This window comes from Hyla sarda, chromosome 7, assembly GCF_029499605.1.
Source record: "Hyla sarda isolate aHylSar1 chromosome 7, aHylSar1.hap1, whole genome shotgun sequence".
Lineage (NCBI taxonomy): Eukaryota > Metazoa > Chordata > Amphibia > Anura > Hylidae > Hyla > Hyla sarda.
The window spans coordinates 22,031,665-23,134,650 of record NC_079195.1 but is presented as its reverse complement, the minus strand read 5'-3'; the positions used below and the strand labels follow the sequence as shown (position 1 = coordinate 23,134,650).

At 43.6% G+C, this 1,102,986-nt stretch overlaps 2 protein-coding genes, 1 long non-coding RNA gene and 1 other non-coding gene across 6 annotated transcripts in view; 2 read left to right on the top strand and 2 right to left on the bottom strand.

The window, feature by feature from the left end:
* The window catches only part of CFAP58 (cilia and flagella associated protein 58), a 96,537-nt gene extending 59,877 nt beyond the window's left edge, over positions 1–36,660 (top strand). The window contains exons 14-18 of the mRNA XM_056531420.1: positions 188–299; positions 8,536–8,640; positions 18,053–18,172; positions 20,010–20,143; positions 36,014–36,660. Coding sequence (XP_056387395.1) covers positions 188–299; positions 8,536–8,640; positions 18,053–18,172; positions 20,010–20,143; positions 36,014–36,134 — 592 coding nt within the window. The 3' untranslated portion in view covers positions 36,135–36,660. The remainder of the gene's footprint in view (positions 1–187; positions 300–8,535; positions 8,641–18,052; positions 18,173–20,009; positions 20,144–36,013) is intronic.
* Positions 36,661–128,939: 92,279 nt separating this feature from the next.
* Positions 128,940–809,728, top strand: SORCS3 (sortilin related VPS10 domain containing receptor 3). Of its 2 annotated transcripts, none has more exons than XM_056530530.1 (27): positions 128,940–130,118; positions 306,055–306,122; positions 335,738–335,837; positions 412,929–413,087; positions 485,257–485,330; positions 526,953–527,017; positions 579,434–579,552; positions 623,170–623,259; positions 623,374–623,553; positions 625,904–626,050; positions 628,918–629,020; positions 634,106–634,182; positions 641,053–641,144; positions 642,691–642,798; positions 697,229–697,346; positions 714,515–714,645; positions 725,967–726,080; positions 729,209–729,380; positions 758,254–758,440; positions 770,135–770,268; positions 784,547–784,670; positions 786,997–787,109; positions 794,999–795,130; positions 796,747–796,846; positions 799,582–799,687; positions 802,642–802,799; positions 805,583–809,728. In XM_056530530.1, exons 1-27 carry the CDS (start codon positions 129,468–129,470, stop codon positions 805,645–805,647), a joined length of 3,687 nt encoding a protein of 1,228 aa, XP_056386505.1. In that variant the 5' UTR covers positions 128,940–129,467; the 3' UTR covers positions 805,648–809,728. The 2 variants fall into 2 exon arrangements, with proteins under 2 accessions (XP_056386505.1, XP_056386506.1); XM_056530531.1 differs by lacking the exon at positions 128,940–130,118 and adding an exon at positions 246,530–246,883 and having other exon boundaries at positions 805,583–809,727.
* Positions 702,203–702,307, bottom strand: LOC130283656 (U6 spliceosomal RNA). The gene has a single exon (XR_008846777.1). It is a non-coding gene; the product is annotated as a U6 spliceosomal RNA (small nuclear RNA).
* A 166,427-nt stretch (positions 809,729–976,155) lies between the features above and the next one.
* On the bottom strand, positions 976,156–989,557 carry LOC130282360 (uncharacterized). Of its 2 annotated transcripts, none has more exons than XR_008846357.1 (3): positions 989,085–989,557; positions 977,981–978,061; positions 976,156–976,563 (listed from the first exon to the last, which is right to left on the bottom strand). It is a non-coding gene; the product is annotated as an uncharacterized LOC130282360 (long non-coding RNA). The 2 variants fall into 2 exon arrangements; XR_008846358.1 differs by having other exon boundaries at positions 976,156–976,366.
* Positions 989,558–1,102,986: the final 113,429 nt, after the last annotated feature.

The window sequence follows — 1,102,986 nt, the reverse complement described above, 5'->3', positions numbered from 1 at the left end:
CCCCTCCCCCACATCAGCGTTCAGTGGTGTTTTCCAACCTGTTTCAAAACTACAACTCCCATCAACAAAATGCTGTCAAGGCATGATGGGGGGTTGTCATTTTAAAACAGCTGGAGGCACACAATCTGTGGAGCACTGTCTTACGGTATATTGCGTCAAATAACTGATGGTGTATGATTGCGTCCAGGCGGGAGGTGTATCACATGCAGAAGGAGCTCCTGAAAGAGAGGACGCGCTGCAGAGCCCTGGAGGAGGAGCTGGAGAACCCCATGAATGTCCACAGATGGAGGAGACTGGAGGTAACTGCTAGGAGTATACAAAGGAACTAACGTCTGAATTCTTTGCAATGAACCGAACATAAAGTGCACATGTCGTTTTAAAGGATTATTATTTTTTTTTTTTTTAAAACATGGCTGGTTTTGTTACATTATAGGAGTACTCCGGTTTACTAAAATGTATCCTCTATCTAAAGGATAGGGATAAGTGTCTGTCTGATCGCGGGGGTCCGACCACTTGGATCTGTAGATGACACACTGTTATGGGGATCTGTAGATGACACACTGTTATGGGGGATCTGTAGATGACACACTGTTATGGGGATCTGTAGATGACACACTGTTATGGGGGATCTGTAGATGACACAGTTATGGGGATCTGTAGATGACACACTGTTATGGGGGATCTGTAGATGACACACTGTTATGGGGGATCTGTAGATGACACTGTTATGGGGGTTCTGTAGATGACACACTGTTATGGGGGATCTGTAGATGACACTAATGGAGGACCTGTAGGTGACACTGTTATGAAGGATCTGTAGGTGACACTGTTATGGGGAATCTGTAGATGACACACTGTTATGGAGGATCTGTAGATGACACTGTTATGGGGATCTGTAGATGACACACTGTTATGGAGGATCTGTAGGTGACACTGTTATGGAGGATCTGTAGGTTACACTGTTATGGGGGATCTGTAGATGACACACTGTTATGGGGGATCTGTAGATGACACACTGTTATGGGGGATCTGTAGATGACACACTGTTATGGGGGATCTGTAGATGACACACTGTTATGGGGGATCTGTAGATGACACACTGTTATGGGGGATCTGTAGATGACACACTGTTATGGTGGATCTGTAGATGACACACTGTTATGGGGGATCTGTAGATGACACACTGTTATGGGGGATCTATAGATGACACACTGTTATGGGGGATCTGTAGGTAACACACTGTTATAGGGGATCTATAGATGACACACTTATGGGGGATCTTTAGATGACACACTGTTATGGGGGATCTGTAGATGACACACTGTTATTAGGGATCTGTAGATGACGCACTGTTGTGGGGGATCTGTAGATGGCACACTGTTATGGGGATCTGTAGATGACACACTGTTATGGAGGATCTATAGATGACACACTGTTATGGGGGATCTATAGATGACACACTGTTATGGGGATCTGTAGATGACTCACTGTTATGGGGGATCTGTAGATGACACACTGTTATGGGGATCTGTAGATGACACACTGCTATGGGGGATCTGTAGATGACACACTGTTATGGGGATCTATAGATGACACACTGTTATGGGGGATCTGTAGATGACACACTGTTATAGGGGATCTATAGATGACACACTTATGGGGGATCTTTAGATGACACACTGTTATGGGGGATCTGTAGATGACACACTGTTATTAGGGATCTGTAGATGACACACTGTTGTGGGGGAGCTGTAGATGGCACACTGTTATGGGGATCTGTAGATGACACACTGTTATGGGGGATCTATAGATGACACACTGTTATGGGGATCTGTTGATGACACACTGTTATGGGGGATCTGTAGATGACACACTGTTATGGGGATCTGTAGATGACACACTGCTAGGGGGGATCTGTAGATGACACACTGTTATGGGGGATCTATAGATGACACACTGTTATGGGGGATCTGTAGATGACACACTGTTATAGGGGATCTATAGATGACACACTTATGGGGGATCTTTAGATGACACACTGTTATGGGGGATCTGTAGATGACACACTGTTATGGGGATCTGTAGATGACACACTGTTATGGGGATCTGTAGATGACACACTGTTATGGGGGATCTGTAGATGACACACTGTTATGGGGGATCTGTAGATGACACACTGTTATGGGGGATCTGTAGATGACACACTGTTATTGGGGGATCTGTAGATGACACACTGTTATTGGGGATCTGTAGATGACACACTGTTATGGAGGATCTATAGATGACACACTGTTATGGGGGATCTGTAGATGACACACTGTTATTGGGGATCTGTAGATGACACACTGTTATTGGGGATCTGTAGATGACACACTGTTATGGGTGATCTGTAGATGACACACTGTTATGGAGGATCTGTAGATGACACACTGTTATTGGGGATCTGTAGATGACACACTGTTATGGGTGATCTGTAGATGACACACTGTTATGGGGGATGTGTAGATGACACACTGTTATGGAGGATCTGTAGATGACACTGTTATGGGGATCTGTAGATGACACACTGTTATGGGGATCTGTAGATGACACACTGTTATGAAGGATCTGTAGATGACACACTGTTATGGGGATCTGTAGATGACACACTGTTATGGAGGATCTGTAGATGACACTGTTATGGAGGATCAGTAGATGACACCCTGTTATGGGGATCTGTAGATGACGCACTGTTATGGGGATCAGTAGATGACACACTGTTATGGGGGATCTGTAGATGATACACTGTTATGAGGATCTGTAGATGACACACTGTTATGGAGGATCTATAGATGACACACTGTTATGGGGGATATGTAGATGACACACTGTTATGGGGGATCTGTAGATGACACACTGTTGTGACATGTCGCCCTGCATCTCTGCTCACCTGTGTATATACTTCTCCCCATTTTCAGGCCAGTGACCCCAGCAGCTACGAGTTGATCCAGAAGATCCACACCCTACAGAATCTGTATGGGGATCTGTAGATGACACACTGCTAGGGGGGATCTGTAGATGACACACTGTTATGGGGGATCTATAGATGACACACTGTTATGGGGGATCTGTAGATGACACACTGTTATAGGGGATCTATAGATGACACACTTATGGGGGATCTTTAGATGACACACTGTTATGGGGGATCTGTAGATGACACACTGTTATGGGGATCTGTAGATGACACACTGTTATGGGGATCTGTAGATGACACACTGTTATGGGGGATCTGTAGATGACACACTGTTATGGGGGATCTGTAGATGACACACTGTTATGGGGGATCTGTAGATGACACACTGTTATTGGGGGATCTGTAGATGACACACTGTTATTGGGGATCTGTAGATGACACACTGTTATGGAGGATCTATAGATGACACACTGTTATGGGGGATCTGTAGATGACACACTGTTATTGGGGATCTGTAGATGACACACTGTTATGGGGGATCTGTAGATGACACACTGTTATGGGGGATCTGTAGATGACACTGTTATGTGGGATCTGTAGATGACACACTGTTATGGGGGATCTGTAGATGACACACTGTTATGGGGGGATCTGTAGATGACACACTGTTATGGGTGATCTGTAGATGACATACTGTTATGGGGGATGTGTAGATGACACACTTATGGGGGATCTGTAGATGACACACTGTTATGGAGGATCTATACATGACACACTGTTATGGGGGATATGTAGATGGCACACTGTTATGGGGGATCTGTAGATGACACACTGTTATGGAGGATCTGTAGATGACACACTGTTATGGAGGATCTATACATGACACACTGTTATGGGGGATATGTAGATGGCACACTGTTATGGGGGATCTGTAGATGACACACTGTTATGGGGGATCTGTAGATGACACACTGTTATGGGGGATCTGTAGATGACACACTGTTATGGAGGATCTGTAGATGACACCCTGTTATGGGGATCTGTAGATGACACACTGTTATGGGGGAATCCGTAGATGACACACTGTTATTGGGATCTGTAGATGACACACTGTTATGGAGGATCTATACATGACACACTGTTACATAGTTAGTACGGTCGAAAAAAGACATATGTCCATCAAGTTCAACCAGGGAATTAAGGGGTAGGGTGTGGCGCGATATTGGGGAAGGGATGAGATTTTATATTTCTTCATAAGCATTAATCTTATTTTGTTCCAGGAATGTATCTAATCCTGTTTTAAAGCTGTTAATTGTTCCTGCTGTGACCAGTTCCTGAGGTAGACCGTTCCATAAATTCACAGTCCTCACGGTAAAGAAGGCGTGTCGCCCCTTGAGACTAAACTTTTTTTTCTCCAGACGGAGGGAGTGCCCCCTCGTCCTTTGGGGGGGTTTAACCTGGAACAGTTTTTCTCCATATTTTTTGTATGGGCCATTAATATACTTATATACGTTTATCATATCCCCCCTTAAACGTCTCTTCTCAAGACTAAACAATTGTAACTCCTTTAATCGCTCCTCATAGCTAAGATGTTCCATGCCCCATATTAGTTTAGTCGCGCGTCTCTGCACCCTTTCCAACTCCGCAGTGTCCCTTTTATGGACAGGTGACCAAAACTGAACAGCATATTCCAGGTGAGGCCGTACCAATGCTTTATAAAGGGGGAGTATTATGTCCCTGTCCCTTGAGTCCATGCCTCTTTTGATACATGACAATATCCTGCCGGCTTTGGAAGCAGCAGCCTGACATTGCATGCTATTCTGTAGTCTGTGATCTACAAGTACACCCAGATCCTTCTCTACCAGTGACTCTGCCAGTTTAATCCCCCCTAAGACATACGATGCATGCAGGTTATTAGTACCCAGATGCATAACTTTACATTTATCCACATTGAACCTCATTTGCCAAGTGGATGCCCAGACACTTAGTCTATCCAAGTCATCTTGTAACTTATGCACATCCTCTATAGACTGTACCGTGCTACAAAGCTTGGTGTCATCTGCAAAGATAGAAACAGAGCTGTTAATACCATCCTCTATATCATTGATAAATAAATTAAACAACAGCGGTCCCAGTACTGAACCTTGGGGTACACCACTAATAACCGGGGACCAATCAGAGTACGAATCATTGACCACCACTCTCTGGGTACGATCCATGAGCCAGTGTTCAATCCAGTTACAAACTAAAATTTCCAAACCCAAAGACCTTAACTTACCTGTCAGACGTCTATGAGGGACAGTATCAAATGCTTTAGCAAAATCCAGAAACACTATATCCACAGCCATTCCTCTGTCAAGGCTTCTACTCACCTCTTCATAAAAGCAAATTAGATTGGTTTGACAACTTCTATCCTTAGTAAACCCATGCTGGCTATCACTTATAATACAATTATCCCCTATGTATTCCTGTATGTAATCCCTTATAAGTCCTTCAAACAATTTACCCACAATGCACGTTAAACTTACCGGTCTATAGTTTCCTGGGGAAGACCTAGAGCCCTTTTTGAAGATTGGCACCACATTCGCCTTGCGCCAGTCCCTTGGCACAATACCAGACACCAGAGAATCTCTAAATATCATGAACAGGGGTACAGATATTACTGAACTTACCTCTCTAAGAACTCTTGGGTGTAGTCCATCCGGTCCTGGGGATTTGCTTACATTTATATTACTTAACTTACCTTGTACCATCTCTACATTAAGCCAGTTCAGTACATTACATGATGTGTTACCAGCACTGACCTGTACATGATGTGTTACCAGCACTGACCTGGCCAATGTCAGCTCCTTCTTCCATAGTGTATACAGAACTAAAGAACCCATTCAGTAGCTCCGCCTTCTCTTGATCGCCTGTGACAACCTCCCCATTATCATTATTAAGGGGTCCTACATGCTCTGTCCTTGGTTTTTTTGCATTTATATATCTAAAAAAATATTTAGGATTAGTTTTGCTTTCTTTGGCCACCTGTCTCTCATTTTGAATTTTTGCTGTTTTTATTACATTTTTACAGATTTTATTAAGCTCCTTGTACTGTTTAAATGTTATCGCTGACCCATCAGATTTGTATTTTTTGAAGGCTATTTTTTTGCTGTTTATTGCTCTTTTAACATCATGTGTCAGCCATGTAGGATTTAGTTTCAATCGTTTATATTTGTTCCCCTTTGGTATATATTTAGCTGTATAGTTATTTAGAGTTAATTTAAAAATGTCCCATTTACCTTCTGTATCAGTATTTGAGAACACCTCCCCCCAGTCTATGTCCTGTAGTGCAGCCCTCAGCCCAGGGAAATTTGCCTTTTTAAAGTTATATGTTTTTGCCTTCCCCGCCTGTCTTTGTTTTCTACATTTTAAGTCAAAAGTAACTATATTGTGGTCGCTATTACCAAGGTTTTCCCGCACAGTTACATTACCAACCAGCTCTGCGTTGTTGGAAATGATCAGATCCAACAAGGCATCACTTCTTGTTGGGTCCTCCACAAACTGGCCCATAAAATTATCCTGCAATAAATTTAGGAATTGTCGCCCCTTTGTAGTTTTAGCCAACCCCGGACCCCAATCTATATCTGGATAGTTAAAATCTCCCATTATTACCACTGTACCTGCCCGGGCGGCCCTCTCTATTTGTTTATGAAGCCGAACTTCTATCTCTTCAGTGATATTAGGGGGTCTGTAGATTACCCCAAATATTATTTTTTCAGTATTTCCCTCCTTTTGTAATTCTACCCACAATGATTCCACATCCTCAGAATCATCACACACTATGGCATCGTTCACACTGACTTTCATACCACTTCTTACATACAGACAGACTCCACCACCTTTTCTGTTCATTCTATCCTTGCGAAACAATGTAAACCCCTGCAGATTGACAGCCCAGTCATGCGAGGAGTCCAGCCATGTCTCAGTGACCCCAACTATATCAATATGTTCCTCCAGTATCAAGGCCTCAAGCTCCCCCATTTTATTTGCTAGGCTTCTGGCATTTGTGAACATACACTTTACATTTCCATCCTTTATGTTATTGGGGTTAATGGGATTCAAGGGTGTAAGTTTTATTTTCCTATGAAGCCTATTCCTATTAACTATTCTAACCCCTCCCTCCGCTCCACCCCCAGGTACATTTATAATTCCCACCTCTCTATCTACACTATCTTCCCCCTCTTTGCTGTAGGTTCCCTCCCCCCAAGTCCCTAGTTTAAACACTCCTCCACCCTTCTAGCCATCTTCTCCCCAAGCAAAGCTGCACCCTCCCCATTGAGGTGCAGCCCGTCCCTACGGTAGAGCCGGTAACCGACAGCGAAGTCAGCCCAGTTCTCCATGAACCCAAACCCTTCCTTCCTACACCAGCTTCTGAGCCACTTGTTTACCTCCCTGATCTCCCGCTGCCTCTCTGGTGCGGCTCGTGGTACTGGTAGTATTTCAGAAAAGACTACCTTGGAGGTCCTTGCCTTAAGCTTGCGGCCTAAGTCCCTGAAATCATTTTTAAGGACACTCCACCTACCTCTTACTTTGTCATTGGTGCCAATATGTACCATGACTGCTGGGTCCTCTCCAGCCCCGCCCAACAACCTGTCAACCCGATCCGCGATGTGCCGAACTCGTGCGCCAGGCAGACAGCACACTGTTCGGCGATCCCGGTCTTTGTGACAGATTGCCCTGTCTGTCCCCCTAATAATTGAGTCCCCCACCACTAGTACCTGTCTGGCCTGCCCTGTACTCCTCCCTCCCTCCTTACTGGAGCAGACACCCCCCTGGCGGTCAGAGGCGGTATCCTGCTGCAGTTCTGCTAGCTCTGTAATGGCATCCCCCTCATCTGCCAAGCGGGCAAACTTGTTGGGGTGTGCCAGTTCAGGACTAGCCTCCCTAACACTTTTTCCCCTACCCCTCTTTCTAACTGTAACCCAGCTAACTGCCTGACTGTCCTGCAACTCCGTCCCACTGTCCTCCCCTACCTCTATTCCCGAGAGTGCCTGCTCAGTGAGCAGGAGACTCCTCTCCATGTTGTTAATGCTTCTCATTGTTGCCAGTCGCCCCTCTAGATGCAGGATCTGGGCTTCCAAACGGACAACTAGCACACATCTCGCACAACAATATGCACCCTCAAACTGTTGTTCAAGGATTGCATACATTGAACAGGATGTACATTGGACTGCATTTTCCAACATGGAGGCCATCTAATTATGGGGATTTCACAAATGTATAGGAAAAAACAGACAGTCAAAATGACACTTAAAATTTTTTGTAGACCTTGTGGGTTCAAAAATTATGGGGGATATGTAGATGGCACACTGTTATGGGGGATCTGTAGATGACACACTGTTATGGGGGATCTGTAGATGACACACTGTTATGGGGGATCTGTAGATGACACACTGTTATGGAGGATCTGTAGATGACACCCTGTTATGGGGATCTGTAGATGACACACTGTTATGGGGATCTGTAGATGACACACTGTTGTGACATGTCGCCCTGCATCTCTGCTCACCTGTGTATATACTTCTCCCCATTTTCAGGCCAGTGACCCCAGCAGCTACGAGTTGATCCAGAAGATCCACACCCTACAGAAACGTCTCATCAGCAAGACTGAGGAGGTGGTGGAGAAGGAGCTGCTGCTGCAGGTGAGCGCAGTACTGTCCTCATTGTTATATGTCTGGGTTATCAGACAGTCATTAGAGGACAGAGCTGCAGTGTCGTCACAGTCTCCTCTCCTGTGATATCCTCACATCTTACATCCCTCTACGCCTCTGCCATCACTCTGTTCTGTAGTTCAGAGCTGTGGCGTCCTCACCGTACAGGGATCTACCAGGGTAATTGAATGGTTAAGTCCGTCATCTCAGAGGACTCTTTGAAGTCGATGTACAATACATTGTATTACCAGCGACTGTATCTAATCATCGGGAGTCTAGGGGCATGAAGGGGTTGAAACACAATTTAGGGGTTAACATGAATAGGAGAATAGAGTGTAAAGGATAACTCTATGCGGTGGCGGAGCGGCATTTCATCCGCCGTCAGGTAATTGGCGCTTGCACTATTGCAGATTCCCTTTTGAAGTTCTCAGTGTTCTTCCATAAGGTGTAATTCACAGTCTGGCCACTAGATGGCACAAGAGTTCAACAGATGAAATGAGGTGTCTCCATAGAGCAGCAGATTGGACATGGGATATCAATGCGCTCTATCAAATCTTATGCAAACTCTTCCCAGGCCTGGCGCCCGGGCAGATGTAATTATACCATTTCAGTCAGCGGGGATGGCAGTAAATTGTATATATTTTTTTTTTTGGTGTGTATTTGTTTGTATTTTGTGTGTGTTTATTGGTGCTCCACTAAAGGTATTCTTTATGTTGTTGCTTTTTGGAATGAAGAAGAACATCTTTCTAAAGTGATCATTTATTGTAAATAGCAGAAATGTGACAAGTAAACAGATAGTGCAGTCAATTATATAGGGGACCCTGGTCTCGCCCTTATCTATCCTGCCTAATAATAGTAGTTCCCCTGTCCTTATGACCGGAGCCTACACCGGAACCTCCTAACTGCTCCTTCGCTAAGGTGGGGATCGTTCAAAGTAATAAGGACAGGGGACCTACTATTATTAGGCAGGGCGCTATAGATAAGGGCGAGACCAGGGTCCCCTATTTAATTGGCTGTACTATCTGTTTACTTGTCACATTTTTTGCCATTCACAATTAATGATCACTTTGGAAAGTTGTTCTTGATTTTATATAGGGTTAAACATGTTTCCTATATTATCTTAGATGTGTAACGTCTATATTAGTTACTTCTATGCGACATTGGAGTCTGGATGTAGAGGTTGGGGGTGCCAAGGGGCAGGTGTCACTTTCCTGCGCGCCCGTACGGTGGTGACGTAGGATCAAGAATTATTGTGTTTATAGCAGTGGTCTCAAACCAAGGCCCTCCAGATGTTGCAAAACTTAAATTCCCAGCATGCACGGACAGCCAGGAGGGGGCGTGGCGTGACATCACGTCCCCGTCTCAGAGGCAGGGCCCGGCATAGAATGCTGGGGGGAGGCACCGAGATCGCAGGGGGTCCCCAGCGGCAGGACACCTGCGATCATCCATCTTATCCTCTTTCCTTTGGATAGGGGATCAGATGTATAAAGCCGGAATACCCCTTTAAGAGATTGCCACTCAAATATGCACTAGTACCTAATCACTAAGTCCGCACCTCTAAAGAGGTAGCTAAACGTCTATGTCAGTGGTCCTAAAACTGTGGCCCTCCAGATGTTGCAAAACTACAACTCCCAGCATGCCTGGACAGCCAACGGCTGTCCAGGCATGCTGGGAATTGTAGTTTTGCAACATCTGGAGGGCCACAGTTTGGGGATCACTGGTCTATGTGTACTTATCAGTGTACACTAGTGTCCAAAGATGCGACAATCAATGGTGCTATTAAGTAGTGTACGTAACCAGTAATGCTCATGCATCTGCAGTATGCACGGCTAATGTTGGCTGTCCGGACATGCTGGGGGTTGTACTTTTGCAACAGCTGGAGGAACCCTGGTTGGGAAACACTGTTCTTAGTAATTATTGGGGGGAAAGATAAAAAACCTGATGCTCACCTAGCCCCGGTCCCCTTAGGTCTCCTGCAGATCCCATTCTCCTCCATGCAGGCCAGTGATTGGCAGAGAAGGAAGGTCCTATAAGTCCCATAAGACACCGGACTGCATAAGCATCATTTCCCCCCCCCCCCCCGTGCCCCAGCACAACATTAAAGGGGTACTCCGAAGGAAAACACATTTTTTTAATCACCTGTTGCCAGAAAGTTAAACAGATTTGTAAATTACTTGTAAAAATCTTATTCCTTCCAGCACTTATCAGCTGCTGTATACTACAGAGGAAGTTATTTTCTTTTTTAATTTCTTACCAGTCTGACCACAGTGCTCTCTGCTGACACCTCTGTCCATTTTAGGAACTGTCCTGAGCAGGAGAGGTTTGCTATGGGGATTTGTTCCTACTCTGGACAGTTCCCTAAAGTGGACAGAGGTGTCAGCAGAGAGCACTGTGGTCAGACAGAAAGAAAAAAAAAAAAAAAAAAGAACTTCCTCTGGAGCATACAGCAGCTGATAAGTACTGGAAGGATTAAGATTTTTAATAGAAGTAATTTACAATTCTATTGAACTTTCTGGCACCAGTTGATTTAAAAACTTGATTTCCACCGGAGTACCCCTTTAATGGGGGGAGATGTGACATGGGGGATATGACACTGGAGAATTGACATGAAATTGTGTGATAAAGGTGAAATGGGGGAGATGTTAAAGAGGTAGTCCAGTGGTGAAAAACGTATCCCCTATCCTAAGGATAGGGGATAAGTTTGAGATCGCGGGGGGTCTGACTGCTGGGGCCCCCTGCGATCTCTCTGTACGGGGCCCCGGCTCTCGGCCCAGATAGCGGGTGTCGACCCCCGCACGAGGCGGCGGCCGACACGCCCCCTCAATACATCTCAATGGCAGAACCGGAGATTGCCGAAGGCAGCGCTTCGGCTCTGCCATAGAGTTGTATTGAGGGGGCGTGTCGGCCGCCGCCTCGTGCGGAGGTCGACACGCCCCCTTCCCGCAGGCTGTCGGGGCTCCGTACAGGAGATCGCAGGGGGCCCCAGCTGTCGGACCCCCGCAATCTGCAACTTATCCCCTATCCTTAGGATAGGGGATAAGTTGTTCACCACTGAGTCACCACTGGACTACTCCTTTAAATGGGGAGATAGAAATGAAATGGAGGGATAGAAATTGGAGATGAGATTGGGCATGAAATTGGGGGATTTCACCATTTGGCTATTATACCGCAATCGCATAACGAAATCGCAATATTTACCTCCATAGTCACAATCGCACATTTCGTGCAGCCCTAAATATAACAGGAAACATTATATTTTATAGCCCTGAGCCCATAGTGATTTCCTCTGCCTACACTTTTGGTGCATGCGGGCAGTAAAGGCGATCTGCGACATAAATCTAAAGAGAAGCGGCACCATCAGCATTGGTGGGTGGGATGTCGGTGGACGCTTCACCTGCACGCATCCAGATGCCTCATTGTGATCGCCACAATAACACGAGCCGGCCAACCCTCGGCCGCACGAAGAAAAGAGAAAAGCTTTTAATGAAATGCCCAGAGCGACCTATTGAGTGGTTATCAGCAGAGCGTGCGCTGTGCCATCAGGCCACTGAGATTTAACTGGGAAATGTGCGCTACAGCCCCGCTCTGAATAGTTGGCATGGGAGCAATTCCACGCTTTATTCCTTCTGCCTGTTTGTTTGACTGGCACGGGGGCAGAACGAGACGCCGCTCTGGGGGTCCGCTCTGTAAACACAGACTATTGTATTTCAGTCTCCGTCTTCCTACTTTATCACAGCAAGCATTGTATTAAACAACTTGGCACGGGCCCAATGCCCTTTACAAAGAAAGGCTCCCCCTGCCAACTCCCTCTATTCTTTCTCAGGACTGAACTGGATGTTGCAGCAGGGCACTGTGTTCCCCATTCTGTCAGGATTACCCATTAGTATTAGGGGTTTTCAGAAGAAATTACCGCGCTCTGCTGCCTTTTGTTACACGGCAGGATTGTTGGCATTTTTAAGTGCAATCTCATGGTAAGTGCCCCTTCTCTGCCAAACCATTTCCTTCTGGACGCTCTTCTGGAAAGCTCTCAGCTGCTCACCTCTTCATGTGCACAGATTATACGTCACCCTCTCTCCTGCACAGCCTGACAATGTCTTATTTATCTACAGGGGGATGCAAACCTCATTCTTAAAGGGGCTTTTCTCTATACCTCTTATAGAGTCCGTCCAGTACTGATGTAAAGAATGTAAAGTCCTTGTATAATTAAAAGTTTCTCACAGATTCCTCTGTCTCCCACAAACTCCTCTGTCTCAGATTCTTCTGTCTCCAGCAGACTCCTGACTCTTTTAGACTCTTGTTATCTCTGGCACACTCTCCTGTGTTCCCCAGACTCCTCTGTCTCTTCAAGACTTCTGACTCTCTTATCTCCTACAGACTCTCCTGTTTCCCCCACACATCTGTCTCTGGCAGACTCCTTTGTTTCCCAAAGACTCCTCTGTTTCTAACAGACTCCTCTTTCTCTTTCAGACTCCTCTGTCTCTTTCAGACTCGTCTGTGTCTTTCAGACTCGTCTGTCTCTTTCAGACTCGTCTGTCTCTTTCAGACTCGTCTGTCTCTTTCAGACTCCTCTGTCTCTTTCAGACTCCTCTGTCCCTTCCAGACACCTCTTGTTTTCCACAGGCTCCTCTTATATTGAGACTCCTCTGTCTCTTTCAGACTCATCTGTCTCTTTCAGACTTCTCTGTCTCTTTCAGACTCCTCTTGTCTCTTCCAGACTCCTCTCATCTCTTCCAGACTCCTCTTGTCTCTTCCAGACTCCTCTTTTTTCAAGACTCCTCTGTCTCTTTCAGACTCCTCTGTCTCTTTCAGACTCCTCTGTCCCTTTCAGACACCTCTTGTTTTCCACTGGCTCCTCTTATATCCAGACTCCTCTTATTTCCAGACTCCTCTTGCCTCTTCCAGACTCCTCTTGTCTCTTCCAGACTCCTCTTGTCTCTTCCAGACTCCTCTTGTCTCTTCCAGACTCCTCTGTCTCTTCCAGACTCCTTTGTCTCTTTCAGACTCCTCTGTCTCTTCCAGACTCCTCTGTCTCTTCCAGACTCCTCTGTCTCTTCCAGACTCCTCTGTCCCTTTCAGACACCTCTTGTTTTCCACAGGCTCCTTTTATATCCAGACTCGTCTGTCTCTTCCAGACTCCTCTTATTTCCAGACTCCTCTTGTCTCTTTCAAACTCCTCTGTCTCTTTCAGACTCCTCTGTCTCTTTCAGACTCCTCTGTCCCTTTCAGACTCCTCTGTCCCTTTCAGACATCTCTTGTTTTCCACAGGCTCCTCTTATATCCAGACTCCTCCGTCTCTTTCAGACTCCTCTGTCTCTTTCAGACTCCTCTGTCCCTTTCAGACTCCTCTGTCCCTTTCAGACACCTCTTGTTTTCCACAGGCTCCTCTTATATCCAGACTCCTCTATCTTTTTCAGACTCCTCTTGTCTCTTCCAGACTCATTTTGTCTTCCACAGACTCCTCTTATATCCATACTCCTCTGTCTCTTTTAGACTCCTCTTGTCTCTTCCAGACTCCTCTTGTCTCTTCCAGACTCCTCTTGTCTCTTCCAGACTCCTCTTGTCTCTTCCAGACTCCTGGTCTCCTCCAGACTTCTCTGCTTTTTTCTATACACCTCTGTCTCTTCCAGACTCCCCTGTCTTCCGCTGACTCCTCTTCCCTCCCCAAGACTCCCCTATCTCCTGCAGACTTCTCTGGTCTCCCACAGAATCTCCAAACCCAACCCCCAAGCCCATCTGCCATGAGGTGCTAGTCAGGAGCCCCCCCCCCCCCATACACATTAGATCGGTGTTTGCCAACCAGTGTGCCTCCAGCTGTTGCAAAACAACAACTCCCAGCATGCTGCATTAGATCACTGGGTGAGCGGTTGACAAAACATAGCTCTCCATAGTCTCAAAACGTAATGATTTTGGTTGTATCTTCGGGCCTTTAGTTACAATCAGAAGAGCAGCTCTGGAGCACAAACTTCTGCAAAGTTGAAAAGGATACGTGAACCATCTTGGCATGTAGAGTTAAATCTTCTGAATACGTGTTTCTACCAAATAATAGAGGAATTGTTGTTTTTTTATTCTTTCCTTAGCAAAAAGCGGTTGTTTGGGCTGTAATGGACGGACTGGCGTGGATTCAGGAATCATTAGCCCAGCAATTCGCAGATACAAAACCATCCATTTCTTTTGTTGCTTGCGAGGAGAACACGGATGACATTTACACCTTCAGCTTCTTCTCTTTTTGTTCCTTAGTTTGGCGGAATTGTTCCGAAGAATCCCACAAAGAAATCTACTATTTGAGTCATGTTCAGGAAGTAAAGGGATTAATGTACCATTTCCCCAAGTCTTTTTGTCAGCGATATCTTGTTTAGAGGAGCGCAGGATTTGTAAACATTTTTTTTTTTTTTACCAGAGTTGATCCAGGTCTCCCCGTCCGCAGCTTTAAATGTAAAAAATTAAAAAGAAACTCTTATCCCAAAAAAATGTCAGCTTGATCTGGGCCATCTTTTATAGACCTCCCCTCCCAACCCTTTCTGTATACTGCTGTTGCTATATCTATGGGATCAGGATCTATAGTAGTTATACATCTCCCCTGTAACTCTTATAGATTCCCAAATTAGTATTTCTTAAGTGATATTGGCTAGAAAATGTCCAAAGGTATTCATGTCTTCACCCTTAAAGGGGTACTCTGCCCCTAGACATCTTAAGGATAGGGGATAAGATGTATGATTGCGGTGGTCCCGCAGCTGGGACCCCTCGCGATCTCTGTGCGGCACCTGGGGTTTGTTTAGAACACTGGGTGCAGGCGGCGGGGGGTCATGACCACGCCCCTTGTGATGTCACACCATGCCCTCTCAATGTAAGTCTATGGAAGGGGGCGTGGCATTCGCCACGCCCCCTCCCATAGACTTGCATTGAGGGGCCGTGGCGTGGCACCACAAGGGGCGTGTCCGTGACATCACGACCCCCGCCGTCTGCACCCAGCATTCGGTACAAAATGTTACCTCTTTAAACAGGCAGCTCAATTAACTAAACATATACAGCAGCTGGTGATGGAGAAATATGGAGCAGGCTCAGGAGCTTAGCCTGCTCCATATGCATCAAGATCCACTTCTATAGGACAGCGGACTCTACTTCCAGCTTTTTATCCTAGTAACAACCCCGACAGTCAGTAGCAACCGCAGCATCTAGGTAGGTTAAGGCCCCCAGGTCTGCCATGACAGTGCTCCTATTTTTTGTACTAAAAGATCAGCAAATGTATGTTCAGGACTCCTAAGGGGACTAAAATTATAGGTGGAATATTAAAGGAAAACTTTCAGCCTGTTCACGCACACTAAACTCAATAAACTGGGTTAAAGTGTGGGTGAACAGGAGTTCAACGAGGGGTCACTTACTTAAATATGTCCCCCAGAAGATCCTCTGCTAAATTCAGTAATTCGTGTGCAAGGGGGCAGGGCTTTGCTGGTTACATTTACATATTAATTGTCTGGGGAAGTGGAGTCACAGACAATTAATATGTAAATTGAGACAGTGAAGCCCCGCCCCCTTAGTTGAAAATGGCCGTCCTCTGACACTCTGTATCCCGGGCTGAAATAATAAATAATCATTGTTGGATCCATAGCCGAGTACGGCAAACTTCCTTTGCTTCCTATGTTAAAGATGATCACTATTTAATGCAAAGTTGCGTGAAGGTGATTGCGCGTATAAAACCTTTTTGTGAGTTCTTCTTTTAATTTGGGGCAAATGTTGGGGCACTTGACTGTCGTGCTTACATGAAGACAATTGCAATTACCAGGAGATATACGATATAGTAGGCTCACTTACTTTTCAATGAGTGTAATCCCAGTTTTTAAAGGTTGTTACGTATTTCTAAATTTGCAATTTAAAACCAGATTTTGGCTTCTTTAATTTTGGTGATTGTATTATCCTATAGACTTAGGCGTCAAACAGGACATAAATATCAAAAAGTATACTTTATTAACATGAATCCAAAATGACAAGACATTTAAAATAATTTAAAAGAATACATATATAGTAGTAAACATGAATCCAAAGAGTGCTGAGAGAGAAACGGGGGCTATGCTTGTCTGCCAGGGGAAGGGTTAAATAATTAGTGCACAATAAGTATTGACTCCCGTGGATTAATGAAGGAGGCTACTGCTCATAGGTTGTAGATTAAATATTAGAGTCGGATCCAGCAAATATGCTCGGATCGCAAGTAAGTACAAAAAATCAAAGAGCAGACAAGGAAGCCTCAGGGGATCAATAACACATTATGGGTAGGGCAAAACCTGAACTGGACAGAAATAACGAAATACTTTACCAAGTGGAGCAAGGAGTACAGCGCTACAGCCACCCGCCACCCAACGTTTCACCAATGAAGGCTTCTTCACACCCCGGAAGAAGCCTTCATTGGTGAAACGTTGGGTGGCGGGTGGCTGTAGCGCTGTACTCCTTGCTCCACTTGGTAAAGTATTTCGTTATTTCTGTCCAGTTCAGGTTTTGCCCTACCCATAATGTGTTATTGATCCCCTGAGGCTTCCTTGTCTGCTCTTTGATTTTTTGTACTTACTTGCGATCCGAGCATATTTGCTGGATCCGACTCTAATATTTAATCTACAACCTATGAGCAGTAGCCTCCTTTATTAATCCACGGGAGTCAATACTTTTTGTGCACTAATTATTTAACCCTTCCCCTGGCAGACAAGCATAGCCCCCGTTTCTCTCTCAGCACTCTTTGGATTCATGTTTACTACTATATATGTATTCTTTTTAATTATTTTAAATGTCTTGTCATTTTGGATTCATGTTAATAAAGTATACTTTGTGATATTTATGTCCTGTTTGACGCCTTTTTCTTTATGAATTTAATCTATGTCTTGTGGCTTAGGACCTACTGTGTGGGAATTTTTTCTTTTGGTATCCTATAGACTTGCATTGAGGGGGCGTGACGTGACATCACTAGGGGCGTGGTCGTGACGTCATGACCCCCGCAGCGCGTGCCTAGCGTTTGGAACAAAATGTTCCGAATGCTGGGGCAGTAAAGTACCCCTTTAAAGCGTACTTACCATATTAGATATATATATATATATATATATATATATATGTTACTCACTAGGCCATGCTTTACATGTTTCTTTTATGTGCCTAGATTCTGTATTTTCCTCCCAAATCCTTCTGATCTGCTGCTCACTCATTCTGACATCCACTGCTTAGAAAGGGGTGTGTACGAGGCATGCACTGAGCCCGCCCTCACTCACCATGCCTTCACTTCCTCCCTGAGTCTGCTGTGCTGTGCTCAGTCTTCATCCAGTCACCTCAGGCTGCTCTGTTACCCCCTCCTCTCTGTTTTCATGCTGCAGTCTGATAGGACAGGAGTGACATTTAATGAATGTTTCCTTTACCATTCATCCTGCAGGAAAAAGAAAAGCTGTATGTGGAGCTGAAACACATTCTGGCTCGGCAACCGGGACCTGAAGCAGCCGAACAGCTTCAGATTTATCAACAGACCCTGCGGGAGAAGACCAAGCAACTCAAGGTGAGAGCTGCCTCCCAAAAACCTCCTGTAATTCCCCCCTCTGGTCACATATAAGTGTTATATAGCCTATTGGATTCATAGAAGCTCCATCAATGGGCCATATTCTCTACTGGGGCATAGAGATCAGGAATCCCCTGTATCAGCTGAAGTGACCGAGAACCTCCAATGAAATCATTGTGCTTTACACTGACCTAAAGAAGCATACCTCTATATCATGCACAATCACCGTAACCATTTTATTCCAGCACCTCTGCATCCATGCATTTCGTTACTGTAGCTGGGTCATGTGATCACCAGTCAGACCCACATAAAATCACAGTGTTTAATGTAGGAAGTGATCAGTCTTGGGTCAGCTGACTTCTTGTAACCTACAAGATTATATCATCACCTCTCAGAACCCTTCTGTCAAATCCCTCCTCACCCAGCTCTGTCTGTATATTGCTACTGCTATCTGTTTTGGATTAGGCAATATAGTAGTTATACACATCCCCTCTAGTTTATCTGTATACTGCTACTGCTGCCATCTCTATTACTTGAGGATATATATTAGTTATACATCTCCCTTCCAGCTCTATTTGTATACTGCTGCTGCTATCTCTATGGGGTAAGAATATATGAAAGTTATACACCTCCCCTCCCAACCCTTTCTGTATACTGCTGCTATATCTATGGAATCAGGATATATAGTAGTTATACACCTATCAAAACAGCTCTATCTGTATACTGCTGCTGCTATCTCTATGCGATCAGGATATATAGTACATATACCATTCCCCTCCATTTCTTATTGTATACTGCTGCTATCTATGTGGAATCAGGATATATAGTAGTTATACCCCTTTCCTCCAGCTATTTGTATACTACTGCTATCTCTATGGGATCAGGATATATAGTAATTATACACCTTCCCATAGCTCTATCTGTATACTGCTGCTGCTGTCTCAATGGGATCAGGATATATAGTAGTTATACACTTTAACTCCAGCTCTATCTGTATACTGCTGCTATCTCTATGGGATCAGGATATAGTAGTTATACACTTTTCCTCTAGCTCTATCTATATACTGCTTCTGCTATTTGTATGGGATCAGAATATATAGTAGTTATACACCTTCCCTCCACCTCCTCTAAACCTGCAAAAACATGGTCAAAACCCAGTAAACAAAGCTAGAAAATGCAGCAAAAACACAACGTGCAAACACAGCAACATAAAACACCTTTGTACTTTGTACTCATGGGAATATTTCACTTAAAAATGCACTTTAAATACAAAACTGCATGAAAACTGCACATGGTGCAAACTGATCACAACCTTTTTATGAGTCTCAGCTTCTGGAGCCCAGTCATGTAATAGGATAATCAGCTGATCATCAGGCTCCACCCCCTTTCTCTGCAAAGCCAGAGGATTCCTGGGAATTGTAGGCAGCATTAGGAAAGAATTTCTTTGATTCTATGTGCATTGACTAAGGCTGAAAACCTGTGCCTTCCACATCAGCTAAAACAGGTAAGCACAAGGCATACACAAGACTATCCACATTGTTCTCTATAAATAGCCTATGCTGCACTATAAAAGCAACAAAAAAAAATAAAAAACATTTTCCCAGGGCGCTTGTTTAATTTTGAAAAGCATGAGCGATGAATTAACCGCCGGACTAGGGGAGACCAACTAGTCAGTGAGTTTTGCGCTGTGCGTGCTGGGTAGTATCAAATTACCGTAGTTTAAAAATACCTTTAGTATAGTTAGTATTTTGTTTAGTTGCCTTTGGTCCATCTGCCACCACCAGTAGGCGCTATCTTCTTTATATACACTGTATGTGTCCTCTGTGTCTCCTTCCAGGCTCTGTCATCAGAACTGAATATGTACGAGTCCCAGAGCCAAGAATACAAGTACGAGGTAGAGAGGCTGGCGAATGAGCTGCAAACCCTGAAGAAAAAATACCTCGCCCAAAAGCGGAAGGAGCAGCAGGCCAGGTACGCCTAGCAGAAAACATAAAAGCCGCCCTTAAAAGGGGTACTCCGGTGGAAAACTTTTTTATTTTTATTTTAAATGAACTGGTACCAGAAAGTTAAACAGATTTGTAAATTACTTCTATTAAAAAATCTTTACCCTTCTAGTACTTATTAGCAGCTGTATGCTACAGAGAAAATTCTATTCTTTTTGAATTTCTTTTTTGTCTTGTCCACAGTGTTCTCTGCTGACACCTCTGTCCGTGTCAGGAACTGTCCATAGCAGCATAGGTTTGCTATGGGGATTTTCTCCTACTCTGGACAGTTCCTGATACGGGCATCAGGTGTCAGCAGAGAGCACTGTGGTCAAGACAAAAAAGGAAATAAAAAATAATAGAATTTCCTCAATAGCATACAGCTGCTAATAAGTACTGGAAAGGTAAAGATTTTTTAATAGAAGTAATTTACAAATCTGTTTAACTTTCTGGTACCAGTTAATTTAAAAAAAAAATGTTTTCCACCAGAGTACCCCTTTAAGCTATGAACAGACACGACTTTTATTTGGTTCATTTGTTAAAGGATAAGATGTATGACCACAGGGGACCCGCCCCTTTAAAGGGGTATTCCGGCTTGATACATTTTATCCTTTGGATAGGGGATAAAATGTATGATCGCAGGGGTCCCGCCGCTGGGGACCCCCACGATCTCGGTGCAGCCCCCGGCATTCTGTGCCGGCGCTGCCTCCAAGACGGGGATGTGACATCATGACCACGTCCCTAATTACGTCACACCACGCCCCCTCCATTCATGTCTATGGGAGGGGGCGTGACGGCCTCCCATAGACATGAATGGAGGGGGCGTGGCGCAACATCACGTCCCCGTCTCGGAGACAGCTCCCGGCACAGAATGCCGGGGGCTGCACCGAGATCGTGGGGGTCCCCAGCGGCGGGACCCCTGCGATCATACATTTTATCCCCTATCCAAAGGATAAAATGTATCAAGCCGGAATACCCCTTTAAAGGGGTATTCCGGGCAAAAAAAATTTTTTATATATCAACTAGCTCCGGAAAGTTAAACAGATTTGTAAATTACTTTTTTTTTAAATCTTAATCCTTCCAATAGTTATTAGCTTCTGAAGTTGAGTTGTTGTTTTCTATCTAACTGCTCAATGATGACTCACGTCCCGGGAGCTGTGCAGTTCCTATGGGGATATTCTCCCATCATGCACAGCTCCCGGGACGTGACATCATCATAGAGCAGTTAGACAGAAAACTTCAGACGCTAATAACTATTGGAAGGATTAAGATTTTTTAATAGAAGTAATTTACAAATCTGTTTAACTTTCTGGAGCCAGTTGATTTATATAAAAAAGTTTTTGCCTGGAATACCCCTTTAAGTTTTTTTTGCTTTAAAAATCTTCCCATTCTTTTTCATTTCTAGTTTATTTTCTAGTTATTTTCTATTTTTTTTACCGGAGTACCCCTTTAAGTACCTAAGTTGTATCTAAGTAAAATTTGCTTACCTCCACATGTATAGAAACTTATGGTTGTTGCCAGACTATGGAATGTTTCTGGATTGCTTTTTTTTTTTCCATCACAATTTCCTGTTTATTCCACATATTGATTTCTCCATCATTAACTCCCTTCTAAAAAGGTCCAACCGTAGGCAGCAGGTGCTGCCTGGTCAGTAAGTGGTTAAATGGAAGTGCTGCCGGTACAGAACCTTCTTATAATTGAGGGACGTAATGACCTAAGCACTCGGCACCGGCGCCCGAGAGAACCGGCATAAAGCGTCTGCTTGTTATTATATAATTTTTTTTGTATTTTAGTATTTTTTATTTTATTTTATTGTCTTTTTTTTTTTTTTTTTTTTTTTAAGCCTGAGATTTTGACTTGAAAAGAATGGAGCAGCCGGAAAGTGCTGACATCCTGGCACAATATGAGGATGTTTTTTTTTTATTCTTCCTGCAATAGAACATCACTCAAAAACATTAGCGCTGTTCCTGCACAATGGCAGCAGATGTTCTCCAACATCCTATGAGGTTTTTCTTGTATATGGCTCTTAAGGTTCTTCTCAATACTAATAGCAGTTTACTTACATCCGTGCTGAGAATACGTGCAGGAGAAGACATGTTTGCCAGCCAGGCTGGAAACTTCTGCAGATTAATTCTGTTATGGACTGAACTAGGATGCTCTAAGACAGTGTTTCCCAACCAGGGTGCCTCCAGCTGTTGCAAAACTACAACTCCCAGCATACCCGGACAGCCTTCGGCTGTCCGTGTATGCTGGGAGTTGTAGTTTTGCAACAGCTGGAGGCACCCTGGTTGGGAAACACTGCTCTAAGATGTTAGGTTCTGAACCCTCACGTGTCAGGGAGACTGTATCATTAGCTGAAGTATTAAAAATAAGACGTCGTCGAATTTACATGTACAGGATAGATGACTGATAGGTGAAAGAGCAGAGCTCATAATAGCCATACTGCCTTACAAGATCGAGAAAGGGTAGATCAGCAGATTGGTGTTTTGAATAGACAAGTGTTAAAGAGTTACTGTCGTTAGAAACAACTTTTTTTCCATTTAATACTTCCTTAAAAACTAAGCATTTTCCTAATATACTTCATTAAAAATTTTGATTGCTAAAGATGGTAAAAAGGGTTTAAAAAATATGGCCACTAGGGGCCACTCTTTCTTTTTCATTTTGCAAACAAACCCAGAAAATCCAGCCTTTTTGGACCTTTAAAAAAAAAAAGGACCAAAATATGTGAGGGGAGGGGGAGGGAGGTCCGGTTATCTCCATGCTGTTCCTCAGAGCACAGCCAAGGTCCAAACAGCTGAAGTCTTTGAGAAGCATCCTCATGCACATTTACACGCAACACAAGGTGCTAAACTATTATTTATAGGCAAAAGGGTTTCTCTTTGGTCATTTTATGAACTTATTTCTTGTGTATGTGCAGCATATAGGTTCCACATGGCTGCTTTAATGTTATAAAAAGCATGCACTTTGGTTATAAAGCTGTGAAAATAAAAAAAAAAGCTGTTTTTTCTTCTGTCCTTGCACCATATAGTTTCACATGGCTGCATTACAGTTATATAGGGCATGCATAGCTGCATTAAAGTTATATAGAGCATGCATAGCTGCATTACAGTTATATAGAGCATGCATAGCTGCATTACAGTTATATAGAGCATGCATAGCTGCATTAGAGATATATAGAGCATGCATTTGATTTGAAAGCTTTGCAAATGTTAAAATGTTTGTGCAGATCTCATGACAGGGGAGTGGAGAGGAGAGGAGCTCCAGGGGAAACACCCCCAGCCTGTGAAGGGAATTTAGAAGACTGAGAAAGACTGAGCAAAAGAATAGATAGATCAAAAGGGATTTTTACATATTAACACATGCATATTATTATGCATACAGATCTTAGAGCACATTACTACACTAATTTAAGCATTTAAAAAAAAAATTCTTACTAATGACAGTAACGCTTTAACATAGCTACAACTTAGGATCTCTAATCTCTATCAAATCCATGATATCTCTTGTCATTTCCATTTTATCTGTATCCAAGCTAGAACGGCTGTTTTTAAATAGCATGGAATTAATATGAAGTTTTATGGAGTTCTGACTACCTACCTGATCTATAGTGGGTGGAGAAGTATAGTCAGAATGATAGACTAGGATGAGAGCCAGAGAAAATCATCAGCAGAACATGACCGGAACGGACACTATAGGATCTGGAGAACATAGAAGCCTCCATCCAGGGCAGAGCTAGAGGACATAATGGTTAAACGTATGCAGCCCCTTCCCTCCAGAATCTTGTTGTTTCAGTTTCCTTTTTTCGTCTCATTTGCTCCTTCTGCTGCTTTACGTTCCATGTCTTTCTTCCTTTTCTCATTTCTTCAATCTTGAAATGAAAGTTCTCCCTTGCTTGGTCCCATCCATCTTTTATCTTCCTACCTTACTTTGTTCCTTCTTCCTTTCTGCTTCTCCCTTCCACTGTCTCTACTCCCTTACCTTGTACCTTTTTTCTTCTTTTCATCTGTCTTCCTTCCTTTTCCTTTCCTTGCTCCTTCTTCCCTGCATTGTCTCCCTTGCCTTGCTTCTCCTCTCTTCCCTTGCCCTTCTCCCTTTTCTTGCCCCTGCTATCTTTCCTTGCCCATTCTTTCTTCCAAATCCCTACACCATTGCCATATAACATTTTTCCTAAACCTATCCACTTTTCCCTTTCATTGTTTCCACTTTTTCGCCTTTTCCTTCCTCCTTTTCCTAGTCTCTTTTCCCTTCTTTTGAACCCTTTTCCTTGCCTAGTCTCCCTTTTCCCATGTCCCTTTTTCTCCCTTTTCCCTTCTCCTTCCCTTCCCTCCCTTTTCCCTTCCCTTCCCTCCTCTCTTTCCTCTTCCCTTGCCTCTTCTCTTGCCTTGTCCACCCTGCTTTGCCCTTCTTCCTTGCTTAACTCCTCCTTCCTTTTTCCTCGCCTATTCCCTTCCCCTTGCCTTGTCCACGTTTCTCCCTTTTTCCCTTCTTCTTCCCTTCCCTCCTCTTTTCCTAGTCCTTCTCCTCTTCCCTTGCCTCCTCTCTTGCCTCATCCACCCTGCTTGCCCTTCTTCCTTGCTTCACTCCTTCTTTTGACCTTTTTTCCTTCTTTGAACCTTCCCTCTTCTCATTGTTACTATGGGGATAATGGAGTGTGGAACTCTAAGTCATATCTTCAGTGGAGAAGTAGCCAGCATTTAAAGGGTACCTTTCATCAAAAAAACTTTTGATATATTATAGATTAATGTATGCAGAATAACTTTCCAATAGCATGTTATTAAAAAATATGCTTCTTTCTATTTAATTTTCCACTTTCTCCCTACCAGTCCTTTTTTATAGATTTCAGACTCATGCAGGAGTCCTAAATCTCAAACTGCAGCTGGAACACAGACAAACTCAGCACTGCTTACTGCCAGGGAGCAGTGCTGTGCTTGTCTGTGTCCCGGCTGCAGTCTGAGATTTAGGACTCCTGCATGAGTCTGAAATCTGTAAAAAAAAAAAAAAAAAAAAGGACTGGTAGGGAGACCCCTAGTGGTCATTTTTTCTAAGTGGAAAATTAATTAGAAAGAAGCATATTTTTTAATAACATACTATTGGAAAGTTATTCTGCATACATTAATCTATAATATATCAAAAGATTTTTTGATGAAAGGTACCCTTTAAGAAAATGGAGCTTGGGATCAAGGCCAGAATATGAAGCAGATAGGCAGAATATATCCGGGACTACAAAAAGGATGAACAAAGATCTTAGAAGATGCTAGCCTAAGACTGATAACAGGCGGCTTCTGGACTTTATAGTACAGGGAATAGGAGTTATGTTGGAAAAGCTCAGCATGGTGATCTGAAAAGGTTAAACAAGAGAAGGCAAGAAAATTTCATAGTGGATCAAGCAATTTAAGAATGGGGACTTGGCCAAAGCTGCCAGTACATTGCCAGTGTCTGTAGACTGAATATGTGTTTATAAGAACAAAGAGGACGAGACCATTTCTCTCCATGAGAACAAAGAATCTAACAGGTTAAAATTAGGGATGAACCGAAAGGGAAATTTTGGGCCGGAAATTTAGACTGGTCTTGAGCGAAAAACGAAAATGCATTGCCCTGCCCACTTTTTTTAAATATAGTTTTTGTTAAATTTTATTACTTTTTTTTGGATGTTATGTGACCAAAATCAGCAATTTTTGCATTTACTCCGTTCACATGGTAAGATCAGAAACAAAATAATTTTATAGTTGGGACAATTACGCACGTGGCGATATCAAATATGTTTTTTTAAATTATTTTTTCATATTTTTTATATGGGAAATGGGAAGAGGAGGGTGATTTAAACTTTTATGGAAGGTGTTAAAGGGGTATTCCATGAAAAAAATTTTTTTTATATATCAACTGGCTCCAGAAAGTTAAACAGACTTGTAAATAAATTCTATTTAAAAATCTTAATCCTTTCAGTACTTATCAGCTGCTGAAGTTGAGTTGTTCTTTTCTGTCTGACAACAGTGCTCTCTGCTGACATCTCTGCTTGTCTCCTTGTCTCCGGAACTGCACAGAGTAGAAGAGGTTTGCTATGGGGATTTGCTTCTACTCTGGACAGTTCCCGAGACACGTGTCATCAGAGAGCACTTAGGCAACTTAGACAAGAACAACTCAACTTCAGCAGCTCATAAGTACTGAAAGGATTAAGATTTTTTAATAGAAGTAATTTACAAATCTGTTTAACTTTCTGGAGCCAGTTGATATATAAAAAAAAGTTTTTTCCTTGATAACCCCTTCAATGGATGCTTTTTTTAAACTTTTATTTAACTTTTTTTTTTTCAAATTTTTTTTTTACATTTTATTAGTCCCCTTAGGGGACTTTTTGGAGGAATCATTAGATTCCTAATACAGATCAATGGAGTTCCATAGAACTCTATTGATCTGTGTGCTCTGCGATCATTTGGTTGAGCCTGCTTAGCCAGACTCAATCAAATGAAGAGTCAGGGACCCCAGGTATGGAGAGATAAGCCCCCCAGCTACCTCCACAGTGGATCAGCCACTGGACCACCAGGGAGTGTTTAAAGCACCCTTTATACGCTGCTCTCAGCTTTGACAGTGGCGATCTAAAGGGTTAATAGCCGGCCGCGTGTCAGCTATTAGCTGTGACCCCCTGCTACAAGAATCAGCAGGAGGCCGTCTGGTATGACGCGAGTTCGAGTCAGGAGCCCGCGCCATACACTGTGGCAACCAGTTAAATGATGGAAATGAGAGCAATCTCGCATCATGTCCTCACTCGATCCATGACGTACATGTATGTTATGGGTCGGGAAAGGCGGAAAATTCACTCAGCCGAAAAATGCCGAAAGGTGTATTTTCGGCCGATAATTTTCGTTGGCCAAAATTTTGCTGCATCCCTAGTTAAAATCCAATGCGGTCAGTCTTCCCCTCAGCTCATCCAGTCATCTACAATGGTGTCATCTACAATGGGGTCATCTGTCATCTACAGTGGGGTCATCTGTCATCTACAGTGGGGACATCTGTCATCTACAGTGGGGACATCTGTCATCTACAGTGGGGACATCTGTCCTCTACAGTGGGGTCATCTGTCCTCTACAGTGGGGTCATCTGTCCTCTACAGTGGGGTCATCTGTCCTCTACAGTGGGGACATCTGTCCTCTACAGTGGGGACATCTGTCATCTACAGTGGGGTCATCTGTCATCTACAGTGGGGACATCTGTCATCTACAGTGGGGTCATCTGTCATCTACAGTGGGGTCATCTGTCATCTACAGTGGGGTCATCTGTCATCTACAGTGGGGTCATCTGTCATCTACAGTGGGGTCATCTACAATGGAGTCATCTGTCATCTACAGTGGGGTCATCTACAATGGGGTCATCTGTCATCTACAGTGGGGTCATCTACAATGGGGTCATCTGTCATCTACATTGGGTTCATCTGTCCTCTACAATGGGGTCATCTGTCATCTACAGTGGGGTCATCTACAATGGGGTCATCTGTCATCTACAGTGGGGTCATCTACAATGGAGTCATCTGTCATCTACAGTGGGGTCATCTACAATGGGGTCATCTGTCATCTACAATGGTGTCATCTACAATGGGGTCATCTGTCCTCTACAATGGGGTCATCTGTCCTCTACAATGGGGTCATCTGTCATCTACAATGGGGGTCATCTGTCATCTACAATGGGGGTCATCTGTCATCTACAATGGTGTCATCTACAATGGGGTCATCTGTCCTCTACAATGGGGTCATCTGTCCTCTACAATGGGGTCATCTGTCATCTACAATGGGGTCATCTGTCATATACAATGGGGTCATCTACAATGGGGTCATCTGTCCTCTACAAAGGGGTCATCTGTCCTCTATAATGGGGTCATCTGTCCTCTACAATGGGGTCATCTGTCCTCTACAATGGGGTCATCTGTCATGTACAATGGGGTCATCTGTCATGTACAATTGGGTCATCTGTCATGTACAATTGGGTCATCTGTCATGTACAAGGGGTCATCTGTCATGTACAATGGGGTCATCTGTCATTTACAATGGGGTCATCTGTCATCTACAATGGGGTCATCTACAATGGGGTCATCTGTCCTCTACAATGGGGTCATCTGTCCTCTACAATGGGGTCATCTGTCCTCTACAATGGGGTCATCTGTCATGTACAATGGGGTCATCTGTCATGTACAATGGGGTCATCTGTCATGTACAATGGGGTCATCTGTCATTTACAATGGGGTCATCTGTCATCTACAATGGGGTCATCTACAATGGGGTCATCTGTCCTCTACAATGGGGTCATCTGTCCTCTACAATGGGGTCATCTGTCATGTACAATGGGGTCATCTGTCATGTATAATGGGGTCATCTGTCCTCTACAATGGGGTCATCTGTCCTCTACAATGGGGTCATCTGTCCTCTACAATGGGGTCATCTGTAAACAACTGTAAAGGCTCCTTTTGACTTGAATAGTGGAGACAAAGCGACTGAGGTTTGTACACGTATATACAAAAGAGACGCGTCAGAAAAAACAGAGCATTGGAAATAAGTCATCAAGTATATAAGGAAAATTCTCCAAAGCATCTGTGCTGCTGGTTCCTTAGAAAAATGTATCAGTAGGTGCAATTACAATGAACGAATAAAGAGCCATTGAATTCAAGTTTTTTGCTCAGCGGCAGCAGTAAAGCATCTGCTTACAGGAAAACCATGGGATTATTAGCCGAGATTAATGAACCCCCGCCAAGGCAAAGTGTTAGTTATGTGATCACAGCTGGGGGAGCTGCTTCTATGTATTCACCAGAAACACAGCAAATAAAGATGTTAGATATATCTGTAAAACAATACAATGCTGAGTCCATGTGCCATGAAACAGTGGATGTCTGTGCAGGGACTGGAAGGCTATAACCAAGGCTCTAAAAAGTCTAGCCCAGGGTTTCCCAACCGGGATGCCTCCAGCTGTTGCAAAACTACAACTCCCAGCATGCCCGGACAGCCAAAGGCTGTCCAGGCATGCTGGGAGTTGTAGTTTTGCGACAGCTGGAGGCATCCCGGTTGGGAAACAGTGGTCTAGCCACTGAAATGTAAGACTAAACCACTGATCTCGTCAGTCTTGAGCTGCCACCAAGGACAGGTACACCTAAAACTTGGCCACCAAGTGATTGGACATCAACAACTAAGGCTTGTCATCATTGGACAGCAAAAAACGGGACCCCAAACTACTGAACACTCAGGGCTCAAGCGTGCAAAGAGCCGGACATCAAGGATTAGGATTCTAAAAACTTGGGCACCATTGCATAAAAGAAAATGAGAAATAGAATGAATGGCATCAAGGGCACTAGACCCCTGAAGTCAGGAACCCCACAAATGGACAGAACAGATGGGGACAACCAATCACTGGGCACCACAACCTGAACCTTAAAGGGGTACTCCACTGGAAAACATTTTCTTTTAAATCAACTGGTGCCAGAAAGTTAAACAGATTTGTAAATTACTTCTATTTAAAAAACGTAATCCTTCCAGTATTTATCAGCTGCTGTATACTACGTAGGAAGTTCTTTTCTTTTTGAATTTCCTTTCTGTCTGACCACAGTGCTCTCAGCTGACATCTCTGTCCATGTCAGGAACTGTCCAGTGCAGGAAAGGTTTGCTATGGGGATTTGCTCCTACTCTGGACAGTTCCTAAAATGGACAGAGATGTCAGCAGAGAGCACTGTGGCCAGACAGAAAGGAAATTCAAAAAGAAAACAACTTCCCCTGTAGTATACAGCAGCTGATAAGTACTGGGAGGATAAAGATTTTTAAATAGAAGTAAAGATGTTTAACTTTCTGGTAACTGTTTATTTAAAAGAAAATGTTTTCTAGTGGAGTAACCCTTTAAAGGGGTACTCCGCCCCTAGCATCTTATCCCCTATCCAAAGGATAGGGGATAAGATGTCAGATCGCCAGGGTCCAGCTGCTGGGGACCCCCTGGATCTCCGCTGTGGCACCCAGCTATCATTACTGCACAGAGCACACGAAGGGACGAATTCAGCTTCCAATAACCTTTACCCCCGGGATCTCCGCTGCAGCACCACGCTATTATTACTGCACAGAGCATACTGGCTATGTGCGTAATGACCGGCGATACAGGGGCCGGAGCATCGTGACGTCACGGCTCTGCCCCCTCGTGACATCACGGTCCGCCCCCTCAATACAAGTGTATGGGAGGGGGCGTGGCAGCCATAACGCCCCCTCCATAGACTTGCATTAAGGGGGCGGGCCATGATGTCACGAGGGGGTGGGGCCGTGACGTCACGTTGCTCCGGCCCCTGTATCGCCGGTCATTACACACAGAGCCAGTATGCTCTGTGCAGTAATAATAGCGTGGTGCTGCAGCGGAGATCCCGGGGGTAAAGGTTATTGGAAGCTGAATTCGTCCCTCCTGGAGGAAGCGGAGATAAGACAGTCCTTTGAGGATTTTCTTGAGGTACCTTTACTGGGCCTTTGTAGTAGTAAGTCAGAGTGGTGGGAGATATTCAAGAAGCGGGTTGCGGGGTTCTTCCGCCAGCTCTCGAGCCTCAGGTCCCTGAACAGGTATCGCTTGTATCAGGGTCTGAGGAGGAAACTCAAGCTTCTTGTCTCGACTGGAGGTAGCCGTGAGGATATCTCCAGAGTGAAGTCCTTGCTGATGAGGTGTCAGTACGATAGACACACATCTTTGGTTTTTGAGAGGGATTACGGGAGGTACCGCTCGCCCGACCCTTACAGGAACTGTAAGATGTCAGTGAGTAGTAAAGTAGTCTCAGGACTGGTTGATAGTACGGGATCCCTGAATCGGTCCAGATCAGGGATCCTGAAGGTCGTCAGATCCTTCTACTTGCACCTCTTGGGGAGGAAGGATCTAGATCGAGACAGGATGTTGGCTTTCCTGGCTGAAACCATTCCTGAGCCAGGGGTAGACCCCTCTCTTGATGTTTTGGCAGAAGATATCAGGGAAGAGGAAGTGAGACTGGTGATCGATGGGCTTGCCCCCAACAAGTCGCCAGGTCCGGATGGCTTAACATCCGAGTGGTATAAGACCTTTAAGGAGTCTTTAGCTCCCCTCTTGACCAAGGTATTCAATGAGTGTCTTTCCTTGGGCACTCTGCCAAAGACCATGAGGAGGTCAGCCCTGATTCTTCTCTCAAAAGGTAAAGATCCTAGCTGGATTGAGAATTGGAGGCCCATAGCTCTTCTCAATATGGACAGGAAGCTTCTGGCCAAGATACTGTTTAATCGGTTGGTGAAGTTTGCACCCCGGCTCCTTTCGGGGGCGCAGCACGGCTCTGTTCCAGGCCGAAGCACCTTATGTGCTGTCCTCAGTGTCAGGGAGGCAGTGGAGCAGAATAGTGCGGGTCTCTGGAAGGGGTACTTACTGTCCTTGGATCAGGCCAAAGCATTTGATCGGGTGAACTTTGAGTATCTCTGGTCCGTCCTCCCGAGATATGGCTTACCGTGTACTTTTGTAAATTGGCTTAAGTTCTTATATGCAGGGGCAGAGAGTTTCCCGCTGGTGAATGGGTGGTCTGGCCCCTCTTTTGAGGTGGGGTCCGGAGTCCGTCAGGGTTGTCCTTTGAGCCCGTTTTTATACGTGTTCGCGATTGATCCCTTCGTCCAGAGGGTAGATTGTGGGCCGTTGGCGGGAGTCTGGCGGAGCTGGATGTCACCCAGAGAGTGGTGGCGTACGCTGATGATGTCACTATGTTCGTCTCTTCGAGGGAGGAGGTCGATGTGGTGATTTCAGAGGTGGACCACTACTCGGAGGCATCTGGGTCCAAGATCAACCAGGATAAGTGTGAAAGTCTCTGGCTGGGAGGGGGGGATCCCACGTTTGATCTCCCGGAAACCCTCCCAGGGCCCCAAGACTCAGCAAAAATTCTGGGCATCACATTCGGCCAGGATGATTATCCCACCAAAAACTGGGACAGTAAGCTCCAGGATGCCACTCAGAGGGTGAACCAGTGGAAGGGTTGGTCTATGACCCTCAGGGAAAGGGTACACCTGATCAAATCTTACCTGCTCCCCTTGTTTATCTATCTGGGCAGCGTATGTATCTTGCCAGAGGCTTACTACACTAGGGTTTACAGACTGTTTTTCCAACTGTTATGGGGGAACAGGTTGAACCTAGTCAAGAGGGAGGTTACGTATCGCATGAGGAGGTTAGTGGGTTTATCTATGGTAAACTCCGTGGTGTTCTTAACCAACACTTTCTTGAAAGCTAACATCTCGAACCTCTGGAAGGAGAGGGCTCCTCCGTGGGTACTCTCCTGCAGGGAGTGGTTTCGGCCTTTCTTCCAGGAATGGGAGAGAGGAGGGCAAGTGAAAGACCTCTGTACGCCCCATGGATATCTTCCGGCTTACGCTACCCCGACTCTGAAGGCGATACGTCGGTGCGGTCTGGGAGTGTGGGAGATCAGGACCCAGTCAAGGCAGTTCCTTGACAAACGGGTTCTGTTGACTGACTTCCAGAAGCCTCTGGCGCTCAGGAACTGCCCAGGTCGGGATCTGAGGGTGGGTTTGTATCTTTTAAACATGAAAAGGATCCCCCAGAAGTTTTGGGACTTGGCCTGGTGCTGCTTTCAGGGGAAGCTAGGTGTAAGGGACAACCTGAAGTACAGGAACTCTGATGACCGGGGGTGTCCCCGAGAAGAGTGTGTGGACACGCTGGAAAGCATGGACCACTTCCTGCTTCATTGTCCCTTTAACGTAGGGGTCTACAACCGGGTGGGCGCTTCCATTGGCTGGAGTCAACTTGCTGGCATTACCTATCCGGAGTGGGCTTATGGGGCATTCAGGACCCTCGGTGGCCGAGATCGGGGCACTTTATTTTTAGTCAGCTTAGTGGTTAAGTATCACACGTGGAACGCACGGTGTTTAGTGTCCACCCAGCAGAAAGTCCTCTCTGAGGTGGAGGTCTGTAGGAACATCACCGGTGACCTCGGGAAGATCAGGTCTTTGGAGTATGGCAGTCTTGGTACTAGCAGGGCTTCTCTCCTATGGAGAGGGTTTTCTTTTCACGTGCCCTAGGTACTAGACCATTTTGGTAGAGTACCTTTATTTTAGTTAGGGACAGGCATACAGGGATAGGGATAGGGTGACAGTAGGATCAGTTTTAATGAAGGGATAGAATTAGGGAGAATAGTAGGGGGAGTTAGGGAAAGAGTTTAAATTTCTTCAGTGTATCAGATCTGCCATCCTTCTCCCTGGTGGTGGGCTGTTGCATGTGCACCATAGCTTTTTGTTTTGTTTTCAGCTGATATGGTATGAAGGGTTTACAGGCACCGAATTCGGGCCTAAATTGGGTTGTGGACTTGTATATAAGGTTGTATTTAGTTGGTTGGTTGGAGTGCTAGGTGGGGAGGGGGTATTTGTGGGTGGTGGGGTTTTGTTTCTTAGGGGACCTGACATGGGTCAGTTAAGGATTGGGCTTAAGAACTGTACGAACGGTTATGGACTGTCCCATGTACAGGAGGGGTGGTGTGGGAGAGGGCACAATTTTAGTGTAGGATTTATTTTAGGGTTTTTGTATGTAGTTTTGTGAGGCACATTTATTATATTTGTATGTAAACTGTGTTATGTATATTGTTTTATATTATTTATTTGTTAGTATATTGTGTTATGTATTTTGTTTTATATCATGTAGCATTAGCCATAAGAAAAGGGCAGTCGGACCAGCTGTTATTATGTAGTATCATTATTATATTATATTATAGTATGTCGGTGTGTATTTGTATGTACCAATTTATTTTTTTTTTCTCTTCCCCCAAGTATGGATGATTTTGAGTTATAGCCAGGTGTTGCTGAATTTTATGTTGGTTTATTTATTTCATTTAATTAGCCAAGTTGAGCTGTATAGGTATAGTTTGGTATATTTTTGAATTCAATAAAAAAAGAGTGTCAGCAGAAAGCACTATGGTCAGACAGAAAGGAAATTCAAAAATTAAAGAACTTCCTCTGTAGTATACAGCAGCTGATAAGTACTGGAAGGATTAAGAATCTTAAATAGAAGTAATTTACAAATCTTTTCTTTTCTTCTTTCTTTTTTTTACATGTAATTTACAAATCTGTTTAACTTTCTGGCACCAGAAATCTTTGGGCACCACAAACTGGACCTTATGGGCTAGAGTACCAAATCACTAGATACTAGAGGTTAGATGCCACACAACTGAATGAGAGTGCTATTCTCTCAGAGAATGAGGCATTAAATGACCAGACATGATGGACTAGGTCTCCATGCCAATGGACATCAGAAACTGGGACGCAGAATAAAGTTGGCATTAAATGATTAGAAGCACTGGTGAAATCAGGCTTTGGTAGCAGGGGTGGCCCACTGACTCCAAAAGAGTACTGATCGTGTACTGTATGTGCACCACCCTTCTGACTTTCTCCAAGAGCATGGGATGCAACCTCATGAGCTGTCCCTTATGTAGAAAGTATCTACACTGCAAAACATTAAAGGGGTATCTGCCTTATGCCCTATTAAAGGGGTACTCCACCTCTAGACATCTTATCCCCTAACCAAAGGATAGGGATAAGATGTCTGATCGCAGAAGTCCTGCAGCTGGGACCCTCGTGATCTCTGCGCAGCTCCCAGCGTCCATTTAGAACGTTGGAGTGGGGGTCATGATGTCATGGACACGCCCCTCGCAATGTCATGGACACGCCCCCTCAATACAAGTCTATGGGAGGGGGCGTTACACCCCTCCTATAGTCTTGCATTGAGGGGGCATGGCGTGAAGTCAAGATGGGCGTGGCCTTGACGTCATGACCCCCGCCGCTTGCTTCAATCATTCGGAACTAAATGTTCTGAATGCTGGGGCAGCAGAGTACCCCTTTTTAAGGCTATGTTCACACGACAGGATTTCCAATAGAATCCACCGAAAAATTAAGCTCGGAAATTCCGTTGCAGCATTTCCGAGCGGTCCCAGCACCGCCATTTTCTGCCAGCGCCATCTGTCTGCAAGTGTGAACATACCCTTAGGGTATTTTGAGATAATATAGGGGGAAACCACCCTGTTGTAACAGAGATGGGCATCTTGTAGTGTAATACTACTTCATATTTGTACAAGGAACCAGCAGAATGGAAATACAGTGAAACCTCTAAGTAGACTGCACAGAATTGCATTGAAAAATGGTCTTTCGGGGCTGGTCTCAAAGGGAATGCCCACCATGCATTTTAACATCCATCAACTTAAATCTGATTTGGATAAGGGGGTGGTCTTCTGGAAAGGTTTCACTGTACATTTAAAGAGTACCAGCCATATACCACAAAAAAAAAAAAAAAAGTTATGTTACTCAATACCTAATCATGACATATAATGTTGCTAGCACCTGTATTTCTCTCACAAATACATGCTATCTGTTGCTCACTTGCTTTTACATCCTGTGCTCTGAAGGGGGCGTGTCTTCACTTTGCATGACTCCTCTTCCTCACTGAGTCTGCTGTGCTGTGCTGGGTCTCCTCATCCAATCACTGCAGGTTGCTCTGTAACCCCCTTCTCTCTGGTTTCATGCTGTCTGATAGGACAGGAGTGAGCACAGAGGAGTGCCAGTCCCGCCCTTACTCCCTGGACTTTGTCCCAGTCTGTTTTGCAGCTGGGACAAAGATGAAGCTGCGGCCGGACAAGTTTATGTTTTGGATGGTACGGGGACCCCTAGTGGTCTTCTTTTTTGTAATCCATGATTTCTATAAAAAGAAGATAACATTTTCTTATGACGTCTATGAGAAAGTTTCATGTTTTGTCAAGATCTACAACATATAAAAAGTTTTCAAATTTGACAGCGCCCATTTAATATTATTCGTATAATGTCAGCTATTAATGTTTTTTTTTTTTTTTTGCTCTGTGCTGCAGAGAGAAGGAAAGAAGCATGGCGGACACGAACACGGCTTTTATGCACCAGCAACGATCCGATGTGCCCCGTTTCACAGGAGGCGGATTCCCTCTAAGCCACACCCCAAAGATTACGGTCTGATGTCCTTAAATTATATCCAGATCCTCAGTTTGTAGATTGTTGCTCGGTGTTGAAGGCCGGTTACCATCCCTACAGATGTTACAGGGTTGTCTGGTTTATAATATAGTCTGTTAAGTAAATTGTGGTTTGATTTGGGATGGTGGGTGAAATGTTAAAGGGGAAAAGTACAGTATGTTTTTTTTTCCTTTGTATTTTGATTAATAAAAAATAAAAGCTCAATGCAAAAAAAAAAACATATGCAAGTTATTAAAAACACATTTTTGGAACACCCTAAATAACTTGTTACATAAAAAATTGGAAAGTCACCAGTATTTAAGCGTATCTGTCACCAAATTATCTCTGCCTCCGGGTGCCTGTGAGAGGGGGGATGCAGCTGCAGTATCTCTTCCTCAGGGTGTCTGTGAGAGGGGGGATGCAGCTGCAATATCTCTCCCTCATGGTGTCTGTAAGAGGGGGGATGAAGCTGCCATCTCTACCTCAGGGTGTCTGTGAGAAGGGGGATGCAGCTGCCGTATCTCTCCCTCAGGGTGTCTGTGAGAGGGGGGATGCAGCTACAGTATCTCTCCCTCAGCATGTTTGTGAGAGAGGGGATGCAGCTGCAGTATCTCTTCCTCAGGGTGTCTGTGATAGGGGGGATGCAGCTACAGTATCTCTCCCTCAGGGTGTCTGTGAGAGAGGGGATGCAGCTGCAGTATCTCTCCCTCAGGGTGTCTGTGAGAGGGAGGATGCAGCTGCAGTATCTCTCCCTCAGGGTGTCTGTGAGGGGGGGGGGATGCAGCTGCAGTATCTGTCCCTCAGGATGTCTGTGAGAGGGGGGGATGCAGCTACAGTTCTCTCCCTCAGGGTATCTGTGAGAGGGGATGCAGCTACAGTATCTCTTCCTCAGGGTGTCTGCAGGGAAAAGACCACACAAGCTGCATTTAGAGTCAACAGCTGACACACAGCATTTCTGGCTCCACTACATCTAATACACATCTAAAGTTGTCAGAAGATGAAGTGGAGTTTTTTTGCGCTTTATGGTTAAAATAAAATTAAATTGACTGTATGATTTGAATCCTGTATTACCCCATTAAGTATATACTGTCTTACATGTACCTTAAGGCTCAGGAGCGATTTCTTGTGTTAGCGGCTGGATACGGATTGTAATATCACCTGCAGACATCCGCAACGTGCGCTGCTCGGCTGAGATCTAAATGAGTGCGACCATTGTGAGGCTGGAGCGGCGCTAGATAGACACAAAGCGCTGGTAGCAATTGTGGAGACATGAGGGGGATTTATCAAATGATTTAGACTAGTTTTTCCCATCTAAAATTGTCGCACAGAAAGTCGCAGTCTAAATGTGTGTGACTTTTTCGAAACTTTTCGTTGGAGGATTTTAGATGGAAAAATACATTGGTGCTGAATTTATCAATTGTGACTTTCCGACGAAAAAATTAGCATCAGGCAAAAATACGCGGAAATGTCAGACCATGCTGGAGCAGATTTAAATACAGTCTAAACCGTAGATCCCGAAGTCTGTGCACAGAATTTATCAAGAGCCGTGCGACTTTTGATAAATTTGGCGCACGATAGACCGGCCTTACACTGGGCTATATTGATGTGGGACATAGACGGCTTTGATAAATCCCCCCCTTAGTGTCAGCGTCAGATGACATGAACAGGGGGAGATTGTCAAAGAATTTTGCACCCCAAAAAATCAATTTTGCGCCAAAATTTTGGCACGTAAAATATCGACCATATTTTCAAAGAGCTTTGTGCTGCGGTTTACACTGTTCACGTCATTTTTGTAAAAGTGGGCGTGTCCACGTATATTGTCTGCTTTACATGATATTTTCAATTGTTTTTGGGGTTTTTTCTTAGTTTTTTGGGGAAAATGTGTTATTTTAAGTAATTATAAAAAAAATATATATTATTGAAAAATGTTATTAAAATGTATGTATTTTATTTATTTTTTCTTGGTCACTGCACCTGCACTCACATTTAAGCTCAGAAATGTTTTATTTCTACAGTCATCACTTGTCTGGACCCTAGTTACCGTGGAATATTTTGTGAGATTTGTCCGCCACAATTTTCTTGGATGTAAAATTTTACGCAAAAATCTGCAATTTTGGCACCAAAATTGAAAATTTTACCGCCCAAAAAAATCCTATATGGCTGCAAAAAAAAAAAATTTGGCTGCGGAAAAAAACCAAAGTGGCGCGAAAATGAATTTTCACATATTTTTATATTTTCAAAGCAGCACAAGAGACCTTTGAAAATGTGAGGAGAAAAAAAAAGGTGTGATCAATATCGCTGGAACAGAAATTACAGCAGTTTTTGAGAATCTTCCCCAGTGTCACCATTTCCTGAGATAAACGCTGCGCTGCTCTACAATTTGACTGAAATGGTGGATGAGCAGCGGGTGATTCCATCTGGAGGCACCCGGGGACAAGTCATCAGAGCTCGGGAGTCTCTGAGATACACAATATAATCCTCTTCTTTACTCCTGAAACAAATAAACTCCAACCAATGACTGCGAAATAAAGAAATAAAGATCTGCTAAGTGCATAAACTGTAAGTATAGAATAACGTATACAGTATATACCCAGGGTATACCCGCATGGTCCATATCACTATATACAGGAGATATATAACTTATACCAGCTGTACATATATAATTATATACAGTATATACCCAGGTTATACCCGCATGGTCCATATCACTATATACAGGAGATATATAACTTATACCAGCTGTACATATATATTATATACAGTATATACCCAGGGTATACCCGCATGGTCCATATCACTATATACAGGAGATATATAACTTATACCAGCTGTACATATATAATTATATACAGTATATACCCAGGTTATACCCGCATGGTCCATATCACTATATACAGGAGATATATAACTTATACCAGCTGTACATATATATTATATACAGCATATACCCAGGTTATACCAGCATGGTCCATATCACTATATACAGGAGATATATAACTTATACCAGCTGTACATATATAATTATATACAGTATATACCCAGGTTATACCAGCATGGTCCATATCACTATATACAGGAGATATATAACTTATACCAGCTGTACATATATAATTATATACAGTATATACCCAGGTTATACCAGCATGGTCCATATCACTATATACACGAGATATATAACTTATACCAGCTGTACATATATAATTATATACAGTATATACCCAGGTTATACCAGCATGGTCTATATCACTATATACAAGAGATATATAACCTATACCAGCTGTACATATATATTATATACAGTATATACCCAGGTTATACCAGCATGGTCCATATCACTATATACAGGAGATATATAACTTATACCAGCTGTACATATATAATTATATACAGTATATACCCAGGTTATACCAGCATGGTCTATATCACTATATACAGGAGATATATAACTTATACCAGCTGTGCATATATAATTATATACAGTATATACCCAGGTTATACCCGCATGGTCTATATCACTATATACAGGAGATATATAACTTATACCAGCTGTGCATATATAATTATATACAGTATATACCCAGGGTATACCCGCATGGTCCATATCACTATATACAGGAGATATATAACTTATACCAGCTGTGCATATATAATTATATACAGTATATACCCAGGTTATACCCGCATGGTCCATATCACTATATACAGGAGATATATAACTTATACCAGCTGTACATATGTAATTACATACAGTATATACCAGGTTATACCAGCATGGTCCATATCACTATATACAGGAGATATATAACTTATACCAGCTGTACATATATATTATATACAGTATATACCCAGGTTATACCAGCATGGACCATATCACTATATACAGGAAATATATAACTTATACCAGCTGTACATGTATAATTATATACAGTATATACCAGGTTATACCAGCATGGTCCATATCACTATATACAGGAGATATATAACTTATACCAGCTGTACATATATATTATATACAGTATATACCAGGTTATACCAGCATGGTCTATATCACTATATACAGGAGATATATAACTTATACCAGCTGTACATATATAATTATATACAGTATATACCCAGGTTATACCAGCAGGGTCCATATCACTTTATACAGGAGATATATAACTTATACCAGCTGTACATATATAATTATATACAGTATGTACCCAGGTTATACCAGCATGATCCATATCACTATATACAAGAGATATATAACTTATACCAGCTGTGCATATATAATTATATACAGTATATACCAGGGTATACCCGCATGGTCCATATCACTATATGCAGGAGATATATAACGTATACTAGCTGTACATATATAATTATATACAGTATATACCAGGTTATACCAGCAGGGTCCATATCACTTTATACAGTATATATAACTTATACCAGCTGTGCATATATATTATATACAGTATATACCCAGGTTATACCAGCATGGTCCATATCACTATATACAGGAGATATATAACTTATACCAGCTGTACATATATATAATGATATACAGTATATACCAGGTTATACCCGCATGGTCCATATCACTATATACAGGAGATATATAACTTATACCAGCTGTACATATATATAATGATATACAGTATATACCCAGGTTATACCAGTATTGTCCATATCACTATATACAGGATATATATAACTTATACCAGCTGTGCATATATAATTATATACAGTATATACCAGGTTATACCAGCATGATCCATATCACTATATACAGGAGATATATAACTTATACCAGCTGTGCATATATAATTATATACAGTATATACCCAGGTTATACCCGCATGGTCCATATCACTATATACAGGAGATATATAACTTATACCAGCTGTGCATATATAATTATATACAGTATATACCCAGGTTATACCCGCATGGTCCATATCACTATATACAGGAGATATATAACTTATACCAGCTGTACATATGTAATTACATACAGTATATACCAGGTTATACCAGCATGGTCCATATCACTATATACAGGAGATATATAACTTATACCAGCTGTACATATATATTATATACAGTATATACCAGGTTATACCAGCATGGTCTATATCACTATATACAGGAGATATATAACTTATACCAGCTGTACATATATAATTATATACAGTATATACCCAGGTTATACCAGCAGGGTCCATATCACTTTATACAGGAGATATATAACTTATACCAGCTGTACATATATAATTATATACAGTATGTACCCAGGTTATACCAGCATGATCCATATCACTATATACAAGAGATATATAACTTATACCAGCTGTGCATATATAATTATATACAGTATATACCAGGGTATACCCGCATGGTCCATATCACTATATGCAGGAGATATATAACGTATACTAGCTGTACATATATAATTATATACAGTATATACCAGGTTATACCAGCAGGGTCCATATCACTTTATACAGTATATATAACTTATACCAGCTGTGCATATATATTATATACAGTATATACCCAGGTTATACCAGCATGGTCCATATCACTATATACAGGAGATATATAACTTATACCAGCTGTACATATATATATAATGATATACAGTATATACCAGGTTATACCCGCATGGTCCATATCACTATATACAGGAGATATATAACTTATACCAGCTGTACATATATATAATGATATACAGTATATACCCAGGTTATACCAGTATTGTCCATATCACTATATACAGGATATATATAACTTATACCAGCTGTGCATATATAATTATATACAGTATATACCAGGTTATACCAGCATGATCCATATCACTATATACAGGAGATATATAACTTATACCAGCTGTACATATATATTATATACAGCATATACCCAGGTTATACCCGCATGGTCCATATCACTATATACAGGAGATATATAACTTATACCAGCTGTACATATATAAATATATACAGTATATACCAGGTTATACCAGCATGGTCCATATCACTATATACAGGAGATATATAACTTATACCAGCTGTACACATATAATTATATACAGTATATACCCAGGTTATACCAGCATGGTCCATATCACTATATACAGGAGATATATAACTTATACCAGCTGTACATATATATATACACAGTATATACCCAGGTTATACCAGCATGGTCCATATCACTATATACAAGAGATATATAACTTATACCAGCTGTACATATATATTATATACAGTATATACCAGGTTATACCAGCATGGTCCATATCACTATATACAGGAGATATATAACTTATACCAGCTGTACATATATATATACACAGTATATACCCAGGTTATACCAGCATGGTCCATATCACTATATACAAGAGATATATAACTTATACCAGCTGTACATATATATTATATACAGTATATATATAACTTATACCAGCTGTACATATATATTATATACAGTATATACCAGGTTATACCAGCATGATCCATATCACTATATACAGGAGATATATAACTTATACCAGCTGTACACATATAATTATATACAGTATATACCCAGGTTATACCCGCATGGTCCATATCACTATATACAGGAGATATATAACTTATACCAGCTGTACATATATATTCTATACAGTATACACCAGGTTATACCAGCATGGTCCATATCACTATATACAGGAGATATATACCTTATACCAGCTGTGCATATATATTATATACAGTATATACCAGGTTATACCAGCATGGTCCATATCACTATATACAGGAGTTATATAACTTATACCAGCTGTGCATATATATTATATACAGTATATACCAGGTTATACCAGCGTGGTCCATATCACTATATACAGGAGATATATATAACTTATACCAGCTGTACATATATAATTATATACAGTATATACCCAGGTTATACCAGCATGGTCCATATCACTATATACAGGAGATATATAACATGCCAGCTGTACATATATATTATATACAGTATATACCCAGGTTATACCAGCATGGTCCATATCACTATATACAGGAGATATATAACTTATACCAGCTGTACATATATAATTATATACAGTATATACGAGGTTATACCAGCATGGTCCATATCACTATATACAGGAGATATATAACTTATACCAGCTGTACATATATATTATATACAGTATATACCAGGTTATACCAGCATGGTCCATATCACTATATACAAGAGATATATAACTTATACCAGCTGTACATATATATTATATACAGTATATACCAGGTTATACCAGCATGATCCATATCACTATATACAGGAGATATATAACTTATACCAGCTGTACACATATAATTATATACAGTATATACCCAGGTTATACCCGCATGGTCCATATCACTATATACAGGAGATATATAACTTATACCAGCTGTACATATATATTCTATACAGTATATACCAGGTTATACCAGCATGGTCCATATCACTATATACAGGAGATATATACCTTATACCAGCTGTGCATATATATTATATACAGTATATACCAGGTTATACCAGCATGGTCCATATCACTATATACAGGAGTTATATAACTTATACCAGCTGTGCATATATATTATATACAGTATATACCAGGTTATACCAGCATGTTCCATATCACTATATACAGGAGATTTATATAACTTATACCAGCTGTACATATATAATTATATACAGTATATACCCAGGTTATACCAGCATGGTCCATATCACTATATACAGGAGATATATAACATGCCAGCTGTACATATATATTATATACAGTATATACCCAGATTATACCAGCATGGTCCATATCACTATATACAGGAGATATATAACTTATACCAGCTGTACATATATAATTATATACAGTATATACGAGGTTATACCAGCATGGTCCATATCACTATATACAGGAGATATATAACTTATACCAGCTGTACATATATATTATATACAGTATATACCCAGGTTATACCAGCATGGTCCATATCACTATATACAGGAGATATATAACTCATACCAGCTGTGCATATATAATTATATACAGTATATACCAGGTTATACCAGCATGGTGCATATCACTAAATACAGGAGATATATAACTTATACCAGCTGTACATATATAATTATATACAGTATATACCAGCATGGTCCATATCACTATATACAGGAGACATATAACTTATACCAGCTGTACATATATAATTATATACAGTATATACCAGGTTATTCCAGCATGGTCCATCTCACTATATACAGGATATATATAACTTATACCAGCTGTGCATATATAACTATATACAGTATATACCAGGTTATACCAGCATGGTCCATATCACTATATACAGGAGATATATAACTTATACCAGCTGTACATATATAATTATATACAGTATATACCCAGGTTATACCAGCATGGTCCATCTCACTATATACAGGATATATATAACTTATACCAGCTGTACATATATAATTATAAACAGTATATACCCAGGTTATACCAGCATGGTCCATATCACTATATACAGGAGATATATACCTTATACCAGCTGTACATATATAATTATATACAGTACATACCCAGGTTATACCCGCATGGTCCATATCACTATATATACAGGAGATATATAACTTATACCAGCTGTACATATATAATTATATACAGTATATACCCAGGTTATACCAGCATGGTCCATATCACTATATACAGGAGATATATAACTTATACCAGCTGTACATATATATTATATACAGTATATACCCAGGTTATACCAGCATGGTCCATATCACTATATACAGGAGATATATAACTTATACCAGCTGTACATATATATTATATACAGTATATACCCAGGTTATACCAGCATGGTCCATATCACTATATACAGAAGATATATAACTTATACCAGCTGTACACATATAATTATATACAGTATATACCCAGGTTATACCAACTTGGTCCATATCACTATATACAGGAGATATATAACTTATACCAGCTGTACATATATAATTATATACAGTATATACCCAGGTTATACCAACTTGGTCCATATCACTATGGACATACAGTATATGACTATATAGGAGAAGACGTCTAGGATGTGTCTCAGAATATTGATGGCCGCTCGGTCGGCTGAATAGTCGACAGTGTAAGAGCTCTCCCTTCATGTGCCATAAAGTCTTCAGGTTATTGACATTACGGTCATGACTGCCGGTTACGCATTTCAGGCTTTAGAACGCTTTGAGTCATAGGGTTCATTTTATTTATTAACTGCGCTGTCAATACATTTTAGACATTTAAGACGTTTGGGAGTTTTTTCAAGGCAACAAAATATTGTGCATTTAGTTCATTCAGTCCTTTAAAGGAGAACTCCGGCCAAAACTAACTTATCCCCCATCCACAGGATAGAGGATATATAGAAAATGGAAAAAAAATGTAAGGGGTGGGGGGGAGGTGATATTTAAAAAAAACTTTCACACTTTTGGGCCTCTTGGTGCCCATTATAAGCCATCAGTCAATGCCTTATGCCATTGCATTACATTGATCTATGTTATCGGCGCTCTATTGCTAAAGCCTGCCTAAGCCAGACGTTTACAATTGCAGATTCATGGAAGACTTGAAGGCACAGGTAAGTCCTTGGATTTCCCCAGCAGTTTATCGGTACCCCGCTATTGCATTGCGGGGGGCTGATGGCACCACTAGACATCAGAGATTGTTGGGATGTAGAGTTTGAATGCCTCAATCGCTGATGGTTTTTTGGCATTTAACCATTTGAATGACGGACAGTGGAGCGATCTCCGATGTTCGTCATTACCCACTGACATCAGCCGCTGGTGGACATCTGCCGGTTATGGCGCAGACCCGACTCCTGAGCCTGCAATGTACACGTTCACCCGTCATATGACATACAGGTTGGTCGCGAAGGGGTTAAAGGGGTCCTCCGCTGCCCCAGCGTTGGTAACATTTTGTTCTGAATGCTGGGTGCAGGCGGCTGGGGTTGTGACGTCCCGCTACGCCCCCAGTGATGTCACACCGCACCCCTTCAATGCAAGTCTATGGGAGGTGGCGTGGCGGCCACCACGCCCCCTCCCATAGACTTGCATTGAGGGGGTGTGGTATGACGTCACGACCCCCCGCCACCTGCTTCAAGCATTCAGAACAAAATGTTACGAACGCTGGGGCAGCGGAGTACCCCTTCAACCCCTTCCTGACCAACCTGTATGTCATATGATGGGTGGGACCCCCGTGATCAGACCTCTTATCCCCTATCCTTTAGATAGGGGATAAGATGTCTAGGGGTAAAGTAGCCCTTTAATGGGCAGAACATCGTCTCCTAGTGATTATGCCCATTTTCTGAACATACATTTTAGCTCAGAAGCATGGTAGACTCATCAATGACAGGCTATTGGCCACAACCCCCATCTTCTGGAGGAAGGGGGGGGGGGGGCTGTTGCACTAGGCCTGTATTAGCTTAAGGTGTTTTCAGGACCCCTCACTGTGACACTTTCCCTTTAAAACAAAACCTCCGGGTATAAATCGCTGTGTTTAGAGCTGTCATCCAGGAAGACGCCAGGTTATAAGCAGAGCTCTTCAGACGGCGCGGTGTGGAGATGCTGTCACCAGCCGGTGATTTGTTGGGTAATCTCGCGGACGGCTGCAGCCTCGTAATTTTTCCTTACAATAATGCAGCAGCTTTTAGCAGGTAACATGGCTTCCTCTTGTGTTACTTCATCACTCGGCCATGACGACTAATACCGCGGCCTCTCATAATTGTCCATGTCCAGATCTCATTTGATTAAGGGAAAGTTCACGTGTAGTTCAGGTGTTTGACTTTGGACGCCGCTTCCATTGCACAATGTTCCCGACTGCACCAAAATAAAGTGAATTTAGCCGTAATGGTCAATGCAGCCCATTTATTATACTTAAAAGGGTGACCCCTGGGTGAACCCGCCATTTTATGTATAATACAGCAATTCTCTAATGTACATTTATTTTCCAGCCAGTCACAGGTTAATTGGGTACATAGACTGCGTGATCTCACTTTACTCATCATGTGACAACACCACCCAATCACATCATTACCGCCCTGTACTCTGTGACATCATCATCCATGTGGCTGCTATGTGAGATCACATGTAATGACCTCATTATCCTCAGCCTGTGACATCATCATCCAATCACAATGGACTGATATAGTCTAATGGGGGGACCACGGAGTGTAGCAGTGTAGGTGGATGGGGCAGATGGTATTAACCCCAGGGGAAAGGTGTTATTAACCCCCAAAGTTCGTGACGCCAGAGGGGTTTTTGAGTATCAGGAACCACCCCAACGGTATCTCCACTATCCCAATGGCTAGGCAGTGAAATGAGAGTCCACGACCACGTTATGGTTTAACAGAGACTTTACTGAGTTCAGACAGTTGTTATAGTCTCTACAGCTCGGCCAGAATCCCAGAGAGGTGGCCAGGAACACAGAAGGACCTCGCAGCTTGCTGGGACCACTTGACTTTAGGATTGACTGGACTGTAGGTAGTGACAGCAGACATAGACTTGACTTACTGGAAGTCACTGTAGATTTGAGGCCTTCCAGGTAGCTGGACACTAGCACTGAGGTCTTGACTGTACCCCAGTAGAAAGAGAAGGGAAAGAGAGAGAGAGAGAGATTGCAGCACCTCCCTTCCATATAAAGGGGAGGGGGGTGGGAGTGAACTAGAAGCCCATAGGTCAAGCTGCAGGTCATGTGTTAAGCTGGTGACTCTCTGGGTAACATAAACATGACATGTGACATCTCAAAGGTCCTTTAGACAATTACATTAGTCCTCCAAAGGTCCTTTATACTGTCTGTACATTAACATACTGACTATATACCTATTACAATAAATAACATTGTACTAGCAGCAGGGGAGACACTGCAGGAGAGCCCCCAGGTCACTGAGGGACTCAACCTGACAGGGCCTAAGTATAGTGCAGGACCATGTTCTGTACTGGGACATCACATATAGAGACCATGTGGTATCACCATCCATGCATAGGCTGATATACTATAGAGACTTTGTGATTTCATTACCCTCCTATTGTGAAATCATCATTCAGACACATAATAACTGGCTACATAGACCATGTGACATCACCATCCAATCACAGACTCACCTACTGCAGAAACTGTGTGACATCACAACCCACACTTTATTACCGCCCTGTACTCTGTGACATCATCATCCAATCGCAGACTGACCTGGTAAAGTGACTGCGTGAGTGCACTGCTATCACTCTATGACATAATCAAGTTACATAAAATAATAATAAGTACTAATAATAACCACAATATGTGGTTACAGAGACCATGTGACATCACTGTCCAATCACAAACTCACCTACTACAGAGACTGTGTGATCTATCGTCACCCTGTGACATCACCACTCACACATCATTTCTGTACTCTGTCTGTGACATCATCATCCATGTGACTGCTATGTGCGATCACCATGGCTAAGGATGACCTCACTATCCTGAGTATGTGACATCATCATCCTATCACAGACTGACCTGGTACAGTGATTGTTAGTGCACTGCTGTAGTCTATGACATCATCAAATGACATAATAAGTGGATACAGCAGTGGTTCTGCATGCAGGGCACCCCTACCAAATAATTTTCAACTCACAGCAAAAATAAAAAAACTAAACAGCTAAAAGTAAGCAATGCACAATACCTATATATCTCTTGTCTATGTACATTACAGACTCACAGAGGACGTCTTTTCTGATTGGAGTCACTTTCCCTTTTTTTTTCCCCTCTGGCCCGAGACATCATGATGATTTCTTCCAGCCACAACTTTCACCGTAGAACCTGCAAAACAAACATATTAGGCTCTGCACTTTTACAGCATCCTCCTCTCCTTTTCCCCACCAACGCCTCCAGATTCCACAACACACAATACCACTATCTTCCCCCAAATGCCTCCAGCCCCCCCCCCCCCCACACACACACACAATGCTACCAGCCTCTCCCACAGAATTCCTCCAGCTTCCCACACATTGCCCCCAGCCTTTCACCTACCCCTATTGACTTTAGTCTCCCAACACCCCTATTGCCTCCAACCTCTCACCCACCCCTATTGCCTCCAGACTCCCAGCCATCCCCCACTATTGCTCCCAGCCAACCAAACACACCCCTTTTGCCTCCAGCCTCCCACCCACATTTCCTCCCGCCACCCACGTTGCTTCCAGCTACCCACATTGCCTCCTGCTTCCCAGCCACCCACCCACATTGCCTCCTGCCACCCACATTGCATCCAGCCACCCACATTGCCGCCTGCCTCCCAGCCACCCACATTTCCTCCCAATCACACACATTGACTCCCACATTGCTTCAAGCCACCCACATTGCCTCCCAGCTACCCACCCACATTGCCTCCAGCCTCCCAGCTACCCACCCACATTGCCTCCAGCCTCCCAGCTACCCACCCACATTGCCTCCAGCCTCCCATCTACCCACCCACATTGCCTCCCAGCTACCCACCCACATTGCCTCCAGCCTCCCAGCTACCCACCCACATTGCCTCCAGCCTCCCAGCTACCCACCCACATTGCCTCCAGCCTCCCATCTACCCACCCACATTGCCTCCAGCCTCACACCCACATTGCCTCCAGCCACCCACTTTGCCTCCAGCTACCCTCCTTGCCTCCCAGCCACTCACCCACATTGCCTCCTGCCACCTACCCACATTGCCTTCTGCCACCCACTTTGCCTCCAACGTTGCTTCCAGCCACCCACATTTCCTTCTGTGCCAGCCACCCACATTGCCTTTTGCCTCCCAGCCACCCACATTGCCTCCTGCCTCCCAGCACTATGGCCTCCATTCCCCCCCTCCCGCTATTGCCTCTATTCATTTCCCCACCCGTTGCTATTGCTTCCAGTCACCTGCCTCCCACCCCGCTATTGCCTCCATTCATCCCCCCCACCCCGCTATTGCCTGCATTCACCCCCCCCCCCACCACCCCTCACTAAAAACAAGAAATACCTTCAAATACTATGTGAATTATTTAATTGAAGCAGGGTTAGACTCTACACCTTAAAGGAGAACCCCACCCTTAAAGGGGTATTCCAGGCCAAAACTTTTTTTTATATATCAACTGGCTCCGTAAAGTTAAACAGATTTGTAAATTACTTCTATTAAAAAATCTTAATCCTTCCAATAGTTATTAGCTTCTGAAGTTGAGTTGTTGTTTTCTGTCTAACTGCTCTCTGATGACTCACGTCCCAGGAGCTGTGCAGTTCTTATGGGGATATTCTCCCATCATGCACAGCTCCCGGGACGTGACATCATCATTGAGCAGTTAGACAGAAAACTTCAGAAGCTAATAACTATTGGAAGGATTAAGATTTTTTAATAGAAGTAATTTACAAATCTGTTTAACTTTCCGGAGCCAGTTGATATATATAAAAAAAGGTTTTGCCTGGAATACCCCTTTAATCTGCACAAATGAATCAGTAACATTGATCTTTTTTAATAGTGATCAAGCTTAATCTCAAACGTCTTCTTCTTTTTAGAAGTGTCTCAGGCTCTTGACCTTCACACTAGAGGATCGGGGCAATAGAGTCTCCACCCCTCCCGAAAACATTACAAGGAGACAAGAGTCATAGGAGCCCAGGGTTATTAGATTTAGTTAAGTTGTATAACAATACCGAAGGAGGCGTCTGCTGTGACTTCAGTCTACACCACAGATGCCCCGAAATAAAACAAAAACTTTTCTAATTATCCTCAGAACACGGAAAACAAAGGAGCCGGCCTATAAATCCACCATCACAGGCGCGTGATGTGGTCCTTACCTAATTAAATAGGGATTATGTATGTGGGGCTGTATGTTTATGAGGTGACACGTCGCTTCAGAGGATTCACCAGCCACATGAAGACTCGCATCTAATTGGGGCTCCGGAGACTCCGGTTATTAAATTTACAAAAGACAAAAAAAAAAAAAAGAATCGGCAATACTTTTTGTATCTAACTGAGAACAGAAGAAGCTGATTACAGAACAGGAATGGACAATGTTGGTTCAAGGCATTTACCCCCTTGTGGGGTCATTCTATCCCGGCCAGAACTTCACAAGGTCTGGTCTACAAAACCCAACAAAAATGTATCTATTTAGTCTTTAAATTGTCTTTTACAATCTTTTTATTAGATTTTCAAAAACATAACAACATATTCCAATCATATAGAGTAAGCATTGGATTAAAGGGGTACTCCGCTGCTCAGCGTTTGGAACAAACTGTTCCGAACGCTGGAGCCGATGCTGGGAGCTCATGATGTCATAGTGATGCCAATGCAAGTCTATGGGAGGGGGCGTGACAACATCACTCCCCCTCCCATAGACGCGCATTGAGGGGGTGGGGGCGTGATGTCATGAGGGGGCGGGGCTATGACATCATGAGCTCCCAGCACTGATCATCTGACATGCACTGCTGTACTCATGAAATGGGTCTTGGGGAAAGAAGCATATAACATAGCTATTTCACAGTTCTTCTTTCCTTGTTGTTAATTTACTCTTTAGCTAAAGTTCGGTCCCTTCTTAGACATAATGTTCCTTTGTCTTTAAATTGTGAGCATCCTTCTTAGGCTAATTTTAAACCACATTTATCACAAACGGGGACCAGATCCGGCTGGGGGGAGTGAAAATCGGGCACTTGCATACCTCAGCCGGACCCGGCCTGCATCTCATTCATTCGAATGAGCCGACTGGAGTCAGATAGTGACTCAGGTCGGCCCATTTTTGCCCCGTATCCGGTTTTGTGACCGGACCTAAAACCGTGGTATACCGAGGTTTTAGGTCCGGTCACAAAACCGGATACGGGGCAAAAATGAGCCGACCGGAGTCACCGTTTGACTCCGGTCGGCTCAATAAAGTGAATGGAGTTTAGCGCTGGTCCGGGGGTACGGGAGCGCATGGTTTGCCCCTCCCCCAGCCGGATCCGACACCCGTAGTGTAAAACCGAGATGTGAATGCAGCCTTAAATGGGTACTCCGGTGGGAATTTTTTTTTAATCAACTGGTGCCAGAAAGTTAAGCAGATTTGTAAATTACTACTATTAACCCCTTAAGGACGCAACTCACTTTCACCTTAAGGATGCAGGCCTTTTTTTTTTTCAAATCTGACCACTGTCACTTTAAGCATTAATAACTCTGGGATGCTTTTACTTTTCATTCATTTCATCGATACTTGCATCATTTCTTGGTGAAAAATTCCAAAATATGATGAAAAATTTGAAAATTTAGTATTTTTTTTTAACTTTGAAACTCTCTGCTTATAAGGAAAATGGATGTCCCAAATAAATGATATATTGATTCACATATACAATATGTCTACTTTATATTTGCATCATAAAGTTGACATGTTTTTACTTTTGGAAGACATCAGAGGGCTTCAAAGTTCAGCAGCAATTTTCCAATTTTTCACAACATTTTCAAAATCAGAATTTTTCAGGGACCAGTACAGTTTTGAAGTGGATTTGAAGGGCCTTCATATTAGAAAAAAAAAACCACAAATGACCCCATTATAAAAACTGCACCCCTGAAAGTATTCAAAATGACATTCAGTAAGTGTTTTAACCCTTTAGGTGTTTCACAGGAATAGTAGCAAGGTGAAGGAGAAAATTCTAAATCTTCATTTTTTACACTCTCATGTCCTTGTAAACCCAGTTTTTGAATTTTTACAAAGGGTAAAAGGAGCAAAATCATCCTAAAATTTGTAACCCAATTCCTCTCGAGTAAGGAAATACCTCATATGTGTATATCAAGTGTTCAGCGGGTGCAGTAGAGGGTTCAGAAGGGAGGGAGCGACAATGGGATTTTGGAGAGTGAGTTTTTCTGAAATGGTTTTTGGGGGCATGTCACATTTAGGAAGCCCCTATGGTGCCAGAACAGCAAGAAAACCCCCACATGGCATACTACTTTGGAAACTCTCTGCTGACATCTCTGTCCATTTTAGGAACTGTCCAGAGTAGGAGAAAATCCCCATAGTAAACATATGCTGCTCTGGACAGTTCCTAAAATGGACAGAGATGTCAGCAGAGAGCACTGTGCTCGTGATGTCAGCAGAGATCTCTGTCTTCCAAAAAGAAAAAAAAATTCCTCTGTAGTACTCAGCAGCTATTAAGTACTGGAAGGATTAAGATTTAATAGAAGTCATTTACAAATCTGTTTAACTTTCTGGCACCAGTTGATAAAAATAAAAAAAAGTTTTCCACCGGAGTACTCCTTTAATTGCAATTGTAAATAATTTTTCCTTTACAGTTGTGTGGTGAGCTGGGTGGGGCAATGGTGTAACAGGGTCTGGTGGAATTAACCCTTACTTGTCGTGACGCCAGGGTGCGGTTTGCTTAGTATTGGAGGTCCTGCCACCAACCGGCCCACAAACGGCAGGGATAATAAAGGGAATGTCCACAGCAGATTTTATGAGATAACTGGAAACTTTTACTTGAACTTTTATGCAACAGTCTTTACAATTGTACAGTTTCTCTCGAGGTAACCGGGATGCAGGTTCCTCACAGGTTTTGCTGGGATTTATAGTAATGAGCTTTATGCAGGCCATTGTGCTACTAATTATAAGATTTGAGTGGAATAGTAGTCACACAGGATTGATAGCTGGAGCTTTATAATTCACGGTTTTAGTGGCTGCTGGTTCTTTATTAAATTAGATTAATAGAGAATGAAGATATGCTGATTGTGCTTGCTTGATAGTCCGGAACTACGAGAAGTACCAACAGAGTGAATTTAGTGACTACAGCCCCTTATATACTAAGGAGGCTGGACTAAGCTCATTGGCCAGCAAACCTGTAGGTCCTGAACCCAGTGAACTCTGGGTACATCACATGACCCAGGAAGGTCCTTAAACCTCCGTACATTCACAACTGTAGATCACATGACCTGGGAAGGTCCTATGCATTTATTTCACCTATACATTAATTAAAGGGGTAGTCTAGTGGTGAAAAACTTATCCCCTATCCTAAGGATAGGGGATAAGTTTGAGATCACGGGGGGTCCGGCCCCCTGAGATCTCTCTGTATTGGGGCCAGGCTCTCTGGCCAGATATCGGGTGTCGACCTCTGCACGAAGCGGCGGCCGACACGCCCCCTGAATACATCTCTATGGCAGAGCCAGAGATTGCCGAAGGCAGTGCTTCGGCTCTGCCATAGAGTTGTATTGAGGGGGCGTGTCGGCCGCCGCTTCGTGCGGAGGTCGACACGCCCCCTTCCCGCGGGCTGTCGGGGCTCCGTACAGGAGATGGCAGGGGGCCCCAGCGCTCGGACCACCCGCGATCTCAAACTTATCCCCTATCCTTAGGATAGGGGATAAGTTGTTCACCACTGGGTTCACCACTGGACTACTCCTTTAATATACATATAAACACAATTATATGAGGCGAACAAGGGGCAAGCCCAGCAGGAGAGCCCTGTGGAGATGGAGGAACTCTAGGGGACTTAACACAAGGGACAGGACAAGGTCCTGTACCGGGACACCACAGTTGGTCACCTGTTCAGCTCTTTTCCAATGAATGCTAGAGATGTCCCAACTCCACCCCCTTTTCCCGGGCAGAGGAGGAGCTTCCTCTTTACATCAGTTTGTCTAGTTCTGTCTTTAGTTAGAGGAGAACACGTTGCTTTGCAGCTTCTGTCACAAAACACACAAGTGTGGTGTCCCAGCACAACTGGCGGTCCGCATGCTGGGAGTTGTAGTTTTGCAACAGCTGGAGGCACCCTGGTTGGGAAACACTGGCCTGGCTAGTCCTGCTGCAAGGATAAAATAGTTCTAAAGAAAGAAGGACACAAACGGAAACAAAATTGGAGAGAAAATATTCCAAGGTCTCCGTTGCAAAAATACACTGGGAATGGTTTTGCCTTAGATCCTGATCCGTGGACACACCAGCATGTCAGGGGACTTCTCATGGATAAGCCAAAAAGGAAGGTTTCTTTTATAGGTGTTGATAAGATAAAAAAAAAATAAAAAAAATGAATAAATAAAAAATCAATAAGTAAATAAATATATTAAATAAATGAATAAATAAATCAAAAAAATAACAAATGAATAAATAAATAAAAAATGAATAAATAAATAATTAATAAAGAAAAAAATAAATAATAAATGATAAAAAAAATAATAAAGAAAAAAAATAATAAATTAATAAACAAATAATAAATAAATAATAAATGAATAAACAAATAATCAATGAATAAATAAATAATTAATAAATAATAAATAAAGGAATAATAATAAATAAATGAATAAATAAATAAATGATAAAAATAAATAAATAAATGAATAAATAATAAAGAAAAAATTAAATAAACAAATAAATGATAAAATTATAATAAATAAAAATAATAATAAATAAATGAATAAATAAATAAACAAATACATAAATAATAAATGAATAAATAATAAATGAATAAATAAATAAATAAATAATAATAAATAAATAAATGAATAAATAAATGATAAAAATAAATAAATAAATAAATAAATAAATGAATAATGGCCACTTTCTTCTAGAGACATCTTTGTCTACAAGGCTGTGTCTTATGTGACAGAAATCTCTGTCTGGTATTGCAGCCTATGTACAGGAGTGGCGCTGTCCTTTAGAAGAAAGCAGCCATGTTTTTCCTAACCTCATACGACACCCTTTAAGATCGAGTAACCTTATTCGCATCTTATTTGCGGCCCCTTGTATGTGGATTTTGCGGCGTTCATCCCGATTCTGTTTATAATCCGTCTTTCTTCCACCGTCCCGATGACACGGTCGGCTCAGCGTGCGTCTGTCACGGCGGACAGTTTGATAAAGAAAACATCTGCAGGGACGCGCGTCTCCGTCTGCCGATTACCGGAGCGACAATCATAAACTTCACTCTCGCAAGAGGTAATGAGGCTGAATGTCATCGCCGAGGAGTCGTCTGCCTGATGTCGCGCTCATTTTTCTTTCTGACTATATTAACTCCGGTGACAAGAAAAATAGATTTTGGGGCCAGACATGAGAGTCAGATAAGGAGCGAAGAACTAGCGACAGATGAGATACAATTTGCAGAGTAAAAAAAAAAATTTAATATATAACACAAGATAGGAAAGAAAATTCAAGTCAAGACGGTGATTTCAGGTTTCGCTAAGGAAAAAAAGAACAAAAATGAATCCGGATCTATGGAGATGTCATAGAAGACGGTAATGGAGACACTAGAAGATCTCTACATAAGAGGAATCTACATATAAGTATAGACTTATGTCGCCATATGGTGCCATGTACTCCAGCATTATTGTAGAATATGCAGGGCTGCCATCAGAAATTTTGGGGCCCCTTACACAGCTTTAGGCCTGGGTCCCCTCCCCCCTCCTCCGATGCTCTACTCTCAGTGCCCCCAATAATGCTCCCCTTGGTGTCCTAGGGAGTAGGTAATTGTGTTGGGGGAAAAGGTAGGGAGATTGGGTGGTGATGGGTAGGTAATTTTCCTTCCACTATTACTTAATGCCCCCAATAGGTAGGTAGTAGGTCAAGGCCCTGGTAGGTGGTAGGTAATGCCCCCAGTAGGTAGTGCCCCTTGTAGATAGATAGTAGGTAATGCAGTAGATAGTGCCTCTCGTAGGTAGTTAGCAGGTAATGCCTCCAGAAGGGAGTGTCCCCCAGCTGAGTAGTAACCCCAGTAGAAAGTGGCCCCAGTAGGTAGTAGTCCCTGGTATGTTGTGCCCTCAGGTAGGTAATGCCCCCAGTATATAGTGACCCTAGTGGATAGTTCCCCCATGTAGGTCATGCCCCCAGGTAGGTAGTGTCCCCCAGGTGGATAATGCCCGCAGTTGAGTAATAATGCCCCCATTTACTGTAGGTAATAATGCCCCAAGTTAGGTAACAATAACCCCACATGGGTAATGCCCCCCAGTTAGATAACAATGCCCCCAGTTAGATAATAATGCCCCCACATAGGTAATGCCCCTTGTTAGGAAATAATGCCCCCAAATAGGAAATGCTCCAGTTAGCTAAAAATGCCCCCCCCCCCCACATAGGTTATGCCCCCAGTTAAGTAATAATGCCCTTAGTTAGGAAATAATGCCTACACACAGGTAATTCCCCCAGTTGGGTAATAATGCACCCACATAGGTAATGCCCCCAGTTTGGTAATAATGCCCCTACATAAGTAATGCCTCAGTTAGATAATAATGTCCCCAGTTAGGAAAGTTTTTACCAAAAAATAATAAAAATCCACTCACCTTTCCGCCGATCCTGCGCTGAGGCCGGGCTGTCAGCAGCCTCCGGAGCGACACGGGACTTCTCCGGCAGGTTGCGTGATGAAATGACGTCATCACGCGGCCCACATCGCAATCTATGCTCCTATACGTACATTGTGTAGGCTATTTGCGTAATGTACATACAGGAGCCGAAAAATGCTTTACCCTGTACGTACATTATGTACGCAATTTGCCAACTGAACGTCCAGAAGCAGGAGACCGGGAGCCCAAACCCCTTACTGGTGTACTGGCTGTACCCCCCCAATGGCGGCCCTGCCAGATTATGATAAATGGAGGGTCTGATGATATTATACAGAGGCGGCCATAGCTTGAGCACAGAGGGGACCAAATGTCCGGATGTTGACAGAATATTTCAGCAACGTAGCGATACAATATGTATACTGTATGCTAGTACTATCCGACCACCGTATGGTCATGTGATTTTAGCATATTGTGGTAGTGTAATTTTCGTGCTTTGTACTGTAGTGATATTATATGGTTCCTGTATGGAGTTACAGTGGGGATCAAAAGTTTGGGCACCCCAGGTAAACATTTTTATTAATGTTCATAAAGAAGCCAAGGAAAGATGGAAAAATCTCCAAAAGGCATCAAATTACAGATTAGACATTCTTATAATATGTCAACAAAAGTTAGATTTTATTTCCATCATTTACACTTTCAAAATAACAGAAAATGAAAAAAATGGCATCTGCAAAAGTTTGGGCACCCTGCAGAATTTATAGCATGCACTGCCCCCTTTGCAAAGCTGAGACCTGCCAGTGTCATGGATTGTTATCAATCATCATCTGGGAAGACCAGGTGATGTCAATCTCAAAGGTTTTAAATGCCCAGACTCATCTGATCTTGCCCCAACAATCAGCACCATGGGTTCTTCTAAGCAGTTGTCTAGAAATCTGAAACTGAAAATAGTTGACGCTCACAAAGCTGGAGAAGGCTATAAGAAGATAGCAAAATGTTTTCAGATGTCAATATCCTCTGTTCGGAATGTAATTAAGAAATGGCAGTCATCAGGAACAGTGGAAGTTAACGCAAGATCTGGAAGACCAAGAAAAGTTTCAGACAGAACAGCTCGCAGGATTGTGAGAAAAACAATTCAAAACCCACGTTTGACTGCACAATCCCTCCAGAAAGATCTGGCAGACACTGGAGTTGTGGTACACTATTCCACTATAAAGAGATACTTGTAGAAATATGGTCTTCATGGAAGAGTCATCAGAAGGAAACCTCTTCTACGTCCTCACCACAAAAAGCAGCGTTTGAACTTTGCAAATGAACATATAGACAAGCCTGATTCATTTTGGAAACAAGTTCTGTGGACCGATGAGGTTAAAATTGAACTTTTTGGCTGGAATTAGCAAAGGTACGTTTGGAGAAGAAGGGGAACAGAATTTAATGAAAAGAACCTCTGTGCAACTGTTAAGCATGGGGGTGGATCAATCATGCGTTGGGGTTGTATTGCAGCCTGTGGCACAGGGAACATCTCACGAGTAGAAGGAAAAATGGATTCAATAAAATTTCAGCAAATTTTGGATGCTAACTTGATTCCATCTGTGAAAAAGCTGAAGTTAAAGAGAGGATGGCTTCTACAAATGGATAAAGACTGCTTTTTTTTAGTATATAGTAGAATTATTTATCTGCTGTATGCTGCTATGTGGACACTATATAATGCTATAATTTGAGCACAGCCTGGTGGTATTATTTTGTTATTGCAAGGGGCACTATGTGTGCACTGTATGGTAGCATTATTAGTGCACTATATGGTGGCATTCCTTTGGTCACTATTATGGCATTTTTTGAGCAGTATATGGTGATATTTTTGGACACCTTAGTGTGTAATTATTTTGGGGCTCCACAGTGGTATTGTTTTTGTCATTGCAGTCGGCATTACGTGTGCACTGCATGGTAGCATTATTAGTGCATTGTATTATGGCATTTATTTGGTCTCTGTATGATGGAATTTTTTAGCAGTTTAAAGTGGAATTATGAGGCTACTGTATGGTAGTATTTCGATCCCATATATTGATATTATTTGGGCACCGCACTGAAGCCAGCAAGTCAACTTGCTTCACCCCCTGAGGAAGCTGACGAACCACACATTATTATGTGTGCACTGTATGGTGGAATTATTAGTGCACGGTGGCATTCTTTTTGGTCACTGCATGATGGTATTTTTTAGCACTGTATGATGGATTTACATGGCTACTTCATGGTAGTATTAAGGTTCTATATAATGATATTATGTGGGCACAGTATTGAAGCCAGCAAGTCATATTGCTGAACCCCCTGATGAATCTGGCGAACCACACATTATTATATGTGGACCGTGTGTTATTATTATTAGTGCACTTTATGCTGGGATTAATATGGTTACTGGAAGGTTAAAGGGGTTATCCAGGAAAAAAAACTTTTTTTTTTATATATCAACTGGCTCCAGAAAGTTAAACAGATTTGTAAATTAGAACAGTAGAAGAAAACCCCACTCACCTGTCAGTAGTGCACCGAGGCTTTATTACAAAAGAACCGTGGACATGAACACAAGACAGCAGGACACCGGCAGGAACGCCAGGGCACACACACGTGTAGTTACAGCTGTTTCACGGGACTTGGCCCACTTCGTCAGACTCCGCCCTCTGAAGGCGGCTTGCAGGTTAAGTACCAACCTACATGGCCGTCATCAGATGGGCGGTTACACACAGGTAAGAGACATCTAAAATCAAAAGATAAAATTAAAAACAACATTCTATGCAAGGAAAAGTATTCATATAGTGAGTATGGAAACACGCCAGCGCTATCTTCATAGAAAAACGCTAAAGTCAAGCTTATCGTTCAGCCCAAGCTGTCCTTGGGCATCCGTACGTAGGATTAACTCCGCCTCTGCCCGCAACAACATTTTCTTTCTGTCAAAGCCCTCTCTGGGTAAGATTCTCTTTATCCCCAAAAACCTGAGGGCTGCAGGGTCATTGTTGTGGGCAGTTTTTAGATGGTCTAGCACTCTAGGACAACCTTTTCCGGAACGAACGGAGTAAAGGTGTTCTCTAAATCTAATATGCAGTGCCCTAGTAGTGCTACCTATATAAAAACGCCCACAGTCGCAAAACATACAGTAGACGATAAAACTCATTTTGCAGTTGATGAACTCTTGTAACAGGACACTTCTCTCTTGTCTATTTGCCCTATCGTAGGCTGTCTTCAAGACCGAGGGTGGGTACCCTCTCTCCAGAAGGTAAGTTCTTGTGCCTGTTTATCAAAACTGTCCTGTGTGTCATTAATTCTTCGCAAGCGAAGGAACTGACCGTAAGGTATGGCAGATTTCACATGATGGGTATGATAACTGCTGTAGTGTAACAGTGAGTTACCCGCAGTGGGTTTGCGGTAACCCTCCGTACACAGTCTTTCCTTGTTAATTTTTACCAAAACATCCAAGAACTCTATTTTTTCATCACTAATTTTGCTGGTAAATTGTAACCCCATATTGTTATGTACATTCAACCAGGACATAAAATTCGTGAACTCCGCGATGGAGCTCTTCCAGGTTACCAGCACGTCGTCCACGAATCTACCATAGCTGACAAGGGACTTTCTGAAAGGGTTGATCTCTGAAAAGATAGGCAACATAAATATTAGCCAGGGTGCACGCAACCGGCGGGCCCATGGCTACGCCACTCCTTTGTGTGTACCAAACGTTGTTAAACTGGAACACGTTGTTGGTAAGAATTAAATTTAGCGCATCACACACAAAAGGAAATAAACTGATCCCCCTTTTTCGAGGACACCAACATTTCCCTGACGCACTGAACTGCTATACTTTGGTCAATGTTCGTGTATAGACTTTCGATGTCAATGGCACCCAGTAAAAATTCTGGGTGCCATTGAACATCTTTGATGGTTTCCAGGAAATGGTTGGTGTCCTTAACCATATGTGGGATTTCTTTAAGAATGGGGTGTAGCACTCAATCGATGTATTTCGAAAGGGGTTCCATTAGAGACCCCACACCGGAGACAATTGGTCGTCCGGGTGGGGTCTCCAAAGTTTTGTGGACTTTTGGAAGAAAGTACCAGCACGGAAGGGCTGGTACAGGGGGAAACAGTTTGTTGGCAGTGGTATTCGAGATAGTCCCCGCCTCCACAGACCTACGTAAAAAGGTCTGCAGATGTGCCGACAACCTCGGAATAGGGTTAGTTGGAACAATTTCATCGTTTTTGGTGTTCGACAGTTGTCTGTGGGCCTCAGACAGATAGTAACTTAGAACAATATTGCCCCCTTTATCTGATTTTTTGATAATTAATCCTTTCTGCGATCTTAACCATTTTATTGCCTCCTTCTCCTTAACTGTAAGATTTTGGCTATCCTGTGGGTACACAAGGGCTTTTACGTCCTCTAATACTTTTTGTTGAAATATATCAAGATTACCCCCAGGAGCCAACGGGGGATTAAAGGTAGATTTAACACCGCCTGTAAAAAAAACAATTTCACCTACATGATTATACAAAAGGTCACTATCAGGGGGGTCTGACCCGTGGATTCACTCTCTCCCAGCAGTTCAGTCAATGCCAGCAAGCAGTCATTTCCTGAAGTGCTGGGTTCGATCAATGGACTGAAGCCCAGAGGACCAATAGGTACCGGGATTTCTCCCTCTTTTTTGGAAGTACCATTGTCTTTATTAACAAATATTTTTTTTCAAGTTTAACTTGCGAACACACTTTGTAAATTACTTCTATTAAAAAATCTTAATCCTTTCAATACTTATGAGCTGCTGAAGTTGAGTCGCTCTTTTCTGTCTAAGTGCTCTCTGATGACACGTGTCTCGGGAACTGTCCAGAGTAGAAGCAAATCCCCATAGCAAACCTCTTCTACTCTGTGCAGTTCCCAAGACAGACAGAGGTGTCAGCAGAGAGCACTGTTGCCAGACAGAAAAGAACAACTCAACTTCAGCAGCTGATACTTATTGGAAGGATTAGGATTTTTAATAGAAGCAATTTACAAATCTGTTTACATTTCTGGAGCCAGTATATATATATATATATATATATATATATATATATATTTATAGTTTTTCCTGGAATACCCCTTTAAGCAGCCATAAGCGGTATCTGGCAGCGGCAATTCTCACTCTGCGGGTGCCGTTCTCACAGTCTCTGCTAAATTAATGATCTATTAAAATGGGAAATAAATAAATGCAGACGACAAGATGCTGGAAAAGGATTAAAATTTTCGCTAAGAATGAGGGTTATTTCCACCTTGACGTATTTCCCTGCAGTATCGGTGATTACATGTCCAGGAATCGCTGGCACGAAGCTTCCCGCAGAGTCCTCCCCCAGGGGGGCCACCTGGGGAGGACCACAGGGAATACACTGCTCCTATAATACCCCTGTGTATGGTGTACAGGGAAGCGTGTAATCCGCAGATAAGCGCCAGGACCACACATCAGAGATTAGGCGCAGTAACTGCTCATCCACCCTGGGAATCCAACAAGAATAGACGACAACAATAAGATTACTGCCATTCCTCAGACTCATAAAAACGGTATGGAGTAAGCGATTCCTACAACTGTATTTTCCACCCAGTGTGCCTCCAGCTGTTGCAAGACTACAACTCCCAGCATGCTCAGACAGCCAATGGCTGTCCGGGCATGCTGGAAGTTGTAGTTTTGCAACAGCTGGAGGCACGCTGGTTGGGAAACACTTACCTACATGGGGACCCAGCAGCTTTACTACATAACTCTCCGACTGTGACCTTCCCATGAGATCAGTAGATCAGCATAGTCATCTCCTGAAATACTATGTGCGGCTGGGGTGACACTGAACCTCTCAGACAGCACAACATCCAGCATGGGTCTACATCATACCACGTGCTACACTAACATTCCTGCACACATCATAAAACTAAGTCAGCAGACAGTGATAGGGGTTGGTGTTGTGTTCCATCATGTACCCATTGTAGACACTTTTGGAGGTGGACAAGGGGCCAACATTGGTTCTGATTGGTCTGTAAGGCCCCATAATCCAACAAGCTGTGATGTCCTGTGTGATCTGACTCCTTTCTATTGTAGACAGCAGTACGTTTTTCAGCAGTTTGCTTTACTTTGCTTTGCTTTCTTCTGTGGGATTGGACCGAATAGCCTTCACCCCCACACACATCAATGAGCCTTGTGCTTCCATAACGCTGTCCCCATCACAGGCTGTCCTTCCTCAGACAAGCTTTGTTGGAGCAGTGTGTTCAGGCATTGTTGTGGGGGGGGGGGTCCCTAGCATTTTTGAAGGGGGATGCCCTTGTTGGGGGGGGGGGCCTGGTGTTGTTAGGGGGGATACCCTGGCATTGTTGGGGTGGCCTGGCGTTGTGGGGGTAAATGGCCTGGCATTGTTGGGGAGGGGTGGGGGTCCCCTGGTGTTGTTGGGGGGTGGGGGTGGCCTGGCGTTGTTGGGGTAAATGGCCTGGCATTGTTGGGGAGGGGTGATGGTGCCCTGGTGTTGTTGGGAGATGTGCTCTAGAGTTGTTGGTGGGGGGGTGCCCTGGTGTTGTTAGGGGGATACCTTGGCATTGTTGGGGGGTGGGGGTGCCTTGGCGCTGTTGGGGGTGAATGGCCTGGCATTGTTGGGGAGCGGTAAGAGTGCCCCTGTGTTGTTGGGAGATGTGCTCAAGAGTTGTTGGTGGGGGGATGCCCTGGTGTTGTTAGGGGGGATACTCTGGCATTGTTGGGGGGTGGGGGTGCCCTGGCGTTGTTGGGGGTGGATAGCCTGGCATTTGTGGCATTGTTGGGGAGGGGTGAGGGTGCCCTTGTGTTGTTGGGAGATGTGCTCTAGAGTTGTTGGTGGGCGGATGCCCTGGTGTTGTTAGGGGGGAAACCCTGGCATTGTTGGGGGGTGGGGGTACCCTGGCTTTGTTGGGGGTGAATGGCCTGGCATTGTTGGGGAGCAGTAAGGGTGCCCCTGTGTTGTTGGGAGATGTGCTCTAGAGTTGTTGGTGGGGGGATGCCCTGGTGTTGTTAGGGGGGGATACCCTGGCATTGTTGGGGTGTGGGAGTGCCCTGGCATTGTTGGGGGTGGATGGCCTGGCATTGGTGACATTGTTGGGGAGGGGTTAGGGTGCCCTGGTGTTGTTGGGAGTTGTGCTCTAGAGTTGTTGGTGGGGGGGATGCCCTGGTGTTGTTAGGGGGGATACCCTCCCATTGTTGGGGGGGCGGGGGGTGGCGGGAGTGCCGTGGCATTGTTGGGGGTTGGATGGCCTGGCATTGTTGGGGAGGGGTGAGGGTGCTCTAGAGTTGTTGGTGGGTGGGTTCCCTTGAGTTGTTGGGGGGGGGGAGGGGTATCCCATATAATACCCATTACAGATAACACTAGGCTTTCCTATTATTTTCTTCTACACCCAGTAAGAACATGAGATCCGGCTGCTTCATCACTTCAGAAGGAGGAAGGTTCAGGACTCACAGACTCCTCCAGACTCAACTTAAAAGGAAAATATATTTATAGTTTATTTTATCTTTCAAATTACAGATGGAACCGAGAATAAAGGCAGCGGCGGCACGGGATATGATCACCGGCAGTGCTGGGCCCTGGGAATGAAGATCGGAAATCTGGAATCTATTCTGTATCTTATAGTAAAAGAGAAAAACTATTCAGAGCACAAAGAAGAAGACGACGACAACATGTCTGATAGATCCAATTATTACTGGGAACATCTTCACATAACTATGTCCTTCCTGGGCTGTGCAGTCCATCTGCTGTACATTGTGTATTATGTATGTGTTCTATATATTGTGTATTATGTATGTGCTCATTCTGCCCTAAGGGGTTAACTTGTCTGTGCAGTCGGATGCTGAGGGGATAACATGCCTGATTCAGCCAATCAGGGCTGCTGACAAGGCCACCTAGTCAGAGTGGGTCCCTAACCTAACACTGGCGTAGCGCCGGGCGGTGACCACTGCCTCCGAGACACCAAGCCCACATTGGGAATGACCCAGTGGCCAGGCAGCCCCACTGCTGCCCAACCAAGCCCCTGGCTTTGGGCCGCACCACCCCACAGACAAAGCATCACAGAAACAATGGCCGCCACAGAGAACCACACCAGTGTGAACACCTACCACGTGCTCCCTGCCAGAGGGCTGGGAGAATGTAAGGAGGAAACCCTTATGTTTTTACTTGGTCTGTACTCTGCTCCTCCCCCTCAGCCCTATATAAATTAGCAGGAAGCTGCACAGGGCCCTTTCCTTTCTGGCAGCCTCCCAGTCTGACTGGGAGCACATGGTAAGTGAGCTTTTACACCTTGTTCACACTGGTGTGGTGCTGTGCGGCGTCCATTGCTGCCTTGGCACAGTGTCTATGGGGACGCGCGGCCCTGGGACTAGTTTGAGTAGAATTGGGGCTACTCTGTCAGTTGGTCATTCCCCCTGTGGGCACTGGTGTAGCGGCGGTGGTGGTCGCCGCCCAGTGCTATGCCATTTTATGCTAGGGACGTTAGGGACCCGCTACTTACAGGTGGCCGTGACGTGGCGAGTAGGCTTGCACTTCATGATCATAAAGTACACTAATAACCTGTTAGTTTAATAAATGTTGCTGAGAAGCCTTAGATCATTCTGCATGTTGTGGATGTGCGACCATGTCTGTTTTCTCTATTTGAATTCACTATAGGCACATATTTTACCGTCCAGCAAACCTTAAAACACCACAGCCACCCGAGACAAGATCGGCATAGCAGTTGGTACAGCTGTGCTGGGCCACCACAGATACCCATTACATCCCTGGACTGATGCATATTTCTCTGTCGTGATCCAGAAGCTCTAGAAGTTGCACCAGACATGATACCGTGTTTCTCTGAAAATAAGACTGGGTCTTATATTAATTTTAGTGACGAAAAACACACTAGGGCTTATTTTCAGGGTAGGGCTTATTATGGTATGTACATTGAACAACATACCGTACATTGCCCCCCAACGTCCCCCCCCCCCCGGTTTATCAGCACAGGGCTGCACCCCTCATCGGCAGAGGCGGGACATCGCTGCGGCCGGTGATAGGCTGAAGGCTCTGAGACGTCCCAACACCAGGAAGCAGCAAGAGCAGCGGAGGGACCATGAGGCCGGTTCCTTAGCAACAGGGGAATATTTTCGGGGTAGGGCTAATATTGCAGCCCACCCTGATAACCCAGCTAGGGCTTATTTTCGGGGTAGGGTTTATTTTCGGGGAAACAGGGTAATTAAAGGTGAATTCCAAGGCATGTGATTGAGTTGACCTATCAGTGTTTAAATTTTTTTCACTTGGCCCCTCAGCATATTGAGGTAGCCATAACCTCATGGATAATACATCAGCCTCCATCGCGCACGCCACATAAAACGCTCTATAAAGTGATGCAGACTGTGGAGGCCGACGCGTTTCTGATCTGGTAAGTGTAACACAAATGGCTCTCATCTAAGAACATCAAACATGTAATAGAGGGGGAATGGAGGGGACGGGGTCAGCAGATAACAAGTGCCTGAGATCGTTTGGTGTGTTTAAAGGACATTCTCCAAATCTCATCATTGTCTCGGAGAAGAGAAAGTTTCGTTCCGACCACTTCAAGCGTAAGAATCTGCTCCATTTGGGTCAGACACAAAGTCACCTCGACTCGAATCATTTCAGATGTGCTTGTCCGGGGATGACATGAAAAGTTTCTTTCGAAAGTCTTGATGCTGATGAGTAGTGATGAGCGGCATAGGCCATAATAGGCCATTTTCGATTTCGCGATATTTCGTGAATATATGAATGAATATTCGTCATATATTCGCGAAATTCGCATATTCGTTAATTTTGGTTTTATTTATTTTTTGGCGCATATACAAAAATATATGTGCATATTCGCGAATATTGTGCCCTCCCTTCTTTAATGGTATAGGGAACTAATGGGCTAGTGCAGTGGTCTCCAACCTGCGGACCTCCAGATGTTGCAAAACTACAACTCCCAGCATGCCCGGACAGCCGTTGGCTGTCCGGGCATGCTGGGAGTTGTAGTTTTGCAACATTTGGAGGTCCGCGGGTTGGAGACCACTGCACTAGCCCATTAGTTCCCTATACCATTAACCCCTTAAGGACCACGGGTTTTTCCGTTTTTGCACTTTCGTTTTTTTCCTCCTCACCTTTTAAAAATCATAACCCTTTCAATTTTGCATCTAAAAATCCATATTATGGCTTATTTTTTGCACCACCAATTCTACTTTGCAGGGACATCAGTCATTTTACCCAAAAATCGACGGCGAAACGGAAAAAAAAATCATTGTGCGACGAAATTGAAGAAAAAACGCCATTTTGTAACTTTTGGGGGCTTCCGTTTCTACGCAGTACATTTTTCGGTAAAAATGACACCTTATCTTTATTTTTTAGGTCCATACGGTTAAAATGATCCCCTACTTATATCGGTTGGATATTGTCGCACTTCTGGAAAAAATCATAACTACATGCAGGAAAATTTATACGTTTAAAAATGTCCTCTTCTGACCCCTATAACTTTTATTTTTCCACGTACAGAGCGGTATGAGGGCTCATTTTTTGCGCTGTGATCTGAAGTTTTTATCGGTACAATTTTTGTTTTGATCGGTCGTTTTGATCACTTTTTATTCATTTTTTAATGGTATAAAAAGTGACCAAAAATATGCTTTTTTGGACTTTGGAATTTTTTGGCGCGTACGCCATTGACCGCACGGTTTAATTAATGATATATTTTTATAGTTCGGACATTTACGCATGCGGTGATACCACATATGTTTATAAATTTTTTTTATTTACAACTGTTTTATTTTTTTTTTATGGGAAAAGGGGGGTGATTCAAACTTTTATTAGGGAAGGGGTTAAATGACCTTTTTTAACAAATTTTTTTAAACTTTTTTTTGCAGTGTTATAGGTCCCATAGGGAACTATAACACTGCACACACTGATTTCTTATACTGATCATTGTTATCCCATAGGGACCTATAACACTGCACACATTGATCTCTTATACTGATCATTGTTATCCCATAGGGAACTATAACACTGCACACACTGATTTCTTATACTGATCATTGTTATCCCATAGGGACCTATAACACTGCACACACTGATCTCTTATACTGATCATTGTTATCCCATAGGGAACTATAACACTGCACACACTGATCTCTTATACTGATCATTATTATCCCATAGGGACCTATAACACTGCACACACTGATCTCTTATACTGATCATTGTTATCCCATAGGGACCTATAACACTGCACACACTGATCTCTCATACTGATTATTGTTATCCCATAGGGACCTATAACACTGCACACACTGATCTCTCATACTGATTATTGTTATCCCATAGGGACCTATAACACTGCACACACTGATCTCTCATGCTGATCACTGGCATGCATTAACACGCCTGTGATCAGTGTTATCGGCGCTTGATTGCTCCTGCCTGGATCTCAGGCACGGAGCAGTCATTCGCCGATCGGACACCGAGGAGGCAGGTAAGGGCCCTCCCCTCCCGGTGTCCTGCAAGCTGTTCGGCACGCCGCGATTTCACTGCGGCGGTCCAGAACAGCTGGACTGAGCAGCCGGGTCACTTTCTCTTTCCCTTCAGACGTGGCGGTCAGCTTTGGTCGCCGCATCTGAAGGGTTAATACAGGGCATCACCGTGATCGTCGATGTCCTGTATTAGCCGCGGGTCCAGGCCGTTGATAGCCGCCGGGACCGACCCGATGTGACGCGGGGACTGACCCCGTGGCATATCGCGGGAGCCAGCGGAGGACGTAAATATACGTCCTGCGTCGCTAAGGGGTTAATGGTATAGGGAACTAATGGGCTAGTGCAGTGGTCTCCAACCTGCGGGCCTCCAGATGTTGCAAAACTACAACTCCCAGCATGCCCGGACAGCCGTTGGCTGTCCGGGCATGCTGGAGTTGTAGTTTTGCAACATCTGGAGGTGCGCAGGTTGCAGACCCCTGCACTAGCCCATTAGTTCCCTATACCATTAAAGAAGGGAGGGCTCAATATTCACGAATATTTCATATTCGCGATTAAAATTCGAATTTCAAATATTTGTGAGCAACGCTACTGACGAGACGTCGTGCTGCCTTATTTCTATTGAAGATGGTCGTCCAATACAGGTCTGTGTCCACTGTCGCCTGGCCTTGGCGTAAACCCATTCACCGCTCGCGCACGCTCTTTACCTCCAAGCTTCATGAAGCAGCTGTCCCTTCCACAACGTGTAGAAGTCCAGAGAAGACGTGCGTCACAATTAAGAGAACCAAGATGAATTATATATCAGTAGGAGCAGGACTTTAGTCCTGCAGGAGCGCATTGGGAACGGAGTTCCTGCACTTTTTCCACAGCATGAACACTGTTCCCATTAGCAGGAGCCCTGGAGTGGAAATCTTGGGTGAGTTTCACACATTTATTTTTCCGGGACTTGACACCTGTGTAAACCAATGTAAAATACCAGTATAAAAGAATATGATCAATGTATAGTAACAATATAGTCAAAAATGTCAAAAGAAATGCTAAAATATAATATAAATATATAATAGAGGAAAAGCAATTGGAGTAAAAAACAGTCCTTCTAGGCTAGGGTACATGTTAGTGGAAATAGAGAGAGAGAGAAAAAATAAATAAAATTAAATAAATAAAACAATAAAAAAAATAAAAAAATAAAAATATTTAAGAGAAGATAATAGAAAGGTAAGTACTAGAGATGAGCGAATTTACAGTAAATTCAATTCGTCACAAACTTCTCGGCTCGGCAGTTGATGACTTATCCTGCATAAATAGGAAAGAGTCTCCTAGGACTGTATCCACCTTTTCCAGCCCACCAGAGCACCGGAAAGCTGAACTAATTTATGCAGGAAAAGTCATCAACTGCCGAGCCGAGAAGTTCGTGACGAATCGAATTTACTGTAAGTTCGCTCATCTCTAATAAGTACCAGTGAGATAGTCCAGTATTTAGGAAATTACGTTTTATTAAGTAATTAAATGTATGTTGTGAGGTCTTTAAAGGAGTAGTCCAGTAGTGAACAAGTGGATAGGGGATAAGGATAGGGGATAAGTTGCAGATCGCGGGGGGTCCGACCGCTGGGGCTCCCCGCGATCTCCTGTACGGGGCATGTCGACCCCCGCACGAAGCGGCGGCCGACACGCCCCCTCAATACAACTCTATGGCAGAGCCAGAGTGCTGCGTTTGGCAATCTCCGGCTCTGCCATAGCGATGTATTGAGGGGGCTTGTCGGCCGTCGCTTCATGCGGGGTCGACACCCGCTATCTGGCCGGAGAGCCTGGCCCCCGTACAGAGAGATCGCAGGGGGCCCCAGCAGTCGGACCCCCTGCGATCTCAAACTTATCTCCTATCCTTAGGATAAGGGATACGTTTTTCACCACTGGACTACCCCTTTAAGCAGGGCCCTTGCTCTAGACGTATCACAATTTAAATGCATAAAGCACAAAAAATACCAATTAGTTATTAATAAAATACATGGATAAAAAAAACTACTGGATACTGAATCCAACAGTTCTAACTTCTGATGCACCTGATACAATATAAATATTCTATGATCATCCAACTAACCAGACCTACTACTATTGAAAAAGGGGACGTGGCTACCCCGAAACGCGTCTAACCTGTAGCCTGAACCCACCTATGATTGCACCTACTGATACCGAAGATCCATCGAAATACAAATGCAAGTTTGAAATACATTTTATACAGACATTGCTCCGCTGGCCAGCTACCTGTGATCGGCAAAGCCGGTAAGAGGCACAAAGTGCCAAACTTTCATTACCTTCTACTGTCCCTGTGCCGTCAGTGTAAGGGGGGGACATTCTATACAGAGGACCCCAGCGTACTATTGCGCCCAGGATATATTATATGTACCAGTAATGATGCGCCAACCAGACTGAGTGGGCAGCAAACAGAGGACCTCCAGTGCTGCCAATTACTCCTACTAGCTGCATATCCCTATGTTCTCTGGCGCGGCGCCGTTTGTACCAGCAGCTTAGTATTACCTGCATTTACAACGACAGTAACGTTACCAAACATCATTACAAAGACATTTGAAAAGTTGCAGTGATCAGCGAATTTTGTGCGGTGCCGTCCGTGCCAGCAACTTACTTACTGTACAAACTTTATCAGCTGCAGTAACCAAATCTAGAATATTTATATTGTATAAATATATTTATATTAATTTATATAAGCGCTGCGGAATCTGTAGGCGCTATATAAATTATTATTATTATTATCAGGTGCATCAGAAGTTAGAACTGTTGTATTCAGTATCCAGTAGTTTTTTTTATCCATGTATTTTATTTATCACTAATTGGTATTTTATGTACTTTGTGCGTTTAAATTGTGATACGTCTAGAGCAAGGGCCCTGCTTAAAGACCTCACAACATACATTGAATTACTTAATAAATGTCATTTCCTAAATACTGGACTATCTCACTAGTACTTATCTTTCTCCTCTTAAATATTTACCGTATTTTTCGCCGTATAAGACGCACTTTTTCTTCCCCAAAACTGGGGGGGAAAAGTTGGTGCGTCTTATACGGCGAATACACCCCTATCGCGGCGGTCCCTGCGGCCATCAACGGCCGGGACCCGCGGCTAATACAGGACATCACCGATCGCGGTGATGCCCTGTATTAACCCTTCAGACGCGGCGATCAAAGCTGACCGCCGCGTCTGAAGGGAAAGTGACACTAACCCGGCTGTTCAGTTGGGTTATTGGGGACCGCCGCGATTTCACCGTGGCGGTCCCGAACAGCCCGACTGAATAGCTGGGTTAGTGCTTACAGGACACCGGGGGGGGGACCTTACCTGCCTCCTCGGTGTCTTCTCCGTTCAGGGATCCTCTGTATGGCCGGCGCTCTCCTACCTCGTCATCATGTCGTCGCGTATGTGCGTAAGGACGTGATGGCGGCGACGGAGAGCGAGGATACCCGGCCGGGAGCAGAGACGTTCCGGAGCGGCGGGGACACGTGAGTATTACCTCCTATGCAGTGGTCTTCAATCTGAGGACCTCCAAATGCTGCAAAACTACAACTCCCAGCATGCCCAGACAGCCGACGGCTGTCCGGACATGCTGGGAGTTGCAGTTTGGCAACATCTGGAGGTCCGCAGGTTGAAGACCACTATTGGGTTCAAAATCTTTATTTTTTTAGATTTTGCACCTATAAATTTGGTGCGTCTTATACGCCGGTGCGTCCTATAGGGCGAAAAATACGGTAATTTTTCTCTCTCTCTCTCTATTTCCACTACCATATATCCTAGCCTAGAAGGACTGTTTTTACTCCAATTGCTTTTCCTCTATATTGTTGGCACATCGGGTTATGTGCAACACAGTATCCTCGGATAGGCTCTTATGTTTTATGTAGAGCTCCCACTCTTTTTAATAAATATATAAGATACCGGTGCAAAATAAAATGTAAGAACACTCTAAAATATCAGCATAATACAAAAAACCACAACAGTCTAAAATACCAGAACAATATAAAATACCAGTACAATATAAAATACCAGTACAATATAAAATACCAGTACAATACCAAAGACCACAACAGTCTGAAATACCAGTACAATATAAAATACCAGTACAATATAAAATACCAGTACAATACCAAAGACCACAACAGTCTGAAATACCAGAACAATATAAAAGACCCAACGGTTTGAAATAACACAACAATATAAAATACCAGTACAATATAAAATACCAGTACAATATAAAAGACCCCAATGGTCTAAAATACCAGTACAATATAAAACACCAGTACAATATAAAAGACCCCAATGGTCTAAAATACCAGAACAATATAAAATACCAGTACAATATAAAATACCACAACGGTCCAAAATACCAGTGCAATGAAAAACACCAGTACAATATAAAATACCAGAACAATATAAAATACCAGTACAATATAAAAGACCCCAATGGTCTAAAATACCAGTACAATATAAAATACCAGTACAATATAAAATACCACAACGGTCCAAAATACCAGTGCAATGAAAAACACCAGTACAATATAAAATACCAGAACAATATATATATATATATATATATATATATATATATATATATGTAAACCCACAGCTCAAGTCCTGCAGGAACGCATGGAAACGGAGTTCCTGCACTTTTTCCACATCAGGAACAATTGGGGTTACCAGGCTGTTAAAGGGGTATTCCAGGCAAAAACTTTTTTTCATATATCAACTGGCTCCGGAAAGTTAAAAAGATTTGTAAATTACTTCTATTAAAAAATCTTAATCCTTCCAGTACTTATTAGCTTCTGAAGTTGAATTGCTGTTTTCTGTCTAATTGCTTTCTGATGACTCGCGGGAGCTGTGCAGTTCCTATGGGGATATTTTCCCATCATGCACAGCTCCCGGGACGTGACATCATCATTGAGCAGTTAGACAGAAAACTTCAGAAGCTAATAACTATTGGAAGGATTAAGATTTTTTAATAGAAGTGATTTACAAATCTGTTTAACTTTCCCGAGCCAGTTGATATATAAAAAAATATATAAAAAAAGGTTTTTGCCTGGAATACCCCTTTAAGGGTTAGTCTTGTGCAGTGGTAATGAATTTATCAACTGCGACTTTTACAAAAAAAGTCGTAAAACCCACCAAGAAGTCGCAATTCTACACCAGCCCAGACCTAGCGTAGCTTTTCGGTGTATGTGAAGAGTGAAATATCAGAAAATGTGCATCCTCCACAACATTTATCAAATGCCCTGCGACCATTTACTAAATGCGCCCTTCAGCTGGAAGAGTCAAATCCCTCACACCTATTAATCATTTGTTTTTAGTGATTTTTTTTGGTTATAAATACCTGTAGATCTTATAACCTGCATATGAGATTTAACATTGAGTAAGAGACAGTGCTAGTCTCAAAACGCGTCTGTTTGTTGGCTGAATAAACATTCATTTTCACTATTACATGTGTACAGTGAATTCCTTAAACACGGATTGCGCCGCTGATGCCTGGATCGTTTTTGAAGTTTTTTTCTGCCACTGCAAACAGGAAGGGGAGGGACTGATCAAAATAATGTGAAACAACAAACACATAAAACAAGCAAAAAACAATTAGGACAAACAGGTACAAGAAAAATATATCAATAATGCAGCATAAGGTCAGTTTTACTGTTTAAACCACAAGGCTGTATACAGTTCAACAGATATATCTAGAGATGAGCGAACTTACAGTAAATTCGATTCGTCACAAACTTCTCGGCTCGGCAGTTGATGACTTTTCCTGCATAAATTAGTTCAGCTTTTCGGTGCTCCGGTGGGCTGGAAAAGGTGGATACAGTGCTAGGAGACTCTTTCCTAGGACTGTATCCACCTTTTCCAGCCCACCGGAGCACCGGAAAGCTGAACTAATTTATGCAGGATAAGTCATCAACTGCCGAGCCGAGAAGTTCGTGACGAATCAAATTTACTGTAAGTTCGCTCATCTCTAGATATATCCTCATGATTTCTCTATTGCGGAGGAACCATACACGGTCTCTTCCATTTCTTAACCCTTTCAATCCCAGCTAAACGGAGGGATGATACATCTGAATTGTGACATAATAAAAAAATGTTTGGATACATTAGAAATGCTAGGTGACAAGGGGCCGGCGGCTTGTCTCAAACGTTCCTGCATGCGTTTCTTAAAGGGGTACTCCCGCTGAAAACATTTTTTTTTTTTTAAATCAACTGGTGCCAGAAAGTTAAACAGATTTGTAAATTACTTCTATTAAAAAATCTTAATCCTTCCAGTACTTATTAGGGCCTATATACTACAGAGGAAATGCTTTACTTTTTAGATTTCTCTGATGTCACGACCACAGTGCTCTCTGCTGACCTCTGCTGTCCATTATAGGAACTGTCGAGAGCAGCATATGTTTGCTATGGGGATTTTCTCCTGCTCTGGACAGTTCCTAAAATGGACAGCAGAGGTCAGCAGAGAGCACTGTGGTCATGACATCAGAGAAATCTAAAAAGATAAGCATTTCCTCTGTAGTATATAGGCCCTAATAAGTACTGGAAGGATTAAGATTTTTTAATAGAAGTAATTTACAAATCTGTTTAACTTTCTGGCACCAGTTGATTTAAAAAAAAAAAAAAGTTTTCCACGGGAGTACCCCTTTAAGTGCCCTCTTGGTGCTACCCGCGTATGTAACATGTCATGCTATACATGTAATTTTATAAATGACAAAAGTTCTGTCACAATTAATAAAATCATGAATCTAATGTCTTTTTCCATCAATAGTATCTTCTATTGTGTTCCATTTTAAGTCATGTGGTCGTACTACACACCGTATTCTACCGCACTGGTGGAAACCTTTTGTAGTTCACCAATGGAACGGGTTATTAGATGCATTTCTCATGCTCGGAACAAGTATATTAGACAAAGTAGGGGCTCGTTTGGTTGAGAATCGTACCCCAGATGGAATGGAAGTTTTCAATAAAGTTTTTTTCAACTTTTATTCCACGTGCTGTTTTTTTCTACTATTTTTGAAAAACTAAATATTTAACCCCTTAAGGACTCAGCCCATTTTGGCCTTAAGGACTCAGACAATTTAATTTTTACGTTTTCATTTTTTCCTCCTCGCCTTCTAAAAATCATAACTCTTTTATATTTTCATCCACAGACTAGTATGAGGGCTTGTTTTTTGCGCGACCAGTTGTCCTTTGTAATGACATCACTCATTATATCATAAAATGTATGGCGCAACCAAAAAACACTATTTTTGTGGGGAAATTAAAACGAAAAACGCAATTTTGCTAATTTTGGAAGGTTTTGTTTTCACGCCGTACAATTTCTGGTAAAAATGACATGTGTTCTTTATTCTGAGGGTCAATACGATTAAAATGATACCCATTATTATATACTTTTATATTATTGTTGCGCTTAAAAAAAATCACAAACTTTTTAACCAAATTAGTACGTTTATAATCCCTTTATTTTGATGACCTATAACTTTTTTATTTTTCAGTATAAGCGGCGGTATGGGGGCTCATTTTATGCGCCATGATCTGTACTTTTTTTTGATACCACATTTGTATATAAAAAACTTTTAATACATTTTTTATAATTTTTTTTTTAATAAAATGTATTAAAAAAGTAGGAATTTTGGACTTTTTAAAATTTTTTTCGTTCACGCCGTTCACCGTACGGGATCATTAACATTTTATTTTAATAGTTCGGACATTTACGCACGCGGCGATACCAAATATGTCTATAAAAAATGTTTTTTACGCTTTTTGGGGGTAAAATAGGAAAAAACGGACGTTTTACTTTTTTATTGGGGGAGGGGATTTTTCACTTTTTTTTTACTTTTACTTTTACATTTTTTTACATTTTTTTTTACACTTGAATAGTCCCCATAGGGGACTATTCATAGCAATACCATGATTGCTAATACTGATCTGTTCTATGTATAGGACATAGAACAGATCAGTATTATCGGTCATCTCCTGCTCTGGTCTGCTCGATCACAGACCAGAGCAGGAGACGCCGGGAGCCGCACGGAGGAAGGTGAGGGGACCTCCGTGCGGCGTTATGAATGATCGGATCCCCGCAGCAGCGCTGCGGGCGATCCGATCGTTCATTTTAATCGCGAACTGCCGCAGATGCCGGGATCTGTCTTGATCTCGGCACCTGAGGGGTTAATGGCGGACGCCCGCGACATCGCGGGCGTCGGCCATTGCTGGCGGGTCCCTGGCTGCGATCAGCAGCCGGGATCAGCCGCGCATGACACGGGCATCGCTCCGATGCCCGCGGTTATGCTTAGGACGTAAATGTACGTCCTGGTGCGTTAAGTACCACCTCACCAGGACGTACATTTACGTCCTGCGTCCTTAAGGGGTTAAAGGGGTACTCCGGTGGAAAACTTTTTTTTATTTTTATTTTTTAAATCAACTGGTGCCAGAAAGTTAAACAGATTTGTAAATTACTTCAATTAAAACATCTTAATCCTTCCAGTACTTATTAGCTGTTGAATACTACAGAGGAAATGATCTTCTTTTTGGAACACAGAGCTCTCTGCTGACATCACGAGCACAGTGCTCCCTGCTGACATCTCTGTCCATTTTAGGAACTGTCCAGAGCAGCATATGTTTGCTATGGGGATTTACTCCTACTCTGGACAGTTCTTAAAATGGACAGAGGTGTCAACAGAGAGCACTGGGGTCATGATGTCAGCAGAGAGCTCTGTGTTCCAAAAAGAAAAGAATTTCCTCTGTAGTATTCAGCAGCTAATAAGTACTGGAAGGATTAAGATTTATTTAATAGAAGTCATTTAAAAATCTGTGACACTTAAATAGAATTTAGTACAAACATGTGTACCGTTCACTGTGACTGCAAATCACTGCACCACCTGTGCAGGGACGCGCCGGCCCCCGCCCTCGGCTTGGTAGGTAAATGTGAAGAAAGAAGTTCGTCCAGCACCAGAGGCTTGCAGATAAAATCAAAACTTGCTTTATTAGAATCTTTGGACAAGAGTCACATACAGAGAAAATTCCTGACACGTTTCGCACCTAGTTGCTTAATCGTGGTCAGTCTACGATTAAGCAACTAGGTGCGAAACGCGTCAGAAATATTCTCTGTACGTGACTCTTGTTTTTATTTCGTTTTTATTTTATCTGCAAGCCTCTTATGCTGGACGAACTTCTTTCTTCACGTTTAAATTGAATTTGCATAATAATTTGGAACAGGGTGTAGACAGAACTAGGAATAGTGTGGCCTATGAGAATGAGGTGTGTCTAACCTTAGCTACACCTAAGGCTTACTGTTTGGGGTCTGAGTACGGGGACCACCACCAATCATGACAATGAAGGTTCCTTGCCCTACCTTGTCCCGCCTGCCATGGGACTTCCATGCCAGTCCCATAGAGAATGAATAGAGTGGTGACTGAGTATACTCACTGTGGCGTCACCTGGGTGACAAGGAACCTCCATTCTCATGACCCCCGCTTATGATTGGTGGTGGTCCCAGCAGTCAGACCCCCTCTGATCAGACACTTATCCTGTATCCTGTTGATAGGTGATAGGATCAAAGAGGTTCTCCGCTGCCCCAGAGTTCGGAACATTTTGTTCCGAACGACTGGAGTGAGCGGCGGAGGTCATGATATCATGACCACGCCCCTCGGGATGTCACGCCACGCCCCTCAATGCAAGTCTATGGGAGGGGCCGTCACACCCCCTCCCATAGAATTGCATTGAGGGGGCGTGGCATGACCTTACGAAGGGCGTGGTCATGATGTCACGACCCCCGCCGTCCGCTCCAAGTGTTCTAAATGAACGTGTGAGTGCTGCACAAAGATTATGGGAGTCCCAGCTGCAGGACCCCCATGATCAGACATCTTATCGCCTATCCTTTGGATCAGGTATAAGATGTCTAGGGGCGGAGTACCCCTTTAAATCTTGGGCTGACTCCATTAAATTTAGGACGCTGTCCTGTTTTTTTTTTTTTACTCCCTAGACCAGTGTTTCCCAAACAAAGTGCCTACAGCGGTTGCAAAACTACAACTCCCAACATGCCCGGACAGCTAACGGCTGTCCGGGCATGCTGGGAGTTGTAGTTTTGCAACAGCTGGAGGCACCCTGGTTGGGAAACACTGTCCTAAACTGAGTTAGTTGTAAGTGTACAAGTGACCATTCATGGGGTATGTACATACACTCGTCATGGTCAGGAGTGTACAGTGAATATATTATAGTTATAATGAATATATATATATATATATATATATTAAATTTTATATATATATATTTATATACATATATACATATATATATATATATATATATATAATGTGTATATATATATATGTATATAAATATATATATATATATATATAAAATTTAATATATATGTATTTAATTATATATATATATATATATATATATATATAATTTAATATATATGTATTTAATTTTTTATATATATATATATATATATATATATATTTACCTGACATAATGAATATATATATGTATGTATATACATATATATATATATATATATATATATATATATTTATATTTGCCTGACATAAGATATAATGTCAGATGGCATCCATCATCTTGTTGTGCAGGAGATGGCGGATTAGTGACCTCATGGATTGGCGCTGTCTTTTCCTTTTCAAATACACAATGAGCTGTTATTCATCTAATGGATTCCTTTCACTTTCATCTAAATCCGCCTCTTTATTAAATTATCTAAATTGCACTTATTAGAGAACGGCCGAGGATGATACATTAAAACGAAACATCTCAATTAAGTCGACGCAAGATACATTGGAGAGGGATTAAAAGCTTCTCATTTAGTAACATGGGGAGGTGCTCCCCCTAGTGGCCATTGTTGGGAACCTCATACACCAAAAAAAAAAAAAAAAAAAAAAAACTGTGGCAATTTGAGTCCTGATAATTAGTGTTGGGCGCGAATATTTGCATTTCTATTTTTTACCGCAAATATTGTGAATATATTCGCTAAATATTCGAAATTGCGAATATTCTTTTTTCCCACATATGCGCATATGTGAATATTCGTATATTCGCATATTCCTTCTTTTCACTTGTGGGTCAATTAGAATGATGCAAATAAACTTGTCAGAGGTTATCAACAACATCCCTAGCAACCAATAGGAAAGTTCCCCCACCCCCTTACTGTTTTCTTCCTCGAATATGCGAAGATTCACATATGCGAATACAACGAATACGCAAAATTTGAGAATATAGGACAAATATTCGTCTATATATTCGCGAAATATTGTGAATTCGAATATGGGCAATGCCGCTCATCAATACTGATAACATAGTTATATAACAGCTATTCTAACATAAAATGTACAATAATACTGTATAACATATATAACATGTAAAAATCTAGAACACTTATAGAAATAAACACGTGTAGTATTATGATTCCTATGCTAAGGTAATACCTCAACTTATATAATAATACTGTATAACATCTATAACAACGACACATATAAGAATAGAACATCTATAGTAATATAATTATTATACTCATATAACACCTATTATGTTATAGGACCTATAGTTCTATAATCCCCACACTAAAACAATATCTACAGTAAAAGGACACCTAAAATAATAAACATGTATACTAATATAACACCTATAGTAATATAGCATCTATAATAATACTGTATAATATCTAAAATAATATTGTGTAATACCTATAATAATAATAATACTGTACAATATGTATAATAATTCTGTATAATATCTATAACAATACTATATAATACCTATAGTAACACAAAATAATAGAGTACCACCTATAATAACATAACACTTATACACATAAACACTTGTGGTAAAATGACATCTTTAATAATACTAATACTGTATAATATCTATAACACATAATAAAACACCTATAATAATATAATTCCTATACTAAGGTGTTACCTTTACTCATATAACATCTATAAAAATATAACAACTATAATAATACTGCAAAACATCTATATTAACACGTTATAATGGATCATCTATAGTAATTTAACACCTATGATAATACTGTAAAACATCCTATAATAAAACATTTAATAATATGGCACCTATAGAAATGTAACACCTATAATAATAATAATGTAACAAATGCTATGATAAAACATATAATAATAGAGCACCTATAGTAATATAACACCTATAGTAATATAACACCTATACACATTAACAATTATAGTAATATGACATCTATAATAATATACCGTATATACTAATTTCACCCCAAAAAAACAGGAAAAGTTATTGACTCGACTATAAGCCTAGGGTGGGAAATACATCATCCCCCCCGTCATCATCCAGACCCCCGTCATTAACACCCTCATAATCATCACCCTGTCATCATCTCCCCCTTCATCATCACCGCCTTTCATCATCCCCCTGTCATCCTCCCACCCCCCCCTTCATCATCACCAACTGTCATAACCCCCCCCTCATCATCATCCCCCCTTCATCATCCCCCCCGCTGGATGATGACGAAGGCCGCAGTGGTCTTCAACCTGCGGACCTCCAGATGCTTCAAAACTACAACTCCCAGCATGCCCAGACAGCCATCGGCTGTCCGGGCATGCTGGGAGTTGTAGTTTTGAAACATCTGGAGGTCGGCAGGTTGAAGACCACTGAGGGCGGAGAGTTCACTCGAGTATAAGCCGAGGGGGGTGTTTTCAGCACAAAAAATCGTGCTGAAAAACTCGGCTTATACTCGAGTATATACGGTAACACTTTTAATAATACTGTAAAACATCCTATAATAAAACATATAATAATATGGCACCTATAGAAATGTAACACCTATAATATAACACCTTTAATAATACTGTATAACATCCTATAATAAAACATATAATAAAGCACCTATATTAATGTAACACCTATAATATTGCTCTATAAATTCCAATAATAAAACATATAATAATAGACACCTATAGTAATATAAGACCTATACACTTATAGTGATCTAACTCCAATACTTAGGTAATACCTGTACTCGTATATCATCTATAATAAAATAACACCTATAGTAATGTAATACATAAACTAAAACAACACCCACCTATAGTAATATTACACCTAAAATAATACAGGACATATAGTAATACACGACCTATACTAATAGTAATATAACTGCTTTACTATGTAACACATATAATATAGCACCTGCACTAAGATAATACCTATACATGTATAACAGCTATAGTCATTTAGCCCCTATAATAAAATGTGATGTCCCAGTACAGGTACACGGTCCTGCACTACACTCAGTGTCCTGGGGGCTCTCCTGCAGTGTCTTCCCTTCTGTTACTTTAATATTATTTATTGTACTAAATGTATAATCAATATACTAATGTATAGACAGTAGAAAGGACCTTTGGAGGACTAATGTAATGGTCTAAAGGACCTGTGAGATGTTACATGATATGTTCACATGATGTTATCACGTTACCCAGAGAGCACCAGCATAACACATGACCCGCAGCTTGGCCTATGGGCTTCTAGTACAGCCCCCCTTTATAAGGAAGGGAGGTGCTACAATCTGCCTCTTCTTTTTTGCTCTTCGACCATCACTCTTGTTGAGGAATAGTGGAAAGCAGATGCCTCCGTGCTAGTGTCCAGCTACCTGGAAGACCTCAAATCTACCGTCACTTCCGGTAAGTCAAGTCTATGTCTGCTGTCACTATCTACAGTCCAGCCTAAAGTCAATTATCTAAAGTCTATGGCAAGTATAATTGGCCCCAGCAGGCTGTGTTCCTGGCCACCTCTCTGGGATTCTGGCCAAGCTGTAGAGACTATAACAACTGTCTGACCCCAGTAAAGTCTCCGCTAAACCATAACGTGGTCGTGGACTCTCATTTCACTGCCTAGCCATTGGGATAGCGGAGATACCGTTTGGGTGGTTACCGATTCCCAAAAACCACTCTGGCGTCACGAACATTAGGGGTTAGTAACACCTTCCCCCTGGGGTTAATACCATCTGCCCTATCCACCTACACCGCTACACTCCATGGTCCCGCCATTCACCATGGCTCCCCACAAAAACAATACCTATAGCAATGTAACACTTATGGTATAATAACATAGCATCTATTATAAAGGGGGAGATTTATCAAAACCTGTCCAGGGGAAAGGTTGCCGAGTTGCCCATAGCAACCAATCAGATCTCTGCTTTCATTTTTGAAAAGGCCTCTGAAAAGTGAAAGCAGCGATCTGATTGGTTGCTATGGGCAACTCGGCAACCTTTCCCCTGGACAGGTTTTGATAAATCTCCCCCATACACCTATGGTATGACTCCAAATAATAACACTCTGTATATTCTGCTCAGAATGTTCTGTATAAAATAATCGTTTCCTGCAATTGGCCATTTCACGTTTCCTGCTATCGGCCATTTCACGCCCCGCCCCCTCAATGCAAGTCTATGGGAGGGGGCGTGACAGCGTCACGCCCCCTCCCATAGACTTGCATTGAAGGAGCAACTTTCAGCCGTCACGCCCCCTCCCATAGACTTGCATTGAAGGGGCAACTTTCAGCCGTCACGCCCCCTCCCATAGACTTGCATTGAAGGGGCGACTTTCAGCCGTCACGCCCCCTCCCATGGAATTGCATTGAAGGGGCGACTTTCAGCCGTCACGCCCCCTCCCATGGACTTGCATTGAGGGGGCAACTTGCAGCCGTCACGCCCCCTCCCATAGACTTGCATTGAAGGGGCGACTTTCAGCCGTCACGCCCCCTCCCATAGACTTGCATTGAAGGGGCGACTTGCAGCCGTCACGCCCCCTCCCATAGACTTGCATTGAGGGGGCAACTTGCAGCCATCACGCCCCCTCCCATAGACTTGCATTGAGGGGGCGGGGCTATGACATCACGAGCTCCCGGCGCCTGCTCCAGCGTTCGGAACAGTTTGTTCCAAGCGCTGAGCTGCGGAGTACCCCTTTAAATAAGAAAAAAATGCAATAATGGCCAATTTGCTTCGCTGTCCATGGTCCTGAAACCAAGTTGCCTGCGGTTCGCATTGTGTCACTGGGATCCTCCATTCCACCCACTATATCAGCTATCAATATATTCTTAGGGTATCTTATATAAGGCCATGAGGGGGGGTGAAGTTCTGGGTCTGCCCAGCCCCCCATTAATAGCACAATAGGGGGCTGCACATGTATGACCAGTCTCCACTATAGTGCGATATAAAGACCACCTAGTGTTGCCACCTTTCTTGCAAAAAAAAATAAAAAAAAAATATATATATATATATATATATACCGGCCATGCTAATTTGCATAATTAATCATATATGCGTAACATCACAGGATACACATAGGCGGGGAAAATTTCGTCCTGTTTTGACCCCTATAACTTTTTTATTTCTCCGTATCTGGGCCGGTATGAGGCTCTTTTTTTTTTTTTGCCCTGATCTGTTGTTTTTAACAAAAACATTTTTGTTTTGATGTGACTTTTTGACAGCTTTTTTTTTTTTTCTTTAGCAAATTTGGGAGTTGCAGTTAGTTACTAACTACAACTCCCAGCATGTCCTGATACAGCCTGCGGCTCAGCAGCTGCCCCAAATAATAATAATAATAATAAAAAAAAAAAACTACAACTCCCAGCATATTGGACCATATAGTAGTGTATAGTATAGGTCAGTGTTTCCCAAACAGGGGTGCCTCCAGCTGTTGCAGAACTACAACTCCCAGCATATTGGACTTTACAGTAGTATATAGTATAGGTCAGTGTTTCCCAGCCAGGGGTGCCTCCAGCTGTTGCAAAACTACAACTCCCAGCATATTGGACTGTATAGTATAGGTCAGTGTTTCCCGACCAGGGGTGCCTCCAGCTGTTGCAGAACTACAACTCCCAGCATATTGGACTTTACAGTAGTATATAGTATAGGTCAGTGTTTCCCAGCCAGGGGTGCCTCCAGCTGTTGCAAAACTACAATTCCCAGTATATTGGACTGTATAGTAGTATATAGTATAGGTCAGTGTTTCCCAACCAGGGGCGTCTCCAGCTGTTGAAAAACTACAACTCCCAGCATGTTGGACTTTATAGTATAGGTCACTGTTTCCCAACCAGGGGTGCCTCCAGCTGTTGCAAAACTACAACTCCCAGCATGTTGGACTTTATAGTATAGGTCACTGTTTCCCAACCAGGGGTGCCTCCAGCTGTTGCAAAACTACAACTCCCAGCATGTTGGATTATATAGTAGTATATAGTATAGGTCAGTGTTTCCCAACCAGGGGTGCCTCCAGCTGTTGCAAAACTACAACTACCAGCATACTGGACTATGTAGTGGTATATAGTATAGGTCAGTGTTTCCCAACCAGGGGTGCCTCCAGCTGTTGCAAAACTACAACTACCAGCATACTGGACTATGTAGTGGTATATAGTATAGGTCAGTGTTCCCAACCAGGGGGGCCTCCAGCTGTTGCAAAACTACAACTACCAGCATGCCCGGACAGCCGTTGGCTGTCCGGGCATGCTGGGAGTTATAGTTTTGTAACGGCTGACGGCACTCTGGTTGGGTAACACCGGAGTTGGAGAATTGGTTGGAAAATTTCCTGTCATTTCACTATTTTTTATATAAAAATACCGGCATGGCGCCCAAAATACCGTCTCTGCCAGTAAAATACCGATTTTTGCAGTGCGGTCCTGAAACTAAACTTAACGCTTCTGCTTAGTTCCATTCAGTATTTTTAATCATTCCACGTGGGGAGGGAGAACAGTAAGAATGCGTTCACACGGCCGTCTGTCCCCGTTTTTTTTTTTTATCCCGGTTTGGGTTCCGTTCTAGCAGGCTGTAAACGGATTAAAAACTGTTTAAAAAAAAATCCCATTCATGTCAATGGGATTTTTTTTTCAATCCGTTTACATCCGTTTGTACCCATCTGCACTCATTTCCGGATTGATGCCGGACCTGTATATAGTCCGTGCCCCTCCTCCGCCCTCCACAACTTTCCCCTTAAACGGGTACTCCGGTGGAATTTTTTTTTTTTAAATCAACTGGTGCCAGAAAGTTAAACAGATTTGTAATTTACTTCTATTAAAAAAAATCTTAATCCTTCCAGTACTTATTAGCAGCTGTATGCTACAGAGGAAATTCTTTTCTTTTTAAATTTCCTTTTTGTCTTGTCCACAGTGCTCTCTGCTGACACCTCTGTCCGTGTCAGGAACTGTCCAGAGCGGTATAGGTTTGCTGTGGGGATTTTCTCCTGCTCTGGACAGTTCCTCATATGGGCATCAGGTGTCAGCAGAGAGCAACGTGGACAAGACAAAAAAATAAATTCTAAAAGAAAAGAATTTCCTCTGTAGCATACAGCTGCTAAAAAGTACCGGAAGGGTAAATATTTTTTAATAGAAGTAATTTACAAGTCTGTTTAACTTTCTGGCACCAGTTGATCGAAAAAAAAAAATTCCACGGAGTACCCCTTTAAAGGACTTTTTTGTTTGTTTGTTGTTGTTTACTGAGCTGCTCTATGAGGCTTTATAAATCAGATATAATATTACTTAGTTTCATTATGTCTGACGTATTAGTAAACAGCTTTAATAGGAGGTGACACATCCGATGGCACAAGGTGTTGCCAAGCCGCTGCGGTTATTAATGAGACTTCAGGACGGTCCTAATGGAGCGGCTACATCTGACAGCAGATTCTCATGCCGGCCATAACAAGAAATTAATCCTCTTGGCTGCTCCGGAAAGTGGTTTTTAAGTGAACTTTTCAATCGTACTTGATCACCGAAGCAATTGGCCGCGTTTCAAGCCAAAATATTGCAGATAGTAAGTAAAAACCTGGTTATGAATCGCGCTGGGACGATGAGGATCAATATGACTGTAAAGCTTTGTGGCTGGGAAAAGGTTAAAAATCTGACGCCGAAACTGTTGCGAATGGTGGGCAATGGGGCAGATACACAGTCGTAAAAGAAAATTTGCACAGAAATCTGGTGTAGGGGATTTACACTGAATTTATTTTGCCTTTTAGTTACCTTTTAGACACTTTTGCATCTTAATTGATCAGGGGGCGTTTTCCCAACCTCAGGTGTTTGGGGGTATTTCCCAACGTCAGGTGTTTGGGGGTGGTTCCCAACCTCAGGTGTTTTGTGGGTGTTTCCCAACCTCAAGTGTTTTGGGGTGTTTCCCAACCTCAAGTGTTTTGGGGGTGTTTCCCAACCTCAGGTGTTTGGGGGTGTTTCCCAACCTCAGGTGTTTTGTGGGTGTTTCCCAACCTCAGGGGTTTTGGGGGTGTTTCCCAACCTCAAGTGTTTTGTGGGTGTTTCCCAACCTCAGGGGTTTGGGGGTGTTTCCCAACCTCAGGGGTTTGGGGGTGTTTCCCAACCTCAGGTGTTTGGGGGTGTTTCCCAACCTCAGGTGTTTTGGGGGTGTTTCCCAACCTCAGGTGTTTTGGGGGTGTTTCCCAACCTCAGGTGTTTGGGGGTGTTTGCGGGTGTTTCCCAACCTCAGGTGTTTTGGGGCTGTTTCCCAACGTCAGGTGGGGTTGAGCTGTGATGAATAGATTGTAGACCAAAAATAAGAGGGGGCGTGACTTTTGGGGAGGGGTGTGGCTTGCAAACCAGATTGACACATTTACCTAGAAATGTGGAGCTTGTGGAGTCAGGTGGGGCTGAGCTGTGATGAAAAGATGGTGGTGATTTTGATGTACCAGGAGAAAATGGGGTTTTCGGTCTTTCGGTGAAACAAAAAAAGGGCCAAAAATAGAAGGGGTGTGGCTTGCAGAAGGGGGGTGGCTTGTGGGAGGGGTGTGGCTTGCAAGCTGGATCAACAACACACTCATCAGGAGATACAGAGCGGAACTTGTGGTATAAGGTACCAGAAGCCCCATAGAGAAAAACCCCGACCCTTGCTAATGGGAATGGGTGAGGGTTAGTTTAATAGGGTACTCCAATGGCCAGCATTTGGAACGCTATTTTCATACTGCGGGGGTCGGCCACGCCTCTCATGACATCATGGCCATGCCCCATCAATGCAAGTCAATGGGAGGGGGTATGGCCGATCCCCGCAGTGCAAAAACAGTGTTCCGAACTTGGGCCAGTGGAGTACCCCTTTAATTCTCCTAGAATTTTTAGTTGACTTATACGTAACATTATTGTGAGTTCATACATATTACAGACCACCATGGTTTGCATTGGCATGTTTGTTTTACTTTCTCAGTTTCTTTCATATTGTAATACCGCCATATCCCTACCACATGGAGAGCTCATCTTTTTGCCCCTCCTCCCCTTCTATATGGCAGTGTTTCCCAACCAGGGTGCCTCCAGACTCCGATCTGAGTATTTCAGAATCTGTTGATCTATTGGGAATTCTATGCACAACCATCTGTAGGGTTTACAGGGAACGTTCTGGAAAAAAGATAATATCCAGTGAGCGACAGTTGTGTGGAGGAAAATGCCTTGTTGGTGTCAGAGGAGAATAGGCAGACTGGTTTGAGATGGCAGAAAGGCAGCAACAACTCAAATAACCGCTGGTTACGACCAAAGTCTGCAGAATACTATCTCTAAATGCACAACACATCCAACCTTGAAGCAGATGGGTTACAGCAGCAAAAGACCACACTGGGGACCACTCCTGTCAGCTAAGAACAGGAAACTGAGGCTACAATTCACACAGGACAGCTGTGACATTCAGATGACGGGGTCAGAATTTGGTGTAAACAACATGAACCCATGGATCCCTCCTGCCTTGTATCAGGTTCAGGCTGATGGTGGTGTAATGGTGTAGGGGACATTTCCAGGGCACACTTTGGACCCCTTAGTACCAACTGATTAGTCTACCAGCTCCCCGAAACGCGTCTGTATTAGACTGCTATAATCTGCACTTTGATCGGGACACCTATTGGGCTATCCTCACCTTTACATCTGACCCCCGTGCCGTTGGGGCAGAGAGGCACTTCACAGCGCTGCCACACGGTGTTAAACTCATCTTCAACACTGGACCCCTCTCTCATCTGCTCCTGTGCTACCGGGACTGAGAGGCATCCAGGACATCACCACCACCGGACTCTGTGCGTCTCTCTTACATCTTCCCGTGCCGTCGGGTCAAAGGGGACGTACCACAAATGCATCTGCAAACGCTGCCGTATGCCGGCAATCCTCCTCCACCAGGAGCCGGTAAGATGCACTGAGTGCCTGATCTTCTAAACTTTGTTCCTCATTTACCCGGTCTCCGGGCTGTCGGAGATAGAGGATTATTGTTCTTCTTGCATCAGCGCTAATAAGCGCACAAACTGTTACAGTGGGCATTTATTTAGGAGCCTCCAGCGCTCCCAAAACTGCTATTTGACTTTGTTAACCCAAAGAGAATGAATATCGGCACTTTGCGATTTCGCGAATATTTAGAATATAGTGATATATATATACATAATGACAAACATTCGTTTTTTTTGCGAATATGTGAATACGCAAATATGCGACTATGCAAATATTTGCAAATATCTGCACTTCCAGTTAGAGGACACTGATCCCTTCCGTCTTTTAGGTGAAAGATATAATTGCGCATGCGCACTACATGAATTTCATTACGAATTTTCGCATGGAAAATAAAAGAGAACAAACATAGCGAATATGCTAATTTTGCAAACATAGGACGAATATTTGTTCGTATATTAGCGAAATATCACAAATTTGAATATGGCCCCTGCCGCTCATCACTACAACTGTTCCTGGTATAAACCCCACAGCCTACCTGAGTATTGTTACTGACCATGTCCATCCCTTTATGTGGACCCATCTTCTGATGATACTTCCAGCAGGATAATGCCCCATGTCACATGACATCATCTCATACAGGACAATGAGGTCACATGACTCCAATGGCCTCCACAGTCACCAGATCTCAACCAATAGATCACCGCTGGGATGTGGTGGGACTCATCATGGATCCGACAAATCTGCAGCAACTGTGTGATGTCATCATGTCCATGTGGATGAACTGTGTGATGTCATCATGTCCATATGGATGAACTGTGTGATGTCATCATGTCCATATGGAAGAACTGTGTGATGTCATCATGTCCATATGAAGGAACTGTGTGATGTCATCATGTCCATATGGAAGAACTGTGTGATGTCATGTCCATATGGGGGAACTGTGTGATGTCATCATGTCCATATGGAGGAACTGTGTGATGTCATCATATACATATGGAGAACTGTGTGATGTCATCATGTCCATATGGAAGAACTGTGTGATGTCATCATGTCCATATGGAGGAACTGTGTGATGTCATCATGTCCATATGGAGGAACTGTGTGATGTCATCATATACATATGGGGGAACTGTGTGATGTCATCATGTCCATATGGAGGAACTGTGTGATGTCATCATGTCCATACGGAGGAACTGTGTGATGTCATCATGTCCATATGGATGAACTGTGTGATGTCATCATGTCTATATGGGGGAACTGTGTGATGTCATCATGTCCATATGGAGGAACTGTGTGATGTCATCATGTCCATATGGAGGAACTGTGTGATGTCATCATGTCCATATGGGGGAACTGTGTGATGTCATCATGTCCATATGGAGGAACTGTGATGTCATCATATCCATATGGGGGAACTGTGTGATGTCATCATGTCCATATGGAGGAACTGTATGATGTCGTCATGTCCATATGGAGGAACTGTGTGATGTCATCATGTCCATATGGAGGAACTGTGTGATGTCATCATGTCCATATGGAGGAACTGTGTGATGTCATCATGTCCATGTGGAGGAACTGTGTGATGTCATCATATCCATATGGAGGAACTGTGTGATGTCATCATGTCCATATGGAGGAACTGTGTGATGTCATCATGTCCATATGGAGGAACTGTGTGATGTCATCATATCCATATGGAGGAACTGTGTGATGTCATCATGTCCATATGGAGGAACTGTGTGATGTCATCATGTCCATATGGAGGAACTGTGTGATGTCATCATGTCCATATGGAGGAACTGTGTGATGTCATCATGTCCATATGGAGGAACTGTGTGATGTCATCATGTCCATATGGGGGAACTGTGTGATGGCATCATGTCCATATGGAGGAACTGTGTGATGTCATCATGTGTATATGGAGGAACTGTGTGATGTCATCATGTCCATATGGAGGTACTGTGTGATGGCATCATGTCCATATGGGGGAACTGTGTGATGTCATCATGTCCGTATGGGGGAACTGTGTGATGTCATCATGTCTGTATGGGGGAACTGTGTGATGTCATCATGTCCATATGGAGGAACTGTGTGATGTCATCATGTGTATATGGAGGAACTGTGTGATGTCATCATGTCCATATGGGGGAACTGTGTGATGTCATCATGTCCATATGGGGGAACTGTGTGATGTCATCATGTCCATATGGAGGAATTGTGTGATGTCATCATGTCCATATGGAGGAACTGTGTGATGTCATCATATACATATGGAGAACTGTGTGATGTCATCATGTCCATATGGAGGAACTGTGTGATGTCATCATGTCCATATGGGGGAATTGTGTGATGTCATCATGTCCATATGGAGGAACTGTGTGATGTCATCATGTCCATATGGAGGAACTGTGTGATGTCATCATGTCTATATGGGGGAACTGTGTGATGTCATCATGTCCATGTGGAGGAACTGTGTGATGTCATCATGTCTATATGGGGGAACTGTATGATGTCATCATGTCCATATGGAGAAAATCTCTGAGAAATGTCTCCAGCACCTTGTATAGCTGGGTTTCTGTGTAGAATTAATGAAATTGTGTGATAAAAAAAAAAAAAAAAAGAATGCACAACAGGGGAAAATAAATGCAACAACAAACTGCCTACTTTCCACGCCTCCTGGGGAGTGGAGTATACTTACGCAATTTCTAGAATTGAAAATTATTTTTGCACAGATGATGCATGTAACTAATCTATCTGCGTACAATACCAAAATGGCAAAGTGAGCGCGAACTGCAAACGGAAATAGTGCGAAACAGAACATAAATAAGGTACACGTCCTTCCAAGTTGGAAAAAACTCTCAAAATGTGCAAAAATATTATAATTATGATAAATCCCCCCCAATACTGTCCCAGACTACACATCACCAGACTGTCACAGCACTATGAGACCTCAAATAAACATAGTCATTCTCAATGCAGCTTTGGATGTGATTGGAGTATAACCTGTGGCTGCCCAACTATTGCAAAAACTACAACTCCCAGCATCCTCCGACTAGATTTGCTGGAGAGCCTCAGGTTGGGGCACACTGCTGCAGATGATGGGGGTTGTTGTCTTCTATGGAAGTTTCTGATTTTCTTGCCTGATGAACCATTTCACTTGAACTATTTCCCTCTCGTCTCATTAGTAATAGCGCAGAAATTGTCTTGTCTTAGTCGCCACCTCAACGCCGCCGCTTCCCATCATTCCGCAAAATTATCCGAAGAAAATAGTTTTCTTCTATCTTTCTCATTTACGGCGGTGATTACTGTCCCCAAATTGTAACTGGAAATCACTCATAAAGACTTCATGTGCATTATAAAACATGCCGGCGCGGAGTGAAGACTATTAAAGAGAGCGGTCTACCATGGGGGGTGGGGGACCCCCCTCCCAGATATTATTTATAATTACAATGACATGCTAAAGATAATGGGGGAGATTTATCAAAAGCTGCACAGAGGAAAACTTGTCCAGTTGCCCATAGCAACCAATCAGATGGCTTCTTTCATTTTTTTAAAGGGAAAGTGAAAGTAGTGATCTTATTGGTTGCTATGAGCAACTGGTCAACCTTTCCTCTGCACAGGTTTCAAAGAATCTTCCCCAATGTGTGAAGGGTCCTCCCTCTGAGATCCTGTATATGCAGTCCGCCGCATATACAGTTGCTCTGGCACCTGGCTTGTTTCTGGGTCTATTCTGGGGACTGAATTAAAGGGGTATTCTGTCCACATATATCTTATCCCCTATCCAAACAATAGGGGATAAGATGTCTGATTGCGGGGTTCCCGCCGCTGGTGCAGCACCCATGCCACACGCGGCAATCTAAACAGTATGTTTAGAACGTTGAGTTTGGGCGGCCGGAGACGTGACATCACACCACACCCCCTCCATTCATGTCTATGGGAGGGGGCGTGACGGAAGTCACGCCCCCTCCCATTGACATAAATGGAGGGGGGTGGCGTGATGTCATAAGTGGGCGTGGCATAACACCACGAGGTGGCATGCCATGACGTCACGTCTCCGTGCTTATGCCTGGCTTTGGCTTTGACTCTGGGCACTTGCGTCTCTCTTCTTCTGCCTCTACGGAGTCCATTTTGCGACATTGCCAGTCGTCAGTCGTAACGCCGTCCCGCATCAGGCAAAATAGCGCCCCGCCTCCTCCCTCGTACCAATTGTCGTCAGTCTACAGCCACAACTCCCTCCTCCCTCATCTGAAACTCCCTCGTCCAAAACTTAGTCATCCCTTAGACGCAACTTCCTGTGAACTGTGAAACTTGCACGTGTACTACAGACACTACATGATCTACTGAATAGCATGTGTGGTGTCCCGGTACCACATCCTATACGGTACCTGTATATAGGTCCCCATAGCCAGAGTCCCTAGGACGTCGGGGTCCTTCTTATCTAGTCTGCCCCTTGTCACCTCTAATCTAGGAATTATTAGATCTAGCAGTTTATTCAGGATTTATATAAATATAATTGTACAAATGTATATAATTGGTTAATTACCTGTACGGAGCATGGGGGGACCTGATCAGGTAAACTCTATGGTTTTTGCTTAAGGACCTTTGGAGGTCCCTATGACGTATTGCACCCATCATTCCTTGCAACGGTGAGTGACAGATATACGGACCAATAGAAACGGACCTGCCCCTGCCCATATAAGGGAGCGGCGGACATTGCTCACTCTCTTTCCTCGTGGGCTGTTGTGAGAGAAGGATCTGCGCTGCTGTCATCAGTGAGTTAGGCCTGAGCCTTGCGGTGGCGGCTGACCATTACGAAACCGTGAGTGTATCAATCCCTAAGCACTCTGCAAGATCACCGGACCTTATCCATCCCCTAAATCCGGACGGATCTTCGCAAATAACCCTAAATTCAGAGACTTATAGCAAAAGTCAAGGTCCGCAAAAACTGTCAGTCACTGAAGCGTATAGAGACTGTATTGATGAGACTGTTACTGTTCATTGGATGTACCACAAGCCTTTGAGTAAAGTTTATCCAAGTTCAAGTTCAGCTACCTTGTGGACCTTCAGCTATTATTTGCATGCACCTATTGTTACTGAGAAGGGCGGCGATAGGCCGGAGAATTACCTCAGCATCCTAGCCCCCACCCTGGCGTCACGAATTATAGGGTTGACCTTAACCCCTGATATACTGAAGCAATACCCTGACTACACTACCCCTACCCCAGAGGCCACCCGTATAGCAGAGAGCCGAAGCTGACTTGGCTCTGCTACACGGCAGAAAGGCTTTTTTTCTGAGGGATGACGGAGTTTCGAGTGAGGGAGTTTCGGATGACGGAGGAGGGAGTTGCGGCTGACGCCTGACAGAGATTGGTCCGAGGGAGGAGGCGGGACGCTGTTTCACCTGACATGGGACTGAGTTACGGCTGACGACTGACGATGTCCTAAAATGGGCACTGCATGCCTCCACATTTTACTAAACAAAATGGACCATGGCTACTGGGCTGGATAGAGAGGGTCATGGAATCTGGTGCGCATTAGAGGACAGATATATAAGCAGGCAGATCCAAGACTCCACCTCCTACCCCTAAGTTAACTTTCTGGGGTGTGACCCTTGGTCACAAATTTTAAGGTAAATAGGGAACTAATATAATTCCTTGGCAACATCTCCTGTACATTTGCAGTGGACCATGCCATTAGAGGATATGGAGTCGACTGCTCTCTTCAGGAGATACACACTATCTGTGAACAACATTAGAGATCACTCCAGTGGCAAACATTTAACCCCTCTAGATGCCATGATCAATAGAGATCATGGCATCTAGGTGGTTATAAGACAGGTATGACAGGCAATCAAGTCATGTCTCAGATAAGATCCCCATGATGCAATTGTGAGGTGACAATAGCTCACCCTCGATGGATGTCATATCAGATCTACATTACTATTACAGCCTGGTATAGGCAGGCAGCGGAGGTAGATCACAGAAAGAGAAGTACACTGCCATACATTCCATTTCTGTAAACTACTATTGCTGTCTGCCTATACCTATATCTAGGGTCCCCTTGTAGTTAGCTTGCCACCTGTAGGTAGTTTTACGACCCCTTTGCTGTTAGTTTTCCCCCTGTATGTACTTTAAGGACCCCCTGTAAGAAGTTTTAGGACACCATCTGTAGTTAGCTTGCCACATTTAGGTCGTTTCCAGACCCCTTGTAGTTAGCTGGGACCCTAGAGATAGATTTAGGACCCCCTGTATTTAACTTGCCCCCTGTAGCTAGCTTTAGGCCCCCCCTTGTAGTTAACTTGTCCCCTGTAGGTAGATTTAGAACCCTCCCATAGTTAGCTTTGCTACTGTAGGTAGTTTTAGAACTTCCCTATAGTTAGCTTATCCCCTATAGGACTCCCTGTAGATATTTTGGCCCCTGAAGGTAGATTTAGGACCCCATGTAATTAGATTTCCTCCTGTAGGTAGTTTTAGAATCCTCCTGTAGTTAGACTGCCCCCTATAGAAAGTTTTAGGACCCCTGCTGTTACCTTGTCCCTTTGTAGGTAGTTTTAGGACCCCCTGCTGTTACCTTGCCCACTTGTAGGTAGTTTTAGGACCACTGCTGTTACCTTGCCCACTTGTAGCTATGTGATAGCCTGGGGGATGTAGGGTATGGGGAGTGTAGCTGTGCAGTAATTAAAGGGTGCTTGTTAACCCTTGCTATTCGTGATGCCAGGGCGAGGGCTCCTTAATAACACTTGTCCTACCGCCACCCTTCCCAAGAGGAGAAGGAGGTAGAGAAGAATAGATTGTCCACAACCGGAGAGTTTTCTGAAACAGTATAAACTTTTACTGAAGGTTTTCTGCAAGCTTCCATAACATAACAGTCTTTAAGCATAACTACGGCTTTCCTTGGAGATTGACAAAGGTTGGGACTTTAGCATTTAGAGTCTTTTAGTATTGTGCGTTGTTCCACTGGATTTAGGAGATTTAGTTGCGGTCCAGTAGTCACGATAGCATTAACAGGGATTTAGATTTGAACTCACGGTTTTGGTTCTGCTGAGGCCGGCAGGTTTTTGAGGCCTAGCGTGTCTTTGAAAGTTGCGCAGATCCGTCCTGTTAGTCCGGCATCCACGAGAGCAGCAACCCAAGAGAGCGATAATTGGGCACAGCTCCCTTATATGGGCAGGGGCTGGACTAACGCTAATTGGTCCATACTGATGTCAATCACCATTACAGAGATTTGTGGGTAACACGTGACCCAAGGACCTTTTAAGGTCCTACAACATACCATAGAGGTTATTAGCATGGTCACATGACTGAAGGTCCTGCGACGCTACACAAGGTAAGTACTATACATTACTATAAAATATATATAATTATTAAATATACACGTATATTATTATTAGAGATAGACTTTAGGAGAGGCGACTAGGGGCTGTCCCACCTGAGGAACCCTACCTGAACGTAGTTACTCTGACTTTGGGGACTCTACACTAGGTACGGTATGCAATACGGTACCGGGACACCACAGGTAGTTTTAGGACCCCTGCTGTCACCTTGCCCCATTGTATGTAGTTTTAGGACCCCCTGCTGTTACCTTTCCCACTTGTAGGTAGTTTTAGGCCCCCCCTTTAGGATTAAAAAAAACACTTACTCACCTAGGCTCCCTCACAGTCACTGGCACGGTCCTGCTTTTTCCTTCAGCTACTATAGGATGGGAGCATCTCTATTTTTGGGACAAGCACAATGACATCCTCCTGGAGGAAGAGATTCTCACTGTCTCTAGTTGCCGCAGACACTGTCACTAGAGGCCGGTGTTCATACTACAGGTATCCTGACGTGTACTGCGGCCATCTTTTCCACTGGAATGCCACGGCACTTCTGGCAGGTTCTTGTGGCACTCAGGTTGGGAATAACTGATAGGCCATAAAAAATGTCACGGGCTGCATACACCCCCTGGGCTGGAGATTCCACACCCCTGTGTTATGAGTAGTGTTTGGAATGAACCAGTAGGATGGATGACTACTCTCATCATCTGGTGTGCAGTAGAGGCTGCCATTGCCCACCATTTGGCCCGGTGTTGCAGTCTTATCATACAGGAGATTCTCAGGCTCATCCAGGATCCTCCATCTGGCTGCATCTGCACAACAGGCTGACAGCGGCCGAGCAGATGGAAATCCTTGCCTGTGGGATGGCAGGTATCACCGGCTGATTCCCTGGAGTCACAGACATAAGCCGACACTACAGTGGATGTAAGGGGGGTACTTGGCGGCGAGACGCATTTTGGGCTCTCCATTAGTAACGCTTTTAATCACTGCAGCGCACAGTCACTTCTTGTACGATCATATACAGTGTTTCCTAACCAGTGTGCCTCTAGCTATTGCAGAACTACAACTTGCAGCATGCCCGGATAGCCAAATGGAATAAAATATTAATAAATAAACATATTTGGCATCGCTGTGTGCATAAATGTCCAAAAATGCAATGTTAATGATCCCGTACGGTCAATGGCATAAATGTTTAAAAAAAAAAAAAGTAAACAATTGCTGCTTTTCGGTTACATCACATACCAGAAAAAAAAGTTTAAAAAAAGTGATCAATTACTCACATATACGCAAAAACAGTACCACAGAAAACTACAGATCACAGAGCAAAAAGTCTTCATACTTTTTTCCCCCCGTAAAGTCACTGCGTAAAAACGAAACCCCTCAAAAGTTGCAAAATTGCTGTTTTATTTTCAATTCCACCCCCAATTTTTTTTTATTTTGGGTTGCAGCGCACGATTTATGGTACAATTGAAGGTGTCATTACGATTTACAATTGGTTGCGCAAAAAAAGGTCTTCAAGACCAAAATGGGCTGTGTACTTAAGGGGTTAAAGTGAAGGCTCCATCTAGACCTGCGACGCTGAGAATTAGCGCTCGGTGCCGGTGTATTAGTGGACGTAGAAATATTCCGTCGTCTGCTTCACCTTACACTCTGAAAAGTTATCGAAATTCTGCTCTGATTCTGGCCGTAAACCAGATGTTCTCCGACTTCATCTAAATGAAATATAGGATTATTTCAGCTTCAATCAATAATCTCAGCGCTGAGCGTCCAAGATGGTAGAGGAACTTTTCTCCTTAAAGGGGTGCTCCGGTGGAAAACAATTTTGTTTTCAATCAACTAGTGCCAGAAACTTAAACCGATTTGTAAATAATTTCTATTAAAAAATCTCAATCCTTCCAGTATTTATCAGCTGCTGTATACTCCAGAGGAAGTTGTGTAGTTCTTTCCAGTCTGACCACAGTGCTTTCTGCTGCCACCTCTGTCCAGGTGTTCAGAGCAGGAGAGGTTTGCTATGGGAATTTGCTCCTACTCCGGACAGTTCCTGACATGGACAGAGTTGTCAGCAGAGAGCACTGTGATCAGACAGAAAAGAAATTCAAAAAGAAAAGAACTTCCTGTGGAGCATACATCAGCTGATAAGTACTGGAAGGATTAAGATTTTTGAAATGGAAATCATTTACAAATCTGTTTAACTTTCTGGAACCAGTTGGTTTTAAACAAATTGTTTCACACTGGAGTATCCCTTTAATTGCAGTTTCTGGAGTATGGTCCACTGATCACAAGGGGGGGCTACATACCAGCCCTCGCAGATACTATGGAGAGGGGGGAACATCCTCCTTCCACCTGAATATTAGAAATTCTTTAAGTGCTCTTAGTATATGTACATTCTCTGCAGATATGTGAATGTTAAAGTTCTCTACTACTGAACTAGGGTCTTCAGGGGAGCTAAACCATGGTATAATGGAATTAAAGGGGAACTCCACCCCTAGACATCTTAATCTCTTTCCAGGGACTGGACCCACGCGATCTCTGTGCCGGCACCCCCACATTCTTAACAATTAGTTCAGAATGCCGGCTTCGGTCTGCCGTGGTTATCTCTGTGCAGCGGATTACTGGGGTGCCGGAGATCGTGGGGTCCCAGCAGCTGGACCACCCTGCGATCAGATATCTTGTCTCCTATCCATTGGATAGGGGACAAAAAGTACAGGGGTGGAGTACCCTTTTAAGGACTCCACTCTACTTACTCTTTTGGTAGTGATCTGTGGCACAACAGGGAAGTACTCCCTGACTGGGCTGACAGGCTTGGAGACTGATGGAGAAACCAGACAAAGACAGAAAGGCACTTGTTCAGTTCTTTTCTTTCTTGAAAATATACTCTTCACTTGGAGGCTAGAAAATGTAAAAATACCTGTCGTCGCAGCGAGACTTGAACATGGTTGAGGAATAACTAGCTGGCAGACAAGACTAGTGACATGTGACCTATGTAGGAGATATGCTCAGCTTTAGCCTTACCCAAGGTCAACTGCTTAGTCTCCTCAGAAATAGCAGGGCTGCGGGACAGATATGTGCACATGGAAAAGGCCAGGCCTAAAATGACGAGAACAGACTTAGGTCTACCTTTTCCCCAGAAGAGGAGGGTTGACTTTGGACAGGACTGCATCTATTGGCTAGGAGTTGACATGTGACCAAATGCAATGCAAAGTTAGGACTATACTCTGGTTACCTCAGTCTATCTATCTATCTATCTATCTATCTATCTATCTATCTCTCTCTCTCAATATCTATCTCATATCTATCCATCTATCCATCTATCCATCCATCCATCCATCTCTCTCTCTCTCTCTCTCTCTCTCTCTCAATATCTATCTCATATCTATCTATCTATCAATCCATCTATGCATCCATCTATCTATCTAGCAACAGGAGAATACAGCAGCACACTGCCAGCACAAAGATATAGATGAAACATGAGTATATAGATAAAACATGAGTATATAGATAGAACATGATACCAAGCACTTTAGTTGATACCAAACTATTATATGGACCTGGCCTACAGGTGCACGCTACTAGGCTAGATACACAGCAACAGAAGAATGCATATAATAGTTTGGTATCAACTAAAGTGCAGGGTGACTTATTCTTTGTCTGTATTGCACATACGGGGGAGGGGCTACCTCCATGTTGGCCTTGCACCCCACCCACCTCTATCAGGTGTATATATAAGGTGTCTTGGATGTTCCAGATCCTGCCATGCTTACTGAACTGTTCCCACAGAGGCATATTCACAGTGTAGGGTCCGTCCCAATGAGGCCACCTTATCGCGGTGGGACGGTCCAAGCTATTTGACCGCCGGCGGAGACAAATTTGCGAGCTAAGTGCCTCACTATTTCATAGTTTCACATTTGCATCTATTACACCATAGCGGTATAGCTCTCCATGTTTTATCTGCATGTTCATGTTTCACCTATATCCTTGTGCTGGCAGTGTGCTGCTGCATTCTTCGGTTGCTGTATATCTATCTATCTATCTCATATCTATCTATCTATCTATCTATCTATCTCATATCTATCTCATATCTATCTATCTCATATCTATCTATCTATCTATCTCATATCTGTCTATCTATCTCATATCTATCTATCTTATATTTATCTAGATAGAATTTCTCTTGACTGGTATCACTCATGCCTCCTGGTAATACCCTGTTCTAGAGAACTCCTCAGCCAACACCCCGATCCCCCCGAGTGAGTAAAAAGATGCTGTAAATAAGATTTCTATCCTGGACAGTAGAACGACACCAGAGATAAATCAGACGATCATGGCCAAGTTAAGAAATCAATAACCTCTGTGCAGAGAGAGGCGTCCCCTGAAGCCCAGCTGACCTTCATGTCCAGACATCTCCTGCAGATTTATGGCCGTGGATTTGAGGGGGTTTACGACACTCCGGTGGATTACAGAATAAGTCAGGGCTGATATTTTCTGTTGTGTAGGAATTCTTTATAGTGGATTAAACGATTCTTAAAGGGAAAAAATGCATCAAACTACAAGAAGTTGGTTTTCTTATGTGTTTTAGTAAGATTTTTATTTGTCTACCTATAAAATAACATGAAAGAAGCCACCAGGTTCCATAGTGTGACTGCTCTTACAGTAGAGACTCCATAGTGTGACTGCTCTTACAGTAGAGACTCCATAGTGTGACTGCTCTTACAGTATAGACTCCATAGTGTGACTGCTCTTACAGTAGAGACTCCATAGTGTGACTGCTCTTACAGTAGAGACCTCCATAGTGTGACTGCTCTTACAGTAGAGACTCCATAGTGTGACTGCTCTTACGGTAGAGACTCCATAGTGTGACTGATCTTATGGTAGAGACTCCATAGTGTGACTGCTCTTACGGTAGAGACTCCATAGTGCGACCCCTCTTAAAGTATAGACTCCATTGTGTGACCCCTCTTACAGTACAGACTCCATAGTGTGACTGCTCTTACAGTAGAAACTCCATGGTGTGACTGCTCTTACAGTAGAGACTCCATAGTGTGACTGCTCATATGGTAGAGACTCCATATTATGACTATTCTTATAGTGTGACTGCTTATACAGTAAACACTCCATAGTGTGACTGCTCTTACAGTAGAGACCTCCATAGTGTGACTGCTCTTACGGTACAGACTCCATAGCGTGACTGCTTTTACGGTACAGACTCCATAGTGTGACTGCTCTTACAGTAGAGACTCCATAGTGTGACTGCTCTTACAGTAGAGACTCCATAGTGTGACTGCTCTTATGGTAGAGACTCCATATTATCACTGTTCATTCAGTGTAAACTCCATAGTGTGACTGCTCTTACAGGAGAGACCACCATAGTGTGACTGCTCTTACAGTATAGACTCCATAGTGTGACTGCTCTTACAGTACAGACTCCATAGTGTTACTGCTCTTACAGTAGAGACCTCCATAGTGTGACCGTTCTTACAGTACAGACTCCATAGTGTGACTGCTCTTACAGTAGAGACCTCCATAGTGTGACTGCTCTTACAGTAGAGACCTCCATAGTGTGACCGTTCGTACAGTACAGACACCATAGTGTGACTGCTCTTACAGTAGAGACCTCCATAGTGTGACCGCTCTTACAGTAGAGACCTCCATAGTGTGACCATACTTACAGTACAGACTCCATAGTGCGACTGCTCTTACAGTAGAGGCTCCATAGTGCGATTGCTCTTACAGTACAGACTCCATAGTGTGACCGCTCTTACAGTATAGACTCCATAGTGTGAACGCTCTTACAGTAGAGACCTCCATAGTGTGACTGCTCTTACAGTATAGACTCCATAGTGTGACTGCTCTTACAGTATAGACTCCATAGTGTGACTGCTCTTACAGTACAGACTCCATAGTGTGACTGCTCTTACAGTAGAGACCTCCATTGTGTGACTGCTCTTACAGTAGATACTCCATAGTGTGACTGCTCTAACAGTAGAGACCTCCATAATGTGACTGCTCTTACAGTAGAGACTCCATAGTGTGACCATTCTTACAGTATAGACTCCATAGTGTGACTGCTCTTACAGTAGAGACCTCCACAGTGTGACTGCTCTTACAGTAGAGACCTCCATAGTGTGACTGCTCTTACAGTAGAGACCTCCATAGTGTGACTGCTCTTACAGTATAGACTCCATAGTGTGACCATTCTTACAGTATAGACTCCATAGTATGACTGCTCTTACAGTAGAGACCACCATAGTGTGACTGCTCTTACAGTAGAGACCACCATAGTGTGACCATTCTTACAGTATAGACTCCATAGTGTGACCGCACTTCCAGTACAGACTCCATAGTGTGACTGCTCTTACAGTAGAGACTCCATAGTGTGACTGCTCTTACAGTATAGACTCCATAGTGTGACTGCTCTTACAGTAGAGACTCCATAGTGTGACTGCTCTTACAGTAGAGACCTCCATAGTGTGACTGCTCTTACAGTAGAGACCTCCATAGTGTGACTGCTCTTACAGTATAGACTCCATAGTGTGACTGCTCTTACAGTATAGACTCCATAGTGTGACTGCTCTTACAGTAGAGACCTCCATAGTGGGACTGCTCTTACAGTAGAGACCTCCATAGTGTGACTGCTCTTACAGTATAGACTCCATAGTGTGACCATTCTTGCAGTATAGACTCCATAGTGTGACTGCTCTTACAGTAGAGACCACCATAGTGTGACTGCTCTTACAGTATAGACTCCATAGTGTGACCATTCTTACAGTATAGACTCCATAGTGTGACCGCACTTCCAGTACAGACTCCATAGTGTGACTGCTCTTACAGTACAGACTCCATAGTGTGACCATTCTTACAGTATAGACTCCATAGTGTGACTGCTCTTACAGTAGAGACCTCCATAGTGTGACTGCTCTTACAGTATAGACTCCATAGTGTGACTGCTCTTACAGTAGAGACCACCATAGTGTGACTGCTCTTACAGTATAGACTCCATAGTGTGACCATTCTTCCAGTATAGACTCCATAGTGTGACCGCACTTCCAGTACAGACTCCATAGTGTGACTGCTCTTACAGTACAGACTCCATAGTGTGACCATTCTTACAGTATAGACTCCATAGTGTGACTGCTCTTACAGTAGAGACCTCCATAGTGTGACTGCTCTTACAGTATAGACTCCATAGTGTGACCATTCTTACAGTATAGACTCCATAGTGTGACTGCTCTTACAGTAGAGACCACCATAGTGTGACTGCTCTTACAGTATAGACTCCATAGTGTGACCATTCTTCCAGTATAGACTCCATAGTGTGACCGCACTTCCAGTAGAGACTCCATAGTGTGACTGCTCTTACAGTACAGACTCCATAGTGTGACCATTCTTACAGTATAGACTCCATAGTGTGACTGCTCTTACAGTAGAGACCTCCATAGTGTGACTGCTCTTACAGTATAGACTCCATAGTGTGACCATTCTTACAGTATAGACTCCATAGTGTGACTGCTCTTACAGTAGAGACCACCATAGTGTGACTGCTCTTTCAGTATAGACTCCATAGTGTGACCGCTCTTCCAGTACAGACTCCATAGTGTGACCGTTCTTACAGTACAGACTCCATAGTGTGACTGCTCTTACAGTATAGACTCCATAGTGTGACTGATCTTACAGTATAGACTCCATAGTGTGACCGCTCTTCCAGTATAGACTCCATAGTGTGACCGCTCTTACAGTATAGACTCCATAGTGTGACTGCTCTTACAGTACAGACTCCATAGTGTGATTGCTCTTACAGTAGAGACTCCATAGTGTGACTGCTCTTACAGTAGAGACTCCATAGTGTGACTGCTTTATTGTACTGCTGGAATGTGCTCTCAATCACCCAAAGTGCAGGAAAAATTGCAATCCTGTTATACTAAAAAAAAGTGCACAAAGTGCAAAAAAGTGCAGCCCTTCTCCGAAATAAGAGAGCCCCTCCTACCCCCACCCCCAACAAACCAAACCCTTCCCCTCCGGGACAGAAGGCAACTGCAAGGTTCCAGGTTCAATGACCCTTTTTGCCAAAGCTACTAAAGGATCACAAATGCTTCCTGAGCCGAGGTCCGTGATCTCAATTCACCCAAGTTCAAGTAAAAAGTGCAAGTGTTCACACAAAAAAATGTGCATCAGGATGTGGTCCATCGCAAGCCCTTCTCCGAAAGTGAAGAGGCCCTCCAACAAAGTGTTCCGAAAGTGGAGAGGCCCTCCAACAAAGTGTTCCGAAAGTGGAGAGGCCCTCCAACAAACCCTTCTCCACCGGGCCAAAAGGCACCTGCAAGGCTCCAGGTACAATGTCCCTTTTCGCCAAAGCTACTTCTACTCCTTCGCCAAAGTGCTCCTGGTGAACAACTAGGTGTTAATCAAGTTGCCGCCGAGGAACCAGTAACACCGGTTCGGCCTCCCTGCTGAAGTAGGAATGTCCGGAGTAGGGCAGGAGGGTGAGGAACAAGATGGCTACACACACCTCCCCTAGACCGACAGGAGGAACACCAGGAAAATCCACCACAACCTGACCAAATCCTCATGAACATAAATAGAACACAAACATAAGCACAGCGACAAAACATAAAGAATAAATAAGTGGATGTGCACAGTGTGATACTGCCCAGACATCCGGACGGATCTCAACAGCCAGAAGGCCGGAACGCTAGAGGTGAGTGCTCAGAAGAGTGAGAGATAAAGTGCATGCTGCGTGCCATCAGTCAGGTGGGGTCACTACTCCCAAGTGAATTCCCGCACCCTGGGGTCACCACTTCAAGGGCACTTTTGCACCTCAGCTCTTACCCTACCAGAACCTTAGGGCCAGATAATGATTCCTTGGGACCTGAATAAGCAGGATAATAACTCTACTCACTATAGTGCTCCCCTGACATACGATTCAGTCAACTTAAAGGGGTAGCCCACTGGCCACGTTCGGAACATTTATTTCCAAACACTGTGTGCACGCTGCGGGGGTCGACCACACCCCTCGTGACATCGCACCACACCCCCTCAATGGAAGTCTATGGGAGGGGGCATGGCGGCATCACGCCCCCACATAGACTTGCATTGAGGGGGCGTGGTGCGATGTCACGAGGGGGCGTGACCAACCCCCGCAGCGTGCACACAGTGTTTGGAAATAAATGTTCCGAACGTGGCCAGTGGGCTACCCCTTTAAGATGGTCTCTCACAGCCCATTGTAAGTTGAATATAACTCCTATTAGTAGGAATGCACCGAAAGGGAAATTTTGGGCCGAAACCAAAATCGAAAATTTCGGCTGTGCTTGGCTGAAAACAGAAATGGAAAATGCATTGCCCTGCCCCCCTTTTTTTAAATAGTCTTTGTTACATTTAATTACTTTTTGCTGGGATGTAATGTGACCATAATCAGCAACTTTTGCATTTACACCGATCACAGAGCAGGATCATAAACATAATAATGTAATAGTTGGGACAATTACGCACGTGGCGACACCAAATGAGTTTATTTTTATTAATTTTTCATATTTTTTATATGGAAAATGGTAAAAGGAGGGTGATTTAAACTTTTAATATGGAAGGGGTTAATTTAAAACTTTTATTCACCTTTTTTTTTTTCTTACATTTTACAAAGTCCCCTTAGGGGAGCAATGGAGTTTCCGAAAGGGATATTTTCAGCTGATAATTGTCGGCAGCCAAAATTTAGATGCATTCCTACCTATTAGCTCATCACTCTCCTCTCTACATCTCTCACAATGCACTGTGTCAGTCTCATCACTACACCTCCCACAATGCACTGCATCATGTCATCACTACACCTCCCACAATGCACTGCATCATGTCATCACTACACCTCCCACAATGCACTGCATCATGTCATCACTACATCTCCCACAATACACTGCATCAGTCTCATCACTACACCTCCCACAATGCACTGCATCATGTCATCACTACATCTCCCACAATACACTGCATCATGTCATCACTACATCTCCCACAATACACTGCATCAGTCTCATCACTACACCTCCCAAAATGCAATACATCAGTCTCATCACTACACCTCCCACAATGCAATACATCAGTCTCATCACTACACCTCCCACAATGCAATACATCAGTCTCATCACTACACCTCCCACAATGCACTGCATCATGTCATCACTACATCTCCCACAATACACTGCATCAGTCTCATCACTACACCTCCCGTAATGCAATACATCAGTCTCATCACTACACCTCCCACAATGCAATACATCAGTCTCATCACTACACCTCCCACAATGCACTGCATCAGTGTCATCACTACACCTCCCACAATGCACTGCATCAGTCTCATCTCTACACCTCCCACAATGCACTGCATCAGTGTCATCCCTACACCTCCCACAATGCACTGTATCAGTCTCATCACTACACCTCCCACAATGCACTGTATCAGTCTCATCACTACACCTCCCACCATGCACTGCATCATTCTACTCACTACACCTCCCACAATGCACTGTATCAGTCTCATCACTACACCTCCCACAATGCACTGTATCAGTCTCATCACTACACCTCCCACCATGCACTGCATCATTCTACTCACTACACCTCCCATAATGCACTGTATCACTCTCCTATCTACATCTCTCACAATGCACTGCATCAGTCTCATCTCTACACCTCCCACAATGCACTGCATCAGTCTCATCACTACACCTCCCAAAATGCACTGTTTAAGTCTCATCACTACACCTCCCACAATGCAATACAGTCTCATCACTACACCTCCCAAAATGCACTGTATCAGTCTCATCACTACACCTCCCACAATGCAATACATCAGTCTCATCACTACACCTCCCAAAATGCAATACATCAGTCTCATCACTACACCTCCCACAATGCACTGCATCAGTCTCATCACTACACTTCCCAAAATGCACTGCATCAATCTCATCACTACACCTCTCACAATGTTCTGCATCAGTCTCATCACTACACCTCCAACAATGCACTGCATCAGTCTCATCACTACACCTCCCACAATGAACTGCATCAGTCTCATCACTACACCCCCCACATTGCACTGCATGAGATTCATCACTACATCTCCCACAATGTTCTGCATCAGTCTAATCTCTACACCTCCCACAACACACTGCATCAGTTTCATCACTACACCTCCCACAATACACTGCATCAGTCTCATCACTACACCTCCCACAATGCACTGCATCAGTCTCATCACTACACCTCCCACAATGCACTGCATCAGTCTCATCACTACACCTCCCACAATGCACTGCGTCAGTCTCATCACTACACCTCCCACAATGCAATATATCAGTCTCATCACTACACCTCCCACAATGCACTGCATCAGTGTCATCCCTACACCTCCCACAATGCACTGTATCAGTCTCATCACTACACCTCCCACAATGCACTGTATCAGTCTCATCACTACACCTCCCACCATGCACTGCATCATTCTACTCACTACACCTCCCACAATGCACTGTATCAGTCTCATCACTACACCTCCCATAATGCAATACATCAGTCTCATCACTACACCTCCTACAATGCACTGCAGCAGGGGTCCGGGTGATATTTACCCAATGTAATCCCATATTTTTGCAGAACAGAAATCCTATAGACGGGTGACTATTGCCGATAGGAAGGAAAGAAGAAAAATGAATCTTTGTGCAGAAGAATAAATGGGATCTCGGCTTCTGACTAAATTAGATGCGTCCTAAGTATATTTGCTTTTTGGAAATAATTGTATTCCTAATATACAGGGCAGGATGCGCCAGCATTTCTCCGAGATGCCACATTGATCTCCGTGTCGTGCCCAGAATTAACTGGTATTTACCTGATGAACGACCCGTAATAAATCTAATCTAATATCTTATCAGGGCCAAAAAAAAAGAGGCGTAATGATCAGGAGTCACCACTAGGGGAGCCCAAGAGAAGGAATTAGAATACAGACTGATTACTGACTATCTTCTGCTGTGGTCATCAAACTGTGGGCCTTCAGATGTTGCAAAACTACAACTCCCAGCATGCCTGGACAGCCAACGGCTGTCCAGGCATGCTGGGAGTTGTAGTTATGCAACATCTGGAGGACTGCAGTTTGGAGACCGCTGACTCCTGTATGCTTTTCCCCCCTTTCCCATTTAAAGGGGTACTCCACTGGAAAACATTTTTTTTTTTTTAAATCCAATCCACTGGTGCCAGAAAGTTAAACAGATTTGTAAATTACTTCTATTAAAAAAAATCTTAATCCTTCCAGTACTTATCAGCTGCTGTTATGATCCGCAGGAAGTTCTTTTCTTTTTGAATTTCCTTTCTGTCTGACCACAGTGCTCTCTGCTGACACCTCTGTCCATTTTAGGAACTGTCCAGAGCAGGAGAGGTTTTCTACGGGGATTTACTCCTACTCTTGACAGTTCCCAAAATGGACAGAGGTGTCAGCAGAGAGCACTGTGGTCAGACAGAAAGGAAAGTCAAAAAGAAAAGAACTTCCTGTGGATCATAACAGCAGCTGATAAGTACTGGAAGGATTAAGGTTTTTTAATAGAAGTGATTTACAAATCTGTTTAACTTTCTGGCACCAGTTGATAAAAAAAAACACAAACAAAAAACGTTTTCCAGTGGAGTACCCCTTTAATACACATGAACACTCAACTGAACCGAGCGTGCATGTGTATAGGCAGGCTACATTAGTTTCAGGCATCATGTTTAATTTATAAGTTTAGTGAATACTCTAGAAAATCGCCTTTTCCGATGGCTGTCAACCCAAAATAACAATAATAGTTATATTGTTCATCACCCAGCTTTCCCAAAAGCTGAATGAAGCATCAGAGTCTTGACAGACAACCGCTTGTATTAAGTTTTCTTTTCTTCTGGTATTTTCGGGGTGCTTGCCCCTTTAAGATGGCAGGATCTTTGACACATCATGTTGCAAAACAACAATACCCAGCATGTTTGCCCATTTAGAATGCACGAACGCTCAACTGAACCGAGCGTGCATGTATATAGGCGGGTCAGAGGGAATATATAAATCTTATCTAATATCTTATTAGGGCCAAATTCAACGGAGGGGATAAGAGATAAGTAATTATCAGAAATCACCACTAGGGGAGCCCAAGAGATAGTATTAGGATATAGCTGGGGCAATTACTGACAATCTACTGCTGTGGTCTGCAAACTGTGGTCCTCCAGATGTTGCAAAACTACAACTCCCAGCATGCCCGGCCAGCCGTTGGCTGTCCGGGCATGCTGGGAGTTGTAGTTTTGCAACATCTGAGGACAACAGTTTGAAGACCCACTGACTCCTGTATGCTTTTCCCCCTCCTTTCACCATGTAGAACGCATGCACACTTAACTGAACCGAGCGTGCATATATAGACGGGACAGAAGGAATTCATTAAAGGGGTATTCCGGTGAAAAAGCTATTTTTCTTCACATCAACTGGCTCCAGAAAGTTAAACAGATTTGTAAATTACTTCTATTTAAAAAAAATCTTAATCCTACCAGTACTTATTAGCTGCTGAAGTTGAGTTGTTGTTTTCTGTCTGACCACAGTGCTCTCTGCTGACACCTCTGTATGTCTCAGGAACTGTGCAGAGCAGGAGAGGTTTGCTATGGGAATTTGCTCCTGCTCTGGACAGTTCCTGACGTGGACAGAGGTGTCAGCAGAGAAGACTGTGGTCAGACGGAAAAGAACAACTCAACTTCATTAGCTGACAAGTACTGGTAGGATTAAGATTTTTGTTAATAGAAGTAATTTACAAAGCTGTTTAAATTTCTGGAGCCAGTTGATATGAAAAAAATTGTTTTTCACTGGAATATCCCTTTAATTGTATCTTATATCTTATCAGGGCCAAATCTAGGAGGAAAGAGAGGAATAATGATCAGGACCCACCACTAGGGATGCCCACGGGAACGTATGAGAATTAAAGGGGTACTCTGGTGAAAAACTTTTTTTTTTTTTTTTTAAATCAACTGGTGCCAGAAAGTTAAACAGATTTGTAAATTACTTCTACTAAAAAAATCTTTATCCTTTCAGTACTTTTTAGCAGCTGTATGCTACAGAGGAAATTATTTTCTTTTTTAATTTCTTTTTTGTCTTGTCCACAGTGCTCTCTGCTGACACCTGATGCCCGTATCAGGAACTGTTCAGAGCAGGAGAAAATCCTTATAGCAAACCTATGCTACTCTGGACAATTCCTGACATGGACAGAGGTGTCAGCAGAGAGCACTGCGGTCAGACAGAAATGAAAAAAACAAACAAAAAAAAAAGAATTTCCTCTGTAGCATACAACTGCTAAAAAGTACTGGAAGGATAAAGATTTTGTAATAGAAGTTATTTACAAATCTGTTTAACTTTCTGGCACCAGTTGATTAAAAAAAAAAAAAGTTTTCCACCGGAGTACCCCTTTAATTGATTACTAAATCTAATCTAAATCTAATCTAAATCTAATCTAATATTTTATCAGGGCCAAAGAAAAAAAAAAAAAAAGAGGCGTAATGATCAGGAGTCACCACTAGGGGAGCCCAAGAGAAGGAATTAGAATACAGACTGATTACTGACAATCTTCTGCTGTGGTCTCCAAACTGTGGGCCTCCAGATGTTGCAAGACTACAAATCCCAGTATGCCCGAACAGCCGTTAGCTGTCCAGACATGCTAGGAGTGTTGTAGTCTTGCAACATCTGGAGGCCTACAGTTTGGAGACCACTGACTCCTGTCTGCTTTTTACCCCATTTGCCAATTTAGAATGCATGCACTCTCAACTGAACCGAGAGTGTATGTGTTTAGGCTGAACAAGGTTGGGGCTGCATCTTACATCATGTTTGATTTAAGTTTAGTCAATACCATTCTTTCCGATGGTTGTCAACCCATATAAAAACAATAATATTAGTTATATTATACTAAGCAGCAGCAGCCTAGTACTACCAGGGTGGAAAGTGTCATTTATTTTGGCCTAATAATACCAGCCAGAGTCAGACGAGCGCTTGTATTAAATTATTATTTTTTTTGTTTTTGTTTTATTTTAGGGGTGCTTGCCCTTTAAGACGGCGGGATCTTTGACACATTTAGTGTCATTTAGAAGCACAAATAGACATTTTCTTCCAATTTCTCTTTAGTTTCTTATCTTGACGCGCACAAATTCCGTATAATTAGTGAACAATATTCATTCCCCAGAAACACTAAAGTCTCCGATTCTATTTCATTAGCGGAGGACATTTCGCCATGACGATTCATTATCGTACGGCCGCCATTAGTCATTTACGAGGTGGATGTATCAGGGAAGAAGCTATTAGAATTGTGTTTATTTGGATGGACTGATTATACCTTCTGTGTTACTGTAATTGTCCGGAATGACGAGGAGGATGGGGAGGAAACAGAGCCCGTGGGGGGAGTAGGAACTACAACTCTCAGTGTGTTGGAGAGACGTAGGTTTCAGTCTAGAGGACTCGGGGAACTACAACTCCCATCAGGCTCGGGCAGCCTTTGAAAGCAACTGCTGTGGACTATGATGGTGGGAATGATAATTTATCTCATTCATAAATAGAATCCTAGAATGACAGTAAAGACCGACACACGAGCAGAGGAATGGGAAGAATTGAACAGTTTAAAGGGGTACTCCGACATTAGGTAAAAGAAAAAAGAAAATGCTTCAGAAGCCTAAAGCCTTGTCTTAGTTCTGCACTTCCAGGTTTAGCAGTTGCTCAGCACTACAAATCCCAGATGTTGCAGAATATTGATTTCACAGCAAACTATCGCACATTCAGTGAGGTGGCGGGTGCTGTATTCATTCCCTGTCTGCTCCTCTGCCTGTGGCATTGCTCAGCACAAAGCAACATGCTGTAACAGCATCTCATTCTTCCTAAAGATATATATATATATATATATATATATATATATATATAGGAGATAAAGTACTATAGCTGTAGGGCAGTGGTCTTCAACCTGCGGACCTCCAGATGTTGCAAAACTACAACTCCCAGCATGCCCAGACAGCCGTTGGCTGTCCGGGCATGCTGGAAGTTGTAGCTTTGCAACATCTGGAGGTCCGCAGGTTGAAGACCACTGCCGTAGGGGCTGGTCAGATGTGATGACATCACTAAGAAGGCAGAGCTGTATAAATCAGAGGCAAGATCAAGCCACACCTCCTGAAACAGCGGAGGACAATGCATTGCTTTAATAGTGGTAGGGCTACACAACTTCCTGTCAGGAGAAACAAACTGGGGAGCTGCTGTGACATTACCACACTGACTATGAGAGAACTACACAACCTCCTGTTAGGAAAGAGGGAGGAACCAGGAAGTTGGAGACAACACCACTCTGACAATGAGAGGACTACACAACTTCCTGACACGTGAATCAAGCCAAAACATGTTAGTGATAACACTATATAGTAAGCTATATACAGTAATTTAAATTAATTTAAATTTAGTAAATGTAAATTTGTAATGTGTCCTCCCACATTTCCCATAAAATCCTGAGCAACCACACCAAATGGTGCACACTAGTAAAATAGGAAATATATAACGATCTTTATTAGTACAAAAAAATTGTATACAATAATATGAATAAAAAATTGAGGTGAGAGGGGTCATAAAGTCACCCCCCCTGCAAAAAAAGAAAGAAAGAGAAAAATGTCTCCCCCTAAAAAAAAAGGACCCCTCCACAAGAACGCCCATTCTCCCTATAATATAAATAACACTGACTCCACTACAAAATACAGTACAACAAGTACAACAACCAGGTGTCACATAAGGCTGGCAAACATACATAGTTGTAATTAGAGATGAGCGAACTTACAGTAAATTCGATTCGTCACGAACTTCTTGGCTCAGCAGTTGATGACTTATCCTGCGTAAATTAGTTCAGCTTTCCGGTGTTCCGGAGGGCTGGAAAAGGTGGATACAGTCCTAGGAAAGAGTCTCATAGGACTGTATCCACCTTTTCCAGCCCACGGGAGCACCGGAAAGCTGAACTAATTTATGCAGGAAAAGTTATCAACTGCCGAGCCGAGAAGTTCGTGACGAATCGAATTTACTGTAAGTTCGCTCATCTCTAGTCGTAATCATCCCGATAATATTAAATAACAAAAGTATAGTACAATATCACAAGTGTCCCCAGCTACTCTGTGAGAAAAATATCTTTAACAAAAACCTGGAAGGAGGAGTCAGACAGCATAAGTTCAATCCTGGGGACGGGCGCCCCACCAAAGTCCCAGAAGGGTGACTTCCTCAGGGGTCCTGTGGATCTAAATGCTCAGTGTTTTTATATATATATATATATATATATATATATATATATATATATATATATGCCCAAACAGGATTAAAGTACCTTGAAGTGCTTAAAGGTGCGCTCCACCATTCAAATGTAGTCACATGACCGCGCTCACACACTAAACAGTTATTTTCTTAAAGAGAACCTATAATCACTTTCATGCTGCCGGAACCACGAGTCCTCTCCTGTCCCATCAGTCTTGAATGATAGACTGCTCTTTTTGGCTAGACCTAACCCCACCCATAATTTCTCCATTACTCACTGGCACCAGGGATACTAGAAAAAGACAGGGACGAACCATGAAAAATGATGGTCTGGGCCTGGGGCGGTAGAAGGGGGGTATTATTAGGCTGAGGAGGGGCTGAATGAATTACACTTTCCATCCTGGTAACACTAGGCTGCTGCTGCTTGGTTTCTGTATGACTGACTATGGAAAATACTCAGTCATATCAATAGTCAGTAAATGCCTTATGCATTTATTTCATAACTAATAGTGTTCCCCTTTATTTTCTATACAAAACAAAAGATCAACAGTCTGGTACTACCAGGGTGGGAAGGACCATTTCTTTTGTCCCAGCCTTATACCCTCCTACTACCACCCTAGTACCCCTGACACTGGGCGAAGTTTGGGATAATATTGGATGGGTTTATACTAGATTTTTTCCCCTAACTAACCTATTTTTTATTTTTTTTTTTCTTACATGAGGAATTGGACTACAGTCCCTGATTAAGATCCAGACCAGGGTTTTTTTTTTTTTTACACGCTATCTAGAGAAAAGTTAATGAGGGGCCTCTGGGTTTGTTTAGCTAAGCCCAAATTTTTATTACCCTGATACCCACCATCACAGGGGTATCAGAAAGAGTCGGGTGCCATCAAGGGCAATAGACAGCCTGAAACTGAGCGGCAGCAAGCTGGAATTATTAAAGGGGTACTCCGGTGAAAACCTTTTTTCTTTTAAATCAACTGGTGGCACAAAGTTAAACATATTTGTAAATTACTTCTATTAAAAAATCTTAATCCTTCCTGTACTTATTAGCTGCTGAATACTACAGAGGAAATTCTTTTCTTTTTGGAATGCTCTCTGATGACATCACGAGCACAGTTCTCTCTGCTGACGTTATTATAATAATAGTAACGCTTTATTTATTGTTGACCTTATTGAGATTTGAACCCAAGTCCCCAGCACTGCAAGGAAGCAGCGCTAACCACTGAGCCATTATGCTGCCCTTAGCATACACCTGCTATGCACGGTTGCTAAAATGGACAGAGATGTCAGCAGAGAGCACTGTGCTCGTGACGTCATCAGCGTTCCAAAAAGAAAGGAATTTCCTCTGTAGCATTCAGCAGCTAATAAGTACTGGAAGGATTAAGATTTTTTAATAGAAATAATTTACACATATGTTTAACTTTCTGCCACCAGCTGATTTAAAAGAAAAAAAGGTTTTCACCGAAGTACCCCTTTAACCCCTTAAGGACACATGACGTACTGGAACGTCATGTGTCCACTCCCGATCTATAACGCGGGGCCACGGCGTGGCCCCGCGTCATAGCGGTTCGGGCCCGGCCTCTAACAACGGCCGGGACCCGTGGCTAATAGCGCGCGGCATTGATCGCTGTGCCGCGCGCTATTAACCCTTTAGACGCGGCGTTCAAAGTTGAACGCCGCGTCTAAAGTGAAACCGAAAGCATGCCGGCTAGCTCAGTGGGCTGTTCGGGATAGCCGCGGTGAAATCGCGGCATCCCGAACAACTGACAGGACAGCGGGAGGGCCCCTACCTGCCTCCTCGCTGTCCGATCGCCGAATGACAGCTCAGTGCCTGAGATCCAGGCATGAGCAGTCATGCGGCAGAATCATCGATCACTGGTTTCTTATGAGAAACCAGTGATCAATGTAAAAGATCAGTGTGTGCAGTGTTATAGGTCCCTATGGGATAACAATGATCAGTATAAGAGATCAGTGTGTGCAGTGTTATAGGTCCCTATGGGACCTATAACACTGCAAAAAAAAAGTGCAAAAAAAAAGTGAATAAACATCATTTAACCCCTTCCCTATTAAAAGTTTGAATCACCCCCCTTTTCCCATAAAAGAAAAAACACAGTGTAAATAAAAATAAAAATAAACATAAATGGTATCGCCGCGTGCGGAAATGTCCGAATTATAAAAATATATCGTTAATTAAACCGCACGGTCAATGGCGTGCGCGCAAAAAAATTCCAAAGTCCAAAATAGTGCATTTTTGGTCACTTTTTATATCATGAAAAAATGAATAAAAAGCGATCAATAAGTCCTATCAATGCAAAAATGGTACCGTTAAAAACTTCAGATCACAGCGCAAAAAATGAGCCCTCATACCGCCCCATACACGGAAAAATAAAAAAGTTATAGGGGTCAGAAGATGACAATTTTAAACGTATAAATTTTTCTGCATGAAGTTATGATTTTTTCCAGAAGTGCGACAAATTCAAACCTGTATAAGTAGGGTATCATTTTAATCATATGGACCTACAGAATAAAGGTAAGGTGTCATTTTTACCGAAAAATGTACTACGTAGAAACGGAAGCCCCCAAAAGTTACAAAATGGCGTTTTTTTTTTCAATTTTGTCTCACAATGATTTTTTTCCCCGTTTCACCGTAGATTTTTGGGCACAATGACTGACGTCATTACAAAGTAGAATTGGTGGTGCAAAAAATAAGCCATCATATGGATTTTTAGGTGCAAAATTGAAAGAGTTATGATTTTTTAAAGGCAAGGAGCAAAAAACGAAAATGCAAAAACGGAAAAAACCCCGGTCCTTAAGGGGTTAAGCTGACAATGGCCAATAAAAAACGGCCCTTGCCAGCCAAGTAGTACCAGGCTGCTGCTGCTTGGTTTTGTATCTAGTTATAGAAAATACTTACTGAAACTGAATTTGATGCAAATTCACAGCAAGTGGATAGGGCTAACATGGCTCATTCAGGCAGGAGATGGTCACAATGTGGCTGCAACTTGATCAGCTGCAATAACATTCTGTTCTGTGCAGGTTTCTGTGCGGTCTCACAAGCTGTTTCATGGTTGTATGACTTTTTTTTTTAAACAGTTTGCAAAACTAAGCAGGCATTAATAATCGATAGAGAACTGTGGTGAACAGCGTGTTTCGTTTTCAACTGTTTGGCCTTGACAGCTTGGCTTCCGCACCAGTAGACCCTTCCCTAATAGCATCTAATGTCGTGGACCAGATATGATCGCCTCCATTAAGAGCAGCTCATGTTTTTCCTCAGGGTCATAGGCTGTTTAGTCATGTACGTAGCGTCGGAGTGCCTCCCCCCCCCCCCCCCACACTAAGTACGCAGCTTTAATAAAGAAAGGAAAATTTAATTGTGGCTCCGGTTCTTTTTGCATACGAGATGGGAGAAACACTTTCATGTTTTGTAATTATCATCAGAAATCTCTGTGTGAGAGGATCAGACCTGCGAGACGGATAATGGAGAGCGGCGGATAATCCCGCTATCGCCATGCGCCTCATGTATCTCTCCAATAAGGTGGGAACAGGAGACAAATTAAAATCTGTGTATAACTTAATTAAACATCTCTTCTCAGGTGGCAGAGGGGGGGGGGGGGGAGCATAAAGTCTGACGTGCAGCAACATTTGAAGGATCGGGCAGAACCGGTACAGGGATGACCCTCACCGATACTGTGACAATGTAACCAGGGTAACCAGTACATGACGATTGCCCATTTCTTCATTTTTTTTCTCATTGTTCCACTGCATTGGGGCCAAGGAGATGCCAAACACCCTGAAAACACTACTAAGGAATTGTCCGCTAGATGGGCCACCCAATATTAAAGAACCACTCTGGGTTTTAGTTTTTGCTCTTATCATGCATACTCACCACCACTAGACCTATAGCGCCATCTGTTTTATTCCAGCACAGCTGCATCTATGTTTTTCATTACTGTAACTGGGTCATGTGATTACCAGTCTGACCCACAGAAAATCACTGTGTTTAAAATATCAGAGGAAGTGGTCAGTCCTAGGTCAGCTGACTTCCTGTGAACTACAGGGTTACATCATCGCCTATTAGATCCATCCCGCTAGTTCCAAGAACCTACCTCTCCTTGCCATATCTGTGTATTGCTGCTATCCCTATGGAATCAGGATATATATAGTAGTTATACACCCACCCTTCAGCTCTCTCCAGGGCCTGATTAAGAGCATCATGGGCCTGGTGCTGAGAACTTTACTGGGCCTTTTTATGAAATGTATCATTCCTATCCTTATATAGTGATCCAGACACTGATGGTGGTACGGTATAACTCCTATCTTTATATAGTTGCTCCCCACATTAGGTGCAGTATAGTTCCCCTACATTAGGTGCAGTATAGTCCCCCACATTAGGTGCAGTATAGTTCCCCCACATTAGGTGCAGTATAGTTCTCCCACATTAGGTGCAGTATAGTTCCCCCACATTAGGTAGGCAGTATAGTTCCCCCACATTAGGTGGAGTATAGCTTGCCACATTAGGTGCAGTATAGTTCCCCCACATTAGGTGCAGTATAGTTCCCCCACATTAGGTGCAGTATAGTTCCCCCACATTAGGTGCAGTATAGTTCCCCCACATTAGGTGCAGTATAGTTCCCCCACATTAGGTGCAGTATAGTCCCCCCACATTAGGTGCAGTATAGTTCCCCACATTAGGTGCAGTATGTTCCCCCACATTAGGTGCAGTATAGTTCCCCCACATTAGGTGCAGTATAGTCCCCCCACATTAGGTGCAGTATAGTCCCCCCACATTAGGTGCAGTATAGTTCCCCACATTAGGTGCAGTATGTTCCCCCACATTAGGTGCAGTATAGTTCCCCCACATTAGGTTCAGTATAGCTCCCCACATTAGGTGCAGTATAGTTCCCCACATTAGGTGAAGTATAGTTCCCCACATTAGGTGCAGTATGTTCCCCCACATTAGGTGCAGTACAGTTCCCCCACAGACATACAGCCTCCAGCCATATACAGTGTATGGCTGGAGGCTGTATGCCTGTGTACTGCCCTACCGCTCCTCCGGTCCAGGGTCACAATCTACTGCTATGGCCTACAGGCCATAGCAGTAGGTCCCGGGATCGGAGGAGTGCTGGTCGGAACACTGAAGATGACGTACAACATACAGGCAACTTACCATGCCCGCTCGCGCGTCCTCCTCCTCGCTGCTCCGCTCTGCTGTTGCCATGGGCGTGCCGTGACGTCCCTACGTGCGCTACCTCCCGGCGGCCCCTGCATTTATAAAGTTAACGCAGGGGCCGCCACAGAGAGGTAACCACCGGGAGATCCTTGTGTCCCGAAAAGATCTTTCGGGACACAGGGATGTCCAGAGTTGCGAGAGTAGAGAGGATTTAAACTCTGTTCTCTCGCGGTCTTGTAGCGTGGGCGGCTCCGCTCCTTGGCGGCCTTTTTTTGGCAGCCGGCTGGGCCTGTTTTACTGTAGGGGCCTGGAGCTGCAGCTCCATCAGCCCCAACGTTGATCCGGCCCTGGCTCTCTCTGTATACTGCTGCTGCTGTTTCTATAGGATCACGGTATAGAGTAGTTATGCACATCCCCTACATCTGTTTACTGCTGCTATCTCTATGGGGTGAGGATATATAGTAGTTATACACTTCCCCAACAGTTCTATTTGTATACATACTGCTGCTATCTCTATGGAATCAGGATATATAGTAGTTATACATCTCCACTCCAGCTCTATCTGTATACTGCTGCTCTCTCTATGGGATCATGGTATATATAGTAGTTATACAGCTCCCCTCCAACCCTATCTGTATACTGCTGCTGCTATCTCTATGGGATCAGGATATATAGTAGTTATACACCTTCCTTATAGCTCTATCTGTATACTGCTGCTACCTCTATGGGATAAGGATATAAAGTAGTTAAACACCTCCCCTGCAGCTCTATCTGTATACTGCTGCTAGCTCTATCTGATCAGGATACATAGTATACACCTCCCCACCAGCTCTATCTGTATACTGCTGCTGGTATCACTATGGGATCAGGACTTGTATTAGTCATACATCTCCCCTCCAGTGTTATCTCTGTAACGCTGCTGCTATCTCTATCTCTATGGCATGATACCATTCGGAGGACTATAGAAGGGGAGATTGTATAGAGGGATTATTGTTGGAAAAGGAAGAACCCTAAGATGCCAATGGAACCAAGTGCAAAAAGTTGCACATCTGATGGGTAACAGCATTTTGCATGTATGCAGAGGGTTGCTGGTGCTTACTATTCTAACCACTCAAAAGCAATCTATTCTGGAAACTTATAAAAAGCCAGTAGGCTATTTCTGAAGGTCGACTCAAGGACTTTCATTTACAAGGTTTTTTCCATTTCAGGTTATAGTGCATATTATAGGATAATGAATCCAGGGCTGACAATCTGTATGAAGAGTCGTGTCATCCCAGAGATCCCGGGAAGGTCTGGTCAGAGTGGTTGTATATTAGGCATATTATTAGGCGCCCCTGGTCATTATTGGGGTCGATGAGAACCGTAATGACAGGTCTTGTGAGGCGTTCCCTATTCACATGCGGCTATTAATTCCCGGTTCCGAGCCGCTCTCCTGCCCTGGGGGATTGATTACTTACTGTAATTCCTCAACACCTTCATGTTATATTATAGCACATGTATACACTGTAATTACAGTATGGGAAATGTGCCGCAAACCTTCCCGGAGTAGAGAGGAAATCCATACACAGCAACCTGCTCAGGTCCTACACCTCATATGGTCAGTTCCTTCAGAAGAGTAAATAAAAGTAAGACATATCACCAGACACAGCATGGCTCGGGGGGGGGGGGGGGGGGGGAATCGGCACTATATGGCAATCTGACTGCATAATACGTTCTGGGGTGTTCAACGTCCAAGTGGCGACACAGAAATATATGCAAAGAAAATATATGATAGGAGAAAGTGATGGAGCACTCACCGGGTATCTGTATAAAAATGTTGTTTATTCAATATCAGAAACAATATAGCAAGGAGACAGGGATCATGCGGGTAGTGCAGGTAGGGGACAACGGTTTCTCACCACATGGAAGGCCGGAAGAAGCACCTGTGAGGTGAGAAACGGTGGTCGCCTACTGAGTGGAGGCAAGAAGAAGCACCTGTGTGGAGCGAAATGGTTGTCGCCTATCAATGCTACCCACATGATAAAACAGAATAGTGGGGAGACAGGGATCATGCAGGTAGCGTGGTTAGGCTACGACCGCTTTTACCACATAGGTGTTTCTTCCGTCCTGGAAGGCCAGAAGAAGCACCTGTGTGGTGGGAAACAGTGAGTTCTATTCTTGTACATAGGAGGCAGTATTATAGTAGTTCTATTCTTGTATATAGGAGGCAGTATTATAGTAGTTATATTCTTGTATATAGGAGGCAGTATTATAGTAATTATATTCTTGTATATAGGAGCAGTATTATTGTAGTTATATTCTTGTATATAGGAGCAGTATTATTGTAGTTATATTCTTGTACATAGGAGGCAGTATTATAGTAATTATATTCTTGTATATAGGAGCAGTATTATAGTAGTTATATTCTTGTATATAGGAGCAGTATTATAGTAGTTATATTCTTGTATATAGGGGGCAGTATTATAGTAGTTATATTCTTGTATATAGGAGCAGTATTATAGTAGTTATATTCTTGTATATAGGAGCAGTATTATAGTAGTTATATTCTTGTATATAGGAGCAGTATTATAGTAGTTGTATTCTTGTATATAGGAGCAGTATTATAGTAGTTATATTCTTGTACATAGGAGGCAGTATTATAGTAATTATATTCTTGTATATAGGAACAGTATTATAGTAGTTATATTCTTGTATATAGGAGCAGTATTATAGTAGTTATATTATTGTACATAGGAGAGAGTATTATAGTAGTTATATTCTTGTATATAGGAGCAGTATTATAGTAGATATATTCTTGTATATAGGAGCAGTATTATAGTAGTTATATTATTGTACATAGGAGAGAGTATTATAGTAGTCATATTATTGTACATAGAAGGCAGTATTATAGTAGTTATATTATTGTACATAGAAGAGAGTATTATAGTAGTTATATTCTTGTATATAGGAGCAGTATTATAGTAGTTATATTATTGTACATAGGAGAGAGTATTATAGTAGTTATATTCTTGTATATAGGAGCAGTATTATAGTAGATATATTCTTGTATATAGGAGCAGTATTATAGTAGTTATATTATTGTACATAGGAGAGAGTATTATAGTAGTCATATTATTGTACATAGAAGGCAGTATTATAGTAGTTATATTATTGTACATAGAAGAGAGTATTATAGTAGTTATATTCTTGTATATAGGAGCAGTATTATAGTAGTTATATTATTGTACATAGGAGAGAGTATTATAGTAGTTATATTCTTGTATATAGGAGCAGTATTATAGTAGATATATTCTTGTATATAGGAGCAGTATTATAGTAGTTATATTATTGTACATAGGAGAGAGTATTATAGTAGTCATATTATTGTACATAGAAGGCAGCATTATAGTAGTTATATTATTGTACATAGAAGAGAGTATTATAGTAGTTATATTATTGTACATAGAAGGCAGTATTAAAGTTGTTACATATTTGTGCTTAGGGGGCAGTATTTTTTACCATTGACTCCTGCAGTTACCCGTTTTAATATAAATCATAGATGGGTACATACAGAGATGATAAACATTGTGTAGTCTTCCTTTAATTCCAGTACTGAAGGAGTCTTATGCCTCTTAGCTTGTGCAATTTTTCTCCACCTCCCAATAAATCTGTCTGCACTAGATGGCGGGATTCCCAATTAACAGAGAATCTACATAATACAAGTCAGGAAATTCTGCAGTTACTTCCCTGGGCTTGATACAAGCCATTATGTGAGTGCTGCGTGCTCAGGGTCATGGGTCCTTCTGGGTCTGAAGGGGTCAGGGGCTGTCATGGTGCCATTATACTGAGTGTTACTATATGCATGCATTACATCTTATACCTTATACTGTAAGATGATCAATCACAGACTATGCTTTCCTGGGTATTGAGCATCTGCCCCTTACACCGTATACTAATACACATTCACCCAACATTTCCTCTTTGGTAGTTTTCATTGTAGCTTTACATTTAAAATATAGAGCCATACAGGTAAATGGTAGACCTTTGGCTGCCTGCAGCTGGCACTAGGGGGAGCTCAGGAGCTTACTGCATATTTTTTACACATTATATTTCATCATAGTAATTAATCTCCCTGGCTCCTCCTAGTGGTGGCTGCAGGCTACTTCTTGTTTGTGTATAATAAAATAATATAATGTTAATATCTGGGACATTAGGACTAGAGATGAGCGAACTTACAGTAAATTCGATTTGTCACGAACTTCTCGGCTCGGCAGTTGATGACTTTTCCTGCATAAATTAGTTCAGCTTTCAGGTTCTCCTGTGGGCTGGAAAAGGTGGATACAGTCCTAGGAGACTCTTTCTTAGGACTGTATCCACCTTTTCCAGCCCACCGGAGCACCTGAAAGCTGAACTAATTTATGCAGGATAAGTCATCAACTGCCGAGCCGAGAAGTTCGTGACGAATCAAATTTACTGTAAGTTCACTCATCTCTAATTAGTTATGTTAACACTTTTTCTTCGGTCCCGATCAGCTGCCTGAGCTAACCCAATAGTTTTTTTTTCCGTTTTAGATGGCGCAATCCACTTTGATCCTTAAAAAATCTTAATCCTTCCAGTACTTATTAGCTGCTGAATACTACAGAGGAAATTCTTTTCTTTTTGGAACACAGAGCTCTCTGCTGACATCATGGCCACAGTGCTCTCTGCTGACATCTCTGTCCATTTTAGGAACTGTCCAGAGTAGGAGAAAATCCTAATAGAAAACATATGCTGCTCTGGACAGTTCCTAAAATGGACAGAGATGTCAGCAGAGAGCACTGTGGTCATGATGTCAGTAGAGAGCTCTGTGTTCCATAAAGAAAATAATTTCCTCTGTAGTATTCAGCAGCTAATAAGTACTGGAAGGATTAAGATTTTTTAATAGAAGTAATTTACCAATCTGTTTAACTTTCTGGCACCAGTTGATTTATATATATATATATATATATATATATATTTTTACCACCGGAATATCCCTTTAATGTTAATATCTGGTACATTAGGATTAGAGATGGGCGAACTTACAGTAAATTCGATTCGTCACAAACTTCTCGGCTCGGCAGTTGATGACTTATCCTGCATAAATTAGTTCAGCTTTCCGGTGCTCCCGTGGGCTGGAAAAGATGGATGCAGTTCTAGAAAAGAGTCTCCTAGGACTGTATCCACCTTTTCCAGCCAACGGGAGCACCTGAAAGCTGAACTAATTTATGCAGGAAAAGTCATCAACTGCCGAGCCGAGAAGTTTGTGACGAATCGAATTTACTATAAGTTCGCTCATCTCTAATTAGGATATGTGTGGATCAGCTACCTGAGCTAACCCAATAGATTTTTTTCCATTTTAGATGGCGCAATCCACTTTGATCCTTTGATTTATGCCCTCTGTCCTTAATAATAATAATAATAATAATAATAATAACAATAATAATTATTATTATTATTAGTAGTAATACTAAAAATATAATAATAATAATAATAACAATAATAATTATTATTATTATTAGTAGTAATACTAAAAATATAATAATAATAATTATTATTATTATTACTACTATTAAAAAGAATAATAATAATAATAATTAATAATAATAATAAAAAAATATATATTATTAATCTCTGGTACATTAGGATATGTGTTAGGTTAACACTTTATGTTAAGGCTTTTAAAATGGTTACGTCTGTATATGAAGTCGCGCCCCCTTCACGATTAGTCACGGTCATGTCCCCTCTTAGCTACGATCCTTGTCATATGGAGAACAAAAAAGTATAAAATGCGCGCCAAATGTTTGGTTCGGTTTGAACCAGAATTCTGGTGCTTTTGGCTCGGTAAGCGTGATCCGCCTTCTTCTAGCACAGTGGGCTCCAAACTGGGTCCCTCCCGCTGTTGCAAAACTACAACTCCCAACATGCCCGGACAGCTGTCCGGGCATGCTGGAAGTTATAGTTTTGCAACCTCTGCAGGGCCGCAGTTTGGAGACGGGGGAGATCTGAGGAGGATTCTTTAGGATGTGGCTGCTTTGTAAAACGATAGTAAATTAGTCTTAGGCTAAATTTTGCTGAAAAAGCCATTTTTAACCCTCTCAGGTAATCTGCCCTCCCCACGCTCGGCCTCCGGGCCTCATCACGTCGCGCTCCTCGTGGATCCTGGCGGCGAACAGTTTCGGATTTTTATTTAGTTCCTGGGGAAATAGGGCGTGTAACCAATCCATTAGACTAAATAATTCAGGACGGGAGCGGGAAGGTGAGGAGGAGGAGGTGATGGGAGCCGGCACCTACTCCTACACCGCAGCGCCGACCGCGCGCGGGGACACCACGTAGTGACAGCTCCAATCACAGACTCAATCCGTCACCGCTGCTACTCTAATATACATGTCACATCCTCTGGGATAATCGCCCATTGCTTTACAATTCACCACCTGCCTTGTACGGTGCTGCCGAAAACCTGTCAGCCTTCGTGGGGGAACTACAAGTCCCAGAATTTCCACAGAGACTTAAAACCAGGAAGTTCCTTTTCCCCAAAGTAAAATCAGCAACTAACGCACATTGGAGGGGTATTTATTATTTGTGTGAAAATATATAGGGAGGGGGTGTAATTTATCATTAGCGAAAATTTTTGCGCAATGCAAAACCTGCTGCATACGAGTGTGGTTTTCTCACTCATCATGTCACATGACTCAATAAATTTGCGAAAGTGACAGCTGAAGGGAGGGTACACAGAAAATCAGAGAGTATAGAGGGAAGCATCCATGTTTGTAGGGAAGGCAGATCACACAGTGCATTGGGATGTTTATCAATGTACAGAGAGAGCAGAGAACTAAGGCAAAGTCTGCAGGGACCTTATAAAGGGGAGGGAGTATTGGTAAAGACAGCCACCCCCCCCCTGGAATCACATTCAGCTATGTAGCTATGTTTTATTGTGCAAATGACAGCAGTAGGAAGGGTACACAGCAAATGAGAGAGAAGAGAGGGAGGCATCCACTTTTGCAGGGAAGGCAGATCACACAGTGCATTGGGATGTTTATCAATGTACAGAGAGAGCAGAGAACTAAGGCAAAGTCTGCAGGGACCTTCTAAGGGGGAGGGAGTATTGGTAAAGACAGCACCCCTGCGATCACATTCAGCATGTATTATTGTGCAAATGACAGCATCAGGGAAGGTACACAGCAGGTCAGAGAGTAGAGAGGGAGGGAGGCATCCACGTTTGCAGGGAAGGCAGATCACACAGTGCATTGGGATGTTTATCATTGTACAGAGACAGAGAGAGCAGAGAACTAAGGCAAAGTCTGCAGGGACCTTCTAAGGGTGAGGGAGTATTGGTAAAGACAGCACCCCTGCGATCACATTCAGCATGTATTATTGTGCAAATGACAGCATCAGGGAAGGTACACAGCAGGTCAGAGAGTAGAGAGGGAGGGAGGCATCCACGTTTGCAGGGAAGGCAGATCACACAGTGCATTGGGATGTTTATCATTGTACAGAGACAGAGAGAGCAGAGAACTTAGGCAAAATCTGCAGGGACTTTATAAGGGTGAGGGAGTATTGGTAAAGACAGCACCCCTGGGATCACATTCAGCATGTTTTATTGGGAGTAATTGCTCAAATATGATGGCATTTTGAATCTAGAAAATGGTTGTAAACTGCAAAACAGGGCATCTGCAAATACATAAAAGAATAAAGATTGTAGCCTAGCGCTTATTACAACCCAACATAACTACTAGCATATAAAATACCTTATTTACTTACAAAAACAGCACCACCCCTGTCATCAGGTTGTGTTTGGTATTGCAACTTAGTTCCATTGAAGCAAATGGAAAGAAGTTGTAATAGCACCCACAGGTGTGGAGCTGTTCCTCAATAACCTCTTTAACCGCAGCTTCATTTTTTTTACACTAAGGTGGATCTGACTGGCAAACTACAAGTACCAAACTTTTAGAAATACATCCCGTTCAGCTGGAAAATCTTTGACCTGTTGGCTTCTGTGGAACTACAAGTCAAAGAACCCCTGTTATAATAGGTTGAGATGATGGGCATAGCTACCCCCCCCCCACCCCCATTCTGTATATTAAAGTTAACCACTCATAAAATAACATATAAAAATAACAAATAATGATCTAGCAGGATGTAGTGTGGGACTTTCGGGGACTTCTAGTTCCACAACAGCTTTTAGCTGTATTGAAAAGACCAGGGAGCCAGAGGTGCTGGAATCGGCTTCTAGAGAGTTGCAGGTCATCTGCTCATGATGGGAGTTGTAGTCACATATCAGCTATTGGATTACAGCTGGGTGCTGCAAAAGGCTAGAAGAGGGAAAGCTTGCAGTGGGATTTAATAGGCTGAGACTTGTAGTCCCACAACAGCTGTTGAATAAAATAAAGCTTCTATACAACAGTGGTCTCTAAACTGCGGGCCTCCAGATGTTGCAAAACTACAATTCCCAGCATGCCCGGACAGCTGTTGGCTGTCCGGGCTTGCTTGGAGTTTTAGTTTTGCAACATCTGGAGGTCCACTGTTTGGAGACCACTTCTTTAGCCCATGCCCAATGTTGTCTGGGCATGCTGGGAGTTGTAGTTTTGCAACATCTGGAGGTCCACTGTTTGGAGACCACTTCTTTAGCCCATGCCTAATGCTGTCTGGGCATGCTGGGAGTTGCAGTTTTGCAACATCTGGAGGTCCACAATTTGGGGGCCACTGCATTAGACCATGCCCAAGTCTGTCTGGGCATGCTGGGAGTTGTAGTTTTGCAACATCTGGAGGTCTAAAGTTTGGAGACCACTGCATTAGACCATGTCCAAGGCTGTAGGGTATGCTGGGAGTTGTAGTTGTGCAACATCTGGAGGGCCACAATTTGGGGCCACTTCATTAGACCATGCCTAAGGCCATTTGGGCATGCTGGGAGTTTTACTTTTGCAACATCTGGAGGTCTATAGTTTGGAGACCACTGCATTAGACCATGTCCAAGGCTCTCTGGGCATGCTGAGAGTTGTAGTTTTGCAACATCTGGAGGTACACAATTTGGAGACCACTGCATTAGATAATGCCCAAGGCTGTCTGAGCATGCTGGGAGTTGTAGTTTTGCAACATCTGGAGGTCTATAGTTTGGAGACCACTGCATTAGACCATGCCCAAGGCTGTAAGGCATGCTGGGAGTTGTAGTTTTGCAACATCTGGAGGTCTATAGTTTGCAGACCACTGCATTAGACCATACCCAAGGCTGTAAGGCATGCTGGGATTTGTAGTTTTGCAACATCTGGAGGTACACAATTTGGAGACCACAGCATTAGATGATGCCCAAGGCTGTCTGAGCATGCTGGGAGTTGTAGTTTTGCAACATCTGGAGGTCTATAGTTTGGAGACCACTGCATTTGACCATGCCCAAGGCTGTAAGGCATGCTGGGATTTGTAGTTTTACAACATCTGGAGGTACACCATTTGGAGACCACTGCATTAGATAATGCCCAAGGCTGTAGGGCATGCTGGGAGTTGTAGTTTTGCAACATCTGGAGGTCTATAGTTTGAAGACCACTGCATTAGACCATGTCCAAGGCAGTAGGGCATGCTGGGAGTTGTAGTTTTGCAACATCTGGAGGTCTATAGTCTGGAGACCACTGCATTAGACCATGTCCAAGGCTGTAGGGCATGCTGGGAGTTGTAGTTTTGCAACATCTGGAGGTCTATAGTCTGGAGACCACTGCATTTACCATACCCAAGGCTGTAAGGCATGCTGGGATTTGTAGTTTTGCAACATCTGGAGGTCTGCAGTTTGGAGACCTAGGCTAGAGAATAATGAATGTTACAGGACTGCAGGATGGTCACTCTGTTACTTGTAGTCCATCAACAACAAGACAGCTACGGAGGATAACCTGGGTGTATACTTGCAAATTGCATTTGCTTATTTCAAGGGTTAACAGCAGCTCAGACAGAACTAAGGAGTTTTTTGTTTGGCATAGAAGTCCCCCCTTCCCTCAGTCCTCTCAGTGGTCCAGCTTCTCTGGGGATCCAGGAGGATGCTGAGCTGTGGCATGCTTGCCTCCTCCTCCCTGAGCTCCCCCAGATGTCTGCTGCTCCTCTGCCATGAGCTGCTGGAGGCTGGACCTGCTCCTTTGAGTCTTGCTCACACAGTGATGACAGCAATTGAGGAGATGCCTTGCACCTACATACAACTGGCTGATCACATTCTGTTCTGAGATCCTGAGCAGCAGCTGCACCAGTCTGTGGGTAGGGATGAGAAGCTTTCACCAGGCTGCAGGACCCATGCACAGTGCACCCATTCAGCCCTCTGCAGCTCTGCCCTGGGAAGATGGCATAAAGAAGATGTAAAGTCTCCCTGTGCCAACCTGCTACATGAACCTGGTCTGCATCTTGGATGGGCAGAGGGATGGCATCTGAATTGCCTTGAGTTGGTACAGAGTGGGCTCCGAGACTTGGCTTCAGTTCAGTTCCTCCCCATGTGGGGGCTCACTTCATCACATTTCCAAGCACTTTTCGGCTGAAATCCCTTATTCTTCCCCATAATAACCGGCTCCAGCAGTAGATGAGATTGAGTTGGGCTGGAAAAGGGACCCCAGGACCATTACCATCACCATGAAGCCCCCTAGAAGCCTCAGCCTGGTGGGATGCCTATGGATCTATGTTCTTCTCTGCTCTTCTTCCACCAGTGGGGACATCTCCTGCAGACACTGTCACACCCGGATCCACCTAAAGGATCATGGATTACTAAGGGGGGACATGGGGCAACCTAAAAGGGGGGTGAGGGAAGTTCTCCAGAACTCCAGAGGAGGAGAGGAGGGGGGAGAAGTCCTACAAGTCTATGTTGTCCCTGGCAAGGGGCCAGGAGACCTCAAAACAGGGTCCAAGGAGCAGGGGTCAGATTTACACCCCAGAAAGAGAAGTGGCTCTGGCAGGGGAGACAGCAGGGCAGAGCATTTGGGGGGTGAGACCAAGGGAAGCAGAAAGTGGTTGACCAGGGTGAGGAGAGACCAATCTGGTGGCAGCAGCAGACTTGGCAAGGAGATCCTGCTGCCATCTGACCCCAGTGACGAGGACCCTCTGACCAGCTTCCCTATGGAGGGGCAGAAGATCAGAAGAGCTGACAGCAAAGGCTCCAAGGAAGATGGAAGGTTTAACCGGGCCAGGGTGGAGGAGATGAGACTTAGCAGCACCAGTTTCCCTTTGACTGGAGACTCTGCTCATAACCAAGCCATGGTTCACTGGACTGGGGGGCACAACAGCAGTGTGAGTACCCTCCTACATGCCAGTCTTGTTATGCCATCAGGGTCCATTTACTCTAGTGTTGTATGTGCAGAACATTCTTGTTACATTGTTACAATTACAGATCACTATGTTGCTATTACCAGTGCAGATCATTCCTATTAATATATTGCACATACAAGTGTAGAACGTTCTATTATTGTTACATTGTTGCAGTTACAGGGACAGAACATTCTTGTTACAATGTTGCAGTTACAGGGACAGAACATTCTTGTTACAATGTTGCAGTTATAGGGACAGAACATTCTTGTTACAATGTTGCAGTTATAAAGGCAGTTAATTCTTGTTACATTGTTACAATTACAGATCGTTCCTATGTTGCTATTACAAGTGCAGATCATTCCTATTACAACGTTGCAAATACAAGTGCAGAACATTTTGGTTACAATGTTGCAGAGCATTCTTGTTCCATTGTTATCCTTCTTATGTTGCTATTACAAGAGCAGGTCATTTGTATTGTAATGTTGCAAATACAAGTGCAGAAGGTTCTATTATTGTTACATTGTTGCAGTTACAAGGGAAGAACAATCTTGTTACAATGTTGCAGTTATAAAGGCAGTTAGTTAATTCTTGTTACAATGTTGCAGTTATGAAGGCTGTTAATTCTTGTTACAATGTTGCAGTTATAAAGGCAGTTAGTTAATTCTTGTTACAATGTTGCAGTTATGAAGGCTGTTAATTCTTGTTACAATGTTGCAGTTATGAAGGCTGTTAATTCTTGTTACAATGTTGCAGTTATAAAGGCAGTTAGTTAATTCTTGTTACAATGTTGCAGTTATAAAGGCTGTTAATTCTTGTTACAATGTTGCAGTTATAAAGGCAGTTAGTTAATTCTTGTTACAATGTTGCAGTTATGAAGGCAGTTAGTTCTTGTTACATTGTTGCAGTTATAAAGGCTGTTAATTCTTGTTACATTGTTGCAGTTATGAAGGCTGTTAATTCTTGTTACATTGTTGCAGTTATAAAGGCTGTTAATTCTTGTTACAATGTTGCAGTTATGAAGACTGTTAATTCTTGTTACATTGTTTTATTTATGAAGGCTGTTAATTCGTGTTACATTGTTGCAGTTATGAAGGCTGTTAATTCTTGTTACATTGTTGCAGTTATGAAGGCTGTTAATTCTTGTTACATTGTTGCAGTTATGAAGGCTGTTAATTCTTGTTACAATGTCGCAGTGACAGATACAGAACATTCTTCGCAAGTAGTCAAGTTTTATAGGAGGCGTTTATAATAGGTGCATGGCCCTTTAAATGTTAATGATGGCTATATATATATATATATATATATATATATATATAGTAACAGGCTACAGAGACTAAACCAGTGTATTACAACCAGGCACAGTCTACTCTGGGCTTTCAACTCCAGAATTGCAAGTTGGCCATGCTGGGACTTGTGGTTCCTAGACAGCATGTTGTGGTTAACCCTTGAATCATTTTATTATGGGTTCTCTCTTCTATCAGGTATTGCTGTCACCCAAAAGACCCCCCTTTCTGTCTGCTCCACAATACCTGTCAGTGCCTCCAGAATGTGCTCAGAGTACCAATGTGCTTGCCTGATTTATAGCTTTAACCCATCTGTGTCCCCTCACAAGTCCAGAGAGACCCTACAAACATGACATTGTCCTCAGGAGAAGGGCCAACTGTGCCTGGGTCCATTCATTTGGAGGCTGCGGGGAATGAGGGGTTAATGCTGTCTGCTATTTCATCATAACACTGGGAGACGATCTGTCAGTTAACTCCTTGTCTGCTGGAAGGGACTGTGCAGATAGACTATAGAAATATCACCCTAATACAGTGTTTTCCCAACCAGGGTGCCTCCAGCTGTTGCAAAACTACAACTCCCAGCATGCCCGGACAGCCAACGGCTGTCCGGGCATGCTGGGAGTTGTAGTTTTGCAACAGCTGGAGGCACCCTGGTTTGGAAAACACTGCCCTAATAGAATTCTCCTTAGGGGGGCAATGAATTCATGCAATCTATAGCAGTATATATATATATATATATATGTATATATATATATATGGAAGAGTATATAGATAGAGGCTGTTTAGGTAGCAGGGACCCCCGGCTTCTCCATATGCATCTGTTCAGAAACTGCATTGTCCTGCGAATGTTGCACTTTTCTGGATGGTGCCAGTCCCTAAATCCACCAGCTGGTGGCGCCCTTGAAATTTCTAATCCAGTGTATGTGGGGGAATAAAAATCCAGAAATCTCTGCTGTAAGTCATTGTGCTGTGTGTTCATGTGATATGATGTAATTCTTGGTAGATTATCCATATGATTAATTCCTATTGTCCTACCCTGGGATCTCATCCAAAACATGAGAATAATTCATTGTATGGGACCCTTAAAGTGTCCTCTCCTGGGTATAGGGGGCAAGCTGAGACCCTTTCATGTCACTTGGTGAGGAGGCAGGAGTAATGGTGCCCTGATGTGATTGGGACTTTAAAAACAAATCCCCCCCCCCATCTCTGATATTTGGAGGGAGGGCTACAGTTTTTGGGCTGGGTTCAGAGGAAATAGGTATTATTTTCTTTTACTTATTGGGGGGGGGGGGGGGGGGGGGGGGGTTGCCTTACCCATGTAATGTTGGCAGCAGAAGTCTGAGGCACCACATGTTCTCAGTCTGACACATCTTCTATCTATCTATCTCATATCTATCTATCTATCTATCTATCTCATATCTATCTATCTATCTATTTCATATCTATCTATCTTCTATCTATCTCATATCTATCTATCTATCTATCTCATATCTATCTATCTCTCTATCTTATATCTATCTATCTCATATCTATCTATCTCTCATATCTATCTATCTCACATCTATCTGTCTCATATCTATCTATCTATCTATCTATCTATCTCATATCTATCTATTTATCATCTCATATCAATCTGTCTCATATCTATCTATCATCTTATATCTATCTATCTCATATCTATCTATCTCTCTATCTCATATCTATCTATCTCATATCTATCTATCTATCTATCTATCTATCTATCTCATATCTATCTATCTATCTATCTCATATCTATATCATATCTATCTATCACTCTATCTCATATCTATCTATCTCTCATATCTATCTATCTCATATCAATCTATCTCATATCTATCTATCATCTTATATCTATCTATCTCATATCTATCTATCTCTCTATCTCATATCTATCTATCTCATATCTATCTATCTATCTATCTCATATCTATCTATCTATCTTATATCTATCTCATATCTATCTATCTATCTCATATCTATCTATCTCATATCTATCTATCTATCTATCTATCTCATATCTATCTCTCATATCTATCTCATATCTATCTCATATCTATCTATCTATCTATCTATCTATCTCATATCTATCTATCTCATATCTATTTATCTCATATCTATCTATCTCATATCTATCTATCTATCTATCTATCTCATATCTATCTATCTATCTCATATCTATCTATCATCTCATATCTGTCTATCTATCTATCTATCTATCTATCTATCTATCTATCTGTCTATCTTATATCTATCTATCTATCTCATATCTATCTATCTATCTATCTATCTCATATCTATCTATCTATCTATCTCATATCTATCTATCATCTCATATCTATCTATCTATCTATCTATCTATCTGTCTATCTTATATCTATCTATCTATCTCATATCTATCTATCTATCTATCTCATATCTATCCATCCATCCAGCTATCCAATATCTATTATATATTGGTAAACAGAAACACAGTCTTATCTCTTTATTTTGTTTCCTTTCTCTGTGAGTTTTTGTCACTAGTCTGTGGGTTTATGATGTAGATTTCTTTCTCTTTGCATGTAACCAAGTGCAAGGATTCTAGCTCATGTACATATTATGGGGGTCAACTACTACTACACTCATCATCTCCCCAACTATAAATAGATGCAGGTTGGGATTGCTGCACAGTTGTCTAGGAGCCTGAACACAAGACCAGACACTGTACGATTTCTATTCTTTTTTATCCTTTTTATTTATTTATTTATTTATTTATATATATCTATCTTTTTTATAATGTTTTTTTTTTATATCTTTTTTTGCTATTGCTTTTATATTCTGCCTTGTGTACAGGAAAGTAAATGGGGAGTTCGTGTCTCTTGACCTCCTTGGTGACTCAGTAAAGTCTATTAGTTTCTCCTCCATTTTTTGCTTTTTATTACATTCTTGTCCTTATAGTTTTGTCGATACGACCAATAATGAGCATGTCTGCTGTGATATATAGAGATTTTCAGTATGTAGTAGTCATTATGGTCTGCGTTCACAAACGTCATCTCAGCATTTCTTAGAAGGCAGTGTTTTCCAGCGTGACTCCAGCTGTTGCAAAACTACAACTCCCAGCATGCCCGGACAGCCAACGGCTGTCCGGGCATGCTGAGAGTTGTAGTTTTGCAACAGATGGTGATACAATGTTTGGAAAACACTGCTATAAGGAGTAATACAACATTCACTTCTGAGGTTCTTGAATACAATTCCAGAGCCACAGTAAAGACTGACACTAACACAAGCAAGGCAGTAATGAGAAACCACTTGGGATTTTATATATATATATATATATATATATATATATATATATATATTTTTTTTTTTTTTTAAGAAATAAGATTTATTTGTAATTTAGTGTTTCAAAAAAAAAAAAAAAAATGGCTGACAAGCCTTATGGGTACTGTAATGGAAAATATATGGAATCTCTCATTTCATTGTAGCAATAGTGACGGCTGACTCAGCTTTTCAGTGATCAGAAATGACCATAAACAGGAAAAAGGATATGCGAAGTAGCTTCCAGAAAGAAATGAGCTTACTCTCTGGTGCCACCTACAGGAGGTAGAATTCCTGCAATTCAGTGTTTGACTCATTAAGGAGCCTTAGAACATGACTGGGGATTTTAGGGAAAGTGGGATCTCTCCAAAAAAAGGGGAACATTGCCATCTGTGAAGCTACCCATTAGATTAAAAGGGATGCTGAAGGATATGCCATGTAGCTTGTGGAAAGAAATAAGTGTGCTCTCTGGTGTCCCCCTACAGGAGGTAGAATTCCTAAAAATTCAATGTTTGACTCATTAAAAAGCCTTAGAAAATGACTGGGGACTACAGTTTAACCAGGATCTCCCCCAAAAGGGAACATTAACCATCTGTAAAAGGAAGGCTACCCGTTAGCCTAGAAGGAATGCTGAAGGATATGCAAAGTAGCTTCCAGAAATAAATAAGCTTACTCTCTAGTGCCACCTACAGGAGGTAGAATTCCTACAATGCAATGTTTGACTCATTAAAGAGCCTTAGAACATGACTGGGGATTTTAGGTAAAGCGGGATCTCTCCAAAAAAGGGAACATTGCCATCTGTGAAAAGGAAGCTACCCAATTAGACTAGAAGGGATGCTGAAGGATATGCAAAGTAGCTTCAAGAAAGAAATAAGCTTACTCTCTGGTGACACCTATAGGAGGTAGAATTCCAACATTTCAATGGTTGACTTATCAAAGAGCCTTAGAACATGACTGAGGATTTTAGCCAAACTGAGATCTCTCCCAAAAAGGGAAGGTTAACCACGTGTAAAACGGAAACTACCCAGTAAATTAGAAGGGATGCTGAAGAATATGCAAAGTAGCTTCTGGAAAGAAATACTTTTGCTCTCTGGTGCCACCTACAGGAGGTAGAATTCATACAATTCAATTGTTAGCTCATGAAAGAGCCTTAGAACATGACTAGGGATTACAGTTTAACCAGGATCTCTCCTAAAAGGGAACATTAACAATCTGTAAAATGAAGGCTACCTGTTAGCCTAGAAGGAATGCTGAAGGATGTGTGCAGTAGCTTACAGAAAGAAATACGCTTACTCTATAGTGCCACCTACAGGAGGTGGAATTCCTACAATTCAATATTTGACTCATTAAAGAGCCTTAGAACATGACTGGGGATTACAGCTTAACCAGGATCTCTCACGAAAGGGAACGTTAACCTTCTGTAAAAGGGAAGGTACCCGTTAGCCTAGAAGGAATGCTGAAAGATATGCGAAGTAGCTTCCAGAAAGAAATAAGCTTACTCTCTGGTGCCACCTACAGGAGGTAGAATTCCTACATTTTAATGCATGACTCATCAAAGAGCCTTAGAACATGACTGGGGATTTTAGGTAAAGTGGGATCTCTCCCAAAAAGGAAGCTACCCATTAGGCTAAAAGGGATGCTACCTCCTATAGGTGGCACCAGAGAGCAAGCTAATTTCTTACAGAAAATAAATAAATAAATATATACTTTATATATTCTCTCCCCCCCCCCCAAATTGTCCATAGAGCATGGTCTATAAGTCTCCATACACCTTTTTATGTTTTTCTCAACCCAGAGCCACACATGCAGTGAATATTGGTGCCACCTATCTGTCGTTTTGCTTGAATTTTCTGTAAAAAATACAATTTAAGTCACCTAATGCCGATGGAGGATCATTGTAATTAAGAATGTAAAAAAATACAGATTTAAGAAGAAAAAAAAAAAAAAAGAAAGAAAGAAACAGCGCCACCTTGTCTTCAGGTTGTATATGGTATTGCAGCTCAATTCTACTGAAGTGGATCCAGTCAAGTTGTAATACCATACACCACCTGAATACAGACGTGGTGCTGTTTTCTTGAAAGAAATCAGCTCTGCTTTTTCTACTTCGGATAACTCCTTTAAATCGCCATTTGATAGTCCGGAAAGTCTCATAGTTCGGCACAAAACCAGGAGATGCAGCCAGTTAGATATAATAGGAGTAAAGTTATGTCTACCTGTTGGATTTTACAGTCATCTGCTAATCCAGAATATTTGATAATCCAGAATAATGGATAATCCGGAAAATATGAGAATCTAGAAGATTCGATTATCCGAAATTTGTCATAATCCGACATTAAAGGAAGTCGGCAGTAATTACTTTTTCTCATGTGACCATTCGGATCAATACAGATGCTCGCCGATTTTTTTTCCTCGCTTCCATAGAGATTGATAATAATCTGAAATCTTTTTTTTCCAATTTTTGTTCCATCCAGAAGTAAATTGGATTCTATTGGTTCGGGATGAGCTGCAGCGAGGGGTTAACTATCTTTGTATTGATATCATCTGTTCATAAGGGAGGCAATGGGGAGGAGAGGGGGAGTGCGGAGATTGGGTTTTAACTTCATCAGAAAGTGTAATCTCCAAATGGTGGACCTCCAGCTGTTGCAAAACTACAACTCCCAGCATGCCCGGACAGCCAACGGCTGTCCGGGCATGCTGGGAGTTGTAGTTTTGCAACAGCTTGAGATCCACAGTTTAGAGGCCACTCCAGTGGATACCCATGATGCTTACAGTTTGTTACTACTTCATTAGACAAATGTGCCATTCGGGAGACTGGAAAAGCTGGGTTTTTACTAATATATACATTTTTTAAGTAGGTCATCATGCGACATGAAGTATTCCATTACATAACTGCTTCCACTTATGATACAGTCTCCTGAAAGTTTCCATTTCCACTACAGTAATAGACGGAAAATAGATATTTCCATGGAAGGATTGGTTGTTTTTTTTCTTTCCATTGATCAATAGGATTGATTTTATGTGGTCTTTGTTTATTAAAGCAATGTGATACATGTATACATATACTCCAGAGCTGTACTCACTATTCTGCTGGTGGGGTGACTGTGTACATACATTACATTACTTATCCTGTACTGATCCTGAGTTATATCCTGTATTATACTCCAGAGCTGTACTCACTATTCTGCTGGTGGGGTGACTGTGTACATACATTACATTACTTATCCTGTACTGATCCTGAGTTATATCCTGTATTATACTCCAGAGCTGTACTCATTATTCTGCTGGTGAGGTCACTGTGTATATATATTACATTACTTATCCTGTACTGATCCTGAGTTATATCCTGTATTATACTCCAGAGCTGTACTCACTATTCTGCTGGTGGGGTCACTGTGTACATACATTACATTACTTATCCTGTACTGATCCTGAGTTATATCTTGTATTATACTCCAGAGCTGTACTCACTATTCTGCTGGTGGGGTCACTGTGTACATACATTACATTACTTATCCTGTACTGATCCTGAGTTATATCATGTATTATACCCCAGAGCTGTACTCACTATTCTGCTGGTGGGGTCACTGTGTCCATACATTACATTACTTATCCTGTACTGATCCTGACTTATATCCTGTATTATATTCCAGAGCTGTACTCACTATTCTGCTGGTGAGGTCACTGTGTACATACATTACATTACTTATCCTGTACTGATCCTGAGTTATATCTTGTATTATACTCCAGAGCTGTACTCACTATTCTGCTGGTGGGGTCACTGTGTACATACATTACATTACTTATCCTGTACTTATCCTGAGTTATATCCTGTATTATACTCCAGAGCTGCACTCACTGTTCTGCTGGTGAGGTCACTGTGTACATACATTACATTACTTATCCTGTACTGACCCTGATGCATGATGCTTACAGTATGTTACAACTTCATTAGACAAAGGTGCCATTCGGGAGACTGGAATTATACTCCAGAGCTGCACTCACTATTCTGCAATTTCACAGCCTCAATCTTCCAGCATCTCTTGCTTGTTCAGTGTCTGTAAATAATTAGTTCTGGTGTTTTGCACCTTCTGAAGTGATGGGATATGAGGGACAATACACCTTATCCAAGGAGCTTACAATTTAAAAGGTTATATGTAGAAGATGGAAGGCCCAAGTGGGCCTATTATCATTGGAACTGGCAGGTGGAACATATTGGGGCAAATATAGATAAGCCGAGGCCCCATAGTAACAATTAAGCTGTGGTCCCTATTGTTACTGGTCCTCGTCATCACGTTGGGACAGGCCAGCTTGGTTCTTGTTGATGTCCCAAACCTCTCTTAGGATATTCGAGCGGCGTCACCATCTGGTCGCTTACTAACATTGCCGTGTACGACCACTTAGCAGCTGTCACCGGTGATCTGCTCCTCTCAGGAGATTGGTGGGTGCTCAGGGTTGGTAAACTATGAGCATCTGGTGGAGAGAGAGCCAGAGCCTGTGTGCAGCACAAGAGAGGCTAGAAGATTCCTGTGAGAGGAAGAGGAGAGATCATTCATGGGTGGAAGAGCAGAGATGTAAATGTCAGGACCTAAAATGTCTCCATGTTGGGCTGTGAGAGGACATCCCTGCCTGAAGACACAGAGGCCATAGAATGTGGTAACTAGTGTACTGTATGGGGGAGATCACTCAAAACCTGTGCAGAGGAAAAGTTGTCCAGTTTCCCATAGCAACAAATCAGATCACTTCTTTCATTTTAAGGGTAGGGTCACACGGAACGGATATGCTGCGGATCCCCCGATGACCCGACCTAAAATTGTGCCTCCAGCTGTTCCCCTTGTGTGCTGCGAGCAGCACACAGGGGGAACAGCTGGAGGCACAATCTATCTTCTATCTCATATCTATCTATCTATCTATCTATCTATCTCATATCTATCTATCTATCTCATATATATCTATCTATCTCATATCTATCTATCTCATATCTATCTATCTAATATCTACAAAGATAGACCGGCGGAGACAAATTTGCGAGCTAAGTGCCTCACTATTTCATAGTTTCACATTTGCATCTATTACACCATAGCTGTATAGCTCTCCATGTTTTAACTGCATGTTCATGTTTCACCTATATCCTTGTGCTGGCAGTGTGCTGCTGCATTCTTCTGTTGCTATATATCTAATATCTATCTATCTCACATCTATCTATCTCATATCTATCTATCTATCTATCTCATATCCATCTCATATCTATCTATCTCATATCCATCTATCTATCTATCTATCTATCTATCTATCTATCTCATATCTATCTATCTATCTCATATCTATCTATCTATCTATCTATCTATCTCATATCTATCTCATATCTATCTCATATCTATCTATCTATCATCTATCTATCTATCTCATATCTATCTATCTATCTATCTATCTATCTCATATCTATCTATCTATCTATCTATCTCATATCTATTTATCTATCTATCTCATATCCATCTCATATCTATCTATCTCATATCTATCTATCTATCTATCTATCTATCTATCTATCTATCTATCTATCTCATATCTATCTATCATCTATCTATCTATCTATCTCATATCTATCTATCTATCTATCTATCTATCTATCTATCTCATATCTATCTATCTATCTATCTATCTCATATCTATCTATCTATCTCATATCTATCTATCTCATATCTATCTATCTATCTAATATCTAACTATTCCTTTAGAATGATAGATCTGGGGCCGGTCCGAGGTTTCCTTTCAGTGAATATCTCCTTCTTCATCTCCAATAATCTTATAAATGTTCTTCTAAACGTTCCGTGCCTGCGTCGAGTGTCTTCTCTGAATTCAATCTGTAATTACGTTTGTTCCGCCAAGTGATGTACATGTGTTTTTTTTTTCTTATGATAGAAGAACAAGATATGAAAATCACTATTTTCAGCCTGTTATTAAGGTGGAAGTAGGTGTAATTTAGAATCGGGAAAACGTTCTATCTTCGGTGATTCACACGTCAGCCGCACTGTCACTTCTTTGGGTTTACGAATATAGAAATGACTTAGTAAGACCTGTGGCTTGGACTAGTTTCTCTTCAGTCCCTTCTGTAGTCCTATGGCACTGATCAGTTTCCTCTTAGTCCCTTCTGTAGTCCTATGGCACTGACCAGTTTCCTCTTAGTCCCTTCTGTAGTCCTATGGCACTGATCAGTTTCCTCTTAGTCCCTTCTGTAGTCCTATGGCACTGACCAGTTTCCTCTTAGTCCCTTCTGTAGTCCTATGGCACTGACCAGTTTCCTCTTAGTCCCTTCTGTAGTCCTATGGCACTGACCAGTTTCCTCTTAGTCTCTTCTGTAGTCCTATGCCACTGACCAGTTTCCTCTTAGTCCCTTCCGTAGTCCTATGGCACTGACCAGTTTCCTCTTAGTCCCTTCTGTAGTCCTATGGCACTGAGCAGTTTCCTCTTAGTCCCTTCCGTAGTCCTATGGCGCTGACCAGTTTCCTCTTAGTCCCTTCTGTAGTCCTATGGCACTGACCAGTTTCCTCTTAGTCCCTTCTGTAGTCCTATGGCACTGACCAGTTTCTTCTTAGTCTCTTCTGTAGTCCTATGGCACTGACCAGTTTCCTCTTAGTCCCTTCTGTAGTCCTATGGCACTGACCAGTTTCCTCTTAGTCCCTTCTGTAGTCCTATGGCACTGACCAGTTTCCTCTTAGTCCCTTCTGTAGTCCTATGGCACTGACCAGTTTCCTCTTAGTCCCTTCTGTAGTCCTATGGCACTGACCAGTTTCCTCTTAGTCCCTTCTGTAGTCCTATGGCACTGACCAGTTTCCTCTTAGCTCCTTCTGTAGTCCTATGGCACTGACCAGTTTCCTCTTAGCTCCTTCTGTAGTCCTATGGCACTGACCAGTTTCCTCTTAGTCCCTTCTGTAGTCCTATGGCACTGACCAGTTTCCTCTTAGTCCCTTCTGTAGTCCTATGGCACTGACCAGTTTCCTCTTAGTCCCTTTTGTAGTCCTATGGCACTGACCAGTTTCCTCTTAGTCCCTTCTGTAGTCCTATGGCACTGACCAGTTTCCTCTTAGTCCCTTCTGTAGTCCTATGGCACTGACCAGTTTCCTCTTAGTCCCTTCTGTAGTCCTATGGCACTGACCAGTTTCCTCTTAGTCCCTTCTGTAGTCCTATGGCACTGACCAGTTTCCTCTTAGTCCCTTCTATAGTCCTATGGCACTGACCAGCTCCTTTCCAGATGCTTTGTAGTCAGGGGTCAAGTCCTGGGAAAAAAAGTGTGGGAACTCACCCAAGATTTCAACTTAAAGGGGTACTAGACATCTTATCCCCTATCCAAAGTGTAGGGGATAAGATATCTGATCCCGCGGATCCTGCCGCTGGGGACCCCCTTGTTCTCCCTGCTGCAACCAGCGTTCGTTTAGAGCATTTAGAGCATTTAGAGCACGTCACGACCCCCCAATGCAAGTCTATGGGAGGGGGCGTGGCGGCCGTCACGCCCCCTCCCATAGACTTGTATTGAGGGGGCATTACTGTCACGTCGCAAGTCTCGCTCCGTGCACCGGATGTCTGGGGTGCAGCAGGGAGATCGCGGGGGTCCCCAGCAGCAGGATCCAACATCTTATCCTCTATACTTTGAAGAGTACCCCTTTAAGGGCTGGTCCTGCAGGACTCCTGCTAATGGGAACTGCGTTCCTGCTTTGGAAAAGCGCTGGAACTCCATTCCCATGAGTTCCTGCAGGACTTGAGCCCTGTTTGTAGTCCCATATCACTGACTCATTCCTTCTTAGTTCCATCTGCAGAACCATGATACTGACAGCTCCTTCCTATTTCCTTGTGCAGTTCCATGGTCCCTTTCCAGTCCCTACTGTAGTCCTATGACACTGACCACCTTCTTCCCAGTTCCTTTTGTAGTCCCATGTCACTGACCAGCGTCTTTCTAGTTACTTCTACATTGTTTAATTCTGACCTCTGCAATCCATTTGGAAAAATAAATTCTTATAAGAAAAATCTAATTTCCACCTTCTAGAGGAGACTAATCTATAGAATACAAGCGGTGGCCTGCCGGAGACACAGGGGGCGGAGATTGGTTTAATGCAAAGGTTACTCTTAGGCTGTGTTCACACTGTGTAAAATGAAAACAAAACAAGACGGTAAAATAGGTCTAAAAAACATTACAATCTAAACTGTGCTCTATTAAAGCATTACTGTTATTGATATAGACCCTCGACATGTCAAAGGTTTATATTGCATCAGGTTTCGGTGCTGAGACCTGCTGCAATAGAGGGTGACAGCCGACTGATGCACTCCATAGTGGTCTCCAAACTGTAGACCTCCAGATGTTGCAAAAACTGGTTTCCAAACTGTGGACCTCCAGATGTTGCATAACTGATCTCCAAACTGTGGACCTCCAGATGTTGCATAACTGATCTCCAAACTGTGGACCTCCAGCTGTTGCAAAACTGGCCTCCAAACTGTGGACCTCCAGCTGTTGCAAAACTGGCCTCCAAACTGTGGACCTCCAGCTGTTGCAAAACTGGCCTCCAAACTGTGGACCTCCAGATGTTGCAAAACTGATCTCCAAACTGTGGACTCAGGGCTCAAGTCCTGCAGGAACATGTGGAAATTGAGTTCCTGCACTTTTTCACAGCAGGAACACCGTTCCCATTAGCAGGAGTCCAGCAGGACCAGCCCATGAGTGGAGGTCTTGGGTGATTTCCCACACTTTTTTCCCCAGAACTTGACCCCTGTGTCGACCTCCAGATGTTGCAAAACTGGCCTCCAAAGTGTGGACCTCCAGATGTTGCAAAACTGGTCTCCAAACTGTGGACCTCCAGATGTTACAAAACTGTCCTCCAAACTGTAGACCTCCAGATGTTGCGAAACTGGTCTCCAAACCGTGGACCTCCAGATGTTGCAAAACTGTTCTCCAAACCGTGGACTTCCAGATGTTGCAAAACTGTTCTCCAAACTGCGGACCTCCAGATGTTGCAAAACTGGTCTCCAAACCGTGGACCTCCAGATGTTGCATAACTGGTCTCCAAACTGCGGACCTCCAGATGTTGCAAAACTGGTCTCCAAACCGTGGATCTCCAGATGTTGCAACACTGGTCTCCAAACAGTGGACCTCCAGATGTTGTATACCTGGTCTCCAAACTGTGGACCTCCAGATGTTGCATAACTGGTCTCCAAACTGTGGACCTCCAGATGTTGCAAAATTGGTCTCCAAACCGTGGATCTCCAGATGTTGCATAACTGGTCTCCAAACTGTGGACCTCCAAATGTTGCAAAACTGGTCTCCAAACTGTGGACCTCCAGCTGTTGCAAAACTGCAACTTCCAGCATGCCCGGACAGCCAACAGCTGGAGGTCCACAGTTTGGAGACCATTACAAAATGTCATAGAAATAGGATGTAACCTACTAGTCTATGCCAGGCAGCCCATTATATCTGGGCATGAAGACAGGATGCATCCCTGGTGCTGTGGCTGGCAGCGCCCGTCTCCAGCAGATTTAGTGATACACTTTGATACAAAGCTTCCATGTCTGGATTATTTTCGACTATTTGGATGGATCCAGAGTCCTCTGTAGTGAGGCTGGAAATGAACATCTAGTAATGGAAGCAGAAGAGACGGGAAGATGAGGAGCGCGACATTATTCACACAAGGGCCCTCATCTCCTGCTCACTAGTTAATTTCCATCACTTCATGGTTCCTCAACGTGTTTGGCACCAACAAAGAGCGTTCTGTGACCACATGTCCAAAGGTCGTTGGAGGGTTAGATACCACATCACAACCGTTTATTGGACATACTTTAGACTTGTGTCTCTAATGAGAATTACATACAGTACAGTATAGCAGTATTTAAGAAATACATTCTGTAGCGTTTCAAATTGGAGATTTTAGTGTCATTTAGTGCCGCTATTTATTTGGACAATATATAACAACATCTAGCTGGTCAGCCTATAGCGCTATTTATCTGCAAAGCCTATAGCGCTATTTATCTGGGCAGTCTATAGCCCTATTTATCTGGACAGTATATAGTTCTATTTATCTGCACAGCCTATAGCGCTATTTATCTGGTCAGCCTATAGCGCTATTTATCTGCACAGCCTATAGCGCTATTTATCTGCACAGTCTATAGCACTATTTATCTGGACAGTCTATAGCAGTATTTATCTGCACAGCCTATAGCAGTATTTATCTGCACAGTCTATAGCAGTATTTATCTGCACAGTCTATAGCACTATTTATCTGCACAGTCTATAGCCCTATTTATCTGCACAGTCTATAGCCCTATTTATCTGCACAGTCTATAGCCCTATTTATCTGCACAGTCTATAGCCCTATTTATCTGCACAGCCCATAGCCCTATTTATCTGCACAGTCTATAGCAGTATTTATCTGCACAGTCTATAGCACTATTTATCTGCACAGCCTATAGCGCTATTTATCTGCACAGCCTATAGCACTATTTATCTGCACAGTCTATAGCACTATTAATCTGGACAGTCTATAGCACTATTTATCTGGACAGTCTATAGCACTATTAATCTGGACAGTCTATAGCACTATTTATCTGGAAAGTCTATAGCACTATTTATCTGCACAGTCTATAGTACTATTTATCTGCAGAGTCTATAGCACTATTTATCTGGTCAGTCTATAGCCCTATTTATCTGCACAGTCTATAGCACTATTTATCTGCACAGTCTATAGCACTATTTATCTGCACAGTCTATAGCCCTATTTATCTGCACAGTCTATAGCGCTATTTATCTGGGCAGTCTATAGCACTATTTATCTGCACAGTCTATAGCGCTATTTATCTGGGCAGTCTATAGCACTATTTATCTGGACAGTCTATAGCACTATTTATCTGCACAGTCCATAGCACTACTTATCTGGACAGTATATAGCCCTATTTATCTGGACAGTCTATAGCACTATTTATCTGGACAGTCTATAGCACTATTTATCTGGACAGTCTATAGCACTATTTATCTGCACAGTCTATAGCACTATTTATCTGCACAGTCTATATCCCTATTTATCTGGACAGTCTATAGCCCTATTTATCTGCACAGTCTATAGCCCTATTTATCTGGACAGTCTATAGCCCTATTTATCTGGACAGTCTATAGCCCTATTTATCTGGACAGTCTATAGCACTATTTATCTGGACAGTCTATAGCACTATTTATCTGCACAGTCTATAGCACTATTTATCTGCACAATCTATAGCACTGTTTATCTGGACAGTCTATAGCACTATTTATCTGGACAGTCTATAGCACTATTTATCTGCACAGTCTATAGCACTATTTATCTGCACAGTCTATAGCACTATTTATCTGGACAGTCTATAACACTATTTATCTGGACAGTCTATAGCACTATTTATCTGGACAGTCTATAGCCCTATTTATCTGGACAGTCTATAGCCCTATTTATCTGGACAGTCTATAGCACTATTTATCTGCACAGTCTATAGCACTATTTATCTGGACAGTCTATAGCACTATTTATCTGCACAATCTATAGCACTATTCATCTGCAGAGTCTATAGCACTATTTATCTGCACAGTCTATAGCACTATTTATCTGGACAGTCTATAACACTATTTATCTTGACAGTCTATAGCACTATTTATCTGGACAGTCTATAGCACTATTTATCTGGACAGTCTATAGCACTATTTATCTGCACAGTCTATAGCCCTATTTATCTGGACAGCCTATAGCCCTATTTATCTGGACAGTCTATAGCACTATTTATCTGCACAGTCTATAGCAGCATTTATCTGCACAGTCTATAGTAATTTTTATCTTGACAGTCTATAGCAGTATTTATCTGGACAGTCTATAGCACTATTTATCTGCACAGTCTATAGTTCTATTTATCTGCACAGTCTATAGCACTATTTATCTGCACAGTCTATAGCACTATTTATCTGCACAGTCTATAGCACTATTTATCTGCACAGTCTATAGTACTATTTATCTGGACAGTCTATAGCACAATTTATCTGGACAGTCTATAGCACTATTTATCTGCACAGTCTATAGTTCTATTTATCTGCACAGTCTATAGCACTATTTATCTGGACAGTCTATAGCACTATTTATCTGCAGAGTCTATAGCACTATTTATCTGCACAGTCTATAGTAATTTTTATCTTGACAGTCTATAGCAGTATTTATCTGGAGTATCATTATTTATCTGGAGAGCCTATAGCACTATTTTTTTTATTTATTTATAGAAAGGGGGACATTTAAGGTATTTACAGGTATTTTAGTTTTTTGACGTACAAAAGTCACACAAAAAGTCGCACATGCGCCTAAGCACTTTTTTGTGTGACTTTTCTGAGTAAGCAAAGAGTTACAAACAGCCTTACCTAAGCAAATTTCATTTTTCACTTTGCAGTGGTCGGGAATTTATGATGTGCAAAAGTCGCACGTAGGCAAAAAAAAAAAAGTCACAAACAAGTCCCTTACAAGAAATCGCAAGTCTACTACAGGTCTGACCTGGAGTACAAAACACCCGTACGTGAGCAAAGTCTCACAAAGGTCTCAGCTCCGACTTTTTTGTTTTGCCTGTGTGCTGCAAATGTATCACCCCCTTGTGATAGTATGAGAAATATTTCACACATACGCAAAACCAGAGCAAAAAAAACAAAAAAAAAAAACACTTTTGAGCTTACTTATCAAAGCAACAATGCTAAATGTCCCTCAAGGAGAAAAAAGTCTGCAAATTGGGTCTGGAGTTTCTCTTTTTAGGATTTTTTTAAAATCTTTTAAGGATGCAGGGCGTACCTGTACACCCTGCGACTGCTCCCGCAATATAACCTGGGGTCTTGCGGTGACCCCGTGTCATATCGGGTCGGTCCCGGTGGCTAACTGTAGCTGGGACCCGTGGCTAATACCGGACATCACCGATCGCGGTGATGTCCGGTATTAACCCCTTAGATGCGGGGATCAAAGTTAATTGCCGCGTCTAAATACATCCCAGCAGCTTAGTCGTGCTGATCGGGACCATCGTGGTGAAACCACTGTAAACCGCTGTAAACACTGATCAATGCAATGCTGTGGCATAGCATTGATCAGTGTGGGCAATCAGTGTAATGCATGTTATAGTCCACTGGGGGGGGGGATGGGGGCTATAACATTGCAAAAAAAAAAGTGAAAGAAAGTGAATAAAGATCATATAACCCCTTCCCTAATCAAAGTTTGAATCACCCCCCTTTTTCCCATAAGAAAAAAACAAAAAACTGTGAAAAAATATATATATAAACATATGTGGTATCGCTGCGTGCGGAAATGTCCGAATTATAAAAATATATGGTTAATTAAACTGCAAAGTCAATGGCGTATGCGCCAAAAAATTCCAAATTCCAAAATTGTTTATTTTTGGTCACTTTTTATACCATAAAAAAAATGAATAACAAGCGATCAAAAAGTCAGAGCAAAACAAAAATGGTACCAATAAAAACTTCAGAACATGCAAAAGATTTGCCCTCATATATCCCCGTATGCAGAAAAATTCAAAAGTTATAGGAGTCAGAAGGGGACTTTTTTAAACATTTTAATTTTTGTGCATGTAATTATGATTTTTTTATCGGTTACGGAAGTACGACAAAATCAAACCTATATAAGTAGGGAATCATTTTAATCATATGGACCTATAGAATAAAGAGAAAGTGTATTTTTTACCGAATAGAAACGGAAGCCCCCAATTTCCAATTTTGTCGCATAATGATTTTTATTTTTGGCTTCGCGGTAGATTTTTGGGTAAAATGACTAATGTCATTACAATGTAGAATTGGTGGCGCAAAAAAAAAAAAAAAAAAAAGCCCTCATATGAGTCTGTAGGTGCAAAATTGAAAGGGTTATGATTTTTAAAAGGCGAGGAGGAAAAAACGAAAGTGCAAAAACGCAGTCCTTAAGGGGTTAATGTCTACCACGTTGTTTTCCAACACAAACCCTAAAAAAAATATCACTTATAAAATGCACAATGAGAATGCAATGCGTGAGCTCGGTCCCATCTCTCTTCATCGGATCAGCTTTGTGCGTTGTGAGTGACAACCTTAAAACGAGCACTAGGGGGAGCAGTGCCCTATAAAACCGTACAACTGCTAGATGATTATTCCAGCTACTATTAACCCTTTCTCTCCAATAGGGATGACAATGCTGCCGATGTGAGACATATTGTTCTCTGTGCAGGTGGTGGGCAGAGCAGATGTCTACAAAAGTGCTCCATAACCCCTATGAAATTCGTAGCCCAGCCAGCCCTTTTGATTACCCACAATGCACCCATACATCTACTCATGACCTAATCCGCAGAGTATAAATAAATTAAAGGGGTTATGCAGGGAAAAACTTTTTTTTATACACAGTATATCAACTGGCTCCAGAAAGTTAAACAGATTTGTAAATTACTTCTATTAAAAAATCTTAATCCTTTCAGTACTTATGAGCTTCTGAAGTTAAGGTTGTTCTTTTCTGTCTAAGTCCTCTCTGATGACACCTGTCTCGGGAAACGCCCAATTTAGAAGAGGTTTGCTATGGGGATTTGCTTCTAAACTGGGCGTTTCCCGAGACAGGTGTCATCAGAGAGGACTTAGACAGAAAAGAACAACCTTAACTTCAGAAGCTCATAAGTACTGAAAGGATTAAGATTTTTTAATAGAAGTAATTTACAAATCTGTTTAACTTTCTGGAGCCAGTTAATATATATATATATATATATATATATATATATATATATATATATATATATATATATATAAATAAAAAGTTTTTTTCCTGGAATACCCCTTTAATATTGGCACAACAAGTGTGCATAAAAAAAATGACTTATTTTGGCTTTTTGCTTAAAGGGGTACTCTGGTTGGAAAACTTTATTTATTTATTTTTTTTTAAATCAACTGGTGCCAGAAAGACAATAAGACAATATTACTTAAAAACGACTTCCATAAAGTTTCCAAGTAATATCATCATCCCGTAAATACCACCAAACAGTAGTAAAATTCTGCTGTACAGTGCCCAAATATTATCATCATACAGTGGCCAGACAATATAGCCATACAGTAGCACCATAATACTGCCATACAGTGCCAAAATAATCTTTTTATACAGTGCTCAAACAATACTGACAAACCATGCTTAAATCACTCCAGCTGTTTCAAAACTACAACTCCCAGAATGTCCGGACAGCCGAAGGCTACAGTAGCACCATAATACTGCCATACAGTGCTCAAACAATACTGACAAACCATGCTTAAATCACAGTTTTTTTAAAGGGGTAGTCCAGTGGTGAAAAACTTGTCCCCTATCCTAAGGATAGGGGATAAGTTTGAGATCGCGGGGGGGTCCGACCGCTGGGGCCCCCTGCGATCTCTCTGTACGGGGCCCCGGCTCTCCGCCGAGATAGCGAGTGTCGACCCCCGCACGAGGCGGCGGCCGACACGCCCCCTCAATACATCTCTATGGCAGAGCCGGAGATTGCCGAAGGCAGCGCTTCGGCTCTGCCATAGAGTTGTATTGAGGGGGCGTGTCGACACGCCCCCTTCCCGCGGGCTGTCGGGGCTCCGTACAGGAGATCGCGGGGGGCCCCAGCGGTCGGACCCCCCGCGATCTGCAACTTATCCCCTATCCTTAGGATAGGGGATAAGTTGCTCACCACTGAATCACCACTGGACTACTCCTTTAAACGGCGTGTCTCCAGCTGTTGCAAAACTACAACTCCCAGCATGCTGGAAGTTGTAGTTTTGCAAGAGCTGGAGGCACACAAAATATTATCATCATACAGTGGCCAGACAATATAGCCATACAGTAGCACCATAATATTGCCATACAGTGCCAAACAATACAGACAAACCATGCTTAAATCACTGTTTTCCAAACTGCGTGCCTCCAGTTGTTGCAAAACTACAACTCCCAGCATGCCCGGACAGCCTTCGGCTGTCCGGGCATGCTGGAAGTTGTAGTTTTGCAACAGCTGGAGGCACACTGTTTGAAAAACAGTGGCTTAAACAATGACAACATACAGTGCCCAATTAAAACCCGAGTGAGTTGCAGGTCTTTTTGGGGGTGCTGGAGAGGAGGCAGTGTAATCCGCTATTACGTAACATATAATTCCGACATACAATCCTCATCATTCATACCGTAAGCGAACATCCGATTCATCTGGAGCAATGCTTCACGTTGTCCTGCGCTCCTCTGTGCCAGCGCACAGGTGGTTAATCATAAAAGCAATGACAATAGGGATGTCGCCGGGGCCGTGTTTTACCGCTGAACGCCATGTAAGATCATTTCTGAGAAGATATTGATTTTCATATTCCGGACTCTGCTCTGGGTCCTTCACAGCCTCATTGTGCATCATCCCTGACTACCAGGAGCTCTGTGTTTAAAGGGAAACCATACTCATTAGGAGGAGGCAGTATTATAGTAGTTATATTCTTGTATATAGGAGCAGTATTATAGTAGTTATATTCTTATATATATAGGAGCAGTATTATAGTAGTTATATTCATGTATATAGGAGCAGTATTATAATAGTTATATTCTTGTATATAGGAGCAGTATTATAGTAGTTATATTCTTGTATATAGGAGTAGTATTATAGTAGTTATATTCTTGTATATAGGAGCAGTATTATAGTAGTTACATTCTTGTATATAGGAGGCAGTATTATAGTAGTTATATTCTTGTATATAGGAGCAGTATTATAGTAGTTATATTCTTGTATATAGGAGCAGTATTATAGTAGTTATATTCTTGTATATAGGAGCAGTATCATAGTAGTTATATTCTTGTATATAGGAGGCAGTATTATAGAAGTTATATTCTTGTATATAGGAGCAGTATTATAGTAGTTATATTCTTGTATATAGGAGCAGTATTATAGCAGTTATATTCTTGTATATAGGAGCAGTATTACAGTAGTTATATTCTTGTATATAGGAGCAGTATTATAGTAGTTATATTGTTGTATATAGGAGCAGTATTATAGTAGTTATATTGTTGTATATAGGAGCAGTATTATAGTAGTTATATTGTTGTGTATAGGAGCAGTATTATAGTAGTTATATTCTTGTACATAGGAGGCAGTATTATAGTAGTTATATTCTTGTATATAGGAGCAGTATTATAGTAGTTATATTCTTGTACATAGGAGCAGTATCATAGTAGTTATATTCTTGTATATAGGAGCAGTATTATAGTAGTTATATTCTTGTATATAGGAGCAGTATTATAGTATTTATATTCTTGTATATAGGAGCAGTATTATAGTAGTTATATTCTTGTATATAGGAGCAGTATTATAGTAGTTATATTCTTGTATATAGGAGGCAGTATTATAGTAGTTATATTCTTGTATATAGGAGCAGTTTTATAGTAGTTATATTCTTGTATATAGGAGCAGTATTATAGTAGTTATATTCTTGTATATAGGAGCAGTATTATAGTATTTATATTCTTGTATATAGGAGCAGTATTATAGTAGATATAGGAGCAGTATTATAGTAGTTATATTCTTATATTTAGGAGCTGTATTATAGTAGTTATATTCTTGTATATAGGAGCAGTATTATAGTAGTTATATTCTTGTATATAGGAGCAGTATTATAGTAGTTATATTCTTGTATATAGGAGGCAGTATTATAGTAGTTATATTCTTGTATATAGGAGCAGTATTATAGTAGTTATATTCTTGTATATAGGAGCAGTATTATAGTAGTTATATTCTTGTATATAGAGGGCAGTATTATAGTAGTTATATTCTTGTATATAGGAGCAGTATTACAGTAGTTATATTCTTGTATATAGGAGGCAGTATTATAGTAGTTATATTCTTGTATATAGGAGCAGTATTATAGTAGTTATATTCTTGTATATAGGAGGCAGTACTATAGTAGTTATATTCTTGTACATAGGGGCAGTATTATAGTAGTTATATTCTTGTATATAGGAGCAGTATTATAGTAGTTATATTCTTGTATATAGGAGCAGTATTATAGTAGTTATATTCTTGTTTATAGGAGCAGTATTATAGTAGTTATATTCTTGTTTATAGGAGCAGTATTATAGTAGTTATATTCTTGTATATAGGAGCAGTATTATAGTAGTTATATTCTTGTATATAGGAGGAGTATTATAGTAGATATATTCTTGTATATAGGAGGCAGTATTATAGTAGTTATATTCTTGTATATAGGAGCAGTATTATAGTAGTTATATTCTTGTATATAGGAGCAGTATTATAGTAGTTATATTCTTGTATATAGGAGGCAGTATTATAGTAGTTATATTCTTGTATATAGGAGCAGTATTATAGTAGTTATATTCTTGTATATAGGAGCAGTATTATAGTAGTTATATTCTTGTATATAGAGGGCAGTATTATAGTAGTTATATTCTTGTATATAGGAGCAGTATTACAGTAGTTATATTCTTGTATATAGGAGGCAGTATTATAGTAGTTATATTCTTGTATATAGGAGCAGTATTATAGTATTTATATTCTTGTATATAGGAGCAGTATTATAGTAGTTATATTCTTGTATATAGGAGCAGTATTATAGTAGTTATATTCTTGTATATAGGAGCAGTATTATAGTAGTTATATTCTTGTATATAGGAGCAGTATTATAGTAGTTATATTCTTGTATATAGGAGCAGTATTATAGTAGTTATATTCTTGTTTATAGGAGCAGTATTATAGTAGTTATATTCTTGTATATAGGAGCAGTATTATAGTAGTTATATTCTTGTATATAGGAGCAGTATTATAGTAGTTATATTCTTGTATATAGGAGCAGTATTATAGTAGTTATATTCTTGTATAAAGGAGCAGTATTATAGTATTACAGCATCATAATAGTTTAGTAGGGTCATATTAGATTTTCATTGTGTCACTTTTGTTATAATGTGAATCATTGTACATAGTAAATAAAGTGACTTGGGTCGTCTATGAATACATCAGAGTTAACTTCCAAACCCAGTTCATGTGTAAACAAGCTGGAGACGGCGCTGGCGCGGTTTCGCGATGGCGGCAGTTTTGGCCAGTGCTTTCAATTTAAAATCTAAATGCTCGGTTGGTGGTTGGCGTCACTTTTTTTTTAATGGCCTGACACAAGGTTTGCTTATAAACACAGTTGTATTTGTGCTCGGAGCGCGCAGGTCACTTCACACGTTTCTATTAAGAGATTTATGAACTTGCAAAATGTCACAGATGCGAATACACGCGGAGAACTGTTGTGTCTTCGGTAGAGAACGGGTACAAATGGTAATTGTAACCGAACGCCGTGACTAATTAGGCTCATAATATGGTAATCTCTGGAGGGTGCGCTCGGTCTGATGCGCTTAAGATGGCGGCAAGTAATATCTAAGTATAAATAACTGGAATATTCTGTGTCAGAAATGGGTGTAAACTAATCAATAACACAGTGGTCTCTAAACTGTGGCCCTCCAGATGTTGCAAAACTACAACTCCCAGCATGCCCGGACAGCCAACGGCTGTCCGGGCATGCTGGGAGTTGTAGTTTTGCAACGTCTGGAGGGCCGCAGTTTGGAGATCACTGCGTTATTGATTAGTTTACACCCATTTCTGACTCCTATCATATATATGGGAAAAGTTGGTAGTGGCCCCAACCATGCAGTGACTCTTGGGATGTGGGTGATGGGGGTGTGGGCCACTTTTTTGGACGAAGCACCATCGGTACTCCACGGTCGTTTGCAGTGATGTAGCCTATTGTCACGGCCAATACGTGGCTCCAGTGGTGTCAAATTAGATCTTTGTATAAATGCCAACTGCAAGGGACTTTGGGGAGAACAAAAGGCTTTAAAGGGGTACTCCGGTGAAAAGCAATTTATTTTTTATTTTTTTATATCACCTGGCTTCAGAAAGTTAAACAGATTTGTAAATTACTTCTATTAAAAAATCTTAATCCTTCCAGTACTTATGAGCTTCTGAAGTTAAGGTTGTTCTTTTCTGTCTAAGTGCTCTATGATGACACGTATCACGGGAACTGCCCAGTTTTGAAGACGTTTGCTATGGGGATTTGCTTCTAAACTGGGCGGTGCCAGAAACAGGTGTCATCAGAGAGCACTTAGACAGATTAGAACAACTCAACTTCAGAAGCTCATAAGTACTGAAAGGATTAAGATTTTTTAATAGAAGTAATTTACAAATCTGTTTAACTTTCTGGAGCCAGTCGATATGAAAAAAAGTTTTTGTTCCACAGGAAGTTGTGAAGTTCTCTTCTGTCTGATCACAGTGCTCTCTGCTGACACCTCTGTCCATGTCAGGAACTGTCCATAGAAGGAGCAAATCTCCATAGCATACCTCTCCTTCTCTGTACAGTTCCTGAAATGGACAGAGGTGTTAGCAGAGAGCACTGTGGTCAGACTGGAAAGAACAACTCAACTTCCTCTGTAGTATACAGCAGCTGATAAATAATGGAAGGATTAAGATTTTTTTTTTTCAATAGTAAGATTTATTAAAGTTTTGCACAGTAATAAAGCAAAAACATAAATACAAACAGATGCCAAGACACTCGCAGGTGTCTGGGCTCAGCATCCCCATAGTTAAGATGATAGCAATATATCCTAGTTCCAAGGTGGAGAGTCAACAAGACAGTTCTACAGTGTATCCTGTGGCATATCTATTAGTATGTGCGAACCATGACTACAATAAGTCCAACAAGAGTAGGATAATAACGGATATGGAGCGTGGCTAGGGAAAGCGGTAAGGGGGGAGAAAGAGGAAAGAGGAAAAGAAAGGGGTGGGGGAAAGAAAAGGAGACATGTGAAGGCATACCTCTCCGTAGGTCGCGCAGGTCGGACTCTCGGGTGCGGTGTGTTGGCATCAGGTGGCAACCGTATACAAGAAGCAGTATGAGGGGTCGAACACTAACCGATCAGCCTACATGTAAGGAATCAGGAGGGGGTCAGGTGTAGGTCTCTGTATTCAGTGGAGGAGATAAAATTTATCCACGGGCCCCAGATGCGATGGTGTTTGTCTATCAGACGTCTGGAATCCGCAATCAGTTCCTCCATCCTGTGGAGGTGGGAGAGTTCTTGGAGCCACGACGTAAGTGATGGAAGGGTAGTGTTTTTCCACAGCCTGGGGATGACCGTCCTGGCCGCCAGTAACATAAATCTAGCGAGACAGGCCGGCCATCTGGGTAGGTGGGGGGGAAGGATGGATAATAGTAAAGGGGCCGGCTCGATCTCTAATCTAATGGACGTCAGGCGTTGGAGTATATCCAAGACCTGTGTCCAAAAATGCCTCAAAGGAGGGCATCGGATCCAAATATGAGACATGGTTCCGCCAGGTTCGCCACATCTCCAGCATATGTCAGGGACCCCAGGGTAGAATTTGGATAGGAGAGCCGGGACCCGATACCATCTGGTTAAAATTTTGAAATTTGTCTCTTGGGCTTTACAGGAGGTAGAAACTCTATGGCAGTAGCGAATCGCTTGATTCCAGTCCCCGTCCGAGAAATCGGTCGCCAATTCTCTCTCCCATCCCCGTTTATACGGTAGAGGGTCGCTGCCAAAGTTATCAAGGAGGAGAGAGTAGATACTGCTGATCGGGCGAAACGGTCTGGAAGTGGTGGCGCACAATCTCTCGAACGGGGACAAGGGGCGATGTAGGCGCAGTCTAAGGTGGTGTTTCGAATAGAAAAATTTCAGTTGTGAGTATTGGAAGGAGTGCATAAATGTGGGGGGTGTGTCGCCCAAGATATCTTCTAGAGGGCGAAGGGAGGTCTGTGTTAGGAGGCTAGCAAAAGTAGGCGATGAATGTTTTGTCAGTCCCAGGAAGGAGGGAGTGGAGGCTGTAGCGGGGAATAGAGGGTTGCCAAACAACGGGATTAATGGGCCATCCGGGGTTAAAAGGCCAGTGGTTGGTAAGTAAAGGTTCCTAACCTGGGCTAACGTGGCCAGCACTGGAGGTAGTTCTGTCAGGGGGCGGTGTGGGAACGTCTCAGGGGGGAGCCACAATAGGGTTTTAGGGTCTAAAGGTGAGGCGTCCTTTTCTAGTTTTATCCAAATTTTTGTTGGGGGACGGGCATTGCAGTCTAGAACTCTCGTTAGGACTGAGGCTAAATGGTAGGAAAGGCAATCCGGGAGACCCAGGCCTCCCTCAGATTTACGTCTAGTCAGTATTCTACGAGCTAGTCTCGGGCGTCCGCGGATCCACACAAAGCCCGAGAGGAGCGCAGAGAGCCCCCGGAAGAAGGGTTTAGGCAAGAGAGCCGGTACCGTAGAGAACAAGTAGAGGAGGCGTGGGAGAACATTCATTTTTAATACATTGACCCGCCCCAACCAGGAGAAATCTCTGCGCTCCCATCTGGCCAAGTCAGATCTCAGGAGCTGTAACAGGGGAGGGTAGTTAAGAGCAAAAGTGTCCGCCACATTAGAGGGAACCTGGATACCCAGATACGCAATTGACCTCTCGCACCATTTGAAAGGGTAGGTATTACGGATATGAGCAACCACGTTCGCAGGGAGCGTCACATTGAGAGCCTCACTTTTAGTCGGGTTTATTTTATAGTTGCTGTGTTGTGAGTATGTATGAATAGTGGATAATAAAGAGGGGAGGGTGGTGATCGGAGCGGAAAGAAAGAGTAGGATGTCATCAGCAAAGGCCGAACATTTACAGTGGCACGAGGGGGTCTGTAAACCCAGGATGTCCTGATTGTTACGGATTGCGTTGAGCAGGTGCTCCATGCAGAGTACATATAGAATAGGAGAGGATTAAGATTTTTTAACAGAAGTAATTTACAAATGTGTTTAACTTTCTGGAGCCAGTTGATTTGAAAAAACAAAAAACAAACAAAAAAAACATATATATATATATATATATATATGTATGTATGTGTGTGTGTGTTTTCAACTAGAGTACCCCTTTAACTATTTGCTCTGAGAATTGTCCTTGGTACATCACAAAAGTCCCACTGTCCGATTTGGCATATATAGTGTCAGACTTCGGCTGTATGGGCGAGCTGGAAGTTGTAGCTTTGGAACAGCTGGAGGCACACTATTTGGAAAACAGTGGCTTGAACAATAACAACATACAGTGCAGCTTGGGGAGAACATCTGCTGATCTAAAAATCCACTCACAGCAATGGCCATTAGAGTGCAAGCAATAAGCTGACATATCTTACTTTCTGCAGGTCACCTGTCAGCTTTGCCGTATAGACTGGGGCAGGTTATGCAGAGTTATCTTGTTATCAGTAGAGATTAGGCAAATAATAACAGCTCCATTGTAGTTCTGGACACTCAAAGCAGTGGTCTCCAAACTGTGGCCTGTAGTTTTGCAACATCTGGAGGGCCACAGTTTGAGACTACTAGCCTAGATAATTCAGAAAAGTAACACTATATAATATGATCACAGATAAGGATCCATATGCAGCTCCCCTGTCACTTTACAGGAAACAGGTCTGTGCCCCATCCCTTTTGGGGGATTTCTCTGCTCTCGTTCATAGAAGAAGGTGGTCCCAATCGGGAAATAATGTCTTTGACATATGGACAGAAATTTATTTTGGTTAGATAACTGATTTTTTGCAGCAGCCATAAAGCACACACACCCTTTTGCACTGCAGATCCTTTGTCAGCTTTGCCATATAGACTGGGACAGGATGGGCAGAGTCATCTTGCTACCAGTAAAGAACAGGCAAATAATCACAGCTCTTCTGTAGTTCTGGAGGCCTAAATCAGTGGTCTCCACTCTGTGGCCTGTAGTTTTGCAACATCTGGACGGCCACAGTAGAAAAGTAACACTATAAAATATACTAGCTGAGTACCCGACGCTGCACGGTTTTTCCTACCAAATCATTGTGGGGGAGGAAAAGCAACAAAGGAGGAAGCTTTTGTCTTGATTTCCCATCCCTAAATCCTGACCCCATATCCCTCCTCATATCCTGATCCCAAATCCCCTCCTGATATTCTGACCTTATATCCTGTCCTCATATTTTGTTCTCATATTTCGACCCCATATCCCGTCCTCATATCCTGTCCCTGTATCCTGACCTCATATCCCGACCCCATATCCCGTCCTCATATCCTGTCCCTGTATCCTGACCTCATATCCCGACCCCATATCCTGTCCCTATATCCTGTCCCTATATCCTGACCTCATATCCCGACCTCATATCTCCTCATCATATTCCTTCCTCATATTCCGTCCCTATATCCTGTCCTCATATCCTGTCCCTATATCCTGACCTCATATCCCGTCCTCACATCTCGTCATCATATCCCTTCCTCATATCCCGTCCCTATATCCCTTCCCTATATCCCATCCCTATATCCGACCTCATATCCCATCCCCATATCCCGTCCCTATATCCCTTCCCTATATCCCATCCCTATATCCGACCTCATATCCCATCCCCATATCCCATCCCTATATCCCATCCCTATATCCGACCTCATATCCCATCCCCATATCCCGTTTCATTTTAATATCTTTATCGGTTTGGAAGTAATGCTGGAACACACACACACGTTGAGTTTTTATATATATATATTTAACTATAATGCTCCGTATGCAGCACCCCTGTCACTCTACAAGTAACAGGTCTGTACCCCACCACTTTTGGGGGATTGTAACATGGTTTATCGGGATTCCTTTGCTCTCACTCATAGATCGGGGGATGATATCTTTGACATATGGACCAATATTTGTCTTAGTTAGATAACCCTTTAAAGGGGTACTCCGGTGGAAAACAATTTATTTTTAAATTAACTGCTGCCAGAAACTTAAACAGATCTGTAAATTACTTCTATTAAAAAAAAATCTTAATCCTTTCAGTACTTATAAACTGCTGTATGCTAGAGAGGAAGTTGTTTTCTTTTTGAACTTCTTTCCAGTCTGACCACAGTGCTCTCTGATGACACCTATGTCAATGTCAGGAACTGTCCAAAGCAGGAGAGATTTGCTATGGAAATTTTCTCCTACTCTGGACAGTTCCTGACATGGACAGAGGTGTCAGCAGAGAGCACTGTGGTCAGACAGAATAGAAATTAAAAAAAGAAAATAACTTCCTGTGGAGCAAACAGCAGCTGATAAGTACTGGGAGGATTAAGATTATTTTTTTTATATAAGTAATTTACAAATCTCTTATACTTTCTGACACCAGTTGATTTAAAAAAAAAAAAATTTGTTTTCCACTGGAGTGCCCCTTTAACCCTTATTCCTTGCAGCAGCCATAAAGCACATACACCCTCCTACACTGTCAATACATAAGGGATGAGTGTGCCTTTTACATGGTCCTAGGAAAGATGTTAAAGCAGTTATCCAGGAAAAAAACTTTTTTTTATATATATCAACTGGCTCCAGAAAGTTAAACAGATTTGTAAATTACTTCTATTAAAAAATCTTAATCCTTTCAGTACTTATGAGCTTCTGAAGTTAAGGTTGTTCTTTTCTGTCTAAGTGCTCTATGATGACACGTATCACGGGAAACGCCCAATTTTGAAGAGGTTTGCTATGGGGATTTGCTTCTAAACTGGGCGGTGCCCGAGACAGGTGTCATCAGAGAGCACTTAGACAGAAAAGAACAACTCAACTTCAGAAGCTCATAAGTACTGAAAGGATTAAGATTTTTTAATAGAAGTAATTTACAAATCTGTTTAACTTTCTGGAGCCAGTTGATATATATATATATATATATATATATATATATATATATAAAAAAAGTTTTTTTTCCCTGCATAACCCCTTTAAAATAAAGTAGCTGGTCCTCATTGTATGGCATTGTGCTCCTGAGTTTTTGGACTATGATAAATGCACATTACTACAATAATGCATAATAAATAATGTTATATTTCCTATATTTTCTGTAAACACAATAAGGCTGTTTGTATATATTGGCTTCTGTTTGTATTGGGGTCAACCATCATTAATGCGTTGTTGGTGTCAGAGGTGTGGAAGGAATCCTCCGGAATCTCTGTCCCCATTATAATAAGCTCCTCTCACAGTTCAAATAATGGGAAGAAGTGTGAAAAACGAACGAGCAGCGAACAAGGAGCAAAATCACAGATATGTGGCTTTATGATGCACTCACTATCCTGCCACAATACAAAGCTACAAAACACAGTATATAAAGCATAAAACAGGAGCATCAGTATACATTCACTTACACTATACCGTATATTTATACTGCACCATAGTCATCTCCAGCCACAGTAATGACTCAACATCTATAAAAAACAGAGGCAGTGTCATAGTAGTTATATTCTTGTATATAGGAGCAGTATTATAGTAGTTATATTCTTGTATATAGGTGGCAGTATTATAGTAGTTATATTCTTGTATATAGGAGCAGTATTATAGTAGTTATATTCTTGTATATTATAGCAGTGTTATAGTAGTTATATTCTTGTATATAGGAGCAGTATTATAGTAGTTATATTCTTGTATATAGGAGCAGTATTATAGTAGATATATTCTTGTATATAGGAGCAGTATTATAGTAGTTATAGTCCTGTATATAGGAACAGTATTATAGTAGTTATATTCTTGTATATAGGAGCAGTATTATAGTAGTTATATTCTTGTATATAGGAGCAGTATTATAGTAGTTATATTCTTGTATATAGGAGCAGTATTATAGTAGTTATATTCTCGTATATAGGAGCAGTATTATAGTAGTTATATTCTTGTATATAGGAGCAGTATTATAGTAGTTATATTCTTGTATATAGGGGCAGTATTATAGTAGCTATATTCTTGTATATAGGAGCAGTATTATAGTACTTATATTCTTATATATAGAGGCAGTATTATAGTAGTTATATTCTTGTATATAGGAGCAGTATTATAGTAGTTATATTCTTGTATATAGAAGCAGTATTATAGTAGTTATATTCTTGTATATAGGAGCAGTATTATAGTAGCTATATTCTTGTATATAGGAGCAGTATTATAATTATTCTATTCTTGTACACAGGGGGCAGTAGTATAGTAGTTATATTCTTGTATATAGGAGCAGTAGTATAGTAGTTATATTCTAGTATTATAATAGTAGTAGATCTATTCTTGATATAGCCAGCAAAAATGGATGCGTTCACTTTCGTGTAGTTGACAGTATAATAGTATTTGTTCAGTAACATAACATGGTGCTGGGTATTGTGCTGTGATTTAGACCTAATCAGTTTTAGTTCTCCGCTCAGCACATTCCCGCTTTCTGCTATTGAGTCCTAATCACGGTTATAACAAGGTGGCCGCCATTTCTTGCGGGGTAAAGATCACAAACGTAATAAGTATCTACCTGTCTGTCTTTTGTAGCGCTACACTCTGCTCGGATGGCGTCTGTGCGTTTTGTCTCATGCCCGGGTTTACGGTGCAGCTTGTTATTCAGTATTTTTAGCATTTCGCAATTTGCTATGGCAACAGAAAAAAATAAAATGAAAGATTCCTTTAGAAAACCGAGCATCTCGCTGCTTTTGTTTTCTCGTCGTTGAATAGATTAAATATTCACCTTTCCCCACTTTGTTATTTGTTGGCGTTGACAAAAAATAATAAAAGAATATAATGGTGGCGAAGCAACAACATGACAGATTAAAAATGAAAAAATATCGAGTCATAAATTTTGGCTGTAAAAAATGATGTTATTTTACCCACAAATCAGTTTGTTTTACCATATCACTTAATATCTTTTTGCGCCATCAGACAATTTTAGCATTTGATGTTCAGGTAGGTGTAAATAATCATTGGATCTTGGATCTGCACCTCCAGCTGTTGCAAAACTACAACTCCATCTTTTGCTGTCTGGGCATGGTGGGGGTTGTAGTTTTGCAACTGCTGGAGGCACTCTTGTTGGAAAGCTACTTATTTTGTTCCAAAAGTGCTGCAGAGCCTACTTTATCTATATTTCAATAAATACACCCTCACAACCCTTGTTGACCATTAAAAAAAAATAAAAAAAAAAAAATAGAAAAAAACGCTGGTCATCGAAGTAGTCTACCAAATATAACATAGTCCTCTGCATACATGTCCGGGCATGCTGGGAGTTGTAGTTTTGCAACTGCTGTAGGCACCCTGGTTGGGAAACACTGATTAGTGATTGTAAAGTTAAAGGGGTACTCCGGCGAAAAACTTTTTTTTTTTTTTAAATCAACTGGTGCCAGAAAGTTAAAGAGATTTGTAAATTACTTCTATAAAAAAAATCTTAATCCTTCCTGTACTTATTAGCTGCTGAATACTACAGCGGAAATTCTTTTTCTTTTTGGAACACAGAGCTCTCTGCTGACATCAAGACCACTGTGCTCTCTGCTGACATCTCTGTCCATTTTAGGAACTGCCCAGAAGAGCATATGTTTGCTATAGGGATTTCCTTTTATTCTGGACACTTCCTAAAATGGACAGAGATGTCAGCAGAGAGCACTGTGCTCATGATGTCAGCAGAGAGCTCTGTGTTTCAAACGGAAAAGAATTTCCACTGTAGTATTCAGCAGCTAATAAGTAACGGAATGAATACGATTTTTTAATAGAAGTAATTTACAAATCTGTTTAACTTTTTGGCACCAGTTGATTAAAAAAAAACAAAAAAAAAAAAAGGTTTTCCACCGGAGTACCCCTTTAATATTGGTTAGCGCTATCAGATGACTTTAGCGGTTGATCTTGAAGTTGGTGTAAAAGGATAAAAAAGTTTATTCCTAAAACTAGTATTATGATAAATGGCTATTACCAATTTAGTTGATTGACTTAGTATTGGTTAGCGCCATCAGGCGACCTTAGCATTCGATCTTGAGATTGGTGTAAAAAGATAAAAATGTTGATTTCTAAAACCATAACTAAACAATAAAAACAAAAAGAAACATAGCTAGCACAACTACCTAATGCACGGCTTCACAATGCTGTGGCATTGTATACAGAGTATACAAAAAAGAAGGTTGCAGCAGCACTCTTGGTCAAAAAATGGAGGCTCTAAGCGCACTTCTTGATCAAAACGTGTCCCCCATCCACCACGCGGAGGTGGCCTCATTTCGGATGGGACCCGTTGGGTCCCATCCGAAATGAGGCCACCTCCGCGTGGTGGATGGGGGACACGTTTTCATCAAAAAGTTCCCTAAGAGCCTCCATTTTTTGACCAAGAGTGCTACTGGAACCTTCTATTTTGTATTACTAAACAATAGATGGCTACTATCAATTTAGTTGTTTGACATAGCGCCATCAGATGACTTTAGCGGTTGATCATGAAGTTGGTGTAAAAGCATAAAAAGTTTATTCCTAAAACTATTCTTATATGATAGATGGCTATTACCAATTTAGTTGGTTGACTAAGTATTCGGTTAGCGCCATCAGACGGCCTTAGCAGTTGATCTTGAGGTTGGTGTAAAAGGATAAAAAGCTTATTCCTAAAACCATTATTAAACAATTATTGGCTAGTACCAATTTAGTCGGTTGACTCAGTATCGGTAAGCGCAATCAGACGACCTTAGCAGTTGGGGTTAGGATGGTTCTCTGGAAGTGGAGAACCTAGATTTTTTCCCCCATTTGATCATTGTACTGAAGAAATCTTGAGGCGCCATGAGACAAATTTCAGTAAATGATCTTGGGTTTGGAGTAAATGATGATCAACTGAGTTGGATTTCTACCCAACTTGTACCCTGATATTTTGAGCACCTATGTGAGAAGTCTATGTTGGGGTTTGAGCAGACGTTAGTGGGGTCCATTGCAAAGGGGAAGTCTATGCCTTGCAAAAATAGTGGAATACTCAGGGGTGTTAGCTGAAAGCTCGGCCGTCGGACCATGTGCAGTGCGTGCTAGGCACAAGGAGAATTAGAACCTCACAACCCCTGATGATGCAGATGTTACTGTGAAACATGTTGGGTAATCTACTATAGAAAGTAATTTTTTTACTTAAAATTTTAATGTTTGAGAAACAAATATTTTCGAAGATGATATAATAAAGCTTTAACTTTGAGGAGTTTATACCCCTGTGTCTACCTTTGGACCCATGAGTTTGATGTTTTGTCTAGGCACAATTAGGGCACCAACCAGGGCTCAAGTCCTGCAGGAACTCATGGGAACGGAGTTCCTGCACTTTTTCCACAGCAGGAACGCAGTTCCCATTAGCAGGAGTCCTGCAGGACCAGCCCTTAAAAGGGTACTCTGCCTTTAGACATCTTATCCCCTATCCAAATTATAGCGGATAAGATGTCTGATTGCGGGGGTCCTGCTTCTGGGCACCCCCACGATCTCGACTGCGGCACCCCAGACTTCCTGCGAACGGAATGAGCTTTGCTCTGTGCCGGATGACTGCTGATGCGGGGTAGAGGCTCGTGACGTCACAGTAATGTCCCCTCAGTACAACCCCTCCCATAGACTTGCATTTAGGGGCCGTGATGTTACGAGCCTCCTGCGCTGCACCCAACGCTCTAAACGAACTCTAGGTGCAGCAGGGAGAACATGAGGGTCCCCACTGTTACGCCTAGCGCTCCGGGTCCCCGCTCCTCCCCGGAGCGCTCACGGCGCCTTTCTCCCTGCAGCTCCCCGGTCAGCGCTGACCGGGAGCGCTGCCCTGTCATGGCCGTTGGGGATGCGATTCGCACAGCGGGACGCGCCCGCTCGCGAATCGCATCCCAGGTCACTTACCCGTTCCCGTCTCCTGCGGTCATGTGCTGGCGCGCGCGGCTCCGCTCTCTAGGGCGCGCGCGCGCCAGCTCCCTGAGACTTAAAGGGCCAGTGCACCAATGATTGGTGCCTGGCCCAATTAGCTTAATTGGTTCCCATCTGTTTCCTGGCTATATCTAGTCTACTCCCTTGCACTTCCTTGCCGGATCTTGTTGCCCTAGAGCCTAGTGAAAGCGTTTTTGTGTGTTTATACCCTGTGTACCAGAACTTTGCTATCTCCCCTGACTACGAACCTTGCCGCCTGCCCCCGACCTTCTGCTACGTCCGACTTTGCTTCTGCCTACTCCCTTGTACCTCGCCTATCTTCAGCAGCCAGAGAGGTGAGCCGTTGCTAGTGGATACGACCTGGTCACTACCGCCGCAGCAAGACCATCCCGCTTTGCGGCGGGCTCTGGTGAAAACCTGTAGTGTCTTAGAACCGGTCCACTAGCACGGTCCTCGCTATCCCTCTCTAGCACAGAGGATCCACCTCCTGCCAGCCGGCACCGTGACACCCACCAGCAGGACCCCCAGGATCAGACATCTTATCCCCTATCCTTTAAGTAGAAACCTTGGGTGAGTTCCCACACTTTTTTCCCAGGACTTGACCCCTAGCGCCAACATTGCATATTGCCAAGATATGTGCATACAGAACTGTATGATTGACCCAGTGAAGCCTAACAATGACTCTGACTATGATCAATCAGTGCCATCCGACAGCATCGATTTTGAGGTTGGGGAATTAAATAATCACTTATGGCCAAATTGGGTAAAATAGTGCAGCACTTATGGTGCCCCCTAATGGCCTTATGCCGCATTGCCTTCTCCATACGTTTTTTTCTCCCTTGCTCTTTAATATGCTCCTCATGATCAACGCTCACGAATCACACGCCTTAATAAGGACCCCGGGATCCATAATATAAAGCGGATCCGTTCTTTATGACTATAACACATTATCTCCTTTACAGCCACAACGTCTTGTTGGAGTCTCTAGATTTAGAGGCCCTGGCTGATTATTTAAAATGTATTAACGCCAATAAAATATTTAGGCTTTAAACAACAAATTTAAGCAGGAAAATTGCATTTTATTTATTAATGTCGGTCGCAGGGAGAGTTGTCGGAGTCCTGTTAAGGCGCGTGATGGTGGTGATATAGTTTGATATAGTAATTACTAAGATATTCTGCTGAATTATTAATGTCGCCGGGCTGGCATCAAAATTGCTTTCTTTCTTCTTTTGAACTTATGAATCTTTTACACAAGATGTGAGCCTATGTTTTCTTTTATCTAAACACGTCTGTGTGGGAATTACAAGACATGAGCGGCTATCGGTCTACACGTGACCCAGAGAGAGCGCGCTGCTCTGAGGAAGGTTGTTTTTTAATGAAATGTATGTTTATGCCATATAACATGCAGATCGTACTTTGTTATAAGTCAGTTTATGGGCCCCTAAGCGTTGCCCCATTACCATTACATTTAATTAGGGAGCCCTATTTAGACAGTAGAATTCAAGGGTTCTATTTAAGGCGTAGGGGTGCTATATAGGGTTCTGATGCTGGAGGGGGCTCATTGGCTTACTTGCCACACAAGGCTAGGAACACATATTGCAGATTTAGCAAAATATGCAACATGGTCTCCCGCTACAATGCTTAAAGGGGTACTCCAGTAGAAAACAATTTTTTTCAAATCAACTGGTGCCAGAAAGTTATACAGATTTGTAAATTACTTCTATTTAAAAATCTTACTCCTTCCAGTACTTATCATCAGCTGTGTGCTCCACAGGAAGTTGTGTAGTTCTTTCCTGTCTGACCACAGTGCTCTTTGCTGCCACATCTGTCCGTGTCAGGAACTGTCCAGAGTAGGAGCAAATCCACATAGCAAACCTCTCCTGCTCTGGACAGTTCCTGACACGGACAGAGGTGTCAGCAGAGAGCACTGTGGTCAGACTGGAAAGAACTACACAATTTCCTCCTAAGCATGCAGCAGCTGATAAGTACTGGAGGGATTACGATTTTTAAATAGAAGTAATTCACAAATCTGTTTAACTTTTTGGCACCAGTTGATTTGAAAAAAAAAATGTTTTCCAATGGAGTACTCCTTTAATTTATGGTACTGGTTTCCTCATATATGAAAAGAGAAACCATATCAGCCCCTTGGGTTTTTGGCACTCTCTTTACCCCATATAGTTATGCTCTTTTTCCCATTGGACCCAGGAGCTTCACCTTTCGTATCATTACCAACAAAGGGGTTGAAGAGGTTTTCCGGGGAGCAGTAAAGGGGCTGCCTCTCCTCATTCCCCGGCTCTCTACTTGTGCTTTGGACTCGTCTCAAAAGCAAAACTTTCAGACACTAGAGGGGGCAGAGAAACTACATGGGCCCATCGGGTTTCTGGCACCCTCTGCACCCCATATGGTTGAAGAAGTTGTCTGGGGAGCAGTATAGGGGTTGCATCTCCTCATTCCCCAGCGCTCTACTTCTGGCTTGGTCTCGTCTCAGAAGCAAAACCTTCAGACACTAGAGGGGGCAGAGAAACTACATGGGCCCATCGGGTTTCTGGCACCCTCTGCACCCCATATAGTTATGCCCTTTTTCACATTGGACCCAGGAGCTTCTCCTTTCATATCATTACCAACAAAGGGGCAGTCTGAGTTGAAGAAGTTGTCTGGGGAGCAGTATAGAGGTTGCCTCTCCTCGTTCACCAGCGCTCTGGCTTGGTCTCTTCTCAGAAGCAAAAGCTTCAGACACTAGAGGGGGCAGGTACCAGAATATGATCATTGCATGTGGGCGAAACCACGCCTACATGCGGAGACCAATGGCTGCTCAATGTTGCTAATGTTGTGGCATCCGCCCGCTCGGGATGATATTGGTGTGGTACCTGCCCCTCTTAATAAACCTTCTGAAACGAGACAGAGCTGGAGGCGGAGTACCAGGGAGCGAGGATAGGCAATACAATTTCTGCTGCCCGGACATCCCTTTTATGATATAGTCCTACACTTTCAAAAACTGTTGGGCGAATGTTTGTTTGCCTGAATGCTATCTCTTCTGGCATGGTCAAACACTTATGTGTTCTCCACGGGAAGAGGAGCATCAGGCCTCTGCTAGACAGCTCTGGTGGACGAATGACTCTCGAAGAACAAAATTGTTGGCAATCGAAAGCCAACATGCCCGACCCTTCTGTTGCCCAACGCCAACTGTTGGGGGAGAACTGGCAGGCTGCCATATACGTTAGACCAGTGCTCTCAAACTGTGGCCCTTCAGATCTTGCAAAACGTCCACTCCCAGCAGGCCCGGACAGCCAACGGCTGTCTGGGCATGCTGGGAGTTGAAGTTTTGCAAGATCTGGTAGGCCACAGTTTGAGACCACTGCTTTAGACAGTCTGCCTTTCCTTGTAAAATGAGTGGGCCAACTTTTATATTCCCTTCTCTGCTTAGATGTCAGACAAACCCACCAATTTTATTAGGATCATCGTCCCATTTTATGTGTCTGGAGGCTTCCCAACTCTTCCCTCTTGGCAGATGTTGGGGGAGAGATGGACTGGGCAGGTTGGATGTTAACATCCCTGATCCTTTTGTTTTGGTGGGATAGGTCACCACCAGAGGAGTCTTATAGCTACTTTCTCCCCGATAAGGAACACATATGGGGACAGCTCTTGCCACCATGGACGCTTATGCTCAATCCTCAGGATTAGTGTCTTATCACGGGGGTGCGATCAACCACTGGGATCATGAGAAGCTCCCAATGGAGCAGCAGTGAGATGACAGAGACGATACTTTCCAAGAGGGTCTTCTTTCCTCTAACACTGGCTAGAGAAATCACATAGTATACGTGCGAAACAGTCTGTCCCGGACGCCCCTGCCCTCTCACTTCTACCTGCCGTTGTCTTTATGCACCGCAGAATTTGAATAAAGAAGAACCTTTTGGTGAGTGCCACCTCTATTGTCTCATTGGATTCCATACTTACTTCAGACTGAACACTGCTAGTGTTTGGGCTTCAGGCGCGGTTCAAGACGCAACTGTCTACATGGTGTGAACAGTGCCTAGTTATGCATGTGCCGGACATTACCTCTCTTAAGCACACTGAATGGAGCAGCAGTACGCACACTTGACCACCACTCATTCATTGATAGACAGTGTCCTCGGTAATCTCCGGCACTCCCATAGACGATTACTGGATCGTTGGTCGAGTATGTGTGCTGCAGCTCCATTCACTCGCTATATCTGCATATATATTATTCTTTTTATTTTGGGGTGACATTTTAGAGACTTTAGAACCAGTTATGTTGGTTCAGCAGGGCACTAGGAAGTGATCACCGCTCCCTTCCTAGATGGTGCGGTATATGAGTAGGTATGGTGGGTACAACTTGGACTCAATATAGGGAACTGCTAGCTGAATAACTGTATACTACGGTACTCTAAAATGTAGGCACACTCACTCACTGAGGTATTGTACCTACAATATGAGCATTTTTTTTTGCCAGATAAAGTATATTGAGCACCCTCTAACAAGCCCTGCATATGGGGTACTCTCTAGCGGACAAAGTGTATTGGGCACCCTCTAACAAGCCCTGTATATGCGGTACTCTCTAGCGGACAAAGTGTATTGGGCACCTTATAAAAAGCACTGCATGTGGGGTACTCAACTGCAGACACAGTGTGTTGGGCACCCTCTGATAAGCACTGCACATGGGATACTCTCTTACAGACACAGTGTTTTAGGCACCCTTTGATATGAGTAGTCTCTTACAGGCACAATGTATTGGGCACCCTCTGATAAGCACTGCATATGGGGTGCTCAATTGCAGACACAGTATATTGTGCACCATCTGTTAAAGGGGTACTCCACTGGAAAACATTTTTTTTTAATCAACTGGTGCCAGAAAGTTACACAGATTTGGAAATTACTTCTGTTAAAAAAAATCTTAATCCTTCCAGTACTTATCAGATGCTGTATGATCCACAGGAAGTTCTTTTCTTTTTGAATTTCCTTTCTGCCTGACCACAGTGCTCTCTGCCGACACCTCTGTCAATATCAGGAACTCTTCGGAGCAGGATAGGTTTTCTATGGGGATTTGCTCTTACTCTGCACAGTTCCTAAAATAGATAGAGTTGTCAGCAGAGAGCACTGTGGTCAGGCGGAAAGGAAATTCCAAAAGAAAAGAACTTCCTGTGGATCATAACAGCAGCTGATAAGTACTGGAAGGATAACGTTTTTTTTTAAATAGAAGTAATTTACAAATCTGCTTAACTTTCTGACAGGCACCAATTGATTAAAAAAAAAAAGTGGAGTACCCCTTTCAGTGGAGTACCCCTTTAAGCACTGCGTATAGGGCACTCAGAATTTGGGCACCTTATAAAAACCCATATATATGGGGTACTCAGTTGCAGACCCAGTGTGTTGGGCACCCTCTGACAATGACTGCATACGGGATACTCTCAAGATGTTACAAAACTTCAACTCCCAGCATGCCCGGACAGCCGTTGGCTGTCCGGGCATGCTGGGAGTTGAAGTTTTGCAACATCTAAAGGGCCACAGTAAGTCTAAATGCAGGATCGGGGACCACCACTCGTTCATTGATAGACAGTGTCCTTGGCCCTCCCATAGACGATTACTGGAGCATTGGTCGAGTATGTATGCTGGAGCTCCATTTACGTGCTATATATGTATATATCTTATTTTATTTTTATTTTTGGGTGATGTTTTGGAGTCTTCGGAACCAGTTATGGTCCTGCGTTACAATGTTTCCTACGTACAGTGATCGACCAGGAATGAATTAATAACTTCTTGTAACTTGAGGGACCGTTGTATCGTACGGAGCAGGTAAATGTTGGTTCAGCGGGGCACTGGATGATAAACAGACCCATCCCGGAGCCGCGATGCTGCAGATAACCAGGGATGATTAACAGGCTCTTGTCTTCCTGTCTAATTATATAGCAGATTAAAGCACTCATTACAGCTGATTAATGCCGTCATTGAGAGCACTGACATGTCTATTTATACCGCTCTAGTACTTGGTTAAAAATTGACCTCTGGAATCAAGAGACTGGAGTAATGCAGTGTTTTTCTTTTCCAGGTGACTGACAGATCAGGCACTATAGAAATCTGGTGCAATATTCTCCCTCTTCCTCCAGGGTGGAGTCAAGGGGTAGGCGGGTTAAGCAGGTGCTTAGGGTATTGTTGCCTCTCCCCCCCAAGTTGGGAACATTTGTTGGCAAGGGAAGACCAAATGTGCAACATGTAAAGCTGCACATGGGCTTTACATAATAGGGCCCACTGCATTCTACAGTCTAGGGACTGTGCCGATGATTTCACAGTCCTTATAAAACCAGACCACTACAGGAGTCTTCTACAGGAGGAGGATGTGACCTCTGCATTGATGCTGATTGGCTGATCAAGGGTCACTTCTTAGATGGTGGGTATATGAGTGGGTACGGTGAGTACTGCTTTAGAATGCCATCTAAATTACTGTATTGTAAGGTACTCTAAATGGGCAATGTATGTAGGGACTCATTCACTGAGGTATTGTACCTACAAAATAAGCACTCTTTAGTTGGAGCACTTCACAGAAACAGTGTATTGGGCACCCTCTGACAAGCACTCTATTTGGGGGTACTCACTCACAGACACAGTGTATTGGGCACCCTCTGACAAGCACTGCATGTGGGGTACTCACTCACAGACACAGTGTATTGGGCACCCTCTGACAAGCACTGCATGTGGTGTACTCACTCACAGACACAGTGTATTGGGTACCCTCTGACAAGCATTGCAAATAGGGTACTCACTCACAGACACAGTGTATTGGGCACCCTCTGACAATTACTGCAAATAGGTTACTCACTCATAGACACATTGTATTGGGCACCCTCTGACAAGCACTACATATGGGGTACTCATTCACAAACAGTGTGTATTGGGCACCCTCTGACAAACCCCGAATGTGGGTTACTCACTCACAGACACAGTGTTATTAGGCACCCCCTGTGTCTGTGCACTGCATGTGAGGTACTCACTCACAGACACAGTGTATTGGGCACCCTCTGACAAGCACTGCATATGGGGTATTCACTCACAGACACAGTGTATAGAGCACCCTCTGACAAGCACTGCATGTGGGGTACTCACTCACAGACACAGTGTATTGGGCACCCTCTGACAAGCACTGCATATGGGGTACTCACTCACAGACACAGTGTATTGGGCACCCTCCGACCAGCCCTGCATATGGGGTACTCAATTGCAGACAGTGTGTTGGGCGCCCTCTGGCAAGCACTGCATATGGGGTACTCACTCACAGACACAGTGTATTGGGCACCCTCTGACAACTACTGTGTATGGAGTACTCTCTTACAGACACAGTGTATTGGGCACCCTCTGACAAGCACTGCATATGGGGTACTCAATCACAGACACAGTGTATTGGGCACCCTCTGACAACTACTGTGTATGGAGTACTCTCTTACAGACACAGTGTATTGGGCACCCTCTGACAAACCCTCTAGGGGAACACTTTACCTAGGTCACTAGAGGACCATGACCCACCACAACCTCCTCTATGTCCCGACTGATCCTGAGTTTTGTTGTATCATTCCCAGCACTGCAGTAAAGTTGTAGTTGATCTAACATTACGCCTTTGTGCTCCTGGTACTCATGAACGCTCCTGTTCTCCGTCTATGGATTTCAAGCATTAGAGCAGCATTTTGTGCCCCAGAGCTGCTATTGTGTAATTCTACACTCCCACATTTACACACTGTGTGGGGAGCAATTTACAAGCTTTAAATTCACTTAAAACTGAATAAAAAAATATTAAATAAATTCTTATTCCCAACCCGACAGTCATCAGGGTCCTTAGCGCCATGTGACGTCTGCTGGCACTTTGAAAGGTAAGTACTGTGTTATTATTATTAGAAGTATATGGGATTTTTTGCACATTTGTGCACACTTTAACCAGTGATTAAGAGAAAAAGAAGAAAAGCCGCCTCATAGACGCCGGGTCCTGTTTAGCCGGCTGTCGCCGGAGTCCGAGCGACAATTCATCAGAATTTCCAAGATTTAAGAGCCATCAGTTTTCAGCACTTATTCAGGACATGACCCAGTCCCAGCACCCCGAGGCCTGTGAAACCTCTAGTGCAGAATGTTTGGTTCCTACATTACATTACTCATTCTTCTTGTTTAATATTATCGGTGTGTGAGGGCGATAAATCACAATTCGTTTAGCAATGGCCTGACACCATGTAAATAGGCTGGGGCGCCAGTGCACGATTACACACAATGTAGAGTATTCCTATGTTTATACAAGATGTTCTCAGAGTCATGCCGAAAAATATATATTGTGGTACATAGGAGGCAGTATTATAGTAGTTACATTCTTGTATATAGTAAACAGTATTATAGTAGTTATATTCTTGTATATAGGAGCAGTATGATAGTAGTTATATTCTTGTATATAGGAGCAGTATTATAGTAGTTATATTCTTGTATATAGGGGCAGTATTATAGTAGTTATATTCTTGTATATAGGAGGCAGTGTTATAGTAGTTATATTCTTGTATATAGTAGTCAGCATTATAGTAGTTATATTCTTGTATATAGGAGCAGTATTATGGTAGTTATATCCTTGTATATAGGAGGCAGTATTATAGTAGTTATATTCTTGTATATAGGATGCAGTATTATAGTAGTTACATTCTTGTATATAGGGGCAGTATTACAGTAGTTATATTCTTGTATATAGGAGCAGTATTATAGTAGTTATATTATTGTATATGGGAGCAGTATTATAGTAGTTATATTCTTGTATATATGGAGCAGTATTATAGTAGTTATTTTCTTGTATATAGGAGCAGTATTATAGTAGTTATATTCTTGTATATAGTAGTCAGTATTATAGTAGTTATATTCTTGTATATAGGAGCAGTATTATGGTAGTTATATCCTTGTATATAGGAGGCAGTATTATAGTAGTTATATTCTTGTATATAGGATGCAGTATTATAGTAGTTACATTCTTGTATATAGGGGCAGTATTACAGTAGTTATATTCTTGTATATAGGAGCAGTATTATAGTAGTTATATTATTGTATATGGGAGCAGTATTATAGTAGTTATATTCTTGTATATAGGAGCAGTATTATAGTAGTTATATTCTTGTATATAGGGGCAGTATTATAGTAGTTATATTCTTGTATATAGGAGCAGTATTATAGTAGTTATATTCTTGTATATGGGAGCAGTATTATAGTAGTTATATTCTTGTATATAGGAGCAGTATTATAGTAGTTATTTTCTTGTATATAGGAGCAGTATTATAGTAGTTATATTCTTGTATATAGGAGCAGTGTGTCACCTATAAGGCAATATAACAAAGAATATGTTGCCGAGGCCACCCACTGGGAAAATTCAACACCAACAACAAAAGCGTCAGCAACAAAGATGTATGAAACATTACAAAAGTTTATTTATTGAGAATAAAAAAAATGTATCATAGCAATTAAAAAGCACAGTGTACACAGCTGGAAGAAAAGGCAGAAACATACAGGCTCAAGGTGAGGGGTATTTGAATGCAAAGAACACTGACAAACTTTGCATAAACAAGGGACTCACATGAAAAGATGCAGACCATGCAATAAAGTTCAATATTTGAGTACAAATGCAACAGCAGTCAGAAAGAATTACAGAAATATATTACCACAACCGAGCCATGTAGTTACCTGCACCTACCCCAACGCACGTTTCACGCCAATGCGCTTCGTCAGGGGGCGTGGCTATTCCTGGATACAGGTATTCTATTTATATGGTGGACTGACCTATCCCTAACTAGTGACCATGAAAGACATATAAATGCACCAATCAATATCTACCGCCTAGAGGAAGTGGTAATATGCAAAGCCGTACCTAGTTCAAAGGAATGAAAAACTAGCGCCATAATGGTGCCGCGCGATCCCCAAAGTGACTGCAGCCATGTGATCGTATCGGTCACATGACCGGAGACACGCCCGTGTGATGACGCAGAGGTAAACAAAGTCCTGTGTGTCAATAATGAGCGCCGGGAGGATGCAAAACATAACGCGAGGCGCATGCGCATGTGTGTTCAGACCGAACTTAGACAAAGTGAAGAGTGCAAATAGTGCTGAAGTGGAACATGCAGTGCAGGGGAAAAAACTGTGAACAACAAGTGCACCATACAAAATATTAAATGTTAACAAGTTAATACCTACCTGAGGTGATTGCTGTGTAAAAAAATTAATTATAATGTGTGAAGGTGAGATAAGTGCCATAAGTGAACGTGGTGTACGGATAATGTGAGTGTAATGTAGACTATGTGTGGCTATGTGAAGGTGAGATAAGTGCCATGTGTTAATGTGAATATAACATCACACAGCATAGTGGACAAGTAATAGACTGTGGTATTAAACCACAAAAATAGTGGATAAATAGTTAACAATTCATTATTGAAATATAAATATATTTAAAAAAAATATATATAAAAAAAATTCTATATATATATATATAAAAATATGTAGATGAATTATTCTATGAAGAAACTAATGTATGTACACACATATATGTATAAAAATAATATTAAAATCTGTAAGGGTGCATACAGAATCAATGCATCTAGACACATACAAAAAAGTGCAAATGCAGATAGTGGATGCCGCCTAGGCGCAAATAATACATGGCTCGGTTGCTGCTTAGTAAACATATTGGCGGCAAGGAGATATGGGGTGCATTGTACAATGAATAGTCCAGTGGGAAATGGTGCCCATCCAGCATGGAACTCTAGAAATAAAGAGAATGAGAGACAAAAGAGAGAAGGAAATAAAAATTAAAATAAGATAATTAAAAACCTATAAAACCAGAAATAAACGACTGGGAGCAGACCAAAAATACAGAATACACGTGTGATGGTTATATGAAGGGGGCATAACTAATATAGTCATTGAGTCCTGTATTTTTGGTCTGCTCCCAGTCGTTTATTTCTGGTTTTATAGGTTTTTAATTATCTTATTTTAATTTTTATTTCCTTCTCTCTTTTGTCTCTCATTCTCTTTATTTCTAGAGTTCCATGCTGGATGGGCACCATTTCCCACTGGACTATTCATTGTACAATGCACCCCATATCTCCTTGCCACCAATATGTTTACTAAGCAGCAACCGAGCCATGTATTATTTGCGCCTAGGCGGCATCCACTATCTGCATTTGCACTTTTTTGTATGTGTCTAGATGCATTGATTCTGTATGCACCCTTACAGATTTTAATATTATTTTATACATATATGTGTGTACATACATTAGTTTCTTCATAGAATAATTCATCTACATATTTTTATATATATATATATATAGAATTTTTTTATATATTTTTTTTTTAAATATATTTATATTTCAATAATGAATTGTTAACTATTTATCCACTATTTTTGTGGTTTAATACCACAGTCTATTACTTGTCCACTATGCTGTGTGATGTTATATTCACATTAACACATGGCACTTATCTCACCTTCACATAGCCACACATAGTCTACATTACACTCACATTATCCGTACACCACGTTCACTTATGGCACTTATCTCACCTTCACATAGTCACACACAGTCTATAGTACATTCACATTATCCTTACATCACGTTCACTTTCCTCACTCACATTCGACTGACATACACGTTATCTAGTCACATCCAGTCATTGGCTACACACATTATAATTAATTTTTTTACACAGCAATCACCTCAGGTAGGTATTAACTTGTTAACATTTAATATTTTGTATGGTGCACATGTTGTTCACAGTTTTTTCCCCTGCACTGCATGTTCCACTTCAGCACTATTTGCACTCTTCACTTTGTCTAAGTTCGGTCTGAACACACATGCGCATGCGCCTCGCGCTATGTTTTGCATCCTCCCGGCGCTCATTATTGACACACAGGACTTTGTTTACCTCCGCGTCATCACACGGGCGTGTCTCCGGTCATGTGACCGATACGATCACATGGCTGCAGTCACTTCGGGGATCGCGCGGCACCATTATGGCGCTAGTTTTTCATTCCTTTGAACTAGGTACGGCTTTGCATATTACCACTTCCTCTAGGCGGTAGATAATGATTGGTGCATTTATATGTCTTTCATGGTCACTAGTTAGGGATAGGTCAGTCCACCATATAAATAGAATACCTGTATCCAGGAATAGCCACGCCCCCTGACGAAGCCCATTGGCGTGAAACGTGCGTTGGGGTAGGTGCAGGTAACTACATGGCTCGGTTGTGGTAATATACTTCTGTAATTCTTTCTGACTGCTGTTGCATTTGTACTCAAATATTGAACTTTATTGCATGGTCTGCATCTTTTCATGTGAGTCCCTTGTTTATGCAACGTTTGTCAGTGTTCTTTGCATTCATATACCCCTCACCTTGAGCCTGTATGTTTCTGCCTTTTCTTCCAGCTGTGTACACTGTGCTTTTTAATTGCTATGATGCATTTTTTTATTCTCAATAAATAAACTTTTGTAATGTTTCATACATCTTTGTTGCTGACGCTTTTGTTGTTGGTGTTGTATATAGGAGCAGTATTATAGTAGTTACATTCTTGTATATAGGAGCAGTATTATAGTAGTTATATTCTTGTATATAGGAGCAGTATTATAGTAGTTATATTCTTGTATATAGGAGCAGTATTATAGTAGTTATTTTCTTGTATATAGGAGCAGTATTATAGTAGTTATATTCTTGTATATAGGGGCAGTATTATAGTAGTTATATTCTTGTATATAGGGGCAGTATTATAGTAATTATATTCTTGTATATAGGAGCAGTATTATAGTAGTTATATTCGTGTATATAGGAGCAGTATTATAGTAGTTATATTCTTGTATATAGGAGTAGTATTATAGTAGTTATATTCTTGTATATAGAAGAAGTATTATAGTAGTTATATTCTTGTATATAGGAGACAGTATTATAGTAGTTATATTCTTGTATATAGGAGCAGTATTATAGTAGTTATATTCTTGTATATAGGAGCAGTATTATAGTAGTTATATTCTTGTATATAGAGGGCAGTATTATAGTAGTTATATTCTTGTATATAGGAGGCAGTATTATAGTAGTTATATTCTTGTATATAAGAGCAGTATTATAGTAGTTATATTCTTGTATATAGGAGCAGTATTATAGTAGTTATATTCTTGTATATAGGGGGCAGTATTATAGTAGTTATATTCTTGTATATAGGAGCAGTATTATAGTAGTTATATTCTTGTATATAGGAAGCAGTATTATAGTAGTTATATTCTTGTATATAGGAGCAGTATTATAGTAGTTATATTCATATACACAAGGGGCAGTATTATAGTAGTTATATTCTTATACACAGGGGGCAGTATTATAGTAGTTATATTCTTGTACTTAGGAAGCAGTATTAGGGTCTATTCACATGGCAGAATTTTCGCTTGCAGAATTCCCCCTCAAATGAAAACCCAATAGACTTGTATGGGGTTCGGCACTCCCATTCACACTTCTGAATTTCCGCATGTGCTGTATAACATTGTTATAGAAGCTATTTACTGAATAATCTTGCCTAATATCTGCAGCACTTGCGCTCTAATACTATAAGAAATACCCTCCTAAGAGCAGATTTCCCAGTTTAGAAAACATTTCTCAGGGAATCTCCTGTGTCCAACCCTTCATTTTTGGAAAGTGATGGTTGACATTTCTCATACCTGCAATTTTTCTGACCTTTTGAAGTGAAATTATCAGGTGCAGTGACTGTAATGTAAATTCTATGTTTCTATAACACAGGGATTAAGATATTAAGTATGTGATTAGCTGAACCTAGAGACCTGTAGAATAGACTTTCCTTATCACATCCGGATTTTGTAGTTTTTCTTGCAGCCAAAATACCCAGTACTATAGGAGAGTTATGACATTATAGACCAAAGGCCATAAGCCTATATTTTGATCCGTCATATCCAGCATGGCATTGTGGCTGGGACTTTCAGAGGTACTAACACATCATAGGTCCTGATGCTACGCAATGTGCCCCTGTCAATGGGAGTTACGTAAATTACATAACAAAGAGACGGGTGGGTTGAATACTTTTGGCCATTTGTCATTCACAAGTGTCTGTTGGATGATGAGAGCCAATGGTTCATTGACATGGAGATCATTTTAGTGATTACTTTTAAAGCATATCTACAGGTAGGTAGTCACTATTCAGAGCCATTGGACTAGCCTTTTTGTATAGAGTTGGGGGTTGGCTGTTTAATGCCAAACATTGCTGATCCATGAAGCATTTTACTATCATGTAAATGTCTACGGCCAACATTCCACCCACGATCAAGTGGGTCTAAAAAGTGGGCACATAAATTATTTTGGGTTGAAGGCTCCCTATCAATATTTCTCACCTTAACCCATTTTTACACTCAGTATCACTGTCATTAAGATCCAATCTATAGGTCTTAAAGGGGTACTTCGCTGAAAACATGTTATCCTCTATCCAAAGGATGGGGGACAAGATGTCCGATCATGGGGGTCCCGCTGCTGGGGACCCCCGCAATCTCTGCTGCAACACCCCTGTCATTCGATGCATGGAGCAAACTCTGCTCCATGCATGATGACTGGCGAACACAGCCGCCGCACCCCCTCCATTCATGTTTATGGGAGGAGACATGAAGGCTATGTACCAGCCGGTACTCCCCTTCCAATAGACATGAATGGAAGGGGCATGGCGTGACATCACGAACGTGAAAGCTCCAAGCTTCCATGTTCCAGAGATCTCGGGGAGTCCCGCTGCTGGGGAAAATATGTTTTCAGCGGAGTACCCCTTTAAGGCAAGATCAGATCCCACCTCTAAATGCTTACAAGGTGGATGAATAACTTCTTTTGGGTTGTAGGCTCCACATATTGAGGGGTTCCCCATGAGGTTATTAATTGCTGATAGGATTATATATTAATTTACTATTACTACACATTTGTGTACATTGTATGGAGAAACCATTTACCGCACTAATACTGCATAGAAATAATGGGGGATCTTTATGAATATGAACCTGGGAAAAATTGCTAAATTTGCTAAAGCTGCAGATGTGTGCAAATGTTATGCAACTTTTGTCCGTTCTATGCTTGCTGAGCAGGCAGGGCTTGAGCAAGAGGGGCTTGGTTTAGCACAGAGCGGTATGATTGCCCCCCGCGTCCTAAATTCATTACAATTTACACCTGATAGCAGTGGGAAAATTGTATTGGAACTTCTGAGATTCCGGTCTTAATAGATCCCCGCAAATAAGACTTTTCATTCTCTTGGAGGCCTAATGAGAAATATAGAACAGTACCATGATGTGTCTTCATCAGATGACTCCTTCATAACTAAGAAGTGATTATTTTTTACTCTTTATTTTTTTACCCATATCTGAACAGAAACTTTGTTTTGATGCCGCCAGGGCTTGCAGGGAATCGTAATTCTCTGCGGCTGAAATACCACAGTGTGAACAGGACTGCGGAAGACACAATCACACAAATGGTAATGTTCACAGCACAAGTTTCGTGTGCGCAAATTCCGCTCAAATTACTCAGTGTGAACATACTCTAACGCGGGGACATCCTCTACGTTAAGAGGAAAGAAGGTTTCTACACCAGCACAGACGGGGGTTCTTTACAGTGAAACTATGAAACTCTCTGTCAAAGGAGGTGGTCATGGGAACTCAATAAAAGGTCAGGAAGGGCCTGGGTGCATTTCTAGAGAGTAATAACATTGCTGGTTATGTATACTAGATTTATAGGGACAGAACGTTGATCCAGGGATTTATTCTGATGCCCAATTTGGAGTCGGGAAGGAATTCTTACCTCTAATATGAGGGTTTTTAGCCTTCCTCTGGATAAACTCAGCAGGGACTCATTAGGGATATAGGTTGATGTATAAATTAGTATCCAAAAAGCATCTAGCACTCACCCCTAGGACCGCAACTCTAGGCTCCAATTGTGGAGAAAACCAAGGAGCGGGATGTCAGATCTGCATGGGGCGCTAGAACGCCCCACGCTGATCTGACATCCCGGTCCTCTGGTTTGCTCCATGTTTGGAGACTAGAGTTGTGGTCCTAGCGGTGAGTACCAGATGCTTTTTGGAATTAGTTTATACCTATATTAAGTCTATTACCTTTCTTTATCCTAGCACCTCTGGACCACTTCAGTATTGGATCCACCCCTATTATCCATTAAACAGGCTTCCTATGTGTTGATTGTGTCACCGGTATATTCGTTAGCGGTGCCACCCAGAGGTCTTTTATATTACAAGGGATATACTGTAGGTTGAACTTGATGATCTCTGATCTTTTGTCAACCTTATGAACTCTGTTACTATGTAATACCAATGTGAAGGAATATAGATCCCCTCCTCTCTTGCACACTGTCTCTATTTACAGCTGCTTTCATGTCTTTCTTTTACAAGGAGTGAAGAATTGCTGTAAGTAATATCCGCTCTGTTGTGTTCCTCCGCTCACTGGATTTTGCATTATCTGCTGTCCTACGCCATCACATATGCTGCAGTCAAAACAGTTACACAAAATCACGATCTTGTTAAATTTTATAATCCTCCCCATCATGATAAACCACCCCCTGCCTTTATTTTTATTATTTTTGAGTTTTCTACCTTGATATTGCTCTGTATTTTCTGCTCAGTATGTCAGATTCACAGACTGGGAAGGGGGCGTTCCCCAGTAGGCGTGACATCATCTGAAGCCATACAGGGGGAGAACTTCCTCCCTCACTCTGCCACACACAGCCCAGAGCAGTTCAGTGTGAGATGAGCTATTATTGAATAAGGCTGCATCCCCCCCCCCCTCAGCACTCCAGACTACATTTCCTGATTTTGGATATTCTGCCAGGCCAGCAGGAGTCAGAAGTCTATGCAAGAGATGGGGGGGGGGGGGGGGGGTTGGGGAGGATGTGCTTTGCACAAGTAGGGAGACACCTTGTGGCAGCTTTTTTAAACACAAATAAAACATAGAAAACTTCATTTTTTTTTAAACAAGGTACACTAGAAAGATTTGCTTTATTTACCATAAAAAGTAAACAGCAAAAATCAGTTTTAATGAGAGTGCCCATTTAAGGATCAAGAGTTCTCTGTCAATATTTACAACCATAATCCATTTTCACCCCCGATATTAGTGCCATTAGAATCAAATCTATAGGTCATAAGGCAAGGTCAGAGGCCTCCTCAATTACTTTTATAGACTGACTGTAGAGTTATGGGCAGCGTTAACATATCTCTTATCGACTGAGGGGGATGCCCAATTGGAACTCAGTAGGAAGCAGACCAACAAAATGGCATCTAAAAGACTAAAGATGATCTAAAAAATATGAAGAAAGAATTTATCTTTAAGACTTTATATCTAAGACTTTGCTCAGGCTTGAGTTACAGGCTTTTTGCCCTATCTGCTGAAGAATACAATGGGTGATATTCTACCAATAATAAGCTCTTTTTTTAAACATGAAAACCATTGACATGTGAATGAGCAGCAGGGATTATCTGGTGACAATGACAACTGATAAGTGGTGGGATACATTAGGCAGTAAGTGACCGGTTAGTTCTTAAAGGTGATGTTAGATCCTTACTTTTGCCCATTTTTCTGGTTCTGAGTGACTGTGACAAGGGACAAATAGGGACTTTTAGATGACTTGGTCAGAGTATCTCCAGATTGGCTAGTCTTGTTGGGTGCTCCTGGTATATATTAGTTACAACCTACCTGAAGTGTCCAAGGAAGAGCAACCAGTACAATCCCCATAGCAAACATGCTGCTCTGGACAGTTCCTAAAATGGACAGAGATGTCAGCAGAGAGCACTGTGATCATGATGTCAGCAGAGAGCTCTGTGTTCCAAAAAGGAAATACTTTCCTCTGTAGTATTCAGCATCTAATAAGTACTGGAAGGATTAAGATTTTTTTTAATACAAGTCATTTACAAATCTGTTTAACTTTCTGGCACCAGTTGATAAAAAAAAAAAAAAAAAAAAAGTTTTCCACCGGAATACCCCTTTAAGGCATGAAGGCTCATTGATGGTATGGGGGAGGGGTATGATCCCACAGAAAAGCAATCTGCTGAAAAAGTCTGTGCTAACTATTTGTGATAAGCTATTCTAGTGATATGCCAGCACTTTAAAGGGGAACTCTAGTACTGAACCTATGCCCTATCCACAGGAAAGGGGACAAGTGTCTGATCACAAGTTTTTTCACTGCTGGGACCCCAGCAATCTCATGTCTGGTGCCCATCTCTCCTCATGCACATGGTATGGGGGTCAACATGTTCCCTCCTTGTATCTCTATGGGAGAGCTATAGATGCAGCGCTCATCTATCTCTGGCTCTCCCATAAAGTGCATGGAGCGGTGGCCACTCCATTCATGGGAAGAGCTGGGGCGCCGGGCATGAGATTGCATGTGGTCTCATCGGTCTGACATGGGTCTTTCCAGTCTGACCACAGTGCTCTCTACTGACACCTCTGTCCATATCAGGAACTGTCCAGAGCAGGAGAGGTTTGCTATGGGGATTTGCTTCTACTCTGGACAGTTCCTAAAATGGACAGAGGTGTCAGCAGAGAGCACTGTCGTCAGACTGAAAAGAATTCCAGAAAGAAATACAACTTCCTCTGTAGCAAACAGCAGCTGATAAGTACTGGAAGGATTAATATTTTTAAATAGACGTAATTTACAAACCTGTATAACTTTGGGGTACCAGTTTAATAAAAAAAAAAATTGTTTTTCGCCGGAGTACCCCTTTAAGGCAGATGACTTGTGATAATGTGTTTGCATAAATTAGAATAGAGCTTAAATTTATTGCAAATGCGTTTATTAAAAACTACCCATGTAAGTCTACAGAATCCATAACTATACTGTATGTGAATGGTATATGTTCAACAGTCCATTGCCTTCTGCCTATCACATACCGTATTTTTCGCCGTATAAGACGCACTTTTTCTTCCCCAAAACTGGGGGGAAAAAGTCGGTGCGTCTTATACGGCGAATACACCCCATCGCGGCGGTCCCTGCGGCCATCAACGGCCGGGACCCACGGCTAATACAGGACATCACCGATTGCGGTGATGCCCTGTATTAACCCTTCAGACGCGGCGATCAAAGCTGACCGCCGCGTCTGAAGGGAAAGTGACACTAACCCGGCTGTTCAGCGATTTCACCGCGGCGGTCCCGAACAGCCCGACTGAATAGCCGGGTTAGTGCTTACAGGACACCGGAAGGGACCTTACCTGCCTCCTCGGTGTCTTCTCCGTTCAGGGATCCCCTGTATGGCCGGCGCTCTCCTTCCTCGTCATCACGTCGGCGCGTACGTGCGTCGGCGTGCGTCGGCGTGCGTAACGACGTGATGGCGGCGACGGAGAGCAAGGATACCCGGCCGGCAGCAGAGACGTTCCGGAGCGACGGCGACAGCGATGGAGCGACATCCAGGGCAGCAGTGACGGGTCCGGAGCGGCGGGGACACGTGAGTATTACCTCCTATGCAGTGGTCTTCAATCTGCGGACCTCCAGATGTTGCAAAACTACAACTCCCAGTATGCCCGGACAGCCAACGGCTGTCCGGGCATGCTGGGAGTTGTAGTTTTGCAACATCTGGAGGTCTGCAGGTTGAAGACCACTATTGGGTTCAAAATTTTTATTTTTTTAAGATTTTGCACCTATAAATTGGGTGCGTCTTATCCGCCGGTGCGTCCTATAGGATGAAAAATACGGTAAATGATGTAAACTTAAAAATGGGGAAAAAAGAAGAAAATGAGTTGACATGACGGTGGAATGGCCATGAAGATTGATTTCTCTGATCATTTAAGCGTAAGTAAGAAGCAAGATGAAATTATGAAACTGATTGTTCTAAAAAAAAAAAAAAATAATAGAAGCTATTGGTATTGGGATAGAATGTTATTGTTCCCTTTATTATATGTAAGCGGAAGAAAAATATCATTATTTTTTAATTGCTTATTGGGATTTGTATAGTTGGTTTCTGTAGATGATTTTGAACCCTTTTGTATGATTTCAAGGACAGTGGAGAATAGAAGGCGATAACTACATTGAGCACATTTCTGGTTTGCAAATGCATCTGTCACCATTCAGCCATTATGTGTCAATATAGTTGAGTTAAGACTAGTTAAATTATTATACTGCTCCTAAGTACAAGAAGAAAACTAATATAATACTGCTCCTATATACAAGAATATGACTTCTATAATACTGCTCTTCTGTGCAAGAATATAACTACTATAATACTGCCCCCTATATACAAGAATATAACTACTATAATACTGCCCCTATATACAAGAATATAACTGCTATAATAGTGCTCCTATGTACAAGAATGTAACTACTATAATACTGCTCCTATATACAAGAATATAACTACTATAATACTGCTCCTATATACAAGAATATAACTACTATAATACTGCTCCTATATACAAGAATATAACTACTATAATACTGCTCCTATGTACAAGACTATAACTACTATAATACTGCTCCTATATACAAGAATATAACTACTATAATACTGCTCCTATATTCAAGAATATAACTACTATAATACTGCCCCTATGTACAAGAATATAACTACTATAACACTGCCCCCTATATACAAGAATATAACTACTATAATACTGCTCCTATATACAAGAATATAACTACTATAATACTGCTCCTATATACAAGAATATAACTACTATAATACTGCTCCTATATACAAGAATATAACTACTATAATACTGCTCCTATATCCAATAATATAACTACTATAATACTGCTCCTATATACAAGAATATAACTACTATAATACTACTCCTAAATACATGAATATAACTACTGTAATACTGCTCCTATATACAAGAATATAACTACTATAATACTGCTCCTATATACAAGAATAGAACTACTATAATACTACTCCTACATACAAGAATATAACTACTATAATACTGCTCCTATATACAAGAATATAACTACTATAATACTGTTCCTATATACAAGAATATAACTACTATAATACTGCTCCTATATACCAGAATATAACTATTATAATACTGCTCCTATATACAAGAATAGAACTACTATAATACTACTCCTATATACAAGAATACAACTACTGATATTGCTCCTATATACAAGAATATAACTACTATAATACTGCTCCTATATACAAGAATATAGCTACTATAATACTGCCCCTATATACAAGAATATAACTACTATAATACTGCTCCTATATACAAGAATATAACTACTATAATACTGCTCCTATATACAAGAATATAACTACTATAATACTGCCCCTATATACAAGAATATAACTACTATAATACTGCTCCTATATACAAGAATATATCTACTATAATACTGCCCCTATATACAAGAATATAACTATTATAATACTACTCCTATATACAAGAATATAACTACTGTAATACTGCTCCTATATACAAGAATATAACTACTATAATACTACTCCTATATACAAGAATATATCTACTATAATACTGCCCCTATATACAAGAATATAACTGCTATAATACTGCTCCTATATACAAGAATATAACTACTATAATACTGCTCCTATATACAGGAATATAACTACTATAATACTGCTCCTATATACAAGAATATAACTACTATAATACTGCCCCTATATACAAGAATATAACTACTATAATACTGCCTCCTATATTCAAGAATATAACTACTATAATACTGCCCCTATATACAAGAATATAACTACTATAATACTGCTCCTATATACAAGAATATAACTACTATAATACTGCCCCTATATATAAGAATATATCTACTATAATACTGTCCCTATATACAAGAATATAACTACTATAATACTGCCCCTTGTGTAGAATGTTATGGATCTGAGCAGTAGAAGGCTGTTCACAATAGAGAATGGGACAATATGTAAATCTGCTGATTTTCTGGTATTGAATGCAGATCCCATTTATACTCCTTACGCAGTTTCGGGTAATAACTTCTTAGGATGATGGGATTTGCGCTTGATCTGGGTTTTCAATCACTGAAATTGTGTTATCAAGATGAACATTTAGGCCATGGAAGGTCCGATACTTTATCACACATGAATGTAATTCTGCTGGTGTAATTGTGCCATTAATATCACATTGTCTTGTTAATGTCTTATCTTTTACATATTTATGGATTATTAAATGTTGCAAGCGAATTTTCCAGCCATTTGCAATGACTATTGCTGGTAAGACGACCACCATCTATATAATTATTGTTTATGGCAGACATTGTAGGTTCATCTTGCATTGTAGAAATCAACATATGAATGTCTGTGTTATATATTGCTAGTTACTGGACATGCACTTAAAGGAGCACCACGCCTAGAAGACAATGTTTATAAAAAGTAATCCTTACCAAGTGTATTCTGCTATCAGTATATATCACTAGAATGTTATCAGTGTATATCACTAGAATGCTATCAGTATAGATCACTAGAATGTTATCAGTAGAGATCACTAGAATGCTATCAGTATAGAGATCACTAGAATGTTATCAGTAGAGATCACTAGAATGCTATCAGTATAGAGATCACTAGAATGCTATCAGTATATAGATCACTAGAATGCTATCAGTATAGAGATCACTAGAATGCAATCAGTATATAGATCACTAGAATGCTATCAGTATAGAGATCACTAGAATGCTATCAGTATAGAGATCACTAGAATGCTATCAGTATAGAGATCACTAGAATGCTATCAGTATAGAGATCACTAGAATGTTATCAGTATATAGATCACTAGAATGCTATCAGTATAGAGATTACTAGAATGCTATCAGTATAGAGATCACTAGAATGCTATCAGTATAGAGATCACTAGAATGTAATCAGTAGAGATCACTAGAATGTTATCAGTATAGAGATCACTAGAATGTTATCAGTATAGAGATCACTAGAATGCTATCAGTATAGAGATCACTAGAATGCTATCAGTATAGAGATCACTAGAATGTTATCAGTATAGAGATCACAAGAATGCTATCAGTATAGAGATCACTAGAATGCTATCAGTACAGAGATCACTAGAATGCTATCAGTATAGAGATCACTAGAATGCTATCAGTATAGAGATCACTAGAATGCTCTCAGTATATAGATCACTAGAATGTTATCAGTATAGAGATCACTAGAATGCTATCAGTATAGAGATCACTAAAATGCTATCAGTATAGAGTACACTTAAATGCCATTAGTTTATAGATCACTAGAATGCTATCAGTATATGGATCACTAGAATGCAATCAGTATATAGATCACTAGAATGCTATCAGTATAGAGATCACTAGAATGCTATCAGTATAGAGATCACTAGAATGCTATCAGTATAGAGATCACTAGAATGTTATCAGTATATAGATCACTAGAATGCTATCAGTATATAGATCACTAGAATGCAATCAGTATATAGATCACTAGAATGCTATCAGTATATAGATCACTAGAATGCCATCAGTATAGAGATCACTAGAATGCAATCAGTATAGAGATCACTAGAATGCTATCAGTATAGAGATCACTAGAATGCTATCAGTATATAGATCACTAGAATGCAATCAGTATAGAGATTACTAGCATTTTATCAGTATAGAGATCACTAGAATGCTATCAGTATAGAGTACACTTAAATGCCATTAGTTTATAGATCACTAGAATGCTATCAGTATAGAGATCACTAGAATGCTATCAGTATAGAGATCACTAAAATGCTATCAGTATAGAGTACACTTAAATGCCATTAGTTTATAGATCACTAGAATGCTATCAGTATATGGATCACTAGAATGCAATCAGTATATAGATCACTAGAATGCTATCAGTATAGAGATCACTAGAATGCTATCAGTATAGAGATCACTAGAATGCTATCAGTATAGAGATCACTAGAATGTTATCAGTATATAGATCACTAGAATGCTATCAGTATATAGATCACTAGAATGCAATCAGTATATAGATCACTAGAATGCCATCAGTATATAGATCACTAGAATGCCATCAGTATAGAGATCACTAGAATGCAATCAGTATAGAGATCACTAGAATGCTATCAGTATAGAGATCACTAGAATGCTATCAGTATAGAGATCACTAGAATGCTATCAGTATATAGATCACTAGAATGCAATCAGTATAGAGATTACTAGCATTTTATCAGTATAGAGATCACTAGAATGCTATCAGTATAGAGTACACTTAAATGCCATTAGTTTATAGATCACTAGAATGCTATTGGTATATTGATCACTATAATCTCTTTAGCATATTGATCCCTAGAATACTATCAGTTTATTGATCACTAGATTACTGTTAGTACAGATTGAACCTCACCTTCTAAAGTTTCCTGTATATTTGTTGTCTCCTATAAGGATCATGAAGCTTTGTCTATAAAGCCCCATCCAAAATGTCATTTCCCCACAGACATATGCCTCATCGGCCGATCACATGGTTTTCTTCAGGATCTGTCGACCATCTCACATGTCTGTGCATTGACAGCCTTGACTGTCTGTCTCTCCTCATGAGAGGACCAGCTGTGTTAAATCTTTTTTTATCAGCTAATCCTCTTCTATCCCTCAGTATCCATTTTCCCGTCCTCCCTCCTCAGAGCGAGCAGCTTATTAGATCCGATAGCCTTTGCCCCACTGGTCGTACGGCCAGATACAGTGCTATTATAATCCACCATTGTGGGTGCTTGAAATAGCGTGCACCATTGTGACCCCCCCTACAGGCCAAAACCGTAATATGTGATATTACACATTCGTAAAGTGTGATGACCGTGGCACGCAAGATGGATCCCGGCCTAACGCGCACTGACAACTTTACGCTTAAACTAATAGAAGGGGGAGCGACGTGATATATAAAAAAGCGTAAATGATGACCCGGTATAATACAGATAAAGATTTCATCAGTATATGTTACATTTGAGGGTAAAAAATATGAATGCTAAAGAATGAAGAGCAACTTATGCAAAGAGGAGGCTATATTTAATGTAGCACGAAGCGGTAGCCGTGCGCGGTTCCTCCCCTCAGGCACCCGTCGCCTGCCGCTGGAACGAGATATATGTAAACACACATGTTAATTTCCTCTGTAATAAGAGGCGCATTATACTGACACCCTGAAGCAGCAATGATTCATTGTTTTAAACATCGCATTCTCCGGTCCTAACAGGCGGCGCAATTCATCCTCATACAGTAATTGTTCGCCACCAGCCGTTGACCGGGGGACTCTTTAGTGTCTGGCGGGGAATCCATTACGGAACAATCAATCAATGGCAGCCGCATGTTATGTTTAAGAAGCGTAAAAAAAATATATAATAGAAAATACAGAGCGGGAATGTAGCCCAGGGGAAAGTGTCTGGGTGTTGGGCGCAGTTCACATTGCATTTTTGTAAACGTTTAATGTATACGTTTAATACTAGGATCAAAACATAAGGGAAGATTGGTTAAACTTAATGCAGTGGAGCAGTTGCTTATACCAACCAATCAGATTCCAGCATAAATTTGTTAACCTCTTAGTGTTTCCCAACTGGTGTGCCTCCAGCTGATACAAAACTACAACTCCGGTCAGACAGGTAGACTTTACAGTTCAATTAATTTCTAAATAAGTAGAATTTTGCTATAGTTCACAGTGATTTATCTGGACAGAACTCATGATTATAATTTTTTTTTTTTTGTAAATCAGTGTTTTCCTAATCTAGTCACATGCAAAGACTCCTAGCCAAATAATGTAGGAGTTGTCCTAATTCCATCCCCCTAACCTGGGAATAGAGGTGGTTCTAGTTATTTTCTCTCATGCATTGTTTCCCAACTAGTGTGCCCCTAGATGTTGTAAAACTATAAATCCCAGCATGCCCGGACAACCGTATTTGTAGTTGTAGTGCATGCGTGGAGCTCGAGGCACAGTAATTGGGAAACACTACCTTAAACTGCCTCCTTACCAACTAATAGCCATTACTATTTTACGTTTCCATCCAGAGAGGGCTTGTTTTATGCAGGACCAATCATACTTTGTAGTGATGTGATGTCACTCATTCGACTAGAAAATCTACAGCATATATATATATATATATATATATATATATCGTATATATATATATATATATATATATATATATATATATGTGAGGCTAAATTAACAAAAAAAAGAGAAAGAAAGAAAATAAATAAAAAAAAGGTTCATATAATGACAACGATACCCAATTTATATATAGGTTTTGTTTTATTTTACTACTTTTAACATTTTTAGCATTTTTTTTAGAAGATATGTAAAAAGCATATATAATATGCTGAAACTTTTTCTATTTTGACCCCTTTAACTTTTTAATTTTTAATCTCTTTTTATTTAAATGAAAAATGGAAAAAGTGAGGGGACTCTAAAATTTACAGCATAATCTGTTTACTATTGACTTACATTTAAAAAATAAAAAAACTAATACAAAAAAATAAAACATATACAATAGCCTAACTACATTAGCGTTAACTACGCTTTTGTATAGAGCGAAATTAAAGGTAACGGAACAGCTACAGCGAAATGTAAACACTAAGGGGGAGATTTATCAAAACCTGTGCAGAGGAAGAGTGGTGCAGTTGCCCATAGCAACCAATCAGATTGCTTCTTTCATTTTCCACAGGCCTCTAAAGAGGCCTGTGGAAAATGAAAGAAGCAATCTGATTGGTTGCTATGGGCAACTCCACCACTCTTCCTCTGCACAGGTTTTGATAAATCTCCCCATAAATGTAGTGTGAACTCAGCATCATGTGTATGCAGGGAGGTAAAGTAGCTATATGGGGGTAAAGAATAATAGTCATACTCAGGCCCTAGTGCTTAAGAGTCCCTGTTCCTATACAATGAACGCACCTCCGGCACCCTGACCACCAACTATTGCAATTCTTACCACTCATTGTATAGGGGCAGGGACACCTGTCTTTGACAAGAGTCCCTACTCCTGTGCAATGAGCGCTCCTTCTGCACATTGCCCACCATCTATTACGGTGCAACCTTCACCATTCATTGTATAGGAGCAGAGACTCTTCTCTTTGATGAGAATCCCTGCTCCTGTACGCAATTCACCTGAAACACCTCTCAAAAATTTGATTTGATTTAAGCGAATCAGAATTATTTATGAAACCAAGCGCGGGATTCAGTCTGTTTAGATTCGATTCCCTCAGTCTGTTGAGTGCCAGCAGTCTGTCTATGCCTTCAGATCGGAAGCTGCCAAAGGGTTAAAGTGCCATGAAATCGACGTAATAATTAAAGCTTCCTGTTCCGGAAGATGAAGATTGATAAAAAAAACGTTGCACTTTCTGCTGTTCGCGTCCAAAGCCAATGACTCATGTAACCCGATGACGCAAACTGAACTATTTTAGAATAATTTCGTGTGCGTTCATTGCTTAAAATAAATAAAAAAAAAAAAAGACATCCCCCCCCCGCCCCAGAAGAGAAATGCTCCACAAAATGAACAGTGGCGCTGCCAGGAAGGATCCCGTGTCCTATAGGTGTCTCCTCAGACATGCTAAGTCCGGGCTTTGCAGCGTCTCCATCATAATGTATTCTCCCCAAAGCGAGATGAAATAATGTGTCGTCGGAGATTTGCTGTGCGCGCCGGTAATACTACCACAAAGCCTCAGGTGCTAAACTGGTAACTATATATTGTGGCATAAAATGCTTTGACGTTTTTAAGAGCTTGTCATGCTGTGAGGTGACAGCATTTCCCAGAAGGCTGTGCAGCCTGGTACACAAATTAATACTACATGATGTATAAATTTAGAGTCTGACATCGGTTCAGGGGCCCAGGGATTTTGCCTTTTATGGAGCCAGAGACTGAAGGGCTTATACATTCTTGTAGGACTACTAATCCCAGAATGCCCTGGTTGATATGGGATATATATATATATATATATATATATATATGTCTGTTAGTAACATGGTGGTTGAGGGTTACTAAAGATATACTTGAAATCTTAAAGATATCGGAGGATATTTATCAAAACCTGCCCAGAGGAAAAGTTGCCCAGTTGCCAATAGCAACCAATCAGATCGCTTCTTTCATTTTACAGAAGCCTTATCAAAAATGAAAGACACGGGCTGATTGGTTGCTATGGGCAACTGGGCAACTTTTCCTCTGGACAGGTTTTGATAAATCTCCCCCATAGGGCAGTGGTCTGAAACTGTGGCCCTCCAGATGTTGCAAAACTTCAACTCCCAGCATGCCCGGACAGCCGTTGGCTGTCCGGGCATGCTGGGAGTTGAAGTTTTGCAACATCTGGAGGGCCACAGTTTCAGGCCAGTGTCATAGGGCCAATACGGCCTATGAGGGGAGATTTATGAAAGCCTGTGCAGAAGAAAACTTGACCGGTCGCCCATAGCAACCAATCAGCTAGCTTCTTTCATTTTCAAAAAAGCTTCGGGAAAAATGAAAGCAGCGATTTGATTGGTTGCTATGGGCAACTGGTCAACTTTTCCTCTACACAGGTTTTGATATATCCCCATCCGTCTGGGCCATAGGCCGTATTGGCACAACACCCTTAATGGTTACAGTTCACACTTGTGGGCACAGAAGCTTGGAGGTCACAATACACGCTGGGGGTATAATATAGTGGAAAATTCTGGAATTTGAAGGCGATAAAACATCAGAGACAATCTTTTAAAATAAATCTGCCAGGGCAATCAGCTGATTGTGTCGGCTCCTGCTCCCCGATCCCTTGGCATAGTGATCTAGGGGACAACTATATCACTTCCCAGTTCTGCCTCAGGAGCCCCTATCACTACTACCAGGGTGGTATTCTCATTTCCAATGGCCATAGTCTTATGCAGGACTGGTGCAAGGATTTTTGCCACCCTAGGCAAAAGCTAGTTTTGCCACCCCCCTTGACTCGCCCTTTTACATGCCTCACCTTACTACAGGGGTGACACATTAACAAACTACCCTCCTCCTTATGTAATCACATTACTACTGGGGTGAGCGGTTACTATCAGGACCTGGGGACAGCATGAAATTACTTTCTTGCAGTGGACAGAGCAGCGCCCCCATCAAGAATGCGCTCTAGGCGGCTGCCTATTTTGCCTATAGGTGGAGCTGGCCCTGCTCTTTTGAACTCTACTTCCCCACCTTTCCTATTGGGGTCAGCCCACTGTTGTCAGGACTGACTTGACTACGCCAAACCCCAAGCAACACCATCCGAACCAAACCTCAGGCCGGTAGGGCAACCAGACCTTGTTGAGGCTAAATACTGGCCACACGAGGATGGGGGTATTCTCAGACCCCAAAAGTTGCCTAAGTACAGTCTCTCACAGGTTTGGCACTCTACCATTTGCCTCAGCAGGAGTGGACAGATCCTCCCACCCCCCACAACATTAGCATACTCATCTCCTGAAATACTCTGTGCTACTGTGGGACCCTCCATTCTTCTGTCGTTTGCAGTCCTGAACTCTTCAAGGCTGGGACTAGATAAGAGCGGCATCAGCCATACCAGAGAGAAAGATAATGATAACTACATGCACCAATTTAACCAATGCACTGCTGTAATAATAATATTAACCATAATAATAGCAGTAATACTTAATAAGTACATAATACATATGTATCTCTAAAATTGCACAGGATTAACAAGTATATCTGATGGTTCTGTATTTTTCTATGCCGGCAGATTTCGGGGGTTTGGAAAACCACTTGAAATTAATTTTAGAATTCCAATGAGTAGAATAATTGCATCAACCGTCAAGAAATACAGAAATCATTGAAACCACTTACATCCAAAGCATAGAGCGGAATAGAAGCCAACACATAATTTAATTCTCTCTATCAGGACGTGCTGCGTCTCCCCCTTTATTAGTTAAACTGAGAGCAGCATCCAGCCCAGCACGCTGCAGAGAGCATCCCTACAAATCAATGGACACCCACTGAATATGGATTAGGCCCCCACAATGTTTACTTTTCAGGGAATGGCAGCATTCAGTTTGTAGCACCCCTATGATATCCATTGATGGTGGGGGGACTTAAAGCAATTGGACCCCCCCCTTATTCTGTTAGTCTTGAAACCAATGTGAGAAAAGGCTGCACTGATCTCCACCGCAGATCACTGATGGATTCACATTCTTATTATAGTAAAGCTCCAGCAATTCCCTGACATAAAGTTGCAGGAGAGATGCAGTAATAACCCGAAGAGCTTATCTTGTGTTTCCTTGTCTGCTGGACGTCTTAAAGATGTTGTCCATATGCCCTATTAGAGCACATAGGCTTCCTGTGACTTGAATGGCCATATTGGCGGTTCCTCGGAAAATAAGGGCTAATCGACAGGTTACCAGGAAAAATATAGCTAAACAAGGGGTCATCAGGAGATAACAGCTGATGGGTCATGTAAGAATAATGGATGATCAATGTTTCAATGGTCGATAATGTTTGATCAACAGATTTACTAGCATTAACGGATGGGTCAATAGGGGATAATGGCTGAAAGATGGGATAATGTATAATTGGCGGGTCAAAAGGAAATAATTGCTAATTGATAGGAATAATTGGGGAATAGCAGCTGATTGATGGATAACAGCTGATTGGGGGATAACAGTTGATTGGCGGGTCACAAGGGATGATGGATGATCAATGGGCCCCTAGGAAATAATGGAAAGAAAACAGGTTACTGAGGAATAATTTATTATTGACTGCTCAACAAGGGATAACACATGATTCATGGGTCATCAAGGAAAATTGGCTGATTGACAAGTCAACATGGGGTAACAACGGATCAGTGGGTCAAAGATTGATCCATAGCTCATTGGGGAATGATGGTTGATTGACCGGTTACCAAGAGATAATGGATAGTCAGAATGCCAAAAGGGATAAGTAGCTTAATGATAGGTCAATAGGGGATAACAGCTGATCAACGGATCTCCAGGGGTATAATCGCTGATAAGAAGGTTTCTAGGGATTAGTGGATTATTGATGGATTAATGGGGCTAATGGCTGAACGATGGGTCATCGAAGAATAGACTAGCTGCTATGATGTCTCCATAAACTGCACACATATAAGAGAGGATCCTGCTCCATTATTTCTCTATAGCACACCCTCACTAGCTGCAGCAGTATGGAAGACATTGTAAAGCAGTACTAGACAGTGTAAGCTGTGTCACCTGGTTATCTGGTGCTCTCTGGGTAAAAAACACATCATGTGAACACATTATAATGTGACTAACTCAAAGGTCCTTAAAGGTCCTTTATCCATAACACAAATAACACTATACATAAAAAATATTACTATGGGGGAGGCACTGCAGGAGGGCCCCTAGGACACAGAGGGACTCAACCTGACATGGCCTAAATACTGTATGGGACTATATCCCATACTAGGACATCACAGTTAAAGCAGTTGTCTCAAAGTGTGGCCCTCCAGATTTTGAAAAACTTCAACTCCCAGCATGCCCGGACAGCCAACGACTGTTTGGGCATGCTGGGAGTTGAAGTTTTGCAAAATCTGGAGGGCCACACTTTGAGACCACTAGTTTGAAGGTTGGAGACCATTTAGTCACCTAGTATGTTCCATTTATAATAAAGGTGTCCTATTATATGGGCACCAGAACCAGTGTCTACTGTCCTATTTCTGAGCCCTCCATAATATCCATAAGGTCTGCTCCTATTGGACCTGCTTTCTTTAGCGACCTACATATATTTCCGATACCATCTTCTCATCCCGACATGTTTTCCTCACAGTTTTGGGTGCCTCCTGAGGCCACCAGCAGGCAGTTCTGGAGAGTATTGAGCAGCTGCTAAGTGGTTTTAATTAAGAGCCGGAGAATATATTTTCATTGACTTTGTACAGAAGAGAAATCCATTGGCATAAATACATCTAAACGCGCCGGCTATTAATGACTGACGGAAGATTTATGTACTGTACAACATGACCTTTCACTACAGATGGACTCAATGGACCAGCGAAAGGGTGGGGGGTGGGGGGGAGAGCTTTACATAAGGGATATATTCAGCTCCCATAACTAAAATATCTGCTATTCTCTGAAATATCGTGCCCGCGGCAACCGGATCAATAGATAAGTTGTCTTAGATGGAGGACGAAAATCTCAGGCTTTCATCGGAGAGTCACTGTATCATGCAGCTACGGGAATCTGAAGACATGATGGATCCCTGGTATTATGGAGCTTTACAGTCAGAGCCTTGGCATACCCCTGCCTCAGAGGCACCATTGATTTTAGGGCCATTTCCGTAGGCACAGGCAAAGTAGTGGCACTAAAATTTATAGTACTTCCAAAATGGCATTCAAGTTATAGAAATCGCCAGCTTGTGCCAAATGGTTTGGGTGCCTTGCTGCCAAGTTCATGGTGGCCCCAGATAATGGTCCCAGAAAGGCAGTGATCCCCCCCCCCCCCATGTGGCTCTTCAGTAGTATCTAAATTCTAATCCACATGCAGTAAAAAAAGTACAACACAAAATCATTGTGTATTTAAAGTGGTACTCTGATGGAAAACAATTTGTTTCAAATCAACTGGTGGAAGAAAATTAAGCAGATTTGTAAATGACTTCTATTTAAACATCTTAATCCTTCCAGTAGTTATCCGCAGTTGTATTCTCTAGAGAATGTTGTTTAGTTCTTTCCAGTCTGATAACATTGCTCTCTGCTGACACCTCTGCCAATGTCAGGAACTGTCCAGAGTAGGAGCAAATCCCCATAGCAAACCTCTCCTGCTCTGGACAGTTCCTGACATGGACTGAGATGTCAGCAGAGAGCAATGTGGTCAAACAGAAGAGAACATCTCAACTTTATGTTAAGTACTGGAAGGATTAAGATTTTTTAATAGAAGTTATTTACAAATCTATAGATAGAAAAAGATAGTTCGGCACTGTATAGCACTGTAGCAGCATGCACTTTAGAAGCAGGTGGTGCTCAGACTATACCAAAAGTAAATCCAGATACATTTGCAGATATGTAGAAGAATGTCGGCCACTCACCAATCTTCTTATTTCAGCAAGATTCTTTTATTTTTCCAACAGATTACTCCTTTAACCCCTTCCCACTACGGACGTATGCATACCTCCCAGCACCCGACACGTTCATGCGCTGGGATGTATGCATACATCCTAGCGATCTCCGGCACTGCGCGGGCAGCTCAGGAGATTGGCGGCAGTACCCGGCTGTCAATCACAGCCTGAGTCCCGCCGCAGCTGCCGGAGCCGCTATCACGCCACTCCCGGCAGCATTAACCCCATAGATGCTGTGATCAATCCTGATCACGCATCTATGGTGTTGACAGGGGGAGCGCACTCCCTCTGTTCACCAACGGTGGTGCCACGATATGGTCGCGGGTCGCCGTTGGTTGCTATGGCAGCAGGAGGTGAGATCATGACCTCTTGTCTGCCTGCTATGGAAACCTGTGAGATCAACCACAGGCTGGATCGCACAAGCAGTACAGTGTGCAGTTGATCGGGTCATACTGGGCTGCACTACAAATGTATTGTAGCATAGTATAACCTGTAAAAAGTGTAAAAAATTCTTCAATAAAAGTATGAAGTGTAAAAAATAAATAAAAAAATGCCCCTTTCCCAATAAAAGCCATGTATTATCACTAAAAAAGATCAAAAACACAAATCATATACATAATAGGTATTGTCGCATCCGTAATGACGTGTACAATAAAACTATAATGTAAATTATCCCGTAGAAAAAAAAAAAAGGGCAAAATTCGACAATTTTGGTACAAACAGTGGAATAAAAAAGATCAAAAGGTAGAACGTATTGCAAAAATTATACCAATAAAAAGTAAAGTTCATCCCACAAAAAATAAGCCCTTACTCAATGGCGTCAGACGAAACATAAAAAAAAGTTCGGCTGTTGGAAATTGAATGGTAGAAAAGGAAAAAGAACACAGAAAGCTATATAAAATGGGTATCACCATAATCGCCATAATCGTACTGACCCACAGAATAAATACAACATCACTTTTATTGCACAGTGTACACCATAAAAAAAAAAATAATAAAGAAATAAAAAACGCCAGAAATTTTCCAGTTTTTCACAATATTTTGGAGTTTTTTTTGGAGCTGCTGAGACAACACCACACTGACAGTGAAAGGATTACACAACTTTTTGTCAGGAGACAGAGAGAGGAGCTGATAACACAATGTAAGTAAGTTATATATCTTGGGGTGATGCTGTAATTTTATTTAAAAAAAAATTATAATACTGACACCACTTTAAAGGGTTATCTAGGAATAGAAAAACAGAGCTAATTTTTTTCAAGAACTGCTCCCCGTTTGTCTCCAGGTTGGATGTGGTTCTGCAGCTCAGTTCCATTAAAGTGAATGGAGCAAAATGTAATACCACACACAACCTGAAGACAGACGTGGAGCTGTTTTTGAAAGAAATGTGCTCTGCTTTTCTATTCCTGCATAATCCTTTTCATTTAGTCTATAGGGGTTATCCAGGAATAGAAAAACAGCTCCACGTCTGTCCCCAGGTTGGGTGTGGAGGTGCAGAACCACACCCAACCTGGAGACAGATGGGCAGCAGTTGCACCAAAATTTCATGACAGTTGCGCTTTAAATCAACTGGTGGCATAAAGTTAAACAGATTTGTAAATTACTTCTATTAAAAAAAATCTTAATCCTTCCAGTACTTATTTGCTCTCTGCTGACACCTCTGTCCATTTTAGGAACTGTCCAGAGCAGCATATGTTTGCTATGGGGATTTTCCCCCTACACTGGACAGTTCTTAAAATGGACAGAGGGGTCAGCAGAGAGCACTGTGGTCATCATGTCAGCAGAGAGCTCTGTGTTCCAAAAAGAAAATAATTTCCTCTGTAGTATTCAGCAGCTAATAAGTGCTGGAAGGATTAAGATTTTTTTAATAGAAGTAATTTACAAATCTGTTTAACTTTCTGGCACTAGTTGGTTAAAAAAAAAAAAAGTTATCCACCGGAGTACCCCTTTAACATGATTTTTGGATGGCTCAGGCACATAGGCACACCTTGGTTTGTGACCACCAGTTCTCATAATAAATTATTTCTATCGCCACAAATTTTCTAAAACAAATAAATAAAAAATTATATATTTTTTTTCTAGAAGGTTCATGGCCCCTTGTAGACCACATGTTGCAGTTCTCCGGTTCTTCTCTATAAGGCACCTTGACTTATTCCATTCTTAACCCTCCACAAAAGCCCTCAATATGTTGTAGTGGCAATCCAGTATCCCGACACTTAATCTCCTTTGTTCCTATTCACACTTCTGCAGGAGCAGATGGAATCCAATTGATGGAGCACGAAGCTTGTGAAAAGACATCATTTAACCGTTCATTGATCTCCGCTCCTTTTCTATCTCAGCCATTGTAATTTGAGAAAGGGTCCCCCCCCGTACACAGATGCTCGCTAATGGAAAAAGTGAATGAGAAAATCCCAGAACAAACGCTGCACCTTTAATGTAATGATTACCTGGCGTAAGCGCTGAATACACTCAGACCGCGCCAATTGTTGCCCATTAACCAGCCGCAAAAACTGTAACATTATCGAAATTGGATTTTTTTTTTTAACAACTCCCCATGGTTTTAATCCTGAATACCTTTAGTTATCATTGAGATCTATCAAGTCCTTTCAGAGCCGCCATGAGAATCTCGAGGTAAGACTTCATATGTTAGGCTGTGTTCACACACTGTAGTTGCATTGCAGTATTGTTGTGGTGCTGTCACAGTGCTGCATTGTGTGAACACAGCCTCAGGGACATTTTAAAGCACAACTATCATGAACTTGGGGCATGTGTTATCCTGGCAAGCGCTCGCTCTTCCAGCCAGCACTTTCTCCTGCCGCCTGCCTCCTCAGTGCGCATGCGCAGTGCTAGAGGCAGAGAGCGCATCTCAATGTTACTGGCCCTCCCAGCCTAAATAACACCAGTCTGTTACCGCCTAGGCCCAGGCTCCGGGCCTGTTGGCTCTGGCTCTTCCTGGCACCGCTGTGGCGGTGGGTACAGGGGTAATAATTGGAGGTTAGCGCTAGCTGATTTTGTGGCTAACGCTAAGCCCCGGCTTAGTAATGGATTCCGTCTACAAGATGGCTTCCACTACTAACCCTGAAAATGTAATTATAAAAAACACGACACATTGAAAAAAAATTTATAAAAAAAAAACCACTCCGCACAGCCCTCGTAAACCATTTTATTGAAATAAAAAAACGCTGGTCATCTTTGCAGTCCACCGAATCTGATGTAGTCCTCTGCATTCACGTATCTGAAATGAGAAGAAAAGAAAAACAAGAAATATGGGTTAGTACATTTTTTGCTCTCTCCCCTGGGAAGAGCGCACATAATGCAGCGTGTTCCTAAACAGGGAGCCTCCAATTGTTGCTAGACTACAACTCCCATCATGGGGGGCTGTAGTTAAGCAACAGCTGGAGTCTCCCTGTTTGGGAACACACTGCTCTGTTCCCATTATGCAAAACGCATAATGTGAACTGAGATCTGTCCCTCTGCCTTTAGACTACTACTCCCATCTTGGGACAGAGTCTGTCCCATGATGGGAGTAGTTGTAGTACCGCAGCTCTGCTGAGGGATGGCACTTGCAAATCCCCTGGCTGGTGGACTTTTAGGACTACTACTCCCATCATGGACAGACTCTGCCCTTGATGGAAGTTGTAGTCCAGGGGCTGAGGTGCAGATCGCACTGGGTCATTCTGCAGAGACCCGCTGCAATCCGCATTTAAGTTAACAAGCCGGTGATACATGCCGCTACATCGCGCTACCGCCGGCTCCTGTATACACTGTCATAATTCATAATCCCCACCACCGGGAGAGGGGAGCTCTGATTGGTCAATAGCTATTCACCAATCAGAGCTCCTGGGGATTATGAATCATGACAGTTTATACAGGAGCCGGTGGCAGCGCGATGTAGCCGCATGTACCGCCGGCTTGTTAACTTAAATGCGAATCCCATCAGATCATTCTCTGGAGACCCGCTGCTATCCGCATTTAATAACTATACAAACCGGCGGTACATGTGTCTACACTGCGCTGTCCACAGGAGCTCTGATTGGTGAATAGCTTTTGACCAATCAGAGCTCCCCTCTCCCGGCAGCGGGGATTATGAAATATGACAGTGTATACAGGAGCCGGCGGGGAGTGCGATGTAGCCGCATGTACGGTCGGCTTGTTAACTTAAATGCAGATCGCAGTGGGTCTCTGCAGAATGACCCGGTGCGATCTGCACCTCAGCCCCTGGACTACAACTCCCATCATGGGCAGAGTCTGTCCATGATGGGAGTAGTAGTCCTATAAAGTCCCGCAGCAGGGGGATGTGCAAGTGCCATCCCTCAGCAGTGCCACAGTACTACAACTACTCCCATCAAAGGACATACTCTGTCCCATGATAGGAGTAGTAGTCCAAGGGCAGAGGGGCAGATCACAGCAGATCATTCTCCGGAGATCCGCTGTGATCCGCATTTATTAACTATACAAGCTGGCGGCACATGCGGCTACACTGCGCTGCCCGCCAGCTCCTATACACAGCTCTTATAATTCATAATCCCTGCCAGGAGACGGAAGCTCTGATTGGTTAATAGCTTTTCACCATTCAGAGCTCCCATGTCCCAGCAGCGGGGATCATGAATTATGACAGTGTATGTAGGAGCCGGCGGGCAGCGCAGTGTAGCTGCATGTGCCACCGGCTTTTACAGTTTATAAATGGGGATCACAGCGGGTCTCTGCAGAATGACCTGCTGCAATCTGCACCTCAGCCCCTGGACTACAACTCCCATCATGGGCAGAGTCTGTCCATGATGGGAGTAGAAGTCCTTACTGTCCCAAAATAGACACTTTGGTACTTGTCCTCCGAGGTGGTGTATATTTGCGCAAGAAAAGTGCTTTTGCAGATTTTTTTTTTGCGTAAAAAAAAAAATGCAGTTAATAAATTTGATTCTATAGTAGCAAGTGCTCTATGGTAAACTTAACTGTACACATGGCTATGAAAAATTCAAAAAATCTGATTTTGCGCAAAAAAAGGCGCAAAAAACCTCTTGAGCAAATTTTTGCGTTAAAAAATACACCAAAAAAAGCTCTGTATACAATGATAAATTCCCCTCTATATCTTAAAATATTTGCCACTTTTCTAACAGTTTCCAGCATTCAATGGCCGTGAAACGAGTTGATACAAATGGGAGAATTGTCCCCTCTAATATCTGCCCTCCCTTCCCCAGTGAATATTAAGTATCCCGCAGGTGATCTCTTATGACTTTCAGGAATAAATGATAGCTGCCTGGGTTACAGCTGCCTCTATTAGCTTCTGTTCAGGAAAAGGGGGAGGGGTTCGCAGCTGCGCCATATACCGCGGCGCCGATACCCCTTCGCTTAACTCTGCAATTATTCTGGCAGAAAGACAATTAATGAAATTGCGGGGTCTCCGGCTGGGAAGCGGCAGAGTGAATGCACAGATATCCTTGTCCCTATCATTAGATCCCCCTCCGCCGCCGCAGCTCCATTTGGTCCTAATATCTGATTCCACTTTATAAATATAATCCTAATAATGGACTGACGCAAATATCCCTATGAATGGAAAAGTCACGTTTGATACATTTGCTGCCTGACTTGTGCTGAATTTATCCATGTCTCCCTTATTTAGAAGTAAAGGAACCAGAGGTTCTGCTGTTTGTTCTCAAGTGTAATGTCTCCTCTGGCCAGCTTAGTGTTAATGATGCTAACCAATCAAAGCCTAGGAGGGGTTATATCTAGCCTTCTCTGGCCTTCAGCCTTGCTGCTGATTTTTAGGGTCTATTCACATGGCGGAATTCAGCCTCAAATTAAAGCCCATAGACTTCTATGGGATTCTGCACTCCCATTCAACCTTCTGATATTCTGCTTGCGGAATTCCGCTAGCGGAATTCCGCAAGCAGAATTTCAGAAGGTTGAATGGGAGTGCGGAATCCCATAGAAGTCTATAGGCATTAATTTGAGTCGGAATTCCGCAAGCAGAAATTCCGCCGTGTGGAATTTTTTATATTCTTGTTATAATGTGTACCTGGTTGGGTGTAGTCTGTCTCGTTCGTATCTTGTTAAAGGGGTTCTCCACCATAAGGTGATTCAGTACGTACCTGCCAGACAGTAATGGACACTACACATCCCTTGGTTCCTTGTTTGTAGGTATGAGGTCACTTTCCTCCCTCCCACACATCAGCCACCCCACCCATTAAAACACGAATGAGCTGCATTCCATTCAAAAGACCAGTGTTTTCGAACCAGGTTGCCAAATGTTCTCTCTCTCACCCAGCAGTCGCTCCATCCATTAAAGCAGGACAGGCTCCCTTTGCACACCTGACTAGTGATGTAATGTCTCGATGCACTGCAACCTTGGAAAACCCGAGACCTGAGTAATTTTGTATACTGTTTAAAATAAATATTGGGGCAAAAATTACAGAAAAATTGCAAAACAACCGTCACACACAGGTACAGAAACTATATTATGAACTAAACTAACTTTAAAGCCCCTGTAGCATAGTCAAATAAAAAACTAAATCCTGGAATACCCCTTTAAGTATTCCCTGTTGGTGTGTGTTCACACCTGCTACTGTGAGTCTTTAACTTAAAGGAGTACTCCAGTGAAAATTATCTTATCCCCTATACACAGGATAAGGGATTAAGTAGCTCCTGGACCCTGAGACGGGAAAATGGCTCTCTCAATGAGGAGCGCATGTTGTCTACCGGTAGATGACTGGTAGTCCATTAATTTCTATAGGAGCGCTGATAATGCCTTAGTGCTGTACTCGGGTCTTTTCGGCGCTCCCATAGAAATGAATAGAGCACGTGTAGCTTACCGCACACACTTCTCCCTGAGCGCCTGGCCCATTCAGGAGATTGCACGGGGGGTCCCAGCGGCTGGACCCCTCCTAATCAGTTACTTATCCCCTATCTTGTAGATAGGGGAAAAGTTTAAATTCTGTGGATATCTCCTCTGTTCAGAGCTGTTTATGCTTTGTGCCTTTATGTATCTGTTTAGTATCTGTACCCGTGTTTTGATGTGATTTGGATTTTAAATTTCCTCCAAGTTTAGATCCTGTCTCACACGGTAATGTGCCCTCTAGAGTCTATTTGGATTTGGTATTTTGTGCCTCTCCATTATTATTGGAGTTTGGTGTTGTAGTTATCTAGTTCCTCCTAGTTTTAGATCTGTTTCCTGAGCTTTGTTTTGTCCCTTACATAGGAGTCAGTTTTCTTTGTTTCTAGTGTGTATTAGTTTCATGTATCCTGTTTTTGGTTTGCGTTCAGACCAGTTGGTCTTTGAGCATTTGTGTCTGTTCTTGTCATTCTAGTCTTTGCATATCCTTGAGTCTTATATTGTCTATCTTCAGTCTAACCTTGTTCATCCTCTACATCCCTGGATAAATCTTGCCGTACAGAATTCCTAGTTTATCCTATCTTGTTCATATGTTCATATCTATTGTTCGTCTTGTTTTGGTTCTTGTTTTGTCTGTTGTCTGTTCACTATACTCCTGATACTATGTTTCCCTGATGTCTGTTTTGTGTTACTTTGTATTCCTGCTTTAATTCTGTATTCTGGTTTATTGACTGTGTCTCTGACCTGTACAGTTTTTGTTTAGTATTTTAACTATGATGCCCCTGCACCTTAGTTAGTGAAGGGACTGGTGCCAAGTTGTGAGCCGCCAATAGGGTGGTTGAGCGAGTAGGCAGGGAAAGAGGTTCTGGGTCAGTTTAGGGCTCACTCTTCCCTGCCCTATGTGATGTTTCCTGACACACTTTCATGACATCAGACTTTCATAACGCAGGCCAGTGTTTTAAAACCAGTGTACCTCCAAGATGTTGCAAAAGTACAACTACCAGCATGCCCAGACAGCTAAAGACTTTAGAGAAAAAGAGCGAGAACCTCCTCCATTCCCAGATTAGGGGGATGAAATTGGTAAAACACCTGCATTATTTGACTAGAAGTCTTTGCTTATGACTAGATTAGTACTACACTGGTTGGCTGTTCAGAAATGCTGGGGGTTTTAGTTGTGCTGGATGTACCCTGGTTTAAAAAGAGTGCTTCAGAGAAAAGAGCTTAAAGGGGTACTCCACCCCTGGACATCTTATCCCCTATCCGAAGGATAGGGGATAAGATGTCTGATCGCGGGGGTCCCGCCGCTGGGCACCTGTGGGTGCCGCATGCTATATTGCGGGGTCCCCAGCGGCGGGACCCCCGCGATCAGACATCTTATCCCTATCCTTTGGATAGGGGATAAGATGTCTAGGTGTGGAGTACCCCTTTAACCACCTCCATTCCCAGGTTAGGGGAATGGAAATAGGACAACGCCTGCATTATTTGGCTAGGAGTCCTTGTTTGTGACTAGATTAGCACAACACTGGTTGGGAAACACTGGTCTAGTGTATACTTTGAATTGTTTTTCTCAAATGATTATTATTATTATAATTTTTTTTTTTTTTTACAAAATATTGATAATGTTTTATCAGCTTTGAGTTTTTTCCAGATTAATCAGAATAAGTTATTGCAAAATTCAACCTATTTAGAAATAAATCGATCTCTAAAGTCCACCTTTCTGGAATCCTACAAGTGCTGATTCAGCATAGCGCTTCTTTCCTGTTAGCTCTCACTGTCCAGGACCTGGCGTCTTACCGCACCTTCTGCTGATGCAGCATCATTTTTTACTGTGGTGCATTGTGGGAAATTGTTTTATTTTATTTTTACCAAAAATGGAGCAGATCTTCTTTCTTGGTTTGAGCTGGATATTGCCGCACCTCTCCCGCTCAATGTCATTTCTAACAATCTTACTCAGGAATAATTGAGGCCCAGAGATTCACCTTCCTGGAATCTGTCATCGTCTTATCAGGATGTTCTGAATATTTCATCGGTTTCTTTAATTGTGACAGCTGAAATCTTTTAGTCTTATTAATATAAATTGCGCCTATATTGTAGTATTTTTGTCAGTGGATTTGTAGAATTTTATCTCATTCATTTCAAGCTTTGAAGTGTTTTTTTTTTAAATATGTGACACTATATTTGTTTCCGATTATTAAACTACCAAAAAATCTTTCGCTTCCAATGCATTAATGTGAAATCCACATAACGCTTTTTGAGGATTTGCTTTAATGAACTTTGATACTGTATATTTTGCACTTTCCCATTTGTTATAGCTTATTAGGATGATGAAAAGGTTTTTCCATCTCTATTTCTATTTTTACATTTATTTAGAAATTGCCAAGTAATCTCCCGCACAAACAAAAATCCCATATCCGATCCAAGTATTGCCTCTTATCCCACACTAATCATAACCCTCATTCCTACCCAACTCTCACTGTCATACCAACCCTAACCCACTCTTCACTCCAAACCTGACACTTATGGCCGCTCCTAACCTAGTCTCTACTTCAACCCTGACAATAACCCCCTCCCTTTCTAATTTTAATGGTCATCACATCAGCTTTAACCCCCTCCCCACTTCATCTCTCATGACACTTACCTTAAAGGGGTACTCAGTCAGGAGAAGTCAGGAGAACTCACTGGAGTCAGGAGAAGATTAAAGGGGTACTCTGGCGCTAAGACATCTTATCCCCTATCCAAAGGATAGGGGATAAGATGCCTGATCGCGGGGGTCCCGCTACTGGGGACCCCCATGATCTTGCACACCGCACCCCGTTAAAATCAGTCCCCGGAGCATGTTCGCTCCGGGTCTGATTACTGTCAATCACGGGGCCGGAGCATTGTGACGTCACAGCTCCGCCCCCCGTGTGACATCACGCTCCGCCCCCTCAATGCAAGCCTATGGGAGGGGGCGTGACAGCGTCACGCCCCCTCCCATTGGCTTGCATTGAGGGGGCAGGGCTTGACGTCACACAGGCGGAGCCGTGACGTCACAATGCTCCGGCCCCGTGATCGCCAGTCATCAGACCCGGAGTGAACACGCTCCGGGGACTGATTGTAACGGGGTGCTGCGTCCAAGATCATGGGGGTCCCCAGCGGCGGGACCCCCGTGATCAGGCATCTTATCCCCTATCCTTTGGATAGGGGATAAGATGTCTTAGCGCCAGAGTACCCCTTTAATCTTCTCCTGACTCCAATACTTTTGCAATAGCTGGAGGCACATTGGTTGGGAATTACTGCTTTAGACTGAACAGCGGTAGAGAGAACATGAGAGATGTAACTTTGCACAATACAGATTTCCGTATCATTCAAGATTTATGCAGAGACTACCCCTATGAGTATTGAAATTGCAGCCATGGTTAAAGGGGTACTCCTCTGGAAAACTTTTTGTTTTTAAATCAACTGGTGCCAGAAAGTTAAACAGATTTGTAAATTACTTCTAAAAAAAAAATCTTAAAAAATCTTAATCCTTCCCCTACTTATCAGCTGCCTTATGCTCCACCGGAAGTTCTTTACTTTTTGAATTTCCTTTCTGTCTGACCACAATGCTCTCTGCTGACACCTCTGTCCAATTTAGGATCTGTCCAGAGCAGGATAGGTTTGCTGTGGGGATTTGCCCCTGCTTTGGACAGTTCCTAAAATGGACAGAGGTGTCAGGAGAGAGCACTGTGGTCAGACAGAAAGGAAATTCAAAAAGAAAATAACTTCCTGTGGAGCATACAGCAACTGATAAGTACTGGAAGGATTCAGATTTTGAAAGATTTTTTTTTTAGAAGTAATTTACAAATCTGTTTAACTTTCTGGCACCAGTTGATTTAAAAAAATGTTTTCCAGTGGAGTACCCCTTTAAGACTCTGAAAGACTTCTCATTTTGCATACAGTGCTGTGCATTAACACGAATGGAATATATAGAACATCTGGTTTGAGGCTTCGGAACATGCTAGGTAACACTTCGAGTAGATGATTATTGCCTTGGATGAATCTTTTGTGATTACATAGGCCAAGATGGTGCCCCCTGCTGGTTATGCTATTTGTTCCACTCCAATGCCTTCAGCAAACCCTTGAATGAGAATGAGAATAGGAAATGAGCAGCAGATTTGGCCCTTAGGAGACACTTAACCTCCCCATTCTGCAAAAAGTAAAACCCTTATCAGCCACAGACCAGGGTGACTTCATGCAGGGCACTGTCCTTTCTTAAAGATTCCTGCCTAAGCTCAAGTGCAATAATCACTAAGCCAGTGATTGGGAAAGGGACGCCCGGAGAGAGAGAGGAATGAAAGGCCTGGTCTTATGTGGGGCCACCACTGAGAATGTCTGATTGAGAGGGTCCTATTCGGATGAAAGGATTCAGCACCATGGCCAGCACCTCACCGAGCGTCATATAGCTGAGCACTTATCATTGGGGACTTAAAGTCTCAGGTTATATAGACGGAATAATTTACATGTGCTAGGTTGATATTGAAATGTATCACGAAGTCTGTCTTTTTATAAAAAAAAGAACATGTATAAGGCATATTTCCACCAGGAGACTAAAATGGAGATGTCTGTATTGTTATATACCTGGAAGTATACTCTTGCACCGTAAGATTCATAAATCGGGAACTCAAAAGGTGTTCATACCATAGAAGAAGACAAATGCTATAGGGCCCCTACTAAGCGAGGGGTTTCTTACAAACAAGGAATTAAAAGAGTCTCCTGAAGGTTAAATGCTATCCCCGTTGCACTGGATAAGAAGCAACTAGCTGGGACAAGCATGGGAGTCACATGACCACTGGGACCTCAATGGATCATGAGAACAGACAATATGTTTCCTCACTGGGGGGCTCTGACCACTGGGACCCCCACTGATCATAAGAACAGAGGTCAATTGTAACCAAGGAAAGTGGCAGCATGAATGGTTGGTCACCGCTCCGTTAATTTTCTATGGGACTATGGGGGGGGGGGGGCTCTGACCACTGGGACCTTGACTAATCATGAGAACAGAGGTCTATATACTTCCTCACAGGGCGGCTCTGACCACTGGGGCCCCCACTGATCATAAAAATAGAGGTTAATTGTCCCCTGAGTGGCAGCATGCATGCTTGGTCACTGCTCTATTCATTTTCTAATGGACTTTCAATATACTTCCTTACTGGAGGGCTCTGACCACTGGGACACTGACTGATCATGAGAACAGAGGTCAATATATGTAAAACAAAAATAGGGAAAAATAAACACAGCCACACATGCACATTCTCCCAGCCCTCTGGTAGGGAGCACATGGTAGGTGTTCGCACTGGTGTGATTCTCTGTGGCGGCCATTGTTTCTGTGATGCTTTGTCTGTGGAGTGGTGTGGCCCAAAGCCAGGGGCTTAGTTGGGCAAGAAACAGAGCTGCCTGTCCATTGGGTCATTCCCTCTGTGGGCTTGGTGTCTCGGAGGCAGTGGTCTCCACCCAGCGCTACACCAGTGTTGGGTTAGGGACCCATGCTGACTAGGTGGCCTTGACGTGGTGAGTGGGCTTGTACTTTTTGATCAAAATGTATAATAACAATATGTTAGTTTTTTTTTAATTATGCTGAGAAGCAAGTAGATGAAAATACAAATGGTGGATGTGCGGCTATGTTTCTCTATTTGTGTTGTACAGAGGTCAATATACTTCCTCACTGGGGGCTCTGACCACTGTGACCCATAAGAATAGAGGTCAATTGTCCCCTGAGTGGGAGCGTGCATGCTTGGTCACTGCTCCATTCATTCTCTATGGGACTTTCAATATACAGTACTTCCTTACTGGGGGGCTTTGATCACTGGGACACCGACTGATCATTATAAGAGAGGTCAATATTCTTTCTCACAGGGGGGTTCTGACCACTGGGACCCCCACTGATCATAAGAATAGAAGTCAATTGTTCCCTGAGTTGGAGCGTGCATGCTGGGTCACTGTTCCATTCATTTTCTATGGTACTTTCAATATACTTCCTTACAAGGGAAGCTTTGACCACTGCGACCTTGACTGATCATGAGAACAGAGGTCAATATACTTCCTTACTAGGGGGCTCTGACCACTGGGACACTGACTGCTCATGAGAACATAGGTCAATATACTTCCTCACAGGTGGGCTCTGACTACTGGAACCCATAAGAATAGGGTCAATTGCCCCCTGAGTTGAAGCATGCATGCTGGGTCACCGCTCCTTTCATTCTCTATGGGACTTTTGAATACAGAAGGATGTTGAACTCAGTTGAGGTTCAGAATTACTGATGACAGTAAATGGAGCCATGGATGTGAATGCTGCCACTCTATGCACAAAAACAATTGATATTTGTTCTCACAATCAATGGCGGTGGCAAAAAAGAAATGGTTTGCTCCCCTGTGGGCCATACAACTTCAGACTTGTTCTTCTCCTCTCCCATGCCTTTATTCTGGTTCCCAATATCAGTTGTGCTCTTTGGCCCCCAGCTGAGCCCAACCTGGCCCACTGGGTGGCAGATCAGTGTGGAGCCAAGGTAGAAGAGAGAGGGGACCTCTCAGACCACCCCTGGGCGTCAACACGCCAATCCGTTTGGTTATGTTGAGTCGCAACGCCCTCAACCGGTCTTGGTGGGCATCTGGCTTCTAAAGGCACTGCTTTTCTTTCCTTCTCAGGCAGGTGGGTGTATTTAGGACTGTAACCAGGACTATCAGGTGGCTTCCTCCACTTAAGGTTTGCCCTTGGTCAACTCTTCACATTTTGACAGCTCTTCTCTAGTTATCACCTTTATGAATGTTAAGTATTTGAGTGCTTATTGCTTTTGGAATGGATTCATAATTGGAGCTTATGAAATCCTGATTTTCAATGTGAACTTGACATGTAACCCATCTGGCACCACTTCATTGCCACAAAATGCCAGTTGTGCATGTTAAAGTGTTGCGCTCGGTGCCAGCCTGCGGAGCAGTGATTAGAAGAGTGGACTCAATATATTTCCTCTTTATGAAACAATCCCAATCAGCCGTGAATGCGCCGAGCTCTGGAGGCACCTACCTGCCCCTCGGCCCCCATATGCTTCAATGCCAGTACGTTTTTCGTCTATAAATTTACATAATAATATAAACTCTATAGAAGAACCGCAGGACAAATTCCAGCTCAAAGAGACCAAGAAATAAAAACAGATTATTAATAGATGAGAGACATAAAATGTTCCCAGCGTGATCCCCCCAAACTCTGCCGCACAATATCACAACCTTTATAAATCCACATAAAGCCATTGTGTTAGCTATAACAGTAGAAGGCTTCTCTTGGATTTCATGAGACAACATATAGAGTTGCTTAAATTCTGTGATATAAAGAAAAAGTTGGGTTTTCGTTCCTGCTTTTTCTTAAAGCCTATGTCACCTCTGATCACTATTAGACATGTTACATGAGACACATTGTTAATAGATTGTATTACTTTCCTGTACTGAGTTATATCCTCCAGAGCTGTACTTACTATTCTGCTGGTGAGGTCACTGTGTACATACATTACCTTACTTATCCTGTACTGATCCTAAGTAATATCCTGTATTATACTCCAGAGCTGTACTCACTATTCTGCTGGTGGAGTCACTGTGTACATACATTACATTACTGATCCTGTACTGATCCTGAGTTATATCCTGTATTATACTCCAGAGCTGTACTCACTATTCTGCTGGTGAGGTCACTGTGTACATACATTACATTACTTATCCTGTACTGATCCTGAGTTATATCCTGTATTATACTCCAGAGCTGTACTCACTATTCTGCTGGTGAGGTCACTGTGTACATACATTACTTTACTTATTCTGTACTGATCCTGAATTATATCCTGTATTATTCTCCAGAGCTGTAGTTCAGTATTCTGCTGGTGAGGTCACTGTGTACATACATTACATTACTTATCCTGTACTGATCCTGAGTTATATCCTGTATTATACTCCAGAGCTGTACTCACTATTCTGCTGGTGAGGTCACTGTGTACATACATTACATTACTTATCCTGTACTGATCCTGAGTTATATCCTGTATTATACTCCAGAGCTGTATACTCACTATTCTGTTCCATGCCATTACCCTTTATTCTTCTAGCAGTCATATAAAGTATCAGATTTGGTTAATCAGGCCCACAAACTGGGCTGCAAAAGTTTATAGAAATCCAGCAGCATTTGAGGGGCAATTCCAGTAGTGGGGCTGAAGTGGTCACAAGCATTAATTGAGTTTATAAGGGGAATTGGTGACCCTATACAGCAGAAAAAACATGTTTCTTTTTTGTTGGATTACCAGACTTCATAACACCAGCAGACTTAAAAAAGAACTCCAGCACATAACCTGTTTCTCTCAACTTTCCCTCCAGGCAGATGGTCCAGTAGTTCTTATCACACATGATGACTGTCATCTACAGTAGACCACATGTCACTTGGCAATGTCACACTCCCTTCTCCTCAGCTCTCAGAGAGACGAGAATGCTTCAGTGTGTAATTGTCTAACGCGCACACACCTTATCTATATTCACTGCTTCTCTAATCATGTGATCTGCTCAGCCCTGCTTGGAGCTCACACAGGAAACAAGTGCAGGGGTTGTTGGTATGTGTCGTTTTCTGCAACTCTCAGCTTCTTGCACAAACCAGGAAGTGCCTCACATCCTAGCGTTGTGAGAGTTAATACTTTTGCACATTCATTACATGGGCGGGCAGAGCAGGGGATATTGAGGAAGCAGGGGAGTGTGGGCACTGGCTCCCCGCCTCCATTGCACAGAGCTGCGCAATAAACCTAGAAATATGAAGACGTATAACTCTGCCAAATCTTCAGTTCACATAAGTCAAATGTCATTTTAATGCTGTTCACCCGCACTATAACCCAGTTTATTATTTTTAGTGCCGATGAACAGCTTGTCAATTTTGCTTTAAGGGGTTAAACTGTATTTGTTGTACCCCCCTTGGAAAATCGGATGAAGTCACAGGAAATGCGGACTTTACTCTTTCTAGACAGATTGAAGGAACCTAAAGTAATAACACATCCAGCCATTATCCTGGCACATGTGGTGCTGACCATGGTGCTGAATTTTACCAAGACTGGACAGTTTAGCATACAATGGTCCCTCAAAGGGTACCTCTCATCAAAAAAAACTTTTGATATATTATAGATTAATGTATGCAGAATAACTTTACAATTGTCCTCATATCCCGTCCTCATATCCCATCCTCATTTCCTGTCCTCATTTCCTGTCCTCATTTCCTGTCCTCATATCCTGTCCTCATATTACATCCTCATATTTTGTCCTCATATACCGACCTCATATCTCTTCCTCTTATCCTGTCCTCATATCCCTTCCTCATATCCTGACATCATATCCTGTCCACATATCCTGACATCATATCCTGTCCACATATCCCGACCTCATATTCTGTCCTCATATCCCATCCTCATTTCCTGTCCTCATTTCCTGTCCTCATATTACATCCTCATATTTTGTCCTCATATACCAACCTCATATCTCTTCCTCATATCCTGTCCTCATATCCCTTCCTCATATCCTGACATCATATCCTGTCCACATATCCTGACATCATATCGTGTCCACATATTCTGTCCTCATATCCTGTCCTCATATCCCATCCTCATATCCTGTCCTCATATTACATCCTCATATTTTGTCCTCATATACCGACCTCATATCTCTTCCTCATATCCTGTCCTCATATCTCTTCCTCATATCCTGTCCTCATATCCCTTCCTCATATCCTGACATCATATCCTGTCCACATATTCTGTCCTCATATCCTGTCCTCACATCCCATCCTCATTTCCTGTCCTCATATAACATCCTCATAGTTTGTCCTCATATACTGACCTCATATCTCTACCTCATATCCTGACATCATATCCTGTCCACATATCCTGACATCATATCCTGTCCTCATATCCTGTCATCATATCCTGCCCTAACACCTCAGTCGGTTCCAGATGTCTCCTGTAAATGGTTGCTACAAGTTTATTAGAAGTGACTCCCTAAATGTATCCTTCCATTGGGTGAAATGTAACCTTCAAATGTATGAGGACATCCGAGTATGTGTACTCTATTGTACTATATAGCAAAAGGAAAAGTCCAGCACTGCAACATGCAATCCAAATGCCTTTGCTTTATTAAACCTGTTCATACAGGATACAAACAGGAGATAACAACTCTTCTGATGCGTTTCGCGCAACAGCGCGAAACGCGTCAGAAGAGTTGTTATCTCCTGTTTGTACCCAGTATGAACAGGTTCAATAAAGCAAAGGCATTTGGACTGCATGTTGCAGTGCTGGACTTTTCCTTTTGCTATATAGTACAATATATAGCCGGTCAACAATATATAGCCGGTCAACATCAGGATATGATGTTGACCGGCGACAATACCGGCAGGCTCCGTGCAAAAGCGTGCAGCTACAGGAAGGGGTGAGCTGTTACCTATTGTAGTTTGGAGTGAATATATTGTACTATATGGAATATTCTGTGGTTACTCTTTTAAAGAAAACTTGTCATCACATTTTCGATCCCCCAGTGGTGCAATGCTAATGGGGGGGGGTCTCCATTCTGCCTGTGAGAATGACTATAGGGTGGACTCCTCTCTGTTTAGGACTTTTGCATCACAACCTACATGCCAATATGGAACCATTACTCTCCTCGATGTACTTGATCCCAAAGGTGTCTATAGGACGCTTTCTACTCAAAGTAAAGAGAATTCCCTTTTAGAGATACTTATCCATTAGTTTTGTCAACCATCATATGAGATATCGCTTTTCGCCACGTCCCCGCATGGCCCCATTGTTTGCCTCCCGTTATTGTGTCGCCTGTCGTTCTCTTGCGCTCACTCCAAGAGCGGGGAATTCTGGGAGCTGCATCTCTTTTGTGTTTCAGTGACTGTCAATGTAAAATGTATCATTTATTTTTCAAAGATATTTTTGTTCAAATCTGGTATGTGTAAGGAACAAAGATGCCGAAGAGATAGACGAAGAAAGATAAACAGCAGGACACACGCTGGGAGAGGATTTGACAAGAAAGAAAATCTATCTGATAGGGGAGAAAAAAACAGAATAGAAAACACTGCGCTTTTCATGCGTCGAGCACATTTACTCCTGACATTTACGGCTTGTTGTTTCTTCACTGGGTCTTGAGTGGCTTTGATGGGTTTTGTACAGATGGGTTTTTGTAGACAAAAAGTAGCTTTTTTTTTTTTTTTTGCTTCACAAGGAAACATTTCAGGGAAATCACATCGAGACAATCACAGGAACATTAATGTTTAACAACTTCCCAGACTTCATAGTACTCTCCGGAAAGTTTTGATACTTTTATGTTGCGCTTGTTTTGTGATACATTTCTGATGTTTCTAAAACCAGACTCCTGCACTGGGGGCATACGCTCAATTGTAGGCTGAGAATCCCAGGTTGGGAACAGTGACATCATCAGCCAGAAATGTGATGTCATGTACTGTGAGATGCCGGGACATTCAACTGGTGGAGTGTTTAAAGTCTTCAGAGTAGCAGTGGCAGGCCCTTTGCCCAGCCGGACCTCGGACCACATCCAAATGGACTGGCCAGTCACTCTGCCCTTAATCCCATCCTCATATCCCATCCTCATATACAGTACCAACCTTATATCCTGTCCTCATATCCCATCCTCATGTCCCAACCTCATATCCCAACTTCTTGTCCCATCCTCATATCTCGACATCATGCTACGACCTCATGTCCCGACCTCATATCCCATCCTCATATACCAACCTTATATCCCGTCCTCATATCCCATCCTTATGTCCCAACCTCATATCCCAACTTCTTATCCCATCCTCATATCTCAACATCATGCTCCGACCTCATGTCCCGACCTCATATCCCATCCTCATATCACGACCTCATATCTTCCTCATATCCTATTCTTATATTCTGTTCTTATATCCCATCCTCATATCCTGCCCTTTATCCTGTCCTTATATTCTGTCCTCATATTCCAACCTCATATCCCATCCTCATATCCCAACCTTATATCCTGTCCTTAGAACCCATCCTCATGTCCCAACCTCATATCCCAACTTCTTATCCCATCCTCATATCTCAACATCATGGTCCGAACTCATGTCCCGACCTCATATCCCGTCCTCATATCCCGACCTCATATCTTATTCTTATATTCTGTCCTCATGTCCCGTCCTCATATCTTCCTCATATCCTATTCTTATATTCTGTTCTTATTTCCCATCCTCATATCCTGCCCTTTATCCGGTCCTTATATTCTGTCCTCATATCCTGACCTCATATCTTCCTCATATCTTATTCTTATATTCTGTTCTCATATCCCGTCCTCATATCCTGCCCTTTATCCTGCCCTTATATTCTGTCCTCATATCCTGGCCTCATATCCTAATCAGTTTCAGATGTTTCTTGTATAAGGTTATCTAAAGGTTCCTAAACCTTTAGGTTTCCTTCAATTGGGTGAAATTGTGTGTCCCTCTGTGATCACAGACTGCTGCCAAGCGATCTGTACAGAGCAGGAAGTCTCAGCTTAGTTTTTAGGCCTAGTGGTCAGAAAGGAAATGGCAAGATTTCAGATTGTTTTTTATAATATAAAAAAAATCCTAAAAATCTGAGTGAAATGGAAAATTTGAAAAAACATCACCAAAAATTCTTAAATATATATAATTAAAATATGTTTAAAATATAGACCTGTTTTAAAGCGTTACTGTCATAAATAAGTCAGTGTAGTAATGTGCCTTAAGACCTGTATGCATAGTAATATGCATGTTTTACATGCAAAATACATTTTTAATCTATGTCTTACTGTGCTTACTCTTTTTGCACTTTTCTTGGAGACTAAGGACATTTCTTCAGAATCAATACCATTGTCATGAGGTCTGTACAAACATTTTTACATTTTCAAAGCTTTGTGCCTAAAGTGTATGCTCCATATAACTCTAATTCATGTAAACCTAATGTTAAAAGCACACAAGAAAAACCTCTATTTTATGGCAAAAAATATACATGTTTACATTTACAACACTTTGTGCCCAAAGTTCATGCTTTTTATAACCCTAAGGCAGCCATGTAGAACCTATATAGTACAAATATAAAATAAATAAGTTCATTAAATGACCAAATAATTTTGCATATAGATAATAATTTAGCACCTTGTATTGCTTGTCAGTGTGCATGTAAAAGCTCCTCTTCTGAAGATACTGCAAACTGTCTGGATCTCAAAGGGGTTAAAGGGGTGCTCCAGTGAAAAACTTTTTTTTTTTTTTTTTTTTTAATCAACTGGTGCCAGAACGATAAACAGATTTGTAAATTACTTCTATTAAAAAATCTTAATCTTTCCTGTACTTATTAGCTGCTGAATACTACAGTGGAAATTCTTTTTTGTTTGAAACACAGAGCTCTCTGCTGACATCATGAGCACAGTGCTCTCTGCTGACATCTCTGTCCATTCTAGGAACTGTCGAGAGTAAAAGGAAATCCCCATAGCAAACATGTGCTGTTCTGGACAGTTCCTAAAATGGACAGAGATGTCAGCAGAGAGCACTGTGGTCATGATGTCAGCAGAAAGCTCTGTGTTCCAAAAGGAAATGAATTTCCGCTGTAGTATTCAGCAGCTAATAAGTACAGGAAGGATTAAGATTTTTAATAGAAGTAATTTACAAATCTGTTTAACTTTCTGGCACCAGTTGATAAAAAAAAAAAAGTTTTTCACCGTTACCCCTTTAAGCTGGATTATACGCTACACTGAGGAACAGTCGGGTTATAACCACACCCCTGGTTCAAATATCTTGTTGTTAGGACCAAAAAGTCTTGGTTACCAGAGTTCGTTTGCAAACTAGAGACAGAGACCCCTAGTGGCCATCTTTAAAAATAAAGAAATATATAAAATCTTAAGCAATTAAAAAGTATAAATAAATAATGAATAAATTATATTAGGAAAATTCTTCATTTTTAAGGAAGTATTAAATGAAAAAAAGTTGTTTCTAAGAACAGTAACTATTTAAACACTAGATCGTTATAATGATCGCACGTTCCCTTTAAGACCCCCTCAGGCTTTTATCTACTACCTGGTTGTTCAACCACCATGAATAGATTGGCTATGCTGGAGATAGCTCCTGTTCAATAGTGTCAATTTACAATTGCATCAGCATTTCCATCCTTTACCGCATTCGCCTAATGGATGGAAAAACCATAGTTCTCCACCATTGAAGTTCTTCAGACAACTTCAGCTTTTCCATGCATCATTTTAACATAGAAATCCATAGGTAGAATGATGGAGCAAAAACTGGTCGTCCTTGACAGTCACGGTTCCAGCCATTGTAATCGTTATTCCATTAACTTCAATGTTCTACAAATGGAATGACAATAGACGTGTGTTGTACATGATGTCCATGACCATGACAGGCAGCAACCGATGTATTTGTTAATCAATATGATCCAGTGTAACATTTCCAGCAAAGTCTGTGTAATGAAGAAAGTAGAAGTGAAGAGGGACATTTGATAATCTGTGAGGATTAGAATCAGATCCAACATGATGTTCAGTCTAAGACTTCCTCCAAAACAAGTCTTAAAGGGGTACTCCCGTGGAAAACTTTTTTTTTATTTTTTTAAATCAACTGGTGCCAGAAAGTTAAACAGATTTGTAAATCACTTCTAATAAAAAATCTTTATCCTTCCAGTACTTTTTAGGGGCTGTATACTAAAGAGAAATCCAAAAAAGAAATGCATTTCCTCTGATGTCATGACCACAGTGCTCTCTGCTGACCTCTGCTGTCAATTTTAGGAACTGTCCAGAGCAGCATATGTTTGCTAAGGGGATTTTCTCCTGCTCTGGACAGATCCTAAAATGGACAGCAGAGGTCAGCAGAGGTCAGCAGAGAGCACTGTGATGATGACATCAGAGGAAATGCATTTCTTTTTTGGATTTCTCTTTAGTATACAGCCCCTAAAAAGTACTGGAAGGATTAAGATTTTTTAATAGAAGTGATTTACAAATCTGTTTAACTTTCTGGCACCAGTTGATTTAAAAAAAAAAGTTTTCCACGGGAGTACTCCTTTAATCCTCCATTGAACCAATTCCCTATCTTTGATTTACTTATGCATCTCCTATGGAGTCACTACACAGGTTCCCACTCCCCAGTAAGGCTGCATTCACACCACGTTTTGTACATATGGGTGTCGGATCTGGCGGCGGGAGGGGCAAACCGGGCGCTCCCGTACCCCAGCCAGACCAGCGCTGAACTCCATTTACTTTAACCCCTTAAGGATGCAGCCCTTTTTCACCTTAAGGACTGAGCCCTTTTTCGCAATTATGACCACCGTTACTTTACGAATTAATAACGCGAAAACGCTTTTACCGAATATTCTGATTCTGAGATTGTTTTTTCGTGACATATTCTACTTTATTTTGGTGGTAAATTTTAGGCGTTAATTGCATCCTTTTTTGGTGAAAAATCCCAGAATTTCATGAAAATTCTGAAAATTTAGCATTTTTCTAACTTTGAAGCTCTCTAATTGTAAGGAAAATGGATATTCCAAATACATTTTATTTTTCTTCACAAATACAATATGTCCACTTTACGTTGGCATCATAAAATGGACATACTTTTGCTTTTTGAAAAAACTTAGAGGGCTTCAAAGTAGAGCAACAATTTTTAAAAATGTCATGAAAATTGCTAAATCTGAAGGGACAGATGTTACACAACTCCCAGCATGCCCAGTTGCAGTTTGGCCCCCCTAGTGGTTGCCACAGTAAAGTTCAATTTACTTTCACTTTCAATTCCCCCCCCCCCCCCCACTGTCGATTCCCTATCAGGATCCAGCAGTCTCCAGCGAAGATCCCAGGTCCCCAGGCATCTTCTCCTGCAGGTACGGCCTCCATCTTTTTCCCAGAGCCCCTCGACATCCAGGGGCGGGCAGAACGGGGGGGTTGCCATGGCAACCCCCTGTCTTGCGCTGCCATTGGTCAGAACTCCGTTCTGAGTAATGGCAGGGGATAGGAGGAGATCGCAGCTTTGCGACCTCACTCCTATCCTTTAGGCTGATCGGGGCTGTTGATTTCATCTCCGATCAGCCCTATTTTCTGGGTGATCGGGTCACCAGAGACCCGATCAGCCCAGAATTGGAGAAAATCGCATGTCTGAATTGACATTCGATTTTCTCCGATCGCCGACATGGGGGGGGTCTCAGGACCCCCCTGGGCGATGTGCCAGGGTGCCTGCTGAATGATTTCAGCAGGCATCCGGCTCCCGTCCCAAACCGGCTAGCGGTGGGGACCAGATTTCCCACGGGCGTATGGATACGCCCTCGGTCCTTAAGGACTCGGAATGCAGGGCGTATCCATACGCCCTGTGTCCTGAAGAGGTTAATGAGCCGGCCGGAGTCAAACAGTGACTCCGGTCGGCTTAGTTATGACCTGTATGCGGTTTTGTGACCGGACCTAAAACCGTAGTATACTACGGTTTTAGGTCCGGTCCAAAACCGCATACGGGTCAAAACTGAGCCGACCGGAGTCATTGTTTGACTCCGGTCGGCTCATTAAAGTAAATGGAGTCACAGGCTGATTCGGCTGTGGTACGGGAGTGCCCGGTTTGCCCCTCCCCCTGCCGGATCCGGCACCCGTACGTACAAAACGTGGTGTGAATGCAGCTTTACAAAGGGACCACCAGGACTGAGCCTCCACTTTATAAGGGCCACATAGCAGCCATATGGTCTGGTACCATTGCCCTTCCAAACAGCCATCAGTATTGTATGTTTTACCAACAACTGGATGAGAGTTTTCCTTGCATGGAAAGTCAAAATAATCATGTCGACTCGACAATGTGACACGAATTGTGACACTCCATGTTGCACTTATTACATTTTATAGCTCCGATAGGACAGAGGGTCCCATCATGAAGACCTGTTTCGCCAAGAGACCGGCGTTCAATCAACAACTAGACACCTAACACGGGAGCACCGGCTCATTAACTGGGAGTCTTACAAGAGGTTCTTTGTATTCTCATCAGCCGGTCAAAGGATAAAGGGCTGTCATCTGAGATACAGTGTGTCAGAAATCTCCTCTATCAGCCTTCTAACACAGTACATGGAGGATCGCAACTGAGAATATTTCACTAAGAACCTCATGCAGAGCTAAAGAGAAGAAGAAAAAAGCCAAAGCCATTGTCAGCGTTGACATGTCATGGTTGCAGGTGCTGCTCGCTCAACAGGAGGTTGCCGGCAGAAATAAGTTGTTATTATCTGTATGGTTGAAACTATGGAGACAGTGAGGGGTAGAACAATATTACTTTTCTTCGAAAAATAGTCTTCAACCTGTTTTATAACCGAGATGACAAGTGAAAGGTGATTGCCCAGTTCCGCTCGGAGTCTCAGCGACTAACGCCAAGGTCAAGCCAAGGTGATACTGTGTCTAGTAGGTTAACAAGTTTAAGACCTTGGATCAGTAGGTACATTATACTGTATAGCAGGTCTCCTGGATCAAGAGCAAGAGAGTACACACCATAGAAGCATACATAGAAAGACAAAAAGGTACCCGCACTCACAGCGAGGAAACAGCAGACCGACTTTTATGGCATCTCGGACAGATCCGACTTCAGGCTGACAGCAGGGCGATCAGAGTGGAGGCGACTGCCGGCAAAGTTTCGCGCAGATCTGCACGAAACTTTGCCGGCAGTCGCCTCCACTCTGATTGCCCTGCTGTCAGCCTGAAGTCGGATCTGTCCGAGAGGGAAAGTTCCGCGCAGATCGCGCTTCTTCCGGCCTCGTACGAGGCCGGAAGAAGTGCGATCTGCGCGAAACTTTGCCGGCAGTCGCCTCCACTCTGATCGCCCTGCTGTCAGCCTGAAGACGGATCTGTCCGAGATGCCATAGAAGTTGGTCTGCTGTTTCCTTGCGGTGAGTGCGGGCACCTTTTTGTCTTTCTATGTATGCTATTGAGTGACTTCTGGTTTCTTGGTTCCCCCAGCACCTCCGGACCCACAGGAATCAGTACTCCGTGTTGCTATAGTGACAGAATGCTAGCCTCCACAGTACATGCTGACATAATTGGTCTTTCTCCACAGCAGTGCCCACTAGCTTGTGTTAGTTAGTATTGACACCATAGAAGCAACCCATGGGGCCAGTGGAGACTGCAGGGGTCTTTTGTTTTTTAAAGGGGTAACCTGGTTATGCAACGCCTGTCCACTATCCACAGACTAGAGGATCATGAAGGTCAGACACAGAACAAGACCAATCTCTTACTACTTCAGCCCCCACCTTCCAAAATGCACCAGTCACGGGAGTGACGCCATGGTCCGCCAATCATTGGCTGGGTTGGGATATCGTTCCAGGCTGTCACTTCATAGACTGGGTTGTCTCGGAAGGTGGAGCCTGGAGCGCTTAAGAGACATGCTGCGTTCCAGAGATTGCAGGTCCCTGCAGTCAGACTTCCAGCAATCAGAAACCTATCCTGTGGATCCAGAATATCCCTTTAAAGGGGTACTCTGCCCCTAGACATATTATCCCCTATTACTTATAATAAAAAATATGAATCCTTCCAGTACTTGTCAGCTGCTGTATGCTCCAGAGGAAGTTGAGTTGTTCTTTCCAATCTGACCACAGTGCCCTTTGCTGCCGCCTCTGTCCATGTCAGGAACTGTCCAGAGCAGGAGAGGTTTGCTATGGGGATTTGCCCCTACTCTGGACAGTTCCTGACATGGACAGAGGTGTCAGCAGAGAGCACTGTGGTCAGACTGGAAAGAACTACACAACTTCCTCTGGAGAATACAGCAGCTGATAAGTACTGGAAGTATTAAGATTTTTTTTAAATAAAAGTAATTTACAAATCTGTTCAACTTTCTGGAGCAAGGTGATATTAAAAAAAAATTCCACCGGAGTACCCCTTTAAAAGATGACTATCTCACATGTAATACTCTTCACTAGCAGATGACAGACAACATTACCGCACATACAAACCTGCAAGAGAGCTGCGAAGGTAAATAAGGAGGAGCAAGGGCACTAGGTGGGGGCTTTAAAGGGTTACTCCGCTCCCCAGCGTCCGGAACTAAATGTTCCGAACGCTGGGTGTGGGCTTCTGTGTTCACACCCGCCCCCTTGTGATGTCACGCCCCCCCTGTGACATCACACCCCGCCCCCTCAATGAAAGTCACGCCCCCTCCCATAGACTTGCATTGAGGGGACGGGACATGATGTCATGGAGCGGGGCGTGACGTCACGAGGGGGCGGGTGTGAACACAGAAGCCCACGCCCAGCATTCAGAACATTGAGTTCCAGACACTGGGGAGTGGAGTAACCCTTTAAAATAATTATTAACCCTTTCTTGTGTTTACCCATGATTCTTTCCCTCCAAGCCCTGTTATCCTGGTGGGTTTTTGATGGGCTTGTGCTAAAACACAGAAGCCAGTCAGAAAAATCCGAGCTGCAGTCAGTGCAGATATTATCGGATATAGCAGCAGCTTGCACCTCTGCTGTGTTCAGACTACAGTCTTAGACAATGTGGCTTTGTTGGAGCCATAGATCTGCCTGGAAGCATTGCCGACCACACGGTATATTGAATTATGTGTCCGACGTATAAGTGGAGGTGAAATGTCCCACCTATGTCTCGGTTTACTTTGTTTCAGGACTGGCCAAACTATATAGATACTAAATGGTCTTACAAGTCACTTACATCTAGTACTACATGAAAGTGTTATTCTGTCTGGTACTAGGGTGAAGGTGGGCTGTCATGTCCACTTTGGTGTTGAAGCATCTTCAAGGCAGAGGAGGGACAGGACATGAGCCTTATATGTTCCTAAGCCAGTGGACTCCAAACTGTGTCCCTCCAGATGTTGCAAAACCACAACTTCCAGCATGCCCGGACAGCCGATGGTTTTGCAACATTTTGAGGGCCACAGTGTAAACAACGCTACATAACACCATGATCACTGCATCAGCTTGGCCTCGAGTTCCACGAGAGCGATATTATCATACATTGCACCAAAATAACTGCAAAAACACATATATCCTGTCCGCATATTCCAATCTGATATCTTGTCCTTTTATCCCGTCGTCATATCTTGTCCTAGTATCCTGACCTTATATCCCGACTCATATCCTGTCCTCACATCTCGCTCTCATATCCTGGCATCATATCCCATCCTCATATGTCGACTTCCTATCCCGACCTCACATCCTGCCCTCATATCTTGTCCTCTTATCTCGTCATCATATCCTGCCCTCATATCTTGTCCTCTTATCTCGTCATCATATCCTGTCCTAATATCCTGACCTCATATACCTACCTCATATCTCGACCTCATATCCCATCCTCAATCCCGACTTCATCCCTTGACCTCATATCCCGTCCTCATATCTTGACTTCATATCCTGTCTTCATATCCTGACCTCATATCCCATACTCATATCTCGTTCTTGTATTTCAGCATCATATCCCATCCTCATATCTCGACTCCCTACACGACCTCATATCTCATCCTTGTATCCCGTCCTCATATCCTGTCCTCATATCCTGACCTCATATGTAGTCCTCGTATCCTGTCCTCATATTCCGACCTCCCATCTAGTCCTCGTATCCTGTCCTCATATCCTGACCTCATGTAGTCCTCGTATCCCGTCCTCATATCCCGTCCTCATATTCTGTCCTCATATGTAGTCCTTGTATCCCATCCACATATCCTGACCTCATATGTAGTTCTCGTATCCCGTCCTCATATCCTGACCTCATATGTAGTCCTCGTATCCTGTCCTCTATCCTGACCTCACATCCTGACCTCATATATAGTCCTCGTATCCCGTCCTCATATCCTGACCTCATATGTAGTCCTCGCAACCTGTCCTCTATCCTGACCTCACATCTTGTCCTCGTATCCCGTCCTCATATCCTGACTTCATCCCTCGACCTCACATCCCAGTATCATAACCCATCCTCAATCCCGACTTCATCCCTTGACCTCATATCCCGTCCTCATATCTTGACTTCATATCCTGTCTTCATATCCTGATCTCATATCCCATACTCATATCATGTTCTTGTATTTCAGCATCATATCCTATCCTCATATCTCGACTTCCTACCCGACCTCATATCTTATCCTCATATCCCGTCCTCATATCCTGTCCTCATATCCTGACCTCATATGTAGTCCTCGTATTCTGTCCTCATATCCCGACCTCACATCTAGTCCTCGTTTCCTGTCTTCATATCCTGACCTCATATGTAGTCCTCGTATCCCCTCCTTATATCCTGTCCTCATATTCCGTCCTCATATCCTGACCTAATATGTAGTCCTCGTATCCAATTCTCATATCCTGACCTCATATGTTATCCTCTATCCTGACCTCACATCTTGTCCTCGTATCCCGTCCTCATATCCTGACCTCATATGTAGTCCTCGTATCCTGTCCTCATATCCCGACCTCACATCTAGTTCTCGTATCCCGTCCTCATATCCTGACCTCATATGTAGTCCTCATATCTTGTCCTCATATCTTGTCCTCATATCTTGTCCTCATATCCTGTCCTCATATCCCGACCTCACATCTAGTCCTCGTATCCTGTCCTCATATCTCGTCCTCATATCCCAATCAGTTCCAGATATCTCCTGTATAAGGTTGCTGCATATTTATTAGAAGCAACACCCTAATGGTATCCTTCCATTGGGTGAAATGTAACCTTGGAATGTATGTGGACGTCAGAGTATATGTATGTGTATCAGTGTTTCCTAACCAGGGTGCCTCCAGCTGTTGCAAAACTACGCCTTCCAGCATGCTGTGAGTTGTAGTTTTTCACCATCTGGAGGGCCACAGTCTCACATGAGCGATGTCCTCATATCTTGCGCCAAAACGTCCATCTCGGCTCTGCTACATCCCTACCGCAAGGCCATTTTCCATAAATATCGCCGGTGACTAGTTTAGCCGTAATCTACCCGCGATAGAATATATTAGCCACGGACAATGCCCTTGAATAAATATACCTGAAATGACTGCGGTTAATGGGCTGTGAAAATCCTTTATCTAACAACACTCGACAATTCTTATGTTTTATTTCCGGTGAACACAGACAGCGCCGAATATTTAATGCCCCATTCACCAGGACCCAACGTTGGATATGGCAGAGTCTCCCCACACAATGGCGTTTTAATTAACAGTTAATTGCGTTCGTAAATTAACAAAAACACAATTAATGTTTAGAGACGGAGGGAACCTCGCCACATTGACGGGTGAATGCGAGGATTAAGGTGCGCCGGGAGCCAAGGGCCGGGTGATGTATGGTAAAGGAGAGATTACAATCATCTGTAGTGTATGAGTCTACTATACTGGGGAAGGAGCCGCATCTTGCTAAGTGGCTCTTTTGTAGCGCCAACATATTCTGCAGCGTTGTACAGAACTTTTTTTTCATCACTCAAATTAGTCACTGTCCCCATTGGGGCTCACAATCCAAATTCGCCTATTAGTATGTCTTTGGAGTGTACATACAAACTACTTACATATGTTGTCCTTGGTGGGAATTGTATCCAAGTACAGTTCCCAGAATGCAATGGTTTCCCTCAGCTTTTTATTCCGGTCCTCCAACACTGCTCACTCCCTTACCAAAATACTCCTGCCAATTTCCTACCCAGAGTTGTTGCAGAACATCAAATTTCACAGCAAAATATTGCTATGCAGTAAGGATAAGTCTGCAGCACATGCTGTATACATTCCTTGTCTGCTTCTCTACCTCATTCTTTCCAAAATGTCCCAATAAAGATATATGTGTATATGACAGGGAGAGGGTTATGTGTCTGTAGGGGCTTGTTAGAGGTGATGACATCACTTAGGGGGCAGGGTTAGAGCTCAGAGACAAGATCTAGCCACGCCTCCTAAAACAGCAGAGGATGATGTGTTTTCTAAGAACGGAGGATCCTGCTGACCCCATACAACAGTAATAAGAGAGAACTACACAATTTCCTGTCAGGGGAGAGGGAGGAGCCATGGAGCTGCTGAGACAACACCAAACTGACAATTAGAAGACTACACTACTTCCTCTCAGGAGAGAGGGAGAAGCTGGGGAGCTTCTGGGACAACACCACACTGACAATGAGAGGACTACACAACATCCTGTCAAGAAAAAGGGAGAAGGTGGGGACTTGCCGAAACAACACTACACTGACAATTAGAAGACTACAACATTTCCTGTCAGGGGAGAGGGAGGAGCCATGGAGCTGCTGAGACAACACCACACTGGCAACAAGAGGACAACTCAACTTCCTGTCTGGAGGAAGAAAGGAGCCTTGGAGCTGCGGGTACAACACCACACTGACAATGAAAGGACTATACAACTTCCTGTCAGGAGTGAATCAAGCAAAAACATACTAAAGCCAGTACAATTTAGATTACACTATATTAGTGATATCTCTTGGGAAATAGTTTAATTTAAAATCTATTCTCTGATACAGAAATACCCCTGTAATTTTACCCTTGCCTGTCTGGTTGCATCTATTTTATCCACCATATGTTAAATCTTAAGAAATTTGGCGCCACTTTCTCAACATTCACGTAAGATGATGATGTTGCTGACACTGGTGATAAATCTCCCCCTCGCGTTCTCTCCCATATTTCTCATCTGTCACATTCCACTTCTGGTCATAAATTACAATTTTAATTCTTCGCATCCAGATTTCATATTTGACGTGGGGAATAAAGTCCTAATCTCCTGTTGTAATTTACGGCGCGGTCCCCGGTCCTGCTGTGTGCGCGTTGTGCAGCAGGTGGAGCAGCTGTGTGCGGATTGACAGCTGGAGACGCCGTCCTCACTCTGACTGTCCTACACGTGTGCGGAGACAATAGCGGATTGTCATTAGGGTCGCGTACGGCGTAGGCAGCGCTCCCCGGATCCCGCGCTCTCTCTTCTGTTTTGTATTACTCGCAGCCCTGACATTTGGCAATTCATTTCTCGGCGCTCACAAATGAATGGGCGCTGTGAGCGGGGATATAATTACATTTCGGAGGGAGCTGAGATATTACATGATAAAATATGCATGTTGTCACTTGTTATTTCTTATATTATAATGATTTATTTGTGAAGATTTTTTATTTTTTTTACTTCGTGTTTGGTGAAAGAAAAACCCGACTCCCAGATGTGCGGAGATTTCGCTCCTCAGTACGAAATGTGGAGGAATCTCCAGACTGCAAGAAATTGTCCCATAAATTCATTAATTAACGCCTCGATGATGTAGCTGATCCCAGGGGCTATGAGAGGTCTAGTGCAGTAGTGAATGGATCAGATTAGGAATTGAGATAGTTTTGTATATTGCATTAATATAGAGAGGGGAATAACATTTTATTGGGGGGGGGGGGGGGGATAATATTCATTCTAAAGATTTTCTTCCTCAATTCTCATGGGTCCTACCTACTACAGCTGGCTGAACAGAGGAGGTGGTTGCCAGTTATTGGGGAGGAAGGTTCCTTGGAAACTTACCTGCTCCCTCAGGTGGAATACAGTATAGCAGCCTATTTAGCAGGGGCATTGATAAGGTCATAAAAGATCAGGACCAAACGCCCAAAGGCATAGGCCCCCAAACAAGTTGTCCATCGTAAAAACAAATTCATGTACGATAGTATGCCTCTATATAATACTGTAACATTAATCTATATATATATATATCACTATACTGTACTTGGACTATATGGTATATTACCACCATATAACGGTAGATACCAGCCCTGTAGATCATATAAGTAATTACAGTGCAGTTATATTCTATAAATGCTGGTGACGTCTCCTCTAATCGGAGTCATTTACTTTTCTGTTTTCATCCTCTTGTCCCAGACTGCCATGAATCTAGTGAAAACTTATACTTGCAGTTTGCTTTTTCACAGTCTCAAATAGTGTTAAAAAGAGTAGTGGTGCCCCATATAGTGCTCCAGACAGTAGTACTGCCCCACATAGTGCCCTAGACCATAATGGTACAAAAAATACTGCACCAGACAGGAGTACTGCCCCCATATAGTGCCCCAGACAGTAGTGGTGCCCCATTGTGTCCTAGACAGTTGGGGTGCCTCTCAAATTGCCTTAGACTTCAGTAGAGCCCCACATAGTGCCCCAGACAGTAATGGTGCCCCATAGTGTCCCAAAACTTTGTGGTGCCCCTTATATTGCCTTAGACTTCACTAGTGCCCCACATAGTGCCCCAGACAGTTGTTGTGCCTCTTAAATTGCCATAGACCTCTGTCGTGCCCCACATACTGCCCCAGACAACAGTGGTGTCCCATAGTATCCCACTGGTATACTATGGGACATCACTGTTGTCTGGGGCACTATGTGGGGCACTACTGAAGTCTAAGGCAATATAAAGGGTACTAAAACTGCCTGAAATAGTAAAGCCTCACACAGTTCCCTGGTTGATAGTTTTACCCCAGACAGTAATAGTGTCTCACTCTGGCCAACTTAGTGTCCCATATAGTAATAGTGTCCCTGTTGGTGACTTTGTATTAAAGACGGTAAGTGTAACGGTAACTGCTGCTATCTCTATGAGATCAGGGTATATAGTAGTTAGACACCTCCCCTCCAGCTCTATCTGTACACTGCTGCTATCTCTATGGGATCAGGGTATATAGTAGTTAGACACCTCCCCTCCAGCTCTATCTGTACACTGCTACTATCTCTATGGGATCCGGGTATATAGTAGTTAGACACCTCCCCTGAGGTGCTCACACTTTGCATTTCACAGTTTTTTTTCCTCTATTTCTTGACAATTGCACCAGTTGCAATAAAAAATGCATAATTTTTACAACAGTTTTGGAGAGTCACAGCAGAAACCTGGTAAAAAGCATTAAAAATATGGAAAAAAAAAATGTCATGCAACATGTGAACCCAGCCTGAATACTTCAAATCTTCATAAAACAGCTCAGTTGTGCTTATGGCAATATTTCCCTAAAACACACACATTGAATTAATACACTAAATAGTTAAATAAAGCATCAAAACTTCACATAGTATGAACTGACCCCACCTCACTTATGAGACTCATCTGTTGGGGGTCTAGCCAGGTAATTTGATGATCAGGTGCAGTGATAAGACTCCACCCTCTCTCTCTCTCCTTTCAGTAACTTTGTGTATATTAAGTATGGCTGAAGCCTCCTGAATTTCCACACGGACATTCCGCAAACTGCGGGCGCCCCCATAAACATGCCGCCGCTTAGACCACTCAAGGATGGGCCATCTCATAAATGGTTATGCATTTCGTTTGTACTCCGCACCAAGAATGAAAATGTTCATTCTTTGTGCAGACACAGACAATGGAATTTCCATGCCGGAAACATCTGGCACGTAAATTCCGACATATGAACATGGCCTTAAAGTAGCCTGTGCTGCACTACATAAGCAAATAAAATAAAGTAAATCCCTTTGTGCTTCTTTAAATCGTACCTGTCAAATCCCACTAAAAAACTGTTCTATGTTACTCAATGCCTCCTCCTGATTAGAGATAAGCGAACTTACAGTAAATTCGATTCGTCACGAACTTCTCGGCTCGGCAGTTGATGACTTTTCCTGCGATAAATTAGTTCAGCTTTCCGGTGCTCCCGTGGGCTGGAAAAGGTGTATACAGTCCTAGGAGACTCTTTCCTAGGACTGTATCCACCTTTTCCAGCCCACCGGAGCACCTGAAAGCTGAACTCATTTATGCAGGATAAGTCATCAACTGCCGAGCTGAGAAGTTAGTGACGAATCAAATTTACTGTAAGTTCGCTCATCTCTACTCCTGATCATCTACATGTAATTTTTATGTCACTCATATTTCACTAAAAAAATGCATATTACAGCTGCTCAATGTCTTTTCAATTTTCTCAAAGTGAAAAGGCGTGTCCTTCTCTTGCCTGCACTGAGAGGACTCCTCCCTCTCCCTCACTCTGCTGACTCACTACTCTAGGAGCCTGGCAGCCCTGCTCTGTAACCCTTTCCTCTCTGGTTTTGTGCTGTACACACACACACACACACAATGATTATTGGAGATTGACTGTCCTCTACCACTAAAGACAATATGGTTAGTGTATCACTTACATCTTCCTATGTCATTCATGTGTGTCATCCTCAGGCACTCCTGGGACTTGTAGTTTCGGAATAGTTGGAGGTACAGTGTTTGGATTACTCTTTTTTTTTTTTACTATTTTTTAGACTTACTCTTCTTGCCTTCAGCTGTGAGCCTATAGCTTTTGCAAAACTACAACTCCCAGCATGCCCAGACATCCTTTCACTGTCCAGGCATTTTTGGAGTTGTAGTTTTGCAACAGCTGGAGGCACATGTTTGTGTTACAGCATTGTTGCTGCAGGCTGTGTTCCTCCTGCAGCCTTGTCAATCAGCCATCTCGTGTCCATGACCCTTGGACACGCTCAGGCTGCTGTGGGACTCATCAGTGTCCCAGGAGGTATGGGGACCCCTAGTGGTGGGATTTTTGGAGTCAGTTTTCTTTAATAAAATGTGAAATTTTTTCTTTAAGTAGATTAGAAAACTATTGTTTTGCCAAGATGTACAACATATAAAAAGTTTTTATTTCTGACAGTGCCCATTTAATCATCATGTGCCTCTACCTCTTCAGGCTTTCTCAGCATGTGACCATGGTTAGGTATATTGTTTGTAAGCCATTAACAAGGAGGCTCCTTACAAGGAGGGAGAGGATTAGTCTTCATCTGGAATCGTAGATCCTTCTTCATGTATCAAGTGCAGCAACAATGTTACGAAGGAGAAGTGAAGCTGATGATTGTCTGACTACATTGTCAGCATAGTCAGGAGGACATGAAATATTCATGAGGAATTTATCCTTATACAATTGGCTTAGAATGGGAGTATCCAGCTGCTGCAAAACTACAACCCCCAGCAGTGCGAATGAGACAGCAGAAACTCCATTCACCACAATCTTAAAAGGGTGCTCCACTGCTCAGCGTTCGGAACAAACTGTTCCGAACACTGGAGCCGGCGCCGGGAGCTCTTGACGTCATAGCCCCGCCCCCTCAAGGTGTCACACTCCGCCCCCTCGATGCAAGTCTATGGGAGGGGGAGTGACAACCATCACGCCCCCTCCCATAGACTTGCATTGAGGGGGTGGGGCGTGACATCACGAGGGGCGGAGCTATGACATAACGATCTCCCGGGGGCCGGCTCCAGCGTTCGGAACAGTTTTTTTCCAAGTGCTGAGCAGAGGAGTACCCCTTTAACTTCATGAGCCGAATTTCTGAGCTGTACTTTTCTGCCAGATTCTGGCAACAATCAACTAAATTAAATGGGCGCTGTCATTAAAAATAATTTTTGCTATTGCACTCTTTATGGTAAATAAAAAAGTCTTTCTAATGTACTTTGTTTAAAAAAAAAATTGAAGTTTTCGGTTTTATTTGTGTTTAAAAAAAAGCTGCCACTAGGTGTCTCCCTACTTGTCCAGTGCACATCCCCCCACATCTCTGGCAGAAGTCCAAAATCAGGAAATGCAGTCTGGAGTGTTGAGGAGTGTGTGTTCAGCCTTAGCCAATCATAGCTCACCTCACACTGAACTGCTCTGGCCTGTGTGTAGCAGAGTGAGGGAGGAACTTCTCCCCTGTATGGCTTCAGATGACGTCACACCTGCTGGGGAACGCCCGTTCCCAGTCTGTGAATCTGAATGAGACTGAGCAGACAATACAGAGCGATATCAAGGTAGAAAACTAAAAAATAATAGGAATAAAGGCAGGGGGTGGTTTATCATGATGGGGGCAGTGGGAGGAATATAACATTTAACAAGATCATTAGATGTACTCTTTAAATATTAAAACTTTACTTAGATCTCACAAACACATTGAAGGAGTCAGGGCTTCAGGTTACAGATGGAAACTCCACAAGACCTCCACTTCTGCCGTCCTCACGACAACACTGCCTGGTCACTGCTGTGGGTTACGCAGCGGCATCATGTATTATCCATTCATTGCAACGTCCACATCCTAACTAACTCAAAGGGGAACACCGGTACATAAATGCCTACCCCCTATCCACAGGATCGGGCGGTATGTGTCTGATCACAGGGGGTCCGCTCGCTCGGACCCCCACGATCTCCTGCCCGACACCCCGGCTCTCCCATAGAGATACAAAGAGGGGGTGTGTCGGCCATTGCTTCGTGAGGTGGTTGTCAGTAATCGGTGTACGGTGCGGAGGTCGCTCTGTCATGGAGAGTGCCGGGGAACGGGCACAATATCCCGGGGCTCCCAGCGGTTTGACCCCTCTCGAACAGATACGGATCCTTTATCCTGTGGATAGGGGGATAAGTACTTATGTCCTGAATTTCCCCTTTAAATCAATGTTACTCAGCCTGCAGCTTTCCACTTGTTGCAGAACTACAACTCCCATCATGCCCTGATGACCTTTGTCCATTGCTCTGCTATTTCAGTGCTATCATAGACTATTCATCTATAGCAATGTCTACATCCTATGTATCATAAACCAGTGTCCCCCAACCTGTTGCTCTGTAGTTGTTGCTAAACTACAACTCCCATCATGTCCTCATAGCCTTTGTCCATTGCTCTGGAATTTCAGTGCTATCCAAGACTATTCATCTATAGCAGTGTTTCCCTACCAGGGTGCCTCCAGCTGTTGCAACACTATAACTCCCAGCTTGCCTGGACTGCCAACAGCTGTCCGGGCATGCTGAGAGTTGTAGTTTTTGCAACAGCTATAGGCAAAGTTAGCCAACATCTGAAGCACCCGCCCATCCAGCAAAACCCTGTCACCCAAGTAGTAAGGTGATTACACAAGGAGGAGGTTTGTTACAGTGTGTCACCCCAGTAGTAAGGAGATTACATGAGGAGGAGATTTGTTACAGTGTGTCATCCCAGTAGTATGGAGATTACATGAGGAGGAGATTTGTTACAGTGTGTCACCCCAGTGGTAAGGAGATTACATGAGGAGGAGATTTGTTACAGTGTGTCATCCCAGTAGTATGGAGATTACATGAGGAGGAGATTTGTTACAGTGTGTCACCCCAGTGGTAAGGAGATTACATGAGGAGGAGGTTTGTTACAGTGTGTCACCCCAGTAGTAAGGAGATTACATGAGGAGGAGATTTGTTACAGTGTCTCACCCCAGTAGTAAGGAGATTACATGAGGAGGAGGTTTGTTACAGTGTCTCACCCCAGTAGTAAGGAGATTACATGAGGAGGAGGTTTGTTACAGTGTCTCACCCCAGTAGTAAGGTGGGGCATGTCAAAGAGTGGAGCCAATGGGCGGCAAAATTAGCTTTCGCCCAGGGTGGCATAAATCCTTGTACCAGGCCTGACTGGAGGCACCTTGATTGGGAAACACTGATCTATTTAAATTAGTGCTACCCAACCTGTTGCTCTCTAGCTGTTGCAGAACTACAACTCCCATCATGCCCTGTTATCTGTGGAGGGGGGGGGGGAGATAGGTACTCTGATGTTATTCCCACAATGCTCTGTGGCGGTGGATACATTGTTTCTATTGTTCCGTGTGATACGTCTGTGTCACAACGGTTTAAACACTGATAGAAATGATACATTACATTCCAACAGATGTAGCAGAGCTGAGCTTGTCAGTGCAGGACACTTTGGCGCAACTAAAGGTGAGAACATGGAACTGTATTATTGCAGCTGATGATTTCGGCTCTGCTACATCTGTGTGTAAAGTATAAGGGTTTGTTGCTCTGTTTGCTTTATTGTCCTCAGTGGCTGGAAACATATTTCTACCCCGTCCCTCCTCATCCAGAAGGAAGAATCGTTGTCACATTGTTAAGGTCACATTCACCAAATTCCATTCAGATAACAGAGCGGCACTTTTGGATGCAGTTATTTAGATAAATATGTTGCGCTCGGTCATTGGAGGAGTAATACGGCTCAGGCCGCGGCCATTGTCCTTGAGCTAATGATGTCATAGGTGGCGATGTCGAGGTTGATGTCCGCCTCTTATACCGGAAAAAAATGAATATGCGCCATTTATCATGGCCGCCTTTCCTAGCGCGTGTCAGTGCGAAGTCATAGAACTGTCATAAAATGGGCAAGGTTAGAACCAGCACTGGATCACACGTCTTTCTACAGCAGCGCAGAATATTTCAGGAGAAGAAGGTGCTTAACCCCTTAAGGACCAATGCAAATAAACCTGTACGCCCCTGAAAGACCAGGCCTGTTTTTTCAAATCGGGGATGTCTGTCTTTATTAGAGAATAACTCTGGTAACGTTTTGCCAATCACGATAATTCTGACATTATTTTTTTTGTCACAAGTTGTCCTTCATGTACATAGTAAAATTAAGCCGATATCATTTGTAGTTTTTTTTTACAATGCAAAAAATCATGAAATTTTTACAAAAAATTAAGATTTTTTGCTATTTTAACACTAATAGGTTGCATATATTTATACATACTGACCAAATAGTTTATGAAACTTATACTTTCAGATGTCTACTTTATTTTGACCACATTTTTTAATTTTTAATTAACATTTTAAATTAGTTAGAAGCCCAACAATTTAACTTGAAATTTTGAAAATTTTGAAAATTTGAAAAGTACATCTTTTTTTGTGTGCTATGCAAGGTTTGCAGAAATTAAAAGGTAGTAGAACATAGGAACACCCCTCCAAATGACCCCATTTTAAAAACTAGACCCCTCAAGATATTCACTAGGGGGTACAGTGAGTATTTTAACACCATAGTTTTTTGGCAGGAATTATTACAAAGTCAGTGTTAAAAATTCGAAATTTGCAATTTTTCACAAATGCATCATTTGGGGGGCATAGTTTTTGTACATCACTTCTGATATTGAAAGAAATGCACCCTATATTTTATTTAGCTGCTTGTCCCATGTTCGGAAATACCCCCGCTTTGGCCATGTATGGTTCCTTGGCCGCGTGGTAGGACTCAGAAGGAGAGGAGCGCCATTTGGCTTTCAGGGCAGAACAGTACCCCCACCCCCACAAGTGACCCCATTTATATACCGCACCCCTACAAGTTATTGGCTGGACCAGGGACCTCTCTGATTGGTCCTTGGTCGGCTGGCAGTATAACGCGTCTGTCTGTGACAGTTAAGGCTCCTCATGGATATATCCGCCATGTTGTGGGAATAAGCACCCGCTCATGGCGAATATATCCATCACTGCTGCGGCTAGGTAGCTCAGTGTGTCCGCTCATGACTGCCGGCGGGAAATCCGCCGCTATGAGTGGACACACAAAGCTACCCAGCCGCAGCAGGGAGCTCATTACCGTGACTGCTGCATAATGTGTAGGATCACATGGTGGACATCCGCAGCATATTACATGCTGCGGATGTCCGCCAATGCAATCCTACACATTATGCTTTTTTTAAAATTAGATTCATTTAATAAATGTATTTTTAATATATATATATATATATATATATATATATATATATATATAATATATATTTTTATTTATTTATTTTTTTTATTATTTTTTTTATTTATTTATTTATTTTACACTTTTATTACATTTTTATTTATTTTTACACTTTTATTTTATTTATTTATTTATTTTTTTACACTTTTTAATGCTTTGGAATACTTAGTATTCCAAAGCATTGCAGTTATATGCTGCCTGCCAGTTTTCACTAGCAGGCAGCATATTAGGACGTGCCTCTGGCACGTCCTTTCAGGCAATACCCAGGGCAGACCTGGGGGTCTTTGTAGGACCCCAGGCTGCCCAGGTATGCAGCAGCACCCCGCGATCGCGCTGCGGGGTGCTGCAGAGGAGACAGAGGGAGCCCCCTCCCTCTGTCAGAACTCCTTACAGCGCGCGGTCACTTCTGACCGCGGCTGTAAGGGTTAAACTGCCGGGAGTGAACTTCACTCCCGGCAGTGCGGCAGGTCCCGGCCAGCCGCGGCCACACACAGCACCCCGCGATCGCGATGCGGGGTGCTGCAGGAGTGACAGAGGGAGCTGTAAGGGTTAAAACTGCCGGGACCGAAGTTTACTTCGGTCCTGGCAGTGCAGCAGGGTCCCGGCAGTGTGATACAGCCGAGTCCCTGCCGCGATCTCATGGGTGCACTGGGCAGCACCCACGAGAATAATGGACGAGTATAGACGTCCAGGTGCGGGAACGCCCGCCAACCTGGACGTCTATACTCGTCCGTGGTCGTTATCGGGTTAAGCAGCGTTTCCCAACCAGGGTGGCTCCAGCTGTTGCAAAACACAACTCCCAGCGTGTATATGGTTCCTGAATGTTGATTAGAAGTGAGTAACTAAACTGGGGATTACGAACAGATTTTGGGTCGTACTGTACAGCCCAGTGTCAGAAAGATTGGTTTGCGTCCGAGATCTTGGGTCTTCCAGCAGAATAATGACCCCAAACATACATCAAAAAGCCCCCAAAAATGGATGGCAACAAAGCGCTGGAGAGTTCTGAAGTGGCTGTAGTACCTCAAGGTATCCTTCCATCGGATGAACTGTTACCTTGGAATGTATAGGGACATCTGAGTATGTGTACTATATATGAATGTGTGCCTCCAGCTGTTGCAAAACTACAACTACCAGCAGGTATACTGTTGCTGCATGTTGATTAGAAGTGACTACCTCATGGAAACCTTCCATTGGGTGAAATGTAAGCTTGGAATGTATGGGGACGTTCAAGTATGTGTAATTTATATATATATATATATATATATATATATATATATATGTGTGTGTGTGTGTGTGTTTCCCAACCAGGGTGCCTCCAGCTATTGCAAAACCACAACTCCCAGCAGGTAGACTGTTGCTGAATGTTGATTAGAAGCGACTACCTCAAGGTATCCTTACATTGGGTGAAATGTAACCTTGGAATGTAAAGGGATGTCTGAGTGTGTATACTATATATCAGTGTTTCCCAACCAGGGTGCCTCCAGCTGTTGCAAAACTACAACTCCCAGCATGTATACGGGTGGTTAATTGTTGATTAGAAGCGACTACCTCCAGGTATCCTTCCATTGGGTGAAATGTAACCTCGGAATGTATAGGGATGTCTGAGTGTGTGTACTATATATCAGTGTTTCCCAACCAGGGTGCCTCCAGTTGTTGCAAAACTACAACTCCCAGCATGTATACGGTTGCTAAATGTGGATTAGAAGCGACTACCTCAAGGTATCCTTCCATTGGGTGAAATGTAACCTTGGAATGTATAGGGATGTCTGAGTATGTGTACTATATATCAATGTTTCCCAACCAGGGTGCCTCCAGCTGTTGCAAAACTACAACTCCCAGCATGCCCGGACAGCCGTTGGCTGTCCGGGCATGCTGGGAGTTGTAGTTTTGCAACAGCTTGAGGCACACTGTAAGAAAACACAGCTTTAAAAGAAGGGGAATATTTCTTTAAAAAACACATTTTGTTTTCCAGTTCACATGCATTGACATGATAACATTTGATAACCTCCTGACAGGATGTCAACTTCTATATTCAATGTATAAATATATACTAAAAGGAGAATAATAAAAAGTCAATGATCCGGACCCGCAGAACAGAATGTCACAGATATCCATCACCAATGACATTAAGTGAACAGACACCCACAGTACACTGCAGGAATGTATCCTACCGTAAACCCAAAGATATGACATTCCTCCTACAGTGAAACCACAGTTATATTCTTGTATATAGGAGCAGTATTATAGTAGTTATATTCTTGTATATAGGAGCAGTATTATAGTAGTTATATTCTTGTATATAGGAGCAGTATTATAGTAGTTATATTCTTGTATATAGGAGCAGTATTATAGTAGTTATATTCTTGTATATAGGAGCAGTATTATCGTAGTTGTATTCTTGTATATAGGAGCAGTATTATAGTAGTTATATTCTTGTATATAGGAGCAGTATTATAGTAGTTATATTCTTGTATATAGGAGCAGTATTATAGTAGTTATATTCTTGTATATAGGAGCAGTATTATAGTAGTTATATTCTTGCATATAGGAGCAGTATTATAGTAGTTATATTCTTTTATATAGGGGCAGTATTATAGTAGATATATTCTTGTATATAGGGGCAGTATTATAGTAGTTATATTCTTTTATATAGGAGCAGTATTATAGTAGTTATATTCTTGTGTATAGGAGCAGTATTATAGTAGTTATATTCTTGTATATAGAGGCAGTATTATAGTAATTATATTCTTGTATATAGGAGGCAGTATTATAGAAGTTATATTCTTGTATATAGGAGCAGTATTATAGTAGTTATATTCTTGTATATAGGAGCAGTATTATAGTAGTTATATTCTTATATATATTAGCAGTATTATAGTAGTTATATTCTTGTATATAAGAGGCAGTATTATAGTAGTTATATTCTTGTATATAGGAGTAGTATTATAGTAGTTATATTCTTGTATATAGGAGCAGTATTATAGTAGTTATATTCTTGTATATAGGATCAGTATTATAGTAGTTATATTCTTGTATATAGGGGCAGTATTATAGTAGTTATATTCTTGTATATAGGGAGCAGTATTATAGTAGTTATATTCTTGTATATAGGAGCAGTATTATAGTATTTATATTCTTGTATACAGGAGCAGTATTATAGTAGTTATATTCTTGTATATAGGAGCAGTATTATAGTAGTTATATTCTTGTATATAGGAGCAGTATTATAGTATTTATATTCTTGTATACAGGAGCAGTATTATAGTACTTATATTCTTGGATATAGGAGGCAGTATTATAGTAGTTATATTCTTGTATATAGGAGCAGTATTATAGTAGTTATATTCTTGTATATAGGAGCAGTATTATAGTAGTAATATTCTTGTATATAGGAGCAGTATTATAGTAGTTATATTCTTGTATATAGGATGCAGTATTATAGTAGTTATATTCTTGTATATAGGATGCAGTATTATAGTAGTTATATTCTTGTATATAGGAGCAGTATTATAGTATTTATATTCTTGTATATAGGAGCAGTATTATAGTAGTTATATTCTTGTATATAGGAGCAGTATTATAGTAGTTATATTCTTGTAAATAGGGAGCAGTATTATAGTAGTTATATTCTTGTATGTAGGAGGCAGTATTATGGTAGTTATATTCTTGTATATAGGAGCAGTATTATAGCAGTTATATTCTTGTGTATAGGAACAGTATTATAGTAGTTATATTCTTGTATATAGGAGCAGTATTATAGTAGTTATATTCTTGTATATAGGAGCAGTATTATAGTAGTTATATTCTTGTATATAGGAGCAGTATTATAGTAGTTATATTCTTGTATATAGGGGCAGTATTATAGTAGTTATATTCTTGTATATAGGAGCAGTATTATAGTAGTTATATTCTTATATATATTAGCAGTATTATAGTAGTTATATTCTTGTATATAAGAGGCAGTATTATAGTAGTTATATTCTTGTATATAGGAGTAGTATTATGGTAGTTATATTCTTGTATATAGGAGCAGTATTATAGTAGTTATATTCTTGTACATAGGAGCAGTATTATAGTAGTTATATTCTTGTATATAGGAGGAGTATTATAATAGTTATATTCTTGTATATAGAAGCAGTATTATAGTAGTTATATTCTTGTATATAGGGAGCAGTATTATAGTAGTTATATTCTTGTATATAGGAGCAGTATTATAGTATTTATATTGTTGTATACAGGAGCAGTATTATAGTAGTTATATTCTTGTATATAGGAGCAGTATTATAGTAGTTATATTCTTGTATATAGGAGCAGTATTATAGTATTTATATTCTTGTATACAGGAGCAGTATTATAGTACTTATATTCTTGGATATAGGAGGCAGTATTATAGTAGTTATATTCTTGTATATAGGAGCAGTATTATAGTAGTTATATTCTTGTATATAGGAGCAGTATTATAGTAGTAATATTCTTGTATATAGGAGCAGTATTATAGTAGTTATATTCTTGTATATAGGATGCAGTATTATAGTAGTTATATTCTTGTATATAGGAGCAGTATTATAGTATTTATATTCTTGTATATAGGAGCAGTATTATAGTAGTTATATTCTTGTATATAGGAGCAGTATTATAGTAGTTATATTCTTGTAAATAGGGAGCAGTATTATAGTAGTTATATTCTTGTATGTAGGAGGCAGTATTATGGTAGTTATATTCTTGTATATAGGAGCAGTATTATAGTAGTTATATTCTTGTATATAGGATGCAGTATTATAGTAGTTATATTCTTGTATATAGGATGCAGTATTATAGTAGTTATATTCTTGTATATAGGAGCAGTATTATAGTATTTATATTCTTGTATATAGGGAGCAGTATTATAGTAGTTATATTCTTGTATGTAGGAGGCAGTATTATGGTAGTTATATTCTTGTATATAGGAGCAGTATTATAGTAGTTATATTCTTGTATATAGGATGCAGTATTATAGTAGTTATATTCTTGTATATAGGATGCAGTATTATAGTAGTTATATTCTTGTATATAGGAGCAGTATTATAGTATTTATATTCTTGTATATAGGAGCAGTATTATAGTAGTTATATTCTTGTATATAGGAGCAGTATTATAGTAGTTATATTCTTGTAAATAGGGAGCAGTATTATAGTAGTTATATTCTTGTATGTAGGAGGCAGTATTATGGTAGTTATATTCTTGTATATAGGAGCAGTATTATAGTAGTTATATTCTTGTATATAGGAGCAGTATTATAGTAGTTATATTCTTGTATATAGGAGCAGTATTATAGTAGTTATATTCTTGTATATAGGAGCAGTATTATAGTAGTTATATTCTTGTATATAGGGGCAGTATTATAGTAGTTATATTCTTGTATATAGGAGCAGTATTATAGTAGTTATATTCTTGTATATAGGAGGCAGTATTATAGTAGTTATATTCTTGTATGTAGGAGGCAGTATTATTGTTATATTTTATTTGGACGCAGTGGCTCTAAAATCTCTGAGAGGTGTTTTTTTTCACTGATATTTTGTAGTAAAACCTCACTTACATTACTTGGATAAGGTCAGAATAGATCATCAGATCACATTTATTTATTTGTCGACTTAAAGCAGAAACCTTAAAAATGAAAATTATGACACTGAACGTCCTATAGAAATATTAGAATTTGGCCTTATACCGCGGTTTGTCTTTATTAATAATGAACTGAAAACACATTTCTTAATCTTCTAAGCTTTGTTCTGTGCTCCGGAATAAATTTCATTCTGTTTAATTTCTTTGGAACAGCAGCTTTTCGTTCTCCCATTCCCCCGTTGGTCATTGCACATTGCGCTCACGTTTCAGGCAGAATATATCATTTTTAAGGTCGTTTTGCTTTTTGGTAAGAATTCTCCTTTTATGCTTCTCTTCCTTATAGTTCACCGTCCTGTAATTTTAGGGATAAGTCCCATCATTCTCCGCTCTGCCCAGGACTCGCGCTTTGGTTTCCGAGGCTGAGATGAATGTCTCAAATTGATCCCTAACAAATAGGGAGAAATAGACGGCTCCGGCGGCGCACCTTCTGGAAGTCTTATGTCATGGCTACAGGTTTATGGTGCCATGTCCTCATACTGTTTGCAAAGGTTTCGGCTGTCGAATAAAAGTTAAAGTGGAGCCTTTTGATGTCGTCGTAAAACTTTTGTCAAATTACAAATTAATTCCGGCTACATTTTCATTACACTTTGCCTCGCTCGCCACCGCTGCATATTTTATTAGGTCACAATGACCTTGCGCTTATAGGATTTCAGGGAGCCATAAAGTCGTCTGTTTATTTTACCGTCCTCCCTGTCAGCCGTGAGGGTGCAGACTGCAGCACACAGGTTCTGTGCACCTCATGTATCCTGTCCTTCTTACCTGTATGCTGGGTATTCCAGCTATACACACATCTACAGCTGCATTCATACTTCTGCAGTATGCAAAATAAAATCTATAACAATATAGTGACGAACACACCTATAACAGTCCTGCTGAGTCATATGGGGATATAACTGTTATAAATTGTCTACTATGCACAAGAATATAACTACTATAATACTGCTCCTATGTATAAGAATATAACTACTATAATACTGCCTCCTATATACAAGCATAGAACTACTATAATACTGCTCCTATGTACAAGAATATAACTACTATAATACTGCTCCTATATACAAGAATATAACTACTATAATACTGACTCCTATATACAAGAATATAACTACTATAATATTGCTCCTATATACAAGAATATAACTGCTAGAATACTGCTCCTATGTACAAGAATATAACTACTATAATACTGCACCTATATACAAGAATATAACTACTATAATACTGACTCCTATATACAAGAATATAACTACTATAATACTGCCCCTATATACAAGAATATAACTACTATAATACTGACTCCTATATACAAGAATATAACTACTATAATACTGCCCCTATATACAAGAATATAACTACTATAATACTGCTCCTATGTACAAGAATATAACTACTATAATACTGCTCCTATATACAAGAATATAACTGCTATACGTGCAAATGTAGAAGGAAAAAAACCGCACTCACCCACTCTAAATGTGCTGCGGACAAGGAGGTTATTAATCAGCCGGGGGTCAAGGTCCGGGACAGGTGGAGGAGAGAAATGCTACTAGTTTTGCTCACAACGGAGCTTTATCCAGCTAATATGCCACCAATATAACTACTATAATGCTGCTCCTATATACAAGAATATAACTACTATAATACTGCTCCTATGTACAATAATATAACTACTATAATAATGCTCTTATATACAAGAATATAACTACTATAATACTGCTCCTATGTACAAGAATAGAACTACTATAATACTGCCTCCTATATACAAGAATATAACTACTATAATGCTGCTCCCTATATTCAAGAGTATAATTACTATAATACTGATCCTATATACAAAAATATAACTACTATAATACTGCCTCCTATATACAAGAATATAACTACTATAATACTGCCTCCTATGTACAAGAAAAAAATACTATAATACTGCTCCTATGTACATGAATATAACTACTATAATACTGGCCCCTATATACAAGAATATAACTCCTATAATACTGCTCCTATATACAAGAATATAAATACTATAATACTGCTCCTATATACAAGAATATAACTACTTTAATACTGCCTCCTATATACAAGACTATAACTACTATAATACTGTTCCTATATACAAGAATATAACTACTATAATACTGCTCCTATATACAAGAATATAACTACTATAATATTGCCTCCTATATACAAGACTATAACTACTATAATACTGTTCCTATATACAAGAATATAACTACTATAATACTGCTCCTATATACAAGAATATAACTACTATAATACTGCTCCTATATACAAGAATATAACTACTAAAATACTGCTCCTATATACAAGAATATAACTACTATAATACTGCTCCTATATACAAGAATATAAATACTATAATACTGCTCCTATATACAAGAATATAACTACTATAATGCTGCCTCCTATATACAAGACTATAACTACTATAATACTGTTCCTATATACAAGAATATAACTACTATAATACTGCTCTTATATACAAGAATATAACTACTATAATACTGCTCCTATATACAAGAATATAAATACTATAATACTGCCTCCTATATACAAGAATATAAATACTATAATACTGCTCATATATACAAGAATATAAATACTGTAATACTGCTCCTATATACAAGAATATAACTACTATAATACTGTCGCAGTTTATTAGATTTTTAGATCATGTTACATGGACTCTTTTTAATCTATTTTAGTGTTGATATCTAGTTCTTCTGCTTAGTTTATGCACCAGGAGGCCTCTGAACCTGCACTTGGGCCCTATGCTCATAGTATACGCCCGGAGACAGTCCTTACGGTATATGCTGGGCTGCGGTGTTTCACTTTTCAGGAAAGCTTATTCTGCTGAGGGAAACACACGCTGTATTTCTATGCGAGCCTATAGGGGACACCTTCCCAGCTTTCTCTCGCTGGTACACATTGGATAATACCGTATACCTTCTATGAAGGAAAAAGGCGAAGTCTGTACAGATACTGAATATCTACACTTCTAGATTTCATAGAAAATAGTTCTGCACGACAAATATTCAATGGGGGAGATTTATCAAAACCTGTCCAGAGGAAAAGTTGCTGAGTTGCCCATAGCAGATTCACAGGACTCACAGACCGGATCATCATCATTTTTTTTTATCATTCCCCGAGCTGTGATGTCACTTAAAGGGATTTTCTTGTCTTGACAGTCTGTGTCCATAAGGCTTGTAATATAGTCTATGGAAAACAGCATAAGAGTCTATTCATGAGGCGGAATTTCCGATTGCCGAATTCTACTTGTGTAATTCCGCCTCACATTAATGCCTATAGACTTCTATGGGATTCCACACTCCCTTGGGCCCCCTTATTTTTGTGCCTAGTAGGTTCATGGTAGGGCTGGCCCTGCCTCTGCGCTGCTCAGTGTTTTAAAGCTGCCGTGGCACTTAATAGCGCAGCGGGCACTTTAGACAGTGAGTCTGCTGCCGTCCGACCCGGGTCTGACGAGGGACATCGCACAAGTGATGTACCCTCTCAGACCTGCGCAGGAGGACTTTAGTCATGTCACTTGTCAGGCCACCGCCGGAGAGGAGAAGCTCTGCGCAGGCCAGGTAAGTGTGTCTATGTGTGTGTCTTTGTTTGTGTCTGTGTGTGTGTCTGTCTGTATGTTGGGGGAGGGACTATGCTACCTAATGTGAGGAAACTGCTACCTAATGTGAGGAAACTATGCTACCTAATGTGGGGAAACTGCTACCTAATGTGGGGAAACTATGCTACCTAATGTGGGGAAACTGCTACCTAATGTGGGGAAACTATGCTACCTAATGTGGGGAAACTGCTACCTAATGTAGGGAATCTATGCTACCTAATGTGGGGTAACTGCTACCTACCAAATGCTGCAGATTAATGTGAGTTGCAGTGCAGTTTTATGGCATAGTACTTTTTTTTTGTGCCCCCCCCCCCCCCCAAAACAAAAAAAGGGCACATTCTTTGCAAAGAGGCCCTCTGCTGTCTGTATCAGACCCTGTTCTGGGTTATAATACAGGATATAACTCAGGATCAGTACAGGATAAGTAATGTATTGTATGTACACAGTGACCTCACCAGCAGAATAGTTACATAGTTACATAGTTAGTATGGTTGAAAAAAGACATACGTCCATCAAGTCCAACCAGGGAATTGAAGTGAAGGGTAGGGAAAGGGATGTAGTTTTATATTTCTGCATAAGCATTAATCTTATTTTGTTCCAGGAATGTATCTAACCCTGTTTTAAAGCTGTTAATTGTTCCTGCTGTGACCAGTTCCTGAGGTAGACCATTCCATAAATTCACAGTCCTCACGGTAAAGAAGGCGTGTCGCCCCTTTAGACTAAACCTTTTCTTCTCCAGACGGAGGGAGTGCCCCCTCGTCCTTTGGGGCAGTTTATCCTGGAACAGTTTTTCTCCATATTTTTTGTATGGGCCATTTATATACTTATATACGTTTATCATATCCCCCCTTAAACGTCTCTTCTCAAGACTAAACAATTGTAACTCCTTTAATCGCTCCTCATAGCTAAGATGTTCCATGCCCCATATTAGTTTAGTCGCGCGTCTCTGCACCCTTTCCAACTCCGCAGTGTCCCTTTTATGGACAGGTGCCCAAAACTGAACAGCATATTCCAGGTAAGGCCGTACCAATGCTTTATAAAGGGGGAGTATTATGTCCCTGTCCCTTGAGTCCATGCCTCTTTTTATACATGACAATATCCTGCCGGCTTTGGAAGCAGCAGCCTGACATTGTGCTATTCTGTAGTCTGTGATCTACAAGTACACCCAGATCCTTCTCTACCAGTGACTCTGCCAGTTTAATCCCCCCTAAGACATACGACGCATGCAGGTTATTAGTACCCAGATGCATAACTTTACATTTATCCACATTGAACCTCATTTGCCAAGTGGATGCCCAGACACTTAGTCTATCCAAGTCATCTTGTAACCTATACACATCCTCTATAGACTGTACCGTGCTACAAAGCTTGGTGTCATCTGCAAAGATAGAAACAGAGCTGTTAACACCATCCTCTATATCATTGATAAATAAATTAAACAGCAGCGGGCCCAGTACTGAACCTTAGTGAGTACAGCTCTGGAGTATAATACAGGATATAACTCAGGATCCGTCAGGGCTGATGCAAGGATTTTTGCCTCCCTAGGCGAAAGCTAATTTTGCTCTCCCTCTTCATGTTATCACCTTACTACTGGGGTGACACACTGTAACAAACCTCCTCATGTAATCTCCTTACTACTGGGGTGACACACTGTAACAAACCTCCTCATGTAATCTCCTTACTACTGGGGTGACACACTGTAACAAACCTCCTCATGTAATCTCCTTACTACTGGGGTGACACACTGTAACAAACCTCCGCCTCATGTAATCTCCTTACTACTGGGGTGACACACTGTAACAAACCTCCGCCTCATGTAATCTCCTTACTACTGGGGTGACACACTGTAAAAAACCTCCTCCTCATGTAATCTCCTTACTACTGGGGAGACACACTGTAACAAACCTCCTCCTCATGCAATCTCCTTACTGCTGGGGTGACACACTGTAGCAAACCTCCTCCTCATGTAAGCACCTTATTACTGGGATAACACACTGTAACAAACCTCCTCCTCATGTAATCTCCTTACTACTGGGATGACACACTGTAACAAACCTCCTCCTCATGTAATTACCTTACTACTGGGGTGACACACTGTAACAAACACTAGTTTAGCAGACAGTATAACATTTAGCAGTATTAAATAGAGAGTTACAGCACCAGTATCACACATAGAGGGATTAGATACACAGCTCAGCAAACAGTATCACACATGGTGATTAGATACATAGCTCAGCAGACAGATCACATATGGGAGATTAGATACAGGGGCTCAGCAAGCAGGATCACACATGGGGGTATTAGACACACAGTTCAGCAGACATATTAAACATGGGGGGGTTAGATACATAGCTCAGCAGACAGATCACACATGGGAGATTAGATACAGGGGCACAACAAACAGTATCACACATGGGGGGATTAAATACACAGTTCAACAGACAGATATGACATGGGGATTAGACACAGGGGCACAGCAAAAAGTATCACACATGGGGATTAGATACATAACTCATCAGACAGCACATGGGGGCGTTAGATACAGGGGCTCAGCACACAGTATCACACACTGGGGGATTAGATACACAGCTCAGCATACAGATCACACATGACAGGAGTCTCACCAGGTCAGCATCTCTCTCCGGTGGCTCTGAGGTCAGGAATGTCCGATACTTCACTGAAGACACGTGGAGCGCAGTGCTGAGGCAGAGACCTCGGGGGAGGGAGCAGCGCTCCTCCAGCAGGATAAAGTAAGCAGAAAAGCTACAGTAATGTGGTGGTGGTGATTGGGGGCGTTTAAAGCGGATGATGGTACAGTGGATCTGTCAGCGCTTCTCAAGATAATGAGGAGCGGGAGTACAGTGGAGTTCACAGCGTTCCTCCAGGAACATGAATGTCAGGGTGGGGGTGTTGTGGGATGGGGGCGCTGTCACAGACGATCGCTGCTTTTGCTTGTAGTGCTCCTCCAGTGTACAGCGCTCCTCCAAAATGGGGCGTGGTGATGCTATCAGGCCTGTGCTGGGTGGTTAAAATGCTGATTGCGTTTGCTGCAAGGGGCCGCTCTAGGCGGTTGCCTACTTCGCTTATAGGCAGAGCCGGCCCTGGGATCAGTACAGGATAAGTAATGTAATGTATGTACACAGTGACTCCACCAGCAGAATAGTAAGTACAACTCAGGAGTATAATACAGGATATAACTCAGGATCAGTACAGGATAAATAATGTAATGTATGTACACAGTGACTCCACCAGCAGAATAGTAAGTACAGCTCTGGAGTATAATACAGGATATAACTCAGGATCAGTACAGGATAAGTAATGTAATGTATGTACACAGTGACTCCACCAGCAGAATAGTAAGTACAACTGTGGAGTATAATACAGGATAGAACTCAGGATCAGTACAGGATAAGTAATGTAATGTATGTACACAGTGACCTCACCAGCAGAATAGTGAGTACAGCTCTGGAGTATAATACAGGATATAACTCAGGATCAGTACAGGATAAGTAATGTAATGTATGTACACTGTGACCCCCACCAGCAGAATAGTGAGTACAGCTCTGGAGTATAATACAGGATATAACTCAGGATCAGTACAGGATAAGTAATGTAATGTATGTACACAGTGACCTCACCAGCAGAATAGTGAGTACAGCTCTGGAGTATAATACAGGATATAACTCAGGATCAGTACAGGATAAGTAATGTATGTACACAGTGACTCCACCAGCAGAATAGTGAGTACAGTTCTGGACTATAATACAGTGTATAACTCAGGATCAGTACAGGATACGTAATGTAATGTATGTACACAGTGACCCAACCAGCAGAATAGTGAGTACAGCTCTGGAGTATAATACAGGATATAATTCAGGATCAGTACAGGATAAGTAATGTAATGTATGTACACAGTGACCTCACCAGCAGAATAATGAGTACAGCTCTGGAGTATAATACAGGATATAACTCAGGATCAGTACAGGATACGTAATGTAATGTATGTACACAGTGACCCAACCAGCAGAATAGTGAGTACAGCTCTGGAGTATAATACAGGATATAATTCAGGATCAGTACAGGATAAGTAATGTAATGTATGTACACAGTGACCTCACCAGCAGAATAATGAGTACAGCTCTGGAGTATAATACAGGAGGATGTTATTATTCAGCCTTTCCTGTTGGTTTGGATTTTATTCTTGCACCGCGGGGCTCATGATACATTTGATTTGCCGGTTGTCTATGAAGCAGTGCTCTTCCTTTTTTACTGGATCAAAGTTTGTTGAACTTTTTTTTGTGTGTTTAATTTAGTTCTGAGCCAATATTTTTAGAACGATTTCTCAGGTTAATCTACCATTAACCCCTCACATCCCAGCTGCCTCCAGGCGTAGACATTCTGTGAGCGCAGGTTTATCTCTGTCGTGCTTCGTGTTGGTCGTCCTCTGGGCCTGATGAGAAGACACAGACATCTCACCGATCATGCCGGTAATTGCCTGTGACTGACTCTCTAGGACTACTTTGGGGATAGCCAAATCCTCGCCTTTGGAAATGCACTTGTAAAATAGAACTCCGGTGAGAGCGAGCAGTGTCATCCCCTCCATGATTCATGGCGAGATGGCTCGGTATTTCATTTATATAGGTGACTTTAGTGCCTTGTCTCTGTGAATTAGGTGAGCCGTGCACTCAACCTTCTGCATGTCCTTCAAAAACTTAACACTCTCTTCCTGTGTCATGTCCCTGCAAGCCTAGGAGCTGAGACCTCACGGGGGGCGTCTGTCTTCTTCCTAAATTAGGTCATTCTTCTTTATTAAACATGAGACCCACTTTTAGAGATATATAGGGGGTAACAAGGGGTGAAGGAGCCAATAGTAGATGAAGGACACTGTATATCATCTTGTAAATAAAGCTTTATCACTGTATATAGGACACACATGAAAGCTATGTATGCATGGAAGCTACATGGATTTTGCTCATGTTCCGGACAGTTCCTGGCATGGACAGAAGTGTCAGCAGAGAGCACTGTGGTCAGACAGAAAAGAACTAATCAATGTGGAGTCCACTCTGTTTAGTTACATACAGTATTGTCTAGATTAGATACAGTTGAAGCAAGCCTTGAAGAGTACCGGTCATATCACACAAAAAAGATGTTATATCTTACTCAGTACCTAATCCTCATCATGTACATATAATTGTTATGTGTCTTGCACCTGTATTTCTCTCACAAATAGCTTATACCTGTTGCTTACTTGGTTTGACATTCTGTGCTCCAGAGGGGACGTGTCCTCCCTCTGCATGACTCATCTTTCTCCCTGAGTCTGCTGTGCTGGGTCTCTTCATCCAATCACTGCAGACTGCTCTGTAACCCCTACTCTCCGTTTTCATGCTGCAGTCTGATAGGACAGGAGTGAGCACAGAGGAATGCTACTCCCACCCTCACTTCCTGGACTTTGTGCCTGCCTGTGCGTCATCTGGAACACAAATGATGCTGCAGTCGGACAGGATTATTTTCTTGATAGTACAAGGACCCCTAGTGGTCTTTTTTTTATAAGCCATGATTTCTATAAAAAGGAAATACGTAATGTTTTGTCAAGATGTGCAACATATAAAAAGTTTTATAATCTGACAGTACCCATTTAAGTCAGGGCCAGAATATAGGGATCACACACTGTTCTGTTTCCTTCACCAGCGTGGGGAGCAGTGGTCTCCAGACTGTGGCCCTCCAAATAATGCAAACTCTCAGACACCTGAACAGCTGTTGGGACAGTGGAGTGGTTTCCAAATCTCGACCCTCCAGCTGTTACAAAACTACAGTTGTAGTTTTGCAACATTGACTTATCCAGTTGAATATAAGTGAGTAGTTGGATGTGAGGCTTTTTATGAGTTATTGATGCAGTTTTCCCACAATTGTAGGCAAAATTTGCAGCTATTTGTGACATTGAGGCAAAATGGCACCATTTTTGATCACGCTTTCACCAAAATTGCAGGTTTAACACACCAAAAATTAAGTAAAAAAACTCAATGAAACTCTAAAATCGCAGACTTCAGTGAACAAGTGCAGCCACCTCTCCTATATTTGCTTGTGATAAGGGGGACACATGTGGGGTCCAGGTCCCAAGGATCGAATGAAGGCCCCACCATCATCAGGTCTGTCCTCCCTCAGATGTGGGCAGTATTTAATTGACTATTAGAGTATTGGGGTGGGGGTGGGGGGTTGTAGTGAAAGGGTTGACGTGTACTTGTAGTTCCTCTCACAAAAAGCAGGGAAAGTAAAGGTTAAGGTTGCAGATGTCACCAGTGGCTTGAGTAGTAATGAACCCCAAGTGTGCCCTAAAGTCACTACAAAATTTGTTCAGGGTGAGGGTCTACACCGGTGGCATGTAGTCTGTATCCCCCGTAGTATTTCCTGGTAACGATTTCCTGGCTGATGGTGTATGTGGAAGGCCCTTAAAGGGGTACTCCACCCCTAGACATCTTATCCCCTATCCAAAGAATGGGCCTTCCACATACAAGATGTGTGTGGTGATCGTGGGGGGATCCGAGTGGCCATACCCCTATGATCAGACATCTTATCCACTATCATTTAGATAGGGGATAGGATGTCTAGGGTTGGAGTACCCCATTAATGTTGTGCCTGCAGTGTAAACCAAGACACCAGGACTCAAAGGGTGTTGCAGCATTTTGATTAACATTTACAGAACCTCTGGCACATAGTGGAGGCACAAATCTTAATCAGTTCCAAAAACACAGTACCTAGAGGATGGCAGGTGGTACTAAAGGGGTTAACTCCACGCCATCTACATTCATGTCTATGGGAGGGGGCGTGACGACCTCCAATAGATATGAATAGAGGGGGCGTGACGTGACATCATGAGGGGGCGTGACGTGACATCATAAGGGGGCGTGGCGTTATGTAAGTTCTCCAGTCCTGGAAACAAAGAGCTTTCCGAGAATGGAGATGCAGCCCCGCATAGAATGCAGGTGCTGCATGGAGATTGCGGGGGTCCCAAGCGGCAGGCCCCCCGCGATCAGACATCTTATCCCCTATCCTTTGGATAGGGGATAAGATGCCTTTGGCCGGATAACCCCTTTAAGTAGTTTCTTAGGGTGCGTTCACACGGCCGTCTGTACCCTTTTTTATCCCCGTTTCGGTTCCGTCCTTGCCGACTGTAAACGGATTAAAACGGTTTTAAAAAAATCCCATTCATGTCAATGGGATTTTTTTACAATCCATTTACATCCGTTTGTAACCGTCTGCACTCATTTCCGTTTTTTTTTACGGCAGAAAAAAACGGCACATGCAGTATTTTTTCTTCCGTACAAAAAAGGGAAAAATAATGGAAACAGTAAATTTAACATTGAAGTCTATGGAAAACGGATCAGAGCTGACCGCCGCTTCTAAAGCGAAAGTGAAAGTGACCCGGCTGCTCTGAAATTGCGGCGTCCCGAACAGCTGACAGGACACCGGGAGGGCCCTTACCTGCCTCCTCGGTGTCTGATCGGCGAATGACTGCTCCATGCCTGAGATCCAGGCAGGAGCAGTCAAGCGCCGATAACACTGATCACAGGCGTGTTAATACACGCCTGTAATCTGTGTAAAAGATCAGTGTGTGCAGTTTTATAGGTCCCTATGGGATAACAATGATCAGTATAAGAGATCAGTGTGTGCAGTGTTATAGGTCCCTATGGGATAACAATGATCAGTATAAGAGATCAGTGTGTGCAGTGTTATAGGTCCCTATGGGAGCTATAACACTGCAAAAAAAAGTAAAAAAAATGTATTAATAAAGGTCATTTAACCCCTTCCCTAATAAAAGTTTGAATCACCCCCCTTTTCCCATAAAAAAAATAAAACAGTGTAAAAAAACTAAAAATAAACATATGTGGTATCACCGCGTGCGTAAATGTCCGAACTATAAAAATATATCATTAATTAAACCGTACGGTCAATGGCGTACGCGCAAAAAAATTCCAAAGTCAAAAAAAGTGCATTTTTGGTCACTTTTTATACCATTAAAAAATGAATAAAAAGTGATCAAAAAGGCTGATCAAAACAAAAATCATACCGATAAAAACTTCAGATCACGGCGCAAAAAATGAATCCTCATACTGCTCTGTACGTGGAAAAATAAAAAAGTTATAGGGGTCAGAATATGACATTTTTAAACGTATACATTTTCCTGCATGTAGTTATGATTTTTTCCAGAAGTGCGACAAAATCAAACCTATATAAGTAGGGTATCATTTTAACCGTATGGACCTACAGAATAATGATAAGGTGTAATTTTTACCGAAATATGCACTGCGTAGAAACGGAAGCCCCCAAAATTTACAAAATGGCATTTTTTCTTCGATTTTGTCGCACAATGATTTTTTTTCCCGTTTCGCCCTGCATTTTTGGGTAAAATGACTAATGTCACTGCAAAGTAGAATTGGCGACGCAAAAAATAAGCCATAATATGGATTTTTTGGTGGAAAATTGAAAGGGGAGGCAGTCTTCCTGGGCCAGACACGATGAGCCAATAAACACACTGACGTCAGGTTACGGTTAACGGCCTTTACTGAGCTTGTGAAGTTGGTATAACACAAACAGCTGGCTTTAGCGTGAGAGTGCAGCGTACCCCTTGCGAGCCGTGTTGCTGTTCTGAGACTTGTGGTGCTTTTTACCAGACAGATTCGTAGAATTTGTGGTTCTGGTAGCTAGGGTCCTTCCAAGGCACTGTAATCTATTCTGCAGGGGGTGGTAATCCTCCCGCGAGTGACACTTGTAGGATGACCAGGAGTAAATTGAAGTAGGCCTCTGCTTAGGACACACGACACAGAACATCTGAGCTTAGCTGCTGCTCAGGAGCACACACTGGGGAAACTGACTAACTCCTTCCCTGTACCTCACTATACATAGGAGACTTTTGGGGTCTCATTGGCTCACTTGGTCACATGGGGTTCACTGCTCATATTTTTAAAGGCACAGTAACATGTTAAATGTACATTCATGGAACCATAACAAAATTAATTTAAGAAAAATATATTATTTTTATATTACACTATTCACATAATTGATATAACAATAGGACGCTAGTGGGCCTACACTTAACACTGCCAAGCTGCCCGAGACAGTCCACAACCACGAGGCAGCCACTTGTGCTGGTACACCACAATAACATAAGAAAAAGTATAATTTAAAAGGGGTACTCCTGTGGCCATTTTTTCTTTTTTCATATCAACTGGCTGCAAAAAGTTAAACAGATTTGTAAATTACTATTTTTAACCCTTCTAGTACTTATCAGCTGCTGTATGCTCCAGTGGAAGTTGATTTGTTCTTTTCAGTCTGCCCACAGTGCTCTCTGCTGACACTCTTTTATTATAAAATTAAAAAAAAACTTACAAAACACAAAAACAAGTTCAATTGACTGTAGCAAAAATAAACAAAACTGAACATAGATACAGACATTCTGTCTCGGAAACAAAAAGTGAAACTTTCCTAACTGGCCAGCCAAAGTTATAATAAATAACATATAAAGACCTACCTATAATATCCTATTACCAAACAGTCCAACACACACACACAGACACACACACACACACACACACACATTCCTTAACAACAAAGCTTGTAAATAGCTTTCCCTCGCTTTTTTCTCTTTTTTTTTCCTTCTCTTTTTTAAATAACATGCAAAAGAAAAGAAAAATATGGCCAACTGCCGTAACTAAAAATAATCCAACTTGGAAAATATTTTATTTTTTATACAATATATATATATATATATATATATATATATATATATATATATATATATATATATATACATACATATATACACATACATATACACATATACACACACAAGTAACTAACAAAAGAAAATATGGCCAACTGCCATAACTAGAAATGATCCAACTTGGAAGAAAGAGAAAAAAAAAAAAACACATACATATACACATATGTATATACATACATACACATACATATTGTTACGCCGAGCGCTCCGGGTCCCCGCTCCTCCCCGGAGCGCTCGCAGCATTTTCCTGTACGCAGCGCCCCGGTCTGACCCGCTGACCGGGAGCGCTGCGATAATGTCCCTAGCCGGGATGCGATCCGCGATGCAGGACGCGCCCGCTCGCGGTTCGCATCCCAGCCCGTTTACCAGACTCGTTCCCCATCTGTACTGTCCTGGCGTGCGCAGCCGGCTCCCTAGGGCGCGCGCGCCGGCTCTCTGCGATTTAAAGGGCCAGTGTGCCGCTGATTGGCGCCTGGTTCTAATTAGTGTATTCACCTGTGCACTTCCCTATATAACCTCACTTCCCCTTCCCTTCCTTGCCGGATCTTGTTGCCATTGTGCCAGTGAAAGCATTTCCTTGTGTGTTCCTAGCCTGTGTTCCAGACCTCTTGCCGTTGCCCCTGACTACGATCCTTGCTGCCTGCCCTGACCTTCTGCTACGTCCGACCTTGCTCTTGCCTAATCCCTTGTACCGCGCCTATCGCAGCAGTCAGAGAGGTTGAGCCGTTACCGGTGGATACAACCTGGTTGCTAACGCCGCTGCAAGACCATCCTGCTTTGCGGCGGGCTCTGGTGAATACCAGTAGCAACTTAGAACCGGTCCACCGGTACGGTCCACGCCAATCCCTCTCTGACACAGAGGATCCACCTCCAGCCTGCCGAATCCTGACACATATATACATACATATATACACACCCTTTCTTCCTTTTCTTTTCCCTTTTATAAATAACAAAGGAAAAATATGGCTAACTGCCGTAACTAAAAATGACTCCACTTGGTAAAACGTAGAACAACAGAAAACTGGTCCGAATGCCTATTCTCACAAATCAAAAAAAAAATAATAATAATATTAACTTACACATGACAACCTATATAACAATATAACTATATAACAAATAACAACTATATAACAAAAATAACAACCTATACTATACTATCCCATCACCCACCACACCCTCTGGACATGGGTGAAAGTCCATAGTTCACAGTTTATCCACATATTGTCCAAAACTGACCCATGCCAGATCACTACCACCCCCCAAAACCCCCCACCCAACCTAAAATACACCCCTACCCACCTAATAAACAGAACAATATATACAAAACAATATACACATACTCTACCACAAAACAATATTAACAATACAATACACCAAAAAAACAAACCACAAGGCCCAAGTTTGGTTCCCTGCAAGCAATTTACAATATATCCATAGAAAATAAAACAAAAGGCTAAGGTGACATACATAACTAGGAAGAAGGATGGCAATCCTGATGAAAATAAATTTAAATTCCTATCCCTATCAACCTCTAACCCTATGGCTATCCCTTCATGAAACTAACCCTATACTCACCCTAACATATATACACCACTACCCCTAGCCAAAATTAAGGTACTTCACCTTAAGGGCCTAGTACCTAGGGCACATCAAAAAATCTCCACAGGAGAGAAGCCCTACTGGTACCAAGACTGCCATACTCCAAAGACCTGATCTTCCCAAGGTCACCAGTGATATTCCTACAGACCTCCACCTGAGAGAGGATTTTCTGTTGGTTCGACACTAAACACTGTGCATTCCATGTGTAGTACCTAACCACTAAACTAACTAAGAAAAAAGTGCCCCGGTCTCGGACACCCAAGTTCCTAAATGCCCCATAAGCCCACTCCGGGTAGGTAAGGCCGGCAAATTGACTCCAGCCGATAAAAGCACCCACCCGGTTGTAGACCCCTATATAAAAGGGACAATGAAGCAGGAAGTGATCCATGCTTTCCAGCGTGTCCCCACACTCTTCACGGGGACATCCCCGGTCATCAGAGTTCCTGCATTCAGGTTGTCCCTTACATATAGCTTCCCCTGAAAGCAGCACCAGGCCAAGTCCCAAAACTTCTGGTGGATCCTTTTCATGTTTAATAGGTACAACCCCACCCTCAGGTCCCAACCTGGGCAGTCCATGAGCGCCAGAGGCTTCTGGAAGTGGGTCAACAGAACCCGTTTGTCAAGGAACTGCCTTGACTGGGTCCTGATCTCCCACACTCCCAGACCCCACCGACGTATCGCCTTCAGAGTCGGGGTAGCGTAAGCCGGAAGATATCCATGGGGCGTATGGAGGTCCTTCACTCGCCCTCCTCTCTCCCATTCCTGGAAGAAAGGCCGAAACCATTCCCTGCAGGAGATTACCCACGGAGGAGCCCTCTCTTTCCAGAGGTTTGCAATGTTAGCTTTCAAGAAGGTGTTCGTAAAGAACACCACCGGGTTTACCATAGATAAACCCCCTAGTGTCCTCGTGCGGTACGTAACCTCCCTCTTGACTAGGTTCATCCTGTTCCCCCATAACAGTTGGAAAAACAGGCTGTAGATCCTAGTATAGTAAGCCTCTGGCAAGATACATACGCTGCCCAGATAGATAAACAAGGGGAACAGGTACGATTTGATCAGGTGTACCCTTTCCCTGAGGGTCATAGACCAACCCTTCCTCTGGTCCACCTTCTGAGCGGCATCCTGGAGCTTACCGTCCCAGTTTTTGGTGGGATAATCATCCTGGCCGAATGTGATGCCTAAGACTTTTGCTGATTTTCGGGGCCCTGGAAGGGTGTCCGGGAGATCAAACATGGGATCCCCCCTCCCAGCCAGAGACTCTCACACTTATCCCGGTTGATCTTAGACCCGGATGCCTCCGAGTAGCGGTCCACCTCCGACATCACCACATCGACCTCCTCTTTTGAGGAGACGAAAATAGTGACATTGTCAGCATACACCACCACTCTCTGTGTAACAGCCGGCTCCGTCAGACTCATCCCGACTCCCGCCAATGGTCCGCGACTCACCCTCCTAAGGAAGGGATCGATCGCAAACACATATAAGAGTGGGCTCTAAGGACAACCCTGACGGACTCTCGACCCCACCTCAAAAGAGCGGCCAGACCATCCATTCACCAGCGGAAAACTCTCTGCCCCTGCATACAAGATCTTAAGCCAACTAACAAAAATACTCGGTAAGCCATATCTCAGAAGGACGGACCAGAGGTACTCGTGGTTCACCCGATCAAATGCTTTGGCCTGATCCAGGGACAGCAAGTACCCCTTCCAGAAACCCGCACTACTCCGCTCCACTGCCTCCCTGACACTAAGGACAGCACTTAAGGTGCTTCAGCCTGGAACAGAGCAGTGCTGAGCCCCCGAAAGGAGCCGGGGTGCAAACTTCACCAGCCGATTAAACAGTATCTTGGCCAGAAGCTTCCTGTCCATATTGAGAAGAGCTATGGGCCTCCAATTCTCAATACGGTTAGGATCTTTACCCTTTGACAGCAGAATCAGGGTTGACCTCCTCATTGACTTCGGCAGAGTGCTCGAGGAGAGGCACTCATTGAATACTTCAGTCAAGAGGGGAGCTAAAGACTCCTTAAAGGTCCTGTACCACTCGGATGTTAAGCCATCCTGACCTGGCGACTTCTTGGGGGCAAGCCCCTCGATCGCCAGTCTCACTTCCTCTTCCCTGATTTCTTCTGCCAAAACGCCAAGAGAGGGGTCTACCCCTGGCTCAGGAATGGTTTCAGCCACGAAAACCGACATCTTGTCTCGATCTAGATCCTTCCTCCCCAAGAGGTGCGAGTAGAAGGATCTGACGACCTCTAAGATCCCTGATCTGGACCGATTCATAGATCCTGTACTATCAATCAGTCCTGAAATGATTTTACTACTCACTGACATCTTACAGTTTCTGTAAGGGTCGGGCGAGCGGTACTTCCCAAAATCCCTCTCAAAAACCAAAGATGCGTGCTTATCATACTGACACCTCATCAGCAAGGATTTCACTCTGGAGATATCCTCTCGACTACCTCCAGTCGAAACGAGAAGCTCGAGTTTCCTCCTCAGACCCTGATACAAGCGATACCTGTTTAGGGACCTGAGGCTCGAGAGCTGGTGGAAGAACCCCGCAACCCGCTTCTTGAATATCTCCCACCACTCTGACTTACTACTACATAGGCCCAGTAAAGGTACCTGACTCTGAAGAAAATCCTCAAAGGACTGTCTTATCTCCGCTTCCTCCAGGAGGGATGAATTCAGCTTCCAATAACCTTTTCCCATCCGGGGGTCTCTGAAACATTCAGGGAAAACAAAATCATACAGTGATCAGAGAACTCCACCTCAACTACGAACACTGCGGAAGAGACGGCTTCCTCCTTTAAATAAATAATCTGTCCTAGACCTGCGACTACCTTGATGATAGGTGAAGCCCGCGTGTCCCGAGGGGCTCCGGATGTGGGCATCCTCTAGGCGAGCTTCTCTAGCTATGCTCATCAGCGCCACACTATCGCAACTCAGCAGACCATTGGAGCCTCTCCTATCTTGGGACCTCGTGACATTATTGAAGTCCCCTCCAAAGATCATCTGCCGACTCGTAAAAAGAAAGGGCTTAATCTTCATAAAGAGATCTTTACGGCCCGCTTAGTTTGCGGGGCGTAGATGTTAATGAGCTCTTGTCCCTTCATGAAGACATCTAAGATCAGGCACCTCCCCATTTCTAATTCAATAACCTGTCGGCATTCAATAGGAGCGGTAAAAAGGACCGCCACCCCACTATACGGCTCAGCCGCAAGAGACCCGTGGGAGGGACCACGCTTCCACTCTCTTCTGGCTTTTACCAGAGAGGCTAGATCTGATTTTCGGCTTCAACGTGCCTGAGAAAATCAAAGGCTGCGAATCTAGCTGTATCCGACTTTATGCTGGCACAATTAATAGATGCCAGCGTCAATGGGGTGAGTGCCGCCATACAGGGTGATTAAATTAGACGGCCACACCCTTTACTTTTGTTTTCCCTTCTTTTTTGCCCCCTCATCCCCCGAAGAAGATGAGAGTGCAGGACCGCTCTTGGATCTTTTTTTTATTCAGATAGATCCATATTATCCCCGTCTCTAGGAAGGTGCCTCAACAGGACAGGGCCCAGTTCCTCCCAGAGGCTCTTTCTCCCTAGGCACCCCGCCCTCACCTTCCCCCTCCAAGGAGAGGGGAGGAGATGGTATCGAGGACAAGGTACCGGTTTGACTGGTCAATCAGAGGGGGGGCAGTCAGGCTTCCGTTTTGAACCTAGCCCGTAGTACAAGGAGCAGAGGGTTCTGACCTCTTCTTTCTCCCTTTCCTTTTGCCCTTGTCTTTCATTTTAGGCCTCTCCCCACTCTCCTCATCCACACTTTCATAGTGGGAGGAATTAGAAGGGTCGGCCATATTGCCTTCCTCTCTGTGAAGCCTCCTGATCTCCCCATCCAGCACATTCTCCTCCAGGGCTTCAGTGGTTACAGGGCCAGCTTCAGGGGCAGGGGCTGGAGCTACCCCCATCACCTGGGCAATCTCCAGCTCCCTACTCCTTCTACGATTTTGCGACCATGTGATTTTAAAGTTCCCCCTGCTGTTATTTAGTCCATTAGAGTCCCCTCTATGGTGCACAGCAATTTCTCACAGCAAATTAGGCCTTTTTGTTCGCCTGTAGTACACATACAAGGTCTTCCTTTCCCTTCTTTATCTGGCCAATCATAGCACAGCACATGTTCCTCTCTGCTAGATGATAACATATTGCTGGTGAAAAGCATAAAACAGGCTAGCACTATGGTAGTGGGGGATTTACACAGAACACTACTTTGGAATGTGGGGGGAGAATGGGTTACTGATGCGCTGGCTTTGCAAAAAGTTAATTGAGTAAAGAAACAGCAACACAGTAAGGAAGAGATTACATGAAAGCACCAAACTGCTGCTGAAGACAAGCCTGCAGACTAAAAGGAGGGGAACGGAGATTAGATACAGAAGGCAGCTCCATGTACACACAGTAGGAGCACAGCACGGAAGGGGTTCTACCAAGTACTTAACCACTGCTGCTGGTATGAAAGGGAAGCCTTTATTTGCCATTTATAGATATTGCAGATCCTCTAGAGAATATATACAGATTGCAGGTACACAGTCTTTCTTTCTTACTCTCCCGCTTTCCTGCACATAGCATTTGCTAATCCGGCCTTATTGCCTGTATTCTGTCCTGGTCTTTTTGCTGCTAGAGACAGAATTCCTTTAACAACAGGCAGCAGTGGACAGCAGAGAAGTGAGACACCTAGTGGCCAAGACTTTAGAGCTGTTTTTCTGGGGTAAGGAGTCATTTTTTGGTTAAGTAAAGTGACTTACAGAAATGTAAGGAATAACATGGAGTAAAGTGGTTAGAAAAGTCGGTGACCATGGGCGATAGAGTAAGCTTTGTCATTTCCATATTACACTTCCCCATAAACAGACACAACTAATAAACAGGACATTTCCCTACAGATTGTTATGTCTGAGGACCCTGGACATGTGATGTTGTCTTACACTGTGTGATCTTATGTCTGCTGGTTCGTAATCAGGGGTCAGGTCCTGGAAAAAAAGTGTGGGAACTCACCCAAGATTTTCACTTACAGACTGGACCAGCAGGACTCCTGCTAATGAAAATGTTGTTCCTGCTGAGAAAAAAGTGCAGGAACTCAGTTCCCACGCGTTCCTGCAGGACTTGAGCCCTGTTGGTAATTAGTGATTTATTACCTCTGGTAACTGAGCAAAGAGGATATGTGCGCACTCTGGACTCTGCTGCTATCTATCTCTCACCATTCTCGTATATCTGTAGTGGATAATACTGCTATGTAGTCTTCCTTATACAGTTGAATGCAGGATCTATTCTATATTGCCACCCTGTAGACACCTCACCTTTGTATGGGCAGATGCTTCCTGGGTCCTATATCAAACACGACTTTCATTTTTCCCTTTCAAATTTGAGAAAGTGTTTGTAAGATTCATATTGTTGTGGTTTCTCCAGATCCAGTCACAGAGAACACTTCTACCTGTAATGACTGTGTTTATCTGGGTGGGATGTGTGGCCCTTTCTCCATTCAGCTGAACCATGGGGAGCCCATAATAACTGTGTATAAATCTGTAATTAAAGAAATAAACAGATATATGAAGTTGTCATTGTTTTCTTAAACACATTATAAATACATTGCATATCCTGTAGTACTCTACGGATCCTAAATGACATCCTTTATTATTCTCCAGAGCCTCACTTACTATTCTGCTGGTGAGGTCACTGTGTACATACATTACATTACTTATCCTGTACTGATCCTGAGTTATATCCTGTAATATGCTCCAGAGCTGTACTCACTATTCTGCTGGTGAGGTCACTGTGTACATACATTACATTACTTATCCTGTACCGATCCTGAGTTATATCCTGTATTATACTCCAGAGCTGCACTCACTATTCTGCTGGTGAGGTCACTGTGTACATACATTACATTACTTATCCTGTACTGATCCTGAGTTATATCCTGTATTATACTCCAGAGCTGCACTCACTATTCTGCTGGTGAGGTCACTGTGTACATACATTACATTACTTATCCTGTACCGATCCTGAGTTATATCCTGTATTATACTCCAGAGCTGTACTCACTATTCTGCTGGTGAGGTCACTGTGTACATACATTACATTACTTATCCTGTACCGATCCTGAGTTATATCCTGTATTATACTCCAGAGCTGTACTCACTATTCTGCTGGTGAGGTCACTGTGTACATACATTACATTACTTTTCCTGTACTGATCCTGAGTTATATCCTGTTTTATACTCCAGAGCTGCACTCACTATTCTTCACTGATGTAAGGGTCAGAATGGCAAAGCATGGTGCTGCTTTTGGAAGATTTCAGCCATGATTTTCCTAATCCTTTCCTAATGTGCTTTCCCTTTAAGGATTGTCCCATTGTCTCTTCCTCCTACCTGGAAACTTTATTATAAAATTTAATTTTAGCTCCGCAATCAACAATCAAAGAGATTGAGACTGGAGAGAAGCGTCGGCGGAGACATCTCGGGCTATTAAGGCCTATCATATTTAATTATAATTTATACATTACTCCACTTGTAATAAGCCATTTACAGGGATCCATTCATATAATCATCAGTGATTTCTGGGCTCCTTATCTGAACTCACCATTTATCGTGCATTAGTAAAATTATCCTTCATATTCCATCTCTGTGGTTCTCGCTTCAGCAAACACTTTAGATGTGACAGTAGAAACACCTCATTTCCCCAGAGCAGAGTTTCCCAACCAGCGTGCCTCCAGCTGTTGCAAAACTACAACACCCAGCATGCCCAAGAAGCCAAAGGCCCAAGAAAGTGGAGGCGAGCTGGTCTAAAGATCACTTTAAGATGCTGAACTCGTGTGCTGTAGAGGGATACTTTTTTGCTATCTATCTCATATCTATCTATCTATCTCCTATCTATCTATCTATCTATCTATCTATCTATCTCATATCTATCTAGCTATCTATCTATCTATCTCATATCTATCTATCGCATATCTATCTATCTATCTATCTCATATCTATCTATCTCATATCTATCTATCTATCTATCTATCTATCTCATATTTATCTATCTATCTATCTCATATCTATCTATCTATCTATCTATCTCATATCTATCTATTTCATATCTATCTATCTCATATCTATCTATCATCTATCTATCTATCTCATATCTATCCATCTCATATCTATCTCATATCTATTTCATATCTATCTATCTCCTATCTATCTCCTATCTATCTATCTCATATCTATCTATCTCATATCTATCTCATATCTATCTATCATCTATCTATCTATCTCATATCTATCTATCTATCTATCTATCTATTTATCTATCTCATATCTATCTCTTATCTATCTATCATCTATCTATCTATCTATCTATCTCATATCTATCTATCTCATATCTATCTCATATCTATCTATCATCTATATCTCATATCTATTTCATATCTATCTATCTATCTATCTATATATCTATCTAGCATATAAGAATACAGCAGCACACTGTCAGCACAAGGATATAGGTGAAACATGAATATGCAGATAAAACATGGAGAGCTATACAGCTATGGTGTAATAGATGCAAATGTAAAACTATGGAATAGTGAGGCACTTAGCTCACAAATTTGTCTCCGCCGGCGGTCAAATAGCTTGGACCGTCCCACCGCGATAAGGTGGCCTCATTGGGACGGACCCTACACTGTGTATATGCCTCTGTGTGAACAGTTCAGTAAGCATGGCAGGGTCTGGAACATCCAAGACACCTTATATACACACCTGATAGAGGTGGGTGGGGTGCAAGGCCAACATGGAGGTAGCCACTCCCCCGTATGTGCAATACAGACAAAGAATAAGTCAGCCAGCACTTTAGTTGATACCAAACTATTATATGGACCTGACCTACAGGTGCACGCTACTAGGCTAGATATACAGCAACAGAAGAATGCAGCAGCACACTGCCAGCACAAGGATATAGGTGAAACATGAACATGCAGATAAAACATGGAGAGCTATACCGCTATGGTGTAATAGATGCAAATGTGAAACTATGAAATAGTGAGGCACTTAGCTCGCAAATCTGTCTTCGCCAGCAGTCAAATAGCTTGGACCGTCCCACCGCGATAAGGTGGCCTCATTGGGACGGACCCTACACTGTGTATATGCCTCTGTGTGAACAATTCAGTAAGCATGGCAGGATCTGGAACATCCAAGACACCTTATATACACACCTGATAGAGGTGGGTGGGGTGCAAGGCCAACATGGAGGTAGCCCCTCCCCCGTATGTGCAATACAGACAAAGAATAAGTCAGCCAGCACTTTAGTTGATACCAAACTATTATATGGACCTGGCCTACAAGTGCACGCTACTAGGCTAGATATACAGCAACAGAAAGAAACATTCTTTGTCTATCTATCTATCTATCTATCATCTATCTATCTATCTCATATCTATCTCATATCTATCTATCTATCTATCATCTATCTATCTATCTCATATCTATCTATCTATCTATCTATCTATTTATCTCATATCTATCTATCAATCTATCTCATATCTATCATCTATCTATCTATCTATCTCATATCTATATATCTATCTATCTATCTCATATCTATCTATCTATCTATCTATATATATATATATATATATTTCATATCTATCTATCCATCTCATATCTATCTATCTCATATATATCTATCTCATATCTATCTATCTATCTATCTATCTATCTATCTATCTATCTCATATATATCTATCTATATATCTATCTATCTTTCTATCTCATATCTATCTGTCTCATATCTATCCATCTATCTATCTATCTCATATCTATCTATCTATCTATCTATCTATCTATCTATCTATCTATCTCATATCTATCTATCTATCTATCCATCTCATATCTATCTATCTCATATCTATCTATCTCATATCTATCTATCTATTTATCTATCTATCTATCTCATATCTATCTATCTATCTATCTATCTCATATCTATCTATCTATTCATCTATCTTTTTGTGACTGTTTATATAGTTAGTACATACACTTTCTAGGACAATCCTAGAAACCAGGTAATAAAATTAGTGGGGGTGTATGCTTACCATGACCCAAAATACCCATTTTGGGGGTACTCTCAAGCATAGGACTTAAAGGGGTACTCTGGTGAAAGACACTTTTTTTTTTTTGTAAATCAACTGGTGCCAGAAAGTTATAAAGATTTGTAAATTACTTCTATTTAATAATTTTAATCCTTCCAGTACTTATCAGCTACTGTATGCTCCAGAGGAAGTTCTTTCCTTTTTGAATTTCTTTCCTGTTTGACCACAGTGCTCTCTGCTGACACCTCTGTCTGTGTCAGGAACTGTCCAGAGTAGGAGTAAATCCCCATAGCAAACCTCCCCTGCTCTGGACAGTTCCTGAGACAGACAGAGGTGTCAGCAGAGAGCACTGTGGTCAGACAGAAAAGAACTACACAACTTCCTCTGGAGCGAACAGCAGCTGATAAATACTGGAAGGGTTAAGATTTTTACGCAGAAGTAATTTACAAATCTTTTTACCTTTTTGGCACCAGTTGATTTAATAAAAATTGTTTTCCACAGGAGTTCCCCTTTAAATGTCCCTTGTTATCGATTGTTCAATGGGTCCGGCACTGCTGTCATGGCTGTGGAAACAGAAGCCATAGCGGTAGTGTGAATAGCGTCTTAGGACATTAGTGGTTCGGCTGTCTCAGTAACTTCTACATTTTGTATAGAGGGTCATGTGTGCTTGTGCGGCCGCCATATTGGTCATCCCAGGGACGCATTTAATAAACCGCTCAACCTGATCACATGTCAAAGACCGAACTTTTCTAGAATTTTTGGGAATACTGAGGTAAAGGCTCTTTAAATGCCGTCTGTACCGGTGCTTGTTGAGGGGCTGGCACTTTTATCGCTTCCATCACCCAAGTCAGTGGAGAGAGCCGCCAGCTCACCGCCGAGGACGAGGACTATTTCTGTTTTGTTTCCGCTGCAGATTAATCGCTACACGCCCTGCGGGAAAATGTCCTTTGAATTTTTTCCCTTCACCAGTCTAATGCCACGTGTCCTGACAATATCCCTGGTGACAAATATGCTAATAGATGTCACATCCCATCTCGTCTCCATCCACGCTGCCTCTCATGTCTTATGGTAATGGGGGGAATTGCACCCGCAGCAATTTACCGGGCATTTTTTTTTCTCTTTTTTCTCTTTATCATTATCTATGTTTATGTAGTTTTAACTTTAGATCCAAAATACCCTTGAGACCTTATCTCTGAATTTAACCCCTTAAGGACGCAACGCAGGGTTTTTCAGTTTTTGCACTTTCGTTTTTTCCTCCTTACCTTTTAAAAATCATAACCCTTTCAATTTTCCACCTAAAAATCCATATTATGGCTTATGTTTTGCATCACCAATTCTACTTTGCAGTGACATTAGTCATTTTACCAAAAAATTCACGGCGAAATGGGTAAAAAAATAATTGTGCGACATAATCGAAGAAAAAACGCCATTTTGTAACTTTTGGGGGCTTCGGTTTCTACGCAGTGCATATTTCGGTAAAAATGACACCTTATCATTATTCTGTAGGTCCATACAGTTAAAATGATCCCCTACTTATATAGGTTTGATTTTGTCGTACTTCTGGAAAAAATCATAACTACATGCAGGAAAATGTATACGTTTAAAAATGTCATCTTCTGACCCCTATAACTTTTCTATTTTTCAACGTACAGGGCGGTATGTGGACTCATTTTTGTGCCGTGATCTGAAGTTTGTATCGGTACCCTTTTTGTTTTGATCGGACTTTTTGATCACTTTTTCTTAATTTTTAATGGTATAAAAAGTGACAAAAAACACTTTTTTGGACTTTTGAATTATTTTTTTACGTGTACGCCATTGACCGTGCGGTTTAATTAACAATATATTTTTATAGTTCGGACATTTACGCACGCGGCAATACCACATATGTTTATTTTTATTTACAATGTTTTATTTTTTTATGGAAAAAGGGGGGTGATTCTAACTTTTATTATGGAAGGGGTTAAATGACCTTTATTAACACTTTTTTCTTCCTTTTTTTTTTTTTTTTTTTTTGCAGTGTTATAGGTCCCATAGGGGGCTATAGCACTGCACACACTGATCTCTCATGCTGATCACTGGCGTGTATTAACACGCCTGTGATCAGTGTTATCGGCACTTGACTGCTCCTGCCTGGATCTCAGGATCGCAGGTAAGGTCCCTCCCGGTGTCCTGTAAGCTGTTCGGGACGCCGCGATTTCACCGCGGCGGTCCCAAACAGCCCGACTGAGCAGCCGGGATACTTTCACTTTCACTTCAGATGCAGCGGTTAGCTTTGATCGCCGCGTCTGAAGGGTTAATACAGGGTATCACCGTGATCGGTGATGTCCTGTATTAGCCGCGGGTGCCGGCCGTTGATAGCTGCCGGGAGCAACCCGATATGCCGCGGGGACACCGCGTGACCCCGCGGCATATTGCGGGAGCCGGCGGAGGACGTAAATATACGTCCTTCGTTGTTAAGGGGTTAAAGGGCCACTCCACCCAAAGCCTGAAAATTAAAGGGGTACTCCACTGCTCAGCGTTTGGAACAAAATGTTCTGAATGCTTAGAGCCGGCACCGGGATCTTGTGACGTCATAAACCCGCCCCTCATGATGTCACGCCCCGCCCCCTAAATGCAAGTCTATGAGAGGGGGCGTCACCCTTATAGCCCTCCACACAGTAATAGGTGACCCTTTTTGCCCTCCACACAGTAATAGGTGACCCTTATAGCCCTCCACACAGTAATAGGTGACCCTTATAGCCCTCCACACAGTAATAGGTGACCCTTATAGTTCTCCACACAGTAATAGGTCACCCTTATAGTCCTCCACACAGTAATAGGTGACCCTATAGTCCTTCACACAGTAATAGGTGCCCCTTATAGCCCTCCACACAGTAATAGTGACCCTTATAGCCCTCCATACAGTAATTGGTGTCCCTTACAGCCCTCCACGCAGTAATAGGCATCTCTTAGTGACCATTACTCAGTAATAGTGCCCCTTAGTACCTCCATTCTGTATTGGTGCCCCTATATGGAGCCTTATATATGTGATCCTTAGTTCTCTCAATCGTAGTCTTGCCTCATGAATAGCCCATTACGAGTTAGAAACGTGTTGCACCGTATCAAATAAACAGTTAATTGTTTGTACATTTAAACTGGATCTTCTCTACTTACCTGGATAAGCGCCCACCTATGATTCCTTCTTCTTTTTAGTGATCTACTCACATTTCTTCCAAACCTTACCCCACGGGTGCTTACTCTCAATATTCTACGTGCCTGGAGAGGTGTTGTGCACTGAGCGTGTGGTGTCCCAGTACATACGGTACTTATTTATTTATCTGTCCCCATATCCCTAGGACATAGGGATCCCTGTAATCTAGTCTACCCCTAGTCGCCTCTACCTTTATGTATAATTAGTAATTTATGCATAGATAATATAAATAGTATAGTATAAATGTAAATAAATGGTTAATTACTGGTTTCCATGGTGTCGCAGGGCCTTCGGGTCATGTCATGCGTTCCAAGCCTCACTCTGCATGCGTTCCAGGCCTCACTTTGGTATCTCTAGCCTCGTTTTGGTTTAAAAATGTGTATAGATCTTGTGACGTAGGCAATCCCATCACACCATGTAATGGTGGGTGGCAAACGTTCGGACCAATCAGATTCGCCACGCCCCCTGCCCATATAAGGGAGCGGCAGCCATCTCTTGCTCTCTTGCTCCTGTGCTCTTGATGAGAGAAGACCTATACAGCAATAATCGCAGTGAGTTAGGCCCGAGCCTTGTGGCAACGGCTGAACAATTATAATTATAGAGTGGATCACCTCCCAAACACTCTGCAGCATCTCCGGACCTAATACCTCCCCTAAATCCGGACGTATCTGCAAATCTCTTCCTAAATTAAGAGACTTATTGTCTAGCTCAAGGTCCTCAACTACTGTCAGTCGCTAAGTAACCAAAGTACTGTCTGTATGAGACTGTGACTGTGCCGTGAATATTGCAAGCACTTCGGTAAACGTTATTCAAGTTCAAGTTCAAATCTCCTTGTGGACCTTCAGTTATTTTATGCACCTATTGTTACTGGGAAGGGCGGCGATAGGCTGGAACACCGATTCAGCATACCAGCCCTCAGCCTGGCATCACGAACTCTTCTAGGGTTAACATTAACCCCTTATATACCTATACCCTACCACCACTACCATAAACCCCCAAGGGCTACCACAAGCGCAACTAGACCTGGTAAGTCGCCACTCTTGCAGCATTGTGATCCTACCAGTTTCCCTGCGGGCTTCACTAGGTGTGAGCCATTTAGTTTTTTCTCTTATTTCTATAGACAGTCAGTTGTCACCTTAGAAACACCTATTTGATAATGTTGCCCCCCACTTAGTTACAGTGCCTTTTAGGGCCATTCACTTAGTAATAGGTGCTTCTTAGTGACTCAATATTTTCCCACTCAGTATTGATGTTTCTTAGTGCCCCATCACAGAGTTACTGTGACTATTTAGTACCCTAAACTCAGCACCTGTGCTGCTTTTAAGCCCTCCATTCAGGTGCCTCTTGGTACCCCCATTAAAGGGGTACTCTGGTGGAAAACAATTTTTTTTTCTAATCAACTGGGGCCAGAAAGTTATACAGATTTGTAAATTACTTCTATTTAAAATCTTAATCATTCCAGTACTTAGCTGCTGTATGCTCCAGAGGAAGTTGTGTAGTTCTTACCACAGTGCTCTCTGCTAAAACCTCTGTCCATGTCAGAAACTGACCAGAGCAGGAGAGGTTTGTAATGGGGATTTGCTCCTGCTCTGAACAATTCCCGCAGTGGACAGAGGTGGCAGCAGAGAGCACTGTGGTCAGACTGGAAAGAACTACACAACTTCTTCTGGAGCAAACAGCAGCTGAGTACTGTAAGGATTAAGATTTTTAAATAAAAGTCATTTACAACTCTGTATAACTTTCTGGCACCAGTTGATTTAAAAAAAAAAATGTTTTCCACCAGAGTACCCCTTTAAGAAATGTGCTCCTTACATCCTCTCATTAATTAATGGTGATCTTTAGTGTCTTCACTCAGTAGCCTTACCTTTTTAGTGCCCTCAACTCAATAATGGTGCCATATTAGTTTCCTCCAATCATTCAGTACCTGTGCCCTCTTTTCAGGTGCCCCTTGGTACCCCCATTTATAAATGTGCTCTCTAAATCCTTTGTGCCCCCAACACACACACACCCAGTAAGACTAGGTTCACACTACGTTTTGTAACTATGGTTCCCGTATACGGCTGGGAGGAGGGGGGTGGGGCTTAATTGCGGCGCCCGCACTCAGCCATATTCGGGAACCGTATTTAATGCATGTCTATGAGCCGACCGGAGTGAACCGCAGCCTCCGGTCGGCTGCTTTTTCGGCCTTATGTGGTTTCCCGACCGCAGGCAAAAACGTGGTCGACCGCAATTAAGCCCCGCTCCCCCTCCTTCCAGCTGTATACGGGAACCGTAGTTACAAAACGTAGTGTGAACCTAGCCTTAGGCTAGGTTCACATGACCCTTATTCAAAAATGGTGCCCCTTTAGTGCCCATTTAGTACACTTACATAGTTACATAGTTACATAGTTAGTACGGTCGAAAAAAGACATATGTCCATCAAGTTCAACCAGGGAATTAAGGGGTAGGGGTGTGGCGCGATATTGGGGAAAGGATGGGATTTTATATTTCTTCATAAGCATTAATGTTATTTTGTTCCAGGAATGTATCTAATCCTGTTTTAAAGCTGTTAAAATAGGATTAGATACATTCACTCGGTAACCATGCACTTTAAGTGCTCACCTCTCAGAAACAACGTCCCATTTCTGCCCTCCACCACTTCCCCTTAATGCTCCTTCTCCGGTATGGTGGACTATAAAAGTGAACGGTGGAGCAAGCGGATGCACTTCAAAGTGGGTTTCGGCTGGAGATCAGGGTCACCGACAGGGCCGGTTTTGCCTATAGGCAAAATTGGCAGCCGCCTAGAGCGCCCTCTTGATGGAGGCGCTGATCGTCCCGCTGGAAGAAAGTTAGAAGCCAGTCAGCATCCGAAGCACCGGCTGGTTATGTGAAGCACCCGCCCAGCCAGCACCACTGTCGCACCCCCCCCCCCCTTCCCCTGCTCCTACTATTACGTCTGTCTGCCTCAGATTAGTACTGCTTTCAGCAGCGACATGCTCCTCAGAGGCAGGCAGGCATGATTACTGATGTCCTCTGTCTCATGACATCACAACTATGTCTCCGCCCCTCCACCACCGCTCAGGCTAAAGAGGACATTGATGGCGCCACTGACAGCCGATGGGGGCTTGTGTGGGGATTCTTATAGCATGTAAGAGGGGGAAGAGGAGGGTTGTTACAGTGTGTCACCTCAGTAGTAAGGTAGGGCATGTCAAAGGGCGTCGCCAATGGCTGGGGTCAAGGGGCGGCAAAATTCCTTCCACCAAGGGCTGTGCATGGCCACCGACCAAAACTGCAAGAAGTGATCATCGCCAAGCACCGCCACTGTGTATAACACAGAATAAAGCTCGAGATCTGCAGTACCACAATGTACTCGCAAAGTCACTTAACATTTTATGGAGATTTAATCTGTGAAATGCTGTTAAATGTGGAGGTACGCTGCGAGGAGAACAGGAGCGCGGACTTCTGGGTAATGCCATAACAGAAATACAAATATGTGAACCTTCTCGCAGCCCTGAGCTATGGAATGGAGGATCGGGAGACTTATCCTTTTGTCTGGTAATAGAATTTGTCACTTCATCTATAATTTTTCATACATTCGGTGCCATTACTCTTGTTTTCCCCCTGAAACCTCGGCAATTCATTTTCTTTTTATGGTTGTATAGTATGATCTAGTGACAATCATGGAGAGCGTGTGACAGAGGCGCGCGCCGCGATACTGAAACCCTCCAGCGCGCATTGAGTTTTCTTCACCAGCCCCTCTTTTCAAATTTCCTCTATTGCAGTCAAGCCTGGTACAAGGATTTTTTTCACCCTAGGTGAAAGCTAATTTTGTCGCCCCCGTCCATTGTATGGAGGCGCGCGTGATGTCGGGATGTTGAACGGGCCTGACCTTAGTGATCGCCCCTGTCTGCCTCGGAGGTGGCGCTGCGCTCCTCCGGCAGGCTGAAAAATGCTGATTATTAAAGTACGGGTGGGGGTTTTGCTTGATAGGCAGGTGGTGCGGATGGGCGAATGCTAAGGATGCTGGCTGACTTTATTGTAGCGGACTGAGCGGCGCCCACATCAAGAGGGCGCTCTAGGCGGCTGCCTATTTTGCCTATAGGCAGAGCCGGCCATGATTGCAGTGGTCTCAAACTGTGGTCATCCAGATGTGGCAAAACTTCAACCCCCAGCATGCCCGGACCGCCGTTGGCTGTCCAGGCATGCTGGGAGTTGAAGTTTTGCCACATCTGGAGAGCCACAGTTTGAAACAACCGCTCTATTGCATTGGACTGGGTAGAACTGGGGACTGTGTGAGCTCAGGTTACCTAGCAACCTATTGACTACCTGCCTGGGTGACCACCATTGGATGCTTTAAGAAGTCTACAGGAAGTAGTAGTTGAGGGATGGATACGTGTGGTGCCCACGCGAAGGACAGGTACAGTAGTCCAGGGCTGCCAAGGGGTGGCAGGCTCTCGAGGAAAGTCTCTATTTTAGTCACAGACGGCTTTGTGGTTGGCTAACGCTGTATATCACATTGTGAGCCCTTGTATCTTCTGCACACCAGGTGATAGTCCGTGACCCCAGCGTACACTTGAATGAGGTCTCTGGGGGGTATACAAATGTTTTGTGGTAATTGTGAACACACATTAGTGTTGAAAATCATAAAAGATACACAGTATAATGTAGATATTACCATAAGCGCCTACACAGGTTGGCTGACTGTGGTGCAGATACTTGAGAAGACTTGGACCCATGGTTGAGGGTTTTACAGTTCCCTATGTACGGCATCCATGGTCAGTCGTCAGCCATAACTCCGTCCTGCATCAGGCGAAACAGCGTCCCGCCTCCTCCCTCAGACCAATGTTCGTCTGTCATTAGCCGCAACTCCGTCCCCCGTCATGCAAAACAGTGACCCGCCTCCCCCTCACACCAATCCCTGTCATCCAACAGCCACAACTTCCTCCTCCCTCATCCGAAACGCCCTCGTCAAAAACTCTGTCATCCCTCAGACGAAACTTCCTGCCGTTTCTGAATCTAAACTGTGAAACTTGCATGTGTACTACAGACATTACATGTTCTACAGAGTCTGTATAGCAGAGCCGACACTGAATAGCATGTATAGCAGAACCCGTATAATAGAGAGCCGACACTGATTCAGTCTGCTATATGTCTGAGGGATGACAGAGTTTCAGATGAGGTAGTTTCGGATGATGGAGGAGGGAGTTGTGGCTGATGACTAACTGGAGATTGGTCTGAGGGAGGAGGCGGGACGCTGTTTTGCCTGACGTTGAACGGAGTTACCGCTGACGATGTCCTAAAATGGACACCGTACCTATGGTAGGGGGTAAGGAACAAATTATGTGTACACATTGAACTAACTCTGGCTGGAAGTCCATAAAGTATTATGTAGTGGCAGAAGAGTCCTTGCTTAGCTATTCCCTCTTCTGGGTGGTTGATTCTCCTCTTTGATCAGGCACAGGGCACCTGAGACAAATTTATCTCTTGACATGGACTGGAGAGAGTCGTAAGTAAAGCCTCCTGAATTTTCACATAGTGCCATGATCATGACAATCAACCCAGAACTGACTTAGGTAAACATAAGCAAAAGGAGCTGGATGTTGACTTGGGATTGGTTACTTGCTTCACAACAGGCCTAAAGGGGTACTCCACTGCCCCAGCGTTCAGAACATTTAGTTTCGAACGCTTGGTGTGGGCTGCGGAGGTCGTGACATCATGGCCACACACCCTCAATGCAAGTCTATAGGAGGGGGGGGTGACGGCCACCACGCCCCCTCCCATCGACTTGCATTGAGGGGGCGTGGTGTGATGTCACAAGGGAACGTGGCTCTGACATCACGACATCCACAGCCCGTATCTAACTTAATGTTTCAAACACTGGGGCAGTGGAGTACCCAGGGGTGTATCTATAGAGGTAGCAGAGGTAGCAGTCGCACCGGGGCCCTGGTGCCTAAGGGGGCCCCAAAGAAAATCTTCCACATAAGAGACCAGTATTATAATTAGCATATATGGGGCCCTGTTGCAAATTTTGCATCAGGGCCCTGAAGCTACAAGCTACGCCTCTGGGAGAACCCCTTTAATCTGGAAATTAAGGAAACTGTACTAGGCCTAACCCCTCTCCTTACGTGACCATGCAGGGGGCAGATAGGCTGTTTGAGCCCTTTGGCCTAAACTAGACTAGACTGGTTCCAGTCCTCTTGGGAGAGTAGGTTGTACTTGAAAGACTCCTACCTTAGACCTTCTAGCAGTTTCTACATATAACTAATCTGTGGAGGGGGGCTGGAATGTCATGTGACCAAAGTTTCATGCATACTTCCGTAAGCAGGTCACCAGTGGTGGCAGTAGAGAGGGAAATGTTTAACCTTTGCCCTCCCAATACTACAGGGTATGCAGAGGTAGAAATATGATATTCTGAATGACAAGTTATAAAAGTTTAACTTAAAGTGGTACTTCGCCAGAAAACATCTTATCCCCTATCCAAAGGATCCAAAGCAATCTCAGCTGCGGCACCCCAGTCATCCGGTACAGTGAGCAAACTCTGCTCTGTGCCGGATAACTGGCGACTACAGCCGTCACGCCCACTCCATTCACGTCCATGGGAGAAGGCGTGGTGGCTATGTACTAGACGTCACACCCCCTCCCATAGACATGAATAGAGGGGGCGTGACATCACGTAAACGGAAGCTCTAAGCTTTTGTGTTCTGGATGCTGCCGCTGGTGGCTGGAGAATCGCGGGGTACCCAGAGGCGGGACCCCCATGATCAGACATCTTATCCCCTATCCTTTGGATAGGGGATAAGATGTGTTCCGGCGGAGTACCCCTTTAAGATATTCAGATATAAATTCAGACACTAAAGTTGGAATTTACTTCACACGCCGATCTTAATATGAAAGAGCGCTGCTCATTGCTTCCCTGATTTATTAAGAGGCGCACACCTCCTAATAAATCATGCAAGCGAAGCGGGTTGCACGCTGTGCCTCTGATATCTATGCTAGCTCCCAGCTGGCGTAGATTTTGGTTACAATGTAGGCTGCCTCTGTAGCATGAATTGTGATAAATCTGGCATTTTAGGAGACCACACCCACTTTTCCACGAGCTCCGCTCACTTGGTGAATGAGGTGTAAAGTTCAGACTCCTCAGCTACACAACAACTTTATGCCACAGTGCAGTAGTTGCAAAACTACAACACCCCGCATGCCCGGACAGCCAATGGCAATGGCCATTAGAGTGCAAGCAATCGGTTGACATATCCTGTCATCTGCAGATCACTTGTTAGCTTTGCCGTATAAACCTGGACAGAATGGCCAGAGTCATCTCGTAATTAGTAGAGGACAGGCAAATTTATAACAGCTCCATTGCAGTTCTGGACTTCTAGATCAGTGGTCATTCTGGCAGTTGTAGTTTTTCAACAGCCGGAGGCACACTGGTTGGAAAATGCTGCCACAGTTGCTGGGAGGTGGTACTGGTACACTGCATACAGAAAATAGGGGGCCCCTAAGCGAAAACAGTGTGGGCATCTCGAACTTACCAATGACTCATTATAGTGCACCCCTAGAAAGATATGGCTGCTTTCACTGTAAACAGCGCCACCTTTGTCCATAGGTAATATCTGGTATTGCAAATCAGGCCTATTTAAGTAAAGGGGGCTGAGCTGAAACAAAGTCGCCATGTAGCTCAAGCCTTTGAAGTTCAGTGCCAACTTTTCAACACACTGCACATCGCCACCCTTCTGAAAATGGCTGAAGATGGAAATGCAGGCGGCCAGATAAGTCCAAGCATGTGCAAGCTTCCCAGGCATAGTATTGTTCAGTGTAGGTTTGCCCAGCCTGATCTTTCTGTTTCATGAATACAACGTCAAAAGCTCAGTAAAGACTGGAAATGACACCGCCAAAGCTGTGAAGTGTAGTCATTGTATCCCATTAATAATACTGTGAGGTTTATATACCCTTTTTTTAAATTTTACGACAGTTTTCTTATGCGTCCACTTTATAAAAGTGCTGGGATCTCGCGTGACGTGCTATAATAATCTATTTTATGGCTCATTCCCCGTAGAGGTGAATTACGTTCTCCCTACATCTAGGTCAAGAGTCTCCTGTCGAGCTTTTAAAGGCTGGCAGCGGCTCCTCCTGATCTGCTTAAAAACCTTTTTATTCCCCATTTTCTGTCTGATGCCGTCATTCATCCTCATATTTTACTATTATGCTTTTATGCTTTTACATCTTTTCTGCGGGACTTGTCCTTTCTTCCCGCTCCTCATGTTTTCTGATTTATTTAATGTATTTTCTGATTGGTGATTCTCAGTATCTCATAGAGCAGCTATGTCCAGAGTCACCTTCCTCTCCGCCCATGGTCAGTCTGCTGGGCCCAACAGGGGCCACAGGAGCCACATTTACCCAGCTGGCAGCTCATCAGACATTCATGTCGTATCCTAAAAGCGGTAAAAGTCAGAGGTCGGAGTCTTCTTACAAAGGCTAGAGATATAGGGGGAGATTCATCAACACTTGTGCAGAGGAAAAGTTGCTGAGTTGCCCATAGCAACCAATCAGATCTCTTCTTTCATTTTTAACAAGGCCTCTGAAAAATGAAAGAAGCGATCTGATTGGTTGCTATGGGCCACTGGGCAACTATTCCTCTGGACAGGTTTTGATAAATCTCCCCATATTGTATATATTTTGTACAAGATAAGCTGAAAACAAACCACATTAAATTTAGGAGCACAGTGTGTAGCAGTTTTATATTCAGGGATACAGTGTTGCAGTATTATATTCAGTAACTTAGCGTGTTACAGTATTATATTCAGGGGTACAGTGCGTGGCAGTATTATATTCAGAGGTACAGTGCGTGGCAGTATTATATTCAGGGGTACAGTGCGTGGCAGTATTATATTCAGTAGCTCAGTGTGTGACAGTCTTATATTCAGGGGCTTAGTGTGTGGTAGTATTATATTTAGGGGTACAGTGCGTGGCAGTATTATATTCAGTAGCTTAGTGTGTTACAGTATTATATTCAGGAGCACAGTGTGAGACATTATTATATTCAGGGGTACAGTGCATGGCAGTATTATATTCAGTAGCTTAATGTGTTACAGTATTATATTCAGGGGTACAGTGTGTGGCAGTATTATATTCAGTAGCTCAGTGTGTGACAATATTATATTCAGGGGTACAGTGTTTGGCAATATTATATTCAGGGGTACAGTGTGTGGCAGTATTATATTCAGGGGTACAGTGCATGGCAGTATTTTATTCAGAGGGTACAGTGTGTTATAGTATTAAATTCAGGGGTACAGCGCGTGGCAGTATTATATTCAGTAGCTCAGTGTGTGACAGTATTATATTCAGGGGTACAGTGTGTGGTAGTATTATATTCAGGGACAGAGTGTGTGGCAGTATAATAGGAACACTGTGTGGCAGTATTACAGGAGCACTGTGCGTGGCATTATATTCAGGAGCTCAGTGTGTGGCATTATCATATTCAGTGGACCAGTCTGTGGCAGTATTATAAAAGCACAGTGTGCGGCAGTAATATAGAAGCACAGTGTGCGTGACAGTATTATATTCTGTAGCTCAATGTGTGGCATTATTATATTCAGTGGCACACTGACAGTATTAAGGGAGTACAGTGTGTGGCGGTATTATAGGAGCAGTATTGTATTCACCTAAGCAGTGTGCTGTATTATTATTTGAGCACAGTGTGTGGCAGTATTATATTCAGTAGAGCAGCAAGTCACAGTGTAGAGGGTGAGGATCCAAAAATCCATTTAACACCCTGTTATAGGCGATCAAAGCAAGATGACAGTACACTGCAATACATTAGTTTTGCAGTGATCAGTACAAACAGGTTCGAGTGCCTGATGTAATGTCCGTTTTTGTGTTTTTCCATTTTAGGTCCTGTTCAGACTTTGTTTTTATGCATGAACTGTTTTCTGTGCTATTCTCCCTGGCTAGAGAATAGTTAATGCTATTAGCCAATGGGAACTCGGGTGGGGCTATGTAAACCCGAGCTCTGCTGAACTCTGGGATGGTTATTAGTTTTACCTTTGCTATGTTTGCTTGACTGATTTTTAACCATGGTTGATTCCTGTTTATTATGTCGATTTTAGTCTGCTTAGTTTTATGTACATCTGTCGGCTTTTAGTACCTTGTCATATCTTAGTCTGTGTTCACGCTGTGAGTCTTGTATTTAGTATTCCTGTTTAGAGTCCTGACCCGTATTCCTCCATGTTATGGAATCTGGTTTTGTAATATTCCTGTTTGGTATCCTGACCTGTTTTCCTCCTTGTTTTGGAGTTTGGCTTTTGTGGAGTTCAGACTCATCTGGTTCTCAGTCTAGTGCTCCATATATTATATTTCTGTATCCTTCTAGGCCTGTATCCTGATCACTCGATGGAGATTGCCGCTGGCTAGTAGTTTGTTTGGCTTTAGTATTGATGTCTCCATGTTTGGAGTGGGGAGTCTAGTTTATTCGTTGATCAGTGTCCAGTGTGAACTGTGTTCTATGTTTCCTGACCTGTTTAAAGTTTTACATTCAGTTCATCTGTTCATCCCCAAATTGTTTTTTGCTATATACTTATTCCATGTCTAGTCTTGTTCATTTATTCATATTTTCCATTTATCTTGATTCCGATTTCTGAACTGTATGTTAGTACACTATATCCTGCCCAGTTTGTATGTTTATATCCTGCCTGGTTTATCTAGTTGCTTGGTTGTTTTCCTGTTACGTTTCTGACCTGTCCCTGACTGTGTACAGTATTATGTGTGTACCTTTATGCCCCATGCATAAAGGTACACACCTTAGGTACCTTAGTGCCCCATTGTCACGATGCCGGCTGGCAGGAGGTGGATCCTCTGTGCCAGAGAGGGATGGCGAGGACCGTGCTAGTGGACCGGTTCTAAGACACTACTGGTTTTCACCAGAGCCCGCCGCAAAGCGGGATGGTCTTGCTGCGGCGGTAGTGACCAGGTCGTATCCACTAGCAACGGCACCTCTCTGGCTGCTGAAGATAGGCGAGGTACAAGGGAGTAGGCAGAAGCAAAGTCGGACGTAGCAGAAGGTCGGGGGCAGGCGGCAAGGTTCGTAGTCAGGGGAGATAGCAGTAGTTCTGGTACACAGGGTATAAACACACAAAGAACGCTTTCACTGGCACTAAGGCAACAAGATCCGGCAAGGGAGTGCAAGGGAAGTGAGGTAATATAAGCAGGGAACAGGTGGGAACCAATTAAGCTAATTGGGCCAGGCACCAATCATTGGTGCACTGGCCCTTTAAGTCTCAGGGAGCTGGCGCGCGCGCGCCCTAGAGAGCGGAGCCGCGCGCGCCAGCACATGACCGCAGGAGACGGGAACGGGTAAGTGACCTGGGATGCGATTCGCGAGCGGGCGCGTCCCGCTGTGCGAATCGCATCCCCAACGGCCATGAGAGAGCAGCGCTCCCGGTCAGCGGGACTGACCGGGGAGCTGCAGGGAAAGAGACGCCGTGAGCGCTCCGGGGAGGAGCGGGGACCCGGAGCGCTAGGCGTAACAGTACCCCCCCCCTTAGGTCTCCCCTTCTCTTTATCGGGTAACTGCCTCCCCTGGGATGAGGACACCGGGAAAGGATGGAGGGATTCCTCAACGGCAGGCAGAACCGCAGGAGTAGGAATGGGGAGAGAGGGCAGAGGGCGGGACCTGGCACGGGGCAGTGTGACACCAGGACGAGGGCCATGAGGGGACACAGAAGCTTGCCTGATGGAACTGGGAGGGGGGGAGGGGCATTTCCTGTGGCAGGCAGAGTCCTTAATGACCTTAGGGGGACCAGATACAGGAGGAACCACAGAGTTACGGCAAGGGTTACTGGGAACCGGTTTTAGACAGTTCTTGGAACAAGAGGACCCCCAACTCTTGATCTCCCCAGTGGACCAATCCAGGGTTGGGGAATGAAGTTGAAGCCAGGGAAGTCCAAGGAGAATTTCCGAGGTGCAATTGGGGAGGACCAAAAGTTCAATCCTCTCGTGGTGAGATCCGAAGCTCATAAGAAGGGGCTCCGTGCGGAAACGTATGGTACAGTCCAACCTGGCTCCGTTGACCGCGGAAATGTGGAGTGGCTTGACAAGACGGGTCACCGGAATCCGGAATTTATTCACAAAGGAGTCCCGAATAAAATTCCCAGAAGCTCCAGAGTCCAGGCAGGCCACGGCTGAGAGGGGAGAGCTGGCTGAAGTGGAAATCCGAACAGGTACCGTGAGACGTGGAGAAGCCGACTTGGCATCAAGAGACGCCACACCCACGAGAGCTGAGTGCGAGCGTGCGTTTCCCAGACGTGGAGGACGGATTGGGCAATCCACCAGAAAATGTTCAGTACTGGCACAGTACAAACAAAGATTCTCTTCCTTACGGCGATTCCTCTCTTCCAGGGTCAGGCGAGACCGATCCACTTGCATGGCCTCCTCGGCGGGAGGCCTAGGCGCAGATTGCAGTGGAGACTGTGGGAGAGGTGTCCAGAGATCTAAGTCTTTTTCCTGGCGGAGCTCTTGATGCCTCTCAGAAAAACGCATGTCAATGCGAGTGGCTAGATGAATGAGTTCATGCAGGTTAGCAGGAGTCTCTCGTGCGGCCAGAACATCTTTAATGTTGCTGGATAGGCCTTTTTTAAAGGTCGCGCAGAGAGCCTCATTATTCCAGGATAGTTCAGAAGCAAGAGTACGGAATTGTATGGCGTACTCGCCAACGGAGGAATTACCCTGGACCAGGTTCAGCAGGGCAGTCTCAGCAGAAGAGGCTCGGGCAGGTTCCTCAAAGACGCTTCGAATTTCCGAGAAGAAGGAGTGTACAGAGGCAGTGACGGGGTCATCGCGGTCCCAGAGCGGTGTGGCCCATGACAGGGCCTTTCCAGACAGAAGGCTGACCACGAAAGCCACCCTAGACCTTTCAGTAGGAAACTGATCCGACATCATCTCCAAGTGCAAGGAACATTGCGAAAGAAAGCCACGGCAAAACTTAGAGTCCCCATTAAATTTGTCCGGCAAGGACAGGCGGAGGCTAGGAGCGGCCACTCGCTGCGGAAGGGGTGCAGGAGGTGGCGGAGGAGATGATTGCTGCTGCAGTTGCGACTGAAGTTGGTGCACAATGGTGGACATTTCCGACAGCCGGTGGGATAGATGGGCGATCTGTCGGGATTGCTGGGCGACCACCGTGGTGAGATCAGAGATGGACTGCTGGGGAACCTCAGCGGGATCCATGGCCGGATCTACTGTCACGATGCCGGCTGGCAGGAGGTGGATCCTCTGTGCCAGAGAGGGATGGCGAGGACCGTGCTAGTGGACCGGTTCTAAGACACTACTGGTTTTCACCAGAGCCCGCCGCAAAGCGGGATGGTCTTGCTGCGGCGGTAGTGACCAGGTCGTATCCACTAGCAACGGCACCTCTCTGGCTGCTGAAGATAGGCGAGGTACAAGGGAGTAGGCAGAAGCAAAGTCAGACGTAGCAGAAGGTCGGGGGCAGGCGGCAAGGTTCGTAGTCAGGGGAGATAGCAGTAGTTCTGGTACACAGGGTATAAACACACAAAGAACGCTTTCACTGGCACTAAGGCAACAAGATCCGGCAAGGGAGTGCAAGGGAAGTGAGGTAATATAAGCAGGGAACAGGTGGGAACCAATTAAGCTAATTGGGCCAGGCACCAATCATTGGTGCACTGGCCCTTTAAGTCTCAGGGAGCTGGCGCGCGCGCGCCCTAGAGAGCGGAGCCGCGCGCGCCAGCACATGACCGCAGGAGACGGGAACGGGTAAGTGACCTGGGATGCGATTCGCGAGCGGGCGCGTCCCGCTGTGCGAATCGCATCCCCAACGGCCATGAGAGAGCAGCGCTCCCGGTCAGCGGGACTGACCGGGGAGCTGCAGGGAAAGAGACGCCGTGAGCGCTCCGGGGAGGAGCGGGGACCCGGAGCGCTAGGCGTAACACCCATGCACTTTAGCGCAGGGAGGGACCGGCTCCAAGTCGTAAATCTGCCGTTTAGGGTGGATGGTCAAGTAGGCAGGGAGAGTGTTTCTAGGGACAGCTTAGGGCTCACTATCCCTGTCCACCCCCGGTCATGACACCTGAACTATTAAAATAAAACATTACATATCCAGCATGGATAATACTGTAAGTTTAAAAATGCATACACAGATTGCCTTATTTTTGTCTCCCCGCCTTCCAAAAACAAGGTAAACAAAAAACAATCAAAAAAAGTCTCTCATGTAACTCACAATGGCCCCCCTGAGGAAACTAACCCCCCACAGAGCTCCACAGAGGAAAAGTAAAAAAAAAAAAAAAATATATATATATATATATATATATATATATAGGGTTCAGATTTTGTTTATGCAAAGCAAAGTTAAATTTTTTTTTATAAGTAGTAAAGCAAAACAAAAACTATATCAATGTGATATAGTTGTTATCCTACTGACTTGCAGAATTAATTTTGCACCCAACTTTATTGAGCTAATGTATAATTTTTTTTTCATAATACATTATATCAGTGTTTCCCAACTAGTGTGCCTCCAGCCGTTGCAGAACTACAACTCCCAGCATGCCCGGACAGCCAAAGGCACACTAGTTGGGAAACACAACATTATATTGTAAAAAATAATGGGGTTAAGATTGTTCAGGTCATGCTGGAAGCTGTTGTCTAGCTGTAAAATACAATAGGTTTCAACCTGGTAATGGGTTCGTTTGATTATTTGGGTAATAATAATGTGGGGCCCTACACCTGCCTAGAGTTAGGGCCGGCTCTGCATATAGGCAAATTAGGCAGCCGCCTAGGGCATCGTCTTGAGGGGTGCGCTACAAAAACCGTATCCCGTCAGCATCCGAACCACCCACTCACAGCCAGCACCACTCCCACCGAACCAACATCCTGACATTGTGCACCCAATACCATCCCCCTGGCACCATAATAATTAGCATTCTTCAGTCTGCAAGAGGAGCGCAGCCCCACTGCATGCAGCTCTCTCTCTGAGGTCCGTCCAGCATCCTGACAGCGCTTGTGTGATGTCCCAGTACAGGATATATAGTCCCGTACAGTACCTAGGCCCTGTCAGGTTGTCCTAGGGGCCCTCCTGCAGTATCTCCCCCATAGTAATATATATTATGTATAATGTTATGTGTATTATGGATAAAGGACCTTTAAGGACCTTTGAATTAGTCACATGATAATGTGTTCACATGATGTGCTTGTTACCCAGGGAGCACCAACTAACCAGGTGACCTGTAGCTTGACCTATGGGCTTCTTGCTCAGATCCCCTTTATAGGAGGGGTAGCCATTACAATCTCTCTCTTATCACTCCTGCTGAGATACAGTAAAGACCAGACGTCTCAGAGCCAGTGTCCAGCACATCTGGAGGCCTCAAGCCTAACCTACAGCCACATGTCAGTAAGTCAAGTCATCTATGTCTGCTGTCACTGCCTACAGTCAAGTCTATAGTCAAGTCTATGATAGTCAGCATGGTTGTCCTAAAGTCTGTCCAAGTCACTACAAATCCCAGCAAGCTACAAGGTCTTCCTGTGTTACTGGCTACCTCTCTGAGATCCTGGCCTAGCTCTAAAGACTATTACCATCTGTCTACCTCAATAAAGCTACTGTTAACCCTGACTTGGTCTAGGACTATTATTGCCCTGCCTAACCTTGGGATAACGGTGCTACCATTCGGGTGGTTACCGGGAAAACCACGCCCTGGCGTCACAAACATTTAGGGGTTAATAACATATGCCCCTGGGCTACAACATCTGCCCGTACACCTCACCTCCACACCCCGTGGCGCACCACACTTGCGTCTCATAACATCCGTCTCTCTGCCACCCCCCTCCCCAGTTTGTCACTTCAATAGTATGGAGATATTACATGAGAAGGGGGTTTGTTATAGTGTGTCACCCCAATAGTAGGGTCATTTCATGAGGAGGAAGTTTGTTACAGTGTGTCACCCTAAAAGTAAGGAGATGGGAAGGGGGTTTGTGACAGTGGGGCATCAATGGCGGGGTCAAGGGGACGGCAATATTAGCCTTTTCCTATGGTGACAAAAATCCTTGCACCAGCCCTGCCTAGAGTCATTCTGCATCTAGTCCACTCATAACTGATGGTTTAGGGGAACAAAACAAAAAAAAATATGAATGCGCCTATTTGTTGGAGTTTTTTTTTTTTGGACTCCTCCCATTTTCTCCAAATACAGGAAAAGTCACATTAAAGCGTACCTGTCATATCACAGAAAAAAAAATAATGGTTCTATATTTTACTCACTAGGTCATGCAGACGCTTTTCATGTGTTTTTTTTATGTATCTAGCTTCTGTATTTGACTCTCTTTTCTGCTGCTCACTCATTCTGACATCCACTGCTCAGGAATGAATTTAAATGGACGGCCTTTGAGGTGACTCCAATGATGGTCATTTACGATGAGTGTCAGCTGCAGATAGGCTGCTCCATATTCCCTTTATTGTATGTCTGATGTAAACAGGGGCTTACCTAGAGTATTTAGCACTCAGGGTGGATTCACTATATGGCAGCTCAGTAGGCAGGTAGTTGCTTTAGTAGGCAGATAGCCCCCCCCCCCCCCTTCAGTAGGCAGGTAGCCATCCCAGTAGGCAAGTAGTCCCCTCAGTAGACAGGATTCCCCCTAGTAGGCAGTAAGCCTCCACAGTAGGTAGGTAGTGCCTTTAGCAGGTAGGTAGCCCTACTGGTAGGCAGTTAAGACACTCAGTAAGCAAGTAATCCCTGGCCCCCCTGTAGACAGGCAGATCCCCAAGAGTCAGGTAGCCCCACCAGCGCCTCCATAAGTACACCACTAAATGTAAATATACTGCTACTATATACAACTACTAGCAACTGAAATGCTCCTCTTATGTATGGATAGCATTGCTGAAGTCAGATTACGACTAAGGTTTTTTTTTTTTAAAGGCAACTTTATTGTTTTTAAAGAAAAAATCCAATGCGAGACAACTTATTAGATAAGTGTCTGATTGCGAGGGGTCCAACCGCTGGGACCCGCCCCCCCCTCCCCCAATCTCCCGTATGGGGTCTTGGCTCGGCCCCGGCTCTGCTAAAGTGACTTTTGCACCCAGCCCTCAAGTAGGGAGAAACACATCCCCTCCAATCATTTATATGGGAGAGGAGTGGAGTACTATATTTTTTAAAGATGCTTTTATATATATATATATATATATATATATATATATATATATATATATATAAATATATATATATATATATATACCGTATTTTTCGCCCTATAGGACGCACCGGCATATAAGACGCACCCAATTTTAAAGGTGCAAAATCTAGAAAAAAAAATTCTGCACCCAATAGTGATCTTCAACCTGCGGACCTCCAGATGTTGCAAAACTACAACTCCCAGCATGCCCGGACAGCCAACGGCTGTCCGGGCATGCTGGGAGTTGTAGTTTTGCAACATCTGGAGGTCCGCAGGTTGAAGACCACTGGATAGGAGGTAGTACTCACGTGTCCTCGCCGCTCCGGACCCGTCACCGCTGCCCTGGATGTCACTCCATCGCTGTCGGCGCGTCCCCGGGGTGTCCCCAACGCTCCAGATGTCTTCTTCCCCGGGATCCACGCTCTCCGTCGCCGTCATCACGTTGCTATGCACGCCACTCCTATTGGATGATGGGACGGCGTGTGCGACGACGTGATGACGTCGAAGGAGAGCGCTGCCATGCAGGGGATCCCGGAGCAGACACCGAGGAGGCAGGTAAGGTCCTTCCCGGTGTCCTGTAAGCTGTTCGGGACGCTGCGATTTCACCGTGGCGGTCCCGAACAGCCCGACTTTCGCTTCAGACGCGGCGGTCAGATTTGATCGCCGCGACTGAAGGGTTAATGCAGGGCATCACCGCGATCGGTGATATCCTGTCTTATCCGCGGGTCCTGGCCGTTGATGGCCACAGGGACCGACCCGATAGGTGTGTATTCGCCGTATAAGACGCACCAACTTTCCCCCCCCAGTTTTGGGGAAGAAAAAGTGCGTTTTATAGGCCAAAAAAAACTGTATATATATATATATATATATATATATATATATATATATATATATATATATATACACACACATATGTCTCTGCCACTTCCATAGAAATGAATGGAGGGGGCGTGTTTTGACCAGCGTCAGTGCTGGGTGCGAAACGTCACTTCCGTAAGCAGAGCCGAATGGCAGATTGCAGGAGGTCCTAGTGCTCGGATACCCCCCCATCCCTTCCCCCGTGATTAGACACTTATCCCCTATCCGCAGAGCACAACTTCAATAGCAAAAACACTACAAGGGAAAAGGCACAACGAACCATGGGCAATTTTCATTTTTGCGTTTTTGTCTTTTTATCCTCTTCTTCTAAGAGCCATAACTCTTTCATTTTTCCCTGTGAAGGCTTGTTTTATTGCCCTTTGTTAGGAAAGGTTTTATTTTAGAAAAAAGAATACTGTGAAACCAAAAAATAAAAAATAAAAATGAGACAGTAGATAAGAAAAAAAAAATCCTTTTTTTTTTTTTTTTTTTTACTTTTAGGGGGTTTAATTTTGATGCTGTTCACCATGTGATAAAACTGACACGTATTTACTATCTGGGTCAGAAGGATCACAGCGAAATCCAATTTATGTTTTACAACCTTTAAAATATGAAAACCTTTTCAGTCTCCATATTTTGACCCCTATAAATTTACATTTTTTTTTTGTCCATGCAGCTGTGTTTTTATCTGTAGTTTGTATCTGATGTAAATACTTCATTGCTTTTTATTTTTTTTCTGGCATGTCAGAGTGGGATCAATTTGTTAGTCCCCCTAGGGGACTTTTATAAGCAATATTACCAATTGCTTATATAGTACGCTATACTATACTACTTTTTTACATTGTCATGTCTGAACACAGTCTTATTCTTGCTTTGTATTTATGTGTTCTTGATGTAATTGTGTGTGTGTGTGGGTCCTGGTGACGTAGCCTGATCACAGGGGTGCGCCTCCTGGTCCTCCCGTACATAAAGAGATCCTTATGGGTATTTTTCTTTGTATGACTAAGGCTTCTTAGTACAAGCCGAAACGCGTCACCTCTTACCGTGTTCCTGTTTATCTATCTTGGGGTATTAATAAAGAATCGTTCCTGAGTCAAGCGCTAGCATTACCTTTCTTTCTAAGTTATCGGACAAAGTCTATGTCAGGTCCGTGCGTCTACAACGGGGTGAACTGTTATGTATTCTCCTCTCTACGCTATACTATAGTATTTTAATAATGCTGATAAATTGCTGATCTAAGGCCCTACAGGGTCGGGTTGAGTGGGAGGGCACAGTTGTAAAGATAACAGCAGATCCGTCTGACCCACATTTATTAGACATTTATGGCATATCAGGTCCTATCTTTGCTTAGTAGTCTCTATCACTCCCAAAGAAGAATTTGTATGGCCACCTCTTCATACAGTCTTTACCTGTATGCGTCTTCTGGCCTATCAGGTGGGATGGGGTAGAGGGATGTGGGAGAGGGTAGAGAGATGGGGTAGAGGGTAGTGTAATGGGGTAGAGGGTAGTGGGATGGGGTAGAGGGACCCCCATTGTGAAGATAAGAGCAGATCCAACAAGTTTGGCCCACATTTATCAGACATTTAAAGATATCAGTTCCCACCTCTTCTTAGTTTCCATGACTCCAATAGAAGACTTTACCTCAATGAGTCTGCTAGCCTACCAAGTGAAATTGGGTAGGGGACCCCCATTCTGGACATAGGGCTCATTCCCATTTTACCTGCTCCTATCTATAAGACATTTATGGCATATTGAGTCCCACCTCTGCTTAGAAGTTTCCTTGACTGCCCTAGTTAAAAATCTACATCTGCTCTTCATAAATCTTTATCTGGATGCAGCTGCTGGCCTATCAGATGGGATGGGGTAGGCGGGACCCCAGTTGTGGAAATAGTAGCAGGTCCAACAGGTTTGGCCCACATTTATCAGACATTTATAGTATATCAGGTCCCACCTCTTCCAACTAGTTTCCATGACTCCAATGAAAGAATATACATGGCCATGCGTCATGCGTCTTCTTGCCTTCTTATCAGATGGGATAAATTAGGTAGACCCCCATTCTGCAGATAGGGATGGGACCTGTTGGACTAACGTCCATCTATAAGACATTTATGGCATATCGGGTCCCACCTCTGCTTAGTAGTTTCCTTGACTGTCCTAGAAGAAAATGCATGTCTACCTCTTCATGCAGTCTTTACCTGGATGCGTCTGCTTGCCTACTGGTTGGGATGGGGTGGAGGAACCCCAAATGTGAAGGTAGAAGCCAATCCTACAGGATTGAGCCCCATTTATCAGACATTTATAGCATATCAGGCCCAATCTCTGCTTAGCATGCCTCCTATATAAGTGAACGCTCAGTCATATGCCCATTCATTTGTTACTTGGATGTTGTAGCTGGCTCGCCAGGTGGAACATGGTTTGAGGACCACTTACTGATAATATCTGCAGGTCACACAGATCCTTTGGATATCTATGGTGGGAATACCCCTTTAAAGGGGTTCTCCTTTGCTTAGACATCTTATCCCCTATCCAAAGGATAGGGGATAAGATGCCTGATCGCAGGAGTCTCGCCGCTGGGGACCCCCGTGATCTTGCACGCGGCACCCCGTTTGTAATCAGTCCCCGGAGTGTGTTCGCTCCGGGTCTGCTTACCGTGTGACGTCACGCCTCCGCCCCACGTGTGACGTCACGTCTACATAGGGTTGCATTGAGGGGCAGAGTGTGACGTCACAACGTTGGGTGTGGGCTGTGGGGTTCGTGATGTCACGGCCACGCTCCCTCAATGCAAGTCTATGGGAGGGGGCGTGGCAGCTGCCAAGCCCCCTCCCATAGACTTTCATTGAGGGAGCGTGGTCGTGACGTCATGAACCCTGCATCCTGCACTCAGCAATCGGAACAAAATGTTCTGGACGATGGGGCAGTGGAGTACCCCTTTAAGCCCTGGGGTCAGAGCTGATATTAACCATCCCATGGTTATTCATTGCTTTGTAGTGGAGCAGAGCCGGCAGCAGTGATGGACTGTGGGACTCTCTGCAGCCGGATTGCTGAGCCATGGATTATTTGTGGAGCGGTTAAGTGCTGTTCTCTCATCTATCTGCACAATGCAGTCAGAACAAGCCATCCCTCCATGAAGCCCCGGCCGCCCCATCCTTCTCCACACCTTCCCATAGACCTCCCGTTGTTCTTCTCTCCCTTCCATCACCTAAGAAGACATTCGTAATGGAAATGCCTGGAAACAATGCCTCATCCATCTCTTTCTACATATGCAAAGCACTTCCACTAATTTAAAGTTGGCAAAGATCTGTAGATAGGGTTTAATGAACTAAAGTAATTTTCCTTCATAGTAAAATTTTATAGGCCTGAAAGGTCTTACAGAATCTGAATGTGCTAACAAAGGAAAGAGGCGGAGGCTGATTTATTGGGGATTGGGCTTCTGTCCTGCGTCGCTCTGGGCTTTTTTAGTTTCTTTTTCTACTTTGACGAAAATATAGAAGAATCCTTTCTCTTTGTGGTACACATTTCTGGGTTTTCTCATTAGATATTCAAAGATCCAAAAGATTAGGATCTGTGGAAAAGTAATGTTATTAAAATTTACATTTAAAGGTGAAATGACTGCTTCAACAGCACCACACTTGGATATAGATTGTGTCTGGTATTGCAGACATAATGAAAGTGAGACTGGTAAACAGAAGCAACACCCAGATCGCCACCATTCTGTCCCCAGAGGATGCACAGAAGTGTGGGGCGGCACCCAAGAATGTCTCTTATTCTTGAAATGTGTGGCTGTTTAGTACTTTAAAGGGGTTCTCCGCCCCTAGACATCTTATCCCCTATCCAAGGGGGTGTGCAGCAGGTCTCCAGCGGCGGGCCCCCTCGATCTCCCTGCTGCACCCAGCGTTCGTTTAGACCGTCAAGTGCAGTGACGGAGACTCGTGATGTCACTGTCACGCCCCATCAATGCAAGTCTATGGGAGGGGGCACAACAGCCGTCACGCCACCTCCCAGAGACTTGCATTGAGGGGGCATGGCTGTGATGTCCCTAGCCTCAGCCCCGCATCGTCAGTCATCCGGCACGAAGCGAAGTTCGTTCCGTGCACCGGATGTCTGGGGTGCTGCAGCAGAGATCGCAGGGGTCCCCAGCGGCGGGACCCCCGTGATAAGACATCTCATCCCCTATCCTTTGGATGGGGGATAAGATGTCTAGGGGCAGAGTACCCCTTTAAGTGTATTGGGTGGGTTCGAAAGTGACTGTGGCTTTCTAGTTTAGAAATAAAAAGTTTAGAAAAACTTTCTTTCACCTTAAAAGATAATGGGGTTCCCCTTTTTAGGATTCCCAAACAATGAGCTACAAAGAGCATCTCTCTCTCTTTCTTTCTCTGGAGAACATACACATTTTTATTAGGTCCACAGTTTTATTGGGTCCAACGACACAGGTCACTAACTCCATTGCGTTTTGGACTTTTGTAGCCCTTAGTCATGGATCATGACTAAGGGCCACAACAGCCCAAAATATGTTGAACATAATGAGCTGTAACCTGTGTTGTAACCCGTGAGAGCGGATCTAATAAAGCTGTGATCTTAGAGAGAAAGAGAGAAAGACTCTTTGTAGCTAATTGTGAATACTAAAAAAAGCGAACCCCATTACCCAATAGGGTGTAAGAAAGTTTTTTCTTTCCAAACTAGGCCACCCCTTTTGGGCCAATCATCTCCACAGCCAGTCACAAATATCGAGATCCTCGGGGGAACCTCAGTTGCCCAAAAGATCCTTCGGAGTCCTCAGAAAAGATGGCAGATGGAGCTCCTGGCTTCTGACGTATATTTATAATCCATTCCCGAATAAGTTGACCCTATCTAATTATAATTACCAAACCCCAGGGCCAAAGCTCGGGGTAAAAAAAAACTTTTAAACAACCCCTAAAATTTAACCTTTATTGTGTTTGATCTTAAAATCATAATCTCCAACAATAATTAAAATGAATGCCAGAATGGACGGTGTGGACTGTAATGATACAAGGAGTTAACACTCCATCTTATAATATCACGTGGCCCTGCAGAGACCACCGTGCTGTAGTCCATTCTGGTGTATTAAAAAGCACTCAATTGCCCGCCTCTACATGTTTCACAGTCTCCACGGTGTTCTCAAGAGGCCAGAGTGGCAATGATTCCACCATCATTGCCACCCTGGCCTCTTGAGAATGCCGAGGAGACAGCGAAACATGTAGAGGTGGGCAATTGGGTGCTTTTTAATACACCAGAATGGACTACAGCACAGTGGTCTCTGCAGGGACACCTGATATTATAAGATGGAGTGTTAACTCCTTGTATCATTGCAGTCCACACCGTCCATTCTGGCATTCATTTTAATTATTGTTGGGAATTATGATTTTAAGATCAAACACAATAAATTTTACATTTTAGGGGTTGTTTAAAAGGGTTTTTTTTTTACCCCAGGCTTGGGGTTTGGTAATTATAATTAGTTAGGGACCCCTTACTGCCCTAGGGTAATAAGGTCAATTAAAAGTAACAAACAAACATGGCATGGAAGTCAGGGAGAAGGTCAGAGTACAAAGAGGTTAATACACAAAAGCACAGCAAAAAGACAGACAAGGAATGCACATACAAATGCAAAATGTGAGTCACACAAGTCTGTAACAGAGAAGGTGTTGCAGTACAGATACAGCAAAAACACCCATTACACTTATTTGCCCCAATTTAGGGCCCCCACCTGCTGCGTGCCATTTACACTACTGGTGCCATTAAGCATCCTAGCGATCAGGTGTGACTGCTACCAATGAACTTTTCATTGATATGCCATTGTCTATAATGCTGGACAGGCCAAAGACTGTCCGGGCATGATGGTGGGTCTAGTTATGCAAAAGCTGGAGAGCAACAGGTTGGGGAACACTGGCCTAAGGCCCAAATGCCCTCCCTGTAGCTACTCTGCCTCTGTGTCAGTCTTCACTGATGTTCTGGCATTATATTCATAAATGCATGAACCAAAAAAAAAAAAAATTCTCTAAAGGCTTCATTTCCGGTTCCATATCACCTTTCTTCATATGGGTTGTACTTGCATGCTGGTCGGTGCGGCAGCGCCAATGACGACCATTGTCCCCACTCCTGCCAGGTATAATACAATATCATTTTTTAATTTCATCAAACCAGACCTTGCAGCTCGTGCTGGAAATTGGAGATACTGTATCAAGCCATCCAGAATGTTCCCATGCTTAATGACGGCCATTAATATGTCTTGAGCGGGGGCCAAGTCATTAACGCGCAATTTATTTTCATGCAGAATGTATAGTTAAAGCCTCGGAATGCAAGTTTATCATGTGGAAACTAAATGTCAAATGGGGGTCAAAAATATACACACTACAAAGTGTAAATCCTTGGTGGGCAGCCGAATCCTTTCCTGCGTGTTCCATTGTAGATCACTCAGGCAGCCCACTGGGTCCCATAGATTGGGAGACGCCATAAATATTAATACTGCCTGACCATGTTAAGTATTTATGCCGCGCTTTTGTCCAATCTGCTCTAATTGCTACATGCAAAAAATGGAAAATGCGAGAGTCTCCAAATAAATATCTCTTCTCCGAAAAAAAAGAGTGGCACATAAATAAGGAAGGTTATTTACTGACAAGCTGCAAATGTGGAGGGGGAGGAGGGCACCAGCGAAGGTTGGCAATCCTCCACAGGACTCTATGCAATCTAGAGAAGTGTTTGCCAACCAGTGTGCCACCGGCCGTTGCAAATCTACAACTCCCAGCATGCTGGAAGTTGCAGTTTTGCAACGGCTGGAGGCACCCACTGCTCTAGAGACACCGAAACACTAAGAGGGGATGGGTCCAACAGCCATATAGTGCAGTCATATGGGTCCACCAGTGGTATATTGCAGTTGTATAAACTCAGGAGTCTAAAAATCCAGATTGTCAGCATTAAATGGTCACCATATTTTGCATAAATTGATAATACATTGATAAAAAAAATTGTAAAAAAATCTTACTATAAATAAATAACTCTTCCTCCCGTTTTCAGAGTGACAGATTTTATCTCACTCCAGTGCACCATTTTCACCTTACACTGCTCAATAATGCTCTGTAATGTCCTCAATGCTGCTTCTGCTACTTCTGTTGAGGTGTTATAGATATATAGGGAACAGGATCCCTCTTCTGTGTGTACAGTGTTTGGGGACATCATTGCAGCTAGCCTCCTACTTATGAGGGTATTCTACAGAGATTTAAGCAAACAAGATACCCTTTGGTGTGTGCAGTGTTTGAAGACGTCATATCAGCTTGTCTGCTTCTAATCCCCTCTTAGTACACAATATATGGGAGATGTCATAGTGGCTGGTCCCCTGCTTCTCAGGATGTTCTGAAAAGATATAGGAAAGCAGGATCCCCTCTTCTGTGTGTGTAGTATATGGAGACATTATATCAACTAGTCTCTTGCTCCTGAGGTTGTTCTATAGAGGTATAAGGATCTGGTTTGTGCAATGTATGGAGACATAATATCAGCTAGTCTCCTACTTCAGAGGATGTTCTATTAAGATATAGGTGGAGCAGGATACCCTCTTCTCTGTGTATGCAGCATATAGGAGACATCATTGTGGCTAGTTTCCTGCTTCTGAGGGTGTTCTATAATGATTTAGGGGGAGCAGGATGGCTTCTTCTTTGTGTAAGGTGTATGGAGACATCAAAGCAGCTAGTCAGGCGCCTGATTCAGAGTATGAGCTATAAAGATATAGTGGATCTCCTCTTCTGTGTGTGTAGTGTATGAAGACATAATATCAGCTAGTCTCCTGAGGGTGTTCTATAGAGATATAGGGGGGGGGGGGGGGCAAGATTCCCTCATCTGTGTGTAGAGTATATAAGGACATCATAGCAGCTAGTCCCCTGCTTCTGAGGGTGTTCTGTAGAGATATGGGGGAGCAGGATTACCTTTTCTGTATGTGTAGGCAGTGTATGGGAAACATCATAGTATTTAGTCTACACCCACTAGCTCTGTGAAAATTATAGATGGAGTCAGCAAAGGTGAAAACTGGCCAGAAAATGCCATATACAAGTTATATGATGGCCAGAAATAGTACTACACGCCATGTACATACATGAAAGCTTATTTTAATAAGTTACCTGAAATAACAAGTATACTTTACATCAAAGATGGATTTATCAGAGTAGGATTTATTGGGATAAAGTAAAAAGCCACATTTTGTAGAAATGTGCAAAAAAGTACAGTGTGTCCCACAAAAAGTGCACAATCATGCAGTCTATCACAATCATGCAGTCTGTTCTGAAAACATATGGGTCCTTGAGACAGTGATCTGTAAATCCATCTGGAGATTATCACTATGGCCTCTACATACAGTAGCATCATTACATGCAATGGATTGGGTTATCATTGGTTACCCATTTGCAGTAACTAGGCACACCTCTGTGACTACCCAAACATTAATCAAAATGTATCGATCCCCTCTTCCCTGACCATTGGTAGAAGTGCAATGCCCATTAGTTCCCTCTAATACAGTGGTCTCCAAACTGATGGTGATCCAACAATAACCATTAGAGTGCAAGAAATAGATTGATCATGTCTTTTGCAGATTGTCAGCTTTCCGTATAGACTGGGAAAGAATCAGCCGAGTCATCTCGTTATCAGTAGAGGACAGCCAAATTAAAAACAGCTCCATTGTTGTTCTGGACGGCTAGATCAGTGGTCTCCATACTGTGAACCTCCAGCAATGGTCATTAGAGTGCAAGCCATAGGTTGACTATGTCTTCTGCAGATAACTTGTCATCTTTCCGTAAAGACTGGGAAAGAATCAGCCGAGTCATCTCGTTATCAGTAGAGGAGAGGCAAATTAATAACTGTCACGATGCCGGCTGGCAGGTAGTGGATCCTCTGTGCCAGAGAGGGATTGGCGTGGACCGTGCTAGTGGACCGGTTCTAAGCCACTACTGGTTTTCACCAGAGCCCGCCGCAAAGCGGGATGGTCTTGCTGCGGCGGTAGTGACCAGGTCGTATCCACTAGCAACGGCTCACCTCTCTGGCTGCTGAAGATAGGCGCGGTACAAGGGAGTAGGCAGAAGCAAGGTCGGACGTAGCAGAAGGTCGGGGCAGGCAGCAAGGATCGTAGTCAGGGGCAACGGCAGAAGGTCTGGAAACACAGGCAAGGAACACACAAGGAACGCTTTCACTGGCACTAAGGCAACAAGATCCGGCCAGGGAGTGCAAGGGAGGAGACTAGATATAGCCAGGGAACAGGTGGGAACCAATTAAGCTAATTGGGCCAGGCACCAATCATTGGTGCACTGGCCCTTTAAGTCTCAGGGAGCTGGCGCGCGCGCGCCCTAGAGAGCGGAGCCGCGCGCGCCAGCACATGACCGCAGGAGACGGGAACGGGTAAGTGACCTGGGATGCGATTCGCGAGCGGGCGCGTCCCGCTGTGCGAATCGCATCCCCAACGGCCATGGCAGAGCAGCGCTCCCGGTCAGCGCTGACCGGGGAGCTGCAGGGAGAAGGACGCCGTGAGCGCTCCGGGGAGGAGCGGGGACCCGGAGCGCTAGGCGTAACAGTACCCCCCCCCTTAGGTCTCCCCTTCTCTTTATCGGGTAACTGCCTCCCCTGGGATGAGGACACCGGGAAAGGATGGAGGGATTCCTCAACGGCAGGCAGAACCGCAGGAGTAGGAATGGGGAGAGAGGGCAGAGGGCGAGACCTGGCACGGGGCAGTGTGACACCAGGACGAGGGCCATGAGGGGACACAGAAGCTTGCCTGATGGAACTGGGAGGGGGGGAGGGGCATTTCCTGTGGCAGGCAGAGTCCTTAAAGACCTTAGGGGGACCGAATACAGGAGGAACCACAGAGTTACGGCAAGGGTTACTGGGAACCGGTTTTAGACAGTTCTTGGCACAAGAGGACCCCCAACTCTTGATCTCCCCAGTGGACCAATCCAGGATTGGGGAATGAAGTTGAAGCCAGGGAAGTCCAAGGAGAATTTCCGAGGTGCAATTGGGGAGGACCAAAAGTTCAATCCTCTCGTGATGAGATCCGATGCTCATAAGAAGGGGCTCCGTGCGGAAACGTATGGTACAGTCCAACCTGGCTCCGTTGACCGCGGAAATGTGGAGTGGCTTGACAAGACGGGTCACCGGAATACGGAATTTATTCACAAAGGACTCCCGAATAAAATTCCCAGAAGCTCCAGAGTCCAGGCAGGCCACGGCTGAGAGGGGAGAGCTGGCTGAAGTGGAAATCCGAACAGGTACCGTGAGACGTGGAGAAGCCGACTTGGCATCAAGAGACGCCACACCCACGAGAGCTGAGTGCGAGCGTGCGTTTCCCAGACGAGGAGGACGGATTGGGCAATCCACCAAAAAATGTTCAGTACTGGCACAGTACAGACAGAGATTCTCTTCCTTACGGCGATTCCTCTCTTCCAGGGTCAGGCGAGACCGATCCACTTGCATGGCCTCCTCGGCGGGAGGCCTAGGCGCAGATTGCAGTGGAGACTGTGGGAGAGGTGGCCAGAGATCTAAGTCTTTTTCCTGGCGGAGCTCTTGATGCCTCTCAGAAAAACGCATGTCAATGCGAGTGGCTAGATGAATGAGTTCATGCAGGTTAGCAGGAGTCTCTCGTGCGGCCAGAACATCTTTAATGTTGCTGGATAGGCCTTTTTTAAAGGTCGCGCAGAGAGCCTCATTATTCCAGGACAATTCTGAAGCAAGAGTACGGAATTGTACGGCATACTCGCCAACGGAAGAATTACCCTGGACCAGGTTCAACAGGGCAGTCTCAGCAGAAGAGGCTCGGGCAGGTTCCTCAAAGACACTTCGGATTTCCGAGAAGAAGGAGTGTACAGAGGCAGTGACGGGGTCATTGCGGTCCCAGAGCGGTGTGGCCCATGACAGGGCTTTTCCGGACAGAAGGCTGACTACGAAAGCCACCTTAGACCTTTCAGTGGGAAACAGGTCCGACATCATCTCCAGATGCAGGGAACATTGGGAAAGAAAGCCACGGCAAAACTTAGAGTCCCCATTAAATTTGTCCGGCAAAGACAGGCGGAGGCTAGGAGTGGCCACTCGCTGCGGAAGGGGTGCAGGAGCTGGCGGAGGAGATGACTGCTGAAGCTGTGGTAGTAACTGTTGTAGCATAACGGTCAGTTGAGACAGCTGTTGGCCTTGTTGCGCTATCTGTTGTGACTGCTGGGCGACCACCGTGGTGAGGTCAGCGACAACTGGCAGAGGAACTTCAGCGGGATCCATGGCCGGATCTACTGTCACGATGCCGGCTGGCAGGTAGTGGATCCTCTGTGCCAGAGAGGGATTGGCGTGGACCGTGCTAGTGGACCGGTTCTAAGCCACTACTGGTTTTCACCAGAGCCCGCCGCAAAGCGGGATGGTCTTGCTGCGGCGGTAGTGACCAGGTCGTATCCACTAGCAACGGCTCACCTCTCTGGCTGCTGAAGATAGGCGCGGTACAAGGGAGTAGGCAGAAGCAAGGTCGGACGTAGCAGAAGGTCGGGGCAGGCAGCAAGGATCGTAGTCAGGGGCAACGGCAGAAGGTCTGGAAACACAGGCAAGGAACACACAAGGAACGCTTTCACTGGCACTAAGGCAACAAGATCCGGCCAGGGAGTGCAAGGGAGGAGACTAGATATAGCCAGGGAACAGGTGGGAACCAATTAAGCTAATTGGGCCAGGCACCAATCATTGGTGCACTGGCCCTTTAAGTCTCAGGGAGCTGGCGCGCGCGCGCCCTAGAGAGCGGAGCCGCGCGCGCCAGCACATGACCGCAGGAGACGGGAACGGGTAAGTGACCTGGGATGCGATTCGCGAGCGGGCGCGTCCCGCTGTGCGAATCGCATCCCCAACGGCCATGGCAGAGCAGCGCTCCCGGTCAGCGCTGACCGGGGAGCTGCAGGGAGAAGGACGCCGTGAGCGCTCCGGGGAGGAGCGGGGACCCGGAGCGCTAGGCGTAACAATAACAGCTCCATTGTAGCTCTGGACGGCTAGATCTTTGGTCTCCATATTGGGAACCTCCAGCAATGGTCATTAGAGTGCAAGCAATAGGTTGACATATCATGTTTTATGCAGATAATTTGTCAGCTTTGCCGTATAGACTGGGAAAGAATCAGCGGAGTCATGACGTCATCAGTACAGGGCAGGGAAATTAATAACAGATTCATTGTAGTTATCGATGTCTAGATCAGTCGTCTCCAAACTGTGGCCCTCCGGTTGTTGCAAAACTACAACTTTCAGCGTGCCCGGACAGCCAGCGGCTGTCCGGGCACGATGGGAGTTGTAGGTTTGCAACAGCTGTAATATAACATTAAGGATGCAACCCTAAGTCTTCTCCATCTGACAGGTCTTGGTCTTGAGAATATCATAATATAACATCAGTAATGACTGCTGGCTACCCGCCAGGTATAGCAGAGCCGGGATCTTTAATCATCAGGTGTCTTCTTCTCTTAGGATCATTATATGATTTTTTTTTTCTTTCCGCCAGCTCTATAGTATTGACTTATGGATTGACATCACATGACTTATGCTAAGCACCAGCAATCCCGGCGACGCTCCATCACTTCAGCTGTCAGCTGGCTCATGTGTTTTTTTTTTCCGGAGACTCTTCTCATGGGAAATAAGGTTAAGCTGAGAGGCAGCCTCCGTTTAAAGGATAAATGCCCCCAGCATCTGTCACCGATTCATTATGGTCCATCAGGGACCCAACGGGAAAGGAATTGGCAACTTTCTTTGGACATTTACAGATTTCACATCTGTGAGATCTTGTCAATAACTCAGCTTTACGGCCTGGGAGCTGCATTTGGCTTCGCACACTCAGTAAGCGCGTCTCCTTCATTGCCTGCCTGCCTAGAGTTTATAGCAGAGGCAGAGATACTGAGAGCATCGTAGGGACCCATACACATGTAAAATGCTGGCGGGGTGCGGAAAAATGATGGCAGCCAAGAGGGAGACAAAAGTTTAACTACTGGTGACAGGCTGCATATTGTATGCCAGAATCTGCAGGGTAGGCTGAATACTGCAAACTAGAACCTGGATTTTAGACTGTATATTGCAAACTAGAACCAGGGGTATATACTGCATACTGCAAACTAGAACCAGGGGTATAGGCTGAATACTGCAAGCAAGAACCTGAAGTGCAGGCTGCATTCTGCAAACTAGACCCTGGAGTGTATACTGTATACTGAAAGCTAACACTTGGTGTGTAGACTTAGTGCTGCCAGCTAAAACCGGGGGTATAGACAGAATACTGTAAGATAGACCCTAGAGTATATACTGTATACTGCAAACTAGAACCTCATTTGTAGACTGCATACTGCAATCTAGAACCAGGAAAATAAACTGCATAATCTAAGCTAGAACCAGGAAGCATGCAAGCTGGAACCTTAAATGTAGGCTGAATGCTGCAATCTACTAACCAGTGGTATAGGCTGCATACTGCAAGTTAGAACCTGGAGTATAGACTGCATACTGCAAACTAGAACCTGAAGTATAGGCTGCATACTGCAAACTAGAACCAGGGGTATAGACTGCATACTACAAGCTAGAACCTAAAGTGTAGGCTGCATACTTCAAACTAGTGTTGAGCAGCATAGGCCATATTCGAATTCGCGAATATTCGCGGATATATGGACGAATATTCATCATTTTCGCGAATATTCGTAATATTCTCATTTTATTTTCGCATATGCGATATTCGCATGTGCGAAAATGAACATATACGAAAATTTATATGTAAAAACAATTAACATATGCGAATATTCGTATATGCGAAAATTAACATATGCATATTTTCGCATATGCGAAATTTCGCGCACCAGTCTCACACAGTAGTATTAGAGCCTTCTTACACCACATAAGCTGGAAGCAGAGAGGGATGATCACTGTGATGTGTACTGTGAAAAAAAAACCGAATATTCGTAATTACGAATATATAGCGCTATATTCGCGAATATTCGCAAATTCGCAAATATGCGATATTCGCGAATAAAATTCGAATTGCGAATATTCGTGAGCAACACTACTTCAAACTAAACTCTGGATACTGAAAGCTAGAACTTCGTGTGTAGACTGAGTGCTCCAGGCATGAACAAGGGGTGTAGTAGAAATACTACAAGCTAGACCCTAGAGTATAGACTGTATACTGCAAACTAGAGCCTGGTACGTAGACTGAATACTGCAAGATAGAACCAGGAGAATAGACTGCATAATCCAAGTTAGAACCTAGTTTGTAACCTGGTACGTAGACTGAATGCTGCAAGCTAGAACCAGGGGTATAGGCTTTATACTGCAAGCTGGAACCTTAAATATATACTGTATACAGAAAGTTAGAGTTCTAAGGGTAGGCTACATACTGCAAAGTAGAATCTGGAGTACAGGCTGCATGCTGTAAGCCATACAAGCTATGAACACAGTGAATCCACAAGCAGAATAGTGAGTACAGCTCTGGAGTATAATACAGGATATAACTCAGGATCAGTACAGGATCAGTAATGTAATGTATGTACACAGTGACCCCACCAGCATAATAGTGAGTACAGCTCTGGAGTATAATACAGGATATAACTCAGGATCAGTACAGGATAAGTAATGTAATGTATGTACACAGTGACCTCACCAGCAGAATAGTGAGTACAGCTCTGGAGTATAATACAGGATATAACTCAAGATCAGTACAGGATAAGTAATGTAATGTATGTACACAGTGACCCTACCAGCAGAATAGTGAATACAGCTCTGGAGTGTAATACAGGATATAACTCAGGATCAGTAATGTAATGTATGTACACAGTGACCCCCACCAGCAGAGTAGTGAGTACAGCTCTGGAGTATAATACAGGATATAACTCAGGATCAGTACAGGATAAGTAATGTAATATATGTACACAGTGACCTCACCAGCAGAATAGTGAATAGAGCTCTGGAGTATAATACAGGATATAACTCAGGATCAGTACAGGATAAGTAATGTAATGTATGTACACAGTGACCTCACCAGCAGAATAGTGAATAGAGCTCTGGAGTATAATACAGGATATAACTCAGGATCAGTACAGGATAAGTAATGTAATGTATGTACACAGTGACTCCACCAGCAGAATAGTAATAGTAGTCAGTGAGTAGTAAGATCCTCTCAGGACTGATTGATAGTACGGGATCTCTGAATCGCTCCAGATCAGGGATCCTGGAGGTTGTCAGATCCTTCTACTCACACCTCTTGGGGAGGAAGGATCTAGATCGGGACAAGATGTCAGCTTTCCTGGCTGAAACCATTCCTGAGCCAGGGGTAGACCCCTCTCTTGATGTTTTGGCAGAAGAAATCAGGGAAGAGGAAGTGAGACTGAGGCTTGCCCCTAAGAAATCTCCAGGTCCGGATGGCTTAACATCCGAGTGGTACAGGAGCTTTAAGGAGTCTTTAGCTCCCCTCTTGACCGAGGTATTCAATGAGTGTCTCTCCTTGGGCACTCTGCCGAAGTCAATGAGGAGGTCGGCCCTGATTCTTCTCTCAAAAGGTAAGGACCCTAGCCAGATTGAGAATTGGAGGCCCATAGCTCTTCTCAATACGGACAGGAATCTTCTGGCCAAGATACTCTTTAATCGGTTGGTGAAGTTTGCACCCCGGCTCCTTTCGGGGGCTCAGCACTGCTCTGTTCCAGGCCGAAGCATCTTAAGTGCTGTCCTTAGTGTCAGGGAGGCAGTGGAGCGGAGTAGTGCGGGTCTCTGTAAGCGGTACATGCTGTCCCTGGATCAGGCCAAAGCATTTGATTGGTTGATTCTTGAGTACCTCTGGTCTGTCCTCCTGTGATATGGCTTACCGGGTACTTTTGTGAATTGGCTTGTCACTTTATATGCAGGGGCAGAGAGTTTCCCGCTGGTCAACAGTTGGTTTGGCCACTCTTTTGAGGTAGGGTCCGGAGTCCGTCAGGGTTGTCCTTTGAGCCCGCTGTTATACGTGTTCACAATCGATCCCTTCATCCGGAGGGTAAATTGTGGGCCGTTGTCGGGAATCGGGATGAGTCTGGCGGAGCTGGATGTCGCCAAGAGAGTGGTGGCGTACACTGATGATGTCACCATTTTCGTCTCCTCTAGGGGGGAGGTCGAGGTGGTGATGTCGGAGGTGGATCGCTACTCGGAGGCATCCGGGTCCAAGATCAATCGGGATAAGTGTGAAAGTCTCTGGCTGGGAGGGGGGGATCCCACGTTTGATCTCCGGGACACCCTTCCAGGGCCCCAAGAGTCAGCAAAAGTTTTGGGCATCACATTCGGCCACGATGATTATCCCACCAAAAACTGGGATGGTTAGCTCCAGGATGCCACTCAGAAGGTGGACCAATGGAAGGGTTGGTCTATGACCCTCAGGGAAAGGGTACACCTGATCAAATCGTACCTGCTCCCTTTGTTTATCTATCTGGGCAGCATATGTATCTTGCCAGAGGCTTACTACACTAGGGTCTACAGCCTGTTTTTCCAACTGTTATGGGGGAACAGGATGAACCTAGTCAAGAGGGAGGTTACGTACCGCACGAGGAGACTAGGGGGTTTATCTATGGTAAATCCTGTGGTGTTCTTAACGAACACCCTCTTGAAAGCCAACATTGCAAACCTCTGGTCAGAGAGGGCTCCTCCGTGGGTACTCTCCTGCAGGGAATGGTTTCGGCCTTTCTTCCAGGAATGGGAGACAGGAGGGAAAGTGAAGGACCTCCGTACACCACATGGATATCTTCTGGCTTACGCTACCCGGACTCTGAAGGCAATACGTCGGTGGGGTCTGGGAGTGTGGGAGATCAGGACCCAGTCAAGGCGTTTCCTTGACAAACGGATTCTGTTGACCCACTTCCAGAAACCTCTGGCGCCCATGGACTGCCCAGGTCGGGATCTGAGGGTTGGTTTAAGTCTTTTGAACTCGAAACGGATCCCCCAGAAGTTTTGGGACTTGGCCTGGCGCTGCTTTCAGGGGAAGCTATGTGTAAGGGACAACCTGAAGTGTAGGAGCTCTGATGAGGATAAGTAATGCAATGTACATCCTTGTTGTCAAAACCCAGAATCACATTTGAGGAAACCATTTAGCTCAGTGCTATAAGACTATCTCTCTGCATGCGGCGCCTTCATCACATTAGTAAAGCTGGAAAACTTCCCCAAGTCTCTTCACCGATCACTTCACCCGCCCATCGGGAAGAGCAGCATTTGCATTCAGACGTTTAGAAATGTAAAGAGAATTAGCAGCGTTTAATTGATTCCTCCAGACGTCTCACTTGTCAGATACAGAACGTCTGGAGGATTAGAACGAATGCCTTCGGTGCGAGGAATATCTGATAAGAACGATTTCCTTTTTTTTCCTTTTTTTTCCCTTTTATCTGATCTTCAATTCTTGGCATTTATGTTCATTTGCTATGATCTTCTCTCGTGTCTGTTTTTGAAGAATCCGAGGGTAATTTGTTCCCTTTCTCTCTCTTTTAGGTTATTCTTATACTGACAAAGCTGTATGATTTCAACCTGGGGAGCGTGACCGAGAGCTCCCTCTGGAGGTAAGGACGGAAATTCTCATAGCACGTAATATAAGCTTCGCTGTTCTTCTCCAATTTTAGAAATTCTACAAAAGAGATAGCCCCTTCATTTCTGCCAAAATTTATTGTAACACAGTGTTTCCCAACCTCCAGCAAAGCATACACTATAATCCGCACCATACTGCAAATGTCAGCAATCTATAAAGCAGCGTTTTCTCACCAATTAACCTTCACCTGTTGCAAAACTGCAACTCCCAGCATGCCCGGACAGCCAAAGGCTGTCCGGGCATGCTGGGGGTTGTAGTTTTGCAACAGCTGAAGGCACCCTGGTTGGGAAATAGTGTGTTTCTCCAATGTCTACAACTCTCTGCAGCCCTCTGTTGTTAAATTGTAGAATTTACTGATAAAAGTAAAAACAGGAATACATTGCCCCTGTTCTTGTTAAAACCAAAGGGTTCATTTTGTTCTCTTTTTTGTATTCTTTCTCAAAATTCTGCTGATAAATGACTAAGTGGGTGGGGCTTAGCCAAAGGGCGGTACTTAAAGCCCTTGTTTTGTTATCCTATGACAGGCAGAGCAGTGGGGAAGGCTCCTGTTTCAGCCAGTTGCCTTACAGCAAGTGACGAGAGTATGGGGAAATGAGTGATCTCCTGGATACACTTAGAAGCTTATTTTTTTTTATAGTTTTGTTTTCATTTTGTGACTGGATAAAATGAGTATTCATCAAGGAAATTGTTAAGATTTTGTTTTGCACTTTATGGCACAGTAATCCTGATAATCCAATGCAGAACACTCTCTGCTGCTTTACTACAATCATTGTATATGTGGCTCCTACTCCTATCTATGTTAGTCAGTGCTCACTGTCCCTCACAGAGATCTTCACCTTAACCGGTTGCCGTCTAAGGACGAGCCGGCTTGTCCTGAGACGGCAAGTGGTGTATGGCGCGGGCTTCCGACTCGAGCCCGCGTCATACCGGCTGGCCCTCAGCTGATTCCTGTAGCTGAGGGCCGCCGTTAATAGCTGACATGCGGCGATTGCCTCGGCCGGCTATTAACCCTTTACATCGCCGCTGTCAAAACTGGCAGTGGCTTCTAAAGGGACCTTCAACTGCTCCCTGGTGGTGTAGTGGGGTGGATCGCCTCCCCGCAACGCGATCGTGGGGGAGCGATCCACTTCTGAGGTAGCCGGAGAGCTTTACTCACGTCCTGTGGCTGCTGCTGCACTGTGAATGATAAAGCCTGGCAAGACCAAGCTTTATCAATCGAGGGCAGAGCCCACAGATCAATGTGGTTCCATGGAACCACATTTATCTGTACGAGGAATCTACTGATTCCGCCTAAAAGTCCTCTAAGGGGACTAAAAGTGTAAAAAAAAAGTTTAATAAAAAGTTAAAAAAAAAAACACCCATTTACCCCTTCCATATTAAAAGTTTGAATCACCCACCTTTTCCCAAATTCCATATAAAAAATATGTAACCATAATAAAAATAAACATACATGGTATCGCACGTGCATTAATGTCCGAACTATAAAATATAATGTTAATTAAACCACATGGTCAATGGTGTACACGTAAAAAAATTCCAAAATCCCAAATTGCGTCATTTTTGGTCACTTTGTATACCCTAAAAAATGTTATGAAAAGCAATCAAAAAGTCCAATCAAAACAAAAAATGGTACAGATAAAAACTTCAGATCACTGCGCGAAAAAATAGCCCTCATACATCTCTGTGTATGGAAAAAAAGTAATAGGGGTCAGAAGATGACAATTTTACAAATACTAATTTTGGTATTTTTATTTTGTAGCTATAATTTTTTTAAAGTAGTAAAATAAAATAAAACCTATATAAATCAGGTATCCTTGTAACCATATGGACCCACAGAATAAAGATATTGTGTCATTTTTACCGAAAAGTGCACTGCATAGAATTGGAAGCCCCCAAAATTTACAAAATGGAATTTTTTTTCCAATTTTGCCCCACAAATATTTTTTTTCTGGTTTCGCCATAAATTTTGTGGTAAAATGGCTAATGTCATTACAAAGTATAATTGGTGGCGAAAAAAACAAGCCTTCATATGAATGTGCAAAATTGAAAGCGATAAGCAAAATGATTTTTAGAAGGTGATGAGGGGAAAACGGAAGTGCAAAAATGGAAAAAAACTGCGTCCTTCAGGGGTTAAACCTAGAATCTCTAAAATGTCTGCTGAAGCTATGTGCATAGACTTATATAGTGGCTCTTACTAAAGCCCTTTCTTCCCCTGATTGACTGGGAAAGCTGTTTGAAAGGCATTATTGGATTCCCTGAGGTCATGTGATCCTTCCTTCTCCTTTCCTCCATGTTTCTGATGTTATTTTAGCTGGTTCTGCTATACTAAACCCCCAAAGTTTGAGTTTTAGCCGTATCAAATTTAAGTAAAGATCACTCATCTCTAGTGTTAAAGGGGTATTCCGGTGAAAAGCAATGATTTTTCATATCAACTGGCTCCAGAAAGTTAAACAGATTTGTAAATTACTTCTATTAAAAAATCTTAATCCTTCCAGTACTTATCATCTATTGAAGTTGAGTTATTCTTTTCTGTCTGACCACAGTGCTCCCTGCTGACACCTCTGTCTGTCTCCGGAACTGTTTAAAGTAGGATTGGTTTGCTATGGGGATTTGCTCCTACTCTGGAGAGTTCCTGAGACAGACAGAGGTGTCAGCAGAGGAGAAGGACCACCCACTTGACTACTTAGCCCCGAATGAGCAGAGATTTACATGAATAAATGACAAACTATTTTGGGACTTTTCCCCATAAAACTGTACAGGGTGGACCATTTATATGGATACACCTTAATAAAATGGGAATGGTTGGTGATATTATCTTCCTGTTTGTGGCACATTAGTATATGTGAGGGGGGAAACGTTTCAAGATGGGTGGTGACCATGGCCGCCATTTTGAAGTTGGCCATTTTGAATCCAACTTTAGTTTTTTCAATAGGAAGAGGGTCATGTGACACATCAAACTTATTGGGAATTTCACAAGAAAAACAATGATGTGCTTGGTTTTAACGTAACTTTATTCTTTCATGAATTATTTACAAATTTCTGACCACTTATAAAATGTGTTCAATGTGCTGCCCATTGTGTTGGATTGTCAATGCAACCCTCTTCTCTATATACTGCTATATACTACTAGATACACCGCAGGAGAAATGCTAGCACAGGCTTCCAGTATCCGTATACACTGCTATATACTACTTTATACACCGCAGGAGAAATGCTAGCACAGGCTTCCAGTATCTGTATACTCTGCTATATACTACTATATACACCACAGGAGAAATGCTAGCACAGGCTTCCAGTATCCGTATACACTGCTATATACTACTATATACACCGCAGGAGAAATGCTAGCACAGGCTTCCAGTATCCATAGTTTCAGGTGCTACACATCTCGTATCTTCACAGCATAGACCATTGCGTTCAGATGACCCCAAAGATAAATGTCTAAGGGGGTCAGATCGAGAGACCTTGGGGGCCATTCAACTGGCCCAAGATGACCGATCCACTTTCCAGGAAACTGTTCATCTAGGAATGCTCGGACCTGACACCCATAATGTGGTGGTCACCATCTTTCTGGAAAAACTCAGGGAACATGCCAGCTTCAGTGCATGAAGAGGGAAACACATCAACATTAGTGTTGCTTGTGAATATTCGCAATGCAAATTTTATTCACGAATATCGCGAATATGCGAATTTAGCAAATATATGACAAATATTTGTCCATATATTCGCGAAATATCGCAAATTCGAATATGGCCTGTGCCGCTCAACACTGATCATCATGTAGCAATTTCTCATATCCAGTGGTCTACATGATGATGTGTTTCCCTCTTTATGCACTGAAGCTGCACGTTCCCTGAGTTTTTCCAGCAAGATGGTGACCACCACATTATGGGTGTCAGGTCCGAGCATTCCTAGATGAACAGTTTCCTGGAAGTGGATTGGTCATCGTGGGCCAGTTGAATGGCCCCCAAGGTCTCCCGATCTGATCCCCTTAGACTTTTATCTTTGGGGTCATCTGAAGGCGATTGTCTATGCTGTGAATATACGAGATGTGCAGCACCGGAAACTACAGATACTGGAAGCCTGTGCTAGCATTTCTCCTGCGGTGTATATAGTAGTATATAGCAGTGTATACGGATACTGGAAGCCTGTGCTAGCATTTCTCCTGCGGTGTATATAGTAGTATATAGCAGTGTATATGGATACTGGAAGCCTGTGCTATCATTTCTCCTGCGGTGTATATAGTAGTATATAGCAGTGTATATTGATACTGGAAGCCTGTGCTAGCATTTCTCCTGCGGTGTATATAGTAGTATATAGCAGTGTATACGGATACTGGAAGCCTGTGCTAGCATTTCTCCTGCGGTGTTTCAATCAGTGTGTGAAGAGTGGGAGAAGAGGGTTGCATTGACAATCCAACACAATGGGTAGCACATTGAACACATTTTATAAGTGGTCAGAAACTTGTAAATAACTCATGAAAGAATAAAGTTACACTAAAACCAAGCACATCATTGTTTTTCTTGTGAAATTTCCAATAAGTTTGATGTGTCACATGACCCTCTTCCTATTGAAAAAACAAAAGTTGGATTCAAAATGGCCGACTTCAAAATGGCCGCCATGGTCATCCCCCATCTTGAAAAGTTCCCCCCCCCCTCACATATACTAATGTGCCACAACCATTTCCATTGTATTAAGGTGTATCCATATGAATGGCCCACCCTATATATCAATCTGCTCAGCTCCTCCTGCTCAATAACATGATACCTACAGATTGTACAGTATTTTATACATCATCTGCTCAGATCCTCCTGTTCTATAACATGTTACCTGCAGATTGTACTGTATTGTATATATCATCTTCGCAGCTCCACCTGCTCTATAACATGATACCTGCAGATTGGACTGTATTGTATATATCATCTGCTCAGCTCCTCCTGCTCTATAACATGATACATGCAGATTGTACTGTATTGTATATATCATCTGCTCAGCTCCTCCTGCTCTATAATATTATACCTGCAGATTGTACTGTATTGTATATATCATCTACTCAGCTCCTCCTGCTCTATAACATGATACCTGCAGATTGTACTGTATTGTATATATCATCTGCTCAGCTCCTCCTGCTCTATAACCTGATACCTGCAGATTGTACTGTTTTGTATATATCATCTGCTCAGCTCCTCCTGCTCTATAACCTGATACCTGCAGATTGTACTGTATTGTAAATATCATCTGCTCCGCTCCTCCTGCTCTATAACCTGATACCTGCAGATTGTACTGTTCTGTATATATCATCTGCTCAGCTCCTCCTGCTCTATATACCTGCAGATTGTACTGTATTGTAAACATCATCTGCTCAGCTCCTCTTGCTCTATAACCTGATACCTGCAGATTGTATTGTATTGTATATATCATCTGCTCAGCTCCTCCTACTCTATAACATGATACCTGCAGATTGTACTGTAGTATATATCATCTGCTCAGCTCCTCCTGCTCTATAACCTGATGCCTACAGATTGTACTGTATTGTATATATAATCTGCTCAGCTCCTCCTGCTCTATAACCTGATACCTGCAGATTGTATTGTATTGTATATATCATCTGCTCAGCTCCTCCTGCTCTATAACATGATACCTGCAGATTGCATTGTACTGTATATATCATCTGCTCAGCTCCTCCTGCTCCATAACATGATACCTGCAGATTGTACTGTATTGTATATATGTGCTCAGCTCCTCCTGCTCTATAACATAATACCTGAAGATTGTACTGTATTGTATATATAATCTGCTCAGCTCCTCCTGCTCTATAACATGATATCTGCAGATTGTACTGTATTGCATATATATATATATATATATATATATATCATCTTCTCAGCTCCACCTGCTCTATAACATGATACCTGCAGATTGGACTGTATTGTATATATCATCTGCTCAGCTCCTCCTGCTCTATAACATGATACCTGCAGATTGTTCTTTATTATATATAATCTGCTCAGCTCCTCATGCTCTATAATATGATACCTGCTGATTGTAGTGTTGCTCGCGAATATTTGCAATGCAAATTTTATTCACGAATATCGCATATTCGCGAATTCGCGAATATTCACGAATATAGCACTATATATTCGTAATTACGAATATTCATTTTTTTTTTTCACAGTACACATCACAGTGATCACCCCTCTCTGCTTCCAGCTTGTGTGGTGTAAAAAAGGCTCTAATACTACTGTGCGAGACTGGCGTGCAAATTTTCGCTTATGCTAATTTTTGTATATGCTAATTTTCGCATACGCGAATTTTCGCATATGCGAAAATAAAACGCGAATATTACGAATATGCAAATTTAGCGAATATATGATGAATATTCGTCGATATATTCGCAAAATATTGCAAATTCGAATATGGCCTATGCCGCTCAACACTAGCAGATTGTACTGTATTGTATATATCATCTGCTCAGCTCCTCCTGCTCTATAACATGATACCTGCAGATTGTACTGTATTGTATATATCATCTGTTCAGCTCCACCTGCTCTATAACATGATACCTGCAGATTGTACTGTATTGTATATATCATCTGCTCAGCTCCTCCTGCTCTATAACATGATACCTGCAGATTGGACTGTATTGTATATATCATCTGCTCAGCTCCTCCTGCTCTATAACATGTTACCTGCAGATTGTATTGTATTGTATATATCATTTGCTCAGCTCCTCCTGCTCTATAACATGATACCTGCAGATTGTATTGTATTGTCTATATCATCTGCTCAGCTCCTCCTGCTCTATAACATGATACCTGCAGATTGTACTGTATTTTATATATCATTTGCTCAGCTCCTCCTGCTCTATAACATGATACATGCAGATTGTACTGTATTGTATATATCATCTGTTCAGCTCCTCCTGCTCTATAATATGATTCCTGCAGTTTGTACTGTATTGTCTATATCATCTGCTCAGCTCCTCCTGCTCTATAATATGATACATGCAGATTGTACTGTATTGTCTATATCATCCGCTCAGCTCCTCCTGCTCTATAACATGATACATGCAGATTGTACTGTATTGTCTATATCATCCGCTCAGCTCCTCCTGCTCTATAACATGATACATGCAGATTGTATTATGTTTTCAATGGGACATTTTCCCTTTAAGTAAAATTTGTTGCAAACAAAATTTCCTATATTTCCACTTCAGGCTACGTTTTATTGTTGTATATTAAGGAGGATTTTTTTCTTTCCTCTTAAGGGAGATTTTGACATAAATTATACTTTGTAAGGGGACCTCACAGTAAAAGTGCAGAATCCTTCACTAGGTCCTGCTCTTCTCTCCTCTCATTGCTTTGTAGTTGACCTTAACCATGATCCTGTTATTGGGAATGACCAGCGTATCTATCAGTCTTTGACCCCGGGTTAAAGTCGCACAGTTAGTCTATTAATTTTAGCTCTGTACATGATTTATTAAGGCTTCTCTTCACCGCAGGTTTTTTCCACATTTTGTTCTCAGTGTGCTGAATGGTATGGAACTGAAGCCAAGGCGGCGCCCCCGGGCGTTTCTTGCGTCCTCCTTAATTAATCGTTTTATGTTTCGATCACCCCCGGACTCTTATGTTCTAGATGTTTTCTCCTGTTTATTTTTTTCTCCTGTGATCTCCCCGGTGTACCCACTGATGTTGGATGGAGTTGAATGCACATGTCTGTGGTGAAAAGTGTCAAAATATCTGCAGTAAAAATGAATCATAACTTCATAATAATTCAAATAGTATTTAGAATTTTCAGATTCGAAAACCCATTTTTATGTACTCTTTTAGAAGGTTGGGGGAGGGTCATCTATTCCAGAACCTCATCTCTTGCCCAGAGTGGATAAGAACACCTCTCCCTTTGGAGGACCTTTCATATCCAGCATTACAGAGACAACCCATTGGTTGAATAAACCCTGTGTAATACTTCGTGTCCCCTCTGGGGGTGCTGCAGAGAACTAACCTTTGTAACTTTTTAAAATTTGCGCTCCTGCCGCACACCTGGTACACATCAGAAGCGCATGGCCGGCCACACCTCTTAATAAATGTCTGCGTACATTTACGTCTGACTTTTAAATGCCCTGCTGCTCGCAGATTTGCAAACATATGCTGGCCTGGCGAACCTGGATGCATGTGTAGGGTGCTTTGCATCCGGCACATGTACTGGAGGCAAATAGGGATTGTATGCATCACTACTTACCTCTGCTACCAGTACAGTACAGAGCGGTGCAGAGCGTATACAGCTGTATATAGTGCCAGTGCAGCATTACAGTACTACTCATGGAAGTGCAGCTCTGAGTGGGCCCCGAGGGGTACAGTATACAGCAGTGCAGTGTGCACCACTGTATACTATACAGGATTGTCATTAGGACACACACACACACACACACACAGGATATGCCATGACTTAAAGGACAGAGCCAATAGAGACAGCAGCAGCATACAGATAGAGTTGGAGGGGAGGAGTATAACTACTATATATCCTGATTCCATAGAGATAGCAGCAGTATACAGATAGAGCTGGAAGAGAGGTTTATAACTACTATATATCCTTATTCCTGATTCCATAGAGATAGCAGCAGTATACAGATAGAGATGGAGGGGAGATGTATAACTACTATATATCCTGTAGCAAAGGAAAGAGATGCAGAGATGGCGCAATATAGTGCAGTTAATCCTTATAATAAAGGACAGTTGTCGAAAATAAGAATATTGCTCACCCATGGGTGTTGTGCAGGCAGTTACAACACTGGCGATCGCATGTAGCAAGTAGCTCGAAGCGGTGTTCAGTATTGGGAGGCAGACGGCCGTTGGTCCCACTATGCAAGCGGTGTGGATACAGGAGAAAACAGCTGGTTCTGTGAGACCCTGGCGAGGTTCCCGCAGAATTTCGGCAGAAAATTCCGATTTTGGCTAAGAGGCGCACACCCAAGTATTGTGCAAAGAAGCAGGCTTTATTGGTTCATAAAACATGCAGAGTTAACGGGAAAATGCGTTTCAAAGGTTTTCCTTCTTCTTCAGGACATGAAGAAGAAGGAAAACCTTTGAAACGCGTTGTCCCTTTCACTCTGCATGTTTTATGAACCAATAAAGCCTGCTTCTTTGCAAAATACTTGTGTGTGCGCCTCTTAGCCGAAATCAGAATTTTCTGCCGGAATTCTGCGGGAACCTCGCCAGGGTCTCACAGAACCAGCTGTATTCTACTATATATCCTGATCCCATAGAGATAGCAGCAGTATGCAGATAGAGCTGGAGGGGAGATATATAACTGCTGTATATCCTAATTCCATAGAGATAGCAGTAGTATACAGATAGACCTGGAGGGGAGGTGTATAACTACTATATATCATGATTCCATAGAGATAGCAGCAGTAAACAGATAGAGCTGGAGGGGCGGTATATAACTACTATATATCCTGATCCCATAGAGATAGCAAGAGGGAACTGATAGGTGATTATGTCATCTTGTTGTCCATAGGAGTCTGATCTCCTGTTGGAACAATTAGGTACTGGAAGATTTGGAGAGTCAGACTAATGATCACATGACCGAATTTGAGTAATAAAATGTATAGATTCAGCTGCACTGGAATGAAACAGATAGCACTGTAGGATGGTGAGTGTGAATGATATGGATGAAAGAAAAAATGGAGTGCTTCTTTAAAATTACAATAGTGTAGGTTTCAAGTCTGAAGGTTAATCTGTTATTTGGGCCAAAATACTGGAGCGGATTATAAATCTTCCCTCATCGGAGACTAATTCATTACTTTCTACAGTCACTTAGACAAAAAGTGCCCCCTCCGCGGTCACAGTCTGAGGAGCCGCTCACCATGTGCATCCGGTGATAGCGTTCCTTTAGGTTTTACAAACAACATTCATTAGGCTAATGATCGTCCCGAGTCCCAGCGCTCACTAATAAGTCACATAAAGGCTGCGGCCGTGTCCGGCGTCCATGTTACATCGATCTAATAGAGTCTGGATTTGGAAGTCAACAAAAGTGCATTTTCTTCAGTTTTATCCATTGAAAGAGATTGATGTTTGCTCCACCAATAGGAATGTCGCTTAGTCTGGGTTCACTTGAGTTGTAAGTTTTTGTCTACGAGAATGAAAATGCAGCTTCTGCCGTTAGCTGTCACCGGAGTGAAATACACGTAAACACAAGACAGGGCGAAATGTAAGTGAAGCATAAAGAGGAGTTGAGAATGGGAATCCTTGGGGCAGCCGCTGGTTCAGCACTAATTTAAAGGGGTACTCCTGCCCTAGACATCTTATCCCCTATTCAAAGGATAGGGGATAAGATGTGTGATCTCGGGGGTCCTGCCGCTGGGGACCCTCGCAATCTCGGCTGCGGCACCCCAGACATCCGGTGCATGGAGTGGGGCGGAGGTTGATGACGGTCACGCCCCGCTCGTGACGTCACGGCCATGCCCCCTCATTGCAAGTCTATGGGAGGGGGCGTGACACCCTCCAATAGATTTGCATTGAGGGGGCATGGCTGTGACGTCACAAGCGGGGCGTGACCGTCACGTCACAAGCTTCCAGCACTCGAGAGATCGCGTGGGTCCCCAGCGGCCAGGCCCCCTGCGATCAGACATCTTATCCTCTATCCTTTGCATAGGGGATAAAATGTCTATAGGCAGAGTACCCCTTTAAGGTAGAACCCGAGTTAGCAGCCAGACACAGCAAGGATGACAGGACAGATGGAGACAATGAAGGAACATTGCCACGTTAGCAAAGAACATGGATACAGAAGCAGGTCTGAATCATAGAAACAAGAGAAGGAAGGCAGGGCTGTTTTAGTAATAAAGTATCTCCCAAAATAAGATTATACCTCTTAGTGGAAATATGCAATTTAAGCCCAAAGTGTTAATATTTTCTTTGGCCCCCATTATTTTCCAGCTCTGCCTTGAGCCTCTTGGACATGGAGTTCACCAGATCTTCACAGGTTGTCACTGGAGTCCTCTTCCCTCCTCCATGATGACATCATGGAGCTGGTGGGTGTTAGAGACCTTTTGCTCCCCACCTTCTGTGGGATTTCCCACAGATTCTCAATAGGGTTTAAGTCTGGAGACATGCTTGGCCAGTCCATCACCTTTACCCTCAGCTTCTTTAGCACGGCAGTGGTCACTTTGGAGGTAGGTTTGCTGTCTTTATCATGTGTGAATACTGCCCTTCGGCCCAGTATCTGTAGGGATGGGATCATGTTCTGCTTCAGTATGTCCCTATTGCTCAACGGCATAATGGAAATGTGTCCACATAGATACAGCAGCAGGACTGGAACGTGGACACAGCAGCAGGACTGGAACGTGGACACAGCAGCAGGACTTGAACATGAACACAGCAGCAGGACTAGAACATGGACTCAGTAGCAGGAATGGAATGTAGATGCAGCAGTAAAATGGAAGTTTGGACACATGAATTCAGCAGCAGGACTAGAATATACAGTAGACACAGCAGCAGGACTAGAACATGGACACAGCAGCAGGACTGGAACATGTGTGGTGTCCCAGTACCGGAGTGCATCCTGTCAGATAAACATTGCTTCAGGTGCCTGACCTAGGCCCTGCTGCTCAGGTGATGCTGTAATATTAATTATAATATTTGTTCTGTTAAAGAGCTCCATGTAAGCTGCAGTGTGGAAAGGATTCGGAAGAAGTGTGAGGTGATTCCAAGGGAAGCCTGAAGAAAATCTCTTATCAAATCAACCCCGCCATTCTGCAAGTGTTCCCCGCACAGGAGATGGGGAGTTCATACCCTGGCGGTGTCAGTAAATTGGACCTTAGCAGAACCCTAGTCAGTGTGGGATATCTCCCAGTCTCAAGTCTGTCATATCTAATAGCCAGTCAATTCAAGTGGGTGAAAAGCATCATACCTGCTTTACACTCAAGTGTCTGCACCTCAGACTGTGTAGGTTAATGGTGCCCTGGCGTCACAATTTGAAGAGTATATCTTGCACCCCTGTGACACCACACATGGACACTGTAGCAGGACTCAGACATAGACTCAACAGTAAAATGGAACACATGGACTTAGCAGAAGGACTGAAAACTGGACACAGCATCAGGACTGGAACAGGGACACAACAGCAGGACTGGAATGTAGATACAGAAGCAGCACTGAAACATGGACACAGCAGCAGGACTGGAACAGGGAAACAACAGCAGGACTGGAATGTAGATACAGAACCAGCACTGGAACATGGACCCAGGAGTAAAATGAGAATGTGGACACATGAACACAGCAGTGGGCCTAGAAAGCTGTCGCTGGAGTTGTTGTCATCTGGAACATATCAGGTGATTTACCTACCAAATAATACTTCATTCAATAAAGTGTTTAGGCCGCGTTTACACGTGGTGGCTTCTATTTTTCTTTTGTAGACCTAGTTTCATTAAACTGCTGGTATTTTGGCACAATTTTGTGCAAATGACTTGAAGACAATTTGATATGGCTACAGCCTGTGACACAGCATTAAGTCAGGCCCAAACAATGAGGTTTAATAGCAAATTGATTTCTTTAGACCAGGTAAAGAATACGGAGCCCTACCGCGCTGTTCATAAACCAGTGAGTGAAAACCGCCAACTTTGCAAGGACATTACATTTCTGCGCCTCGGCCCCTGGAGCCTGTCGTTATACGGCTGGCAGATGACTTCAGTCACCGACTGCTCGCTTCAGCCCATCAATGGAGACGCCAAAATTGGTCTTGATGGGAAGAAATTGTCATACAGTGGAAACAAATTAGGTTTCTGAGACGCGAAACTGAACTTGTTCTTGAAGAAAAAATATTAATGAATTTAATAATTATCTCAGCGGCCGGCAGAAGCGTTTTTACTTAGAATCTGATTATTGGGCTCAGGACCACGGCGGCCGCCCGGGAATTTAAGCTGATGAAATGGTTTTCTGTGTGAGTTATTGGGTTTTTATAGTTAACCCATAGAGCTTTTTAGTGATGCACAATACTGATTAGTCACTTTACTAGAGCCCGCTGCCCTCGCATCGGATCTTCTCTGAAATTAGAATCATGGTCAGTTTCAGTGTGAATCCACATTAGATGGGAAAATCCAATGATCGAAGCCGGTGTTCCCCAACTAGGGTGCCTCCAGCTGTTGAAAATCTACAACTCCCAGCATGCCCGGACAGCCAAAGGCAGAGGCACTTGACATTGAGCAGAGGCTAAACATGACCTGGTCAAATAGATCCAGATCTCTGTGGAGATACATGACCTGGACAGATGGATCCAGATCTCTGTGGAGAAACATGACCTGGTCAGATGGATCCAGATCTCTGTGGAGAAACATGGCCTGGTCAGATGGATCCAGATCTCTGCGGATAAACATGGCCTGGTCACATGGATCCAGATCTCTGTGGAGAAACATGGCCTGGTCAGATGGATCCAGATCTCTGTGGAGAAACATGATCTGGTCAGATGGATCCTGATCTCTGTGGAGAACCATAGTCTGGTTAGATGGATGCAGATCTCTGTGGAGAAACATGGCCTAGTCAGATGGATCCAGATCTCTATAGAGAAACATGGCCTGGTCAGATGGATCCAGATCTCTGTGGAGAAACATGGCCTGGTCAGATGGATCCTGATCTCTGTGGAGAAACATGGCCTGGTCAGATGGATCCAGATCTCTGTGGAGAAACATGGCCTAGTCAGATGGATCCAGATCTCTATAGAGAACATTGCCTGGTCAGATGGATCCAGATCTCTGTGGAGAAACATGGCCTAGTCAGATGGATCCAGATCTCTATAGAGAAACATGGCCTGGTCAGATGGATCCAGATCTCTGTGGAGAAACATGGCCTGGTCAGATGGATCCTGATCTATGTGGAGAACATTGCCTGGTCAGATGGATCTAGATCTCTGTGGAGAAACATGACCTGGTCAGATGGATCCAGATCTCTGTGGAGAAACATGGCCTGGTCAGATGGATCCAGATATCTGTAGAGAAACATGACCTGGTCAGATGGATCCTGATCTCTGTGGCTAAACATGACCTGGGCAGATGGATCCTGATCTCTGTGGAGAAACATGGCCTGGTCAGATGGATCCAGATCTCTGCGGATAAACATGGTCTGGTCAGATGGATCAGGATCTCTGTGGATAAACATGGTCTGGTCAGATGGATCCAGATCTCTGTGGAGAAACATGGCTTGGGCAGATGGATCCTGATCTCTGTGGAGAAACATGGTTTGGTCAGATGGATCCAGATCTCTGTGGATAAACATGATCTAGTCAGATGGATACAGATCTCTGTGGAGAAACATGACCTGGTCACATGGATCCAGATCTCCGTGGAGAAACATGACCTGGTCAGATGGATCCAGATCTCTGTGGAGAAACATGGCCTGGTCAGATGGATCCAGATCTCTGTAGAGAAACATGACCTGGTCAGATGGATCCTGATCTCTGTGGCTAAACATGACCTGGTCAGATGGATCCTGATCTCTGTGGAGAAACATGGCCTGGTCAGATGGATCCAGATCTCTGCGGATAAACATGGTCTGGTCAGATGGATCAGGATCTCTGTGGATAAACATGGTCTGGTCAGATGGATCCAGATCTCTGTGGAGAAACATGATCTAGTCAGATGGATACAGATCTCTGTGGAGAAACATGACCTGGTCACATGGATCCAGATCTCTGTGGAGAAACATGGCCTGGTCAGATGGATCCAGATCTCTGTGGAGAAACATGGCCTGGTCAGATGGATCCAGATCTCTGTGGAGAAACATGGCCTGGTCAGATGGATCCAGATCTCTGTGTAGAAACATGGCCTGGTCAGATGGATCCAGATCTCTGTGGAGAAACATGATCTGGTCAGATGGATCCTGATCTCTGTGGAGAACCATAGTCTGGTTAGATGGATGCAGATCTCTGTGGAGAAACATGGCCTAGTCAGATGGATCCAGATCTCTATAGAGAAACATGGCCTGGTCAGATGGATCCAGATCTCTGTGGAGAAACATGGCCTGGTCAGATGGATCCTGATCTCTGTGGAGAAACATGGCCTGGTCAGATGGATCCAGATCTCTGTGGAGAAACATGGCCTGGTCAGATGGATCCAGATCTCTGTGGAGAAACATGATCTGGTCAAATGGATCCTGATCTCTGTGGAGAACCATGGTCTGGTTAGATGGATGCAGATCTCTGTGGAGAAACATGGCCTAGTCAGATGGATCCAGATCTCTATAGAGAACATTGCCTGGTCAGATGGATCCAGATCTCTGTGGAGAAACATGGCCTAGTCAGATGGATCCAGATCTCTATAGAGAAACATGGCCTGGTCAGATGGATCCAGATCTCTGTGGAGAAACATGGCCTGGTCAGATGGATCCTGATCTCTGTGGAGAAACATGGCCTGGTAAGATGGATCCAGATCTCTGTGGAGAAACATGGCCTGGTCAGATGGATCCTGATCTATGTGGAGAACATTGCCTGGTCAGATGGATCCTGATCTCTGTGGAGAACCATGACCTGGTCAGATGGATCCAGATGTCGGTGGAGAAACAGGACCTGGTCAGATGGATCCAGATCTCTGTGGAGAAACATGGCCTGGTCAGATGGATCCAGATCTCTATGCTGCTGCCTATTTTGCCTATAGGCAGAACTGGCCCTGGGTGGCATAGAGCATGCACAGGCATGAAAGTTGTGCCCACAGTACATTTATTTGTGCAAAAACAGTGTATGTCACTATTCAATGCAAAGGAGCAGGGACTCTTGACTTTTAACCTGCATACCTGCTCCTGTACATACTTCTGAATTAATTTCTGCTTACCCTCAAAACATTTGGCTGAGCAGTGAGCATGCAAAGGCTGGCAATGTATGCTCCAGCTGATCAGTGTATAGGAGCATGGACTCCTATCAATAGATAGATGTCCCTGCTCCAGTGTGAATCCAAATCAGTCATCAAATCCTAATGTAATCTGACAGTCAATTTAAGTAGTAGTAGTTATATTCTTGCAGTGGCATTGCTAGGGTTGGTGTCACCTGGTGCGGTAGAAAATGGTGTCACCCCATACCTCCCCCCCCCCCCCCTCAGTAAGTTTTTAGCCTGTTGTGACAGACACCACTGTTGTAGCGCATTGTGAGAAATTCCAGTATAATAATCAGATATACCAGTTGCCACAGAATAGGAAAGTGTTAAAGAAGTTTTCACCATTTAAATATACAGCTCCCAGAATTACTTAAAGGGGTACTCCACTGGAAAACATTTACTTTTATATCAACTGGTGCCAGAAAGTTAAACAGATTTTTAAATTACTTCTATTTAAAATCTTAATCCTTACAGTACTTATCAGCTGTTGTATGCTCCACAGGAAGTTGTGTAGTTCTTTCCAGTCTGACCACGGTGCTATTTGCTGACACCTCTGTCCATGTCAGGAACTGTCCAGAGCAGGATAGGTTTGCTATGGGGATTTGCTCCTACTATGGACAGTTCTTGACATGGACAGAGGTGTCAGCACAGAGCACTGTGGTCAGACAGAAAATAAATTAAAAAAGAAAAGAACTTCCTGTGAATCACTTATACAGCAGCTAATAAGTACTGGAGGGATTAAGATTTTTAAATAGAAGTAATTTACAAATCTGTTTAACTTTGTAGCACCAATTGATAAAAAAAAAATGTTTTCCAGTAGAGTACCCCTTTGAGCAGTGGTGAGGTTATGCTGGGAGTTGTAGTTTCACTCACCATAACTGTAGAACTGACAAGTGACTCCAGCTCTGATAGGACACAGAGAGGAGAATGTACAATAATATCAGTGACTATAGGTGACGTCTTCTCTATAGTCTTTCCTTATCTAATTCAGATGGTACATACCGCCTGGTCCAGCTAAAACTTCTGTCTGTAGAATGTGACGCCCAGACGTCTCCTCACTATCTCAGCGCATTCTCATCCTCTATATGAAAACAAGTATTATTATAAACCTGCCAGACACTGTATCCTCTAAATATAATACTACTATACACTATACTCTTTGATTATAAACCTTCCATACACCGTACCCACTGAATATAATACTACCACACACTGTACATTCTGAATATAATACCATCACATACTGTACCCTCTGAATATAAATCTACCACATACTGTACCCCTGAATATAATACCGCCCTACACTGTACCCTCTGAATATAATACTACCACACACTGTACATTCTGAATATAATACCATCACATACTGTACCCTCTGAATATAAATCTACCACATACTGTACCCCTGAATATAATACCGCCACACACTGTACCCCTGAATATAATACTACCACCCACTGTACCCTCTGAATATAATACTACCACAAACTGCGCCCTCTGAATTTAACGTTGCCATACAGTGCACCCTCTGAATATAATACCACAACCGCAGTAACACCCCTCAACATCCGTTAGCTGATGCTATTATCACGGGAGGGGGGTTTTGGTGGTGTTGCTAGTGGATGATGGGGGTGCTACTACTGGGGGGGTGTTGCTGGAGGATGATGAGGATGCAACTGGCCATCCCCCCTGGCAGTATCACCCCCATCATCCATCCGCAGGATCATCCTCCTGGCAGGAGCACCGCCATCATCCACCATCAGGATCTGCTGATGGAGGTGCTACTGCTGGGGGGGGGGTGTTGCTGGTGGATGATGAGGGTGCTACTGCCAGGGGGGGAGCATTAGGTAGGCAGCAGTTCCCCCACTTTAGGTAGGCAGCAGTTCCCCCACATTAGGTAGCATATTTTCCCCACATTAGGCAGCATAGATTCCCCACATTTGGTACGTGTTCCCCCACATTAGGTAGCAATTTCCCCACATTAGGTAGCACAGTTTCCCCACATTAGGTAGCAGTTTCCCCACATTAGGTAGCATAGATTCCCCACATTCGGTAGCACAGATTCCCCACATTAGGTAGCGTAGACTCCCCACATTTGGTAGCACAGATTCCCCACATTAGGTAGCAGTTTCCCCACATTAGGTAGCATAGACTCCCCACATTAGGTAGCATAGAATCCCCACATTAGGTAGCATAGACTCCGCACATTTGGTAGCATAGAATCCCCACATTAGGTAGCATAGACTCCGCACATTTGGTAGTAGTTACCCCACATTAGGCCGCAGGTTCCCCACAATGGGTCAAAGTCTCCCCAAATTAGATCGCTGTTTAAACCCCCCCCCCCAAAAAAAAAAAAAAAAAACACATACAACACAGAGATACACACACACAGTCAGAGAGACACACACTCACAGACAGACACACACACACACACACACAGTGTCACAGTCACACACACAGAGTCACACAGTCACACACACAGAGTCACACACAGTCACACAGTCAAACACACAGAGTCACACAGTCAAACACACACACAGAGTCACACACACAGAGTCACACACACAGAGTCACACACACACACACACACACAGAGTCACACACAGAAAATAAGGCATACTTGGCACACCAGAAGGCTTCCTACATAATTCCAATACAAGAAATGATTGTGGGCAGTGGTGTAGCGCTCCTGGGTCCCCCTGCAACACACACACACACAGTCACATACACACACACACAGAGTCACACACAGTCACATACATACACACACACAGAGTCACACACAGTCACATACACACACACACACACCGAGTCACACACAGTCACATACATACACACACACACACACACACACAGACAGTCACACAAAGACAGTCACACACAGACAGAGATAGCGACAGACAGAGAGACAGACACACACACACACTCACCCATCTAGCGCAGCGCTCCTTCTCTCCTGGCGCCCTGCGAGTGACGTCACTGACGTCCCATGCGGTGGTGCTGACTGACGGGCGCACAGCGGCGATGAAGGCCGGGGGGGGGGGCAGCTGACGGACGGGCGCACAGCGGCGATGAAGGACGGGGGGGGGGGTTGTGACGGGCGCACAGCGCAGGTGAATGCCGGGGGGGGGGGGGTGTGCTGTCGGACGGGCGCACAGCGCAGGTGAAGGCGGGGGGGGTGGGGTGGGGTGCGGGGGGTTTGGTTCTGGGGGGTGCTGCCGGTTGGGTACAGACGGGGGTGTCGGTGTAGGGGGGGGGGTGCTGCGGAGCATCTTGGTGTCACCCCATTAGGTTGGTGTCACCCGGTGCGGGCCGCACCCGGGTCGCAACACCACTGTATTCTTGTATTATATTCCCAGCCTGGTGCAGGTCTACAATTTTGTTTCTGGTGTCTTTCGACAGCTCCTTGGGCTTGGTCATAGTGGAGTTTCGAGTGTGACTGTTTGAGGTTGTGGACAAGTGTCTTTTATACTGATAACAAGTTCAAACAGGAGGACAGAGGAAACTCTTAAAGAAAAAGTTACAGGTCTGTGAGATCCCGAAATCTTGCTTGTTTGTAGGTGACCAAATACTTACTTTCCACCATAATTAGAAAATAAATTCTTTAAAAATCAGACAATGTGATTTTATGGATTTGTTTTCCTCCTTCTGTCTCTCATAGTTGAGGTTATAACCTATGATGATAATTACAGCCTCTCATCTTTTAAAGTTGATGAACTTGTACAATTGGTGGCTGACTAAATACTTTTTTTGCCCCACTGTACATAGGAGCAGTATTATCATAGTTATTTTCTTGTACATAGGAGGCAGTATTATTATAGTTATTTTCTCGTACATAGGGGTCAGTATTTAGCAGTTCTATTCTTGTAGTTGGGAGTTGAAGTTTTGCAGCATCTGGAGGTCAATGAGCCTACTAATCATAGTAATTCCGAGTCAACACGATTACTTGCAGGTTACCATGTGACGGTATACCAGCCCTTTAAGCGATAATTTGCATGCACGTCACTTTTTGGCGCAATTTCAACATTTTGTACAAAGCAACGAAAAACCTTTCCCATTCAATCATTTTTAGTTTTTTTTTCCTTCCTGAAACGAATTGAAAGTTTGCAGCTGCGATATATCAGAAGGAGCGGTGACAGGAGAGATCGCACTTTCTGAAAGGTAATTAAGTCCGACTTATTTCGGGTATAATTTCCTTTTCAAGTACCTTTTCAGATCGAAGTGAAGTAGAAAATGTTATTATATGCTATTAGAGATATGCAAATATAAGGCAGTAAAAAAATACTGGAGAGATTTGGCAACTATTCAAAAAAATGGTGCGCATTTCATTGAGGGAACGGAGATATTTTCTTACTGTTTTCTGGGGGAGAATGAACATCAGGAAATTAATAAACACAGAAAAGAATACAAGAGGTATTTCCGAGCAGATGTAAAGATCTTTTACATAGGAGGCAGAATAATAGTAGATATAGGAGCAGTATTATAGAAGTTATATTCTTGTATATAGGAGGCAGTATTATAGTAGTTATATTCTTGTATATAGGAGCAGTATTATAGTAGTTATATTCTTGTATATAGGAGCAGTATTATAGTAGTTATATTCTTGTATATAGGAGCAGTATTATAGTAGTTATATTCTTGTACATAGGAGCAGTATTATAGTAGTTATATTCTTGCACATAGGGGCAGTATTATAATAGTTATATTCTTGTACATAGAGGGTAGTATTATAGTAGTTATATTCTTGTATATAAGAGCAGTATTATAGTAGTTATATTCTTGTATATAGGAGCAGTATTATAGTAGTTATATTCTTGTATATAGGAGTAGTATTATAGTAGTTATATTCTTGTACATAGGAGCAGTATTATAGTAGTTATATTCTTGCACATAGGGGCAGTATTATAATAGTTATATTCTTGTACATAGAGGGTAGTATTATAGTAGTTATATTCTTGTATATAGGAGGCAGTATATAGTAGTTATATTCTTGTACATATGTGGCAGTATTATAGTGGTTATATTCTTGTATATAGGAGCAGTATTATAGTAGTTGTATTCTTGTACATAGGGGCAGTATTATAGTAGTTATATTCTATTACATAGGAGCAGTATTATAGTAGTTATATTCTTGCACATAGGGGCAGTATTATAATAGTTATATTCTTGTACATAGAGGGTAGTATTATAGTAGTTATATTCTTGTACATAGGAGCAGTATTATAGTATATACATTCTTTTACATAGGAGCAGTATTATAGTAGTTATATTCTGGTACATAGGAGCAGTATTATAGTAGTTATATTCTTGTATATAGGAGCAGTATTATAGTAGTTATATTCTTGTATATAGGAGCAGTATTATAGTAGTTATATTCTTGTATATAGGAGCAGTATTATAGTAGTTATATTCTTGTATATAGGAGACAGTATTATTGTAGTTATATTCTTGTACATAGGAGGCCGTATTATAGTAGTTATAATCTTGTATATAGGAACAGTATTATAGTAGTTATATTCTTGTACATAGGGGGCAGTATTATAGTAGTTATATTCTTGTACATAGGAGGAAGTGTTATAGTTGTAAAAGAATACAGTAACTACAACACCCTTCGGACACAAGTGCCTTAGGTGCCGTTCAGTTACCCATCATTTTCCTTCCTACAGGATAATGCCCTCATTGGTTCCTGCAGGCTTCAGTCATACAGACATAACCTAATCAGTGTGGACAGAATCCTTTATAAACCAATGATCGCTTTCATGCAGTGCAGAGGAAACCCTCAACTCTGGTAATGTAATGCAGATACATCTATTTGCTCAGGCTGGTGATCAGCTCATTTGGATTGTGCACCCCTTGATCATTTTGGTGACAATCCCTTTGTCATGCTCCGCCCCCTCAGTCTCTGTACTAGGAAGAACACAGCACCTCAGGTTTTATCTGGTTTATTCCTATATGTTTGGAAGATCACCAGGTTTCCCAATTATCAGCTCCATTATTCCGGCTACGATTCCGACTGATCTGTTTTATGTTTTACTCCGAGATGTCTGTTTGTTTTGCAGAAACAAGTTTCCCCCTCTAAGTGATTGCAGGAGGAACAAATCTAAACAATGTTTATTATGTGCCGAGTGACTACAAACAGCTCCTGATTGTCTGCAATTTAACCTTCAGCAAATGCAATAAGACGGAGAGCGGAAATCTTTATAAACCTCCCGACGCAGCTCGCGAACAGAAGGAGAAACAAAACGCTCTTCAAATGCAGTTACCTTTAAAAGGGAAATGGAGTAAAAACAACTCTGCAATTCATGCGGAATACTTTTATTATATCAAATCAACTTCTGGGCGAAGGTAGAAAATAATATTGGGAACGATGTCAGCACTTATGAATATGTCTGTTAGGACAAAGCAACATGTATGGGGCACAGCAACAGGATACTGTAGTTGGTCCTCTATCAGTCTTGGTCTGGTGCCTATACTATTGGTATTAGGGGGATTTTGCTCCTTAAAGGAGAACTACGGGATTGAACATTTTATCCCCTATCCTAAGGATAGGGGATAAGTTTCAGATCGCGGGGGGTCCGACCGCTGGGGCCCCCTACGATCTCCCGTATGGGGCCCCGGCTCTCTGCATAGAGAGCGCGTGTCGACACCGCACGAAGCAGCGGCTGACACGCGCCCTCCATTTACTGCTATGGGAGAGCCGAAGCGATGCCTTCGGCAATTTCCGGCTCTCCCATAGCAGTGTATTGAGGGGGCGTGTCGGCCACTGCTTCGTGCGATGGTCAACACGCCCTCTCTATGCAGAGAGCCGGGGCCCCGTACGGGAGATCGTAGGGGGCCCCAGCGGTCGGACCCCCCGCAATCTGAAACTTATCCCCTATCCTTAAGATAGGGGATACATTTTTCAATCCCGTAGTTCTCCACCGAATCTTGATCATTTTTTCCTTTCTTGTAAGCTGATGCTACATAGGTTCTCGAGAAAAAGGAGATCGGGTCAGCCCCTCCGGGGCCTTCTGTCCTAAAGGACTTTATAACAGCCACATTTGCTGTTCTGTTTTGGTCCCTGTGATATCCAGGTAAAGAATCAAAGTTTAATGGTCTCAAATTTTGGTCTCAAACTGTGGCCCTCCAGATTTTGCAAAACTTCAACTCCCAGCATGCCCAGACAGCCGTTGGCTGTCCGGGCATGCTGGGAGTTAAAGTTTTGCAACATTCAGAGGGCCACAGTTTGAGACCACTGATTTACATATAGCACCTTCCTTTTGGCAAATTTGTCTTTGGTTTCATCTACTGGTTTGCCCCCAAATGGGACAGAGACATGACGATTTGCACCAAAGAAAAATAGTAAGTTCTCACTATAGTAAATAGAAAGAACCTGTCATCACTTTCATGCTGCCTGAACCATGAGTCATCAGGGTTGTCCTTACCACCCTGATGACTGTCCTTACCACCCTGATGACTTGAATTAGAGAGATCTACTGTATCAATGAAGACTGATGGGGCTGGGAGAAGCCACCAGAGACTGCCCCAATGACATGTAATTCATGCATCATTGAAGTTGTCACGATGCCGGCTGGCAGGAGGTGGATCCTCTGTGCCAGAGAGGGATTGGCGTGGACCGTGCTAGTGGACCGGTTCTAAGTCACTACTGGTTTTCACCAGAGCCCGCCGCAAAGCGGGATGGACTTGCTGCGGCGGTAGTGACCAGGTCGTATCCACTAGCAACGGCTCAACCTCTCTGGCTGCTGAAGATAGGCGCGGTACAAGGGAGTAGACAGAAGCAAGGTCGGACGTAGCAGAAGGTCGGGGGCAGGCGGCAAGGTTCTTAGTCAGGGTGGATAGCAGAAGTACTGGTACACAGGCTTTGGACACACAAAACGCTTTCACTGGCACAAGGCAACAAGATCCGGCAAGGGAGTGCATGGGAGGAGGTCAGATAAAGGCAGGGAGCAGATGGAAGCCAATTAAGCTAATTGGGCCAGGCACCAATCATTGGTGCACTGGCCCTTTAAGTCTCAGGGAGCTGGCGCGCTCGCGCCCTAGAGAGCGGAGCCGCGCGCGCCAGCACATGACAGCAGGGGACGGGAACGGGTAAGTGACCTGGGATGCGATTCGCGAGCGGGCGCGTCCCGCTGTGCGAATCGCATCCCCGACGGCCATGACAGTGCAGCGCTCCCGGTCAGCGGGACCGACCGGGGCGCTGCGGAGAGAGAGACGCCGTACGCGCTCCGGGGAGGAGCGGGGACCCGGAGCGCTAGGCGTAACAGAAGTGTTCAAAGTTTCCCTTTAAAGCAAAGTTCTGGGATCACACAATGGGCATCTTGAATTGGCATAGTGACCCCTGAAAGGTTGGCTCCATTCCAAGAGTGGTAGAGAAAAAAGGTGTATAAGGTGGAGAAGGTAGTGTGCACAACCGATGAAATTCAAGTCAAAGACCCACCAAGAAAAGAGGCCTTGGTAGAACCCAAGAGAGAGTGCCAGTAGACTGTAGTGAGGCCAAGAATGACTTGTTGTCAATACAGTGACTAGTGGTCAATACCACCCATGCTATAACCAAGGGTCTCACATAAGGTAGGATCTTTAGGGAACCTAGTGGGGTTTCAAGATAAAAACTGACAAGGTATGCACTCTATAGTTGCACTTTACGATGAGATCATCATTATAGTTCACACAAAGCACAAACCCTGATCCCTCAAGGAGAAAGAGAAACCTCCACTTGTCCAAATTTACTGTATAGTACAGAGGTACTTTATGTCGGTAGTACAGAGGTGCCAAATGGAGTCACAGACCATGAATATGTAAATTGAGCATGCAGGGCTTTGCACTCATGTGACCAGCCACTTTACTTCACTAGGAAATGGAGTCTAAAGGATAGGGGATAAGTTGTCTAATCGTGGGGGTCCCGCAGCTAGGGACCCTCGCGATCTCCGTTGCGACACCCCAGTCATCTGGTCCATGTGACTACAGCCACCACACCCCCTCCATTCTTATCGGTACTTCTATTCATGTCTATCCTTCCAAGCTTCCGTGTTCCGGACGCTGCCGGCGTGGAGATTGCGGGGGTCCCAGCAGGGGACCCCCCTGATCAGATATCTTATCCCCTAACCTTTGAATGGGGGATAAGATGTTTTCCAGTGAAGAACCCCTTTAAGGGGTTAAATGTGTTCTTGCTTATTTAAAAAAATAATAATGTCAGAGAAAAAAGTCCATATGTGGAGTGCAACCTCCATTCACTTCCATTCTCACAAAGGAAATCTCTTCTTAAGGTTTTCCTTATCTGATGGTATTGTGTTTAAGGGAATAAATCTCCTGATCGGACTATCTAAGCCGCAAGTTCAGTTTGGTCCTGGGGGGGGTGACTGACACATTAATAGGAAAAAACCATGATCTGACGATCATGCGATAAGACGAGAGGGAGAACTGACCGACACTTCTGTTAGTCTCCACTTATCTGATTTCTGAAGCTTCCGGGAAGACATCTTAGGAATTATTAATCAAAGTCATTTCTTACACATCTCGGAGTTGTTTTTTTTAAGATTACAGGGGCTAGAAAACATACGGGTAAAGCCGAGCGCTGGGAATGGCGAAGCATGTGACTCATAGATAGGGAAACCAGGGACTATTATTCTCTTTTGGTCCTATTTTATCTCAAGGTTTAAGCTTAAGTGAAATAGCGAAATGTCCGGGATAAGGAGAAGACTCCACGAGCCGTATTTACTGCAGATTTACTCTTGTAATACCCTCGCCTGGCTTATTTACATCGTACAATGCGGTAAAATTACAATTCCCATCATGCACCTATTAGCTAAATGTGTTCTCATATTTGCAAGCCAATGAAACGAGTCTGAGGCGAGAGTACGGTGAGAAACAAGCGAGCGTATGAAATATTCATAGAATTCTTTATTTCCAGGAAGGAGAAATCATGTAAATATGTCACCCGTCAGCTAAAATAATAAAAAATGAAAAATATTGTCTGGGGAAAAAAAAGGGGGAAATGATCTCATCTTGAGTGAACGTCTGATGACAAAGGAGAAATCAGAAAAGACTTCCGAAAAAAAAAGAGAACGCTAAGATTCGAGCAGCTGCAGAAACAATGAGAATATAGGGCCGGGAGCACTACAATAAAATGGAAGGAGGTGTCAGACAAGTCACACCCCTGCCCAAAGATGTCTGTAAATGGGCTGAACTCTTCTTTGGAGTTGACTCATGTCCTCTTCTCCAATCACATTCAGAGCAGCACTGTAAGCTGTTGTCTGAAATCGGTCAGCACTGACAGACACACCCTTAAAGGGGTACTCCGGTGGAAAACTTTTTTATTTAAATGAACTGGTGTCAGAAAGTTAAACTTCTATAAAAAAAAATCTTAATACTTTCAGGACTTTTTGGCAGCTGTTTGCTACAGAGGAAAATCTTTATTTTTTGAATTTCTTTTTTTTCTGTGTTGTCCATAGTGCTTTCTGCTGACACCTGATGCCCATATCAGGAACTGTCCATGGGGATTTTCTCTTGCTCTGGACAGTTCCTGACACGGACAGAGGTGTCAGCAGAGAGCACTGTGAACAACACAAAAAAGAGATTCAAAAAGTAAAGAATTTCCTCTGTAGCATACAGCTGCTAAAAAGTACCAAAATGATTAAGATATTTTAATAGAAGTCATTTACAAATCTGTTTAACTTTCTGGCACCAGTTCAATTAAAAAAAAAAGTTTTCCACTGGATTACCCCTTTAAAGTGCCCACCCCTTAACATGACACACACACCCATTAAAGTGCCCACCCCTTAACATGACAGACACACCCTTTAAAGTGCCCACCCCTTAACATGACAGACACACCCATTAAATTGCCCACCCCTTAACATGACAGACACACCCATTAAAGTGCCCACCCCTTAACATGACACATACCCATTAAAGTGCCCACCCCTTAACATAACAAACACACCCATTAAAGTGCCCACCCCTTAACATGACACACACACCCTTTAAAGTGCCCACCCCTTAACATGACAAACACCCATTAAAGTGCCCACCCCTTAACATGACAGACACACCCAATAAAGTGCCCACCCCTTAGCATCTTTCTTAACAGTTGTTCTTTGGTGACCATAAGTCCTCGAGAAGATCAGATCTGTGCCACCAATACTTAGAATAAAATACAGTGTTGTCCCCGGCCACAGTTCTTTACAGTTCAAAACCCTGATTTCTAAAAGCCATGTTTTCTATAAAAAGGAAATTAATTTTTCTTATGAAGTATATTAGAAAGTTTAATGTTTTGCCAAGATGTACAATATATTAAAAGTTTTTTTTAATCTGACAGGGGCTATTTACATTAAGGATTTTAACCCCTTAATGATGCAGAACGTAAATGTACGTCCTGGTGCATTGGTACTTAATGCATGACCGCGAGCACCCCCCCCCGGGGTGCTATCAGCAGCCAGGGACCCGCCGGAAATGGCGCACATCAGCGATCGTGCTGATGTGTGCCATTAACCCCTCAGATGTCGTGATCAATACAGATCATGGCATCTGCGGCAGTGCAGTCACTAAAATGGATGATCGCATCGCTCGCATCGCTGCCGCAGGGATCCAGAACGGCAGACTGAGGTCCCCTCACCTGCCTCCGCCGCCTTCCTCGGGTCTTCTGCTCTGGTCTGCGATCGAGCAGACCAGAACAGAAGATAGCCGATAATACTGATCAGTGCTATGCCCTATGCATAGCACTGTTCAGTATCTGCAATCAAGTGATTGCAATAAACAGTCCCCTGTGGGGACATAAAAACTGTAAAAAAGGGGAAAAATAAAAGGAAAAAACATGTGAAAAATCCTCTCCCCCAATAAAAATGTATATTGTCCTTTTTTGTAAAAAAAATAGTGAATAAACATATTTGGTATCGCTGTGTGCGTAAATTTCCAAACTAAAAAATTTATAAAAAGTTTACTAAAAATTTCATAGACGCAAATGTGGAACCAATAAAAAGTACAGATCACGGCACAAAAAATAAGCCTTCAAAATAGAGGGATTTTAAATGTACTAATTTGGTTAAAAAGTTTGAGATTTTTTTAAAAGCGGTACAATAATAGAAAAGTATGTAATCATGGGTATCATTTTAATTGTATTGACCCACACAATAAAGAAAACATGTCATTTTTACCTTAAATTGTACAGTGTGAGAACAAAACCTTCCAAAATTTGCTAAATTGCGGTTTCTTATAAATTACCCCACACAAATAGTATTTTTTTGGTTGCTCCATACATTTTATGGTAAAATGAGTGATGTCACTACAAAGGACAACTGGTCGCGCAAAAAACAAACCCTCATACTTGTCTGTGAATAAAAATATAAAAAAGTTGATTCGATTTATAGAAGGTGAGGAGGAAAAAACAAAAATGCAAAAATAAAATTTGCTGAGTCTTTACGGGGTTAAAGGGACTAGATGATTATAAAATTACATATTAATACACTATGTTCTTCTATATAAATATATTTTTAATATTTCTGGATTTTTTCTTTAGCTATTTTGTATGTGACTAACCACTCTGAGACAGTGACAGGACTGGTCGTCACGGATTTCTATATTTACCCAAGGTATTTTGGGCCCCAAAAGCACAGCTGGGTGAGATATGGTAAATACAAAAAAAGTTAAAATTCCTAGCAAGACATAGCTTGCTAGGGACATTGGCAGGACTTTTTTTTGGCCTGGATTTTAATGGGATGGGAGGAAGGTTGGTAGTGGGGCTTTTCATCCCCTTCTTAAACCAATCCAGGTTTTCAAATGTGTTTTCATATTTATGCCTTAAAATATGTTTATATGTATTTTTTTTTTAACATGCCTTTATGGTTAATTGGGCTAGATATGTGTTGTATTATCCTTGTCATATTTTTTTATATATTGTTTTTATGTAAAATACTAGTTTGTTGTTCCTAGCGTCACGTCACTTCCTTTGTGACGTGTACTTATTTTGTCTATTTCTTTATTTGTTATTCTTGGTCACACCTGAAAAGAGGGTTTGCACAACCCTGAAACGCGCCGCGTGTTCTTAATAAATGATTAATGTTTCATATTTACGTGTCCTTGATCTTCCAATCCGGCAGCGCAGAACAAGCTTCCATTTTCCATGTATGTCCATAATGCTAGGTTCTTCAATGTGGCCTGGATCAGCAAAGGTGCTGAAAACAGCTGGGTGACAGGGTTTAAAAACTAGTTATAAATCAATCTGCAAGCTGAGGCTGTGAGGAACCTGACACTTTGATAGGAGTTTGAATCCTCGAAGGGGATATTGTAACCTGTGTAATACATTTGTTGACTGTTGTGTTGGGTGGCTAGTAGTAAGCCACTTGTGTGGACAGTGATGATTTCTGTATATGTTATGTTTACGCCTATGTTGCTTTGTTTTTTGGCTGCATTTTTTTGAGTTTCTGAGAATAAAATAATATTAGAAGCCCTGTTTAAACCTAAGTTTCCCTTCCTTGTCTCTGACTGCTATTTTCAGCTATTTGCCAGGCTCTACAGAGCTAATCTCCCACACTACATTAAAGAAATCTTGAAATATTCCCCTTTCAGATGGGCCACTAGGGCAGTCATAATTGGCCAGCATGTCAGCTTTTCTGTGCGGCCTGGGACAGAATCAGCAGAGTCATCTCATAATTAATTGGCAGAAAATGAAATGACAGTTTTATTAAACTACCAGAGGCCTTGGAAAAGCAGGAAAGTAACACTAAAACATTTGTATTTTCCAGGTCAACAGATTATGGAACAACCTATGAAAAATTTAATGAAAAGGTGGGTCTGAAGACCGTCCTGAGCTATCTCTATGTGAGCCCCACCAACAAGAAGAAGGTAAATGACTTGATTCATTGCTATTGTAAAGGAAGATATGTAAAGTATATGTGCATGGTTTACAGCCCCCCCGCGGAGCTCACTATTGTGTACACTTCCATTGTTTATTATCTTTAAGGGATTCTATGTGATGCTTTATGTGGAACCTCAGAACAATATGTATATAGTTCAGACTGATACATAGTAAAGTAACCTTTGATTGGACATATACTAATAGCTGGCAATAAGTACTAAGATCGTGTACAACTGCAATCAGATTGAGAGTTATTCATGCCCCCCCCCCCCACACACACACACACACACTCCGTAAATCCACTTTTTTTTTTTTTGCAAGACCACAAAGCTATTACTGCACCTTACATACTGTAAATCATAATAAAGTGTAATTTTTATTATTCTTTTAAAATACTGGTCATATTATATATGGGTCTTGTCATGTGTTTTCCAACCAAGGTGGCTCCAGCTGTTGCAGAACTTCAACATCCAGCATGCCTGGACAGCCAAAGGTTTGGAAAAAAAAAAAAAAAAAACACTTGGCTAGACAGTAACAAATTGATAATATTTCAAGATTTATCAAAACAGACACATGGCTTTGGAAATTTTGAACATTTATAGGTTAGAGACAAGGGTAATGACAAGGGTGATACTGTAGATCATGAAATTGCAAATAGATGAAGAAAATTAAGACTGAAGCATGTAGTCACAAGTAGGAGTCTTCAGTTTCGTACTTTCCTTGTGTGGTTCCTAAACGTACTTGATATTTTCGTGAAGACTTGCCCTAGTCGGCAGCCTACACTGACCCTGCCCTAACTAAGAAATACCCTATCTTCTCCCAAGGCCAACAAAAAACTAAGTGAAAAACTGAAAAAAATAAGAGATAAATCCCTACCTGTTTCTTTCCAAAAAATGGGTTTCATCAGGGCACATGTTAAAACTAAGCAAAAAAATAAAATAATATATATATATATATATATATATATATTTAGGAATCACTGATGGCCTTAGCTCACTGTGTTGTCTGACACTATAGATGAAAGCGCTGTGCTACAACAAATAGTCTGCAGCAAATGGACTGAAGACAGCTGATTTGCACATGTACTATGGGCTCCTATGCAGGGTTCTATTCAGGCAGTGAATGGTTCTGAGACTTAAGGGAAAAAAAAGTGTAACTTTGTGTTGAATTTTGAGAAGCCACTTGTTATATCAGTTGTGTTAAGTGATTTACATTGTTAGTACAGTAATTCTTTTTATAACCGAATTTACAATGGGGGGGGGGGGGTTATTTTAATATGTGGTACTTGTATATTTTGATATGTGGTACTTGTATATGGTATCCAGAGCATACAAGCAATCATCATATTTATGTGGATTGTACTTCCTGTTGTGTGAGCTTCTATTGTTTCCTTTCCTCTCTCAATAAGCATTATTTCCTTTTATTTACAGTACCCTTTCAATTTTCAGATACCTATAATGCTGTGCACGCCATCCAACGGCCCTCTAGAAATTTACTGTACTATGGTGACTGAGGTCGGGGTGGGCCAACAACGTCCCCTATTCACTAATGTTCATATGCAACTTGGCCTTTCTTCAGCACCTGTGCTGATCTGGGCCACACTAAAAAAACATGGACTTGCCCTGAAAGGAGATAAAAGGCCAGTCAGTACAGATAAGGTGTTGGCAGTAAATAATGTATGGGATCTGCAAGTCTTGGCTCCAGATGTGGAATTCAATGATTCCCCACTTTGTCAGCAGATCCTTATCCTATATTTAAAGGGGTACTCCCGTGGAAATTTTTTATTTTTTTTAAATCAACTGGTGCCAGAAAGTTAAACAGTTTTGTAAATGACTTCTATTAAAAAATCTTAATCATTCCAGTACTTATTAGCTGCTGAATACTACAGAGGAAATTATTTTCTTTTTGGAACACAGTGCTCTTCTTCTCTGTTCTCTCCCGGACGCGTTTGTCCTCCTAGAGACTTCTTTATCCCTCTCTAGACATATCTGCCCATCTTCTCTGTGCTCCCTTTACAGACCCCTCTGTCCCCCCCTCTAGACTCCTCTGCCCCCCATTCTGCCCCTCCTCTGCAGACCCCTCTGTTCCCCTCTAGACCCCTCTAACCCCCATTCTTCCCTCCCCTGACCCCCCCTCCCCCTCTGCAGACTCCTCTGTCCCCCGCTAGACTTAGCTGCAAGATGGTGGTTATGTCTGTATTGTCAGGCCTGCTATCTGTGGGAGAAGCTGCGGTCTGCTTTCAGACACCATGATGTAGATAGGGTTGCCACCTGGCTGGCATTTTACTGGCACAGCCCGTATTTTGGCCACCTGCCCGTATTTTTATATTGAAAATACCGGCAATGCAATGGCCAGTATTTACCCAACCAATCCTCCAATTCCCGTAATGTTGCAGCATAATCTATACCAGTGTTTCCCAACCAAAGCGCCTCAAGCTGTTGCAAAACTACAACTCCCAGCATGTCCGGGCAGCCGTTGGCTGTCCGGGCATGCTGGGAGTTGTAGTTTTGCAACAGCCAGAGGCACCCCTGGTTGGGAAACACTGACCTATACTATATACTACTATATAGTCCAACATGCTGGGAGTTGTAGTTTTGCAACAGCTGGAGGCACCCCTGGTTGGGAAACACTGACCTATACTATATACTCCTATATAGTCCAACAAGCTGGGAGTTGTAGTTTCCGTTTGGTGCAGCTGCTGAGCCAAAGGCTGGGAGTTGTAGTTAGTAACTAACTGCAACTCCCGAATTTAATTAAAAAAAAAGCGATCAAAAAGTCACATAAAAACGGTCCTGTTAAAAACTGCAGATTGGGGGAGCAAAAATGAGCCCTCACACAGGCCCGTATAAGGAGAAATAAAAAAGTTATAGGGGTCAGAATAGGACAAAATTTCCCCCCACATATGTGTATCCTGTGATGTCACGCATATATAATTCTGACCCTTCCCATTGGCTCCGCCCATTGGCACGCTCCACCTTACAACTAAGGTGACACACTGTTACAAACCCCCTTCTCACGGGATGGTGGTTCTGGATGGGCGGGTGCTTCGGTTGAGCGGCAGGTGCTTCAGATGCTGTCTGGTTACTAACTTTATTGCAGCGAGCAGAGCAGCGCTCTAGGTGGCTGCCTATTTTGCCTACAGGCAGAACCGGCCCTACATCTGGAGCAGCACCATAATAACTTGGCACCATCTCTGAAAACAATGTACGGATCTGCTGATGATCAGGGGTGCTGCGTCCCGGTGCCCTGACGATTAGTTATTAATGACCTATTCTGTGGATAGGTCATCCATAATATTTGCCCAAAAAGCCCTTTTTATTTAACATGCCCCCCCTTTGATAGATGTATGTCCATTTATTTGTTTTTGTATTTTTATGTTTAGGTGTGTATTCACACACTAGTTCGTTCAGAGCAGTTTGCTATTCCACCTGGATAGGGAATAGTTAATGCTCAGAGCAAATGAAAACTCGGGTGGAGTTATTTAGCCAGAATTCTCCTGCATTCTGGTGCTGGTTATTGAGTGCAATACTACTATGTCTGTTTGTGTTATATTCTGACTATGTCTGCTTGAGCATTTATATTGTCTTTTCATCTGGGTTTTTAGCCATGGTTTTATAATATGCTCCTTGTATTTTAGTCTGTTTTACATTAGTCGGTTTTAGGATTATGTTTGTTCGTTCTGCTCTGTCTGTGTTCACACTATGTCTAAGTCTTGCTTGTACCCTGTGCTCTGTATGTTATATTCTTGTTCGGTATTCTGGAGTCTAATCAGACTCATCCGGTTCTAGTCTAGTGTTTCATGTATTATATTTCTGTTTCATACTGGGTAAGCATTTTGTCCACATGGTGGAGTGTGTCCGCTAACCAGTAGCCTATTTGGCTTTATTATTAATGGCTACTCCTGTAGTGAAGTGGGGAGTCCAGTTTGTATGTTCTGTGTCCCAGTGTGAACAGTGTCCTATATTTACATCCTGTTTGGTTGATCTGATATTTTGTACTTGTAGCTGTTTGTGGACAGTGTCTTATGTTACCTGTTCAGCTTAGTGTTTTGGCTCTCAGTTCTTCTGTTTATCCCCTTCATCTCCTGCATTCTGCTGTATACTTATATCATGCCTAGTCTTGTTCATTTTATCATGTCTGCCGCTTATTTGATATCCGGTTTATGAACTGTTTATTAATTCACTATATTCTGCTCTGTTTGTGAGTTTCTATTCTGCCCTGTTAGTATTTGTATTCTGTCTGATATATCTGGTTTTCTAGTAGTTTTCTGTTTCTGTTCTGGTCTGTGATCGACTATGTATATTATGCGTTTTTTACGCCACTGCACTTTAGTGCAGGAAGGGACCAGCGCCCAGTTCTTGATCCGTCGTTTAGGGTGGATGGGCAAGCAGACAGGGAGAGATGTTTTAGGGTCAGATTAGGGCTCACTCTCCCTGTCCCCCTGGTCGGTCCATGACAATAGATATGTTGTTCACCCGGAGGGATAAGGATAAGAGACTTTCAGGTGGATTTGGTGCCAAGTATCTTTTGGGAAACAAAAAGTCAGATAGATAAAAGAGATCCTGTCTGCAGCTTTTATACAGTGAAGTGATTGAGGTAATTTATTATTATTTTTTTGTTATGTTAGTCTGTTTTTATTAAAGAAAATGTTTCAATAGAATACAAAGAGTTTTGGTTTCAGGCTCAAGGTAAGGACCGATGTGACACATGAACCGAGTGGTGTTTCCATGGAGCACCAGTTTACTGTGGGTTATACAACGCGACACCGATGCAGCAGAAACTATGGCCGGTCACCACAATATTTACAGAACCAAGAACATCTTATAAGTGGTAATAACAACATAAGTGGATATTCTCCATACTTCTTTCTATTAAATATACTACACTACTAGTCAGGAGAGATACCAGATCAAAAAAGAAGCGGAGGAGTGGGACCAATTCAGGTTGTTGGAGGACATTGTAGTGAAGCAGGACCTTTCATGTGTATCCGAGGCCAATCTAAGGCTAGGTTCACACTACGGAATTTCCGCCTGCAATTCCGCTTTGAAATTGCAGGCAGAAATTCCACTTACTAAAATGTATTGTATAGTGAATGGGTTTCCGTTCACAAATTCACACTTCGTAATTTGTGAACCAGAATTTGTGAACGGAAAATCCGCTTGAAAATTTCTGCCTGAAGGATGGCGTTGCTCATTCTTAAGGCGGAAATACTCGCGGAACACATTGCAGTCTATTGGAGACTGCAGTGTCCGTGCGGTCCTAGCGCCGACTGACCCCACTCGGTCCTGGCCCCACTCGGAATCTCTGGGTGGAAATTTTCTGCCTGGAGATTCCACAGTGTGGACCTAGCCTTAGGGTACATTTACATGGCAGTATTTCTGCTTGTGGAATTCTGCCTCAAATTAAAGCCCACAGACTTCTATGGGATTCCACACTCCCATTTAGGTTAGGTTCACACTGCGGAATCTCCGGACAGAACATTCCGGTCATAGCGCCGACTGAATCAGTCGGCGCTAGGACCGCGCCAACACTGCAGTCTCCAATAGACTGCAATGTGTTCCGCAAGTATTTCCGCCTGAAGAATGAGCAACACCATTCTTCCAAGTGGATTTTCCATTCACAAACTCCGCTTCACAAATTCCGAAGTGTGAATTTGTGAATGGAAACCCATTCACTATACTATATATTTTAGTAAGCGGAATTTCTGCCTGCAATTTCAAAGCGGAATTGCAGGAGGAAATTCCTTAGTGTGAACCTAGCCTTACACTTCTGAATTTCCACTTGCGGAATTCTGCTGAAGGCATGCCTCCTGCCTAATGCTTGACAGCCCTCCTGCTAAATAATTGACAGTCCTCCTTCCTGATGATTGACAGCCATCCAGCATGATGATTGCCAGCCCTCCAGCTTGATGATTGACAGCCCTCCAGCTTGATGATTGACAGCCCTCCTGCTTGATGATTGACAGCCCTCCAGCTTGATGATTGCCAGCCCTCCAGCTTGATGATTGACAGCCATCCAGCTTGATGATTGACAGCCCTCCAGCTTGATGATTGACAGCCCTCCAGCTTGATGATTGACAGCCCTCCAGCTTGATGATTGACAGCCCTCCAGCTTGATGATTGACAGCCCTCCAGCTTGATGATTGCCAGCCCTCCAGCTTGATGATTGACAGCCCTCCAGCTTGATGATTGAACGCCCCAAGCCTCACCTGTTCCACCACCAGCTCCCTGTGTAAAGGGCCAGACGAAGCGCTGTAGTGCGTGAAACATGTTGCCACCCCTGTGAATGCCCCTAGCCTCACCTGTTCCACCACCAGCTCCCTGTGTACAGGGCCGGACTAAGCACTGTAGTGCATGAAACATGTTGCCGCCCCTGTGAACGCCCCCAGCCCTACCTGTTCCACCACCAGCTCCCTGTATACCTGTATCGTTGGACTTTTTATATGCCGAATAAAGTCAGTAATTCTCTACAGAGCCAGCGGTGAGTGCGTTATCCATCTACTTCTTACATGATATGCTACTGCCAATATACTTTTTTTTTCCAGAAAAGAGCACCTCTTAGGCCTGATTTATTGCACATACAGATACTCATGCTATATGCCACATATATGGCTTTCTCTATCAGTAGTATTAGCAGTGCCAGACCTTTACCTGTTGTTGTCTGGAAGTTCATTTAGTAAAATAATTACAGTGCACTTTTCTGCACTATAATCATTCTTCATTTTAAGTGAGCAGTGATGCAAACTATACTGTATGTATCGCCGCACACTACAGTACAGGTGCAGAAGGTCCGTGGATTAATAGAAGTTCCTGCTTCATAACCTGTGAACGTACCCTTATAGTACAAATTATTTAGGGTGTGACTATTGACCAGCAAATTCTAGTGAAACAAAAGTCATCCTGCAGCTGTGCACAAGCATTTGAGGATGAGGATTTTTACACATTTACAGAAATACTGATGATTACAGTGAAGGGAATCTGCTGAGTGGGGACTTTACAAGTTACAGAAATGATTTAGCAAGTTCTGGAGTGTTTAATGGGAAGCAGATGGAGATGAGAAGGAGCCTCTGCCAGAGAACGCGTCCCATTCATCTTCCTTCTCCTACACAAATCTGGGCCATACCTGACCCGCTGAGAACCACTCGCCTCGTATCTTCGGGCGGTATCCATTCTGTATCCTGTGTACGGTATCAGAGCAAAGCAAAGTCAGATCATCAATAGAGACAGTGACAGATGCTTCATCCAAAAACATCACTGAAGGAGAGCAAGAAAAAATGGAGGACCAGTGACTTTTACATGCTAAGTGTATTGACCATCTGATTATTTTTAGGGCAATGTGAGTTCTATGGACTCAGTGTTACCTCTTTATAAATCTGTGGTATAGAGAAAAACAAAAGAGGCGACACTCACCATGCAGGGATTCTTTATTCACACATTGGTGGCAGGAGGCAGGTGCCAGGCGGGGGAGTTACAAGGAGGATGGGTCTTGCCGGTTTTGTTTTTCTCTATGCCATAGATGTACTGCTTTCCTTGGGGCTGAGCACCACTCCCGCAGGCTTGTTTAGTCAGTTCATCCACCAGTGCATCCTTGCGTTCCTCCCCAGGCTTATTCTCGTACGTGCCGGCTTTACTTCTCCTTTACACTCAGTTACTTCTTTATAATATAGTTTTTACATTGTAGCTATTTATGGCCATCAACTATTTAACTTGCAGTTCCCCTTTCCAGCCAATAGGTGTCAGTCTCAATCCCTTATTTTCCTCTGTCACTTTGCAAGTGCAAACAGTCTTGTGGGACCCAGGGAGGCAAAAATGATAATTATGTAATATGTAAAATCTGAAGAAATTACCAGTAGCCATTGGATGTCAGCAGTTTATTACTGGTAATAGCCCAGACCACACGAATACTTGGCTCCGGGCTCAGAAGCTCTGCTACACCATATGGCCCAGCGGAGCTGCAGATGTTGTGTACTGCTGGAACCCTTCCATCTCATTTCTATCCATCCCATTTCTGTCTTTACTAAACGTTACAATCTGAACATTAGCATTGTTTATGGGTAGACATCTATCTATCTATCTCATATCTATCTATCTCATAGCTATCTATCTATCTATCTATCTCATATCTATCTATCTATCTATCTCATATCTATCTATCTATCTATCTCATATCTATCTATCTATCTATCTATCTATCTATATCATATCTATCTATCTATCTATCTATCTCATATCTATCTATCTATCTCATATCTATCTATCTCATATCTATCTATCTATCTATCTCATATCTATCTATCTATCTCATATCTATCTATCTATCTCATATCTATCTATCTCATCTCTATCTATCTATCTCATATCTATCTATCTATCTATCTCATATCTATCTATCTATCTATCTCATATCTATCTATCTATCTATCTCATATCTATCTATCTCATATCTATCTATCTATCTATCTCATATCTATCTATCTATCTATCTCATATCTATCTATCTATCTATCTCATATCTATCTATCTATCTCATATCTATCTATCTATCTAGCAAACTTGATAAAGGCTTGGAGAGCAAGCCGAAACGTCGCTGTTCATTTTTTGGTGAATAAAAGCCACTACTTTTTCACTAATTGGAGTGCTGCTGTGCCTGCTTTGAATATTTAAGACGGGACCTGTGACCAAGGTCCAACCTCAGCCTGCACCCACCGACTAACTTCAGTGTGCTGCTCCACCTGCTTGTCTACGTATCTCATACCTATCTATCTAGCAAACAGGTAAACGCAGCAGCACTCCGGAGTAGTGAAAAATAGTGACTTTATTTATCACCAAAATGAATTGCGATGTCTTGAGGACAGCCACGAGAGGTGGTTGAAATGTCACAATTCATTTTGGTGATAAATAAAGTCACTATTTTTCACTACTCCGGAGTGCTGCTGCATTGGCCTCTTTACTGTATCCAATTGGGGCCCGAGGAACAGGGCCCAACCACAGCTTGCACCCTCTACACTATGTCTCTTTGAGTGCTGCTCCACCTGCTTCTTCCTATCTATCTCATCTCTATCTCATATCTATCTATCTATCTCATATTTATCTATCTATCTCATATCTATCTCATATTTATCTCATATCTATCTCATATCTATCTATCTCATATCTATCTATCTCATATCTATCTATCTCATATCTATCTCATATTTATCTCATATCTATCTCATATCTATCTATCTCATATCTATCTATCTCATATTTATCTCATATCTATCTCATATCTATCTATCTATCTCATATATATCTATCTCATATCTATCTATCTCATATTTATCTCATATCTATCTCATATCTATCTATCTATCTCATATCTATCTATCTCATATTTATCTCATATCTATCTCATATCTATCTATATCATATCTATCTATCTATCTTTCTATCTATCTCATACCTATCTATCTATCTCCTATCTATCTATCTATCTATCTATCTATCTATCTATCTCCTATCTATCTATCACATATCTATCTATCTATCTCATACCTATCTATCTATCTCATATCTATCTATCTATCTATCTCCTATCTATCTATCTCCTATCTATCTATCTATCTATCTATCTATCTCATATCTATCTATCTATCTATCTATCTATCTAAACAAGGATAAGTTGGCACGCACTAATGATACCAAAACTACTGCATGGACCTGGCATACAGGTGCACGCTGCTAGGCTGAATATACATGTATAGCATTTCATGTTTTATCTGTATCTTTGTGCTAGCAGTGTGCTGCTGTATTCTGCTGTTGCTGTATAATTAGCCTAGCAGCCTGCACCTATATGCCAGGTCCATGTAGTAGTTTGGTATCAGTATGTGCTGGCCAACTTATCCTTGTTTGTGTTATACATACGGGGGAGTTGCTACCTCCATGTTGGCTCCTGCACCCCACCCACCTTTATTAGGTGCTGTATAAGGTGCTGGACGTCTCAGACCTTGCAATGCCTGTTAAACTGATTACACAGAGGCATATTCACAGTGTAGGGTCCGTCCCAATGAGGGCACCTTACCGTGGTGGGATGGTCCAAACTATTTGGCCGCCGAAATTGTGAGCTAAGTACCTCACTTTTTCATTTTTCTTTTTTTTGCACTATAGCTGTATAGCATTTCATGTTTTATCTGTATCTTTGGGCTAGCAGTGTGCTGCTGTATTCTCCTGTTTATCTATCTATATATCTATCTCATATCTATCTATCTATCTATCTATCTCATATCTATCTATCTATCTCATATATATCTATCTCATATATATCTATCTATCTATCTATCTCATAGGATATGCAAATCAGTTCTCATGCCACCTTTTCCATGTCATTTTCTCTTAATGTGTTTGTTTCACTCCAACTAGAAGTCTTAGAACATGACTGGGAATGTATAATTCACCAACATTTCCTACAGAAAGAAAGAATACCCATCTGCAGACAGCCGTTTTGGTGTTTTTGCACCTCTGGAAAGAATGATCTGCAAAGCAGCTCTCTGATGCCACCTTTTGATGGTGGCTTTCCCTCTAAAGGGGAACTCCACTGGCCAGCATTTGGAACATTTAGCTGCGGAGGTCTTGACGTCACAGCCACACTCCTCGTGATGTCACACCACACCCCCTCAATGCAAGTCTAGGGGAGGGGGCGTGACGGCCGTGATGTCACAACCCCCGCAGGGCACCCAGAATTTCTCACTAAATGTTCCGAATGCTGGACAGTGGAGTTTCCCTTTAAAGTCATAGTTTCACTCCACCTAGGAGTCTTAGAACATGACTGGGAATGTACGCCAAGCCAAAATTTTTTTTTTCTCAGAAGGATAGAATGCCCATCTATAGACAATTGTTTTGGGGTTATTGCCTTTCATCAGTACAAAGCAGGGTGCTGGCTAGCTGTCTAAAAAAGGAAGCATCTTAAGCCATACCTCAGGCTGCATGCACACCACGTTTTTGCTATGCAGTTCCCGTATACGGTTTCAAGTTAAAAACTGTACGGAACCGTATAGAAAACCGTATGCATTGACTCAACATTGTAAACCGTATGTCAAATGCATCATCCGGTTTAGTCTGTTTTGCGTCATACGGTTTTGTCAGTTTTTTTACTCATACCCAAAACCGTAGTCTACCACGTTTTTTAGTCCGAGTGAAAAAATTTATTAAACCGTATATGTTTTTTTTTTTTACATGGGAGTCAATGGGAACTGTACAGAACTGTATGTGCTTATGGTTCCATACGGTTTTCACCATACGGTTTTTGCAGCACACCTATACGTTTTTTTCTTTAAAAATGGATACAACAGTACATCATTTTTCAAACAGTATACGGTTTTTAACCGTATAAGGGTTGAAATTTGTACACACGTTTTGATACAGTTTAGTCCGGTTTTGAGGAATCCGTTTTTCATCAAAAATTTGATACGGGAACTGTATTGCAAAAACGTGGTGTGCATGAACCCTTTTAAAGTGAAAAAAAGGGTTGCTAATGGAAACCAGGCCAAATGCTGCCCCCTCAATAGTGCTGCCCTAGGCATCTGCCTATATGTCCCTAGCAGTAAATACAGCCTTGCCTATCTATCTCCTATTTCTTCTCTGTATTCTAACCACAGAGCATTACGGCTACATCTTGGGTAGTAAAACCGGAGAAGGAGATCTTTTTTCCTCACATAAGGGCAGGTGTACGAGCCGTGACAATAATTCTGGAAATTATTAGACGAGATGCAGGAACTGGGGAAATGAGATGTGGTGTCTCCCCCGGGGGGCGATATTTATGCCTAATTAGAACAACAAGATCCTGGATGTTATTCAACTCCGGAAATGTGCCACATAAAGAACCCAAATCCTTAAAAAAATGGGGGAAGTTTGTTATAATTTTCTCTGGTGTGCGAAGCTCGATTAGCATGTAAATGTATCCAGCGATGGTAAATGAGCAGGTAGACTCCGGTTAATGAAACTGCGGCGAGGAAGACGGAAAACCGCGCCAAAGACATACATAAAAACAGAGACAGGAATGAGCCGAGAGGGAGGAGGGAAGGGGTTGTAGTCCCTCGGATGACATCGCCTCCTCCTGGTGATGAGACATCAGATATATCATACGAGTCTGAGTACAATCACTCCCCTATTTACTGGATGGAGATGGCGGAAATAATTTACAGGTACAGAAAATCTATTGGTTTTCTATTAATCCAAACCTTATTGAAATGACTAAGATACTACTAAGCACTGAATGAACATAGTAGTGATTGTGGGTGTTTACCAGTATGGGTCCGAAAAGGTCAGTAATGTAATGTTTGTACACAATGACTCCACCAGCAGAATAGTGAGTACAGCTCTGGAGAATAATACGCGATATAACTCAGGATCAGTACAGGATTGTTACGCCGAGCGCTCCGGGTTCCCGCTCCTCCCCGGAGCGCTCGCTTCTCCCCCTCCGCTGCAGCGCTCCGGTCACGTCCTCTGACCCGGGGCGCTGCGATCCTGCTGCCAGCCGGGATGCGATTCGCGATGCGGGTAGCGCCCGCTCGCGATGCGCACCCCGGCTCCCCTACCTGACTCGCTCCCCGTCTGTTCTGTCCCGGCGCGCGCGGCCCCGCTCCCTAGGGCGCGCGCGCGCCGGGTCTCTGCGATTTAAAGGGCCACTGCGCCGCTGATTGGCGCAGTGGTTCCAATTAGGATTATCACCTGTGCACTTCCCTATATTACCTCACTTCCCTTGCACTCCCTTGCCGGATCTTGTTGCCTTAGTGCCAGTGAAAGCGTTCCTTGTGTGTCCTTTGCCAGTGTTTCCAGACCTTCTGCCGTTGCCCCTGACTACGATCCTTGCTGCCTGCCCCGACCTTCTGCTACGTCCGACCTTGCTTCTGCCTACTCCCTTGTACCGCGCCTATCTTCAGCAGCCAGAGAGGTGAGCCGTTGCTAGTGGATACGACCTGGTCACTACCGCCGCAGCAAGACCATCCCGCTTTGCGGCGGGCTCTGGTGAAAACCAGTAGTGGCTTAGAACCGGTCCACTAGCACGGTCCACGCCATCCCTCTCTGGCACAGAGGGTCCACTACCTGCCAGCCGGCATCGTGACAGTAGATCCGGCCATGGATCCCGCTGAAGTTCCTCTGCCAGTTGTCGCTGACCTCACCACGGTGGTCGCCCAGCAGTCACAACAGATTGCGCAACAAGGCCAACAGCTGTCTCAACTGACCGTTATGCTACAACAGTTGCTACCACAGCTTCAGCAGTCATCTCCTCCGCCAGCTCCTGCACCTCCTCCGCAGCGAGTGGCCGCTCCTGGGATACGTTTATCCTTGCCGGATAAATTTGATGGGGACTCTAAGTTTTGCCGTGGCTTTCTTTCCCAATGTTCCCTGCATCTGGAGATGATGTCGGACCTGTTTCCCACTGAAAGGTCTAAGGTGGCTTTCGTAGTCAGTCTTCTGTCCGGAAAAGCCCTGTCATGGGCCACACCGCTCTGGGACCGCAATGACCCCGTCACTGCCTCTGTACACTCCTTCTTCTCGGAAATCCGAAGTGTCTTTGAGGAACCTGCCCGAGCCTCTTCTGCTGAGACTGCCCTGTTGAACCTGGTCCAGGGTAATTCTTCCGTTGGCGAGTATGCCGTACAATTCCGTACACTTGCTTCAGAACTGTCCTGGAATAATGAGGCCCTCTGCGCGACCTTCAAAAAAGGCCTATCCAGCAACATTAAAGATGTTCTGGCCGCACGAGAAATTCCTGCTAATCTACATGAACTTATTCACCTAGCCACTCGCATTGACATGCGTTTTTCTGAAAGGCGTCAGGAACTCCGCCAAGATATGGACTCTGTTCGCACGAGGCGTTTCGTCTCCTCGGCTCCTCTCTCCTCTGGTCCCCTGCAATCTGTTCCTGTGCCTCCCGCCGTGGAGGCTATGCAGGTCGACCGGTCTCGCCTGACACCTCAAGAGAGGACACGACGCCGTATGGAGAACCTCTGCCTGTACTGTGCTAGTACCGAACACTTCCTGAGGGATTGTCCTATCCGTCCTCCTCGCCTGGAAAGACGTACGCTGACTCCGCACAAAGGTGAGACAGTCCTTGATGTCTACTCTGCTTCTCCACGTCTTACTGTGCCTGTGCGGATGTCTGCCTCTGCCTTCTCCTTCTCTACAGTGGCCTTCTTGGACTCTGGATCTGCAGGAAATTTTATTTTGGCCTCTCTCGTCAACAGGTTCAACATCCCAGTGACCAGTCTCGCCAGACCCCTCTACATCAATTGTGTAAATAATGAAAGATTGGACTGTACCATACGTTTCCGTACGGAGCCCCTTCTTATGAGCATCGGATCTCATCATGAGAGGATTGAACTTTTGGTCCTCCCCAATTGCACCTCGGAGATTCTCCTTGGACTACCCTGGCTTCAACTTCATTCCCCAACCCTGGATTGGTCCACTGGGGAGATCAAGAGTTGGGGGTCCTCTTGTTCCAAGAACTGTCTAAAACCGGTTCCCAGTAACCCTTGCCGTAACTCTGTGGTTCCTCCAGTAACCGGTCTCCCTAAGGCCTATATGGACTTCGCGGATGTTTTCTGCAAAAAGCAAGCTGAGACTCTACCTCCTCACAGGCCTTATGATTGCCCTATCGACCTCCTCCCGGGTACTACTCCACCCCGGGGCAGAATTTATCCTCTCTCTGCCCCAGAGACTCTTGCCATGTCCGAATACGTCCAGGAGAATCTAAAAAAGGGCTTTATCCGTAAGTCTTCCTCTCCTGCCGGAGCCGGATTTTTCTTCGTGTCCAAAAAAGATGGCTCCCTACGTCCTTGCATTGACTACCGCGGTCTTAATAAAATCACGGTTAAGAACCGCTACCCCTTACCCCTCATCTCTGAACTCTTTGATCGCCTCCAAGGTGCCCACATCTTCACTAAATTGGACTTAAGAGGCGCCTATAACCTCATCCGCATCAGAGAGGGGGACGAGTGGAAAACGGCATTTAACACCAGAGATGGACACTTTGAATATCTGGTCATGCCCTTTGGACTGTGCAATGCCCCTGCCGTCTTCCAAGACTTTGTCAATGAAATTTTTCGTGATCTGTTATACTCCTGTGTTGTGGTATATCTGGACGATATCCTAATTTTTTCTGCCAATCTAGAAGAACACCGCCAGCATGTCCGTATGGTTCTTCAGAGACTTCGTGACAACCAACTCTATGCCAAAATTGAGAAATGTCTGTTCGAATGCCAATCTCTTCCTTTTCTAGGATATTTGGTCTCTGGCCAGGGACTACAGATGGATCCAGACAAACTCTCTGCCGTCTTAAATTGGCCACGCCCCTCCGGACTCCGTGCTATCCAACGCTTTTTGGGGTTCGCCAATTATTACAGGCAATTTATTCCACATTTTTCTACCATTGTGGCTCCTATCGTGGCTTTAACCAAAAAAAATGCTGATCCCAAGTCCTGGCCTCCTCAAGCAGAAGACTCCTTTAAACGACTCAAGTCTGCCTTTTCTTCGGCTCCCGTGCTCTCCAGACCTGACCCTTCCAAACCCTTCCTATTGGAGGTTGATGCCTCCTCAGTAGGAGCTGGAGCTGTTCTTCTACAAAAAAATTCTTCCGGGCATGCTGTCACTTGTGGTTTTTTCTCTAGGACCTTCTCTCCAGCGGAGAGGAACTACTCCATCGGGGATCGAGAGCTTCTAGCCATTAAATTAGCACTTGAGGAATGGAGGCATCTGCTGGAGGGATCAAGATTTCCTGTTATCATCTACACCGACCACAAGAACCTCTCCTACCTCCAGTCGGCCCAACGGCTGAATCCTCGCCAGGCCCGGTGGTCTCTGTTCTTTGCCCGATTTAATTTTGAGATTCACTTTCGTCCTGCCGATAAGAACATTAGGGCCGATGCTCTCTCTCGTTCCTCGGATGCCTCAGAAGTTGATCTCCCTCCGCAACACATCATTCCACCTGACTGCCTGATCTCCACTTCTCCTGCCTCCATCAGGCAGACTCCTCCAGGAAAGACCTTTGTTTCTCCACGCCAACGCCTCGGAATCCTCAAATGGGGTCACTCCTCCCATCTCGCAGGTCATGCGGGCATCAAGAAATCTGTGCAACTCATCTCCCGCTTCTATTGGTGGCCGACTCTGGAGACGGATGTTGGGGACTTTGTGCGAGCCTGCACTATCTGTGCCCGGGATAAGACTCCCCGCCAGAAGCCCGCTGGTCTTCTTCATCCTCTGCCTGTCCCCGAACAGCCTTGGTCTCTGATTGGTATGGATTTTATTACTGATTTACCCCCTTCCCGTGGCAACACCGTTATTTGGGTGGTCGTTGATCGATTCTCCAAAATGGCACATTTCATCCCTCTTCCTGGTCTTCCTTCTGCGCCTCAGTTGGCTAAACAATTTTTTGTACACATTTTTCGTCTTCACGGGTTGCCTACGCAGATTGTCTCGGATAGAGGGGTCCAATTCGTGTCTAAATTCTGGAGAGCTCTCTGTAAACAACTTAAGATTAAATTAAATTTTTCCTCTGCATATCATCCCCAGTCCAATGGACAAGTAGAAAGAATTAACCAGATCCTGGGTGATTATTTGCGACATTTTGTTTCCTCCCGCCAGGATGACTGGGCAGATCTCCTTCCATGGGCCGAATTCTCGTATAACTTCAGGGTCTCTGAATCTTCCTCCAAATCCCCATTTTTCGTGGTGTACGGCCGTCACCCTCTTCCCCCCCTCCCTACCCCCTTGCCCTCTGGTCTGCCCGCTGTGGATGAAATTTCTCGTGACCTTTCCATTATATGGAGAGAGACCCAAAATTCTCTCTTACAGGCTTCTTCACGCATGAAGAGATTCGCGGATAAGAAAAGAAGAGCTCCCCCCGTTTTTTCCCCTGGAGACAAGGTATGGCTCTCCGCTAAATATGTCCGCTTCCGTGTCCCTAGCTACAAGTTGGGACCACGCTATCTTGGTCCTTTCAAAATTTTGTGTCAAATTAATCCTGTCTCTTATAAACTTCTTCTTCCTCCTTCTCTTCGTATCCCTAATGCCTTTCACGTCTCTCTTCTCAAACCACTCATCCTCAACCGTTTTTCTCCCAAATCTGTTCCTCCCACTCCTGTTTCCGGCTCCTCGGACGTCTTCTCGGTCAAGGAGATTTTGGCTGCCAAAAAGGTCAGAGGAAAAAATTTTTTTTTAGTAGACTGGGAGGGTTGTGGTCCTGAAGAGAGATCCTGGGAACCTGAGGACAACATCCTTGACAAAAGTCTGCTCCTCAGGTTCTCAGGCTCCAAGAAGAGGGGGAGACCCAAGGGGGGGGGTACTGTTACGCCGAGCGCTCCGGGTTCCCGCTCCTCCCCGGAGCGCTCGCTTCTCCCCCTCCGCTGCAGCGCTCCGGTCACGTCCTCTGACCCGGGGCGCTGCGATCCTGCTGCCAGCCGGGATGCGATTCGCGATGCGGGTAGCGCCCGCTCGCGATGCGCACCCCGGCTCCCCTACCTGACTCGCTCCCCGTCTGTTCTGTCCCGGCGCGCGCGGCCCCGCTCCCTAGGGCGCGCGCGCGCCGGGTCTCTGCGATTTAAAGGGCCACTGCGCCGCTGATTGGCGCAGTGGTTCCAATTAGGATTATCACCTGTGCACTTCCCTATATTACCTCACTTCCCTTGCACTCCCTTGCCGGATCTTGTTGCCTTAGTGCCAGTGAAAGCGTTCCTTGTGTGTCCTTTGCCAGTGTTTCCAGACCTTCTGCCGTTGCCCCTGACTACGATCCTTGCTGCCTGCCCCGACCTTCTGCTACGTCCGACCTTGCTTCTGCCTACTCCCTTGTACCGCGCCTATCTTCAGCAGCCAGAGAGGTGAGCCGTTGCTAGTGGATACGACCTGGTCACTACCGCCGCAGCAAGACCATCCCGCTTTGCGGCGGGCTCTGGTGAAAACCAGTAGTGGCTTAGAACCGGTCCACTAGCACGGTCCACGCCATCCCTCTCTGGCACAGAGGGTCCACTACCTGCCAGCCGGCATCGTGACAAGGATAAGTAATGTAATGTATGTACACAGTGACCTCACCAGCAGAATAGTGAGTACAGCTCTGGAGTATAATACAGGATATAACTCAGGATCAATACAGGATAAGTAATGTAATGTATGTACACAGTGACCTCACCAGCAGAATAGTGAGTGCAGCTCTGGGGTATAATACAGGATATAACTCAGGATCAGTACAGGATAAGTAATGTAATGTATGTACACAGTGACCTCACCAGCAGAATAGTGAGTACAGCTCTGGAGTATAATACAGTATATAACTCAGGATCAGTACAGTATAAGTAATGTAATGTATGTACACAGTGACCTCACCAGCAGAATAGTGAGTACAGCTCTGGAGTATAATACAGTATATAACTCAGGATCAGTACAGGATAAGTAATGTAATGTATGTACACAGTGACCCCACCAGCAGAATAGTGAGTACAGCTCTGAAGTATAATACAGGATATAACTCAGGATCAGTACAGGATAAGTAATGTAATGTATGTACACAGTGACCTCACCAGCAGAATAGTGAGTACAGCTCTGGAGTATAATACAGTATATAACTCAGGATCAGTACAGGATAAGTAATGTAATGTATGTGTTATGATTCGGCTAGCTGGATGTGGATCCACTGTGTCAGCGAGGGATTGGCGCGGACCGTGTCGGTGGACCGGTTCTAGGGTTGCTACTGGTATTCACCAGAGCCCACCTCAAAGCGGGATGGTCTTGCTGCGGCGGTAGCAACCAGGTCGTATCCACCTGCAACGGCTCAACCTCGCTGACTGCTGGGAAGGCGTGGGACAGAAGGACTAGGCAGAGGCAAGGTCAGACGTAGCAGAAGGTCGGGGCAGGCGGCAAGGTTCGTAGTCAATGAGGATAGCAGGAGATCTGGAACACAGGCTTTGGACAACACTGAACACTTTCTCTGGTACAAGGCAACAAGATCCGGCAAGGAAGTGCAGGGGAAGTGAGGTTATATACACAGGGATCAGGTGGAAGCTAATTAGACTGATTGGGCCAGGCACCAATCACTGGTGCACTGGCCCTTTAAATCTTAGAGAGCTGGCGCGCGCGCGCCCTAGAGAGCGGAGCCGCGCGCGCCAGAACATGACAGCTGGGGACCGGGACGGGTAAGTGGCTTGGGATACGATTCGCGAGCGGGCGCGTCCCGCTATGCGAATCGCATCCCCATCGTGAATGTCAGTGCAGCGCTCCCGGTCAGCGGGTCTGACTGGGGCGCTGCAGAGAGGAGAACGCCGCGAGCGCTCCGGGGAGGTGCAGAGACCCAGAGCGCTCGGTGTAACAGTATGTACACAGCGACCCCACCAGCAGAATAGTGAGTACAGCTCTGGAGTATAATACAGGATATAACTCAGGATCAGTACAGGATAAGTAATATAATGTATGTACACAGTGACCTCACCAGCAGAATAGTGAGTACAGCTCTGGAGAATAATATGGGATATAACTCAGGATCAGTACAGGATAAGTAATGTAATGTATGTACACAGTGACCTCACCAGCAGAGTAGTGAGTACAGCTCTGGAGTGCTGACCAATTAGTTGCGGGTGTGGTCGTGCTTCAGCTGTGCTGTGTGTGTCTGCTGTGTCTCCTGAGCTCCAGGGAATTACCATCTGTTCCACCTGGGGCCTGCTTCCTCCTCCCCAGGGAGGGAGTGGGTTTCCAGGCATGAGTGAGGGAGGCGAGGCCCAGGCTTCTGCTCCTCGGACTAGGCCGCAGGGGAGCAGTAGAAGCCAGCAAGCGGCCGGAACATCGGAGGATTTGGGGGTGAGGCGTTCTACTAGGAGTCGCAGCAATGCTGCTCCAACTCCTCCCACAGAGGTGAGAAGCTGCAAGGCTGGATCCTCCTCAGAAAAGCTGGGTGCAGCCAGCGGAAAGCTGGGTTTGTCTGGAAGAAGGCAGAGTGCTCACGGAGGTGAAGCCGACCTCAGTGAGGAAGGCTGGGGAGTGCTGAGGACCCGGGAGTCTATTTCCACCTATACCTCCCGGGTAAAAAGTCACCTCCGTGAGTATGAAGACGCCTGTAAGGCCATCAGGAGGCTCCGAGAGGAACAGCGGTGTGCCCGTGCCAAGGCCAAGATTACTCCAAAAAGGAAAAAGACAGAGATCCAGGGGCAGATAAAGACACTAATGTCTGAAATACAAGTTTTGGAGGAGAGGAGAGCCGAATTATTGGAGAAGAGTGGTCCATTTAAAGAGAAACTGGAAAATGAGGAGCGCTTCAGGGTGAAAGAAGAAGATAAAAATAAAAGGTTGATGGGGCTGCAACCTGAGAGCCAGGTGGATGATGTGGAGGAGATGGAGGAAGAACAACAGCCAGATCCACCTGGTGGCCTGCGGCAACAGGCCCCGTACAGTGGGCCCCCTGCACAGCAACCAGCAGTATCACCTGCCGACTCAGGGGAGGACAGTGACAGCAGCTACCAGGGAGGGGCGCTAATGGCACAGATCCGCATGCTGGAATCCCCAGTGTGTCCTCAGAACCTGGTGTTTGGAGATGAGCTCCCAAATGAGGCACCTGGGGGTAAGAAGAAAAAAAAGACCAAGCCAAAGCAGCAAGAAGTGGTGAGTTACATCTACACCCCCCTCCCTGTAAATCCTGAGTCGGCCGCAGGGTCAGCTCATTGTGCAAGCCCCGTTACCCAGCCCAGCCCGTGTTCTGTGGTGGACTCGGTGCAAAGGTGCGGGGAGAGTACAGATACTAAAAGGGCGCAGAGCTCCATGCCTGTTTGCAGTAGCAGGGATGGAGCAGAGAAGGCATCGGCCGAAAGGCCGTACAGTGAGGGCGGCCCAGCGGTGGGCAGAGAGGCAGACTCTGGTGCTGTAGTTCGCTCCCCTGTGGGAGAGGGGGGTGACTCAGTGCCGGAGGTAGTAAAGGGCATAACGGACACTCCCAAAAGTGAAGAAAAACGTTTGTTTTGTATTGGTGCCGCTGATCCCATTGATCAGCGGCGCCATGAAAAGACTGGAGATGATGCTGATGAGGCGGAGGGCACTAATAAGAACAGGGCTGGGGCCTCCTCTAGACCGGGCAAGCATGCTGCCTGGTCCCTTAAAGGGCCAGCGGAGGTTGTCCCAGCCCTAGTGTCCCGTGATGCTGAGGCAAAACGGGAAAAAATGTCATCATCGTCATCGTTTGCCGGATTATCTGTTTCTGGTCCAGCCAGTGTGAATGAGAAGGTAAATGGGGGTACGGGGTGTATGACTGGGGAGCGGATGGAGGTTAATGTTATTGGAGAAGGTGATTTTGCTGTTGCTGAAATTAGGGGTGGTGATGGGACTACAGATGATGTTATTGGAAACAATGTTGTTGGGGGAAGTGCTAATGTTGTTATTGAGGGTGGTGGGGATGTTGTCATTAGAAGTGTTGTAGGTGTAGGGTCTGGTCCGGTTGCCCCCCCAGTGGTGACAGATCATAGGAGTTATGCCAATGTCACTGCTGGGGGAAGTAGAATACTTTCCTCGTCTCCTGACTCTAGGGACGGTTTATTGCAGCGACGTCTCCTGGAAGCTCTGAAAAAGGGGGAAAGGTCGATTAATGTAGAGGGTAGAGCAGTTGATCTGTCCTTCTGGATAGAGAGACACGGTCTCTCTGCCTTCCGAGAGGAAAGAGGGGGCGATACTGTGTGGTCCCTCCCAACAGCCGGGGCAGGTAGTAACCGTAGGAATGTGGTCCGTCTTCGGTGGCAGGGCGAAGATATGTGTCCTTCAAGGACCAAAGTGGTTGAGCTCTTGCTAAAGATGGGCTTCAAGGCAGTTGATATCTTTGCCTTGATACATCCCTATGGTGCTCCTGAATTCGATATCAGTTTTGTTCGGCCAGAGGGGCTTGAGCTTTTCTGGTCGAATTATGAATTGGTAAAGAATGAGCCCGGCTGGCGAGACTTTGCCGTACAGGCATTGTCTCATCAAAACGAAATCAAGAGAGTGACCGTTTTGACCCGTAACGAATCACTCTCTTGTGTTGACATCATCACCTGGTTAGGACGGTATGGCGAGGTAATGGGGGTCCCGCAGAAGAACAGGGACGAGTTTGGCATCTGGTCAGGAGCCTGGACGTTTTTGGTAAAACTTAAACGTTCAGGAAATACAGTTACCCATATTCCATCCTCTGCCTTTCTCGGCAGGGATCGTATCCAGATTTTCTACCGGGGTCAGCCGAAGCTCTGTCACAGATGTGGTGACCCCACACACTTCAGTGCAAACTGTACGGTGCAGAAATGTGCCTTGTGTGGGGGTGTAGGCCATCTTGCCGCATCTTGTGCAGAGATTAGGTGTCACCTGTGTGGTGACTTAGGTCACCCATTCAGTCGTTGCCCTCGTTCTTTCGCTAATGCAGTCTTGTCCCCAGCGGGTGAAGATCACGAGCCGGAATCTGCTGGGGAGGGGACTAGCAGGGGTGGAGGAACTGAGGGGTCAGTGAGGAACAGCAAGAGAAAGACACCAGCCCAACTAAGACGTCTTGATAAACGCCAAAGGGATAGGGTGATGGGGAAAGCCCGGGTTACTGGGACGACCTCTCATTCTGTCCCAGAGGCCAACCTTGCTGCTGAGACCCTGAGGGATGGCGAGCTGAATGAGGAGGTCAGGAGGATCCAGAATGAGGAAGGTGCCATCTCCTCAGATAGCGTGGAGGAGGATGATGTGGGATGGCAGAAGGAGACACGAAAGCGGGGTACAAGTAAAAAAAAAAAGGGAGATTTGAGATCTTCTCCCACCCTGGTCCAGGTGCCAAAGGAAGGCAAAACTGACTCCCCTCTGGTTGGCCTTTCCAATCGATTCCGACCCCTCAGGGACATCTCCTCCTCTTCTTCGGAAGGGGAGGATGAGGGGGAGGTGGCAGAGGGGCTTCCAGGGGGTGCCGAGTCCTCTTCCCCTGGGGAGGTTATGTCCTCGGGGGAAGGGACTGGCCTAGAATCCGGAGACGAGGAAAGTAAAACGACGTCTGGTGAGATGGACACTTCCATTTCTCTAAAGAGGGTGAAGAGTTCTTCTGATGTGGAGGGTGAGAAGGGGAGTGGGAAAAAGAAAGCTGTCTAACTCAATCACCCTTGATGGCGGCACCCTCTCCGTTGACTCTGGCATCCATTAATGTTGCCAGCCTTAAGTCAGATACAGCTCGATTTGCGGCCTATGATTTTTTTGCCCATATTAATGCTGATATTTTATTTTTGCAGGAGACCAGGCTAACAGATATGTCATCTATCTACAAGGCTAAAAGAGAGTGGAGGAATGGGCCCTCCTACTGGTCTCTTGGGGCCGAGCCGTATAGCGGAGTGGCGGTCCTTTTTACCGCAGCGGTAGAATGCCGACGGGTTATCGAGTTAGAAATGGGGAGGTGCCTGATCTTAGATGTCCTCATGAGGGGACAAGAACTTTGCCTTATTAACATCTACGGCCCACAGTCTAAGTGGGACCGGAAGTGCCTCTTTATGAGGATCAAGCCCTATCTTTTTACAAGTCGGCAGGTGGTCTTTGGAGGGGACTTTAATGCTGTCACGAGGCCCCAAGACAGGGGAGGTGCCAGAGACAAGCTGACTTATGATAGCGTCGCCCTTAATAGTATAGCGAGTGAGGCTCGCCTGGTGGATGTCCACATCCGGCACACCCCAGGCCACGCGGGATTCACCTATCATAGGGGTAGTTGTAGGTCTAGGATAGACAGGTTTTATTTAAAGGAAGAAGCCGTCTCTTCAGCAGTGTCTGTTGTTGAGGTGGAGTTCTCCGATCACTGTTTAATTTTGTTTTCTCTGAATGTCACAGAGACCCCCCGGATGGGCAGAGGCTATTGGAAGCTGAATTCGTCTCTCTTGGAAGAAGCGGAGATAAGACAGTCCTTTGAGGATTTTCTTCAGAGCCAGGTACCATTGCTGGGCCTTTGTAACAGTAAGTCAGAGTGGTGGGAGATCTTCAAGGAAAGGGTTGCGAGATTCTTCCGCCAGCTCTCGGGCCTCAGAAGCCTAAATAGGTACCGCTTGTACCAGGGCCTGAGGAAGAAACTTGAGAACCTTGTCTCGACTGGAGGTAGCCGAGAGGATATCTCCAGAGTGAAGTCCTTGCTGATGAAGTGCCAGTACGATAGGCACGCATCTTTGGTTTTTGAGAGGGATTACGGGAAGTACCGCTCGCCCGACCCTTACAGAAACTGCAAGATGTCAGTGAATAGTAAAATAGTCTCAGGACTGATTGATAGTACAGGATCCTTGAAAAGGTCCAGATCAGGGATCCTGGAGGTCGTCAGATCCTTCTACTCGCACCTCTTGGGAAGGAAGGATCTAGATTGAGATAAGGTATCAGCTTTCTTGGCTGAAACCATCCCTGAACCAGGAGTAGACCCCTCTCTTGACGTTTTGACAGAGATGATCCGGGAAGAGGAAGTCAGGATGGCTATTGATGGGCTTGCCTTCAAGAAGTCACCCGGTCCGGATGGCTTAACATCTGAGTTCTATAAGACCTTTAAGGACACTTTGGTTCCCCTCTTGACTGCGGTTTTTAATGAGTGTCTATCCTCGGGCACTCTGCCAAAGTCAATGAGGAGGTCAGCGCTGATCATCCTGTCAAAGGGTAAAGACCCGTCCCACATTGAGAATTGGCGTCCCATAGCACTTCTCAATGCGGACAGAAAGATTCTGGCAAAAGTGCTGTTTAATCGGCTGGTGGAGTTTGCACCCCGGCTCCTTTCGGGGGCTCAGCATTGCTCTGTTCCGGGCCGCAGTACATTCAGTGCTGTGCTCAGTGTCCGAGAGGCTGTGGAGCAGGGTAGGGCTGGCCACTGGAAGGGGTACTTGCTTTCCTTTGATCAGGCAAAAGCGTTTGATCGGGTTAACCATGAGTACCTCTGGTCTGTCCTTCTGAGATATGGCCTGCCAGGGGGGTTTGTTGATTGGCTTAAGACCTTGTATGTAGGGGCAGAGAGTTTCCCGCTTGTGAATGGTTGGATTGGCCGCTCTTTTGAGGTTGGGTCTGGTGTCCGTCAGGGTTGTCCTTTGAGCCCTTTGCTGTACGTGTTTGCAATCGATCCTTTCCTTAGAGGGATTGATTGTGGACCGTTGGCGGGGGTGAGAATGGACCTGGAGGTGCCGGATTCGGCTCTGAGGGCGGTAGCGTACGCTGATGATGTCACCGTGTTTGTCTCCTCACAAGAGGAGGTCAGATGGGTGATGTCAGAGGTGGACCGCTACTCGGAGGCATCCGGGTCAAAGATCAATCAGGATAAGTGTGAGAGTCTCTGGCTGGGAGGGGGAGATCCTGATTTTGATCTCCCGGACGCCCTTCCAGAGCCCCAGGAATCCGCAAAAGTCCTCGGCATCGAATTTGGTCAAGGGGATTACCCCAAACAAAACTGGGACAGCAGGCTTAAGATCGCCGCTCAGAAGGTAGATCAGTGGAAGGGTTGGTCTTTGACCCTCCGGGAAAGGGTTAACCTGATGAAAACTTTCCTGCTCCCTTTGCTGATATATCTGGGCAGTGTATGCATGTTGCCAGAACCTCTCTGGACCCGGGTCTACAGTGTGTTCTTCCAAATGTTATGGGGGAATAGACTGAACCTAGTGAAGAGGGAGGTTACTTACCGTACGAGGAGACTAGGGGGGTTGTGTATGGTCAACCCTGTGGTGTTCCTAGTGAATACCTTTCTTAAGACCAATATAGCAAACCTCTGGTCAGAGAGGGCTCCTCCGTGGGTATCCTCCTGTAGGGGATGGTTTCGGCCTTTCTTCCAGGAATGGGAGACAGGAGGGCAAGTGAAGGATCTTCGCACACCACACGGGCATCTCCCGGCTTATGCTACCCCGGTTCTGAAGGTTATTCGTCGGTGGGGTCTGGGGATGTGGGAGATTAGGACTCTGTCGAGGAAATTCCTTGACAAGAGGGTCCTGTCTTCTCATTTCCAGAGGCCATTGGCACTCAAGGACTGCGCAAGTCGGGATCTGGAGGTGGGATTAGAGCTTTTGAATTCTATCAGGATCCCCTTGAAGTTTTGGGACTTGACTTGGCGCTGCTTCCATGGGAAACTGTGTGTGAGGGACAATCTGAAGTGCAGGAGCTCTGATGACCGGGGATGTCCCCGCGAAGAGTGTGGAGGCATGCTGGAAAGCATGGAGCATTTTCTGCTTCATTGTCCCTTTAACACAGAGGTTTACAACAGGGTGGGCGCTTCCATTGGTTGGCCTCGGCTGGCCAGTCTCTCCTATGCGGAATGGGCCTATGGGGTATTCAGAAACCTTGGAGGCTGGGACCGGTGCACTTTATTCCTAGTCAGCTCAGTGGTCAGGTATTACACGTGGAACGCACGGTGTTTAGTGTCGACGCAGCGTAAAATCCTCCCTGTGGGTGAGGTGGTTAGGAACATTCTTGGTGACCTGGTGAAGGTGCGTTCTCTGGAGTACGAGAGGCTGGGTGCTGGCAGGGCCTCTCGTCTGTGGAGGGGCTCTGCCTTTAAAGTGCCTTAGCCTGTTGTCTCCCCCTGGTGGTGGGCTGATGCTGGCACATTAGTCTTTTTGTTTTGTGCTGTAGATATATGGTGATATAGGGCTTGCAGGCACTGAACTTGAGCTTTAGGGGTTTGTGTGATTGAAAAGCCTTATTGATGTTTGTTGTTTGGTTTGTATTATTTTGTATATATTTGTTTTGTTTGTACATTTATGTATATGTGTATATATGTATATATATATTGTATTTTTTTCTAGGGGTTGTGTCGTGTTGGGGTTTAGTGTTAGGTTGGGTGGTGGGTAGATGGGGGGAGGGGGGATTCTGTGTGGGACTTTTTATTTAAAAAAAAAAAAAATCCTTGACTGGTTCATGGACGTCTGTTATCATGTACTGGGGGCATGGGATGCGGGACCAGCTCAGGGCCAAAAAAATAAATAAAAAAAATAAAAAAAATTATATATAAAAAACATTGTATATTCGGTTTTTCTTATTGTGGTGTTTGTTGGTGGTTTGACACATATTTATTATATTTATTATTTTGGGTGGGGAAATGCAACCGGACCAGTTTTTAGTTATTATTGTTATTATTATTACTGTAAGTATTATTATTATTGTAGAGTGTTTAGTAGTTGTTGTTATTATAGCGGTGTGTTTGGTGAGAATGAGGCTGGACCAGAAGATACTTGGTTGGACATTTTTGGACTAATATGGACTCATTTTTGTATATATTATACAGGTGTATGTTGTTTGTATTATTGTTATGGTGATGTTTATTCTTTTTGTAATGTTTTATATTTTTTAATAAAAGATCTACAGGATATAACTCAGGATCAGTACAGGATAAGTAATGTAATGTATACACAGTGACCCCACCAGCAGAATAGTGAGTACAGCTCTGGAGTATAATACAGGATATAACTCAGGATCAGTACAGGATAAGTAATGTAATGTATGTACACTGTGACCTCTCCAGCAGAATAGTGAGTACAGCTCTGGAGTATAATTCAGGATATAACTCAGGATCAGTACAGGATAAGTAATGTAATGTATGTACACAGTGACCCCACCAGCAGAATAGTGAGTACAGCTCTGGAGTATAATTCAGGATATAACTCAGGATCAGTACAGGATAAGTAATGTAATGTATGTACACAGTGACCCCACCAGCAGAATAGTGAGTACAGCTCTGGAGTATAATTCAGGATATAACTCAGGATCAGTACAGGATAAGTAATGTAATGTATGTACACAGTGACCTCACCAGCAGAATAGTGAGTACAGCTCTGGAGTATAATACAGGATATAACTCAGGATCAGTACATGATAAGTAATGTAATGTATGTACACAGTGACCTCACCAGCAGAATAGTGAGTACAGCTCTGGAGTATAATACAGGATATAACTCAGGATCAGTACAGGATAAGTAATGTAATGTATACACAGAGTGACTCTGCTTCTAGTTGCTTTCATGTAGATTTATTTGATAGAAACGCAGTAAAAATGTAAGTATACTCTTTAAAACTATTGTCTATTGGGTTAACTATAAAGCGTTAATGCAATTTAAAAAAACTTTTGACATGTTGATCACACATACATCATTGCATACAGTATTATAGTTTATATATATATATATATATATATATATATATATATATATATATATACACTTTCCCAGTCCATTCTGCTCTTCAGCACACGAGTTACCACAAGACTTGTCCAAATGCCAATGTTGTCTGCGGCAGGAACATCTTCCTGGTGATTATAATGAGAATTCCATGTAATCATTATAGTGAATATTCGGGTGATTAGAGGGGGTTCCGGGACGGTCCGTGTGATGTGTGCAGCGGTCGCCTCCTTTCTTCTGACAGCCCCTTATTAGTATAATACCATCGCTGGTGCTCATTAGCGGCTGGTGGATTAGTAGCTATTTTGTGTAGGAGAGACGTGTAACATCTACCTCTAATTGATTTACTTGTGAGGAGGATAATTACTTGGCTGGGATTACAGATGTACAGTATACTCCTCGTAAGATCGTCCGGGAGGCGTCCTTCCTTGTGCGCGCGGGTCTGCGAGAAAATAATCAACCGCTATGAGAAGACGCCGATCTGATGGCAACGCAGAGACACATAGTAACGTGGTTTGTTAGGATGAGAAAATGTCTGTGCAGTTCAGCCTATTATCCTGCCGTGTTGATCCAGAAATAGAACAAAAAAAAAATGAATCTGATTTTTTACTTTAGGGCATGCTTTCTTAAAGGGGCACTCCACTGGTCAGCGTTCGGAAGTAAATGTTCCGAACGCTGTTTTCAAGCTGCAGGGTTCGGCCACGCCCCTTGTGACATCACGGTCACGCCCCCTCAATGCAAGTCTATCGGAGGGGGCGTGACTGCCCCCGCTTCTTGAAAACAGCGTTCGGAACATTCACTTCTGATCCCATAGACTTTCATTGAGTGGGCGTGGCTACAATGTCACAAGGTGCGTGGCCGACCCCGTGGCTCGAAAACAGCGTTCAAAACATTTACTTCCGAACGCTGACCAGTGGAGTACCCCTTTAAAGGGGTACTCCGGTGGAAAACTTTTTTTTTTTTTAAATGAACTGGTGCCAGAAAGTTAAACAGATTTTTAAATTACTTCTATTAAAACATCTTTATACTTCCAGTACTTATTAGCAGCTGTATGCTACAGAGGACATTCTTTGCTTTTTGAATTTCTTTTTTGTCTTGTCCACAGTGCTCTCTGCTGACACCTCTGTCCGTTTCAGGAACTGTCCAGAGTAGCATAGGTTTGCTATGAGGTTTTTATATCCTGCTCTGGGCAGTTCCTGATACGGGCATCAGGTGTCAGCAGAGAGCACTGAAGACAAAAAAGAAATTCAAAAAGCAAAGAATTTCCTCTGTAGCATACAGCTGCTAAAAAGTACTGGAAGGATAAAGATTTTTTAATAGAAGTCATTTACAAATCTGTTAAACTTTCTGGCACCAGTTGATTTAACCCCTTAAGGACGCAGGACGTAAATGTACGTCCTGGTGAGGTGGTACTTAACGCACCAGGACGTACATTTACGTCCTGTGCATAACCGCGGGCATCGGAGCGATGCCCGTGTCATGCGCGGCTGATCCCGGCTGCTGATCGCAGCCAGGGACCCGCCGGCAATGGGAGATGACCGATAATACTGATCTGTTCTATGTCCTATACATAGAACAGATCAGTATTAGCAATCATGGTATTGCTATGAATAGTCCCCTATGGGGACTATTCAAGTGTGAAAAAAAATGTAAAAAAATGTAAAAGTAAAAGTAAAAAAAAAGTGAAAAATCCCCTCCCCCAATAAAAAAGTAAAACGTCCGTTTTTTCCTATTTAACCCCAAAAAAGCGTAAAAAACATTTTTTATAGACATATTTGGTATCGCCGCGTGCGTAAATGTCCGAACAGTGAACGGCGTGAACGAAAAAAAAAAAAGTCCAAAATTCCTACTTTTTTAATACATTTTATTAAAAATTTTTTTATAAAAAATGTATTAAAAGTTTTTTATATGCAAATGTGGTATCAAAAAAAAGTACAGATCATGGCGCAAAAAATGAGCCCCCATACCCCCACTTATACGGAAAAATAAAAAAGTTAGAGGTCATCAAAATAAAGGGATTATAAACGTACTAATTTGGTTAAAAAGTTTGTGATTTTTTTTAAGCGCAACAATAATAGAAAAGTATGTAATAATGGGTATCATTTTAATCGTATTGACCCTCGGAATAAAGAACACACGTCATTTTTACCATAAATTGTAAACAAAACCTTCCAAAATTAGCAAAATTGCGTTTTTCGTTTTAATTTCCCCACAAAAATAGTGTTTTTTGGTTGCGCCATACATTTTATGATATAATGAGTTATGTCATTACAAAGGACAACTGGTCGCGCAAAAAACAAGCCCTCATACTAGTCTGTGGATGAAAATATAAAAGAGTTATGATTTTTAGAAGGCGAGGAGGAAAAAATGAAAACGTAAAAATTAAATTGTCTGAGTCCTTAAGGCCAAAATGGGCTGAGTCCTTAAGGGGTTAAAATAAATAAATAAATGTTCTCCACCGGAGTACCCCTTTAACCAGTGTGTCTCCAGCTCTTTCAAATCTACAACTCCCAGCATGCCCAGACAGCCTTATTTCTGGCCGTGCTTGGACACTTTGGAATGGGCACAGGAGCTGAGCTTGTTTCAATGCAGTGAGTAATGGCCGCTGTCAGTAGCCAGGACTCTCTGCTAATGCTGGACAATAGCGATCATGCTGTTATCTGGAATTAACCCTTTAGATCAAAGTCAATTGCGATATCTCAGAAGTGTAAAATACTGGTTCCCATCGGTTAAGGGGGATGATAGGGACCTCTGCATCGTGATTACTGGGTCCAAATCAGGCCTTGTTCACATTGCCGTCGGACTCCGCTATTTGAGGTTCCATCGACAATCTGTCCAGAAGGACAGGAGTTTAGCGGAGAAAAAATAGTGCAAGCACAATTTTTTTCTCCGCTAAATTCCTGTAAAATTACTGGATCACCGATGGACCACATGCCAGTGAATAGGGTCTGTCGGGACCCAATAGTAGCCGTTTGCATCGGACCCATTTTAGGATCCAATAGTGTAAAAAAAAAAAAAAAAGCCGAACAGACACTTAAAGGGGTACTCCAGTTGAAAACTTTGTTATTAAAAATCAACTTTGTAAATTACTTCTATTAAAAAAATTGTATATTACAGAGGAAATGCTTTTCTTTTTGGATTTCTCTTCTGTCATTACCACAGTGCTCTCTGCTGACCTCTGCTGTCCATTTTAGGAACTGTCCAGAGAAGCATATGTTTGCTATGGGAATTTTATCCTGCTCTGGACAGTTGCTAAAATGGACTGAGGTGACAGTAGAGAGCACTGTGGTCATGACAGAAGAGAAATCCAAAAAGAAATGCATTTCCTCTGTAGTATACAGCCCCTAAAAAGTACTGGAAGGATTAATATATATATTTTTTTTTATAGAAGTAATTTATAAATCTGTTTAACTTTCTGGCACCAGTTGATTTAAAAAAATATATATATTTCCACTGGAATAACCCTTTAAGAGGCGGTTTGGGTAGGCATTTGGTGGGAGAGGACATATGTCTCCTGTGGAGTGGGAGGGCGGTTCTTAAAGGGGGTCTGTTGTTTAGGTCTCATTATGTTACTGGGTTGTGTTTTTTTCTTTGACCTATAGCTTTTCTTACACTATCATATTATGATATTTGAAAGGTTCCCACTGTCATAGACTTTTCTGATGCAGATTATTTGGATTTTTAATTTTTATTCAGAGGCTGTAAAGTTAGTGTAGTTCATAGTAGTGTCTGTACCTGTGTGTGATGGTGGTCTCACAATTCGTATGTGATCTTTGCCCCAATGTTTATTTATAGTAGCGTACAAAATGAGTGTCATCGCATGTTTTCCCAGGTTGCAGTGCGGTCTGAGACATTACATCACTAGTGAGGTGTTCAGAGGGAGTCTGTCTGTGCTTCAATGAGTGAAGCAACCACTAGGTGGGAGGGAGCTCCTTCTGCAGGGAATTGTAGTTTTGCAACAGCTGGAGGCACCCTGGTTGGAAAACAGTGGTTTATTATTTACAGCACAGCATGGAAGGGAGCTCAGGTGTTCTTCAATAAGTGGGGCTGATGTGTGGCAGGAAGAAAAGTGACCTCAAACTTACAAAAAAGGGATCCTGGGACTTTTATTTGGAGGGAGAAAACTACAACAGGAAATAGCCATTTCACAAAAAGATAGCCTCAGCGTTATGGTGGGCTCAGAACATTTAGTCATATAGCCCCAAGACAAGCACCGATCCTTCCTAAGCATGTCCAATACTGCCTGACAGGTACGTACTTAAAGGGGTACTCCGCTGCTCAGCGTTTGGAACCAATATGAAAACTTTGGTTGCCAAGACCTACACTGTCCCAGAATATGAGGTCATGTAAAGCCCCTCCCGAGGGTGAAGACCACTCATACCTTAGATTCCAGTCACCCGATCTCCACTCCTTATTGATAACTCTAGACTGTTTTACTGGCAAACATTAGGGTAACACTATATACTATCCATCTTATTCTAGATGAAAAACTTAAAGGGGTACTCCGCTGCTCAGCATTTGGAACAAACTGTTCCAAATGCTGGAGCCAGCATCGGGAGCTCGTGATTTCATAGCCCCACCCCCTCATAGCATCATGCCCCGCCCATCAATGCAAGTCTATGGGAGGGGGCGTGACAGCCGTCTCGCCCCTCCAATAGACTTGCATTGAGGGGGTGGGCGTAACATAATGAGGGGGCGTGGTTATGACACCACGAGCTCCCGACTCCAGCGTTCAGAACAGTTTGTTCCAAACGCTGAGCAGCGGAGTACCCCTTTAAGTCCCTTATGGTGGATAACCACTTAAGTAAAGACAATTTATCCCAACATGCTCTTGACGTCATAGCCCTGCCCCCTCATGATGTCATGCCCCGTCCCCTCAATGCAAGTCTGTCATGCTTCCTCCCATAGACTTGCATTGAGGGGGCAGGGCGTGATGTCATGAGGGGGCAGGGTCATGACTTCACGAGCTCCCGGCGCCGGCTCCAGCATTTGGAACAGTTTGTTCCAAACGCTGAGCATCGGAGTACCCTTTTAATTTAAAATGTATTCATCTTTTCTGACCCAAAAAGAACAGAAATTTAGAAAGAATGTCGTGTGTTGTTAAGTGCTTGCTTAACCATGAGCCCATTGTTCTGTGTAGCGTTCTGGCAAAGACATGTTACTGAAGTGTAGATATGTTATCACAAGGGCAACATCAACTTATATCAATAGAATTTAAGCTGAATAAAGATGCCATCGGTGCCACCATACTCAACACCTTTGGTCAAGTGCTTAGACTTCTACCTTCTTGACTCTAATGTCTCTAATACAAATGAAAAAGGAATATTGTTCTGTTGTAGCATGTAGTTTAATAATATTTAGCAAATTTGCTTTCAACTGCATTCTTATCAGCTTTAAAGGGGTGCTCCACCCCTAGACATCTTATCCCCTATCCAAGGTATAGGGGATGAGATGTCTGATCGTGTGGTCCTGCCGCTGGGAACCCCCACAATCTCTCCTGCAGCACCCCTATCATCTGATGCACGGAGCGAGCTTCGCTCCTTGCCTGATCACTGGCGATGCAGTGGTCACGTCCCACCCCCTCAATGCAAGTCTATGGGAGGGGGCATGACAGAGGTGGCCCAGAGCCATACCAATTGGGTGGCCCAACAGTTCCACACCCATTGCCCATTACAGTAGTAAGTCTTCCTCTCTTTCTCCAGAGCTCCCTGTACAATGGTGACACTGCAGATAATTTAAAGGGGTTACCCCAAAGAAGCCATGTAGTTTGGCACTGTCCTTGTAATGCTGGAGGTCCACTCCACTGGGCCAGCCTCCACCCACACAGTGGGACTACTCTTAAAGATGGCAAACTGCTAGCTATCTACTAAATCTAGTGGGCTAAAGGGTGAAAACCTAGGGGCTACTTAGGCAATGCCCTCGAGAGTGACCTCAAGCCATAACAGAGCTGCCCCAGGGAACACAGGTAGTTTTCACTGTCATTGTCATGCTGGTGGTCCACTCCACTAGGCCAGCCTCCACCCACACACTGAGACCAAGGTAGTGACCTGCTAGTCATCCACATTAAAGGCCAGATCCAAAGCCAGAGGCCTAAAGGTTGAAAACCTAGGAGCTATTTAGACTATGCCCTTGAGAGTAGCCCAATGCCATAACAGAGCTGTTCCAGGAAACGCAGGTTTGACCCTGTCATTGTGATGTTGGTGGTCCACTCCACTGGACTAGCCTTCACCCACACATTGGGACCACCTTTAGAGTAGCGGTCTGCTCGCCATCTACAGTAAAGTCCAGATCCAAATCCAGAGTGCTAAAGGGTGAAAACCTAGAGGCTACTTAAACAATACCCTCAAGTGGGACCCAAAGTTATACCAGACCTTTCCCAGAGAACGTAAGTAGTTTGACACTTTCAATGTAATGCTGGTGATCCACTCACTTGGCCAGCCTCCACTCACACACTGGGACCACTCTTAGAGGTAGTGAACTGCTAGCTATCTACAGTGAAGTCCAAATCTAGTGGGCTAAATGTTGGGCTACTCAGACAATGCCCTCAGAGGTAGCCCAGAGCCATACCAATTGTATGGCCCAAAAGTTCCACACCCATTGCCCATTACAGTATTCAGTCTTCCTCTCTTTCTCTAGAGCTCCCTGTACAGTGGTGACACTGCAGACTATGTAACGCCGTTCTTCATTTTGTGCACTATATTTAGGTACACCGACCAAACGGAGGTCAAAAGGAGGGCACTTATGGACACGTTTAGTGTGGCACAAAAGTAGTGTGAACCCTTATCTTTTTACAAGGCTTTCGTCTTTCAAGAATACCCTCATTGGGGTTGTCCCAGTTGGTTGGAAGGTTAACCTAACTGCGGACTCCCTGATGTTTTGAAGGTTAACCAAACTGTGGACCCCTGATGGTGCAAAACCACAACTCCCAGCATGCCCGGACAGCCAACGGCTGTCCGGGCATGCTAGTAGTCGTAGTTTTGCAAATGCTGGAGGTCCACAGTAATCGCTTCATGCTGCATCTAACCATCTTAGCTCTGTTCTGCAATACATTTCAGAAAGTCTAATGGGCAAGTAAGTGAACGCAGAATCGATTTTGCCTCCAGCAGTTAAATGCGCCAGGCCTGTGTAATTCCGAAACGGTGCCCCCTCCCTTCCACTTACACCTTTTAAGCCTCCGATTTGCCGCTCACCGAGAAGCAACAAGTTATTCCTTTCGTCTGGTGCACAACAAGACTGAAAAGGTTGTTTGTGGCTTTCTAGTGCAGAGTCATGTATGTGAACAGCAGATAATCACTCGGGTTCCTGGCCGCTGGCTTGTCTAAAATCCTCCGCACCGCTCCGACACAATGAAGAGAATTTTGCCCGAAAATAACTGCTGTGAAAGCGGGAGAAAGTTTCCCGTTCTGCAGCTTCAAACTGATTCTCATTATTTACTTTGTTGCGCCCCCGCGCTCCTTTTTTCTTGCTTTCCCAAAAATCTCATTAGAGCGACGGAGGTTTTTTTCTCTGATTCCTTTTAATAATTTATCATTTTTTTTCTTTTTGTTTTCTTTTTCTTCTAAGGAACTTAATTGTTTTCTATTGGCGACTGTACTCCGCACCCTTTCTTTGCTGGAGCAAACCAACCAACGCAGCAGAGTTGAATGTGTCATTAGGCTGGGTTCCCATGATGCACCTGTTTTTCAGTTTTGTTGGCAGAATAAGGGTATGTTCACACGTACGAGATCTACAGTGCGTTTCCCACCTTGGGTTTGAGCCGCGACAGGTTTTTTGCATCAGAAGCTGTGCAGAGGAAAACCCGCAGCATATTACATCGACTTCAATGGGGTCCGCTATGGATTTTCCTCTGCAGAGATTGCGCGGCAAAAAAATCTGCCGCCTAAAGTTAATTTCGGCAACTAATGCTATATTCGCACGGCAACATTTCTGCACATGCACACCAATTCCACGGCCGCATTCATTTGGGTGGTTTCTGGCTTGTGTGAATTTTGTGCGGAATCGGTGAGGTAATTCTGAACTGTGAATGGGAGTGCGGAATCCCATTAAAGTCTATTGGGCTTTTATTTGATGCGGAATCCGCATGTGGAATCTGTGCGGAATTCCGCATGCGTAAATTCTGCCATGTATAGCCTAACGGTACATTTAGATGAGCCAATCCACAGCGTAGTTTACGCTGCGGATCCGCCACCGAAGAACCACTACAGGGTGACTTTAAATGTTCCTGCTCGGAGTGGCAATAGCCGCTACGCGCAGACAAACTGCGATGTGCAAGTCGCCGAGTGCATGCGCAGTATACTCGCACATCGCGGATGCTCCCGGCCTAGCTCAGGGAGCAGGGGAGCAACTGCAATGTGTGCGAGTATACCACCCATGCATCACAGGAGTGTGTCTGCTCGTAGCGGCATAGTGCTGCTCCGAACAGGCACATCTAAATGCACCCTGTAGGGGTCCTTCGGTCACTGATCCATAGTGTAAAATACGCTGTGGATCCGCTGGTCTGAACAAACCCTAAAAGTGCAAAAATGCATGTCTCGGCGAAATTGCAGGGTCCCTATCAGCTTACAGCACAGATAGGTCTCTTAGGCTGGGTTCATATATGTCCAGTGTCCGGCACGCACCAGAGGGAAATGAATACTAAATAGTGTTGAGCGTGAATATTAGAAATGCTAATTTTTACTGCGAATATCGGCACTTCGCGATTTTGCTAATATTTAGAATATAGTGATATATTCGGAATGACGAATATTCATGTTTTTTATGCGAATATTTATGCTAATATCAGCACTTCCAGACTGGACACTGATCCCTCCCTTTTTTAAGGTGAAAGATATAATTGCGCAAGCGCACTATGCGAATTTCATTATGAATTTTTGCATGAAAAAAAAAAAAGAATGAACATAGCGAATATGCGAATTTTGCGAAGATAGGACGAATATTCGTCCATATATATTTGCGAAATATCGCAAATTCGAATATAACCCCTGCCGCTCATCAACAGTTCACAATTGTCCAGCTTCTCAATTTTGATGCCGGATGGTTGGACACACCGGAGGGCATCAGACAGGGGAACGCAGTCCAGAAACAATGGACGCCGGATTCCATACAACTGTTGACAACTTGTTATCAGTTGTGGCATCAGTTGCATGGAGATCTAGGCTGAGTTCACCTATGCTGGATGCCGGACGTATGTAAACCCAGCCTTACTCTTCTTTCTTTCATTCAATTGGCGCTCTATCTCTGCAAGAAAACTGTGATAATAGAGCATGGAAAACACTGATCAATGCTGTGCTATGGCATGTGATTGTACAGTGTATGCAATCTAAAGATTACATGTAATAGTCTCCTAAAGATTACATGTAATAGTCTCATATCCTTAAAAAATTGTGGATATAGTATAAAAAATATTTTTTTATAAATGTGAATGAGCCCCTTCCTTAATACAAGTTTGAATCACCCCCATTTTCCCTATTTTTCAAATAAAATAATGTAAACAAAAATAAACCACGTGTGTAAACTATTAAAAAATAACGTTAATGAAACCGCACGGTCAACGACGTAAACATAATAAAATACCAAAGTGCAGAATTTTTTGCTGACTTTTTAGTCACTTCAGGCTTCACCAGAAAAAAACAGAAATGGTCCCGATAAAAACTACAGATCACGGCACAAAAAATTAGCCTTATACAGCTCGTATACGGAAAAATAAGAGTTATAGGGTTCAGAAGAAGAGAATTTTAAGCATGCTGATTTTCGTACAAACTGATATAATTTCTTAATAGTAGTAAAATAAAACACAACCTATATAAATTGGGTGTCGTTGCAATAGTATTGATCTACATAATAAGGGATAATGTTTCATTTGTACAGAAAACTGTATAGAAAAGGTTTCACTGTAGATTTGGTAAAAGGAGCGATGTCATTACAAAATACATTTGGTGGAGCAAAAAACAAGTCCTTGGTTCTGTAGGTGGAAAATTTAAAGGGGTCCTCTGGTGGAAAATTATTATTATTATTTTATTTTTTTTCAAATCAACTGGTGCCAGAAAGTTAAACAGATTTGTAAATTATTTTTATTAAAAAATCTTAGGGGTCCTCCTTCCATGCCGTCACTGACCTAGAGAGGGAATTAGCGGCCCCGTGGAATCTAACGGCCCTTCTCCACAACGCTTACTCCAAACTCCCCCCCCCCTAGTCAAACATTCTGTCCTGCTTAGGGACACGGTGGTAACATGGAAGGAGGTACGAAAACTGTTCCAACTACCCTTTTTAATTTCCAAGCACCTTCCATTGACGGGTCACCCAGAATAATCAAAGGATACTCCAGCCCGGATACTAAATTTATGGGCATCCAAAGGCCTGACCACGGTCCGGCATTTGACAGATAGTCCGAACAAACAATGGCTGTCACCATTGTCTATTATGGCCAGATACGAATTGCCTCCCTCTCATTCCTTCCCGATAATTCGCCTACACTCATTCCTCACATCGCGCCTGAGAAACATGTCCAAAGAATCCATGACTTTGATCGACTGTCCATATGTCCATTTATCCTACCGTTAGGCGGGTATTAACCAAACTGGACCCGGACAAGCTGTTCTCCTCCTGGTCATCCTGGGTTCCGGAGGAGGATATCTCTGACTGCGTATTACATGGCTGGCAGATGGTTCGTCGCCACATCATCAATGAACGATGGCGGGAGACATACTTTAAATTTGCCCATAGGGCGCTGTACGGGTTTAATATCCTCCCATCCCCGGATTTCCCCGACAGGATTACAGCTTGCCCTAAGTGTTCCATCCCCCTAACTAACATGTGGCATGGCGTATGGACCTGCACACATATAGCGGAATACTAGAAAGTGGTCATGCTATATGTCAAAGATACTTGGGGAGTGACCCTGCCCTATACACCCAGAGCTTTGCTGTTCCACCAATGTAGACCCCCAGAACCAATACAGGACTATATCTCTAGGTGGCCTCCCCTAGTTCACATTGTTCTCTTAGTAGCACTTAGATGTATTTTTCATTACTGGATTTGCCCGACTGCTCCCTCACTGACAATGCTTAAATCTCAACTCAAAATACTCTGCGGGATTGATAGGTTGGACACTGAACGCCACAAAAACACACACACCGCTAAGTTTTTGACAAGTGGGAGAAGTTTATCCTTTCACACAATACAACTGAGGAAACAATAGACATAGTTACACCGTTTAGCTCTACGGAATGGTACTGTTTAGGCTCTATAGATAATACCTTGGGTGGGTTGCGCCTACCAGCATAACTGTAATTGTGTTCTCTGAGGGCTTTTCTCTCATACTAACTATATGGAGGTATTCTGTAAAGCTCAGCAATACGTCCCTCTTCCACTTGTCCTCCAGTACTGAGTATACTCATACTTAAATGTCTTCCATTTATTCTCGTTGACATGGACTCTGATGTATTTTGTGCCTGACTCTTGTTACTCTCAAAGGGGCATTTGATGTCATTATTGACAATATGTTTTGTTATTGTTTCATGGAAAATTGAATAAAAATTTGTTTAAAAAAAATAAATCTTACTCCTTCCAGTACTCATCAGCCGCTGTATACTACAGATGAAGTTGTCTAGGTCTTTCCAGTCTGACCACAGTGCTCTCTGCTGACACTCTGTCCGTGTCAGGAACTGTGCAGAACAAGAGAGGTTTGCTGTGGAGATTTGCTCCTACTCTGGACAGTTCCTGACATGGACAGAGGTGTCAGCAGAGAGCACTGTGGTCAGATTGGAAAAAACAACTCAACTTCCTATTGAGCATACAGCAGCTGATTAGTAATGGAAGGGTTATGACTTTTTTTTAATAGAAGTAATTTACAAATCTGTATAACTTTTTGGCACAAGTTGATATGAAAAAAATTGTTTCCCTCCGGAGTGCCCCTTTAAAGCATTATGGCTATTAAAAGGCTAGGAGGAAAAAACAGGAAACAAGTACATAAATGAAAAAATCCTATTTTCTTAGGGTGTTTAAAATGTATTAGTTGTCTTACCTTGACATCAAACCCCAGACCAGACCCCTTAGTTGGTTTATACCTTAGTCCAAACTTTTGAAGTTATTCATATCCTATCAGACCCCCCAAATTTTCAGAAACTAGAGCAGACTCCTAAATTAATTCAGACCCCAGTTGTTTTATAGTCTAGGACAAACTCCAGAACACTTATTTTATACCCTAGTTTAAACCTTAATACTCAGACCCCAGACTAGATCCCAAAACGAATTCAGACCCTACACCTGTCCCTTAAATTAATTAAAGGGGTACTCGTTGCCCCAGCGTTCGGAACATTTTGTTCTGAACACCTGGAGCGGGTGCCGGGGGTTGGGACGTCATGGCCATGCCCCTTGTGATGTCATGTCACGCCCCCTCAATGCAAGTCTATGGGAGGGGGCGTGACGCCCCCCCCATAGACTTGCATTGAGGGGGCATGGTGTGAGGTCACCAGGGGCGTGGCCATGACGTCACAACTCCCAGCACCCGCACTCAGCATTCTAAACAAACGTTGGGTGCTACACAGAGATCTCGGGGGTCCCGCAGCCTCCTTTCGATAGGGGATAAGATGTCTAGGGGTGGAGTGTCCCTTTAGGACCACAGAATAGACCCCTACATGAAGTCAAACTCCAAATCAGACATTAAAATTAATTCAGCCCCCCAGACCAGACCCCTAAATCAATTTAGAACAAAAAAGATGCCCTCCCATCCCCTTTACATCCAATAACCTGCAGGGACCAGCAGGTGTTTAAATGCTCTTTCCCCTTTTCTTCCAATGTAGTGTTTTGTGTCAGTCATTTCTGGAAATTCTGTATTTCCTTCATATAGACAACTAAAACAACATTTAAAATTCTAGACCAAAAAAAGGTTAAAGGGGTACTCCGCTGCTCAGCGTTTGGAACAAACTGTTCTGAACGCTGCAGCTGGCGCCGGCGCTGGGAGCTCGTGATGTCATAGCCCCACCCATCATGATGTCAAGCCCCCTCAATACAAGTCTATTGGAGGGGGCGTGACAGCCGTCACGCCCCCCTCCCATAGACTTGCATTGAGGGGGCGGGGCTATGACATCACTAGCTCCCGGCGCCGACTCCAGCTTTCGGAACAGTTTGTTCCAAACGCTGAGAAGCGGAGTACCTCTTTAAGATGAGAAGAAACTGATGTCTATGTCTGGATTGGCTAAGGAAAGCAGTCAGGTAGACATGCTGGTTGATGTAGTGCCAGACATGATGTAGTATTTATGTGTAAACATGTTTTAGTTTTGTAAAACTTCCAGTTTAATTTCTCGTCCTCCGAATAAAACATATTCACACATAAGTGACAGAGCGATGAAATCTGTGTCTATTACTACTTCTTACCGCCCCCAGAGAGGCTATCATAACAAACTGACAGCTCCTTATAAGTGTGATTGGATAAATATACAAAAAAAAGCAAAAATAAATAAAAATATACACTAGTAGTGTGCGACCAGTGACCTCACTCCGCTCAGATACAGAAGGAGCTCACTTATTCCCGTAGACCGGCCATTTCTTGTTGGACACCATTCAGCATTTACTTACATTCAGGGCGGGTTTCTAAATATGTTTTTAGGACATATTGGCCGGCATTTATCATTGTAGGTGTAAGTGAAGCATTTATCATTGTAGGTGTAAGTGAAGCATTTATCATTGTAGGTGTAAGTGAAGCATTTATCATTGTAGGTGTAAGTGAAGCATTTATCATTGTAGGTGTAAGTGAAGCATTTATCATTGTAGGTGTAAGTGAAGCATTTATCATTGTAGGTGTAAGTGAAGCATTTATCATTGTAGGTGTAAGTGAAGCATTTTTCTACTCCTTCTTTTGTGTGCTGGTGATGTGTAGAAGAACCAAATTTATGAAATGGTTACAGAGCATTTGATACATTTTGCGCAGGTAAAAATTTTCTGAAACTTCTCTTTTCACATACACCAAAAAGCTAAGCTAAGTCTGGGCTGGTGTAGTTTTAGAGACTTTTCAGTGGCTTTGCGCCTTTTTTGCGCCATTTCACAAAAAGGTGCAGTTCATTAAACCCTTCCGAATCATGTGTATTGCCAAAATCATTGGCCAGGGCTCCACAAATCCCAGGCGCCAGGCCGCCATGGTCTAGGTGTTTCTCAGCCTGAACACCAGCGGTGTATAGCAATGAGATATACTCTGCCCCTTTCAATGAAGTGCTGAGCCACCAGTACCAAGAAGAATGCTGCTCTGTGCTGCCCCTGGTGGCGGCCGACAGTAGCTCACATTCCCCCTACTCACCTCCTGTCTCTGCTGTCACCCTCCCTTCCTGCTGCACCTCCTGTCACCCTCCCTTCTGCACCTTCTGTCACCCTCCCTTCTGCACCTCCGGTCACCCTCTCTTCTACACCTCCTGTCATCCTCCCTTCTGCACCTTCTGTCACCCTCCCTTCTGCACCTCCTGTCACCCTCCCTTCTGTACCTCCTGCCACCCTCCCTTCTGCACCTCCTGTCACCCTCCCTTCTGTACATCCTGTCACCCTCCCTTCTGCACCTCCTGTCACCCTCCCTTCTGCACCTCCTGTCACCCTCCCTTCTGCACCTCCTGTCACCCTCCCTTCTGCACCTCCTGTCACCCTCCCTTCTGCACCTCCTGTCACCCTCCCTTCTGTACCTCCTGTCACCCTCCCTTCTGTACCTCCTGTCACCCTCCCTTCTGCACCTTCTGTCACCCCCCCCCCTTCTGCACCTCCTGTCACCCTCCCTTCTGCACCTCCTGTCACCCTCCCTTCTGCACCTTCTGTCACCCTCTCTTCTACACCTCCTGTCACCCTCCCTTCTACACCTCCTGTCACCCTCCCTTCTGCACCTCCTGTCACCCTCCCTTCTGCACCTCCTGTCACCCTCCCTTCTGCACCTCCTGTCACCCTCCCTTCTGCACCTCCTGTCACCCCCCTTCTGCACCTCCTGTCACCCTCCCTTCTGCACCTTCTGTCACCCTCCCTTCTGCACCTCCTGTCACCCTCCCTTCTGTACCTCCTGTCACCCTCCCTTCTGTACCTCCTGTCACCCCCCCCCCTTCTGCACCTCCTGTCACCCTCCCTTCTGCACCTCCTGTCACCCTCCCTTCTGCACCTTCTGTCACCCTCTCTTCTACACCTCCTGTCACCCTCCCTTCTACACCTCCTGTCACCCTCCCTTCTGCACCTCCTGTCACCCTCCCTTCTGCACCTTCTGTCACCCTCCCTTCTGTACCTCCTGTCACCCTCCCTTCTGTACATCCTGCCACCCTCCCTTCTGCACCTCCTGTCACCCTCCCTTCTGTACATCCTGTCACTCTCCCTTCTGCACCTCCTGTCACCCTCCCTTCTGTACCTCCTGTCACCCTCCCTTCTGTACCTCCTGTCACCCTCCCTTCTGCACCTTCTGTCACCCCCCCCCCTTCTGCACCTCCTGTCACCCTCCCTTCTGCACCTCCTGTCAAAGACTTGCATTGAATGGGAGTGGCCGTGATGTCACGAGGGGCATGTCTGACCCCCACAGCGCAAAAACAGCATTCAGAACATTTAGTTCTGAATGCTGGCCAGTGGAGTGCCCCTTTAATAGTGTTGCGTACCCGCCCCTTATATTTTAATACAGTCATGGCCGTAAATGTTGGCACCCCTGAAATTTTTCTAGAAAATGAAGTATTTCTCACAGAAAAGGATTGTAGTAACACATGTTTTGCTATACACATGTTTGTTCCCTTTGTGTGTATTGGAACTAAACCAAAATAGGGAGGAAAAAAAGCAAATTGTCACCAAACTCCAAAAATGGTCTGGAAGAAATTATTGGCACCCTTTCAAAATTGTGGAAAAATAAGATTGTTTCAAGCATGTGATGCTCCTTTAAACTCACCTGGGGCAAGTAACAGGTGTGGGCAATATAAAAATCACACCTGAAAGTAGATAAAAAGGAGAGAAGTTCACCTAGTCTTTGCATTGTGTGTCTGTGTGTGCCACACTAATCATGGACAACAGAAAGAGGAGAAGAGAACTGTCTGAGGACTTGAGAACCAAAATTGTGGAAAATGATCAACAACCTCAAGGTTACAAGTCCATCTCCAGAGACCTAGATTTACCTTTGTCCACAGTGCGCAACATTATCAAGAAGTTTGCAACCCATGGTACTGTAGCTAATCTCCCTGGGCATGGACGGAAGAGAAAAATTTATGAAAGGTGTCAACACAGGATAGTCCGGATGTTGGATAAGCAGCCCCAAACAAGTTCCAAAGATATTCAAGCTGTCCTGCAGGCTCAGGGAGCATCAGTGTCAGCACGAACTATCCGTCGACATTTAAATGAAATGAAACACTATGGCAGGAGACCCAGGAGGACCCCACTGCTTACACAGAGACATAAAAAAAACAAGACCACATTTTGCCAAAATAAACTTGAGTAAGCCAAAATCCTTCTGGGAAAATGTCTTGTGGACAGATGAGACCAAGATAGAGATTTTTGGTAAAGCACATCATTCTACTGTTTACCGAAAACGGAATGAGGCCTACAAAGAAAAGAACACAGTACCTACAGTGACATATGGTGGAGGTCAATGATGATTTGGGGTTGTTTTGCTTCCTCTGGCACTGGGGGGCCTTGAATGTGTACAAGACATCATGAAATCTGAGGATTACCAACGGATTTTGGGTTGCACTGTACAGCTCAGTGTCAGAAAGCTGGGTTCGCGTCCGAGATCTTGGGTCTTCCAGCAGGACAATGACCCCAAACATATGTCAAAAAGCCCCCAGAAATGGATGGTAACAAAGCGCTGGAGAGTTCTGAAGTGTCAGCAATGAGTCCAGATCTTAATCCCATTGATCACCTGTGGAGAGATCCTTAAATTACTGTTGGGAAAAGGCGCCTTCCAATAAGAGAGACCCGGAGCAGTTTGTAAAGGAAGAGTGGTCCAACATCCCGGCTGAGAGGTGTAAGAAGCTTATTGATGGTTAGAGGAAGACACTGATTTCAGTTATTTTTTCCAAAGGGTGTGCAACCAAATATTAAGTTAAGGGTGCCAATAATTTTGTCCAGCCCATTTTTGGAGTTTGGTGACATTATGTCCAATTAGCTTTTTTTCCTTCCTTTTTTGGTTTAGTTCCAATACACACAAAGGGAATAAACATGTGTAGAGCAAAACATGTGTTACTACAATCCTTTCCTGTGAGAAATACTTCATTTTTCTTGGGTGCCAACATTTACGGCCGTGACTGTATGTTACATTTGAGACAAAACTATTAAGGGATTTTCAAGTTATCACAGAATATTCATACAGAGTAAATCTGAGTTCGGTCAACAAGTGCAAAAATAGTAAATAGTAATAGAATATTCTAATGAGTTCCGATACCGTTTCACTCGTTTTCTTCGGCGCCTTTTACAAGAAGTTTGAAACAAGACGGTTTTCATTTTAAGAGATTTGGAGCTGGCAGGAAGCACGTTCATGGGGCCAATACAACCGCGCAATGCAAATGTAACATCAGCAGCGGTAACAGTTTAATAAGTTTTCTATCTAAATTTGTAACTGTGGAAGAATTTGTCTGGCAAACACGATAATTAATCTTAAATCCCTTCATCGGAGTGAAACAATGCGGCGTGATGAGCGCGCCAAAATGCACATTGTAATTAGTTTAACGGTGTCGACCAATAATAACGCAGAGAATTAAACAAAATGTTATGATCTTATTTATTTCTAAACATAACTTTAATTAGCGATGGGAGTTCTTGTTTTTTTTCCTGGTCGGGTGCAAAATAAACCCCATTAATGAGTATGGCGGTAATTAAAATCCATAATGTCAGACTCTCTCAGAATTAGACTCCCTTCAATTTGACATATTCCAATAATTATCAGAAACATTTCCACCGCTGATGTTTTCAGCCGAGAAGAACCTACGAACGCACGAAACTGTAATCAAAGTCAAGGGTTATTGTGCCCTGGGGAGACAAGTGGTGCAGGGGTGCAGATACTTTCTCGCTTCTAATAAGATGCTGTCAGATCTGGATCAAAGGATTTAGAGCCTCTGGGGTCTTCATAGCTGAGGAAAAATAGAGAGTGAGACGCTTTGTGTATTATATGCACCGCCCTATACCTGCCCCATACATGAACTATGCATTGAGTGATAGAATAGTATATTATACTGCCCACATGAACAGATCGAATTCCATCCGGGGCTATAAACGACTCAAAAATAAATACAACTGCCATAATAGTGAAATACTCTGGAGAAAAAATGCCGCCATATAATGCTCACCTAAAACCGGCCACATAATATAATCAGACTCTCATATAACACTGCTATAGGAGTTGCTGTGATAGTGCCATTCTATGGTTTATAATACCGCTATATGGTTCCAAATACTGCCATATAGTATTTACGTAATACTGCAATAAAACTGCAACAATAGTGATATATTCTGGTTAATAGTTTACCATATAGTGTCCATATAATGTGCAAGCGTGGCCTTACTCTGGTAATAATACTACCATACTGTGCTTACACAATACTGTCATACAGTGCTCACAGAATACTGACAAACATTACTTACATATTACTGCCATACAGTGCTCACATAATATTGCCATAGAGTGCTTACATAATACTGCTATACAGTGCTCAAATAATACTGACAAACATAACTTACATATTACTGCTGTACAGTGCTCCTCAAATAATACTGCCATACAATGCTCACATAATACTGCCATACAGTGCTTACATAATACTGCCATACAGCGCTCCTCAAATAATACTGGCATACAATGCACACATAATAGTGCCATACAGTACTCCCACAACACTGCCATACAGTGCTCACATAATACTGCCATACAGTGTTTGCATAATACTGCCATACATTGCTTTCATAATACTGCCATACACTGTTCCTCAAATACTGCTGCCAGACAATGCATACATAATACTGCCTTACAGTACTCAAATAATACTGACATACAGTGCTCACAAAATACTGTCATACAGTGCTTACATAATACTGCCATACAGTGTTCCTCAAATACTACTGCCAGACAATGCATACATAATACTGCCTTACAGTACTCAAATAATACTGACATGCAGTGCTCACAAAATACTGCCATACAGTGCTTACATAATACTTCCATACAGTACTCACATAATACTTCCATACAGTGCTTACATAACACTGCCATACAGTGCTCCTCATATAATAATGTCATACAGTGCTTACATAATACTGCCATAAAGGGCTCCTCAAATAATACTGTCATACAGTGCTCACAGAATACTGCCAAACAGTGCTCAAATAATACTGACAAACATTACTTGCATATTACTGCCATACAGTGCTCCTCAAATAATACTGCCATACAGTGCTCACATAATACTGCCATACAGTGCTTACATAAAACTGCCATACCGTGCTCCTCAAATAATACTGCCATACAATGCACACATAATACTGCCATACAGTGCTTACATAATACTGCCATACATTGCTCCTCAAATAATACTGCCATACAATGCACACATAATATTTCCATACAGTACTCAAATAATACTGACATACAGTGCTCACAAAATACTGCCATACAGTGCTCCAATAATACTGCCATACAGTGCTCACAATATACTTCCATAATAGTGCCATATGCTGGTTAATAATTCCACATAATAGTTTCCACATAATAATGTCATACAGTACTCACACAATACTGATATAATAGTGTAATATTGTAGTTAATAATGCTCATAATCTGAAAAAAATTATAATAATCATAAAATAAAATAAAAATAGTTTTTAGTTTCATTTTTTTTTTTTATGTTTCAAAACAATTGTCAGCAAAATTATGGACAATCACTTGGGTAAAACATTCTACAGAGTTGGCACCAAGCAAATGTATGAACATATATGTATGCGTGTGCTCAATCGCTGTCTAGTATCACCTCTTAGCAGTGCAGTTACTTTTACAATTAAGATACCGCTATTCATCTGCTCCAGGTTGAGTTTATTTTACACCAGGCAACTCCGTTGTTATTGTACACTGTAAAACAATTAAAATGAAAAATACCATTAATTAATCCTCATAAATTGCCATACAGTACTCACAATATATCCATAAAAGGCCCATGAAATAGTACCATGCAGTGCTCAAATAAAACTGCTACATGAAGAGCACATAACAGTGCTATACATATGCTAACATAGCTCAATATAGTTCTAAAATATTACTCATTAAAGGGGTACTCCAGTGGAAAACTATTTTTTTTAAATCAACTGGGGCCAGAAAGTTAAAAAGATTTGTTAATTACTTTTTTAATTTTTTTTAACCCTTCCAGTACTTATCAGCTGCTGTATGCTCCAGCGGAAGTTCTTTTCATTTTGAATTTTCTTTCTGTCTGACCACAATGCTCTTTGCTGACACCTCTGTCCATGTCAGGAACTGTCAGGAGGTGTCCATGTCAGGAGGTGTCAGCAGAGAACATTGTGGTCAGACCGGAAAGAACTCTGCAGAACTTCCTGTGGAGCATACAGCAGCTGATAAGTACTGACAGGATTAAGATTTTTAAATAAAAGTAATTTACAAATCTGTTTAACTTTCTGGCTCCAGTTGATAAAAAAATAAATAAAAAATAAAAATGTTTTCCACCGGAGTACTCCTTTTAGTTGCTGCAGCCAGGGCATAATGGTAAAATTCTACATTTTTGCCGGATTTCTCCTTCAAAGGGGTACTCCGCTGCTCAGCATTTGGAACAAACTGTTCCGAACGCTGGAGTCGGCGCTGGGTGCTCGTGACGTCATAGCCCCACCCCTCATGATGTCACGCCGTGCCCCCTCAATGCAAGTCTATGGGAAGGGGCATGACGGCTGCCCATTCACCATGCCCATTTAAAGGGCTTCTCCACCATAAGGTGACTTTAGTACTTAACTGCCAGACAGCAGTTGACATGATTAGGAAAAATATGTGCTTGTCTTGGAGCTAAATGGTTATGTTGTGAGACCACCTTAATGCTGCTGCTTTCTTTTTGTGAAATGGATATTTCCTGTTGGAGTTCCCTTCCTCCAACTACTAGTCCCAGGATCCCTTGTTTGTAAGTGTGAGGTCACTTTTTTTTCCCTCTCCCACATCACCCCACCCATTGCAGCACAGCTAGGCTCCCTTCCATGCTGTGCTGTTAATGAATTCCCTGCAGCCCTGTGGAGACTGATCTCCTCCCCACCCAGCGGTCACTTCACCCATTGAAGCAGACAAGCTCCCTATCATCACCTGACTAGTGATGTAATGTCTCGGGCCGCACTGCAACCTGGGAAAAACCTGGGGCACTCATTTTGTATGCTGTCAAAGGGGTATTTCGGCTTTATACATCTTATCCCCTATCCAAAGGATAGGGGATAAGATGTATGATCGCAGGGGTCCCACCACTGGGGACCCCCTGAAATCTTGGTGCAGCCCCTGGCATTCTTTGCTGGGCGCTGCCTCTGAGAATGAGACGTGACGTCCCACCAAGCCCCCTCCATTCATGCCTATGGGAGGGGGCGTGACAGCGTCACGTCCCCTCCCATAGACATGAATGAAGGGGGCTTGCGTGACAGCACGAGGGCCGTGGCCATGATGTCATGTCTCGATCTTGGAGGCAGCACCCGGCACAGAATGTCATGGGCAGCACAGAGATCACCGGGGTCCCAGGGGCGGGAACCCTGCGATCATACCTCTTCTCCCCTATCACAGCGTCACGCCCCCTCCCATAGACATGAATGGAGGGGGCTTGCATGACAGCACGAGGGCCGTGGCCATGATGTCATGTCTCGGTCTCGGAGGCACAGAATGCCATGGGCAGCACAGAGATCACCGGGGTCCCAGGGGCGGGAACCCTGCGATCATACCTCTTCTCCCCTACCATTTGGATAGGGGATAAGATGTATAAAGCTGAAATACCCCTTTAAAAATAAACATCGGGGCAAGGATCACATAAGAATTCGGAGACCACCATCAAACAGGTACAGACACGCCCTTGTAGCACAGTAAAAAATTAATATTGGAATACCCTTTAAAGCAATTTTTTTGAAAGGTCTAAAAATGGGGTAAAAATAAACCAAATGAGGTCACCGCCATGACTGCACCTTTTGATTAGGCCCCAGTGACTCTGCGCCACCACAATGTCTCCGCTCAGTATAATTGGACTGTGTGAATATAGGTCGACTGGTAGCTACATTCTGATTATGATGGAACATAGCTCGGGTTAGACCTCTCCTGATGAAAAATATGTAAATCACCACGATGAACCATGAAGTAAAAATAGCGGGTCATCGGATCACAATTCATTGATTCTGATTGCGGCATTCTAATGGCGTCTCTGCAATTCTGCATGTGGCGGATCGGAAACGAAAAATCTGCTCCATTCTTTACCAAAATAGACCCAGACAAGGTGTGTTCAGCGGGAGGTTTCAATCTTTTTTCTCCAAGTCTGAAAATACTTCTTAAAGAACTAAAAATAAAATAAAAAATAAAAGTATGAAACTTAAAAAAAAAGTAAGTAAATAAATAAATAGTAAAAAAAAAATATTATTATTGATATTATTATTATTATTATTATTAATAATATATAAAAAAAATAAAGGGAACACTTAAACAACACATTGTAACTCCAAGTCAATGACACTTCTGTGAAATCACACTGTCCACTCAGGAAGAACACTGATTGACAATCAATTTCACATGCTGTTGTGCAAATGGATCAGACAACAGGTGGAAATTATAGGCAATTAGCAAGACACCACCCAATAAAGGAGTGGTTCTGCAAGTGGTGACCACAGACCACTTCTCAGTTCCTATGCTTCCTGGCCTATATTTTGGTCTCTTTTGAATGCTGGCGGTGCTTTCACCCTAGTGGTATCATGAGACGGAGTCTACAACCCACACAAGTGGCTCAGGTAGTGCAGCTCATCCAGGATGGCACATCAATGAGAGCTGTGGCAAGAAGGTTTGCTATGATTGTCAGCGTAGTGTCCTGAGCATGGGGGTGCTACCAGGAGACAGGCCGGTAAATTAGGAGACGTGGAGGAGACCAGCAGCAGGACCGCTACCTTCGCCTTTGTGCAAGTAAGAGCAGAAGGAGCACTGCTAGAGCCCTGCAAAATGAACTCCAGCAGGCCACAAATGTGCATGTGTCCACTCAAACGGTCAGAAACAGACTCAATGAGGGTGGTATGAGGGCCCGACGTCCATAGGTGGGGGTTGTGCTTACAGCCCAACACTGGGCAGGATGTTTGGCATTTGCCAGAGAACACCAACATTGGCAAATTCCCCACTGGCGCCCTGTGCTCTTCACAGATGAAAGTAGGTTCACACTGAGCACATGTGACAGAGTCTGGAGACACGGTGAAGAATGTTCTGCTTCCTGCAACATCCTCCAGCATGAACGGTTTGGTGATGGGTCAGTAATGGTGTGGGGTGGCACTTCTTTGGGGGCCGCACAGCCCCCCATGTGCTTGCCAAAGGTAGCCTGACTGCCATTAGGTACCGAGATGAGATCCTCAGACCCCTTGTGAGACCATATGCTCGTGCGGTTGGCCCTGGGTTCCTCCTAATACTAGACAATGCTAGACCTCATGTGGCTGGAGTGTGTCAGCAGTTCCTGCGAGAGGAAGGCATTGAAGCTATGGACTGGCCAACCTATTCCCCAGACCTGAATCCGATTGAGCACAATCTTGGACATCATGTCTCGCTCCATCCACCACAGACTGTCCAGGAGTTGGCGGATGATTTAGTCCAGTTCTGGGAGGACATCCCTCAGGAGACCATCCTCCACCTCATCAGGATCATGCCCAGGTGCTGTAGGGAGGTCATACGGGCACGTGGAGGCCACACACACTACTGAGCCTCATTGTGACTTGTTTTAAGGACATTACATAAAGTTGGATCAGACTGTAATGTGCTTTTCCACTGTGATTTTGAGTGTGACTCCATATCCAGACCTCCATGGGTTGATACATTTGATTTCCATTGATAATTTTTGTGGGATTTTGCTGTCAACACATTCAACTATGTAAAGACGAAAGTATTTCATACGATTAGTTCATTCATTCAGATCTAGGATGTGTTATCTTAGTGTTCCCTTTATTTTTTTGAGCAGTGTATTTATAAAACATTTCTGTGAAATGTTACATTAGTCTGTGTTATCCTGGAATTGTAATCCCGGACAAGCCCCCATCAGGAATCTCATCTGGTAACGTAATTCAAGTTCAGGTAGGGTAATCAGTCTCCATTTCTTCTCCACCATCGGATATCTACATACAGTTTTACCATTTATTGAGTTATTTCGAAAGAACCTGAAGTCCTGCCAAGATAATTGGCCTTTTTTAAAGTGTAAATTTTGAGTCCGGCAATTTTCTAAATATGTGAGTAGTTAAAATAAATGAAGAAATAGTCACAGGATTGCAGTAATTTCGGGCTGAATAAAACTTTGTGTATTAAAGGATGAATCCTGCCTCAGTTGAGATGACTGTGAATGATACGGCAGATATTCCTAAATTACATGGTAATGGCATCGTATTACGATAGTTTTTGATAACCATTTGTTAATGTCACATCCATCATGCATTAGGGTGGAACAAAGATTTATTTTCCTTGGCAGGAGATCTTTCATGTATGTTTAATATTACCCCCTGTTGACTTATACATCCTGTGTGCCGAGATGAGGGAAAGGCAAAGCTGCTATTGAACTACCTCTGGCTAAGGAAATAAAAGAGCTTGTCACTCCAATAGCTTATGCCACCATTGACACACCAAGTTTGTTGTAAATTAAATTTCATATGGTATAATACTGCTCCCTATATATAAGATTATAACAACTATAATACTTCCTCCTATAAATATATAAATATAAGGTTATAAAAACTATAATACTGCCTCCTATGTAGAAGAATATACTTACTATAATACTGTCTCCTGTACATAAGAATATAACTACTATAATGCTGCCTCCTATATGCAAGAATATAACTACTATAATACTATCCCCTATATACAAGAATATAACTACTATAATACTGCTCCTATATACAAGAATATAACTACTATAATACTGCTCCTATATACAAGAATATAACTACTATAATACTGCTCCTATATACAAGAATATAACTACTATAATACTGCCTCCTATATACAAGAATATAACTACTATAATACTGCCCCCTATGTATAAGAATATAACTACTATAATACTGCTCCTATATACAAGAATATAACTACTATAATACTGCTCCTATACACAAGAATATAACTACTATAATACTGCTCCTATATACAAGAATATAACTACTATAATACTGCTCCTATATACAAGAATATAATTACTATAATACTGCTCCCATATACAAGAATATAACTACTATAATACAGCTCCTATATACAAGAATATAACTACTATAATACTGCCGCCTATGTACAAGAACATAACAACTATAATACTGCTCCCATATACAAGAATATAACTACTATAATACTGCTCCTATACACAAGAATATAACTACTTTAATACTGCTACTATATACAAGAATATATCTACTATAATACTGCTCCTACATACAAGAATATAAATACTATAATACTGCTCCTATATACAAGAATATAACTACTATAATACTGCTCCTATATACAGTAATATAGCTACTATAATACTGCTCCTATATATACAAGAATATAACTACTATAATACTGCTCCTATATACAAGAATATAACTACTATAATACTGCTCCTATATACAAGAATATAACTACTATAATACTGCTCCTATATACAAGAATATATCTACTATAATACTGCTCCTATATACAAGAATATAACTACTATAATACTGCTTCTATATACAAGAATATAACTGCTATAATACTGCTCCTATATACAAGAATATAACTTCTATAATACTGCTCCTATATACAAGAAAATAACTACTATAATACTGCTCCTATATACAAGAAAATAACTACTATAATACTGCCTCCTATGTACAAGAATATAACTACTATAATACTGCTCATATATACAAGAATATAACTAGTATAACACTGCCTCCTATATACAAGAAAATAACTACTATAATACTGCTCCTATATACAAGAAAATAAGTGCTATAATGCTCAAAAAGTTAATAGTTTGTACCGTTACCTTGTTTCTATCTTCCATCTTGATCTTATCACTGGATCGGTATGACACGTGTCCTTCTCTCCATACAAACCATTTATACATGAAATAAATCGGTCAGTGGCGGTGTAGTCGGCCCTCACTCCCCTTCCCGGACTCCGATCTTTTAACCTTTTATGTGACATAATCTCAGAATCACATCTGTGGAAAACAAAAAACGTCTGATCCGGAATGTGGTGGTGAATACAGATGAACCATCCCCCCGGTCCTAATAGCGCGGGCCTGATCCAGATCTCATGGTATTAGCGCCTGATGGCTTAGAGAGATCAGCCGTGCGGAGGAGAAGGTTATTAAATATATTCCTCAAAGAAGCTTTTTCTCTTTGTAATAGTTTGCAAGACACGTTTCATAAGAAAATATACGGATGTCTCCAAGGAACTGTTAGCAAAATCGAAATTTATTCAGCTTGCCGCGGTTACGGCTTTACACGATTTGACTTTACAATGTTTCCCAACCTTGTCGGCTTTCTCTCTTTTTTATCAGGGGCCGATTGGTTGGTGCCATTAGTTGTATGGACAATTTGGGCCTTTTAATGAGCTCAGCTTAACCGGGGTCAGCCGAACCTTCCTAAATTGTCTCGTATTATGTAGGATCTATAAAGACCATGTTGTTCTTGACGGCTTTAGACAAATTCTTGTTACGCAGCTGTTATTTTCTAAAAAAAAAAATGCAATTTGATTGTTGTAGTCATTTTTATATGTGAGTTCGGAGGGACGGTTGTCGTGGAGATTGGTCTTGCTGTGAACACAATGGATAATGATCACCCAACGTTTTCAACATTGACTAACATTGTGAAATGTCAAGTCGTTAGCATGGGTGTAGCTATAGGGGTGCATAGTTTCTAGGGGGCTATCTGAGGGGGGGAAGGGTTGGTCCAATCTCTTGGACACATCACATTCTCCAGAATGGGGTACCATTTCTTCCTGCTGCATGAAGACGTGGTACAGCACAAGCTCAATGCATTATGGGAGCAACGGAGATACCTGAGCCCTGTAGTTGGGTATCTCTGGCCAAATAGAAAGGACAGTGTATAATGTGTTATATGAATTGGTCTGTTTTGGGTCTTTGCTTACTATGACATTATCATCTATCAGATCCCCATATCATCTATCAGATCTTGGCAGCTGCCGGAGCCCTCCCCTTTAGCTCTATCTTTTTACTGCTGCTTTTATCTCTATAGGATCAGAATATATAACAGTTATACACCTCCTATCCAGCTCTATCTGTATACTGCAACTATTTCTTTCGGGATATATAGTAGTTATACTTATCCCCTCCCAGCTCTATCTGTATACTGCTGCTGCTATCTCTATGCGATCAGTATATAGTAGTAATACACCTCCCCTCGACTCTAACTGCATACAGCTGCTGCTATCTCTATGGGTTCAGTATATAGTAGGTATACACCCCCCAGCTCTATATGTATACTGCTGCTATCTCTACAGCATCAATATGCATAGTAGTGATACACCTCCCCTCCAGCTCCAGCTCTTTCTGTATACTGTTGCTATCTTTACGGGAACAGTATATTTAGTAGTTATACACCTCTCCTCCAGATCTTTCTGTATACTGCTGCTATCTCTATGAGATCAGAATATGTGGTAGTTATACACCTCCCCTGAAGCAGCTCTATCTGTATACTGCTGCTATCTCTATGGGATCAGCACATATAGTAGTTATACACCTCCCCACCAAAACTGTAAAAACATATCAAAAATACAATAGGAGTGCAACGTGTGAACACAGCCCAAACCTTTCAAAGCTTCATAAAGCGCCTCAATTGTGATTATAGGTCAAATCTCAATATTTTTGTAAAAAACACACTGAATAAGAAGACACATCAAAACTGCGCATAATGTGAACTGACTTCAACCCTCTTATAAGTGTTATTAGTTCACCTGGCTGAACCCGAGCAGCAGCAGCTTTTTTAGATGACCAGGTACAGTAATAAGACTCCATTCCCCTCTCTTTCCACCCCCGATGGCTCTGCACTTGACATTATAAAAAGGAAGTTAGAAGGGACCTATCACAGTCATATAACCTGCCTTTATGGTGTCAATCTGGGCCCTTGTATCAGCTTTCCCTGGAACTTTTCCTCAAAACCTGAGGGGTCGGATTCCTTATATACACAGTGCATAGATAGTCCTCCAGCCCTGTTCTGTCTTGTCCTCCAGCCCTGCTCTGTAGTCCTCCAGCCCTGCTCTGTAGTCATCCCGCCCTGCTCTCTCCTGTCCTCCAGCCCTGCTCTGTCTTGTCCTCCAGCCCTGCTCTGTAGTCCTCCAGCCCTGCTCTGTAGTCATCCCGCCCTGCTCTCTCCTGTCCTCCAGCCCTGCTCTGTCTTGTCCTCCAGCCCTGCTCTGTAGTCCTCCCGCCCTCTAGTCCTCCAACCCTGCTCTGTAGTCATCCCGCCCTGCTCTGTCTTGTCCTCCAGCCCTGCTCTGTTTTGTCCTCCAGCCCTGCTCTGTAGTCCTCCCGCCCTCTAGTCCTCCAACCCTGCTCTGTAGTCCTCCCGCCCTCTAGTCCTCCAACCCTGCTCTGTAGTCCTCCCGCCCTCTAGTCCTCCAACCCTGTTCTGTAGTCATCCCGCCCTGCTCTGTCTTGTCCTCCAGCCCTGCTCTGTCTTGTCCTCCAGCCCTGCTCTGTAGTCCTCCCGCCCTCTAGTCCTCCAACCCTGCTCTGTAGTCCTCCCGCCCTGCTCTGTCTTGTCCTCAAGCCCTGCTCTGTAGTCCTCCGGCCCTCTAGTCCTCCAGCCCTGCTCTGTAGTCCTCCAGCCCTCTAGTCCTCCAGCCCTGCTCTCTACATCTGCATGTATATTATTTTAGTATTTTTCTTATATATTTTACATTTTCTGTGGCTTTAAAGGGGTACTCCACTGTCCTAAGCGTTTGGAACATTTTGTTCCGAATGCTGTTTCAGGCTGTAGAGGTCGTGATGTCACGGCCACGCCCCTTGTAACATTATGCCATGTCCCCTCAATGCAAGTCTATGGGAGGGGGCGTGGCGGATGCCACGCCCCCTCCCATAGACTTGCATTAAGGGGGCGTGGCTGTGATATCTCAACCCCCGCAGCCCACACCCAGCGTTTACATTTACAACAAAATGTTCCGAACGGTGGGGCAGTGGAGTACCCCTTTAAGAGAAGCCTTGCCTTGCCTTGGTTTTTTGGATTTGATCTACTCTGCATTTTCGTTCCTTGTCCTGGGTACTGAAAGTGTTAACTTTTATAAATGGAGACTACCCATGGAAATCCAACAATACCGGACGGTATTATTATGCAAAAGTTTCCTTGCATCGTCTCTGCCTAAATGTCACCAATTCAATGTACAGATGGAAATCTGGACAACTTCACAGACTGCAGAATAAAGCCCCGCTGTGCTTTTCATTACCGAGGCTTCAGATTTTGGTGTTATTATTTTATGAATAGGGTTTAATGTTTAATAAGTCTCTATGATGTGTTGCATTTAAAGTGAACCTCTACTTTTACTAATGTATGGGAAATTCTTAGCTTTTTTGCTTTTGCTCTTGTTAGGTCAAAGAGTTGGAAATTGAAAAGAGTGGTAGACAGATCCAAATGTGAGGATGCTTGTGCTTATCCAGGGCCCACCCATGAACATATATAGAATGGGAACAAGCTTAAAGGGTACCTTTCATCAAAAAAAACTTTTGATGTATTATAGATTAATGTATGCAGAATAACTTTACAATAGCATGTTATTAAAAAATATGCTTCTTTCTATTTAATTTTCCACTTTGAAAAAATGACCACTAGGGGTCTCCCTACCAGTCCTTTTTTTTATAGATTTCAGACTCATGCAGGAGTCCTAAATCTCAGACTGCAGCAAGGACACAGACAAACTCAGCACTTCTCCCTGCCAGGGAGTTTGTCTGTGTCCTGGCTGCAGTCTGAGATTTAGGACTCCAGCATGAGTCTGAAATCTATAAAAAAAGGACTGGTAGGGAGACCCCTAGTGGTCATTTTTTCAAAGTGGAAAATTAAACAGAAAGAAGCATATTTTTTAATAACATACTATTGGAAAGTTATTCTGCATACATTAATCTATGATATATCAAAAGTTTTTTGATGAAAGGTATCATTTAAAGTTAAACAGATTTGTAAAGTCATTCTATTTAAAAAATCTTAATCTTACCAGTACTTATCAGCTGCTGAAGTTGAGTTGTTCTTTTCTGTCTGACATCAGTGCTCTCTGCTGACACCTCTGTCTGTATCAGGAACTGTGCAGAGCAAGAGTGGTTTGCTATGGGGATTTGCTGCTACTCTGGACATTTCTTGAGACAGAGAGAGAGGTGTCAGCAGAAAGCACCGTTGTCAGAGAGGGAAAAAAAACGACTCAACTTCAGCAGCTGATAATTACTGGTAGGATTAAGTTAGGAAGCAAAGAAAGGCCCCAGATGCCCATGGCACTCATTGAAGGTCCCTTCCAGGAGCATGCTGGGAGTTGTAATTTTGCAATATCTGGAAGGCCAAAGTTTGGAAACCACATTCGTAAAGACCCCTTTTGGTGACGGGTGGTGTTGTCCCGTTGTTTCAGGACCATCACATGACGGAGTCGCACTATTACCTAAGCATCAAAGTATTCGATGGAAAAGAAACTATTTTTTAGAAATCTGCTAAAACTTTCCAGATGGAAAAAGGTTTCATTTTAGACTTGAGCTTCTGACATTTCACAAATGCATTACAGGATAACAAGTAATCGGAGGCTGGAGACGCGGAGGATTGAGGAGGGAACGAAAAGGTCTTTTAATAAACCGGATGAGAGAGCGAGGAATAGTGTGGATATTGTACAGGATGGTATCTCCTGCTGAGGCCGCAAACTTTATTGTGGCCGTCTGAGTTTAGCACTAAAATAGCTCATAGTAATCTGGCCGCAAAGAATTGATTTTATATATATATATATATATATATATATATATATGTATATATATATATATATACATATATACATATTTTATATTTTATTAAATTTTTTAACTGTATATATATATATATATATATATATATATATAGTATTTTATTTAATTTTTCTAACTATATATATTTTTTTATTTTTATTTTAATTTTTTTTTATTCCTTCCAAATAAATAAATATAATAATAAAGTAACAAATAAAAAATAATGGGAGGATTTGATATGTTTTGTGTTAAGTTTTTTTTCCTTATGCCCTAATAAAATGGGCCATATTCTCATACACTATATAATGAATCTTGAGTATTTTTTAACAAACTTTATTAAAGTGTTTTTTTTTTTATGCCTCTTATTGAGTGGAACAAGAGTAAGCCAAAATGTCTACCCTCTTCACATTGAGAACACATGGCCAAGCTGAGCGTGAACGTGGGGTTGGGATAGGTTGAGCTTTCTGCCCACAGCTATCTAATGGGCATGGCCAGCTTAAAGGGTTACTCTGGCCGTGAACTTTATCTTTTTTTTTTTAAATCATGCCCAGACTGCCAGCATTTAAAATGGAAACCTTTACTTAGCTCCCGCCGCTCCCCTGATGCCTCTGATATCGCTGGCCCGTCCTTGGCTGCGATCCTTTTCCTGCTGCATCGCCATTTGACCAGTTACCCTCCCTCCATGGTCTGGGCACTCTGATGTTTTTTTTTTTCCCCTTTGCAGAATGACTTCCCTTTATTAGGATTACTGTAGCCTAGATAACTAACCTTGGATAGATTTTGTTAGAAAGGCCTCTCAACGAAAAAACCTTTACATTGTATTTGGCTGTTAGGGTCTATTCACACGACAGAATTTCCGCTTGTGGAATTCCGCCTCAAATTAAAGCCAATAGACTTCTATGGGATTCCGCACTCCCATTCACACTTCCGGAAATTCAGAAGTGTGAATGGGAGTGCGGAATCCCATAGAAGTCTATGGGCTTTAAAGGGGTACTCCGGTGGAAAACTTTTTTTTTTTTGCAACATCTGGAGGGCCACAGTTTTGCAATATCTGGAGGGCCACAGTTTGGAAACCACTGACATATAGGAATAGCTGTCAAATGACAGTCAACCATTCTCTATGACGGTGCGGAGCAGCTGTTACGTGACAAACATTTCTCACAGGTGGATAGCGTTAAAGGGGTACTCCACTGGGAGAAAAAAATGTTTTAATCAATTGGTGCCAGAAAGTTAAACAGATTTGTAAATTACTTCTATAAAAAAAAATCTTAATCCTTCCAGTACTTATTAGCTGCTGAATACTGCAGAGGGAATTATTTTCTTTTTGGAACACAGAGCTCTCTGCTGACATCACGAGTACAGTGCTCTCTGCTGACATCTCTGTCCATTTTAAGAACTGTCCAGAGTAGGAAAAAATCCCCATAGCAAACATATGCTGCTCTGGACAGTTCCTAAAATGGACAGAGATGTCAGCAGAGAGCACTGTGCTCGTGATGTCAGCAGAGAGCTCTGTGTTCCAAAAAGAACATAATTTCCTCTGTAGTATTCAGCAGCTAATATGTACTGGAAGGATTAAGATTTTTTAACAGAAGTAATTTACAAATCTGTTTGTAAATTACTTATTCATTGTAAAAAAAAAAGAAAAAAAAAGTTTTCCACCGGAGTACCCCTTTAATTTGAGGCAGAATTCCGCAAGTGGAAATTCTACCTTGTGAATAGACCCTAAGGGGCCCCAGTAATCAGCAGCAGTATGTGGGGGGAGCCTGGTAGCATGTGTTTAAATTTCCCTGCAGTGCCACCACTGGATAATTAAAGAAATACACAATTAATATGAAGAAGTGTTGGTTCCTCCAGAGAGACACTTACTCTAGTTAATAAAAAGGAACCTTTATTGGGGACCACCTCAGTCAGCTCAGATTTCCCTAGTAGAGTGTTTGAAACATCTGTGACCCTTAAAGGGGTATTCCAGGATTTTATTTTATTTTTTAAATCAACTGGCTCCAGAAAGTTAAACAGATTTGTAAATTACTTCCATTAAAAAATCTTAATCCTTTCAATAATTATCAGCTGCTGAAGTTGAGTTGTTGTTTTCTGTCTGGCAACAGTGCTCTCTGCTGACATCTCTGCTTGTCTCGGGAACTGCACAAAGTAGAAGAGGTTTGCTATGGGGATTTGCTTCTAAACTGGGCGGTTCCCGAGACACGTGTCATCAGAGAGGACTTAGACAGAAAAGAACAACTCAACAGCTCATAAGTACTGGAAGGATTAAGATTTTTTTTTAATAGAAGTAATTTACAAATCTGTTTAACTTTCTGGAGCTAGTTGATATATAAAAAAAAGTTTTTTCCTGGATAACCCCTTTAAAATGGACAGAGGTGTCAGCAGAGAGCACTGTGCTCGTGATGTCAGCAGAGAGCTCTGTGCTCCAAAAAGAAAATAATTTTCTCTGTAGTATTCAGCAGCTAATAAGTACTGGAAGGATTAAGATGTTTTAATAGAATTAGTTTACAAATCTGTTTAACTTTCTAGCACCAGTTGATTTTAAAAAAAAAGTTTTCCACCGGAGTACCCCTTAAGGACCAGGCACATATGAGTACGTCCCTGCATCCTGGGTCTTAAGGACCAGGCACCTACTCATACGTCCGTGGGAATTTCAGTCCCTGCCGCACGATGGTCGGGGACCGGACCGGGGTGACTGCTGATATCGATCAGCAGTCACCCCGCGCAAATGCCCAGGGGGGTCATCAGACCCCCCCCCCCCCATGTCGGCGATCAGCAGCTCATAAGTACTGGAAGGATTAAGATTTTTTTAATGGAAGTAATTTACAAATCTGTTTAACTTTCTGGAGTCAGTTGATATATGAAAAAAACTTTTTTTTCCTGGATAACCCCTTTAAACTGATCTGCACCATCTTAATTCACTTAGCGTAACCCAATCACAGTATCAATCTGACTTGAGTCTCATGACAAAATCAGCTATGCTACATCTCTTTAATCAAGCAGAAGGATCGTATGCTATACGTCCTGAGGGAACGCAATTACCATCTCATTACCAGGGAACGGCTAATGTACAGCAACATATCACCGGCTGGAGGTCACCCAGAGTGCGGCTGTAGTCTACATCGGGCCGGTCCCGGGACCTTGAGCCGTAACTTACCCCGTTGTAGCACGCTTATATCATTGATCGATAAGGATTTTTTTTATTTTTTATTTGCCATAAGCAAAAGGGAAAACAGGGAACAATAAAACCTACACTTGACGGATCTCGTTGAGGACGTGGTAATTCACAAAATGACCTTAATGTAGTTAAGCCGTCACATGGATCCACCGGAGAGAAAGAAATCACTGCGTAAGCATTTTCTATGGATGTTTCTAAGATCAAGAAATACAGGGAGATTAAAAAAGGATGAAGCAAAATGATAGCCTCAGTATCTATAGCCCAGAGAACATAACACAAATTTATTAACACGTAAAGACGCACTATCTATCCAGGTTTTATCTATACGCTACAAATGTTCAAAGAGATTTCCATTGGTGACACGACTGTCCAGGCAGTAGCCCACTTCTGTCCAGATGCGGCCAGAATCTCCGTGGATATGGACATTAAAGGGGTACTCTGACATCTTATGCCTTATCCAAAGGATAGGGGATAAAATGTCTGATCGCGGGGGTCCCGCCGCGATCTCCCTGCTTCACTCGGTGTTTGTTTATAGTGTTGGGCACAGCTCCAACGGCTCTTGGATGTTACGGCCACGCCACACTTGTAATGTCATGGCCCCGCCCCCTCAATGCAAGTCTATGGGAGGGGGCGTGACATTCGTCACGCCCCCTCCCATAGACTTGCATTGAGGGAGCGCGGCCGTGACATCATGAGTGGGGCGTTACTGTGGCGTCAAGAGCCTCTGCCCCCATCGACAGTCATCGGGCACGGAGCAAAGTTCGCTCAATGCACTGGATGTCTGGGGTGCCACAGCCGAGATTGCTGGGGTCCCCAAGCGGCGGGACTCCCGCAATCAGACATCTTATCCCCTAATCTTTGGATAGGGGATAAGATGTCTATAGGCGGAATACTCCTTTAATGTTTCTAGGATGCTTTGTCTCAGGTCGGTCAGATCCTGTAGTTTGGGGGGAATCCTTGACGTTGCCTCCACAGAAAGGGTGTTAGATCTGGTAATCGGGGAGGCCAGCATAACATTGGTAAATCGTTGTTTTCAGGGTTGGTGATCCAACGTTCTGGTAGAGTTTCTTTACATATTGGCAAACAAATTATGGAAAAATGGAGGTGACCATCCTGCTAATAGACCACGTTTTTCAGATCCTCATTTATTTGTGGCATAAGCCATTCCTAGAGGTAGGAGCGGTCAGTGACAGGATCCTCTGCAAAAAAGAAGGCAGCATAGCCTTGGCTCCTGCTCATTGCACAGAACACGGTTACTTTGGGTCAGTTCCTCATGTGGTTGTTAAGGACCCCTAGTTTTTCTGGACCCTGAATTCTAACATTGGGGTCATTGACCTTCCCACTGAGGTGAAAGGTCGCCTCATTACCCAATATCGGCCTGTCAGTGAATTAAATCGGCCATGCAAGTAAGTTCAAAAGTCATTGGGGGGAGATTTATCAAAATTTATCAAAACCTGTCCAGAGAAAAAGCTTCTGAGTTGCTGATAGCAACCAATCAGATCGCTTCTTTCACCTTTCAGTGGCCTTTTCAAAAATGAAAGCAGCGATCTGATTGGTTGCTATGGGAAACTTTTCCTCTGCACAGGTCTTCATAAATCTCCCCAATGGTGTTTGGGTTTGTCATCTGGTTTCAGCTCCTGAAGAAGATGTCGTCTGTATGGTTTAAAATGCAGACATTTTCAGAAGATATGCCGTGCTGTGTTTAACTGTACTGTGATTGGTCGCTATAGCAACTAAGCCAGTTTTGGTTTGATTTTTGCACAACTAGGATGGCATAGATGCCGAGATTCAGAATGGACCACCACCTAGCCTATCAGAACAAAAGGTGCCCTAGATAAAATGTCACTAAAGGGGTACTCCGGCGCTAAGACATCTTATCCCCTATCCGCCGCTGGGGACCCCCGTGATCTTGCACACAGCACCCCGTTATAATCAGTCCCCGGAGCATGTTCGCTCTGGGTCTGATTACTGGTGATCACGGGGGCCGGAGCATTTTGATGTCATGGTCCCACCCCATGTGCCCCCTCACAGCTGTCATGCCCCCTCATATAGGCTTGCATTGAGGGGGCGGAGCATGACATCACAAATGGGCGGAGCTGTGACATCACAATGCTCCGGCCCCCATGCTCGCCAGTAATCAGACCTGGAGCGAACATGCTCCGTGCTCCAGGGACTGATTATAATGGGGTGCTGCGTGCAAGATCACAATTAGGCATCTTATACCCTATCCTTTGGATAGGGGATAAGATGTCTTCGCGCCGGAGTACCCCTTTAAACTTCACTTAGTGTCAGGTATAGGTAAATATCATCTTTTTGGAATTTGCTTCCCCGATAAGTTCTTTTGTTGCACTTTCACTTCTGATTTGACCTCACTTCACCCCCTAACGTTCGTCATTCTCTGCTCTTCTTGAACACGGTTATCGTATCCTTGGCTTGTTAGATGACCGTCCTGAACTCCTGATCACTGTATCATATAGCCAAGCCTGTCACCTTACAAACACAGAAAGAACAGCCATTAAACAATTACAATTAAATAACAATGTCATAATCCTCCCTGCCGATAAGGGAGGGAGTATTGTGATACTCACCTCAGAGGATTACCACTAGGAATCATTGCGGTTGCTAAGTGATACCAAAACCTATGAACTTTTAAAAAGTGACCCTACGGAAAAATATAAGAAGGGATTATGCACTTTGAAGAGGTACTCCGCTGCTCAGCGTTTGGAACAAACTGTTCTGAATGCTGGAGTTGGCGCCGGGAGCTCGTGACAGCATAGCCCCGCCCCCCCATGACGTCACACCCCACCCCTCAATGCAAGCCTATGGAAGGGGGCGTGGTAGCCGTCACGCCCCCTCCCATAGACTTGCATTGAGGGGGCGGGGCGTGACAGCATGAGGGGGCGGAACTATGCTGTCACAAGCTCCCGGCGCCGGCTCCAGCGTTCGGAACAGTTTGTTCCAAACGCTGAGCAGCAGAGCACCCCTTTAACCACTATGGGAAAAAACAGGGGTATTCTCAATAAAAATGAAGGAGAATATATATGTACACATAACCCCCAAATACCTGTATTTTATTATATAACCAAAAACCAATTGTTTCGGGTATAGATTTTCTTACAGCTAACCTTTCAAGATACGTGGATCAACAGTTGCAACCGTGTGTTATAAAATTACCGGCATATTTAAAAGATACCACTCACATTTTAAAATTGCACATTAGATGTGACCTCCTTATACACGGTGACTGAACACAAAAAAGGCCGAAAAGCTGCAGAACACAGTTTGGAAAATAATATCCCACCCGAATAGGTGGATTTTATAGGGGAGTCAATCATGTTCATTTTAACCCACAATTATTTTAAATATAATGATAATTTTTACCTGCAGAAGTTGGGCATGGCGATGGGGACCGTATTCGCACCCAGTTATTCTAACCTGTATGTTGGCCACTGGGAGGAAACTTCTTTCCGGGTGGCAAACTGGGTGCGGGTCTTGTCCACTGGCGCAGATTTATAGATGACGTGATTTTATATGGGAAGATGGGGAACCTACACTGAAACTGTTCTTAGAGGAAATTAATAAAAATTAGTTTTACCTTAATTTTACTGCCGAATATAGCACTAAAGAAATTCATTTTTTAGACTTAAATGGGCACTGTCAGATACAAAAACTTTTGATATGTTGTAAAGCATGTATAACCAATAGGTTTTGCAATTGCTTTCATTAGAAAATTTCAGTATTTCATACAGAAAAATCCAGTGATACAACTGCCCCTCCTGCCTGCTTGGACACATACTAGTCCTGCTGTGTCCATGCGTCATCACCTATGTCATGGACACACTTCCTTGATTGACAGCCGTGTGCGCAGAGCTCATAACTGGAGGAATAATCCTCCCACTGTCAGCTTGTGTCCCGCTACTGTCAGTGAGGACAAGCTGGGAGTTGTAGTTTTGCTAATGTTAGGGGAGATGTGAGCAGACAGCATACTGAGGGAGGGGGTGGAGACCTGCACAGTGAGGCCACGCCCCCTCCCTTTGAGAGGAATTCAGACTAGTGAGCTAAATTAAAAGTGTAATAAAAAAATAAATAAAGGTGCTAGACACATAAAAATGAGATGTACATGGTCAGGATTAGGTACTGAGTGATATATTAAAAAAAAGTTTTTTTGTTGGATCTGACAGGTACACTTTAAATATTACTATTAACAACAACACCATCACTACATGCACCTTTTGCAAACCTACATACAGAAATAGCTAAATACACAAAAATAGCTGTCACCTCCCCCGCTGGTTGGATAATATCCCACGTAGCCAGTTTTTATGAGCCAGATGAAACTGTACAGAACGGGAAAAATATGAGGAAGAGAATGAGAACCTTAAAAACAAATTTATTAGGAGGGGTTACAATTAAAGATGAGCGAACTTACAGTAAATTCGATTCGTCACGAACTTCTCGGCTCGGCAGTTGATGACTTTTCCTGCATAAATTAGTTCAGCTTTCAGGTGCTCCGGTGGGCTGGAAAAGGTGGATACATTCCTACAGTCCTAGGAAAGAGTCTCCTAGGACTGTATCCACCTTTTCCAGCCCACAGGAGCACCGGAAAGCTGAACTAATTTATGCAGGAAAAGTCATCAACTGCCGAGCCGAGAAGTTCGTGACGAATCGAATTTACTGTAAGTTAGCTCATCTCTAGTTACAATGAGAGTGTCCTATTGGAAACAAGGAAGGAGATGGGAAACATAGATAGGGCCTCTTTATTAATAAACTAAAATAAAAATGAGATATCAGCCCGGGAAAAAGAAGAAAAAATACTCCAAGTCCCCTTTGTCACTACTTTTTCTGCACATAGTCATCTGTTAAAGAAAATTGTTAGCAGACATTGGGATATTCTCTGCAATGATAAAGTTGTGGGGGAACTCTTGCCAAAAGAATCTACATTCATTTTTAGGAAAAGCCAAGATAGTGGAAATAAAATAGCACCTACGGTACAAAATCCAAAACCGACAATGAAGAAAGCAGATACCCCATTACAATTAAAACCTGGATGTTTTCCATGTCGCCAATGCAAAGCGTGCACAGCAACAAAAAATAAAACTCCGACCTTTGCTTTCTCCTCTCAGGACCAAAAAACTGAAATTAAAATTAAAAAGCATATAAACTGTAAAACAAAAGGGGTGATATGTACGGTATCAGATGCCAGTGTAAGAAACTTTTTGTGGGTCGTACTACTTGCTTCCTCTCAAAAAGGATTAGTGAACACCTCTATAATATTGGCCAAAAATTTGAGTGACGCCCATTGTCTAAGCATTTTACAGATAACGATCAAGCATCCATAGCACCACCTTTTTCGGGATTGAAAAAATCACACCGCATTGTAGAGGGGGACATTTCATTTCCCAAATGTCCAGGAAAGGGATATTCGAGTTGAACACGCTAGCCCCGCAAGGGTTAAATCAGGACTGAATTGTTCGTTTTTTTGTGAAGCCAATTAAAACGTACATGGAGATATAAAGGATGACGGGATTAAGGTACAACATCCCAGACGAAGGAAGCTATGTAGCTTTCGAAACGCGTCGGAGGTTTTTTGTCCTCTTTGGTTCCCTGTAGTGATGTCACTTTGCTTTACTGATCCACATCCGTATACTCCAGGTGGGCAAAGGTAAGGTTGAGACACTACCGGCCAGGGCGGTCTCCCTCCTGACCCGAACTTTGTTCCAGCCCGACCCAAACTTCACCCGGACTCCACGAGGAAACAGACTATGAGACATCCAGAGTGGTGGGCCGACCCATTAGAGATACGGGCTTCAATAAACACTTCAACTAAGCAGCACATTGTAATAAAGGAACATTGTAGAGTTTGGGGCACCATTTCCACAATTTCAAATGGGGATAAAAACCGGATAAAATTGTGTGAGTGCATTAGGTTGCAATTTTTATTGGTTATTAAGAGCGAAACGTAAGGGTACATGAACCTTTTTTACTTACCACTAACACTTACCATTACAGTGCACGAACCAATATAACTACAATCACTGAAAATGTATTACAACTGTAATTAATAAATACATGTATTCTTGTGTTATACACCCAGGTTGTATGATATGCATTAAAGGGGTATTCCAGGAAAAAAAAAAATTATATATCAACTGGCTCCAGAAAGTTAAACAGATTTGTAAATTACTTCTATTAAAAAATCTTAAACCTTCTAATAATTATCAGCTGCTGAAGTTGAGTTGTTCTTTTCTGTCTGACAACAGTGCTCTCTGCTGACATCTCTGCTTGTCTTGGGAACTGCACAGAGAAGAAGAGGTTTGCTATGGGGATTTTCTTCTACTGTGGACAGTTCTCGAGACAGGTGTCATCAGAGAGCACTTAGACAGAAAAGAACAACTCAACTTCAGCAGCTCATGACTACTGAAAGGATTAAGATTTTTTAATAGAAGTCATTTACAAATCTGTTTAACTTTCTGGAGCCAGCTGATATATAAAAAAAAGTTTTTTCCTGGATAACCTCATTAATTTAAGTCCTGCTAAGCGCTAAAATACATTATATTAATACTTTTTGTGCTATAGTGAGGTGTGGCAATCAGGGTATCCCACCCGTATTTTATAGCTGCTGTAGGCATCACCATCAGTAGCGCTTGTATACATATATAATTTACTAATTCTGAACCAATTAACTAACGATACCTGTCTGAGTAGTTTTAGGAGACTGTTTGTCATTGCCCATAAAAATTGTACCATCTACCATTTCCTCTTTGGTTAGAATTTATCCCAGTTAGAAATTGCCCAGCAAATGGCACCTAATTTTTGGGGCCAGCCCAAGTCGTAGAAAGACGGGTTTTATGGATCAGATTCCACCAAACAGTTGGTTCTTTTCCTCAGTATTACAATAGACAGAGGGTTTCAGCCTATCCATTGTAAAGTACCTCTCTGCCTGAAGAAACAGAGTTTTCTGTGAGGTGCCACACATTGGAGGTAGCATCCTTGATTCATGTTTGGCTAATAAACCCCAGTCATGTACAAGGCTCGTAAAGTCATCAGGCACTGAATTGCAGGAATGCTTCTTTTCAACAGGTTGCACCAGAGAGTTCTCTTTCTTCTCCAGGATAGCTACTTTGTGTAACATGTGTACCTTGCCCGGCAGTGCCCCTTCCGTCCTTTTCTATGTATGCTCGGCAGCTTCCACCGCCATTATGACAAGGACCCTGCACTTTTCAGGGTCGTTCGAATGGGACTTAGATCTCCCGGTGGCAGGAGATTTAAACTGATCTTCTACTCATCCCTATTCCCCTGATTGTGCTATGTCCTGTCACTAGCTTTCTTGTTTCCTGCATTCCTATAATGTTTGACTTGCTATGACCTGACCTTTTGCCTGCTCCCTGACTATGTTCCTGCTGGCTGACTTTGTACTTCACCGCTCCCTAGGTTTGTCCCTTGCCTGCCCTGACTTTATTTTGTCTCTGATTTTGTACAACACTGCCCTCTTTGTTTTGACCCTCTGACTTGTTCCTGCCTACTGATTTTGTACCCTTTTTGCTCATGTGCTATTGACCCAGACTTTTTACACTTCTTGATGTCCCTGTACCTAGTTCATTGTAGAGAGTGTTGCCCAGTTGGATGGATCATCCAGATAGGTAGGAATAGTGGTTAAGGCTAGATCCTTGTCTGGATGTGACACTGCATATTTTGTTCCCAGTGGAGCAGTGCATGATCTGTAACACTCCACACACCATGTTGGTGCTATCCTCAAGGAGAAACTAAACTCCTTCATCCTCTTGGTTATTAAACTTGCTTGTTCCCTTCCAGCCATATTATCATTATTAGAGTGACTACGTAAGACCCTCCGAAGGAACATGAGCCTCCCATAAGTGCGCATCATTCCTTCCTTTGCAAGTAATATTGTCAAATCCCCTTTTCATATCCTACATGGCCACAAAATAGCAAGAAGCCATTTGAGATGTAATTTCCTTCTTCATAAAGGCTGTCATTTAATCCAATATTATGGAAAATTATTACAATTTAAGAAGTTATATATTATATCTGACGTGTCCCCGATGCACAGTATCTGTCCTTTCGGCAATTACAAATGGCAGCTTTGGGTTTTGGCAGGACGCTCCTACGCGAGAGCAGTTTGTTTATCGGCACTTAATGAAAGGCAATTAATCTAAATCACCAGTGGGGAGGCGGCATTTGCCGAAGACCGATCATTGCGTGTGGCGGCTACCCTTTTACAAATGAGTTGATCTTTCACCCACAAAAGTCACTGGACGTTTCGTGAAGAAGAAAAAAAATTGTTTAAGGAGGAAAATTCTCTCCGGGGTCTTTCCCGATTCATCCTCAGCATTTATCTCCAATCGACGATGTTTAAATTGAGGAAATAGGTTGCGAGTCTCGGTGGGCTCCTGGTTCTTAAAGAGATAATAGAAAAAAGATCTTTCTAACAATGCTTCAAGGCTCCTTTCAAGAACACGCGCCGTGATATTCTTATTGTTTGGCCATTATGAAATTCCCTTTGTTGAAGACGGTGCATGATATTTCCTGATGCTTTGTTAAGTCGGTCTTATAAAGTGTATCTTTTGTCTTGGTATAATGGGGGCCGCCATTTTTTAAAGGCTTAGCCAATATGCAAGGCAAAGCAACCCACACCTTCTCAATCTACTACTGGGCTTTTGTTCTCAGGAATAGTAAGTTGAACCGGTTTTCGAAGCCTTGGATGAATCTCGTAGAGCAGAGAACAATGGACTATCTGTAATGTACATTATGGTATAGATTTTGCTATAACGTTTGTTAAATGGATCTTAATATTGTCCTAATGCGATTGGTAACCATCATGAGGAAATTAATATAATTTATCAGCATCCCAAGAGCCACTAAGGACTGTATCTGTAGTTTTAGACTACTCTTTCTAACCTAGTGTTTTCCAACCAGTGTGCCTCCAACTCTTGCAAAACTACAACTCCCAGCATGCCCGGACAGCCAAAGGCTGTCATAAGATGTGTTTGCATTGTATGGGTTTCACATGATCCTGTCTTATGTTCCTTGATGAACCCACCATCTTCAGGGGGTGGTGAAACATGTCTGGACAAGGGATTAATTGGACTGAAATTGCTTTATGTTTTGTTTATGTGTTTATGTTTTACATACTATTGTATGGTAACCCAGCATTTGCATGAATTATAATGATTTATGATAAATATTTGTGGCGCTATTGGTTTCTCTATGTTGGCAGAATTGTATTATTTCAAGGACTTTTCAGTTGATCTATTCGGATATATGAAACAAAGGTGACGTTTTAGATTAGACAGTGATAGTGTTTGGTTTCCAAAAGACTCTGTTGTATCTTTGTAACCAGCTATTATATTGTGATCATTTACATCCAGTCTTTCTTTGACCAGCTATTGAGGAGGGGGCCCTGTTTTGTCCTGATACCGCCCTAATAAATAAATGATTAAATCAATTATTAAATACAATATTCTATAACATTGATGATGACTCAATGGCTTTTACATAAGCTCAGGTATTTACAGTCAATCCAGCAAGCATTTTATTACAGAAAGAAATGAACATTACGCAGAGCTATTTTTACTATACTTCTAAGTACCAAAATTCTAAAGGAAAGTTGATGAATCCAATTATAAGTCAGTAAGAACCATCAGGAATCTTCGCATAGCATAGGAGTCACGACTATGGTTAAAAAAGGGAAGCTGTGATGCTTATCTGAGCAGTCATCATTACAGTTCTGTCCATCTCATGCCCAGTTATCCATCTAGCGATATCTCAGTAAGTGGCCCAATTGTGGGCCTTGGTATTTACTTTTTGAGCATGGTTATAATTTGTATCATCTATAACATCATGCCATTTAATGTGTTTGTGTTGTAAGAATTTCACATGATCCAGTCTTATGTCCCCTGATGAAACCTACCACCTTTGGGGGAGGGATGAAACATGTCTGGACAAGGATTTGCTTTTAGGGCCACAACTGGGACTTTATGTTTTACATACTAATGTATGGTACCCCAACATTTAAATAAATGATTCCGATTCATCACAAATAATTGTGGCCCTATTTTCAGAGTCCCATAGACTTGCATTGCAATGGGAAAGGACACAATGCTTGCAGCCACGCAAGTCCAAATCATAGGCCCAATTAAACCTTCTACTTGTACATAGTAAGACTTGTTCCCCCCCATAGAGGTTTGTAAGTCAGTTTAGCCTAAACACAGATATGGTGTTTTGGAACTACCATAAAAAAATTTTTGGACAAAGAAGTTGCAGTCAGATGTTAGCTGGGATTCAATAGGGAAATATGAAACACAGTATCCACATGCCATTATTTTTTGTTTGTTTTGCATTTTTCACCCTTGCTCAGCATGCTCTGTCTATGGCATTTTTATGAGAAATAATGGCATTTTTGCTCCCATACGCTTCTATAGGTGGAAAAAAAAAAGCTTGAAGAATCTTCAAGTGTGAATGTATGGCGTTTTTTTGTTTTCCACCCAAAATATTTTTAACAGAAATCGTGATAAAATAATCACTTGACTTGTAATGGGGAAAATGCAGGGGATTAAACTGTAAATGAAAACCACCAAGACAAATACACAATCATTTTTGAATAAACACCACAAAAAAAAAAAAAAAAAAAAAAAAAACAGAAACACGGAGGAGAAAAATAAGGTAAAATTTGTCTTTTCATAGCCTTAAAAAAGAAGTACCATGCCAAAAAATGTATACCCTATCCAAAGGATATAGGATAAGATTTAGTTCACTGGGGGTCCAGCCTCTAGGATCCCCTCAATCTCCTGTACTGGACCCCGGCTCTCTCCGTAAACATGGCGTGTCGACCCCCGCACAAAGCGGCAGCCAACACGCCCCCTCCATGTATCTCTCATAGAGGTACATGGTTGGGGCGTGTCGGCTGCCGCTCCGTGTGGGGGTCGACACGCCCTGTTCCCAGGGAGAGCCAGGGTCCCGTGGAAGAGATTGTGGTTGGACTCCCCCCCCCTGCAATCTGAAAACATATCCCCTATCCTTTGCATGATATATCTCCTTTAAAAGGATACTCCCGGCAGAATTTTTTATTTTTAATTTTTCAAATCAACTAGTTAAAAAAAAAAGTTAAATAGATTTGGAGATTACTTCTATGTAAAAATCTTAATCCTTCCAATACTTAGCTGCTGTATGCTCCAAAGGAAGTTGTGTAGTTCTTTCCAGTCTGACCACAGTGCTCTCTGCTGCCCCCTCTGTCCATGTCAGGAACTGTCCAGAGTAGGAGAGGTTTGCTGTGGGGATTTGCTCCTATCCTGGACAGTTTCTGACATGGACAGGGGTGTCAGCAAAGAGAGCACTGTGGTCAGATTGGAAAGAACTACACAACTTCCTCTGGGGCATACAGCAGCTGATAGGTACTGGAAGGATTAAGATTTTTAAATAGAAGTCATTGACAAATCTGTTTAACTTTCTGGAGCCAGTTATTATGAAAAAAAAAAAAAGTTTTCCACTGGAGTACCCCTTTAATATTTCAGTTGTGAAGAGGTTAAGAACGTTTCCTATAAAACAACTTTGAACATTAACTCCATGAACATAAACCAAATTTATAGATAACAGATTGGGAGAGCGCTGTCTGCAGATGTGTTTTATGTACGAGTGAATCTCCAGCAGCTATTGAAGTGACTGCAATCTAACACATCATGCCTGGGAGCCATTCTCCAGCGTTGTCATATTTGCTCCGGTGAGGCGCCCGCAGTCATCTAACTTTCACTTGTCTTATGTTTCCTCTCTTCGTGATCGGTGGGAACCTCCGCCGCCACCGCTACGTCTTCTTTTCATGCTGATTTAAACAGAAAACTATCATGAAAGACGAGAGGAGAGAAGATTGTGCAGCAATAAGGGTCTATTCCACCTCAAATTAAAGGGGTACTCCGGTGAAAAACTTTTTTTTTTTTTTAAATCAACTGGTGCCAGAACATTAAACAGATTTGTTAATGACTTCTATTTAAAAATCTCAATCCTTCCAGTACTTATCAGCTGCTGTATGCTACTGAGGAAGTTGTGTTGTTCTTTCCAGTCTGACCACAGTGCTCTCTGCTGACACCCCTGTCCATGTCAGGAACTGTCCAGAGAAGGAGCAAATCCCCATAGCAAACCTATCCTGCTCTGGACAGTTCCTGAGACAGACAGAGGTGTCAGCAGAGAGCACTGCGGTCAGACAGAAAAGAACGACACAACTTCTTCTGGAGTAGATAGCAGCTGATAAGTACTGAAAGGGTTAAGATTTTTAAATAGAAGTATGTAAAAATCTGTTTAACTTTCTGGCACCAGTTAATTAAAAAAAATAATCGTTTTTCACCGGAGTACCCCTTTAAAGCTCATAGACTTCTATGGGATTCCGCACTCCCATTCCCACTTCTGAATTTCCGCTTGCGGAATTCCGCAAGCGGAAATTCAGAAGTGTGAATGGGAGTGCCGAATCCCATAGAAGTCTATGGACTTTAATTTGTGGCCGAATTTCACAAGTGGAAATTCCGCTGTGTGAATAGACCCTAAGGGTGATGAAGGGAAACTGGGAGGAGACTGCACCTCACCGGTCACCGGGAAGACTCTCCCATTGCAAAGCGTGAAGTGGTCTTCAAGCTGTGGCCCTCCAGCTATGGTAAAACTTCAACTCCCAGCATGCCCGCACAGCTGTTGTCGCTTTGCAACAACTAGAGGTCCAAAGTTTAAAGACCCCTGCCATAGATGTAGCCTATGCAGCTATGAAGAGAGTGGGCACAGCCCTGGTTGGTCCAGTCTACGATACCGATATTGGGTGGCCAAGCTCAGCATCAATGACCATTGGGTTCTTGGTCAACACTCCTACCAAAACCCTTCTACCCTATTTACTCAGTTTGGCGGGCGGCAGCTCTAGGAAAAGTTCTGGCTGTTTCTTCTTCAGAAGAAGAATTATGGAGGCAACTGTGTTCCTGGGAACTTTTAACCCCTGGAGTACCAAGCTAATTTTGGCTTTAAGGACCAGGCCAATTTCCATTTTTTAACTTTTGTTTTTTCCTCCTTACCTCCTAAAATTCATAACACTTTAAATTTTTTCACCTACAGACCCATATAGGGGCTTTGGTCACCAATTGTACTTTGTAATGAAATAATTTATTTTATACCATAATCTGCCATAGCATAGCATTGATCAGTGTTATCGGTGCTCTGCTGCTCCAGCCTGCAGAGCCTGGCTGGAGCATCAGGTGACTGATCGGACGGTGAGGAGGCAGGTAATGGCCCTCCCGCCATCCTCTCAGCTGATCGGGATATCACGGTTTCAGCGCGACGGTCCCGATCAGCTCCACTGAGCTGCTGGGATAATTTTACTTTCGTTTTTTAGCATTGAGGGGGCGTGGTGTGAAGTCATGAGGGGCGTGGCCGTGACACCACGACCCCCGCCACCTGCACCCAGCATTCTAAATGGTGCTGCACACAGATCGTGGGGGTCCCAGCGGCAGGACCCCCCGTGATCAGACATCTTATCCCCTAATCTTTGGATAGGAGGTAAGCTGTCTAGGGGCGGAGTACCCCTTTAATCAGATTCCAAACTCTGCACCATGGCCGAGACCAAAGAGCTGTCCAAGAAGGGAAAAATTTGTGCAAGTAGGTCCAAACCTTACGCAGTTCTACTGAAATCCTTTGTTTTCTGCATCCAGTACTCATTGCTGCTTCTGATTTTCCCCCTCTACCCCAGGCCTCTATTTTAGCCTTTTCAACCTAAAATTTGGTAAAATTGGCATATTACAGGGGTACTCCACTGGAAACCCTTTTTTTTTATCAACTGGTGCCAAAAAGTTAAACAGATTTGTAAATTACTTCAATTTGAAAATCTTAATCATTCCAGTACATATCAGCTGCTGTTATGCTCCACAGGAAGTTCTTTTCTTTTTGAATTTCCTTTCTGTCTGATCACAGTGCTCTCTGCTGACATCTCTGTCCATTTTAGGAACTGTCCAAAGCAGGATAGGTTTTCTATGGGGATTTATTCCTGCTCTGGACAGTTCCTAAAAAGCAGAGAGCACTGTGGTCAGACAGAAAGGAAATTCAAAAAGAAAAGAACTTCCTGTGGATCATAACAGCAGCTGATAAGTACTGGAAGGATTAAGATTTTTCAATAGAAGTAATTTACAAATCTGTTAAACTTTCTGGCACCAGTTGATTTAAAAAAAAAAAAAAAAAATGTTTTCCAGTGGAGTACCCCTTTAACCCTATCCACCTGTAAGAAATGTTTGTCACGTAACAGCTGTTCCGCACCGTCATAGACTGTCATTTGACAGCTATTCCTCTAGGTCAGTGGTGTCCAAACTGTGGCCCTCCAGATGTTGCAAAACTACAACTTCCAGCATGCCCGGACAGCCAACGGCTGTCCGGGCATGCTGGGAGTTGTAGTTTTGCAACATCTGGAGGGCCACAGTTTGGACCTCACTGCTCTCTGTGAATCAGGTTGGAGCACTGTGCGAGTGCCAAGGTAGGGGCAGCTGCAATAGGGTACATGGACCCCCTCAGGCACAAGATCCCAGGTGTTACTTTCTTCTCTATATATTCCTAAAATTGAAAAAATAAATAAATGTAGCAGACTGCAAAAAAAAAATTTGTTTTGTAAATGTATTCTAATGTAGATCTTTCGCTTGTTGTGTTCTAGATCATGCTCCTCAGTGATCCTGACATGGAGAGCAGTATTATGATCAGCTCCGATGCCGGGGCCACATATCAGAAATACAGGCTTAACTTCTACATTCAGAGCCTACTCTTCCACCCCAAGCAGGAGGACTGGGTGCTGGCGTACAGTCTGGACCAAAAGGTAAAACACTAATAATATATAACATGTAAAATGTTGATGGCCATGAGCTAATAACGCTTTGTTTTAAATTATAGTTGTGGGTCATGAATGGGGGAAACTCCCACTAAGATGTCCGTAGGCACCGAATAGTATTTACATTTTTGGAGTAGTGAAAACAGCCTGTAAATCAGAAAATTAATAATTAAAAGGGGTACTCCAATGGCCAGTATTTGGAACATTTAGTTCTGAACGCTGTGTGCGCGCTGCGGGGGTCGACCACACCCGTCATGTCATGAATGGGGGAAACTCCCACTAAGATGTCCGTAGGCATCGAATAGTATTTTATTTTTGGGAGTTGTGAAAACAGCCTGTAAATCAGAAAATTACCTTTGTATGTTAAAGGGGTACTCCAATGGCCAGTATTTGAAACAGTTAGTTCTGAATGCTGTGTGTGTGCTGTGGGGGTCGGCCACACCCCCTCATGATATCACGCCACACCCCCTCAATGCAAGTCTATGGGAGGGGGCATGACGGCCGCCACACCCCCTCTCATAGACTTGCATTGATGGGGCGGGGTGTGATGTCATGAGGGGTGTGGCCAATATGACACACAGCGTTCAGAACTAAATGTTCCAAATACTGGCCATTGGAGTACCCCTTTAACATACAAAGGTAATTTTCTGATTTACAGAAACCTAGCCCAAAAGGGTACTCCACTGGAAAAAAAAAAAAAAATATTAAATCAACTGGTGCCAGAAAGTTAAGCAAATTTGTAAATTACTTCTATTAAAATGTCTTAATCCTTCCAGTACTTATTAGCGGCTGTATACTACAGAGGAAATTCTTTTCTTTTCGGATTTCATTTCTGTCACGACCACAGTGCTCTCTGCTGACACCTCTGTCCATTTTAGGAAATCCTCATAGCAAACCTATCCTGCTCTGGACAGTTCCTAAAACTTCCTCTGTAGTATACATCAGCTGATAAGTACTTGAAGGATTAATATTTTTAAATAGAAGTACCGTCATTTACAAATCTATTTAACTTTCTGGCACCAGTTGATTTAAAAAAAAAAAAAAAATTGTTTTCCAGAAGAGAACCCCTTTAACCATATTTTTCAAAGATCATTTGGTCACGTTAATATTTCAAACTCATGTGAATGGGACAGTTCTATTGTTGTCAATGTCCATGGGGCTTGCTATAAATGTTGCTGTAAAGCAGATCTCTAAATGTGATAAATAAACATGCACCAGCGCTGAAAGGGTTAAAAAAATGTAGATATCTTTATTGTTGAACGCTGATGTAATCTGCAGATAGTGTTAATAATCCTCAATGTGTCGATGGTCTAGATAAGAAAAAAAATGAATACTGTAGTACCGGGTCTCCCTACAAGTAGATCGGCAATGTAATGCACTCAACGTTGCGCTTACCTCTATGGGTGCGTTCACACTGAGCAATTCAAGAGGAATTTACTCGAGGGTTCACACCAAGTTTTTGCCATACTGTTTTCAATCAGTTTTTCTAAAAAAAAACATATGGCAAAAAAACTGATGGAACCGTAAGGGAAAAAGTAAACCGTATGCGTTTTTAAACTGTATACTGTATTTAACAGTGCATATGGTTCCGTCCGTTTTTATAAAAAAATAAAAAACATAAGTTTTTGAAAATGTTGTCCATTTTTAATGGGAGTGGTGTTGGGTGGGGACTTTAGAAAGCAAATGCACATGTGCAAAGTAAAAACCGTATATGGTTTCCTGTATAGAACCGTATATATGTGCGTTTCCCATTGACGTCCATGTTAAAAAAAATGTATGTGGTTGCAGTACATTTTTTAAACCAGAGTCAAAACCATGGTTGACCACGGTTTTGTCTCTGGTTTAAAAACCGTCCTGCAACCGCATACGTTTTTTTTTTTTACATGGACGTCAATGGGAAACGCACATGTATACGGTTCCATACGGGAAACCATATACGGTTTCTACTTTGCACGTGCGCATTTGCATCCTAAAGTCCCCACCCAACACCCCTCACATTTAAAATGGACAACATTTTCAAAAACTTATGTTTTTTTTTTCTGTGGTTAAACTGGAAAGAAATACAAAAATTCCTCTGTAGTATACAGCAGCTGATAAGTACTGGAAGGATTAGGATTTTTAAATAGAAGTAAGTAATTTACAAATCTGTTTAACTTTCTGGCATCAGCAAAAAAAATAAAACTGTTTTCCAGCAGAGTACCCCTTTAAGCCATTTTCCTACAGAGAAGCCTTGCCTTACCAGCTTGCTCTCTGCCTTAGTAAAGAGCTTTAGTGTGCCGCCGCTGGTGCTTTACTGCGCCGCTCAATACCGTCAGCAGTTGATATACAAGATAAGATCCAGTCATTGGGTTAAAAATGGCCGTGGACAGGGCGATAAAACAAGCCGCCTGCATTTTGATGTTTTTCCCAAAATAAATAAGTCAAGCTTTTAAATAAGGAATGGGCTGGAAATACAGTCGGCAGACACCGCGCTGACACGTCTCAGGGCTGATTTACTCAGTGCATGGAAGCTTCATGCTGTAAGTCACAGAGGACCCGGCTGTGATGTCTGCGCTGACAGCCGTTCATCCATATTTGAGGCCATCTCCAGGGACGGGTAGGTGACACTCCGTACTGATCAATTCTCTCATCAACCGCGCGTTCTCCCACACTCCCCAGTCATGATCCGTCTTTTCCCGCTGACAGCCCCGTGTATAGATAGCAGGAGAGGGGCCGCTTCACAAACCGGCCGTAAACACGGGAGAGGCGAGCGCTGCGCCAACCCATTACTTTCTATCAATGTCTGCGCAAGAAAGCGTAATGATGCCCTAACATTCACAAAGACAGCATAAAGCATTTTTATTTTTGCCGATGAAGTTTAAACATCTGAAATATAAAGTGCCGGAAGGTTAGGTAAAAGGTATAGACAGGAAATGGGCTGCGGGGCCTCCTATCTATAAATGTAATGCAGGCGCTCTAACGCCAAATAGCTGCAGTAATGTACATGTATTTCTGTATATCCTTCTCCAACGACGCTCTTCGTGTTTTACATCAGTAGTAAATATGTTTACTGAGGAAAACTACCTGATATTCATACACGAAACCTTAAAAATGGTGCACTTTATAACATGTATAAAATAATTCTGCTGAAATGCATTGTAAATATGTAAACTCATTTACCCTGTACTGATCCTGAGTTATATCCTGTATTATACTCCAGAGCTGTACTCACTATTCTGCTGGTGGGGTCACTGTGTACATACATTACATTACTTATCCTGTACTGATCCTGAGTTATATATATATATATATATATATATATATATATATGGTAGAGGATAAGTAATGTGATATATGTACACAGTGACCCCACCAGCAGAATAGTGACTACAGCTCTGGAGTATAATACAGGATATAACTCAGGATCAGTACAGGATAAGTAATGTAATGTATGTACACAGTGACCCCACCAGCAGAATAGTGACTACAGCTCTGGAGTATAATACAGGATATAACTCAGGATCAGTACAGGATAAGTAATGTAATGTATGTACACAGTGACCTCCCCAGCAGAATAGTGAGTACAGCTCTGGAGTATAATACAGGATATAACTCAGGATCAGTACAGGATAAGTAATGTAATGTATGTACACAGTGACCTCACCAGCAGAATAGTGAGTACAGCTCTGGAGTATAATACAGGATATAACTCAGGATCAGTACAGGATAAGTAATGTAATGTATGTACACAGTGACCTCACCAGCAGAATAGTGAGTACAGCTCTGGAGTATAATACAGGATATAACTCAGGATCAGTACAGGATAAGTAATATAATGTATGTACACAGTGACCCCACCAGCAGAATAGTGAGTACAGCTCTGGAGTATAATACAGGATATAACTCAGGATCAGTACAGGATAAGTAATATAATGTATATACACAGTGACCTCACCAGCAGAATAGTGAGTACAGCTCTGGAGTATAATACAGGATATAACTCAGGATCAGTACAGGATAAGTAATGTAATGTATATACACAGTGACCTCACCAGCAGAATAGTGAGTACAGCTCTGGAGTATAATACAGGATATAACTCAGGATCAGTACAGGATAAGTAATGTAATGTATATACACAGTGACCTCACCAGCAGAATAGTGAGTACAGCTCTGGAGTATAATACAGGATATAACTCAGGATCAGTACAGGATAAGTAATGTAAGGTATGTAAGATGTCAGACCCCAGTGATCATAGATATAAGATGGGCAATATCTCCTGTTGGTGGGCCAACCCCTTTAAGAATCAATATGACCTTTGGTTTATTGGACTTATCGATACTGTTCGGTAATATACCAATATTGTGGTACAGGACAATGACACTGATAGCCGACTATAAACCCCATCGAAAACAATTTGTGTGGTTTATATAACAATGTATAAGAGGATCCTGGGTGATCATCTTGTGGCTGTTCCTGGTGATGAAGATTCTCATCATCCTCATTAGCAGCTATTTAGTGTAATTAGTTCCCATCAAGTTAATTTGGAATAAAAATAGACTCTTTGATTACGGCGCTCCTTATCACCGCCGCGGCGCCTCCCCGTAACCTTTCCACATTCTTACACTAAATCAAGTGCCGAGTCTTTCAGCCCGGAGCCAATTTACAGAAATAGGGGAATGGAGATCTGGAGGATAAGGAAGAGTCAAGAAGCTGCAGATCAGTGGTTTCAAACTGTGGCCCTCGAGATGGTGCAAAACTTCAACTCCTCCAACCGCTGTCCGGGCATACTGGGAGTACGGATAGACCGATATCGATTTTTTTTGGGCCGATACCGATAATCTGTGGCCTTTCAGTTGGACTCAGGAGGACCCCAGGACAGGCAGGGGGAGAGAAGCGGGTGGCGGTCTCTGGCCCCGCAAAAGCCGCTGCAGTTCATTGATTTAAAGTGCCCGCTTTAAATCAATGATCTGCAGACGCTACTTCGGGCCGGGAGGGGGGGGGGGGTGGAGAAATAGCCGATAACTTACACCAGAATATCGGTATAAGTTATCGGCTATTTCTCCACCCCCAAACCCCCCCCCCCCCCCCGGCCCGAAGTAGCGCCTGCAGATCATTGATTCAAAGCGGGCACTTTAAATCAATGAACTGCAGCGGCTTTTGTGGGGCCAGAGACAGCCGCCGCCACCCACTTCTCTCCCCCTGCCTGTCCTGGGGTCCTCCTGAGTCCAACTCCCCCCCTATCCTCTGGCCAGAGACCGCCGCCCGCTTCTCTACCCCTGCCGGTCCTTAGTCCAACCACCCCCACTGCCTCCCCCGTCCCCGGTTTTAGAATTACTTGTTCCCGTGGCACGCGCTACTTCTTGCTCCAGCGGCGTCCTGAGCTGTCACTGTGCGCACTGACGGTGATGTCGCATTGAGGAGGCCATTCGTCAATTCGCAGCAGACTGCGTAACGCAGGACGCTGCAGGAGCCAGAAGTAGCGCGGACCCCGGGCCCCAGGAACAGGTAATTATAAAACCGGGGATGAGGGAGGCAATGGGGCAGTGGCAGTCTCTGGCCGGGGCGGTGCGGTGCAGTGGGGGGTGCGGTGCGGTGGGGGGGTGCGGTATGGGGTGGGCGGGGCATTATCGGATTATCGGCAAGGTAATTTCAGATACCGATAATGTCCAAAATTGTGAATATCGGACAATAACATTGGCCAAACCGATAATCGGTCGATCCCTAGCTGGGAGTTGAAGTTTTGCCATGTCTGGAGGGCCACAATTTGAGACCACGGATATAGATCTTTACTTTATCTATCTTTACCAAGAAACCAGAACTTCTGTATCTCTATAGTTTTGTCCAACATTGAAATGGGAATCATGGGGCCACCATGAGGAGATGACTATGAAGTTCCCCCTTCAACCATACAGGTCACGTCCATGTTTAGTGGCCCAGTTGCTCATAGTGTGGTGACAGGGTGCAATGCAGGGTAGATGCTATGGCCCAAGGGGCAGATGGTATTAACCCCTTCTTGTCGTGACACCAGGGCGTGGTTTAGCCTTAACCACCCGAAGGTACTACCGCTGATCCTGGGTTAGGCAGGGGCAATGAAGACACCAACGACAGATTAAAGAGGTATTCCAGGCCAAAACTTTATTTTATATATCAACTGGCTCCGGAAAGTTAAACAGATTTGTAAATTACTTCTATTAAAAAATCTTAATCCTTCCAATAGTTATTAGCTTCTGAAGTTGAGTTGTTGTTTTCTGTCTAACTGCTCTCTGATGACTCACGTCCTGGGAGCTGTGCAGTTCCTATGGGGATATTCTCCCATCATGCACAGCTCCCAGGACGTGACATCATCATTGAGCAGTTAGACAGAAAACTTCAGAAGCTAATAACTATGGGAAGGATTAAGATTTTTTAATAGAAGTAATTTACAAATCTGTTTAACTTTCCGGAGCCAGTTAATATATATAAAAAAAAAGGTCTGCTTGGAATACCCCTTTAACCCCTTAAGGACCAAGGGCGTACAGGTACGCCTTTGCTCCCTGGTACTTAAGGACCAAGGGCGTACCTGTACGCTCGTGGGAATGTCGGTCCCCGCCGTGCACCGGGCGGGGACCGGACCGGGGTGACTGCTGATATCTATCAGCAGGCACCCTGCACAAATGCCCAGGGGGGTCATCAGACCCCCCCATGTCGGTGATAGGTGCAAATCGCAAGTGAATTCACACTTGCGATTTGTGCGATTCCGGGTCATTACGGGTCTATGGTGACCTGGCGACGCGGAATAGAAGGGGGATCGCAAGTGTCCATGACACCCACAACCCCCCTGAAGAGATAGAAGTGAGGTGGCAGGGGTACCACCCCTCCTATCCCTGCTATTGGTGGGCTAGACGCGACCACCAATAGCAGATCGGGGGCGGGGGGGGGTTAACTTTCGTTTTCCCCTTTCTGCCCACCCACAATAGGCGGGGCATAACGGGGAGACGACAGAGGACCGGCGCCGGAGATCGGTGGGCGGCGATGTCCTGCAGCAAGCTCCCTGGATCCGACGGAGGCCGGTAAGTTGCCTAGCAACATCTGGAGGGCTGCAGTCCGAGACCACTATATAGTGGTCTCTATACTGTAGCACTCCAGATGTTGCAAAACTACAACTCTCAGCATACCCAGACAGCAGTTTGGGCATGCTGGGAGTTGTAGTTTTGCAACAGCTGGAGGGCTACAGTTTGAGACCACTATATGGTAGTCTCTGAACTATAGCCCTCCAGATCTTGCAAAACTACAACTCCTAGCATGCCCACACAACTGTTTGCTGTCCGGGCATGCTGAGATTTGTAGTTTTGCAGCATCTGGAGGGGCACATTTTGCAGTGGTCTCTATACTGTAGCTCTCCAGATGTTGCAAAACTGCAAATCCCAGCATGCTGGGAGTTGTAGTTGCAATCCCTCCAGCTGTTGCATAACTACATCTCCCAGCATGCCCTTCAGTGATCAGAACATGCTGGGAGTTGTAGTTGTGTAACAGCTGGAGGCACACTGGTTGGAAAATATTGAGTTAGATAACAGAACCTAACTGAAGGTTTTCCAACCAGTGTGCCTCCAGCTGTTGCAAAAGTAAAACTCCCAGCATGCACGGTCAGTACATTCACACGGGCAGGCTTACAGTAAGGTTTCTGCTTCAAGTATAGGCTGCGGCAAATTTTTCGCCGCAGCGCAAACTCCTAGCAGGGAACTCACTGTAAAGTTGTAAAACACTACATATACACCCCCTTACACTGTCCCCCCAATAAAAATTTAAAACATATTTTCCAGCAGTGTTTCCAAAACGGAGCCTCCAGCTGTTGCAAAACAACAACTCCCAGCATTTCTGGACAGCCACTGACTGTCCAGGCATGCTGGGAGTTTAGCAACAGCTGGAGGCACCCTGTTTGGGAATCACTGGCATAGAATACCCCTATGTCCACCCCTATGCAATCCCTAATTTAGTCCTCAAATGTTCATGGCGCTCTCTCACTTCGGAGCCCTGTCGTATTTCAAGGAAACAGTTTAGGGCCACATATGGGGTATCTCCGTACTCGGGAGAAATGACACTACAAATTTTGGGGGGCTTTTTCTCCTTTTACCCCTTATGAAAATGAAAAGTTGGTGTCTACACCAGCCTGTTAGTGTAAAAAAAAAATTTCTTACACTAACATGCTGGTGTTACCCTTTACTTTTTATTTTCACAAGAGGTAAAAGGGAAAAAAAGACCCACAAAATTTTTAGTACGGAAATACCCCATATGTGGGCGTAAAATGCTCTGCGGACGCACAACAAGGCTCAGGAGTAAGAGCGCACTATGTACATTTGAAGCCTAAATTGGTGATTTGCAGCGGTTCTGACATAAACATAAAAAAATAAATACCGACATGTGACCCCATTTTGGAAACTACACCCCTCACGGAATGTAACAAGGGGTATAGTGAGCATTAACACCCCACAGGTATTTGACACATTTTCATTAAAGTTGGATGGGAAAATGAAATTTTTTTTCACTAAAATGCTGGTGTTACCCTAAATTTTTCATTTTCACAAAGGAAAAGAGGAAAAAAGCCCCTAAAATTTGTAACCCCATTTCTTCTGAGTGAGAAAATACCCCAAATGTGTATGTAAAGTGCTCAGCGGGCGAACTACAATGCTCAGAAGAGAAAGAGCGCCATTGGGATTTTGAAGAGGAAATGTGTCCGGAATTGAAGGCCACGCGTGTTTACAAAGCCCCCATAGTGCCAGAACAATGGACCCCCCAACATGTGACCCCATTTTGGAAACTACAGCCCTCACATAATATAATAATGAAATGTAGTAATGAAATTTGGGGGGGAAAACACACATTTTAGTGAAAAACATTTTTTTTTTTTTACATATGCAAAAGTTGTGAAACCCCTGTGGGATATTAAGGCTCACTTTATTCCTTGTTACGTTCCTCAAGGGGTCTCGTTTCCAAAATGGTATGCCATGTGTTTTTTTTTTTTTGCTGTTCTGGCACCATAGGGGCTTCCTAAATGCGACATGCCCCCCGACCAAAATTTGCTCTCAAAAAGCCAAATATGACTCCTTCTCTTCTGAGCATTGTAGTTCGCCCGTAGTGCACTTCAAGTCAACTTATGGGCTACCTCCATACTCAGAAGAGATGGGGTTACAAATTTTGGGGGTATTTTCTGCTATTAACCCTTGCAAAAATGTGAAATTTGGGGGGAAACACATTTTTTTTTTTTACATATGCAAAAGTTGTGAAACACCTGTGGGGTATTAAGGTTCACTTAATTCCTTGTTATGTTTCTCAAGGGGTCTAGTTTCCAAAATGGTATGCCATGTGTTTTTTTTTTTTGCTGTTCTGGCACCATAGGGCTTCCTAAATGCAACATGCCCCCCAAAAACCATTTCAGAAAAACGTACTCTCCAAAATCCCCTTGTCGCTCCTTCGCTTCTGAGCCCTCTACTGCGCCCGCCGAACAATTTACATAGACATATGAGGTATGTGCTTACTCGAGAGAAATTGGGCTCCAAATACAAGTATAACAATTTTCTCCTTTTTACCCCTTGTAAAAATTCAAAAATTGGGTCTACAAGAACATGCAAGTGTAAAAAATTAAGATTGTGAATTTTCTCCTTCACTTTGCTGCTATTCCTGTGAAACACCTAAAGGGTTAAAACGCTGACTGAATGTCATTTTGAATACTTTGGGGGGGTGCAGTTTTTATAATGGGGTCTTTTATGGGGTATTTCTAATATGAAAACCCTTCAAATCCACTTCAAATCTGAACTGGTCCCTGAAAAGTAGTGAGTTTGAAAATTTTGTGAAAAATTGGAAAATTGCTGCTGAACTTTGAAGCCCTCTGGTGTCTTCCAAAAGTAAAAAGTTGTCAATTTTATGATGCAAACATAAAGTAGACATATTGTATATGTGAACCCAAAAAAATGTATTTGGAATATCCATTTTCCTTACAAGCAGAGAGCTTCAAAGTTAGAAAAATGCAAAATTTTCAATTTTTCAAGTTACCACAAAAATTTTCCACCATGTTAAAATAGAATATGTCACGAAAAAACTATCTCGGAATCAGAATGATAATTAAAAGCATTCCAGAGTTATTAATGTTTAATGTGACAGTGGTCAGATGTTCAAAAAACGCTCTGGTCCTAAGGTGTAAAATGGCCTGGTCCTTAAGGGGTTAAGGATAATGGCAGCTTTACTGAGGCAAGACAGGTGATATCGTTTTCGCAGTACAGCCAAATATCCCATGGAGGTGACTAGTGACACAGGGGTACCTCGCAGACTTGCTGGGACTTGCAGTAGTTAGACTGACTTTAGTGCAGGCCACAGTGACTACAGATGGACTTGACAGAGATGGTGACTGACAATAAGATAACTTGACTTACTGATGGCCGACTTGTGGCTGCCGGACTTTAGGCCTAAGGCCTCCAATGCTCTGGACACAGACACTGGAACATCTTGACTGCGCTGGACCTCAGCAGAAGTAGCAATGTGCTAAGAGCTCCAAGAGAGTGATTGCAGCCACTCCCCTGTTTTTTTTTTATAGGGGAGTTTAGCAAAGATCCCATAGGTCACGTGGGGGGTCACCTCTTCAATAGTGCCTCTTGGGTAGCAAGCACATGGTATAATATTTAAAGCAACAGTACACTAGTAATACAAATATATATACAATAGGGGTTACACTGTAGGAAGGGGGGCCCTGGGGACATGGAGGGACTCTGCCTGACAGGGCAGGAGAAATGTACGGGGACACACCATCCCGTACTGGGCCACCCCAAACTCCCCCCTCTTTAATGAAGTCGCCCTTGACGCCCAGTCCTGGAGGGCGGAGGATCGGAATAACCACAGGGGCCATAGACAGTTCCTGGGGCATTTCAAACAACGTCCATGTCCAGGTCTGAAATTAATATTTAAAGCAACAGTACACTAGTAATACAAACATATATACAATAGGGGTTACACTGTAGGGGGGGGGCTGGGGACATGGAGGGACTTTGCCTGACAGGGCAGGAGAAATGTATGGGAACACACCATCCCGTACTGGACCACCACAATAGCAACCAATCAGATCACTTCTTTCATTTTGCAGAGACCTTGTTAAAATTGAAAGAAGCGATCTGATTGGTTGCTATGGGCAACTGGGCAACTTTTCCTCTGCACTGGTTTTGATACATTTCCCCCAATGTAACCTTTGTTGTCATTATTCTTCACATATAGTCTACGTTATCTTGATCCCTGGTGTACGTGAATATTGGGACAACATTGTAAATAGGATCTGTTAGGTTACAGTTAAACTTCTTGAAAAGACCGTGCATAATTGCATCGACGATGGTCTTCTATGGGGGTGGTCTTCTAAAGGAAAATGGCCTCTATACATAACATGTGGGAAGATTTATCAAAACCTGTACAGTGAAAAAGTTGCTGAGTTGCCCATAGCAACCAATCAGATCGCTGCTTTCATTTTTTCAGAGGCCTTTTCAAAAATGAAAGAAGCGATCTGATTGGTTGCTATGGGCAACTCACTAACTTTTCCTCTGGACAGGTTTTGATAAATTTCCCCCTTGGTCTTTTTGAAGAGGTTTCACTGTATTAGTTAATTTTCATTAGTAAAAGGCCCTTGTGACATGTAATTGTTCCAAAGTCACCTATAAGTGGTGTTGGCTTCTGCTGGTCTTTTGGAGGTCCTGGGCCACCCAGTTGGCTAGTCTGACCCTGGCACCTAAATTCAACTTTACGATGTATCACTTAAATGGGTATTTCAGGATTTTTTAAAAATGTTTTATTTGACTGTACTACAGGGGCTGTAAAATGAGTGTAGTTCATAATTTATTGTCTGTACCTGTGTTTGATGGATGGTCCCTGAACTCTAATGTGATCTTGGCCCCGATGTTTATTTTTAACAGCATATAAAGTGAGTGTCGTCTCAGGTTTTCCCAGGTTGCACTGCGGCCCGAGACATTACATCACTAGTCAGGTGTTGAAAGGAAGCGTGGCGGTGCTTCAATGGGTGAAGCGACCATTGGGTGGGAGGAAGATAATTCTCCACAGGACTGTAGGGAATTGTAGCTCACCTGTACTGCAATGGGTGGGGTGACCAATGTGTGGGAGGGAAAAAAGTGATCTCACATTTACAAACAAGGGATCCTGGGACTTGTAGTTAAAGTGAAGGAACACCAACAGGAATTATGAAGCCATTTCTCAAATAGAAAGCAGCAGCGTTATGGTGGACACACAACACAGCTTTTAGCCCCAAGACAAGCACAGATCCTTCCTAAGCATGCCCATTACTGTCTGGCAGGTAAGTAGTAAAGTCTCCCTATGGTGGATTACCCCTTTAAGCTGCCCATACTTCTTTAAATGGGTTCTCCAGCAGCGGGACTCCTGCGATCAGGCATCTTATCCCCTATCCTTTGGATAGGGGATAAAATGTTTAAGCACCGGAGAACCCTTTTAATAGCTGGTTTGGCCAACAAGTATTCTTGCCAACCCTTTGGTACACAAGGATGCTTGAATTACACGTGCTCTCAGTGGGCATAGAGAAAAAAGGCCACAGCTACACACCTCTGGTGGTGGCTTATCTCTAGATAGAATAAAAGAATTGGGTGTTGAAATTTTATATGTCTGATCCTTCTTTTCCCCAAGATCATTGGAGGAGAGTCATAAGGTCATCATACATGTTACAAAGTCAGCAAAACCTGCCAGAATACGCAAGTTCAGCATGGCCTGAAATTCACTTATTGTCCATTATAGGGCATTAGAACAGGCCCAAAAGTTAAAGGGGTACTCTGCCGAAAAACAGCTAATCCCCTATCCAAAGCATGGGGGATAAGATGTCTGATTGCTGAGGACCCCCGCGATCTTTGGCGCGACACCCCAGACATCCATGCACAGAGCAAACTCCCCCTCCATTCATGTCTATGGGAGGAGAGATGAATGGAGGGGGTCGCTGCGTGGCGTCATGAACGCGGAAGCTCCAAGCTTCCGTGTTCGTGACGCCGCCACTGCCGGCCCGGAGATGTGTATCAGCACAAACTCAGGAGGAAATCAGTGTGCAGAAAGCGAGCAAAAAAATTCATTATAAACCACAGGGACAAATAAAGAAGATTATCTAATTGGGGAAAATTAGTCTTAATAAGCCTTAAAATGGGCTAAAATAAACACTCAGGTAACAAGATGTTATATGCGAAAGTAGATACAGAACAAGTTCAAGACGCTCTTTCCTTTCATCATAACTTGTTCCTTCCTCTGAGTTGTTGATTTCTACCTGAAGAGTCGTCGTTCTCAGAAAAGCGTGCGGGGCAGCTGAATCATTGTTCCGAGATGTTTGTTCTTTTATTTGTAACTTGTAGTAATTGGGAACCAAAAACACTTTGCAGAACCTCCCGGCTCCGCTCCACTGGCGCTCAGTGCCGGACCCCCTCCGAGAGACGCCTTATTATCACACCAACGCGAAAAAGCTTTCATCTGAAAATGATAATGGTCGACGGTACAATCGCTTCTTATAGTTTTTTGCTGTGAAAATTTAAGCCACACTGCAAGTAATTCCGCTTATCCTCACTATTATTATTTTTAGGAAACCTGTAGGGGGGGAAATACATCTGACATCTAACTTGCATTTGTAACAGAGCTGAATTTTTCAGATGGATATAGATATTTATATATAACTAAGCAATATTGTCTTAAAGGGGTACTCCACTGCCCCAGTGTCCGGAACATTTAGTCCCGAATCCTGGGGACGGGCTGCGGGGGTCTCGACGTCACAGCACGCCCCCTCAATGCAAGTCTATGGGAGGGGGCGTGACAGACGTCACGCCCCCTCCCATAGACTTGCATTGAGGGGGTGTGACGTCACAAGGGGTGTGTCCGTGACATCACAACCCCTGCACCCAGCATTCTGAATTTAATGTTTTGGTCGCTGGGGCAGTGGAGTACCCCTTTAAGCCCTGTGTGCTATGATCACGATGGGGAAGATTTAGAATTTGCCTAAAACATTTGTGCAATTTTTGGTTTTCAGTAGTGCACTTTTTCTGGTGGGGTTTCTGTGTCTAATTTAAGAAATCACAAATGACACATAGTAATAATTAAGGGAGTGAATTCATAAAAGGATGCTAAATATATTGGATTTACTGATATTGACAATCTCTGCAGCCCAAGAGTTAAACAGCAGACAATTTAATCATACTTTACCATGACATTGGTCCGGCAGCAGGATGTTTAAAACTCCCGGGCAAACTCAGCAGCCTGAGAGTTATGCGATCAGGAAATGTATCGAAAGTCCTATGCAAGTCAATGGGACTTCCAGTGCAGATAGATATAAGTAACCAATATGATCACAATGAGGAAGATTTATAATTTGTCTGGAAATATGCACAATTTTTTTGTTTTCATTTGTGCAGTCTTACACCCCTGGTCATCTAGGGTAGTATGAAGTTTACTGTTACATCCCCGGCTATCTAGGGTAGTATGAAGTTTACTGTTACATCCCTGGTCATCTAGGGTGGTATGAAGTTTACTGTTACACCCCTGGTCATATAGGGTAGTATGAAATTTACTGTTACATCCCTGGTCATCTAGGGTGGTATGAAGTGTACTGTTACACCCCTGGTCATATAGGGTAGTATGAAGTTTACTGTTACATCCCTGGTCATCTAGGGTGGTATGAAGTTTACTGTTACACCCCTGGTCACATAGGGTAGTATGAAGTTTACTGTTACATCCCTGGTCATATAGGGTAGTATGAAGTTTACTGTTACATCCCTGGTTATCTAGGGTAGTATGAAGTTTACTGTTACATCCCTGGTCATCTAGGGTGGTATGAAGTTTACTGTTACATCCCTGGTCATATAGGGTAGTATGAAGTTTACTGTTACATCCCTGGTCATCTAGGGTAGTATGAAGTTTACTGTTACATCCCTGGTTATCTAGGGTAGTATGAAGTTTACTGTTACATCCCTGGTCATCTAGGGTGGTATGAAGTTTACTGTTACATCCCTGGTTATCTAGGGTAGTATGAAGTTTACTGTTACATCCCTGGTCATTAGTGTTGAGCGGCATACGCCATATTCGAATTCGCGAATATTCGCGAATATATGGACGAATATTCGTCATATATTTGCGAATATTCCCATATTCGTAATATTCACGTTTTATTTTCGCATATGCGAAGAATTCGCGTATGCGAAAATTAGCACATGCGAAAAGTAGCATATACAAAAATTAGTACAATCAAACATTCGCATATGCGAAAATTAGCATATGCGAAAATTCGCACATCAGTCTCACACAGTAGTATTAGAACCTTCTTTACACCACACAAGCTGGAAGCAGAGAGGGATGATCACTGTGATGTGTACTGTGAAAAAAACAAACAAAGAAAATAAAAGAATATTCGTAATTACGAATATATAGCGATATATTCGCGAATATTCGCGAATATTCGCGAATATGCGATATTCGCGAATAAAATTCGCATTGCGAATATTCGCGAGCAACACTACTGGTCATCTAGGGTAGTATGAAGTGTACTGTTACATCCCTGCTCATCTAGGGTAGTATGAAGTTTACTGTTACATCCCTGGTCATCTAGGGTAGTATGAAGTTTACTGTTACATCCCTGGTCATCTAGGGTAGTATGAGGTTTACTGTTACATCCCTGGTCATCTAGGGTAGTATGAAGTGTACTGTTACATCCCTGCTCATCTAGGGTAGTATGAAGTTTACTGTTACATCCCTGCTCATCTAGGGTAGTATGAAGTTTACTGTTACATCCCTGGTCATCTAGGGTAGTATGAGGTTTACTGTTACATCCCTGGTCATCTAGGGTAGTATGGAGTTTACTGTTACATCCCTGGTTATCTAGGGTAGTATGGACCTGTAAGTCCTAGGCAAGACTTATCTGAATAGGAAGCCCAATCATAATCCTGTAAATGCACCAACTTGGTTTAATAACTGCACTGTATGAACCTACATTTGTAATAGTGGAATAACCTTATAATATACAAAGGATGATTTAAAGGATGTGCGGCATGAAATATACTTACATATGGCAGCAGACAACTAATGCAGTAGATTGAAGTCAGTAAGACTCGTTGTGGTGGAATACTATGACAACTATGACTGCTAATAGGAGTCGCCACTGTCAAGATTTATAAGTAACATACATCTGGAGGTGCCTATTGGATTATGTGAAAGTGGTTAAAAATATTGGATATCGTTAACCTATGAATATATATCCCAAGTTACTGCAGTGGATATGGAATTGTATTTGTTGATCTGCTGGAATATCATTATCACGAATGTTGTGGTCACTGAAGATATAATCCAATAATTATTCATTAGTGCTTGCAATTTATGGACTGCCTCGTTTACAATTGTTATTCATAATAATCCCTGTTTCACTACATTGATTGGATTGGATGTTCATTTGACGCAGTTGGAGAACTATCTAAATCTGTATAAGGACTGACATTGGTGATTTGGCACACGACTGCAATATGGAATGAGAACCATGATATAATCAATGTATTTAATGTAGAGGAAACTGTAGCTTATTGGACTTTGTGACTACGGCTTCAACACGAATGTGTGAACTGTTGGCGCTATTTTTATGGAATTTTTGATATTTTTTGCAAACAATTTTTTTCACTTTTTATCTATTTTTTGATAATAAAAGTTGCATTTTAGAGGTTCCCGATTGGTCAGTATTTTTGTAGTATGGAGTTTACTGTTACACCTCAGGTCAAATAGGGTGGTATGAAGTTTACTGTTACATCCCCGGTCATCTAGGGTAGTATGAAGTTTACTGTTACGTCCCCGGTCATCTAGGGTAGTATGAAGTTTACTGTTACATCCCTGGTCATCTAGGGTAGTATGAAGTTTACTGTTACATCCCCAGTTATCTAGGGTAGTATGAAGTTTACTGTTACATCCCTGGTCATCTAGGGTAGTATGAAGTTTACTGTTACGTCCCCGGTCATCTAGGGTAGTATGAAGTTTACTGTTACATCCCCGGTTATCTAGGGTGGTATGACGTTTACTGTTACATCCCTGGTCATCTAGGGTGGTATAAAGTTTACTGTTACATCCCTGGTTATCTAGGGTGGTATGACGTTTACTTTTACATCCCTGATCATCTAGGGTGGTATGAAGTTTACTGTTACATCCCTGGTCATCTAGGGTAGTATGAAGTTTACTGTTACATCCCCGGTCATCTAGGGTGGTATGAAGTTTACTGTTACATCCCTGGTCTTCTAGGGTAGTATGAAGTTTACTGTTACATCCCCGGTTATCTAGGGTAGTATGAAGTTTACTGTTACATCCCCGGCTATCTAGGGTAGTACGGAGTTTACTGTTACATCCCCGGTTATCTAGGGTAGTATGAAGTTTACTGTTACACCCCTTGTCATATAGGGTGGTATAAAGTTTACTGTTACATCCCTGGTTATCTAGGGTGGTATGACGTTTACTTTTACATCCCTGATCATCTAGGGTGGTATGAAGTTTACTGTTACATCCCTGGTCATCTAGGGTAGTATGAAGTTTACTGTTACATCCCCGGTCATCTAGGGTGGTATGAAGTTTACTGTTACATCCCTGGTCTTCTAGGGTAGTATGAAGTTTACTGTTACATCCCCGGTTATCTAGGGTAGTATGAAGTTTACTGTTACATCCCCGGCTATCTAGGGTAGTACGGAGTTTACTGTTACATCCCCGGTTATCTAGGGTAGTATGAAGTTTACTGTTACATCCCTGGTCATCTAGGACAGTGAGGAATTTACTGTTACATCCCTGGTAATCTAGGGTAGTGTGAAGTCTACTATTAAATCCCTGGCTGTTTAGATTAGTCAAGGGGTTATTGGTAACATTCCTGGTAATTAGGAATTGTAAAGAATTTATTGATGACAACCCTGATGACCCATGGCAGTGAAAGGGTTTATGGTCAAATCCCTGCTTGTCTAGGGCAGCATTACTTCTCATAAATTCATGTAAACCTCTGTTCATTCTGGGGTAAGCAGTCAAATGGGTGGAGCTACTCAGTGATTGTCAGCTCTTTCTATATGCACATGTGGTGACACGGGGGGTGCACTTGTCAAATCGCGACGCCAGGGCACTGTTAGCCTATACATGATCCGAGGTTGAGACAGCTTCTCCTGGGCCAGGCATAGGGCAATAAAAACACAGACACCGGATTACGGATAACTGTCTTTTACTTAGGCAGGTGTAGATGATACAACACACAATGTGCAGCAGAGTAGAAGGAATGCAGTGTAACCCTTGGGAGCTCTGTTGCCTTGCTGGGACTTACGGTGCTTTTCATCCACTTGAATTAGACAGACCTAAGACTTAAAACTTGGAGATTAAGAGATATCCCACACAGACTAGGGTTCCGCTAAGGTCCAATTACTGACACCACCAGGGTATGACTCACCAACTGTACGGGGAACACTTGCAGAATGGTGCGGCCGCTTGGTTGATTTGATGAAGAGCTTTTCTTTAGGCTTTCCTTGGAATCACCTCACACTTCTTCCAACTCCTTTCCACACTGTACCTCACAGTGTAGCTCACATGTAGCTCTCTCTGTAGCTCACACGGAGCTCTGCTCAGCACAAGGTCTTAACCTTAACTGGGGATTCTCCGCCCCCTACACTATATACAGGGCAATTTGGGGGTTCCCAATTGGTAGAAAGGGTCACCTGGTTACTCTGCATATCCTTATAGGTACAGTACACAAATAATACAAGAAGACAGTAAGTACAGCAAAGTGCATAAGCACAGTAAACAATAGAACAGTGGGCCCATCACAGAAGCAGCAGGCATGCCCGAGGAGATCTGCAGCCCACAGGACAGCCTTTGGTGCTGGGACACCACACACATTTCTTTACTGCATGGCAGTGCAGGGTTCCTGGCATTTCATGGGTTACAGTTCATCGTGGGTTCTGGATCTCCAAGCTTGATCAGTGCTGTTCGGTTTATCACAGCCGCTAAGTCTCAGTTGCCAGATGATGCTGACACGCGCTGTAAGATTTAGCAATTTCATTGCAGCACACTTTTAATAAGGCAATGTGTCAGGAAGAAGCGGGCTCCCAGGGGCACAGCCTCCACCCCCGAATAATAGGAAACTTTAAGCAAGCTCTGGGACGGAGGGTTCATTAGGCAGCTGGGCTGAACTTCTCCACTTTTATCATGTTGTCTAATTGCTTTGTGAATTCCGAAAGTCTATTTTTATCTGCAAACAGAATATGGCATCGCCCGTGCCCACCCGACTCTGCACTGCCAGGCGGCATGCCAGAGCCTCGTGGTGGGAGGTGTGTTCAGGATGAAAAGGTTTATACTACCGCCAACCCCCGGGATAAAGGATAAAAGGTGACAGACTATGAAGGGACCTGTAGATTCATGATAGAACATCAATTTAAAAGCAGCACCTGCTGCCAGGAGTTGGCGACACAATGTCACCACAATCACTAGTGTGCTTCATTACAAAAATGGAGGCAGAGGAAAATCAACAAGAAGTGCGACCAGCCAGAAGGGAAAACCGAATAATTGTTAACTCCTGGTTTATCACATTTGTTGCAAACTGTGTCTGGATATAAGTTACATTAACCGATTACTAATATTCTTGTACATAGGAGCAGTATTATAGAAGTTATATTCTTGTATATAGGAGCAGTATTATGGTAGTTATATTCTTGTATATAGGAGCAGTATTATAGTAGTTATATTCTTGTATATAGGAGCAGTATTATAGTAGTTATATTTTTGTACATAGGGAGCAGTATTATAGTAGTTATATTCTTGTATATAGGAGCAGTATTATAGCAGTTATATTCTTGTATATAGGAACAGTATTATAGTGGTTATATTCTTGTATATAGGAGCAGTATTATAGTAGTTATATTCTTGCATATAGGAGCAGTATTATAGTAGTTATATTCTTGTATATAGGAGGCAGTATTATAGTAGTTATATTCTAGTATATAGGAGGCAGTATTATAGTAGTTATCCAAATTCAACACCTTAGCAACAGACGGCTGGCACTGGTCCTGTGTAGATAAGCACTTCAATCTGCAGTACAGCCTAGCGGTTTTCTGGTTCGGTTCCGGGCCCTCTCTCCGTCACACCCTGAAGAAGTGCCGGCAGCGGCACGAAATAGCTATCGTCTCCTGACGCCCCGCTATTGTTATGGTTTTACCTGCACCGATGAAATAAAGAAGCCTGTTACCTGATCACCCAAACGTGAGTGCCCCCGCTTTTTCTTTCTTGTGAGTATAGTAGTTATATTCTTGTATATAGGGGGCAGTATTATAGTAGTTATATTCTTGTACATAGGAACAGTATTATAGTAGTTATATTCTTGTATATAGGAGCAGTATTATAGTAGTTATATTCTTGTATATAGGAGGCATTATTATAGTAGTTATATTCTTGTATATAGGAGCAGTATTATAGTAGTTATATTCTTGTATATAGGAGCAGTATTATAGTAGCTATATTCTTGTATATAGGAGCAGTATTATAGTAGTTATATTCTTGTATATAGGAGCAGTATTATAGTAGCTATATTCTTGTATATAGGAGCAGTATTATAGTAGTTATATTCTTGTATATAGGGGGCAGTATTTTAATAGTTATATTCTTGTACATAGGAGACAATACTATTGCAGTTATATTCTTGTATATAGGAGCAGTATTATAGTAGTTATATTCTTGTATATAGGAGCAGTATTATAGTAGTTATATTCTTGTACATAGGAGACAATACTATTGTAGTTATATTCTTGTATATAGGAGCAGTATTATAGTAGTTATATTCTTGTATATAGGAGCAGTATTATAGTAGCTATATTCTTGTATATAAGAGCAGTATTATAGTAGTTATATTCTTGTATATAGGAGCAGTATTATAGTAGCTATATTCTTGTATATAGGAGCAGTATTATAGTAGTTATATTCTTGTATATAGGGGGCAGTATTTTAATAGTTATATTCTTGTACATAGGAGACAATACTATTGTAGTTATATTCTTGGATATAGGAGCAGTATTATAGTAGTTATATTCTTGTATATAGGAGCAGTATTATAGTAGTTATATTCTTGTATATAGGAGCAGTATAATAGTAGTTATATTCTTGTATATAGGAGCAGTATTATAGTAGTTATATTCTTGTACATAGGAGACAATACTATTGTAGTTATATTCTTGTATATAGGAGCAGTATTATAGTAGTTATATTCTTGTATATAGGAGCAGTATTATAGTAGTTATATTCTTACAAAGTCCAAGTGTCAGGCACAGCTCACTCCCACGCCCTTTCTGCGTCTCGGACGAGACCGGACAACAACTCGTATAACAATGTAAAAAATGAAGAGATGTCCAGCGCAGATTCCAAGCAATACGAAATTATTTATTCAGCAGTAACACGACATGATGACAGGTAGGTGACGCGTTTCAGCCACAATCTGCGGCCTTAGTCATACATGTATGACTAAGGCCGCAGATTGTGGCTGAAATGCGTCACCTACCTGTCATCATGTCGTGTTACTGCTGAATAAATAATTTCGTATTGCTTGGAATCTGCGCTGGACATCTCTTCATTTTTTACATAGTTATATTCTTGTATATAGGGGGCAGTATTATAGTAGCTATATTCTTGTATATAGGAGCAGTATTATAGTAGTTATATTCTTGTATATAGGAGCAGTATTATAGTAGTTATATTCTTGTATATAGGAGCAGTATTATAGTAGTTATAATCTTGTATATAGGAGCAGTATTATAGTAGTTATATTCTTGTATATAGGAGCAGTATTATAGTAGTTATATTCTTGTATATAGGGGGCAGTATTATAGTAGTTATATTCTTGTATATAGAAGCAGTATTATAGTAGTTATATTCTTGTATATAGGAGCAGCATTATAATAGTTATATTCTTGTATATAGGAGCAGTATTATAGTAGTTATATTCTTGTATATAGGAGCAGTATTATAGTAGTTATATTCTTGTATATAGGAGGCAGTATTATAGTAGTTATATTCTTGTATATAGGATCAGTATTATAGTAGTTATATTCTTGTATATAGGAGCAGTATTATAGTAGTTATATTCTTGTATATAGGAGCAGTATTATAGTAGTTATATTCTTTTATATAGGAGCAGTATTATAGTAGTTATATTCTTGTATATAGGAGCAGTATTATAGTAGTTATATTCTTGTATATAGGAGCAGTATTATAGTAGTTATATTCTTGTATATAGGAGCAGTATTATAGTAGTTATATTCTTGTATATAGGGGGCAGTAGTATAGTAGTTATATTCTTGTACATAGGAGACAATACTATTGTAGTTATATTCTTGTACATATGGGACCGTTTTATTATGGGGTTTATTAATAACTCCTGTAGGTGTATTGATAGGTGTCCCAATAGTTCTGTACATGTTGTGTATATTTTTTATTGAGTTATGTTTATTTTATTTTTGTAGCAATTACTCCACCTTTTCCACATGGCCCATCAACCTCCTTTATAGAGGACCATTATTCCTTTTATAAGTGAACGCTATCCTCATCCTGTTTTCTATAAATGTTAGAAAAAAAAAATAAAAAATAAAATAAAAACTTAAAAACAGCTGGCAATTGTGTTTTGTAAGAAGATAAAAAGTACCTGAAGGAATCATAAAATTCCGAACGGTGTCAAAATACAGTAATACAAGCTCCGTGTGTGACTGTAAAATAAAATAAAAATGTTTCTCTCTTGTAATCTTCGTAGTTAATCATGCGGAACTGGGAAAGCGATTTTTTGGTGAAATTGGACAGACATCCTCCCGGGTGAGGGTTGTGCGCGGGGGAGGGATCTGCGTGGGACAAGGGATTTGGGGGCCACTTAAGACGTAAGCTCGGCTCTTTGAATCTGTCTTGTGTACGGTTTCGGGATAAGGATACATTCTTTACTATGGGTTTTACGGCACAGACGCCGTTTTATGTTTTTACGAGTGATCTGTGGGTAATTGTCGGCTTCCTCATCAGGCATTCTCTTTATTCCATCTATTACTGAGGACAGAATGTGTTTTGATCATGAAAATATATAGTTGTACAAAGTACGATAGACGGCAATAACAGTTATTTTCTCGCCTCCGCTGCCTCCAGGATCGTCCTCCATAAAATGATAGGTCATAGACCAAAATATTATAAGTTTCTGCTCTGCAGTATGAACCTGTTTATTGCATTCATCTGCCAAAGTTTGTGGTAGCCTTTGTCTTTTTGCTTTCGCACCAGTTTTTTTTTTAATACATTTATAGAATTTATTTTTTTATTTTTATTATCCTCAAATTGTCCTTAAGAAAAAGTTCAGCCGTCATCCAATGCTAAAGGATATGAAAGCTTGGCAGTACATATATATAATTAAAAAAATGAAGAAAAGCTGCAAACCTGAATGTGTGTCTCATGGTGACCTGCACTGCATTTGTTATGTTGCGGCCTTGTACTAAAATAAAAAAAATACATATATAAAAAAATTAAAAAAAATAAAATTAAAAAATATAAAATAAAAAGATATATATATATATATATATATATATATATATATATATATATACATACATATATTCCCCATCATTCTGCACTTAATACCCTATAATTAGAATAAGAAAGGATAGTTTTAAAAATTTTATAAATAGGTATTTGGAGCCTTTACAAGGGCACTTGATATTTAGCTCTGGCTCCTCCCATTGGTTCTGGCTCCTCCTATTTCTCTTAATCATCTCTGTTATGTTTCTGCACCTTCGTTGGAGTCACCTGTGGTTAATTCTGCTGATTGGACAAGACACAGCCCTGTCTATATAAGGCCTCACAGCTGACAATGTATATCAGAGCATACACCAAGCCATGATGTTGAAAAAACTGCCTGTAGAGCTCAGAGACAGGAGTGTGTGGAGGCAAAGATCTGGAGAAGGGGACAAAAACATTTCTGCTGCTTTGGAAGAGCTCAGTGACCTCCATAATTCTTACATGGAAGGAGAAGGAACAACCAGCACTCTTCCTAGAGCTGCTGCCCTAACAAACTAAGCATTCAGACAGAAGGGTCATGGTAAGAGAGGTGACCTAGAACCCAATGGTTACCCTGGCTGAGCTCCAAAGAAACCATGTGTACATATGGGAGAAAGTTCCAGAAAGTCCAAAACCATCACTGCAGCCTCCACAATCTGGGCTTTACGGCAGAAAGAAGCCTCTCCTCAATAATAACATGTAAAAACAGCCTGGAGATTACAGAAAATGCCTCAATTCTAAATTTCCACTTGTGAGGAAACCAGGCACTGCTCCTCGTCTACCTTATACCATCCCTACAGTGAGCAGTGAGGCATGATGGGTTCGGTGTCATGTCTGGAGGAAACCAGGCACTGCCCATCACCTGCCCAATACCATCCCTACAGTGATCATGGTGGGGGCATCATCATGTCTGGAGGAAACCAGGCACTGCCCATCACCTGCCCAATACCATCCCTACAGAGATCATGGTGGGGGCAGCATCATGTCTGGAGGAAACCAGGCACTGCCCATCACCTGCCCAATACAATCCCTACAGTGATCGTGGTGGGGGTAGCATCATGTCTGGAGGAAACCAGGCACTGCCCATCACCTGCCCAATACCATCCCTACAGTGATCATGGTGGGGGCAGCATCATGTCTGGAGGAAACCAGGCACTGCCCATCACCTGCCCATTACCATCCCTATGGTGATTATGGTGGGGGCAGAATCATGTCTGGAGGAAACCAGGCACTGCCCATCACCTGCCCAATACCATCCCTACAGTGATCATAGTGGGGGCAGCATCATGTCTGGAGGAAACCAGGCACTGCCCATGACCTGCCCATTACCATCCCTACGGTGATCATGGTGGGGGCAGCATCATGTCTGGAGGAAACCAGGCACTGCCCATCACCTGCCCAATACCATCCCTACAGTGATCATAGTGGGGGCAGCATCATGTCTGGAGGAAAAAAGGCACTGCCCATCACCTGCCCAATACCATCCCTACATTGATCATGGTGGGGGCAGCATCATGTCTGAAGGAAACCAGGCACTGCCCATCACCTGCCCAATACCATCCCTACAGTGATCATGGTGGGGGCAGCATCATGTCTGGAGGAAACCAGGCACTGCCCATCACCTGCCCAATACCATCCCTACAGAGATCATGGTGGGGGCAGCATCATGTCTGGAGGAAACCAGGCACTGCCCATCACCTGCCCAATACAATCCCTACAGTGATCGTGGTGGGGGCAGCATCATGTCTGGAGGAAACCAGGCACTGCCCATCACCTGCCCAATACCATCCCTACAGTGATCATGGTGGGGGCAGCATCATGTCTGGAGGAAACCAGGTACTGCCCATCATCTGCCCATTACCATCCCTACGGTGATCATGGTGGGGGCAGCATCATGTCTGGAGGAAACCAGGCACTTCCCATCACCTGCCCAATGACATCCCTACAGTGATCATGGTGGGGGCAGCATCATGTCTGGAGGAAAAAAGGCACTGCCCATCACCTGCCCAATACCATCCCTACAGTGATCATGGTGGGAGCAGCATCATGTCTGGAGGAAACCAGGTACTGCCCATCATCTGCCCATTACCATCCCTACGGTGATCATGGTGGGGGCAGCATCATGTCTGGAGGAAACCAGGCACTTCCCATCACCTGCCCAATACCATCCCTACAGTGATCATGGTGGGGGCAGCATCATGTCTGGAGGAAACCAGGTACTGCCCATCATCTGCCCATTATCATCCCTACGGTGATCATGGTGGGGGCAGCATCATGTCTGGAGGAAACCAGGCACTTCCCATCACCTGCCCAATACCATCCCTACAGTGATCATGGTGGGGGCAGCATCATGTCTGGAGGAAAAAAGGCTCTGCCCATCACCTGCCCAATACCATCCCTACAGTGATCATGGTGGGGGCAGCATCATGTCTGGAGGAAACCAGGCACTGCCCATCATCTGCCCAATACCATCCCTACAGTGATCATGGTGGGGGCAGCATCATGTCTGGAGGAAAAAAGGCTCTGCCCATCACCTGCCCAATACCATCCCTACAGTGATCATGGTGGGGGCAGCATCATGTCTGGAGGAAACCAGGCACTGCCCATCACCTGCCCAATACCATCCCTACAGTGATCATGGTGGGGGCAGCATCATGTCTGAAGGAAACCAGGCACTGCCCATCACCTGCCCAATACCATCCCTACAGTGATCATGGTGGGGGCAGCATCATGTCTGGAGGAAACCAGGCACTGCCCATCACCTGTCCAATACCATCCCTATAGTGATCATGGTGGGGGCAGCATCATGTCTGGAGGAAACCAGGAACTGCCCATCACCTGTCCAATACCATCCCTACAGTGATCATGGTGAGGGCAGCATCATGTCTGGAGGAAACCAGGCACTGCCCATCACCTTCCCAATACCATCCCTACAGTGATCATGGTGGGGGCAGCATCATGTCTGGAGGAAACCAGGCACTGCCCATCACCTACCCAATACCATCCCTACAGTGATCATGGTGGGGGCAGCATCATGTCTGGGGGAAACAAGGCACTACCCATCACCTGCCCAATACCATGCCTACACCACCATGCCTCTATATCATAGTCAAGCAAGTAAAATTGCCTTACAGTTCCCACATAATAACTCTATACAGTCTCACACAAAAACTCAACAACCATTCAGTGGCCAAATAAAACTAACACTTGATGTTTAATGGCTAGGGGTCATTGGTAAAATATTTGGTAGGTAAAGGGATATATTCTAGCATTTAAAAAAATAAAAAAATAATATACCACTGTAGCATCAACATATTTTCTTTCCCAAATTCTAGAGTAACCCTTTAAGAGATAAGAATTGGTTAATGAAAACCATCCCACCAGGATAAAGGAAGTTTTTGATAAGAAGGAGCCATCCAGCATGAACGACTCTTTCCTCTCTTGCCGATTGGATTCTAAGCCAGTGGCACTGCCAGCTAGTCCCTGTACAGAAATAAAGGGTGGGGAATGAATATGGAGGCTGGAACCCTATTAACTTACTAAAGTAGGATTTACACACTGCAGTTTCATAGTGGTCCTGGGGTTTCAGCTCTTAGAGGTTCCCTCGTAGACTGGGTTCATGGACAATTTATTTTTGCCCTATCACAGACCTAATAAATATAGAAAAAAGGGAATAATTCAAAGGGTGTACCTTTACCATGTAACAACTCGGGACAACTGTGACAACCTGCTACACTGTAGAAACCATCTGTAAGAAAACATAATCCTGAAGTGATGTATGGGTCATATGTTATAGGCTTCATGTATCCGAATACCAGGTCACTTACAGTCACCGATGACAAGTCTAGTCATTATTTTTCTAGTACAATAAGAATTAGAAGTGAACGATGATTGATTGTCACCGTTTCCCTGAGACATTTACGATACCTGTGTCGTAGCTCTTCATCTGTGATCAGAGTTTGTTCTATTACTTTCTTATTTCTTCCTTGATTTTTCCGTGCATTCATTGTAATTGTTTATGAGCTCCTCGCGTGTTATCCTACAGCGGGAGCCATTCCAATTATTTTAATCATTTTCTTTTTGATGAAAATAATTGTGAGGTTTCACGGCCCGACCCTGTGGCTTGCATAACCGGGCAAGGTTTTTTCAATGGCAAATAATGAATAATAAAACAGTAATTCTACTGAAAATACTGATCTTAAAGTGACCCTCTGGGAAAACACAGACGGCGGTGAGCAACGTGCCTGGGTGAAGACGTCCATTTTTCTCCAGAATGAGACAGGGGAATACATTTAAAGAGATCTGCAGTGATAGACACTTATCCCCTATCCACAATATAGGGAATAAGTGTCTGAATGCTGGGACTGAACGCTGGGAGTCTGAACGCTGGGACCTCCCGCAATCTTCTGTACAAAGGCAAAGATGCAGCGTTTGTGCTTCCCTGCCTCTCCCATAGAGCTGTATGGGGAGGGCATATCTTTGACCTCCTGTACGGGAGATCGCAGGGGGTCCCAGTGGTCGGATCCCTCACGATCAGACACTTATCCGCTATCCTACAGGGATAGAAGACAGGAAACCCATTAAGCACATTCTATTTTAGAGCATGATTATACTACCTTGGACAGAAGGACCTAGACAGTGGCTGTCGGCTGAATGCTTTTTTGGCCAACAGCTAATTGCACCTATCCCTCCATACATATGAACGCTAGGCTTGGCTGAATGGTAATGTTTTCTCAGTGGAGAAAGGGGGGCTAAGCTTTTTCTTAACCCCTATGAAGGTGACTTATCTTTTTGAGAGCAAAAGGACTGGGCTGGGCAGGTCCAACATACCCAATCCTTCTTTTCCCTGACTTCATCTGTCTCTGGTGGATAAAGGTTATATTCTATAATTTGGAAAAAGTTGTTATATTGCTAAATGTTGAAATGACAAGCTGTGATGAAATGCTATACTTACCTAACCCCAGTCCCCTGCTTGTCCCTCACATCTCCTGTTTGTCACCTACCAGTTTCCTGATCTTCTGTCTTCTTCCTGCTTTCAAGATGATGCAGGACCTGCCCGCTCAACCAATTACTGACCGAGACGAGCCACTGCTGCAGCCACAGTGATTGGCTGAACGCGGGAGTCGGGAGAATCAGGAGGCCTCTATATACATTAGGTGTTTGGTGAAATCTGTGGCCATTCATGTACAACAGCTGTCAGCTGATCACTGACATGAATGCTTGGTTCTCTGGTCAGTGAGGACCAGCAGCTATGCCGGGGATTTGAATCCTTCTCAGCCTTCTGGCTGTGCTCTTAATTTTAGCTTTCGTCTGGTTTTAGTCCTGTTTTTTTTAGTTCTGACTTGGAACTTTGATTTTGCTATGGCTTTGTAGTTCTGATCCATTTGTTTGGCTATGTCTGTTTTGTTATCTGTCTGCCCTTCTAGTCAGTTTTATTTTGTCTAGTTTGTGTATGTTATCTGAACCTATCCAGTCTTTTATGTCTGTTACCAGAAACTCTAAACAGACTTGTATTTTGTCCAGTTTGTGTTTTGGACTTCTCCATGGTATAGGTCCTGATCCATTGTTTGCTGCTTTGCCCCTATGCTTGGTGTGTGTTTTTGTGTTTCGCTTTGTGTGATGCTGTATCAGTGTATACTTTTCTGTATAGTGGCCTGACTTTAGTTATCTGTTCACTCACCTTCATTCCTGGTAAACCTGCTGCTATAGCTTCTTGGTATCCTGTTTTCCTGACCTCTGTACAGTTCTGTCTTTTGTTTTGACCTTGTACTTTAGTTTAGTGCAGGGACTAGCACTCAGTTTTAGATCTGTTATTTAGGGTGGATCCGCAAGTAGGCAGGGAAAGTAGATCTGGTTGATCTAAGGGCCGCACTATTCCCTGCCCTACATGACAGTAGCAGTTTTGTCTACCTCTATGGTATATACACCCTTGGAGAGGGGCTTGTAGTGAATAATCTTTGATATGAGTATTGTGCATTTTGTTCTATTTTTCCCCTTAAAAGATTTGGGAGTAGATTGATAAGGTATAATATTTAGCATCCATATTACTATCCTAACACCCAGACCTTAAAGGGGGTACACCACCCATAGACATCTTATCCCCTATCCAAAGATTAGAGGATAAAATGTCTGATCGCAGGGGTCCCGTCACTGGGGACCCCCGCAATCTTGGCTGCAGCATCCCAGACATACAGTGCACATAGGAAACTTCGCTCCGTTTCGGATGACTGGTGATGCGGGGTGGAGGCTCGTGACGTTATGGCCATGCCCTCTCGTGACATCAAAGCCGTTACGCCCCCTCCCATAGACTTGCATTGAGGGGGCGTGGCCATGACGTCACGAGCCTCCGGTGCTGAACCAAACGCTCTAAGCGAACGTCGGGTGCAGCACAGAGATCACGAGGGTTCCCAGCGGCGGGACCCTTGCGATCACACATCTTAATCCCTATCCTTTGGATAGGGGATAAGATGTCTAGGGGCAGAGTACCCCTTTAAGTGGTTGGTATAGTTATGTGGTGGTAAAGGTTTTGGTTGGACTCTTTGTGAAGTGGTTGTAAAGTAGATGCTACAGCCTTATAAGTTTGGGTATAACATGTATAGATAAAGTATGAAAAACTTTGAGGCCGGTTCATTCTCCACTCTCCTATCGGTAAGTCCCAGCTTAATTTCCAGCACCAGTCATCATCTGAATTTGTCTAACCAGTCAGGTACATGTAACCAAACCTTTCTTCCGCCTGTCCATATTTCCAAAACTAAACTCCAGAGATGAGCGAATCCCTGAAGACTTTCCTTGCTAGCATTTCACCAGGAGATGAATTTCCTATTACGGAGTCATGGATGCCACATAAAATAATAATGGAGGCTGAAATGTTGAAATATAGATCCATATTTCAGCCTCCACTTTGTTATAAGCAGCAACTACAGCTCTGTAATAGGCAATTCGTCTGTCGGGGAAAGGCCGGCAAAATGGATTTTTAAAGTTTCGCTCATGTCTAGTCAACTCCTTGTGCGCTAAAGTCAAGTACAGGCTGAGTTATGAAGTCTTTCATTTACGCGGAGTGGTAGCTAACACTACATGAAAGCTGCTCTGTGTCCAGACTGTGAATGAAGATGTTCTCTGTTCCCCCCCCTCATCAGTAACTTACAGCATCAGCTATAACCAATGTCTGTCTATATTTTTAAGGATTAAATAGTTATAAAGGGGTACTCCGCCATCAGGTAAAAAAATAACAAATACTGCAGAACCATATAGCATTGCTTACCTTTTTTTTTTTTTTTTTTGGGGGGGGGGGGGGGGTCTTAGTCCTGTACTCTCTGGTTGAACAGTTGCTCAGTACTACAATTCCCAGAATGCATTGCTTTCCCTCAACTCTCCATCACGGCACTCTCACCCTGCCTATTCCCCTCCCACAGCTCTCCTGCCAGTCCCCTGTCAAGAGCTGCTGCAGGACATCTCATTTCACCACAGACTAAAGTGCAATCTGTAAATTTGCAGCACCTGCTGTATTCATTCACTGTCTGCTTCCTCTATTGTTTATTGCATGGCGTAACCACACCTCCTTTACCCAAAATATCTCAATAAAGATATATATGTATATGTGAGTATGAGAGGGATATGGTGAGGTAGCTGTAGGGGCTGGTCAGAGGTGGTGACATCACTCAGGAGGCAGGGCTTGAGCTCAGAGACATGATTCAGCCAATCTTAAAGGGGTATTCCAGGAAAAAACTTTTTTATATATATATCAACTGGCTCCAGAAAGTTAAACAGATTTGTATATTACTTCTATTAAAAAATCTTCATGCTTTCAGTACTTATGAGCTTCTGAAGTTGAGTTCTTATTTTCTTTCTAAGTGCTCTCTAATGACACGCGTCTCGGGAACCATCCAGTTTAGAAGCAAATCCCCATAGCAAACCTATTATACTCTGTGCAGTTCCCGAGACAAGCAGAGATGTCAGCAGAGAGCACTGTTGCCAAACTGTTGTCTTGCCGCTTGGGACCCCCCCCCCGCGATCTCCCTGCAGCACCCAGTGTTCGCTTAGAACAGGAGGCTCGTGACGTCACAGCTGCGCCCCCTTGTGACGTCACGCCACGTCTCCTCAATGCAAGTCTATGGGAGGGGGTGTGGCCGTGACATCACGAGCCTCCGGCACCGCATTGCTAGTCATCTGGCACGGAGCAAAGTTTGCTCCTTGCATCGGATGACTGGGGTGCTGCAGCAGAGACTGTGGGGGGGTCCCAGCATCAGGACCCCAGCAATGTCAAGAGGCAAAGTACCCCTTTAAAAGCTTGGACTCCACAAGACCTCTATCTTAATAGTTCCCATAACAGTGCATTGTGTCTTTCACATATGTGTGATGAGGGCAGATGGAATTACCCTAGGGGCAGATGGCATTAACCCCTTGTGTTCGTGATGCCAGGGCATGGTTTATCCTGTTCACCACCCAAAGGTATTCCGCTGGATCCTGGGCTAGGCACGGGGGCAAATAATGACTCCGACGATAAGTTACGGAACAACAGCAGCTTTACTGAGTCAGACAGGTGTACCAGTCTTAACAGTTTAGTTAGGCCCACAGAGGTAACCAGTGACTTCGGAGACCTTAATGCCCGCTGGTACTTATAGTGGATTTGGATAATTTGATGCAGGGCCACGCTGACTTACACAGATTAATCCTGACTGACTTGACTGCGACTGATTAGACAGACTTCACCCCGTTTGCAGCTTACCAGGTTTTGATGTTCACCTGTGGGGTAGCGGACTTGTTGATTCGTGGCTGCGGGGTAGGCTTTAGGCCTCCTCAGCATACTAGACACTTTCTCGCAGGACTTGACCTCACTGTATCCAGCAAAGACTTGGATTAAGAGACTGAAGTAGCCCCACCCAGGGTTTATATGGGGGAGACTCTGGAGGGGTCCCATAGGTCACCCTATAGGTCACATGGTCACTGGTACCTTCCTTGGTTACAACGCATGACAACAGTATTTGAAGGTATATGATGGTTAACTATTTAGGGAGTACAAACAAAAGAGGGACCCAGGGGTCACTGAATGTAGACTGCCTGACAGGGCAACAAGGGTACAGGGGTGCAAATCCTGTACTGGGCCACCACACATAGTTAATTATTATTTTCTTTTTCTTTTTTGTGTGCATTACATTCCATCTTCCAGTTTTCCAGTTGACATATCTGGCCAAAGCCACTCCGTAATTTTACAAGGACATATCACGGCGTAGAAGTTCTCATTGTTTATTTACCTCGGTATAAGAATCCTCCATTATCAGTCTGATGTTTTGTATTTTTTATAGCCCCGAGTGGTGTAAATAATCACACTGCATGAGTAATGTGGTGAAACGCGTAGGTGCGTGTTCTCTACACCGAGGATCGTTCCTAATTTTATTACACCTGCTGTATCGCTCCCTGATTACAACTTTCGTGACTCCGAGGTCTGTCTCGCTGTAAACACGCAGTCGGCCCACTCACATCTCATCTAGCAGAATTTTCCTCGGATTCTGTTTTCTGGCAAGGTAGATTCCTTGTGGAAGTGACAATCACCAGAAAAGAAAAAATACTGCTCAAAGTTTAAGGAATTCATGATCAAAAAGTAACAAAGTGAGAAGAAGAGATTGTCTCCTCTATTGGGAAGTCACAGCCCAGGTGAAACGCGCCAGTCATCGCTCCAGTCTTTATACTATAAAATAACTATTAAATGGGTACTCCACTGCTCAGAATTTGGAACAAACTGTTCCGAACGCTGGAGTCGGCGCCGGGAGCTCGTGACGTTATAGCCCCGCCCCCTCATTGAAGTCATGCCCCGCTCCCTCAATGCAAGTCTATGGGATTGGGCGTGACGGCTGTCACGCCCCCTCCCATAGACTTGCATTGAGGGAGTGGGGCGTGACGTCATGAGGGGGCGGGGCCATGACGTCACGAGCTGCCGGCGCCGGCTCCAGCGTTCGGAACAGTTTGTTCCAAATGCTGAGCAGCGGAGTACCCCTTTAAGTAGCAGTCAGCTATTTATCAATGTATTTATATGAGTCATGTTATGTTACCTATAAGAGAAAAAAAAAAGGTGCGCTCCTAGTGCAGTATGTTTAAAGTGGTACTCCGGTGGAAATTTATTTTTAAATCAACTGGTGCCAGAGAGTTAAAGAGATTTATAAATTAGTTTCAAAAAGGTGCAGCTCACAACAAAAAGTGCGAGGTAATTAAATCTATAACCGGTCCCCACCGGCGTCAAAGTCAAATTTATAGCTTTTACCTCACCATCCAAGGTGCATAATGATATATGTGGAAACGTTAATAAATTATATAGAAAACAGCATCACTGGTATAAAAAATGTGATTTGATAAAATGAGTTAACTACACATACAGAGGCACTAATAGATACCCCACTGGGCCCTAGTGAAGTATCAAATTGTTGAATATATAAATATAGAATGCTGATTGAGTATATATATATATATATATATATATATATATATATATATACAGTCCGATAGTCCGGCACCTATTTTAAAAGTCCCGTTATGGAGCAGATGATTAAAGTGCACTTAATAAGAATATTGCAGAATCAGACTCCAGGTAGTTGATAGAATATATTATATAAACAATATTGGTTGCATTTCTCACCGCCTGCAGCCGCCTGGTTCTCACTGGTGTGGACTGATGTATTGTGGCTGTTGTATGCTCTCCTATATGTCCACAGAATGGTAAGTAGCGATCTCACACTGGATTCGTAACCCCGATGGCAGTGGGGTACGACGCAGTGTCCTGTGCAATAGCCAGCGACCGCTCTACGGCTGGTAGCTGATGGTAACAAAGCCGAAACACTCCGGCAGGGGTGTCAGCATACACGGGAGCGGCGTCCCACGTGGAGATCTGGGATTCGGGAGATATGGGAGGTGAGATGCCGCCAGACAAGGCGGAAGACTGGAGCCTGGGTTAACTCCTCAAATGCCGGGACTTCCACGGTTTGGTGCGGACACTGGTAGTTGGATGCGTACCAGCAGATAGTATGAATAGTGCCAAGTCCTAGACGCGTTTCAGGGTGCTGGGAATTGTAGTCCTCCGATCCCTTCTTCAGTAGGCGAATGTGTACACATTCGCCTACTGAAGAGGGGGTCGGAGGACTACAATTCCCAGCACCCTGAAACGCGTCATTCGCCTACTGAAGATGGGGTCGGAGGACTACAATTCCCAGCACCCTGAAATGCGTCTTGGACTTGGCACTATTCATACTATCTGCTCCATAATGGGACTCCTAAAATAGGTGCCGGACTATCGGACTGTATATATATATGCTCAATCAGCATTCTATATTTATATATTCAACAATTTGATACTCCACTAGGGCCCAGTGGGGTATCTATTAGTGCCTCTGTATGTGTAGTTAACTAATTTTATCAAATTAAATTTTTTATACCAGTGATGCTGTTTTCTATATAATTTATTAACGTTTCCACATATATCATTATGCACCTTGGATGGTGAGGTCCTTGAGGTAAAAGCTATAAATTTGACTTAGATTTATAAATTACTTTAATTTTAAAATCTTATTATTTCCCGTACTTAACAGCTGCTGTATGCTCCACAGGAAGTTGTGTATGTCTTTCCAGTCTGACCAAAGTGCTCTCCGCTGACACCTCTGTCCATGTCAGGAACTGTCCAGAGCAGGAGAGGTTTGCTATGGCGATTTATTCCTGCTCTGGACAGTTTGTGACATGGACAGAGGTGTCAGCAGAGAGCACTTTGGTCAGACTGGAAAGACATACACAACTTCCTGTGGAGCATACAGCAGCTAAGTGCGGGAAGGATAAAGATTTTTAAACAGAAGTAATTTTCAAATCTGTTTAACTTTCTGGCACCAGTTGATTAAAAAACAACATTTTGTTCCATCAAAGTACCCCTTTAAGGAAGTATCCCAACTAGGAGGTAGTGATTTTTTCTTCCCGTACGCCATTGTGTTGAGGGCACAAGATCTCTAATAGCCCATAGACTTGCTGATGAGCCGGTATGCTGATGGTCAGCTGCCATAGCCTTCTTCCTTGCATGGTGATAACAAAATGGATTACGGGTCTAAGATCCACAAGGGAAAATGGCGACAGTAGACAACGTCCATTTTTCCACATGGACCTTAGTCCTGTAATCCATTGTGTTATTTTATCTGATCTTAGAGAGTGCTTACATTTTTGTATTTTTATATATTTTTTGGCAGGGGGGTTGAGGGAAACAGATGACTTCCTGTAAGAATTGATGACATTTTTCAGTGACTTGGATAACATCATAGGATTTAGCTACATGTTAGATACACATGCTTTGCCTGTGCTGTGATAGCAAATGGGTGAAGTAGGTGCTCATCTAGGGTGGTACTAAAGTAAGGGGGGTGTACGTTCACAAAATTATAAAAATTTGGGGTATTTAGAATGTAAAAGAATTATAGTGATTGGTGAGGATGCGGTGTTGTGCCATATCAGTTCATGCAGTCATGATTGTCCACCTGACAGCCACCATGCTAAAACTTCATGGGTGTGACCTTGGGTGGTGGGGCACTCCTCTGTTGGTGGCTTATTTCCCTGAGGACACAAGGTCTGAGCATCTGAAATGCAACATGGCCGATACTTCTCTCTACCCTGATATCTGCCAAGGGACATCTCCCATCAGGGGAGAGTCGGGAAGCCACCATACACATTAAATAGTTGACAGCCCTACTAACATTTGTGGGTACGGCCAACATTTATCTAATGTCTATTGTCAGCTTAGGTATGGTACATTATCACAGAAGAGGTAGGGCAAGAAGGGATTAGTGCACTTGCAGGAATGGCCCACCTTCTATAATAGGAGTGGGGGACAGGTGGCATTACTCCAGTAATTATAGGGTCTTTTACATGCCCAGAAAAGTTGGTCTTTTTTGGTCATTTTTTCTGAAATTGTCTAACCATTGGGCTTAGTTAGGTCACTTGGTGCCAACATGCCATAATGTAATCAGTTTGGGTCAGGTGACATTACAGCAATAGTAATAGGGTCTTTTACATGCCCCAAAAAGTTGGTACTCTCTTGCAATTTTTATTGGAATTGTCTTACCATTGGACATGCCACCATATAATCAGGTATGGGCATAGACTGGTTCTAGTAATTGTTATGGGCAGAAACATCAAAATTTGACAGGAATAGTCAGTGTCGCATGGCAAATTCTACTTAAAATTCATTAGAGATAAGTCATGGACACATCTCGGATGCTTAAAGGGGGTACTCCAGTGGAAAACATTTTTTTTTAATTGACTGTGCCAGAAAGTTAAACAGATTTGTAAATTACTTCTATTTAAAAATCTTAATCCTTTCAGTATTTATCAGCAGCTGTATGCTCTACAGGAAGTTCTTTACTTTTTAAATTTATTTTCTGTCTGACCAAAATGCTCTCTGCTGACACCTCTGTCCATGTCAGGAACTTACCAGAGCAGGATAGGTTTGCTATGGGGATTTGTTCTTACTCTGGACAGTTCCTGAAATGAACAGAGGTGACAGCAGAGAGCACTGTGGTCAGACAGAAAAGAACTACACAACTTCCTCTGGAGTATACAGCAGCTTATAAGTATTGGAAGGATTAAGATTTTTAAATAGAAGTATTTAGAAATCTATTTAACTTTTTGGTACCAGTTGATTTAAAAAAAATTGTTTTCCTCTGGAGTACCCCTTTAACTAAAAGTCTGAGTAACGTTCTCCAGTCGGGAACATCACTCACAATGCAACTCTTTTGAGATCTATATCAGAGTGCCCCAACCTCTATTTATGTATGTGGAGAAAGAAGAACCCAATTAATTAAAATTTGATATCAGTAGAATACTGTCCAAATAGTCATTATTTGGTGGATGGGACATGTCTGCAATACAGTAAATAGATAGTGCATATTGTCATAATGCCAGACACCTATGGCAAGACACAAAGCACAGGGTCCTGATCCGCTCGTGGCTCCCATGCTACTGCTTGGGGAGCCAATGCTTCATATTAGTGGTCTCCAAACTGTGGTGAAACTGCAACTTCCAGCATGCCTGGACAGCCAGTGCAATTTCCAACCAGGAGAAAGTGAGTGTTTCCCAGCAGGCATGACATCACTGAAGCCTGCTGGGGGACCACTTCCGCCCTCACATTGTGGCAGCATTGTGGTAAATAGAAGACCTCAAGCTCTGTGCATGTTTCAGTCTGTGTTGCTATCAGTGAGGCTCTCCTGCAGCTTTCAGTCTGTGTGGCTTTCTGTGAGAACCTGTGGAGCTTTCACTTTCTGTGCAGCTGACAATCAAGCTCCGTGCAGAGAAACTCTTCCTGGGTTCATACTCCTGTCAGGCCGGAAGGAGACCAAACTCACTGTATTAATTGTGGCAGGGAACTGAACAGAGCCACCTAGTAACCGTTTTTTATATTATATTTTTAATATATTTATGTTGATAATTTTAAAGCAAGTGAATGGGAAAGTGTCTGCTAATTACAAAAGGAACACTATATTTAAAAGTTTTATTTGATGACAGGTACTCTTTAAAGGCCACAGTTTGGAGACCACTTCTCTGTATGAACACCGAACACCGAACCACCTGTTGTGGTATATTATCTTAGATAATGTATTGGCAGGGCCGGTTCTGCTTATAGGCAAAACAGGCAGTCGCCTAGAGTGCTCTCTTGATGGAGGCGCCACTCAGCTTGCTGCAAGAAAGTTAGTAGCCAGTCAGCATCCGAAGAAGACGCCCTGATGTTTTGTAAGTCTTTCCATGGATTCCTGAAAACCTACTGGTTGGTAAATGTTTGTTGACCTGGCATGAGGGAGGCCTATGGTAGCCAGCAGTCACCCCCTTTATTAGGCTTATCAGGGCAAAGAGGATGGAAGGTAAACAGGCAGCACACTAGGTCTTTCGAAGCTGAAATTATTCTCGAAGAAACTTTCCAAGTCCAATAGTTTGGTTGAGAAAATCACAAATAATGTTTCTAAGTAGCGATTCCCACTCCCATGAATCAGGAGAGCCGGCATCCACTGTACATCTATGTTTTATTGGGTCTGGTCTGGGTAGTTAAATAGAAAGCGCAGCTATTCTTGCTGGCCAATAAACTTGAACGATTACAACTTCTAAGCTACAGTAGCCGAGCTCCAGATATTCAGATTTTAATTAAAGGAATATATCATAGACTAAAGTAATTGTAAGAGCAAAATATTTCTTCAAGGCTCCGCTTAACCTATGGAATGTAGCAGCGGTCATCGAGAATCTATCTCCGGAGCTTTGTAATGTACACGCTACACAGAGGATTTAAGATGTCTTCACAGAATGGAAAGAAAAGGAAAGTAAAACTTAGATTTAATGTGTCGTATAGTTAGTGTTCTAGAGTTCAGTAAAGGAATGTATGAGCCGAAGAAGAGTGCAACGCTAAGAAATGTATGACCTAGAGAAGTATATGACCTAGAGAAGTGAATGATTTAGAGATGTGTATGACCCAAAGAAGTGTATGACCCAGAAGAATATATGACCCAGAGGAATGTATGACCCAGAGAAGTGTATGACCTAGAGAAGTGACCTAGAGAAGTGTATGACCCAGAGGAATATATGACCCAGAGGTATGTATGACTCAGAGAAATGTATGACCCAGAGGAATGCATGACCCAGAGGAATGCATGACCCAGAAGAATATATGACCCAGAGGAATGTATGACCCAGAGAAATGTATGACCCAGAGGAATGCATGACCCAGAGGAATGTATGACCCAGAAGAATATATGACCCAGAGGAATGTATGACCCAGAAGAATGTATAACCCAGAGGAATGTATGACCCAGAGAAGTGTATGACCCAGAGAAGTGTATGACCCAGAGGAATGTATGAACCAGAGGAAAGTATGACCCAGAGAAGTGTATGACCTAGAGAAGTGTATGACCCAGAGGAATATATGACCCAGAGGAATGTATGACCCAGAGAAATGTATGACCCAGAGAAATGTATGACCCAGAGAAGTGTATGACCCAGAGAAATGTATGACCCAGAGAAGTGTATGACCCAGAGAAGTGTAGGACCCAGAGGAATGTATGAACCAGAGGAAAGTATGACCCAGAGAAGTGTATGACCTAGAGAAGTGTGTGACCCAGAGAAGTGTATAACCCAGAGAAATGTATGACCCAGAGAAGTGTATGACCCAGAGAAGTGTATGACCCAGAGAAGTGTATGACCTAGAGAAGTGTATGACCCAGAGGAATGTATGACCCAGAAGAATGGATGATACAAAGGGTGTATTACCCAGAGAAGTGTATGACTGAGAGAACTCTATGACCCAGAGGAATGTATGACCGAGGGAAGTGTATGACCCAAATAAGTGTATGACCCAGAGAAGTGAATGATCAAGATGAATGTATGACCCAGAGAAGTGAATGACCAAGAGGAATGTATGACCCAGAGAAGTGTATGACCCAGAGGAGTGTATGACCCAGAGGAGTGTATGACCCAGGGAAATGTTTGAACCAAAGAAGTGTATGACCCAGAGAAATGTATTGCCCACAGAAGTGTATGACCCAGAGAAGTGTATGACCCACAGAAGTGTATGACCCACAGAAGTGTATGAACAAAAAAATCTGTGACCCAAAGGAATGTATAACCTATAGAAAAATGTATGACCCAGAGAATTGAATTACCCAGGGAAATGTATGGCCCAAAGAAGTGTAAGGCCCACAGAAGTGTATGACCCAGAGAAATGTATGACCCTAAACAATGTATGATCCAAAGGAGTGTATTACCTAGAGAAATATATGACCCAAATAAGTGAACGGCCCAGAGAAATGGACCCATAGAAGTGTATGACCCAGAAACATGTATGACACAAATAAGTGTATGACCTTATGAAAAGTGTAACACTAAGAAATGTATGACCCAGAGAAATGTAAGACAGAAAAGAAGTCTGACCCAAAGGCATGTATGAATGACACTTCCAGTTAAGTGTGTATCACTTTAGTTGGACTTGTTTACCGAAAGAAAAAGTTTTTCCGATTCTTTTCACCCAAAAAGAAATTGCTATTTTTCAGATATACAGTCATGAGAAACCAAATGCTACTTCCTTTGCAATGGAGAAGTAAAGTTAGGGACATGTTGAATATCCACTGAAAGGCTCTGCTGGACACAGTTTGGTGCGCTCATAATGGTCAGGGGCCAACCATGAAATTACCAAAAAAAGTCAAGCAGACACCTTAAGAGACATAGTGGCACAACTCCTAAAATCTGCCACGGGTCATGGCCTTTGGTTCCACCAGTTAGACATTGGTGCCATATCCTAGCAGTGCCCCATTAACATCTATGCTGAGTGCCCCTTTACGTTTAATTTTCATATCCTTTAAAGGTGTCCTGAGCTGAAATGGATAGAACTTCTCTTTTTGTAATATAAAGAATTTTGCTTATGAATTGTCTGATGCATTTTGGGATATTTTTCACATAAAGTACGAGTACCGTGTAACCTTTCCCGACAACCCACTGACAGAATATCTGCACTTTTCTCACCCTGTATGGTATAAGGACAGTTTACAAACAATTCTGTTTATTTTGTGACCTTTTTACCATGGAAATGAGACAGAAGGCAATGTTCATCAGTTGAGTCTGGCTTTGACGTTGGTTCTGGCCTTGACGTTCTGCTCCCAGAGTAAAGTTGCTTTTCTATAGTCCTATAATGAAGACGGAAATTAGAAGCCTTATATAAAGTGGGCCGTTTGTTTCCATTAGTGTTATTAGATTTTATGAGCAAGGACCCTCCATACCGGGGTGATATATCAGTGGGTTAACCTTGAATCCGCTGTCTAAGCTCATGATTTGCAGACCCAGGAGGCAGCGGCTTATATATTAGCGCTCGGCAGATACGTGACTGATTACCGCCTAATGTCTTTCTACTGTATAAACATTTAGGATTGCATTGAAATCACAAGTGACTCTCAGTCGGCTCTTTCACAGCAAATTGGTAGATGGTGTTGAAGACCGTCCGGTGGTTTCATCTCATCGCAGCGCGCCGGCTGTATGGAAGCAGAAAGATAAATTGATGGATAGATGACAATTACGGGCTGTAATTGTGAGCTTGGTGGCGGAATTATCATATCCTAACAAGCTATGGACAATTACAGTCTATGACTAAATCCTGCCGGGGGATTTGTGGTGCCACTATTACAGGCCTGCCGAGGTTATAAGCACAAAAAGATGGAGTACCCAATGCTTTACCTTTTCACTTATCCCCTGCTACGCATAGTAACCTTGAAAGCAAGGTGACTACGAGCTATGTGCATGGGCTTCAGTGTAATGGGCTGTCTACCTGTGCATGGGCTTCAGTGTAATGGGCCATCTACCTGTGCATGGGCTCAGTGTAATGTGCCGTTTACTTGTGCATGGGCTCAGTGTAATGGGCTGTCTACCAGTGTATGGGCTCAGTGTAATGTGCCGTCTACTTGTGCATGGGCTCAGTGTAATGTGCTGTCTACTTGTGCATGGGCTCAGTGTAATGTGCCATCTACTTGTGCATGGGCTCTGTGTAATGTGCCGTCTACCTGTGCATGGGCTCAGTGTAATGTGCCATCTACTTGTGCATGGGCTCAGTGTAATGTGCCATCTACTTGTGCATGGGCTCAGTGTAATGTGCCGTTTACCTGTGCATGGGCTCAGTGTAATGGTCCGTCTACCTGTGCATGGGCTCAGTGTAATGTGCTGTCTACCTGTGCATGGGCTCAGTGTAATGGTCCGTCTACCTGTGCATGGGCTCAGTGTAATGGGCTGTCTACCTGTGCATGGGCTCAGTGTAATGTGCTGTCTACCTGTGCATGGGCTCAGTGTAATGGTCCGTCTACCTGTGCATGGGCTCAGTGTAATGTGCTGTCTACCTGTGCATGGGCTCAGTGTAATGGTCCGTCTACCTGTGCATGGGCTCAGTGTAATGGGCTGTCTACCTGTGCATGGGCTCAGTGTAATGGTCCGTCTACCTGTGCATGGGCTCAGTGTAATGGGCTGTCTACCAGTGTATGGGCTCAGTGTAATGTGCCGTCTACCTGTGCATGGGCTCAGTGAAATGTGCCATCTACCTGTGCATTGGATCAGTGGCGTACCTACCGTTTGGCAAACCCAACCCCCGCCTGGGGCGCACACCTGCAGAGGGTGCAGGCCGCCAAGCAGATCTCTCGGCAGCAGTGCAGAGCTTACATAAGGGGCCAGCCGGCATTTTTCATGGAGGCATTCACCCCTGCTGCTATGATCATAGTCTTCTCCTCACAGGCCCGGCTGCTGACAGCCCCTCCCTCACTCCTGTTACTACAAGGTACTGTGTGCAATGGCCTCACCAAGGAGGGTCCAGAGGGGACCACGGACCCCCTTACATCATGCTGTGCCCCCCAACTGGACTGACATGGGAAGTAATAAGGGCAATTTGGGCTGTGCATAAACAATACAGCAGTCTGACTCCTCTCTGCCAAGAACTAACTCTTAGATATGGTGGAGGAGACACAGGGTAACAATCAGCTGATTCCACCCTCCTATCGGTGTCAGGCTGCATTCACACCTCGTTTTCAGCCTACGGTTGCTGGGGGAGGGGAAAACCGGGCGCTCCCGTACCCCAGCCGGACCGGCGCTGAAATCCATTTACTTTAATGAGCCGACTGGAGTCAAATGGTGACTCCGGTTGTCTAATTTTTTACCCATATCCGGTTTTGTGACCCGACCTAAAACCGTAGTATACTACTCCACCAACCGGATCCGGCAACCGTAGGCTGAAAACTAGGTGTGAATGTAGCCTCAGAGGGACGTCAGCCTGGCCAGAAACCGGGTGGAAGTATGGGGCGGGGCTAAAATAAGGGGGCGGAGCCTAAGTGAAGCTGCTTGTGTGAGAAGTGAAGACAGGAGAAAAGTGAAAGGAGTGGATCCAAGAAGGAAACCAGCAGAGGCAGAAGAGGAAGGAGGCAGAAGAGGAAGGAGGCAGCAGAGGAAGGAGGCAGCAGAGGAAGGAGGCAGCAGAGGAAGGAGGCAGAAGAGGAAGGAGGCAGCAGAGGAAGGAGGCAGAAGAGGAAGGAGGCAGAAGAGGAAGGAGGCAGCAGAGGAAGGAGGCAGCAGAGGAAGGAGGCAGCAGAGGAAGGAGGCAGAAGAGGAAGGAGGCAGAAGAGGAAGGAGGCAGCAGAGGAAGGAGGCAGAAGAGGAAGGAGGCAGAAGAGGAAGGAGGCAGAAGAGGAAGGAGGCAGAAGAGGAAGGAGGCAGCAGAGGAAGGAGGCAGAAGAGGAAGGAGGCAGAAGAGGAAGGAGGCAGCAGAGGAAGGAGGCAGAAGAGGAAGGAGGCAGAAGAGGAAAGAGGCAGAAGAGGAAGGAGGCAGCAGAGGAAGGAGGCAGAAGAGGAAGGAGGCAGAAGAGGAAGGAGGCAGAAGAGGAAGGAGGCAGCAGAGGAAGGAGGCAGCAGAGGAAGGAGGCAGCAGAGGAAGGAGGCAGAAGAGGAAGGAGGCAGAAGAGGAAGGAGGCAGCAGAGGAAGGAGGCAGAAGAGGAAGGAGGCAGAAGAGGAAGGAGGCAGCAGAGGAAGGAGGCAGAAGAGGAAGGAGGCAGCAGAGGAAGGAGTCATCAGAGGAAGGAGGCAGAAGAGGAAGGAGGCAGCAGAGGAAGGAGTCATCAGAGGAAGGAGGCAGAAGAGGAAGGAGGCAGAAGAGGAAGGAGGCAGCAGAGGAAGGAGGCAGAAGAGGAAGGAGGCAGCAGAGGAAGGAGGCAGAAGAGGAAGGAGGCAGCAGAGGAAGGAGGCTCCTTGTGCTGTAAACAACATGCAGGTCACATAAGGCCAGAGACAGGTCACCTGTCTTACTGTGCTGCTAGTATGCCCCAGGGGCCCCTGGGTAAGGGGCTCACTACTAGGCCCTGATTCCAAAGGTGCCCCTCCCCTTAGACCTTGTTTAGCATAAATGTCTGGAAAAAAGGCAGACCTATATGTTATTGGGCTCTGTGTACTGTGCAGCGTCACTAACCTGTTGGTACAGGGTAATAGTGCAGGTGACACTGATTCCAGCTCTATTTACCTTGTAAAGAAGAAAACCGTGTCCCTGTAGCGGAATGTGACCCAGGGACACAGTTTTCTGCTTTCAGTCCGCTCAGCCTCACTCCATCCCGCTACCCTCTCTCAGGGGGACAGGGACAACGTTTCTGCGCACATTTCCCACCCGGCTGCACTGCATACATCCACCACCCCCCACTAGCTGTTCCAAGACTACAACTCGGAGCATGTCCTCACTGTATTGGAATGCTGTGAGTGTTGTATTCCTGCTAATTGTTGTGGGCAATGGTCAGGGCCGGACTGTGTGTGAAAACCAGCCCTGGAAAAAATTACATACCAGCCCCATAGTGTTGCATCATTATACCAGCAATTCGTCATTTTCTTGTTCATAAAAGGTAAAATATAGTTTCCCCACATTAGGTGCAGTATGGTCCCCCACATTAGGTGCAGTATAGTTCCCCCACATTAGGTGCAGTATAGTCCCTCACATTAGGTGCAGTATAGTTCCCCCCCATTAGGTGCAGTATAGTTCCCCCCCATTAGGTGCAGTATAGTTCCGCCACATTAAGTGCAGTATAGTTCCCCCACATTAGGTGCAGTATAGTCCCCCACATTAAGTGCAGTACAGTTCCCCCACATTAGGTGCAGTATAGTCCCCCACATTAGGTGCAGTATAGTTCCCCACATTAGGTGCAGTATAGTCCCCCACATTAGGTGCAGTTTAGTTCCCCCACATTAGGTGCAGTATAGTTCCTCACATTAGGTGCAGTATAGTCCCACACATTAGGTGCAGTATAGTTCCTCACATTAGGTGCAGTATAGTCTCTCACATTAGGTGCAGCATAGTTCCCACATTAGGTGCAGTACAGTTCCCCCACATTAGGTGCAGTATAGTTCCCCCACATTAGGTGCAGTATAGTTCCCCACATTAGATGCAGTATAGTCTCTCACATTAGGTGCAGTATAGTCCCCCACATTAGGTTGGCAGTATAGTTCCCCACATTAGGTGCAGTATAGTTTCCCCACATTAGGTGCAGTATAGCTCTCCCACATTATGTGCAGTATAGTTCCCCCACATAAGGTGCAGTATAGTTCCCCACATCAGGTGCAGTATAATTCACCACATAAGGTGCAGTATAATTCCCCCACATTAGGTGCAGTATAGTTCCCCACATTAGGTGCAGTATAGCTCCCCACATTAGGTGCAGTACAGTTCCCCCACAGAAACACAGCCTTCAGCCATTTACAGTGTATGGCTGGAGGCTGTATGCCCATTTACTGCCCCACTTCAGTATTCCGACCATAGCTCCGGGGTCACGATCTACTGCTACGGCCTATGGGTAGATCGTGACCCCAGAGCGGTGGTCGGAATACTGAAGATGACGTGCCGCTGATCACTTACCATGCACGCGTGTCCTCCTACCCATTCCGCTCGGCTCGGCGCTGCTACTATGGGCTATGTTACTATGACGTCCTGCGTGTGCTGCCTCCCGGTGGCCCCTGCGTATTTAAAGTTAAAGGAGTAGTCCAGTGGTGACTCAGTGGTGAGCAACTTATCCCCTATCCTAAGGATAGGGGATAAGTTGCAGATCGCGGGGGGTCCGACCGCTGGGACCCCCTGCGATCTCCTATACGAAGCCCCGACAGCCCACGGGAAGGGGGCGTGTCGACCTCCGCACGAGGCGGCGGCCGACACGCCCCCTCAATACAACTCTATGGCAGAGCCGAAGCGCTGCCTTCGGCAATCTCCGGCTCTGCCATTGAGATGTATTGAGGGGGCGTGTCGGCCGCCGCCTCGTGCGGGGGTCGACACCCGCTATCTCGGCGGAGAGCCGGGGCCCCGTATAGAGAGATCGCAGGGGGCCCCAGCCGTCGGACCCCCCGCGATCTCAAACTTATCCCCTATCCTTAGGATAGGGGATACGTTTTTCACCACTGGACTACCCCTTTAACGTGGGGCCGGCGGCCGCAGAGAAGTAACCGGGGCATCCTTGTGTCCCGAAAAGATTTTTCGGGACACAGGGATGTCCCTAATGTGAAACAGCCACATCTCAAAGCGGCCCCAGGTCCGGCGGCCCACCGGGAAATTTCCCGGTATACCGGTAGGCCAGTCCGAGCCTGGTGATGGTAGATATGTGCTGTGGGTGGGTAGAAGAAAGGCTATGAAGCACTCCTCTGTCTGCGCTCCACAGTCTATCGAAGTGGTGTAGAAACTGTGTCCCCCTCCCCCTTAGAGAGAGAAGCGGGGATGGAGTGAGAGCGTGCGGACTAAAAATCAGAAAACTGTATCATTGTGCAGGGGGTCACATTCTGCTGCAGGGCACCGGATACATACCGTTACTTACAAGCTTATGATGTATGCATTAACACCTTAAAGGGGTTATCCGGTGAGATTTTTATTTATTTTTTCAGAACTCAGCCCATACTCAGTATATAAAATAATACACCTGTTCTCACATTCAGCGCTCCCGCAGAGTCTCCAGTTTCCTACTCTGGTCCCTAGCTGTGATTCTCTACCGGAGTTGTTGCCTGGAGTGACGTTGGGGCCAAGTGTGTCAGACTCAGCCAATCATTGGCCATGGCGGAATGTTACTCCAGGCCCAGGAGTCACACTGCAGCTCAGGTAGAGAATCACAGCTGGGGACTGGAGCAGGACATCGGAGACACTACTGGAGCTGTTGGAGGTGAGAACAGGTTTATTATTTTATATACTAGGTATGGGCATACTTCTGAAAAGAAAACCCTCCTGTCGAATAACCCCTTCAATATATACGGTGATGTCACAGTATAGGGATAATACACACAGTGATGTCACAGTGCATGGGGCAATACACAGGGGGAATTTGTAAAGAGGTAAGGATGGTGCTATAGAGGGGAACTTAAAATGTTTGTCTTAAAATGTTTGAGATAAGTCTTGGCTGGGAAAAGTCATCATGGTAACTGATCTGAAAAGGAGAAGTGAACGACTCAGATCAGAGAAAACATCACCTGTTGGCGTTATTGGTCTCAGTATACAGGATTTGGTCAGTTACATTATGATGGTAATATGCATGGTGATAATATTCCCCCTTATATACTGGTATTATTGATCTCAGTATACAGGAGTTATTCAGTAACAGTATGATGGTAATGTGTACAGTGATAATATTCCTCCTTATATATACTGGTAATATTGGTCTCAGTATACAGGAGTTATTCAGTAACAGTATGATGGTAATGTGTACAGTGATAATATTCCTCCTTATATATACTGGTAATATTGGTCTCAGTATACAGGAGTTATTCAGTAACAGTGTGATGGTAATGTGTACAGTGATAATATTCCTCCTTGTATGCTGGTATTATTGGTGATTGTGGTCTCAATGTACAAGCCAGAATTCGCATTGGGACCCACAGGACATTAGTTACCCCGTGATCTTAAATCTGCCCCGCCGCCACTTAAGATTGGTGCTGCAACAACAGCACAACCATCTCCCAGCTGATCGGGTCACTCTGTAAAGTCTGCAGAAAATTATTCACCTTTCATGTTTGGGTTTCGCCTAAGGCCTCACAAAGTCTACAGCTGACTCTATACATATATATATTAAGACAAGGAGTGTATATACAGCATACATATAGCCAATAGGGTTCTGTGGTTGTTTCAGATACAGGGATTTACTTCAGGTATAAAAAGATTATAGTTCGTACCCACCCAACCCACTGGCTGCAAAGTCTAATATGTCTTGGTAAAATGTTGGAATTTAGTTGGGAGTTGCTTTAACCAACCAATTTCCGCAAAGACTGAATACAACTATGGTGACATTTAGGCAAGGAACTGAGCCTATACTGTATTGTAAAAATAGAGGTACAGTGTCTCATGTAACCCTATGGGTTATGAAGGTAGAACCCATCTGATGAGGATCCTCAATATAGTTGGACTCTCACCAAATGTAATAAGGGTAGAGTCAGTGTGGGTTAATGTGGCGCTGGGGATGAGCAGACCCCAATGAAACCCATCAGAGGGAGTTTTCTTAGAAGTGTAAAAATGGTTCCAAATTGGCACTGCCAAAATTGCTCACAAACTCCAGACAGTGACTTCAAGTTGGTTTTATTAACATGATTTGAGGGTTAAATCCCTCTTCGTCAGATTGCAATCTGATGAAGAGAAATGTATCCCTCAAAATGCGTTATTGTAGATTTTTTTATTTTATTTTATTTTTTTTTATAAACCTAAATTGAAGTCACTTCCTGAAGTTTGGGAGCAATTTAGCCAGAACCAAATTGGTATCATTACTCCCAAACTTCAGAAAGTAACTAAAAATTGGTTTATTAACATGTTTTGAAGGCTAAATCCCTCTTCATCAGATTGCAATCTGATGAAAAGGGTTTTTATCCCTCAAAACACGTTATTGTAGCTTTTTTATTTGAATACGGTATATATATATTTTTTTATAAACCCAACTTAAAGTCACATCCTAGAGTTTGTGAGCAATTTGGGCACCGCCAAATTGGCACCATTTTTAACACTTCCAATAAACTATATACTGTACTCTGCCCAGAGAAGACGGCGAAGAAGATCAAAAATAACACATGGCTAAGGGAAGAAAACCTCACTCTATTATTATGAGATTCCGATACGTGATCACATTACAACAGGACAAAGACGGATTTCCACTGCCAATCTCCGCACGCCTTTAAGATGTACACTCTTCCATCTCGAGAGACTTCCGTCAAGACCTCCTTATTATTACTTACTAAAAATAACGAAAAGAAAAAGCCGTTTCCAAATTCGACCGCGTGCTCCTCCGCTGCTATCGACTCGTTCATAAAACATTGAGCAGAAGATAAATCCAGGTGTGATTTCCTTTAAGCAGCCATCAAAACCCGTCGGTCACAACCCTGGTGCCTGTGTATATTTTGAATCCGTGTTCTGCTTGTTCCCCGTATCCTGTGGTTTTAGCGGTATTCGAGAGCTTTACTCCAAAAAAAAATTCATATGGGGAAAAATAATCGCACGCACCTCTATGATAGGCTTGTGAATTTACATTCAGCGGACCGCTGTGCGATGTTCTTCCCGGCGTTGAGTGGCTCAGCCGGTGTTTTGACGTGAAAATATATTCTCTTCCAGCCCTCGGAGCTAATGGCGGGGAAAATATTAATAATCTAACTAAGCGGAAGAAACATTGAAAAAAAATAATAATTCCGAATTCGATTTGACTATTGTGCAAATGAAAAAGTCTTGTGGCGAAAAATGCAAATCCAAATCCAAACTATGGACGTTCAGTTCTTCCAATACTACAGATCCTCATCGCCGCTGGTCTCCAAACTGTGATCCAGATGTTGCAAAACTACAACTCCTAGCATGCCCGGACAGCCAACGGCTGTCCGGGCATGCTAGGAGTTGTAGTTTTGCAACATCTGGAGGGCCACCCTTTGGAGACCACCGGTGTTGAGAAATTGTAGTTTTGCAACAGCTGGAAAGCAACAACTTTGGATAACACTAGGTCTAGAACCAGGGTTCTCCATCTTGGATACATGTGTCCAAGGAGGGGGTACATGCCATGGGGGAAAGTTGAAAGTTGCTGAGTTGCCCATAGCAACCAATCAGATCACTTCTTTCATTTTTGAAAAGGCCTCTGAAAAATGAAAGCAGCAATCTGATTGGTTGCTATGGGCAACTGGGCAAGTATTCCTCTGGACAGGTTTTGATAAATCTCCACCAATGGCATGTACCCCCTAGGACACATGTATCCAAGATGGAGAACTCTGGTTCTAGACCAGTGTTTTCCAAATTTGTTGCTTTCCAGCTGTTGAAAAACGGTGACGCAGGGTCCCATTCCAGAGATCGCAGGGGATCCCAGCGGTTGGACCCCCCCCCCCGTGATCAGTTACTCATCCCTTATGCTGTGGATAGGGAATATGTTTATTTTTGCCAAATTTTTCCTTTGGGGTACGGTCCCACGTGCCGTATTTTGCTGCGTATTTTCCTACCCCTTAAAGCCAATAGGTAGCAAAATCAGTTGCGTATTTTGCTATCCATTGACTTCAGTAGGAAAAAAAATACACAGCAGCAAATACACAGAAAAATATGGCACTTGGGACCTTAATGGGTTATACAGGAAAAAACATATATATATATATATATATATATATATATATATGCACAACAATGGATTACCGCTCACCACACCCGCAGCTGCTCCTAAGTCCGTGCTGCGGACACGCCGGTACCGCAGCAACAAGGAAGATAGTCCGGCACAGAACTGTAGTATGCAGGTAAAAACTCAGAACTTTATTTCAGCATAACGCAGTACACAGAAGCCTGACGCGTTTCGCACCGGAGTGCTTAGTCGTAGGTCCTACGACTAAGCACTCCGGTGCGAAACGCGTCAGGCTTCTGTGTACTGCGTTATGCTGAAATAAAGTTCTGAGTTTTTACCTGCATACTACAGTTCTGTGCCGGACTATCTTCCTTGTTGCTATATATATATATATATATATATATATATATATATATATCAACTGGTTCAAGAAAGTTCAACAGATTTCTAAATTACTTCTATAAAAAAATCTTAATCCTTTCAGTACTTATGAGCTGCTGAAGTTGAGTTGTTCTCTCCGATGACACCTGTCTCGGAAACTGTCCTGAGTAGAAGCAAATCCCCATAGCAATCCTCCAGGTGTAGGGTCTGGTGGTATTACCCCAGGTGCCTCGAGAAAGCTGGAATTTCTATGACATATGCAACAATAATAATCTCTCGGTAGATTTCAGCAGCCATATAGCAGTCAATACTTTATTTATTTATTAAAGCTACGCCATTACCGCACCCAAGACCACCACAACACTATGTGCAGCTTTGAGGAGGTATTTTTTTAAAATTTTTTTATTGATATTGCAATTTTTAGAGAAGTATCGCCATGAGGTGGATGTAATTTGATCTTTATTTACAGTTTACGGTGTTTTAAGAAGATCTGAAGTATTTTAGGCTGGTGTTTACGCATCAAATTTTTACAGCATTTTTCACACATTTTACTGCATTTCGGCTTAGTTTTTATTTTTTTTATTTCCCAAGATTGCTGTTAAATTTATATGTTTTTACTGTGATTTGTAAAATAGCACCATGTTTGCCACACTTATGTCAAAATCAGGCCAGAAACATAAAAATGCTGCAAAAAAACTGCCTCTGGGGGAGGGGAACAACAACAATAAATGCTGATACTATAGAAATAGCAGCAGTATACAGATCAAGCTAAAGAGGAGGTATGTAACTACTATATATCCTGATCACATAGAGAGTGCAGCAGCAGTATACAGATAGAGCTGGAGGGGAGGTGAATAACAATTATATATCCTGATCCCATAGAGATAGCAGCAGTATACAGATAGAACTGGTGGGGACGTGAATAAGGGTGGGTTCACACTACGTTTTCTCCCATACGGGAGCGCATACGGCAGGGGGGAGCTAAAACCTCGCGCTCCAGTATGTCACCGTATGCGCTCCCGTATGTCATTCATTTCAATGAGCTGACCGGAGTGAAACGTTCGGTTCGGTCGGCTCATTTTTGCGCCGTATGCGCTTTTACAACCGGACCTAAAACTGTGGTCAACCACGGTTTTAGGTCCGTTGTAAAAGCGCATACGGCGCAAAAATGAGCCGTCCGGACTGAACGTTTCACTCCGGTCGGCTCATTGAAATGAATGACATACGGGAGCGCATACGGTGACATACGGGAGCGCGAGGTTTTAGCTCCCCCCTGCCGTATGCGCTCCCGTATGGGACAAAACGTAGTGTGAACCCAGCCTAAGGCTGGGTTCACATCACGTTTTTGCCAAACTGTTTTCAATCCGTTTTTCTAGCAAAAACCGTATGGCAAAAAAACGGATGGAACAGTATGGAAAAAAGTAAACCGTATGCGTTTTTAAACAGTATACTGTTTTTAAAAGTGCATACAGTTCCGTCAGTTTTTATAGAAAAAAAAACCATACGTTTTTGAAAATGTTGTCCATTTTTAACGGGAGGGGTCTTGGGTGGGGACTTTAGGATTCAAATGCGCATGTGCAAAGTAAAAACGTGTACGTTTTTCCCGTATGGAACCGTACACATGTGCATTTCCCATTGACGTCCATGTTAAAAAAAACGGATGCGGTTGCAGTACGGTTTTTAAACCGGAGTCAAAACCGTGGTTGATCACGATTTTATCTCCGATTTAAAAACCGTACTGCAACCGCATACGTTTTTTTTAACATGGACGTCAATGGGAAACGCACATGTATACAGTTCCATATGGGAAAAACGTATACTTTTTTCCTTTGCACGTGCGCGTTTGAATCCTAAAGTCCCCACCCAAGACCCCTCCCATTAAAAATGGACAACATTTTCAAAAACGTATGGGTTTTTTTTCTATAAAAACTGACGGAACTGTATGCACTTTTAAAAACAGTATACTGTTTAAAAACGCATACAGTTTACTTTTTTCCATACTGTTCCATCCGTTTTTTTGCCATACGTTTTTCTTTAGAAAAACGGATTGAAAACAGTATGGCAAAAACGTTGTGTGAACCCAGCCTAACAACTATCTCTCCTGATACCATAGAGATAGCAGCAGCAGTATACAGATAGAGCTGGAGGAGAGATGTAAAACTATTGAATATCCTGATCCCATAGAGATAGCAGCAGTAATATACAGAGAGCTGGAGGTGTATAACTACTATATATCCTGATCCCATAGAGGTAGCAGCAGCATACAGATAGAGCAGTTGGGGGAGGTGAATAACAACAGATATCCTGGTCCCATAGAGATAACAGCGGCAGTATATAGATAGAGCTGGAGGGGAGGTGTATAATTTCTATATATCTTGATCCCATAGAGCATATATATAGCATGAGCAGTATACATATAGAGATTAAAGGGAGATTTACAACTACTATATATATCCCGATCTCTGCAGATAGCAGCAGTATACAGCTAGAGCTGTAGGAGAGGTGTAACTACTATATATACACTGATCCCATAGAGAAAGTGCATGAGTATAGAGCTGGAGGGGAGGGGTATAACTGTTATATATCCTGATCCCATCCAGATAGCATCAGTATACAGATAGAGCTGGAGGGGAGGTGTATAACTACTATGTATCCTGATCCCATGGAGGTAGCAGCAGTATACAAATAGAGCTGGAGGGGAGATGTATAACCACTACATAGCCTGACCCCGCAGAGATATAACTCTATCCAAACTCTACCCCCTCACCCTCAAACAGTCAGGATGTTTGGCCTCCTACTTATTTTCTTCTCTCCTGCCAGCCCACTCCTTTCTTTCCGGTATAACCATTCCTATTATCTGATTGGCATTAAAAGAGTACTCCGCTGCTCAGCATTTGCAACAAACAGTTTGCTCCAAATGCTGAGCAGCGGAGTACCCCTCCTATGTTCTGTCTCCGCCCACTTTGACATTGGGACCCGCCCCAGAGGAACGGTAAATGTTTTATAGCTGCAGATAAACAACTTTATTATATGTTACCAATACTGTAGCACAGTGGTCTCCAAACTGTTGCAAAACTACAATTCCCAGCATGCCCGGACAGCCAACGGCTGTCCGGGCATGCTGGGAGTTGTAGTTTTGCAATTCTAGAGGACCACAGTTTGGAGACCACTGCTCTATAAGCATGAAGAAGAAGCATTAGGAGATATCTGTGATGTTCTTGAAGTGTATGACCCTCTTAGTACCAGGGTCCCATTGCCGCAGAGATACCGTATTTCCATAATGTTCCATTGGGCGTTGGGTTGAATCTTCAACCTCTTCGGGCTGGATGGCAATCTGTTCCGCTGTGGTTCAGCTCAGCTATTCCGCCACTTTCTTTGCATAGTAATTACGTATGCAGAGCAGACTCGCTTGCCGGCTCGCATTATAACAAGATGCGCAGTTTACTCCGCACATCTCAACCAAGGAATTAGTTGTCGAAAGTTGGTGTTATCCACAAGTTCATTTCTTAATTGCGAAGAGCTGCCATAAAAAGGCTACGGAATCTACTCGGAAAAAACAAAATGTTATTATGTAATTAGCCGAGATGAATGAAGCCCCCTTCCTTTATTTTTCTAATTAAATATGTCTCAGGTAAAAAGTGATTTCAGACGTCACCCGGGATCAGAGATTTGTACTTTGCAGATACAATAAATAGTACCTGGGAATGGTATTTGGGGGCAAGTTGGGGGCATAGATACCCCCCGATGAAACCTGTTATCCAAATGTGTTCTACGGCCAATCATGCATATGAGGGGGGAGAAATATTTGGAAAATCTAATTCCCCCTTTCCTATCTACCTGTCTATTTTCTATCTGCACTTCTAGGCTGCAGCTAAGCATCTATCTATCTCATATCTATCTCAGATGTGGATGCAGTGCATCGAGCTGATCTATCTCGTTATCTACTATCTATCTCATCTATCTATGATCATATCTATCTATCTATCTACTCATATCTTATCAACTATCTAGTCATGCTATCTGATCTCATATCTATCATCTATCATCTATCTATCTGAGATCGTGCAGCTGATCGAGCTCAGAGTGATCTATCTATCTCATATCTGATCATCTATCTATCTCATATTTATCTGAGCTAGCTCAGATCTGAGCTCGAGATGAGTGCGTGAGTCTAGCTGAGAGTCTGAGTCGAGTCAGCATATGTGAGCTGACTCCTATCTATCTATCTATCTATCTATCTAATATCTATCTATCTCTCTATCTCTCTATCTCTCTATCTCTCTATCTATCTATCTATCTATATATATATATATATATCATATCTATTTCATATCTATCTATCTATCTATCTCATATCTATCTATCTCATATCTATCTATCTATTTCATATCTATCTATCTCATATCTATCATCTATCTATCTCATATCTATCTCATATCTATCTATCTATCTCATATCTATCTATCTATCTATCTCATATGTATCTATCTCCTATCTATCTATCTCCTATCTATCTATCTCATATCTATCTATCATCTATCTATCTATCTATATATATATATATATATCATATCTATTTCATATCTATCTATCTATCTCATATCTATCTATCTATCTCATATCTATCTATCTATCTAATATCTATCTATCCATCTCATATCTATCTATCTCATAGCTATCTATCTATAATATAGATAAATAGATAGATAGCTATGAGATAGATAGATATGAGATGGATAGATAGATATTAGATAGATAGATATGAGATATAGATTCTATATCATATATATATATATATATATATATATATATATATATATATCATATATATTTCATATTTATCTATCTATCTCATATCTATCTATCTATCTCATATCTATCTATCTATCTATCTATCTATCTCATATCTATCTATCTATCTATCTCATATCTATCTATCTATATCATATCTATCTAATTATCTATTTTAAACCTAGCTGTCAGTACTGGAGACCTCTGTGGTTAGGATGTCCCTTCTGCAAGTTTTCAGCTACTGGTAGAATGTCACGCCCCCTCCCATAGACTTGCATTGAGGGGACCGTGCGTGACGTCACACGGGGGCGGAGTCGTGACGTTACGCTATTCCGCTCGCGTGGTCGGGATCTGAAGCCTCCAGCGTTGCCGGAAGCTGTTGAGGTGGGTGCTGCAGCCGAGATCCCGGGGGTCCCCAGCAGCGGGACCCCCGCGATCTGACATCTTATTCCCTATCCTTTGGATATGGGAAAAGATTTCTAGGGGCGGAGTACCCCTTTAAGTGTTCCCTTTATTTTTTTGATCAGTGTATTTTACCTTGTTCTCCCGCTGCCAGAACATTTGTTAAACAAAAGAAGGAGCGGCGGAAGTATCCGTACATTACTGCCGACTATGCAAATGGTAAAAGTGAATAATTTGATTCTTATTCTAGGAGGACACTCTATAGAGATGTACAGTCACATTACGCCATTGTTTGAGGCTCCTGGAGGACATCAGGCTGGATTAAGTGCACGTGTACTGCTTTACTGCTCAGAACAGGTAGCAGTACAGAGGATTGTGGGTAGATCAGAGTAAATGGCGCCATCAAAGCCCCATATTACTTACTAATACATAAACCCCGAGCCGCGGTTACAATCAGAGAAATGTAGCTTCATTATTGGACGAGTGTAAATCTTGTCTGCAGCCTCCGGCGAGGTATCGTATGTCCAAGTCATCAGCACGCTCCTCGATACCTCCTAAATAAACAAGTGGGATCATTTATCATTCTGGAACAAAAACTCGGACACCTCTCCAAATATTTAAAGGGGTACTCCACTGGAAAATATATATATATATTTTTTTTAAACAAAATGGTGCCAGAAAGTTAAATAGATTTGTAAATGACTTCTATTAAAAATCTTAACCCTTCCAGTACTTATCAGCTGCTGAATAATCCAGAGAAAGTTATTTTCTATTTGAATTTCCTTTCTGCCTGACCACAGTGCTCTCTGCTGACACCTCTGTCCATTTTAGGAACTGTCCAGAGGAGTATAGGTTTGCTATGAGGATTTGCTCCTGCTCTGGACAGTTCCTAAAATGGACAGAGGTGTCAGCAGAGAGCATTGTGGTCAGGCAAAAAGGAAATTCTAAAAGAAAAAAACTTTCTCTGTAGTATACAGCAGCTGATAAGTACTGGAAGTATTAAGATTTTTTAATAGAAGTCATTTACAAATCTGTTTCATTTTCTGGCACCAGTTGATTAAAAAAAGTTTTCCAGTGGAGTACCCCTTTAAAAGGGTACTCCGCACCCCTAGACATCTTATCCCCTATCCAATGGATAGGGGATAAGATGCCAGATCGCCGGGGTCCCGCTGCTGGGGACCCCCGGCATCTCGGCTGCAGCAACCAACAAGACGGCTTCCACCTCACACCGGGAACGCTGGAGGCTTCAGATCCCGACCACAATGACGGACGAGCATGATGTCACGACTCCGCCCCGTGTGACATCACGCCCCGCCCCCTCAATGCAAGTCTATGGGAGGTCCGTCGTCCGCCATTGTAGTCGGGATCCGAAGCCTCCAGCGTTCCAGGTGTGAGGTGGAAGCTGTCCAAGTGGGTGCTGCAGCTAAGATGCCAGGGGTCCCCAGCAGCGGGATCCCAGCGATCTGACATCTTATTCCCTATCCTATCCTTTAAGGGAGATCGCCCTTTTATGTAAGTTCTAGCTGTGTACTGGTCCTCATATCCCAACCTCATATCCCGTCTTTATATTTTATCCTTATATCTCAACCTTATTTCGTCCTCATATCTCGAATTCATATCCCATCATCATATCCTGCCCTCATATATCGACCTAACACCCCGTTCTTTCATCCCATCCTCATATCCCCTCTTTATATTTCATCCTTATATCCCAACCTCATTTCCCATCCTTACATCCCATCCTCATATCCCGACCTCATATCCTGACCTAATATGCCGACCACATATCCTCATATCTGGTTCTCATGAAATCCCATATATATATATAATTTTTTTTTCTACCTAAAACAAAAAAAAATGTTCTTCTAAAAACAGCTCCACACCCATCTACTGGTTCTGAGTGGTACTGCAGCACAGCTTCATTCACATTCCTGTTGCTTACCTGACATAACAGACACAAACTATGGACAGGTGTGGAGCTAATTGTGAAAGACGGCCACCATGCTCTGCTAAGCCTGTTCAGCACTCGATCATGGTTTTTGCTTTCAAGTTGTGCCTTATTCCTAATTCTAAGCAGCACCTTGGAGCTGAACTCTACAATGAAGATACAGGGAGAGCGGAGGATAAGAACGCTCATCGATATTCTGTACGCTGCTGCTCGGCTGGAATCTGCTGCTCTGTATTATCATCTCCATTGACTTGTTTCTGCACATCGTCTATGTAACGTAGCCGCAGCTCTCAATCAGAACCCCTGTGATTTATACTAATCTACTAAAATCACCACCGAGTCTGTTCAGCTGAGCAGCCAGGAACAAGGCTTGGATAGTAAGCGTAGATGGGAGTATCTCTTGCTGTCGCACTCTGTATCAAATTAAAACTTTTGGAAAGTTAAAGGGGTACTCTGGTGTAAAACTTTTTATTTTTTTTATTTTTTTTAATCAACTGGTGCCAAAAAGTTAAACAGATTTGTAAATTACTTCTATTTAAAAATCTTAATCCTTCCAGTACATATTAGCTGCTGAATACTACAAAGGAAAATTTTTTCTTTTTGGAACACAGAGCTCTCTGCTGACATCATGACCACAGTGCTCTCTGCTGACATCTCTGTCCATTTTAAGAATTGTCCAGAGTAGGAGAAAATCCCCATAGCAAACATATGCTGCTCTGGACGGTTCCTAAAATGGACAGAGATGTCAGCAGAGCGCACTGTGGTCATGATGTCAGCAGAGAGCTCTAAGTTCCAAAAAGAAAAGAATTTCCTCTGTAGTATTCAGCAGCTAATAAGTACTGGAAAGATTAAGATTTTTTAATAGAAGCAATTTACAAATCTGTTTAACTTTTTGGCACCAGGTGATTTAAAAAAAAAAAAAAAAGTTTTCCACCGGAGTTCTCCTTTAATATAAGGTGATAAGTTGTATTGGACGGCTTCGGTATAGTAGAGAAGAAAGGATGTTCTTATTGTATTCAGAAGAGCACGATACTTCATGTCACCGATAGAGATGTCGCGAATTGTTCCCGGCGAACAGTTCCCGGCGAATTTAGCATGTTCGCATTGCCGGGCGAACATATGTGAAGTTCGATTCGCCCCCTATACTTTAACATTGCGGTAAACTTTGACCCTGTGAGTCAGAGTCAGCAGACACATTACAGCCAATCAGCAGCAGTCCCTCCCTTCCAGACCCTCCTACCTCCTGCACGGACGCCATTTTACCATCATTCGGCATGCTGCAGGCTTAGTGGAGGGACAGAGAAGCTGCTCCTGCTGTAATAGGGAAAGCGATAGCTAGGTTGCTGCTAGGTGGTGTATTCAGGGTCCACTTTACTCCTAAAGCACTAGTCTAACATCTGCTTTAAGGAAAGCACCCAAAAAAAGCCCTTTTTAGGGTTCAAATATCAGTCCGTGTGTCTTACAACAGCTGGAGGCACCCTGGTTGGGAGGGGACCGCTGGTTAAAAGGGGGTACTCCAGAATAAAACTTAAGTTCCTTCAAGCAACTAATTACAGTATTAAAAGGACTATAAGTTCAGTCCGTGTGTCTTGCAACTGCTGGAGGCACCCTGGTTGGGGACCTCTGCTTAAAAGGGGAACTCCGCTGGCAACCTTTTTTGCTCATTGTCACACTAGTGCAAATCACATTTGGTGTGACAGTTGTTCAAATAAAAAAATAAAAAATACCTTTTTTGGCTGTGAAATAAAACCATTGCTGCCTAAAGGGGGGCTCTAACTATGTGCTGCCTAATATGGGGGAATCTATGTGCTGCCTAAAGGGGGGATCTAAATATGTGCTGCCTAAAGGGGGCTCTATGTGCTGCCTAAAGGGGGGATCTAACTATGTGCTGCCTAATATGGGGGAATCTATGTGCTGCCTAAAGGGGGGATCTAACTATGTGCTGCCTAAAGGGAGGCTCTAACTATGTGCTGCCTAATATGGGGGAATCTATGTGCTGCCTAAAGGGGGGCTCTATGTGCTGCCTAAAGGGGGGCTCTAACTGTGTGCTGCCTAATATGGGGGAATCTATGTGTTGCCTAAAGGGGGGATCTAACTATGTGATGCCTAAAGGGGGGATCTAACTATGTGCTGCCTAAAGGGAGGCTCTACCTATGTGCTGCCTAAAGGGGGGCTCTAACTATGTGCTGCCTAACATGGGGGAATCTATGTGCTGCCTAAAGGGGGGATCTAACTATGTGATGCCTAAAGGGGGGCTCTATGTGCTGCCTAAAGGGGGCTAAAGTACGTTATTCCAAATAATTTAGGAATAATAGGTGATTTATGCCCTTTATGGATTAAAACCAGACTCTGCATCAACTATGTAATTTTCCATGGGAGTTTTGCCATGGATCCCCCTCCAGTTTTGGCCAGAAAGAGTCCCTGTGGGTTTTAAAATTCACCTGCCCATTGAAGTCAATGGCGGTTCACCCGGTTCGTGAACAGCTATCACGCCCCCTCCCGTAGGCTTGCATTGAGGGGCGGAGCGTGACGTCACACGCCGCCGACCCTGCGGTCGACCGTAATCAGACCCGGAGCGAACGCGCTCTGGGGACTGAATACAAACGTGGTGCCGCGTGCATGATCCCGGGCGTCCCCAGCTGCGGGACTCCAGCGATCAGGCATCTTATCCCCTATTCTTTGGAGTACCGCTTTAAGCAAGTTGCTTTGTCCACGTCTGCATACCTAAATGCATTGGGCTGCTGCCATGCGATTGGCTGATTAGCTATTTGTGTTAACAAGCAATTGAACAAGTGTACCTAATAAAATCGTCAATGAGTGTTATATGGTGGTATTATTTAGGCATAATGGGGGGATTTATCAAAACAAGTGCAGAGAAAAAGTTAACAATCTCCTCCTATATAGCTTAGTTACAGTATATCAGAGGCTGGTGTATTGTGGTATTAGTTAGGCTAAATATATATATATATCTCAAAGGGAGGTGCATAGCTGTATGATTTAGGCACAATATAGCGTTGTTAGAGAATATCAGAGGAAGATGTATGGTGGTTCTATTTAGGCACAGTATAGATTTGTTACAGTTTATCAGAGGGAGGTGTATATGGGTATTATTTAGGCATAATGTAGCTTTGTAAGAATATATTAGAGGGATGTGTATGGCGGTATTAGTTAGGCACAATATAGCTTTGTTAGAGAATATCAGAGGAAGATGTATGGTGGTTCTATTTAGGCACAGTATAGATTTGTTACAGTATATCAGAGAGAGGTGTAAATGGGTATTATTTAGGCATAATGTAGCTTTGTTGCAGTATATCAGAGGGAGGTGTATATGGGTATTATTTAGGCACAGTATAGCTTTGTTACAGTATATCAGAGGGAGGTGTATATGGGTATTATTTAGGCATAATGTAGCTTTGTAAGAATATATTAGAGGGAGGTGTATGGCGGTATTAGTTAGGCACAATGTAGCTTTGTTAAAGTTTATCAGAGGGAGGTGTTTTCTTCATTCCCCTGGTCACCAGAAATGAGACTGTTTTCACTTGTGACATCAAAATGTTGTCTATAAGACAAATGAGCGTCCATTAAAGGGGTCTCCTTTCTGTACGAGGGGCACATTTTCTCTGGCTGTGCTTTTTCATTATGGCTCCAGATGTTAGACATCTCCCTGATAAATAGATGGATGATCAGACTGATCAGAGTGTTATATGGTGTTACTTTTTAGGCACAATATAGCTTTGTATCAGTATATCAGAGGGAGGTATATTGTGGGTTTATTAAGGCACAATAAAGCTTTGTTACAGTAAATCAGAGGGAGGTATATGATGGTATCATTTAGGCACAATATGGCTTTGTTATAGTATATCAGAGGGAGGTGTATGGCGGTATTATTAAGACACAATACAGCTTTGTTACAGGAAATCAGAGGGAGGTTTATGACGGTATCATTTAGGCACAATATAGCTTTGTTATAGTATATCAGAGGGAGGTGAATGGCGGTATTATTCTATAGTTTTCTCCATTCCCCTGGTCACCAGAAATGAACCTGTTTCCACTGGTGACATCAAAGTATTGTATATAAGAAAAATGAGCGACCATCAGAAGGAGGTGTATGGCTGTATTATTTAGGCACAATATAGCTTTGCTGCAGTATATCAGATGGAAGTGTACGGCGGTATTATTTAGGCACAATATAGCTTTGTTAAGGTATCTCAGGGAAAGGTAGATGGCTGTATTTAGGCACAATATAGCTTTGTTAAAGTAAATCAGAGGGAGGTGTATGGAGGTATTATTTAGGCACAAGATAGCTTTGTCACAGTAAAACAGAGGGAGGTGTATGGAGGTATTATTTAGGCACAAGATAGCTTTGTAGAGTATATCAGAGGGAGGTGTATTCGGGTATTATTTAGGCACAATCTAGCTTTGTTAAAGTGTTTCAGAGGAAGGTATATAGCTGTATTATTTAGGCACAATATAGCTTTGTTACAGTAAACTAGAGGGAGGTATATGGCGCTATAATTTAGGAACAATGTAGATTTGTTATAGTAAATCAGAGGAAGGTATATGGAGCTATCATTTAGGAACAATGGGGGACATGTATGAATAATGGTGTAGCAATGTGTGATTTTATGTATTTTTTTGCGTCAAATGGAGCATATTTGCGCCAAAATTATCAATTGTTGTATGCAAGTTTGTAATTTTGGCACCAATGTAGCCCTACAAAAGGCGCAGACCCCAGAATTCCAGGCAGTGAATCTGACTTTGGGACGTTCTATTGTTGTAGCTATTTTCTCTGTCACTTTATTCATGGTGTAGATTTGCGCCTAAATGAAGGTATTTGCGCCTAAACTTGAGTCAAATCGAAAAGTCGCAATTAATGAATTCCAGACCAAAAGAATGATTGTAACTGAAATCACGACTAACAAAGTGAAATCAGTGATTTTGTTCTAAACCATTGGGCGCAATTGTTTGTCGCAAAAAGTGACATAAAAGGAAATTTGAGACAAATCACAGTCAAAAAAACAGGATAAAATCCTTCATACATACCCCCTGTACTGTAGCTTTGTTATAGTATATCAGAGGGAGGTGTATGGCGGTATTATTCTATAGTTTCCTCTATTCCCCCGGTCACCAGAAATGAGCCTGTTTCCACTCGTGGCACCAAAGTGTTGTATATAAGACAAATGAGCGTCCATTAAAGGGGTCTTCTTACTGTACGAGACGCAGATTTTCGCTGGCTGTGCTTTTTTCATTATGGCTCCAGCTGCATCGTGCCCGCTCGCATGTTAGACATCTCCCTGATAAATAGATGGATGATCAGACTTGCACAGTGGGCAAACTCCACAGCACTTTATCTTGAACATCGCTCCGGAGCCAAGAATCGCTCACACAGAAAATTAGTCAGCTGGAAATTGATTGAAATTGCAAATTCTTAGACCCCAAGAGGGGCAAAGCGGCTTAACTCTTTGTGGGGTGCACCGCTGGGCTGCTCCGGGGGTGAGGTATTTACAGCAAATGTAAGCAAACTGTGAATACCCCGCTGCTGGAGAGGCATGCTGTGACTTGTAGTGGATTTTCGCTTGCTCGACTTTCATTTCAAAGGGCAGTTTCATCTAAAAATAAATGATTATATATATATATATATATATATATATATATATATATATCTAGAAGAACTGGATAGTCTGACTTCTACCGGATAAAGTTTTATAAGCTGAGATATTGAAGCAGCGTTGACCGAACTATTGTACCTCCAGCTGTTTCAAAACTACAACTCCCAGCATGCCCGGACAGCCAAAGGCTGTCCGGGCATGCTGGGAGTTGTAGTTTTGCAACAGCTGGAAACACATTGGGGAACACTGTAATAAACGCTTCTGAAAGCAAATTATATTCCAAATAAAGAAAATGTCAAAATATGTTATGTTAATAGTGCTAAAGAGTGCGCAGTCATTGCCATATAATGCTAATATATTACATACAATATCTAGATAGTCACATAAATAGGAAAAGATGCTAAAAAATACTATACAGGGTCAAATAGAGCCATATAGTGCACATATACTACATACAGTGTCTAGTTAGTTATATAGTTACAATAAATGGTACCATACAGTGCCCCTATATTCCATACACTGTCCAGTTACGTACTTATAATACATAGTGCCACACTGTGTCTAAAATTGGGCCATACAGCGCACATATATTACAAACAATGTCTAGTCAGTCAGTTCAATTAGTAAAACAGAGCGTCTTACAATGTTGAATAAGGCCATATAGTGCACATAAAACAGTGTCTAGTTATAATAGCTATAGTAGCTATATCAGTACAATAAATAGTGCCGTACAGTGTGACTTAGGGTCATACAGTGCACATATACTACATACAGTGTCTAGATTGTTATATATGTACAATAAATAGTACCGTACAGTGTCAATTTGGGGCATTCAATGTCCCTGTATTACATACAATGCCTCGCTAGTTACATACATATAATAAATAGTGCCACAATGTGTCACATTCGGGCCATACAGCGCACATATATTACATATAGGGGAAGATTTATCAAAACTTGTGCAGGGGAACAGGGGAGCAGTTGCCCATAGCAACCAGTCAGATTCCAGCTTTCGTTTTTCACAGGCCTAATTTTAAAATGAAAGCAGGAATCTGATTGGTTGCTATGGGCAACTATATTCTCCCCTGTGCCCCTGCAAAAGCTTTGATAAATCTCTCCCATAGTATATAGCTAAATAAATAAGTACAATAAATAGTGTCATAGAGGGAGATTTATCAAAACCTGTTCAGAGAAAAGTTGCTGAGTTGCCCATAGCAACCAATCAGAACGCTGCTTTCATTTTGCAGAGGCCTTTTCAAAAATGAAAGAAGAGATCTGGTTGGTTGCTATGGGCAACTCAGCAACTTTTCCTCTGTACAGGTTTTGATAAATCTCCCCCTACAGTGTAAAATAGGGCCCTATAGTACTTGTATACTACATACAGTGTCTAGATAGTTATATAAGTACAATAAATAGTGTCATTCAGTGTAAAATAGGGCCCTATAGTACTTGTATACTACATACAGTGTCTAGATAGCTATATAAGTACAATAAATAGTGTCATACAGTGTAAAAAAGGGCCCTATAGTGCACTTATACTACATACAGTGTCTAGATAGTTATATAAGTACAATAAATAGCAGTGGCGTTGCTAGGGTTGGTGTCACCCGGTGCGGTAGAAAATGGTGTCACCCCCATACCTCCCCCCCCCCCCCGAGTAAGTTTTTAGCCTGTTGTGACAGACACCACTGTTGTAGCGCATTGTGAGAAATTCCAGTATAATAATCAGATATACCAGTTGCCTCAGAATGGGAAAGTGTTAAAGAAGTTTTCACCATTTAAATATACAGCTCCCAGAATTACTTAAAGGGGTACTCCACTGGAAAATATTTACTTTTATATCAACTGGTGCCAGAAAGTTAAACAGATTTTTAAATTACTTCTATTTAAAATCTTAATCCTTACAGTACTTATAAACTGTTGTATTCTCCACAGGAAGTTGTGTAGTTCTTTCCAGTCTGTCCACAGTGCTCTGTCTGTCCATGTTAGGAACTGTCCAGAGCAGGAGAGGTTTGCAATGGGGATTTGCTCCTACTATGGACAGTTCTTGACATGGACAGAGGTGTCAGCACAGAGCACTGTGGTCAGACAGAAAATAAATAAAAAAAGAAAAGAACTTCCTGTGAATCACGTATACAGCAGCTAATAAGTACTGGAAGGATTAAGATTTTTAAGTAGAAGTAATTTATAAATCTGTTTAACTTTGTAGCACCAGTTGATTAAAAAACATTTTTTCCAGTAGAGTACCCCTTTATGCAGTGGTGAGGTTATGCTGGGAGTTGTAGTTTCACTCATCATAACTGTAGAACTGACAAGTGACTCCAGCTCTGATAGGACGTAGAGAGGAGAATGTACAATGATATCAGTGATTACAGGTGACGTCTTCTCTATAGTGAGGAGAATGTACAACGATATCAGTGACTACAGGTGACGTCTTCTCTATAGTCTTCCCTTATCTAATTCAGATGGTACATACCGCCTGGTCCAGCTAAAACTTCTGTCTGCAGAATGTGACGCCCAGACGTCTCCTCACTATGTCAGCGCATTCTCATCCTCTATATGAAAACAATAATTATAAACCTGCCAGACACTGTATCCTCTAAATATAATACTACTATACACTATACTCTTTGATTATAAACCTTCCATACACCGTACCCACTGAATATAATACTACCACACACTGTACATTCTAAATATAATACCAACATATACTGTACCCTCTGAATATAAATCTGCCACATACTGTACCCCTGAATATAATACCGCCACACACTGTACCCACTAAATATAATACTACCACATACTGTACATTCTGAATATAATACCATCACATACTGTACACTCTGAATATAAATCTGCCACATACTGTACCCCTGAACATAATACCGCCACACACTGTACCCTCTGAATATAATACTACCACACACTGTACATTCTGAATATAATACCATCACATACTGTACACTCTGAATATAAATCTGCCACATACTGTACCCCTGAACATAATACCGCCACACACTGTACCCTCTGAATATACTACCACACACTGTACATTATGAATATAATACCATCACATACTGTACCCTCTGAATATAAATCTACCACATACTGTACCCCTGAATATAATACCGCCACACAGTGTACCCTCTGAATATAATACTACCACACACTGTACATTCTGAATACCAACACATACTGTACACTCAGAATATAAATCTGCCACATACTGTACCCTCTGAATATACCGCCACACACTGTACCCTCTGAATATAAATCTGCCACATACTGTACCCTCTGAATATAAATCTGCCACATACTGTACCCTCTGAATATACCACCACACACTGTGCCCTCTGAATATAAATCTGCCACATACTGTACCCTCTGAATATAAATCTGGTGGTGTTGCTAGTTGATGATGGGGGTGCTAGTACTGGGGAGGTGTTGCTGGAGGATGATGAGGGTGCTACTGGCCATCCCCCCTGGCAGTATCACCCCCATCGTCCATCGGCAGGATCATCCTCCTGGCAGGAGCACCCCCATCATCCACCATCAGGATCTGCTGATGGAGGTGCTGCTGCTGGGGGGGGTTGCTGGTGGATGATGAGGGTGCTACTGCCAGGGGGGGGGGGGGAGCATTAGGTAGGCAGCAGTTCCCCCACTTAAGGTAGGTAGCAGTTCCCCCACATTAGGTAGGTAGCAGTTCTCCACATTAGGTAGGTAGCAGTTCCCCCACATTAGGTAGGTAGCAGTTTCCCCACATTAGGTAGCATAGATTCCCCACATTTGGTACCAGTTACCCCACATTAGGTAGCATAGATTCCCCACATTTGGTACCAGTTTCCCCACATTAAGTAGCACAGATTCCACACATTAGGTAGCACAAATTCCACACATTAGGTAGCACAGATTCCACCTATTAGGTAGAAGTTTCCCCACATTAGGTAGCACAGAATCCCCACATTAGGTAGCAGTTTTCCCACATTATGTAGCAGCCTTCGCACATTAGGTAGCAATTTTCCAACATTAGGTAGCAGTTTCCCCACATTAGGTAGCATAGATTCCCCACATTTGGTAGTAGTTTCCCCCCATTAGGCCGCAGGTTCCCTTGCATGTTCCCCACAATAAGTCAAAGTCTCCCCACATTAGATCGCTGGTTCAAACAACCCCCCCCCCTTCCCCCACACAAAAAAAACACACACACACAACATAGACACACACACACACACACACACAGTCAGAGAGACACACACTCACAGAGAGACACACACAGAGTCACACACACACAGAGTCACACAAAGACAGAGAGTCACACACAGACAGAGAGCCACACACAGACAGAGATTGCGACAGACACACACAGTCACACACACACAGAGACACACACTCACAGACACACAAACAGTCACACACAGACAGTCACACACAGACAGAGAGAGACAGACACTCACTCACCCATCCAGCGCAGCGCTCCTTCTCTCCGGTCGCTCTGCGAGTGACGTCACGTCCTCCTGCGCCGGCCCTGCGGAGGGACGTCGGACCGGCGCAACAGAAGACGTGGGGGCGCAGGCCGCTTCACTGTGCAGGTGACGGGGGGGGGGGGTGCTAGTACATAGACGCAACAAGTGAGGACCGGTGGGAATGCTCTTACAGAGGCAGCGCAAGTGGGGGCCGTGGGGGGCTGCTAGTATGGAGACAGGCAGCGCAACTGAGGACCGGCGGCGTACCTGGTGTCACCCCATCAGGATGGTGTCACCCGGTGCGGGCCGCACCCCCCGCACCCCGGTCGCAACGCCACTGATAAATAGTGTCATACAGTGCAAAATAGAGCCCTTTAGTGCACTTATACTACATACAGTGTCTAGATAGTTATATAAGTACAATAAATAGTGTCATACAGTGAAAAATAGGGCCCTATAGTGCACTTATACTACAAATAGTGTCTAGTTAGTTAACAAGTCCAATAAATAGTGTCATACAGTGTAAAATAGGGCCCTATAGTACACTTATACTACATATTTTGCACTGTATGACACTATTTATTGTACTTATATAACTATCTAGACACTGTGTCTAGATAGTTATATAAGTACAATAAATAGTGTCATACAGTGCACAATATCCCCTATAGTGCCCGTATACTACAAACAGTGTCTAGATAGTTACATGAGTACAATAAATAGTGTCATACAGTGCAAAATAGAGCCCTATAGTGCACTTATACTACATACAGTGTCTAGATAGTTATATAAGTACAATAAATAGTGTCATACAGTGCAAAATATCCCCTATAGTGCCCGTATACTACAAACAGTGTCTAGATAGTTACATGAGTACAATAAATGGTGTCATACAGTGCAAAATAGGGCCATATAGTGTACTTATACTACATAGTGTCTAGTTAGTTAAACAAGTCCAATAAATGGTGTCATACAGTGCAAAATAGGGCCATATAGTGCACTTATACTACGTATCGTGTCTAGATAGTTACAGAAGTACAATAAATAGTGTCATACAGTGCCGAATAGTGCACATATATCACATGAAGAGGGCTATTTATGAAACCTTGTGCAGAGAAACAGTGGTGCAGTTGCCCATAGTAACCAAATTAAAGGCCTTTTTTAGAAATAAAAGCTGTGATCGGATTGGTTGCTATGAGCAACTGCTCCACTGTTTCTCTGTACAAGGTTAAATCTCCCCCACGGGATAGATAGTTATGTAAGTACAATAAATAGTATCATAGTGTAAGAAATATGACCACATAGTATATATATATATATATATATATATATATATATATTACATACAGTCTAAAGCTATCTATATAAGTACAATAAATAGTATAGTTCAGGGTCAAATATGGCCATATAGTGCACATATATCTAGTACAGCCTAAAGCTAACTGTATAAATACAATAAATAGTATCATACAGCATCAAATACATCCGTATAGCACCATATACCTAATACAGTGTCTAGTTAACTGTACAATACGCACTGCCATAAAGTGTGTGTGTATATATATATATATATATATATATATATATATATATTGTCTATCGTTAAATGTTTCCTAAACAGAGAGCCTCCAGCTGTTGCAGAATAACAACTCCCAGCATTGTTTTTTCTATTTTACTATCTATATTTTAAAATAATCCTGAGCAGTTTTCGTTTTCATCACAAGGTGTAGAACTAAACTGAGACTTCCTATAGTGTCTGTAATGATAAGGGGAGGCTTCACTTACAGCAAAAAGTGACACCGGTAGATAGAGAAGACAACAGATGAAGCTCACAGATCAGCCTCACCCTCCCCATGTAGAGAAGGATCTATGTACAGGTCACAGAGCACGTCCAGTAACATTTCCCATTCATGTCAATTGGACAGCTTCAGTAAATTGTTGCTTATGTTCATGGGTCCTGCAGTAAAGCATATCTCTAAATGCTGTAAAAAAAATCAGCTCAGGCAAGATGGCCACCCCCATAATAATGTACAAAAAATGTAAAAAAAAAAATGGCAATAAGAAAATAAAAACAGATAAAAAAAATGATTATCTGGCGCTATCAGTAAAAAGAAAAACAAATCTAGCTGACACATTCCCTTTAAGTGTCATTGATTATATGGGACCCTCTCCTGGCACCATGGTTTATGACAGTGGCCTCTGAACTGTGGCCCTCTAGCTGTTGAAAAATTACAACTCCCAGCATGCCCAGACAGCCGTTGCTGGAGTTGTAGTTTTGCAACAATTGGAGAGCCACAGTTTGAAGACCACTGGTTTATGGTGGCTCCCAGCTGGTACTTAAAGGAGTACTCCGGTGGAATAGTTTTATTTTTTAATTTTTTAAATCAACTGGTGCCAGAAAGTTAAACAGATTTGTGAATTACTTCTATTAAAAAATCTTAATCCTTCCAGTACTTATTAGCTGCTGAATACTACAGAGGAAATTCTTTTCTTTTTGGAACACAGTGCTTTCTGCTGACATCTGCTGACAAATTTTAGGAACTGTCCAGAGCATCATATGTTTTGTATGGGGATTTTCTCCTACTCTGAACAGTTCTTAAAGGGGTATTCCAGGAAAAAACTTTTTTCTTATATATCAACTGGCTTCAGAAAGTTAAACAGATTTGTAAATGACTTCTATTAAAAAATCTTAATCCTTTCAGTACTTATGAACTTCTGAAGTTAAGGTTGTTCTTTTCTGTCTAAGTGCTCTCTGATCTTTAGAAGAGGTTTGCTATGGGGATTTACTTCTAAACTGGGTGGTTCCCAAGACACGTGTAATCAGAGAGCACTTAAACAGAAAAGAACAACTCAACTTCAGCAGCTCATAAGTACTGAAAGGATTAAGATTTTTTAATAGAAGTAATTTACAAATCTGTTTAACTTTCTGGAGCCAGTTGATATATATAAAAAAAGTTTTTTCCTGGATAACCCCTTTAAAATGGACAGAGGTTTCAGCAGAGAGCACTGTGCTCGTGATGTCAGCAGAGAGCTCTGTGTTCCAAAAAGAAAACATTTTTCTCTGTAGTATTCAGTAGCTAATAAGTACTGGAAGGATTAAAGGGAACCAATCATCAGATTTTACCCTATATAACGCTTGGTAAAGCATTATATAGGGTAAAATCTTTATTTTCACCATTCCCGGGGGACGCTCCTTCTCCCAGGGATGGTGAAGATATGAAGTTATAAACTAGTCACCGCCGCCGCCATAAGTAGTCACCTGGGCGGGGAGCTCTTCTCCCCTACTCCCGTTCGGCCGGCAGCGACGCCCCCTCCGCTTGATTGATGGGCCGCGTCATCATTCCGCTCAATCTGAACAGACGGAGCAGAGTGATGATGCGGCCCGTCAATCAAGCGGAGGGGGCGTCGCTGCCTGCAGAAGAACGGGAGTAGGTGAGAAGAGGTCCCCGCCCAGGTGACTACTTACGGCGGCGGCGGTGACTGGTTTATAACTTCATATCTTCACCATCCCTGGGGGCAGGAGCTTCCCCCGGGAATGGTGAAAATAAAGATTTTACCCTATATAATGCTTTACCAAGCGTTATATAGGGTAAAATCTGATGATTGGTTCCCTTTAAGATGTTTTAATAGAAGTAGTTTACAAATCTGTTTAACTTTATAGCACCAGTTGATAAAAAAAAAAAAAAAAAAAGTTTTCCGCCGGAGTACCCCTTTTAAATACATAAATAAGTACTTAAGCTCTTATTTATGTAAATACACTTTATAGCGGCATTGGGGCTTGTGTACAATGTGTACAGTATGTCACTATATGGTGAAATTATATTTGCGTTGTTGCAGTGATATGATATCATGCATCTGAAAATAATCATATCTTCCAGTGTTTAATCATTCCTCAAGATTATTTCCTAATATTGACTTTCTTCCTCTCCTGTCTTCCCGCAGTTATACAGCTCCATGGACTTTGGAAGAAGATGGCATTTAATGCACGAGAGGATAACCCCAAACAGGTTCTACTGGTAGGTTCAGCTTCATGTTAGCATTAAACAGCCAGTCACAACCCTAAATTGTTTTGTTAGGTGATTCTGATAAAATTCTGATCGAGGAAGATTTATCAAAACCTGTCTAGAGGAAAAATTTCTGAGTTGCCCATAGCAACCAATCAGATCGCTTCTTTCATTTTTCACAAGGCCTCTACAAAATGAAAGAAGCAATCTAATTGGTTGCTATGGGCAACTCAGCAGCTTTTCCAGGAAAGTAAAGTTTAACCACAACACTGTAACACCCTGGGACTCAAACCCGCGGTGGTCTCCCATCCACTCCGCTGCCTAGACCATCCTGCTTAGCTTACTGTTTTACATGCTGTGAGATCCCCATAGACCAAATTGGGCCTATTGGTTTCAATGGGCAAAAAAATCATATAGTTAATGCAGTAGTCACAGTTCCCTATACCATTAAAAAAGGGAGGGCTCAATATTCGCGAATATGCATATGCGCAAAAAAACGAATATAACGAATATGCGAATTCGCCGAATATATGACGAATATCCATCCATATATTCACGAAATATTGCAAATTCGAATATGGCCTATGCCGCTCATCACTAATAACTACTATAATACTGTCCTCTATATACAATAATATAACTACTATAATACTGTATAAAAAATGAAGAGATGTCCAGCGCAGGTTTCAAGCAATACGAAATTATTTATTCAGCAGTAACACAACATGATGACAGGTAGGTGACGCGTTTCAGCCACAATCTGCATCCTTAGTCATACTAAGGCCGCAGATTGTGGCTGAAACGCGTCACCTACCTGTCATCATGTTGTGTTACAGCTGAATAAATAATTTCGTATTGCTTGGAACCTGCGCTGGACATCTCTTCATTTTTTATATCGTTACACGAGTTGTGGTTCAGTCTCGTCCGAGACGCAGGAAGGGCGTACGAGTGAGCTGTGCCTGACACTTGGACTTTGTTGCAATACTATAATACTGCTCCTATATACAAGAATATAACTACTATAATACTGCTCCTATATACAAGAATATAACTACTATAATACTGCTCCTATATACAAGAATATAACTACTATAATACTGCTCCTATATACAAGAATAGAACTACTATAATACTGCTCTTATATACAAGAATATAACTACTATAATACTGCTCCTATATACAAGAATATAACTACTATAATACGGCTCCTATATACAAGAATATAACTACTATAATACGGCTCCTATATACAAGAATATAACTATTATAATACTGCTCCTATATACAAGAATATAACTACTATAATACTGCTCCTATATACAAGAATATAACTACTATAATACTGCTCCTATATACAAGAATATAACTACTATAATGTGCTGCAAGTGTAGTGTGATATAGAGTGAGATCTTACCTGCCACCACTGGGTATGCACTGGAGTTAGGAGTGCCCGCAAAGGCAGCCATGTCCATGATTCATCTCTAATCCATGACTCGTGGACAAGTGTGATATTGCCGTGTGACTAATTATTGCCTAGTAGGTATGGGGACTCCTAGTGGTGGGATTTTCAGGGGCCATTTTCTTTATTAAATGCTAGCTGAGTTGCCCGGTTTTTCCCACTTAATATTTGTGGGGGAGAAAAAGCAACAAAGGAGGAAGCTTTTGTCCTCATATCCCATACTCATATCGTGACCCCAAATCCCCTCCTCATATCCCTACCCCAAATCTCCTCTTCATTTCCCTACCCCAAATCTCCCTACCCCATATCCCTACCCCAAATGCTCTTCTCATATTCCAACCTCATATCCTTTTCTCTTATCCCAAACTCATATATTCCCTCCACATATCTCAACCTCATATCCCAACCTCATATCCAGTCCTCATATCCAGTCCTCATATCCTGACCTCATATTCAGTCCTCATATCCTGACCTCATATCCAGTCCTCATATCCCGTCCTCATATCCTGACCTCATATCCCGACCTCATATCCCGTCCTCATATCCCAACCTAATATTTTGTCCTCATATCCCGTCCTCATATCCAGTCCTCATATCCCGTCCTCATATCCTGACCTCATATCCCGTCCTCATATCCCAACGTAATATTTTGTCCTCATATCCCGTCCTCATAGCCCGACCTCATATCCCATCCTTATATCCCATCCTCTTATCCCGACCTCATGTGCCAACCTAATATTTTGTCCTCATATCCCTTCCTCATTGCCCGACCTCATATCCCAACCTCATATCCCGTCCTCATATTCCGTCCATATATCCCATCCTTATATCTCGTCCTCATATCCCATATTTTGTCCTTATATCCCATCCTCATATTTTGTTCTCTCATCCCCTCCTTATATCCTGACCTCATATCCCGTCCTCATATCCTGTCCTCATATTTTGTCCTCTTATTCCGACCTTATATCCCGTCCTCATATTTTGTCCTCTTATCCCATCCTCATATCCCGACCTCATATCCCGACCCCATATCCCGTTCTCATATCCCATCCTCATATCCTGACCTCATATCCCGACCACATATCTTTTCTCATATCCCAACCTAATATCCCGACCCCATATCCCGACCTCATATCCTGACCTCATATCCCGACCACATATCTTTCCTCATATCCCAACCTAATATTTAGTCCTTATATCCTGTCCTCATATCCCAACCTAATATTTCGTCCTCATACCCCGTCCTCATATTTTGTCCTCTTATCCCCTCCTCATATCCCGACCTCATATCCCGACTTCATATCCCGTCCTCATATCCCGACCTCATATCCTGTCCTCCTATCAAATCCTCGTTTCTAATCCTCATATCCCAACCTCAGGTGTGGCTGAGTTGTGATGAAGATTTTGTAAGCCGAAAATAGAAGGGGGAGTGGCTTTGTGGGAGTGGGCGTGTTTTGCAAGCCATACCAAAACGGGTGGAAAATACAAGGGGTGTGGCTTAAACTGGGGGTGTGGCTCTGGAAGATGGAGTGTGGCATGCGGGGAGGTTGTGGCTTTTAAACCGGACTGACACATTCACCAGGAGTTGCAGAGCGGAGCTTGTGGAGTAAGGCACCAGAAGTCCCATATACTTGCATGGGACTTGAAACAAAAACCCCATCCTTCACATATGGCGGCAGTTTAGGGGGGAATTTAACCCTCCTATATTTTTCTTTGACATATAAGTAACATGTGACCAAGTATTATCAGAATATCTCCAGCCGTACAGAAGTTATGCTGGAACATACATTTCCCATAGATTTGCATGGGACTTTAAATAAAAACCCCAATTCTCACAAATGAGGATGGGTAAGGGTTAAATTACCTATCCTATGTTTGTTGTTGACCTATAAGTAACATGTGTAACAAGTTTCATGTTAATATCTTTAGCAGTTTGGAAGTGATGCTGGAACATACACACATACACACACACACACACACACACATACACACACACACACATACATACATACATATACTAGCTGAGTACCCGGCGTTGCCCGGTTTTTCCTTCCTAATCCTTGTTGGGGAGGAAAATAAACAAAGGAGGAAGCTTTTGACTTCATATCCCGTCCTCATATATTGTTGTCATATCCCAACCCCATATCCTGTCCTCATATCCTGACCTCCTATCCCATCATCATATCCCAACCTCATATCCCATCCTCACATCTCGTCCTCATATCCCGACCTCCTATCCCGAACTCTTATCCCATCCTCTTATCCCATCCTCCTATCCTGACCTCCTATCCCATCCTACTATCCTGACCTCCTATCCCGACTTCCTATCTCGACCTCCTATCCCGTCCTCCTATCCCATCCTCCTATCTCAACCCCCTATCCCGTCCTCCTATCTCCACCTCTTATCCCAACCTCCTATCCTGTCCTCCTATCTCAACCTCCTATCCCGATCTCCTATCTCGTCCTCCTATCCAGTCCTCCTATCTCCACCTCATATCCGGTTCTCATATCACGACCTCCTAAGGCTGGGTTCACACCACGTTTTGTTAAATACGGTTCCCGTATACGGCTGGGAGGAGGGGGGCGGGGCTTAATCGCTTAGTTTTCGGCCGTATGCGGTTTCCCTACCGCAGGCAAAAACGTGGTCGACCGCGTTTTTGCCTACAATCTGGAAACCGCATACGGCCGAAAACGAAGCCGACCAAAGGCTGCGGTTCACTCCGGTTGGCTCATAGACATACATTAAATACGGTTCCCGAATACGGCTGAGTGCGGGCGCCGCGATTAAGCCCCTCCCCCTCCTCCCAACCGTATACGGGAACCGTATTTAACAAAACGTGGTGTGAACCCAGCCTAACTCGACCTCCTATCCAGACCATTCCGTCCTCCTATCTTGACCTCCTATCCCGACCTTCCATCCCGTCCTTCCATCCCATCCTCATATCCCGACCTGTAATATGTGTACCAGGTATTGAAATATCTCCAGCCGTACGGAAGTTATGTGAGAACATACATTTCCCATTGATTTGCATGGGACATTAAACAAAACCCCCGACCCTCACAAATGGGGGTAGTTAAGGGTTAAATTAACTATCCTATATTTTAAGTGGACATATAAGTAACACGTGACAAAGTATTATCGAAATATCTCCAGCCGTTTGAAAGTTCTGCTGTAACATATATTTCCCATAAACTTGTATAGGACTTTAAACATAAACCCCGCCCCTGGCAAATGGGGGTAAGTAAGGGTTAAATCACCTATCCTATGTTTGTTGTTGACATATAAGTAATATGTGTTCCAAGTTTCATGTTAATATCTTTAGCCGTTTGGAAGTTTTTGTGGAACATACATACATACACACATACACACACACACGTTGAGTATTATATATATATATATATATATATATATATATATATATATATATATAGATAAATTACATACATACATGTATACATATACCAATTCCTACACACATACATACATATCTACACACACATACATACATACACACATACATATATATATATATATATAGATAAATTACATACATACATGTATGCATATACCAATTCCTACACACATACATACATATCTACACACACACATACATACATACACACATACATACACATACATACATACATACACACATATACACATACACATACATACATACATACATACACACATATATATTCACATACATACACACATATATACACATACACACACATATATACAGTACATACATACATGTATACATATACCAATTCATACACACATACATACACACATATACACACATACATATACCAATTCATACATACACACACACACACATACATACACACATATACCGTTTCATACACACATACATACATAAACACATACATACACACATCCATCCATCCATACTCACATATACATAAATATATATACCGTATATATATATATATATATATATATATATATATATATATATGTAAATATATATATATATATATATATACATATACAGTACAGACCAAAAGTTTGGACACACCTTCTCATTCAGAGTTTTCTTTATTTTCATGACTATGAAAATTGTAGATTCACACTGAAGGCATCAAAACTATGAAGTAACACATGTGGAATTATATACATAACAAAAAAGTGTGAAACAACTGAAAATATGTAATATTCTAGGTTCTTCAAAGTAGCCACATTTTGCTTTGATTACTGCTTTGCACATTCATTCTCTTGATGAGCTTCAAGAGGTAGTCACCTGAAATGGTCTTCCAACAGTATAGGAGTTCCCAGAGATGCTTAGCACTTTCGCCTTCATTTGGTTCAGGTCCGGTGACTGTGGAGGCCAGGTCATCTGGTGCAGCTCCCCATCACTCTCCTTCTTGGTCAGATAGCCCTTACACAGCCTGGAGGTGTTTTGGGTCATTTTCCTGTTAAAAAATAAATGATGGTCCAACTAAACGCAAACCGGATGGAATAGCAGCCGCTGCAAGATGCTGTGGTAGCCATGCTGGGTCAGTATGCCTTCAATTTTGAATAAATTCCCAACAGTGTCACCAGCAAAGCCCCCCCCCCCCCCCCCATCACACCTCCTCCTCCATGCTTCACGGTGGGAACCAGGCATGTAGAGTCCATCCGTTCACCTTTTCTGCCTCACACAAAGACACGGTGGTTGGAACCAAAGATCTCAAATTTGGGCTCATCAGACCAAAGATTTCCACTGGTCTAATGTCCATTCCTTGTGTTCTTTAGCCCAAACAAGTCTCTTCTGCTGGTTGTCTGTCCTTAGCAGTGGTTTCCTAGCAGATATTCTACCATGAAGGCCTCGCACAGTCTCCTCTGTTGTTCTAGAGATGTCTCTGCTCTAGAACTCTGTGCGGCATTGACCTGGTCTCTAATCTGAGCTGCTGTTAACCTGCGATTTCTGAGATTGCTGGTGACTCGGATGAACTTCTCCTCCGCAGCAGAGGTGACTCTTGGTCTTCCTTTCCTGGGGCGCTCCGCATGTCAGCCAGTTTCTTTGTGGCTCTTGATGGTTTTTGTGACTGCACTTGGGGACACTTTCCACCTAGAATATGACACATTTTCAGTTGTTTCACACTTTTTTGTTATGTATATAACTCCACATGTGTTAATTCATAGTTTTGATGCCTTCAGTGTGAAACTACAAGGTCCAACCTTAGGACCGAAACGCATCACCTTGTCATGTTCTACGTGTCTTTCTGGCTATTGGAATAAACATCCAGTTCCTTCACATTCGCGCTGGACATTCTGCTTTTACAATGTTCATAGTCGTGAAAATAAAGAAAACTCTGACTGAGAAGGTGTGTCCAAACTTTTGGTCTGTACTATATATATAGTCCTTGGCCCTCTGTATACAGAAATGGATGTCTTACTGATCATTCCAGTATAGCAGTGCCAAAATTTAACAGCACACCACGTGGCCAGTCTTGGTATTGCAATGTATTTTAATAACTGTATGGCATGTGTTTTAAGAGATTATCTGGATTCTAGACTGGCGTTTCCCAACCGGCATGCCTTCAGATATTGCAAAACTACAACTCCCAGCACACCAGGACAGCCAACGGCTATTTTGCAAGTTCTGCAACATCTGGAGGCACACCGGTTGGGAGACGTTGTCCAATAGACAATAAATTGAAGTTCAGTTTCAGGAATCATTGTCCTCATTGTTTTACAATAATGCAATAACCTTTTGCTCCATCCTGTTGAAGCAATTGTCCTCGGCCGCGAGCGCTTCTGGCGAAGACATCTATTTAATATGCGGATTCTTAATTGCAGGAAGCCAACCTTTAATTATTGTAAGTGTGCAGGAGGAGACCTTACCATGTCCTCGCTCGTAAAACCTTCCCATAGCTACTGTACAGGGTCATGTAAAATATGAGTGGTGCACAGCTCGCCCTCAGCGACCAATCAGATTCCTGGATAATTCCTTTAAACTGATGAAAGAAAAATTAACACATTGCAACAGATCTGAGGCATTAGGACACTATAGGCAACATTGTAGCTATAGCACAGTTACTATACGGTATGTGCAAATGACTGAGCCACCAGAAATATTCTGCAATATACTGCTCTCACATGAGAACATCTTGTACATAGGGAGCAGTATTATAGTAGTTATATTCTTTTATATAGGAGGCAGTATTATAGTAGTTATCTTCTTGTATATAGGAGCAGTATTATAGTAGTTATATTCTTGTATATAGGAGCAGTATTATAGTATTTATATTCTTGTATATAGGAGCAGTATTATAGTAGTTATATTCTTGTATATAGGAGCAGTATTATAGTAGTTATATTCTTGTATATAGGAGCCGTATTATAGTAGTTATATTCTTGTATATAGGAGCAGTATTATAATAGTTATATTCTTGTATATAGGAGCCGTATTATAGTAGTTATATTCTTGTATATAGGAGCAGTATTATAGTAGTTATATTCCTGTATATAGGAGCAGTATTATAGTAGTTATATTCTTGCATATAGGAGCAGTATTATAATAGTTATATTCTTGTATATAGGAGCAGTATTATACTAGTTATATTCTTGTATATAGGAGCAGTATTATAGCAGTTATATTCTTGTATATAGGAGCAGTATTATAGTAGTTATATTCTTGTATATAGGGGGCAGTATTATAGTAGTTATATTCTTGTATATAAGAGCAGAATTATAGTAGTTATATTCTTGTATATAGGATCAGTATTATAGTAGTTATATTCTTGTATATAGGAGCAGTATTATAGTAGTTATATTTTTGTATATAGGAACAGTATTATAGTAGTTATATTCTTGTATATAGGAGCAGTATTATAGTAGATATATTCTTGTATATATAGGAGCCGTATTATAGTAGTTATATTCTTGTATATAGGAGCAGTATTATAGTAGTTACATTCTTGAATATAGGAGGCAGTATTATAGTAGTTATATTCTTGTATATAGGAGCAGTATTATAGTAGTTATATTCTTGTATATAGGAGCAGTATTATAGTAGTTATATTCTTGTATATAGGAGCAGTATTATAGTAGTTATATTCTTGTATATAGGAGCAGTATTATAGTAGTTATATTCTTGTATATAGGAGCAGTATTATAGTAGTTATATTCTTGAATATAGGAGGCAGTATTATAGTAGTTATATTCTTGAATATAGGAGGCAGTATTATAGTAGTTATATTCTTGTATATAGGAGCAGTATTATAGTAGTTATATTCTTGTATATAGGAGCAGTATTATAGTAGTTACATTCTTGAATATAGGCAGTATTAGTGTAATTATTTTCATGCATATAGAAGGCAGCAGGGGCATAGCTATATAGGTGGCAGTCACACCAGGGCCCTGTTGCCTAAGGGGGCCCCAAAACACATCTTCCCCATAAGATACCAGTATTATAATTGTCATATGGGGCCCTGTTGCAAATTTAGCATCGGGGGCCCAGAAGCTATAAACAACGCCTCTGGAAGGCAGTATTATAATAGTTTACATTCTCACATTTATATTTAGTTATAGTTTGTAAAGAATGGTTGGAAGGATTGTATCTTGATGGGTTTTTTTTTTACAGAAATGTTCGGAGTTCCTCTTAATTGTCCATCTGTTCCAGGGCCACATTCACAACTTTACATCTTTTTGCATTTTCATGGTTTTGGGTCCAAATATCCCATTACCAATGATTTACACCATGTTTTTTAGGACACTTCTTCTTCATTAAGATTTAGTGCACACACAAATTATATGTCCTGGTTACAATGTATCGTCGCCTCTCAATTCATCCAACAAAGATGAGACAGCGTCCACCTGTTGTGCCATAAAATGCTCTCAGATAAATGATACACGGCACAGGCCGCGCTTCCAGCTCTTTATATTTATTCATGATGATTGGGAGCAAGTGTTAAAATATGCAATTTACAGCACTTCCAGGAGGCCAGGATTGTAATATTTCTGGCAGTTCCTTACCACCTCCGTGCCAGACAACAAAATCCAAAATAAGTTATGCTGCAGCTTGGAGTAATGATTACAGATCGCAGTGTTCACCGGTCCAGACAGGAAAAATTGGAATTTGGGGGATCGGCTGCCAAAATTAACTACAGAACTGGCAGTAGGAAATGTAACGGTAATGCTGATGGTTACATTGTATGAGATATTGCAGGCTATACTGTTAAAGGATTTTTCCAGACATGAGGGTAAGTGGGCAGTGAGTACGAGATATATAACAATAGAAACACAGCTCATTTCTGTGATAGAGCAGAAGACAGAGCAGCATAGGTTATTATTAGAAAATAATGTAAAGGTTCTTATGTATGTCTTGTGCTTACCTGTTTTAGCTGAGGTAGCAGGCATTAGATGGTAGCAATACTAACTGCATTTCCATCACTGAAATGATGTCCCAATGCTGCCTACATTTTGCTTTACCATGAATCACTTTCGCTTTATAAAGGCAATATTTTTCCAAAATCCCGGGTATGCTGGGAGTTGTAGTTTTGCAACAGCTGGAGGCACACTGGTTGGGAAACACTGGCTAGAGACAAAAACTTAAGTTTTTTCATAATTTAATTAAATACTAAAAAAAAAAGTTCTTCACCCCCCAAAAAAAAATAGACTATTTTAGGAAGAGAGAAAGAAAAAAATAATTTATATATATACACATACACACACACACTGTATGGTACCACCACAATAATAACAACCGTAGAAAAAGGATTATACCTTTAAAAAAAATGATTTTTCATAAAACTTGTTTGTATTCAGCAAAAGTACTTAAACATAAAAAATGATATAACTGAAGTATCACACGTGTCTCGGGAACCGCCCAGTTTAGAAGAGGTTTGCTATGGGGATTTGCTTCTAAACTGGGCGGTTCCCGAGACACGTGTCATCAGAGAGCACTTAGACAGAAAAGAACAACTTTAACTTCAGAAGCTCATAAATACTGAAAGGATTAAGATTTTTTAATAGAAGTAATTTACAAATCTGTTTAACATTCTGGAGCCAGTTCTTATATATATAAAAATATTTTTTCCTGGAATACCCCTTTAAATAGGCCAGTCCTAAATCTAGTTTTAGAGGAGCATAATACAATGATAAAAATATATATATATTTTTACTTTATACAGCCCCCATTGGGGCGCACATTTTAAATTCATTATGTAACATAGGGCCAGGGACTATTCATTGTATTGGGCAGACTAGATGGGCGCGAATGGTTCTTATCTGCCGACACGTTCTATGTTTCTAGTGTGCTTTTTGGAGAATGGGAGGAAGCCCATGCAGACATGCAGGATTTGAACCTAGGACTTCAGCACTACAAGGCAAAAGTGCTAACTAGTGATGAGCAGCAGGGGCCATATTCAAATTTGCGATATTTTGTGAATATATTGACGATTATTCGTCCTATGTTCACGAAATTCGCATATTCGCTATGTTCATTCACTTTTGTTTTCCATGCGAAAATTTGCATGAAAATTTTGCATAAAATTTGCATTAAAATTTGCATGTGAAAAACAAATATTCGTAATTACGAATATATAGCACTATATTCTAAATATTTGTGAAATTGCGAAGTGCCGATATTCGCGATAAAAATTTGCATTACGAATATTCGTGCTCAACACTAGTGCTAACCACCGAGCCACCATGCTACCCCACATAGTAAGGACACATTTTTGTGTCTGTATCATGGCTGTAAGTCTTAGCCCAACCATAGGTCTATTGACCCAACCTGAAGGCTTCATAGATCCCTGCAATGCTTTCAGTTTGGACTGTTGCACCCAAAATCAGGCCAGATGTAAAGTACAGATTAGGGACCGACCAATTATCGGTTTGGCCAATATTATCAGCCGATATTCACGATTTTGAACGTTATTGGTATCGGCAATTACCTTGCCGATAATCCGATAATGCCCTGCACCTGCCCCACCGCACCGTGCCGCACCCCCCCCCCCCCACACCACACCGCCCCGGCCAGAGATCGCTGCCGCCGCTGCCCCTGAGATAAGTAGCCGATAACTTATACCGGAATATCGGTATAAGTTATCGGCTATCGGCCCTAACCTCCACAGAGTATCGGCATCGGCCCTAAAAAACGATATCGGTCAATGCCTAGTACAGATGTGAAAATTGGGTCAAACTATGCTCTTTTAAAACCGGCCTTTAGGGGTTAAAGGGGTACTCTGCCCCTAGACATCTTATCCCCCTATCCAAAGGATAGGGGATAAGATGTCTGATCACGGGGGGGCCCGCTGCTGGGGACCCCCGTAATCTCGACTGCGGCAGACGTCCGGTGCACAGAGCAAACTTTGCTCCGTACCGGATGACTGGCGATTGGGGTGAAGGCTCCTGATGTCACGGTCATGCCCCCTCAATGCAAGTCTATGGGAGGGGGCGTGACGGACGTCACGCCCCCTCCCATAGACTTGCATTGAGGGGGGCGTGGCCGTGACGTCACAAGCGGAGGGCGGCCGTGACGTCACGAGTCTCCAGCGCTGCACCCGACGCTCTAAACAAATACTGGGTGCAGCAGGGAGATAGGGGATAAGATGTCTAGGGGCGGAGTACCCCTTTAACAACCTGATAAGCTGCTCCGAATATCTATTTTTGGACAGGTGCCCAGGAGTTCTCCTGTAAATTCTCAGTGATGGGTTTAATAGTCAGCACTATGGTAACCATGTAGTCGGTGAATATAGAATGAGCCTTTATGACCTTTTTTATTACATCAGATTTGAGTTATTCCATGTTCTCATCTCTAACCTCAAACTTTCAGTAGAAAAAAAAACTCTTCTGGTACCTATCTGGTCATTACAGAAAACAAACGTCGAGAACCTGGGTTCATTTTTGACCAGAGTGTTGCAGAGTAGTCCAATCATTTGGTCATCATGACTCCGTGGAGGAAATGTCCATCCTATTTCAAAATTTTTCAAACATTTTTTTTTTTTTTAAAGAAGTTTTTTATTACTATTATTTTTACATTTCATGTCCCTCCTGATGGTAACCTTGGGGTTCCATAACAACATTTTTAATGGGTCCCCACATTGGTTAATAAATTATCAATATACTCTTATAATGGTCTTAAAGGGGTACTCCGGTGGAATTTTTTTTTTTTTTTTTTAAATCAACTGGTTCCAGAAAGTTAAACAGATTTGTAAATTATTTCTATTAAAAAATCTTTACCCATCCAGTACTTTTTAGCAGCTGTATGCTACAGAGGAAATTCTTTTCAGCTGCATTTACACTCTGTTTTACACTACGGTTGCCGAATCTGGCTAGGGGAGGGGCAAACCGGGCTCTCCCGTATCCCAGCCAGACCATCGCTGAACTCCATTCACTTTAATGAGCCTACCGGAATCAAACGGTGACTCTGGTCGGCTCATTTTTGACCCATATCCAGTTTTATGACCGGACCTACAACCGTAGTATACTTCTGTTCTAGGTCCGGTCACAAAACTGGATACAGGTCAAAAATTAGCCGACTGGAGTCACCGTTTGATTCCGTTCGGCTCATTAAAGTGAATGGAGTTCAGCGCTGGTCTGGCTGGGATACGGGAGAGCCCGGTTTGCTCCTCCCCCAGCCGTATCCGACACCCATAGTATAAAACCGAGATGGGAATGCAGCCTTCTTTTTGAATTTCTTGAATTTTGAATTTCTTTTTTGTCTTGTTCACAGTGCTCTCTGCTGACACCTCTGTCCATGTTGGGAACTGTCCAGAGCAGGAGAAAATTCCCATAGCAAACCTATGCTGCTCTGCACAGTTCCTGACACGGACAGAGGTGTCAGCAGAGAGCACTGTGGACAAGACAAAAAAGAAATTCAAAAAGAAAATAATTTCCTCTGTAGCATACAGCTGCTAAAAAGTACTGGAAGGGTAAAGATTTTTTAACAGAAGTCATTTATAAATCTGTTTAACTTTCTGGCACCAGATGATTTAAAAAAAAAAAATTCCACTGGAGTACCCCTTTAAGACATTGTTTTTGCTCACTTTTGTCTCGTTGGCTGCACATCTTCCTCCACCTCCAGCAATCTGAAGGGTGATACATTTCCCCTCCTCATCCTCATGGCCCCCAATTATTTTGGGGTCCCTGCACTAAGAAATAGACTTTTATTCTTGTCTTGTCCAATGGGAAAACCAAAGGGCACGGCTGCAGCACAACAAACACTTTTAGTCCTCCAGTGGACAGGCCTCTTGTCCATCCATAAATCTGACACGTTTTCCATATTCCCACCCACCCAGGCCTGCAGGTAGGATATCTTTGCCCACACACCTACCCAGCTGTGGGATCTGTCCCTTCATTCTGGAAATGGTGTCAGAAGTAGGCTTGCATGCATGGTTCTGGTTATTATTACAGCCATGCTATCATGCCATACATTGTCTGTTGCATAATTCAGTCTTATTTTTCCCCTGATGAACCCACAATATTGGCACATGGTGGGAAATGCGTTGTTACTTTGTCCTTCGATGAATAGGCAGGAATTTTCTTATAAGAACCTGAGTACTTTAGGAACTGATATTCATTACATAACTTTAGAATTACCCTACCTTTAGAGTGGTATTGATTTGTGTGTTCTTTACTTGTCTTGCGCACATTTTTTGTTGACCATATTTATCTTAATGCATATAAACATTGCTCTTTCAGCAATTCTGTGGTATCTTAGCTACTGTGGTGGGACGTCACAAGGGGAACCTTCCGCCGCCCGCACCCAGCATTCTAAACTAATGCGAGTGCTGCACAGAGATCACGGGGGTCCCCAGCTCCCTGCTGCACCCAGCGTTTGTTTAGAGCGTCGCGTGCAGTGCCAGAGACTCGTGACATCACGGCCGTGCTCCGCTTGTGATGTCACGACCACGACCCCTCAATGCAAGTCTATAGGAGGGGGCGTCACGCCCCCTCCCATAGACTTGCATTGAGGGGGCATGGCCGTGACGTCACGAGTGGGGCGTGGCCGCGACATCACAAGCCTTCACCCTGAATCGCCAGTCATCCGGCATGGAACGAAGTTTGTCTTGGGGGGCCGCAGCCGAGATCGCGAGGTCCCCAGCGGCAGGACCTCCGCAATCCAAAGGCTTGTGATATTCTTTGGACAGGGGATAAGATGTCTAGGGGCGGAGTACCACTTTAAAGGGCAATGGGCATGCAGTTCAGTAATATTACATCTGAATGCTTACGCTCATCCATCCTCTTTACAAAGATGTAGCCAAATAATTCCCCATTGTACACAAAAAGTTCCTGGAGAGATACTTCTGAACAAACATCTATCTGGCTGGGGGGTCCATTCCTCCATTCTAGAAATAGTGTTAGCAGTGGACTGCACCACCATATAGTGCTCCTGCACCTAGAATCTTGTGTTCGGAAAGGAGGGTCGTGATTGGCTGATGTTACTGGTGATGGCTTATACTCTTGACGGTTCATATGTCGCTGCATTTTTTCCTTCAGTGCACTGTACCACTCAGTAATGTACATTTTTACCGCGAATATCGGCACTTTGCGATTTCGCAAATATTTTGAGTATAGTGCTATATATTCGTGATGACGTAATGAATTTACGTCATTACATAAACGAAGTTACGTATATTTAGGTAAATCATTACGTAAATGAATTTGACGTAAGGAATTTACGTCATTACGTAAAAAAATTATAAATTCGTAATGAATTTTCACATGGAAAAAAAGTGAACAAACATAGCGAATATGCGAATTTTGCGAACATAGGACAAATATTTGTCAATATATTTGCGAAATATCTTGAATTCGAATATGGCCCCTGCTGCTCATCATTACTCAGTAATACTCCTACGATTCCTTGGGCCATACAACCTCTTCATGAGAGCGCAGACAATTTCTGTTGTTTACCCAAATGTGCAAGTACAGCTTGTTACCTGTATAAAAGACACCTGTCCTCTGAAGAAATCACTCAATCAATCAGATTTCACATTCTCCACCATGGCCAAGACCAAAGATCTGTCCAAGGATGTCAGGGACAAGATTGTAGATTTACACAATGCTGGAATGGACAAAACCAAAGAACTGTCTAAATGATTCAATTGTTCATTGGCAACCTTCCCATGGGGCAGTACATGAGCTTTCTTGAGCAGGAAGACCTTGCGGGCACTGCAGGATTTCAGTCCTTCATGGCGTAGTGTGTTACCAATTGTTTTCTTGGTGGCTATGGTCCCAGCTGCCTTGAGATTAATGACAAGATCCTCCTGTGTAGTTCTGGGCCGATTCCTCATCGTTCTCATGATCATTTAAACTCCACAAGGGGAGATTTTGCATGGAGCCCCCTAAGATTCGCAGGTATTTTGTGTTTCTTCCATTTATGAATTATCGCACTTCTCACCAAGCTGCATGGTGGTGGTCTTGTAGCCCATTCCAGCCTTGTGTAGATCTACAATCTTGTCCCTGACATCCTTGGACAGCTCTTTGGTCTTGGCCGTGGTGAAGAGTTTGGAATTTGATTTATTGATTGCTTCTGTGGACATGTGTCTTTATAAAGGTAACAAGCTGAGATTAGGAGCACTCCCTTTTAAAGAGGACCTGTGGCTAACCCAAATAAATTGATATCTTGTTGTCTTGAAATAGCTCAGGGTGCCCTGACCACACACCTTCTTACAGTTTCTTAATATGCCCTTCAGTTCCTGAGATGTTTAGGTTTATAGTTTTTCTGACAATTCAAGGAATCAGTCAGATGGGTGTGAACTTAATTTAAAAATGGGGGTGATTATCAGGTGATGGGAGGGATTATACAGTCATGGGGTGTGGATGTTGTATATAGAGGGGTGTGTTTGCCTAATACACACCCCCCTGATTTATAATCTCACCCATCACCTGATAATCACTCCCATTATTAAATGTATGTCCCGCCCATCTGACTGATTCCCCTAATTGCCAGCCTAACTATAAACCATTATGTCTCAGGAAGGGAATAGTGTATCAAAAAACTGTAAAAAGGAGAGTAATTAGGACAGTCTAAGCTATATTATGGCAGTGAAAGCTCAATGTATTTGGGTTGGCCACAGGTCCTCTTTAGGGAGTGCTCCTAATCTCAGCTTGTTACCTGTATAAAAGACACTTGTCCACAGAAGAATTTAGATTGCAAACTAAGCTATTGAATGATAATGCAATCTCATTTTTGGGGGGTTGGTGGGGAGAGTGCTCTTAAACTCAGCTGTGACCTGTATAACAGAGACTTTGAAGGCAGAAATCTCACTGATTGATATGGGGTCAAATACTTATTTCTCTGAGTAAAATGCAAATCACTTCACAACTTATTTGAAATTTAGCAAATCTCAAAAGTGGCAAAATGGGCATTTCTCCCCCCCAGAGCACATTTACTCTGCGCCAATTCCGATTGCTGAGGCCCGTCCATCCATCCTCTTCACTAGTGCGCAGCCTGGTACTTTTCCGTTGTAGTAAAGCAGATTTTATTGCTAGTAACAGCATTTTCAATCGCTTTTTATCTCTTTTTGCTTCCCAGCATCTTGCCGACACATATTTCGTGTTAATTAAGGAACACAAATGTAAGGGACCTTTCTAAATTATTTAGCGCTCTTTAAGAAAAAGATCGCTGCCATTAAACAGAATATAAAGGAAGTGACGGCGAATAAAGCAAAAGAGTTTCTGTTTTTTCCCTGTATTTTATTAGTTTTTCCTTTAGGGCTGGGGGAAGGGGCCTCATTCCTCCTCAATGATTAAATGCATATTATGTTTTATACCAATTTCTTTTTTTTTTTCGTAAAGGCGACACATAATTCTGCACAGAGAAGAAGCCTTAAAATTATGATAAACTATTCCTCATAAACTCAGCTATGGAGAGGAGATTTAAAAGCCGTTAAGGCCTGGAAATAGAATGCTACCGAGTATTTTATAGTAATGGCAAAACAATAAAAAAAAATAAAAGTTTTACTTTTTAATCAAAGTGCATGGAGGCTGAAGGAGTGTTAAAGGGGTACTCCATAGGGAAAATTAAAAATTCGAATCAACTGGTGCCAGAAAGTCATACAGATTTGTGAATTACTTTCATTTATTAATCTTTATCCTTCCAGTACTTATCAGCTGCTGTATGCACCAGAGAAAGTGTGTAGTTCTTTCCAGTCTGGCCACAGTGCTCTCTGCTGCCACCTCTGTCGATATCAGGAACTGTCCAGAGCAGGATAGGTTTGCTTTGGGGATTTGTTCCTGCTCTGCACAGTTCCTGACATGGACAGAGGTGTAAGCAGAGAGCACTGTGGTCAGACTGGAAAGAACTACACAACTTCCTCTGGAGCATTCAGCAGCTGATGTGTACTGGAAGGATCAAGATTTTTACATAGAAGTAATTTACACATCTCTATAACTTTTTTGCACCAGTTGATTTAAAAACAGCTTTTACCTTTTTAAGAATAGTCCACATAGACAAATGTTGCCTTACATAGTTACATAGTTACATAGTTACATAGTTAGTACGGTCGAAAAAAGACATATGTCCATCAAGTTCAACCAGGGAATTAAGGGGTAGGGGTGTGGCGCGATATTGGGGAAGGGATGGGATTTTATATTTCTTCATAAGCATTAATGTTATTTTGTTCCATAAATGTATCTAATCCTGTTTTAAAGCTGTTAATTGTTCCTACTGTGACCAGTTCCTGAGGTAGACCGTTCCATAAATTCACAGTCCTCACGGTAAAGAAGGCGTGTCGCCCCTTGAGACTAAACTTTTTCTTCTCCAGACGGAGGGAGTGTCCCCTCGTCCTTTTGGGGGGTTTAACCTGGAACAGTTTTTCTCCATATTTTTTGTATGGGCCATTAATATACTTATATACGTTTATCATATCCCCCCTTAAACGTCTCTTCTCAAGACTAAACAATTGTAACTCCTTTAATCGCTCCTCATAGCTAAGATGTTCCATGCCCCATATTAGTTTAGTCGCGCGTCTCTGCACCCTTTCCAACTCCGCAGTGTCCCTTTTATGGACAGGTGCCCAAAACTGAACAGCATATTCCAGGTGAGGCCGTACCAATGCTTTATAAAGGGGGAGTATTATGTCCCTGTCCCTTGAGTCCATGCCTATTTTTATACATGACAATATCCTGCCGGCTTTGGAAGCAGCAGCCTGACATTGCATGCTATTCTGTAGTCTGTGATCTACAAGTACACCCAGATCCTTCTCTACCAGTGACTCTGCCAGTTTAATCCCCCCTAAGACATACGACGCATGCAGGTTATTAGTACCCAGATGCATAACTTTACATTTATCCACATTGAACCTCATTTGCCAAGTGGATGCCCAGACACTTAGTCTATCCAAGTCATCTTGTAACTTATGCACATCCTCTATAGACTGTACCGTGCTACAAAGCTTGGTGTCATCTGCAAAGATAGAAACAGAGCTGTTAATACCATCCTCTATATCATTGATAAATAAATTAAACAACAGCGGGCCCAGTACTGAACCTTGGGGTACACCACTAATAACCGGGGACCAATCAGAGTACGAATCATTGACCACCACTCTCTGGGTACGATCCATGAGCCAGTGTTCAATCCAGTTACAAACTAAAGTTTCCAAGCCCAAGGACCTTAACTTACCTGTCAGACGTCTGTGAGGGACAGTATCAAATGCTTTGGCAAAATCCAGAAACACTATATCCACAGCCATTCCTCTGTCAAGGCTTCTACTCACCTCTTCATAAAAGCAAATTAGATTGGTTTGACAACTTCTATCCTTAGTAAACCCATGCTGGCTATCACTTATAATACAATTATCCCCTATGTATTCCTGTATGTAATCCCTTATAAGTCCTTCAAACAATTTACCCACAATGCACGTTAAACTTACCGGTCTATAGTTTCCTGGGGAAGACCTAGAGCCCTTCTTGAAGATTGGCACCACATTCGCCTTGCGCCAGTCCCTTGGCACAATACCAGACACCATAGAATCTCTAAATATCATGAACAGGGGTACAGATATTACTGAACTTACCTCTCTAAGAACTCTTGGGTGTAGTCCATCCGGCCCTGGGGATTTGCTTACATTTATATCACTTAACTTACCTTGTACCATCTCTACATTAAGCCAGTTCAGTACATTACATGATGTGTTACCAGCACTGACCTGGCCAATGTCAGCTCCTTTTTCCCTAGTATATACAGAACTAAAGAACCCATTCAGTAGCTCCGCCTTCTCTTGATCGCCTGTGACAACCTCCCCATTATCATTATTATTATTAAGGGGCCTTAAAGGAGAACTGTAGTGCAAAATAACTTATCCCCTATCTGAAGGATAGGGGATAAGTTATAGATTGCGGGGGGTCCGACCTCTGGGACCCCTGCGATCTCCTGTACGATGCCGCGGCAGTATGCTGAAATGGGGCGTTCCGTCCCCACGTGACAAAGCGGCAGACAGGCCCCCTTCATGTATCCCATAGATGGGGCGTGTCTACCTCAGCTTCCTGCTGGAGACGACATGGTGCTTCCTGCAGACTGCCCGGGCCCCTTACAGGAGATCACTGGCCCCAGCAGTTGGACCCCCGCGATCTATAACTTATCTCCTATCCTCAGTTAGGGGATAAGTTATTGCACTACAGTTCTCCTTTAAATGTCCATGCAAATCTATTGCAATTCCCCATTGTGTGGACTTAAAGGGGTACTAGGCCCCTAGACATCTTATCCCCTATCCAAAGGATAGGGGATAAGATGTCAGATCGCTGCGGTCCTGCTGCTGGGGAGCCCCGGGATCACCGCTGCGGCACTGCGCTATCATTACTGCACAGAGCGAGTTCGCTCTGTGCGTAATGACAGGCGATACAGGGGACGGAGCAGCGTGACTTCATGGCTCCGCCCCTCGTGACGTCACGTCCCGCCCCCTCAATACAAGTCTTTGGGAGGGGGCGTGGCGGTCGTCACGCCCCCTGCCATAGACTTGCATTAAGGGGACGGGCCATGATGTCACGAGGGGCGGAGCCATGACGTCACGTTGCTCAGTCCCCTGTATCGCCTGTCATTACGTACAGAGCGAACTCGCTCTGTGCAGTAATGATAGTGGGGTGCCGCAGCGGTGATCCCGGGGGTCCCCAGCAGTGGGACCGCGGTGATCTGACATCTGGATAGGGGATAAGATGTCTAGGGGCGTAGTACCCCTTTAAAGGGTCATTCTAGGAATAAAAAAACTGGTATTTTTTCTTTCAAAGTCAGCGCCCTCCTTGGCTCCATTCACTTCAATTGAACTGAGCTGCAGAACCACACCCAAACTGAAGATAAACAGCAAGAGGGCTTTGAAAGTTAAAAAGTCCTGTTTTTTTTTTTTATTCCTGGAATACCCCTTTAATATGGATTTCACCCTATATCAGTGTTTCTCAACAAGGGTCCCTCCAGCTGTTGCAAAACTACATCTCCCAGCTTGCCCGGACAGTTAGTAGTTTTGCAACAGTTGGAGGCACCCTAGTTAGAAAACATTGCTTTATACATTAAACGCGTGAAATTGAAGATGGAAATCTACAAAATACTAGTTTTCCTACAAAGAATTTTTCCTTACATGTGAATGAAATTTTAATGAACCCTATTAACGAGTGTTATACCGTAAATTACTGCAGATTTCTCTTTTCTCCACGAAGCAATTCTGCAGCATCGGAATTCACCCTCAAGGCTAAGCATCCAACCATTCTCTGATCTGATGAGTTCATTGTATATGAATATTGGAAAGGAAAACTAGATAGATTTTTTTGATTTTCAACACTTTAATGGAATATTTTGAATGGGGTGCTTGGCTGAAAAAAATAAAAAAAAATAAAAAAAAAATATATATATATATATATATATATATAAATATACACATACACACACACACCCTGTTCCAAATTATTATGCAAATTATATTTATCTCATTTACATAAATAATTGATGTAAATAACAGCATAATTCTCATGTTATCAACTATCAAGAGTACAATAGTTATTTTTTTAAACATAATAAATAAACTTACAATGCACTGTTTCAAATTATTACACGCAGTAAGTTTCAAAACACTTTATAGGTTGCAAAGAACTGAAAATTGTCATTTGTTGTGTTTGCAGCATATTTACTGATATCAAAAGCTATTTCAATCAAACTTTTAACAACATTTTAACTTTTTTAACATTTTAAGAGGTCACGTTACATTATAACATAGGACCCCTTATTTGAAAGCAGCTTCACAAGTCTTGCGCCCATTGAATTTGTGATTTTTTGGACAGTTTCTGCTTGAATTTGTTTGCAAGATGTCAGAATAGCCTCCCAGAGCTGCTGTTTGGATGTAAAGTGCCTCCCACCCTCAGAGATCTTTTGCTTGAGGATGCTCCAAAGGTTCTTAAAGGGGTACTCCTCCCCTAGACATCTTATCCCCTATCCAAAGGATAGGGGATAAGATGTCAGATCGCCGCGGTCCCACTGCTGGGGAGCCCTGGGATCCTCGCTGCGGCACCGCGCTCTCATTACAGCACAGAGCGAGTTCGCTCTGTGCGTGATAACGGGCGTATCGTCATGGTTTCGCCCCTCGTGACATCACGGCCCGTCCCCTTAATGCAAGTCTATGGGAGGGGGCGTGACGACCGCCACGCCCCCTCCCATAGACTTGTATTGAAAGGGGCGGGCCGTGATGTCACAAGGGGCGGAGCCGTGACGTAACGATGCTCCGGCCCCTGTACTGCGTGTCATTACGTGCAGAGCGAACTCGCTCTGTGCTGTAATGATAGCGCAGTGCCGCAGCGGGGATCCCGGGGCTCCCCAGCAGCGGGACCGCGGCGATCTGACATCTTATCCCCTATCCTTTGCATAGGGGATAAGATGTCTAGGGGCGGAGTACCCCTTTAATAGGATTGAGGTCAGGGGAGGATGGAGCAGCCATTGATGCTGAGGTATTCTTTGCAGCATGAGATGTTACATTGTCATGCATGAAGATGATTTTATTACGGAAAGCATAGTTCTTCCTTCTGTACCAGGGAAGAAAGTGGTCAGTCAGAAACTCCACATACTTTGCAGAGGTCATCTTTACACCTTCGGGGACCCTTAAGGGGCAGACCAGCTCGCTTCCCATGATTCCAGCCGAAAACATGACTCCACCACTGCCTTACTGACATTGCAGCCTTGTTGGAACAGTGTGGCTGTCAATCAACCATCCACTACTCCATCCATCTGGACCATCCAGGGTTGCACGGCACTCATCAGTGAATAGGACTGTTAGTCTTATTTTTTTTTGCCCAATGCAGGCATTTCTGCTTGTCAGCATTGGTTAGTGGTGGCAGAATAGAAGGTTTATGCACAGTTGCAAGGCTCTAGAGGACTCTACACCTTGATGTCTGTGGGACTCCAGAGGCACCAGCAGCTTCAAATATATGTTTGCTGCTATGTAATGGTATTTTAGCAGCTGCTCTCTTGAGCCGATGCATGGATCTGGCAGAAATCTTCCTCAATGTTCCTTTGTCTGCATGAACCTGTCTGTGCTCTGAATCAGCCACAAATCTCTTACTAGTGTGATGATCATGCTTACGTTTTCGTGAAATATCTAATGTTTTCATATCTCGTCCAAGGCATTGAACTATTTCACTCTTTTTGGCAGCAGAGAGATCCTTTTTCTTCCCCATATTGCTTGAAAATGGTGTCTGCTTAATAATGTGGAACACCCACCTTAGTAGTTTTTCCTTAAATTGGGCTCACCTTGCAATCTAATTATCACAGGTGTACGAGATTGTTTTCAGTGATCAAAAGAGCCTGAGACACTTAAATATAATTTGCACAATAATTTGGAACAGGGTGTATGTTAATGTTTTGTGTTTGGCATATTCTAATGTGTCCTTCCTTATCTATCTTTATCGCCAAACATATCAAACATATTCTCAAAGGGGTACTCTACTGCCCCAGCGTTTGGAACATTCTGTTCCGAACGCTGGGTGACGGCTGCGGAGGTCGTGACGTCACACCATGCCCCCTCCCATAGACTTGCATTGAGGGCGTTATGTGATGGCCCGAGGGGTGTGTCCGTGACGCCACGACCCCCGCACTCCGCACACAGTGTTCGGAACAAAATGTTCAGAACGCTGGGGCGGTGGAGTACCCGTTTAAATGTGTGCTACCAGAGGAACAGCTGAGAAATTGTTAAGTGAAGAGAAAAAAGTATTTGACCCCCTGCTGATTTTATACGTTCGCTCACTGAGAAAGGCTCAGTCTATAATTTTAATGGTTGATTTAGAGACCGAATACCAACAACAAGATCAAGAAAAAAAGCATTATAATTACTTATCACAAACTGTGCTGGCTTTAGCATGCTTCTGCGTGATTCACACTGACAGAAGTTGTGTAGACATCTTATTGTCTGTCTGGTGTTGTCTCAGCAACTCTCCTGCTCCTCTCTCTGTCCTGACAGGGAGTTGTGTAGTCCTCTCATTGCCAGTGTGGTATTGTCTCCAGCTTCCTGTCTCCTCCCTCTCTCCTGATAGGAAGTTGTGTAATCATCTCATTGTCAGTGTGGTGTTGTCTCAGCAGCTTCCCGGCTTCTCCCTTCCTCTTAAGGCAATGCATCTTCCTTTGTTGTCTCAGGAGGCTTGCCTCTGAGATCTAACCCCACCCCATCTCTCATCACCTCTGCTTGGCCCCTACATCACCACCAAGAATGAGATTTGGTTACAACATTTTGTCTTATTTCGAGCCATGCCACAGGCAGAGGAGCAGACAGGAAATGCATAGCAAGGGCTGCAACCTTACCATGTGATAGTCTGCTGTGAAATTAGATGTTCTGCAACAGCTTTGGCAGAAGTGCTGTGGGAGGGGAGGAGGCTGTGTGGGATGGGAGGAGGTTGTGTGGGAAGGCTGTAATTGAGAGCTGTGGTAAAACAATGAATTCTGGGAATTACAGTACTAAACAATAGCTCAATCAGAAAGTACAGGACTAAGAGCACCAAAACAAGCAGACAGGTAAGCAATGCTATGTACTTCTACAACATTTTTTTTTTTTTACTTGCTCTCGGAGTAGAAATAGTGTTGCAGATGCAGATGCATGAACAATTCGGTCACCCCTCGTCAGGGGCGTGCACATATAGACTAAAAAGGGGGCTTGAGCCCCTGTCCTTTTAATGCACCTGCCCTATAATGGCCTCACTGATTGGGACCTGCGTGGAGTGATGTGGGTCCCATTCAGCTGACATGATGTCCCTTACCTCAGGAACTGGGTTGTGTAACATGTAAAGTATTTACAAACATTTTTTAATTAGAAGTGCCCTTTTTCCTACTTGAGCCCCTTTCCCCCCAAAATATCTGTGCACGTCCCTGCCCTTCCCATAGATATAGAATCAAAGGCGAATGACCAGGGAGTCAGGAGTTTGTCTGGCGCAGAGAGGAACCATCAGACAGCCAAGTAAAATCAATGGATTTATTAGATGCAACGCGTTTCGCTGCGCATGCGCAGCTTCATCAGGCATTCGATGCCTGATGAAGCTGCGCATGCGCAGCGAAACGCGTTGCATCTAATAAATCCATTGATTTTACTTGGCTGTCTGATGGTTCCTCTCTGCGCCAGACAAACTCCTGACTCCCTGGTCATTCGCCTTTGATTCTACACCTATCCAGGAGGGCTGCAGTGGACCTGCCTTCATGTCTCTTCTGCTCCTAACCTTGTTGTGTGTGGGCGCACAACCAACTTCGGTAAGCGGCTTGGGAATCACCTTCCCCTACCCCCACCTGCAAGATCTACTGATCCCGCACATGAGGCGCCTTCCTTTCTCTAGACTTCCCATAGATAGACACATTTTGAGAGTAGCCAGAGATGATTCCTTTCCAAGTTAAAGGGGTACTCCGGCCCTAAGACATCTTATCCCCTATCCAAAGGATAGGCGATAAGATGTTTGACCGTCACTGGGGACCCCCGCAATCTTGCATTCAGCACCCACCTCTTTGAGCTGCATGCCGCGCTGCCAGCTCACAGACTGCCGGGTGCCGACCACGGGGCCGAAGTATTGTGACGTCACGACTCCGCAACCATGTAATGTCACCCCCCACCCCTGCTATGCAAGTCTATGGGAGGGGGCGTGACGCCAGTCACGCCCCTCCCATAGACTTGCATAGCGGGGGGTGACATCACACGGGGGCGGAGCCCGGGAGTTTGTGAGCTGGCAGGGGATAGGGGATAAAATGTCTTAGGGCCGGATTACCCCTTTAACATGAATAATACCAGCAAATGGTGCCAATAATTTCCACAATATCATTAGTTCACCCTTCCTGGCCAGATCCTGGTTTGTTGCCCAATAATCTTCACTCCAGCACCAGTATAGAGCAGAGCTTTGGTATCGCGGCATTACCGCATTGTATTTGTCATTACTGAAGGATTATCTGTATGAATGGGATTTTCAGAAGAGCAAATCATATCAGTATATATAATGTAATCTGCTCTCCCATCTTATTGCACATACAGAATCCTCAATGACTATAGACCAGAAGTACTTGTAAGAGGCTGAATCTAATGAATAGTAATCTGGCCAGGACTGGAATAGTGGACTTGATATATGGCGGCGGCTGCCGAAGCTGACATGAAGATCTATACCTGACGGCTGCGTACGCCATCGGAGCGTCTTCAGGGGGATCAGCACCTACTGGGCCACAATCTGCTAATGAATGGATTGTGGAACACGGGGAGATGGGATTTCTTGTGTCAGCAGATTACTTACTTGGTGTTTACAGTGCGCTAAAGCGGATAGATTTTTACTTTACGGGAAGTGGAGGTATTGAGCTGACAATGTGTAAGAGCGTGTAGTAAAATGACCAGTGGTTACTAAGGCATTCATTATATATATACAGTGCACATATACTTTTTTATATATATATATATATATATATATATATATATATATAGTTTAATTAATCTTTAAAGGGGTACTCCGGTGCTTACACATCTTATCCCCTATCCAAAGGATAGGGGATAAGATGCCTGATCGCGGGAGTCCCACCGCTGGGGACCCCAGGGATCTTGCACGCGGCACCCCGTTTTTAATCAGTCCCCGGAGCGCGTTCGATCCGGGTCTGATTACCGGCGAGTGACGTCACGCTTCGCCTCTCAATGCAAGCCTACGGGAGGGGGCATGATAGCTGTCACGCCCCCTCCTGTAGGCTTGCATTGAGGGGCGGAGCGTGAGGTCACACGGGGGCTGAGGCGTGACGTCACATGCCGACCGCCCTGTGGTCGCCGGTAATCAGACCCGGATCGAACACGCTCCGGGAACTGATTAGAAACGGGGTGCCGCGTGCAAGATCACGGGGCTTCCCAACGGCGGGACTCCAGTGATCAGGCACCTTATCCCCTATCCTTTGGATAGGGGATAAGATGTCTAAGCACCGGAGTACCCCTTTAAAGAGATTGTATAGGCTCTCCTGATATGTGAATTTTAGTAAATACATAATGCATCCTCCTTTAAAGGGGTTGTCCACTGGCCAGCATTTGGAACATTTAGCTCCGAACGCCGTGTGCGCAATGCGGGGGCTGACCATGCCCCTCATGCTGTCAGGCTACACACCCTCAATGTAAGTCTATGGGAGGGGGCGTGACAGCCATCACGCCCCCTTCCATAGGCTTGCATTGAGGGGGTGTGACCTGACAGCACGAAGGGGCGTGTCCGACAATTACAGCGCGCACACGGAATTCGGAGCTAAATGTTCCGAATGCTGGCCAGAGGGGTACTACTTTAAAGGGGTACTCTGACTCTGGCATTAAAAACAGTACCTAAACCACTATAAATCCAATTATGGGGGGTCTTACCTCTATACTTACTGGTTGAACAGTTGCTCAGTACTACAATTCCCAGAATGCATTGCTTTCCCTCAGCTCTTTGTCACAGTCCATTCACCCTGCCTACTCTTTTCCTAAAGCTCTCCTGCCAGTTACCCACCGAGAGCTTATGCAGAATATCTCACCCCACACAGGGGTCAAGTCCTAGGGGGAAAAAAGTATGGGAACTCACCCAAGATTTCCACTCAAAGACTAATCCTGCAGCACTACTAATGGGAATGGTGTTTCTGCTGTGGAAAAAGTGCAGGAACTCTGTTCCCATGCGTTCCTACAGGACTTGATCTCACAGCAGAAACTTGGGTTGCAACACTTGCTGTATTCATTCCCTGGCTGCTCCTCTAAACCTCATCCCCCCTAAATGTTTCAATAAATATATATATGTATATAGGGTATATGAGAGAGCGAGAGAGATGGTGTTATAGCTGTAGGGGCTTGTGAGACGTGGTGATTCACTCAGGGGGTGGGGTTAGAGCTTAGAATCAAGATACAGCCGCGCCTCCTGAAACAGCAGAGGATGATGTGTTGTTTCTGGAAAGAGGGAGGAGCCGGGAAGCTGCTGAGTCAACACCACACTGACAACGATTGGACTACACAACTTCTTTTAGGGGTAAATCACACAAAAGCATGCAGGAGCCAGTACAATTTGTGATAACATTATATTTGTAAATTATATATCTTGGGGTAAAAGTTTTATTTAACCCCTTAAGGACCCAGCCCATTTTCAACTTAAGGACCCGGGCATTTTTTGTACATCTGACCACTGCCTGAAGCATTATTAACTCTTGGATGCTTTTACTTTTCATTCTGATTACAAGATTGTTTTTTTTTTGTGACATATTCTATTTTAGGTTAGTGGTACATTTTCGTCGATGCTTGCTTAATTTCTTGGTGAAAAATTCAAAATTTTTATTAAAAATTTGAAAATTTTGCTTTTCTTTTGAAAATCTGAAGGGACAGATGTTACAGAACTACAACTCCCAGAATGCCTGGGCAATCCAGGCATGCTGAGAGTTGTAGTTTGGCCACATCTGGAGGGCTACCATTTGTGCACCACTGTAACAGTGGTCTCCAAACTGTGACCCTCCAGATGTTGCAAAACTACAACTCTCAGCATGCCCAGACAGCCTTTGGCTGGTTGCCACAGTAAAGATCACTTTACTTTCACTTTCGATCCGGGGTCCCCAGGCATCTTCTTCTCAGGTACCGGCCTCCATCTTCGGCGCTCACTCCCGTTGTCTGCCACCAGCTCAGTGCACATGTGCAGTGCTAGAGACAGGGAGCGAGCTCTGTGCCCCTAGTGAAAGCAGAAGCAGCGCGTCTCCGGCACCAGGAGAAGAAAGGAGTACGGGCACTGTATATCATAAAGGTGCACATAATACTTATAGGCTCAGTGGAGTCACGCCGGCCCGCACCTCATGGACATCAGGGGTGGGGACCTGTGTGTCAATCACACAGTGATCCCTGCGCTCACTTACAGGGGACAGGCATGGCGGAGGTGGGGCATTACGATCCCCGGCCACGCCTATCCGACAGTTGCTGACCGCACAATAAGGTATAGCTGAATTACAAGTGTCATCTTCTATACTATCCTGGTATTAGTCTGGGGGCTACAATATTCATGACAGTTACGCTTTAACACCCCACAGGTGTTTGATGACTTTTCGTTAAAGTTGGATGTGTAAATGAATTTTTTTTCCCGTGGTGTGAGGCCATGAGTAGTGTTGAGCGGCATAGGCCATATTCGAATTTGCGAATATTCGCGAATATATGGACGAATATTCGTAATATTCTCGTTTTATTTTCGTATATGCGAATATTCACGAGTACGAAAATTAACATATGCGAAAATTTGCATATACAAAAATTAGCATAAACGAAAATTCGCATATGCGAAAATTAGCATATGTTACTTTTCGCATATGCGAAAATTCGCACACCAGTCTCACACAGTAGTATTAGAGACTTCTTACACCACATAAGCTGGAAGCAGAGAGGGGTGATCACTGTGATGTGTACTGTGAAAAAAAAAAAATGAATATTCGTAATTACGAATATATAGCGCTATATTCGCGAATATTCGCGAATTCGCGAATATGCGATATTTGCGAATAAAATTCGAATTGCGAATATTCGCGAGCAACACTAGCCATGAGGGGGGCATGGCATGACATCGCGTCCCCAGTTCGGGAAACACACAGGTTGGCATAGAATGCGGGTGCTGCACGGTGATCCCAGGGGGATTTGGAAATGGGATAAGCTGTCTTTGGCCGGAATACCCCTTAAAGAGTTTGGGAATGCTTTGATGATTTTTGGTGGCATATTCCCTCCTGTTCTTCTCAGTATTGCAGGTCACCTCTCTACGATCATTCATGACATACATCCCACACAGGTTATCTATGAGGAATGACTACAGATCAGCCGCCACCGGAGACCTTGGGCGATCATTTAATATTTGATAATATTATATTATAGTAATATAATTTCTTTGTATTATTATGTAGTCTGTCTTTCTATGTTCAGTGATAGGTCAGGAACATCCACGTCTGACCGTGACACATGATTCCTCTCTAGTTCTGAACATGATGGGAGTGTTAATGGAAAGTATGTGGATGTAATATTGTAGGAATAATGCTGATCACGTTCCTTGCCGGTTGGATCCTCAGACCTCCTTATGATGGATTTGCATGTTAATCTGGGTTTTGCTACTAAATGATGGGGAAAGCTAAGGAAATACCTATAGTCCACATACATTGAAAATCAATGTTGCGAGCCATGGGACTTCTATATGTCATGGTGAAACATGGTGGCGCTCTATGGGTCACTATTATTTGATGCAGAGGTGGACTGGACATTGTTGCACATGAGGGGAGCTTGGGCTATCTGATGGAGCCAAAGTTGATGTTATTGTGGACACTTTAATAAGGTATAACCTGAGCTAAACCTCATTGTTTCGATACTGGGGCCATAATGGGGGCAAAGGACACTTGTGCCTAAAAAGGTCCACAGGCTCTGTCACATAAAAAGACATTTTTGATGTAGATTCTATGACAGACTGTGCTTTAGGACCTTCAATTTATGCTTAGTTCCCATAGCAGCTGCAGTGGTGTTTCTATTGCCCCTCCAGCATTAACTTTTTTCCAACAAAACAGTGGTGAAAAACCCAAAGTAAATTCATCCCATACTCTTTATGGAAGCTGCACAGCCCTTGTCCCCTCCAGCATTGCATAGACTGTATTACGATAAAAGGCTGGGGCTATGTAATGACTTTGGTAGCACAACCAAAGTTCACCATATTGAGCTGCTTTCATCACAGCTACTGAATTGGATTGTGGTTCTGTTACGATACACAATACACAAGTTGCGTTGCGAGCTGCAACTACTGTCAGCAATTCATCATGGAAGGATTTTTGGTTACTTGTCGGGTCCCGGTTGCATCAACTTATGTGCCACAACACAACGTTCACCCGGAAGGGCTACATCGGGATCTTTGGCCTTTCCACTTGTGTAGCAGCCAAAGTTGCTTTGCAGCCTTGGCCTTGGGTCTGATAAAAAGCTGTGGTTATCGAAAGTTGAGCAAATCAATTCTCAACAAATAAAGTTAATTTTGAATTTCTCAAAAAAATTGGATCTGCCCTAATCTGACACTTTTAAGATTCTTTATTCGTGAATTGAGTCCCATCTTATGTTGATAGTTTAGGGCATTATGGAGAGTATGTACAGAAGCAGGGACACCTGTCAAAGAAAGGAGTCCCTGTTTCAGTATTCTAACTGGCTGGCAAAGAATACACTGTAAGCCTTGTGACTCATTTAAGATTTGCTGGCCCATCAAATGTGGAATGGTGCCTGGAGATAAACTGCGATGCTGCATGCATCACTGCTTACTTTCTATCTTAACTCTTCACATAGGCCAGCAAACCAATCAGTGTACTGTACAGAATCAGGTACGCCTGTTATTGACAAGAGTCCCTGCTATTATACTAGTACTTTTGAAAACAAATCTGAATCAGAAATTAAAATTAAATCCAATAGTTGATTTGAGTGAATGGGCCAGAGACAAATTTTGGCGAAATTTGCTAATTTAGCTCTACTACACCATATGAAATAGAGCTAAATCCATCATTTTGAGGCTAGTGAACATATAGTCCTTCACTAATGAATTTTAGCAGTTGCCACTTGTCCTGGTCCTGGTCATCAACTTTAACTTCTGGGAAAACATTATAGGAAGTGATGCCGCTTCCAATAATGATAAACTTTTTGGTTGCCTTTTATTTCTGTATAAACATGTTGTAAGATCAGCAATGTCAAGTTTTGCTGCATATGACAAACTCAGCTCTGCAACATCTGATCTAGATGTCCATAAAACAGGGGCCAATAAAGAGTGCTGTCTCCGTTTGCTTCTCGCTCTTGTCTTGAGGCTGCACACCTCTCTCCTCCATATTCCTACTGACGTCCTCCCTTATTCCTAAGAAAGTCGCTGGCGGGGAGCGTTACATGGGGATCTGTCTCTTTTGTGTGGGTTCCTGCACGATTGAAATATACAATGATAAATCCTCTCAGATTGTTTCCATCTCAACTCATTACACCAAGATGGAATATGCAGCCTGTAATTATGGATTCAGCAGAGATTGAGGGCGGCCATTGAGCTAAATAAATTCTCCTCCGCGTAAACATTTGTTTTGGGGGGATGCAGCACTCGGTGAATAATGGAACTCTCGCCTGATTTTATTATTATTATGTTTTTTAATAGATTTGTAAAAAGTTTGCTAAAAAAGCTGCAAAATCGGAAAAGCGTAGGCGAGCGCCAAAGTTGTTTGGTAGGGAACAGAAGAAGCTGTTCAGTGCTGGGTCTCATGGGCCATTTATGATCGCGCTGACTCTACCCCAGGGGTCAAGTCCTGGGGAAAAAAGTGTGGGAACGCACCCGTGATTTCCACTCAAGTGCTAGTCCTGCAGGACTCCTGCTAATGGGAACAGTGTTCCTGCTCTGGAAAAAGTGCAGGAACTCCGTTCCTGTGTGTTCCTGCAGGACTTGAGCCCTGCTCTACCCCAAGTGGGAGACAACCAAATAACTTAATATGATGTATATAGAGAGTTTAATGTTTTCTTTGCCATTCTTTCACAGAAGGTTGCTGGGGTACAATGTGTCAAATATTTACCCCATAAATGTACCCAATAAAATGGATTTCTGCTATAATTTATTGAAATTTCTGGAGTAAACTATAGTAAGTCCCTTGGGTTGTGAGACTTACTAGGTAATTTTATCTTCAAAGTAGATCATTTTGATACATTTTACTTGCACTACATTTGATAAATTGTAACAAACTACTCTCATAATGGAAGGCACTATGGGGTAATTTATTAAGACTTGTGTTTTACATGCCAGTCTCAAGTATACTCTGCCGGTCTACTTTTGCACCTTGTAGGGAGTGGCATAATTTATGGAAATTTATGGAGTAAATTATAGTAAGCTTATTGGGTAGTAAATTACCCCGCCCCCCTCTCGCTAAACCCTTTCCCCCCTTTTTTTTTTTTTTTTTTTTTTACAAAATTTGAACACCCGCTCCTCAAAAGAAATAAAAATAAATAAACAATAATAAAAAAAAAAAAAATAATAATATATATATATATATATATATATATATATATATATGTGTGTGTGTATGTATTATTATTATTTTTTAATTATTATTATAATATTAATAATAAAAAAAATAATATATAGATATTTTTTTTTCAGGGGGGGTGTTCAAATTTTGTTTAAAAAAAAGGGGGAAGGGTTTAGCGAGAGGGGGGCAGGGTATTTTACTACCCAATAGGCTTACTATAATTTACTCCAGAAATTTCCATAAATTAAAGCAATTAGGCCACTCCCTACAAGGTGCAAAAGTAAACTGGCAGAGTATACTTTAGACTGGCATGTAAAACACAAGTCTTAATAAATTACCCCATAGTGCCTTCCATTATGAGAGTAGTTTGTTACAACTAACAACAAATTAACCCATAGGGGTTAAATAATCCTCTTCTAAACGTATTGACAATAATAATACTTAACTTTTATTATGTGCTTTTAAAAATAAAAAATGTGAGAACACAAAACATTTAGAAGCACACCTCTCATAGTGTCACTGATCTGACATAATGCCCGCGAACACTAGTTCCTCTCTAGTACCACCACTAGTCCCAAATAAATATAACTAATATATTGGCCTCTTATACAGATTCCATAATAATGGAATTCATTAGTAGGGATGAAAAGTGGGCATACTCTCAGGAATATCCGTATGTATTTTGACCTAGTTGATGTAGGTTGGTAACCACACGACTACTTATATATGCAGTGGATGGAGTCCTGAACCAGCCCCTCACCACACTGTGCACTGCGGATGTGGGCTGGATAGTGGTGCAGAGAACTTAGATTGGTTATTAATACATAGTCTATACTCTTTCAGGACATAAGAGGTGCAGATTTAAAATATACTGCTGCAAGGGTGACAGGAGTATATTTTAAATCTGCACCTCTTATGTCCTGAAAGAGTATAGACTATGTATTAATAACCAATCTAAGTTCTCTGCACCACTATCCAGCCCAAACCCCTATGGGTTAATTTGTTGTTAGATGTCTATACCTCTTAACATATTGTCTGGCCAAAAAACAGTAGTGAGATAGTTTGTTACAATGCATCAGTGCAGGTGAAATGTATCAAAATGATCTACTCTGAAGATACAATAAAATGAAAAAGATCAGTTCCTTTTTAAAGTACTTTTTAAACTGTTCACACTTTACAACACCTCTGTCGGAAGAAACTTTCTGGATTAGATTTAGAGAACCTGTCTTGATCATGTGCCCCCTTCCTTTGACTTCTTATAGAATACTGGTTATTTTGAGCTTGATGTCACAATAGAGGGATCAATAATGGATACATTAGAGATTTGCTTATTGAGTCCCTATACTAGTGTTTCCCAACCATTGGGCCTCCAGCCTTTGGCTGTCCAGGCATGCTGGTAGTTGTAGTTTTGCTACAGGGGAGGCACCTTGGTTGGGAGACACTGCCCTATACTGAGATTGATAGTAATTACTACATATAGTCTCAGTTTTAGTGGAGTTCCTGACTGTTGGGGCTTAAATGGTCAATTTTGCTTCAGTGCGTATAAGAAAAACATGTAACTATCTTATCAGAGAAAAATACCCCTTTTTCCACTTTTTAGGATCACGCCACCCTAAAAAAAATTCCAAATTCATCATTCACCCTGAAAAATACTTAAATATGCAAGACAGATCAGGTTACAGCTGCATTTAAAAGTCTATGGAAAGGAAAAGGGGAAAGGAGGAGGAAGCCGCAGAGTAAGGTCCCATTCACCAGCAGACTCTTATTAACCTTAATAACATTTTGCCACTCAGTTGACACTATGTGAGTTTTGGAGTATGGAACTTCTGTAGGAAGAGAATTTTGCCGATTGCATGTACAATGTACATGTACAATCTTGCAGCTAAATCCACCAGAAAAATGCCTGGCAATTTGCTATAGTGAATGGGGCAGCGCTTACTTCTGTTGCAGATTGCCGCAGTTATTAAAGGGGTATTCCGCCCCTAGACATCTTATCCCCTATGCAAAGAATAGGGGATAAGATGTCAGATCGCCGCGGTCCCGCTGCTGGGGACCCCCGGGATCCCCGCTGCGGCCCGCGCTCTCATTACAGCACAGAGCGAGTTCGCTCTGCACGTAATGATGGGCGGTACAAGGGCCGGAGCATTGTTACGTCACGGCTCCGCCCCTCGTGATGTCACGGCCCACCCCTTTCAATACAAGTCTATAGGAGGGGGCGTGGCGGTTGTCACACCCCCTCCCATAGACTTGCAATAAGGGATCGGGTCGTGATGTCACGAGGGGCGGCGCCATGACATCACGCTGCTCCGTCCCCCATATCGCCCGTCATTACGCACAGAGCGAACTCGCTCTGTGCTGTAATGATAGCGCGGTGCCGCAGCGGGGATCCCGGGGGTCCCCAGCAGCGGGACCGCGGCGATCTGACATCTTATCCCCTATCCTTTGGATAGGGGATAAGATGTCTAGGGGCGGAATACCCCTTTAAGTACTGATTCTGGAAGAGGCTGTGAAGCGGAATCCACATTGAATGTACTTAAGATAACAGGGCCTTAGACAAAAAGAGAGTGACTCAGACTTAAGCAGCTTGTAGTGAGTGTTATAACCGCTTAGTCCTGCTTCATAATGTCTTCCATGATGCTGTTGCTTCTGAGGGTGTGCTATAGATATATAGGGGAGCAGGATCTCTGTATAGAGCAGTGTTTCCCATTCAGTCAAAGGCTGTTCAGACATGCTGGGAGTTGTAGTTTTGCAACAGCTGGAGACACCCTGGTTGGGAAGCACTGGTATAGAGCAGTGGTATCCAACCTGCGGACCTCCAGATGTTGCAAAAAACTACAACTCCCAGCATGCCCGGACAGCCAACGGCTGTCCGGGCATGCTGGGAGTTATAGTTTTGCAACACTGGTATAGAGACATCATTGCAGGTAGCCTGCACCCACTAGCTCAGGATGAACAAGTGAAAATTACAGACGGATCCTTCAGAATTCTTCAGCTTCCGCTGCTTCATCTGAGGTGTAGTGAACCAGGCAGCACATTGTAAATCCCGTAGCACTTGTTGCATTGGCGCCACTAATTGGATTATGTTCATTTACATGTCCTATAATTATTCCTGTAAAGTATTAATATTTCATATCCACGACTCAGGTTGCAGTTTATTAAGCAGTGAAGAGCACTGACTGCACGGGACGTGGCCTCGCGTTTCGTATGTAAATCTAAGAATATTCATTTCGGAAAAGATTTATATAACTTTCTAATTGAGTTTGTATTTCGGTGTCTCGCCACTTTAATTATCTTAGCTTGCTGTCAAAGAACGACAACAGTCTTGTTTACATCCAGAGACTGCAAACCTGAGGGATACAGTCTATCAGTATAGATCATTTTCATACATTTTACCTGCACTGATACATTGTAACAAACCACCACCACTCTCATAATGGCAGACACTATGGGGTAATTTACGTTACACTATGGGGGTTTCACATGCCAGTCTCATGTAAACTCAGCCACTCTACTTTCGCAGTTAGTGAGTGTTGTAACTGCTTAGTCCTCCAGGCTGCTGCTGCTTCTTTATAATGTTTTTTATGCTGCTTCTTACTGTTATCATGGCAGGCATTATGGGGGTAATTTATTAGGACTTGTGTTTCACATGTTTGTCTCATGCAAATTCTGCCAGTCTACTCGCAGCTTGTAGTGGGTGTTATAAATGCTTAGTCCTGCTGTGTAATGTCTTCCATGTTGCTTCTGCTTCTGAGGGTGTTCTATGCATTCTACTCTTGCACTGGTTGTATTGAGAGTCGAAAACCTCTAGAGCTGATTTCCACTACAATTTATGGCCACGCCCTCTCCACAGCAAGCCCCTGCCCACCTGGCAAGCTTGGCGCATATCAGCCAAAAGTGGCTAAAGTGGCTAGACGAAGAGCATAAGAAATTCCACCCTACATATTAACCTTTCTCTTGCCCCTAGGTTTTGTCCCGTAATGGATAGCAGCCTTGTTTTAAAGCCCAAACCCCTTTTGTCCATGAGCTGTATATTGCATCTCAGCCTTAACATTTTGAAGCAGTGCCCCTCTTGGATATGGTTGGTTTCCAATATTGCAGCTCTTTTTCTTATTATCTAGAACACCGCCCAAGTCTGTGGACTACAAGTAATATGGCAGCTTAGCCCAATTTTTCCAGAACAGCACCCCCTTCTTCCTGAGCTGGGTCTGGTATTGTATCTCACCCCCAAAGTTTGACAACAGCACCCAATATTTCTATGGGTTATGTCCCAATTTTTAAAACAGCACCCTCTTCTACATAAGCTGTAACAGCACCCCTCTTATCTTTGGGCTGTCAGGTATTGCAGCTTTGCTTTATTTTCCAGAACAACACTCCTCTTCTCCACGAGTTGTGTCTGGTATTGTATCTAAGCCTCATAATTTGGAAAAAGCCCCCCCCCTGTCTTTGGGTTTTGTCCGGTATTGCATCTTAGCCCCTTTTCCCAGAACAGCACCCTCATCTCTATGAACTCTGTCTGGTATTGTATGTCAGCGCATAATTTAGAAACAGCGCCCCTTATGTTCATGGGTTGTGTCAAGTATTTCAGTTCTGTCCCATTTTGCACCTCTTTAGTCTATGGGCTACATTGTAAATCACATTTTCTATATACATGTTCTGGTAAGAAAGATAATTGTAGGATTTCCCATTGACTTTCATAGGAATTCCTTCTCTCCGCCTCCGCTGTAATTGACATAATGTACGGAGCAGAACATGGGTTAATAAGGGACACGAGTCCCACATGGTCTGCATCATTGTAATGCATTAATAAGTCCGCTTCACAATGATCCCGCCGTCGATGGCGTTTGCTTATTTCCCTCAGTCGTATAGTGTTTTGCCTTCGGAAACGCATGAATTATTAATTTTTTTGCCGAAAGACAAGTCAGTGCGCTCAAGGAATATTTCCCCAGACTCCTTCTCTTCGGGGCACAAGCTTAAACAAGTGTGAAATACAATGTATTTTGCAATCGCCCCCTAAAGAGGCCGGCCCTGATGGGTTAGCATGGCAAATGGGACAGCTGGTTTTATGGCACCCACCCTGTGGACAAGAATTGGGGACAGTGACAGCCCCCGGTGTTGTCAGTTCTCCAAACTTCAAGAACACTTACTTCCCAGAGAAAAACGAGCAACAGGGAAATAAAGATATCTGGCAGCCAGGAAATATCAAGGTCAGAGCAGACTGGCCCGGCATTCTGGGTAATAGGATTTCCAGTCAGATTGAGTTATGATGAAGGATAATACGTTTGAACATGTTGCAATGCAAGACTCAGCTTCTAGTCTCAATGCTTCTGCCGAGAGATCCTGGACTAGAGACGGACACCACTATGATTTAGCTGCACTGGTTGAGAAGCATAGTGCCAGTCAGGGAAGCCAAAGCCAGCTCTGATATTAACCCTTTTTTAATTCCACCCCCCTCACCTAGAGAAACCTTAGCTTGGACCTGTGTCTGGCAACCAGCAGCAGCAGAAGCCCTCCCCCACTGTTCTGTCTCTTAATAATGACCCAACATGCCAAACCCATGCTCCCTGTAAGTAGGACCTCCTAAAGGTAGCTTTCTTCCAGAAGGCAGGGCCACCCTGTAGGTAGTGTCCCCCTCTATGTATGTTCCCCCTGAAGGTAGCGTCCCTCTCTATGTAGGTTCTCCATGAAAGTAGCATCTCCCTCTAGTCTACCGAATGTAGCTTGCTTTCAGTAGGTGGACCCCCCCCCCTCTGAACTTCTCTTCTTATAGGTAGGACCTCCCAGAAGGTAGCTCTCCCCAAATAGGTGAGACCTCCCTGAAGATAGCTTTCCCCAGTAGGGAGGACCAGGGTCAAGTCCTGAGGGGAAAAAAAGTATGGGACCTCACCCAAGATTTCCACTCAAGGGCTGGTTCTGCTAATGGGAACGGTGTTCCTGCTGTGGAACTTGAGCCCTGGGTAGGGCCCTGTGAAGGTAGTTTTCCCCTGTTGGTAGGATTCCCTCTGAATGTAGCTTGCCTTTGTAGGTAGAATTCCACTAAAGGTAGCTTGCCCCCTGTAGATAAGACTCCCTGAAGGTAGTTTGCTGCCCTTTAGATGGATAGGACCACGCTGAAGACTTATAGAAAAAACAAAACGGCATACTCCCACAGTCACTGCCATCTTATTCCGCTTCTAGGCTGCAGGCAGCTTCCTCCTGCAGCCACTAAAGGACGGGAGAATCTCTACATTTAGTACATGCGTGATAACATCTCTCATTTTGCACGTCCCAGGGGAAGAGATGCTCCAGGCCTTTAGTGGCCTCAGGCTACCTGCTGCCCAGAGACTTTACAGCCTAAGACTTTCTAGGACGTCTGTGGCTATGCTAAGCCATATGAGTCCTAGAGCATCCTGTTACCATCTACCTACTGGAATTCCGTGGAGCCCCTGGCGGGTTCTCACAACACCCTGATTAGAAACCACTGGCAGGCCAGACTAAAGGATGACACTCCTAGTGTAAAGCCCCAGCCCCTTCAGTTGTCTGGCAGCCAAAAAAGGAGGAGATCAGGAGAAAAATATTAGGGACAAGTTTTTCTTCTGCTCACATTTATTACTTGGGTTACTACTATGTATTGTATTGTAATGTATGTACACAGTGATCCCACCAGCAGAATAGTGAGTACAGCTCTGGAGTATAATACAGGATATAATTCAGGATCAGTACAGGATAAGTAATGTAATGTATGTACACAATGACCCCACCAGCAGAATAGTGAGTACAGCTCTGGAGTATAATACAGGATATAACTCAGGATCCGTACAGGATAAGTAATGTAATGTATGTACACAATGACCCCACCAGCGGAATAGTGAGTACAGCTCTGGAGTATAATACAGGATATAACTCAGGATCAGTACAGGATAAGTAATGTAATGTATGTACACAGTGACCCCACCAGCAGAATAGTGAGTACAGCTCTGGACTATAATACAGGATATAACTCAGGATCAGTACAGGATAAGTAATGTAATGTATGTACACAATGACCCCACCAGCAGAATAGTGAGTACAGCTCTGGAGTATAATACAGGATGTAACTCAGGATCAGTACAGGAAAAGTAATGTAATGTATGTTCACAGTGACCTCACCAGCAGAATAGTGAGTACAGCTCTGGAGTATAATACAGGAAATAACTCAGGATCAGTACAGGATAAGTAATGTAATGTATGTACACAGTGATCTCACCAGCAGAATAGTGAGTACAGCTCTGAGGTATAATACAGGATATAACTCAGAATCAGTACAGGATAAGTAATGTAATGTATGTACACAGTGACCTCACCAGCAGAATAGTGAGTACAGCTCTGGAGTATAATACAGGATATAACTCGGGATCAGTACAGGATAAGTAATGTAATGTATGTACACAGTGATCTCACCAGCAGAATAGTGAGTACAGCTCTGGAGTATAATACAGGAAATAACTCAGGATCAGTACAGGATAAGTAATGTAATGTATGTACACAGTGACCTCACCAGCAGAATAGTGAGTACAGCTCTGAGGTATAATACAGGATATAACTCAGGATCAGTACAGGATAAGTAATGTAATGTATGTACACAGTGACCCCACCAGCAGAATAGTGAGTACAGCTCTGGAGTATAATACAGGATATAACTCAGGATCAGTACAGGATAAGTAATGTAATGTATGTACACAGTGACCCCACCAGCAGAATAGAGAGTACCGCTCTGGGGTATAATACATTATATAACTCAGGATCAGTACAGGATAAGTAATGTAATGTATGTACACAGTGACCTCACCAGCAGAATAGTGAGTACAGCTCTGGAGTATAATACAGGATATAACTCAGGATCAGTACAGGATAAGTAATGTAATGTATGTACACAGTGACCTCACCAGCAGAATAGTGAGTACCGCTCTGGGGTATAATACAGGATATAACTCAGGATCAGTACAGGATAAGTAATGTAATGTATGTACACAGTGACCTCACCAGCAGAATAGTGAGTACAGCTCTGGAGTATAATACAGGATATAACTCAGGATCAGTACAGGATAAGTAATGTAATGTATGTACACAGTGACCTCACCAGCAGAATAGTGAGTACCGCTCTGGGGTATAATACAGGATATAACTCAGGATCAGTACAGGATAAGTAATGTAATGTATGTACACAGTGACCTCACCAGCAGAATAGTGAGTACAGCTCTGGAGTATAATACAGGATATAACTCAGGATCAGTACAGGATAAGTAATGTAATTTATGTACACAGTGACCTCACCAGCAGAATAGTGAGTACAGCTCTGGGGTATAATACAGGATATAACTCAGGATCAGTACATGATAAGTAATGTAATGTATGTACACAGTGACCTCACCAGCAGAATAGTGAGTACAGGTCTGGGGTATAACACAGGATATAACTCAGGATCAGTACAGGATGTGTCCTTGTGTCAGTATTTACTGTAGTTCTTGCATTCTCTTCATGTCATTATCCTGGAAACTTAGGATGGACAGGATTATTGCATTGTTTGTGCTATGTGGACTCATGACACCCACATGTATACCCAGATACTTAGTACTTCCTCAGCGAGGTTCAGCTGGTGTCCTGTATAGTAATTCACCCGGCATAGACAATTTGAGGTATTTATGCCCCATTGGTCACACAATTAAAATACAATACAGTTTAATAATTTGACTATCTCCTCCTGTCTGTGCTGAAAGAATCTCATTGTGTCTCTCGCTTTCATTCCTTTAGGTCGGTAATGGGCTTAGATAAGGAACCTGACCTTGTGCATATGGAAGCGCGGACAGCTGATGGACGTGAGTACCGCCAGATGAAACACAATGGAAAATCGTAGCCTTTTTACAATGCAGAATCATGAGCTTTTTAATACCTGAAATTTACATTTTAATTGAGCAGCATACGGTGATTTGTGTCTGGCAGCTGACGTCTCCGGCAGCTCTGCGAGAGTCACACGTAGCTGCCCCCTTATGCTCAGACTCATGACTCCTATGTGACTGTATTCATGAAGCACTACAAGTTCCAGCATGACCAGCTAGCAATAAGACTAACAAGCTGTCCTCGCATTTGCAGATTTACCAGTTACTAGAAAGAGAATATGTGTAGAGGGTATGTTCACTTTGCAAATATTCTTAATTAAAATCCTCCTACCATTATGTTCATACAGCTCCTATGCAGAACTATGTGTCTCCATGGTTACAGACTACAAAGTAACCCTATGTAGTCTGATGCTGCAGTCATGTACTACTCCCAATGCTTTGTCCTCTTCATGCGTTACTCCTCTGAAAACATCATATCCTCTATCAAAAGGATAAGGGGTAAGATGTTAGATTGTGGGGATCCCACCGCTAGGGACCCCCTGCGAACTTCACTGTGGCACCCCTGTCATTTGGTGCACGGAGCGAACTACGCTCCATGCCCGATGACTTCTGATGCCAGCCACCACGTCCCCTCCATTCACATCTATGGGAGGAGGTGTGCCGTCCCAGGGATCGCAGAGGGTCCCCAGTGGCGAGACCCCTGTGATCCAACATCTTATGCCCTATCCTGATTTTTTAGAGCGTAGTACCCCATTAACTCTTAGTTGACCCCTGATGCACAATTACATCATGCAGTGCCAGGACATCTATAAAGCAAACGCAAGAGCTGTGCTTACTTTATAGGCAGTAAATGACGGCTGCCATCAGCAGCTGACACTCACAGTCAATGACATCGGTGTGATTGCCAATGTCTGCCATTAACCCCTTTACATGCTTTGGTCAATAGCGATCATGGCACTTAAGAGTCTGAATGACTGGCCTGTTTGCCTGATAGGCACCCACTCAATATATATGCCGGGGGCCCGATTGGTTTCCATGCCAGCCAAATGAATCCAATAATTCTGTCTGTGCTGGCTCCAGGGTGATCTTCTAATAGAGCTGGTCTAAGGCAGACTCTACTAGCAGATCACAGATCTCCATGAGCAAGGCTATACAATTGCATATCATTGTTCAGTTTTAGCAATTTTATTGATTGCCTTAAAAAGTTTTAAATAAAAAAGCCATTCCCCAATAAGTTCAAATAACCCCCTTTTGAAAATTTTATATATATATATATATATATATATATATATATATATTATCTCCGTTCACAGAATTGTATGAACTATCAAAATATAATATTTATGACATCGAACAGTGAATAGCGTAAATAGAAAAAGTAACAAAAATTCAGGATTGCAGAGTATGTGCACAGTGACTTCACCAGCAGAATAGTGAGTACAGCTCTGGAGTATAATACAGGATATAACTCAGGATCAGTACAGGATAAGGAATGTATGTACACAGTGACCTCACCAGCAGAATAGTGAGTACAGCTCTGGAGTATAATACAGGATATAACTCAGGATCAGTACAGGATAAGTAATGTAATGTATGTACACAGTGACCTCACCAGCAGAATAGTGAGTACAGCTCTGGAGTATAATACAGGATATAACTCTGGATCAGTACAGGATAAGTAATGTAATGTATATACACAGTGACCTCACCAGCAGAATAGTGAGTACAGCTCTGGAGTATAATACAGGATATAACTCAGGGTCAGTACAGGATAAGTAATGTAATGCATGTACACAGTCACCCCACCAGCAGAATAGTGAGTACAGCTCTGGAGGGTGTGGTCGCTAGGTGTGTCTGTTGCTGAGCTCCTGAGACTCCAGACTTCCAGAGGAGAGAGGCTGATTTTTCCACCTGCTTTCCCAGGAAGGTGGCAGATTCCTGGGGGAGCCATCAGCATGAATCCCCTGACCTCCACTCCTCGGTCCAGGCTGGCGAGGGGTGTAGAGGGAAAGCTACCAGCCAGTGCCCCGGCTGGAGGGGTTAGAAGATCTGGCAGGGTCCGCAGCGATGTGGATTCTGTCCCTCCAGCAATGGTTGGAAGCCGCAAGGCTCTCAGCCAGGAAGAAAAGCCTGCAAGCAAGACAGGTTTAAAGAAGGTCTCTGCAGCACAGAAGAGCTCCTCCAAGAGCCAGGTTGTGGAGCAGTGGGGCCAGAGAAGACCCAAGGAGTCTATGGCGACATACAGCTCCAGACTTGCTGCCAAGATTGGTGAGTACGAACTCCTTGGGAAGAAGCTGAGGGAGCTGAGAGAGGAGCTAAAGTTTGCCAAGTATCAGGTGAGCACAACTACCAAGCGCAGGAAACCAGAGTACTCTGCAAGGGTTAAGTCCTTGAGGCTGGAGCTGGAGGAGACTGAGCTGAGGAGAATGGCTGTCCTGGAGGGGAGCGATTTATTTAGGGAGAAACTTCTTAATGAGGATCGCTCCTCCAGGATGAAATCCCCAGTAAAAGAAGAGGAGATTGGGGGTGATTGTTCAGCAGATGAGAGCAGTAGTGAGGATGAGGTCCAAGAAATGGAGGCTGAAGAGGCTAAGGTGCTGGCAAGTGGGGAAGCTGTGGAAGCCAAGCCGCAGCCACTGCAGGGTGTGAACATGTCCCAAGCAAGTCTACCTGCAGGACAAGTGGCATTACCACCTTCATCGGGCGAGAGTGCTGGCGAGGAGGAGGAGGGTTGTGGTGGCGCCCTGCTGGCACAAATTGTAAAGATGGAGTCCCCCATGCATTTGGATAATTTTAGTTTTGGCGACGACCTTGGAGAGGAACAAATAATAAAAAAGAAGAAGAAAAGGCAGAAAAAAACATCTGAGCAAGTAAGCCTGATTTATGTTCCTTTTGTGCACCCTGGGCCGGCTGCAAAGTCAGTTCAGGGTGCAGACCCTGGTAATCTGCCTGTCCCCCCTTCTGCAAATGTGGAGCGGGGCCAGAACACCTGGGATAATAAAGTAAAGATGGGGGAAAGCGCTGACCTCGCTTGTCATAGTAGCGGGGCCAGCACCTGCAAAGATACGGCCAAGGGGCCGGACAGTGTTGCGGACAAGGTAGCAGGGGATATTGGCGTTGCGGGGCACTCCTCTGCAGGTGAGGGGGGGAGTGTCCAGGTGGCAGAGGTTGGTATGGAGCTCGGGCGGCCGGGCAATTATAAAGACAAGGGAGAGGGCAGCTCCCAGAACAGGTCTGGCACTGCAGGGCACTCCTCTGCAGGCAAAGGGGGGAGTGTCCAGGTGTCTGGAACCGGAGCGCCATTCTCGGCGGCCCAGTCAGCGGTGTCTGGCTCTTTTGAGTTGTGGCGCTGTGGTGGGGCTGCTGTGGGTGGAGCTGGCGGTGGAGGACTGGTACCACAGGAACATGGACATGATACAACCCATGCAATGTTAGTAGCAGTTAAAGAAATTGAAGCCGAGGTATTGGCGGAGGCCGAGGGCAAAGTATGCGACAAAGCAGCTTCTTCCGATATTTCTAAAGGGAAGACTGCTGCAAGGTTGAGTGTGCCCAATGAAGCCAATGATGCAAGTGTAAAGCCCGGCATCATAAAGCCAGCAAGATTATATCCCGGCCAGTCCAGTGCAGCTAGGCAGGAGGGGACAGGCACAAGTGTTATGTATAATGTTACTGCCTCTACTGTTGTTTCTGGGCGGAGTGGTGTTGGTCCGGCTGCCCCCCCGGTAGCGACTGCTCCAATAAGGAGTTATGCTAATGTCGCTGCTGGGGGTCCCAGGGGATCCTCATCTCTTAATCCAGGGGAAGGTAACTTGCAACAGCGCCTCCTGGAGGCTTTAAGGAGAGGGGATAGAACGCTCCAGGTAGAGGACCGGGAGGTCGACTTGTCTTTTTGGATAGAAAGACATGGACTTGGGGCATTCCGAGAGCATAATGGGGAGGTGGTCTGGTCCCTTCCAACAAGCGGGCAGGAGCGTGGCCGGAGGAATGTGGCCCGTCTGGTATGGAGAGGCGGTGATGCATGCCCTTCTAGGGCAAAAGTTGTGGAGCTTCTTTTCCAGATGGGATTCAGGGCTAATGACATCTTTGCTCTGATCCACCCTTTCGGTACCTCTGAGTTCGACATCAGTTTTGTGAAGCCAGAAGGGCTTGAGCTCTTTTGGTCTAATCACGCACTGGTGAAGGACGAGCCTGTCTGGCAGGATTTCGCTGTGAAGGCGGTATCCCGCCAGAGTTTTGTCAAGAAAGTGACCGTTCTGACACGTAACGAGTCTCTTTCTTGCTATGACATAATGACCTGGCTGAGCAGGTATGGGGAGGTGACGGACGTCCCCAAGAAAAATCTGGATGAACATGGCATTTGGTCTGGAGCCTGGACGTTTTCCGTCCGCCTCCGCCGTTCAGGTAACACTGTCGCACACATTCCATCAGCCGCCTTTCTCGGCCGCGATAGGATCCAAGTCTTTTACCAGGGACAGCCGAAGCTGTGCCACAAGTGTGGTGATCCCACACACTTTAGCGCAAACTGCACTAAGCAGATGTGCGCATTGTGCGGTGCGGAGGGTCATCTGGCTGCCACCTGTGGCCGGATTCGCTGTAACCTGTGTGGTGACCTTGGTCACCCATTTAGCCGGTGTCCCCGCTCATTCTCCAATGCTGTGACCACCCGGGATGGGGAGAGCAGTGAGGTTGCCTCATCTGGGGTGGGGACCAGCAGAGGAGAAGGGGCACTAGAGCCAATGAAGAACAAGAGCCCCTCTAAGCTTAGGAGGGAGGAGAGGCGCAGAAGGAGCAGGGATCTTGAAAGTTCCCTGGTAGAAGGTGTAGTCCGGGATCCTGCTCCCGACGCTGGCTCAGAGAAGACAGCTGAGGCTCTTGGGGACGCCGAGTTAGGTGAAGAGATAAGGAAACTTCGTAAAGAGGAGGCAAATAGGGCCATTTCCTCAAGTTCCTCTCAATATGAAAGTTTGGATGAGGAAGATGGGAAAGGGCAAAAGGAAAAACAAAAGTGCGGCAGAAGGAGGCAGGGCCAGAGGGTACTCAGGGCATCATCTTCCTCCTCCGGTGTTGCAGGCCAAGTGCCTGGGAAAAGCCTGACCAACCCCCCTCTGATCGTTCTATCCAATAGGTATCGGGCCCTTGGCAAGGACTCTTCCCTTTCTTTGGAGGGGGAGGCTGAGAGTCTTTGTTCAGAGGCGGAGGAACCTCCGGGAGGTGCTGAGCCTGTTCCTTCTGAGGTAACTTCCTTGGGAGGGCAGGTGGCCCCTGGGTCAGGAGATGAGGATCGTGGGATGGATATGTCAGCATCCCTAAAGAGGTCTAAAAAGAAGGAAAGGGGGTCTTCTTCTGATGGGGAAGGGGGGAAGAAGAAGGGTAAGAGGTAAAGGGGATAGGCCATCCAACTCGATCACTCAGGATGGCGGCACTCACCCCATTGACGCTGGCATCCATTAACTGTGCCAGCATTAAGTCTGATATGGCTAGATTTGCAGCCTTTGATTTTCTCGGCCGAGTTGAAGCCGACATTTTGTATCTGCAAGAGACCAGGTTGTCAGATCTAGCCTCCCTGGTAAAAGCCAGGAGAGAGTGGAGGCGCGGCCCCTCCCACTGGTCTCTTGCGGCTGAGCCATATAGTGGGGTGGCGGTCCTTTTTACCGCTCCTGTTGAATGCAGACGGGTTAACGAGTTGGAAATGGGGAGGTGCCTGATCTTAGATGTCCTCATGAAGGGGCAAGAGCTCCGGCTCATTAACATCTACGCCCCACAAACAAAGTGGGACCGTAAAAGCCTCTTTATGAGGATCAAGCCCTTCCTTTTTACAAGTCGGCAAGTGATCTTTGGAGGGGACTTCAATACTGTCACGAGGTCCCAAGATAGGAGAGGCTCCAATGGTCCGCTGGCTTATGACAGTACAGCCCTCAATAGCATAGTTAGGGAAGCTCGCCTAGAGGACGCCCACATCCGGAGCCCCTCAGGCCACGCGGGTTTCACCTATCATCGAGGTAGCTGCAGGTCTAGGATAGACAGGTTTTATTTAAAGGAGGAAGCCGTCTCTTCCGCAGTGTCCGTGATTGAGGTGGAGTTCTCCGATCACTGTATGATTTTGTTTTCCTTGAATGTTTCAGAGACCCCCCGGATGGGTAAAGGTTATTGGAAGCTGAATTCGTCCCTCCTGGAGGAAGCGGAGATAAGACAGTCCTTTGAGGATTTTCTTCAGAGTCAGGTACCTTTACTGGGCCTTTGTAGTAGTAAGTCAGAGTGGTGGGAGATATTCAAGAAGCGGGTTGCGGGGTTCTTCCGCCAGCTCTCGAGCCTCAGGTCCCTGAACAGGTATCGCCTGTATCAGGGTCTGAGGAGGAAACTCGAGCTTCTCGTCTCGACTGGAGGTAGCCGAGAGGATATCTCCAGAGTGAAATCCTTGCTGATGAGGTGTCAGTACGATAGGCACGCATCTTTGGTTTTTGAGAGGGATTTCGGGAAGTACCGCTCGCCCGACCTTTACAGAAACTGTAAGATGTCAGTGAGTAGTAAAGTCATTTCAGGACTGATCGATAGTACGGGATCTCTGAATCGGTCCAGATCAGGGATCCTGGAGGTTGTCAGATCCTTCTACTCACACCTCTTGGGGAGGAAGGATCTAGATCGGGACAAGATGTCGGCTTTCCTGGCTGAAACCATTCCTGAGCCAGGGGTAGACCCCTCTCTTGATGTTTTGGCAGAAGAAATCAGGGAAGAGGAAGTGAGACTGGCGATCGAGGGGCTTGCCCCTAAGAAGTCTCCAGGTCCGGATGGCTTAACATCCGAGTGGTACAGGACCTTTAAGGAGTCTTTAGCTCCCCTCTTGACTGAGGTATTTAATGAGTGTCTCTCCTCGGGCACTCTGCCAAAGTCAATGAGGAGGTCGGCCCTGATTCTTCTCTCAAAGGGTAAAGATCCTAGCCGGATTGAGAATTGGAGACCCATAGCTCTTCTCAATACGGACAGGAAGCTTCTGGCCAAGATACTGTTTAATCGGTTGGTGAAGTTTGCACCCCGGCTCCTTTCGGGGGCCCAGCACTGCTCTGTTCCGGGCCGAAGCACCTTAAGTGCTGTCCTCAGTGTCAGGGAGGCAGTGGAGCGGAGTAGTGCGGGTCTCTGGAAGGGGTACTTGTTGTCCCTGGATCAGGCCAAAGCATTTGATCGGGTGAACCACGAGTACCTCTGGTCCGTCCTCCTGAGATATGGCTTACCGAGTACTTTTGTGAATTGGCTTGTCACCATATATGCAGGGGCAGAGAGTTTCCCACTGGTGAACGGTTGGTCTGGCCGCTCTTTTGAGGTGGGGTCCGGAGTCCGTCAGGGTTGTCCTTTGAGCCCGCTGTTATACGTGTTCGCAATCGATCCCTTCGTCCGGAGGGTAGATTGTGGGCCATTAGCGGGAGTCGGGATGAGTCTGGCGGAGCTGGATGTCGCCCAGAGAGTGGTGGCGTACGCTGATGATGTCACCATTTTCGTCTCCTCGAGGGTGGAGGTCGAGGTGGTGATGTCGGAGGTGGATCGTTACTCGGAGGCATCCGGGTCCAAGATCAATCGGGATAAGTGTGAAAGTCTCTGGCTGGGAGGGGGGGATCCCACGTTTGATCTCCCGGACACCCTTCCAGGGCTCCAAGAGTCAGCAAAAGTTTTGGGCATCACATTCGGCCAGGATGATTATCCCACCAAAAACTGGGATGGTAAGCTCCAGGATGCCGCTCAGAAGGTGGACCAGTGGAAGGGTTGGTCTATGACCCTCAGGGAAAGGGTACACCTGATCAAATCGTACCTGCTCCCCTTGTTTATCTATCTGGGCAGCGTATGTATCTTGCCAGAGGCTTACTACACTAGGATCTACAGCCTGTTTTTCCAACTGTTATGGGGGAACAGGTTGAACCTAGTCAAGAGGGAGGTTACGTACCGCACGAGGAGACTAGGGGGTTTATCTATGGTAAACCCTGTGGTGTTCTTAACGAACACCTTCTTGAAAGCCAACATCGCAAACCTCTGGAAAGAGAGGGCTCCTCCGTGGGTACTCTCCTGCAGGGAGTGGTTTCGGCCTTTCTTCCAGGAATGGGAGACAGGAGGGCAAGTGAAGGACCTCCGTACACCACATGGATATCTTCCGGCTTACGCTACCCCGACTCTGAAGGCGTTACGTCGGTGGGGTCTGGGAGTGTGGGAGATCAGGACCCAGTCAAGGCGTTCCCTTGACAAACGGGTTCTGTTGACCCACTTCCAGAAGCCTCTGGCGCTCAGGGACTGCCCAGGTCGGGATCTGAGGGTTGGTTTAAGTCTTTTGAACTCGAAACGGATCCCCCAGAAGTTTTGGGACTTGGCCTGGCGCTGCTTTCAGGGGAAGCTATGTGTAAGGGACAACCTGAAGTGTAGGAGCTCTGATGACCGGGACTGTCCCCGAGAAGAGTGCGGGAACACGCTGGAAAGCATGGACCACTTCCTGCTTCATTGTCACTTTAATATAGGGGTCTACAACCGGGTGGGCGCTTCCATCGGCTGGAGTCAACTTGCCGGCCTTGCCTATCCGGAGTGGGCTTATGGAGCATTCAAGATCCTGGGTGGCCGAGATCGGTGCACATTATTTTTAGTTAGCTTAGTGGTTAGGTACCACACGTGGAATGCACGGTGTTTAGTATCTACACAGCGAAGAGTCCTCTCCGAGGTGGAGGTCTGTAGGAATATCACTGGTGACCTCGGGAAGATCAGGTCTTTAGAGTATGGCAGATTGGGTACAAGTAGGGCTTCTCTCCTATGGAGAGGGTTTTCATTTGATGTGCCCTAGATGCTGAACCCTTTGGGGGAGGCACCTTAATTCTGGTTAGGGATAGAGTGGTAGGGTCAGTGTAGGGTCAGTGTGTAGGGACAGCTTAAACTTTAGGGGCAGCGATAGTGTGAGTCTAGGGAAAGTAGGTGAGGGATAGGTTTAAAAATGATTTGGTATCTGGTCTGCCATACTCTGATCCCGGTGGAGGGCTGGCGCATGTCACCTTTAGCTTTTTGTTTTGTTTTAGAGAAATGAGTGTATGAAGGGCTTGCAGGTAACTGAACTTGGGCCTTACAATTGTTATGTTATGTATATAGTAATGTAGTTATATGTATAGTTATGTATATAGTTATGTTTATGTTAATAAGTGTATAGTATGTGTTTAAGTAATTATGTTGTGTGGCAAACCTTTTGGTGGCATGGCTGAATAGGCCTTGCTTTTACTTTCTTGTATATATGTATATAGGGGGCTATAGAATAGGTTGGGTGGGGGAATGGGGGGTAAGAGTTGAGCTGGGTGGAGCCATTGATGAACAATATTGGACTCCATGATGCCCGGCTCCTGGTGTGGATTATGGACTGGACTGGACTGGACATTTATACCATCTCATGGGCAGAGGGGCTGGAGGGGCTTTGGGATTAGATAGTGAAAGAGTTGTTATTGTTATTCATTTACCTGTATTTCTGTATTACCGTATATTTATGCTTATTAATGTTTAGTTACCTTTCGTTTTAGTTAAGGCAGCCGGATCTATTTGTTTTGAAATTTTTTTTTTTTATTTATTTATTTTTTTTTTCTTATATATTAGGAGAGGATGGGTATGAGTGTGATATCCGCTAATGATGGTGGTGAGGATGGGTGTGAGTGAGTGTGGGATCGGAGGGAGGGAGAGAGAGAGGGAGAGAGGGAGAGAGGGAGAGAGAGAGAGAGAGAGAGGAAAAGGAAAAAAAAAAGTCTATGTATGTTTATATGTATGTTTATATGTATGTTTATATGTATGTTTATGTTTATATGTATGTTTATATGTATGTTTATATGTATGTTTATGTTTATATGTATGTTTATATGTATGTTTATATGTATGTTTATATGTATGTTTATATGTATGTTTATGTTTATATGTATGTTTATATGTATGTTTATGTTTATATGTATGTTTATATGTATGTTTATGTTTATATGTATGTTTATATGTATGTTTATATGTATGTTTATATGTAGGTTTATGTTTATATGTATGTTTTGTCTGTAATGTATCTGCTGCCTGTTAGTCAATATTTTCATTATGTCCAGGTTTGGACGGCTTTTATTTCCTATTGCCGGACATGGCAGAGTTTTTGTTTGTGTATTTGGTGTGAGTTTGGTGTGATGTATGGTGTTGGGGTACGCATAATATTTCATTAGTTTATATATACGTGTACGTAACTAGTTTTAGTTGAAACTGGACTGGCTGGTAAAAGTTTAGTTTTTGTTATAATGACAATTTGTCTTATTTTGTTTCATATTTATGGCGCATGTAAGCTGAGTTTATGTTATGTATTATTGATTATGTCTGTTATGTTTTAGATTTTTATAATAAAAAGATTTACAGGATATAACTCAGGATCAGTACAGGATAAGTAATGGGATGTATGTACACAGTGACCCCCACCAGCAGAATAGTGAGTACAGCTCTGGAATATAATACAGGATGTAACTTAGGATCAGGACAAGTCACGTAAAATATTTGCAAAGTCACTTAATTGTTATATCGATCTTTTTATGCCTAATGTAATATTGTGTTAATGGAAATATATATCTAGTCTTTAGCATTAATATTCCTGCTCTGGGACGTAGCAGTTTTTCTTCCTTTGTTATATAAAATAGTAATAAGTCAGTGTAGTTAAAGCAGAACTTAGTTAAACCTTTTTTTTTTCATGTTACTTGCGGCCTCGCCTTTCTATCTGTATGCTAATTCTCTGTCTTGTTTACCTGGTGCAGGCGCTAGACGCTTACTTGAGCGTGCTGTTAGTCACGCGGTAAAGCTCAGGCCCCCACGGCAGAATTTCCTTTGGCTTTTTGCTTATTTGCGTATCGGATTTTCCGGCGCCATCTTGTTTATAAAGAGCATGACCCAAGGACATGTACGGAGTCCTAGAATATGTTTCTTTAAATATTTGCCTGGATTTCAGCTAAACCTCCAGAGTTATCCGGTCTATCGGCGTGGAAAGGCTTAGAGTAAGCTGAGAGTAAACCAACAAAAAGAAAACATATATATGTGTAAGCTTATGTGCATGAATATTGAGCAGACCCTGACAACAAGTTTAAAAATAACATCGGACGACCTTTACAATACGGATGTGTTTGTGTTCAGCCTTGGATGCGTTCCATCCTCAAGGAGATGTCTATTTAGGCATTTTTTTTTGATTTATAATAAGATAATGTTGAGATGCTAAGAGCATAATAAGACAGATAAATTCAGTGTATAATGTAGTATTGGGCTGAAGTTAAGCAGATGAGAAAGTATACGCAGGTCTCGTTTTATAGAACTGAGGGCAACATAAAGGTTTCTACCGAATTTCTACCGTCATTCAGTTCTAAATGAATGCTGCCATTCAGTGCCCAACTAATCACCCCACGCAGTATGTAAATAATACTTCCATATAGTGCACACTTAGATATATGTGTCCTTGGGGTGGCTATAGGCAACTGGAGGCCTGGGTCATTGTACTGTTCTCCACTTCCAAAGGCTCCAACAAAACTGCCTCCTTCCAGGATTTTCTGGTGAAATTGGCGCCTGGAAAGAGGTGAGTTATATCAAGGAGTAAGTGACCAGTCAGTTCTTGGAGTTGATTTTAATGTCCGTTTTTCTGTTTTTGCATTTTTACGTTATAGCCCTGTTCAGACTTTGTTTTTCATGCATTATTTGTTTTCTGTGCTTTTCATTCCGGGCGTGGAAGAATTAAAGGGGTACTCCGCCCCTAGACATCTTATTCAATATCCAAAGGGGACTCTCCGCCCCTAGACATCTTATCCCCTATCCGCCGCTGGGAACCCCCGCAATACAGCAAGCAGCACCCACCTGTAACTGCTTCCTGAAGCGCTGGAGGTTCTCTGGCTAATTCCTCCTGACCACGGGGAAGGAAGATCGTGATGTCACGACCCCACCCCTATGTGACGTCACACCCCGCCCCCTCAATGCAAGTCTATGGGAGGGGGCGTGACGGCCGTCACGCCCCCTCCCATAGACTTGCATTGAGGGGGCGGGACGTGACGTCACACGGGGGCAGAGTCGTGACGTAACGATCTTCCGTCCCCGTGGTCAGGAGGAATTAGCCAGAGAACCTTTGGATAGGGGATAAGATGTCTAGGGGCGGAGTACCCCTTTAAGCCTTTCACGGGTGTGGCTATATACTACAGCTCAGTCTGTATTCTGGGCTGGTTAGTTTGTGCAATAATGCTACTCTGATGTCTGTTTGTGCAATACTCTGACTATGTCTGCTTGAGCCTGCACCTTGTATTTATTCTATGATATTTTCTCAGTTTTTAGCAAGGGTTAAATAGTCTTGATCATTGTAGATTTTATTCTTTGTTACATTAGTCGGTTTTAGGATTGTATGTCCATTCTGATTGGTTTAGTCCGTGTTCACACCGTTAGAATCCTGTCCTGTTCTTCCTCTTAGTGGAGTTTGATTTTAAATGTATCCTGTTTTGTATCTTGAAATATATCCTGTCTAGTATCCTGACCAGAGTTCCTCTATATTGTAGAGTTTGGTTTTCTTGTATCCGTTTTTGTATTATATTTCTGTTTCCTACTGGGTCACCATCCTGATCACATGGGTGAGTGTGCCTGCTGGTCAGTAGTCTATTTGGCTTTATTATTATTAATGGCTACTTTTGTGGAGTGGGGTGTCGAGTTTGTTTGTTCTGTGTCCCAGTGTGAACAGTGTCCTATGTTTCTGATCAGTTTAGTGTTTTAGCTTTCAGGTCTTCTGTTCATCCCCTGCATCTCTTGGATTCTGCTGTATTCCTGTTCCATTCCTAGTCTTGTTCATTTTATCATGTCTGCCATTTATCTGATATCTGGTTTGTGAACTGTTTGTTAATACACCTGTCAGTATTTGCATCCTGTCTGGTTTATATGTTCTGGTTTTTGTTTTCCCTTTCAGTTTCTTGCCTGTGACCGACTATTTTTATTATTTGTTTTCATGCCACTGCGCAGGCAGAGACCGGCTCCAAGTTGTCGAATCACCGCTTAGGGTGTTTGGGCAAGTAGGCAGGGAGAGTGTTTTTAGGGTCAGTTTAAGGCTCACTCTCCCTGTTCCCCCAGTTGGTCATCACATTGATGTTGGAAGCTGGAAAATGGGCAAGTGTAAGGATCTGAGCGACTGTGACAAGGGGAAATTGTGATGTCTATTCGACTGGGTCAGAGACCCTCCAGAATGGCCAGTTTGGTGGAATGTTCCTAGTATAAAGTTGTTCGTAAGTACCAAACCATCAACAAGGGCATGAATACCCAAGGCTTATTGATGCGTGTATGTGTGTGTGTGTGTGTGTGGGGGGGGGGGGGGGGGGGGTCCGCCTGGTCTGATCCCACAGAAGAGCATCTGGAGACCAAACTGCTGGAATGATAGAAAGAAGTCAGATGACACAGGGCATTGCAGCTTGCTGTGTATGGGTCCTCCAGAGTAGATAAAGCACCTATGCTGACCCCTGTCCACCTATGAAAGTGTCATGGGCATCAGAAGTGGAGCATAAAGTAATGGAAAAAAAGACGTCTGGTCTAATGGATCCATCATGTGGACAGCTGGGTGCGTGAAAGTAATTTACCTGGGGAATGAATGGCACCAAGATGTATTATTGGAGAAAGACAAGTATAAGGATTTGAGCAAATGTGACAAGGGCAAAAATGAGATGGCTGGGTCGGTGCTTCTCCAAAATGGTCAGTCTGTTGGTTGTTCCCATTATGAAGTGGTTAGTACCAAGTAAGATTGCTTAAAGGAGTACAAATGGTGACTAGTGACAGGTTCATGGGCACCCAAGGTTTATTGATGTGTGTCAGAAGAAAGGCTAGCCCAACTGATCTGATCCCATAGAAGAGTAGTGAAAAAGGTAAAAAAAATGGAGAAAACTGGATCGCTGGTGCTGGTGAAACAATGTAATTCAGCATTTTGTAAACTTAGCAGAAGTTTTTGGGTTCTTTTTGTTTAGAATTATATATATATATATATATATATATATATATATATATATATATATATATATATATTAAGAATCCCCTTAAGCACAACTGCATTGAAAAATTGTTCTGAAATAGTGTATCGACAGAAATGTTTAGTTGTTATCCATCTTTACCACCATCTGGACCATTATTAGTCGCCGACTGTCACTCTGACTAGATGGATAAATATGAAGTCATAACTTCTTAAAGTCATGTAACTACTGCCGACTAGAAGATCAAGGCTTTTTTCTAATAGTTCGGAGGGGGTTGGGTGGAAGAAGCTGAGTTGTCCCTTTTTAGAACATTTATCATCCAAGGAAACCAGTTTAAAGCATTTAGTTTGCTCAGGGTATTGTACAGGAACCCCCGGAGAGAGATGCCCCATTGTCTTTGTGTGATCCCACCCATGGTGCAATATCAAACTCACCCATGTAACCAGCCCGGAAGACTCTAGTTAAACCATCCTAATGATCCTCCTCTAAGAGGACGTGTAAACAATTTGTTTCCCGTAATGAGTTGTCTTTCATATTTCGCAGTCATGTGCCTTCGAATGTCGACATTTTCTTTCTCGTCTACAACAAAAGTGTTACCCAAAGGATTAATTAAGTTTTAATGGTGCGAGCGACGGCCGGAGCAATTACTGCACATTAATGCGAATAATCCTTCATTAAAGAAGTCAGGATTACACAAATTTTCTTTCTGGCGCCCTTTCATGTTTTATGGATATATGAAATTACTTTGGCTCCGAGTGGCCTCCTCACTGGGTCCCATTGTTTTCTCCATTCACTTCTCTCTACCTGTCATTTTTCATGAACAAACAGATGTGGCGGATTGTTAATTATTAGAATTTTGTATAAAAATATAAAAAAAATGTGTCAACCACATTAAACCTAAGTTACGTGTTTTAGTAGGATTCATTAGGAGGGGCTCGTGGCATAGTCCCTTTGTATTATTTTGCACTGGAATGAAGCAACAGTACAGGGTGAAGAATAAAGTGCTGGGGGGGGGTTCTCTGAGAGAGTATCCCACATGATAGACTTAGATACACAGCTAAAGCCTCGTTCACATCAGCTTTGGATCTCTGTTTCGGGAGCTCCATTTTCTGATTCCATCATAATGACAGAACTTAAAGGGGTACTCTGATTGCAGAAGCTGGGGACCCCCGCAATCTCTGCTGCGGCACCCTAGACATCTGATGCACGGAGCGAAATTCGCTCCATGCTGGATGACTGGCGATTCAGGGCGGAGGAACTAGACGTCACGGTCATGCCCCCTCCATGCAAGTCTAAGGGAGGGGGTGTGATGGCCATCAAGCCCCCTCCCATAGACTTGCATTGAGGGGGCGTTGCAGTGATGTCACGAGCGGGGCAGTGACGTCACTAGCCTCCGGCACGGAACCTGATGCTCTAAATGAACGCTGGGTGCAGCAGGGAGATCGTTGGGGTCCCCAGCGGCGGGACCCCCGCGATCAGACATCTTATACCCTATCCTTTGGATAGAGGATAGGCTGTCTAGGGGAGGAGTACCCCTTTAAGTGTAGAAAAAGATTATGCAAGCTGTACTTTTTTCTCTGCTACAATCCTGCAAAACAACAGACATCAAAAGGAAGCTCGACAGACCACATTCAAAGCCAACGGGACTCATCGAGACCTGTTGTGTCCATTGTGACCTGTACCACCCAGCTACATTATTTTCGCCTCTTACGGTGCTCCCTAATGCTGATGTGAACCCAACCTTAGAAGGTAATATCCCACATGTTAGTTATTAATGCATGTGTCCTACATATGGACGTGCTCTGATATTATTTGGGCAGTCTCAACAATTTTTCTGCTTTACCACTCGCTTGTTTGACTTCTGGTTTGTTTTCTGGACTTTCCTTTTGCTCTCTACCTTTGTTACCCTTCAAGATATTTAGGATCCTCTGTGGTTAATGGGTTTACCTAGGCTACACGGTCGATGGACTATTCACAGGATAGGTCATCAATCACTGATCGGCACCATGTACTACACTGCTAATGGGCTCAGAAGCCCTGCACTGTTCATTGGGTGTTGATAGCGCACAGGTTACAGCAGGTTAGCTCCCATAAAGGTCACCCTGTGCCACCACTACACAATGAACGGTGCAGGAGAGGCCATCTATTGTTTCAAGCACTTTAACCTCTTTACAGATAAGGTTCTACCTATTTGGCTGCCCAGTGCTCCACTTCTGCTCCTTGTTGTCTCAGAATTATACTTTTCTGAGATGGGAGGGCGCGAGTGCTTGTCCCCATATGATATGTCCAATATGATGTTATTGATGTTGCGGTGACGTCATGTAGCTATTGTACATCACGTGTGGGAATGGTTTGACCTGCAAATCAAGACAAGCAGCCATCCCCTCTCTTCTTGGAACAGTATACTTCTAAGACCTAGAAGCGGAAGTGGAGAGCTGGTCAGCCGAAAAAGTGGGACCTTTTCTGCACCCTGGACAACCCCTTTAAAGAGTACCTCTCATTAACTTGAGAAATGTTGTAATCCTCCCAGTTCACTGCCCCCATCATGATAAACCACCCCCTGCCTTTATTTATAAAAAAAAATTCTACCTTGATATTGCTCTGTATTTTCTGTTTAGCCGTCTGGTTCAGGTTCACAGACTGAGAAGGGGCGTTACCCAGCAAGTGTGACATCACACTTCCTCCCTCACTCTGCTACACACATCCCAGAGCAGTTCAGTGTGAGATGAGCTATGATTGGATAAGGCTGTACTCCCCCCCCCCCCCCACCTCCCTCAGCATTCCAGACTGCATTTCCTGTGTTTTGACTTCTGCCAGGCCAGCAGGAGTCCAAAGTCTGTTGAAAAGATGGGGGAAAATTTGCTCTGGATAAGTAGGGAGACACCTAAAAACAAATAAAAGATAGAAAACTAAATTTTTTTAAACAAAGTACAATAGAACGATTTTTTATTTACCATAAGGAGTGCAATAGCAAAAACTTTTTTAATGAGAGTGCCCATTTAAGTCTAAAACTCTGTGAGGGGGTTCAAAGGTAAAGTTAGTCATTGCTGGAACGTCCCAGTGAGGGGTTGTCCCTATAAGGATGACAACTCGGCCTAGGGTTACCTAGGGGTAGTGTAGGGACTACGTAGGTAACAACCCCCCCCCCCCCCTCCCCGTTGTCCTTTCCTGAGCCCCTACCTAAGCCATGGGGTTAGGGTCAGAATGAGCCCTACTGATATTTGTGACATTTATTTTGGTGGTTTCATTTGGTGTTTTTTGCCCATTGTGGCACTGTTTGATTTCACGTGGTAGTATTATTTATGTTTGTCTGTCTGACAAATATTTTTAATGATTTGGAATAAATGCAACGTTTTAGTCTATATTCAGTGATTTAGTTTTGGTGATAGACGTTTGGTTACCTGATGTTCAGGGATTTTTGGTTCAAAGGTAAAGCTTGTGTAATTCACGTAGATAGAAGCAAGGGTCGCACTCACAGGCATCAGGTGCAAAAAACTATGGTTACGTTTATTCCAAATGTGCAGTTAAAACAAGCAGCATGACAGGATACAGCAGGTGGATCGATTCATGACGAACCAGTGATGAATCGATCCACCTGCTGTATCCTGTCATATTGCTTGTTTTAACTGCACCTTTGGAATAAACGTAACCACAGTTTTTTGCACCTGATGCCGGTGAGTGCGACCCTTGCTTCTTTCTACGTGAATTCAGTTTGAACTGATATTTCTTTGGGGTGAGCACCGCAACAGGTGCATTGGAAACTGATCTCCTCCTCGAGCCATCCGGAGCAAAAGAGCGGACCGAGACGCAATATAGCTGCAAGAGGGGAAGGTGCCGACCGCTTTCTTCTTTGTTCATCATTTGGATCAAAGCTTGTGTAATCCCTTCAACCTTACAACTAGTCTAGCTTGCACACGCTGGCTTGCAGGTGATAAACGTTCCACCACGTAACAGTAGGTTTAGTAATTTGTGTTACAGCAGGGCTCAAGTCCGTCAGGAACGTGTGGGAACTGAGTTCCTGCACTTTTTCAACAGCAGGAACACCATTCCCATTAGCAAGAGTCCTGCAGGACCATGCCTTGAGTGGAAGAGTTCCCACGCTTTTTTTTCCCCAGGACTTGACCCCTGCTTACCAGACAAGATCACACATGATGAGCTAAGATACATGGCTCAGCATAAAGTCTTACACATAATACGTTTAGATACAATGGCTTATGAGACAGTATAATGAATGATAGATAGGCTTAGATACATTGATTCTGCAGTAATGTAGCGTTCCATTGCAGTAATGTTATCTGGCACCATCTATAGTCCGCACTAATAGGACAACAATGAGACTTTTAGAGCGATGTTACTTCAGATGATATAGCTGAGAGGGGAATCATATTTGGCCGTATCAAGGATAATGCATGAACAAAGGCTTTCCAGGTGCCCTCTTCACTTTCTGCCCATTATATCTCTGACATAACAAGCCCTTCAGCGCGCAGTGCTCGCAGATCTATCAGAGTAGACTGGTAACATCAGGTACATCTGCTGGGGTTTACCATCTATTATTTATGGCGCTCATTGATCACGATTCTTTGTTGTTTCGTGTTTTCTTTGATGTTTATTTTACAATATCTCATCTTTGACTTTCATCAAGGTCCATCCTTTATGAATATGAGATGTTACTCGAGAGATAGGTCTGCGGGCGATGCTATTGTAGCACGGCTCGTGTGATAAAGCTTCGTTCAATCTCTGACTTTAGGAGGAACATACAATGGACTTCAATAGAGCAAATCATTTACTGGAATAGTTTATTTTATACTAAAGAAATACAAGGTGGGACAGGATCTGCATAATGGGTTAATACCAGATCAGAAGGCCCACCAGTTAAGACAGTTTTACTGGGATTTATTGGGGCTGGCAAGAGGAGATCCATGGGAGGTCCACCCCAATTATAAAGCATGAGCATGTTGACTGTTAAACGGTCCATACACATACCCACCAAATTTAGCAGGATTGGCCAGCTATTTAATGTGCATCGTGGCCTTCCAACTATCCCCTAATGACTGATGTTGGAAAAGGGAATGGTTGAGTATCTTGGATTTTACCCTTTCAAGCTCGTCAAACACCCAGATTTCAGTGGGACCTTCCCTCCATCTAATATGTATAGTGGCAGATGATGGATAGAGAAGGACCTTGCAGTTGGATTCCATCATGTCCCATACAGTTAGCCCTCAAGATACGATGGTAATTCATTGCAAATGAACCATCGTTACTTAAATCCATCATATGTTGAGGCATCCGTGCAAAAATAATATAGAAAGTTATACTCACATGTCCCCGCCACTCCGGACCGTCACCACTGCCCTGGATCGTCGCTCTCCATCGCCGTCATCACGTCCCCGGGGTGTCCCCACCGCTCCTATTGGATGACGGGACGACATGCACGGCGACGTGATGACGACGAAGGAGAGCGACGCCCATGCAGCGTAGCATGAAGAGGGCGGTCCGGAACGTCGGGGACAGGTGAGTGACACTCGCTGGAGCACACGGAGCACATTAAACGGCTATCCGGCAGCAGCTGAAGCAGACTGCGCTGCCGGACAGCAGTTTATGCAATGGCCATCGTAGGTCGGGGGATCACTGTACTTTTATTCTCAGGAAGATAAGCCACCACGAGAGAAATCTAGCAGCATCTTGCTTTCCTTACCTATACAGAGTACTTACATAATCAGCTGAGTGGGGATTGAGAAAGATAGCCTGATACTTGGGATTACCGCTCTAGTTGAGTTGTATAGGACATGTCTACTTCTTGTTCTCTTGTAAACTCCGCTGTTATCATAGGCCTTATCTACTGCATACGTAGGACTATTTGTGGAAAACCCAGCAACATGATGGAGCCTAGAGGCTGTTGTGTTCTCCAGTGTCAGCTATAGACAGTCTTCTGCTGGATCTTATTGAGAGATTAGTGTCCCCATTATTGTGCCTATATTTGGGAATATTGAAGGGTCTTCTTGTTTGAGAACATGACCCTTTACAAATTATCACAAAACAGCAAAAGTGCTATGGTTTTCCCTTAAAGGGGTACTCCGCCCCAAGACATCTTATCTCCAATACAAAGGATAGGGGATAAGATGTCTGATCTGAGCTGCTGGGGACCCCCGTGATCTCGGCTGCGGCACCCCAGACAACCGGTGCATGGAACAAAGTTCGCTCCAAGCTGGATATTTTGGCGATGCAGAGGCTCGTGAATTCACGGCCATGCCCGCTCGTTACGTCGCGGCTCCGTGATGTCACAAGCCTCCGGCGCTGCACCCGACGCTCCAAACGAATGCCAGGTGCAGCAGGGAGATCGCAGGGGTCCCCAGTGGCGGGACCCTCGAGATCAGACATCTTATCCCTTATCCCTTATCCCTTGTCTAGGGGAAGAGTACCCCTTTTATGGCATATACTCTCAAAGTTTTTGGTCGGACATTGTTGGTGGAAGTCATGATCAACACATGGACACCTTCATAACTTCCCATTAAAGTTGCTTCTGCTGACTAGTGGTCCCCTTCACTGTTGATTTTAGTTATTTGTCTTTAAAGGAGAATCCTGTATGATGTAATGTTTTGGATAGTTATCAAAATTTTATTTCCCCAAAGCGGGGTTTCACAATGATCAGAAGCCATATAGATAATTAATGGAACACTAGCCATGCATGCTGACACTCCATTCATTTGGTGGACATTTGTCATCCAAATGTTAAACAGCTTTGTAAATAACTTCTATTTAAAAATCTTAATCCTTCCAGTACTTACCAGCTACTGTATGCTCCACAGGAAGTTATATTTCTTTTTGAATTTCTTTCCAGTCTGACCACAGTTCTCTGGCTGCCGACACCTCTGTCCATGTCAGGAACTGTCCAGAGCAAGAGATGTTTGCTATGAGGATTTGTTCCTGCTCTGTACAGTTCCTGACACGGACGACAGAGGTGTCAGCAGAGAGCACTGTGGTCAGACTGGAAAGAAATTTAAAAAGAAAATAACTTCCTGTGGAACATACAGCAGCTGAGAAGTTTTCGGCTGTTTAACTTTTTGGCACCAGTTGCTTTTAAAAATATTATTTTCCACCAGAGTACCCCTTTAAAGCCTTGCCTTAATTAATACCCATTAATTTTTCACTTGGCACCAACCTTGTCCCATTCTGGTTTCATAAATGGGCTGCCAAAATAAAGTATATTGGCAAATCTAGTGTTTCAACTCTCTACTATACTTTGTGAACTGATCCCTTTTGCTTGTCACAATCTCAGGGATGTTGTATTTACGAATTTGGAACATGAATGTCAGAGAAGAGCTGTCACGATTCGGCTGGCTGGAGGTGGATCCTCTGTGCCAGAGAGGGATTGGCGTGGACCGTGTCGGTGGACCGGTTCTAAGTTGCTACTGGTATTCACCAGAGCCCGCCGCAAAGCGGGATGGTCTTGCAGCGGCGGTAGCAACCAGGTCGTATCCACCGGCAACGGCTCAACCTCTCTGACTGCTGAAGATAAGCGCGGTACAAGGGAGTAGACAAGAGCAAGGTCAGACGTAGCAGAAGGTCAGGGCAGGCACCAAGGATCGTAGTCAGGGGCAACGGCAGGAGGTCTGGAACACAGGCTAGGAACACACAAGGAAACGCTTTCACTTGCACAAAGGCAACAAGATCCGGCAAGGGAGTGCAGGGGAAGTGAGGTATAAGTAGGGAAGTGCACAGGTGACGATACTGATTAAAACCTCATGCGCCAATCAGTGGCGCACCGGCCCTTTAAATCACAAAGACCCAGCGCGCGCGCGCCCTAGGGAGCGGGGCCACGCGCGCCGGGACAGCACAGACGGGGAACAGGTCTGGTAAGCGAGTCGGGATGCGCATCGGGAGCGGGCGCGTCCCGCATCTCGAATTGCATCCCGGCTGGGAACATTATCGCAGCGCACCCGGTCGGCAGGTCTGACCGGGGCGCTGTGAATAGGAGAACCCCCCTTGGGTCTCCCCCTCTTTTTGGAACCTGAGAATTTGAGGATAAGGTTCTTGTCCAGGATGTTGTCCTCAGGTTCCCATGACCTCTCCTCTGGGCCGCAATTCTCCCAATCAACCCAAAAATTTTTTTTACTCTGACCGTCTTGGATGCCAGAATTTCTTGCACCGAAAAGATGTCAGAGGACCCGGAAACTGGAGTGGGAGCAACAACCTTGGGAGAGAAGTGGTTAAGGATGAGTGGTTTAAGGAGAGAGACATGGAAAGCATTGGGAATACGGAGAGAAGGAGGAAGAAGGAGTTTGTAAGAGATGGGGTTGATATGGCACTTGATTTTGAAAGGACCAAGATAACGTCAGCCGTTGGGCAGACTGAAGATAAGAGAGATTCTTGTGATCAGTGTATATAATAACTGGATATTTGAATCCCTCCAGCAGGTACCTTCATTCCTCAAGCGCCAATTTTATGGCCAGTAGTTCTCGATCACCAATGGAGTAGTTTTTCTCCGCCGGAGAGAAGGTCCTAGAAAAGAAACCACAAGTAACAGCATGTCCGGAAGAATTTTTTTGTAGGAGTACTGCTCCAGCTCCCACCGAGGAGGCGTCAGGGGCGTTGCAAAGCCCAAAGGGCATAACCAGATATTCAAAGTGTCCATCTCTGGTGTTAAACGTGGTCTTCCACTCGTCCCCCTTCCTGATGCGGATGAGATTATATGCACCTCTTAAGTCCCGCTTGGTAAAGATGTGGGCGCCTCGTAGGCGATCAAAGAGTTCCGAGATAAGAGGTAGGGGATAGCGTATTTTTACAGTGATTTTATTAAGTCCGCAGTAATCAATGCAAGGACGTAAGGAGCCGTATTTTTTGGAAACAAAGAAAAATCCAGCTCCGGCAGGGGAGGAAGACTTGCGCATAAACCCCTTTTTTAAATTCTCATGGATGTACTCCGACATGGCTTGTGTTTCCGGAGCAGACAGAGGATAGATTCTGCCCCGGGGTGGAGTAGTACCAGGGAGGAGGTCAATAGGACAGTCAAAAGGCCTGTGAGGAGGCAAAGTCTCTGCTTGTTTTTTGCAAAAAACATCAGCATAATCCAGATAGGCCTTGGGAAGACCAGATATCGGAGGGGCCACAGGGTCTTGACTGACAATACAGGGAGCAGGCTTAAGACAGTTCTTGTGGCAAGTAGTACCCCAGTTCTTGATCTCCCCGGTGGTCCAATCGAGGGCTGGGGAATGGCGTTGAAGCCACGGTAGTCCAAGAAGAATTTCCGAAGTGCAGTTAGAGAGGACCAGAAATTCAATCTTTTCGTGATGGGGTCCGATGCACATTAAGAGGGGTTCCGTGCGGTAACGCACAGTACAGTCCAATCTTTCATTATTAACAGAGGCGATGTAGAGGGGTCTGGCGAGACTGGTCACCGGGATGTTGAACCTGTTGATGAAAGAGGCCAAAATAAAATTTCCTGCAGATCCGGAATCCAAGAAGGCCACAGCTGAGAAGGAGAAGGTAGAAGAAGAAATCCGCACAGGCACAGTAAGATGTGGAGAAGCAGAGTTCACATCAAGAGCTGTCTCACCTTTGTGCGGAGTCAGAGTGCGTCTTTCCTGACGTGGAGGTCGGATAGGACAATCCTTCAAGAAATGTTTGGTACTGGCACAGTACAGGCAAAGGTTCTCCATGCGGCGTCGTGTCCTCTCTTGAGGTGTCAAGCGAGACCGGTCAACTTGCATAGCCTCCACGGCGGAAGGCACAGGAACGGATTGCAGTGGACCAGAGTAGAGAGGAGCCGGGGAGAGAAACTGCCTCGTGCGAACAAAGTCCATATCCTGGCGGAGCTCCTGACGCCTTTCGGAAAAACACATGTCAATGCGGGTGGCAAGATGAATAAGTTCATGCAGGTTAGCAGGGATTTCTCGTGCGGCCAGCACATATTTCATGTTACTGGATAGGCCTTTTTTAAAGGTCGCGCAGAGGGCCTCGTTATTCCAGGACAATTCGGAGGCGAGAGTACGGAATTGGATGGCGTACTCGCCAACAGAAGAATTACCCTGGACCAGGTTCAGCAGGGCAGTCTCAGCAGAAGAGGCTCGGGCAGGTTCCTCAAAGACACTTCGAATTTCCGAGAAGAAGGAGTGTACAGAGGCAGTGACAGGATCATTGCGGTCCCAGAGCGGTGTGGCCCATGACAGAGCTTTCCCAGACAGAAGGCTGACTACGAAAGCTACCTTTGACCTTTCAGTTGGAAACTGGTCCGACATCATCTCCAAATGCAGGGAACATTGTGAAAGAAAACCACGGCAAAATTTAGAGTCCCCATCAAATTTGTCCGGCAAAGATAAACGGAGGCTGGATGCGGCCACTCGCTGCGGAGGAGGTGCAGGAGCTGGCGGAGGAGATGGTTGCTGAAGCTGTGGTAGAAGCTGCTGTAGCATCACGGTCAGTTGAGACAGCTGGTGGCCTTGTTGCGCTATCTGTTGTGACTGCTGGGCGACCACCGTGGTGAGGTCGGCGACAACTGGCAGTGGGACTTCAGCGGGATCCATGGCCGGATCTACTGTCACGATTCGGCTGGCTGGAGGTGGATCCTCTGTGCCAGAGAGGGATTGGCGTGGACCGTGTCGGTGGACCGGTTCTAAGTTGCTACTGGTATTCACCAGAGCCCGCCGCAAAGCGGGATGGTCTTGCAGCGGCGGTAGCAACCAGGTCGTATCCACCGGCAACAGCTCAACCTCTCTGACTGCTGAGATAAGCGCGGTACGAGGGAGTAGACAAGAGCAAGGTCGGACGTAGCAGAAGGTCAGGGCAGGCAGCAAGGATCGTAGTCAGAGGCAACGGCAGGAGGTCTGGAACACAGGCTAGGAACACACAAGGAAACGCTTTCACTGGCACAATGGCAACAAGATCCGGCAAGGGAGTGCAGGGGAAGTGAGGTATAAGTAGGGAAGTGCACAGGTGACGGTACTGATTAAAACCTCATGCGCCAATCAGTGGCGCACCGGCCCTTTAAACCGCAAAGACCCGGCGCGAGCGCGCCCTAAGGAGCGGGACCGCGCGCGCCGGGACAGCACAGATGGGGAACGGGTCTGGTAAGCGAGTCGGGATGCGCATCGCGAGCGGGCGCGTCCCGCATCGCGAATCGCATCCCGGCTGGGAACATTATCGCAGCGCACCCGGTCGGCAGGTCTGACCGGGGCGCTGAGAATAGGAGAACGCTGTGAGCGCTCTGGGGAGGAGCGGAGACCCGGAGTGCTCGGCGTAACAAGAGCAACAGTATCTGGTCTATATACTAGAGTCACTAGTGCCATATAAAAAGTAGTATAGTTTATCAATTCATTTAAAGGGGTACACCACTGGAAAACATTTTCTTTTAAATCAACTGGTGCCAGAAAGTTAAACAGATTTGTAAATTATTTCTATTAAAAAATCTTAATCCTTCCAGTACTTATTAGCTACTGTATACTACAGAGGAAGTTCTTTTCTGTCTGACCACAGTACCCTCTGCTGACACCTCTGTCCATGTCAGGAACTGTCCAGAGCAAGAGAGGTTTGCTATGGAGATTTGCTCCTGCTCTTGACAGTTCCTAACATGTACCGAGGTGTCAGCAGAGAGCAAAAAACAAATGTCAAAAAGAAAAGAACTTCCTCTGTAGTATACAGTAGCTGATAAGTACTGGAAGGATTAAGATTTTTTAATAGAAGTAATTTACAAATCTGTTTAACTTTCTGGCACCAGTTGATTTAAAAGAAAATGTTTTCCAGCTGAGTACCCCATAGGAAATTCTTTTCTTTTTGGAACACAGAGCTCTCTGCTGACATCATGACCACAGTGCTCTCTGCTGACATCTCTGTCCATTTTAGGAACTGTTCAGAGTAGGAGAAAATCCCCATAGCAAACATATGCTGCTCTGGACAGATATGTCAGCAGAGAGCACTGTGGTCATGATGTCAGCAGAGAGCACTGTGTTCCAAAATGAAAAGAATTTCCTAGGTAGTATTCAGCAGCTAATAAGTACTGGAAGGATTAAGATTTTTTTTTATAAAAGTAATTTACAAATCTTTTTAACTTTCTGGCACCAGTTGATTAAAAAAAATAAAATGTTTTCCACCGGAGTACCCCTTTAAGGTTACAAAAAAAAAAAAAAAAAGAGATGTGAATAACCATGTAACATAATATAACCAATAACAGTATTCTATGACACAAAGCCTCGGATTCAATTATAAGAATTGGGAGAGAAACAGTTCATACTATAGATAGAAAATACAATATCAAATAGTATAAGAGTGACACCGATCCAGGGCATCACTCCCGTACTCCACACCTCTGTTATTTGGAGGCTCGGAGGCTTTGTGTAGCACATTGATAGTTTTGTACCGGGGTTGAGATAATAGATTACTGCTATTGGTGATGTTATGTTACATGTGGATGTATGGGCTCTCGCTTCTTTTTCTCCTCAGTGGGGGATTTACATCTTTTTTATATTGTCATCTTTTACATATTTTTACTACTTTTTTATACTTTTTATTAAGTGAGTCCAGTTTTTCTCGATTTTCGTCGGTAGTGTTTAGGAATTCACCCATAGGCTGGCACTGAGTATAATTTTGAATGCTCATACCCTGGATTTTATCCACTAGGGCAATGGTCTCCAACCTGCGGACCTCCAGATGTTGCAAAACTACAACTCCCAGCATGCCTGGACAGCCGTTGGCTGTCCGGGCATGCTAGGAGTTGTAGTTTTGCAACATCTAGAGGTCCGCAGGTTGGAGATCACTGCACTAGGGTATGGTCACATGTGAGTATTTTGCTGCTGATTTTCTGCTGCTGATTTTCCTACCCATTGAATTTAATGGGCAAGAAAAGGAAAGGTAAATCAAGGTTTCCCTCTCATTTCTCACCAACCATAAAGCTCTAGGCAACTGTCCCGCGTGTTAATACCAGTGTAGCCTCTTCTATATTTTCACAGTGCTGCAGTGTTATCTAATCGTCCACCTCTCTTCAGCTTCTCTTCAGCAGCAGTAGTAGGGACAGTTTAGTGCTAAGTGTAACCCATCCTTTTCTGTGCTGCCACAGTTTTTTTTTTTTTTGTAAAGGCAGTGTATTAGTATCCTCTTCCCCTTACATGCCATCTATAATCGTGTACTGTGTAAATCATCAGCCGAAAACAGTGCCAACCTTTTCAGCCACATACACGTTCACCAACAGTATGTCATGGTATAGCAGAGAGGAGTATGTGCTGTGCTGTAATTGGCCAGAGAAGTAAGGGAAAGGAAGTCCAGTGTGTGTGTGTGTGTGTGTACTACTGGCAAACAGTTCAGCTCTGGTCCTGCCCCCTGAAATGTAGAGAATGAAAAACAGCTGTGTACCATGGAGAGGCCTCTTATGTTCTAGAACAGCAGCGAGAGCCCCAAAAACATGTCAAACATAGCTCTGCTATACCTATAGCCTTGCTCTTAGCTTGGTTTAATCAGTTTCCCAACCAGTGTAAAGTTTTCTTTTTGCTTTTAACCAGTGTAAATGGTTAAATGATTTAAGAGGTTGCACATTTATTACGTTTTCTTATGTAAAAATTTGCTGACCAGTCGCCCGGAACGCGCCATCCAGGCTACTTATCAGCAGTTAAAGAAAAGAAATTGCTTCCCGTTAACATCTAAACTCGCGGCTCAATTTAAAGGCTAATTGTGTTTTGTTGATTGCTCGGAGCTCAGACGCGCACCTGACATTTCAACATAATCGGATGAAGCGCGGTTCTACCATATTGTGCGCAAACAACAGGACGAGTCTAGAGACAGCCAGGATATGGGGATGATAGATATATATATAAAAACAAGAAATTTGCAGCACTACTTAGCTTGTGGCTTAAGAAAAAAGTTTGGTGCCAGCTCCCAGAAAACCTGATCAGGGTCCCATATTTAAAGGGGTTATCCAGCATAAGGTGATTTTAGTACGTACCTAATGGACGTGCTTAGGAAGGACATGCTTAGGAAGGATCTGCGCTTGTCTTGGGCTAAATGGCTATGTTGTGAGATTACCAGAACACTGTGGCTAGCTTTTTGTGAACTTGTATTTCCTGTTTTCAGTTTTCTTGTTTGCCTACAAATCCCATGATTCCATTTTCCTCCTTCCCACACATCAGCCACCCCACCCATTGAAACATAAATGAGCTGCAGACCTGTGGTTTTCAATCAGGGTGCATCCAGCTGTTGCATTAGTTGCAGATTGCTCTCTCCACCCATTGAAGCAGACAGGCTCCTGTTATCAGCTGACTAGTGAGTCAGGTCTCGGCCGCATTGCAAGCTGGGAAAAATCCGAGACAGCAGTCATTTTGTATCCTGTTAAAAATAAATATTTGGGTGAAAATCACAGAAGAATTGTGAGAAAACCATCACACACAGGTATAGACAATATATTATGAACTACGCTAACTTTATAGCCCCTGTAGCATAGTCAAATAAAAAAAAATCCTGGAATACCCCTTTAATCCATCCAAACAAATGGTGCAGCACTCCAAGTGCAAAAAGGTTTATTCCCTTCAAATCAGTAGCAACATTTCAGATCACACAGGATCCTTTTTCAAGCTCATACAAACACACATTAGGGAGTAATATATACCCAAAGTGAACAATCCAACAATTGTATAGTGCCAATAGCAGGAAAAGATAAAAAAAAAAAAAGTGCTTATCTTGAGAACCATATCATAGATATAAGACAATAGTGAAAAGTATATTTAAAGTGCTATATCGTGAATTAAAATCATTAAAAATGCTTGAAAAATACATATAATATCGTACAGTCATAATTAAGTACACACACCTGTATGTCCTAATTCATAAACATAATCATGTGCTACCAACATAGGTCATAGACAATGAGAAGGAGGAACGATCACCTACTCCGCTAGGTAATGGTGCCGGCAAGCGTGGGAGATTCTCCACTGCGCAGATGCAGGGAGCCATAACGGAGTACATGCGGGGATGTCAGCTGACTCTCCCGATCACGTCATCCGTGTTATCAAGCTTCTATAGGTCACATGACCGTTGTCATGGAGAGGAGCGACGCTCACACTCGTTCTCTCCATGATTCTCGGCCCAAAACATTATAAAGTATATATTGTATAGAAGGAGGCATACCATAGTACCTATAACCTATCCAATAAATAGTATAGTGAATCTAATTATGTGCAATATTATCTCAAAATTGTGTAGAATGTCAGGATGAAGGGGGACGGACCTACGTGAGTAGTATAGGGCAAACATCAGGACCATATGAAAAAAAAAAGAAAAAAAAATTAAATTAAACAAAAATAATACTAAATAAAAAACTAAATAGTAAATATAAAAAAATAAAAAATTAAATTAATACAAAAAAATAAAAATAAAGAAGACAAAAATGCAACAAAATAAATAAATAATATGGACCCACTTAGTCAGAGGGTAACATTATGGTACTCCTCTGACTACCAGGCCCATGGTGCTAGGAGTAGTTATTAGAGAGATACTATATGTATCCCCTATGATTTGAAAGGGCCTGGTAGTCAGAGGAGTACCATAATGTTACCCTTGGACTAAGTGGGTCCATATTATTTATTTATTTTATTGCATTTTTTCTTCTTTATTTTTATTTTTTATATATATATATATATATATATATATATATATATATATATATATATATATAATTTTTTTTTTTTAATATTAAAAATGTTTTTATTTTTTTATTTTTGTATTTTTTTTTATTTTGTAATATTTACTATTGAATTTTTTTTTTATTTAGTATTATTTTTGTTTAATTATTTTTTTTTGTTTTCTTTTTTTTCATATGGTCCTGATGTTTTCCCTATACTGCTCACGTAGGTCCGTCCCCCTTCATCCTGACATTCTACACAATTTTGAGATAATATTGCACATAATTAGATTCACTATACTATTTATTGGATAGGTCATAGATACTATGGTATGCCTCCTTCTACACAATATATACTTTATAATATTTGGGGCCGAGAATCATGAGTGTGAGCATTGCTCCTCTCCATGACAACGGTCATGTGACCTATAGAAACTCGATAACACGGATCACGTGATCGGGAGAGTCAGCTGACATCCCTGCAGGTACTCCGTCATGGCTCCCTGCATCTGCGCAGTGGAGAATCTCCCACGCTTGCCGGCGCCATTACCTAGCGGAGTAGGTGATCGTTCCTCCTTCTCATTGTCTATGACCTATGTTGGTAGCACATGATTAGGATTATGTATTAGGACATACAGGTGTGTGTACTTAATTATGTCTGTACGATATTATATGTATTTTTCAAGCATTTTTAATGATTTTAATTCACGATATAGCACTTTAAATATACTTTTCACTATTGTCTTATATCTATGATATGGTTCTCAAGATAAGCACTTTTTTAAATCTTTTTCTTCTTATTGGCACTATCATTATTGTACAATTGTTGGATTGTCCACATTGGGTATATATTACTCCCTAATGTGTGTTTGTATGAGCTTGAAAAAGGATCCTGTGTGATCTGAAACGTTGCTACTGATATAAAGTGAATAAACCTTTTTGGAATGCTGCATCATTTGTTTGGATGTGTGTGTGTGTGTGTATATATATATATATATATATATATATATATATATATATCACTATATCACGCCTTAGTTATATGTCTTTCTAGGAAAACGTGGAGATACCCATTTGGCAACTTTTACAGCTTCACGCGGCTTTCCTTGATCGCAGAGGAATATGTGAAGCTCCTGGCCAGCAATGAAAAATTTATAACAGCGCCCCCTACTACATGTTTACCAATGTTTGACATGTTTTAAGCCCTGCCCAACAAGAACACCTTAATATGTATCTGCTCTGAACTCCCCCAGTATGCCCACTTTTGTGCAGGATATGCATTAAACCCTCAGTCCTTTCACAGTTAGTCCCTCCTCTACTCCGCTGGTCACCTCCTCTACTCCTCCCGATTGACATGGGAATGACTAACTGGTGAAAGGGCGGAGCTGTACAGGGCTCTATGGGGGAGATTCGTCAAGACCTGTGCTAACAATGCAGAACAGTGAGAGGTAAACCCAGAGAGGAGCTGTGAAAGGTAAACACAGAGAGGAGCTGTGAGAGGTAAACACAGAGAGGAGCTGTGAGAAGTAAACACAGAGAGGAGCTGTGAGAGGTAAACACAGAAGGGAGCTGTGTGAGGTAAACAGAGAGGAGCTTTGAGAGGTAAACACAGAGAGGAGCTGTGAGAGGTAAACACAGAGGGGAGCTGTGAGAGGTAAACACAGAGAGGAGCTGTGAGAGGTAAACACAGAGAGGAGCTGTGAGAGGTAAACACAGAGAGGAGCTGTGAGAGGTAAACACAGAGGAGCTGTGAGAGGTAAACACAGAGAGGAGCTTTGAGAAGTAAACACAGAGAGGAGCTTTGAGAGGTAAACACAGAGGGGAGCTGTGAGAGGTAAACACAGAGAGGAGCTGTGAGAGGTAAACACAGAGAGGAGCTTTGAGAAGTAAACACAGAGAGGAGCTGTGAGAGGTAAACACAGAGGGGAGCTGTGAGAGGTAAACACAGAGAGGAGCTGTGAGAGGTAAACACAGAGAGGAGCTGTGATAGGTAAACACAGAGAGGAGCTGTGAGAGGTAAACACAGAGAAGAGCTGTGAGAGGTAAACACAGAGGAGCTTTGAGAAGTAAACACAGAGAGGAGCTGTGAGAGGTAAACACAGAGAGGAGCTGTGAGAGGTAAACACAGAGAGGAGCTGTGAGTGGTAAACACAGAGAGGAGCTGTGAGAGGTAAACACAGAGAGGAGCTGTGAGTGGTAAACACAGAGAGGAGCTGTGAGAGGTAAACACAGAGAGCTGTGAGGTCAGATCTGCTGAGGGGCTGAAATTGCTAATGGTGGGAACAATGGACCAAGGAGGAGAGAGAAAGACTGAAGTGGGTTGAGGAGAACTCCTCCAGAAGAGAAGGTAACCAACCTGCCTGGATTTTTCTAAAGCCCCACTGCGCCATAACCATCTTTAAATTTGGTCAATGCAAAACCCCTCACATTCCACATGCATCTTGTAGCCTGCCACCTCTTACCATCTGGGACACCTGTCAGTTCTGAAAACAAAGGGATGGAAATGAAATCACCTATTTAGCACTATAAAGATAGTTGTATATGCTCTTATGTTTCTGGAGGTTTTTGGGAATCTACAACCAATGGGGGAAGTTTTCAGACACTGGGACCCTGTGCATAATAGGATCTAACATCAAAGAACCACATGTATGTTGCTTATGATAAGACTCCATGACATGTCAGAAGAAATATATTGTATAGAGTTGAGCAAACTTTTGAAAAGTTTAGTTTACCGGGCTCACAGAACGTTTTAAAAAGGTTTGGTAGGCGGGAAAAAAAAATCTAGCCAAACCCACAATGCAACAAGTTGTAAAACACATGTATAACACTGCCTAAGAGATCTAAAGCCCTATTCAACACTGCTTGGGGAACCTAGGAATTTATCATTCTAATTTATAAAGTGGTTTTAAGGTTAAGTGGTTGTAAAGGTGAGGGGCCATGACATCACGAGGGGGTAGACGTCGCGTCGTCACGAGCCCCCGGAGCCGGCTCTAAGCTGAGCAGCAGACAAAGTTATGGCAACATGTACCATGGTAACTAACAACTTTTTTTTATATGCTTTGAAACACTAAAATAAAGTGGCATCAAGTATCCCTGGTTGTTGGTAGATGCCTGCTGGTGTTAAAGTGCACACGGATGATTTGGTAGACACAATAGATTTTACCAAGCATTCAAAAAATTATCACTTTTTGGGAGTAGCCACAGGATTGGTGTTCCAAAATAGTGAAGAAAAAATAGCTTTTGTAAACACTGAAGAGATGAAAAACGTATTCCTCTTCATGGAATCATTATGTATGTGCATGTCGGGTTGGTAGCAGAAGAATCAAGGGTGTTGAATTGGTGGGAGTTGTAGAGCCAGCCGAAAGCAGGCATTGGTGAACCGATGGGAGTAGTAGTAGTCAGCGTACAGCAGGGATGGTGGTAGTAATCAGTTGCATCAGACAAAGGATCTTTTAAAGTCCTCACTTATTCATTTTGGTAAATGTCAGTTATTCCACGCTGCTGGCTGACAATCTTGTTCGCTTCGGGGTGATGATACCACCTACTGCGCTAAACACTCTCTCTGAAGCTACACTAGAGGGTGGACAAGACAGACCATTCAGGGCAAACTGGGCAAATTGTGGCCAATGGTCTAATCTGGTGACCCAGAAGTCCATGGAGTCTGGGCTTAAGGGCACTGCTGAGGTAGACAATGGGCACATACAGCACATGAACTGCAGGCAGAGTAAACAAGAGGCATGGGTGGGTACAGGACAGAACTGTTTTGCACGCTTAGCGTGCTTTCACTAGCCGACACCAGAGGTGTCGGCTAATGGAAGCACGCTAAGCGTGCAAAACCGTTCTGTCTCGTACCCACGCCTGGCTTTCGTTTTACTCCTCCTGCAGTTCACGTGCTATATGTGCCCACTGGAATAATGAAAAGATTACTGAATGGTGAGTGCAGTCTCCTTTATGTATCTATTTGGACCATTGATTGCCTCTCTATGAGTATGCACCATGGTCTTCAGAATCTGGCACGGTGTTCTATAATCAGTGGCTTTGCTGTGATTCCGCTGTTCCTCGGCTGTGCCCGTCCATTTTCTCTTTCATGAATTGCTGAGGTAGGCCTCAACCTGGTTGTTTAGGTGGTTGTTCACATCCCTGTGATGATGATCGCCATCATGTGCTCCAGCAAGAAGATGGTGCTCGTGCTGTTACTGCTCCTTCCTCTTGCTGGGGAAGTGCCGGCAAAGGGAGTGGAGCGTTGACTCAGCGGAGAGAGGAGAGCGGGCACCTGTTTGGCAGGTGTTTGTTGCTGGAAAGCCGTGGCAAGCTGTCTGCTTATCTGTGGGCTGGAAAAGGTGGATACAGTCCTAGGAGAGTCTCCTAGGACTGTATCCACCTTTTCCAGCCCACCGGAGCACCTGAAAGCTGAACTAATTTATGCAGGCTAAAGCAAGCAACCGCTGAGTTGCGAAGTCCGTGACGAATCGAATAACTGTAACTTCTGTCATCTCTAATCCAAAGGATAGGGGATAAGATGTTTGATCATGGGGGTCCTGCCACTGGGGACCCCTGCGATCTCCAAGCTGCACCTGGCGTTCTTTTAGAGCATTGGATGCAGCACCGGAGGCTCGTCACGTTACGGCCACACCACCTCAATGCAAGTCTATGGGAGGAGGCGTGACGGCGTCACGCCCCCTCCCATAGACTCGCATTGAGGAGGCGTGGCTGTGAGGTCAAGTCAAGAGCGGGGCGTGAATGTGATGTCACGAGCCTCCGCATCAACAGTCATCCAGCACAGAGTGAAGCTCACTCCCTGCACTGGATGTCTGGGGTGCCGCAGCCAAGATTGCAGGGGATCCCCCGTAATCTAACATCTTATCCCCTATCATTTGGATAGGGGATAAGATGTCGAGGGGCGAAGTACCCATTTAAAGCTCTGTGCTAATTGAGGAGTTGAGGCCGAACTGTAGGACCTGAAGGTTGCTGTTACGCCGAGCGCTCCGGGTCCCCGCTCCTCCCCGGAGCGCTCGCAGCATCCTCTCATTCGCAGCGCCCCGGTCAGACCTGCTGACCGGGTGCGCTGCAATATCACTCCCAGCCGGGATGCGATTCGCGACGCAGGAGGCGCCCGCTCGCGATGCGCATCCCGGCTCCCGTACCTGACCCGTTCCCCGTCTGTCTTGTCCCGGCGCGCGCGGCCCCGCTCCTTAGGGCGCGCACGCCGGGTCTCTGCAATTTAAAGGGCCACTGCGCCACTGATTGGCGCAGCAGGCCTAATCAGTGTTATCACCTGTGCACTCCCTACTTATACCTCACTTCCCCTGCACTCCCTCGCCGGATCTTGTTGCCATTGTGCCAGTGAAAGCGTTCCCTTGTGTGTTCCTAGCCTGTGTTCCAGACCTCCTGCCGTTGCCCCTGACTACGATCCTTGCTGCCTGCCCTGACCTTCTGCTACGTCCGACCTTGCTCTTGTCTACTCCCTTGTACCGCGCTTATCTTCAGCAGTCAGAGAGGTTGAGCCGTTGCTGGTGGATACGACCTGGTTGCTACCGCCGCTGCAAGACCATCCCGCTTTGCGGCGGGCTCTGGTGAATACCAGTAGCAACTTAGAACCGGTCCACCAGTACGGTCCACGCCAATCCCTCTCTGGCACAGAGGATCCACCTCCAGCCAGCCGAATCGTGACAGTTGCTATATTTTTTTCTCTGTAGTATTATTCTTTCAATGGCTATGTTCCTCAGGGGAGGGGTAATTGTGACCTATATAAAAAGCAAGTTTGAAGCACCTTTTCTGATGTTTATCTGAAGTGGTGGCTGCTCCTGGCCTCCTACCAGTGTTCAGCAGAGTAATTTAGTGCAGACTGCATTGCACTCAAGTGGATGATAAATGTGCACAAACTTCTGTTTAGCTCAGAGTAGCTGGCACTGTATTTTGGATGTGCTATTTGGACATCTTAAACTTTCCTCTTTCAGCAACAATTGGAAACTATCCGTTCATCGCTCTGAAAAGATCAGATGAAATGTCATGAAATTCATTACAATCTGGCAGAGCTTGCTCGCGGTTACTCCAATGCTTTCTACGGCTCCACACCTGTCAGCACTTCCCCGAGCACTGATCAATCAATTGGAACATGTTCTGTGACTACAAAGTTTTCAGCCAAACCGGGAGTCCTTCAAACTTTCTATCTCTTTGGACAGCGAGGAATATCGGGGATAGGGGGGAGGGGTTTAGAGTGTTTTAATCCGTTATCTACTCATCACATTTACATGCTGTGAATAAAAAGTTTAGTGGAATAAAAAAAAAACTCTTCTATGATAAAAACAAAATGTGAAAATCACATGTTGGAACACTGTTGTATGATCAAACTATTCCGTTATCTAGGGCACTCGCCCTTTTGTATCCTCTGGGGCAACCAAAAAATGTAGCAACTTGGCTATCTGACACTTTGGATAAATACATATATCAACCATTAATAAAGACACTCATCATTCCCTCTTGACAAAGTCTTCCAATCTTCTTATGCACTTCGAGTCCACACTTGAAATGGAAATTTGATGGTGGCACCTCTTAAAGGGGGACTCCACCCCTAGACATCTTATCCCCTATCCAAAGGGGATAAGATGTCTGATTGTGGGGGGGGGTCCTTACTCCATGCTGGATGATGGCGATACGGGCCGGAGGCTCAAGACGTCACGGCCGTGCCTCCTTGTGATGTCACGGCCATGCCCCCTCAATGCAAGTCTATGGGAGGGGGCGTGACAGCCGTCACACCCCCTCCCATAGACTTGCATTGAGGAGGAGGGCTGTGACGTCACAAGCGGGGCGTGGTCGTGACATCATGGGCCTCCGGCACTGCACCCGAGGCTCTAAACGAACGCCATGTGCAGCAGGGAGATCACAGGGGTCCCCAGCAACTGGACCACGCGATCAGGCATCCTTTGGATAGGGGATAAGATGTATAGGGGCGGAGTACCCCTTTAACATCTTAAGGACGCAGGGCGTACCTGTACGCCCTGCGCCCGGACCTGGTGTTTAAAACGGGGTCATGCCGTGACCCCGCATCACACCGGGTTGGTCCCGGCTGCTAATGATAGCCGGGACCCTGGGCTAATAGCGCGTGGCACAGATCATTGTGCCGCGTACTATTAACCCTTCAGACGCGGTGATCAAAGTTGATCGCCACGCCGAAAACGAAAGTAAAAGCTTTCCGGCAGCTCAGTGGGGCTGATCAGGATTATCCAAGGTCTCTACCAGCTATCCTCCAGTATAGCAGGGAGTAGAGCCAGGAGATTTTATGGTGGCTAATCTTAAAGGGGTACTCCACTGGAAAACATTTTTTTTTATGTTTTTGAATCAACTGATGCCAGAAAGTTAAACAGATTTGTAAATTACTTCTATTTAAAAATCTTAATCAACCCAGTACTTATCAGCTGATTTATGCTCCACAGAAATTTATTTTCTTTTCGGATTTATTTTCTGTCTCACTACAGTGCTCTCTGCTGACATCTCTGTCCATGTCAGGAACTGTCCAGAGCAGCATATGTTTGCTATGGGGATTTGCTCCTACTCTGGACAGTTCCTAACATGGACAGAGGTGTCAGCAGAGAGCATTGTGATCAGACAGAAAATAAATCCAAAAAGAAAAGAACTTCCTCTGGAGCATACAGCAGCTTATAAGTACTGGAAGGATTACGATTTTTATATAGAAGTAATTTACAAATCTGTTTAACTTTCTGGCAGCAGGTGATTTAAAAAAATATGTTTTCCAGTGGAGTACCCCTTTAAAACAATGGCTAGGGGCCTAGGGCTAAGCAATACCTCAGACTAGGTGATGGCACCAACTTTTTAGATGGGTCCAAAAGAATTGGGCAAATGCTACACAAAGTGTGTTTAAATTTACTTACCTCCCAAAATATAAGAATGCATTTTTGTTAGGAAAAGAGAGAAGGTTTCAGATAGTTAATTTTTTTGATAAGAATATTATGTCATCGATAAGGATGATATTACAAAGAATATTGTAATGTATTGCCCAGTGCCAAACCTAGTTTGAAAGGTCCTTTTTAGTGGACTTCAGGAAAAGCTTACATGAGTGGGAAATGCTCTTGATTTTTCCTTTAATACATGTTAAAAAAAATCTATAGTTCGGTATAGTACAAGATAAGTGGATGAGAATATAACAAATCTTAGGCTGCATTCACACCACGTTTTTGCAATACAGTTCCCGTATCAGGTTTTTGATGAAAAACGGATTCCTCACAACCAGACTAAACTGTATCAAAACGTGTACAAATTTTAACCCATATACGGTTGAAAACCGTATGCGGTTTGAAAAATGATGTCCGGTTGCATCCGTTTTTTAAGAAAAAAACGTATACGTTTTTAACTTTTCACTCCATTTTGAATAAAGTTTTACTCGTTTGATTGAAATTCCAAGAAAAAAAACAGTGCAAAGTCAAAAACGTATGGTAAAAACCATTGATTCCCATGTAAAAAAAAACGTATACGGTTTAATACAGTTTTTCACCCGGACCAAAAAAGTGGTACACTACGGTTTTGGGTACAGGTAAAAAAACGGACAAAACCGTATGACGCAAAATGGACTAAACCGAATGTGTTTGACATACGGTTTACAATGTTAAGTCAATGCATACGGTTTTCTACACAGTTCCGTACGGTTTTTAACTTGAAACCGTATACGGGAACTGTATAGCAAAAACGTGGTGTGCGTGCAGCCTTAGCTAGACGCTGCAGAACTTTTCCATCTGGCAATGATCTGCAGCACGGATATTGAAATCTACAAGTCAGTTTCTTTTGCTGGGAAAGAACCCCATGGACTTCAAGAGAGAGGAAAAATATCTGCAATAAAATCAGCAAAAAATGCAAAGTTGCAGATTTGGTTGAGGATTACCTGTGGAGTAAACGGGGCATTCCAAAAAAACGGTGTAATACCATGAAGAAGAAACAAGGACCCTACTACATTCAATCAGCGATGATGTGGGAACAGTGGGTATAAGAGGAAATATTTGGAAAAGAGGTGAATTAGTCCATGATGTTCAGTTTGTTCCAGTCTATTACATTGTGTCACGTATTGTAATAAAATGAAGGGGGAAAAAAAGTGTTTTCAAGGAGTTTTAGCGAAAACTGCCTTATGGCGGTAGAGTCTTGTCTTTGTCTTCTGCGTATATGCAAAGATTACATCCCCAAATGCATCCCAGAAAGTAGATGAAAATTAGCCAATCTCAATTTCAGGCCCCCTAGGATAACAGATAAAGAAGCAGGAAGGTAACGAATTTGCAACCATTGTGAGTTCCACTTTGTGGTGTCTATTGAGATTATGATTTCCCTTTCATCCTTTTTTGAAGACAATGGAGACTTCATAGCCTTAAGGAAAGTTTAGCCTAGAAGCATTGTGCAATCATGAATGCATTTATAATATGTGGAATTGCTTTCTAAGGCTAGGTTCACACCAAAATCTGTGCACCGATACACCGAAAGACTGTCAAACTAACATGCCAACGTATCTGTGCTTACAAAGGCATGGACCCCATTCAGTTCAATGGCCCGAGCGTAGTCAGCTAGTGACGTATCTGTAACTCAGAGGCACAAATTGTGATGTGAACCCACTCTTAAAGGGATACTCCGGCCCTAGACATTTTATTCCCTATCCAAAGGATAGGGGGCAAGATGTCTGATTGTGGGGATCCTGCCGCTGGGGACCCCCAAGATCTTTCTACTGCACCTGGCGTTCGTTTAGAGCGTTAGGTGCAGTGCCGGAGCTCCGAAGGCTCGTGACGTCATGGCCGCGTCCCGCTCATGACGTCACGGCCAAGCCCCCTCAATGCAAGTCTATGGGAGGGGGCGTGGCAGCTGCCACGCCCCCTCCCATAGACTTGCATTGAGGGGGTGTGGACATGATGTCACGAGCGGGGCGTGACCGTGACTTCTCGAGCCTCTGCCCCGCATCACCAGTATTCCGTCATGGAGCGAAGTTTGCTCCGTCCACCGGATGTCTGGAGTGCTGCAGCCGAGATTGCGGGGGTCCCCAGCGGCGAGACCCCTGCGTTCAGACATCTTAACCCCTATCCTTTGGATAGGGGATAAAATGTCTACGGGCAGAATACCCCTTTAAGGCTGAGTTTAAACAACGGAATTTCCGACCAGAATTCTGCTTAGGAATTTTAGTTGGAAATTTCGGTACTGCAGAATCCTATTACTGACAATGGGAATCTGCTGCACAGTGCACACTACAGAATTGGTGCTGTGGATGCTCTGCCACCAAAAGAATTAGCTCACTCATTCTTAAGGCAGAATCTGTGCAAAAGACATTGTCGTATAGGGGGACAGCAATGTCTGCACGGTCCTAGTGCCAACTGAGTTAGTTGGTGCTGGTCGGACTAGGAATCTCCAGCTGGATTTTGGCTGGAAATTCCATAGTATAATCCCAGCCTAATGTTCCCCAATAGTATCTCTGAGTTTGCTTTAAGATCTTTTATTCTCTGATCCCTTATGGATCAGAGACGCTTAGATCACTGTATAGCTAAAGTCTAGTTATCCGCTCCATGTCCGATGGCCACAGGAACAATGAGTTGCATTGGAGCCTGTCACAGCCAATGAACGCCAGATACATGAGAGGCATTCATTACAATGCCACTCTTAATCAATAATCCTGGGGATACATGTTATTGGTGGCGACGGGGGCCGATAGGAGGCTGGATGAGATTTGATGTGTGCACATCTGCAGTGCAGTATGTTAGTTTAACAAGCTGCAATTTTCCATCTCCATAAACTCCAACCATCGCCTTTATGATACTCAAGACATCAGAAGCTTTCGCTACCGCGATAGGTTTTAGCGCCGCAGTTATCTGAGCTCCGTAGTTTTAGAACAATCCACACAGTTATTCCAGATTAGACCCTGGTTTGTAATTAAAAAAACGCTTCTATAGACGACAAGGGTTGACTTCTCGCCAGTGATAAAGGACTCATTACTATGGATCTGTGTCTCTGGGGTTACGACGAGGAGTGTGTCATAGTATGCTATGTGATAAAAAATAGGAAAATGGGAAATTATGCCACCGCAGTAAACGGCATCCTTGTAATTGATGCAAATAAATGTAACCCTTTAAGTTGTTAATAAGGATTTGCAGAGTTATACAAATGTAGCAGAACTGAACTGAATCTGTCATGGTGAACAATCTAGGAGTAAAAGGGATATTCCAGTATAAAAAAAATTGTATTTAACTAAAATTATTGCCCCAAAATACATAACTTAGTAGTGTAGTGTTATCACTTAATGTACTGACTACACCATGTTTTTTGTCTCTGAAGTTATCTAGCTTCTACCTCTCTACTATCAAAGGTTGTGTAGTCTTTCAATTGCTAGTAAGGTGTTGTCTCTCCCGGGCTCCTCCCTGTCTTCTGACAGGAAGTTGTGTAGTCCTCTCATTGTCAGTGGGGTGTTGTCTAAGTTGCTCCCCTGCTACTCCCTCCCGAGATGATGCACCATCCTCTGCTGTCTCAGAATGTGTGGCCAGGTCTTATTAAGCTCTAGCCCCACTTCCTGAGTGATGTCATCACCACCAATCAGCCCCCTACAGCTACATCACTATGTCGTATATACACAAAAACATAAGGGAAGTTTTATGGGAATGTGGTGTGTTGCAGAATGCTTTCTTGTGCTGAACAATGCCACAGGCAGAGGAGCAGAAAGTAAATGTATAGCAGGTACTGCAACCTGTGCAATAGACTGCTGTGCACTGAAGTGTTCTGCGGTGGCTCTGGGTGAGGAGTGGCAGAAGTGCTGAAAGAGGAAAGTAGAAAGGGTCGGAAGGCTGTGATGAAGGGCTGAGAAAAACCAATGCATTCTGGTAATTGTAGCACTGAGCAACTGCTTAACCAGGGAATATGAAGAAGATATGGTAGGGGAGAGGATTTCATACCCCCAAAACCAACAGATTATGGTGATTTCAGAACGCACACAGGCAGGTGATTAATGCTTTGTCTGACGATGAAGTACCCCTTTGGGATTCAAGTGGTGTTCCCATCATTGAATACTATGATATATTGCTTGTATATGCCATAAAGTTTATATTGTTGGGAGTCTGAGCCCTGGCCTATGCTGATAATGAAGTGAATGTGATTGGGCTTTAGCTCACGCTGGGTGGCCAGGATAGGTGGAGTTCCTAGTAGACAGATCCCCACTAATCCAAAAGTGGTGGTATATCATAGAAATATGCAGATACCAATTTATACCATGGTGGGAAAAACCCTGCAAGCAGATGGTTATTGACATACAGTAGTTTTACCTTCTCAATAGTTACTAACATTTTAAGAAGCCAAAATCAGAAAGGAGAATTCCCTGAAAGAAGAAGAATGCCCTGAAAGAAGGAGAATGCCCTGAAAGTAGGAGAATGGCCTTAAAGAAGGAGAATGCCCTGAAAGAAGGAGAATGGCCTGAAAGAAGGAGAATGCCCTGAAAGAAGGAGAAGGCCCTGAAAGAAGGAGAAGGTCCTGAAAGAAAGAAAATGAGAAGGAGAATGCCCTGAAAGAAGTAGAATGCCCTGAAAGAAGAATGCCCTGAAAGAAGGATAATGCCCTGAAAGAAGAATATCCTGAAAGAAGAAGAATGCCCTGAAAGAAGGACAATGCCATGAAAGAAGGAGAAGGCCCTGAAAGAAAGAGAATGAGAAGGAGAATGCCCTGAAAGAAGTAGAATGCCCTGAAAGAAGAAGAAGGCCCTGAAAGAAGGAGAATGGTCAGAAAGAAGGAAAATGTCCTGAAAGAAGAAGAGTGCCCTGAATAAAGGAGAATGCCCTGAAAGATGAAGAATGCCCTGAAAGAAGGAGAAGCCCCTAAAAGAAGGAGAATTCTCTGAAACAACTTGGCATATCGCCGAAATGCCCACTTTTGGAGGTATGTAAACCTTGTCCCTTTGTTTGCCAGTTAGCAAAGTCATAATTTTTTAGCACGTGTGAACCTCAGCTCTACAATGTCTGGTCATAATTTCTGTAGTTCCAATTTTTAGTTTTTTACATCTACAATTGACAGTTACTTCTTTGTAAATTAATTTCAGTTACATCCTATCTTGTACTTTGGTCACATTCAGAGCTGCACTCATATTGCTTCTTGTGCTACTTCAAATCCGCCAACACAACTGAGTCAAGATTGTAGAATAAACTGTGGTCTCTTCTTTTGTGGCACCTTGGCCACTCTGCGACTGCTACCTCTGTAGCTTCACCCTTGAGTATTTGCAGAGATAAGTGGAGTTTAGTTCATTGAAAGCCCAAATTCGACCTTAGTAACCTGCTTGGGAACCCAACAGGGGTGGACATCTTTTTGTGTCATCCTGGCGTAAATGTAACCAAATGCAATGCATTGTGGGACAGACACCAGTCATCACCCCACTAGACCACTCCATTCGAGAATTTCCTATGAATTCATTAAATTCTGTTCAAACTAGAACTTTCTTAGCCAAACCTTGAATCTCCTTGAAGGAACACATGTGGTTTTGCTGACGCACCTTGATAGTTTTGGCTCCTTCCTCTATGAGACTCTGCAGTTTTTAACTTCTCTTCCATTAAAAAAGTAAAAACAAAAAAGAGCAAAATCATTGTATCTCCCGCTGCAGCTCTTTATGAATATTGTCATATGAGGGCCATTAATTTTTGTTGTAGCCACTTGTGAGTTATTAGAATCTTTAATGCAGCCAGAAGTTTCACAGTTATTAGCGCTGCGTGATGAGTTTACTGTTCTGCTGCGTCAAGTTGTGAGAGACCAGACAGGGAAATAGATCAAAGATCTGGAGGGACGAGGAGCTAAATGAAGAATAGAGAAACTGCACCTCTATTCTGTCACAACATGCTGCTCATTCGGTCCTGTTCTGCATTCCCCTCCCTTCTCTAGATTTTGCATATTTTTAAGAAATGGAAAGGTCAGCCATTTGCCTCTTATTTCAGAATATATTAGAATAATAAATGACACAATGGTTGGGATAAGAACATGATTGGCACATGCGCAGTGACACACAAAAAAAAAAAAAAAACAGCCATGACCGCCCCCTCCCTGCCGATACCGGTGGCTCCGGGACTCATTATGTGAGACGTGCCCGCATGTGAGTCCCAGGCATTGCTATGGGTAACGCTCCGGCCATTCAGCCCGGCCGTGAGCGCACCCCTTCACATGATTGTGGTGGCCCCGGGACTTGCTGTGCGGGACGTGCATGCACACGAGCCCCAGGCATCTCCTTACCCTGGAGTGCTCCCGGCCCTTCTCTGTCTCCGCGCTGCCAGCGTGTGCGTCCCCTTTCCTTAGGGCACGCGCGTGCCGGTACTGCTAGTTTTAAAGAGCCAGTGCGCCTTCAATTGGTCTGATGCTGGGCAGACCTTATTTAAGTTCGGCACCTCCCTATCATGCTGGATCTTCGTGCCTTGTGCCAAGAGAAAGCATACCTACTGTGATTGCCTAGTTTGTGTTCCTAACCTCCTGCTCGTGAGCTGACCTTGCTCCTTTGCCGCCTGTCTCCTGACCTAGTGCCCGTGACCTGACCTTGCTCCTTAGTCGCCTGCCCTTCTGACCTGTGCTTGTCCTGACTGCGGCTCTCTATCTGTGCCAAGTTTCATCTGGGCGACTTGTGTGGACGGATCGTGCCAGGGGTGGCGACCTAGGTGCCGCATGCCGCAGCAAGTCCATCCTGCTTTGCGGCGGGCTCTGGTGAAAACCTGCGGCACCTTAGACTCCGCTCCCTGGTACGGTTCAGCCATTGTCCACACAGACCAGTGGATCCACTACCCAACTGCTCGCAGTGACATTCTGGGCTTCTACATATCTATTTAGACCTATTCTACAAATGGGGGAGCATTTGCAAGTAAGCGCTGGTGTCTGAAAGGTCACAATGAAAATTCTTTAAACAGCATCTGAAACAAACTGCATGACAAATTGACACTACAAAAAAACAGGTAAAAGCCAATGATAAATTCCCCCCTATATGTAGGGAAAAAACACAGAAACTTGAAAGTTACTGCATTGTTATAAAGTTTTGTTTAGTTTAGATGGCTTTGACTCTCAATCATGAGACCCAATGCGATCCTTAGTTATAACAGGATGAAGCATGGGCAGCGTGCTTCACTCCTTGGCTGGCTGCCAGATCCATCAGATCTGCTTCATAGGCTATAATGAAGTTCAACAGTCAGAGCTGCTGCACCCTTCACCCAGTTATAATTCACAATTGCAGTGGATCTCAGAACTGAGACCTGATGCCATCTAAAGTTTTGGCATGTCTGGACAACATGTCCAAAAGTTTATATAAATGACAGTAACACTTTAGAGGAAGGATGAGGTTCCATCTCAGAATTAGAGACAAAGAAAACACAATTATGTGTTGAAATAGTTTTTTAGCCCAGGACACGATAAAAAGCATATGAAGCTGCTTTATTAAAGGGTCACTCTGCCCTAGACATCTTATCCCCTATCCAAAGGATAGGATTATTGTGGGGGTCCCGCCGATGAGAACCCCTGTGATCTCTCCTGCAGCACCCCCTGTCATCTGGTGCACTGATAGAATAAGATGGGGATAAGATGTCTAGGGGCAGAGTACCCCTTTAAGGCCAAGTCCAGATTAGTGTTGGGCGCGAATATTCGCAACGCGAATATTTATTGCGAATATCGCATATTCGCGAATTTGTGAATATTGCGAATACAGCACTAAATATTCGCAATTACGAATATTTGTGTTTTTTTTTCACAGTGATCATCCCTCCCTACTTCCAGCTTGTGGTGTAAACAAAGCATACGCAAATTTCCACGCATATTGATCCCTCCCTTCTTTTAGCTCTTTTATCGCGTGATATTGCGCATGTGCATGCACATTTTATGGTGAATGCGCATGCAAATTTTATGGCGCATAGTAAAAAAAAAGGCTGCAAATATTGCAAATATGCAAATGTTTTTTGAATATATGACAAATATTCGTCCATATATTCGCGAAATATCGCGAATTCAAATATGGCCTATACTGGTCAACACTAGTCCAGATATGGCAAATAATGTCTGCGGTGGATGTGCAGCAAAATGCACATATTTTACAAGTCGATTTTCTTGTAGATTTTGCCATGGATCTTACCTACCTGCAGAATGGTAATGTGCAGCACGCTGCAATTCCCTTACTCTTGGGTAGGATTTTGAAATCCCTACCTACATGTATTATACTGTAAATTGCTGTAAAGTTGAGGTGCGGCAAATCCTCCACCAATCCCGAAGGAAAGTCTGGGAAAGCAAATGTATCACATTCTCTGACACACTTAACACAAGACTAAATTTGTCGTAAGGATTTATGTCGTGTTACAACATCTGAAGGAATCTGCCTCATATAGTGGGGGCATCAGCTCTCCAAACCAACGTTAAACTTTCACACGGCTTATCTGTGAATTAAAGATTTAGTCTCTGTGCACATTGTTTTTTTTAATGTTCATTTATCACTCCTCTGTTATTCTGTGTGTATGCAGACCACTGAATAGCCACTTTATTAAAGATACCAGTGGACCGGTGCAGTGGACCTCCTTTGGCCTACAGAATGTCAGCAGTTCGTCGTGGCATGGATCCCACTAGGTGATGAAATATTGGCTCATGCAGACAGGATCACTTCTCACACATGCTGTGCATTAGATGGAAGTCCTGAGTAGCGTTGCTCGTGAATATTCAGAATTCGAATTTTAATCGCGAATATCGCATATTCACAAATTCACGAATATTGCGAATCTAGCACTATATATTTGCAATTACGAATATTCACTTTTTTTTTTGTTCACAGTACCAATCACAGTGATCACAGATCATCCCTCACTGCTCTTCGCATATGCGTGAATATTGAGCCCTCCCTTCTTTAATGGTATAGGGAACTAATGGGCTAGTGCATTAAAGGGGAACTCAAAAATGTTGAAAATGTTTTTTCAAATCAACTGGTGCAAGAAAGTTAAACAGGTTTGTAGATCACTTTTATTAAAAAATCTTAACCCTTCTAGTACTTATCAGCTTCTATATACAGTGGTCCCTCAACATACGATGGTAATTCATTCCAAACGACCCATCGTTTGTCGAATCCATCGTATGTTGAGGGATCCGTGCATGTAAAGTATAGGAAGCTGTACTCACCTGCCCCCGCTGCTCCGGACCAGGTCCTCACTGCTCCCGATGCTGTCCCAGGGGCTCCCGATGCTGTCCCTCTGCTCCGGTGTCTTCTTCGCGATCCTCCGGCTTCTTCCACATCTTCTGCAGGGTCCGGGCCTTGCTTTCTGGTGACGTTATTACGCTGCTGCACCGGCGCGGCGTGCGTAGTGACGTAACAACGCCGGAAAGCGAGGCCCGGACCCTGGAGAAGATGCGGAAGATGCCGGAGGATCGCAAAGTGGACCCGGAGCAGCGGGAATAGGTAGGCAAACCTGCCCGGGATGCTTAAACTGCTATCCGACAGCAGCTTAAGCATTTTGCGCTGTCGGATAGCAGTTAATGCGATGACCCCGACATATAAAAGCATCGTATGTCGATGCTGACATCGACATGCGATGGCCTCTGAGAGGCCATCGTATGTCGATTTTATCATATGTCGGGGCAATCGCAGGTCGGGGGGTTACTGTACTACAGATATACTACAGAGAAATTTGTGAAGTTCTTTCCAGCCTGACAACAGTGCTCTCTACTGACACCTCTGTCCATGTCAGAAATTGCCCAGTAGGAGAGGTTTTCTATGGGGATATGATTCTAATCTGGACAGTTCTGACACGGACAGAGGTGTAAGCAGAGAGCACTGTTGTCAGACTGGAAAGAAATTCACACATTTCTCTGTTTTATGCAGCAGTGAATAAGTACTGGAAGGATTAAGATTTTTAATAGAAGTAATTTACAAATCTGTTTAACTTTCAGGCACCAGTTGATTTGAAAACATTTGTTTTCTACTTCTTTCCACCGGAGTTCCCCTTTAACTCTGTGATTTTTTTGCCCATTGAAACCAATAGGCCCATTATGGTCTATGGGGATCTCACGGTAAGTAAAACTGTAAGATAAGCAGGAGGGTCTCAGCAGTACAGTGTATGGGAGACTGCTGCAGTGGTTCGAGTCGCGGGGTGGGACGGAGTGTTACAGTGTAGTGTTGTGGTTTAAAATTTTTACTCGTGACTGACAAATGTAGGTCATTTGGTAATTAAGAAAGCCTTTGAACCGTGGGAACTAGGTCAGTTGGCAATTAACTGAATGTGTGAACCGTGGGAACTAGGTTAATGGGGTACCAAATATGGGTATTGGGGTTAATTGAAACTGGATGTAATGTGTAAGGCTGGGTATGAATGAATGAATGGGAGGTTAAGGAACATTGGTGGAGATTCATCCAAACCATTGAAGAGAAAGAGTGGTGCAGTTGCCCATAGCAACCAATCAGATTTCTTCTTTCATTTTTAACAAGGCCTTTGAAAAATGAAAGAAGCAATCTGATTGGTTGCTATTTGCAACTCAGAAACTTTTCCTCTGGAAAGGTTTTGATAAATCTCCCCCATAGGGGGAGATTTATCAAAACCTGTGCAAAGGAAAAGTGTCCAGTTGCCCATAGCAACCAATCAGATCACTTCTTTCATTTAGCAGAGGCCTTGTGAAAAATGAAAGAAGCGATCTTCTGGGTTGCTATGGGCAACTCAGCAGCTTTTCCAGGAAACAAAAGTTTAACCACAACACTGTAACACTCCGTCCCACCCCAGGAATCAAACCACCGCACGGGTCTCCCATACACTGTACTGCCGAGACCCTCCTACTTATCTTACAGTTTTACATACCGTGAGATCCCCATACACCACAATGGGCCTATTGGTTTCAACGGGCAAAAAAATCACAGAGTTAATGCACTATCCCATTTGTTCCCTATAAAGAAGGGAGGGCTCAATATTTGCGAATATGCGCACATGCGCATACATTTCCGCATATGCGCATAAACTTTCGCATATGCACATAAAAACGAATATAATGAATATGCGGATTTCGCGAATATATGACGAATATTCTTCCATATATTCGCGAAATATCGCGAATTCGAACATGGCCTATGCCACTCATTACTAGTCCTGAGCAGACCGATCAACCTAGTCTATGTGAAGGCCTGAGAAGCAAGGATATCTAACTGTCATGTTTATGAAACCAATCTATGACTATACGACCCTCTATTTGCCTGCATGTTTTGCCTGTCCAAGGGCTCCAGGATGCAATTGCTTTTGCTAAATGATGGGTACCCCCCATCCCCCCATCCACATAATGCCACAGAAATCTGGATCCATCTGACCAGGCCATGTTCCTACACATAGATCTAGATCCGTCTGACCAGGTCATGTTTCTCCACAGAGATCTGGATCCTTCTGACCAGGCCATGTTTCTCCACAGAGATCTGGATCCATCTGACCAGGTCATGTTTCTCCACAGAGATCTGGATCCTTCTGACCAGGCCATGTTTATCCTCAGAGATCTGGATCCATCTGACCAGGCCATGTTCCTCCACAGAGAGTTGGATCCATCTGACCAGGCCATGTTTCTCCACAGAGATCTGGATCCATCTGACTGGGCCATGTTTCTCCACAGAGATCTGGATCCATCTGACCAGGCCATGTTTCTCCACAGAGATCTGGATCCATCTGACTGGGCCATGTTTCTCCACAGAGATCTGGATCCATCTGACCAGGTCATGTTTCTCCACAGAGATTTGGATCCATCTGACCAAGACATGTATCTGACCTGTATCCAATCCATCTGACCAGGCCGTGTTTTTTCACTGCTTAGTGTTACCCCTTGGAGCCTCACCTTTCTATCTATCTTAGATCAGTGGTGGATCCAGAGTCTAATGTCTGGAGGGGCACTATCAGGCTATATTTGCACGGAGGAATGTCCACAGAGAAAATGTCAGCACTTGGAATATTGGAAGGGAGGGGCCTTGGGGGGTTCTTAGCCACAATGGCCCTGGAGCTGGTTGTCTGCTGTTGATAGCTCATTCGCCTTCTCCTTTTTCAAAGGATCCCCTTTTAGATGGATGTTCTTCCTCGATTCTACCATGCTCCATATACTTCCTTACTGCTGCCCAAAATATCACATCTAATGTGGAATCACATGGAAACTGATCCCCAGACAACTGTTTATTGGATTTATGCTGCACTCCGAGGTTTCAGGGAAGAACTAATTATGGGTGAGATTTATTAAAACCTGTGCAGAGGAAAAATTGCTCAGTTGCCCATAGCAACCAATCAGATCGCTCCTTTCATTTTTCATAGGCATTGTTAAAAATGAAAGAAGCGATCTGATTGGTTGCTATGGGCAACTGGACAACTTTTCCTCTGCACAGGTTTTGATAAATCTCCCCTTATGAGAGGACGTGGATATGCATATGTGTTCCTTTACATACTTTGATAATTTAGGTGTACAGTGCTTCAGAATCTGTGTGCGATATATATAGAAGGAGTTTATTATTATTAATTATTATTGTTATTATTACATAGTAACATAGTTCATAAGGTTAAAAAAAGACCAGAGTCCATCAAGTTCAACCTATAACCCTAATAAGTCCCTATTGAGTTGAGTTGATCCAGAGGATCTGTCTTTGAACCCCTTAACCACCCATGACATTCATCTTTAGCATGGGGCCAATAAGTACTTCATTGGTGTAGTGATTCCCTCCACAATGTCACAGAAATGCCAAGGCATTTACTAGGCCCCTGTGGCTGCCAAGACTCTTCCATTGATACAGCCAGCCTATGACAGGCTTTACCGATAGAGTGACAATCTAATGAATTAATGCAATTCATATATACTGCATTTATCTGTATGAGCAATCAAAGGATTGCTCTTACAAGTCCACTAAGGAGACTAAAAACTTAAAACACTCAAATCACCCCATTTAAACAACCCCCCCCCCCACACACACACACAATAAAAAAAATTGGTATCAAGGCGTACATAATTCACCAAACTATTATAATATAACATTATTGATTTTACACAGCAGATGGTATAAAGAAAAAAAAATGCCAGAATTGAGAATTTTTGGTCACATCAAAAAGGTTGATCCAGGGATTTATTCTGATGCCATATTTGGAGTCGGGAAGGAATTTTGACCTCTAGTATGAGGGTTTTTTGCCTTCCTCTGGATCAGCTCAGTAGGGACTCATTAAAGGGGTACTCCTTATCCCCTATCCAAAGGATAGGGGATAAGATGCCTGATCGTGGGGGTCCCGCCGCTGGGGACCCTTGTGATCTTGCACGCCTCACCCTGTTTAAAATCAGTCCCCGAAGCGTGTTCGCTCCGGGTCTGATTACTGTCGATCACGGGGCCGAGCGTTGTGACGTCAAGGCTCTGCCCCGTGTGACGTCACGCTCCACCCACCTCAATGCAAGCCTATGGGAGGGGGTGTGACAGCTGTAATCGACAGTTATCAGACCCGGAGCGAACACGCTCCGGGGACTGATTTTAAACGGGGTGCGGCGTGCAAGATCAAGGGGGACCCCAGCGGCGGGACCCCCGCGATCAGACATCTTATCCCCTATCCAAAAGATACGATTTCTAAGCGCCACAGTACCCCTTTAAGGATATAGGTTGAACTTGATGGACTCTGGTCTTTTTTCAACCTTATGAACTATGTTATCACATACCAGAAAAAAATTTAATAAAAAGTGGTCAAAAAGTTCCATCTACCCCAAAATCTCCATAGATGAAAATATGAAAAAATGGTATAGGGCTCAGAAGTAATTAAAAAAAAAATGTACGCAATAAATCAAAACAAAAACTGTACAAATTGGATATCATTGTAATAGTGCTTACCTGAAGAATGAAGATAACATGCCAAAAAACAAGCCCTCACGTGCCTCTGTAGCTGGAAAAATAAGAGTTGTTGAGCGAGAGGAGAAAAAATAAAAATGCAAAAATTTAAAAATTTCAATTTGTAAATAAATAATGCTTCTATATGTTCCTCACTAGGTCATGTATCCTTTTCTCACTAGGCTTCTGTATTTGCCTCACAAATCTGCCTCTGTTCTGCTGCTCACTCATTCTGACATCCATTGCTCAGAAAGGGGCGTGTCCCAGGCAAGCACAAAACCCGCCCTCACTCACTATGCGTTCACTTGCTACCTGAGTCTGCTGTGCTGTGCTGGGCCTCTTCATCTAATCACTGCAGGCTGCTCTATAACCCCCTCCTCTCTATTTCATGCTGCAGTCTGATAGGACAGGAGTGAGCACAGAGGAGTGCTAGTCTTGCACTTACTTCCTGAACTTTGTCCCTGCCTGTGCTTCAGCTTGGACAAAGATTATGCTGAAGCCGAACAGGATTATGTTCTGAGTGGTATGGGGACTCCTAGTGGTCTTTTTTATAAGCCATGATTTATAAAAAAAGGAGATAGCATTTTTTTTAGAAAGTAAATAAGAAAAGTTAATGTTATGCCAAGATGTACAACATAGTAAAAGTTTTTGATTCTGAAAGGGGTTAATGTTGCTGAGAAGCTTATAGGCCCAGTTGCAACTGCTACCACTGCGTCATTTATAGCGAAGTCCTCGCTACTGTGCCTTATTGAAATGGTCCATGTCTGATATCTCAATTCAAGTTGTATTACAGTATACGGCATTGTTTCCCAACCAGAATGCCTCCAGCTGTCGCAAAACTACAACTCCCAGCATGCCCGGATAGCCGTTGCCTGTCCAGGCATGCTAGGAGTTCTAGTTTTCCAACAGCTAGAGGGAGACACTGGTATATGATACAATATGACACAATACTATTTGCTGACCTCAAGCTCTAATATATATATATATTTTTGTTCTTTCGACAGATGCACATTACATCACCTGCAGAATTCAAGAATGCGCGGAGACGACAAGGAGTGGCCCTTTTTCTCGTTTTATCGATACCAATTCCTTGGTGGTACAAGACGAATATGTCTTCATTCAGGTAGGAGCAAAACACGAAGGCACCATTAAATAACCCATTATGTAGAGATATCTTCGAGCCCAAAGACTCATCCTGTGTCATTCTGCGAGACTCGTCTGTATTCACTAGAGCGGAACATTTTGTGAGTATTAATGTTTCCTCATCCTCGTGAATACAGCTCTGGGAGACGCGCCGAAGAAGTAAGATGTGGGGTAGCGGAAGAACGAAAACACTTTATTCAGCTTTGCTGGAAAGCCAGGAAAATACAATAAAAACATCTAATTTCTTAACTTTTTGAAATACTAATATCGCCGCTGAGTACTTGTACTCATGCAAATGTCTCTGATACTCATCCCGAAATCCTCAGACCATAAAAAAACAAAACAAATAAAAATCCCTCCCACCTTCTTTCTCTGAGGCCTCTCCATCGTACACAACATTATCAGGAGTGGAGGAGGACCTGCCACGCGATGATGTCATTTCATTGTGTCATAGGTCCTGCGCCATTTCAACTTGAAGGAGAAGGTCCTTCACCATCTTTTGCCTACCTACCTACAGGGGGCTTCTACTTAATAGGGGGGGGGGATTCCCTATGTACTAACTAGGGACTTCTACCTAATAGGAGGGATTACCTACCTAATGGGGGCCTCTACCTAATAGGAGGGATTTCCTATATACCTACCTTCTAGGTGCTACACATAGGTTATGAATCTGTTAACTGCCTAAATCTGTGTTTGGGGTATTGTGAGTTAACATGCATAACTATTTTTATGTATTACACCCCCATTACTGAACACACTGTGGTATCATAGATGTGTAAGTGTTAACATTTTGCATAACCTTTAAATCAGATGAGTGAGTCATTGGTCACATGACACACTACCTAGCTACGTTTCTATGCAGAAGGTTCTGGACAGGCTGAAAAAGAAGATGCTATTCCACACCTTTCTCTCCAGGGGGCTAAAACCAAACCCAGTATAGTCATAGGTGCACATACCTAGTAAGAGTACTTCCTAGGTCGAGTCAAGTATCCAGTTTTTTACAAGGAGCATTTACTGATCAGACAAGGAGATATGCTAAACAAGTGCCCCTCTGCTTACACTTATTTCTTTATGTACCTACAATCGGAGTTAATGCTGGGTGGTGTCACAACACATTACAACACGTTTCATCAGCATACAACCTGCATATAGGGTATCATGTCGCAAATCTGTGTAAAGTTAAAGGGGTATTCTGCCCCTAGACATCTTATCCCCTATCCAAAGGAGAGGGGATGAGATGTCTGATTGCGGGGGTCCCACCACTGGGAACCCCCGCAATCTCTCCTGCAGCATCCCTGTCATCATGTGCACAGTGCGAACTTCGCTCCATGTCGGATGAGTGGGGGTGAGGGCCGGAGGCTTGTGACGTCACGCCCCCTCATGACATCACGCCCTGCCCCCTCAATGCACTTCAATTCACCAGATGACAGGGGGTGCTGCAGGAGAGATCACGGGGTTCCCACGATCAGACTTATTATCCCCAATATTTTGGATAGGGGATAAGATGTCTAGGGGCGGACTACCCTTTTAAAGGAGAAATGTGGCCCAAAACTTTTAACTTCCCCTGTGCCCGGGCTGCAAAAAAAAAAAAAAAAACTTTAACTCACCTTCCTACTTTCCCCTGTTGCGCCGATATTGGCGTCCCGGTCCTCCGGTGCTGCTCAGCTTCTTGCTTCTTAAGCTCTAAATGTCACACTGCAGTCAGCGTATCGCTGGCCGCATCAATGTCCTGCCTCGGCCGGTGATAGGCTAAGCACAGGGACAGCAGGGAGAAGGCGGGCCCGGGCTCCTTACATGACAGTGTGCTCAGCCTATCTCCGGGCGAGGCGGGACATCGCTGCACCAGGCGATACACTGACTGCAATGTGACATTCTGAGCCTAAGAAACATGAAGCCAAGCAGCGCCAAAGGAACGGGACGCTAATATCGGCCCAACAGGGGAACGTAGGAAGGTAGGTTAAAGTAATTTTTTTTTTGTTTTTGCAGCCCGGGCACAGGGGGAAGGTAAAAGTTTTGTGCCACGTTTCTCCTTTAAAGTGTCTGCACCACAGTAAGCCAACCTGTGCAGACCCTCTACAGTAGAGTTTGAATTAGGTGGACACCACTAAATACGTGTAAAAAGCACATAAGACACATTTTCATCTGTACATCTATGACTGTAACCTACAACTCTCTGCCTTACGAGACTGTATTTGCACAGAATGTTCAGTAACATTTTATGTTGTTCACAAGTTACAAAAGTGTTGGATTTCTTATTCCTGCACCTGATAACCCAATTGACAAAAGAATTGCTGAGCTTACAGCAGGTAAGGCCAGTGTTCCTAAACCAGGGGGCCTCCAGCTGTTGCAAAACTACAACTCAGCATGCCCAGACAGCCAACAGCTGAAGTTCTGCAACAAATGGAAAACACGGAGTTAGCCATACCACCCAACCACGGGAAACCCCCAAGGGACTACTACCACCAGCTAGCCTGTACTACATGTGGTGGGTCACAGAAACTAAACACCCTATGGGAAAAAAAAATATATATATATATAAATATAAATATATATATACATATATATATATATATAGAGAGAGAGAGAGTTTTTTTTTAAACGTACAATTAATAACATTATAGTTATAATAAGTTAAAATATTTCCCTAATATATATATATATATATATATATATATATATATATTAGTGAAATATTTTATAACTGTAAATAATTATTTATATAATTATAAATAAAATAAATTAATAGATAAAACCAGCAAAAAGAAAAAAAAAAGATATGTATATATATAGAGAGAGAGATATAGATATATGTATCTATTAATTTATTTTATTTATAATTTCCCCACTGCATTAGCTCTGGTCAAGGTGCAAAAATAGTTGATGAAACATGACGTGACCTTTTATTGCCAACAGTTTACACCACCGTACATATTCCCTTTCATAGTAAGTAATTGTCACTGGCATGTTTCTAGGGAATTGCTTTACTGATGCCCAAATTCTCATGATGGATTCTGACTAAGACCAAACTGAAAGACAAGCGATATCCATTAATAGTATCATTCCACTTCATATGTGGTGACTAGATAAAGCTTCATCCCCTTATAATGCTTTACTCTGTAACAACATCATTGGGGGTAGGGTTGGCTTTTTATGCAATTCATGAAGAATAAACAGGGCTATAGAGTCCAGGCCTTGAGGGGTCAGCATAACATTAGGCAGATGGTTTCAACCTGATGGCCCATCAGTGTATGTTCTAATATATTGTCCAGACACATCCTACTTAAAGGGGTACTCCGCCCCTAGACATCTTATCCCCTATCCAAAGGATAAGATGTCTGATGGCAAGGGTCCCGCTTCTTGGGACCCCGTGATCTCCCTGCTGCACCTGGCATTTGTTTAGAGTGTTGGGTGCAGTGCCGGAGGCTCATGTCGTCACAGCCATGCCCCACTCATGACGTCACGGCAACGCCCCCTCAATGCAAGTCTATGGGACTTGCATTGAGGGGACGTGGCCGTGACGTCACAAGCGGGCGTGGCCGTCCCTTGCATCACCAGTCAATTGGCACGGAGCGAAGAAGGCTCCATGCATCGGATGTCTTGGGTGCCGCAGCCGAGATTGTGGGGGTCCCCAGTGGCAGGACCCCCGCGATCAGACATCTTAGGGGATAGGGGATAAGATGTCTAGGGGCGGAGTACCCCTTTAACTACAGCACATGCAACTATACATGTCAACAGGTACAAGTGTAGCTACATATACACACTAGGGGGGACATGTATCAAAGATTTTACCCCTGTTTTGTGTGTATTGTTTTGCGCAAAATTTTGCACAAGCCCTTTTTTTTGCGCATTTTTTTGCGCACGTTTTGGTAGAGCATGTCCTCCAGATGTGGCTGAATCAGGGTACCTTGGAGTGACATCTATAGTACACATGGATTTATTAACTGCGTACTTTTCCTTTACACCAAAAATTTTGCCGCAACAGCTGTTTTTTTTTGGCGCAAATATAAGCCATCTTGGACTTGACGTAGCAAGATGCTCTAAATCATCGATTCTATTTTCCAAAGAGTGGATTGAGGAGATTACTATATTTACCCGCAATTTATGAAGCTCATTGCACTTGATTGATAAATTTAGCTCTTCTGCACATAATTTAGAATTCGGGAAAAGGGGTAAACTGCTTCTACCGTACACAAATAATGATACATGTCCCCCTATATCCACAGTATATTGTGTATGTGTTCGCTGTCAACAGACAAAAATAAGGCGAGAGCAGACCTTTCTATGTACAGCGTGTTATATTGTTTCCAGGATGGCGCGGCAATGTGCTTACAGATACTTTGATTGACTAAATAATTAGAACGTCTCTCCAGACAGTATTTGTTATTTTCGTGACAAATCATTACTGTTTGGTAGGTGACAACAGCAAAACATCCCTGTTTGCTTTCGACTTGTGGAGGTGTCATACATAGTGATAATTGGTTTTTCCGGGCTTGTATTGTTCATTTTGCCACTTAATATTCATCTCATTCTAAACTAAGAGAAAAATCAGATCCGTCCCTGCTGTGTCTATTCTATTTTGCACCAAGAGGCAATCGGCATTTGATATCTTCTCTCACTTCTCGAAAATTTGTCAAAAAAATTAACAAAACAAAAAAACTCTGATAGTTTGTCAAACAATTAAAAAATTACCAAATTAGTAAAACCAAGTATTATATAAGAGATAATAAGCTTCATTTATAAAATAACAAGCAGAACCAGGGTTGGTTTGCTTACCAGAGTATCAGAGAAGCCTCCAGACTCTAATACAATATGGGTCCCAAAGGTCCAGCAGAAGGGTCCTTCATTTGGACGTGACTTTGCAGACAATCAATTGTTTACTAGGGTATATTCCTTATAAGATGATTTACAAAGTGTAACGATGCAGGATGTGGATCCACTGACCTGTGAGGCCGATGACTTGGGCCGTATTGGGGAGCGGAGTCTAAGGTGCCGCTAGTCTTCACCAGAGCCCGCCGCAAGGAAGGATGGCCTTGCTGCGACAGGCGGCACCCAGGTCACTACCCTCGATATGACTCAACCACACAAGTAGCTGGGCAAAGCGAGGTAGAGTAGGATGAGGCAGAGGCGTAGTCGGACTTAGCAGAAGGTCAAGGCAGGCGGCAAGGTGGCATAGTCAAGAAACGTAGCGGAAGGGTCTAATGCATGGGCAGACAAAAGACTTGGGAATGCTTAATCTCAGGCTATGGGGCACTGAAGATCCGGCAGAAAGAGGGGAGGAGCAGGAACTTATAGAGTGGGGACAGGTGTAAGACATAATTATGGGCATACTGGCCCTTTCAACTTTAGAGCTCCGGCGCACGTTCTCGAAGGGACGGGGACGTGTGTGCTGGGGCTGAGACAGAGCAGAGGCAGGAGGGGAGCGAGGAGGTGAGTGACGGGCTGGGATTCACATGTGGGCGTGTCCCGCGATGTGAATCCCAGCCCCGCCGGCCGTAGCAGGAGATGGGGCCATAGTCAGAGTGCCGGACCGGAGCGGTCACCGTGACACAAATAACTACAGATGAGGGAACTTTTTAAAATTGTTTTGGGAAAATTCAGTCAAATCGACCGTCAAATCTGATTTTGATTTAATAGCCAATTCGGTTTTGTACAGGAGCAGGGACTCTTCTCAATAGAATGGAAAGGGGAAACACATGTAGCATCTCTGCATATTTCTAGGTGGCTGACACATTTGTTGGACTGTGTATTCTGCAGTGTATGCCTCACTACTCAATGAATAAGTGTAGGGACATCTGTGGTTTGACAGGAGTTCCTGTTCTTGCCAACACTATAGGGAGCCACAAAAAGTAGATACAAGGGCAGTAGTTCTTGCTCCTGTATACCCAATGTAATCTGTGACCATGCATTTATTACCTCAGTTTACTACCAGGAAGCCTTTCCGTATGAAAAGCAGGGACTCTTATCTTTAACAAGAGTCCATGCTTTTGTCAGAGATTTGCCCAAAGAGAATCTCCCAAAAAAATTGCATTTGGATGAATCAGAATTTTTTAATTATTATTTTTTTTTTGCATGAAATCCTATCCTCTATAAAATAACCTATTAGATTTTATTGCTGTAACAACGATGTATACTATAATAACAACAAAGATAGCAATGAAGAATTAATAGTAAACAAGGTTCATACTTTTCGGTAACATGGCTTCGCTTCTGAACAAGTTGTACTGTGAGATCTCAGAACAATCACGTCAGAAAACTGCAAAACTGAAATCTTCAGGAGCGGATTTTATGGGTATAAAGGAAGTCTTAGCACAGGACGCCAGTCTCCTGCTATCGACCCAGTGACAAAACAATGCAAATAGCGAATTGTCTGTTTCTTGTAATTTGATAAACTAGTGGGCTGGAAGTTTATCTTATATTCTCTTATTACAAAGAACAAAGCTCCAGGGCAATTCTCTATTTGTATCCTGCCAGAATATTGGAGCAGTTGCATTAAAGTATTTTCTCTTTTATCTTTATAGCTAGGCATTTACCTAAAAAGTTGTAAGAAAGTGTGACAAAAAAATATATAAAACATAAAATTATATATATATATATATATATATATATATATATATATATATATATATATACATATATATACGCACACACACACAACGACATTCGGCACCAACTCTGGATCATATTGTACAGATGCTGATCTTGGCAGCACATCATGAGCCATGAATCTTTATGTCTCTATTACTAATATAAGACAAGTCTAATCATTTTTACTTAAAGGGGTACCCCACCCCTAGACATCTTATCCCCTATCCAAAGGATAGGGGATAAGATGTCTGATCGCAGGGGTCCTGCCGCTGGGGACCCCCGCAATATAGCGTGTGGCATCCACCTGTTTCTGCTCCGGAAGCGCTGGAGGTCCACGGGAACGGAAGATCGTGATGTCATGACTCCGCCCCCGTGTGATGTCACCCCGCCCCCTCAATGCAAGTCTATGGGAGGGGGCGTGACGGCCGTCACGCCCACTCCCATAGACTTGCATTGAGGGGGCGGGGCAGGGCGTGACCTAACACAGGGGCGGGGTCGTGACGTCACGCTCTTCCGTTCCCGTGGTTGGGACCCAGACCCTCCAGCGCTTCCAGAGCAGAAACAGGTGGGTGCCGCATGCTATATTGCGGGGGTCCCCAGCGGCAGGACCCCTGCGATCAGACATCTTATCCCCTATCCTTTGGATAGGGGATAAGATGTCTCGGGGTGGAGTAAACCTTTTAGAAATGGTGTATAATGATTCAAGACAGATGAATTACCATTGATTATCACCTTTATTTGATTTATACTTCCACTAACAATTTATCCATAGAGTTTATTCAAGTATTCAAGTCTTTTTTTTCTCTTTTTTCTTGCACCTTGTATTTGTACAGTTTTTCAGTATATGTTTAGGATTTAAAGAAATACAATTATAATAAATATAAGGATTATTAGGGAGTCAGCTTTTTATTTTTCTTGTACACTACACAATTAACCGTAGGGGTACATGTTTTTTTTATTTATGCTAGTGCACTTGTTAACTCCTTCTGAACTCTGAAACCATATTTACACCCCAGTTAAATTCTGCCCCCATAACTAATCTACAATATAGCCAATCACTGGCTGCAGTGGATCCTATCTCAGTCAGTGATTACCTTAACTGACAGACCTAGGAGTGAGGCTGGGACTAGCACTCCTCTGTGCTCTCTCCTTTCCTATCAGAGTGCAGCATGAAAACAATGAGGAAAGGGTTACTGAACAGCCTGCAGTGATTGGATGAAGAAACCCAGCACAGCACAGGAGACTCAGGGAGGAAAGTAATGCATGGTGATTGAAGGCAGGCTGAGTGCTTGCCTCGGACATGCCCCTTCCTGAGTGAGCAGCAGAATAAAGGGATTTGTAAGCCAAATATAAAAGCTAGACACATAAAGACATGAAAAGCATCTGCATGACCTAGTGAGTAAGATATGAAAGCATAATTTTTTTTCTGTGATATGACAGGTACACTTTAACAATAAAGGGGACCTGTCAGCCCATGTATTATAACTTCTCCAAGGCTAACAAGGCACTACCTTCACACAGTGCTGGTGGCTATTTCAAGGGGGAAGTGGGTGAATTGTGGGCAATCTCTCATGTGTATTTATTATTTTGCAAAAGCAATTCAGGGAGCATCAGGTCATCAGCATCGCTGAGAATGAGAAGCAGGTGTAACGTGCAGTAATCATCTGTAATCTAGGTGCCGGGAGACCAGAGCTACCGGCAATAAATCAGAACACAGTGACTGCCCGTGTCCACAATTGTGCCTCCGCCCGTGTCTACAATCATGCCCACGCCCATGTCTACAATCGTGCCCGTGTCTACAATCGTTCCTCCACCCTTGTCTACAATCATGCCCCCGCCCGTGTCTACAATCATGCCCCCGCCCGTGTCTACAATCGTGCCCCCGCCCATGTCTACAATCGTGCCCCCTGCCTGTGTCTACAATTGTGCCTCCGTCCATGTCTACAATCATGCCCTCGCCCGTGTTTACAATCGTGCCTCCGCCCATGTCTACAATCATGCCCTCGCCCGTGTCTACAATCGTGCCTCCGCCCATGTCTACTATCGTGCCCATGTCTACAATCATGCCCTCGCCCGTGACTACAATCGTGCCCCGCCCATGTCTACAATCGTGCCCCCTGCCTTTGACTACAATTGTGCCTCCGCCCATGTCTACAATCATGCCAACGCCCGTGTCTACAATCGTGCCTCCCACCATGTCTACAATCATGCCCTCGCCCGTGTCTACAATCGTGCCTCCGCCCATGTCTACAATCATGCCCTCGCCCTTGTCTACAATCGTGCCTCCGCCCATGTCTACAATCATGTCCTCGCCCGTGTCTACAATCGTGCCTCCACCCATGTCTACAATCGTGCCCCTGCCCATATCTACAATCGTGCCTCCGCCCATGTCTACAATCATGCCCTTGCCCGTGTCTACAATCGTGCCTCCACCCATGTCTACAATCGTGCCCCTGCCCATATCTACAATCGTGACCCCGCCCGTGTCTACAATAGTGCCTACACCCATGTCTACAATCGCACCCCCGCCCCCGTGTCTACAGTCGTGCCCCAGCCTGTGTCTACAATCGTGCCTCCGCCCATGTCTACAGTTGTGCCCCAGCCCGTGTCTACAATCGTGCCTCCGCCCATGTATACAATCGTGCCCCTGCCCTTGCTGGATCTGTTCTCAAATTACATTTACCAATTCAAAAACAAATGATGTACATAATAAATAATTTGTTAAATTTTATTTAAAAAAGTTACCTTTTAGGTTTTCCATTGAATACATTTTACAGTCTATAAAAGGGTACTCCAGCCCTAGACATCTTATCCCCTATCCAAAGGATGTCTAATCGAGGGAGACCCCCACGATCTATGGCCCAGCACCCCGGCATTCTGATCATCCATGTCAGCACTGCTAGTTTTCGTAACAGCCGTGGTCGCCATACCCCCCTCCTCTATTCATGTCTATGCAAGAGATGGAGATACAGTCTTCACTTATCTTCGTATGTCCCATAGAGAAATATGGAGGGGGCATGACGGCCACAACTTGGGGCTATTGTCACCAGTAATCCGGCATGGAGTGCAGAATGCGGATTTCCGGGGTTCCAGGCCGGAGATTGGGGGGGGGGGGGGGTTCCAGCGGCGGGATTCCCTGCTAACAGTCACTTATCCCCTATCCTATGAATAGGGGATAAGATATCTAGGAACGGAATACCTCTAAGTCTTTTCCCACAAAGTCTTGCTATAATTTAGTATAAGAAATTGTTTCTTGTAGATTTTCTTGAGGTCTCAGAGTTCCTTTCTGCCGTGTCCCACTCACCGTAGATCTAAGAAACCAAATAGAAGGATTTTTGTACTAACAATACAATGGCACATTTGACATCTCCTTTTTTTTTCCGTTAATTCTGAGAAGCCGAGATCCTTAGGAGAAATCAATCCGCACAATTTATTTTTAACTTCTGACTTCTTAGCTTCCATTGATTTTATCTCGGCAATCAATGGCTGAAAGAACAACTCATCAGAGTGAGCGTTGGCCTGATCCAAAAGACTCTATCAAACCGAGACATTAAAAGCTTATTATACTGTGACGGGTATGAAGATGCTTAATGATGAGCTTGATCAGATTGGTTATACGAGGTGAGTAATATCCTACAAAGCATACTAGACCCGGTTGGCTGTTCGTGGTGGAGCCTCGAAGAGTCCTGATGGAAGGCACACAAGGCTAGGAGAAAGGTTTGTGCAGGCACCATCGCAGAAGATCGTCTACTCCCATATATATCATGAAGTCAGCAGAAAGATATAAAAAAGACCAATTGGGGCTGCGCACCCTAAAGCAATAAAACATGTAGTAACATAATTCTGTTGGAAAAATGATGTACCGTATTTTTCATCATATAAGACACTCCGGCATATAAGACGCACCCAATTTTAAAGGATAAAAATCCTGAAAATAAACATTCTGAACCAAATACAATGTAAAGTATAGGACAGTGATCTTCAACCTGCGGACCTTCAGATGTTGCAAAACTGTCTGGGCATGCTGGAAGTTGTAGTTTTGCAACATCTGGAGGTCCGCAGATTGAAGACCACTGGTATAGGAGGTAGTACTCACGTGTCCCCGCTGCTCCGGACTCGTCACCGCTCGTCACCCCTGCCCTGGATGTCGCCCTCCATCGCTGTTGCCGCATCCCCGGGGTGTCCCCGTCGCTCCAGAACGTCTCTCCTGCCCGGTATCCTCTCTCTCCATTGCCACCATCACATCGCTAAGCACGCCGCTCCTATTGGATGACGGGACAGCGTGTGCGATGACGTGATGATGACGAAGGAGAGCACCAGCCATGCAGGTGATCCCGGCACGGAGCAGACACCGAGGAGGCAGGTAAGGTCCCTCCCGGTGTCCTGTAAGCTGTTCGGGACACCGTGATTTTACCGCTGCAGTCCCGAACAGCCAGACTGAGCAGCTGGTTAGTGTCACTTTCGCTTCAGACACGGCGGTCAGCTTTGATCGCCACATCTGAAGGGTTAATACAGGGCATCACCGTGATCGGTGATGTCCTGTATTAGCCGTGGGTCCTGGCCGTTGATGGCCGCAGGGACCGCTGCGATAGGACAGGGTTTTAATGGGTATTTGCCGTATAAGACAGTTTTGGGGAAGAAAAAGTGCGTCTCATATGGTGAAAAATACGGTAGGTTGCACTCACCAAAATTAAGTTAAAAATTTTAACGTTATTCAGTCCCCGTTAAAATTACGCCTGTGGAAGCAGGGCCTTCCAGCCAGTCCATTCAGCCTTGTGCTGACTACAGACTCTCACCGATGCAACTTTAAAGGGATATTCCAGTTTTATTTTTTTTTTATTTTTTTGACTGTGCTACATGGGCTGTAAAGTTAGTGTAGTTAATAATATGGTGTCTGTATCTGTGCTTTATGGTGGTCTCACAATACTTACGTAATCATTGGCCCCTGTGTTTATTTTTAGCAGCTTACAAAATGAGTGTCGTCTCAGGTTTTCCCAGATTGCAGTGTGGCCCGAGACATTACATCACTAGTTAGGTGTTGAAAGAGAGCATGACAGTGCTTTAATGGGTGTAGCGACAGCTGGGTCGGGGGGGAGGGGTGTAGGGGGATCGTTCTCTGCAGGACTGCAGGGAATCATCCCAGGTGTGTTTCAATGGGTGGGGTGGCTGATGTGTGGGAGGGAGAAAGATGACCTCACACTTACAAACAAGGGATCCTGGTTGGTGGGAGGGAACTGCTACAGGAAATAGCCATTTCACAAAAAGAAAGCAGCAGTGTTATGGTGGACTCACAACACAGCCATTTAGCCCCAAGACAAGCTTGGATCATTCCTAAGCATGCCCATTACTGTCCGACAGGTAAGTGCTTAAGTCACCTTATAGTAGTTAACCCCTCTTATATGGACTAAATAAAGTTGAATGTTTTTACCTTCATTTGGGTGAGTGCAACATATATCTTTTTTTTTTCTACCAAATTGTGGTCCTGATGGAAGGTTTATACTATACACCACTACGGAACGCCCTGGGAAATCTTCCAGTTAGGAAAATACGAGAACAGGAAAATCAGTCCAGCTCGTCTGCTCAGTGAGAACTTGTCTGTGTCAGGGAAAATTATTCACTTTACCGCTTCATTTGTCAGTCGAGATGACATTTCTTTAGGGTGGCATCTATTTTTTCCATGCCAGCTCATTGTGAGCGAAGACACTTGTCTTTCTCCTTACACAATTCAAATATTCATCGGTTTCCTTACAGTCCTGACATATTAAAGATTTTTGGATAGTGAACGTCACTTTTGCCCATGTAATTGAGTTAGCATTTTTGACAGGTTGAGACTTTAATCATTCGGGATGTAAAGGTACATCCTGCTGGGGCAGTAAATTTTAAGAAAACTAAGCATACTTACCTCTCCCAGTCCACCGCTGGCATTCTAATCTGCCCTGGTGCCAATGTTTACTTTGCCTTATGAAGCCCTCTCTCTGCTTTGCTGGTGACACACGGTAACATAGTTTGTAAGGTTGAAAAAGGACAAGAGTCCATTGAGGTCAACCTAAAACCCTACTATGTTGATCCAGAGGAAGGCAAAAATAACCATGATGCTGATGCCAATTGCCCCATGACAGAGGGAAAAAAAAATTCGGACCCCAGTGTGGTGATCACAATAAATCCCAGGATCAATGTTCTATCTGCATAAATCTACTGTCCATAACCTTATATGTTATTACTCTCTAATAAAACATCCAGGCCCCCCTTGAACTTGTTTATTGAATCAGACATCACACCATCATGTGGCAGAGAGTCCCATAGTCTCACTGCTCTTACAGTAAAGAATCTCGGTATGTGCTGATGGTGAAACCTGGGCCTACTACTTTTTTACTTTTTGGTATACAGGCATGTATGAGGGTCCTTTTTTGTACAGTGATCTGTAGTTTTATCGGTACCATTTTTGTTTAGATGGAACCTTTTGATCCCTCTGAACCCAGGCACATATATTGTTAATAACGTTGACTGGGCAAACTTAGTACCTGTCGTCATGATCTTTTTAAATGTAATAATCCTCCCAGTTCACTACCCCATCATGACAAACCACCCCCTGCCTTTATTTTTTTTATTTTTCTACCTTGATATTGCTCTGTATTTTCTGCTCAGTCTCAGTCAGATTCACAGACTGGGAAGGGGTGTTACCCAGCAGGCGTGACATTACCTGAAGCCATACAGGGGAGAACTTCCTCCCAAACTCTGCTACACACAGCCCAGAACAGTTCAGTGTGAGAGATGAGCTATGATTGGGTAAGGCTGCATCCGCCCCCCCCAGCATTTCATCATTTTGAACTCTTCTGCCAGGCCAGCAGGAGTCCAAAGTCTGTGCAGGAAATGGGGGAAATGTGCTCTGGGCAAGTAGGGAGACACCTAGTGGCAGCTTTTTTACACACAAATAAGACAAAAAAGTTATTTTTTTTTTGGTAAACAAAGCACATTAGAAATATTAATTATTTAAGGGTTAATGCTGTAGATAGCAGCCATTACTCACCAGTTTTGAAGTGAGCTCAGCTCCTGAGCGCACTTAAAGTCCTGTACTGGGCGCAGGATGTAAATGAATTCCCTGCATCTTTAAGGGAACCTGTCACCTGTCACCACGGGCAGCAAAAAGCATACAGGCTACGGCTGCCAACAGGCTAAAATTCACTGGGATGTTTTGTTTTTTAAAATCATAGTTTTAAAAAGTAGCCAGGACCCGGGTAAGTAGTCTGCTGACATGTCCGCTTTCAGGCAATCTGCATCTCTTCTTTGTTCCAAACAGTAAAAGAGTGTATGTAAGTAGGTTCCCCATTAAGTGCATCTCTCACAGCAGTTAGGCAGCACCTCCGGGTATGCAGGTAACCTCCTCAGTTGGCACCCACCCCCCCAGAAAGGAGAAAATCCCCCCCCATTAGCCAGATAACTCCCCAAGGATAGAGGATAAGATGCCTGATCGCAGGGGTCCCGCCACAGGGAACCCCCGTGATCTTTCACGCAGCACCAAGTTACCATCAGCCCCCGGAGCATGTGCGCTTTGGGTCTGATGACTGCCGATCATGGGGCCAGAGTATTTGTGATGTAACGGCTACGCCCCGTGTGACTTCACGCTCCGCCCCCTCAATAAGGCATCTTATCCCCTATCCTTTGGATAGGGGATAAGATGTCTTAGCGCTGGAGTACCCCTTTAAGATTCAAAAAGTGAACCCTGTATGACCTTTTCATCATACGTGGTAGAACCCAACATATTGGGAACACACATTGAGCAAGTGACTTGTCATTCCCTTACCACTTTTACTACTATTAGCTTCAGTCCTGGTAACATGGTGTATATCTTCTGTTTAATTTTTCAAAAATAGGTTTTGGGGGAATTAGCTATGTAAGAGAATGTTTTTCAATGTCTTACAAGACTCCTATTGTGGCAGAAGATGCATCTTATTAAACTAAGCCAAAGCAAGCAAGTAAATGTATTGCCTTTCCCCTTCGGAGACAGATTTGATTGCCGGTTTTAAGAATCACCTCTAAACCGTTAAGAAGCCATCGCTCATCGGTCGTCCAAGCCACAGAACTCTGGCGGTGTACGCTCGCGCTTGAAAAACGAAGATAAAGCAGCTCAGAAGCTGTGACAGAGTAATCTTGGAAAGACAGATGTGTGTAATGGCAAACAGATTTGTCCAGAAAGATTCATTCCCCTTGGCCTGAGGCCCAATTAAACCCTTAAACGCGAAATTCCAGAAAATTAGATTAATGAGAAAGTCATTAGCAAGCGGAAAGCTCGATCATTTTGCAAGAACACGACTGATGATCACAGAGCAAATAATTGGATGACATTCATTAAATCTGCACTAAAACATAGGATTTAGTCGAAAAGCCATACTAATCCCGGGATTTACAATTTTGGCTACTTCTCCTTAAATTGTATTTTTAATCGAAATTCATTAATATAGCGTTTCAGATTATCTTTATTACAATGCTGTGGCGGTGAGGGACAACCGGCATGGGGAATTGACAAATAATCTTCCGCAATGACCTCGGAAAGGACACCTGTTTCTTAAGGGGCAATTAGTGTGTGTGTGGGGGGGGGGGTAGCTTACCAGTGCCTATTTTATATTGCATAAATAAAAATGATAAATAATAACATTTAAAAAATAATTTTGGCTTACAATGATATAACTCAACTTGGTTGGGGTCCTGGGTTGAAATTTGACCATGAGCATCAACTGCATTGAAGGGGAACTCTGGTGGAAATGTTTTAAAATCAACTGGTGCCAGCAAATTAAATAGATTTGTAGATGACATCTTTTAAAAAATCTGAAGCCTTCCAGTACTTATCAGCTGCTGTATACTACAGAGAAATTTGTGAAGTTCTTTTCAGTCTGACAACATTGCTCTCTGCTGCCATCTCTGTCCATGTCAGGAACTGTCCAGATTAGAAGCAAATCCCCATTGAAAACCTCTCCTTCTCTGGACAGTTCCTGACACGGACAGAGGTGTCAGCAGAGAGCACTGTGGTCAGACTGGAAAGAACTTCACAAATTTCTCTGCAGTATATCTGTAGTTTACGCAGCTGAAAAGTACTGGAAGGGTTGATATTTTTAAATAGAAGTAATTTAACTTTCTGGAGCCAGTTGATTTGAAAACATTTTTTTCCACCAAAGTTCTACTTGTTTTTTTGTGGTGGGTTTCTTGCAAATCCCCAAAACATACTAATAGTTTAGACTGGGTTCGCATTACGTTTTGTGCCTCCAAGGCATGGATACGTTGGCAGGATCTCAAAACCATCCACCGACATATCTGTGCTTGGATAGGCACAGGTACCACTCAATTTAGTAACCCAAACTTGTTTTCTGAGAGTATGTGAGTTTTGGCTCAGACTGAAATGCGTTGTTTTCTGCACTTTTGAGTCCAAGCCAAAACTCTGATATGCCTGGAAAATGACCACTAGGTGACTACATTTAGGTCATTGAATAGAATAGGGCCCATGTTGATCCAAGCACAGATCCGTTGGCAGAGGCGTTGAGATTCTTTTAACATATCCTTGCCTCAGAGGAACACATCACAATGTAAACCTGTCCTTAAATGGCTTCTCCATTGGTTATGAGCCGCTGTGGATATAAGAAACAAGAAATAAATTACTTTGATGACGGTAAAGCAGAAATGAAGGAAAAGCCATTCATTTGTTTATGGCTAAATGACTCCATTAGGTTGTAGAACACCAGATGCCTGAGACTTCTCACTTCCAGTTTATCCTGGGCCAACCTAATAATAGTTCATTGAAATGTTTTTTGCCTAATTGTTAAATGGGCACTCTCATTAAAACAAATTTTTCCTATTACACTCCTTATGGTAAATAAAAAATATTTCTAATATACTTTGTTTAAAAAAATTAAGTTTTCTATGTTTTATTTGTGCTTAACCCCTTAAGGAAGCAACCATTTTGGGCCTTAAGGACGCAGACAATTTTATTTTTACATTTTCAATTTTTCCTCCTCACCTTCAAAAAATCATAACTCTTTTTTATATTTTCATCCACAGACTAGTATGAGGGCTTGTTTTTTGTGCGACCCGTTGTCCGTTGTAATTCCATCACTCACTTTACCATAAAATGTATGGCACAACCAAAAAAATACTATTTGTGTGGGGAAATTAAAAAGAAAAACGCAATTTTGCTAATTTTGGAAGGTTTCGTTTTAACGCCGTACAATTTACGGTAAAAACGACGCGTTCTTTATTCTTTGGGTCAATGCGATTAAAATGATACCCATGATAACATACTTTTCTATTACTGTTGCGCTTAAAAAAAATTGCAAACTGTTTAACCAAATTAGTATGTTTAAAATCCCCCTATTTTGACCACCTATAACTTTTTCATTTTTCCGTATAAGCGGCGGTATGAGGGCTCATTTTTTTCCGCCGTCATCTGTACTTTTTATTGATACCATATTTACTTATATAAAACTTTTAATACAAATTTTATTAATTTTTTGGGAATAAAAGGTTATAAAAAAGCAGCTATTTTGGACTTTTTTTTTTTTTACGTTCACGCCGTTTACCGTATGGTACCATTAACATTTTATTTTAATAGTTCAGATATTTACACATGCGGCGATACCAAATATGTATATAAAATATTTTTTTAACACTTTTTGGGGGTGAAATAGGGAAAATGGGACAATTTACGTTTTTATTGGGGGAGGGGGTTTTTCACATTTTTTTACTTTATTATTTTTTTTTTTTACACTTTCATAGTCCCCATAGGGGACTATTTATAGCAATCATTCGATTGCTAATCCTGTTCAGTGCTATGTATAGGACATAGCACTGATCAGGGTTATTGGTCATCTTCTGCTCTGGTCTGCGGGAAGGCAGATCAGAGCAGAAGACTCCCGGAAGGCAGCGGAGGGAGGTGAGGGGACCTCCGTCTGCCGTGCTGGATGATCAGATTGCTGCGGGCGATCCGATCATCCATTTAAGTGACCGCGATGCTGCAGATGCCGTGATCTGTATTGATCACGGCATCTGAGGGGTTAATGGCAGACATCCGCGGGATCGCGGGTGTCCGCCATTACCGGCCGGGACCTGCCGCGCATGATCCGGGCATCGCTCCGATGCCCGCGGATATGCTTAGGACGTAAATGTACGTCCTGGTGCGTTAAGTACCACGTCACCAGGACGTACATTTACGGCGCTCATCGTTAAGGGGTTAAAAATGCTCAAAAGCACATTTTCCCCCATCTTATACACAGACTTTGGACCGAAGCCCAAACACAGAAAGTGCAGCCTGGAGTTCTGAGGGGGGGGTGTCCAACCAACAGCATATGGCAGTTAAGTGTGAGAGGAGCTATGATTGGATGAGGCTGGACATCCCCCCCCCCTCAGCACTCCAGGCTGCACTTCCTGTGTTTGGACTTCGGCCCCAAGTCTGTGTATGAGATGGGGGAAAATGTGCTCTTGAGCTTTTTTAAGAACAAATAAAACATAGAAAACTTCATTTTTTTTAAACAATGTATAAAATTTTATACAAAGTATAAAATATTTTAAGGAGTGTAATAGCAAAAATTAGTTTTAATGAGAGTGACCCTTTAAGCTGCTTCCAACCAATTCTCCTCTGACTTCTTGTACCTACTGCCAAATCGGTAGGAACCACCATCCAAATATGCTCTTGGACTAGAATCCTTAGGGACCATAAAGGGGCATTCACACTACATAATTTCCTTGCTAAATTTCCTTTATCTCGTGCAAAAAACCATGGCTCACATGGTGGACTAGAAGAAACAAATGTCGGTGTTAAACCTCAGGCACATGATTAAAAATAATTAAAATATGTGCTTAATGTCCTTGAAAGAAATACAACCAACATACTTACCTTCCTCACTCCCACCTTCTGTATTCCTTTTTTTTTTATCAATTTTTTGATCAACAGTTTTTTTTTTATTAAAATATTTTTCTTTAAAGGAGTTCTCCCCTGAAATTTTTTTTATTTTTATTCAACAGTTGCCAGAAGGTTAAACAGATTTGTAAATTACTTCTATTTAAAAATCATAATCCTTCCAGTATTTATCAGCTGCTGTTATGATCCACAGGAAGTTCTTTTCTTTTTGAATTTCCCTTCTGTCTGACCACAGTGCTCTCTGCTGACACCTCTGTCCATTTTAGGAACTGTCCAGAGCATTAGAGGTTTGCTATGGGTATTTGCTCCTGCTCTGGACAGTTCCTGACATGGACAGAGGTGTCAGCAGAGAGCACTGTGGTCAGACAGAAGGGAAATTCAAAAAGAAAAGAACTTCCTGTGAAACATACAGCAGCTGATAAGTACTGGAAGGGTTAAGATTTTTAAATAGAAATCATTTACAAATCTGTTTAACTTTCTGGCACCAGTTGAATAGAAAAAAAAAAATTATGTTTTCCAGTGGAGTTCCCCTTTAAAACAGATATTTGACAGTAAAGAAAATAATAAACAAAGTTCCATTACATATTAACAAGACCAGGTTACAATATGGTAATCTGCAGGAATAATCCTGTTGTACCATGCTTGGGTTTGGGGTTGGTGCATTCATCGCCTGCATAGCCAATCAGCATCTAATGCAGGCTACCGCTGTGCCCACTGGCTGTCTGAGGGGGCAGTTCGTGTGCCGGCCCTGAACACAGCAAGCACTGTGCAACCAGATCAGCTCCACTAGAACAGCAGAAGGAGCAAGGGAGGTAAGTATGCATTTTATTTTTTTTTGCAAGCATGTCTCTATGGGACTTCCCAACGTTGTCAAGTCTGGAGCTCGGCAATGTCAGGAAGTCCTATAAAGAATGGTCAAGCATTAGCATAGCCGCTTGTGGGACAAAGGGCCTCAGTTCTTGTAATAAGTGGTGGCCCAGTGGTCAGACTACCACAAATCAGCTAGCTACCCATATCCTGTGGATAGGAGATAACTTATACTCTTGCGATAACCCCAAAAAGGACATAGAGGCTTCAGACACCCAACTGACCAATAGGTCAGCCTACATCATGGCTGGTGGTGTATAAGGTTCCATGTTTCACCACATTGAACAATACTTAGATATCCAGTCTCCTAGTTTATGATATGCCAATCATTCAATGTATAATGCCTTAAAGGGGTTATCCAGGTAAAAAACAATTTATTTTTTTATTTTATTTTTAAATCAACTGGTGCCAGAAAGTTAAACAGATTTGTAAATTACTTCTATTAAAAAATCTTAATCCTTCCAGTACTTATTAGCTGCTGAATACTACAGTGGAAATTATTTTCCATTTGAAACACAGAGCTCTCTGCTTACATCTCTGTCCATTTTAGGAAGTGTCCAGAGTAAAAGGAAATCCCCATAGCAAACATATGCTGTTCTGGACAGTTCCTAAAATGGACCTGAGATGTCAGCAGAGAGCACTGTGCTCATGATGTAAGCAGACAGTTCTGTGTTTCAAATAGAAAAGAATTTCTGCCGTAGTATTCAGCAGCTAATAAGTACAGGAAAGATTAAGATTTTTTTTAATAGAATTAATTTACAAATCTGTTTAATTTTCTGGCACCAGTTGATTTAAAAAAAAAAAAAGTTTTTCACCGGAGTACCCCTTTAAACACTTCATAGATGGTCGAAGAAACTAGTCTACCAAGTCACATTGAGGGTCTATTCACACGTACAGTATTTGATGCACAGGATTTCAAGCTGTGTTCAGTCATTCGGTTTACTTTTAAATTTGCAGTAGAAAATCCTGCGCATCAACAATACTGTACATGTGAATAGACCATAAAGGGGAACTCTGCTGCCCCAGCGTTCAGAACATTTTGTTCTGAACGCTGGGAGCAGGCAGCGGGGGTCGTGACGTCACGGCCACGTCCCTCATGACTTCACACCACGACCCCTCAATGCAAGTCTATGGGAGGGGGCCACGCCCCCTCCCATAGACTTGCATTGAGGGGGCGTGGTGTGACCTCATGAGGGGGCGTGGTCATGATGTCACGACCCCCGGCGCCCACACCCAGCAATCTAAATGAATGCCAGGCACTGCATAGAGATCACGGGGGTCCCAGTGGCAGGGCCCCCGCAATCAGAAATCTTATCCCCTATCCTTTGGATAGGGGATAAGATGTCTAGGGGTAGAGTACCCCTTAAAGGCGTCTTTTACATTGGTCCATTATAATCGTTCTCTTGTTTTTACTCTTATAACACACAAACAGTCTTTATCTTACTAAGTTTTCCTTATCTACTGTAAGTGTTGCCCTAAATGTAGCATTTTCCTTAATAAATGTATTTTATGTAAAGTTATGACTGTGCGTAATTACAGCTCAAGGTAAACATTAGCGAATGTGTTGAAAACGAGAAGGGTTAAGTTAGATTTATTGTGACATAAAGCCGGCGACGGGAGCGTAACTCTGAGGCCTGACCTTGCGCTTTGTTCTAGGAGGCAGAAGAGGATAAAAATACAAAGACAAGGTCACAAAACACCCGGCATATAATTCATTGTTCATTCTCTTTGTCCTTAGGACAAGAACTAGAGATTTGTAACATCTCTATTAAAGGGGTACTCCGGTGAGAAACCTTTTTTCTTTTAAATCAACTGGTGGCAGAAAGTTGAACATATTTGTAAATTACTTCTATTAAAAAATCTTAATCCTTCCTGTACTTATTAGCTGGTGAATACTACAGAGGAAATTCTTTTCTTTTTGGAATGCCATCACGAGCACAGTGCTCTCTGCTGATGTTATAATAACGCTTTATTTATTGTTGTCCTTAGTGGGATTTCAACCCAATTCCCCAGCACTGCAAGGCAGCAGTGCTAACCACTGAGCCACCATGCTGCCCTTTGCATGCTTCTGCTATGCATGGTTGCTAAAATGGACAGAGTTGTCAGCAGAGAGCACTGTGCTTGTGATGTCATCAGTGTTCCAAAAAAAAAAAAGGAATTTCCTCTGTAGCATTCAGCAGCTAATAAGTACTGGAAGGATTAAGATTTTTTAATAGATGTAATTTACAAATATGGTTAACTTTCTGCCACCAGTTGATTTAAAAGAAAAAAGGTTTTCACCGGAGTACCCCTTTAACTATCCTTGGGTACAGCTTATGCAATGCATCGGAAAGAGGACCGGCAGCTATGAGACCACATTCACATGGACATAGTACAGGGACATTTTTGCACCCATATTACAATGAAGTGTCCCCACCCAATCGTGGGATGAACTGAACTGACTACATTATAGGGATTTATGATACTGTCAGTTCAGGTCATTAAAGGGGTACTCCCGTGGAAAACTTTTTTTTTTTTTTTTTTAAATCAACTGGTACCAGAAAGTTAAACAGATTTGTAAATTACTTCTATTAAAAAAATCTTAATCCTTCCAGTACTTTTTAGGGGCTGTATACTACAGAGAAATCCAAAAAAGAAATGCATTTCCTCTGATGTCCTGACCACAGTGCTCTCTGCTGACCTCTGCTGTCCATTTTAGGAACTGTCCAGAGCAGCATATGTTTGCTATGGGGATTTTCTCCTACTCAGTTTCTAAAATGGACAGCAGATGTCAGCAGAGAGCACTGTGGTCATGACATCAGAGGAAATGCATTTCTTTTTTGGATTTCTCTTTAGTATAAAGCCTCTAAAAAGTACTGGAAGGATTAAGATTTTTTAATAGAAGTGATTTACAAATCTGTTTAACTTTCTGACACCAGTTGATTTAAAAAAAAAAAAAGTTTTCCACGGGAGTACCCCTTTAAAACAGTCAATTTAGGACATTCAGCCATAATATGGGAGCAAAATTGTTCTGTCACCCATAGGTAAGGAAATGTGTGGGGTTTCAGTGAGGTGTCCGTCCCCAGAATTTTCCTTTCCACCGATTGGTTCTTGCTACATCCCATCCAGGTTATTTGATACTAGGTAGATAGGAGGACTTAGAATTTGTAGCTCTTTAGTTTTAATATTGTTATTATTACAACTGATTATTGTTACTGTTACCTATGTATACAGGTGTGCACCTTAAAGGGATACTACAGTGGAAATTTTTTTTTTTTTTATAAACTGGTGCCAGAAAGTTTAGATTTGTAAATGATTTCTATTTAAAAAATCTTAATCCTTCCAGTACTTATCAGCTGCTCCAGAGGAAGTTCTTTTCTTTTTAGAATTTATTTTCTGTCTGACCACAGTGCTCTCTGCTGACACCTCTGTCCATTCAGGAACTGTCCAGAGCAGGAATAAATCCCCATAGCAAACCTATCCTGCTCTGGACAGTTTCTGACATTGACAGAGATGTCAGCAGAGAGCACTGGGGTCAGACAGAAAAGAAATTCAAAAAAGAAAAGAACTTCCTCTGGAGCAGCTGAGAAGTACTGGAAGGAATAAGATTTTTAAATAGAAATAATTAACAGATCTGTTTAACTCTCTTGCACCAGTTGATTTAAAAACAAAAAAAAAAAGTTTTCCACCGGAGTACCCCTTTAATTGTGTTATTTCTTCCTTTTTTTTTTATTTATTTCTATATGCTTTGTTTTAACACTGGTAGCACCTACTGTGAAATTGTGGACTGAACCCACTCTTATGTGTTTTTTATACTTGACCTAAATGGGAACTGTCACATGAAAAAACTTTTGACATGTTGTAGAGGCATCAACAATTTTGATTGGTCGGTGTCTGAGTGTTCAGACCACATCTCTCCAGGACAAGTTTTTTATGGCAACAGACACACTTTAAGGCCGCGTTTACATCCCTGTTGGAGGCAGAAAACGAAGCCGGACTAACCATTGCACAACACCAACCGATCCTGATGGATCTCATTGACTTTAATAAGCTTGGTCTGGTTTCTGTTTGGTGTCGCATTATTTAGCAAGATCTCACCAGACCAAAAAATATAGCTTGCAGCCTTTTTTTTTCAGCTCAGGTGCCACTCTGGATTCTCCAGATTCTATGTATTGGTTATGTAGTACAGTGACCCCCCCCCCCCTCCGACCTACGATGGCCCCGACATACGATAATTTCAACATACAATGCTTTTGTATGTCGGGGCCATCGCATAAACGGCTATCCGGCAGCGCAGACTGCTTCAGCTGCCACCGGATAGCCGTTTACTGTGCCCCGTGTGGTCCGCTGATGATCACTTACCTGTCCTTTGGGCTCCGGACCGTCCTCGTCGGGATCCCCTCCATCATCGGCGCTGTCCATCGTCGTCATCACGTTGCTGCGCACGCTGTCCCATCATTCAATAGGAGCGGCGTGCGTAGAGACGTGATAGCGGCGACGGAGAGCGAGGATGCGGGGGAAGCAGAGGCCTTGCCGGAGCATCAGGGACAAGCATCAGCACCAAGCATCAGCACCAAGGACGCGGCGACAGCGATGGAAGGCGACATCCAGGGCAGCGGTGACGAGTGGTGACGGTCCGGAGCGGCGGGGACAGGTGTGTATAACTTCCTACACCAGTGGTCTCCAACCTGCGGACCTCCAGATGTTGCAAAACTACAACTCCCAGCATGTCCGGACAGCCGTTGGCTGTCCGGGCATGCTGGGTGTTGTAGTTTTGCAACATCTGGAGGTCCGCAGGTTGGAGACCACTGTCCTATACTTTACATTGCACGGATCCCTCAACATACGATGGTTTCAACAAACAATGGTCCATTTGGAACGGATTACCATCGTATCTTGAGGGACCCACTGTAACTGTATAGAATCTTCACTTTAAATCTGCCACGGATTACAGATCAATGCTACGGCTGTGGTGAGCCGGTGGTGTTATGACACCTGGCTGGCTAGGACTATACAGATGGCCTTTTTTCACATTTAGTTGTTCCCCCTCTTTTTAAACCCAGGAAAGACTTCTGACAGATAAAAACGAGTATGACCCAAACTTTACAGTTCTTGGTTGTACACAGTCTTGGGAACGACAGAAAATGGTCACAGTCTCCATCTCTGGCATATGGGTGTTACACTGACCCTTGCACTAGCAGGTGTCCTGAATATTTGAGAACGCTATCTTCACGGGTGGTGTGCTGTGACTATATTGACTTCCCTCCACTGACTTACTTGTTATGGATGTTGCTGGGAGATATTCCAGTTGGCGCAACCGGTGTCCAATTTTTCAGAATGACACCGGACCAGGACCTTAGGCTGGTCATCGCCCAGTGGATTTTGGCAGTGAAGCCCAGGAGAACATTCTCTTCACTACTGACCTCTTATTTCCATATGTTTCTTTTGGTGATAAGTATCCTTACAGCAGGACATTGCTAGGCGAAGCAGACTTGGATAGAAGTGGAAAATGGTGACCTAACTGTAAATAGTAGCCACACCTGGGGACCACCATGTAGCTGTAATGTCCATTTCTGTGTTTTTGCATTTTTCGGTTTTAGGTACTGTTAAGACATTATTTTTGTGTCTGAACAGTTTCTGTGTTAATTCTTCCTTGGGTTGAAAGAGTTAAGGCTCTCAGCCTATGACAGCTTGGGTGTGGTTTTAAAACCCAAGCTCTGCTGGTACTCTAGGCTGGTGATTAGTTCTACTCTGACTGTTTTATGATTCACCTTTGCTATGTCTGTCTGTCTGACTTTTTACCATGATTGTTTCCTGTTGTGATATGGATTTTAGCCTTCTTGGTGTTAGTACATCTGTTGGCTTTCAGTATTGTGTATGTCTGTTCTGCTCTAACCTTGTTAAATCTTAGTCTGTGTTCACACTGTTTAGTCTTGTGCTTGTACCCATGCTCAGTATTTAGTATTCCTGTTTAGAGTCCTGACCTGTGTTCCTCCATGTTATGGAGTTTGGTTTTGTAATATTCCTGTTTGTTATCTCGATCCGTATTCCTCCATGTTTTGGAGTTTGGCTTTTGTGGAGTCTGTTCAGACTCATCCGGTTCTCAGTCCAGTATTCTGTGTATTATTTTTCTGTTTCCTTCTAGGCCTGCATTTTGATATCTTGGTTAAATTGCCTGCTTTGTTCAGTGTCCAGTGTGAATTGTGTTCTATATTTCCTGACCTGTTTTTGGGTTTGACATTCAGTTCATCTGTTCATTCCCTACATCTCCTGGTTTCTGCTGTATACCTATTCCATATCTAGTCTTATTCATATCTGCCGTTAATCTTGATTCCGGTTTCTGGACTGTATGTTAGTACGCTTTAATCCACCTTGTTTGTATATTTATATCTGTTATAATTTTTGTATTCCTGTTACGTTTCTGACCTGTCCCTGACTATGTACTGTATTTTTTGTGTACCTTTACGGCCATTGCACTTGAGCGCAAGAAGAGACCGGCGCCCAATTATCGATCCAACGTTTAGGGAGGATGGGCAAGTAGGCAGGGAGAGTGTTTCTAGGGACAGCTTAGGGTTAGCTTAGGGCTCACTCCCTGTTCACCCCCGGTTATGACAGTAGCAGACTCCTTATAAAGTAACAGGATCTGCTGAGCAGAAGCACGCTACTTTGCTAGAGGGAAGTACCTCCTCCTATCTCATGCAAAGGGGAAGAAGCAGAGAAAGGATTGGCAAAGGTCGGACACGTGAAAGTGCTCTATGCTCTTTTATCTTCTGACAAGGCAAGATAGGGCAATCCTAACTTTAGCAATAACACATGCAATACAAATAAAGTGCTCAATACTGAGAAGTAGATGCTCAACATTTAACAGACCTTACAGGACTGCAGCCACCCGAGTCCAACTCAATGTAACATCAGCTGTATGACCTGCACTGGGCTACCACAGATGGAGTTTTCAGAACCTGATCCATATATAGGTTTTTAAATCTAATTTTGATTGCCAATTTACTCCCTTTAACGTATAGAGGTGAAATCTGTTCAATATTGTGGATTTTGATGCAGAATTGTTACAGTTTCACCTTAAAACCTGTTCCAGATATCTTCCACTATATCTGGAAATAGCCTTTATTTGCCCTATTTTACCACTTTAGGATAAGGTTATTTTTGAACATTAGGAGCAATATTGGGGGTCATCATTCATGCCTGGACATTCTTGCACTCAACTTTTTATTTTTGGAGGGTACAAGACACATTAATTCAAGATACGCATGAAGGTTATTATTGACAAGTTAGTAAATATTACAGTATATTTGTTTTTAATTTTCCAACTCATGTTTGTATGCTAATACATACACTTCGACACCTACTAAGGGTTCTGTCAAGATTTTGGACAAGTACTCCAGGATTTGTTTTTTGTTGCTTATTAAGCGTGCATTGTAGACTATTTTATGATAATAATTTAGATGTTTTTGTGTATGCCTCGTGCTTACATTTTTAACTGTTTGGGGCATGGGGTTTTCAGCGATACTGCTTTGCAAAGCCATCACTGAAATCATTTTCTTATGCTGCCTATATTTAAAATGAGCACAGAGGAGTACTATCAGACAGGAGAGAGCACAGAGGAGTACTATCAGACAGGAGAGAGCACAGAGGAGTACTATCAGACAGGAGAGAGCACAGAGGAGTACTATCAGACAGGAGAGAGCACAGAGGAGCACTATCAGACAGGAGAGAGCACAGAGAAGTGCTGTCAGAAAGAAGAGCGCACAGAGGAGTACTATCAGACAGGAGAGAGCACAGAGGAGTACTATCAGACAGGGGAGAGCACAGAGGAGTACTATAAGACAGGAGAGAGCACAGAGGAGTGCTGTCAGAAAGAAGAGAGCACAGAGGAGTACTATCAGACAGGGGAGAGCACAGAGGAGTACTATAAGACAGGAGAGAGCACAGAGGAGTGCTGTCAGAAAGAAAAGAGCACAGAGGAGTACTATCAGACTAGGGAGAGCACAGAGGAGTGCTATCAGATAGGAGAGAGCACAGATGAGTCTATCTGACAGGAGAGAGCACAGAGGAGTGCTATCAGACAGGAGTGAGCACAGATGAGTACTATCAGACAGAAGAGATCAATAGAGGAGTACTGTCAGACAGGAGAGAGCACTGAGGAGTACTATCAGAAAGGAGAGATCACAAAGGAGTACTATCAGACAGGAGAGAGCACAGAGGAGCCCTATCAGACAGGAGAGAGCACAGAGGAGTCCTACAAGAAAGGAGAGATCACAGAGGAGTAATACCAGAAAGGAGAGAGCACAGAGGAGTACTATCAGACAGGAGAGAGCACAGAGGAATACTATCAGACAGGAGAGAGCACAGAGGAGTCCTATCAGAAAGGAGAGATCACAAAGGAGTACTACCAGAAAGGAGAGAGCACAAAGGAGTACTATCAGAAAGGAGAGATTACAGAGGAGTACTATCAGACAGGAGAGAGCACAGAGGAATACTATCAGACAGGAGAGAGCACAGAGGAGCCCTATCAGACAGGAGAGAGCACAAAGGAGTACTATCAGACAGGAAAGAGCACAGAGGAGTACTACCAGAAAGGAGAAAGCACAGAGGAGTACTATCAGAAAGGAGAGATCACAGAGGAGTACTATCAGACAGGAGAGAGCACAGAGGAGCCCTATCAGAAAGGAGAGATCACAGAGGAGTACTACCAGAAAGGAGAGAGCACAGAGGAGTACTATCAGAAAGGAGAGATTACAGAGGAGTACTATCAGACAGGAGAGAGCACAGAGGAATACTATCAGACAGGAGAGAGCACAGAGGAGCCCTATCAGACAGGAGAGAGCACAAAGGAGTACTATCAGACAGGAAAGAGCACAGAGGAGTACTACCAGAAAGGAGAAAGCACAGAGGAGTACTATCAGAAAGGAGAGATCACAGAGGAGTACTATCAGACAGGAGAGAGCACAGAGGAGCCCTATCAGACAGGAGAGAGCACAGAGGAGTACTATAAGACAGGAGAGAGCACAGAGGAGTACTATCAGACAGGAGAGAGCTCAGAGGAGTGCCAGCACACCCTCACTTACTGGACTTTGTCCATGCCTTTGTTTCAGCTTGGACAAATCCTGGATTTTATAAGCCATAATTTCTATAAAAAGAAAATACAATTGAAGTATTGACGTGTTGAAGTATATTAGAAAGGTTGATGTTTTGCCAAGATGTATAACATATAAAAATTTTTTGAATCTGACAGTGCCCATTTATGCATTTTACAGGAATTTGCCAAATAATGTTTGCACCAGTGAAGGTTCATATTAAGGTTGGCATAAAATGAGCATATCCTAGCAGTAGATGTGCATTTATTACTGTGCACTTTTATGTGTACGATCACAGTATGTATCTCCTTATTGTTATTATTACCTGCAGTGATATATATGCTGAGAGACTATAGATTCTCTGCACTGGAGGTGGACATTGAGTCAGTGCTTGTAGGTTTCTATGGGGTGTGAACTGTACTGGAGGAAATGTGTGGTGGTGCTTACTGCTATGACTGTAGAGATACTTGCAATTGGAAGAAAGAAAATGTAGCACAGCACTCACCCTTTATATGCCAAACGTGATGCAATCTATTGTGGTCTCACATCAGTACAACGAAAGCATGGAAGAGGAGGAAAGAAGATGGGCCCATCAGAGCTCGTGCGGCAACAGTGCCGTTTCGCGGGTAAAACCGCTTGGTCATGCAAGGCGATGAGCCAGTGGAAGCGTGGAAGGATAGAAAAGAAGATGAGCCCGTCAGAGCTTATGCAGCAATGGTGCCACTTTACAGGTAAAACCGCTTGGTCACACCTTGCGGCCAGTGGAAGTGTGGAAGAATAGAAAAGAAAATTAGCACGTCAGAGCTCATGCAGCAACGGTGCCGTTTCATGGGTAAAACTGCTTGGTCACGTAAGACAATGAGCCAGTAGAAGCATGGAAGAAGAAAAAAGATGATGAGCCCATCAGAGCTCGTGCAGCAAAGGTGCCGTTTCGTGGGTAAAACCGGTTGGTCATGCCTTGCGGCTGGTGAAAGCGTGGAAGAATAGAAAAGAAAATTAGCACATCAGAGCTCGTGCAGTAATGGTGCTGTCTCAGGGGTAAAACTGCTTGGTCACGTAAGACGATGACCCAGTGGAAGTGTGGAAGAAGAGAATAGAAGATGAGCCCATCAGAGCTCGTGCAGCAACAATGCCATTTTGGGGATAAAACCACTTGGTCATGCACGGCAATGAGCCAGTGGAGCCGTGGAAGAAGAGAAACGAAGATGGGCCCTCAGAGCTCGTGCAGCAACGGTGCCGTTTCAGGGGTAAAACCGTTTGGTTGTGGCCAGTGGAAGTGTGGTAGAAGAGAAAAGAAGATGAGCCCGTCAGAGCTCGTGCAGCAACGGTGCTGTTTCACGGGTAAAACCACTTGGTCACCTAAGACGATGAACCAGTGGAAGTGTGGAAGAATAGAAAAGAGGATGAGCCCATCAGAGCTTGTGCAACAATGGTGCTGTTTCGCGGGTAAACCCGCTTGGTCACTACTTGGCACGAGCTCTAAAGGGCTCATCCTCTTTTCTCTTCTACCACTGTAATGATGAGACCACAATAAATTGCATCACGTATTGCCTCTAAAGGGTGAGTGCTGTGCTACATTTTCTTTCTTCGCAATTACCTGCATTGAACCTACACAAACTCGTGTCTGGTCCACAATCCACCTGCAATGTCTGCTGCGTCAGGCAGCTGCGGGCGTACATCTGAGATGGAGGAGGCTTCATTCATCAGAACCTTGAATCTCTGCCAGTTCCTCGGAGTCATTCTTTTCCTCATTACAGCAGGTGTTATTGTTCTTTATTCGTCTTCTGTCAATATCATAGATAATACCTGTTTTCTCCCCTAAGCGACACGATATTACTGCGGAGCATGTTTCTCTTTTAATGGAATTGAATCCTAGCGGTCATGACACAAAGCAGCTGCTGCCAGACACCCACCTCTCCATCACTCTGCTTCACCAGAATTGTTGGGTTTGTTTCATCTTTTTTTTTCTTCTGCGGAGCTCCTAATAATCAAACGTCGGAGTCAGCTCTGTCTATGGCCGACCCAGCAATTTTAGATGACCAATATCTATGCCGTGTGTGGGCTCAGCATTTCTTTTTTTCTTTTGCTTGTTATTGCAGATATATCAGTTTTATTGCACAACATTAAATCCAGAAGCATCCATGAGTTAAATGTGATATACAGTAAGAACGTTATCAGACACAACACAGTGAAATCTTCTTCAGAATTATACTAGATACTTTATAAATCTCTGCAGACACCGAGAAGAAATGCTATAAAGTGTACGGGGTGGTAGATATACAGTCAATACATACTATCATTTTTAATGCAAGCTGTATACAAATATATAACTACTATAATACTGTCTTCTGTGTCAATATAACTACTATAATACTTCTCCTATGTATAAAAATATAACTACTATAATACTGCTCCTATATACAAGAACATAACTGCTATAAAACTGCCTTCTATATACAAGAATATAACTACTATAATACTGCTGCTATATACAAGAATATAACTACTATAATACTGCCTCCTATATACAAGAATATAACTACTATAATACTGCCTCCTATATACAAGGATATAACTACTATAATACTGCTCCTATGTATAAGAATATAACTACTATAATACTGCTCCTATATACAAGAATATAACTACTATAATACTACCTCCTATATACAACAATATAACTACTATAATACTGCCCCTATATACAACAATATAACTACTATAATACTGCTCCTATATACAAGAATATAACTACTATAATACTGCCTCCTATATACAAGAATATAACTACTATAATACTGCTCCTATATACAAGAATATATCTACTATAATACTGCTCCTATATACAAGAATATAACTACTATAATACTGCTCCTATATACAAGAATATAACTACTATTATACTGCCTCTATATACAAGAATATAACCACTATAATACTGCTCCTATATACAAGAATATAACTACTATAATACTGCTCCTATATGCAAGAATATAACTACTATAATACTGCTCCTATATCCAAGAATATAACTACTATAATACTGCTCCTATATACAAGAATATAACTACTATAATACTGCTCCTATATACAAGAATATAACTACTGTAATACTGTCTCCTATATACAAGAATATAACTACTATAATACTGCCCCATGTACCAGAATATAACTACTATAATACTGCTCCTATGTACAAGAATATAACTACTATAATACTCCCCCCTATATACAAGAATATAACTACTATAATACTCCCCCCTATATACAAGAATATAACTACTATAATACTGCCTCCTATATATAAGAATATAACTACTATAATACTGCTCCTATGTACAAGAATATAACTACTATAATACTGCTCCTATATGCAAGAATATAACTACTATAATACTGCTCCTATATCCAAGAATATAACTACTATAATACTGCTCCTATATACAAGAATATAACTACTATAATACTGCTCCTATATAAAAGAATATAACTACTATAATACTGCCCCTATATACAAGAATATAACTACTATAATACTGCTCCTATATTTAAGAATATAACTACTATAATGAGACAGTACAGGAGAGATAGGACAGCACCACTTAGCATCCTGTAATGCAGTAAAAATTACAATTATGCAGTCACGTATGGGGAGAGCACAGAGGGGACAGGGGTGCAAGATGCATGAAAGAAAAACATCCAAAATGAATCTGCAGTAAGGAAATTCACATCTGCACTCACCTGTTTAAAAGCAACTTTTATTTCGACATCTTCATAAAACAGAAAGCTGGCCTAGGCGGGATCGGGAAACATAAAGCGCAACAGCCAGAGCTGTGCCGGTGTGTGGCAACAAGCTGGTTTTGTGGGTATTCCGCTTTCTCCGGCCTCCCCAGTTGTCACATCCCGGTAGCATTTACCATAATGGGAGCTGTAACGTAACTAAGGGGGGAGGAACACAGAGCGCTCGTGCAAATGAGGAAAATATGCAATCCAATAGCCTGAAAAATACTAGTGAGAAGGGAATCTTAGTAAGACATTACTAGTGCAAATATTCTGGTGAAGACAGTAAAATAAATAAAATAAGCAAAATCGCTGAAATTATAAAAACACAGTCAGTTCGTTGCGGTCATTCAGACCGAGGATCCCAAGCGCATTGGTGCACATAATCCATACAGCTTGGTGCTGTCTCAGGATAAGTTCTAGTGATTCTCTCTATGCCACAAAAGGTAAGACCATCGGAGTTACTGTTGTGAAGAGATCGCATGTGATCAATGAGTCTGGCGGTCCCAATGCCAGTTTCCAGCGATCTCTTATGTTCTCGAAAGCGGGAGAAGAGGCAGCGCTTAGTGGAGCCGATATAATAAATGTTACGGTGCAGAGAAGGGCGTAAATTACCCATTCTGAACGGCAACTGATAAATTCTTTGATTTGGATTTCAGTGCCGCCAAGTTTTAGGAAGGCACCTTTCTGTAGCGGAGGACAGTGGATACAGAATCCACATTTATAGTTGCCTTTAAGTTCATTTTTGGGCTAGCCAATTCTCATTAGATATTTTTGGACCAAAAAGTGGAAGACACTAGCAGGTTTTTAAGGCTTGTCTAAAGGTAATAAGTGCTTTTTCCATGGCAATGTCTTGTAAGACAGGATCACGTTCAAGGATGTGCCAGTTTTTGTACAGTTTTTTATTATAGATTTCAACAGGGGATTGAGCTGAAAAGAGAAAACTCATCTGATTTTTTTCATTTAGATAAGTAAGAAAATCTGAAAAGTCTTTTTCTTCGCCCTCCCAGATGATGAAAACGTCATCCACATAGCGGGTGTAAAGTTTCAGATCTTTAACAAAAGGGTTATTGGGATTGTACACCATTTTTTGCTCAAGGGCGGCAAGATTTAAATTAGCGAAGGTGCAAGCCATTGGCATGCCCATCGCCGTTCCTGTCTGCTGTGTGTACCAATTCCCACAGGACCATTTAAAGACCTGTTGTAACAACATCGACATATTCTTTACTTTTGTCAGCAGCTAGCAAAAAATCTTTGACTACATGGACCCCTATGTCCTGGGGGATCCGAGTATAAAGGCTCTAAACATCAATGGTAGCCATTTTGTAAGTATTTTCCCAAAGGAAATGTTCATGTAGTAGAAGGAAATCACTTGTTCACTTGAACTTTGGCCAAGATACCCTGAATGGCTTATTCGGCCCATCTTCCATGACATACCTTCATACTTAACTTAAAGGACACTGACAGCTTCCTTCTACTACTTGAAAATTTCCATTAGGAAAATACTGCATTTCCTTACTGCATATTATAACTACTATAATTTATAACTACTATAATACTGCTCCTATATACAAGAATATAACTACTATAATACTGCTCCTATATACAAGAATATAACTACTATAATACTGCCTCCTATATATACAAGAATATAACTACTATAATACTGCTCCTATATACAAGAATATAACTACTATAATACTGCTCCTATGTACAAGAATATAACTACTATAATACTGCTCCTATATACAAGAATATAACTACTATAATACTGCTCCTATATACAAGAATATAACCACTATAATACTGCTCCTATATACAAGAATATAACTACTATAATACTGCTCCTATATACAAGAATATAACTACTATAATACTGCCCCTATGTACAAGAATAGAACTACTATAATACTGCTCCTATATACAAGAATATAACTACTATAATACTGCTCCTATATACAAGAATAGAACTACTATAATACTGTCCCTATATACAAGAATATAACTGCTCTAATACTGCTCCTATATACAAGAATATAACTACTATAATACTGCTCCTATATACAGGAATATAACTACTATGATACTGCTCCTATATACATGAATATAACTACTATAATACTGCTCCTATGTACAAGAATATAGCTATTATAATACTGTTCCTATGTACAAGAATATAGCTACTATAATACTGCTCCTATATACAGGAATAGAACTACTATAATACTGCCCCCTATATACAAGAATATAACTACTATAATACTGCTCCTATATACAAGAATATAACTACTATAATACTGCTCCTATGTACAAGAATATAACTACTACAATACTGCTCCTATATACAGGAATATAACTACTATAATACTGCTCCTATGTACAAGAATATAACTATTATAATACTGTTCCTATGTACAAGAATATAACTACTATAATACTGCTCCTATATACAAGAATATAACTACTATAATACTGTCTCCTATGTACAAGAATATAACTACTATAATACTGCCTCCTAAGTACAGTACTGGTTATAAGAATACTAATATCCAACTAGACAAAACCAAGCTCAAACAAAATACCAGTGACCAATGACCCAGTATGATACAACGTAACTTTTACTACTACAATTACAAAAATATGTGATATAATATTTACAGTGAGTGGAGATACAAGTGCAAACAGAACCGTATCACTAGACTTCTGGCTTCTTCTTCTAAGGGCGCGTTCACACTGGGTAATTCAAGAGGAATCTACTTGAGTAATTCCTCTTGAATTCTCTGCTCCAATGAATGCACATCTCCTCTGCCCATTGACTATAATGTTTTTTCCGCAGTCCTGTTCACACTGCGGAAATTCTGCTAGCGGAATTCCGACGCTGAATTCCGTTCCGCTTGAAGAATGAGCATGTTCATTCTTCAAGCGGTATCCGCTAACAGAAATCAATAGAATTCAATGGTAAAAAAAATTCCGCCCGACATCGTTTTCGTGAGGAATTCGTGTGCAATTTGCACGCAATTCGCGGAGATGGCTGAAAAACCCTTCACTTCTTTCTCCCCCATTTCCGCGTGCAATTCCGTGGCAATTCCGTGCAAATTCCACGCGAATTTTGCGCGAAAATATAATTCTTTTTTCTGCCCGTAAATTTTTCGGCGTGAATTACTCTTAATTTACTCAGTGTGAACATAGCCTAAGAAGGAGTCTGAGGTCTAGTGATACGGTTTTGTTTGAACCATATAAACATATTGCAGATGATACAATTATCTACTACCATTTGTTCCTATGCCCCTCCACACTTTATTGTCTAGGTAGGGATAGCTGTTAATTAGTGGAGTATAGGGATGGTCACCAGTACCCTTACTCCCACCCCTGAGCGTATCTATAGAGTAAATAATTTTCGTCCATAGTGAATATATATTTTTTTTATCTTTTTATACTTTATGCACTTGTATCTCCATTTACTGTAAATACTATATCACATATTTTTGTAATATTTTAATGTAGCAGTAAAAGTTACATTTTTTCATATTGAGCCTCATTGGTATTTAGTTTGAGCTTGGTTTTGTCTTTATAAGTTGTTATATCTAGGGCCCGTTATCTTTAAAGGGGTGCTCCACTGCTCGACGTTTGTAACAAACTGTTCCGAACACAGGAACCTGCGCTGGGAGCTCGTGATGTCATAGCCCCACCCCCTGATGACGTCCCGCCCTGCCTGCCTTCTCAATGCAAGTCTATGGGAGGGGGGTGTGACAGCCGCCACGCCCCTTCCCATAGACTTGCATTGAGGGGGCGGGGTATGATGTCATGAGAGGGTGGGGCTATGTCACAAGCTCCTGGCTCCAGCGTTTGGAGCAGTTTGTTCCAAATGCTGAGCAGCGGAGTACCCCTTTAAGGTCTTGGGGCATACCTCATCCTATTCCCTGTTGTGATTTTTATTTTTTTATTTTTTTTATATCTAACTAGAAAAAATATTTAAAGGAGTATTCCAGAAAAAAAAAATATTTATATGTGTGAAGGTTAATTGATTTACTCATTTAACCTGTGTTTGTGGGAGGGGCGGTACTCACTCTTAAAAGCCGCGGCTCCCCTTGGTCAGTACGCCACGGCTCTCGCGTTGTTTGGGTCCGTGACGTCAGACGCCAGAGGAAGTTCCCCTGTCGAAGCTTTGTTGCAGGTTAGTAATAGGCGCTGGGTTAGGGGGTGTTGACGGAGGGTCACCGCTGGTATTCAGGTTTCGCTGGGCTCCGTGGTGACCCCCCGTGCTGTTATGTGCACTCGCTTCCGGCTGCATAGCTCTGCACTCCAGGGGCATGTCTTTACTGTTTGCCGGGTACCCTGCCTGTCGCATGCCTGCGTTGTTTTAGTATTTAATGGCCACGTCGGGCTGATGTCAGATGTCGCACGCTTCCTGCTGCTCGGCTCTGCACGTCAGGGGGGTGGGGGGGGTTGGGGTTTCAGATGGAGGTGTCTTTGGAGCTCAGGTTTTTATGAGGTTCCGCAGTTACCTCCCGTCTCTGTGGTCTACGCTGCTTGTTGCTTCTAGCCTCAGTAGGTTTTCTCAGTCATGTTGCGATAACAGTGCTCGTTTTTGCTAATGCTAGTCGCTACCACATGTTTGTGTTTTGCCTTATAAATCAACTCTGCCTCGTTCCTGTATATTCTACCATTCATTTCCCAGTCGCTTCTCAAATCCCATGCCATTTCCCATTTTATGTATTTTCTCTTGCTGCTTGCTACTAACTTTTAATCGTTTAGTTATAGCTCATGAGTCTTCCTGCGGTTGTTACTATGCTACTTGCTCTTTACAGCATTGTTAGTCTGTGCCTGCAGTTTGGTGAAAAAAAAAAAAAAAATAAAAAAAAAAAAAGGGGGAGAGTAAAGAGTATGGGTTGTTAATGATGTTTGGTTCCCTGTGGGGGGGGGGGGGGGGGGGGCTTCTGCTTAAAAAAAAAAAAAAAAAAAAAGAAGGATGTGGAATAGTGGACGTCTAGTTTTGTTGGTCTATACAGTTTAATTGTATATCGTGGTTTCATTTCCCTGCTGCTTTTCTTAGTTCACGGCTAGTTCTCACTATTAAATCACCGTGTGCTTAGCTTCCCAGGTTACGTTCCCACCTCATACGTTGCTGATTCACTACTACTACTCCACTGCTAGTATGATATTATAACTCGGTCTCACATTGTTGGTTTTTCTTTGCTGATTTACTACATTGTCATGGTCTGGTCTCCTTATGGCGTTTATTGCTAGTCATAGTAGTTACCATATTCGTTCTTCTGCCAAGTCGGCTAGTAGCCTTGTCGCCAAGGTGGGCCGTGTCTGTACTGCAATGATATTCGCTGTTAGCTGGTTAAGTATGTTTGTTATGTCTGCTGACAAAAAAAAAAAAAAAAAGAGCTCCGTCATGGTCTCCCGGTATGCTCTGTTGGGTGACGGTCCTCGCCGGCTCTTGTTTAGTCATGTGGTTTGTTTACTTTGTCTTGTTTCTGTTCATTTATTTAGCTTCTTCCCTTTCTAGCCTTATTCGCTGTCTAATTAGGCGCCCTCTGTATACCTGGTACTTGTCTTGTTGCTCCTGCCACTTTCCTCACTAGTCTATTTTTCGCCTTCCTCGCTGTGTTCCTAATCGTCATCGTGATCAGTACCCCAGTCGCAAGTATCCGTGGTACTCGTGGTTGCCTACATGCAGTTGTCCATTACAATCTTGTCGAGGTCAAGCTGTGAGTTTACGCATGTTTTCTGTTTCAGCATATTTGTCAGAAGTCTACCTCCTACTTTAGAGCGTCATCTTTTCATTCAGCATTGGTTGTGTATCTGTCTAGGCTCGAAGTTCGTCTTTTCGTGAGTCCGTTTCTCCCTTGTCCCTGGCTCGGTCGCTTTAAAGGTATTAAAAAAAGGAAAAAAAAAAAAAAGGGGGTGTTAATAATAAAGGTATTATTAATGTGCAGCTTGGTCTGTTCTCCCCATCTCACCTTTGGGGCTCGGTACATTTTCTTCCCACTGACTCAACTCGTCCTTGGGTCTTCGTGTGGGTCCGTGTTAGCTGGTGTTTAGTTATATGCCTGTGTGTTTTATCCAGCAGTTGTCCACGCTCGTTCTAGTGGCTTGACGTCTGCCGTCATCTACGTCGTTTTAGCATATCCATCATTGTACAGGTATGTGCAGTCTACGCTGTTGGTGAGTTATGATAAACGTTCTCTTTGTACGGCTTTCCTTTGAGCCCACAGTTTTCACTCCGGTGGTCTCTTCTCGCTTTAGCCTCTACGTTGGTCCAGCGCTCTGTTCGTGGCAAGGTTGACCTAAGTCGCTCAGTAATCAAGGTTGATAAACTGTTCCTCCAGGCGCTGTCTTAAGTAAGATCGCGGTTCTTATTGCTTTTCTTTTAGGCACAGTCGGTTTGGTACTCGGAGTAGCACAGGTATTCATGTTTTAGTTGTTACCCATCACGTCCTTGGGTATGCCTTTACCCCCTACCCACCACGTCTCTGGGCCAGGGCTTCGTTTGTCACGAATGACTCTCACGTAGCACGCAATTAGCATATTTTCTTCACTACACGTCACCCTTCACTTACTAGTCTAATTACGTTTTAGACTTAGTTCCTTCACTACTGTTATGTGACATCCGTGGCTTTGGTTCCAAGTTGGTTTTGCGCTGATTGGTGAATTTCACTGTGGTGGGCTGCTGCCTTCCGGTGTCAGGGTTTGATTGTTATGTGTCTAATTTTTTCAGAAATGTCTCACGCTTCAGACATTGAAGATGCAGCCTCTGTTCTGGACATCGTCGCTAGAACGTCGGATCTGGGTAGCGTCCCCTCAATTCGCAACTGGACTATTCCCAAGCTGACGGCTGAACTCGTCCGCAAAGGCATATCGTTCCCGGCCACTGCCCGCAAGGCGGAACTTTATCGTTTATTGGTCTCGGAGCAGTCAGGACTTTGTGATCAAGCAGGCACTAGCAGCGGAGAAGTGTCCATGCAGACACTTAATACGTTCATCCTGCAGTTGCATACTTTAATTAACTCGCTGTGTTCTAGAGTTGACACTTTGGAGTGCAAGAATTCAGAAGTTCCCGCTTCTGCCCCAGTAGTTGGTTCGGTTCCTGCCGTTCCGCAGACGTCCGTTCCCCCTCAGGTTTCTGCTACTCCGCAGGTTTCAGTGTTACCGGTTGGACTTAACATGCTCGTGCCTAATATCGCACCAGCTCATTTCATTCCGGCTAATCTGAAGAAGGACATTCTCGATGGTAAGGACGTTAACCTCGCTTCCTTGCTTATTGCATCTCACGATGTTTCTGAGAACAAGACTATTGCTTGTGGTGAGGTGTCAGTGATCCTGAAAGCTAAGGACGTTAGGTTAAGTCGCAAGCTTACACTAGCTGAATTCAGTATGGCGTTCACCATTTATCGTGACGTCTTGTGCTCAGTTAGGCCAGAGAGACGCGAAGAGCTTGATATGTATCTGTACAAAGTCACAGAATTGGCTCATAAATACGGTGGGTCCACGTTTTATGATTATCATAAATCGTTTTCGGCTGCGGCTGCGGCTGCTCTAGTACAGTATAACTACACAGTCAATTGGGCGTTGGTCGACACCGAGATTTTTTGCAATCATTTTGCAGGTCTTAAAGCCCCAGTTTGCTCTCGGTGTCAATCCATCACCCATACCACCGAGTGGTGCAATACCGTTAATTCCCCAGCTGAAGTGACTCCCGGCACGTCCTCACCCACATTTCAGCCTAGGAATCAGAAACAGACCGGCTTGATTGACAAACTAGGTAGACCCATTAAATATCTTGGTAAATCGCAAATCTGCAATAATTACAATTTCGGGTCTTGCAATTATAACCAGTGTAGACTTTTACTTGTTTGCGCAGTCTGTTTCAGAGCCCATCCTAAGTCCAGTTGTTCACAAAAGTCGAAAGCATGACTAGCTGTGATAAATGTCTTCTGTTTAGAGTATTTTCTCGCTGATCACCCAGATAAGAATTTTGTTCAATTTTTGCTTAATGGTTTCCGGTCAGGTTTCCATACAGGTTTTGTTACTTTACCCTCTGCTACGTATGAGTGTGACAATTTACGTTCTGCTCTAAGGGACCCTATGGTTGTAGATACCCTGTTACAAGCAGGAGTAGACAAGGGTTTTGTTATTGGTCCGTTTGATGAGCCCCCCTTTGACGTTTGGAGAGTAAGTCCACTAGGGTTGGTGGCTGGGAAATTCAGCAATAAACTACGTTTAATTTATGATTTGTCCGCCCCTTACTCTGCACACACACCTAGTTTAAATTCTCTTATCCCCGCAGGAGAATTTTCCTTGAAATATGCTTCCATAGATGAGGCAATAGCGGTCATCCTGAGCATGGGCGGTAACACGTGGCTGTCCAAGATCGACATATCTGATGCCTTTGAGCTCCTGCCCATTTTGCCTCAGTTATGGAAGTGGCACGGTATTAGGTGGCGTAATAAGTATTATTTTGCTGTGAAATTAACTTTTGGCGCTAGAAGCAGTCCTTGGTTGTTTGATAAATTTGCACAGGCCCTACACTGGCTCTTGGAAAACAGGTTCGACTGTTCCCATGTTATCCACTACTTGGACGACTTCTTGTTTATTGAACCGGGTAATGAGTGCCCCAGAGATTTGAAGACCTCGTTAGCAGTATTTCAGCAACTGGCAGTTCCGGTGTCAGATAAAAAAGTTGAGGGCCCTTGCAAGTCACTGACCTTTTTAGGTATTGTTCTAGACACACAGGCCATGGAAGCCAGATTGCCGTTTGACAAGCTCTTACGTATAAGACAGACCATGCATGTTCTTGCCAATTCACCCAGGGTGACTAAGGTACAACTCCAGTCCATTCTCGGCATGCTGAACTTTGCCATGCGTGTAATTCCACAGGGCAGGAGTTTTGTGTCCAGGTTGTTAGACGCTATGAATTCTGTACCTGGCCAAAACGATGTAGTCAAGTTTGACAAACACATGCTTGCTGATTTCGCCATGTGGCATACGTTCTTGGCTGACTGGAATGGGGTATCCTTTTTCACCCCTGGTATCGACAATGCCTCTCCTCTGGTTTTCTCTGATGCCTCCCCCTCAGTGGGTTTTGCAGCTATTTGGGAAAACCATTGGTTGGCTAGTGCTTGGCCAACCGAAGTATCCCTATCTCCAGGTTTTAGCAGGTCATCAGCATTGTTCGAGCTGTACCCTATAGTTGCAGCTGCCGGGGTGTGGGGTCATCTATGGTTTAGGAAGTCAGTTCTGTTCGTTTCTGACAATGAAGCTACGGTGAATATTTTACTCAAAGGTAGATCCACATCCCTACAGGTTATGTCTTTGATGCGTAAACTAGTATGGTTGTCATTGTCGCATAATTTTCACTTCTCTAGTGCTCATATAGATGGTGTTAGAAATACGGCTGCCGATGCACTATCTAGGTTCAATTTTGCACTCTTCTTCCAGGTGATGCCAGAGGCCGATCCGTCAGGATGCACGGTTCCAGCGTTCCACGATTTGATTTTGAATTAAAGGCCTATATGTCTGTTGGTCAGGATTTGATTAATAGTTCACTTTCCCGTAACACTCTGAGAGTTTATCGTACGGCCTTTAATCTGTTTACCAAATTCTGTCAGTCTCACCCGCATGACGATTTCCTTTCTGTGTCTTTTCTTTTAGCCTTTATAGGGTTTTGCCACTCCTCCTTACGGCTAGCATATAACACCATAAAAATCTATTTGGCAGGCATACAACACTTTGTTACCTTGAAGTTCCCGGATAGGGCATCGTTGTTTACATCACATGCAGTCAAGGCTGCCCTTAAAGGGGTTGCTAAGAGCAGAGTACCAAAGCCTCCAGGTAGGCAGCCCATTTCAGGGTCTCTATTTAGGCAGCTGGCAGATGCCTTGGATCACTCCCCGTTTGGTTTACGTAATATTTTGACACTAAAAGCAGCCCTCTTCTTAGGTTATTACGGCTTCCTGAGACCGGGCGAGTTCACGTGCAAAACTAGCACCGCACCGTTTCTCAAGTTTGGGCAATTGCAGCGTGCCACGGATCATTTCACTCTCGTGTTGCGCGACACAAAGACATCACTTCCCGGTCAGGAGGTGCACGTTAAATATTTTAAAACCTCTCACAAGTGGTGTCCGGTGTTGGTCTTCAATGCGTTACTTGCTCTCCGTGTTCACGACAGTCTAGGGAGCCCGCTGTTATTGTTTGATAATGCTGCTCTTACTTCCTCAGTTTTTGTACGTTATTTACGTGTTTCAGTTAAATCCTTGGGTCACGATGCTTCAGTTATATCCGGCCATTCGCTTCGCATAGGGGCAGCAGCATCGGCCTCTCGTCATGGCGTTCCTGCTCATGTCATTAGGAAATTAGGTCGCTGGAAGTCCAGCGCGTATATGCGTTATGTTCCAAACCCGAAGGTGGAGATGCAATATGCTTTTGAATCACTTGTAATGTAATGCCTAATAAAGATTTGTGTGTTGATATCTGAGTTTTGCCCTCTTATTTTCCAAGGTGTACCCTTACGCGGCAGTATATGGCACAATTCAGACTGCCTAGTCTTAGCTGAGTTAGTTTTAGTTAGGTAGGCTCGCTATTCTATAGCACCGACCACAAGTGTGAAGGTTAATTGATTTACTCATTTAACCTGTGTTTGTGGGAGGGGCGGTACTCACTCTTAAAAGCCGCGGCTCCCCTTGGTCAGTACGCCACGGCTCTCGCGTTGTCCCACCCTGCCCTCCCCTCTCTTTTCTACTCCTTTTAGGGTATGCCCTCTTATTTTCCAAGGTGTACCCTTACGCGGCAGTATATGGCACAATTCAGACTGCCTAGTCTTAGCTGAGTTAGTTTTAGTTAGGTAGGCTCGCTATTCTATAGCACCGACCACAAATATATATATATATATATATATATATATATATATATATATCTTAATCCTTCCAATAATTATCAGCTGCTCAAGTTGAGTTGTTCTTTTCTGTCTGGCAACAGTGCTCTCTGTTGACATCTCTGCTTGTCTCGGGAACTGCACTGAGTAGAAAAGGTTGGATATGGGGATTTGCTTCTAAACTGGGCGGTTCCCGAGACAGGTGTCATCAGAGAGCACTTAGACAGAAAAGAACAACTCAACTTCAGCAGCTGATAACTACTGAAAGGATAACTATTTTTAAAATCAATAATTTAGAAATGTTTTAACTTTCTGGAGCCAGTTGATATATATATATATATATATATATATATATATATATATATATATATATATATATATATATATATATATAAAAAGTTTTTTCCTGCATAACCCCTTTAATAATATGCTAATTCCAAATGTTTAACCATAAGATGAGACTGACCTTCTTCTATATGTGAGTTTTTACCTTCTTATCTTCCTCTTTTTCAGGCCACCTCTGGAGGAAGAGCCAGTTACTATGTGTCCTATAAGCGTGAAGCATTCGCTCAGATTAAACTACCCAAATATTCTCTTCCAAAGGTATTGCCCTCTATGTGACCCAGCATTCATGCTAATAACACTCTATGTATAGTGGTTGAGTTTTTTGACCACCTTCACACCACTGATAGCCTTCTTCTTCTTCCATGATCGCAGGACATGCACATTATCAGTACGGATGAAAAACAGGTCTTTGCTGCCGTCCAAGAGTGGAACCAAAATGACACCTACAACCTTTACATCTCAGACACCAGGGGCGTCTATTTCACTCTGGCCCTGGAAAACGTCAAGAGCAGCCGAGGCCTCGAAGGGAACATCGTCATCGACCTTTATGAGGTATTTAGTGAAGGTCACGAATAGAGTTGGTTGTAACAGTTGTTGTAGAATTCCCCAAATGATCTTAAAGGGAGCCGGCGCCGGGAGCTTGTGATGTCATAGCCCCACCCCCTCACGACGTCACGTCCGCCCCCTCAATGCAAGTCTATGGGAGGGGGCGTGGCGGCTGTCACGCCCCCTCCCATAGACTTGCATTGAGGGGGCAGGGCATGACATCATGAGGGGGCAAGGCTATGATGTCACGAGCTCCCGGCTCCAGCATTCGGAACAGTTTGTTCCAAACGCTGAGCAGTGGAGTACCCCTTTAAATGATAGGTTCACTTAATGTAAAGAGCCTTTGGAAATTCTAAAGATAACTGGGGCCTGTAGGGTACTGGGAAAGGAGGAAGATGCAGATACAATTACATGTGTTGGTCATTGGCACCCAGAGTCTTGGAAAAGATTAAGGGCACAGGGTGATTTCCATTGGTGACATGGCAGATGGTTAGGTGTTAGTCCAGTGCTGACCTGACATGGTCCAGCATACCCTTTGACATGGAATCCACTGTGACATGATGCTTTGACCCATTCAGGTCAGTCAGGGGAGAAGGGAGATACGCTGATTCCTCCATGTATCTCCCAACAGAAAGAAACTGCAGGGTGTTGGATTTGGCAAGGCCAGCACAACTTTGGTGAATTGTTGCTTTCTAGTGTGGTCGATCCTTTTTTTTCCTTAGATAGATATCTGCTGCATCACCACGCTGACCTCCATGATCAAGAGGGTCCAACCTCTGACACTCCAACTGATCAGCAGAAAGGCTTTGTGGAGCTTTACAGCCCCTTCACATTTTTTCCTGTCAGTGAAAGGGGCTATAGGTAAAATAGTCATAGTACTGTAGAATGTGCCACAACCTTTTTGTTCTGCTGATGAGTGGGGTTCCTGGAGATCAGACCCTAACCTATAACCCAATGAGGGATCATCGCATGGATGGGCCTCAATGATGATGAGCAAATCATCTGTAGACTAATCAAGTTTGCTCTGAATTTCCCCCAACATTTGGATTTGTCTGAATCTAAGTTTTAAGGGCATTTATTTTTGGTGAATTGCCTGGCGCCCTACACCAATTGTCTATCGTGCTTTAGAAAGTAGGTTCAGAAGCAGGGGCTCCTTTCGCTTTATGGCTTGCTGCCCATGTGGACATTCAGAGGTACAGTAAGCCGTGTGCTGAATGCATTACAACTTGCACCCAGTCCAGTGAATTTTAACTTCCCAGTAAGGCTTATGGAGCATGCTTCCTGCTCAGTGAGTGCACAGGAGTTGGAAGCATTGCCTTTGACAGGAGTCCCTGCTCTTGTACCTACTTTACATGGCGGCCTATGCAAATAGTGTAGGGCAGCCCAGAAAGTATGTACAAATGCAGGGACTCCTGTCAATGGCAGCACTTCCAACACTTGTACAATGATATGCCCAGAGATAAGTGGGGATGTGGTATACAACACTTACTAGTACATTAATTGGGTCAGCTGCAAAATTGTGCAACTGAATCTACTGTCGAAATCCAAATAAAATTTAAAGGGGTACTCTGGTGCTTAAACATCTTATCCCCTATCCAAAGGATAGGGGATAAGATGCCTGATCGCGGGAGTCCCGCCGCTGGGGACCCCCGGGATCATGCACGCGGCACCCCGTTTGCAATCAGTGCCCGGAGCGTGTTCGCCCAGGGACTGATTACCGGCGACCACAGGGCGGGCGGCGCGTGACGTTACGCCTCCGCCCCGTGTGACCTCACGCTCCGCCCCTCAATGCAAGCCTACGGGAGGGGGCGTGATAGCTATCACGCCCCCTCCCGTAGGCTTGCATTGAGGGGCGGAGCGTGACGTCACACGGGGGCAGAGGCGTGACGTCACACGCCGCCCGCCCTGCGGTCGACCATAATCAGACCCGGAGTGAACGCGCTCCGGGTCTGATTACAAACGGGGTGCCACGTGCATGATCCCAGGGGTCCCCAGCTGCGGGACTCCCGCGATCAGGCATCTTATCCCCTATCCTTTCGATAGGGGATAAGATGTTTAAGCACCGGAGTACCCCTTTAAATCTGAAGGCTAATTTGGTGGTTAAAAGAACAGAGGTAAGACCGGGGCCTGTAACAATAATCCATAGCAGCCATTAATAGGTCATAGGCAGCATCAACAATACAAACCTAGGCTATACTATACAAATATCATAATCTCGAAACCATACTATATCAATATTATGGGGTCTCTACTAAAGTGTATGGCAGTATACCATTATAGGTAAGGCATCATGTATGCTGAATGATTCACACCTCTCTGTCTTCTCATCTGTGCTTCTTCTGATCTTTCTTCCTAGGTAGCTGGGATAAATGGAGTATTCTTGGCCAACAAAAAGGTTGATGAACGCGTAAAGACCTATATCACATACAACAATGGACGGGACTGGCGCCTACTGCCGGCACCAGACACCGATTTAAAGGGGAATCCGATCAATTGTCTGCTGGTCAGTTCCTTATAAGCTTTATTATTATTATTATCTCCAAAGTGTAAAAATGTAGCTAAATGTTATAGTTAAAGGGCTTGTCCCATCGGGACTGGCCCGGTACATGGACATCACAGAGGAAAGTTCACCACTGGGACCCCCATGTTAGGCTATGTTCACATTGATGTTGGAGCTTGTTTCAAGGACTTTGTAACAGAATTTGATCATTTAGTGGGACCTGAGCAGACAACAAAACACTGCAAGCAGTAATTTTTTGTCAGGTCAGATTCTGCTAAATTGGTGGACACTAGACGGAAACCAGATGGACCCTAATAACATCAAAGGGATCCATTGGGATCTGTCGGTGTCTGTTGTACAGTCCGGCTCCATTTTCTTGCCCTTGAGTGTAGGACAAGACCCTAAAGGGACCTTCTGATGCAGATGGTAATTATTGTAGATAGCTGCTGCAAACAGCGGGTTTTACTCTATTATGGATCTGTCAACAGCATTTGATACAGTAGATTCTATTGGCCGATAAGATGCTGTTGGCCGATAACTTTTGTACTTATCTGTCTCAGATTATAAGTGTACAACATACTAGTGCATGTTCACATGGACTAAATATTATCTGTTCAGGACACAGAAAACATGTTGATTTTCTGCCAAAAACAGTGCGGTGTCACTGCTTAAAACCCCACTCCTATTGATTTCAGTGTGAGCAGGGAAAATGATCTGAGAAGAAGTGGCGAGCCAGCCGCAGCCCCCTACAAGTGTACATTATCTACAGGCCCAGCTGGAACATCTGTGGGGAAATGTGCCACAGGATGCCATACAGAGCCTGTATCCCTCCATGTATCCTAACCGTATATCATCCTGTATCTAGGCTAGAGGTGCCCAACAGGGTGCTAGAGCCTCCATGTATCCCAAAAATATTTATTCTTGTATCCAGTGCTAGAGAAGCCCCCAACAGCTTACTAGAGCCTCAATATATCCCAAACATATCTCATCTTGTATCCAGGCTAGAGGAGCCCCCAATAGTTTACTAGAAACTCCATATATCGCAACCATATCTCATCTTGTATCCAGGCCAGAGGAGCTCCCAACAGGGTACTAGAACCTCTATATATCCCAACCATATCTCATCTTGTATCAGGGCTAGAGGAGCCCCCAACAGTTTACTAGAGGCTCCATATAGCCCAACCATATCTCATCTTGTAGCCAGGGTAGAAGTGCCCAACAGGGTACTTAAACCTCGATGTATCCCAACTGTATCTTATATTGGTGCCTAATAGTGTTGCTCGCGAATATTCGCAATTCAAATTTTATTTGCGAATATCGCATATTCGCGAATTTGCGAATATTCGCGAATATAGCGCTATATATTCGTAATTACGAATATTCGTTTTTTTTATTTATTTTTATTTTTTTTCACAGTACACATCACAGTGATCATCCCTCTCTGCTTCCAGCTTATGTGGTGTAAGAAGGCTCTAATACTACTGTGTGAGACTGGTGTGCGAATTTTCGCATATGCGAAAAGTTGCATATGTACATTTTCGCATATGCGAATTTTTACCCATACTAATTTTTGCATATGCAAATTTTTGCATATGCGAATTTTTGCATATGCGAATTTTCGCATATGTTAATTTTCGCACATGCGAAAATAAAACGAGACTATTACGAATATGCGAATATTCGTGAATATAACGAATATTCGGCCATATATTCGCGAATATTCGCGAATTCGAATATGGCCTATGCCGCTCAACACTAGTGCCTATCAGGGTAATAGAGCCTCCATGTATCCCAACCATATCCTTTGTAATCTTGTATCCCGACTAGAGGCAACCAAAAAGGTATAAGAGTCTCCATGTAACCCAATGGTACATCATCCTGTATCTAGGCTAGAGGCGTTCAAAAGGGTACTAGAGTTTCCATGTATCCCAACCGTATATCGTCTTATATCCATGCTAAAGACACCCACCACGGTACTAGAGCCTCCATGTATCCTCCCAACCATATCGTGTCCTGTATCTAGACTAGAAGTGCCAAACAGGGTTCTAGAGCCTCCATGAATCCCAACCGTATATATCATCCTGTATCCAGGCTAGAAGGGCCCAACAGGGTACTAGAGCCTCCATGTATCCCAACTATATCTCATTCTGTATCCAGGCTAGTGGTGCCCAACAAAGTACTAAAGCCTCCAGTAGGCTCAACCATATCTCATCTTGTATCCAGGCTAAAGGTGCCGACTATGGTACTAGAGTCTCCATGTATCCTCCCAACCATATCTTGCCCTGCATCCAGGCTAAAGGTGCCCACTACGGTACTAGAGCCTCCATGTATCCTCCCAACCATATCTTGTCCTGTATCTAGACTAGAAGTGCCCAACAGGGTACTAGAGCCTCCATGTTTCCCAACTATATCTCATCCTGTATCCAGGCTAGTGGTGCCCAACAGAGTATTAAATCCCCCATGTATCCCAACTGTATCTCATTTTGTACCATCTAGCACAGTGTTTCCCAAGCAATGTGCCTCCAGCAGTTGCAAAACTACAACTCCCAGAATGTCCGGACAGCCGCTGGCTGTCCGGGCTTGCTGGGAGTTGTAGCTTTGCAACAGCCGGAGGCACCCTGGTTGGGAAAAACTGCTCGAGCCAGATCAGATGTTACAGTCCACAAATATAAAATCTTATTTATCTTCATTACTGTTGACTTATGTAATTATACTTGTTATGTTTGTATCTAATCGATAGAGCTCTAATCGTAATTCTGCATTTTGCCTCATTAGGGAATTTTGGCTATTGTACTGTATAAGATGTGTAACAATATAGACTTACATTGATCTTTTTTGTTTTTGTTCTTTTTTTTTAATTATTTTTTCAGCCATTTTGCTCCTTGCACTTCCACTTACAGATGTCTGAGAATCCCTATAACTCCGGGAGCATATCCAGCAAAGCCACGGCACCTTGGCTTATTGTTGCCTCGGGTAATTACATTAAAGCGGTATTCTGGGATTTTTGGTTCTTTGAATGTAAGACAGGGGCAGCAAAGTTATTCAAGCTACTAAAATACTTCACTTACCTGTGTTTGGCGGCTGGTATTAAATTTCTTTGTCGCTTTTTTTCCCGGATGCTCATTTTCAGCAGCCTAAAAAATGAGTGTTGTCTCAGACCTTTCCCAGCTTGCTGTGCGGACCGAGACAATACATCACAGGTCAGGTGCTGAAAGGGGGCTTGGCTGCGTTGTCTGTTGTGTGTGAATCCAGTCCCCTGATGACGATACCTGCGCACATGTGCGTGCCTTCGTCATCACGCAGATCCACAGCTTGTGTGTCAGGTGATGTCAAACAAGTCATGTGATTAAAGGGAGCATGGCTGTGCTTCAATGGGTTTGGCGACTGATGTGTGGGAGGGAAATAAGTCACATCCCACCTTGAAACAAAGGGTCCTGGGGATTGTAGTCTGAGGGACGCCACAGAAACACAAAGTAGCCAGTTCCCAAAAACAAGCCAGCAGCATGATGTGGGACACAGAACATGGCCATTTACCACCAACACAAGCAAAGACCCTTGGTAAGCATGTCCATTACTGTATGACACTTAATTGCTAATGTCAATTTATGTAGGATAACTCCTTTAAAATCTACTGTCTCAAAGTTGGCCATAGATCTTTCATAGCCCTATTTCAGCCGACACTGTTCCTCCCATTCTTTCCATACACATGCACACTCAGTTCATCCAAGCATACATGTATTCTTAATGGGTTAAGGGAATCATGGCTGCACAGCTACACACCAGGATGCTGCATCAGTTATTCTGTTGGACCTGAGGAAGGCACATGGTAGTGCCGAAACTCGTTGTCCAGCTATACATCTTTATATCGTCCTGTGCATCGCCTGTGGTCGTGTTTATGCCATTTCTTGAGCAGTGCCTCTAAGACCTGCTGCCAGACCCTATTGGCGGTGGCTTATCTGCCTTGGCTTATTTTGATGACTTATTTTGCCCTAACATCTGATAAATAAACATTTACCGAATTCTTAAAATACATTATGTTAGCACATTTGTTGCATCTAGTGGTATGCTATCAATGTCCTTGCCACATATAGCACTAGTTCAAGTGCCCTCATTTATATTATGATGCAAGAGTGTTTTAAATGTGTTTCATGCTTTAAATGCCCTTTATTAGGCTAAATGCAGGGAGGCGTGCTTATGTCGGGCCAAAGACTGAGCCAGTAAATAAGCTCTGAAGATAGAGGTAGTGTTGAGAAGTAGTGCTAGTCCTGCACGCTGGACCTGACAAAGAGGATGTGTAATCCTTGAAATGCGTTGTCCATATCAATAGGACCATCTTTTCTTCAGTTCTTCTTTTGTTTAATGGTCTTTTCTTCAACTAGCGCCACCGTATAGATCCCATTTTTGTAGTGATTCTGCAAAATCTTTGCCGCTCCTGTCTAAGTCCTGCACCCGGCACAGCTGAAGTTCCAATAGATTCCATTGTCAATAGTGATTGCATCCTATTTGGTATGACAAATATGTGATTGAAGGGTACTGATTGTCATAGTAGTCAAGTGCTTAAGAAAGGTCCTCCGGGCTGCCATAGCTTAAAGGAAAATGGTCACTCGTTCACCCACACTAAACCCTATACTTCGGGTTATAGTGCGGGTGAACAGGAGACCAATGTGGGGTCTCTGACTAATGTAAATACCGGCAGTCCGGCGCATGGTGCCTCTGAAGGTCCGCCTCTTTCTGCACTAAATTGCGCACTGGAGGGGGCCCGCTGGCTGGATTTATATATTAATGGTCGCAGGTCACATGAGCGCTTGCGCCTACTGAGCACTCACGTGACCAGTGACCATGAATATTCAAATCCAGCCGGCGGACCTTCAAAGGGACTAGGCGCCGGACTGCAGGTACAGTATGTATCTGAGTCAGAGACCGGTGTATCGGGTTTAATGTGGGTGAACGGGTGACCGTTTTCCTTTAATGTCTGAATGCCCAGGGCTTACATTGTGTAACATAAGTGACAAAATTAATGCTGAGGTCCCCTAGATGGGCTAAATAATAATCATAATAAAAAGGTCAATAAAGTATTTTGAAAAAATATGTAAAGTAATTTTTAAAAAGTGCTTAGATTAAAAATAAAATAAATATATAAATATCTGGGATATTTGCCAAAACTTTTCACTTGTCACAAAGACATGTCAAAAGTTTTGCTCAGTTGGGGGCTGAGTGTTCAGATCATCACCGGTTGTTAGAATAAGTGGAAGAATCATGTGGCTGTGCGCTTCACCCCCTGACTTGCTGCAATCTCTGTCCAGTTGCATTAGATGGGCTCTATTATAAGTCTATGGATCCCAGGTAATGCAACTAGATGGAGATCGCAGCAAGCTCGGGAGTGAACGCACAGCTGGGCAACTCTTCTGCTCAATCTAACAATCCGTGACGGTCTGAACTCTCAGACCCTGACCGATCAAAACGTTAGACATGTCTTATGACGAGTCAAAAGTTTTGTAAAATGACAGGGACACTTTATGATCTGTGGACGGCCTGACGTCTGGGATCCCCACTGATCATCAGAAAGATGGGAACACAGCACCAATTGTTAATAATATTGAGGGAATAGCAGGATCATTGGAAATCAGTAAACATGAACTGTTTTATAACTATGTCCAAAATAGTTACTGGAGCATAATTAGATTAAAAGATTTGTTTTGTTTTTTTTCAGAAATAGTGCCACCCTTGTCCATAGGTTGGGTCTAGTACTACAGTTCAGCCCCATTTCAGTGTCTACCAATCCATGCTATGTTTTTTTTTTTTAATCCTGCTCCATAATTCCTCCATCAGGTTCAGTGTCTTCTATTTCATTTCACAAATCGCACTATAGTTTCTGTGTATAACATGGGGGCAGAGCGATGTGACATTGTATTACTACATGAAATATCCTTGTTTTCCATCTCACATCACCAGTCAGTCATGGGTTTGTTGTAGCAAGAAAATCATTTATTGGGAAGGCGACAAGCCTCGCACCGTGTACAGCGTGACATTTGGTGCAGTTAGTAGATGTCAAGACTTATGTGATTTCTAGGTTTTCATGGTGAAACATGTTTATTTGCTTTTTGATGTCTGACATTATTGACAATGAAAACAATGGGCGGCTGATGTAGCAGATGTCAGAATGTTAGTTGGTGCCTGCGTGTGCGCAAGAAGGCCATCTGGGTCACAGTGATGCCATCTTTCTTGCACTGTTAAATTTGTCTAAATTTGTCTAAATTTTGTTCTTTTTTCTTTTTATTGCCCTATCCCCCTTTTCATCTCCCTCTTTGCTTTCCTTTTTCTTTTCAATCTCCTTCTTCTCTTTCTTCCTTCTTTTTAATCTCCTTTTTTTACTCTTTGGTTTTCTCCATCTCCCTTTCTGTCTTCATCTGCTCTTTTTGCTGTTTTATAATTTTTTTTTTTTTTTTCTGTTTCCTAAGTTTATTATTTTTTCTTTTCCATTTCCTTCTTTATGTCCTTATCTTTCTTGAGCTCCTTCTTTTTCTTCTTTCTTCTACTTCACCTTCTCTTCATTTTATCCTTGTTCTATTCCACCTTCACTTCTTCTCCTTCTCCTACTCTTCCTTTTCTTCGCCTTTATCTTTGTTCTACTCCTTTTCTTCCCTTGTTTTGCTTTTCAGTCTCCCTTTTTCATTCTTCTCCTCATGCTCCTTTTCTGTTTTATTATTTTTCTTAGGCCGGGTTCATATATGTCCGGAATCCGGCATAGGTGAACTCAGCCTAGATCTCGATGCAACTGATGCTGCAACTGATGATAAGTTGTTTTCCATTGTATGGAATCCGGCATCCATTGTTTCTGCACGGCAGCAAGCTGCGTTCCCCTGTCCAGTACCCTCTGGCGTGTCCAACCATCCGGCGTCAAAATTGAGACGCTGGATAATTGTTGACTGTCCTTTTCAAATGAATAGGATCAGTTTTAGCATCAGTTTCCCCCCAGTGCACGCCAGAAAGAAACTGTGCCGGACATGTGAATCCAACCTAATTAGTTTCCTAAGTTTCCTCCATCTTTTCTTTTTTTACCTCTCCTTTTCTCCATTCTTTATTCTAATGATATAATTTATTATTATTTTTATTTTTTTTGCATTTACTTCTTCTTTAAAACACACACAATTAATTTAATCTGAACACTATGCTCCACTAGCCAGATGCTTCAATATACTTTCTGGCTGTTTTGGTCAGCAAATCTGCATGTTACATTCATGTGCTGGTTTTCCGTCATTATTATATGAAGATGTCCTGCAGTTTTTTAAAGGGGTACTCCGGTGAAAATTATTATTATTTTTTTAATCAACTGGTGCCAGAAAGTTAAACAGATTTGTAAATTACTTCTATTATTAGCTGCTGAATACTACAGCAAATTATTTTCTTTTTGAAACACAGAACTGTCAGCTGACATCACCAGCACAGTGCTCTCTGCTGACATCATGACCACAGTGCTCTCTGCTGACATCTCTGTCCATTTTATGAACTGTCCAGAACAGCATTTGTTTGTTATGGGGATTTCCTTTTACCCTGGACAGTTCCTAAAAATGGACAGATATGTCAGCAGAGAGCACTGTGCTCATGATGTCAGCAGAGAGCTCTGTGTTTCAAAAGAAAAATAATTTCCACTGTAGTATTCAACAGCTAATAAGTACAGGAAGGATTAAGATTTTTTAATAGCAGTAATTTACAAATCTATTTAACTTTCTGGCACCAGTTGATTTAAAAAAAAAAAGTTTTTCACCGTAGTACCCCTTTAAGGCTACATTCTTGGTGTATTTTGAAATCTATGTTCAGCTAATATAGATTTATACTCAGCAAATTGACAGCTCTGTTGCATAGTTACCACAGTAACATTTCTACCTCTTCTCAATCAATACTGTATTAAAGTCAAAATTGCCCCATCAAGCAACAATAGCTAATCCCTACCTAAGTTGTTAGTCATATGACCAAATGTTTCCGTAACGGAGCATCTTCAGTTTCTAAATGCATATAAACATGGATAAGAGCTGATACAACAATGTTCGTCTTTTACAGGTAATGTGGGCCCTGAGCTCTCATCAACAGATACCAATATGTTCATCTCATCAGATGGTGGAAATACATGGAAGCACGTATGTGAATTGGTTTAATCTGATAACAAATATTACTGTGTACGTTATTCACATATTGAATAGTAGAAGCAAAATTAGTTTAAGGAATACTCAAAATTGTTAAAACTGATCATACTTCTAGAGTATAATAAACTAATAATATTATTAATAAGTTATAAGAGGAAGAAGAGAGGAAGGAGGTAAAAGAGAAAAATTGAGAAAAGAAAGCAAAAGTGATAAAATATTAGGAAGAAGAGAAAGTAGGAAAAAAAGGAAAACAGAAAGAAAAAGTGGAACAAGAAGAGAAGAAAGGCAAAGAAGAAGAGGAGTGTTACGCTATGCTCTCCAGCCGCACACTCTGGCCGTGACCACATGGTCCCCTTACCTGCTGCTGCCGACGGGGCTGGGACTCGCAATGCGGGACGTGCCCACATGCAAGCTCCAGTCCTTCACTCTCCAGGTGTTTCTCCTGCCTCCGCCTCTGCCTTTCTGCTCTGGCGCCATGTCCCCGTCCCCTAGGGCACGCGTGCATCGGAGCTTTAAGATTTAAAGGGCCAGTATGCTCATTAGTGTAATTCACCTGTGGCTCATTTATAAATTCCCCCATCCTCCTCACTCCCCTGCCGGATCTTTGTTGCCTTGTGCCTCAGTAGTGCCTTGCCGTGTAACTGATCCCTTGCATTGTGACTTTGACCTTGCTCCTCTGCCGCCTGCTTACTGAACTCCTGCGACGTCTTGACTACGCTACTGTGCCGCCTGCCCTGACCTTCTGCTACCCAGAATACAAGCTGACTTATCCCTCCTGTGCCTCACATCTAATCAGCCGCCTGTGTGGTCGAGCCGTGCCAGGGGTAGCGACCTGGGTGCCGCCTGCCGCAGCAAGTCCATCCTGCTTTGCAGTGGGCTCTGGTGAAAATCAGCGGCACATTAGACTCCGCTCCCTGGTACAGTCCGAGTCATCTGCCACACAGGTCCAGCGGATCCACATCCACCGGTGTTCCTGTCTTCTGAAACGTGAGTGTTACAGTTCCTCCCTCCATTGTGGTATGTAAGTCGCAGCAGTTTGCCCGACAGGCGCAGCAATTTTCTCAAATTTCAGCCATGATGCAACAGCTTTTGGCCTTGCAACAGCAGAAGGTACCACAATCTGGCCCACTACCACCTCCAGCTCCTGCAGTGTCTTCTGGCTCCCAGCTACGCCTGCCTTTACCTCCCAAGTATGATGGGGATTCCAAGCCATGCAGAGACTTTGTTACACAGTGCTCCCTGCACTTGGAGCTCATGTCTGAACTGCTTCCGACGGAACGTACGAAGGTGGCTTTTGTCATTAGTCTACTGTCCGGTAAAGCCCTTGTTTGGGCTACACCCCTTTAGGACCGTGGTGATCCAGTATCCTCCAATTTGTCGGCATTCTTGGCAGAATTTGGCAGTGCCTTTGAGGAACCCGCACGTGCCTCTTCAGCTGAGACATCATTGCTGAACCTCTGTCAAGGGAATTCTACCGTTGGTGACTACGGGGTTCAATTCCGCATTCTAGCCTCTGAACTTTCCTGGAATGATGAGGCCTTGTGTGCCACATTCAAAAAAGGAATATCAAGCAGGATTAGAGATGCCCTTGCAGCACTTGATCCTCCATCTTCTTTGACAGAACGTATCCACTTGGCCACACACATTGTGCGTTTTGCTGAGAGACAACAGGAACTGCGCTTAGAGAGAGAACCTGCCCACCTGAAACCCATGTTTCAACGTCCACCTCTTCAGTTCCCTGCCCCTCTTGCCGAAGAGGTTATACAAGGAGATTGTTCTTGTATTACGCAACAGGAGAGATCACGACGACGCAATGAGAATTTGTGCTTGTATTGTGCTAGTCCGGAGCACTTTCTCAAGGACTGTTCAGTTCGCCCGCACCTAGAGTACGTGGGAGAGGCGTCCTTGGGTGTTAATACTACCTCTCCACGCTTAACTATTCCTGTACAAGTCTTCGCTTCAGCCAAGTTTTCCTTCAGCGCTACAACCTTTTTGGACTTCGGATCTGCAGGTGACTTTATTGATGCAGCTTTAGTCCACAAGTATCATCTTCCTCTTACTCGGCTTGCCAAGCCCTTGTTCATATCCTCTGTAAATGGACAAAATCTGGACTGTAAGGTTCACTTCTGTACTGAATCTCTCGTCATGCAAGTGTGAGTATCGCAGAAAGAAAAGATTTAATTCTATGTACTGCCACACTATACTTCTGAGATTCTTCTTGGCCTTCCTTGACTGCAGCACCATTCCCCGCAACTGGATTGGAGAACTGGAGAAATAATTCGCTGGGGACAATCCTGTCAAAATTTTTGCCTCCAAACAGTTCTGCGTAAAGTTGTTTCTCGTCTTCCTCCTTTACCTGGCCTGCCGCCACCTTACCAAGATTTCTCTGACGTTTTCTGCAAGAAACAGGCTGAGTCTCTGCCTCCACATTGTCCTTACTACTTCCCTATTGATCTTCTGCCTGGTACCACTCCTCCTCGTGGAAGGATATACCCTCTATCAGTTCCTGAGACCACAGCCATGGCTGAGTATATCAGGAGAATCTCCAAAAGGGATTTATCTGTATGTCCTCTTCTCCTGCTGGAGAAGGTTTCTTTTTTGTAGGGAAGAAAGATGGCTCACTCCGTCCATGTATTGACTACAGGGGACTTAACAAAATCAGTCAAGAACCGTTACCCTCTACCTCTTATCTCAGAACTTTTTGACCGTCTACGTGGTGCCAAGGTCTTCTCCAAGTTGGACTTACGTGGTGGGTATAACCTCATTCGTATCCGCAAGGGAGATGAATGGAAAATGGCCTTCAATACTCGTGATGGACATTTTGAGTATCTTGTAATGCCTTTTGGTCTCTGCAATGCTCCAGCCATTTTTCAAGAGTTTGTCAATGATATCTTCCGTGATCTTCTCTACGCCTGTGTTTTCGTATACCTAGATGACATCGCAATTTTCTCTTCCAACCTAGAGGAGCATCATACTCATGTTCCTCTGGTTCTTCAGCGACTACGGAAGAATCATCTCTATGCCAAACTGGAAAAGTACCTGTTCAAGAAATCTAGTCTTCCATTTCTTGGCTACATTGTCTCTCATCAGGGCCTGCAGATGGATCCAGATAAGTTGTCATCAGTATTGGATTGACCTCGTCTTTCGGGCCTACGTGCTATTCAACTCAATTCGCTAACTATTATTGGGTGTGGTCATTGATTAAGCGCAGGTGCGCAAAGCGATTCATCGACCGAGCATACCTGTGAACCTTTTTTGGAATAAACACCCGCAGAAGTATTGAGTGCCTCCGGTTTCTTTCTTGCTCCTATTGTGGCTCTCACTAAGAAGGTATCTAATCCTAAATCTTGGCCTCAAGAGGCTGAAGGGGCCTTCTCCCATTTAAAGTCTGCATTTGCCTCTGCTCCCGTGCTTACAAGACCTGATCCAGAGAGGCCCTTTGCATTGGAGGTTGATGCCTCATCTATTGGAGCAGGTGCTGTTCTCACTCAGAAAAATGCCAAGGACAAGAGTGTAATTTGTGGGTTCTTCTCCAAGACATTCTCTCCTGCTGAGAGGAATTACTCCATTGGAGATTGTGAACTCCTTACTATCAAGCTAGCTTTGGAGGAATGGCGACATTTATTGTAAGGTTCTTCTCATCCGGTCAGCATCTACTCCGACCATAAAAGTCTGCTCAGCATTTGAATTCCCGCCAGGCAAGATGGTCACTGTTCTTTTCTAGGTTCCTCTTCTTCATTCACTTCCGTCCTGCAGACAAGAACATCCGAGCAGATGTTCTCTCCAGGTCCTCTGACATAATTGGTTTGGACTCCACGCCTAGGCATATTATTCCTCCTGACCATTTGATTCCTGCTGCTCCTGCCGAGGTTCAGCAAGTTCCTCCTGGAAAATCCTTTGTGCCCGCCAGATTGAGACGCAAGGTTCTGAAATGTGGTCATTCTTCCTTGACAGCAGGACATCCTGGAATATGCAAGACTCTACTTCTTATTTCCCAGCACTATTGGTTGCCCCATCTTGAACGTGATGTTTCTGATTTTGTTCGGTCCTGTGAAACATGTGCCCGTGACAAAACTCCTCGAAAGAGACCTGCAGGACTCTTACAGCCTTTTACCCATTCCAGAGACTCCCTGGTCCCATATTGCCATGGATTTCATCACCAATTTGCCACCATCTCATAATAACACTGTCATCTGGGTCGTTGTAGATCGGTTTTCCAAGATGGCTCATTTCATCCCTCTACCAGGTCTTCCTTCTTCCCCACAGCTGGCGAAGTACTTCTTCTTGTTACATGTCTTTCGTTTACATGGTCTTCCTCAGCATATTGTTTCGGATCGAGGTGTGAAGTTTGTCTCTAAGTTCTGGCGAGCTCTTTGTAACAGTCTCAACATCAATCTGGACTTCTCCTCGGCCTACCACCCTCAGTTCAACGGTCAGGTGGGGAGAGGGTTTATCAAATCCTTGAAACTTATCTTCAGCATTTTGTTTCAGCTTGCCAAGATGATTGGGTCAACCTTTTCACCTGGGCTGAATTCTCATATAATCATAAGGATTCCGAGTCCACAAGGTTGTTTCCATATATTTTTGTCTAGGGAATCCATCTCCGTTCTCCTCTTCCTCTCCCAATCTTCTCCGGTGTGCCTGCTGTTGATGAGCGGGTCCGTGACTTCTCCTCCATCGCAACAGACCCAACTCGTTATCCCAGGCTTCTTCACATATGAAGGCGCAAGTGGATACAAGTAGAAGACCTCCTCCGTCCTTCTCTCCTGGTGACATGGTGTGGTGTACATCCGCTTCAAGATCCCTTGTTGCAAGCTCGGTCCCCACTACCTTGGTCCCTTCCAGATTCCACAGAAAATCAATCCTGTCTCCTACAAACTCTGTCTACCTACTACGTTACGTATTCCCAATTCCTTCCACGTCTCTCTCCTCAAGCTTCTTGTCATAAGCCAGTTCTCTCAGAAGAATCTTGTCCCCACACCTGTCTCTGGCTCTTCTGATGTCTACAGAGTTAAACAGATTCTTGCGACAAAAACTATGAGAGGTAAACAATTTTTTTGGGTCGACTGGGAGGGTTACGGTCCTGAGGAGAGATCTTGGGAGCCTGAGGAGAATATCATGGACCGTGACCTTCTCAGGAGTTTCCTCTCTTGTAAAAGGAGGGGGAGACCAAAGGGAAGTGGTACTGTTACATTATGCTCTCCGGCCGCACGGCGGGACGCACCCACGTGCGAGCTCCAGTCCGTCACTCTCCGGGAATTTCTCCTGCCTCCACCTCTGCCTCTCTGCTCCAGCACGTGTGTCCCTGTCCCCTAGGCACGCGCGCGCTGGAGCTTTAAGATTTAAAGGGCCAGTACGCTCATTAGTGTAATTCCCCTGTGGCTCATTCCTCCACCCTCCTCACTCTCTGCCGGATCTTTGTTGCTTTGTGCCTTAGAAAAAGTGTCCCTCAGTATTGCCTTGCCGTGTATCTGATCCCTTGCATTGTGACTTTGGCCTTGCTCCTCTTCCACCTGCCTACTGAACTCCTGCTACATTTTGAAAACCAGCGGCACCTTAGACTCTGCTCCCTGGTACGGTCCGAGTCATCTGCCACACAAGTCAAGCGGATCCACATCCACCGGTGTTCCTGTCTTCTGAAACGTGATTCCTTGATAACAAGGAAAGAAAGGGAAAGGAAAGTGAAGAAGAGAGAGAAAGGAAAAAGGGGGAAAGAATAGGTAAAAGGAAGTAGCAAAAAAGTAGAACAAGATGAAAACAAAGTAGAAGAGAAAGAAGAGGAAAAAAGGGAAAAGAGAATAAGAAGAAGAAAAAGAGGCAAACAATTAGGGTGGAAAAAAGTTAAAAACAAAGAAAATGAATAGGATAAAAGAGATGAGGAAAAAAAGGGTGGAAGAGAAAGAAAAGAGGAGAAAGGGAAAAAAGGATACATGTAAGAGGGCGAAGTAAAACAAGAAGGAAATAAAAAGAAAATAGGTAGAGTAATACAGGATGAGGAGAGGGACAGAGGAAAAGAAGAAGAGGAGAAAAAAATAGTTGTAGTAGTAATAATAATAATAATAATAATAATAATAATAGTTGTTGCTGTTAATATTAATATTCATAACAAAAAATACAGTATTCTTTTTAGCTGTTAACCTAAGGATCCTATAAAGTTACAGAGAACATACATTACTTTGATATTTTTATTTAATTGCTTAGGACACATTAAAATTATTTGATAAACTTTGTCCTGCCTCAGAACATTACATTTTTACCATCATATAACATTATTACCATCAATTAACTATCCTACATATATTTTATATAAAAAACGCCAAGTACAAATGACAAACTAATCTACTTAAAACTGCCAAAATATATCACAGAAGATATCACAGACGAAAAGGAAATCTTTATAGGTTGCTCATAAATATTTCTTATAATTTATTGCACTTGACAATTTGATCACAAATTTAGATACAGCAGTTTATTGTTAATGTCTGACGAATCAATAGGATCCTTTATGATATAATGGTGAGCATAAGAAAGACTGATGTTATAGCAAGAGCTTCCAGCATAGTAATACAAATGTAATGATGGCATTTATTTATCAATATATATATTAATATAGGTATGCATTATTATTATTATTATTATTATTGTTATCAGTAGTAGTAGTAGTATTGTTGTTATTTATTATTATTATTATTGTCATCATTGTGATGTATTATTATAGTTGTATTTGCACATGATTTTTATATTATTTGTATATAATTATATATTATTCATAGTTCTTTTTATTATTATTATCATTATTATTATTATTTATATGACTTTATTATTATTGTACTACTATAGTTATTTTTTTTGCTTCATTTCTAGATTTTTGAAGAAGAATATAATATTTGGTTTTTAGACTGGGGCGGAGCCTTGGTTGCAATGAAACACACCTCTTTGCCTGTACGGCAGCTGTGGTAAGTAACTTCTTATTTATCTATTTTTATTCTTTTTTTTTTTTTTCTGCATTAGTCACCCGTAGGCCTGTGCCTAGGGTGGCATTGTTGAATTGGGCAGCACTCTGGTGAGTAAAAAATATCTGAAAAATAATTGTGAAGAAGCTGCTGCTGCCATGTTATGTTCTGGAGAAAAAAAAAAATTCTCCCTCTGGTTAAATTCACCTGGGTCAGAACTGTTGCAACAGATATTGTCGATCTGTGTATAAGGGAGAGATTCACAGTGAATCTGCAAGAAAATCCACATACATTTTTTGTTCTGCATATATGCGACAGATCTGTGTGAAAAAAATTCTCACAAATGTTGAATCACTTTTAGGGTGGGGTCACACGTAATGTATATGCAACATCACGTCACGTCACGCCCCCTCCATTCATGTCTATGGGAGGGGACGTGTCGACCGACACGCCTCCTCGCATAGACATGGATGGAGGAGGCAAAGTGTGAGATCACGAGGAGGCATCACCATGACATCACGACCACTGCCGCAGGAACCCAGCAGCTGGACCTCTGCGATCAGTCATCTTATCCAGTATCCTTTGGATAGGGGATAAGATGTCTAGCAGCGGCGTACCCCTTTAACATACAGCATGGATCCATAGTAGGATGTGTTATATTGCATATAAATGTACAGATCGTGAATCTGTAATATGGCAATCTGCTCTAGGACTATGATTTCATGCACAAAGCTACATAGAATCCCTATTACTCCATATTATGGAGCCATATGTACAAATGAATGGCAAGTTATATAATGTATGGGCATATCGGGTGCACCAAAATGAGAACTGTTCTTTCAGATTGGTTCTCTACTTTGGCACATGGTAAAGCCGTGAGACAACAGTTTTGCCTGAAGAAACACCATATAGCCCTGTATGAAAAAGAAGGCACCTAGAGGTACAGTGGTGCCCCATAGAGTTTAATGGATGGCATATTATGGCTCCCGGAGCTTGTTATATGCAAAACGTGCATAAAATATTAGTGCATAGTGCATTAGAATCCCCTTTCCAGTTTTTTTTTATCTACTTTCAATAGGAAATGATTATGAGGTGCCTTATATTTGAACTTTTCAGTCCCAGAAATAGAACAAAATAATGGATTCCACGATGGAAATTAAAGTCACGTTCAATCACAAATCTGGTTCCATTGACACCTCTCTCCTTCCTCTCCCCATTCGTTCCGCTGAGGCTTCAATTAAAGTAAATGTTAAACTATCCAGTTCATAAAAAGACGAAAGTTGTCATTTAGGGATCAATAAGCTTTTATGGGTACAAAGTGTTTTGATTCGAGGGACTAATAACAAAAATAAGGACACTGAGTACAGAGTGAATCAGGGAGCGCCGTGCTATTACCAGGATTGTTCCAGCCCGGTTCTACATAACTCTCTGATAATGATCACTTTCTGGTGCCGGTGATGCCCCCCAACCTCTGGTTCGGCTGAAACTTCTGCAAGAGAACATTAAAAGGAGGAAATTCTGAAAATAACTGTATTTATTTTGTCCTCAGGCTCAGCTTTGATGAGGGACGGTCCTGGAGTAAGTACGCCTTTACATCTGTTCCCTTGTTTGTTGATGGGGCATTGGTGGAGCCAGGAATAGAAAACCAAGTAATGACGTGAGTATATAAAGCTACTTGGTTATCTGTTTTTCATTCTTTTTTTTTGGTTAGTGTTATGAGTAACAATATATTTTGTGATGTCGTTTTCTTCACATTACAGTTAATGATTCCACATTAGCTTTTACTCAGGGTTCCGCCCCACTTAGCCCACTTATAATATGCTGATATATATAATATGCTGTTTAATGGCTTGGCTTTTACTTAGGCTTTCACCCCCGCCTAACCCTTTTACAATATGCAGTTTATTGGCTTAGCTTTTATTTAGGGTTACACCCCCGCTTAGCTCCCTTACGTTATGCTGTTTAATGGCTTAGCTTTTACTTAGGCTTTCACCCCCGCTTAACCCTTTTACAATATGCAGTTTATTGGCTTAGCTTTTATTCAGGGTTACAACCCCGCTTAGCACTCTTACAATATGCAGTTTAATGGCTTAGCTTCTATTTAGGGTTACACCCCAGCTTAGCTCCATTACATAATGCTGTTTAATGGCTTAGCTATTACTTAGGGTTACACCCCCACTTCGCCCTCTTAAAGTATGCAGATTAATGGCTTAGCTTTTACTTAGGCTCACATCCCCATTTACCCTTTTACAATATGCAGTTTATTGGCTTAGCTTTTATTCAGGGTTACACCCCTGCTTAGCCTATTTACAATATGCCGTTTAATATTTTAGCTTCTATTTAGGGTTACACCCCCACTTAGCTCCCTTACATTATAATGTGTAATGGCTTAGCTTTTACTTAGGCTTATACCCCTGATTAGCCCACTTATAATATGCAGTTTAATAGCTTAGCTTCTATTTGGGGTTACACCCCTGCTTAGCTCCTTTACGTTATGATGTTTAATGGCTTAGCTTTTAGTCAGTTTTATACCCCTGCTTAGCCCTTTTTCAATATGCAGTTTATTAGCTTAGCTTTTATTCAGGGTTACACCCCCCCCCCCCCCCCCCCCGCTTAGCCCTCTTACAAAATGCTCTTTAATGGCTATATTAAAAATAAACATTATGCACTTTGTGGAGTGATATCGTAGACAAAACAATAAGAATTTCTTTGAGGCAGCGCTTATCGACGTTGGTTGCACAAACCAAGTACAACATTGGAAAACAGCATGTGGATGCAATGCACAGACCGCATATCATTTCCCATAATGCAACACATTTCACGTAATAACCGCTTCTTCAGGCAAGAAGCAGTTATTCCGTGAAACGTGTTGCATTATGGGAAATTGAAGTTGTTCTTACCCAAGAGACTGCCAGCACCTGATTTGATCCTGCCTACCATCAGAGGTCTGTCTATTGTCACCTCTCCAGATTGTCACTTGATGGTCACTTCTCAACAACCATGAATGTATTTTGTCAAAGCTTTTACAGTAAAAGTTTATCATAGATATGCCAAACCCTCAAAGATTTTTTTGCATATTTCCTGTGTAGTTAATATTATCCATACACAAGACTCATTTGTACTGGTTTTGGCAACCTTATAGCCAAGTAGGTTGGAAAACCCAATTACAGCATCTAAGTTCTTTAAGAAAACAACTCGAGATTTATGGAACAGATTGAGACAGCTTAGGCTATATTCACATTTGCATTGGCGCTCCGCTCCGGGAGCTTCGTCACAAAAGTAATATGGATATTACATTGTTTTGTGGTTTGTGCTTTTTAGTTAGAAACGGAAAACACATGACTAGTGTCATCATTGCCTTCATTGTGAATTCCCTGGCGGTCTCTGAAGGTGTTCATTTTACAATCTCTAATAGTCAAAGACAGTGTAGGGACTTATTGGTGGGCTACGGTGATGAGACGATCAGCCTCTGTTCACATTTGTGTTAAAGGCTCATCAGTTGAAACTTTTGGCAGGTTTGACCGGAAGAATAGCATCACACAAAGTCAGACTGACATGGAACTATGTGTAAGTCGTATAATGGATATTATATTTTTAGTTTCTGATAGAAATGTAAAGCACATGGCTAATGTCAACACCACCTTGAGCGTTATTCCCATCGGGAAATACAGGACAGATACACAAGTTAGGCCATACATGTCTAATAGATGTGGGACTCACCTCCTTTACCTGCCAACCTGGTTGTGGCCACTGGACGAGATCGGTAAAATGATAACAACTGAGGTGGCCTACTCTACCCAGGTTAAGTAGTTCCTATTAACATTAATATGAGTTGTGCAAACAACATAGGACTGCAAGCATTGTTTTGTAATATAGTCATCAAATGTGTTCATTTCACTTGATGGTCTAGAGCAGAGGTCCCCAAACCAGTCCTCAAGGCCACCAACAGTCAAGGATTTAAAATTGTCCCTGTTCTATTCCAATAGAGTAGTGATGAGTGGCATAGGCCATATTCAAATTCGCAATATTTCACAAATATATGGAGGAATATTCGTTCTATATTCACGAATTTCACATATTCGTTCATTTTTTTTATGCAAAAAAAATTTGCTAAATACGCATGTGCCATTATATCTTTCAACTAACCTGCTAACCTCTGACAACTGTATTTGCATCCTTCTCATTGGCCCACTGTCAGGATCCGGACTGGTATGCAGGGAGGACACTGGAGGTGGATCCTCTCTGTCAGTGAGGTGATGGCATGGGCAGTACCATGGGAACAGAATCTAAGGGGTTACTGGTTTTCACCAGAGCCCGCCGCAAAGCGGGATGGACTTGCAGCGTCAGGTAACCCCCAGGTCGTTCCACCTGATACCGACTCAACCCCACTGACAGCTGAGACAGGCGCGGTACACAGGGACAAGGCAAGAGCAAGGTCGGACGTAGCAGAAGGTCAGGGCAGGCAGCAATGGTTCATAGTCAGGGGCAACGGCAAGGGTCTGGATACACAGGCTTGGGATACACAAAACGCTTTCTCAGGGCACAAGGCAACAAGATCCGGCAAGGACAGGAAGGGTAAGTGGGTTGATATATGAAATGGAGGTGATTGCACTTGATTGGGCCAGCACCAATTAGTGGTGCACTGGCCCTATAAATTTCAGAGAGCCGGCGCGCGCCCTAGAGAGCGGGGCCGCGCGCGCCGGGATGGGACGGAAGGAGGACGGGGTAGGTGAGCAGAACGGGATGCGACCCGCGGGCAGGCACGTCCTGCCGTGCGGCTCGCATCCCCGCCAGGGGACTCAGAGCAGCGCTCCCGGTCAGAGAGTCTGACCAGGGCGCTGCTAACAGAAGATGAACGCCGCAAGCGCTCCGGGGAGGAGCAGGGACCCGGAGCGCTCGGCGTAACACCCACAAGCTAAAAGAAGGGAGGGATCAGTGTCCTCTGGAAGTGCCGATATTCACGAGTTTTCGCATATTCCTCTTCTTTGGATCACAAGCTGGAAGCAGGGAGGGATGATCACTTGAAATGAAATTTGTTATTCGAAAATTCACGCTCAACACTACAATGGAGTAACTAAAAAAAAAAAAGAATGTTTCTGGGCCCTAAAGACTAGATTGGGGTCCACTGGTCTAGGTCAATGAGGGTTTAAAGGGGTACTCCGCCGAAAAACATCTTATCCCCTATCCACAGGAAATTAGATAAGATATCTAATTGCAGGGGTCCCTGCTGGGGACCCCTGCATTCTCCGGCGCGGCACCCCAGTTATCTATGCATAGAGCAAACTCTGCTCCATGCCGGATGACTGGCAACTACAGCCAGCACGCCGCCTCCATTCATTTCTATGGAAGGAGGCGTGACGGCTACGTACTTAGCCGACACGCCCCCTTCCATAGACATGAGTGGAGGGGGGGCTCCAAGCTTCCATGTCCTGGACGTGGCCAATGCCAGCCCAGAGATTGCGGGGGTCCCCAGCATGCCCCCCCTGATCAGACATCTTATCCCCTATTCTTTGGAAAGGGGATTAGATGTTTTTTGGCAGTGTCCCTTTTAATGGTAAACTCAGGTTGCACATAGGGGTCCTATCTTGTTTGCCTCTACCTAAAGCAAGCCCTGGGTTTCTGGAGGTTAGTAAGGAAAACTGCCAAGGAATAATACTAAGATCCGCTGAAATTTCTTGTTTGGCTAGTTAGTTTGTTAGTGTAGCAGGAGGCCAGTAGAGAGAATGATATTTTTTTAGGGTTTTTAGGGATTAGCGGATGGGTGGTTCGCTTGAGCCATACAGAAGGGGTTTACATTAATTCTGCACAGAAATGATAAGTGTAAACCACTCCAGTATGTCGATATCCTTCTAAACTGAAGAAGACGTATCCTTAATTCTCTGATTTTATTGTCACTTTTAGGCCCTGAGTTTCTGCATGTTTCCATATTTGCATTTTTATGCTGTAAAAATGTTTATCCTTCATTATAATGACTGATACAGGTTCATAAAAGCATGCAGAAAAATGTGTGAGCGAAGACGTCTCCCTGTGATGTATATATGCCTGGAGGAGCTGCGTATAATTCCCCTTCCTGGGCTTATCCCCCCTGCCATCTACACACAAGCACCAGACAATGATCAACTTCTCTCCCCACCAGCTTCCATTTCTCAGATATACATTTGCTGCACCCTCCGGCTCGGAGGGATTTGAGTACAAAATGACATTCTGGCATACAAAGAGTTCATCAAATACACCCTCATTTAGAGAGAGTTCTTACTGCTGTTGTTACAGTGGAAAGTATCATGTCCTGTGCTGACATTGTTTGGGTAATTCTCTGAATGACAATCCCTTTTTATATGCCGCTTTAGCATGGACGTGCACAGACATTTTTGGGGGCAGGGACATTTTTTTTTTTTTTTTTATCAACTGGTGCCAGAAAGTTATACAGATTTGTAGTGGTCAGACAAAAAGGAAATTCAAAAAGGAAAGAACTTCCTGTGGAACATACAGCAGCTGGTAAGTTCTGGAAGGATTACGATTTTTAAATAGAAGGGATTTACAAATCTGTTTAACTTTCTGTCACCAGTTGATTTAAAAAAAATGTTTTCTAGGGGAGTACCCCTTTAAATGCCCACATTATGATGCCCCTCTGCCCAGTATCAAATGGGCAGGGGCTCAAGCCCCCTTCCTAGCAATTTGTGCACGTCACTGCGCCTTAGAGCATAGGGACACAGAGAGTAGGGTTGCCTGCTTGGGACTCCTCTATCTTAGCAAGATGCCAATGAAGATCAGCCCTGATGACCCTAGTCTGTCCATGTTATTACTTAGGGATATCGTAGCTTGTTGCCTGCTCAGGACTCGTCTTGGTTATCCAAAATGAAGAGCCACCAATGAAGATTGTTCCTTACGCTGCCAGACCGTGCTCATCCATGCTCAATACATGCTCTTCCAGGTCTGCAAGTCATATGACATTTTGCCTACTGGGCTAATCCAGGAGAGATGAGTGACCACATTGTCATGACACACTGTAACACCACAAATACCTCCTGCTCTTCCCTGCAGACACAGCTGCCAGGTTACCTTCTATTTGTATGGTCAATCCCAGCTCTGCCCATAGGGTGTCCAGACGTTTCCTTTCTCCCTCTAAAATGGCCTCCTAAGCTCCACTGTGATCGAGATGCCTGAACAATAAGATTCTTAGTCCCCTAGTGTTTCGGTGCCCATCCTGACCTATTTACCTCTTTCTGACCATGAAACAACTTCACCTGTCTAGACTACGACTTATAGTCAGATTGCTCTCCTCCCTGACCCCTGGGTACCTCAAGCCGCTCTTCTGTTGGCCCTGAGGCCAGCCATCACCTGTCCTTTGACCCCTGATAGGAGTAGCAACCTGGTTGCCAAACCAAGGAACCACTTAGACAACTCCATTGGGAGTGGGTCAATACCTATTGGTTGTTACACAATACCTATTGGTTGTTACACAACTCCAGCATATCGTTGCCATAGATAAGGGTTGGCTACTCAAGAATCTACTTAGAGCTAGGCGGTATGACCAAAGATGTGTATCACAGTATTTTTAAAAATTATGGCGGTATCACGGTATTTAAAGGTATTTTGGGGGGGGCTTGTTAAAGTGTCAGAACATCAGGGTTTCCCCAACCAGTGTGCCTCCAGCTGTAGCAAAACTACAACTCCCAGCATGCCTGGACAGCCTGCGGCTGTCTGGGCATGCTGGGAGTTGTAGTTTTGTTACAGCTGGAGGCACACTGGTTGGGGAAACAGCATTGTACTGTATACTCCCCCGCTGCTGTCTATCACAGCTCTGCACTACAGGGGATGAGGAGTCAGGGCAGCGAAAATCACCCCATCCTGCCCCTCTTTCCATTAACCCCCCTTCACCCATTAACCCCATCCTGCCCCTCATTCCATTAACCCCCCTGCTTCCATTACCCCCCTGCACCCATTAACCCCCCTGCTCCTTTCATTTATCCTATCCTGCCCCTTATTCCATTACCCCCTCTGCTTCTTTTAACCCCCCCTCCTCCTCACCTGTGCGCTGATGCGGCTGCTGGGAAGTGCCCCTGTCATCAGTGCAGTAACCTGGGCGCTTCCCGCCCGGACACAGGATCCTCTCTGGCGGAAGTGTTCAGCGCAGGATGCTGACGCTTCCGCCAGGAGGGAATTTGAAATATTGATCTAAAGTGCCCACTGCGCTATTATGCGCCACGGCCACTTTAGAACAGTGAGCAGCAGCGGCGCAGCTCACGTGCGTTGTGTGAGGGGGCCCGCCGCTCTTTCAAAGATCAGCGGGCCCCCTCACAGGCGGTCTGTCCGCCCCTGAAGCGCTTGCTCCCCTCGGTCCTGCGGCGTGCACTCGGGGCCTCAGGAGCGGGCGCCAGAACTAGAAGAAATGCGGCGCAATGCTCTGCCTTATGCCGCAGGACCAAGGGGAGCGGGCGCTTGTTATGAACACTCCCTGAAGTAGGCGAAGAGAGGGGAGAGGTGGACTGGAGTAGGGAGCCGGCTCGGGGCTCCGGGAAACATCACAGCCAGGGGATGCAGTTTCTGCGCTTTCCCCTCGCTCTGATTGCAGAGAGGAGCCGGCCTGAAACTACAGGGGGAGCAGCGATGAGGAGTCTCATCCTGCTCTCCCCTGACAGAGCGGAGCCGTGGGCTCTGTAATTCATTTATGGGTGGAGGGAGGGGCTCCACCGGTATAGCGGTATGGGGCAAAATTCATACCGTCGGAGAAAGAGAAAACAGTATACCGCCCTGCCCTAAATCTACTCTGTTATTCAGAATGGAGAACTACCAACAAAGATCACCCAATGCTTTGGCAAACTTTACTTATGTACAAATAGACATCACAAAAGGGCGTTTCCAGCTCTATACTACCCTCATCTTTTAGCCAGAGCACAGGACTACCAACAAATATCAGCTCCTAAACTCAAAACATCTTAGTAATTGACCTGCTAGGCTGGCATGTACTGTAAATCACACTTTCCTTGCATAATCCAATGCAGGTGAAATATTTGATCAGCTGAAATTCTTACAGTGAAAACCCCTGTTCATTTGGCCCTATTGGGGTATATGGATGTCATTCCCGGGGGTCAACCTAACATATCTCCACTCTTTTAACCAGATCAGAGAGTCATCAGCAAAGATTAGTCTTTACTCTAGTGGACACAGCTCATTTTATTGCATTATTTGCTGGGCCAGTACATGGACATAACAGAGAGGTGGTTCCTGCTCTAGATGCCCATCTATTAGTCAGATCATAGAGCTTACAACAAACGCCAGCTCTTGTTGAGAGGGACTGAACCCATCTCTGGTGTCATTCTACATCCTCCATGGTGAACACGTATCCAGACAGGAAAGAGGTTACCCTTATTTTGGTTCTATATTTTTACAAAACTTTCCTTATTCCCCCAGTTATAGAGATCTGACTGAGCTACAGAAGTCCAATATTTTGTATTACACTTTTTGACTACCAAAAATGTATTTCCTAAAATAAAAAAAATAAAATAATAAATTCCATAAATATTTAATAAAAAAAAATACCCCTACCTGATGGAAGTGTCTCTTTAAGTGCCTTATATCTAACATCGTGAAGCCATTTTGTTGTAGATGATACCTGCACTGTTATGATTCGGCTAGCTGGATGTGGATCCACTGTGTCAGCGAGGGATTGGCGTGGACCATGTCGTTGGACCGGTTCTAGGTTGCTGCTGGTATTCACCAGAGCCCGCCGCAAAGCGGGATGGCCTTGCTGCGGCGGTAGCAACCAGGTCGTATCCACCGGCAACGGCTCAACCTCGCTGACTGCTGAGAAGGCGTGGGACAGAAGGACTAGGCAGAGGCAAGGTCAGACGTAGCAGAAGGTTGGGGCAGGCGGCAAGGTTCGTAGTCAATGGATATAGCAGAAGGTCTGGAACACAGGCTTTGGACAACACTAAACGCTTTCTCTGGCACAAGGCAACAAGATCTGGCAAGGAAGTGAAGGGGAAGTGAGGTTAAATAGACAGGGAGCAGGTGGAGGCTAATTAGACTGATTGGGCCAGGCACCAATCTTAGAGAGCTGGCGCGCACGCGCCCTAGAGAACGGAGCCGCGCGCGCCAGAACGTGACAGCCGGGGACCGGGACGGGTAAGTGGCTTGGGATGCGATTCGCAAGCGGGCGCGTCCCGCTATGCGAATCGCATTCCCGTCGTGAATGTCAGTGCAGCGCTCCCGGTCAGCGGGTCTGACCGGGGCGCTGCAGAGAGGAGAACGCCCTGAGCTCTCTGGGGAGGAGCAGGGACCCGGAGCGCTCGGCGTAACATGCACCTATCATTGAGCGTGACATATTCTGTAAATCAATGTTTGTGACTCCATGGTGCTGGCTACTATACGTTTGAAAGTAACTGGATGTGAAATAATTGTTCCTGCACAGTTTACATACCATACAGTGTGTATAACCTTTTATTGTATAGTATAATCTGTTAAATAAAAGTGTACTGTAGAAGTCCAAAGTGCAATTTACAACCTGCTTCTTTTGCTAGCCTTCTTGTATTAGCCGTATGAACATATTTTATCGCAAAGAGATGAGTCACATGACAGCCGCTCAGGTCCCTGTAATGATAATGAGTGGCAGTCATTTGACAGCTGTTCTTTAGGTCGTTGGCAGGAGATTTGTGAGTTTTTCCGCCAGTCATTTGTTGCATTTGCCTGATAGTCCGCTGTGGCAGATGGGAGCTGTCCTTGATCTTTTTGCCCTGACCAGGGATGGAGGCACAACTTTTGACCTAATCTTTCTGAATATGCATAAAAGGGGTTGTCCACACCCCAAAATTCTGGTGTCTCGGCTGGATATGATGGGCTGGGGGTTACATTCATCTACCTCTTTTCCATGTTAATGTCTCCTTCAAGTGAACCTTCCCACAAATAAACTGTCACTTGGAAAAACCAAAGACATGTAAAAAGTTCAGGTCTGAGTGTTCAGATTCCCACTGAATTAGTGAATAAGCCAGGAGAAGTACGGCTCAGTTCATTCTTTCATGGCTCTGTGTCATGTGATTGAGACACACAGGCAATGTAAGTCTATGGAGGTGTCTTAGTCACTGCACAGACTTCTCCCAGCTTGTTTTCCCGATCAGTGGAGGTCTGAATACTCAGACCCAAACCAGTCAAAATTTTTGACATGCCTCTAGGGCATGTCAAAGGTTTTTTTTAAGTGGCAGGTACGCTTAAAGGCCCCCATATACATTGAATGTGTCAACCAAACCCACTGATTTAAGCAGGATCTGCTGACCGTCTGTGGTGACATGGTGGGGTGCAAAGAATACCTGATCACTTCGTGACGCCAGGGAACAGTTAGCCTATACACAGTCCAAGTTTGGAGACAGCTCATCCTGGGCAAGGCGCGGGGAGTAAAGAAACACACAGACATTGGGTTATGGATAACTGTCTTTACTGAACAGGGTGCACATGTTAATACACACAGACAGTATGGAGCAGAGTGGAAAGGATACAGTGTAACCCTTTGGGGGCCCTGTTACTTTGCTGGGACTGGTGCTGTTCACCCAATATATTAATACTGACTTGATATGAGACTGAAGATTCTCCAGGCCAGCTAGGTCCTGTTACTTTCTCCGCCAGGGCTTGAATTTCTGCTGTACGAGGGATCATTTGCAGAATGGCTGGATAACATTAAGAAGAGATTTGTTCTTGGGCCTCCTTCAGGATTTCTCCACACACCACTTCATTTCTTTACCACACTGTACTCAGCTCTCAACTGGGGTAGAACTGAGGTAACTCCTCCCCCTCTACACTATATACTACATAATTTAGGATTTCCCATTGAGCAGGCAGGGTCACATGGTTTACACTGCTCCTCTGCTCTTAAAGGTACAACACTCATAAATACCATATTTTACAGTGCATATAAGAAACATTATAAACATATGATAAAGTGCTCAAACATATTAAATAGAACGGACAGTCACTCAGCGGACCCAACACCTGTGCCGCAGGTCTGCCTGAGGAAATCAGCAGCCCACAGGACAGCCTTTGGTGCTGGGACACCACACATCTAACATGTCAACTGACTCTCCCCTTGCAGAAGATGTCAGGGGAGATGTTGGACACATTAAATTGTAATGGCCAGATCCTTTTGTTCTTGGTAATATGAGCTGTGGTCAGAGGAGTCCTACAGTGGTTTAACACCTCCATAACATATGGCTATCTTTGTAAAATGCTTTTGCATTAAAATTTATGGCCTGTGGTCACTTCAGTAGGTTTAAGGACACCAAGATGAGACCAGAAGTGGTATACAACAGTATGTATATGATAACCCTTATAGAAAGCTTATTGCATTACAGTTTATGGCCAGAGGTCACATCAGGAGATCTGAAAACACCAACAGGAGACATGAAGTGGCAGATGTGTTTTGGCAGTCAGTGGAGTTTTTATCTTTTCGACTCCAACAATAAGAACCTTTAACACCTCTTTAGTCCATGTCAAAAGTTTTTAAATCTGTTTATTTTCAACTCCTGTATCCCACCCCTGTGTTGGCATTACCTCGTATCTCTCCCTTTCCTTACCTTATTGGCACTTATCGTACTTGACTTTGGTTTGTTCTTTGCAGTCAGTAATGCAGATCCTGATTTCACAGATTCCTGACGGACTCTTTGATGGAGAATTTTCTCTACAAACTCAATGTTTTATGTCAACAGTCCCAGCTGTATTGGCCCTACCTGCTGTGTAAGGTTATTCCCAATATAGCAGTACAAAACACGAAAAGCAACATAGTGGGATAAAACAGCAGATAAATAAAAAGTCTATAACTTCAGGATTACTTCAGACTAAAAGGAAGACTGCGCGCTCTAGAGCACCTAAACCGGTCAGCGCATGGTGAGGACTCCTTTTGGTAAAAGCCCTGGAGCAATTGCCCATTCTAATACCCGACTCTGCTAAGACATAAGATTTGCAAACTGAACACAGATGGAAAAGAAAAAAAAGAGTGAGAATGATCATGTTTTTTTATATATTTTTCCTGCCAGTCTTGTACAATTTCACGGTCAGCAGCCACTTTAATAAAGAGATTTCAAAGAGAGAAATGTCATCGACTATCACTGAAACTGCAAAAGACAACCTGACGGAATATGAAATTTCCATTGCAGATTTTTTTTTCGTTGGCAGCCAAACAATTTTATATTACTGCGTCTGGTTCAGCCGGAAATTTAGACGAGGAGATAAAAGTACAGTGTTTTACTGCTTCTAGTACATCTAGATTACAAGCTTGTACAGGAGAAAATAGTGTCATGCCGTGTTAAATACTTAAAGACATATGTCTAGTAGGAGTGATAGTCGTATTGGATAAGCACGAAAAGTATTTTTGCAAGCACAACATTTTAGAGATGTTACATCAAGACACATTATTTGGGTGAATAGGGCAATAAAGGCGATAAAACCAAGGCTTATGTGCAGTGATGGCCATCAAACCTGGGACCTGGTGCCTAAGTAGGTCTTAAGGACCATGTGCCACCAGGAATGGATTAACATTAAGTGGCAAACAATTTTTTGGAACACCCCTTTGTACCTCTCAGAAGATGCTGATGCCATGGCCCTCTCCATTAAAGTGCAAGTAGTTACATGGACAAGTGAACCACCAATTTCCTTTAGAAGATCGAAAGCATACATGGCCACCCCATTTTGGCTAAATTGGATCGTAGAGCAGACATGATGGGTTCAAGGATGGATCTAAGAGTAGAGCAGTATATGGACTAATTATATACTCTGAATGGCTCTCTTATTAAACCCCACTACCTTTTCACAAATAAAGCTCCCCTCTATGGAGATCTGGATCCATCTGATCAGGCCATGTTTCTTTAGAGATCTGGATCATTCTGACCAGGCAATGTTTCCCCACACAGATCTGGATCCATCTGACCAGGCCATGTTTCTCCACATAGATCCGGATCCATCTGACCAGGCCATGTTTCTCCACATAGATCCGGATCCATCTGACCAGGCCATATTTCTCTATAGAGATCTGGATCCATCTGATCAGGCCAGGTTTCTTCACATAGATCTAGATCCATGGCCTGGTCAGATCATGAATCCATATATCTCTGGAGAAACAAGGCCTGGTCAGGTATCTCTGGAGAAACATGGCCTGGTCAGATGGATCCAGATCTCTGTGGAGAAACATGGCCTGATCAGATGGATCCAGATCTCTATAGAGAAACATGGCCTAGTCAGATGGATCCAGATCTCTGTGGAGAAACATGGCCTGATCAGATGGATCCAGATCTCTATAGAGAAACATGGCCTGGTCAGATGGATCCAGATCTCTATAGAGAAACATGGCCTAGTCAGATGGATCCAGATCTCTATAGAGAAACATGTCCTGGTCAGATGGATCCAGATCTCTGTGGAGAAACATGGCCTGGTCAGATGGATCCAGATCTCTGTGGAGAAACATGGCCTGGTCAGATGGATCCAGATCTCTGTGGAGAAACATGGCCTGGTCAGATGGATCCAGATCTCTGTGGAGAAACATGTACTGGTCAGATGGATCCAGATCTCTATAGAGAAACATGGCCTGGTCAGATGGATCCAGATCTCTGTGGAGAAACATAAAATCAGTTCTCTGTGGAGAAACATAAAGTCATAAATCAGTTTTGAAAACATTACATTAAGTGATATAGATGGATCAAAGCTGAGTTTCTTATTGACACTATTTATTTTGATATTATGTTCTATCTGCAATTCTCCATAGGACCGAAGGTAAACAGTTAAGTAATTCTTCTGTAGCACTTTATGATGGTAGTGTTTGAGCACTGTATGGTGGCATTATTTGTGCACTGTATAATGATATTTTTTGAACACAGTATGTTGGTATTATTTGAACATTCTATGTTGGTATTATTTGAACATTCTATGTTGGTATTGCTTGGGCAATGTGTGATGGTATTATGTGTGTCCTCTATGATATTTTGTGTGAGCTGTATGATGGTATTATTTGAGCAATGTACAATATGTTGATGTACAGTATTTTGGTATTCTATTTGGACAACCTATATTGGCATTACCTGGACACTGTACTGTGGTATTATTGTATCACCGTATAATGGTATTACTTGAATGCAGTATTTCAGCACTTTACATTGGTATTTTCCGAGCAACATATGACGGTATAATTGTAGCACTGTATGATGGTATTATTTTAATGCCATATTACGGTCATATTTGAGCAAAATATGCTGCCATTACATCAGCGCTATACAGTGGTATTATATGAGCAATATATGATGGTATTATTGTAGCACTATATGATTGCAGTGTTTGAGCAATATATAACTGAATTATTTTAGCACTATATGATGATATTATTTCAATGCCATATAGTTATCTTATTTGAGCAATGTGTGCTGCTGTTATCTCAGCACTCTATGGTGGTATTTTTTTAACACTGTAGGTGAGTATTATTTGAGCAATACATGTGACTTCTATGTATCTACTGACCTTTATATGCACCTGATCAGGGCCGACCTTAGGTGTTCAGGCGCCCTGTGCGAGCTAACCTTGTGGCGCTCGTCCGCCCCCCCCCCCCCCCTATTACCCCATAAACTTACACATTTATTTTTTTTTTTATTACAGATAATTGCAAGTGCAAAATAAAGTGCAAGTGCAAACAAGTACAATAATAAATAACTGGATTGACTGGTAACAATCATGTATATCAATGTATACATTATACATAAGTTTATGTATTGTAGAAACAAGAGCTATGTTGTCAGAACACTATATCTAACTATTTATATAAATTTAAAAAGCGCAAAATAAAACAATTATTTAGAACAGCCAGGTACTTACTTTTGAAGGCTGCTGCGCTGCTCCCTGGAATCAGCTTGTAGAGCACCGGCCACCGCCTTCACTCTGCACACAGCCTTCACACTGCACACCGCCGTCACTCTGCACACAGCCTTCCCACTGCACACCGCCGTCACACTGCACACCGCCGTCACACTGCACACCGCCTTCGCACTGCACACCGCCTTCGCACTGCACACCGCCTTCGCACTGCACACCGCCTTCGCACTGCACACCGCCTTCTCACTGCACGCCGCCTTCACACTGCACGCCGCCTTCACACTGCACGCCGCCTTCACACTGCACACCGCCTTCACACTGCACACCGCCTTCACACTGCACACCGCCTTCACACTGCACACCGCCTTCACACTGCACACCGCCATCACACTGCACACCGCCTTCGCACTGCACACCGCCTTCGCACTGCACACCGCCTTCACACTGCACACAGCCTTCACACTGCACACAGCCTTCACACAGCACACCGCCTTCACACTGCACACCGCCTTCACACTGCACACCGCCTTCACACCGCCTTCACACTGCACACCGCCTTCACACTGCACACCGCCTTCACACTGCACACCGCCTTCACACTGCACACCTCCTTCACACTGCACACAGCCTTCACACTGCACACCGCCTTCACACTGCACACACTGCACACCGCCTTCACACTGCACACCGCCTTCACACTGCACACCGCCTTCACACTGTACACCGCCTTCACACTGCACACACACTGCACACCGCCTTCTCACTGCACACCGCCTTCACACTGCACACCGCCTTCGCACAGCACTTGGACGCTGCCCGCGCCCCCAAGCTCCTCCTCCATGTTCCGGACCTTGCTTCCTCCTTCAAAGAAACTGCAGCCTGCAGCTCGCTACTCCCCACCTTCGGCCGGCCTGTTACACTGCGAGCTGTGTCAGCCGCCCGTCGCTCCTGTTGCTATGGCGTCCTGTGCTCGCACACCCCAAAGGCCAGCCCTTCACCTGATAATATAGCCATATGGCTCTTCTAGCCGTATGGCTCTTTCTTTTTCAGTCTAAACCAACAAGGACAAGAGGTATTTAGCAAAAGGTCATACTGTATTTGTTTTCCTTGTTAGGTTCAAATAAAGTTATAGGATAAAACCCTCTAAATCACTGATTTGTCACCTTAATGGGGTTCTCCACCATAAGAAGACTTTAGTACTAAGCAGCCGGCCAGTAATGGACATGCACTTGTATTGGGGCTAAATGGCTATGTTGTGAGTCCACCATAACATTGCTACTTTCTTTTTGTAAAATGTCTATTTCTTGTTGGAGTTCCCTCCCTCTAACTTAAAGTCCCAGGATCCCTCGTTTGTAAATGTGAGGTCACTTTTCACCCGCCCACACATCAGTCACCAGCCCTGTGGAGAATGATCTTCCCCCCAGCAGTCTTTCCACCTACGAAGCACTGCCATGCTCCCTTTCAACACCTGACTAATGATGTAATGTCTTGGGCTGCACTGCAACCTGGGAAAAATTGATACAACAGTCATGTTGTATGCTGTTAAAAATGTACATCAGGCAAAAATCACATAAGAATTATGAGACCAGCCATCAAACACAGGTACAGACACTATATTATGAACTACTCTAACTTTACAGCCCCTGTAGCATAGTCAAATAAAAAAAAATCCTGGAATACCCCTTTAATCTCACACCAGTCTAGATGTTCCTCCTGTAAGTTAGAGGTGAAGACTTAGCACAGTGTTTCCCAACAGTGTGCCTCCAGCTGTTGCAGAACTACAACTCCCAGCATGCCCGGACAGCCAACGGCTGTCCGGGCATGCTGGGAGTTGTAGTTTTGCAACAGCTGGAGGAACACTTGTTAGCAGAACCATAAAATCCATTGATGACGTCGCCTTTTGTAGCTTGTCCAGCTCTAGTGTTTTTTTTTCCTTGAAGCCATCTGGATGGCTTCAGGGAGGGACGAGTTTTAATTACGATTAATATTGAAGCATTTGCCATAAATTATTGATGGGCGAGGGCAGCCGGTCAATTTGTACGTTATGCGCAGGGTATTGTGCATCTGAAAAATTAATGAAAAGTTTAATTATAGCAGGGTTGCATCTGACCTTTTCACAATCCCTTTATCATAAATCTGCAGGAGGCACGTCGATCCCATTACACGTTGCCATTAATAAGCCGTCACATCAGACGACAAGTAGCGATAAAAGTTTAAAAAGTGGGTCATCCCGTTAAAATAAAAAAAATTTAAAATGAGAAAAAAAATTGACATTTTTCTTGTGCATTGTTTTAAATGAAATCGGTCTCTTTTTTTTTCATTATTATTTTTTTCTATTTTTTTTCCCTATTTATTCATTTACTGTATTTTCTTACTCCCTGCAGTTGAAATTCATTTATTCCCTTTTAAAAAAAAACTTATTTTTTTATTTTTAATTTTTTTTGTGCATCGTTTCAAATTAAATCAGTTTTTTTTTTTAGCTTTTTTTAATTTCATTTTAAATTTATTTTCCTATTTATTTATTTTATTGCTTCCTGTGGCTAAAATTAATTTCATCCCCTTACAAATAAAATAAAAAATGTTATTTTTTTTTAGTGCATTGTGTTTTATTTGTTTATTTCTTTATTTATTTTCTTAATTTCTGAAGCCAAAATTTTTATAGTGCGCTGTTTCTAATGAAATCTGTCTTTCGTGGCATTGTTTATTTAAATTTTTCCATTTTTTTCCCTCGTTATTTATTTATTTATGTATTTATCCATTTATTTTCTTACTTCCTGCAGCCAAAATGTATTTCATCCCCTTAAAAAAGAAATTTAAAAAATTGTAAGTTTTTTTTTGTGTGTGGGTGTTGTTTTAAATGAAATCTGTTTTTTTTTTTTAGCTTTTTTAATTATTATTTTTACATTTGTTTCCCCATTTTTAAAATGTATTTATTTACGGTAGTTATTTTATTTATTTATATATTTTTTTCCCTACTGCCCGCAGCCAAACTTTCTTTAAAAAAATGATTTGGCAGGAGAGGTTCATTGCGCCCGTACTGTTGGCAAACAGGATGCTTAGCTGGTAAATCAAAGGCGGTATGGCACCTCCACAAGGCCATTAATAGAGACCCTGCGTTGTGCATCTCTACTGGCTGTGCAGAGTCACAATTTATTTTTGGAGACTAGAACATAAATCAAAATACTAACATGCGTCTCGTTGTTTGAAACTGGCCCAAGGGAAAATTCAGACGCTAGCCAGGTTTTTTTTTTTCCTTTTTCTCAGTTCGCGATCTATGGTTTGTGCTAAGTAAAAAGACTGCATTGTGTAAATAATGTTCACCCTACGGTAATGGGGAATTTATTAATTCAGACCCTCCCCAGTGATTTAGGTTTATGGGAAATTATTTATTTTATGCATTTTATGCAGATCTCTCTGTCTCACTCTCCTATCTATGTCTACATCCTATCGCTCTCATATCTATCTATCTATCTATCTATCTATCTATCTATCTATCTATCTATCTATCATCTATCTCATATGAATCTCATATCTATCTATCTCATATCTATCTCGTATCTATCTATCTCATATCTATCTATCTAATATCTATATCATATCTATCTATCTCATATCTATCTATCTATCATCATGTCTATTTATCTATCTATCTCATATCTATCTATCTATATCATATCTATCTATCTCATATCTATCTCATATCTATCTATCTCATATCTATCTATCTCATATCTATCTCATATCTATCTATCATCATGTCTATCTATCTCATTTCTATCTATCTCATATCTATCTCTCATATCTATCTCATATCTATCTCATATCTATCTATCTATCTATCTATCTCATATCTATCTATCTCATATCTATCTATATCTCTCATATCTATCTATCTATCTATCTCATATCTATCTATCATCATGTCTATCTATCTGCCTATCTATCTATCTATCTATCTATCTCATATCTATCTATCTCATATCTATCTCTCGTATCTATCTATCTATCTCATATCTATCTATCTCATATCTATCTATCTCATATCTATCTATCTCATATCTATCTATCTCATATCTATCTCTCATATCTATCTATCTCATATCTATCTATCTCATATCTATCTATCTCATATCTATCTCTCATATCTATCTATCTATCTATCTATCTATCTCATATCTATCTATCTCATATCTATCTATCTCTTATCTATCTATCTATCTATCTATCTATCTATCTATCTATCTATCTATCTATTTATCTGTTAGATGATGAGGATATTAGCTTCCAGTTTAGCACGGTCTGTTGTCTGAGGTGACTGAGCACAATTTCCTTGGTGGTAGTGAGCCCTGTTGGGCTAAGTCTCGACTTGTTTTTTTGTCCTGCGTTTTTAGGGATTAAAAAACGCCAGTGCAATCTACATCATCATGCGTTTTTTTCTGGCGTTTTTTTCTTGTGTTTTTTTCTGGCGTTTTTTTCATTTGTGTGGAAATTGCACCTTGGCGGGTTTTTTTGGTACCCAAAATTTGTTGGCTACCTTTAAAAAAAAAAAAAGAAGTGATGGAATTTTTTTTTTATTAAATGCAATGTATATATTTTATAACCCAATTTTTATAATTTTTTTTAATAAAGTGTGTATGTTTCACTTTTTTTCTAAATTTTTAAAAATGTTTATGTATTACTACTACTCCCAGCATGGAACAGACTGTTCCATGATGGGAGTAGTAGTACCTGTACTATAGACATATCGCCCCGGGTCTCAGTCCTGACACCCGATGTGATCGTCCATAATTTAGCAGAGAAGCTCGCCTCTTTGCACTATACTCCGGCCAGTGATGACAATAGAAATTCATATCACTCATTCATATTTTCCGCCCAGAGCTGTGATTGGCCGGATGGTTGCAACCAATCACAGCTCTGAGGAAAAGATGAATGAGTGAGTGGCCGGCCCGGAGTATAGTGCAGAGCAGGGATGCGAGCGAAGTATACAGCCACTCCATCTCTGCTATGGACAGGACGATCACAGTGGATGTCAGTAGTGATACCTGCTGCGATCTGTTCTTATCTGCAAGTACTACTACTCCCAACATGGAGCACACTCTGCTCCATGCTGGGAGCTGTAGTACCTGCATTAATAGACAGTTCACAGCGAGTGTAACTTCTGACACCCGCTGCGATCTGTCTATTAATGCAGGTACTACAGCTCCCAGCATGAGGCAGCGTGTGCTCCATGTTGGGAGTAGTAGTCCTTGTAGTTATGGAAAGATCACAGTGGATGTCACTCCTCCTGACACCCGCTGCGATCCTCCGGTATAATGTATGGATGCGGCCGGCGCTCTTCTATGGTCCCCTGTACGGCCGTACATATACACATGTTCCTATTTCTCACAGAGAGCTGTGATTGGCTGGAACCATCTGGCCAATCAAAGCTCTGCGGGAAATATGAATATGTGTATAGATACGTCAGGGCGTATATATACACATTAGGGAAGGGGTTAAATGACCTTTATTAACACTTTTTTTTACATTTTTTTTTGCAGTGTTATAGGTCCCATAGGGACCTCTAACACTGCACACACTGATCTCTTATACTGATCATTGTTATCCCATAGGGACCTATAACACTGCACACACTGATCTCTTATACTGATCATTGTTATCCCATAGGGACCTATAACACTGCACGCACTGATCTCTTATACTGATCATTGTTATCCCATAGGGACCTATAACACTGCACACACTGATCTCTCATGCTGATCACTGGCGTGTATTAACACGCCTGTGATCAGTGTTATCGGCGCTTGACTGCTCCTGCCTGGATCTCAGGCACGGAGCAGTCATTCGCTGATCGGACACCGAGGAGGCAGGTAAGGACCCTCCCGGTGTCCTGTCAGCTGTTCGGGATGCCGCGATTTCACCGCGGCGGTCCCGAACAGCCCGACTGAGCAGTCGGGTCACTTTCACTTTCACTTTAGAAGCGGCGGTCAGCTTTGACCACTGCTTCTAAAGGGTTAATACCGCACATCGCCGCGATCGGCGATGTGTGGTATTAGCCGCGGGTCCCGGACGTTGATGAGCGCCGGGACCGACACGACATGATACGGGATCGTGGCGCGATCCCGCTTCATATCGCGGGAGCCAGCGCAAGACGTAAATATACGTCCTGCGTCGTTAAGGGGTTAAAAAGTAATAAATTAGTTTTTTTTAAATAATATAAATTTCGTTAGATACAATTTTTTCCTTCACTACTGTATCTTTTTTATAAAATTTTTATAATGGTACCCTACGAAATTTTATCTCCATCACTTTTTTGGATCGATAAAGTCCAAAAAAAATTAAAAAACGCCCACAAAAACGCCAAAGTTAAACCCCACATATCGTTTTTCTTGGCGTTTTCTCACTCCCATAGAGTTCCATTGGAGCGAAACGCAATGATTTTGCGAAAAAACGCCAGTTTGAGCGACTTACAGCGTTTTTTTTTTCAAAACGCCAAGGAGCTAAAAAAAAAAAAAGTTTAAAAAATGCCATAATGATTAAAAAAAGGCCAAAGTGAAAAAACACCAAGTGGAATTCAAAATTTTCAATTTCTCATTGATTTACAGCTAACATCTGGCCGCAGCGTTTTTTGGCAAAAAAAAAACGCAATGCGGCAGAATTGACGTTTTTCTTGGCGTTTTGCAAAAAAAAATAAACAAGTGGAGACTTAGCGTAGTGGAGATATCTCTGCCTATTGCATTATGTAGGAACGTTATTGTCCCAGGATGACATAAATGATGATAAAATTAGATTTATTCCCTAGAGAAAGGAGGAGCCCAATAATATTGAATGCCTTGGGGCAGGATGCCAGAGTACTTCATTAGGCCCCCATACCTGCCACTTGGCCATCTACTCATAAAGACTGCATTAGGCAGACTCTACAAGCAGAGCGCAAATCTAAGTGATCAATGCCATGCAATAACATAGCATTGCTCAATATAAGCAATCCAAACATTGCTTATAAAAATTAAAAAGTGTATAAAAAAATAAAGAAAATAATGGCATCACTCCAATCAAAATCAACCCCCCCCCCCTTTCCATAAAAAAAAAAAAATAATAATAATAATAATCAAAATAAACATATGTCTGAAAAAAATCTATAAAAGATAATACCAATAAAATCTACAGATTATGTCACAAAAAATGAGCCCTCATACAGCCAACCTATAGAGAAAAATAAAGAAGTAAAAGGAGATCAGAATAGGGGGATTTTTAAGCACATTCATTTGTTAAAAAGCTTTACTTCTTTTGAAAGTAGTGAAACAATATACCAATTGTTACGCCGAGCGCTCCGGGTCCCTGCTCCTCCCCGGAGCGCTCGCAACATCCTCGCTACGGCAGCGCCCCGGTCAGATCCACTGATCGGGTGCGCTGCGATACCGCCTCCAGCCGGGATGCGATTCGCGATGCGGGTGGCGCCCGCTCGCGATGCGCACCCCGGCTCCCGTACCTGACTCGCTCTCCGTCGGTCCTGTCCCGGCGCGCGCGGCCCCGCTCCCTAGGGCGCGCGCGCGCCGGGTCTCTGCGATTTAAAGGGCCACTGCGCCACTGATTGGTTCTAATTAGTGTGTTCACCTGTGCACTCCCTATGTATACCTCACTTCCCCTGCACTCCCTCGCCGGATCTTGTTGCCATCGTGCCAGTGAAAGCGTTTCCTTGTGTGTTCCTAGCCTGTGTTCCAGACCTCCTGCCGTTGCCCCTGACTACGATCCTTGCTGCCTGCCCCGACCTTCTGCTACGTCCGACCTTGCTCTTGTCTACTCCCTTGTACCGCGCCTATCTTCAGCAGTCAGAGAGGTTGAGCCGTTGCTAGTGGATACGACCTGGTTACTACCGCCGCTGCAAGACCATCCCGCTTTGCGGCGGGCTCTGGTGAATACCAGTAGTAACTTAGAACCGGTCCACTAGCACGGTCCACGCCAATCCCTCTCTGGCACAGAGGATCCACCTCCTGCCAGCCGAATCGTGACAGTAGATCCGGCCATGGATCCCGCTGAAGTTCCTTTGCCAGTTGTCGCCGACCTCACCACGGTGGTCGCCCAGCAGTCACAACAGATAGCGCAACAAGGCCATCAGCTGTCTCAACTGACCGTGATGCTACAGCAGCTACTACCACAGCTTCAGCAATCATCTCCTCCGCCAGCTCCTGCACCTCCTCCGCAGCGAGTGGCCGCTTCCGGCCTACGACTATCCTTGCCGGATAAATTTGATGGGGACTCTAAGTTTTGCCGTGGCTTTCTTTCACAATGTTCCCTGCACTTGGAGATGATGTCGGACCAGTTTCCTACTGAAAGGTCTAAGGTGGCTTTCGTAGTCAGCCTTCTGTCTGGGAAAGCTCTGTCATGGGCCACACCGCTCTGGGACCGCAATGACCCCGTCACTGCCTCTGTACACTCCTTCTTCTCGGAAATTCGAAGTGTCTTTGAGGAACCTGCCCGAGCCTCTTCTGCTGAGACTGCCCTGCTGAACCTGGTCCAGGGTAATTCTTCCGTTGGCGAGTACGCCATACAATTCCGTACTCTTGCTTCCGAACTATCCTGGAATAATGAGGCCCTCTGCGCGACCTTTAAAAAAGGCCTATCCAGCAACATTAAAGATGTTCTGGCCGCACGAGAAATTCCTGCTAACCTACATGAACTCATTCATCTAGCCACTCGCATTGACATGCGTTTTTCCGAAAGGCGTCAGGAGCTCCGCCAGGATATGGACTTTGTTCGCACGAGGCGTTTTTTCTCCCCGGCTCCTCTCTCCTCTGGTCCTCTGCAATCCGTTCCTGTGCCTCCCGCCGTGGAGGCTATGCAAGTTGACCGTCCTCGCTTGACACCTCAAGAGAGGACACGACGCCGCATGGAGAATCTTTGCCTGTACTGTGCCGGTACCGAACACTTCCTGAAGGATTGTCCTATCCGTCCTCCCCGCCTGGAAAGACGTACGCTGACTCCGCACAAAGGTGAGACAGTCCTTGATGTCAACTCTGCTTCTCCACGTCTTACTGTGCCTGTGCGGATATCTGCCTCTACCTTCTCCTTCTCTACTTTGGCCTTCTTGGATTCCGGATCTGCAGGAAATTTTATTTTGGCCTCTCTCATCAACAGGTTCAACATCCCGGTGACCAGTCTCGCCAGACCCCTCTACATCAATTGTGTTAACAATGAAATATTGGACTGTACCATACGTTACCGCACGGAGCCCCTCCTAATGTGCATCGGACCTCATCACGAAAAAATTGAGTTTTTGGTCCTCCCCAATTGCACTTCCGAAATTCTCCTTGGACTACCATGGCTTCAACGCCATTCCCCAACCCTTGATTGGTCCACAGGGGAGATCAAGAGCTGGGGTACCTCTTGTTTCAAGGACTGCCTTAAACCGGTTCCCAGTACTCCCTGCCGTGACCCTGTGGTTCCCCCTGTAACCGGTCTCCCTAAGGCCTATATGGACTATGCTGACGTATTTTGCAAAAAACAAGCTGAGACTTTACCTCCTCACAGGCCTTATGACTGTCCTATTGACCTCCTCCCGGGCACTACTCCACCCCGGGGCAGAATTTATCCTCTGTCCGCCCCAGAGACTCTTGCTATGTCTGAATACATCCAGGAAAATTTAAAAAAGGGGTTTATCCGCAAATCCTCCTCTCCTGCCGGAGCTGGATTTTTCTTTGTGTCCAAAAAAGATGGCTCCCTACGTCCTTGCATTGACTACCGCGGACTTAATAAAATCACGGTAAAGAACCGCTACCCCCTACCTCTTATCTCTGAACTCTTTGATCGCCTTCAAGGTGCCCACATCTTTACCAAACTGGACTTAAGAGGTGCTTATAATCTCATCCGCATCAGGGAGGGGGACGAATGGAAAACTGCATTTAACACTAGAGATGGACACTTTGAGTATCTGGTCATGCCCTTTGGCCTGTGCAACGCCCCTGCCGTCTTCCAAGACTTTGTTAATGAAATTTTTCGTGATCTCTTATATTCCTGTGTTGTTGTGTATCTGGACGATATTCAGATTTTTTCTGCCAACTTAGAAGAACACCGCCAGCATGTCCGCATGGTTCTTCAGAGACTTCGAGACAATCAACTTTATGCCAAAATGGAGAAATGTCTGTTTGAATGTCAATCTCTTCCTTTCCTAGGATACTTGGTCTCTGGCCAGGGACTACAAATGGACTCAGATAAACTCTCTGCCGTCTTAGATTGGCCACGCCCCTCCGGACTCCGTGCTATCCAACGTTTTTTGGGGTTCGCCAATTATTACAGACAATTTATTCCACATTTTTCCACCATTGTGGCTCCTATCGTGGCTTTAACCAAGAAGAATGCCAATCCTAAGTCCTGGTCTCCTCAAGCGGAAGACGCTTTTAAACGGCTCAAGTCTGCCTTTTCTTCTGCTCCCGTGCTCTCCAGACCTGACCCATCTAAACCCTTCCTATTGGAGGTTGATGCCTCCTCAGTGGGAGCTGGAGCGGTCCTTCTACAAAAAAATTCTTCCGGGCATGCTGTTACTTGTGGTTTTTTTTCTAGGACCTTCTCTCCGGCGGAGAGGAACTACTCCATCGGGGATCGAGAGCTACTGGCCATTAAATTAGCACTTGAGGAATGGAGGCATCTGCTGGAGGGATCAAAATTTCCAGTTATTATTTACACCGATCACAAGAATCTCTCCTATCTCCAGTCTGCCAAACGGCTGAATCCTCGCCAGGCCAGGTGGTCTCTGTTCTTTGCCCGTTTTAATTTTTGAAATTCACTTTCGCCCTGCCGACAAGAACATTAGGGCCGATGCTCTCTCTCGTTCCTCGGATGCCTCGGAAGTAGAGCTCTCTCCGCAACACATCATTCCTCCTGACTGCCTGATCTCCACTTCTCCAGCCTCCATCAGGCAAACTCCTCCAGGGAAGACCTTCGTCTCTCCACGCCAACGCCTCGGAATCCTCAAATGGGGTCACTCCTCCCACCTCGCAGGCCATGCGGGCATCAAAAAATCCTTGCAACTCATCTCTCGTTTCTATTGGTGGCCGACTCTGGAGACGGATATTGTTGATTTTGTGCGGGCCTGCACTGTCTGTGCCCGGGATAAGACTCCTCGCCAGAAGCCTGCTGGTCTCCTTCATCCTCTGCCTGTCCCCGAACAGCCTTGGTCTCTGATTGGTATGGACTTTATTACAGACTTACCCCCATCCCGTGGCAACACTGTTGTTTGGGTGGTCGTTGATCGATTTTCCAAGATGGCACATTTTATTCCTCTTCCTGGTCTTCCTTCAGCGCCTCAGTTGGCAAAACAATTTTTTGTACACATTTTTCGTCTTCACGGTTTGCCCACGCAGATCGTCTCGGATAGAGGCGTCCAATTCGTGTCAAAATTCTGGAGGGCTCTCTGTAAACAACTCAAGATTAAATTAAACTTCTCTTCTGCTTATCATCCTCAATCCAATGGGCAAGTAGAAAGAATTAACCAGGTCCTGGGTGACTATTTACGGCATTTTGTTTCCTCCCGCCAGGATGACTGGGCAGATCTTCTACCATGGGCCGAATTCTCGTACAACTTCAGAGTCTCTGAATCTTCTTCCAAATCCCCATTTTTCGTGGTGTACGGCCGTCACCCTCTTCCCCCCCTCCCTACTCCCTTGCCCTCTGGTTTGCCCGCTGTGGATGAAATAACTCGTGATCTTTCCACCATATGGAAAGAGACCCAAAATTCTCTCTTACAGGCTTCATCGCGCATGAAAAAGTTTGCCGATAAGAAAAGAAGAGCTCCCCCCATTTTTTCTCCCGGAGACAAGGTATGGCTCTCAGCTAAATATATCCGCTTCCGTGTCCCCAGCTACAAATTGGGACCACGCTATCTTGGTCCTTTCAAAATCTTGTGCCAAATTAATCCTGTCTCTTACAAACTTCTTCTTCCTCCTTCTCTTCGTATTCCTAATGCCTTTCATGTCTCTCTTCTTAAACCACTCATCATCAACCGTTTCTCTCCCAAACTTGTTTCTCCCACTCCTGTTTCCGGTTCTTCTGACATCTTTTCCGTAAAGGAGATACTGGCCTCCAAGAAGGTCGGAGGGAAAACTTTTTTTTTGGTTGACTGGGAGGGCTGTGGTCCTGAAGAGAGATCCTGGGAACCTGAGGACAATATCCTAGACAAAAGTCTGGTCCTCAGGTTCTCAGGCTCCAAGAAGAGGGAGAGACCCAAGGGGGGGGTACTGTTACGCCGAGCGCTCCGGGTCCCCGCTCCTCCCCGGAGCGCTCGCAACATCCTCGCTACGGCAGCGCCCCGGTCAGATCCACTGACCGGGTGCGCTGCGATACCGCCTCCAGCCGGGATGCGATTCGCGATGCGGGTGGCGCCCGCTCGCGATGCGCACCCCGGCTCCCGTACCTGACTCGCTCTCCGTCGGTCCTGTCCCTAGGGAGTGGGGCCGCGCGCGCGCCGGGTCTCTGCGATTTAAAGGGCCACTGCGCCACTGATTGGCGCAGTGGTTCTAATTAGTGTGTTCACCTGTGCACTCCCTATGTATACCTCACTTCCCCTGCACTCCCTCGCCGGATCTTGTTGCCATCGTGCCAGTGAAAGCGTTTCCTTGTGTGTTCCTAGCCTGTGTTCCAGACCTCCTGCCGTTGCCCCTGACTACGATCCTTGCTGCCTGCCCCGACCTTCTGCTACGTCCGACCTTGCTCTTGTCTACTCCCTTGTACCGCGCCTATCTTCAGCAGTCAGAGAGGTTGAGCCGTTGCTAGTGGATACGACCTGGTTACTACCGCCGCTGCAAGACCATCCCGCTTTGCGGCGGGCTCTGGTGAATACCAGTAGTAACTTAGAACCGGTCCACTAGCACGGTCCACGCCAATCCCTCTCTGGCACAGAGGATCCACCTCCTGCCAGCCGAATCGTGACACCAATCATGTAATATGGGTATAATTATAATCATATTGACCCAAAGACTAAAGATAACATGAAAGTGCGCTGCGTAAAAAAGAAACCCTGGAAAGTTGCAAAATGTAATTTTTTTTTTTTTCAATTTCCCTGTACAAATAATATTTTTAGGGTTGTGCCATGTTTTTTGGTAAAATTGAAGGTGTTATTGCAAAGAACAATTGACCCTGCAAAAAACAAGCCCTCATATGGGTCTGTAGATGGAAAAATAGAGTTATGGCTCTTAAAAGGTGAGGAGGGAAAAATGGAAAAGCAAAAATGTAAATCTGTCTGTGTTCTTAAAGGGGTACTCCCGTGGAAAACTTTTTTTTTTTTAAATCAACTGGTGCCAGAAAGTTAAACAGAATTGTAAATCACTTCTATTAAAAAATTTTTAGATTCTATTAGAAAATCCCCATTACAAACAACTGCTCTGGACAGTTCCTAAAATGGACAGCAGAGGTCAGCAGAGTGTACTGTGGTCATGACATCAGAGGAAATGAATTTCTTTTTTGGATTTCTCTTTAGTATACAGTTCCTAAAAAGTACTGGAAGGATTAAGATTTTTTAATAGAAGTGATTTACAAATCTGTTTAACTTTCTGGCACCAGTTGATTTAAAAAAAAAGTTTTCCACGGGAGTACCCCTCTAAAGAGGTATTCTGGTATTTTTTTTATTTGACTGAGCTGTAAAGTTAGTGTAGTTCATAATATAGTGTCTGTACCTGTGTTTCATGGTAGTGTCACAATTCTTATGTGATTTTTGCCCCAAAGTTAATTTTTAACAGCATACAAAATGAGTGTCGTCTCAGGTTTTCCCAGGTTGCAGTGCGGCCCGAGACATTACATCACTGGTCAGATGATAAAAGGGAGCCTGTTATTGTTTCAATGGGTGTTGACGCTGGGTCGGAGAGAGATCATTTTGTTTTTGCAACAGCTGGAAGCACCCTGGTCAGAAAACACTGGTCTATTGCATGGAAAGGACTACATGTGTGTTTCAATGGGTGGAGTGGCTGATGTTTGGGAGCGGGAGAAAAGTGACCTCACACTTACAAACAAGGAATCCTGAGACTTTTAGTTGGAGGGAGGAAACTCCAACAGGAAATATCCAGTTCACAAAAAGATAGCCTCAGCGTTATTGTAATCTCACAACATAACCATTTTGTCCCAAGACAAGCGCAGATCCTTCCTAAGCATGTCCATTACTGTCTGGCAGGTAAGTACTAAAATCACCTTATGGAGGATAATCCCTTTAAAGGGGTACTCCGCTGCTCAGCGTTTGGAACAAACTGTTTAGAACGCTGGAGCCGGGGTCGCGAGCTCGTGACATCATAGCCCCGCCCCCATGCAATCAGGCCCCACCCCCTCAATGCATGTCTATGGGAGGGGGCGTGACTCTGTCACGCCCCCTCCCATAGACTTGCATTGAGAGGGTGGGGCGTGACGTCATGAGGGGGCAGGGCTATGATGTCACAAGCTACCGGCTCCAGCGTTCGGAACAGTTTTTACAAAACGCTGAGCATCGGAGTACCCCTTTAAGGGGTTTAATGACAATAAAAATATACATTTTTTGTTCTCCGCATTGTATGAGGTGTAATGTATTGTTCATGCCATCTCTTCCAGTATTTATATCTCAGTGATAGGAATCTCATTGTACTGTATGGGGGTTTCGCTGGCTGATTTATTTGTTCCTCGCGGTACGTTACTCCCATTCGTAATGCTAATGTATCTATTTTCAATTTGCCTAATTATCATTACTGCGCCGGCATCTTAATGAATCCATTTTATTCATGGGGCAAATAGCGGGGCTGAGTTTGTCACTGGTAAAAAGGGATTGTGACATTCAATCATCAGCGAGTCACCAGATGGATTCCATTAGACGGCGCCTGCCTCTTGTGCGGGGGCCTGGATCACATCACTCCAGAGATGTTCCACTATAAATCTCCATCCTCCATCCAAAAATGGCAAAATGTATTCAGAAAAGTTCCATAAAAACTTGGATAACAGATTTACGTTGTATCTATATTGAACATGTTTAGGGACAACTACATTTTTTGTAACAATACAGTCAAATTCTCTTTAGCATTAAAGGGGTATTCCAGGAAAAAAACATTTTTTTTTTTTTTTATATCAACTGGCTCCAGAAAGTTAAACAGATTGGTATATTACTTCTATAACAAAAATTGTAATCCTTTCAGTACTTATGAGCTGCTGAAGTTGAGTTGTTGTTTTCTGTCTGGCAACAGCGCTCTCTGCTGACATCTCTGCTTGTCTCGGGAACTGCACAGAGTAGAAGAGGTTTGCTATGGGGATTCGCTTCTAAACTGGGCGGTTCCCGAGACAGGTGTCATCCGAAAGCACTTAGACAGAAAAGAACAACTCAACTTCAGCAGCTCATAAGTACTGAAAGGATTACGATTTTTTTTTTTATAGAAGTAATTAACAAATCTGTTTAACTTTCTGGAGCCAGTTGATATATATAACAAAGTTTTTTCCTGAATAACTCCTTTAATACTACATTTCTCCTATAGTGGACACTGTTAAGAAAAAAAATCAGCAGCCTGCAGCACCTTAAAGGGGTACTCCGGTAGAAAACTTTTTTTTTTTAAATCAACTGGTGCCAGAAAGTTAAACAGATTTGTAAATTACTTCTATTAAAACAAAATCTTAATCCTTCCAGTACTTATTAGCTGCTGAATACTACAGAGGACATTATTTTCTTTTTGGAACATAGAGCTCTCTACTGACATCACGAGCACAGTGCTCTCTGCTGACATTTTTTTTTTTTATAGAACAACATAGGCTATTTTTAGAGAATAATGTAGAGATTATTGTGATTGCCTTTTTCTTACCTGTGTTTGCTGATGTGGCAGGCATGGGGTGGGCTCCATTTTGGATGTAATTTTTATCACTGTAAGTGGTTATGTAATGCTGGCTATGTTTCCCTCGGATCCTTTGGCTGAGGATGTGGCGTTTGATCACTGCATATGATTATCTAATTAGACTGCTGGTGCTGGAGGTCACACAGGTGAACCGATTAGTGGGTTGGGGGGTCATTTCATGTTATGTGCAGTTATGATGCATTTTCTTTAAAGGACATCTGTCATCAGTTTCACCTGCACTAAAATGTCGGTATATAGGTAGTGCAGGTGACACTTATGACAACCGTACTTACTTGGTCCTGTTCCGTGCTCTAGTTCTCCTGCAATCTTCCTCTGTATCTTCTGTTCCGGGGCCGACTTGGAGCATGGGTGGAGCTTTGTAACGTCACTGCTGCTTCTTCTCTTCTGGGTCCTGCTGCTAGTTAACAGGAAGCTCCCCCCATGCACCTAGTCAGCCCCGGAACAGAAGATATGGAGGAAGATTACAGGAGAACCACAGCACGGAACGGGACCAGGTAAGTATCATTGTCATCAGTGTCACCTGCACTGCCAGTCTGTACCGAGAGGTTAGTGCAGGTGACACTGGTGACAAATTTCCTTTAATGTGTTGTTTAGAGAAATATGGAAATCAGTTGATTGCCTTGCGTGGTTCAGCTACCTGGTGCTTAAGTGATTTGACCTATAATCACAATTAAATTAAATTAAATTATGAAGATGTGAAGTCTTTAGGTTGTGTTATTAGTTTTAACTGCATATTGACGGTTTTTGCAGCGATATAAAAAAATTGCTGTAAAAATGACACATTTTTACCATGTTTTCTACAACTAGGGTAAAATAGCACCTTTTTGCCAAGATTTTTGGAAAATTGCAACAAAAACAGAAAGAAACAATATGAAATCCAATATGAGAACACAGCCTCAGGGGAGAGGTATAACTGCTATATATTCTGATCCCATAGAGATAGGAGAAGCAGTATACAGAAATAGCTATAGGGGAGATGTATTACTACTATATATTCTGATCCCATAGAGATAGCAGCAGCAGTATACACATAGAGCTGATGGGTAAGGTGTTTAACTACTATGTATCCTGATCCCATAAAAAATAGCAGCAGCAGTATACAGATAGAGCTAAAGGGCAGGTGTATAACTACTATATATCCTGATTCCATAGTGATAGCAGCAGTATACAGAGCTGGAAGGGAGGTATTTAACTACTGTATATAGTGATCCCATAGAGATATACAGATAGAGCTGGAGGGGAGGTGTATCACTGCAATATATATATATATATATATATATATATATATATATATATATATATATATATATAAACGGGATGAGTATTTAACTCAGGGAGAGTTCACCACTCCTGGTGTGACGGCTCTGTCACACCAGGAGTGGTGAACTCTCTCTGAGTTAAATACTCGTCCCGTTTAGTTGGTCTAAGGCCCCTCATCTCAGCCAAGCCAGATTACCCTGCTCTGTACTGACGAGGGGCAAGTACCCCGAAACAGCTGTCTGCAGATGGGTACTCTTTCCTTCTGGAGAGAGAGTCCTGGCTTGGCATTAATCCCGATTAGCTTTTTTTATTCTGTAACTGGAGCTAAGCTGATACCAGGGAACATAGCCTGAAAAGGTGATGTAATGAGCTGATTTGCATACACACACACACACACACACACACACACACATTCAGCAGGCACTCCATGCAAACCCCTGTGGGGGTCCTGAGAATTCAGACTGGCGATTGGCGGCAATTCCGGATCAATTGGGTCTCCGGTGACTCGGTGACCTGGAAAAAAGGGTGATAGGTGCCGTTTTCTATGAAAAAGAGCATTGTTTTGCGCCCACAGAGCACTTTACATCCACATATGGGGTATTTCCATAATAAAGAACAAGAAATGGTGTTACAAATTTTGGGAGGCATTGCCATACAGTGCCATACAGCTTTTTCTCCTATTACCCCTTGTGAAAATAAAAAATTTAGGGTTACACCAGCATTTTAGTGAAAAAAAATCTAATTTTTCGTTTACACATCAGACTTTAATGAAAAGTCCTCAAACACCTGTCGGGTGTTAAGGCTCACTGTACCTCTTGTTACGTGCCTTGAGGGGTATAGTTTCCAAAATAGTATGCCATGTTGTTTTTTTTTTTTTTTTTGCTGTTCTGGCACCATAGGGGATTCTTACATGCGACATGCCCCCCAAAAATAAGTTCAGAAAAATTTGCTTTCCAAAAGCCAAATGGGGTTGCACATTTTGGTGGGCATTTTCTCCTATTACCTCTTGTAAAAATTGTAAATTTGGGGGAAAAAAACAGCATTTTAGTGAAAAAAAACTATTTCAATTACACATCTGATTTTACCGAAAAGTCGTCAAATACATGTTGGGTGTTAAGGTTCACTGTACCCCTTGTTACGTGCCTTGAGGGGTGTAGTTTCCAAAAAGGTATGCCATGTTTTTTGTTTTTTTTGCTGTTATGGCACCATAGGGGCTTCCGAAATGCGACATGCCCCCCGGCCCCCCCCCCAAAAAAAAGACTAAAAAAAAAAAACATTTCAGCAAAATTCACTCTCCAAAATACCATTGTCGCTCTTTCCCTTCTTAGTCCTCTAGTGCACCCACTGAGCACTTTACATCCACATATGAGGTATTTCCTTACTCGAGAGAAATTAGGTTACACATTTTGGGGGGCTTTTTCTCCTTTTACCCCTTGTAAAAATAAAAGTAAAGATTTAAAATGTCCTCCTTCACTTTGCTACCATTCATGTGAAACACCTAAAGGGTTAACGCACTTACTGAATGTCATTTTGAATACTTTGAGGGGTGCAGTTTTTATAATGGGGTCATTTGTGGGGTATTTCTAATATGAAGGCCCTTCAAATCCACTTCAAACTGAACTGGTCCCTGAAAAATTCAGATTTTTTAGAAAATTTGGAAAATTGCTGCTGAATTTTGAAGTCTGATGTCTTCCAAAAGTAAAAACATGTCAACTTTATGATGCAAACATTGTATATGTGAATCAATATATACTTTATTTGGGATGTCCATTTTCCTTACAAGCAGAGAGCTTCAAAGTTAGAAAAATGCAAAATTTTCAAATTTTTCAGGAAATTTTGCAGTTTTTCACAAAGAAATTATACGAGTATCGATGATAATTTACCACTATGTTAAAGTAGAATATGTCACAAAAAAACAATGTCGGAACCAAATTCATAAGTAAAAGTATTCCAGAGTTATTAATGCTTAAAGTGACAGTGGTCTGATGTGCAAAAAATGATCGGGTCCTTAGGGTTATAATGGGCTTGGTCATTAAGGGGTAAATAATAATAATATAAAAATGTTAATAAAAATAAGCATGATAATAAAAATAATAAATAATAAAGAAATAAATAAAACTACTACTACAACAACTAATAATAATAATAATAATAATAATAATAATATTAGTTGTAGTTTAATTTCTTTATTTTATTTTTCTGAGGCTGCAGATAGCAGGGATATCTTTACCTTCTTCTATATACTTCTGTATGGGATGCTGCTCATTAGATAAGTGTTATCCATGACCTATAAGTAAAAGGATTCAGCGGTCGTGTCTTTTCCAGCATCACCCCCACCCCATATGATGATAAGAGTCCAATGATGTCATTACTAAGCCTTGTGTTCCCATAGCAATAATCTCAATGCTTCTACATTGAGGGAAATAGCACTTAAGAGATTAGGTGTCGAATTTTCCACTTCTGTAACTTTAATAGGGTCAGGCTGTCTGTGATGGTATATAGGGTATGTAGTGTATATTTTTACCTTTCACATTTTTCCTTTTTATCTCCATTGGGCCCAGACGCCATGAAAACTTTATCCACAACTCCTTCTACATAATTTTCTACAGATTTTGCTGCATTCTTCCTTAACTTTTTGGGACACTATCCAGTGATGCTTATACATGGTTGGATAGTGTCCCTCAATGCCGGGCCATGCGCTCCCCACTGGCCCCGCACTGAAGTTGTTAACTAGGAATGCTCAGCATCCCTAGTTAACCCCTTTTGGAATATACAGTATCAACAATCTATGTACATGGCTGTATACTGTAAGGAGACATTTACTTACCTGCCCAGTGCAGCATCACTACTTTTGGGTTTCTGTACACCATCATCTTTCTTCTGTACTTCTGCCTCTAGTGACCATGACATCATTAGAGGTGGAGCTACAGAAGCTGGAAGATGGTGTACAGAAATCGGGATATGTAAGTGGACATCTCATTACAGTATACAGACATCTGTATCTATGGCTGTATGCTGTATATCATATAAGAGGTTGACTAAGGATACTAAGCATCCCAGTTAACCCCTTCAGTGCCGGAACAGCACAGAGCACGCAGCCTAGCATTCGGGGACACTATCCAGCAATGTGTAGACATTGCTGGGTAGTGTCCCCAAAGACTTAACCCCTTAAGGACGCAGCCCTTTTTCACCTTAATGACTGAGCCCTTTTTCACAATTCTGACCACCATTGCTTTACGAATTAATAACTCGAAAACGCTTTTATCGAATATTCTGATTCTGAGCTTGTTTTTTTCATTACATATTCTACTTTATTTTGGTGGTAAATTTTCGGCATTACTTGCATCCTTTTTTGGTGAAAAATCCCCAAATTTCATGAAAATTTTGTAAATTTTGCATTTTTCTAACTTTGAAGCTCTCTACTTGTAAGGAAAATGGATATTCCCAATATATTTTATTTTTATTCACAAATACAATATGTCCACTTTATGTTGGCATCATAAAATGGACATATTTTAGCTTTTTGAAAAAATTAGAGGGCTTCAAAGTAGAGCAGCAATTTTCAAAAATTTCATGAATATTGCAAAATCTGAAGGGACAGATGTTACAGAACTACAACTCCCAGCATGCCTAGGCAATCTAGGCATGCTGAGAGTTGTAGTTTGGCAACATCTGGATGGCTACCGTTTGGGCACCACTGTAACAGCGGTCTCCAAACTGTGACCCACCAGATGTTGCAAAACTACAACTCCCAGCATGCCCAGCCTATGGCTGTCTGGGCATGCTGGGAGTTACAGTTTGGCCTTCCTAGTGGTTGCCACAGTAAAGATCACTTTACTTTCACTTTCATCCCCCCCCCCACAGCGACGATCGGGGGTCCCCAGGCATCTTCTCCTCCAGGTACTGGCCTCCATCTTCTTCCCACGTTCCCCTCGACATCCACTGTGCTGCGCTGCCATTGGTCAGAATCAGTTCTGACCAATGGCAGGGGATAGGAGGAGATCGCAGTACTGCGACCTCACTCCTAGCCCTCAGGATGATCGGGACTGTCACTGACAGCTCCGATCATCCCAATTTTCCAGGTGATCGGGTCACCAGAGACCTGATCAGCCCGGAATAGCAGAAAATCGCATGTCTGAATTGACATGCGATTTTCTGCGATCACCGACATGCGGGGGGTCTCAGGACCCGGTCCGGTCCCAAACCGGCTAGCGGCGGGGACCGGAATTCCCACGGGTGTATGCATACGCCCCTCGTCCTTAAGGACTCAGGATGCAGAGCCTCCATCCTTAATAGGGATGTCGCTAACATAAAATCCGCAAAAAATTGATTTCAATGGGTAGGCAAATTTTAAAACCCACAGGGACTCTTTCTGGCCACAATAGTGATTTAAAAGTTGTTTCAAGGTTACTAACACCTGGACTGTGGCGTGCCGGAGTGGGATCCATGGCAAAACTCCCATGGAAAATTACATAGTTGATGCAGAGTCTGGTTTTAATCCATAAAGGGCATAAATCACCTATTATTCCTAAATGGTTTGGAATAACGTGCTTTAGCCCCCTTTAGGCATCACATAGTTAGATTCCCCCCTATTAGGCAGCACATAGTGGGATTTGAACCCAAGATCCCTGCACTGCAAGGCAGCAGTGCTAACCTCTGAGCCACCATGCTACCCTTAGCATACATCTAATATCCATGGTTGCTAGAATGGACAGGGATGTCAGCAGAGAGTACCTGAAAAATTTGGTATTGTTGCAGCCGCTTCTGTAGCAGCGGCCAGAAAAATTGCAGCACCATAACAAGTGCAGCAGCAGAGGCCAGAAAAATTAGGCATGTACACATGAATGACAAATTGGGTATTGTCGCATCCGCAGTTGCAGCAGCAGCCAGAAAATGTGCAGCAGCAGAGGCCAGAAAAATTAGGCAAGTACACCTGGCTGGAAAATTTGGTATTGTCGCAGCTGTAGCAGTGGCCATAAAAATTGCAGCACCATAACAAGTGCAGCAGCAGAGTCCCGAAAAATTAGGAATGTACACATGGATGAAAAATTGGGTATTTTTCGCAGCCACAGCTGTAGCAGCGGCCAGAAAAATTTCAGTTTGTTTCGCCAGGCAGAAAGTGCCCTAAAACATTGCGGCTTGAACCCTAGTTGGTGGCGGATAAGTCACGCAAGTCATCGGGCATTCAGAGTTCAAATACACTAGCGTGTGGACCATTTTTAGCCCAAGGCAGCTCATCTGATCAGGCCTTGTTCAGTCAAATGTATCGCCCAGTGTCAGTCCCTTCGGGATCCATCCCTCATTCATCTTAAGAAAGGTGAGGTAATCCAGACTTTTTTGACCAAGGCGACTCCTCTTCTTAGTGACAATACCTCCTGTTGCACTAAAGGTTCTTTCTGACAGGACACTTGAAGCGGGACAGGCCATAAGTTCGAGTGCAAATTGGGATAGCTCAGGCCACAGACCAAGCTGGCACACCCAGTAGTCAAGGGGTTCATCGCTCCTCAGAGTGTTGATATCTGCGGTTAAGGCCAGGTAGTCTGCTACCTGTCGGTTAAGTCGTTCTCTGATGGTGGACCCGAAGGGCTGTGGCAATGCGTAGGACTTAAAAAGCTCTGCATGTCCTCCATCAACAGCATGTCTGTACAGCATCCTCTCCTTGCCGACGTGTTCGTGGGAGGAGGAGGAGGATTACTTTCACCTCTTCCCCTGTTAGATCCCTGTTGTGCTGTGACAGGACCCTTATACGCTGTGTACAGCATACTTCTTAATTTATTTTGGACCTGCTGAATCCTTTCCGCCTTGCTGTAATGCGGTAACATGTCAGGCACTTAATGTTTATACCGGGGGTCTAGTAGCAAGGACACCCAGTACAGGTCGTTCTCCTTCATCCTTTTCATACGAGGGTCCCTCAACAGGCACAACAGCATGAAAGACCCGATTTGCACAAGGACGGATGCCGAGCTACTCATGTCCCATTCCTCGTCCTCAGTGATGTCAGGGAAGGTATAATCTTCTTCCCCCCAGCCACGTACAACACCACGGGAACCAGATAGGTGACAAGGAGCACCCTGGGATGCCTGCTGTGGTTGGTCTTCCTCCTCCTCTTCAAAGCCACATTCCTCCTCTGACTCCTGTTCCTCACAATCCTCTTCCAGCGTTGCCGCAAGTCCAGCAAGCGATGCTGATAAGGCTGTTTCTAGTGGTTATGGTGTCCACAACTCTTCCTCTTCATGCTCATCTACTGCCTGATCCAGCACTCTTCGCAGGGCACGCTCCAGGAAGAAAACAAACGGTATGATGTCGCTGATGGTGCCTTCGGTGCGACTGACCAGGTTTGTCACCTCCTCAAAAGGACGCATTAGCCCACAGGCATTGTGCATGAGCCTCCAGTAACGTGGCAAAAAAATTCCTAGCTCCGCAGATGATGTCCTAGCACCCCGGTCATACAAATATTCATTGACGGCTTTTTCTTGTTGGAGCAGGCGGTCGAACATTAGGAGTGTTGAATTCCAACGTGTCGGGCTGTCGCAAATCAAGCGCCTCTCTGGCATGTTGTTTCGCCGCTGGATATCTGACAAGTGTGCCATGGCCACACACCTTCCTGGACTGCTTCAGAACATCCTGTAAGCCTGAGTACTTGAGCACAAAGCGTTGTACAATTACACATATGTGCCATGCACGGCACATGTGTCAACTTGACCAACCTCAATGCCGTCAACAAATTTGTTCCGTAGTCACAAACCACCTTGCCGATCTCCAGTTGGTGCGGAGTAAGCCACTGGTCCACCTGTGCGTTCAGGGCCGACAGGAGCGCTGGTGCGGTGTGACTCTCCACTTTGAGGCAAGTCAACCCCAAGATGGCGTGACACTGCCGTATCCGGGATGTGGAATAGCACCTGGGGAGCTGGGGGGGGTGCCGGTGATGTGGAGCAAGACACAGCAGTGGAAGAGGACTCGGCCGAGGATGTTATGGAAGAGGATGGAGTAGGAGGAGTAGAGGAGGTGGCAGCAGGCCTGCCTGCAAGTCGTGGCGGTGTCACCAACTCCTCTGCAGAGCCACGCATTCCATGCTTGGCAGCCGTCACCAGGTTTACCCAATGCGCAGTGTAGGTGATATACCTGCCCTGACCATGCTTTGCAGACGAGGTATCAGAGGTCAGATGGACCCTTGCCCCCCCACAATTTCCTTTTGCACAATGGAGTAAAGGTTGGGGATTGCCTTTTGTGCAAAAACATTTCGTCCGGGTACCTTCCACTGCGGACTTGTATGGTAAAAGCTGGCGGGCTAGCAGTTCCGACAAGCCAGCTGTCAGACGCCGGGCTAGGGGGTGACTTTGAGACATTGTCTTCTTGTGCTCAAACATCTCCTTGACAGACACCTGATTGTGGGCAGATGAGCAGGAACTGCTCAAGGCGAGAGACGGAGAGGCGGATGGTTGAGAGGGGGCAAGGAGGGCAGCAGTGGTTGACCTGGCTGAAGATGCTGGACCAGGAGGAGGATGGCAGCTTTGACTTTGTGTGCTGCTTGTACTGACGTTTTGATCCCATAGGCGTTTGTGATGTGACATCATGTGCCTTCGCAAAGCAGTTGTGCCTAGGTGGGTGTTGGACTTCCCACAACTCAGTTTCTTCTGGCACAGGTTGCAAATGGCCTCGCTGTTGTCATAGGCAGACACACAAAATAAATGCCACACTGCTGAGCTCTACGATGACGGCATTCTGGTGGTGGCAACAGCATGCGTTGATTGGCGTCCCGTCTGGCTGACCCTGGGTGCCGATGCATGCTGTCTGACTGTGCCACTAGCTCCTTGCTACGACCTCCCCCTGCTTCCAACTCGTCTCCTCCTCCTCTCTGTCTCCCAATCTGAACTTTCCCCCTCTTTTTCTCTTCTAGTGGGCACCCACGTGGCATCCACGGACACATAGTCATCATCAACACCTTCACCGCTATCTGACACCTCAAGAAAGGAAGCAGAAGCGGGTACAACAACATCATCACACTGTACGTCCATTTGTGTAATGCTGCCTGACTGAGACATATCCCTGTTAACTACATCCTCTGGCAATAATGGTTGCGCATCACTCATGTCTTCAAACTGATGTGTAAATAACTCCTCTGACGGATCAAGTAAAGCTGCTGCGGTGCTAGTGTTGGTGGTGGCGGCAGGCGGGCAAGTGGTAGCATGAGAAGTACCTGAAGCTAAGCTGGAGGAGAAGGACGGTGCGTCTTGTCATAGCCAGTCCACTAAGACCTCAGAACTTTGGGGGTTCAGGGTACGTGGCCTCTGAACACTGGCCATTCTAGGGCCAAAGGGAATCCCAGCACCACGACGGCCCCTGTGGGGTGGCCTTCCTCTGCCTGTCATTTTTTTGGTTAAATTTGCACAAGTGTCACACCAAATGTGATTTGCACTAGGGTGACACAATTTGCCCTGCAGGCAAAAAAAAATTGCAACTGTGACGTGAACTGACAGTGACGACTGATTTTATTTAACAGCCAAAAAAGGTATTTTTTTTTTAATTTGCACAACTATCACACCTAATGTGATTTGCACTAGGGTGACACAATTTGCCCTGCCGGCAAAAAAAATGGCAACTGTGACGTGAACTGAGAGTGACGACTGATTTTATTTAAGAGCCAAAAAAGGTATTTTTTTTTAAATTTGCACAACTGTCACACCTAATGTGATTTGCACTAGGGTGACACAATTTGCCCTTCAGGCAAAAAAAACTGGCAACTGTGACGTGAATTGACAGTGACGACTGATTTGAAAATGAATATTCAAAATAAAAAATTTTTGGTTCACATATTCAATATGTCTACTTTATGTTTGCATCAAAAAAAATTTTAACCCCTTAAGGACTCAGGGTTTTTCCGTTTTTGCACTTTCGTTTTTTCCTCCTTACCTTTTAAAAATCATAACCCTTTCAATTTTCCACCTAAAAATCCATATTATGGCTTATTTTTTGCGTCGCCAATTCTACTTTGCAGTGACATTAGTCATTTTACCAAAAAATGCACGGCGAAACGGAAAAAAAAATCATTGTGCGACAAAATCGAAAAAAAAAAACGCCATTTTGTAACTTTTGGGGGCTTCCGTTTCTACGCAGTGCATATTTCGGTAAAAATTACACCTTATCATTATTCTGTAGGTCCATATGGTTAAAATGATACCCTACTTATATAGGTTTGATTTTGTCGCACTTCTGGAAAAAATCATAACTACATGCAGGAAAATTTATACGTTTAAAAATGTCATCTTCTGACCCCTATAACTTTTTTATTTTTCCACGTATGGGGCGGCATGAGGACTCATTTTTTGCGCCGTGATCTGAAGTTTTTATTGGTATGATTTTTGTTTTGATCTGACATTTTGATCACTTTTTATTCATTTTTTAATGTTATAAAAAGTTACCAAAATACGCTTTTTTGGACTTTGGAATTTTTTTGCGCGTACGCCATTGACTGTACGGCTTAATTAATGATATATTTTTATAGTTCGGACATTTACGCACGCGGCGATACCACATATGTTTATTTTTTTTTTTTACACTGTTTTATTTTTTTATGGGAAAAGGGGGGTGATTCAAACTTTTATTAGGGAAGGGGTTAAATGACCTTTATTAACACTTTTTTTTAACTTTTTTTTTGCAGTGTTATAGGTCCCATAGGGACCTATAACACTGCACACACTGATCTCCTATGCTGATCACTGGCGTGTATTAACACGCCTGTGATCAGCATTATCGGCGCTTGACTGCTCCTGCCTGGATCTCAGGCACGGAGCAGTCATTCGTCGATCGGACACCGATGAGGCAGGTAAGAGCCCTCCCGGTGTCCGATCAGCTGTTTGGGACGCCGCGATTTCATCGCGGCGGTCCCGAACAGCCCGACTGAGCAGCCGGGATACTTTCAGTTTCACTTTAGAAGCGGCGGTTAGTTTCACTTTAGAAGCAGCTTTGACCGCCGCTTCTAAAGGGTTAATACCGCACATCGCCGCGATCGGCGATGTGTGGTATTAGCCGCGGGTCCCGGCCGTTGATTTGCGTTTGGACCCACGCGATATGATGCGGGATCGCGGCGCGATCCCGCTTCATATCGCGGGAGCCGGCGCAGGACGTAAATATACGTCCTGCGTCGTTAAGGGGTTAAAAGAGTTTTTACTTTTGGAAGACATCAGAGGGCTTCAAAGTTCAGCAGCAATTTTCAAATTTTTCACAAAATTTTCAAACTCACTCTTTTTCAGGGACCAGTTCAGGTTTGAAGTGGATTTGAAGGGCCTTCATATTAGAAATACCCCACAAATGACCCCATTATAAAAACTGCACCTCCCCAAAGTATTCAAAATGACATTCAGTAAGTGTTTTAACCCTTTAGGTGTTTCACAGGAATAGCTGCAAAGTGAAGGAGAAAATTCAAAATCTAAATTTTTTACACTCGCATGTTCTTGTAGACCCAATTTTTGCATTTTTGCACGGGGTAAAAAGGAGAAAATTTTTACTTGTATTTGAAACCCAATTTCTCTCGAGTAAGCACATACCTCATATGTCTATGTAAAGTGTTCGGCGGGCGCAGTAGAGGGCTCAGAAGGGAAGGAGCGACAAATGGTTTTTGGGGGGCATGTCACCTTTAGGAAGCCCCAATGATGCCAGAACAGCAAAAAAAATAAAAATAGAATAAAACACATGGCATGCCATTTTGGAAACTAGAACCTTCAGGGAAGGTAACAAGGGGTAATGTGAACCTTAATACCCCACAGGTGTTTCACGACTTTTGCATATGTAAAAAAAAAAAAATGTTTTTTTTACCTAAAATGCTTGGTTTCCCAAAAATTTTACATTTTTAAAAAGGGTAATAGCAGAAAATAACTCCCAAAATTTGAAGCCCAATTTCTCCCAATTCAGAAAACACCCCATATGGGGGCGAAAAGTGCTCTGCTGGCGCACTACAGGTCTCAGAAGAGAAGGAGTCACATTTGGCTTTTTGAAAGCAAATTTTGCTCTGGGGGCATGCCGCATTTAAGAAGCCCCTATGGTGCCAGAACAGCAAAAAAAAAAAAAAACATTTTGGAAACTAGACCCCTCGGGGAACGTAACAAGGGGTAATTTGAACCTTAATACCCCACAGGTGTTTCACGACTTTTGCATACGTATATATAGTGTTTTTTACTTTTTCTTTTATTATGTGTTAGTGTAGTGTAGTGTTTTTAGGGTACAGTCGCACGGGCGGGGGGTTCACAGTAGTTTCTCGCTGGCAGTTTGAGCTGCGGCAGAAAATTTGCCGCAGCTCAAACTTGCAGCTGGATACTTACTGTAAACCTACGCCCATATGAGTGTACCCTGTACGTTCACATTGGGGAGGGGGGAACATCCAGCTGTTGCAAAACTACAACTCCCAGCATGTATGGTCTATTAGTGCATGCTGGGAGTTGTAGTTTTGCAACAGCTGGAGGCACACTGGTTGTGAAACACCGGGTTTGGTTACAAACTCAGTGTTTTGCAACCAGTATGCCTTCAGCTGTTGCAAAACTACAACTCCCAGCATGCACTGATAAACCGTACATGCTGGGAGTTGTAGTTATGCAACAGCTGGAGGCATACTACTTTGGCTGGGGATGCTGGGGATTGTAGTTTTGCAACAGCTGGAGACACACTGGTTTGCTACTTAACTCAGTGTTTCACAACCAGTGTGCCTTCAGCTGTTGCAAAACTACAACTCTCAGCAGTCACCGACAGCCAACGGGCATGCTGGGAGTTGTAGTTATGCAACCAGCAGATGCACCACTACAACTCCCAGCATGCACTTTAGCTGTTTGTGCAAGCTGGGAGTTGTACTTAAACAACAGCTGAAGGTACACTTTTCCATAGAAAAAATGTGCCTCCAGCTGTTGCAAAACTATAAGTCCCAGCATGCCCATAAGGGAATGCTGGGAGTTGTGGTGGTCTGCCTCCTGCTGTTGCATAACTACAGCTCCCAGTATGCCCTTTTTGCATGTTGGGAGCTGTTGCTAAGCAACAGCAGGAGGCTGTCACTCACCACCTACTGCTGCTCCCGCACACATGTTGCCGCCACCGATCCTGGGGCCCTGATCCCAACATTGACGACGGGGATCGGGGTCCCCAGCTCCCGGGGTCTTCTTCCCGCTCACGTGCTCCGGAAGAGGGGCGGAGCGGGTTGCGGGAGTGACACCCGCAGCAGGTGCCCTGATTGGTCGGCCGGTAAACCAGCCGACGAATCAGGGCGATCATGAGGTGGCACCAGTGCCACCTCACCCCTGCTGGCTATGGCTGTTCGGGGCCATCAGAGATGGCCCCCGAACAGCCTGTAATTCCGGGTCACCAGGTCACTGGAGACCCGATTGACCCGGAATCTGCTGCAGATCACTGGGCTGAATTGTCCAGCGATCTGCGGCCATCGCCGACATGGGGGGTCATCATAACCCCCCTGGACGATATGCCGCGATGCCTGCTGAACGATTTCAGCAGGCATCGGGCACCGGCTCCCCTCCGGCTAGCAAACGTCCTGAGTCCTTAAGGACTCGGAAAAGGGGCCGTTTGAGTACGTCCTGCATCCTTAAGGGGTTAAAGAAAAAATGTTGCCAGCGGAGATCCTCTTTTATGCAGTGGTCCTCAACCAGGGTGCCTCCAGCTGTTGCAAAACACACGGGCTGATATATTTCAGCCCTTTGAATACTGTAGTAGTTAGTTGCTTGAAGGAACTTAAGTTTGATTCTGGAGCACCCGTTTTAACCAGCGGTTCCCTCCCAACCAGGGTGCCTCCAGCTGTTGCAAGACACACGTTCTGATATCTTTCAGCCCTTTGAATACTGTAGTAATAAGTTGCTTGAAGGAACTTAAGTTTGATTCTGGAGTACCCCTTTTAACCAGCGGTTCCCTCCCAACCAGGACTGATATCTTTCAGCCCTAAAAAGGGCTTTTTTTGGGTGCTGTCCTTAAAGCAGATGTTACACTAGTGCTTTAGGAGTAAAGTGGACCCTGAATACACCACCTAGCAGCAACCTAGCTATCGCTTTCCCTATACAGCAGGAGCAGCTTCTCTGACCCTCCACTTCCTAAGCCTGCAGCATGCCGAATGAGGGTAAAATGGCGTCCATGCAGGAGGTAGGAGGGTCTGGAAGGGAGGGACTGCTGCTGATTGGCTGTAATGGGTCTGCTGACTCTGACTCACAGGGTCAAAGTTTACTGCAATGTTAAAGTATAGGGGTCGGATCGAACTTCACATATGTTCGCCCGGCGATGCGAACGCGAACATACGAAATTCGCCGGGAACTGTTCGCCGGCTAACAATTCGCTACATCTCTACTCCTTAAGTCTTTCCTAGCTGAGCAGGAGGTTTAAGCATCAAAGTTGTGCCTGTGGCTGTATAGCAGCTGGCACAGCTCAGGCAGAGCAGGTACTTCAATCACTATAATGACAGTGGTCCCGCTACTGTTGTATATGTTACCCTGCCGGACCCTCTCAGAGCCTTTCCCCCATCATTAGTGACTCCAGTGTATTATACAGCTGTGTGCTATGCACGGCTGGATAGAGCACAAAGGGCATGGGACGCATGGAATCATACATGCCCAGCACGTGTGACCCTACTCATGGGACACATGGAATCATATATGCCCAGCACATGTGACCCTACCCATGGGACGCATGGAATCATACATGCCCAGCACGAGTGACCCTACTCATGGGACGCATGGAATCATACATGCCCAGCACGAGTGACCCTACTCATGGGACACATGGAATCATACATGCCCAACACATGTGACCCTACTCATGGGTCACATGGAATCATACATGCCCAGCACGAGTGACCCTACTAATGGGACGCATGGAATCATACATGCCCAGCACGTGTGACCCTACTCATGGGACGCATGGAATCATACATGCCCAGCACATGTGACCCTACTCATGGGACGCATGGAAGCATACATGCCCAGCACGTGTGGCCCTACTCATGGGATGTATGGAATCATACATGCCCAGCACGTGTGACCCTACTCATGGGACACATGGAATCATACATGCCCAGCACGAGTGACCCTACTCATGGGATGCATGGAATTATACATGCCCAGCACGTGTGACCCTACTCATGGGACACATGGAATCATACATGCCCAGCACATGTGACCCTACCCATGGGACACATGGAATCATACATACCCAGCACGAGTGACCCTACTCATGGGACGCATGGAATCATACATGCCCAGCACGAGTGACCCTACTCATGGGACGCATGGAATCATACATACCCAGCACGAGTGACCCTACTCATGGGACGCATGGAATCATACATGCCCAGCACATGTGACCCTACCCATAGGACACATGGAATCATACATGCCCAGCACGAGTGACCCTACTCATGGGACGCATGGAATCATACATGCCCAGCACGAGTGACCCTACTCATGGGACGCATGGAATCATACATGCCCAACACGTGTGACCCTACTCATGGGACGCATGGAATCATACATGCCAAACACGTGTGACCCTACTCATGGGACGCATGGAATCATACATGCCCAGCACATGTAACCCTACCCATGGAATCGTACCGTACATGCCCAGCACAGCCCGTGCCAGCAGGAGGCAGGCATTTACACCAGCTCCTAGCTGGCATGGGCTTTGCTACTGTATGTGTGAAAAAAAATGCACATAATACATCCCAAAGTAAATAAGACATCACAATAAAAATTTCCCCTCCCCACCCTGAAAGTAAAGTATGATTTAACTGTCCAGCCTCTGCTGTTTTTCTCTTGGGCTGCAGAGTTTGTCGGCATTAGGACATCTCTAAACTCTACTATACATTTTTTGGCATGTAAGTAATATTTGACCAAGTTTGCATATCTCCAGCCATTTGGAAATAATGCTGGAACATACATGCCACCCAGCTTTCCAAAAGAGCTCTAATATGGCTGCTTTACCAGACAGATATGTCTTCAGGAGACTGGGACAGCTGGGTGGTAGGCAATATACAGTACAGGGCTCACAGTACAACCTTACTCTTGTGTTTAGAAATCCAGGCAACTCTGGGGACTAGTTGATGAATAAAAATGAGACTATCCGTTAGGGTTTCAAAGTATATAAGGGAATAAAATGGTGTAAAAATAGTGGGGGGGGGGGGGGGGGGGGAGGGACATAGGTTTGACTTATAGAGCCCTAATGTATAAAGAGAATGGCCTGCATCAGTTATGTCTCGTGAGGAATGTAAGCTCCACGTAGAATCTCTCTATACATCCGCCTGCCGCGGCATTCCCCTTATACAAAGAGACTATTATTCAGCGGCGCCTTAGAAATCCTTTCTTTAGATCATCTTTCCTGCGATATTCATGTTAAACAATGTACACAGGAAATGTATACACTGGAACAATATGCACAGTTACGGTGATATTCAATCAGGGTTGTCATAGTGATAATAGGAGGTGATGGTGACCTTCTCCTTGACGAAAACTCTATACCATGTAGTTGTATGCATCAAAGCATCCGTATTCCTGTGTACCGTTATAGATATCATTAGAAGGGTACTCCGCCCCTAGACATCTTATCCCCTATCCAAAGTATAGGGGATAAGATGTCTGATTGTGAGGGGTCCTGCCGCTGGGGACCCACATGATCTCCCTGATGCACCTGGCGTTCGTCTAGAGCGCCGGGTGCAGCGCCAGAGGCACGTGACGTCACGGCCGCACCCTACTCGTGAGGTCACGGCCACGAACGGGGCATGATTGTGACGTCACGAGCCTCCACCCCGCATCGTCAGTCGAAGTTCCATTTTGGCCCCTATCCTTTGGATAGAGGATAAGATGTCTATGGGGCGGAGTACCCCTTTAAGGAGGTAATTTGGCAAATAGAACTTATCCCCTATCCACAGGGTAGGGGATAAATGTCTGATTGAGGGGGGTCCGACAGCAGGGACCCCCTGAGATCTCCAGAACAGTGTTTATATTTTACCTAGGCTCCGCCCCTGACTTTCCCAAACAAACTTGTCGTGAGAGTGACAGCCCGCTCAGCCAATTGCCGACAGCAAGGAAGTCCCACCTCCGCTGATGACTAGCGGATTGGGCCGTCACACCCAACACCAGTTCATCTCAGAAAGTTTAGGCCGGAGCAGAGGTAGGAGAACGGCCCCCTTATGGAGATCGTGGTTGTATCATTGGTCGCTCCCACTCCACGATGAGACACTTATCTCCTATCCTGTCAATAACGTATACATTTTTATTAGCCAGATAAACCCTTTAACATATTTAATTTATTTTACACTTTATTTTACACTAATATTAACAGGGTACTCCACTGCCCCAGTGTTCGAAACATTTTGTTCCAAACGCCCGGCGCGGGCTGCGGGGATGGGGATGTTATAGCCACATCCTCCTTGTCATGTCACACCATGCTCTCTCAATGCAAGTCTATGGGAGGGGGTGTGGCAGCCGCCACGCCCCCTTCCATAGACTTGCACTGAGAAGGCATCATGGTGTGATGTCATGAGGGGCGTGACTGTGAAGTCAAAACCCCCGCAGCCCGCACCCAGCATTTGGAACAAAATGTTTCAAACGCTGGGGCAGTGGAGTACCCCTTTAATATGCTCACGTATGTCACTTTGAAAATACTGTTTGTGGGGTTTCAGTTTCACGCCAAAATCTTACATTTTTGCCCCAATTTTAAATCCCCCAAAATATAGGCAGGCAAATAACACATAACAAGACCAGAGGCTGTGGCATATTATCAGCAGTACTGTCGTTACTGCCTTGTGACCAACATCTGGGTTAGGATGGGGCATTTTACCACATTTTGCCTTATCCCGTTAAAATTGCAAAATTTTTACAGCAATTTTGGAAAATCTCGGTTAAAATGAAGGGGGCACCACAACAGTACCCCAAAGCAGCAAAGCCGAACATGCCTCCAGTTCAAAGTGAGCCGCACCAGATGGGATGTTCTTCAAAAATAAATATTTATATTTTAAAATACTTATAACAATTTTTTGCAATGTCAAGTTTAAAAATAAAAGATATAGCATTTTAAAAAAAATTACATTTTTATTTTTATTTTTTACACCATTCCATAGGAAGTGTATCTATACTTTCTGCCAAAATTTTCATGTTAAGCTTTTGAAAATGTCCCGAAATCTAGCCTAAATTCTATGACACGCCCACTTTTCAAACATTTGTTCTTTATAGTGTAAATTCCTTTAAAAAAGTGGAATTGTTTTGCGTAAAAAAATCTTTTAAAATCTTGGTTAAAAATGTTGTGAAAAGTTTTGACTATGTCCCCAATGGTTCTAATATGTGGGAATGAAATGTTCTGCTGTTAAGAAACAGTTTATTATGTTTATGTTGTGTGTATGGTTTGTGTATGTGTGTGTGTGTGATTCTTATGTAATGTTGTGTGTTTTGTGTATGGTGGTATATTATACAGTATTTATACACTACTGTATGTGATGTTTTTTTTATGTAGCTGTGTGTGGTGGGTATTGGGGGAATGGAGGTAGTTTTTGTGCAGGTTAGCTGTTAGTTATAGTCCTTTAACTGATATGTCACATGGCCAGATGGTGTAGCCAACATAATGTTCAATTTAATCCAACCACAACTTTTTGTCAGAAAAGTTATTCACAAATGCAAAGTGCAGGACTGAGACCTCTACACACTAGGATTCTGTGAAACAACTTTAACAACTTTGCCTAAAATTTTTGTGTAAATTCAAGATAATACACTTGCTTTGGCACAGCTTAGAATGTACAGTTTTTAGCCTAAAGAATGGAAATTTGGTCACTGTCCCTTTAAATCTTGCTTCCTTAGCATCTCTACTGAATTTAGCAGTGTCAAGGGGGCTTTCTAGCACATGTACATAATGTCTAAAGCAGATGCAAGATGTTCACAAATGAATATGAAACTGAAACTGCTGAATAAGATCTTCATAAGGTTGTCTCACTGTGGTGCAATATAGAGAATTTTCTTTACTCACAGAACTCTGGTTCTGCAACTTGTTACCTGAAAAGACAAGGCAGGGAAACACTTCATGACGTGGCAGTCAAGCAGCACTAACTCTGACTGGAGGCCAACAAAGAGATAAGTGTATTGCAGAGAGGTCCTTGTTCAGCCTTCTTCTCTCTGGCATAGATGATAAGCTTTTTTCTGGGAGATGTAGACCTTGATCATGTTATCCTCTCAGTGTCGACAGAAAGAGAAACAGAAGCAGTGACTTTATTGTAGACAGGATTTTACCTAGGTAGAACTCATGTGGCCTAGATGTTCGTATGCAAAAGTTGGGAAATATGCACTCTTTGCTGTCTTACTTGACCACTCGGAAAGTGCAGAGGTAGCAGATGTTGTTCTAGCCTAGACTAGTTCTAACAGGTTAGGATCCACATTTTCTCATGGGAGAGGGTGTTTGGACAACTCTGGTTATACAACACAATACCTGGATGAAAATGGCAGGAAAACTCTTCACAACATGACAGCCAAGCATCACTAACTCTGATCAGAAGTCACCAAAGAGATTAGTGTGTTGCAGATAGGTTCTTGTTCAGCCTTCTTCTCTCTGGTATAAATGATAAGCTTCTTCTTGGAAATGTAGATCTTGAGCATGTTATCCTAACAGTGTAAAAAGGAGCAGACACAGGAGCATTGGCTTGATTATAGTCAGGATTTTACCTAGGTAGAAGACATATGGCCTATGTGTATGCATGCACACTTTGCTGTCTGACTGGACTACTCAGCAAGTGCAGAGCTAGGAGATGTTGTTTTGGCAAAAACCGGACCTAGACTGGTCCTATCTGATTTGCGTACACCTTTTCTACTGGGAGAGGGAGGTTAAACTAGGGACTAGGGTACAATAAAGGCAGAAATATTAACCCTTTACACTCTATAAGACCTCAATGTATGCAATAAATATAATACAATGCACATAAATACATTTTAATACTGAACCAGTACCTCATACACATGTATTCATTATGCAAAACTCTGGTGGAAAGTAGCTGGGTCAATTGTATTGGGACGCTACATCTGTAGCATGCATAATGTATGAAACAACACTGTGTTGTGCAACTTTTTGAAAGTGCTCTCCTAAGACACTTTTGTAAGCCAGGTCGAGGCTAGTGGATGTTTGTGGTGTTTTGAAGGGTTTGCAAATTTTTGTGCAACATTCGCACTTGTTAAATCGAGTACCAATGCAAAGTGAAATCAGAAATTGACTTTTGTAAGATTGTATGTAGCTTTTAACAGCCAAAAGTCGCATAAAATAGCTTTGGCGCACATTCAACATTTTCTAAGCAAATATAAGAATTGTCTCTAAAGACAATGATACATTTCCCTATAGTAGTTTGCTTTGAGAGGAAGGAAAATATGTATGGCTAATGGGGAGAGTGAAGTTTCGAAGCAGATGTAACTTCCTTAGGGGAATAAATTATAAATGTCTGGTAGTCTTGCCGTCAGTTCTGCATTTACGTTGATCAAATAAATGAATGATGCTTTTGTTTAAAAAAAATAAAAATAAATAAACTTTGGCACATTTTTTGGACATCTGCCTCAAAAGCTGTCAATTTGCAAAAATAAATTTGGCGTACAATGCCAGAAAATATGCATCAAAAAATGCTTTTAGTACAAAGTAATAGGTGGCTTAAAGGGGTACTCCGCCCCTAGACATCTTATCCCCTATCTAAAGGATAGGGGATGAGATATCTGATCACGGGGGCCCCGCCGCTGGAGTCGCCACGATCTCCTTGCTGCACCCAGCATCGGGTTCAGCACCGGAGGCTCGTGACGCCACAGCTGCACCCCGCTTGTAACATCTTAGCCACACCCCCTCAATGCAAGCCTATGGGAGGGGGCCTGACTGCCGTCAAGCCCCCTCCCATAGACTTGCATTGAGGGAGCATGGCCGGGACGTCACGACCAGGGCATGACTGTGACGTCACAAGCCTCCTCCGCACATCGCCAGTCATCCAGCACAGAGCGAAGTTCGCTCTGTGCACTGCATGTCTGGGGTGCCCAGTGGCGGGACCACCGTGATCAGAAATCTTATCCCCTATCCTTTGAATTGAAATCTTAAACCCTATCCTTTGGATTGTATATCTTCCAGCATGTACAATTTTATTTTGGTTTTATGAGTTACAGGTTGCCAATACCCAAGGGAGGGCAATCCTTCAGCCATGGTTCCCTAGCTGTTTCCTCCACAGGGTTTTTCTTTTCTTTCCTGAGGGCTGGAGGATGATTCTGGGTCAGAGAATTGCTATGTTTAAAACAATATTTATGGTTTTCGTTGGTGAAAATATAGTATCCAGTTATCTGTTCATGGCAATTAATTAAGTGTGTAAAAATGTATGTATGTATGTATGTATGTATAAATAAATAAATAATGCTTATTTTATACACTGTCTTAAATTTGGTTTGGAGGTTCAGGAGTCAGGTGGAAATTGCAGGCAAGTTATGGTGGAATCATTTAACTAATAGAAGATGTTAACGAATACCTGTCGTCAACAAAAACTTTTTATAAAATGTAGATAATACCATTATATGTATATTTGTAATATATATGGGTTAAAAAATGTGTATATTTTTGTCCCTGCAGCTATTGCCTGTGTGTCTCTATGAGGAGTCCAAATACAGTAGGTGAGGGTGGACAAGCAGGACTATATACACTGAGGACATGCAGGGCTCTGTACAATGAGGACAAGCAGGGCTCTGTACACTGAGGACAAGCGGGGCTCTGTACACTGAGGACAAGTGGGGCTCTGTACACTGAGGACAAGCAGGGCCCTGTACACTGATGACAAGCAGAGCTCTGTACACTGAGGACAAGCAGGGCCCTGTATACTGAGGACAACCAGGGCTCTGTACATTGAGGACAAGCAGGGCTCTGTACACTGAGGACAAGCTTGGCTCTGTACACTGAGGACAAGCAGGGCTCTGTACACTGAGGACAAGCAGGGCCCTGTACACTGAGGACAAGCAGGGCCCTGTACACTGAGGACAAGCAGGGCCCTGTACACTGAGGACAAGCAGGGCCCTGTACACTGAGGACAAGCAGGGCACTGTACACTGAGGACAAGCAGGGCCCTGTACACTGAGGACAAGCAGGGCGCTGTACACTGAGGACAATCAGGGCTCTGTACACTGAGGACAAACAGGGCTCTGTACACTGAGGACAAGCAGGGCTCTGTACACTGAGGACAAGCAGGGCCCTGTACACTGAGGACAAGCAGGGCTCTGTACACTGAGGACAAGCAGGGCTCTGTACACTGAGGACAAGCAGGGCTCTGTACACTGAGGACAAGCAGGGCTCTGTACACTGAGGACAAGCAGGGCTCTGTACACTGAGGACAAGCTTGGCTCTGTACACTGAGGACAAGCAGGGCTCTGTACACTGAGGACAAGCAGGGCCCTGTACACTGAGGACAAGCAGGGCCCTGTACACTGAGGACAAGCAGGGCCCTGTACACTGAGGGCAAGCAGGGCCCTGTACACTGAGGACAAGCAGGGCTCTGTACACTGAGGACAAGCAGGGCTCTGTACACTGAGGACAAGCAGGGCTCTGTACACTGAGGACAAGCAGGGCTCTGTACACTGAGGACAAGCAGGGCTCTGTACACTGAGGAAAAACAGAGCTCTGTACACTGAGGACAAGCCGGGCTCTGTACACTGAGGACAAGCAGGGCTCTGTACACTGAGGACAAGCAGGGCTCTGTACACTGAGGACAAGCAGGGCTCTGTACACTGAGGACAAGCGGGGCTCTGTACACTAATTAAAAGCAGAACAATGTGCACTGAGGCTCTATAACATCCTCCTGGCTCATACATCAGGATGATTGACAAGCCAGGAGCTTGCACAGAGCCCTGCTTGTCCTGCCCTCACTTCCTGTTTTTGGACTCATCACAGAGACACACAGACAATAGCAAAAGGGACAGCATTTTTTCACCCAACAATTTAAAAATTTTTAACCAATGTATATTACAAATATACATATAATGGTATTATCTACATTATATAAAACGTTTTTGTAGATGACAGGTACACTTTAAATCATGTTGTGGTGGTGAACAGGCTAAGGCTTGGAAGTAGACAGTGTTAAGAACATTGTAATTGTAACATTAGCCAGGGATGGGCATGGAGGTTAAACACAAGAGTCAGAATCTTGCGTAGGGTCATTGGTGCCCAGCAATCTGGTAATTTGTGCCCAAAGGGCATGGTGGCTAAGCACAGGAATGAGTATCCTCAGTAGGGCGATTGGTGCCAGACAGGCATGGTGGTTAAACACAGGAGTGAGGATCTTCAATCTGCTCATTTGTGCCCAAAGGGCATGGTGGCTAAGCACAGGAGTGAGGATCTTCAGTAGATTTGTTGGTGCCTAGTGGGCACGGTGGTTAACACAAGAGTGAGGAGCTTCAGTAGATTCATTGGTGCCCACAAAGTGTACAGGCTCTACTAGAATATATAGCCAGAGAATGCTACCCCTTTAATGCTGTCCTGTCTGGTGCTGTATGTCCAACACCTTGATGTCTCACAGAATTTATGAAGCTCAATGGCCTAGTAATTTACCTGAATCTTGTGTCTTAGTCCCATGTTTTAAATAAAGCTGTGGCCATTTTAAAGAAAGGGTCCATCCCATATCCAAAAGTCACAATGCCGGCATTTGAAGTGTCCACTGGTTACCAATATATATAGCCCCCACATAGAAGACACATGTGCGATAGAAACTTCTACCCATTTACCCTCACAGTAAACCATCTACCCACACAGTGGATATGTCTTTGGATAAGCTGGGACGTGGAGTCCATTCACAGTATAATTCAATGCTTTGTACTATTGTTTATCATTTAGTTACCAAGGGCCCAGTAGTCTCGTGAGAGTTAAGTAGTCAAGCAATCTTCCAAATGCAGAGTGTACGGTACTTGTGTTGTCTGAAGATGTACAGTGCCACACTTAAGAAGTAAGAGTCTTTTTTCACAAGCGCTTAATACAGGCACAGTATCGATCCACCGCCTTAGTGCTCAGGAGATCTGTGCTGCCCGAAATCACCGGAAGAATATTCCTAGCAAAACTTTTATTTGATGATCACGAAGAGCAGTATTTCTTCTATATACTATGTGACCTTAATAATTGGGGATTGTCTTTGTCTTTTTGATGCAGGGTCTTTGGACATTTTAGTCTCCTTTCGGAGTGGCAGCTGGTGAAGGTGGATTACAAGTCGGTTTTTGGACGAAAGTGTACTGAAAATGACTTTGAAAGTTGGCATCTACACAATCAGGTATGGAATGTATCCAGTATATGAAAGACTGGGAGTTTATTGTGGAGTGGATTAATCTATCTATCTCATATGTATCTATCTATATATCTCATATCTATCTCATATCTATCTATATCATATCTATCTCATATCTATCTATCTATCTCATATCTATCTATCTCATATCTATCTATTTCATATCTATCTATTTCATATCTATCTATTTATTTATCTATGTCTATATATATATGTGTAGATGCAAATCATAAAATGTTGCAGTCTCTTCTAATACCTTTTTTATTGGACTAACAGCATTTTGTAGAGACAAGCTTTCGGGATTCCTACCTTTATCAAGTCCAAAGCAAATCGAAAGCTTGTCTATACAAAATGCTGTTAGTCCAATAAAAAGGGTATTACAAGATACTGCAACATTTTATGATTTGCATCTGCATCACTGGACTAATACTGCTACTCAAATTTACTATATATGTGTATATATATAATAATAATCCAAGGGTGAGCAGCACATCAGAGAGTAGTAGATGGATGGTGCAAGCAGCGCTGAGGCTCAGTTCAGGAGCCAACGTAGAGCCACACAAAAACAAGTTTGCTGCAGAACTCAAATGTGGTGAAAAAAATGATCAGCTTTATTCCATTCCAAAAAAAAGTGCAACGTTTTAGCTGCCCATGTGCTTGAAATAGGCATTGTAAGGTTGCTGAAACGCAGCTCCTGTATGTAACACTGCACTTGATGGAATAAACTCTGAATCGTTTTTCACCTTATAGACTGTGTGATGTGGGTTTCAACTTTTTTTGTATGCTGGTTCTCCAACCAAGGGTCCATATACCCATGTGCACCACCACCTTCCCTTTTCAATTGAAAGTGCTGCTCTGCGGTCTTTTTTTTATCTATCATCTATCTATTTATCTCATCTCTCACACACACACAATTCTTACAACACAATCACAATTACTATTTATGTAAATAGTACATTTCTGTAGCTGCAGCCCCCTCTCCCCTCTCACAGCACGCAGTCTCATAGAGAAAGAAACTGCCGCAGAGTCTCCTCCTACAGGTCTACTCTTAAAGGGGACCTGTGGTCACTCTGAAAAAAATGAGTTGCAGTAACCAGTAGTTACCTTAGGGGGGGCTTATCACATACCCATTTACAGCATGATGATCGACCATCCTGTTGTTGAGTTATAGGGTCTTGTAGTTCCCTCTGACTGATTCAGTAAATCTGTAAAAAGGGGCGGGACTTTATTTTCATATGGGCTGAATTCAACTGAGTTTCGGGATGTTCATATTTATTAAAATGGGCATGGCCTAATGCATAGAGAATGATCTCCCCCAATGAGGCTACACCCCTAATAAAATAAAGTTCCGCCCATCTGACAGATTCACTTAATCATTTAAAGGGGACTAAAAAGCCTTGCAACTCAGCAACAGGATGGCCTATCATTCTGTAAACAGGTCTGTGATCACCCCCCCCCCTTCATAGCTATCTACTGGTTATTGTGCCTCAATAACTGTGTACTCTAGTTGGATTTGTTTTTTAGACTTGTGAGTTTTCTGAGATGAACTGTATATAGATCATGCAGGCATGGGAAGTAGAATTGCAGGCTGCATAATAGCATATCTATAGTGGAAACCAGGAAATGGGGTACAGGGTTTAAAGAGTATCAAACCATATCTTTTTAAATTAACTCAGATACCCCTCCTGCACTTAAAATATTTTTCTGAGCTTTAAAAATCTCTGTATCATACCTTTCCCCTTGCTTACATTGTGTGAGCTCCTGGCAGGAGAAAGTGGGTGTTCCCCAGCAGGCGCAATGTCACTGAAGCTTGCGAGAGCTGTGCCTCGTCATGCCCCGCACGCACTTCCTGAGTTTGGTCTCTTGCCAGGCCGGGAAGAGACCAAATTAACTTTTTGACTTTCGGCAGGGGACAGAACAGAGCCACCTAGTGACAATTATTTCAATTACATTAAAAACATATAAAGGTTGAGAATTTTTACAGCAAGTAAATAGCAAAGTGTCTTATAATTACATAAGGAACAATATATTAAAAGTTTAGTTTGGTAACAGGCACTCTTTATAGGCTTTCCTGCCACATCTGTATATACATGAGGAACCAGGTAGTTGGACGGCTCTGATACAGATTGTGCATTGGATCCCAAAAGCTTTAAATTCCTCTCCTGAAGAAGACCTTACTTCCCTTCAATACAGCATTTTCCACGTTGGGTTCCCTGGTGAGAGTTGCTCAGAAGAGATGTCACTTTTTCAGTGTACTTGGGGTAATTGATAAACCACAGGGACACTTTAATTATTCTGCAGAATTCGGGGATTATTTATCACATTTTCCTCCCCAATCCATACTGCCCCTTAGAAGATCATTAAGCACTCTTTAGCGTCCCATTTGACGTATTGATATTCTCCATTACCGAGTTACCATTACTCATAATCTGATCGCTAATATTTCTTTTTCTAAGTAAGAAACAAACACAAGATATTGATTTGTTCTCGGTAAGAACCTTCCTGCTCGGAGGGATTTCTAAAATAGATGTATTCCAGGCTTTTTTAATCTTGCGGGAAACTGAAGGTAAATGGCGCAATTAAGGGCACAATAAACCGTAGAGATCTAAAAACTCCCCTCCATACAGCAACACACAACTCTTAGTGCCATTAGCCTATAAGTCGGAGCTCTTAATGTAAGCGCTCTGGTACTTATGTGATCTTTCAAAAGGTCATTAAAGGAGAAGAGCATGAGTCAAGTCAATGTGAGGAGTGCTACACTGGGAGAGATACAATATGTTGGGGGGGGGATACTTTGGATGAAGTAGTAAAAGTTTGTGGGAAAAGACAGGTGTGCATAGAATTGAAACGGATGTTATAGCAAGTATTCAGCTGGGCCCTTTTCATTATGGTGCTGGGTTTCAGGGCCTCACATGGTCTTCAAGGACCTAACATGGTCTGTCCAGGACCCTACATGGTCTGTCCAGGGTCCATTTGGTCTGACCAGGGCCCCATTTGGTCTGTCCAGGGCCCCACATGATCTCTCCAGAGCTCCCTATGGTCTGTCCAGGGCCCCAAATGATCTGTTCAGTACAGGATCCCACATAGTCTGTCCCCGTGCTCTGCCCAGGGATTCACATGGTCTACCCAGAGTCCTACATGGTCTGTCCAGAACCACACATGATCTGGCCAGGGCCAGATGTGATCTGTCCCCGGCCCTAGAGGGTCTGTCTCTGTTCAGGACATTGGAAGGAAATATAATAAGAGAGACTTTACATAGTTTTACTTAGACTGCTGAGACCCTGCCAGCTCCTAATGTACCCAACCAGGCCCCTCCCCCTTGAAATAAAGAGGCAGGACACAAGTTTACACTTTTAAGTGGGTAGAGGTCAGCCACAGCTTTTTTTTTAATTAGCATATCCAACATAAATAAAGCACCCAAATTCTCAAAATCAAATGCGGTACTGCCCCTCCGACTCTGATGTACAGGTCACCCACCAGACTAACCACATGTTTGCCTTCTCTAAGCGCCATGGAGGAGACCATGTACACCTACACTGGGCTCCGACCCCCACCCTACAGGAATTATGTGCATTTTCTATTCCCACTGGAAGCTGGACAGAAGTAGTACAGGCCAACATCTGAACAGCGCACACCGCCACGCCTCATTAAAATCCTCCACTAACTGGCAAAGCCTCACCACCATGCCAGAACTGAACCATCATGCGCACCCACGCCACAGCACTCACAACTCGCGCCTCCGAACATATGGAATGAACTATGTACAAGAGAGGAGGAGCATGGAAACATAATGAAAGCCACCATAACACAACCTTCATGAGGACCTGCCCTGTTAGAAGACCCTGACTCCCTGAAAACCCATATCACGTCCACCAGGAGGAATCTCCTCCCACTGGCCAAACCAAAGATATACGAGCAGCACAGCAACCCCACCACAGGCCCGGACCTGCACAGGAAGGAACCACAGGACACAGCCGCCCTCTCCAGACTCCAGTGCAAATTAGAGCCAACAGTGCACACACCTACAATTTCGTAATAAACCTCAGGCAACCAACACGTGGCAATGCCAATGCCCAGACCCCCTGCCTCAGGTGGCCCGCGCTATCAGCCTCTGTGGCACCCCCCTCAGAGAGGAAGTATACCTACAATCACAAGGCTCAAGATCCAATTCCACCAAGCAATGCCAAAAAACACTGAAGATGAAAATGCGTAAGCAGAAACAAATGGCAGAAAATGCAGCAGCCAATTGGACCGGCAAGCGTCCCTGCGACAGCATAACAAAAAACTCAGGAACCGCAACCAACCTGTTCCATCCAAGACCCATGGATACCCAAGAAAACAAACCATCACGAAAAATTATCGTCCATGTACAGAATGGCTCAAACTCTGAGGGTGGCTACATCACCCCGTCTGCAGGGTGGCAACATCACCCTGTCTACAAGAACAAAACGGTTCCGCTACGGGAAAGGCAAACTTGCAATTTGGCTGCCACAAAAGAGGAAAAAAAAACAGTCCGCACTAGCAGAACTGACCCAAGCCCAACCTTCGAGGGCTCGATAAACCAGCAAAAACTCTGTCCCAACCGCCCCGCCCAAAAGCGTAGAAATAAAAGATCGAACACATGGAGAAGGAGAAAAGTCGGCACTGCCGCACTCACGATTCTGCCGGAGTATACTGGATTTCTGCACCTTCACGTCCAACTGCCACAAATCCGGTGCTCAGTCCGCCATAAGCATAAGCATAGAAAACTTAGAAGAAGAGATCGCAGACGGCACTCACGGAAACAGCAAGAAGTTTTATTCGGGATCGCTGGTCCACGCAACAACAACGACAGGTAAGTCAAAAATATGGAACGCTTCACGAATTTGCGTGTCATCCTTGCGCAGGGGCCATGCTAATCTACTCTGTATCGTTCCAATTTTAGTATATGTGCTGCCGAAATAAAAATAAAGAAATAAAAGATGATGCCTGCCCTGCATCACACAGCCAGAAAAATTCAATAAATAAATAAATAATTTATGACGCCCCAGGGACAAAAGATAGTCCAGTGTGACTTCTGGCCTATCGGCAAACCACCCCATCAAACCTACCAAGCACCCACCAATTCCAACCACGCAGTCCACACTGTACCTGGAAATAACCGCGTGGCCAGAGCCACCAAATACAGGACCGAAGACAACAACTGCACCCCACCAGATCCGCCCAAAGAAAAATCCCACTGGAAGTGTCAGCCAACCGGCTGTAAACTGGGAACACGATGGGTCCCAAACTAGGCCCCATGATGGGGCCCAAACTGGAGCTCCAGACGCCACAGCCAAATGCAAGTATAGCAAGTATGAAGCTGAATAATAGCCTGCACAACACCCAACATGACCGATCAACAACAATACCCGCTATTAGGTCCCAACCCTGTGCCCTAGCACCCAAACGGTAGCCACAATGAGCAACGCTGCAGAAACACTAAATTCCAACACAGACTATTACCCACCAAAAGTCCAGCCAAACATCAGAACACCTTTGGTAACCCAAAAAGCACCAGAACCAGATAGACCAGCTGCATCCATGTACAATGCTTACACAACTTGCTATCATGTACCCCAGGGATCGGTGGCAAATGCGGTCCTTTCAACTGCATAAAACCCACAACAGACACGAAAAGCAGCATTGAAAAGCCCTGTCGCACAGATGCAGTGATCCGAAAGCCTAGTCCAGAGACAGCCTGAAGGAGAAATGCACAACCCTACCAACAAGATTAAGCAAACCCACATAGACTGCGCCCGTGAATGTGCACGTACACGGGCAGCGAGAAAACCATGCAGCATGCCCGCCAACTTATCCACATTATAATCCAAAACAAATGGGCACTATCCAAAAGTCTGTAAAACACTGGTGTGTCACTCTTGAACATAAGTCTCCAAAAACACACCAGAACAATCAAATATAGTGAAATTCATAATACTTTATTAGACACAAAATACATAAAAACATTTAAAAGAGACAGAAACAAGCAGAAAAATACTGACCGCTAGACATGGAGTATGTAAACATAGGAAGAGGGAGTGCAAATAAACATAAAGTGACTAATGCTATCTATAAAGCTGCCAGAGTGCAGCATACATAGATATGAGCAATGTAAACACTTAAGTAATTAAGGCAGTCGCCAGATGATATTGCACATATTCCCAAAGATAAAGACAATAGTATAGGCAATTGTTCCACTCAGCCAGGTAGAAGGGACCTACTCATGTGGAAGCGAGGAGACTCACCATTCACATGTAGGTCTGATTGGGAGCAATATAAAGTACTTACCAAAGCATAAGAGAGGAACAATTGCCTAGTTAATACCACATACCCATGAAGCACGTCAGACCCCAACGTCGTTTCGCCGTGAAGGCTTCCTCAGGGAGTATATCTTACTCCATGTCTAGCGGTCAATATTTTTTTGCTTGTTGCTGTCTCTTTTAAATGTTTTTATGTATTTTGTGTCTAATAAAGTATTATGAATTTCACTATATTTGATTGTTCTGGTGTGTTTTTGGAGATTCAACTTATCCACATTGTCAAGGGGAAGATGGAAAGGCACGCTGTACCCATGTCAACCAACAAATACAACATTGTACATGGCTCCCAGGCCTAAAACACGGACAAGAGGGCAACGAATTGCCCCATGGAGAAGCGAAAGGTGATCCACACAACAGCAAGTGGAGGAAGCAAATAGGTGATTATTCAAACTTGTTTGTTGTGAATAATGGAATTTCCTGAATCGCCGTATAAACACAAGTTCGTGGATTTCCAGATATAAGTGTTGTCCTTATATTAAGTGAAGCCATTGAGCTCACAAAAAAAAATGGGCCACCCAACTACACCTGACTCAAAAGACATGCATCCCCCTCCCCCTGACCCTTGAGCTCCAAGCGGGCTAAACTAAAAGGCTTATGCTATAAGGAGGAGGAGGGGACAACTGGGGACTGCGGAGCCGGCATCTCAGATAGAGGAGAGCTGAGCCCTCACCCTTCTGTCAGACCCAGGATCACAGCTCTTCAGTGAAATCCAAGATCTCCCCACCGGATAGCTGCTGAGATAACAACCTCTGGGACCCATGAGGGGAGAAAAACATGGGAGAAGGACCTAACTTAAAGGGTTACTCCGCTCCCCAGCATCCGCAAAATCCACCTCACACCGGAACATTGAGTTCCTGGACGCTGTGTGCGGGCTTCCGTGTTCAGGCCCGCCCCCTTGTGATGTCACGGCTTGCCCCCTCAATGTAAGTCTAGGGGAGGGGGCGTGACGGCCGTCACAAGACCTCCCATAGACTTGCATTGAGGGGTGGGACGTGACGTCACAAGACGGGGCATGACGTAACGAGGAGACGGGCGTGAACACGAAACCCGCACACAGCGTTCAGGTACTCAATGTTATGGACGCTGGGGAGCGGAGTAACCCTTTAAGGAGAACCCTCACTCCTGGCTCTTCAGTCCATTTCAGTGATTAGCTGGCATAGGTGTGTGTGAGCACGTCATCTTTTTTTGCACTATCCATTGGTTTCCTGTCATTTGCACCAATTTGTGATGTTTTTTTTTTAGTCCATCTATATGACTTGAACATGTATAGTACACTGCAATATTCTGGTATTGCAGTGTATCAGGACTGTCATACTAAGACACAAAGTATATCAGAAAGTTACAGGATATGATTGTTTACACAAGATTATACAATCGCTATATTTATACAGTAAGTAATAAGTCTACATTAGACTGCCTCTTCCCTGGGGTTTTATTCTCTTCCGAGTAGGCAGATGTACATTTTCTTCCATTGACTTTCACGCGGCTCATAGGATTAAAAGCTCCTCATCTCCTGACTGTAACCTAAACAAGAAACGAGCGGCTCCATAATTATCCTTCAATTAAAAGCAGCGTAGGTGTTCTCCCCGAAGGAAGTCGCTTTATCTGTGTTATATTGATTCCGCCCACTTTCTTCTGTCGCAAAAATGTTATTAGAGCTGCCGAGGATTAAGATAGTAAAATATTCATTTAACCTTTCGTGAGCAGATGCACAAAATTTAACGGCAAATAAAAATGTTTTATCTCTTATCTTCACACATACTATTTTGGTCACTATTTTTAGGCAAAACTGGGAATGGGTTCAAAACACAGAAAAAGCTGCACATCTTTCCATTATAGCTTTTCTCTGTGTCAGTTCCACTTCTGTGTGTGAACCCTGCCTAAGCCTTAAAGGGGTACTCCGCTGCTCAGCGTTTGGAAAAATGGACCCTCATTACGTCCCCTCATTACGTCACGCCCCACCCCCCACCCCCTCATTACGTCACGCCCCACCCCCTCAATGCAAGTCTATGGGAGGGGGCGTGGCGACTGTCACGCCACCTCCCATAGACTTGCATTGAGGGGGCGGGGTGTGAGGTCATGAGCTCCCGCCACCGTCTCCAGCCTTCGGAACAGTTTGTTCCAAACGCTGAGCAGCAGAGTACCCCATTAAAGGAGTACTCCAGCTTAGAATTTTTTTGTGCCATCATCCTGGGGCTGTTAGCATATAAAACAACAAACTGCATTTAACCGTCGCCACTCCCTCGGTGATTCGTTATCGCCGCACCAGTCCTCTGGTGCCCTCTTCTTCTTGGTGATGGGGCTCAATGTATCACACTGCCGTTCAGCCTATCGCGGACTGAGATGGGACATTGCTGCGGAAGGTGATTAGCTGATCAGCAGTGGGATGTGTCGACCACTGGCAAGCAGAAAAAAGACAGCACCGGAGGGGCAATACCCCCAGCCCCGTGATGATGATACAAAAAAGTTCTAAGCCGGAGTACTCCTTTAACAGAATCTGTAGGTCTGACAATGTTTCCTTTCTGCTACAAAACCCCATTCCAATCAGAAATAGAGCATGTGAGTCCTTCTCCCCCCTCTGCCTTTAGAAAAACCTATGAGTCCTTCTTCCTCCACCCAATAATAGTAAAAGCCTGTGATTCCTGCTTCCTCCACCCAATAATAGTAAAAGCCTGTGATTCCTTCTTCCTCCACCCAATAATAGTAAAAGCCTGTGAGTCCTGCTTCCTCGGCTCACACAAAATGATTTTCCTTGTGAATGGACAGGTGGAAAGGGACACCCAACTTTCTCTTTGAGTCAGGCTTTCTCATAGAGAAAGCATGTGAGTCTTCTTTCCCCCCAAGCAGGACTCACAGGCTTTCTCTATGACTGGGTGGGGGAAGCAGGACTCACAGGCTTTCTCTGTAAGTGAGTGTAAGAAGCAGGACTCACAGGCTTTCTCTATAAGTGAGTGTAAGAAGCAGGACTCACAGGCTTTCTCTATAAGTGAGTGTAAGAAGCAGGACTCACAGGCTTTCTCTGTAAGTGAGTGTAAGAAGCAGGACTCACAGGCTTTCTCTGTAAGTGAGTGTAAGAAGCAGGACTCACAGGCTTTCTCTGTAAGTGAGTTTAAGAAGCAGGACTCACAGGCTTTCTCTGTAAGTGAGTGTAAGAAGCAGGACTCACAGGCTTTCTCTGTAAGTGAGTTTAAGAAGCAGGACTCATAGGCTTTCTCTATAAGTGAGTGTAAGAAGCAGGACTCACAGGCTTTCTCTGTAAGTGAGTGTAAGAAGCAGGACTCATAGGCTTTCTCTATAAGTGAGTGTAAGAAGCAGGACTCACAGGCTTTCTCTATAAGTGAGTGTAAGAAGCAGGACTCACAGGCTTTCTCTGTAAGTGAGTGTAAGAAGCAGGACTCACAGGCTTTCTCTATAAGTGAGTGTAAGAAGCAGGACTCACAGGCTTTCTCTATAAGTGAGTGTAAGAAGCAGGACTCGCAGGCTTTCTCTATAAGTGAGTGTAAGAAGCAGGACTCACAGGCTTTCTTTATGACTGGGTGGGGGAAGCAGGACTCACAGGCTTTCTCTATAAGTGAGTGTAAGAAGCAGGACTCACAGGCTTTCTCTATAAGTGAGTGTAAGAAGCCGGACTCACAGGCTTTCTCTATGAATGGGTGGGGGAAGCAGGACTCACAGGCTTTCTGGAGGGGCAAGCTGTGCATAACTAGCCTGCCCCCTGACTGGTGAGCAGTTAAGGGGTTAAGAAATATACAGGCAAGTTTTTTTTTAGCCCCCTCCCCCGCCTGTAAGACTTGTCAGTAACTATAGTGGTATGTCCCATGGGTGGGGGGGAAGGAGTACACCAATCAGGGGTTTAATAGTTTCCCGGGCTTTCAGGGGCCCTCCCCTGGGTATTTATAGCTGTGGTGTCTCCCTTCCCCCCTCAATCTGCCCAGGACCCGGAGTTTTGCTGCTGGCTGGTATGTTTTTTATATCTTATAGCCCAGGTGGAGCGTGAGGGTTGGCTTGCTCGCTTTGGCTAAGCTAGCCTCCCCTCCTGTTGCACCTGCGGCATTGGCGTTTAGAGTAGGAGGTTGGCGGTTCTCCAGGCAGTCCCGCCCTCCCTCACGCAGTAGTTCCTTTAAACCCTTTCCCCTGCCTGTTCCCTGAGCCCTCTCCCCTGCCCGTACCCTGAGCCCTCTCACCTGCCCGTACCCTGAGCCCTGTCCCCTGCCTGTACCTTGTGCCCTTTCTCCTGCGTCCTTTGTCGGTCCTGTCATGCGGCTGCTGGATTTTCGGTGCAGCCTCCCGTGCGCACGGCCCTGCTTCCGCCCGCCGCTGCGCTGTGACGGGTTCGCGCGTGAGCTCTGGCTCGCCTGGAGAGTTGGCTGTGCATCTGCCACAGCGTCCCATATGCAGAGCAGTCTGCAGCTCCTTATGAGCGCGCTCTGCCTTTTGTCCTTTTCCCTGCTGCTGTCCTATCCATTTACGGCTGTGGCGGCCCCTGGACAGCTGCTGATGTTCTTAGCCCCTTAGCACAAATGGACGTTTATTAACGTCCATTTGCGCATCCCCGGCTATGATGCGCGCTCACATGCTGAGCGCACATTATAGCCTGTGGTCCCGGTAGCTATGAGCAACCAGGACCCATGTTAATGCCGGACATCGCCGATCGGGCAGATGTTCGGCATTAACTCTTTGGACGCGGCGATCAATGTTGATCGCCGCGTCTGAATGTGACAGTACAATCATCCCGGCTGCTCAGTCGGGCTGATCGGGACCATCGTGACAATATCGCGATGTCCCAATCAGCTGGGACGCAGCAGGAGGGTCACTCATCTGCCTCCTGCGCGTCCTATCGTCGTTTGATTGCTTCAAGCCTGAAATTCAGGCTTGAGCAATCGATCGCCGATAACGCTGATCATTGGCATGTTAATACATGGCAAATGATCATTGTGTGCAGTGTCATAGCCCCCTATGGGAGCTATGGCATTGCACACAAAAAAAAAATAAAAAAATAAAATAAAATAAAATTGAAAAGTTGAAGAGCATTAACCCTTTCCAGAATTAAAGTTTTGAATCCCCCCCCTTTTTCCCCATACGTGTGTGTATGTATGTATGTATGTATATATATATATATATATGTATATGTATATATATATGTATAGAAAAAAAAATAAAGAAAAAAAAAAATATTTTTTTATTTTTTAATTAAAGCATATATTACAACAATCATACGCGTATGTGGTGTTGCCACGTGCGTGCATGTCCGAAAAAAATAAGTGTGTGTATGTATGTATGTATGTATGTATATGTGTATATATATATATATATATATATATATATATATATATATATGTATGTATGTATATGTGTATATATGTTTATATATATATATATATATGTATGTATGTATATGTGTATATATGTTTATATATATATATATATATATATATATATATATATATATATATGTATGTATATGTGTCAATTTAATCACACGGTCAATGGCGCACGCAAAAAAATAAAATAAAAAGTAATTAAACATAAATAAGTAAAGTCCATGATCGTTTTTTATATATAAAAAAAAAAAAGTTTAATAAAATAATAAAATAAATAAAAAAATACGGATAAACAGCGATCAAAAATCGAATTAAAGCGGCTATGGTACCGCTGTAAACTTCATATCACGGCACACAATAATGAGACCTTGTACCGTCCCTACTCCTTTACCCAGCTCCCCACCCCCACCACTCTAGCACCCCCCCCCCTTGCCTCCTACTGCTGCCGTGGCTGCTGCTGCCCCCCCCCCCCCTTTTTCCTCCAGCTTCTTCAGTGCTCCTCATGGTTCTTGCTGCCACTGCACCCCCCCCCCCCCGCCTCCCACATCACCTCTCCCCCCCGAGTTCCCCCCCAACCCCGCTGCTGCTGTCCCTCTTCCTCCTGCCTCTCCAGTGCCCCCCATGGAGGGGTAGGGAGTGCTCCCATGATTTCATGTTGCTCTTCCCGCTCTGGGGCTGGAAGGGAGCATAGACATATTCGTCGCCGCTCTCGCTCTGGCCCTGGGAGGCGGTGTTTTTTGGGCCTTCTGCTCACCTGCAGGGATTAGGTGGTTCGGCGCCTCATGCAGTGCCTCGGAGTCTCTACTGCTGGTTTCCCGGCGTGGTTTCCGGCGCCGTTCCGGGTGGCGGCCGAGTACCCACGGCCCGGCGGTCTCCAGCGTGCCTTGTCCCACGCCTGCGGCGGTGGTGCAGTGGTTCCTCCAGCTGTTGTGCCTTCTCCATCTTCTGGACTTGGTGAGTGTTCTGATGCTGGGCTTGGGGCGGGGGTGAGCTCTAGCTTAGGGCCTGTCGTTGGGGTTTTGGCAGGCCAGTTGTCTTCAGCTGGCTAGGCTGGGTAGTGCCTTCCCCTTCCCTGGTTTGTGTGCTTATGGTTGTGTTCTGTGTAGTGTTCGTCCTTTTGTTCCCGTGTGTTTGCTGCGTTTGGGTCTCGGATATGGGTGTATGTCTGTGTTGGTCTCTGGTTGTGAGTTGGGTACGCCTCTTCTTGACGGGGTGCTTTGGTAGGGTATCATTTTCTGCGGTGTGCGCTTGGCTGGGGTTTTGTGGTCCCGTGGCTTGTTCCATGTCCTGAATCGGTGGCTGCCGCCTAGTTACGGTTTTGTTTCTTTTGGTTTTCTCCCCCCTTGGTTTGGTTTTCTCTCCGTCATTTTTGTAGTCCCTCTCCGCTGCTCCATTTGTCCTAGTATATTTGTCAGATGTTTTCTCCTGTTTTGCTCGCTATCTCTGGTAGACATGGGACTCCTTTATGTCGTGCTGGGTGCTTTTGCTGATGTGGTGGTGGGTAGTTTTCACTTGAGTCTCCTGTTGTCTTGCATTGTGGGTTCTGCTGTTTGTGGTGGTATTCCGCTTGGTGGGGTGTGGTTTGTTGCTGTCTTCCACATGCCGCGTTGGTCTGCAGCTTTCCTGTGGACAGGGAGTGATTGCATTTTCCTGTTTTGGTTTCCTCGGGGCTTGCTAGGTGCCCCTGTTCCGGTCCTTCCTGGTTTACTGAATGTTCCACGTGGAATATGTTTCTGGGCGGAGTTTTTTCCTGAAGGTTGTCTCTGGCCACCGAGGGTGTGTGGTATCTGTGCCCCTGGTGCATTCAGGGGTGAAGTTTCGGTTGGCTGGGGTTTTTTCAGGAGTCGTGCAGTGGACGGGCCTACTTTCAGTCCCCCCCCCCCCGTTGCAGCGCACAGGGAGCTCGCTCTGTTCTCGGATGTGGCTGCTGCGGGGTGGTTTACCCCTGGGTCTTGGTAGTCAGTGGGTTTCTGCCATGCTTGGGTTTTCTTTGCGCTTTTCTCTTGGTGTTGGTTGTGGGACTTTGCGGCATGTTGTCGGTCTGACAATAGGGGCGTTGTCACTGCTAGTATCTTTCTTTCGGCTTTCTTCTTGTGCTCGGCTTGTTGCACCTAGTGCTACGCTGTTTGGAGTTAAAATTTATTTCAGGGCTGCGCTCCCTGGGGTCGGTACTGGGTGTTGACGCTTTGTCCCGTTTTTCTCTGGCAGTAGTTCCGGTGGTTGCTCCCTCAGGCGGAGTCGGAGGGTTACTTGTGTGGCCGGCCTGTGGGTCATCGTGGAGAGTGGGTAGTTCTTGGTCCGCTTTGGTGGCTCCTGCGACTTGGTCACACTCGTGATATGGCGTTGGGAGTGGTTGGTGTGGGTGTGGAGGCCGGGAGGTCTACAGTCGAGGAGGGTCCAAGAGGTTCCAAGTTTGTCTGTGGATAGGGGATGAGTTTTTTATACTTGGATTGCCTCTTGAAGTAATCTTACAAGGCTTTTGATGTTTTTGATTTCCTATTTCGTTTTACTACAGATGTGGAATCGGAAGTTGACTGCTGTCTTCTCTCTAAGGAAGTTTGAGATTTGGGCTATTGGGCCCATTGTGGTCTATGGGGATTTCACGGCATGTAATACAGTGTGATAAGCAGGACCATCTTGGCAGCTCAGTGGATGGGAGAACACCTCGGGTTCAGGTGGGACAGAGTGTTACAGTGTGGTGGTTAAACTTTGGTATTATCTGTGCATTCAAATAACATTCTTAGTATGTGACACTGGGTACTCTTCACCTGTTAATGTGAATCACCTACTAAACGATAAAAAAAAAAAATATATATAAAAAACAGTTTGGTGGCTTTCCCGCTGCGCTGCTATCCAGTGGAGTGCGGTTGGCGCATGGTGGGGGGTGATTTTCTTTTCTGCTCTGCGGTTGGTAGGATGTTGGTGTATGCTAAGGGGATGGGTCCGGAAGTGGGTGGCCTTGCTGTCGGCGACCGGGTTTTCCTATCCGTTTTTGGGTCGCTTGGTGGCGGCTGCGGGTCGGGTTTTGGTCGTCGCTTTTGCGTCGTTTTTCTGATCCGAGGCTTTGCGCTGGCTTTTTTCGGGACTATGTGGATGGGGCACTTCCTTTCTCCTCGTCTCCTTCCATGGGACTTGGGTGTCTGATGTGTTTTTGGGTGCCTATTTTGTGTGGCTGCAGGCCCGTTGGTCCGAGACTGTTTGGGCGATCCGGGACACGCAGCTTGTGTTGCATGAGGGTCCGCGAATGACTGTTTGTTTTTTACGGTTGTTGTCCTATTGTTTGACTGGGCGGTGGTGCCCCCCCCCCCCTTTTTATTTTGCTCCCTGCCCCCGATTATTCAGTTTCGGCTTTTTTGTCTGTTTTGGGTTTTTGCTTTTATTTGATGGGATGGGATGTTGTGAGTTCGGGATTTCACTCTCTTTTTGTATCGGGGCCGGTTGAGGCGTAGGTGGCTGGATTTCCGGAGAGGGTAGCGCAGCGCGTGGGGCGCTGGCGATCTGCATGTTGTGTTGCTATTTTTGCCCAGTTTGGTTTCCCATATGTGTTTTGTTTTGCGTGCGGCTTTCCGCGAGGTGGTGCGAGTGCTGCTGCACTCTTCGGTGTATGGGCGGGTCAGAGAGATGTGTTCACGTAAGAGTTAATTAAAAAAAAAAAGAAAAGGTCCTGGCGGCAGGCACCTCGGATTTCCTGGAGAGGAAATGTGTTGATGGATTTCCTGGAGAGGAAATGTGTTGATGGATTTCCTGGAGAGGAAATGTGTTGAGCGGATTTCCTGGAGAGGAAAAGTGTTGAGCAGATTTCCTGGAGAGGAAAAGTGTTGAGCGGATTTCCTGGAGAGGAAAAGTATTGGGCGGATTTCCTGGAGAGGAAATGTGTTGAGCGGATTTCCTGGAGAGGAAATGTGTTGGGTGTGTCCAGGGGGCTGAGGTGGCCCCAGGTGTTGGCTATCCAGTATCTCTTGGGTGGGGGTCGGAGCCCAGTGTAGGGCTAACTGGTCTCCTCCGTGGCGGTAAGAAGACGGTGAAAGCGGGGTCAACCCGGGGTAGACCTCCACACAGGACGGTGTGGCAGCACCTCTCGGGTTAGTAAGAAGCCAATCGGTGTCTTTGTTACAGTTAAATTGTTATTTATATAAGTAATTTTATAAATAAAGCTGTGGCCGATCTCCACCCATGAAAAGTTGAATTGTTGTTGTGTCAGTTATTATTTAATTAATTATTGTAATAAGGGGGAGGGGTAGTTATAGCCTGCTAGGAGCTAATTGGGTCTCAACAGTCTGGAGGGGCAAGCTGTGCATAACTAGCTTGCCCCCTGACTGGTGAGCAGTTAAGGGGTTAAGAAATATACAGGCAAGGTTTTTTTTAGCCCCCTCCCCCGCCTGTAAGACTTGTCAGTAACTATAGTGGTATGTCCCATGGGTGGGGGGGAAGGAGTACACCAATCAGGGGTTTAATAGTTTCCCGGGCTTTCAGGGGCCCTCCCCTGGGTATTTATAGCTGTGGTGTCTCCTTTCCCCCCTCAATCTGCCCAGGACCCGGAGTTTTTCCCTCCCTCCCTCCCTTTTTTGTATCTCTGTTTATTGTAAGTCACAGCTTGGCGGTAAGAAGATGGTGAAAGCGGGGTCAACCCGGGGTAGACCTCCACACAGGACGGTGTGGCAGCACCTCTCGGGTTGGTAAGAAGCCAATCGGTGTCTTTGTTACAGTTAAATTGTTATTTATATAAATAATTTTATAAATAAAGCTGTGGCCGATCTCCACCCATGAAAAGTTGAATTGTTGTTGTGTCAGTTATTATTTAATTAATTATTGTAATAAGGGGGAGGGGTAGTTATAGCCTGCTAGGAGCTAATTGGGTCTCAACAGTCTCTTTAAGTAGAAAGGAAAACAGGACTCACAGGCTTTCTCTTTAAGTGAGTGTAAGAAGCAGGACTCACAGGCTTTCTGTATTAGTAGAAAGGGAAACAGGACTCACAGGCTTTCTCTATGAGTGCACAGGGGAAGTGAAACTCCCAGATTTTCTCTGCAAGTAGGCAGAAGAAGCAGGACTCCTAGGCTTTTCTATAAGTAGGTGGTAGAAGCAGATCTTACAGACTTACTGTGTAAGTAGGCAGGAGAAGCAGAACTCACAGGCTTTCTCTATGAGTGCACAGGGGAAGAAGGACTCACAGGCTTTCTCACATGGATAGGATCCAGGAGGGCATCTTGTCACCTCTGCCTTAGGTGGCAGTACTTTCATATCCAGTCCCCATTACCTGTCCATACATCATTTACAATATGTGGTTGTCCAGTCCTCTGAACTACTTACTAGTGAAGAATTCCAATTTTGATGCCCCTGTTGAACAAAATTGAGGGAGCAAAAGAAAATGGATTGTATAACCTTTTAGCATTGTATATTATGGAACGTGCACTCATGTAATTTTGGCTTGTGACCCTTTTATGCATTTTTGTGCATCTATAATAATACTTTGTTGCCAATTTTTGTTTTAAGAGAGATTTCTGTGTGATGGGAGAGAGGAAAACATATCGAAAGAGGAGACCTGGATCCAAGTGTCAGCTGGGTAAAGACTATCTGAAAACCATCACCGAGCCCTGTCTCTGCTCACATTGGGATTTTGAGTGGTGAGTAATACTGGTGTGAGAACAGTAGCTGATATATACATAAGGAAATGAGTGGAGACCATTAAGGGTTCAACCAGACGAGCCACTGTTGGTTGGTCTGGGTTTCTCACGTACTCGTTCATTTCCACATTATATGTAGAGACCCTTCTAAGTTTCAGAATTTTTGAAAGTATTGCAGACCACCCTTGTCTTGTCTTAAAGGGGTATTCCAGGAAAAAAAACCTTATATATATATCAACTGGCTCCAGAAAGTTAAACAGATTTGTAAATTGCTTCTATTAAAAAATCTTAATCCTTTCAGTACTTATGAGCTTCTGAAGTTGAGGTTGTTCTTTTCTGTCTAAGTGCTCTCTGATGACACGTGTCTCGGGAACCGCCCAGTTTAGAAGCAAATCCCAATAGCAAACCTCTTCTAAACTGGGCGTTAACCGAGACAGGTGTCATCAGAGAGCACTTAGACAGAAAAGAACAACCTTAACTTCAGAAGCCCATACGTACTGAAAGGATTAAGATTTTTTAATAGAAGTAATTTACAAATGTTTTTAACTTTCTGAAGCCAGTTGAGATATATATATATATATATATATATATATATATATATATATATATATATATATATATATATTATATAAAAAAAAGTTTTTCCCTGGATAACCCCTTTAAAAAATTATTGGAACCTCCATGGGAACCCTGCTGGCCCAAATTATGCTAGTGTGAACAGAGACTTTGTCTATGAAAAGTCAAATGGCCTTTAGATTCTAATTCAGACCTGTTTTATGATCTAAGAAAACCAACTTAAGGTATAAGATGCGGGTACCAGAGCCCAATAAGGATATTCCGCCCTTGGTGGAATTATGAAGATTCCAAACCACTTATTTAAACACCAATTAGGCTAGATTAAAACTTAACTTTTACTTAATATAATAAATAATACAAATTCATAAAGTACACACCATGGATGGGGGCAAGAGAATAAGGGTAACAGGTGAGGCCCTAATCTATAGTCCCTATACATAAAAAAACTCCTAATTTTAAGTGTGGAAATCGGGAGAGGGGATATAAAGAAATATGGTGCAATTTTTTACAATAATGTGGTAGGCCTCTTTTGCCTACGCGTTTCGCCCCTGTCGTGTTCGGGGCTCATCAGGGATAAGAGGGAACCACGGGAAGTCTTAGATATTATAATAATGGAGTGCACCAAATATAGTGACCATTATGATATAAACTGATTAATATGATAGAAAATAAGATAGGCAGGTGTCTCAAAGATGAAAAATATATAAAATGATGTAAAGGAAGTCTGTGTCAGTCGAGGTCAGATGTCTGTCATATAGCAAGATAGTATGTACTGATGGATTGGTGACATTATAAGCCATACACAGATTACATTTATAAAATATACATCAATAAATTCAGTAGATGTGTCGGCATATGGTCGCATACATTAAATTTGCATGAGATGACGACCGCACCAAAGTAAGTATTAGATATGACCGGCGAGGGATAAGTACATCCTCAGAGAATCGACCTTAAGATTGCATGTGGCGTCCTCGTGGCACATCCCGGCCTCGGCTACTCGGCATCATCATTAAGGAATGTTGTCTCACCTAAGATGATCATCCTACTGAAAGCTCCTTAATTTATCTATTTATCATATATGCTTATCTTTCTATGGCCGACTTTTTCATCTTATATGATGTGCCACTAATTATCATCATTCTAGTATTGATATATCTTATTTGAGGTTATCTGTGATCTTAAGGTCTATTCTCTGAGGATGTGCTTATCCCTTGCCGGTCATATTTAATACTTACTTTTTCATCTTTGAGACGCCTGCCTATCTTATTCTCTATCACATTAATCAGTTTATATCATAATGGTCACTATATTTGGTGCACTCCATTATTATAATATCTAAGATTTCCCGTGGTTCCCTCTTATCCCCGATGAGCCCCGAACACTACAGAGGCGAAACGCGTAGGCAAAAGAGGCCTACCACATTATTGCAAAAAATTATACCATATTTCTTTATATCCCCTCTCCCGATTTCCACACTTAAAATTAGGATTTTTTTATGTATAGGGACTATAGATTAGGGCCTCACCTGTTACCCTTATTCTCTTGCCCCCATCCATGGTGTGTACTTTATGAATTTGTATTATTTATTATATTAAGTGACTGTTTTATGATCTGTCTTTGGGTACAAGCACTTATAGGTTTCCCTGCCGCCATTTTTGTATTTGGGGATACAATAACATTGACACAAGACCTATGGATCCTTGACATTGTTGGAAATCCTAACTCCAAGACCCCTTTGTAGTTGACTTTCAGAGATAATATGAAAGAGCTTTAGAGGATGTGAAACTATTAAGAGGTAAATGAGTGGAGTCCATGCAGCGTTTAACCTGGCGAGCCATAGTTGGTTTGTCTGGGTTTTTATTTACAAACTCCTCCACATTTCCCCATTATATGTGGAGACCCCTTAAGAGTTTTAGAATTTTTGATGTTTTACAGACTACCCTTGTCTTGTTTTAAAAAATAAAAAATACTGGAGATAGTAAGGAATGATATCACCCAAGGTGAATAACATTCAAGGAGAATGAATCTACTTTTTTTTTATCTGACAGCAAACCGTCAGGTATCGATCCTGTATTTTTGTCTCCTCCGCTGCACTGTTTTTATCTGCATTTATAAAATAAAGTAGACTTGTTCTCTATGAATGAGTGATTTCATTCCTTACTTAAAGATGATAACATTCTGTATAACTAATACACTGTGGACCATCTGGCCAATAGTTAAAGGGGTACTCCACTGCTCAGCATAGAGCTGAGCCGGTGCTGGGAGCTTGTGGTGTCATAGCCCGCCCCCTCATGATGTCACACCATGCCCCTCAATGCAAGTCTATGGGAGGGGGCGTCACACCCCCTCCTATAGACTTGCATTCAGGGGGCATGGCATGATGTCATGAGTGGGCAGGGCTATAGAGGTATAGCAGTGTCTTATGATTATATTTGAACTGTGGACTTAAAAAATAATGGAACCTCCATGGGAACCCTGATGGCCCGAATGATGCTAATGTGAAATGAGATTTGTCCTGTAAAGTCAAATGGTTTTCATAATCTAGCATCTACTCACATAGAATTCAGACCTGTTGGATGATCAGTGGTAGTTTTGGAGAAGATCAGCAGGCACCTGTCTACCCAGTGAGAAAAAAGGGAAGCCTTTGGGTAGAAGCACCTAAAGGTTTCCATGCCACCATATTTGTAATTGGGGATACAATAGAATGGACTCAAGACCTATGGATCCTTGACATTGTTGGAAATCCCAACTCCAAGACCCCTACGTAGTTGACTTCCAGAAGATAATATTTAAAGTAGAGTGAAAACCTACAAACCAGGTGACACTTGTTGCATATTCCTTATCTTCATAAGTTGCTAGAGATGTCCCAATACTGGTATCGGGACCGATACTGGACATTTGCACGAGTACTTGTACTAAAATCTAATCCGATACCTGCCGCCGGGAGATACCAAGGAGTTGGGGTAGGCCCACTGCACAGTGGCGTAGCGTGGGTTGTCAACACCCGGGGTAAGTAATTTGCGCCCCCTAACCCGTGGATTTTAGCACTCGAGTCTCTTCCACTAGATTAGTTAAAGAAACCCTTACCCCCTAAGCACATGTATTGTTTCTTATGAAAATACTGATGTAATTAAAGTAAAATGCATCTAAATACAAGTTTATTTTCAAACACTTTATTGAGTGCGAACATGCATTAAACATTTTCCACATTTTCAGCAGGTCTATGAATACAAATCTACAAATGTAGTAACCGAGCCTGGGCCGCGCTATTATATGTCGTCTCACAACCATCGTAAACGACAAAAAATATCAAGAACAAAAACTAAACATCAAAATGGAACCGAACCCTGGAGATGATCCAAGGCACATGACTTTGGGTATTATAAGTAAGCGGCAAATGTCAGGGGGGCATTATATGTGCATTATATGGGCACATGACAGGGGGCCCATATTGTCCCCTGACATGTGCCCCTCACATATAATGCCCCCTGAGGGGGCAGGACAGGGAGCATTATATGTGAAGGGCACATGTCAGGGGGGGGCATTATATGTGAGGGGCACAGGACATGGGGTATTATATATGAGGGGCACATGACAGGGGGGAGGGGTCCTGTCATGTGCCCCCACATATAATGCCCCCCTGACATGTGCCCCTTACTCATCTTTTGCCCCTCTCACTTATAATTTGCTCCCCCCTCCCCTTTCTCACGCCCGTCACCTTTCTCCCACGCTGCGGCTGCTCCATTCCTGCAGTCAGTGAGAGCCGCGGGGACGTGATCTGTAACGTGATGTGATGTAATCGCGCCGGCCTACCGTCATTGGCTCTCACTGACTGCAGGAATGGAGCAGCTGCGGCGCGTGATAGCAAGGTGATGGGCATGAGAAAGGGGTGGTGGAGCGGGACAGCCTACAGCTCCCGCTCCACCATGCGATAGTTCAGGAAGAGGGGCAACAATCTCGGGGGGTGGGGAAGAGGGGGGGGGCAATTGCCCCTTTGCCCCCCTGGATCCGCCACTGCCTCCACAGTGGCCGGCGACCTGACAGCTCGGATCGGATTCGCACAGCCAGCACTGCAGAGAGAGTGAGTTAGCCAGGCAGGGGCAGAGAGCTGCGAGTGCGAGCGTGCCCCCCCCAGATGTTGCGCCCGGTGCGGCCGCCCCCCCTGCACCCCCCCGCTACGCCTCTGCCACTGCATTCTCCATGTGGATTAAAAAGTGGCCGGTTGGGATGGTCTTTGCCGCCCCCTCTCTAACCTGCTCACTAGCCGCAGGACACTTGTCCTGGTTCCCCTGGCCAGCAAGCGCTTCCAATGTAGGCTGCGGCCTTCGTCAGGAACAGCGCCTGACCTCTGCCCTGGTGCAGACAAGAGTGACACCAACCCGCCTGCACCAGGGCAGAGAGCGAAGAATGCAGGAGGTGAGTTCCGGCAGGCCAACTCTCACTGAGCAGCATGCTATCCCTTATCCTACGGTGAGACAGGTAATCTCCCTGTCCCACCCAAACATACTAAAATAACACATACCTGTCACCTAGCTTTCCCAGTTTCCTGTAGAGACTATATGTAAAAAGACTGGGGAAGCCTGGTAAACAACAGTACACAGTGCCCTGTGGGGAATCAAAAAGTTTAAATAAAAAAATAAAATAAAAAAACTGTCACATGACTTTTAAAAAAGTAGTAGTAATTGGTATCAGCGAGTACTAAATAAAAGTATCGGTACTCGTACTCGGTCTTAAAGGGGTACTCCGCTGCTCAGCGTTTGGAACAAACTGTTCCGAGCGCTGGAGCCGGCACCAGGAGCCGGTAACTTAAAGGGGTGTTCCGCTCTTAGAGTTCTTATCCCCTATCCAAAGAATAGGGTATAAGATGTCTGATCATGGGAGTCCCATCGCTGGGGACCCCTGCAATCTCGTCTGCGGCACCCCAAACATCCAGTGCACGGAACGAAGTACGCTCCGTGGAAGATGATTGGCGATGCAGGGTGGAGGCACGGGACGTCACAATCATGCCCCTGCCCGCTCGTGACGTCACGACCAAGCCCCCTCAATGCAAGTCTATGGGAGGGGGCGTGACGGCCGTCACGCCCCCTCCCATAGACTTGCATTGAGGGGGCGGGTTTGTTCCAAATGCTGAGCAGCGGAGTACCCCTTTAAAAAAAATGGTATTGTGACATCACTACTAGTTGCCCTTTAAGACCAAGCCAGAGTGGAGACTGGGAAGGGATGTACAAGATTAATACACGTTTAGTAGCCGCTAATGAACATGAGTCCATCCTTTAGGGAAGACAAAAACATTGTTTTTAATTTTCGTGAAATATTAATGCGAGTCTTTCGTTCCGTAGAGTTAGTGAAGAGTTTTTAATCAGCATGTCGCCCGCGGGCACGTTTTAAGATAAGAGGCTAAGAAAGTGTTCAGACATTTTATGTAATGTAAAGACTAGAAGAAAAAACATGCTTGAACTTTTGGGACCTGGTACAGTCGGTATCCCCCGGCGGCTCTCTAACTCTCACGCTATGAGGATCGGCAGTAAAGAGCTACTTAGAAGATGAAGAATTAAGCTTTTTCTAGTTGAAGCCAGTAAAGATGATAACATTCTGTATAAATAATACACTGTGGACCATCTGGCCAATAGTTAAAGGGGTACTCCGCTGCTCAGCGTTTGGAGCAAACTGTTCCGAACGCTGGAGCCGGCGCTGGGAGCTCGTGGTGACATAGCCCCGCCCCCTCCTGACGTCACGCCATGCCCCCTCCTGACGTCACGCCATGCCCCCTCAATGCAAGTCTATGGGAGGGGGCGTCACGCCCCCTCCCATAGACTTGCATTGAGGGGGCATGGCATGATGTCATGGGGGGGTGGGACTATGACGTCACGAGCTCCCAGCACCGGCTCCAGCGTTCGGAGCAGCTTGTTCCAAACGCTGAGCAGCGGAGTACCCCTTTAAGGGGCACCATAACAGACAAATGAGAGCCCAAGTGCAAAATAAATAATAATAAATTAAAAATGTTTTTGCTGTTTTTCTTTTTCCTGGAGTGATGGATACAATCCCTTGTGGTGTAGAGTAAGGAATGGGTTGATTCTAAAAATCCCTGTTGCATAGATTTAGTGAAGTAGTTAATAATCTATGGTGGTCTACACAGAGGCGTACCTAGCGCCCCTTGTGCCCCTGGCAAGGTGCTGTATCGGCACCCCCCCCCCTCTTCGTATCGGCGCCCCCCCTGTATAGGTGAGTTCCTGATTGTGCTGCGGCTCGCTGACATTAGGATAATACGTTGCCTAAATCTTCTACTGTATATACATAATAAAGATAACAAAGTTAACATTAAAGGGGTACTCCAGTGGAAAACATTTTTTTTTTTTTTTAATCAGCCGGTGCCAGAAAGTTAAACAGATTTGTAAATCACTTCTATAATCTTAATACTTCCAATACTTATCAGCTGCTGTATGTTCCACATGAAGTTCTTTTCTTTATGAATCTCCTTTCTGTCTGACCACAGTGCTCTCTGCTGACAGCTCTGTCCATGTCAGGAACTGAATAGGTTTGCTATGGGGATTTACTCGTACTTTGGACAGTTTCCAAAATGGACAGAGGTGTCAGCAGAGAGCACTGTGGTCAGACAGAAAGGAAATTTGTAAAGAAAAGAACTTCCTGTGGAGCATACAGCAGCTGATAAGTCCTGGAAGGGTTAAGATTTAAAAAAAAAAAATATTTACAAATCTGTTTAACTTACTGGCACCAGTTGATTCAAAATAAAAAATGTTTTACACAGGAGTACCCCTTTAACTCTGCTCTTGCATGTTCCAGAGACTACAAGCCAGGCCTGTGCTCAGCAGTGTTGTGCGGGTCACTACGACACACACACAGTCACATCAACAAACACAAGGGGAACTTCCACAATATAAGGCAGGCTGTTATGGCTGATCGGAGTATATAGAACCTCAAAGCACTGAATCCTGATGCTGATTTACAAAACCCAACAACCAACGTTAGAGAGTGCAGAGCTTGTTTATTTGGTACTCACTTCCCTTGTTGTCTGACATTGTAATACATGTGGGGATGTAGGTGCTCTGCGGAAAGCGGATGGGGCTAAACAAAGAAAGGGCCTTCATATTCTGTTAAAGGGGTTCTCCACCATTACGTGACTTTAGTACTTACCTGGCAGACAGTAATGGACATGCTTAGGAAGGATCTGCGCTTGTCTTGGAGCTAAATGGCTATGTTGTAAGATTACCATAAAGCTACGGCTATCTTTTTTTGTGATTTCCTGTTGGAGTTTGTTCCCTCAAAGTACAAATCCCATAATTCCTTGTTTGTAAGTGTGAGGTGACTTATCCCTACCACACATCAGCCACTCCACCCATTGAAACACACCTTTGCTCCCTTCAATGCAATAGACCAATGTTTCCTGACCAGGGTGCCTCCAGCTGTTGTAAAACTACAATACTTCCATAATGATCTTCCTTCCACCCAGCAGTCGCTCCACCCATTGAAGCACAGGCTCCTTCTGATCACTTGACTAGTGATGTAGGGAAAACCTAAGACAACGCTCATTTTGTATGCTGCTAAAAATAAACCTTGGGGCATAAATCACAGAAGAATTAGGAGACCACCATCAAACACAGGTACAGACACTATATTATGAACTGCTCTAACTTTACAGCCCCTGTAGCACAGTCAAACAAGAAAAAAAAAACAGAATACCCCTTTATTGTCAAAACTAGCAGTCTCTTATTGCATTTAGAAATCCAAAAAGGAATATTTCAAAAAATATTAATAACATTAGTAACTGCAATTTCCTAAACCAAATGGCTTTTCCCTAACCGAGGTGTTTGACCGTATCAGGGGCAGAACCCTCAAGGAAGATGTACAAAATTCCCTTCCCCTCACCACCACTCCAAAGACAAAAAATTTCTTGACAATGTTTTTTTTTTTTTTTTTTTTTACTTGTTTCTACGTTTAAACTTACAGCAGCAGTAGCAGCTCCTTGTTCTTGCGTGCTCCAGATACTGCAGGCCCTGCCCGCTATGATTCTACTCAGTAAGGCGGAGAGACGCAAATGTAGTCAAGTGACAAGTGACTACAGCTCTGATGGGACAGTCAGCAGAATACACAATGATATCAATGACCTGAGTGATGTCTTCTCTGTTGTCTTTCCTTTTGTTTCTTCATCTGGTCCAGATGCTGTGACATCTCCCAGCTAAATTTTCCCTCTGCATAGTCTGATGCCCGGACATCACTGGTTCCTCACTTTGCCAGTAGATCTTCATCCTCTTTATTAAGACAATAATCATCATAATCCTGCCACACACTGTGCCCCCTGAATATAATACTGCCACACACTGCCCCCTGAATATAATACTGCCACACACTGCGCCCTGAATATAATACTGCCACACACTGTGCCCCTTGAATATAATACTGCCACACACTGTGCCCTGAATATAATACTGCCAAACACTGTACCCCCTAAATAAATTACCGCCACACACTGTACGGCCACCCATCCTGCACTGTCCTCCTCCCTGTTTCTCTGTTCCACTCCCAGACCCTCAAGTCCTCTCCACATTCCTCTGCCCCCTTTCCAGACCACTAAGTCCTCTACAGGCTCCTCTTACCCCATCCCTCAGACCCCTAAGTCCTGCTGCAGATGGCTGTAAGAACATGATAGGAGTTGTAGTTGTGCAACAGCCGGAGAGCAACAAATAGGGAACACCAATTTAAACCAATATTCCACAACCCGTACTCAATCCCCCCCATAGGCCCCTCACCCCTCTGCAATAATGTACAGGATATCTATGTATGATATATGTGTGTATGTATGATGTATGCATGTATGTATGTATGATAGATGTGTGATCTATCCTCCATACACACATCTATCATACACAAATCTATCATAAATACATCCATCATACACACATCATAAATAGCAAAAGAAGAGATTATCCTGTGCAGAATGTGCAATCTTCAACAATTTATTATGTTTAAGGGTATGTTTACATTATATTTTTGCTGCATATTTTCTACAGTTGATTTTGCTACCCATTGAAGTCATTGAGCAGCAAAATCAGCTGCACAAAATATGCAGCAGATCCAGTACGGTACGTGTGGACATGCAGTAAAAACTGACATCAGGACTAGGAAAGTCACATGAGGTCATCCTGCATTTCCCTATACAATGAAACCCTTTCTATGGCGTACTATGTATAGCTAAGGGTGTATGCTGACACCTGAAATCCATCACATGACTTTGCTTGTCCTATTATCGTTTTTTAAACAATAAATTGTTGAAGACTACACGTTCTGCACTGGACAATGACTTCTTTTGCTATACCATGCTGTTGGTTTTGTCCTGCACCAGTCCGAGATGCAGTTGGGAGTTACGGGTGAGATGGACACTGCGATTGTTTCTCAAAACACATAATAAAATAAAAACACACATATCATACATACAGCATACATACGCACATCCCCTCATCAGCTCCCCCCATCCTCAGCGGTCTCCCCATCAGCTCCCCCCATCCTCAGCGGTCTCCCCATCAGCTCCCCCCATCCTCAGCAGTCTCCTCATCAGCTCCCCCCATCCTCAGCGGTCTCCTCATCAGCTCCCCCTTATCCTCGGCGGTCTCCTCATCAGCTCCCCCCATCCTCAGCGGTCTCCTCATCAGCTCCCCCCATCCTCAGCGGTCTCCTCATCAGCTCCCCCCTATCCTCGGCGGTCTCCTCATCAGCTCCCCCCATCCTCAGCGGTCTCCTCATCAGCTCCCCCCTATCCTCGGCGGTCTCCTCATCAGCTCCCCCCATCCTCAGCGGTCTCCTCATCAGCTCCCCCCATCCTCAGCGGTCTCCTCATCAGCTCCCCCCATCCTCAGCAGTCTCCTCATCAGCTCCCCCCTATCCTCGGTGGTCTGCTTACCAGCCCCCCCCCCCCCCCCATCCTTGGTGGCCTCCTCATCCCCCCCAGCCAGTCTTCTCACCCTCCAGTGGAAGTGGCACAGTGCTTGTTTAACCGCGTGGCAGAGGAGGCTGCTCCTGTATATGCTGCCGGAGTCACAGGCAGGAATACGTCAGGGGCTTGGAGCTGACTTGTGTGCCTGCTTGGTCTTCTCCCAGCAGCCCCTGGCCTGTTCGGCCCTACCTAGATTTTGAAAGTGCAGCACTGCAGCACGGTCAGTGCTGCTCTCCCTGGCAGCAATTATAATCCTATACCTGCAGCTCATTACTGCACTGCAGCGCCCGTTCCCACTGCCCTGCCCCTGCTGCCGCACTTGTATGTAACTCATCTAGTAGTTTGACGGCCTGCCATGTTTTGCGGCCTGCACCCCCCTGGGTGTGTGCCCCCCGGCAGGGGGCCAGGTTCAGCCAACGGTAGGAATGCCACTGGGTCCACAGCAGCAAAGGGGATAATAACAATATCCCTGGTGGTTTAGGGCATTTGGGTTAACATGACACTAAAAAAAGGGTCAGTGGTGATATCACTGTTAGTTGTAGAGCAGTGAAGCAGTTAATAATATCATCCCTGGTGGTCTAGAACCATACATTCTTATCTACCTGTACTGTAGACTGCCAATGGCTACGACCTACAAAACCAACTGTGGTCAGATTTGCAACAATACTTTAGAACTGTCAAAATTCAGAAACATGTTTTTCGGACATGATAAGCTCTATATAAGTTATATGGCAGCCGTAATCTAGGAGGGACCAGTTTATTAGACAACTGTAATATCTTTGTTTTTTTCTTACAGTGACTATGGCTATGAGAGACAAGGAAAGAACCAGTGCACCCCCGCCTTTTGGTTTAACCCATCATCTGTCTCCAAAGACTGCAGTCAGGGGCAGAGCTATCTCAAGAGCAGCGGGTGAGATGTCTTACACTTACAGTCCCGGAGATTCTTTGATTCACATTGTGATAAAATATGATAAACAACACACAGAATCTTTGCAATGTATTATCATTACCTTTCATAGTGTTTTTACTTGCTCCAAACTGTTACTCACTATTCTGCTGGTGAGGTCACTGTGTACATACATTACATTACTTATCCTGTACTGATCCTGAGTTATATCCTGTATTATACTCCAGAGCTGTACTCACTATTCTGCTGGTGGGGTCACTGTGTACATACATTACATTACTTATCCTGTACTGATCCTGAGTTATATCCTGTATTATACTCCAGAGCTGTACTCACTATTTTGCTGGTGAGGTCACTGTGTACATACATTACATTACTTATCCTGTACTGATCCTGAGTTATATCCTGTATTATACTCCAGAGCTGGACTCACTATTCTGCTGGTGGGGTCACTGTGTACATACATTAACCCCTTAAGGACACATGACGTACTGGAACGTCATGTGTCCGCTCCTGATCTATAACGCGGGGCCACGGCCTCTAACAACGGGCGGGACCCGTGGCTAATAGCTCGCGGCATTGATTGCGGTGCCACGCGCTATTAACCCTTTAGACGCAGCGTCCAAAGTTGAACGCTGCGTCGAAAGTGAAAGCATGCTGGTTATCTCAGGGAGCTGTTCGGGATAGCCACGGTGAAATCGTGGCATCCAGAACAGCTTACAGGACACCTGCCTCCTCGCTGTCCGACCGCCGAATCCAGAGATCCAGGCATGAGCAGTCAAGCGGCAGAATCATTGATCACTGGTTTTCTATGAGAAACCACTGATCAATGTAAAAGACCAGTGTGTGCAGTGTTATAGGTCCCTATGGGAGCTATAACACTGCAAAAAAAAGTGAATAAAGATCATTTAACCCCTCCCCTATTAAAAGTTTGAATCACCCACCTTTTCCCATAAAAACAAAACAAAACAAAAAAACTGTGTAAATAAAAATAAACTGTGGTAAAATATGTGGTATCGCCGCGTGCGGAAATGTCTTAATTATAAAAATATATTGTTAATTAAACCGCACAGTCAATGGCGTACGCGCACAAAAATTCCAAAGTACAAAATAGTGCATTTTTGATCAATAAGTCCTATCAATGGTACCGTTAAAAACTTCAGATCACAGCGCAAGAAATGAGCCCTCATACCGCCCCATACGCGGAAAAATAAAAAAGTTATAGGGGTCAGAAGATGACAATTTTAAACGTATAAATTTTCCTGCATGAAGTTATGATTTTTTCCAAAAGTACGACAAAATCAAACCTATATAAGTAGGAGATCATTTTTATCATATGAACCTACAGAATAAAGGTAAGGAGTCAATTTTACCAAAAAATGTACTACGTAGAAATGGAAGCCCCCAAAATATACAAAACGGCGGGTTTTTTTTTCAATTTTGTCTCACAATGATTTTTTTTTCCGTTTCACAGTAGATTTTTGGGCAAAATTACTGACGTCATTACAAAGTAGAATTGGTGGTGCAAAAAATAAGCAATCATATGGATTTTAGGGGCGAAATTGAAAGAGTTATGATTTTTTAACCCCTTAAGGACGCAAGATGTAAATGTACGTCCTGGTGCGGTGGTACTTAACGCACCAGGACGTACATTTACGTCCTGTGCATAACCGCGGGCATCGGAGCGATGCCCGTGTCATGCGCGGCTGATCCCGGCTGCTGATCGCAGCCAGGGACCCGCCAGCAATGGCCGACGCCCGCGATGTCGCGGGCGTCCGCCATTAACCCCTCAGGTGCCGAGATCAAGACAGATCCCGGCATCTGCGGCAGCGCGCTTTAAATGAACGATCGGATCGCCCGCAGCGCTTCTGCGGGGATCCGATCATTCAGAACACCGCACGGAGGTCCCCTCACCTTCCTGCTTCCGGCTCCCGGCGTCTTCTGCTCTGGTCTGTGATCGAGCAGAGCAGAGCAGGAGATGACCGATAATACTGATCTGTTCTATGTCCTATACATGGAACAGATCAGTATTAGCAATCATGGTATTGCTATGAATAGTCCCCTATGGGGACTATTCAAGTGTAAAAAAAAAATGTAAAAGTAAAAGTAAAAAAAAAGTGAAAAATCCCCTTCCCCAATAAAAAAGTAAAATGTCCGTTTTTTCCTATTTTACCCCCAAAAAGCGTAAAAAATAAATTTTATAGACATATTTGGTATCGCTGCGTGCATAAATGTCCGAACTATTAAAATAAAATGTTAATGATCCCGTGCGGTGAACGGCGTGAACGTAAAAAAAAAAAAAAAGTCCAAAATTGCTACTTTTTTAATACATTTTATTTAAAAAAAAATTATAAAAAATGTATTAAAAGATTTTATTTGCAAATTTGGTATAAAAAAAAAGTACAGATCATGGCGCAAAAAATTAGCCCTCACACCGCCGCTTATACGGAAAAATAAAAAAGTTATAGGTCATCAAAATAAAGGGATTATAAACGTACTAATTTGGTTAAAAAGTTTGTGATTTTTTTTAAGCACAACAATAATATAAAAGTATGTAATAATGGGTATCATTTTAATCATATTGACCCTCAGAATAAAGAACACACATCATTTTTACCTTAAATTGTACGGCGTGAAAACAAAACCTTCCAAAATTAGCAAAATTGTGTTTTTCTTTTTAATTTCCCCACAAAAATAGTGTTTTTTGGTTGCGCCATACATTTTATGATATAATGAGTTATGTCATTACAAAGGACAACTGGTCGCGCAAAAAACAAGCCCTCATACTAGTCTGCGGGTGAAAATATAAAAGAGTTATGATTTTTAGAAGGCGAGGAGGAAAAATTGAAAACGTATAAATTAAATTGTCTGAGTCTTTAAGGCCAAAATGGGCTGAGTCCTTAAGGGGTTAAAGGCAAGGAGCAAAAAACGAAAATGCAAAAATGGAAAAAACCCCGGTCCTTAAGGGGTTAAATTACTTATACAGTGACCCCATGTATTATATAACCCCACCAGCATTATATTATGTGACCTTAATGATACCAGAGACAGGGGAATATCCTATAATATGTGCCGTGTTATATTATCAGACTAACATTTTAATGATTGACGTCTCTTTTGGGACTTTGTAGATATCGTAGAATTGTGTCCAATAACTGCACAGATGGATTACGGGAGCAGTACTCGGCCAAGCCCCAGGAATGTTTAGGAAAAGCTCCACAAGGATTGCAGCTGAGCACGAGTGATGGCAAACTGGGGGTGCAGAGTGGGCTCAATGTCACCTTCCTTGTACATCTGGAGGAGGTAGGTCCATGGTGGTTCCTATTACATATCACTGGTTATTGGCAAAAATAAATGATTAAAGGATTTTTCACATTTTTACCATTTTTGCATAATGTAATCTGAACTTCTGATATTGTGGAGAACGGGACGTCATTACTTTGTTGGGTACACTGTTTCTCAATCGCGGCCATCAAGTCCGCCAACAGGTCATGTTTTCTGGATTTCCTTATTCTTTCATAGGTGATATAATTCTGGTCAGTGAATCAGGTATCACCAGAAATATCACCTGTAAAGACTAAGGAAATCCAGAAAACATGACCTGTTGGGGGGACTTGAGGACTGATCTACTAGTCATGGCCTGACCAAATTGGTGTTATCCAGCATGATGCACGACATGTAAATGGATGGATCAGTATATTGCCCCTATATAACAATTTTTCTGTGCCCTGCTGGGTTCCTGTATTATTACATTGTATCAGGATCCTGTATTGTTACATTGTATCAGGATCCTGTATTGTTACATTGTGTAAGGATCCTGTATTGTTACAGTGTATCAGGATCCTGCATTGCTACATTGTATCATGATCCTGTATTGTTACATTGTATCAGGATCCTGTATTGTTACATTGTATCAGGATCCTGTATTGTTACATTGTATCAGGATCCTGTATTGTTACATTGTATTGGGATCCTGTATTGTTACATTGTATCAGGATCCTGTATTTTTACATTGTATCGGGATCCTATATTGTTACATTGTATCAGGATCATGTATTTTTACAGTGTATCAGGATCCTGTATTGTTACAGTGTATCAGGATCCTGCATTGTTGGATTTTATCATGATCCTGTAATGTTATATTTTAATGGGATCCGGTATTGTTTTATTTTATTGGGATCCTATTACATTGTATCAGGATCCTGTATTGTTACAGTGTATCAGGATCCTGTATTGTTACAGTGTATCAGGATCCTGTATTGCTACATTTTATCATGATCCTGTATTGTTACAGTGTATTAGGAGCCTGTGTTATTTCTTTGTATCAGGATCCTGTATTGTTACATTGTACCGGGATCCTGTATTGTTACATTGTACCGGGATCTTGTATTGTTACAGTGTATCAGGATCCTCTATTGTTAGTGTATCAGGATCCTGTATTGTTACATTGTACCGGGATCCTGTATTGTTACATTGTACCGGGATCTTGTATTGTTACAGTGTATCAGGATCCTCTATTGTTAGTGTATCAGGATCCTGTATTGTTACATTCTACCAGGATCTTGTATTGTTACAGTGTATCAGGATCTTGTATTGGTACAGTGTATCAGGATCCTGTATTGTTACATTGTATTAGGATCCTGTATTGTTACAGTGTATCAGGATCCAGTATTGTTACAGTGCATCAGGATCCTGTATTGTTACATTGTATCGGGATCCTGTATTGTTACATTGTATCAGGATCATGTATTGTTACATTGTATCAGGATCCTGTATTGTTAGTGTATCGGGATCCTGCATTGTTACATTGTATCAGAATCCTGTATTGTTACATTGTATCGGGATCCTATATTGTTACATTGTATCAGGATCCTGTATTGTTACATTGAATAAGGATCCTGTATTGTTACAGTGTATCAGGATCCTGTATTGTTACAGTGTATCGAGATCCTGTATTGTTACAGTGTATTGGGATCATGTATTGTTACATTGTATCGGGATCATGTATTGTTACATTGTATCGGGATCCTGTATTGTTACAGTGTATCAGGATCCTGTATTGTTACATTGTGTCAGGATCCTGTATTGTTACATTGTATCGGGATCCAGTATTGTTACATTGTATTGGGATCCTGTATTGTTAAATTGTATAGGGATCCTGTATTGTAACATTGTATCAGGATCCTGTATTGTTACATTGTATCGGGATCCTGTATTGTTACATTGTATCAGGATCCTGTATTGTTACATTATATTGGGATCCTGCATTGTTACATTGTATCAGGATATTGTATTGTTACATTATATCAGGATTCCGTATTGTTACATTGTATCAGGATCCTGTATTGTTACATTGTATCAGGATCCTGTATTGTTACATTGTATCAGGATCCTGTATTGTTACATTGTATCGGGATCCTGCATTGTTACATTGTATCGGGATATTGTATTGTTACATTGTATCAGGATCCCATATTGTTACATTGTATCAGGATCCTGTATTGTTACATTGTATCCGGATCCTGTATTGTTACATTGTATCGGGTTCCTGTATTGTTACATTGTATAAGGATCCTGTATTGTTACATTGTATCGGGATCCTGTATTGTTACATTGTATCAGGATCCTGTATTGTTACATTGTATCAGGATCCTGTATTGTTACATTGTATCGGGTTCCTGTATTGTTACATTGTATAAGGATCCTGTATTGTTACATTGTATCGGGATCCTGTATTGTTACATTGTATCAGGATCCTGTATTGGTATATTTCATCAGGATCCTGTATTGTTACATTGTATCAGGATCCTGTATTGTTACATTGTATAAGGATCCTGTATTGTTACATTGTATCAGGATCCTGTATTGTTACATTGTATAAGGATCCTGTATTGTTACATTGTATCAGGATCCTGTATTGTTACATTGTATCGGGATCCTGTATTGTTACATTGTATCGGGATCCTGTATTGTTACATTGTATCAGGATCCTGTATTGTTACATTGTATCAGGATCCTGTATTGTTACATTGTATCAGGATCCTGTATTGTTACATTGTATCGGGATCCTGTATCGTTACAGTGTATCGGGATATTGCATTGTTACATTGTATCAAAATCCTGTATTGTTACAGTGTATCAGGATCCTGTATTGTTACATTGTATCAGGATCCTGTATCGTTACATTGTATCAGGATCCTGTATTGTTACTTTGTATCATGATCCTGTATTGTTACATTGTATAAGGATATTGTATTGTTACATTGTATCCAGATCCTGTATTGTTACATTGTATCAGGGTATTGTATTGTTACATTGTATCAGGATCCTGTATTGTTACATTGTATCAGTATATTGTATTGTTACATTGTATCGGGATCCTGTATTGTTACATTGTATCAGGATCCTGTATTATTTCTTTGTATCAGGATCCTGTTTTGTTACTTTGTATCATGATCCTGTATTGTTACATTGTATCAGGATATTGTATTGTTACATTGTATCCAGATCCTGTATTGTTACATTGTATCAGGATATTGTATTGTTACATTGTATCAGGATCCTGTATTGTTACATTGTATCAGGATATTGTATTGTTACATTGTATCGGGATCCTGTATTGTTACATTGTATCAGGATCCTGTATTGTTACATTGTATCAGGATCCTGTATTGTTACATTGTATCAGGATCCTGTAGTGTTACATTGTATCATGATCCTATATTGTTACATTGTATCAGGATCCTGTATTGTTACATTGTATCAGGATCCTGTATTGTTACATTGTATCGGGATCATGTATTGTTACATTGTATTGGGATCCTGTATTGTTACATTGTATCAGGATCCTGTATTGTTACATTGTATCGGGATCCTGTATTGTTACATTGTATCGGGATCCTGTATTGTTACATTGTATCGGGATATTGTATTGTTACATTGTATCAGGATCCTGTATTGTTACAGTGTATCGGGATCCTGTATTGTTACATTGTATCGGGATCCTGTATTGTTACATTGTATCAGTATCCTGTATTGTTACATTGTATCGGGATCATGTATTGTTACATTGTATCGGGATCCTGTATTGTTACATTGTATCAGGATCCTGTATTGGTATATTTTATCAGGATCCTGTATTGTTACATTGTATCAGGGTCCTGTATTGTTACATTGTATCGGGTTCCTGTATTGTTACATTGTATAAGGATCCTGTATTGTTACATTGTATCGGGATCCTGTATTGTTACATTGTATCAGTATCCTGTATTGTTACATTGTATTAGGATCCTGTATTGGTATATTTTATCAGGATCCTGTATTGTTACATTGTATAAGGATCCTGTGTTGTTACATTGTATAAGGATCCTGTATTGTTACATTGTATCAGGATCCTGTATTGTTACATTGTATCGGGATCCTGTATTGTTACATTGTATCAGGATCCTGTTTTGTTACATTGTATCAGGGTCCTGTATTGTTACATTGTATCGGGATCATGTATTGTTACATTGTATCGGGATATTGCATTGTTACATTGTATCAGAATCCTGTATTGTTACAGTGTATCAGGATCCTGTATTGTTACATTGTATCGGGATCCTGTATTGTTACATTGTATCAGGATCCTGTATCGTTACATTGTATCAGGATCCTGTATCGTTACAGTGTATCGGGATCCTGTATTGTTACATTGTATCATGATCCTGTATTGTTACTTTGTATCATGATCCTGTATTGTTACATTGTATCAGGATATTGTATTGTTACATTGTATCCAGATCCTGTATTGTTACATTGTATCAGGATATTGTATTGTTACATTGTATCAGGATCCTGTATTGTTACATTGTATCAGGATATTGTATAGTTACATTGTATCGGGATCCTGTATTGTTACATTGTATCAGGATCCTGTATTATTTATTTGTATCAGGATCCTGTATTGTTACTTTGTATCATGATCCTGTATTGTTACATTGTATCAGGATATTGTATTGTTACATTGTATCCAGATCATGTATTGTTACATTGTATCAGGATATTGTATTGTAACATTGTATCAGGATCCTGTATTGTTACATTGTATCAGGATATTGTATTGTTACATTGTATCGGGATCCTGTATTGTTACATTGTATCAGGATCCTGTATTGTTACATTGTATCGGGATCCTGTATTGTTACATTGTATCGGGATCCTGTATTGTTACATTGTATCGGGATCCTGTATTGTTACATTGTATCGGGATCCTGTATTGTTATATGTATCGGGATCCTGTATTATTACATTGTATCAGGATCCTGTATTATTACATTGTATAGGGATCCTGTATTGTTACATTGTATCGGGATCATGTATTGTTACATTGTATCGGGATCCTGTATTGTTATATGTATCGGGATCCTGTATTGTTACATTGTATCAGGATATTGTATTGTTACACTGTATCAGGCTCCTGTATTGTTACAGAGTATCGGGATCCTGTATTATTACATTGTATCAGGATCCTGTATTATTACATTGTATCAGGATCCTGTATTATTACATTGTATCAGGATCCTGTATTGGTATATTTTATCAGGATCCTGTATTGTTACATTGTATCAGGATCCTGTATTGTTACATTGTATCAGGATCCTGCATTGTTACATTGTATCGGGATCCTGTATTGTTACATTGTATCGGGATCCTGTATTGTTACATTGTATCGGGATCCTGTATTGTTATATGTATCGGGATCCTGTATTATTACATTGTATCAGGATCCTGTTTTATTACATTGTATCGGGATCCTGTATTGTTATATGTATCAGGATCCTGTATTGTTACATTGTATCTGTCACGATTCGGCTGGCAGGAGGTGGATCCTCTGTGCCAGAGAGGGATTGGCGTGGACCGTGCTAGTGGACCGGTTCTAAGCTGCTACTGGTTTTCACCAGAGCCCGCCGCAAAGCGGGATGGTCTTGCAGCGGCGGTAGCAACCAGGTCGTATCCACTAGCAACGGCTCAACCTCTCTGACTGCTGAAGATAGGCGCGGTACAAGGGAGTAGACAAGAGCAAGGTCGGACGTAGCAGAAGGTCGGGGCAGGCAGCAAGGATCGTAGTCAGGGGCAACGGCAGGAGGTCTGGAACACAGGCTAGGAACACACTGGGAAACGCTTTCACTGGCACGATGGCAACAAGATCCGGCAAGGAAGGGAAGGGGAAGTGAGGTTAAATAGGGAAGTGCACAGGTGAATGAACTAATTAAGCCAACTGCGCCAATCAGCGGCGCAGTGGCCCTTTAAATCGTAGAGACCCGTCGCGCGCGCGCCCTAAGGAGCGGGGCCGCGCGTGCCGGGACAGGACCGACGGAGAGCGAGTCAGGTACGGGAGCCGGGGTGCGCATCGCGAGCGGGCGCCACCCGCATCGCGAATCGCATCCCGGCTGGGAGAGGTATCGCAGCGCACCCGGTCAGCAGGTCTGACCGGGGCGCTGCGATTGCGAGGATGTTGCGAGCGCTCCGGGGAGGAGCGGGGACCCGGAGCGCTCGGCGTAACAGTACCCCCCCCCCCTTGGGTCTCCCCCTCTTCTTGGAGCCTGAGAACCTGAGGACCAGACTTTTGTCTAGGATGTTGTCCTCAGGTTCCCAGGATCTCTCTTCAGGACCACAGCCCTCCCAATCTACCAAAAAAAGTCTTTTTCCTCTGACCGTCTTGGAGGCCAGTATCTCCGTTACGGAGAAGATGTCAGAAGAACCGGAAACAGGAGTGGGAGAAACAAGTTTGGGAGAGAAACGGTTGATGATGAGTGGTTTAAGGAGAGAGACATGGAAGGCATTGGGAATACGAAGAGAAGGAGGAAGAAGGAGTTTGTAAGAGACAGGATTAATCTAGCACAAGACTTTGAAAGGACCAAGATAGCGTGGTCCCAGTTTGTAACTGGGGACACGAAAGCGGACATATTTAGCGGAGAGCCATACCTTGTCTCCGGGAGCAAAGATGGGGGGAGCTCTTCTTTTCTTATCGGCAAACTTTTTCATGCGAGATGAAGCCTGTAAAAGAGAATTTTGGGTCTCTTTCCATATGGTGGAAAGATCACGAGTCACTTCATCTACAGCGGGCAAACCAGAGGACAAGGGAATAGGGAGGGGGGGAAGAGGGTGACGGCCGTACACCACGAAAAATGGGGATTTAGCAGAAGATTCAGAGACTCTAAAGTTGTACGAGAATTCGGCCCAAGGTAGAAGATCTGCCCAGTCATCCTGGCGGGAGGAAACAAAATGCCGTAAATAGTCACCCAGGACCTGGTTAATTCTTTCTACTTGCCCATTGGATTGAGGATGATAAGCAGAAGAGAAGTTTAATTTAATCTTGAGTTGTTTACAGAGAGCCCTCCAGAATTTTGACACGAATTGGACACCTCTATCCGAGACAATCTGCGTGGGCAAACCGTGAAGACGAAAAATGTGTACAAAAAATTGTTTTGCCAACTGAGGCGCTGAAGGAAGACCAGGAAGAGGAATAAAATGTGCCATCTTGGAAAATCGATCAACGACCACCCAAACAACAGTGTTGCCACGGGATGGGGGTAGGTCTGTAATAAAGTCCATACCAATCAGAGACCAAGCCTGTTCGGGGACAGGCAGAGGGTGAAGGAGACCAGCAGGCTTCTGGCGAGGAGTCTTATCCCGGGCACAGACAGTACAGGCCCGCACAAAATCAACAACATCTGTTTCCAGAGTCGGCCACCAATAGAAACGAGAGATGAGTTGCAAGGACTTTTTGATGCCCGCATGGCCTGCGAGGTGGGAGGAGTGACCCCATTTGAGAATCCCGAGACGCTGGCGTGGAGAAACGAAGGTCTTCCCTGGAGGAGTTTGCCTGATGGAGGCTGGAGAAGAGGAGATCAGACAGTCAGGAGGAATGATGTGTTGCGGAGAGACCTCTACTTCCGAGGCATCCGAGGAACGAGAGAGAGCATCGGCCCTAATGTTCTTGTCGGCAGGGCGAAAATGAATTTCAAAGTTAAAACGGGCAAAGAACAACGACCACCTGGCCTGGCGAGGATTCAGCCGTTGGGCAGACTGGAGATAGGAGAGATTCTTGTGATCGGTGAAAATGATAACTGGAAATTTTGATCCCTCCAGCAGATGCCTCCATTCCTCAAGTGCCAATTTAATGGCCAGTAGTTCTCGATCCCCGATGGAGTAGTTCCTCTCCGCCGGAGAGAAGGTCCTAGAAAAAAAACCACAAGTAACAGCATGCCCGGAAGAATTTTTTTGTAGAAGGACCGCTCCAGCTCCCACTGAGGAGGCATCAACCTCCAATAGGAAGGGTTTAGATGGGTCAGGTCTGGAGAGCACGGGAGCAGAAGAAAAGGCAGACTTGAGCCGTTTAAATGCGTCTTCCGCTTGAGGAGACCAGGACTTAGGATTGGCATTCTTCTTGGTTAAAGCCACGATAGGAGCCACAATAGTGGAAAAATGTGGAATGAATTGTCTGTAATAATTGGCGAACCCCAAAAAACGTTGGATAGCACGGAGTCCGGAGGGGCGTGGCCAATCTAAGACGGCAGAGAGTTTATCTGGGTCCATTTGTAGTCCCTGGCCAGAGACCAAGTATCCTAGGAAAGGAAGAGATTGACATTCAAACAGACATTTCTCCATTTTGGCATAAAGTTGATTGTCTCGAAGTCTCTGAAGAACCATGCGGACATGCTGGCGATGTTCTTCTAAGTTGGCAGAAAAAATCAGAATATCGTCCAGATACACAACAACACAGGAATATAAGAGATCACGAAAAATTTCATTAACAAAGTCTTGGAAGAAGGCAGGGGCGTTGCACAGGCCAAAGGGCATGACCAGATACTCAAAGTGTCCATCTCTGGTGTTAAATGCAGTTTTCCATTCGTCCCCCTCCCTGATGCGGATGAGATTATATGCACCTCTTAAGTCCAGTTTGGTAAAGATGTGGGCACCTTGAAGGCGATCAAAGAGTTCAGAGATAAGAGGTAGGGGGTAGCGGTTCTTTACCATGATTTTATTAAGTCCGCGGTAATCAATGCAAGGACGTAGGGAGCCATCTTTTTTGGACACAAAGAAAAATCCAGCTCCGGCAGGAGAGGAGGATTTGCGGATAAACCCCTTTTTTAAATTTTCCTGGATGTATTCAGACATAGCAAGAGTCTCTGGGGCGGACAGAGGATAAATTCTGCCCCGGGGTGGAGTAGTGCCCGGGAGGAGGTCAATAGGACAGTCAAAAGGCCTGTGAGGGGGTAAAGTCTCAGCTTGCTTTTTGCAAAATACGTCAGCATAGTCCATATAAGCCTTAGGGAGACCGGTTACAGGGGGAACCACAGGGTCACGGCAGGGAGTACTGGGAACCGGTTTAAGACAGTCCTTGAAACAAGAAGTACCCCAGCTCTTGATCTCTCCTGTGGACCAATCAAGGGTTGGGGAATGGCGTTGAAGCCACGGTAGTCCAAGGAGAATTTCGGAAGTGCAATTGGAGAGGACCAAAAACTCAATTTTTTCGTGATGAGGTCCGATGCACATTAGGAGGGGTTCCGTGCGGTAACGCACGGCACAGTCCAATCTTTCATTGTTAACACAATTGATGTAGAGGGGTCTGGCGAGACTGGTCACTGGGATGTTGAACCTGTTGATGAGAGAGGCCAAAATAAAATTTCCTGCAGATCCGGAATCCAAGAAGGCCTTAGTAGAGAGGGAGAAGGTAGAGGCAGATATCCGCACAGGCACAGTAAGGCGTGGAGAAGCAGAGTTGACATCAAGAACTGTCTCACCTTTGTGCGGAGTCAGCGTACGTCTTTCCAGGCGGGGAGGACGGATAGGACAATCCTTCAGGAAGTGTTCGGTACCGGCACAGTACAGGCAAAGATTCTCCATGCGGCGTCGTGTCCTCTCTTGAGGTGTCAAGCGAGACCGGTCAACTTGCATAGCCTCCACGGCGGGAGGCACAGGAACGGATTGCAGAGGACCAGAGGAGAGAGGAGCCGGGGAGAAAAAACGCCTCGTGCGAACAAAGTCCATATCCTGGCGGAGCTCCTGACGCCTTTCGGAAAAACGCATGTCAATGCGAGTGGCAAGATGAATGAGTTCATGCAGGTTAGCAGGAATTTCTCGTGCGGCCAGAACATCTTTAATGTTGCTGGATAGGCCTTTTTTAAAGGTCGCGCAGAGGGCCTCATTATTCCAGGATAATTCGGAAGCAAGAGTACGGAATTGGATGGCGTACTCGCCAACGGAAGAATTACCCTGGACCAGGTTCAGCAGGGCAGTCTCAGCAGAAGAGGCTCGGGCAGGTTCCTCAAAGACAGTTCGAATTTCCGAGAAGAAGGAGTGTACAGAGGCAGTGACGGGGTCATTGCGGTCCCAGAGCGGTGTGGCCCATGACAGAGCTTTCCCAGACAGAAGGCTGACTACGAAAGCCACCTTAGACCTTTCAGTAGGAAACTGGTCCGACATCATCTCCAAGTGCAGGGAACATTGTGAAAGAAAGCCACGGCAAAGCTTAGAGTCCCCATCAAATTTATCCGGCAAGGAAAGTCGTAGGCCGGAAGCGGCCACTCGCTGCGGAGGAGGTGCAGGAGCTGGCGGAGGAGATGATTGCTGAAGCTGTGGTAGTAGCTGCTGTAGCATCACGGTCAGTTGAGACAGCTGGTGGCCTTGTTGCGCTATCTGTTGCGACTGCTGGGCGACCACCGTGGTGAGGTAGGCGACAACTGGCAGTGGAACTTCAGCGGGATCCATGTCCGGATCTACTGTCACGATTCGGCTGGCAGGAGGTGGATCCTCTGTGCCAGAGAGGGATTGGCGTGGACCGTGCTAGTGGACCGGTTCTAAGCTGCTACTGGTTTTCACCAGAGCCCGCCGCAAAGCGGGATGGTCTTGCAGCGGCGGTAGCAACCAGGTCGTATCCACTAGCAACGGCTCAACCTCTCTGACTGCTGAAGATAGGTCGGACGTAGCAGAAGGTCGGGGCAGGCAGCAAGGATCGTAGTCAGGGGCAACGGCAGGAGGTCTGGAACACAGGCTAGGAACACACTGGGAAACGCTTTCACTGGCACGATGGCAACAAGATCCGGCAAGGAAGGGAAGGGGAAGTGAGGTTAAATAGGGAAGTGCACAGGTGAATGAACTAATTAAGCCAACTGCGCCAATCAGCGGCGCAGTGGCCCTTTAAATCGTAGAGACCCGGCGCGCGCGCGCCCTAAGGAGCGGGGCCGCGCGCGCCGGGACAGGACCGACGGAGAGCGAGTCAGGTATGGGAGCCGGGGTGCGCATCGCGAGCGGGCGCCACCCGCATCGCGAATCGCATCCCGGCTGGGAGAGGTATCGCAGCGCACCCGGTCAGCAGGTCTGACCGGGGCGCTGCGATTGCGAGGATGTTGCGAGCGCTCCGGGGAGGAGCGGGGACCCGGAGCGCTCGGCGTAACAGTATCAGGATATTGTATTGTTACACTGTATCAGGCTCCTGTATTGTTACAGAGTATCAGGATCCTGTATTATTTCTTTGTATCAGGATGAAGTTCAGCTCTTTTGTATGATTGGGAAAAGTTACTTATTCATTCAGTTCAGACTCTCGATGATGTTTTTTCCTCATCCAATTATACAGCGAAAATGAGATTTTTTTATGGTAATTTATCAATAGGCTCAGTTTTTGTCTGTAGTGTTCATTCATTGTCTAGGGTAATTACAGTAGAAGATTCAGTACCTCCCTGCAGCACAGAGGATTTCAGCAGTAGAGTGTGCTGATTTTGTGGGAAGAAGTGACCAGTCCACTCATGTGATGGTTAGTGAAGACACAAGGGGAATAGAAAAAAACCGGAGGCCAAGTAATAACTGTAGGAGCAGGAACCCCTCACAGCACAGAGGATTTCAGCAGAGGAGTGTGCTGATTTTGTGGGAAGCAGTGACCTGTTCATTGGTATTATGATATGTGAAGACAGGACGACATGTGAGGAGGGGATACAGACAAAAGACAGGTCATGTATACATAATGGTAGGAGCAAAAATCCACAACAGCACAGAGTATTGCAGTAGAGTAATGTGCTGATTATGTGGGAGGCAGTGACCTGTCCATTCATCTGATGATGTTAGTGATGTCAGGGCTGCATGTGAGAAGGGGAATACAGACAAGTGGGGGGCCATGTACTTATAATGATGGGAGTTAGATACCAAGCAGCGCAGAGTATTTCAGGAGTAGAGAGTCTGCTGACTTTGTGGGAAGCAGTGACCTCTCCATTGGTTTTATAACGTGTTTGATAATATTAATACAGATAAGATAGAGTGACATATGTCATTGTGTAAAGAAAGTAATTTAGGCAAGCAGGGGGTCACATTCAGCAGCACAAAGTATTTCGGGGGGGTGGGGGGGGGGGGGTGAATTTGTGTGAGCCAGTTACCTGTCCACCTGTGTGATGATGTTAGTGAGGTCAGAGCTCAATATACCATGATGTACAGTGAAGAGCAGAGACAAGCGGGAGTAATAGGCAGAGATGGTGAAAGGAGCAGAGTCCTCAGCAGCACAGAGTATTTCAGGAGACGGCTGCGCTCATCTTGAATCTGTCTGTACAGTGGTTACAATATTAATTGGTTCCAGGACGACCATTGTATGTTGAAACCATTGTATGTTGAGACCAGAACTCTATGGAAATCTGGTAATTGGTTCTAAAGGCACCAAAATGTCCACAAAATAGGAAAAAGTGAGAATTAAAGAAAAATAAGTAGATAACTAATACAAATAAAGCAAATCCTTACATTTAAAAGTAAGAAAGATCTGCTGGGAGCTGTAAATCACTGTCTATGTCAGTGTTTCCCAAGCATGGAGCCTCCAGCTGTTGCAAAACTACAACTGTAGTTGAAAGGCTGTCCGTGCATGCTGGGAGTTGTAGTTTTGCAACAGCTGGGGGCACCCTGCTTGGGAAACACTGGTCTATGTAGAGGACAGGAGCTTCTTCGGGGTCCTGTACAGTACACGCAGTGTCCTAAAAAAGTAACATGGAGCCGCCCTCACCTGGTGTCCAGAGAAGCAGGTAACCCTGGTACAGGTAAAGAGAACAGAACATGTAATACCTCCCTGTACTGTAGGGGGTGCTATCAGACACCAGTCAGTGCATACACTTCAGTAATACAGGTAAAGAGTACAGAACATGTAATACCACCCTGTACTGTAGGGGGCGCTACCAGACACCAGTCAGTGCATACACTTCAGTAATACAGGTAAAGAGTACAGAACATGTAATACCTCCCTGTACTGTAGGGGGCGCTACAAGACACCAGTCAGTGCATACACTTCAGTAATACAGGGGTTTTACCAGTGAATGTCCATTCTGATTGGTCGGTTCCTCAAGCCATTGACACGTTTCACAGATCTGGACTGTCTGTACATTGTATGTTGAGTCTGGTGTCAACTTACAATGGTCCAGAAAAGACCATTGTATGTTGAAACTATTATATGTTGAGGCCATTGTAAGTTGAGGGATCACTGTATAGTGTTAACTCTGCAGCATAGGCCTTTTTCCCTGTAGTTTTCATTTATTAAACCGTCCATTGTTGCGGTAACATGGTTGATCTTCTCGCCTCCGCCATCCTATAGTGTCAGGAGCTCGCGCTCTGGCTGCTGAATACTGATTTATACTGGGAGGAATGGAAATCTCTCCCCGGACATGGAGAGGAAATACACATTTTGAGCAGTGATGTGCGGGAAGACACATCAATGTTTTCTCTAATATCTGGAGGAAGTGGGACACGCAGCGGCGGTGTAATCCCGGAGAATTGATTGTATCCATACAAGACGAGGATATCACTGCAGAGCTAGGAGGGTGGGTTGTATACATGTTCCTCTCTATATATCTATTAGCATCTACCAGGCTGCACAATGGGGATTTCTTATGAAAAATGATTTCTAGTGTTGGCCAGGAGGCCCCACAGAGCATGGACATTGAGAAGACCGGGGTCTACAGATAGATATTCTAACTAGAGATGAGCGAACTTACAGTTCGATTCGTCACAAACTTCTCGGCTCGGCAGTCGATGACTTTTCCTGCGTAAATTAGTTCAGCCTTCAGGTGCTCCGATGGGCTGGAAAAGGTGGATACAGTCCTAGGAAAGAGTCTCCTGGGACTGTATCCACCTTTTCCAGCCCACCGGAGCATCGGAAAGCTGAACTAATTTATGGCAGGAAAAGTCATCAACTGCCGAGCCGAGAAGTGCGTGATGAATCGAATTTACTGTAAGTTCGCTCATCTCTAATCCTAAAGAGAACATGTCATAGAAAAAAGGAACATGCAGCAGATTAGATACAGAAATGTCATTGTCTGTCCCATTCTCGTGGGACATTTAAGAAATGTCTCCGCTTCCCCATTATACTGGTGGTGGTTTCAGAACGAGATCTCATGAGGTTGGAGGACTGTGGGGACTGTTCGTATAGGGTTAAAGGACTGTGGGGGCTATTGGATTGGGGTTGGTGGACTGTAAGGACAATGGGTATGGAACTGGAGGACTGTGTAGACTGTTGACATGGGGCTGGAGGACTGTGGGGACACTTGGCAAAAGCTTGGAGGATTGTGGTGGTTAAAATTGGTATGAGGTTGGAGGACTGTAGGTGTAGAGTATGAGGACTGTCTGTGACGGCTACTGAAATAGGGTTTACAGACTGTGGGTCATTGGTTTGGGGTTTGAAGACTATAGATACAAAGCTGGAAGTCTGTGAGAACTATTGGTATAGCGTTGGAGGTCTGTGGGTCTATTGGTATTGAGTTGGAAGTCTTTAAAGGGTTGGTAGGGTAGGGTTGGAGGACTGTGGGGGCTATTGGTCTGTGTCGGGAACTGCACAGAGTAGGAGAGGTTTGCTATGGGGATTTACAGTTCCCGAGACAGGTGTCATCAGAGAGCAATAAGACAGAAAATAACAACTCAACTTCAGCAGCTCATAAGTACTGAAAGGATTAGGATTTTTTTAATAGAAATAATTTACAAATCTGTTTAACTTTCTGTAGCCAGTTGATATATATATATATATATATATATATATATATATATATATATATGTGCTGTCCCTCATTGCAGCAGAATAGTTGTCGGGTTTAGAACGCGGGTGTGACTGCAACCTCTGCGCCCCCTATAGCCAAACACTGGAACGACCAAATACCAGATCACTAAATTCATTAACATTTACCCACATTTGCCTTAGTCTCATATTATCGGAGAGAAGTGTAGGACTCTGGGTTTTCTGTCTTGCAGTAAATAATTTAACCTGCATTCTAGCTCGGACCTGGATATAAATAGATGCAGCTTCAGTCCCTCCCGGTCACCTGCAGGTTACAGCATCGCTGGCATTTCTGGCGCCTAATTACAGGAGGATTGTGTTCCCGACACTTATCACAACCGAGCGGCACTGTCATTTCCTTTGCCGTTGGGGTTCCCAATTGCCTTGTTTTCTAGCGAGTCAGGAGAAAGAACTGATAATAGATTGTGGAGAATTAAACCCAACTCTGTCAGCTTGGTTGTGCATGCTGTATACACCAGAGGTCTTCAAACTGTGTGCCTCCAGCTGTTGCAAAACTACAACTACCAGCATGCCCGGACAGCCAACAGCTGTCCGGGCATGCTGGTAGTTGTAGTTTTGCAACAGCTGTACGTCCATCATCTGAAGACCACTGGTTTACAGATTAGTAAATTTCTTCTATGTTAAAGTCTTAAAGGGGCACTCCGCCCCTGGCATCTTATCCCCTATCCAAAGGATAGGGGATAAGATGTCAGATCGCCGCGGTCCTGCTGCTGGGGACCCCGGGGATCGCCGCTGCGGCACCCCGCCATCATTACTGCACAGAGCAAGTTCGCTCTGTGCGTAATGACGGGCGATACAGGGGCCGGAACAGCGTGATGTCATGGCTCCGCCCCTCATGACATCACGGCCCGTCCCCTTAATGCAAGTCTATGGCAGGGGGCGTGACGACCGCCACGCCCCCTTCCATAGACTTGTATTGACGGGGGCGGGCCATGACGTCACGAGGGGTGGAGCCGTGATGTAACGATGCTCCGGCCCCTGTATTGCCCGTCATTACGTGCAGAGCGATCTCGCTCTGCGCAGTAATGATAGCGGGGTGCTGCAGCAGCGATCCCCGGGGCCCCAGCATCGGGACCCCGGCGATCTGACATCTTATCCTCTATCCTTTGGAAACACAGAAAAGACGGCACTCACCGCTCTTCAGGGTAGCTTTATTACATGGAAACAAACGGAGCCGCAGGCAGGTAGGACTCAGTGGTCGGCAGGGGGCGTGTGATGACGCACTTCCCCGGCCAACGCTGGGCGAGGAATCACGCACAAAACGTTCGTTCCGCAGACGCCCCCTGCCGACCGCTGAGTCCTACCTGCCTGCGGCTCCGTTTGAAATAAAGCTACCCTGAAGAGCGGTGAGTGCTATCTTTTCTGTGTTTCATGTCCCAGCTGTGCCTGCTTTATCACGGACTGTGCACCACCAGTCTAGGGTCTAGGGGCTAAGGTGTTCGCGCCGATCGGGAGTCTACGAGCGCCATCAGTGCATGTGACCCCTTGCAGCAGTGCCGACTTTATGTCTTTGTTTGATGAGTACCCCTTTAAATGTTGAACCTTTTTATGGGATTCATTATAATTCCCATTCCTTATCATTTATCATTTGTCTTATCATTTGTCTTGACTTCTCCCGTGTGTGAATAACACAAATCCTATCGGTGAGTATACTGTATGCAGGGCCGGTTCTGCCTATGGGCAAAATAGGCAGCCGCCTAGAGCGCCCTCTTGATGGGGGCGCTGCTCAGCCTACTGCAAGAAAGTTAGTAACCAGACAGCATCTGAAGCACCCGCTCATCCGAAGCACCCACCCAGCCAGAACCACTGTTGCATGAGGAGGGGGTTTGTTACAGTGTCTCACCCCAGTAGTAAGGAGATTACATATGGAGGAGGTTTGTTACAGTGTGTCACCCCAGTAGTAAGGAGATTAACTGAGGAGGGGGTTTGTTACAGTGTGCCACCCCAGTAGTAAGGAGATTACATGAGGAGGAGGCTTGTTACAGTGTGTCACCCCAGTAGTAAGGTGATTACATGAGGAGGAGGTTTGTTACAGTGTGTCACCACAGTAGTAAGGAGATTACATGAGGAGGAGGTTTGTTACAGTGTGTCACCCCAGTAGTAAGGAGATTACATGAGGAGGAGGTTTGTTACAGTGGGTCACCCCAGTAGTAAGGAGATTACATGAGGAGTAGGTTTTTTACAGTGTGTCACCCCAGTAGTAAGGAGATTACATGAGGGGGAGGTTTGTTACAGTGTGTCACCCCAGTAGTAAGGAGATTACATGGGGAGGAGGTTTGTTACAGTGTTTCACCCCAGTAGTAAGGAAATTACATGAGGAGGAGGTTTATTAGAGTGTTTCACCTCAGTAGTAAGGAGATTACATGAGGAGGAGGTTTTTTACAGTGTGTCACCCCAGTAGTAAGAAGATTAACTGAGGAGGAGGTTTGTTACAGTGTGTCACCCCAGTAGTAAGGAGATTAACTGAGGAGGGGGTTTGTTACAGTGTGTCACCACAGTAGTAAGGAGATTACATGAGGAGAAGGTTTGTTACAGCGTGTCACCACAGTAGTAAGGAGATTAAATGGGGAGGAGGTTTGTTACAGTGTGTCACCCCAGTAGTAAGGAGATTACATGAGGAGAAGGTTTGTTACAGCGGGTCACCCCAGTAGTAAGGATATTACATGAGGAGGAGGTTTGTTACAGTGTGTCACCCCAGTAGTAATGAGATTGCATGAGGAGGGGGTTTGTTACAGTGTGTCACCCCAGTTGTAAGGAGATTAACTGAGGAGGGGGTTTGTTACAGTGTGTCACCCCAGTAGTAAGGAGATTACACGAGGAGGAGGTTTGTTACAGTGTGTCACCACAGTAGTAAGGAGATTACATGAGGAGAAGGTTTGTTACAGTGTGTCACCACAGTAGTAAGGAGAGTACATGATGATGATGTTTGTTACAGTGTGTCACCCCAGTAATAAGGAGATTACATGAGAAGGAGGTTTGTTACTGTGTGGAGCCAGTGGGCGGGGTCAATGGGTGGCAAAATTAGCTTTCGCCTAGGGTGCCAAAAATCTGTGCATCAGCCCTGACTGTATGCGGTATGTGACGTGAATATCATATATTGTGTACTGCCAATGGCGGCTGTCAGGGGTGGTTTATATAAGATGGAAGCGGACAGTCAGTTCTTGAGGATGATGTTGGAAAAAGAGCGACTGTGATGAGGACCAATTAGTGATGTGTAGTCAACTGGGTTGAAGCATCACTGGAATGGCCAGTCTTGTCAGGTGTTCCTAGTATGGGCTCAAGGAAGGACAACTAGTGATCCGGAACAGGGTCATGGGCAGCCAAGACTTATTGATGTATTTAGTGGGTGTGAAGAGTCGCCCGTCTGGTAGGATCAAACAGAAGAGCAATCTTCTAAAAGACTTCCTGCAGCCTGTGATAGAAAGGAGTCATATCTTACAGGACATCACAGCTTGTTGTGTAGGGGACCTCAAAAACTGGTCCCAGCCAATACTGACCAGTGTCCACCACCAAAAGAATCTACAATGGACATCAGAACTGGACCATCGAGCAATGGAAGAAGATGTGTGGTCTGATAGATGACGTTGAATGACGGTTGAGGGATGACGGTTGAATGCGTGTACGTCACTTATTTGGGGAAGAGTTGGCACCAGGATGCATTATTAGGTAAAAGTGACCAGTCAGTTCTTGAATTTGATTTTAGAAGCAGGGAAAATGGACAAGAGTAAGGGTGTGAGCAACAGTGATAAGGCCAAAATAGTGATGTGTCGACGGCTTGGTTGGAGAATCTCTAGAATGGCCGGTCTTGTGGGGTGTTCCTAGTAGTGGTTTGTACCTACCAAAAATGTCCAAGGAAGGACAACAGGTGACTGGGACCAGAGTCATGGACAGCCAAGATGTTATTATTGATGTGTGTGGGACAGTAAAGGTAGCCTGTCTGGTACTATCCTATAGAAGAGCGTCTGTAGAGCAACCTGAACTGATCTCACAGAACATTGCAGCTTGCTGTATATTGTTCCCCACAGACTGGTCAGAGCCAATCCTGACCCCTGTCCACCACCAAAAGTATCTACAATTGACATCAGGACTGGACCATGGAGCAATGGAAGAAGGCATCTGGTCTGATGGATGACATTTTTATGGTTGGGTGTCTGTGTGCCACTTAGGCTGCATTCACACCACAATTGCACCCTACAGTTGCCGAATCCGGCTAGGAGAGGCTCCCGTACCCCAGCCGGACCGGCGCTGGAATCCATACACTTTAATGAGCCGACCTGAGTCAAACAGTATCAGGTTTTGTGACCGGACCTTAAACCGTAGGTTTAGGTCCGGTCACAAAACCGGATACGGGGCAGAAATGAGCCAACCGGAGTCACTGTTTGACTCCGTTCGGCTCATTAAAGTGACTGGATTTCAGCGCTGGTCCGGCTGGGGTACGGGAGCACACGGTGTTCCCCTCCCCCAGTCGAATCCGGCAACCGTAGGCTGCAATTGTGGTGGGAATGCAGCCTTACATGGGGAAGAGATGGCACCAGGATGCATTATGGGAAGAAGACAAGCCGAAAGAGGCCGTGTGATGGGCAAGGTTCTGCTGGAGACCTTGTGTCCTGGCATCATAAGGAGATTACTGCGACACATACCACCTACCTAAACATTGTACAGAGCAATTATTTAGGAATTGTGCGTTGGCATCTTATTGGTGTAACATATTATTTGCTTTACGTTGGTATTATATGGGGTAGCTGCAGAGATATATAGAGAGTATTGTTTGTATTATGTTAGTGATGTTACAGATCTTACCTAGATATTATTTTTGTTATTTAGTTTTGTTATTGTAGAGTTTTAGAGCTCTGTAAATTTATTAATTTAAAGGGGTACTCCGCTGCCCTGCTTCGGAAGCTCTGCTCCCCAGCGTCCGGAAGTTTCTTGTTCCGAACGCTGCGTGCAGGCTTCCCTCGGGGCGGGCGTGACATAACGAGGGGCGGCCCTGAACACGGAAGCCTGCACGCAGCGTTCGGAACAAGAAACTTCCGGACGCTGGGGAGCAGAGCTTCCGAAGCAGGGCAGCGGAGTACACCTTTAAAGGGGATCTCCACTGCTCAGCGTTTGAAACAAACTGTTCCGAATGCTGGAGTCCGCGCCGGAAATTTGTGATGTCACATCCCGCCCCCTCAATGAAAGTCTATGGGAGGGGGCGTGACTTGCATTGAGGGGGCGGGGCATGACATTACGACTGGACGGGGCTATGGCGTCACGAGCTCCTGGCGCCGGCTCCAACGTTCAGAACAGTTTGCGGAGTACCCCTTTAACTTTTTATTGGCAAAAAATACGCTGGGTTCATCTCCAGCAGGGTGCTGCAGTCAGTCATCACGCTGTGATATCTGTGCCGGTACGCAGAGCTGGAGCCAAAGACGGCGACACATTCATCTCTGCTGAGTCTGTAGCTCCCAATATGAGACACGCCAGTTAGAGTCACGTCCTTACATTACATGAGTCTTTTATATACTCTTGAATTGTTACTCCACCGGAGAACGCGCCGCGGTGCTGCCTTCGGAACATGTGTCATAAATGGATTTTGCAGAACAGTCACCTTATCCCACTCGAGCAGCTCATTTCCACTTTAATTTATATTCATAAAGTCTGAGATAGGGACATTGTCTGAGGATAGTGAATCCCTTTCAATATTTCATATCCAGCGGGCCCGGAATAAGTCAGTCTGCCGAGATGTTTGTGGGTTACGTGTCTAAAGTCTATTAGTTTTGTGCAATGTGCAGACAGCCATCGGCAGCCTTAAACCTGCCATGAAAACTTTTTTAATCGTTTCTAAAGCGGACTTCATTGGAACTTTTTTGACAACTCTGGAAAAGTCGAGAGAAGCCGTATGGAATGAGTTCTGATTAGGACCGGTCTAGGAGACGGCAAATAATAGGAGTCTCATGGATAGTGACCCAGTGGAGTGTAGCTCCTCTAAGGAAATGTTGTAGGGTATGGTAATAAGCTAGCATCTCATGTTTATGCCCCATGTATAGTGGATACACTGTTCTGCTTTGGGACCTCACCACTCAGGGGCCTCTACCAACCTTTCGTGAAGGCTTATTAATCTGATTATTGATTGATTATTGATTAAGACCACCACCACACTCTTCTTTTACGTAGTTAGCAATACCAATACCTTCTTTAACCTAAGGAAATGCTATATACAGATAAGTCCTTTATCACCTTTGTTCATGGCCCAAATTAAGAGGTAAGAATAAGCACCAAATTTGGGCCATTGGCTCATGGCTGGATTCCTCCTTGAATTGCTCACAAGGCCCAATGGCATTAAAAAGGGTGTATTGCTAAAAAGTCCAGAAAACTTGAAGTAGAAATGCCAAGGTCTTGATAGGGGGAAAGTGAGTATCTATCTAGTATCAATTGTGAGAAGATAACAGGCATGGTGGTTGATGGGCGATATGTGTCACCAAGGCTCCTGGCCTTGGTGAAGTAAGAGCTGGTATTATTCAGTGTCTGTGCTGCAAAGCAGACTGACACTGTTGCTGTAGTATGGCTGGAAGGCCAATCCGGGACGGCTCTTACTGGGAATGGTGAAGTGCTGAGTGGGGGCCATTCCCCACAATCCTGGCCATTCCCCACAATCCAGGCCTTCTTTTGTTGGCCTTAAAGCTAGGCTACCTCACCAGCTGATGGGGATTTGCTAGTTGCAGCTCACAGTGCCAGAGAGAGCTGAGTGTGGAGTTCTTCCCTGAGAGTTTGGAAGTTGGTGAACCGCCTGCCTGGAGGCCTGGAAAGACTTGCTTGATGCCGCATGGCATGAACTCAGGTGTGGACAAACACCTAAGGAACGTAGGTGGACTTTCTGGTCATCAAAATATCTTTCTATCCATCTATCTATCTCATATCTATCTATCTATCTCATATATATCTATCTCATATCTATCTATCTATCTCATATCTATCTATCTCATATCTATCTAACTATCTATCTCATATCTAAAAAGAGAATATCCACAGCACACAACCAATGGGTGAAAAATCAAAGGTGGTTTATTCCATCAAACAGAGTGTCCAGAACAACGTTTCAACCAGCTCTCCTGGTCTTTTTCAAGCTCAGTATATCTAGTGTCTCACACATCTTATATAGGGGCATTCATCAAATGCCATCAGTGACAATAATCATACAATTAGTGCAACATTTCTCATATAAAAAACTAACAACGTGCATACATTGTGTACATAGGTATTTAATATAAGAAAAATGTGCAAAAAATACATTGATGCTATTCATGACCACAACCAATAGTGCTGCATTTCTTAATTGGACATTATTATATAAATCATAACGTCCAGGTGATGGTTAAAAACAATTAAAAACAAAATATACAGTGTCTATGGGAGCGCTCACTCACCGGTACATGATTAAGTGTTCCTGGCTTGTAAACATTGAGAATGCGCATGTCTGTCGCGCTATCTAACAAATCCGTCTCATCGGCGTCACGTCACACCCGGCCGGGGCCACCAATGCCGGAAGTGCATCATCCATCGTCATGGCAACAAAACAACTGCATACTGCGCCTGCGTGCAGTGTAGTATACTATTCCGGCGCACGCGCACATTACCTGCATATGTGCGGCAGCCATTAAACTTAAGGGAAAAGCAAAAGGTTCCATATATGAATACCGTGCGTACATGAGCGCGCGGCGGGCATATTAAAGACTGGCAAATTTGCCCTTACTCCGCTGTTAGCCATAATCAGGGTATTAAAGCAATATGAAAAGGTAAGGTAAGTATATTGGCTCGGTACCCGGCACAATGAAGTGTCGGATGCCCAGACATATGACCCGGCATCTCAGCGGTCACCATCAATTAAGTGGATATCCGGAGAGGTCAGGTTCACAATACCTCAACCTAATGACCCTCACGGTCACTCCAAGTTCAGTGAATTCACCCCTAGGCATATGAGCAGAATTGTACATGGACCAAAATGTAAAAAATTAAATAAAATAAAAGAAGAAAAAATTTAAGGAAATAAAATTCTAGTTGCCATGACTCAGATGTGCACCACTCAGATTGAGGCTCATCCTCATGAATGTGACAACCCCCCGATAATGTGAATATCAACAATTTTATTAATGAACAATATTATATCATAAATACACATCTTCAACTGTACAATCCGGTGAGCGAGAAGGTCTCCACATTAGTACACTGTAAAAAGAACAAGAAAAAATTGTTAATCAGAATATTATAAACATATTCATATTTATAGATCATACCGAGTATACTCAAACTGATATACGAGGACATGGGCTACATCGTAAGGTCCCTAGACGCTGTATACTTTGTTTTTAATTGTTTTTAACCATCACCTGGACGTTATGATTTATATAATAATGTCCAATTAAGAAATGCAGCACTATTGGTTGTGGTCATGAATAGCATCAATGTATTTTTTGCACATTTTTCTTATATTTAATACCTATGTACACAATGTATGCACGTTGTTAGTTTTTTATATGAGAAATTTTGTATAATTTTGCACTAATTGTATGATTATTGTCACTGATGGCATTTGATGAATGCCCCTATATAAGATGTGTGAGACACTAGATATACTGAGCTTGAAAAAGACCAGGAGAGCTGGTTGAAACGTTGTTCTGGACACTCTGTTTGATGGAATAAACCACCTTTGATTTTTCACCCATTGGATGTGTGCTGTGGATATTCTCTTTTTATTTAAAATGGATCCCTGACCCGGGTCTGGACCTGCGAGCACCATAATACATTTAAACTCTTTTTCTGGATGTGCTGTTTTCCTACAACTTCTATCTCATATCTATCTATCTCATATCTATTTATCTATCTCATATCTATCTATCTCATATCTATCTATCTATCTATCTATCTATCTCATATCTATCTCATATCTATCTATCTATATATCTATCTATCTATCTCATATCGATCTCATATCTATCTATATCTATCTATCTTGCTATCTCATATCTATCTATCTATCTCATATCTATCTATATCATATCTATCTATCTATCTCATATCTATCTATCTATCTCATATCTATCTATCTATCTATCTATCTCATAGCTATCTATCTCAAATCTATCTATCTATTTATCTCATATCTCACTTCTATCTTTCTATCTATCTCATATCTATCTATCTCATATCTGTCTATCTATCTCATATCTATCTCATATCTTTCTATCCATCTATCTATTTATCTCATATCTCACATCTATCTATCTATCTCATATCTATCTATCTATCTATTTATCTCATATCTCACTACTATCTATCTCATATCTATCTCATATCTATCTATCTATCTATCTATCTATCTCATATCTATCTATCTATCTATTTATCTCATATCTCACTACCATCTATCTCATATCTATCTCATATCTATCTATCTCATAACTATCTATCTATCTCATATCTATCTATCTCATATCTATCTATGTCATTTCTATCTATCTATCTATCTATCTATCTATCTATCTATCTATCTATCTATCTATCTATCTGTGATTGTTAGGTATCCACCTACTGGCCGTGTAGCACAACTCTCATAAATATAGTACATGAAATGTATTGGTGGTGATCCGACAGTGATAAGTAATTTTTCTTTATCTCTTCTTGGTAAATCATATAGATGATTTATATCTCTGTATTTGTCCTAATTCTCCATTCTCTTCTCTACGATCATCAATCATGGGCCCCTAGATAGGGATCTCCCACATACATGATCCTTAAACCATTAACGTTAATTCTTTCTTACAGGAAAAATCCTTTTTTTTCCGAAGTCCCTGACACCAGCAATCCAGGAATCTGATAGATGACTTCTAATTTAGGAACCGTGTGACCTTTAATGAATCCGTCCATCTTGTGGACAATCAATAAAACAGTTAAACCTCATGGCCTTTAGAATCGCGTTCTATGACTGCGAGCGGGAAAATCCAGAGATAAAAATGTCTCTAGTAATAATTCCATCTCATGGCGCTCGTGTGCAGTCGCCTCTAGCCGGAGCTTAGAACTTCACTGGATAAAATGGGGGAGATTTATCAAGAGGAAAAGTCAATCAGTTGCCCATAGCAACCAGATTGCTTCTTTATTAATTAAAAATGGCCTCTCAAAAATTAAGGAAGTAATCTAATTGGTTGCTATGGAAGACTGGTCAATTTCTCCTCTGCACAGGTTTAGATAAATCTCCCCCATTGAGTTGTCAATACTGCAGGTGAGATCAGTAAAATGGAAGAACTAGTGGATACTTCTAAATGTTACGGACTGGGTCAACCTAAATCGGCATGAGGTTTGCAACTTGGCTTTCAAAATGCAGATTAAAGGGGTACTCCGCTGAGTTTGGAAGAAACTGTTTTGAATGCTGGAGTTGACACCGGGAGCTCGTGATGGCAAGCGCCACCCCCCTCATCATGTCATTCCCCGCCCTCTCAATGCAAGTCTATGGGAGGGGGCGTGACGACTGTCACGCCCCCTCCCATAGACTTGCATTGAGGGGGCGGGATGTGATGTCACGAGGGGACTATAACGTCATGAGCTCCAGGCGCTGGCTCCAGAGTTCGGAACAGTTTCTTCCAAACGCTGAGCAGCGGAGTACCCCTTTAAGACGATGAATCTCTAAGACTTTATCTAGAAGCTTTGCTCTCCAAGGAACAATATGGAGGCTCAACATTTAGCACTATTGTCTTACTGTACTTGGGTCCAGGGTTCGAATCCAACCAAAGCTGCCTATATATGTGGGGATCGGCCAGCCATCTAGTGTGCACTTTACCCCCTACCACTCCCATAATGACAGGGCATGGTCGCATTTGGCAAAATGCTAGTATGTCCTCCCTATATTTTTGAGGATCCCCTTTGCATACTCCAGACTTCTTTGGCTAGTACGAGATGTCTTCCTTTTGGAAGAGAACCAATTTGCATACCCTTTTCCCATGGAGCATTGGCTAAAAATAAGTCTTTATACACAATTACATCTCTGTGAAGAACGAGTAGCGCTCCTGAGCTCCCACACTCCACAAATATATTAATATTTGAAAGAAGTTGGTTTTGCAGGACTGAAAGAACATGGCTGCTATCTTCCAAACCAGTGCCATACCGGTCTACCGGTTGTGTTGGGTATAACAGCTCAGCCCATTCATTTCAGTGAATCTGAGCTCCAATAGCAGACGTAACCTATGGGTAGGTGTGGTGCTGTTTCTGGAGGCACTCTATGGTGGCACATGGAGTTCATACCGATTATTAGTATAGACCTACTCCGGAACCTCTTGATTGTCCCTAAGCTAGGCCAGAGAATCGGGCAGATAAACAGCTGCATGAGAAGAACATTACTAATTACATACAAACTGCAATGGGATGTTATTTGGCATGTGTTATTAATGGTAGCAGACAAAATCCGTGGGTGTGCCCCAGGGAAATTATTTAGTATTCATGAACATTGCACAAAGGTCATAATAGACATGCATAAGAGACGTTGTAGATAAATGCATCAATAGATAACAATGTATATACAACGCGTTTCGCTAGCTTTAGACAGTGGAAGTAGCTCATCAGGGATACATAAGAATACTCAAGGCAAGAGTCCTATATTGACCCCGGCACCACTATGTGTGTGCCTACACATGTAGAAAGTAGTTGCTAAGCCGATACCAATACGGGAGAGATGATCCTCACTACGGTTTGAGGAGAGCCCGTGGATGGTGATTGGACAGTTGCCTGTGGTCGTAGACTCGGGAATCTTGTAGCTAATGTACGTAGAGAGTCCATATGGCCAGAATATACATTCCTCCGTGGTAACAAGGTGAGTTGGAATCTGGTAAGTCAAGTACCTGAGGTAGATCCCTCGGAGGGGTGATGAGACGGTAACAATATATAGGCCGTGTATCTCACAATGATATCTTGAAGGAAGTGGTACTGGTTCAAGACAGATTATAGAAGAGGCCCCGATGACAAGGTCCCACCCTGTAGATGTGGTGATGAGGTATGGCGTATGGGCACTGTCCGCGGAAGAAGTGGAGATCCTGAAGATGTAGCAATGGGACACCCGGTAGGCCTCCATTTACCGTATTTTTCGTCATATAAGACGCTCCGGCATATAAGACGCACCTAATTTTATAGGATAAAAATCTAGAAAATAAAGATTCTGAACCAAATACAATGTAAAGTATAGGACAGTGATCTTCAACCTGCGGACCTTCAGATGTTGCAAAACTACAACTCCCAGCATGCCCGGACAGCTGTTGGCTGTCCGGGCATGCTGGGAGTTGTAGATTTGCAACATCTGGAGGTCCGCAGGTTGAAGACCACTGGTATAGGAGGTAATATTCACGTGTCCGCGCCGCTCCAGACCCATCACAGCTCGTCACCGCTGCCCTGGATGTCGCCCTCCATCGCTGTCGCCGTGTCCCTGTCGCTCCGGAACATCTCTGCTGCCCAGTATCCTCACTCTCCGTCGCCGCCATGACGTCGCTACGTATGCCGGTCTTATTGGATGACGGGACGGCGTGCGCAACGACGTGATGATGACAAATGAGAGCGCCGGCCATGCAGGGGATCCCAGCATGGAGCAGACACCGAGAAGGCAGGTAAGGCCCCTCCCAATGTCCTGTAAGCTGTTCGGGATGCCGTGGCGGTCCCGAACAGCCCGACTGAGCCGGATTAGTGTTATTTTCGCTTCGGACGGGGTGGTCAGCTTTGATCGCCGCATCTGAAGGGTTAATACAGGGCATCACCGCGATCTGTGATGTCCTATATTAGCCGTGGGTCCCGGCCGTTGATGGCCGCAGGGACCGCCGCAATAGGACAGGTATTTGCTGAATAAGACGCACCAACTTTCCCCCCCCAGTTTTGGGGAAGAAAAAGTGCGTCTTATACGGCGAAAAATACGGTACATGTGCAAAAAGCTTTCATGTTACAGAATACGTTTATTTTAAATAAAACTATAGGTGATGCTTTAGGGGCATTTGTTCTGGATTAAAAAAAAAATAAAGATGCAATCTGGTTGCTATGGGCAACTGATTGACCTTTCCTCTTAAGAAATATCCCTCATTTTATCCAGTAAGGGACCTGATGAAGAGAGGAATCCCCTCTCGAAACGCGTTGTCCTGAGCACCCAGCTATCCGTTGCACGCCCTCTGACCTGGAATATCTTCTTTGGCGCCCATTTGTTGTCTATTTAATGTCCATTTTTATTATTCCTATATACATCTGCAATCTGAAGAAGGGATATGCTGATCCCGAAACGCGTCATTGCCTGCATGCTTTTTAAAATAGTTTTATTATTACATTTAAATAAGCTATTTTAATGTAACCTACGTCTTCCCTGAACCATCTTTGGACCGAGCAGCGCCGGATGCAAGGGCCTTCTTTTTCTCCTTCCTCATCCAATAAATAGTGATTGTCAATAATGGAGGACTGTTAATGGAGGTCCTAAGATGAAGTCGTCTTCCCATTGTCATTTACAATGAGCTGGGTGCATCCAATAATATCTAAAATAACATAAAGCTTCCATCTGCTCAAGTAGAAAGTTTGGCATGACTTGGCTTAGGAGAATATGGTAATAGACCTTTGGTAGGGTTTTAAAGGGGTACCCCAGTGAATTTTATTTTCTTTTTCATATCAACTAGCTCTAGAAATATTAACAGATTTCTAAATTACTTCTATTAAAATATATTAATCATTCCACTACTTATCAGCTGCTGAAGTTGAGTTGTTCTTTTCTGTCTGACCACAGTGCTCTCTGCTGACACCTCTGTCCATGTCAGGGACTGTCCAGAGCAGGAGAGGTTTGCTATGGGGATGTGCTCCTATTCTGGACAGTTCTTGACATGGACAGAGGTCACTGTGGTCAGGCAGAAAAGAACAACTCAACTTCAGCAGCTGACAAGTACTGGATGGATTAAAATCTTTTAATAGAAGTAATTTACAAATCTGTTTACATTTTTGGAGCCAGTTGACATGAAAAAAAATAGTTTTTCACCGGAGTACCCCTTTAAGGCAATGATGACTACTGTGTTTTACCTTCAGGGTTCACCATTAAATAATGAAATATCTTCTACATTCCAGGGAGATCTCCAAAGAATAAATATCCAGTTGGACTTTGGAGACGGGAGCGCTGTGTCCTATGCCAATTTTAGCAAGATTGAAGATGGTATACGGCATGTGTATAAGAACCCGGGAATATATCAAGTCACAGCCTATGCGGAGAACAATGTTGGCATTGACAGTGCTGTCCTCTACCTTCATGTAACTTGTAAGTTGTTGTTGTTGCTCATATGAATTTAGGGTCGCTACCTTTCTTGTAAAAAAAAATAAAAAATACTGGCCATGCTAATTTGCATAATTAATTATGTATGCGTGACATCACAGGATATACATGCGGGGGACGTTTTGCCCTATTCTGACCCTATAACTTTGTCATTTCTCCTTATACAGGCCTGTATGAGGGTCATTATTTGTGGCCCGATCTGTAGTTTTTGGCAATACCATTTTTGTTATGATGTGACTTTTTTTGATCGCTTTTTTTTTTAAATTAAGTTACTAACTATAACTCCCAGCATGCCCTGATACAGCCTGTGGCTCAGCATCTGCCCCGAACAAAAACTACAACTCCCAGCATGTTGGACTATATAGTAGTATATGGTATAGGTCAGTGTTTCCCAACCAGGGGTGCCTCCAGCTGTTGCAAAACTACAACTCCGGGCATGTTGGACTATATAGTAGTATATAGTATAGGTCAGTGTTTCCCAACCAGGGGTGCCTCCAGCTGTTGCAAAAATACAACTCCCAGGATATTGGACTATTTAGTAGTACATAGTATAAGTCAGTGTTTCCCAATCAGAGCCCCTCCAGCTGTTGCAAAACTACAACTCCCAGCATGTTGGACTATATAGTAGTATATAGTATAGGTCAATGTTTCCCAACCAGGGGTGCCTCCAGCTGTTGCAAAACTACAACTCTGGGCATGTTGGACTATATAGTAGTATATATTATAGGTCATTGTTTCCCAAATAGGGGTGCCTCCAGCTGTTGCAAAACTACAACTCCCAGCATGCCCGGACAGCCGTTGGCTGTCCGGACATGCTGGGAGTTGTAGTTTTGCAACAGCTGGAGGCTCACTGGTTGGGAAAGACTGGTATAGTATATAGTGCAACATTCCGGGAGTTGAAGAATTGGTTGGAAAAATACCGGCCATTGCATAAAAATCTCGTCCCCCTACCTGAATGAACACGATTTTTGGCATTCTTTCAATTTTTAGGCTCAAGGCGACTCTGTCCCAGTGTGCGCGACCGACCCAGCAAACGCCAAAGTTCAGAAACTGTGCCTTCCCCGGGGCCCGAGGACCCTGCGCGGAGAACTGGGCCTGGGGGACTTTGACAAGCTCCCCCAAAGGTCTCACGGGGGCCTCCGGGATGGGCTTACCGGGGAAGGGCGCACTCCGGTCCGGGTACTCCCTCCTCCAAGCCCCCCTCCAGGGCAAGGATTAAGCCATTTGGCCGAAAATTAAGCCGAAGGGAGTATTAAGCAGAAGCAAGAATTAAGCCGAGCAATGTGGCCGAATATAAATAATGGCAGGGTGGCCAAAATACCAGCCCGGTGGCAACCCTATAATGCATTAGGAAAGCTGCAGATTGTTCCTTTCACCGACAGCCATCTCTCACAATGGCCCTGATTTATCAATCAGCTTGAAACCCTAATTATCTGTTTCTTCCCATAGCAACCAATCACTTTCACTTTACAAGAGCTCGTTAAGATTCAAATACTGAGCTGTGATTGGTTGCTATGGGAAAAAAAACAGACAATTAGGGTTTCAGGCGTACGCCCCCTACCATAGACTTACATTGAGGGGGCGTGGCCATGATGTCACAACCCCGCAGCCCACACCCATCGTTCAGAACTAAATCTTCCAAATGCTGTGGCAGTGGAGTACCCCTTTAAGATATGTCACTTAACATAAAGGAGAACTCCAGCCAAAACTAACTCATCCTTTATCCACAGGATAAAGGGGGGGGGGGGGTTGTCTGACCACAGGAACACCCTGGCAATTTTTTTTTTCCAGTGGAGTACCCCTTTAAGTTAAGTCACTAAACTAAACCCCATCCCAACCAATGGATTTCTGCAGTTTTTTTTTGTTTTGTTTTTTAAGTTTTTCAGTGGAGTACCCCTTAAAGCTTCTGAGCCCCAATGCAAAATGAGTTAAAGGGGACCCCCAAACCTACTGTGTGCAGTTTATAATGCTGGTTAGTGTTGCTTGCGAATATTCACAATGCAAATTTTATTCGCGAATATCGCATATTTGCGAATTCGTGAATATTCGCGAATGTAGCTCTATATATTCGTAATTACGAATATTCGTTTATTTATTTATTTTTTTTCTTTCACAGTACACATCACAGTGATCATCCCTCTCTGCTTCCAGCTTGTGTGGTGTAAAGAAGGCTCTAATACTACTGTGTGAGACTGGCGTGCGAATTTTCACATATGCGAATTTTCGCTTACATTAATTTATATGATAATTTTCGCATACGCGCATTTTTCGCATACGCGCATTTTTCGCATACGCGAAAATAAAACGAGGAATGTCACGAATATGCGAATATTCACGAATATATGACGAATATTCGTCCATATATTCGCGAATATTCGCGAATTCGAATATGGCCTATGCGCTCAACACTAATGCTGGTGTCCTTAGGTCCCATTGAGACACTGTTGCAGCTCCTCCCCTTATTACTACAGTCCTGAATAAGGGGTTAAAATAGCGACATACTTTTCTCTGAGCACTCGGCGCCATTCATAACCTCCGATCTCATAAGGTAGAAGAGAAGTCTGCAGAATGTGGGAAACTTTTAGATACAGAGACCATTATGGAGTCCCGGATGTATTCATATGATAATGCTAATTGTATTCATTTATAGACAGTATGGTAAACGCACAAAGAGCGGTATAGCTAAATACCGTATATATGAATCTCTAAATATTCTTATGTAAATGTAGAGAATGTAAATGGTAGAGATTTGCTATGCCATATCTTTACTGCACAGGACTATTGCTGAGCTGTATGGAGTTTTACAGGGCTAAAAATAAAAAATGGCTACTTTCTTCCTGAAACAGTGTCCTACCTGTCCATGGGTATTGCCTGATTTAAAGGGGTTATCCAGGAAAAAACTTTTTTATTTATTTATATATATATACTGGCTCCAGAAAGTTAAACAGATTTGTAAATTACTTCTATTAAAAAATCTTAATCCTTTCAGTACTTATGAGCTTCTGAAGTTAATGTTGTTCTTTTCTGTCTAAATCCTCTCTGATGACACCTGTCTCGGGAAACGCCCAGTTTAAAAGCAAATCCCCATAGCAAACCTCTTCTAAACTGGGCGTTTCCCGAGACAGGTGTCATCAGAGAGGATTTAGACAGAAAAGAACTACCTTAACTTCAGAAGCTCATAAGCACTGAAAGGATTAAGATTTTTTTTTATAGAAGTAATTTACAAATCTGTTTAACTTTCTGGAGCCAGTTGATATATATATATATATATATATATATATATATATAAAAAGTTTTTTCCTGGAATATCCCTTTAAGATAACTCCTCCAACAACCGGCAGGATCAATCAGGCGCTGAGACCAAGATGGAGATAAGGGATTTTTATTACCCACAATGCAACGCGTTTCGCGGGAAGTCCACTTCTTCAGGCATTCGATGCCTGAAGAAGCGGACTTCCCAAGAAACGCGTTGCATTGTGGGTAATAAAAATCCCTTATCTCCATCTTGGTCTCAGCGCCTGATTGATCCTGCCGGTTGTTGGAGGAGTTATCTTGAAATCATTTGAATGTTGGCGAGGAGGGGCTGCAGAGACCTATTACCCCATTGTTGTACTTGGATGGAGTACAACTCGCCTATGTAAGCGCAGTTTACATTGAGCGTTTTTCCTTCATCCCAAGGTATTACACAACGGAGCGCATCCTGCTTTTTATCTTCTATGGGTATTGCCTGTCATTGTAGCTGCAGTACCACATACAACCTGTGAACGGATGTGGCGCTGTACTATGAAGGGAATTTATCAAGGGATATACACAAGTTTTTTGTGTATATTTGTCGCAAAAATGTTGCATGAGCAACTTTTTGTGTGATATTTGTGGTACGTCAGTTGAACAGATGTTTTACACGAGATCTGCTTCTTTCTTTGCAGTGGTCAGTGATTTTCCCCAAAAATATGCAGATTGGTCGCACAGCCTTCAATTACACAAAAAACCTACAGCAGGAGAGACCTGCTCACAAAAAGTCATACAAAAGTCTCAGAGAAGGGGGGGTCTTACAAAGTGGTGTTCCGAACTGAAATTTCACTAAAAAGTGTACTAGCCCCTATTTATCACAGGCCCTGCACCATTTAAATGGGTATTCCAGGACAAAACTATATATATATATATATATGAGAACTGGCTCCAGAAAGTTAAATAGATTTGTAAATTACTTCCATAAAAAAAATCTTAATCCTTCCAGTACTTATGATCTGCTGAAGTTGAGTTGTTCTTTTCTGTCTAAGTGCTCTCTGATGACACCTGTCTCGGGAGCTGTCCTGAGTAGAAATGAATCGCCATAGCAAACCTTTTGCGCTCCAGACAGTTCCTGAGACAAGCAGAGATGTCAGCAGAGAGCACTGTTGCCAGACAAAAAAGAACAACTCAACTTCAGCAGCTGTTAACTATTGGAATGATTAAGATTTTTTTAATAGAAGTAAATTACAAATCTGTTTAACTTTCTGGAGCCAGTTGATATAAAAAAAAAAGTTTTTTCCTGGATAACCCCTTTGATAAATTTGGTGCATGTACCACAACTACACCATCAAGACCTGAGTATAAAATCAGTGCACCTGCACTGACTTTAATAAATCTCTGTGACCATCATGACATAGTCCACTGTTTCCCAACCGGGGTGCCTCCAGCTGTTGCAAAACTACAACTTCCAGCATACTCAGACAACCGTTGGCTTTATCTAAAATTTGCAGTTCTCCTAGAGCTGGTGAGCGGGGCTCCCTCCTCCTCCCGTCCATAGACTTGTATTGTTTGTCTTGCAGACACAAGACAAAGCTGAGCTGATTTTCTTGGTTTGATTTGCTTGATAACAGGAGAAATAAACATTTTTTCTCTAATAAGGTCTCGTTCACATTGCGGTCAGACTCGGCTATTTGGAGTTCCGTCGGCAATCCAGCCAGTAGGACAGGAGTTTATTGGAGAGAAAAATAATGCAAGCACAATTTTTTTCTCCCCTAAAATCCTGTAAAATTATGCAAGTGAATGGGGTCCATCATGTCCCGGTAGTAGCCGTTTGCATCCGACTCGTTTTAGGATCTGAACGGCTCCAAAAAAGCTAAACAAAAAAAAAGTTAGGGGTTAGGATTAGGGGTTAGGATTAGGGTTAGATAACCTTAGGGTTAGGGGTTAGGATTAGGGGTTAGGGTTATGATTAGGGGTTAGGGTTATGATTAGGGGTTAGGGTTATGATTAGGGATTAGAGGTTAGGATTAGGGATTAGGATTAGTGGTTAGGATTAAGGGTTAGTGTTAGCTGTTAGGATTAGGGTTTGGGCCATAATCGAAATTGCGATATTTCATGAATATATGGACGAATATTCGTGCTATATTCACGAAATTCACATATTTACTATGTTTGTTCTCTTTTTTTCATGCGAAAGTTCGTAATTTCGCTTTCACCTAAGAGAAAGGAGGGATTGGTGCCCTCTGACTGGAAGTGCCAATATTCGTGAATATTTGCATATTTGCAAATATTTGCATATTTGCAAATATTCACATATTCGTAAAAAAAAAAAAGGAATATTCGTCATTACGAATATTCTAAATATTCGCAAAATCGTAAAGTACTAATATTAATGGTAAAGGTTTGCATTTCGAATATTTGCCCTCAACAATAGTTAGGATTAGGGTTAGGGGTTAGGATTAGGGTTAGATGTTAAGATTAGGGTTAGGGGTTAGGGTTATGATTAGGGGTTAGGGTTATGATTAGAATGATAGGATTAGGGTTAGGATTAGGGTTACAGGTTAGAATTAGGGATAGGGGTTAGGATTAGGGGTTAGAGGTTATGATTGGAATGTTAGGATTAGGGTTAGAGGTTAGGGGTTAGGTTTAGGGGTTAGGGTTATGATTAGGGGTTAGGGTTAGAGGTTAGGAGTTAGGATTAGGGAGTGAGAGGGTTTGGGGTTAGGATTAGGGGTTAGGGTTATGATTAGAATGTTAGGGGTTAGGATTAGGGTTAGGGTTATGATTAGGGGTTAGGATTAGGGTTACAATTAGGGGTTAGGATTAGGGGTTTGGATTAGGGTTACAATTAGGGGTTAGGATTAGGGGTTAGGATTAGAGGTTAGGAGTTAGGATTAGGGTTATGATTAGAATGTTAGGGGTTAGGGGTTAGGATTAGGGTTAGGATTAGGGTTAGGGTTACAATTAGGGGTTAGGATTAGGGGTTAGGATTAGGGTTACAATTAGGGGTTAGGATTAGGGGTTAGGATTAGAGGTTAGGAGTTAGGATTAGGGTTAGGGAGTGAGAGGGAGTCGGCTGTAAAGCAGAAAACTGTGTCCCTGTGCAGAGGGTCGCATTCCACTACAAGGACACAGTTTTCTTCATTACACCGGTCCCTATGATGGACTCCACAATGAAAGCTGTAAAACCCAATTAAAAGCCATTGGGCACTGGTGGGTATTTGGTGCAGGATGGATCCAGCCCTGCATTGTATGACCAGACCTGCACCCTCTTATATCCCTGAAAAGTCTTGTTCACACGACGGAATATCTGAGTGGAATTGGGTGGAAAAATTCAGTTCGTAAATTCCATTGCGGCCGACTCTTATTGTTTTCAGTGAGTTCCTGCTGCACCGCTGGCACCCAGCAGAAACATCTACTGCTGCGGAAATTCCGATTTCAGCCTGACAGACTGACGTGTCAATTCTTCGGCCATGTTCAGACAGCAGAATTTGTATGTGGAATTCCGCTGAAGAATTCTGCCGAAATGTACTACCCATAGACTTCAATGGGATTCCGCTGTCCCATTCACACAACGGAATTTCTGCGGCTGCAATTCTGCATTCCGCAAAATTTCAAGACCTGCCTTTAAGGGGGCACTCCAGTGCAGGAGCTCGTATCCCCTATGCAAAGGATAGGGGATAAGTGTCTGATTATGGAGGGTCCGACCGCTGGGACCCCCGCGATCTCCTGCATGGCACCTTGACAGTCCCCAGGAAGGGGGCATGTCGACCCCTGCATGAAGTGGCGGCTGAAATGCCCCCTCCAAAGCATCTCGAAGGGAACGCTGTATTTTGGGGCTCTCCCATAGAAATACATGGAGGGAGTGCGACGGCCGCTTCTTCGCGTGGGGGTCAGCATGCTCCCTTCCTGAGGAGAGCCGGGGCGCCATGCAGGAGATCACAAGGGGGTCCCATCGGTAAGACCCCCCTGTGATCTAAAACGTATCCTGCACTGGAATACTCCTTTTAATTTTGAGGAAAACCATTGAAGTCAGTGGGGCTTGGAATTCCAACAGAATTCTGCGTTTTTAGTTCCTTTATGGAAATTGCGCAAATTGCTGAAAATTCCGTCAACTGAACATAGCATTTCTGCGGGAATCTACTTGTAAATGCTTTCTTTGGAGACAGCGCGTTTCTGAGAGGCCCATGTTCTGCCTATGAAATGCTGTGTGAACATAGTCCAACCCAGTGTGTGCCTCCAGCTGTTGCACAACTACAACTCCCAGCATGCCCGGACAGCCAACGGCTGTCCGGGCATGCTGGGAGTTGTAGTTTTGCAGCAGCCGGAGGCACACTGGTTGGGAAACAATGGTCTAACCTCTATAGTTGCTTACTGAGGGGTAAAAAGTTTCTTCTTCATTAGTTGGCCGCACGGATTTTGGAATATGTCTCGGCCTTCATCACCCTGACTTTGCATTGTACATATTAAAACCATTGGTGTGGCCTCAGGATCGCCCATATGGAGCAGTTAATATACTGAGAGACAGGGTAACCAAGGCATTTTATCATTTTAAGTTATCCCGCTGAAGGATGAAATGTGCCCTGAAACTTTATGACGGTAATAATCCCTCCACAAATCAATCATGTTCGCCTTTAACTACCTGTTATTAAAGCGGTTACTGTTCTTGGCGTCACCTTGGTCCATTAAATAACAAAAGGAGCCGTAAGCCGGAGATATCAAACTAATTTCCTCCAGCTTGTTACATTTTATTGGCTAAATCAAAGTTTACTGGCAAAATATCTTCCCCTAACAAAGGTGCCTGGCCCGCCGGTTACTTCTTCACCCGCCGCCACCTACGTACATAGATTCAACCGCCGATAAATCTTTTTGACTTATTAGTTCAAAGGAACTTAAAGGGGTTATCCAGGAAAAAACTTATATATGTGTGTGTATCCAAAAAAGAATAGGGCGGCACTCCAGCGATCCAAATGTACAAAAATAACTTTATTCACCCAATAGTGAAGCAACGTTTCAACCTTCTCAATGAGGAAAAAGACCTCATTGAGAACGTTGAAACGTTGCTTCACTATTGGGTGAATAAAGTTATTTTTGTACATTTGGATCAACTGGCTCCAGAAAGTTAAACAGATTTGTAAATTACTTCTATTAAAAAATCTTAATCCTTTCAGTACTTATGAGGTGCTGAAGTTGAGTTGTTCTTTTCTGTCTAAGTGCTCTCTGATGACACCTGTCTCGGGAACTGTCCAGAGTAGAAGCAAATCCCCATAGCAAACCTCTTCTACTCTGTGCAGTTCCCGGGACAAGCAGAGATGTCAGCAGAGAGCACTGTTGCCAGACAGAACATAACAACTCAACTTCAGCAGCTGATAATTATTGGAAGGATTAAGATTTTTTAATAGAAGTAATTTAAAAATCTGTTTAACTTTCTGGAGCCAGTTGATATGTAAATAAAAAGTTATTTTTCCCGGAATACCCCTTTAAATATGCCCAAAAACCTGTGGTGCAAGTTGTTACCATGAGAATCGACTCAAGGTGGTTCCTGTTACAGAACCTAAATGGGTACCGTAAGATTAAAAAATTTTTTTTTTAGATGTTGTACATTTTGTCAAAAAATAAACCTTTCTAATATACATCATAGAAAATAGTGATCAGTTTTTTTTTTTTTTTTTTAATAGAAATTATAGCTTATTAAAAAAGACCACTAGGGGCCCCATACCATCCAGAACATTATCCTGTCCGGCTACAGTGTAATCTTTGTCCCAGCTGAAGCACAGACCGCGACAAAAAACAGGAAGTGAGGGCGGGACTAGCACTCCTCTGTGCTCACTCCTGTCCTATCAGACTGCAGCAGGAAAACAGAGAGGAGGGGGTTACAGAGCAGGCTGCCGTGATTGGATGAAGAGACACAGCACAGCAGACTCAGGGAGGAAGTGAATGCATGGTGAGTGAAGGCGGGCTCAGTGCTTGCCTCGGACATGCCCCCTCCCTGAGCAGTGGATGTCAGAATGAGTGAGCAGCAGAACAGAGGGATTTGCGAGCCAAATGCAGAAGCTGCACACATAAAAAAGACATTCTCATGCTCTAGTTAATAACAGATAAAGGATAATTTTTTTCTGTATGACAAGAGGAACTTCAATACTTACCATAATACCATGATGGCGCTAAAGCTTATCACAGTGCATCCTATCAAAAGGGCCTGTTCACACTACAGAATTTGCTTGCAGCAGAATCCCATTGATCTCATTGGGATCCTGCTGCTCATTTCACACTTCGAACATTAGATTCTGCCGGAAGATGGAACATGTCAGAGGAGTCATGCTACTATGCTTAAAGGGGTACTTCACTTCCCCAGCGTTTGGAATATTTTGTTCCGAACGCTAGGTGTGGGCTGCGGGGGTCGTGACGTCACAACCACGCCCCCTCATGATGTCACGTCGGGCCCACACCCCTCGTGATGTCACGTCACGCCCCCTCCAAGCAAGTCTATGGGAGGGGGCGTGACACGCACCTCCCGTAGACTTGCATTGAGGGGGTGTGGCGTGATGTCACCAGGGGCGTGGCCATGAAATAACGACCCCCGCAGCCTGCACCAGCATTCGGAACAAAATATTTCAAATGCTGGGACAGTAGGGTACCCCTTAAAGTGAAGGAGATGGCACTAAGGGTCCATTTACACTACATGTAGCCACAATGGCCACCAATATCAATTGGCGCTCGAAGCAAATGAAAACCCACCATCTCCTTTGACGACCATGCACTTCCGAGTGGATTCCGCCAAAAAGTAGTGTGCACGGTGCAGCAGAATCCCATTGAAAACAATGGGAGGCCGTTTCAACTGAATTTCCGAGCTGAATTTCTCTGCTCGGAAATAATGTAGTGTAAATGGCCCCTACTCTCCGCAGCATATTGCCGCAAGCTAAAGTGCTGTTTCCGGAGGGGACTGCTTTCACAGAATCTGTATGAAATTTCATTTTGGAAAATTTGGCACGGAAGCCTGTAATGTGTACGGGCCTTAAAAGGATACTCTGTCCCTAGACATCTTATCCCCCTATTCAAAGGACAGGTGATAAGATGTCTGACTGCAGATGGGTCCCCCGCGATCTCTATGCAGCATACAGCATTTGTTTAGGACGCTGGGTGCGGGTGGAGAGGGTCATGACATCACGGTCTCGCCCCTCATGATGTCACACCACGCCCCCTCAATGCAAGTCTATAGACTTGCATTGAGGGAGCGCGGCGTGATGTCACATGGGGCATGACCGTGATGTCACGACCACCGCCAAGCGTTCGGAACAAAATATTACGAATGCTGGGGCAGCATAGTACCCATTTAACAGTCACATTTATGTTTACTACCCGTATGAGACCCTAAATGGGCACTGTCACTTTAAAAATACTTTTGACAAGTAGTAGAGAGATGTCAAAAGTTTTGATCAATCAGTGTCTGGGTGTTCAGACCCCGACCAATCACTATCTGACACGCCCATTCATTACATCTCTACGCCATAGAAATACATTGAGTAGGCGTGGTTTAAATGAACTGGTGCCACAAAGTTAAACAGATTTGTAAATTACTTCTATTTAAAAATCTTAATCCTTCCAGGACTTATCAGTTGCTGTATGCTCCAGAGGAAGCAAATCCCCAAACCTCTCCTGCTCTGGACAGTTCCTGACATGGACAGAGGTGTCAGCAGAGAGCCCTGTGGTCAGACAGAAAAGAATACACAATATCCTGTGGAGCATACAGCAGCTGATAAATACTGGAAGAATTAAAGGGGTTATCCAGGAAAATACTTTTCTTTTTTATGTATATATATATATATATATATATATATATATATATATATATCAACTGGCTCTAGAAAGTTAAACAGATTTGTTAATTACTTCTATTAAAAAATCTTAATCCTTTCAGTACTTATGAGCTTCTGAAGTTAAGGTTGTTCTTTTCTGTCTAAATCCTCTCTGATGACACCTGTCTCGGGAAACGCCCAGTTTAGAAGCAAATCCTCATAGCAAACCTCTTCTAAACCGGGCGGTTACCGAGACAGGCGTCATCAGAGAGGATTTAGACAGAAAAGAACAACCTTAACTTCAGAAGCTCATAAGTACTGAAAGGATTAAGATTTTTTAATAGAAGTAATTTACAAATCTGTTTAACTTTCTGGAGCCAGTTGATATATATAAAAAAGTTTTTTTTCCTGGAATACCCCTTTAAGATTTTTGAATAGAAGTCATTTACAAATCTGTTTAACTTTCTGGCATCAGTTGATTACATTTCCCCCCCCCCCCCCCCCCCCCCACGGGAGTACCACTTTAGGCTTTTGGTACACCTGCATAGGCCAGAGGTGAAATGAACTGAACCTATATCTACATGTTAACTCTATGTAACTCTACGCACTAACTATATTTTCCTCTAATGGTCCTTTCCTTGTCCACCATCAGGTCCTATTGAGCACGTCCACCTGAGGGTGCCCTTCGTTGCCATCCGGAATAAAGAAGTGAACGTCAGCGCTGTGGTTTGGCCGTCTCACCCCGGAACACTCACTTATTTTTGGTGGGTTGGGAACAATACCAAGGTACGAGGCGCAGGTCTACGCTTTTCTTGCATCTTCACCAAAGAGAGTTGTTGTTAATTTTGGAATTAGCGGCTCAATAAGCTTCAGAGACGCTTGATATATAACGCGGTGACAACACTGGCCCAGAACGTATGGGAGGGACGGGAAGAGATGAAGACGTACCAGGGCCTTTTTTAGACTTAAAAGGGTACTCCGCTGCTCAGTGTTTGGAACAAATTGTTCTGAACGCTGGAGCTCATGACATCATAGCCCCGCCCCCTCATGAGGTCATGCCCCACCCCCTCAATGCAAGTCTATGGGAGGGGGCGTGACGACTTGGATTGAGGGGGTGGGGTGTGATGTCATGAGGGGGCGGGACTATGATGTCGCAAGCTCCCGGCGCCGGCTCCAGCATTCGGAACAGTTTGTTCCAAACGCTGAGCAGCGGAGTACCCCTTTAAGGTGGCGCTGGGCAAAATTAAAAGTGGGGCCCCAAAAGCCGAACAAGTTAGTCACATTTAGTTAATTCAGGATGTAGCATGCCAAGAGTGTTGCAAGTTTATTAACCTTTTAAGGACGCAGGGCGTACCTGTATGCCCTGCGCCCGCTCCCCTGCTCTGACGCATGCTGTCAGCCGCCAGGACCCATGTCTAATGCCATACATCACCGATCACGACGATGCCCAGCATCAACCTCTTAGACGTGGTGATCAAAGTTGAACATGAAAGTAAAACAGTTTCCGGCAGCTCAGTTAGGCTATTTGGGACCGCCTCGGTGAAATCTGCTGGATCAGCAGAGCGCTGATAACACTGATCTATGCTATGGCATAACATTGAACAGTGTATGCAATCAGAAGACTGCATGTAATAGTCCAATAAGTCCATTATAAGGACTAAAAAATGGTGTAAAAAAAAAGGTTAATAAATGGGATTTAACCCCATCCCTAATGAAAGTTTTAATCACCCCCCTTTTCCCATAAAAAAATAAATAAATATGTGGTATTGCCACGTGCCGAAATGTCCGAACTATAAAAATATAATGTTAAGTAAACCGCACGATCAATGGCGTATACGTAAAAAAATTCAAAATTGCATATTTTTGGTCATTTTGTATACCCTAAAATTTTTTTTAATAAAAAGCGATCAAAAAAAAAATGGTATCAATAAAAACTACCGACCACAACGCAAAAAAATGAGCCCTCATACATCCACATATATGGAAGAATAAAAAAGGTATAGAGGTCAGAAGATGACAATTTTAAACATACTAATTTTGGTGCATGTAGTTGTATGTTTTTAAAATTAGTATAATAAAATAAAATATACATAAATTGGGTATCCTTGTAACCATATGGATCTACAGAATAAATATGTTTCACTTTTACCGAAAAGTGCACTGCGTAGAAATGGAAGCTGCTAAAAACGACAACATTTTTTTTCAATTTTTTTCCCACAAATTTTTTTCAATTTTTTCCCCACAAATTTTTGTTATTTTGTTTTTCATCATAGATTGTGTTGTGAAATGATTGATGTCATTACAGAGTAAAATTGGTAGCGCATAAAACCAGGCCTCATATGGGTCTGTAGGTGGAAAACTGAAAGCGTTATGGTTTTTAGAAGGTGAGGAGGAAAAAACGAAAGAGGAAAAAAAGTCCTGAAAGGGTTAAAAGATCAGGAGCACAAGTCACAAAGCGTATGTCCCTGTAGACACACACAATACCGCTATACAGTAGTCCCTCAAGTTACAATATTAATTGGTTCCAGGACGACCATTGTATGTTGAAACCATTGTATGTTGAGACCAGAACTCTATGGAAACCTGGTAATTGGTTCTGAAGCCCCAAAATGTCATCCAAAAATAGGAAAAAGCTAGAATTAAAGAAAAATAAGTTGAAAACTAATATAAATAAAGCAAATCCTTACACATAAAAGTAAGAAAGATCTGCTGGGAGCTGTAATCACTGTCTATTTCAGTGTTTCCCAAAGAGGGTGCCTCCAGATGTTGCAAAACTACAACTCCCAGCATGCCCGGACAGCCTTCGGCTGTCCGGGCAAGCTGGGAGTTGTAGTTTTGCAACAGCTGGAGGCACCCTCTTTGGGAAACACTGGTCTATGTAGAGAACAGGAGCTTCTTCAGGGTAATGTCCTAAAAAAAGGAAAATGAAGCCGCCCTTACCTGATGTCCAAAGGAGCAGCTAACCCTGGCAGAGGTAAAGAGTACAGAACATGTAATACCTCCCTGTACTGTAGGGGGCGCTACCAGACACCAGTCAGTGCAAACACTTCAGTAATACAGGTAAAGAGTACAGAACATGTAATATCTCCCTGTACTGTAGGGGTCGCTACCAGACCCAGTCAGTGCACGCACTTCATTAATACAGGTAAAGAGTAGTACAGAACATGTAATACCTCCCTGTACTGTAGGGGGCGCTACCAGACCCAGTCAGTGCATGCACTTCAGTAATACAGGTAAAGAGTAGTACAGAACATGTAATACCACCCTGTACTGTAGGCGGCGCTACCAGATACCAGTCAGTGCAAACACTTCAGTAATACAGGTAAAGAGTACAGAACATGTAATACCTCCCTGTACTGTAGGGGGCGCTACCAGACACCAGTCAGTGCACGCACTTCAGTAATACAGGTAAAGAGTACAGAACATGTAATACCACCCTGTATTGTAGGGGGCGCTACCAGACACCAGTCAGTGCATACACTTCAGTAATACAGGTAAAGAGTACAGAACATGTAATACCTCCCTGTACTGTAGGGGGCGCTACCAGACACCAGTCAGTGCAAACACTTCAGTAATACAGGTAAAGAGTACAGAACATGTAATACCTCCCTGTACTGTAGGGGGCGCTACCAGACACCAGTCAGTGCATGCACTTTAGGAATACAGGGGTTTTACCAGTGAAATATCCATTCTGATTGGTCGGTTCTTCCAGCCATTGACACGTTTCGCAGATTCCATAGCATTGTATGTTCAGTCTGGTTTCAAGTTGCAATGGTCCAGAAAAGACCATTGTATGTTGAAACTATTGTATGTTGAGGCCATTGTAAGTTGAGGGATCACTGTATTATTCCTAAATAAAAACCACGATCCATAGACCAATATTCTCACATACAGTAACATATAGTGGTAGACACCCGCTATACGCTGGAACCCTGCAGACCGAATGAGGCCGGGTTCACATATATCAGGCGTCCGGCACTGGAGGGAAACCGATGCTTGAACTGATTCCATTAATTTAAATGGGACAGTTCACAATCATTCAGCATCTTAATTTTGACGCCGGATGGTTGGACACGCCGGAGAGAGAAGTTTGGATTACACCCCCTGAAATACACTACTGTGCATGTGTGTGTATATATATATATATCATAGAATACACAGCGAAACAGCGTATATAGATCAATGTATCAAAACCTTTATTAAACATGAATAAAACAGACATTTAAAATCGCATAAAATTGCAAACATAATTATATATAGCCCTTGTAATGGGCCTACCCAACCAGGGACAACCAGGGGGAAAGAGAAAAGGAGGTCAAGATATTGTACAGCAGAAAGTTCTGGCCATAAATTAAGCCAATGTATTGTAAACATTAGACACTAAGGTACGATAAACAGTCAGCACCTTTGATGGATTGCCCTCTATTATGAAAAAATGCCAATAGGGGCAAAGGCCGCTGCCAGCACTAACAATAAGAGTATATAAAATAACTTGCCTAGTGGAGACAGTAGTCGGACCTCCTGCACAAAAAAAAAAAAAAATATATATATATATATATATATATCATAGGAGAGAAACAAATATATATTTCCCAACAAGAGTGTATCCAGCTGTTGCACAACTACAACTCTCAGCATGCTGGGATTTGTAGTATATCAACAGCTGGAGGTACCCTGGTTGTGAAACATTGATATATACACACACATCGAAATCCGTGTTTCCCAATTAGGATGCCCCCAGCTATTGCAAAACTACAAATCCCAGCATGCCCAAACATATATATATATATATATATATATATATATATATGTATATATATATCAAATGTTAGCGCCATGAGATGTTGCCACCTATGCGATATTTGCTGCACTAGGGTTGGGCCTAGTGACAGATGCACCACTGTATGTTACATATATTTAAAAACCTATACATATACACATGCATACATACAACACATACATACTCACTCACACATATATCATACATGTGTATATCCATATGTGCATTACACACATACAGCACACTATATACAAATGAACTGTTTATACCACACATGTACATCTACACATTACATCTACTTACTTTTATTGAAAGCTGGCTGGATGCATTTAGATACTTTAGGAGCTGCTAGATATTCATGCCTCCTGGTGCCAGCAGACTATCTTCCCCATGTCGTCCGACAGGCAGCTAAACTGTGCGACAGCAGGAGGAGGAGACGGGGAAGGAGAGGGGGGGATGTTAAAGGAGCCTCTCACTGCCAGCACTATGCAAATGAACTCTGCAGAGACGCTCAATCCTGGATCACAGATGGGGGCCCTGGGCAATTGCCCAGTTTGCCATGCTCTAACACCGGCCCTGGACGTAACTCAGTCTTGGAGACAAGGATATGATGGCTCGATGTAGCTTTTAAGATGGGCCTGAGAATTAATGAAGCACTCCGGCCCAGCTCAAATGAGTCTGTCACATGATCTACGACATAGGTTATCCCCCTTATAAATCCCATCACCCGCTTCATTTGTTAAGTCGTAAATAATTCAAGGTTTTTCTTTATATCCTTGACTTGATTAAAGAGGCTATCTTCGGTTTAAATTAGAGATGGAATCCATCTTTTTTATGGTTATGGAAAGGCTTTTCGTCAGTCAGTGTGAAGGCACGTATAGGAAAAACTCTCTCCCCATTTAATGACTCTGGATGTTTTATGATGTCAGTGATGTCTCAGGAGGACATTTAGGATTGACATAAGGGCAGATCCTCCTTAATAGGTTTGCAGATTATTTAGCAGCCTTATTACTAGATGTTTAGTGGAAGCCAACAATATTGGCAACCTATCATACACTGTCTTGTTTTTTTATTTTCAATTTCTTTGTTAATTACATTATATTTAATTAAATATTGAAATATAAAAATATATTTAACTAATTCATTTATTAGTTACTTTTATCGATTGCAAAAACAGAAATATTCTCATTATAACATATACAATTTTTCCTAACTCTAAATCTTTTTGGGCAGATGCCTGTCATTGTTTAAATGCACACAGACATATAAGGAGAAGCAATGGCGTTTTCCAAAATTAGGGAGTAGTAACAGGATTTGTGCATGGAAAGTGAATTATCAGCAGGTTTTAACAAGCTGTAAAAAAGTATTTAATTTTGAAAATAGCAACAGGGTTGGTGTCCTAGAAAGTGCACAAAAGTGACACAAAACCCTATATGTACGGCTTTTCCACAACAATTAGTGTACCACAAAAATAATTGAAAATTGCAATTAAAACAGATTTTGCAATGACATAACAGATGCAGAAGACTCTATGTTGCTTTACTACCATTATTATACTCATTTCTGTGTTGTTTACTGTTTAGTGTCCCTCAAAGAGATCTTCACCTAACATCTGCTATCTCTTAAATGGCTACTGACGATATGTGAATAGGATTTTATAGTGGCTCTGACATCACCCCTATACTGACTCCTGGTTTCCTAGAAGAGCTGCTTAACCCCTTAAGGACCAGCGGTTTTTCCGTTTTTGCACTTTCATTTTTTCCTCCTTACCTTTAAAAAAATCATAACCCTTTCAATTTTGCACCTAAAAATCCATATGATGGCTTATTTTTTGCGCCACCAATTCTACTTTGTAATGACATCAGTCATTTTACCCAAAAATTTACGGCGAAACAGAAAAAAAATCATTGTGAGACAAAATAAAAAAAAAAATGCCATTTTGTAACTTTTGGGGGCTTCTGGTTCTACGCAGTACATTTTTTGGTAAAAATGACACCTTATCTTTATTCTGTAGGTCCATACGGTTAAAATGATACCCTACTTATATTGTTTGATTTTGTCGTACTTCTGAAAAAAAATCATAACTACATGCAGGAAAATGTATAAGTTTAAAATTGTCATCTTCTGACCCCTATAACTTTTTTATTTTATCACGTATGGGTCAGTATGAGGGCCAATTTTTTGCGCCGTGATCTGAAGTTTTTAGCGGTACCCTTTTTGTATTGATTGGACTTGTTGATCACTTTTTATTCATTTTTTCATGATATAAAAAGTGACCAAAAATACACTATTTTGGACTTGGAATATTTTTGCGCGTACGCCATTGCCCGTGCGGTTTAATTAACAATATATTTTTATAAATCGGACATTTCCGCACGCGGCGATTCCACATATGTTTATTTTTATTTACACTGTTTTTTTTTTTTTTATGGGAAAAGGTGGTGATTCAAACTTTTAATAGGGGAGGGGTTAAATGATCTTTATTCACTTTTTTTTTCACTTTTTTTTTTGCAGTGTTATAGCTCCCATAGGGACCTATAACACTGCACACACTGATCATTGTTATCCCATAGGGACCTTTAGCACTGCACACACTGATCTTTATCATTGATCACTGGTTTCTCATAAGAAATCACTGATCGATGATTCTGCCGCTTGACTGCTCATGCCTGGATCTCAGGCACTGAGCAGTCATTCGGCAATACGACACCAGGAGGCAAGGTAGGGACCCTCCTCGTGTCTAACAGCTGTTCGGGACGCCGCGGCAATCCCGAACAGCCCCCTGAGCTAACCGGCATGGTTTCACTTTCACTTTGGACGCAACATTTAACTTTGAACGCCGCGTCTGAAGGGTTAATAGAGCGCGGCACCGCGATCAATTAGCCACGGGTCCCGGCCGTTGTTAGAGGCCCCGTATTATAAAAAGGGAAAGGACTCAGGACGTATCGGTACGTCCTTGATCCTTAAGGGGTTAAAAGGCATTATGGGATTTCCTTAGGTCATGTGATCCTTTCTCATTTGTGGCTGATTTTATATTAGCAATTTTAAGTTCCAGCCAAATTGAGATTTTAGTTGGCTCAAACTTTTAGTTTCTGACCAAATTTGGCATCTATGTGTCCAGTTCTCTCATCTCTAGTACGGTTGAAAAAAAGACTCATGTCCATCAAGTTAAACCAAGAAGGGGAGAAGATGGTTGAAGGGAAAGGGGTATGGGTAAAAAGTCCTAGGTTTGAATATATGAAACTTGATTTATCCCATGAAATTATGTCTTTAGCATTTACTAAAACCATTCACACATTCTCCTACTATGTTAATTACACATTTTTTTTGTCTACAGTATGTGACATACAAGCCCCTCCCCTATTCAGAAAGGTCTTTAAGAATACATTACATTTGCATTTAAGACAAGCCCTCCTCTTGGAATTTTTGGTCGTTGGCTAGTCCCTGGCCGCCATTTTGAGACATTAAAGGGGTACTCCGCTGCTCAGCGTTTGGAACAAAATGTTCCGAACGTTTAGAGCCGGCAGCTCGTGATGGCATAGCCCCGCCCCTCATAATGTCATGCCCCGCCCCATCAATGCAAGTCTATGGGAGGGGGCGTGGCAACTGCATTTTGTTCCAAACGCTGAGTGGTGGAGTACCCCTTTAAACATGTATCATACCTCGCATAAGAGGTAAGAAAAATAAGTTCGATTTTATGTCTTCCAATACCATATAAATATAAAATTCACTTAAAAATGTAGCATGTTAGATATAGCATGTTCTGTATATACAGTAGATAATATTACAGACTTCACAATAACATACATGCACATGGACTTCATGGAAAGCTTTTGCCAATAACTTCCTATTTCCTTCACTTAGCTTTTTATTCAACTTAACTTGCCAACATTTCCCATATCTCTCTGTCTTTCAGATGCTGATTACTCAGTATTCCATCACTGTCACATCCTGACTTCCTTTTTAACTCCTTACATCCCTTTATTCCTACTATAGCACTACTTTCCATATATTTGTGTTTTCCAAACAAAATTAATCATGGTTTTGCATGTTTTAGGGCACTCCCCCCTTTTCCCTCCATCTCTAATTCATGCCTTATTTTATAAGGGCTTATCGGGATATTTCCCTCTGTATTTAAGAGGCATCCCTATTATTTCCCAGAGAAATTTCCCTCTGTAGACGCTTCTCTTTTAAGTCCTAGAGATCGGTTAAGGAGGCCCATCAGGGATAATTCCCTCTTAATTAAAGGAGTAGTCCAGTGCTGAAAAACGTATGCCCTATCCTAAGAATAGGGGATAAGTTTCAGTTCTTGGGGGGTCCGACCGCTTGGGCCCCTCGCGATCTCTTGTATGGGGCCCCGGCAGCCCGCAGGAAAGGAGCATGTTGACCACCGCACGAAGCCACTGCTGACACACCCCTTCAATACAACTCTATGGCAGAGCGCTGCCTTCGGCAATCTCCGGCTCTGCCATAGCAATGTGTTGAGGGGGCGTCTCAGCCGCCGCTTCGTTCGGTTGTCGACACCCGCTATCTGGCCAGGGAGCCAGGGCCCCTAAGGATAGGGGATACGTTTTTCAGCACTGGACTACCCCTTTAATTGACAGGCTCCCTGTCTTACTCACTGCCCTGTCTTATACAAACCCCAAGACAAACCCTAAGACAAAACCACATAAAGTACATGGACACACAGAGACCAACCACATATTACTCAAACAACATATCCTCTATAAAGGGTTCTTTTGACTCGAAGGACAAACATTATACTGAACATGCATACCTACCCCCTCGTACAAAGGAGCAGGATCAGCCCAGGAAGGACAGATAGAGGTGGCAAGATAAAGTTTTACCCTACAGCGCTGTTTTATTAATCTGTAGTTCCAGGTGTCACTTGTCCTCTTCGAGGTCCGAAGGTTTGGTAATGCAGCTTTTTCAGTCATCTTCGAGCCCACCCAGGGACACGCCAAATTGATAGGGAATTCAATGGATTCCTTCAATATGTTGTTTGATTCCAAATCAATAGTTATAAATGACAAGGCCTGGTGGAAGAATGAGTGACACAGACTCCAGCTGTATACAGACTCTTCTGACGTTTACTACAAAAAGCATGATTCTTATACAAGAAAGGATGGCACACTGCCAAATTATATATGGCTACAAACAGATGTGTCTTATCTCTAAGCAGGAAGGACAAGATGTCTTCAAACTAGGTAGCCTTGGAGCTTCTTGCAGGCTCAACTGTGGCCTTGAATCACAGGTTTCCTGGTTATAATTACTAGTGGAGTTCATAATCAGTTCATAATGAAAGAAATACAGACAAGATGGCGGCTTGTAGACTGCATGGCTGATGATATACAAGATGGAGTATAAAATATAAAAATAGTAATATAAAAGAATATATGAAAACGTATAACAAGCTGACTTGTTACGCCGAGCGCTCCGGGTCCCCGCTCCTCCCCGGAGTGCTCACAGCGTTCTCCTATTCGCAGCGCCCCGGTCAGACCTGCCGACCGGGTGCGCTGCGATAATGTTCCCAGCCGGGATGCGATTCGTGATGCGGGACGCGCCTGCTCGCGATGCGCATCCCGACTCGCTTACCAGACCCGTTCCCCGTCTGTGCTGTCCCGGCATGCATGGCCCCGCTCCTTAGGGCGCGCGCGCGCCGGGTCTGTGCGATTTAAAGGGCCGGTGCGCCACTGATTGGCGCATGAGGTTTTAATCAGTACCTTCACCTGTGCACTTCCCTACTTATACCTCACTTCCCCTGCACTCCCTTGCCGGATCTTGTTGCCATTGTGCCAGTGAAAGCGTTTCCTTGTGTGTTCCTAGCCTGTGTTCCAGACCTCCTGCCGTTGCCCCTGACTACGATCCTTGCTGCCTGCCCTGACCTTCTGCTACGTCCGACCTTGCTTTTGTCTACTCCCTTGTACCGCGCTTATCTCAGCAGTCAGAGAGGTTGAGCCGTTGCTGGTGGATACGACCTGGTTGCTACCGCCACTGCAAGACCATCCCGCTTTGCGGCGGGCTCTGGTGAATACCAGTAGCAACTTAGAACCGGTCCACCAACACGGTCCACGCCAATCCCTCTCTGGCACAGAGGATCCGCCTCCAGCCAGCCAAATCGTGACATGACTTCCCTCACACACTTAAGACATTTTGCATAAACACTTAATATACATTCTATTACAATGAACCTCAAATAATACAATTTCATAGCAATAACGATATGTGTGCACAAAAATAAACAATATATTACTCCACAGTTCTGGTACGTTAGAGTTCACAGTAAAGGATCATGACTATAAGCCGGGCACATGAACTTACGCAAAATGGTTGCAAAGAGTTCTTCGTTGGTCCACCAGGTACTTTTCATAAATGTTGCAGGAACCTAGAAAAGAACAATGATGCTTCAACATAACAAAGTTAGTCTCTCAACTCAATAGTAAAGTTACCACACATAAGCTCTTCAGCCTGGGAAGTTCCCATCCCAGCCTATAGGGTAATAGTCTCTTTTATCTGCTCTGCGATTCACTAGCATGGTCCTACCATGACCACAGTCCATGAGGGTGCCAAACCCCCACACCTTATCAAACTTTATGACTGTAGCTCGGCGCCTTTCCAGGGTTGGTTCTCCCTCTCGGGGGTGGTCTAGCATTCTAATATACAGGGCCTCAAGGGTTTTCCTGCGGTTGTGCTTGGTGCACTTCATATGGTAGTGATTTTGGCCCATACTCCTTTGTGCCCTCCGGCACATCTTTAACCCTTTCAGGTACAACCAGTACTTTATTACATAGCACAACTTCGGCTGAATTTTACACATGGTCGGCACAATTCTTGGACAGTTCATAATGACGGATAATAGACACTTCTTCAGCTCCCTCTCAATTTCACAAGCGCCTCAGAATAAACACTTTACTGACAAAGTCCCGTACACTTTCTGGCGCAATATTTGTTGCACTCGTGCGTTTTACTCCTCAATACTGGACACAGTTCAGACTGGGGGGTGCTTTTTATATAAGGCGCACACCCGTATCCTGTTCGTGATGCCAAAAGTTGTGGTGAGGGTGTGATGAGGGCAGATGTTATTACCCTAGAGGCCAGTGGCATTAACTCCTTGTATTCATGAAGCCAGGGCATGGTTTAACCTTTGCACCACCCGAAGGTATACCGCTGGATCTTGGGCTAGGCACAGGGGCAAATAATGACTCCGACACCAAGTTACGGAACAACAGCAGCTTTACTGAGATAGACAGGTGTAACAGTCTTGACAACTCTGTTAGTTCCAAGAAGGTGATCAGTGACTTCAGAGACTCTAGGGCTCGCTGCGACTTATAGTGAATTTGGACAATTTGCTGCAGGCCCTCGCTAACGTGATACAGACTGATCTTGACTGACTTAACTAGACTGACTTAACCTTGTATGTAGCCTACTAGGTTTTTATGCTCACCTGTGGGGTAGCGGATTTGTGGAAGCATGGCTGTGTGGTAGGCTTTAGGCCTCCTCAGGACACCAGACACTCTTTCTCTCAAGACTTGACCTTGCTGCACTCAGTAGGGAACTACACAAGAGAAGAGACTGAACTAGCTCCTCCCAGGGTTTATATGGGGGAGACTCTGGAGGGGTCCCATAGGTCACCCTATAGGTCACATGGTCACTGGTACCTTCCTTGGTTACAACACATGACAACAGTATTTAAAGGCACATAGCAATATATACACATTACATTAGATAACATAGGCACTCAGTACTGTTTATAGAACATAGAAGAAAGGGAGACCCAGGGGTCACTGAAGTAGAGTCCCCCTGACAGGACAGCAATGGTACAGGGGTGCAACTCCTGTACTGGGCCACCACACTCCACTCCAGAAAGTTATTTTCTTTTCTGCTCTCTGCTGACACCTCTGTCCATGTCAGGAACTCTCCAGAGCAGAAGCAAATCCCCATATCAAACCACTCCTTCTCTGGACAGTTCCTGACATGGACAGAGGTGTCAGCAGAGAGAGCACTGTGGAGAGACTGAAAAGAACTACACAACTTCCTCTGTAGTATACAGCAGCTGATCAGTACTGGAAGGATTAAGATTTTTTTTATTGAAGTAATCTACAAATCTGTATAACTTTCTGGCACCAGTTGATTTAAAAAAAAAAAAACATTTTCCACCAGAGCACCCCTTTAATCTGTATAAAATGTTAAAGTTTTGACTTTCGAGACATTTTTTGTCTTTTCAGCACACATTTCGTACAACATTACAAAATATTGACTTCTGATTTTTGTTCTTGTGTAGATTATATAATACAGCCCCCTTTACGTAATGTGTTTTATGTGAATAGTAAGCCAGTGTTACTTTTTGTGTAAAATGACAAGAAAATAGTTAAACCCGGGCTGGGTGGGAGGGAAGGGGGTGGGGGTGGGGGGTTGGGGGGGTCTCTTCAGCTTTTCTTGAATAGAAAGGTAATTACCCTGAAAGAATGAAACATAAAGGGAGCGGAATATAATTTAGAAGTTTCCCTTTGAAGTGGTGCAAAGCCGCAGCTAATAATTATTAAGCTGAACAAGAGAATCGGGAGATATTGGAGACTGAATGTGAGGGTAGGAGAGAGTTTCTTTTTTAGCTGTTCTGCAGGTTCTGATAATGGGAGTTGTTGTTTGGCTGATTTAACCATAAGCTTCGCATTATATACAGAAGTTCATTTGCCGATGCTATAGGGCAGTGTTTCCCAACCAGGGTGCCCCCAGATGTTGCAAAACTACAACTCCCAGCATGCCTGGACAGCCGTTGGCTGTCCAGGCATGCTGGGAGTTGTAGTTTTGCAACTCCTGGAGGCACCCTGGTTGAAAAACACTGCTATAGGGTAATGGTCTCTAACCATTCGTTTAGCCGACAGCTATTCCTCCCGTTTGCCTATGCATGCGCACTTTGGCTGCAGCTGAGAGTTCATGTGTAAGGAAGGTATGGGGTAAGCTGTTGATGGACTCCTCTGGCAGCAGCTTATCTCTCCAAGAACAAAAGGACTGGGCAGGAGGAATCCAATATCATTGGTGAAAGCCCCTTTACACATAAGATCAGTGTTTCCCAGCATGCCAAGACAGATTTATATTCCATCCTCATATCTTGTCCTCCTATCTCATCCTCATATCCCGTCTTCATATTCTGACCTCATATCCTAATCTCATATCCCAACCATTGCACTAACTATCCTCCCCATAAATGGTCTTAATGTTTAAACCTCATGTTTAGACATTGTATTCCATTCTCATATCCTGTCTTTATATCTGACCTCATATCCTGACCTCAAATCTCATCCTCATATCCAGACCTTACACCTTGACCTCATATCCTGACCTCATATCCTGTCCTCATATACCGACCTCATATCCTGACCTTATAACCCGACCTTATATCCTGTGCCCATATACCGACCTCATATCCTGACCTTATATCCTGACCTTATATCCTGTGTCCATATACCGACCTCATATCCTGACCTTATATCTTGACCTTATATCCTGTGCCCAATATACCGACCTCATATCCTGACCTTATATCCCGACCTTATATCCTGTGCCCATATACCGACCTCATATCCTGACATTATATCCCGACCTTATATCCTGTGCCCATATACCGACCTCATATCCTGACCTTCTATCCTGACCTTCTTTCCTGACCTCATATCTCGTCCTCATATACCGACCTCATATGCTGACCTTATATCCCGACCTCATATCCTGTGCTCATATCTTATCCTTATATCTTGTCCTCATGTCCTGTCATCGTATCCTGACCTCATATCCTGTCCTCATATCCCATCCTCATATCCTGACCCCATATCCTCTCCTTTTATCCTGATCTCATATACCGACCTCATATCCTGACCTTATATCCCGACCTCATATCCTGTGCTCATATTTTATCCTTATATCTTGTCCTCATATTCTGTCATCGTATCCTGACCTCATATCCAGACTTCACAACCCATCCTCATATCCTTACCTCATATCCTGACCTCATTTCCTGTCCTTTTATCCTGACCTCATATCCCGTCCTCCTATCCTGACCTCATATCCAGACCTCATATCCCGTCCTCATATCCCGACCTCATATCCTGTCCTCATATCCTGACTTTATTTCCCGTCCTCACATCCCATCCTCATAACCTAATCTTATATCCGGTCCTCACATCTCTCTCAGACAGAGAGAGATAAATATAGCAAAGTATTTGCAGAGAATGTTGACTTTGGAGTTGTACGTTAGTAACAGGACCCTTCTTACTTCTGTATCTCCAGCCACTCATCACCCTGGACAGCAGCATCTCCCTGACTTTCCATGTGGAAGGTATCAATGCCATCACTGTGCAGGTGTCCTCCGGTAACACGCTTATTCAGGACACCAAAGAAGTTGCTGTACATGGTAAGTTTCTCTAATCTATTATCTAGTTGATTAACATCCCAAAATTACTAAATCGTGTTAATACCATGTGATGTAAATTCTGCCACTACTACAGATACAGATTTGGCCATGTTCACACTGCATTTAATATGTCGGTTTGGACTCACTGAGGAATTCTCCCGGAACAAGCATCATATGAGTCTATAGACACCTATGGAAGTGCTGAGCAGTGGTTCCCGGCACTTTCATAATGGCGGCAGAATATGGCAGCATTAGTAAGGCTGTGACCACATATGAAACTAGCCTCATTTTATGGAATATGCCGGCACAGTGGCAAAATGGTAAACTGACAAGTACCACTGCATACCCGTGCCTTATCTAATTATATCAATGGACTGAAAGTAGTCTAGTAGTGACCATGTTCTCTCCATTTCTGAGCATTAAATGGGTACTCCGGTGGAAAAACTTTTTTTTTTCCCCCAAATCAACTGGTGCTAGAAAGTTAGACAGATTTATAATTACTTCTTTAAAAAAAAAAATCTTAATCCTTCCAGTACTTATGAGCTGCTGTATGCTCCACAGGATGTTGTGTAGTTCTTTCCAGTCTGACCACAGTGCTCTCTATCGACACCTCTGTCCATGTCAGGAACTGTCCGGAGCAGGAGAGGTTTTCTATGAGGAATTTGCTCCTACTCTGGACAGTTCCTGATACAGACAGAGGTGTCAGCAGAGAGCACTGTGGTCAGACTGGAAATAAATACACAACTTCCTCTGTAGCATACAGCAGCAAGTACTGGAAGGATTGATATTTTTTAATAGAAGTCATATACAAATCTGTTTAACTTTCTGGCACCAGTTGTTTTCCACCGGAGTACTCCTTTAAGGTTTTTTTTTCGTGGAACTCAGGGTTCTTTTGGGTCCCAGTAAAAAAAACAACAACCACATATAGTCACTACTAGACTTCATTTGGTTCAATGAAATCAATGGTTCCCGTGTGGGTATGCCGCAGTATACATCGGCATAGCATTGTTCGTAGTGCTAGCTTATTTGTGTACATCCTAAAAATAAAGTCATGGACAAGGCCTTTTGAGTATACCTGTCATGAAAAAAAAAGAGAGAAAAGTTTTTATCGGTCAGAATCTGAGTGTTCAGACGCGAGTCAGGAGGAGTCCTAATGCGTTCTCTTCCGGCACTGTGTCACATGACCAGCATGGACTCATAATGTAATTCTATTGGCGCATCCTGATCTCATAAACAGCTGCGCAGCAGCTCGTTTTAGTGATCAATCGGGGTCTGAACACTCAGACCCCCACCGATAAAAACTTTTTTCACATCCCAGTTGTTTTATTTTAGGGACAAGTACACTTTAAAGGGGTACTCCGCTGGAAACATCTTATCCCCTATGCTAAGTATAGGAGATAAGATGTCTGGCGCTGGGCCCTCCCCCCACGCTCTCCCTGCAGCACTCTGCGTTCGTTTCGAACGCCGGCTGTGGCGTCGGTGGCTTGTAACGTAGCGACCACGCCCCCTCATTATGCCATGGCCACGCCCCTTTAATTCAAGTCTATGGGAGGGGCGTGAAGGCTGTCACGCCCCCTCCCATAGAATTGCATTAAGGGGGTGTGGCCATGATGGCACGAGGGGGGTGGACGTAAAATCACGAGCCTCCAGCGCCGCATCGCCAGTCATCCGGCACGGAGTGAACTTTGCTCTGTGCACCGGATGACTGGGGTGCCGCAGGGGAGATCGCGGGGGGGTCTCGCCGCTGGGACATCGTATGCCCTATCCTTGGTATAGGGGATAAGATGTTTCCATTGGAGTACCCCTTAAATTTTTTCCTATGGGGAAAAGCAAGTTCGTGTGTCAGAATTCTGCCAAATGTCACATTAGAGTCACCAAAGAAAAAAATACCGTATGGCAAAAATTTACAAAAAAAAAACAACAGGAATGAAGAGAAAAAAAATCTTCCTTCAGGAGCGGAACGTCATGGCGAGCCAGCCATCTGTTCTGTAGGGAACATCAGTAGATGAATTCGCTGTGCGCAATGTCATTATCCAATTGGTGACAATGTTAATTTAAAAAGCCATTACGTGTCTGTAAGCGCACGGCAGGCCAAGAGCTACCTGACGGCAGCGAGCGGCTAATGAATATCTACTTTAATAAGCAGAAGCATTTAAGCCGCCCTCCGCCTCACGTGAAGCTGGGGCCTTTCTTTTTTTTTTTTAAAAGCTTTTGTAAAACATGTCGAAATTTTCCACTGCAAGACTTAAACAAAGTCTACGCTGAATATATAAAAGCCAATACACGGGGAATTGACACAAAGCGTCTTTTAATGGTTGTGTTTCAGAGTATTTCCAGTCGCAGCTGTTGTCATTTTCTCCGAACCTGGATTATCACAATCCCGACATCCCCGAGTGGAGACAAGACATAAGCAAGCTCATTAAGAGGGCTCTGATACAGGTACGTATTAATGGTGGCAGCCGCGGTCTGCGCCAGATATACGCTGTACGCTGCGGGGCATGGGAGATGAGAAAAGCGAATCAAAAGCGAAAAAAAAAAGAGGGAAATACGCGGTTGTATTGTTATATGGGGGAATGATCAAAGAGCGCAAATCCCTAGCATCGACCAATGCCCTTGTATATGTACAATGTCTCTGTAATAACATAATGATGAGATGTAGCAGAGACGTACGCACGTAGGGGGAGATTTATCATAATCTGTGCAGAGGAAAAGTTACCCAGTTGCCCATAGCAACCAATCAGATCGCTTCTTTCATTTTTCAGAGGCCTTTAGGCCTCTGAAAAATGAAAGAAGCGATCTGATTGGTTGCTATGGACAACTCAGCAACTTTAGGCCTCTGAAAAATGAAAGAAGCGATCTGATTGGTTGCTATGGGCAACTCAGCAACTTTAGGCCTCTGAAAAATGAAAGAAGCGATCTGATTGGTTGCTATAGGCAACTCAGCAACTTTAGGCCTCTGAAAAATGAAAGAAGCAATCTGATTGGTTGCTATGGGCAACTCAGCAACTTTAGGCCTCTGAAAAATGAAAGAAGCGATCTGATTGGTTGCTATGGGCAACTCAGCAACTTTAGGCCTCTGAAAAATGAAAGAAGCGATCTGATTGGTTGCTATAGGCAACTCAGCAACTTTAGGCCTCTGGAAAATGAAAGAAGCGATCTGCTTGGTTGCTGTGGGCAACTCAGCAACTTTAGGCCTCTGAAAAAATGAAAGAAGTGATCTGATTGGTTGCTATGGTCAACTCAGGAACTTTAGGCCTCTGAAAAATGAAAGAAGCGATCTGATTGGTTGCTATGGGCAACTCAGCAACTTTAGGCCTCTGAAAAATGAAAGAAGCGATCGGATTGGTTGCTATGGGAAACTCAGCAACTTTAGGCCTCTGAAAAATGAAAGAAGCGATCTGATTGGTTGCTATGGGCAACTCAGCAACTTTAGGCCTCTGGAAAATGAAAGAAGCGATCTGATTGGTTGCTATGGTCAACTCAGGAACTCTGGGCCTCTGAAAAATGAAAGAAAAGATCTGATTGGTTGCTATGGGCAACTTGGCAACTTTTCCTCTCACAGGTTTTGTTAAATCTCCCCCATAGACCCAAAAGGGGGCTTGAGCCCCTGCCCTTTTAATGCACCTGCCCTATGATGCCCTCACGGATTAGGACCTTGGTGGAGTGAGGAGGTCTCATTCAGCTGACATGACTGCCGGAGGTCCATTATCTCAGGAATTGTGTTGTGGAATTGTGTGATTTCTATTTGAGCCCCTGCCCCCAAAAATGTTTGTGCACGTCACTGCTTTTAGGCAAAATAGGCAGCAGCCTAGAGTGCCATCTTGATGGGGGCACCGCTCTGCCTGCCGCAAGAAAGTTATTGCACACTGTCTCCAGGTCCTGATAGCAACCGCTCAGCCCAGTATAGTAATTACATGAGGAGGAGGTTTGTTACATTGTATCACCCCAGTAGTAAGGAGATTACATTAGGAGGAGGTTTGTTACAGTGTGTCACCCCAGTATTAAGGAGATTATATGAGGAGGAGGTTTGTTACAGTGTGTCACCCCAGTAGTAAAGAGATTACATGAGGAGGAGATTTGTTACAGTGTGTCACCCCAGTAGTAAGGAGATTACATGAGGAGGAGGTTTGTTACAGTGTGTCACCCAAGAAGTAAGGAGATTACATGAGGAGGAGGTTTGTTACAGTGTGTCACCCCAGTAGTAAGGTAATTACATGAGAAGGGGGTTTGTTACAGTGTGTCACCCCAGTAGTAAGATAATTACATTAGAAGGGGGTTTGTTACAGTGTGTCACCCCAGTAGTAAGGAGATTACATGAGGAGGAGGTTTGTTACAGTGTGTCACCCCAGTAATAAAGAGATTACATGAGGAGGAGATTTGTTACAGTATGTCACCCCAGTAGTAAGGAGATTACATGAGGAGGAGGTTTGTTACAGTGTGTCACCACAGTAGTAAGGAGATTATATGAGGAGGAGGTTTGTTACAGTGTGTCACCCCATTAGTAAGGAGATTGCATAAGGAGGAGGTTTGTTACAGTGTGTCACCCCAGTGGTAAAGTAATTACATGAGACAGGAGTTTATTACAATGTGTAACCCCAATAGTAAGGTGATTACATGTGGAGGAGGTTTATTACAGCATGTCACCCCAGTAGTAAGGAGATTACATGATGAGGAGGTTTGTTACAATGTCTCCCCAGTAGTAAGGAGATTACATGATGATGAGGTTTGTTACAGTGTGTCACCCCAGTAGTAAGGTGATTACATGTGGAGGAGGTTTGTTACAGAGTGTCACCCCAGTAGTAAGGAGATTACATGAGGAGGAGGTTTGTTACAGTGTGTCACCCCAGTAGTAAGGAGATTACATGAGGAGGAGGTTTGTCACAGTGTGTCACGCCAGTAGTAAGGAGATTACATGATGAGGTTTGTTACAGTGTGTCACCCCAGTAGTAAGGAGATTACATGAGGAGGAGGTTTGTTACAGTGTGTCACCCAAGTAGTAAAGCGATTACATGGGGAGAGGGTTTGTTACAGTATGTCACTCCAGTAGTAAAGAGATTACATGAGGTGGGGGTTTGTTACAGTGTGTCACCCCAGTAGTAAGGAGATTACATGGGAAGGAGGTTTGTTACAGTGTGACACCACAGTATTAAGGAGATTACATGAGGAGGTTTGTTACAGTGTGTCACCCCAGAAGTAAGGAGGTTACATGAGGAGGAGGTTTGTTACAGTGTGTCCCCCCAGTAGTAAGGTAATTACATGAAAAGGGGGTGGCAAAAATCCTTGTTGTTACTTTACTGCAACATTTGTATACCTCTTTCTATGGATGTATCAGCACCACAAACATTGCAAATGGTGTACAGCAGTTGTGATACTTAGTTTGACACCCCCGGACATTAGGACCCCAGTGCCGAGCAGCTCCACTCTCTATAATCCTATAAACTACATGTATGACTGTAGATAAACCCAATTCATTATCCTAATGATTGATGAGAGGAATGACAAAGTCAATTAGAAATGTATATATATATGGCAAATACAAAAGAGAACAGGGTGCACGCCCCTGGATGGAACCTGATGGATGAGATAGTGAAGAGCCCAATCTAAACTCACTCACCTATGCAAGTTGAGCGAATGGAGGCACAACACTCAATGCACTTGATCAGGAATCCTGTAATCGCGGCTGCTGCGGCTCCCAGCGTCCAGGCGCAAATGTAGATAAAAGGAGATCCAAGAAAAGGGAGATGAATCGCGCTGCCACAAGAAGTATATATGGGTAAATTTATTGCACATAAAGGATCCAAGCAACGCGTTTCAAAGCTGATCCGGCTTTTTCGTTAGGGCGTGGTTACACATTACGCAAAATCCAGTGCACCTTCACCACTGGATTTTGTGTAATGTGTAACCACGCCCTGACGAAAAAGCCGGAACGGCTCCTTTTATCTAGAAATGTATATATGGAACAGAAATGTGGCTCATTGTTTCCAGACATCTGTGGATCTGGGTGGCAGAGTCACGGTGGGTACCCAGTCTTCCTTACGATCACCTGACACCATAGATCAGCAATGCCCAACCTGTAGTTCCCCAGCTGTTACAAAATGGCAAAGCATGCTGGGAGTTGATTGCAACAGCTGGGAGGTCCAGAAGAGCTGATCTTGTGCATTGTTTACAGTATGTGGTCAGTAATGAATACTAGACATGGGCAAATCTCCTCATTTTGGGTTGATTATCTGGAAGTGCCAGTACAGGAGCAGGGGCTGCTGTCAAAGGCAGGAGTCCCTGCTCATGCAAACCGAGCAGTGAGGAATACAGTGTATGGTTTGCTGATTATTGCAGAGGAGCAGGGACTCTTGTCTATATATGCAAGGTGAGAAAGAAAATGAGGGAATATGCAAAATGAGAATTACTGACTGAGGCTGTCAAAGGCAGGAGTCCATGCTTCTGTCAACTGAGCAGTGAGGCGTACAGTGCACAGTTTGGTGCTCAGTGCACAGGAGCAGGGACTCTTGTCTATATGTGCAAAATAGGAATATGTGAGAGAATATGCAAACTGAGAATGACAGAGGCTGTCATAGGCAGTAGCCCCTACTCCTGTACACTGAGCAGCGAGACATATAATGAACGCTTTGGTGCTCAGTGTACAGGAGCAGGGACTCTTGTCTATAGAGACAAGGAGAGAATATGTGAGAAAATATGCAAACTGAGAATGACAAAGGGCTATTAAAGACAGAATTCCCTGCTCCTTTGAACTAAGCAGTGAAGCATACATGCTTTTTTGCTTAGCGTACAGGAGCAGGGACTCCTGACTTTAACAGGAGTCCCTGCTCCTTTTCAAACTTCTGATTTATCTGAAATGAATCGCAGTTTTGGACTTGAGTTTGGTTACCTCTAGTAAGGGCAAGAAAGTGGGGGGAACATTGAATTAGACAGCATCCTTATGGACCTGTGCTGGTGCCTGCACAATACTTCAGAAAGGTTACCGAAAAAAAAACCTCTTGGATGACTGTATGAGACACGATGATGGTCACCCAAGACTCCGATGACTCAAGCAATGACTAGCCCATCTGGTCGATCTTCTAGAACAGTGTTTGTTTTACAACAGTGGGCCTCCAGCTGTGGCAAAACTACAACTCCCAGCATGCCTGGACAGCCAAAGGCTGTCCAGGCAAGCTGGGAATTGTAGTTTTACAACAGCTGGTAGCACACTGTTGGGAAAACACCGTTCTAGAGGTTTTACCGGAAAGCAAATTGCTGAAAAAGTTCCCTGCTGGACTCCTTAAGAGATCTTGAGGAGTCCAGGTTTCAATGAGTCTATTTAGACAGAACATGATGCATCTATGTCTTCCCATTCATATTATATATGATATATAATTAATTATTATTATTTTATTATTGTGAACCTATGTACATTTTACGGTTATATAGCGCTTATTTCCCGCATCTTGCTGGAGGTGACTCATCATCGTTCATTTATTTCATCCTTCGCCGGAACATGATTAACTGCGATCGACTCGCTGCTTATAATACGGATGTCAGGCCTAATCTAATAAGACGTCCCCGTGTAACTAGCAATTTATTATCATCCGCTCGCTGGACTACTATGGCGTAAGTGGATGAGGCTCGGTCCTGGACGGCTTCTTACGAGGCGTCTCCTGTAGACATAAGACGTCTGGAATCAATATGAGCCATATCTCGGTTTCAGTCTCCTCATTCTGCTACTCCACAGTTTAATATACTCCCCGAACGAATGGCGCAAAAACCTACCCTGGCGGCGGAGATATCCTAAAAAGATACACTGAAAAACAATAAAATGATAAGCGAGATAAGCAAAAAAAAAAAAATCATCAAAATAGAAAATGAAGCCGCTTATCTATTTTATATCATGCTTTTTCCTTTTGTTTTACTCCAAAGTAGAATTTATATTTTAGATATATTTATTTCCTTTTTTTTATTATTAGCAGCAATAAAAAAGTGCGTTGATTGCAAAAACTTTATATTAATACACTTTATTTTATTTATTTTACATTTTTGTTAGAGTTTCTTATCTAAAAGTCAATCTTCAATGATCTGTATTGTTGCTTTGCTGTAGGTTTTTGCTTTGCTTTAGGATTTTTTTTATTATTGCGGTAATTACAATGGTCATTTTATACGGTAATTTAGTTTTAAATTTTACGGTTTTAATACTGTAAAAAGCTAGGCAGCATTTTTTTTTTTTTGGTGCTGCTTTGCTTATATTTCATTTTTTTGGATCGGGGGCAGCCACAAAAATGATAAAGATAAAAGAAAGTAAAAGAAAATACAAACACACTACATAAAATCAAAATGTAATGATCTGCGTCTTATGCCAGTCTAAGACCTTGTTCACACCACCGTTCAGCTTAGTCCAGAGGATCTCTGTATGCTTTGTCCCTTAAATGGGCACTGTCACCAACTTTAGTTTTTTGATATGTTGTAGTACTTATGTACTACAACATATCTCTAATATACTTTTAATTTTTTTAATTAAAATGGTTTGATTTACATTTGAAAACCGGCCACTAGGGGTCTCCCTCCTAGTGGCCGGCTGCAGCCTGGCGTGACGTCACGCCTGAAAAAGGACTGATTTTGGCTTGGCAATCAGTCCTTTTTCAGTTAGGCTGCACTCGCTCCCTGCCTGTCAATCAGATAGGCAGGGAGCGAGCGCATTGACTCTCCGGCCGCTGGCTGGGAGGCCACTCCTCCCGCACATCGCCGCCGCCTCGTCGCCGCCGCTGTCCCTGCACGCCCACTGCCGGACTCTGCAGTAAGTGTAATGAGGGAACGGGGTATGCGGGAGGGGGGTTTGTGATGGAGAGAATGGGGTATGCGGGGGGGGTTTGTGATGGAGGGAACGGGGAATGGCGGGGGGAGGGAGACGGAGGGGAGGGGCTAGCGCCGCATGTAACTAACTAATAGTTTATCTACACAGGGGGCCTCCAGCTGTTTCAAAACTACAACTCCCAGCATGCCCTGACAGCCAATAGATGTCAGGGCAAGCTGGGAGTTGTAGTGATGAAACAGCTGGAGGCACCCTGTGTAGATGAACTAAGGGCGGAAGTCCCCCCCAGCAGGCATCAGTGACGTGGTGCCTGCTGGGGAAGTCTGCCTGGTAGTGAGCACACTGCCAGGCAGAAAAAAGGCATTTTTAATATAGTAAAAATAAAAATTAAAAGCAGGGAGGGGGTTAGGGATAGATTGGCAATAGGCAGGGACAGAAAAAAAAATAGGATGGTGGGAGCTACTCTTTAAGGCTAGGTTCATACTGCGGAATCTCCGGGCAGAACATTTCCGGTAGTGTGAACCTAGCCTAAAAGTACAGGACTTGAGCAGAGTAAAAAATACTGCAGGTCTGCTTTTTCTCCGCTCAACTCCGCCAAAATAAAGGACACCAGACAGACCCCAGACCGCTCAAGTCAATGGGATTTGTCAAGATATATTAGTATCCACTGTGCAGGGGCCAGTTGAGCTCTGTTTTGGGTAATTGGGTAGACCCTGTAAAAGAGCTAGCCTGGACGACACTGAACGATGGTGTGACTTTGGCCTAAGTAAAGAAGACAGTTGGAGGGATTTGCACTAAATTTACAAAAAACAAACAAAACGGATGCCTATGTATAGATTGCTTCTGCATTTGTGATGTCAAGCCACGCCCCCTCCATTCATGTCTTTGGGAGCGGGTGTGACGGCTAGTACGTAGCCATCACACCTCCTCCCATAAACATGAATGGAGGGGGCGTGGCAGCCATGTTCGCCAGTCATCGGGCTTGGAGCGGTGTTTGCTCCGTGCACTGAATGGATGGGGTGCTGCAGCAGATATCACGTGGGTCCCCAGTGGCAAAACACCCGCTATTAGACATCTTGTATTCAGTGGAGTACCCCAGTACGCAACTGCCTCTAGCTGCTGCCTGTTTGGGTTACAAAATGCTACAAAAATGATGCATAAATAAAAACTGGTAGTCTTAAAGAGGTACTCCACTGCTCAGCGTTTGGAACAAACTGTTCCAAACGCTGGAGCTGGGAGCTTGTGATGTCATAGCCCCTCCCCCTCATAATGTCATGCCCCCCCAATGCAAGTCTATGGAAGGGGGCGTGTCACACCCCCTCCCATAGACTTGCATTGAGGGGGTGGGGCATGATGTCATGAGGGGGAGGGGCTATGACATCACAAGCTCCCAGCTCCAGCGTTCCAAACGCTGAGCAGCAGAGTATCCCTTTAATACTGGTCCTAAAACTGTGTATGTTCATGTATCCTTGTGTTGAATTACATTCTGAGGTCATGTGCTGTCATCCGTTAATATGTACAGTATACATTTCAGGTAACCAGTGTTCCCGAGGAGCACATTCTTGTGGCCATGTTCTCGGGTCTACCAACATCGGCAGAACTTTTTATTTTACCACCAAAAAATGTTAGTGAAAGGAGAAAAGGAAGTAAAGTGGACCTGGAGCATGTGAGTAAGATGGCTGAACCTTGATATTTATGTTTCCCAGTTAAACTTTGCATTTAAGCCTCATGCACATGGACACATTTTTGGGTTATTTAGTTTGGAAAAATTACGTCTTATGAGCGATCTGATCACATTGTACGAATATAAGAATGGACAGTACAGAGATCTTTCTAGTGATCTTTTTATACCTAGGCCGATAACCCTGACAAGGGGGCATTCTCTACGTCTAGAGGAAATAAGGTTTCACCATCCTCACAGATGGGGATTATTTACTGTTAAAGCAGTGAGACTATGGAACTCTCAACCATAGGATGTAGTGATTGTTGACCATTTTGTACAAGTTCAAGAGGGGCCTGGATGCCTTTCGTGAAAAAATAATATTTCTGTCATGGACCGACCAGGGGGACAGAGAGAGTGAGCCCTTAACTAACCTTAAAACATCTCTCCCTGCCTACTTGCCCATCCATCCTAAATGATGGATCAACAACTAGGCGGCTGTCCCTTCCTGTGCTAAAGTGTAGTGGCGTAAAAACAATAATATACATAATCGGTCACAGGCCAGAACAGAAAACTACTAGACAACCAGATATACCAAATAGGATACAAAATACTAACAGGGTATGATATAAACAGGCAAACTGATAAGAAAACATAGGACACTGTTCACAAACAGGTACAAATACAAAGGACAAAGATCAGATAAACCAAACAGGATATAAATATAGGACACTGTTCACACTGGAACACAGAACAAACAAACTGGACACCCCACTCCACAAAAGGAGTAGCCAAAAATAATGAAGCCAAATAGGCTACTGGCTAGCAGACAAACTATACCATGTGGACAAGATGCTGACCCAGTAGGAAACAGAAATATAATACATAAAACACTAGATTAGAACCGGAATATAACATACAGAGCACAGGTAACAAGCAAGACTCAGACATAGTGTGAACAGATACATAACAGAAAGGATATACAAATCCTAAATGTACCACAGACTAAAATTTACAAAGAACTAGACTATTTAACTATGGCTAAAACTCAGATAAGTACAAGGTAAATGCTCAAGCAGACTTGAAAGTGTTTTGCATAATAACCAGCACCAGAATGCATGAGAACTCTGATTAAAATAGACACACTGCGTTCTCATTTGTTCAGAGCATTAACTATTCCCTATCCTGGTATAATAGCAAACTGCTCTGAACAAACTAGTGTGTGAATACACACCTAAACAGAAAAATACACAAACAAATAAATGGACATTACAATTACAAGTTATTGTTTCTAGATTTATGGGTACAGAATGTTGATCCAAGGATTTATTCTGATGCCATACTGGTGTGGGGAAGGATTGAGAAATTGGTCTTAGCTTCATATGGGTTTTTAACTTCCTCTGGATCAACACAATAAAAAGTATTGGTTGAACTTAATGTGTAATAAATGTCATAGGAAAAAGTAATGCCTTTAGAAGCCCCTTACAGGGGCACTTTGACTTTAAAGGCTCCATATGCTTCTGTACAGGTCCGTGCATAGTGCATTGTTATGTGCTTGAGCCTTTACAGGTATTTAGTATACTGATGTCATGTAAATTATGATTGTTTTCTTTTATTTGCAGATTGTAGAGTCTCTATTCAGCGCCCTCAACCAAAACCTAATAATGTTCGAGCTTAAACCCGGAGTCCAGATATTTGTATATGTTACACAACTTACTTTAGGTAAGTCACAGATTACAAAGAAAAAATATATATATATATATATATATACATATATATATATATATATATATATACAAATATATATATAAACACATATATATGAATTAGTAGTAGTAGTGGTAGTAGTATGATTTTAATAAAGTTTAAATATGGATCGAAATGTGAGTAAACTGTCTAAGGCCCCATTCACACCACATATTTGCTGTACATATCAAAACACTGGCAAAAACAATTTATCTTTTTAACGTTTTCTCTAGTTGATGTACGGCAAGAAGAAGCTGTGCAAGGGCCTTATATTACTGAGTTAAAACCTTGCCAACAGTTAGAGTTAAAACTGTAATATCATAATTGTACCTTAAATTAAAGGGGTACTCTTTTTTTTATATTGGTTGTTTTAGCAGTTGCTTAAAGGTGTATTCCAGTGAAAAAATGTTTTTTCATATCAACTGGCTCCAGAAAGTTAAACAGATTTGTAAATTACTTATTTTAATAAATCGTAATCCTACCAGTACTTATCAGCTGCTGAAGTTGAGTTGTTCTTTTCTGGCTGACAACAGTGCTCTCTGCTGACACCTATGTCTGTCTCAGGAATTGTCCAGAGCAGGAGAGGTCTGCTATCAGGATTTGCTCCTACTTTGGACAGTTCCTGAGACAGACAGAGGTGTCAGCAGAGAGCACTGTTGTGAGACAGAAAATACTTTAAGCAGCTGATAAGTACTGGTAGGATTAAGATTTTTTTTAATAGAAGTAATTTAAAACTCTGTTTAACTTTCTGGAGCCAGTTGATTGGGATACCACTTTAGGCAACTGCTAAAACAACCAATATAAAAAAAAAAAAAATGATGGCCTACCCTTTACCATCACTACGAAAAGGTGCGAGCAAGAGGTTAAAACCCTTGTGCAACTGTTGGGGTCCCATTAACCTGCTGCAACAAGAGTGTCAGGCGTCTGACCCACCAATCTAATAATAATGGCCTGTGCTGAGGATACCCCATTAATTTTATAAAGTTGTATAACCACTTTATGATATAATTGTTATTATACATTTTTTTTACTATAAACTTTTCTACATTGTTTAATTATCCTATTTTCTTTTTTAATAAACTAGATTATTTTCACATTTCATTATTTTGCACATTTTTTTTTTATTATTTATTTATTGTTCCATTTGCAAGGTCATAAAAGTTTTTTACAATTCTAATGCATTCATTCATTGTAAGCTGCCGGCACACGGTGACCTTCAACTGACTTTCCCAATGAGCCTGTGACTATGTTGTATATTTTTATTCTTTGCCTCGTTAAATATGTTGCCACAGAAACTATTGGTGTCTGCAAAGATCAAATTCAGAACAACTTTTTAAATTTAGCTACTTTACCTTGATTTTTTTATTGATTTTTTTGCTGTGTTTTCACTGCACCCCCTTATCACCTATACAAAGCATAGGGGATAAGATGTCTGATCACGGGGGTCCCTGCAGCACACCAGTCATCCACAGTCATGCAACTACAGCTGCAGTAACTTTGGTGCTAGCTTGATGGGTGCTTTGGATGAGCGGCGGGTGCTTTGGATGCTGACTGGCTACTAACTGTCTTGCAGTGGGCAGAGTGGTGCCCCCATCAAGAGGGCACTCTAGCCTTCTGCTTATTTTGCCTATTGGCAGAACTGGCCCTGCCCTTGAGTATCTGCGGATCTTATGAAACTTTAGTTAACTGTCATTGAAATATTATTTTTAAAGCGCTCACTACAAATCATACTTATCCCAGTCATTATATTATCTACTGTATTTTTTAAAAACTTAAATAGGACATGCTATGCCCAACCCCCAAAGAGCTCACAAACTCAGATGATTTATGGAACTTACTTACATTAAGTCTGTCTCATTACTACCAGTCCTTTAAGATTGTAGGCCATGAAAGTGTTCTCAGTTTTTCCATGCTGGGAGTTGTAGTTTTGCAACAGCTGGAGGAACACTGGTTGGGAAACACTGCCCTAGGGCACTATGGCTTGCGTGCAACTGCCACCTCTGCTACCTTTATAGCTACACCCCTGAGTATCTGCAGAGCTTAGTGAAGTTTAGTCAACTGATTTTGAAATAGATCTTCAGCCCTAGTCACTTATCCCCTATCCGCAGGATGGGGTATAAGCATCTGATCGCAGGGGGATCTGAACATGGCTCCTGTACGGGGCCACAGCCACAGCATGATGCCACAGATGACACGCCCTGTCCATGTCCCTCAATGGAAGAGGCGGAGATGCAGCGTTCGTGCATCCCAACCTTTCCCATATTGCTGTATGGAGGCGGCGTGTCTTCGACCTCAGTGAGGCCGCCAACACGCCCATTGGCCGTGCAGAGCTGCGGTAATGCTATGACCCCATATGGGAGATCGCGGGGGTCCCAGCGGTCGGACCCCCCACGATCAGACACTTATCCCCTATGGGGATAAGTGTCTAAGACTGCAGTACTCCTTTAAAATATGAATATTGTTTTTTAAACAATTTACTACAATTGTTATGTTAAAATTTGTGAGTACACCATTTAAGAAATATTCACCTATTGTATTATCTGCTACAGTATTTTATTATTATTTAAATAAGGTATGTTATACCCCACCCCCAAAGAGCTCACCAGCTTCAACTGCATGTGGTTTTACTACCAGACCCATGAATTTGTATGTGTTCTGAACTCCAGTATGAAGACAATGAGTCCGCCTTGTTGTTGTTTTTTCACTCCTAGCCCCCTTGGTGGATAACAGCGCCAGTCATAGCAGCTCCGCGATGTTAATGCTTCTTTCTGTTGTCTTTGTGGGTTTGGCTGTTTTTTTAATCTACAAGTTTAAAAGGTAAGAAACCAATGAATGCAACTACTCAAATATGTCAGATAATTTCATATATGTACATATGCCCGCATAAGTGCCTTTCATTATTCATCTAATTTTTTTCTTATCTTTCTTTTAAAGGGGTACTGCGCTGCCCCAGCATTCGGAACTTTTTGTTCTGAACGCTTGGAACGAGCGGTGGGGGTTGTGACGTCACGGCCACACACCCTCAATGCAAGCCTATGGGAGGGGGTGTCACGCCCCCTCCCATAGACTTGCATTGAGGGGGCGTGTCCATAACGTCGCGGGGGCACGATGTCATGATCCTCGCTTCCTGCACCCAGCATTCCATACGAAAGTCGGGTTCTGCACAGAGATCGCGGAGGGACTTCTGCTATCAGACATCTTATCCCCTATCTTTTGAATAGGGGATGAGATGTCTAGGGGCGGAGTATCCCTTCAAGTCCTCCAACTGTGAACCATGTACAGCATGTGAGTGGAGGGTGGGGTGGTCCCCTAGTCTGGATTCTTATCTCTTTCAGTCAGTTGCAAAGAGTGTCTCTGCATTATACAGATATCCCATTCATTTGAGTAAGCACTGAGTAATACTCAGTTCCCCCTCTGGGGTTGTTGCCGGGAATCCTAAATGGGTACTCTGGTGGATAACATTTTATTTTTTTTTAATCGGCTTGTGCCAGCAAGTTAAACAGATTTGTACTTACTTCTATTTAAAAATCGTAATCCTTCCAGTACTTATCAGCTGATGTATGCTGTTGGAAGTTCTTTTCTTTTTGAATTTCCTTTCTGTCTGACCACATCGCTCTCTGCTGACACCTCTATCCATGTCAGGAACAGGCCGGTCAGCGCAGGCCGGTCAGAGCCAATCAAAGGGCCGTATGTGGCCCGCGGGCCGTACAATGCCCAGGTCTGCCCTAAGGGATAGCTGTTTCTGAAATACTTGTTGGATCCACAACTGTATTATATTGAATTAGTTGCGTTTTATGCACATTCATTAAAGTTTTTTAATCTATCATGGGCTCATCCCTATCCTTTGTGCCTGAACCTTGGGGCTGTAACCAGTCAGAAGAATTCACTTATGTGACACATGACGTCACACCCCGCCCCCTCAATGCAAGTTTAGACTTGCATTGAGGTGGCAGGGTGTGATGTCATGAGGGGGACAGGGCTATGACGTCACGAGCTCCCGGCTCCAGCGTTCGGAGCAGTTTGTTCCAAACACTGAGCAGCGGAGTATCCCTTTAAATAGACACTTTCACTATAAAAAACAAAAAACATTTCACAGAGACCCAATAAAAGTTCCTATCAGTCAGGATGTCACTTCTGAGACCCCCACCGATCAGGAGAATAAGCTGGAATAAGTTTGTGGTAGCGCGATTTCCTCCCCGGCTCTCCAGAAACTTTGTCTTACTGCTCCATTATAAGTCTATGGGTCATCGAGACAAAAATCACTAATGGACCATGTGCTCACACCCACTTATTCTCTTGAATGGTGGGGGTCTCAGCCCTGAGACTCAGACCGATACAAACTTTTGACATGTCTCTGTGACAGGTCAAATGTTTTTTAAAGTGACAGGTACACTTGCTTCAGCCTATTCATTCTGCTGATCGGTGGGGGTCCTGTGCATCAGACCCCCACCAATCACACATACAGTAGATAGCCTATGCTACGACAGACAATAATAATAATAATTTTTTTTTTTTTTTTTTTTTATGTCCAGTAAATTCTCTTTATTTTTCGGATGTTCCTTTAAAAAAAATAAATAAATAAATAAAAAGGAAAGTCTCTAGTAATGTGTATGTAATTTCTGTGATGGGAATAATGGAATTTATTTGGATTCTCTTACATGGAGTTAGGAATACATTTTGTCTCCTAGCATGAATTGTACTATAAGTCATCCACTTTATAGAGGATTTATTTTTGCTGTAGTAAGGATCAACCTAGCATAAAAATAATAGGTTGAATGTAAGTTGTGTCAGTTTTTCTCTGACCTTACAAACTAATCCTATAAAATTCATTAACTAGCTACATCTTTGGTCTCTTGTGTCTTAATTTATACCTCTGTAGATGACTTTAGATCTAAAACACACACACACAAAATATCTTGGAATATCAAACCAAATAAAATTACAGCTAAGTTTGGTACAAAGTTGAAGCCCCATTCATATCTGCGCCGGTGGTTCCATATGGGGCCAAAAAATAGACAACACAACAGACACCAGCAGAAACCTCGGGATCCATCTGCTTTCTGTCTGGTCTCTGTTTATGGTAAGTGTCATGTGACGCGTTTCAGGGTCTATGCACACCCTTAAGGGCAACTGAAACGCGTCACATGACACTCATTCGGTAAAAGCCAACATCAGGTAATGGTGTCATGTGACTCGTTTCGGCTGCTATGCGTAGCACCTGAAATCTGTCACATGACAACTTCCATTACCTGATGGTGCAATTCCATGGATTTATTTGGTAAAAAAACGAAATCAGGTAATGGTAAGTATCATGTGACGGGTTTCAGGTGCTATGCATACCCTAAAGAGTGTGCACAGCACCTGAAACGCGTCACATGACACTAATTCAGTAAAAAAAAAAAAAAACATCAGGTAATGGTGTCATGTGACTAGTTTCGGCTGCTATGCACACCCTGAAATGTATAGCATGACACTTATCATTACCTGTTGGTGTAATTCCAAAGATTTATTTGGTAAAAAAACAACATCAGGTAAAGGTAAGTGTCATGTGACACGTTTCAGGTGCTTGTGCAGAACACTGATGCGTCACATGAAACTTACCATTACCTGATTTTTTTCAGTAAAAACTAATATTAGGTAAAGTAAGTGTCATGTGACATGTTTCGGGTGCTATGCACGATCTGCACTCGACTTCTTTTCTTGTTTCCAAAAAATTATTATTTTGTACAGTTTTATGAAATCTTAAACATGCTACATTTTTTTGTCTCCAGGAAAATCCCATGGATTAATATCTACGCTCAGGTTCAACACGATAAAGAACAGGAAATGATCGGGTCCGTCAGCCAAAACGACAACGCGCCCAAAATATCTCTCAGCAACTTCACAGAGGAGGAGCTGACGGACAAGGAACTGGACACCCGAGTCATTGGTAATCTCTATGCAGATGAATATGAACACTCAGCAAAGTGAATGTAGTCAATTAATCAAGTATAAGACGCGTTCAGGACGGTCATGGCAGGAGAGTAATGAATGGGTTCCACATGACTTAGCCGGACGGGAGCCGCCTCCCTGGCAGGATGGCAGTGCTGTCGGGTGACCTCTGCGCTGATAGACATGTCACTTCCATTATTGCTCTGTCATCGTGGTAATGGGTTTTCATTGCATACACAACGTTTAGGTTCAAGGCAAAGGCAAATTTGATTAGAAAAAGCATTAACAGAGTGAACATTACATGGTAGAATCTGGAGCAGTTTAATGTTACACAATAATAAAGCTCTGGGTCTATTGAGCACGAAATTGTTGTATTAATGTGTAACCAATCAACAAGTCCGAGGTAAGGGCTGGGATTACTGCATAATACAATACAGTGGGTGCAATATATATATATATATATATATATATATATATATATATACAAAGAATAAGTCAGCCAGCACTTTAGTTGATACCAAACTATTATATGGACCTGGCCTACAGGTGCACACTACTAGGCTAAATATACAGCAACAGAAGAATGCCGCAGCACACTGCCAGCACAAGGATATATGTGAAACATGAACATGCAGATAAAACATGGAGAGCTATACAGCTATGGTGTAATAGATGCAAATGTGAAACTATGAGATAGTGAGGCACTTAGCTCGCAAATTTGTCTCCGCCGGCGGTCAAATAGCTTGGACCGTCCCACCGCGATAAGGTGGCCTCCTTGGGACGGACCCTACACTGTGAATATGCCTCTGTGTGAACAGTTCAGTAAGCATGGCAGGGTCTGGAACATCCAAGACACCTTATATACACCTGATAGAGGTGGGTGGGGTGCAAGGCCAACATGGAGGTAGCCACTCCCCCGTATGTGCAATACAGACAAAGAATAAGTAAGCCAGCACTTTAGTTGATACCAAACTATTATATGGACCTGGCCTACAGGTGCACGCTACTAGGCTAGATATACAGCAACAGAAGAATCCAGAAGCACACTGCTAGCACAAGGATATAGGTGAAACATGAACATGCAGATAAAATATGGAGAGCGGTGGAACGGTCCAAGCTATTTGGCCGCCGGCGGAGACAAATTTGCGAGCTAAGTGCCTCACTATCTCATAGTTTCACATTTGCATCTATTACACCATAGCTGTATAGCTCTCCATGTTTTATCTGCATGTTCATGTTTCACCTATATCCTTGTGCTGGCAGTGTGCTGCTGCATTCTTCTGTTGCTGTATATTTAGCCTAGTAGCGTCCATATAATAGTTTGGTATCAACTAAAGTGCTGGCTGACTTACTTTGTCTGTATTACACATACGGGGAGTGGCTACCTCCATGTTGGCCTTGCACCCCACCCACCTCCATTAGGTGTATATAAGGTGTCTTGGATGTTCCAGATCCTGCCATGCTTACTGAACTGTTCACACAGAGGCATATTCACAGTGTAGGGTCCGTCCCAATGAGGCCACCTTATCGCGGTGTGACGGTCCAAGCTATTTGACCGCCGGCGGAGACAAATTTGAGAGCTAAGTGCCTCACTATCTCATAGTTTCACATTTGCATCTATTACACCATAGCTGTATAGCTCTCCATGTTTTATCTGCATGTTCATGTTTCACCTATATCCTTGTGCTGGCAGTGTGCTGCTGCATTCTTCTGTTGCTGTGTGTGTGTATATATATATATATATATATATATATATATATATATATATATTACAATGTAGTGGGTACAATGTGTATCTATATATATATATGTATATGTATATATATATATATATATATATATATATATATATATATGTATACACACACAATATAGTGGGTGCAATATATACAGACAAGTACAGATCAATTTATCTTAAAAAGAAAATATTAATTGGACAGACGCCGCACATCCACACTGGTACACACTGCCCTGGCAGAGATATTCATCCAAACTTTGAAAGTTCTAGCAGCTCTGTAAAGAATGTAATTAAATATGTAATTTATATAGAGCAATATTGCTATAGAAACAAATGGAGGTGCTGAGCATGCCATATGATCAAATAGTGTTTACTAGAGTTGAGCTATGTGCTGGCATAACAAGAAAGTAGTTAATTGGCACTGCTTAACAGCACTAGTTAACTCCAATTCCTGGGGGATAGGTGGATACTTGATGGATATGGGATGGCGGCGAGATGGTAAGTATCTCTTTCTTCACTGTATACATTATATAGACATATAGATGGCTGTATAATGTATACATTCCCCCTCCTCCTTCCCCCAGGAGTTAACTAGCACTGCTCAGTGCTAATTAACTCCTTCCTTGCTGGGCTAAGCTGTATCTATCTATCTTTCTGTCTGTCTGTCTCATATCATATCTATCTCTGTATCGATTTATTGATTCATCTATAGTATCTCATATGTATAGAGAGATTGATAAATAATATGGGATGAATATTGGATGGATATTGAGATGGATATTGGATGGATGTGGGCTTTATGTTTGATGGATATGTGATGGTTAATTTCAGATGTCACCAGAGTGTCATATAATACCTATTGCAGAAATGTTTCTATTCTATGTTGCTTGAGACACATTAGTGGTTCTGAATATAATGTGGACAGGCTGTGTAGTGTTTTGACCAAGTGTACCATTCTGTGTTTATTTTTATCTTTTTGTGCCTTACACCTAATTCTTAAATTTTTCCACATTTTGACAAATTTCATATTCTTTTTCTTTTAGGTACCATCTCTACGATCGCAAACAGTGAAAGCACAAAAGAAATCCCAAACTGTACCAGTGTTTAATGTCCACGACTGCTGAGCCTGGCCAAAATCTGGACAATTTTTTTTGTATGGAAAGAAACAAACCTCTCATTTTCTGCTCCTCTGTGCCACATTTGTATTCGGCAGGTGGTTGGGACGGATTTTATCGAAACCTGAAAAATGACTTAAACACCTGCTTCCTCTGTTTTTTTTTTCTTTTTCCCCAACTTTTTCAATAAACAATTAATGCCTGAGGTTAAAAAAAATCTAAAAAAAAATTAAAGAAAAAAAAAAAAGACAAAAACATCCTTTATTTTCTCACAGTGGTTTAAGTAAACATCTCCGAAAATGTTCCCACACATCGGCTTCTCATCTCCATTTCTCTGTTATGACAATTTCATTGAAGGACAGAATCCTGGAGACATTTCTATGAAGATGTTTCGTGAAGAGCCAGGTGTTCATTTTTGCCTGACCAGTTTGGCTTACGACCAGGTGTCGGAATTAGGCAACGTGAAGCATCTGACTCGCTCACGTTCCTGCCCCTGGAATTTTCCATGAGCATCGCAACAGGAATGTGTATGTGGTTTTTAACACAGACGAAAAAAAATTACCTATTGTCTGGAATATTCCGCACAAATATCATAGATTTCATCTTCCATTTCATCTCTAAGAAATTTGATAAATTATAAGGATGAAAAATTAAAATATTGCCATTTTTGTTCTGACAATTTGCCTCGATTATAAAAAATATGAATTTCAATTTTTTTTTCTTTTGAGATCTGCAGTTTGAGATGTTGAAGTGTATTTAATTGGAGAAGGATTTCACTCCTCCCATATAATGTTAAAGTAAAAACGGTATAAAGCGTATTTATTACAATCTCGAAAAAACCCAAGGCAATTTCCTCCTTCTCAAGTAATTTACCTTTGCTGTGTTTGGAATTTATTCTCAGAATTTCCAATTTTGTCTATATTGTTGAGATGCTTTGGTAGCTTCCCGTAGCTTCCAAATATTTGTTGTCCTAAAAATATTGGACTTTTTTGTTAGAATGGCCCAGATTTATCAATTTGCCTGAAACCAAAACTATCTTTGCCAATAGCAACCAATTACAGCTTAGCTTCGATTGTTTGCTATGGGAAAACCATAGAATTCCATCTCCATCTGGGGGGCAAAAGAATATCCATTTTCCGTATGCTAGCAAAAATAATGGAGGATGGACTAGTGTAGAACAGTGGTCTTAAAACTATGGCCCTCCAGTCGTTGGCTGTACGGGCATGCTCAAAGTTGTAGTTTTGCAACATCGGAGGTCCACATTTTTAAGACCACTGGTGTAGAAGATTATGCTATTCCATCCAATGGGATCCTCTAAAAATATACATCCATTAAACAGATACCATGTATTAGCTTATGGTAGATGCATGCCAAAGTATAGGATCCGTCATAGGCACCAAGTTAATGGATCCCTCAGGAAGCTCAAGTGAGGTCAATGTCTACTCATCATCACTGGAGCTTCCCAAACCGAAGATGAAGTTACCCCCTTCCTCACCTTTTTAAATTTTGTAACAATCTGTGCCAGGTGGCTGTCAGCAGTACCAACTTTGGGGTAAACTAAAAAGAAAGCCGAACTACTCAACTAAGCTTTCCCCGTGGGTTCCCTCCTGCATTTGGAAAAAAAATGTATTCAGCTTGAACAATTTCAAACTCCATTTTATTTTCATGCCATTAAAATTGCAGCCCAAAGATTAAAGGGGTATTCCGGGCCAAAGATGTCTGATCGCAGGGGGCCAGCCGCTGGGACCCCCCGCGATCTCTATGCAGCACCCACACTTTATGCCCGGCTGCTGCTCCAGTCTTGGAAACCTCTGTGTTTTTTGGGACTGGAGATGTGACGTTACGCCACGCACCCTCCCTTCATGTCTATTGGAGGGGGCTTCTCAGCGGTGCGGGCCCCCTGCGATCAGACATCTTATCGTCTATCCTTTGGATAGACGATAAGATGTCTTTGGCAGGAATACACCTTGAACCAACACAATTCTGGCACATCACATACTCTTAGTCATGACTAAGGGAGCTTGACGTGCCAGAAACGCCTTGGATAAAGTAGGACTTTGATGAAAGACTAAGATGCAGTGTGAGCCTTGCCTTATAGCAATGCTTCTTAGGACTCATTCACATGACTGTATTGTGGCTGTTTCCTATAGAGTCCTAATAGGGATTTCATAGAAACCGGCAGACATATGGACTTTACTCTATTTTAGAGAGGACTCATGAGGAATGTTTGATTGCAGTGAAAGAATGAACATGTTCATTCTACCGCCGGAATTCCGATCCTTGTGAGAAATGTCTGCGAGGAAATTAACGTGTGTGCATATATTCCATTGAAGTCAGTAGGAAGGGGAGGCAAAACACGTCTCAAAAGATGTCTGATCGCAGGGGTCCTAGCATGATGGCCACCATGCCCCCTCCCATAGACATGAATGGAGGGGGGGCATGGCGTGACATCACGGCTACTGCCGTGGGAGCCCAGCATTCTAAACCCCCCGCAATTAGACATCTTTTATACATTTCATTTTAAAAACATAAAATAAATAAACGTAATTATTGCTATGAAATGACTAAACTTTTCCAGTGCAATATTGAAAATTCAGATTGTTTTTAAAGACAAAAAGGTTTACACATTTCAAGTATTTTTTTTTTTTTTTTTAAATATTCAGGAGACATTCTACACAGCAATGTTTTCCCAAAAGCGTGCACCCATCCAGCTGATCAAACTCAAAAAAATCAAACTCCCAGCATGTCTGGACAGGACATGCTGGAAGTTGTAGTTTTACAACAGCTGGATGGGTGCACGCTTTTTGGAAAACTTTGCTGTATAGAATGACTCCTGAATACCGTAATTTAAAAATAAAAAAATAAATAAATATGAAGTATAAATAAATTGTTTACTGTATTAATAATAAAACACATATATAGTAGTAGTTTTGCACCCCGGCTGAGAAACCCTGCCATACAGTGATGGTCACCGTATTAAAAGAAAAAAATTAGCATTTAAAAAAAACTATTTTATTAAATTATTTTTTTTTTTTTTTTTTTTACATATATATATTTAAAAAGTAATAAAATAAATTAATAACATGATTTAAAAAATTGAAAATCATTTTTGATCAGCAAATTTTCAAACTTTAGTTATTTATTTATTTTGCACAAAAGTTATCATCTTAAAATAGTAACACATGAACAAATGGCTACATGACTTAGAAAATAACTGACAAAATCAAATTTGAAAAAGATACGTTATACAAAAATGGAGCTAAATTAGAAAATGTTTATGTTGCGGTTAAAACAAACTAATTAGAGGGGTCCGATAGAAATTATAATAAATGTAGTATTTTTTTCTTGGTACAAAACGCACTGTAGAATATATTTATGTCGCGGTGAGCGGATGACTACATCTTGAAAGCTTTGTACATACTTTGACCCATACACATACACAGGTATATTTTACTAGCGCCACCGTCTACAAAATTTCTCATGACGACGTCAATATTGTGTTCAGAATTTAGCATTACATTATGTATTTCAGACATGTTTTGTTTTTACTCTGTTTGCATTTCTTATATATTTTTTTTTTATTCTAATCCCCCCCAATTTGCCTTAGACAATGAATGAGTGAATGTGAACTTCTCCTCCATTGTTCTCTGCTTTGGTTTCATAGGTTTCGATGATCGTTGCTCGCACTCACTCCCCACCCCCGACCCTTTGCATGTTTAGGGCAATGATACTCAAGGCATACTGTACATACAAATGATGTAAATAGCTTTTTAATTTCTTTGGAAATAAATTAATGTTTAGTAATATAAATTGAGTCTGGTCTAAGCCACTGTGATACTGGCCCAGCGGTAACAGTTTTTTGGTTGACTGTTGTTTTTGATTCTTTTTGTTTTATTTGCCTTCGGGAAAGTTTACTGCTTTCATTTATCTTTATTTTTGTTGCTCAGATGTTGGGGGATCAAAGGCTTAAATCTTTCTTCCTTGTCTACAAATCATGATTTATTCTATTTATATAAAGAGTTTTTTGAGAAAACATAATAATAAAAACACTCTATGATATATTTTTATTTGCCATATTCAGAACTTTTATGATATAAATCTCGTGTCCTACTTTGAACTCAATGTTTAGCTTGGTCCTGAAAGGGAGAGGTTACTGGGGGTTAAAAATAAAAAGCCCTGTGTATTAGACCTGTATGGGATCCGACAGAAAAAAACCTAGGTACAGTAACGAGCTCAAAAACCTTTGTGGTAGCCCAAAAACTGAGCCGGTGCATGAGCCCTAATAGTTTTACCGAAATGTCTAGTTCCAACATAGCTTTTCTCAAATTGGAAGCATGGTAGCCAGTGTCATACACAAAGGTTAAGAACCCAATTGCATACAGTATATAAAAATTGGGCTGTTTTTAGGTGCTGCATAACCCACCACACCTTAAGTGCAGCAGGAGTTTCGGATTCCCTCTTTTCTTATAAATTTTCTACCTCTTGCTCTCAATGTCTTTTGAGATACGAACAATCTGTAATGGGCCTCCTCTATCCAAAGGTCCTATAGCAGTCACTTGAGCTCTCTCTATGGTACCGATACCCTTAAAGGGGTACTCCGCTGCTCAGCGTTTGGAACAAACTGTTCCGAACACTGGAGCCGGTGCCGGTAGCTCGTGACGCCATAGCCCCGCCCCCTCATGTTGTCAAGCCCTGCCCCCTCAATGCAAGTCTATGGGAGGGGGCGTGACATATGTCACGCCCCCTCCCATAGACTTGCATTGAGGAGGTGGGGCTATGACATCATGATGGGGCGTGGCTATGACATCATGAGCTCCCGGCACCAGCTCCAGCGTTCGGAACAGTTTGTTCCAAACCCTGAGCAGCGGAGTACCCCTTTAAAGGGGTACTCCACTGGAAAACATATTTTTTTTAAATCAAGTGGTGCCAGAAAGTTAAACAGATTTGTAAATTAGAAGAAGGAAACAGAATTGCCGGCACTCTTAAAAACTCCAGATTTATTGCAGCCATAAAAACATCAGGAACAAGGTGAAGACAAGCAAGCATGCATGCTTGACACGTTTCGAGTCTATGACCCTTTAACGAAACCTGTAGCATGTACGTAACAGTGACATATTTATAGTCAGGAAAGAGGAGGGAGGAGCGACATCACGAGCTCCCAGCTCCAGCGTTCGGAACAGTTTGTTCCAAACTCTGAGCAGCGGAGAACCCCTTTAAAAGATGGTTGAAATTTTTCATCACGCAAAGCTCCAACATTGACAAGTATTCTTTCCCCTAGTCTCTCACCGTCTTCCACTTCGCAGCATATGGGTAGTTGTTTTAAAGGGGTACTCCGGCGCTTAGACATCTTATCCCCTATCCAAAGGATAGGGGATAAGATGCCTGATCGCAGGGGTCCCGCACCCCGTTAAAATCAATCACCGGGTCTGATTACTGTCGATCACGGGGCCGGAGCATTGGGACGTCACGGCTCCACCCCCGTGTGACGTCACGCTCCGCCCCCTCAATGCAAGCCTATGGGAGGGGGCGTGACAGCTGTCACGCCCCCTCCAATAGACTTGCATTGAGGGGGCTGGGCATGATGTCACACGGGGCGGGGTCGCTACGTCACGATTCTTCCGTTCCTGTGGTCGGGAGCCAGAACCTCCAGCGCTGCCGGAAGCAGATACAGGTGGGTGCTGCATGCTATATTGCGGGGGTCCCCAGCGGAGGTACCCCCGCGATCAGACATCTATACTTTGGATAGGGGATAAGATGTTTAGGGGTGGAGTACCCCTTTAAAACACAAGGTTTTCATAAATGTGGTCAGATTAGGTGTGTGGTATGTCAGGATGCTGCCAAAGCTCTGTCTTTCTCTGTCTTTTACCTTATTCCTGATATTTTTACGGCTGCAATAAATCTGGAGTTTTAAAGAGTGTTGGCATTTCAGTTTACTTCTTCTATTTACCGTGCACCTCTCCTGCAGTGAGCTGACACCTGTCTGCAATTTTAGATTTGTAAATTATTTCTATTTAAAAATCTAAACCCTTCCAGTACTTATCAGCTGATGTATGCTCCACAGGAAGTTCTTTTCTTTTTGAATTTCCTTTCTGTCTGACCACAGTGCTCTCTGCTGACACCTCTGTCCATTTTTGGGAACTGTCCAGAGTAAGAGAAAATCCCCATAGCAAACTTCTCCTGCTCTGGACAGTTCCTGACATGGACAGAGGTGTCAGCAGAGAGCACTGTGGTCAGACAGAAAGGAAATTCAAAATGAAAAGAACTTCCTGTGGAGCATACAGCAGCTTGTAAGTACCGGAAGGATTAATATTTTTAAATAGAAGTCATTTACAAATCTGTTTAACTTTCTGACACCAGTTGATTTAATTAGGTTTTTAATGAGTTTATTAGGGTAGTATCCCTTTAATGCTCTATGGTACCGCTGCACGTCTTTAATGAAGATGGAACAAAAAATACCCTCCAGGTACTGAATGAGTAATGCCAACAATATAAGACAACTGTCAAGGCATCTAGCAATAAAGGCGGCAAATACAGTGGATTCTATACGAAGCATAAATGGCAGTGAAGATAATTTCCACCTAGAGATTGAGCGGTGAGTCCTTAGATGTCTTTGGCATCTCCCAATCAATATGGATGCACCCTTCGATAATGTAGAGCTGCTCTGAAAGATCTTAAAGGGGTACTCCGGTGGAAAGCTTTTTTATTTTTTTATTTTTTTAAATCAACTGGTGTCAGAAAGTTAAACAGATTTGTAAATTTCTTCCATTTTAGGAAGAGAAAATCCCCATAGCAAATATATGCTGCTCTGGTCAGTTCCTAAAATGGACAGCAGATCTCAGCAGAGAGCATTGTGCTCGTGACAGAAGAGAAATAAAAAATGAAAGCATTCCCTCTGTAGTAAACAGCTCCTAAAAAGTACTGGAAGGATTAAGATTTTTTAATAGAAGTAATTTACAAATATGTTTAACTTTCTGGCACCAGTTGATTTAAAAAAAAAAAAAAGTTTTCCATGGGAGTACCCCTTTAAGACTTTTTAACAGAAGTAATTTACAAATTTGTATAACTTTCTGGAGCCAGTTGATATAGAAAGTAAAAAGTTTTTTCCTGGAATATCCCTTTAATGCAAATTACATCATGGCTTATTTCTGCTCCTCACAAAAAAAAAAAAAAAAAATAAATAAATCCCTAAATTGTCATCAGTTTAATGCTGGATTTAAAAAGAAACATATCTCTTCTAAATATAGAAAAGCATATCAATGGAACTCTGGGCCACCCCTGTAGGGAGATTTATTACTATTCTGCTCACCTGCCCCTTTGTTATTTAAATATCCTACAATGGAAATAAATAATCAGGTCAAGGCTACAATCAAGACTATATATGGGCCCAATTTGAATGAAAACTGGGTCAGAATCTGTTACAAAATCATCTACACATCACAATTCGACCCCTCTCAAAGTTGCTTAGATAATTTCAAATGCACCTTTTCATTTTCCAACTCAAATACAGCATAGCCTCATTTTAGAGATAGCAGCAGCCGTATACAGATAGAGCTGGAGGGGAGATATATAACTGCTATATATCCTGATCCTATAGAAATAGCAGCAGTATACAGATAGAGGGGGGGGGAGAATAACTACTATATATTCTGATCTTATAGAGATAACAGTGGCAGTATACAGATAGAGCTAGAGTGGAGGTATTTAACTACTATATACCCTGATCACATAAAGATAGCAGCAGTATACAGATAGAGCTGGGCAGGGTAGGGAGGGGTCTTGAAGCTTCCAAGAGAGTCTGATAGGTGGTGACATCATCCTGTAGTTCACAAGATGTCAGCTGATCCAGGACTGACCACTTTTTCAGACACATTGAACACTGATTTTTTGTGCATGAGGCTGGTGATCACATCATCCAGTTACAGCAATAAAACACATAAATACAGGTGGGCTGAAATTAAACTTATGGCGCTGTAGGACTAGTGATAGTGAGTGTGCATGACATGGGCAAAAAAAAACCTTAAAGGGGTACCACACCCCTAGACATCTTATCCCCTATCCAAAGGATAGGGGATAAGATGTCTGATTGCGGGGGTCCCGCTGCTGGGGACCCCTGCGATCTCCCTGCTGCACCTGGCATTTGTTTAAATCGTTGGGTGCAGCGTTGAAGGCTTGAGATGTCACGGCCACGCCCCCTCAATGCAAGTCTATGGGAGGGGGCGTGATGGACATCATGCCCCCTCCCATAGACTTGCATTGAGGGGGAGTGGCCGTGACATCATGAGCGGAGCGTGGCTGTGATGTCACAAGCCTCCGCCTGCATCGCCAGTCATTCGGCACAGAGCGAAGTTCGCTCCGTGCACCGGATGTCTGGGGTGCCGCAGCCGAGATAACGGGGGTCCCAAGCATAGGGTATAAGATGTCTAGGGGTGGAGTACACCTTTAAAGGAGATATTCAGTGCTGAAAAACGTATCCCCTATCCTAAGGATAGGGGATAAGTTTAAGATCGCGGGGGGTCCGTCCGCTGGGGCCCCCTGCGATCTCCTGTACAGGGCCCCGGCAGCCCGCGGGAAGGGGGCGTGTTTACCACCGCATGAAGCAGCAGCTGACACGCCCCCTCAATTCAACTCTATGGCAGAGCCGGAGCGCTTCCTTCGGCAATCTCCGGTTCTGCCATAGCGATGTATTGAGGGGGCGTGTCGGCCGCCGCTTCTTGTGGTGGTCGACACCCGCTATCTAGCCAGCGAGCTGGGTCCCCGGGGGGCACCAGCGGCACCTTTAAGTGCTTTTTTAATGGGAACATGACCACTAGGGGCCGTAGTATATGCTTCTACAATGCAGGTCAGTCTAGTGCTGCACAAACTGTAGATTGAGTTTCGCACGCCATTTGGGAGAATAAAAGAACAATGGTCCTCGGAGCCATCGCGTCATTGATGCTGCCGATTCCTCAGGAAATCATCGTAATAATAAGGACACTTAAAGATTCCAATATGTCACCTTGTGAGACGTCTGAGACGCGCCAGTAACTCGGTAACACTTATACCTTAATGTAGTGTTCTTGCCTTGATTTCTTGCGTCTCCTCCAAGGAACAAACTCTAATCTTAAGAAGCTTTCATGTCGTCCTCGCACGCCGTGTAATTAACTCGTCCTCTTCATTACTCATCGGCAGAACCTTTTTTTTTTTTAAATTATTTTTTCTTCTTTCTCGTTTGTAACAAAACTTTTCTGTAAACTTTTTTATTTTATTTTTTTTGTCCTTTTTTTTTTTTTTGCTTTTTGAGTCACAAATCACAGCAGAGCCTGGGCGGTTGGCGTTGGCATTGTACCAGTTCAGCCAAATTGCTGGTGCGGAGAATTATGTCTATTATAAATCAGCCGCTGACTATTCAGATCGTGAACGTCAGAATCCATCACGTCTGAGATGGGACACAATGCCGACCTTACGGGAGAGGGAAACAACTGCGCCAATTCTACCTCAAAACCCAGGAAAAGTCTTTAGCTTAATATTTCTATTATTTTACTTTAATATTTGACTATAATTAAATGTTCTGATTTTAATCACTGAGAATACTATAAGTGGCGCCTGCGTGGCTACAATGACTGGAGTGACATGTATTGTGCGGTATATAATAATGGGGATTTGTATCGGCTTATTAAGGCAAAAAAAAACGAAACTCATGCTGATTTTTTGCTCCCCCCCCTCCCATGAAAGGCATATAGGATTTGATGAGTATGATGCAGTGTTCCCCAACAGGGTGCCTCCAGCTGTTGCAAAACTAAACCCCCTCCCCAGGCTCATATAATACCACCATATAGTGTCTGAAAGCCACCACACGGTTACCAAATAATAGAACCAAACTAGGTCCCCATATTACCACCACATAGATGGAAATTTATCAAAACCTGTGCAGAGGAAAATTTGCCCAGTTGCCCATAGCAACCAATCAGATCGCTTCTTTCAGTTTTCAGAGGCCTAACGTTGCTGAGTTGCCCATAGCAACCAATCAGATCATTTCTTTCATTTTTCAGAGGCCTAAAGGCCTCTGAAAAATGAAAGAAGCGATCTGATTGGTTGCTATGGGCAACTCAGCAACTTTAGGTCTCTGAAAAATGAAAGAAGCGATCTGATTGGTTGCTATGGGCAACTCAGCAACTTTAGGTCTCTGAAAAATGAAAGAAGCGATCTGATTGGTTGCTATGGGCAACTCAGCAACTTTAGGTCTCTGAAAAATGAAAGAAGCGATCTGATTGGTTGCTATGGGCAACTGGGCCACTTTAGGTCTCTGAAAAATGAAAGAAGCGATCTGATTGGTTGCTATGGGCAACTGGGCAAGTTTTCCTCTGCACAGGTTTTGATAAATCTCCCCCTATGTTGCTATGTTACATATTACCACCACATAGTGTCTGAATACCACCATACTGTTACCAATATCATAATACCAAGTTCCCATATTATGTCTACATTGTGCCTCAATACTACCACCATATTGTTGTCAAAGTATATCTTTACACCAGGTTCCCATATTACTACCACATGATTTCTTGATGACACTATACTGTTACCAAATTATATCTTCATAGCAGGTCCCCAAACAGTATTACTACCACCTAGTATCTGAATACCAACCCCATATTGTTACCAAATTATACATTCATAGCAGGTTCCCATATTACCACCACATAGGCCCTCATTTACTATTGCAAATCCGACGTGTTTTGTCGGGTTGTGCGCCAGATTCTGACGCATTGCGCCAGAAATTCTGTCTGGTGGAAAGATATCTTTTGGTAACACTATGGTGATATTCAGACACTATGTGGTAGTAATATGTGAACGTGGTATGATGATGAAATTTGGTAACAATGGCCCTCATTTACAATTGCAAACCCGACATGTTTTGTCGGGTTGTGCGCCAGATTCTGTCGCATTGCACCAGAAATTCTGTCTGCGGCAGATTTTGCGCCAGAATTGAAAAAATTACCTGAGTAACTCTCCATTTTGCTAAGAAAACCTGGAAAAGGGGCGTGACTGCTGGGAAAAGGGGGTGTGGTCACCGAAAAGGGGCGTGTTCCCGACACTTTCACAAAACCCCAACATATTTACTAAGGTTTCCACATAAAATGTGGTGGATTTGTGCTTAGGAAAACCAGACAGGTCAGAGCATGTGTAAAAAAAGCAAAATGGAGGGAAAGTGGAAAATGTAGGGAAACCTTAGTAAATACCGTGGAAAATAAATTGTAGGGAATTAAAACCCACAAAGAAACCTACACAACACTCTAAGTAAATAAGGGCCATAGTGTCTGAATAACTCCACCATATTGTTACCAATTAAAATGATTATACCAAATTCACATATTACTACCACATAGTGTAGGAATACCACCTCTATATTGTTATGAAATATTATCATCATACCACATTCACATATTACTACCACATAGTGTCTGTATATCACCATATTGTTACCAAATTATATCTTCCCACCAGGGTCAAATATTACCACTGTATACTGGCTAAATAATTGTACCATATTGTTATTTAAAGGGGCATTCTGGCCTTATACATCTTATCCCCTATCCAAAGGATAAGGGATCATATATCTGATCACAGGGGTCCCGCCGCTGGGACCCCTACGATCTCGGTGCAACCCGGCACTCCAACTTAACGTCACACCCATGCCCTTTTGTGACGTGACGCCACGCCCCCTACATTCATGTCTATGGGAGGGGGCATGACTATCGCCACGCCCCCTCCCATAGACATGAATGGAAGGGGCGTGGTGTGATGTCATGAGGGTGTGTGGCAGTGACATCACGTATCCGTCATGGAGGCAGCGCCTGGCATAGAATGCCAGGGCTGCAATGAGATAACGGGGATCCTAGCGGCGGGACCCCTGCAATCAGACATTTTATCCCCTATCCTTTGGATAGGGGATAAGATGTATAAGGCTGGAGTACCCCTTTAACGTGTACCTGACAAAAAACATGGGTCAAAAGTTTCATTGGTTGGAGCCTAAGCATGCTTCTCTCCCCTCTCTGTGTCTATGTGAGCAAGCTGGTCCCATAAACTTGCATTATAAGACTGCCTCGTTCACATGACACAGAGCCAGGAGGGAACGCACAAGGGGCAAAATTTATCACTGTCTGTGTAAAGTTCTTTTTACCCTCACCCTGGGCGTACACCAAATATAGTCCTCCGCAAATTACAATTTGAAGTAGCGTTGATTTCTGATAGAAGACCTCTGTAAATGTATGGATTTTTGATAAGTTAGGGAAACTCAGCCTTTTTATTTTTGCCTACTGTATTATACATATTACTGATGTCCATGCCCTCTGCTGAACTCTGACCGCCACAATTATTCATGGCAGCATTTCTAAATGCCCGAAAAAATTAAATAAATGGGGCTAAAAACGTAGAGTGAAAAAAAAAATATATGATTTAGAACAAAAACTAGAAAAAAAAAATTGAAATGCATTTAATATTGAGCGCTGAATTTTCTGGTCCCTGCCCCCTCCGGAAAATTGAAAGACGAATAAAAATAAAATGTTAATTTTTAAACAGGTATCAATTTATGAGGGCGTGCAGGGACCTAAAAATGTAGCCGACAATATTAAATATGTAAAAAGTGACACTTGCCTGTACATCCATGGCAAATTTCTTGGATTTATCATTAGAGCGGTCAGTGGAATAAAAAATAAATAAAGAAATAAAGAAATATGTAAAAAAAAATTCTGTGTGTTTTTTTTCCATCCGACTGGGCCTATTTTCAGACAGGGGCCTGGAGCTGCAGCTCAATCAGCCCCTACATTAATCCGGCCCTGCCTATTTATGACCTAAACTCTTTTCTAGGAACCTGGGCTACCAGCCTTTACCTGTTTGCCTATTCTTCGTCATACACCTCTGGTGCCAACCCTAGACCTTGGCCTGTACCCTAACTTGTCTATGCCTAATCTCTTGGACCCTTGGGCCAGCCATCACCCGACAACTCTCAAAAGTAGTGACCTGGTGGCCTTGTACGGTGACGTTCACATCCCTGTAAGAGGGTAGATGGGGTGAACACCAGGTTGGTTACTTAGACAATGTTCTCGAGAGTGGCCCAAAGCAAAAATGGGGGGGGGGAGGGGGGGCACAAGTGTTGCCCCCTGGAAAAGTTGGGGGCTGTCTTTGTATTAGTGATTGGGAGGAGTGGTATATTTCGGAGATACACTGTAGTCTATCTGTAGTCCGGGCATGCTGGGAGTTGAAGTTTTGCAACATCTGGAGGGCCACAGTTTGAGACCACTGGTTTCCCATATTCTGTCTGTTAATTTAGCATCAGAACATTACCCTGGATAATATATTGCAGAGTTTTCCAGTTGAGGCAGAGATGTTAAGTTAATAAACCCACCGCCTCCTGTTGCGCACAGTTTTGCTCCACATTTCTTGGCTGAGCTAATGGGCCCCCGAGAGACCCAAGTCTAGTCAATGAAAGGTTAGACTGCGACGGTTTGAGAGCTCGGAGTGGAATGTTGGCTATAGAGAGAGCGAGCATAAAGAGCGCAGACAACCGTAACTCTGTATCTCATTTACTCAGACAACCATATCTCTATATCTAATATAAACCAAGACAACCCGCCTGCCGAGTGCCAGCGCCAGACAAATTTATAGCAGAGAGGAGCAGCCTCGATGTGTGAGAGGGAACAGCCGGGGGGGGAGAGCTGAGACAATCCCACCAAGCCTGGGAATTATATCAGTATGGACAAGGCCTCCACATTGTATCAATTTGTAATCTGACTGTCCTTGTAAATGATTTGTGAGCAAAATCCATATATCCGACCTAAAGTGAACGGTTCTATAACAGGATTCGGGTATATAGTGCCCCCAATGTGTATTACAGGGGCAGCCATAGGAATCACATATATTGGCTTCTGTATGAAAAAGATCTGTCTATCCATCTCATATTTATCTATCAATCTGTCACGTATGGGCAGGGAAGGAGTGCACACTAATCTCGCCCGCTCCCCTATCCCTACCGACTTACGTACCTGCCCTAAACAACAGTTCCATAACCACGGGACAGTCCCTTCCTTAATAAGTGAGGGACAGTCAAAAAGTCAAAACAACAAACTACAAAACTGACAAGAGGTCGGGAAAGGCTGGCGGCACACCACTAACCGATAACAAACCTAAACATGCACACACAAATACACGTAGTCAGAGGGCCAAGTCTAAACCTGGAGAGCACGAAGTACAGTAACAAAGGGAAGTCAAAAGCCAAGCCAAAAGTCACAAAACCAGAATAAACAGAATGAGTACAGAGAAAGCTATGGAAGTTACTAAGAACTATCACAAGTAGAGAATCACTGAAAAGGTCCTCCTTATATATGCCCGAGCTACAACCAGGAGGACACTAATTGGCTCAGCAAGCTAAACCACACCCAGGAGCACAGAGGTGTTGTCCCAGCAACCAAAACAACAACAGGGATAGAAATCAGTAACCCTATGGGTTCTGGCGGAACCGGTCATCACACAATCTATCTTCTATCTATCTATCTATCTATCTCATATCTATCTATTATCGATCTATCTCATATGTATCTATCTCATATGTATCTATCTATCCATCTATCTCATATCTATCTATCAATCTATCTCATATCTATCTATCTATCTATCTATCTATCTATCTATCTATCCATCTATCTCATATCTATCTATCAATCTCATATCTATCTATCAATTTCATATCTATCTATCTATCCATCCATCCATCTATCTATCTATCATCTCATATCTATCTCATATCTATCTATCTATCTATCTATCTATCTATGTATCAATCTCATATCTATCTATCTATCTATCTATCTAGCTGATGTCCTTTTATCTATCTCAAGTTAAACTCTATAACCAACCTACCAAAAAATATCCAACGAAGAACGACCAGAGAAACAGCAACAAGAACTTAAATGCCCAAGGGGTGAAGGTTGGCCCATATGGTGTAATCCTACAGAAGAGCGGCTGTAGAGCAAACTGCTGAAAAGCTTCCCATGCTGACCCCTGTCCACCTCCAAAAGTGTCTATAAGGAGCACTTCAATGGTAGAAGATGGCCCATTCTGATAGGTCATGTTTCCCGTCATGTGGATGGCTGGGTGTGTGTGTCACTTACCTGTGGTCAATGGGAAGAAGACAATACAGCGTGGGCCGTGTCATGGACTATGTCTGCTAGAGACCTTGGGTCCTGACATCATGTGGATATTACTATGACACCTACCAAGACATTGCACATTAGTTAATCCCAAAAACCAAAAAAAACTTCAGGTGTTTTAATTTTTATTCGGCATATGACTCACTTAAAGGGGTACTCCGCTCCTAGATATCTGATCACGGGGAGCCCGCAGCTGGGACCGCCATTATTTCTGTGCAGCACACAGCGTTTGTTTAGAATGCTGGGTGTGGGCGGCGGGGGTTCTGACGTCACCCAACGCCCCTCGTGACGTCACTCCACGCCCCCTCAATGCAAGTTTATGGGAGGGGGCGTGGCAGTCGCCACGCCCCCTCCCATAGACTTGCATTGAGGGGGTGAGGCGTGACATTATGAGGGGCGTGGTCATGATGTCACGACCCCCGCCACCTGCTCCAAGCTTTCAGAGCAAAATGTTCAGAATGCTGGGAGAGTGGAATTCCCCTTTAACTACTTGCTATAATTGGTGATTTTTCCATTAACCCCATCAGTAGCTGAGACCCCTCCCCCAAGTAAGTTAACTCGATCCCTTCCATACGGTTAGACTCTATTTTCCTATGTATTTCTGTAGAACACATTATACTATATGAAGCATTTTCTCCTTCTATGTGCTGTTGTATAAACGAAAAAACGTCATCGACATAACTTCCATTCAGTTCCCTTGTAAAGCTCATTTGGGTACAATACAAATTTGCAGATCTCTGGGGGTCCTGCCCTCTGTGTTTTTCTTTGCATTAACCCACAAATAGCAGCATCATTCCTCCCACACTTTACATTCCCCAATGCCCTTTGTTTTCATTTCCAGCATAAAATGTCGCTGCTTTTCGCAGGATCTAACCTTGTTGTGAACATGGCGGTCCCTGTGGTGCCGTTTACCCTCTGAACAGCCAAGCGGTGCTGCCTTGGAGGAATGCTAATGTCCTTACGGGAGACACTGATCTCTTGAGTATTAAAGGGGGTAATTGAGAATTGAAAAAAATGTGTGTATTGAGTGGTGAGTGCCGTAAATAAGGTGCACAGGGGTCTTTACACTCCTCCTGGCACCAGCCTGGGAGATTATTCTTCTTTACTGGGAATGGAGCAGCGGGAGGCGAGGATTACACGAGTGCTGCACTGAATCCGACCCTACACCAGTCTCAGTAAACAGGAAACTATAACAGCGCTGAGGATTTAATGAAGTCTCCAGATATGAGCTTAAATATAATACCTGATATGGGAGCAAATGAAACAAAGGCGCCTTACTGTTATATCTTATTAATATGGCATCCAGAAAGTCCTAAGGGCACCACGTGCAAAGTATTTACGGGGTCACATCAGTTTTTGTAGATTGTGCCTGGAATGATGTGTAAGATCCTGGAAGAACACAGAAAAATAAAGTTGGCCATATTTGTTTCACCAGAGGTCCCCAACTGAGTCCTTTAAGGGGTACTCCATTGGCCAGCTTGGAACGAAATGTTTGACCATTGTTTTCGCGCTGCGGGGGTCATCCCCGCCCCCTCGTGACATCACGGTCACACACCCCCTATCAAGGCTGCTATGCCCCCTCCCATAGACTTGCATTCAGGGGGCGAGTCCGTGACGTCACAAGGGGGTGTGAAAACAGAGTTCAAACATTTAGTTCCACGCTGGCCAGTGGAGTACCTCCTTAAAGGGGTACTCCGGCGCTAAGACATCTTATCCCCCATCCAAAGAATAGGGGATAAGATGCCTGATCGCGGGGGTCCCGCTGCTGGGGACCCCCGTGATCTTCCACGCCGCACCCCGTTAGAATCACCCCCCAGAGCCTGCTCGCTCCAGGTCTGATTACTAGCGGGAAGGAGCATTGTGATGTCACGGCTCCGTCCCCAGTGATCTCTAGTAATCAGACCTGGAGCGAACACGCTCCGGGGGCTGATTCTAACGGGGTGCGGCGTGGAAGATAACGGTGGTCCCCAGCGGCGGGACCCCCGCGATAGGGGATAAGATGTCTTAGCGCCGGAGTACCCCTTTAAGGTAACCAATAGTCCAGGACTTCAATATCTCCCTGTTTTATTCTAACAGAGTAACAGAAAAAAGCAGAGTGTTGGTGGGCCTTGAGGACTGGGTTGGGGACCACGGTGTTAGTCATAGACTAAATGGTCACTCAGTCCAGTCACCCCCCCCCCCCATACTATGAGGATATGATGGGCTCAGCTGAGCATGCATGTGATCTTTTTTTTAATGGGGATAGGGGGCAAACTGCTGCCAGATGCTTCTGGTGGGGGCTTATCTTCCCTAATAACAAAAGGATCGGACACACTAAAACCCAAGTGCAGATGTAGGGTATGGGAGGGAGTCAGTGGTGCGGGGTTTCGGTACCATGAAGGTGGTAGGCAGGAATCTTCCTTTAATGTCACTGCCCTTTACATTGACTGCACTTTCTTGTACCTTAACCATATGTAAAAGGTTCTCAGGTGACTATACTGCATCCAGCAGGTGGTAAATAAAGTCCACACATATCTATAGTCATAGAAGCCATATTAGTTGTTATCGGACCAAAAAGTTGAGAGTGACCTCTCGGGTACAAGAACATTGCACCTTATTGGGAAATAACAAGTTAAGAGGTGTGAATAGGAGGACAGAAGATAAAATATGATGTCTAATCGATGACAGAATCAACAGAATATTGAGTCATTTTTTCCAAAATTGTAATTTTTTTCCCCAGAAAATGTATCTCCAAAAATTTGTGGATGACGTAGTGTGAAAGATTCCTGTAGGGGTAACTGGCTATTATTCATAGCAAATAAATCCTAACCATTCGCTGAAGTTAATGTTACAAATAAATGAATAAAAAAGATAAAATAATACAAAAAAATGTATATGGTGAATTTACAAAAGTTTTTCTATTTAATTCTTTTTAATTCTCTTTAATGTATGAGTAATTAATATTTTATATATATATATATATATATATATATATATATATATATATATATACGGTATTTTTTTTTTTTTCTGGATGATTTCATTTTCTTATACAATTTTTTTTCATCAAAAAGAAAAATGTTAATAAGTCAGAATGACTATTCCTGCCTCGCATTAATCTGAACTTGAGCCAAGTCTTAATAGCAATTGCAAACCTGTAATGCGGTATTTTTTTTTTCAGGCAGACATTGATCTCGGGTTTTAAATTATTTCAGCAGATATTTTTTTGTCACGCGGGTGATAGGTTGTCGGCTGCCGTCCCTGTCTCCAGAGCTTTAAGGATCAGATGCATTGAATCAATAGCCCCCTTTTTGCAAATTCTCTTATTGACCTTTTCTTAATTGAAATATCACTCAATGCTCCGGGTCTTTATGTTTGGAGATAAAATATTTTAATGCATTATCTTAATGCTTGCACGATGGGAACGGCTGTTGGATGGTTTTCTGAGACTTTTCAAGGTAAATTACACGTGTTCCACAAGATAGATTTAATTTTAGGATTTTATTTTCGGACATGGTAATTCAGTATATCTCATGAGCAATGCTGCAAATCTGACATCTGATTGATTTATAGAATTGTATCAACAGAGAATGAATCAATTATTGTTATATCGGTAGTCATCAGGGCACAATAGGAAGACATGGTCTGCTTCATATTCTTTCTCTTTCTAACTGGATCAGTAGTGAATATATTATAGCTCAGTGGAGATAAATTGTCCAAACACAAAAGGGAGGGGGGCACAAACTTAGCACTGGTAAAGGGAGGCAGAGGAAATATATAATTGATTCTCCATTCTTTATTGTTGAACCACCCACCAGAAACTCTCATGCCTGATTGTATAAACCAGGAACGTTCACTTCTAAATAGTAAGCAACCCCCCGGCGCTCTCTTTCTTCTAATTGGTTGATCCACCCACAATGAACTCCTTCCTTCTGATTGGATGAACCACCCATCACAGATTTAACCCTCTAAATGGATGAACCACCCACTAGATACCTTCTCTTTTCATTGGATGAGCCGCCTACCAGTAACTTTTCCTTTTAATTGGTTGAACCACCCACCAGGAACTCTTCCTTCCTATTGAATGAACTACCCACCAGGAACTCTCTCTTCTCATTGCATGAACCACCCACCAGAAACTCTCTCTTCCTATTGGATGAACCACCCACCAGGAACTCTCTCTTCTCATTGCATGAACCACCCACCAGGAACTCTTCCTTCTGATTGCATGAACAACCTACCAGGAGCTCTCCCTTCTCATTGGATGAACCACCCACCAGGAACTCTGAAGGCACCCTGGTTGGAAAACATTGATATATACATTTGTGAATAAAGATTTTATATACATTTTTTTCCCCTGCTCTTTCTACACTTGCACGGTTACTACGCCCCTGGACATCTTAACCCTTATCCAAAGCGGTTAAACCCCCTCGGTTAAACCCCATCTGAACATTTGTGCTCTGAATGCTGGGTTCAGGCAGCCGTGGTCGTGACATCACGCCACTCCCCCTCCATTTATGTCTATGGGAGGGGGGGGCGTGATGGCTGTGGTGCTCATAACGCCCCCTCCCATAGACTGTTCTGTTGTGTGAACAGTGCAGCAGAATCCCACTAAAATCAATGGGACTCTGCTGCAGCGTAATTCCACATAAGAATTCCACACAGGAATTTCACCATGTGAACATGGCCTAATATAACAGGTTCCAATTAACCTTTTTCAAACAAACTCCACAGCTACTTTTAAGAAGATTCTCCTCCTCGTGTCCTCTATATGCCACTTTCCCTCTCTTCTCAATCAGACTACAAGTGAAAATTTCCTCATCCCGCCTTTGAGAAGTGTTTTCTGTTTTCGCAACTTTGAGACAAGTTTAAAGACATATGCGTAATTCGCCCTTGATGGTAATTCCCTGTTGACTTTCCCAACACGCCGACCCTGAAGAGAAAGTCATGTCTTTAAACGCTGCGCATTCTACAACGCCTGGAGCTCCCGTCTGCCTCTCGCCTGAGGTTTCAAAACAGTTAAGCATTCAATTCCAAATGGAACACAGCACACTGGTAAAAACTTGGATTTTTTTCTTTTATTGGCTTTTTTATTATTATTTTTTTTTTTTTTAAACAATTACATAATTGCATCATTATTATTATTATTTTTAGGGGGGCACTGTGCATCACTTAATCAATGCAGATGAGAGAAGTAGCCATTATAAACTAATTTTTTTATTTATTTATTTTTTTAAATATTTTCCCTTCACTTACAGAAAAGACAGATAGATGAATAAATAACATTCTGACAGCATTCTGTAATAAAATTTGAAGCTTTCAGGAAAAAAATAAAAAATTCTTCTTGTTCCCAATGCGGAGACCGAGACTGTCACACATCAACTCTGAGTGTCATTGACTGATGTGTTATAAAAGTTTCATACTGTAAACTGGGTAACACACAATATGATGTTATTTATAGTTCTGCTGACCCACAAATATAATATCTCCCTCTACACGAAGAAAAGTTAGCAACATCAAGACAACACTGGAGAAATCAGAATCAGATTTATTGTTCAAGATCCCCATTGATAGTGTGTATATATATATATATATATATATATATATATATATATATATATATATATGTGTGTGTGTGTATCTATAGAACTAGTGAAAAAAACATTAAATAATCTGGAAAAAAGACCCTAAAAAGACAGTGAAATAATTAAAAAAATAAAATAAAATTGAGCTAATTATTCTGCTTTTGCATTTTATTGTAATTGTGGATTTACAGTAATTGGGGTTGAGGGTTAAATTCAGTTCTATTAAAACGATCTTCATCTTTGGATTCTATCATTAGAAGATATTTAATTGTTATTTTTATTTTTTTTATCATAAGCACATTTGCTGTGTCTTTTATAGCACCAATACATTACACAGGCCTGAACAAAAATAATCTCCATCTAGTTTCCTTATTTCACTGTGTTTCTGGAAAGTAGAAATGCTATTCTAATCCCGTATTATACACAAGAGCTGCACTCACTATTCTGCTGGTGAGGCCACTGTGTACATACATTACATTACTTATCCTTTACTGATCCTGAGTTATGTCCTGTATAATACTCCAGAACTGCACTCACTATTCTGCTGGTGAGGTCACTGTGTATATACATTACTTATCCTGTACTGATCCTGAGTTATATCCTGTATTATACTCCAGAACTGCACTCACTATTCTGCTGGTGAGGTCACTGTGCACATACATTACTTATCCTGTACTGACCCTGTGTTATATCCTGTATAATACTCCAGAGCTGTACTCACTATTCTGCTGGTGAGGTCACTGTGTACATACATTACATTACTTATCCTGTACTGATCCTGAGTTATATCCTGTAACTCTTTTTATTATAAAAATGAAAAACAAATCTGATGCAAAACAAAACAAAAACAAGCTTAACCAGCTATAACAAAAATGCTATAACAAAAATAAAATTACAAAATCAAACTCTGCCTAACCGGCCAGCCCAAACTTACTAAAATACAATTTTACTTTTTTCCCCATACCAATACAACACACACAAACACGCATTCCAAAAAAATTAACATAAAAATAGCCCAACTTGGCTTATAAAAATATATAAACATAAAATTCAGCACGACTTGGCTATAAAAAACAAAACAAAAGAAAAGGAACATAAAAGTAGCACAACTTGGCTATAACATAAAAATTACCCTTACCCAGGGAAAAAAAATAAATAAATAAAAAAAATAAAAAATAAAAAAAATAAAATCAATTAAAAAAAAAAATTATAGCTCAGCACAACTTGCAAAAAAACCAGAGATCCACAGGTGAAAGAAGGGCAAGGAATAGCAGTGCGGAGATGCGGCCGGAGAGAGGGCCCAAAGAGCCCAGCCCCACGCACCGCCCCCGCACGGCCGCAAGGCCCGCGAAGCACGCCCAGCACGGCAAGGAGCCGAGGACGGCCAGAGAGGATCCGTTCGCGGCCCAGAAACCGGCGAATGCCGGACCCAAAAAGAGCAAGCCAGAACCGAAGAAAAGGACAACACCGCGGAAAAGCGAGATCGCGAAGCCGGAGGCGAGGAGAGCAGAGACACCGGAGGGGAGCAGCCCCCCCCCCCCCCCAAGGAGGGATAAAAAAATACACAAACATGTGTACATGTATATACACAAGCATACACACACACACATATATATATATATATACACATATATATACACATATGAACACATATGACACCGCTTTTTTACTGGCCCGACTGCCACTGTACACTATATAATATAAAACAATATAAATACAAAACACAATATATACAAAACACAATATATACAAAAATCACAGAAAATATACAAAAATATAATAAATACACTACAGAAAACAACAGAAAACACCTACGCCAAAACTGTCCCCTCACCCACACCACCCCTCCTGTACATGGGTCAGAGTCCATACCATCCATACAGTTCTCAAAGTCCAGTCCTTAACTGACCCATGTCAGGTCCCCAAAACACCACTCAAAAAACCACCACCCACAAATACACCCTCCTCACCTAACACTCCTCCCAACCAACTTATATACAAACTTATACACCCTTAACCACAACCCCCTTTAGGCCCAAGTTTGGTTGCCTGTAAGCCCTTCATACCATGTCAACTGAAAACAAAACAAAAAGCTAATGTGCACATGTATGAGCCCTCCACCAGGGAGAAGGATGGTAGACCTGATACATAAATCATTTTATACTCTTTCCCTAACTCCCCCTACAATTCTCCCTAATTCTATCCCTACAATAAATCTGACCCTGCCCTCACCCTATCTCTACCCCTATAACACTGCCCCTAACCAAAATAAAAGGTACTCTTCCCAAAAGGTTTAGTACCTAGGACACATGAAATGAGAAACCTCTCCATAGGAGAGAAGCCCTACTGGTACCAAGACTGCCATACTCCAAAGACCTGATCTTCCCGAGGTCACCGGTGATGTTCCTACAGACCTCCACCTCGGAGAGGATTTTCTGTTGGGTCGACACTAAGCACCATGCGTTCCACGTGTAGTACCTAACCACTAAACTGACTAAGAATAAAGTGCCCCGATCTCGGCCACCCAGGTTCCTGAATGCCCCATAAGCCCACTCCGGATAGGCAAGGCCGGCAAGTTGACTCCAGCCGATGGAAGCGCCCACCCTGTTGTAGACCCCTATGTTAAAGGGACAATGAAGCAGGAAGTGGCCCATGCTTTCCAGCGTGTCCCCGCACTCTTCTCGGGGACATCCCCGGTCATCAGATCTCCTGCACTTCAGATTGTTCCTTACACATAGCTTCCCCTGAAAGCAGCGCCAGGCCAAGTCCCAAAACTTCTGAGGGATCCTTTTCATGTTTAAAAGATACAACCCCACCTTCAGATCCCGACCTGGGCAGTCCCTGAGCGCCAGAGGCTTCTGGAAGTGGGTCAACAGAACCCGTTTGTCAAGGAGACGCCTTGACTGGGTCCCGATCTCCCACACTCCCAGACCCCACCGACGTATCGCCTTCAGAGTCGGGGTAGCGTAAGCCGGAAGATATCCATGGGGCGTACGGAGGTCCTTCACTTGCCCTCCTGTCTCCCATTCCTGGAAGAAAGGCCGAAACCATTCCCTGCAGGAGAGTACCCACGGAGGAGCTCTCTCTTTCCAGAGGTTTGCAATGTTGGATTTCAAGAAGGTGTTCGTTAAGAACACCACAGGGTTTACCATAGAAAAACCTCCTAGTCTCCTCGTGTGGTACGTAACCTCTCTCTTGACTAGGTTCAACCTGTTCCCCCATAACAGTTGGAAAAACAGGCTGTAGACCCTAGTGTAGTAGGCATCTGGTAAGATACATACACTGCCCAGATAGATAAACAAGGGGAGCAGGTACGATTTGATCAGGTGCACCCTTTCCCTGAGGGTAATAGACCAACCCTTCCACTGGTTCACCTTCTGAGTGGCATCCTGGAGCTTACCATCCCAGTTTTTGGTGGGATAATCATCCTGGCCGAATGTGATGCCCAGAATTTTTGCTGACTCTTGGGGCCCTGGGAGGGTGTCCGGGAGATCAAACGTGGGATCTCCCCCTCCCAGCCAGAGACTTTCACACTTATCCCGGTTGATCTTGGACCCGGATGCCTTCGAGTAGCGATCCACCTCTGACATCACCACATTGACCTCCTCCCGTGAGGAGACGAAAATAGTGACATCATCAGCGTACACTACCACTCTCTGGGCAACATCCGGCTCCGCCAGAGTCATCCCGACTCCCGCCGACGGCCCACAATCTACCCTCCGGACGAAGGGATCGATTACGAACACGTATAACAGCGGGCTCAAAGGACAACCCTGACGGACTCCGGACCCCACCTCAAAAGAGCGGCCAGACCAACCGTTCTCCAGCGGGAAACTCTCTGCCCCTGCATATAAGGTGACAAGCCAATTCACAAAAGTAGTCGGTAAGCCATATCTCAGGAGGACGGACCAGAGGTACTCGTGGTTCACCCGATCAAATGCTTTGGCCTGATCCAAGGACAGCATATACCCCTTCCAGAGACCCTCACTACTCCGCTCCACTGCCTCCCTGACACTGAGGACAGCACTTAAGGTGCTTCGGCCTGGAACAGAGCAGTGCTGGGCCCCCGAAAGGAGCCGGGGTGCAAACTTCACCAACCGATTAAACAGTATCTTAGCCAGAAGCTTCCTGTCTGTATTGAGAAGAGCTATGGGCCTCCAATTCTCAATCCGGCTAGGATCTTTACCCTTTGACAGAAGAATCATGGCTGACCTCCTCATTGACTTTGGTAGAGTGCCCGAGGAGAGACACTCATTGAATACCTCAGTCAAGAGGGGAGCTAAAGACTCCTTAAAGGTCCTGTACCACTCGGATGTTAAGCCATCCAGACCCTCGATCGCCAGTCTCACTTCCTCTTCCCTGATTTCTTCTGCCAAAACATCAAGAGAGGGGTCTACCCCTGACTCAGGAATGGTTTCAGCCAGGAAAGCCGACATCCCGTCTCGATCTAGGTCCTTCCTCCCCAAGAGGTGCGAGTAGAAGGATCTGACGACATAGAGGATCCCTGATCTGGACCGATTCAGAGATCCCGTACTATCAATCAGTCCTGAGACCACTTTACTACTCACTGACATCTTACAGTTCCTGTAAGGGTCGGGCGAGCGGTACCTCCCGTAATCCCTCTCAAAAACCAAAGATGCGTGCCTATCGTACTGACACCTCATCAGCGAGGACTTCACTCTGGAGATATCCTCCCGGCTACCTCCAGTCGAGACAAGGAGCTCGAGTTTCCTCCTCAGACCCTGATACAGGCGGTACCTATTCAGGGACCTGAGGCTCGAGAGCTGGCGGAAGAACCCCGCAACCCGCTTCTTGAATATCTCCCACCACTCTGACTTACTACTACAAAGATCAAAGATCCAGTAAAGGTACCTGACTCTGAAGAAAATCCTCAAAGGACTGTCTTATCTCCGCTTCCTCCAGGAGGGACGAATTCAGCTTCCAATAACCTTTACCCTTCCGAGGGGTCTCTGAAACATTCAAGGAAAACAAAATCATACAGTGATCGGAGAATTCCACCTCAACCACGGACACTGCGGAAGAGACAGCTTCCTCCTTTAAATAAAACCTGTCTATCCTAGACCTGCAGCTATCGACGATAGGTGAAACCCACGTGGCCTGAGGGGCTCCGGATGTGGGCATCCTCTAGGTGAGCTTCCCTAACTATATTATTGAGGGCCACGCTATCGTAAGCCAGCGGACCATTGGAACCTCTCCTATCTTGGGACCTCGTGACATTATTGAAGTCCCCTCCAAAAATCACTTGCCGGCTAGTAAAAAGGAAGGGCTTAATCCTCATAAAGAGATCTTTGCAGCCCCACTTGGTTTGTGGGGCGTAGATGTTAATGAGCCGGAGCTCTTGCCCCTTCATGAGGACATCTAAGAACAGGCACCTCCCCATTTCTAACTCAATAACCCGTCGGCATTCAACCGGAGCGGTAAAAAGGACCGCCACCCCACTATATGGCTCAGTCGCAAGAGACCAGTGGGAGGGCCCGCGCCTCCACTCTCTTCTGGCTTTTAGTGTTGCTCGCAAATTTCACGAATATAGCGCTATATATTCGTAATTACGAATATTCAACTTTTTTTTTTTTTTTTCCTTCACAGTACACATCACAGTGATCATCCCTCTCTGCTTCCAGCTTGTGTGGTGTAAAGAAGGCTCTAATACTACTGTGTGAGACTGGCGTGCGACAATTCGCATATGCGAAAAGTAGCATGTGCGAATTTTCGCATATGCGAATTTTCGCGTATGCTAATTTTGAATATGCTAATTTTCACATCTGTAAATTTTTGCATACACGAATTTTCGCATATGCGAAAATAAAACGAGGGTATGACGAATATGCGAATATTCGCGAATATATGACGAATATTCGTCCATATATTCGCGAATATTTGCGAATTCGAATATGGCCTATGCCGCTCAACACTACTGGCTTTAACCAGAGAGGCTAGATCTGACAACCTGGTCTCCTGTAAAAAGAAAATGTTGGCTTCAACATGGCCGAGAAAATCAAAGGCTGCGAATCTAGCCGTATCCGACTTTATACTGGCACAGTTAATGGATGCCAGCGTCAATGGGGTGAGTGCCGCCATCATGGGTGATTGAGTTAGATGGCCTCACCCTTATTTTTTCTTACCCTTCTTCTTCATCCCCTCATCCCCAGAAGAAGAAGAAAGGGCAGGACCGCTTTTGCCTCTTTTTTTGGACTCACTCTGGTCCATATGGTCCCCGTCTCCGTCTGACCCCGGTCTAGCCCTGCCCTCCGAGGAAGGTGCCTCAACAGGACAGGGCCCAGTTCCCCCCAGAGGCTCTTTCTCCCGAGGCACCTCGCCCTCACCTTCCCCCTCCAAGGAGGGGGAGGAGAGGTTAACAAGGATGAGGTACCGGTTTGACAAGTCAACCAGAGGGGGGGCAGTCAGGCCTCCGTTTTGGACCCGGCCCGCAGTACGAGGGAGAGAGGGCTTGGACCTCTTCTTTCTCCCTTTCCTTTTTCCCTTGTCTTTCTTTTTGGCCTTCTCTACACTCTCCTCATCCACACTTTCATAGTGGGAGGAATCGCAAGAGTCGGCCATATTGCCATCCTCTTTGCCCAATCTCCTGATCTCCTCATCCAGCACGTTCTCCTCCAGGGCTTCAGTAATTTCAGGGCCAGCTTCAGGAGCAGGGGCCGGAGCTACCCCCGTCACTTGGGCACTCTCCAGCTCCCTACTCCTCCTCCGATTTTCCTCCCACCTTAGTTTGGCGGGGCCCTTCCTCCTCACTAGCCCTGGTGCATCCCATCCCTGCTCGTACCTCTCCAGCCAAGGCAACTTCACAGCTCTCCCCAGCCGGAGCGGCCGCCGCACGGGCGAAGGCGCTAGGACAACGACTAAAAGGGTGCCCGAGGACACCACACAGATGGTAGCGGATCTGCTTACAGGATGCGGCCAGATGACCCACCCCACCACACAAAGCACATACCTGTACAGTACAGGCTGCGCTAAAATGGGTGGGGCTACCGCACCTGTGACAGACCTTAGGCTGCCCCTGGTAGAAGACCTGGATCCTGTCACGCCCAAGGAAGGCGGCTGACGGAATGTGGGCAACCGTACTCCCTGAACGCCTGAGTTTGACGGAAAACGTCCAGGCCCCGGACCAGATCCCGTGCTCATCCAAGATTTTCCTGGGCATGTCCGTCACATCCGACCATGCCAGGTCATGATGTCATAACAAGAAAGTGACTTGTTACGGGTCAAAACGGTCACCTTCTTGAGTTCTGACGGGAAATCGCCTTTACGGCAAAATCCCGCCAGCCGGGCTCGTTCTTCGCCACCTCGTAGTTTGACCAGAAGAGTTTGAGACCCTCTGGCCGAACGAAACTGACGTCAAACTCGGACGAACCGTAGGGGTGGATCAGGGCAAAGATGTCACTCGCCCTGAATTCCATCTGGAGGAGGAGCTCAACCACTTTAGCACGAGGTGGGCACACATCCTCACCCCTCCAAATCAGAAGAACCACATTCCTGCGGTTATTGTCCTGCCCGGTTGTCGGGAGGGACCAGACCGCCTCCCCATTCCGCTCTCGGAAAGCCCCCAAACCGTGCCTCTATCCAGAAAGACAGGTCGACCTCACCCCTTCCCTCTACCTGGATCGACCCGTCGCCCCTACGCAGAGCCTCCAGGAGGCGCTGTTGTAAGTAACCCCCGGGGCCGGACGGAGACGGGGACCCCCCTGGACCCCCGGCAGCGACATTAGCATAGCTCCTAGGACCCAGACCCAGAACTACCTTTCACACCACCACTCACATCATCCTTTTTTTCCATCCATACCAGACTTCACATTCGTACCACTACTCCCACCAACATTCACTCCACTGACACTCCTCTCATCCACAACACTACTACACTCAGCATTCTCACATCCTGCACTCATACCCTGCCTAACTGACTAGCCTCACCCTCCACGTCATCCTCCTCGCTTTCACTTGGTGGTAGTGCCACCTGTCCAGCCTCAATGTAGCTGTCCTGGGTCTGGGTGTCACAGGGAGTAGCTACAACTTCAGCACATTGTGCACTTTCCTCCATCACATCTTCACCACCATCCTCACTATGTTCACCGCCACTACTCTTCCCATCATCCACCTCCACCTTACCTGGGGATTTCATGGCGGCAAACCGATCGCTGTTGATCAGTTTCTCCTTAAAGAGACCACTCCCCTCCAGTATCTCCGCTCTCCTCGCCTCTAGCTTCACAATCTCGCCTCTCAGCGATGTTATCCTTCTCTTCAGTTCTGGCCCGCTCTTTCTGGATCCAGCGCTCATCAGACTCCGGGCCACACGCAGATCCTCTCTGGCCATCCTCAGTTCGCTGCCGCGCTGATCATACTCCTCAAACCTTGCGGCCATGCGGGAGCAGTACGTGGAGCTGGACTCCCCGGGCCCACTCTCCGACCACATCTCCACACTGCTTTTCCGTGCCCTTCTTCCACCTGTGGATCTCTGGCTGGCACCCGTAGCCTGGGAAGCAGAGCCTGCATTTCTGCAGACTCTGCCAGATCTTCTCCCGGCCGGAACAATGGCTGTCGAAGTTTTCACTTCACTCCCCGCCAGCCTAGAACGGGAAGTGGAGCCATGAGGCTCCATTGCAGGAGACTCTTCCCCAGGAATCTGCCACCTTCCTGGGAAAGCAGGTGGAAAAATCAGCCTCTCTCCTCTGGAAGTCTGGAGTCTCAGGAGCTCAGCAACAGACACACCTAGTGACCACACCCTCCTGAGCTGTACTCACTATTCTGCTGGTGGGGCCACTGTGTACATACATTAAATTACTTATCCTGTACTGATCCTGAGTTATATCCTGTAGATCTTTTATTAAAATTTCAAACATAACAATAAAAAATTACAAAACATAAACATATCATATCCGACAGAACATATCAATATAACGATCATAAAACCAACACCATATCATAAAATACAACACCGGTCCACCCCACACTCATTCCTGCACACAAACAAATATATACAATATTTACAAAAGACATATTCCTATAATACCCATAATACCCATACCATACTAATAAACTATATACACTAATATACACTAATACTAAATGTGAATTTCCTGGCCCAGTTGCAATACCAAAAACCCAATACCAGTAATATACCAAAAAGAATAACAACAGCAACAACAATAATAATATATACAAAATAATAAAAAACCAACACAAACAAAATAACACCACTTTATTTTTTTTTATTATTATTATTATTTTTTTTTTGGCCCTGAGCTGGTCCCGCATCCCATGCCCCCAGTACATGTTACCAGACGTCCATGAACCAGTCCAGGATTTTCTGTATATATAAGAGTCCCATACAAACCCCCTCCCCCCTTTTAACCCACCACCCAACCTAAACTAAACCCAAACCCCAGGTGGCATCACACAATATATACAATATATACATTACATAAAATATACACAGACTAACAATATATACAATACATAAGTATACAAATAGACTACAACAATAAATACAATAACAAATACATATAACACTATAAGCCAAACAACAAACCCCTAAAGCTCAAGTTCAGTGCCTGCAAGCCCTATATTACCATAAACCGACTTCTCAAAACAAAAAGACTAATGTGCCAGCATCAGCCCACCACCAGGGGGAGACAACGGGCTAAGGCACTTTAAAGGCAGAGCCCCTCCACAGACGAGAGGCCCTGCCAGCACCCAGCCTCTCGTACTCCAGAGAACGCACCTTCACCAGGTCACCGAGAATGTTCCTAACCACCACATCCACAGGGAGAATTTTACGCTGCGTCAACACTAAACACCGTGCATTCCACGTGTAGTACCTAACCACTGAGCTGACTAGGAATAAAGTGCACCGGTCCCAGCCTCCAAGGTTTCTGAATGCCCCATAGGCCCATTCCGCATAGGAGAGACTGGCCAGCCGAGGCCAACCAATGGAAGCGCCCACCCTGGTGTAAACCTCTGTGTTAAAGGGACAATGAAGCAGAAAATGCTCCATGCTTTCCAGCATGCCTCCACACTCTTCGCGGGGACATCCCCGGTCATCAGAGCTCCTGCACTTCAGATTGTCCCTCACACACAGTTTCCCATGGAAGCAGCGCCAAGTCAAGTCCCAAAACTTCAAGGGGATCCTTATAGAATTCAAAAGCTCTAAACCCACCTCCAGATCCCGACTTGGGCAGTCCTTGAGCGCCAATGGCCTCTGGAAATGAGAAGACAGGACCCCTTTGTCAAGGAATTTCCTCGACAGAGTCCTAATCTCCCCCATCCCCAGACCCCACCGACGAATAACCTTCAGAACCGGGGTAGCGTAAGCCGGGAGATGCCCGTGTGGTGTGCGAAGATCCTTCACTTGCCCTCCTGTCTCCCATTCCTGGAAGAAAGGCCGAAACCATCCCCTACAGGAGGATACCCACGGAGGAGCCCTCTCTGACCAGAGGTTTGCTATATTGGTCTTAAGAAAGGTATTCACTAGGAACACCACAGGGTTGACCATACACAACCCCCCTAGTCTCCTTGTATGGTAAGTAACCTCCCTCTTCACTAGGTTCAGTCTATTCCCCCATAACATTTGGAAGAACACACTGTAGACCCGGGTCCAAAGAGGTTCTGGCAACATGCATACACTGCCCAGATATATCAACAAAGGGAGCAGGAATGTTTTGATCAGATTAACCCTTTCCCGGAGGGTCAAAGACCAACCCTTCCACTGATCCACCTTCTGAGCGGCGATCTTAAGCCTGCTGTCCCAGTTTTGTTTGGGGTAATCCCCTTGGCCAAATTCAATGCCGAGAACTTTTGCAGATTCCTGGGGCTCTGGAAGGGCGTCCGGGAGATCAAAACTAGGATCTCCCCCTCCCAGCCAGAGACTCTCACACTTATCCTGGTTGATCTTGGATCCGGATGCCTCCGAGTAGCGGTCCACCTCTGACATCACCCATCTGACCTCCTCTTGTGAGGAGACAAACACAGTGACATCATCAGCATATGCTACCGCCCTCAGAGCCGAATCCGGCACGCCAGGTCCATTCTCACCCCCGCCAACGGTCCACAATCAATCCTCCTAAGGAAAGGATCAATTGCAAACACGTACAGCAAAGGGCTTAAAGGACAACCCTGGCGGACACCAGACCCAACCTCAAAGGAGCGACCAATCCAACCATTCACAAGCGGGAAACTCTCTGCCCCTGCATACAAGGTCTTAAGCCAATCAACAAACCCCCCCGGCAGGCCATATCTCAGAAGAACAGACCAGAGGTACTCATGGTTAACCCGATCAAACGCTTTTGCCTGATCCAAGGACAGCAAGTACCCCTTCCAGTGGCCAGCCCTACCCTGCTCCACAGCCTCTCGGACACTGAGCACAGCACTAAATGTACTGCGGCCCGGAACAGAGCAATGCTGAGCCCCCGAAAGGAGCCGGGGTGCAAACTCCACCAGCCGGTTAAACAGCACTTTTGCCAGAATCTTTCGGTCCACATAGAGAAGTGCTATGGGACGCCAATTCTCAATGTGGGACGGGTCTTTACCCTTTGACAGGATGATCAGCGCTGACCTCCTCATTGACTTTGGCAGAGTGCCCGAGGATAGACACTCATTAAAAACCCCAGTCAAGAGGGGAACCAAAGTGTCCTTAAAGGTCTTATAGAACTCAGATGTTCAGCCATCCGGACCGGGTGACTTCTTGAGGACAAGCCCATCAATAGCCATCCTGACTTCCTCTTCCCGGATCATCTCTGTCAAAACGTCAAGAGAGGAGTCTACTCCTGGTTCAGGGACGGTTTCAGCCAAGAAAGCTGATACCTTATCTCGATCTAGATCCTTCCTTCCCAAGAGGTGCGAGTAGAAGGATCTGATGACCTCCAGGATCCCTGATCTGGACCTTTTCAAGGATCCCGTACTATCAATCAGTCCTGAGACTATTTTACTATTCACTGACATCTTGCAGTTTCTGTAAGGGTCGGGCGAGTGGTACTTCCCGTAATCCCTCTCAAAAACCAAAGATGCGTGTCTGTCATACTGGCACTTCATCAACAAGGACTTCACTCTGGAGATATCGTCACAACTACCTCCAGTCGAGACAAGGTTCTCAAGTTTCTTCCTCAGGCCCTGGTACAAACGGTACCTGTTTATGCTTCTGAGGCCCGAGAGCTGGCGGAAGAATCTCGCAACCCTTTCCTTGAAGATCTCCCACCACTCTGACTTACTGCTACAAAGGCCCAGCAATGGTACCTGGCTCTGAAGAAAATCTTCAAAGGACTGTCTTATCTCCGCTTCTTCCAAGAGAGACGAATTCAGCTTCCAATAGCCTCTGCCCATCCGGGGGGTCTCTGTGACATTCAGAGAAAACAAAATTAAACAGTGATCGGAGAACTCCACCTCAACAACAGACACTGCTGAAGAGACGGCCTCCTCCTTTAAAAAAAACCTATCTATCCTAGACCTACAACTACCCCTATGATAGGTGAATCCCGCGTGGCCTGGGGTGTGCCGGATGTGGACATCCACCAGGCGAGCCTCACTCGCTATGCTATTAAGGGCGACGCTATCATAAGTCAGCTTGTCTCTGGCACCTCCCCTGTCTTGGGGCCTCGTGACAGCATTAAAATCCCCTCCAAAGACCACCTGTCGACTTGTAAAAAGATAGGGCTTGATCCTCATAAAGAGACACTTCCGGTCCCACTTAGACTGTGGGCCGTAGATGTTAATAAGGCAAAGTTCTTGTCCCTTCATGAGGACATCTAAGATCAGGCACCTCCCCATTTCTAACTCGATAACCCGTCGGCATTCTACCGCTGCGGTAAAAAGGACTGCCACTCCGCTATACGGCTCGGCCCCAAGAGACCAGTAGGAGGGCCCATTCCTCCACTCTCTTTTAGCCTTGTAGATAGATGACATATCTGTTAGCCTGGTCTCTTGCAAAAATAAAATATCAGCATTAATAAGGGCAAAAAAATCATAGGCCGCAAATCGAGCCGTATCTGACTTTATGCTGGCAACATTAATAGATGCCAGAGTCAACGGAGAGGGTGCCGCCATCAAGGGTGATTGAGTTAGACAGCTTTCTTTTTCCCACCATCCTTCCCATCCACCCCACCACCCTCCTCATCAGATGATGGTTTACCCCTTTTAAGTGAAATAGATGTGTCCATTTTCCCTTTATATACATTTTCCTCGTCCCCTGACTCTGGGCCAGTCTCCCCCCCTGAAGACATAGATTCCCCAGGGAGAGAGGACTCAGCGTCTCCTGTGATCCCCACCGCAACATCCGGAACCTCACCCCCAGCCCCCCCCTCCTCCGAAGAGGAAATGTCGCGGAGGGCTCGGAACCGGTTGGAGAGACCAATCAGAGGGGGGTCAGTTGTACCTTCCTTTGGCATCTGGCGGGTGGGAGAAGATCTTACATCTCTCCTTTTCTTATTCTTCCGAGTACCCCGCTTTGTTTCTGCCCATCCCCCACTGTCCTCATCCGCGCTCCCACCATGGGAGGACAGTGAAGAGACGGCATCCCCCTCTTTGTGGATCTTCCCAATCTCCTCATCCAGTTCACTATCCCCCAGGGCCTCAGCAGTAAGACTGGCCGCAGGGACAGGATCAGGAGTCACCCCAGTTGGTTGATGCTCCTGTGAGTCCTGAATCTCCCTGTCCCTGTGACGCTTCTCGAGACGCCTCAGTTGGGCAGGCGTCTTCTGCTTACTTTTCTTCCCTGGCCCCTGCACCCCTTCATACCCGACAGCCATCCCCCAGCAGAATCCACCTCACGGCTTACTCCCACCGGGGCAACAACCGCGTTGACAAAGGAACGAGGGCAGCGACTGAATGGGTGACCTAAGTCACCACACAGGTGACACCTAATCTCTGCACAAGATGTAGCGAGATGGCCTATTTCCCCACACAGAGTGCACTTCTGCACAGTGCAATTGGCACTAAAATGTGTGGGGTCACCACATCTGTGACAGAGCTTCGGCTGACCCTGGTAGAAGATCTGGATACGATCCCTTCCGAGGAAGGTCGCAGATGGTATATGGGTAACGGTGTTTCCTGAACGCCTAAGCTTGACCATAAACGTCCAGGCCCCTGACCAGATGCCATATTCATCCCTGTTCTTTTTTGGGACCTCCACCACCTCACCATACCGACCTAGCCACGTCATGATGTCAATACAAGAAAGCGATTCGTTACGGGTTAAAACGGTCACCTTCTTGACATTATTTTGGCGAGACACTGCCTGAATGGCAAAGTCTCGCCAGCGGGGCTCCTTCTTTACCAACTCATAATTCGACCAGAAGAGCTCAAGCCCCTCTGGCCGAACAAAGCTGATATCGAACTCAGGGGTACCATAAGGATGTATTAAGGCATAGATGTCAGCTGCCTTAAAGCCCAACTTCAGCAGAAGCTCAACAACTTTAGCTCTTGGAGGACATGTATCACTGCCTCTCCACCTCAGCCGGACCACATTCCTTCGGAGAACACCTGGCCCGGCTGTTGGGAGAGACCACACAGTATCCCCCCCTCTTTCCTCTCGGAAGGCTGAAAGACCATGTCTTTCTATCCAAAAGGATAGATCAACCTCCCTACCCTCTACATTGATTGATCTCTCCCCTCTCCTTAAGGCCCCCAGGAGACGCTGCTGCAAACTGCTCTCCCCAGAGCCAGAGGACGAGGAAGCTGCCCCCCTTCCCCCAGCGGTGACATTCGCGTAGCTGCGGACGGGTGCTGCCACCGCTGGGGGTGCAACTGGACCAGGCCCTACATTCCCACCACTAATCTGTGCCCCTTCACCACCCTCGTCCACATAATCCATACCCAAACCATTGACTCCTATTTTAGCTGATGTGCCCCCCATACCTCCACCCGTGCTACAGCCCAAACCACCATTCAAAGCCCCAGAAAGATTTTTAGTAACATATGAATTATTCACCTCATTCACACCCTCAGTCACTCCAACATTAACCTCCACATTCATACTGGCTGGACCGGTGCGTTCTGGTGCAGATTTTGTACTGTCAGCATCACTGGGTACCAGGGCTGGAGCCATCACCACAGGACAGGTCATCGGTCCCTTATACAAGGACCGGGAAGCCTGCCTAGCCTGTTTATTAGCGGCCCCAGCCCTGTTTTTACCGGTACCCTCCGCCTTATCCGTACTAGAATGTCCAGCTCCTGGGCGCCGCTGATCTGGATCAGCGGCGCCAATGCAAAACAAAAGTTTTTTTCCCTTAGCCACCACGACTACCTCCGGCACTGAGTCACCCCCCTCTCCCACAGGGGAGCGAACTACAGCACCGGAGTCTGCCTCTATGCCCACCGCTGGGCCGCCCTCACTGTACGGCCTTGCGGCCGATGCCTTCTCTGCTCCATCCCTGCTACTGCAAACAGGCATGGAGCTCTGCGCCCTTTTAGTATCTGTACTCTCCCCGCACCTTTGAACCGAGTCCACCACAGAACACGGGCTGGGCTGGGTAACGGGGCTTGCACAATGAGCTGACCCTGCGGCCGACTCAGGGTTTACAGGGAGGGGGGTGTAGATGTAACTCACCACTTCTTGCTGCTTTGGCTTGGTCTTCTTCTTCTTACCCCCAGGTGCCTCATTTGGGAGCTCATCTCCAAACACCAGGTTCTGAGGACACACTGGGGATTCCAGCATGCGGATCTGGGCTATTAGCGCCCCTCCCTGGTAGCTGCTGTCACTGTCCTCCCCTGAGTCGGCAGGTGATACTGCTGGTTGCTGTGCAGGGGGCCCACTGTACGGGGCCTGCTGCTGTTGCTGCAGGCCACCAGGTGGATCTGGCTGTTGTTCTTCCTCCATCTCCTCCGCATCATCCACCTGGCTCTCAGGTTGCAGCCCCATCAACCTTTTATTTTCCTTTTCCTCCATTACCTTGAATCGTTCTCCATTTTCCAATTTTTCTTTAAATGGCCCACTCTTCGCCAGTAATTCTCCTCTCCTCTCCTCCAAAGCTTGTATTTCAGCCATAAGTCTCTTTATCTGCCCATGGATCTCCGTCTTTTTATTTTTTGGAGTTACCTTAGCCCTGGCACGGTCACAGCGCAGTTCCTCTCGGAGCCTCCGGATGGCCTTACATGCGTCTTCATACTCACATACTGACTTTTTACCCGGGAGGTATAGGTGGAAATAGACTCCCGGGTCCTCAGCACTCCCCAGCCTTCCTCACTGAGGTCGGCTTCACCTTCTTCCAGACAAACCCAGCTTTCCGCTGGCTGCACCCAGCTTTTCCGAGGAGGATCCAGCCTTGCAGCTTCTCACCTCTGTGGGGGGAGTTGGAGCAGCATTGCTGCGACTCCTGGTGGAACGCTTCACCCCCAAATCCTCCGATGTACAGGCCGCTTGCTGGCCTCTACTGCTCCCCTGCGGCCTGTACATTTTTCAGAGGCCATTTCAAAAATGAAAGCAGCGATCAGATTGGTTGCTATGGGCAACTCAGAAACTTTTCCTCTGGACAGGTAATGATAAATCTCACCCACTGTTCAAAATGCCGGGTGCTGCACGGAGAAGATGTCTAGGGGCTCAGTACCCCTTTAACCCCTTAAGGACCAAGGGTGTACAGGTACGCCTTTTCTCCCTGGTACTTAAGGACCAAGGGCGTATCTGTACGCCCGTGGAAATTTCGGTCCCCGCCACGCGCCGGGCGGGGACCGGGCCGGGGTGACTGCTGATATCTATCAGCAGGCACCCCACGCAAATGCCCAGGGGGGTCATCAGACCCCCCCATGTCGGCAACCACTGGCAAATCGCAAGTGAATTCACACTTGCGATTTGCGGCTATTCCGGGTCACGATCCCCCTGTAGCGATAGGAGTGAGGTGGCAGAGGTGCCACCCCTCCTATCTCTGTTATTGGTGGTCTAGACGCGACCACCAATAGCAGATCGGGGGCGGAGGGGTTTACTTTCGGTTTCCCCGTTCTGCCCACTCACAATAGGCGGGGCAGGACGGGGAAACTGACAGGGACCGGCGCCGAAGATCCACTTACCTATCGGCGATGGCAGCGGGCGACGATCAGCGGTGGCAGCGGGCGACGAGCGGCAAAAGAAGAGGACGGCGACGCAGCTCCCTGGATCCGACGGAAGCCGGTGAGTTACTTAGCAACATCTGGAGGGCTACAGTCTGAGACCACTATAGTGGTCTCTAAACTGTAACCCTCCAGATGTTGCTAAACTACAACTCCCAGCATGCCCAGAGAGCTGTTAAGACATGCTGGGAGTTGCAGTTTTGCAACAGCTGGAGGTCTACAGTTTGAGACCACTGCACAGTGATCTCTATACTGTGCACCTCGAGATCTTGCAAAACTACAACTCCCAGCATGCCCACACAGCAGTTTGCTGTCTGGGCATGCTGGGAGATGTAGTTTTGCAACATCTGGAGGTCCACAGTTTGGAGACCACTGTGCAGTGGTCTCTAAACTATAGCTCTCCAGATGTTGCAAAACTGCAACTCCCAGCATGCCTAAACAGCAAACAGCTGTCTCTGCATGCTGGGAGTTGTAGTTGTATACCTCCAGCTGTTGCATAATTACATCTCCCAGCATGCCTTTCGGCGATCAGTACATGCTGGGAGTTGAAGTTTTGCAACAGCTGGAGGCACACTGGTTGGAAAATACTGAGTTAGGTAACAGAACCTAACTGAAGGTTTTCCAACCAATGTGCCTCCAGCTGTTGCAAAAGTACAACTCCCAGCATGCACGGTCTGTCAGTACATGCTGGGAATTGTAGTTTTGAAACAGCTGGAGGTTTGCCCCCCCCCCATGTGAATGTACAGGGTACATTCCCACTGGCGGGTTTACAGTAAGTTTTCTGCTTTCAGTATGTGCTGCAGCAAATTTTTCGCCGCAGCGCAAACTCCTAGCGGTAAATTCACTGTAAACCTCCGCCAGTGTGAACATACCCTAAAAACACTACACTACACTACACTAACACATAATAAAGGGTAAATCACTATATATACACCCCCTTACACTGTCCCCCCAATAAAAATAAAAAACGTATTGTACGGCAGTGTTTCCAAAACAGAGCCTCCAGCTGTTGCAAAACAACAACTCACAGCATTTCCGGAGAGCCACTGACTGTCCAGGCATGCTGGGAGTTTAGCAACAGCTGTAGGCACCCTGTTTGGGAATCACTGGCATAGAATAACCCTATGTCCACCCCTGTGCAATCCCTAATTTAGTCCTCAAATGCGCATGGCGCTCTCTCACTTCAGAGCCCTGTCGTATTTCAAGGAAACAGTTTAGTGCCACGTATGGGTTATCTTCATACTCGGGAGAAATTGCACTACTAATTTTGGGGGCTTTTTTTCCTTTTACCCCTTATGAAAAAGAAAAGTTGGGGTCTACACCAGCCTGTTAGTGTAAAAAAAAAAAATTTACACTAACATGCTGGTGTTGTCCTTGACTTTTTATTTTCACGGGAGGTAAAAGGAAAAAAAGACCCCCAAAATTTGTAACGCAATTTCTCCTGAGTACGGAAATACCCCATATGTGGGCGTAAAATGCTCTGCGGACGCACAACAAGGCTCAGGAGTGAGAGCGCACCATGTACATTTGAGGCCTAAATTGGTGATTTGCACAGGGGTGGCTGATTTTACAGCGATTCTGACATAAACCCAAAAAAATAAATACCCACATGTGACCCCATTTTGGAAACGACCCCCCCCCACGGAACGAAACAAGGGGTATAGTGAGCATTCACACTCCACAGGTGTTTGACAAATTTTCATTAAAGTAGGATGGGAAAATGAAAAAAAATAATTTTTTTTCACTAAAATGCTGGTGTCACCCTAAATTTTTCATTTTCACAAGGGAAAATAAAAAAAGCCCCCAAAATTTGTAACCCCATTTCTTCTGAGTAAGAACATACCCCATATGTGGATGTAAAATGCTCTATGGGTGCACTACAATGCTCAGAAAAGAAGGAGCGCCATTGGGATTTTGAAGAGAAAATTTGTCCGGAATTGAAGGCCACTTGTGTTTACAAAGCCCCCATGGTACCAGACAAATGGACCCCCCCCCCATATGTGACCCCATTTTGGAAACTACACCCCTCATGTAATGTAATAAGGGGTACAGTGAGCATTTATGCCCCACAGGTGTCTGACAGATTTTTGGAACAGTGATGTGTGAAAATGAAAAATTTAATTTTCCATTTGCACAGCCCACTGTTCCAAAGATCTGTCAAACGCCAGTGGGGTGTAAATGCTCACTGTACCCCTTATTAAATTCTGTGAGGGGTGCAGTTTCCAAAATAGGGTCACATGTGGGGGGTCCACTGTTCTGGCACCACAGGGGGCTTTGTAAATGCACATGGCCCCTGACTACCATTCCAAACAAATTCTCTTTCCAAAATCTCAATGGTGCTCCTCCTCTTCTGAGCATTGTAGTTCTCCCGTAGTGCACTTCAGGTCAACTTATGGGGTATCTCCATACTCAGAAGAGATGGGGTTACACATTTTGGGGGGTATTTTCTGCTATTAACCCTTGCAAAAATGTGAAATTTGGGGGGAAACACACATTTTAGTGAAAAAATATATTTTTTTTACATATACAAAAGTTGTGAAACCCCTGTGGGGTATTAAGGCTCACTTTATTCCTTGTTACATTCCTCAAGGGGTCTAGTTTCCAAAATGGTATGCCATGTGTTTTTTTTGTTTTTTTTTGCTGTTCTGGCACCATAGGGGCTTCCTAAATGCAACATGCCCCCCAAAAACCATTTCTGAAAAACATACTCTCCAAAATGCCCTTGTCGCTCCTTCGCTTCTGAGCCCTTTACTGCGCCCGCCAAACAAGTTACATAGACATTTGAGGTATGTTCTTACTCGAGAGAAATTGGGCTACAAATATAAGTATACATTTTCTCCTTTTACCCCTTATAAAAATTCAAAAACTGGGTTTACAGTGTAAAAAATGAAGATTGTGAATTTTCTCCTTCACTTTGCTGCCATTCCTGTGAAACACCTAAAGGGTTAAAACACTTACTGAATGTCATTTTGAATACTTTTGGGGGTGTAGTTTTTATAATGGGGTCATTTGTGGGGTATTTCTAATTTGAAGACCCTTCAAATCCACTTCAAACCTGAACTGGTCCCTGAAAAAAAGCGAGTTTCAAAATTTTGTGAAAAATTGGAAAATTGCTGCTGAACTTTGAAGCCTTCTGGTGTCTTCCAAAAGTAAAAACACATCAATGTTATGATGCAAACATAAAGTAGACATATTGGAAATGTGAATAAAAAAAATTATTTTGAATATCCTTTTTCCTTACAAGCAGAAAGCTTCAAAGTTAGAAAAATGCTAAATTTTCAAATTTTTTTAATCAAATTTTGGGATTTTTCACCAAGAAAGGATGCAAGCTATCTGAAAATTTTACCAATAACATAAAGTAGAATATGTCATGAAAAAAGAATCTCGGAATCAGAATGATAACTAAAAGCATTCCAGAGTTATTAATGTTTAAAGTGACAGTGGTCAGATGTGCAAAAAACGCTCTGGTCCTAAGGTGTAAAATGGCCTGGTCCTTAAGGGGTTAAAAAACTTTAAAACTACTTGAATACATTCCTAGCAGTGTTACTCAGGGCTTAGGCTCTAAGGTAGAGTAATGCACATGCTTTGAGGCTTATTTCATAACCAGTTCATGGTGAACCTGTTCGCCGCCAATCAATACATTTCTGAAAGTTCCGCAAGCCCGGCGAACCAAGCTTTTCTAACATTCGCTCATCACTAATATGGAGCTATATGTTTAAACCAAATAATCTCATAGTGTCAGAACTGAACTTTATATAAATACTTTATAAATTTGTAATTGTCTTGAAAGGGGTACTTCACTGGCCAGCGTTCGGTACTAAATTTTTTGTGCGCTGTTTTTGTGCAGCGGGGGGTCGGCCATGCCCCTCGTGGCATCATCACCATGCCCCCTCAATGCAAGTCTATGAAAGGGGGCGTGGTGGCTGTCACTCCCCCTTTCATAGACTTGCATTGTGGGGGAGTGGCCATGAAGTCACAAGGGGCATAACCGACCCACCGCAGCACAAAAACAGCGTCGGAACATTTAGTTCTGAACGCTGGCCAGTGGAGTACTCCTTTAACCACTTAAGGACTTAGGGCACAGCTGTACACCCGGAGTCCGCTTCCTTTCTCTAACAACGGCCGGGACCCGTGGCTAATAGCGCGCAGCACTGATCGCATTGACGCGCGCTATTAACCCTTTAGACGTGGCGTTCAAAGTTGCTAAGTGGCTAAAGTGAAAGTAAACTACTCCCGGCTAGCTCAGCCGGCTGGAAAAAATTGCACAGCTGGAACACATAAGGAGGGCCCCTACCTTCCTCCTGCGTGTCCAATCGCCGAATGACTGCTCAGTACCTGAGATCCAGGCATGAGCAGTGAAGAGGCAGAATCATTGATCAATGTTATCCTATGGGATAACAATGATCAATGTAAAAGATCAGTGTGTGCAGTGAAAAAGAAAGTTAATAAAGACCATTTAACCCCTATTTAACCCCCTAATAAAAGTTTTAATCACCCCCCCTTTCCCATTTAAAAAAGCAAACTGTGTAAATAAAAATAAAATAAAAATATGTGGTAAAAAATATAAAAAATATATAATATAGTATAAAATATGTATTTAATTAAACCATACGGTCAATGGCGTACACGCAAAAAAATTCCAAAGTCCAAAATAGTGTATTTTTGGTCACTTTTTAAATCATGAAATAATGAATAAAAAGCGATCAAAAAGTCCAATCAATACAAAAATGGTACCGCTAAAAACTTCAGATTACGGTGCAAAAAATGAGCCCTCATACCGCCCCATAAGCGGAAAAAAGTTATAGGGGTCAGAAGATGACAATTATTTTAAATGTATACATTTTCCTGCATGTAGTTATGATTTTTTCCAGAAGTACGACAAAATCAAACCTATGTAAGTAGGGTATCATTTTAATCGTATGGACCCCTAGAATAAAGAGAAGGTGTCATCTTTATTCAAAATATAAATAGATAAATAGAAAAAACTGATGGGCACCACTGCAATAATAATTGGGTGCAATAGGCTGCAACCAAATGTGAACCGAGAAAAAAAAGAAAGCTAGCAACCATATATAAATTGCACACCACAGATATTCAGTATGTTCCAAAAAATATATTAATCTTTATATGTCCCAATAAATAGCAGCTGACAAAAAGTATAAATATATATAAATATAGAAATCACCTAACAGCCTATCAAATGTCTGTATAATAAGAGTGTCTCAGTGCATATAATGAGCCTATCTAAACAATATAAGGTGCAAAACTACAACCTGAAAAAGTGCTGTATGTCCGTCAAGTCCAAAGAATAGTGAGGGATGGCTGTCAGACCCAGTGCTGCTGCCGGGACTCCATACATCAAAGGAAGGGAGAAGCTGACCCCACGCGTTCCGCCTCCAGCTACGGAGGCTTCCTCAGGAGTAATAAGGTACTCATCCTATCCGTCTTATATATACAACAAGGTAATTAGAATAATAATCACCTGGAGTCATACCTGTGGACCGCATGCAGACTGGCGTTCACTCTGGAGTATCAGTGGAAGCGAGGCTTGGCACGCTACAATTATCACTACTATCCTATAGCTGAGACCAGGAATGAAATCAAGGCTTGGCTAACTGGATATTGTGTGTGGAACCGAGGCTTGGTGTATGCTTCTCCTTCCCCTCCATGGGACCGGAAACGAGGCTCGAAGCGCACAAGCTCCCGCGGCAATGCACCACCCGCAGCGCATATCCAAAACGAGGCTCTGCACGCAATGCGGATTCAGAGCGAGGCTATGACCGCACTGCAATACAAAGCCAAGCCCGGCACATTGCACTGCGGGATCGGAACAGAACCCCACCCACCTGTCGCGTAATCGAGCCCGACACGGTACCCAGGGAAGGAGGGGCTATCAGTATATGCCTATCCTGAAGTGGGGCATAGTCCTACTTGATAAAATAGGATCAGGACGGAAGTGGGGCCAAAACCAAATACTACAAAGGCATAATATTAACCTCATATTTCCACCCGAAAGTGGGGCATAAATCTAGTTCTTATCAGATAAAATCAGGACGGAAGTGGGGGCAAATCATTATACCAATAATTATATTCAGTTCCAGTCAGGGGAACCATGTGATTAAACCATTTACCTGTAAGGCATGAAAATACACCCAAGAGCAAAAGCATACAAAGTAAAAATATGTATAACAATAATATTCATTAAAAATATGTATAACAATAATATTCAGTGAAGATGCATCTTCCAGAATATGTCTCCTGGACATATTCTTCACAATTGTATGAGAAATACATAAATATACCAAAAAAGAAAAAACGAATAAAAGAAAAAAAAGAAAAAGTAAAAAAAAAGAGAAGAAAAAAAGAAAAAAACAAGGTGAGTATACTCTACTTGGTTGAATAAACTCCTTTCCTTTATGAAGCTCCAATCATATATCTGTCAGTGGGTCCTCCTTATATGATGATCACTTAGCAGTAAAACTCTCAGGGGTCCAAATGAGGTCAGGAACTATACAAAAAATATATGCAAAGGAAAAAAAGGATATAATTATTATTTGTAGATCGATACATGATCTTTACAAAGGGGCCACTGGATTATGCCCAAGTATACCCTGATACAAATGATTTAACCCTTTAAGGACCCAGCCAATTTTCACTGTAGGACCCGGCCATTTTTTGAACATCTGACCACTGTCACTTTAAACATTAATAACTCTGGAATGCTTTTAGTTATCATTCTGATTCCGAGATTGTTTTTTCGTGACATATTCTACTTTAACATAGTAGTAACATTTTGTGGTAACTTGCATCATTTCTTGGTGAAAAATCCCAAAATTTTATGAAAAAATTAGAAAATTTAGCATTTTTCTAACTTTGAAGCTCTCTGCTTGTAAGGAAAATGGATATTCCAAATAAAAAAAAAAATTTGATTCACATGTAAAATATGTCTACTTTATGTTTGCATCATAAAATTTATGAGTTTTTACTTTTGGAAGACACCAGAGGGCTTCAAAGTTCAGCAGCAATTTTCAAATTTTTCACAAAATTTTCAAACTCACAATTTTTCAGGGACCAGTTCAGGTTTGAAGTGGATTTGAATGGTCTTCATATTAGAAATACCCCACAAATGACCCCATTATAAAAACTGCACCCCCTAAAGTATTCATAATGACATTCAGTCAGCATTTTAATCCTATTAAATTTCACAGGAATAGCAGCAAAGTGAAGGAGAAGATTCACAATCTTCATTTTTTACACTCGCATGTTCTTGTAGACACAATTTTTGAATTTTTACAAGCGGTAAAAGGAGAAAATTTATACTTATATTTGTAGCCCAATTTCTCTCGAGTAAGAACATACCTCATATGTCTATGTAAAGTGTTCGGCGGGCGCAGAAGAGAAGCGAAGGAGTGACAAGGGGATTTTGGAGAGTACGTTTTTTTGAAATTGTTTTTGGGGGGCATGTTGCCTTTAGGAAGCCCCTATCGTGCCAGAACAGCAAAAAAAAAAACACATGCCATACCATTTTGGAAACTAGACCCCTTGAGGAACGTAACAAGGAATAAAGTGAGCCTTAATACCCCACAGGTGTTTCACGACTTTTGCATATGTAAAAAAATATATTTTTTTCACTAAAATGTGTTTCCCCCCCAAATTTCACATTTTTGCAAGGGTTAATAGCAGAAAAGACCCCCCAAAATTTGTAACCCCATCTCTTCTGAGTATGGAGGTACCCCATAAGTTGACCTGAAGTGCACTACGGGCAAACTACAATGCTCAGAAGAGAAGGAGTCATATTTGGCTTTTTGAGAGCAAATTTTGCTCAGGGGGCATGTCGCATTTAGGAAGCCCCTATGGTGCCAGAACAGCAAAAAAAAAAACACATGGCATACCATTTTGGAAACTAGACCCCTTGAGAAACGTAACAAGGAATAAAGTGAGCCTTAATACCCCACAGGGGTTTGACGACTTTTGCATATGTAAAAAATTTTTTTTGCAAGGGTTAATAGCAGAAAAGACCCCCCCAAAATTTGTAACCCCATCTCTTCTGAGTATGGAAATACCCCATGTGTGGACGTCAAGTGCTCTGCTGGCACACTACAATGCTCAGAAGAGAAGGACCGCCATTGAGCTTTTGGGAAAAAAATTTTTGGAATGGAAGTCAGGGGCCATGTGCGTTTACAAAGCCCCCCGTGGTGCCAGAACAGTGGACCCCCACACATGTGACCTTATTTTGAAAACTACACCCCTCACAGAATTTAATTAGAGGTGCAGTGAGTATTTACACCCCACTGGCGTTTGACAGCTCTTTGGAACAGTGGGCTGTGCAAATGAAAAATTAAATTTTTCATTTTCACGGACCACTGTTCCAAAAATCTGTCAGACACCTGTGGGGCATAAATGCTCACTGTACCCCTTATAACATTACGCGAGGGGTGTAGTTTGCAAAATGGGGTCACATGTGGGTATTTATATTTTTGAGTTTATGTCAGAACCGCTGTAAAATCAGCCACCCCTGTGCAAATCACCAATTTAGGCCTCAAATGTACATAGTCGCTCTCACTCCTGAGCCTTGTTGTGTCCCCGCCGAGCATTTTACGCCCACATATGGGGTATTTCTGTACTCAGGAGAAATTACTTTACAAATTTTGGGGGTCTTTTTTTCCTTTTACTGCTTGTGAAAATAAAAAGTAAAGGGCAACACCAGCATGTTAGTGTAAAAAATGTTTTTTACACTAACAAGCTGGTGTAGCCCCAACTTTTCTTTTTCCTAAGGGGTAAAAGGAGAAAAAGCCCCCCAATATTTGTAGTGCAATTCGGAGTTCGGAGATACCCCATATGTGGCCCTAAACTGTTTCCTTGAAATACGACAGGGCTCTGAAGTGAGAGAGCGCCATGCGCATTTGAGGACTAAATTAGGGATCGCATAGGGGTGGACATAGGGGTATTCTACATAAGTGATTCCCAAACAGGGTGCCTCCAGCTGTTGCTAAATTCCCAGCATGCCTGGACAGTAAGTGGCTGTCCGGAAATGCTGGGAGCTGTTGTTTAGCAACAGCTGGAGGCTCCGTTTTGGAAACACTGCCATACAATACGGTTTTAATTTTTATTGGGGGGACAGTGTAAGGGGGTGTATATGTAGTGTTTTACTCTTTATTATGTGTTAGTGTACTGTAGTGTTTTTAGAGTACATTTGCACTGGCGTGTTACGGTGAGTTTCCCACTAGGAGTTTGAGCTGCGGCGAAAAATTTGCCGCAGCCCAAACTTGAAGCAGGAAACTTACTGTAAGCCTGCCCGTGTGAATGTACCCTGTACGTTCACATGGGGGGGGGGGGGGGCACACCTCCAGCTGTTTCAAAACTACAACTCCCAGCATGTACTGACAGACCGTGCATGCTGGGAGTTGTACTTTTGCAACAGCTGGAGGCACACTGGTTGGAAAATCTTCAGTTAGGTTCTGTTACCTAACTCAGTATTTTCTAACCAGTGTGCCACAAGCTGTTGCAAAACTACAACTCCCAGCATGTACTGATCGCCGACGGGCATGCTGGGAGAAGTAGTTATGCAATATCTGGAGGTACGCAACTACAACTCCCAGCATGCAGAGACAGCTGATTGCTGTTTGGACATGCTGGGATTTGCAGTTTTGCAACATCTGGAGGGCTACAGTTTTAGAGAACACTGCAAAGTGATCTGCAAACTGTGGTTCTCCAGCTGTTGCAAAACTACAATTCCCAGCATGCCCTGACAGCAAACAGTTGTTTGGGCATGCTAGGAGTTGTAGTTTTGCAAGATCTGGAGGGCTACAGTTTAGGGACCACTATATAGTGGTCTCAAACTGTAGCCCTCCAGCTGTTGCAAAACTTCATATTCCAGCATTCCCAAACAGCTGTCTGGGCATGCTGGGAGTTGTAGTTTTGCAACATCTGGAGGGCTACAGCTAGAGACCACTGTATAATGGTCTCAAACTGTACCCTGCAGATGTTGCTAGGCAACTCACCGGCTTCCGTCGGATCCAGTCTTAGACACCCGCGATCCCCCTTACATTCCGGGTCACCGGGTCACTATAGACCCTTAATGACCCGGAATTGCGCAAATCATAAGTGTGAATTCACTTGCGATTTGCCGCGATCGCCAACATGGGTGGGTCTGATGACCCCCCTGGGCATTTGCACGGGATGCCTGCTGAATGATTTCAGTAGGCATCCCGCTCCGATCCCCGCCCGGCGCACGGCGGGGACCGGAACTGCCCATGACATAACTGTACGTCATGGGTCCTGAACGGGTTAATCTAAGTGTCTAATGGAACTTCTTGGTACCAGATAATAAAATTATTATTTATCATCCATACCCAATCTCAGGGCACCGATACAATTATCTGTACCATGTAATCAGTTGATAAAAACCTAGACGTAGAGTAAATAGTGCGTGTGTGGGGAATATTGTGAAAAATTTTGAAATCAAGCAAAAAATTAATCCTCAAACCAAATATGTGCCAAAAAATTGAAATATGTGAATATGATATAAAAGTGGTGTATGTTTTTTTTTATTATTTTTAAACTGTGTGTACTCATCTGTCTGTTTTGTGACAAAGATTCATATATTTTTTGGAACATATTGAATATCTATGGTGTGCATTTTATATATTTTTCTGGGATCTTTATTCAAAATGGCATTTTTTTCTTCAATTTTGTTGCCCAATGATTTTTTTTTTCCATTTTGCTGTAGATTTTTGGGTAGAATGACTGATGTCATTACAAAGTAGAATAAGCGGTGCAAAAAATATGGATTTTTAGGTGCAAAATTTAAAGGATTATGATTTTTTAAAGGTAAGGAGGAAAAAAACCTAAGTGCTTAAGGGTTAAGGCCTGAGCTCACTTCACAGCGCGGGTGTTTGTAAACATTTTGTAATGTGAATGATGTGAATGGCGCTGCGTGGGGGGTTAGGGATTATTTGTCTGGCGGTCTGAGTGGTCTCCATGATTTACCGCATTGCAATTTTACAGATTGTTATGAACTTTTACACTGTTATCAGAAAGTAAATGGCTTCACATTGTGATTTCAGAAAAGTAGGTTGGCAGCCGAGTAGTAAATTCCAGCAATGCACCTTCTAAAAAGTCTAAGAAAAACCACATGAAATATTTATCGCGCCAATGCATTTGCAGGTTTATAGGGGACATAGCTAAGTACCGAGGGATGAATAGCTCCAAAACATTCTTTATTGAAATTCACAATTGAAACTTTAATGATTTAGGTGATAAAATACATTGGAATTCAAGCACATAACAGGATTTGCTCTATATCGCTCGGTCATTTCACAATGGTTTGGAATGGAAAAATATGCCGGAAAACACTAATATATATTCAGAAATGTCCGGACTTGCAGGAGATCCTCTGTGTTTCCTACTGAACATAATTTGCCTTTAATGAGAATTTTTTTCTTTTCTTTTTTTCAAACCAAGATTGGATTATTTGAATGCAAGCTATCCATGTGGAAACAAGACTTCTGTAATATATTACTGCCTAACCATGCACCAATCACCGGTGAGCACCTGCTACGAGCCTTGGAAATACACAAAGTTAATACTGCCGCCTGATTGAAAACATAATTGAAAATGTACTGTTGTTAGGATCAGACCCTTCAAAACGCGTAGGGTTTATTTAAGGGCACGCAACAATACAATCTTATTGTTATCGCATCGTGTTACGTAGGAGAATATTGGGAACTAAAACTAATTACCGGGACTTCTTTTTATTGATTGCCTATCCTCAGGATACTGACACCTTGCCCCTTATTGGTTAGAGCCTAAATACACAATGAATGGATGTGGAAGCAGACCCCTGTATTGGGTTACATTGAATTGAAGAAAAGCTGACCTGCAGTAACCCAGTATGACCACTACACAAGGTATGGAGCTGTCTGCTTCCTGGTCTGTTCTCTGTAGATGCACCTCAAAGGGGTTCTCTGCCCCTAGACATCTTATCCCCTATCTAAATGATAGGGGATAAGATGTCTGATTGTGGGGGTCCCGCTTCTAGGGTCCTGCTGCTGGGGACCCTCACGATCTGCTTTCTGCATTAGCGTTCGTTTAAAGTGTCTGGTGCAATGCTGGAGGCTTGTGACATCACGGCCACGCCCCCTCAATGCAGGTCTATGCAGGTCCCATAGAGTTGTATTGAGCCGTGGAGTCACGGGGGTGGCCGTGACGTCACAAGCCTCCACCCTGCATCTCCAGTCATCAGTCAACAGTTCGCTCCGTGCACCGGATGTCTTGGGTGCCGCATCCGAGATCGCGGGAGTTCCCAGAGGTGGGACCCCCGCGATCAGACATCTTATCTTTGGATAGGGGATAAGATGTTTAGGGGCGGAGTACCTCTTTAAAAGCAGAACTCTGGTACCTTGGTATTTATCCTCATACAAAAGATCTTGTGGACAGGGGATAAATGTCTGATTGCAGGGGTCCGACCGCTCAGACCCCCTTCCATTTATAGATTACTGTATACCATGACACGAAGCAGTGGCCAACACACGCCTCCATATATCTCTATGGGAGAGGCGGAGACCGTTCATGTATCTCAGCCTCTCCCATAGAGCTATGTGAATGGGCATATCGCCAACCACTTCCGGCCCTCGTCCACAAAGGAAGCCGGGGTGCCACGCAGGAGATTGTGGAGGTCCTGGTGGTTGGATCTCCCATGATTAAACACTTCTCCTATATCCATGGGATCCTGTGGATGGGGTATAAGTACTTAAGTACCTGAGATCCCCTTTGAAGTTAATCTGTCAGCTGTGTTTGCTGCTAAGAGCGGCAGATAGCCGGATAGCTGGGTATCAAGCCCAATATACTTTTCTTGGAGCCGATGGCAGTTGCCAAATTTATAAAATTACCTTTTGTTTTTATTTCTCAGTCGTGTCAAGGAGGAAGAACTGACCTGTGCCACAGCTTGGCACACCTCCTCACTCAAACTCACTTTCCAGCACCTCCTTGATTGAGGTATAGAGACCTGTCTGTCATTCAAAGTGGGGCTGTAAAATCAAGGCAAGTGAGGAGGTGTGCCAGGGTGTGGCACTTGAGTTACTTGGCTTCGCCTCCTTGGCACTTGACTGAGAAATAAAAAAAAAGGGATTTTATAAGTTTGGAGACTGATATTGGCTCCACGAATGGTTCAGCTTGCTATTAAACAATATCAGCAGCTCTTTGCAGCAAATACAGCTGACAGATTTATTTTAACAAAAGATTTTTTCTTTCAGTTATTCAAATAACATTTTACTTTTATTCTGATCACAGTTCGTCCAGGCTGAAGGAGTAAGTGTCGTGGCTTCTCATCGAGCACCATGTGTAGAACATTTGCCTTGGCTTCATTAAGCCCACCTCAGTCACAAGCATGCAGATTTTTTTGTGTATTTTAAGGGGAGAGATTTTTTTAGACCTCTGTTCAGATGATATGGTAAAGGATTGTCCCAATTTTTTTTTGTTTGACTATACTTCACGGGCTGTATAGTTAGTGTAGTTCATAATATTGTGTCTTTACATGTATTTGATGGATGGTCTCCCATCTTATGTGATCTTTGCCCCAAAGGTTATTTTTAACAGCATATAAAATGAGTGTGTTCTCAGGTTTTCCCAGGTTGCAGTGAAGCCCGAGACATTACATCACTAGTCAGGTGTTGAAAGGGAGCAAGTCTGTGCTTCAATGGGTGGAGAAACCACTGAGTGAGAGTGAGATCATTCTCCACAGGGCTGCAGGTAATTGTAGTTTCAAGTACAGCACACATGGAAGGGAGCTCAGGTGTGCTTCAAAGGGTTGGGTGGCTAATGTGTGGGAGGGAAAAAGTGAACTCACACTTACAAACCAATTATTCTGATACTTGTAGTTGGAGGGAGGGAACTCCAACAGGAAATAGCCAGTTCACAAAAAGAAAGTAGTAGCATTATGGTGGACTCACAACATAGCCATTTAGCCACAAGACACACACGGATCCTTCCTAAGCATGTCCATTACTGTCTGACAGGTAAGTACTAAAGTCACCTTATGGTGGATAATCCCTTTAAGACTTCAGTGGTTGTAGAGGGCATTGTCTCCCAGCTAACCCATTTGTGTAAACACAATAATTTTCCTATTCATGCCTCAATATGATGACAATGGATGAGCCCATGTGTGACATGATGTTTTGCGTGGTTATAATCTGTCCAAAGAAACAAGTTTAACTGGAGATGAGAGAATCTGTGAAAAATTCTATTCTCCATTGATTTTCTCCAAATAGAACTTTGTAAACCTCGAAACCAGTGAATCGGTTCTACCATCTCGAGATATAACAAAGAAATAGAAATAGAGGATTGATAACAATGCAAAGAAATTGCTCATATTGACTGGATTTTTTTTTTTTTTTTTTTTATATTATAGAAATTCTCCTGAACGTGATCTTATATCTGTGGAGGATCTATTCTACTTTGAAGTGGGGAATTTATATAAGATACACAGGAGATAAATAGCAAAAATAATGTCTCTTTCTAATGACAATGGTCCCTAAAATTACATATAAACACTAGGACATACACTGTACTGTTTGACAAGTCAGCCAATGGGTCCATTTTGTTAATGAATATAGTACATATTTATTGGCACTAATCATCCCCACTGGTCACAGAAGTTTTGGCAGTGAAATGTCCATGTGGATTAGCTGGGTCATCCCATCATCATCAGGGGTTGTGTCTCTGGTCAGTACGTATAATAAAAGGCCATTGTAAGTATATTGTAACCTGAGGCCATTTCAACTTTAGAGACAATTCTAACATAGTAACGTTGTTTGTTAGACTAAGGTTCAATCTATTACCCTGCAGTGTTGATCCAGAAGAAGGCAAAAAACAAAAAACATAAGGTAAAAAACGGTGTGCCTTAAAGGGGAACTCCGCCCCTGGACATCTTATCCCCTATTCAAAGGTTAGGGATTGAGATCTCCGTGCTGCATCCGGCGTTCGGTTACAGCGTTGGGTGCAGAACCAGAGGCTCATAACGTCACGGTCCTGCCACGCTCGTGATGTCGTGGCCATGCCCCTCAATGAAAGTCTATGGGAGGGAGCACGATGGCCGTCATGCCCCCTCCCATAGACTTGCATTGAGGGGGCATTGGCATGAAGTCACGAGTGGGGCGGGGCGTGACTGTGATGTCACGAGCCTCAGCCCCGCATTGCCAGTCATCTGGCACGAAACGAAGTTCGCTTTGTGCACCAGATGTCTGGGGTGGTGCAGCCGAGATCACGAGGTCCGCAGCGGCGGGACCCCCCACGATCAGACATCTTATCCCCTATCCATTGGATAGGGGATAACATGTCTAGGGGCGGAGTACCCCTTTATGGAGAAAAAATTCTTTCTGATGCCAGATCTCCAGAATCTACTGACTATACCCTCTAATAGGTCCAGCGATGTCCAGAAAAGTTCACCAAGATCACCACCGTAGAGAGTTCCATAGTCTTACTGCTCTTACAGTAAAGAATCCTTTCTATGTTGGTGTGGAAGCACTATGCTAGGTGGAAAGAAGTCTTCTACAAATGGTGGATCTCCAGATGTTTCAAAACTACAGCTCCCGGCATGCCGGGGGTTGTAGTTTCGCAACATCTGGAGTTCCACTGTTTGGAGAGCACTGGCGTAGAGGATGTCTTCTTATAGATCCAGAATTATGGGAGATATCTCTTTTTCCCCCTGATATACTTATGCTTAGTAATAGGTCACCTCTCAGCTATCTATTTTTCTACTCTCAATAATCCACTCTAGTTCACCCATTCTGGTTGCCCATTTCTAAACCCTTTTAAGCTCCATCATGATCCAGATTTACTAAGATGGTCTAGTTTCTGCAGTGGTACAACCATTCGTTTTTGGGTTGACATCCCATTAGAATTATTTCAAATCTGCTAGTTGGTTACTGTATGTGGAATATCTTCCTCATACTCCATCTTGCTCCAATTGTCCATAAAATTGCACCAAACACGTCAACAGGGTTCAGTTGGTTTGGGTTGGAAAAAACTATTGAAAGTTGGTCTGATGATCAGGAACTGGAAGAATATATACTGAATATATACTGTAAATCTATTGAGAATGCAGAGAACATGGAGGCCATCTCCACTTTTTGAGATTATGTGGTGTTCTGAGAAGGTAGGTACAAGTTAATTGAAATTCCTATGGAAAGTTTGGAAAATGTGTTGATGGAGCTATGAATTTAGCCATGTGCATGAGGCTCACACAAGGAACCCTTTATAGGAACTAGGAAAAAGACATTAAGGTGGTCCATGGTCTCCATTGACATTGAGGTTGTCAATGGAGAACCGTCTCTTCTGATATCCAGGTGGTGCATGGAGAACCTTCTCTATTGACATTCAGGTGGTGTATGGAGAACCTTTTATACTGACATTAAGGTGGTACATGGAGAACCTTATACACTGACATTCAGGTGGTACATGGAGAACCTTCTAAACTAACATAGAGGAGGTCCATGGAGAACCTTTTACACTGAAATTCAGGTGGTCCATGGGGAACCTTCTCCACTGATATCCATGTGGTGCATGGAGAACCTTTCACACTGACATTTAGATTGTGCATGGAGAACCTTCTTGTCAGAACCTATAGGGTTAAAAGGTTCTAACAGGTTCGTTGTTTTTTGTTGCTGGGTTACATCCAGCTGTCTGGATTGGTCAGCTGGCCTTGATTGGAGCACCTGCTTTGGCTCCATATAGCTGGCAGTCTACTCCCAGTCTTTGCCTGCTTAAAAGCTCAGTTTGTACTTCCAGCTAGCTTTCTACCATATCTGCAATATCTGGCATTTTGACCCTTTGGCTCCTCTCTCTGACTCTTCTCTGGAATTAGCGATTTTGTACTTTGACAACTCCTGGTTTTTTAAGCGGATAGAGCACTTTGACTTATTGTGTGAGTGTGTTAGTTTTTCTTCTGTTAGTCTGTCTGCTCCCTACTGTACCTCGACCTGTGTCTGTATTATTGTATTTTATTATTTTTACAGTTTACTCCCCTCATTTGTCTAGGGAGGGACTGTCACTGTGGTTACGGACCCATTGCCTAGGGCAGGTACATAAGTAGGCAGGGATAGGGAAGTGGGCGAGAATAGTGTGCACTCCTTCCCTGCTCAGACGTGACACTTCTACACTGAAATTCAGGTGGTCCATGGAAAACCTTCTACACTGACATTCAGGTGATCCATGAAGAACCTTTTACACTGACATTTAGATGGTTCATGGTGAACCTTCTACACTGACATTTAGGTGGGGCATGGAGAACCTTCTACACTGACATTTAGTTGGTGCACAAAGAACCTTCTACACTGACATTCAGGAGGTCCATGGAGAACCTTCTACATTGACATTAAGGTGGTCCATAGAGAACCTACTACACTGACATTCAGGTGGTCCATGGAGAAATTTCACAATGACATTCAGGTGGTCCATGGGGAAAGGTTCCCAGTGGTGTCCAGTGATATCCATGTGGTCCATGAAGAACCTTCTCCCCGGACTTTCAGATGGTCCATGGAGAACCTTCTCCACTGACATTCAGCTGGTTCATGGAGAACCTTTTACACTGAAATTTATATATACACATCTTATATTTTGGTTATTCTACACAGTTAGAAATGTAATCCATGTTTTCATCCACTCTCTTAAGTAATTTCGAAAAGACCTTTAGAAAAGAACTCACTGTCTACATTATAATAATCTTCCAGTTCATCACTTTTATGGTGACTACAGAAATCAGCTGACACCATCACGTTCACCAGACTCCGGCACGTTTCATTCGCTTCTTATCCTTCTTATTTTTTACTTTTTCCACCATTTTTCTTACAGAACATTTATGGCTTGCCATAAAAAAAATATCTGCAGTCAGCGATTTCATTATGTTATTGGTTAACGATAATTAATCATATACATTAAAATGTTTAAACACTTTGGACGCTCTACAAATCTACTTGAGGAAAAATTTATGAATGAAAATATATATTGATCTGATGAAGCTGCCGAAGTCTGAAACACTATTAAAACCACATAAAAATGTTTGGATTATATCATAGATTATTCACCATCAGGTTGTTTTACTTTATCCGATACAGCAAAGTGCCATTGGCTTTTGTTGGGGATATATTAAACCTTGGAACATAGCGTCAGGTGCATTACAGCTGTCATGTTACTGATCTATAGAATTTACAATTGTTTAGACAGTATAAATTATTGGGATGGACACCTTCACAGTAAATCTGTCAGGTTCCATATCATGGGACTGCATAGAGTAGAAGGAAATGATTGGAGCACAGGAAAATATTGTTTTCTTCTATTTTAGTATTTTCATATAAAAATCTAATTAGCAGCTGCCGTATAGAAAGCCTGTGAGTCCAGCTTCCCCCACCCACTCAAAGAGAAAGCCTTTGAGTCCTGATTTCCAAACCCACTTATAGAAAAAGCCTATGAGTCCTGCTTCCCCCATCCACTCATAGAGAAAGTCTGTGAGTCCTGTTTCCTTCATTTACTCATAGAGAAAGCCTGTGAGTCCTGTTTCCTTCATTTACTAATAGAGAAAGCCTGTGAGTCCTGTTTCCTTCATCTACTAATAGAGAAAGCCTGTGAGTCCTGTTTCATTCATCTACTCATAGAGAAAGCATGTGAGTCCTGCTTTTAACACCCACTCATAGAGAAAGCCTGTGGGTCACGCTTCCCATCTACTCATAGAGAAAGCCTGTGAGTCCTGTTTCCCCAACCCAGTTATAGAAAAAGCCTGAGTCCTGCATACTCCATCCACTCATAGAGAAAGCCTGCGAGTCCTGTTTCCTTTATCTACAAATAGAGAAAGCCTGTGGGTCCTGCTTCTAACATCACTCGTAGAGAAAGCCTATAAATCCTGTTTTCTTTATGTACTCATAGAGAAAGCCTGTGGGTCACGCTTCCCACCCACTCATAGAGAAAGCCTGTGAGTCCTGTTTCCCAAACCCACTTATAGAAAAAGCCTATGAGTGCTGCATACTCCGTCCACTCATAGAGAAAGCCCGCGAGTCCTGTTTCCTTCATCTACTCATAGATAGTGATGTCGCGAACATAAAATTTTCCGTTCGCGAACGACGAACACAAATTTCCGCAAATGTTTGCGAACGTGCGAACCAGGTGAACCGCCATAGACATCAATAGGCAGGCGAATTTTAAAACCCACAGGGACTCTTTCTGGTAGACATGTGCAATTCGTTTCGGACGTAACTCGTTTTTGTCCAAATTGTTCATATTTCGTACATTCTGATTTACCCGAATGTACGAAATCTTTACAGCCGAATGAAACGTTTGGGGTCCAAACATTCTAAACGGCAATTATCCAGTTAAGTCTGCGGTTCTATCAATAAAAAATGTTCCCACAGCAATTACTATGCATTTCATTCACAAACTGAACTAACTTCAGAAAAGAGAGAGGGAAATTAAAAAAAATAAAAGAACAGAAATATAGGTTAGCGTATGTTTGCCAACGAACCAGGGGGCCTCCAGCTGTTGCAAAACTGCAACTCCCAGCATGCCCAGACAGCCTTTGGCTGTCAGGGCATGCTGGGTGGGTGTTGTAGTTTTGCAACAGCTGGAGGCACCCTGGTAACAGTAACAGAAACACTGTGTTAGCGCAAGTGACATGACATGTTATACATAAATCACCCAACAATCAAACACATCAATCATTCATGCAGCATTCATTCATTTATTCATTCATTCAACATTATATCATGTATTAATGAATCACATAAAATTATACATTATCTTAACCTGTCTTAATGTTCTGATCTCCCGATAATGGTCCTTTGCTTCTAAATAAAAACAAATTTTGTTTTAACAAAAATAAAATTAGTTTTTCACAATTTGCTGACTGTGAGGTACAGGGTCAAAGTTTACTCAATGATGACGAATAGGGGGCGGATCGAACATTGCATATGTTCGCCCGCCGCGGAGAACGCAAACAAGCTATGTTCGCCGGGAACTGTTCGCCGGCGAACAGTTCGGGACATCTCTACTCATAGAGAAAGCCTGGGTGGCCTGTTTCCTTCATCTAATCATAGAGAAAGCCTGTGGGGCCTGCTTCTAACATCCCTCATAGAGAAAGCCTATAAATCCTGTTTCCTTCATGTACTCATAAAGAAAGCCTGTGAGTCCTGCTTCTAACCCCCACTCATAGAGAAAGCCTGTGAGTCCTGCTTCATACACCCATTCAAAGAGAAAGCCTGTGAGTCCTGCTTCTTTCAACTACTCATAGCCTTTTAGTTCTGCTTCTCACGTTTAAGTAGAAGATCTCACCCTAAGTCTTGATTCAAACTTTATACTGTTCAGTAGTGCTCTACAATGTCCTTAATGCTGCTGCTTCTTACAGACTGTATGAAGACACAAATGTGCACTGCCCCCTCCTCTTTTTATGTACAATGAATGGGAGACATTATAGCAGATACTCAACATTCCATAGCTCAGGAAAACTGAAAAGTACATATGAATCCTGCAGAGCAGAAATCTGATGAAAAATACCATATATAAGTTACTGTATATAATGCACCAAAATAGTGCTGCTCCTCATGAAGACACACACTAAAGCCTATTTTTACCTAAAATGACAGATACTCTCTAAAGGGAACCAAAAGTCATCTTTTGCCATACATAATGCATAGCAATGTGTTATGTAAGGCAACATTTTCATCCTCACCACCCCTGGGGAGGTTCCTTCCCATTGGGATGGTGAGGATATGAAGTTAGTAAGTCTCCCCCGCCAGCCCCGTGAGTTGTCCCTTGGGCCGGGGAGCTGCACTCACCAAGTCCCATTAGCTGCGCAGTAATCATGCCCCCTCAGCGTGATTGACAGCCCACTCGCTTTGTTCCCTAAGCAAACGGAGCAGAGCAATAACACATGGGCTGTCATCACTTGGAGGGGGCATGATTACAGCCATAGAAAACGGGACTAGGTAAGTATAGCTCCCCACCCAAGGGACTACTTACAGTGCCAGAGGGAAAGACTTTTTAATTTCATATCCCCATATCCCTGCAGGCAGGAATGACCCCCAGGGATGATGAGGATGAAGATTTTACCATATTTACGCATTGCCTTGCCATATATAATAAAAGCTGATGCTTGGTTTCCTTTAAAGGAGTTTACAGTCCAGTTTGCAGTTCTCTGTTTGAAGAGGTGTCCCAGGGTAACATCCTCAACACAAGGAATATCTCTTGCTCTGGACCACCTGTCCTGTCATGTATAATACCTACAACTCATTGAATTGCATGGACAGTATGTAATGCTTCATTTTCCCTGTGGGGGCACTGCAAAGAAACTGAACACTTACCTCCGGGATTCCCCACAGATTGCTGCAGATTTAAATCAGTGGGGACACTTTGTGATGAGCTTGTTGCTAAGGAGTACTTGTCATGTTCTTGATAAAAAAAAATATGATTCTCCCAGTTCACTCCACCCATCATGATGAACCATTCTATTACTTTAATTTTACTATTTTTTTGTTTGCTACCTTGATATTGTTCTGTGTTTTCTGCTCAGTCTCAGTAAGCTCCACAGACTGGGAAGGGGTGTTCCCTGGCAGGCTTGGCATCATCTGAAGTCATGCAGGGGAGAACTTCCTCCCCTACTCTGCTACATACAGACTGGAGCAGTTCAGTGTAAGATGGGCTGGGATTGGCTGAGGACACACCCCTCCCCCCAGCTCTCTGAATTCTACTATACACTCTATACACTGTTCTGAGCTGCGGTCCTGTCTGCATTTCTCGACTTTTGTCTCTGCCAGGCTGCTGCACGAGACAATCTGCAAGCAGGATTGCAGGCCGGATCAGAAGGAGGACCTCTGAGGGCCAAATTCTAGGATTAATTTAACACATAAAGATGCAAAATTTGCAAAAAAAGAAGTATGTTACAAAGATAATTCAAATAGACTAATCTATAATATATACATTTTTATTACTAATGACAGGTGCCATTTAAGAGTCCCTTCGAACAACAAAGAGTTGTTCAAAAGAGAGGCTTCAATAAAGTCATTGGTGCATCTTGTGACTGCTCGTTAAGTGTCTGACCAAAATCTCTCCATAAGAGATTGCGTGCAGCATTGGAAAACATCATCATAACTAAGACTTAAAGGGGTACTCCGCTGCTCAGCATTTGGAACAAACTGTTCCGAACGCTGGAGTTGGGAGCTTGTTATGCCATAGCCCCGCCCCCTCATGATGTCACACCCTGGCCACTCAATGCATGTCTATGAGAGGGGGCGTGACAGCTGTCACGCCCCCTCCAATAGACTTGCATTGAGGGGGCGGGGCATCACATCATCAGGGGCGGGGCTGGTGCATCACAAGCTCCCTGCACCGGGTCCAGCGTTCAGAACAGTTTGTTCCAAACGCTGAGCAGCGGAGTACCCCTTTAAAGGAGCAATTATAAGGCTGATCAAGTAGCCATTGAGAACACGAAGTGTGCAGAGCCACCTGCAGGGGGCACTGTCCAGACAAGGTAAAAAGCCTAGGTCCAGCAGCTATCATGTGATCAGTGTCACCGCTGTTGATGACTGAGAAGGATCTAAAAATTATGACACAAAGTGTCTCCAAGTGTATAGACAAGTACATGTATTCTCCATCTCTATCATGTTATACAATGAAAACGAAGGGGCTAAAAGGGAACAACAATATGCAAATACCAAAAGTCATTTAATGGAGCAGCTCATTAGCATTGATGGCCGCCGTCCGTATTACACAACCCGCAGCATTAATGCCTCGGCCCCTCTTCTCACTTCTCTATGGTATCGATTCCCCATTGTTAACCTTTATTTATTGCTTGTTTATATTCCTCACACATCAATAAGAAGCTTTTCACAAAAAGGCAGAAGCAACAAACAGCGGCTTTATGGAAAGGTCAGGCATCGGAGGAGGAGGCGGCATCTTGCCGGGAGCGGACTGTAATGAACACACAGACAGCAAGGAAAGGTTACAGGTTTACACATCAGGTGAGGTCACAACGTACCGAAAGGGCTACGAGCAATAACATCCGCTATACGACTGCACTTTAAGAGTTATATCTTCATGAAAAAAATACAAAAGCCTTATTTTATTACAATATTGGTGTGATGGTATACTGTAGATCCTTCTTAAAAGGAGGCAGTATAACAGTAGTTATATTCTTGTATATATGAGCAGTATTATAGTAGTTATATTCTTGTATATAGGAGGCAGTATTATAGTAGTTATATTCTTGTATATATGAGCAGTATTATAGTAGATATATTCTTGTATATAGGGGCAGTATTATAGTTGTTATATTCTTGTATATATGAGCAGTATTATAGTAGTTATAGTCTTATATATAGGAGCAGTATTATAGTAGATATATTCTTGTATATAGGGGCAGTATTATAGTTGTTATATTCTTGTATATATGAGCAGTATTATAGTAGTTATATTCTTGTATATAGAAGCAGTATTATAGGAGTTATATTCTTGTACATTGGAGCAGTATTATAGCAGTTATATTTTGTATATAGGAGCACTATTATAGTAGTTATATTCTTGTATCTAGGAGCAGTATTATAGTAGTTATATCCTTGTATATAGGAGCAGTATTATAGTAGTTATATTCCTGTATATAGGAGCAGTATTATAGTAGTTATATTCTTGTACATAGGGAACAGTATTATAGTGGTTAAATTCTTGTACATAGGAGGCAGTATTATATAAGTTACATTTCTTGTACATAGGATAAGTATTATAGTAGTTATATTCTTGTATATAGGAGCAGTATTATAGCAGTTATATTCTTGTATATAGGAACAGGATTATAGTAGTTATATTCTTGTATATAGGAGCAGTATTATAGTAGCTATATTCTTGTATATAGAGAGCAGTATTATAGTTGTTATATTCTTATACATAGAGGACAGTATTATAGTAGTTATATTCTTGTTTATTGGGGCAGTATTATAATAGTTATATTTTTGTACATAGGAGCAGTATTATGGTAGTTATACCTCGGCAAGAGTGGATAGTCGGCACCTCTACCCCAAATAGCGCTCCTCCCTTAGTGCTTCAGCAGCAAGGTGTATGCAACCTGGTTCCTGAATATGTCCGCAACAGTTCCGTAAAGTGCTGGCAGGCACTGTACACTGTGTGGTTCCAAGTCCCTTAAAGATGCAGCATTCACAAAAGTATGCACAAAAGAGAAAGAGAGGGACGTCACTCACCAGGATACGGTGCAATTTTCTTTATTTCAACGGTGCAGAGACATGGAGCACGGACGCCAGAAGGTAGGACTAGCTCATCAGTGAGAAGCTGGGTGACAGCTGTTGCGCGTGCGTATCACGCTTCTTCAGACTTCAGGGTCTGAAGAAGCGTGATACGCACGCGCAACAGCTGTCACCCAGCTTCTCACTGATGAGCTAGTCCTACCTTCTGGCGTCCGTGCTCCATGTCTCTGCACCGTTGAAATAAAGAAAATTGCACCCTATCCTGGTGAGTGACGTCCCTCTCTTTCTCTTTTGTGCATATTATAGTAGTTATATTCTTGTATATTGGAGGCACTATCATAGTAATTATATTCTAGTACATTGGGACAGTATTATAGTGGTTATATTTTTGTATACAGTAGCAGTATTATAGTAGTTATATTCTTAAATTTGCTTATCTTGTACTGATCCTGAGTTATATCCTGTATTATACTCTAGAGCTGTACTCACTATTCTGCTGGTGGGGTCACTATGTACATACATTACATTACTTATCCTGTACTGATCCTGAGTTATATCCTGTATTATACTCCAGAGCTGCACTCACTATTCTGCTGGTGTAGTCACTGTGTACATACATTACATTACTTATCCTGTACTGATCCTGAGTTATATCCTGTATTATACTCCAGAGCTGTACTCACTATTCTGCTGGTGGGGTCACTGTGTACATACATTACATTACTTATCCTGTACTGATCCTGAGTTATATCCTGTATTATACTCCAGAGCTGTACTCACTATTCTGCTGGTGAGGTCACTGTGTACATACATTACATTACTTATCCTGTACTGATCCTGAGTAATAACTTGTCAGTCGGTATCAGTTAAAGATAAGTAATGTGATCTTTGTATACACCGAGCCAACGTTCATGTTCTTTGATTTTATGTGTAAATATTATTCATCAGTGGTTTAACAGTTTAACCAATATGAGTGAATATTTCTCAATAGAAATGTGAGTGCAACATTATTAGATTAAAAAAATACATTATTTTAGGGCTATAATTAATAACAAAGATATTAACTTATTTTTTAAAGACAAGTGAATCGGAGCCATGGATCCAGGAGGCGTTGGGTTAATGCCGCTGTCAGCTGGCTTCTTTAGTGATTGACAGAGCAGGCGATTCATCATGTAATGTAGCGGCCACTCCGAAGCTCATTTCCTTGACTTCTGACAGATGTGAGAGAACAGTCAGGACGGGAATCATGACGCCTGAGCAAGTATCGGCTTTATGTTTATTCTGTGACACGGAGAGAGCGAACATGAGATCAATGTCACATGGTGATTGATAAATAAGATTATTCCTAGTCTATAATACTGGGATCATATAGGATTGTTATGTCATGTACAGGGAACTCTCCAGCTTGGTGAAGGCCGTGGTACCCCCTCCCATAGACATGAGTGACGGACGCCCAATTCCAGTGTTCTAAACATACTGTTTAGAATGCCTAGTACGGCATGGAGATCGCGGGTGGTCCCAACCCGCCATCAGACATCTTATGCCCTATCCTTTGGGTGCTGGGTGCGGACGGCGGAGTTGTGGACAGCGCCCCCTTGTGACCAGAGGCGTAGCAAAATCTCCTTTAGGGCCCCATATGCCAATTATAATACCGGTCTCTTATGAGATGTGGTTTGGGGCCCCCTTAGGCACCAGGGCCCCGGTGCGACTGCTACCTCTATAGCTACACCCCTGCTCGTGACGTCACCCCACACCCCCTCAATGCAAGTCTATGGGAGGGGGCGTGGCAGCCATCACACTCCCTCCCATAGACTTGCATTGAGGGGGCGTGGTCGTGATGTCTGGGGCGTGGCCTTGCTGTCACGACCCCGCCGCCCGCTTCAAGTGTTTGGAACAAAATGTTCCGATTGCTGGGGCAGCGGAGTACCCCTTTAAAGGAGCATTCCAGTTAAAAACTATTTTTTTCATATCAACTGGCTCCAGAAAGTTAAACAGATTTGTAAATTACTTCTATTAAAAGATCTTAATCCTTCCAGTTCTTATCAGCTGCTGAATTTGAGTTGTTCTTTTGCTTTTTTTCTGTCTGACCACAGTGCTCTCTGCTGACACCTCTGTCGATGTCAGGAACTGTCCAGGAGCAAATCCCCATAGCAAACCTCTTCTGCTCTGGACAGTTCCTGAGACAGACAGAGGTGTCAGCAGAGAGCACTGTTGTCAGACAGAAAAGACCAACTCAACTTCAACAGCTGATAAGTACTTGATGAATATTTTTTCTTTATTAGAAGTAATTTACAAATCTGGAGCCAGTTGATATATGATATATATATATATATATATATATATATATATATATATATATATAATAACTGGAGTAGCCCTTTAAGCTTAAAAGTGTTGAACACATGTGAAGGATAATTTATTTTATTATTATATTGTACTTGTTATGATTTTATTAACTAGCTGAGTTCCCAAATGACACCTATACCCACAGTGTCAAACAAGAGATACAATAGTAAAGAAATTGGGGCTCAAGGTCAATGAATATTGGATAATGTATTTATTTAGTAAATTATCAACAATATAATACAATTACAATATAGTGGGGTGCGACCTGTAGGGCCCTTGTAGGTCAGCTAAACCACAAATGACGTGTGTATAAAAACAATGAAAAATATATCATTAAAAAATCACATAGCAAATATACATTTGATAAAAAATAACCACAATAAAGAAGTAGGTAGCCTGGATATGTAAAAGCAAAGAAAGGTTCAAATAAATACTGATCCGGCAGTATTAGAATACTATTACTATTGCACAATATTTTATAATCCAGGTAAGGATTTACCTTTTCCTTTAACCCCTTAACGACGAAGGACGTAAATTTACGTCCTGGTGATGTGGTACTTAACGCAACAGGACGTACATTTACGTCCTAAGCATAACCGCGGGCATCGGAGCGATGCCCGGATCATGCGCGGCAGGTCCCGGCTGTTGATCGCAGCCAGGGACCCGCCGGTAATGGCGGACACCCTCGATCCTGCGGATGTCCGCCATTAACCCCTCAGATGCCGTGATCAATACAGATCACGGCATCTGCAGCATTGCGGACACTAAAATGGATGATCGGATAGCCCACATCGCTGCTGCGGCGATCCGATCATCCAGCACGGCAAACGGAGGTCCCCTCACCTGCCTCCGCTGTCTTCCGGGAGTCTTCTGCTCTGATCTGCCTTCCCGCAGACCAGAGCAGAAGATGACCGATAACCCTGATCAGTGCTATGTCCTATACATAGCACTGAACAGTATTAGCAATCGAATGATTGCTATAAATAGTCCCCTATGGGGACTATTAAAGTGTAAAAATAAAAGTAAAAAAAGTAAAAAAATTAGCTTTTTTATAAAATGTTATTCCCAAAAAATTTATAAAAAAGGTATTAAAAGTTTTATATAAGCAAATATGGTATCAATAAAAAGTACAGATCACGGCACAAAAAATGAGCCCTCATACCGCCGATTATACAGAAAAATGAAAATGTTATAGGTCTTCAAAATAGGGGGATTTTAAACGCACTAAGTTGGTTAAAAAGTATGTGATTTTTTTTAAGCGCAAAAGTAATAGAAAATTATGTTATCATGGTTATCATTTTTATCGTATTGACCCAAAGAATAAATAACACATGTAATTTTTACCGTAAATTGTACGGCGTGAAAATGAAACCTTCCAAAATTAGCAAAACTGCGGTTGTCTTTTTAATTTCCCCACACAAATAGTATTTTTTGGGTTGCATCATACATTTTATGGTAAAGTGAGTGATGGCATTACAACGGACAACTGGTTGCGCAAAAAACAAGCCCTCATACTAGTCTGTGGATGAAAATATAAAAGAGTTACGATTTTTTGAAGGCGAGGAGGAAAAAAACGAAAACGTCAAAATAAAATTTTCTTCGCCCTTAAGGCCCAAATGGGCTGCGTCCTTATGGGGTTAAATGTAATGATAACAGGGCTAGTAGTGCCAAAAAGTATCCGGCCTGAAATAGTTTGCAGCAACGTCAAATAAGTCTGTGATGACCACTCGCTGGTATGTGTGTCAATCCTTGCTCTTATGGCAAAGAGCCTGCTGCAGGAGACTCGGCCGTCTCGCAATGGAGCAGCAGTGAATGGATTTGGTGGACACAAAGTGCAATATTGGAGTAAGCAAATGGTCAAATAGAGTACATTACCGGTATGCGCTGGTCTCGGTGTGGTCCCGGCTCCCTGGGCAGGGAGCGCGCTGCTAGAGATTAAGCCGTCTCAGGTGTGCAGCAGCAGTAGTGGGCTCACTTCGGGTGGACAGCAGAGCTTCTTTTGTGGATGTCTGGATGGACAGGTAGCGTCCTCGTGGCAGAGCAATGCGCACTTATCCAATAAGAAAACAGTTGTGGTGAAGGTTAGGAGCGCTGTATCGTAGGAAAAGGAACTTGGTATTGTGGTACTTGTGGTTAAGGCTGTGACCACACCGAGACCAGCGCATACCGGTAATGTACTCTATTTGACTATGTGCTTACTCCAGTATTGCACTTTGGGGGAGATTTATCAAAACCTGTGCAAAGGAAAAGTTGTCCAGTTGCCCATAGCAACCAATCAGATTGCTTCTTTCATTTTGCAGAGGCCTTGTGAAAAATGAAAGAAGCGATCTGATTGGTTGCTATGGACAACTGGATAACTTTTCCTTTGCAAAGGTTTTGATAAATCTCCCCCTTTGTGTCCACCAAATCCGTTCACTGCTGCTCCATTGTGAGACGGCCGAGTCTCCTGCAGCAGGCTCTTTGCCATAAGAGCAAGGATTGACACACATACCGTGTGAGTGGTCATCACAGACTTATTTGACGTTGCTACAAACTATTTCAGGCCGGATACTTTTTGGCACTACTAGCGCTGTTATCATTACATATAAAGGAAAAGGTAACTCCTTACCTGGATTACAAAATATTGTGCAATAGTATTCTAATACTGCCGGATGAGTATTTATTTGAACCTTCCTTTGCTTTTACATATCCAGGCTACCTACTTCTTTATTGTGGTTATCTTTTATTAAATGTATATTTGCCATGTGATTTTTTTATGAGATATATATATATATATATATATATATATATATATATATATATATATATATATATTCATTGTTTTTATACACACGTCATTTGTGGTTTAGCTGACCTACAAGGGCCCTATAGGTCGCACACCACTATTTTGTAATTTTATAATATTGCTGATTATTTACTAAATAAATACATTATCCAATATTCATTGACCTTGAGCCCCAATTTCTTTACTAATGTTCTCCTTGTGTTGGAAGTTTCTTTCCACACTCAAAAACACACTGATATGTGAAATTAGACTGTGATCCCCAATGGGGAAGGGGACCAAATCTGGGCACTATTAAACATTTATGTATATATGTATATATTTAGTATAGAATTTTAGGCCTATTTCACAAAAATTCATCAAAATTATAGATACAACTGGGTAAATTTATCAAAAACTGTCCAGAGGAAAAGTTGCCCAGTTGCCCATGGCAACCAATCAGATTGCTTCTTTAATTTTGCACAGGCCCTTTGAAAAATGAAAGAAGCGATCTGATTGGTTGCTATGAGCAACTAGGCAACTTTTCTTCTGGACAGGTTTTGATAAATCTCACCCGCCTGGTACTTGTCTGTATAGTAGCGCCAATATCTCGTAGCTTTTACAAAATCTATATTATGAACCAATTCAATTCTGAAATAATCAAATTCATTCCTATATTCCAAAATGTTCAGATTTCTGTGAATCTGAATTTTTTTGACATTCGAGGCGCACTTCATTAATGGTATAGAGTGCCACGGAAGTGTCACAGGAGCAGGGGCTCCTTTTAAAGTTGGTTTTAAAGGAGAACTGTGGTTAAACATTTTTCATTTCCCCTGTGCCCGGGCTGCAAAAACTAAAAAACAAACTTTAACTCACCTTTCTACGTTCCCCTGTTGTGCCAATTTTGGTGTCCCGGTCCTGCGGTGCTGGTCTTCTTCCTGTTTCTTGGGCTCGGTGACTAATACTGCGCTCAGCGTATTGCCGGCTGCAGCGATGTCACGTCTTGGCCGGTGAAAGGCTGAGCACACTGTCATATAACGAGCCCAGGCAGCAGGGAGAAGGTGGAGTCCAGGCTCCTTACATGGCACTGTGCTCAGCCTATCATCGGCCAAGGCGGGACATCGCTGCAGCCGGCAATACGCTGAGCGCAGTATGAGTCACCGAGCCCAAGAAGCAGGCAGAAGACCAGCATCTCAGGCCCGCCGATATCGGCACAACAGGGCAATGTAGGAAGGTGAGTTAAAGTTAGTTTTTTTCCTTTTTGCAGCCCGGGCACAGGAGAAAGGAAAAATGTTTAACCACAGTTCTCCTTTAACATACTAAAATGCTGCACTCCTGCTGTTAAACTTCTGCAGTGGCCTCGACTTTAATTAAGGGGTACTCCGCCTACAGACATCTTATCCAGTCTCCAAAGGATAGGTGTTACGCCGAGCGCTCCAGGTCCCCGCTCCTCCCCGGAGCACTCGCAGCATCCTCTCATTCGCAGCGCCCCGGTCAGACCTGCTGACCGGGTGCACTGCAATATCACTCCCAGCCGGGATGCGATTCGCGATGCGGGAGACGCCCGCTCGCGATGCGCGTCCCGGCTCCCGTACCTGACCCGTTCCCCGTCTGTCTTGTCCCGGTGCGCGCGGCCCCGCTCCTTAGGGCGTGCGCGCGCCGGGTCTCTGCAATTTAAAGGGCCACTGCGCCACTGATTGGCGCAGCAGGCTTAATCAGTATGTTCACCTGTGCACTCCCTACTTATACCTCACTTCCCCTGCACTCCCTCGCCGGATCTTGTTGCCATTGTGCCAGTGAAAGCGTTTCCTTGTGTGTTCCTAGCCTGTGTTCCAGACCTCCTGCCGTTGCCCCTGACTACGATCCTTGCTGCCTGCCCTGACCTTCTGCTACGTCCGACCTTGCTCTTGTCTACTCCCTTGTACCGCGCTTATCTTCAGCAGTCAGAGAGGTTGAGCCATTGCTGGTGGATACGACCTGGTTGCTACCGCCGCTGCAAGACCATCCCGCTTTGCGGCGGGCTCTGGTGAATACCAGTAGCAACTTAGAACCGGTCCACCAACACGGTCCACGCCAATCCCTCTCTGGCACAGAGGATCCACCTCCAGCCAGCTGAATCGTGACAGTAGATCCGGCCATGGATCCCGCTGAAGTCCCACTGCCAGTTGTCGCCGACCTCACCACGGTGGTCGCCCAGCAGTCGCAACAGATAGCGCAACAAGGCCACCAGCTGTCTCAACTGACCGTGATGCTACAGCAGCTATTACCACAGCTTCAGCAACAATCTCCTTTGCCAGCTCCTGCACCTCCTCCGCAGCGAGTGGCCGCTTCCGGCCTACGATTATCCTTGCCGGATAAATTTGATGGGGACTCTAAGTTTTGCCATGGCTTTCTTTCGCAATGTTCCCTGCACTTGGAGATGATGTCGGACCAGTTTCCTACTGAAAGGTCTAAGGTGGCTTTCGTAGTCAGCCTTCTGTCTGGGAAAGCTCTGTCATGGGCCACACCGCTCTGGGACCGCAATGACCCTGTCACTGCCTCTGTACACTCCTTCTTCACGGAGATTCGAAGTGTCTTTGAGGAACCTGCCCGAGCCTCTTCTGCTGAGACTGCCCTGCTGAACCTGGTCCAGGGTAATTCTTCTGTTGGCGAGTACGCCATCCAATTCCGTACTCTTGCCTCCGAATTATCCTGGAATAATGAGGCCCTCTGCGCGACCTTTAAAAAAGGCCTATCCAGCAACATTAAAGATGTGCTGGCCTCACGAGAAATTCCTGTTAACCTGCATGAACTCTGGGAACTCTGCTTCTCCACGCCTTACTGTGCCTGTGCGGATATCTTCTTCTACCTTCTCCTTCTCTGCTATGGCCTTCTTGGATTCCGGATCTGCAGGAAATTTTATTTTGGCCTCTCTCATCAACAGGTTCAACATCCCGGTGACCAGTCTCGCCAGACCCCTCTACATCAATTCTGTTAACAATGAAAGATTGGACTATACCGTGCGTTACCACACGGAACCTCTCCTAATGTGCATCGGACCCCATCACGAAAAAATTGAATTTTTGGTCCTCTCCAACTGCACTTCAGAAATTCTTCTTGAATTACCGTGGCTTCAACGCCATTCCCCAACCCTTGATTGGTCCACAGGAGAAATCAAGAACTGGGGTACTTCTTGTCTCAGGGACTGTCTTAAACCGGTTCCCAGTACTCCCTGTCGTGACCCTGTGGTTCCCCCGGTATCCGGTCTTCCTAAGGCTTATATGGACTATGCTGATGTTTTTTGCAAAAAGCAAGCAGAGACTTTACCTCCTCACAGGCCTTATGACTGTCCTATTGACCTCCTCCCGGGTACTACTCCACCCCGGGGCAGAATCTATCCTCTGTCTGCTCCAGAGACTCTAGCCATGTCGGAGTACATCCAGGAGAATTTAAAAAAGGGGTTTATCCGCAAGTCCTCCTTTCCTGCCGGAGCTGGATTTTTTTTTGTGTCCAAAAAAGATGGCTCCCTACGCCCTTGCATTGATTACCGCGGACTTAATAAAATCACGGTAAAAAACTGCTACCCCTTACCTCTTATCTCGCCCACATCTTTACCAAACGGGACTTAAGAGGTGCTTATAATCTCATCCGCATCAGGGAGGGGGACGAATGGAAGACTGCATTTAACACCAGAGATGGACACTTTGAGTATCTGGTCATGCCCTTTGGCCTGTGCAACGCCCCTGCCGTCTTCCAAGACTTTGTTAATGAAATTTTTTGTGATCTCCTATATTCCTGTGTTGTGGTTTATCTGGACGATATTCTGATTTTTTCTGCCAACTTAGAAGAACACCGCCAGCATGTCCGCATGGTTCTTCAGAGACTTCGGGACAATCAACTTTATGCCAAAATGGAGAAATGTCTCTTTGAATGTCAATCTCTTCCTTTCCTAGGATACTTGGTCTCTGACCAGGGACTACAAATGGACCCAGATAAACTTTCTGCCGTCTTAGATTGGCCACGCCCCTCCGGACTCCGTGCTATCCAACGTTTTTTGGGGTTCGCCAATTATTACAGACAATTCATTCCACACTTCTCCACTATTGTGGCCCCTATCGTGGCTTTAACCAAGAAAAATGCCAATCCTAAGTCCTGGTCTCCCCAAGTGGAAGACGCATTTAAACATCTCAAGTCTGCCTTTTCTTCTGCTCCCGTGCTCTCCAGACCTGACCCATCTAAACCCTTTCTATTGGAGATAGATGCCTCCTCTGTGGGAGCTGGAGCTGTCCTTCTACAAAAAAATTCTTCCGGGCATGCTGTTACTTGTGGGGTTTTTTCTAGGACCTTCTCTCCGGCGGAGAGAAACTACTCCATTGGTGATCGAGAACTACTGGCCATTAAATTGGCGCTTGAGGAATGGAGGCACCTGCTGGAGGGATCAAAATTTCCAGTTATCATATACACTGATCACAAGAATCTCTCCTATCTCCAGTCTGCCCAACGACTGAACCCTCGCCAGGCTAGGTGGTCGTTGTTCTTTGCCTGTTTTAACTTTGAAATCCATTTTCGCCCTGCTGACAAGAACATTAGGGCCGATGCCCTCTCTCGTTCTTCTGATGCCTCTGAAGTAGAGGTCTCTCCGCAACACATCATTCCTCCGGACTGTCTGATCTCCACTTCTCCAGCCTCCATCAGGCAAACTCCTCCAGGGAAGACCTTCGTTTCTCCACGCCAGCGTCTCGGGATTCTCAAATGGGGACACTCCTCCCACCTCGCAGGCCATGCGGGCATCAAAAAATCCTTGCAACTCATCTCTCGATTTTATTGGTGGCCGACTCTGGAGACTGATGTTGTTGATTTCGTGCGGGCCTGTACTGTCTGTGCCCGGGATAAGACTCCTCACCAGAAGCCTGCTGGTCTCCTTCATCCTCTGCCTGTTCCTGAACAACCTTGGTCACAGATTGGTATGGACTTTATTACGGACTTGCCCTCATCCCGTGGCAACACAGTTGTTTGGGTGGTCGTTGATCGATTTTCCAAGATGGCTCATTTTATTCCTCTTCCTGGTCTTCCTTCAGCGCCTCAGATGGCAAAGCAATTTTTTGTACACATTTTTCGCCTTCACGGTTTGCCCAAGCATATCGTCTCGGATAGAGGCGTCCAATTCGTGTCTAAATTCTGGAGGGCCCTCTGTAAACAGCTCAAGATCAAATTAAACTTCTCTTCTTCCTATCATCCCCAATCCAATGGGCAAGTAGAAAGAATTAACCAGGTCCTGGGTGACTATTTACGGCATTTTGTTTCCTCCCGCCAGGATGACTGGGCAGATCTTCTACCATGGGCCGAATTCTCATACAACTTCAGAGTCTCCGAATCTTCTGCTAAATCCCCATTTTTCGTGGTGTACGGCCGTCACCCTCTTCCTCCCCTCCCTATTCCCTTGCCCTCTGGTTTGCCCGCTGTGGATGAAGTGACTCGTGATCTTTCCACCATATGGAAAGAGACCCAAAATTCTCTTTTACAGGCTTCATCCCGTATGAAAATATTTGCTGATAAGAAAAGAAGAATTCCCCCCATTTTTGCTCCCGGAGACAAGGTATGGCTGTCCGCTAAATATGTCCTCTTTCGTGTCCCCAGTTACAAACTGGGACCACGCTATCTTGGCCCTTTCAAAGTCTTGTGCCAGATTAACCCTGTCTCTTACAAACTCCTTCTTCCTCCTTCTCTTCGTATTCCCAATGCCTTCCATGTCTCTCTCCTTAAACCACTCATCATTAATCGCTTCTCTCCCAAAGTTGTTTCTCCCACTCCTGTTTCCGGTTCATCTGACGTCTTCTCTGTGAAGGAGATTCTGGCCTCCAAGACTGTCAGAGGGAAAAGATTTTTTTTGGTGGATTGGGAAAACTGTGGCCCAGAGGAGAGATCCTGGGAACCTGAGGACAACATCCTAGACAAAAGTCTTATCCTCAGGTTCTCAGGCTCCAAGAAGAGGGGGAGACCCAAGGGGGGGGGTACTGTTACGCCGAGCGCTCCGGGTCCCCGCTCCTCCCCGGAGCGCTCGCAGCATCCTCTCATTCGCAGCGCCCCGGTCAGACCTTCTGACCGGGTGCGCTGCAATATCACTGCCAGCCGGGATGTGATTCGCGATGCGGGAGGCGCCCGCTTGCGATGCGCGTCCCGGCTCCCGTACCTGACCCGTTCCCCGTCTGTCTTGTCCCGGCGCGCACGGCCCCGCTCCTTAGGGCGCGCGCTCCGGGTCTCTGCAATTTAAAGGGCCACTGCGCCACTGATTGGCGCAGCAGGCTTAATCAGTATGTTCACCTGTGCACTCCCTACTTATACCTCACTTCCCCTGCACTCCCTCGCCGGATCTTGTTGCCATTGTGCCAGTGAAAGCGTTTCCTTGTGTGTTCCTAGCCTGTGTTCCAGACCTCCTGCCGTTGCCCCTGACTACGATCCTTGCTGCCTGCCCTGACCTTCTGCTACGTCCAACCTTGCTCTTGTCTACTCCCTTGTACCGCGCTTATCTTCAGCAGTCAGAGAGGTTGAGCCGTTGCTGGTGGATACGACCTGGTTGCTACCACCGCTGCAAGACCATCCCGCTTTGCGGCGGGCTCTGGTGAATACCAGTAGCAACTTAGAACCGGTCCACCAACACGGTCCACGCCAATCCCTCTCTGGCACAGAGGATCCACCTCCAACCAGCCGAATCGTGACAATAGGGGATAAGATATCTGATTGCGGGGGTCCCATAGCTGGGACCCCCTGAGATTTCCATGCAGCACCCTGCATTCCAAACAGTATGTTTGGAACACTGGGTTTTCGCGGTTGGAGACGTGATGTCACAACATGCCCCCTTGTGATGTGACACCACGCCCCCTCCATTCATGTCTACGGGAGGGGGCAATATGACTGTCACTAGAGATTGACCGATATTGATTTTTTAGGGCCGATACCGATAATCTGTGAACTTTGAGGCCGATAGCCGATAACTTATACCGATATTCCGGTATAAGTTATCAGCTATTTCTGACCCCACATCCCCCACACCGGCCCCGCAGAAGCCGCTGCAGATCAATGATTTAAAGCGGGCGCTTTAAATCAATGAACTGCAGCGACTTTTGCAGGGCTAGAGACCACCGCCGCCGATGGCTTCTCTCCCCCTGCCTGTCCTGGGATCCTCCTGAGTCCAACCACCACCGCCACTGCCCCCCCTGCCTATCCTCTGGCCAGAGACCGCCGCCCGCTTCTCTCCCCCTGCCGGTCTTGAGTCCAACCACCGCCACTGCCCCATTGCCTCCCCCATCCCCGTTTTTATAATTACCTGTTCCCGGGGTCCGCGCTACTTCTGGCTCTGGCTGCGTCCTGAGCTGTCACTGTGTGCACTGACGGCGGCGTTGCTTTGAGGACGTCACTTGTCATTGCACAGCGCACAGCAATAGCGCAGGACGCCGCAGGAGCCATAAGTAGCGAGGACCCCGGGAACAGTTAATTATAAAACCGGGGATGGGGGAGGCAATGGGGCAGCGGCAGTCTCTGGCCGGCGGGGTGGGGGCGCCTTGCATTACCGGCATATCGGCAAAGTAATTGCCGATACCGATAACATCCAAAATATCTGCCGATATATCTGTCGATCCCTGTCACGCCCCCTTCCATAGACATGAATAGATCGGGCGTGGGGTGACATCAGGGTTCCCAGTGGCGGGACCCCCGCGATTAGACATTTTATCCCCCATCCTTTGGGCTGAGTACCTCTTTAACTGGACATCATGAGCCGCTAAAAAGGTTAATATATTATTACCATCATAAATTAATTGAAATCAAACATATTTTGACCAACATAAGAATAGAAATACAGAGCGATAATACGCTGGAATATGATGAAACACAAATCGCTCCTACAGGTGGAATGCGAAATTCTTAATGGGATTTTCATGGTTCACTGAACCTAAATATTATTACTTTTCAAACACATTTAAAATTAGTAAATGTAAAAAGTTAAATTGCTTTTCTGAGACCTGCTGAGAAGAAGGTTGATCCGTCTGGTAGATTTAGGCACCTCGTGTGGAGCGCTGGATGAACGGGGGCTCCGGGTTTTGTGCTTTGGTTACAATCATATAAACGTGTTAATAAAGTTGCGATATCTGATGTCACAGCTAATCCTAGACTAGATTGAATAATAAAAACAATATAATAGACATTGGGGGAAATTTATCAAAACCTGTCTAGAGGAAAAGTTGCTGAGTTGACCTTAGCAACCAATCAGATTGCTTCTTTCATTTTTGATAAGGCCTGTGAAAAATGAAAGCAGAGAGCTGTTTGGTTGCTATGGGCAACTCAGCAACTTTTCCTCTAGACAGGTTTTGATAAATCTCCCCCACTGTCTTAATCTGTTGGGTGATGTTTCTTTTATATATGCCTTTATGTGGTCAATCGGTGGTTGCTATGTAAGTTGCACCCTGTTAGGAATAATTTAATAATTTAATATTGGATTCTGGAGATTCTGGTCTAACACACTTTTTGTCTGGCAAAATAAAAGAATAACAAGAGTCAGCGCACTGCTAGTGGATACAGACCTTCCGCCGAGGACGTGAAGTGTAGATAGGAAGCACTAAGTGAGGCTCAGACTGATTCATAAAAATAAGTCGTAAATAAAATGCAAACGTGTTTTGAATCGCTACCAATTCTTACTCATGGCAATGAATTGCGTTTCCCTTGCGTTATATTTTTTTTGACAGTTTTTTCAATTCCAGTTTTAATGAGGGTGAAATTAATTTAGGATTTCTAAATGGGAATGAGAAGCTGGAGTGGGTCTCCAGCTGTTGCAAAACAACAACTCTCAGCATGCCCGGACAGCTGGGAGATGTAGTTTTGCAACAGCTGAAGACACACCTTTTGGAAAACTGATATATACTAAGATTTGGAAGGTAGGAAAAGTAAAAAGCAAAACAAAAATCAGTCTATGCCATCAATCTGTTTGATGGAAATTTTGATTAAAAAAACTGTGCAAAGTCAAAAATTGTATGGTGAAAACCGGATGGAACCGTACACACATAATTCTGTAAGGTTCACATTGACTCCCATGTTAAAAAAAAAAGGTATAAGTTTCAATATGGTTTTTCACCCGGACCAATAACCGTGGTAAGCTACAGTTTTGGGTATGGGAGAAAAACTGACAAAACCGTACAGGATGCAAAACGGACACAACCTGGTGCCTCTTTTGGCATACGGCTTTCAATGGAGAGTCAATGCATACAGTTTTCAATATGGTTCCATACGGTTTTCAAATTGAAAACATAAAAGGGAACTGTATTGCAAAAACGTGGTGTGAACCCAGCCTGAGCCGGTAAATCTGGGGGGGGGTCATTGTTCGCCCCCTCGGCTGCCATAGTAGCTGCCACAGTCAGCCTCTTTCTAACCAGTTGATGCCATAAGTGCTATTGCCTGAGGCATGTGGCTACAGGACCTGAGCAGGCTCAGGGCCGGGCCTAGTGCAATTCCTACATGGCAATGAATAAGAACCGCAAGAAATTTGAAACCCGTTGGTTTTTCATTTGTGTTTTATTTTCGTCTCCTTTTTTTTTTTTTTCAATTCCAATTTTAACAAGGGTTAATTATATTTTGTATTTTTAAATGTAAGACTTCTTTTGGGAGCTAGAGATATCAGCTAGAGATATCTTCTTCCTTAGATATTCTAAAGTGCTTATAACCAGTTCACTGTTAGATCATTGGATCTATAAGGCCATGCTCACACGTCCAAAATTCCAGTGTGGAATTCCACATTGGAATTCCACCCAAGATTCTGTAGCATCATTGAAGTGCCACTGTATTCAGAAACATTTGACAGGGAAATTAAGATTTCCGTGTCCGCATAAAGAATGAACCTGTCCATTTTTTCTGCGGAATCCACACGGAATGCATTGCCGTCTATTAGACAGCCCATTCCCGTGTGGTCCTAGCGCCGGCATAACGTGCCGGTGCCCGCAGTATGTGGAATGGACATTCTGGACTTGTGAACATAGCCTCACTTCTGATAAAACTGGGGGCCATGGCAGGCCTTTGACTAGAGCAACGGTAGAGCTCTGTGCTCGACTGTTTCTGTCTGTCACATGGACTTCAATAGAACAACAACTTCTCGCCGTTCCCTTCAAAGGCCTCCATGTTGCATTTGTGCAGTTGATGGATATGCCAGTGGTCGGACCCCAGCATTTCATGACCCATCCAGTAAATAGGTGATATATGCATTGGGGGGTGGAATACCTCTTTAAAATAAAAAAAATAAAAAAAACTGGAACAGGTGCTACAGGGTTGCGTCTGCCGGTAAAACGGTAGATGAATAATATCTACAGTAGAGCAATATGAAATCGCCATGTACAATGCTTTAATAGCTGCATAAGAAAATATATAAGAGAGCAGTTCAAGGCTAATGATCCATTTTAGCTGGCACATTCATTGCAGGTTCTGAATATGAATTACAATCATATTAGGGCTGCAGCAAAGACCTTGTAAGAATGAAGGATGTGACTTCTTATGGAATAATACAAAGTTCCATTAGTGTTATATAGTCATCCCTTAAAATCACAGGTATTACAGGGGAGCTCATTTACACCAGATACCAGAAACAAACAATATTTTCTCTTTATTAGCCGAGCGTTACCCTCAATTGAATTCTTTCCAGTAAAAATTCTCAAATGTTTCAACCTATTTAGATTTGCTTGGCGTCAGCTTTTGCAAATGGGTAAAGCTTTATTACTAACAACAAGAGCAAAGAGCAGATCTGAAGAGAGAGAGATGCAAATAGAAGAGATTGATGGGTGGGAACATGGTGGCCTAAAAAGAACAGGAGTATCAGTGGAGACCCCAGTCTAGAGAATCAAACGGTGGCCACTCTTCTTGGTGCAGGTCCTAAACTAGACCATTAACACAGTGCTACCTTACTCTCTATCCATCCCCTGTAGACTTCTTCACCAGTCATACTCCTCTTTTGCCCAAGCATATGCCAACAACCCAAATGCTTACCTTACCCTCTTCTTGTTTGGTAGTACAGCTAAGGATTTTAAGCTGGCCATACAAGTGTTGGCCCGACCCATCGATCATCTAAGGCATGCACCAACCACCTCAATATTTACCCTACCCTCTCTTGGTTTAATAATGCTGCTAATGTTGTAAGGTTGGGTTCCCACTACGCTTTCCTCTATACGCGGGCGCATTCGGCAGGGGAGAGGTAAAAACTTGCGCTCCCGTATGTAATTCATTTCAATGAGCCGACCGCAGTGAAACGTTCGGTCCGGTCGGCTCATTTTTGCCCCGTGTGTGCTTTTACAACTGGACCTAAAACTGTGGTCGACCACGGTTTTAGGTGCGGGGAAAAAGCACATACGGGGCAAAAATGAGCCAACCGTACCAAACGTTTCACTACGGTCAGTGTATGTGAAAACGTAATGGGAACCCAGCCTAAGCCAGCCATAAAATTGTCGGCTGAACTGGCTGATTTTGGCAGGACTGGTTAACCATCTGTGGTGTCCCAGCATTAAAGGCTGTCCTGTGAGCTGCGGATTTTATCAGGCATGCCTGCTTCTCTTGTGTTGGGCCCACTGTTGCTACGTTTAACATGTTCATGCACTTTATTATATTTACTGCATTCCTTATGTTATTTATGTACTGTACCTTTAAGAGAGAGAGGGCAGTGGTAGCTAGGTGATACTTTCTTCCCAATGGGAGCCCCCCAATTCTCCTGTGTATAGTGTAGGGGGGGGGGGGGGGAGGAGTTGCCTCAGTTCAGTTAAGTTTAGCTCCAGTGCTGAGTCTGAGTACAGTGGGGAAAGGACGTGGAAGCCGTGTGTGGTGAATCCAGAGGGAAGCCTGAGGAAAACTCTGCCCCATCATTCTGCAAGTGTTCCCCTTTCAGTGGTGAGTCAAGCCGTGGCGGGGATAGTAATTGGACCTTGTCAGAACCCTAGTCAGTGTGGGATGCCTTTAAGTCTCAAGTCTATATAATTCAAGTGGGTGAAAAGCACTATAAGTCCCAGCAAGGCAACAGGGCTCCCAAGGGTTAAACTGCATCCCTTCTACCCTACTCCGTACTGTGTGTTGTACCATCCACATCAGCTCAGTAAAAGACAGTTATCCGTAACCCGATGTTGGTGTGTTTCTTTTCCCTGTGTCTGGCCCAGCAGAAGCTGTCTCCACTTCGGACTGTGTATAGGCTAATGGTGCCCTGGCATCACGAATTGACAAGAATCCCTTGCACCCCCATGTCTTCCCACATCTAATATGTAATAGACCTCTCAACTCTCCCCCCCCCCCCCCCCACCCTAATGGCAGATGTCAGGGGAAAGAAGGATTGGAAACATTGGATGTTTGAATCCAGCTGCCTGAACCGTTTGTTCTCCGGGAGATATACTGCCGCCTGAGAAGTTCTCAACTCTCTCCATTAAGAACACATGCTCACTCAGATGAGTATGCATGTTTACGGGGCATACTAAGTCATCAAACCTGGGGCCATTGTTACCCCCCGGCTAACATAGTAGCGTAACTGAGTCTCTCCCTTTTTTTAACCAGTTGAATGCCATGAGGGCTATTGCCTAATGCATGTGGAAAAAGGACCTGAACAGGCTAAGGGCCAGGCCTAGTGCAATTGCTATGTATTACACCTATAACTATATCCACCCCACCCCCCTCCAACGATCTAAAATGCCCCTGATAAAGCCCCTTTCTAGAACTATCTAAAGCAGTAAACACCTTATAATAATCTGATACTTGATTCAACCCGGCGCCTTGGAAGATAAAACGTACGTTTAGGATCTTTGCCGGCGATCAAAAACACGCTGCGAAAAAAAGTTTTGTCTACTGAAAACTTTGCTCTCGATACAGTAAAAAACTATACCGAGCAATTGATTTGTGTGAGATTTCTGCCACCAGCCGATGCATATTAAAGCAGAGAGAAATAGCGCTTTGACATAAGAAGTACAGACAAATTCTGATACTGGGAAAAAAAAGCTAAATTGGATGCTGCGGATTCCGTTCGCCGGCACAAATTCTCAGCCCGGCTCAAAGCGTTACCTATTTGATGTTCATGGTCTGTCAGAGAGGGATCACCATACTGTACGCTGGAAATGAAGACTTTCAGAGGGATAACACGGTTTAAAGGAACACTAAAACACTGCGCTTACAAAGTTTCAGCAGGGGGAAAAAAAAAAGTATTTTTCATGGTAAAAGGCTATTTTAAGGTTATTCTGTATTAGGCGGCAGGCTGTTAATGCGTGTGTCTGGGAATGCTCTGTAAGAGAGGGATGTAGCAGAGTTAAAGGGGTACTCTGCCCCTACACATCTTATCCCCTATCCAAAGGAGAGGGAATAAGATGTCTGATCGCCTCCTGTGACCCCTGTGATCTCTCTGCAGCACCCGGCGTTCATTTAGAATGCTGGGTGCTGGCGGCGGTCACGGTCTCGCCCCTCTTGCCATGACGCCACGCCCACTCAATGCAAGTCTATGGGAGGGGGAGGGGCATGATGAAACGAGGGGCGTGGCTGTGACTTCAGGACCCCTGCCGCCTGCACTCAGTGTTTGGAACAAAATATTTCCAATGCTGGGGCACCGGAGTACCCCTTTAAGCATGTTAAAGGCAGGGCCATTTGAAGAAATTTGGGGGCCCCTAGCAAAATAGTAATGGAGCCCCCCTCCACCCCCTCCCAGAGATCACGTGGTTGGCTGGCTTATTCCCCTCCCTCGTGTCCTTCTTACTCCCCCTCCCCCTTTCCTTCTTACTCTCCCCTCCCCCTCACTGTGTCCTTCTTACTCTCCCCCTCCTTATGTTTTTTCTTACTCCCCCCTCCCTCCCCCTCCCTATGTTTTTTTTTTACTCCCCTCCCTACCCTACCTATGTTCTCAGTTACCTCCTCCGGCTCCTTTCCTGGACCCTGTAGCGTGGCTGAGCTCCTCTACCTCCTGGCTGTCATTCAGTCCGCGGGTACCATATGGCACAGGAGATTCAGTTTCCTGTTCCCGGCCGGACTGAAAGGAAGTGAGCACTCAGCGTACACTGAATCTCCTGTTCTTGTACCGCGCGTTACCCGGCCTGACTGACAGCCAGGAGGAAGAGAAGCTCGGCCACGCTACAGGGAAGAGGATAAACTCGGGAGGTGACCAGGACATGTGAGGCTCTCTATAGAAAAATTTTACGTTTATTTGCCCATTTTTTTAGACAACGGGGAGATTTATCAAAACCTGTTCAGAGGAAATGTTGCTGAGTTGCCCATGGCAACAAATCAGATCGCTTCTTTCATTTTTGATAAGCCCTTTGAAAAATGAAAGCAGCGATCTTATTGGTTGCTATGGGCGACTCAGACACTTTTCCTCTAGACAGGTTTTAATTAATCCTCCCCTAATGACTAATGGGGGGCCGAGCTTCGGAAACTGGAGATGGTAATGAAGTCCCAGGCTCAAGTTTGGAAGCCGCAACAGCACCAATGGCTCTAAACAGTGAGAACATGTGACCACAGAATGATGTTGCTGGGAAATCCCCCTTAGGTGGTACTTGGTGATAAAATTGTGGTAGTAATAAGTGTAAACAAAGCCACAAAGTATTTATCCAGCACTTAAGAACGTATCGTCTATCTTGCGGATCCATTGGATAGGATGTTATCCATTTACAGTAAGGTCTCAGACCTACCAACCATTTAAAGAGTACCTGTCATCAAACCGTGTTTTCTAGACTAACCCAGATTATATTCCCTAACTACTCCTAACAACCCTCCTGCCCTTTATTTTTTCCCCCAAGCTTTAAAAGCTGTGTATCATACCTTTCCCATTGCTCACATTGTGTGAGCTCCCGACTAGAGATGAGCGAATTTTTGAAAAATTCAATTTGGACGATTCGCTGAATTTTCTGATAAAACGTGATTGGGTCTGAATTTATTTGCGGTGAATCTATATTAAAAACTGCTATTTCTGGCCTACAGAGAGCCTCAATAGGGGTGTAGAACACTTTGCCTTGCTGTAACAAGCATAGGTAGTGTGCTGGGTTAGTGAAATAATACTGTTATTCAGTATGACGTGCAGATTAGAGGAGTTGCTATTAGAATCACTGTCACAGAGCGGCACAATGACAGAGCCTGGAGGTGGCATCAGTATGAGGAGACCATAAAGTGGCTAAATGACACAGCCTGGAGTTGTCCGAAGCATGAGGAGACCATATAGTTGCAGAATGAGACCGCCTGGAGGTGGCAGCAGCATGATGAGAACATATTGGGGCAGAATGAGACAGCCTGGAGCTGGCATCAGCATGAAGAGAACTTATGGTGGCAGTATGAGACAGCCTGGAGGTGGCATCAGTAGCATCAGGAGTCCTGAAAGTGACCCGGTGACATAGTGGGTGGGTTGCAATACCAGTGGCAATACCAGTACCCGATGACAAAAAAAGGAGAACTTGGCATCAGATGTGTGGCATCAGGCAGGTGGCAGGATCAGAATAGTAGCTGAGGTAGGTAGGCAGAAGAAAACGGTCTCTTTTGTAAAAGTGTTAGTGTGCACAAGTAAGTATTGAGGATATGCATTACGTAAAACGTAACTTTTAATAATATTCTTAGGATAAAATATAGGGACCCAAATTTTTTTAAATCAAACAAAAGGAAAAGTGTGCAAAAAACACCATGTGCCACCTACACCACCAAGTACTGATGTGATGCAAAGACCTCTAAAAGGTTAAAGGGAACAATGTATGGTCCATTGTAACCGGTTAGGGAAAAACTTCCGTTGTAAGGCCCTTAAAAGGGAAGTGCATGCAAACCACCCATCTCGTGAAACCTAAACTGTGCTCCACTGTCCTCTCCCCTTCCTCCTCCTCTAGTTCAGCCCCCTCAGGGCTCATGTGGCCGTGAGATGTAGACGCCACGTCTCCAGTGCCCTGACTAGCCATCATTTCCAACATGTGTTGTAGGAAATGAAGCAGTGGAATGATGTTGTTCATCCCATAATCCTGGCAACTGACTAATAGTTTGGCTTCCTCAAAGGGTCTGAGCAAGCGGCAGGTGTCACGTATGAGCGGCCTCTGGTTGACATTGAAGTTACATAGTCCCCCTATCTGCTTGGATCATCAAGAAATCGGTGATGGCTTTTCTCTATTCGGTCTAACATATGGAGGGTGGAATTCCAACGTGTGGAAATGTCAGCTCAAGAAGGGTGTGCTTTGCTGTGTACGAGTGGCTGAAGTGCATGCACAGTTTCCTTCCCATTGTTAGGATGTTTTGCAGATGGGGGGAACACTTCAGGAACCGCTTGACAACCAGATGTCTCAGGCTTAGGCTTCCTTGTCTCAGGCTTCCTTGTCGCAGCGCAGACAAGATGTTCTTCCCGTTGTCGGTCCCCCATGGTTCCCATTTCCAGTTTTCGTGGAGTAAGCCATAATTTGATTTCTTGAAGAATTACTTTTAACAGTTCCTCCCCTGTGTGACTCGGTTTGCCAAGGCAAACCATGTGAAGAACAGCGTGCCACCCCCGTGCCCTGCACACATCAGTAAAAAGCAAGTCTGTGCGTTTTCACTATTTATATTTATTAGGAAGACAAAGTATTTTATGAATTTTCTGAGGCTTGTCCATGCAGTAGAGGCTGAGGAAATGGTGGAGGATGAGGAGGCGGCGTTTCACACTATCATAGGACCAATGGCTGTGGAGGTGGAAGCAGCGAGACCTGTCTAAGTTGCTGTTGTGGCTGTGCAGGAACCACATTTACCCAGTGGGCCGTAAAGGACATGTATTGTCCCTGACCATAGCTAAAGCTACACACGTCGGCACTGCAGTGCACTTTGGTGCACACCGACAAGCTCAAGGACTGGCCCACCTACTCTTCCACAAAATTGTGCAGGGCTGGTACCGCCTTATTCGCAAAGAAATGACGGCTTGGGACTCTCCAACTTGGCTCGGCACAACCCAACAGTTCTCTAAAAGGTGCAGAGTCCACCACTTGAAAAGGTCGGGAGGCGACCAAACCAACTGTTTGACTTGTGGCAAGGAACAGAACAGAGCCACCTAGTGGCCATTTTTTCAATTACTTAAAAGTAGTACAACAATAGACAAACATGTAACCATGGGGATCATTTTAATCACATTGACCCGTGGAATAATGAGACCATGTCAGTTTAATTGTTAAGTGCACTGTATTTTTTTTTTGTTTTTTTGTGGAGTAAGAGCAGCATCATGGTGGATGCCTATTGAACTTTGAACCTGTGGCCCCACAAAGAGACAAGAGAGATGAAGAAAGTCTTGAAAATCACTTGTGTAAACAACAAAGAACATCCACCTTACTGTCTCCAGGTATATAGCTGAACATCATTATACAAGATCACATGGCAATGGAGATAACTATTAATAATCTTAAAGGGGTACTCTGCCAAAAAAACATGTTATCCCCTATCCAAAGGATAGGGGATAAGATGTTCGATTGGGGGAATCCTGCCGCTGGATTATCTCCAGCGCGGCACCCCAGTCATCTGTGCACGGAGCGAACTCTGCTCCGTGCCGGATAACTGGTGAGTACAGCCGACATACCCCCTCCATTCATGTCTATGGGTGGAGGCATGAAAAAAAATTGTTTTCCACCGGAGTACCCCTTTATGTCCCTGAATGTCCTTAGAGATCAGTCAACAACCAAACCATTACTCTACTTTTACAATCTCCGTTTACACAACAAAGCTGAAAAGTCATCAACTAAAACAGAAAAATTTTATTACTTTTACACCAGGGGCAGGTCTGATAAATGCCCCCTAGATGTTAACCTTTTGGGTGTGTTCTAGTGGCCCATGTTAACACTAAAATATTTAAATGGGCACGGTAAGATACAAAGACTTTATGTGTTGTACATCTTGACAAAACATGAACCTTTCTAATTCACTTCATACGGAAATTTTATGTCCTTTAATAGAAATCATGGCTTATAAACAACACCACTAGGGTTTCCCTTACCATCCAGAACACAATCCTGCCTGGCTACAGCATCATCTCAGTCCAAGCTAAAGTACAGGCAGGGACAAAGTCCAGGAAGTAAGGGAGGGACTAGCACTCCTCTGTGCTCACTGCTGTCCTATCAGACTGCAGCATGAAAACAAAGAGGAGGGCATTACAGAGCAGCCTGTAGTGATTAGATGAAGATACCCAGGGATTAAGCCTAATCATGCAGAGAGAGGATACGCCCCCTCCAAAGCACAAAATGATCAAGCAAAAGAAAGGTATTTGTGAGATAAATATAGCTGCTAGACACAAAAAATAATAATAATAATATATATATATATATATATATATATATATATATATGTACATGAACAGGATTAGGTACTGGATAGCATAATTTTTTTTTTAATTGTGGGCTATGACAGGTACACTTTAAGGACAAAGAAAGGAGTCAGCACTTGAGAATCCCAGTGCATCTGCAAGTGTCCAACCGGTGTGCCACTGCCAGATCAAGCAAATTCCATCCAAAGCGGAGACACAACAAACTGCAGCAGCATATGGGTGAATAAAGTGCCTAGAAATTTATTTGCAACAAGTACAGTGACCCCCCCGACCTACAATGGCCCCGACATATGATAATTTCAACATGCGATGGCCTCTCAGAGACCATAGCATGTTGAAGGCAGCATCGACATACGATGCTTTTGTATGTCGGGGCCATTGCATAAATGGCTATCTGGCAGTGCAGACTGCTTCAGCTGCCACCGGATAGCCGTTTACGGTGCCCCGTGTGGTCCGGTGATGGTCTCTTACCTGTCCTCGGGGCTACGGAGCTCCTCTTTGGGATTCCCTGCATCGCCTGCGCTCGTCATCACGTCGCCGGGCACGACGTCCCGTCATCCAATAGAAGCGGCGTGCGTAGTGAGGTGATGGCGGCGACGGAGAGCGAAGATCGCGGGGAAGCAGAAACGTCCGGAGCTTCGGGGACACCCTGGGGATGCGGTGACAGCAATGGAAGGTGACATCCAGGGCAGCGGTGACGAGCGGTGATAGTCCAGAGCGGCGGGGACAGGTGAGTACAACTTCCTATGTTGAGGGACCACTGTACATGCTTGAGAAAGGCCATTTGGTCGAAAAGTCGCATGTACTTGTTGGTGCAAATAAACTTCTAGCTACTTTATTCACCCATATGCTGCTGCAGTTTGCTGTGTCTTCACTTTGGATGGTATATATATATATATATATATATATATATATCCTCAGTTTTGGTAGAATATCTGTGGACAAAATAACACACCGAAAAATATTTATTATGCATTTCAAAAAAGACTCATAATCCAAATTTATACTAGTCTCCTGTAAACCTACTGACTAATCTCTGCTTACAAGTCCTGGTACTTGTACAACAATTACCGACTGCCTGTCTTCCCTAAATCTAGCTGCGCTCTATAGCTGCCAGACGTATTTCTCGCACATACGGGATTGATTTGTGCAGCCAAGCAAATAATTGTTGGTAGAAAACTTATAATCAGTATTCTAACACACACTGTATCCAATTACTTACAGCCCTAACAAAACGCACTTTCCTCCTGTAGACGAATGTAAGTTTATAATGTTCTAAGTATTCGATTTAACTCAAAGTGAGAATAAATAGGCAGTAAATCAACACCAGCGTTTAAAATGGCTGCCGATATATTTCTATCAATAAGGGCGTAAAATATATTGTGATTTAGTTTAAACTTCTCCATAGCGGAGAAGATCGTAAAACCTGCAATTCATTACAGCCAAACTCTGTCACCACTCGTGTCTTGGGATGATGAGTTAGACCATTATAAAACAATACAATTCGCCCAGCGTTCGCGAGACGTTTATTTGGGGGAAAAAAATTCATGATGCTTAAACTAATAGTTTTTTGGAAAAGAGAATTTTGTGTTAAACAAGGAAAATGTCTGTACTGTAATAAATAAAAATATATTTATATATTATTGTACATATAAAATATAAGACATAAAAATAACTTTTTGGGTCCAAAAAATATTGGGCTCTAAGAAAAAAAAATATAAAAAAAAACATATAATAATAATAGAAAGAAAATATAAAGCTGATTTAAACCTTTTAGACCAGGATGTAGTTTACATTACAATTTATTTTTCTTACATCTCATTTATTTTATTTTATTTATTTATTTAGTTTACCATTACAATTTATTTTTCTTACATCTCATTTATTTTATTTTATTTATTTATTTATTTAGTTTACCATTATAATTTATTTTTCTTAAGTTTTATTTAATCAATTTATTTATTTATGTATGTATGAATGGATATATTGGAAATTCAAGCCCTGAAATAAATCTCCAATACTTAAAAGGGAATGTCAGAAAATGACCTATTGCTGAAATTAAGTTTTTATGTTAAACATATTTTTGAGAATGTTTTTAGTTTTTTTTAATATAATTTTCCATTTGACCATCTTTATTATAAAATAATCCTGAAATCTTGCTGTTTTCAATTTCACCACTAGGCCTAAAACAAAGCTGAGACTTCCTATCTGTGATGATAAGGAGGAGGTTGCTGGAAAGTGATCTGTACAGCATTACAGAAAAAAAGTGACAGTAATAGAAAGAGAATACAAAAGATGAAGCTTACAGCTCAACCTCCCCCTCCCCGTAGAATTACCTTTGCTTAGGTCACAGAGCATGGCCAGTAATCTTTTCCATTCATATAAATAGGACAGTTTGAGTCTACTCTTGATTGTGTTCATAGGGCATGCTGTAAAGCATATCTCTAAATGCTGTTAAAAAAAAAAAAGCTCAGGCAAGACAGCTTCCGCCATAATAATTTACAATAAATAAATAAATAAAATCAGAAGATAGAAACAGATTAGAAAAAAATATGTTTTAGTATCTGACTCTAATCAGTGAAAGAAACCTAGATGATGGAAGGGAATCAAGGGCATATACAGGATGTTTATGGTACTGTCACCATGTTTTGGCATGTCAATCACAAGGATGCATCCTATTCCAATTATGATGCTTTCAGACCTGATTGGTTGAGGGGCACCATGGGGTCTTAGCTGCCCACAATCAAGTGATGTATCTAGGCCAATCAGGTATGTGGTGCTTAAGTGGAATTTTAGGTCACAATCTAATGGGTTCAATAGCAGCAGACAAAACACATTGCCCTAAGCATCTTTAGGATACTCTTTGATGATCAGAAACAGATTAAGGCTCTGGATGCTTCTGAGGTCATAGCGGGACCAGCCAATCATTGGCCAAAGTGATGTCCCACCAGTGATGTCTACTCTTCCTCAGTGAGGTAAGTATCAGGGGACGAGGAGGAGCAGAATGGAAGCTATGGAGGACTGGGGGTGGGTAAGTTTAGCAGTTTTTTTTCCACATTCCGAGCATTATATAAAAATTCTGGAATACCTTTTTAACTGGATGGAGATTAGGACATTACTGGCGGAACTGCAGTGAAGCCACTTATAAGGCCTCCGGGCATCTCCCGTTTCTCCTTGGAACCTCTCCCACCTCCTTAGAGAGGTCCACTTCCTCCTAAGTGTTGTCTACTGTCTACTCCTCCTCAGTGATGTCTACCGCCTCCTCAGTAATGTCTTCTGCCTCCTCAGTGATGTCAACTCTTCTTCAGTGATTTCTACCACCTCCTCAGTAATGTCTTCTGCCTTTTTAGTGATGTCTACTGTCTCTTTAGTGATGTCCACTTCCTTCTCAATGATGTCTACTGCCTTCTTAGTGATGTCTAATGCCTCCTCAGTGATGAATACTGCCTTCTTAGTGATGTCTACTGCCTCCCCAGTGATGTCTACTGCCTCTTAAGGGATGTCTACTGCCTCTTAAGGGATGTCTACTGCCTCCCCAGTGATGTCTACTGCCTCCTCAGTGATGTCTACTGCCTCCCCAATGATGTCTACTGCCTCCCCAATAATGTCTACTGCCTTCTTAGTGATGTCTAATGCCTCCTCAGTGATGAATACTGCCTTCTTAGTGATGTCTACTGCCTCCCCAGTGATGTCTACTGCCTCTTAAGGGATGTCTACTGCCTCTTAAGGGATGTCTACTGCCTCCCCAGTGATGTCTACTGCCTCCTCAGTGATGTCTACTGCCTCCCCAATGTTGTCTACTGCCTTCTTAGTGATGTCTACTTCCTTTTCAGTGAGGTCTTCTTCCTCTTCAGTGATGTCTACTGCCTCCCCAGTGATGTCTACTTCCTCCTCAGTGATGTCTTCTTCCTCTTCAGTGATGTCTACTGCTTCCCCAGTGATGTCTACTTCCTCTTCAGCAATGTTTACATCCTCCTTAGTGATGTCTACTGCCTCCTCAGTGATGTTTACTTCCTCCTCAGTAATGTCTACGGCCTCCTCAGTGATGTCTACTTCCTCCTCAGTGATGTCTTCTTCCTCTATAGTTATGTCTACTGCCTTCTTAGTGATATCTATCTACTGCATCCTCAGTGATGTCTACTCCTCCTCAGTGATGTCTACTGCCTCCTCAGTGATGTCTACTGCCTCCTCAGTGATGTCTACTCCTCCTCAGTGATGTCTACTTCCTCCTCTGTGATGTCTTCTTCCTCTATAGTTATGTCTACTGCCTTCTTAGTGATATCTATCTACTGCCTCCTCAGTGATGTCTACTCCTCCTTAGTGATGTCTACTGCCTCCCCAGTGATGTCTACCGCGTCCTCAGTGATGTCTCCTGCCTTCTTAGTGATGTCTACTCATCCTCAGTGATGTCTACTGCCTTCTTAGTGATGTCTACTCCTCCTCAGTGATGTCTACCGCCTCCTCAGTGATGTCTATCGCCTTCTCAGTGATGTCTACTGCCTCCTCAGTGATTTCTACTCCTCCTCAGTGATGTCTACCGCCTCAGTGATGTCTACTGCCTTCTTAGTGATGTCTACTGCCTCCTCAGTGATGTCTACTCTTCCTCAGTGATGTCTACTCCTCAGTGGTCTACTGCTTCCTCAGGTATGTCTACCGCCTCTCCAGTGATGTCTACTGCCTCCTCGGAATTTTAACATTGGGTATAATAGAAGTAAGTTTAGAAAGTTCCAGTGCAGTAGAGAGTGTCCATTTTGTTCCTCCTCCACTAAGGAGGGAAGTTTTTTGGAATTGAGAATTTGTTCAGTGAGGTTTTGTGTGTTAGGGTGATGTGGTAAACCATACAGAGAGTTCCGAAAGGAGATCAGTTCTTTTGTAATTTTATCTCTCTCGTAGATACAGAAGTTGAAACCACTTTCAATCTCTTGGATGAAAGAGACCTCATTACTTTTTTGAGAAGTGCAGACTACTTTGGTGCCTTTGTCCCCACGAACATAGAATTTGAAGGCACACATTTGATATAATATAGCTGATTTAACATCAAATAGGTCCTTCAGTTCTCTCCTAAGTTGGCAAGGTCATCTCGCACCCTTGGGAAAGTTTTTCAATGTTCCCAAGTGTATAACTTCAGGCAAGGAGGGAGTTAAGTATCGCTGATCATTGTCTTTTTCTTTTCCTACCTAGTTCAATCTGCTCTCCTCCGATAAAAGCCGTGTGTGTTTTCAATGTTGTAGAAGGAAAAACGTATGGGGTCATAGAAACCTTTCACATACTTTTCTAAATTAGTTTTGGGGGAGATCCAGTAGTGTTTTTTCTGAAGTTCACCTCCAGGATCTGGGAGGAATTTTAGAGAAAGTGAGGAAAAGCAAAATGGGGAAGTAGCCAAAAAGTGAGCAATAAAATCACTCAACTGTATTTTTGTTCATACACTATCTGCAGTGGTCTTCAACCTGAGGACCTCCAGAAGTTTCAAAACTAGAACATCCAGCAGGCACGGACAGCCGATGGCTGTCTGGGCATGCTGGGAGTTGTAGGTTTTCAACATCTGGAGGTCCGCAGGTTGAAGACCACTGCGGCCTTCGTCATCATCGTGCTGAAAAACTCGGCTTATACTCGAGTATATTCGGTGGATTTTTTTTTTTACCTTAAAGGGTAGCTCCCACCATCCTATTTTTTTTTCTGTCCCTGCCTATTGCCCTTCTATCCCTAACCCCCTCCCTGCTTTTAATTTTTATTTTTACTATATTAAAAATGCTTTTTGTCTGCCTGGCAGTGTGCTCACTACCAGGCAGACTTCCCCAGCAGGCACCACGTCACTGATGCCTGCTGGGGGGGACTTCCGCCCTTAGTTCATCTACACAGGGTGCCTCCAGCTGTTTCATCACTACAACTCCCAGCTTGCCCTAGCATCTATTGGCTATCAGGAAATGCTGGGAGTTGTAGTATTGAAACAACTGGTGGCACCCTGTGTAGATAAACTATTAGTTAAATGCGGCACTAGCCCGTCCACTCAGTCTCCCCCCCACGCCATACCCCGTTCCCTCCATCACAACACCCATCCCCCCCCCCCCCCATTACACTTACTGCAGAGTCCGGCAGCGGGCGTGCAGGGACAGCGGCGGTGACGAGGCGGAGGCGGCGACGAGGCGTAGGCGGCGGAGGAGGCGGCGGCGATGTGCCGGGGAGCCAATGCGCTCGCTCCCTGCCTGTCTGATTGACAGGCAGGGAGCGAATGCAGGCTGAATGAAAAAGGACCGATGCCCGGCCGCATCGGTCCTTTTTCAGGCGTGACGTCTAGTGGGGAGACCCCTAGTGGCTGGTTTTCAAATGTAAATTAAACTATTTTAATTTAAAAAAAATAAAAATAAAAGTATATTAGAGATATGTTGTAGTACATAAGTACTACAACATATGAAAAAATAAAGTTGGTGACGGTGCCCATTTCATATTTTAGTCCATTTAAAATGTTCTATAGAGAGTTATGAAGTAAAATAGCTCTTCATATTTCTCTGTTTGTTTTTAATATGTTTTTATTTACCATAGGTTGGACAAAGAATAAGTCTTCGGGAACAATGGAAGAACTTCAAGGGAGTGCGTCCGCATAGACAAATGTCACCTTTAAGGTCACAATTCTGTATAACTAAAATGAAAGCGAGTGGTGTTTTCCCAGGCGTGACAATCACAATCTGACATTGAACTCTTCCGAAAGACATCGAGTTGCTCTTGTAGCAAAGTGTCCTGAAACTTTGAGCCCAAGTGTCATTAATTAGCTGTCACTTTGAATGACTCTGTAAAATGACCAAAAGTGTTTCGGACCCGAGTCCACTCCCTGGTGTAGAGCCGATGGCGGTGAGCTGTGTGACCTGCACTTTCAGTACCTCAAAAATAAAAAAAATCCCAGAATCCCCACGACACACTTCAGCTAGCGGACCATGGAAGAATATTAAACAAGCAGTATAGCGTCTCAGAAGAAGGAATCAAGACGTAGCGGGATCTGTAGTGCGTCAAAATGTTCCATATTCACAAGGGGTCTGAGGAACAGGACATAGCTCTGAAGGTCTATAATACAACTTAGTACAAGAGTGAGAGTCACATCTATTCATTGCTGTATGGGAAATGTGTCCACATGCAAAGGGAAGCTCTAAATTGGGGACACTTTAAATGTGGTGTCTAAGTTAAATGTCTAATCCAGGAATGGAAAAACAGAGATAATTTCTTTAAAAAATGAAGCCACCTCCCCGTGGTGGATCGGGGGACACGTTTTGATCAAAAAGTGCGCTAAGAGCCTATATTATTTGACCAATGTGTGCTGCTGCAATCCTCTTTTTTTGTATACTCTGTATTTGCCACAGCAGCGTGCACCCGTGTATTAGGTTGTTGTGCTGGCTATTTTTCTTTTTGCTTGTTTGTACTTTCAAAAACCACTCCCTGTCTGTCTCCAGGTTGAGTGTGATATTATAACTTGGCTCCATTCACTTCAATGGAACTGAGCTGTAGAACCACACCCAACCTGGAGAAAGATGGGGAGCTTTTTTTTTTTTTAAGGAAACTGGCTCTGTTTTTTGATCCCTGGGTAACTTCTTCAACAGAGGAGAGGCCGCCTACTGTCACTACTAGAGTTGAGGGAGCTTTTCAATAGATCAGTTTGCAGCAAACTATTTCTCTGAACCAGAAATGAAATAAATGCCTAAACACATGTATAACACTGCCTAAGAGCTCTATGCCCCTGTATAACACTGCTAGGGTCAGCTAGGAATGTATAAAGGGGTTTTAAGGTGTAATATATGGCAAATATTAAGAACCCATGGTAACCAACAGCTTGTTTAGAAAAGCAAGGCACCAGTAGATTTTGCATGCTTTTTAACCCTAAATTAAAGTATCCCTGGTTGTCAGTAGATGCCTGCTTTTGTTAAAATACACTTTGGGGTATTGGAAGACAAAATGGCTTTTTCCAAGTATTCTAATAACTATCCCTTTTTTGGCAGTTGCAACAGGAATGGCTTCCCAAAATAGTGAAGAAGAAATTGCTTTTGTATGATAAGCCAAAAAATGGGTTGTGAATGTGTAGGCCTGGCTTGTAGTAGCGGTAGCAATGAGGGTAATGGATTGGTGGGAGTTATAGCCAGTGGACAGCAGGCTGTGGTGGGTGGACTAATGATAGACGTATTAGGCAGTTCACAGTAGTCGTGGTGGACTAGCAGGTGTCATAGTTTCCAGCATACAGCAGAAGGAGGCGGGGTAATAGTATCCAGCATACAGCAGGAGTGGTGGTACTGTCTTATCAGTGGCATCTGGTACAGAAGGTATAAATTCCTCACTGATTCATGCCTGATTCATTTTAACATACATGAGTTTTTCCACATTGGTGACAGACTATCTTGTTTGCGTAGGGGTGACACTGCCTGCTGTGCTGAATACTCACCCTGATTCTACACTGGAGGATGGACAAGAAAGAACATCCATGGCAAACTGGAAAACTTGTGGCAAATGGTCTAATCTGGTGACCCATGGGGTCTGGACTCATGGTGTCATGTGGTGGGTTCAATTCTTTTGGTGCCGATTTATGTCAGGGTGGAATACCGGATTTAAAAACGTTGCCTATTTTATGTTCACTCTTAACACTAGAAATGCATATTTATGTTAAACCCAGCTACAAATACTACGTTTTCGATTAAATCCAGAAAATATATGTAACTTGCCATAAAATGCATATTCCACATTTACTCTCAACACTATAAATGCATATTTATGTTAAAAGACAGGTCAGCCCACTGCACAATGCTTTGCCCAAATGGCTTTGTATTGTGTTTGTGAAGGGTTCTTGGGATCGGTAGTTCCATAGTCAATTCTTCTGTGCACTGCTCACTGGTCAGCTTTTTCTCCAAGATGGTGAAAGCAATAAATTGTATAGGGTTTCATCAGTCTCTTAAAAACCCACCACTATGCTGCCTCCTAATTGCCTGAAAGCTGTATGTAATATAATGCAAGCAATGATTGGCTGACCTGCGGTCATGTGATCGTGCAGCTAGCTGTAAGGTATGCTGGGCTACCCTGACATCATCTCAGACAACATCTTTCTTATCCTATAATGCACTCAGATGCCAAAACGCCATGTGTTCCTCTTCTCTTCTCCGATAACAGTGCCATTGCCAGAGATATGCTGATATATATATATATATATATATATATATAGCAAACATACATCACAAACATGGTGAGAAAAGAGATTAACAAAGCTAAAAACTGGTACAGGCGCTCAAGATTTACTAGATAGTACCGTATTTATCGGCGTATAACACGCACTTTTTAGGCTAAAATTTTTAGCCTAAAGTCTGTGTGCGTGTTATACGCCGATACACCCCCAGGAAAGGCAGGGGGAGAGAGGCCGTCGCTGCCCGCTTCTCTCCCCCTGCCTTTCCTGGGGTCTAGAGCGCTGCTGTCGGCCCTTTTCACCCCCTGGTTATCGGCGCCGCTGCCCGTTCTGTCCCCCTGACTATCGGTGCCGGCGCCGATTGCCAGGGAGAGAGAAGCGGCGCCGACAGCCAGGGGGAGAGAAGGGGCAGCGGCACCCATTGCCGGCGCCGCTGCCCCGTTGCCTCCCCCCATCCCCGGTGGCATAATTACCTGAGTCCGGGCCGCGCTGCTCCGCTGCTCCAGGCCTCCGTCGCGCGTCCCCGGCGTCATTGCTATGCGCTGAGCGGCGCATTACGTCAGTGCGCCGCGCCGTGCATAGCAACGACGCTGGGGACGCACGATGGAGGCCTGGAGCAGCGCGGACCGGACTCAGGTAATTATGCCACCAGGGATGGGGGGAGGCAACGGGGCAGCGGCGCCGGCAATGGGTGCCGCTGCCCCTTCTCTCCCCCTGGCTGTCGGCGCCGCTTCTCTCCCCCTGGCTATCGGCGCCGGCACCGATAGTCAGGGGGACAGAACGGGCAGCGGCGCCGATAACCAGGGGGTGAGAAGGGCCGACAGCAGCGCTCTAGACCCCAGGAAAGGCAGGGGGAGAGAAGCGGGCAGCGACGGCCTCTCTCCCCCTGCCTTTCCTGGGGGAATATCGGGGTATACACGCGCACACACGCACCCTCATTTTTTCTACCCAAATATCCGTGGTAAAATGAGGGTGCGTGTTATAGGCCGGTGCGTGGTATACCCCGATAAATACGGTATATATAGACAAGCCTAAAAGTAAAAAACAAAATAGTTTATTAAAAATCCAGCATAAATATGTAATTTACCTTCACCAGTATGGCTCTTGCCGGTGAGGACACAACAATAAACTTAGAAATTACCGTAAAGAATGAAACACATAATATAAAACACTATGGGGGAGATTTATCAAAGTCTGTCCAGAAGAAAAGTTGCTGAGTTGCCCATAACAACCAATCAGATTGCTTGTTTCATTTTTAAACAGGCCTCTGCAAAATGAAAGAAGCGATCTGATTGAAAGAAGTGAACTGCAAAAATATGCAACAAATGGTGGTCCTGTACCCCTGGGTGGTGCCCACAATCCATGGGCACTCTAGGCCGGCTCCAACCTTGTCTTTAGGTCTATTACAATTATATGATTCAGTAGTGGTATTAATGATGATGATAAGGATTAGAGATGAGCACATTTTTGAAAAATTCTATATGGCCGATTCGCCGAATTTTCCGAAAAAATTTGGTTCAATCTGAATTTACTTGTGAATCGCTATAAAAAATGGCTATTTCCAGGCTACAGAGAGCCTCAATAGGTATGTAGAACACTTTTCTACACTCTGTAGCTTTGGCTGGCCTTTCAGAGTAACTGGCCCAAATGAGTTTTAACAGGAAAAAAAAGCGTACACCACCTATGTACGCACAGGTTACACTTATGAGAGGACAAGACACTCCACCATGCAACCTGTATTAGGCACTAAACGCAGGTGACTATGACTTTTAGTGCACTGCTCACCCTAACTGGCCCTTATTTGCTTTGAAGTTGCTGTACACCCCTGTACCACAGTACAGAGTCGCTGTGTAGTACACCCAATAGTGTACTTTCTCTCTCTCTCTGTCAGTGCTTTTCTGCAGTGAATTTGGCTTGTGGTAAATTGCTGCTGTAAAGCTATTTTTCTGTGCAACACACACACTGCTCTCTCTCTCAGCAATAAAACACTCTCTCTGTGCAATAAAACGCTGGAATGGCTGGCCGCAAGGTGGCTGCCAATTATATAGGGCTGTGACATCACAGGGCTTGCTGGCTGTTTATAGGCTGCATGCTGCATGTGATTCAGGGTCATCACACCTACCATCATTCCCGCCTTCCCAGAGTTCCTTGCCCCATGTCTTTACACGTGTAGCTGCCATTTTAGATGCCCTGGAGCCTGGACCGCACTAAATGGAGTTTAATGAAGCGATTTGTTTTATCGAATCGTGGCGATATTCGAATTCATTATAATTCAAATTTTTAAGGAATTCGGATTCGTCAGATTTGATTAGCTCATCTCTAATAATGATGATTAGGATGATTGATGATGATTAGAGATAAGCGAATTTTTGAAAATTTTGATTCGCCGAATTTCCCGAAAAAATTCAGTTCGGTACGAATTTATTTGCAGCAAATCTGTATTAAAAATGTCTATTTTCGCCTACAGACAGCCTCAATAGGGGTGTAGAACACTTTGCCTTGCTGTAAAACGCATAGGGTGTGTGTTGGGTTAGTGAAATAATACTGTTATTCAGTATGACATGCAGATCAGAGGCATCACTATTAGAATCACTGTCGTGGAGCGGCACAATGACAGAGCCTGGAGGTGGCATCAGTATGAGGAGACCATATAGTGGCAGAATGACACAGCATGGAGGTGGTGGCATCAGTATGAGGAGACCATATAGTGGCTGAATGACAAAGCGTGGGGGTGGGGGCAGCATTAGGAGACCATATAGTGGCTGAATGACACAGCATGGAGGTGGCGGCAGCATAAGGAGACCATATAGAGGCTGAATGACACAACATGGAGGTGGCGGCAGCATGAGGAGACCGTATTGTGGCTTAGTGACACATGGTGGAGGTGGCGGCAGCATGAGGAGACCATATAGTGGCTGAATGACACAGCGTGAAGGTGGCGGCAGCATGAGGAGACCATATAGTGGCTGAATAACACAGCGTGGAGGTGTTGGCAACTGACTGACGAGACTATAGGGCCTCACAATTAAACAGATTAAAGATATTTTTTAAATTGAAGATTTCAAATAGATGAACCTTTATTTAATGTACCAGCAGCATGAGGAGACCACATTGCGGTACAGTATCACAGCCTGGAGGTGGCAGAACATGAGGAGACCATATAGTGGCTGAATGACACAGCCTGTAGTTGGCGGCAGCATGAGGAGACCATATAGTGGCTGAATGAGACAGCCTGGAGGTGGCATCAGCAGCATCAGGAGTCCTGAAAGTCACCCGGTGACAGAGTGGTGTGTGGCAATACCAGTACCAGGGGATGAAGGTGGGTGAAAAAAGGAAAACTTGGCATCAGATGTGTGGTATCAGGCAGGTGGCAGGATCAGAATAGTTGCGCCACTGTGCCCCTCCCCCTCCTCCAGTTCAACCCCCACAGGGCTCATGTGGCTGTGAGATGCAGGCGCCACGTCTCCAGTGCCCTGACCAGCCATTGTTTCCAACACATGTTGTAGTAGATGAAGCAGTGGAATGACGTTGTCCATCCCGTAATCCTGGCGACTGACTAATAATGACGCTTCCTCAAAGGGCCTGAGCAAACAGCAGGTGTCATGTATGAGCTGCCACTGGTTGACTTTGAAGTTTCACAGGGGAGACCCCTATCTGCTTGGATCATCAAGAAATCGGTGAAGGATTTTCTCTGCACGTATAGTCTGTCCAACATATGGTGGGTGGAATTCCAACGTGGGGAACTCGCAAATAAGACTATGTTGTGGGATACCGTTCTGACGCTGCAGCTAAAGAAGGGTGTGCTTGGCGGTGTACGAGTGGCTGAATTGCATGCACAGTTTCCTTCCCATTGTTAGGATATCTTGCAGATGGGGGAACACTTCAGGAACCACTTGAAATCTAGATTGAACACCTGTGACATGCAGAGCTATGCTTCCTTGTCGCAGCGCACAGAAGATGTTCTTCCCTGTGTTGGTCACCATGGTTCCCAATTCCAGTTTTTGTGGAGTAAGCCATGATTCGATTTCTTGATGAATCACTTTCAGCAGTCCATCCCCTGTGTGACTCCGTTCTCCAACGCAAACCATGTGAAGAACAGCGTGACACCGCCGTGCCCTACACACATGGTATGCTGAAGGGGCACTGAGACTTGTCTGTGCAGTGGAGCCTGAGGAAATGGTGGAGGATGAGGAGGCGGAGTTGCACACTGTCACAGGACCAATGGCCTGAGACCGTGGAGGAGGAAGCGGTGTGACCTGTCCAAGTTGCTGTTGTGGCTGTGCAGGAACCACATTTACCCAGTGGGGCGTAAAGGACATGTATTGTCCCTGCCCTTAGTTACAGCTCCACACGTCGGCATTTCCGTGCACTTTGGTACACACCGACAGGCTCAAGGACTGAACCACCTTCTCTTCCACAAAATTGTGCAGGGCTGGTACTGCCTTCTTCGCAAAGAAATGACGGCTTGGTACTCTCCACCTCGGCTCGGCACAAACCATGAATTTTCTGAAAGGTGCAGAGTCCACCACTTGAAAAGGGAGGGACTGCAGCACCAGAAACAAAGCAATAAAGAGGTGAGTTGAAGCCTTGACAGAGGAATGGCTGTGGATATAGTGTTTCTGGATTTTGCTAAAGCATTTGATACTGTCCCTCATAGTCGTCTGACAGGTAAGTTAAGGTCTTTGGAAACTTTAGTTTGTAACTGTATTGAACACTGGCTCATGGATCGTACCCAGAGAGTGGTGGTCAATGATTCGTACTCGGTAATTAGTGGTGTACCCCAAGGTTCAGTACTGGGCCCGCTGTTGTTTAATTTAGTTATCAATGATATAGAGGATGGTATTAACAGCTCTGTTTCTATCTTTGCAGATGACACCAAGCTTTGTAGAACGGTGCAGTCTATAGAGGATGTGCATAAGTTACAAGATGACTTAGGAAAGAAGAGGAAAAAATGGAGGGCAGCGCCTCGCGTAATTCCGTGGGATATGAGAGTCCCAGGTCCCCTTCAGTAATAAGCTCACCTTAGGTAAGTCTTGATTTTGTGCTTGTAACCCCTTGGCATAAGGGTAGCAAACAGGAGGTCCTAGGCTGCAGCCTAGGACCGGGCTCTTCTACGGAGTCGGTAAATGCAAACGTGGATGTGGAAGATAAAAAGGACTCACGGTGGTGCTGCCTTGGAAGTTGAGGAATCAGATTCGGATGCAGTAGGTATTCTTAAGTAGCATGTATTTTATTCATACATATATACATAGCAAAACGCGTTTCAAGGGTATATTCCCTCTTTATCAATTCCCTCTTTATCAATCCCTCTTTATAAATTTAAAACAGGGTTAGATACATTCCTGGGACAAAATAACAATAATGCTTATGCAGAAATATAAAATCCCATCCCTTCCCCCAATATCCCACCACACCCCTACCCTTCAATTCCCTGGTTGAACATGATGGACATATGTCTTTTTTCGACCGTACTAACTATGTAACTATGTAACTTAGACAGGAGCACATTCAGCTTCTGCACCATTGGATGACTGGGCGCATACTGTTGTCTCTTGGACATGGCTTCGCCGATGGATTGCTGGCAGAATGACTGACTCGAAGTAGGAGGAGCAGGAGCATCTGGAGCGACAGAAGATGGGTATGGCACACAGCTCCCTTCGGCTGAGGTGGTGGACCCTTGGCTTGCTGAAACAGGGAGCGGCATGCCACTGTGTGATGCAGCAGGCTGAACCACTACTTAGAAGCTACGGTTCTCCCAGGCCACTTTATGGTGACACTGCATATGTTGAGACACGACCGCTTGCTGATAACGGGAGCTCAGGCTTCTCGCTGCGACTCCTGCTGCCACTTGCCCCCAGTCTGCTGCAACCTCTGAATGATGAATTTAGGCCTTTGTCACCCCTCTGTGCATGTCCTGGCACTTCTCTGCCTGACATACTTAGTGTGTATATGAGGGGAGTACAATATGCTTTACTACGTTTAAAACAGTATTTGTCTACAACACTAGCAGGTGGGTACTTTTGCCTGGTATTTCACAGTATCTAGGCCCTTAAGACTTTAACAGGATCAAAATGGTACACCACTTAAATGTATGTGTGTGGTATGCACTTATGAGGGAAGGATAATGCGCTCCAGTACGCTTAAAACAGTATTTGTCTACAACACCAGATGGTGTGTACTTTTGGCTGTCCTTTGACATTATCTAGGCCCTTAATATTTTAACAGGAACAAAATGGTGCACCACTTAGATCTACGCACAGGTTACACTTAATAGAGCACAATATGCTTGTAGTGCTCTGCTCACTCTAACTGGCTGGCTAATATTAGCTTTTCAGTTGTTGTACACACCAGTGCTGCAGCACACAGTCGCTGTGTACTACACCCAAAATTGCATTTTCTCTCTCAATCTCTCTCCCTTCCCTATCAGTGCTTCTAGGCTGGATTTGGGCTTGAGTTGAATCGTTGCTGTAAAAAAGCTTTTCTGTGCAACACACACTGCTCCCTGTCCCTCTCTGCAATAGAACGCTGATGTGACTGGGAGGAATCGCAGATTGTGATTAGTCGACTACAATCATATAGAGCAGTAGGATTATTGAGGAGGATGATTAGTCTATTAAAAATATATGACAGTGGAATCATTTATGATGATGATGATGACGATAATGATGATTATTGATGATGATGATGATGATCAGTCTACTACAACTATACAGAGCAGTAGTATCGAGGAGGAGGAAAATGATTATTAGTCTATTACAGATATGTAAGGCCGTGTTACCATTGATGATGATGATGATGATTAGTCTATTACAACTATATGGCAGTATGAATATTAGTCACCATTATATAGAGCACTGGTATAATTGATGATGATGATGATGATGATGATGAGTCTATTACAATTTTACGGTATAGGGAAGTAGTATCACTGATGATGATAATGATGATGAGGATTAGAGATGGGCAAATTGAAGCTGACAAAATCGAATTCCTTACGAATTTCATGAAAAATTAGATTCTGAAGGAATCACTTCATTTACTACATTTTCTGCAGGCCGGGGGGGCTAAAAATGGTGGTTAAACATGTGAGGACATGGGGCAAGGAAGTCTGGGAAGGTGAGAAGGCAGGTAGGCGGGATCACCCTGAATCCCTTGGCGGCATTCAGCCTATTAGCAGCCAGCCCTGTGATGTCACAGCCATATATATTCGGCAGCCATTTCCAAAGACGGGCATTTCCCGGACATTTTGCTGAGAGAGCAGAAACTGTGTGTGCGCACTAATCACCGTTACTGACAATACAGATCATTACAGTGGCAAATCCAGTCACCTCAAGCCCACATTTGTTCTGGCTACAGAGAGAGCAGACACTGTGTGGTCACAAATCAGCGTTACTGACAATACAGATCAGCACAGGGGAAATCCATTGACCTCAAGCCCGCACCACTGCAGGCAGGCAGGGAGAGTTTAGAAGTCATTTCATAGTCTGCCAATTGAAATCATCACAGGAAGCCTGCTGCCACCTCCAGACTCTATCATTGTGCTGCCCTATGGTCTCATCATGCTGCTGCCACCTCCAGACTCTATCATTGTGCCGCCTTATGGTCTCATCATGCTGCTGCCACCTCGAGGCTCTGTCATTGTGCCGCCCTATGGTCTGATCATGCTGCTGACACATCCAGACTCTATCATTGTGCCGCTCTGCGGCAGTGATTCTAATAGAGACGCCTGTAATCTGCATGTCATACTGAATAACAGTATTATTTCACTACGCCAGCACACTCCATATGCGTGTAACGGCAAGGCAAAGTGTTCTACACCCCTATTGAGACTCTCTGTAGCCTGGAAATAGACGTTTTTAAAAGCGATTCACCACAAATATATTCGGATCGAACCGGATAATTCGGTGAATTGTCCGAATCAAATTTTTGAAAAATTCACCCATTTCTAATGATGATTAGTGTTGAGCGGCATAGGCCATATTCGAATTCGCGAATATTCGCGAATATATGGGCGAATATTCGTCTTATATTCGCGAATATTCGCATATTCGTTATATTCTCGTTTTATTTTCGCATATGCGAATATTCGCGTATGCGAAAATTAATATATGTGAATATTGGTATATGCAAGCGTACAAATTCGCATATGCGAAAAGTAGCATATGCGAATTTTCGCATATGCGAATTTTAGCACGCCAGTCTCACACAGTAGTATTACAGCCTTCTTTACACCACACAAGCTGGAAGCAGAGAGGGGTGATCACTGTGATGTTTACTGTGAAAAAAAAAAAAAAAAAAAAAAAACGAATATTCGTAATTACGAATATATAGCGCTATATTCGCGAAATTCGCGAATTCGCGAATATGCGATATTCGCGAATAATATTCGAATTGCGAATATTCGCGAGCAACACTAATGATGATGATGATAATTTTTTCACTACAGCTATATAGAACAGTAGTATTATTGTGGAGGAGGGTGATTATTGGTCTATTAAAATTCTAGATAGACAGATGATGATGATGATGATGACGATGACAATGATGATGATTACAATAATGAGTCTATTACAACTCTATGGCAGCATGAATATTAGTCTGTTACAAGTATATAGGGCAATGTTATCGATGATGATGAAGATCATAATGATGGGGATGAGTCCATTACAATTATACAGTATAGGGCAGTAGTATCACTGGTGATGAGGATGATAATAAGTCTATTACAACTATATACAGCAGTAAAGAGGATGGGGTTATTAGTCCATTACAAATATGTAAGGCAATGCTACAGTTAATGATGATGACCATGACAATGATGATTAGTCTATAACAACTATATGGCAGCATGGATATTAGTCTGTGACCATTATACAGAGCACTGGTACCATTGATGAAGATGAGTATATTATAATTTTACAGTATAGGGCAGTAGTATTATTGATGATGATGATGAGTCTACTACAGCTATATAGAACAGTAGTATTATTGTAGAGGAGGATGATTATTAGTCTATTACAAATGTAGACAGACAGTAGTATCATTGATGATGATGATGATGATGATGATGATGATGATGACGATGATGATGATGATTAGTCTATAACAACTATATGGCAGTATGAATATTAGTCACCATTATATAGAGCACTGGTTTCATTGATGAAGATGAGTATATTACAATTTTACAGTATAGGGCGGTAGTATCATTGATGATGATGATGATGATGATGATGAGTCTACTACAGCTATATAGAACAGTAGTATTATTGTAGAGGAGGATGATTATTAGTCTATTACAAATGTAGACAGACAGTAGTATCATTGATGATGATGACGATGATGATTATTTATGATGATGATGATTACAGTGATGAGTCTATTACAACTCTATGGCAGCATGAATATTAGTCTGTTACAAGTATATAGCATAATGTAATCGATGATGATGATGATGATCATAAAGATGGGGATGAGTCCATTACAATTATACAGTACAGGGCAGTAGTATCATTGGTGATGAGAATGATGATGATGATGTTTAGTCTACTATAGCTATATATATATATATATATATATATATATATATATATATATATATATATATATACATATATATGGAGGAGGATGATTATTATTAGTCTATAACAAATGTAGATAGACAGTATTATCATTGATGATAATGGTGATGATGATGATGATGATGATGATTAGTCTATAAAAACTACATGGCAACATGGATATTAGTCTGTTACCACTATATAGGGCACTGGTATGATTGATTGATGATGATGATTAGTCTATAACAAATAGTGTTGAGCGGCATAGGCCATATTCGAATTCGCGAATATTCGCGAATATATGGACGAATATTCGTCATGCATTCGCATATTCGTAATATTCTCGTTTTATTTTCGCATATGCAAAAATAAACATATCGAAAATTAGCATATACAAAAATTAGCATAAGCGAAAATTCGCCTTGCAGTGCTGGGGACTTGGGTTCAAATCCCACTAAGGACAACAATAAATAAAGTGTTATTATTATTATAATAACGTCAGCAGAGAGAACTGTGCTTGTGATGTACTCAGAGAGAGCATTCCAAAAAGAAAATAATTTCCTCTGTAGTATTCAGCAGCTAATAAGTACAGGAAGGATTAAGATTTTTTAATAGAAGTAATTTACAAATATGTTTAACTTTCTGCCACCAGCTGATTTAAAAGAAAAAAGGTTTTCACCGGAGTACCCCTTTAAACTACACGGCAGTATGGATACTAGTCTGTTACCATTATATAGGGCACTGTTATGATTGATGATAATGATGATAATGATAATGATGATGATAATGGTGATGATGATGATGATTAGTCTGTTTAAACTATATGGCAGCATTAATATCAGTATGTTATCATTAGAGATGAGCGAACCTACAGTAAATTCGATTCGTCACAAACTTCTCCACTCGGCAGTTGATGCCTTATCCTGCATAAATTAGTTCAGCTTTCCAGTGCTCCGATGGGCTGGGAAAGGTGGATACAGTCCTAGGAGACTCTTTCCTAGGAATGTATCCACCCTTTCCAGCCCACCGGAGCACCTGAAGGCTGAACTAATTTACGCAGGATAAGTCATCAACTGCCGAGCCGAGAAGTTCGTGACGAATCAAATTTACTGTAAGTTCGCTCATCTCCAGTTATCATTATACAGGGCGGTGGTATCATTGATAACGATCAGTTTGTTACATTTATATAAGTCAGTAGCTCGGTGGAGGATGATTATTGCGGTATGAATAGTGGGCACCAGTCTGGCAGGAGTTAATGCGTTCTGTATGCGCAGAGCCTCCTCTCTCTCTCTCACACACATGACTTCTCCCTATCTCCCCGGGGATCATCTTACAATGTTGGTGATGAGTCTGACAGCCGTTCCCGCACCACTAGGCATTGACTTGGTGTTGGACTTTTGTAGCTGTAGCAAATGAGTAATTCTGACAGATTAAAAGATCGAGCACTTTGTACAACCGGGAATAAAAGAGCGTAGGAGTGAAAAAAAAAAAAAAGAATAAAAAAAATAAGATAACAAAAAAAACGGCACATAGTACAGGAGACGGGTCCGGACTTTAATGAAGGAGATTGTGTTAATTACTGTCTATCTGGAGAAGAGAAATATTTGATGCAATGGGATTCTGGCGTAAAAAGCGGCATGAGGGCGCGCGCACAGAGAAGCCGCGTGAAGGTGAGGGAAGGGCTGGAAATGCGCAGTTTATGACATGGAGCCAAAAAAATAAATAATAAAAAAAAAAGAAGAAATAAATTATAAATAAATATTAATAAATAAAATAAATAAAAATAAATAAATAAATAAATAAAGGAAAAAGATTGCAAAATTTTTTTTGGGAAGAGAAGTCGTCTCAAAATCTCCGAGCTGTCAGAAATAGAAGAAGGCACCGGCCACGTTCCCCAAATATGTGTTCTAGCAGCTCCTTAAAGTCATCCGTGTCATATCAGAACCCGTAAGTCATACTGTACATGTCACAATGTATCCATCCGGGCGCATTACAGGAGCCCAGCTTGGCTGAGAGGACGCGTCTGGCAGCAGTTTTTCTACAATTTGTCTGTTCCGTCTCCCTGGCAGTTTCCAGGTGGCGATAGTATATCATCTCTACAACAAGTGTTTTCCCAACCGGTGTGCCTCCGGCTGTTGCGAAACTACAACTGCCAGCATGCCCGGACAGCCGTTGGCTGTCCGGCCATACTGGGAGTTGTAGTTTCGCAACAGCCGGAGGCACCCTGATTAGGAAACATTGTCCTGAAAAGTAGTTATACATCTCACCTCCGGCTCTATCTATATACTGCTGCTATCTCTATGGGATCATGGTATATAGTAGTTTTACACCTTCCCTCAGATCTATCTGTATACTGCTTCTGCTATCTCTATGGGATCAGAGTATATATTAGTTATACACCTTCCCTCTAGCTCTATCTGTATACCTCTGCTGTTTTCTTTAAAGGAGTAGTCCAGTGGTGACTCAGTGGTTTACAACTTATCCCCTATCTTAAGGATAGGGGATAAGTTGCAGATCGCGGGGGGTCCGACCCCTGGGGCCCCCAGCGATCTCCTGTACGGAGCCCCGACAGCCCGCGGGAAGGGGGCGTGTCGACCTCCGCATGAAGCGGCGGCCGACACGCCCCCTCAATACAACTCTATGGCAGAGCCGAAGCGCTGCCTTCGGCAATCTCCGGCTCTGCCATTGAGATGTATTGAGGGGGCGTGTCGGCCGCCGCCTCGTGCGGGGGTCGACACCCGCTATCTCGGAAGAGAGAGGGGGCCCCGTACAGAGAGATCGCGGGGGGCCCCAGCGGTCGGACCCCCCGCAATCTCAAACTTATCCCCTATCCTTAGGATAGGGGATACGTTTTTCACCACTGGACTACCCCTTTAAGGGATCAGGATGGATAGTAGTTATAAACCTCCCCTCCCAGCTCTATCTGTATACTGCTGCTATCTCTATGGGATCAGAATATATAGGAATAATACACCTTCCCTTCAGCTCTATCTGTATATTTCTGCTGCTATCTCTATGGGATCAAGGTATATAGTAGTTATACACCTTCCCTCCAGCTCTATCTGTATACTGCTGCTGTTTTCTCTATGGGATCAGGATATATAGTAGTTATACACCTCCTCTCTAGTTCTATCTGTATACCTCTGCGTTTTTTTTTAATGGATCAGGATGGATAGTAGCTATAAACCTCCCCTCCCAGCTCTATCTGTATACTGCTGCTATTTCTATGAGATCAGGATATATAGTAGTTATAAACCTCCCCTACAGCTCTGCTTTTATACTGCTGCTGTTCTCTCTCTGGGATCAGGATATGTAACAGTTATACACCTCCCCTCCAGCTCTATCTGTATACTGCTGTTATATCTATGGGATCAGTGTCTGCGGCATGTTGCACAAATATCTATATGGCTAGTAAATCTGCCCACGGATATAAGGGTCTATTCACACGGCAGAATTTCCCCTTGCAGAATACCTCTTGCGCACTTCTGCCTCAACCACAGTGCTCTCTGCTGACACCTCTGTCCATTTTAGGAACTGTCCAGAATAGAAACAAATCCTCATAGAAAACTTCTCCTGCTCTGGACAGTTCCTGACATGGACAGAGGTGTCAGCAGAGAGCACTGTGGTCAGACAGAGGACATTCAAAAATAAAAGAGCTTCCTGTGGATCATAAAGGAGCTGATAAGTACTGGAAGGATTAAGATTTTTTTATAGAAGTAATTTACAAATCTTTTAAACTTTCTGGCACCAGTTGATTTAAAAAAAAAAATGTTTTCCAGTTTTCCCTTTAATTTGAGGTGGAATTCCACAATCGGAATTTTGGCAGCGGAAATTCTGCCGTGTGAATAGACCCTAAAGCTTCACAGTGTACAAATTACAATATACGACTGCCAGTCGGCATTGAATTCTCTTGTTTATGGTGACATTGCCGGTGAAGACTTCCCGCCCCGATAATCCTAATGGTTAGACAAGGGAAGAAGAAATTACCGAGACCACAAATCGGAAGTAATTTAACAAAGAGCTTAACACAGCCGGAATAAGAGTGGATTAAAAAAAAATGTGATTCCTGAAGAAGAAGACGAAGCTAAGAGATTTACTTATAGAACTGAAGGCTAAAAGCATTTTTATAGAGGATGAAAACAGAAGAACAACATCCGTCTCCTTCGGGAGTCTAAAGTTTAAAAGCAAAGTCTTATTTGTGAGTACTCAAGGTGTTCGGCTGCAGGATGGATTTCTTGGCGCGCTTCCCGCTGTTTCTTCTTTCTAGACTATGACTCTATGGTGACTTATGTTCACGCTATTACCATTAGGCTTTCTTCACACTACCATAAGGCTTGTTGGAAGGCTTGATCCGGCACACCATGAGTTTGTTGCCAAAATTGCCAAGTTTGTCGCCAAATTTTAAAGCCACCGGAAGCATCCATGATAACCAGTGCCCAGACAAGCGAAAACTCTATAAATAAAACATGACAAGGGGTTAAATGCGAGTGCAGGTGAAGTGACCATAAAGACAATCCAGTGTGTCTGTGAGACTGCATGTTGTGAGATAGAAGCAGGAAGAGAGAAAGACATATCCCCGGCTTAGAGCAATGTATCGATGTTAACAAAATAAAGTTATATTCACATTGTTTGATTCTCTGTTTGGGACATCCATTGGCAGATCTTTCAGACTGGAGGGAAAAAGTAGGCGACATACAGCACTAATATTCCCATATGGGGGAGATTTATCAAAACCTGTGCAGGAGAAAAGTTGCTAAGTTGCCCATAGCAACCAATCAGATCGCTTCTTTCAGTTTTAAAAAGGCCTCTGAAAAATAAAAGAAGCAATCTGATTGGTTGCTATTGGCAACTCAGCAAGTTTATCTCTGGACAGATTTTGATAAATCTCCACCCATGTCTAAGGCTGCATTCACCCTGCGGTTGGAGCATATGACTGCCGGATCCGGCTGGGAGAGGGGAAAATCATGCGCTCCCGTACCCCAGCCGGACCGGCGCCGAACTCCTTTGACTTTAAAGAGCCGATCGGAGTAAGACAGTGACTCCGGTCGGTTCATTTCTGTCCCATATCCGGTTTTGTGACCGGACCTAAAACCGCAGTAAACTACGGTTTTAGGTCTGGTCACAAAACCGGATACGGGGCAAAAATGAGCCAACCGGAGTCACTGTTTGACTCCGGTAGGCTAATTAAAGTCAATGGAGTTCGGCACCGGTCCGGCTGGGGTACAGGAGCGCATGATTTTCCCCTCTCCCAGCCGGATCCGGCAGCCATATGCTCCAACTGCAGGGTGAATGCAGCCTTAACTGAAATGTACTGTACCCTGTTATAAGCTAATGGGGTCTGTTGAGTGATGGGGTATGAGAAAGCATCACACAAAGCTTTCTAGATATCCTACATACAGTATATATACTGATATGTACTCTGACTGTGACCCCCAGGGATATGTGAACTGCGGGTTCAGGGTCCCAGCCCAGACATCACACCGAAAAGATTGGGGCCGTTTAGCACAGGTACTGCGATAAAATGTACGGTACAGGAACCAGTAGAGGGGATGAAGACCCCAAATCAGCAGGTTCTACCTGCACATCTATTACACTATTCTATTTTTAGTGATAGGAATGCTTTAAAGCAATAATGTGGCAAAAGTATAGCCTTGTAAATCACAGCAACCACATGTTTAAAAGGCTTCTACAATATATCACTTTACAGAATGAAATGTAGAGGTGGCAGATCCTTCCAGGATTATAATGGAATCAATTAACCTGCGGGACACACGCGGCTGACGCTCACATCTTGATATTTCGCTTCGTTATGAAAGAACATTCACATGCATAGTCAAATGGTGTAAATACAAATACAACACAGAGTTTATAGTTGAAGGCCAATGGCACCTGTTGCTCATTTGAGTATCTCTCAGTCTGTTCATTTTAACATTTCCAACTCAATTCACATTAAACTCCACCCCTAGATGGCTAAAAACACCGGCTTTGGGCGGCCATGGTCGTGACAACACGCAATGCCCCCTCCATTCATGTCTATGGGAGGGGGCGTGACGGCAGTCACGCCTCCTCCCATAGACATGAATGGAGGGGGCATGGCGTGACGTCATGACCACTGCCACCCGAAACCGGCATTGTAAACATAATGGTCACATGTTCCCATGAAATCGCTGAGGGCTCCAGTGGCCTGAACCCTCCATTCTTCGGATAGGGGATAAGAAGTCTAGGGACGGATTACTCCTTTAAGGCCATTCACTTGACAAATCTTATCAAAGTAAAAATTATTTAAATAAATGAAGTGTTAATAGTTTATTATCGTCAATTACAAAATGCAAAGTGATTGAACAGAAGAGAAAACTTAATCAATTCAGTGTTTGGTGTGACTGCCCTTTACCTTCAAAACAGCATCATTGTCATGACCGGGGGGAGGGGGTGGTCAGGGAGAGTGTGCCCTAAGCTGTCCCTAGAAACACTCTCCCTGCCTACTTGCAAATCCGCCCTAAACGGCAGATCGACAACCACGGTGACGGTCCCTTCCTGCACTAAAGGGCAATGGGCGTAAAGGTACACAAATAATAGTGTACATTGTCGGGGATAGGCTAGAAACATAACGGAAAAACAACAAAACAACCAGATAGACCAGGCAGGATATAAATATACAAACAGAGCAGGATAAAGCGTATTACATACAGATCAGAAACCAGAATCAGGATAAACGGCAGATATGAATAAATTAACTAGACTAGATATGGAAAAAGTATACAGCAGAAACCCGGAGATGCAGGGAATGAACAGATAAACTGAATGTAAAACACTAAACAGGTCAGGAAACATAGAACACAGTTCACATTGGAAACACTGGACTGAGCAAACAGGAATATTACAAAACCAAACTCCAAAACAAGGAGGAAAACCGGTCAAGATAACAAACAGGAATATAACAAAACCAAACTCCAAACATGGAGGAATACAGGTCAGGATATCAAACAGGAATAATACAAAACCAAACTCCAATCATGGAGGAATACAGGTCAAGAGTACAAGCAAGACTCACAGTGTGAACACAGACTAAGCAGAGCAGACATACATAACGTATATACTGGAGTATAAGCTGTCCCAAATATAAGCTGAGGAACCAAATGTTACCACATAAAACTGGGAAAACTTATTGACTCAAGTATAAGCCTAAGATGGAAGATGCAGCAGCTTCTGGTAAATTTCACACATATATAGCCCACATATACACATACTGTATACACAGCCCCCATAAAGAAACAACATTAAAGAATAACTTCCGTTGTCACTAAAAAAAAAAGATACCAACAACAACCCTTGAGCCTCAGCCTGGGGCAAAAAAAACCCTCTTAATAAGTTCCCTCCCCTAAAACATCACTTTTATTGCATATGTTAAAACACTCTGTGACATATATTAAAAGAAACACTGCTGGTATTGGCTCCTATATTATGTAACTGGGAGAGCTCCCCCTAGTGTTATGAGCCTGCAGTACTCATTTCTAAAGTCCAATAAACCAGCTTGTTAAAATGAAAAAAATACTATGCCCCCTGTTGTTGTTGTTGTTCTTGTTGCCCTAAATCCCCAGGGGTATTTTGTATAAATAAAGATATACTGCTCTGGCTGCTATAAAATAAAACAATAAAAACTGACTCACCTGTCTTTGCTCCCCCTGGTGTCCCGTAAATGGCTCCATTCCTCTGCCGGCATTTTCTTCCTGCTTCTGCCGTGGCTCAGTGTGTCACGCTGCCGGTCAGCAAATCGCCGGCCACAGTGAAGTCCTGCCTCGGCTGCCGATAGGCTGACTGGCAGCGTGATGCACTGAGCCACGGAAGAAGCAGGCAAAAGATGCCAGCGGAGGAACTGAGCCATTTATGGGACACCAGGGGAGCGAAAAACGGACAGATGTACTAAAAACCAAGCAGACTAAAACAAATATCATAAACAGGACTATTAACCATGGTTAAAGCTCAGAAAAATCACAAGATAAATACAAAGTGCAAGATAAACCAGACATGGTCAGAATAGCACTAATCACCAACACAAAATGTAGCAGAGCTCAGGTTTTAATAGTCCCACATGAGTTCTCATTGGCTAATACCATTAACTATTCCCTACCCAGGGAGAATAGCACAGAAAACAGATAATAGATAAAAACAAGGTCTGAACAGGGCCTAAAACGGAAAAAAATGCAAAAACACATAAATGGACATTACAATCACTTCTTCAGGGTAAATTTGCACAAAGTCAGGAATTTTGTAGGATTAATCTCGGGTTTCTAGTTAACCAGATGTACCAAATAGGTGATTATGATCATCATAGTAGGCTGAAAAAGAACCAGCCGTGTAGGAGGCTTAAAACTGGGTGCGGAACAGCCAAACTCTGCTGCCAAGCACAGCCACAAGACAAAACTGTGTACAGTTGTATCCATAAAAACTGATGCTGTTTTTTGTGTGCAAAGGGCGGCCACACCAAATATTGATTTAATTTAGATTTCTCTTCTGTAAATAACCTATTTACACTCACACTTTTATTTTTATTTTTTAAACATTCTCACTATGTAGCATTGTTTCCACACTTGTCTAAAACTTTTGCATAGTACTTTACCTTCGATTGATGCCTCAGATGTATGCAACTGCAGGCCATATATGATTTACTCATTGACTTATAGTATTAAGAAAGAAAATTGCATTAAGATGTATATGTTTTTTTATGGATTTTTATGGATTTTTTTTCCCTCTATTTTGAAAATTTCCCTTGACTTTTCATGCAGTTGTAATAAGGTGTATGGATGCATACTACCCAGACGTATGCCAATAGGATAGTCTTTGGGTAAATGGGGCCCTATGTTTGCAGTATGCACCAGGAGCAATGCCTCAGGCATACATAGAACATACACTTAAACACTGTGTATAGAGCCTTTAAATAATCTACAGGTTTATGCATAGTGAATGAGGTTTCATGGAATGTCATGTTCTATACAATTCTACTAAAACGATCCTTAGAATCTATGATCATGGAGGGCAAAGGCCTAGTATGTTGCTTCTGGGTCCCGATGCAAAATCTACAACAGGGCCCCATATGCCAGTTATAATACTGGTCTCTTATGAGGCAGATGAGCTTTGGGGCCTTCTTAGGCACCAGGGCCCCAATGTGACTGCTACCTCTGCATACTGCTGCTTCTTTCTCTATGGGATCAGAATATATAGTTATACATCTCCTGCTCCAGCTCTATCTGTATACTGCTGCTATCTCTATTGGATTAGTATATATAGTAGTAATATACCTCCCCTCCAGCTCTATCGTTATACTGCTGCCATCTCTTTGGGATCAGCATTTATAGTAATTATATACCTCGCCTCCAGCTCTATCTGTATACTGCTGCTGCTATCTCTATGGGATCATACTATGTAGAAGTCAAACTCCTCCTTTCCAGCTCTGTCTGTATACTGCTGCTATCTCTATGGGATCAGGATATATAGTAGTTATACACCCACCATCCAGCTCTATCTGTATACTGCTGCTATCTCTATGGGATCAGGGTTTATACTTGTTATGCACCCTTTCCCATAGCTCTATCTGTATACTGCTGCTGCTTTCCATGAGATCAGAATATATAGTTATACATCTCCTGCTCCAGCTCTACATGTATACTGCTGCTATCTCCATGGGATCAGTATATATAGTAGTAATATACCTCCCATCCAGCTCTTTCTGTATACTGCTGCTATCTCTATGCGATCAGGATATATATATATATATAGTAAATATATACCTCACCTCCAGCTCTATCTGTATACTGCTGCTGCTATCTCTATGAGATCAGACTATATAGAAGTCAAACTCCTCCTTTCCAGCTCTATCTGTATACTGCTGCTATCTCTATGAGATCAGGATATATAGTAGTTACACACCCCCTCTCCATCTCTATCTGTATACTGCTGCTATCTCTATGAGATCCGGATATATAGTAGTTACACGCCCCCTCTCCAGCTCTATCTGTATACTGCTGCTATCTCTATGAGATTAGGCTATAAATCGTTATACAACTTCCTTCCAGCTCTATCTGTATACTGCTGCTATCTCTATGAGATCGGGCTATATAGTAGATATAGCCTTCCCACCCAGCAATATCTGTATACTGCTGCTATCTCTATGAGATCAGGCTATATAGTAGTTGCACCCCCCTCTCCAGCTCTATCTGTATACTGCTGCTATCTCTATGAGGTCAGGCTATATAGTAGATAAAGCCTTCCCACCCAGCTCTATCTTTATACATAACATTGTCCATAAAATGAATGCAACATTTCGTGAAGCCGCCCAGAAGGTTAGAGTGCTGCGAGGATTTTCACAATTGCGCCATATTTTTTTTTACATACGTATATATAAGGTTTAACAGAATTTTTTTCCCCAAATTTTAAGTGTAATCCCAGTCCATACAAATATAATGGTTGTATAGAAGTTGTTCTGAAATTGCAGACTTCCGATGTTACAAAAACTACAACTCCCAGCATGCCCGGACAGCCAACGGCTGTCCGGGCATGCTCGGAGATGTAGTTTTGCAACAGCTGGAGGTCCACAGTTTGGAGACCTAAGCTGTACACCCATCTAATGGAGACCCGAAGTGCACTCCATCCACTACCCCATAGGATTGTGTAATTACACTGTTACATATAAATCCCATTAATACCCATCTTTCCCATGAGCAGCAGTACACATGATGAGACAACGTTGCCTACCCAGGGTAATCATGTGTTAAATAGGTCGTCTATTACTAGTTAAAACACGAAATTAATGCGCTGTTTATTGGACTGACATCTCCGGACAATGGCGGCTAATTAGGACAATTACTCTAAAAGGCCCCTTTTATGCATTGTATATTGTAAAGTTCATCAAATCATTGTAACAGTCTGTTAAAACGTTCTCCCTTTGTTACGGCCGGCCTTTAATTTAGTTATCCATGCGTGACGGCTCAATCCCTTTCTACGGCATCACCGCCGGAGCGGGCGTCGTACGCTATTGCATGTATTACCGAGTGACCTTTTTAATGCCAAGAATTTCATTTTCATCTGGAGACCTGCATCAGCATCGGGGAATTAAGTAATTGGCGCTGTTAGATCTCGCTGCCCATTAATCAGCAGTAAAAAAAAAAAGAAAAAGAACATTCGCCAAAACGATTCTCGCACCTTAAGTGTTCCCTCCGATCAGACAACCCTGCAAAATGAAAGACAAGCAAAAGAAAAAAAAAAGAAGACCGCCAGGGTCCAAGTAAACTCACTGTGACAGCTACTGAACAAGAACTGTAAAAAGGATTTCACGAAAGGGGTTTGTGTATGTGACTTTTTGGTTATATTTTAATGAGGTTTTCAGAAAATGAGATGAAATAAGGAAGATAATAACTTATATGATTGGCATTAATTGGTTTCTAAACAAATACATCGAAATGTTTAGTTATTATAAAATTTTATCTATTATGGAGTAGAGTCGCTTTGTACTTATCCTGTACTGATCCTGAGTTATATCCTGTTTTATAATCCAGAGCTGTACTCACTATTCTGCTGGTGAGGTCACTGTGTACATACATTACATTACTTATCCTGTACTGATCCTGAGTTATATCCTGTATTATACTTCAGAGCTGTACTCACTATTCTGCTGGTGGGGTCACTGTGTACATACATTACATTACTTATCCTGTACTGATCCTGAGTTATATCCTGTATTATACTCCAGAGCTGTACTCACTATTCTGCTGGTGAGGTCACTGTGTACATACATTACATTACTTATCCTGTACTGATCCTGAGTTATATCCTGTATTATACCCCAGAGCTGTACTCACTATTCTGCTGGTGAGGTAAATGTGTACATACATTACATTACTTATCCTGTACTGATCCTGACTTATATCCTGTATTACACTCCAGAGCTGTGCTCACTATTCTGCTGGTGAGGTCACTGTGTACATACATTATATTACTTATCCTGTACTGATCCGGAGTTATATCCTGTATTACACTCCAGAGCTGTACTCACTATTCTGATGGTGGAGTCACTGTGTACATACATTACATTACTTATCCTGTACTGATCCTGACTTATATCCTGTAAATCTTTTTTATTAGAAAAATGTAAATCATAACAAACACAAAACCAGCACAACTTTGCCATAACTGAAAACAACAACATAAAATAACGTAAACCCAAACTTTACATTTCAAAAAAAAAAAAAGAACATAAATCCTGCCTAACCAGCCAGCCCAGTTTTCCCTAGAAAATACTAGAGACACACCTTACATAACCAAATATCTAACAACACTCACATACATACTCAACTTGCGTTACCAAAAAAGAAACATAAAAATAGCACAATTTAGCTGTAACTCAAAAACACCCAAACTTGGGAAAACACACACAACAAGGACTCCCACTACACCCCATTAATTTAATATATATATGTATATATACACATACTTTTTTTTTTTTTTTCCCCCTAATTGTTAAGAAAGAAAATTAAATCTATAACTCAAAAAGACCCAAACTTGGGGAAAAGAAGACCTAGACCAAAGAAAAACGAAATCCACTACGGGATACAAAAATACCAAAGAAAAATTACTACAAAAATAACAACTGGTTCGACTGCCATAATATAAGATAAACAAAATTATAACATATTATACATATAGACTATATACACTATATACACCTAAATATACAGAAAACACACCTACAAATACAATAAAACAACCTACACTAAACTGTCCCTTCACCCACACCACCCGCCCTCCTGTACATGGGTCAGAGTCCATACAGTTCATAGTCCTCAATGTCCAGTCCATAACTGACCCATGCCAGGTCCATCAAAACAAACAACCACCACCATCCACAAATATACCCTCCCAACCTAGAACTCCTCCCAACCAACTTTATCATTATCAGCATTACAATATACATAAACAAACAATACAACCCACTTTAGGCCCAAGTTCGGTGCCTGTAAGCCCTTCATAACCTTAACATCTGAAAACAAAACAAAAAGCTATGGTGCACATGCATTAGCCCACCACCAGGAAGAAGGATGGCAATCCTGATACATACAAAATTTACATTCTTTCCCTAACTCCACCATACCTCTCTCCCTACCATTATCCCTAAAAATAAACTGACCCTACTATCACCCTAACCCTGTCCCTACATCACTGTCCCTAACCAAATCAAGGGTACTCTACCCAAAAGGTCTAGTACCTAGGGCACATCAAAAGAAAACCCTCTCCATAGGAGAGAAGCCCTACTGGTACCAAGACTGCCATACTCCAAAGAACTGATCTTCCCGAGGTCACCAGTGATGTTCCTACAGACCTTCACCTCGGAGAGGACTTTCCGCTGTGTAGACACTAAACACCGTGCATTCCACGTGTAGTATCTAACCACTAAACTGACTAAGAATAAAGTGCCCCGATCACGGCCACCCAGGGTCATGAATGCTCCATAAGCCCACTCCGGATAGGTAAGGCCGGCAAGTTGACTCCAGCCTATGGAAGCGCCCACCCAGTTGTAGACCCCTATATTAAAGGGACAATGAAGCAGGAAATGGTCCATGCTTTCCAGCATGTCCCCGCACTCTTCTCGGGGACGCCCCCGGTCATCAGATCTCCTACACTTCAAATTGTCCCTCACATATAGCTTCCCCTGAAAGCAGCGCCAGGCCAAGTCCCAAAACTTCTGGGGGATCCTTTTCATGTTTAAAAGATACAACCCCACCCTCAGATCCCGACCTGGGCAGTCCCTGAGTGTCAGAGGCTTCTGGAAGTGGGTCAACAGAACCCGTTTGTCAAGGAACTGCCTTGACTGGGTTCTGATCTCCCACACTCCCAGACCCCACCGACGTATCGCCTTCAGAGTCGGGGTAGCGTAAGCCGGAAGATATCCATGGGGCGTACGGAGGTCCTTCACTTGCCCTCCTGTCTCCCATTCCTGGAAGAAAGGCCGAAACCACTCCCTGCAGGAGAGTACCCATGGAGGAGCCCTCTCTGACCAGAGGTTCGAGATGTTAGCTTTCAAGAAGGTGTTCGTTAAGAACACCACAGGGTTTACCATAGATAAACCCCCTAGTCTCCTCGTGCGGTACGTAACCTCCCTCTTGACTAGGTTCATCCTGTTCCCCCATAACAGTTGGAAAAACAGGCTGTAGATCCTAGTGTAGTAAGCCTCTGGCAAGATACATACGCTGCCCAGATAGATAAACAAGGGGAGCAGGTACGATTTGACCAGGTGTACCCTTTCCCTGAGGGTCATAGACCAATCCTTCCACTGGTCCACCTTCTGAGTGGCATCCTGGAGCTTACCATCCCAGTTTTTGGTGGGATAATCATCCTGGCCGAATGTGATGCCCAGAATTTTTGCTGACTCTTGGGGCCCTGGAAGGGTGTCCGGGAGATCAAACGTGGGATCTCCCCCTCCAAGCCAAAGACTTTCACACTTATCCCGGTTGATCTTAGACCCGGATGCCTCCGAGTAGCGTTCCACCTCCGACATCACCACATCAACCTCCTCTCTCGAGGACACGAAATTGGTGACATCATCAGCGTACGCCACTACTCTCTGGGCAACATCCAGCTCCGCCAGACTCATCCCGACTCCCGCCAACGGCCCACAATCTACCCTCCGGACGAAGGGGTCGATTGCGAACACGTATAAAAGCGGGCTCAAAGGACAACCCTGACGGACTCCGGACCCCACCTCAAAAGAGTGGCCAGACCAACCGTTCACCAGCGGGAAACTCTCTGCCCCTGTATACAAGATCTTAAGCCAATTAACAAAAGTACACGGTAAGCCATATCTCAGTAGGACGGACCAGAGGTAGTCATGGTTCACCCGATCAAATGCTTTGGCCTGATCCAGGGACAGCAGGTACCCCTTCCAGAGACCCGCACTACTCCGCTCCACTGCCTCCCTGACACTAAGGACCGCACTTAAGGTGCTTCGGCCTGGAACAGAGCAGTGCTGAGCCCCCGAAAGGAGCCGGGGTGCAAACTTCACCAGCCGATTAAACAGTATCTTGGCCAGAAGCTTCCTGTCCGTTTTGAGAAGAGCTATGTGCCTCCAATTCTCAATACGGCTGGGATCTTTACCCTTTGAGAGAAGAATCAGGGCTGACCTCCTCATTGACTTCGGCAGAGTGCCCGAGGAGAGACACTCATTGAATACCTCAGTCAAGAGGGGAGCTAAAGACTCCTTAAAGGCCCTGTACCACTCGGATGTTAAGCCATCCGGACCTGGTGACTTCTTGGGGGCAAGCCCCTCGATCGCCAGTCTCACTTCCTCTTCCCTGATTTCTTCTGCTCAGGAATGGTTTCAGCCAGGAAAGCCGACATCCTGTCTCGATCTAGATCCTTCCTTCCCAAGAGGTGCGAGTAGAAGGATCTGACGACCTCCAGGATCCCTGATCTGGACCGATTCAGAGATCCTGTACTATCGATCAGTCCTGAAAAAAAAATGACTTTACTACTCACTGACATCTTACAGTTTCTGTAAGGGTCGGGCGAGCGGTATTTCCCGAAATCCCTCTCAAAAACCAAGGATGCGTTCCTATCGTACTGACACCTCATCAGCAAGGATTTCACTCTGGAGATATCCTCTCGGCTACCTCCAGTCGAAACAAGAAGCTCGAGTTTCCTCCTCAGTCCCTGATACAGGCGATACCTGTTCAGGGACCTGAGGCTCGAGAGCTGGCGGAAGAACCCCGCAACCCTCTTCTTGAACATCTCCCACCACTCTGACTTACTACTACAAAGGTCCAGTAAAGGTACCTGACTCTGAAGAAAATCCTCAAAGGACTGTCTTACCTCAGCTTCCTCCAGGAGGGACGAATTCAGCTTCCAATAACCTTTACCCATCCGGGGGGTCTCTGAAACATTCAAGGAAAAATAAATCATACAGTGATCGGAGAACTCCACCTCAACCACGGACACTGCGGAAGAGACGGCTTCCTCCTTCAAATAAAACCTGTCTATTTTAGACCTGCAGCTACCTCGATGATAGGTGAAACCCGCGTGGCCTGAGGGGCTCCGAATGTGGGCATCCTCTAGGTGAGCTTCCCTAACTATACTATTGAGAGCTATGCTATCATAAGCCAACCGATCATTGGAACCTCTCCTATCTTGGGACCTTGTGACAGTATTGAAATCCCCTCCAAAGATCACCTGTCGGCTTGTAAAAAGAAAGGGCTTAATCCTCATAAAGAGATCTTTACGGTCCCACTTGGTTTGTGGGGCGTAGATGTTAATGAGCCGGAGCTACGAATCTAGCCGTATCAGACTTTATGCTGGCACAGTTAATAGATGCCAGCGTCAATGGGGTGAGTGCCGCCATCATGGGTGATCGAGTTAGATGGCCCTAACCCCATCATTTCTGTCTTTTCTTCACCCCCTCATCCCCAGACGAGGAGGCTTCCTTCTCTTTGGACCGTTTTTTTGATTCTGACAGGTCCATTTTTGAATTCCCATCTCCACCTGGCTCCGGTTTGGCCCCATCCCCTGAGGAAATTGCCCCTTCAGGACAGGGCCCAGTTCCACCTGGAGGCTTCCCCACTTCAGGCACCCCATCCTCGACCCCCTCCTCCAAGGAAGGGGAGGAGATGTCTTCAAGGACAGAGTACCGATTAGACAGATCAATCAGAGGGGGGGCAGGTTAACTTCCGCTTGGGACCTGGTCCGTAGCACGGGGACTAGAGGGCTCCGACCTCTTCTTTCCCCTTTTATTGCCCTTCTTTTTTGGCCGCTCTTCACCCTCCTCATCCACACTTTCATAGTGGGAGGAATCGGAAAGATCGGCCTTGCTGCCCTCTTCTCTACAGATTCTCCTCATTTCCTCATCCAGCACATTCTCCTCCAGGGCCTCAGCAGTTTCAGGACTAACCTCTGGAGCAGGGTCAGAAGCTACCCCTGCCACATGGGAACTCTCCAGCTCCCTGCTCCTTCTGCGATTAGCCTCCCGCCTCAGCTTGGCGGGACTTTTCCTCTTCACTGACCCTGTTGCACCTTCACCCGCACTCGTGCCCTCCCCAGCTGAAGCAACATTACTGCCATCTCCAGCCAAGGTGACCGTCGCACGGGCAAAGGCGCTAGGACAACGGCTGAAAGGGTGTCCTAAGACACCACACAGATGACACCATATCTGCCTACAGGATGCGGCAAGATGACCTACCCCACCGCACAGTGCACAGACCTGCACGGTACAGGCTGCGCTAAAGTGAGTGGGGCTGCCACACCTGTGACAGACCTGGGGCTGTCCCTGGTAGAAAACTTGGATTCTGTCTCTCCCAAGAAAAGCAGCTGATGGGATGTGGGCAACAGTGCTCCCCGAACGCTTCAGTTTGACGGAAAACGTCCAGGCCCCAGACCAGATCTCATGTTCATCATAGTTCTTTTTTGGCATGTCCGTCACATCCCCATATCGGCTGAGCCAGGTCATGATGTCATAGCAAGATAGTGACTCGTTACGTGTCAAAACGGTCACTTTCTTGACCAAATTCTGACGGGATATCGCCTTTACGGCAAAATCCCGCCAGCCGGGCTCGCTTTTCACCACCTCATAGTTCGACCAGAAAAGTTCCAAACCCTCTGGCCGAGCGAAGCTGATGTCAAACTCGGAAGTACCGTAGGGGTGGATCAGGGCAAAGATGTCACTTGCCCTGAATTCCATCCGGAGGAGGAGCTCAACCACCTTTCCCCGAGGCGGACACGCATCTTCGCCCCTCCACACTAAACGGACCACATTCCTACGGCCACTTTCCTGCCCGAATGTCGGGAGGGACCAGACCACCTCCCCATTTTGTTCTCGGAAGGCGCCTAAGCCGTGTCTTTCTATCCAAAAAGACAGGTCAACCTCACCCCTCCCCTCTACCTGGATCGACCTGTCTCCCCTACGTAGAGCCTCCAGGAGGCGCTGTTGCAAGTGACCCCCAGAGCCATATGGAGATGGGGATCCCCCGGCAGTGATGCTGGCGTAGCTTTTGGGAGAAGCAGCCACTACCGGGGGGGCAGTCGAACCAGAAACCAAACCAGGACCATTATTCTTGACAGAAATATCAGCCATAACACCTCTCTCTCCCATTCCACTACCGCTCCTCACCTGCATTTCACTAGCACCCCTCTCTTGCACCCCACTTACACCCCTCTCTTGCACCCCACTTGCACCCCTCTCCTGCACTCCACTTGCACTCCTCTCTTGCACCCCTCTTGCACCCCTCTCTTGTACCCCACTTGCACGCCTCTCTTTCACTCCACTTGCACCCCTCTCTTGCACCCCACTTGCACCCCTCTCTTGCACCCCACTTGCACCCCTCTCTTGCCCACCACTTGCACCCCTCTCTTGCACTCCACAAGTTCCCCCCTCATCCACACTGCTACCACAACTCCTCCCATGCACACCACCATAATTCACATTCTGCACATTACCATTTTTGCTCTCACTTTCACTCTTGCCTACACTCTCCCTTGGTGTGTTACAGACTGGGCTGGCTGGGTCTTTTGCATGTTTAATGGCTGCCGGTTTCAGAATTGGCGCTGCATAGTTCTTTCTTCCCGTCTCTTGGGGTGCAGACACACGCTCCGCCTCTGACATAGGTGGCCACGCCCCCTCGCAAAATGACTGTCCCTTCGGACTCACTCCCGCTACAGCCGACGCACAGGGAACCTCCCCCTTTACAGCGGAGTGCCCCCTGGCGCCAGAACCGGTACCAACCACATCACCTAGGGGACCGCCCCCTGAACCAACAGGGTCCGGTGCCCGGACACTCCCCCCCCTCACAGGAGAGTGCCCTGCAGCGCCAGGACCAGTACCGCCCACTTCAACTGAACGGGTGAATCTGCCGCCATTTTCTGGTGACTGGACACCCTCCCCCCTCACAGCAGGGTGCCCTTTTTTTTCTATAGCACCCACGGCCATTTTGGGTGCACTACTGTATCCCCCATGCTGGCCCCGCTCCACTACAGAAACGGGGTCTGGCAGGTTGGGGGACCCAGCACCCTGAACCGACTTTTCAGCCGACTCAGACTGCTGGAAAGAAGAAAAGACAAACTTCACTTGTCCCTCAGTTTTCTTTCTTTTCTTGCCCTTTTTTTTATTCTTCCTCTTCTCTTCTGGGCCCAAATCGTCTCCAAATGAAAAATTTTCTAGACGGGTGGGTGACTCCTGCATTACAATCGCCCGCAGGAGACCCCCGTCTGCCAAGCCGCTGCCTTCACCGCAGTCACTGCCATCATCATCCTCACTGGAGAGAGGTAAGGCCACCTGAGCCGGGTTTATATAGTCTGCACTCAGGGTAAGTGGGGGGTCAGGGGTAGCAATGGTGGCACATACCGAAACAGTGTCCATATCCCCCTCACTCACATTGCCCTCCTCACCTCCTTCACCTTCCTCCATCTCCTCCTCCTCACTGCGGCAATCCTCATCTTGCGGACTTTCACAACCTCTGGAGGCCCTCATGCTGGAGAACCTCTCCTCATGAATTAGCTTCTCACCAAGAAACCCAGCACCCTCCACAATGTCCGATCTCCTCCTCACAAGCTCCTCCACCTCTTTCCTCAGAGACCTCACCTTGGTGTTGAATGCTGATCTCTTTGCCTTAGGTGCCTGATCCGCTTGATAGATGGCAAACTTTAGATCTTCTCTAAGGCCACGAAGCTGCTTTCCAAGCTGTTCATATTCAGCCATCTTCGCCTGGATTCTCGATCCAAAGGTCGCCAGTGATTCTCTGTTCCCCTTTTCCCCCCATTGCTGGGGTTGTGAGGGTCCAGAGACAGCTGCCTTCACTGCACTCCTCTGCCTGGAAGAGCTTCTTTTCCTTGCAGGGCTTTTGCTGGAGGCTTTGCAGCTCCCAGCTGAGGACGGGGGAGGGGGCACCACATTACTGTGAGCCCTGGTTGTTCTCCTAATTCCGTCCGGATTGTTGGCCGTGGCATTTTCCTTGGCACCCCCCGCCGGCCGGGTACGGGGAGTGCAAGATGAAGCTCCAGATCCCCTGGGCTCCATAGCAGGAGAACCTACCCAGGTGTCTGCCACACACCTGGGGAGGGGCGGAAGGAAATCACTGCTTCTGTGGAAGTCTCAGGAGCTCAGCAGAACACAACCTCTCTCCAGAGCTGTACTCACTATTCTGCTGGTGGGGTCACTGTGTACATACATTACATTACTTATCCTGTACTGATCCTGAGTTATATCCTGTATTATACCCCAGAGCTGTACTCACTATTCTGCTGGTGAGGTCACTGTGTACATACATTACATTACTTATCCTGTACTGATCCTGAGTTATATCCTGTAGATCTTTTATTAAAATTTCAAACATAACAATAAAAAAAATTACAAAACATAAACATATCATATCCGACAGAACATATCAATATAATGATCATAAAACCAACACAATAGCATAAAATACAACACCGGTCCACCCCACACTCATTCCTGCACACAAACAAATATATACAATATTTACAAAAGACAGATTCCTATAATACCCTTAATACCCATACCATACTAATAAACTATATACACTAATACTAAATGTGAATTTCCTGGCCCAGTTGCAATACCAAAAACCCAATACCAGTAATATACCAAAAAGAATAACAACAACAACAATAATAATATATACAAAATAATAAAAACCAACACAAACAAAATAACACCACTTTTTATTTTTATTTTTTTATTTTATTTTTTTGGCCCTGAGCTGGTCCCGCATCCCATGCCCCCAGTACATGTTACCAGACGTCCATGAACCAGTCCAGGATTTTCTGTATATATAAAAGTCCCATACAAACCCCCTCCCCCCTTTTTAACCCACCACCCAACCTAAACTAAACTCAAACCCCAGGTGGCATCACATAATATATACAATATATACATTACATAAAATATACACAGACTAACAATATATACAATACATAAGTATACAAATAGACTACAACAATAAATACAATAACAAATACATATAACACTATAAGCCAAACAACAAACCCCTAAAGCTCAAGTTCAGTGCCTGCAAGCCCTATATTACCATAAACCAACTGCTCAAAACAAAAAGACTAATGTGCCAGCATCAGCCCACCACCAGGGGGGGACAACAGGCTAAGGCACTTTAAAGGCAGAGCCCCTCCATAGACGAGAGGCCCTGCCAGCACCCAGCCTCTCGTACTCCAGAGAACGCACCTTCACCAGGTCACCGAGAATGTTCCTAACCACCACATCCACAGGGAGGATTTTACGCTGCGTCGACACTAAACACCGTGCGTTCCACGTGTAGTACCTAACCACTGAGCTGACTAGGAATAAAGTGCACCGGTCCCAGCCTCCAAGGTTTCTGAATGCCCCATAGGCCCATTTCGCATAGGAGAGACTGGCCAGCCGAGGCCAACCAATGGAAGCGCCCACCCTGTTGTAAACCTCTGTGTTAAAGGGACAATAAAGCAGAAAATGCTCCATGCTTTCCAGCATGCCTCCACACTCTTCGCGGGGACATCCCCGGTCATCAGAGCTCCTGCACTTCAGATTGTCCCTCACACACAGTTTCCCATGGAAGCAGCGCCAAGTCAAGTCCCAAAACTTCAAGGGGATCCTGATAGAATTCAAAAGCTCTAAACCCACCTCCAGATCCCGACTTGGGCAGTCCTTGAGCGCCAATGGCCTCTGGAAATTAGAAGACAGGACCCTCTTGTCAAGGAATTTCCTCGACAGAGTCCTAATCTCCCACATCCCCAGACCCCACCGACGAATAACCTTCAGAACCGGGGTAGCATAAGCCGGGAGATGCCCGTGTGGTGTGCGAAGATCCTTCACTTGCCCTCCTGTCTCCCATTCCTGGAAGAAAGGCTGAAACCATCCCCTACAGGAGGATACCCACGGAGGAGCCCTCTCTGACCAGAGGTTTGCTATATTGGTCTTAAGAAAGGTATTCACTAGGAATACCACGGGGTTGACCATACACAACCCCCCTAGTCTCCTTGTACGGTAAGTAACCTCCCTCTTCACTAGGTTCAGTCTGTTCCCCCATAACATCTGGAAGAACACACAGTAGACTCGGGTCCAAAGAGGTTCTGGCAACATGCATACACTGCCCAGGTATATCAGTAAAGGGAGCAGGAATGTTTTGATCAGGTTAACCCTTTCCCGGAGGGTCAAAGACCAACCCTTCCACTGATCCACCTTCTGAGCGGCGATCTTAAGCCTGCTGTCCCAGTTTTGTTTGGGGTAATCCCCTTGGCCAAATTCGATGCCGAGAACTTTTGCAGATTCCTGGGGCCCTGGAAGGGCGTCCGGGAGATCAAAACTAGGATCTCCCAGCCAGAGACTCTCGCACTTATCCCGGTTGATCTTGGACCCGGATGCCTCCGAGTAGCGGTCCACCTCTGACATCACCCATTGGCCTTCCTCTTGTGAGGAGACAAACACGGTGACATCATCAGCATACGCTACCGCCCTCAGAGCCAAATCCGGCACCGCCAGGTCCATTCTCACCCCCGCCAACGGTCCACAATCAATCCTCCTAAGGAAAGGATCAATTGCAAACACGTACAGCAACGGGCTCAAAGGACAACCCTGACGGACGCCAGACCCAACCTCAAAAGAGCGGCCAATCCAACCATTCAAAAGCGGGAAACTCTCTGCCCCTGCGTACAAGATCTTAAGCCAATCAACAAACCCCCCCGGCAGGCCATATCTCACAAGAACAGACCAGAGGTACTCATGGTTAACCCGATCAAACGCTTTTGCCTGATCCAAGGACAGCAAGTACCCCTTCCAGTGGCCAGCCCTACCCTGCTCCACAGCCTCTCGGACACTGAGCACAGCACTAAATGTACTGCGGCCCGGAACAGAGCAATTCTGAGCCCCCGAAAGGAGCCGGGGTGCAAACTCCACCAGCCGGTTAAACAGCACTTTTGCCAGAATCTTTCGGTCCACATTGAGAAGCGCTATGGGACGCCAATTCTCAATGTGGAACGGGTCTTTACCCTTTGACAGGATGATCAGCGCTGACCTCCTCATTGACTTTGGCAAAGTGCCCGAGGATAGACACTCATTAAAAACCGCAGTCAAGAGGGGAACCAAAGTGTCCTTAAAGGTCTTATAGAACTCAGATGTTAAGCCATCTGGACCGGGTGACTTCTTGAGGGCAAGCCCATCAATAGCCATCCTGACTTCCTCTTCCCGGATCATCTCTGTCAAAACGTCAAGAGAGGGGTCTACTCATGGTTCAGGGACGGTTTCAGCCAAGAAAGCTGATACCTTATCTCGATCTAGATCCTTCCTTCCCAAGAGGTGCGAGTAGAAGGATCTGACGACCTCCAAGATCCCTGATCTGGACCTTTTCAAGGATCCCGTACTATCAATCAGTCCTGAGACTATTTTACTATTCACTGACATCTTGCAGTTTCTGTAAGGGTCAGGCGAGCGGTACTTCCCGTAATCCCTCTCAAAAACCAAAGATGCGTGTCTGTCGTACTGGCACTTCATCAACAAGGACTTCACTCTGGAGATATCGTCACAACTACCTCCAGTCGAGACAAGGTGCTCAAGTTTCTTCCTCAGGCCCTGGTACAAACGGTACCTGTTTAGGCTTCTGAGGCCCGAGAGCTGGCGGAAGAATCTCGCAACCGTTTCCTTGAAGATCTCCCACCACTCTGACTTACTGCTACAAAGGCCCAGCAATGGTACCTGGCTCTGAAGAAAATCCTCAAAGGACTGTCTTATCTCCGCTTCTTCCAAGAGAGACGAATTCAGCTTCCAATAGCCTCTGCCCATCCGGGGGGTCTCTGCGACATTCAGAGAAAACTAAATTAAACAGTGATCGGAAAACTCCACCTCAACAACAGATACTGCTGAAGAGACGGCCTCCTCCTTTAAATAAAACCTGTCTATCCTAGACCTACAACTACCCCTATGATAGGTGAATCCCACGTGGCCTGGGGTGTGCCGGATGTGGACATCCACCAGGCGAGCCTCACTCGCTATGCTATTAAGGGCGGCGCTATCATAAGTCAGCTTGTCTCTGGCACCTCCCCTGTCTTGGGGCCTCGTGACAGCATTAAAGTCCCCTCCAAAGACCACCTGCCGACTTGTAAAAAGATAGGGCTTGATCCTCATAAAGAGACACTTCCGGTCCCACTTAGACTGTGGGCCGTAGATGTTAATAAGGCGAAGTTCTTGTCCCTTCATGAGGACATCTAAGATCAGGCACCTTCCCATTTCTAACTCGATAACCCGTCGGCATTCTACCGCTGCGGTAAAAAGGACCGCCACTCCGCTATACGGCTCGGCCCCAAGAGACCAGTAGGAGAGGCCATTCCTCCACTCTCTTTTAGCCTTGTAGATAGATGACATATCTGTTAGCCTGGTCTCCTGCAAAAATAAAATATCAGCATTAATATGGGCAAAAAAATCATAGGCCGCAAATCGAGCCGTATCTGACTTTATGCTGGCAACATTAATGGATGCCAGAGTCAACGGAGAGGGTGCCGCCATCAAGGGTGATTGAGTTAGACAGCTTTCTTTTTCCCACCATCCTTCCCATCCACCCCACCACCCTCCTCATCAGATGATGGTTTACCCCTTTTAAGTGAAATAGATGTGTCCATTTTCCCTTTATATACATTTTCCTCGTCTCCTGACTCTGGGCCTGTCTCCCCCCCTGAAGACATAGATTCCCCAGGGAGAGAGGACTCAGCGTCTCCTGTGAGCCCCACCGCAACATCCGGAACCTCACCCCCAGCCACCCCCTCCTCCGAAGAGGAAATGTCGCGGAGGGCTCGGAACCGGTTGGAGAGACCAATCAGAGGGAGATCAGTTGTACCTTCCTTTGGCATCTGGCAGGTGGGAGAAGATCTTACATCTCTCCTTTTCTTATTCTTCCGAGTACCCCGCTTTGTTTCTGCCCATCCCCCACTGTCCTCATCCGCGCTCCCACCATGGGAGGACAGTGAGGAGACGGCATCCCCCTCTTTGTGGATCCTTCCAGTCTCCTCATCCAGTTCACTATCCCCCAGGGCCTCAGCAGTAAGACTGGCCGCAGGGACAGGATCAGGAGTCACCCCAGTTGGTTGATGCTCCTGTGAGTCCTGAATCTCCCTGTCCCTTTGACGCTTCTCGAGACGCCTCAGTTGGGCAGGCGTCTTCTGCTTACTTTTCTTCCCTGGCCCCTGCACCCCTTCATCCCCGACAGCCATCCCCCCAGCAGAATCCACCTCACGGCTTACTCCCACCGGGGCAACAATCGCGTTGACAAAGGAACGAGGGCAGCGACTGAATGGGTGACCTAAGTCACCACACAGGTGACACCTAATCTCTGCACAAGATGTAGCGAGATGGCCTATTTCCCCACACAGAGTGCACTTCTGCACAGTGCAATTGGCACTAAAATGTGTGGGGTCACCACATCTGTGACAGAGCTTCGGCTGACCCTGGTAGAAGATCTGGATACGATCCCTTCCGAGGAAGGTCGCAGATGGTATATGGGTAACGGTGTTTCCTGAACGCCTAAGCTTGACCATAAACGTCCAGGCCCCTGACCAGATGCCATATTCATCCCTGTTCTTTTTTGGGACCTCCACCACCTCACCATACCGACCTAGCCACGTCATGATGTCAATACAAGAAAGCGATTCATTACGGGTTAAAACGGTCACCTTCTTGACATTATTTTGGCGAGACACTGCCTGAATGGCAAAGTCTCGCCAGCCGGGCTCATTCTTTACCAACTCATAATTCGACCAGAAGAGCTCAAGCCCCTCCGGCCGAACAAAGCTGATATCGAACTCAGGGGTACCATAAGGATGTATCAAGGCATAGATGTCAGCTGCCTTAAAGCCCAACTTCAGCAGAAGCTCAACAACTTTAGATCTTGGAGGACATGTATCACTGCCTCTCCACCTCAGCCGGACCACATTCCTACGGAGACCACCTGGCCCGGCTGTAGGGAGGGACCACACATTATCCCCCCCTCTTTCCTCTCGGAAGGCTGAAAGACCATGTCTCTCTATCCAGAAGGATAGATCAACCTCCCTACCCTCTACATTGATCGATCTCTCCCCTCTCCTTAAGGCCCCCAGGAGACGCTGCTGCAAACTGTTCTCCCCAGAGCCAGAGGACGAGGAAGCTGCCCCCCTTCCCCCAGCGGTGACATTCGCGTAGCTGCGGATGGGTGCTGCCACCGCTGGGGGTGCAACTGGACCAGGCCCTACATTCCCACCACTAATCTGTGCCCCTTCACCACCCTCCTCCACATAATCCATACCCAAACCATTGACCCCTATTTTAGCTGATGTGCCCCCCATACCTCCACCCGTGCTACAGCCCATACTACAATTCACTCCAACATTAACCTCCTCATTCATACTGGCTGGACCGGTGCGTTCTGGTGCAGATAGTGTACCATCAGCATCACTGGGTACCAGAGCTGGAGCCACCACCACAGGACAGGTCACCGGTCCTTTATACAAGGACCGGGAAGCCTGCCTAGCCTGTTTATTAGTGGCCCCAGCCCTGTTTTTACTGGTACCCTCCGCCTCATCAGTACTGGAGTTTTCTGCTCCTGGGCGCCGCTGTTCTGGATAAGCGGCGCCAATACAAAATAAAGGTTTTAGTCCAGTCTTTCTGGGAGGCGAAGACATCTTGGCCCCAGCAGCTCTTTCACGATGACACCGCTGCTCCAAAGGAACAGCAGTGCCAACGCTCAGAGCCACCGGAGCTCCCTCAGCTGACTCTGGCACAAAGCCGCCCCCCCCTCCCATTAGGGAGCAGCCCAATGTGCCAGAGCCATCCATGCCCATCGCTGGGCAAATATCACTGTCCGACCTCACAGCCGATACATTGTCTGCTCCACCACTGTTACTACAAACAGCGATGGAGCTCACCGCCACACTAGACTCCATACTCTCCCCACTCTCCTGCACTGAGTCCACAGCAGAACTCAGGCTGGGCTGAGAAATGGGGTTCACACAGTGAGCTGACCCTGCGGCCAGTCCGGGGGGCTCAGGGAGGGGGGTATATACAAATGTTACCTGCTCCTGGAGCTTGGTCTTCTTTAGCTTCTTTTTCCTTCCCCCAGGTGCCTCCTCTGGTAACTCATCCCCAAACGTGAAGTCCTGGAGGCGACCTGGGGACTCCAGGAGCTGGATCTGGGCCATCAGTGCCCCTCCCTGGTGACTGGTGCTGCTCTCATCCCCCGAACCGCCAGAGCCACGGCCAGATGACATCGCCACTTGCCCTGCAGGGAGCCCACTGTATGGGGTCAGATGTTGCAGACCCCCGGGTGGATTTGGCTCAACATTATCGGCCTCCGCAGCGTCTCCTTCCTCCTCCACCCGTGGCTGAAGCCCCCTCAGCCGTCTCTGCTTCTCTCTCTCCATTGTATGAAAGTGGTCTTCATTTAAAAGTTTTTCCCTAAATGGCCCACTGTTCTCTAAAATAAAAGTTCTCTTCTTCTCCAGTATCCTTATTTCATTTTTCAGCTGTTTAATCCGGGCTGACAGCTCAGCTTTCTGTCGTTTCGCCGCAGTTTCCATCAGGGCTTTTGCTTCCCGTACCTCCTCCTGGAGCCTATACAAGCTGCCCCTTGCTTCCTCATATCCACGGATGTGTTCTGCCACACGAGAGTTATGGGGGACTCCAGACTCCCGGGCCCTAGGCATCCCCCAATCCTCCTCCACACATCCGTGGGCATTTAGCTTTGCTCCAGGAGGAGTATCATAGTCCACATTGTCAGGCCTTGTTGTCACAGTACCTGTGCTTCCGGAACTTCTTGCACTTGTAGTCCCACAACTTGCAGGGCCAGCCTTGCGGCTGCTCTTTGTCTCTACGGGTTCAGGGGTGGCTGGAGATGCATCGCTGCACCTCCTGGCAGAGCGCCTCAACCCGGAGACCTCTGATGCACTTCCTGACGCTGGTCCCTCCACACCTGGTCGCTGGCTCCCCCTGCCACCCGCGGACCTGATTCGGGGGGCAGGTGTTGGGGTTCTCCTCTCCTTGCTCATGCCTGAACACACGCTCTCCCTCTGGGGAAGGAAGAACGCTGTCCGGCACAGATGACACGGCAGAGCTCAGAGCACACACACACCAAACAATCCAGCAAACGACTTCCTCCACACTCAGCAGACTCACAGGAAGATGCTCCCTCTAGTGGCCAGACTCCAGAGCTGTACTCACTATTTTGCTGGTGAGGTCACTGTGTACATACATTACATTACTTATCCTGTACTGATCCTGAGTTATATCCTGTATTATACTCCAGAGCTGTACTCACTATTCTGCTGGTGGTCATTTAACAAAAGTGAACTTTGCTTTTGTTCACTTTAGATAAAAAAAAAAGTTGCGGGCAAAGTGGCGTCCATGCGCCAAACTTAGCAAATGGCGCACAGACGTTGATGAATGCCCGCTGAACTGCTCTGTTTAAATGTCGCAGAGCAGTGGCAGGCCGTGTGACAATTGTATTAAAGGTCGCACAGACCTTAATACAATTGTCGCATGGAGTGATTTAGGGTAGGGTTGAATTGCCCTGTGATTTCTTTTATATTTGGTCCGTGCAACTTTTTTGTTTGATAAATTCCCCTTCATGTCTGTATAATATGGGGTTATCCCAATTTTGCCTTATCCCAATTTTAGCTCTGCTATATTGCTTGCATATTTCTCTCATAATGCCTCATCTTAAAGGGGTACTCCACTGGCCAGAGTTTGGAAGTAAATGTTCCGAACTGTATTTTTGCACTGCGGGGGTCGGCCACGTCCCTCGTGACATCATGGCCATGCACCCTCAATTCAAGTCTATGGGAGATGGCGTGACGGCCATCACACCCCTCCCATAGATTTGCATTGAGGAGGCGTGAGACCCCCGCAGTGCAAAAACACAGTTCGGAACATTTACTTCCAAACTCCGGCCAGTGGAGTACACCTTTAAGATAAGGCATTATGAGAGAAATATGCAAGCAATATAGCAGAGCTAAAATTGGGATAAGGCAAAATTGGGATAACCCCCCATTTTATAAAGACATGAAGGGGAATTTATCAAACAAAAAATTTGCACGGACCAAATATAGAAGAAATCACAGGGCAATTCCGAACGCTGGCCAGTGGAGTACCCCTTTAATTCTTATGTTCTGCAGATGACCGGGTACCACAGCCTGTGATGTGTACAGGAGATGACAGACCGGCGCATACATGAATCCATGAACGCAGCCTGGATACTGCCATGAGACGACTTTTTATAGTATTATTCAAAGAAGTGACTCAGATTAGAGCGGATTGCTGTTTACTGAAGCCACCGGGGATTTGTATTCCATTAATAAGTCTCAGAACAGTTCCCAGCATTCGGCACGTTCCAGCTCTATTCGACTTACAACGATGGGAGTGTCAATATATCAGATTTCTTCTCTAACAAACAATACTTTACCAGTGCGGGGGAGGGATTATGCTAATATATGAAGAGCTTACACAGAAAAGACGAGGTTGGAATTGTCAAAATATCTTGTAACTATATATTTTTATTTATTTATTTTTATTTTTATAAATTTTTATTTCCAACAAGACATAATATTACATATATATATATATATATATATATATATATATATATATATATACATACATATATATATGTGGTGTCCCGGTACCGCATTCTATACGGTACCTATTTATGTATGGGTCCCCAAAGTCAGAGTCCTTAGGACGTAGGGATCCCTGTCATCCAGTCTACCCCTAGTCGCCTCTATTTCAGTCTATAGATCGGTATTTTATGCAAAGGTTAATGTAAATAGAATAGCATATATGTAAATAAATGGTTAAATATTTGTTTCCATGGCGTTGCAGGACCTGCGGGTCATGTGACTCAGTGAACTCTATGGTATTAAACTTAAGGACCTTTGGAGGCCCTGTGATGTAAGCAATCCCATTACACCATGTAATGGTGAATGGTAGATGTTCGGACCAATCGGATTTGCCCCGCCCCCTGCCCATATAAGGGAGCGGCGGCCATGTTTCTCTCTCTTGTTCCTGGGTTGCTTAGCAAGGCCATGCCCCCTCCCATAGACTTGCATTGAGGGGGTGTGGTTTGACATCACGAGGGTGTGTGGCCGTGACGTCACGACTCCCTGCCGCCCGCAAGATGTTCTGAACGCTGGGGCAGCAGAGTCACCCTTTAAAAGGGTACTCCGCTGGAAAACATTTTTCTTTAGATCAACTGGTGCCAGAAAGTTAAACAGATTTGTAAAATACCTCTATATAAAAATCTTAATCCTTCCAGTACTTATCAGATGCGGAATACTACAGAGGAAGTTCTTTTCTTTGTGAATTTTCTTTCTCTCTTACCACAGTGCTCTCTGCTGACACCTCTGTCCATTTTAGGAACTGTGAGTGGGAGCAAATCCCCATAGCAAACCTATCCTGCTCTGGACAGTTCCTAAAATGGACAGAGGTGTCAGCAGAGAGCACTGTGGTCAGACGGAAAATAACTTGCTGTGGAGCATACAGCAGCTGATAAGGACTTGAAGGATTAACATTTTTTTAAACATAAATAATTTACAAATCTGTTTAACTTTCTGGCACCAGTTAATTAAAAAAGAAAAAAATATTTTCCACCGGAGTACCCCTTTAACTATTATGGGGTTAGTTAGTAATCTGTAAGTCTCTATTAATGTTTTTTACTATGTACATAAAAATAACATATTGCATAAAACAGTTAAAGTGGATGTTTCAGGTCTCACAGCCAGGTCTATAGTGGTTCAGAAAGGTTAATAGTTACAGTCTCTTCCCATTATTATTACAATACTCAGGTAAAAATCAGAATCCTGATAGTTTACAAAGCGATGCTGTCACTTAAAGGGGTTCTCCACCATAAGGTGATTTTAGTACGTACCAGGCAGACAGTAATGGACATGCTGAGAAAGGATCTGCGCTTGTCTTAGGGCTAAATGACTATGTTGTGAGATTACCTTAACACTGTGGTTAGCTTTTTGTGAACAGGTATTTCCTATTTGAATTTCATTGTTTGCCTACAAATCCTATAATTCCATTTTCCTCCCTCCCATACATCAGTCACCCCACCCGTTGAAACATAAATGAGCTGCATCCATTCAAAAGACCGGTGATTTCCAATCAGGGTGCCGACAGCTGTTGCATTAGTTGCAGATTGATTTCTCTCCCACCAAGCAATCTCTCCACCCATTGAAGCAGACAGGCTTTCTGTCATCAGCTGACTAGTGAGTCAGATCTCGGCCGCATTGCAACCTGGGAAAAATCTGAGACAACAGTCATTTTGTATGCTGTTAAAAATAAATATTGGGTTGAAAAGCACATAAGAATTGTGAGAAAACCGTCACACACAGGTACAGACACTATATTATGAACTACACTAACTTTACAGCCCCTGTAGCATAGTCAAATAAAAAAAAAAATCTGGAATACCCCTTTAAACGTTATGTAGTCTGGAGCACTTCACAACTTACCTAGCAAAAGGCTGCACCTAGGGTAGCACAGCTTCTTTTACGGATCCTCTTAAGTCTCCATGAACCCAGCTTATGTCATAGCCCTGATGGAGCTATAGTCACCCCCGGTTTGCGCTCAGCACCGCTCATCCTTCTCTGGCTCAGTCCAGGCTGCCTTTATTTTCTCAGCTACAGATGTACCCCCGAGGTCCATCTCAACCAAACAGCCCTACACAGAACACTTCCTCCCTCACCCTGTATCACTTGATCACTGACCACTCTCTTGCAAACCAGGGCCAACTTTAAGGCTAGGTTCACAGTGTGGAATTTGTGGGCAGAATTTCTACTGGAAGTCGAGCTGGCGGCACTAGGACCATGCGGACTACATTGCCGTCCTCATAGATGGCAATGTATTTCTGAGCAGATCTCCCCAAAAAAGATCCACCCAGAAATGCATTGCAGTCTATGGGGGCAGCAATGCAGTCTGCTCGGTCCTAGCGCCGCCTGCTCGATCTCCGGCAGAAATTTTGCCCAGAAATTCCATAGTGTGAACCCAGCCTAAGAAGCAGCAAAACCACTTGTGTCCAAAGATTGGCTACAAATAACATGTGCAAAGCTCTATTTAGGCCCAACATCACGCTTCTGGCCTCCAGTCTTCTGTCAATCTTTCAGATAGGCAAGTCTCTCCCAGGCTTTCTCCCACCACTGCTCCAGATGTCCAAATGGCTTCCAGCACACTGTAATCCTCTTAAGCGGAACCGGCCTCCAGCAGCACCACAGAGTATCGTAGTATCGTTGTTAATTGAAAAGTAAGACCATTATCCAGGTATAGATGCAGTACAATGCACTAAAATACCCCTAGAATTGTTATCATGATCCTACGTCATCGTCAAAATAATACACCAAGAATGAAGCGTATGTAGATTAAATTGTATCAAAATATATCAAATTTTATTAATACATAAATGCTAAAATTACATACATCTAAAATAATCTAAAAAGACTTAATAGATATGTAAACAGAGATGCAACTCCGTGCCACAAAGGCAAGAAAGGGAGGTCTGGTGTAGGCTCAATGTGCTTCACTAATTCCGTATAACTGTATAGGAAAAGTGTGGGAAGAAAGGAACCACAGAGAGATAGCCCATAGAGAAACACCAGACCTCCGTCACCTGATGTTTCACTACTGAAGGCTTCTTCCGGGGCGTATGCCCCGGAAGAAGCCTTCAGTGGTGAAACGTCGGGTGACACCCCGGAAAAAGCCTGGAGTGGTGAAACGTCGGGTGACGGAAGTCTGGTGTTTCTATTTACTTGGTCCACTTGGTAAATATTTTTGTAAACTCACGTATTAGCTGGCTCTTTGTATTTGGTATTTTACTCATCTATAATTTTGTGAACCACTAGTATATACATGTTAATTGGTACTGCTTTGGGTTTTTACTTTTCCCAAGCTCAGTTTTTATATATTATTTGGGCTATCTCTATGTGGTTGCTTTCTTCCCACACTTTTCCTATACATGAGTTATACGGTATTAGTGAAGCACGTTGAGCCTACACCAGACCTCCCTTTCTTGCCTTTGTGGTACAGAGTTGTATCTCTGTTTACATATCTATTATGTCTTTTTAAATGATTTTAGATGTATGTAATTTTTGCATTTATGTATTAATAAAATTTGATATATTTTGATACAACTTGATCTACATACGCTTCTTTCTTGGTGTATTAGGTATAGCTGTATAATTGTGCTCCTTTATCTGTCTCAAAGCGTATCAGTTCACACTCTATTTCGATACATCACAGTAAATTGTGACAGTAAGCCAGTGACGCATAAAGCATCAATGGCTTACTGTATATTACAGGAGCAGGGACTCCTTTATGTTGACAAGAGTTCCTGCTGGTAACATAGAGTAACACAGAAACTATTGTGTAATGACTGATGATTCATGTTAGCAAATTGTGTAGATTGTACACCTAATGTTTGTCAGTGGCTACATCAGTATATACAGTATAAACAGTCACATATAAAGTACAAACTATTTAACAGTCTCTTAGATAGCTCATCATGTTTTCTATACAGGGTGGGCCATTTATATGGATACAGCTTAATAAAATGGGAATGGTTGGTGATATTAACTTCCTGTTTGTGGCACATTAGTATATGTGAGGGGGGAAACTTTTCAAGATGGGTGGTGACCATGGCGGCCATTTTGAAGTCAGCCATTTTGAATCCAACTTTTTGTTTTTCAATAGGAAGAGGGTCATGTGACACATCAAACTTATTGGGAATTTCATAAGAAAAACTATATACTACTATATACACTGCAGGAGAAATGCTAGCACAGGCTTCCAGTATCTGTATACACTGCTATATACTACTATATACACCGCAGGAGAAATGCTAGCACACGCTTCCAGTATCCGTAGTTTCAGGTGCTGCACATCTCGTATCTTCAAAGCATAGACCATTGCCTTCAGATGACCCCAAAGATAAAAGTCTAAGGGGGTCAGATCGGGAGACCTTGGGGGCCATTCAACTGGCCCACGATGACCAATCCACTTTCCAGGAAACTGTAGGAATGCTCGGACCTGACACCCATAATGTGGTGGCCACCATCTTGCTGGAAAAACTCAGGGAACGTGCAGCTTCAGTGCATAAAGAGGGAAACACATCATCATGTAGCAATTTCGCATATCCAGTGGCCTTGAGGTTTCCATTGATGAAGAATGGCCCCACTATCTTTGTACCCCATGTGCCACACCATACCATCAATGTTTGTGTTCCAGTCTTGGAGGGATCTATCCAATGTGGGTTAGTGTCAGACCAATAGCGGTGGTTTTGTTTGTTAACTTCACATTCACATAAAAGTTTCCTCATCACTGAACAAAATTTTCTGCGTAAACTGAGGGTCCTGTTCACATTCTGCTGCACCTGAAACTATGGATACTGGAAGCCTGTGCTAGCATTTCTCCTGCGGTGTATATAGTAGTATATAGCAGTGTATACGGATACTGGAAGCCTGTGCTAGAATTTCTCCTGCGGTGTATATAGTAGTATATAGCAGTGTATATGGATACTGGAAGCCTGTGCTAGCATTTCTCCTGCGGTGTATAGAGTAGTATATAGCAGTGTATACGGATACTGGAAGCCTGTGCTAGCATTTCTCCTGCGGTGTATATAGTAGTATATAGCAGTGTATATGGATACTGGAAGCCTGTACTAGCATTTCTCCTGCGGTGTATATAGTAGTATATAGCAGTATATAGAGAAGAGGGTGGCATTGACAATCCAACACAATGGGCAGCACATTGAACACATTTTATAAGTGGTCAGAAATTTGTAAATAATTCATGAAAGAATAAAGTTACGTTAAAACCAAGCACATCATTGTTTTTCTTGTGAAATTCCCAATAAGTTTGATGTGTCACATGACCCTCTTCCTATTGAAAAAACAAAAGTTGGATTCAAAATGGCCGACTTCAAAATGGCCACCATGGTCACCACCCATTTTGAAAAGTTTCCCCCCTCACATATACTAATGTGCCACAAACAGGAAGTTAATATCACCAACATCCCCATTTTATTAAGGTGTATCCATATAAATGGCCCACCTTGTAGAAACAGGTGACCAATAATAAAGCATACAACCACAGTCCGGTAAGAGTCTTGGGATAAGCAATATATTCGCACCATTTTCTGTCAAACTCCGATTTTCCTACGACATTGACTTTAGTTTATGCCTTAACCCATGTTTGCCAAGTAACAGCCTTAGCTCTGCTACTTCTGTACATTCAAACACTTTGTGTTGCATATTTAGAGATACGTAAGCAAAATACTGTCTCTTTCATCTGTCACTCCCAGCTGTCTAATGTACAATCACGCCAAAGATGATCCGTCAGTGTCAAAACCATCCCATAATGATATGCATTTCCACTGATGTATGTGTGCGGATTAGCATAAAAATATGAACATATGCAGAATTTTTACAGTTAGAAAGAATAGTGGAATTTAAAGAAACACAAAATCTGAAGTAAAATTTATAGTCACTGTTTAGACGAATAGACCTCTCGTGTTCCCAATTGGCGACCATTTTAGTTCACAACAAGGCTTTGTGCTTTATTTATTTGTTGTTAGTTACTTGTTGTTAGTAAATAGTGTTGGTCGCAAATTTTGGCATTTCAAATTTTTATCGCCTATATCGCAAATTTGCGAATTCGTGAATATTGCAAATGTATTTGTTATATATTCAAAATTGCGAATATTCCTTTTTCCGCATATGGGGGAGGGGGCAAAAATGTGGTAAAAATAAAATAAAGTAAATTTTTTTTTTTAAAACATTAAAATACTTTTTTTTATAAAAATCCAAATCAGCCTCCCTTTTTACCATAATTTTAATAAACTAAAAAAACATATTTGATGTATGTGTTTGTTGTTTATTAATTTATTGGCTTATTTATTTTTCTATTTATTTTTAATAGTAAAGCAAATTTGGTATTGTTGTAAATTATATTCATATGCAGAATAAAATAAAAGTAATTGTTTACCATATTAGTAAACTCAGAAAAAAATATTTCTCTATATTTTTCATCTCACAAATATTTTTATTCTGGTATCATTATACATCATGTGGTATAGGGATGTCCCGATACCGGTATCGGTATTGGGACCAATACTGGACATTTGCACGAGTACTTGTACTCACGCAAATCTCCCCGATACCTAATCCGATACCTGCGGGTACTCAGCGACTCAACGTCCTATTGACATGAGTCTTATGTCACATGAGCACAGTGATCAGAGCAAGGAGCACATGCGCTGTTCTTTTACAGTTGACTCTCACATCCTAATCGAACTTGAAAGCCGATTCTCGCGAGAGCGACTGTGGAAGAACGGCGCATGCGCTCTTTGCTCTGAGCACTGCACTCGCGTGACATGAGACTCACGTCAATAGGACGTTGAGTCGCTGAATATGATAATAGAGGGGCCGGTGTGAGGTGCAGAAGAGGAAGCTGAAAAAAGCAGGTGGCGGGCAGCCAGGGGGCTCCGCCTCCTGTGCACAATTAACTCAATTGAGCAACGGAACTTCTCTAGGAAATATCAAAGGAACCGCGGGCCCGATTTTGGTAAGTGACACATCCTTGGACTCCTGGTCACCAACACTATAACCCAGTGTATTGGGTTTAGTGTGGGTGATCAGGGTGACAGTTTTCCTTTAAAGAGGTACTTCGGTTTTAAGACATCTTATCCCCTATCCAAAGGATAGGGAATGAGATGCCTGATCGCGGGGGTCCCACCACTGGGGACCCCCGTGATCTTTCACGCAGCACCCCGTTACCATCAGCCCCCTCAATGCACGCAGCTTTCACGCCCCCTCCCATAGGCTTGCATTGAGGGGGCGGAGCGTGACGTCACACGAATACTCCGGCCCATGATCGGCAGTTATCAGACCCGGAGTGAACATGCTCTGGGGGCTGATGGCAACGGGATGCTGCGTGAAAGATCACGGGGGTCCCCAGCGGCGGGACCCCCGCTATCAGGCATCTTTTCCCCTTTCCTTTGGATAGGGGATAAGATGTCTTAACGCCGGAGTACTCCTTTAAGTCATATCCTACCCCTTAAAGGGATACTCCACTGCTCCAGCGTTCAGAACATTTAGTTCCAAAAGCTGGGTGTGGGCTGCGGGGTCATGGCATCATGCCACGCCCCCTCAGTGCAAGTCTATAGGAGGGGGCGTATGCCCCCTCCCATAGACTTGCATTGAGGGGGCGTGGCCGTGACGTCGCAACCCTGCAGCCCACACCCAGCTTTCGGAACTAAATGTTCCGAACGCTGGGGCAGTGGAGTATCCCTTTAATAAGCTACGTTGTTTGAAGTTAAAGGAAGTTTTTCAAGTTGTATAGGGTCCCTGCTTTGGCTTTTTTGGATTTCTAACCACCTTGAGTGTCCTCATAAAGACTAGTGATGAGCAGCAGAGGCCATATTCGAATTTGCGACATTTCGCGAATATATTGACGATCATTCGTCCTATGTTCTCGAAATTTGCATATTCGCTTTCTTCATTCACTTTTTTTTCCCATGGGAAAATTTGCATACAAATTTGCATAAAGATTTGCATGTGGAAAAAAAAACGAAACAAAAAAAAAACGAATATTTGTCATTACGAATATATAGCACTATATTCTAAATATTCGTAAAATCATGAAGGGTCGATATTTGTGATAACAATTTGCATTACCAATATTCGTGCTCAACGCTAATAAAGACCAGAGGGAACTGGGAAGCCTAAAGTAGAGGATAAGAATACCCCTATAAGGTTATGAGTAATTCTGTATTTATTTTTTCCATTCACTTTGTTGTTGTTGTACCTAGAGGAGTGAGATCTCTTGAAGGTTCCGGTATCTACATGTACATCACAGCAGTATTAGATATTTTTTTTCCCCCCTCATTTAATTTTTTTTGGACTCTTCCTTCAGTTCTATCTGATTAGAGCTGCAATCTGATGAATCAGCACAAGGGACGAGGAAACAGAAGAAGACTCAGTCCATTGTGTGGCCGAAATTATAACACTGACTGTAAAGGGAATTTATCATCAGAAAGAAATATCAGAATTTAAAGGGGTTCTCCACCATAAGATGATTTTAGTACGTACCTGGCAGACAGTAATGGACATGCTTAGGAAGGATCTGTGCTTGTCTTGGGGCTAAAGGGCTATGTTGTGAGATTACCACAACACTGGGGCTAGCTTTTTGTGAACCTGTATTTCCTGTTTGACTTTTCTTTTTTTGACTACAAATCCCACAATTCCATTTTCCTCCCTCCCACACATCAGCCACCCCACCCATTGAAATATAAATGAGCTGCATCCATTCAAAAGACCTGTGGTTTTCAATCAGGGTGCCGACAGCTGGTGCATTGGTTGCATATTGATCTCTCTCCCACCAAGCGATCCCTCCACCCATTGAAGCAGACAGGCTCCCTGTCATCAGCTGACTAGTGATGTCAGGTCTCGGCCACATTGAAACCTGGGAAAATCTGAGACAACAGTCATTTTGTATGCTGTTAAAAATAAATATTGGGGTGAACATGACAGAATTGTGAGAAAACCGTCACACACAGGTACCGACACTATATTATGAACTACACTAACTTTACAGCTCCTGTAGCATAGTCAAATAAAAAAATTCCTGGAATACCCCTTCAATTCTATATGGTTTTAGTTATTTCATTTGCTCAACTGCTTGGACTACATAGTAGGATGAAAACTGTTTTCGGCAGCTCACCCCCTGGATAGACAAGGTAGAGTAATGTCATTATGTTTAGGGCAGACGGTAAACAGAGTCATCTCGTTATCATTAGAGGGAGGAGTCAGCAGAGTCATCTCATTATCATTGGAGGGCGGGATCCGCAGAGTCATCTCATTATCATTAGAGGGCGGGGTCAGTAAAGTAATTTCATTATCATTAGAGGGAGGAGTCAGTAGAGTCATTTCATTATCATTAGAGGGCGGGGTCAGCAGGGTCATCTCATTATCATTAGAGGGCGGGGTCAACAGTGTCATCTCATTATCATTAGAGGGCAGGGTCAGCAGAGTAATCTCATTATCATTAAAGGGCGGGGTCAGCAGAGTCATCTCATTATCATTAAAGGGAGGAGTCAGCAGAGTAATCTCATTGTCATTAGGGGGCGGGGTCAGCAGAGTCATCTCATTATCATTAGAGAGCGGGGTCAGTAGAGTCAACTCATTATCATTAGAGGGAGGAGTCAGCAGAGTCATCTCATTATCATTAGAGGGAGGGGTCAGTAGAGTCATCTCATAATCATTAGAGGGGGGGTCAGCAGTCATCTTATTATCATTAGAGGGCGGGGTCAGCAGAGTCATTTCCTTATTATTAGAGGAAGGGGTCATCATTAGAGGGCGGGGTCAGCAGGGTCATCTCATTATCATTAGAGGGTGGAGTCAGCAGAGTCATCTCATTATCATTAGAGGGTGAGTTCAGCAGAGTCATCTCATTATCATTAGAGGGCGGGGTCAGTAGGGTCATCTCATTATCATTAGAGGGAGCGGTCAGCACAGTCATCTCATTATTGTTAGAGGGAGGAGTCAGCATAGTCATCTCATTATCATTAGAGGGCAGGGTCAACAGAGTCATTTGATTATGATTAGAGGGTAGAGTCATTTGATTATGATTAGAGGGCAGAGTCACCAGAGTTGTCTCATTATTATAAGAGGGCGGAGTAAACAGAGGCATATCATTAGAGTAGAGGCTGGGGTCAGCAATGTCATATCATTATTAATAGAGAGTGGGGTCAGCAGAGTTACCTCCTTATCATTATGGGAAGGTCAGTAAGGGCACATCTCAAAAAAGCATATTTTCCTCTGCAGACATCATCTCTAGTTTACAGTTGGCCCAAATCTAGTGGGTGGAGCCTTGCCTCTATGATGTCTCCCATACACACTGAATAGGGGATCTTGATATCCTATGTCTCTATAGTAAATGAGCAGCAGCTACATGGAGGATATTATATGGCAGTAATTATCAGTCTAAGCTGTAAATCATGCCCTGGAGTGAGATCTATTACTTACAGTTAGTTTATGTAGTCTTTTTTGAAGCTCTCTAAATTCACTCCCCCTCTCATCTCACCTCTTCTGTCTCCATCGAGTTTTATGGGCAGCATGTAAACTAGTCCAGCTTGTAAACAGAAGATGGAATAAACACTCTTTTTCCCTTCTTGCTCCTGCACCACTGCCGATATGACAGAGCTCCAATCCTTATTGTCCAACACTTCATCGGCTCAGGTGGGACATCTCTGCAGCTGCTTATTGTATAAAAAATTGTGTGACTTCATGTCACCAAACCTGGATGTGTTGGACAGCGGGGAGAGAAGCTCTGTTATATCAACAGCCATAATAGACAATAGACTAGGAGAAAGAAGCATTTTGTCTGATAAGATCTGCTTATACACCAGTGTGCTTCCAGCTGTTGGAAAGCTACAACTCCCAGCATGCCCGGACAGCCAATGGCTGTCCGGGCATGCTGGGATTTGGAGTTTTCCAACAGCTGGAAGCACCCTGGTTGGTAAACTTTATATTACAAAGTTGCTCACATTAGCTTGTATGGTATAATTATTTGATTCAAATTTTCATAACTATTAAAAACAAAAAGGATTTTAAAAAAATGAATGTATCCCATGATAGTACCAACAAAACTCCAGGTATGGGAATGCAGTAACACAAAAAAAAACTTAATTGCTAAACAGTAGTAAAATAGTAGTAATAATTAAAAATAATATTAATAATAATAATAATAATAATAATAACAATAATATATATATATATATATATATATATTATTTTTTAATTTTATATTTTTTTCCAGAGAATAACGTTATTATTTTTATCATATGGTTTTTGTACTTTGATGAATGAATTGGTTATACAGACTCCAAAATAAATAAATGAATAAATAAACAAATAATCTGTCAACTGGATATAAAAGCTATAGGACCTTCTATAGCTTCTATATCTTGTTGAAAGATAAATGTGAAAAAGTTCCGGTTCCCGGAAAGTGAGGATATTTGATGCAAATTTTCAACAAATTTTCATACCGATTAAAAAGAAAAATATTACCGTATATACTCGAGTATAAGCCGACCCGAGTATAAGCCGAGACCCCTAATTTCAACCCAAAATCCCAGGAAAAGTTATTGACTCGAGTATAAGCCTAGGGTGGGAAATACCTCATCCCCCCCTGTCATCATCCAGACCCGTCATTAACATCCTCATCATCATCATCCCCTTGTCATCATCCCACACATCCCCCCTTCATCATCCCCTTATCATCCCACACATCCCCCCTTCATCATCCCCTTGTCATCATCCCACACATCCCCCCTTCATCATCCCCTTATCATCCCGCACATCCCCCCTTCATCATCCCCTTATCATCCCACACATCCCCCCTTCATCATCCCCTTATCATCCCACACATCCCCCCTTCATCATCCCCTTGTAATCATCCCACACCCCCCCCTTCATCATCCCCACCCCCCTTCATCATCCCCACACCCCCCCCCTTCATCATCCTCTTCTCATCATTCGCCCTCAGTGGTCTTCAACCTGCGGACCTCCAGAGGTTTCAAAACTACAACTCCCAGCAAGCCCGGGCAGCCATCGGCTGTCCGGGCTTGCTGGGAGTTGTCGTTTTGAAACCTCCGGAGGTCCGCAGGTTGAAGACCACTGCGGCCTTCAACATCATCCAGCCCCCTCTCACCCCCTTTAGTTCTGAGTACTCACCTCCGCTCGGCGCTGGTCCGGTCCTGCAGGGCTGTCCGGTGAGGAGGTGGTCCGGTGAGGAGGTGGTCCGGGCTGCTATCTTCACCGGGGGCGCCTCTTCTCCGCGCTTCCGGCCCGGAATAGAGGCGTTGCCTTGACAATGACGCAGAATTACGTTGGCAATGAACGCACCTCTGCGTCGTTGTCACGGCAACGTGACTATTCTGAGGCCGGGCCCGAAGCGCTTAGAAGAGGCCTCCCCGGTGAAGATAGCAGCCCGGAACCACTATCCCACCGGACCACCTCCTCACCGGACAGTCCTGCAGGACCGGACCAGCGCCGAGCGGAGGTGAGTACTCAGAACTAAAGGGGGTGAGAGGGGGCTGGATGATGTTGAAGGCCGCAGTGGTCTTCAACCTGCGGACCTCCGGAGGTTTCAAAACTACAACTCCCAGCAAGCCCGGACAGCCGATGGCTGCCCGGGCTTGCTGGGAGTTGTAGTTTTGAAACCTCTGGAGGTCCGCAGGTTGAAGACCACTGCGGGTGGGGGAGTTCACTCGAGTATAAGCCGAGGGGGGTGTTTTCAGCACGAAAAATCGTGCTGAAAAACTCGGCTTATACTCGAGTATATACGGTACTTAAAAAAAAGAAGGTCATGTTCCCCAAAATGGTACCAACAAAAGTCTATATAATATTTGACAGATCTTGGAATGTGGTAACACACACACAAAAAATAAAGAATATTTATATTGCACAAAAGTGATAAAAATTGGAAAAAAAAACTAAATAAAAACACATATAAAAGAAACACATAAAAAAAGCCGGGAGCAATGACGTAAGCCGAGGCCAGAAGAAATGCTAATTAGCACTAAACCACCGGTCGTTGCCTCTGAGCCGCCATCGCCTTCTTTCCATGATCCTCGTTTGATACAGCGATGGACGCGGTGAGTGCAGGATTCATCTCTATTATTTATTGCTGCTTTGATAGTTGACTTTCTAGTATCCATGCACCCATCCTCATATCCCGTTCACATATCCTGACCTCATATCCTGACCTCATATCTCGACCTCATATCTCAAACTCATATCTCGACCTCACATCCCGTCCCCATATCCCGTCCTCATATCCTGTCCTCCTATCCCGTCCTCCTATCCCGTTCTCATGTTCCGTCCTCATATCTCAACCTCATATCCTGTCCTCATATCTCGACCTCATATCTCATCCTCACATCTCATCCTCATATCCCATCCTCATATCCTGACCTCATATCCCGACCTTATATCCTGTCCTTATATCTCGTCCTCATATCCTGACCTCATATCTCGACCTCCTATCTTGACCTCATATCCCATCCTCATATCCCAACCTCATATCCCATCCTGATATCTCGACCTCCTATCCCAACCTCCAACCTCCTTAAATTAACTATCCTATATTTTAAGTGGACATATAAGTAACATGTGACCAAGTATTATCGAAATATCTCCAGCTGTTTGGAAGTTATGCAGTAACATATATTTCCCATAGACTTGTATGGGACTTTAAACAAAAAACCTGACCCTGGCAAATGGGGGTGAGTAAGGGTTAAATCACCTATCCTATGTTTGTTGTTGACATATAAGTAACATGTGTAACAAGTTTCACGTTAATATATTTAGCCGTTTGGACGTGATGCAGGAATATACACTCATGCACACACATATACACATATACACACACACACATTGAGTTTTATATATATATATTTATCCATAATTTTTATTGATTTATTTTTTTACCAAATGACTAATAGGTTGTACAGACTTTAAAAAATCAATAAATTAAAATAAATAAATAAATATGTAATTAAGGACCTTCTAGAGCATCTATATCTTGATGACAAAAAAAAGTTACGGCTGCCGAAAAGCGATCATAACAAAAAAATAAAAAATAAATAAATAATAATTGCTTCCTTGCACTGTAACTTTCATTTCTAGAATAGATAACACAGTACAGGTGATGTGAAGGGGTCAGAGGTCACGGTCTCCATAAAAAAGAAATGTCAGACATAAAATAACTTTATGAAGATCTCCTGTTCCCTTGTTCAGACTCGGCTCCCCCTGACGCTCGGCGCTGCAGTGTTTAAACACCACGAAACATGAGGAAACCCTCACTATCGCACTTTATCTGGAGTAAATATTGACCACATCTTCATTATTACAGTAAATTAGATCCTTCCAGACCATTTGGCGCGGTGTTCAGCGGACCTCAGGAAGGGCTCAGGCATTTGTATGCGCCTGGAGCTCGGAGTGGCCGGAAAGTGTTTACAAGGACGGAATTGGAATTGATGAAATGTGGTAATTTAATTTCTGACCGAAGCTCGTGGTCCTGACCCCAGACAGAGGTCAGACAGCAGATAGAGAATGACTATGTTGTGCCGGGTGGACGGGGTGAAAATAATATATTCTCTGATAGCAGGGGAAAAAGTCGGAAGTTTGGAAACAAAAAGCAGTTTTTTTTTCTTCTAACAAATAATGAAATTTAGAAAATAATTAAAGGGTGTCAGGGCTTTTGTAACCGCGGTTTACAGCTCGAATAGAGAAGTCTGCTTCCTGTGACTCTCAAGCTGTGGTGAAGCCACAATTCCCAGCATGCCCGACATCCCTGCTGGTTGTACACATCTGCTCTTATGCATTATAAAGCAAAGTAACTTTGATAATAGATTTGATTCAATTCTGCTTAAAGAGTACCTGATATATCCCAAAATAAAAAATAAATAAAAAAATTGTATGTTATTCAGTACATATTGTATGTGTCTAGCACCTATATTTCTCTCACAAATACCTTCTTTCTGTTGCTCACTTAGTTTGACATTCTGTTCTCTGGAGGGGGTGTGTCCTTGCTCTGCATGACTCCTCTTCCTCCCTGAGTATTTAGTGCTGTGCTGGGTCTCCTCATCCAATCACTGCAGGCTACTCTGTAACCCCCTCCTCTCTGTTTCTATGCTGAAGTCTGATAAGACAGGAGTGAGCATAGAGGAGCTAGTCCTGCCCTCACCTACTGCACTTTGTCCCTGCCTGTGCTTCAGTTGGGACAGAGATGATGCTGCGGCCAGACAGGATTATGTTCTGGATGGTACGAGGACCCCTAGTGGTCTTTTTTATAAGCCATGATTTCTAATAATAGGAAATAACATTTTCTTATGAAGTATATTAGAAAGGTTAATATTTTGCCGAGATGTACAACATGTAAAACGTTTTTTAACCTGACACTGCCCATCTAAAGTTGTATGTAACTCATGCTAGAAATACAAGGTATACATAGTAAAGAATGTGTTAGATGATGCGTACAGCTTTACCACCACTTACCTACTGGGGCTCCATACATGTCTGTTGTCCTGGGCATAGGACAATAGGGCAATAGGATTATAGTTTATAAAGAAACACATGGACCAGGGGCAAAGAGAGGGGGGTCAGAAGATCCCCTAAGAACACTTCCCCTTCCATAAATCATGACTTTTATTAATAAATAATATAAAATCCACTGTATACTGTGAATCGCCTTCTTTAAATGTGCGGATCAGATGTGTCTGTATATAATAACTCCTTAGTGCTGGGTAACAACCCTAGTGATGTATCACACATATCCCCAGAACCTGCAGCACTCCTAGGTGTAGAGCCACAATATAAAGGGGCACTCCACTGCTAGACATCTTATCCCCTATCTTAAGGATAGGGGATAAGATGTCTGATCATAGTGGTCCTCCTGCTGGGACTTCCGCGATGTCCGCGCAAAACCCGCCAGGTTATGGCGGCAGTGGTTGAGACATCACACCCCGTCCCATAGACATGAATGGAGCGGGCGCGGTGTGACATCATAATCACTGCTGCCGGAGCCTGGTGTTTGTTCAGCATGCTGGGTGCTGCGCAGGGGTCCCAGCGGGTCCCTTTGGATAGGGGATAAGATGTCTAGCAGCGGAGTACATCATTAAACATATGACATTATCATTCTGCCACCCACGTGTCATATAACTGTGCTGTACCCACCTACCTGCCTCCTACTATACTGTATGTCCACATAAGGAATAACTACTCTGTTAGAACTATCCCTGCAGTATACTAAGCCCCGCTTGAGCTGTACTGGGCATGTGTGAGCGGTGCTGCTTAGACTAAAGCTGTCATAGACTAAGTCACGTTCGAACACAGCGTAAATGCCAAGCAGGACCCGACAATATAGCCCCAAAATTGCTACCATAAAAGATTACATTGACAAATTCACAATGTCTATAAATGCATAATTCTAGTTGAGTTAAGTTGTGGAAAGTACAAAGGAGACTGCAATTTAAGGGGTTAATTCCAACATCCCAGTATAGGCGGTAAGTGTCTGAGTGGTGGGGTCCAACTGCTTCATCATCACCGCCTGTCAATCCCTTCTCAGTGGTCTTCAACCTACGGGCCTCCAGATGTTGCAAAACTACAACTCCCAGCATGCCCGGACAGCCATCTGCTGTCCGGGCATGCTGGGGGTTATAGTTTTGAAACATCTGGAGGTCCGCAGGTTGAAGACCACTGCGGCCTTCGTCATCATCCAGACCCCCCCTTTAAGTTTTCTGCTCACCTCCCCTCCATGGGAAGGAAGGGTGAGCTGGTCTGGATCATCTATGCTGCAGGGACCGTCCGGTGGGGAGGATTAGTCGTTCCGGGCAGTTCATTTTCACCGGGAGGCCCTCTTCTCTGGGCCGGCCCTGGACTAGTGACGTTGCCTTGACGACGACGCACAGGGACGTTCATGCGCAGGTACGTCTGCTGCACATGGGCATCCCTGTGTGTCGTCGTCAAGGCAACGTCACTAGTCCGGGGCCGGCCCGGAGCGGAAAAGAGGGCCTCCCGGTGAAGATGGACAGCCCGAAACGACTAACTCTCCCCACCGGATGGTCCCTGCAGCATAGATGGCCCGGACCAGCTCACCCTTCCTTCCCACCAAGGGGAGGTGAGTAGAAAACTTAAAGGGGGATCTGGATGATGTCGAAGGCCGCAATGGTGTTCAACCTGCGGACCTCCAGATGTTTAAAAACTACAACTCCCAGCATGCCCGGACAGCCATCGGCATGCTGAAAGTTGTAGTTTTGCAACATCTGGAGGTCTGCAGGTTGAAGACCACTGAAGAAGGGATTGACGGGCGGAGAGTTCACTCGAGTATAAGCCAAGGGGGGGGGGGGGGGGGCGTTTTCAGCACGAAAAATCATGCTGAAAAACTCGGCTTATACTCGAGTATATACGGTAATAATAACAACAATAATAATAGTAACAACAATAATATTAATAATAATAATAGTAAATAATAATAGTAACAACAACAACAACAATAATAATAATAATAATAATAGTAATAATAATAATAGTAAATAATAATAATAGTAACAACAACAATAATACAACAATAGTAACAACAACAATAATAGTAACAACAATAATATTAATAATAATAATAGTAACAACAACAGCAATAATAATAATAATAGTAATAATAATAATAATAATAATAATAATAATAGTAAATAATAATAATAGTAACAACAACAATAATGAAAATAATAATAATAATAGTAACAATAATAATAATAATAATAATAATAATCATAATAGTAAATAATAGTAACAACAACAATAATAATAACAATAATAATAATAGTAAATAATAATAATAGTAACAATAATAATAATAATAATATTACTAATAATAATTATAGTAATAATAATAATAATAATAATAACATCCCTTTCATCAATATTTAATTATATATGTAGAATAAGTGAATTGTACACTTGAATGTGCTGCATGAATATTGGCCTTCGGTACAGGACATTTGATGTGTTGCATCCTTATTGTAGAACCCTCGGGGCCCTAGACTGTAGCATCGGATTACTTCAAGGATGTAGTTGAGCCTTATCTGTGTCACTAATACTCGTCAATGACTTAAGGGAAAACTGTCCAAAAATCTTGCTAAAACCAACTGTTATTTATTAAATATAATTTTTTTTCTGCAGTGTTTAATTGAATTAAACATTAAAAAAAGGAAAATTAAATCTTACAGTATCTGGCAGGAATAATTTGCAATGTTTTCATTTTGTAAAATGTTTTTTTTTCTTTTTTCTTAAAGCGTTTTTATCAATATAATTGATAAAAATAAAAATAAAAAAAACTGAAGAAAAATTTTATGGTGAATTGCAACTTTTCAAGATTGGGTGGAGCAGGTACAATGCTGTGATAGCCACACGCAGTGACCAATGGTGACACAATGATGTGGCAACATTGTGGATAGATTGGTCACCGCTGGGACCCCCACAGTCTTCAGATCAGAGCCGGCCTTTTACCTCCAAGTGCTATTCCACCTCAGCCGGTGATTGACTTAGCGGGCCGCCACTGCTTAGACCATTTTGTTTTCGGACCATGGATGCTGGAGCTCTGAGAGATAAGAGATGGGTTCCGTTCTGGAGATCCCCATGATTAGACAAATATCCTAGGTAAAATGTTTTATACCCAGACAACCCCTTTAGGCCAATGAAGAAGCTGTAAGTGAGCTGCTGGGGAGTAAGGAAAGATAGTATCTTTTCAGCTTCCTGGATTGCCCTTTTATCTTGGAGTTGGAGTATATACAGCAGCTTAAAGGGGCACTCCGCTTCTCAGTGTTTGGAACAAACTGTCCCGAATGCTGGAGCCGTCACCGGGAGCTTGTGATGCCATAGCCACGCCCCCTCATGATGTCATGACGCCCCCTCAATGCAAGTCTATGGGAGGGGGCTTGACGGCTATAATGTCACAAACTCCCGGCACCGGCTCCAGCGTTCGGAACAGTTTGTTCAAAACACTGAGCAGCGGAGTATCCCTTTATTAGACAATGAATGGAGCAACAGTGCATATGCACGAGTTGCTGCTCAATTCCAAAGAAAGGAGTTGGGTCCCTATGCTGGAGATCATGTGGGGTCCCAGGGATTTGATTCTGATTTGTTTTAAACTCAGAATACCCCTTCATGTAAATTGAATACAGTACAAAAAAAATATATATAAAAATAGATAAGAAACATATACAGACAGCCCTGGGGTCCTTTCTAGGGCCACAAAATTGGCTGTGGAGGGATTCCCAAGTTTCAGGAGTTCCTTCTGATCATGGATCAGCTGCTGAGATCAGAGGAGCTGACCTCTTCTTTGTGTTCAGATGTAGAAGTGGTCACCAATGGGAATTGGGAATTCTCAGCATGTCAGCAATCGGGGGTTGCTGCAGATGAGTATGTATTATTTTTTAGCACATTTAAAAAGTAAACATGCATTGCCAAAAAATACTTCTTTAAGGCAAATATAAAAAAAAATGGCTGTTTTTTAAGATCTTCATATGGCTTATTCTTAATAATTTACCTCATCGTCTGTTAATCTGGTTGCAGTGATACATTAGAGTCTATCAATGAATGAAACTAGCATGTTGCTATAGGAACTACTGACAAGTTCTGATGTTTTTCTGACTGAGTAATAAAGGAGTAACGTGCCTTCAAAAACATCAGCTTTTAAATGGGCACTGTCATCAACTTTTTTTTTATATGTTGTAGTACTTATGTACTACAACATATCTCTAATATATTTTCATTATTATTATTTTTTTTATTAAAATTTTTAAATTAACGTTTGAAAACCGGCCACTAGGGGTCTCCCTCCTAGTGGCCGGCTGCAGGCTGGCGTTACGTCACGACTGAATTAGGACGGATGCGAGTCGGGCATCGGTCCTAATTCATTCAGCCTGCACTCGCTCCCTGCCTGAAAACCAGACAGGCAGGAGCAAGCGCATTGGCTCCCTGGCCTCAGACGCCGGCCACTCCTCCCGCACCACGCCGCTGATGCTGCCCCTGCACGCCGCTGATGCTGCTGGACTCTGCAGTTTGTATGTATGGGGATCGGGGTTTCAACACGGGGGTTGCGGGCAGAGCGGGGCTTGGGGTTTCAACACGGGGGTTGCGGGGTTCGGGGTTTCAACACGGGGGTTGCGGGGATTGCGGTTTAACGCCGGAAGGAACGCGGTAGCGGCGCGCCGGGCTGCGCCCATGCCTTGACTTGTTGTTTTCAACACAGGGTGCCTCCAGCTGTTTCCCCACTACAACTCCCAGCATGCTCTGACAGCCAATAGATGTCAGGGCAAGCTGGGATTTGTAGTGGTAAAACAGCTGGAGGCACCCTGTATAGATGAACTAAGGGCAGAGGTGTTGGCCCCAGCAGGCATCAGTGACGTCTGCCTGCTGGGGAAGTCTGCCTGGTAGTGAGCACACTACCAGGCAGACAAAAAGACCTTTTTAATAGAGTAAACAAAAAAATGAAAGCAGGGAGGGGGTTAGGGATAGATGGGCAATAGGCAGGGACAGAAAACAAAATATATAGGATGGTGGGAGCTACCTGTAGGGAAGGTGGCTCTTCTTTGGGAGACGTATGTGCGGAGGAATCATCCTGCAGACGTCTGCACATTACACTCTGCTCTTCTGTGTGTGAATTAAATCTGAGAAGACTTTTTTTTCCCTTGGGAATGAGCTTACTGGCGCTGCCGGCATTTCCATTGGAATAGGCTCAGCAGAAAGTGGGAAGGATGGGGAGACAATAGCCTCGGAGGGCAAGACGAGCATTTTTAACATGGCTAATTGTTCAGACAAAGGACAAATACTTTACTTCACACAAAAGGTCAGGACTCAGATCTCATAAAACTCTGTGGAAAACATAAAGGGATCAGACAGATGAAGCTGATGATGGTATTTATCATACATTTTAATAGAAATATACATTTTTAGAAGCTCTTTTTTTTCTAAAGAAATTTTTGGTGAAAGTTGCAAAAGAAAAATAACATTAAATTACAGTGAAATGACGATTATCATCTTCACCCGTCCATCTCTGGAGTCATCCACTAATAATGATTCATTTACTTTTGTATTTATTTATATATTTATGTATTTACTTGTTTGTTTATTTACTTCATTTATTTTATTACTTTATACAGTCTTGGCCAAAAGTTTTGAGATTGACAGAAATTTTGGTTTTCATACAGTTTGCTGCTTCATTGTTTTTGGGGTATTCTGGGCAAAACCATCTTATCCCCTATCTTATCCCGATTGCGGGACCCCCCGCGATCTCCCTGCAGCACATGCATTCTAAGCGGGGCTGCATCTCCAGTTTCGGAAACTTCCGAGTTTCTGGGACTGGGGACGTGATGTCAAGCAACACCCCCTCCGTTCATGTCTATGGGAGGGGGTGTGACGGCCGTCACACCCCCTCCCATAGACATGAATGGAGGGGGCGTGGCGTGACGTCAAGTCCCCAGTCCCGGAAACCAAAACTGGAGATGCAGCCCCACTTAGAATGCGGGTGCTGCAGGGAGATCGTGGGGGGTCACAGCAGTGGGCCCCCCATGATCAGACATCTTATCTCCTATCCTCCCCACCGGAACGACTATCCCTCCCCACCGGACGGTCCTGCAGCACAGATGGCCCGGTCCAGCTCACCTGAACATCCCGCCGAGTGGAGGTGAGTACAAAACTAAAGGGGAAGGGGGGGTTGGATGATGACAAAGGCCCGGTCAGTGGTCTTCAACCTGCGGACCTCCAGATGTTTCAAAACTACAACTCCCAGCATGCCCGGACAGCTGTCCGGGCATGCTGGGAGTTGTAGTTTTGAAACATCTGGAGGTCCGCAGGTTGAAGACCACTGAGGGCGGAGAGTTCACTTGAGTATAAGCCGAGGGGGGTGTTTTCAGCACGAAAAATCGGACTGAAAAACTCAGCTTATACTCGAGTATATACGGTAATTAAAATCTTCAATTTAAATTTTCAAAAATCTCTTCAATCTTTTCAATTGTGAGGCCCTATAGTTGTCATCATATATTACCTGTGGAATTATCACTAGAATCCAATGAAACAGGTTGGAGCGATAACAAGGAACCATAACTGATTAAATGAAACATTCACAGTTCCACACAGAGTAAGACAGTCAGGGAGGGTACAGGGGGGGCAAGGTCGCTGAGAGGCAGGGGCTGGAACAGGGGGTAGCTCACCTCGCGGCAGACCACCAGCTCGATGCTCACCAGAATAGATCCTCAAAAAAGCATTGAAAAATGTTTTAATAGATTCAAATGAAACTAAATAAAAATTACATTAAAAACTCTCTTTAATGTCTTCAATTGTGGTGCCATATGATGTCCCGACCCTGCTGCCACATCCAGATGCTCTGCGGCAGTGATTCTAATAGCGATGCCTGTAATCTGCATGTCATACTGAATAACAGTATTATTTCACTAACACAGCACACTCCCTTTGCGTGTTACGACAAGGTAAAGTGTTCTACACCCCTATTGAGGCTCTCTGTAGTCCAGTAATAGCCATTTTTAATAGAGATTTACCGTGAATAAATTCTGAACTGATTTTTTCCGCAAAATTCGAGGAATCGTCCGAATCAAATTTTTCAAAAAATTTGTTCATCTCTAGTATTGACCCTTTTTCTTCTTCTTCTCTATCAAGACTTCTTCAGTTCGCCCTCACCTGTTGGATATGAGGTTCTAGGCCAAATTCTGACTTGTGACCTCCTGTGGTGTCCCAGCACCAAAGGCTGTCCTGTGGGCTGCGGATCTCCTCGGGCATGCCTGCTGCTCCTGTGTTGGGCCCACTGTTGCATTGTTTGTCATGTAAATGCACTTTATTATATTCACTATATTTACTGTATTCATTTTGTTATTTATGTACTGTACCTAAGATGCAGTAGTAACCAGGTGACCCTGTCTGCCCAATGTTAACCTCCAAGTTCTAATATATATATAGTGTAGTGGGAGAGGAGCTGAGTCACTGTTGATTCTGAGCTACAGTGTGAAAAGGTGGTGAAAGCTGTGTGTGGTGGATTCAGAGGGAAGCTGAAGGAAAACTCTGAATCAAGCCAGCCCTGCCATTCTGCAAGTCTTCCCTGTACAGTTGTGAGTCAAACCCTGGCGGTTTTAGTAATTGAACCTCGTCAGAACCCTAGTCAGCATGGTATATCTTCAAGTCTTAAATCTCAAATCTTCTTTCCCCCAATGTATGGCCCAGGAGAAGTTGTCTCCAGCTCGGACCGTATATAGGCTAACAGTGCCCTGGCGTCACGAATTGACATGTTTACCTTGCACCCCCATGTTACCACACTTCCAAGATTTCAATGCACAGAGTTTATCATCATTTCTGTGGTTTTGTCTGTACACCTACTTTTTGAGGATTGATCACATATTCTCAATAGGATTCAGATTTGGAAAGTTTCCTGGCCATGGGACCAAAATGTAATTGACTTGTCTAATAAGCCGCTTATTTATCCCTTTTGCCTTGTGACATGGTCTTCATAATGCTGAAAAAAGCTTTGTTCATCTCCAATTAGCACCAGTGCAACACCATGGTACTGCAGCCTTCCTCCTAGAGCAAGCCCCAACACGTTCCAATCCCTGTCTGGTTTTTCATGCTAAAGGTCAATGAGTCTGTTGTCTTTCTTCATTGGTTTCTGTAATAATTGTAGTTTCAGGTACCATTAAATTATTAGTCTAAGGTCCCTATCCTTACGGAAGGGCTGCCACCTTAGATACATTGTAGCTTTCGATGAAAATAATTTTCAGCCGTTGGATACCAGAATGGACGCTGTTTGAGCCGCCCCAAACCTGGAGTATCAATGTCCTTGGGAAAGAATTTGTCGATGTTGGTGTGGGTGAACTCTTTTTTCCACCTTTTTTTTTCCTGTGGTGGCATTGTGGTAAGTAATTACACACCACTTTGTATGATTCCCCCGCTGCACAAAAATTGGTGACTTTTTCACCCACTGCGTAAAAATTAGGTACTCTAAATCTGTTAAGGACGAAGGGCGTACCTGTACGCCCTTGGCGTTTCCAGTCACCACCACTCATGGGGTAGTGATCGGAACGGGATGACTGCTGATATCTAAGGGGGCCGCCTAGGGGGGGTCCTGAGACCCCCCCCCCCCTGTCTGCGATTAACGTGATTCGCCGGTCAATTCTGACCAGTGAATCATAGCTTTTCCGGGCCAATCAGGTATCTGGTGACCCGATGGTCCGGAAAAACAGGGTGATTGGTTCTGTTTAAGACAGAATCAATCACCCTGAAGAATAGAAATGGTGCCACCTACTCCTATCCCCTGCGACTGGTCGGTCAGGACTGACCGATCAATCACAGATAGAGGTTGGGGGGGGGGGGGTTAAAGTTAAGGTCTCCTGCTCTGCCCATCCATGGAAGTCTGGGCAGAGCGGGGGGGAAGGGAACAAGTGAAGCCAGGGCTTCTGACTTCTTAATGGCGGCGAGTTGCTGCAGTTGTAAATGGTGGCTGCGGTGGTGGAGACGGCAGGCGGCAGTGAAAATCATTGTTGGTAAGTGATCTTCACTGCGGCCTTCTAGAAGTTGCAAAACTGACACTCCCTGCATGCACAGACAGTCTTTGGCTGTCTGGGCATGCTGGGAGTTGTATTTTTTCAACATCTGGAGGGCCAAAGTGTGGAGAACACGGTGTTGTTCTGCAACATCTGAAGTGCCCAATGTTGCCGAAATACTACTCCCAGCATTCCTGGGCAGCCTGGGCATGCTGGAAGTTGTAGTTTTGCAACAGCTGGAAGGGTACAGTTTTAAGACCACTGTGCAGTGGTCTCAAAACTGTGGTCATCCAGATGTTGCAAAACTACAACTCTCAGCATGCCCAGACTATCCAGGCAACATCTGAACCTTTAGATGTTGATGAACTACAACTCCCAGCATGGGGAAAGTCTGGACATGCTGAGAGTTGTAGTATTGCAACATCTGAAGGGACCACAGTTTGGAGACCACTACACAGTGTGCCTCCGGCTGTTGCAAAAGAACAACTCCCAGCCATTGACTGTCCATGCATGCTGGGAGTTTTGTAACAGCTGGAGGCACCTTGTTTTGGAAATACTGCCATAGGGTATTTTTGGTGGAACATTGGCCAGAGAAAATGAAAAAAATTATATTTTTCATATGCACAGCCCACTATTCCAAAAATCTGTCAGATGCCAGTGGGTTGTAAATGCTTACTTCACCCCTTGTTATGTTCATTGAGGGGTGTAGTTTCCCAAATACTGTGTCATTTTTTTTTTTTTTTTTTTGCTGTTCTGACACCATGGGGGCTTCCTGAATGCAACATGCTCCCCAAAAAACATTTTTTTTTGCTCTCCAAAATCCCCCTGTCGCTCCTTTCCTCTGAGCCCTTTACTGTGCCCGCAGAACACTTTACATCCACATATGAGGTATTTCCTTATTCAATAGAAATTGGTTTACTAATTTTAGGGGGCTTTTTTTCCTTTTACCCCTTATAAAAATAAAAAAAATGGGGCTAGAAGAACATGCGAGTGTAAAAAATTGAGATTTTGTTTTCTCTCTTCCAATTTGCTGCTATTCCTGTGAAACACCTAAAGGGTTAACAAACTTTCTGAATGTCATTTTGAATATGTTGTGGGGTGCAGTTTTATAATGGGGGATTTCTAACATAAAGATCCTCAAATTCACTTTTAAACTGAACTGGTCCCTGAAAAATTCAGATTATGAAATTTTCGTGAATAATTAGAAAATTGCTGCTGAGCTTTGTCCTCTGATGTCTTCAAAAAGTAAAAACATGTCAACTTAATGATGCCAACATAAAGTAGACATATTGTATATGTGAATCAATATATAATTTATTTGGAATATCCATTTTCCTTATAAGCAGAGAGCTTCAAAGTTAGAAAAATGCTAAATTTTCACAAAGAAATGATGCAAGTATGGACAAAAAATTTACCACTAACATAAAGTAGAATATTTCACGAAAATAGAATCTCGGAATCAGAATGATAAGTAAAAGCATTTTAGAGTTATTAATGCATAATGGACACAGGTAAAATTTGCAATGATCTGGTCCTTAAGTGGGTACTCCGCCCTTAGACATCTTATCCCCTATCCAAAAGATAGGGGATAAGATGTCTGATTGTGGGGGTCCCACTGCTGGGGACCCCACAATCTCGGCTGTGGCACCTCAGACATCCGGCGGAGGGAGTAAACTTCACTCTGTGCCAGATGACTGGCGATGCGGAGCTGAGGCTTGTGACGTCACGGCCACGCCCGCTCATGACATCGAGGCCATGCCCCTTCAATGTAAGTCTATGGGAGGGGGCGTGACTGCCATAACACCCCTCCCATAGACTTGCATTGAGGGGGCATGGCAATGATGTCAAAAGCCTCCGGCGCTGAACCCAAAGCTCTAAATGAACACCAGGTGCAGCACACTGGGGACCCCTGTGATCAGACATGTCTAGGGGCGGAGTACCCATTTAAGGTCAAAATGAGCTTCATCCTTAAGGGGTTAAAAAATCATGTCCACAGCCAGTATTGTAAGCCAGATCCTGGATGGTGTGTGTTTGCGGATTAATTGAGGGCATTGCGCAAAACTTCATGAAAAGTCACATTTTATAAATAAGCAACCGCTGCAATGTAAAAAGATGAATGTGTTCAAGCAAACCACTTTTTCAAAAATCACTTCAGATCTGCAGCTGATAAAAAAAGTTGCAAAAAGTTGGGCAAAATGTTGCAACTTTTCAACACAAAAAAGATCTCTAAATCTATTGATAAATTCACCCCCTTAGGTTTGGATGATGCTGATTGGGCTAAATTCACCCCCTTAGGTTTGGATGATGCTGATTGGGCTAAATTCATCCCCTAAGGTTAGGATGATGCTGATTGGGCTAGAGCAGAGTTCACTTGTCTTGTCAGGGCTGTTTCTTTGGATACTGTGGCATCTGAAAAAAACTCAACAGAGCCACCACTAGGCAAAAAATGCTGATGGATTATCATGGCATCATGGCCGATACTGCCTATATGCAAAATAGGCAGTCACATAGAGCGCCCTCGTGAAGGGGCGCCACTCTGCCTGCTACAAGAAAGTTAGTTGCCAGCCAGTATCCAAACCACCCGCCGCTCATCTGAAGCACCTGCCCAGCCAGAACCATCATCACAAGGGTACCATAATAATCTGCATTCTTCAGCCTGCTGACAGGCCAGACAGGCAGAAGGTTTGCTGCAGCGTGTCTCGCCAGTAGTAAGGTGGGGCATGTGAAAGGGCGGAGCCAATGCGCGGGGTCAATGGGGAGGCAAAATTAGCTTTCGCCTAGAGTGGCAAAAATCCTTGCACCAGCCCTGCATGGCATGTAACCTTCTTGTACACGAACTAGTGGATCCCGTAAGTTATCTGTATTATCGTGACTTTCCTATTAAGGCTCCATCATCTTCGGGCCCTAGTCTTGTGTTTTTCTTAATAACAGGAAGTCAGTTTGAGATGATGAATAAAGCATAAAAAGTTACATGGGAAGCGATCGAATATTTGACCGACTTGTTAGATTATATTAATTAAACTTTGGGTTTTCTTGTACGTGAGAAACAGAGAAAAGCAATCACAGGCGTCTAATGAAAACAGTCCCCCCCCCCACACACACAGCACCCGCGCTCCCGCAGCACCCGTGACTGATTTTAATAAAAATTCCCAGTTTGACGAATGACTTCCTTCAGGGCCAATAAAACCTCGGATCTGTAAAACACTACTGAAAATGTCAGTGATCCATCACACGGCTCCTTAACATATAGGCTACTTTTAGAGACTCTGGACTTAAAGCAGTGGTCTCAAACTGTGGACCTCCAGATGTTGCACAACTTTAACTCCCAGCATGCTTGTGAGAGGCTCCATCCATCCTTAAAGTGTACCTGTTGTTATCAAAAACCTTTTTATATAATGTATATAATACAATTATATGTATTTTGGTTAAAAATGTGTATATATATTTGTCCCTACGGCTATTGCCTGTGTGTCACTATGAGGAGTCCAAATACAGGAAGTGAGGGTGGACAAGCAGGACTATATACACTGAGGACAAGCAGGGCTCTGTACACTGAGGACATGTAGGACTATATACACTGAGGACAAGCAGGGCTCTGTACACTGAGGACAAGTAGGACTATATACACTGAGGACAAGCAGGGCTCTGTACACTGAGGACAAGCGGGGCTCTGTACACTGAGGACAAGCAGGGCTCTGTACACTGAGGACAATCAGGGCTCTGTACACTGAGGACAAGCGGGGCTCTGTACACTGAGGACAAGCGGGGCTCTGTACACTGAGGACAAGCAGGGCTCTGTACATTGAGGACAAGCAGGGCCCTGTACACTGAGGACAAGCAGGGCTCTATACACTGAGGACAAGCAGGGTTATGTACACTGAGGACAAGCAGGGTTCTGTACACTGAGGACAAGCAGGGCTCTGTACACTGAGGACAAGCAGGGATCTGTATACTGAGGACAAGCAGGGCTCTGTGCACTGAGGACAAGCAGGGCTTTGTACACTGAGGACAGGCAGGGCTCTATACACTGAGGACAGGCAGGGCTCTGTACACTGAGGACAGGCAGGGCTCTGTACACTGAGGACTCTGTACACTGAGGACAGGCAGGGCTTTGTACACTGAGGACAAGCAGGGCTCTGTACACTGAGGACAAGCAGGGCTCTGTACACTGAGGACAAGCAAGGGCTCTGTACACTGAGGACAAGCAGGGGCTCTGTACACTGAGGACAAGCAGGGCTCTGTACACTGAGGACAAGCAGGGGCTCTGTACACTGAGGACAAGCAGGGGCTATGTACACTGAGGACAAGCAGGGCTCTGTACACTGAGGAAAAGCAGGGCTCTGTACACTGAGGACAAGCAGGGCTCTGTACACTGAGGACAAGCAGGGCTCTGTACACTGAGGACAAGCAGGGCTCTGAACACTGAGGACAAGCATGGCTCTGTATACTGAGGACAAGCAGGGATCTGTACACTGAGGACAAGCAGGGCCCTGTACACTGAGGACAAGCGGGGCTCTGTACACTAAGGACAAACAGGGCTCTGTACACTGAGGACAAGCAGGGCTCTGTATGCTAAGGACAAGCAGGGCCCTGTACACTGAGGACAAGCAGGGCTCTGTACACTGAGGACAAGCAGGGCACTGTACAATGAGGACAAGTGGGGCCCTGTACACTGAGGACAAGCAGGGCTCTGTATACTGAGGACAAGCAGGGATCTGTACACTGAGGACAAGCAGGGCCCTGTACACTGAGGACAAGCAGGGCTCTGTATACTGAGGACAAGCAGGGCTCTGTACACTGAGGACAAGCAGGGCCCTGTACACTGAGGACAAGCAGAGCTCTGTACACTGAGGACAAGCTGGGCTCTGCACACTGAGGACAAGCTGGGCTCTGCACACTGAGGACAAGCAGGGCCCTGTACACTGAGGACAAGCGGGGCTCTGTACACTAAGGACAAGCAGGGCTCTGTATACTGAGGACAAGCAGGGCTCTGTATGCTGAGGACAAGCAGGGCCCTGTACACTGAGGACAAGCAGGGCTCTGTACACTGAGGACAAGCAGGGCACTGTACACTGAGGACAAGCGGGGCTCTGTACACTGAGGACAAACAGGGCTCTGTACACTGAGGACAAGCAGGGCTCTGTATACTGAGGACAAGCAGGGATCTGTACACTGAGGACAAGCAGGGCTCTGTACACTGAGACTCTATGACATGCTCCCAGCTCACACAGCAGGATGATTGACAAGCCAGGAGCCTGCACAGAGCCCTGCCCATTCTGCCCTCACTTCATGTATTTGGTCTCCTTATAGAGACACACAGGCAATAGCAGCAAGGACAGCATTTTTTCACCCACAAATATATACATTTCTAAATCAATGTATATTACAAATATACTGTACATATATAACGATATTATCTACATTGTATCAAAAGTTTTTGTTAATAACAGGTACACTTTAATAACAATAAAAATCATTCGACCAAGTCCTTACTGAACAGGAACAAAACAGAATATTACAAAATAATACACATAGGGGGGTATTTATCAAAGGATTTATGTGTTTTTTTAACGTAACTTTGGCGCAATGTTTTGGCGCAGTGTTTTTTTACTTGAAAAAAAAAGCGTAAAAAGAAACTGTCAACAGGCAAAATTGATAAATAATAATAATCTTCGGAATGTTCTGCTCCTCATTAGTGTTGAGCGGCATAGGCCATATTCGAATTCGCGATATTTCGTCATATATTCGCTAAATTTGCATATTCGTAATATTCGCGGATGCGAAAATTAGCATATGCGAGAATTTGCATATGCGAAAATTCGCACGCCAGTCTCACAAAGTAGTATTAGAGCCTTCTTTACACCACACAAGCTGGAAGCAGAGAGGGATGATCACTGTGATGTGTACTGTGAAAAAAAAAAACGAATATTCGTAATTACGAATATATAGTGCTATATTCGCGAATATGCGATATTCGCGAATAAAATTCGCATTGCGAATATACGCGAGCAACACTACTCCTCATCTGACTGGATCCTCTTCTATGTCTATTTTCCAGATCCGGTAAACAATTGATTTCTTTGTCTTATTTCTGCAGTTTTCCGGGCCCTGCAATAATGATGAGCGCCGCGCTTTAAGTATTCATCCACATGTCATCGCCAGAATCCCCAGGCAGTGCAGGAAGAAGCTGAAGCTGTGCGAGGACAGCAGCATGGGAGACACGTCGGCGGCCGGGACATGTCAATGTTGCCTCTAATTACCGTCCTCTGCAGGAGATTGTTGTCACTTTTTCGCTCTTTCATAATTTACTTAAAACTTCCCTCTATTGCTGAGACACAATCCCAAATTGTATATCACTTAAAGTGGTACTCCGGTGAAAAACAATTTTTATTTTATTTTTTTTTAAATCAACTGGTGCCAGAAAGTTATACAGATTTATAAATGACTTCTATTTAAAATTCGTAATCCTTCCAGTACCTATCAGCTGCTGTATGCTCTTGGAAGTTCTTTTCTTTTTTGAATTTCTTTTCTGTCTGACCACAGTGCTCTCTTCTGACACCTCGGTCCATGTCAGGAACTGTCCGGAGCAGGAGAGGTTTGCTATGGGAATTTTCTCCTGCTCTGGACAGTTACTGACATGGACAGATGGGTCAGCAGAGAGCACTGTGGACAAGACAAAAAAGAAAGTCAAAAAGAAAAGAATTTCCTCTGTAGCATAGAGATGCTAAAAAGTACTGGAAGGGTAAAGATCTTTTAATAGACAGCCGACACGCCCCCTCCCATAGACTTGCATTGGAGTGACGTTATGAGGGGGCGGGGCTATGACATCACGAGCTCCCAGCACCGGATCCAGCATTCGGAACAGTTTGCTCCAAACGCTGAGCAGCGGAGTACTCCTTTAAAGCGGTATCCGGGAAACATAAAAAATTTACACAACATTTTTTGTACCCTGGAGCACTCCTTTCACCCCTTAAGGACAGAACCCATTTTTTGTCTCTTAAAATGGTAATAACTTTAGAACCCTTTTTCTGAGCAGAGCGATTCTGAGCAATTGTTTTTTGTGACATATTGTACTTTATATAAGTGGTGCTTTTTTGTTGACTCATGCAGCATTTTTTGTGAAAAACTCCAAAATATTGGGAAAAACTGGAAAACATCTGGTGTTTCTTTTTTATTATTTTTTTTATGGTGTACACTGTGCGGTAAAAGTGATTATGGTGATACCCATTTTATATGGCTTTCTATGTTCTTTTTCCATTTCTGAGCAAAATTCTTTTTCTGCCATTCAATTTCCAACAGCCGTAACTTTTTTTATTTTTCGTCCAACGCCATTGAGTGGGGACTTTTTTAGTGGATGAGCTGTACTTTTTATTGGTATCATTTTTGCAATACCTGCTACCTTTTGATCTTTTTTATTCCACTATTTGTACCAAAATTGACGAATTTTATGCTTTTTAAAATGATTTTTTTTTTAAGGCGTTCACTAGAGATGAGCGAACTTACAGTAAATTCGATTCGTCACGAACTTCTCGGCTCGGCAGTTGATGACTTATCCTGCATAAATTAGTTCAGCTTTCAGGTGCTCCGGTGGGCTGGAAAAGGTGGATACAGTCCTAGGAGTCTCTTTCCTAGGACTGTATCCACCTTTTCCAGCCCACCGGAGCACCTGAAAGCTGAACTAATTTATGCAGGATAAGTCATCAACTGCCGAGCCGAAAAGTTCGTGACGAATCGAATTTACTGTAAGTTCGCTCATCTCTAGCGTTCACCATGCGGGATCATTTACATTATAGTTTTTTAGTACACATCATTATGGACGTAGCAATACCTATTATGTATATGATTTGTGTTTTTGATCTTTTTTCATGACAATACAGGGTTTTATTGGGAAAGGGGCATTTTTTTTTTTTTTTTTTTTACACTTCATAAATGCATTGAACAACTTTTTATTATTAAATTTTTCACTTTTTACAGGTTATACTATGCTGTAATACATTTGTACTGCACCACATGACCTGATCTGCTGCAGATCCTACAAACTGTATGATCCAGCCTGTGGCTTGATCTCACAGGCTTCCGTAGCAGGCAGAGAGGAGGTCATCATCTGACCTCCTGCCGCCATAACAACCAACGGCGACCTGCGATGGTATCGCGGCACCGCCGTTGGTGAATTCAATGTATTCAAGTCAACTGGTGCCAGAAAGTTAAACAGATTTCTAAATTACTTCTATCTAAAAATCTCAATCCTTCCAGTACTTATCAGCTGCTGTATGCTCCGGACGAAGTTGTGTAGTTCTTTCCAGTCTGACCACAGTGCTCTCTGCTGACACCTCTGTCCATATGGGGAATTGTCCAGAGCAGGATTGGTTTGCTATTGGGATTTGCTCCTACTCTGGACAGTTCCTGACACGGACAGTGGTGGCAGCAGAGAGCATTGTGGTCAGACTGGAAAGAACTACATAACTACACACCTGTGGAGCATACAGCAGCTGATAAGTACTGAAAGGATTAATATTTTTAAATAGAAGTATTTTACAAATCTGTTTAACCTTCTGGCACCAGTTGAATTAAAAACTTTTTTTTTTCCTGCCGGAGTACCCCTTTAAGCCACCACTGAGATGTAACCCATGTGGTGGTTGCAGTAATTGGTGGTGTTCCTGGTAATGGCAAAACTTCAACTTCCAGCATGCCCGTACAGCCGTTGGCTGTCCAGGCATGCTAGGAGTTGAAGTTTTGCAACATCTGGAGGGCCACAATTTGAGACCACTGTTGTAGAGTGACTGTGCAGCAGAGAATGCAGGCTCCACGGAGCAGGAGATACGTTAAAGACTTGCTAAGGATTTGTGCTTTGTAATTCCAGGTTGTGCTCGTAAAGACGACTATGGAAGGAGGCCGGGTGTAGCGTTAATGTTCTCGAACAGAAATAGCATTTCTCGACATTAGTGGTTTATGAAGCCATGCATCTCTTTTATGTCCGTCCTTATTAAATGATTCTTTTCATTAGCATATTGACGGGGAACGGCCACTTCTGCAGATTTTATGCCAAAAAATACATAATAAAAGAACAACAGAACAAGGCGATAAGATCCCTTGCATTCGATTAAGCTTCTTAATAGATACCTGAAGAGATTAGCCATTCTGTGAGTCACTTTGTCAACTCAACTTGGGAGTCCAAACTCCTTCAATTTAGGATCCGTGTTCACATATAGTTTTTTTTTTTTTTTTAAAGGGCTATTCCAGATTTTTTTTTTATTTGTTTTCTTTGACTGTGCTACAGGGGCTTTAAAGTTAGTGTAGTTCATGTAACACTCACGTTTCAGAAGACAGTAACACCGGTGGATGTGGATGCGCTGGACCTGTGTGGCAGATGACTCGGACCGTACCATGGAGCAGAGTCTAAGGTGCCGCTGGTTTCCACCAGAGCCTGCCTCAAAGCGGGATTGACTTACTGCGGCAGGCGGCACCCAGGTCGCTACCCCTGGCACGGCTCGACCACACAGGATATACGAGGAACAGGAGGGATAATGCAGCTCGTAGTCAGGATAGCAGAAGGTCCGTACGTAGCAGGAGGTCAGTAGGCAGGCGGCAGAGGAGCAAGGTCAGGTCACAGAGAAAAGGATCAGATACATGGCAAGGCAACTCTCAGGAATGCTTTCTCTCAGGCACAAGGCAACAAAGATCCAGCAGGGAAGTGAGTAGGGTGGAGGAATTTATCAATGAGCCACAGGTGAATTACACTAATGAGTGCACTGGCTCTTTAAATCTTAAAGCACCGGCACGCGCGCACCCTAGGGGATGGGAACACGCGTGACGGAGCATAGAGGCAGAGGTGGGGGCAGGAGAAGCATGAGGTGAGTGACGGACAGGGGCTCGCATGCGGGCAGCAGCAGCAGGTAACAACGGCCAGCGTGTGCTGCTGGAGCACATAACGTAATAGTTCATAATATACTTTCTGTACCAGTGTTTCATGGTGGTCTCACCATTTTTATGTGATCTTTGCCCCGATGTTTATTTTTAACAGCATACAAAATGAGTGCCGTCTCAGTTTTTCCCAGGTTGCAGTCCGGTCCGAGACATTACATCACTAGTCAGGTGTGCAAAGGGAGGGTGTCTGCTTCAATGGGTAGAGCGACCACTGGGGAATTGTTATTGCAAACATAGCACAGCATGGTAGGGAGCTCAGAAGTGCTTTGGTGGGTGGGGTGGCTGATGAGTGGGAGGGAGAAAAGTGACCTCACACTTACAAACAAGGGATCATGGGACTTGTAGTTGGAGGGAGGGAACTCCAACAGGAAATAGCCATTTCAGATAGCCACAGTGTTATGGTGGACTCACAACACAGCCATTTAGCCCCAAGACAAGCAGGAATCCTTTCTGAGCATGTCCATTACTGTCTGGCAGGTAAGTACTAAAATCACTTTATGGTGGAGAACCCCTTTAAGGTATTTTATACCTAGAGCTTTACCTTATATAATTCAGTATTTTTTTTTTTTTTTTTTCGTTCACAGAATACAATGGAAAAATGCTACACAGTTTACATGCTGGTTTTATTTTATTACCTTTTACGATCATGATTATCATGGCTGTAAAAAAATAAAAAATAAAAAATGATGTGTACTTGGATTTATTACAGCTATGATATGTGTGTCTTTTTTTATACATTTATATATGTGTTTTTTTCATGGAAAAACACTTGAATATTAAAAACTAGGACCCCGATTTGCATACGATTCCTGTAATACAAACTGAAAAATGCCATAAAATAAAATTTGGCATACAATATTCTCCAAAAAGCAATTGAGAAAATGCTTGAAAATTGAAATCTCATTTTGCTTGTAAATACAAGTGTATTTTTGAGCCTCAAAATATTCTGTGTGAACAAAGTCAAAGCGCTGATTCATACTTTCGTATTCATAGTCAACATTACAAAAATAATGGAAAAAATACCGATGAAAAAGAGAGCTCACTTGTTTTTTTTTTAAATGTACCTACTGTATATTTATGAAAAAAATAAAATATTTGAAGAATGATTACAGTGCAGATCTACGCACAATAATGAGTTTTCTAAATTACTTTAATTTTCACTCCTACTCCATCTCCATAGCACCTGTTGCCAGGAGAAGACCCAGTGTAACATGATTCTATGTTGCTGGGTCACGCACTGGCTACGGGGGCTTCAACTTCTAATACACAGGTATTTAGATATTGATTTGAAAATAAAGTAATTTAGAAAAATGATTATTAATTATACATTTTTCAGAAATCTTTGGAGGTAAAGGTTAACCCAAAGCAAGTAGGACAATACAGGAAGTTGGGTAGGGGCTAGGATACTTGTACCTCTCTAGAGTCCACAAAAATGGCTTTTTGCAAATGGAACACTTATCTCCCAAAATATGTGCTAAAATACCAGTAAGCAGCCGAAAGTAGGTCCCTGGCACTTAAAGGGGTACTTTGCCCATAGACATCTTATCCCCTATCCAAAGGATAAGGAATAAGATGTCTGACTGTGGGGGTCCCGCCGCTGGGACCCCCGCAATCTCCTGCAGCACCCTTTAGAACGCTGGGTTTCCGAGGCCGGAGACGTGACATAAAGCCACGCCCCCTCCATTCATGTCTATAGGAGGGGGCGTGACAGCCATCACCCCACTCCCATAGACATGAATGGGGGACGTGACGTGACGTCTCTGGCCCCGGAAACCCAGAATTCAGAACATACTGCTTAGAATGCCGAGTGCTGCGAGGGGATCGTGGGGTGGTCCCAGCGACGGGACCCCACAATCGGGGATAAAATGTCTGTGGGTGGAGTACCCCTTTAATTTGACATCCATTTCCAGTGATAGACATAAAATGAAACCGAGTGGAAACCCCACGCCCCCTCCATTCATGTCTATAGGAGGGGGCGTGACGTCAGTCACGCCCCCTCCCATAGACATGAATGGAGGGGGACGTGGTGTGACGGAAACACAGCGTTTAGCATTCCGGGGGCAGAACGCATATTGTGGGGGGGGGGGGAGTCCCAGCGGCGGGACCCCCGCGATCAGACATCTTATCCCCTATCATTTGCATAGGGGATAAGATATCTGTGGCTGGAGTACCCCTTTAATACTTAAAAGTATTTTTTTTTTACCATTACACTGTATGAAAAAAATTCTGGGAAAAAAAAAATGAGATTACGTTTTTATCTATCGCCCAAAATAAATGGACCATGCATTAATATGAAGAATTTTATTATGTTTATTATACAGATATACAAATATAATTATATCCTAGTCAGTCTCATCATAATAGAAGTAATTCCCAGGATAGCCAGGCCACAGTCCCTGGATGATCTTTGTTCCTGAGTTTCCTGTATCTGGATTTAGTCGGTGTTTCCTCCAGGCATTTATGACCTTGCAGCGAGTGTTTGCAGAGGGTTACGGGCTCTCCTGCTGTTTCCGATCTCAGACATCCTGTAGGTATTTAGTAAACTATTTCATCTCCAGCTGAGTGTTTGACTAAAAGACAGAGGGGATTCGCGGGTACGAGGAACAAAACGCTACGGATATGATAATGCTGAATTAAACCGGCATCTACTGCTGTACGGCGCAAAACACCAATAAATATACCAATTATTTCAATAGCTTTTGTCTAAGGTCGTAGTCGTAGCCTGTAAAACATACAAAATGTCACAATATCTTAGTGGTAGTAGTTTCCTCAGCCTGTATTTCAGTTTTTTTATTTAAAGGGGAACTCCGCCCCTAGACATGTTATCCCCTATCGAAAGGATCTTCAGGCCGATGCTGCAGCATTCATGTAAACAGAAGCCAGGAGCTTCCGTGTTCGTGACGCCACACCATGCCACTACCATTCAATTCTGTGGGAGGGGGTGTGACAACTAGTACATAGCTGTCATGCCCCTTCTTATAGACATGAATGGAGGGGGTGTGACGGAGGTGGTCGCCTGTCACCCGGCACGGAGCAGAGATCACAAGTAGTCCCAGAGGCCGGACCCTCTCCGAATCAGACATGTTATCCCCTATTCTTTGGAGTCTAGAGGTGGAGTACCCCCTTAAATGTTCAAAAATATTCTCGGTCACCAAAAAACAATCCATCTAGTGTAAATCAAAAATTCTAAACAGGTAGAAGGGGGAGGAGGAAGATGCAGCTGCAGCTTGTCTTGTTCTCTGTGTCTGTAGATGCTGTGGGAGGGGAGGAACAGCAGAAGCTAGTAGACATCTACTTGGCTGAAAGCCCATGGTATAGCTCTGACATCACACCAGGAAGTGCCCGCCCACTTAGCAAGCTACAGTGCGAAAATTTGCATTTAATTGGGCATCGGAATCAAAAAAATATAATATACTTAATAATAATACAGCCTGCAGTGATTGGATGAAGAGACCCAGCACAGAACAGCAGACTCAGGGAGGAAGTGAATGCATGGTGAGGGAGGGAGGGCTCAGTGCTTGCCTCGGACAGGCCTCTTCCTAAGCAGTGGATGTTGGAATGCGTGAGCAGCAGAACAGAGGGATTTGTGAGTCATCCGGCACAAGGCAGAGTTCACTCCGTGCACTGCATGACCGGGGCTGCCACGGCAGAGATCGCGGAGTCTGGCTAAGGGATAAGGCATAAAATGTCTAGTGGCGGAGTACCCCTTTAAATAAAGAAGCAGGCAGATGGTATAGGACCAAAAACTATGCACATTTTTGGTTGAATTTATCTAAAACCCATCTTTATAAAAAAAAATGTTTTTGTATTGACAACTTTTACAATAATAAGTAAAACCAGTGAATGTATCTAAGCCTATGACTTATCCGAATACAGAAAAATAGAACAAGAGAAATGGCGTTATCTAGTGCCTTATGGGGAGATTTATCAAGACCTGTCCAGAGGAAAAGTTGCTGAGTTGCCCATAGCAACCAATCAGATTGCTGCTTTCATTTTTAAAGAGGCCTGTGAAAAATGAAAGCAGCGATCTGATTGGTTGTTATGAGTAACTCTTTTCCTCTGGGTAGGTTTGATAAATCTCTCCCTTTATCCTTACACAGGCAAGGGATATTAGAACAATTGAGGTATACGGTACTCACCTTATTGCTTCAGGCACGACACCGATGATCTCATATAGATAGACTAGATGTCTGTCAGGTGCAGCTTGCTCCCGATATCATCTGATGTAGTGGTTGGAAAGGACAGAAGGTAAACGTGAGATCTCCACAAAATTTGGTTTAGCAGAATAGCACTAAACGGCAGGCAGAATAATTATGTATGTACATTAGTGACAAACATGTTTCTAGTGGTATACTTTTCTCTTCCTCAGGTCCATTACATACACTGGTATATAAAACAGGAAGATTTAAAGGGGTACTCCACCCCTAGATATCTTATGCCCTATCCAAAGGAGAGGAGATAAGATGTCTGATAGCGGGGACCCCTGCAATATAGCATGCGGCACCCACCTGTTACTGCTCCGGAACGCTGGAGGGTCTGGCTCCCGACCACGGGAACGGAAGATCGTGACGTCACGACTCCGCCCCCGTGTGACGTCACACCCCGCCCCCTCAATGCAAGTCCATGGGAGGGGGCATGACGCCCCACCCGCTCAATGCAAGTCTATGGGAGGGGGCGTGACGGCTGTCACGCCCCCTCCCATAGACTTGCATTGAGGGGGCGGGGAGTGACGTCACACAGGGGTGGAGTCATGATGTCACAATCTTCCGTTCCCGTGGTCGGGAGCCAGACCCTCCAGTGCTTACGGAGCAGTAACAGTTGGGTGCCGCATGCTATATTGTGAGGGTCCCCAGCGGCACGACCCCCGCGATCAGACATCTTATCCCCTATCCTTTGGATAGGGGATAAGATGTCTAGGGGTAGAGTACCCCTTTAAAACTTGATGTACTGGATATCTGGGTATCATGTTAACATGATAACTTGATACCCAGCATTCTAGTACAGCAGGTCATTGCTGACCTGCAGGACCATCCAAAATGTTAAATCTCACAGTTTTATATACAAGTGTATGTAATGGCCCTGATGAAGAGAGGAGCATACCTCTAGAAACCCATTGTACCGAATAAACCATTTGTTATTTTTTCACTGCTGTCCGTACATGATTATTCTACCCGCCGGCGAACGTTAATCTGCAAAACCAAACATTATGGCGTTCTCCTAAATTTTCAGTTTTGCCTTTAGCCTAAGACTTATAAAACACTATCTGAGAACCACAAGGAATTCCATCTAAGCACAGAGTTTTGCCCGATATATCTTTTCTAGTAGACACTGCATATACTTAAAGGGGTACTCTGGAGGGGAAAACAAAGTTTTTAGACCAACTGGTGCCAGAAATTTATACAGATTTGTGAATTACTTCTATTTAAAAATATTAATCCTTTCAGTACTTATCAGCTGCTGTATACTACAGAGAACATTGTGTAGTTCTTTTCCAGTCTGACCACAGTGCCCTCTGCTGACACCTCTGTCCATGTGAGGAACTGTCCAGAGCAGGAGAGGTTTGCTATGGGGATTTGCACCTGCTCTGGACAGTTCCTGACATGGACAGAGGTGTCAGCAGAGAGCACTGTGGTCAGACTGCAAATAACTACACAACTTCCTCTGGAGCATACAGCAGCTGATAAATACTGGAAGGATTTAGATTTTTATATAGAAGTAATTTACAAATTTCTATAACTTTCTGGCACCAGTTGATTTAAAAACATCCCCCCCTCCGGAGTACCCCTTTAATAAAGAGTAATTTATCATTATAGGTTACACATGTGTACATATATAGCAAACTTTTGTTAATCAAAACTCCTAATGATGAAGTCAGACGTGTTTTGACCTTTGCAGTGGTAGGTCATTTCTCAAGAGCAACTTTTTTTTAATTGTCGCAAACTTTTGCGCCAACCCCCAAATTTTTGCGCAATTTCACTCCAGACCAATTTGAAACGTACTGAGATTTCAGCTATTTATGAAGAGCATTTTCAAAAGTTTTTTGATAAATTTAGCGCAAGTGCACATGATGTACGCCCGGTAACATAGCGGGAAAAAACAACCATTTTGACACAGACAATGATAAATTGTTTCCTCGCCATCCAAATTTGTGAATATGCAGAGTATGTAAATCATGTTTGCAGTGTCAGAAAGTGTCTATTTTTTTTCAGCAGCAAACATCCACATTTTGCGCACGACGAGTCATGCGTCGGAGAACGGCGTCTGCCGTATGTCGTTTACTATCTCTTCTCTGGCGGTAACCCTGGGGCCTGACATCCTAATAAAACATTAATATGGAACAGCCATAATGTATCAATTACATCCATGCAGCCTTACATGCGTGAACATGCCACCTCTATTAGGCTCAGATTTATGGTCTGCCCGGCACTGTTTGGCAGCGCAAATTTACAGCTGACAACGCTCTGGGGGCTCATGCATCAAGCTGTCTATGGGAGAAAAGTAGCGTAAACGCAGAAGATGTGGCGCTCTCATAGACTCCCTGTATAACCATTATAGTTATAGTGGTAAAGTACAGAGTAGCTTTGGTCACCATTACAACATCAATACCCTAAACCAGTGCTTCCCAACTGGGTGCCTCCAGCTGTTGCAAAGCTACAACTCCAAGCATGCCTGGTAGTTGTAGTTTTGAAACAGCTGGAAGCACCCTGGCTGGAAATCACTGGCCTGAACCGTGGCCGATCAGCTGTTTGAAGACATCACTGCCTGCAATAGTTACACTTTTCTAGGAGATGGGTTAAACTCAAACAAATTGTTTCAGGTTGGTCTAAATTAGTTTCGACTTGGTCTAAATAAGTTTATTTTAAAATAAAAGTGTCCCGATTGCCCTGACATTATATGCATGACACTCTGGATCTCTTAGGTTTAAGGCTTTTTAGGGTAGTGTACCCAGCAGCAGCAATATGGACAAGGCAGGAGATGTACGGCTGTGTAGGGCTAGTAGTCGTAGTAGTAAAAGTAGTAATAGTAGTAGTAGTGGTAATAGTAGTAGTAGTGGTAGTAGTGGTAATAATAGTAGTAGCATTAGTAGTGGTAATAGTAGTAGTAGTAATAGTAGTTGTAGTAGTAGTAATAATAGTTGTAGTAGTGGTAATAGTAGTAGTAGTTGCACTGGTAGTGTTAGTAGTAGTAGTAATAGTAGCAGTAGTAGTAATTGTAGAAGTAGTAGTAGTAGTAGTAATAATAATACTAGCAGTAGTAGTAATTGTAGAAGCAGTATTAGTAGTAGTAGTAGTAATAGTTGTAGTAGTGGTAATAGTAGTAGTAGTTGCACTGGTAGTGTTAGTAGTAGTAGTAATAGTAGCAGTAGTAGTAATTGTAGAAGTAGTAGTAGTAATAATAATACTAGCAGTAGTAGTAATTGTAGAAGCAGTATTAGTAGTAGTAGTAGTAGTAGTAGTAGTAATAGTTGTAGTAGTGGTAATAGTAGTAGTAGTTGCACTGGTAGTGTTAGTAGTAGTAGTAATAGTAGCAGTAGTAGTAATTGTAGAAGTAGTAGTAGTAGTAGTAATAATAATACTAGCAGTAGTAGTAATTGTAGAAGCAGTATTAGTAGTAGTAGTAGTAGTAGTAGTAGTAGTAGTAGTAGTAGTAATAGTTGTAGTAGTGGTAGAAGTGGTGGTAGTAGTAGTAGTAGAAGTGATAGTAGTAATACTAGTAGTAGTATTAATAGTAGTATTAGTAGTAATAGTAGTAGCAGTAGTAGTAGTCATAGAAGTTGTAGTAGTAGTAATAGTTGTAGTAGTTGTTGAAGTAGTAGTAGTAATAGTTGTAGTAAAAGTAGTAATAGTTGTAGTAGTAGTAGAAGTAGTAGTAATAGTTGTTGTAGTAGTAGGAGTAGTAGAAGTGATAGTAGTAATACTACTAGTAGTAGTAATAGTAGTAGTAATAGTAGTAGTAGTAGTAGTGGCCGTAGTGGTAATAGTAGTAGTAGTAGTAGTAATAGTAGAAGTGGTAGTAGTAGTAGTAGTAATATTAGTATAGTAGTAAAAGTAATAGTAGCAATACTAGTGCTAGTAGTAATGGTAGTAGTGGTAATAGTAGTAGTGGTAATAGTAGTAGTAGAAATAGTAGTAGTAGTAGTAGTAATAGTAGTTGTAGTAATAGTAGTTGTAGTTATAGAAGTTGTACTGGTAGTGTTAGTAGAAGTAGTAGTAATAGTAGTAGCAGCAGTAGTAGTTGTAGAAGTAGTAGTAATAGTTGTAGTAGTAGTAGTAGTAGTAATGGTTGTAGTAGTAGTAGAAGTAGTAGTAGTAGTAATAGTTGTAGTTGTGGTAGAAGTGGAGAAGTGGTGCTAGTAGTAGTAGTTGTAGAAGTGATAGTAGTAATACTACTAGTAGTAGTAGTAGTAGTAATAGTAGAAGCAGTAGTCATAGAAGTAGTAGTAGAAATAGTTGTAGTAGAAGTAATAGTAGTAGTAATAGTTGTAGTAATGGTAGAAGTAGTAGTAGTAGTAATAGTTGTCATAGTAGTAGAAGTGGTAGTAGTAGGAGTCATAGTAGTAGTAGTAATACTAGCAGTAGTAGTAGTAGTAGTAGCAGTTGTAGAAGCAGTAGTAATAGTTGTAGTAGTAGAAATAGTAGTAGTAGTAGTAATAGTAGTAGTAGCAGTAGTAGTAATAGTAAAAGCAGTAGTAGAAGTAATAGTTGTAGTAGTAGTAGTAGTAGTAGAAGTGGTAAAAGTATTAGTAGTGTAGTAGTAGAAGTGATAGTAGTAATGCTACTGCTAGTATGCTAGTAGTAATAGTAGTAGTGGTAGAAGTGGTAATAGTAGTAGTAGTAGTAGTAGTAGTAATAATAGTTATAGTAGTGGTAATAGTAGTAGTAGTAGAAATTGTACTGGTAGTGTTAGTAGTAGTAGTAGTAATAGTAGTAGCAGCAGTAGTAGTTGTAGAAGTAGTAGTAAAAGTAATAGTTGCAGTAGTAATGGTTGTAGTAGTAGTAGAAGTAGTAGTGGTAGAAGTAATAGTTGTAGTTGTGGTAGAAGTGGAGATGTGGTGGTAGTAGTATTAGTAGAAGTGATAGTAGTAATACTAGTACTAGTAGTAGTAATAGTAGTAGTAGTAATAGTAGTAGTAGTAGTTATAGAAGTAGTAATAGTAGTAGTAGTAGTAGTAGTAGTAGAAGTGATAGTAATAATACTAGCAGTAGTAGTAATAGTTGTAGTAGTAATAGTAGTAGCAGTAGTAGTAATAGTTGTAGTAGTAGTAGCAGTAGTAGTAATAGTTGTAGTAGTAGTAGAAGTTATAGTAGTAATACTAGTAGTAGTAGTAATAGTAATAGTTGTAGTAGTAGTAATAGCAGTAATAGTAGTAGTAGCAGTAGTAGTAATAGTAGCAGCAGTCTTAGAAGTAGTAGTAGTAGTAGTAATAGTAGTAGCAGTATTAGTAGTAGTAGCAGAAGTAGTAGATTTTTTTTTTTAAGGATGAAGAATTTTTAATAGAAGTCATTTACAAATCTGTTTAACTTTCTGGCACCAGTTGATTTAGAAAAAAAAATGTTTACCAGTGGAGTACCCCTTTAAAGAATCTGCATCTGTGTACAGTAAGGATATATGGCGGGGGTATAAAACGCTCAGCTGTGCCGGTATAGTTGTGTTTTTTGCTGATATGTGCATTAGATTTGATTATTCCCTCTGAAACCTTCCAACATTAATACACATTAAAGGGGTACTCTGGTGCTCCAGTGTTTTGAACATTTAGAACGCTTGTAGAAGGAGGCCGTGATTGTGACATCACAGCCACGCCCCCAGTGATGTCATGTAGACATGAATGGAGGGGACGTGGCATGACCTTATGAAGAGGTGTTGCGTGATGTTACCTCTCCAGTCCCAGAAACATAGAGGTTTCCGAGACCTGAACAGCAGCCCCGCATAGAAATCACAGGGGGTCCCTGTAGATAGTAGAATGGATACAGGATAAGATGTCCTTGGACGGAATACCCCTTTAATCTTTATTCTGCATCTTTATGGAATACAAGAATACCAAATTTGTATAGTTTTTGTTATGTTTTACTACTTTTAAAAACATACAAAAATTGAGCGGAGTGGCATTCCGCACAGTGAACTTTAGCATCAGTGTGAATGGGTCTTCCGCGAGACATGTTCACACGGCGGAATTTCAGCGGCAGACAATTATTGTAAATTTCATGCACAGAAAGAACATGTTCATTCTTTGCGCGGAAGTCCGCGAGTACTGTAAAGCTGTCAATGGTGATGGCGCAGTGCCCTGCAGTCCTACCGCCTCCACCGGCTACCAGGCTGAATCGGAGATTCAGCGACATATCCGTAGTATGAACATACCCTAAGATAGCTCCATTGACTGTCACGCACACACCCGCCCCCTACCATTGGTTCCTGGGGGGGCTGGGGGGGGGTGGGGGGGTTGCACCGGCTTTGGATATCTTTCTTCTCTTTACAATGTGTGTGCGGCATCAATAACATTGTAACATCACTGTTACCAAATATGGTTGGTTTTTCCTTTCATGCACAGATTATTGTCTACCACGGCATAAAGCGGTGACCGACACCACCCATCATTTATCTCTATGGGAGAGCCGGAGGTGGTCAACAGTAAGAGGAGGTGGCCCAATGCATGGAAAGAGTCGGGTAGCAGGTAGAAGATTGCGGGGGGTCCCAGGTGGACCCCCCTGCGATTAGACACATCCATTATCCTTAGGATTCTGTGGATAGCCGAAAGGGGTACAATCCTGTCCAGAGGAAAAAGGAAAAATTGCTGAGTTGCCCATAGCAACCAATCAGATCGCTGCTTTCATTTTTGAAAAGGCCTCTGAAAAGCAGCGAACTGATTGGTTGCTATGGGCAACTCAGCAACTTTTCCTCTGGACCGGTTTTGAAAAATCTCCCCCTAAGTACTTATCTACCCTAGTTCCCCTTTAAGAACATTTTCCTGTGGTTTCATTTGAAACAATAGGTCATTTTCTTCAATTCGATTTCTTCAATTTTACGTAAGAAAAAATAAAAAAAAAAAATAAAATGACTGCTGGATATTTTTTTTTCACCATTTTTAATTATATAAAACTTGTATAAGGGTCCCCCCCCCACACATTCTTTTGTCTTTTTCCCCACGATTCAAAAAAGATGCAAAAATAATTGAAAAGTTCTTGTTTCCAGGTTTCCGTAGCGTGAGACAGGCAGCCCGTGGCCATTAATATGTAGGAGGCTGAGAATTATTGCGCTGAAAAAAAAATAAGTGTGAAATAACCGATGTGTTTATACCTTGACAAATGTGTTCAGCACGCTGCTGTATCAATCGGTTTTGCCGAGAAAAAAGTAGGTAAAAAGCTATTTAATGGGCAAATCTTCATGCATTCCGGCTGAATGCTCCAATGGGGAAGGAAATGAGGGACGGCTCTGAAGTATGTAGCGAAAATCCAATTATTCTGTATATATTTTTTTTTCCTAGATTTGCTTGATAATAAAAAAAAACTAAAAAAAAACAAAAAACCCTTCTCTAATGGAATTGCGCATATTGTTACACAAACACAAAAGAGAACATATGTAACTTATGTGAATTCATTTTTATTTAGCTCAATAAAATGACAATTTCTACCTTGGCCTTGTATACAGAAGCCGGTTACATTCTTTGCATACAGGATGGATTGTCTGACCGATTGTTTTCTTTCTTTCCAAGATGAGACATTTTAATAGGCAGCGGTGTAACTATATGGGTCACAGCAGTCGCTGTTGCTTCCAAGTCCCTAAGCCGAGGCGGCTGACAGGGCCCCCCCACATACCTCCTGGCTAACACTGACTCTCCCCTTAATGATATAGCAGAGTGCTCCTTAAATTACTCTCTCTGATCATAGTGAGAACTGTTTGGCCATACTGTTACAGCTTCACATTCCTCTCTATCCCCTCCCTGCACTGATCTCTATGACCATAGATGGAACTGTATGACCATATAGTTATAGCTGCACAGTCCTCCCTATCTCCTCCCTGCAGTCATCTATATGATCATACAGAGAACTGTGTGTCTATACAGTTATAGCTGCACAGTCCTCTCCATCCCCTCCCTGCACTCATCTATATGATCATAGAGAGAACTGTGTGGCCATACAGTTACATCTGTACAGTCCTCTCTATCCCCTTCATGCACTCATCTCTGATCATAGAAAGAACCATTTGGTCATGCAGGTACAGCTTCACAGTCCTCTCTATCTCCTCCCTGCACTCATCTATGTGATCATAGAGTAAACTGTGTGTCTATACAGTTATAGCTGCACAGTCCTCTCCATCCCCTCACTGCACTCATCTATATGATCATAGAGAGAACTGTGTGGCCATACAGTTACATCTGCACAGTCCTCTCTATCCCCTTCATGCACTCATCTCTGATCATAGAAAGAACCCTTTGGTCATGCAGGTACAGCTTCACAGTCCTCTCTATCCCCTCCCTGCACTGATCTCTATGATCATAGATAGAACTGTGTGACCATACAGTTATAGCTGCACAGACCTCTCTATCTCCTTCCTGCACTCATCTCTATATTTATAGATAGAACTGTGTGACCATACAGGTATAGCTGCACAGTCCTCTCCATCCCCTCCCTGCACTCATCTCTATATTCATAAATAGAACTGTATGACCATACAGGTATAGCTGCACAGTCCTCTCTATCTCCTCCCTGCACTCATTTTTATGATCATAAAAAGAACTGTGTGGTCATACAGTTACATCTGCACAGTCCTCTCACTCTTTCCTACATCTATCTTTATAATTATAGAGGACACTGTATGGTGATATGGTTACTTTTGCACAGTCATCTCTATCCCCTCCCTGCTCTAATCTCAACAACTTAAATGTTTCTCGTGCACCCAAGAAGGTTCCTGTATGGCTATTGAAGCAGGGTTTGCTGATCTCTCCTAAGTAAGATTACATTTTTGAGGATATTTTTCAAGGAGTTTATTAATCATTTTTGATGAGTAAGCAGAAGGCGTAGTCTTCAGGGTAGGAAAAGTTTGGTTGTCACCGGCCTTCAATCTGGAACCCAGGAAGAAAAGAAAGGCAGCGGGGGGATGCCATCAGTGCGTTGCAGCAGGAGGCAAGCATGGTGAGGGTAAAGGGGATACAGCCAGTACCCCAGTAAGGGGCTTTTGCTTCTTACCCCCCTGCAGCAGCCCCAGCACAAAAGTAGATGATCGCTGTATAAACTGCTGTCTCCTGCTTCCAGGGCCTCATTTAACTAGAAATATGCAGGCAGCCACAAGAGGCCGAACATCCCATCATGTGACGCCATCATGGGCAAAGACCGAAGGGAGAGAGAAGAAGTGAGGACCTGCTGCACTTAAGCTAGGTCCCTAGGTGAGTACATTTTTTCTTTTTTTAATTCAATTACTGACTAAAGAATGCTTCTATTACTGCCTAAAAAGGGGGGTCTACAATTACTACCTAAAGGGGGCTACTGTCAATGCCTATAGGGGCTACTATCACTGCCTGAAGGGGGCTACCATTACTACCTAAGGGGGGCTAAGATTACTACCTAAAGGGGGGGGCTCTCCTTAATACCTGAAGGGGGCTACTGCTAATAGTACCTAAACAGGGTTACTGATATTACTGCCTAAAGGGGGTTGGGGGAGTGGGGGTCCAGGCCTTGATCTGTGTAAGGGGTCCCAAAATTTCTGATGGCAGACCAGAGCATGGTGGGTTGCAGTACTTGCCACGTGGAACAGCAAAACAGGCATCGGGGGGGACATAGCAGTAAGTAGTATGGAACTAAACGGTTACACCCTTTCCTTCCTTGAGCATAGTGACATCATCAGACCGTTGCCGACGGGTTTCAGATTTATTTCTGTTCCCTAAGAAAGTTACAGAATCTGTGTTGCTGTATCCATATGTAACAAACATAGAATGATTGAAGCGACAATATTTGTGAAAATGAGCTTATTCTACTCCTTCAAATAAAATGCCCATGAAAATGACAATGAGGCACGCATCATAGCCGAAGACCATTGAATTCAAAGCCGAAATAACGTCTCATTCCCTGTTCTTTTCACGGCTAAAATTATGTCCGGATAGCGTATTGCCGAAACTACAATGATGCAGCTGCAGTTTGACAAATGTGCGGGTATTGTTGTATTCATGGCTGAGGACGGTCGGGTTCAATCGGCTTCACATTCCAGGTCAGTTTAATTGCAGAATCATCAAGTGCTGAATATTATTCACATTGCGTCCGGCTGGTGAACCCCGAGGACCTCTGTCAGACTCCCAGCCCGCTCCATCCAACTTTCTTCTCCTATTTATTAGTGGTAATTGCCCGGAGCTTTGTTTAGCTAAGTTGGGTTTTTGTCTATTGGAGATAAATTCCCCATTATGGACGGCTCAAGTTTTTAAGACGCTCATTGCCAAGAATTTACAACAAGAACAAGGTCAATGATTGGTTTTTACCTGCTATTAAAATTTAACTTCTGTGTCAAATGGAAATTATTTGTTCTTAAAGGGGTACTCTGCCCCTAAACATCTTATCCCCTATCCAAAGGATAGGGGATAAGATGTCAGATCGCCGGGGTCCCGCTGCTGGGGACCCCGGGGATCGCCGCTGCGGCACCCCGCTATCATTACTGCACAGAGCGAGAGCGCTCTGCACGTAATGACGGGCAATACAGGGGCCGGAGCATCGTTACGTCACGGCTCCACCCCTCGTGACGTCAAGGCCCGCCCCGTCAATACAAGTCTATGGGAGGGGGCGTGGCGGTTGTCACACCATCTGCCATAGACTTGCATTAAGGGGAGGGACCGTGATGTCATGAGGGGCGGAGCCATGATGTCACGCTGCTCCGGCCCCTGTATCACCCGTCATTACACACAGAGCGAACTCGCTCTGTGCAGTAATGATAGCGGGGTGCCGCAGCGGCGATCCCCGGGGTCCCCAGCAGCGGGACCCCAGCGATCTGACATCTTATCCCCTATCCTTTGGATAGGGCATAAGATGCCAGGGGTGGAGTACCCCTTTAAAGGCAAAACCTAACAAAATACTTTCCAAAATGTGCTCTGAAGACTCCTATATCATGTAGGGGTAAAAATCTAAGCTTGTATGTCATATATACATATATATCTAATTATGACTAAGGGTACTTACCGTAGCCGAAACGCGTCACCTGTTCTCCATGTTGGCTGATTGCTGAATAAACTTCACACATTGCTTTGATACTGCGTTGGACTTTACCTACCTTATCCATTTGTTCCAAGAGACCTGGGTCCAGTCTTGTCCGTGTCGCTGTGCAGACGGGAGGGTGAGCTGTACCGATAAGCTTTGGTGAATCTAATTATCCTACAGTATTTTGTAAGGGCCTAGCCGACTCGATCTGATCAGAGGACCAGAAAAGCAGAGTTTGTTGGTTCATAACTGTAGAAGGTCTAAGGCGCCTCGCCCAGCTAAGCTACCTTGGAAGTTACAAGAAATTGATAATACCGAACACAAACTTTTTCTGGACCAAAGGTATATTCAGACAGCGTTACCTTCTTATAACTGGTCTACTTTAATAGAGTAACATAGAATAATTTGTTTTAAAGGAAAATTGTCACCCTGATCACCCACACTAAACATATAGTATATTCATATTCTGCGACTCCCCGTTCCTTGTGAAGTGAGTCGCAGGTCACGTGAGCGATGTGCTTTGTCGGTAGAGCGCATGCGCCGGCAGTTTACATAAAGCTCTCACATGACTGCTTTCAGCAGTCAAGTGAGAGCTTTATGTAAACTGCCGGCGCATGTGCTCTACCGACAGAGCGCAGCGCTTCCTTGACCTGCGACTCACGCGACCTGCGACTCACGTCACAAGGATGTGGAGTCGCAGAATATGAATATGCTAATTAAGGAGACGTCTGGTTAAGAAGCGGAAAGAAGCAGGAGCGGCCAGCCGGCAGGGCCCCTCCTCCTGTGTGCAATTCCTTTGGGAGCAGGATAGGTTTGCTATGGGGATTTTCTCCTGCTCTGGAGAGTTCCTGACCTGGACAGAGGTGTCAGCAGAGAGCACTGTGGTCGTGACAGAAAAGAAATCGCAAAAGAAAATAATTTTCTCTGTAGTATACAGCGGCTAATAAGTACTGGAAGGATTAAGAATTTTTAATAGAAGTAATTTACAAATCTGTTTAACTTTCAGGCATCAGTAGATTTAAAAAAAAAATAATAATTTCCACCGGAGTACCCCTTTAACATCTCGTCGCTGGTCTGACCTCTGGCACCACCCCCTTATGACATAATATCTAGAGGCAGGGCTACACAAGAAAATGCTGGAACTGACAACAAGATGGTATCATTCTCTTCGCTGTGTACATTATGAAGCCATATAGATGGCTGTATGATGTATACTTCCCAAATGACTTTACTAGTGCTGCTTAGTAGCACTTATTAACTCACTCCTTCCTTAATGGGCTGGTGGATAGTGCTCAGCCCAGCAAGATATTACAGTAAACCAGTGGATTCACTGATTTACTTTGGTAAAAAGTTAAGTTGTGTTGCACAGTCTCTACTCACTATGTTGCCATCCATTAAAGGGGTACTCTGCTGCCCCAGCATTTGGAATATTTTGTTACGAACGCTTGGAGTGGGCGGTGGGGTCGTTATGTCACGGCCATGCCCCTCGTCATGTAATGCCAAGCCCCCTCAATGTAAGTCTATGGGAGGGGGTGTGGCAGCCATCACGCCCCCTCCCATAGACTTGCATTGAGAGGGTGGGGTGTGACATCATGAGGGGCGTGACAGTGAAGTCACGACCACGCCCCCCTCACCCAGGGTTGTAAATGAATGCCGGGTGCTGCACAGAAATCGTTGGGGTCCCAGTGTCGGGACCCCCATGATCAGACATCTTATCTCCTATGCTCTGAATAGGGTATAAGATGTCTAGGGGCGGAGTACCCCTTTAAAAGGTAGCCATTTTTGAAAGTATAATGAGGTCATGTGCATGAGTTTAAATCGTTTTTTTTTTTTTTTTTTTGCATTTAAATATTAGTGAAGGACTGTTTGATTGAATATACACCCATCTACTGATCTAAGGGGCTGAGGCCCTCACATGAGCACAGCCGCTCCCTGGTTACTTTCCTAGCACAGTGCAGGGAATAGGATGAGCTTCACTACCAAGTACAGGCTCTATGAAATACCTGCGGTGTGCTTGGTAAGCGATCAGGAGGTTTTATTGCCTGAGTGAGTGCAGGAAGCCCTTCAATCAGCCAATCGGTAGGGGTGCAGGCAGTCAGATCTCCACCAATTTGATATCCTTACGATAGGCCAACAATATTTAAAGGGGTACTCCACTGGTACCAGAAAGTTAAATAGATTTGTAAATAACTTCCTTAGATTTGTAAATAACTTAACCCTTCCAGTACTTATCAGCTGCTGCATGAGCCACAGGAAGATCTTTTCTTTTCTTTTTGAATTTCTTTTCTGTCTGACCACAGAGCTCTCTGCTGACACCTCTGTCCATGTCAGGAACTGTCCAGAGCAGGAGAGGTTTGCTATGGAGATTTGCTCATACTCTGGACATGGACAGAGGTGTCAGCAGAGAGCTCTGTGGTCAGACAGAAGGGAAATTCAAAATGAAAAGAACTTCCTGTGGATCATATAGCAGCTGATAAGTACTGGAAGTATTAAGATTTTTTAATAGAAGTTATTTAGAAATCTGTATAACTTTTTGGCACCAGTTGAAAAAAAAAATAATAATAAAAAAATATATATGTATATTTTTTGTAATAATAGTAGTAATAATCGTGATAATAATAGTAGTAATAATAATAATTATATATATATATATATATATATATGCAGATAGGGTCAGGCTGCTCACCACTCTCGCGTTTGCTGCGCTATCTCGTGCTGCGGACACCGGTACCGCTCCCGGCTTGGTAGAACTCTCACAGAAAAGAAAACGTCCGGCACTCGAGAAGATGCAGGTAAAACTTGTCAATGGCTTTATTCACACGCTTAGGCAGGACACAATCTGACGCGTTTCGCACCCTCAGGTGCTTAGTCGTAGATCTACGACTAAGCACCTGAGGGTGCGAAACGCGTCAGATTGTGTCCTGCCTAAGCGTGTGAATAAAGCCATTGACAAGTTTTACCTGCATCTTCTCGAGTGCCGGACGTTTTCTTTTCTGTGAGATATATATATATATATATATATATATATATATATATATATATATACACATTAAGAATTACTCTAGGCATAAGTCTGACTAAAGCATCTGTTAATTCTGGTTTTAATACATTTTTGCTGTGCTCCTCCAACTAATATAATTCCCCAAAAAAGTATAAAGTATTAAATCAACGAAAATGACCTCTTCTTCCCCATCCATTGACCCCATCCGCCATTAATTTATAATTATACGGAAAGATATTACCCAATAATGAGCGAACAGAAATACGGTGAGCTTCTCAGAGCATTGATCGGTTCCTGTGCGCAGATCCCAATGATTCTCTCTCCTCTCTACACTCACAGCGGAGACATTTAACAGGAAGCCATGCCAAGCCATCCGTCTTGTTCCCAGCAGGGGTTTGCACACAACTGCTCGGCTCAGTCTGCTGTTTATAAGAAATAAATAAATAAAATGATCATTAGCACCGAAAATAAAAACATCTACTGAGCTGCCAAAGCTGTTGTTCTTTTTCTTGTTTATTTATTTATTTATTTTGTATTATTTAAAAAATATATATATATATTTTATTTAAATTTTTTTTACATAATTATTTTTTTTTTTTTTATTTTGTCTTTGCAAATTCCCATTTCTATCTGCAGGAGCTACTGGGATCCATCTGTTTTCTCTGACTCTCTGGATGATTAACTATAGCAGACATCAGCCGCCGCGGACTGTGATTAGTTTTCTCATTAGTGTGTTAATATATGTTGTAAAATTTGACACTTTAAAGATACAACACCAAATGCTTATCATACAGTCGCACTTCCTGGATCATCAGCGGCTCCTTCCCCCCCCCCAATCCGTAGGATGTTCTCTATTCACTCTCTTCCAATTAGCATTTTTATGATATTCCTAAAAGCCTAATACCTGATTTGTAGCTTTGTATTTAAACAGTTTTTTATGTGGCATTTACTCAGTGATAGAATTTGGGGACTTTTTTTTCTTCCTTTCTTGGGCATAAAGGTAAATGGAAAGGGAAAAGTGAACAGTTTAGAATTACGAAGATTTCTGCGCTGAATGATCTGATTATTCTCTAAGTCACAATAGCAGAAAAGCACAATAGGGGAGCGCCATTTTCTATATTCAACTTTTTTTCTCAAGCTCTGCCCATGTTCGGTGCACTGGATTCATGGGAGACTCTGGTACTTAAAGGGTAACTCTCATTAAAACTAATTTTTGCTATTGCACTCCTTATGGTAAATAAAAAATATTTCTAATATAGTTTGTAAAAAAAAAAAATATATATATATGTTTTCTATGTTTTATTTGAGCTTAAAAAAGCTCAAGAGCACATTTTCCCCATCTTATACACAGACTTAGGACCAAAGCCCAAACACAGGAAGTGCAGCCTAGAGTGCTGAGGGGTGTGTGTCCAGCCTCATCCAATCATAGCTCCTCTCACACTTAACTGTCATATGCTGTTGCTTGGACACACCCCCTCAGCACTCCAGGCTGCACTTCCTGTGTTTGGGCTTCGGTCCTAAGTCTGTGTATAAGATGGGGGAAAATGTGCTCTTGAGCTTTTTTAAGCCCAAATAAAACATAGAAAACTTCTTTTTTAACAAAGTATATTAGAAATATTTTTTATTTACCATAAGGAGTGCAATAGCAAAAATTAGTTTTTATGAGAGTGCCCATTTAAAGGGGTTATTGAGGAATAGAAAAACAGAGTTAATTTCTTTCAAAAAACACTCCCAGTCTGTCTCCAGGTTGGGTGTGGTTGTGCAGCTCAGTTCCATTGAAGTGAATGGAGCCAAGTTGTAATACCACACACAACCTGGGGACAGATGTCGAGCTGCTTTTGAAAGAAATTAGCTCAGTTTTTTTTTCTGTTCTTGGATAACCCCTTTAACAACTTATCCTCTATCCATAGGATAGGAGATACATGTCTCATCACAGGGGATCCAAACATTGGGATCCCCACAATCTCTTGCCCATCACCCCTCAAAGCAGTGGTCAACGCGCGCCTTGCATGCATCTCCACTGTATCTCCGCCTTTTCTATAGAGATGCATAAAGGGGGCATGTTGGCCCCCTGTACGGTGTTTGACACGGACTCCCTGTGATCAGGCACTTATCCCATATCCTCCAGATAGAGGATAAGATGTTAAAGGGGTACTCAGCCCCTAGAAATGTTATCCCATCGCTAGGGACCCCAGCGACCTCGGCTGCAGGACTTCGCTCCAAGCAAACTTTGCTCCGTGCCAAATGACTGGTGATGTGGGGCGGAGGCTCGTGACATCATGGTCATTCCCCGCTTGTGACGTCATGGCCATGCCCCCTCAATGCAAGTATATGGGAGGGGGTGTCACACCCCCTCTCGTAGACTTGCATTGAGGGGGAGTGTCCATAACATCTTGTGCGGGGTGCGGCTGTGATGTCACGAGCCTCCGGCGCTCCAGTGCTGCACATGAACGAATGCTGAGGGCAGCAGGGAGATACCGGGGTCCCCAGCGGTGGGGCCCCCAATGGTGGGACCCCTGCGATCAGACTTCTTATGCCCTAACCTTTGGATAGGCAATAAGATGTCTAGAGGTGAGTACCCCTGTAAGTACCGTAGTTCCCCTTTAAATAAGTAGCACACGCCTCTCAGTAAATCCTGCAGAACAAAGGCTGCCAAAAGTTGCATGTGATAAGACCATGCCCCCTGCACACCCCCTTCATGCAAAGCTGGACCTGCCTCACTGCCCGCCTTGGTGTAAGCGGCACAGACTGCAAAAAGACACATAATGAATGGGTAAAAGAGGTGGTTTGCATAAGATTATGCAACTGTTTTACAGTCTTCCTCAATTTAACTAAAGTAATAACAGTACCATTTGTCTTTTATGGAGCACAGTGAGTAAACATCCACAATGCAGGGAGAAAAAGTTAATAAACCCCTTAGAATTACATGGATTTTTAAATACCTTAAAATAATGGAGTCTGATTGTAATCAACAATATCATTATAGAAAAACACAATCTCACTAAACTATTAACACACAAATGCACTGTTAATATCTTTCATAATATCTTTCAGTCAGGTTGAGTAAACATCATCAGGAACATGATTTTTTTTAGGCACTTTTTCCAATTCTGTACAAAAGCCTATGAAAATTCCTAACAAAGACGTATAAAAAAAAATTATAATAATAATCCCCCCCCCCCAAAAAAAAAATAAAAAATAAAAAATAAAAAATAAAACAAGACCCACTTGTCAATGAGCTCCATATGAATGAGGATGACATGCAACACCAGAAACTGCCCATGGAAAGATGTGTTAAAGGGGTACTCCACTGCCCCTACGTTTGGAACATTTTATTCCAAACACTGGGTGTGGGTGGCGGGGGTGGTGACATCATGGTCACGCCCCCTTGTTACATCATGCCACACCCCCTCGTTATGTCATGCCACACCCCCTCGATGTAAGTCTATGGGAGGGGGCGTGAGGGCACGACCACTGCCGCCCACACCCAGTGTTCTAAACGAACGCCGAGTGCTGCACATAGATCGTGGGACCCCAGCGATCAGACATCTTATCCCCTATCCTTTGGATAGGGGATAAGATGTCTGGGGGCGGAGAACCCCTTTAAGAGTATTAAGGGTTGAACTGCCTTCAACTGCCACTAGGGGAGCTGACACAATTGTTTTTGATCTATTAAGAGTGTTAAAAAGGCCTATGCCAGGGTTTCCTATCCAGTGTGCCTCCAGCTGTTGCAAATCTACAGCTCCCTGCATAACCAGACAGCCAAAGGCTGCTCCAAGGACTGCAGTGCCTTCAACTGCCACTAGGAGAGCCAACGTCACATGGATTTAAACAACTGATTTTGATCTATTGGGATCTCTATAAAGGCCCATCCCAGTATTTCCCAAATAGTGGGCCTCCAGCAGTTGCAAAACGACAACTCCCAGCATGCCCGGAAAGCCTTCAACTGCTGAATGCTCTTTGAATAGGAAACACTGGCCTATGCAATGTTATCCACCTCCACAACTGTGTTTTGGGGAACAGAAGAAGTGATGTAGTGCTTAATCCCATCCTAATGCAAGAACCATAGCAGTGCAATTCTCTGCCTCTAATCAGGAAACCCCTTTGAGCATGAAATATTGCATTGCCTTTAGCTGCCACTAGGGGAGCTGAAGCCATTCAGTTTCATACAACTGCTTTTCATCTATTGGGATCTTTAGAAATGGTTATGCCAGTGGTTCCCAAGGAGTGTGTCTCAAACTGTGGCAAAACTCCAACTTCTAGCATGCCTGGGCATCCAGGGAGTTAGGCACACTGGATGGGAAACACTGACATATGCAATGATCTCCACCTCCACAACTGTGTGTTGGGAAATAGAAGAAGTGATGTAGTGCTTAACCCCTTAACCCCTTAAGGACCAAGGACGTACCGGTACGTCCTTGGTCCTGCTCTTCTGATATAACGCGGGGTTACACAGTAACCCCGCGTCATATCATGGCGGGCCCGGCGTCATAGTGAAGCCGGGACCTGCCTCTAATAGCGCGCAGCGCCGATCGCGGCGCCGCGCGCTATTAACCCTTTAGCCGCGCGCTCAAAGCTGAGCCGTGCGGCTAAAAGTGAAAGTGAAAGTTCCCGGCTAGCTCAGTCGGGCTGTTCGGGATAGCCGCGGCTAATCGCGGCATCCCGAACAGCTGACAGGACAGCGGGAGGGCCCCTTCCTGCCTCCTCACTGTCCGATCGCCGAATGACTGCTCAGTGCCTGAGATCCAGGCATGAGCAGTCATCCGGCAGAATCGTTGATCACTGGTTTCTTATGAGAAACCAGTGATCAACATAGAAGATCAGTGTGTGCAGTGTTATAGGTCCCTATGGGACCTATAACACTGCAAAAAAAAAGTGAAAAAAAAAAGTGAATAAAGATCATTTAACTCCTCCCCTATTAAAAGTTTGAATCACCCCCCTTTTCCAATAAAAAAAAAAACACAGTGTAAATAAAAATAAAAATAAACATATGTGGTATCACCGCGTGCGGAAATGTCCGAATTATAAAAATATATCATTAATTAAACCGCTCGGTCAATGGCGTGCGCGCAAAAAAAATTCCAAAGTCCAAAATAGTGCATTTTTGGTCACTTTTTATATCATTTAAAAATGAATAAAAAGTGATCAATAAGTCCTATCAATGCAAAAATGGTACCGTTAAAAACTTCAGATCACGGCGCAAAAAATGAGCCCTCATACCGCCCCATACACGGAAAAATAAAAAAGTTATAGGGGTCAGAAGATGACAATTTTAAACGTATTAATTTTCCTGCATGTAGTTATGATTTTTTACAGAAGTCCGACAAAATCAAACCTATATAAGTAGGGTATCATTTTAATCGTATGGACCTACAGAATGCATATGAGGTGTCATTTTTACCGAAAAATGTACTACGTAGAAACGGAAGCCCCCAAAAGTTACAAAACAGTGTTTTTTTTTCAATTTTGTCGCACAATGATTTTTTTTCCCGCTTCACCATAGATTTTTGGGCAAAATGACTGACGTCATTACAAAGTAGAATTGGTGGCGCAAAAAATAAGCCATCATATGGATTTTTAGGTGTAAATTTGAAAGAGTTATGATTTTTTAAAGGCAAGGAGCAAAAAACGAAAATGCAAAAACGGAAAAACCTCCGGTCCTTAAGGGGTTAAGGACCCCGCCCATTTTCACCTTATGGACCCGGCCATTTTTTGCACATCTGACCACTGTCACTTTAAGCATTAATAACTCTGGGATGCTTTTACTTTTCCTTCTGATTTAGAGATAGTTTTTTCGTGACATATTCTACTTTATGTTAGTGGTAAAATTTCGTCAATACTTGCATCATTTCTTGGTGAAGAATTCCCAAATTTTATGAAAAATGTGAAAATTTTGCATTTTTTTTTTTACTTTGTAACTCTCTGCTTATAAGGAAAATGGACATCCCAAATAAATTATATATTGATTCACATATACAATATGTCTACTTTATGTTTGCATCATAAAGTTGACATGTTTTTACTTTTGGAAGACATCAGAGGACTTCAAAGTTCAGCAGCAATTTTCCAATTTTTCACAAAATTTTCAAAATCAGAATTTTCCAGGGACCAGTTCAGTTTTGAAGTGGATTTGAGGGCCTTCATATTAGAAAAACCCCATTATAAAAACATCCCTCCTCAAAGTATTCAAAATGACATTCAGTGCATTAACTCTTTAGGTGTTTCACAGGAATAGCAGCAAAGTGAAGGAGAAAATTCAAAATCTTCATTTTTTACACTCGCATGTTCTTGTAGACCCAGTTTTTTTATTTTTACAAGGGTTAAAAGGAGAGAAATCACCCTAAAATTTGTAATCCAATTTCTCTTGAGTAAGGATATATCTCATATGTGTATGTCAAGTGCTCTGTGGGTGCACTAGAGCTCTCAGAAGGGAAGGAGCGACAATGGAATTTTGGAGAGTTTTTCTGAAATGGTTTTTTGGGGGCATGTCACATTTAGGAAGCCCCTATGGTGCCAGAACAGCAAAAAAGAAAACACATGGCATACCATTTTGGAAACTACACCCCTCAGGGAATGTAACAAGGGGTCCAGTGAGCCTTATCACCACACAGGTGTTTGATGACTTTTCGTTAAAGTTGGATGTGTAAATGAAAAAGAAAAGAAAAAATTTTCACTAAAATGCTGGTTTTTCCCCAAATTTTACATTTTTACAAGGGGTAATAGGAGAAAATGCCCCCCAAAATTTGTAACCCCATTTCTTCTGAGTATGGAAATACCCGATGTGTGGAGATCAAGTGCTCTGCTGGCGAACTACAATGCTCAGAAGGGAAGGAGCGCCATTGATCTTTTGGAGAGAGAATTTGGTTGGAATAAAAGTCAGGGGTCTTGTGCTTTTACTAAACCCCCTTGCTCCCAGAACAGTGGACCCCCCCCCCCACATGTAACCCTATTTTGGGAACTATACCCCTCACAGAATTTAATAAGGGGTGCAGTGAGTATTTACACCCCACTGTCGTTTGACAGGTCTTTGGAACAGTGGGCTGAGCAAATTAAAAATAAAATTTTTCATTTTCCTGGACCACTGTTCCAAAAATCTGTCAGACACCTTTGGGGTGTAAATGCTCACTGTACCCCTTATTACATTACATGAGGTGTGTAGTTTCCAAAATGGGGCCACATGTTGAGGGGATCCATTGTTCTGGCACTATGGGGGCATTGTTAACACTTGTGGCCTTCAAATCCGGACAAATTTTCTTGCCAAAAGCCCAATGGCGCTCCTTCTCTTCTGAGCATCGTAGTTCACCCGCAGAGCACTTTACATCCACATATGGGGTATTGTATTTATTTATTTTTTTTGTCTTCCCATCCAACTTTAACAAAGATTCGTCAAACGCCTGTGGGGTGTTAAGGCTCACTGTACCCATTGTTACGTTCTGGGAGGGGTGTCATTTCCAAAATGGGGTCACATGTGGGTATTATGTTTTTGTGTTTATGTCAGAACCGCTGTAAAATCATCCACCCCTGTGCAAATCACCAATTTAGGTGTCAAATGTACATAGTGTACTCTCACTCCTGAGCCTTGTTGTACGTCCGCAGATCATTTCACGCCCACATATGGGGTATTTTTGTATTCAGGAGAAATTGCATTACAAATTTAGTGGATCTTTTTTTTACTTTTGCCTCTTGTGAAAATAAAAAGTATGGGGCAACACCAGCATGTTAGTGTAATTTTTTTTATTTTTTTACACTAACAGGCTGGTGTAGACCCCAACTTTTCCTTTTCATAAGAGGTAAAAGGAGAAAAAGCCCCCCAAAATTAGTAACGCAATTTCTTCCGAATACGGAAATACCCCATATGTGGCCCTAAACTGTTTCCTTGAAATACGACAGGGCTCCGAAGTGAGAGAGCGCCATGCGCATTTGAGGCCTAAATTAGGGGTTGCATAGGGGTGGACATAGGGGTATTCTATGCCAGTGATTCACAAACAGGGGGCCTCCAGCTGTTGCTAAACTCCCAGCATGCCTGGACAGTCAGTGGCTGTCCGGAAATGGTGGAAGTTGTTGTTTTGCAACATCTGGAGGCTCCCTTTTGGAAACACTGCCGTATAATACGTTTTAATTTTTATTGGTGGGGACAGTGTAAGGGGGTGTATATGTAATGTTTTACCCTTTATTTTGTGTTTCTTTAATGTAGTGTTTTAGGGTACATTTACACAGGGGGTTTACGGTGAGTTTCCCGCCAGGAGTTTGCGCTGTGGCGGAAAATTTGCCGCAGCTCAAACTTGAAGCAAGAAACTCACTGTAAACCCGCCCGTGTGAATGTACCCTGTACATTCACATGGGGGAGGGGGAGGGGGGGAGACAAACCTCCAGCTGTTGCAAAACTACAACTCCCAACATGCACTGACAGGCCATGCATGCTGGGAGTTGTACCTTTGCAGCAGCTGGAGGCACACTGGTTGGGAAACCTTCAGTTAAGTTCTGTTATCTAACTGAGTATTTTCCAACCAGTGTGCCTCCAGCTGTTGCAAAACTATTACTCCCAGCATGTTCTGATCGCCGAAGGGCATGCTGGGAGATGTAGTTATGCAACAGCTGGAGGTACACAACTACAACTCCCAGCATGATGAGAAAACCGTTTGCTGTTCGTGCATGCTGGGAGTTGTAGTTTTGCAAGATTTAGAGGGCCACGGTTTAGAAACCACCGCACAGTGATCTCCAAACTGTAACCCTCCCGATGTTGCTAAACTACAAATCCCAGCATGCACAGACAGCAAACTGCTGTGTGGGCATGCTGGGAGTTGTAGTTTTGCAAGATCTAGAGGGCCACAGTTTAGAGATCACTGCACAGTGATCTCCAAACTGTAGCCCTCCAGCTGTTGCAAAACTACAAACCCAGCATGCCCAAACAGCAAATGGCTGTCTGGGCATGCTGAGAGTTGTAGTTTTGCAACATCTGGAGGGTTACAGTTTAGAGACCACTGTATAGTGGTCTCCAAACTGTAGCCCTCCAGATGTTGCTAGGCAACTAACCGGCTTTCGTAGTCTGCAGCACGCTACACCAGGGAGCCAGCCACCCATCATCGCCACTCACCGATCACCGCCGCCGATCGTTGCCTCCGCTGCCGCCCATTCTGCCAGCACTACAGTGCCCCCGATCTGCTATTGGTCGTCGTTTCTGATCGACCAATAGCAGGGATAGGAGGGGTGGCACCCCTGCCACCTCACTCCTATGCCTTCAGGGGGATCATGGGTGTCTTGAACAACCCCGATCCCCCTTATTTTCTGGGTCACCTGGTCTCCAGAGACCCGTATGACCCGGAATCGCCGCAAATCGCCGGTGTGAATTCACCGGCGATTTGTGGCGATTGCCGACATGGGGGGGTCTCAGGACCCCCCCATTTGCACGGGATGCCTGCTGATAGATATCAGCAGTCATCCCGGTCCGGCCCCTGCCCACTGCGCGTCGTACAGGTACGCCTTGGGTCCTTAAGTACAAAGGAGCGAAGGCGTACCTGTATGCCCTGGGTCCCTAAGTGGTTAAAAGGGTACTCCGCCCCTAGACATCTTATCCCCTATCCAAAGGCGGGACCCCCGCAATCTTGGCTGCAGCACCCCAGACATGCGATACACGGAGCGAACTTCGTTCCGTGCCGGATGACTGGCTATGCAGGGCAGAGACTCGTGACGTCACGGTTACGCCCCGCTCTTAACATCACGGCCATGCCCTCTCAATGCAAGTTTATGGGAGGGGGTGTGACGGCCGTCACACCCCCTCCCATAGACTCTCATTGGGGGGGCATGGCCGTGACATCACTAGCGGGGCGCAGATGTGACGTCACAAGCCTCTGGCACTGAACCGGATGCGCTAAAATAACGCCCTGTGCAGCACAGAGATCTCAAGGGTCCTTTGGATAGGGGATAAGATGTCTAGGGGCGGAGTACCCCTTTAATCCTTAATAGCAGTGCCCTACTTTGCATCTAATCCAGGAAACCCCTTTAAGCATTCATAATTGCATTGCCTTCAGTTGCCACTAGGGGTCCTAAAGCCACATTGATTTATACAACTGCTTTTGATCCAGTGGGATCTTTCGAAATGCCCATGCCAGGGTTTGCCATCCAGTGTATCTCCAGCTGTTCTAGAACTACAACTCCCAGAAGTGCACAATATATCCCATTTGGCTTAGTGTTTCCCCTTTAATTCACAAATCTTATTTCTTTCAGTAGATTCTTCAAAAGCCGGAGGTCTATGAAAATGAGGAAGCTGGAGGAGTGAGACAGATACATTTCCATAATAATACAGACACTGTGATTTTGATTAGTAGCTATTGTTCCCCTGTAGTTCTTTAAGAATGCCATGGATGGGAAGGGCAAAAAAAGAGGAATGCTAATGATAAAAGTGCCATATACATAATGGAAACAAAAAATGCAAAAGGCTTCTTATGGAAATCATGGGCTGCTCTTTCATGGTGCTATACCCATGGTTCAATGCTAAAGTTGCATAAAATATAGGCTGCATATAATGGATATAATCAGCTTTTTATTATTCCTGGAGCTACGATTACAAAAACTAATTTGGAATCTATAAACTTTCCAGCTTTGGAGTAAAGGAGTGAAGAGATGGATGCCCGTGAGGTTCGCCACTTGGTTCTTGGATACTTTAGTTTGTACTCCTAACAAGTGTTGAATGTTATATTATTACTAACTAAACGAAACACTTATTTTTTACGAACTTTTCAGGATAAGCTGCCCTAGATATGTACATGAGGAGTAGCACTATTTTTTTACATTATGTAACTTGTATATATATATATATATATATATATATATATATATATATATATTTTTTACCAGTTTTCCTCTCTGTAGGTTCCATCTCTAATATTTACTTGTCCCTGAGCTAGTGGGTGTAGAACAGCTGCTATGGTATCTCCCATACACTGCACACACAGAAGAGGGGATCTTACTCCCCTATATCTCTATAGAACACCCTCTGAAGTAGGAGACTAGCTGCTCGCGGCGTTTCTCTCTCTGCAGCGCCCCGGTCAGACCCGCTGACCGGGAGCGCTGCACTGACATTGCCGGCGGGGATGCGATTCGCATAGTGGGACGCGCCCGCTCTCGAATCGCATCCCAAGTCACTCACCTGTCCCGGTCCCCGGCTGTCACGTCCTGGCGCGCGCGGCTCCGCTCCTTAGGGCGCGCACGCGCCAGCTCTCTAAGATTTAATGGGCCAGTGCACCAATGATTGGTGCCTGGCCCAATCAATCTAATTAGCTTCCATCTGCTCCCTGTCCATATTACCTCACTTCCCCTGCACTTCCTTGCCGGATCTTGTGTATACTTCTAACACTATGAAGTATACCACACACTGCATACACACAGAAGAGGGGATCCTGCTCCTCTATATCTTTATAAAACATCATCAGAAGCAGAGACTAGCTGATATGATGTCTCCATACACAACACACACAAAAGAAGGGATCCTGCTCCCCTATATCTCTATAGAACATCCTCAGAAGCAGGAGACTAGCTTATATTATGTCTTCATACACTTAGAAACTCAGAAGCAGCAGCACGGAGGACATAATAGAGCAGTATTGAGTAGTGAAAGCTGAAAGCAATGGAGGAAGATATAACACTTATTGTAAGGTCTGTGCTTGCCTCCCCCACAGCTGAGTCCCCCTGTTTGCTCCGGCAGGTGGTTGCTTGTTTGCCATGACTTTGCCCGACACCATGGCTGGTTGTGCAGTGACATACCCAGATCAACCAAGAGGCGTGGATGATGAGGCAATAGCATTCAGCGTTGGCGTTCACATTCTCCTATGTGAACGCCAAAACTCTCCTGAGTTTTTTTTTTTTTTACCACAGGTTCTGTATCTATTGTGTTATTGTGTATCCTGCATTTACTTCTCTGACATGTGACCTGACTTCCCTTTCTGATTTTGTACCATGCCACTATCTTGGTTTTGACTTGACTTGCCTGACTTTTCTTTATCTGCCTGTTTGTTTATTTCCTGTGTTTTGTGATGCCTTCTAGCCTGCGCCTGATTAACCCATTGTATCCTGACCTGCACCTTGGCTTTTGTACTGTGTTTGGTTTATTGTTTGTTGACATTGTTATGCCCTGCACTTTACTCAGAGTAGGTACCATCACCAAGTTGGGTTTTATCTTTTAGGGGGTTCATCAAGTAGGCAGGGAAAGTGATCATGCTAAGCACAGGGCTCCACTAATCCCTGACCGACATAACACCTAAAGATTTAAGCAGATTTTCTTAGTCTCTCTCTCTGCCTTTGTCTAACTCCAGAGCTTCTTCAGCAGCATTTTGTTTACTACTCAACTTTTCCTGATCCTGACTGTTTGCCTGTTCCCTCACCTTGCTTTTGCCTTGATTTTGTCTTGACATAAACTTGGGATTTAACCCCTGCCTGTTTATCATTCTGCTTTTGTCTTCTGATTTGGTACTGCACTCCTTTCTAGTTTGACCTGGTTTGTCCTGACACTGTTCTTTCTGATTTTGTACTGTGTTCCTCTCTAGGTGTTAACTCTCTAGGTTATTTTCGGTTTAAATCTTTGTCTTGTGATTTTGCACTTAGTCTGCCCATTTGTCATCAACCCAGTCTGTATGACTATCTTGATGACCCTGCACTTTGTTCAGTGTAAGGACCTTTGCCCAGTTGGGGGCCGAAGTTTATGTTGGATCATCCAGGTAGGTAAGGATAATGGCTCGGGTGAGCATTAGTGTGCACTGTTCTGTACTGTCGGATGTGACAGCTACATCATTGATTCTAGAACACGTGTTTACACTATCTATGACTTCTGTTTCTTCATCATTATTCTCCATAGACCCACTATACATGACGAAAACAAATCTTCACCTTGGAATTCTGCAGAGAACCAGTATAACATGTCTGCATTAGTCAAAGTCGAGCCGTCCGTCAGCCGATTTTAATAGCAAATTAACTTGACACACAAGACGTTTCCTCTCTGTGTCGCAGCCCTGGAGTTGGGAGTCGATTGGCGCAGCACAAACACCCTATAAAAACTGCAACTATAAAATCATTTTTATGCTCTATAAACATGTCGTGTTTACAAAGGAGGACGCGCGGAGAGATTAAAGCGGGATTGAGAGTGTTTTCGACAAGATAACTGCCATTCATAAGATAAGACGTATTTTCATTCTTCTAATCTTTAATAGGGTCGCTTGGGGTAGTTTACAACCTTATTAAACATTCTGAAGGATAAATGCTCATAAAGAGGCCATTACACACGTGCCGGATTAGGAGTCACATTATTTGCATTTATGTGAGAAATTAGCTTTTTTTAGGGGGGGTTGATGACTTTACATGGACCTTATAGATCTAATGACATGTCTGTTTTAGTAAGCACTTCTATTCCATACAGAATAACAAGCATCTAAAGGAGCATCCTTGTTCTGTACTCTACTCTATGCCGTGACAATTACAGTGCTCCTCAAAATGTATAATTAAAGTGTTCCTGACTGTTCTCTTTGTCAAAAGAGTAGGTCCCTTCCCAAATTAACAACACTGGACAGGGTGAAAATAAAGAAAAATGATGGCATTCATTAGGAATAATTTTCTGTATACAGTTTTAATATTAAATAGGCACTAATTAAAACAAATTTTTGCTATTATGTTTTCTATGCTTTATTTGTGCTTAAAAATGCTGCTACTAGGTGTCTCCCTACCTGTCCAGAGAAAATTTCCCCCCATCTCCTGCTGGCCTGGCAGAAGTCCAAATCAGGAAATACTGCCCTGGGCTGTGTGTAGCAGAGTGAGGGAGGAAGTTCTCCCCTATATGGCTTCAGATGATGTCATGCCTGCTGGGGAACACCCCTTCTCAGTCTGTGAATCTGACTATGTCTCCCATTTTCTTACTCTACATACCCCTTCCCTTCAAATCATACCCCTTCCCTTCAATTCATATCCCTTCCCTTCAATTCATACCCCTTCCCTTCAATTCATGCCTCTTCCCTTCAATTCATGCCCCTTCCCTTCAATTCATGCCCCTTCTCTTCAATTCATTTCCATTCTCTTCAATTCATGCCCCTTCCCTTCAATTCATACCCCTTCCCTTCAATTCATACCCCTTCCCTTCAATTCATATCCCTTCCCTTCAATCCATGCCCCTTCCCTTCAATTCATGCCCCTTCCCTTCAATTCATATCCCTTCCCTTCAATTCATATCCATTCTTTTCAATATATACCCCTTCCCTTCAATTCATACCCCTTCTCTTCAATTCATACCCTTTCCCTTCAAATCATTGGTTGAACTTGATGGGCATATGTCTTTTTTCAACCATACTAACTATGTAACTATATATCTATATCTACACAGGCATTGTAGTTTTGCAACATCTGAAGGGCCACAATTTGGTGACCGCTACTACTACTTAAAAAGCCTGGAAATTATCAAATGCAAGCTAACCCCAGAACAGGAGAGCAGCACCGTCCAGAAGGAAGTCACCAAACCCAGCAGAAGGTCAATTTGTGACTCATGACATCATTTCGGGCACACAGCAGGATATTATTCATATTTAGTACCTGGAAACGGCCTTCAATCAACCTACACCCTGTATTCCCAATGTAACAAGCGCTGTCCGTTCTGAAGCCAGCAGATTTGTTTCAGAAGTCTTGGTCATTAATCCAAAGCGTGGAACCAAAATAAATAAATAAATAAAATAAAATAAAAGCTGCCAAGGCCAAAGACTAGTAAACAATACTGAGTAAAATGTTCCCAAATCGTCAACAACACAACGCGCATGAACGGGGGCCCCGCGAAGCCTCGTCGACAGATTAAACCGCAGTCAGCGATGATAGAACACTTAATTTTCAGCATCTCCATTACCCAACTAGAAGTTCCAGTGGAGCACTTAAAGCAACACTTGCGACTTGCGCCGGAGTGCCGGCTTAAATGGGGTACGATGATCGCGGCTATTAAATGGAATTTAAAATGAATTTTTAATGATGATGGGACGCTGCCAGCACTCTCTCCCCGGGCTGATTTACACCTTAATTGGAACTGGCAGTATTGCTTAGCAGTTTAGGAATGGAAATGGAGAATATGGGCCCTGATTTCCATTAACTCACCTTAACCCTGACGGCTGGAAGGGGATTATGCTCATTAGAAGCCTTCAGAGAACCAGGATGGGGCAGGGAGGTGATGATGAGCTCACAATCCGAGCCTCGCACAATGTTTGTACAGTACTTAGTCAACGTACAACGTCTATATCTCTATACGTATTGTTCTGAAAGGATGCCTTTGAAGAGACAGGCTTGAAGGTTATTTCCCCCATTACATCGTATCGCCTGGCAAGACCACGTACAGTGATCTGTGAAATGGGATTAGAAATCTGAAGGTTCTTCCTGTCTGGAACCATCTGCAGATAATGAGCGTCTTATAACTTTATCCAGTGAAACTCTAGAAATTCCATTTTCAAAAGGGCTGGAGCTATTTCAGCACCATGGAGAGCGGCGAACGCTTCAATTCCTTGAAATGTAAAGAGCAGATTGCAAACCTGTAGCCAAATGTTGTCATATGGCTGTGAGGAGGGAAATGGACACAGATGTAGGGAATCGTCTTTTAACTCTTAGGGTTGTCAGTGTTTAAAGGGGTACTCCACTGGGAAACATAGTTTATTTTTTTTAATCAACTGGACCCAGAAAGTTAAACAGATTTGTAAATTACTTAATCCTTCCAGTACTTAATAGCTAATGTACACTACAGAGGAAATTCTTTTCTTTTTGAATTTCTTTCCAGTATGACCACAGTGCTCTCTGCTGACACCTCTGTCCATTTTATGAACTGTCCAGAGCAGGAGAGATTTGCTATTGGGATTTCCTCCTACTTTGGACAGTTCCTAAAATGGACAGAGGTGTCAGCAGAGAGCACTGTGGTCAGGCAGAAAAAAAAATTAAATAAAGAACTTCCTGTGAAGCATACAGCAGCTGATAAGTACTGTAAGGATTACGATTTTTAATTTACAAATCTGCTTAACAATCTGGCACAAGTTGATAAAAAAAAAATTCCAGTGGAGTACTCCTTAAAAGGGGTACTCCGGTGCTCCAGCTCCATTTTGTTCAGAACGCTCGGAGCCGGAGGCCGTGATGTCAAGCCACACCCCCTCCATTCATGTCTATGGGAAGGGGCGTGTTAGGTGACACGCTCCTTCCCATGGACATGAATGGAGGGGATGTGGTGTGCTGTCACGACCACTGCTGCAGGAACCTGCCGTTCATTTAGAATGCCGGGTGCTGCTAGAGATCGGAACCCCCGTGATCAGACATCTCATCCCCTGTCCTTTGGATGGGGGATAAGATGTCTAGCAGCGGAGTACCCCTTTAAACCAAAAGATCTGTGCAAATTTGCTTCACTGTCCTTGTGATATTCAGTGCATTGCATGTAGATGTGTCATCCTATTTAGGACAGATGGATATGATGTCATCATGTTTCCCAATCTATGGCTCTCTGGGTGTTTCAAAACTACAACTCCCATCATTGAAAATCCTTAATTGGAAATCTGGATATCACAGAGCAGGATCTATTTCTATAAGGACATAGTGACATCATAGAATTAATCTCTTTTGGGACAGATTGACATCATAAAGCAGGTTTTCCCATCCTGTGGCCCTCTTGGTATTGCAAAACTACAACTCTCATCATAGAGCATTTATGTTAGGATATATGGACATCATAGAAGGATCCATGTCTACTAGGACAAATAGACATTGTAGAGGGCATCTCTTTAAGGACAGATGGATCTCATGTTATCATGTTTCCAAATCTATGGCTCTCTTGCTGCTAACCTAACACTTAACGAACATCTTGCTTGGCTGAACAGTATATGTCAGCCGAGCAAGGAAGGAGTTAATTAGAGATGCTGCAGGGGGGGGGGGGGGTTGGGAGTGTATATATTATACAGCCATCCAGCCATCTATATTAGTGTACAAATTATATAGCCATCTATATGGCTGTATTATGTATACAGTGATGAAAGGGAAGCTTATCTGGTCCGGGCATCTTCTTAGGTAGCCCCGCCTCTAGCAATGATGTCATGAAGAGGCCTGGACTAGTGACGAAATTATCACACTCTTCACTGTATACATAATACAGCCACATAGATGGCTATATAATTTATACACTTACATAGAAGGCTGTATAATATATACCCCCCCAGGAGTTAACTAGCGCTGCTCATTAGTGCTAATTAACTCCTTCCTTGCTTGGCTGAGCTGTACTCACTGCTGTCAACTGCGAGCACAGCTCAGCCCCAACATTGCCAGGTTCACAGCTCTCGAGTGGGTTTGCGAGAGCCGTGAACACCCCAAAGTTCAGCTTGACTTTAGTAGGAACCATTTCTATTAGGGCATCATAGGAATCATCTGTATTAGGACACATTAATATTATAGAGTCCATCTTTATTAGGATCTATGGACATCATACAACTCATCTCTATTAGGACCTATGGAAATCATAGAGCTCATCTCTATTAGGACATATGGAGATCATAGGGCCCATTTCTATTAGGTCAGATAGTATCATAGGTCCCATCTCTATTAGGATATATGGACATGACAGGACCCATATCTAAAAGGACATATGTCCATCATAGATGCCATCTGTAATAAAACATATGGCCTTCATAGAACCAACTCTATTAGTACATATGGACATCATAGGACATATTTCTATCAAATCATATAGTATCATCTCTGTTAGGGTACACGGATATGATAGGACCAATCTCTATTAGGACATCATAGGACCCATCTCTAAAAGGACACATGACCATCATAGGGACCATCCGTACTAAAACATATGAACGTCATAGGACCTATCTATATCAGGACACATGAACATAATAGGAACCATCTCTATTAGGACACATGGACATTACAGAGCAGTGTTTCCCAGTCTATAGCTGTAGTTTTGCAATATATATAAAAAAATAGGTTGCAGCAGCACTCTTGGTTAAAAAATGGAGGCTCTTAGCGCACTTTTTGATCAAAACGTGTCCCCCATTCACCACGTGGAGGTGGCCTCTTGTCAGATGGGACCCTAACATGCTTAAATGGGTACTCCGGTGCTAAGACATCTCATCCCCTATCCCCCTGTGTGACATCAAGCACGTCCCCCTCAATGCAAACCTATGGGAGGGGGCGTGACAGCTGTCCCGCCCCCTCCCATAGGTTTGCATTGAGGGGGCGGAGGGTGACATCACATGAGGGCGGAACCGTGACGTCACAATGCTCCGTCCCCGTGATCGCCAGTAATCCGAATTTCCGAATTTATTCACAGCAAATCGCTATTAAAACAGCTATTTCTGGGCTACAGAGAGCCTCAGTAGGGGTATAGAACACTTTGCCTTGCCATAACACACATATGGAGTGTGCTGTGTTAGTGAAATAATGCTGTTATTCAGTATGACATGCAGATTATAAGCATTGCTATTAGAATCACTGTCGCAGAGTTGCACAATGACAGAGCCGGGAGGTGGCATCAGTATGAGGAGATCAGATATTGGCTTAATGGCACAGCATGGAGGTGGCAGCAGCATGAACAGACCATATAGTGGCTGAATGACACAGCCTGGAGGTGGCGGAAGCATGAGTAGACCATATAGTGGCTGAATGACGCAGCCTGGAGGTGGCGGAAGCATGAGGAGACCATAATGACACAGCCTAGAGTTGGTGGCAGCAAGAGTAGACCATATAGTGACTGAATGACACAACGTGGAGGTGGCGGCAGCATGAGGAGACCATATTGTGGATGAATGACCCAGCCTGGAGGTGGCAACAGCCTAACGAGACCATAGGGCCTCACAATTGAAAAGGTTAAAGATATTTCTTTTTAACATTTAAATTGAAGATTTCAAATAGATGAACCTAAAAAGTTTTATTTAATCTGCCAGCGGTATGAGTAGAGCACATGGCGGCACAGTGATACAGCCTGAAGGTGGCATATAGTGGTGACACACCCTGGAGGTGACATCAGCATGAAGAGAACATATGGTGGCAGAATGAGACAGCCTGGAGCTGGCATCAGCATGAGGAGAACATATGGTGTCAGTATGAGACAGCCTGGAGCTGGCATCAGCATTAGGAGAACATATGGTGGCAGAATGAGAAAGCCTGGAGGTGGCATAAGCATGAGGAGAACATATGGTGGCGGAATGAAACAGCCTGGAGGGGGCATCAGTAGCATCAGGAGTTCTGAAAGTGACCTGGTGACATAGTGGGGCGGTAGGTGGCAATACCAGTACTCGATGACGAAGGTGAGTTAAAAAAGGAGAACTTGGCATCAAATGTGTGTGATCAGGTGGGTGGCAGGATCAGAATAGTAGCTGAGGCAGGTAGGCAGAAGAAAACGGTCTCTTTTGTAAAAGTGTTAGTGTGCACAAGCAAGTATTGAGGATATACATTACGTGTGTACTTTTGGCTGGCCTTTCACAGTAAATAGGCCTATAGGCCTAGGCCTTAGGACTATAACAGGAACAAAATTGTACACCACGAAAATGTACATATGTGGTATGCACTTATGAGGGGAGTACAATACGCTCCACTATGCTTAAAACAGTATTTTTCTAGAACAGCAGCAGGTGTGTACTTTTGGCTGGCCTTTCACAGTAACTAGGCCCTTAAGACTTTAACAGAAACAAAATAGTACATCACCTATGTACGCACAGGTAACACTTGCTAGAGGACAATAAGCCCCACTGCGCAACCTGTATTAGGCACTAATAGCAGGTGATTATGGATTTTAGTGCTCTACTCACCCTAACTGGCTGGCTACTATTAGCTTTTCACTTGTTGTACACACCAGTGCTGCAGCACACAGTCGCTGCTGTAATACACCCAAAATTGCACTTTCTCTCTCAAACTCTTTCCCTTTCCTATCAGTGCTTCTAGGCTGGATTTGGGCTGCTGTAAAAATGCTTTTCTGTGCATTAAACACTGCCCTCTCTCTGCAATAGAACGCTGGCTTACAGGTGCAGGCTGCTGGGCTAAATATACAGCAACAGGAGAATACAGCAGCACACTGCTAGCACAGATATAGATAAAACATGAGTATATAGATGAAACATGAGTATATAGATAAAACATGAAAAGCTATACAGCTGTAGTGCAATAAATGAAAATATGAAATTATGAAACAGTGAGGTACTTAGCTTGCAAATTTGGCGGCCAAATAGCTTGGACCGTCCCACCGCGGTAAGGTGACCTCATTTTGGGATGGACCCTACACTATGAATATGCCTCTGTGTGAACAGTTCAGCAGGCATTGCAGGATCTGAAACATCCAAGGCACCTTATATACACACACCTGATAGAGGTGGGTGGGGTGCAAGAGCCAACATGGAGGTAGCCACTCCCCCATATGTGTAATACAACCAAAGAATAAGTTGGCCAGCACTATTGATTCCAAACTATTATATGGACCTGGCTTACAGGTGCAGGCTGCTGGGCTAAATATACAGCAACAGGAGAATACAGCAGCACACTGCTAGCACAAAGATATAGATAAAACATGAGTATATAGAGGAAACATGAGTATATAGATAAAACATGAAAAGCTATACACCTGTAGTGCAATAAATGAAAATATGAAATTATGAAACAGTGAGGTACTTAGCTTGCAAATTTGGCGGCCAAATAGTTTGGACCATCCCACCGTCAGCAAATTTTTCCTGAAATTCTGAAATCGCTCATCCCTAAGATATATATATATATATATATATATATATATATATATATAGATAGATAGATAGATAGATAGATAGATAGATAGATAGATAGATATAGATATACATTATTTAGGTAACTCTTTGCAGCCTGTAATTAATAATGGAGCTTTCATTATCATCCAGGCTATAACACAGCAGCCCGACCTGGAGCCCATAAATAAGAAGAACTCCTCGGAGTGATGGATCTCTGTCTGGCCAGATAGATTTATCTTATAATATTTGATTTTTTTTTTTTTTTTTTTTGCCGGTGTCCAGGTGAATTCTTTCCTCCTGCCAAACGGACGATGGTGTCAGATGACATCTCACTTATTGAGTTTCTGACAGGACATCAATCTAAAAGCTCATTTTGCGAAGCCGCACTGGGATTTTTTTTTCGTCGGGCCCGCGCTGATCAGACAGTATTTAACACAGATGAAGTAGTTCAGGAAGCCTGGAAAATATATATATCCTCGGCTTACACTTGTGCTTTCTTCCATCGACTCCTCCAGATGCTGTTCCTGAGGGGGGCCTCGCTGTAAAGTGTTAATACGATCTTATTGGATGTGCGGTGAAAGGCATTAATCTGGTTCAACGTTTACTGATTGGAATTTTCTCATTTGCTTTTCTCTCATGTCTGAGAAAGTGCATAATTTTTTAAAGGGGTATTCTGGTTTCAGAAAATGGAATTTAGATAAGACTATTAGCCCCAAATATATACTGTAACTTCCTAATATCGTGTTATCACAAATTATACTGACTTCAGCTTTTGCTTCATTTCCCCCTGGACAGGAAGTTGTGTAGTCCTGTCATTGTAGGGTTGTCTCAGCAGCTCCCCAGCTCCCTCCTCTCTTAAGACAGAAAGTTTTGAAGTCTTCTCATTGTCAATGTAAAGTTGTCTCAGCAGATCCCTGGCTCCTCGCTCTGTCTTAACAGACAGTTGTGCAGTCTTCTCAATGTCAGTGTGGTGTTGTATTAACAGCTATCCAGACCCTCCATCTCTCATCACTGGAAGTTTTTTCTAGTCTTCTCATTATCAGTGGAGTATTGTCACAGCAGCTCCCCAGATCCTCCCTCTCTTATGACAGGAAGTTGTGTAGTCCTCTAATTGTCAGTTTGCTGTTGTCTCCAGCTCCCCGGCTCTTCCCTCTCTCCTGATGGATAGCAGTATAGTTCCATTGTCAGTGTGGGGTTGTCTCAGCAGCTCCCCAGCTTCTCCTTCCCTCCTCACAAAAAGTTTTGTAGTCCTCTCATTGTGAGTGTGATGGTGTCTCAGCAGCTCCCCAGCTCCTACCTTTTTTGTGAGAGTAAGTTGTATAGTCCTCGGATTGACAGTGTGGTGTTGTCTCAAAAGCTCTTAGCTCCTCCCTCTCTACTGAAATAACGCATCACCTTCCGCTGTCGTAGGAGATGCCATCACTTTTGACCAATTCCTTACAGCCTACATTTACACATATACATATAAATCTTTATTGGGACATTTATGGAAGAATGAGGAGTCTTTACAACATGCTGCCTTGTGCTGACCATTGTCAGAGTTGGAGAAGCAGACAGGCAATGAATACAGAAGATGCAGCAACTTCACTGATAGTCCTTAATAGTCTGCTGTGATGTTCTGAAGTAGCTCTGGGTTGGGAACAGCAAAAGCAGTCATAAATAAGGTGCCTATCTATCCAAACCCTAAAACTACTCAAAAAACACAGAAAATATGCAAAAACAACATAAAATGCCCCCATAGTGTTCCTAATGATAGTCATGTCTCACAGAAAGTTACAACAAAATTACCCAAATGGTAAACACAAAGTTGTACAGATCCACACCGAGAAAAAGGTAGATGCGCACTCACCCGAATCAGATGCATCTTCTAGGAGATCCTCATGGATACAAGTCGCAGAGACTGGATCCTAACCAGGGAGAGCAGTGGGAGAGTTATCAGACGCTGGCCACGGACACTGGCCACGGACCGTATCACACCTTCTGGTGCTTCGTCAGGCCGCTGAGCGGCCTGACGAAGCACCGGAAGGTTTGATACGGTCCGTGGCCAGGGTCTGATAACTCTCCCACACGCCGCTGCTCTCCCTGGCTAGGATCCGGTCTCTGCGACTTGTATCCATGAGGATCTCCTAGAAGAGGCATCTGATTCGGGTGAGTGCGCATCTACCTTTTTCTCGGTGTGGATCTGTACAAATTTACTATGCCTTAAGGTAGCGCACCCCCGATCCATGTTCTCCATAGTGACTGTTCATTGTTTGCGATATAGTCTTGTCTGATGGTCCATAATATATTCCCACTTCAGCGATAGCAGTGCCGACATTCCGTTTCCTAGTTGTAAACACAAAGTTGTTGACTATCTGCTCTTGCACACATGCCCCGTCTTCTGTGACTTTTCAGAATCTCAGCTCAATCTTTTCATTTCTTGTTTGGAGATCTGGGCGTCTGTGATGGATGAGATTGATGGCCGATATCTCTGTATTGTGGGGCGACATGGTGTAGAAGATCCGTTTTTACTGTGGCTTTGGAATTGGTTCTTTTTTTTGCATACACTTATTATAGAAAGCAGAGAATCAATCACTTTCCTAAAGAGTCAGATTGCTAGCTACAAACATGACTGATGCCTGACGTAAAACATTAGTCAGAAGGATTTATTTTTAGGGAGAGAAATATAGATTTCAGTTACTCATAGAAAGCGCACGGGTGACAGGTACGATGAGTCATTGTAGAACACAATTACTCCGCATCTTGGTAGTACTTGTGCGGATTCCTAGAGTCTACATATTATTATAAGGAACTTTTCTAGCTTAACCATCTACACTGAAGAAGTCTCTATCATTTCCCCCCAAAGTACAATGGGGTTGAAACCAGTAACTGGTCACTCTGTAACTCTGCTAATTCACATTACACTTGATTCTCTTCTCTGCACTCCACTCACCCCTCAGAGAGAGAAATAAAAACTTTTTTTTTCTCTCTCTTTTTTTTTTTTTTTTAAATAAGTGCTGATGCTGCTGTGATCACAGGACTTTATTAGCTAACAGGTTCCCTTTATAACAGAGAGAGAGAGGAACATACTACCTTTTTGAATAAGTGCTGATTGTCAGGGTCCGGACTGGTATGCGGGGAGGACACGGGAGTGGATCCTCTGTGTCAGTGAGGTGATGGCGTGGGCCGTACCACGGGAACGAAATCTAAGGGGTTACTGGTATTCACCAGAGCCCGCCGCAAAGCGGGATGGACTTGCTGCGGCAGGTAACCCCCAGGTCGTTCCACCCGACTCAACCTCACTGACTGCTGAGACAGGCGTGGTACACAAGGACAAGGCAAGGCGAGGTCAGACGTAGCAGAAGGTCAAGGCAGGTGGCAAGGATTCGTAGTCAGGGGCAATGACAAAGGGTCTGGATACACAGGCAAGGGAACACACAAAACGCTTTCTCAGGGCACTAGGGCAACAAAATCCGGCAAGGACAGGAAGGGGAAGTGGGTTTATATGTGTAGGGAGTGATTGGGAACTGATTGGACCAGGCACCAATTAATGGTGCATTGGCCCTTTAACTCTGAGAGACCCAGCGTGCGCGCGCCCTAGAGAGCGGGGCCATGCGTGCCGGGACTGAGCAGGAGGACGGGGCAGGTGAACGGAACGGGATGCGACCTGCGGGCAGGCACGTCCCTCCGCGCGGATCGCATCCCCGCCGGGGGACACAGAGCAGCGCTCCCGGTCAGCGAGTCTGACCGGGGCGCTGCAAACAGGAGGCAAACGCTGCGAGCACTCCGGGGGAGGAGCGGGACCCCGAGCGCTCGGCGTTACACTGATGCTGTTGTGATCACAGGACTTTGTTACCTAACAGGTTCCCTTCATGAGACCGCTTGGAATTTTTGTTCCTGTATGTTATAAAGTTGCTGTAATGCTAAAGATAAACAGTGTAAAATGCTTTTATTGTTTTATGATTGTGAGTAAATATCACTATGTAGTCTTTCTTCTCTGTATCCCTACTTATGTGGATTTCCTTTGTGACCCAACTTTCTTTTAGTTTCTGCTCAGTAGCAAGCAATTGTTCTGCTGTGTGAAGTTCTACAGCTAGGTTTCATACAGGGGTTAGACTAAATAACTAAGACAGCCATATTTTTACATAGTCAAGTAGACCGACTCCCGATACACTGGCCATCCCCTTTTTTTCGAAGTCATCACAGTCAACTTTATTACTGGTGTTGTTCTACAACTTTTTAATTTTTTATTGGCTTGACATTTTGGACCTGATAGAGTTCTGCACATGGTCTTTAACAGTTTCTGAGTGTGTGTTGAGGTGTGTGCATGATCTGAGTGTGCAAAGACCTAAAAATCCTCTGCCAACAGAAGTAGCTGTGGTCGAAAGTGAAAGCTTGAGGAGAGAGGAAAAAAAAAAAAAAAGCACTGATACTGGTGCCCTTAAACTTGCATCTCAACTTTCATATAACTCTTCTGTCCCCCTCTTCAAACTTTGACTCTTGACCACAACTAGTTATGTCTTCAGAAGTTTTGCTGATCTTTGCATCCTGAGACATGATCAAGGAAACTGAAGACCTCGCCAAACCCATCTACTCAGCAGCTTGGGTCACTGATGACCCAAACAGGCACCCACCAAGAATCTTTACACTTTTGAACTCTGTCAGGTCTAATATATTACACACCTAAAAACAAAGTTTGAGAACAACACAAGAAACAAAGTTTATCAACAGTGATAACCAAAATGGGTCAATATGAGTCAATAGTGATAACCAAAATGGGTCAATATAAATCAACTGTGTTGCCTATTTATCCTTATTTGTAATTCTGTACATGTGTGGATTAATGAGTACTGATCCATTTTGGTTGTCATAGTTTCAATTTGGTAATTAATGTCTGGGGGATTTTAGTCCCCTGATGAGCCTTGATATAAGTTTAGGGGGAAAGGCATTGGGACAAATGTGCTTGAATAAACAGGAATTATGGTGGCCACAAAGTTGTATGACTAAGATAGATGTATCATGCGACAAAACTGTTGCCAGAGTCTTGGTTGTAATTTTAATAGTGCTATTTGTGGTGACCCACCGGGTGAATTGCGGGACCACGGGTGTTGCGTGTGAGTGGTGGGATCTGATTTTATTAACCCCGAGGGTTGGATGGTATTAACCCCTATGTGTTTGTGATGCCAGTGTGGTTTTTGGGTTCCGGAACACCACGCGCCCGGATTCTCCGCTATCCCACGGGCTAGTAGTGAATAAAGAGTCCACAACCAGTTTTGGTCAAACGGAGGCTTTACTGAGTATACCACAGATGTAATTATCTTCACAGCTAAGGCCAGATTTCCCAGAGAGGTGGCCAGTACCCAGAGGACCTCGCAGCTTGCTGGACCAATACTTGTAATTAACTTGACTTGTAATTAGACTTGACTTGACTATGTGCAGGACTTGACTAGTTGTAGTGACAGCAGACATAGACTTGTAGACTTACTGGAGACTTGTAGCTTTTGGGGTACTCCAGATGCTGAACACTTGTCCTGAGATCTCTGGTAACTGCTTCAGCAAAGACGTGTTCTCAGATCAAATGCTAGGGTCTAAGAGCGAGAATTGCAAATGGCCACCCCTTTATATAGTGGGGGGCTGGACTATAGCCCATTGGTCAAGCTGAGGGTCATAGGTTAAAGCTGCTGCTCTCTGAGAGTACATGTCACAACAGATCATGTGACATAACACAACATGTGACCAACTTACATACAGGTCCTTTAGACCTCCCACACAGGGGCGGACATATCACTTGTTCAGCCGGTTCGGCTGCACAGGGGCCCAGCGTGTTAGGGGGCCCCCCTAGTAGCCCAGGTCACATCTTGGGCCTCACAGTCTGGGCCCCTGCAGGGCCCCCTGCCAGTACTTCGTACTAAATGCTGCAGCAACAGGTCCCGGACCTGCCGCTGACAGCAGTAATTTACCTTTAAACCGGCCGGCCAGGGGCTGATGGGAACAGACGTGCCCCGCGCAGGCACGCACATCTGTTCTAAGCCCCTGACGTCACGTGTCTGACCCCGGCAGAAGCGACAGGAGCAGCAAACCCTCCCGCCTCACTGCCGCATCGCTGAGCAGATAAGGTGAGGAGAGCGACGGTCGGGTGCAGGGCGGTGGGGGGTTGGGGAGGGGATTGTAATGATGATGAAGAGGACAGGAGGGGTGTTGAAGAGGTTGGTGGTGTAATGATAAGGAGGATTGGGGGTCTGGGAGATCGTAGTGTTGATAAGGAGGACCAGAAGGGGGGTTAGGGGATAGTGATTAGGGGGTTTAATGTTGATGAGAAGGACTGGGGGGGTGTCAGCTGTGTAATACTGATGAGGTGCTTAAGGTATATGAGGGGATGAGGAGACTGAGGATGGAGTGTGTGGGGTGTATGGGGTGATGAGGAGACTGAGGATGGAGTGCATGGGTTGATGAGGAGTCTGAGGATGGAGTGCATGGGGTGTATGGGGTGATGAGGAGACTGAGGATGGGGTATATGGGGTGATGAGGAGACTGAGGATGGAGTGCATGGGGTGATGAGGAGTCTGAGGATGGAGTGCATGGGGTGTATGGGGTGATGAGGAGACTGAGGATGGAGTGCATGGGGTGAGGAAGAGTCTGAGGATGGAGTGCATGGGGTGATGAGGAGACTGAGGATGGAGTGCATGGGGTGTATGAGGTGATGAGGAGACTGAGGATGGAGTGCGTGGGGTGTATGGGGTGATGAGGAGAATGAGGATGGAGTGCGTGGGGTGTATGGGGTGATGATGAGACTGAGGATGGAGTGCATGGGGTGATGAGGAGTCTGAGGATGGAGTGCATGGGGTGATGAGGAGTCTGAGGATGGAGTGCATGGGGTGATGAGGAGACTGAGGATGGAGTGCATGGGGTGTATGAGGTGATGAGGAGACTGAGGATGGAGTGCATGGGGTGTATGGGGGTGATGAGGAGAATGAGGATGGAGTGCGTGGGGTGTATGGGGTGATGATGAGACTGAGGATGGAGTGCATGGGGTGATGATGAGACTGAGGATGGAGTGCATGGGGTGATGAGGAGACTGAGGATGGAGTGCATGGGGTGATGAGGAGTCTGAGGATGGAGTGCATGGGGTGATGAGGAGTCTGAGGATGGAGTGCATGGGGTGAGGAGGAGACTGAGGATGGAGTGCATGGGGCGATGAGGAGTCTGAGGATGGAGTGCATGGGGTGTATGGGGTGATGAGGAGACTGAGGATGGAGTGCATGGGGTGATGAGGAGACTAAGGATGGAGTGCATGGGGTGTATGGGGTGATGAGGAGACTGAGGATGGAGTGCATGGGGTGAGGAGGAGACTGAGGATGGAGTGCATGGGGTGATGAGGAGACTAAGGATGGAGTGCATGGGGTGTATGGGGTGATGAGGAGACTGAGGATGGAGTGCATGGGGTGATGAGGAGACTGAGGATGGAGTGCATGGGGTGATGAGGAGACTGAGGATAGAGTGCATGGGGTGATGAGGAGACTAAGGATGGAGTGCATGGGGTGATGAGGAGACTGAGGATGGGGTGCGTGGGGTGTATGGGGTGATGAGGAGACTGAGGATGGGGTGTATGGGGTAATGAGGAGACCGAGGATGGGTTGTGCGGGGTGTATGGGGTGATGAGACTGAAGATGGGGTGCGTGGGGTGTATGGGGTGATGAGGAGACTGAGGTTGGGGTATATGGGGGTGATGAGGAGACTGAGGATGGAGTGTGTGGGGTGTATGGGGTGATGAGGAGACTGAGGATGGAGTGTGTGGGGTGTATGGGGTGATGAGAAGACTGAGGATGGGTTGTGTGGGGTGTATGGGGTGATGAGACTGAGGATGGGGTGCGTGGGGTGTATGGGGGGATGAGACTGAGGATGGGGTGCGTGGGGTGTATGGGGGAGATAAGGAGACTGAGGATGGGTTGCGTGGGGTGTATGGGGTGATGAGGAGACTGAGGATGGAGTGCGTGGGGTGTATGGGGTGATTCAGTGGTGTATAGTGGTTGGCAGTATTAAATTAATAGAATACAGTGGTTGGCAGTATTATATTCATGGAGTACAGTGGTTGGCAGTATTATATTCATGGAGTACAGTGGTTGGCAGTATTATATTCATGGAGTACAGTGGTTGGCAGTATTATATTCATGAAGTACAGTGGTTGGCAGTATTATATTCATTGAGTACAGTGGTTGGCAGTATTATATTCAGGGTACAGTGGTTGGCAGTATTATAGTCAGGGTACAGTGGTTGGCAGTATTATATTCATGAAGTACAGTGGTTGGCAGTATTATATTCATGGAGTACAGTGGTTGGCAGTATTATAGTCAGGGTACAGTGGTTGGCAGTATTATATTCATGAAGTACAGTGGTTGGCAGTATTATAGTCAGGGTACAGTGGTTGGCAGTATTATATTCATGGAGTACAGTGGTTGGCAGTATTATATTCATGGAGTACAGTGGTTGGCAGTATTATATTCAGGGTACAGTGGTTGGCAGTATTATAGTCAGGGTACAGTGGTTGGCAGTATTATATTCATGAAGTACAGTGGTTGGCAGTATTATATTCAGGGGTACAGTATTTGGCAGTATTATATTCAGGGGTACAGTGGTTGGCAGTATTCAGGGGGTACAGTGGTTGGTAGTATTATATTCAGGGGGTACAGTGGTTGGCAGTATTATATTCAGGGGTACAGTAGTTGGCAGTATTCAGGGGGTACAGTGGTTGGCAGTATTATATTCAGGGGTACAGTGGTTGGCAGTATTCAGGGGGTACAGTGGTTGGCAGTATTATATTCAGGGGGTTCAGTATTTTGCAAGGTTATAATGATTATTGTCATCATACAGAGGATGAGGATCTACTGACAAATTAAGGAACCAATGATGTCCAGGTGTCAGACTCTGCAGAGAAGATGGAAGAAATCCTGGTGTCTGGACCAGATGAAGAAGAAAAGTAAAGACAACAGAGAAGACGTCACTCAGGTCAGTGATATCATTGTGTATTTTCCTAACTGTCCCATCAGAGTTGTAGTCACTGATATCATTGTGTAGTCTCCTGACTGTCCCATCAGCTGTAGTCACTTCAGACATGATGGGAGTTGCAGCTTTCCAACATCTGGGGAGCCACTTGAACCAAGGTGATTGGTGGGGGTCCCATGAGTCAGACCCCCACCATAAAAATGGGCTGTTTATTTTAAAATGCCTGGGCCTATTTTTGGTCCCAGTCTGGCCCTGCCTGTAAGTCATTTCTATCACTAAGGAGCCAAGGAACCAGGGGGTGCCAAGGGGTGTCGTGCTAAGTCCAGGGGTGTGAATGTAAAGGGGAGCACTGCCCTCTGCCTCCCAGCTAGATACGGGTCAGGCTGACCTGGGGGAGTACTCACGGGGCCTGGGCCGCACACTGAGAGGGACAGGGCCACCCGGAGCCCACCTCAGGAGCCGTTCCATCCACCTGTACTGGACAAGGCAAGTGGCGACACTACACACGCGGGGTAAGTGGAGGCCCCCCTGGTGGGGTCTAGGTACATGAGGGGGCACAGTGCTGGGGGGGGGGGGCCCAGGCACATTCCTTGCACAGGGGCCCTCTGCTGTCTGTGTCCGCCCCTGCTCCCACAGATCCTTAAGACTATCTAGACAAAGGATCCTGTCAATGTATTAAAGGAACATACACACATTTATTAAACAGGAGAACAAGGGGAGACCCTGCAGGGGAGCCCCCAGGTCACTAAGGGACTCAACCTGATAGGGCCTACAGGTGGTATAGGAACGTGTACCTGTACTTGGACATCACATATTTGTGGATACAGTGTGGCATTTTGTTTTCTCCGATTTTTCGGATCACTTTGTTTGTATATTCGTACAACTTCTTTCTATTAGCAGATCTAATAAAGGTTTTATTTTTAACTAATTTTCTGAAGCTATTTTCCTATGATGGTGTTACTTAGCTTCAGGGCAATGTACAGTATCATTATGTCTATTTGATACTGTTATTTGAATAGTTAAGAAACTAAGTAACCCCCGATCTGGAGATTCCAATCGCTGTCCTGTGTATAATGTCGGCCCCATGTGCTTTTCCACTTCCAATAATCTATTTTGTGATCTTTTCATGCCGCTGCCGCCTCTGACATTATCCAGTATTTGTTTGTGTAAGAGGTGATTATACAGTCGTGTATTTTACATTATCACTGGATACAAGGAAAGGTCTATAATGGATAATCTGCCAGGATTATTACAGCAAACAGCGGAGTGGTCACAGGTGGAGAGAAGTGCCGAGTCTACTAATCTCTTTGTCCAAGTGAACATGCAAATCGCCTAAACGCTGACTTGTGCTGCTCTGTGCGCGACCATCCCTGCTATCATATAGAACATGGAGCGGTCCAGATGGAGACCATCAAGTGCATCACATCTGCCAGACCTCCTGTGTAATGGTCCATATGTTTAACCATTCAGGGCATAGTTAAGATTGACAAATAAGGTTACAGGGGTTATTCAGGGTTTTATTAAAATCTTATGGTGCTGGGGCGGCGGAAAAATAGGAAAAAACAATATACACACACACATATATATATATCACAAAAGAAAACGTCCGGCACTCAGGGAGTTGCAGGTAAAACTTGTAGATGGCTTTATTCAGACGCTATTAGGCAGGACACAATCTGACGCGTTTCACACGCGCAGGTGCTTAGTCTACGACTAAGCACCTGAGCGTGCGAAACGCGTCAGATTGTGTCCTGCCTAATTGCGTCTGAATAAAGCCATCTACAAGTTTTACCTGCAACTCCCTGAGTGCCGGACATTTTCTTTTGTGATTTCTACTGAGCCGGGAGCGGTACCGGTGTCCGTAGCACGAGGACGTGCAGTAGACGCAGGAGTGGTGAGCAGCTCTACCTTGTCTGTATATATATATATATATATATATATATATATATATATTAGAAAAATAACAGCAGCACTCCAGCAAAAATAATGTCCAAGTGAGTGAGGGAAGGGTGCAGGCAACTGAAAAGTATCAAGTCCATCAAATCTTCTGCATCAATAAAAAGTAGAGACCAGTGCAGCACTCCATAAGGTGACATTTTATTTATTTATTTCATCAATAAATTTGAAAAAAGCAGCGACGTTTCGATCCTCTCCAGGATCTTTTTTAAGCAACTCACAACAGAACTATGGAGCAATTTATACACAAGCAGCAAATATGACTTCTCAATCAATTAGTGAACAATAAAGTGCAATCAGTGCAATTAAGGTACAGTATAAAAATATTGTACATAGCGGTGTTAATGTACATTAAAAGGGGTACTCCGCTGCTCAACATTTTGAACAAACTGTTCCGAACTCTGGAGCCGGCACTGGGAGCTCGTGATGTCATAGACCAACCGCCTCATGATGTCACGCCCCACCCCCTCAATGCAAGTCTATGGGAGTTGGCGTGATGGCTGTCCCGCCCCCGCCCATAGGCTTGCATTGAGGTGGTGGGGCTTGACATCATGAGGGGGGCGGGTCTATGACATCATGAGCTCCCAGCGCCGACTTCAGAGTTCGGAACAGTTTGTTCCAAACGCTTAGCAGCGGAGTACCCCTTTAAGTGTTATACACATAGTGATGCTCAACATTTCAGCATTATACATATAGTGCAATACATTATAAAACACTTAAAATTGGGTCTTTAAAGACAAAAACAACCGGAGGAATCAAATAATTAAAGTACAGTTACTATAACATTACATGTAAGCGTGTGTATCGGCGTGCACGGACATCTCGGCATTCCGGAAGCTCTGTCTGTGGAAGCCCCACCCACTGCTTGTCATTAAACCAATCACCTTACAAGAGGCCTGGTAATAGATTGAGAAGTCACATTTGCTGCTTGTATATATTGCTCCATAGTCCTGTTGTGAGTTGCTTGAAAAAGATCCTGGAGAATATTGAAACGTTGCTGCTTTTTATTTATTTTTATTTTATTTTTATGGAATGCATCTAAATTTTTCCCTTTGTTGAGTGCTGCACTGGTCTCTACACCCTATACCCAAGGTGAGTGAAGTATTTTGAAATTTGTATAGAAAAGACGTCCAGATCTCAAGGAGACTAGAATGGTAGAAATGTCTTTAGAATTATATAACACTGAGACCGTGCTTCAAATAAACGTATTTTTATTATTAATAAAATATATTGCACAAACTCCCCACACAGGGCCCTTGCGGGAGGAATAGGTAAATTGGCAAATTGTGTTAATATGCATATAACATACAAATATAAAATACAATCATTAAAAATCAATCAACATTTTTTTTTAAATCATAGGATTTCAACTAGTGTTGAGCGGCATAGGCCATATTCGAATTCGCGATATTTTGTGAATATATGAAGAATATTCATCCTATATTCACAAGATTCGCATATTCGCAATATTCGCGGCCTTTTTTACCATGCGCCATAAAATTCGTAAGCACATTTGCCATAAAATTTGCACACGCAATATCGCGTGATAAAAGAGCTAAAAGAAGGGAGGGATCAATATGTGTGAAAATTTGCATAAGCAATAATTGGCATATGAGAAAATTCACAAATGCGAATATTTGCATATGCGAATTTTCGGGCACCCCCGCCAGTCTGACACACTAACTAGTATTTGAGCCTTGTTTACACCACAAGCTGGAAGCAGGGAGGGACGATCACTGTGATGTGTACTGTGTAAAAAAAGCGAATATTCGTAATTGCGAATATATAGCGCTATGTTCGCAAATTCACGAATATGCGATATTCGTGATAAATATTCGCATTGCGAATATTCGCGATAAATATTTGCATTGTGAATATTCGCGCCCAACTCTAATTTCAACTATAAGTGGTGGTGAATTGAATTGCTGATATAGGCTCTGGTGGTCCGGATAATAGTCAGTCTAATTATGTAGATAGTATAGTGTTAATATATGTCCATATAAACTATTGCAATAGTATTGTGATACCTTGTATACCCGTTCCTGGTACCAACTCCTACCTTATGGTCCTATGTCCGTGCAGAGCTCCGGCTGGAGGGTGAGCGCTGGCGGGCGCTTAGTGCGGCTGGTCCAGACTGCGCTGGACCCGATGGATGGTGCACAATAGCAGGTCCTCGTGGCAGTGGCGTCTGATGTCAGTCAGATGCAGGGAACACCAGTGGATGGATTGTAGAAGCGGTAATAGCTGCAGTAGATCAAACAGCATGGCAGATGGATCTCTATGCAGTTGGGTCTTACAGAAAGTGGATCTCCATACAGATAATTCACAGGAACGGCAGGTTAGATAACCAATGATTGATTATAGAATTGAAGCACAGATTCCGGACTATCAGTGGTTGGCACACCAGAAAAGGCTTTCAATGCGTCTTTTTGATAGATCAAGCTAAACGCGTTTCAGGGTGCTCTCGAACCCTTCTTCAGTAGCTATGTCAAAAGGTGAAACATCAGCACCCTGAAATTATTGATTTTTATGATTGTATTTTATATCTGTATGTTATATGCATATTAACACAATTTGCCAATTTACCTATTCCTCCCGCAAGGGCCCTGTGTGGGGAATTTGTGCAATATATTTTATTAATGATAAAAATATGTTTATTTGAAGCACGGCCTTAGTGTTAAATAATTCTAAAGACATTTATACCCTTCTAGTCTCCTTGAGGTCTGGGCTTGTTTTGGAAGCAGGAAGAAGAGAGGTCTAAACAGGACCAGCCAGGGGATGGGGCTAGGTAGTTATAGTTTTCTTTCCTATTTTGCATCTACCCCAGCTAATATATATATATATATATATATATATATATATATATATATATATATATATATATCAATGTAGGCAGCACACCAAAATCAGTGCAAAATTCAAGTGTTTATTCCAAGGATAGGTGACAACGTTTCGGCGATCTCACACCGCCATTTTCAAGTTTACTTGAAAATGGCGGTGTGAGATCGCCGAAACGTTGTCACCTATCCTTGGAATAAACACTTGAATTTTGCACTGATTTTGGTGTGCTGCCTAAATTGATCTATACTTAATACGGACCGGAGCACCGAGGTTCTAGGGCGTGCACCCGACCACATTGTTTTCAGGAGGTGCTGCTTTCATTTGGATTGTGTATATATATATATATATATATATATATATATATATATGTTTGGAAATTTCAGCACAGGATGGCCATCAGTGCGGTGCAGAGTATCCCCCAGCTTGCCATGTTGGATTCAAACACAACTCTCCCCTCAAGGAAACAGCACCAGTCACGAGGTCCGGGTTGAATGCAGGTTAAAAGGTCTTTATTGCATCAGAGCATAAGGTGCGACATTTCGGCTAGAAAGCCTTTTTCAAGCATATTAAAAAGTGACATACATCAGTCTTAAATAAGTGACAAAAGTACGTGATTGGTGGAACCACATCTGTGAATCATAGTGATCGGCAGTGGATCAACTCACTGTTTTTCATAGGCTGCAGCAGTGATCATGTGACATAACAACTGTCAAAAATATAAACATGCAAAATATCTTGTGTATATACAGTGATAGATACTGACCAGTTGGCATAATGCAACGCGAGGGGCTCCAAATCTATGTAACCAACTTCTGATTATGCGGAGCTTGTTCTGGAGACAGCGATCGTAGAGGGTCCGTGCTCCATGCTGGCGCTTGTAAACATTACCAGTAGGACTGTGCGGTAATCCCCCATGCGATCGGGTGTGTCCAGTACAGCTGATCATCCGTGAACATCTCACATGTGCATGCGCAAACTCATGACGCGCAGCGCAGCCTAGGTGTATGTCTATCACATACAAGGATTCCCCAGCGCGTGCTGTAGTCCTGTACTATAGTCGTGCATAGCGCAGCCGTCCTAAGACAGATATGTCGGTCCGACTGGCAGTAACTGTCAGCCGGAGCTCGTAATTGAACTGTCAAGGTCCGGAACGGGATACTAAAAAAAAAACATAATATGGTCATACATTAGGAAGACGATCAGGTCAAGTATTCTTTCGTGTGTGTTCTTCCATGGGGCTCCCCACAATGCACATGTTCAAATGGTCCATGATAAGGTGTATAGTAGAGATACCTAAAAAGATATAAAAATAAATCATTAAGAGCAATGTCTCACGTCATTGTGGTTATATATATATATATATATATATATATATATATATAGTCTGAACAGGAACATAAGAATAAAAGGTAAAAACCAAGATAATAAATGAAAAGGAAGATAGAAAAGAGAAAAGGGAAAGAATAATGTAGTGGAAGAGAAGAAAAGAAAAAAGAAAGAAGAAAAAGAGAAAAGGAAAAAAGGAGAGAAAAAAAGAGAGAAATAAAAAAGGGAGAGAGAAAAAGAGAAAAAGAAAAAAAGAGAAAAAGAAAAAAAGAGAAAGAGAGAGAGAAAGAAAGGAGGGAAAAGAGAAAGAGAGAGAAAGTAAAAAAAGGGAAAGAAAGAAGGGGCAGGGGAGGGAAAAAGAAGGGGGAGGGGAAAAAAGGACAAATATCAGAAGAACAAAAAAGAAGAAAGAAAAAAAAGGAAAAGTAAGGAAGAAAAAAGAAAGGGCAACCAAGAGTAGGGTTACATGTAGTCCATGAAATTACATATATGGTTTGAGACTGAAATCAATGTTCAATCCATGTGGATATAAGGTGTTTAATCTATGTATCCACCGGAGTTCTTTCTGTTTTAATATCCTTTCCCGTTCTCCTCCTCGACTAAGAGGGGGGACATGAACTATGATTCTAAAGCAAAGTTGGCTAATATTATGGCCAGTTTCTAAAAAATACTTAGGGATAGGATGCTCAATTTTCCCTGTGCTAATGGACGATTTATGTCCATTTAGGCGAATAGGGCATTCGTTGGTAGTTTCGCCTAATAATTTAACCCACATGGGCATTACAAAAGGTAGACCACCACGGACGACCTACATGTGTATCTTTCTCGGATTTTGAAAATATGTCCGGTTTGGGGGGGGGGGGTGTAAAACTGTCCCCTTTAATGATGCTTTTGCAGTGGCTGCACCCCAGGCAAGGGAAATTCCCCCTCCTGAGGCCCAGCCATGTGCTCCTCTCCCTGGTCCCTGTACTTTGGCTCCCTATGTCTGATTTTACTAAGATGTCTTTATAATTGCGGCCTCGACGATAGGCCATAACGGGAGTAGCTGTTAAGTTAGTGGTACGATGTATAATATTCCAATTTTGTTTGATGATCCTAGCAACTTGGCTACTATGGGTGGCATAAGTAGAAACAAACCAGATTATTTCACCCCTCTCTCTCTGTGTAGTCTCTAGTATTTCAGTTCTATCCTTTGTTTCAAGATTAACCCGATGATGTGACAGTAACCTCTGTGGATACCCTCTTTTCCTAAATTTCTTACACATCTCATCTAGTTTGCCCTCAAAGTTTTCTGAGGGTGAAGCAATCCGCTTTATCCTCAGTAACTGGCTCCAGGGCAGGGATTGAATCATTGATCTAGGATGGAAACTATCGTAGACCAATAAATTGTTTAGATTGGTTCCTTCTGTGAACAAATCAGTTGTCAACTTGTCACCATGCAAGAAAACCGTAGTATCTAGAAATTGCAGGGAGGTGGGTAAATTTACCATAGTAAATTTAAACTCAGGATAAATATTATTAAGTTTCTCCAGGAAGAGATTTAATTCAATCTCTGTGCCTGTCCAGACCACAAATGTGTCGTCAATATAACGTAACCACATTTGTATGTGTCTGAACAGGGACGAGGAGTAAATGTGTGACCTCCACATCGGTCATATAGATGTTCACGTAGCTTGGTGCTACGATGGAGCCCATGGCCTTTCACCTGTTCTGAACATAGAGGTCATCCCCAAACAGAAAATAATTCTGTCTGAGGATGACCCCCAATAAGTCCAGAACAAGGGATTTAGGGGCAGGTGCTGGGGTAGGGGCAAAATATCTATATTTATCTCATGTCTATCTATTAATTTTATATATTTTTATATATCTCATATCTAGCAATCTCTCATACACGTGTCTATCTATTTCATATATACCTATTTATTTTATATTTATCTGTCATGTGTGGCCCTGAGCTTACCCAGAATCCTGTTCCCTGCCTACTTGCATAACCACCCTAAGCAGCTCCACAATTGGTCAACAGTCCCTGCACAAGACTAAAGTGCAGGGGTGTCTAGTAGAGATGTCGCGAATTGTTCGCCGGCGAACAGTTCCTGGCGAACTTAGCATGTTCGCGTTCGCATCGCCGGACGAACATATGTGAAGTTCGATTTGCCCCCTATACTTTAACATTGCGGTAAACTTTGACCCTGTGAGTCAGAGTCAGCAGACACATTACAGCCAATCAACAGCAGTCCCTCCCTTCCAGACCCTCCTACCTCCTGCACGGATGCCATTTTACCCTCATTCGGCATGCTGCAGGCTTAGAAAGTGGAGGGACAGAGAAGCTGCTCCTGCTGTAATAGGGAAAGCGATAGCTAGGTTGCTGCTAGGTGGTGTATTCAGGGTCCACTTTATTCCTAAAGCACTAGTCTAACATCTGCTTTAAGGACAGCACCCAAAAAAGCCCTTTTTAGGGCTAAAATATCAGTCCGTGTGTCTTGCAACAGCTGGAGGCACCCTGGTTAGGAGGGAACCGCTGCTTAAAAGGGGTACTCCAGAATAAAACTTAAGTTCCTTCAAGCAACTAACTGCAGTATTAAAAGGGCTGAAAGATATCTGTCCGTGTGTCTTGCAACAGCTGGAGGCACCCTGGTTGGGTGGGAACAGCTGGTTAAAAGGGGTACTCCAGTGTAAAACTTAAGTTCCTTCAAGAAACTAACTACAGTATTAAAAGGGCTATAAGTTCAATCCATGTGTCTTGCAACAGCTGGAGGCACTCTGGTTGGGAGGGGACCGTTGGTTAAAAGGGGTACTCCAATGTAAAACTTAATTTCCTTCAAGCAACTAACTACAGTATTAAAAGGGCTATAATTCAGTCTGTGTGTCTTGCAACTGCTGGAGACACCCTGGTTTGGGACCTCTGCTTAAAAGGGGAACTCCGTTGGCAACCTTTTTTGCTCATTGTCACACTAGTGCGAATCACATTTGGTGTGACAGTTATTCAAATAAAAAAAATACCTTTTTTGGCTGTGAAATAAAACCAGTGCTGCCTAAAGGGGGGCTCTAACTATGTGCTGCCTAATATGGGGGAATCTATGTGCTGCCTAAAGGGGGGCTCTATATGCTGCCTAAAGGGGGGCTCTAACTATGTGCTGCCTAACATGGGGGGCTCTATGTGCTGCCTAAAGGGAGGCTCTACCTATGTGCTGCCTAAAGGGAGCTCTAACTATGTGCTGCCTAATATGGGGGAATTTATGTGCTGCCTAAAGGGGGGATCTAACTATGTGATGCCTAAAGGGGGGCTCTATGTGCTGCCTAAAGGGGGCTAAAGCACGTTATTCCAAAGAATTTAGGAATAATAGGTGATTTATGCATTTTATGGATTAAAACCAGACTCTGCATCAACTATGTAATTTTCCATGAGAGTTTTGCCATGGATCCCCCTCCGGCACACCACAGTCCAGGTATTAGTTCCCTTGAAACAACTTTTAAATCAATATTGTGGCCAGAAAGAGTCCCTGTGGGTTTTAAAATTCGCCTACACATTGAAGTCAATGGCGGTTCGCCCGGTTTGCGAACATTTGCGGAAGTTCGCCGTTCGTGAAGCGAAAATTTTATGTTCTCAACATCACTAGTGTCTAGTCAAAACAATAAACAGAACTGTATGGAGGTCGGGAAACAGGTCAGAGGATGAAGGGTTTACAAGATGTAACGAACAGACAGGGATCCAGGATAATATATAATGTCAGGAATGCAAAATAGCCAGAAACACATATCAGCAAGATATAGAGGCAGGTATATGTAGAGTTCTGACATCAGCTTCTGGACCAAAGCAATATATGATATAAGTGTAATGACAAAACATGCTATAGTGGCAGGATAACCAGGAATGAAGGTAGTGAATAGGTTAACTGAAGTCAGGACACCATACATATCAGGATACACTAGTACTGAATAACACAAGACTAAACACAGGAACTCACCAGACACCAGGCATAGGAGCAAAGTAACAGTAGCAATGGATCAAGACCTATACCATGGAGGAGATTAAAGCACAAACAGATTAGAATACAGGGCTGGATATTCAGGTTCAGAGATATACAGAAATACTACACACACCATGAATAGGGGCAAAGCAAGAGAAGCAATAGATCAGGACCCATACAGTGGCGGAGCGCAAAACACACAAACAGGTGTGCATAGAAGTCAAGATATAGGTTCAGATAACAGATAGAAACTAAATTAGATTAAAGTGACCATAGTACAGAGAGATAACAAGACATGGCTAAAATATAGTCAAAAGGGTCAGAACTACAAAGTCATGGCTAAATCATAGTAACAAGTGTCAACACACACAGATAGGACTGAAAATCAAACAGAGGGGAAGAACAAAACTGAAATCAGGACCACAGCTAGAAGGCTGAGGAAGAATTAAATACCCCCCCCCCCCAGCTGCTGATTGGCCCGGCCTGTAATTACTTTTCCTGATACCCCTGGTGGAATAATAGGAGGTACTGTAGTTTTCAGTTGGGTCGGGATCCCCTCAATACTTTTGTCCCAGAGAATACTTTAGTTTTTTTTTTTTTTTGTGCTAGAGACGGAACAAATACAACTCAGCCAGATTGACGTTACATATGTTGCAGTTATGCGTCTGATTTACCCGTAAACACCAATTATTTTCATTCAGTCATTGAAAACACAAAAGAACCTTTCGTGACATTTGAGGTTATTGAAAACAATTCAGGAGGTTGTGCCGCCTACAGAATAACATACAGAATACCGATATCAGTCATGCCTACGCTTTTCTTCATAGCGTCACCATGATGTTGGAAGTCATTAACAGATTCACTATAGATACTGTGCCAAAGTGATCAGTCCCTTAGAATGGTGTTTCCCTACCGGTGTGCCTCCAGCTATTGCAAAATTACAACTTAAAGCATGCCCGGACAGAATGGCTGTCCTGGCACGCTGGGAGTTGTAGTTTTACAACAGCTGGAGGAACCCTGTTGGAAAACACTGCCTTAGAAGTTACCGGTTTTGTGTATAGATTTGTCCAGACAGTATGGCCCTAAGTGTGTATTTACTTATTTACTGCAATTTGCTGCAGAAAAAAGAACGCCGTACAAAGCCATTGCAAATACAGCTTTAACCCCTTAAGGACTGAGGAATTTTCGTTTTTTTTTTTTTTTTGCTCTTTCGTTTTTTCCTCCTCACCTTTTAAAAATCATAACCCTTTCAATTTTGCACCTTAAAATCCATATGATGGCTTATTTTTTGCGCCACCAATTCTACTTTGCAGTGACATCAGTCATTTTACCCAAAAATCTACAGCGAAATGGAAAAAAAAATCATTGCGCGACAAAATTGAAGAAAAAACGACATTTTGTAAATTTTGGGGGCTTCCGTTTCTACACAGTACATTTTTCGTTACAAATGACACCTTCTCTTTATTCTGTAGGTCCATACGATTAAAATGATCCCCTACTTATATAGGTTTGATTTTGTCGTTCTTCTGGAAAAAATCATAACTACATGCACGGAAATGTATACGTTTAAAATTGTCATATTCTGACCCCTATAACTTTAAAATTTTTCTGCGTATGGGGTGATATGAGGGCTCATTTTTTTGCGCCGTGATCTGACGTTTTTAGCGGTACCATTTTTGTACTGATTGGACTTTTTGATCGCTTTTTATAAATGTTTTCATTATATAAAAAGCGACCAAAAATACGTTATTTTGGACTTTGGAATTTTTTTGTGCGTACGCCATTGACCGTGCGGTTTAATTAATGATATATTTTTATAGTTCGGACATTTACACACGCGGCGATACCACATATGTTTATATTTATTTTTATTTACATGGTGTTTTTTTATGGGAAAAGGGGGGTGATTTAAACTTTTCTTAAGGAAATGGTTAAATCACATTTATTAACTTTTTTTTTTACACATTTTTTTTTTGCAGTGTTATAGGTCCCATAGGGACCTATAACACTGCACACACTGATTGCCAGCACTGTTCACTGCAAAGCCATAGCATAGCTGCATCTCAGGCTTGGAGCAATCAATCGCCGAAGGGACACGCCGGAGGCAGGTAAGAGGAGCTCCGCTCGTGTCCCAGCTGATCAGGACACCGCATTTTCACTACGGTGGTCCCGATCAGCCCCACTGAGCAGCCGGGCAGCTTTCACTTTCGTTTTAGACGCGGCGTTTAACTTTGAACGCCGCGTCTAAAGGGTTAATAGCACGCGGCACCGCGATCTCTGCCGCACGCTACTAGCCCCGGGTCCTGGCTTCAGATACATGCCGGGACCGACCCGATATGACGCGGGGTCACTGCGTAACCACGCTTTATATCGCGGGAGCCGGCTAAGGACATAAATATACATCCTTGGTCGTTAAGGGGTTAAAGGGGTACTCAGGAGAGAAAAAAAAATCCCAATCAACTGGTGCAAGAAAGTTAAACAGATTTGTAAATTACTTCTATAAAAAAAATCTTAATCCTTCCAGTACTTATCAGCTGCTGTATGCTCCACAAGAAGTTCATTTCCTATTGAATTTATTTTCTGTCTGACCACAGTGCTCTCTGCTGACATCTCTGTCCATGTCAGGAACTGTCCAGAGTAGGAGCAAATCTCCCTAGCAAACATTTCCTGCTGTATGCTCAAGAGGAAGTTGTGTAGTTCTTTTCAGTCTGCCACCTATGTCAGTGTAACGGGTCACGGCAGGTGGAGGATCCTCTGGGCCTGTGTGGTAGATGACGTGAGTCGTGCCAGGGAGCGGAGTCTAAGGACCGCTGGTTTTCACCAGAGCCCGCCGCAAAAAGGGATGGTCTTGCTGTGGCAGGCGGCACCCAGGTCGCTACCCCTGGCACGACTCGTCCACACAGGTAGCTGGGAGGTGGCGTGGCACAGAAGGAGACTGGCAGGATGTGGCAAAATGGCAGCAGGTCAGGGCAGGTAACACAGGTGCAGGGTAGGTAAGAGGAAGGAACAGGTACACGGTAACAGAGACACAGGACTTTCACTATGGCAATAGGCAACCAAAGATCCGGCAGGGGACAGGTGAAAGCACTTAATTGAGCACTGGCCCTTTAAGTGAAAGAGCTCCGGAGCGCGTGTGCCCCTGCCTCCTAGGGGCTGCGAGGGCACAGAGAGGCGGAAGATGAGGGAGCTGAGTGACGGGTTGGGATTCGCATGCGGGCGCATCCAGCGATGTGAATCCCAGCCCTGCCAGCAGCGTGGACATAAGCAGAGAACGCTCACGGCCGGCATGTCTGTCCGGAGCGCAGGTGTTACAGTCAGGAACTGTCCAGAGCAGGAGATGTTTGCTATGGGGATTTGTACTGGAAGGATTAAGATTTTTTTTAGAAAGTATTTTACAAATCTGTATAACTTTCTGACACCAGTTGATTACATTTTTTTCCCCAGCGGAGTACCCCTTTAAAGTCCCCTTTAACCTGAAGCAAATCTGCCATGAAAAGTGAATGAAAATCGCCCCATATGGCGCGGAAACAACGCAATTGAGTTACAACGGATATCGTAACAAAAGAGGGTTCTGTAAAGAGTTAGTCTGAGGTGAAATTCTTATACAAGCCGCACGGTAAAGTTTTAAAGAATTTTATTTTAGTCTCTTTAAAAAAAAATTTATAAAATCAAATTAAAAGTTTGAAATTTGACTTTAACAGCAGATGGTTTTACAATCGAATACAGTACTGGAACAATCTGTGTAAATGTTATTTTTAATCCAGACAAGTCTGTCGACTCTTAAGGGGGGGTTTTAAAGGGGTACTCCAACCCTAGACATCTTATCCCCTATCGAAAGGATAGGGGATAAGACGTCTGATCGTGGGGGTCCTGCCGCTGGGGACCCCCGAAATATAGCATGCGGCACCCACCTGTTTCTTGTCCGGAAGCGCTGGAGGGTCTGGGTCCCGACCACGGGAACGGAAGTCCGTGACGTAACGACTCCGCCCCCATGTGACATCACGCCCCGTCCCCTCAATGCAAGTCTATGGGAGGGGATAAGATGTCTAGGGATGGAGTACCCCTTTAAGTTGTTGGTACTAGATGGGGAGAACATGGCTGCTTTATTATTAAGACAGCACTACACAAGCCCTTAAAGGGGTACTCAGGCGCTAAGACATCTTATTCCCTATCCAAAGGATAGGGGATAAGATGCCTGATCCCGGGGGTCCCGCCACTGGGGACCCCCGTGATCTTACACACAGCACCCCGTTATAATCAGTCCCCGGAGCGTGTTCACTCCGGGTCTGATTACTGGCGATCACGGGGGCCGGAGGATTGTGATGTCATGGCCCTGCCCCATGTGACATCACGCTCCACCCCCTCAATGCAAGCCTATGTCTTAGCTAAGATGTCTTAGCGCCGGAGTACCCTTTAAACTGAATGGATGTATGGATAGATAGATATATATAGCTGGGAGATGGTACTGGGACACTGCATAAGCTCCAACCATGTTGGTCCGTGTGGTGGTGGGTGGTGGGGGGGAGGGGAGTTTGAATCGGCTTCCTGTTGCAGACAGACAACTCCAGATATGCACCTTCTTTCCAGCATATAAATTAATACACACTGCTCCATGTGGTAGGAATAGGTACTGCAGTTCCAAATCAAAAATGAGTTTTTGTGATTTAGTAATTTAGTAGATCTATTTAAAACATTTTAATTTGAAAATCTAATGGTGACGCACATTCTAGTTTTAAATCAGAAAAAGTGTCATTTCTCAGAGGTAATGAGCAAAAACATTTTAATAGAGACCTTCACAGATTCTATTTGATTTTTATTTCCCAAGGCTCCAGTTACAACAAAAGGTTTATAGGAAAGACCAAGAAGTTAATTGAAAGATAAAAATATTATTTGGACATAATTAATAAAATGCCGGCGTCCCGTGTTAAAATGTTCTGCGCTTGGAATCACGGCCATCGCCGCGCATAAAGATTAAACATTAAAATGTTCCTAATATTTAAATAAAGATAAATAATGATCCCCGGGCGTCCTCTAATATCGCTATTACAAAAGGTAACCCCGGGGGCAGGACGACGGCAGAGAACAAACATATAACCATTACCCCGAATATACAGTATTCAAAGGATGGGAGCATTAGGGGAAAGCTAAAGGACACGTCCGAAATCCTGATGAAGCACAATTAGGTAAAATATGAATTAATTATCCAGGGTTAGAAAAACAGAGCTTATTTCTACAAAAACAGTGCCACCCTTGTTCTCAGCTTGTGTATGGTATTACAACTTGGCTCCATTCACTTCAATTGAACTGAACTGCAATACCACACACAACCTGGAGGTAAGAGTGGCGCTGTTTCTGAAAAAAAAAAAAAAAAGAAGTTCTGTTTTTCTAATCCTGGATAACCCTTTTTTTAAATAAACTGGTGCCAGAAAGTTAAACAGATTTGTAAATTGCTTCTACTAGAAAATCTTAATCCTTCCAGAACTTATTAGCTGCTAAATACTACAGAGGAAATTATTTTCTTTGACAATAGTATTTCTACATTGTATCAGCTTGTCAATGTTGTCTTCCTCACATGTATATACATTTGTGCCAGACTCCTGGACTTATTTAATTCCCTAACATTATTGGGAAGGACTACATGATCATCATGTGACAGCTAAGCTCCACCTATTCTGATTATGTAAACATTTTCCAGAGGGGTACATCCACATAGATTATATATATATATATATATATATATATATATATATATATATATATATATATTTTTTTTTTTTTTTTTTATATTTTTCCATATATATATATATATATATGTATATATATATATATATATATATATATATATATATATATATACATACATACAGCTAAATTGCAATTGCAGAAGTGGTCCTCTGAGTAGTGTTGGGCGCGAATATTCGCATTTTAAATTTTTATTGCTATTTATTCAAAATTGTGAATATTCGTTTTTACGCATATGTGAATATTCGCATATTCCTTCTTTTCACTTGTGCGCCAATTAGAATGAGGAAAATACACTTGTCAGAGGTTATCAATAACATCCCTAGCAACCAATAGTAAAGTTACCCGCTGTTTTTTTTCTAGAATATGTGAATATGCGAATATAACGAATACGTGAAATTCGCGAATATAGGACGAATATTCGTCTGTATATTTACAAAATATCGTAAATTCAAATATGGCCAATGCCGCTCATCACTACTTCTGAGGGGATCATGTATGGCTGAACGAAAATCCTGTATTTAATGGTACAGTATAGTTTCTACATTGCAGCAGCTTGTGGCTCCTCCCCTTTTTTGTTAAGCAAATTTTTGGATGCAGTGACATTTGTGACAGACTATATATATATATATATATATATATATATATATATATATATATAAAATTATTATTATTATTAGAGATAAGCGAACTTACAGTAAATTCGATTCGTCACGAACTTCTCGGCTCGGCAGTTGATGACTTTTCCTGCGTAAATTAGTTCAGCTTTCAGGTGCTCCGGTGGGCTGGAAAAAGTGGATACATTCCTAGGAAAGAGTCTCCTAGGACTCTATTCACCTTTTCCAGCCCACCGGAGCACCGGAAAGCTGAACTCATTTATGCAGGAAAAGTCATCAACTGCCGAGCCGAGAAGTTCATGACGAATCGAATTTACTGTAAGTTCGCTCATCTCTAATTATTATTATTATTTATTTGTGTATTTATTTATTTTTATTTATGTACTGTATGTATTTTTTACCTTTTTAACGTTTTATTTATTTATTTGGGTATTTCTCTTATTTATTTCTGTTAGAAATTTTTCTTTTAATTTTATAAAAGCTTTTGGGGATTTACTTTGGGGAAATAGAGCAGTGTTTTCCAACCATGGTGCCTCCAGCTATTGCAAAACTGCAACTCCCAGCATGCCCGAACAGCCTTCGGCTGTCCGGGCATGTTGGGAGTTGTAGTTTTGCAACAGCTGGAGGCACCCCGGTTGGGAAACACTGGTGTAAAGGAATAGGGACTTGTTTGTCCACGGCTGACACTACATCAGCGCAGCATTTTTCCTCCGCTATATCAGGACATAACTTCACACATGACCCTGTAATTGTGGTGATAGACAGTGTTGCAGAGTGTATATAAATTTTGTATCACTTCCAAGACAGGTGAGACACAAGTTGCCGGTAGGCGATAGATACAACTTGTTTCGAATAAGATTGGCAGCTGTCAGGAGCGACACGCTTCTCTCTATGAATAGAATTTAGAATGGTCCTCAGTGGGATTACCAGTGTACAGTATACTGCTGCATCACTCTACATCTACAACACAGCATCAGCACAACAGAAATGTAGCAGAGCTGAGCTTATAAATGCATCAGAACTGAGTAAAAAAAAAAAAGATACATGTATATATATATGCTCGCATAGTTGGAGACTGGGTCCACCGGTTCCTTAATCCAAATACGAAAAATAGGATGCAGCACACCACAAATTGCAATCAGGAGTATTGGTTTATTCCATAACGTGCAGAGGACAACGTTTCGCCAGCCTCACGCTGGCTTTCTCTAGTCACTTGAGAAAGCCAGCGTGAGGCTGGCGAAACGTTGTCATCTGCACGTTGTGGAATAAACCAACACTCCTGATTGCAATTTGTGGTGTGCTGCATCCTATTTTTCATATATATATATATATATATATATATATATATATATATATATATATATATATATATAGTGCATTTCTGAAAAACATTAAAGGGGTACTCCGGTGGTAAACATTTTTTTTTTTTAAACAAAAATCTTTACCTTTCTCGTACTTTTTTCTTTTTGAATTTCTTTTTTGTCTTGTCCACAGTGCTCTCTGCTGACACCTGATGCCCGTATCAGGAACTGTCCAGAGCAGGAGAAAATCCCCATAGCAAACCTATGCTGCTCTGGACAGTTCCTGACATGGACAGAGGTGTCAGCAGAGAGCACTGCGGACAAGACAAAAAAGAAATTAAAAAATAAATAATTTCCGCTCTAGCATACAACTGCTAAAAAGTACTGGAAGGGTAAAGATTTTTTTTTAACAGAAGTAGCTTACAAATCTGTTAAACTTTCTGGCATCAGTTCATAAATAAAAAATAAAAAAATACCCCTGGAGTACCCCTTTAATTTTTCTAATATACTTCTACATGAAATGTATTTCCTTTTTATAAAAAAAAAATGACCACTAGGAGTCCCCATACTATCCAGAATATAATCCTGTCCGGCTGCAGCATCATTTTTGTCTTAACTGAAGCACAGGCAGGGACAAAGTCCAGGAAGTGAGGGCAGAACTAGCATTCCTCTGTGCTCACTCCTGTTCTATCAGACTTCAGCATGAAAACAGAGAGGAGGGGGTTGCAAAGCAGCCTGCAGTGAGTGGATAAAGAGACCCAGCACAACAGAGTGAGCTTCCTGCTGCGGCCGGGTAGCTCTGTGTGTCTGCTCGTAGTGGCAGGTTTCCCAGCAGTCATAAGCGGACACACAGAGCTTCCCTGCGGCAGCAGGAAGCTCAATCTGCTGTCGCTCTGTGACTGCCTGCGACGCAATCGCTATGTGGAATATGCTGAGGTTGCACTGTTTGTGACACTACCCTTAGGGTGTATTCACACGTACTGTATTCTGTGCTTATTTGATTCACAGGATTTGAAGCTGCAGATTTCAATGTAAAATAAATGATTTAAAGCAGCATCAAATCTGCCGCTTCAAATTCTTTGCATTAAATATGTGCAGGATACTGCATACACCCTTATGTCAACACACCCTTAATGACAACCTTTGGCCAACCTTCCCAAAAATGAAATTGCTAAATAATTGAATAGTGCATGGTGCCCTGATCACACACCTTTTTACAGTTTTTTTCCCCTCACTGTATAACAGCCCCTGAATGTACAATCCAGCCCATCCCCTGATTTGGAGAGTCTGTGTGCAGAGCTCAGTGTGAGCTGCAGTGTGGAGAGGAGTCAGCAGCAGTGTGAGGTGATTAATGGGAAGCCGAAAATAAATATTTAAGGAAGCGACTGCACCATTCTACACATGTTCCCTGACCAGGAGAAGTCGGAAATTCCTAATTGTGAGCATTATACCCAGTGAGTTTACGGGCCACTCAGTGATAGTTCATACCCTGGTGATATAGTGTTAATTGGACACTATTAGAACCCTAGTCAACGTGGGAGGATTATGTCTGATGTCCCAAGCCTGCACAAATTAAAGTCAAGAGGGTGTAAAATACTACAAGTCACAGCAAGTCTACAGGGATTCCAATGGTTACTCTGCATCACCTCTACTCTAAACTGCGCTGTGCGGATTGTAACATCTATTCCTGCCTCAGTAAAGACAGTTATCAGTAACCTGGCATCGGTGTATTTATTATCCCCCGCCTGGCCCAGGAGAAGCTGTCCTATCCTCAGACCGTGATAGGTCATAACATAAGGTCATAGTCATAACTCACTAATAACGTATTCATTTACAAATAATGGGTTAATCATGATAAACGCTTTAATAGTCAAAAACCTCAGTAGCGTAGCAGAATGTACGGCTAAACAGCCTATAAGCCTCTGTTTACATACCTGTCATTGTCCGGAACGGAGGTTTTAGAGTGCACGCCACTGTAGTATTGGAAACGCCCCCTCTGTTCAGCGCGTCACAGAGGATGGGCGCAGTGGCGTGCATATAACTTCCGGTCCGTGCCGGAAGTGACGACAGATGCCGACACTTCGCTCACCGGAGTGAACAGAGCTGCACAGAGCCAGCTCCCTGCGGCACAGCAGGTTGTCGCGCCCGCCCCGATAACCAGGGTTCCGTGAGTAAACATTTGGATCAATGTTAATACATGGTCCAATCTTTCTTTTGCAGGGCGCCACTTGAATATTGTGTCTTTTTCTTTACAGGTGGACCAATGGACAGAGTCCTGGCATATAATACAGAGACAGATATTCATTGCTATTGATGTATTTTTGCTGCTGTAGGAAACATAGGGATAGTATAATTTATTTTGCAGCAGGATGAACTGTCACCCATGCCAAGGACGTATATAAGATCTTTTACGTTGATCTAGTAGATTTATCATACTGATTTAAGTATACTATATATGCCTCCCTGAGGACACCATTGAAACATATGGTAGAAACGCGTCGGTGGTATAATATATTGTCAATTGATATTTGTAACCAATAGTTACAATTCATCTGCGGCACAGATTGAGAGTTTCTTTTGCTCTAAGCTTGATCCTGCTCCCTGCGGTCTGTACACGTTTTTTTTTTTTGTTTAATGTGTTGGTTTTAAACACATATATGGGTGATTTTTAATGATCCCAATAAAAGTTATATTTTAGGCACTACCCTGAACACATTTATAATTTTCTTCTCTACATATATCTGAATGCTGGGTGGTATTTTCGCCAGAGCGCGGTCTGACGTGGGATCTAACATATCTACGTATAGTGCCTATCCTCAGACCGTGTAGGTTAACTGTGCCCTGGCATCATGAAGTGATACATCTCACCACCCCCGAGTCACAGACCATACCACTGGTGTCTATCTCCCATTGGCTGCCACATAAACCCTTATATCTCGGGAATGGAAGGGTGCATCAAAAAAACTGTAAATAGATTTGAGATCAGGGCAACATAAACGTTTTAAGGGGCCTTTATTAACATGTATAACATTATGTGGTACATCTATATACAATATCTCACATAAGTGAGTGCACCCTTCACATTATATACTGTACCTGTACATTACTGTCTATCCATGTAAAATAACAGACACTGACTAGGCAGCCCCAAGAGCTTTTCTTAGGCCCACAGCTGTATCAGTTACCCTGAGGCTAACAGGGAAAGAACAAAGGGTGCCCTCTGCCCTTATCTGTTCTGCAATTTGAACTTATCACATTGCCTAAGGGGTTAAATGGCTGGGATCTGAATTTTCTCCAATCCTGGCCATTATTGTTGAAGAGTGGCTGTCAATCACAGATGTCCTTCAGTGGGAGATCTCATGGGCACAGCTTTGGGATGGTGGGAAAGGGTTAAAGTTATTTCATTCCTTCTACAATGAAAGTTGTAAACTTGTAACATTTCTACTCAAACAATTAATTAATCATATTAATATATCTGCTTGCAGTCATTGAAACCTTCTATGTTAACTTGCAGAGGATGAAAACCGTTCCCATATAATGATAATAACCCAAGTGTATAAAACATTACAATGTATCGAAACCTTGTGTAAGCATCGCAAGACAATAATAGATTGTTACACCTCTAAAAGGAAACATATGAAGACTGTACTGTGAGGAGTGAGGATGAAGACTCATATCTTATAGACTCTGAGAATATCCAGCACCAGCCGACACCTCTGACCCCTGAGTAGAGTAGTAGTTGTAGTGTGAAGTTCTGAAGCTTTATTGTCTGTGTACGTTTTCCTTTAAGAATAATTGCTTTATATATAGACAGTAGGAATTACTCCTGAGCCTACAATCCCTCCTCAAGCTGTTCTGCCGAGAAGTGTAGAAATACCAACGTTACCAAGACACCCGACCGGACTGCTTATAACGGCTGCATAGAAACCGGAGTGTGTATTTATATATATATGTGTGTGTATATATATATATATATATATATATATATATATATATATATATATATCTATAAATCTCTCTATATATATAAAACTCAACGTGTGTGTGTATGTATGTATGTATGTATGTGTGTGTATATATGTATGTATGTGTGTATGTATATATGTATGTATGCATGTATGTATGTGTGTGTGTGTATGTATGTATGTATGTGTGTATGTATGTATGTGTGTATGTGTGTATGTATGTGTGTATGTGTATGTATGTATGTATGTATGTATGTGTGTGTGTGTGTGTGTATGTGTATGTATGTATGTATGTGTGTATGTGTATGTATATATGTATGTGTGTATGTGTGTGTGTGTATGTATGCATGTATGTATGTGTGTATGTGTATGTATGTATGTATGTATGTGTGTATGTGTGTATGTATGTGTATGTATATATGTATGTGTGTATGTGTATATGTATATGTATGTGTGTATGTATGTGTATGTGTATGTATATATGTATGTATGTGTGTATGTGTATATGTATATGTATGTGTGTATGTTCCAGCATCACGTCCGAACCGCTAAAGATATTAACATGAAACTTGGCCACATGTTACTTATATGTCAACAACAAACATAGGATAGGTGATTTAACCCTTACTCACCCCCATTTGCCAGGGGCGGGGTTTATGTTTAAAGTCCCATACAAGTCAATGGGAAATATATGTTACTGCATAACTTCCAAACGGCTGGAGATATTTCAGTAATACTTGGTCACATGTTACTTATGTGTCCACTTAAAATATAGGATAGTTAATTTAACCCTTAACTACCCCCATTAGTGAGGGTCGGGGTTTTTGTTTAAAGTCCCATGCAAATCAATGGGAAATGTATGTTCCCACATAACTTCCGTACGGCTGGAGATATATATAGGGGGACGGGATAGGGGGACGGGATAGGGGGACGGGATCGGAGGACCGGGATAGGAGGACCGAGATATGAGGTCGAGATAGGAGGACGGGATAGTAGGTCGGGATAGAAGGTCGGGATAGAAGGTCGGGATAGAAGGTCGAGATAGGAGGTCAGGATAGGAGGTCAAGATAGGAGGTCGGGATAGGAGGTCGGGATAGGAGGATAGGATAGGAGGACGGGATAGGAGGATGGGATAGGATGACGGGATAGATGGACTGGATAGGAGGACGGAAAAGGAGGACGGGAAAGGAGGACAGGAAAGGAGAACGGGAAAGGAGGTCGAGATATGAGGATGGGAAAGGAGGACAGGAAAGGAGGTCGAGATAGGAGGTTGGGATATGATGACGGGATAGGAGGTCAGGATATGAAGTCAAAAGCTTCCTCCTTTGTTTATTTTCCTCTATATATATATATATATATATATATATATATATATATATATATATATATATATATTACAAGCAAGAAACAACAAAGCAAAATCAACTTATATTTATTCAAGGAATTGTTGTTGAGCGACTTGTAAATATAGAGATAAAACAGCAGGTTATGGTTTATATTGTCTGTGTTTGTTAATAAGCTTATTACAATGTATAATTACAATCTATAGATATTGAAGGTCTGTGTATTATTTACACTGAGTTTGTTGTTCAAAATTTAAAATTTTAATTTATCTAAATTAAAGGGATACTCCGGGCCCCAAGACATCTTATCCCCTATTCAAAGGATAGGGGATAAGATGTCTGATCGCGGGGGTCCCGCCGCTGGGGACTCCCACAATCTAGCATGCAGCACCCACCTGTAAGTACTGCAGGAAGTGCTGGAGGTCCCGTGTCTAAAGCTTCACGACTATGGGGCGAGAGTGTCATGACAACATGACTCCGCCCCCGTGTGTGATGTCACGCCCCTCCCATAGGCTTGCATTGAGGGGGCGGGATGACAGATGGGGCGGAGTCGTGACGTTACGACATTTCATCCCTGTGGTCGGGAGGCATAAGACACGGAGCCTCCAGCGCTTCCTGATGTACTTACAGGTGGGTGCTGCATGCTCGATTGTGGGAGTCCCCAGCGGCGGGACCCCCGCGATCAGACATCTTATCCCCTATCCTTCGAATAGGGGATAAGATGTCTTGGGGCTGGAGTACCCCTTTAAAGATTATCTTTCCATGTTGTACCTGCTGCTATGGGAGGAGGCTTGGTGGCTGACGTCATGACCCCCGCAGCCCGCACCCGGCGTTTGGAACAAAATGTTCTGAATGCTGGGACAGTGGAATACCCCTTTAACCCCTTGAGGACCCAAGACATTAAAGTACGTCATGGTGCCCTTGGACTCATGACCATGACGCACATTTACACAAGAGTGGGGCTTGCTTCATGCATGTGACCTCACTGTTAATGGCGATCATCAGCCCCCAGCCTCCTAATAAAAATATGTCACCCCACTACACCCAACCCACCCCTCAAAAAAAAAAAAATCATATTTGGTATTGTTGTGTGTGGAAATGTCCAAACTATTAAACTATAATGTTTCTGATCCCATATAGTAAACGACATAAACATAAAAAAAAAAAATACAAAATGCAAAAAATGCTGATTTTTGGTCCCATTTTATGTCAGAAAAAAAAGAAATAAAAAAGTTCCATCACAATAAAAATGGTACCGATAAAAACTACCGATCACGGCGCACAAAATGAGCCTCATTGAGCTCCGTGTATGGAAAAATAAAAAACAAGTTTTAAGGGTCAGATTAGACAATTTATAATAATACAATAAAAAAAAGCTAAGTAACCATAGGCATCATTTTAATCGTATTGACCAAGAATATATATTATTATTGTTACATTAATGTGCACTAAATAAAACTCCCAGAAATTTCAAAATTGCATTATTTTTCACATATATCCCAGAAATTATTTCTTTATTTACTGTACATTTTATGCTAAAATGACAGTTGTCTTAGCGAAGTACGATTGGTCCCACAAAAAACAAGCCCCCATATGGCTGTGTGGATGGAAAAATAAAGAGTTATGACTCTTACAAGACAAGGAAGAAAATGAAAGCACATAAATAAAAATTGTCTGTGTCCACATATCTATCTATCCCATATCTATCTATCTATCTATCTATCTATCCCATATCTATCTATCTATCTATCTCCTATCTATCTATCTATCTCATATCTATCTCATATCTATCTATCTATCTATCCCATATCTATCTATCCCCTATCTATCTATCTATCTATCTATCTATCTATCCTATATCTATCTATCTATCTAACCAAAGGATAAATTGGCCAGCACTATTGATCCAAACTATTGTAAAAACCTGGCTAGCAGGTGCAGGCTGCTGTGCTAAATATACAGCAACAGGAGAATACAGCAGCACACTGCTAGCACAAAGATATAGATGAAACATGAGTGTATAGATAAAACATGAGTATATAGATAGAACATGAAAAGCTATACAGCTGTAATGCAATAAATGAAGATATGAAACTATGAAAATATGAGGTACTTATCTTGCAAATTTGGCGCCAAATAGCGGGGACGGACCCTACATTGTGTATATGCCTCTGTGTGAACAGTACAACAGGCATGCAAGGTCTGAAACATCTATCTATCTATTATCTATCACATATCTATCTCTCATATCTATCTATATATCTCATATCTATCTATCTATCTATCTATCTCATATCTATCTATCTATCTATCTATGTCATATCTATCTATCTATCTATCTATCTCATATCTATCTATCTATCTATCTATCTCATATCTATCTATCTATCTCATATCTATCTATCTAAAATAGAGAAGAAATTTTTGGCAGCACACGTGAAGGAGGGGGGTGCACGCTGGATAACCCGGTCCCAGGTCCGAAGTAAATATGCAAAGAAGCGGCGGCACACCGATTTCCAAGTGAAAAAAGAATGGATGGCTTTTATTTCAACCAAACATCTATAGGAGCGACGTTTCGCCTGTCTCACACAATGCCTGTGTGAGACAGGCGAAACGTCGCTCCTATAGATGTTTGGTTGAAATAAAAGCCATCCATTCTTTTTTCACTTGGAAATCGGTGTGCCGCCGCTTCTTTGCATATCTATCTATCTATCTATCTCATATCTATCTATCTCATATCTATCTATCTATCTATCTATCTATCTATCTATCTATCTATATATATATATATATATATATATATATATATATATATATCATATCTATCTATCTCTCTGTCTTATATCTATCTATCTCATATCTATCTTATATCTATCTATCTCATATCTATCTATCTCATATCTATCTATCTCATATCTATCATCTATTTCATATCTATCTATCTCATATCTATCTATCTCATATTTATCTATCTCATATCTATCATCTATTTCATATCTATCTATCTATCTATCTATCTATCTATCTGTCTGTCTGTCTATCTAAAAATTTAGAATAATGAAATATTTCAAAGCTTTAACAAACTTACATTCTAGACTTTTTTACTTGGCCAGGAAATGTATTCAATGTGTAAAATTCTATTCCTCCTGTAATAGAAGATTTGTGAATAGGTTACGTTGTGACCTTCTGGCCCAATATTAAGCATACATATATAAGGCGACCCCGGAGATTCATGCATCTTGTCTTTTTTCTCTTTTTTGCATCATGAATTTCAGTTTCCTATGTTTAAGTAATGCTCAACAATCCCTAATATAGAAACTCAGAAAGGATTTTTTTCTTGTATTGGCATAGAAGTGTTTTTTTTTTTTATAAATTTTTTTACTTATATTCTAAATTAATTGTTATTCCCTATATGATGTTTTGAGTTTCCCACCTTGAAAGGGAGCTTTTTATTAATAGATATATATCTGCAACAAAATTATTACTATTAAAAGTAGATGAGTTCACATACACCCTACTGGCATTGATCAGATAAATCTATCTACTGCAAATAAACATTTATAAGACATTTTTACTGTTTCAGTAAATGCAAATAAGCAACAACAATCTAGATTGCTTTCCGAGCCCCCTACTGGCATTGATTAGATGAATCTTTTTATGACTAAATGAGTAAAACACAGCTGGAAAAATTGTTATTAACATAAACATTATGGCATATAGGGGTTTAACTATAAGGGGTGCAGAGTAAGCAGAGACATGCAATTGTTTAGCATATCCACAAATATTAGTTTAGCTCCGTCTGTACTTTGCATAACATTCAGTTTAGCAGGAACACAAACCCCAGGTGGTTTATTGTGGCCAAACCTGCTGACATAGAGTTAGCTAGGGATGCTGGGATGCTTTATGTGGTCCCAGCTTACTGTTATATATTACCAAGACCAGGCAACACTGTGCTGAAACCTGGGAATCTCTCCCCTGCACTACACAGCATGCCAATGCTGCTGTACACAGTGTTGCCTTACTGCCAACTTCCGACTGCCACAGGGTTTCCCGAGCAGAAGCCCAAAAAACGTAGCTGTGTTCCAGAAACTTTCTGCTTCTGCCTGGGGAAACCTTATAACAATAAGCACAGCCAATTCTAAAGAGGAGAGCTAAATATGGGTTTTATCTTATGCCTTGTATTACAATTTTTTAAAGCAATACTACTACAAGAGAATCAAAGAAAGACTTTTTTTTCTTTATTTAATAGGAGTAATGAGGGGCATTGGTGAAGGGTGTATATTTTTTATCATTTTTTTCAAACCTTTTCTGTATGTTCTTTTATATTCTCTTTTTGGCTTAGTAGTGGAAGTTGATATCTATTACTAAACTAGGGCTTAAGGTTAGCCCATAAAACAGCCATTGCTAACCCCCAACTATTACCCCAGTACCAACTTGCACCAGGGGTACCGGAAAGAGCGCAGTACAGGTAAGCCTAGACCTTAAAAAGTTTGATTTTGTGGATAGAACAATAGTAGGCTGGTATTATTAGGCAAAAATAATTGGTCCATACCACCTTGGGAATGATAGGCTGCTGCTGTTTGGTTTTGCTGTTAGGTGTTATGGAAAATAGGGGACTTGTTATTATTAAAAAAAGATATACGTGAGGGGGGTCCTCTTCTCCATAAGCAGTCAGGTACAAACTAAACAGCGGCAGCACAGCATTACAAGGGTGGCAGGGGCCATTAATTTGGGCTATTGCCAATCTAATAATGCAAGTCTGCTACTGCCTAGTCCCAGACATTTACTAGCTGTGGCCAGCTTTCTCAGTACTCCTGCATAGGTGGGTACCAGGGAAATATTTAGGGGGTTAGGGCAAGTAATTTTACAGGCAATTGGATGCCAACTATGAGTGGCTTTTACTACTAGGCCAAAATTAAAGGGGTACTCCACTGGAAAAAAAAAAGTTTAACAGATTTGTAAATGACTTCTATTTAAAATCTAAATCCCTCCAGTAATTATCAGCTGCTGTTATGATCCACAGGAAGTTCTTTTCTATTTGAATTTCCTTTCTGTCTGACCACAGTGCTCTCTGCTGACACCATTGTCCATGTCAGGAACTGTCCAGAGCAGGATAGTTTTGCTATGGGGATTTACTCCTACTCTGGACAGTTCCTGACATTGACGGCGGTGTCAGCAGAGAGCACTGTGGTCAGACTGGAAAGAACTACACAACTTCCTGTGGTGCATACAGCAGCTGTTAAGTACTGTAAGGATTAAAATTTTTAAATAAAAGTAATTTACAAATCTTTTTAACTTTCTGGCACCAGTTGATGTAAAGAAAAAAAAAATAATTGTTTTCCACCGGAGTACTCCTTTAACCCCTTAAGGACCAAGCCCATTTTGACCTTAAGGATCAGGCCAATTTTATTTTTGCATTTTAGTTTTTCCCTCCTCGTCCTCTAAAAATCGTAACTATTTTATATTTTCATCCACAGACTAGTATGATATGAGGGCTTGTTTTTTTGCGTGACCAGTTGTACTGCGTAATGAAATCACTAATTTTACCATAAAATGTATGGCGCAACCAAAAAAATACTATTTGTGTGGGGAAATTAAAAAGAAAACCACAATTTTGCAAATTCCGGAAGGTTTCGTTTTCACGCCGTACAATTTACGGTAAAAAATTACATGTTTTATTTATTCTATGGGTCAATACAATTAAAATGATATCCATGGTTATATACTTTTCTATTATTGTTGCGCTTAAAAAAAAACTTTTTAATCAAATTAGTATGTTTAAAATCCTTCTATTTTGACGACCTATAACGTTTTCATTTTTCCGTATAAGCGGCGGTATGAGGGCTCACATGCACGCGGCGATTCCAGATATGTGTATTAATTATTTTTTCTTTACACTTCATGGGGGTAAAATGGGAAAAAAGGACATTTTACATTTTTATTGGGAGAGGGGATTTTTCTATTTTTTTTTTACTTTTTTTTTTTTTACTTTAATAGTTTAATTTTTACACTTTAATAGTCCCCATAGGGGACTATCTATAGCAATTGTTTGATTGCTAATACTGTTCAGTGCTATGCATAGGACATATCACTGATCAGTATTGTCGGTCATCTTCTGCTCTGGTCTGCTCGATCTCAGACCAGAGCAGAAGACCCGGGAGACGGCCGGAGCCAGGTGAGGGGACCTCCGGCCGCCATGCTGGATGATCGTATCACTGCGGCAGCGCTGCGGGCGATCCGATCATCCATTCAAAATATGCAATGCTGCAGATGCCTTGATCTGTATTGATCACGGCATCTGAGGGGTTAATGGCGGACATCCACGTGATCGCGGATGTCCGCCATTATCGGTGGGTCCCTGGCTGCTGATAGCTGCCGGGACCTGCCGTGCATGACGCGTGCACCCGCCCGGTGCTCGCAGTCATAGCGGTGCATAAATGTACGTCTTGGTGCGTTAAGTACCACGTCATCATGACATACATTTACGTCCATTGTCGTTAAGGGGTTAAGATCCCACATTGCCCTAGCCAGGCTAGTACAATAGCAACAGGTGTACATGAGCAGCAATGCATACACATGGGTGGCATGGAAAGTACATAAAGGAGCAGGGACTCCTGTCAAAGGTAGTAGTCCCGCCTCCTTACACTGAGCGGCAATGCATATGCATCATTGATCACTGACTATTACACATTCCCCAGGCCAGGTGATTTTTTATTCTATATTTCTATACCTGCCCTCTGACAGGTTGTAATGGGAATACTGTTATGGCAGGCTTGTGATTGTAAAGGGCGGCGGAGGATGGGATTGGGCAGTATTGGGTGGACCGTTAAGTGGTTAAATAGCCAAGTAGCATTGAAAAGTTAAAGGGGTTATACAGAAAGTTAAACAGATTTGTTAATTACTTCTATTAAAAAATCTTAATCCTTTCAGTACTTATGAGCTGCTGAAGTTGAGTTGTTCTTTTCTGTCTAAGTGCTCTCTGATGACACCTGTCTCGGGAACCGCCCAGTTTAGGAGCAAATTCCCATAGCACACCTCTTCTACTCTGTGCAGTTCCCGAGACAAGCAGAGATGTCAGGAAAGAGCACTGTTGCAAGACAGAAAACAACAACTCAACTTTAGCAGCTGATAATTATTGAAAGGATTAAGATTTTTTAATAGAAGTAATTTACAAATCTGTTTAACTTTCCGGAGCCAGTTGATATAAAAATTTTAATAAATGTTTTTTTCCTGGAATACCCCTTTAAAAATGTAGCAAATCGTTCAGTATCGGCTTATTACAAAAGAAGCCTTTGTGTGAATGGGTTCGAGTGGCTTCTGTTTATAAATAATCTATATGGAAATTCTTTGTTGGTGTACACAATAACAACACACCGCAGTAACATCTCGGCAATTCATTGATTGAATGTAAAAGAATAATGATTGTTGTAGAGCGTCTCTCTTACCAGATGTAGTCATTATGGAGATTGGGCTGGAGTGCTGTGGCAATTGCGTATAAGTGAGTTCTTTACAATAAGGACAGATATGCAGCAAAATAACTATGGATGCAAAATCTATAATGCTTTACAGGCACCCTGCTGGCATTGATCGAAATCTATTTATGGCAATTGACTCTTCTTTACGAAATAAAAGGTTGAAGAGTCAGATGACAACAGACAATGGTGCAGTGATTAAGTCTGCGTTGCGATGCTCTTCCACCCTCAGGCAGATCTAATCCTCGGCAGTAATAAAGCATATCTCTCTGTACAAGATGTATAAATCGTGTTATTTAAAATTGCACATTCCTGGAATACTTATTTGCAAGATCTGTCATCACCTCGGGGTAAATTATTAGGAATTAATTTACCTCTGTTAGATACACATTAACATACACATTTATTTTTATTTTTATTTTTTTTACAATTAATTACATCTTTATTCTTTTATAGAATCTGCAGTTTTTTAGAGGATTTCCATTCTAAACCATCCCTTTTTGTTAGAAGCTTTACAGAAAACTGATCACAAGGTGACCCCCCCTGTTAGGACCCCCCACAATGATTATCTATTAACTGGGATGGAATCTGCAAGTAAGTGTTTAGTTTGCCTGCAGCGCCACCGCAGGTGAAATAAAGCATTACACATTGCCCATTAAAGGAGTAGTCCAGTGGTGACCCAGTGGTGAACAACTTATCCCCTATCCTAAGGATAGGGGATAAGTTTGAGATCACAGGGGGTCTGACCGCTGGGGCCCCCTGCAATCTCCTGTACTGAGCCTCGACAGCCCACGGGAAGGGGGCATGTCGACCTCCAAACGAAGCGGCGGCCGACACGTCCCCTCAATACAACTCTATGGCAGAGCCGAAGCGCTGCCTTCGGCAATCTCCGGATCTGCCATAGAGATGTATTGAGGGGGCGTGTTGGCCGCCGCTTCGTGCGAGGGTCGAGACCCGCTATCTGGCCGGAGAGCCTGGCCCCCGTACAGAGAAATCGCAGGGGGCCCCAGCGGTCGGACCCCCCGCAATCTCAAACTTATCCCCTATCCTTAGGATAGGGGATAAGTTTTTCACCACTGGACTACCCCTTTAAAACCAATATACTGTCTGTGTAATGCAGGACAGGACTGGTCCCCCAGACTGAGAGATTATCTTTGTACCAGCAATACCAGTGGTCTCCAACCTGCGGACCTCTAGATGCTGCAAAACTACAACTCCCAGCATGCCCGGACATCCGTCACAACCCCTCCCATAGACTTGCATTGAGGGGGCGGGGTGTAATGTCCTGAGAGGGCGGGACTATGAAATCACGAGCTCCCGGCTCCCGCTCTAGTGTTCGGAACAGTTTGTTCCAAACGCTGAGCAGCGGAGTACCCCTTTAAGCCCTGGAAATTCTGAACTGGAAATTATAAAAGTCGTGGAAATTTTTTATTTTTTTTTTGTCTTTGGAAACAAAGAGATGTTGAATGCTGCATTATTAGGAAAAACTAAGGAAGAACAAGTGAATGTTGTGTCGGGGATGTGCGCTGTATATTAGACACAACGAGCCGTACCCGCCGAGGCCGCGGCTGCTTTAATATGTGCTAATTAAAACATTATTTCTGTACTGGACGGGGAATTGACTGGAGTCTTACAGAAGGAAATTAAGATGCCCAACAGTGTAAAATTATTTTCAACTCACTAAAGGTAATTTACCAGGAACAAAACATAAGACGTGCCATGCATTTAGCTGCATAAACAGATCCGCTCCATTGAAAAAAGCTTCAGCTTACGGCAAAAAGTGGCCCCAAGGCAAAAGGATGCATCCCCATTACCCTAAACACAGGGCTCTCCTAACGTGTTCATTAGTATAAAAGAATAAATAAAGGAACAAACACAGGACAGTGCCTTAAATGATATAGATGGAGTAAATAGAAAACTATACATTGCTCTCCTCAAACGTATATAGTATAAATATATCTGCCTTAAAACCAATGGTACAGATATTAAATCCACTATGCTGCTGCAGTAATATAGTAATGATCAGTCAGGCCCCGATCCGCAGTCAATTAGGTAAGGAAAGGAAAATCCCTCTATAGGCGCTGCATCGGCATGGAGAACAAGACAAAACAAGTTTTTTAAAGGGATACTCCACCCCTAGACATCGTATCCCCTATCCTTTGATGTCTGATGGCGGGGGTCCTGCGGCTGGGGACCCCCGTGATCTCCCTGCTGCACCCGGCACTCATTTAGAGCATCGGGTGCAGTGCCAGAGGCTTGTGGCGTCACGTCCATGCCCCCTCAATGCAAGTCTATGCAGTGCAGGAGGCTCGTTATCCCGCTCGTGATGGCCTTCCTGCCCCCTCCCATAGGCTTGCATTGAGGGAGCGTGGCCATGACGAGCGGGGCATGGCCGTGATGTCATGAGCCTCCACATCGCCAGTCGTTTGGCATGGAGTGACGTTCTCTCCGTGCATAGGATGTCTGGGGTGCCACAGCTGAGATCAGACATCTTATCCTCTATCCATTGGATAGGGGATAAGAAGTCTAGGGGTGGAGTACCCCTTTAATCCAATAACTCATTTCGTGTATAGAACCCTTCGTCAGATTGGTACCAATCCGACGAAGGGTTCTATACCTGAAACACGTTATTGGATTTATAAACTTGTAAACGACAATTAAGTTTTCTTCTTGTACTCCATGCCGATGCAGCGCCTATAGAGAGATTCTCCTGTCCTTGCCTACTAACTTGGTCATGGTTTACTTTATGACATCGGACAACTTAAAAAAATGACAAAATAGAAAGAAAATCCTCCTTTACAACAGACTGCCTCTTTTGTGTATATTGCCCTGCAAACTGTAACCGGTATAAAATGGGACAGATGGCTATCCTTTTGCTACCTAAAACTGGGTTCAAATGTTTATGGCATACAAGGTCTTACAGGTCTATTATGTTTGGCCCATTTCTTAAATGTATATTTGTTTTTTTTACAGTGCTTAAAAGTTCAGTATATTGTAACTTTGCATCTCAAAAAATAAAAATATACATTCAGAAACAAACTGGACACATGCTCTTCTGCTACCATTCACAGAGAACACAGTGGTCAGTACTACACAGATTGCAACACCTTCATGCGGGACATGCAGGGGTTAACCATCATCCCACTTGTGAAGCACTAATCCTGGTTAGATAATTCTGTACTGAACGGAGGTGCTTGTTTCTTTGTTTGAAGTGATGTATTTATGTCTGCATCTTAAATAAAGAAACACTTTGCACCTGCATCAAGAGCATTAAGTGCTGACCATTTGTTCTTCTATTATTCTCTTCTGCTACCACTGGACTATTTATGGGGAGCCAGGGCAACATGACTTACAAGCCACAACCTTCATCACCTTGCACCCTGCAATAGGGAATTGTAATGCAACTAACCGTGAAAAGCTAAACTATTGTAAGTATTCACCACAGTAAGGAAAGCTGTGGAGACCATTCTCAGCAGAGTTTATCTTTATGGACTGTGTGTTTCTAGACTAAACTAGAAGATTGCTACCCACTTCTCATACACTGAAGCCAAATCCCTATATATACTCGTCACCACCCTGGTCTGTAAGGAGATTGTATACTGTATGAAATGTTTGTATATTTGTCTTTTGTGTTTCCTTCTTTGGGACCTGTTCAGTAATGCTGTTCATTGTTATGCCGAGCGCTCCGGGTCCCCGCTCCTCCCCGGAGCGCTCGCAACATCCTCGCTACGTCAGCGCCCCGGTCAGATCCACTGACCGGGTGCGCTGCGATACCGCCTCCAGCCGGGATGCGATTCGCGATGCGGGTGGCGCCCGCTCGCGATGCGCACCCCGGCTTCCGTACCTGACTCGCTCTCCGTCGGTCCTGTCCCGGCGCGCGCGGCCCCGCTCCCTAGGGCGCGCGCGCGCGCCGGGTCTCTGCGATTTAAAGGGCCACTGCGCCACTGATTGGCGCAGTGGTTCCAATTAGTGTCTTCACCTGTGCACTCCCTATGTATACCTCACTTCCCCTGCACTCCCTCGCCGGATCTTGTTGCCCTTGTGCCTAGTGAAAGCGTTCCCTTGTGTGTTCCTAGCCTGTGTTCCAGACCTCCTGCCGTTGCCCCTGACTACGATCCTTGCTGCCTGCCCCGACCTTCTGCTACGTCCGACCTTGCTTCTGTCTACTCCCTTGTACCGCGCCTATCTTCAGCAGTCAGAGAGGTTGAGCCGTTGCTAGTGGATACGACCTGGTTACTACCGCCGCAGCAAGACCATCCCGCTTTGCGGCGGGCTCTGGTGAACACCAGTAGTAACTTAGAACCGGTCCACTAGCACGGTCCACGCCAATCCCTCTCTGGCACAGAGGATCCACCTCCTGCCAGCCGGCATCGTGACAGTAGATCCGGCCATGGATCCCGCTGAAGTTCCTCTGCCAGTTGTCGCCGACCTCACCACGGTGGTCGCCCAGCAGTCACAACAGATAGCGCAACAAGGCCATCAGCTGTCTCAACTGACCGTGATGCTACAGCAGCTACTACCACAGCTTCAGCAATCATCTCCTCCGCCAGCTCCTGCACCTCCTCCGCAGCGAGTGGCCGCTTCCAGCCTACGACTATCCTTGCCGGATAAATTTGATGGGGACTCTAAGTTTTGCCGTGGCTTTCTTTCACAATGTTCCCTGCACTTGGAGATGATGTCGGACCAGTTTCCTACTGAAAGGTCTAAGGTGGCTTTCGTAGTCAGCCTTCTGTCTGGAAAAGCTCTGTCATGGGCCACACCGCTCTGGGACCGCAATGACCCCGTCACTGCCTCTGTACACTCCTTCTTCTCGGAAATTCGAAGTGTCTTTGAGGAACCTGCCCGAGCCTCTTCTGCTGAGACTGCCCTGCTGAACCTGGTCCAGGGTAATTCTTCCGTTGGCGAGTACGCCATACAATTCCGTACTCTTGCTTCCGAATTATCCTGGAATGATGAGGCCCTCTGCGCGACCTTTAAAAAAGGCCTATCCAGCAACATTAAAGATGTTCTGGCCGCACGAGAAATTCCTGCTAACCTACATGAACTCATTCATCTAGCCACTCGCATTGACATGCGTTTTTCCGAAAGGCGTCAGGAGCTCCGCCAGGATATGGACTTTGTTCGCACGAGGCGTTTTTTCTCCCCGGCTCCTCTCTCCTCTGGTCCTCTGCAATCCGTTCCTGTGCCTCCCGCCGTGGAGGCTATGCAAGTTGACCGGTCTCGCCTGACACCTCAAGAGAGGACACGACGCCGCATGGAGAATCTCTGCCTGTACTGTGCCGGTACCGAACACTTCCTGAAGGATTGTCCTATCCGTCCTCCCCGCCTGGAAAGACGTACGCTGACTCCGCACAAAGGTGAAACAGTCCTTGATGTCAACTCTGCTTCTCCACGTCTTACTGTGCCTGTGCGGATATCTGCCTCTACCTTCTTCTTCTCCACTAAGGCCTTCTTGGATTACGGATCTGCAGGAAACTTTATTTTGGCCTCTCTCATCAACAGGTTCAACATCCCAGTGACCAGTCTCGCCAGACCCCTCTACATCAATTGCGTTAACAATGAAAGATTGGACTGTGCCGTGCGTTACCGCACGGAACCCCTCCTAATGTGCATCGGACCTCATCATGAAAAAATTGAGTTTTTGGTCCTCCCCAATTGCACTTCCGAAATTCTCCTTGGACTACCGTGGCTTCAACGCCATTCCCCAACCCTTGATTGGTCCACAGGGGAAATCAAGAGCTGGGGTACCTCTTGTTTCAAAGACTGTCTTAAACCGGTTCCCAGTACTCCCTGCCGTGACCCTGTGGTTCCTCCTGTAACCGGTCTCCCTAAGGCCTATATGGACTATGCTGACGTATTTTGCAAAAAACAAGCTGAGACTTTACCTCCTCACAGGCCTTATGACTGTCCTATTGACCTCCTCCCGGGCACTACTCCACCCCGGGGCAGAATTTATCCTCTGTCCGCCCCTGAGACTCTTGCTATGTCTGAATACATCCAGGAAATTTTAAAAAAGGGGTTTATCCGCAAATCCTCCTCTCCTGCCGGAGCTGGATTTTTCTTTGTGTCCAAGAAAGATGGCTCCCTACGTCCTTGTATTGACTACCGCGGACTTAATAAAATCACGGTAAAGAACCGCTACCCCCTACCTCTTATCTCTGAACTCTTTGATCGCCTCCAAGGTGCCCACATCTTCACCAAACTGGACTTAAGAGGTGCTTATAATCTCATCCGCATCAGGGAGGGAGACGAATGGAAAACTGCATTTAACACTAGAGATGGACACTTTGAGTATCTGGTCATGCCCTTTGGCCTGTGCAACGCCCCTGCCGTCTTCCAAGACTTTGTTAATGAAATTTTTCGTGATCTCTTATATTCCTGTGTTGTTGTGTATCTGGACGATATTCTGATTTTTTCTGCCAACCTAGAAGAACACCGCCAGCATGTCCGCATGGTTCTTCAGAGACTTCGAGACAATCAACTTTATGCCAAAATGGAGAAATGTCTGTTTGAATGTCAATCTCTTCCTTTCCTAGGATACTTGGTCTCTGGCCAGGGACTACAAATGGACCCAGACAAACTCTCTGCCGTCTTAGATTGGCCACGCCCCTCCGGACTCCGTGCTATCCAACGTTTTTTGGGGTTCGCCAATTATTACAGACAATTTATTCCACATTTTTCCACCATTGTGGCTCCTATCGTGGCTTTAACCAAGAAGAATGCCAATCCTAAGTCATGGCCTCCTCAAGCGGAAGACGCCTTTAAACGGCTCAAGTCTGCCTTTTCTTCTGCTCCCGTGCTCTCCAGACCTGACCCATCTAAACCCTTCCTATTGGAGGTTGATGCCTCCTCAGTAGGAGCTGGAGCGGTTCTTCTACAAAAAAATTCTTCCGGGCATGCTGTTACTTGTGGTTTTTTTTCTAGGACCTTCTCTCCGGCGGAGAGGAACTACTCCATCGGGGATCGAGAGCTACTGGCCATTAAATTAGCACTTGAGGAATGGAGGCATCTGCTGGAGGGATCAAAATTTCCAGTTATTATTTACACCGATCACAAGAATCTCTCCTATCTCCAGTCTGCCCAACGGCTGAATCCTCGCCAGGCCAGGTGGTCTCTGTTCTTTGCCCGGTTTAATTTTGAAATTCACTTTCGCCCTGCCGACAAGAACATTAGGGCCGATGCTCTCTCTCGTTCCTCGGATGCCTCGGAAGTAGAGCTCTCTCCGCAACACATCATTCCTCCTGACTGCCTGATCTCCACTTCTCCAGCCTCCATCAGGCAAACTCCTCCAGGGAAGACCTTCGTCTCTCCACGCCAACGCCTCGGAATCCTCAAATGGGGTCACTCCTCTCATCTCGCAGGCCATGCGGGCATCAAGAAATCCTTGCAACTCATCTCTCGTTTCTATTGGTGGCCGACTCTGGAGACGGATGTTGTTGATTTTGTGCGGGCCTGCACTGTCTGTGCCCGGGATAAGACTCCTCGCCAGAAGCCTGCTGGTCTCCTTCATCCTCTGCCTGTCCCCGAACAGCCTTGGTCTCTGATTGGTATGGACTTTATTACAGACTTACCCCCATCCCGTGGCAACACTGTTGTTTGGGTGGTCGTTGATCGATTTTCCAAGATGGCACATTTTATTCCTCTTCCTGGTCTTCCTTCAGCGCCTCAGTTGGCAAAACAATTTTTTGTACACATTTTTCGTCTTCACGGGTTGCCCACGCAGATCGTCTCGGATAGAGGCGTTCAATTCGTGTCAAAATTCTGGAGGGCTCTCTGTAAACAACTCAAGATTAAATTAAACTTTTCTTCTGCTTATCATCCTCAATCCAATGGGCAAGTAGAAAGAATTAACCAGGTCCTGGGTGATTATTTACGGCATTTTGTTTCCTCCCGCCAGGATGACTTGGCAGATCTTCTACCATGGGCCGAATTCTCGTACAACTTCAGAATCTCTGAATCTTCTTCCAAATCCCCATTTTTCGTGGTGTACGGCCGTCACCCTCTTCCCCCCCTCCCTACTCCTTTGCCCTCTGGTTTGCCCGCTGTGAATGAAATAACTCGTGATCTTTCCACCATTTGGAAAGAGACCCAAAATTCTCTCTTACAGGCTTCATCGCGCATGAAAAAGTTTGCCGATAAGAAAAGAAGAGCTCCCCCCATTTTTTCTCCCGGAGACAAGGTATGGCTCTCCGCTCAATATGTCAGCTTCCGTGTTCCCAGCTACAAATTGGGACCACGCTATCTTGGTCCTTTCAAAATCTTGTGCCAAATTAATCCTGTCTCTTACAAACTTCTTCTCCCTCCTTCTCTTCGTATTCCTAATGCCTTTCATGTCTCTCTTCTTAAACCACTCATCATCAACCGTTTCTCTCCCAAACTTATTTCTCCCACTCCTGTCTCCGGTTCTTCGGACATCTTTTCCGTAAAGGAGATACTGGCCTCCAAAAAGGTCAGAGGAAAAACTTTTTTTTTAGTTGACTGGGAGGGCTGTGGTCCTGAAGAGAGATCCTGGGAACCTGAGGACAATATCCTAGATAAAAGTCTGGTCCTCAGGTTCTCAGGCTCCAAGAAGAGGGGGAGACCCAAGGGGGGGGGTACTGTTATGCCGAGCGCTCCGGGTCCCCGCTCCTCCCCGGAGCGCTCGGAACATCCTCGCTACGTCAGCGCCCCGGTCAGATCCACTGACCGGGTGCGCTGCGATACCGCCTCCAGCCGGGATGCGATTCGCGATGCGGGTGGCGCCCGCTCGCGATGCGCACCCCGGCTTCCGTACCTGACTCGCTCTCCGTCGGTCCTGTCCCGGCGCGCGCGGCCCCGCTCCCTAGGGCGCGCGCGCGCCGGGTCTCTGCGATTTAAAGGGCCACTGCGCCACTGATTGGCGCAGTGGTTCCAATTAGTGTCTTCACCTGTGCACTCCCTATGTATACCTCACTTCCCCTGCACTCCCTCGCCGGATCTTGTTGCCCTTGTGCCTAGTGAAAGCGTTCCCTTGTGTGTTCCTAGCCTGTGTTCCAGACCTCCTGCCGTTGCCCCTGACTACGATCCTTGCTGCCTGCCCCGACCTTCTGCTACGTCCGACCTTGCTTTTGTCTACTCCCTTGTACCGCGTCTATCTTCAGCAGTCAGAGAGGTTGAGCCGTTGCTAGTGGATACGACCTGGTTACTACCGCCGCAGCAAGACCATCCCGCTTTGCGGCGGGCTCTGGTGAACACCAGTAGTAACTTAGAACCGGTCCACTAGCACGGTCCACGCCAATCCCTCTCTGGCACAGAGGATCCACCTCCTGCCAGCCGGCATCGTGACATTCATGTTTGACCAATTTATTTGTGATTTATCTCTGGTTATAGAAGAGTTAATGCTTCCAGCCTATGGGATCCTGGGTGGGATGTTTTAAGCCCAGCTCTCCTTGATACCAGGGCTGGGGATTTTCTTTAAGCTTTTGTGTCCCTGTGTGTGTGTTCACATTTTGTCTGTCTGAGCACCTGTTCTGAGTTTTGACCATAATTATCTGTCCTGTTTGCTATCTATTTAATATCTAGATTTTAGCAGTACTTGACGGTTTTAGAGTGTCCTGCTTTGTATTGCATTTGTTCAGTTATTCTGTTCTGCCCGTGTTTTGTGTATCTTAGTCCATGTTCTCACTGTCAGGTCCCCAAGCTACTGTAACAGCATAGACTCTGTTAGGAGCACTACTAACCTTAGCTGGCCTAAACTACTACTCCCAGCTACCCTACGGGCACTACATACCAAAACTGCATAAATTGCACCCATGAAGTGTTGAAAGGCATGGGGGGTGCGCTATGGCCCCAAAATATAGAACCATTGCCACCATCTGTATGGTGTTGCCTATATCTGTGCATCTTCATACCTTTATGCCGGTTCATTAAGATAACCCATAGACATTCTTAACTTTTCTAATGTGAACCCAGTCCAGGGTGGACTGCAAAATAAAATCCCAAGAGTAGACTATTAAAGTGCTGTTAAACCCTGGAATTTTTATATATATTTTTTTATTCAGGGCCACAACTGAGTTTTCTTTTCCGACTGTAGTTATGTTTTAAATCCAAGAGCGAACACATCTCACTTGACTTCACTCGAGGTCCGAAAAAGTCACAACAGAAAGGGTAACAAGATCCGTAACCTTCTGCCCTCATTTACCAACATGAGATGCCTCAAATCGAAAGAATAATGTGTGTTTTCCATTATCAAGTATCTCTAAGGAACTGGAGAGCAGCGACATCTTATAATTGGGTATTGGAAACAACCGAAGTAATGGCTTTAGGATGGTCACCTAATGTCATTGCACCTAATGTCATTGTGGCACAAGGTAATTGATGGGTCAATCACTATTTACATCCTAGTTTATGGCATATGAAGGTAATAGAGGAAAGTGCCTTGTCCATATGCCACCCCTGAACCCCCCCCCCACCCCCTTTGTAATGATAATACCCATCCTAAAAAATATTTGTGGGATGAAATGAAAAAAAAATTACTTTTAGGTGCTTTTGTTTCTGTGCAGTGCACTTTCTAGTAATAAGACGCATAATGTTTATTCTGTTGGTCAATAAGATTACGATATCCACTTTAAGTTTTGCTTTATTTTACAATTTAAAATTTTTTTTTTTAAGAAGATAAGTTTGGCTTAAAATTGCCCTATTCTGACCCCTATAACTTGTTATTTTTTTATATTTTTGTATACGGCGCTGTATGAGGGCTCATTTTTTTTTACCCTGATTTGTAGTGTTAAAGGATATAACTTTTGTTTAGATTGGACTTTTTGATCGCTTTTTATTCTTTTTGAATAGTTATTGTGTAATATTATTGAATATATTATTGAATTTTGAATAGTTATTGTGTAATATTATGTCTGATATTTGTCTTTGTTTGTACCCCATAATTGTAAGCGCTGCGGAATCTGTAGGCGCTATATAAATAAATTATTATTATTCTTTTTGTTTTGGGAATATAAATTGACCCAAAAAAAAACCTGTAATTATGGTCTTTGATATTTAACACATTCCCCAAGCAGGATCACATGCAGCAATACCAAACATGTTAACTTTTTTTATTTTTTTTATTTATAAAATGGGAAACGGTGGTTAATTTAAATTTTTATTAGGGGATGGACATGTGTGTGTGTGTGTGTATATATATATATATATATATATATATATATATATATATATATATATATATATATATTCTACCTTGGACATTGCAATAGCATAGCACTGACCAGTAATATCGGTGCTGCCTGAGGCAGACTGCAAGAATGGCTACAGGGAGCAGCATAGAGGCAAGTAGGAGACCTCCGATTGTCATCTTGAGTCATTGGACCCCCACCATCGTGCTGCAGGGAGTCTAGTGAGTGTATCCCAAACCTGGCATCTGTCATTTTTTAAAATTTTTGCTTTAGATCCTGTGATCACTGTGATCAGCATTGATCAGGGAATCTGTAGGGTTAAATGCCGAACATTAGCATGATCACTGATATCAGCCTTGGGTATCAGCTGCTAGTAGCAGCTGGTACTCCCCACATATGAAGTGAGCTCAGTTCCTAAGCTCTCTTTAAAGGTGTACTCTCATGGAAAACTTTTTTTTTTTTAATTAACTGGTGCCAGAAAGTTAAACAGATTTGTTAATTACTTCTATTAAAAAATCTTAATCCTTCCAGTACTTTTTAGGGTCTATATACTACAGAGGAAATGCTTTACTTTTTAGATTTCTCTGATGTCATGACCACAGTGCTCTCTGCTGACCTCTTCTGTCCATTTTAGGAATTGCCCAGAGCAGAAGAAAATCCCCATAGAAAACATTTGCTGCTCTGGACAGTTCCTAAAATGGACAGCAGAGGTCAGCAGAGAGCACTGTGGTCATGACATCAGAGAAATCTAAAAAGTAAAGCATTTCCTCTGTAGTATATAGACCCTAAAAAGTACTGGAAGGATTAAGATTTTTTAATAGAAGTAATTTACAAATCTGTTTAACTTTCTGGCACCAGTTCATTTAAAAAAAAAGTTTTCCACAGGAGTACCCCTTTAAAGCCGCTTAGCACTGACAGGAAGTACATGTAAGTACTTTTTTTGTTAAGGAGTTAAGTCATAAAAAAAAAAGAAATCTATACAGTGACCCCCCGACCTACGATGGCCCCGACATATGATCACATCGACATACGATGCTTTTTTATGTCGGGCCATCGCATTAAGTGCAATCCGGCAGTGCCAAATGCTTAAGCTGCTGCCCGTGTGGTGCGGTAAGTATTACTTACCCCTCCACGATGCTCCGGGGTGCCCTCCGGGTCCAGCGCTGGTCTTCCGGGGTCTTCTCTGCCCTCTCCGATGACGTCAATACGCTGCTGCGCACGTCATCCAATAGGAATGGCGTACGCAGCGGCATAATGACGTCGCTACGCAGGCCCAGTAAGGCCTTGCGAAAGACAGAATAGGACTGGAGAAGACAGAAGAGGACCGGAGAAGACAGCAGAGGACCGGAGAAGACAGCGGAGAGCCCAGCGGAGGCCCGGGGACACCATCTCGAGCGGCGTGGATAGGTGAGTACAGCTTCCTATACTTTACATTGCACGAATCCCTCAACATACGATGGATTCGACAAACGATGGCTCGTTTGGAACGAATTACCATCGTATGTTGAGGGACCACTGTACTGGACCATGTGTTGCTATATATAATTACAAAGAATTGTAGTTTTACCATCTTCATCATGTCCTTTGTATCTCCGGGTAGATTAGTATTCCATCCCATCCCTGTTGTCTCCATTTTCAGGGCCCCTAGAGAATCAATATATTTATTGTACTTGCCGATTACCCAAGTCTCTGGAGATTTAAATATTATTTCTCCATTGAAACCATCTGTCGTTTCTGGCTCCACTGGTGGATGGAAGATAAGTAACAGAAATGCGCAAAATATTCTCAAAACAGCCCATATATCTGTATAAATTACTGGGTGAGAAATCAATTAATATGATTTGTAGTGTTTTTTCAAAGAAGAATTCTGGCAGAGACAGAAAATTTTTTTTATTTATAGTTTTCCCCTCCTCCATACTGTCGGGCCGGCACATGAAATACAATTATAGTAATACCAAGAAATCCTTTATTTATTGCTTGGCATTGGGTGTGGAAGCTTATTCTTTATAATTTGTGTTCCTATGCATCTGCTTCTATGCTAACAGTTCACTAAAAAGTTATTTTAAAGGAACACTCAGAATTATACACTATTTGTTACTTACCCGTATTTTTCACCCTATGGGACGCACCGGCGTATAAGACGCACCCAATTTATAGGTGCAAAATCTAAAACAATAAAGATTTTGAACCCAATAGTGGTCTTCAACCTGCGGACCTCCAGATGTTGCAAAACTACAACCCCCAGCATGCCCGGACAGCCATTGGCTGGTGCGCAGATTGAAGACCACTGCATAGGAGGTAATACTCACATGTCCCCGCCGCTCCGGACCCGTCACCGCTGCCCTGGATGTTGCTCCATCGCTGTCGCCGTGTCCCCGTCGCTCCGGAACGTCTCTGCTGCCGGCCGGGTATCCTCGCTCTCCGTTGCCACCATCACGTTGTTACGCACGCGTACGCGATGATGTGATGACGAAGTAGGAGAGCGCCGGCCATACAGGGGATCCCTGAACGGAGAAGACACCGAGGAGGCAGGTAAGGTCCCTCCCGGTGTCCTGTAAGCACTAACCCGGCTATTCAGTCGGGCTGTTCGGGACCGCCGCGGTGAAATCGCGGCGGTCCCGAACAGCCCGACTGAACAGCCGGGTTAGTGTCACTTTCCCTTCAGACGCGGCGGTCAACTTTGATCGCCACGTTTGAAGGGTTAATACAGGGCATCACCGCGATCGGTGATGTCCTGTATTAGCCGCGGGTCCCTGCCGTTAATGGCCGCAGGGACCGCCGCGATAGGGGTGTGTATTCGCCGTATAAGACGCACCGACTTTTTCCCCCCCAGTTTTGGGGAAGAAAAAGTGCGTCTTATACGGCGAAAAATACGGTATGTTAAAGGGGTATTCCAGGAAAAAACTTTTTTTTTATATATCAACTGGCTCCAGAAAGTTAAACAGATTTGTAAATTACTTCTATTAAAAAATCTTAATCCTTTCAGTACTTATGAGCTTCTGAAGTTAAGGTTGTTCTTTTCTGTCTAAATCCTCTCTGATGAAACCTGTCTCGGGAAACGGCCAGTTTAGAAGATGTTTGCTATGGGGATTTGCTTCTAAACTGGGCATTTCCCAAGACACGTGTCATCAGAGAGAACTTAGACAGAAAAGAACAACCTTAACTTCAGAAGCTCATAAGTACTGAAAGGATTAAGATTTTTAAATAGAAGTAATTTACAAATCTGTTTAACTTTCTGGAGCCAGTTGATATATATATATATATATATATATATATATATATATATATATATATATAAAAAGTTTTTTTCCTGGAATACCCCTTTAAGTACAGGTTCCTGGCTTGACATATCCATAGATGAGCGGTGTGAGATGACCAGTCTTTTTGTAATACTCCCTCAGTTATGCTACATGTGTTCACCAACTGGTTGCGATGTGAGTTGCAACAACCTGTAAAGGGTTTGCTTTCATGTACTGAACTTGTATCAAGAGAATCTGGAGTGCTAAAAGGGTATTCAGGGATTTTTGGTTCTTTATATAAAAGAAAGGGGCAGCAGAGTTAGTCTACTTACTATTCACTTACCTGTGTTTGGTGGCTGGTATTAAATTTCTTTGTCTTTTTTTTACCCTGGAAGTTTATTTTCGGCAGCCTACAAAATGAGTGTCGTCTCGGACCTTTCTAATCTTGCTGTGCGGCCCTAGACAATACATCACAGGTCAGGTGCTGAGAGGGGGCTTGGCTGCTTTGTCTGTTGTCTAGTAACAAAAAGCAAAAAATGGCACAACAACCTCGGCCATATAGTAATACTCTCACAAAAAAATTGAGGCCATACAGGTAAAGTATATAAACAAATATATAATCTTTATTGAACACTGAATAAAAAAGTATTGATAAAATCACAGAAATAGTAGAATGGTGATCAGGATACACGTTGAAAAGCTGGGTGAGCTTGTTCCAAAAGATGGACAAAAAAGGGTTATAATCATTAATCCATGTTCCAAAGTGTGGCCCTCAAATGTAAAGGATAACCGGCTATACAGCACTGGTATGAAGAATATAGTGGGGCAGGGGATACACAGAGAAACAAGTAGTATAAAAGGATCCTATTAAGGAAAGCAAGGGGGACTGAAAAAGAATCACAGCATAATAAACAACAGTTTACCCAGTCATACACCCTATGTAGGAACACCTCACCTACCCCCAACGCGTTTTCGCTGTTCGCTTCGTATGGGGGCATGTCTGTGCTGCAATAGGTGGAGCGACCGTAGTGTGGGAGAGAAATAAGTCTCATCCCATCTTGAAAAAAAAGCATCCTGGGGATTATAGTCTGAAGGAGGCCACAGAAACAGGAAGTAGCCAGCAGCATGATGGGGGACACAGGACACGACAATTTACCACCAACACAAGCACAGATCCTTGGTAAGCATGTCCATTACTGTATGATACTTAATTACTAAAGTCACCTTGTGTTGGAGAGCCCCTTTAAAGTGTACCTGCCAATAGAAAAAAAAACTATGAAAATGTCCTAGTGTTTAGAGTTTGATGCTCGATATGCAGAAAAAATTGGAAACACAAAAGGGAAGCGCAACGATGTGCCGTAAAAGTTTTCAGATATAACGAAGACAAAGAGGTGAAAAAAAGTTGCTCACCTTCTGGTGTTGTGCAGTGGGCACAACACCATATCGCGCTTGTATCCCGTTGCAAAGGGAATAGTGAAATCAGGGGGTGCAGCTCACACCGTGGCGTCCTGGGATTCCTGGACGTCTGGAGAATGCAAGAGGTGAAGATCCCCGGGGCTCCGGGTCACGTGTAAAAAAGGTGTGTTCGAGCGCTCACTCCTGTAGAATAGCTTGGCTGGGATCGTGGCAGTAAGAAGTAGCCGGACACGGTTAAAGATATAATAACCGGATTTTATTTGGATAGATCACAGATAACGCGTTTCGAGGGGTGGGACCCCCTCTTCGTCAGATCAATGATGTGGCAGATGTGGGAGGCCACTAATTTATGCAAAAAAAGCCCGCGAAATTTAACAGCAATTACCGGGTACAGATTAAAATACAAATATGCATATGTGCAATACAATTTCCACAGTGTTGAAGATGTCTCAAATCCAAAGCAAAACATAAATTTAAATTTAACACATATTACAATTAACATGAATGGTGCTTGGGTGGCAGATCAAATAAGGTATTACTGCTACTAGCCTGGCCTTCCATTCGGGGAGCTGAGCAAGTAGAAAAATCAAAGCGCCGCTCTCCATGTTGCGGCGTCATCTCAAAGATAGAGGCACAACTGGACCGTGGTCTTCCCCTGTATGGGAGACCCCTCATCCAGGTGCTCGGGAGGAAATGTCCCAAATTACAAAAAAGTTCATAGTAGAAGCGCATATCCTGCGCTGGATCGATTTAACAAACGCAGGCATCGGCATTGCAATAGAGCATATTCTATGCAGTAGTGCCGTAGTGTATGTTGATGTCATTGATACATACATATATATATATATATACACATGCGCAGTTGTACACACATCCTCCCATGTATTCTTCTTTGGTTGATGGCTGGTGGGGGTCATCTTTATTGGTAAGAGGGCAGGATGACACATTCAGTGAATGAGCTCTGTAGCCTCATTCAGCCCATGGGGTTGGAGCGATTCTAGTCTGTAAATCCAATACATCTCTTTCTTTCCCAGAGCTTCCAGGCGATTGGTAACATGTGCTGGGATGTAGTCAATGGGCAGGATGGATGAAATTCCTGTGGCCCCATTGTGTTTGGTCGTGACGTGTCGTGACAAACCTTGAAGCATAAATCCCTTTTTTATATTGCATCTGTGCTGGTTGAGTCTTTGATGTAATTTCTGAGTGGTTCGACCCACGTACTGTTTCCCACAGCAGCAGTTGATAAGGTAGATGATGAACTGGGATTGGCATGTCAGATGGAATGGTAGCTCAAAGGTTTCCCCTGTATGATGGCTTCTAAAATCAGTGTTCCGGTCTGCTATGATGTTGCAGCAGAGACATCTCTTCTTGCCGCATTTGAACACACCTTTTTTGCAAGTGGTCTCAGTGGTGATGCGTTTAGCTGGCCTCTGTCTTTTCAAACGGCTTGGAGCCAGCATATTCCTGAGGGAAGGAGCTCTTCTAAATGTTAGTAGGGGTTGGGTAGGTAAAATTTCTTTTAGGTAGGGATCATTCTTGAGGAGACTCCAATGTTTTTGTAGGATTTTCCTTATGTTGTAATGGCCCGTGGAGTACGTTGTCACAAAACTGCTGTTCTTTTTACCCCAGTTGTGTTGTTGTTTCGTGTGTCTTTTGAATTTTTCTTTTTGGTTTGTCTCCTCTTGATCACACGAGGCCTCTTGGACTGAGGGTGATGACCCTGTAGCTATAGTGGCTGATGGCAGCGGTGAGGAGGGTAGACATGATTCCTGGGTGAGTGCAAGCGCTTTTAAAAATGCATTCTCTACCAGAGTTTTAGGGTATCCTTTCACAGAAAATCTGTTCTTCAGAATTTTGGATTGATCAATGTAGGTACTGGTGTTGGTACAATTTTTCCGAACTCGGCGGAATTGGCCATAGGGTATATTCTGTTTCCATTTAGAGTAGTGTCCACTCAAAAAAGGTACATAACTATTCGAGTCGACAGTTTTGAAGAACGTGGAGGTGATGATTTGGCTATTTTCGTGAGCAATTAGTAGATCAAGAAATTTGATTTCTTTATCGGAAATATTTGGTGTTAGGGTAATGCCCCATCGTTGCTGTTTATTTCATGGATCAGTGTATGGATTTGTTCAGCTGTACCCCTCCAAAGAAAGAACAGGTCGTCTCTATAACGTTTATATACGACTGTATGTTCCAAAAAAAGTTTGTTCTTATGGAGGAACTCTTCTTCGAATTGCCCCATGAAGAGGTTAGCATACGAGGGGGCGACTCTGGTCCCCATAGCCGTCCCTCTGGTTTGTTGAAATGTCACCCCGTTATAGGTGAAAAAGTTGTTTTTTAGGATTAGTTCCAGGCATGTAATCAGGAAGTCCGCCTGATTCTCAGGTATTTTTGTGTTTATAGTGTTATACAACATGACTAATTGGTGAGTGCCAACTCTCCCCCAAAAGCATAACAATAACCTCCATATAGTTGTTTTCAATTTAAACAGAGGAAAATAAATAGGATGGTTGGCACAGGAAGGGGTAGAGGAAAAAGCACCCCTGCCATGTCCTCTTACAGTAAGTATGTTGGTGGCAGTAGCAGCTCTGAGGACACCACCCATTTGCCCAGGCCCAGTACAGGTAGCAGCAGCAGCTCTGTGTCTGGTGGTAGTAGTAGCATCAGCAAGAAAAATATGTCACTGTCTTACAGGGGTTGTGTGGTTTTGAAGGATAATGCGGTCCTTGTGAACTGGTTGACTCATTCATAATAATCTCAGGAATGGGAAGAGTCTAAAGATATGACATTGAGCCATTGGATTCTTCTTCGTCTACAGTGATATGATGTGGTGCAAGTGGACTTTCTAGACGGTCTGTTCCATCATCTCTTTGTTTGCTTCCCCCCTTCAGCAGATGGATAGCCACAAGAAGGAGTTGTGTCACGGTCAGTCTTTGGAGTGTGTTGCTGAGGTGGTGGAGGTAAAGTCGGTGGCTGAGTGTAGTACTGGTGGTAGAAGGTGGGTGGTGAGGTAAGGGATAATGGTGGATATGCTGTGGGGGAGCAAGGAGCCCAGGACTGCACACACACAACCCACAAGGAAACATTACCCATCTGGTTCCAAGATGATTGGTGCAACAGACTAACGTGTTCTTGCCTTGAATCCTCTGTGCTTCTCTAGTTTAACCTTAACCAAAGCAGAGTAGCAAAGTCTAAGGAGCTTCTACTATGAAGAGGTGTGGACTTCTACGACAAGGAACTTCCAGATTGCTGTCCTTAACATGGTCACCATTGGCAGCTACTGACATAGGATATAGTGCGGTACAAAAGCATGTAGCATAGGTGTAGTGGTACAAGCAGTACTGCCAGAAATTGTGTACAGTAGATGCAAGACAAACTATGGACCAGTACAGTTGGGGGTTACTCAGAGTTGGAAAATGTGCCCAAAGTTTCCCTTTAAATTAGTTAGCAGAATAATGTCTGAATGACATAGGCCGAAACCTTCACAGCACAGATCAGCCTTATCAGATTAAAGGGGTACTCCACTGGAAAACATTTCTTTCTAAATCAACTTCCAGTACTTATCAGCTGCTGTATGCTCCAGAGGAAGTTCTTTTCTTTTTGAATTTCCTTTCTGTCTGACCACAGTGCTCTCTGCTGACACCTCTGTCCATGTCAGGAACTGTCCAGAGCAGGATAGGTTTACTATGGGGATGTGCTCCTACTCTGGACAGTTTCTAAAATGGACAGAGGTGTCAGCAGAGAGAACTGTGGTAAGACAGAAAGGAAACTTCCTGCGGAGCATTCAGCAGCTGATAAGTACTGGAAAGATAATGATTTTAAAATAGAAGTAATTTACAAATCTGTTTAACTTTCTGGCACCAGTTGATTTAAAGAAAAATGTTTTCCAGTGGAGTACCCCTTTAATTCCCTCAGGATTGTAAGTTAAAGGACCATACAGTAGGTGAAGTCTGGACAGACGTGGCACCTAAAACGTGACAGCACAACCTGCTCGAAATCTAAACAAAGAGATAAAAACTGTTCTCCTCTGATACAATTTATAAAGCATCTTATCGATGGTTACATTATCTGATGGAACAGATGCCGCTTTATGGCAAATGCTGTCGTACAGAAGGTGTTAAGTCTCAAAATGTTCAGAATTTTTAGTTCAAAATCTGAGAAAACTGTCAGAAAAAAAACATTTAAAGGAGATGGTTGTACTGTTTAAGGACATCCTGGATAACACGAGCGTAAGGAACTTTGGGCGCCTGTCCATAAAAGGGACACTGCGGAGTTGGAAAGGGTGCAGAGACGCGCGACTAAGCTAATATGGGGCATGGAACATCTTAGCTATGAGGAGCGATTAAAGGAGTTACAATTGTTTAGTCTTGAGAAGAGACGTTTAAGGGGGGATATGATAAACGTATATAAGTATATTAATGGCCCATACAAAAAATATGGAGAAAAACTGTTCCAGGTTAAACCCCCCCCAAAGGACGAGGGGACACTCCCTCCGTCTGGAGAAGAAAAAGTTTAGTCTCAAGGGGCGACACGCCTTCTTTACCGTGAGGACTGTGAATTTATGGAATGGTCTACCTCAGGAACTGGTCACAGCAGGAACAATTAACAGCTTTAAAACAGGATTAGATACATTCCTGGAACAAAATAACATTAATGCTTATGAAGAAATATAAAATCCCATCCCTTCCCCAATGTCGCGCCACACCCCTACCCCTTAATTCCCTGGTTGAACTTGATGGACATATGTATTTTTTCGACCGTACTAACTATGTAACTATGTAAGGAAGGATCTTGCTGTAGGGACTGTTCACGATCCTGACAGAGAAGTCATATGGGGTTAACTACAGAGTCTTAGATTTAAAGGGGAACTCCAGTGGAAACAAATGGAAAACAAATGTTTTCAAAATACCTGGTGCCAGAAAGTTAAACAGATTAGTAAATAATTTCTATTTCCAAATATGAAGCCTTCTAGTACTTATTAGCTGCTGTATACTACAGAGAAAATTGTTAAGTTCTTTCCTGTCTGACCACAGTGCTCTCTGCTGACACCTCTGTCCATGTCAGGAACTGTACAGATTATAAGCATATCCCCATAGAAAACCTCTCCTGCTCTGGACAGTTCCTGACACGGACAGAGGTGTCAGCAGAGAGCACTGTGGTCAGACAGGAAAGAACTTAACAAATGTCTCTGTACTAAACAGCAGCTGATAAGTACTGGAATAATTAAGATTATTAAAGAGAAGTAATTTACAAATCTGTTTAACTTTCTGGCACCAGTTGACTTGAAAAAAAAAATTTCCACCGGGGTTCCCCTTTAAGGGCAGTCTATTAATGGCATTCTCCTTCCTTTATAGCTGTTCTATCACAATATGGTGGGTATTCCCTTCAACCGCTATTGGCTGTCTGGGCATGCTGGGAGTTGAAGTTTTGCAACATCTGGAGGGCTACATTCAGACTAAACTGTAGATAATATTCCATATTGCATTGTGAGGATCATAATATTAATTAATTTGGCCTTTCAGTATCAGTTCAGTTACAGTTGTGGGGAAGACTGTATTATACTCCAGAGCTGTACTCACTATTCTGCTGGTGGGGTCACTGTGTACATACATTACATTACTTATCCTGTACTGATCCTGAGTTATATCCTGTATTATACTCCAGAGCTGTACTCACTATTCTGCTGGTGGGGGGTCACTGTGTACATACATTACATTACTTATCCTTTACTGATCCTGAGTTATATCCTGTATTATACTCCAGAGCTGCACTCACTATTCTGCTGGTGTGGTCACTGTGTACATACATTACTTATCCTGTACTGATCCTGAGTTATATCCTGTATTATACTCCAGAGCTGCACTCACTATTCTGATGGTGAGGTCACTGTGTACATACATTACATTACTTATCCTGTACTGATCCTGAGTTATATCCTGTATTATATTCCAGAGCTGTACTCACTATTCTGCTGGTGGGGGTCAATGTGTACATACATTACATTACTTATCCTGTACTGATCCTGAGTTATATCCTGTATTATACCCCAGAGCTGTACTCACTATTCTGCTGGTGAGGTCACTGTGTACATACATTACATTACTTATCCTGTACTGATCCTGAGTTATATCCTGTATTATACTCCAGAGCTGTACTCACTATTCTGCTGGTGAGGTCACTGTGTACATACATTACATTACTTAACCTGTACTGATCCTGAGTTATATCCTGCATTATACTCTAGAGTAGTGATGTCGTGAACATAAAATTTTCCATTCGCGAACGGCGAATGCGAATTTCCGCAAATGTTCGCGAATGTGCGAACCGGGCAAACCACCATAGACTTCAATAGGCAGGCAAATTTTAAAACCCACAGGGACTCTTTCTGGCCACAGTAGTGATGGAAAAGTTGTTTCAAGGGGACTAACACCTGGACTTTGGCGTGCCGGAGGGGTATCCATGGCAAAACTCCCATGGAAAATGACATAGTTGATGCAGAGTCTTACCTGGCAGGGGAGATACCATGATCACCAAGGTCTGAAGAACTCCCAGCATTGTGGTAGAGATTTTGCGTAGTACGATTGCAGTACTTTTCGTTCTTATTAGAACCGCAATTCTCGAGAGCATACCACCAGAAGATCATCTCCTGAAACTGCCTCGGAACATCTGAAGAAGGAGAAGCTCTTGAAGACTGCAGCTCAGGAAGAAGCCGATGAAGAACTTGGAAGAAGGGAAATGGCGGTGAATTCTGGAACTTCGGCGAAGACGAAAGCGGCACAGAATATCTTCGGAGAAGCTCGCCGCCTCTGGAGAATATTTGCATAGCTCCTCCCACCTGGAACGGATTTTCATAACTCCTCCCACCCAAGAAACAAAGACTTTGTGAAGACTCTTCATAAGCAGTAAAGGAAGAGGAAAGAGCCTGCTGGAAGAAGCCATGGCCTCAACCAGCAAGTCAACCCAGGAAGCTGCAGGGCAAGGCCTGGAGGTCCAGCACCAACCACAGCAAGTTTCAACCTCCATCACAGCAAGGCAGAAGGGCAGCAGAACCCCCAACCAAGAAGCTACAACCCTGGAGCCCTGGATGAGGCAGACTGTTGCCTTGAAGCTGAAGCCGGTGGATGGAAGGGTGCCGGACATGTCCCACGACGTGTTCTGCAAGAAGATGCTGGCGGATCAAGGCTTCTCCTCTGCGGACACCCTCGGCATTCAGACCTTCATGTCCGGGATTTTCTATATTACCTTCGCTACCATCAGCACCTGTAGAAGATACTGGGAGGCGGTAAAAGCGGCGCGTCCCGAATCCCCTTTCTCTCGCTTTGTGGGCAACTGCCCTATTCAAAGAGAGGAGAGGTGGGTGACGGTCTCAATGCGGAACCCACACACCCCAGGTAAGGACATCTCGACATTCCGGAAGCGCTTTTGCACTGTGGTGAGGGAACCCACCCACATCCTGAACTCTCTTGGATACTGGACCTGCAAGTGGTCTGTGGTCGTCAGACTTAACAAGAACCCTGCCTCTCCAGATGGACTACAGCACCTGCCACCGATATTCTCCTTGGGCAACTCCACAGGACTTATCTTCTACCCAGACATGCCGCAGACCTGCAGGAGATGTGGCAAGATGGGCCATGAGGGCAAGGACTCTGCAGGTTTTGCCGAGTGACAGGTCACACGACCAAGGATTGATCCAAGAGCAAGACCTGCAACCTCTGCAGACTGGCGGCCCTTAGCTACAAGGACTGCCCCAGAGGGAGAGAACATGGGCATCTGTGGGATTTGTATATGGCATTGATTTTAGAAACTGGGAGATTGTAAAAGATGCTTGGCCGGTCCTCCTACTTCAAATTTGGGGCACTGCGCGTGCAATCTAATGTGCCACCAGATAGGAGTGGTGTGTTAAGTAGTACTATTCTTAACAGTTTAATCCCTGTTACGTCCCCTATCAGGGGACGTGTATATGGCTTTCGCTTCATCTGGGGCAAAATGGACAGAGTCAAGAGGACTGTGATGTATAAGGAGCCCCGTAAGGGTGGGAAAGGAATCCCCGATATCCCCACTCTGCTGAGGGCCTCCTTTGCATGTGTCAGCATGCAGCAAACTCTTGTTGAAAAGACTGGCTCAGCGGGCAGGTCAGCAGCTCAGCGGGTATGGTACCCACTCCTTTTGGATTGGGTCTGCAACCGAGGCTTCGAGAGCGGGCCTGTTGTGGATGCAATACAGCGTATTGGGCGCTGGAGGTCTGATTGTTATGCGGGGTATGTTCGCCCAGAATTGTTGCTTTAATGTTTTTTCTTTTTCAGATTCTCCGAGAGCCGATGTTTATTTCCTAGGTCACTCTTACTTCCATCGGGCGGCTCAGAGAGCGGATTGACGGCATGGCGGTCGATCTTTGGGCTGCAGCGACATTGTGACTCACTGGAGAGGTATTCCGGGCATGCGGTGGCCTAGGGTATTGACGGAGGCGGTGGACATCGCAAGGTTAACTCCTACTAGTGAGATTTTGGTGGTTCATGTTGGGGGGAATGACCTTTGTCATTCCCTGGTTCCGGATCTTATAACACTGATGAATGCTGATGTGGAGAGAATGTCGGTTTTCTTTATGGAACTGGTGCTGGTGTGGTCAGAGATTGTTCCAAGGGTTTTGTGGCAGGGGGCCCGCAATGCCGACGCCATCGCGCCGCGCTCGAGAGGTGGTGCGGTTGTTCGCCACCGGGAGCTCGAAGGGGACAACAGGCGTTTTATGATCCCGGACGGGGTCCACTTGAACGATATTGGCCTGGACATATTTTTGTCGGGCCTTCAGGATGGCCTAGAACAGGCACTTTTCCTCCTTAGTGGCGGTCGGAGCACCGTGTAGGTGCTCCTCGGTGGCCTGGCAAGAGAGGAGTTTGAGGAAAAGGTACCGAGGGCACATATGACCGCCAGGAGTCTGGCGGTCGGCATACCGCCTTGGTAAGAGTTTCTGGTTTATATTGATGTTAAATTTTTACTGCCGTGCAGTTTTCTATGGTTATGTTGTTTACATAAAATAAATTTGAGCTGTGACCACTACCCAGCCCAGTTAAAATGGAGATTTGAGTCTGTCGTTTTTGGGGGGAAAGGGGGAGAGGGCTCTTGGTATATAAGGGGAAGTGTGTTCTATGCAGTCAAATGTACACTACTGTTACACCAGATATGAGTTGCACTGGTGTGACACTGTGCACTGGCAGGCCCTGAAATGCACTTGTGTGAAGGAAACTGACTGCTATTATTTCACAGTCAAAAAAGTTTATTTTTTTTAAATGCAAGCGATTGTGACACCAGATATGAGTGGTGGCACTTTGCAAGTGGGCACAGTATATGCTGTGAGCCTGACACACACGCTGCCAGGCAGGCAAATGCAATTAGATTACACAGGGGGGGGGGGGGGGGAAATGCAGACTGATGTTTGAGCCCTAAAAAGGGCTTTTTTGGGTGCTGTCCTTACAGCAGAGATCAGATTAGTCTTTCAGGACTGTAGTGGAAACAGAAGACTGTAGTTGATTGAAAGAAAAACAGTTTTCCAGGCCAACCAATGGAAGCGCCCACCCTGTTGTAAATCTCTGTTTTAAAGGGACAAGGAAGCAGAAAATGCTCCATGCTTTCCAGCATGCCTCCACACTCTTCGCGGTGACATCCCTGGTCCTCAGAGCTCCTGCACTTCAGATTGTCCCTCACACACAGTTTCCCATGGAAGCAGCGCCAAGTCAAGTCCCAAAACTTAAAGGGGATCCTGATAGAATTCAAAAGCCCTAAACCAACCTCCAGATCCTGACTCATGCAATCCTTGAGCGCCAATGGCCTCCGGAAATGAGAAGACAGAACCCTCTTGTCAAGGAATTTCCTCGACAGAGTCCTAATCTCCCACATCCCCAGACCCCACCGACGAATAACCTTCAGAACCGGGGTAGCATAAGCCGGGAGATGCCCATGTGGTGTGCAAAGATCCTTTACTTGCCCTCCTGTCTTCCATTCCTGGAAGAAAGGCCGAAACCATGCCCTACAGGAGGATAACCATGGAGGAGCCCTCTCTTTCCAGAGGTTTGCAATATTGGTCTTAAGAAAGGTATTCACTAGGAATACCACGGAGTTGACCATACACAACCCCCCTAGTCTCCTCGTACGGTAAGTAACCTCCCTCTTCACTAGGTTCAGCCTATTCCCCCATAACATTTGGAAGAACACATTGTAGACCCGGGTCCAGAGAGGTTCTGGCAACATGCATACACTGCCCAGATATATCAACAAATGGAGCAGGAATGTTTTGATCAGGTTAACCCTTTCACTGAGGGTCAAAGATCAACCCTTCAACTGATCCACCTTCTATGCCTGCTGTCCCAGTTTTGTTTGGGGTAATCCCCTTGGCCAAATTCGATGCCGAGGACTTTTGCAGATTCCTGGGGCTCTGGAAGGGTGTCCGGGAGATCAAAACCAGGATCTCCCCCTCCCAGCCAGAGACTCTTGTTATGATTCGGCTAGCTGGATGTGGATCCACTGTGTCAGCGAGGGATTGGCGTGGACCGTGTTGGTGGACCGGTTCTAGGGTTGCTACTGGTTTTCACCAGAGCCCGCCGCAAAGCGGGATGGTCTTGCTGCGGCGGTAGCAACCAGGTCGTATCCACCGGCAACGGCTCAACCTCGCTGACTGCTGAGAAGGCGTGGGACAGAAGGACTAGGCAGAGGCAAGGTCAGACGTAGCAGAAGGTTGGGGCAGGCGGCAAGGTTCGTAGTCAAAGAGGATAGCAGAAGATCTGGAACACAGGCTTTGGACAACACTAACGCTTTCTCTGGCACAAGGCAACAAGATCCGGCAAGGAAGGAAAGGGGAAGTGAGGTTATAAGGACTGGGAGCAGTTGGAAGCTAATTAGACTGATTGGGCCAGGCACCAATCACTGGTGCACTGGCCCTTTAAACCTTAGAGAGCTGGCGCGCGCGCGCCCTAGAGAGCGGAGCCGCGTGCGCCAGAACATGACAGCTGGGGACCGGGACGGGTAAGTGGATTGGGATGCTATTCGCGAGCGGGCGCGTCCCGCTATGCGAATCGCATCCCCATCGCGAATGTCAGTGCAGTGCTCTCGGTCAGCGGGTCTGACCGGGGCGCTGCAGAGAGGAGAACGCCGCGAGCGCTCCGGGGAGGAGCAGGGACCCGGAGCGTTCGGCGTAACAACTCTCGCACTTATCCCGGTTGATCTTGGACCCAGATGCCTCCGAGTAGCGGTCCAACTCTGAAATCACCCATCGGCCCTCCTCTTGGGAGGAGACAAACATGGTGACATCATCAGCATACGCTACCGCCCTCAGAGCTGAACCCGGCACCGCCAGGTCCATTCTCACCCCCGCCAACGGTCCACAATCAATCCTCCTAAGGAAAGGATCAATTGCAAACACGTATAGCAAAGGGCTCAAAAGACAACCCTGACAGACGCCAGACCCAACCTCAAAAGAGCAGCCAATCCAACCATTCACCAGTGGGAAACTCTCTGCCCCTGCATACAAGGCCTTAAGTCAGTCAACAACCCCCCCCCCCCCAGCAGGCCATATCTCAGAAGAACAGACCAGAGATACTCATGATCAACACTATCAAACGCTTTCGCCTGATCCAAGGACAGAAAGTACCCCTTCCAGTGGCCAGCACTACCCTGCTCCACAGCCTCTCGGACACTGAGCACTGTGGTCCGGAACAGAGCAATGCTGAGCCCCCGAAAGGAGCTGGGGTGCAAACTCCACCAGCTAGTTAAACAGCACTTTTGCCAGAATCTTTCTATCCACATTGAGAAGTGCTATGGAATGCCAATTCTCAATGAGGGACAGGTCTTTACCCTTTGACAAGATGATCAGCGCTGACCTCCTCATTGTCTTTGGCAGAGTGCCCGAGGATAGACACTCATTAAATACCTCGGTCAACAGGGGAACCAAAGTGTCCTTAAAGGTCTTATAGAACTCAGATGTTAAGCCATCTGAACATGGTGACTTCTTGAGGGCAAGCCCATCAATAGCCATCCTGACTTCCTCTTCCCGGATCATCTCTGTCAAAACGTCAAGAGAGGGGTCTACTCCTGGTTCAGGGACAGTTTCAGCCAAGAAAGCTGATACCTTATCTCGATCTAGATCCTTCCTTCCCAAGAGGTGCGAGTAAAAGGATCTGACGACCTCCAGGATCCCTGATTTGGACCTTTTCAAGGATCCCATACTATCAATCAGTCCTGAGACTACTTTACTATTCACTGACATCTTGCAGTTTCTGTAAGGGTCGGGCGAGCGGTACTTCCCGTAATCCCTCTCAAAAACCAAAGATGCGTGTCTGTCGTACTGGCATTTCATCAGCAAGGACTTCACTCTGGAGATATCCCCTCGGCTACCTCCAGTCGAGACAAGGTGCTCAAGTTTCTTCCTCAGGCCCTGGTACAAGTGGTACCTGTTTAGGCTTCTGAGGCCTGAGAGCTGGCGGAAGTATTTTGCAACCCTTTTTTTGAAGATCTCCCACCACTCTGACTTACTGCTACAAAGGCCCAGCAATGGTACCTGGCTCTGAAGAAAATCCTCAAAGGACTGTGTTATATCCGCTTCTTCCAAGAGAGACAAATTCAGCTTCCAATAGCCTCTGCCCATCTGGGGGGTCTCTGTAACATTCAGAGAAAACAAAATTAAACAGTGATCGGAGAACTCCACCTCAACAACAGACACTGCTGAAGAGACGGCTTCCTCCTTTAAATAAAACATGTCTATTCTGGACATACAACTACCCCCATGATAGGTGAATCCCGCATGGCCGGGGGTGTGCCAGATGTGGACATTCACCAGGCGAGCCTCACTTGCTACGCTATTAAGGGTGACACTATCTTAAGTCAGCTTGTCTCTGGAACCACCCTTGTCTTGGGGTCTCGTGACAGCATTAAAGTCCCCTCCAAAGACCACCTTCCGACTTGTAAAAAGATAGGGCTTGATCCTCATAAAGAGACACTTCTGGTCCCACTTAGACTGTGGGCCGTATAAGTTAATGAGGCGAAGTTCTTGTCCCTTCATGAGGACATCTAAGATCAGGCACCTCCCCATTTCTAACTCGATAACCCGTCGGCATTCTACCGCTGCTGTAAAAAGGACCGCCACTCCGCTATACGGCTCTGCCGCAAGAGACCAGTAGGAGGGACCATTCCTCCACTCTCTTTTAGCCTTATATATAGATGACATGTCTGTAAGCCTGGTCTCCTGCAAAAATAAAATATCAGCATCAATATGGCTTACCCCCACCGGGGCAACAACCGCATTGACAAAAGAATGAGGGCAGCGACTGAATGGGTGACCTAAGTCACCACACAGGTGACACCTAATCTCTGCACAAGATGCAGCGAGATGGCCTATTTCCCCACACAGAGTGCACTTCTGCACAGTGCAACTGGCACTAAAATGTGCGGGGTCACCACATCTGTGACAGAGCTTTGGCTGACCCTGGTAGAAGATCTGGATATGATTTCTTCCGAAGAAGGTATATGGGTAACGGTGTTTCCTGAACGCCTAAGTTTGACCATAAACGTCCAGGCCCCTGACCAGATGCCATATTCATCCCTGTTCTTTTTTGGGACCTCCACCACCTCTGCATACCGACCTAGCCACGTTATGATTTCAATACAAGAGAGTGATTCGTTAAGGGTTAAAAGGGTCACTTTCTTGACATTGTTTTGGCGAGACACCGCCTGAATGGCAAAGTCTCGCCAGCCGGGCCCATTCTTTACCAGCTCAAGCCCCTCCGGCCGAACAAAGCTGATATCGAACTCAGGGGTACCATAAGGATGTATCAAGGCGTAGATGTCAACTGCCTTAAAACCCAACTTCAGCAGAAGCTCAACAACTTTAGATCTTGGAGGACATGTATCACTGCCTCTCCACCTCAGCCGGACCACATTCCTCCGCAGACCACCTGGCCCGGCTGTTGGGAGGGACCACACAGTATCCCCCCCCCCCTCTTTCCTCTTGGAAGGCTGAAAGACCATGTCTTTCTATCCAAAAGGATAGATCAACCTCCCTACACTCTACATTGATTGATTTCTCCCCTCTCCTTAAGGCCCCCAGGAGACGCTGCTGCAAATTGCTCTCCCCAGAGCCAGAAGACTAAGAAGGTGCCCCCCTTCCCCTAGCGGTGACATTTGCGTAGCTGCGCACCGGTGCTGCCACCGCTGGGGGTGCAACTGGACCAGGCCCTACATCCCCACCAAAAATCTGTGCCCCTTCACCACCCTTCTCCACATAATCCATACCCAAACCATTGTCACATGTTTTAGCTGATGCGCCCCCCATCCCTCCACCCGTACTACAGCCCATACCACCATTCAAAACCCCAGACAGATTTTTATTACCAGATACATTTTTACGCACATCCACTCCTTCATTCACTCCAATATTCACCTTCTCATGGCTGGATCGGTGCGTTCTGGTGCAGATATTGTACCATCATCATCATTGGGTACCAGAGCTGGAGCCACTGCCACATGAAAGGTCACCGGTCCCTTATACAAGGACCGGGAAGCCTGCCTAGCCTGTTTATTAGCGGCCCCAGCCCTGTTTTTACTGGTACCCTCCGCCTCATCAGTACTGGAGTTTTCTGCTCCTGGGCGCCACTGATACGGATAAGCAGCGCCAATACAAAATAAAGGTTTGAGTCCAGTCTTTCTGGGAGGGGAAGACATCTTAGCCCGAGCAGCTCTTTCACGATGACACCGCTTCTCCAAAGGAACAACAGTGCCAGCGCTCAGAGCCACCGGAGCTCCCGCAGCCGACTCTGGCACAAAGCTGCCCCCCCCCCTCCCGTTAGGGAGCAACCCAATGTGCCAGAGCCTTTACTGCCCATTGCTGGGCCAATATTTCTGTCCGACCTCACAGCCGATACATTGTCTGCTCCACCACTGTTACTGCAAACAGTGACGGAGCTCACCGCCACACAAGACTCCATACTCTCCCCACTCTCCTGCACTCAGTCCACAGCAGACAAATGGGGTTCACACAGTGAGCTGACCCTGCGGCCAGTCCGGGGGCTCAGGGAGGGGGGTATATACAAATGTTACCTGCTACTGGAGCTTGGTCTTCTTTGACTCCTTTTTCCTTCCCCCAGGTGCCTCCTCTGGTAACTCATTTCCAAACGTGAAGTCCTGGAGGCGACCTGGGGACTCCAGAAGCTGGATCTGGGCCATCAGCGTCCCTCCCTGGTGACTGGTGCTGCTCTCATACCCCGAACCGCCAGAGCTGCGGCCAGATGACATTGCCACTTGCCCTGAAGGGAGCCCACTGTATGGGGTCAGATGTTGCAGACCCCCGGGTGGATTCGGCTCAACATTATTGGCCTCTGCAGTGTCTCTTTCCTCCTCCATCCGTGGCTGAAGCCCCCTCAGCCGTCTCTGCTTCTCTCTCTCCATTGCTTAAAAGCGGTCATCATTTAAAAGTTTTTCTTTAAATGGCCCACTGTTCTCTAAAATAAAAGTTCTCTTCTTCTCCTTATGTCATTTTTCAGCTGTTTTATCCGGGCTGACAGCTCAGCTTTTTGGCGTTTGGGCACAGTTTCCATCAAGGCTGTTGCCTCCCGTACCTCCTCCTGGAGCCTATACAAGCTGCTCCCTGCTTCCTCATACCCACGGATGTATTCTGCCACCTGGGAGCTATGGGGGACTCCAGACTCCCGGGATTTTTCCCTAGGCATTCCCCAATCCTCCTCCACACATCCGTGGGCATTTAGCTTTGCTCCAGAAGGAGTATCACAGTCCACAATGTCAGGCCTTGTTGTCACAGTACCTGTGCTTCCGGAACTTCTTGTACTTGTAGTCCCACAACTTGCAGGGCCAGCCTTGCGGCTGCTTTTTGTCTCTACGGGTTCAGGGGGGGATGGAGATGCATCGCTGCACCTCCTGTCAGAGCGCCTCAACCCGGAGACCTCTGATGCACTTCCTGAAGCTCAATACAAAGAAAAAGTGAGGTGCGAGCACTAACTACCTGTAGCTATTCACATGCATGAGCTGGCCGGTGGTGCGATCCTGCTTGCCGAAGTCACACCTGCAAACTGAGTGGTGTTAATCACGCTGTGGAATGCAGTTCGATAAATGTCACAGTGAAGAATAAATGCGGAGCACTCACACAGTGTTCGTAGCAGGATTTTGTTTACTAGATAGACTTCTTCATATCAGGATACAGACAGGGGAGCAGGATGGTACGTGTGCGGGGGTATGCAGATCAGCGGCGACGGACCGTATTTGCACCGAGGCGCTTCAACAGGCCGGTGCTCAGTGATGTAGGGGAATACCCCCGCACACGTACCATCCCGCTCCCCTGTCTGTATCCTGATATGAAGAAGTCTATCTAATAAAGAAAATCCTGCTACGAACACTGGGTGAGTGCTCCGGATTAATTCTTCACTGTGAAACTTCCTGAAGCTTGTCCCTCCACACCTGGTAGCTGGTTCCCCCTGCCCCCCACAGACCTGATTCGGGGGCAGGTGTTGGGGTTCTCCTCTCCTCGCTCATGCCAGAACACACGCTCTCCCTCTGGGGAAGGAAGAACACTGTCCGGCACAGATGTCCAGATGCAAAGCTCAGAGCACATGCACCAAACAATCCACCAAACGACCCACACACCACTCTCAGCAGACTCACAGGAAGATGCTCCCTCTAGTGGCCAGACTCCAGAGCTGGACTCACTATTCTGCTGGTGAGGTCACTGTGTGCATACATTACATTATTTATCCTGTACTGATCCTGAGTTATATCCTGTATTATACTCCAGAGCTGCACTCACTATGCTACTGGTGGGGTCACTGTGTGCATACATTACATTACTTATCATGTACTGATCCTGAGTTATATACTGTATTATACTCCAGAGCTGTACTCACTATTCTGCTGGTGGGGTCACTGTGTACATACATTACATTACTTATCCTGTACTGATCCTGAGTTATATCCTGTATTATACTCCAGAGCTGCACTCACTATTCTGCTGGTGGGGTCTTTGTGTACATAAGTAATCAGGTGCAGAAGAGTTGCCTTTAATTCTTTTCTTACACAGATGACAGAACCTTTTTCTAGTTTCCTTCTAAACAAGAATTCATCTGATTACCAAATTTACCTGAAATGTTGCAGATGTTATTTTTTGGGGTCATAGTGTCAGACATGTTATATTAGGGGCGCTCTGACTTCGTACGTGTCCCCGCTGTGAGCTCAGACTGATTATTGGGCATCTGAGAATTTATTCCAATGTCTTTACACTTTGATTTATCTTTATTGTTTCATACGCTGTGAGACTCTCTGTTGCCGGGGGCAACAGTAATGACTTCAATTATCTGATGAAATTAATTATGCTGGAAACAGACATTTCTGCTTTGTCCAATATATTACTGTTCATTTATTCAGTCAATTACACATATTTAAGGGAACGACCACAACAAATGTGTCACTTAGATTTATTTATTTTTAGAGCCGAGGTATGTGCTCTCAAATTACCCAAGTGCAAGTAAATAGTGCAAATGTTCACACCAATAAACGTGCACGAGGATGCAGTCCACGCAAGCCCTTCTCCAAAAGGCTCCCCAAAAAACCAAACCTTTCGCCTCCAGGCCAAAAGGCACCTGCAAGGTTCCAGGTACAATGTCCCCTTTTGCTGAAGCTACTCAGGCAGGGCTGGCTTTAGGGCAGGGCAATCTGGACAATTGCTCAGGGCCCCCATCACATTCGGGACATCCCTGTGTCCCGAAAGATCTTTTCGGGACCGAAGGATGTCCCGGATACCTTTTTGCAGCCCCACATTAACTTTAAAAATGCAGGGGCCGTCCCGTGCCTGCGCCCATAGGAATGGAGGAGCAGAGCATTGGAGCATCGAGGAGGAGGACGCACGCGCACGCACATGGTAAGTTACCTGCACGTCATCTTCAATGCTCCGACCACCGCTCCTCTGGTCCCGGGACCTACTGCTATGGCCTATAGGTAATAGCAGTAGATTGTGGCCTTGGACCGGTGGAGCGGTGGACAGAGCACTGAAGTGGAGCAGTACACAGGCATACAGCCTCCAGCCATACACTGTATATGGCTGAAGGCTGTATGTCTGTGGGGAAGCTATACTGCACCTAATGTGGGGAACTATACTGCACCTAATGTGGGACAACTATACTGCACCTAATGTGGGGGAACTATACTGCACCTAATGTGGGGGAACTATACTGCACCTAATGTTGGGAGCTATACTGCACCTAATGTTGGGAGCTATACTGTACCTAATGTGGGGCAACTATACGGCACCTAATGTGGGGAACTATACTGCACCTAATTTGGGGGAACTATACTGCACCTAATGTGGGGCTCCTATACGGCACCTAATGTGGGGAACTATACTGCACCTAATTTGGGGGAACTATACTGCACGTAATGTGGGGCAACTATACTGCACCTAATGTGGGGCAACTATACTGCTCCCAATGTGGGGGAACTATACTGCACCTAATGTGAGGAATTATACTGCACCTAATGTGGGGAGCTATACTGCACCTAATGTGGGGAGCTATACTGCACCTAATGTGGGGGAATTATACTGCACCTAATGAGGAGGAACTATACTGCACCTAATGTGGAGGAACTATACTGCACCTAATGTGGGGAGCTATACTGAACCTAATGTGGGGGAACTATACTCCACCTAATGTGGGGGAATTATACTGCACCTAATGAGGAGGAACTATACTGCACCTAATGTGGAGGAACTATACTGCACCTAATGTGGGGAGCTATACTGCACCTAATGTGGAGCAACTATACTGCACCTAATGTTGGAAGCTATACTGCACCTAATGTGGGACAACTATACTGCACCTAATGTGGGGAACTATCCTGCACCTAATGTGGGGGAACTATAATGCACCTAATTTGGGGGAACTATACTGCACCTAATGTGGGGAACTATACTGCACCTAATGGGGGGAATTATACTGCACCTAATGTAGGGGAACTATACTGCACCTAATGTGGGGAGCTATACTGCACCTAGTGTGGGGAACTATACTGCACCTAATGTGGGGGAACTATACTGCACCTAATGTGGGGGAACTGTACTGCACCTAATGTGAGGGAACTGTACTGCACCTAATGTGGGGGAACTGTACTGCACCTAATGTGGGAGAACTGTACTTCACCTAATGTGGGGAGCTATACTGCACCTAATGTGGGGCAACTATACTGCACCTAATGTGGGGCAACTATACTGCACCTAATGTGGGGCAACTATAATGCACCTAATGTGGGGGAACTATACTGCACCTAATGTGGGGAGCTATACTGCACCTAATGTGGGGAGCTATACTGCACCTAATGTGGGAGAACTATACTACACCTAATGTGGGGGAACTGTACTGCACCTAATGTGGGGGAACTATACTGCACCTAATGTGGGGAGCTATACGGCAACAAAAGTGGGGAGCTATACTGCACCTAATGTGGGGGAACTGTACTGCACCTAATGTGGGGGAACTGTACAGCACCTAATGTGGGGGAACTGTACTGCACCTAATGTGGGGGAACTATACTGCACCTAATGTGGGGGAACTATACTGCACCTAATGTGGGGAGCTATACTACACCTAATGTGGGGAGCTATACTGCACCTAATGTGGGGGAACTGTACTGCACCTAATGTGGGGGAACTGTACTGCACCTAATGTGGGGGAACTGTATAGCACCTAATGTGGGTGAACTATACTACATCTAATGTGGGGAGCTATACTGCACCTAATGTGGGGAGCTATACTGCACCTAATGGGGGGGAGGAACTATACTGCACCTAATGTGGGGGAACTATACTGCATCTAATGTGGGGAGCTATACTGCACCAAATGTGGGGAGCTATACTGCACATAATGGGGGGGGGGACTATACTGCACCTAATGTGGGGGAACTATACTGCACCTAATGTGGGGAGCTATACTGCACCTAGTGTGGGGAGCTATACTGCACCTAATGTGGGGGAACTATACTGCACCTAATGTGGGGGACTGTACTGGACCTAATGTGGGGGAACTGTACTGCACCTAATGTGAGGGAACTATACTGCACCTAATGTGGGGAAACTATACTGCACCTAATGTGGGGGAACTGTACTGCACCTAATGTGGGGGAACTGTACTGCACCTAATGTGGGGGAACTATACTGCACCTAATGTGGGGCAACTATACTGCACCTAATGTGGGGGAACTATACTGCACCTAACGTGGGGGAATTATACCGCACCTAATGTGGAGGAACTATACTGCACCTAATGTGGGGCAACTATACTGCACCTAATGTGGGGCAACTATACTGCACCTAATGTGGGGCACCTATACTGCACCTAATGGGGGGGACTATACTGCACCTAATGTGGGGGAACTATACTGCACCTAATGTGGGGAGCTATACTGCACCTAGTGTAGGGAGCTATACTGCACCTAATGTGGGGGAACTAGACTGCACCTAATGTGGGGGGAACTGTACTGCACCTAATGTGGGGGAACTGTACTGCACCTAATGTGGGGGAACTGTACTGCACCTAATGTGGGGGAACTGTACTGCACATAATGTATGGGTACTTTACTGCACCTAATGTGAGGGAACTATACTGCACCTAATGTGGGGGAACTAGACTGCACCTAATGTAGGGGAACTATACTGCACCTAATGTGGGGGAACTATACTGCACCTAATGTGGGGGAACTGTACTGCTAACCTAATGTGCGGGGACGTATACTGCCAACCTAATGTGGGGGAACTACAACCTAACGCGAGGGAACTATACAGCCAACGTAATGTGGAGGAACTGTCGGGGGGGGGGGGGGGGGGGCATCATAATAAAGTGCTCCGTCTTCCAGGCAGCCTTAATCTGGACCTGCCTAGTAGGACTGTTTCCATATATTTTTTCTTCTTTTTATCCATAGTAACATGTTTAGCAAATACAGCAAAAACATCAGGAACTCTCCTTGTGAACATCACAAATTTGATGTGAACAATAGTCTTAGAAAACTTACAACAATTCAGAACTACAAAAATAAATAAGGTGCATATATGTTGCCTTTTACTTTATATATGTCCAGAGGTGGATTTGTTGCTCTCCATGGATGCATTCAAACCACGATTTATTTATACGGCTGCCTGATCCGGTGGGGAAATTTCAAAACTGGCCGCTGCTGTATCCCCGCAGCATCTCATTCATTTAAATGAGCTGACCGGAGTCAGATTGGGACTCCGGTCGGCTAATTTTTTTTGCACCATATCTGGTCTTGTTGCCGGACTGAAAACTGTGGAATGTCGCGGTTTTAATTCTGACAATAAAACTGATGTGGTGCAAAAATGAGCCTCCAGTCGGCTCATTTAAATGAAGGAGATGCTGCGGGGATACGGCAGCGGCCGGGTTTGAAATTCCCCCACCTGATCCGGCAGCCGTATGATGAAATCATGGTGAGAATGCATCGTTAGTCTTTGTTCGTCTTCCATCTCAGATTTTTTTTCTTTGTTCTTCCCTTAATCTCTGCCACTTCCCATGACATTGAATCAGTTTGAACAATGGCTCCCAATGGCAGCAGGATCCCTATTTGGTAACACTCCGTCCTCACGGCCTGTCTGCCTGAGAATAATGAGGCTTCTAATTCACGGCCGCCCGATGACATGCAAGCAGTGTCCATTAAGGTGTTAATGAAGAGCGCGGAGCGAAATGATGAGCGAGGGAGCAGGCGCGTTTGCTGCGTCTTGTGTCATCGGGGCACCTTCAGGTCTTGCTTCCTTGCTGAGCTGAAGTCATCGCCTGAAGATTTGTGAAGATAACCAAACATAAGAAAAGGTCAGAAAATGTTAAACAAAAGACAGAAGAACTGAGCGGACGTCAACCATTAATGTGACATTTACTGCAGAGTGAAATGAGGCTGCAGATTCAAACAAACCCGGCTGGAAGCATCTTCAGGAAAAATGCGTTCTGCGCGCTGCCGGTCGGAGAAGGGAAATTGTATTTGTCAAAATTAAAATAAAAGAAAATATGTTTTCTAGCCCAAGAATAAATACAGGTGAATGGAAAGGATTGGCTTCAATGGACAGAACCGTCTCACACGGCGCTGACCAACCAGGACACAGTAGGAAGGATAAGAATGGACTTTAATAACCAGGATGCAACGCGTTTCGCTGCGCATGCGCAGCGAAACGCGTTGCATCCTGGTTATTAAAGTCCATTCCTATCCAGCCTTCTGTGTCCTGGTCAGTCAGTGCCGTGTGAGCTGGTTCTCTCCATAGAAGCCAATCCTTTCCAATCACCTGTTACTATTCACCGGAGAGCCACAGACGACCTGTTATTCCTTGTGCTATCATCATTGTTGCGTCTGACTCTACACGACCACCCAGGGTGCTATCAGTATTACCCTATGGAGCACTTGTCCTTTTATTTGAAGAATAAATACAGGACATATCCATACAAAAGATAGTGATAGACTATTGTTTTCACATGAAGCATTACACTATCAGGGCATGGAAAGCACATAGAGGAGCAGGGACTCTTGTCTAAAGACAGGAGTCCCTGCTCTTGTCTACTGAGAGGCAATATAGACAACCAGCCCATAAATCAGCAGCAATGCACACAGTATGTAATAGAATGCATCACTGCTCATGTACACTTGTCTAGAATGCATTCGCTTGTCCATGAGAAGAAGTGGGCGAATGCAAGGGCTGAAGTTTGATAAAACATCGCAGTGCCAAGATATCGCCGCACCACGCTTATGTAGGCAGTTTCTACATCTGGATACAAGAAAATACATGTAAAAACGAAGAAGAAAAGAGCAATCACATAATAAATGTGTTGTGACATATTTTCTATTGAGAATGATTTCAACGTGAATAACTTCAGTTGTGCTTTCTTTCCTATTGTTACAGTCGGTGGACTTTACCACTCATACAATACTTATAAGTATATACAAACTTTAAAGAAATTACATTCTGGCTTTTTGAAATATCCCAGAATTATAAAAGGAAGTTTGATTTTTTTTTTTTCATAATCAATTCATTAATTATTTAATTGATGGACAATGTTTTCCCAGATTATGTGGAGAAATACAATATAAGGGGGGGGGGGCTGGAATAACCTTGTGGTTTGCAATTGTAAGACAAAATCCTGGCACATTTCTAAAAAATTTAAATTATTCTGCTGGGAAAGGGAACTACAGACCTACCTGAGCTGTGGACTTATCTCATTGATAGAAAGCATGTCCTCAGCAATAGAGCTATTCATAGAAGGAATGATACAATGCCTTCATAAAAGGAATCCAACACAGAATCTGGAAAAAGATGTTGGTTGTCCCCTTTAAAAATCCAACACAAAGTGCACCAAAAGATGTTGGTTGTTCCCAAAGGAAATCCAACATGCAGTGTATTATAAATGTTGGTTGTTCCCATTCAGTTGTATGTGAAAATGGTGCAAGTGTAAAGAAAATGGGAACTTTATAAAAGGGCGAGCAAGAGGACAAAATGTCAGAATAGAAAACTCACACCAATACTTAAAAAAAAAATTAAAATAAGAAACACAGAGGCACTGTCATTATGGAAAACTTTTTATATTTTGTTGTACTACCGATAAGATTACTTTTTAAATAAACATTTATTTATAAAAATGTAAATTTTACTAAAAAAATAAATAAAATGAGAATAGCCGCCACTAGGGGTCATCTGTCTTTATGCAAATAGACTACTCTGTATTTTGCTGCATACTTGATACTGTCCGTAAAGTGTGTTGGTATCCAGTATAGGAGATTACCACTACAGCCTTCAGCTGTTCCTAAACTACAACTCCCATGATGGGAGTTGTAGTTTTACAACAGCTGGGGATACAATCTTTTTAAATATCTGTTTTAGAGCTGTATATTCTCCAGCTGTGTGCCTCCAGCTCTTGCAAAACTACAGACAAAATATGTGAGGGCATCCTGGGTGTTGTAGTTTTGCAACAGCTAAAGGCAACACTGCTCTAACACAGTGTTTTATAAACACTGCAACTCCAGCTGTTGCAAAACTACAACTCCTAGCATGCTTGAACAGCCAAAGCTTTCTGACTCCTGAATGACAAAGAAGATGATCAGGAATTCAGGAGTCTGTGAAAGCTGAATGACACACATAGTGACAAGCTATGTTGATTAGCATCCAGCTTTAATGGGAACAGATAGAAAATGTGTGCATAAAAACTACTGTGCAGTGATTTGCAGACTGCCAGGCTGCTCCCAGATTAAGAGCAGATGAGTCATCACAGTGAGGGAGAGAGATGGACACGCCCCCTCCACCAGGCAAGAACTCAAAGCAAGTGAGCAACATATAAATGCTATTTGTTAGGGATATATAGGTCCAAGACACATGAAAATGATATGCACATGATCAGGATTAGGTACTGGGTAGCATGTGACTTTTTGTTTTGTTTTCTGCACTATGAAAGGTACGCTTTAAGAGGTGGCTAAAGAGAAGAATTATTGTTTTTTGAGAAATGGATAAAACTGCTCAGCTTTGGCCAAAGGGATGAGGCTGGACCTTTTATCTGGGGCCTTGAACCATATAAAGATGGTACCTGAAGAAAACAGTCTTAGAGACATGGGCACTTATCTCATTGCCTCAATAGGAGATCCGTTTGGTGATGACGTCACTTTTCAGGATAATAATGTATCCTGTCACAGAGCAATTTTTTGTATTAGTGATGAGAATACTTTTGTTCACCCTGTTCTAGCTGCATATTATGCTTTTCTTGATAAAAAAAAAAAAAAAGTATCAGAAGGAGCAATAGTTTTTTTTAAATTGGTATTCCATAGCTCAACGTTTGGAACAAACTGTTCCGAACGCTGGAGCCAGCGCAGGGAGCTCGTGATGTCATAACCCCGCCCCCTCAATGCAAGTCCATGGGAGGGAGTGTGACGGCTGCCACGCCCCCTCCCATAGTCTTGAATTGAGGATGTGGGGCGTGAAATCATGAGGGGGCGGGGCTATGACATCACAAGCTCTCGGCGCCGGCTCCAGCATTTGAAACTGTTTGTTCCAAACGCTGGGCAGCGGAGTTCCCCTTTTAGTGGTCCACAAAGTATCCCATCTTGAGGAACAGCTGATTTTCTGTAGTAGTAGTAGACACTCACATCAGTGCCTGGACCCTAGAGCTCGCAATCTAATCTCCAAATCAGAATGAACTGCCAGTCTTAGTAGATATAAGAGAGTCGACTAGACAATTCCAAATGCATGACATTTGCATTTCTTGCTATTCACCCTCTCCAATTGTGTTGATGAAAAATGCAACTTAAAGGGGAACTCTGGTGGAAAACAAATGTTTTCAAATCAACTGGTGCCAGAAACTTATACAGATTTGTAAATTATTTCTATGTAAAAATCGTAATCCTTCCAGTACTTATTAGCTGCTGTATGCTACAGAGGAAATAGTGTAGTTCTTTCCCGTCTGACCACAGTGCTCTTCTCACTCCTCTGCCCATGTCAGGAACTGTCCAGCAGAGAGCACTGTGGTCAGACTGGAAATAACTATACAACTTCCTCTGTAGTATACAGCAGCTGATAAGTACTGGAAGGATTAAAATCTTAAATAGAAAACATTTTACAAACCTGTATAACTTTGTGGCACCAGTTGATTTGAAACATTTGTTTTCCACCAGAGTACCCCTTCAGCAGCTGTACAAAATGTGTTGGTCTACTATATGTTGTGGTACCTCTTCCATTAGTCCTGTACAAAATAGTGACACATATTGATATTCCTTTGAATGCTCTGAACTCTGCTACATCTCATAAACAGCTCTGCTATGTCTCATATACAGCTACATCTCATAAACAGCTCTGCTACGTCTCATATACAGCTCTGTTGCATCTCATATACAGCTCTGCTTTATCTCATATACAGCTCTGCTACATCTCATAAACAGCTCTGCTATGTCTCATATACAGCTACATCTCATAAACAGCTCTGCTACGTCTCATATACAGCTCTGTTGCATCTCATATACAGCTCTGCTTTATCTCATATACAGCTCTGCTACATCTCATAAACAGCTCTGCTACATCTCATATAAAGCTCTGCTACATCTCTTATACAGCTCTGCTACATCTCATATAAAGCTCTGCTACATCTCATATACAGCTCTGCTACATCTCATATACAGCTCTGCTACATCTCAAATACAGCTCTGCTACATCTCATATAAAGCTCTGCTACGTCTCATATACAGCTCTGCTACATCTCATATACAGCTCTGCTACATCTCATATAAAGCTCTGCTACGTCTCATATACAGCTCTGCTACGTCTCATATACACCTCTGCTACATCTCATATACAGCTCTGCTACAACTCATATACAGCTCTGCTACGTCTCATATACAGCTCTGCTACGTCTCATATACAGCTCTGCTACATCTCATATACAGCTCTGCTACGTCTCATATACAGCTCTGCTACGTCTCATATACAGCTCTGCTACGTTTCATATACAGCTCTGCTACGTCTCATATACAGCTCTTCTACATCTCATATACAGCTCTGCTCTATCTCATATACAGCTCTGCTCTATCTCATATACAGCTCTGCTACGTCTCATATACAGCTCTGCTACGTCTCATATACAGCACTGCTACATCTCATATACAGCTCTGCTACATCTCATATACAGCACTGCTACATCTCATATACAGCTCTGTTACACTGCTTTTTCTAAACACCTCAATTACTAACAATTAGAGTTGAGCGAATTTTTAAAAAAAATCTGTTTCGGTACAAATTTATTTGCGGTGAATCGCTATTAAAAATGGCTATTTCTGGCCTACAGAGAACCTCGATAGGGGTCTAGAACACTGCCTTGCTGCTTAGGGAGTGTGCTGGGTTAGGGAAATAATACTGTTATTCAGTAAGACATTCGGATTACAGGCATCACTATTAGAATCACTGTCGCAGAGTGGCACAATGACAGAGCCTGGAGGTGGCAACAGGATGAGGAGACCATATAGTGGCTGAATGACACAGCGTGAAGGTGGCAGAAGCATGAGGAGACCATATAGTGGCTGAATGACACAGCCTGGAGGTGGCGGAAGAATGAGGTGATCATATAGTAGCTGAATGACACAGCCTGGAGGTGGCGGCAGCATGAGGAGACCATATAGTGGCTTAATGACACAGCCTGGACTTGGCGGCAGCTTGAAGAGACCATATAGTGGCTAAATGACACAGCGTGGAGGTGTTGGCAGCCTGAGGAGACCATATAGTGGATGAATGACACAGCGTGGAGGTGTTGGCAGCATGAGGAGACCATATAGTGGCTGAATGACAGAAGAAAATGGTCTCTTTTGTAAAAGTGTTAGTGTGCACAAGTAAGTATTGATGATGTGCATTACGTAAAACGTAACTTTTAATAATATGTTTAGGAAAAAATATATGGACCCAATTTTTTTTTTTTTTTTTTAAATCAAACAAAAGGAAAGGTGTGCAAAAAACACCATGTGCCACCTACACCACCAAGAATTGATGTGATGCATAGACCACTAAAAGGTGGAAGGGAACAATGTATGGTCCATTGTAGCAGGTGGGGGTAGGTGGCACATGGTGTTTTTTGCACACTTTTCCTTTGTTTGATTTAAAAAAAATTGGGTCCATATATTACATTTTTATCCTAAGAATATTATTAAAAGTTAAGTTTTAGGAAATGCATATCCTCAATACTTACTTGTGGTCTGATGTGGAGGAATGTATGTAACTGGGGAGCAGCACCTTAAATCTGTTTGTGAAGCGTTGGTGTGGCACCATGGTCAATCAAATCTCATGCATCAGGCATTGGTGGGTGGAAATCCTGGCTGATCCATGCCTGATTCATCTTCACAAAGGTCAGTCTCTCCACATTTTTCGTGTACAGACGATTTCTCCTTGGGGTAACTATGGCCCCCGCCACACTAAACACCCGCTCTGATGGCACACTACTGGCTGGGCAGGACAGCTTTTCCAGGGCAAACTCTGCTAATTGCGGCTACAAATCAAGTTTGGCTGCCCGGAAGTCCAGCGGATATTCAAAGTGTGTTGGCATGGGCATGTCAAGGTATGCCACCACCTGCTGGTTGAGGTCCGGCTCTAGATCTACCTGCTGCTGATGAGTTGCTTCACTATGCGGTTGAAGAAAGCTACTCATCAGCAACTGTAGACTCAGGCTGCTGCTGATGGAGGTGGCACTGCTCCTGCCACCCCTCCCCAGCAGCCGTGGCAGTGGAAGGTGAGCGCAGAGGGCCCACCGAGTCAGACCTGCGAGAGGATGGACAATGGCAGAGATAGGCATGAGCCAACTGACTACGTAGGATGTATCTGTAGTAGGTCAGCTTGTCCTCCCTCTCAGTGGGTGTAAAAAAGGCCCCCATTTTGTGCCGGTAGCACGGGTCCAATAAGTTGGAGAGCGAGAATTCATCCCGCTGCCGAATGGTGACAATTCAGCAGTCACTATGCAAGCAAGTGAGCAAACAACGTATCATTTGTGCAAGTGACTCTGAGGGACTCCCTGCCTCCATCTCCACTGCATTCTGCCACGGTATGTCTGGGTACTCTGTCTCACCTTCCTCATGACCCTCTAGCTCTTCTAGCTGCTCCTGCTCCTCCTCTCCTGTCAGATGACTAGAAAAAATGTGCTCCACTGTGCCCTTCCTCCTCCTTTTCCAGTTCAGCCCCCACAGGGCTCATGTAGCCGTGAGATGTATGCCCCACGTCTCCAGTGCCCTGAAAAGCCATCGTTTCCAACACGTGTTGTGGGAAATGAAGCAGTGGAATGACGTTGTTCATCCCATAATCCTGGCAACTGACTAATAATGACGCTTCCTCAAAGGGCATGAGCAAACGGCAGGTGTCACATATGAGCTGCCACTGGTTGACATTAAATTTACACATGGGAGTACTCCTATCTGCTTGAATCATCAAGAAATCAGTGATGGCTTTTTTCTGTTCGTATAGTCGGTCCAACATATGGAGGGTGGAATTCCAACACGTGGAAATGTTGCAAATCAGACTATGTTGGGGGATATCATTCTGACGCTGCAGCTCAAGGAGGGTGTGCTTTGCGGTGTACGAGTGGCTGAAGTGCATGCAAAGTTTCCTTCCCATTGTTAGGATGTCTCGCAGATGGGGGGAACACTTCAGGAACCGCTTGACAACTAGATTGAACACGTGTGCCATACAGGGCGCATAGCTCAGGCTTCCTTGTCGCAGCTCAGACAAGATGTTCTTCCCGTTGTCGGTCACCATGGTTCCCCTTTCCAGTTTCGTTGGAGTAAACCATGATTCGATATCTTCATGAATGACTTTTAGCAGTTCCTCCGCTGTGTGACTCCCTTCGCCAAGGTAAATCATGTGAAGAACAACGTGACACTGCCGTGCCCTGTACACATGGTATGCTGGAGGGGAACTGAGACTTGTCTGTGCAGTGGAGGCTGAGGACACGGTGGAGTAGAAGGAGGCAGAGTCGCGCACTCTCACAGGACCAATGGCTTGAGGAGGCGGAAGCGGCGTGACCTGTCCAAGTTGGTGTTGTGACTGTGCAGGAACCACATTCACCCAGTAGGTCCTAAAGGACATGCGCTGCCGTGCACTTTGGTACACACCGACAGGCTCAAGGACTGGCCCACCTTCTCTTCCACAAAATTGTGCAGGGCTGGTACTGCCTTCTTCACAAAGAAATGACTCTCCACCTCGGCTCGGCACAAGCCATCAATTCTCTGAAAGATGCAGAGTCCTCCACTTGAAAAGGAAGGGACTGCAGCACCAGCAACTTGGACAGGAGCACATTCAGCTTCTGCGCCGTTGGATGAGTGGGCGCATACTGTTGTCTCTTGGACATGGCTTTGCCGATGGATTTCCGGCAAAATGACTGACTCAAAGTAGGAGGAGCAGGAGCATCTGGAGCGACAGAAGATGGGTATGACACACAGCTCCCTTCGGCTGAGGTGGTGTAGCCTGGGCTTGGTAAAACAGGGAGCGGCGTGCCACTTGGGTGATGCAGCAGGCTGGACCACCACATCGGAGCCACGGTTCTCCCAGGCTGCTTTATGGTGACGCTGCATATGTTGACGCAGGGTCGTGGTGCCAACATTGGGACCCTGGCCACTCTTCACCTACTGCCGACATATCTTGCATGTGGCTATGTGAACCTCCTCCGGATTCTTGATGAAAAACTGCCACACCGGCGAGTAGCTGATTTTCCCACCAACAGTCCACACTGATTGACTGGTACTGCCTCCTCAGGTTCCTCAACAGTGTCTGCTCCAGGAGCCTGAACGCTCGCAACATCTCCAATGCCACTCTCCTCATCACTACTTGCCCGCCTAGTGGAGGAGGCGGCGGATGTCTCCTCCACTTCTTGGTTGGGCAGTAGCTGCTGACTGTCCTCTAGATAATACTCACTAAATAATGGAGCTGAACCCACAGAATAAGATACTTTTGTGGGGGAGGGAACAGCATAGGACAGAGGCAATGGGAGGACAGGGACTGCTTCCGGGTCATGCCAACTGAGGGTTGTGTCTGAGGAACCCACCGACTGTTGACTGGGGTTATCAGATGTCACTTGTAATTAAGCAGTTAACCTTGTAAACCAATCAATGACGGCAGATGGGTTGCTGGTCGAGACACGACCGCAAGCCGATACCGGGAGCTCAGGCCTCTCGCTGCGACTCCTGCTGCCACTTTACCCTGGTCTGCTGCGACCTCTGCCTGATGAATTAAGGCCTCTGCCACTCCTCTGTGCACGTCCTGGCACTTCTCTGCCTGACATACTTAGTGCATATACATAAGGGAAGGACAATGAGCTACAGTACACTTAAAACAGTATTTGTGTACACCAGCAGGTGTGTACTTTTGGCTGGCCTTTCACAGTAATTAGGCCCTTAAGACTTTAACACAAACAAAATAGTAGACCACTTAGATATACGTATGTGTTATGCACTTATGAGAGGAGGACTATGCGCTCCAGTACGCTTAAAACAGTATTTGTGCACAACACCTGGCTGCTGATAGGCTGCATGCTGCATGTTATTCCGGGTCATCCCGCCTTCCCTTGTTCCTGCCTTCCCAGGAATCCTTGCCCCATGTCCTCACATGTGGATCCTTCATTTTAGATGCCCTGGAGCCTGGACCGCACTAAATGGAGTTTAATGAAGCGATTTGCGCAATCAAATTGCGGCCATATTCGCATTTGTTGCAAATCAAATTTTTCCTGAAATTTGTTCCAAATTCAAATTTATCAGATTTGATTCGTTCATCCCTACTAACAACCTCTCCTGGGATTCATTTATTTGTTTATTTAATTCAATTATTGTTCAAAAAGTAAAGCTTCAAAGGGAAATACATGTACGGAACATTTCCCCCTGTCGTCTGTACATGACATGAACATTGCTGTAATTTACAGTCCAATGATGGTCACTTTGTACACTTAGCCCCCCCCCCCCCATCCCTTGCCCTCTGCTCTGTGACCTTTTCTTCCTACAGTATGTTTGATGAATTCTATTCATACAGACCTTTTTCTTTTTCATCACTTGCATAAAATCGTTTTTCTTTTTCTTTTCTTTTCTTTTTCAATATGTTTCAATATTGTACAGCAAATAAAAAATATTCTGAAAATCATTGCCACGTTTCATGAAAACTGCCGAGCAAGCTGTTCCTGTATTACATGTATTAAAAGTTTATTGTTATATAGAGAGATCTAATTTTATTTTAAATTTTTTTTGCAAAAAACTTTTTAAATAAAACGAGCTGACGTGTTCTTTAGGTTGATATTACCTTCCTTGTCTTACAGATATTTGTTGAATTGAATGTGATTTGTGTCTTTACAGGAATGTATACGCTTTACAGAAGTGGCACGTAACGTAGCCTGGGGGATACATGCCACCTGCGGTACTACCACCTGAACACATGGCAGGGAGGCAGGGGCGTACCTAGAGCATTTGGCAATCGGGGCGGACCCTTTGTTTGTCACCCCCCCACACACCCGGGGAAGACCCTGTGATTGCCTCCATCCCCTCCAACCCAAGAAAGTAAGAAAACACGCACAAACTTTTTTCAATGTTTTGAACAATATTTATTGCACTAATTTGTAAACTCTATATCAACTTGAAAAAACTAGAACAGTGAAAAATAAATTAACTTAGAAATAAATTAAGCTTACATAATGAATTACTTAACATCCAATACGCTTTCTAGAAACAAAAAAACACAGATCCAAAGTGACCACTGTATTTGGCCGAGGTAATTTGAAAGGATTTAAATCCTGCACCCCCCTTAATTACACCCTCCCCCTCTAATTACACCCCCCCTTTAATTACACCCCCTCTCTCCCCCCTTAATTACACCCCTCCTTCCCCCCTTAATTGCACCCCTCCTTTCCCCCCTTAATTACACCCCCTCCCCCCCTTAATTACACCCCTTCTCCCCCCCCTTAATTGCACCCCTCCTTCCCCCCCTTAGTTATACCCCCCCCCTTAGTACGCCACTGCAGGGAGGTATAGATGACCCTGTGTTCCCTGTGATAGATAACACTCCCTTCACTCATGTCTGTGAGAGGGGGCGTGATGGCCGTCACTCCCCCTCCCATAGACATGAATGAAGAACACAACCATGGCCGCCCGAAACCAGCATTCTGAACCTGATGTTTAGAACACTGGGTGACTGCACAGAGATCATGATCCCAGCGGCCGGACCCCCGCCATCAGACATCTTATCCCCTATCCTTTGGATAGGGGATAAGAATTCTAGGGCTGGAGTACCCCTTTAAGTCACTTCATCACAACTTAAACGGGCACTCTCATTAAAAGCAATTTTTGCTATTGCACTCCTCATGGTAAATAAAAAAATATTTATAATGTACTTCGTTTAAAAAAAAAAAAAGTTTTCTATGTTTTATTTGTGTTAAAAAAAGCTGCCATTAGGTGTCTCCCTACTTGTCCAGAGCACATTTCCCCCCATCTTTTGAACAGACTTTGGACTCCTGCTGGCCTGGCAGAAGTCCAAAATCAGGAAATGCTGAGGAGGGTGTGCAGCCTTAGCCAATCATAGCTCATCTCCCACTGAACTGCTCTGGGCTGTGTGTAGCAGCGTGAGGGAGGAAGTTCTCCCCTGTATGGCTTCAGATGATCTCACAGCCTGCTGGGGAACGCCCCTTCCCAGTCTGTGAATCTGATTGAGACTGAGCAGAAAATACAGAGCAATATCAAGGTAGAAAACTAACAAATAATAAAAATAAAGGCAGGGGTGGTTTACCATGATGGGGGCAGTGAACTTGGGGGATTATAAAATTTTACAAGATCATGAGAGGTACCCTTTAAAAGAATACTATAGTGGAAAATAACACAAGTTATAGATCGCAAGGGGTCCGCAGGAAGGGAGTATTTCGGCCCCTGACGTGGCGTGGTGGTTGACACCCCCCCTCCATATACCCCATAGAGATAGATGGAGGGGGCGTGTCAGCCACTGTGTCATGCGGGGATGGACATGCCCCCTTTCTGTGGATTGCCAGGGCCCCAGACAGGAGATAGCGTGGGGTCCCAGCAGTGAGACCCCCTGAGATCACTAAGCAGTCAGACCTCCTGAGATCTGAAGTTATTTTCCATTATAGTATTCCTTTAAAATTTTACAGATTTGGAGCCAGAAGAATGAATATTTGGTCACAGTCCCTTTAATTGCTTTATAGCAGCTTAATAAAATGTAGCAATTTTTTGGGTTTTTCCATAGGCTTCTTCTATTGCATGTATATGTGAGATGTCTAATGCAGATGTAAATGTTTACAGGTTCTCAAGTTCTCAGTCCAAAATGATCCAAACTACTGATAAGGATCTTCACAGGTTGGCTTACTGTGGTGCAAGGTGGGAAATGTAGCATGCCCTTTTTTTTCTCTCTCAGCAGTGGTCCTGTGGCATGATGCCTAGAAGGATGTATCCAGGGAATGTATCGGAGATAATGAAGGGATAAGTGTAATTCAGAGAGGCCTTTATTCAGCTTTCTCCTCTCTAACGAAGATTAGATTCTCCCTCTCAGACGTGTGTAAACTTGTAGAACGATATCCCCACAGTGCGGAACAAGAGTTGGCGCAGTGACTGGATTGTAGACAGATAGTGATGAGCGGCATAGGCCATATTCAAATTTGCGATATTTCACAAATATATGGAAGAATATTCGTCATATATTCGCAAAATTTGCATATTAATTATATTTTTTATGCGCATATGCGGAAAGAAATGCGCATATGCGAAAATAGCTGTGCACATGCGTATATTCGCAAATTCTTTATAGGTAACTTAAGGGCTAGTGCATTAACTCTGTGATTTTTTGCCTGTTGAAACCAATAGACCCATTGTGGTCTATGGGGATCTCATGGTATGTAAAACTGTAACATAAGCAGGAGGGTCTCAGCAGTGGTGGTTCAAGTCCCAGGCTGTGACTGAGTGTTACAGTGTTGTGGTTTAGCTTTACTTTCCTGGAAAAGCTGCTGAGTTGCCCATAGCAACCAATCAGATCGCTTCTTTCATTTTTCACAAGGCCTCTGCTAAATGAAAGAAGCAATCTAATTGGTTGCTATTGGCAACTCAGCAGATTTTCCTGGAAAAGCTGCTGAGTTGCCTATAGCAACCAATCAGATCGCTTCTTTCATTTTTCACAAGGCATCTGCAAAATCAAAGAAGTGATCTGATTGGTTGCTATGGGCAACTGGACAACTTTTCCTTTGCGCAGGTTTTGATAAATCTCCCCCTATGGGGGAGATTTATCAAAACCTGTCCAGAGGAAAAGTTTCTGACTTGCCCATAGCAACCAACCAGATCGCTTCTTTCATTTTTTAAAAGGCCTCTGAAAAAGGAAGGAAGCCATCTGATTGGTTGCTATAGGCAACTCAGAAACTTT

Excerpts from the sequence above, each read along its gene's own strand:
- SORCS3 (XM_056530530.1), top strand. The coding sequence starts at position 129,468 with ATGAAGCCCCCTAGAAGCCTCAGCCTGGTGGGATGCCTATGGATCTAT. Across the intron at positions 623,554-625,903 it reads TCGTCATCGACCTTTATGAG|GTAGCTGGGATAAATGGAGT; the intron begins GTATTTAGTGAA and ends CTTTCTTCCTAG. Across the intron at positions 641,145-642,690 it reads TTGCCTGTACGGCAGCTGTG|GCTCAGCTTTGATGAGGGAC; the intron begins GTAAGTAACTTC and ends TTTTGTCCTCAG.